We start from the raw sequence: 1153433 nt of genomic DNA, 5'->3' as shown, positions 1-1153433 counted from the left end.
GAGATGTCCACCCATGGCCTGAACCATAGGGTGTTGGGGTCTGTCTCCAGAGAACAGAAACCACAGTGAGCTAAGGGATCCTTCTTCCAGGAGCCTATGCTGGTCGATTTCTTTAGAGTGCTTGTTGGTATCTCCTACATGCCACCACCTGTTGGGGCTGAGCTGTGAGCAGCCTCAGATTTAGGGCCATCACAGTTGAACCTGGGAACAAAGCACAAGGCAGGAAGTGCCCCAGGGCTAAAGGAGAGACAGGTGGTGCTCTGGGATGAGAGCAGTTTTAGAATCAGTGAGAGAGAGCAGAATGTGTAAAAGCTGTGGGAACCTGGAACCTCCAGTGTATGGGGCAGGTAGCAGGAGATGAGGCTTATGAACGAGGCTACGGGGTTTCAGATTTGACCTGAAGGCAATTGGGGGACACGGAGGACAGGAAAGTGATGGAGTCAGTGACTCTGTCCTATGTGGCTTAGCAGTTTGTCTGGCATAGGGTTGCTGAGTGGCCTGTTTTAGGATCTCCCTTTCAGTGGTGTGTGGAAAGAAAGGGCTAAGATAGAAGTTGGAAGAGGGGGTGGGTTTTAGCCACGGGCTTATCCTAGGGTGGCCTCAGCACTCCATGCACAATTATGGAAAAGATATATTAGCATAATTGAGCTCCTTTGTTCCGTATGGCTGTTTCTCCACGTGGGAGCCAGGAGAGAGACATCACTACTCTAAGGAAAGAGAAAAGGGATTGCTTTGTGAAACTTAATTCATCAACCGAAGAAGCTGCTTTTGGTCAAATTCTAACATCTCACTTAGCTTTCCTTCCCTGGCCTTGGCTCTGCCATTAGCTAGTTGAGGTAGGCAATTAGGTTCTGTCCTTTAGGGCCTGGAGTAATCCGAAGTTCTGGCCAGCCACTGTGGTGAAGAGGAAGCTCTTGGCAGCTTGGCTGTTGACAGGAGAGCACCTGAGGCCCTGGAGATGGGGAGAACAGGGAAGGGTCAGACACATGGCCTCCCCTCATAGAGATTCTGGTCTTTGGGTTCCCTCCTGGGTCAGGATAAACAGAGAGTATCTTCCTGGAGCATCAGTTGTTATCAAAGATTTTGGAAGAGAAAAATCATGCATCTTTTTTTTTTTTTTTCGGTACGCGGGCCTCTCACTGTTGTGGCCTCTCCCGTTGCGGAGCACAGGCTCGGGACGCGCAGGCTCAGCGGCCATGGCTCATGGGCCCAGCCGCTCCGCGGCATGTGGGATCTTCCCGGACCGGGGCACGAACCCATGTCCCCTGCATTGGCAGGCGGACTCTCAACCACTGCGCCACCAGGGAAGCCCCATATGCATCATTTTTATATTAAAATCAGATGGATATATTATGGAATAGAATGCATGTTTTACACAGTTTTAAAAATTTTTGGTAAAAATTTTTAACATAAAATTGACCACCTTAACCACATTTAGGTATACAGTTCAATAGTGTTAAATACATTCACATTGTTGTGCAACCAATCTCCGGAACTCTTTTCATCTTGCAAAACTGAAACTTTGTACCCACTAAACAATAACTTCTCATCCTCCCCTCCCCCCAGTTCCTGGCAGCCACCATTCTACTTGCTGCCTCTATGAGTCTGACTATTCTAGGTACTCCGTATAAGTGGAATCATACAGTATTTGCCTTTTTGTGAATGGCTTATTTCACTTAGCATAATGTCCTCAAGTTTCCTCCATGTTATAGCAGTGACAGGATTTCCTTCCTTTTAAGGCTGAATAACACCCCATTGTATGTATATACCACATTTTGCTTATCCATTCGTCCATCTGTGGAATACTTGGGTTGCTTCTACCTTTTGGCTTTTGTGAATATGCTGCTGTGAACATGGGTATGCAAATATTTGAGACCCTACTTTCAATTCTTTTGGGTATATACCCAAAAGTGGAATTGCTGGATCATATAGTAGTTCTATATTTAACTTTTTGAGGAACTGCCATACTGCTTTCCACACCAGCTGTACCATTTTACATTCCCATCACTGTGCATAAGGTCCCAGTTTCTCCACATCCCAGTCAACACTCACTATTTTCTGTTTTCTTTTTCATAGTAGCCATCCTAATGGGTGTGAGGTAGTACCTCATTGTGGTTTTGTGCCTACATTTTTAAAAGGAAAAGAAATATCTTGCCTCTGATTGCTGCTTTGAACCTCACCCTCAAAGCCTGGGGTGTGTGCATTCAGGCTTCTCAGCCCTCGGGATCTTTCAGACCAGAGGCGGAGAGAGCATCCTGGACCTGGACTTGGCACACAGTGGGTTTACAGGAGTTGCTGCCCTTCCTCCTCCCCACTTGCCATCTGTCTTGCTCTCATAGCTTAGAGGGCAGGATAGACCACACATAACTGATGTGCAGCAGGATGAATGTGTTTTGACAAGAGTCAAAGCATTAGGCTCAGAGGACAGGGCAATCCCTCCCACCTGGGGACATCCGGGGACAGCTTAGTGGAGAGGTGATATCAAGCTGGGCAGTGAAGGTAGAGAGGACTTTGCAGGTGGAAGGGAAGTGACATTAGAGAGTTTCTCCTCCTAGTAGTTATGGGGGCAGGTCTGAAGGAGTCCAGCTGCTCTGCACTTATCCCGCCCTCCCCATCCCTGCGGGCCAGATTGCCCTTCCTTTAGGTCAGGGGAGCCAGTGCCTTCAGGCTCCTTCTCCAGACCTCTCCTCGGATGCAGCGTTTGGCCCTGCAGATCACTCTCTTTTTCTTGAAACTCTTTCCTTGGTTCCTTGACACCTGGCTCTTTTGATTTTTCTCCTCTTCTCAGACCACTCCTCCTTGTCTTCCCTGATTTTTCTTCAAGCTCCCGAAGTGTTTCTAAGGGAGAAGCCTTGGCAGCTTTCAGTGTGATGCGCTTGTGCAAACCTGCCATCAGGATCCCAGGGCAGGGGTTGTCAGCAGTTGAAGGGGTGACCAGGCCCACGCATTTAGCCTTGATTGCTGGTGCCCTCAGAGGAGTTCCACTGTGTCCTCTTGCCTCTCTTGCCCTAGATAAAGCAGCAACTGCTCCTTTCGGGTTGAGTTCAATTGATTGAAGCTCCCATAGGCACCTGGGCATCCGGTTAGAGAGATAGTATTAGAGGGCATCAGGCAAAGGCATCAGGGGTCCTTCTTCTGGTCTTGTCATGAAGACAGAGATGAGTCTGCCTGGCCCTGCACTCCAAGAGGAGAGCCAGATTTGGGAAAAGGTAGTGACAGTCACTGTGATAGGCAGTGAGTGTGAGGAGACGTTCCCCGTTGCAGTGGGAGCTGGAGGAGGAAGACGTCCATCCAGCCTCAGGCGAAGCTTCAAGTAGACTTGGCAACCTCCCTGGAGAGAAGAGCTGTGCAAACACACAGGCCAAAGGCAATATGTTCTCAGAGGCATTAGAGATACAAATGAGTACTTTGGGTTTTGGAATAAGAGGACATTTTTTCCTAATTGGGCATGAAGGAGTCACCAAAGACATCCTGGATGAGACAGAGTTTGAGCCACACCTTGGGAGAATGGAAGCGGAGAAGAGGTGAAATAGAAGGATGAGGGACCAGAGTCAGAGCAGCCCCAGGAGCAGGAACCTGTGCATTATGTCTAGGGAATGGCTTGGATCTCGGATGGCTGGAGCATTTTGGTGACGGAGATGCACAGAATATTCTTGAAGAGTGGAGTGATGGGGCGGGAGGTGTGTAGTGATTAGCAAGTCACTTCTAATGGCAGTGTTGAGACTGCCATTAGCTAAAAGTATTAGGTTTGAGAAGAGTGAAATCCAATATGTGTGGACTTAATTAGCAATGATTTCTGGGCCAATGAAGTGGGAGCAAGTCTAACCTTTTGGAAAGCGGTTGCTTGAGGCATCAGCGCACAGGTCCTGTTCAGCTGATCCTCAGTCTTTCTAAGGATGCCATTTTAACCTAGTTTCCTGGAGCTTGTACAACTGAATATTTGATGCTTTAACAATTGAATTGGAAAATCTCAAACAGAGTAGAAAGAGCTGTCATTTTAAGCTTCCTGTTGGCTCAGTTTTTGCCTGGGTGTCTAGCGGCTGGAGAGGCTGAGAAAAGAAACACAGATGGAGGAGCAGGTCTGCTGGGGGAGGGGAAGACATGTTTAGTTCTGGCCTGAGGTGCACGGTGGCTCCCAAGTGGAGATTTCCAGAAGACTGTTGTGTTTATGAATTTGAAGTCTCGGGTATAGATTTGGGAGTATATTAGCCAGGGTTTTTCTAGTTGTGAGAGACATAATCCCAACTTTAACTATGTGAAGCCAAAAGCAATTGTTTGGCTCATGTAAGTCCAAAGGATGATGATCCTGTTAGATGTGGCTGCATCTAGGGGTTCAGTGAAGTTGCTGGAGCTTTGTCTGTCTGTTCACATTCCAGTTCTGCTGTGGTCTCTGCTTGGCTTCATTCTTCATGTAGCCTCTCTCTATCAGATAGGCTTAGTATCTTCAGTGGAAAGAGGCTAATTTCTGCCAGCAGCGAAGTCCTGGGAGAACTTTGATTGGCCAGGACTGGATAAGGGTACCCAGCACTGGGGCAAAGGGAGGGCTGCCATTATGATTGGCAGTTGCACTATGACCATGTGGAATAGGGAGAGAGGAATTCTCTAAAGTAGAAGTGGGGTATTGTTGCTGGGGGTGCATGTGGGCCAATGAACACAACAGCATCCACGGGCTATGTCTGGGCAGCTTCACTGCACAACGGTGATTCTGAAGCTAGAGGAGTGGATGAGACGGTAGAGAGACGAGAGGAGAGGACTAAGGCTCAATGCTCAACCTGCCCAAGTTCAGGGCAAGAGTATGGGCAGAAGAGTGGCCATTAAGGGTCTTCCAGGAGCCATGACAAGCAGGAAGGGTCCAGGTCAACCCAAGCCCCAGGAGGAGACATTTCAAGGAGGAAATGATGATGTGATTCACTGCAGATAGCTCCAGTGAATCAGTAGTGGAAAGGTGTCCATGACTTAGCAATTAAGCCACTGATGAGCTTGCAAAAAGCCAGGGATGGGTGGGATGGAAGCCAGCTTGGAGGGGCTATGAAAGGAACAAGAGAGTGAGGGAACCAGAGAGGTCGGTGAGTTTTTGTTTTGTTTTTGTTGTCTTAATGAGGAGACACTTGATCATGTGTTAGTGTTAGTGCTTAAGGGAGAGGTTGAAGGGGAGAAAAGGCTGGAGGACATGGGCAGGGCTGGAATGAAGGACAGAGGCAGCAGGATTACCTTTGTCTCCAAAAGACCCCCTGCACACAGCCATGCTACATGCAGAGTGCACAATCCATCTTGTTTTTTATTGTTTTGGTGACTTAATATTACAGCATATGTATTTCCCACTTGCCTTAGAGTATTTATACTTATCTTTTAAAATTAGTTTTTTAATTACAAAAATAACATTTGTATACGATAAAACAGAATGCAAATAATTCAGAAAGGAATAAACATATAAAATAAAGGTCTTTTCCATTTCCCCCAGGCTGCCTTCATCAAGGTATAACTGTTTTTAAAAGTTTTCTTGGGAATTCTTCCCAAAACTTTTCATGAATATGTAAGTGTATATATACATATATTTTAAAATAGACAAGTGAGATCCTAGAGTGCATTCTGTTCTGCACCTTGCTTTTTTCACTCAATGATGTATCTTAGAGATACTTCCTTATTAGCATGTATTGAGATCACTCATTCTTTTCCAAAAGGGTGGTGTTCTATTGTGGACTGGAGCAGGGTCTGTTCAACCAGTTCTCCACTGCATGAACTTACTGTTGTCTCCAATCTATTGCCATTAGAAATAATACTTCAGTGTGCATTTTACTACAGGTATCTTTGTGTGCAGAAAGAACTATTTTTGTACAGTAAATTCCTAGGAATTGAATTATTGGAGTATGTAACAATATATACATTCAAAGAGAATATATATTATTGTTTTGTTTTGTTTTTTTTTTTGCGGTACGCGGGCCTCTCACTGTTGTGGCCTCTCCCGTTGCGGAGCACAGGCTCTGGATGCGCAGGCTCAGCGGCCATGGCTCACGGGCCCAGCTGCTCCGCGGCATGTGGGATCTTCCCGGACTAGGGCACGAACCTGTGTCCCCTGCATCGGCAGGCGGACTCTCAACCACTGCGCCACCAGGGAAGCCCGAGAATATATATTATTAAATGGACTTATTGGAGTATATAAGAGTATATACTTTTAAAAGAGTGATAGATAATGGCAAATTGCTTTTTGGAGAAGTGCTATAGATGATAACATTTCAAAATTTGAGTTGGAGATATGCAGGTGTTTATTATATTCCTGTCCATATTTTTCTGTATGCTTGGACAGTTTACCCCCCCACACACACAATATTTACACTCCCACGAACAGTAAATGAGCATGCTCCCATTTTCCCAAGAGGACATTAACAAAATTTTTAATCTTTACTAGTCTGAAAAGTGAAAAATGGGATATCTTTATTGCTATAATTGCATTTATTTAATCACAAGGGTGGCTGATCATTTTTCAGTCAATTGCTTTTCCATTTTAATGAGTCACACTCCTTTAAGGCCTACAGAATATTTCATTTTATGTATGTGTCCTAATTTATTCAGCTATATTCTTGTGGGTTATTTATGTTGTTTCCAAATGACTGTGAACATCTTTGTACATAAAGCTTTTTTCTCTTCTCTTTTAGACTTTTTTCTTTAGTGTACCATTTCAGAAGATGGATTGCTGGGTCAATAGCGTGGACATTTTTATGCCCCAATACATATTGTCAAATTGCTTTCTCAAGGGACAGTACAATACATAGTACCCCCAATTTCATTATACTCTTATCAGCTTGGGTTTGTTAATAAAAATTAATTTTTGCTAATTTTGTAGATAAAAATAGGGCCTTAATTTCATTTGGATTTTTTTTATTACCCATGAAGTTGAATTTTTATATATGTTTGTTAATTAACTGAATTTCATCTCTCTGAACTGCCTGTCCCTCTTCTCTGCTCATTTGATGGATAGCACATTCTTATACATATCAGGGAAACCCTTATTTCCTCAGGCTCTTTGACCTTCTGGGATGTTATTGACTGATACCAGATTATCAAGTCAATCTCTTGCATGAGAACGTGGGGGGAGGCCATGGTTGAAAAGACTGAGGGTAGTGTAGACTGAGAACTGAAAGGCTAGGACTCTAGGTCATGGTGGTGGCTACAAAGATGAGAGAGGTGGGAAGGAATTTGTGAGTCAGAATAAAAATTCATGGTCAGCATAGACAACATGCTGGGCTCAGTGTTCTTCATCTCTGAACTTTTTACTTATATTTCCTTCTACTACTTTACTGATTAAACTCCTAAACATTAAACTCTTTAATCTACCTATAATTTTTTTTTGTTTTAAGTTGTAAGGAAACTGTTTGTCCTCATATAATTAACCAACTGAACTATATATTGAATAATCACTCCTTTCTTTCCCCACTTACTTGATTTAACACATTTATCTTAAACCAATCTTTAACATATAATTGGATCTATTTCTATGCTACTGTGTTACTGCTGATTTTTCTACACATAGTATACTTTTAACTATTAGAGTTTTAGAGTTTATTTATCAAGTAAGCAAGTTTACTTTCATTTCCCTTTATTTCATCAAAAGTTTCTTAGCAATTCCAATTCATTTATTTGTCTAATCTAACTGTAGTAGGCTTGAATAATGGCCTCCCAAAGATGTCTGTGTCCTAATCCTTGCAACCTGTGAATGTTACCTTACATGGCAAAGGGGATTTTGCAGATGTGATTAATTTAAGGATCTTGGTATGGGAAGAGTGTCTTGGATTATCCAAATTGGCCCAGTGTAATCACAAGGCTTCTTATAAGAGGGAGGCAGGAGTAGCAGAGAGAGAAGATGATGGGACCACAAGCCAAGAAATGTAGGCAGCCTCCAGAAGCTGGAAAAGACAAGGAACAGATTATCTTCTGGAGCCTTTGGAAGGAACAAGCCCTGCCAACATCTTTATTTTAGCTCCTTAAGCTTCACCTCAGACTTCTGGCCCTACAGAACTGTAGGAGAGGAAATTTGTATTATTTTGAGACACTAAGTTTTTGGCAATTTGTTATAGCAGCAACAGGAAACTGATACACTAACTTAAAATTCCTTTTAAAAACTAAGTTCTAAATGTTCCACTGTGGTTTTGATTGAATTATATTAAGCAGAGAATTTAATTTGGGAAGGACTGACATTTTTATATTATTCAGTCTTGGTATACAGACTTCTCCAAAAGGTGCCCCCATCTCACCTCTCTGACCATTTCTGCCCATTGCCTGCTACCTTTGTTTGGTTTCCCCAGAGGTAGACCTGAGTGCAAGTAGTAGGAGACTGAGAAGGGAAGGCAGGGAAGGGAAGGCCGCCACTAGAGATGCATCATCAAGCATCTGGGTTCCCCAAATTTTCTTGCGAGAACAAATGTATCACCTTGGGAATGGAGGGGCATCAGGTTGGAGAAGGACCGTCATACCTGGTGATATTAGCAGGTGGGTCCTATCCTCATAGCCACTGGCTGTTAGGGCACTCACTTTCTTCCCTGGGGCCCAGTGTCCACACATTCCCTCTTCCCCCGAATGGAGGCAAGGTTACGAAAGGGGATCAAGTTGGCCTAACTCGGTACAGGATGTGGTAGCCAGAACAGCTTCCCAGGGGAGATAAGCTGCTTGCCAAGTGTCTAAGAAGCTGTAGGAGATGATTCCTTTGCCCTTCCCATTGTGATGAACACCTGATTTCCAGTGTTAGCATCTGCATCTCTTTTCCCAGGGGCTTATCCTGCTGGCCAGAGCCCATGGCAGGTCAGAAGTGCCAGAGAACTAAGTGTCCTCCCCAGCAGCCTCCAACCAATGACCGAGGGGGATGGAGAACTCTGACCCCCAGGCTCCCCAGTGGGTTGAGGCTGGACCACGCCGCCTTATTGGCTGCCTTCCCTTCCCTGCCTCCAGTAGGTGCTTCCTGAGCTCACCTCCCAAATATATATTAACGCCTGAATGCTTGTCTCATGTGTAACATCTGGGAAAACCCAAGTTAACACGGTGGGCGATGGACCTAAGTGGCCAGAGGGGTGAGATGGAGGCATTCCAGACACGGGAATCAAAGGCAAGCCCCTTGGAGCTGAGAGACAGAGATTTTGAGCCTAGGGTGTGAGCTGAGAGGGTGTTGACCTTCTTTACATTTGATGTTTTTACAGCTTCCCTGACCTGATGTTTTTATGGCTCCATCATTTTGGTGCTTGGCTGGCTGGTCACTATGGCTACTATTTGGGGTCTGGCCACTGGGAAAGCCCCTTTGAGCTCCTAAGAGGGGTAAGAGTGTTTGGAAAGTCAGTCAGTTTCACTGAGGCAGCAGGATCCATGGGCCACCTAGACTTCATTTTGGCAGGAGAGCTGAGAACAAAGGCTTCTGGTAGAAAGAACTCTCCATTCCAGAGGATCTAATGCATTCCTGGGAGGGGAGAGACATCAGTGGAGAGTGAGCCAGTGAACGTCCAAGAAAGATGTTCTGCTGGGCCCTCCCTGGTAACCATGGGGATGGAGGAGAGTAGGAGCCTGGCAGGATCCATATCCCATAAAAACGTTGGTGGCTGGATTGCAAGATGAAGAGCCTGCAGGTACCCTCTGACACCATGTAATTTATGGGGTAATCAGAAGTCCTCTTGAAGGGCTGCGAGGGAAGAGGAGCTGTGATTCAGAGCCTGGGGGCCTTGGATGTTTAATGAGGCACTGGGAGCCCACAAAGATTTAGATCAGAATGATTTGCACATTTAGGATGCTGATTTTATCTTAGCATCACCCCTGAAGGATGCCACTTCTTCTCTGAAATGCCTGGAAGTCTGGATATGGAAATCAACAGCCCAGAATTTGAGGGGTATCTTGTAAGGCTGCAGTCAAGGGGTCTGGAGGCTGAAACTCTTAATTTTGACACTGGAAGCTGCCTACCGCCAAAGAAACAGAGAAGCTAAGAATCTCCTGCTGGAAAAGCCCTTACAGAAGGGGACGCTAAAGTCCAGAAAGGTCAAGGGACTGGTTCAAAATCACACAGTATACCAGGGACTTTTAGCACCAGTGATAAGATCAGGTGGAAGAAAAAAGAACCTTCAGTCTATGCAGGGGAGAGAGTTGTCATGATTCCTTCTTAGAAGATAAAGAGCAGTCTACAGTGTGCAAAAGGCACAAATACTATCTTTTGGAGCTTTAAAGCTTGAACATTCAAATTGCTTTCCTAAATGCAAAATACGCACTACATCATTTTCAGAATCTCTAATTGTTGGTTGAGCAATTAAGAGACAGCCTATTAATATATGGTGACTGACTCATGAAATTGATTAAAAATGACATTTGTATGCCTTTAAGCTGAGACATTTCCAATGTCTGGAGACACAAGGGCCTGAAACAAGATGTTGAGTGAATATTCACTGGATCAAAGGATGAGTGAGACTTGACCCTCTTAGGGGGACCTGGCCCTGGTCAGGGAATCTTAATTTTTTTCCCTTTCTGATTCTAAAGCTTATTGTAGAAAATTTGGAAAATACAGAAAAATATGTAGGAGAAAAAAAAATCACCTATTAACCACCCCCTTCCAACCTCTCCAGAAATAACCATTCTTAACATTAGGATATATTTCCAACAGCCTTTTTTTTTTTTGGTATATATGTATTTTTAAAAATTGGTGTCAGCCTTAAGAGGTTTGAATCTTGCCTTGATTCTAACTTATCATTTAACAGTCTCCAAAGAGATGAATTTAGATAGCTGCATTATATTCCACTGAAAGGTTGTGGCATAATTTATTAAACTGTTTCTAGGTCGTTTCCAATTTTTCGATATTATAAATAACATGATGATAAACATCCTGGTGCATAAATCTTGGATGCCATCTCTGACTGCACTCAAGGTCCATTTCCAGCGATGGGAGTGATTGGAAAATCCTCACCCTCCCTGCACTCCTGGCACCAGGCACCCAGAGGCTTCATCTCCAGCAGTGCCCAGCCCAGTCCTGCTCTTGGGCCCATAGCTTCAGCATCCTGGAAGATGACCTAGCAGGGTGGAGGAGAAAGCCTGAGTCTGTGGGAACTCTGACCGAGCTGCTGAGCTGTGTGCCTTTGGGCAAGTCCTTCCGACTTTCTGTAAAAGGAGGAGCATGAACTACATCATTGGATTTCAATTTTATTTTTTTAAAAACCCTTTTTCATTCGAAGGAAAATCTACATTGAAGCCTATTATGTAAAACAGAAGAGAGAAGTTCGGACTTCCCTGGCGGTCCAGTAGTTAAGACTCTGCGCTTCCACTGCAGGGGGCACGGGTTCGATCCCTCGTCAGGGTACTAAGATCCCGCATGCAGTGCAGTGCGGCCAAAAAAAAGGCTCTCCTTTGACTGGAGTCAGAGCCATGCCTGAATTTTCTTTCATCCAACAAAAATTATTGAGGACCTACTAGGTGGCTGGCTCTGTGCTAGGTACTGGGAACAGGGAATGAGCAAAAACATTTGGCAATTCCCTACATCCCTAGACCCCTTGCATTGCATGGGGGGAAAGGCAGGGTGCCATGAGACACTGCTGACTGTACTATACTAAGGTTCACACCATCAAGCACCTACTTTTTATATTATTTACATACTTGATAAGGTAGCCTCTGTATTAGTTGAATTGCCCCAGGCTCTGCTCCCTGCTAGGCACAGCCCTTCCTGATTCCACCATGTCTAGTGGCCCCTGAGCTCTGCGGTAACTCCTCAGAGCCCCAAGGCCCTGTAGACCCAGTCCGAAACCTGTGGCCTTTATCCGTTCCGGGACACCACTCTTGATACCACTCATGGTGCTGTTACTACTCCCAGCAGCTCTTGTCCTCTGAGTTCTCCCTCCTCACCAGGCACCATGCTCAGTGCTTTACGTGCATTAACTCATCAGTCCTCACAGCCTTTTGGAGGTGGTACCTATCATCCCCATCTTACAGATGAGGAAACTGAGGTTCTTGGGTGCTATGCCCCTTACCTGAGGTTACATTCCATCTGCTTCCAGAGCCCATGTTCCTGCCAACCACACACACTACCTCTGGGAGCCCCTTTTGTTGCCTCAACATACTGACAAGACTCTCCCAGTATCGGCTTGCGCCCAGCCCTCTGCAACCCATTATAGCATCTACTTGTACTATAAAGGGGGTTGAGAATGGGGCCTGAGAATGAGGCCTGTTTAGGTGACGATACTGACTCCATCTGGGGACACCCATGGTCCTGAACGACTGGGTCTGACCAATAGTGTGAGTCAGGGCTGAGGGACCCAGACTATGTGTCTCTGTCTGGAATCCTTGACCTACCCTGAACCCTGCTTCATGCCCGTACTACCTCTCCTCCTTGGTGAAAAGCTATTAGCAGCTTTCTCCTTTCTTGCCATCTCAACCCAGGATCACAATGAACCCCAAAATAATTCCTGGCAAAAACTAACTTTGGGTCTAGGCTTCTCAGAGAACTCTGGCCAGGGAGACCTGGGTCAGCTTGACCACCTGTTGGCTCTTGGGCCCCAGCTTCCTCGTCTGTGAAACGGGAGGCTGACTTCCCCACTCCTCCTTCATAGGACCTTGGGGCTCAGAGAGACGCCTGATGAGAGCATGCTTTGTGAACCTGTAGTCCTGCACTGGTAGAAGGAAGCACAGCCGTGACTGAGGGAACAAAGCTACAGGAAATGGTGTTCACAAATGGACGGTGGGTCCTTCAGGTCTTTAGGGTGATGCCGAGTCCCCTTCTTGCTTGCAGAGCTTTGTGACTGGCCACCGGTGACCCCTGCAGCCCCTCTTTGAGCCTGAGTCTCCTTATCTGAAAGTCGGGGTCATCCTACCCACCTAGACGAGAGTCGTGAGGATGAATGGAGACAATACGTGGGAAGGTCTTAGCCCTATCCCAGCACCTAGTAGGTGCTCAGCAAGTGGGAGCTCCCACCTCCTCCTCCTCCCCTTCCCGGAGATTCCCGCACTGGACAGAAGTGCCTCAGCAGGTGACAAGGTCCTGGGGCTCTGGGAGCAGATGTGAAGGTCAGGGGCCAGGTCCCCAGGCAGGCCCTGGTCTAGGATGAGTGTGAGAGCAGTGGCTGCACCAGGGCTGTGGCTGCTGTTCATGTGGGCCTGGGGGGGTGGGTGTCGGGAATGGGAGCATGGAGTTCTTTTGTCTGTTGCTCCCCAGATCTCAGCAACTGCTGGGAGAGCAGTTGCTGAGATTTGGGGAAGATTTCTACCTTCCAAACTGGGGAAAGGAGTGGGGTGTGAAGAGGGAGAGAATGCTTGGGTTCCTGTCCTGCTTCTGCCACTGGTCTCTGTGTGACCGTGGGCAAGACCCCTCCCTACTTTGGCACACAATTTCTGTACCTGTAAAATCAAGGTTTGGTTAAATGTGTGTTTAGCAGTTGTGATCCATGAATCTGTCTCTCCAGCCTGGCATCTGGAGGTGCTTTGCCAGTGTCTGAGTCTTGTGTGTTAGTGGGACAGTTATGTGTCCGCAGCTCACCATGCCCACTGGCCTGTGAAATCCCTAAGGGCAGGGAATGTGTCTGATCCATCTTGTCTGTGCCCTCCAGGGCCTGCCCCGGCACTGCTTGATCATGTCTGGCTGAATGAGGGAAGGAAGGGCCTTCTGCGGCAGAGGAAGGGGGGCTGGCCTGCTGGTGTCGCCCTCTGCCTGCCCTCACCCATGGCCAGCCAGGCTCCAAGTCCGGGGCTGGGTGTGGTGGCTGTCAGGGGCATAGGCAGATTTCATTGATCCCGTTATTATATCCCCAGTGCAGTGGGGTTTGTCTGGGTGACACTAGACAGTAGCATACAGGGTTTCGTTATCAGCTTCCAGATCTGTCTACTTGGCCAGGCTGGGCTTCCGGAGGTCAGGGGCCTGTTGGATTCCTCTCTTCATCCACAGCACCAGTACAGGGGTTTGGTACAGAGGCAGTGCCCAGTGAGTGGGCAGAGAACCCACTTCATTGCTGGGCTCCCTCTGACTCCATTTAAAGCTTCATTCGATAGCCCCTCAGTAACAGTCAGCAAGAGCCAAGCCCGTGGCCAGGCAGTGCTGTGGAGGGACAGAGATAAACCTGACTCAGTCCTGATCCTCAAAGTGCTCCCAGTGTGACTGGGAAGGGCTAAGTGGACAGTGTGCTAGAGGGGTGAGATGGAGGACAACCTGGGGCTCTGTGAGCACAGAGGAGGGAGAGCACATAACCTGGCACATGAAACAGGCCTCTGAAACCACAGGCCCTGGAGCCAGACTATGTGTGTTCATATCCCAGGTCTGTCCTCTCTCAGCTCTGCAGCCTTGAACAAGCCATTTCATCTCTCTGTGCCTCAGTTTCCTCATATGCCAAACACATACTATAAGTAGGGCCTTAGAACAGTGCTTGGCAAATAGCGAGTAGTCAATAAATGTCAGCTAAAGGAAGACAACATATGGCCAGCCCTCCTCAGGGCACGATAGGGACTCCTACCCTCTCCCTACAGTTCCCAGGACTGTATGGCTGCTGGGTGCCTCTTCAGAATTCGAGAGCTCTGCCACCCAGTTTTAACACTGCTGACTAGGGAGAGACAGGCCCAGAGAGGGGCAAGGACTTGCCTGAAGCCACACAGCCAGTGGCAAAGCCAGGACTGAACTCATGAGCTCCTGCATCCCAGCCTGAAGGATCTTCCTCCTTCCCCAGCCGCTTCCCTTGTAAAAGCCCCACATCTGCGTGCCTGGGTTGATCACACGAGGCCCATGTGAAATGCAGCTGGATGCTCTTCAAAATTTGGGTCAAAAGTGAAGTGTGCAAGCTGGCTTTCCCTGATTGTTGGATCAGTCAGAATTGCGCTGGTCTTCTTGGAATTTAAAAGTTTCTCTTTTTAAGTGAATTATTTTGGTTGGCTTTTGCCATTTAAAAACATATCCAGAAAGGTGTGATCAAATGGCTTCCTTTTCCTGTATATGTCATCTAAATAAGACGGAACCTGCATTGTCCTTTTTGGAAATTACCTGCTGTCCTGCATACCTTCTCTTCACTTTCTCTGCCAGATTTAAGGCCTTTGCGGGCATTCCTCCACCTGACCTCTCTTCCAGGCTCCATTCATCCTCATCTCTTCCCTGTGTTATTGCAGTCACCTGTTTCCTGTACCCTGGCATATGGTTTTGTGCCTCTCATTTCCTTCTCTACTGAACTGAGGTGTATTTTAAAAAAAACTATTCATATCATTTCCCTATTGCAAACCTATGGCTTCCCACAATCTTCAGGGTAAGGACCATAGTCTTTAGCTTGTCATTTAAGGTCTTTCATGATCTGGCCTCAGTTTACCTATTCAGTTTCACTTCCCTTCTTCTTCCTAGATGCATATTCTTTATCCCCTATAGATAAGTCAAGGGAAACTAATTATCCAGCCCTCCGAGGCTAAGAAAGTTGCTGTCACTGAGGTCAGGTTTCTGGCAGTCAGGGCTTGTCTTAGTTTCCTGTGGCTGCTCTAACAAATTACCTCAAACTTAGTAGCTTAAGAAACAGAAATTTATACTCTTGGAGTTCTAGAGGTCAGAAGTCTAAATTGAATCTTATCAGGCTAACTCCCATTCCCTCAGGACGCTCCAGGGGATGCTCCATTTCCTTGCCTCTTCCAGCTTCTAGTGGCTGTGGGCGTTTCTTGGCTTGTGGCTGCATCACTCCAAACTCTCCCTCCGAGGTCACATTGCATTTTCCTGGTCTGTGTAAATCTCCCTCTGCTTCCCTCTTATAAGCTTCCTTGTGATCACATTTAGAGCCCACCTAGATAATCCAGGATAATCTCCCCAACTCAACACCCTTAATGTAATCATATCTGTGAAGCCCCTTTGCCATATCAGGTGACATTCCCAGGTTCCAGGATGAGGGCCTGGTTATCTCTGGGCTCATTCCTCAGCCAACCACAGAGCTCAGAGGGAACCAGGATGCATTTCAACAACTCTCTCACAGAGGAGACAGTCTTTTTCCTGCCACTCTGAAGATTATTACTTACCTGCTGTCTGCAGCTTTCTCTCCTTTTAGCTTGTATTTTATGGGATGGGGCAGATAAGAATTATTCTTTTAAAGTAGGCTAGATTGGATTTTGGCTAACACTGGCTATGCAACAGACAGAATTATTGAGAAATTAATTGGTGTCTTGTTTTGTTGACTATTGTAGGCTTTGCAGAAGGAACAAAAGCATTTTCTCCCCAGGCTTTACCATAGCCCTGATATCTCTACCCAGGGAGGAACCTGTCTGTTTTTCCAAAGGTCTGGGCCTTTTGTTTAACCATTCACTGGGGAAGGAAGCAGGTTTTCTGGTGTCTTCTGGCCAGAGTAGAGAATTGGCCTCGTGGAGGTTAACTGAGGCTCTCCTTGAATGGGGATGGTGACCCCAGGGGGCCTGAGGAGAGGGTGTGAGGCTTTGTGCTCTGGGGGTTGGAAAAAGGAGTGCGCAACCCTAGGATACACTGCCTGCCTGTTTTCCCTCCCCATTCTCTACCCTGGGGGGGTTGGGTTCCTAATTGCATGGGGAGGCCTGAACCTCACCACAGTGTGGCTCCTGGGGGAGTGGCCTGGGGTGGGGGTGACTGCATGGGAGCCCAGGAACCCCAGGAGCCTCAGCAGAGACTGTCTCCCAACCCTGATGGCATTTCTTGGGGCAGAAGGGAGTAGAATGACCAGCAGAGTGACCTGATTTTGGATGGCCCTACAGGTCTGAGCAAGAACATAGGCAGCTGTGACCATGAGGGGCAGCGGCCCCAAGACCTGGACTGTGTAAACCTGGGGGCTTCTTGTACCATCCAAGGGAGGTGGAGGGACTTCTTGTCGACCATGGACATGTGTGGGCAAATGGCTTTATTATAGAAAGTATGAAATAGTTCCTGTGCCCTGTGAGCTGTGGAGCAAACCTCAGGCCTCTTATCCACAAGGGCCGTGAATAGGACTAGCACCCTCCTTTTGAAGTGAAGCCATAATCCACGCCGGTGTAGCAGACTACAGTCAGACACTGTCAGATGCAGCCATGCTCTCCAGGGCCTCTCTGTCAGCTGGGGCAGACACAAACAGCTGCGATGCTGGGGTGCAGAGCTTGTAGTCCTGAGACAGGGACAAAAAGCTGGGGTGGGTGTGAGGGGTCGAGGGTGTGGGACAAGGGCATGGTTATATCCCTAGCTGCCGAAATCAGAGAAGGCTCCCTGGAAGAGGGCCCATTCCTACTGAACCTCAATGGAAGAGAATTTTGGCCCAGGAGAGACAGGGTTGGGAAAATGATGTCCCAGATAGGGGATGGGAGTGGTGCAGGAGCCAGAGGGAGCGTCCAAAGAATGAGCCACATTATAGGGTGACATGAGGGAGAAGTCAGGGCAGGAGGTTGGGGTTTGGCTTTGGAGGGGATTGGATGCCAGGCTAAGGAGGTAATAAAGAGAAGGCAAGAGTGATGTGATCAGTTTCAACTATGGCTAAAGCTAAAGCTGGAGATAGCCTGGCCGGGTGTCACTTCCTGGAGTGAGGCAATGTGGGAAGACACCCTCTAAGGCGTGGTGTGGTTACCTGGCTGCTTGGTCTTCCTCACCATGGCTGTCATCTATTAGGAACTCCCTCTTTCTAGATTATGTGCTAGATACTTTACAAGTTTCATTTCCTTCAATCCTCACAAAAACCCTATGAGACAGATACTAGTTCCATCCTCATGTAACACTTGAGGAAACTAAGCAGAGAGAAGTCAAGTAACTTGCTCAAAGTCCCCCAGGTCATGGCAGGACTGTCAAGTTCCCAGCAGATCTTGCCATCAAGAAACCAGGTCAGTCAATAACACTAAGAACAAAGGCTCTGAGCAAGCACCTGCTCTGACCACCCATTGAACAAATGGGGAAACTAAGGCTGGGCAGGAGGGCCGGACCAAAGTCACCCAGTAATTAGAGGCAGAGCTGGAAACCCAGGGGCCCAGACTTCTAGGCCAGGGCTTTCCCTGCTCCCCTCAGGAGTGGCCATGCCTGTGGATGCAGCAGACAGGTGGGATGCCTGGACGTGGTGCTGGCCAGGGTCCAGCCCACCGTCTTCCATCCACTCCTGGCCCTCAGCAGGGGGCAGAGCCCATGTTTGTGGGCAGAGCCCACAGGGACCACCTATGGATACTACTTGTTGGTCACAAGCTAGTTTGTGATTGAATTTTTTCAAGATGTTTATTATGTAATTATATGTATATGCATATATGTCTATACACACACAGATATTTGTGATGTATTTACTCATGGAAAAGCATAATGTTAAAATTAGCACCTGTGACCCACCACCCACCTTTGGAACTAGAATTTTCCTGGCATTCTTGCATGTGTCTGGGTGCATCTTCCCTATCTTATCTCCTTGCTTCCCCCAGGGGTGACCACGACCCAGATTTCGTTGTTTGTCATTTCCTTCCTATTTTGTAATAGTTTTAGCACACATGTATAGATCCCAAAGCCATACGTTACTTACTTTTGCCAGCATCTGAACTTCAAGTAGTATTATAATCTATATTATCTTCTGTGCATTCTTTTTTTTTTTTTTATACTTTTTTTTTTTTGGCAGTACGCGGGCCTCTCACTGCTGTGGCCTCTCCCGTTGCAGAGCACAGGCTCCGGACGCGCAGGCTCAGCGGCCATGGCCCATGGGCCCAGCCGCTCTGCGGCATGTGGGATCCTCCCAGAACCGGGGCACGAACCCATGTCCCCTGCATCGGCAGGCGGACTCTCAACCACTGCGCCACCAGGGAAGCCCTTGTGCATTCTTTTTTTGATTTTTTTTTTTTTTTTTTTTGCGGTACGCGGGCCTCTCACCGCTGTGGTCTCTCCCGTCGCGGAGCACAGGCTCCGGACGCGCAGGCTCAGCGGCCATGGCTCACGGGCCCAGCCGCTCCGCGGCACGTGGGATCCTCCCGGCCTGGGGCACGAACCCGTGTCCCCTGCATCGGCAGGCGGACTCCCAACCACTGCGCCACCAGGAAGCCCGTGTGCATTCTTTTTTAAACTCAATGTTTTTTTCTAAAATCCATCTGTGTTGATACATGTAGCTATAGTTAATTCATTTTCCCCACTGTATAATATTTCATTATGTGGAATGCCACATATTATTGATCTATTCTTTTGCTGCTGGACATTTAGTTTGCTTCTAGTATTTTGCTCTGATGAATAATGCTGCTATGACCATTCTTGGACATGTCTCCCAGTGTGAATGGAAGAGTTTCTCAAAGACATATCTTGGAGTGGGACTGCTGGATCATATAGTATGTGAACAGTCAACCCCATAAGTTAAAGCCAAATCAACAAATACTCCCACCTGCAGTGTGTGTTTCCGCCTCTCCTTTACCTTGTGGTCTCCCTCTAGTGCCCCCTATTGGCAGAGGCTAAGAAGGCGCCAACTGGTCAAACCCAACAACAACAGAGTCCCATGTCTGGCATCACAACGCAGAATTTAGGAGTAGGGTTAGAGATGAAAGGCATAGCAACTAATTTAGAAAGGTGTGATCACTATGTTGACTGAATAAAAAACAACTAGGCCAATGTGGCCCGAAGGTGGCTACTTTAAAACCTCTGCAGTGTAACCTGATTTCCTACTGATCTTCACTCTGTCCTTCTGCTCTTACCATGTTTAGGGAAAGATGAGGGAATGGCTCATCTTTCCCCAAACATGCGTGCCCTTCCACCTCCAGGCTTTTGTTTCTCTTTCTCTCCATTTCAGTTCCCTCTTTGTCTGGATACCTTGCTCCTTGTTCTCATTGCTGAAAGCCCATTTCAAATGTTGTGTCCTTCATGGCTTTTTCTCTGATCTTTCCAGTGGAGGTAATAAAAATATCCTTCCGTTGGGTTCCATGACCCTATATCTGCCCTCTGTCTGGGCAACAAGTATTATTTCACTTAGTATCACAGGTGTTTTGGTTTATGACTCATCTCCTCACTCAGAATTTTTTCTTAACTTTAAGAAAAGCAATGCAACAGTATGGGAATAGAGAAAATAATCACTTAATATCCCACTGCTGGCACAACTTTTATCATTTTATGTATTCCTTTCTAGTTTTTCTGTGCACATGTTTTTTTTTTTTTTAATAAATTTATTTATTTATTTATTTTTGGCTGCGTTGAGTCTTCGTTACTGCCACAGGCTTTCTCTAGTTGCGGCGAGCAAGGCCTACTCTTTGTTGAGGTGCGTGGGCTTCTCATTGCGGTGACTTCTCTTTTTGTGAAGCACGGGCTCTAGGTGCACAGGCTTTAGTAGTTGTGGCACACGGGCTCAGTAGTTGTGGCTCGCGGGCTTAGTTGCTCCGTGGCATGTGGGATCTTCCCAGACCAGGAATTGAACCCCTGTCCCCTGAACTGACAGGCAGATTCTTAACCACTGCGCCACCAGGGAAGTCCTGTCCACATGCTTTGAATATGTAGCATGCTTGTAATGTTGTAGCTGATTTCTTTTTTATCCTTATTAGGTCAAAAGGCTTTTCTCCCATTTGCTTCCATAGTCTTCATCACAGTTTTTAATGGTTGTACATTGTTCCATTGTGTGTTACTAATCTTTTGGTTCTAAGTGACAGAAACTCAACCTAAATAAGCTTCAACAGAAAGGGAATCTTTATGCAGATGATACTGGAGCATCTCACAGAAGCCAAGGGTAGGCTTCTGGCTGGGCCTTGGGGACCCCCAGAACAGGAATGCAAATGCCATAAGGTATTATCCTGTGTCTGTGTCAACTTCATTCCTTCCTTCTTTCCCAGCTGATCTTCCTCTGATTTTCCTGTCCACATGGCAGAGAACACCCACACACCATGCCCAAGCTTTACATGTGATAATTCAGCCACCCCTCAGAGACTGGTCCCTCTTTCTTAGGAGCAGACTCCTTTTGTGTAGTTAGGGTCAGGGTCACATTCTACTAATGTGGGTCATCCTTGAATAACCCGGTAGCTGGTGTAGAAAAGGGATCCTGGGAAGAGAATCCCATGGTGAGATTTTATATTGCCTCCAAATAACTGCTATAGCAGTCATTGCATGTATTAGCATATAAACTTTTCCTTATTTTGAATTATTTTCTTTGGTCCAATTTTTAAAAGTGGGATGACTGGATCACAAAGTTCGTAATTTTTATATATGATATTATTACCAAATTGATTTCAAAGAGTTATTCAATTCACTCTCATTGTGTGAGAGAGCCTTTTCATTGTACCATTGAGAACATTGGGCATTATGACTTGAAATAGAATTTTTACTATTTTAATAATCATAAAAATATATCTCTGTAATTTTTATTAGCATTTTTCTGGCTACTGGTAAGGCTGAAGATTTTCTCATATATTTGTTTTATTAGAGTATATTCCCTTTTGTGAACTGTGTTTTCCTGGTTTTGCCCATTTATCTAGTGGCATGTTAATTCTGTTCAGATTTAATTGCTTCCTTCTTTTGTGTGTGCATTTCACTTTCTCTACCTTTCTGCATGGTCTAGCTTGTATTATCGTTACTTGTCTGATTTTTCTTATTGGACTGTGAGCCTTTGGTGGACAGAGCCAACCCTGAGCATCAGCCTAGCATGGAATACTAGTAAAGCCCTTAGTGGTGGTTAATTGGATAATATAAGCCTATGGTTACAGTCTCCATTATGCAGGAGTAATTTTTCAGCCTGAGTAGTGTGCATATAGGCTACAAGGATGCAAGAAGCATAGACTTCATTCATTCAGACTAAAGATCTGCTACATGCTAGGGTCTAGGAGTGCCTTGGAGCCACAGGACAGTGGAGGGGAGAGAATTAAAGATGTATTGCACAGCTGTGAGAAATCCTACTTATCCCACAGAGTTCCAGAGAGTTCTATGAACTCTAATGGGGAAGGAGCACAGATCCAACATAATCTAATGCAGAAGTCAGCAACCTTTCTGTAAAGGGCTAGATAGTTTATTTAAGGTCTTTCAGACCATACACAGTCTCTGTCACATAGCCTTCCTTGTGATTTTCTTTCTTTTTTTTACAGCCCTTTAAAAATGTAAAAACAATTCTTAGCTCACAGGCCATGCAGAAACAGCTATGGGCTTGATTTGGTCTGCAGGCTATAGTTTGCCAACCAGGTCTAGACTCCAGATCACAGAACATAATAGCTGGAAGAGCCAGCTCCTTCATTATTATACAGATGGGGAAACTAAGTCGCAGAGGGCAGAGCTATGTGTTGGGTCCCTTTGCTGATGCCTGTGCTAAGCTGGACAGCTAAGGGATTTTGCTGGGACTTTGGCAAGGTCCCCTCCGCCTGTCTTCTGGGATAAACTGCTCCCTTCCCTACTTTTGTGCCATGGCTGGTGCTGCCCCAAGAAGTTAGGGAATATAGTCTGTTAGCAGAGCATAGGGCCCCTCCCCGAGGCGTATTTCCTGTCCCTCCCACCATGGGATCCTTTTTTTGTTTTTTACATCTTTATTGGGGTATAATTGCTTTACAATGGTGTGTTAGTTTCTGCTTTATAACAAAGTGAATCAGTCACACATAAACATATGTTCCCATATCTCTTCCCTCTTGCATCTCCCTCTCTCCCACCCTCCCTATCCCACCCCTCCAGGCGGTCACAAAGCACCGAGCTGATCTCCCTATGCTATGCGGCTGCTTCCCACTAGCTATCTACCTTACGTTTGGTAGTGTATATATGTCCATGCCTCTCTCTCGCTTTGTCACAGCTTACCCTTCCCCCTCCCCATATCCTCAAGTCTATTCTCTAGTAGGTCTGTGTCTTTATTCCTGTCTTACCCCTAGGTTCTTCATGACATTTTTTTCCTTAAATTCCATATATATGTGTTAGCATACGGTATTTGTCTTCCTCTTTCTGACTTACTTCACTCTGTATGACAGACTCTAGGTCTATCCACCTCATTACAAATAGCTCAATTTTGTTTCTTTTTATGGCTGAGTAATATTCCATTGTATATATGTGCCACATCTTCTTTATCCATTCATCCGATGATGGACACTTAGGTTGTTTCCATCTCCGGGCTATTGTAAACAGAGCTGCAATGAACATTTTGGTACATGACTCTTTTTGAATTATGGTTTTCTCAGGGTATATGCCCAGTAGTGGGATTGCTGGGTCATATGGTAGTTCTATTTGTAGTTTTTTAAGGAACCTCCATACTGTTCTCCATAGTGGCTGTACCAATTCACATTCCCACCAGCAGTGCAAGAGTGTTCCCTTTTCTCCACACCCTCACCAGCATTTATTGTTTCTAGATTTTTTGATGATGGGCATTCTGACTGGTGTGAGATGATATCTCATTGTAGTTTTGATTTACATTTCTCTAATGATTAATGATGTTGAGCATTCTTTCATGTTTTTTTTGGCAGTCTGTATATCTTCTTTGGAAAAATGTCTGTTTAGGTCTTCTGCCCATTTTTGGATTGGGTTGGTTTTTTTTTTTTGTTATTGAGCTGCATGAGCTGCTTATAAATTTTGGAGATTAATCCTTTGTCAATTGCTTCATTTGCAAATATTTTCTCCCATTCTGAGGGTTGTCTTTTCGTCTTGTTTATGGTTTCCTTTGCTGTGCAAAAGCTTTTAAGTTTCATTAGGTCCCATTTGTTTATTTTTGTTTTTATTTCCATTTCTCTAGGAGGTGGGTCAAAAAGGATCTTGCTGTGATTTATGTCATAGAGTGTTCTGCCTATGTTTTCCTCTAAGAGTTTGATAGTTTCTGGCCTTACATTTAGGTCTTTAATCCATTTTGAGCTTATTTTTGTGTATGGTGTTAGGGAGTGATCTAATCTCATACTTTTTACATGTACCTGTCCAGTTTTCCCAGCACCACTTATTGAAGAGGCTGTCCTTTCTCCACTGTACATTCCTGCCTCCTTTATCAAAGATAAGGTGACCATATGTGTGTGGGTTTATCTCTGGGCTTTCTATCCTGTTCCATTGATCTTTCTGTTTTTGTGCCAGTACCATACTATCTTGATTACTGTAGCTTTGTAGTATAGTCTGAAGTCAGGGAGCCTGATTCCTCCAGCTCCATTTTTCGTTCTCAAGATTGCTTTGGCTATTCGGAGTGTTTTGTGTTTCCATACAAATTGCAAAATTTTTTGTTCTAGTTCTGTGAAAAATGTCAGTGGTAGTTTGATAGGGATTGCATTGAATCTGTAGATTGCTTTGGGTAGTAGAGTCATTTTCACAATGTTGATTCTTCCAATCCAAGAGCATGGTATATCTCTCCATCTATTTGTATCATCTTTAGTTGCTTTCATCAGCGTCTTATAATTTTCTGCATACAGGTCTTTCATCTCCTTAGGTAGGTTTATTCCTAGCTATTTTATTCTTTTTGTTGTAATGGTAATTGGGAGTATTTTCTTGATTTCACTTTCAGATTTTTCATCATTAGTGTATAGGAATCCCAGAGATTCCTGTGCATTAATTTTGTATCCTGCTACTTTACCAAATTCATTGATTAACTCTGTTTTCTGGTAGCATCTTTAGGATTCTCTATGTATAGTATCATGTCATCTGCAAAGAGTGACAGCTTTACTTCTTCTTTTCTGATTTGGATTCCTTTTATTTCCTTTTCTTCTCCTATTGCTGTGGCTAAAACTTCCAAAACTATGTTGAATAATAGTGGTGAGAGTGGGCAACCTTGTCTTGTTCCTGATCTTAGTGGAAATGCTTTCAGTTTTTCACCATTGAGGACAGTGTTGGCTGTGGGTTTGTCATATATGGCCTTTATTATGTTGAGGAAATTTCCCTCTATGCCTACTTTCTGCAGGGTTTTTATCATAAATGGGTGTTGAATTTTGTCAAAAGCCTTCTCTGCATCTATTGAGATGATCATATGGTTTTTCTCCTTCAATTTGTTAATATGGTTTATCACATTGATTGATTTGCGTATATTGAAGAATCCTTGCATTCCTGGAATAAACCCCACTTGATCCTGGTGTATGATCCTTTTAATGTGTTCTTGGATTCTGTTTGCTAGTATTTTGTTGAGGATTTTTGCATCTATGTTCATCAGTGATATTGGCCTGTAGTTTTCTTTCTTTGTGACATCCTTGTCTGGTTTTGGTATCAAGGTGATGGTGGCCTCATAGAGTGAGTTTGGGAGTGTTCCTCCCTCTGCTATATTTTGGAAGAGTTTGAGAAGGATAGGTGTTAGCTCTTCTCTAAATGTTTGATAGAATTCGCCTGTGAAGCCATCTGGTCCTGGGCTTTTGTTTGTTGGAAGATTTTTAATCACAGTTTGAATTTCAGTGCTTGTGATTGGTCTGTTCATATTTTCTATTTCTTCCTGATTCAGTCTTGGCAGGTTGTGCACTTCTAAGAATTTGTCCATTTCTTCCATGTTGTCCATTTTATTGGCATAGAGTTGCTTGTAGTAATCTCTCATGATCTTTTGTATTTCTGCAGTGTCAGTTGTTACTTCTCCTTTTTCATTTCTAATTCTATTGATTTGAGTCTTCTCCCTTTTTTTCTTGATGAGTCTGGCTAATGGTTTATCAATTTGGTGTATCTTCTCAAAGAACTAGCTTTTAGTTTTATTGATCTTTGCTATCGTTTCCTTCATTTCTTTTTCATTTATTTCTGATCTGATTTTTATGATTTCTTTCCTTCTGCTAACTTTGGGGTTTTTTTGTTCTTCTTTCTCTAATTGCTTTAGGTGCAAGGTTAGGTTGTTTATTTGAGATGTTTCCTGTTTCTTAAGGTAGGATTGTAGTGCTATAAACTTCCCTCTTAGAACTGCTTTTGCTGCATCCCATAGGTTTTGGGTCGTCGTGTTTCCATTGTCATTTGTTTCTAGGTATTTTTTAATTTCCTCTTTGATTTCTTCAGTGATCACTTCGTTATTAAGTAGTGTATTGTTTATCCTCCATGTGTTTGTATTCTTTACAGATCTTTTCCTGTAATTGATATCTAGTCTCATGGCATTGTGGTCGGAAAAGATACTTGATACAATTTCAATTTTCTTAAATTTCCCAAGGCTTGATTTGTGACCCAAGATGTGATCTATCCTGGAGAATGTTCCATGAGCACTTGAGAAAAATGTGTATTCAGTTGTTTTTGGATGGAATGTCCTATAAATATCAATGAAGTCCATCTTGTTTAATGTATCATTTAAAGCTTGTGTTTCCTTATTTACTTTCATTTTGAATGATCTGTCCATTGGTGAAAGTGGGGTGTTAAAGTCCCCTACTATGAATGTGTTACTGTCGATTTCCCCTTTTATGGCTGTTAGTATTTGCCTTATGTATTGAGGTGCTCCTATGTTGGGTGCATAAATATGTACAATTGTTATATCTTCTTGGATCGATCTCTTGATCATTATGTAGTGTCCTTCCTTGTCTCTTCTAATAGTCATTATTTTAAAGTCTATTTTGTCTGATATGAGAATTGCTACTCCAGCTTTCTTCTGGTTTCCATTTGCATGGAATATCTTTTTCCATCCCCTTTCAGTCTGTATGTGTCTGTAGGTCTGAAGTGGGTCTCTTGTAGACAGCATATATATGGGTCTTGTTTTTGTATCCATTCAGCCAATCTGTGTCTTTTGGTGGGAGCATTTAGTCCATTTAAATTTAAGGTAATTGTTGATATATATGTTTCTATTCTCATTTTCTTAATTGTTTTGGGTTCGTTATTGTAGGTCTTTTCCTTCTCTTGTGTTTCTTGCCTGGAGAAGTTCCTTTAGCATTTGTTGTAAAGCTGGTTTGGTGGTGCTGAACTCTCTCAGCTTTTGCTTGTCTGTAGAGGTTTTAATTTCTCCATCAAATCTGAATGAGATCCTTGCTGGGTAGAGTAATCTTGGTTGTAGGTTTTTCTCCTTCATCACTTTCAATATGTCCTGCCAGTCCCTTCTGGCTTGCAGAGTTTCTGCTGAAAGATCAGCTGTTAACCTTATGGGGATTCCCTTGTGTGTTATTTGTTGTTTTTCCCTTGCTGCTTTTAATATGTTTTCTTTGTATTTAATTTTTGACAGTTTGATTAATATGTGTCTTGGCGTATTTCTCCTTGGATTCATCCTGTATGGGACTCTCTGTGCTTTCTGGACTTGAGTAACTATTTCCTTTCCCATATTAGGGAAGTTTTCAACTATAACTCCATGGGATTCTTTGACCCTGTGTCCTCCTGTTGAATTGGGGTTGGGGGCGAGTGACAGAAAAGATGGAATGGTGGCATTATTAATTAATGCTTGTGTATCCTGAGGCTGAGAATTTTGTTGAGTGTAGAAGTATTTCCCTTATTACAATCGATTTTTACAGCAAAGGTGACATTCTTTTTTCAACTGAATAATGTATGGGACAGAACTTCCTAAAGATAATTGCTTCTTCTCTCTTGAGATAACTCTCCTGACCAAATATACACAGCAACAGACAGGACATGAAGATGCTTCCTCTGTCTCCAGAGGCTTCCGCGGGCTCAGGGCCTCACCCAGCCTCAGAGCTGAACTTTCAAGCTGTGTACTGCCTGGAACATCGGCCTCATGAGAACCAACACCTGCTTTGCCATGGGTCTCTCTGGGGCTCCCATCTCTGCTCTCAGTGGGCTGTTTCCTGTAAGGAACAGCTACCACCATCCACAACCTTGTGCTCTTACCACTCTCACTAGGATTGTCTTGATACCCCAGCTTGGGATGGGCAGAACTTGCAAGCAGCGAGGAATGATTTGACCTGATAATCAAATCATTAGTTAGGAGGCTGAGGTTGTGGTGTTCACACTGCTTCTGCTAGCAATGTGACCTCGCGCAAGTGTCTATCTCTCTCTGGGCCTCAGTTTCCCCTTTGGTGGTAGGGGAGGACTGACCTTGTTCTTCTTTAGTACGCTGTTTCTGGCAGGCTTGTGATGAGGCTGACTTGGGATCAGGTTCAGCTCTGAGGACCACCAGAGTGCGCCTGGGACCCAGACTACCCTCCTGCAGCACTGCCCTCCTCCTGCCTCTGTGGTGTCTCTGTGTTTTTCTTCTGACTCCTCTCCTCCTTGCATTTCTGCCCCACTCATGCTAAATGATCCGTCAGAGTGCTCTCCCCTCCTGGCCTTTACACCTGCCTGTCCTCTTCCTGGAATGCCCCTCCCCCCACCCCTTCATGGGGCTAACCCCTGCCAGCCTTGCTGGGGTATCCCCTCCTCCGGAAAGCACCCCTCCACCGAGCTCTTTCTGCTCCTCCCATGCTGGGTTGCAGTGGTGGATTTTGCGGGGAGGTGGTAGCCCCAGCTCTGATTCCTCTTAGTACCCCTGTGTTTGTCATGGGTCTGGACACCAGGCAGGGAGAATGGGTGGACCTGGTGGGGGCAGAGCAGGCATGGGGAGCAAAAAAGGCGATTTATGGAATGACTGAGTTATGTTTTATTTTCTAGAAAAAGAAGGTGCTGGAGCTCTGGCCGCCTCCCTGCCTGCCTCTCTGCCCACTGCCTCCCCTGACTCTATCACCCTGAGCTCCAGGGACCGAAGAATAGTAAGTCATTTGAGGGGCCTGCATGGGGAAATGAGGGCAGTGTGTGGAGGCATCTCACAGGCTGGACAGCAGCACCCCTGGCCCCTCCTGACTGTGGTCAGTGTGTCACTGGGCACTCTTGGCCACTCGTAGCTGTTATCTTGTGCTCTTCCCCCCTAACTTTTCCAGGAAGGCCCACTAGTAGGATCAGGACTCCAGTAGAAGAGAGGGGCTTCTTTTGGGGGCCGTGAGGTAGAAGGAGCCCTGGCCCTAGAGTTAGGGTTCAAGTTCAGCTCTGCCTTTGACTTGCTGGGCGACCTTGGGCAAATCCTATCCCTTTCTGAGCCTCAGTCTCCCATCTGCACATTGAGGAGGTCAGAAGGGATGATCTCTAAGACACCTTTCAACTAAAAAAGGAGGTCCTGCAACTCACATCCTGTGAGGTAGGCTAGAGATGGCAGCTACCCAGTGGCAAGATGACAAACACTGTGGTGATTCATTTGTCCTGAGGCTGTTCTGGGAATGGGTTGCCACAGGTGGGAGGGAAGGCTCAGCATAATTCCAGGAATATGGACGGAAAGATCTGGAGATAGCCACATACTGGCCAGGATAGAAGCATGTGGCACTACTATACCTGGAAATTGACCTCTGAGTGCTACTGGCATGGCACTGTCACTGTCAGGAGAGGGGGACAGATGTGGGATCCAGGAGGTGGCCCCTGCTCAGGCCTGGAGGTGCATGTGAGTGCATGTGCATATGTATGTGTGGGTGAGTGAGCTTTTGTGCCTGTGACTTTGGCCCTGTGTGTGGACATAGGCTACTTCATGTGTGTGAGAACATGTGTGCATGAATGAATGAATGTGAACATGAGTATGTATGTGTGTATTGAGGACAAAGCCTTTCGTTTAGCTTGACTCTGTTGCAAGCACACCAAGACCTGGTGTTTCTTTGTTTATTTTCACATACCTTCATGCACACACATATACACACACACCACACACACACACACACACACACACACACACACACAGAGCTTCAAGGAGTAAGCTTCAAGCTGGTACAGACTTGCCTATCTCAGAGTGCTAAGTCACTTTTGAAATTAACCCATTTACAGTCTAGATTTTGAAATGCACAGAGAATAGATTCTCCTGAGATGACCAGCTTAATCTAACGATTGATGTGGAACAAACACATGTCAACGTGTGTTTGCCAACTTGACCACTTATTTAGAATAGTGGCCAATAAGCAGAGCTGATGATGGAATTTTCTAGCTCATCGTTTTCTTCCTTTCCTGCATTTTTTTGTTCTATTCTCTTCTTCCCTCCTTAGATATCTATCGAGCTCCATATCATAAAGGGCATTGAATGGGATGATTAAAAGTTTCTACTTAATTCTGTGGTTCACAAGAAGCCCCTGGCGTTTTCTGAATAAAATAGTGGAGGGTTCAGGGCTTTGGGCCCTTGCTGTTTAGTGGTTTGGACCTTGGCCTTGAGGAGATGGTTACTGGCCTCTGTGAGGCCTCGTTTAAGGTGGTGGCCATAGTGATAGTGAGAATTGCTGACGCTCACATGGCTCCTGTGAGCCAGGCATCGTTTCAGTTGCTTCAGGTCCATGGACTCCTTTACCCTCCATAGCCCTCTGTGCTAAGTGCTATTATTATCCCCACTTCACTGATGTGAAAACTGAGGCCCAGAGCAGTTAGGAGACTTGCCCTTGGCCACACACAGCTACTAAATCAAGCCAAGATTTGCACCAGGCAGTTGAGCTCCATAGTCCAGACCCTTTGCCGTAAGCTCTCCTGTCTCTCAGTGTGCAGGAGGAGCAGAGGGAGGAATTTGAGGTGACTGAGCAGGCCTTGTGACTGCTGGGGTGTGTGGGTGAGAGTGAGGGCAACTCTGACATGCTCCCAGGTTTCTGGTTTGGGCCACAGAGGACGGTGGGGTCCTTCGACTCAGCCTCTCAGGTTTCAGGGCCTGCCTTGGCCTTGGCCTAGAGCAGTGGACCTCAACTCCATTCAAGTATGGAGTGTCTGTACATCGCTGTACGCTTTGTAGTTCCCTGGGAAATCTCAACACATTTAAGTTCATCGTGCAAAAGAGAACCAGAAACAGTTTACCTGTAGGAAACAGGGCTCTGTTCTATGTGTGCAAAATATAGTAAAAACCATACGCTCATGGAAAAGTTGTTGAACTTGCAGTTTTATTCTGTTTCCCATTAATATTCATTTCTCCATTTGCCATTTGTTCACTTATTTTTGTTAAAAAAATCTTTGCTCAGAAGTAGACAAGTAGTTCCAAGCACTAGTTTTAAGAAAAATTTGTCAAATAAAAAATTTTAATTCAGCACATTCTCCCTATGAACTTAATGTTATTATCATTATGTGGAAACCATTGAGTAGATGACCCTATTCAACTCCCAAAGCACCAAAGTTGGACAACTGTGTCCAACTGTCTCATTCTCTCTGGAGAATGAACCTATGGAAACAGAGTCTCCTTAATTCCCTGGTCCTAAGTCACTGTGGGTGCAAAGAAAGTTAACAATAATAACTTAAATTCTGCTAGTTCTTCAGCCACTTCTTAAATTCTCTCCAGGTTGTTCCCTGAGCATGTCCCACATGTGTTCACACAATGGGATATAAATAGAGATGGTATATAAACCTTAAGGAAGTATCTTTAAAAGTAGGAAGAGATGCCCTTCTTTATTACTTCTTGCTTGCTGGAATGCAGCTGTAATGGCTAGAGGTCTGGCAGTCACATAGGACCATGAGTCAACTTTGGGAATGCGAGGTAGAGTAGCAAGATAGAAGGAACATGGGTTCTTTTTATTTATTTATTTATTTTATTTTATTTATTTACTTTTGGTTGCTTTGGTTCTTTGTTGCTGTGCGTGGCTTTCTCTGGTTGTGGAGAGTGGGGGCTACTCTTCGTTGCGGTGCGCAGGCTTCTCACTGCAGTGGCTTCTTTTGTTGCGGAGTCTGGCTCTAGGTGTGCGGGCTTCAGTAGTTGTGGCACATGGGCTTAGTTGCTCCGTGACATGTGGGATCTTCCTGGACCAGGGCTCGAACCTGTGTCCCCTGCATTGGCAGGCGGATTCTTAACCACTGCGCCACCAGGGAAGCCTGGAACATGGGTTCTTGATCCTGTGGTATGCCATACCAGCCCAGTAATTCTTATTGCTGGACTTCTCAAAAGTTAGAGAAGAATAAACTTTTATCTTGTTTAAGACAGTATTTTTAGGGTTTTTCTTTTCCTCAAAGCTGAAACTTACCTCAACAAATACTGATGCCAAAATGGAATTGTGTTCTTCTCAGTCCTCCTGACCAGAGCCTCTCTGTGTGCATGCTGGAGTGAGGCAATGAGCCACTCCCCAACTCTGCTACTTACTGTTTTACTTGGGCTCCACAACAGAAGGTCTTCAGCTTCCCAGAGTAGCCCTTCTCCTTACCTTATGTTTCTTCCCTAGCAATATGTTATTCCAGGCTTCTCATACTTTAATGTACATGAATCACCTGGGGAACTTGTTAAAATGCAGATTCTGATTCAGTAGGTCTGGAGGTGGGGCTGGAGAATCTGCATTTCTAACAAGTTTTCAGTTGGTGTTGCTGCTACTGGCCCAGACCAGGATTTGAGTACTAAAGCTGTTGGAATGCTCGGCTGTGAGCTGCTTGCAAGCATGGACCATGTGGAATCTCGCCTGTTTCCACAATGCTTGGTGCACAGTAGACACTCAATGTATGCAGAATGACTGACTGAATACTGTAATAGGCCATTAATATGCAAGATGCCAAGAAGTTCTGCAGAAAGGAAACTGACCCTTTGTTTACTATGCATATCTCAAATTTATTTTCACTGGGACCCTATTTTCAAAAATACCTATTGACATTCTGTGGAAAGAGTGCTCTGAGAAACCCACTTTGGCAGACCCTGATTTACATGGGGTCTTTGCAGACCCTGTAGCCAGAGTGAGCCAATTTCCATGTGGGAGCCTCGTATCCAGAATTCTATTTGGGTGTCTGCTTCAGCAATTAGGAGAAATTGTTTCAGCTCAGACTCCCTGTATCCCTGAGGGCCTGCAAACTCCTCGAGGGAACGTATTTGAATACATTAAAATATAGGCTCGGGTGCTATTGCCAAGGTGTTGGGCCCAAGCAGTGCCCAATAGGCCTATGACCCCCCTCAGGGCAATGGGAGCCCGAGTTGTTTGCTAATTAGCATGTTCCTGCGGATGTGTTCAAATGTCTTTGTTCCCAGGCTGAGGCAAGGAGGAAGTGCTGGGGAGAAAACTGAAGGAGTTTGAAGCTGGGGAAAACGCTGAGTTTCCCTCCAGGGTTGATGTTGACTAGGTGAAGCCCTAGAGCTTTTTCCTGTAAAAGAAGCCTCCTGGGCTCTGGAAGGTCTGCTTTGCCAGCTTCATGGGAAGGAGGGAAGCTGGCAGGAGGGTCTTTGTCACCCCTCTGTGGGAGCATTCTCAGAAATGCAGACCTGGGGCTTCCCTTGTGGTGCAGTGGTTAAGAATCCGCCTGCCAATGCAGGGGAAACGGGTTCGAGCCCTGGCCGGGGAATATCCCACATGCCGCGGAGCAACTAAGCCCGTGTGCCACAACTACTGAGCCTGCACTCTAGAGCCCGCGAGCCACAACTGCTGAGCCCACACACCCTGGAGTCCATGCACTGCAACTACTGAACCCATGTGCTGCAACTACTGAAGCCTGCGCATCTAGAGCCTGTGCTCAGCAACAAGAGAAGCCATGACAATGAGAAGCCCGCACACCACAACGAAGATTAGCCCCCGCTTGCCACAACTAGAGAAAGCCCGTGCACAGCAACGAAGACCCAACACGGCCAAAAATAAATAAATAAATAAATTAAAAAAAAAAAAAAAAAAGAAAGAAATGCAGGCCTGGCTGTCTGTTCAGGAGCCCCATGAATGCCCTGTAGCCCCCACCAAGACAAATTCACAGGATCAAGTCATGGGGTCTACATGGGCTGCATCCCCTGAACTTGGGCACCTAGCTCCTTATCCTCATTTTGGGTCTTAACAACAACTCTGGGTCAATAAGGAAAAACCTATTCAACATTCTGTTGCATATTGCAAAAGATATGGCCCCTATGAAATAAAGGCAGAAAGCCATAGGAATAGAGGGACAGACAAGTCACAGAATGAGATTTTTTAAAAAGTTAAATGAAAAAGGAATTAATGAGAAAAGGAAACACTGTGATAGAAACTAAAAATGTAATCACAGAATTAAAACTCCCCATTAATCCCTTGGTGAGATTAAAGAAAAGAGTGCTGTAAAATATTAAATCAGTGCTGTAGAGGTCAAGGTTGAAAACTCTCATCAAAAATGCAGGGGAAAAGACAAAGAAATTCAAATGACAAGATAGGTATGGAGACCAGAGACTAAAGCAGTGCCAAGCAGACACTCCATGCTTTTGCGGGTGAGATTGGAGAGTAACAATCATCCAATAAACCAGGGGTCCCCAACCCCTGGGCCGTGGACCAGTACCGGTCCGAGACCTGTTAGGAACCGGCCGCACAGCAGGAGGTGAGCGGAGGCAAGCAATTGAAGCTTCATCTGCTGCTCCCCATCGCTCACATTACCGCCTGAACCATCCCCCCCCACCAACCCCCGTCCTTGGAAAACTTGTTTTCCACGAAACCGGTCCCTGGTGCCAAAAAGGTTGGGGACCACTGCAATAGACAAGAGAACACCACACGAATCCTGAGTGTGCAGCTCAGAAGAGATCGTGTGTCACGCAAACATCACTGAAGATGGAACTATATCTAGACACCTCACAAAAATATTTAAGAAGCAGGATCTTAAAAATCCTACAAGTATATGCGCAGAATACAGAGGAACCTACAAAGGAAGAGAAATCAAACTGGCTTCAAACTCTTACTGCCCTCAGTTTTCAGAAGAATAAAGAAAAAAATTGCAATCCATTATTTGATGCCCCACCCAGGTACATTTAATATTTGAAATCTCAAGAAAGATACTCTCAAATATGCAAGAGTTTAAAGTTCGCATACTCTCAAGTATGCAAGAGTTTAAAGGACATACCACCTTGTACCCTTTTGAATAAGAAACTTGAAAAAGCATTAAATATTGTCAAGAGATGAAGCAAATTTAAGAACTGAAAGTGGGGAAGCCCTGGTGCAAGAGGGCAGGGAGCAAGTGCCTGTTAAACATAGAAAAATATAAGAAGTTGTAAAAGTGGTACAAAATAATGAAAGTTAAAAATATTCTCAAAAAGAGGCAAGAGGACTCAGGAAGTACTGATTTACTCTTGTCTGATATTTAGAAAAAAAAGTGGATTAAAGAATACTTAAAAAAATTTAAAACTATTGAATTATAGACAGAATATATATCTCATATATACATATACATAATATAAGATACATTAAAATGTATAATACATGAGATATAATGTAATACGTATGTGTGTCTCTGTCTCAGATAAAAACCAAAGAATACATGGTCCCACACCAAACAGCAAACACTCAAAAGAGCAAGAATTAAAATGATCTTTAGGTCTTTCAAGATGACTCTCTTAGTAACTTTCAAACATGCAATCCAATATTATTAACTATAGTCACCATGCTGTACATTACATCCTATGACTAATTTATTTTATAACTGGAAGATTGTACCTTTTTTTTTTTTTTTTTTTTTGCGGTACACGGGTCTCTCACTGTTGTGGCCTCTCCCGCTGCGGAGCACAGGCTCCGGACGCGCAGGCTCAGCGGCCATGGCCCACGGGCCCAGCCGCTCTGTGGCATGTGGGATCTTCCCAGACTGGGGCACGAACCCATGTCCCCTGCATCAGCAGGCGGACTCTCAACCACTGCGCCACCAGGGAAGCCCAGATTGTGCCTTTTGACAAGAATAGATCTTAAAAGTTCTTATCAGAAAAAAAGCTTTTAATTATCTTCAGGTGATAGATATAATACTAAATATATGTTACAACAATTAATGTAAATGGGTTGCATTTCTTTAAGACAAAAATTCTTAGACTATATGCTATCTATAAGAGGAACTTAGTGAAGCAGGAATTTAAAAGCAAATGGGATTCAGCAATTCCACTCTAGGTTTGTACCTAAAGAGTTGAAAGCATGAACTCAAACGGATACTTGTATACCAATGTTCATAGCTGCCTTTTTCACAGTAGCCAAAAGGTGGGAACAACCCAAGTGTCCATCAACAGATGAATGAATAAACAAAATGTGGCATATAGATACAAAGGAATATTATTCCTCCCTAAAAAGGAATGAAGTTCTGATACATGCTACAACATGGATGAAGCTTGAATACCTTATGCTAATTGAAAGAAGCCAGGCATAGAAGAACAAATACTGTATGATTCCATTTACACGTGGTACCTAGAATAAGCAAATTCATAGAGACAGAAAGTAGATTAGACGTTGGCCAGTAGATTTGGTGTTTGGTAGTGCCTTTAAGCTGGTTCCTGTGCCTCCATCGTCCTTTGAGTACTTCCTTACTTTCTAGCAGGACAAGATGTTCCAGGTTCATCTGTACTTTCCCTTTCTAAACCCTGGAGTCAGCCATTTCTCCAAGGAGTCTTTGTTCGTTTCAGTGTATACTGGTATTTAGAAGTCAAGATCTGGGCACTAGGTGTGCTCATTGCTATTGAGGTATTGCTGCTTCCAGCCTCCTTCAGTGGAATTAGGGAATTAGCCTGGCCTCTCAACAGTGGGGTCCGCAATGGCTCTCCCTTTGTTGAATGTGATAGAAAAGGGGGGACATGCACCAAAGGAGCTTTTTTCTCAACTCCTCTCTACTCTATGAATGGAACAATTTTGGCAAAACCCTCCATTTGAGTCACCCCCAAGGAGAAGAAACCTCTTAGATCACTGTTGGCTATTGAAAACATCACTCACCTATCCTACACCCCCTAAGCTCCATCAGGGGCCTTAACCTTGCTGAATTCTTTTCTCTTCTAGTTGACATTCATAGGGCTAAGGCACAGCAGGACCCAGGCCTCTGCCCAGTGGGAGTTGGGGATGAGGCAAGGGTTAGGGTCACCAGGGAGCTCATGTCCCTCAGCAAGTCTTCATTCCAACCAGAGGAAAAGCAAGGAGAGACATCCTAGCTCTGAAGTTTCTGCTGCTCACTCCCAGTGCAAGGAAGCTGCTGGTGCATGGGCATCTACAGCACAACCAGGACTGGGAAGAAGCTCTGATATTGGAAATCCAGAAGAAAGCATGACTTCAGAGTTCTTTTCTAAGAAATGGCCCTTTTGCTACCACAGGGAATTATCTGCAGACAAAAATTATTTTTTTTCATAGAAATAGTCCTTCTCTGTTTCCCTTCCTTGTCCCCAGACCAGCATCAACTAAGTGATTCCCAGGGAGGGGAGGGCAGGAAGAAGAGTCCCGTGACCTGGGGGGCAGGGGATGCCCTTAGGCCTGAGTACCCCAGTAGTCATGATCCCCTTCCTCCCGTACTTCTGAGGACTTAGACGTGCTTCCTGCCTCATAATCATTGATTCGCAACTGCGAACTTCCCAACTGCACCGCTGCGTGGGTCAGATGGCCACTATGAATTCAGACATCTCACACCTATAGACAGGGACCTATTGTGCCTTAACAAATTGCTTTTCCTGTACGCTGTAGCTGGGAGAGTCTCTCTCTCTCTCTCTCTCTCTCTCTCAATAACTTTATTGAAAGATAATTTGCATCCCATACAATTCACCTGTTAAAAGTGTGTATCATTCAGTGGTTTTTAGTAAATTCACAGATATGTGTAACCATCACCATAGTCAATATTAGAACATTTTCATCATCTCAAAATAAAGAAACCCTGTACCCTTCAGCTATCATCCCTCTATCTCCCCAACCCCCAGCCCTCAACCCTAAGAAACCGCTAATCTACTCTGATATTATAGATTTCCCTAGTTTGGAATTTCAGATGAATGGAATCATATAGTATGTAGTTTTTTGTGACTGGTTTCTTTCACTTAGTATTAGGTTTCCAAGGATTGTCCATGTTGTAACCTGCATCAGCACTTCATTTCTTCCACATTCCTCTTTAGGGTAGTGAGCAGGCCAAGTGTGGATCCATGGAGTAGGGGAGTATCTCCAGAGACCCCCACGTCCAGGCTCGTGGTGAACGTGGCTAATTTCAGGGTATGTCATTCGCTTCCTCCTTAGGTGGTTGTTGGATCAGAGACCTGTGACTTCTCCCAGAAACTCCTTGCCAGCCTGGTGCGGATTGTCTTTGTACTTTACAGATAGGCTTCTGCCCAAGGCCACTGTGGTCACCACTTTGATCTTGCCAAAGGATATCTGCTATTTCCAGGTGTTCTGAATGTCCTCAGCCTGCTATAACTCACACTGGCGATGAAGAGGATCAAATAGTATTTGTAGGTGCCGGCACACTTCTGAAGCTCTTCTGTGGGGTTCTGAGCCCTAAACTTTTCTCGGCAGCCTTAGATAAGGAAACATTCTTGACAGGCTTAAACTTGGACGTGAGGCTGCCTACACTGTAACAGAAGTTTTAAACCTGTAATAGGTTGGCCTGGATTTTTTAAAAACTAAAAGTGACCAGAAAGCCATGTGATCTGTTCAAATGCCAGTGTGGGGCAGGAGGGAGAGATTTGACAGAACTTGCCTGAAGGTAAGCGAATGGACAAAGAAATAAAACCATTTTATGTTTATGCCCTGCTGACTTCAAACTGTTTGATACACTGGTTACACATTTAAGAACATAGAGGCCGAAATCCCAAATGAAATAGTGATCAATCCAGTGATATGTTAGAAGAATAATACCTTATAGTCAAGTCAGTTTTATTTCAAGAATGTAAAGATGACTCAGATGAGGAAGTGCGTTGATGCAATTTATCACAGCAACAGGTCAAAAGAAAACTTTTGGCAGTAGTTCAGGAACCTGTTCACAAGGCATTTTTATTCCTCTAGTACTGGTGCCAAACAGAAGCCAATAGGACAAAGGTAATGTCTGTTTGCTGCTTTGATAGACTTAACCTCAAAGAAGCCATTTGATTTTGGGATGGTGACAGGTGTTTCATGTGACTAAAAAGCCACCTTGCATCATTCTGTGGCAGCAGAGGAACTTCAGCTGCGGGTGAACGATTTCTTGAATGTGGAAGAGAGTCCCAAAGTTTAAGGTGACAAGAATTGCATTTGAGAAACTCTTCAGGCTCCATCTATAGTTCTCAATGGAGCTTTTTAAGGTGCTTCCAAGATCAGGAAAGGGAAATTGCTGAACACTGAAACAGCAAAAAAATGTAGTCCAGTGAAGGTGAGGCCAAAGGTTATCAGGGCCAACACGGACATGGCTTCTAGACATCTCAAAGCCACAAGTGATCTTGCTGCTTGATTTATCGACAGTTCTATTGTGATGTATTTTACATACAGTATCACCAACTTTAAGTGTATAATTCAATGGGTTTTGACAAGTGTTTTCAGTTGTGTAACCACCACCACCACAATCAAGGTATAAAAATTTCTGTCACCCCCCGAAAAGTTGCCTGGCGTTTCTTTACAGCCAGTTCTCTTTGCACACCCTCCGTCATGGGCAGCCACTGATCTGCTTTCTAGTTGTGTCTGCTGTGGGTCTCCGGAGCTCCTGTGGAGCATCTCTGCCATCTTCGGCGTTCTATACTGCCGATTCTAGCTGCCTCTGCCTCCTTGAACTCTGATCTGTCCCCCAACTCAGTAGGTTTGCTGGTCTTGGTTTGGGTCCTGCTCCCTGTGCTGTGGCTTGGAAACTCCCTCCAGGCAGTCAGCTGGGACAGCTGTAGAGGCTCACCTGTGGTTTTTCCTGAGACCTGTATCCTGGGTCCAATATGTGTGTAAGACATTTTACTCATTTTGTTTGGTTTTTAGTTGTTTAGGCTAGGATGGCAATTTCTAGAGCTGTTAATCCTTCATGAGCAGAAGTGGAAGTGCTCTGACTCATAGTTTGCTATTTGCCTGATGATCTCATGTTACCTGGAGTCACCAGAAGATACATTCATGCTGGTGGCCACTCCCTTGCGGCAGGTGTATAGTTTCAGCTAAAATGGAACAATTGTGTTTCCAGTTTGGGACCCATTGCCTCATCAAGGCATGAAGAAATATATAATAATAATAATTCATTTTGAAATAATTTCAAATTTAGTGGAAATTTGCAGAACCAGTTGTACAGAGAACTCTCATTGTTGTCAGCTGTCCCGCAGAGTCTCTGTTCCCTCTCTGGTCCAGGACCAACTCAGGCTAACATGTTGCACTTAGTAATCAAGTCTGTTTGGTCTCCTTCAATCTGGAGCTGTCCCCCAGTCTTTTCTACTCATGCACACCCTGACAGTTTTAAATGGTACAGGCCTCTCATTCTGGATCAGGTTCCTCTGCCTGGGTCCATCCAATGTTTTCTCGTGTCCAGACTCAGGCCACGCTTTCTTGGCAGGAATCACATAAAAACTACACTGGTCTCTTTCAGTGCGCTGTGTCAGGGGGCATGCGATGTCAATCATTGCACCACTGCTGATTTAACTTTAATCACCTAGTTATATCGTTGTCTCCCACCTTACTCCATTGTGAAGGCACCATTTTCCCCTTGGTAACTGGTGGGGACATGGTATGAGTCTATGCCAATATTCACAGATGCCTTTTTGAGGGAGTAAAACATTTATGATTTAACTTTGCCCTAAAGGATAACAGTAGAGGCAGAGGAACCAAGATGACGGAGTAGAAGGACATATTCTCACTCCCTCTGTGAGAACACCAGAATCACAGCTAGCTGCTGGACAATCATCAACAGGAAGACACTGGAACTCACCAAAAAGATACCTCACATCCAAAGACAAAGGAGAAGCCAAAATGAGACGGTAGGAGGGGCGCAATCACAGTAAAATCAAATCCCATAACGGCTGGGTGGGTGACTCACAGACTGGAGAACACTTATACCACAAAAGTCCACCCACTGGAGTGAAGGTTCTGAGCCCCACGTCAGGCTTCCCAACCTGGGGGTCCGGCAACGCGAGGAGGAATTCCTAGAGAATCAGACTTTGAAGCCTAGTGGGATTTGATTGCAGAACTTCAACAGGACTGGGGGAAACAGAGACTCCACTCCTGGAGGGCACACACAAAGTAGTGTGCACATCGGGACCCAGGGGAAGGAGCAGTGACCCCATAGGAGACTGAACCAGACCTACCTGCTAATGTTGGAGGGTCTCCTGCAGAGGCGGGGCGTGGCTGTGGCTCACCGTGGGGACAAGGACACTGGCAGCAGAAGTTCTGGGAAGTACTCCTTGGCGTGAGCCCTCCCAGAGTCTGTCATTAGCCCCACCAAAGAGCCCAGGTAGGCTCCAGTGTTGGGTTGCCTCAGGAAAAACAACCAACAGGGAGTGAACCCAGCCCCACCCATCAGCAGACAAGTGGATTAAAGTTTTACTGAGCTCTTCCCACCAGAGCAACAGCCAGCTCTACCCACCACCAGTCCCTCCCATCAGGAAACTTACACAAGCCTCTCAGATAGCCTCATCCACCAGAGGGCACACAGCAGAAGAAAGAAGAACTACAGTCCTGCAGCCTGTGGATCAAAAACCACATTCACAGAAAGATAGACAAGATGAAAAGGCAGAGGGCTATGTACCAGATGAAGGAACAAGATAAAACCCCAGAAAAACAACTAAATGAAGTGGAGATAGGCAACCTTCCAGAAAAAGAATTCAGAATAATGATAGTGAAGGTGATCCAGGACCTCGGAAAAAGAATGGAGGCAAAGATCAAGAAGATGTAAGAAATGTTTAACAAAGACCTAGAAGAATTAAAGAACAAACAGAGATGAACAATACAATAACTGACATGAAAACTACAATAGAAGGAATCAATAGCAGAAAACTGAGGCAGAAGAACGAATAAGTGACCTGGAAGACAGAATGGTGCAATTCACTGCTGCAGAACAGAATAAAGAAAAAAGAATGAAAAGAAATGAAGACAGCCTAAAAGACGTCTGGGACAACATTAAACGCAACAACATTCACATTATAGGGGTCCCAGAAGGAGAAGAGAGAGAGAAAGACCTGAGAAAATATTTGAAGAGATTATAGTCGAAAAATTCCCTAACCTGGTAAAGGAAATAGCCACCCAAGTCCAGGAAGCACAGTGAGTCCCATACAGGATAAACCCAAGGAGAAACACGCCGAGACACATAGTAATCAAATTGGCAAAAATTCAAGAAAAATTATTGAAAGCAGCAAGGGAAAAACGACAAATAACATACAAGGGAACGCCCATAAGGTTAACAGCTGATTTCTCAGCAGAAACTCTACAAGCCAGAAGGGAGTGGCATGATATACTTAAAGTGATGAAAGGGAAGAACCTACAATGAAGATTACTCTACCCGGAAACGATCTCATTCAGATTCAATGGAGAAATCAAAAGCTTTACAGACAAGCAAAAGCTAAGAGAATTCAGCACCACCAAACCAGCTCTACAACAAATGCTAAAGGAACTTCTCTAAGTGGGAAACGTAAGAGAAGAAAAGGACCTACAAAAACAAACCCAAAACAATTAAGAAAATGGTCATAGGAACATACATAATGATAATCACCTTAAGCGTGAATGGATTAAACGCTCCAACAAAAAGACACAGGCTCACTGAATGGATACAAAAACAAGACCCATATATATGCTGTCTACAAGAGACCCACTTCAGACCTAGGGACACATACAGATTGTAAGTGAGGGGATGGAAAAAGATATTCCATGCAAGTAGAAATCAAAAGAAAGCTGGAGTAGCAATACTCATATCAGATAAAATAGGCTTTAAAAGAATGTTACAAGAGACAAGGAAGAACACTACATAATGAGCAAGGGATCAATCCAAGAAGAAGATATAACAATTTAAAATATATATGCACCCAACATAGGAGCACCTCAATACATAAGGCAACTGCAAACAGCTATAAAAGAGGAAATTGACAGTGACACAATAATAGTGGGGGACTTTAACACCTCACTTACACCAATGGACAGTTCATCCAAAATGAAAATAAATAAGGAAACAGAAACTTTAAATGACACAATAGACCAGATAGATTTAATTGATATTTATAGGACATTCCATCCAAAAACAGCAGATTACACTTTCTTCTCAAGTGCACACGGAACATTCTCCAGGATAGGTCACATCTTGGGTCACAAATCAAGACTCAGTAAATTTAAGAAAATTGAAATCATATCAAGCATCTTTTCTGACCACAATGCTATGAGATTAGAAATCAATTACGGGGAAAAAACGTAAAAAACACAAACACATGGAGGCTAAACAATAAGTTACTAAATAACCAAGAGATCACTGAACAAATCAAAGAGGCAATCAAAAATACCTAGAGACAAATGACAATGAAAACGACGATCCAAAACCTATGGAGTGCAGCAAACGCAGTTCTAAGAGGGAAGTTTATAGCTATACAAGCCTACCTCAAGAAACAAGAAATATCTCAAATAAACAATCTAACCTTACACCTAAAGGAGCTAGAGAAAGAAGAACAAACAAAACCCAACGTTAGCAGAAGGAAAGAAATCATAAGGATCAGAGCAGAAATAAATGAAATCGAAACAAAGAAAACAGTAGCAAAGATCAATAAAACTAAAAGCTGGTTCTTTGAGAAGATAAACAAAATTGATAAACCATTAGCCAGACTCATCAAGAAAAAGAGAGAGAGGACTCAATAAAATTAGAAATGAAAAAGGAGAAGTTACAACAGACACCGCAGAAATACAAAGCATCCTAAGAGACTACTACAAGCAACTCGATGCCAATAAAATACACAATCTGGAAGAAATGGACAAATTCTTAAAAAGGTATAACCTTCCAAGACTGAACCGGCAAGAAATAGAAAATATGAACAGACCAATCACAAGTAATGAAATTGAAAAATTGATTAAAAATCTTCCAACAAACAAAAGTCCAGGGCCAGATGGCTTCACAGGTGAATTCTATCAAACATTTAGAGACGAGCTAACACCCGTCCTTCTCAAACTCTTCCAGAAAATTGCAGAAGAAGGAACACTCCCAAACTCATTTTATGAGGCCACCATAACCGTGATACCAAAACAAGACAAAGATACTACAAAAAAGGAAAATTACAGACCAGTATCACTGATGAATATAGACGCAAAAATCCTCAACAAAATGTTAGCAAACAGAATCCAACAACACATAAAAAGGATCATACACTATGATCAAGTGGGATTTATCCCAGGGATGCAAGGATTCTTCAATATATGTAAATCAATCAATGTGATATACCATATTAACAAATTGAAGAAGAAACACCATATGATCATCTCAATAGATGTAGAAAAAGCTTTTGACAAAATTCAACACCCATTTATGATAAAAACTCTCCAGAAAGTGGGCATAGAGGGAACCTACCTCAACATAATAAAGACCATATACGACAAACCCACAGCAAACATCATTCTCAATGGTGAAAAACTGAAAGCATTTCCTCTAAGATCAAGGACAAGACAAGGATGTCCACTCTCACTACTATTATTCAACATAGTTTTGGAAGTCCTAGCCATGGCAATCAGAGAAGAAAAAGAAATAAAAGGAATACAAATTGGAAAAGAAGAAGTAAAACTGTCACTGTTTGCAGATGACATGATACTATACATGGAGAATCCTAAAAATGCCACCAGAAAACTGCTAGAGCTAATCAATGAATTTGGTAAAGTTGCAGGATACAAAGTTAATGCACAGAAATCTCTTGCATTCCTATACACTAATGATGAAAATTCTGAAAGAGAAATTAAGGAAACACTCCCATTTACCATTGCACTAAAAATAATAAAATACCTAGGAATAAACCTACCTAGGGAGACAAAAGACCTGTATGCAGAAAACTATGACACTGATGAAAGAAATTAAAGATGATACCAACAGATGGAGAGATATACTATGTTCTTAAATTGGAAGAATCAATATTGTGGAAATGACTCCATTACCCAAAGCAATCTACAGATTCAATGCAATCCCTATCAAATTACCAATGGCATTTTTTTACAGAACTAGAACAAAAAATCTTAAAATTTGTATGGAGACACAAAAGACCCCAAATAGCCAAAGCAGTCTTGAAGGAAAAAAGGGAGTAGGAGGAATCAGACTCCCTGACTTCAGACTATACTACAAAGCTACAGTAATCAAGACAATATGGTACTGGCACAAAAACAGAAACATAGAACAGTGGAACAAGATAGAAAGCCCAGAGATAAACCCACGCACCTATGGTCAACTAATCTATGACAAAGGAGGCAAGGATATACAATGGAGAAAAGACAGTCTCTTCAATAAGTGGTGCTGGGAAAACTTGACAGCTACATGTAAAAGAATGAAGTTAGAACACTCCCTAACACCATACACAAAAATAAACTCAAAATGGATTTGAGACCTAAATGTAAGACTGGACACTATAAAATTCTTAACGGAAAACATAGGAAGAACACTCTTTGACATAAATCACAGCAAGATCTTTTTGATCCACCTCCTAGAGTAATGGAAATAAAAACAAAAATAAACAAATGGGACCTAATGAAACTTAAAAACTTTTGTACAGCAAAGGAAACCATAAACAAGACGAAAAGACAACCCTCAGAATGGGAGAAAATATTTGCAAATGAATCAACGGACAAAGGATTAATCTCCAAAATATATAAACAGCTCATGCAGCTCAATATTAAAGAAATAAACAACCCAATCCAAAAATGGGCAGAAGACCTAAATAGACATTTCTCCAAAGAAGACATACAGACGGCCAAGAAGCACATGAAAAGCTGCTCAACATCACTAATTATTAGAGAAATGCAAATCAAAACTACAATGAGGTATCATCTCACACCAGTTAGAATGGGCATCATCAGAAAATCTACAAACAAATGCTGGAGAGGATGTGGAGAAAAGGGAACCCTCTTGCACTGTTGGTGGGAATGTAAATTGATACAGCCACTATGGAGAACAGTATGGAGGTTCCTTAAAAAACTAAAAATAGAATTACCCTGTGATCCAGCAATCCCACTACTGGGCATATACCCAGAGAAAACCATAATTCAAAAAGACACATGCACCCCAATGTTCAGTGCAGCACTGTTTACAATAGCCAGGTCATGGAAGCAACCTAAATGCCTATTGACAAGTGGATAAAGAAGATGTGGTACATATATACAATGGAATATTACTCAGCCATAAAAAGGAGCGAAATTGGGTCATTTGTAGAGACGTGGATAGATCTAGAGACTGTCATACAGAGTGAATTAAGTCAGAAAGAGAAAAACAAATATCGTATATTAACGCATGTATGTGGAACCTAGAAAAATGGTACAGATGAACCGGTTTGCAGGGCAGAAGTTGAGACACAAATGTAGAGAACAAACTTATGGACACGAAGGGGGGAAAGCCGCCGGCGGGGTGGGGATGGTGTTGTGATGAATTGGGCGATTGGAAGTGACATGTATACACTGATGTGTATAAAATTGATGAAAATAAGAACCTGCTGTATAAAAAAATAAATAAAATAAAATTCAAAAATTAAAAAGAAAAAAAGAGGAATAACAATAGAACCATAGCTGTCATCCAGTGAGCATTTTTTATGTGCCAGGCACCATGCTAAGCACTTTCCATATTTTAATTTAATCCTCAAGCACTGTGAATTAGGTACCACTATTATTCCCTTTCACAGATGAGGAAACTGAGTATGTGTGGTAATGATTTAGGAGCAGGACACACTAGAGGCCACCCATTCACTCTTCTTGAGAACTAAAAGTATTTTCCATTTAGTGCCCCCCAAAACTGTAAAAGACATTAAATTAGAAAGAGTTAAAATAACCAAACGGGACTTACCTGGTGGTGCAGTGGTTAAGAATCCGCCTGCCAATGCAGGAGACACGGGTTCGAGCCCTGGTCAGGGAAGATCCCATATGCCGCGGAGCAACTAAGCCCGTGCACCACAACTACTGAGCCTGCACTCTAGTGCCCGGGAGCCACAACTACTGAGCTCACGTGCCACAACTACTGAAGCCTGCATGCCCAGAGCCCGTGCTCTGCAACAAGAGAAGCCAGTGCAATGAGAAGCTTGCGCACCACAATGAAGAGCAGCTCCTGCTAGCTGCAACTGGAGAAAGCCTGCGTGTAGCAACAAAGACCCAATGCAGCCAAAAAAATAAATTAATTAAAAAATTTATTAAAAAATAAAAAGAAAGAACCAAACAGAAGTGGTTAGAATTTTTCCCTTGTATCTCAAATGAATCTGCTTTTGGCAACTAATGACCCAGAAGTTCCATCAGATGCTTTAGTAGATAATACCCCTTAAAATCTGCAGCCATTTAAAAATTGGGTCAAAGGCACTTGTTTAAAGCCACCAAAATTGTCAAAAATAAACCCCACTAAACCTCATTATTTCTACTAACGTTAGGTCATAAAAGGAAAATGAAGAGTAATGACTAAAATTGTCAATCCAGTCAAAGCCATCTGGAAATTTGCCAGTGCTGGGACCAACCCAAAAAAGACCTAGGATACTATCTCTATGTATAAAGGAAAACCCCATAACAGGCATTATTAAAATATGAGACTTGATAGAACAGTTTTGATGCGGGTAAAAAATTATGACTCTAAAATATTTTCAAATACCCTTGAGAAAGAGACTGTAATTTTCTCATGTATTAATTATAAATTAAGCACTGTCTATCCGTCTCTGATTCAATTTTTAATGAGTATTTTTATCTGAGTTCATTTTTATAAATCTCCCATGGGAGCAGAATGGTGGATTTACAGATATTTTACTAGGGTCCATTTATCATGGGCCATTTGCTGTGGTCATAAATTTTGTGGTTGAATAACAATGAGTGAGGAGGGAGTAGAGCAAGGAGTAGATTGAGGCTGAGAAATAGGGTGGGATTAAAGGTGGGTTTACACAGAAAACAAACAGCTTTTATGTTTTGATACAGCTCAAAATGACCTGGTAAAAGTACCACATTGAAATGCCCTTGGAATGAAAATAGCAACGTTAAAATGGACTGCTTCACTTATATGCGCATCACAACCCTCACTCAGCTCAAAGGATTCACAGGCATAACACACATAGTTTTGGCTTTTTCTGAAGACCCTAAAAGCCGTGAATTGGAATCCTGGGTTGTGAGGCCAACGTGCTGAACCAAGATACTGAGCTAGTGAGTGAACCTAGCTGACTGCCTGGCATCCAATTCTCTGAAGTTTTGGTGTTCTCAATTCATCACTTAGGGAATGACTCTACTTAAGTGATAAAAACTTCGGTTTATTTTTTGTTTGTTGTATATGTGCACATGTATGTAGTAAGTGGAGATAAACAAAACTTTAATGAAATCTTCAAAAGGCAGTTAACTAGTAGTGGTCATATGGGGCAAGTGAGAACAGTAAATACCAGTGTCTTGTGGGAATGTGATTCTAGAAATCACGAGCCTATATATCTGAGTTCATTATTTTGGTGGTTCAGAAGTGTTTTGGAAAGTGTGGCAGTAATGGCTGGTTTTCTTTCTTGTATATAATAGATAGCTGAGTTTTTTGCTGAGCACATGGCTGCCCAGAAAAAAGACTACATTTCCCAGACTTCCCTGCAGCTAGTTAATAAAGTTAATAAAGCTGTGTAATAAAGTTCTGCCCAATGGATGTAAGTGATGTGTGAAACTTGGAGGTTGTGCCCTTAAAGGGAAGAGGCATGTTCTCCTCTGCCCTTTCTAGCTGGCTGGAATATGGACACATGGTGAGTCATTTTGGACCAGGTGAATGAGGAAACCCCAATATGATAGAGCAACAAGAGAGAGGAGGCCTGGGCCCCTGACAACTTCACAGCCAGAGCTGCTATAACCGCCCAGACTTATGGTTTCTTACCTATTTCTTAACTAACACCATAGTAAATCAAGGATCCATTGTAATTGTTTCCATGCTTGTCTCCATCATTAGGCTGTGAGCTCCTTACGAAGATCTCTCCCCATATTTCTCTCCAGTTCCTCACGTAGTCCCAGAACTACTCTGGGCCATGGCACAGAATAAGCCCTTGTGAATATTTATTGAATGAATGAATGAATGAATGTACTGTGACACATACCAGCCTGTGATGGGAGCTGTGATAGATGCATCGGAAGAAATGTGGAGGGAGAGCCACCTCCCAGTTGGAATTTATGTCTAGGAAATTGTGTTTGGCTGCTTGTAACAGAAAACCCAAATAACAGTGACCTAACAACGTAGTGATTCATTTTCTTCACATGGTAAGGGTCTGGGGGTGGGTGGTTTCTAAATTAGGTTTAGTGCTGTCAGGCCTAAGTTTCTGCCAGTCACTTGGCTGCTTCCTCATGTTGGCAATATAGTAGCCAAACTCCAACCATCATGTCTATGTTCCAGGAAAACAGGAAAGTCAAAATGGTAAAAGGGAAAGCCAGCCAAGCCTGTCCCCTCCTAAAAGGCTCAGGCTACTCCAGATATTTGCAGGGACCAGGACAAGAGTATGAAGGGACACCCAGCTACCGTAGTTTATCAATTTAAAAGTTGTTAATTCAAGCCAGAGGACTGTTAAATAACATATCTTTGTCTTATTGCTTTGACAAAAATACCTTCAAAATGACAAAATCTAGAATATATGTCAGGCTATAATTTTTATATGACTGAAGATCAACAAAGCACCAAAGACAATTTAATTTAATTATGACTGAATATATCTGGGTATTCTGTTGATGAGCTTGCAAAGTCTGAATGAATAATAAAAGTAAGGTATACATAATTTATAAGTTATCATATATTTATTCCATAAATTTTATATTTTTGCTTTTATCTCAGCAAAATTCAATAATTATGTTATCATCAAGATTTTCACAGATTTGTATTCTGTTGGCAGTAATGATCTAAAGCAGAGGTTGGCAAACTATGACCTGCCGCTCTATTGCCTGTTTTTGTAAATGAAGTTTTACTGGCACTTAGCCAGGCTCATTTTTTTACATATTGTCCACGGCTGTTATCACGTTAGTGTCAGAGGTGAATAGTTGTGACAGAGATTGTATAGCCTAATAATCTTGAAATTTCTGGCCCTTTAAGAAAAAGTTTGCCAACCCGTGATCTAAAGGATAAAAACATAAAATGTAAGTGTAATGAAAGTATACAGAATTTGAATATATTTTTATCAAAAAGCATTAGTTAAAAATAAGTGAACGTAGGGAATCCCCTGGCAGTCCATGGTTAGGACTCTGCGCTTTTACTGCCGAGGGTCTGGGTTTGATCCCTGGTCTGGGAAATAAGATCCTGCAAGCTGTGTGGCATGGCTCAAAACAACAACAACAACAAAACAAAATAAGTGAACATAAAAACCAAAGAATTGGGCTTCCCTGGTGGCGCAGTGGTTGAGAGTCCGCCTGCCAATGCAGGGGACACAGGTTCGTGCCCCGGTCCGGGAGGATCCCACATGCCACGGAGTGGCTGGGCCCGTGAGCCATGGCCGCTGAGCCTGTGTGTCCAGAGCCTGTGCTCCACAACAGGGAGAGGCCACAACAGTGAGAGGCCCGCGTACCGCAAAAAAAAAAATCATTTTTCATATACATATTCTATAGAAGTTAATTTTTCTACAGAAGTCATAATTATTTAACAATTAAAAGGTAAAATATAAATTATAATTCATGTATTGAAATATTTAAATAAATTTATTTTTAAAATTTAGTTAAACAAATCTTAGTAAACATTTCTATAAAAATAAAACTTGACCTTCTGTCATTCAACATCCACGTGATTGCCAAGGTAAATGCTTCATATCATGCTTTGTGTACATTCTGTCTAGACCTACAAGTATACAAATTTGAGAGTAATATGAATTGTTAAGTATGGCAACATGTTCTTCAGCTGCCATGTACAACTGCTGTGAACACCCTGCTAATAGTGAGTACCTCCAGAAGGGGATTGGAACTGGGAAAGGAGCAAGAAAATAGATGCTTGGCACAAGAGGGAAATGATACTTTGGTCTGTAAGAACATAACATTCATGCTATGTGCTGGGAAGGAATTAACAATTTTTCCCATTACCTAAGCTCTTCTGCCATTCATTCCTTCCTGATTTCAGAAGGAGCATTCATCTCCACTGTCATCAGGCACAGACACAAAATTTCCAGACTCAGTATTGTTTCGAAACAGGGCAAGGGATGTGGAAGTGTATTCCCCTGGGGCCTGAATGGTGCTTGTAATAAGAATAGATGTTTAGGGCATGGATTGCTTGTGTCAGTGTTAAGCACATGATCCCAAATGATAGAGACCATCTTTGTGTTCATTAAGAAATGGGTGTGCTTGTGTGTGTGTGTGAGTGTGTGTGTGTGCCTGCATGATATACAAGGCCCACTAAATCACAGAACCCAGAGCGGGGTCTGAGGACAGACAGTACTAAAAATGCTTTCTCGGAAACCTGCCCAAATGACTTCTGCTTACATCTCATTGGCCATGACTATATGCTGTGGCCACTGACGGCTGCTGTGGAGCCCCGGCACACTGTCAACAAGAAAACCAGGAAGAAGGGGAATTAACTATGACATTGGCTATGAGTAGTCTCTGCCGCACTGCCCTCTCCTCTCCACTCTTTCTCTCTGGCCTTGACCTTCTAATCCAGCATCTCTTCCCTGCCCCCATATACAGGTCTTCCCTGCAGTTCCTCCACCTTGAGCCAAGAGCCTCCATCTCTATGTCACTCCCAGCCAGGGCTGAAATGCTCTGGACAAAGAAGCTGAGAGTGGGAAACCCCAGGTGACTCCTCAGTGCTCCCCCCAAGCTGTACCTCCAGGAGCATGCCATTGTCTGTGGGCCCAGTGGTTGTCACAGAGCTAACTGGCATGAGCAGTGCAGGGGCCAGGTGCCACCTGCCTCCCAGCTCCCCCTTCATCCAGGTGTGGAAGGACCTTATCACCACCTGGTTATGGACTATTGTCCTCTGAAGAGCTGCCAGAAGGGTTTGCTGCATTCCTATAGATCAGCGAGTTGTGTCTCTCTGGGAAGGTGAGGGCCTCACCCAGCCCAACCACAGGGATCCAGCTCCAGCTGGGGTATGGCGGTGAGGGCCTCGGTTAGTTCTCCTCCCTTCTGGGACCCTGCCCCTTTCAAAGTTAATGTAATAAAGACAATGAGATTTTGGGGAGCATGACTCAAGTCTGGGAAGGAAAGAGATATCGTTTTACATAATTAGTTACTGGAGATATGCCAACAAGAATCATTTTTTGTGGGCTCAAAAGTATGCCAAACTTTAGATGTTTCACCTGAGGCTAGATCACAGTGATCTCACCCTGCTCCCCTTTACCCTTGAGACTTGCAGCATCCGCTACCACTTGGAGCAGCAGAACTCAAGCAAAGTAAATGGTGACTGACAGCTGAAGCTGGAGGCTGGGATTTAGGATGAGGTGGGAACTCTGGCAGAAGAAGTGGAGCTCAAAGGAGCCTGGAACTGTGGGGCTGAGAGAGTGGGCTTGTGTGGGAGGTTGGCTGGGGACAACTATGTGTATTTGCCTGCTGAGGAAGGGGCCAGGCCACTCTTTCCCTTGTGACTTTCTCTTTTGGGGGACCTGCCATCCTCGAGATGTACATGTATTCGGGGGGAGGTGGATTTCCTGGGTGTCTTGATAGGCAGCCCTGTCAGAAATAGGTCTCTCTGTGTGTGTGTGTGTGTGTGTGTGTGTAAGTGTGTATAAACCTGTGTTGATGGACATGTCCGAGAGTGAGTGTACATGGACATGTGGGTGCCTGGGTGCAATCAGACCCTCTTGTCCTCCTTGTGAGTTGCCTCTATCAATTTCATCTTTGGCTCTGAATGCACAGGTGTAAGAGCTGGGGCTCCTAAAGTGTTGCCACTCAAAAAAATAAATGTACAGAGCAATAACTCAAGCTGAAGCCTCAGGGAAGCAGCTTTGCAAGCTGAACACCCTGCAGAAGAATAAGCCACAGGGTTCGTGCCAGCCAGCAGCTGGTCCGCACTCTCCACCAGGGGAAACCTGCCAAGGGTCACTGATGAACGTCAGCGACAAGCACAGAATGGCCACAGACCCCAAGGGGCTGGGGTGGAGGTGGAATGAGCTGGTTGGAGAAGTAAAGCAGGGGCAGACTTTTCCTGTGCCTTCCTGGCTGCATCTCACGCAGAGAAGCCAACAAAGGTCTTCCAATTTCAGTAGGAAAATTGCATGGTGTGTATATGTCTATGTACGTGTGTGTATCAGCATAAGTATGCATGTGTGCACAGAGGGCATGCGTGCAGGTATAGGCACATGTATGCATGTACACATGTGTGCATGAGTATATGTGTGTGCACGAGTATATGAGTATGCACATGTGCATGTGGGTGCACTCTAAAATACTTATGACAATTGTCATAAAGGGTGGGGGACCCATATTATCCTTTTAGTACAAGAGTTCATACTAGAGTCCATGCTTGGGTGCCCGTGAACCCCCTGAGATTAGATGCCAAAATGTTTTTGCATGTGTATTTTTCTTCAAACCTGGTTTTCCTTAGTTTCTCCAACTTCCCAGATAGTTTAGGACCGTGATAGGCAGAATAATGGCCTCCCACATCCTAATCCCAGAACCTGTGAATATGCTATATTATATGGCAAAGGAGAATTAAGGTTGCAGATGGAATTAAAGATGCTAATCTGCTGACCTTAAGATGGAGAGAGCATCCTGGACATCCAGGTGGGCCCAGAGTAATCACAAGAGTCCTTCTAAGTGAAAGAGGGAGGCAGGAGAGGTGTGCAGGAGTAATGGTGTATTAGAAAGACCCAACCAGCCGTCATTGGCTTTGAAGAAGGAAGGGGATCATGAGCTAGGGAATGTGAGTGGCCTCTAGAAGCTAAAAAGGCCAGAAAACAGATTCTCACCTAGATCCTCTAGAACGGAATGCAGCCCTGCCAACACCTTGATTTTAGTCACGTGAGACCCATTTCTGACTTCTGACCTCAAAAACTGCAAGAAATTTGTGTTGTTTTAAGCCACTTAGTTTGTGGTAATTTGTCACAGCAGCCAAAGGGAACTAATAAAGGGCCTGTTTTCTTAATCATAATTGCTTCACGCTTCCAGGCCCTGTGCTGGCTCCCCCAATTCTCCCCACAACTCTGTGGTAGGACTAGCTCCTCCCCTCTGAGCAGTAAGGAAGCTGAGGCTCAGATAGGTGAAATGGCTTGCTGAAACTCATTCAGATGTTAACTGAGGGAGGTCTCTTATATGCTCAATGTGGATGAAGGGTGGGTTTAGCAAAGAGGCAGTGTGGGGCAGTGGGCAGAGCTGCACTGGAAGTGGGGAGACCTGTGTCTTAGCTAAGGCTCCATCCTAACTTGTAGGACTTCAGGCAAGTCACCACCCCTCTCTGGATCTCAGTTTCCCCATTTTTAAAGTGAGAGAATTGTACAAGAGCACTTTCAGTCCTGTTGCTCAGTGACTCCAGGCAAGATATATATATATATAAAACAACTGGAAGGGGGCCCAATGGTGGTGGTAGCAATATTGCTGAGCGGAGAAGAGAGTGGAGTAATTAGCCAGGGTATGAAATTAGAGCATGAGAGAGAGCAGGGGAAGGGAAGACCTCTGGGGGGGAGCGCAGTGTCTCCCTACCTGTAAAGTCCCCGAGATGCCTCCTGGGATCATTCTAGTTCTGCAGTTTTGATCGTGAGGTTTGTTTTCACGGGCAGTCATATGTACACAGGAAATGACCTGATTTCCTTCTACTACCTGCTCCCAGGGTCTGGTGGACTCCTCACAGCACCAGGTAGACAAAGGGTCTGGACTTAAAGTCAGGAGGCCCAAATCTACCAACCTGCCTGGTCATTGCCTCTGTGGTCTGCAGGGAGGACCTGGGAGCTATGGAGGTGAGAATGAGTTGTCCTCATGGGAACCTATTTTTCCTGAGCTCTTTCCCTCATTCTGGAGAACCACACCTTCTAGTGTTTTTTCCTCATCAAGTGGCAAAGAAGACAGCATACAGCTAATGTAGCATCCGTCCACCCTTGGACCTGGGCCTGGTGCTCCAGTCCCTTGCTACTCTCAGTGTGGTCTGTGGCCAGCAGCATCTGCATCTCCTGGGAGTTTGTTATAAATGCAGGGTCTCCTGATCCATGTGCACACAAGTGTGAGAAGCTCTACTGCAGAGGCTATAGCTCTGCCCTCCTCCCCTGGTCTTCCACACAGGTAATGAGGACCACCCAGAGCCCAGGCCCTTTCTGGACCTCACTCCAGCACTCTCCATCCTGGGATTTCCTGCCCAAAGGGACCAAGCCTGCATCCAGGACTTGTACTTGTCTCTTCTGCAAGGCTGTTGTACCCGTAGCCCCAAGGGATGGTCAAAGGGTGACTGTGGGAGTAAGAAAGGGGTTATGGGGGTGTGGGGTGGATCTTGGGCATGAGGGCTTGAACAAGAACCTTACATGTGCACAAGATCCTTACAGCACAGGATGAAGTCAGGCAGAAGGGTGGAAAGAGGGGAGCAGGTGCTGTGGGCTGCAAGACTCCCTCTTTTACTTGTCCTGGGTTCTTAAGTCGTCAAGGGTGGGCCTGTGTGACTTTATAATTGTTCTAGCAATGGATTGGGTACATATCTGTCTATGGCTATCTATAAGTTGACTCTTAAGGTGGGGGTAGTTAAAAGGTTTCTTAGAGGAAGGGGCATTGGAGCTGGGCTTTGACAGATGAATAGGAGTTCAATTGGTTGAGATTGAAGAAGATAGAACTATGTAAGCAAAGATGTGGAGGTAGGGAAGTATGAGGCATTTGTAGGAAAAGATGAACTTTATGCTGGATTATTCTTACTGTGGGACCAAATCATGTAGGTGAGGAGTCTGGTGACAGGGAGCCCTTGAGGATTATGAGCAGGGAAACTACAAGGTGAAGGCAGCATTTTTGGAGGAGTTTTGGTTGGAAGCATGGAGAGTAAGTTGGAGCGGGGGCGGATACCAGCAGTGTGGAGACCAGGTTTTGACAGGAATTGAAGCAGAAACAGTGGGAACTGGGAGTAGAAGTGAACTCCGGGGACATCAGGTAGATGTCTGCCTGGACTTGGTGATCAGTTGGATGGAGGCAGAGTGTGAGTGAGAAAAGACATGTCCTGAGTCTTTAAGCTGCCATGACCAAGGTGCTCTCACAATGGTGGGAGAGATGTTGAGGCTGAGATGCCTGGAGCAGGGAGCACCCAGGTGGAGAGCTCCAGAAAAGCCTGTCTGGAGACAGACTTGGAAGCATCAGCAGACAGATGGTCAAAGGTGGGAATGAGAACACTAAAGGAGAGAGGACAAGACTGTCCTTCAGTCTGCACTGACGGGGAGGCCACTGAGAGGTGCTTGGAAAGGAGTGTCTGGGAGGTCATCGACAAAGCCCAACTATCCTTGTATTAGGGTGCCAAAGAGGCCGCTGGTGTGACCATGACTAGCCTCACCTCCATAGAAAGGATACTGAATTGGTCACAGGGACACCTGTGGTCTCCTGAGGAGGGGGTTTGGGAGAGGGTGACTTGGGACCGAATCATGTCGGTGAGGAGTATGGTGACACTTACCCAAGTGGACAGCATAGCATAAATCACAGTTTAGGGTGTGAAGATTTGCAGACCCCACACCTACTTTCTGATGATTTATTCACATCCAGGAAATATGCTGAGAGAATCAGGGGAATTGCTGGGTCATCAGCAGATCCTCAAAGCTTCTTGGACATTGCAGGTTGCTCTGTCTGTAGTGGAACATTAATGCAAGGGGAGAGGTCTCATTTGTAATTAATCAAGCAGTAGTGAGAGCAATTGCAGGGAGCTTGTATTGATTCCTGACACATCAAACAAAATGGCGCCCAGCAGCCAGCGATAGCAGCCTTGGAGAGGCTGGCCAAATTGGATTAGCAGACCAAATGTCTGTTCTAATGCCTGAGAGATGGACGAGGCACTTATTAAATGGTCCACAGGCAGGGATGTTTCGAGTACTTAATCAACGCTTCATTTCCCTCCTCCAGGGAATAGGGAAGCCTTAGTGCCACCCATGGTGAAAAATTACCAATCCCGGCAGGATCTCTCCCTGCCATTTTCACTGTACAATATACATGAATTATAGCAAGAGCCCAGGGAAGACAGTGTAGGGATATTTGGCAGTGGAAACTGAATAGGTCTGGGGTGGGAGACCTGGGTGCGAGTTCCGCCTCTCCCACCTCCTCACTGTGAGGCTGTGGGTCCATCATTCCCCTCTCTGGGCCTTAGTGCTCCCTTCAAGGCCTCCTCACTTTGATGAGCTTAAAACAGTTCTCTGAGGGGGCTTACAGGAGGCAGCAGGCAAAGTGGCCTGCGTAGCCAAGTGCTTTTTCTGGGGTGAAGACTTGCTTCGTGGGGGAGAGAGGCAGGGTGCCCTTGGATTTTCTCTTTGTGACTTTAATTGAACCTTGGCCTACAGGGTAGAAAGCCCCTTCTATCCTCTATCACCTCCCCTTCCTCTTTTCTCAATTAAGAGACATAAATTTCAGAGCCAGAGAGCACCAAAGAAGCCTTCAGGGGCCCCTCTCTAGTCTCTGGTAAGATCTCCCCCAGGGTGGCTTTTGAGGTGGGATTCCCCCCTCCCTTGCCCCTACTTCTTACCCAAGGATGACACCCTTGATTAAACCCCTTTTTCCCCTCGAAGGAGAAACAAAAGGTAGGGGGAGAGGGTCCCGTGTTAGACTTTGCATCAAGGCCCATTACTGCCAGCTACATGGTGACTTTGACCTCAGTCACCCCAGGCCCATCCTTGTGCAGTTTGGGAAACTGAGGCCCAGACAAGGGAAGGGCTTTGCCCAAGATCCAGGGTGAGTTTGCTGTGGAGCCAGGGCTGGTCCTCTCCAGTGCACTCCTCCCCCCTTGCCATAGCCCTGCCTACATAAGCCAGGGGTGGGGTTACCACTGGGCCTGGTCAGCAGGGGCCACAGTCACAGTGGAGCCCACCATGCTTACCTTGAATGTCCCTCTCCCTGTCCTGAGGTCTGAGATCCCTTCTTGGTCACATGGATGTTCCCTTTGCAGGCTTCTGTGTACACCGGGATAGTACCCTTTGTTCCTTTCCTCCCAGGAGCGTTTTAATTAGAGCACTCCCATCCCCCCCAGGGGGCTGTGTGGTGGGACCCACCAGGTTCTAGGTGGGTCTACTTTACTTCAAGGAAGCTTAGTAAGCCTTCCCATAATAATCCTTATTAAGAGCCAAATATAAACATTTAAAAAAAGCAAGATCCTGGGGAAAAACCCAACAAACACATCCCACAATCTTCTAGATAAAATTTGTGCTCCATCACTCTAATCCTTCTATTAACCACCAGTGCTGAACCTAATCCCACTGTCATCACCACACTTCAGTAGAATGCTTCTTTCAAGCTGGCCAGAACATTTTTTTCAGGGGCAAACATCTTTACCTTTGATATTCCTGCTAGCAGGGGGCCTTGTTCTTTCTCTCCACTGATGGGATGCCAGGTGCAGCTTCCACTATCAAGCCTCTCTGGCTCCAAAAGAATAACAGACAAAACAGTTGGAGAAGGGAGTGAGATAGCATCCCCTTGGTCTCCAGCCGCCCCTCCTTCTGCATTTAAAGGATCAAAGGGAGGGATGAATTATTGCCTCAGCAGGTTGGGGTGGCCCTGCTCCCTGTCCTTCCCGGTAGGAGCCGATTTCTTCACTGATTTATTTACCCCCTTGGCCCTTTCTTCATCTTTCTGATTAATAGTTTATTTGGGGGTTCTGGGAAATTTACATGCAATTGCTACCATAGCAGCCAGCTCTCTTGCACAGGATCCCATAGCAAATGCATTTTGGGCCTTCTGGAGGAGCTGGGTTTATAAGGATCTCAGCATATACTGGGGCAGAATGGGCACGATGACGTTCTACTGATATGAGTAAGAATTATGAGCAAGGATATGAAACGGTCTTGCCACACTGTAAAGGATGGTTTTAATGCCTTCCCTCTCCCCTTTTCTTGTCTCTCTTTCACTGGACAACCCTCCCCCTCAACGTTCTCTCTTAGGTTCCCAGAAAGTTAGTGCCCCGTGGGACAAAGGCAGGACCAGTGCGTGGAGGACTTGGGGAGGCTCATTTTCTTTTAGCAAAAGGAAGAATTTGTAGCAGGCTGAACCATCTGAAGGTCCAATTGGCAGCCTTGGGAGGTAGTGTTCTCCCCATCATTGAAGGTGTGTGGACAAGGGCCTGTTAAAGGGCTCTAGGGAGGATTGCACAGGGTGAGGGGTGGCATGTGTGGAATCTCTGGGTCCCTTCAGTGCTAGGATGGGGGAGTTGAACTGAGCACATTCCCCCAAGCTAAGCAGAATGTCAGATTTGAGGATTTTAGCTCCCTGGGCACCTGGGATGTCCTTTGTGTTCTCATAAACTCAATGCCCAGCACCCTGCCTGGCCCATAGGTGAATGAATGAATTCCTTAGGGTTTTATTAAGTGTGTGGGCAGAATCTACTAACTGTTTATATGTTCTTTGATTATGATAATACAAATCTACATTTTAAAGCATGACCAAATAACAACTTGAAGCAAAAGAAAAATGACGTTGCTTGTAAAACTCCATCGCATATGCTAGAGTCATTCCCTGAATTACAGTTGAGGCATGGAAGTGTTTGTCCTCTGCAACCGTATGGAAATGGGGAGGCCATGTGGTATAGGGGAAAGCTCTGCCCAAAGGGACAGGAAAGCCCACCTTGGACAAGTCCCTTACCCTCCTTGTGCCTCTATTTTCTCCTCTGTGAACTGGGAGCAATGGAAACCATCAGGAATGACCAGCTGGTTTTCATTTATGGCTGACTCTGACTGATGGGTAGAGGCTGCCCACAGTGCCGTGTACAGGAGGATTCAGTTGTTTCTGGGCTCAGCCAAAGAGTGTGTGGTAATAGATTAGCAGTGTCTGCCCTGGACGCCAGATGGCAGGAGGTTGGCCCGTGTGTCATATATTTTCCATCCCTGGACTAGGTGATCCCAGAGGGCCCTGATGGCTCCAGATGCCAAGACTTAATGCTGCTAGGTCACTTCAGTCATTCCTCTACCTTCAAGCCAACCTTCTTGGCCCTTCTCTACTCTTTTTTTTAATAAATTTATTTATTTATTTATTTTTGGCTGCGTTGGGTCTTCCTTGCTGCGCGTGGGCTTTCTCCAGTTGCGGCGAGTGGGGGCTACTCGTTGTTGCAGTGCTTGGGCTTCTCACTGCGGTGGCTTCTCTTGTTGCAGAGTACGGGCTCTAGGCGTGTGGGCTTCAGTAGTTGTGGCTCACGGGCTCAGTAGTTGTGGCTCGCAGGCTCTAGAGTGCAGGCTCAGTAGTTGTGACACACAGGCTTAGTTGCTCTGTGGCATGTGGGATCTTCCAGGACCAGGACTTGAACCCGTGTCCCCTGCATCGGCAGGCGGACTCTCAACCACTGCGCCACCAGGCAAGCCCCCTTCTCTACTCTTAAGTCTGTAAAATTATGAAAAAACTGTGAGGCTGCTGCTTCAAAACTTGGTTACATTTTTTGTTCTAAATAGAATAGTCTGTGTGAAAGACCTCAGAGCTGGTTTGTAAATTATGCAGATTAGTGGAGAAACGCAGGGTTTAGATTCCAGGGAACACTCGGCTTGCAGCAGTTTGCAGGAGAGCCACCTACAGAGGGGGGACAGTTGAAGTCTTTGGGAAGGAGGACAATGGATGGGCTACTGCAAAGAGCAGATGGAGTCAGGTCTGTAGGGATTTATTCTGGGTGCACAGCTGCATTCTAAGACTGAGATTCCTCCTTGGCAGCAAGAGGCCATACCCACAAGGGATTGAGACTTGGCTGCCTTCTTGGGTAAAATACCCTCCACTATTTTTCCCCAATATCCTCTCTGGCCTCAACTGCCTCCCCCCTCTCCCCACCCACCCTGGGCTCTAGTTACACTGGCATCTGCACCATTCCTACTTGTACATGTCTTTTCTTAATTCCATACCTTTTCCAGCACTGTTCCAGCCATGTGGCATGCTCTCCGCCACCCAGCAGGCTCCTATTCATGCTTCAAGATCCAGCCTCAAAGTTATCTCTAAGATGACTTCTCAACCCTCTGGACCATGCAGAGTCCTGCATCCCCATTCCCTTCTCTGTGTTTAGACTGGCAATGTTGTCTGGCTTCTTGGTAAATCCCTACTTTGCTTGGTTCTGGGTAAGCCTGGACATAATGGAGTGAAACATCTTAGAATGCAGTCATTTTGTGATAGAAAATAAAGAAGACTTAATTCTCTGATGAGAGCAGGAAATTCAGTTTCTGTACGAGCCCTCCCTGGAAGCTCATCCCTCAGCCAAGGGCTGTTTGAGGGTGTAGAATGGACTCCTTTGGCCATGCACAGGCCTCTCCTGAGGGCTGGGCTGGGCTGGGGTTGGCAGGGTGTGCCCTGTGGCTGGGCTTGACCTCATTGAAAGGCCTCATATTTCATCTTTTGTTGTTATTTCCAAGGGAGGTTACATGGGTTATAGGTCCCATCATAGAGGTACCCTGACCTGATAAAAGCAGAAAATGCTCAGCCCACAAAGTAACGTTTGCATCTCATTACCAAATCATACCATGTGCGGTTTACTATAAATTAATATGCTTTTAAAATAAATGCGTGATTATCTTGTGATTAGCAACTATAGTGCATTGCTTTTTTCTTTGATATTAAAAGTGATTACTTAATAAATGTAAAGATTTAAAATATGTCACCATTTGTGTAATTGTTTCTTCATATCTTCATTTACTAGTATACAAAGCATCTCAGAAATTGGAAGTGGCCCAGGCCTCTCTTAGCCTCTGAGAAGCCCCACTTGCCTCAGGTTGAGAAAACAGTAGCTGTGGACCTTGGTCAAGTTGCATAAACTGTCTTCCCAGCCTCAGTTTCTTCATCTGCCCCACTTGCAAAATGATGAAAATAACTCTGCCTTGCAGAGTTTCGATGATGTAACCCCGCATGGAATATGTAAAGTACCCAGCAAAGTTTCAGATGCACAAAGTTCCCAGTAGACAATAGGTGCCCGGTTATTTGTAGCGGTGATTATCGTGTTTTTACTGTTTATTTACTGTTTATATCGTGTTTTACAGCTTATATCTAGCTGTTTTGATGAAGAATATTCCTGTATCTGTTATCTGTTACTGTGTAACAAATCACTTTAAAATTTAGTGGCTTATTATAAAGCAGAAACTAACACACCATTGTAAAGCAATTATACTCCAATAAAGATGTTAAAAAAATTTTAGTGGCTTAAAATAACAACCATTGGGCTTCCCTGGTGGCGCAGTGGTTGAGAGTCCACCTGCCGATGCAGGGGACACGGGTTCGTGCCCCGGTCCAGGAAGATCCCACATGCCGCGGAGTGGCTAGTTCGTGAGCCATGGCGGCTGAGTCTGTGCGTCTGGAGCCTGTGCTCCGCAACGGGAGAGGCCACAACAGTGAGAGGCCCGCGTACCGCAAAAAAAAATAAAAATAAAAAAACAACCATTTATTAACCTCAAGGTTTTGTAGGTTGGCCGTTTAGGTTGGGCTCAGCCAGCAGGTTTTCTGGACTCAGCTGGCATTCCTCCGGCTTCTGTGGTCAGCTGTGGCTGGCTTTGCTGATTTTGGCTGAGCTCTTCACATGGTTGGGGGCCTCTGCTGGGACAGCTGAGTTGACATTAACTTGTCTCTAGCAGCCTCTCCTGGACTTGTTCACATGGCAGGGACAAAAATCCCAAGAGAGCGAGTGACAGGGTGCAAGGTGTCTTGAGGCTAAGGCTTGGAATTAGCACAGTGTCACCTCTGTCACAGTCTATTGGTCAAAACTAGACAGTCTCATGGGGTGGGGAAACAGACTCCATGTCCTGATGGGAAGAGTTACAAAGTCACATCCACGAAGCAGCATAGATACAGGAAGGGAAATAATGGGGGTCACTTTTGCAAACAATCTACCATAATTCCCTCTTTTTAAACAAAAACCAGAGCTTGAGTTTATTCCCCATGTGCCCCGGTGAGCAAGTGGTGATGAATTCTGTTCTTTTCCACTGTCTGATTCAAGCCTATTTTTAGATCTAGCCTAATAAAATGAATTTCACACCTGGGTTACTCACCCAGTTTGTTCTTATCAGTGCCTGGGACAAACACATAGGCAGCCTGGATTTGTAGTTCCATTACCTCCAAGCACAATAATTGTTAATTACTCGCTTTATTTGGTTCTGTTGCATTTGCCAATAGTCAATTACCTATGTTAGGTTTTCTTGTGATCAGTGGGCCTTATCCAATATTTCAGCTCAGCTCTGTTTTTGTCTCAGAGATGTCTTTTCCAAGAGAGTTACAGAAAATCCTTGTTTACTAGTTTATTGAATATTAGCCTTTATCTGCTTATTTCAAAGGCTCCTTATTTACTGCTGCAAGCACCAGAGTGCTCAGGCTGAGTTCTTAGAATCAAACAAAAGACTAAAGATAAGCCTCCCCTTTGCCTGATCTGGCTAAATCCCGGTACCCGGAATAGAGGAAAGAACGAATCGTGGGATCCTGGGGCATTCATTTAGTTCAGGCCTGAAGCTCTGAAACTGCCTTATCCCTTCTAATCCACCCTCCGCATCTCGGCCATGAGACCTAATGCAGAGATCTGATTGCATAGCTTGTGCTAGAGTGCATTGATGGACCCCATGCCTCAGTGCTTCCTATGCTCATGCCCTTCCTCATATGACTTTGCAGGTGCATGCCTTTGAATCCAGACTAGGCCACATGATGTCCTTTGGTCAACAGAATGAGGTAGAAGTGATAATGTGACAGTGCTGAGCCCAGGCCTCAAGATGCCTTGCATGTCTCCTTTTGCACTTTTATGCCTCTGCCATTGCCATGAGCAAGACATGCCAACGCAGGCCTGATGGCCCCAGGAGGAAGATAAGAGACTCATGAAGAACTGAACCCAGTTCATCAAAGCCCAGCCAGGACCAGACAGCCCCCAGCTGACCCCAGATGGGTAAGTCATGAACACTGTTGTTTTAAGCCGCTGCGATTTGGGGTGGTTTATTGTGTGGCAAAAGCCGATTTATCATTCTTGTGATTAACCCCCAACACTGGTCCCTTGTAGCATAAAGTCCAGGTGAAACCTTGTAACATCTGGGCCCAGCTACTTCTCCTGCCTCCAGACCTCCCTTTTCACTTTATACTTTAGCAATGACCCCCAAATGGCTTGCAGTTCTTCAGATTGATCATGTTGGTTTACATTTCTATGCCTTTGCACCTGGTTTGCCCTTTCCCTGGAATGCCATTCTCCTCTCCTTTGTCTGCAAGGAAAACTCCTATTCAGCTGAAAAAACCCAGCTCAGGAATTGTCTTTTCTAACAGATCTCACTGTACTCTCCTCTGTGGTAAATCACCTTCACTTCTGCGACAGGTTTGGACTCATAAATATTTCTGTTGTTACCATGTGACATTGCCATCTATTATAGACTGATTCACTTGAGGACGAGGGCAGCCTTAATTCATCAGTGTATCTCAGTACCTAAAGCAGTGTCTGTTTGATGGCTAAAGGAGGTGTTAGGATCCCTCCTAGCTGGGGGAATTGCCCACAATGGGAAGATGGTTATTTCTTGCTTCCTTCCCCCCCTCCCCCTCAAACTCACATGCTGGAATTTGCCTATGTGTGTCTCTTTGCACTGAGGTTCTGACTCCACTGTAGGGGGCGCTCAAGTACTTAATGAACAAATGAATCCTTGGTCCTGTGGGTCCCCCCACTGAGCTATGAGCTCCTCCAAGGCTGAATCTGGGTTTGCCCACCTCTGTGCCCATTGTGTTGGCACTGAGCCTATACACAGGCAGTTTCAGAAAATCCATTTATTCAAAATATTTATATTTCTGGAATATCCATCAAGTACCAGGCACTGTTCTGGGTGCCGCTGATAGGTGGTGACCAAGATAGACACAGGTTCCCGCCCTCCATGCATTCCAACTGGGAGACAAGAGAAAGAAGAGTAAACAACTTAGTTAAATAAAACGTCATTTCTGTCTGTTCCCATGACGAGAGGAATTTTCTTTGCATTTGGAGGTTATCTGTGAGTAGTGTCCAACTTAAAAATGAGCCATTTGTGAAGAGTGCTTGGGACGCCGAGGGGCATCTCAAAGAGAGAGCAGTTAGCTGTTCTCCAGAAAAATTAGGTCTTAGATACAGCTAGAGGTCAGCGACGGCTGATGCTACTACAACAGCCAGGGATGGTGTTGAGGGGAAAACAATGTCGTTTTGAATCTGAGCCCTATTCCGAATGGCTCTAGGGCACATTCCAAATCTCAAACTCTGATTTGCAATTGAGCTGTTTTTCACTTGGATAACTTTATATATTGTGCTCCAGGGTGAGCAGTAACGGCGATGTATTTACTTAATGATGTGAGGGAGGCCAACCAGTAAATAAAATAATTACAAAGTGTGACAAGCACTTTATAAAGGAGCCTGAGATGAAGTTATGGGGGAGGCGAGGGTCAGATTATGTGGGGCCTTGAGACTGTGGTGAGGGCTTTGGATGTTAATGCAAGTGCATCGGAGACCAGGGGAGAGAGGATCTGATTCATGTTTAAAGAAATCACTTCTGCTGCTATGTGGAGTAAATTTTTATTTGATTGAATCAAATATTTCTGGAGAGCATCCCAACAAATTGGCTTCTAGTTCTTGAAGCTATCACCTCCCCTTGCTGAATTTCACTAGCTCCTCATAGAACTTGGGAGCCTAATTTTCCAAGGAGACAAACATTCAATTTTGGGTTTAGATTTGCATTAGAAAGAGACCTTAATTGCTCTGATCTCTAACACCTTTGAGAAGCTGATTTGAGCTTTTCAGAGGCAAAGAGTGTTAATTGGCTGAGGGGCCCAGCTGAGCGGAAACCCTCTACTGCCAAGTGGGTAGGGGATGAGGCTGGGAGAGGGGGAGGGGGGTTAGAGAGAGGAGGGGACCGACCCCTCGGGGAATGAAGGGAACCAACACACAGCAGTTTTCTCCTTGTCCTTCAAGATCCAACTCACTCCCACTTACTCCAGGAAGCTCCCCCCGCCCCACTCCCCCCACCCCAGGACTCCCCCCACTTACCCTCAACTGCTTCCTGGGTAGCCAGTGCCTCCCTGGGATCCTAGTTTCTAACCACAGCACTTCCCCTTGTATTGGATGGTCTGTAACAGAGCGACCCTTCCACTTGAAGGACAAAGACCCATCTCATGCAGCTCTGCCTCCTTGCACAGCCCATAGTGGGTGCTCAGGAAATGTGAAATGAATGAACACTAGAACAAACAATAATAATTATGCTAATAATAATGTAAGAATAGAAGCCATCACTTATGTAGGGCTTCCTGTCTAAATACTGTTTAGTCTCAGACTTAGAAAACATTTAATCCTGTTCTCCAGTTTTTGCCAGAGCACATGTCCTGCATGAATCACTATTGATACTTACAGATTTGTGGGATCGTTTAATATTTACCACCTCATGAGGACAAGATGCCTGTCTGTTTTATTCACCACTTGATCCACAGTGCATAGCCCAGTGCTTGCCATGTAAAGGCTTAATAAATATTGTTGAATGAGTGAGTGCTTGCATACCTCAAGTGACGGGGAGCTCACTATCTTTTGATAGTCTTGCCCATCTTTGACACCTTTCCTGTTAGTTGTTCCTTTTACTGAAGCTACATCTGTTTTCCTGGAGCATCCATCTATCTAGTCCTGACTCATGGACTTTCCCAAAGACAGCTTCCCCCTCCTCCCCGAGGCTGAAAGGCTATGACCTATAAATGTCTCTCCTTAACTCCCTCTGTTCTTCCCTGGGTATAGCACAGCCAGTTCCTTCCTCAAAATGACCCAGCATCCAGTCACTGCCTTGTCCTGGTTACCCACTCTGGACACAGTCCAGATTGTCTTGCTCCCTCTCAGAGTAAAGACGATATATGTAAAGATGGGACCTTCACTTCCCAAATTCTGAGAATTACATTTCTATTAATGAAACCCTTTCAATGTGTTTACCTCTACCCTATTTAAATTAAGAGATAAGGCATCCAATATGGAAGGTGGGTTGACCAAATGAGGTCTTTTCTATTCTTTTATATAGGAATAGAAACTATTGATGGTAGGCACATAGGTACTCACTGAAAAACTTTTTCAACTTTTTGGTATGTTTGACATTTTTCATAATATGTTGGAAAGAGAAAAAAGTTCAATAGAGTAATTAAAATGGAATACTAAAAATATTTTGATTAACTCCAAAGAACACAAAAGGAGAAACAGAGAAAAAGAAAACAGGACAAATAGAAAGCAAATAATAAAGTGGCTATCCTAAAGGCAGCCATATCAAAAATAATATTACATGTAGAACTAAATATTTCAATTAAAGGCACACGTTTTTAGACTGGTTAAAAGAACAAGAGCTAGTTAACTGCTGTTTACAGGTGTCAGCTTTCTGTGGACACTGCTGTCTACAAGTGAAAGAAAGCTTGAAAGTAAAAGGATGGAAAGAGATGTACTATGCAAAAGCACTAATTATAAGAAAGCTGGAGTAACTATATTAATTTCAGATAATATAAACGTCAAGGCAAGAGGTATTATCAGAGATAAAGAAGTAGGGCTTCCCTGGTGGCGCAGTGGTTGAGAATCTGCCTGCTAATGCAGGGGACACGGGTTTGAGCCCTGGTCTGGGAGGATCCCACATGCTGCGGAGCAACTAGGCCCATGAGCCACAACTACTGAGCCTGCGCGCCTGGAGCCTGTGCTCCGCAACAAGAGAGGCCGCGATAGTGAGAGGCCCGCGCACGGCGATGAAGAGTGGCCCCCGCTTGCCACAACTAGAGAAAGCCCTCACACAGAAACGAAGACCCAACACAGCAAAAATAAATAAATAAATTACTAAAACTCCTACCCCCAACATCTTAAAAAAAAAAAAAGAAGTTGATTAGACAGAAGGAAAATGACACCAGATGGAATTTTGAATTCACAGAAAGTAATAAAAAGCATTCAAAATGGTAACTATATGATAAGTATATGCAGTATATTTGTATTATTTAAAATTCTTTTAATGATATTTTACTGTTAATATTAAAATAACTGCAATGTAATGTGGGATTTATAATATATGTAAATGTAAAATGCATAACAACAATAGCACAAATGTTGCCTGTAAGAAATACATTTTAACTATAAATACACAAATGGGTTAAAAATGGATTGATGGGAAAAATACTATGCTAACACTAGTCAAAAGAAAGCTGGAGAGGCTATATTAATATCGAAGTACATTTCGGAGCAAAAAATATTACCAGAGATAGAGAAGGTCATTTTATGATTATAAGAGGAAGTCGATCAAGATAACATAATCCTAAATGTTATGTGGCTAATCATAAAGCTTGAAAATTCATAAAGCAAAACTAATACAACTAAAAGGAGAAATAGAAAAGTCAACAGTTGTTGGGGATTTAAATAACCAAAAATTGATAGAATGAGTAGACAGAAAATCAGTGAGAATATAGACAACTTGAACAACACTATTAAGTAACTTAATCCAAATGACATTTATTGAATACTCCTAACAACAGCAAAATTTACATTCTTACCAAGAGCATATGGCACATTTACTGAGATAGACTCTATTCAGGACAAGTCTCAACAAATTTAAAACAAATCACTTCATATAAATTATTTTCTCAAGTCACACTGGGATTAAATTATAAATCAATGACAGATCTCAAATGTTCGGGAACTAAGTAACACACTTAACTCCTAAGTAACCCATGGATCAAAGAAAAAATGAATTTAGAAGATATTTAGAACAGAATGAAATAAAAATACAATACCAGAATTTGTGGGATGTTGCTAAAGCAGCACTTATGGGGAGATTTCTAGCACTAAATGGCTATATTAGAAAAAGAAAAGTTTGAAATCATTGACCTTGATTACCACCTTAAGAATAGAAAGAGGAGAGCAAATGAAACCCAAAACAACTGAAGAAAGGAATAATAAAGATCAAAGTGAAAATAAATGGAACAGTATAGAAAAACAGTAGAAAGAATCAATGAAACCAAAAGCTTGTTCTTTGGGAAGATCAGTAAGAATGATAAACCTCTAGTTAGACTGACCAGGGAAAATAGAGCAAAGATACATATTTCTAACATCAGGAATAGTAGTGGTATCACTATAGATTCTCCAGATAATAAGGGAACATTACAAACAACTTTATGCCAATACATCCAACTACTTAGATGAACTGGACAAATTCCCTGTAGGACACAAATTACCAAAGCTTACTCAAGGAGAAATAGTTAACCTGAAAAACTCTTTATCTATTAAAGAAATTGAATTTACAGGTTATAAAAACTTTCTCACGCTGATAAATTCCACAAAACATTTAAGAAAGACATAATACCAATTTAACACAAGTTCTTTCAAAAAGTTTTAAGAAGTGGGGGAAAGGGGGAGGAAATATTTCCCAATTCATTCTATGAGGCCAGCTTCACCCTGATACCAAAAGCAGACAAAGGCATTATAAAAAAAGAGAACTATAGTCTAATAATCCCTTACGAACACAAATTGAATCAAACAATAGACTAAAAGGATATTTGCGTCAGGACCAAGCAGGGTTTTCCCCAGAAATGCAAGGTTAGTTTAACATTAAAAAATCAATCAGTGTGATTCACCATATTAACAGACTAAAAAAGAAAAAAAAATCATGATCTCATAAATACAGAAAATGCATTTGACAAAATCCAACATCCATTCCTGATAAAAACCGTCAGCAAACTAGTGATGAAAGGGACTTGCTCACCATGATTAAGAACATCTATAAAATCTCAATAGCTAACATCATACTTAATCATTAAAGACTGAATACCTTTCCACTAAGATCAGGAATAAGACAGGGCTATCCTTTCTTGCCACTTCTATTAAACATTGTACTGGAGGTCTTAGCCAGTGCAATCAGGCAAGGAAAAGAAATGAGACATTCAGATTGGTAATGTAAAACTGCCTTTGTTCACACACAACATAATCATCTATGTAGGAAGTCTACTGGAATCTACAAAAAGCTACTAGTAGTAATAAATAAGTTTTGCAAAGCTGCAGGATACTAGATCAATTTACAGAATTTCAATGTATTTTACACACTAGCAACAAACAATTGGAAACAGAAATTTTAAAACTTACCACTTATCAGTAGTATCAAAAGATATAAAATACTTAGGGATAAATCTGAGGAAAGTTATAAAAGAACTGTACCCTGAAACTATAAAATATTGCTGAGAGAAATTAAAGAAAACCTAAAATAAGAAGTTGGAAGAATCAATATTGTTCAGATGTCAGTTCTCCCCAGATTGTGATCTATAATGCAGCACAATCTCAATCAAATTCCCAACAGGGCTTTTTGCAGAAATTCATATGTTGATTCTAATATTCATACTAAAATGCACAGAGTCCATAATAGCTAAAATAACTTTTGAAAAAGAAGGACAAAACTGGAAGGCTCACGCTAGCTGAATGCAATATTTATAAACATATAGTAATAAAAATCATGATATTGGCATAAAAGCAAATAGATAAATGAGACAGAATAAAGAGAATAAGGAGTCTGAATAAAGAGACCAGAAATATAACCGCAAGTATATTGACAAGTGATTTTTGACAAAGGTGCAAAGGAAATGCTGTGGAGAAAAGGACACTTTTTAGCAAAGACTAGAACAACTAGATATCCAAATTAAAAAAAAAAAGGCCCCAAAACCAAAACTGTGGATTTATATCTTATACTATATACAAAAATTAATTCAGTGCATCATAGACCTAAATGTAAAACCTAAAACTGTAATTCTTTTTTTACATGGAGGCATAAGACAAAATCTTCATAACCTTGGATTAGGCAAAAATTTCTTAAATATGTCACCAAAAGCACAATCTACAGAAGCAAATTTGATAAACTGGACTTGATCAAGTTAAAAACTTCTCTTCAAAAGATATTGTTATGAGAATAAAATGTAAGCAGCAGACTGAAAAAACATATTCGCAATTCATATATCTGAAAAAGGACCTATATCCAGAATATAGAATGAACTCTCAAGACTCAATAATATGAAAATAAGAAATCCAGTTTAAAAATGGACAAGAGAGTTGAACAGATGCTTCATCAAAGAAGATTCAGGGATGGCAAATAAGAACATAAAGATGCTCATCACTAGTAATTATCAAGGAAATGCAAATTAAAAACCACAATGAGATACCACTCATTGGTATTGGATATAATACCTTCTGGTTTGAATATAAAATATTACTACTATTTTGGAAAATAATTTGGCATTTCTTAAAAAGCTACCATCCAACCACCCTTCTCCTAGGTGTTTACCCAAGACAAATGAAAGCTTATGCCCATTCAAAGACTTCTACACAACTGTTCACAGCAGTATTATTTATCCATCAACAAGTAAATGGGTAAACAAAATATGGCACCTCCACACAATGGAGCATTATTCTGCAATAAAAAGGAATGAATTATTTCTACAAACAACATGTGCCTGTCTCAAAATGAATTTTAAAATAATTATGCTGAGTGAAAGAAGCCAGACAAAAGGGTATATATATTATATCTCATTTATAAAATTCTAGAAAATGCAAACTAATCTATAATGAGAGATAGCAGATCAGTGAGGATGGGGTTGGGAGGAAGGGATTTTGAAGATTATGAGGAAACCTTTGGGAATGATGAATATGCTCACTCTCCTGATTGTGGTGGTTTCACGTCTGTGTGTGCTGTGTGTGTGTGTGTGTGTGTATCTTAAACTATATCAAATTTATACTTTAAATATGTCCAGTTTATTGTATATCAGTTATATGTAATAAAGCTGTTTAAGTACATTTGAGCCTTAGTAAGATACACACACACACACACACAAAGTTCCTGAGCCCTGTCCTAGGTCTACTGATTGTGTGGGGAGGAGGCCTAGGGTCACAGTTTTGCAATTCTGATGCACACCCCAGTTTGAGAGCTGAGGCCGCATCATGTTGAGGCCCCATCATGTTGAAATTCCTTCCTGTGGCCTGTGAGGCTCCCCTCCTCCTCTTCCTACTTCCCTTGAAAGCCTCACCTCTCCCACTCCCCATCTCATTCTCTGCCCTCCAGCCAGGCCAGCTGTCTGAGGTTCCCTGATGGGTACATGCTCTTATGACCTTGAGCTGTTGCAGACACTGTTCCCTACTTGGAATACCCCTGTGCTCTTCAGTTGACTAATTCCTACTCGTGCTTCAAAACCCTACTCAGAAGGCACCTCCCCTGGGAAGCCTTCCTAGCCACCCACTCTCTGTCTGAGGCTCCCTCACATATGCTTTTTACCTGGGGACCTCTCTGAACTTCCTTTTCTTGATCTGTAAAATGAGCTTAAAAATAATACTTACCTTGGAGAATTCTTTTGAACTCAATGAGCTAACAGAAAAACTACTTAGTATACCTCTTGGTGTATATTAGAATTCAAGAAATGGTGGGCACTGTCGTTGTGGCTGTTACTGTTTTTTCTTGTCACTGTTGTCAGAGCCCTCGGACCATGTGATGTGTACCATTCAACACACTGGTGGCTGCGTTTGATCTTCCTCCCCTGGATGGTGACTTCCCTGAGTGTGTCACAGACATTCAGTTAGTTGAGACCACAAGCATTTTTTGAGCACCCTCTGTGTGTCAGACCCTATCTCAGGTGCTGGGGACAAAGATTAGGAGGAAGGGAATGGACAGCAGAGGTGAAGGCAGCAGAGAGGTACCAGAGGAGAGTGTGAGGGGCACAGACTTCTGAATCATTGCTCTATCACATGTAGCTGTGTGACCATGGACAAGATATTTAACCTCTCTGTTCCTGTTTCTTCAGCTGTAAAGTGGGGGTAAAAGATAAGTTATCTTACTAGGTTGACATATCATTTTATTTTACTTCAACACATACATAGTTTTGGTCAAATGAGTTGATATCTATAAAACACTCAAAAAAAGGCACTGGGATTGGCAATTAGCAGGGCATCAGAGATGTGGAGAGAGCTATTTTAGAGGGGGCAGAAACCCAAGTGTAGGGAGGGAGGAATGAGTGACCTGAAAGAGTGAGAAAGGGAAGTGGAGGCAACTCCTTAGAGTTGTTTGGATGGGAACGTGAGAAGAGGGAGTGGTGGTTCAGTGGGGAGGGTGTGAAAGGGTTGAGAGACCAAGTGTTATTAAGTTGAAGAGAAGCTTCCAGTAGGATGCGAGTGACTCAGATACAGGAGACAGCAAGGAGGACAGAAGGACAGAGCTGGGGGGTGGGGCGCAGGGAAGGGGAGACTGCATGCATGTACAGTGGGAGGTGAGAAGTGGTCGTTAGTGCTTGCTGCCCTCTCCTCCGTTCTCCGTTCTCTGCACAGCAAAGTCAGCTGTGCAGGGGCAGATGGGTGGTGTATGGAGGGTGTTGGGGAGGGCTGGAGAGGTGTGAAATAGCTCTTGAGGGTGTGGGGGAGGGTTACAAAAGACTGACAGGCAGTGCTAAGCAGAGACCAGAATTTGGAAGGCTGCCAGTCTGTGGGGAGTGGGGGAAGGGAGACTGATTGACCTGCAGCTGCAGCCACTAAGGCAGAGGACGGAGAAGGTGGAGGGTAGCATTGCTTTAGGTTTGGGCTGGATCACTGGTAGGAGGGCCAGCTTGTCTCTGTTTGCCTGGGACTGTCCTGGTTTTAAAACTGAAAGTCCCATGTTCCAGAAACTCCCTCAGGGTGGTTGGTCACCCAGCTGGGCAGAGTGGTGACAGCACGGGGATCCAAGGGCTATGAGGATGCTGGTTTCTGGAATCAGTGCCTGGATGGAGGCCTCTGCCTCTGGACGGGAGCGTGGCCTGCGCACTCAGGATATGGCAGTGCGGGGTTGGGAGGGAGGGTAAGGATCTAAAGGTGTTACTCACCTGTCTTCCCAGTGCCTGAATAGTGCCTGGCTCTCTACTGAGACTAAATACTTTTCCAGAGACTGCAAAAGCAGACATTCACATGCTACTTTTAATTTTTCCCAAGCCACACAGCTTCTGCATTAACTTAATATTCTTCAAAATCAGCTCCTTAGTAAAAATGTCTTAAAAGGAAACAATCTCTACCCTACATGGAGAAAAACAAAGAAACCTCTCTCAACACCACCAAACAAGTGTTGGATTCTTTTTTTTCCCTAAATATTTATTTATTTATTTTGGTTGCGTCAGGTCTTAGTTGCAGGCACACGGGATCTTCATTGAGGCATGGGGGATCTTTTTGTTGCAGTGCGTAGGCTCTTTGTTGGGGCACTCGGGCTTCTCTCTAGTTGTGGCATGTGGCTTCCAGGGCACGTGGGCTCAGTAGTTTGTGGCACGCAGGCTCTCTAGTTGAGGTGTGCAATCTCAGTAGCTGTGGCGTATGGGCTTAGTTGTCCCGTGGCATGTGGGATCTTAGTTCCCCGTCCAGGGATCGAACCCCCGTCCCCTGCATTGGAAGGCAGATTCTTTACCACTGGACCACCAGGGAAGTGCTCAAGTGTTGGATTCTAACTGGATCTGCTGCCTGACAAAGGATTTGAGTCTGAGAATGCTCCTTCTCTGATAACCTGGGAGGAGCACCAGCATCAGGGAGGCATTTAAGATGCGACGTGCCAGACAGATCTGCTCAGGGGGATGGAGACTCCACAGGGACTCAGCACTCCCAGGGGACTGAAATCTGTGACCCTTTACTACCTAAAATCATCTTGCCTTCCTCGTTTTGGAGAATGCTATGGTAAAGTATTGGGAATGTAGGTCCTCTTGGTATTCTCAACAACAGCTGCGCACTTAAATACTGAGATGTCACTTTGGTGGCATTTCCCTGAGAAGCCATGTATAGGCTCAGAGAATGTTACAGCTGAAAAGGTCCCAGAGGACTCAGCTGATCGGAACCCCCTATCCCACCCCTGCCTGCATTTTTTTTTAGGGTAGAAAGTGAAGCCCCAAGGAGACAAGGACTTAACCAAGGTCACCCAGATGGAGCTGGGACTCACTGTTCCCCTGCCCTCCCAGCTCGGCTATCACACCAAGTTGGCTGCGTTTCCCAATCCTTCCCCACTTTGCCTTCAGAGGCAGAAATGCCTTCTTCATTTCTGACTTCTTGTCAGCTGTGATTAATGAGGAAGTCTGACGCATACACGATTTTCAGCTGTACCCAGTTTATGACAAACAGGTTAGACCATTTAAGTCAGAATCATGCTATTTAGCAAAGCTGGATTTAGAGCTGGCAGAAATTAAGAAAATTAATTTAAAGGTTAAAATAAAGGGGGTGACAATCATAGATTAACACCTGAAAAATCTCACTGCCTATACACATGCCTAATTGAGAAGTATGTGGAAGATTCCATCCGTGAAATTCAATTATCATGCAAGCTAGAGGAAGCAGCTTCCCTGGGGAAGAAACTAGGCAGTCCAAATCAAAACGACTCCACCTGTCTGTTTTCCTGTCAAAAGAGTGAGAAAACCTGCCTTGGTGACGGTGAAATATGGACGGTATGCATTAATAGTAATGAAAATTTCCAGGGGTCCCTTTCCGGAATAGGATTACCTCCCCAGCTCCTCCATCAGAGGTCAGCCCGGAAAAACCTCCGAGGCTCCACAAAGCCTCTGGATACGATACCAAGGACAGACGGACTCCTGACATCCTTTCCCCACAGCTTCCAGGCAAGACTGGATGGGGCTTGCAGACAAAAGGCGCTCTCAAGATCCCACACCCCTTCCACTGATTAGGGGCCTCCTAACCCAAGCAATCAGCAGAGAAAACTCTAGACAACTGTAATGATTACAAATGAGCCGATGGTAATTGACCCGCCTTTTAACTGCAGGGAGAGGGGGTGGGGTGGCAGATTCGTCAGCGCTTGCTTTGTCTTTCTGATGGCTGAGCTTCGCCGTGGAGCACGCTGCAACCCCTGATCTGCAGAAGAGCCGGACAGAATTCCTTTTAGGTTAACTGTTTTGGTGGTCGGGCTACTGTGCTGGGAGGTTAACAGTGTGCAAAGTGCTTTTACATTCATCAACTCAGAAAATTCAACTCAGGAAACCCTGAGATAATGTCTCCCATTATATAGATGAAGAGACCAAGGTTAAGAGATTGGCCTCAGCTGCTTGAAAGATCGTGGTTGGATTCCAATCTCACGTATGTTTGGTGTTGCACTGGTTAATACAGAGGAAGGTGTAGTTTCAGTTTTTCAGGAGCTCCTGTTCTGGAGGGAAGGACTAGACACAAGACTGTGGAGATCATCGTTGAAGGTCAAATGTGATATGATCATCAGAGCTGGTGCTCAGGGAGAGGTCAAAGATGGAAGAGACTGCATGATGAAGAAAACACACCCAAGGACGGGGGTCAAGTCTGTCTTGATTACTGCTGCAGCTCCATAAATATGCTCGGCACAAAGCAGGTTTCGAAAATATTTTTTGAATAAATGAATGATTGATGGTGATGCCTCTTGAGACAGGCCTTGAAGGATGTAAAGAATTTGGGGAATTTGGAGGTGAGCAAGTGTGTTGGGAAATTATTGACCAGGAGAATGGAACATGTAAATCGTAGGATATCAAAATTGCAATAATATTGGGTTTGCTGAATCCATGCTGAGTACAGACAGGCTCTGGCTAATAACAATGGTTTTGCTAACCTATTGAAATCCAACAAACCTTTGCAGCATTATCTTATGGAGGGTGACAGACAGGTCTGGTTCACGTGCATTCCTCTTCTCTGAAAGTCATCAGGAGCATCGCTTCAAGGAGCACCTGTACCTCTTCCAGTGACTTAGAGCTTCCAAGTTAGTTTTTCTCACCAGGAGTGATTTTGAATTCTAGTCCCAGATTAGAGCAGGAATAAGGGGAGAAGAGAAAACTCAGTGGGAAGGGAAAAGTTCTTTGTTTAATTGGAGACTTGTGTAATTTTCAGTGCAATGAAAATCCATGAAGACGGCTCTTTATGCTGACTGTCTTTTGAGTCCTCAGGAACACTTATGAAGGGAATGTCTAGTGTCAGGGCAGACTCTCTGGTGCTACCCAGGAGGAGCTCGCTGAGCTGGAGGGGATGGAGAACGTGATCTCCAACCTGAACCGTGATCTTCACATTTGTCTGAGACGAGAGGGCCCAAGGGGCTCCGGGTCAACATGAGAATCAACAACTTCCTAGAAGTGTGAGGCAGTGAAGAAAAGCTGCCTGTCCCTGACTATAGGATTCTCATTTCAACCTCTAACTGATAAATAACAGTGGGTTTGTCAAGCCCTGATCAGGAGGGCTTTGTGGGAAAAGTCTGATGGTTCTTCTCCATTGCAGTTCCCTTCCATTCCAGTCTCTGACCCCCACGGAATGCACCATCTCCTTTGCCCTTGGGCATCTGGTTAGGTTCAGTCTAGGGAGGCAGCACAGGAAATGGGAGGGTGGAAGATAGGAGAGGTCAGGTATTTCTTCCCCGCTCGCGTCCTGCTCTGGCATCATGTCTGTGGCAGGGTGTGAGTCCCTCCGTGACTGCCGTGAGCAGGCGGCTGCTCCTCTGTAGCTTCAGCTCTCATGAGAGTCTGAGAACACCATTTCTTCCCTCTACCCCTCCAGGCCTCGGTGTGGAATGACTCCCTTTGTGACAAGTCTCTGGGTGCTTCACCATCCTGCTCACATCCCTGCACGTGGTCCCTTTGCCAAAGTCACTTCAGTGAATGGATTCATATTTCTTGCTAAGATCCTGACTGAGAGGAGATTTCAGGCTGGAGATAAGGGTTCCTGCCTTGTTCACCTCTGGACTCCTCTGGTTTGATTGCAGAGCTTGGCTTTAGCACTCTCAGTAAATAGATACAGAAGTCTTTATCCTCCAGGAACCTACACGGTTTGAGAGAATCCCTGTCCCCTGCCTTCTCCCTCATCTCAGCATGTGAGGATGGCCTTCCTGCTGGGCTTCTTCATCGCAGGGAGGCTGGGCACATCAGGATAGGAAATGCTCACACCTCTAGGGCCTGGTGGCTTAAGGTCTGGTCTGCTGGTCCAAGTGTGCAGTGCCTCTGTGTTTCACCCCCCAGAGCCCAGCCTTGGGGGTCCCTAGGAATGACAAGTATATCATGTGGCTCACACGGGGCAGGTGAGGAAAACCACGTGGTCAGTGAGGAGAAAGCCCTCGTCCTACCTTCAAGCTTATCATGTGCAAGTGGAACCTGGTTTCCAGGAGAAGAAATAGCTGACTTTTAGGATTGGATAGACCTGAGTTTGAATCCTAGATCCTCTTCTTACACACTGGGTGGCCATGGGCAAATCACTTCATTGCTGAGTCCCTTTCCTCATATGTAAAATGAGAGTGATAATAGCCTCCATGCTCCAAGGTGACCGCGAGGATTGCACGTATAGATGGGAAGGGCTGGGATATAGGGTGGTCCTGTGACCCACACCTGCTCATCCTCAGGTCCTCCCCACTCGAGTACAATGCTCCTGAAGAAAGGAATTTCCCCATTTCCGTCTTTCTATATCTCCTGCAAAATGACCTTCATAATACTGTGTCCCAAACGCAGCCTTTTACGTTAATATCGACTCAAACCCCCAACCCCCAATTCTGAGGAGGATCCAGTGCTCCCCGAGATTTCTCTAAATTCTGAAGGGAATTCGTTTCCCATGGTCACCTTTGGCTCTGAGTTAGTCCCATTTCTGGATCATCCTTTTATCTCTCCCATGTTGTTTCTTTCCTATACTGTTAATGAGATATTCAGCCCTTTCCACAATTTTGGCAAAACCAGACTTCCCCAAAAGAGAAAAAAGCTTGCACTTTGCCAATGCAGGCTCTGGGCTTCCTCTCCCCAGTCCATCTCCTTTCCTTTCCCCTTCCTCCTGATTGTCCTGGGAGCTCCAAATTCTCACTGTTGTGCTGAGCTCCACAATCTGGTGCAGCCCCTGCTCCCCAGTTCTGCTGCAGGCCAGCGTCTTGCCCGAATCTCTCGAGTGTACCCAGGAGAACAGAAGGGTCTTTCATCTTATGCTCCTCTCCCCTTTGAACAGCGTCCATGTACATAGGACTATTATCCATCCGTGACATAATCAGGGCAGGGCACTGCAAAATCTTAAAGCTCTGCCACCGGTAAGACCCCCCTGTCGTCTCTTTCTTCCACCTGAATGCTTTCTCAGGGGGTCTTTCCAGAGGTGGAAGGGGAGCTGCCCTTTCCAAGCTCCCAGTCCTGGATTGGAGCCCTAGCGCTGGAGATGTTGGGATATTCTAGGCATGAAACACTCCTCTGAAAGCCCGCCTGGAGAATCGTTAGCATAGGCAAGGCAGGGCTGAAGGTAGACTTCTGTAAGAACGTATGGTAGGGGGTGGCAAGGGCGGGACAGCCCTGGGAGCCAGTCCACAGGCATCGCCCATCACACGTACCAAAGTGTAGCTGGGACTGCGTGGAGTCAGGTGTCCTTCAAGCGCGTGACTGGGTGGGTGACCCTCTCTGCCTCACTCTCCTCACTGTCAGGTGACGGTGTGGGGCTGGGCAAACTGGAGCCCCAGCCCAGTGCCCTGAGCCTGGTGAGCTGGCCGGAACACAGACGTCCTGGCATGGGGGCCCGTGTACACACGCTGTCACGCAGAGCCTGCGTTTTCTCTTGATCACACTTTCTCTCACCTTGTCCTTGTGTCACTGGATAGGATCCCATCTGTCACACTGAGCCATCTGCTTCCTCTCCTGCCATCTCTGCTGCCCAACTCTAAGTAAATTAAAAAAACAAAGAGGTAGGAAGCCACTGACAGCCACATTTATCCTCATTTCTGTGCCTGGCAATGGGAACTGAAGGGCCAGCTTTGTGGGTCTGAATTAAAGATTAGTTCTGGCTGGTGAGGAGGGAACAGCTCCATGGCTGTAACATCCTGACCCGGGTTGACACCACAGGTGGCAATGAATGTGGGCTGGGGCTGAGGAGGAAGGTATTGAGGCCAGCATGAAGAGCAGTGGCAGGATACCAGCTTCAGAGTTGGGCAAAACTGGGGTCCAGTCTGGTTTGCTGCTCAGGACTGGGGGCTTGGAGAGGCACCTCCCATTCCAGCTCTGCCTTATAAATGACTGACCTCACAGAGTGCTCCGGAGACTAAGTGAGGATCCTATGGATTGATAGCAGGTGTGTGCTGGTGCTCCATAGAGAGCAAGTATTTCTGGTGACTCGGGGTAGGCAAGGAAGAGGATGGGGTAGACGGGGAGCCCTTTGGTTAGGGAAGGGCATTAGGGAGGAGTTGGTGACCTGGGGCTCCTCTGTGGGCCTCAGTCTCCACATCTCTAAAATGGGACTAGGATGGTGGGGCCAAACCCTATGGAAAGTTTAGAAGAAGCAAGAGAAATGGGACAAAGCTGGAGGACATGTAGGCCAGAGGAGCAGGAGACCTGGCTTAGGTGCCACTGTTGTGGCTTCTGATGGGATGGCTCTGTGGCAGGTTGTGTTACTGTTTCCCTTGTTTTCTGCCCTCCTTGTGAGATCACAATTGCCCCACCTCACTGACATCCGATTTGGACACGTGACTTGCTTTGGCCACTGAAAGTAAAGGGAAGGGCCATGTGCCAGTTCTGAGTAGCAGCTTTAAGAGCTGTCAGATGTTTCTGTTACTGCTCTTCCCCTTCTTCCACAGGACCAGAATAAGTTGTTCTCATCTGGTCTGGGTCTTGAAATGAAGATGGAGTGGAAAAGAGCTAGAGCTGACCCACAGTAGATATGGATGTGAGCCAGAAATAAATGTTTGTTGTGTGTTATTGACATTTCAGGGCTGTTGGCAAAAGCTGACTGATTCTAGCCCTTTCAAATCCAAGCTGGTCCCGACTCACATCTTGGAAAAGGGGTGCAGCCTGCTCCTACCTGGGTTCCTGCAATCTCTGGTTTTTGCCAAATGAGGTGCCATCTATCACTCTCTCTGGGTCTCAGTAATTTGCCTGCGAAGTGATTGGGTTGTGGACAATTGGCAGTCAACAGGGAGGGGGAGGGTGTAGGGCCACACAACTGTGTCATCCCATCCCCAGAGGACCCTCACGGTGTAGGCAGATATGCGGCAAAAATAATAGCGTTGGTCGTTGTGTCCTCCTTGTGCTCTCAGCTACATAGCTTTCCTAATCTCACAGAGCACACCACCGCAATTTCCAGAGCCCAGGATGCAGGCCACACTCTTCTCACGCCAGGTTCCCACAATTAGAGAGAGGCCTCCATGGTTCATTCCAAGGACGTAAGCTTAGACCTCCCTGCACATCAAGGTCTAAGTCCTTCCTGACCCGACCCAACAGAAGTCATGATTGGGGAATGGTCAGGTTCTGAGTCATGAAAGTGCGCTGGGCAGGCAGATAGTTTAACTCAGCTTCAGAATGGAAGCCTTGACATTTAGAAAGAGGGGATAGTTAATGGCATCATGAATCCTCTTTCTACTGTCCTGAGATATTTAATTCTGGCCCCAAATGTGACTCTTCTATTCTGTAAGACTAGAACCCTGTAGGTAGCCAAGTCTTTTTGGAGTGGACACCAAATGTTGGGAAGTGTCCTGGCTTCTGAACATCCTGCCTATGTTTGGGCCTGACTCACTATAGAAGCAGAAAAGCTGGACACTCACTTCCCAGGCCTGCCTTGTAGTAGGCCACGGGCACTCAGACCCACCTGCTCCAGTGACACAAAGAGGCAGTGGAGGCTCCACCCTGGTGCAGCAGCAGCACCCAGCCTCCAGGGGCCATGGCGGCAGTGGGGTGGGTGGTGGCATCCAGTGCCCAGTGAGCTGTGGCTAGCAGGACTTGGGGCCAGTAGTAGTGTCCTTGATATCCTGGCTCTGTAGTGGAATTTTGGCTGTGGTCCTGGCCTCTGTCCATTTTCTAATCCCGACTCTGCATCTGTCCCAGCCACACTGTGAGTTGCTCACTATGCTTTCACTACATTTCCTTTCTGCTTATTATCAGCTAGAGTCTGTTTCTTTTGCTTGCTAATAGGAGCCCTGACACTTACATCACTCTCCTGAGAAGGCAGGCCATCATCTTATCCCAGACCAAGCAGGTTATCTGTCAGGGGATACTTTCCAGGCATGCATGGTTCTATCTTAAGGAGCATTCTGGGAAATAAATCCAGTTATATTTCCAGGAATATTTTAGTGCCCTTATAAATTACCATCCAGACTGCTGATTCATCCCTTATTCTGGTTCCGAGCATGGCTGGCCCCATTCTCAGGTGGTAGGCATGTTGGGGTATAATATAAATGTGGTTTGTAGTGGTTCCGGTCACACATAAGAGCCAGCTCCCATCTGGGCATGGACAGAAGGGGGCATCTGTCATAGCTTCATAGGTATCAGTCCCAGAGGACCCCTTAAGATGGTCTAGTTAGGTAGTTTTCAAAGTGGTGCTGGCAAACCAACTGTATCAGGATCACTTGAGAAGCCTATTGAAGATACATGTTCTAGTGTCCCACTTACTGAACCAGTGAGGCCTGGACACCTGCATTCTGATGCTCTAATCCAACTCCCTGACCCCACTACAGGTGGGGAAGGAAGAAGCCAGGTCTCCTGACCGTCAGGTGCTCAGTAGCCCCTCTGAGGCCCTTGAAGTAGATCCAACCCCTCCTAGGCAGGAAAGCATGATCCAGGTTGGCTGTCGGCAAGACCAACCTGGTGGGGAGGGGATGCAGCTTCTGGAAGAAAACTGTGATGAGTATGGAATTTATAATCTGGCTATTTCAGCAAATATTTGTGTACTTTGCTGAAAGGTACACTTTCAGATCAGTTCTGCACTGCGTCTTTTTCAATTTATTATTCTAAGTTTGCAAAATTGAGTTTATCACTGACGTAAAAATAATAGGCTCAGAAATCATTCATTACTTTACTTTCCACCCTCAGGAATCAGCCCAATTTTTGAAAAAGTCAGGAAAGTCCAGAATGACCCCAGGTTTCTTAAGTAAGCGACTGGGGGATGAATTGGGAACTCAGTAGAGGGACAGATTTGGGGGATGCAGGACATGTTGATTTTGTGGTGCATGTGGAATCATCATAGTAATATTGGTGGGCAGAGGCCAAACAGATCTGGAGCTTAGGAGAGAGGTCTGGTTTGAAAGCAAAAAGTTAAAACTTTCAGCACAGGTGAGATGGTTCAGAGACATTGTTTTCTGTGATAAAAGAGACCAGGCCTCCTCAGCCCCTTTGTCTGTCAACAGAAGATGGGGGTGTCGTAGGGAAGGAAGGGTGAATGGTGAGAGGCTGGGACCAAGTGGTTTATAAATTTAATCTAGCACCAACATTCTGCTGCTCTGGGCCAAAAACATTTGTGAATTCAATTCAACTCAACTCAACTCAGTTCAACAGACCCAGTCACTGTGCTAAGCACAATGCAGTCCATCCACTGTTTATTGAACACCTAGTGTATTTTAGGTCCTGGGGCTCATCAGTGAACCTGAGACAGGCTTCACCCTGAGTGAACTTCCACTTGTCGTATTTGGCAGTGGGTCAGGGTGTGATGTTTAATTAACCATGTCAGGACTGAAGTCCAGAGGGAGGAGACAACATTCCCAGGGTCACAGAGCAAAGCGGTGAGAGAGGCCCAACAAAGGGTTCCTGATCTCCAGCCTAGTGTTGGGGAATTCTCTGAAGCATGGTACAGCCAGGAAAAGGAGGTAGGCTATGAATGGTCAGTGTGAAAATATGATTAGTATTTGATTATTTGCACAAATGATTAAATAACTAGGTTGGCTCTGGAGTCCCACTGGGGACAGCAACAGGGTTTTTGGGCTCACTGCAGTAAATAGGGTATCTTGAGCTGGATGAGCGGATGAGAGAATCTCAGGAGTCAGGGATCATCGCATTCAATCTGCTACTATTTAAAACAGTCCTGCACATCCCCAATAATGAGGAGCTGACTACTATCCAAGGTAGCTCATCTCTTATTTGGGTAGCTCTGACTATTGGAATTTGTTTTTCTACAGTGAAGCAAGAGCACTCCTGCTGGGGTTCAAATCCATTGATTTGTCTTAGCTTAGCTCCTGAGTACCCCAGATCATGTCTGCTCCCTTTGTTCTGTGACAGCCCCTCAGAGACTTGGAAGTGACCATGTCTCATTGAGCCTGTCTTCTCCAGGTTAAGTGTCCCAGATCCCTCAACACTGGGTCTTCTTCCCATCCTGTTCTCTAACCCCTCATGCATTATGATTCTCCATTGGCCCCCTCCCAGAGCTGAGCACAGCACTCCAGAAGTGTGGGATGGACATATCCTGTGATGAATGTGTTCTTTTAATGCTTATTGCAGGACTAGGAGCTGCCTGTGTATTAGCCTGAGACAAACGACCTTGTGACCCAGTGTCCATCACCAATGACTCCTTGCTTCCACTTGAGGACATAGGCACCTCCTGATTCTTCTGTGTATGTGGAGGAGGGGTGGGACAGGAAGGGCCCAATGAAAGTGGTTTCAACCCTGTGCAAGAGAAAACCGGAGAATACAGAAGGTGGTCTATAAATTCACAGCATTCATTAATGACTGGGCCAGCAAATAGGTTTCATTCCCTTGTTACTTAAAGTGTGGCCCATGGACCAGGAGTATCAGCATCACCTGGTAGCTTTCTGGGAAATGCAGAATAGCATGCCTCACCCTAAACCTACTGAATCAGAAGCTGTGTTTTAACAAGATCCCCAGGTGACCCATGTGCCCTTTATTTGCCTTTTATGAACCTTCAGAGTCATGTTGCTTGGCTTAGCCTCCAGGGCGTGTGGATCACACCAGGATGACCTTCCTAAAACTCCAATCTGGCCGTGTCACTCTACATTCTTTCAGAGGATCCCTGTTGCTTTCGGGATAAAGTCTAATCTCTCAGGCATCACGATCTGGTTGTACCAGTCTCTAAGGGGTATTTCTCTACTCAGATCTGAATGCCCAGTCATACCAAATGACCCCAGAAAAAGGCTAGACCATTTCACACCTCTATGTCTTTTTACATACTGTTCTCTCCCCGCTGGAATTCCACCCCTAGACTTTCTCCCCTGAGAAATTCCTCCTCAGCCTTCATTTTAGCTTCGATATCACTTCCTCCAGGTGCTGCCTGATTTGTGCCTGCATCAGATCTAGCCCTTCCATCTAATAAACACGTAACAGAGACAGACTGTGCTGTCATCACTGACTCACAAGTGTCTTCCTCATCAGGTTGTGTATTCCTTGGACCAGAGTCTGGTTTATCTGAGGGCCTAGCACACAGTAGGCACTCAATAAGTGCTAAATTGCTGAAGCAGTTAACAAAGGCCCTGGTGTCCACAGGAGAGCCCAACTGGAGGGAAGGCTTATTCAGGAAGGTTATTCCTCGTAGTACCTGTCTCCCTACTCCCAGGTGGGGGCCCTCTCTGCCCATGAAGAGTCCTCGGAGAATCAGCCCATCATCATCCCAACACTACTAAGTTACACAGCAGCCAGTGCCACTACCAAGAAATGCCGTTGTCCTCAGAGTTTCCTGGATCCTAGGCATTTTACAATTCATCCCATTTTCCCAAGCCCACTGTGGGTTGGGCTCAACTCCCAGAAAGCCAAGATGGAGCAGATCTATTCCTTGTCTTGGAGAGTTCACATTCTGGTCAGGAGTCAGGCCCAAATGACTTGTAAACAGTGCTCTGGAGATTTGGGGAAGAGAGGTCCCCACTGGGGAGGATGTCACTAGGTAGGATCAGGGCAGGGCCAAAATACCAAGACATAAAACAAAAGCAATATTGTAGCAAATTCAATAAAGACTTTAAAAATGGTCCACATCAAAAAAATCTTTAAAAAAAAAAAGAAAAGGGAGATGGGGGCTTGCCTCAACCCCAGTTTGACCGTATAAAAACCAATTGGTCAAATAAATATGGATTTTAAATTACTCAGGATTTATAGTGGGTCAAATCTAGTGATCATTTCTAGAGAAAACAAGATATGGGGGGAGTAAACATTAAAATAATCATAAACATTTTGTTTCCATGAAAGTGAGATGCATGTCTTAGCCTAGGTTCCCCTAAAAGGCAGAGACTGAGACGTGAAGGTGGTTCATTTAGGGAAACTGGCGCCAGGGAACTGGGAAAAGTGAAACAGGAAGGAAGCTCCCCGTTATGTAGCTGGCATCTGCTGTGAGCACCTGGGCTCCATCTGGCTGGGACCCTGAGGAGCCATGAGGAATGCACCCCACTGGGCAGAAGAAGGGAGCATTTCTCTACTGGTGTCCATCCCCCATTGGTCAAGGGTTGTTGCTCTCTGAGGAGTTAACCCTCTTGTACTTCAAAGTTTGCACATTTGTCAGAATGTCCTCTGTGACCACATCAGAAAAGTCCCAGAGCAGAAGACAGGAGATATGCGGGTAGCTGAGGTGACGTGCTCTCAGGTGACACTTACACACAGCTGGTTGCCTCAAAAGCATCTGGAGTAAAAAAATGACTGAGAGGATGTGAGGTGGGGCATGAGAGGTATCTGATACAATGTGTAATACTTAGGAACAAATAATTTTAGTCTAGCTCTAATTATTGTGAATAAAAGCTCAAATTTTCTATTTTACTTAGAACATTTAATTTTGGTTTAATGAACACATGGTACACAAATCTTAAGTGTACAGCTCAATGAATTCCAAGTATTCTTTTATATTCTGCAATTGATTTATTTTACAAAAAAATGACTTTGTTATAATTATTATTTTTAAGAAGTAAATAGCGTACCTATTTAAAACTGTACTTGGAAGATGGGTGGCTTGTTCTAATTTGCATCAAGGTGCCGTATGGACTAGCAGTGAGGCCTCCGAGCAACAGTGCTGTGTGTCCTAGCAGAGTAGGGAGGGACACTGCTTCACCTAGTGGGTAAGGTTTGGAAAATTGTAGCCAAACTGACTTTTTGTAATTGAATGTTTTTGAAGCGTCAACTAGGAGAATTCGCCATTTTAAAGGTCCTTACAATAATAAGGGAACCCCTTTAAATCAGGGGAGCCTGTGTGCTTAGCTTTTGGAATATTGAAATTCCTTCCCTCCCTCCTGGACCTCCTTGAAAGTGTTCCTACTAGAGAACACTTGGAATTGCAGGGCTGGGACTAAAACCAAAGCATGTACCAGAGTAGGGCTTCTCAACGGAGGGATGATTGATATTTGGGGCCAGAAATCCTTTGCTGGGGCAGCGGGGGGAGGTCTGTCCTGTGCGCTGCAGGAAGCTTAGTGGCATTCCTGGCCTCTACTCACTAGATGCCAGGAGCAGTCTGCTTGCCCCTCCACCCCGTGTGACAACCAAAAATGTCTCCAGACATTGCCAAATGTCCCTGGGGGGCAAGATAGCCCCCATTTGAAAACCACTGCTTTAGAGGGTGAAGAATCCATTTGCACAGCTAATTATTTCTCTCCAATACTTCTTTCCATAAGCTCCCATTTTCTACACTTTTCTTTAAAAAACAAACAAACAAACAAACCAGATGGTATACTATCTCCAGTCAAAGGATTTAGTGAAAATCATAACTCAGGGGCCTGCAAGATGATGTGGCCAGGCCAGTGTCTGAGGATGCCCAGTTTCTGGATGTTGGAGCTGGGCAGTGAAGATCTGGAAGGGGAGTCAGGAGATTCAGTACTAACCAGTTTATACTGAAGGAGTGGCAGGCGGGTGGGGAGGGTGTGTTGGGGGGGGATGGGGAGAAGGCCTGAGGAGCCCAGCATGTGTCTACGTAAGGGGGGCCATGACGTGAGAGCTCATGGAGCCCTCCAAGAAGCTGCCACATCTGACTGCGACCATGGCTACTGCTGTGATATCCTGAGAAAAATGGCTTCTGCTTTACTTCTGCCTTCCAAGAGTTCCTCTCTTTGACATATTTTAATCCTACAAACCCTACAGGAAAGGAGATTCTGGGAAATGTAGTTTCCAGTCTGATAACAGGAGCAGTGGTTGCTAGAAGATCCAGAAGAGCCCACTGTCAACTTGGCATCCATACACATTGCTTTCACTAAGACTGACTTCTGAATGAAAACAGTAACGACAGCACACTCCACCTGAAATGATGCATCTCTCCTCGGTACAGCTGAAGACAAGCTCACTGGCCCCTCCTCCTGCCAAAAGAGGAAACACAAAGTCTCATAGGAAACTTTATCCATCTCTGGATGATGTTTACTCATCTAGCTGGATCATCCTCCCCCCTTTTATGCCCTGTAACTTAATATGGAGATATAGGATTAAACACTATTAATGCACTTCATATTAGCTAGAAGAGAATGGGTGAGGGGAAAACAGAAAAAGAAGTGGTTAACAGATACAAATATACTCATATCAAAGCAAGGAAACAAGAAAGCAAGTAGTTCCCATTTTGGCAACTGGTCATGTGGTTGTAGCTGGAATTTGACTTCTTTCTTTTACTACCCATTCCTTACTCTTTTTTGCTCTTAGCAAGCATTTTGACTAGTTATGGTTCCTTGTCTGGTGGAATAACTCAAACCTTCATTCCTGAGGAGTCTACGTCATTAGACTATGCTGATGTTTTCCATGCACTTTTACCACAGAACATGAGAGTATTAGAAAACATCCAGAAAATTTCCTGGGTCCCAGCAAGACTTCTCTTTATCCCTGTCTTAGTCTGTTTGGGCTACTATAACAAATAACCAAGACTGTTATATATAAGCAAAAAACATCTATTTCTCACAGTTCTGGAGGCTGGGAAGTCAAAGATCATGGTGTCAGCAGGTTTAGTGTCTGGTAAGGACTTGCTTCCTCATTAGTGGCTGTCTTTTCATTGTAACCTTACATGGTGGAAGGGTCCAGGGAGATCTTTGAGGTCTCTTTTATAAGAGCACTAATTCCATTCATGAGGGCTTCACTCTCATGACCTAATTACCTTCCGAAGGTCCCACCTCCAGATACCAGCACCTTGGGTGATGAATTTCAACATATGAATTTTGGGGGGACACAAACATTTAATCTATAGTAGGCCCCATTGTGTAGTAGCAACTTAATTTCCCCTTGGTAATCAGGTCTAATCATTCCAGTAATACAGAATGGACCGTTGTTGCATCCCTTGAAGGAAGTAGTCTTCCTCTGGGAACCAAGACTTCTATGCCAAAGAGCCAAAGTCATGGGGATAGAAGCAGAAATGTTGCTGGTGTATCATTAAGGGTAACAGTGATGTGAGCCACTTGTATTTCCCCTTACTGATCCTCGGACCTCTGCATCCTGGCTGTGGGAGACACAGTATCATACATGGGTTACTGAGTAAGAGCATATGCCCCATTACCCCAGACTGCAACATCTCGTCACCCCGCTGGTGCCTAACAGACCTACTGTTTCAGAGTGATGGAAAACACGGTCAGATCAGCAAATTCTGGGAACTTGAACCCAAGGATTATTTCAGAGCAGTCACCAAAGCTTTATGTTTTCTTACTCAGACCTTGAGTTGGGAACTTAAAGCCTGAACTCATCACTTTCTTTTTTCAAATTCTTCAGCACAATTAGAAATAGCCAACTAATCCCACAGTCCTTATAATCTTTACTTCCACTGTAAATGTTCTATTGCAGAGCTAGTTGGTCACTTGACTTTCTTTCCACAGATACCTGACTTCAGATAGGTAATAATTTAAGAAAACGTTTTGTCACTTTATGCCATGGATTACCATGATGTAATAATGGTGTTGTTAATTCTAATATTAGTGAGAGCATTTCACGCTCTCATCCTTAAGGCTCTGTTTCTCGAACCACTAGTGATTTCAGTCAGGAAAATAGAGCCATTACAAGTATTATAAGAATAAGGGGTTTAACATAGGAGGCAGGGCTTATGCAAATCTGAGCGTAGCCATCCGAGTGAGGTTCTAGAAGGGGAAAGTTGAAGGGTTTGAGAAGCAGTTGCTAACCACTTCCACCTGAATTACAGGTGGCAAAGGTGGTACAGGTAGCACAGGTGGGAAAACCTGAGAAGCTGCATGCATCTGGCCCCCAAAGTGGGTCTGTGGGATGAGAGCTCACTGGGAGGTCTGCAAAGCCAGTGCGTCTGTTGAAACTGCCATGCCTGGTGACTCTGCCGTCATGTCTGACTGCCATGGCTTCCCAATAACAACGGCTTCCTGTTGGCATCTCACTTCCAAATTTTGTACAGGTTGCTCTCATTGGCAAGCTCCATCCTGGAACATTCAGGAAACAGCATACTGGGAAGTGAAGTTCCAGCCTGTAAAAGGAGTGATGGTGCCAAGTTGACAGCAAAGACAATCCAGCACAATATCCAACAATGGGGGATTGGTTAACTGAATTATAGTATAGTTATATGATAAAATCTACACAGCCTGTGTCGGCCAGCTTTCAACCAGAGAAACAGAGCCAGTAGGAGGTATATGTATTCAAAGATTTGTTGGCTTACATAACTGGGGGCTCTGGTTAGGTGAGTCTGTAGGGCAGCCCACCAGGAAGGGCACAAGCTGAAGCTGCTGTCCACAGACACAGTTTCTTCCTCAGTGCAGCCTCAGTTGTGCTCTTCAGGTTTTCAGCTGGCTGACTCAGGCCCTCCCACATTATCTAGGATAATCTCCCTTACAGTTAATTAGGGACTTCAATCACAGCTACAAAATACCTTCATGGCAATACCTAGATGAGTGTGTGACTGAATAACTGGGGACCATAGCCTAACCAAGTTGACCTATCAAGCTGACCATCCCACAAAATGAAGGAGATTGTATAACATGACAATTCATGATGCTCTAGAACATTTAATGATATAGAAAAGTGTTCATGAAATATTAAGTTAAAAAAGGCAGGTTATAAAACAATATATAGAGTATTCTATTTGTGTGAAACTGTCTATTTAAGCATAAAGAAAATATGCTAAAATAGCACATGAGATGGTTCAGAGTGGTAATTACCGGGCTCTGAGAGACTGGGTGATGAAAATTTTCTCCTTTTTGCTATATGTATTTCCTAAATTATTTACAATGAATAAATGATACTTTATAATAAGAAAAAAATTTGAACATTCTATTTTAGACACCTTAGGAAACCTTGCTAATTAAATACCAGTAGGTTTCTCCCAAGGAGTGGGGGTGGGGAGGGAGGGGATTTCTCTCCCCTCCCACTCTCTCAGTCTTTCCTTCCCTATCTACTTACAGACACCAAAGGTACTTGCAAAATAGGAAGCTCTCAAGTCTTAGCATGAAAATGCTTCCCTCTCATTCCTCTCTTTAACAAGTATGAGTGGATGTGGTGGGTGAGATGTCAAAAGTAAGCATTTAATTTAGTATACACGGTGGAGAGAACCTTTAATATAGTATTAATTCCTTGTGCAAGTTAGCAAGGCTTAATAACCATGTGAGCCATTGGGAATCCTGGTGTGACTCAAAATGACATCTGCATTAATGGTCTAATTAATAATGTATATGTTAATAAGAATCTCATTAAAGCCAGGGTACAATTATCAATGTAGGATGCAATTCCTTAGCATCTGTGGGCCAGTGTAGTGCTCTGGTGATTCCAGTTGCAGTTACCAATGATAAATGACCTTTTAAGTCTCATTAATTGATTAAGGAGGCAGCAATTAGTGTAAAAACTTAACTGCTTTAGAAGTACAAAAACCACTGGCAAGACAGTGATGATTACAAATCAGGAGGAACTGGGCCAGCTCATCATAGGCAGTGGGGGATGCAGAGTGAGCAGTAAAAGACAGCACACAGGTTCACCAAGCCTACTCATCCATGTCTCCCTTAACTGCACCCCCAGTCTGGGCATTTGTGCTGTTACTAGTATTTTAATAAGAATTATATCAACACTAATTAATATTATGGAAAAATTATTTTTCAAAGCCAGCACCTTAAAGTTAATGGACTTCTTTGGTCCATTTTCCTCTTTAATTTAGTTTATCTTTTCGCAAATCTTACTGAAATTATTTCAGTCAGGGACATTGTTTCACCATGAAGACTTGGTTTATCACTCAGTTTTCTTTCTTTTTCTTTTTTTAAAATTGACTCATGATAGCATCTGCCACTGTAGCTTTTCTTTTCTTGACCACTATTTTGATCAAGCCCAAGTTTCTTGGGTCATATTTAGCAAATCAACATCAAGATGATTTGGTGCTTTGGTCAATTTTTAGTCAATGAAATTTCTACCATGTGGAGTTTTAGCTTTTGTCAATTGTATTTTATGCTGATTATTGCCACCAGTCATCCTGGCTGTACGTTGGGTAAATGAGAGCTAATTTTTATTTCTAAGCTAACCCATGAAAAAAAATGTGAGCAGGTTTATGAACCAGAGGCAGACATTAGGGGAGAAGGAGGAGGAAGGAAAGTGGGGAAGGACCCAGAAGGGAGGATAGATCCAGAGGGGGAGAGACAAGAGAGGTGGAGACAGACAGCAAGAGGTGGTAGCAGCTCTAGCTTATTGGCCACTCTGCTTTTGACTTTTCATCAGAGTCAAAACATCTGAAAACAAAACAAAACAAAACAAAACAAAAACAAAAAAAAACCATCTGCTTCTCTGTTTACCTAATTCCATGGTTTCTGAGCCCCTGCTCTGAGGTGGATCCTGGGCCATGGGGAGTGGAGCTAAGTAGTGTAGGTGGTCTGCTCTCCAGGATCCCCAGTCAAGGGAGCCAGGCATGGAGGCTGAGAGCTAAGCTATAGAGGTGGTGATCCAGGGCAAAGGAGCCGCCCAGATGCATCCCTGCTCCCCCAGCAGCTGGCACAGGGCCTGGCCAGGGAACATGCCCATAAATGAAGGAAGCTGTTTGTCTATTAACATGTGTTGACATAGTACTATGTCCCAGGTACTATGTTAGCATCTGAGGGTACAGCTGCAGAGCAAGCAGTGCAATGGGAGAATGAGAAGGAAGGGGCTGAGAGGAAACAAACATGTTGAGCATATAAACTCAGGTTTTTTAAAAAGTAGGCAGGAATTTAGTAAGTAATTTTTAAGATTGAAGCCAGTGATGCTAAACTGAGGGCTTGTTTGGAAGGGGGCAACACCTGGCACAGGTGAGTAGCATGCCTGGTGGGGGTGATGTTTGTGATAGTTTCTTCTTTCTCAGCTCTTGGGTCTATGTGCCCAAAGCTGTTACCTCATCCTGCCTCCTGGTTTCCTCTCCTGGGAGGCCCAGGAAGGACTCAGGAAACTTGGATTCTGGTCCTGCCTCTGAATGCTATCCTCCGGGCTATGCAGTTTCCCCATTTGTAGCTCCACTCTGTCCAGTGCCCCTCATGGGGCCACCAGGCCTTGCCATCAGGAAGTGCCAGATGGACCCTGCTTAGAATCTGGGGCTCTACCCACTGGTCCTTGACCCCTGGAAACCAGGTCTTGCCTTCTCAGGAGTGGTTCCAGACAATTGAGACAGCCCCTGGGCCAGAACCCACTGGGGCTCAAAATCTTGGGCATTCAGTGAGGGATTTCAGGTCCTCCATCACCTGATCCAAATTTTCTTAAATTCTCCTTCCTGCACTCACCATCTTATACCTACCTGTCTTGCTGAGATGATTTTCCCTGAGGCTGTATCAGTGTGGGGCTGGGCTCCTTCTGCTGAAGATAAAACCAGGTTCCTGGAGTCTACAGAACTGTCTGGGCTCTGTTGAAAGGCTGACCTGTTCATATCAAATTGAGGCTCATTAGACAGAAACCTAACATTTATTAGCCACTTGCCATGTGCCAGACTCTGTGTTGGATTTTTAAGTGTCATAATCTCAACTACCCAATTGCATTTATCATTCACATCTTGCTGATGAAGATACTGAGACCCAAAGGGTCTTAGTGGCCTGTTCAAGGTCCTGCAGGTACTAACTATCTCAGCCCTGCTTTTTGCTGCCCCAGGAGTTGTCTCAGGGTCTGTCCAGTGGCCAGATCTCCACCGGCCGAGAAGCATTTGGGGGTTTGCAGGACCTTACCAAGTCATCACCTCCAGGGGAAGCAGGGGCAGGTAGGCTAATGGGCTTCAGGTGGTAGCTCCTGGCTTTGCCCTTTCCCTGATGGAGTCCCCAGAGAGAGAGAGACTGGCAGAAATCAGTCCCTGTGGCCCCCAGATCATGTTAGCCAGGGACACTGTAAATCCCCTTGACTGCCACACAGCATCTTATTATCTTAGAAAGGAAAGACCCTAGGTGATGATTTGGTTCTGTCCCTTACTGTTCAGAGGGGAAGGCACCTGCCCAAAGTCATATCAGGGCAGGGCTGGGGTCCCACCTACACCTCCCCACGGCACCAGCCAGCAGCCTTGTTCTGTCTCCTTTTCTCCGTGGCTCAAAGATCAACAGAGGCACAGCCCAGAGAGCTTACAAAGGCTTTTCTTCCTTTCTTTCACTTCCTTTAACTCTCCCTTTAAGAGTCACTTTCTGCTTTCCTCTTGATAAGAATTTCACAGCAATTCACACACCCTGAAGGGTGAATGCATAGCAGATTGCTAAAGCCAGGCTGTAATTACCCATCCTTCTGTTCCAAGTGAGGAATTCACTTGCACTGGGTGAATGCTGCTGGGTCTGTCAGCCATGCTCTTGTTTCCTGAGCGCTCGCTCTGGACTGGCTCTTTGGGGACCCTGCATTGGAGGGCACAGAAATGAATCAAAGAGTGCTGTCCCCAGGAGTTCCCAGTGCAGCAGGCGATGGGAGATGGCCACAGATAGCTAGGAACAGAGAGAGCATGGCAGGTATCCAAGGTACAGACCCATAAAACCCTGCAGACTCCGGTGGGATTTGGATGATGCAGGGGGCAGGGGTGGGGCTTGGTCCAGCTTCAGGTATGGAAGCTGCAGGAGCAGAGATGTGGAAGTGGGAGTTGAAGAATGGGGTCTGGCTGTGTAAGAAGGCACGTTGTGGGAGATGAGGTTGGAAACGTGATTCGGTCTGACCATAAGCCCTAAACACCTGCGACGTTGGCCTTGCCCAGAGGTTATAAAATGGCTGCCCTATAACAGATTGAGGCCTCTGATGAGTTTTTGTGGCCCCCACAGTGTTTTTGTTTTGTTTTTATTTTTAATATTTCGAGTTAGTGACCAACCTTTAAAAACCAGAAGATTTCATATGAGAAATGGATTTCCAGCTCTTTGGAAACACTCAAAGAACTGGCAACCCTGGGCCTGCATTTTTGCCTGGTGACACAACTAGTGTGTATTTGGGGAATGTGTGTTTTCTATGCCTCCGTCAGATCTTCTGGGGGGTCCGTGACACCTCCAAAAGTCAGAACCACAGTTTAAGAAGAATGGAAGAATATTGAATAACATGGAAGCTGTTTACAAAATAATAAGCAGAAAAAAGGTAAAAAGGAATGTTAACTATACAATGACATTTTGGAAAAATGTATATATATTCTTAGGAAATATTGGTTATCTCTAGGAAATGTGATTAAATGTGACTTTTATTTTCTTTGCTTATCTCCATTTTTTACAAGGAATATTTATAGCACGAAAATGATTTCAAAATTTTTTTTATTGGAGTATAATTGCTTTACAATGTTGTGTTAGTTTCTGCTGTACAGAGAAGTGAATCAGCTATGTGTATACATATATCCCCTCCCTCTTGGACCTCCCTCCCCCCGTCCCACCCAGCTAGATCTTCACAGAGCACCAAGCTGAGCTCCCTGTGCTATACAGCAGGTTTCCACTAGCTATCTATTTTACACATGGTAGTATAAGAAAATGATTTTTAAAATCAGTTTTTAAAGTAAATCTGAGCTGGTTGACAGTGTTTAAAGTCTTTCGAAATTCGTCAGCCACATGTAGAAAAAAACTGGAACTCTTTAGTCTGCTGACCTGGGCTCTATACTCAGCCTCAGGAAAGTCTTCTTTGCATCTTTGTCTGGACATTTGAGACCCTCTGCACAGTCTGGGCATTTGGTGTTACATGTCTCTTCCTCCTCCACCCTCTCTCTTTCCTGCTAAGCCCCTACTCATCCTTCCTGGGTGAGTTAAATGCCACCACTTCATTAAGCCTTTATCCATCCCACTCTGACAGGGCCACCTGCCTCTTCTTCCCCATAGGGTTGTTTGTGAAGTATGTGTCTGACTCTGCCACTGGACTCTGGGCTTCTAGAGGGCAGAGACCATGGCATCTTCATTTGTTGGCTTGTTCATTGGGACTTGTGTGCAGTATGCGATCAGAAAAATGCTTGTTGAAGTCAATTGACTGGAAATGAAGAGAGAAAAATGAGGAGTTCAGTTAAAAAACATGGATTCAAATCCCTGCCCTGCCTCATAATGCCTGTGTGATTGACCAAAGACAAGTCCTTAACCCATCTGTCTACTTGTTCATCTGTAAATTGGGCACACAGACCAGCTCTGATGACTAAATGGAAGGATGTGTGTGCAAGTGCTACGGAAAAGTACTAATGAATGATAAATTACTGCTATTGTGCATTGCCATTCCTTTAAGGCAGCTCTTCCTGAAAGTTCTGTATTGTATGGACTGACTTACTCAAAGTCACATGGAAAGTCAGTGGTGGAGCTAAGACTAAAATCCAAATCCTTCTCTTATTTATGGGCTGTTAACTGTCCTGTTACAGCAAGTATTAAAAGAAACTATAAAATGAAGTCAGAAGCTGTTGTTGTCTTCTCTGTGCAGGTGTTGTGGTTTCATTTGCTGCTGGAGGATAATAGGGGCATGGTTCTCACCCTGACCCAGCTGCTCCAGCCATTGCCATGTTGCAGCCACCATCTGTCCTGCCCAACTTAGAAGCAGACGTGAAATGCCTGGTTTAGACTCTCCTTGCTCTTCTCTTTGAGCCTTCAGTATCCCTGTCGGATGCTGAGGTGAGGGCTGGAGTGGAACGGGGAGGGAGGCCGTTTTGCTTGGTGCCTACAGTGGGATGGGCAGTTAGGACTCTGTCCAGAGATAGAGGAAAGTGAACTGTCACTGGACACACTAGGTCAGGCCTGCAGATTGGCCAACCCAAAGAGACCAATGGCAGAGAAGATGCTGGGCTGTGGGAAACATGCTCCTAAGGCTTGTGCAAGACATGGATGTTAGGTCCCATCACCCAAGCCCTTGAAAAGATGTGCTAAGTATGAGCAGAGGGTCATACAAAGTTGGCACATTTTGGAGTATAAATTCTCCACCAGGTTAGGCAGTGCATACCCAGGGCAGTGGAAAGAGGCCTTGCGCAGGAGGTCGGGACCCCTCAGTTCTGAAGCTCCAGCTTTGTGAACTTGGGTGAACCACCCAGCCCTCCTTTTCCTTTATCAGATAAGAGATTCCTTCATTGTGCAAATATTTATTGAGCACCTATGATGTGTGGAGGAAACCTCAGTAAACAAAACCGACAATATGCCTGATCTCAAGCAGTTCATATTCCAGTGTTATGGCCATATTCCTCGTGGTATAGTTTGAAGTCAGGGAGCCTGATTCCTCCAACTCCATTTTTCTTTCTCAAGGTTACTTTGGCTATTTGGGGTCTTTTGTGTCTCCATACAAATTTTAAGATTTTCTGTTCTAGTTCTGTAAAAAATGCCATTGGTACTTTGATAGGGGTTGCATTGAATCTGTAGATTGCTTTGGGTAGTATAGTCATGTTCACAATATTGATTCTTCCAATCCAAGAACATGGTATATCTCTCCATCTGTTTATGTCATCTTTGATTTCTTTCATCAATGTCTTATAGTTTTCTGGCTACAGGTCTTTTACCTCCTAAGGTAGGTTTGTTCCTAGGTATTTTATTCTTTTTGTTGCAATGGTGAATGGGATTGTTTCCTTAATTTCTCTTTCTGATCTTCTGTTGTTAGTGTATAGGAATGCAAGAGATTTCTGTGCATTAAGTTTGTATCCAATCCAAGAGAATTCTATCAGAATCTCTGGGGCTGGGATGCAGACTTCGGTATTAAAAACAAAACAAAACAAAAAAACTCTTCAGGTGATCGCAGTGTCCCTGTGCCTATGTCACTTGGGGAGCTTGTTAAAGTGCAGACTCTAGAGTATAACCTGGACTTCAGAATTTTTTTTAGTTGATTTACAATGCTGTGTTAATTTCTGCTGTACAGCAAAGTGATTCATTTATACATATATACATTCTTTTTCTCATGTTCTTTTTCGTTATGGTTTATCACAAGTTATTGAATATAGTTCCCTGTGCTATACAGTAGGACCTTCTTGTTTATCCATTCCCTCTATATAATAGTTTGCATCTGCTAACCCCAAACTCCCAGTCCATCCCTCTCTACCCCCCCCCCTTGGCAACCACAAGTCTGTTCTCTATGTCTGTGAGTCTGTTTCTGTTTCATAAACAGGTTCATTTGTTTCATATTTTGCATTCCACATGTGAGTGATATCATATGGTATCTGTCTTTCTCTTTCTGACTTACTTCACTTAGTATGATAATCTCTAAGTCCATCCATGTTGCTACAAATGGCATTATTTCATTTACTATGGCTGAGTAGTATTCTGTTGTGTATACGTACCACATCTCCTTTATCCATTCACCTGTCGATGGACATTTAGATTGTTTCCATGTCTTGGCTATTGGGAACTGAGCTGCTATGAACATAGGGGTGCACGTATCTTTTTCAATTATAGTTTTGTATGGATATATGCCCAGGAGTGGTATTGCTGGATCATATGGCAACTCTATTTTTAGTTTTTTGAGGAACCTCCTTACTGTTCTCCGTAGTGGCTACCAACTTACATTCCCACCAACAGTGTAGGAGGGTTCTCTTTTCTCTACACCCTCTCCAGCATTTGTTATTTATAGACTTTTAATGATGGCCATTCTGACCAGAGTGAGGTGGTACTTCACTGATGTTTTGATTTGTATTTCTCTAATAATTAGTGATGTTGAGAAACATTGGGCTTCATAATTCTTTTTTAATATTTAACTTAATTAGTTTAATTAATTTATTTTGGCTGTGTTGGGTCTTTGTTGCTGTGCGTGGGCATTTTCTAGTTGCGGTGAGTGGGGGCCACTCTTCGTTGCGGTGTGTGGGCTTCTCATTGCGGTGGCTTCTCTTGTGGAGTACGGGCTCTAGGCGCACGGGCTTCAGTAGTTGTGACACGTGGGCTCAGTAGTTGTGGCTCGCGGGTTCTAGAGCGCAGGCTCAGTAGTTGTGGCACCTGGGCTTAGTTGCTCCGCGGCATGTGGGATCTTGCCGGACCAGGGCTTGAACCTGTGTCCCCTGCATTGGCAGGCAGATTCTTAACCACTGTGCCACCAGGGAAGTCGCCTGGGCGTCAGAAATTTTTAATCATCATCTCCAGGTGATGCTGATGCTGCTGGTCCCGGAGGCACACTTTAATTAGCAAGAAGTTTACACAGTGCTGTATGTCCTTGCAGAACCCTTTCTCTGACACCTTTCCTGGTTTTGTCTCTCTTTCAGACGTACATAGGCACACAGACAGATAGAAATACACAAACACACACACACACATACACACACATATGCCGCTCCTTCCTGGCCTAGGATTTTAAATACCATCCTTCAAACCAAGAGGAATTTCCCATGGACACTGAGCCCCACAGAAGGTGACTGACTGCTCGTGAAAACACTAGCTGCACTGCTGACCTACCAGACTCGGGGTGCGGTGGTTATTGTCAGGCCCCCAGAGGCAGAGCTGGGGACTGGGGGAAGGAAGCCAGGCACTAGGGCACATTTAAAGAGACCCTCCTCTCTGGTTCCTGCAGGTGCCCACCCTGCACTTGCAAGAGCCTGAGAGGGACATCTCCTTAAGTTTCGCTGCCTAGGCACCCTGCCTCACACTAGTCTGAACTGCCTCCCCCACCCCTGCCTTCCCCCTGAGGCCGGCACATCCTTGAACCTTTGAGTTTTTTCAGCTGGGTCCTCTTCCTTCCTTCCAGATGGCAGTCGTTATCCCTGCCTCTTCAGCACCGTGTTCTTGGGCTTCGTTCCCGATTCCTAGGCATGAGGCAGTTTCCTAAAACAACAGTTTCAAAGTGTGGTCCTCAACCAGCAGCAACAGCATCATCTGGGAACTTGTTAAAATGCAAGCTCTCAGGCCTCACTCCAGACCTACGGAATCAGACTGGGGGTGGGGCCGTCAGTTGACTGAACGAGGCTTCCAGGTGATTCTGATGCCTGTTCAAGTGTGAGACGCAGTGTGTGGCTGCGGGGCAGTGGTCATGGGGTGGTCAGCAGCCCTAGATTCCAGGCCTGGCTCTGCCCTCTCCCAGACAAGGAGGAGATAGCTTGGCAGAGACATCGGCAAAGACTCCTCCAGCCCTGACTCTCAGGACTGCAGTTGTGCTTGTAAACTTTGCTCCACTCCAGGGCCACAGTGCCCCTGGCAAACTGCTCTACCCGGGGCTGACCCCTGGGGCAAGGCTGTGTATTGCAGCCTCCACTCTCTCCATGGACATTATTAGCTGAAGAGAGTCCTGGCTGAGAAGAGTTGCCTTCAGAAACAGAGTCTTAACAAAGAGAGGGAGTTCGGGGCTGGCAGAAGGAGAGGCACCGTGAGCTGTGAGAAAACTCAGCTCCACAGAGGCCAGGCTACATCTCACCCTGCCAGGGGTCAGGGCAAGCAGGAAGGGGTTTGAGCAGTGCACATGCACTTGGCTGCAGGCAGAGGTAGCTCCAGTGTGTCACAGACTCACCTTCTCTCAAGTCCTGTGTCCATGGAAGACAAGGCTTCCCATGACCTAAATGCATTCACTCGTTCAGCAGATGCTCCTGAGCACTTTGCAGCCTTGGATCCACTGTGAAGAGCCAGGAGATGGGGGTTACAGAGAGGAATTGGAAACAGGGACAAGGGCTCTACCCCCTAGACCATGAGGGAGACCTCATCACAATAGCTAATGTTTATGGAACATCTGTTATGCTCTAAGTATCTTGTTTTACCTGTGTTCACACATTTCGTTCTCACAGTGCATTATAATAATAATACCATATTATTAACAATATAGGTCCTCTCAGAATACTCACTTAAAGATGAAGAAACAGGGCTTCCCTGGTGGCGCAGTGGTTGAGAGTCCGCCTGCCGATGCAGGGGACACGGGTTCGTGCCCCGGTCCGGGAAGATCCCACATGCCGCGGAGCGGCTGGGCCCATGAGCCGTGGGCGCTGAGCCTGCGTGTCCGGAGCCGGTGCTCCGCAACGGGCGAGGCCACAACAGTGAGAGGCCTGCATACCGTGCAAAAAAAAAAAAGATGAAGAAACAAAGGCACAAAGAGGTTAGATATCTTGCCCTATTAGGTGCAGAGTCAGGATCAGAACCTAGGTGATCTGGGTCTTGAACCTGGGCTTTTAGCCACAGGGCTGTACACCTCCTGCTCCATAGGTGAGACTTCACCATGAATTAATATGTTAAACAGCTAGACAAGAACAGGTCAGAAACCCAGGCTCCCCACCTGGGGATGTGACAGGCTGATTTCCTGCTTTTGGCCTCAATTTCCACCTCTGTAAAGGGGGCTGGTAATTCCTGTGAAGCCACCCTCTCTTCCAAGGCCATGGTGAGGATTACGTGGGTGATGCTGAGAATGGGGAGTGAACTCAAGGTTGAGGGGGCCGTGCTAGGTGGTGGGAGGGGTTTCCATTTACTTGGGCTCACCTGGCTTGCCCAAGCTATAGGTCAGTGGTAATAGCACCACCACCTGCCATTTGTGTGAGTCTTTACAGACAAGGGACCTGAGGTTCAGAGGTAAGTATCTCACCTGGGGCATGAAGCTCAAGTTGTCTAGGGGAGAAGGAGTCCAGCAGATGCATGGAAGTGGCCAGAGCCAGCAGAGGCTCTTCTCTATTTTATGATATATTTGAAATTTCCTCATCATAGAAGCAATAAGAAATGCCTAGAGAAGGACAGAGTCAGGGCTGGAACCCAGGCATCTGTGTTCAGTGTCTGCACTCTTAACCTCTGTGCTATAAGAAGGCTGAGGGCACTGGTGACCCCTTGTAAACATCATGGGGAGATGGGAGGTGTTAAGCCTGGACAGGCCAGGGGGTTGGATCTGGGCCTGCAGCCTTGGACCAGGCCCCAAAGAGTCCAGCTCTCTGCCCCTGCCTCAAAACTCCTGCCCCAGCCACTCTGAATGGGCAAGAAAAGAACGCAGACTGGGGGCCATGGGCAGTCAGATCTACTCATGGAACATTTAGACTCACTCAGGGTCTGGAATCGGCTTAGAAGCCAGCGTTATTGCCTGGTTTCTATCCCGTCAATTGGTGTGGGGAGCCTGGAGGTTCCTGGGGGAGAGAGAGGACCATTTGCAAGGAAGCAGGGCCTCCTAGAACGAAAGCAGTGGAGACTCCCAGCCCTTCCCCATGACTGTTGCAGTTACCAAAGCATGCCTGGTGGCCTGGAGAGGCCCTGACTAAAGCCAGAAGACAAGACTGAATGGGGAGGAGGGCCCAGAGAGAGAATTCACCCTGAAGGGAGAGTGATGGCACTCGCAGGCTGGCATCTCACTGGGGCAGAGGATGGGAGGGTACATGGACCAGGTCCTGGTAGGGTCTGGGTGTGGGCACTACTGGGTCTTTCTTAGAAATCTAAACAATTACCTACTCTGTGGACCAGCAAATCCAGTCTTAGGGATTTGCCTAAGACAAACAAAAACATAAGATCTCAAAAAGAATTGTTTAAAAATAATTCATAGTAGCTTTATTCACTAATAGATAAAAACTGGAAACATCCCAAATGTCCATCAACAGGAGAATAGACAAGCAAATGGCGGTATATCCACATAAAAGAATATGACTCAGCAAAAAGAAGAAACAAACTACTGATATATGTAATAACTTAGGTAGATCTTCAAAACACTGGGCTGACTGAAAGAGGCCTTACACAGTATGATTCAATTTAGATGATGTTCTAGAACAGACTAAACTAAGTTCTGGTGGGAAAAATTCAGAACAGTGTTGGCAGGTGGAGGTAGAGGCAGGGAAAGGTAATGAGGGAAGTTTCTGGTACGAAAGGACTGTTCTATATTTTGATGGTGGTTTTTAGATTATACAGGTGGATGAATTTGACGAAGTCTATTAAAAAGACTTAAAATTTATATTTGATTATATGAAAATTTACCTTAAAAAAAACTGTAAACAAATATGGAACTCTAGTTAATGATATACATGTTGAAGTGTTTCTGGGTAAAGCATATTGCTGTCTGCACCTTATTTTGAAATGCATCCAAAAAATAAGATGGATAGATATATGATAAAGCAAGTAAGTCCAAGTGTGGGTAAATGGGTATTCACTTTGCAGTTTTTTCAATTTTCCTGTGTATTTGAAATTCTTCGTAACAGAATGTCATAGGGGAAAATAACTGGTGCAAATTTTATTTCTTGACTGGACCCTGACTGACACGATCTATGTATGTACAGTAATTTATTCACAGATTCTTCTATTCGTTGATACTTAGACTGACATTGTTCACTGTTGCTAGCAAGACTGCCATCCTTAATTGTGTCTTTGTGCACAAAACTACCTAGAAGTAGCTTTGCTGGGTGAAAGGATCTCCAACACTTTATAAGGGGCAAGGGGAAACCAGGCCCAGAGAGGGTGATAATTTACTCCAGCTCACACAGGAAGCCCATAGTGGAGCTGAACCTGGGCTCTTGCTCCCATGCTTTTGCTACAAAGGGTAGAGTCCTTTCCCTGCTTTCTTGGCCTTGAAGGAGACAGAAGTGGCAGATATAGGGCTCTGCCATCTAACAGTTCAGAGTTAGGTTGGGTGACAAGATCCTTGGAGGAAAGTGATCAGCAGGGGGAAGGTTGGGAGAAGGTGGCTGCTGTCACCCTCAACCTCGGCAGGGCCTCCAAATCAGATCAGAGGTGCAACAGGAGAAGCAGATGGGCAGAGAGAGGAGGCTGTACCCACGCCCTGGCCAGTGACCACCAACAGTAAGTCTCCATAACTGGGCTCATGGAGATGATACTGCTGTTCTAGGCAGGAAGCTGCAACTCTGATCTGGAAGGACCATCTGCTACCCAGGGGTATGGCACTCAGAGACTGTCTCTCCACAGACTTCTGGGGCTACTAGGGGAGCAGCAGATGTACAAAGGCAGCCAGAGCCAGGCAGGCGAGGGCTTCTCTCTCCTCTTAGTGTCTTTGCGATTGTCATGAAGGAAGAAAAGAAAGAGGAGAGGAGAGAAGACCAGAGGCAGGGAGACCCCCATAGATGGATGAGTAACCTGGGTGAGAGGGGGGCTAGCCTGAGGGGCAGGCAGGAGGGCAGGTCCCATGATGTGAAGGAGGCGTAAGTAACAGGGAGCTATTTAGATGTAGAGAGGTGAAAAGTGGGAGGCAACGTGCCCCCAGGACCCTCACCTGGACACCTGACCTGAGTGCATGGTATTGTTGTTCAGCTTCTGGAACCAACGTTTGGATTGGAGAACAATGATGATTCCTTTTTAGACTTAATGAATGTCAGAGGGGGTTCTTCATGACTGAGGATAATTTTTTTTGGATGCAGAAAAAAGTAACAAATTAAAAAAACCATTTTTCGCTGAGTCTTTAAGTTTAAATTCAAATTTTACTATGCTAATCGTAAATCCAAATTCCCTTAAAAGGTCTCATTTACAATTCATTTCATTAGGTTACTATAAGCATTTTGAAGTGCATTTAAAAATTTGATGCATCCTGTTTTCATCCAGAGAGCTTCGCATGCCTGACCTAACAAGAAAACCTTTCCAAGCACTTAAACTACTCTTGTAAATTTAATAAACCAAAGTCCTAAATATGGCGATTCTTAAGTTCTCATAAACATCCCAGTACTGTTTACAAAACTAATCAAATTCTCTTACAACCTTTAATTTAAAATCACGTCTAAAATCAATTGCTCAATTACATATTTACAATGAAATCTCAGATATGCCAAATTCTCTTACTTATCACAAACCCTGCAAATACCAAGTATGTACAGGCCATTCCTAAACTTAACACAAATGTATTAATATTATGGGTTTTGTTGACTTTGTTATTTTTGTATTCAATTTATACCTTCCAGGGGTAAAAAAAGACCCCTTTTCTTTTTTTTTTAAGACCCCTTTTCACTAGGGGAACAGCTTTCTCATCTCAAGAGAATTGAGGTCACCACTCCAGGAATACCACTCTCATTTCAAGTGAGCTGAGGTTCCTGGTCATTCATTCATAGCCATGCTCTAGTTATAATCTCAGAGGACAATCTCTGCTGGTTGCTCAGAGATGTGGCTGGCGCAGGAGACTTAGAACCATAATCATCCTGGGTGATACCTCTCAGGTACTTTTTCATGTGACATCGGGGGATTCCGAGTCCGTATTGTTCAAATGGAGCTGGATTCATAACCCAGGCCCCCTAGGTGCAAGTTACACCATTACCTTAATTATTTATCTGATTTGAGTCTGTGAACGTCACCCCACCCCACCCTGCCAACCATGTTGCATCTAATTTCATCCAACAAATCACTTTGTTCAATACTAATTGAATTCCCTATTCTTTTCCTATTTTTCCTTTCTGACAGGGAGGCTAGTCCCTAGGAGGAATGATCCCCAAACACCACAGTGAGTTTACACAGTGATGACTACTCCTTCAAGGTCTCTATGCCCATTTACTCAGGTGACTGTAAATTGGGGAGCACCACACATAGCCTGTGGCAAGTACGCCTGTCTGTCACTGTATTGCACAAGCAGCTGTAGGCAATACATAAACAAATGAGTGGCCAACAAACCAGCAAACCTTATTTATAGACACTGAAATTTGAATTTTATATCATTTTCACATGTCATAAAATACTCTTGATTTTTCCAACTATTTAAAAATATAAAAACCATATTTAGCTCACAGGCAGAACAAAAATAAGCAGTGGGCTGGATTTGACCCTGGGGCTGTAATTTGGTGACTCTTGTTCTAGTGTGTTAACATTTGTCAATTTCACATTGTTAATTTTTAGAAATTAGTATTACCATTAAAGAAGCTGTAACTTTTTGGAGAGTCACTAACTTATTGTGTCTCAGGTTTACCCTGCTTTAGGACAAAAGCCTTTTCTTGTGTCTTCTTTCCCATGTCTTAAGGTCCCCCCAAATCTTGCTTTTGAGATCTTAAAAAATCTGGAATCAGTTAACTTCATAAACTCTCTACCCAAGTATGACCTAATTTTACTGTATTATGTGTATTATGTATTAGGGTTTTGTTTCCATTCATCCATCACAACCTCCACCACCATCCCCCACTTTCCAAAACCAAGTCCTGGGCCTTGTATTTAGGTAACAAAGGTCCAATAACATGTTTTCCCAGACAAAGCAATCATCCACTAAGGTGAATTTAGCTTTCATCTCCGAAATGCAAAGATTCTGGCAAGCAGATTTTAGAATAATAAATTTAATCTCTACCGTGCATGACCAAACCGATCCTCACCACAATTTTCTGTGGATGGAAAAATAAGGAAATTTAGACTTTGTGAAATTGCGTAGAGACTCTAGCACCAAGCCAAATATTTCAATGGATGGAAAATGGTTTGGTTAAACTGGAAGCATAAAACAAATGTGGTTGTTATGTCTTCACTCTTATTATCTTGTCCATAGAAAATGATTCGACTGGCACGGGGGTCGCAAAGTCAAATGTCTGCAGAGGCCAGACTGATCCCCAAAAGGACCAGGTGTAGGAAAACAGGGAGTGATGGGGACTGAGCCAAACAGAAACATGTACTTCCCATTGAAATACATTCAAAATAAAAATATATCCCCATACAGCAGTATATTTGTTAAATAAAACACATTCATGAAACAGATGCAGCTCTCAGGCCATCAGCTTATAATCTCTGTGTCTGTCCTTTCCATTTGTCCAGCTCATTCATGCATGAGGCTATAAAGAGTAACATCCTGAAAAGTGCCTCCTTACACTCCTTGTGTCCAATCCCTTCATTGTAAAGACCAGCAAACTGAGGTCCGGGTCAGAGAAGGGACTTGTCCAAAGCAACGCAGTCAAGCTGCTGTAGCTAAACCGGGAGTCGAACCCAGTTCGCTTAAGTTCCAACCCAGTGCTCCTCACCCTCTTCATCCATCTAAAGGAGCTCAAAACAGGAGGATGCTAAGGCCGGCAGAGTGAAGCCTATAGCTGCTTATTCTGGCTGCATCACTTAATTAATTCACCCACCAGTTGGCTGAGAGGATGAAAAAATGAGTCAGCTGGCATTATGAGTAAGTGGCTCCCAGCTGCCTCCCGCCGGCCAGAGCTGCCCTATCTTTGAAGGTCAGACATCAGAGCCCCAGCTCTGCATGTGGAATTTAACCACTGGGGCCCACATGGCTGTAGGCAGCCAGACTAAGGAGAGGGCGAATGGATATTCACAGACTCCAGATTCCAAGTACTCAGAGCTGTGCAGCCACCTCCCCACCCCCCCGTGTGGGGCTCAGACGATTTAAATATCACAGCCACAGGAGTCAGACACACATTTCAATGTCACCCCAATTAGGGTGCCTGCAGGGTTGGATGGGACCTGAGGGAAGCAACAGGGATGCCTGCTAAATGAGAAAATGAGGGTCCCACAGCCTCAGAGACCCAGGACCCAAGTATTCTTCTAAGGAAAATGGAAAACTCTGGGGTCCAGCTGTGCTATGGGATCTTAAGGAAATCCCAGCCCTTCTGTTGGCCGCTGCTGTTAAATGGACTGATAGGATCCTTACTGTGCATATTGCACAGTGTTCTCATGAGGAACAAGAGGCAAAAGGAAGGTACAAATACTCTGTGAATAGTGCTGCAGTGAAGAATTTGGGCTGTTAGTAAGGGTCCATAAGGTGGCAGTTGAATGGGAAGGACTAACAGAAATCTTTTCTCAGGAGTAAGGTGCTATGATGGTTGTCATTACTATTGCTGCCGTCTAAAGGGCTCTGTTCCAGAAGAGGGGCTCTGTTCCAGAAGAGGGGCTCTGGAATAGCTGTGCTCTGTGGGTCCCCAGAGGCAGAGTGAGAAAGTTTAGTGGCAGACAGTTTGGGGAACAATAGGAGAAAGACTTTTGTAAGAGAGCTGTACAAAGTCTGGAGGGGCCTCCGCGAGAGGAGAGGCCATGAGCTGGCCATGGCTGGCTGAGTCCAAGGTAAGGCAGGGGGACCGAGTGCATCCAGGCATGTGATGGCAGAAGGAGGTTTGTACTGCATCAGCTGTAGGTTCCTTTCAGGCCTAATGCTTTGAATTTCAGATTTGGGGGAGGAGGGCAGAGGGGGAGGATAGTAAAGGAGAGGAAGTTAAATCAGGAGCCAGGAGCTCTGGTCTAGGCCAGGCTACACATCAACTTGCTGGGCCCTCCTCTGCCCTCCACCCTCCATGTCCCACTTGGCTCTGCAGCCTAACAGGAATGGCCTCCAGTGCATCTGGGACTCTTTTTCAGTAGCAGAAGCCTCTTCAGGTGGCCTCTATGTGGAAGGCCATGCTCTGGACACTGGACAGAGTTGCTTACCCCTTTTTCCCTGGGGACCTTGGTAGTCCCTTCTTGAAAAGTTGGGCTTGGAAGAGCACAGTTTGGAAGCCATGACCTGGGGACTAAAGGCCCCTCAGCTCTGATAGTCTTCAAGCTTTTCACAAGTATTAGGATTGGGTGCCCAGAGCATCTGGGAATACAGAGTCCCTGTTCACAGATTCACAATTATGTCACCTAGAGATAGCCCTCTCAGGACCATAGCCTCTGTTCTTCCCCCACCCCCTGCCCCTCTGCCCCCAAACCAAAGGTGGGAGCATGGGTTTGCAGAGGAAAAGACTTGATTAATGTCCCGGCTCTGTTAGAGACGTAGGATGAAAGGAGACTGTCAGAACTATGAAAACATGTCTGTGTCCCTAGGGAAATCAGTCCATTTGATATCCTGGGCTTGCAATTAGTCTGTGGGGAGCCAGAGCCCTGTGATTCCTGAGTTGTCTTAACCATCCTGCTGGCAAAAGGCAGACAGCAGCCCGATTTGGGGGTGGGGAGTGGGAGATGCAAATCAGGCTTGATAATGCAAGCTCCATGCCTCCCTCCCTCCCTCCCTCCCTCCGTCCCTCCCGTGCGTGCTTCAGTTCCTAGTTTATAACTCCTCATTTTGCAGGTGATCTTCAGAAAAGTGGAGACAATTAATTACCCCAGGTCACCTGTGAATATGAATTTCCCTTTTGGCAAATACATTCCCTCCTCCCCCACCCCCCCTCCGTGAGCTCCTTGAATATAGGGACGGTGCTAACAGTGAGGTGGATGGTGGAGGGCCTACACCCAATGCTCCCCAGAGGCTTTTTGCTGGTTCTGTGCTCCTCTCCTCCCCTGCCTCCTGTGTTCTGCTTTCAGTGGCCCACACCTGTGACTCTCCTTCAGCAGCCTGCCCCAGGCTACTGGAAACTTCCAACAATGGCAGACAGATTGAAGTGCCTGGGAATTAAGCTTCTCCTTAGCTAATGACTTGCAGGGATGGGAGTGTGGAGCCGAGCTCCCTGGTCTTGGGACAGGACAACCCTGAGACGTGGCTTATACTCCAGAGCAACCTGGGGAATCAGGCCGAAGCTACCCTCTGTGAGACTTGGCTAGAAATCACTCCCTTCCCAGTTTCCTCCCTTCCTTCTCCTGCTTCCCACTTCCTTACTGGTTTTCCTTAGAGCACCTTCTTAATAAATCACTTGTACATGAATCCTTGTCTCAGGGACTCCTTCTACATCCCCAATACCCAGGACAGGGCCTGCTGTGGGGAAGGGATTCAGTTACTGTGGGGTGTAGCAAACAAAGGAAGCTATGGAAATTACCCTAGAGGCAAAGCCCAACTCCTCATCCTGGAGATGAAGAGACTGAGGCCAGAGTGAAGGCACTTTGCCAAGGTCTCAAGGGAGGCAGAGGCTGAGCCTGAGTTAGAATCCAGTTCACTGACCCCCAGGTCAGGGGGTGTCCCCACTGCTGAGTGGCTTCTCTCCAGCAATCCAGTTAGAACTAAGGCAGAAAGTGTCCAGAGCCTTGGGAGGTGAAGACCAAGGGCAGTGAAGGTTTAAAGAAAGGAGAAATCTCTGCCAATGTGCAGAGGAGGGTATAGGGCTTCCTGGAGGAGGGAGCACTTGAGCTGGGACTGGTAGGATGAACGATAAGGGGTGGTCGGATGGGACGATGGCATTCCTGGCAGAGGGAACAGCATGAGTCAAGGCCAAGAAGCTGGAGAGTATAGACTATGTTTGAGCAGCAGAGAAGAGTGAATTGATCAGAGACTCTTAATAACTGAAGTCTGATGGGACATTCCAAATATCTATTATCATAGTTGCTAAACAGTGATGATGGGGACCAGAGACTGGGAAGGGTGGCATATGCAGGTGGGGGGCCTCCTCCTGCCTGTCCAGTGTCCCCACAGACAAGTGTTGGGTCTTATAGCCTCCACTCTGGGAGGCTTCCTGCTTCCAAGTTTCTCCCCAGGTTTGGCGCTGGTGCTGAATGAGAAGGCTCTGGACACTCACAGGGGGTTGGAATTTCTGAGCACCTAGAGACCTCTCAACTAGTCCTGAGTCTAGCAAGTGGGACTTGGGGGAAGACTGGCGGGGGCTCCCAGCAGAGAAAGGGAGTTTGGCTAAATGAATTCTTACTTATTTATTTATTTATGGCCGCGTTGGGTCTTTGTTGCTGCGCGCGGGCTTTCTGTAGTTGCGGTGAGCGGGGGCTACTCTTCGTTGTGGTGAGTGGGCTTCTCATTGCAGTGGCTTCTCTTGTTGCGGAGCACGGGCTCTAGGCACGTGGGTTTCAGTAGTTGTGGCTCACGGGCTCTAGGGCTCAGGCTTAGTAGTTGTGGCCCACGGGCTTAGCTGCTCCGCGGCATGTGGGATCTTCCTGGACCAGGGCTCGAACCCGTGTACCCTGCATTGGCAGGCGGATTCTTAACCACTGCGCCACCAAGGAAGTCCCTAAATTAATTCTTTATATCCCTGCCCTTCTCACATTACCCCAGGGCTGCCTCGGTATACCAATCCGTATAACTGGGGCATGAACCAAGAACACTTTGGGGACATTTCTCTGGCATTCAGTTCCAGTGCTCTGTTCTGTATTTGAGCTGTGATTCTGAAGAGCCCCCTTTTTAAAACAGTCCAGCACTGAGATAAATTAATCAATACCAGCGTTTCTGGTTATAAATACAGGGGCAAGGGGCTGTTATCAAGTTGTTAAAACTAGAGAAGAGGAGAGGCCCTTGTCCTTCTTAAGGAGCCTAGAAAATAGCAAAAGACAAAAGGACCTCAGCTCTGATGGATGGTTATAGATAAATGCCCCGTGGGCAAGGTGGATCTGATTTGGGTGGCTCAGAGTGGGACAGGGTCTTGCTCAGTTTCTCACATCAAATGGGGGGCAAGGCTGCAGAAGGACCCAGACTGCCTACCTCCCAGGCTAGGGCCGTTTCATTCTGCACTCAAATTGTTGTTGTAGCTGGCCTTCAACGCCTCTCAAGGAATGGACCACCCAGACCTATAGGGTTACATAGTTTGGAAGTTTCCATAGCTGAATGTGCACACATGTACCTGGGGACTTTCTGGACTGAAAGAAGACCTCTAACAGTTTCCCTAGTGAAGCTGATTGTCTCCAAAGAAGGCTGTCATCCATCTCTTCCCTCCCTGTATGTGTATGCCACTTCAACCGCTGGGAAGTAGCCTGTTTCCCTTCCCCTTGATTCTGGACAGGTCCTTGTGATTTACTTTCACCAAATGAATATGGTAAAAGTGATGTTTTGAGACTTCTGAACCCAGGCCTTAAGAGGACCAGAAGCTTCCACTCTCTCCCTCTTGGAATGCAGTTGCCACATAAGAAGTCCAATTACCTTGATGCCACCATGCAGTGAGGAAGCCCAATCTACACCTTAGAGAGAGCACCCAGAGGACTACCAAAGTACCAGACACCTGAGTGAGTCTTCCTGGAATTTGCAGCTCCACCTAGCCATCAGATGAGCACAGCCCAGTGGGTGACCTCAGCTGATGCCATGGGTGGTAGAAGAACTACCCAGCTGGGCTCAGCCAAACCACAGAATCATGAGAAATGTTTTTTATGCTAATACCTTTTGGGTTATTTTACAATAGATAACCAAAATACTTCATTTAAGTATTTTTACTTCATTTAAAATTTTTTTCTAATACCTTTTGGGTTATTTTACAATAGATAACCAAAATACTTCATTTAAGTATTTATACTTCATTTAAAATTTTTTTCTGACCCAGAGTTTTTAGTGGCTTAGTGACATAGGTGGTAGGGACAACTGTGGAGCCCAGCATGGAGGGACCTGCCAGGTTTGTGTCCTTTTCCCTGGCCCTGCCTGCTCTGTTTCAGACCAGGAAGATGCTACTTCCACAACTTCACTGCCTCCCAACTCTCCCCTGGCGGGGGCGGGGTAGTGGTTACTGCAGGGTAGACTTCGGAGCCTACTGGCTAGGAGGATAGGACAAGCTGATGAGTGGTGGCAAAGGGCAGGTTAGGAGACTGAAGGGTAGCTCCGTAGCGACCCTCTTAACTCATCCTTAGGATGAGGATCATCGATGCAACAGCTTCACTCACATTAGGCTTCGTGGAGGGGGCTGGGGAAGGGTATGAATCAGAACAGGTTCTCGGCTGCACCAAGTACCTTGGGGAGAAAGACCCAGAAACAGAACATTATGGGCAAAGGGCTGAAAGTGCCCAGAAAAGGGAGGGACTGGTTCTGCTTCAGATGGCCTGGGGGAGGGGGAGATGACATTCGGTCCAGGCTGTAAAATGGAAGACAACTTTGGTCCAGAATGGTGGAGGGAGAGAACCCAGGAGGGAAGGATGTTTGCAGAGGGAAATTTGGCTGTGCTCCCTGAAGAGCAGAGGCTATAGGGAGGCTGGGTGGTCACCCTTAAGAGAGAACTTTGACCATTCTAACTGAGAACAGTGAAAGGCAGAGGCAGAGAGGCATCTGGAAGAGGCCTAGATAGAAGCTGCTTGGCCAGGAAGCCTCTTCTCAGTGTTTCTGAAAAGGAAGAAATAACAGAGTGGACCAGACCTGGGGGCACCTGGAGCTTGGGCTCAGAGGCGGGGTCAGGTGTTCTCACCCGTGTGAGCTTGGGCACCTTCCTGCTCCTCAACGAGCCTCAAATCTCAGTCAACAAATGCTCAATGAGTCCTGGGTCTCAGGCCCTGGGAATCCCAAGAGGAACAAGGCGGGATCCCTACCTGGGAGGGACTCCTTGACCAAGAGGGAGACAGACCATAAGTGGTCCATTTCAATATAATGCAGTCAGGGCTGGGATCTGGGGTGAAAGGAGGGCTGGCTTGACCTGTTTTAAGTGGGGACTGTCGGTGATGGGGATGTGAGGTTGAGGGGACCATCACACTCTGGTTTCCAAATGACATCCTGAGGTCCACCTGAGCCACTCAGTAGGCTTTAGGGTGGAGGAGATAAAACATTAGATCAGTGGTTCTCAGAGGGTGACGCCCCAGTCCAGCAGTATCATCATCACCTGGGGCTTATTATAAATGAAAATTCTCAGGCCCCTCCTCAGACCTACTGGATCAGATATTCTGGAGTGGAGCCCAGATATCTGAGTTTACACAAGCCCTCCAGGTGATTCTGATGCTTGGTAGAGTTTGAAAACCATTGCATTAGGTGACAATTGTCTGTTGGCTTGAGGGTTTGGCAATCAGAATTTGGCATTTGCAGGTTGTAACAGGCAATCGGGTGTTATTGATTAGTTCAATGAATTCTGGAGTTTGTTTTATTTCACCATCTACTGCTTGATTTACTTGTCCAACTGTTAATGACTTCTGGTCCCACAGCACACCCCTCTGCCTTGCTCCAAATGTAAGGTGTTTTTGAGCACCTAATATATGGTCCAGGCAAAGCCTTTATCCTTTATTGGCCTCAGTTATTTCACCTGCGAGATGAGCCAGGGGAGTTGGAGTGCTTGAGCTCCAGTGTTCTGGGTGCTGGTGGATGTTCTCGGGGGACTTAAGGCTAGTCATGCCTTGTGGCTGGCAGGAGCAGAGCCCGAAGTAGAGGGCAGAGGGCAGGGAAGGAACACAAGTAGGAGCATGTGGAGCCCAAATGCCAGCTCCATCACACGATGAGGACAAGCCCTGTGCTGAGAGCACCCAGGAGAAGCAGAACTTCATTCTAACGGGGTGAGGAGATGCTTCAGCTCCCCATGATCTCCATCAGCCCCACAGAGCCAACCCAAATAAACACACAGTCTAAGTAAAGGCAGTGAATAAGTTGTGCAGAGCTTTTAGACAAATTTCCTAGAGGCCCCGCCACCCCACCCACCAAATACAGTGCTGCCCTGGAACTTTCCTATAGAGATTCTGGAGTCTCTGCTATGAGGGATAATGGATGGCTTCTGGGAAGAGGTGACATAAAGAGTAGGCCCTGAGAGGTGAGCAGGAGTCTTCAGACATAGGGAACAGCATGCGCAAATGCATGGAGGCCAGAGCAGGTAGGGCACTTTGGGGGCAGTGAGAAGACCAGTGTGGCTGGCACGTGGGGCATATGAAGAGGGGTGGAAAAGGCTGAAGACCTCAAATGCCAGGGTAAGATCTTTTAAATTTATATGTTCTAAGCCAGTTTTTTGCCCTGCATTCCTTAGCAGCGAAATCCTTCTGAAAAAAGGACATCTTACATCAATCTCTCCTTATAAAATGAATAATAATGGCTAAGATTTATCGACTACTTTCTATGTGCCTTACGTAGATTGATTCCCTAAATTCTCACAGCATCCCTCCTTGGCAGGCAGTATTTGCCATACCTAGTTTTGGTCTGGTAAGAGGGGGGAGGTAGGCTTTGAACCCAGACACCCCAGTGTCAGAGCCCTCTGTGCTCTGGACTCACCATCTTTGTTTGAGGTGGGGCTAGGTGCTGGTGCTCTGCTTGCTCAGTCTCCCCTTATCCCCACAGTGGGCCACCAGGTTCCCCCACATGACACAGTGGCTCCAGGGAGAAGAGGTTGAACCCATTGTTCTGATCTACCCCCCCGGGGTTTGGAAGGAGGGACTTAATCACAGTTTAGCACTGCGTGGAGAGAGAAGGATGGGAGAGGGAGGAGGTCTGGACCAGGTGGAGGCAAGAGACAGAGCTGGGGCAGAGTCCTGATGGCCTCTTTACAATTGGAGGTCAGGGGATCCTGCTTCTAAGCCAGCCACTGCTGACTCTGGTCCTGAATGAACAAGCCTCTGCACCTCTCTGGGTTGTGTTTCCCAGTTGTATCATGGCGGGCTTGGACTAGGTCAGTGGTTTCCTACTGTTGCAGCACTAATATTCAAACACATTGGTCGGTGGAAGTCCATTACATAAAGCTGACAGGAGTGACTATTATAAACGTATGTTTAAGTTCAAACGTACAAGCACTACTTATTATAAAATCAGCCAATGAGAATAATGAAGCTATTTCAATAACTTAAACAATTTGAAGTTGGGCATTATAAATAATAGTTGCAATTTGGTATCAGCATCAATATCCAATTTATTTCAGTATTTAGATTTGGTTTCACTGTATTATTAAAATCCTGATCCAGCCCAAAAAAACAGTTGCATATGCTAACAGATTTTCAAAATACTTTACTTTCCATTCTCAAAACATTCTCCAGTTAAGCTGGTCCAGGAACTTCAAGAGGATTAATAGGCAATTATTTTGTTTCAGGATTGAATTATTAATAATACCTAAGTGCAACTCTCATTGCTTAAGCTGTATTACATTTGGAGGGAGATGATGAGTAGGTTTGTTAGTTTAAATATTCATTGTTTGGCAGAAAAATACTTTTCAGATGTAGCTTGAAGGATGTTCAGTGTTGTCATTTAAGAAAATCTCATGCCTCAGTGCCCGTCTCTGACAGCTCTACACTCAAACTTTCTGAACAGTCAAATTTACTTTGTTTTGTATGTGAAGTCCAAACTTCAGGATGCAACTTTATGCTAAACACGTTATCCAGAATTGTAATCAGAGTAACCGTGGGACCCTACATTGCCAAACTGAGCCCATTGGAGTTAATGGAAGTCATACAAGAAGTGCCCAGACTTACTCTGAGCACTAAAAGTGTTTTCCCCATACGATAGTATCAAGACTTCTGGCACTTTTACCCATTCCCCAGTTAGCACCAAGTCCTTCTGTGGTGTCAGGAGCAGGCCACTAACTGAGCTGGTATTTAATCGAGTGCTTCACCTGAGTCACCTAGGAGTGGGCTCACAGGACTTGAGAGCTCATATCCAGGCCTGAATTACTGGGCGGGGGGCGGCAGTGCAGGTGAGTCAGGTGAGCAGCCTTTCCAAGCAACGGAGCTTCTCTTCAGAATCCACAGGGAGGCCCAGGCTACAGAATCTTTATCCCGAGGTCCCCAGGGAATCGCACTGTGCAGCATGTTGGCAGCCTTTGTGGGCTAAACTTTGGATGCCTACACAGCACTTTTGCTTTAAGATTTAAAATAATTAAAAATATATATTTAGACAATGCTTGGGGAAGTTACTATCGGTCTTCTTGGGATCCTACTCGGCTCCCCAAATTCCAGTTTGGAAACTATAAGTCTAGGCAGTGTCTCAGGGATCTCGTGGGTGGACATCTGAGGGTCATCCAGCCCTTGCTGGGCACCGGTGTTACCAATGATTGATTCTATTTTATCCTCCCATCACCCGACCCCAGATGTTTCCAGGAGTAGAAAACCAAGCCCTCCTGGTCTCCCCCAACCCCCAGCCTGTGGGATTCCCTTCTAGGAAAGTCATTACTGCCTCTCTTGGTCGTCTGCCAGCTCTAAAGTGTCTTTTTAATTGCATCTAATTTGGCCTCATCTCATTAAATCCTTAATTTAAACCGCAGCGATCCCTCCAGCTCTGGCTGCCTAATGACAAAGGGGCCCGCATGCCCTTCCCCCTTCAGCACAGCTCCCTGTCAGGGCTGCTCTCATTTCCAGGTGGTCTCTCTGGGAGGCTTCTGACAAGTGGCTGTCGTCCTCGCCATGCTGGGTGTGGAGCAGAGCCAAGAGGGCTTCCCGGGAGCAGTAATTACTGATAAAGAGCCTCAACCCTCCACCCCACTGGTGCCCTGCACACAAAGTCGTTGCAGCAACAGCATCCAATTCTCGTGGTGTAGGAATGGGAGCATGGTGAGGAGAAGCACCTAGATTAAACAATAATAACCGCATGGTAATTACAGTAGCCACCATCAAGTGCAGGACATCATCGGCACCAGGGAAGGTGTCTCTGGCCTTATGCTGAGGGTGAGGAAATTCAAGCTTGTAAATGGAAAGTGACAGACCTTGGGTTATAAATGCAGATTTGTCTGGCCTGGAAGGGAGGACACTTCTGTCTCCCCCAGTCCAACCTCATCTCCTGCCAAACTCACCCTTGTCACTCCTCCTTAGCCACCTAACCATCTCAATGTTCCTAGAACATGCTAGCACTCCTACCCCAGGGCCTTTGCACTTACTGTCCCCTCTTTCTGGAATGCTTTCTCCCCTACAGTTTAACTGACTCACTTCCTCTTTCCATTAGATGTCAGCTCAAACCTGCTCTCTTCTGAGAAACCTATCTTGACATCCACCATCATTGTCTGTGCCCTCACCCTGTTTGGTTTTGTGGTTTTTGTTTTGTTTGTTATTGCTGGTAGCACTTATTACTAGCTTTTACTAAATTATATATTTATCTTTGAAAAATGAAACACTGTAAGAGCAGAGAATGTTTCTATCCTCTTCACTGTTGTGTGCCTAGTATCTAGAACACTGTCTGGCACAGCTATGTCTTCAAGAAGGAGAGAACAGCTCTTAGCCCAGTCTGTGAGCCTCCTGGCCCACTTATGGTCACTGCCAGATGCCCTGTGGCCACTGAGCCTGGATGCTGATGAGGCACAGTTCCAGCCTTTTTGGTGGTACTCAGCCATTCCTCTCCAAAGCCTGTCACCTCCCCTGGCACTGCAGGGAACTGGGGGTCTGACCCTGGCTTCTCACTGGCCTTCTGGGGAATCTTCCTTCTCATAGGCCAGCTCCTCTCTCCTTTCTTCCCTTTCAGGAACCCCTCAAGCAGCTCAGGTTTTTGGAAAGCAAAGGCCAAGAAAGAACTGATGCCTGCCAGCAGCTTCTCCAGAGTCAACGAAGATCAGCTAGTTCCTTCTTGGAACAGGGAGGGAAAATACAGTTAGAAGAAATACAGATATACAAATATCTAAATGTATTATCTGCCAGAAGCACGCATATATAATTAAAAAAAATAAAATCACAAGCCTCTGCCTAATTCCAGTGACAATGCAGAGTGAGCCCCTTTCCTTCCCAAGGCTGGGTGAACACTCAGGAAATCCATCATCTTTTTTTGATCTTCCCCTGCTGTGGGGAAGCAGAGACTGGGCCCCCCTCCCCTGCAGGCTGATGAAGAGGCAGGTAATGAGTATCCGGGCAGCAAACTCGATTTCACACTTATTCCTGATAATTGGTCACCCCCTTCAAGAGCAGGTGGGTCCTGATGCAGTAGTTGGCAGGGGACAGGGCCAGTCCCGAGGGAATAGAAAGGTGTTAATTGCTCTTTCCCCTCCCCTAGGTAGATCCCTATTAAGAAGGGAGTTTTAGAGCTATGGGATGTCCAGGAGAGGCCTGGAGGATGCAAAGGGCAAAGTGTTAGCACTTCCTTATGTTACTGCAAAGAGGGTAAGGTTCATGGCCAGTCCTAAGAACCTGCTGAGCTCCGCTAGCTGGTGAGAGGCAGAGCTGGGACTTGGAGACCAGGGCTGTGAGAGCAGAGCAGGGATTTAGAAACCAGAGCTGCCAGAGCCCAAAGCTTGTGGCTCAAGCACTCTGGTGTCCTGTTTCTTGTTGAATGGAACCATTTGGAGGGAGGGATCTAGCTCAGGTGACTCTCAGACCCAGACCGTGGCCATCCTGAAGAAAGGACTTAGAGATAAGACACCTCTCTTAGTTAGGGGCACCGGCTCTGCCCTCCACCCAGTCACCCAAGCCGGAGTCCTAGGAGTCGTCTAAAACTTCTCCTTTCCTTCACATCCTCTGCCCCATGAGCCCTGTCCCTGCCAATATTGTATTCAGGCCTGCTCATCTCATCAGGATCTCCATAGCAGCTTTCTTGCTCATGTCTCTGATCTCGGTTTACCCCCTCCTCTTGGTCACTTACCTTGTAGCCAGAATAATCTTTATGAAATTCAAGTCTGATCTGTCTGCTCCCTAGTCTAAAACCCTTCTGTGGTTTTGTGTCATGGAAGCATGGCATATGAGGCCTTCCTTATTCCGGCCTCTGCCTCTCTCCTGTCTCAGCCGATTATTTCCAAACATGGTGTTCTCCAGACATACTACACCATCTCCCACCTCCAGGCCTTCGCTGCTATTGTTCTTATTACCTGGAGTATTCTTCGCCTTGCGCCAGAAGTCCAAATCCTACTCATGCTTCAAGGACCACGCCTTCTTCTTCTTCTTTTTTTTTTTTAAATTGAAGTATAGTTGATTTACAACATTGTGTAAGTTTCAGGTGTACAGCATAGTAATTCAGCTTGGGGTTTTTTTTTTTTTTTTTCAGATTATATTCCATTATAGGTTATTACACATCATTCTTATACACAAGATATTGTGTGTAATTCCCAGTGCTATACAGTAAATCCTTGTTACTTATCTGTTTTTTGTATGGTAGTTTGTATCTTTTATTTTTTTTTATTTATTTATTTTTTTGCGGTACACGGGCCTGTCACTGCTGTGGCCTCTCCCGTTGAGGAGCACAGGCTCCGGACGCGCAGGCTCAGCGGCCATGGCTCACAGGCCCAGCCGCTCCGTGGCATGTGGGATCCTCCCGGACCGGGGCACGAACCCGTGTCCCCTGCATCAGCAGGCAGACTCTCAACCACTGCGCCACCAGGGAAGCCCGGTAGTTTGTATCTTTTAATCCCATGCTCCTGATTTGTCCCTCCTCTCCTCTCTCTCCCCATAAATTTGTTTTCTATGTATTTTGAGTCTGTTTCTGTTTTGTATATACATATATTTGTATTATTCTTTAAATTCCATGTATAAGTGATATCATACAGTCTTTGTCTCACTCTGTCTCACTTATTTCACTAAGCATAATATTCTCTAGGTCCATCCATGTTGCTACAAATGGCAATATTTCATTTTTTTTTTGAATTTTATTTATTTTTTTATACAGCAGGTTCTTATTAGTTATCCATTGTATACATATTCATTCTTTTTTATGGCTGAGTAATAGTCCATTGTATATATACCACATCTTTTTTTTCCCATCATTTTTAATATTATGGGTTTTTTTGGTTTATTTATTTATTAACATCTTTATTGGAGTATAATTGCTTTACAGTGGTGTGTTAGTTTCTGCTGTATAACAGAGTGAATCAGCTATACATATATCCCCATATCTCCTCCCTCTTGCGTCTCGCTCCTACCCTCCCTATCCCACCCCTCTAGGTGGTCACAGAGCACTGAGCTGATCTCCCTGTGCTATGCGGCTGCTTCCCACTAGCTATCTGTTTTACATTTGGTAGTGTATATATGTCCAAGCCACACTCTCACTTCGTCCCAGCTTACCCTTCCCCCTCCCTGTGTCCTCAAGTGCATTCTCTGCATCTGCATCTTTATTCCTGTCCTGCCCCTAGGTTCTTCAGAACCAATTTTTTTTTTTTAGATTCCATATATATGTGTTAACATACGGTATTTGTTTTTCTCTTTCTGACTTACTTCACACTGCATGACAGACTCTAGGTCCATCCACCTCACTACAGATAACTCAATTTAGTTTCTTTTTATGGCTGAGTAATATTCCATTGTATATATGTGCCACATTTTCTTTATCCATTCATCTGTCAATAGACACTTAGGTTGCTTCCATGTCCTGGCTATTGTAAATAGAGCTGCAATAAACATTTTGGTACATGACTTTTTTTTTTTTTTTTAACATCTTTATTGGGGTATAATTGCTTTACAATGGTGTGTTAGTTTCTGCTTTATAACAAAGTGAATCAGTTATACATATACATATGTTCCCGTATGTCTTCCCTCTTGCGTCTCCCTCCCTCCCACCCTCCCTATCCCACCCCTCCAGGCTGTCACAAAGCACCGAGCCAATATCCCTGTGCCATGCGGCTGCTTCCCACTAGCTATCTACCTTACTATGTTTGTTAGTGTGTATATGTCCATGATTCTCTCTCGCCCTGCATGACTCTTTTTTGAATTATGGTTTTCTCAGGGTATATGCCGAGTAGTGGGATTGCTGGGTCATATGGTAGTTCTATTTGTAGTTTTTTAAGGAACCTCCATACTGTTCTCCACAGTGGCTGTATCAATTTACATTCCCACCAACAGTGCCAGAGGGTTCCCTTTTCTCCACACCCTCTCCAGCATTTATTGTTTGTAGATTTTTTGATGATGGCCATTCTGACTGGTGTGAGATGATATCTCATTGTAGTTTTGATTTGCATTTCTCTAATGATTAGTGATGTTGAGCATCCTTTCATGTGTTTGTTGGCAATCTGTATATCTTTTTTGGAGAAATGTCTATTTATGTCTTCTGCCCATTTTTGGATTGGGTTGTTTGTTTTTTGATATTGAGCTGCATGAGCTGCTTGTAAATTTTGCAGATTAATCCTTTGTCAGCTGCTTCGTTTGCAAATATTTTCTCCCATTCTGAGGGCTGTCTTTTCGTCTTGTTTATGGTTTCCTTTGCTGTGCAAAAGCTTTTAAGTTTCATTAGGTCCCATTTGTTTATTTTTGTTTTTATTTCCATTTCTCTAGGAGGTGGGTCAAAAAGGATCTTGCTGTGATTTATGTCATAAAGTGTTCTGCCTATGTTTTCCTCTAAGGGTTTTATAGTTTCTGGCCTTACATTTAGGTCTTTAATCCATTTTGAGTTTATTTTTGATACCACATCTTTTTAAGCCAATTGTCTGTTGACAGGCACTTGGGTTGTTTCCATGTCTTTCTTAGCTACTGTAAATAGTGCTGCTATGAACATTGGGGTGCATGTATCTTTTCAAATTAGAGTTTTCTTTTTTTTCTAGATATGTACCCAGGAGTGGAATTGCTGCATTGTATGGTAGTTCTATTTTTAGTCTTTAAAGGAAACTTCATACTGTTTGTCATAGTGGCTGCACTAATTTGTATTCCCACCAACAGTGTATGAGGGTTCCCAAGAACCACTTCTAATGGAACCCTTAAGTCTTCCTGGGAAAAGTGACTCCTAGTCTTCTTTTTATTCCAGCCTTGAGACTTTTATGTCTGTAGTGGGTAGAATAATGACCCCCCCCCCACCTCCATGCTTGCCACAAGATGTCCAGGTCCCAATCCCTGAAATTTGTGCATATATTACCTTACATGGCAAAAGGGACTTTGCAGATGTGATTTAGTTAAGGCTATTGAGGTGGGAAGAATATCCTGGATTATCTAGGTGGGTCCAATTACTCATTTTTTTTTTTAAGGACTTTTTAAAAAATATATATTTTATTTATTTTATTTTTGGCTGCGTTGGATCTTTGTTGCAGCCTGCGTTGCAGGCTTTCTCTAGTTGCGACGAGTGGGGGCTACTCTTTGTTGCGGTGTGCAGGCTTCTCACTGCAGTGGCTTCTCTTGTTGTGGAGCACGGGCTCTAGGTGTGTGGGCTTCCGTAGTTGTGGCTCGCGGGCTCTAGAGCAGAGGCTCAGTAGTTGTGGCGCATGGGCTTACTTGCTGTGCGGCATGTGGGATCTTCCTGGACCAGGGCTCGAACCTGTGTCCCCTGCATTGGCAGGCGGATTCTTAACCACTGCACCACCAGGGAAGCCCTGCTCATGGTTTTTATAAGAAGGAGGCAGAAGTGTGAAAGACAGAAAAGGAATGTGACAATGGATGCAGAGGTCAAGTGATGTGGGGCCATGGCCAAGGAATGCAGGCAGCCTCTAGAAGCTAGAAAAGGCAGATAATTGAATTCTCCCCTACAGCCTCCAGAAAGGACCACAGTCCTCCTGATATTTTGATTTTAGTCCATTGAGACCCATATTGGGTTTCTGACCTCTAGAACTATAAGATAGTGTATTCGTATTGCTTTCAGTCACTAAGTTTGTAGTGATTTGTGACAGCAGCCATTGGAAACTAATACAGCATTGTACTAGAGGTGATTGTTCATGTGTCTGTGAGTCCCTGGATGCAAAGGACAAAGGACAAAGCATGAGGCTGGTCCTTCCGTCTGTCTCTAACTCCCAGTACAAGGTCTGCCACAGCGATGATGCTTAGCAAACATGGGATGAATGAATGAGTGAGTGAGTGAGATACTTCCTTCCCCTGGTACCAGCAGACCCACTGTGGATATCAGGCGTTTGAGAGTTCTTGGGCTGAAATGAAATGGAATTGATTTCCTTTCATACCCAGAAAGCATGGTTCCCTATTCCCCACCCTGCCATGTCCATAAAGATAAGTTACGTTGCCTCAAAGACATCCTCCCTTGGGCTATGAGATCACTTAGGCTTCCTGGCCCGGGATAACTCTCATGTACATCAACAAGGTTGTTAGGCTCTGAGGCTCATGGAATATCAGGGCTATAGGAGCCTCTACAATTGACTCATCTCATCTCCTCATTTATAGATGGGGTGACTGAGGCTCAGAGAGGGAAGGAGCTGAAGTGGTCAAATTGTGGTCCTGTAGGGCCAGGAGGAGAATCCAGCCCATGCCTCTTTCACCCACCCTTCCTGAGGACCCAGATACTAGTATTGATACCCCCATTTTACAGATGAAGAAATGGAGGCACAGAGAAGTTAGGTTACTCGCCCATGATCAACTAGTTGGTGGTGCTGATTTAAATTGAGTCTAGTTCCAGAGTCTCTCCTCTTCTTCTCTGCAGTATACTGATGGATGGGGAAACTGACATGCAGGCAGTGGTGGCTCGAGAGAAAGCAAGTTACGGCTTAAGTTCAAATCAGAGCCCTCCAAACCCACAAGGTGGGAAGTGCCTGGGCTGAGAGGAGGCCTTGGGAGTTTGCCTTCTTCAATTAGGCTGTTTGCTTCTCTGAGTCCAGGGGATAATTTAACTAATGGTGCTGGTTTTCTGACACTATCGATCGGTCAAGATTAAATATGTTTGTCACAGTCAAGTAAACTAATCACTTTATTGCATTTCAAGTACTAATTTCATCAGATAGATGTAGGGGGGTGACCTGGGGGACGTGCAGAGAGATGAGCATGTGCACAGATCGGGGTGGGCAACAGCACAGTCTATGCAGCTGACCTGCCTGAAGGTATTTGGAATACTGGGTGTTCTGAATGCCTGCAGCCATGCTGCTCAGACAAGAGGAATCTGCATTTTCCTTGGCCTCCTCCCTCACTGTTCCAGGGCCCTCCTGAAATTTCTCAGGAGAGGCAATTTCTCAAGCATTATTGGAAAATGGTAGATTTTTCCAAATAGCTATCCTAAATCACCCCCTAGCCACTACTGCCAAAGCCACTCTAACATTGCTGGATGCAAATGCTGCCTCTCTGAGCCATTTAGCCATTCCAGGAACTACCAATTCACGGCAAAAGCTGAAAATGAACTAATCAATCTTTCGGGTTTGGAAAGGCTTTGCCATTTCCATGTACATAGGACAAGAAGATCCAGGGATTATTAAATCATCCCCTGGCCCTGATGCAATTGAGTAAACCTCCTTCCTCGTGAGACAGGGTGTATATATATATACACATATACACACACGTGCGTGCAAGTGCACACACGTGCATGGACACACAAATACACATACACATAAATGCACATGCATACACATACACACCCATATAGCATACACATATACCTGTAATGCACACCCCAGAGATGCATACTCATGCACACACAGGTACACACATTCACAAGGTTCAGAAGTTCTCAAGGGACAAGATGTTTTCTTAACACAAAAGACTTGTTTGTCCCCTGCATGTAGAAGCACGAGAGATGACTTGACTGGATGACTGAAGATGAGGCCAATTTCTGTAATTCTGGACACAAGCCCTCCACCACATCTCTTCTCTTTTTGCCATATTTAATCACATCAAACACAGGCCATCAATTGTAGTCCCTGCAGCCAAAGAAAGTCAGGTATCTCTCTTCTACACTTGGGTTTCTGAGGCTCAGTCCTGTGGTGATGAGATGAGGGGCGGCTGGTTCCCAGCTGACCCCCAGGCGCTGAGAAGTAACCCACCACAGTCTTCATGAGCACGCATTTAAACGGAACAGCCTCAATAAAAAGAGTCTTTCCAGAGGAAAACACGTGCTTCTGCTCAGAAGAGCCTTCTGTAGCTGCCCACAGAGCCCCTCAGGCTGTCTGGACGTGTTTAGCCAGAGCCCCCTCACCAGAGGATCGGTTCTTTCTCATATCTATACAGCTTTCAGCAGCATCTCTGGGAGCACGTAGGGCTTTGGAATTTACCATCCTTATTCTATAGATGTGAAAACTGAATCCCAAAGAGGGAAGGAGGCTCGCTAAGGGCATCCAGACAATCAGTAGTGAATTGGAACTGGAGTTTGGGTTTCTGACTCCAAGACTGGCACTTTGTAAATCTCTGGGCAAACTCTGCCCAAGCTTTCAGAGCCTTGTAAAGCTCCCCCTTTATCAGGTCCCTGTTCTGTGTCCATCGCTGGACTCCTGGCTGCTGTTATGCCCTTAAGCAGAAGTCCCCCAACACTCTTCAATATGGGCTGCTCTTTCCAGCGATCTTCAGGCCTGATAATCAAGACAAAGGCTGTCTGTGGGGCTGGGTTGAGTGGGCCAAGACCTGTGTTCTTGCCAGGCAAACTCTATTTTTAGAAGCATATTTTTGTGACTTAGAATCTGTGAGATCTGGGGGCTTTCCTGGGGAGCTTGTTCAAGCTCTTGGAGATACATCTTCCCCTAGGAATCTTACTGGGTTAAACAAGACAGAAAAAAATAAGTGGTGGCTCCCCAGTGGAAACATTGAAAGTCAGAGCAACAAGAAACAGATTTGTTGAACATTCTGAGTCTTTGAGCGTCATTAAAACCTGAGAGCTGTGTGTTGAGTGGGTAACCTTTAGTCTTTTTTCATGCTGTGTAACTCCAGATGTTTTACTCCCCCAAAAGAGCGTTTTTCTACATGATAGAGTACCCAATTTGCAAAAAGTAACCTGGTACCCAGCCCGAGCCAACAAAACATCGGCAGTATGCCAACCTCCAACACGTTTGTTAAAAGCCAGACCTAGGAAATGTTGCAGGCATGGGTTTTGAGGCCTGATGGATTTGGAATCAGGAGGCCTGGGCTCTAGCCTCTGCTTTACCTTCAGCTTGTCAAGAGAGTTGCCTGAGGCCCACAGAGCATGAGGCAGAGCGAGTGTTGAACACCCAGCCGTGTTCCCTTTGAACAAAGAATCAAATCCAACAAGATCAACATGCTCATCTGAATACAGGCTGGGAATAGGGAGAAAGCATGTGTGTAGTAGTCATGTCCAAAATAGCTCCTGGTCAAGGTGTCAGGTAAGGAAGTGTTCCCTTTCCATTGTCTTCTTCTCTATGTGGATTCCTGGGAGCTACAAGGCTATGAGATGGCCACAGTCCTACAGGGGGGTTCTGGGGGCACAGTGGAGTCCTCTGGCAGACTGGCATTGACGTTTCAGGAGGGGTTCATCAGTGCTGTCTCTTCAGCTCTCATCAGGATCGCCACCAAGTCCTCTTCTCTGGTGTTGGCCTCTGGCCCTCTGTCATGTGTACTATTGACCACTTCCTGAGTCCCTGTCCTTCCTTGGTCCCCAGGATCCCACAGTTTCCAGGTGTCCCCTCTCTGGCAGTTCCCTCTCTGCATCTGCAGTTACCTTTCTCCCAGCCTGTTCCTTGAAGGTTGGTGCTCTCCAGGACCATCTTCTTGTTGCCTATCTATCTATCTATCATCTGTCTACACCCTGAGTCATCGCACCCAATTCCACAGCTTCCATCACCCCCACGTATGTGCTCATGAATTTCCAGAGCTCCAGACTTATCCATCTGCCTGTCTACGTAACTTCTCCATTTGATGCCCCACAGGGATTTTTCTCAAAAAATGAGCCCAGAAACAGGCAGTGTTTGGTATTGACTCAGCCATTCAAGCATTTCAGAACTGAGGTTTTTGTGGTTCTCTTGACCTTTTCCTTATGGTTGCATGAAAACAGCTATAGCGCCAGCCATCCCAAGTGCATTCTACACAGGAAGAAAGACATGGAGAATGGCAAAGGGGCTTCCAAGAAAGTCCACCAGCAGCTTCCACTTACATCTCCTTGAATGCTCCAGGATATGTAGGGTGGCAGAGTGTCCTATCTGTATATAGTTTTAGTTGGCATGCTGCCATTCCCATTGTGGGAACAATAAGGAACAAGAAGAGACCTCTCCCCAGACCTCTACCCTGACGGAATCAGGCTTCTCCCCACAACCCCTAAGCTGCACTCTCATTTCTCTCTGTCCTTCTGATGGATCCTCATCCACAGTCAGAATGATCTTTCTAACATGATCCTCTGGTCAAATCACCTTCACCAGCACCTTCACCAGGGGTCTTCCCCATTCTGGATGTCCCTAGGTAAGACTCACTGGCCTGTAGTGTAAAATTCTTGGCCTGGCATTTAAGATCCTAGAGAATTGTGTTATCTTCAAAAACTGAAAGTTCTGTTTCTTTGCTGCAGTGTTCCTGGTGGATTTCAGACAGGTGCTGCCATCCTTGAGGGGGAAAGTGGCTGATAACAGAGGATTTACAAAAACAAACACATTAGCTGTGGCCTGCCCAGATAATGAATAGAGGAGAAGGTTATCTATCTCAATGATTTATATTGTTACGGTTTCTTCCATAGACCAAAGTGGGACTGTCTTTACATCTCCTGCCCTCCACATTTGATGCAGCAAGGAAATCACATTTTTCATGAACCATGGGAGTTACTGAACGGTAGTGGTTTTATTTGTTAATGATTGAACTTGGCCATTTCTTCTACCAGGGGCTGAGTCCTGCTGTTATGCACAACTTCTCATCCAGAGAGACACCATGGAGAATAAATCAGGAGCAGGACTCAGTGTGACAGCCACAGTCTGGCAGGCCCTGGGGTTTGGGGGCTAATGGGGTCTCAAGGCAGGGAGGAACTACTGCCAGCCAGGCTGGGGAAGAGAGGTATTGTTGAGACATTGAAAAATGAATGGAAAAATTTTGCCACTTCCTAAAACCGATGTCAGTGGGTGAATCATAGATCATGCAGGGGGGCTTCCCTGGTGGCGCAGTGGTTGAGAGTCCGCCTGCCGATGCAGGGGACACGGGTTCGTGCCCCGGTCCGGGAGGATCCCACGTGCCGCAGAGCGGCTGGGCCCGTGAGCCACGGCCGCTGAGCCTGCGCATCCGGAGCCTGTGCTCCGCAACGGGAGAGGCCACAGCAGTGAGAGGCCCGCGTACTGCAAAAACAAAAAACAGAAAACAAAATAAAGAACAATAGATCGTGCAGGGACTATGAGAGCTGGCAAGGCCTCCATGATTGGTGAGCTCTGGGCTGTGGCTAGGTTTTATGGGGGTCTATGAACCCATGAAATTGTATGTAATTTTTCAGTGCATATGTGCATTTCCCTGGGGTTTTATAGCTTTCATCATAGCTTTCATCAGTAGCTTTCATCAGTTCTCAAAGATTAAGAACCACTGGTCTGGTTCACCCCACTCAGCATACAGAGGAGAAAACTATGGAGTCCTTGTAGGAGAAGGGACCAGTTGAGTTCCCCTAGTGAGAAAGGGGCAGAACTGGAGTTAAGAATTAGGAGACCCAGATTCCTGGTCAGATCGTGGCTGTGTGACCTTGGGCTAGTCGCCTCACCTCTCTGAGTGTTTTTCTACACATGCAATTAAAGGGTGTAGAGAGGATTAAATAAAGCGATTAATGGACTTCACCACCTACCTACAAAGTTAGTATGTAATTGATTGTCAATAAATATTCTTTGCATCACTGAGTAACTTTGAAAATCATTCTTTTCAGCTATCTTTCATTCATTCAGCAAATATTTATTATCTCTTATATACCAGGATGCTGGATGAACAAAGCAGGCACAGTCTCTGCCCTCAGAGCTGGGAGTTAAGTAGGAGATACAGTTAAGAAAACAGACCACAGTTATTCCTGTAACAAAGAACTATTACATTCTTGATGTAATTTTCATAATACAGTGTGATGAATATCCTTCCAGGGTCAGCACAGAAATCTGGGGGAGCATGGGGTGGGGGGAATCAAGAAAGGCTTCCCAGAGGAGGCAGCAACTAAGCTGAGCCCTGAAGGAGAAGCAGGAGTTGGCCAGGCAAAGAGAAAGCTGGAACATTGTGCAGAGAACAGCATATGCAAAGGTCCAGAGGCAAAAGAAAGCTTGATGCATTTCTTTAGGGAAGTAAAAATAGATCAGCCTTGCTGTTTTTGGCTGCTGCAGGCAGCCAAGAGAAGCCACACTGAAATCAACCTGCATACTCAGCACATCTGCATCCTCTTCACCTTTCATCATCTATCTTTGCATTCACTTACTTAATGTTGGCACCTTTATACATAGTCACATCCTCCCTGTTGATCCAAATTGTGCAGTCTCCCTCTAGCTAGCCTTGGGAACTCTGTCAAAGCCCCCTCTTTAGAGGTGAGGAAGCTGGATGGGTAACTGACTTACATCAGGTGATGCTGGAATGAGAACCCAGGCAGGGCAGTCTGGTGAGCTCATGTTATCAGAGGCAGACAATCCTTGTGTGGTTCGTTGGGCTGTCCCAGGCTGGCCGAGCTCCCTGGGTCACTGTCCTTTCAGGGACAGCCTGAGTGATCACACCGGAGATGATTAATTCCTGCCTCTCTCAGCGGACCCTGGGTCTGCAGCCAAGTGCTGCTGTCATCTCTTTATTTTTCTGCTCCACTGTTATTGAAAATCAATAAGCCGTCCAAGCCAAATGAAGTTCAGTGACTGGGACTGAGTCCATAAATCAAATAAAAACTAAATTATATTTAAAAAGGGAAATAGGAATAAGAAGACTGCTTTGAGGTGGATGTGGGATCCCGAGAATCCGTTATCACAGTGGCAAAGAGATGACCAAGAAACTGGTACTACTGGGCCAGGGCATAGGGTGTTAGGGCTGAAAGTGCCTCAGGGAACACTTTATCCAGCCCCCTCTGTTCCAGATCAGAAGACCTAGGCCCAGAGAGGAGAATTTCCCCTCTGGTTGCACAGTGATAGGCAGAGCTGGCTCCAGACCCAGGGCCCACTGATGTTCGCCCTCTACCAAATGGCATGCAAATCAATGAGAAACAGCAGCTGAATTGAAATGAATTTAAGAGAAAAACAAAGAGAGAGGCTTTAAATTTTTCTGTTGTCAAATCTATCACTCTTTTCCTTTACAATTTCTGCTTTTAATGTTATGCTTTAAAGACCTAAGCAAAGATGTCTGTTTCCAAACAAGGAGTAGGCAGAATAGTTCCTGGAGCTCATGTGGGGCTAGGAATTCTTTATGTTCCCGCCAACCAGAGTGGAAAGACCTTCTTACACACGAGGCATTGAGTAGGGTCCTCAGAAAGGTATTACCTTAATAGTGAGGCCAAATTAACTCTAGACTAAAGGCTGGGCTGCAAGGCTTGAAAAGATCCAACTGATTTGGGCTCCAGAGCAAAATCCAATGGTATTTAAAGGAATACAACAGGGCTTCCTTGGTGGCGCAGTGGTTGAGAGTCTGCCTGCTGATGCAGGGGACGCGGGTTCGTGCCCCGGTCCGGGAAGATCCCACATGCCACGGAGCGGCTGGGCCCGTGAGCCATGGCCGCTGAGCCTGCGCGTCCGGAGCCTGTGCTCTGCAACGGGAGAGGCCACAACAGTGAGAGGCCCGCGTACAGCAAAAAAAAAAAAAAAAAAGGAATACAACAAAAGCCAGCAATCAACAGTGTAAAATTGACAACGTCCAGCATCCAATAAAAAATTTTTCAGGCAGGCAAGAAGCAGGAAAATATGGTCTATAACCAGATAGAAAACTAATTATTATAAACAAACCAAGAAATGATAGAGATGGTGGATTTAGCAAAGAACATTAAGATAGCTATTATGATTCATATATTTGAGAAAGTAGGGGAAAAGTGATGAAGATGAGGAGAGAAATGGAAGTTTTTAAAGTTTTAGATCCAAATAGAAATTCTAGAAATGAGAAATATAATATCTAAAATGGAAACACACAGGATGTTATTAATACCAGGTTAGACTTTGAAGAAGGAAAGATCAGTGAATTTGAAGCTATAGGTTTAGAAACTATCCAAAATGAAACATATGCTTACCATATGATCCAGCAGTCACACTCTTAAGCATCTACCCAAAAGAAATGAAAACATACTCACATGACGACTTGAATATTCATAGTTTTGTTCATAATAAAGAACTGGAAACAACCCAACTGTCTATAGACTGATGAAGTGATAAACATAATGTGATATATCTATTCATTGGAATGAAATATAATACTCGGCAATAAAAAGAATTAACTATTGCTACCTGCAATAACATGGATAAATTTCAAAAACATGATGCTGATTACATTTATATGATATACTAGAAAAGGTAAAACTACAGTAATAGAAAACAGATCAGTGGTTGCCTAGGGTGAGGAATGAAGGGAGGGAATTGACTACAAAGAGACATGAGAGAACTTTTTGGGGTGATGGAAATGTTTTCTATCATAATTGTGGAGATGATTACATGACTGAATATGTTTGCCAAAACTTATTATATTGTTTGTGCATGGGGTGGGGGAAGATAGGTATAGTTATCAAAAGGCAACTTGAAGTATCTTCGTGGTGATGGAACTGCTCAGTGTCTTGACTGTGGTGGTGGATACACCAATCTACACGTGGGATAATATCGTATAGAACTAAGAACACATATACAAATGAGTACAAGTAAAATGGGGGAAATCTGTATAAGAACCGTGGATGTTATCAATGTCAATATGACTTATGATATTAACTGTAGTACTACAAAATGTTACCATTGGAGGAAACTGGGGAGAGGCTACATGGGATCTTGCTGTAGTATTTCTTACGATTACACATGAATCTATAATTATGTCAATAAAATTTCAATTAAAAACTCATTGTACATGGATGGACCTGGAGGGAATTATGCTAAGTGAAATAAATCAGAGAAAGACAAATACTGTATGATATCACTTATACGTGGAATCTAAGAAATACAACAAACTAGTGAGTATAATAAAAAAAGAAGCAGACACACAGATATAGAGAGCAAACTAGTGATTATCAGTGGAGAGGGGGAGGGGCAGTATAGATGTGGGAAAGTGGGAGGTACTAGGCTCAGGCATATATTGTACAACATAGGGAATATAGCCAATATTTGGTAATAAGTGTAAATGGAAAGTAACCTTTAAAAATTGTATAAATTTTTTAAAGTTAAAAAAACTCATTGTACAAGTAAAATTGCTAAAGTTTATTATATGCAAATTATTCTTCAATGAAGCCAATTTTTAAAAAGTTCTATATGACCCTCTAAAACAAAGCTATATTTCTGTTTATAACCTGCTCTTTCATGAGAGCTTCAATGGGACTTTTGCTCCACTTGTATGAATAATTATAAATTAGGAGTTTTGTATGTTTTTTCTTAACATGTGGCAAGAATGATGATTTGTCCATCCCTAAAATAATAAAGATATTGTCTTAAATGAAAGTCCTAAACTACCCCAGGAAAATATAAATATCCACCCATATCTTCTTGTCACTTCATGTTTTCCATTTAGACCTTGTCTACAAATGAAATTTTTTTGGTCTATGCTATTAAAAAAAAAGGTTTTTTTTCCGAAATGGTTAGCTAATAGTACTGACACCACTTATAATGTAATCCATTTCCCCCAAGTCCCAACATACATGTTTAAAAAGTTACCTTTATCATATACTAAATTTGCATATAAATTTGTATCTATATATGGACTCTACTCTGTTCCATTGAGCTGAATGTACCAAATTTTTTTTTACAAGTATCTCCATGTTTTCTTTATTGCAACTTTATAATAAGTTTTCATACCTGGTAATATTAGTCTCCTCATTTACTATTTATTTTCAAAATGTTCTTGGCTATCCTTGCACATTTGTGAACTTCAAAATCATTTTGCCAAGTTCTCAAATATTCTGCTGGATTTCAACTGGTATTTTATTAAATTTACAAATTTGGGGAAAATGGGTACCTTCATATTACTAAATCTTTCTACCCAGGAATATGATATGTCCAAGACCATCACATTGCACAACTCCAGGGGGCTCCATTACATTAGAGTCATGAAGTGTTCAGCCTGCGTGGCAATAGACAAGGGCTGAAGATATATCTTTTCATTTATTCAGGTTGTCTTTATATCTCTCAGTAAAGCATTACATCTTTTGTTATATAAATCCTGTACATTGCTTGTTATAATAATTTCTGGGTCATTCATATTTTTGCTACTATTGTGAATGTGCTCTTTTTATCCTTTGGATTTTCTCCCTTGTTTATTGCTAGTGTATTGAGAATGACTTTTTTTTTTTTTTTTTTTTTTTGCGGGGGGTAACTGACCACTTTCCTGAATACTCTCATTCATTCTAGCATAGGTTTTTAGTTGATGCCTTTGGATTTTCAAGCTAGAAAATTATATCATCTGCAAATAACATCTTTGATTCCTTCTTTGTGCTATTCATACTCTTTGTTTAAGAATCAATCAGCTGTCCTCTGTTAAATGAGGGTGGTAATCGCAGGCATTCACGTCTTGTTCCTGCCCACAATGGGGCATTTCACTTTGGGTGTGATGTTGTCTCTGGGTAGGAGATAGATATTCATTTCAGTTAAGGAAATATCTTTCTATTACAAATTTACTACAAGTATTTAAAATTTGGAATGGAGTTTGAATTATGTTCTTTTGTTCATTTTCAAGATAATCATGTGATATTTCTCATTTGACCTGTTAGTGTAATGGATTATATCAACAGATTTATATCAAACCATTCTTGCCTTTTTGAAATAAACCTTCTTCAGCTTGGCATATTATCATTTTACTATACTTCTATGTTTTATTTGCTATTGCTTTATTTGGGATTTAAAAAAATCTTCAGGCAAGCATGCTCTGTTGTGACATTTCTGTTGAGCTGGGAATCAGTGATATGTTGGGTTTATAGAAGGAGCTGGGAAGATTTCCATATTTTTCTTTGGTCTGGAACTGTTTAAATAGCATGGGAATTATTTGTTTCTTGAAGGTTTAGAGAAATTTGCTCATAAAACAGTGTGAGCTCTTAGCCTTATTTGGTAATGGTTCTTCAATAATTGTGTTGTTTTCTTCCATAGTTCCTCATTTTCTTTCTTTAGCTAATTTTGCCAGTTTATATTTTCTCACAAGATTATCAATTTCCCCAAGTTTTAAAGACAACTAGCTTAGAGATATATTAAATACATAGCATCCTCTTGTAACTATAAAATCTCACCAGTATCTTTAGTTTTGTCACCCCTCTCATGTTGTGATGCCATATTTTCTGTTTTCCCCTTTTTATCTTTATTACTTTTTCCTTCAGTATGTATAATTTATTGGACTTTTTGAAGAAATTATTCTTGGTTTTACCGGTCTACTAGGTTTTTGTTTTTATTTTGTTGTTGTTGTTTTTTCTAACTTCTTGAGTTAAATACTTAGGTGACTAATTTTTATTGTTTCTTTAAAAAATGTACTATGAAATTTTCTCTGAGGACAACATCGACTCTAAGCTTTAATATATAATATTTTCATTTTTCTTATTTCCTTGTATGGAATATATTTTCATTTCCATATTATTTCCTATTTATTGCTAAAATAAATCCTTTGTAATAGGGGCTCCCTCTCAGTTTGGCTGAAGCCTAAAAGCCTGGGAATAAAACCCCCACATGCTGAAGTGAGAAGCTAGACCATCTCTACAGCTCTCACAAAGGAAGCATCTGGAAACCAAGTTTGGCCACCTTAGCCCAACATCCACCTCAACCGTATAAAAGGGTTGAGTGTGAAGAGTCTGGGAGAGGACATTTCTCTGAGAAAGTTCGTGGAAGTGTTTACCCTTTCCTCACCTGGGGGAGCCTAGGAACAGTTCCCCTCATCTCCATATATGTCCCCTAGAGCCTGGGGCAGTGGACTGGGAATGACTGGCTCCTGGAAGATGCAAAGCCCTGAGGCCGAGGCTGCCCATCTGAGGGAGCCGAAAGAAAAAGGACTGCACAGAGAACGAGTTCATTTCTGCCAACAGAAAGGGGCAAGGATGCACATGTTTTCTCATGGACCTGCTCTGGGTTACAAGGGGGAGACTTGACCTGGGGCCATCTTAATAGGGACTTTGCCCCAAAAGTCCCCTTAGAGGGTCGACGGACGCAACAAAGAAAGCGTGGGGGAAATGGACCACTGGATAGCCCAGGGCTCAGGGTTGAAGTCAGTTGGAGATGTAAGCTACCAGGCAGAGACAGGCTTTATCCTGTCCTGGAGATTGTAATGGCAGGGTCCCAGCTGGGGAGATCTCTGTGAAACCCAACAAGTGCCACCAGGCCCAGAGAACACCGACACTGACCCACACAACAGCAGCCACATCAGGCTGTGCAACCTCCCCTGGCACCTGCTGCCTCTGGGCCTCACCTGAGGGGTCAGGAGCCACAGGCCGGGAAGCTGAGGGGAGCAGAGTAAGGAGGGGAAGTGTGACAGAGGCACCCATGCCACCTCCCCCACTACAGGCTTCCCAGCTCCAACTGAGCAAGGGAGGGGAGGAGCTTTAACTGAAAAAAGGGGCACATTTTAATTACTGAAAAAGACAGAGCAATTTTTGTGACTAAAGGTGGAAGCTTTTGGTTTGTTTTATCCAAGGTTGACTGGAAATGTGGGACACACGTCCTGAGGTTTCATCCAAGGTTTGGAGAAAAAGTAAACAACATAGAACCAATCTGAAAAGATAGCAGGGAGAAAAAATAAACTTCTACTTATATATTATTGAATTTGGCTTGTTCAACCAAACAGCTATGGTTTATTAGATTATGATAAGAGAAGATAGCCCGTACAATTCCAACTTTCCAGAAATTTGGAGGCTTTCTTCATGGCCTAATGTACCCCAGTGTGGTAGACATATTTCTTTGGTTGCTCAGTGTCTGAATCCCCTTTCTGTGTTTGGCATTGAGTGTGCCTAACACCTGCTTTCCCAACCTCTCTCTGTTCAGCTAAGTTGTTCAGCTGCGTTGGACAGGGTTTGTTGAGGTGAAGAAGCAGGAGCCTTGAAAGTCCACTTCTGCACATGAATGGAGGCAGCACTGAGTTTCCAGGGCCAGCAGGGCCAGCAGCAGCAGCCAATGGCACAAATAGCACATCTGGGCTTCAATCGTGGTGACCATGGAGCCTCACCCAGGCTGGTATGTGGCTGAATTCCTGGCTGCTGCTTGGTCTTTCTTTTCCTTGTCAGTTTTTGAAAGATGATTGCAATTCTCCCTGACAATGTCAGTGGGGAGAGACAGACAATACACATGATAAATAAATAAATTACATAGTACAGTTGAAAGTGAGAAATGCTGTAAAGAGAAATAAGGCAGAGTAAGGAAAGTGGGGAGCTGAGGTCCGGTGGTCAGGGCCCCACTGAGATGGTGATGTTGAGCAAAGACTTGAAGGAAGTGAGGGAGTGTGCCATGTGGATATCTGGGGCCCTGCAGGGGTAAAGGTCCTGAGATGAGAGTGCCTGGAGGGTTCACAGTACAGCAGTAACACCTGTGTTAGAGTGGAGTGAGGGGGTGAAGTAGAGGTATAATTAAAGAGGTAACAGAGCCAGTTGCAGTGACCTCAAAAGTGATTATAAGGACCTTCACTTTTACTTTGAGTGAAATGACAAGCATGGATGGTCTTGAGCAAAAAAGTACCATGATCTGATTTATGCTTTAAGAGGATCATTGGGTGTCTATGGATAAAAGGCTGTAGGAAGACTAGGGTAGAAGGAGGGAGACTAGATCATAGGCTGTGGCGATGTTCTAAGCAAGAAAAGATGGTAGCTTGGACTAGGGTGGTAGTAATGAAGGTAATGAGAAGAAATTAGATCTGGGATCCATGTGGAAAGGAGAACCAACAGGATTTGCTACCAGGAGTCCGGGTTGAGTCCAAGGTCTCTGGCCTGAGTCATTGGAAGATGGAGTTGCCATTTACTGAGAGAGGGAGGGCTGTGTGTAGCACACTTTGGGGGATGACTGGGACATCAGTATTGGACAGTAGACATTTGAGACAACTCTTAGATATCCAAGTTCAGATGTTGAGTTGGCTTTTGGAAATCCAAGCCTGGGGGTTGGGAGAAACTTTGGTGTGGATTTAAATTTGGCAATTGTTAGCAACTAGATGCTATTAAATCTGTGAGACCGGGAAGATCATCTCAGTGTGGATAGTGAAGAGAAAATGTCCAAGGACCGGGCCCTGGGCCACATCAGTGGTAACAAATGGGGGAAGAAGAAGAACCAGAAAAGAAGACTGAGAGGCAAGCATCCAGCAGGGGGACACCTGGAGAGTGTGGTTTCCAGGAAACCAGATGAAGAAAGTCTTTCCAAGAAGAGGGACCAGTCAACTGTGTCAAGTTTTTTGTTTTGTTTTGTTTTGTTTTTTTATTGGAGTATAGTTGATTTACAATGTTATGTTAGATTCAGGTGTACAGCAAAGTGATTCAGTTATACATATACATATAACCATTCTTTTTCAGATTCTTTTCCCATGTAGGTTTTTATAGAATATTGAGTAGAGTTCCCTGTGCTATGCAGTAGGTCCTTGTTGGTTATCTGTTTTATATACAGTAGTGTGTATATGTCAATCCCAAACTCCTAATTTACCCCTCCCTTCCATCTTCCCCTTTGGTAACCATAAGTTTGCCAATAAGTTTACCAATCCATGACAGTCATTATTTTTTTGATACTCAAATTGTCCCATCTTAGGCTAGTGGAAGCCTCTTCAAGTTGGCTTCCTGAGTTCTTTTGCCCTGACCCTTGTAGTCTTTGTTTTTATTCTTTTTTTTCAATTTTTACTTTATATTGGAGTATAGTTGATTTACAATGTTGTGTTAGTTTTAGGTGTACAGCAAAGTGATTCAGTTGCACATGTACACGTTATCTATTCTTTTTAAAATTCTTTTCCTATTTAGGTTATTACAGAATATTGACAGAGTTCCCTGTGCTATACAGTAGGTCCTTGTTGGTTATCTGTGTTAAATATAGCACCGTGTACATGTCAATCCCAAACTCCTAATCTATCCCTCCCTTCGTGTCAAGTACTTTTGATAAGTCGTGGAAGATGACAGAGAATTTACCACTAGCCTTTGAGGTGTGAAGGTTATTGATGAGGTTATACCCTCCCAATACTTGATATTGTCAGGTTTTTCCCCATAATCTGGTGAGTGTGAATGGTATCTCATTGTTGCTTTAATATCCCCTGAGATTTACAAGGCTGTTTTCTTTGAGATTCTGGGCACAAATTAAGCAGGAAGATGGTGTTTGTTGGGTGGGCACTGAAGTTGTGGCCACCCCAAAAAGCAGTCCTCACTGTACTTGTGTGACTATAGGTTTTTCAAGGGTCAGATGGTGGCGGAGGTTTGAAGGGGCTTCCTGTCTATTTTAAGTAATTCTGCATTTCCTGAGATGAGCCTGAGAAGGTTTTCTCCATCTGCTATACATGTCTTATCATTAGTTGAGTGTTCTCTCAGATTTGGGAAGTAAGTTTTCTGTCCACCTTGTCATACCTGGTATTGTGAGGAATGCTCTGTTTTCATCATTGTATTAGTGACAATATAGGGGTGGGGTAGGGAGGGGGAGTACCACCCAAGTGCCATTTTTAACCAGAATTCTTACTTAGAAATATTTAAATTTTTAAAAAGTCCAAACCACTCCTCTCCAAATTACCTAGAGTTTTAAATATCCATCTCATAGACACACCCTGCTGGCTTAACTCGTGAAATATTTTCAACTTTCCTGAGTATAATCGTTAATTTTGTACATCAACTTGACTGGGCCATGGAGTGACCAGACATTTGGTCAAACATTATTCTGAGTGTTCCTGAGAGGGTGTGTTTCGATGAGGTTAACATTTGAATCACTAGACTGAATCAGGCAGGTTGCCCTTTCTAACATGGTGGACCTCATCCATTCAGTTGAAGGCCTGAATGATAAAAAGGCTGACCCTCCCCTGAGTAAGAGAGACTTGTGCCAGAGGGCCTTCGAACTGGTTCTATAGCAGTGTGCTGGCCTTGGGATTCAAACTGGGACATCCGGCTCTGCAGATTTGGGGCTTGGCTTGGAGAACCTGCTTCTTGGAGAACCCTGACTAATACGATGAGGAAACAGAAGAGGCCCAGGAACTTTGCCAATGCAGGCACTGCCAAGTGGCCTGGTACCACAGGCCTCCTTCACCCACCCTGCACAGGTGGGGTATATACCTTGGCCTCTCAGGGCCTCCATCTTGCTGTGTCATCTGTGAGAAGTTGGACTGGATGATCCCTGAGGCTTTTTCAGCTCTAATCTTCTGGGTGCCCTGAGATGCTGGGCTACTGAGAAGTGAACAGAGCCAAGCCTCCACACCATTTTCCACCTCCCTAATCAGTAATGGGCAATGTCTACTCTGTTTCCACCTCCAAAAAAGGGTAAGAGTGGATGTTGGCAAGGATAGGCAGGAGAAGGCATTCTGAGCAGAGGGCACAGCACAAGCAAAAGCACGAAGAGGGATGTTACTCCTTGTCTTCAGGGAAGGCAAGGTGGGTTGGCCGATAGGATCACTAGGTGTGTAGAGGGAGGGATCTTAAGGCATCTGCAGGCCTTTGTGGTTTCTGAATCCCCTTAACACCCTCAGAACCACGCTGTGACATCAACATTTCAATGCTTATTTTACAGGAAAGGAAACTGAGGTTCAGAGGGCAGTAGCTACTTCTCTAGGGTCAGACACCTGGAAATTAGCAAGGCTGAGATTTGATCCCAAATCTATCTGAGCTCATCCCAGTCACCACAGAGCTTTAGAGGCTGTATGACCCAGCATATCTAGTCAACTATTTTGCATTATCCTAATGACAAATGAGGGTGTAATTCATTGGACCAGCCATACAGCCGTTCTGATTCCACTGTCAAAGTGGGGGGAAAACAAGTCCATCATTTCTTGATCCGAGGTGTTTTTATTTTGATTCCTCCTCCCACCCACACCCTGCAGATCCTGAGGAGGAGACATATTTTGATTCTAACAGCCTGTGTACATCAGCATACAAGGTGAAGGAGAGATTATAACTTTATTCTCACTTGGGGGCAACTGGTTTTTCTGGAAACATCTGAACATCCCATAAAGCTCATTTCTTTTGTAAATGAGTCAGATAACACAGAACACTTCAAAGTGAGATTCCGTTGGGCTTTCCATCTGGCTGGCCTCTGGGGGAATGCATCTTGCTGCCTTTGTTAACCAGGTCCTGGGAGCTAGGATGCTGAAATACAAATAACTGTGCATTCGTGGGGAACAAAGCCAAGATATGATCTCAACTGCATTTCGTTTTCTCGCTCCAAGCAGTTGTGCTCCGTCGTGCCCTGCACCTAGGAAGGCCGGCGTGGCTGAGTCCCGGCTTATTCACCCTGTCTTGAATTTCCATGTGCTCTTGGATAGCAGTGTCTGTGTGGGCCTCACTTCCCTGTGTGTGCACTCCCAGAGCCTCCACATCCCCAGAGCCGTGCCCTGGAGAGTCCCACCGGGTGGCTCGCTCAACTTCCACCCAGCCCTTCTAGTTGGAGGGTCTGGGCACCTTACGACCACATTCCCCCAGACCCTCTTGTGGTGAGAGTTGTGGATGTGAAGTAGGTGCCATCCGTTAGGTGCACCCGTGTGAGTTTTGGAAGTCAGAGTGAGGAAGCTCCATTTCCCTGCCCCTGCTTGCTGCTCCTCCAGCTGGAGGCAGTGAGGTCAGGGAAACCCATGGTCTCCCTGCAGCTGCGCACCCTGTCTGTTCTCCAGTTCTTTAGTACACAGGGCCTCCCACGGCGGTGGTGGCAGCAGTGGCACCTTGACTTTTCTATTTAAGCAGAGCCAGGTAGTGTATAGTAACCCCGGGGATCAGGTCTGTGTCATCCTGACGATTCTTCCTGGAGGCCGGCCTGGAGCCCACTACTATAACCCTCCCAGTGACTGCATCAGGTCCCCCTGCTCTGATCCAACCCCTTCCCGCCTAGGATGCCTAGAGTGGTTTGTGTTCCCCTTGCTGAACGTGCCTCACGCACCTCTAGCCTGCCTTTGTAAGAAATTCCGTCTCCTGCTGAATATTTCTCAAGATTTTTGTCTGCAGGGTGGGGGATTCACATATCCTTGCCTTTACCTGCCACCTCTGGTTTCAAACTTCCATAATACCTTCCACTTGGTCCCCTCTGGTTATCTCTTAACTATATACATTAGTCAGGGTTCTCTGAAGAAACAGAACCAGTAGGATATGTACATATACGTGTGGTGATGGCCAGGGGGTGGGGGGCCTGTAGAGAGAGAGAGGTTTATCTTAAGGAATTGGCTCACACAGTTGTGCGTGCTAGCAAGTCCACAATCTGCAAAGGTAGGCCGGCAGGCTGAAGATCCAGAGATGAGTTCTAGTTTAAATCAGGAGGTAGTCTGATGGCAGAATTCCCTCTCCTCTCAGGGGAGGTGCATCTTTAGTCTTCAGCTGATTAGATGAGGCCCACCCATACCATGGAGGATAATCTCCTTCAAGTCTATTGATTTAAATATTAACCTCCTCTAAATAGTACCTACACAGCAACGTGTTTGATCTAATTACTGTGACTCACCCAAGTCGACATAAAGTTAACCATCACACCATGTATCCATCTCACTCTTTGGACAACTCCAGTCCCCAGTACCCCATCTTGCTCATTCCCCAAAGCACCAGTAGCACAAAAGCTGAGGAGACATCATAGAACAAGAAACAACTTAAAATTGCCTGCCAGATGTTACTGGTGCTGAAGTTCATTGATCATTCCTGCCACAGGGAGGCCCTTTCCAGCCATCTCTCTCCTTTGCATCTATCCATTGTCTTGTCGATGAGGTGCACATCTCCTTCCTGAGTCCTTCCCTCCTCTCCACACTCTCAGTACATTGGAAATTCCCACTGCTTTCTTATGTGGAGAAATTTTTTCCCTTAGTCTCAAATTTTTCATTCCAAATTATGCCCTTGCTTTACCTGTCACAAGTGGAAAGCTTAGTAACAAGTCCCCTGAACAAGCAGAAGCTACTTTGGAAGACACTTAGTAATAGTAACACTCTCACCCAGCTTTGGCACGGCCCTTCCGTGGCTGAACGCATCCCCACCACGGCTCACCGTGTCCAGAGGCACAAGTTCTGGTCGTGTGGGGTTTCTGTGATCTGCTCCACCAACCTGTGGGTTCCTGATGAGTCACACCTCTCCTTTGTGCTGCCACCACCCCAACTCCTGCCACAGAATAGATGGTATGGTCAGGCACCCACCAGGACCCTGGGGCTTTTCAGAAGAACCTTACCTGGGACCTTGTTGATCTCCAGGCTCCAGAACCTTGGATGTCAGAGATCAACCTCAAGATGAGGAATCATACCCACCTGAAGCCGCCTCCACGTGGCCACCTGGGTTCCCACGGCTGGTTCTGGTTCTAACACCCTCCTGTTTTCCTCCTCCCATCAGCATTGTGTGAGAGTCCGCAGCTCCTATGAGCAGGCTGAGCCTTTCTGGGGGATACAGCAGCCCCCATTCTGGGCAGCCCGCCCAGGAGTCTCTGCTCAACCCCCCTCAGGGCTGCCCCCTGGCAGCTCCCCTCTAGCTCCTGTTTGCCAAAGTTTCTTCCTCCTTTGTGGTGCTGGGCGGGGATCTGGGCAGCTTGCCACCTCTGGTGGGAGTGAGGGAGTAGCCATGTTGTCTGTGGGGTATGGCTCCAGGAGAGGTCCCACATGGGGCTGAGGATGAGTTGTTCCATCAGAGGGTGGAGCCCTGGGGGGAGCTGGGCAGAGGGATCCTCTGTCCACTTCTCTGGATGCCCAGAGTCTTGCACTCACTCTATTCCTTCTTGCAGCTTGGCATTCTAGTCTTAGCAGCTACCGTGGCAGCGCATTGACTTACAGTTGGGTTGACTCACTAACACTGTTGGCAGATATGCACAGGGCAATCTGACCTCACCCACTCCTGCTGTACCTTACTCAGCACCCTCAATACAGGCAGCCTGAGAGGAGGAAGAGCCCTGCTTCTGCCCCTGGCGCCCTGAGGGGTTTCTCTGGGCATCCTCTCTCTATTGCCCATGCCCCACCAGTCTTGGGGTCCTCAGGGACAGCTCCGATCTGGTGTCTGACCCTCTCAGCCTCTGGTCATAAGAGCCACAGATGTTGTTGAGTACTCTCAGAGACAGAGTGGACAGTAAGAAGAGGTCTGGCCTTCTGGTGCTTTCTCCTTGAGAGGCAGAGTGCTGGGGTTAAAGAGCACAGATCAAGAAGAGTCAGACAGACCTGGGTTCAAATTCTGGCTACACTTGGAATACATGTGGTTGCATCCTCTGGACCTCAGTTGCCTAATCTCAAAGTAGGTAGCCAGCTCCTCGCTGGCAGGGCGGCTTGTGGCTATGATGAGAGGGGCTTTAAGGAGCATTCCATTGTGCGTGTCCACACCCTGGGCCCACAGGAGGGCTGGCGATGGAGCACGGAGCACACGACACTGGGATATAATGAGACAAAATGTGTGAAAGCCCTCAGCATAGAGTAAGTAGTCATATTGAACGGGCAGAGGCTGAGGCAGAGAGAGACCCACACCAGGCAGCCAGGTCCCCCACCTCCCAGGCCAGAGCTTGCTACTCTGCCTGGCCCTGCACGGTTTGCCAACCAGTGGCCTACAGAGATCACATGAAATGTGCCTTTGATCCAAGACATGTGGCACCCCCACCCACCCACAGAGAATTGTCTGCTTGGTCTGTTTCTTAGCCCAAGGACTATCCTTATCATTTAGCTCCTCCTGAAGGGCCACAATTCTAGGCCTCTGTGGATAACAACACACTCCCCCTGCTTCATGGTCTCTGTGCTCCTGCCAGCCCTGGTCTGCTTGAGGCTTGAAGAGGGAGCCCCAGGAGGCCGCATGGTGGGACAGGGAGAGGAGTAGGCCAGGCTAGACTCTGGGCTGCCACCCTCGCCTTCCCTCCCACTTGCTGTGGGACCTGAGGCAAGTAGCTGCTCATGCCTCAGTTTCCCCTCTGCCACCCGAGAGGTTTCAGATCTCAAACACCAGACTCTGAAGTATTTGGTCCCCTCGCCTCCTGGGCACTAACAAAGAGAAAACCCACCTGAGTCCTCAGGAGTCCTGCTTATACTTACCTACCAAGCTGACCGAAATGGCAGTCTTGTGAGAGCTCCTCTTAGCGTGGCCTGCACTTCACTGTCATGGTCCCACTTAACATGCTTGGTCTAAACCATCTTACAAAAACCTAACCCACAGGACAGGGCAGATGTAGTTGAGCAGAAGCCCATGTGAAAAGCCTGAGGGATGTGACCCCCAGCCTGGTGTTGTCGATGCAGTGAGAGGGGGTGGCACCCACGACCATTCCCAAGGCTCTGGTCCGTAAATCCTGGCTCCTCAGCCATCAATGTGAACATTCACGTGCTCATGCAGAAGCATCCTGTCCTTTTCCAGCTGTGCTACAGCATGAATTCAGGACTTCTGGCTATCATTCCCACCCTTTGCTTCAGAGACACTGCTAAGCTATTTTGTAATTAGAATGATAAAAAAGACCTGCAGATATGCTTTAATATAACCCACAAAAGGAGCATGTGCATTTCTTGAGTCTCCAGCACTAAAACAAACAACTCTTCCCCAGCTGCTTAGATCCAACCACTTCACTTTCCAACAGCTGTCTTGACATATGAGGAAATGCTGAGAGGTCAAAGATGAGCTGAATGATTTCCAGGCGCAAAAGAACAAAAAGGATCCAAAATGTGGAGAGGATAATCGGAGGTCCCAGCAGCTGGCTGAGCTATCTGGCTCTGAAGCTTTAGGGGAACTGTGAGGAATGGGGATATGTGTCCTGTAAAGCCTGGGCCCTGAAACTTTCTCTGGCCCTGACATGATCTTTTGTTTTTTCACCATCAGCGTGCCAGAGGTGGGTCCACAGATTGTGGAAGTGGGAAGTGAGTTTAGACTCATGGGTCCAGTTCCTTCATTTTGGCAACTGAAGCTCAGAGAAGGAAGAGCCTTGGTTTTAAATGTTAGGACCCAAAGGCTTCCTGACTTTAGACCATTCTCATATCAAAAGCCCTCTAGGACATGCTCCTTGTCCTAGATTTCTCTCATTGCTAGTAAATTTGTGGTCCTCCTTAAAAGAGAAAGCTTCTCTCCATTGCTGGGCCCAGGGAAATTGAAAAATAGTACAATGACCCTCTGCCAACACCCAGCACTTCTCTCTCTATAGCAACTAGTTCTAGCTTTCGATGGAGGAGCTAAGACCCAGAGAGATGATATCATTTGCCCTAATGGTATACTGAGTATGATGACCCATTGAAGGGCTGTTTCTGACAACCTATTCCTTCCTCCCTCCCCTCCTTCCATCCTTCCTTTTTTCTCTTTCCTTCTTTCTTCCTCTCTGAGAAAAAAATTGTTTAACACATTTCAAGAATATTCATGATCAAGAATTGCCCAAGACATCTGGACCTTTAAGAAAGTTATTACAATTGCAATAAGTAGAATGTATTTTAAAATATTTAAAATGAGGTTTCATTTTGTTAAGATCAGTAACTCATTAATAGCTTTTCAGATCATTTCTATATTATACTTTTAACCAAGTTTAATTTCTAAGTTTAATAGTATTATTTCCACATGGTTCTCCATAATTACACACATTTGATGCTTTCTAAAGCCTTAGGAGAGGAATTCCCTGGCGTTCCAGTGGTTAGGACTCCGCGCTTCCTCTGCAGGGGGCACGGGGTCAATCCCTGGTCGAAGAAGTAAGATCCTGCATGCCGCACGGAGCAGACAAAAATAAATAAATATATAAAGCCTTAGTATAATAGATATCACTGAAAATATTTGTCCCTTTTTGTTTTCTGAGTGTAGCCCATACTCAGCAAACATTTTGCAAACACTGATTGCGCCCGACCTTGTACAGGTGTGCATGTGTGGAGGTGCATAAGGTTCAGCCACCACCTCTGGGAGGTTCACAAGGTTAAACGGTACATGCGCACGTGAATAATGGGAGGCAGCAGGTATCCCGGGTGCTGTAAAGAGGGTGAGGGTGACTCTTGCACTGTTGGTGGGAATGTAAATTGATACAGCCACTATGGAGAACAGTATGGAGGTTCCTTAAAAAAGTAAAAATAGAACTACCATACAACCCAGCAATCCCACTACTGGGCATATACCCTGAGAAAACCATAATTCAAAAAGAGTCATGTGTCACAATGTTCATTGAAGCTCTATTTACAATAGCCAGGACATGGAAGCAACCTAAGTGTCCATCGACAGATGAATGGATAAAGAAGATGTGGCACATATATACAATGGAATATTACTCATCCATAAAAAGAAAAGAAATTGAGTTATTTGTAGTGAGGTGGGTGGACTTAGAGTCTGTCATACAGAGTGAAGTAAGTCAGAAAGAGAAAAAGAAATACCGTATGCTAACACATATATATGGAATCTAAGAAAAAAAAAAAAGGTCATGAAGAACCTAGGGGCAAGACAGGAATAAAGACACAGACCTACTAGAGAATGGACTTGAGGATATGGGGAGGGGGAAGGGTAAGCTGTGACAAAGTGAGAGAGTAGCATGGACATATATACACTACCAGACGTAAAATAGATAGCTAGTGGGAAGTAGCCGCATAGCACAGGGAGATCAGCTTGGTGCTTTGTGACCATAGCTAGTGGGAAGCAGCCGCATAGCACAGGGAGATCAGCTCGGTGCTTTGTGACCGCCTGGAGGGGTGGGATAGGGAGGGTGGGAGGGAGGGAGACGCAAGCGGGAAGAGATATGGGAATATATGTATATATATAACTGATTCTTTTTGTTGTGAAGCTGAAACTAACATACCATTGTAAAGCAATTATACTCCAATAAAGATGTTAAAAAAATAAATAAATAAAATAAAGTGTAAAAAAAAAAAAAAAGAAAAGAAATTGAGTTATTTGTAGTGAGGTGGGTGGACTTAGAGTCTGTCATACAGAGTGAAGTAAGTCAGAAAGAGAAAAAGAAATACCGTATGCTAACACATATATATGGAATCTAAGAAAAAAAAAAAAGGTCATGAAGAACCTAGGGGCAAGACAGGAATAAAGACACAGACCTACTAGAGAATGGACTTGAGGATATGGGGAGGGGGAAGGGTAAGCTGTGACAAAGTGAGAGAGTAGCATGGACATATATACACTACCAGACGTAAAATAGATAGCTAGTGGGAAGTAGCCGCATAGCACAGGGAGATCAGCTTGGTGCTTTGTGACCATAGCTAGTGGGAAGCAGCCGCATAGCACAGGGAGATCAGCTTGGTGCTTTGTGACCACCTAGAGGGGTGGGATAGGGAGGGTGGGAGGGAGGGAGACGCAAGAGGGAAGAGATATGGGAACATATGTATATGTATAACTGATTCACTTTGTTATAAAGCAGAAACTAACACACCATTGTAAAGCAATTATACTCCAATAAAGATGTTAAAAAAAAACACACACAAAAAAGGGTGAGGGTGAGGGAGTGCACAGGCAGGTGAATTCCACTGTCAAGGAGCAGGAGTGAAGCAGGGAGGAGGGGCACTGAGAGCCACATGGAGCTTGGCCTGAATCTTGAAACAAGCAGGAGTTGGAAGGGGTAGCTCAGGCAGCAGGAACACAAGCGAAGACTCAGTGTTGCTGAAGTACATCGTTGTATGTCTGGCATGTGGCTCCCTCCTGGGACTGGAGCATGAGGCGCAGGGACAGGGAAGGGGATGAGGGTACCGAGACACTGATGTCACACAGCTGAGCTGATAGTTCCACAACTTGGACTCACCAGCCATTATACGTCTTTAGTAAATCCCCAAGTACTGATCAGCCTGCACCTCACTCCCCTGTGATCTGCACCCACAGGGCCCCCCAAAGAGCAGACCATTAGAGCGGGTCAGTACTAAACCCTCACTGGACCTGGCAGATCCAGTGCCAACCCCCATGCTCCCAGCCAATGAGCACAGCCCTCACAGAGCCTGACTCCTCTCTGGGCTTCAGTGACTGCGTCTAACAGCTCAGGCTGGGCTAGCCTCTCTCCAGAACTTCTCAGCAACGGGATTCAAAAGGCAAAGCAATTGTTGTAACGCAGAAAATAACACAGCATTGTAAAGCAATCGTACTCCAATAAGGATGTTAACAAAACAATACAAAGCTGAAGATCAAAAAGAGAAATTAGAGTAGTATCATCAGAAAAAAGAAAGAAAAATCCAATTTATAAAAAAAAAAGGCAAAGCAAAGCAAAAACTTTACGCTCTGTAGGCCGAGCAGGTGGCCAGTTTGCCAGCCACCTGCCGCCCGACCTGGCATCAGTGGTTTGTCCTGCACGGGCGCCTGGCACCGGTTAGGAGGAGGGTTTGGGAAGAGGTTCTGGCAGACTGGTGTGCCTGGCCTCCCACACGTGCCAGTGGGAAACCAACAGAGGCGGTGACCGGGGTGGGCAGCCTGGGAGCACAGCAGGGGGCCCTGGCACAGCAGGACTGGCGCTGTTCTGGGGGCTGTCAGGCTGCTGGAGCTAAATCAGGGAACCTAGGCAGGAGCATGCTCAGGAGTGCGGTGCTGGGTCAGGCAGTCTCCCCAGAGGCCTGGGACTGCGTCTGCAGACTGGACATGGGGCATCTGGGGCCATAGCCAACCTCCAGGTCAAGTGCAGGCCCTGCAGTGTGGAGGGGAGTCTGGCCCAACACAAACGAGGGCAGGGGATGAGGGACAGAAAGTTCACCCACCTGAGGATAAGGGGGTGGGGGTGGAGGAGACAAGCCCAGAATAAGGGAGGGGTCCAACCTCACACCTGTCACTGGCTCCCTGAGTGACCCTGGGCATGTTCCCCGTCCTCTCTGGGCCTCAGTTTCCTTAGCAACATGATGGGGTAACTGTTACCTGTTCCACCTTACCCATAGGAGTCTTGTGAGAAGATAGAGTCACAAGCCAGGTAACAGATATGAAAGGACTTATAAACAGTCAAGGCTGGGCTGAGCCCCTTCACCCTTGGCCTCACTGAATCCTAGCTAGTGACCACTCTGCCATCTCTGTGACAGGATTTAGTGGTGGGGAGGGAAGGCTGTGGCAGTGGTGGCCTATTTTGAAGCTGCATTTCTATACCACTTACAAGGAAAAACTGGGAAAGTGTTTTAAACTGGGCAGTGAAGACTGGATGTCCTTCTAGTAACTTCTAGATACTCTTTCTTTCAGGCTGTCTGCTCTTTCATTGTTTTTGAGCTATCTTACAACTTTATAAATTATAGAAAACTGATAGTAACACATGATTCCCATCCATAGAGATGCAAGTGAATTTTGTCCACTGGCATTGCAATGATGATTGCACTATGGGTAATGACTACTTTTGTATCTGTTTCAACATTCCTGATTGCCTACATGCACAGTTCTGTGAATCCTCCTTTGAACATGTTGTAACAGCTTACGGAGTCCCTCATTAATTAATGAGTTAAAGTATTTGACTCATGTTGTTTTTATATCTGTATGAGAATCGTTGTATTGGTTTTCTATTGCTGCATAACAAATCACCACAAATTTATCAGCTTAATGTAGCACACATTTATGGGCTCACAGTTCTGTAGGTCAGAGGAACCAGCACAGCATGGCTGGATTCTCTGCTCAGGGTCTGCTGGAATCCAAGTGTCAGCCAGGCTGCGTTCCTTTCTGGAGCCTCTGGGGGAAGAATCCACTTCTGAGCACATTCAGGTTTTTGGCCAAATTCGACTCTCTGAGGTTGTAAGACTGAGACCCCTGTTTTCTCTCTGGCTGTCATCTGGGGGCCGCTGTCAGCAACTGGAGATCACTTCTCTCCATTGGGAGATCACAGCATAGCAGTTTGCCTTCTTCCAGGCCAGCAGTAGCATGTCTCACTGTTTTTTTCCTCTGTGACCACCCGGAAAAAAAATGCTCTGCTTTTAAAGGGATCTCCTGATGAAGTCAAGACCACCCAGAATAATCTCTCTTTTGCCATATAACAAAACATAGTTCCAAGGGTGATATCTTATTTACAGATCTCACTCACACTCAGAGGGGAGGGGATTATACAAGGCTGAGCATCATTGAGGGTCGTTTTAGAATTCTGGCCATCACAGATGATTTTACCCAACAAAAAATACATGAACACAATTTACAAAAACTGAAAGTCCATTAAAGAATGGGAGGGGGCTAGTAGAGATTATGAGGGGGCTAAAACACCTCTCTAGGGCATCCCTTGGGATTACCACGGACCCAAACCCTGACCCACTTTATGGTCAGCTTGTCAGTGATGTTGAATTTGGCTGTCTGTCTCCCTGACCAGACAGGGAACTCCTCCCAAACTAGAATCTAGTCCTACCCAGATCTTACCTAATCTGCAGCCCATCAAGCAAGTCCTGGTGAGTGGTTTGGGATCAGGGTGTGAGAGATTTTCTTCCCTATCTTGATTCTCCCTTTTGTTGATTTAAAAATCAAATACCCTCTAACACACAAATATCTCTTGGGTCTGGGAGTAGGGTACAGTGGAGAAAGGATGTAGAGAGGCTCCAGCATTAACCATAGTATTGTCAAACGGGAGCAAGGGACTCACAAGGGCCATAGACCATGTCCCCAGAAGATGGAACAGGGGTGGTTCTGATTCCTATTTGCTGTGAAGTTTCAACTTCAGAGAAGGCAGAGAACAAGACAGAATCACTGAGAGTTCCATCTGGTACCTTCATGGCCTCCACCACATCCTCCTCTACTGGAGGAAACTTCAGAAACCCAGAGCATCACAAGCTTCTCCCCCGGTGCCAACTCCTGACAGCTCATTCCGTCGTTGCCTCTGTGCTTTAGCATATGCTGTTCCCTTTGCCTGGCATTTCCTCCTTCTCCCTAAACTCCGCAAAGGAACTTCCTTTCAATTTTTAACACTCAACTCAAACATCAGGTCTCCTGGGAAAACTTCCTTCAGAGGCATCGCAGCAGTGGAAAGAAAATGGGCTTTGAATTTAGTTAGAATTTTGCCTCTGTCCCTTCCAAGCTGTGTGGCCTTGGTAAAACTATATAGCTCTCTGAGCTTTTGCTTTATCTGTAGAATGAGCACAGTGTAATCTTTGACGATAAAGCCCATCTTAGTGACTGACCACAGAATAATAAGAACAGTGACCATGTATTCCATGCTTGCCACGTGCTGGACATTATGGCAGTTGCTTTAAATGCATTTTTCATTTGTTCTCCCGAACAAGCCAATAAAGGAAGTTCTGTTATTCCATTTTGCAGGTAAGGAAACTGAGGTTTAGAGAGGTTGAACCCAGTCCTATCTGTCTCAAAAGCACAGGCTCTTAATCATTATGATATAGTGCCTCCTAGAAGGTACTCAGGAAATTGTTTCCCTTTCTTCTCTCTCCTTCCCCCATGCTCACCTCTGGACTATCAAAATTGCTTACTCTTCCTCTGTGTCCTCATAGCCCTTATACATCCAGTGCCTCTGTGATGCTGTGGAAGAGACAGTATTAGTTTTTTTCATCTGTTTCCAGACCCCAGTGTTGGGTCTGGCACAGAGCCGGCACAGACTACCTATTATTCCAGTGAATTAATGAATCATATTGAGTCTTTTTAGGAAGTGACCAGGGTATCATTTATATAATAAAATGATTATGAACCATAAATAAATTACAGAGAGAAGACTGCCCCTTCCACTCCATTCCCTTCCCTCAGGTTTTCTCAGTTGAAGCCATAGGCCCCAAAGGAACACAGCAGCAGACAGATAAAAACATCAAGGCCTGTTCCAGCTTCACACCAGCCCCTGGAATTTAATTTAACTCATACAGACATCAGTGTTGACACTCTTGGGAGCTCCCAGAGAAGCCGCACAGAACAGCTGGTAACAGCTGTGATGGGTTTGCCTTCACACCTCCAATTGAATCATTGAATCGCAAGGGAATCCCAGGGAGGCAGGGCCCTGGAAACCATTTTATAGAAAGATACTGACTGACTCCCAGGACCTCCGTTTTAGAAGGAGCTGCCAAGAACACCCAGTGACTCCTTTATTTTTAAAATAGCCAAACCAAGGGCAAGGGATTTCCCCAAAGTCACACGGCTTTCCCAGGTTTTGATGAAACAGCATTAAGAATGTAAACAACGGGCTTCCTTGGTGGCGCAGTGGTTGAGAGTCCGCCTGCCGATGCAGGGGACACGGGTTCGTGCCCCGGTCCGGGAAGATCCCACATGCCGCGGAGCGGCTAGGACAGTGAGCCGTGGCCGCTGAGCCTGTGCGTCCGGAGCCTGTGCTCCGCAACGGGAGAGGCCACAACAGTGAGAGGCCCGCGTACTGCAAAAAAAATAAATAAATAAATAAATAAAGAATGTAAACAACTACAGCATCTTATAGCTTCAGGTGCATGGTTCCTATACTTAAGATTCTGCCTTTTGCTCTCTTCCCCATGCGTCCCGAGGTTACTGTGCACCAGGTAGTTAACACGGTTAAAGTGGTTCATCAGGCAGGTGGTTTACACAGGGTCCAGATTATCATCTGAACTCCCCATTTTAAAATTTTTATATTAAATTCTGACATTTTATATTAAACTATTTTTATATTAAACTATGACTGTTTCATATTAAACTCTGATTCTGAGAGCAGATAACTCAGTGACAAAACCAGCTTTTAAAATGAAACAAATACAGAACATATTTATTGTGATCCTTTTAATAATTTAATTTTCCAGCTTAATTTAACCCTGATCTTATTGCACATATTGATTGAAATTATACTTTCTAACTCACCATGTATTTTGGCTTGGAGGCTAACTTGCCTTGGAGGTTTTCCCTCAACCTCAGTCTTAGAATTAAATTTTCTATGCTTGCTTATTTTATAGCACACTGAACTCCGTCAATTCAATAACATTTAAAAATGTGTTTATTTATTGAGCACTCATCACAGTAAAGGCTGGGGGTGAGTGATTTCCGGAGTAGGGATCTACAGATATGAATAAGAGGTAGCCACTGCCGTCAAGGAACTTATGATTAACTAGAGAGTAAAATCATTAACAGATCATTAAAAACAAGGTAGTAAAATGAAAATAAGGCCAGAAATCATGACAGTTAAATCTGTAAGGCAAATGACATAACTACATAAATATTTTAAATTTCTGTAAGGCAAATGACGTCGTAAATAAAACTAAAGTACAAATGACAAATCAAGTAAAAACATTTTCAACACTTATTATATACTAAAGGTTAATAGTGTTAATGTATAAAGAACTTTTCACAACCTGATAAAAAAAGAAAAACAACCCAATAGTAAATGTGAAGAAGACTTGGACTAGAAATTCACTTAAAGAGAAATAGAGAAACACAGTGCTCAAAGATATACAAACAAAGAAATACAGATTAAAACAACAAAAATATTTTCTTACCTATCAGGTTGACAAAACACTTAAAAAAATTGATCATGCTTAGTGCTAGCAAAGTGGTAGAAAAAGACATACCCATTTGGGAAGGGGGTAAATTGAGAGAGTATTTTAAAATCAATTTGGCAGAATCCATCAAAGATTAAAATGTGAATATCTATTGACCCAGACATTCCACTTCTAAAAATTTATTCTGCAGATTTCCTCACTCAGATGCACAGAGATACACATCCAGAGTTGTTCACTGCAGCTGCTTGTACAACTGTGAAATTTCAAACGTCTTATATGTCCATCCAGAGATTTGTTAAATGAATTAAGGTATAGTCATAAAATGTAATACTATGCACATGTTAAAAAAAGAATTCATAGGAAAAGACATAATATAAATTGAGTGAAGAAAGCAAGAAACTGGACAGTATATATAATATATTCACAATTGTATAAAAATCTAAAACATAAATATATATATATATATATATATATATATATATATATACCTATATATTTTGTTTTTGTTTTTGCTGTACACGGGCCTCTCACTGTTGTGGCCTCTCCCGTTGCGGGGCACAGGCTCCGGACGCACAGGCTCAGTGGCCATGGCTCACGGGCCCAGCCGCTCCGCGGCATGTGGAATCTTCCCGGACCGGGGCACGAACCCGTGTGCCCTGCATTGGCAGGCGGATTCTTAACCACTGCACCACCAGGGAAGTCCCCACAGGGCTTTTTTTAAATTGAAGTGTAATTGATTTATAATGTTGTGTTAGTTTCATGCCTAGGGCTTTTTACAAGAATTTCAATCTGAGAATTTCTATTCTTTCATCAAAGACTTTAGTCTACTTACATATGTTGCTACTATCAATTTTCTTAGGTTTATTTCTTTTTTTAAAATTTTTAAAATTTATTTTTGCCTGTGTTGGGTCTTTGTTGCTGCGAGCAGGCTTTTCTCTAGTTACGGAGAGAGGGGGCTACTCTTCGTTGAGGTTCGCGGGCTTCTCACTGCGGTGACTTCTCTTGTTGTGGAGCATGGGCTCTAGGCACGTGGGCTTCAGTAGTTGCTGCACATGGGCTCAGTAGTTGTGGCTCGCGGGCTCTGGAGTGCAGGCTCAGTAGTTGTGGCACACAGGCTTAGTTGCTCCACGGCATGTGGGATCTTCCTAGACCAGGGATTGAACCAGTGTCTCCTGCATTGGCAGGCGGATTCTTAACCACTGTGCCACCAAGGAAGTCCCTAGATCTATTTCTGCCATCTTATTTAAAGCTTTATATTTATCATGCTTTTTTTTTTTTTTTTTTTTTTTTTGCGGTACATGGGCCTCTCACTGTTGTGGCCTCTCCCGTTGCGGAGCACAGGCTCCAGACATGCAGGCTCAGTGGCCATGGCTCACGGGCTCAGCCACTCCGCAGCATGTGGGATCCTCCCGGACCGGGGCACGAACCCGTGTCCCCTGCATCGGCAGGCGGACCCTCAACCACTGCGCCACCAGAGAAGCCCCATGCTTTTTTATTTTTTTGCCTTCTATCAGTGTAATTGAATCATCTTTTATTATATGATTTCCCTTCCACTCATTAAGAAATGATACATACTTTTTCTACTTTTATTGGCTACCCTTGATTTTTTAATATGCATATTGGATAGTATCAAGTTAATCACTATGTATTCCTTCTTCCCAGACAATATGAGGCCCTTAGCATAACTTGGATTTCATCATACCCCTCCTGTCTTATTATTGTTCAGTATTTTAGTCACACCTTATTTTTATATTTTCCAGATTATTATTAATGTTTTATACATTAAAATATTGTTAATTATTTAGATTTAACCAAATGTTCACCATCTTTTTCCTCCACATAGATTCTTACATTCTATTCCTCCTTTCTGAATCTGATTTTCTTTTCCCTAAAGTATATCCTTGCATAATTCTTTCAGAAAGGATCTATTGGTGATAAACTGCCTCAGTATTTATCTAAAAATCATTTTATTTTAACCTTTCTTAAAGCTTAATAACTTTAGTTGAACTTTTTTTTGAGTGGAGGAGGGAGTTATAGAATTCTAGGGTGCTAGTTATTTTCCATTGTCTTATGGATGTGGTTATTACTGTTGAGAAGTCTGCTGTCCTCTGTCATTTCTAATCAGTCTCTCTGTTTGCTTTAAAGATCTTCTCTTTGTCTTTGATCTTCTGTAGTTTCACTCTGATATATTTAGGATTTTAAAGAAATCTTGTTTGATACTTGTGGCAGTTACTGAATCTGAAAATTCTTGTTTTCATCAATTCTGGAATATTCTCAGCGATTATTTTGAGATTTCATCAAATATTCTCAGCCATCCTAATAGAGCCTCTCCACTTCCTCTCATATCTAACCTCATGAAGTACCTATAAATGTATGTTGGAGCTACTCATTCTATCCTTCATAGAATGAACTACTCATTCTATCTTCTCAATTTCTATTTCACATTTTCAGTCTCTTTAATGCACAGTATTGCATTCTAGGCCTCAAACTTACCTTCCATTTCACTAGTTCTCTTCAGTTGTGTCTAATAGTCCATTCACTGAGTTTTTATTTTCAACAATTATATTTTCATGTCTAAAAGTTCCATTTGATTCTTTAAAAAATATGCCTTGACAATATTGCCTTGTTTTCCTTGTCTTCAGTATCCATTAAAAATGTTTTTTATTATTATAAAATATTATTTTATATTAGATGTCAGATTTTCAGCTGTCTTAAGTACTTGCTGATCTAATTCTTACTTTTTGTTGTCTTGCGTGACTCTCACTGAGGATTTTTAATCTTTTTTTTTTTTTTGGTAATTTGCACTATAAGCTCATCTGCAGGCTTCATCTGTGGGAATTAAAGGCACAGGCCAAGACAAAGAGTGAGTGAATTTTTTCTTGTCCACTTTTTAAAAATTAATTAATTAGTTAATTAATTAATTATTTTGCTGCATCGGATCTCAGTTGCGGCACGCAGGATCTTTCGTTGTAGTGCATGGGCTTCTCTCTAGTTTCGGTGCGTGGGCTCCAGAGCATACGGGCTCAGTAATTGCGGTGCGCGGGCTTAGTAGTTGTGGCACATGGGCTACAGAGAGTGTGGTCTCTGTAGCTGTGGCACACGGGCTCTCTAGTTGTGGTATGCAGGCCTAGTTGCATGGTGGCATGTGGGAAATTAGTTCCCCGACCAGGGATTGAACCCGTGTCCCCTGCATTGGAAGGTGGATTCTTAACCACCGGACTACCAGGGAAGTCCCTTCTTGTCCACTTTTCATCATGGGTTTGTCCCTTTGTGTCCTAAGCTTACTGGGTGGGAAGTGGGAAGATACAACTCTAACTTTCTACCACATCTGGGATCAAACCGTTATTTCCTGTCTCCTAGTGGAACAATAGAGTTCAACCTGAGCCCATGGTTGAACCTCCCCATCCCCATCCTCCAAATTCCCATTAAATTGACCAAAGGAATACAAAATAGAGAACAACCTGTATGAGGGATGAATACCAACAAAGGCTGGCACTTGCCAGACATTTGAGACATTTACGTGAAATAAAGTGCAGCAAGGCAAGGCTAACTGGAGTGGAAGTCATGTGTGAAACCCCAAATCGCATCTGAGGAGTAAGGGCCCTGTGAGTGTTTCACTGACCCCCTCAAAGTTAGTGTGATAACTTCCCAAGAAGAGAAAAGGGAAGGGGAGGAGTTGATATCTCAGTCCCACTAGTACTTCTGGAAGGGCCAGGACTTTGGATGGTGGTCCATGGCATGCTCTCAGCCTACAGTTGGCCCAGCTGGCTCAACAAGCAAGGTGGGTGCACCCTGGTAAATAGCCTCTCATGAGGGCTGTTGTGCAAATCGTTGTGTATTTGCTTCAGGCTGCCACAGCAAATCAGAAAAAATGTGTTGCCATGGGGCTCCTTTTGACTGTTTCTCTCAAATCCCATGGAAATTATATCCTGGAATGGTAAAAACACAGCAAATCTAATCTTTTTCCTTTCTAATTCATCTGGAACTGAAAGATTTAACCAAATATTCGCACAATCTCTGATCAAACTTAGCTCCCGATTCTGAACAAAACTTAGCTTCCCTATCTGTTAGGATGAGCAAATAGAGAAAACTCATCAGATATAAAAAGAGGTTCAGTAGTTCAAAAGAAAGAGACTATATCTGAGGAATTAAGAGAAAATGGCTCCCTCAGATTAGACTTACTGCAAGAAATAGAAGGAAACTTAGATAAAAATCTAATTTGCATTTTCAGTTCCATTCAGGAAGACATTGCACTTATGAAAAGGATTGGTCTGAAATAATACAAACTTGTTTTCAAATGGAAAGCATAATTGCTAAATTAAAATGTTACAGATTCCATGAAAGTCAGATTGGACACTGTAGAAAATCAAATGAGCTATATATATATATATATATAAAATATGTGCTTGATACATTCTCCGAGAACCCAGAGAAAGCAAATAAAGACAGAGTAAAGCATAGTAAAAAGATGAGAATTGTGGAAGAAAGACCTAGGGTCTATTGTACATCTATAGATCATAGAAATTCTCAGAGGAGAGCGTGATAGATTATTAAAAATGGTCCCCAATGAGTCTTGCCTCCCTGTGTCCATACCCCTCTGCAATGCGACCTTGACACTCCTATCAAAAGATGGAGTCTGTTTCCCCACTCGTTGAATCCAGGCTGGCCTTGCCATTTGCTTTGACCACGTGAATGCAGCAGAAGTGCATTTGGTGACTTCTGAGCCCAAGCCTTGTAGCTTCCACTTTAACTCCCAAGACCATCATGTAGTAAAGAAACTCAGTCCACTGAAGCCTATGGAAGGGTGACAGACCACGTGGAAGACAACCAGCACCAACTGCCAAGCATGTGAGTGAGTTCATCTTGGACCCTCCAGCCTCACCTGAGCTGTCAGATGATTACAGCCACACAAACAAGTGATTAAAAACATTTTTGAAGAGATACATAGGTTTAGAGATGAAAAGAGCCACAGAAGAATCCTTCAGATTGCTAATCCACAGAATTGTAAGCAATAATAAATCATGAGTGCTTTAAGCCACTGAGTCTTGGGGGTGGTCTGTTATGCAATGGAAACAGAAGAAGAATAATTAAGAAAATTATCATGATAACTTTAAATGGAGTACAATCTATAAAAATATTGAATCACTATGTTGTATGCCTGAAACTAATATAATATAAATCAACTATACTTCAAGTTTAAAAAAATAAAAAGAAAGAATCATAAGAGTGTCCAGAGTCCTCTTTTCCCCCAGCTGAAGCTTCTCTAGCATTCACCAGTGCATCACCAGAATGAAGAGCTTACTTCTGGTCCCTAATTCACAAAATGCCCAGAGATGTTATTATGAGGCATCCCTGGCTGTGGCCAGTGGGGTGAGGGTAGCACTGACTTGGTGGCTTGGCTTTAGTGGGTCATCTCAGAAACACAGGGGACACCTGACTCACCTGTGATTCATACAGTAGCCAGAGGGGATTATCAAGCATCATCTTTGGAGTATAAAACCGGTCCTGTCTCTAAGCCATACAGTGACTATACAGCACTGAGGGCAGTGGGTTGAGCTATGATAAATGGGAATCAGCTACCTTGGTGAGTACCCTGAGATGTGAATGGGCTGAGTCCTCTGTTCTGGCTACTGCACGATGCAGGCCATGCATGCCTCTCCACTTTCCACGTTCATTTGCACCAACAACGGGGGGCTGCAACCCGGGTCAGGAGGGGCTCAAATCCTGATGACCTTCCTGCCTTCAGACACAAAGGCCTGGTGCCCACCCACCTGTATGATGCATATAATGGTCTCAGTGGTGGTAGGAGGGGGACTTTTGCACAAAGGAATTCCCTGCCTTAGAGAGAAGTCAACCTTCTGAGGGTGACAAAGGTGACTTCACGGCATTTCTCTCTTAGATTAGAGAGAAAAAAAGTAGTTTAATTTTGACAGTGATACCTACTATACTAGATGAAAACCTCCCTGAGCTAAAGAATTGCATCTTTTGATAAAAAGGTTCATTGGCCATCAGAGAAAAGCAATGAAAGGAGATGCACACCTAGACCTACTTTGGGGATTTTTTTTTTTTTTTTGCGGTACGCGGGCCTCTCACTGCTGTGGCCTCTCCCGTTGCCGAGCACAGGCTCCAGACGCACAGGCTCAGTGGCCATGGCTCACGGGCCCAGCCGCTCCGCGGCATGTGGGATCCTCCCGGACCGGGGCACGCATCCCCGCGTCCCCTGCATCAGCAGGCGGACTCTCAACCACTGCGCCACAAGGAAAGCCCTGGGGATTTTTTTTTAAATAAGGAAAAAAAATTATAAATATCCAAACAGAAAAATAAAAAAAGATATCTGTAAGGTGGCAGATGGAGTTATAGGCATCAAATTTCTCCTCTGAAACACTAAATGCTACTAGGCAATTGTGCTGGGAATCCCAACACTCTGCTGGGTTTGATGCACTAGGAGGACCACAGGACTCAGCATTTAGTTATAGTCATGGCTGTGATTCATTTCAGAGAAAGGAGACAAAGCAAATCAACAAAGGGAAAAGAAATGCATGGAATGAAGACCAGGGAAACCAGGAGCACACTTTCAGGAGCCTCTCCCAGCGGAGTCACACAGGACGCGTTTCTTCCCCAGCAATGAATTCTGACAACACGTGTGACATGCCATCTACCATGGAAGCTCACTAGACACTCAGTGCCTGATAGTTTTTTTCGGGGGCTGGTCCCCTAGGCACCCTCTGCCTACTACATACCAAGATTCCAGACTCCTAGAAAGAAAGCAGTTATGCAGCGTAAACCACGTTGTTTGTACAATTTAGACACAATGATTCACCCTTATGAGTTCTGGAAACTTTGGGAACCCTTCCCAAATCCAAGTTCCCAGACACCAGCCAAGGGTCAACCTTGCTAGCAGACCTTTCGAAGGATAACAGTCTCAGGTCTACTCCATTAACTGTTTTCTGCACAACAATGAGATAGCACATGCATATTTTTAGTTTAAAATATGACCCAATAGTTGTTTTTAATTGAAGTATAGTTGATTTACAATATTATATTAGTTTTAAGTGTACAGCATAATGTCAGTATTTTTGCAGATTATACTCCATTACAAGTTATTGCAAGAAAATGGCTGTAATTCCCTCTACTATACAATATATATTCTTTTTGCTTATCTATTTTATACATAGTAGTTTGTACCTGTTAATCCCATACCCCTAATTTGTCCCTCCCACCTTCCATCTCCCCTTTGAAAACCACAAGTTTGTTTCCTATATCTGTGAGACTATTTCTGTTTTGCATATACATTCATTTGTATTATTTTTTTTAGATTCCATATATAAATAATATCATACAATATTTGTCTTTCTCTGTCTGATTTATTTCACTAGCATAATATTCTCTAGGTCCATCCACATTGCTGCAAAGCAGAATTTCATTCCTTTTGTGGCTGAGTGATATTCCATTATGTATACCACATCTTCTTTATGCATTCATCAGTTGATGGGTACTTGGGTTGCTTTCATGTCTTGGCTGTTGTAAATAGTGCTGCTATGAACATTGGGATGCAGGTATCTTTTTGAATTAGTGTCTTCATTTTTTCTTGATATAGACCCAGGAGTAGACTTTCTGGGTCATATGGTAGTTCTGTTTTTAGTTTTTTGAGAAACTTCCATAATGTTTTCCATAGGGGCTGCACCAATTTACATTCCCACCAACAGTATACTATGGTTCCCTTTTCTCCACATCCTCTCCAACATTTATGATTTGCAGACTTTTTGATGATAGCCATTCTGACAGGTATGAGGTAATATCTCATTGTTGTTTCAGTTTGCATTTGTCTAATAATTAGTGATGTTGAGCATCTTTTCATGTGCCTGTTACCCAGCTGTATGTCATCTTTGGAAAAATGTCTATTCAGGTCTTCGGACCTTTTTTTTTTATCACATTGTTTGTATTTTTTGATATCGAGTTGTATGAGCTGTTTACATATCTTGGATATTAACCCCTTGTCGGTCACATTATTTGCAAATATTTTCTCCCATTCCATAGGTTGTCTTTTCATTTTGTTGATGGTTTCCTTTTCTATGCAAAAGCTTTTAAGTTTAATTAGTCCTCATTTGCTTATTTTTGCTTTTATTTCTTTTGTCTTAGGAGACAGGTCCAAAAAATATTGCTACAATTTATGTCAAAGAGTGTTCTGCCTATGTTCTTTTCTAGGAGTTTTATGGTTTCGTGTCTTACATTTAGGTCTTTAAACCATTTTTGAGGGTTTTTTTTTTTTGTATGTGGTGTGAGGGAATGTTCTAACTCATTGTTTTTTTACATGTAGCTGTCCAGTTTTCCTAACACCACTTATTGAAAAGACTATCTTTTCTCCATTGTATATTTTTGCCTCTATTATCATAGATTAATTGACCATAGGTGTGTGAGTTTATTTCTGGGCTCTCTATTCTGTTCCATTGATCTATGTGTCTGTTTTTGTGCCAGTACCATACTGTTGAGATTACTGTAGCTTTGTAGTATAGTCTGAAATCTGGGAGGGTTATACCTCCAGCTTTGTTCATTTTTTCTCAAGATTGCTTTGGCAATTTGGGGTCTTTTGTAGTTTCATATAAATTTTAGGATTATTTGTTCCAGTTCTGTGAAAAAATGTCATGGGCATTTTAATAGTGATTACATTAAATCTGTAGATTGCTTTGTGTATGACCCAATAGTTTTAAACTCAGCTGAATTGTTGTTTATGAGCCATGGCAATAGACAGACATTCTCAGATATGCAAAGTAACACTTCATACCCTTCCTAAAAAAATTACGAGTAAGAGTATTCGTTTTCTATTACAGCTGTAACAAATTACCACAAATTTCATAGTTTAAGACAACAGAAATGTATTATCTTACAGCTACAGATGTCAGAAGTCCAACGTGGGTCTCACTGGCAAAAATTAACGTGTCAGCAGAACTAGGTTCCATCTGGAGGCTCTAGGGGAGAATCCTTTTCCTTGCCTTTTCCAGCTTCTAATGGCCACCTGGATTTCTTGGCTCATGGTTTCTTCTGTATTCAAAGCCAAAAGCAGTGGGTCAGGTCCTTCTCATGCTGCCCTCTCTCTGACCTGCTTCTGTAGTTATGTCTGTCTCTGATCACAGCCAGTAGGTTCTCTGTTTCTAAAGATTTCTGTGCTTACATTGAACCTGGATTATCCAGGATATACTTCCTATGTTAATGACCTGACCTTAATCACCTCTGCAGAGTCCTTTTTGCCAAAATAAGGTAACATATTCCCAAATTCTGGGGATTAGAATGTGGACATTTTTTGGGGGGTGGGGGGATTATCCTGCTGACCTCAGTAAGTATTCCAGCCCACGAAGAAGTGAATCAAAGACCATAGGACTGGTGAAGGGGATAGTACAGGGGTTCTCCAGATGGAAGAGGAAGAAGGGAGACTAGAACCAATGTTTGAGAGAGTGTGTTTGAAGATTTTAAACAATTCAGTGGTGGGAGAGCAGATCATGGAAGTGGAGGTGGGGAATGATGGGGAAAGATCGTCTGTAGTCGAATCGCAAAGGTCTTGAGTACCATGATGAGATGTTTGTTCTCCATGTGAAGGCCATGAGCAGGATAGAGACATCTATATGCCTTAAAACTCAGTATGACAGCAGGGCAGGCAGGAGGATAGCCACAGTGGCCTTGTGACACTGGTAAACCCACTGAGTTTGGCTCTGAAGAGCTGGGAGGCTAGGGCAAAACTGGAAACATGTCAGTTTCTGTCCGTTTATTTTCTCTCTTCAGATCTTAAAAGCAATATCCCACAGGAGCCACCTGGATGGCTTTTTAAATTAAGGAAGCAGCAATCAGTAAGCAGAGTAGACCACTGTTCGGGGAGGTGCCCAGTATGCCCCTCCTCTGCAGAGGTGAAGGGAACGGAGCTCCCCAGCTTCCTGCCCGCAGGGCACTTGGCTAAGTAAGGACCCCACCTGGGGATCTGATTTGTAAGAGTGGGCGATGTAAAAATGAAGCAATTTAGAACTGGTTTGTGGAAGCAGTGTCCATTGGTGGGACAGTCATTCCTGACTAGACTGAAATATGATTCCTGCCCATTTTCCAAGCCTGATCCTCCAGCTTCCTATTGATTTTATAAACCTTACAATATCCTTCCAGTAGATTGTTTTTAAAATGTTTGCTAAAGACTCAGTTTATTTTGCTTGCAACTGGTAACCCTGATCAAGTTAGTAACTCTTGCTATACGCCTTTGCTCAACGCAAGCTGTCTCTTTCATGCTACATGAGGCAGAACCGCAAGTTCCTCAATGATCTAAATGTTTTTGTGAAGGACAGAGGCACCCCACTGAAGGCAGTTTTCCTTCTCTCTGGATGAGAATGTAAACTGACCTCTGAAATTCCCATAAATCCAGAGACATAATTCTCAGACCAGTGCCGGCAACGAGAGCTGTCCCTGTAACCAACTGTATGGAAGGCCTGGACTACAAGCCCTTGTGAGAACCTTGTTGCAAAGACTTCCAGGCATGAGTCATGAAGCAATTGCAGAACTGTACCTGCCTGAGGCTTCATGCAGGCCACGGGTATCTGAGACAGTCCAATGGTCAGGCCCATGCTCTAGTCCTCTACTCTGAGGTCTGCCCCTGTATTAAGTATGTGGGCCAGGTTTTCTTAGCTCATCCACCCTACAAAATGTGTTCCCCTCCAAGCTATGGCAGAGTTATGCTGTCTCCATCTTTACAGAGCTTGCCCATGAGTGCTGCTTGAATAGTTAGTGGTACCACTGTTGACCAATCATGTAAATGAACAGATAATCTCATGCAGTCTCAGTGTCCTCATCTTTAGAATGGAGATAATAAAACTAACATCTCACAGAACCTGTGAGACTCAGATGATCTAATGGATTTAAAAGAATTTTGTAAACTGTAAAGAGCTGCACAGACCTGCAAGAGTATAATTATGTACTTGATGTCTTTTAGTAGGAAATCAAGTAACAAAGTCCTGTGATTTAGTTCCCAGAAAAAAACTGTCTTTGCCTAAAGAGTGATCCACATGGTCCCTGCTCTCTGAAATGGGACATGATAACTTTAGTAGCCAACACTCTTTTGTGGCAAGTGATGGAAACCCAAGTTGAAATACTTTAAGTCAAAAGGGGGGTTTATTGGATCATGTTACTAGGAGAGGCAGGGGTGAGGCTGGATGTAGGGATGGCTGGAAATGGGGATCCATCCATCAATTGACACCTCTTTCAGTCTCCTCCCCACTCTCTCACCTTCGTGATCCTCTCTTATTGGCTTTGTCCTCTCTGTCTGCACTTGCTTTCTCCATGTACTGGGAACAAGGTCTTCAAACCTTCGGATTCCCATCAGCTCAGTAACCATAGGAAAAAATCTTCCCCGCTAGCTTCAAATTAAGAGGGCTAAACTCAGATTTACCAGATTTCTTAGTCATGGAAGTAATACTTAATGTGCAACAGAGCACATTCTCCTAATATCCATTCTCCTCTTCTTGCTGGAACTTCCATTTTTGAGCTGGGCATATTTCTGATCAGTTAATACATTCCCCAGCCTCCCTTGAAATTAGGCATGGCCATGTGTCCAAGTTCTGATCAATGAGAGGTAAGCAGAAGTATTCTGAGGTATTTCTGGAAAACTTAAAAGGAAGAGGTTGCTCTTTTCTCCTTTCTATAGTTTGGAATGTGGATGCAATGGCTAGAGCTCCAGCAGCCATCTTACACCACGAAGTGGCTTTGGGCATGGAAGCTATGTATGGCAGAGGAACAAGATAGATAGAGCCTGGGTCCCTGATACCATGTCTCTGTCCTGCCAGCCTTGAACTGCCTCCTCTTTTCCTTTTTATGTGTGAGAAAAAAATATACTTCTATCTTGTTTAAGCTGCTATTGTGGGGTCTTGGTTATTTCAGCTAAATCTAATCCTAAATGAAATACAACTCAGGTTGAGGGGAGAACATCAGTTGACAGAAGAAGGGGCTGGGGAAAAGACATCTCAGGAAACATAAAACAATAGCTGTTAGAGTAGCCCAGTGTCTCCCTTCCTGCCTTGGACTTTAGGAACTTTTCAGCAGCCTGGGGTTCTCCACTCTTCATGCTCCCTTTAGTCTCATTCTGTGAGGTCCTCCTTTTGCATGCTTTGGTTAATGCCAGCGTTTACAAAAGTAAGCAGAGTGTACCATGAAAACCACGTTTCCAACAGTGTGCTCCATGAAACACTCATCCCCTGAGGTACTTGGAGGAAAATGGATCCATGGTCATTGTCTGGGGAATGCTACCAACTACTCCCTCTCAGAGATTCACAAAGCACATTGGCATGGTAAAGGCTCTGAAAAGTTCTTCAGTTAAAGAAACCCAATTAATTTTCTTTAATTCAGCTCTTCCCCAACGTTATTTTATCACAGAAACCTCCTTTTCCCCCACATAACACCTACTAATATCCCATGGGGAAAGAAGCTTTGAGAAATGTTGATTAGATAAGTAATAGCAAAAATAGTAGCCGTGACCTTGGAAACTGCTTGGGTGAACAGGTGTTTTAGCAGCATCACTTGGGTTTATACATATAGTCACCCACCAGCCATGAGGACCTGTGCTGGTTGTACCTGGATCATGATGTCGTAGCTGTGGCCGTAGTGGGACTGTGACTTCTATCGTTCTAGACCCAACGTTCCAATGTCCATTTTCCTCTGTCTCTTTCACGAGAAGCCTGCAGACAGCTCTGAGTCTGGTTTTGGTGAGATCAGCAATCATTTAAACTCCAGAGAAGAGAAAGGCTGTTTGCTGGAGTCTCTGCAGGTGCAAACCTGCCTTCAACACACAGACCAGAGACAGGATGAGAATTAAAGCAAGAGACGTCCCGGTAAGCTGGGAAGGGAAGCCCTCTGTAGTCTTGGCCAGACTGAAGCCAGAGCCTCCTGTGGAGTATAACCTCCTCCAACTGTCTGAGAAATGTGAGCCCTGCTCTTGAATCGTGCGACCAAGCAGGCTGTTGCTGCTTTTGAGGGATCTGCACAAGCACATCCCCACGGGTCTGCTGAAGGCTGGGCTACCTGTCCTGCAGACTGTTTGGGAGGAAGTTTCCAGTTCTGTTTTCCCTGGTCTGGGAGCACAACTCTGGATTGCTGGCTGACATATCCCCTACAAACTGACAGACCAGAGGCTGCCAAGGAGAGGGACTGAGGACAAAGTGAGGGAAAGAAATCCCCAGGCCAGTCTCTGGGGAGAATCCCCCTCCCTTCTGTCACAAAGACAGGCAGCAGCAGGCACCTCCTGCTGTTCCTTCAAATTGAAACCTCTCTCCTGCCGCCCCCACCAGATATCCAGTTCTTTTGAGGTCCGTCCCAGACACAGAATAGAATGACCTTAAAACTAACAGATTTGAACTCCATGAGCTGCCCTTTATTGCCCATGTGGCCTTGGGAACGTCCCTTAGACTCCCTGGAGCACAGAGAACGTGGGTCACTGAGAAGATACGATGAGTGAGAGAACCACCTGGAAATGCCCAGTGGAGTACTGAGCACACTCTAGGTGATATATATATATATACACACATACACACAAAGTATATATTTATTTATGTATTTAAATATTTCCCCCCTGGGACTTCCCTGGTGCAACAGGGGACATGGGCTCGATCATGGTCTGAGAAGTTCCCACATGCTGCGGAGCAACTAAGCGCATGTGCCACAAGCGCTCTAGAGCCCGCGAGCTGCAACTACTGAGCCCGTGCACCACAACTACTGAAGCCCGCCTAGAGCCCGTGCTCTGCAACAAGAGGAGCCACAGCAATGAGAAGCCCGCGCACCGCAACAAAGAGTAGCCCCCACTCACCGCAACTAGAGAAATAGAGAAAGCCCACGTGCAGCAATGAAGACCCAGCGCAGCCAAAAATAAAATAAAGATAAATATCTCCCCCCTTCCTTGCTTCCAGCTTTTTCTTATTTTTCCAAAGTGAGCTTTCCTACCCCCAAGTCTTTCTTAAATAGGACCTGACTTAAAGTAGGATTTTCTCGCCTTTTCCACTTTGGGAACAAGCCCTGAAACTGAATGTGAAGGGAGTCACAGCGGACACTTTGAAGTCAATTTTAGAATAAATTTTGATTGGTTTGAGACGTTGATTCTTGGAGATTATCTCCATGAAATATGTTTTCAGGGGAGCTTGGTTTTATTTTGTTTTCTTTTATGTTTTTCCATGAATGTGCTTCCAGCCTAAATCTGTGAAAGATTATCCTGGACCAGGTGCAATTCATTCTCCCTTTGTTGTCGGGATTTCCAGAACAAAGAGATATCCAGTCCCAAACTGGAGTGACTTCATATATTGCAGAAGGAGGGAGGGAGGGAGAGGGGGAGAGAGAGAGAGAATGCCACAGACAATGAGTGGGGAGGGTTGAGAAGAGAGAGGGGGAGATTGGTTTTCAGATCTGTCCTGAACCTCTCAATTTTATTCATAGAAGTCACAGCCAGCCTTGGTTGGAAAGCAGCAGTTAATGTAACTGTAGGTTCTGTCGGAAGCTTCCTCATAATCATCAGCAGGGCAGCTGCTTATGCTGTAAGAGGGAGATCAAGCCCTGTGTGTATATATGGAATTGCTTTCTCCCCTTTTCTTGGTAATAAAAACCAAAACCACATGGGAGTAGGTTTCAGCATTCCAGGTGCAAGGACACTGAGTTCTCTGGTGTGAGTCTCTCCTCTCCAGCATAGCAGAGTCATATTCCTCAAATTCAAATGGGACCTGGACCCCCAGTCTTCAAGGCTCTCCTGCTGCCACAGAAATTGAAGTCTACTCCTTGAGTACTATCCCCTCAGCACTCCACTGCAGAACCCTAAGAGGAGTGGGTATCTCCTCAGCCCACCCCTCATCAGGAGGCTGCCCCGAGGCCTAAGTGCAGAAGGGGCCCTAACCCAGGCACACCTCCGGGCGGAGTCCCACGTCTGCTCACTCATCAGCCCCTAATACAGGTCAGGACATCCAGACCTATCAGGAACCCCAGACAGGCCCAGGCATTTGAAAGTCATTTAATGTGCAATGCACATTTGCATAGTAAAGGCTTTGAGAGGTCCTGCAGTGAAGTACTACATTTGACTTTAAGTAGGTGCATTCCTTGCTTAACTAACCTTGGACCACCTTTCTCATGGAAGGCTGGTTATCTCATTGAGAAGCACTCCATGGAATGTTGGAAGATGATGCCATGGAGCCATTCACAACCCTGGACACAGCCGTGTCCAGCCCCCTGAAGAGCAGAGATAATATCTGATCCAGTTTTGGGTCCACAAGATCTAGCACATGACCTAGAAAAGAGTGTTTGTGGAATGAATAAATGAGTGAATTAATGAAATCATGTGAATCTGGGAATTATAACTGTGTGCCAAACTCTTCTCCAGGGCAATTAATACTATGACCAATGCATAGCTTAGTTAAGACCAAATCTTTTTTTTTTCCTCAACATTTATACCAATTACAAACTGGCGGGCCTTGAACCAGATCTGTCTAATATACGTGTTTTGTTTGGCCAGCACAGGGGCTTATTTTTTTTTAATGCCTTTAGGTAAGGTCTGAACCCTGCAGCACAGCCAGGTTCTGCCTCTTCCTGTCTCACCCTGGCCTCTTCCCACATTCTCATCACCTTCTTAGCTCCTGAAAGCTTTGAGTTTGCCATCTCAGCTTAAATCTCCCTGGGAAGTTGCTTTTTCAGTCTGACCATGGACATCATGAATTTATTTTGAAATGGATTTTCCGGGGTGAGAAATCACGCAGATCTTTAAACTTTAGACCTTTACAATGAAATAGCTATAGAGCTCTACATGGCACAGGCCCTCATACACTTAAGGCAACTCCCTGAGCCAAACTGATGATGTGGTGAGGACAGCCTTGTCCATGTGCTTGTCTTCCCACAGTGGTGATCCTCAAGCTTGTCACTGGGAGAGCTTATGAATGTCCACTTTGCTGGGTCCACCTCCAGAGCTTCTGGGTTAGTGGGTCGTCCACAGGGCAGAGAATTTGCATTCCTAACAAGTTCCCAGGTGATGCTATGGCTGATGGCCCAGGGACCACACTTTGAGATCTGCTACTCTACTATTTACAAAGCTCTCTCACAGTCATTATCTTATTAGACCCCGACATCCAGCCTATGGTGTGACCAGGGAAGGAATCGCTACTCACAGACCACAAATGAGGAAAGGGGGACTCAGAGAGGTTAATCGATGGCCTAAGGTCACACAGCTTGATGTGAATTAGGGTCTTCCAATGTCAGGTCAATCAGCCTGTGGACAAGGATGTGGTCAAAAGAGACCATCCAACATCATTCTGTTTTAGGACAAAGGGATTGGATTGGTGAACAACTGAGCTAGCATTTCAGGAAGTTACTTTCCTGCAGGAGAGATCTCTGCTGCCCAAGTGGGAGCTGACAGCCTCTCTCCAGCCCTCTCAGCAATAGGACTCCACACTGTGGCTCTACATGGACAAGAAGTGAGAGGGCCCAAAGCAGGCCACCACCCAGTCCACCCTGTGTTTCTGGCCCGGTAGCATACCCAGCCAGGGCAGGAGAGGAGCAGAGATGCCCCACCCACTGGAAGCAAGATACCCCTCACTGAATTTTCTGTGTAGCAACCAAAGTGGAGTGAGAGACGGGCACAGACTGCAGCCTCTAGGAGGGAAGGCGGGAGGAGCACAGACCATATGGAGCAAGAGTGACAGAATTTGGCAGTGCAGCCTCTGCAGATGGGCCTGCTTATGTCCAGACGCAATCTGAGGCCAAAGACTGAATCATCTCTCTAGCAATTTCTTGTTTCCAAACACGTCTATTGAAGAAGGTGGGGATGCTCTGCACAGATAAGCAGACAACAGAAAAGAAAAGCTGCCTTTGCTGGTGGTGGTGGAGGTGGGGCTGGGGAGTGGCGGGGGAGAAGGGCTGCAGAATATCCCCTTGAGTGGGGTGGACGTCACTGGATGATGAGAAGGGAGCCTGGCAGATGGGTAGCGTTTAGTCCATATCAAGTTTTTTACGTGTGTTTTCTTCTGTGAGCCTCATGACACTATAAGAGGGTTAGCATTATCAGCCCCATTTTACAGGAGGGAAGACTGAGATTTTACAGGGTGATTTGTCAAGGGCTCCCAGCTGATGAGGGCAGAGTTGTGAGTGAGGAAGAACAAATGGGGCATCCACACACATCCGAGGGTCCCCTCCACCCCCTGTGTCCAACACTGAGATCCTTGTATCAGTCTCCTAGGTGATCCTGTGCCCCAGCCCCTGTGTGGCCTTCCAAGTTACTTAGTCCCCAGCAGGGCTCCCCAGGGTCTGTCTTCAGGATAAAGTCTGGGCTGCTCTGCCTGGCATGCATTCCAGGCCCTGCAAGGCCAGGCTCCAGCCTGCATCCCCAGCCTCGTGTCCATCCCTCCCCTGTGAGGCTCCAAGCTTGGGCCCAGCCAGTTAACTTGCAGTTCCCTGAACACACTCAGGGCTGTCTAGCCTCCAGTCTTGGCTTCGGTACCTTCCAGTCACATCTCCCTGTGGCATTTCTACTTTGTTATCTTTACTTGTGCCTGTGTCTTTTCTCTCCTCATTTAAATGTCTGGTCTTCTAGGACTATGACCTCCCTCTCCTTGCCACTCATCCCTGCACCATAATGAACATCCTTCACATATGTGTCCCACCTTACAGTTCGCAGAGTGCTCTCCCTCTGCAAGGTGACAAAAGGGGGTGGGTATCAGCCCCATTCCAGACTGAGGCCAGAGAAGGGAAGGGATACCTAGTTGGCAAAGCCACAGTGACTGAACCCAGGTTCCCAGAGTACAGGTCCAGTGCTCTTACGGCTGTGCTCCAGTTTACGGAAGGTGACTTTATTTATTTGAGGACAAGCTGCCCACCCACACAGAGGTGGTGCCCACATGCCTCAGGGTTGCCTTTGGGGAGAAAGAGGGCTGTGTTAGTTTCTTGTTGCTGCTATAACAAATTACCACACACTTAGTGGCTCAGATTATACAAATGTATGATTATCTTACAGTTCTTTAGGATGGAAGTCTAACTCAAGTCTCCCTGGGCTAAAGTCCGGGTGTTAGCAGGGCTGTGTTCCTTTTTGGAGGCTCTAGGGGAGAATCTGTTTCTTGCTTTTTTCTACCTTCTAGAGGCCACTTGTATTCCTTGGCTTGTGGCCCCTTCCTCCATCTTCAGCACCAGCAAAGAAGGCTGGTCAAGTCCTTCTCAGGTTGCATCTTTCTGACGTCCTCTTCTGTCTCCCCCTTCCACTCTTAAGGACCCTTGTGATTACATTGGACCCACCCAGAATCCAGGATACTCTCCCTCCCTCTTTTAAGGTCAGCTGATTTTCAACCTTCATTCCATCTGCAACCTTCATTCCCCTTTGTCATGTAATCTAACATACTCACAGGCTCCAGAGATTAGGGTATAGACATCTTTGGGGGCATTATTTTGCCTGTCGCAGGGACAAAGAGAAGATCCCTGCCCACAGAACCCATCAATGGGTTACTTGGCAGAGTAGGTGACTCAGGCTTGGACCAGATGTGCCAGAGCTTCAGCACCCTGTCCAGGGATACAGTTCTGTAGGACCTAGGAAAGTTCATGGATGGCTGAACTACGTTGATTTTGTTATCTTTATCTGTGCCCATGTCTTTTCTTACAGTCTAGTCCTTTAAAACCTGGAGCAAGCTCCCTAACACCAAGGTGCCCAGGGAAACTGAGGCTGCCCTGGTCATAGGCATTTAAACTTGCCCCAAATTTCCCACATTTTATTAATCTCTCATCCACCACCCATACTCACTGCTTGCCTAATCTCAGGACGTGGCACCATCTCCAACCAAACCCCTACTACCACTCCCTACCTCCCACACACCCAGAGGCCTGGCCTGTTTATAATGAGAATTGGGTCACTTAGAATAAAATCCAAACTTCTTACCAAGGCTTCCAAGAGTCCTGCACACTCTGGCCTCAATAAACTATCCCCGTGTTCACTGAACTCCAAGAAGACTGGCCTCCTTTCCATCACCTGAATACACCATGTGCCTTCCTGTCCCAGGGCCTTTGCACAAGCTATTCCCTCTTCCTGTGACTCTCTTTTTCTACCTTTCCCCTGGCTGATTCCTACTCATCCTTAGATCTAAGCCCTTTTCAGAGAAGTCTTCTCTGATACCTCTCACCTCTCCCAATTAGATCTCCCACATCCTTGTCTCTCTCTCCCAGAACCTAACTCTTTTACTTCATAGCATCTATGTCATTATCTCTGCCATGTTCAGGACAGAATACACTCAGGCTCTGTCACTGCAAGAAGGTCATTCTTTGGACCAAAATCTTTAGGATTAAAATGTGCTAAACTTTTCAACTTTATCCTCTCTTTTCAAGGAAAAGGAATGAGTCCAGCCTTAGAACCTCAGCTTCTACAGACTGATTTTTTTTCATGGGCTTTGAGGTCAGGCCGACCCCTTCCTGCTCCCTACTCCTCCACCAGCTGAGCAAGTAAGTCACTGTTTCTCTCTGGGCCAATGACTCTGCTCTGCCCAGCTGACTCTGGCCCAGGAGGGTGTAGAATGCCCCCTACCTGCAAGCCATGAGAAGGCCAGAGGCCACCCAGTCAGAATCTAACACCCAATAGAGATGAGAAAAGGTGAAGGTTAACCAAGATGCACATTGTCCCCAGGATGCCCTTTCTGACTCCCTCGTCTCCTTTATCTGCCATTAGCACTCTGCATCCTCTGGACAGGATACATGCTGCCAGAATCTGTTCTGCACCTTCATGATCCCTGCTAGGAAGGCCTGACTTTCCCTTCAAGGACTTCAAGGGTTTCCTCAGGTTACTCTGGGATTGGCTTCAGACACCCAGGCTAAACAGGGGCCCGTCCACTGCAGAGTGGGCCATGGGCCCAGGGTCCACTTCTGCATCCTGCATCTCAGATGCTTCTCTGCCAGCTGTCTCCTTAATAATGCAGCCTTAATAAACCCTTGCTGAGGGTGAATCTCAGGGCAGGATCACTCTGCCCTCTGCCCTTGGTTCCCCCAGAGAGACCCACTTGGCCTACAGATGAGATCAGGCTGGTTGTCCAGAGCTCTTGGGGATGACAGGTGCTGGCCTCTCTGAAGATGGCTGAGCCAGAGTTCACAGTGCCCATCCTATTCATCTCATTCAGAGTCACAATGATGATAATAATAACATGAGTCAGAAGGTCATGATTTTTTTTTTTTTTTTGAGTGCCTGCTATGTGCTAGGCACAGGCTGGGTGCTTTATCTGAATTTTCCTCTGTTCCTCCCAACAAGCACATTTACAGATAAGGAAACTAAGGACAGAGAGCTTAACTGATTTATACAAGGTCACCTGGCCTTTGACTTGAGAAGCTAAAATGAGAACCAAGTTCTGCCTAACCTCTCACTGAGGTAGTCATATTCACAAAAATGCAGTCCATGTATATAGCATTTTATAGTCTATGGAGCCCTTTCCCATCTGCCACTGTCTCTGATCTTTGCAGTAACCCCTTGGGCTGTGTATCATCAGCCCATTTATTCAGATGGGGACACTGAGACTTAGAGTAAGGAATCAACTGGCTTAAATCAGGGGGTGTATGATTTATCTGTTGCCAGGTGTGTAAGAAATAACCCCCAAACTTGGCAGCTTAAAACAGTACACATTTATTATCTCACAGTTTGTGTGGTCAGGGATCCAGGCATGACTTAGCTGAATCTTCTGCTTCATGGTCTCCCATGAGGCTGTAATCAAAGAAAGCATCAGCCCAGGGTCTGTGGTCTCATCTGAAGGCTCAACTTGACAAGAATCTGCTTCTAATCTCATTCACGTGATTGTTGGCAGGATTTAATTCTTTGTGTGTTGTTGGACTGAGGGCCTAACTTCCTTGCTGGCTGTGGACCAAGTACCACCCTCAGTTCCTTGTTGTGGGGGCCTTTCCAGTATGGTAGCTCATTTTATCAAAGTGTACAAGCCAAGAAGGTGATCGAGTCTGCAAGCAAGGAGGTCATGATCTCGTAACCGAATCATGGAAGTGACATCCCACACATTTGCTGCATTCTATCCATCAGAAACAAGTCACTACTTCCACTCCAGACTCCTACCCCAGGGGAGGGAATTACACAAGGCCATGATTATTAGCAGGTGAGATTATTGGAGGCTGTCTTAGAAATCTGCTTATCCCAGCAGGGGGCTGGGCTGGAGCCCGGGATGTGCAGCTCTGAGTCTGGCCCTTCTTCCTGGACATGGAGATGTGCTGGCACGGTGGCAGGTGGCAGTCTTCCCTTGTCTGTGCTCTCGGGAGGCTCTTAGGGCCATGCAGAGCCTGGGCCAGACGTCTCCATCCCAGGAAGAGAGCCGGCCCCATTTTAATTACATTGTCGCCCCCAGGGAAGCCTGTGCTCTTCTCCAGATAGTTTTGCTCCCCCTTTACTGCCATTCCTGTCTTTAAATCAAAGCCGCTCTCTGTTCAAGGGCTTCTGGCCCCGGGCAGGATGAGGATTTATGAGTGGGTGATCCAGAAATGTAATATAAAGGAGTCAGGACCCAGACAATAATGTAAACTGAGAGGTCCTGGAGAGGCAGGCGGCCAGGGCCCAGTGACCTTTCAGGCTCAGCAACCATCACAGCCTCCCCTTTTATGAAACTCTTCCATCATCCATCCTTCCCTTCTGCCTACCCCCACTGTCCCTTCTTACTGCCCGCGCTGCAGCCTCCCACCCACAGCCAGAGCCCAGGTCACCTGCATCTGCCTCAGCCTGCCTTTCCAGAGCTGCTTCTGCTGTCCTCCCCTGTCCTGTCTCCCTTCTCAAATCCTTCTGGGCTCCGGTCTACGTGAATAGGCTCCTGTCTCCATGCCTTTGCTCAGACTGTTTCCTCTCCCAGGATTATCCTTATCTCCAAGTCCTGGAGGTGAAACCTCGTTTAAGACTCCTTCACTGACCTGTCCCTGTCTCAAGGCACTGAGCACTGTGAGCCTTAATATTGGAGGCTGTTATGTCCATGTCACCCTCCCCACATTAGACTGAGACTTCCTTAAGGGTAAGGGCTGGGTCAGAACCCGCCATGGTTCTACCACTACCTGGCTCACGGGAGGTGATCAGTCAATGTTGGAATAATGGGAAAAGTCAAGGTCAGAAAACACTAATTCAAAAAGATACATGTACCCCATGTATTTTCACTGCAGCATTATTTACAATTGCCAAGATATGGAAGCAACATAGGTGCCCACTGACAGAGGAAAGGGTAAAGATGATGTGGTATATATACACAATGGAATATTACTCAGCCATAAAAAAGAATGAAATCTTGCCATTTGCAACAACATGGATAGACCTGGAGGGTATTATGCTAAGTGAAATAAGTCAGACAGAGAAAGACAAATACTGTATGTTTTCACTTATATGTGGAATCCAAAAAACAAAACAAACAACGAAGATAACAAAAGAGAAACAGACTCACAGCTACAGAGGAAAAACTAGTGGTTACTGGAGGGAGCAGGGGGAAGGGCGAAATAGGTGAAGGGGATTAAGAAGTACAGACTATCAGTTACAAAATAAACAGGTCACAGAGATGTAATGTACAGCACAGGGAATATAGTCAGTATTTTATAATAATGTTGTATGCTGTGTAATCTATAAAAAGAGTCACTATGTTGTACACCTGAAACTAATATAATATTGTAAGTCAACTACACTTCAATTTAAAAAAAAGAAATTGGGCTTCCCTGGTGGCGCAGTGGTTGAGAGTCCGCCTGCTGATGCAGGGGACACGGGTTCGTGCCCTGGTCCGGGAAGATCCCACATGCTGCCGAGCGGCTGGGCCCGTGAGCCATGGCCGCTGAGCCTGCGCGTCTGGAGCCTGTGCTCCGCCATGGGAGAGGCCACAGCAGTGAGAGGCCTGCGTACCGAATAAGAAAATAATAAATAAAAAATTAAAAAAAGAAATTATCTTTGAGCAAATAGTGCTCTCCCTTTACCCCTTCCATGTGTGGTCAGTGACTTCCCACCCTGCTCCTTCTCTCTTCCCTGGGGTACTCTCCTGTGCCAGGCCTGCTGGTTACAGCACCCCGACCCTGCCACATACCACATGCTCCAAGCACCTATTCTATGCCTCCCACACAAGTTTGGGAGACTATGGGTGGGAACAGATGAAGGCAAAATCTTCTTTGCCCAGAGCAAAACCACCTTCCCAGACATGTGTGGGGTCACAGATATCCAGAGGGACATAGACAGTTGTGCTCAGAAGATGCCACCCAACCCTCTCCTGCTTTCTACCTGACTTGGTTTCCCGGCCAAGGGCCGCTTGGGTCACCCAGGAGTCACCCCTGACTGCTGCTTCTTCCTCGACTTTTCTCCATTCTCCAATCAGTCCCGTGTTTTGTAAGTTCTGCCTTCTATTGAAAGCGCTCTTCCATGTGCACCCTTTTCTCCACCCCAACTGCCACTGCCCCGTCCAGGCCACCAAGGATCCCCTCCCTGCCCCCTCCCCCGCCATTGCTCTCCCTGCCTCCACCTCCCCTACGCATTTATCCTCCACTCAAGTGGCCGGAGCCAACATTTGTATCAAGTTCCTCACTTGTGCAAAAACTCTGTGGCTCCCCACTGCCTGGGAACAGCACTCATGCTGCCAGCAATCAAGCGCTCCGCAGTCTGGCTGCCCTGGGGCTTCTCTGGCCTCATCTCCCATCTCCCCATCATCTCTCCCCACACTCTCGAAGGCCCCGCAGACTGGACCACGCCCCGTTCCCCAGTGCTCCTGGTGCTTCGCATCTCCACTTCCTCCTCATCTCTGCCCAGGTAGCCCTACCATCCTTCCAGGACAGCACAAAGGCTGCCTCCTCCTTGAAGCCTTCTGTGACCACCTTCCAGAAGGCAGTGAACTCTCAGCCCTCTGAGGTCCCAAAGGTTTCGCATTAAGAGTATAAAAGGCATTCTTTTTTGCCATCTTTCACCCCCATTTGCGAGCTCCTGGGGTCAAAGACTAACCTCAGCTCCCTCTCTTCCAAACCCCGCCCTGCTGCTGCCTCCTGCGTGGAGACAAAGACAAAGGCCTCCCTTGGGGGAGGGGAGCTGCCTTGAAATCTCCTGGAGGCTCCTGTCAGCTCAGTCCGGGAGAAGAAAGTGGCCCAGAAGGCTGCGCTCCACGGGAGGGGTTCTCACCAGAAGGCCCAGTGCTGGGCCTGAGCCAAGGAGTGTGTGCGGGGAGCGCAGGGGTGTGCGGATGGGGGAGGGCGGCTTGGCAGCCACAGGGGCTGGTTGTGATCCGCTCTTGTTCTAGTTCCCTGATGTCTTTGTTCAGAATCCCCAGTGTGCTCCTCACTGGGCTAGGCGGTAGGGGTAGGCATGGCTCAGAGAGGGGGCAGGGCCAGCCCCCCTCCTTCAAGGGGAGAACTGAGAAAGGGGAACAGTCTGGAAGGAGCCTTTTTGTTAAAGGGTATAGCTGGGCATGGGTCCCTTCCGTTGCTTAGGGTCTGATTACTTCTCCTTCAAGCTATTCTTTCTGTCTGCTCTGAGCCTCCAGCCTCTCCCTCTGGGCTGGCTCCTTCTCTTCAAACAGCCCACCCTCACCCCATACTGGGCTCCCCTCCCCAAGCCTTGCCCACCCCCCTTTCCTAGGGGTGTCCTCACTAAGGGCTGTGGGTCAGGGTTCAAAGCCTACACCCTCCTCTTCCTGGGCACCCCAGCCCACCCGCTTGTCTGAGCCAATCCATTTTGTTTCATATTTATCTGCCCTGACTCTGAGGTAAAGTTTATCACACAATCCACACAGCTGGAGGGGCGGCCCAGGTTTCCATCTCATCTCCACCCCTTATCCCCAGGTGCCCTGGGCCTGTCCCTGCACCACTCGGAGCCTCAGAGTCCTCACCTAAAATGGAGGGAACAGTACCTGCCTCACAGGTGCCGCGGTGCTGACCAGGCACACGGAACTGCCACATACCATCAGGAGTGCCCGGTCCTCCTTACTCAGTGTCACAGCCCCGTGGTGTCTACTCCACGGGTCTTTCCTTGTGAAGCCCACCTTTCCAAGCAATCTTTCCTTCTCTATCCACCCCTCTCTTCTGCCCTCCTCCTCTCTTCCTGGGCAAGCCCAGCCACCCCTCGGCTTCTGCAGCCGTGAGGACACCACCGGCTCCCAAGCCTGCATCTCCAGCCTAATCTCTCTCTCCTGAGCTCTGGAGGCCCTTCTTGGCCCTCCCTCAGGCACCTCAAACTCAACAGTCCCAAACAACGTGTCTTCCCCATCATACCTTCTCTTCCTCCTGAGTTCCCCATCTCAGGGAGTGGTCCCACCATCCACTCAGTCCACAAATCCTGAAGTGATCCTTCCCTCCAGACAGCCCAAGTTCAGTGACAGCTCTGTCACTTTCAAGCTGTGTGACCTGGGACCTCAGTTTCCTCATCCATGAAATGGGATAACAGCCCAGAGGTTGTGAGAGGATTAAATGGCATCATTCACTCAGGGTGGCAGCACAGAACATGGTATGGCCTAAAATCTATTGTAAACTATTGTTATTATTATGATTACTAGAGGGGCCCTCTTCTTAATCTAACAGCCACTGTCCCTCTGGATTGGCTTGGGAGGAAGGCAGGATGATGCCCATGGAGCCATGGAAGGAGACAGGGGAGGATGGAGCCAGATGAGGAGGAGGAGGGTTCATGGAGCAGGGGATTCCCAGTAGAGGGCCACGAGGGGTAAGGCTCCTGGGGAAGAAGAGCTGGCATGGGACAGGGAGATGTCCAGGACATGCTAATCGGGCCCAGGTTAGTGCCCAGATGACTCCCTCTCAGGTCCTTTCCAGCTGTACATGCTCCCATTCTGGGGAGTTCTCTGTGTCTGACACCATCCCCTTCCTAGAACATTAAAGCCAGAGAGGCATCTCACTGAGCTCAAGACCAGAACTTCCAGCAGAGCTGTACCACTATGCACTAGGCTACCTCAGGAGGTAGCAAGCAGCTGGTCAAAGAAGGTATGCAAGCGGAGGCTGGTGGGCACTTGGCAGGCAGGCTCCGGAGGGGACTCTGGTGTCTGATAACACCAGAATGAAATGATCTTTACGTTTCCTTCCTGCATGCTGCCCCAAGAGCCTGTTGTCAGAATATTCCTAATTAAACCTTATAATAAAGATAAAATATACAGGCACTAAAAAGTGCTAGACTTAAATCCATACCATGGCATACTACTCAGTAATAAAAGGGAATGGACTTTTTAAATCGATATATGCAAGAACTTGGATGCATCTCCCAGGAATTATGCTGAGTGGAAGAGTGGTGGTGGGGGAACCAATCCCAAAAGGTTACATACTGTATGATTCCATGTATGTGACATTTTTGAAATGACAAAATTTTAGAAATGGAGGACACATTTTTGGTTGCTGCTGGCGGGAAGGGTGGTAGATGCTGGAACAGAGGCGGGTATAGTTATATACGCGTGTATTCATTTCCTGTGACTGCTGTAATAAATTACCAAATTTAGTGGCTTAAAACAACACAAATTTATTCACTCACAGTTCTGGAAACCAGAAGTCCAAAATCAGCGCCACTAGGCTAAAGTCAAGATGTTGACAGGGCTGTATTCCTACTGTCTGGGGGACAGTCTGTTTCCCGGCCTTTTCTAAAGCTTCGGGAGGCTTTGCTGCAATGCTTTGCTGCATGACCCCTTCCTTGCATCACACCAACCTCTCATATCCATCATTTTCTTCTTCTTTCTTTGACCTTCTTGCCTCTCCCTTACAGGAACTCTTGTGATCACATTAAGGGCCCACCTGGATAATCCAGGATAATCTCCCCCATCTCAGAATGCTTAATCATATCTGCAAAGCTCCTTTTACCATATAAGATAGCATTCACAGGTTCCAGGCTACCTTCGGGGAGAGGGGTGGTGGCATTCTTTAGCCTACCACAAAGGGCAACCCAGGGATCCTGTGGTGTTGGATACACAGACGTACACAGGGGACAAAATTGTATAGAACTTGACACTCAAGGAAACACCACTGAGTACAAGTAAAAACTAGTGAAGTCTGAATAAGATCGGTGGGTTGTACCAATGCCAGAATCCTGGACGTGATAATATGCTATAGTTTGGCATACTGGGCAAAGTGCACAAGAGCGCTCTCTGCATTATTTTTCACAATTGCATGTGAATCTACAATTATTTCAATAAAAATTTCAATTAATAAAAAAGTGCTAGACGGAAGTGTGGCAGAAGCCAGTTTGGTTATCTTCTGAGTGCCTCTTCCCTGGAAACGTCAGTCCCACCCACACGGTGGGCTCTTAGCAGCCATGTGTTGTGAGGTGAGCTTTCCCTCTAGGCTACAGGTGATTGGGCCAGGAATGGGCACTTGACCCAATTAGAGCCACTTCTCAGCTCTTTGGGACAATTTAGAATTGGGACACCAGACAGTTACCCTTTGGAAGGCTGGACTAAAAACGCATAAACATGTGCTTTGGGTATCGTGTTCCGCCACACAGAGGGAGGAGCAGGGGATGCACATTCGCAGGCAGAGATGATCAGAGCCTCTGCAGAGAGAAGCAGACCAGAGCTGGAGAAGAGGGCACCCTGGGTTCTGCTTAGCTTTCTACTTCCTGTTTCTAATCCCTCTGGGGTGCGGCCTGACCTAGCCCTTGGATTTCATAATACTCTCTCTGCCTTGGTACAAAACCCCCTCCGTCCCCATCCCCTAACCTCCAGCCAGCCGAAGAGGACTTCTCTTATTTACAATCAGGAAGCCCTAACTACTAAAAATGGAGTGTGTCAGGACTCTGAGCTCCACAGCCTGCTTGTCCCCACCCAGGTGCCATGGAGAGGTGCATGTGTCACCCCTCCTTGGTCCTTTTTGTATCTTGGGCTTTAGTTCCTGTTTCTTACCCTCTGGGCAGAACTTGTCTGTTTGCACAGTGAAGGAGAGGGCCTCGCCCGGGAGCCCTGTTAGCTCCCCACACCATCACACCGCAGGCACTTGACAAATGTGCATAAGATTGAGTAGAAGCCATCCTGAGAATCCTTAGTCTCAAGGCAGAGGACAGTCTGAGGTGTGGGCGAGCTGAAGCACTGTCACATCTTAGAGAAAAGGAGAATGAGAAGAGTCCAAGTCAGCTCCCCCAGGCAACCAGGAAACAATTTGCAAGATGGAATTCAACAAGCAATGCCAACAAGATCATAATGACCATATTTATGGGAGAATGTGGAGGCCCGAGCGTGGGTTTTCATTATCATGTGTACAAATGTGATCATCTCCGTGCAGCCAGCCTCCCGCTCCAGGCGGCAGCTGTTGGCTGGTGCATGGTAATTTGATGTAAATTGCCCCCAAATATGGTAATTTTCTCTCCTACCAGGGGAGTTTGAAGTCGCAAACCTGGAGATGTTGGCAGCAGATGTTTTCTTACTTCTTTGCAGGCTGCTGGTATTGTAGAAAAGGGCAAGCAGATCTGGAGACAATGTTTACCTTTGCTACCTTCAGCATGCATGTTGTGTGGACTGGAATGAGCCACTTTACCTCTCCGAGCCTCCAGTTTCCTCATCTGTAAAATAGGCACGATGTCTGCCCGGGCTGCTTTGAGGAGCAAAGATATAGTCAGAGCACCTAGTACAATGCTTTTATTAATATTATTGTTTCAGTTCTCAAAGTTGCCAGTTGTGGGGGGGTTGAGCAGTCAGTGCCCAGGGATTTCCCCTGGTCCCCAGAAGTGAGTTCCCCCGGGCAGAAAACAACAAGAACAAGGTGATTAAAATAAACATGAAAAGTGCTGTGGGAAAAGGTCAGACTGAGGACAGACTGAGGGTTCAATATCTGTACAAGGTAAGAGCTCATTGGAATTTGTAGGGAAAACATCAATACCCCAATGACGTAAATGAGCAGAGGGTACAGACAGACCGTTCCCACCAGAGAAGGGCAAATAGCAATCCAACACAAGGAGCAATGTAGCCTCCTTCTTTTTCTTTTCTTCTTTAAAAGGTAGTGAAAGACATCAAGTTGAAACAGCCTCAAGATGGCTTTATTCCCATAAAACAGGAAAATTATTCAAAAGAGGAACCTGATCCAGGTGACGTTGCTAGTAAGGGTGGAACACCCAGCTCTTGGGGTGGCAACCTCCGCGGGCATGGATGCTTTACTAGGTGACCTAACTGTGTGTACCAAAAGTCACAACAGAACGAATGATCTGGGGGCCTCGCTAATGTGTGTTTCTCCCGAGGAAATAATCTAATAGAAGTAAAAAGCTGAGTAAACAAAGATGCTGTGGAAAAATGTGGAAAAGCAGGGTGTGCATGCATTCGTGGTAGATGGTGAATCGAGCCACGATGCTTCCACATGAAATACTCTGACATGCTTAAAGGGGAATGTTTTGAAGAGTGGGCATACAATGCGGAATCATGTTTATGGTATATTTTAAATTTAAAAACAGAACAAAAGGCTATTAGCAGCATGATTGACAATATAAGCACATGTGCCCATGTGAGGGGAGGACGGCTGTTATGGAAAGGAGAAGCCCCCTTGAGAGAAATGGGGAGATGGCACAAAGGGAGACTACCTTCAGCATGAGAGTTCTGTCTCTAGGCCACAAAAGGTCGTCTCAGAGTAGCTGCAGCAGCAGCAGACTGGCTTTGATGGCCCTGAAAAGCTGACCTGGGGTGTGAGGGGAAACTCCTTCTGGGGGCTGCTGGCAGCTCAGCTCCAGGAAGAATCTTCTTGTAGTCAGAGCCGTCTCATGGTGATGTGGGCTGGGTCCTGAGGTAGTGAGCTCCCAGGGGCTGGAGGTACGCAAGCAAAAGCTGGGGCAGAGTCAAGTGCAGGTAGGCAGCTGGATGAGACGTCACCCATTTAGATGGTTAAGTGATGCTAATCTCCTGCCTACTCATAACAGCACATCTGGCCAGATATCCCCCAGACGGAAACAGGGTAAACTCATTTGTTCACGGAACACAGGGAAGGAAAGGAGAGAAAGAAGAAGGAGGAGGGCGGGAAGGAATGAGGGAGAGAGCGAGGGAGAAAAGGAGGGAAGAAGTGAGGGAGGGAGGGAGGAAGGGGAAAGGGGAATAGGAGAAGGAAGGAAGGGAGGAGAGGTGAGCCCCATCACATGCTAAACAGGGATCTAATCCCTTTGTAAACACTGTCAGAAACTTCTCCTCCTAATTGAAAAGCCCATGCAGCTGCTTAATCCAGTCCATGTTAATGAGACCAAAACACATTACAGCAGATATTGACTGCAGGCATCACAGCGCCAGGGCTGAGGACACCAGAGTGAATACACTGACAGAAGCGGCGCTGGGTCAGTCTTGGCCTTTATGGGCATCATCGTGTTGTTCCCTCACTTGAACCACCCTGCGGCGAGACTCTGTCAGACGCAAAGGGTCTGCAGGATTTTCATGGGGGAAAGTACCACTCCCACTACCTAGATTGTTGTCCCTCTGAAATGGAAAATAGTGGCCTCTAAAGGCCTAGATAAAAACATCTGCTCAAACAAGTATAGCAAAGTACAAATCTGTTCATAGGACCTTTTTTTTTTGCCTGTTTAATGACTTCAGAGAAATCGTTACCAAGATAAAATGGGCCATTTGGGAGGCTGTGGTTGAAGCTATGTTCAACCAATTCTCCCCTCCTGCTTGTGACATTTAACCCCTCCTACAAAAGGTTAATGCTGTTATCTTCAGCCTTGCTCTTAGCAAAAGGTCTCTCGTCGTATTTTCAATTAATTAGTGAGGCACCAAAGTGCTGTGGCCGTGGACCTAGACCTTGGAGTCGCACCAGCCTTGTTCCAGCCTTGCCATCCCTCACATGGGTCTCAGGACAACTGTGCATCAATTCCCTGCTCCAACCTCACCCTCCCCAGGCCATCCTCCACACAGGCTACCAGAATGTTCTTTCTACTTTACCATTCTGATTCTGCTTAAAGACCTTCCACGCTCCATATTGCCTACTGGATAAAGCCTAAAATCATTCATCTCCATTCATTATTGTTCTAGCATTAGCTCCTCTCACCACACCCCTAATCATCACCACCCCAACTCCCACTACAATCACACATCCTACTGCACCCCAGCCATTGACCTGCTAGGAGAAAGCTACCTCACTCACAGGGCTGGGCTGAAACCACAGTATCTAGGCCAGCGCACTTCACATTTCACAGAATATGTAGTCATCTGGTTTGAAGGGTTCTTAAAAATAGAATCCTAGCTTCGCACAACACTTCTCAGTTTACCAGCCTTGTCATGTAAATTATCTCATTTAACCCTGACCCCAGCCAACCTCATGAGTGGATATTATTATGCCTGTTGTAAAGGTGAGGAGCAGAGGCTGAGGGAGATGACTCAGAGCCTGGAGGCAGAGCTGGAACCCAAGGGTAGGAACCAACTCCCCTGAGCACATCGTGCAGTCTGGCCCAACAGTTTGTTTCCAAGATCCCAGGTATTATTTCTCCTGTCTTACCAAAGAGGAAGCTGGAGGGGCCAAGGAATGCTGGTATCACAGCGCTACTGAGTAGCAGGGCTAGAGAGACCCCAGTCCATCCAGCTCAATGCCCACATCCCAGCTGCCTTTCCGAGACAGCCATAAAGAGGCCAAGTTGAAGTTACCCTTTGACCTTGGCAGTCATTCATTGTTGGGTTCCGGGGACAGGGTCTTCTAGATCATTATTTAGAATGTGATGGTAAGTGGGCATTTAACCAGACAACAGCTGTCGTGTGAATTGAGTGACCCAATTGTCCTTGAGAAATGTGTGTCTTCTGGGAATGACTCCCAGCCCTTTCTGTGCCCTGATCTGAGATGACTAATGGGAAATCTACGTCCGACCCTGAACCCAGTGGCAAAGAGAAGAGGCTTAAACCCTGGTCTGGTGCATGGGGTGCTGCACACCCTCAAGTTGTGTTTCACAGATTGCTTTGAAATCCTAGTTATCTGCTCATTCATTCATTCATTCCACAAACATTTCTTGAGACCTATGCTGTGGCAGAAACCAGGCATTCCCACATATGTGAAATGTGGCTTCAGTCTAGTGGGGAGCTAGACAGGTAAACGTATAAGTAGGAGGTTTTCTTGGCCAGCTCCTGCCTTTACCACAGGAAGGAGCGGAGGCCTAGAGCAGGTAGAGTCTCTTCTCTGCATTCAGAGGACAGATTTGCACAAATGTGCGTGCGAGCCAGAGACTTCACAGTGGCATTTTTTCAGGAGGCTGAAGGGGTTGAAATTTCTGTTTTCCCCCAGGCAACCTGTAGGAGAGTTCCTTTGACAAGAGAGTAAAACATCTGTGTTTACAAGAGAGGCAGCTAAGGGCCTCTGAGGCTGCCTCATGAAGGTGTTGCCTCAAAAGACACAGTCTGAGGTGGAGGCATCCAGAGGCGGCGGCCAGAGCCTGGCTTAGAGCCTCGGGTGCCGGTTTCTTCCTTCTGGTCTCCCGTCTTGGTGGGAGCCGGCAGACCTGGCCCGGGACCAGGTCTAGACTTGCTTCCCACTGAGTGGTTGTTTGATGGATGGACTTCGTCTCATCTCTACCCTTTTCCATCCAACACTCAGCTCACAAAGACCTCAGAACACTTCTTCATCCTGCTGTTTCCCATCTCCTAGATCATATTGAGCTCCTTATCTTCACAGTCAAGGCCTTTACTACAGCTCGTCTCTCCTCCTCAAACACGCCTGCATCCCATGCTGAACCCGGATCAAAGTCCTTATTCCCAAACATGTGTCTTCTTTCCTGCGGGCCTGTGCCCTTGCTGTCTGTCCCGTCTGGCGGGCACACCTCTTCCCCAGGCCTTTGCTCCTGTCCATTAAGACCCCTCCTCTTCCTGGCCAAGAAGACTGGCCTCCTCTTTGAGCATGCTCCACTTCCCTGGGTGTTGAGGCAGCCCCAGAGGCAGAATGTTCTGAATTCTTCCTCTGCACATTCCCCTGGTCAGAGTAAAATGCACAAGGAGCTATTTGAGAACAGTATCAGGCAACACACTATCAGTTAAGGAACTAGTGAGAATGCGGGTAGGTGCTTTGCTTTTCCCAGGGAACAACAGCTGGATCAACCCCATGACGAGGGTGACTGCAAAAGTAAGTACAAACAAACTCTCTGTTGTTGACACAACGCTCCTTCGTCCCATGGAAGGCTTACTTCGACTCAAATTGTAAGTCTCTGGTTCAGTCACTAGGTCATGATGCTTGTACTCTCAGAGCCTTAGTTTCCCCATATATAAAATGGGATGGATGAACCCACCCATTTGCGGAGGTGGAAGTGCTTTGTAAACTGTGAAATGAAGTAAACCCAGCAGAAGATCCCAGGCACCCGGTGGCATCTGAGTTCTATCCCCGGGACCAAAGATATCACCTAAACAGCCTTCAAGCAACGAGAGGTCTCATCACACAAAGTCTCACTCAGAGTAGCCAGGAGTAATCCCACTGAAGAGATGCCAGCTGAACTCTTCCCGAGGCCTGGAGGTGCAGAGGGCTGGTGGAGCCAGGACTGACTGCACACAGGAGCCTTGGACGCCCCATAACGAAGAATAGGGAGGGTCTGCAGGCTCCTGGCGGGGCAGAGTCCGTGGGTCCAGGGCCAGGGGCTGTAGTATCAGGGAAGAGAAGCTGGAGAGAGGGACCCATTCCCAGTCCTCTGCGTGGTGATCTGTGACTGAGTGAGATACAAGGAGGGACAGAGGCCAGGGACAAGTCTCTTCCCCTCAGTTTCCTTACTTGTAAAATAAGAACAAGGTGCCCTCCAAGTCCCCCTTTAGCCCTGAAATTCTGTGGGTCAGTGAGAGGTCTCCCCCGGTGAGCAATCTGCTCCTGCACAAACACACAATATGAAGAAACCAAAGCAGATTGTTCTATATTCATTTGGAAACTAACTCCCTGAAACAGCCTCCTCTCCCCCAATGCTTGCTGTTGCTTTTCCAAATCTCGGCATCAGAGCCACAAGTTCCAGGTATCTCTGCATTTGATGCAGTCAGGCTAGAGAAATCTCTCCTTCCAGACCATAGCCAGGTGGAGCCATCTGCAACATGGAGCTGAGAATAAAGCAGCAGAAAGACTGCTGTGTTGTTGTGAGTGGAGAAGAGGTCAAAAATGACCCCTCGGCCTCAGGAGGCAGAGGTAACGATGGAATGCCAGGGCTTGACCACGGGTGGGTCAGACGGAGGGACAGTCTGTGTCCCATGAAACTGACCCTCCTAACCATAGCCTCAGGAGTTAGATGTCATTTCCCCCATTTTAGAGGTAAGGAAAACAAGGCTCAGAGAGGGGAAGTCACCTGCCTAAGGTCACACAGCCAGTGGCCAAATCAAGCTTCAAAAGGTAGTCTCACTGGGCTACAGGACCTCCCTGCTGCTGACACTCATCTGTTATAAGCATGTCCCCATTAGCGGAGTGTCCCTCCAACAATAAGTGCTGGGTAGACTCAGCTCTTATCCCAGGGCTCTCAGACGCAGAAAAGATGCTCAGTAAATGTGGGTGGAATTGAATTTAATTGAACTGAATTTCCATGGGAGCCCACCTGACATTGGAAATAAATGGACAGGTGATCCTCTGTCAGGGCTGTGGTGTGTATCATCTCTGCAGTGGCTCCCAGGAGCCAGGCGGACAGATAAAGTGTTTCCGTCCCAGCGGGGGGCACAAGATCAGACTCTTAGAAGGAATTAATAATATCCAAGGAATTCCTCTGGAACAGTAGGGTGGAATAAAGATTCTTCAAAGAAAGCCTAATAGCGAATTCTCTGGATTTTCCAGCTAATTTGAAGGTACCTACTTGGAACATTTTCTTGTCAGAAAAGATTTTAAAATACATTCATTCAGCGTGACATGATAATTGAGCCTGGCTGCCTGATGAATGCCTTTTATCTGTTCCTGAGCTATTGTTCCCTGGGATCGAGCTGATGGGCTGGAACGGGCACTTTGTTAAGTGCACAAACAGAGCTACTTTCAATGATATCTGGCCATGGGATGCAAGGGGGTCTCAGAAAGATGCTGTTGGGGGTTTGTAATGGTAAGGTATCAGAGAAAGAAGGAACTTCAGAGATCAGAAAAGGCAGCTTCCTCATTGTTCACCTGGGGACACCAAGGCCCAGGGAAGGACAAGGACCTGCCAGTACTACACGCCAGGAAGATGGCAGAGGTGGGACTTAGACCTGGATGTTCTGACCCAGAAGCCAAGCCTCGCCTTCCTGCCTACAGGACTCCTATGGAGAAAACACAGCAATGGACATTGTGTGTCCGTGTCACTCACACCCCCACTTGATCCTCTGCCTGTTGCCCGGGGAACACTCACCTGTTTCATGCCAGGGCTTGGCTGTCAGAGCGCAGTGCATTTCTGACAGCTACCTCTTCTCGGCTATACAATGCTGTTATCGAATCAGCTATTTTCACAGGCCCTTTTCCCTTTCTCCATCTTTTATCTTTTCCTTTATTTTAATGCCTTTGTCTCATGGAAGGCAAATTTCCAGGCCTGGCCATCTGATAATCATTTGCAAAGGCTCCATGCTTCTTTATCATCCTTTCTAAGATGAAAGGACTTGTTTGGACTTATTGTTTATCTTTACATAATGTTATGGCTTATATTGATTTTTCTATTGAAGTTTCTTCAGTATTTTTAAAAACCAGTTTCTGTGTTAGGGTGTCTGAGAGAACTCCATATGTTAATAAATTGTTTGCAAAATTGTGACTTAGGTTTTCTGCCTTGTCAGAGCAGGGTGGCTATTTCTGTCTTTAAAAACTCAGTGAACTGCCTTTCGTTAACATTTAACGAATAAAACAGTTCCATCGGGAGTACAAAGTTGACATTTTCATTGTTTTCCTTAGAAAACACCACAGTGTTAATCATCCCTCAAGGGACTTCGTTTTCCACAAAAGTAAGATAACAAAGGCCCAGGGTAGGTGTGCATGTGTGTGCACACTTGTTGGTATTTGGACATGTATGCATGTCTGTTTTTCCATGCTAATGTCTGTGTGTCTGAATGTGTATTTATGACACTATACACGTGACTATATTTGTCTGCCAATGTATAATTAGCCATGTGTATGTCTAGGTTTTTGTTGTTGCTGGTGGTGGTGTGTGTGTGTGTGTGTGTCTGTCTGTATAGATGAATCTGTGTGGATCTGAATGTATGTGAATATGTGCATTGTGTGTGTCTGTGCGTCTTACGGCCATGTGACTATATTCATGAGTAGATGTTTTCATGTACGTGTGCTGCTTTGTATGTATATACACATCTATCCAGGTGTGTGAGTGGGTGTTGTGTGTGTGATTTGTGGGTTTGTGTGCCCATGTGTCTGATTGTAGGCACTTGTGTGGGGATGTCTTTGTCTGTGTTTCACTACTCGAGTGTTTGCAGGAGGGGATGCCCAGATTAGTGTTCAGAGCCTCCTGTATACATGCACACAGTACCCTCTAGTGGACATCAAAAGAAAGCATCCCCCCAAACCCCCACAGAAAAGAAGGATCTGAATCACCTCTAGTGCTACACTAGTCCATGGCTACATACAGGGCAAAGTTTCCAGGATGGTCCTTGAGAGGCAGGGGAGGGTAAGGCTTCCACTTAACAGGGAACTCCCTGCAGGGTCCAGCCCCCTGGCAGCTGCTTCATAGTGTGGGATGAAAGGACTCATCCTCAGGTATGGAGGCTAGATCACTGAGCTTCTACTTAGTGGGGTCAGTGGGCCAGGAGGAAGGGAACCTGCATGCCATCAGATCAGGGTGCAGAGGAGCCTTACTCAGAGCTTCCACACTTGCTGGGGCCCTGCCTTTTCCACTGTCCCAGTCAGGCCCAATTATAAGAACACGTTCAGCTCCACGCCCTTCATGTACCAATGTACCAAGTTCCACGTCCCAGGAAATAGGATCCCTTCACCTGAGATGTTGTATGAGCTTCCTCTTGCTGCTGTAACAAATTACTACAAACTTAGTGGCTTAAAACAACCCAAATGTATTATTTTAGAGTTCTGGAGGTCAGAAGACTAAAACAGATGAGCAGGACTACGTTCCTTCTGGGGGCTCTAGGGGAGAATCTGCTTCCTTTCCTTTTTCAGCTTCTGGAGGCTGTCTGCAATCCTTGGCTCATGGCCCCGCATCATTCTGACATCTGCTTCTGTTGTCACATCTCTGTCTCTGACTCTCTTACCTCCCTCTTTCCTTGACCCTTGTGATTACATTGGGCCCACCTGGATAATCCATGAGACTTCCCATCTCGAGATTCTTAATCACATCTCCAAAGTCTCTTACTACATGGGATAACATTATCAGGTTCTGGATATCAGGATGTGGACATCTTTGGGGGACCCATTGCTCAGCCTACTGCTGATACCCATTCCAGAGTCCCTCATCACCCTGTACAGTTCTGTGTAGGTCAGGACAGACAGACTTGAGCACCTAGGTTCATTTGTGGAATGTTCACCCTGTGTCTGACATTGCACTGAACTCTTTATGGACCATCTCACTGGATCCTTTCAACATGTCTATGAGGTAAGCACTGTTGTTATGGTATAACTGAGACATAGCAAGGCTAAATAATTGGCCCAAAGTCACACAGCTGGAAGTCATGGGGACAGATTTTGAAAACAGAATTTTTCAGCTTCAAAACCATGTTCTTCACCATTAAAAGACATCACAAGGGTCAAACTTCCATTTTATAGAAGAGAAAGCTGAAACCCAGAGACAGAGCATTTGACATCAATCAATGCCTTAAGAGAAATGTAAACATCTGTCCTTTTAGAGACTACGGTACCAAGCAGTCATGGGTGATCCAGGGCATAAAGATTGTTTAAAAGACAGGTGTAGGGACTTCCCTGGTGGCTCAGTGGTTGACTCCATGCTCCCAGGGCAGGGAGCCCGGGTTCGATCCCTGGTCAGGGAACTAGATCCCACAAGCATGCTGCAACTAAGAGTTTGCATGCCACAACTAAAGAGCACATGAGCCGCAACTAAGGAGCTCGCCGGCCGCAACTAAGGAACCAGTGAGCTGCAACTAAGGAATCTGCAAGCCGCAACTAAGAACTGGTGCAACCAAATAAATAATAAAATAAATAAGATTTAAACATTTTTTTTAAAAAGACAGGTGTATTAAGGTATAATTAACATACAGTAAAATTTACCCGTTTTTGGTGTACAGTTCTATGAATTTTGACAAACATATAGCGTTTTATAACCACCACCACAATCCAGAAATAGCATATTTCTGTGACCTGCCCAAAATTTACCTCATGCCTCTTTATAGTCAAACCCCTCATTCCATCCCAGCCCCTCCAACCACTGACCTATTTTTATGTCCCTTCAGTTTTTGCCCTTTCCAGAATGTCATAAATGGAAACATAGATGACCTTTTAATTCTGTTTTTTATTGGGGTCTTATATACATGTTGTAAAATGTATGCTTTTTTGTATAGAGTTCTACAAGTTTCAACAAAAATGCCCACAGTCATGTAACCAATGCCACAGTCAAGACACAGAACTATTCTATCACCCCCCAAAATTCCCCTGTGCTGTGCTTCTGTAGTCATCTTTCTTCCCCACCCTGACAGTCAGTGATCTGTTTTCCGTTCCCATAAGTTTGTCTTTTCCAGAATGTCATATAAATAGAATCATACAGTATGTAGCCTTTGAGTATTTCTTCTTTCACTAGCCATAGTGCCTCTGAGGTTTATCCACGTTATATGTATCAGTAGTTCATTCCTTTTAATTGCTGAGCAGTATTCTATTGTAAGAATGAACCAGTTTGTTTATCCTTTGACCAGTTGAAAGACATTTAGGTTATTTCCCAATGTGGCGATTATGAATTATCCTTTGTAAGTTGTGCTGGATTTGCTTTGATAATATTTTACTGAAGCCGTTTGTATTTATATTCATGAAGAATATTGGACTATAGGTTTTTCTTTTTTCAGAATATCTTTGCTTTTGGTATCGGGGAAGTGATGGCCTTATAAAGTGATTGGGAAGTGTTTCCTCCTCTTCTACTTTCTGTAAGAGTTTGTGTAGAATTGGTATTATTTATTCCTTAAATAACTTGGTATTAGAATTCACCAGTGAAGCCATCTGAGTCTGGAGTTTCCTTTGTTGAAGGTTTTCAGTTATAAATTCAATTTGTTTAACAGATACAGGGCTATTCTTGTTATCTATTTCTTCCTGAGTGAAGCTTTGGTAGTTTGTGTCTTCCAAGGAATTTGTCCATTTCATCTGAGTTATTAAATTTATTATTGTAAAGCTGAGGAGAAAGTATTGAAATAACCAAACACAGGAGTGAATGAGTTACTTAAGGAGACCATAGCAAACAAAGAACAGAAATTCTGGGTTAGGAAATAATTTGAAATTCATGAAAAACTTTATGCTTTTTTGAAACGAGTCAGTGTATTAAAAAGTACAATTATGCAGAAAGATGTAGCGCAAAGTCTTATCAAAAAATTGGAAACCACATAAATGTCAAAGTTAATAGAGTGTATTCACTTGATAGAATATATGTCATTTAAACCATGTAAAAATATGCATAGCAAAGTCTAGAAAGAAAAACAACAAAATGTTAATAATTATTTGTTAAGGTTTTGAGTCTATGGGGTCCTTTTCTTCTTCTTTTCTATTTCCTCCAAATTTGCTATATAACATTTTTTAATGGGATAAAAAATCACATTTCCTCCCACCTCTAGTGGGGTATAACTAGAGTTCCTATCAAAAACAGGACCTGACACATAGTAGCTCCTCAATAAATGGAGTAAAGGACCAGCACCTGAGATGTGAAGGCCCCTCTCTCCTGGGGCCTTGGCTGCTGCCAAGTCTGCTACTTCTGTTGCCACTGTCACCATCACCGCCACCAATCTGGGCTTAGGTCCAGCCCTGCCTGCCTCCTTGGGTCCTACATTAACTCCACACTGCCCCAGGTATAGTGTGTGTGCACATCAAGTGGCCAGGCCAGCTGCTTGGTCTGCACACTGCCCTCTCCCCATGGGGCTGAGCCCACGCACGCATGTCCTGCCACCAGGCATGTCTCCCCTCTCACATGCGTGCTCCATTGTCTCATTAGACTTCATTTACAAAACACAAGTTCAAAGGTAAACGTATTAAGCATTTCAAGACAATGGCAAATGCCCTGTGCAACTGCACAGATTGCTTTTCCGGAAAACCAGCCTGGTAAAAGCATGGTGGCTTGGGCAACAGGCTTTATGTGGAATGACATCCCTTAGAAGTCAGAGTGGGTGCCAGGGCAGGCCCAGTAGTTGCTATTTTTGGAATACACATATACTCCATAACTACAATTGTGTAATTGTATATATTGTGGAAAGTAACAAGAAACCAAACATCATGAGGACAGAGAACATTTATTGGTTTTATTTACAGCTATATCCTCAGAGCCTAGCACTTAGTGGGTAATGAATATTTATTAAATATAATTCTAGAGATTCCTAGCCTTAATCTTTCTCATGAGCTTGATAACTCCTATACATCCTTCAAGATCCTATTGAAAATGCCCCTTCCTCTAGGAATCCTTCTGCAACCCTTCCACAGTTGGTGATTCTTCTTGTGCTTTTACTGCACCTTGTGCAGCCCTCTATATTAGCACAGAGCCAAAGCATGAGATTATACAGCAGCACATTATATAAATCCTCGTAGCTTGGTTTAGTTTCAAAAACTTTCCTTAGGAATTTTGTAACTATCAAAATTCTTAACCCCATCAACTAGGATAAAGCAAATTATTCTACAGCATTTTCTAAGAAGGAAGGTATCTTATCTATTAATCATCCTTCCCTCCTTTTTTGCCAAATGCTTTTATTTTAGTCCTAAAATGTGGCTGTTTACTTTTTTTAAATAAACTTTTTATTTTGGAATAAACTTAGATTCAAAGTTGTGTAGATAGGAGAGAGTTCTCCCTGTAGTTAGCACCTTACGTTACCATGGTACATGTGTCAAAACAAAGAAATTTGACATTGGTACATGACTATTAAGTAAATGCCAGACTTTATTTGGATTTCATCAGTTTTCCATTAATGTTCTCTTTCTGCTCCATGATCGAATGCCAGACACCATGTTGCAGTGAGTTATTGTGTCTCCTCACGGTCTCCTCTGGTCTATGACAGTTTCTCAGTCTCTCCTTGTTTTTCATGATCCTGACAATCTCGAGAGTCCTGGCTGGGTATCCTTTGGAATGTCCCCCAGTCTGGTTTATCTCTTGTTTTTCTCATGCTTAGACTGGGGTTGGAGGTTTATGGAAAGAATAGCACAGATGTGAAGTGCCTTTCTCATCACATCACTCCAGGTGACACTTGACATCACTGGTGAGGTTCTCCTTGCTGCTTGGTTGAGGTAGTGTTTGCTAGGTGTCTCTTCTGGAAAGTTACTATTTTTTTCCTTTCCATGCTTTATTCTTTGGAAGCAAAGATAGGATCTAGAATTCTATCTCATGTGTCCCAGAACCTATCACCATATTATAATTAAGTGGACACCCAATGATCTGAGAATTACTATAAACATGTGATGCTGTGTTACTCAAATTACAAAATAACCCTGATTTTGAGGAGGTAAGATGAGAGTGTTAGTGGCACTAATTAGTGTTGTTTGTCATAAGCCCTGTTCATATTTCCAATGCTGGCTGCATCTGGCCCCCTATGACAAATGACATAGTTGTTCCCACGCCCCTACTCTGTCCTAGATGTTGTCTTGGGCTCTGTGGCTTGGACCATAGAGTTGAGCTGCTTCAACCCCTCTCTTATACAGTAGGGGAAAGTGAAGACCAGAGAGGGAGAGGGCTTGCCTGAAGTCACACAACCCTTGAGTAGCAGAACCAGAGCTGGAACTTGAGTCTCTCACTTGCCCAGTGTTTACAGTAATACTAGCCATAAACTGGGACCCTCCTTCCCCAAATTCCTATTCAGACAGGAAGGGTTCTCTGCTTTTCTGCATGGCTTCCCATTCCAGTCTCAGTATCTGTGTCCCTATTGTACAATCAAGCCTGGGTCTAGCATGGAAGGTCCAGAGAAAAATAATCATACTTCCACACAGCCCTAAAGAAGTCTCTGGCAGGCAGGGTGACAGTTCCACTGAGGGCTTAGTACATGCTGGGCACAGAGTAGATGTAAATAATTGTTGGATGAATGGATTAGTAGAAACATTTAAATTCACCAGCCCCTTCCACCTGGTTAAGGCCCATGATGGTAGCATATTCCAGCTCTTGAGAACACTTAGCAACCTCAACCTTTACACCAGTGGTTTGACTAGAGACCTACTAAGGGCCCTTCCCCTATAAGCTATACTCTGAGGGCAGGGGCCATGTTGGTCATTCTCACCAGCTGGATGTCAGCATTTAGCACAGAGAGTAAGCACCTAGTAGATGTTTGATGGGAATGAATGAGTGAGTGAATGAATGAGTGAATGAATGAGGTCCCAGGCACAGAGAGGCCTGGGCTGTCACACACACACAGCAGCCAAGTCTTCTAGTGGCCCAGATGCAGCTTCCATTTCTCACCAGCTGCCAGGCCATCGCATCCGATGCAGGTTTTCAAATAGAAGCAAGAAGTTGAATGTTTGAAGCTAAACAAAGCAGTGGGCTGAGCCAACCTTCCTGGAGGCAAGCTGCTTCCCCCTCCACCCCGCCTGGCACCTCAGAGCCCACAGCCAGGCCTGCCCCACAGCCAACCCTCAACTTCCAAAATCTGCACCCAGTCAGGAAATGTGGGGCTAGGGGCTTCTTCGAGGGAGGTCCCCCACCATCTTCCCATCCTGGATGGCCAGGGCAGACCTGGTTTTCCTTTCCTTGTCCACCCCCCTCCCAGCCAACACACCCAGATCCTGGGGGCAGAGGGGGGAGGAGGTCTACATTCAGCAGTGGAAAGAAGGAAAGAAGGAAGGAGATCCCACACCTGGGCACCCGCTGGGAGCTCTGCTAGGAGCTGGCTGCCCCACTTGGACTGGTTGCTCACAGCTCATTACACATCAGAGGCAGGGGCTGTGACCACCTTTTACAGATGTGGAAAAGGAGGCTCAGAGAGGTTATGAACTTGCCAAGGCCACACAGCCCCATTGGTGGCAGGGCTGATTGGACCTCAGCTCTGTCTGATCCCAGAAACTGAAGTCTTGCTCCAGGCTGTGGAGAAGAGGTTTCTGGTCCCAAACTCTCTTGTCTTCATTGCCAGAGTATTTCCCTTTTCTCTTCAGTCCACATGAACCGCCACTAGAATGATTCACTCCTTTGTTTATTTATTTTGTTTTTGCTCTTAAGGCTAGTATAAGTAATGGGGGACAGGGGTGTAGTTATGGAGCTACCAGCCATTCACTCCCTGGTGTGAATTACTGCAATCCATTTGCTTTCCTTTTTTTTTTTTTTTTAAAATCTATTTTATTGAAGTATAGTTGATTTACAATGTTGTGTTCATTTGCTTTCCTTTTGACCCTGACCCCCAGCTGAGTCTCCCTTGTATGGAGCAGGTGGAAATGTTGTTAAGAAAAGAGAGTCAGGGTCACTTAACAGCCTTCACTGTAGTCAGTGGGCAAATTGGGAAACTGAGGTCAAGGGCAAAGAAGAGAAATGCCCAGAAGTGGGGTTAGGAAAGCAGGCAGAATGGGACCCCAGTTCAGGAATAGAAAAGGAGATTCCCAACACCAGAGTGAGCTCTTCCCACCAAAGTCCCCTGGTGAAGGTGAAGGAAAAGCAAAGGTGAAGGTGGTGGGGGAGAGGTGTGGAAGGAAAGACGGAGATTTTCAGAGAAAGGATCCTTCTGAAATGGGCCATATCTCCTGGGATACAATTGCCTGTCCCAGTAAAGGAAGCCCAGCCACCCCGCCCCCCAGCACCCACACACTTATCTGAAGACCCTAGTTTAAAAAGATGCAAGCAGAGACTTACCTGATGGCGCAGTGGTTAAGAATCCGCCTGCCAATGCAGGGGACACGGGTTCTATCCCTGGTCCGGGAAGATCCCACATGCCACGGAGCAACTAAGCCCGTGCGCCACAACTACTGAGCCTGTATTCTAGAGCCCGCAAGCCACAACTACAGAGCCCGCATGCTGCAACTACTGAAGCCCACACGCCTAGAGCCTGTGTTCTGCAACAAGAGAAGCCACCACAATGAGAAGCTCACGCACCGCAATGAAGAGTAGCCCCTGCTCGCCACAACTAGAGAAAGCCCCCGTGCAGCATCGAAGACCCAATGCAGCCAAAGATAAAATTAATTAATTACTTAAAAAAAAAAGATGCAAGCAATCTAACCCCATAGCTGGCAACAGCCTAGTATCTTAGAAAGTCTGTATTCTCTACCTGGGTTCCAGCCCCTACTCCACCACTTAACAAGGCTTGTGGATTTCTCTGAGCCTCAGTGTCCTCTTCTGTAAAATGATTGCTTCCTTTTGAGGGAAGAGTTCATGACTATAAAGCATGTAGTACACCTAGTATATGATTGGCTTTCATGAAAAAGAGAACAACTACCTTTTGTTAGGACTAGAAATGGACCTTTTACTCGCTCCTCACTCTGGTTCCTCCTAGGGCCTGACCTGAAATCTCTCACTGGTCTGCACAACCCAGCAGAAACCCCTCCCAGGCAGTGCACGGAGGCCAGGAACCCAGGAAACCTAGATTCAGTTCCCACCTCTTCCACAGACATGCTGTGTGACCATAGACTCGTGCCTTCACCTCTCTGGGCCTTAAATCTCCCATCTGGCATTGAGGTTAACAGTCTGTAAGTGCTTTATTTCATTTATTCCTTATGCCTATCTTAGATGATAAGTATTATTGATGCTCCTTTCTCACAGATGTGGAAATCGGGGCACAGAGAGGTAAAGTGACATGCCTAAGGTTATTCATCTAGTGAGGGGCAGGGTCAGGATTCAGTCAAGTCTCTAATTTCAGTCATCCTGGAGAACCTCAGGAGGTGGTGAGGCAGATGGTGAGCATGGTGAGCTCCAGACAGGCTTGCAAGTCTGTGACAGATTTGAGGAGAAGGCAAAGGACCAAAAGACTGGGAGGAGGTGGGGGAATGTCTGACTCACCAAGGCAGCTGCAAGGAGAGGAGCCGGTGAAGACTGAAGGCAGTGGGGGAATCGGGCCAGAGCCAAGTCTGTGGCCAGGGGCAGAGGGCGCTCCTTGGAGAGTTTGAGGGGCCTCATGGGCACAGTAAGGAGCCCTGGACTGAACTCTTGGATGGCAGAGGATTTGTGTTGGGGCAAAGGCTGATGTAAGGAGTCATGGCCTTGGGTGTAATGCTGATCTATCCCATGATTATTGTACGTTTACAGCCTTCTATCTCGTCACTGTGTGATCTGCAGGTGTTTATCAGTATGTCCTCATGGTGATCTGGGGAGGGAAGTGGGGAGGTGAGGCCTGTTTCACAAACTTTAGAGGTGGGTATTGAGTGGGAGCAGAGAATTTAGAGAGATTTGAGCCATTTGTTGGAGTCAGTCCTGGGCTCCCCAGCAAAAGAGATGTAGGAAATCCTCCTGTCTAACCCTCAGCTGCTCTGTTACTTGAATTCTCTCCACCAGAGAGGTTGAAAACAGGTGGTCATCAGTCAAATCCGTATTTTGTTTCGCTTGCAAAGGGTGTTAAAAATTTGTAGTTAATATTTTAAAACAGGGAGATGTGGGGCAACTGGAACTCTCATCCACAGCTACTGGGGTGTAAATGAGAACAACCTCTTTGGAAAGCTGTTTGACATTTATCTGCTAAAAGCTGAATACCTGCATGCCTGCATGCCCAGAGGCCCAGCAATTCCTCTTCCAATTGTATCTGGGCACCAAAAGACACATGCTGTTCAAAGTAGCACAATATGTAATTGACCCAGATTGGAAACAACCCAAAAGCCCATCAAGAGTAGAGTGAATGAATAAATTGTGGTATATTCACACAAAGGAATACTATACAGCAGTGAGGATGAAATAACAGCTACATGACTGAATCTCTCATGATGTTGAGGGACAAACACTAGATGCAATGTCCTATGATTCCCATTAATAGAGTCCCATTTTTGTAAAGTTTAAAAACAGGATAAACTGGTTTATGGTGTCAGAAGTCAGGACAATGGTTACCTTTAGGGAGGGTCACTGGAAGGGGCACTGGCTAGAGTGAGGGTGTCTGGGCACTCATAATATTTTGTTTCTTGATGTTGATGCTGCTCTCACAGGTACATTCATCTTGTGAAAATTCCTCAAGCTGTACACTTGTGATGTATGTATCCACTTTTCTGTCTGTGCATTATCCTTCAATAAAAAGTTGGGTTTTTTTTTTTTTTTTAAAGCAGTACAGCTTAAAAAAAAAAAAAAGAGGGAGGTTGTTTATAACTACCCAAGTTTTCCGCTTCTTTGGAAAGTAGGAAACTCTGGCCACTCTGGCTTGTGACCCAGCCTGGCTGTCCCAGTGAGAGTGTGTGGGATGCCTGCTGACCACAGTCCTCACCACTTTGTTCCCTGTCCTGAGACAGAGGACTAGTTACTGTATATCAACCCAGTTGCAGCATTATTTTTCGTAGAGTAGAGAAGTATTTGCATCTACCAAAAATAGAACAGAAAGAAAGACAGAAGGAAAGATGGAAAGAAAGAAAGAGAGAAAGAAGGAAAGCATGCATGCAAGCAGGCTAAGAGGGCCACATGATCTCAGAAAAAAATTGGGAGAGACGATTCTTGTTTGGCTCTCTACATGTATATATATATTTTTTTTTCTGCGGTACGTGGGCCTCTCGCTGTTGTGGCCTCTCCCGTTGCGGAGCACAGGCTCTGGACACGCAGGCTCAGCGACCATGGCTCATGGGACCAGCCGCTCTGCGGCATGTGGGATCTTCCCGGACCAGGGCACGAACCCATGTCCCCTGTATCGGCAGGCGGACTCTCAACCACTGCGCCACCAGGGAAGCCCCCTCTACATGTTTAATATACAAACCTACTTCACTCTTGGCAGGTCATTTGCCTGGCCCCTGGATGCATTTCAGTTTGCAGCCCTTGCTCTACAATCACCCCTGCCAATGTCTGGCCTCTGTTTGCATACCCTGATGACAGGGAACTCATTCCCTATCAAGGCAGTGCTTTCCATTATGGGCCAGTTCTGGTTGGAAAGTTCTTTCTCAAGCTGACCTGAAATCTGAGAGTCTCAGACTGCGACGCCTGGATGAGACTTGAGAGATTTCCCAGTCAGAAGTCCTCAGCCTTTTTTGTCCCCAGAGGCCCCTGTCATTACCCATTCCCTCAGGCGCTTTGCTGGGATCTATTGTGTCTACCTCTCAAGCTGAGTTTATTAAGTACTCACCTGAGAGGACGTATTTCCAAGCAATAGTGTCCTCTGGAATTTTTTAACTCTGAAAAGCCTTTAACTGGGAACCACTGGTCTAGTCTAGCCCCCGGGCTTTGCAGGTGAACAGCAGATGCCCAGAGAGGAGAAGAAAAGTCCAAGGACACATGGTGAGAATGCCTTAGCAGATATAGCTCTCTGACCACTCCAATCCCTAACTGGTCACTGGGGTTGTTTTCATCCAGCCTGACCCAGGCAGAGAGCAGAGGGAAATGGGAAAGGGACAAAGGAGGGGTAAACTTTGGTGAAGAGAAGAGGAAGAACATAAAGGTGAATCCAGGGTAGTTTGTGCCTCTGTCCAAGGCAGAGAGTGCCAGGAGGGAGGCCAAGTGCACTGGGCAAGGGGCAGTGGATCTGGGGGCATAGGCTGGATGGGAGATGAGCCGGCATATGAATAGAGGGCAGATTCCATCACAAGCTTACTTACCCAAGCTTCATGCTCCCTCACTCACTCTGAGCCACCCGTTCCCAAACCCTCCCTCCCCTCCATGCTCTTCCCACCTCCAGGGCTTTGGTCCCAATGGTCCTTGGGCTGTTCCCTCCTCTCTCCTCTGCTGCTCAAATGGATCACTGACCAACACAATGCTGGACTTGGTTGTGCCCTTTGGTGTGCTGGTCACCTCCACAGTCGTGGTTCTCTTAGTCCTTACCGTGGCCCTGCAGAATGAGCATAGTTATTTCTAACTTACAGACAAGAAAACTGAGGCTCAGAAAAAGTACATTTTTTAATTTTAGGGACCCCTAAAAAATGAGGTGGGGAAATGAGACTGGGACCCCAGGTCTTCAGGCTTCAAGGTCAATGTTCTTTCGACTACACTTCACCACCGTGCCTTTCATGTGAAAAATATTCCAAACCACGGGGTCTCATGTATATTCATAGAAAACAAAACTGGATAGAAACATCCAAAAATGGGAATAGTGGTTATCACTGGATGATTTTTATCCTTTTCACTCCAATATTTTCAGTTCAATCCATTTTTTTTTAACAATGAACATGAATTGTTTCTATAAACAGAAAAAAAAACCCAAAAAACATTAGAAGTTAAATCATTCTCATCTCCCCAAAGCCCAGCTTAGTTTAGAAGGAGAGCTCCCTGGAGATGAGCAGCTCTGTCCTCTAAACCTTAGTAGTTGTGTCCTGCAGTCCTTGCTATGGACTGAATTGTGTCCACCCAAAATGCATATGTTGAAGCCCTAACTCCCAGTAAGACTGTATTTGGAGATAGGGCCTATAAGGAGGTAATTAAGGTTAAATAAGATCATATGGGTTGGACCCTGATCCAATAGGATTAGTATCCTTATAAGAAGAGAGCTTTCTTTCTCTGCCCACCATGTGAGGACACAGCCAGGAAGTGGCTGTCTGGAGGCCAGGAAGAATGTTCTCACCAGAAACTAACTCTTGGCCTCTAGCCCCCAGAAACATGAGAAAATAAATTTCTGTTAATTTAGCCATTCAGTTTGTGGTATTTTGTTATGGCAGCCCAAGCAGAGTGAGACACCCCTTCAACAGCAGAGAGGAGTGGGCCTGGAGCAGGGGTTAGGGTACTCACGAGGCTCCCCAGGGGTGCTTGGGTGTTTGTGGAGGACACAGACTACCAGATCAACCCCCACCCCCAGGATTTCAAGTGGGCATGTCGGAGGATGAGCCCAAACAGATTCAGGTCCTAATCCCTGGAATCTGTATTATTTTAGATGGGAAAAGGGACTTTGTAGATGTGATTAAGTTAAAGATCTTAAAATAAGGAGATTATCTTGCATTATCCAGGTAGGCCCTAAATGCAATCAATCACAAGTATCCTTACAAAAGAGAAGCAGATAATATGCTGCTGACTTTGAAGATGGAGGAAGGGGCCGTGAGCCAAGGAATGCAAGAAAAGTCATTCTAGAAACTGAAAAAGGCAAGGAAGTGGATTCTCCCTTAGAGCCTGCCCTGTGCTCAGGAAGGAGTATGGCCCTGACACCTTGATTTTCTTTCTTTTTTTTTTTTTACACCTTGATTTTCGTCAATGAAACTGATTTCAGACTTCTGACTTCCAGAATCATAAGAGAGTAAATGTGCATTGTTTCAAACCACAAGTTTGTGGTAATTTGTTACAGCAGCAATAGCAAACCAATACACAGTGTCATATCCATTTGGTACAACCAGGAATGTTTAGAGCAGGAAATAAATATCACCTCTGGTTCCAGAGCTGTAAGTGCTGGAGGTTTCAGGCTCACATATGCCTTTGTTGTTAAGGGGAGAAGGAACTTCCTCAAAGCCCCAGTTCCTCTGAGAGAGCAATGACTGACACTGATTTCCGGAATGTTCAAGTGAGTCTGGGTGAGTTGGACATCCTGGGTTAGAATCCACCACTCATTAGCTGGGTGACCTTGAGCAAATTATGCAACCCGATCTTTTCTTCTGATTCTGACTACACATTAGAATCACCCTGAGCATTTCAAACCATACCCGTGGCCAGTCCCTATCCTTAGAGACTCTGATTTAAGTGGTCTGGGGTGAGGCTTGGGCATCAGTGTTTTGTTTCGCTTTTAATGGATTGTTTTTGGCCGTGCCACATGGCTCGTGAGATCTTAGTTCCCCAACCAGAGATTGAACCCATGCCCTCAGCAGTGAAAGCACAGAGTCCTAACCACTGGACCGCCAGGGAAGTCCCAGTGTCAGTGTTTCTGTAAGCCCCCTGGTGATTATAACATAGAGCCAGACTGAGCAACCCCTCTCTAAATCTCTTCCTCCTCCAAGATAGAAATCATAGTCAGGTACATGTCACATGGGTGTGAGGAGCCTGAAACGAGGTAATCCATGGTAAGTGTTCAGCACACAGTAAGCCCTCAGTAAATATTAATTATTATTATACTTCAATCTAGACAGGTGGATCATCCTTCATCATCATCATCTTTCAGTGTCCCCTACTCTATCCCTTTTCAAAATTTTCAGGATAAATAGAAAGGCCCAGTAGATCACTAACATGATGACATTTTCAGGTACACTTAAACCAAGCATTTCAAACTCCAGGGAGACACAGACGCGGTCTAATCAGAGGTCTCTCTGGCTTTGTGGGAATCCAGTGCCACACAGGGCAGTGTCACCTAGGTGAGTGTCTCACTCCCAGCATTGCCTTAAGGTTGCAAGAAATGACCCATTTATAAATATTCTGGATGGAAAGGACCTGTCTGGCAAGCAGACCAGTAGTTTTAAAAAATCCTTCAGGTTTTAAGACCAAGAGCTTGATTTACAATGGACTCAAGGGCTGCCTCGAAGGGGTGGCTTCCAGTTTTCAAAAATAATTGCTTTTCTTCTTCTGTGCTCCTCAGAGCTCTTCAGGCAGAGGGAGAAACAGTTTCCTAACTGGAGAGAGCTTTGGGAATGGAACCCAGCGGCTACAAGCCCTGGGAGCAGGAATCAGGGAACACGCAAGGGCAGACCCAGGTTTTGTGGGGCCTGAGGCCTATACGTTACGGGTGGGGTGAGGCGCTCTCTGCCACACCTGGGGCTCTGGGAAGCAGAACCGATGATGTTGATTATAAAGAGATAATGATTAAACAGGTTGGCAAACGTTGCTTGGTGAATAAACCACCTGCCCCAGTATAGCTGTTCCTTTGTCCCCGCTTGAGGTCTGAGATGGGCTGAGGTGGAAGGCAACCAGAGATTCCAGCTGGAAGATTGTTCTGCCCTCTAGTTACCCCTCTTTGTTTTGATTTTGCTTGAAAACAAGATTGAATTATCCTTTTTTCCCCTCTGGGTGTTACAAGTCAGGAAGCCTGTTAAATAAACATACCTATTAAAGGCACTGATCTGTCCCCAGCATGCAGTTAATTGCAGCTCCAAGGCCACAGATGTAGTGGCTTTCGGATGTGGAGGCTGCCTCTTGGTGCTACTCTACCCTGCCCTGGCCTGCTGCGGTCTCCTTGCCTGGCTCGGGGTAAGTCCCTGTCCCTCTCTGGGATCCAGTCTCCTGTCCCATATAATCAGGGTGACAATACTATGAATTCATAGTCAACCCATCACAGTGATGAACCCCTTTGGCGCAAGCCCTAAATGACAAGGCAGGACTCATTTTCAGCTGAAAAGCACTAGTATTGCCGTATGGGTACTTTAATATAAAACGATCACCTACTACTTTGTAAGCAGCCGATGTCTAAGCCCCCAAGAGCCCACCTCCACTCTGACCTCCCAGCCCCTGCCCTGGGACCCCGCCCCACCCCAAACCTCCCCATGATTCAGCATCTAGAGGAATAATGCCTGGCCGAGTGAGGGGGACCCAAGGACTGGCCATAGAAAAATTACAGCCAGGCTCACGTACATTGTCAGTGCTGGATGTTCTGTTAGTTAACATTTGGAAGAGCATGCCTGGGCCCCTCCACGGACTCAAGCACTTCCCAGTCTTGATATTGTCTCCCTGAGGAGCCTCTCCCACCCTTTGCATCCCAGAGTGGGGCCCAGCTTGTGGAAGAACCTGAGTGCAGCTGGGAATGAAGCCACCTCCCAGCCAGGGACCCGTGATCTGTCTACCCACCCTCCTTTCTGGCAGGTCATCTGGTCCAAAAAGTTGGCCTTGAGAGGACAGAGCAGGCCAGCTGTCCTCCAACCCCATGGAGGACTCTCACCAGCCCATGTAGAGGCCACGTTCCCTGGTTCCTGCTCCTGAGTCACTTTATACTGCCCCTTCCTCATGAATATTCCCAGACCCCTCTACCCAGGGGCATAGCTGGGAAGGACCACAGAGGTACAGAGACCCTGGAACTGCCTCAGGGGTCACCAGGGTGTGGGGGTCAGCAAGCTACTCCTCTTTACCTGGCTTGACATTGGCCTTTTGTATAAAATTTCCCCTCAGTGTGTGGACCGTTAGGCCCAGAGGGCACATAGTGAGGCAGGCCTCTGGCCCCCCCAGCCACATGAGATGCCACTGCATCTCATGTCCTCTCTCCTCTGTGGTTCCATTGTCCTCACTGTGCAGACACATCACTCTGTTCTGGGGAAGGAATATTCCATGAGCCATACATAATCCATATGAACAGATGTACAATGGGAAGCACCTTCCTTATTCCAATTTCACCAACCTGCAGCTAATGCCTTAACCAGCCTATCTGAAAAGGTTGTTTAAATACCACACCTGACACCAGGTGAACAGTAAATAAGACTGTGGCACTTGTGGGTTCTTATTATGGTTGCTGGTCCAATCCCCTCCTCCCCATGAATTGATTCCCTGAAGGACCTGGAGAAGCCCTTTTGCCTCTCTGGGCCTCAGTCTCCCCATCTGTACAACGGTGAGGTTGAAGCTCTAACAGCCCCCTTGTTCCCTGATCTGTCCCTGATTTTATAAGGCCAGGGGCAGGAGTAGCCATCATGGGAATCCTCTCTGCTAGGGGCTGCTCCTCCTGGATGACACACTGAGGCAGATACATGGCAGGATCTTTAGAATCAGATTTGGAGAGGAGAGACTCAACCTGGGTCAGTCACCTCCAGTAGCTTGTGGGGTGCTTAAGAGAGTGGCATTCAAATTCAAACTTTGCAATTCCAGATGTACTACTTACTAGTGAAGCATTTTCTCCTCTCAGCCTCAGTGTCCTTAGCTGTCAAAGAAATTGATAGCACTTGTCTTCACAGCAGAAGGGTCTGCAGACTCCTAGTTATCCCATGTCTTGTCTTTCCACAGTCACAGAAATGGAAGCCCTCAAAATGACCACCCAAAATAAAAACTACTTTCCCAGCCTCCTTTGCAGCTAGTTGTACCATGTGACTAAGTTCTCGTCAGTGGGATGAAAGTATAAGTGTTTGGGGGCAGCTTTGGGGGCCCGTCCTTTAAGCAGCTGGCATGCATTCTTTGCCTTTTTGTCTTCGTCCCTCCCTCCATCCTGCCGCCTGAAATCTCACTCCAACCCTCAAATAAACCCAGGTTTATTTGAACGATGAAGACAATGCTTACTGCTAAGATTGACCAAATCATGACTTGGAAGGGGCAAATATCCTTGAGGATCATTTATCACATTCCTAGACTACTTACCTCTGGGCTTACTTTACTTATTTAGAGAAATCAACTCCCATTTTGCCACTGTTATTAGAGTTTCTGTCACTCAGAGCGAAACCTAATCCTCACTCACTGCCGTGGGATCTGATGAAATTAGAAGGTTCTCTCTAACCAAGGCACCCTCCTGCCTTAAAGTCCTTCTGTGCCTTCTCAGGATAACATTGAAACTCCTTAGCATGACATTTAAGACCCTTTGTGATTTGTCCCCTCTAACCCCTCCAGCCTTGGCTCTCTCACTGCTCCCCACCCTGCGCATCATACTGCAGGCACCGGCCAGCAGGAGCTACTCACAGCTCCCTGACAGCAAGCCACCACTCACCTCTGGCCTTTAGCACATGCAACTCTGTCTTCCAGAAATGCCATCTCTCCCCTGGCCCTTTTCAGATTTCAAGATTCAGCCCAAGTATCACCTCCTCCAGGAAGCCTCCCCAGACCTTCCCAGGCTTTGCTTTGCTCCGTTTCTTGTTTCTCTTTCCTCCACCGCGTGAGAGACGCACACCAGTTTCTGTGTCTGTCTGCCTCCCCAGTCTATGGGTGGCCTGAGGATGGGGATGGTGTCTCGTTCATCTGTGCACTGCCAGGGCCTCTGTGACAGGGTTGTCAGTAACAGGAGCTGAGTGAGGGAGGGATAATGGGTGGCAGATGCTTGCCAATGTGGAAACTGCTGGGCCTGGTGAGGGCTGTGCTGAGGAAATAGTCTTTGAAGCAGAGAGAACTGACTCGAGACAGAGGTGAAAGTCAAGGGCATCCTGAGCAGCTGTTCATCCCTGCTGCCCTACTCTGGTCACCTAGGAGCTGGATACTGCTGGATCCAAGATACCCTGGTGCATTCGTTGGCAGATCTGCACTATGTATCGTTAACGGTGGGGCAGCATTTCAGGATCACTCAATCAGAAAGTGTGTGAAGATACACTTGGCCCCTGCCAACTCTTTGCACTTCAACCGTTGCCTCATTATGGCCCAGAACCAGCAAAGATAACAGGAAGGGAAAGTCAGTTGAATGGGTTTCATAAGTAACATGCATTTGGAGTCCAAAGTTTGTGGTCCAAGGACTCTGCTAACAATGAACATTATTTAGCAGCTTTACTAGAACTTTCTGGGGCCCTTATCACCTAATGGCCCTTTCATTCATCTCATATCCCCTCCTTTTATAGTTGAGAAGACCAAGGCCAAGAGAGAGGAAGTTGCCCAAGGTCACAGGGAGAGGCTGGTGAAGGGACCAGGAGCCAGGCTCTCACTCCAACCCTCATGCCCTTTGCACAACCCTTGCCCGTTCTGTGATTGCTGTCCAATAATTAACTGTGGATTTAGAAAGACATGGACTCCTTGGAGCCATTCATGAGGGTCATGAAGGGACAGATCCATTATACAGAGTCTTTGAACCAGGAAGATACATCCTATTGATGTGGTAACATAATCTTTTCTTATTTTTTTTTTCTTTTCTTATTTTTTTAAAACTTTTATTATGAACAAATTTAAATATACACAAAAATAGAGAGAGAGAGAGAGAGAGAGAGAGAGAAAGAAAGAGAGAGTATAATGAATCCTCTGTGCCCATCAGCAGCCAGCTTAATAATTATCAGCGCCTGCTGTTCTTGGTAATATAACTTGGTAACATAACTTTTCCCCAGGAAACTAGAGGAGATACGTGCTCCAACCAGTATGATCTTTTCAAATTGCACATGGGATCGGGATCGTGTTAACTGACCTCCTTCTTCCTCAAAAGTCTAATAGGATCCTCTGCTGTCGAAAAGAAGACAGAGCAGGGCTCCCACCCTGCCCTAGACAGCCTACCTCTTGACTTCTTTTAAGTGAGGGAAAGATACACTTCCCTTTTCTTTAAGCCACTTTTATTTTGGGTTTCCTCTTGCGTCAGTAGTTCACAAGTGTAGCTACATATTAGAATCAACAGAGGAACTTCAAAACAAAAAATGAAACAACAATAAAAACCAGACAACGCAGTACAACACTGAGGGAATTCCAATTCAGTTGGTCTGGAGTGTTTCTCAGGCATCAGTGTTTTAAAAAGCTTTCCAGGTGATGCTAACACACAGACACAGTTGAGAACCTCTGTTTAATCATATGTGTCTGAACTGATTCTGGTACATGGCTCAGCTGAAAGGTCATCTTCTCCCAAGAAATCCCAGGAGAAGGAAATCGGGACTCCCTCTTTGTGCTTCTACAGAGCTGGGTGCTAATCTCTATTAGAGGTATATGGCAGTTTATTTTTATTTTATTTTTATAAATTTGTTTATTTTATGTATTTATTTTTGGCTGTTGGGTCTTCGTTGCTGCGCACAGGCTTTCTTTAGTTGCGGTGAGCAGGGGCTCCTCTTTGTTGTGGTGCGCGGGCTTATTGCGGTGGCTTCTCTTGTTGCAGAGCACGGGCTCTAGAGCGCAGGCTCAGTAGTTGTGGTGCACGGGCTAAGTTGCTCCACAGCATGTGGGATCTTCCCAGACCAGGGCTCGAACCCATGTCCCCTGCACTGGCAGGCAGATTCTTAACCACTGCGCCACCAGGGAAGCCCTATATGGCAGTTCAGTGCATTCATTTTGTTTGGGTCAGTCTGTCTGCTGTCTCCAGGTGGTACCATGTGTGCCTGGGCCAGGGGTCAGAGTTCTTAACTGGGCCTCCAAAATTCTGCATGGCCCACGCCTCCAGCCTCTTCCAGAACCATTCACCCCTTTGCGCTTCCCACTTCTGCCCACTTGTCTTTTCCCAGTTCTTTGAATGCATCTTGACCCCTCCCACCTCCAGGCCTGGGCACACGCCTGTCCCTATTACCTGCAATGTAACCTGCCTCTTCATTCAGTTGGGCCCTCCTTGTCTTTCAGATCTCATCCTCTATCCTTGCTACTCAGAGCATGGGCTTGGCACTAGCAGCGCTGGCATCACTGGGCAACTTAGACACGCAGAACAGAAGGCATTTATAGTTAACAAGGTTTAACAAGGTCTCCCAAATATGTAGAATGCAGCTATGATGGGTAGTTCTGACTCAAAAATATGATTGGGGTGAAGGCAGGAGAAGGGGGTGCTGTTTTTAGAAGAAAGGAATGTTGGGCAGACAAAAGAAATGATGTCCACCATAATGATGGAGTGTCTACACAACAGAATACTGTCGACCACCTGGCCTGCTCCAGCTAGGCCAGAGGCCATAATCCCAAATGCCTACAAGGCCTATAGATTGAGTGTATCAATGTATTAGTTTCCATTTGTTAGCTGTAACAAATTATCACAAATTTAGTAGCTTAGAACAACACAAACGTTATCTTGCAGTTCTGGGGGCTCGGAAGTCTGAAATGAGCGTCACTGGGCAAAATTAAGGTGTTGGCAGAGACCCATGTTCCTTCTGGAGACTAGGGGAGAATTGTTCCCTTGCCTTTCCCAGCCACTTGCATTCTTTGGCTTGTGGCTGCATCACTTCAACCTCTGCTTCCATCATCGTATCTTCTCTGATGTTGACATTCCCGTCTCCCTTTGATGAGGACCCTTGTGATTACATTGGACCCACCCATATGATCCAGGATCATCTCCCTACTTCAGGATCCTTAACTGCAGACATCCATGTGCTGCCACAACGTCTGTTTCCATCCCAGTGTTATTTGTGTGTTTGTGTGAGAGTGTCGATTCTAGTCGGAACTCAGACACTCATTCTCCTGTGTGACATTGGGCAAGTCCCTCTCCCTTTCTGGATTTCAGTTTCCTCAACCATGAACTGAGGTGTAGAGGGAGGGAACAAACAAGGAAGCCAGGCAGGTGGGAGGGAAACAGTTTGTGGTAAAGACTCAGGGCTGCTTTGATTTGACAACATTCAGACTTAGCTCATGTTCACAGACTGTAAATTTAGCCGAGTGTAGAGGTTCACGTAGGAGAAAAAGAGGGGGGGAGGTATATTTTGGGTTGCTTTTACATGCATCTTTATTTATTTATTTATTTATTTTTTTGCATCTTTATTTTTAAACTTCCATTTCTTGCACCTCCCTTGGTGTCTTGACCCCGTCTTCCATCTTCTGTTCAAATGCAGAGAATGGAGGCACCTGCTATGTTCATTGTAGAATCAATGCCCAGGGAAGCTGGCATGTCTTTTTGTTTGGAATCTGTCTGATCCATTCATTATCTCAGAGCCTGGAGTCTTCTCCAGCAACTTCCTAGACATCCAAGGCTTCAAAACCCTGAAAGAGAGATATAGCTTCTCTTTCCCCACCAGGCCAGTGTAAACACATCCCTGGGTGACATTCTTTGCTGACAATGACCTGACTATGGCTTGTGTTATCTCATTATTCCCCTTCAATCCTTTCAGTCCAAATACTCACAGTGGCTCCAGGCCCAACTTGCATTCTAGAGGCCTGGATCATTTTTTGCCAATTAAAAAGATGAATCTAAAACATTCCTTCTGCAGAAATAATCTGTGCCTTTTACCCTGAGCCATTGCACATTCATCCGTCTCTCTAAACCATAAATGTCAAGCACTGTGGAAGGTTTTAAGTTTTAAAATTTTTGGATGCTTTTACAAATGCCTTGCAACAGGACTACCTTCTGGTGCCAGCCACAGCTTATGAAGTGTCACGGGTGGGTCTTCTGGATGGACTCTAGATACAGACAAAGCATTCACTTGATAAGTCCCTTTCTTAAAACCACCCATGATGGAGTCATAGAATCCCAAAGACCACTTAGGCTACTGCTTCCCAAATATAGTTGTGCATCAGAACTTAAAAAATTCCTGGATCACAACCAACATCTAATAATTTAGAATCTCTGAAGGTAAGCCCAGGGAGATTATAAAGTTTTGCTTTTTTTTTTTTTTTTTTTAATGCTCCCCAGGCAATCCTGATGCACAGCGACATTTGGGAACCACTGGTCTAGTTCAGTCCTTATCTGGTATTCTCCTCTATAGGATTTTGCCAAGTGGTTTTATATCCCTCCTTGTACTCCTCCAGTGATGGGGGACTGACTGCCTTTCAAGGCAGCCCCTCCCACCCATCCTTAGCCAGCTCTGCTTTGTCATGAAGTTCTTCCTCTGACCCCGTTAACTTCCTCTCATGGGTCTGGCTCTGTCTTCTAGGGCCCCACAGACTACGTCTGTTTTTACCCTTTGGAGATTTGGAGGGTGAAATCCTGTCCCTTGAGCTCTGAGGGATGGATACGCCCAGTTCCTTCAGCTGCTTCTCACAGGATGCAGCCTCTCCCAAGGGGGTCACTTCTTGTTTGCTGCTGGCCTCTCACACCTGCCACAGCTTTCCAAGTGGTCTGACCATATGAAGACTGACTGATACTTGTTTTGTCATAGACTCACTGCCTCTATCAATGAGGCCTGTTAATAGTTGACCAAATAATCCTTAAGTTAATCTACCAAGGAGTGCCATGCCAAGTGCCCAAGGGGTGCTAGGCTGGTCATGTGCTGTGTGGGAGGCAGAAGGGGTTTTGCAAGGGGCCACATGGTTGCTGGGAAAACATGAACATAGATGTGGCAAGACACAAGATGTAGTGCTTTTAGTGAAGAACTAAATTTTGCCTCAAGGACTGTGAACATCCTAAGGATGACATGGTAACAAAAGATTGCATAGAGATGTAGCTTAAGGAAAGAATCATGTGAATTAGTCAGGTTCAACAGGAAAATGTGAATACTCTAAATATGTGGAGAGGTAAAGAGTTAATACAGACATTGGGTGCTGACAGAATTGCTGGAAGGGCCAGAGGGAGGGAGAATCAGGGAGGACTCGACCTTCAGGACTGATGCCCAGAACGAGATGGATGTGGCCCACCAGCGTTGTTACTATCTGAGGCCACCTCTGGAGCTATTTAGCTCAAGACACACCCCTGCAGCCATGATTCAAAGAGCAAGAGAACAGGTAGCTGGAGTCAAGGAGCTGCAGTTGCAGTGGCCACCCCACACCCAGGAAGCTGGAGAAGGATGCAGAAAATCCTCATGTTTCTGCCATCATGCTAGTGATGACCCAAGGGGGCAGGACAATGCCCTCCACCTTCCACATGTGACAGGGGTACTGCTAATCAGCACCACTGAGTTCACATCCAGAACTCTAGCTGCAAACAAGGCTGCGAAACAGCTTGTAGCTTCCCAACGTCTCCAACCAGAAGGAGGGTGCAGTGTAAGCGAAGTGACTGAGAGATGCAGGTTCTGGATTTAGCTTCCTTTATGGCAACAACAAGATGGAGACAATCTAAATGTCCATCAACAATCCACCCTACCATGGAATTTTACACCACCCCGGAGAGGAGGATGTTGTCTTTTAATTAGTGACATGAGAAAATGTTCATAATAAATTGCTGTTCAAAAAAAAGGTAGCAAAATAGAGGTCACCATATGATTTCATTTTTATTAAAAGAATTTTTGAAAAATGCAGAGGAAAAACCAGCAAGATGAATGGCAACTTTGGGGTGAAAGGATTGAAAGTAATATGTTTTCTTCTTTTATCCTGTTCTGTGTTTTTCCAAGCTTTGTACATTGCACATATACTCTTTATGTCCTTTAAAAAAAATGCAGCTTTTAAAAACACAAATATAAAATCAACTGGGAAAAAGAGCAGAGAGAGTGGAAGACAAATTAGTGAAACAAGGAAAAAACAGAGAGGGGAGACCCAGAAGGGGTTAAGGAGAAGTTCAAATGATGGTAACCTAACAAGGCGCCTCGTGTTGCGAGAAAGGAAGAATACAATTGGGGTCTAGTCTCCGATTGCTGTGTGACCTGTGAACTCCTACCCATTCGGGCCTTAGGACTCCAGCTCTGAGTGGCGATGCGAGAGGAGAGCGCTGGCGTGTTGCGGGATACCCCGCGGGGTACGGGGCGCTGGGACGTGGGAAAGGTGGGGCGCTCCCCGCCCCCGGTCCCATCACCCCAGTCCCAGCAGCCCCAACACGCCTGCGCCCGGAGGGAGGAGCTGCCTTAGCAGCGGGGCTGGAAGTCGGCGGCACGCCAGGCGCAGGCGGAGCCTCATTGGTGGCTGAGCCCCGCCACTGCGCGGAGGCGGGGCCTGCGGCAATCGCCCCGCTAGAGACCAGGCTAGACCTGTGAGAATCTGAACCTGCACCGGAGCGCGAGCGCCAACCTGCTGCAGGTAACTGGTGCCCTTCCCACTCGGCCCCCCGGGCAGGCCGCAGCTCCCCTTCCTGCAGTGGAGACTTCCTCTCTGGGTCTCGGCTTCCCCACGTGGGGGCCGGCCTTTCTGCCCCGGAGGCGTGCACTGTAGGAACCTCTTCACGCTTCCCACCCCTCCTTGCGCACCCGGGTATCGGGGTGGCGCCTTATCGCCTCGTGGACTCACACCCTCGAAATCTTCCGGGTTAGCTCGGCCTCATCGCTCCCGCCCACCGGGCCTACTGGGCCCCTGACTGGTAGCCGAGAGGCCAGGACACGCACTCCCTCCCCGCAGAAAGGGTGAGGTGGGAGCCACCCGGTCCTCGATGACCCAGAAGGTCCGGTCCTTGGCACATTGGGCGCTAATAGTGGGAACTGTAAGAAATTGTCCGTAGTACGGAAGAAACACAAAGCTAGGGCTGTGGGAATCCAGCCTGAGGCTCCTATTCTTAATTGCTGTGTGTCCTCAGTGAGTCCCAGAACCTCTCTGATCCCCAGCTTTCTTCCATAATGAGGGTCATCAGGGCTGCTGGAAGCCTCGGTGAGTTAACTACTGAGAAGGTGGCCTAGAAACTGCAAAGCATGGTGTGCTTTGAGCAGTCCTCTTCCCGTATGCAGGTGGAGGCCCAATGCACACCCCACGTAGGCTCTAGAGTAGAAACAGCCTTGGCTGGGCATGAAAGCAGGCTTGCCAGCCTTGGTCTGTGACCACCCCTCCTGCCATTTGAACCCTTGCACCACCACCCCTTGGATTAGTGACCCCGCATCCCCCTTATCCTGACCTCCCCTGGGACCCCTCTTTCCTCAGACCCAGGCCTGTTGGACCCAAGGCTGCTTCTGTCCCAGCATGGGGCAGAGTCCTGAGCAGAGTGGACCTGTGTGCACCCCTGACAGTTCTGCTGGCTCAGCTTCTTCCCAAGGGATGGCTTCCTGGGCAGCACTGATTTGCGTGGGGCCAGGGACCTGGCTGGGGTCTTGTTTTCCTGGATGAGTTCTCTGCTCCTTTCCCTCCCCAGTGGCAGAGGGTGTGTGTGCTGGGGTAGGGCAGGTGCAATTCCTTTTGGGGGCTGGTGGGGTAAGGCTCAAGAGAGACAGCAGGAGTGGAGGGATTGATGTCCTAGCTGGAGAGTAACTGCTTTAATGAATCTAGGAAATGTATATACCATTTAAATTACATTGAATAAATTATATAGACTGTTTAAATGTTATAGTTGTTTTAATAAAGTCTACACTGTTTTCAGAGTTGTAGGCAAGAGTAAACAGAGCCTTCTTTCCAGCTGCCGGACTCACTGCACTCCTGGGAAAGCTGAAGCCAGTCCCCCGGGGGGACTGGGCTGGGCTGGTTTCTGAGGGTGCCGCCAGCTCCGATGACCTGGGTGGGCGTGCCAGGCTTTTCATATGCACGACCCCATTCAGCATTCAACAACTCTGGCTCTGAGTCCCTTGGGGTTTTACTCTACCCGTAGGTCAGTTAAACAGCCTTAGGAAACAGCCTTTGTGGATACTTTGATGTTTCCTCTGTCTGTCATTTAATAACTACCCACTGAGCAGCTACTCTGTAGCCAACGTAATTCTAGGTATCAGGGACATAGCAATGAATGAAACAGGAAAAAAAGTCCCTGCCCTCATGGAGCCCATTTTGTTGGGGAGAGGCAGACAATAAACACAGAAGCATGTACATGTACTATTTGGTATGTCAGATGGGGGAAGATAGAGCACAGTATGGGGGAGAGAGAGTCCTGGGGCTGAGGAAAGTTGCAGTTTTATAAAGGGTGCTCAGGGAAGGCCTTACTAAGAAGGTGACGTTTGAGCGAAGACCCAGAAGAGGTGAAGGAGTGAGCAAGAGGCTAGATCGGACATGACAGAATTGAACCAGAGAGTTCTTCAGGGCTTCTGTAGCCCTTATGATCCATGTTTTCAGAGGTGACACCCCTTTATGCTAGAATCTTGGAACATCTGAGCTGTTGGGCCTTTGGGGGACCCCTGCTTCCCTCTCCGTGTTCACCCTGGCTCCTGTCCCTCTCCAGAGTACTCAGCATGCTGCGCTTCCTGGTGCCCCGGCTCTTTTGCCTGCGCCGTCTGGCCACCCCGTACTCCTCAGCAGCAGCCCTCCCCAGCCCCATCCTGAACCCTGACATCCGCTACAACCAGCTGTTCATCAACAATGAGTGGCAAGATGCGGCCAGCAAGAAGACCTTCCCAACAGTCAACCCTGCCACGGGGGAGGTCATCGGCCACGTGGCTGAAGGGGACCGGGCTGACGTGGATCGGGCAGTGAAAGCAGCCCGGGAGGCCTTCCAGCTGGGGTCTCCATGGCGCCGGATGGATGCCTCAGAGCGGGGCCGGCTGCTGACCCGCCTGGCTGACCTAGTGGAGCGGGATCGTGTCTACTTGGCCTCACTGGAGACCCTGGACAATGGGAAGCCTTTCCAGGAGTCTTATTTCTTGGACCTGGATGAGGTCATCAAGGTATACCGGTACTTTGCTGGCTGGGCTGACAAGTGGCATGGCAAGACCATCCCCATGGATGGCGAGCATTTCTGCTTCACCCGGCACGAGCCTATTGGCGTCTGTGGCCAGATAATCCCGTGGAACTTCCCCTTGGTCATGCAGGGCTGGAAGCTGGCCCCGGCACTTGCCACGGGCAACACTGTGGTCATGAAGGTGGCAGAGCAGACCCCCCTTTCTGCCCTGTACTTGGCCTCCCTCGTCAAAGAGGCGGGCTTTCCCCCTGGGGTGGTAAACGTCGTCACAGGCTATGGCCCAACAGCAGGAGCGGCCATTGCCCATCACATGGATATCGACAAAGTTGCCTTCACTGGCTCCACCGAGGTGGGCCACCTGATCCAGAAGGCGGCCGGCGATTCCAACCTCAAGAGAGTCACCCTGGAGCTGGGTGGGAAGAGCCCGAGCATTGTGTTGGCCGATGCCGACATGGACCACGCCGTGGAGCAGTGCCACGAAGCCCTGTTCTTCAACATGGGTCAGTGCTGCTGTGCCGGTTCCCGGACCTTCGTTGAAGAATCCATCTATGATGAGTTTCTCGAGAGAACTGTGGAAAAAGCTAAGCAGAGGAAAGTTGGGAACCCCTTTGAGCTGGACACCCAGCAGGGGCCCCAGGTGGACAAGGAACAGTTTGAACGAATCCTGGGCTACATCCAGCTTGGCCAGAAGGAGGGGGCAAAACTTCTGTGCGGTGGGGAGCGTTTTGGAGAGCGAGGCTTCTTCATCAAGCCCACGGTCTTTGGTGGTGTGCAGGATGACATGAGGATTGCCAAGGAAGAGATCTTCGGGCCTGTGCAGCCTCTGTTCAAGTTCAGGAAGGTGGAGGAGGTGGTGGAGAGGGCCAACAGCACCAGGTACGGCTTGGCTGCTGCTGTGTTCACCCGGGACCTGGACAAAGCCATGTACTTCACACAGGCGCTCCAAGCTGGGACGGTGTGGGTAAACACCTACAACGTTGTGACCTGCCACACGCCATTTGGAGGCTTTAAGGAATCTGGCAATGGGAGGGAGCTGGGGGAGGATGGGCTTAAGGCCTACACAGAGGTGAAGACAGTCACCATCAAGGTTCCTCAGAAGAACTCGTAAGAACGGCTGCCAGGGAGCGCCAACTCTAGTCCCAGGATGCCAAAACCACCTACCAGTGGTTGCCAAACAGTTTTTTAGCCACGGACCCCCTTTATTTGTTCCAGATGAACACTTAGAGGAACCTCAACAAATAAAGCAATTAAAATGAGAGCTGCTCTAGTTAAAGCAGGGATGGGGGCTGGGCTCAGAGCCCTGTCCACCTGCACTCCAGCCCCCTTGGTGGCCCTGTGTTACTTCCATGAAACCTTAGGAGTCTCTGAAAGACAGATTAAGAAACACTGATCCAGACCATGGCTCTCAGTTCTTCTTACTGATCCAAGGACTTCCCGGTGGATTAACTGATGTCTTAGTGGGTAGACTCATCTCAGACATGGGATTGGAAGGCATTAGGAGTTTTAAGCTAGACCCCATAATCTTGGCCCCCTTCTTCAGTGACGTACCCTAAAAATCAAGACTGCTTTTCTTTTTCTAAGTACCAGTTGCTGACTGGTTTGCTTGCTTGCATTGCTTCATTTTGCTACTGATTGTCCTTAATTTGAGGGAAGGGGTAGACAGAAAATGCATTTATATAACCATTCACTTAAAATAAGCTCAAACAGGGGCTTCCTTGGTGCCGCTGTGGTTGAGAGTCTGCCTGCCGATGCAGGGGACACGGGTTCGAGCCCTCGTCTGGGAAGATCCCACATGCCGTGGAGCAACTAAGCCCGTGTGCCACAACTACTGAGCCTGCGCGTCTGGAGCCTGTGCTCCGCAACAAGAGAGGCCGCAATAGTGAGAGGCCTGTGCACTGCGATGAAGAGTGGCCCCAGCTTGCCGCAACTAGAGAAAGCCCTCGCACAGAAACAAAGACCCAACACAGCCATAAATAAATAAATTAATAAAAAATAAATAAAATAAGCTCAAACAGCTCTAATGTCCATCAACTAATGAGTGGATAAACAAAATGTTTCTATGGAATATTTCTTATACTGTTCAGCCTTAAAAAGGAAAGAAGTACTGACACATGCTACAACGTGGGTGAACCTTGCTAAGTGAAAGAAACCAGACGTACAAGGCCACATATTGTATGATTCCATTTATATGAAATATCCAGAATAAGCAAGTCCATAGAGACAAAGTATACTAGTGGTTGCCAGGGGCTGGGGGAGGAGGGAATGGGGAATAGCTGCTAATGGCTATAGGATTTCTTTTGGGGAGGTTTTGAAATGTTCTGGAGTTAGTGTTGATGGTTGTACAACTTTGTGAATATACCAAAACGCGCTGAATTACATACTTTAAAAGGGTGAATTTTATATGTGAATTAATTTCAGTTAAAAATTAAACTCACAGATTCTGTTTGCAAATCAATTTTGTATCAATATTCTTTTGCTGCTGAACATTTTACAGAGTCTTGGGGATGGAAGGGACCCCGATAGTCAGAAGTCCCCTCCATAATATTTCTAGTTTTGATTTTGTTTTCTCTCACCTGAGTGACAATGTGCAACTTTAAGACCCACAGAGAAAAGTGCTGGGTCCTGCCTAAAACCAGTTTATTTCAGCTCTCATTTCAAGGCTTCTGCTGGCATTGTCCCTCCAACCCTCACCAATACACACCAGCCCTCAAGCCAAGCTCAGCGTCAGGGCCATCCTGACACGCTAGGGTTTGGGGAATTTCAAACCTGAGAGTTCAGTTTGTTTGTTGTTAGTCTCACAACTCCATTCCGCAGCTGATGGGAGTGAGACCAGGTCAGCCAGACCCCGATTCAGAAGCAGAATGCTGATCCTCTCTCTCCTTGTCTTCCATCTTTCTAGACCATGCTGCTCATGACTCACCATACTTTTAGGTCCACTCAGCCTTGTGAATGCACCCGCCCACCCCGTCATCTCTTTAACACCCCATTATCTCACCTAGGCATTGAAACGATTTTGTTCAGTATCTTACCTTGGAGTTGGCCTGAAACTGCTTCCTGAGGACTCAGGGTCTGTTTGGTCCCTTCATCTCGCCTTCCTAGGATCTCCTTTCTACACCATTTGTCTAAGGCTGGGGTGACCCTGACTGCCCCGCAAAGTGCACATTTTACCTAGTTTTCTTGGAGGCTATTGGCACTTTCCAACATCTCAATGTTTTAACAAATTCATTCCTCATTTGCTTCTCAATACTTCTAAACCGGACTTCCCTGGTGGTGCGGCGGTTAAGAATCCGCCTGCCCGTGCAAGGGACATGGGTTCAAGCCCTGGTCCGGGAAGATCCCACATGCCGCGGAGCAACAAAGCCCGTGCGCCACAGCTACTGAGCCTACGCTCTAGAGCCCACGAGCCACAACTGCTGAGCCCGTGTGCCACAACTACTGAGCCTGTGCTCTAGGGCCTGCGTGCTGCATCTACTGAGCCCGCGAGCCACAACTACTGAGCCCTTGTGCCACAACTACTGAAGTCTGCATGCCTAGAGCCTGTGCTCCACAACAAGAGAAGCCACCGCAATGAGAAGCCTGTGCACCGCAATGAAGAGTAGCCCCTGCTCGCCACAACTAGAGAAAGCCCGCGCACAGCAACCAAGACCCAACACAGCCAAAAGTAAATAAGTAAAAAATAAGTAAATTAAAAAAAAAAATTTCTAAACCAAAGAGTTTTGTAGAGGGTGTCCCAGTATGGGGTGGGACTGGAAAAGGATAATCTTCTAGGTCCCTCATTTCAGTCCCTAAGATTCTGAGACTGAGGAGTCAAATAGGTCAGATTCCCAATCAGCTCAGCCCCCAAAATCCCTCTGTTCTCATCACCATTGCTCTGAATGTGGGGAAGTGTGAGCAGGGAGGCTGAACGGGGCATCATTACTGAGTGTGGACACTGCCTGCATGATGACTTCACTTGGTCATAGACGTTGCAATTCCGGGGCATCTACCCATTCGACAAACTTATACCAAGCACTTAGTTTGTCAGTCTCTATGCCTTACATGCCTTTGAAGTCTCACAATAATCCTATCAAGTAGGCAGTGGGGTTACCCTTTTATTCAGAGGAGGAAAGAGAAGCTGAGAGGTTTTGTATGCAGCTCATTTGGAGTAATTTTCCCATGTGCCTACACTATGGGCCAGGAGGAAGGTGTGATACTGTGATTTATAATGAGACATATATATTTGGTCTTCATGCATTTCTGGCACAGCTCCTAAAACCCTTGGAATTTCCTAAGTGATGAGAGTGATAAAGGTGTTTTTCGTTATGTTAATGAAGTGACTTTTGGGCCTTGTCCATCAGAAGCACAGGTGGACTTGTGGCTGGCATCTGAAGGGGGGGGTGGAGCGACGACGACGACGGACGGACGGACGACAACAGTCTAGTAAGACTGACCCCTAAATGGGATTTGGGTATCTATCTATCTGTCTCTGGGTAGTGTCAGAATTGAGTTGAGTTCTACTACCTGCTTGTGTCTGAGAATTGCTTGTTGGTATGGGGGACCCCCCCTTCTGAGCAACACGCACTTTGGAATTGGGTCCAGGAGACAGGGGAGGGGGAGGCAAACTAAGAGCACATATAATCAAACCCCGAAGCCTGGAGAGCCCACAGCAATGCCAAACAATCCCAAACACCCAACCCCTTTGCTGGAGCGGTCAGGCTGCTGCTCCATCACCCAGATGCCAGGCCACTTAAGAACCTCAGTTTGAGTTGGCTGTATTCTGGGTGTGAGGCTGCCCTCTGGTGGCCACTTTGTTAATTAATTTGAAGGCTAAGGTGCTGGCTCTAGGCAAGTTGTAGGGAAACAGAATTGAATGAGGCCGTCCCTGCCCTGCAGGGGCTCATGGTCTGGCAGGGGGATAATTACAGACCAAGGTGAAAAGTGATAAGTTTTAGTGAAAAGTGATAAGCTGTGATAAGTAGAAGTACAGAGACTGTAAGCTCACAGAAAGAAATAATATTAAGCACCCACAATGTTTGTAAAGCACCTACAATAATGTTTGTTATATCATTTAATGCTTCTGATTACCCTCAAGGCACTTATTATTATCATTCCATGCTTGGTAAATAAACATGGAAGCCCAGCCATGTTCAGCTAGTAAGTGGAGCCAGGACTCAAATTCAGGTCTTCTGACTGCCTTCTGCACCCAGCTCAGCCCAAGGGAAAGGCCCAATGGCAGGAGCATGGGACTCTGCAGCATGAAAAGGAGGTAATCTGGCACAGGGATGCAGGAAGGGTATTCCTGGGAGAGGAAAGGGCATGGAGTCTGTGAGAGAGCACGGAGGGTGCAAGGAATGGTGTGAGGAAGGGAGAGACCTGGGAGGAGGCAGGGACTGGATGGGGAAGGGCCCTTACCCCTGCGAGGAAGGCCGCGTGTTGTCCAGCCACGAGGGTTTCAAGGGAAAGTGATTGGGTCATATTTTGGTTCCTAAAGCTGGCTCTGCTTCAATGTGCAGGATAGGTTGAGGGGTCAGCTTGGTTTGGGAGCCCACTCAGGACACTGCTGCCTATGCCAGGGATGCTGACCTGAACCAGGTGTGAGGGTGGGTGGGAGATCCTGAGAGCCAAGAGGTGGGCTTTGGGGTGTGGTGACAGACTGCTTGCAAGAGGAGAGTGAAAGTTAGGGTGACCCTGAATTCCTTGCTGGGATAACAAAGTGGGTGATTGTGCCCCCACTGGGAAAGGGAACCTAGCTGGAGGAGCAGGTTTGGGGACAAGGTAGTGAGTTTATTTATCTATTTGTTTGTTTATTCAGCACACTTCATTGAGTGCTGGCTATGTGCTGGGCAGTATTGTTGGTGCTGACGATACAGCAGGGAACTAAAGTCCTGCACATCCTCCCCATGAGGGGGAGGCTGACCATAAGCAAAATAAATGAAATATTTAGTCTGTCAGATGGTTAAGGTTATTAGGGAGAAAGGTCCTGCTGGGAAGGGGAATAGGGAATATGGGTGGGGTGGGGTAGGAATTGTTATCTTCAATAAGTGATAGACCATCTGAAGAGGTCCATCACTTAACAAAGGTCTCACTGAAGAGATGACAAAGGACTGAAAGGTGTGGAAATGGCAGATGCAAAGGTCTGGGGGCTGAAGCACACCTGAGGTGTCCAGGGAGCTGGATGGAGCAAGCAGTGGGGAGAGACAAGGACAGAGAAAAGGCCGGGCTGGGGGAGGGGCAGATGGTGAGAGCTTTGAAGGCCACTGTGCCGACTGGGGCCTTTACTCTGAACCGTGAAGGAACCAGAAGGGGAACAGGGCTGTAATGTGATCTGACATATTTTAAAAGGATCACTGGGTCTGCTGTGTTTTCAGCAGATTGCAGGGAGGGCAAGGATAGCTTGATCTTGATGATGCTGACATCAAGGGGCGGGTGGAGGATGAGAATTCTGTGAAAGGCACTAAGGAAAAGCAGGAGAACCTGGGAGAGAGGAGTCAAGAAGCCAAGGAAGGTGGGAACGGGAGGGAGCCATGGGTGGAATCAAGTGTTTCCAAGAGATCAAGTAAGAGGAGGCTGAAGCCATGGGGCTCCCTGGAGACCTCGGTAAGGGCAGGTTGTGTGAATGGGTGGGGGCAGAAGCCAGACTGCTGTGTGTTGAGAGCACCACTTAATCCCCCCAAGCCCCAGTGATCTGTACATTAACCCTAGATTGGAAGACCTTGGAAGGAAAGCAGGAAGGCACATTGTGAGGGCCTTTGAGAGCCCCTAGCCTCCCCATTCACTTAACTAGAGTGGACCGAGTGACCGTCCAAGGCCAAGGAACTCAGTGGGGTCAGAGCGTGGCCTGGATTACAGGTCTCTTGCCCCCAACCAAATGCTTTTCCCACATGTATCAGGGTAACATTAGGTGCCACAACAAATAAACCCCCAAGTTTTCAGGGTTCAACACAACAGTGCCTTATTTCTTGCTTATTAGATAATAATCTAATGCAGGTGTGGTTAATCAGCACTTGTCCTCCATGTGGAGATTCAGAAACACAGGTTCCTTCCATCTTGGCTCCACTGTCTACAGTACTTCTTGACCATTTTTATGTTACGTATTCCTTTGAGACGCTAGTGAAAGCTAATTTTTTTCACCAGAAATAAATACACACATGCACATCCACACAAAATCTGGCACACTTTCAAGGGGCTCATAGACCCCATGCAGTCGTCTATAGAATTCCTATGAGTCCACAGGCCCAGGTGAAAACCTGCTGCATGGGGCCTTAGAGACCTCACGTCCCCTATTAGATGGGGAAGAAAGCACAGAAAAGGCACAGCTACTTAAGGCCCTGGCATTGTCGTGGAATGCACTGCTTCCATGCCCAGCCGTTGGCAAAAACCATCTGACCCAACTGAGGTGCAGAAGGAAGCGGAAACGTAGTTATGGGGACATTTCCATGTTGTCCTCAAGTTTTGGAGGACAGCTCGCTCTGGCACACAGAAGCACCTCTTTGCAGTTGTGCACAATGGTTAGAGTGTGTCTTACAAAGATGCTTTTAAAGCTTAATCCTCTTGTGGGCTGTTCACTCCTACCTTCCAGCCTTACTCAATGCTGTTTCTTTCTCCTTCCTTCTTTCCTCTCCAAATTCAGCCCATTGTCTTGGAGCCTTGTTGGGGACCTACCTCCTCCAGGACGCTTTCTCTGACCATCGCAATCAAGTCATCTCTGGCCCCTTTGAGCTCATAGCACCCACCCTTCCTTTAGTCTTGCCTTGTGGAAGCTCTTGTTCGTTATCACAGGTCTGATTTTCTGTCCCACTAGGCTGTGTTTCGCGCAGACCACCAGCATGTCTGATCTGACTCCCTGTGTCCTTGCCACTCAGCTCACAGCCCTCAGTATCCCCTAGAGAGTGGATGGTGCATGTCCGTTCATGCATGGGATCCTCAGGGCAGCAGGACAGGGCAGTGATGCTGACCTGCCTGGACTGATGAGGAAATGAAGGCTCCTAGAGTAGAGGCAAGTGCCTCAGACCCACAGACCATGGCAGGGTTTGACCTTGGTTCCGGGTCTTTCAACTCCAAATGTAATGCCTACTCTATCCCAGGGATGACTGCAGCACCTTCAGTAGCAGAGACAGGTCCAGCTCTCTGCACCAGGGCTGCTACTCCGGGGGCTGTGAGCAACAGTATATCCCTCAGCACCAAGCAGTGCCTGGCGCCCAGTAGGTGCTCTGTAGATGCGTATGGTGGGTGGATTTACCAATGGAGGTGAGAAAAGCTTCTGCTCCCTGCCTCCCATCCCCTAGCATTAATGATTTTTACTCTTCCCCTGACATCCAACCACTCCCTAATATCATGGGGGAGATTTAGGATAACAAAGAGACAGCCATAGTGAAAGGAGACACAGGTGCAGTCAATGCTGAACTCAGAGGCAGTCATGACTGTAAAAAAGTTCAGGCTCCAGGAGAGAGGTGTCAGCTTGAGCTGAGAGTGGGCAAGTGTAGCCACTTCTGCCCTGGATGATGGGCTCCCTACGCTCTGAATTCATTATTCAGCTGCAGACACCAGGGCACTTTAGTTTCCCTTAATTAATTAAAATATCACATAATAATCATTCTCTGATTTAATGTTCAAGAGGCTCTGGCGAAGGCTGGGGATGAGGAAATTTATTATGGGAGACTGTTCACTGTCAGCTGGTTTGCTCGTTCTTATTAATCTTTCCTGCATCATCCACCTCTGGAGGAACGGAGAGGGCAGTGTTTTTTAAAGACATGGGATTAATTTCACCCTAAAACTTGAAGAAAAAAATCCATTTTGACTAAAAACTACCCTTTCTTGTTTAAGGTGGAAAGTGGATACCTTTGGGACTGAACACTAGCTTTTGGATTATCTTCCTCAAGCCTAGTTATAACCCAGTTGACAACAGAAGACTGAGATTCAGGCCCACCTCTTATAGCATCAAGTCCAACCTCTTCTGGTGGCAGTTAGGGGTGTGGCCAAAAACTACCCCATTACCTGCCACTAGAGCTCTCAGCCACAACTGGTCACTACTCCCCATGCACAAACTACACTGCACTTCTCCACCCCTGCTCCTTTTACGTGCTACTTCCCTAGCCTGGAATCTCCCACATCACTTCAATCCCCAGCTCAGATGGCTCTCCTCTTCCAGGAAGTCTTCCTTGATCTCCCCCTACTCTGATCACAAAGCAGACACCTTGTGCTGTGTGGCAGGATGGCAACCTTGTCCCACTCATCCCCACTCAAGTCTCACCTGAGTGCAGGGCCCAGGTCCCACATACCTTCATATTGCCAGTGTCTGCACCCTCTGGCCTCTGGAGAATGCTGTTCCGTGTGCATGTGGGGTAACAGTAGAATGCTTATACAGTGGGAGACACCAGTTCAGAGGGAGTTAGAAGGATCAGGCTGGCAGTAGATGATTAGTTAGGGCTGGTTAAAAATTGCAAGCAGGGTGACCAGGTACGACAGTAACCACAGCTCAGGTGTGAGAGGTAAGGACAATTCGGATGACAGTAGTTGATGTGGGCAAGCGAAAGAAGGGAAAGATGCATAAGGGATGATGGAGAAGTATCAGTGGTACCTGGGCCCACCTACAGCAGCGTTCCAAGGACAGAGACCACAAAGACTGTCCCTAAAAACGTTTATTTTCAGAGTGCAGGGGTCCTGTGACATCATCACATCTATGAAAATAGGGTAGAAAACATAGGCTCTGAGGGCATCATGTTTCCAAATGATAAAAGCCACAGCACACATTCGCTTAGCCTCTGAGAGGTCTTGGGGCTCTCGCAGTTGAAAAGTCATTAGGTTGGAACAATCATGCTAACCTGCCTTTTTGGTTTTGGTGAAAACTTCAGACAGTGTAACATTTATTATTATTATTGTTTGTACATCATTACGAGGCTACACCCAGCCTCCTGCGGGCTTGATGCTCAGCCCTGTCACCCCAGGGCTCCATCTACCCTGCTCTTTGGGTCCACATCCAGCTCTCCAGATTTGACTGGGCAAATGTGAGGTGATTCTACTGATTTTGCTGAATGTGCTTATTAGCAGATGCATGATGTTGTTCTACTACCTTCTCTACAGTTCCCTATTCCTCTGACATGGTTTCACTAAGTCTCTTCCCAAGCCATCTCCCAACCACTCAAATCACAGAGGAGTTAACTGCAGACTTGGATACGGAAATCACTGCCGTGGGGTTTGGGGGAGCCTAGTAGGGAGGGGACGTGAGCAGATCCCCTGGAAGGCCCAACCTCCAACAGACAAGGACAGCTTCCCTTTTGATCAGGTTCAATTTTGACTTTCTTTGAAGAAGGGGTTCCAATGTTTTTAAAGTTTGAAAACCACCCATCTAGTTTCGTTCCCTGATTCAAATGAGGAATTGAGGTCCAGAAAGTGAAGGGGACTTTCTCAGGGTCACCCAGAAAGATAGGGGTGAATTCCCAAATGGACCTCATGTTTCTGGATTCCTGGGCCACCCTCCTGCTATGTACGTCAGGGTGATGCCACCCCAGCATTTCAGATGTGGAACAGCCAGGCTTAAAGGCAGAAAATGCAATTCCAGAAAGGACTCCAAAATGCAACGCCCAGTGTGAGTGGCTTGAGAGTGTTGCTTTAAAAGTTGAGATGGACCTTAAGGAGAATCCCTGAAACCTGTGGAAATGGCAGCATCTTCCTTTCCATAGTTACGAGATTTTTCTGAGAAGCAGCACCATGGAGTGGAAAGGGTGCCAAAGAGGACCAGATGCCCTCAGCTCCTGTCCTTCTCAGAGGCTTTCAGGCCTCAGGCAAGCGCTTTACTCTCGGAGCCTGGTTTTCTTCATCTGTAAAGGGGGAGGGACATTAATGCTTATCCTGCCTGCCGTCCCAGAGATGGGAAGTGACCACAGACAGGACAGTGTTTCTTGAAATTTAACAACTATCCATATGTGAGATCTCAATTCTGATTTTAAAAAATTTTAGTCCCCTAGGGGGTCTATTTTTTTAGGCCAGATATTAAATATTCTCCTTTTTTCTTTCTTGATTAAAAGAAAAGAAAGAAAGCTTTATTTCTGGTTAAGGTCAAAACATCTCTAAGTAAAATGTATTCTACTACACTCTAATTCCATAGCCCAGAGAGAGCAGTTAACCCCATTTTTACAATTTGATGTCCAAAAGCCAGGTCTCCACTGCCAGCTTGGTTAGAGAATGCTGGGCGTGTTAATAAGTGGACATCTTGGTCCCCAGATGCCCAGCCAAGGGGCCCCCGAGTCTGGCTAAGTTTCCGTCTAGGACTGAGTCTCTTTAAAATGGGAAAGCAGCAGGAATAGCAGCTATCCACACCTTCATATGAAGCAATGGCATTTGTTTTTGAGGGAATGTTATTGCTAAGACTACACTTCCCATATTTTTTCTGTAGGACCGTCTTACTCCAGGATGGCAGTGTTTGAAGGGACATGGGTAACATCCAGTCCAAATACCACATTCACAGCTGAAGAGAACAAGGCTCAGAGAGGGAGGGACCTACCCAGTTCACACAGCAAAGTTAGAGAGGTCAGGCAGAGGACAGCAGGACCCTCCCCCCTCTTCCTACAACACATACTAAGTCACTAATCAGCCCTAGACAAATGAGGTAAAGAGTCACAGCTGACACACACCTCGGTCCAGCCCTTTAGAATTACAAATATACCTAAGGTGACCCTCCCTTGGAGGGAGAAGTTAAAAAAAGAATTCTCACAGAGCTATTCATTTCAGAAGTATAAAAAGGCTACATGCAGTCTGTTTTCCCAATGTTTGCCCTGCTAAAAACTACATCTGCATACGAATCTAGTTTGCATCTAATTTTTAAAAACATACGAAAGCGGTTATCTACAAACACAGTTCTTCCAATTCTTCACAAAGCAAACAAGATCCATGACTTGACTTTTCCATCATCCTGTAATCAATGTTTCTAAGACCCTAGAAGAAAAGAGGGACAAGAATTAGAGAAAAAAAGCCTGCCCTGTCATAGTCAACTATGTGTTAGATGGAAGGTGGGGGAAATGCCCCTAACTTTAAATCTCTCCCCAACCAGGAGTGGTGCCGGTGGGAGCAGAGATGCCTGTGGGGGTCTAGGAAATACATGTAAGGCCAATGGATGGGCATTTCAGGGAGGCAGATTCCAGCTTAATGTGCGGAAAAACTTTCAACTATTGGAAAAATCCACAGATGGTTGTTTGGTGGTAGTGAGCTCTGTGTCCCTGGAGGTATGCAAGCAATAGCCGGCCAATTCTGCATGTTGTAGAGGGAACTCACGGACTGGGCTGTGGCAATGGTATTAAAATTCCATGGCTCTTTGTGACCCCTTTGAAAACTCATTTATAGTAGACTATATTCATACCCTGGTATCATTTCTGTTTTCAAAATATAAATATATGTACTTATAAATTATACATATATTTAAAACATGAAACATACATACACACACATATGTACATACAGAAGTATACATACAAGTGTACAGGATAAAAAGTCTCGATACTTGACTTTTTGATACATATATATAACTATACACATATATAAAAAACTAAAAGTTAAGTATCAGGAGGGCAACTTTAAGAGCCTCTCCTCACTGCATTCCTATTTGACAATTTTACACCTTACATTTTCCTCCCTGTTTCTAGAAGCTCTAACTACTTGCAGAGCTACAGACAAGGAAGAACCTGGGAATAGACCCATGAAGCTCAGACTGTCTTCTTTGCGGGCGTGTTTTCACCTGGGTGCTGTCATAGTGACCACATCTGCTCTCTTAGCACCCTCACTGGGCGGACTTGGAGAAATAGAAAAAAATAGGTGGTCTTTTTCACCTGACGGACACCCATAACAGTCACAGCTCTTGACTTTGCATCCTAGCGGGAAGCCCAGTGTGATACGTGTGTAGAACATACCACAGAGTCTACCTGCCAATTTTGTAATATGTTCCTACTCTTGGTTTGCATTTCTCTGGTTTCCTTGATTCATGTATTTTTCTTCTTATTTATTATGCATCTTATGACTCATCTCAATCTCCCGTGACACAGGTGTACAAATACTGCAGATGACTTGGAACATGCACATTACCCCCTCACATGTGGTCATCTGGACCTGGGAAGCGGGCGGCTTTGTACTGGCTCCGATCCACCACGGTGACTGTGCCGTGCGACTGGGCCTCCCCAACCGCGTTGGCTGAATGGCACTGGTACACCCCCTCGTCTTCCTTCCTCAGAGGGTTGATCTAGAAGTTAAACAGGCAAGTTTGTACAGTCATATATGGCATAGCAAAATTACTTATTTAGTTCTTAATGATTCTGAACACTTACTCCTTTTCAAAATAAGACAGAGCTCACCCTCTATTTCTCTTCTTGCCTCGGCTGCCGAGAAAGAGTTAAACTTCCTTCTCAGTACCCTCTCTATCCTGGCTCTCATTTTAATATTTCCTCTGCATTTCTGCCTTTTACTGTGAGCTACCTGGTCCTTTTATTGAAGGTGATAGGTATAGATTCCAAGGAAAATACTGCAAACTAAAAGAACAAAACTCTACTGACCACAGAATAGCCCTCAAATGCTCCCAACGGACGCAGCCTTTACAAAATAACACCAGAGACAACCTTCCCCCACCTCTCCTTGTAATAAAAGGAGGGGAATATGCTTGATGTGAAAAAGCCATGGACCCAACTGCATTCTGAGTCTCTGAGCTGGGTGGAGAAGTTGCCCACGCTGGCCGAGATGGGGGTGGAATGAGGAGGACACCCTCAAGGGCCCATCTCACGCCCCTGCAGAGGAGATCCACGGTAGCTCCCTCCTCTCTTGCGTTCTCTCGTCATAACAGCTTCTCTCCACTGTGAGTCACTACAGACTGGAGAGGGTATGTGCACCCTATCTCATTTTGATCCCATGGTGGCTGAAGGCGGAGCATCGTTATCCTCACGTTACAGGAGACTCACAGGTAAGTCACAGACTGTTAGGGTCACTGGACATGGTCCAGTCCAAGGCCCTCTTTTTATGGTTGTGGACGCTGAAGCTCTGAGAGGTAGGGTAACTAGCCCCACTCGGGCCCCCATCTCGTCACTCCATCGCCCTTTTAAACACAGGGCATTCCCTCTTCTCAGCCAAACTGCCGCACGTGGCATAGAAGAGCCCTGGAGGAGGGTGTGAATCTGCCATCTTCCGTCTTTATCAGCCATGTGGTCTCAGGCAAGTGTATTAGCTTCCTATGGCTGCTGTTGCAAATGACCACACGTTTAATGGCTTAAGACAACACAAATTTATTATCTACACTTCTTGAGGTCAGAAGTCCGAATGGGTCTCAGTGGGCTAAACCCAAGGTATCAGCAGGGTTGCCTTCTTTCTAGAAGCCCTAAGAGAAGCATTCTAGAGGCTGCCTGCAGTCCTTGGCCTGTGGCTCCCTCTTGCATCTTCAAAGCCAGCAACAGTAGTTCATGTCTTCTGACACTGCCATCTCTCTGGCTCTCTCTCCTGCCTCCCTCTTCCACATTTAAAGGACTCCTGTGATTATATCGGGTCCACCCAGATAACCCAGGATAACTTTATTAAAGTCAGCTGATTAACAACTTTAATTCCATCCTTATTCCCCTCTTGCCACACAACATACCATATCCACCAGTTCCAAGGATTAGCATAGACATCTTTCCGGGGCCATAATTCTGCCTACCTCTGAAGATCACTTCTGCTCTCAGGGGTTATACTACCTGCCTACTTTCCTCTCAGTTACTGTAGCGTCCAAGGAGAAATGGATCAGAGTATTTGAAAGGTGTAACATGTTATAGAAATACAAAAGGTGCTTTATAAGGGCCAGTCAATAATAGCCAATAATCCTAAACAAATGAGATACTCACCAAAACCCAGGCCGTGGCTGCGTGGTCAGAAGGGCCCCCTTGTACCTGGACAGCTATATTGATGTGGTCCCCAGGCAGGTCCTTCAGCACCTGGGTGCCCTCAGGAGACCGTGTGACCTACAGAGGACAGAAAAACCAGGAGTGATTTAGAAAAAGCATTTCTGGATAAGGACCACCCCACAGACACCCTCGTTGTCTTCACCCTCCTGCTGACTTGAAGGCTGACCCTAGTATCTCTCATTCCTATTAAATGCCAGTTTCTTCCTAAGCCTGAACGTATGTACAGACAGTGCCCCCTGCTGGACAGCGAAGATGTAGACACCACCACTATCAGAATCTCATTGTCTTTCACAGGGCTGTTGAGATAAGGAGACAACATATGCCAGTCTCTCAAAAACTGAACTGCAGAAAGATCTAGTTTTGGAATAGGATTGGGTCATTTGCCACCAGCCAAGTCTTTCTAAAACCCAGATCCAGTGAAGGAAGCTCTAACTTCATCCCAGCTGACCTAGGCTAGATAAACAGCAGAACTTCCTGGACAGCTAAGTGGCAGAGGGAGCAAATGGCAACACCCCTTCTCTGGGGAGACGTTTGGGGTAAAAGTTTTGAGGCATAAATCTGGAGGCAGAGGAGTGGAACATAAGTTTTTTTTTAATCCTCCAATTCACATATAAACACACACACACCCTTAAAAAACATTTATACACCCCACCCCCCCCAAACACACACACACAGAGAAGTTCTTGGATATAAATACCTTCCTCCATGTGACAACTGGGGCAGGCACAGCTCTCACCTCACAGGACAGGGATGCCTGTGCCCCGGTGACATTGTGAACACTCCGGGGTGGAGTGATGACCACAGGAGCTGGGAGAAGAAGACAAGGGAAGACAGCCTTGACCCTGATCAAGCCCCCCACATCTAAGATACCCTGCCTGCAGAGAGCATGTTGGGGCAGATGAGAGCTCCCCACAGAAAGGACACACTTATAGGCAAGGAATCATAGAAGAGAGTTTTCTTAGACCTGGAAGGATGCCTACTTGTTTCCTCCTACATTGCCTTTGTTCTGCCAACAGGAAAACAGGGATCCAGAGAGGAAAGGCGACTTCTCAAAGTCGCCCAGCATGTCTGTCTGTGGTCTCATCACACTCCCTCCCAGGATCCCTTCCAGGACCCCAGCTGCCATCTGCTTACAGCTCAACTACACTGACAGTGCGCCAGGCTCCGGGAGGGGCTGGTGTCACTTCACCCAAGGCAGAGTCTTCTACCAGATGGGCTTTTCTCCTTCCGCATGGAGGGCATTTCAAAGAATAACGCCATGCAGAACAGCTGCCCTCACCCCCTGCTGAGACCCCCTGCGGTTCAAGATGCTCATTTGCATATCACAGGCTCCACACACCTCCCCATCCCCGAGGATAAAACTGCAGGCATGGACACCGCCTCGCTGCGTGGAGAAAGGTAAATCAGGGAATCCGGCAGTGTGGTGCTAGGCTGCCAGCACACTACAGAAAGGACAGGGCGGGTGTGGGCTCGCTGGGCGGGACAGGAGAGCATGTGGCATTTGAGTTAGACATTCTTAGCTGATACTCCACACTCTGCCCTTCTCCCTGTGCCTGGCATCTGCTCTACTCACACTGGAACTAAAAGAATCAAGTCCAACTGCCTCAGCTTTCAGGCCCTCCGCCCGGCCCTCAGCGTACCTGCCTGCCCTGCCCTGCCTTTCTTCTACGTGGAGTGCGCCCCCAGCTCCCCATCCTGAGGGCCTGGGGGTGTGTCCTAGTCCAGGACCAGGGCGTCTGCCCGCTTTGACTTACTGAAACCCAGCCTGCCTTGCAGTGCAGGTGCTTCATCTCCACGGACCCACGCTCGCAGCTGTCCCCGTGGGGTCTTGGGCGAGGCGCAATGTGGAGGCTTGGTGAGGAGTATGCTCTCTGCTCAGGTCTGCTGTCTGTAAGATGGGGATAATACCCCCTGCTTCACAGGGCTGTTGAGCTGATCTTACCACGTGATGAGTGTGAAACTGAGGGTTTGAGTTAACACAATATGCAAGTGGGGGGCAGGGGAGGCCTGTTAAACAGATGACTCCGCGAAGAAAGGCATGACAAAAGAGCAAACACATTCACCCTTGGGCCATCAAAATGCAGAGTTCACGACTCTTGGGGCTTCATCTGGGGACTCAGACATCCCTGCAGCCCTCCACAGGCCAGCCTTGGAGAGAGAAAGGGCCCTCGCCCACCTAGGTGGGGCTGCAATGAAAAAGGAGAACAAAGGGAGAGAGACAGAAGGCTGGAGCAAGAGCATGGAGAGAAGGAGTGAAGGGGCGCAGAAATGAGACTGGCCTGACCCCTCCAGACAGACTGGGAGGCAGACCCTGTCAAACTGGTGCCAAAAAATCTCTGGGAAAGTGTCTTAGAGCTATGGAGTCTCAAACTGGAGGGGCCCAACTCCCCAAGAGCATGTGCCTATCTGTGACGGGCTCATCTAGTCTTCACTTGCATGCCCCCAGTGATGGAGAGCTCACTACCTATGAAGCCAGGTCCTTCCGTCCTTGGCTCTGCTGGTTAGAAACCTTGTTCTCACCTGGAGCTAAAACTCACCTCCTGTAACTCCCACCTATTAATCTCAGGGCTGCCCTCAGGAGCCCCACAGCACCTTGGGTGCCTCAAATGGCTTCCAGTGAGTTGAATACAGACCCTGCCCTCCTCACCCCCAGGCTGCTTTCTTCCCCCTCAGCCTGATCAGCTCACTCCTTCAGCTGTGACCAACTGAACGCCCTCCAAGCACCACACCGCTACCCACAGCCCCGATTGTAGCCAGTCCCCTGAATGGACTAAGGTTCTAGGCTTCTAACATTGCCCAATGTGACCCAGCCACCTGCTGACCGCTACAAAGAACCACAGCACTGCTGTTCTCTGGCGGAGCCCCATCTGCAATGGATGACAAAGAAAGTCTAATTTATTCCAACCCCCTGCCAGCATTACTTCCTTTGGAGCCCAAACCAGTCATCAAATGGCTCACTGTGGGAACAATCAGACCTGCATCTTATTCCAAAGCCCTCAGTAGATTCCAAAGGGACACTCAATCAACATGCTTTACTTTCTTTCATGTAGAGTCATAAATTTTAAATGAGATTTCATCAGTCCCTTTCAGGCCTAAATGAATAAGCCAGTAAATCACATTTCATCTTTCTCTCTCTTTGCATTTCCCCCTTTTTCCATAACTACAATTAAGAAAGACCATCTTGGAAATACTGCCTTTGCCACTAATTTCAAGGCAGAAAATAGCACTTCTTTTCCAAAAGAGCCCCCTGCTTTTGGTGATAAAGTGATGTTCAAATTTTGATTTCTTTTTAAATGTACATACAGTACATTCATTCCTTCTAGTATACAGTTCTAAGTTTTGGCAAATGCATACGCCGTGTAACCACCACCATACCCAAGATACAGCATTGTTCAGTTATCTTGAAAATTGTCCTCATGTTGCTTAATCTGTTTTTAATTTTAACATCTGATTTTAAATTTAAAATATTTTTATCCATAATAGCTCTTTACAATCAGTCATCATTATCATGATAGTATTAATGGTAATAATACCACCCTTCTGCCTACAGGCTTAAGCCATTCGATCCTTCCAGCAATCTCCCCAGCTGCCAGATGGGGGAGCTAGCCAGGGTTACCCAGCCTTAAACAGCTGGGTGAGGCTATGAGCCCAGCGGTCTAGCTCTGAGCTCTGTCCCACACCATCCTGCCTTCTCCTGAAATGACAGGGAGTTCCATGTCTGCTACTCCTTTCATCCTCACACCAGCTCTGTGAAGTAGGTGCTTTTAGCCCCACTTTACAGATGAGAAATCCAAGGCTCAGAAAGGTGAAGCACCTGGAGGAGTGAAGATGCAAACCCAGGCACGCTGATTCCATTAATCCCACATGGATTTTTAAAGTGAAACATTTGTTAGCCATATGGACTCCATTCCAGAATAAGAAAGAGTTCCTTAGGGATTGTGTTGGGGGCCCCCAAGATAAGTCCCAGGATCAATGATTTGCTACAAGGACTCACAGGACTCGGCACAGTTTACTCACAGCTGGGATTTATTACAACAAACAGAGACAAAGCAACTCAGCAGAGGGAAAAGAGGCTCATGGGGCAAAGACCCGGGAAGCCAGGAGCACACTTTGAGGAGCCTCTCCCAGTGGAGTCACACAGGACGTGCCTAATTCCCCAGCAACGACTTGTGACAACACGTGTGGCGTGCCCTCTACTAGAGAAGCTCACTAGACATTCAGTGCCCAGGGTTTTTATTGGGGTCCAGTCCCCCAGCCTCTGCCTCCTACGTACCAAAATTCCAGACTCCCAGAAGTAAAGCAGGTGTGCAGCATAAACCATGCTGTTTGTACAGTGAGCTACTCTTATCAGTTCTGGAAACGGTGGGAAGCCTCCCTACATCCAAATTCTCAGACACCAGCCAAGGGTCAGCCTCGCCAGCAGGGCTTTCTAAGGATAACAGCCTCAGGCCTGCTATGTTTACTCTTTTGTGCACAGAAATGAAACTCTCCATAATCACCCCAGAGAACAGCTCTTGTGAAGATACCATTAAATGGGCAATGTATCCTTAACCCTGGCAGGACATTCCCAGTCTTACTGTCCCCAAGGGCTCATTTGAGTGTGGCGCTGGGGTCCTCTACATATGACTACCACAGGCAGGTTCAATCCTGTCTCTGCCACACTCCAGTTTCTTCTTTAAAATGGGCACAGGAGTCCATTCTCTCCGCTGTGCCCTCTACACAGGCTGTTGTGAGGACAGTAAAAAGACCTCTTGCCAACTGTAAAAGGCTTCCACGGAGGGACCTGAGGACTCGGCAGGTTGTGCCACCCCAAAGGGTGGTCTCCTCGAAGATGCCCTGCCTGCTCAGGACCCTCTACTGACCTCTGGTGAGTGGGCCTACCGGTCGGGCCCCACCTGAAGGCTCCAGAGGCCGTGGCCCAGAGCCCTCACTCTGGCGAGCCCGGGGCGCAGCCTCTCACCTTGCTGCTGCCGGAGCTGCCACACTCCTGGAAGAGCCAGGGCTCTCCTTTCTACCTGCCTTTGGCAAGAGTCATGTGGCTTTCAGGAGGGAGGATGGTGTCTGGTCAGCCCGGTCTGTGAATGTGCCAGCTTTGTCTCCCTAGTTCTTCCTTGCTAAACACTTGTTTCCTTCTGCTTGTGTCAGCAACAGCCCTGGAAATGCTAGGCTGGCACAAACCCACCCATCAGGTAACAGAATAGTCACCCAGGTGGGCACTGGGGGTGGGCCAAATAGCACCAAGGGAAATTCAAATGCCCGGGGGCCTGGTCGCTAACCATTGGGCAAGCTGCTAACAATTTCCTCCTTATCTGCAAATGAGGATAATGACTGTGGCCCTACATCCTCCGGGGTGAAGGGAGAGAATGAATGTGACTGTGTTATTAACCGTGTGGATCTATACAAATGAAAGGGATCGATATTGCTAAGTGCGTGGGGATCTGTCCCCCCACCCCGTCAACTGAGTGTCTTTGATGGCTGGAATGAAAGATCTTCCTTAATGCCTCTGAGATTTCTTTAAAGTTAATGGCGCTCGGGAAGGAAAGAATATCAGAAGTCATCCGCCAGGAACCCATCTGCTCGTATGAAAAAAGCACACAACCAAAGACTTTAATAATCAACACACTGAACAGCCCTGATAATTTATGCTAATAGTCAACGTGAGGATGTGGAACCAGAAACAGCTTAATCCGGCTCCCTGCAGCCTATGCCTCAAGCCCCCTCCCTCGGCATGAAAGGCTTTTGAGCACGAGGCCCCCCCTTCTTTGTCCCTCTCACAAAGTGGTATTCGCTGCCTCTCCTGGTTACCTGGTAACACACGCCTTGCACAGACTGAGGTTTCTAAGTGCAGCTGGAATTTCAACCGAGGCGAATTTTCTAAGATTTTGGATCTCAAGAGCTCACTGAAGCTTCAGGGGCTCAGTGCCCCCACGGGCACTGGCACGGGACCCCGTTCCTATTTAATGCAGCATTCAAAACACGACCTCAACCTGCTTTCTGCAGGATCCCAACCTCCTCCCAATGCTAGCAAACAGGGTGCGTACATGGAACAAAGCAGCCTTTTATTTTATTTCATTTATTTTTGGCTGCGTGGCATGCAGGATCTTAGTTCCCCGAACAGGGATTGAACCCATGCCCCCTGCAGTGGAAGCTTGGAGTCCTAACCACTGGACCACCAGGGAATTCCCCCAAAGCAGCCTTTTAAAGTAATGATAACAATAACAATTACAGTATTGTCACTGATAATAACAGTAACAACAACGCCATGCCACCTTACTGTTGAGAAATGGAACTAATAACTCAGTACAGAATGAAGTGTCACCCTGCAGCATGGCACTCAAGGCCTGCAATAAGCCTGCCCAGACTACTCTGGGTATCATCTCCTCTGCCAACCATCCCACTGGGTACTGCCCACGGGTCCACTGTTCACACTCGGCCCAGGATCTCCTTCCTCCTTGTATTCGTTCATGCTGTGCCTCCCCATCCCCCCTTCTCAACCCAGGAATTTTCTACCCATCCTTCAAGGCTCCTCTCAGGTGCCTCCCCTTCTGTGAAGCTATACCTGTTCCTCTCAGGAGCCATCACCTGGTGCTAAACAGAGGAACCAGCAACAAGCCTTGGGGGAAAAAAGGAAGGTGGATTCAGACTGAGAAACCCTGAAGATTCAAGGGTAGCCAATTTGCAGCACCTTCCAGAGTGCTAGAGGTGCATGGCCCCATCTGAAAACAGCCAGGAAAACTCAGGCTGGAGCCCCACCTCAGCTGGGAACTAGTTATGTGGCTCCAGGGAATTCGCTTCTGCCTGCCTCAGTTTGCCCTTCTATTAAATGGGAGTGAGACCTGGCCAGGGTAGTTGTAAAAATCAAGGAAGAAGATGGAATGCAAAAGCGATTTCCAACAGCAAAGAATTATTCTTATGTGGGAACATAGTGGGTCTTCAATACATGTGTGTTGATCAAAGGATTACTCTCATTAATAGCATTTTGGGGCATTTCAGAGAGTAGGGGGAAAGGTCAGAATTTAAGCCTGAAAACTGTTTCCAAATGCCCCTCAGAGGCATGGGTAAGAACACTTCCCACACTGCGGGAGCCTAATATTTACAGAGGCCTCATTCCCTTAAAGTCAGGTGCTTGCTTATTTGAAGGCACAGGTGAGGACTGAGGAGGGGTGATTTTATTACCAATATTGAAGCAGAACAGCTGCTGCTCTGACAGTCTGTTTCCCTTCAAGCAAGGTCCCCAGGGGCATTGTTAAAAAGTGCTCCTGCCAAGTCATCTGGATAAAGGATGGCTTGAGGGCAGCACAGAATGAGGTGCTGCCTTCCCTGGCTGGAAAAGATCCCCCGTCCACACCTTCATGCTTCACCAGGACACAAGGGCAGGGGGGCCACACAAACATTTCAGGACAAAACGAGATGGGGAAACAGTGCCGGGGTCTGGATAGTGGCTGATGACACAATCGCTGGTAGGGAAGGAGAGCAAAATTCTGGGGAGGCCCGATGCCTGTCACTAATGGGATCATTAAGAGCAGCTTCTGAATTGCCTCTGTTCGGCCCCATGAACATCTTTACTCCCAGGGCCTGTGCCTGAGGTGGGCTCAGAGCCCACAGATCAGAGTGGAGGGGCTGTCACATTTACTTGTCATTTGGTAATTTTCAATGAATTAGGGGTATGGGGCTTCCATCTGCCATCTGGCCACACTCTGGTAACCATGGCAACCGCCACCTGCCTGACTTAACACTATCAAGTCCTGTCCTGAAACAGTACTGAATAGGGTGCCGGGGACCCAGAAGCTAGCCAGGCTTTACAGATCACCCTGGATGAGTCCCTTGCCCCATGGGTCTCAGTTTCCTCTGCATAACAGCAGATTTGGTCTAAATGCCTTCAAGGCAGCTGTCTCTTAGGAACAGAATACCAGCCCCGGGAGGAATCATCTGAGACCATCAGCACAGGTTAGAGTCTGGGGATCTGGTCAGCATTTCTCATGTCTCCTGCATGTGAAGTGAAAGTGTTACCTGTCTGGAAACAAAGAGACCTGCCTGTGAATTAACTGCTGAGGAAAGCAGATTGTAAAAGCAGGTGACAGGAACGAGAAGAAAGGAGACAGGACTGTTTAAATGCCACAGGGCAGAAACAAAGGTTTGAAGTGGAGGAACCTCTACAGTGGCTCCACAGGGGCTGACACAGCCCCTGGAAGGAACCAGCCCAAGGCTGCAGCCAGGGAAACACCAGCCAGCTCTCTCCTCCACTGGGAGCCCCAACCAGGAACAGCCAGCGGTGACTTTCCTGTGCTTCGGGGGCTGCCTCAGACCCCCCAGTGGGCAGCACATTATTTCCAAGTTTCCAGGGACAGGGGCCTTCTTGCCTCATCTCCAGTAGGAACACCCTGCTCCCCAAACTCCCAGTCTCCTGGAGGCAAACATGCCAGGCCTGGAAATAACTGTACCAGCAATTACTTAAGTACCAAAAGGGACAGCAGGCTCATCAAAATTACGACCAGCTCGGTGGCTGGTGTCTCCATGGGTTTGGTAAGGAAGGGTACAGGTTGTGGATTCCTGCCCCGGCCTCCTTAAGTAACTGGCCAGGTAAGGAAAAACTGACCCGAGGGAAAACTGAGGCCCGTGCAGTGCTGTCCATCGCGGCGCACGGGGTGATCCTTCACCCCATAGCCCAGGGGGTCGGGGTCCCTCTTTCTTTACCCGCCCCAGCAGTGCAGGGCAGAAGCCAGACTCACCAAATTCGCAGGGTCCGTCCCGTGCCTTGTGCAGGTGGCCGGGGTGCGCGCGCGGCACGTGCCGGGCGCGCAGGCGCAGCGCGCAAACGCTGGGGTACGAGCGGCCGTCGGAGCCGCAGACGGCGCCGCGCTGCGCGCACACGCAGAGCCCAGTGCCCTCGGGCCCGGCCCCCGCGGCGCGGCTCGCGCACACCAGCCCGGGGCCGCAACGCACGCCGGCCCACCCCCCGCAGCTCGCGCCCTCGGCGCCCAGGCAGCGCGCGCAGCAGCCGCACTCGTCGCGCGCAGCGATGCTGGGCGCGGGGCAGCGCGCGGGCTCGGGACAGCGCTCCGGCCGGCACGGATCGCACTCGGGGTTATGGCCGCCCGCGCCGCGGAGCCCGAGGCCGGGTGCCGGCTGCGACTGCAGCAGAAGGAGCAGCAGGAAGAGCACGGGTGAGCGTGGCATGGTCCGCTCTGGCACGGCAGTGGCGCCTCTGCCTGGAACTCCGCTCAGCTAGCGCGGCGCCTCCACCCCGCCCGCCTCGCAGTCGCTGATTGGCCGGGCCTGCACCGCGGGGCTCCCGCACTCGGCTGCTCGGCCCCGGACTAGCGCGGCCCGGTAGGCTCCTGGCCCGGCCCGGGTTCCGAGCTGGAGGGGTGTTCTGAGACCTGCTCTCCGACAGCCAATGGGCTCTTGGAGACCCAGTCGGGGCGGGAACTTGCCCGAGGTCGCTCTGGTAGAGCAATGATTGGATGTACGGTCTCCGGATCCGAGGTTAGCTCCAGGTACTATTCCACTTAATCTAGAAGGATGCGCTCTTTTATTTTATTTTGCATTTAGTAGTTTTCTAAGTTTTATTTTAAAAAGGGAATATATAGTTTAAAATTTCAAAGTTTACAAATGGATGTAACTATGAAATGAGGGCTTCCCTTCCACCCTATGACCCAGTATCCCACCCCCCAGCTTCAGGAGGCCACACCTTTTATCAGGTTCTTGGGTATCTTTCCAGGAATTTTGTATGTTTATAAAACCACGTATGATTGCATGGCCCCTCCCTTTAAACACACACACACACACACACACACACACACACACACACACAAGCATGCTCTACACATTACTCTGCACTTGGTTTTTCTACCCACGGTATTTCCCATAGTTTCCCTACCTCTTACCATCTGTGAAACTGACCGTCTGTAAATACAATCAATGGAGTGGAGTTTAACTGGCTTTTTTCCGCCATAATGCTACATAAAGTCATGGTGCATCTCAAAGTCAGCCGTGACTTTGGCTGTGATGAGATGGTGATACATTTTGGATTGTCCTTGGACATTTTAACTTTGCAAAGTGTTTAACTGCACAAAAACGTAGTTATTTAACCAGTTGTTTTCAGTACTTTCGCTACTGCAGATAATGCTCTGATGTCCTGGAGCACAAGCGGCAGCGTATCTCTGGCATAGTGGGGCGTGCGTGTTGGGAAGACACAGTGGAACAGGTTCTTTCAGTCAGATTTTTATTCCTATGGCCCCTGTGCTTGCGCAGAGTCAGACTCTGCACCCCGTCCATGGCCCAGTCCTGGCAGGGGTCCCAGACGAGAAACTCAAGGGAGTCTTGATTGCTGGAGTTTAATGTGTGGCCAAATGAAGACATTGGATGGAAAGAAGGACTTGTTGACCAGACTTTACGAGTGGCTTTTCATGCCTTCACCCCCAGCCCTCATTTACCCTGTGCTGTTTTCTTTATTTTCTGAATTTCTAGAGAAGAGATGGAGGAAGCCTCTTGGAGTCTGGGAAGACCAGCTACAGTACTCTTGTGTGATGTCCATTTTGCTTTTCAAGGTCCTTTCCAGTTTGCAGCTTTCAGGAGATGTCCTTATTCCCAAAAGGAGCCCCTGCAGAGGCCACTTTATGTAATGGTCAGAGCAGGGCCAGCTGCCTGGCCTGCTGCAGCTCTTCCCTTGCAAGTAGATGCATAGAACAGGTACAGGCAAAGTACCATGGGAGTGGTGGTAGATGGTGATAAGGACTAAATATAATAATGTCGGTATAGCACTCGACATGGCTCTCAGTACTTATTAGCAATTGATTTCAACCAGGAGGCTGCTGTCTTTACCTGGAATGGTCTTTAAAAGTGCTCACACCCCTTGACCTTCTACACCCTTCTATAAGCCTCTCCTAAGGAAATATCACTATGTGTGAAGATTTCATTCTGGAGTTGGTCACTACAGCAAAAATTTGGAAAAAACCTAAATGCCCACTGATAGGCAATGATTAAATAAATTATGGTATATCCAACAATAAAGGATTATCTGGGCATTGAAAATGAGGAAGGAGAGGTAGCTTAAGTGCAATGAAAAGATGTTTGTAATATATTGTTTAGTGAAATAGCAATGATAAATTGCATGTCTAGTATGAAGGCATATTTGTAAATATGTGGTTTTGTATACGTGCAGAAATTCAAGATAGTTTAATGATGTAAAGGAAACACTTATAATGTTAAACGGAACAAAGCAGGGCCTGAAAACAAAAGAGATAAGCTCCATGCTGGTTTTCAGAAACATCCTTCCTAATGGGTTCAAACTTTCAAATGGTCATGGCTGTCCAAAGTGAGAATGGACTGCTCCAGAGGTAGTGAGCTCCCTGTCAGTGGAGGAGTTCAAGGATGGCAAGGAGTGTGGAGGGGATCAAAGCATCAGGGATTGGGTGAGAGGATCTCTAAGTCCTTCAAACTGAGCCACGATTCCCATGGTACAGTGCCCTGAGACCTGGACTGGACAAAAGCTGGTCGTGATTGGCAAATAAATGTACACAGGAATGATTTGCCAGCTTTTAATGCAAACATTGAGAGTGCAGTAATTGAATGGTGTTATAATGATGAAGTTAATGTGTGCTTACTGCAGGTTGGGATACACAGTCACAGAGGCACATTTACAATGATCTACATGCCTTTTAAGTAGTAGGAAGAGCATTCTGTAAGCATGACTCAGAATTAAAGCAGAAGACTCATTTTCCAACACTGAGCCTGTGGTATCTGGTTGGAGAAAACATTCCAAAGCTTTGAAGGTGATAGGCATCCATTTCCTTTTAAAAGTTGCCGGCAAGCCCATAGCCCAGCGAACTCTGGTTCCCAGAGCACCAGTTAGCACTGTGGGCAACACCTGTGGGCCCATAGGATTATGGGAAAAATGGAGATGAGTGTCTACCTCCTCTGCTCCCAGCGAGCACACAGGGAAAGCTGGCTAATGCCCCACTCAGGGTGGATGCACACACACCCAGCAGCTGCTAACATGGGTGTGAACGTCCCAACCGATTCACTCCTCCTGTGAATGTAGATATGAACGGCTCCGTTCATATCTAACTTGCCCTCCGGGAGTGGAGAGGGGCTCACGTGAGCAGAGGACCCTCCATCCACAGGCCATACCCTTGAATCTCAAGCATGACAGTCAGGCCAGGCATAGAAGGTCCCCATCCAGGCTGAGGGAATATGAAAGCCCTGTCTCCAGGCCTCTGCTGGACCATTCTAGAGTAGAAGGAGAGGTGGGTTTCCAGAGAGAAGCCCATGAATGAGGGGTGGCAGTTCTAGGGGCACAGATGTCAATCCAGTGCTGTGTAAGAGGGGACATACAAGATGTAGAGCTCTGCAAAGATGGGGCCTCGGGTGCTGAGCAGCCAAGTAAATGGTAGAGGGCTTTGCCCTCCTGCCGTAAACAACTCTAAAACCTGGACAGATAACGAAAACAGCTGTGTGCAGGTGCTGCATAGTATTTTCCATCGTGGGGCTGTGATCCTTGAGAGGGGACACACATAACGTGAGCCCCACATCTACCCAGACCTTCCTCCTAGATAGGTTTCCCAGGCCACAGTATGGGGAGGTAGAGCCCAAGCAGATGGCAGAAGGTCTCCTGGACAGATGAGGCAGAGATCAGAGTTCAGGGCTCAGGTAGCTGGGTTTTGTGGGGAGGCAGCCACAAAAGAGGGAGGAACCACAGAGAGGGAACCCTGGAAGTCAGTGTAGAAATTCCCCTTCAACCTTTGGCTGATCCGGAACCACACAGGTGCAGGGTGAGATCCGGAGGCTCCGCAGAGAGCAGCCGCTGGGGGGCTGAGGGCTGGGTGGAGATGGTGGGGCTCACACAGGCCCATCCAGAATGGAGTGCCCCAGCCCACCAGGAACCCTTTCTCCAAGCTCAGAGACACCAGGCAAGCAGCTACCCACTGCAGAGGTGTGAGTTTCAGCTCTAAGAGCTCATGCCATATACTACTAAGTTTAAATAATTCCAACCTTTCCTGTTTTTTTAAAAAAATATTTATTTGGCAGCTCCAGGTCTTAGTTGTGGTACATGGGATCTTCGTTGCGGCACGTGGGATCTTTTAGTTACGGCACGTGAGATCTAGTTCCCTGATCAGGGGTCGAACCTGGGCCCCCTGCATTGGGAGTGCAGTCTTAGCCATTGGACCACCAGTGAAGTCCCTCCCTTTGTTTTTCTAGTCCTGATAGTGATAGCTGCTTCCTGCAGTTGCTACCTCCAGATTACCTAGTTAACAGTTCTTTATGTTAACTTCCTTTTTTTCCACCTGATTAGACCCTAAATGGAGTGGTCTCAAGAAACAACCCTTAAAGATGGGTCACAATCAGAGAACCAGAGAGCTTAACTAGAAATAAGCACCAATAATAATATAAGTTATTTACTAAAACAGTAAATTTATTTCTTATAAATAAATAAGGTGAATTAGGGTAAATATTGCTGAAAATGACATAAAATTTAATTGTGTGGTTTGCATAATTACAAAGTGAGTTGAATTTACAGCCTTGCCAATCTCTTGTGTGAAAGTTAGGCCATTGATTAGGAAGGAGTGGGAACTTGGATTTTGATTGGTTAGCCTTAATTATATGTGGCATAATCATTTCTGGTAACCAAATCTTAAAGTTCTATCAGGGTGCCCATGTCAGTGGTGCTCTGCTGGTCAAAATTTGAGACTTTGAAATAAAAATTTTGTCGTATTTGTGCCTCCAAAAAAAGAGAGTTAAAATGGGGATATCTGGTGGGCTCAGAGGAAGCTGAAAGTTTGGAGCCTCTGAGTTATTCTCAGCCTCTCCTGCCAGTGGAAGCAGCTTGCAAGTTATGTGTGGGAATACTCACTTTCCCTTGCTTAAGGACACTTTGATAAGGTCACCCAGGGCAGTTATCTTGCAAGGGATACCTTTTCTCCTCAAGACTTAACCCGCTCCCTCTTATGGCCAGTAGACTCACAACTGGCATCAGAGCTCCACATGTTCAAACAGGGCAAGTACAGAGTGTGATCTGGGAAGATACAGCTTCTCCACTGAAAGAATGGCAAGATTTTGCTAAACTACATTGCAGCATCCTGGGGAGTATGTGCAGGAATGGATTCTAAGGGTGTTAGACCAAGGAGGACAGTTGAATACATTCAATAAAAGTTGAATTTATTGATACAAGTGCCTTACCTGAGATTATGGGCTTAATGTGTTGGTTTGTACAGCTGGTTATGACTTAGCTGTTTGAGTGAAATTGAGACTCGATGAGCATCTTCCCTATTGTGTTATGAAGGAAGGAATCAAAAGGCTTATGGGAGATGTTGGAAGAGAGTTATTATTGACAACCTGCACGCCCACCCACCCACTACATTCCCCAAGGGGGGGCCCAGAGGACTTTCCTTTCCCTACAACATTGGGGAATTCATTAGTGGGGGGAGCAGTAGTATCCTTGAAAAGCCCTGTGGTGACTCTCCTCTGTCGGTCACATATGAGGGTGGGAGATTCCACTATTGAGATTGGCTCCTTGAATCCACTGGGGATGATGGGATCCCAGAAGAACAGAGGCCAACTGCCAAAGACTTAGCTGGGTGCAGGTATCATAATGGATGGCAGGGTGAATTGGATATCACAGTATTTGACCCACAGGGATCTTTGGCCTTGGCTAATTGTCACAGTGTCCCCAGGAATGAAAGAGATGGCCTCCTACTAAAAGGTTACTTGCTCTATTACAATAGGAAAAACTCTTGGTCTCATGTCCAAAAACCAATTTGAATCACTGTAGAAGAAAGCCATGGTCTCTCTTTTTTTTTTTTTAAATTTAATTTAATGTATTTTTCTATACAGCAGGTTCTTATTAGTCATCCATTTTATACACATCAGTTTATACATGTCAATCCCAATCTCCCAATTCATCGCACCCAAACCCCCGGCCGCTTTCCCTCCTTGGTGTCCATACGTTTTTTTCTCTACTTCTGTGTCTCAGTTTCTGCTCTGCAAACCGGTTCATCTGTACCATTTTCTAGGTTCCACATATATGCGTTAATATATGATATTCGTTTTTCTCTTTCTGACTTACTTCACTCTGTATGACAGTCTCTAGATGCATCCACGTCTCTACAAATGACCCAGTTTCGTTCCTTTTCACGGCTGAGTAATATTCCATTGTATATATGTACCACATCTTCTTTATCCATTCGTCTGTCAATGGGCATTTAGGTTGCTTCCATGACCTGGCTATTGTAAATAGTGCTGCAATGAATATTGGGGTGCATGTGTCTTTTTGAATTATGGTTTTCTCTGGGTATATGCCCAGTAGTGGGATTGCTGGGTCATATGGCGGTTCTATTTTTAGTTTTTTAAGGAACCTCCATACTGTTTTCCATAGTGGCTGTATCAATTTACATGCCCACCAACAGTGCAAGAGGGTTCCCTTTTCTCCACACCCTCTCCAGCATTTGTTGTTTGTAGATTTTCTGATGATGCCCATTCTAACTGGTGTGAGATGATACCTCATTGTAGTTTTGATTTGCATTTCTCTAATAATTAGTAACGTTGAGCAGCTTTTCATGTGCTTCTTGGCCGTCTGTATGTCTTCTTTGGAGAAATGTCTATTTAGATCTTATGCCCATTTTTGGATTGGGTTGTTTGTTTTTTTAATATTGAGCTGCATGAGCTGTTTATATATTTTGGAGATTAATCCTTTGTCCGATGATTTGTTTGCAAATATTTTCTCCCATTCTGAGGGTTGTCTTTTTGTCTTGTTTATGGTTTCCTTTGCTGTGCAAAAGCTTTTAAGTTTCATTAGGTCCCATTTGTTTATTTTTGTTTTTATTTCCATTACTGTAGGAGGTGGATCAAAAAATATCTTGCTGTGATTTATGTCAAACAGTGTTCTTCCTATATTTTCTGCTAAGAGGTTTTTTTTTTTTTTTTTTTTTTGCGGTACACAGGCCTCTCACTGTCGTGGCCTCTCCCGTTGCGGAGCACAGGCTCCGGATGCACAGGCTCAGTGGCCATGGCGCACGGGACTAGCCACTCCGCGGCATGTGGGATCTTCCCGGACTGGGTCATGAACCCATGTCCCCTGCATCGGCAGGCGGACTCTCAACCACTGCGCCACCAGGGAAGACCCCACTAAGAGTTTTATAGTGCCCGGTCTTACATTTAGGTCTCGAATCCATTTTGAGTTTATTTTTGTGTATGGTGTTAGGGAGTGTTCTAATTTCATTCTTTTACATGTAGCTGTCCAGTTTTCCCAGCACCACTTATTGAAGAGACTGTCTTTTCTCCATTGTATATCCTTGCCTCCTTTGTCATAGATTAGTTGACCATAGGTGCATGGGTTTATCTCTGGGCTTACTATCTCGTTCCATTGATCTATGTTTCTGTTTTTGTGCCAGTACCATATTGTCTTGATTACTGTAGCTTTGTAGTATAGTCTTAAGTCAAGGAGTCTGATTCCTCCAGCTCCGTTTTTTTCCCTCAAGACTGCTTTGGCTATTCGGGGTCTTTTGTGTCTCCATACAAATTTTAAGATTTTTTGTTCTAGTTCCGTAAAAAATGCCATTGGTAATTTGATAGGGGTTGCATTGAATCTGTAGATTGCTTTGAGTAATGGAGTCATTTTCACAATATTGATTCTTCCAATTTAAGAACATAGTATATCTCTCCATCTGTTGGTATCATCTTTAATTTCTTTCATCAGTGCCTTATAGTTTTCTGCATACAGGTCTTTTGTCTCCCTAGGTAGGTTTATTCCTAGGTATTTTATTACTTTTGTTGCAGTGGTAAATGGGAGTGTTTCCTTAATTTGTCTTTCAGATTTTTTCATCGTTAGTGTATAGGAATGCAAGAGATTTCTGTGCATTAATTTTGTATCCTGCAACTTTACCAGATTCATTGATTAGCTATAGTAGTTTCCTGGTGGTATCTTTAGGATTCTCCATGTATAGTATCATGTCATCTGCAAACAGTGACAGTTTTACTTCTTTTCCAATTTGTATTTCTTTTTCTTCTCTGATTGCCGTGGCTAGGACTTCCAAAACTATGTTGAATAATAGTGGTGAGAGTGGACATCCTTGTCTTGTTCCTGATCTTAGAGGAAATGCTTGTTCAGTGTTTCACCATTGAGAATGTTGTTTGCTGTGGGTTTGTCCTATATGGCCTTTATTATGTTGAGTTAGTTTCCCTCTATGCCCACTTTCTGGAGAGTTTCTATCATAAATGGGTGTTGAATTTTGTTGAAAGCTTTTTCTGCATCTATTGAGATGATCATATGGTTTTTCTTCTTCAGTTTGTTAATATGGTGTATCACATTCATTGATTTGCATATATTGAAGAATCCTTGCATCTCTGGGATAAATCCCACTTGATCATGGTGTATGATCCTTTTAATGTGTTGTTGGATTCTGTTTGCTAGTGTTTTGTTGAGGATTTTTGCATCTATATTCGTCAGTGATATTGGTCTGTAATATTCTTTTTTTGTAGTATCTTTGTCTGGTTTTGGTATCAGGGTGATGGTGGTCTCATAGAATGAGTTTGGGAGTGTTCCTTCCTCTGCAATTTTTTGGAAGAGTTTGAGAAGGATGGGTGTTAGCTCTTCTCTAAATGTTTGATAGAATTGACCTGTGAAGCCATCTGGTCCTGGACTTTTGTGTGTTGGAAGATTGTAAATCACAGTTTCAATTTCATTACTTGTGATTGGTCTGTTCATATTTTCTATTTCTTGCTGGTTCAGTCTTGGAAGGTTATACCTTTCTAAGAATTTTTCCATTTCTTCCAGATTGCCCATTTTCTTGCAATAGAGTTGCTTATAGTAATCTCTTACGATGCTTTGTATTTCTGTGGTGTCTGTTGTAAATTCTCCTTTTTCATTTCTAATTTTATTGATTTGAGTCCTCTCCCTCCTTTATCTTGATGAGTCTGGCTGATGGTTTTTCAATTTTGTTTATCTTCTCAAAGAACCAGCTTTTAGTTTTATTGATCTCTGCTATTGTTTTCTTTGTTTCTATTTTATTTATTTCTGCTCTGATCTTTATGATTTCTTTCCTTCTGCTGACTTTGGGTTTTGTTTGTTCTTCTTTCTCTAGTTCCTTTAGGTGTAAGATTAGATTGTTTATTTGAGAGTTTTCTTGTTTCTTTAGGTAGGCTTGTATAGCTATAAACTTCCCTCTTAGAACTGCCTGTGCTGCATCCCATAGGTTTTGGATCACCGTGTTTTCGTTGTCATTTGTCTCTAGGTATTTTTTGATTTCCTCTTTGATTTCTTCAGTGATCTCTTGGTTATTTAGTAACATATTATTTAGCCTCCATGTGTTTGTGTTTTTTACGTTTTTTTCCCTGTAATTCATTTCTAATCTCATAGCGTTGTAGTCAGAAAAGATGGCTTGATATGATTTCAATTTTCTTAAATTTACTGAGGCTTGATTTGTGCCCCAAGATGTGATCCATCCTGGAGAATGTTCCGTGCGCACTTGAGAAGAAAGTGTAATCTGCTGTTTTTGGATGGAATGTCCTATAAATATCAATTAAATCTCTCTGGTCTATTGTGTCATTTAAAGCTTGTATTTTCTTACTAATTTTCTGTTTGGATGATCTGTGCATTGGTGTAAGTGAGGTGTTAAAGTCCCCCACTATTATTGTGTTACTGTCAATTTCCTCTTTTATAGCTGTTAGCAGTTGCCTTATGTATTGAGGTGCTCCTATGTTGGGTGCATATATATTTACAATTGTTGTATCTTCTTCTTGGATTGATCCCTTGATCATTATGTAGTGTCCTTCCTTGTCTCTTATAACATTCTTTATTTTAAAGTCTACTTTATCTGATATGAGTATTGCTACTCATATGGTCTCTTTAGAGACCACCTCTGTGTCTTTTGGTTGGAGCATTTAATCCATTCACGTTTAAGGTAATTATCGATATGTATGTTCCTATGACCATTTTCTAAATTGTTTTGGGTTTTTTTTTTTTTTTTTTTTTTTTTGCAGTACGCGGGCCTCTCCCGTTGCGGAGCACAGGCTCTGGACGCACAGGCTCAGCGACCATGGCTCACAGGCCCAGCCGCTACGCGGCATGTGGGATCCTCCCGGACCGGGGCATGAACCCATGTCCCCTGCATCAGCAGGCGGACTCTCAACCGCTGCGCCACCAGGGAAGCCCTTGGGTTTGTTTTTGTAGGTTCTTTTCTTCTCTTGTGTTTCCCACTTAGAGAAGTTCCTTTAGCATTTATTGTAGAGCTGGTTTGGTGGTGCCGAATTCTCTTAGCTTTTGCTTGGTGTAAAGCTTTTGATTTCTCCATCGAATCTGAATGAGATCCTTGCTGGGTAGAGTAATCTTGGTTGTAGGTTCTTCCCTTTCATCACTTTAAGTATATCATGCTACTCCCTTCTGGCTTGTAGAGTTTCTGCTGAGAAATCAGCTGTTAACCTTATGGGAGTTCCCTTGTATGTTATTTGTCATTTTCCCCTTGCTGCTTTCAATAATTTTTCTTTGTCTTTAATTTTTGCCAGCTTTATTACTATGTGTCTCGACCTGTTTCTCCTTGGGTTTATCCTGTATGGGACTCTCTGTGCTTCCTGGACTTGGGTGGCTATTTCGTTTCCCATGTTAGGGAAGTTTTCGACTATAATCTCTTCAAATATTTTCTTGGGTCCTTTCTCTCTCTCCTCTCCTTCTGGGACCCCTATAACGCGAATGTTGTTGTGTTTAATGTTGTCCCAGAGGTCTCTTAGGCTGTCTTCATTTCTCTTCATTCTTTTTTCTTTATTCTGTTCCGCAGCAGTGAATTCCACCATTCTGTCTTCCAGTTCACTTATCCGTTCTTCTGCCTCAGTTATTCTACTATTGATTCCTTCTAGTGTAGTTTTCATTTCTGTTATTGTATTCATCTCTGTTTGTTTGTTCTTTAATTCTTCCAGATCTTTGTTAAACATTTCTTGCATCTTCTCGATCTTTGCCTCCATTCTTTTTCCGAGGTCCTGGATCATCTTCACTATCATTATACTGAATTCTTTTTCTGGAAGGTTGCCTATCTCCATTTCATTTAGATGTTTTTCTGGGGTTTTATCTTGTTCCTTCATCTGGTCAAAGTCCTCTGCCTTTTCATCTTGTCTATCTTTCTGTGAATGTGGTTTTTGTTCCACAGGCTGCAAGATTGTAGTTCTTCTTTCTTCTGCTGTCTTCCCTCTGGTGGATGAGGCTATCTAAGAGGCTTGTGTAAGTTTCCTGATGGGAGGGACTGGTGGTGGGTAGAGCTGGCTGTTGCTCTGGTGGGCAGAGCTCAGTAAAACTTTAATCCGCTTGTCTGCTGATGGGTGGGGCTGGGTTCCCTCCCTGTTGGTTGTTTGGCCTGAGGCGATCCAACACTGGAGCCTACCTGGGCTCTTTGGTGCAGCTAACGGCAGACTCTGGGAGGGTTCACGCCTAGGAGTACTTCCCAGAACTTCTGCTGCCAGTGTCCTTGTTCTCATGGTGAGCCACAGCCACCCCCTGCCTCTGCAGGAGACGCTCCTACACTAGCAGGTAGGTCTGGTTCAGTCTCCTATGGGGTCACTGCTCTTTCCCCTGGGTCCTGATGTGCACACTACTTTGTGTGTGCCCTCCAAGAGTGGAGTCTCTTTTTCCCTAGTTCTGTCCAAGTCCTGCAATCAAATCCCGCTCGCCTTCAAATTCTGATTCTCTAGGAATTCCTCCTCCCGTTGCTGGGCCCCCAGGTTCGGAAGCCTGACGTGGGGCTCAGAACCTTCACTCCAGTGGGTGGACTTCTGTGGTATAAGTGTTCTCCAGTTTGTGAGTCACCCACCCAGCAGTTATGGGATTTGATTTTATTGTGATTGCGCCCCTCCTACTGTCTCATTGCAGCTTCTCCTTTGTCTTTGCATGTGGGTTATCTTTTTTGGTGAGTTCCAGTGTCTTCCTGTCAATGATTGTTCAGCAGTTAGTTGTGATTCTGGTGTTCTCGAAAGAGGGAGTGAGAGCATGTCCTTCTACTCTGCCGTCTTGAACCAATCTCAAGCCATGGTCTCTTAACCAGGTTCAGACTTCATCTAGACACGGAGCCCCTTGTTGGAAGAGGAGGCCACGCCCCCTTGAAGAACTCTGTAGAGATTCTAGAAATCTTCATCTAAGCCCCCTCCAGAGGGACCTGTGATCATTTACTAGAGTGGTCCACTGTAGCCCACAGTCTACGTGGGGGCTTACAGCAGTCAGGGCCCATATTCCAATCACAGTGAACCCACCTGTGCTTACTTCTCCAGGTCCTGAATCGACTAGACACCCCTGGCAACTGGCAGAATCCCAACATCAGTTCTGTGACACATGGAGTAAGGTCTCCTGTTAGAGGGAGGAAGCCCCTGGAACTTACCTTTTCTGCCAGGAGAGTGAAACAGCTGCTATCAGTTTCTGTATAAATAATTGAAAGAGGAGTAACCTTGCCAAAGGGAACATTCATTCTTAGAAAGCAGCACAGCCTAGTCTCACGTGAGGAAAGCGCTGGCCTCTTTTAATGAACGTTTGGCCCGGCTCCTTTCAAGGTAATAATGTGCCTTTATTGTACGGAGCATTTGGTCCCTTCCTGAACCAGGGTCAACAGAAAAATAAAGTTTTTTTTCTTATTCTCAAATGACTCCCCTGTTGGGGAGGGGGAGTTTCTCCATTGATCTTACTACAGCTCATCCCTAATTCATAGATTCATTGCTTCCTTCTTCATTCAGCAAGCTCTCAGAGGGCCTAACCCCTGCCCGCCAGGCCTGTGCAGGGCACAGAGGGGGCGGGGATAGAAGAGCAAGACAGGCTCTTAAAAGAAGGCAAGGCAGTTAGGAAAAGCAACTTCAGTGCAATAAACGCTGCTACAGAACAGTGCTTGGGAGGTTTTCTGGAAAAGATGCTTCTTCAACTGGGTCTTTTTTTAAATGTTAATATTTAATATTAATAATATCTTACAGAAAAACCCATACGAATTTTTGGCCAACCCAATACAATTTTTAAAGGTTACACTCCATTTACAATTTTTACAAAATGTTTGCGATATTCCCTGTGCTGTACAATATATTATTTTTTCTTTTCTTTTTTTAGATAGACTTGTTTTTAAATTTTATTATTTATTTACTTTATTTTTTTGGCTGTGTCGGGTTTTAATTGTGGTACTAGGGGTCTTCACTGAGGCGTGTGGGATCTTTCATAGTGGCGTGGGCTTCTCTCTAGTTGTGGCGTGCAGGTTTTCTCTCTCTAGTTGTGGTGCACCGGCTCCAGGGCGCGTGGGTTCTGTGTTTGTGGTGCACGGGCTCTCTCTTTGAGGCGTGTGAGCTCAGTAGTTGTGGCATGCGGGCTTAGTTGCCCCACAGCATGTGGGATCTTAGTTCCCCGACCAGGGATCAAACCAACATCCCCTGCATTGGAAGGCGGATTCTTTACCACTGGACCACCAGGGAAGTCCCTGTAGAATATATTCTTGTAGCGTATTTTAAACCTAATAGTTTGTACCTCTTACTCCCCCACCTCTGTATTGTCCCTGCCCCCTCCCCTCTCCCCACTGGTAACCACTAGTTTGTTCTCTACATCTGTGTGTCTACCTCTTTTTTGTTATATTCACTAGTTTATTGTATTTTTTAAAGTGCATATAAGTGATATCATACAGTATTTGTCTTTCTCTGCCCGACTTATTTCCCTTAGCATAGTACCCTCCAAGTCCATCCATGTTGCTGCAAAGATTTCATTCTTTTTTTATGGCTGAGTAGTATTCCATTGTATGTATATATACCACATCTTCTTTATCCATTCATCTGTTGATGGACACTTAGGTTGCTTCCATATCTTGGCAATTGTAAATAATGCTGCTATGAACACTGGGTGGCACGTATCTTTTTGAATTAGTGTTTTTGTTTTTTTTAGATATATATACACAGGAGTGGAATTGCTGGGTCATACGGTACTTCTATGTTTAGTTTTTTGAGAAAACTCCATACTGTATTCCAAAGTGGCTGCCACCAATTTACATGCCCACTAACAGTGTATGAGGGTTCCCTGTTCTCCACATCCTTCCAACACTCAGCTGGGTCTTGAAGAGCCAGTAGGTGCTGCCTGGAAGGACAGTGGAGAGAGAGCACAGAATGTCCGAAGGCATGAAGACCAGAGAGAACAAGGCATAGTCAGGAGGGAGGAGAGAGCTTGTGGGGATGGGGGTGGGCGGTGCAGAGGCACAGGAGGCTGGAGAGGGCAGTGAGGGCCAGATCACCAGCCTTGCCCAGCCAGCTTGAGAAGCTTGGAAATGTGGAATATCCAGGCTTGGCCCCTGTGGCTCAGGGCCTGCATTGTTGTCTGAGACTGACACTTTAAAGGTGGAGGGGAGAGGGACAGCACATACCCTTCGAGGAGCCAGAGGATAAGTCTTTGAGGAGACTCCTTCCTACTTCTCCGTTCTTCCCTTCAGCATCTTTTCCCAGGGCTTCCACCAAAATGCAAGGTAGGTATAGCAGCCACCTGTGCAGACTGCCACCTTGCGGACAGTACAGGGATTACAGATCTAGATATGACTTCCTCATTCCTTAGTTCAATATACTGTAGTATTTCTTAATAATTCAGATGAGCCAAAGTGCTGGGATAAGGTGCCCTTTGTTTGAGGGGAGGACAAAAATGCATACAGACAATCACCGAATGCTCAGAGGTGTAAGTCTACCTGAAGCAGTGGGGTCGGTGAGGAGATGTGGGTAGGCTTCACAGAGGTGACATCTGAGCTGGGTCAGGTAGGGAGCAAGGGTCTTTAGAGACCACCTCTGACATCCTCACTTTACAGAGAGGGAGACTGCAGCCCAGCGTAGGAAGGGACTCGCTCAAAATCAGAGTCCTTCAGGTGGGTGTCCCAGGCCAGGGCCCCTTTTCCTGTGCATGGTTGACCTCCACTTAAAATGGGTCCCCCTCCCAGTGCCAGAAATGGCCTTTGCAGAATCTGATCTGCTGCGCCTCCCTGTCCCCTGGCAGCCGCATCCCAGCAGTTTGTCCAGCCTGCCTATTGCTGCAGTAATCTCTTCCCTCGTTCTCTGCACTCCGCCTGTGATGAACTGCAAAGCACTGAAACCCTCCCCAGGGAGGACACTGTACTTAAGCCAGGGTCTTGGCTGACATGGGAAGACGGCGGGTGTCTCCAGGGCATCTACCCTCAGGGACTACCATACTTCTCAGTACACAGGTACTTTGTAAATTTTGGGACCTGAATGAATGGGGGAGGTCAGGGAAGGGGAGGTGGGTGGCACCTGAGAGGTCAGTCAGATGTCTTGTGGACTTCTCCAGAGCTGAGTCTAGTCTGGGAAGATAAATTGGGGCCAGGTCACAAAGGCCACTGAACGTTCTCCCAGAGAAGGAGTTTGTCTTGCATTTGTCTTTCTTCTGCCAGCAGAGGGAGCCAGGCCTGTTTGTGACAGAGGAGGGACAGGATGGGAATATAGGATAGCTTCATTCTTTTTCAAAGTGAGAAATATTGTCGCTAGTCAAGGGTCATACCCATTGATATTACTTAATGAAGAAATTGCCCTGCCCTAGGTCTTCCAGATATTTTGGTTCTTTTTTTCTAAATTAAATAATTAAGCCATATGTCTGTAGAATAAATAGAGGCTGTCCTGTGATAAGCTCCCAACACTCGGGAAACAAGCATGGCCTTTGTGATGCACTGCTGAATTTCCTTGTGTCATGTCTCCAGAACCCTGGACCCTGATAAACACAGGGCTTAAATAGAGTAAGTCTTCCTAACCTGGGTTCTCGTGTAGTCATCTCTTTCCTCACGTTCTGCCAACTGCAGCACCATTACATGGCTCCCGGAAAGAGGTCTCTAGCGGAGTGCTTAGGGCTCTGTTCTATTAAATGTTTTTATCAATAACCTGGATGAACTCAGCGAAAGTGTTCAAATGCCCGAGTACTTCAAAAAGGAATTAATGTACATTGGATAGAAGAAGCGGTATTCAAAAAGGCTTGCAGAGGTTAGAAAGGCAGAGAGAAATCAAATGTTGAACTGTCCTGCAGACACATGTCAAGTTCTGCATTTAGACTCGACACTAAAATGGGAAAGCGTGAGGGGGAAATTGAAATGGATTACACAGGGTTGTCTCCATGTTCAAAGAGGCCATGTCTGGAGCATGGTAGCCACTTAGAAATGGTTCCTTATTACTGTGCCTGAAACTGTGCTGAACTGAAGCATTTTAGAACAAGAGTCTGGGCTTTTCTCCCACTTTAACATGGCCGTCTTCCTAACTCCCCTGGGCAGTCAGTGACGATTCAGTAGTGACTCTTCCTTAATGGTGTGAAGAGAGCAATTGTAGAATTGTGACGGAAGTAACCAGGAGAATCCAAGAATTTAAAATATGCATTTGAAGCCTGGGCAGTGGAGCCAGGAAGCACCTGGCAGATGAGCAGTCACAGAAGAGATGGCATCTCCATGTGCCTGAAGGAGGAGAGCTTTACACTTCTTTTCTCTGAATGACGTGGCATGGATGTACCGAGAACTGCTTCTTCTGGGAAGGAGAGGGTCTGCTTTCAGAGGAAACACATGGACAGTGTTTCTTTGTTTGCAGGTGTCCAGTGAGAGAGTTATGTTGTACCGATCCTCATATTTCTCTGTCTTTTTCGTTTTTCCTTCATCATTTTCAATTTTGAAAACAAGCATTTGTGGGGCCTCCCCTGTCTCCCAGGCGTCATGGCAAATCAGGCCTAGTCCTGGCTTCCAAGCTACCGTGATCTAATAGGGGGACTGGGACCTGGGCACAATTAACTGGGATGTGACCGTCTGCTCCACTTTCCAGTTGGCACTCGGTGGAGAGCATGCGCCCTCTAATTGCTCATGCTCGTTGAGGGCTTGCTGTGTGTCAGGCACCCTCCTGAGCATTTTATATTAGCTCATTTCAACCTCATCTGTCATGAAGTAGGTGTAGCTTGTCTCAGATAAAACCGAGGATCAGAGGGGTTAACAACATAACGTGGCCAAAATTACAGCTGGTAAGTGGTAGAGTTGGCCCCGAAGTCCACACTCTGTACCACTGCCCCAGGCTGCTTCTCCACAAATATGTGCTAAATGGACGAATAAAGAAGGCCTCAATATGTGCTATAAAAGAGATGTAGGCCAAGCCAAGAGAAGTAAGGTTACACCATGGCGATCAGAACACTACGCCAGATACTATACTTGAGGTGGGACTTAATGAACGAAAAACCATGGCGATAAGCAGGTGGGAGGCGCCGTTCTAGGCAGGAGTAAAGGGATCAAGGTAAGCGAACACAGATGGCCTGAATTGTCAGTTATGGTGCCTATTCACTGCCTCCAGGACCCCCTCCCACTCCGTCAGAGCTGATGAGACCAGGGGTGTTATGAACTGAATTGTGTCCCCTCCCAAATTCATATGTTGAAGCCCTAACCTCCAGTACCTTAGAATGTGACTTTATCGGGAGACGGGGCCTTTAAGAGGTAATTAAGTTACAACAAGGCCATTGGGGCAACCTGATGCAATCTGACTGGTGTCCTTATAAGAAGAGACTAGGACATAGAGATGCTAGGGTGCAGGTGCACAGAGGAAAGACCACGTGAGGACACAGCGAGAGGGCAGCCGTCTGTAAGCCAAGGAGAGGCCTCAGGAGAAACCACACTTGCAGACACCTTGATCTTGGACTTCCAGCTTCTGGAACTGTGAGAACATAAAGTTCTGGTTTAAACCACCCAGTACATGGTATTTTGTTATGGGGGTCCTAGCAAACTTATATAGGACTGAGCCAGAGACAGGAAGGCATAGACTGGCTGTGACCACCTGGGAAAAAGATGAACTGGGGCAGATCTTTTCTCTTAGCAGTTAGAACTGGGGAACTCTGGGAAGGAGCCAGTGGACTTTGGGGGTAGAGGTTGAAAGGATACTATGAACTAAAGTCAGGATGGTGGTGAGTTAAAACCCCAAGAGAGCAGAAACCCTAAGGAAGCAAAGGGGCTGAGTCAGAGAGAGGAAAGATTGAAGAAAAAGGCCAAAAAAGGAGAGAGACAAGAGAAAGACCACTTGGCCACAGAGGGGAAGAACCTTTCCCAAGAGTGGCTTCAGTCTCCAACACCTTCCCTGGTTGGGCCCCAGCCCTTGCAGGGGAGGAATTGGAAACCCCTTTAACTCCAGGCAACTCGAGTGGATCTCTGTTCCTTGTTCCCTAAAGAGCCAGAGTAACATGAAAGGCCATGTTTAGGGATGGATAAGCAACTTTGAAAAAAATATAGATGGAAACCAGTGGAGATGAGGCTGGAAAAGAGGGTTGAAGCAACTTCTTGGAGGGTTTGGAAAGCCAGGGTTGGGAGAGCAGACCATGGAGGACGTTTGGCAAGTCTGAGCTGTGCTTTAGGGAGATGCGTGTCTGCACTAAGCATGGAGACTGGGGGCTGCAGGCCTGTTAGAGAGCACTAGTGTTGGTCCAGGCAGGAGGTGGTGAGGGCTGCAACTGCAGCAGTAGCAATGTGAATGGAAAGGAAGTTGTATTGTTTAGGATAAGGACTAGCTGCTCTAACAAACAAACTCCAAAGCATATAATGGCTCTTACATAATAGAAGATTATTCCTTATTTGTGTAAACTCTCAAATGGCTATTCCTAGTCTCCTCAAGTGTTGATTCAGGGACCCAGGCTCTTTCCATGTTGTGGCTCCACCATTCTGAACACCACCTTCAGGCTGGCAGAAGGGAAAAGAGGAATGAGCCCTCTGACATCCAAGGGATGGATAAGAACCGCCAGGTGGCAGAACGAATGAGGCGAGAGAAGGGGAGGAGCCACAGACAACTCATGGGCGATAGGAGTGTGATGCTGCCACTACCTGGCCTGGCAGCTGATGGATGCGGTGAATCAACAGACAAGAGCACCTGGGGTCTAGTTCCCATTTGGCTCGGGATGATCGTTTGGGAGCAGGGTGGCCATGTAGAATCCATGGGCCATTCTGGTAACTGGGAAATCTTAACACACTTCTCAGCAGCAAGAGTCATGCTCTGCCCTGATCAGGACTTGACCATTCCTTAGCTTCCTGCATCTCTCTGGGTGTTATTTGGTTCTCGGTCCCACTGATGAGTGTTTAGTTCTTGTTCTGTGTCTCAAGGTCAGACTCCTGAAAGAGGTGACCTGTTGGACAGAATGTCCATCACAGATGGCAGATTGATATGGTTTATGACTGGCTGCCCTTGGGTCAGGCACTCAGCTTTGGCCCAGTGAGCAGCGCTCTGGGGCACAGAATTGCATGGCACCAGCATGGACGCTCACACCCTTGGCACAGCTCTGTGGACGTGGCAGGCTTTCTCAGGCTAGTCCTCTTAGTGTACTTCCCTTCCTTAAGCCTCCGTCTTCTCATCCTTAAAATCAAGAACTTGGACCACATGATGCTCACAAGTCCTCCACGTTCTGTGCTGTGTTAGCTATAGGGCAACACCAGCTGCTGTAACAAACAAGCTGGCACTCCACTGGCTTATTACAGCAGACCTTTATTTCTTGCTTATGGACAGTTGGTGTAGAGGACAGCTTCCTCTACATGGTGATTCAGGGACTCAGGCTCTTTCCCATCCCATTCCTTTAGGGCCTTTGAGTCCTAAACCAGCAGGTGCGGGAAGGAGAGGGTAGAAAAAACACACTTGCTTCTTAACTGTCTTAGCCCAGAAGTACCACACATCACTTCTGCTCACATCCCATTGGTAGCCTTGATCCCGTGTTTATTCCTAGACTCCTGGGTGGGCTGGGGAGTATGCCCCCTGCCTGGGCAGGTACTTGCCAGCAACAGCTTCACTTTATGGCAAGGGAGCAGGAATTCCTTGTGGACAGCTAGCCCCGGTTCTGCCACATGGGTGGGGTTCAGTTTTGAACTTGTCTCCAGCCACTTCTCCCAGCAAATTGTCCTGTTTCCAAGGAGAATCTTGAAGCCAGTGGTGCTAGTTTCCTAGTTTATTGCCTTGAGGCAGAGTCCTACTTTATTGCCTGTAATAATTCTTACAGCTAGCCGAAGAGGCCTCAACTCCTGGGCAAAGCTCCATTAGCTCAAGGAGCCAGTGCCCACAGCCAGTGAGAGGCAGCAAGAGTCTTGGAGAGAGGAACTAGGAGGGCAGTTCCTGCTTTTGCATGAGAAAGCATGGGAAGGGCGGTAGAGCAGAAGAGTAGCCAGTAGTGTTCCCAAACAAGGAAGGAGGCCACCCACTTGCTGTCATTTCTCTGGTAAATATTTGACTGGATGTTTGCCTTTCGCTGAGGTTTTATTTTTGGGTTCTGGGCAGAACGTCAGAACATCAGAAGCAGTCATCACCAAGAAGCAAGAGAAGCCCAAAGAACCGCCCAGAGAAGCAGATTGCTCACCAGAGCTGCAGGCAGTGCTTTTCCACCAAGATGCTTTCCTCAAACGCAAGGTGAGTTATCAGGGTCAGGCTTGAGACAAGTCATGCTGGACAACTGTATGTTCCTGGCAACTGTATTCTTCTTTTTTTTTTGGCCGTGCCCTGACCAGGGATTGAACCTGGGCCCCTGCCAGTGACAGCACCGAGTCCTAACCACTGTACCGCCAGGGAGTTCCCCCTTTTTTTTAAATAGAAAAATTTTAATTGATGTATAGTTGAGGTACAGTATTAGTTACAGGTGTACAATGATTCACAGTTTTTAAGTGAATACCCTCCAAATCCATCCATGTTGTTGCAAATGGCAAAATTTTGTTCTTTTTATGGCTGAATAGTATTCTGTTGTACATATGTTCCACATCTTCTTTATCCATTCATCTGTTGACGGACACTTAGGTTGCTTCCGTATCTTAGCTATTATGAATAGTGCTGCTATGAACATTAGGGTGCATGTATCTTTTCAAATAAGTGTTTTTGTTATTTTCTGATATATACCCAGGAGTGGAATTGCTGGGTCACATGGTAGTTCTATTTTTAGTTTTTTGCAAAACCTGGCAACTGTCTTCTTTGCTATGGTGATTCATGGAACCGGGAGGAGGGCATGGTTTACCTAATTTGTAGGCAGCTGGCACGATGGGTCGGTGAATAGATTTCTGTTCATCTTCAGTTTAGAGCCACAGAGTGGAGAGGGAAGAGCGCAGATACAGTGTTAGCAGACCTGGGCTTGAGTCCTGGCTCTGTAGTTTCTAGCAGATCTTAAAGCCTTGGTTTCCTCATCTATTAATCAGGTGTAATAACCCCTGTCCTACCTAACCCACAGCTTTGTGAAGATCATCTGAGAAAAGAGTGTGAAAGGACTTTGAGAGCTGTACAGTCCCATCTAGAAGCGTTCTCACTCAAACATATAAACTTAAACACTTCATTTTAAATGATCCCAGAACTAAAAAGGCTGCTCAAAAATAGAACAAAAATTAGATCCATCACTTTCTGGTGTCATAGTGTTCTTCTCTGTTTAGATTGTCAAAGGATGTTATTGTGGGGATGGAAAAATAATTTTCCCTTCTAGGGAAAGAACCCTTCTAGGTTCTTGACTGAGACACCCCTGTAATAAAAAGATTAACAAGAGAAAAACAAACAAATTTAATAATATGTATGCCTCCTGTATACATGGGAGATACCCAGGAAAATAGAGTAACTCCCCCAAATGGCTGAAGCTGTCACCCTAAATACCATCTTCAGCTAAAGGCAAAAGAAAATGTTGGGGTTGAGGAGTTAGTTATAGGAGGTTATCAGGAAAAGCACTGTAAACAAGGGTAAGGTCATTATGCAGATTTAAATAATTGTTTTCTACATTGATGAGAGTTTCTAGAGATAAGGTCATCTTACCTTGTCTACCTTATCTACCATTCCTGGTACAGTGAGGAAGACACCCTTACAAACAAGAGATTTCCCCCATACATGTACATGTCTCCTACAAAAGCTCCAGTTTTAGAGCTTCCCCTATGTCTGCAGTTTCTTTAAAATAATCCTTATGCTGAAGAGGCATATCTTGGGGTGACAAATTCTTCCCCCCTTCATCCCACCTTTGAAACTTCAAACAAGTTTCACAGTCCAGAAGCTGAGTTGACAAATTGCTCCATATCTCATTGAACCTGTCTCAGTAGTGAGAATAGGTCAGCTTAGTTAAACAGTTGTGTCTCATTTCAGGAGGTGGTCTTACAGGTGTGCTCCCAGAGTTAGGCCTAGATAGTGCCAGTGGTCAGGTATTTATTAAGAGGCATTTCTATGGAAACGGAAGAAAACCAAAGCTTAATGGTTGGAGAAGACTCTAAACCACTTTCTGAGCCCAGGAGGCAGCCAGTCAAGAAGATTTTCTCTGTGTTAGGGTTGAACCATCTTTTGCAGTTTGAGTGTCTCTGATGATGTCATCAGGTGTTCAGTTACACTTTCTGAGTGGCCCACAAAGCAACAGGCACAAGCGATGTCTAAATATGAGCTGTTATGGTGATTTCTCTGAAGTGTATATCAAGCCATTCACATTCAGTTTGCAGGGTTTCAGGGAAAAGGGCAGCTTTTGTTTTTAGTGATTCCAAGTCAAAAAGGTGGGAGAAAATTGGAAACATTAGTTTGGAGATTTGTAGCCGGATATTTGAGGAAACTAGAATTCAGGATCCAGTCCAGTTTACGGGTAGAGAACAAAACCCCAGAGACAATTAACAGAACTAGAATCTTATCTACAAGTGTGTATTATAGTTTCTACTGAAACATAATTTTTCAAAAATCACCCTTATTTCTATCAAAGATAGCCAAATGAAGACTAATTTGTTCACAAAATAGGTCTAGTTTCAATAAACTTGTCCCGATTATTTGTGCAAGCGCAGCAAGAATAGCAGGTGACCATGTAGGGTCTTTTAAATATTCTTTGCTGGCTTTTCATAAGGAATTTCAGATTGAACTTTTTGTTTGTTTGTTTGTTTGTTTTTGTGGTACACGGGCCTCTCACTGTTGTGGCCTCTCCCATTGCGGAGCACGGGCTCCGGATGCGCAGGCTCAGTGGCCATGGCTCACGGGCCCAGCCGCTCCGCGGCATGTGGGATCTTCCCTGACCGGGGCACGAGCCCGTGTCCCCTGCATCGACAGGCGGACTCTCAACCACTGTGCCACCAGGGAAGCCCCAGATTGAACTTTTAAAAGCATCTAGAGGAAAAAAAAAAAAAAAAAAAGCATCTAGAGGTCAGGAAGCCAAGCCAAAGACTTTCCATCAGACTTTGCCTTAATGCTTATAGATGTGAGTTGATTCCTCTCTTCTTGAGGTCCCCCAAGTATCCTGTACCTGCCAGGAAGGGACTTTCCTTACTAACCTGGTAAGACTGTCAGGAACCCTGAAAGCAAGGTACCAGGCTGTTTTTCCAAGGGGATTTATTGACTCTATAAACTCAGCCTTAATTATTTAAAACTGTCTTGTCATATCTGATTCTATGAATCTTCTCAAATCTGACATTCCAACCAAAACTTTGATAATATAACAAATGTTTCCAATTGTGTCCTGTTACAAGAAGAATAGATTCTTATTAACTTATGCAAATAAATATTTTGTCATAAAGAACATTCACTAAGCTTCCAAATTCTGAAGGGATCAGGTAGGGAGAAAAAGTAATTGTTTCATCCTTATTCACAAAGGTACACTTTATCAAATTGCTCTAAGTCATAGGTAGCTTAAGAGAAAAAGTTTCCTTAATATTAAAGAACTTAATCTGGAAAAACAAAACATTAAGGAACCAACAATGTTTCAGACAAAAAGTCATAAAATTATAATCATCATCATCAGTTCGTTCAGTCTGTTATTAATTCTTGTTCTGCTTAAATCCAGTTTTTTCATCAGTTCTGGAGATTCTTACTCAGTTCAGTTTTATGATCTTCAAGTTATCAGAAATCTGTGCTTGCCAGAGTCCTTTCCATGAATCTCCTTGAAGATGAAGCACACTTGCAAACACTTCTGCAAAAGCATCAGAGTAAAACAGTAACTTCTGTAAATGGCAAAGACTTAAAAGTGGCCATGGTTAAAGATCTGATTAGAGTTCATTACAATGCGATTGACAAAGAAATTTGGTTATCTCTGTAACAGACAACGTTCTAGTTATTATTAAGGTAATTACTAGAATTATGACTGATTAACATTATACCAGACATATCAGAATTTTAGGAATTTCATACAATTTCTGGAATGCTTATATACCTATACAAATACAACTTAAAGAAGGCTTAGTATTATGTCTTATTTGACAGTGCTTTCCATATAATTTAACATATCAATAAGCCTCTATCTCTCTGTCTTTAAGGAGAAGAAATCTTTTGAGATGTTCCAGGGGCCCTCTGGAAAATCCCCAAATTACTTCCATGTCAAAAAGACTTTAGTTAGAGTTTGATTTGGCAAAGTTTGTCAAAAATATCAAGAAGTTTGGACACTTGACTAAGAATCACACTATGAAACAATACATAGTTGTCTATTTAACCAAAGTGACAATAAAAGATTTTAAAGGCAAATAGAGATTGTTACACAGTTGTGAGCAAAACTTATCTCTTTTAATATTGAGATGATTCAGTTCTCTTAAATAATCAAAGACCTGATTAAGACAACGTGAAGCACAAGAAATTATTTTGATAAAACACCAAATCTTTGCTTTCTAGGCAGATTACTTAAGAGGTAAAGAAAAACCTTTCACAACTTCTTATCAGGAGAAGACCAATAGTCCAATAGAACTTTGTCCTTTTAACAGATGAAAGAAAATCAAGTTCCAGTTTTATATAAGTACACTATTAAGGCTTATTTTAAATACCCTTATAATAACAATTCAGATTCAGCCAGCTTGATTACACAACGTAAAATTCTCTTTCTCTCCCCCTTCAACTTTCTATATACATTTAGTTTATCCTTTATTTTCCACCTTCCCATTCTGAAATAACCAGCTTTACTTTAGGACAAAATCACTTTCATTTCCTTCAACAGAAATACATCTGCATACATCATATCTTTTCTTAGGTAAAAATATATCTTACTTTTCTTGCATACAGAGTTGTTTCCCATATTATTTCTGGTAGCTTTAATTACATATATTAATTAGAATTCTTAACCCTTAGCAACCTTAACTTCTGGTGAAAACTAAGAAGTGAGCAATTGTGAACTCTTATACCAGAATTCCGTAGACTGGCAAATTTATGAATACATTTCGTAATTTTGAAGCATACACTTTTTCATAGTACAATCTTTCAATGTGGCACAAAATACATTTACTAATAAACCCAAATATCTTTAGTTTCTCTGTAATAAGAAGAGTCAGTAAACCTGTGTTCAGTAATTAATGTTTCACTGTTTCATCTTATTTGGAAATGACCTAGATATTCAATGAGATTCCATTATTTAACTTAGCTTAGCAAAACTTTAAGGTTTCAAGTTACCAAAAAGATTTTGGTAGCTATTTTTAATTAGAATACCATACACATATTTATTGCTGAAAAGTTCACCTGAAAACTCTTATCCCATTTACCTCTATCTACATCACTTCTTCCCAACAATTATGTTTAGACTATTCACAAAAATCTAATGAGACATTAGACAAAGTCAGCCATCATCCCAAGCTATTTTCCTTGCTGACCAGTTTTGCAACAGAGATAACGTTATCTATGTATTTATGAGAGTTTTAGAATACCCAATCCTTACAAACACGTGTCCTTCAACCCACATAAATAGAGCTCTTTATACATTAATTTCGACAATACCATGTGGAGGTAGAGAGATATCACATCTCTACAACATACATGTATAAACATACATAAACATACAGACAGATGCAAACAAGACCTTATAACTGTTGTTCTAAAATTTTAGCCATGAGACACATACAATAATACAAAACTCACTAGCTTATAAAAGAACAGTTGGATTCAAACTTTGTTTTGGCAGTTGTCACCTGCTCAGATGGCTAAAGCTTTTTACTAAGATTTGTGGGAGGACATTTAAGATTTTTCATTAGTCTGATTTCCACATAGTTCCTTCTCTTCTGCTTCTGATGAGAAACTTCTCCCTAAAGTTTGCTTTTCAAAGAATGGTTCTTAGGTCCCAGAGAAGATGAATGTAGAAAATCTACATCAAGAAGGCACAGAGAAAGTACTCAAGTTTTCTCCAAGGAGCTTTGGGGTATATTTGCCTATTATTAGAGGTCTAGAGTAATTACTATTTAAAATTGTCCTTCTTTTTCTTAAGTGCAGTACAACTCTGTTTCTGAAATCCCAATATCTACAAGCATTTTAAGATGAAAAGGGGAGATTTGGGGATTGATAAGGCTAGGTGGACTTTGAATTGTTTCTAGAGCCACATTTCTGGTTTTGTAGCGATTTGCAAGACAAAGACAATTGTTTTCTATTTCAGAGAATTGGGTTGTAACCTGAATATCAAGAGACTGACCCACCCATCCAACTAAATTTGCTGCTTTGTATAAGGGTGATTTCCTATTGAGATGGAGATAAAAAGGTTTCTACGTTAGAGAGTTTCAGGGTTTAATAGACTGAAAAAGCCTAAGGTGTTTTAAACAAAGGCCTCATTTCTGAGTGCATATTCAACCTTGGACCAATTCACCTTAGGGGGGAAAGACTCTACGGTTGCTCTGTCAGCATCTGAGTATCAGCCTCTATCGAACCATTTCCAAGTCATTTGTAGGAGGGCCTGGGAGAGATTCTGGCTGTCTGATTCCTCTGTGAGGGGTTTTTTCCCCAGGGGCCCGCCTGGCTTGTCTGCTAACTTGTCTGCTAACTAATAATCATGCGTGGGAAGAATACCCCTTAACAGCCAATCTAGGTCTCTGTGAGTGGGGTTGTGAATGGTCACTGATCTTTCCAACTCCTCTCTTAGTTTGGTAGGATCTTCTGAAAGTAGAGGTAAAAGGGCTTTGTAATTGAAAAGATCTGCGTTTACTTCACCTCTCTAAAGCTTTATCCTTGAAGTTGGAATAATAGTCCGTGCTGCATAGGTTGTAAAAAGACTGAGATAATAACTGTAGAGACCATACATAGCCCAGTGTCCAGCATGTGATAAACGTTCAATGAACGTTATCATTCAATGAACGATAGCTATTATTATTTTACTAAGTGAAAATAAATGAAAATGAATGTTGGTTTACTGGACAGTTAAGAATGGTAGGGAGCAGAAAATGGGCTTTTGTCTTCTTCAATCACCAATTTTTTGCATGGTAACTCTGTCTGAAGTTGTCAGATAGGCGTGAAAACATTCTCATACACTCCCTCCGAAAGGAGTGTACCTACCAGGTGCAGATCATTCCGCTCAGTACAGCAAGCTCAAAATGAATGGGCAAGGTCAAAAGGAAAATAAACAGAGATCTGGACACACAGAAGAGAAAACAGAGAGACCCTGGGAGAAGATGGAATAAAGACAGGCCAGACACAAAAGGTCAATCAATATCTCTTCTTAAAATTAGCACCCGTGGGGACTTCCCTGGCAGTCCAGTGGTTAAGACTCCACCCTTCCAATGCAGGGGGCGCGGGTTGGATCCCTGGTCCGGGAACTGAGATCCCACATGCCGAGCGGTGCAAAAAAAAAAAAAAAAATTAGCACTTGTATTTGAGTCCCACTGTGGACAAGTGACAGGCTCCCTCTGACCCGTGCTCTCTGATGATCCAGTGAGACCTTGGGATGAGAGTGCTTTATAAACTGTAAAGCACTGTTATTTCCTGCAGTGCCCTGCTCAGAACAGGGGAAGATCTCGCAGCCCCTCTGCCCTGTTCCCAACTTGACTGAGCTGATTCTGTCTCTCTGAGTCAGTTAACCAGGTGGTGGTGGAGCCAAGGCACCCAGCCAGGGTGTCCAGCTCTTTGGTACTGTGGCTCCTGTGTCTCTCCGTAACACCAGTGTCCGCCCCCCCCTCCCCCGGGAGGCGCCCCAGGGTCTGCTGGGGGCCGGGCTGCTGCTTGGAATCCTCCACTCCCACCTCGTGGAATAGCGTCTGTGGGGGGGAGTTGTAGGGAAGGTGGAAGCAGGCCTGAGAACCAGCAAGCATGGTGCTTCCCAGTTAACAAATCACCATTCATACCCATTCTCTAATGATCTAGGGAAGTAGATCACATCCATTCTACAGATGAAGCAACCAAGGCTTCAGGAGGAGAAATGATTTATCCCAGGTCGCAAGGTCTCTGACTCCAAATCCCAGACTTTCCCTCTGGGCAGATCTGAGGACCCACATGGGCATGAAAACCCACCTATACACACTGTCTGGTGGAGGTTACCAACCAGAGCCGAGAATTCCTACCTGTAAAGCAAGGTCCAAATGGATGGGAGTAGTCAAGGCAAAGAAGCAGAAAACAGATTTGGACACACAGAGAAGACAGAGGCCCTGGGGGAAAAATGGAATCAAAAAAGGGTATCAATGTGTGTTTTATTATGGAACTTCCCCTGATTCTCAGAGTCACTGAAAGTGACAGACAGGGACAAACCAATAGGCAATAAGAGAGAGAAGCACAGAAAGACACATGGAACTTTCTGGGAAGGGTGTCAGAGGCAAGCCTGTGGGGGATGGAGGAGCTGGGAGGAAAACAGAAGGGACGGTCAGCAAGGCGGCAGCCTGTGTGGGTTTTGTGATAGTCGTGGACTTTATTTTATTTTAAAAATTTAAACTTTTTATTATGGATGTGTACATATTTATACAAGAGAAGAGAGAATAATATAAAGAACCCCCTATTCCCATCACCCAACTCCAACAATTGTCAACACATGGGCAGTTCCCTGGACACCCCTGCCCACTCCCCCTCCTCAGACAGCCTATCATTTCCTCATGGATTTCATCTTGAGAGGGAGTTTGCTTTCCCCCACACCATTCTTTTTTTTTTTTTTCCCCCCACACCATTCTTAAAGTTGTGCGTACACCAATGACCTGCACACACATCCACTCTCAAACCTTCACAAGCCCCCGCAATTCTCATGTGTTTGTGCCGAAAGAACTCACACTGCCCTGCCCATAGGAACAGAAAAATTCATTCAAGAGTCACGGAGGATGACAGCTATCAGTTACTTATGTGGTCATCCACGTTGCCAGGGTTCAAGTCCTGGCTCCACTGCTCACTGGCTGGGTGAGCTTGGACGAGTTTCCTCATTTTCTGGAGCCTCAGTTTTCTCATCTGTGAAATGGGGTGATGATAGTACCTCTCACAGGCCTGTTGTGAAGCTGAAATTAGTTAATAAAAGCATAACCCTTAAGGTATGGCTTGGTGCACAGTAGGCCCTTGAGAAACATTAGCTTTCCATCCATCCATTTAGGAAACGTTAGTGGGCACCTGCTGTTGCCACGTTGGGCCAGGAGCTGTGCACATGAGAAGAATGAGGAAGGTCCCTGCCCCCTAGTATCTCCCCATCCAGTGGGGGACACAGACGCAAGAAAAGACTTTTCCACACAGTGGGCTGGCTGCTGTGACTGTGGGCTGAGTCCCAAGCAGTCCAACCTTCTCAATTTACAAGTGACCAAACAGACCACGGGCCCCCCTGAGCCCAAGGAGCCACAGCACTTAGCAGCAGAGCTGGGTGGCCTCGGAATGGTTTCTCCTGGCCAGCCACCTTTATGTGAGAGCCTCAGGGGAAGCTGGTGGCTCTGGAGGACAGCGGGGCCAGTCTGGGCAAGGGTGCTCTGGGCCCCCCTGCCTGCAGTGTGGAGCAGGACACTGGTCACAGGGCCAGGTATGTGCAGCGCTCTGGCTACTGGTTAACCAGGTGAAGGACTTCAGTCCACTGTGTGGTCAGGGGCCCAGGGCAGGGGAGTCCCGGATACCCCCTCACCTAGCAGGAGGCCAGGGATGCCAGGCCAGCTGCCCATGACGTGCACTGGATTGGGGCTGGGGAGGCGCTCAGTCTGGAGACGGCTGACCCCAGATGCTCCAGGGACAGAGGAGCAGATGGGATCTGGCATCTGAGGAGGTAGAAACAGCCAGTGAGAGTCCCCTTTCAACCCAATGAAAGAAAATCCTTTTCTTTGGTCCAAAAGCAGGGAATGGATGGGAAAGTTCAATACTGACTGAGCACTGGCCTCTCATTGTATCTAATCCTCACGGCAGCCTGTAAGGGAGTATTAGATCCATTTTCAGGATGAGAAGAGTAAGGCCCAGAGAGGGGCAGGGCCCCTCTACGGGCACACAGCTGATTGCTGGAGTGGGGCTCACTCCCAGGTCCAGCACTTTTCCCTCTGGGCCCCCTTACTCGATGAGATGGAAGGGGCGACTTGGAGGATTCCCACCACTGGAGGTGCCCAGATGAGGCTTCGTGGCTGCCCATGTGTGGGGGGCTGGAGGCAGGTCCTGGGGGCATTCAAACCACCATGGCCTTGGGTTCCAGAGCCTTTGAGTGACCAGGCAGGAGTCTGTGAGTCCGTGGCCAAGGGTGGACTGGAGTGTCTCACATCACGGGTGTGGACAGGGTGCAGCTCAGCCATGTGCTTGCCCAGCACTCAGTGTACACAGACGTTTCCCTCTCTCCCGCCCACCTTCCTCCCCTTCCTTTTCCCCTCTTCACTCATTCATTCAGCACTTGCTTGGATTTGTTATGTACCTTGTCCCTAGTCAGAAGCTGGGGGTGGGGTGGGGTGGAGGATGGTAGGAGTTCAAAGTGGAATGAAGCATGTTTCTTGCTTATGAAAAGCCCAGTCTGAAAGTGAGAGATTAAGCATGAAAAATGCACCTGTAGCAGGAAGCAGAAGTGATGAGCACCAGAGAGCACCGCAGGCTAAGTCTGGGGGAGGGTGGAGTGTCCTTTCCAGGTGACTCCGGCCTCAGGGGGGTGAACAAAGAGGCTGGTGCAACAGTTCCAGACAAGTGATAGGGCCTGAGCTAAAGAGTTTGCAAATGACCTTACCTGCTGTCTATCCATCAGAACAAGGCCTGGTATTCGGGAACCCTGCAGTGCAAAGACCAATACTTGCTGAAGGTGTCAGGAGTCAGAGGCCTTCAGGGGTGCACAGCCCCTACCCTAGCAGTCACCTCATAGTCAAGTCTTTTTTTTCCAAACAGCTGGTTGACACCCATTCGCGGGTTGTAAAATTAATTTCGTGTTTACGGCCAGCATTTTACAAAATGGGATGGAAAAGAACAAAATGAATAGAATTGAATTGAATTAAAGTTACCAGAGATCATATTAATGGTATTGTTTTATGAAAATTTGTTTTGCACACATGTATCCGAACTGGGTCATGGCTATAATGTATATTTGACTTGTAGTCAAAAAACTTAAAAACACTGATCTGGTCCAACCCCCTCATTTTGCAGAGCTTTGGGAGAAGAGGGTAGGGTGGGGCACTGGTCCGCTCCTGTGTTCTCTCTACTAAACTTGTCTTTCTCCTAAAGCATAGTTTATATTGACATAGGTCTCCAAACTCAGCCATCCTCATTATTCCTGACCACTCCCAGAACCAGTGTCCCATCTGCCCAGTGGTGTGCCAGGAAATATGTAGTAACTGGCTCCCTGAAAAAAGTATGCATATACGTACATAAGGTCAATATAAATTGTACTGTTAGAATAGATTATCACACAAAATTTACAAATAATAAAATATACAATGATCTTTCTTGCAGATTGCACAGAGCCAATTAAATCTCAAAGAATGCTTTCATTGATTTTTGCCAAATTCTTGTGTCTGTAGCCAACCTGCCATTGACCCGTGAGGTTATTTTCCACATGAATGTTGGTTGATACTTTTATTGACATTAATGAGTAACACAGATGTGAAACAATGGAGACAAGGTATATATAAGTCAGAACTTCACTCATTTGTCAATGTCAGTTGCCAGAAACTATTTTTTCGATGAATGGGATAAGAGTTTTAAATTCTAGAAGAATATTTCCTCTTTTTCTTTTTTCTTTTGCTATTCACAATGTAATGGCTACAAACATATGTTTAAATTTAATCTGCCTTGTTAACATTTTCTCTGTCACTTTCTAGACAGTCTGCAGAACAGTAAATCAAAGCCTGATTTGTAGTGTTCACCCATTTCCCTGGTATAAATTCTCCCAGCATGGCTAATTTCAAGCTAACAACATGATGTTGCTGACATGGAGATGTGAAGAGAGGCACGGTAGTGGCACCGACCATAACATAGAGTTTTCATGGTGCAGGTATAACAGATGTAAATAACCTCTAGAGAATAAATCATAGCAAAACGTAGCAAAATAATTAGGAAGTGATGGGTTTTGAGGCTTTACTACCTTCCTTTTAAATAACTTATTTAATTATACATTTATATAATTTAATTTTTACCAATGGTGGTGTTTAACAACCGGCTTGCAAAATTCCTGATAATGTGACAGTTCCAAGCTGGTACAAGCCAGCCTGAGCACACTATTACATCTACCTCCGACCCCAAGGCAGGACTGTGGAGAGGCTGTGTGTTAGAGGATTGACGGGATTCACAAAGGCAGGCCAGGGCTGGCCCAGAGTCAGACACCCCAGCACACAGGCTACTGCATTGCTGGAGGCATCACATGGACGGGCACGTGTGCGCGCACACGCGCGCACACACACACACACACACACACACACACACACACACTGCACATACCTCTCCCTCCTTCCCAACCCTTCTCTGCACTCAGAAGTGGGAACCAGGTCAGGGTCCCGCTCACTGAGCCCCTTGAGCTGGACCTGGAGTAGTCCTGGGCTTCGTGATGTTTTCTGCCCACTGGCCCTCTCTGGGCCTCAGCTTCCTGAGGGAAGTTCCCTTGGAATTTAACAGACATGCCCTTATCCTGTCTGTGCCAGGTGCTGGGCTGGACTTGGGATCAGAGATGAGTCAGCCATAGCCCGGAAGGTCAGAGAATGCTAGGAGCTCCAAGGGGCCACATGAGCCAGCAGCGGGGGCTGGGAGGATGGTGACATGCAGGGGTGCCTGGCTCCCAGCCTCACCTCCTCCTGGGCAAGTTAGGTAACCTCTCCTGGCTTCAGTTCCTCATTATGAAAAGGAGGTAATACAATCTACCTCACAAGATTCTTGTAAAGATTAAATAAGGTAATATAAAATAGCAGGATTCCTAGGACATAGTGACACACAATAAAGTGACATTAATCAATAAAAGTTATTATCATATGTTTAACTTATGACTATAATTTATTTTATTTATTTATTTTTGGCTGAGTTGGGTCTTCATTGCTGTGCGCAGGCTTTCTCTGGTTGCGGTGAGCAGGGGCTACTCTTCATTGCAGTGGCTTCTTTTGTTGCGGAGCACGGGCTCTAGGAGCCTGGGTTTCAGGAGTTGTGGCACGCGGGCTCTGGAGCGCAGGCTTAGTTGCTCCGCAGCATGTGGGATCTTCCCAGACCAGGGCTCAAACACGTGTCCCCTGCATTGGCAGGTGAATTCTTAACCACTGCGCCACCAGGGAAGCCCTAACTTGTGACTATAGAGTGATAATGTTAGGACCAAAGGAATCAGGACTGCAGGAGCACAGAGACGCCCCACCAAGGCCATCAGGCAATCAGCGTGGGGTGTTGGGGAAAGGAGTTGGGAACGCAGACGACCCTTGCTCTAGATGCACCAGCTGTGTGTCCTTGCTCGTTTCACCCTCATAGCTTTTTATTTTCAATATTTTTTAAATAATGAAAGATTTGTAATTTATACCCTATCACAGAACAAATCTTGCATGTTTTCACTTTATGCTGATTCCTGGGCAACTTCCCTTCAGATGGTGTTTTATTGCTTTGGCATAAAGTCCAGTCTTTTCCCTGTTTACAAAAGCAAGCCATTCATTCATTCGACATGTGTTTATTACTGCCTATTTTGTGTCAAGCACTGTTCGAAGCAGCTATCAAGCAATGCATCTGTGTACTACCCTTGGGAAATTCAAGAAAATCTTTAAAAAAAAGTAGAATGAATGCAAATCTTACAACCCAGAGGTGACCACTCTTCACAACTTGGGATCATATTGTTTTATAATTTTTTTTTTTCACTTAACAGTGTATCATAAACACAGTTCCAAGCTATCATCAGTGGAAATCGGATTTCCTACATTTGGGGGTACTGTTTGGCTGCTGCCCTGCAAAAGCTGTTTACCCCTCAACAGATCTGCCCCTCAAGCCCTGGACCCACTAGGAAGCAGTATGAGTCTCAGAGACCAAGAAGGGGCTCTCAGTGGCCTTCTAACTTGGATTGACTCCAGTGCCTGCTTCATCTATTCACTGCTGGAGTGAAAGCATAGCTTTCATCTATTCACTGCTGGAGTGAAAGCATAGCTACACTCTCTACTGTCCCTGAGCTCACCTGTTTCTAGCTGCTACCAGACTAACTCTCAGCTCTGCCCTCCAAGCAAAAGACCGGCTCAGCAGTGAATTGGTGTAGGCAGAGTCACCCTGATGAACGAGTTCTGTGGGTCTGTATATCCTAATGTTAGAAATTGCCTTTCTTTATTAAAAGAATTCCATTTCCTTTATTGATTAAATGAAGAAATCAAGTTTAGTCCAATTCCATTTTTGCTTGAAACTACAGGTTATAAACACACATAATTATGGAAGGAGAAAGGGCTTTTAGTTACTACTTTACACGTTTGTAAGTATTTTGAATGTTTTACGATGAACATATATTACATTTAAAATGTTATACACACATATGAGGGAGGGAGGGGGGCAGGAAGAGTGAGAATCTTAGCTTTCTAGTACCTGAATTCAGGCACCTCTCTGATTATTTCCATAGTGTATATTTTTTAGAAGTAGAATTCCTAGAAGTGGAATTGCTGTATTTAAAGGTTCTTGGTGTATATTGCAAAGTTAATCCTCAGAATGGTTATACCTCCTTACACTTCTGATTACCAGCAAATGAATACCAACTTGTCTTAGCCTTCACTAATGCTGGCCATTTTTGGCACCAGGGACCGGTTTCATGGAAGACAGTTTTTCCACGGAAGCGGGGTGGTGGCGGGGTGGGGGGCGGGAGGGCGCGGTGGGGGCTGGGGGGCCAGGGGGAAGGCGGTGGGGGGGAGGGGGGAGGCGGGGGATGGTTCAGGCGGTAATGCGAGCGATGGGGAGCGATGTGGAGCTGCAGATGAAGCTTTGCCCGCTCACCCGCTGCTCACCTGCTGTGCGGCCCGGGTTTGTAACAGGCTGTGGACCAGCACCGGTCCATGCTTGGGGCTTGGGGACCCCTGCTGGGTGGTGGTGTTAATAATTCCCACTTTAATAGATAAGACAGCATTTCATCTTAATTTCTCCTTTTATTACTAGTTGAAATTCTAAAAATGTATTGAATATTTTTATTTCTTCTTTGTTGGTGGCTTAATATTCTTTGGACAGTTTTGTTCTTGTGGTGTTTCAATTGTAGTCTTTATTTCATTTTTTTCTCTTCCTGTGTTTGCTGGAGTGATTGAATTTTCATTCCTTCATACACACTTCTTAATACATTGATTTACTTTCTGTTTATATCCTTCTAGTAGCTAACTGTGGATTTTTAGCATACCTACTTAGAATTATATTTTACTTATAAAGCCCAGAAAGAGAAAGCAGGTTTCTACATCATCTTTCTAAACATGACAAGAACTTGGTCATCATTTCACTTCCCTTTGTATCTACACCTGTTCCTACCCACCTCTCCCTTCTTCCATGTGGGGTATCATCTGGTATTTCAACTCCAAATTGGCATTTCAAACATTTTATTTCACAATAATTACCTAGATATTTAACAATACATTTTCCTAATTTCTCTGTTTGTTATTCCTCTTAAATTCTTCCCCTTCCTCCTAGATTTACTTGAGAATTTCCTCCAATATTTCTTTCAATGAAGGTCTTTCTGAGTCTTTGTGTTTCTAAAAATGTATGTATATATGTGTATATATTTAAAGTCCTGTACTCAGGAGTAATGGGAAGTTTTGCTAATTATTTTCTGTGGCTTTTTGCACCCTTCTACTTCCTCCTAGGTTCATTCTTCTTGTAGAGAATTTCCTCTACTCCTTATCTCAGAGAGGTTCTGTATTAACTTCATTTCCTTAGGGCTCCTCTATCTGTTGAATTTTTGGCTCCCTTTGGTGGTGTAATCTTTCCTCATGTGTGATGTTTCTGGGTTGGGTGCTTGTCCTTGTGCTGGAGCTTCCACTGGGATATTTGTTTGGGGGTGGGTGGCAGCTGCTGCCACAGCTAGTACTAAGGCGTGCTTTCAGTGCAGCAGGATGGAGGTAGGATGTACCGCTCGATGGGGTACCTCAGCAGCTGATCTACATCCAAAGCACCCGGTCCTTCCCAGGTGCCACCTGTGATCTGGAGCACTGCCTTTCTCTCTGTGACCCATGTATACTACTCCCAGAGAGGTTAACCCCATTGCCTCTGGTCGGTCAGCAGGGTGGGAGGACTCTTGGGTCTCTGTGAGACCCCAACTCATCATTCTGTGGTCTGTCGGCAACCCCCGCCTGCATCAGCCTCTTGCATATGAGTGTAGAGCACTTTTCTGTGGTCACAGCCTGTAGCCGTGCTGGCTGATGTTTTTTCTCTTCGATCTAGTCCTAACTGCTCTCCATCATTCAGCATCTTCTAGTAGTTTCTGTGTCCCTGATAGATTCCCTTCTTGTTTTCAAATATGGCTATTTTTTTTCTTTCTTAAAAAAAATTCTTTCTGCTATTTTGAGGGTTTTTGTAGAACAAGGAGACTGACGTATGTGCTCAGTTTACTTTCCTAAAAACGGAATTCTAAATTTTATAGTTCTATCACATTTCCAACAGCATGAGTCACCCTCATCTCCCCCCACCACTTCTAAGTTGTCTTATTCCTATGTTTAGACATCACCGTGGAGTACTGGAACTTTAAAAACTTTCAGGGAAGTATGCCATGCTCACGGATTCCCAGAGGAATGCTCTTCCCTGAGACTTCTGGGAAAAGTGGGAGCTGACCGGGAAGGAAGCCCGAGGGATGGCCAGATGGATGCTGCAGGAGTGAGGCACAGAGTGAGCAAGGATCTGGAGGGTGAGCGTTTGCTGAGGTGGTGCAGTGCAAGTCAGAGCAGTGATAGTGAAGTGTGGCGGGAGCCCAGAAGGGAGCAGGTCCCTTTCAAAGAGAGACCAGGAAACTACTGTCATGTGTTTCACACACGAGACCCCAGCAGCCTTGTCCTGCAGACTCTGAGGTCTGGAGAGGACAGAGTCCACAGTCTGTCGTCCAGATGACCACTGTCCTGCCCCAATAGCCCAGCAGTGAATCAGAGTGAGCAGATGCTTCTTGACCTCTGGCTACGAAAAACCATGTCCGAAGACTGGTTTCCTGTGAAGTTACTGAAGCTTAAGTCTCAGGGGCCCTCACTTGCACAGGACCCTACCAAGGCTCTAGGAGGGTGGGAGGCACCTTGGTTAAGTGTTTACATGGTGATATGTTTTCCTTAAAATATGAAAAGATAAGATATTTTTGTAGTTTTATTTGAAAAGAACATCCAAATAATATAAGCTTTGGGTGCCAAGGAACCTGAATCTGTCCATGACTATGTCATCAAGAAAAGAAGGAGTTAAAAAAAAAAAGAAAAGAAAAGAAGGAGTTAGATCCAGTTAGTAGTGCAGTTGTATAGATAATTAAGCTGGAGAAAGAGATATGAAAGAAGATAATCCACTTAGTGAAGACACATCACAGGTGAGTGGCACTGACTCAGAAACGGAAGTTAAAAAAGATCAGATGGGGCTTCCCTGGTGGTGCAGTGGTTGAGAGTCCGCCTGCCGATGCAGGGGACACGGGTTCGTGCCCCGGTCTGAGAAGATCCCACATGCCGCGGAGTGGCTTAGGCCTGTGAGCCATGGCCGCTGAGCCTGCGCGTCCGGAGCCTGTGCTCCGCAACGGGAGAGGCCACAACAGTGAGAGGCCTGTGTACCGGAAAAAAAAAAAAAAGATCAGATGATCTCAGTGGGCTACAAGCCAAATTCCTGACAGTGATGCTCAAGGCTGAAGGGTCAATGCCTGCAGCAGTGACTGATGATGTGAATGTGTGTTTCGGTTGTTTTTCAGGACCAGGCAGCTAAATGGCACTTGTGCCAGCTCGGTGGACATGGAGCTCTTCCTCCATTACTCCCTCATCCCATCAGTAAGTGAAGGCAGGGGAGGGTGGATGAGGGAAGAGAAGGGGAGCTGGGGTGCTCCCATATACAGTCTCCCAAAGGGATCTGAATAGGTCGGCAGAGACTTGCTCTCTTACATTATGCACTAAAAACACAGGCAGAAGAAGGCTTTGAAGGTCCCAAGAGTCAGGGGCACTGACTTTTAGGGGAGTCAGAAAAGGCTTTTCTGAGGAAGCAGTGCTGGAGCTGAGGTCTGTTGGAAGACGTAATGAAGAACATTTCAGGCAGAGGGGAGAGCACGTGCAAAGGCTCCGTGGCGGGCGGGAGCATGGAGAGTGTGAGGAGCTGAGAAGGCTGGCGTGGCTGGAGTGGGGAATTGGAGGTGGAGGTGTCTGGGGAGGTGGGCAGGGCCAGGCCGTGTATGAAGGAGTTTTGTCTTTGTTCTAAATACAGTGGGAAGTAGTGGAGTGTTTCTGGCCCAAGGATGGTGTGATCAGATTTATGGGTTGAAATGATCTGTCTGTTTGCAAGTGGGGATCAGGTTGGAGGCAGGTAAGAGAGGAGGCAGGAAGGCCAGTTAGGAGATGGTTGCAGGGGTCCAGGTGAGGTGATTTTACATCATCCTAGATGATGGTGGTCACCTCCAGATGTTCAAGGGGTGAAAGCAGTAGAACCGGGTAATGGGTTGGATAGAGAGATGAGGGAGAGGGAGAGGTTGAGGATGACTCTTGGGTTTGTAATTTGCACAGCTGGAAGGATGGTGGTATCTGTCATTCACTTGTTAAGGAAAATTAGAGGGCATCCAAGTTTGTTGTGGATGAAGGAACAGGGCAGGGAGGAAAATCAAGAGTTCCATTTAAGACATACTGAATTTGAGAAGCCTTCAACACATCAAAAAGAAATGCCAACTATGTAGTTGAACATATGATTCTGGACCACAGCTGGGCTGGAGATTCAAGTTTGTGAGTCTTCTGTGTATTTGGTGGCCATTGAAAGTGTGGACATGGATGGGGTCACTGAGGAAGAGAGGATGGGGGAGTAAGATGAGTGGTCCTTGGACTGAACCATGAGGAGCTTCACATCTGGTGGTTGGGTAAAGAATGATCCAGCAAAGGAGACTGAGAATTAGAAGAAAACCAGAAAAGTGTGGCTGATAGAAGCATAGGGAAGAGAGTATTTCTGAGAGGAGGAAGAGGTCAACACTGAATGCTGCTGTGAGGCCAAGCAGATTTGGGCTTAATGTTTACATTTGGATTGAGCAACAAGGTGGTAATTAGTGACTTTGGCCAGAACTGCTTCCGTGGAGTATGGGAGTAGAAGCCATGTTAGGGGGTCGAAGAGCAAGTGAGAGGTGAGGAAATGGAGACAGCAAGTGTAGATAATTCTCAGGAATTTTCTAGTAAAAGAAGAAAAGGGGCATCAAGTATAGGAGAATATGACTGAATCCACAGGAATAAAAAGCAAAGGATTTGCAACCTGAAAGTTATTACCCATTTTTTACGGATGAGGCCACTGAGGTTCAGAGAAGTTAAGTCTCCCTCCCAGCCAGTGTGTGGGACAGACTGTATTTGAACCCATGTCTGTTCAGAGCAACACAAAGGAAAGCTCAGTACAAAACATTCTGGAAGCTCAACGGTGCGTGCAGCCAGCTCTCCAAGTGTGGAATTTGAGTCCTAGACGTTCTGAGTGCTTTGCTCACCCACACACTCTCCTCCAGTGAGGGCACCGAGGGGCTGAGGATGAATGTTCCCTCTGACAGACCCTTCTTCTCTTTCTATAGCTTTTCATCATTTTGGTCTTGTCCCTTCTCCAAAGACGAGAGCACCATAGACAGAGAGATGACGCTTCTTACCTCCTGGGAAACCGCTTCAGAATGATCATGTGAGTTGAGCCAAGGTCCATCACTACAGCTTGGGGTACTCTGTGTTTGGGACCAACACCATTTGTAAGACTAGGCTAACCACCAGTTACCTCCCTACCCACCTCTACCCCGCCGTGGACAGCTCTGCCCCTCCCTGCCCCAATCCACCCAAGGCCCAGAGAGTTCAGAATTGGCTTCCAAGCTACTGCGCCCTCAGCACCCAGGGCTGCCCAGAAGTGCTTAAAACAACTCGAAGAGGCTCAGCTCACTATGGGAAAGGCCTTCCCACACTCAGCACCATGGCTACCCCGAGAAGCAGGGGGGAGAGAGTTCCCTGTCACTGGTGGCAGCAAGCCTCCTTGTTGGGATGGAGGCATGAGACACGCCCCAGGAGAGCCCGCTGGACCAGGGAGCTTTCAGGGCCTTTCCCACTCTGCCATTCTGAATCTCTGCTCCCCTCCTCACATTTTTCCTTGAGTTCTAATTGTTCATCTCTCTGCCTCATCACCCTCTAATTACTACTAATGATGATGATGCAATTAGCATTTGTTGCATACTGACTCTGGCCCAGGTACTGAACCATCTGCTTTGCCTACGCTACTAGGATGGACCCCAGCATGGTGGAGGTTGTTATCCTCATGTAATGGATGAGCTAGCTCAGGCTCAGAGAAGTTGAGTCACTTGCCCAAGGCCACAGAGCTACCGAGTGACAAGAGCTTTAACCCAGCTCTGGTCGCTTTTGGCTCTGATTCTCCCAGTGTCATAACCTGAGAAGACTCAAGGATGTGGACACACTCAGGTCTCAGCCTTGGGCTCTGGAGAAGGGAGAGGAAGCCAGGATGTCAGGATGGAGTCTAAGGGTGATCTGACCTTTGCGGTGAGAGAAATCCAACAACAATGTCCATATACCGTATACCAGCCCAGAGTAGCAAACATTCTGGTTACCACCCATTAGAGCAGTCAGCCCCTCCCAAACTGCCAGGTCTAAGCCACATTGGCTGAGGCACAGAGAGAGATTGAGGCTGGTGGATAAAGATCTTCAGACTTTGCCCTGGGCATTTGGCATGTAGGGCCTGGTGTAGGACTTTTTAAGTAAGACCGCTATATGGATCATGTTAAACTGCTTTGAATTCAGTTAATAAAGGCACCGTTTTCTTGCTCTCTGGCCACTTTCTTATGAAAAGCCCTGCTTTCCTGAGTAGTTTTAGCTCACCATCTTCACCCATTAATAATCCTTCGCATGTGCATGACACTCCACAGTTTATAAAGCAGGTCTTCATTTGCCATCCACAGTGTCTCTGTGATATGAGCAGAGCAGGGGTATCATCTCTGTTTTAAAGATAGGGAGACTGAGTCCCACATAGCACTTACGTACTACAAGTGGGATTGATTAGAATTCAAGTCAGTTCAACCAAGTGCGTGTCCACAAACGTGCAGTGAGCAGCTACTCTTTTCAAAGCCCTGTGCTAGGTCCCACTCCAGAGGAGTTTATAGTTCACTAAACAAGTGATAAGAAAAGCATGGACATGAACTTAGCGCTGAGGGGACCCAAGCAAGGCAGCAAGTAGGTGTGCCTGATTGGGAGTGGGTTGTCAGGGAGGTTTCTGAGAGAGGTGCTCCCTGAGTTGTGCCTTGAAGATGAAGACGAGCCAGCCAAATGGAACAGGAAGGTGGGGTCCAGGTCCTGACTCCCAAGTCCCCACCTGCAGGTACCTGCAGTACCCTTCCCTTCCTGCCACCTTGAGTTTTCATTAAGCTGGCTTCAAATGGCACTCCAGTGGGGAAAGCCTTTTCTCTTTGTCTCAAATGCAATTGCTTTCCCTTATGTAGACAAAGCTCTTTTGGTTAGAGGAAACAGATACCCACTCAAGCTTGTTTGCATAAAAGGAAAAGAAAGGACTTTTTATAAAGTTACAGAGATCTCACAGAAACTGGCAAGGTTGGCCTCATGGGAACTAGAGCTCTTGAGATGGGCGTCTCTGGGAGACGGATTCTACTTTTGCCTCTTTGTGTCACTGGGGTCCCTTCAGCACTATTTTACCGTTTTCCTCTCTGCCATCTGACTTTACCATCGGACTTAACGATCTCTGCTTCCCCCAGACGTCGGCAAGACTCAGTTTGGCATGACTTTCCAGAACAGAATTTTAACAGCTGACTGGCTCCTGTCCTCAGAATCACAAATCCAAAGTACAAGGCCAGGCACGGTGATTGGCCCATCCAAAGTCAGGTGACCATCTGACCACCCATAGTCCAATCAGCTGTGGCCAGGAGGTGTGATCACATGCAGCTAGCATAGCCAGTGATACCCAAACCTTCCCAGGGATATTGGAAAGGAGGACTCTCGTAGACCATGGCCAGGTGCAGGGCAGTTCCCCCAACCTGTCTTTCACATACTTTGTTTTGGTTTCTTAAGTCATACTGCTTGTGTCTCTCATAGATGAAATTCATCCCATTTTGCTTGTTGTCATGACTGCTGGTGTCCTTGCTTATGTTCCCCAGACTTGGAGCTTCTCCAGGGCAAGGATTTTGTCTTCCTCACTTTGGTACCCTGAATCTATGCCTAACCCCCCAATTGGCACAGAGGGCCTCAGGATATGTCAGTTGAAATAAATAGTTTACTACTCAATAGTCCCTCCCCAGAGTGGGATTGATACTTTGGAAATGAACTGTGGGAAGGAGCCACTTCTGGCCTCACGAGCTCTTTCTCTTATTCACAGACCTCTGGACTTCGTGGGCACTTTTCGTAACCGATGGTCCTATGGAGTAGCCTTTGGGGCTACAGCCAATAAGGTCATGTTCTTATTCTCAGAAGGCTACCAGCCCCTGCAAGTCCCACAATGGGCCCAAGGTACGTGTGCTGCCTCACACCTGCTGGGAGTTTTGCTGTGGAAATTCTTGCTCTTGGAGACTGCATGGCAGGGGTTCTCTGGGATCAGGGGATAAACTTTGTTGAACTGTCAATGTTCTTCGTAGCTTGTTACTTGCCCAAGGTCAGTGCCAAGCCCACAAAGTCTCGAGCTTTTTTGTGGAGGTTTTCTCCCAGTTAGATTCAAAGGTTTTTTAGACGTAGTAGAACAAAGTCTCAGAAAATAGGTTCACTGTCACCAACCCTAGAAATCTCTCCTGAGTCATAGCCGTGACTGCCTTCTTGATATCAGTAAGCCCTCAGATGCTTCCTCAGGGAACAGTGTTTACTTCTCTGGCCATTGATCTGAGGCCTCTTTGTTCCCCGTGCCCTGTGCTCTCCCTGCAGGTTCAACCATCCCTAATCCAGTGACTCCCAAACATCTCCTGTCCAGCTTGGTTCTCTCTCCTGGGTTCCAAGCCTATATGAGCAAATGCCTACAACATCTCCTTAGTTTTTAGGAGTTTTTAACGCAAATTAAAACCAAAATGATACATCTCTTAGAAGTGTACAAGTTGAGCTTTGGCAAATGGTTACATCTATGAAATCATCACCACAATCATGATAATGAACCCCAGAAGTTAACTTTTTCCCCTTTGTACTCTCTCCTTCCCACCCCATCCAGTCACCACCCCCATCCTCAGGCAGTTATGCAAATGGAATCATACAGAATGCAATCGGGGTTTTTTTGGGGGGGAGGGGGTCTGTTTTCTTTCACACAGCATAGTTGTTTTAAGATTCATATATGTTTAGAATGTATCAGAAATCATTCCTTTTTCATTTCTGAATAGTGTTCTACCGTATGGAGAGACCACAGTTTGTTTATCCATTCACCTATTGATAGACATTTGATTTATTTTCAGTTTTTGGCTGTTACAAATAAAGCTGCTGTAAGCATTGTAAGTCTTTGTATGTTTCCATTTTTCTTGGGTAAACACCTTTGAATGGAATGTCTGGATTATTAAGATCATGTAGTAGATTATACTTTTAAAGAAACTGTCAGACTGTTTTCCAAAATGATGGTTCCGTTTGATTGTAGATTACCATCTTCAGTGTATGAGAGTTAAGTTTCTCTATGTCCTTGACAACACATGGTCAGTCTTTTTAATTTTAGCCATTCTAAGAGGCATGTTGTGGTATCTCACTGCGGTTTCAGTTTGCAGTTTTGTAATGACTGTTGTTGTTGAGCATATTTTCATGTGCTTATCTGCTATCACTGTACCTTCTTTGGTAAAGCGTTTGTTCAAATTATTTGCCTATTTTAAAATATTGGGGATTTTTCATTTTCTTCTTATTGAGTTTTGAGAGTTCTTTATATACTCTGTATATAAGTCCTTTATCAGATGTATAAATTGCAAATACTTTTCCCCAGTCTGTTGCTTGTATTTGTATTTTACCAACAGTTTCTTTTGAAGCGCTGGCATTTTAAATTTTTATGAAATCTAATTTTTTCATATTTTCTTTTATGGATCATGCATATGATGTCATATAAGAAATATCTGCCTAAGCTAAGGTCACTTAGATTTTCGTCTTTGTGTTTTCTAGAAGTTTTATAGTCTCACAGTGTTTCGCATTTAGGTCTATGGTACATTCTGAGTTAATTTTTTTGAATATATAGTGTGAGGTGTGGATTGAATTCCTCTTTTTTTTTTTGCCTTTGGCTATCCATTTGTTCCAGCACTGTTGTCATTACAGAAACCTGTCCTTTGCCCACTACATTGCCTTTGCACCTTTGTTGAAAATCAGTTGTCTACACATGTGTATGTATGGGTCTATTTCTGGACTGTCCATTGTGTTCCATTGACCTGCAATATGTGAACGTTCCAATTTCTCCACATCCTAGCCAACACTTGTTATTTTCATTTTTTTTTAAAAAAATTATAGCCATCTTAGTAGGTGTGAAGTAGTATCTGATTGTTGTCTTGATTTGCGTTTCCGTGAAGCCTAATTGATGTTGAGCATCTGGCTGGACCAGAATATTGTTTCTTGCTTCATGGCTCAAGGGTTCCTCTTCTGTTTTTTTTGTTTGTTTGTTTGTTTGTTTGTTTGTTTTTTTGCGGTTCATGGGCCTCTCACAGTTGTGGCCTCTCCCGTCGCGGAGCACAGGCTCCGGACAGGCAGGCTCAGCGGCCATGGCTCACGGGCCCAGCCGCTCCGCAGCACGTGGAATCCTCCCGGACCGGGTCACGAACCCGTGTCCCCTGCATCGGCAGGCGGACTCTCAACCACTGCGCCACCAGGGAAGCCCCTCCTCTTCTGTTTTTACAGAATGATTATATATATGTACCCTCATTACAACCTCATATTTTGAGTTGGCTTCTTCCACTTTTGTCTGGACCCACTACTACCCATTTCCTAATGTTCTTACCTTCTCATTTTGGATTCTCGCTGCCAGCAGTTTCTCTTTCATGTGGGGCTTGTGCTGGGAGGGGACTTGGATATTTAGTATAATGAGCTCATGGGCCCTGATGGCTCCAGCATCCTCAGACCTACTAACACCTTACTAAGGTCTGCTGATTCTCACCTATGAGTCAAGGCCTTCAGCCCTGTGCCCAGTTTCAGCTGTTATTTCAGCTTCAATTTCCTGTGAATATCTGCTGGCAATTTTGGGTTCTTCTGTTCTTGGGATTTCAAAGATCCTATTGTCTTTCCTCTGCTTCCCCTTAATCAGATGTTGATATCAAATGAGTCCTGTCACTTAGATTTATTGTAGATGTTTGTTTTTGGTTTTGCTATTTTCACTGCTCTGTCTGCTTTCATGGTTGGGGGAATTCAGATAAATTAAAAAATTATGCTGTTGCAGCTTCTAACCTCACAGCAATTATTCCTTTTATATGGTCCTTAGCTGCCAGTCCCCCACTATTCACATTTACACAAATACTGACCACCTCAACCAACCATCTCCCCTCCTTTGAGTGAGAAATGTCCTTCCTTCCCTCCTTCTCTCCGTCCTACAAACTCCCACTTATATTTCATGGCCTTGCTAAATGTCACCACCTCCAGGATGCCTTCTCTGATACCCAGACCCCAGGTGAGGTCCATGACTTCCTCTTCTTGTCCACACAGCAGGTTGAATATGCCTCTATTACTGTACATATCACATCGTTTACTTTCCTTCCTGTCTTCCCTATTGGACCGTAAGCACCTCAAAGCAAGAACTTTGTTCATTCCCCCTATGTCCTTGGTGCCTGACCCACAACCCAGCTCAAAGTAGACACTTAGGAAAGGTCATCTTGCCCAATTACATTTTACTGGATCCTGTTAGACCATCTCAGAGCTAGTCAGTGGCAGCATTAATATTATTACTGCCTTATGGATGAAGTGCACAAGAAGTTTTAGAACACAGTACATCGCTGCTGTCTGTGTTGCTATGGTACACTTTATGGTGCTTTACTCTCAGTGATTTTTGTTTGTTCATTTTTGTGGTATGTTTCTGCCCATCATACTGTGAGCTAATCAAGGGCAGGGACAAAGTCTTCTTCATCTCAATAGTTAGCCCAGTGCCTGGCATGGAAGAGGTACCAGGAAGGGCCTTTTGCATGATTGCATGAAAGACATCTCTGCATTCCTCCTTGTACTAACCTGGGGCTTGTCCACTCATCTCCTTAAGTCCTGAGGTCTGTGACTGCAAGTCACACGAAACCCCATAACTGCCCTGGGTCTCCCCTGAGCCCGTGAGAAGAGGAACTCATGTCATCTCTGGCCCTGTCTCTCCCAGCCTTTGTGCTTCTGATCGGAGGCATCGAAGTCGGCCTGTCCCACTTCCCCTTCTTTGCTTGCCTCTCGTCGGAGTTCCGGCTGGTCAGCTCCATCCTGGGGTTCAGCTACTCTCTGATCTGGTAAGATGGACTCTGCCTGCCTGGCCTCCTGCAGTTCCTTTGGCCATGGCTGGACTCTGGACAAGGAGCTGGAGGTGACCTGAGAGCTCTCTTTGGAGGGCACCTTGCCCAGAACCGACGCCCAGGGCGGGTGGGCGGAGTGACTGGTCCAAGGCCCACCGCAGCCCCTCCTTGGAAACTGCACTTGAGGCTTCAGAAGGTCAGGCCTGCGTTCTGTCTGCTCCACAGGAGGCCGCTCATGATCAGAATATTCCCAGAAGTCAGGGCTGTAGAAAACTCCGTTTCTGTCAAGTGCCGTCAGTCCCGTGGTTAGAAGCAGGAGTCCCATTGGGTTCTGCCGCTCCTCGCTGTCATGCTTCCCTAGGAGCCCAGGAGAAAGTGCAGGTGCCTCAGCTGGGCGTTCAGTGCTGTCGCAGTCTGGCCTCTCTCCATCTCTCCATGCCTGACAGTCTCTAGCACACACCTCCGGTCATGCAAGACTCCTATACTCCTTTCTCCGTCCACTTATTCGTTCAGCAGACATCCCGCTGTGAGCCAGGGAAAACACTGGAGGACAGGAGAGACCCTCCTGGAACATGTGTTCTGGCCTCTTTGTCTACATATTGCTATTCCCTGTGTGGATCGTCTTCCCCGACTTGGCCCAGTGATAGATACATGCTCATCCTTCGTGGATCAGAGCCCTCAGATGTGGGACCTTTCTGACCCTCCTCTTGAGCGCTGTGCCCTCAGCGCTGACACCGGACTGGCACAGAGCTGGCCCTGGGGAATATTTTCTGGCTGAAAAACCCCATGAACACTTCTACTCTCCAGCCCTGAAACTCATCTCATTGCCTGCATCCCCCTTACTGGGCCGGCTTCCCCACTACAGCATTTTCTGTGGGGCAGGGGTCCCAGGCCCAGTGTGTGTGAACCAGTGCAGGGGGCTCACAAGCAAATGATACCCCAATGGCTACAATTACAGAGTTTGTGACTTGCTTTTTAAAAATTAGAAGAAGAGAGGGTATTCAGGGTTAGACGTGGAATAATATCATCTTAACAGCCTCTGCCAGACTTTCTGAGCTGGAGAGGAGAGGGTGGTCAGAACCACTTAGCAGCTTGGGCACCTTGGGCACCTTGGGAGTATGACCAGGAATGTGTGTCCAGCCGGGAGAAAACGTTGAGGCTTATTCCTCAGGGCAGTGTTTACAGACAGGGCATGTCCCGTCAGAAAGAGCCTCGGTCCCGGAGTCAGAACACCTGGGTCTTGGTCCTAGCTCTGGGTGTGACTCTGGAGAAATCCCTTCCCCTCTCTGGGCTTCAGTCTCCCCACCTGAGTGATGAGGGGAGAAAGTAGGAGACCTCTCAGTGTCTTCCTGCTCTGCCGTCGTGGATCCCAGGATTATGTCCTCAGTGAGGATGTGTTAAATGAATTCAGTGTGCATGTACCTAGGCACAAGCTGTATGCCTGATCTGGGTGGGATGTACTGGGGACCAGTCCTCCCAAGAAGGATTCAGAGGGGAGGTAACTCCAGGCAGGTGGTATCTGAGCTGTTTTCACAGGGGCTGTGCTGGGAAGGACCCCAGGACCCCAACCCTGGTTTCTGTCTTGCAGGTTTGCTGTCACCACCCTTCACATCACACAGTGTCCCCATGGGCAGGTGAGTCCCTGCTGAGCTGTGTTTAGGGTATTCAGTCCTATCACCATGGCCAACTCACTGTGTGACCTGGGACAAGCCTTTGCCACTCTGGGCCTCAGCTTCCTCGTGTGGACAAAAGGGGAGTTGGAACCATTCATGATGCTTCCATTTGTAGAGCATCTTGTGTTCATCAGATGGCATTCACAGGAGATGTTCTCTCAGTTGATGCTCATAGTGGCCCCTCAAGGGAGGGAAGCTCTTAGCAAACCTGTTTACAGATGAGGAAACTGAGGCACAAGTATATTATGTAACTCTTGAGAAGCAGCAGATTTGGGAGTTGAGACGAGGTCTGGCTGACTCTCAAGCTCATTTCTTTCCATTCCTTCATGTAGCCTCAGTTTCTCTGTCTATAAAATGGGAGACTCGAACTAGATGAATCCCTTATCACTTTGCCATGCATCCTCTTTCTCAGAATTAGAGGAAGCTGGTTCATCTGTTTAGCCCTGTACCCCAGGAAAAGGAGCAAGATGAAAGAGGGGTGTCACACTGCATCTAGAAGGGTTACCAGGTGTGTGAGGGGAGTACGAAGAAGCCACCTGGGCCAGGAGCCCACAGGAGCCTTGCCAAAGCCTTTCCTGGGCATCAGTAACTATGGAGGATTAAAGGGTGTGATAAAGAGAGTCTGGGGGGAGCTGGGCTAGAAAATGAGGCTGGTAGTCTGGGCCTTCCCTCTGCATCTCTGCACTGGGATTGAGGGCATTCCGGCACAACTCTGCCCCAAAAGAAGCCCTCCTTCCCACTGCTCACAGTACCTGAGGTTCAGGATCACAGGTATTTTCTCTGGAGTCTTGGAGAGCTTTCAGTCTTCCAGAGGTTCTTTGGAAATTTGAAATATTCATGGTTAATCGGCAGGGTCTCACTTCTATGCTCAGAATCACTAACACCAAGAACTGCTACGTGCCAGGCGTTGTTCTAGGCTCAGTTCCAATCACTAACCGGAGAATCCTCAGGACACTTCGCAGACAGTGTGTTAGTGCCATTCCCAGTTCACTGGTAGGAAAGCAAGGTTCAGGGGCTAACATGACTTACTAATTAAAGATCATGGGACTGAAATCCAGACTAAGGAATTAATGAAAATTTGTCCTCATGTTTTCAAATGTATTTATGAAAACTTTATTTATAAAAATGAGACATTAGAAAGGGTCTCAAATGTCAAATATTAGGGGAAAGTTTAGATAAAGTTTGGTTCATATAAATAATGCACTGTTATGCAGCATTAAAAATAATGTTCACAAATAATTTGTAACCATGTGGAGAAGTGATTATGCTATATACAGACCTACATATTTGGTACTATCTCTACTTATAATATATATAGCTATATGGGTATAGATAAAGATGAAAGACACTGAAATACTGATGGTGGTTATGTCTCACATATAAGCATATGCCGGAGATGAGGATGAAGACACGGGCCCGCACGTCTCAGAATGTGTCCGTCCCCCAGTCTAACACCACTACATCAAAACTCTGATTTCTCCTTAGGGAGAAATACTCTGGAAACATAAAAAAAAAATGAAACTAACCGGTAAATTGTGAAAGATACATAACAATATGATTTGTCTTAAAACAGTGGAAAAAATTGTTTATCAAAATGAAGCTAAAAATAGAAAAACTATGAGCACCATCTTGAGAGACCTGTTACTCTTGGGAGCTTGTGTTGCTCCCAAAATGATGACACTTATGGGCTCTCCCTCCCTCCTTCCTCCTTCCCCCGCTCCCTCCCTCCTTCCCTCCCTCCCTCCTTCCTTCCTTCCTTCCTTCCTTCCTTTTCTTCTTCTCCTTCTCCCTCTCGCCCACCCCCTCCCCCTTCCTCTTCTCTCTCTCCCCTCTTCTCTCTCTCTTTCACCCTCCTCTCTCTTGTGAGTATTTTCCAAAAGTAATATTTAATACCTAATGAGAAAAAAGCCATGAAAGCCCTTTGTATAAAATTAAATAGGGGCGCTAAGACTCAAGTCCAGGGCTGCTGGACTCCAAGTACACTGCTTGTTCTGATGATGTGGGGCTGGGGGAGCGGGGATTGGCTGCTGACCTCCAAGCTCTGAGAGGGTGGGCCCTGGTGGGAGCAGGCTGGGGCAGGCAGGTTCCTGTGCACAGCCTCACCAGTGGCCTAGCCCTTCCCTACCTAGAGCCCACGCCCCATGGTCTGCTTCTGTTGCAGTTTGTGGGGAAGTATGAGACTGTTGTGTTCTACTGGCCCTCACTGCTCTGCCTGGCCTTCCTTCTGGGCCGCTTCCTGTACATGTTTGTCAAGTCTCTGAGGGTCCACCTGGGCTGGGAGCTCCAGACGGTGAGTACTAAGTAAAAACACCGTGTGTGTCCTGACAGGTTAAGTTTTCCCAACAGCCTTGTGAGGTAGGTACTATTATTACTTCTCCCACTCTGTATTAGGAAACTTGGACCCAGAGGTGTCAGTTGCATTGCCCAAGCTCACATAGCTAGTCTATAGCAGAGCCAGACCTGGAACCCAGAGAACTGGGTTGTTGAGGCTCTCTCTTACCCATTGTGCTTCTTTTTCTAGTTCCTCAAAGTAAAGAGTTAGGTTGTTTGCATGAGATCTTTCTTTTTTTCTTAATATAGGCATTTACCGCTACACACTGCCCTCTTAGAACTGAACTGCTTTTCCTGGATCCCATAAATTTCTGTATGTTGTATTTCTATTTTCATTTGCTTCAAGATATTTCTGATTTCCCTTTTGATTTTTTCTTTGACCCATTGGTTGTTCAGGAGTGTATCGTTTGTGAATTTTCCAATTTTCCTCCTATTATCAACGTCTAGCTTTTTGTGGTCAGAAATTATGTCTGATATGATTTCAATCTTCTTACGTTTAAGACTTGTTTTGTGGCCAAACATATGCTCTATCCTGGAAAATGTTCTTGAGAAGAATATGTATTCTGCTGCTGTTATATGGAATGTTCTATAAATGTCTTTTTGGTCCATTTGGTCTATAGTGTTGTTCTAGTCAGCTGTTTCCTTATTGATTTTCTGACCGGATTATCTATCCATTGTTGAAAGTGTGGTGTTGAAGTCCTCTACTATTATCATGTTGCTGTTTATTTCTTCCTTCAGTTCTGTTAATATTTATTTTATATATTTAGGTGCTCTGATATTAGGTATATATATGTGTTTACAATTTTTATATCATTTTGATGAACTGACCTCTTTATCATTATATAATGACCTTCTTTGTCTCTTGTGATAGTTTTTGACTTAAAGTCCACTTTGTCTCATGCAGAATCTTTAGTTGTGGCATGTGAACTGTTAGTTGCGGCATGTGGGATCTAGTTCCCTGACCAGGGATGGAACCCAGGCCCCTTGCATTGGGAGTGCAGAGCCTTAGCCACTGGACCACCAGGGAAGTCCCCATTATTTCTTTTTTAAAAAAATATTTATTTATTTTATTTATTTGTTTTCCTTATTTATTTTTTTTGGCTGCATCAGGTCTTAGTTGCAGCACATGGGATCTCTGTTGAGGCATGCAGGATCTTTTCATTATGGTGTGTGGTCTGCTTGGGTTTCTCTCTAGTTGCGGCATGCAGGCGTCTCTCTAGTTGTGACATGCAGGTTTTCTCTCTCTAGTTGTGGTGTGCAGGCTCCAGGACACATGGGCTCAGTAGTTGCGGCGCGTGGGCTCCAGAGCATGTGGGCTCTGTAGCTTGTGGCATGTGGGCTCTCTCATTGAGGCGTGCAAGCTCAATAGTTGTGACATGTGGGCTTAGTTGCGCCGCAACATGTGGGATCTTAGTTCCCCGACCAGGGATCGAACCCGCATTCCCTGCATTGGAAGGTGGATTCTTTACCACTGGACTACCAGGGAAGCCCCCCCATTATTTCTTTATACAGCTTTCTGCCCTTTTCTCTTTCTCTGTTCCTTCGAGGACTCCAGAAGGACTCCCCCACCCCATTGACCCCCTGCCCCATTTCCCTGCTCTTAGCTTTCCCCAGACTATTCCGCCATGCTGATCCCCTCAGTGTTCTGGGTGGTGTGAGACAGGAATGGATCTGTTGGGCAGTGTCCCCCAAGACTGGGGAAGGTGGGCTCTCACTTCACTTTTATTTTCCCTCATAGGAGAAATTACAAGCTAAGAGGGCCTTCTCTCTATGCCCTGAGCTGTACTACTTTGGAGGAGGAGTGATGTTGGTAAAATGAAACTGTTCTCCTTGTTCTCTTTCATGCATCTATTCTTGGAGTTTTTGCTTAACTAGCGTGCTGTAACCTCCAAGGTAGATACTTGGGCCCCCACAAAGGTACTCTCACCTGTGGGTGGTTGTCAAAGTTGGAGTATCTGAGGGCGTATGGGAACTGGAACCTCCTGTTCCTCCAGCTCGCTGATGTCACTTACGAGTCAGAATTGTAACCAGGTCTATTTTACTCTGCGCAACATCTGCAACATATAAGATTTCGTCTCACAGTGTGTAAAAGTTACATATTCAATATGTTGTAAAACAGATGACTACTGTGGAAAGCTCATTACACTTGGAGAAAACATTTCCAAACATACTATTAAAGTTCATTTCAAAATAAGAAATGAGCAAGAGAAATTCCTTTTCATAAAAAATAAAAACACTGGGATTTTGGGTGTTTCATTTCTGGAACAGTGTTTTGAACTATGATGAGAAATCACCAAATCTCAAAGGGAAAAATCGACTTCACAAAACAAAGGCTGGTGTAAAGCAGTAAGCAGAAGAGTCAAGGAAGGTCAGGCCTCTGGCATTTCATGAAAGAAGTGCTTGGGAAACAGGAGACGGGACCGTATAGTCTCTTCAATAAATGACGGGTGTCTGGGAATGGCAAGTTTTACCGAAAATCCTGGCCTCTAGGGAAATAGCCCCTCAAAGAGACCAAAGCCCTAACAAGACTTTGTGAGCCAAAACATCAACCTCTCTCTTTTCTCACAGGAAGAAAAGCCTTTCCTGGAAGTTCACCAGGCAGAGCACGTCAAACAGCTCCTGAGGAAGTGCCCCCTGCAGTAAGCACAGTTATATTTGTTCACGCCCTTCGGCATTTGCACCAATATTGATGAGCCCTGACTGTGTCAGAGACCTGGAGATGACTGGAAGAGCGCTGTTTTAGGACGCTTGTTTGCTAATAACAGAAACTCGACTCAAATGGGATTAAAGAGAAACAGGAAAGTTGTGGCCTTACATAATTAAAGAGCCTAGAGGTCGCCAGTTTTCAGACACAGATGGATCCAGGGGTTTGACTGATATAATCAGAACTAGGTCTCTTTCCCTCATCTCTCAGCTCTGCTTTTACCTATGTTAAACTCTTAGGTAGGCTTCCTCCCCGTGGTGGCCCCCAGAATCTCTAAGCTTATACCCTCCTGTCTTAAGCTCATAGAGAAGACAATGTTTTCTTTCAAATAATTCAAACAAAATTCCCATGAATGTGTTTCGCTGGATCAAGTTGGACCACATGGCATCCCAGAACCAATTACTGTGAGTAGGTGATTGGAGTAAACTGATTGTTAAACCAGGGTCACATGTTCACCATGGGAACTAGGAAGTGGTTCAGCTTCACTTAAACCACCAGGACTGATGGTGGGGAAGAGTAGATTCCCAGAGAAAAACTGAGATGTTGTTACCAATAAAAGAGGACATAGCTCTTGACCAGGCAAGAACACCTGGTCTTCAGTGACCATTCAAGTCACCCTACCCCTGCCACTGCCACTGTGCACAAGGGTATATTCCCAGAGAAGGGATATGTCTAATCCAAGGTCATAGTGGCAAAACTAGTTCTTTGGTTAGAGTTACATTTGGCTACATATAGCAGAAAATGCAAAATAATCATGGCACAAATAAAAGAGAGATTTCTTTCTTTCTCATGTAAAAGAATTCTGGAGGCAGGCAGTCCATACTAACCCTGGACTGCCCACCACGCAGTTTACCCATTGTCTGTCTTTCTGTTCCAGTAACGTAGTGGTTTCCATCATGAAGGCTGTCTGTGGCCCAAGATAGATGCTGGGGCTCCAGCCTGGGCCAGCCACCATGTCTGCCCTTCAGACGGCAGGCAGGAGAAAAGAGTGAAGTCAAAGGGAATCCTCCCAGCTGTGTCAGTTCCACCTGACCAGCCTCCCCAAAGTCCCACACCACATCTCTGGTCACGTCTAATTGGCTTGTTTAGTCTTGGTCACTCTTAGCTGTAAGAGAGGTCGGGAACTATAGCCTTTAATTTGGTAGATTGCTGTACTGAATAAAACTGAGTCTTTGTTCTTAAGAATAAGGGGAGAATGAAAACTGTGCAATCTACCAGTGCTCTTTGTCTTCACTATACTCTAAGGTGAAGAAGAGGAGATGATATTATTTTCGGAAGAATCAGGCATTTGTTTACCAGCCACAACCTGTCTTCTCTTGATGTTTATTCATTCACAGAGAGAGAGAAAAGTCTTGGTTCCAAACCAGGATATATGAGTGGGACCCTTACTTTCAGTTCCCAAGCAGGATGATTGGAACCACTGTGTTGGCTTTCATCTGCTTGTACCTTGTAAGTAGATCTAAGCAAATCCTTTATTATTTTATAAATGGGGTGGGTCTGGGATAGGGGTTGTTCTTTAAAAGCTGGGTCAAAATTGAGTATCTGTAAATCAAAAAAGTACAATTCTTTGACCCCACCATTTTGACTCCAAGGACACTTATACTCATGTGGTGAATATTACTAATAAATATAATCGAGTTATTTACGGAGACTTCCAGTTACCAATTCCACATGTAAAGAGCTTGCAATATGCCAATCCATCTTAACAACAAATACAAATCTGAACAAGTTGAAGAATCAACAACTCTTCTTAGATCCCTAAGAGCAGTGAGGTCATGGAGCAAACCTTTACCCCTAAAACTGAAGAGACACGATCATCACAGAATGGAGCAGAAACCCCATGGCAACCAGTGCCAAGGTAGGAAAATCTGAACTGTAATTGATGCCATCAATCAATTGGATATTTTGGAAATCCAAAGACTACTTCATCAACAACAGCAGAACATACATTCTTCTCAAGAGTAAATGGAAAATTCAACAAGATAGACTATATCCTGGACCATAAAACACGTCTTAATAAATATAAAAGAATAGAAATCGTACAATGTCTGCTCTCAGATCAAAGTGGAATTAAATTAAAAATCAGTAACAGAAAGATAATGGAGAATCTGCAAGTAGTAGGTATGAAAACAACACACTTTAAAGTAACATATGAGCCAAAGAAAAACATCAAGGGAAATTAAAAATGTTTTGAACAGATGAAAATGAAAACACAACTTATCAAAATTTGTGGGAGGCAGCAAAGGCAGTGCTTAGAGGGAAATTTATAGCATTGAATGTACGTATTAGACCTGAAGAAAGATCTTAAATCAATCGTCTAAACTTTCACCTTAGGAAACGAACAAACAAAAAAGAGCAAATTAAAATGCAAAGTAAGCAGAAGAATAGATGTAATAAAAATTAGAGCAGAAACCTATGAAATTGAAAACAGGAAGTCAATAAAGTACAGAATCAAAGCATTTCATGTGGTCATTGTTATCTGAGATAAAATGTCTGAGTCAAAAGCAGGGTCAAATGGCGGGATAAAAATGGCCAAATTGTCTTCTGCTCATTTTAAATGTACTAGGATGATACCTATATAAACTAATCCTGTGATTAAGTTTTAAGTGGATGTATTAGGTTATGATGAAGTACCACATAAACCCACAAATTTCAGTGACAACACTGAATATATTTTTGCCCACCTAACAGTGTTGAGTGAGTGTTGAGGTTTGGGAGGTAGCAGTCTTCCACGTGTTTGTTCCATAACTGGTTTCTCCATCGTGTGCCTTCATCATCCCTGAGCACCCTCACCATCTGCATCCAGTCAACAGAAGGAGAAAGCAGGTGGCGAAATGCCTGTGAGAGGTTTTCAAAGGCTATGTGGGCCCAGCACACATTCCTTCCACTCTTCTTCCATTGACAAGAACCTTGTTATTTACCCACATCTAACTCAAGGGAGGCTGGCAAATGTAGTCCAGCCTGTGCCCAAAAAAGAGGAGAAGAGATTTTAATGGACAACTAGCTAGAGTTCTCTGCAGCAGTGGGTAAATCACTAGGGGTTATTGTGTTTATTAAATCATTATTGGTTGTCTACTCTATGCCAAACACTATACTAAGACCTGGAAGAGAGAAGAGAGCTGATTCAGCAGAGTCTTGGCCTGGGAGTAGCCCATGGTCTAAGACAAGAAGATAAAATACAGTATGAAGTACTGCCGTCTAACTAGAGAAAAAGAAAAGGTAAAAGTGCTTTGGAAATTTAGTGAATTACTCTGGATTGAGAACCTGCCTGAAAATAGTAGCATTTGAGCTCCACATTCAGTTCGGTTGATGAAGTAAAATGGCGTCAGGGACTCTAGAAGCAATGGCATGATGATGGGGGCATGAGGGCAGGATGACAGGATGATAGGAGGGGAGCAAGCATGACATGCATACAGGAAACAGCACCTCCTCCAATTTGGTCATTGCCAAGATACAAGAAGGGGAACAGTGAGAAGTGTTTGGAATTGTCCCCAGGGTCACCCCTTATTCAAAGTCCACTCTGTTTTAATTATTTCACTCTGATTTAATTAATGTTTGAAGAGTTCTTTGAGCCCTTGTGGTGCCTACTCTTATATGCTGTTGTGTTAAGAACAGAGTTTGGGGTGACTCCTGTCTCCAAAGAAGTCACAATCCCATTCATCTCAGTAGAGCAAGTGTCCAGAGTCTATTGCAGATGAGTTTTGAGCTTCAGAGAGTTTTGACCTCAAAACCAAAGAGAGACCCATATGTTATTCATATACTGAGCTGGACTCAGGTGAGACCTTGAAACATTTGCTCTGTGTCCCCCAGTTCATTGTCATTGAGTTCTGCATGTTCGTGTATGTGAGAGATGAGCTGGATGTGTTTGAAGGGGAATTGGAGAGTTACGTCGCCTCCATGAACCGGACGGGTACCCTGACCCCAGTCCTCCTGCAGGTGAAAGAGCTGATTAACGTCACCAAAGGTAAAACCATCCTCCACCTTTGTTCCTGCTGCCTGTGTAGGAAACAGAGAGGGACTTGTGACCTGTGGCAGGTGCACACCTATAATGATTATTGCTGCTGGTCTTGATATTACCTGTGTTACAATTGCTCTATGCCTCCCTGGGTTGACTCAAAGGAAAAAGGGGTCAGGACACAGGCCATTTTGTTAGAACCTGTTTGGGGCTGAATTGAACATGCCCTGATAATTTTCTAATCTCAAATAGCCTATTTTGTTTGATGCCAGTGGAAACAACTAAAATCATCATATTTTTTTCACTTTGGAAAAGATAAAACAGTGGTCCATGACTTTATTATTATATGGAAAGTTTACTTATATCATTCAAATTTAATTTCTGCTTAGTTCAGGTTGCTATAACAAATTACCATAGACTGTGTGGTATAAAAACAGACATTTATTTCTCACAGTTCTGGAGACTGGGAAGTTGAAGGTGCTAGCAGACCTGGTGTCTGGGGAGGGTCAGTTTCCTGACTTGCTGAAGGCCACCCTCTCTTTGAGTCCTCACATACTGGATGGAGAACAGGGAGAGGAAGCGAACTCTCTCATGTATCTTCTTATAGGGCACTAATTCCATCATGAGGGCTCCACCCTCATGATCTAATCACCTCCCAAAGGCTCCATTTCCAAATACCATCACATTGGGGATTGGAGTTTCAACACATGAATTTTGTGGGGGGTGGGAGACACACACATTTTGTCCATAACAGTCACTTTACCTTAAAATAGTAGCTTTCTTTGAAAATGACATACTCTAATTATATGTCCATTGCCCATGAAGGAAGGAAAGTTCTTCACTATTCCTTGTTGAGAAAGGACCTGGACAAGATGTCAGGATAAACTCTGTAATTGGACAAGTCAGGTCCCTTCTCTTGGCCTCAGTTTCCTCATCTTTAAAATGGGACTGGGATGAGGGTACCAAATGGTTTCCAAAAGCCTTTGTAGCTCTGACATTTAATGGCTGTAAATTACCATATGTTCCTTAAGCCATGAAACAGGTGTTGCAAATAATATTTTCACTTAAGACTCACAAGCTAGTAGAATATCAAAACCAGAGGGGAATAGATCTACTGTGAATTATTTGAGGAAAATTCTCTTATACATACATGACATAGAAGGTTACACTAAGGTGGGTACTGCTTCTTCCATATTACCATACTTTTTTGTTGCCCTTGAACACTTCTATTCATCTTTAATGTTCTGCCTGAGTCCCTTCCTATACACTCAGCGAGCATATTCTAATGTTTGATTTAATAATACTTGTTTTAAGTCATACTTCAGAAAATTCACATTTCTACCCCTGTTTTGGGCAACTTTTTAATGCTAACCTCAGTTACTTGGTCTGGGTGAATTGTAGTGAGTATATTGCCATATTCACTCATGTTTTATCTCCTCTTTGATATATTTCTCACGTTTAGACACTTTAAGAATCAGTATATAACATTTTCACTCTGTCTCAATCTCTTCCAGCTTTAAACAGCTGCCCTCTTTCCAAGAGAGACTCTTAGGCTGAACATGCTTCACCTTTGGGATGATAAAGGCATTAAATTAAAGGTGTGTGGTCATGTTCTTGCTGCTGGCTGGAAAAAGTCTGCACTCACTCTTCTTGTGGCCAGACTCCTTCCATCCTCTCCTTCCAAGGATGTGTCCCCTGCATCCCCTGGGGTGAGGTTTATGGTGATTTACCCACATCCTTTGTGTTGGTGGAGGTTTGGGATAGAGCAATTGCCTAGTCCTGGTGATGCTGATAAAGACACATCTGAAACTTGAAAGGAATGGAAATCAGCTTTCTTTTTCCTTCTTTTTAAAAACAGCTTTATGAAGATATAACTCATATACCATACAATTCACTCATTTAAAGTGTACCATTCAGTGGCTTTTAGTATTTTGAACTTTATGCACCCATCACCACAGTCAAATTTAGAACATTTTCATCACCCTAAAAGAAATCATGACCACTTTCAGTCACTCCCCATTTCTCAACTCTCCCCGGCCACTATTTTCTGGCTCTATAGATTTGCCTATTCTGGACATCTTATATAAATAGAATCATACAATACGTGGTCTTTTTTGATTGACTTCTTTCACATAGCAAGATATTTATAAGGTTCATCTATATCATAGCATGTGTCTCAGCTTCATTCTTTTTTATTGCTGAATTTTATTCTGTTGTATGAATATACAATATTGTATTTATGTATTTGTCTGTTGATGCAAATTTGGATTGTTTCAACTTTTGGTTATTATGAATAATACTGCTGTGAACATTCATCTACAAGTTTTTCATATATTTTTATATATCTTGGGTATATACTTAGGAGTGGAATTCTGGATCATGTGGTAATTATGTTTAAGCTTTTGGGGGAATTGCCAGACCGTTTTCAAAAGCAGCTTCATCACTATGTATTGCCATCACCAATGTATGAGGGGTCCAGCTTCTATACCTTCATCAACATTTGTTAATATCTTTATTTTTTATTATAGCCATCTAGTAAGTATGAAGTGGTATCGCATTGTATTTTTTTTAAATTGAAGTATAATTGATTTATAATGTTTCAGGTATACAGCAAAGTGATTCAGATATATATATATATATATATATATATATATATATATACACACACACACACATATATATTATTTTCCAGATTCTTTTCCATTATAAGTTATTACAAGATATTGACTATGGTTCCCTGTGCTATACTGTAGGCCCTTGTTTTTTTTAATCTATCTTATATATAGTAGTGTGTATCTGTTAATCCCAAATTCATAATTTATCCCTCTTCCTCCCCCCCACCTTTGGTAATCGTAAGTTTGTTTTCTATGTCTATGATTCTGTTCCTGTTTTGTAAATAAGTTCATTTGTATCATTTTTTTAGATTCCACATATAAGTGATATCATGTTATATTTGTTTTTCTCTGACTTACTTCACTTAGTATGATAATCTCTAGGTCCATCCATGTTGCTGCAAATGGCATTATTTCATTATTTTTTATGGCTAAGTAATATTCCATTGTATGTATATACCACATCTTCTTTATCCATTCATCTGTTATTGGACACTTAGGTTGCTTCCATGTCTTGGCTATTGTAAATAGTGCTGCTATGAACATCGGGGGTGCGTTGCGGTTTTGATTTTCATTTCCCTGATGGCTGATGATGTTGAGCATCTTTTCATGTGCTTATTGACCATTTGTACATCTTCTTTGAGTAATGACTACTGAGATTCTTTGCCCACTTTAAAATTGGATTATTTGTCTATTATTGAGCTGTAAGAGTTCTTTGTATATTCTATATACACATCCCTTACAAGAGATATAATTTACAAATAATTTCTTCCATTCTGTGGGTTGCTTTTTCACTTTTTTGATGGTGTCCTTTGAAACACAAATGCTTTTAATTCTAATGCGGTCTAATATATCTTGTTTTCTTTTATCACTTGTGAATGTCTAAGAAACCATTGTCTAACCCAAGGTCACAAAGATTTACTCTCATATTTTATTCTGAGACTTTTATCATTTTAGCTGTTACATTGAGTGTATGATTCATTTTGATTTAATTTTTGTATACGGTATGAGGTAAGGTTCTAACTTCATTGTTTTACATGGGGAATATCAGTTTCCCCTGCACTATTTGTTAATAGGCATATTCCTTCCCCATTGAATTGTCTTGTCATCCTTGTTGAAAATACATTGACAATGGGGGTTTACTTCTGGATTCTCAATTTATTCCATTGGTCTATTTGTCTATCTTTATGGCAATATCACACTGTCTTATTACTGTAGCTCAAGAAATGTGAGTCCTGTAATTTTGTTCTTCTTTTTCAAGGTTGTATAGCCTATTCAGGGTCGCTTCATTTTTATATGAATTTTAGGATTAGCTTGTCAATTTATCCAAAAATGACATTGGAATTTTGACAGGGATTTGAATCTGTAGATCAATTTAGGGAGTATTGCCATGTTCACAAAGAACAACCAATACGTAAAAGTGATACGTTTTTCCATTAATTTAGGTCTTCTTTAATTTCTTAAAACAAGCTTTTGTAGTTTTTTTTTTTTTTTTTTTCGGTACACGGGCCTCTCACTGTTGTGGCCTCTCCCGTTGCGGAGCACAGGCTCCAGACGCGCAGGCTCAACGGCCATGGCTCACGGGCCCAGCCGCTCCGCGGCATCTGGGATCTTCCCAGACCGGGGCACGAACCCGCGTCCCCTGCATCAGCAGGCGGACTCTCAACCACTGCGCCACCAGGGAAGCCCTATTCTTAAGTATTTTATTCTTTATGATACTATTGCAAATGCAGTTGTTTCTTACTTCATTTTCATATTATTTGTTGGTAGTGTATAGCAATACAATTGACTTTTATATATTGGTCTTGTGTCTTACAACCTTGCTGAACTCATTTATTAATTCATTTTACTTTGTTTATTTATTCCTTAGGATTTTCTATATATAGGAACATGTTGTTGGTGAATAGAGATAGTTTTATTTCTTCGCTTGCAGTCTGGATGCATTTTCTTGCCTAACTGCCCTGGCTAGACCCTCCAGTACAATGTTGGATAGAATTGGCAAGAGCAGACATTGATTTTCTGATTCTTGAACTGATGGGGAAAGCAGTCTGTTTTTCACCAATTAAGTATGATGTTAGCTGTGGGTTTTTTGCAGATGCTTTTTATCCAATTGAGGAAATTCCCTTCTATTTCTAGTTTATGGAGTGATTTGAGTTATAAAGAGGTGTTGGATTCTTTCGAATGCCTTTTCTGTACCTATTGAGAGTCGGTTTATACAGAAGCTTTTACTTCCTTCCCTCTGTCTCCATCCCTCTCTCACAAGCACACAGAATCATTCTGAAAGCAAATTAGGTACGAAATAGTAAAAACATACTGAAAGATGGATGAATGAATAGTCAAGACCCTGATTCCAGTTACCGTTGCACAAGGTGACTGTTTATTGGGTAACCACCCCCCCCAAAAGCGGAGATTGGAAGTTCAAGAATTAATGATGTTTTACTAGGCTGGAGGCTACCTACCATGTGTACACTCCATAATTTTCTTTTTCTATTACTCACTGTAGATTGAAAATATTAATACCAAAGGCAAAGATTATAAATACGCAGGAAATAAAGGATATCGAGGGTGTATGGCTAAAACGAAACAGAAAATAAGCAAAACGTTATTTGCACAAGAGGTGTGTTAAAGGAAGTGCAGTATATTTTGCCCAAACCTTTCTGTTGTGAGTTTCTGCATTTTAGTTCTCCGACCAGGGATTGAACCCAGGCCCTCAGCAGTGAAAGTGCGGAGTCCTAACCACTGGACCACCAGGGAATTCCCTCTGCATTTTAAAAATAGTTTCTGGTTCATCTTCTGAGGCCTCTCGTATCACCTTTTCTGTTTCAGGAGTCTGGGTGGTGACCATCTTGCCTGCCTCCCTCACGTGTGTGAGCTACCTGTTTCACATCTTGGCTTGTTACAGGTAAGAGGGTTCTAGGAGTCATTTGTGTGTCTTCAGCCGGGAAAGCAGCTGACAGACTTTTCTCAGAATTCCCAGGCAGTGCCAGCAGTGCCCAAACTGGGAACAGCAGTCTATATAGGGTCTAGGGACAACCATACCTATTGGTAGTAAAAGACAAAAACAAACAAACAAAAAACTATTGATTTGAGCTCCCACTATAAGCTTGACATTGTGATTAGAGTCTTCTTTTGGTTTTCAGCAAAACCCCAAGCGGTACTTTCATCTCCATGTTCACTGCTGAGCAGGCGAGACTCAACACAATAACTTTAGCCACAGGCTGTTAGCAGCTGATCTCGTCTTCTGGCGCCTTCTGACCTTGTCATTTCTTGTACACTTCTGCATTGCTACTAGGTGTTAGACCCGCCCTGCTCTCCAGGACTAATCACACTGCGCTCCCAGCAGGTGAATCTGGCTCAAGGGGACCTCACAGGAGGTTGGGACAAGGGAACCAGGGGTATCCGTCTCTAGAACAGCAGCACAGGAGGAGGGGATGGCCTTCAGTATGTAGCTGGCATTTGCATGCAGATGGAAGTTGAATTTAGGTATCTATTGCTCCCTTTTCTCTCCATTTCTCTGCCTTTGTCTCTGCCTCTCTTTCTCATTCTCTCTCTCTCTCTCTCTCTCTCTCTCTCTCTCTGTCTCTCTCTGTCTCTCTCTGTCTCAGTCTCTAGTTCACAGTCTCCCACTCACTCACAGGAAGGCCAGGGCCAATTCCCACCCCTGCAGAGCATCCTGCTTTTGCATCCTCCCCATCTGGCTACTCAAAGGTTGGGTCTCTTGCAGATGACGTCTAAGTGAAGACTCTCCTGGCACAAAGAGCCCCAGTTCTCCATCCCAGCCCTGGCTTGCTCCCTGTCTCTGCTTTCTTCTCCCTGGGCTCTGTGGGTGGACTGGACACTGCTGCTTACCCTTTCCCTGCCTGTTGTAGGGATATGTCTGCTCCTTCCTTCATTAGCCTACAAGTGGCTGGGAGATATTCACTGAGGCATTTGACCGCAACCAGGAACAACCACAATGCAGAGCTGGCAGCATGGATGTGGGTGGAGGGTAGCTGAGGGCACAGGGACAAGAAGGCCCCTGTGGTGGGGAGGCTTCCTTCCCGTCCAGGCTGGCCCTTCCCTCCCACACCTGTCACCCAGGAGTGACAATCCCTGCCCTGCCTACTTTACAAGACCATGGGGCAGAGGAAATAATGGATGAGAAAGCACCCTTTGGACAGCACTAGCACTGTGCCAGTATTGTTATTTTTCTTATAATTATGCCAACCTATCTACAGGCTTGTGTTTTAAAAACAAAGTTACAAAAATATTTAGTGTAAAGTAAGTCTTCTTCCCATCAGGCCCCAGATTGTTGCCCAAGAGCTAAGCACTATTATTCATTTTCTGTGCATCCTTCCAGAAATTTTCTCTGCAAATATATCTGTGCATGTTTGTATTCCTGGTTGCACACCTCTGGTACTGCCAAACAGAAACACAATGAAAGCCACAGATACAATTTTACATTTTCTAATAGACACTATTTGAAAAAGGTAAAGGAGAGGTGAAAATAATTTAATAATATGTTATTTAACCCAGCATAACTCAAATATCATCATTTCATTATGTAATAAATATGCAAACTATTAATGAGATACTTACATTCTTTATTTCATACTAAGTTTTCCCAATTCAGTGGTGATGAAATTGCAAAATAACCTGGAAATTGCTGGAATGGGATGTTAAGAAAAAAGGAGGATATAGATGTGAATGTGGACTGTTAACAAAACTGTGCCAACCTAATCTTTAGGCAAAAGGCCAGGCTGAGACGGGCATATGGGAAAAGCACACAGTGATTTCTTTGGGTGCTGGGATTGTGAGGAATTGTGGCTTCTTTTTCATTTCATTTTGTGTTGTTACAAGTGGGGGGCTATTGTTAAAATTTTTTTACCTGTTTTGAAATAATATTATATAGGTAATGTATATTCATTGTAGAGAAAATAAGAAAATAGAGCAAGCTAAAGAAACTAAAAGCCACACACACAGTCTCAACTATCACATTCAGTCACCGTTGAGATTAGGTAGCTATATGCTATTTTTACAAAATATATTAAGTTTAAGGTTTTTAAATTATCAGGGAAATGCAAATCAAAACCACAATGAGATGTCATCTCACATCTTTGAGAATGGCTATTACCAAAAACACAAAGATCAGTGTTGACAAGGATGTGGAGAAAAGGGAACCCTCCTACACTATTGGTGGGAAGGTAAATTGGTGCAGCCACTATGAAAATAGTATGGGGGCTCCTCAAAAAATTAAAAATAGAGCTACCATATGATCCAGCAATCCCACTCCTGGGCATATATCCAAAAAAGTGGAAACAGTAACTTAAAAAGATACATGCACCCCAGTGTTCTTTGCAGCATTATTTACAATAGCCAAGACATGGAAGCAACCTTAGTGTCCATGCATGGGTGAATGGGTAAAGAAGATGTGGAATACACACACACACACACACACACACACACACACACACCAGAATACTACTCAGCCATAAAAAAGAATGAAATCTTGTCATTTGTGACAGCATTTATGACCTTGAGGACATTATGCTAAGTGAAATAAGTCAGATGGAGAAAGACAAATGATTTCACTCATATATGGACTCTAAACAAAACAAAACTAAAACTAAACTCATAGAACAGATTGGTGGTTACCAGAGGTGGGGTGGGGGGAGTGAAATGGGTGAATGGCATCAAAAAGCACAAACTTTCAGTTATAAAATAAATAAGTCATAGGGATGTAATGTACAGCATGGCGACTATAGTTAAAAAATAGTGAATATTTGAAAGTTTCTAAGAGACTAGATTAAAAGTTCTCATCACAAGAAAAAAAATTTTGTAACTGTGTGCAGTGACAGATAGTAACAAGACTTACAGTGATCATTTCACAATATATACAAATATCGAATTATTATATTGTACACCTGAAATAATATCATGTTATATGTCAATTATATCTCAATTTTCAAAAAAAGTATTAAAAAATGATTTTTAAGCCCCGGTCATGAGCATTACTAACTCCCACTTTTTCTTTAGGAAGCAAATGAAGAGGTTGTGGGCAGGAGATAAACACTTTCTCCCTTTGAAGTTCCATAATCCTTCCTCGTCAGAGAGTGTGGTAAGTCTACAGAGGCCTCTTTCTGCTCCGAGGCCAAAACCTGCTCTCCTGCACCTCAGACGGGGGGAGGGGGGGGAGGAAGAGCTCTGGGCTGGGGGTCCAGAGTCCTCAATTCTAGTATGTTCTGCTGCTGGGTGACTCGGGACAGCCACTGTCCCCATCCAGCCCTCAGTTTCCTCATCTGTAAAATGAGGACAATCATGACACCTGCCTTGGTGGGTTGGTGGGTGACCCTCACATGAGACAAGGATGCCGGACACGTGTTAGAGGTAATCAGCATGTCTCCTCTTTCAGACCCTTTTTTCTTTCTAAATCTCAGGTGGCCTTTTTTCTTTCTAAATCTCAGGTGGCCATTGCAAGGTACTCTGGCTGGCAGATAGCTTATATTCTGTGGGGTAAGTGCCCTCACATGACCCATTCAATTCAATACACATTCCCTGGGCACCTGCAGAGTCCTGGCTGTGGGTAGGGAGGAGACACGTAGGGCAGAAGTGGCCCCAGCTCTTCCTTGAGGGACCTTCCGGAAGGAGTGAGAAGCACACATTCGTGTAGGTCATCATCACCACCTGTCCTGTGCCCACGGGGTGTGTATGCTAAGGGCGGTGGTGACCCAGAGGAGGAAGTGACTGTCCACACCCAGGACAGGGCAAGAAGCCTTTCTAGTGGAGTTGATGTTTGAACTGCACCTGGCAGGGTGAGCAGGTCAGCAGTCATGCCAGGCAGAAGAAACCAGTGCAAGTAAGAGTGCCAGGACCTTCGTTTGGGAGGAGGCTAGAGGGAAGACTGCAGGGAGGGACCTGTGTGACTGGATCCTGAAGGGCCTTGAGCGACCACCGGCTCCCTTGGCCCACAGGCTACCTCATCATCCACGTGATGCAGAGCCTGTGTGGCCTAGTGATCATGTACAGCCTGGTGCTACCTGTCATCCACAATCAGACCCTGGAGATGCTCCGAGGACTGGGCATCGGGATGTAAGTGCTGGGCGGGCTTCCTGTCACTGCCCAGGGCCTGGGAGCTGGTGGGTCTTCACAGCTGCTGTTTGAAATACCCCTTCCCTGCTGGGCTCTCACCAATCCCTGGACCCATGCTCCCAGCTCTGACCCAAGGATGGGCTAAAATAGCAACTCATTGTGATGGGAACCTCACAGTTTACAAAATGTTTCCACGCTCACTGTTCAATGGTGTCCTCACAATTGTGTCTGTGGGAGATATATATGTGTCCATTTTATAGGTGGGAAGATTGAGGTTCAGGGAGGTGAAGTAAGAGAAAGGACAGTATAGTGGAAGGAGAGAGGAAATCTGAGCTTGGGTTTTAGATCAGATGTGTGGCTTGTAAGTGCCTCTCTGAGCCTCAGTTTACCCATTTGGAAAGTAAAAGTGAATGCTGACATTATTGAGAATTCACTACACATCTTTTCTCTTAAGAACTCTTTGAGGTTGGGACTTACATTAGCTCCCTTTTTTCAGATGAGGAAACAGAGGCACAGAGAGGCCGAGCAGTTTGTCCCAGGGGAGGAGGCAGGACTGGGAGCTGGGCAATCTGAAACCAAAGCCTCTTTAAACCACCACCCCACATTGCCACTCAGAGAATGCAAACACAGGGCGTGATGCCCTCTGGGGACCTCCCTGCTCTGAGGTCCTTTGTTCCAAACTCACCTAGAGCCTCCTGTGAGTCTGGGGCAGAACCTGCCCTGTCCACTCTCCCGTGGCCTTCATGAGCTCTTCTAAAGACCCCATCCTTTCTTTGATTCCTATGCTGTTAAACCACTCAGCCCAGCTGCCACCCCTCAACAAAAAGACATAATTAAATCCTGGAGTTCTGGTCTGGAGCCAGAAGACCTGATGATGCAGCTTTGAGAAAGTCATCTGCCCTTTGTGAGCCTCAGTTTTCTCATCTGCACAGTGGGCAGGAGAATGCTCTGTAGGCATAAAGGGCAGAGCTCAAGCTACTGTTGGTCTGGCGGGCAGTCAGCATCTCTCTTCTCTCTATCAAGGGGCATTCAAGATGGGCTTGGGAAGAACGGACAAGGCCACCTCAGGATGGTCTCACCTTGTGTTTCAGCCTCACCATATCCATCGTCCTGGGCCTCATGGTCCTGCAGGTATGGATCGCCGCCAGTTTCTTCCTGCAACCAAAGATGGGAACAGCTGACAAGCAGAAGCCCTTGGCTCTCAATAACAGGTGAGGGCAGAGAAGGGAGCGGGGCATTGTAGGGCTTTGGCCTCAGCAGTCTCGTTCCTTCCTCTTCACCCTTGGCAGGTTCCTGGGTGGACTCTACACTCTCTGAGAGGGTGAGGGGCAGTGGTTCAGAACCGGGGCCTAACTGCCTGTGGCCAAATCTTGGCTCTGCCCCTTATGAGCTTTGTGACCTTGTGTGACCTTACTAAACATCTATGAACCTCCACTTCCTCATTTTACAAATAATTGTGCATACATCAGAGAGGTGTTCTGAGGCTGAAATGTATTAAAATATGAACTTAGAACAATAGTGCCTGTCCCATGGGTAATCCTTTCTAGTTCATTCATTCAAAGCTGTTCACTCATGGAGGAAACAACACGGGCACTGAGGATAAAGAGATACCCCACACAATCTGCCTGTGATGTGCTCACGGTGCACTGGAGCCGACAGACACAGACATATAGGGACAGTAGAGTCCAGAGGGTGTGAAAGCATTGCAAGAGAAACATGAGTAACGAAGAAGGGGGTGGGGTGGAGGAGAGGCGGGGGGGTGGGGGAGAGGCGGGGGGGTGCAGGAGAGGCGGGGGTTCTCTTTCAGCTGCAGTCGGGACGTGTGAGCTGAGGTCGGTGGGATGGTAAGATTCCTACAGGCAGAGATGAGGAGATGGCGTGGCTGCAGCCCCCGCTGCACCAATGCAGGCAGGAAGCCATGAAAGGGCAGGATGTGTTGGGAGAAGAGTGAGAATCCAATATTGTGGCCATGTGGTGGCCTTAGATGGTGAGGGACAGGAAGGAGGTACAAAGTGGTAATGCCAGAAAAGCCCCTCTCAGCGAGGACCCCAGAATTCATAGGCAGTGTTTGGGCTTCATCCCATAGGCAACAGGAGACGGATCACATGATCAGGTGGTCATTTGAGAAATTTCACCTGGAGGACTTGGAGCAGTTCTAGCTGGGGGCAGGTCACTGTTGCAATGGACAGTGGGAAAGCCACACCCTCTGCCGTAACCACAAACCCAGCTGTAGCCACATGAGGTTTACAGACCCCACTCACATTCAGCCTGCCCTGGGCTCAGCACCCTCTACACTGTTTCTGAGCCAGTCCTCACATCAGCTGCGAAATGGGGACAGTCAGCTCCTGCTAACAGCACAAGGTCACACAGCTAGGAGATGGGAGACGTAGGCTTTGACCACAGGTCTGGGGGGCCCCTGAGCCCACCTGCGTAGCCACCTTCTCATACTGAAAGGTGCTGCCCCCCTCCACCTGCTTTTGTTTGCAGGAGAGCTTTCCACAACTTCAACTACTTTCTGTTCTTCTACAACGTGCTGCTGGGCCTGGGCGCCTGCCTCTCCAGGCTTCTTATCAGCTGCATCCTGGGCACGTGGCTGATCGCCCGCATCGACAGGACCATTCTGCAGAGTGGCTGTGAGAGAGCAGACATGGGTACGTGGCCATGCATCTGGGGAGCGCTGGTCTTGTACTTTTGCAGAAGCTGCCTGGAAGTCGGGTACCAGAGGCTTCACTTATGCTTAGAGTTTATCTTCCCATGGAGGCTATAAAGCTGAATAGAAAAACAAAACAAAACTATTCAGCCCAATGGTCAGAAGGGAATTCAGGCTATTAAATACTTGTATGTTTGACAGACCTTTGAGGTAGAATGAAGGGCAGTAAGAGGTAGCGAATTCTATCTGAACAGTTAGAAGGTAATTTATGAATGCATGGCTCTGAAAATTTTGAGAAAACACATCTCAGAATTAGTGGTGTTGTTAGTTGCAAGCTTAGTTAAGAAAATGGTTTGTTCAGTTTCAATGGGCCAAAATCAAAGCTTTTTCTGTGGAGAAAAAACAGTTTTTGTCCTATTTCTGGCCCATGTCTGTTCATTCACTCATTCATTCATTTAATGGCTGCTGCCTTCTTCATATAAGACACAGAGGCTCCTAGCTGCTATGAGCTTCAAATTCCCATAAAATGAACAGATTAGGGTGTGATCTCTAAGAACCTTTCCAGCTCCTTATACCTCATTTTCTAGATTCTCAGCAAAGACACAGGCACCATTTGGGAACAAAGTGATGCTGCAGTTACGTCATAACAAGCACAAGCTGGGCCATCCTGGGACGTACTGCATGGCCTGACTTGCCTTCTGGATTTCAGGGTTCAGTGCGTGGATTGGCATGCTCTATGTGGATCATTATCACACCAACCCTGTGCTTGTCAGCTTTTGTCACATCCTGATCACAGGCCACAGAGAGAGGAGGCTGCAGCAGGCCATCAAATACTGGTACCCAAATCAGTCAGCAGGTAAGTCTCCTGTTTGAACCTACACTGGGGTCGGACACCAGGAAACACGTACCTTCAGGCTTCCCTGGGATCCCTAAGATGTCCCAGGTTCCTCCTTCCCTGCCCCTCTTCCTCCACACTCCCTGCCCTGGGAGCCCTTCTACCCAGGGGACCAGGAGGCTTTGCCCCCAGTCAGCCTGGCTACAGGACCCCTAAGGCCTTGTGTCCTTGTCCTGCCACCTGGGCTCCTCCCTTGTTTCCAGAAATGAGCTCTAGTTCTGATAGCTGAGTCCTTCATTCAACCATTTGTTTGAGATGCTACCCATAGCCCAGGCTGCAAGCCAGGTGCCCTCCAAGATGGTGTGCAGTTTTGCTTAATTTCCCCATTCCTTACCACAAGCTCTCCCAGCCACTGACTCCTATCCCCTGAAGGTTCTATACTGTCTACTCCCACCCCTGCCACCCCTATTATTCTGCTCTGCCTTCCGCTGGGAAGCCCTCCAGTTAGCCATGTTCTGTCGTGGACACTCAACACTGACCTGGACCGTTTTCATTGCTATTCCCAATGCTGCAGATACCCAGATCTGTGGGACAAATTCACATCCCTCCAGCCGCCCTCATGTCCCCAGGAGTCCTGGTCCAGCTCCTCCTTCCACACCTCACACCTTCTGGGCAGCTTTCGCTACAGCCTCTGAGAAGGACAGAGACAAGCTGCCCCCTCCTCCTAGTCTACTGGTTCTGGTTCTGTCCTAGGTCCCCGCACCTCAGTGAGGTCCAGGACAAGGTGGCTCCTGCTGCAGACCCTGATCAACAACCCCAGACTGGTCACGCTCAGAAAATCAAGGCCAGGTCATGGCTCCCGGGACTTACCCAGATTCTGTTGATGTGCTCGGAGAGCTGACGTTTACCTCCCACATTGCGACAAGGCCATTCCAGGACATCTGCCCCTGAGGAGGCCCAGGCTACCCAGCAGCTGTCCCCTGCAGTGTGACGGGATGCACAGGCGCTGTCCACACAGATGGCATACAGGCCAGCAATTCATGGGGTGGCACTTGGGCTGAACGATGAAGTCTCAGGTCTAATTCATTCCCTTGGTAAAAAGATCAAGAACTAAAGAGAATTTCTGTTGAACAAACTTTGCCCAATAATGATTTCCACTATCCATGGTTAGGAGGCAGCCCTGGGGAGATCCATGTTGAGACACACTTAATGTAGCCACAGGGCAGAACTTTGTGTCACTGAAAGAGGTGGTAAATTTTTTTATATCAGGAGAGTTTAACCATTTGGCACAGTTTTTCTCTGGGAGAAAGTATGGCCTTAATCCAACAGGGTCCTCGTTGTTTCCTCCTTTCTAGGTCTTATGGTGGTGGGAGAGAAGGAATCCACGATCCCAGCCTCCAGTCTGGTGGGTGAGCAGACACACACTGAGTTCTCTCTCCCACAGCCACTGGGATGGGGAACGGATCAGAACTGACCTGGGCCTTGGTCACAAATCAGATGTACAGATTCTCTCTGACAAAGAGGGCATTCCCTGAGAAAGCCACTTGTCTGAGGAGGCAGAGATGGGATGGGCAGGCATGTAAGGTGGGGGACAACAGGAGCAAAAGTGTGGGCGCAGGTTTGAGGAGGGCGAGCCCTCTGGTGTATGCAGGGCATGGTGCTGGGGGCTGGTTAGACCATCCAAGGGGGTCCAGGTGCCCGGTTGAGAAGCCTGGACCTTTCTCTTTGTGCAGGGGGCCCAGTACTTACCCAGATTCTTCATTCCCCAGCATAAGATCTCTGATAAATGGGGGCCTGTCACTCACAAAACCTGTGCAAGTACCAGGAGGACTCACCCATAGGGTGAGGGAAGTCCCCATCCACCTCACAAATCCCAGAGCCATTGAAATCCAGTAATCATTGAGTACCTTCTGTAAGCCCAGTCCTTTGCTAGATGTGTCTGCCAGACGTATCTCTTTTAACTTTATCTCTGCAACCAAGCTTTGTCATTCTGCTTTTTGAAACTAAGGAAACTGGGACTCAGAGTATTGGGATCCCCCCACCACCACTTTCTAGCTGTGTGACATTGGCTAAGTTACCTCACCTTTCTGTGCTTTCTTTCCCCTACGTATTAATATAAAAAGGGAATGATACCGCAACGCCAAAAATTATTTTGAGGATAAAATGAGTTAATATACACCAACACTCCTAAGCTAGTGCCTGACATATCCTAAACTCTCAATAAATATCAGTCGTTGTTTGTAATGTTACCCTTTGTGGTGACTGATTCATGTCTGCCTACCTCGCATTATGCTCTCGGCTCCACAAAGAAAGAGGCCTTCTCAGATTTTCTTCACCATTACCAAGTATCTGCTGTAACATAGTAGGATCTTGGAATGAATAAAATAATAAGGCCATGATGACTGAATATCTCAGCCATGAATTCAATACTGAAATCAACCCTGGCATCATGGTTGAGTGGCCACTAAACAGAAGGTCAGGAGCACTGGGTTTGGGTTCCAGCTCTGCCACTAGAATGAGTCTCAGTTTCTCTAAATGAAATCTAGTGCAGACCTCACAGCCAGTGCCCCCCACTTGCACCCAGCCAGTGCTGACCAAGTACTTGCTACGTGCAGTCACCACTCCAGGGACACAGGACACCTGAGGAGATGAGGTTCTGCCTGCAGCATGTGGCAAGGCCTCTCTCTGCAGCTCTTGCTACAGTTGTCTCCCAGCCTCTTCCCTGGACTGGTTTGTGAGCTCCTCAAGGGCAGGGATCAGGTATCTCTCATCCTTGAGGACATTATATATTGATAAAAGGTATAATCCATCAAGAAGGTATAATAATTATAAACATATACATATCTAACAGCAGAGGTCCCAACACATATGAAGCAAAAACTGACAGAATTGAAGGGAGACATGGACAGTTCCACATTAATAGTGGAGATATCAGTACTCCCCTTTCAATAATGGATATTACAACCAGACGGAAATCAGTAAGGAAATAAAGAATTTGAACAACACCATAAACCAATTAGACCTAACCCTCCACCCAACAACGGCAGAATACATATTCTTCTCAAGTGCATAAAGAACATTCTCCAGGAGAGACCATATGTTAGGTCACCAAACAAGTCTTAGTAAATTTTTAAAAATTGAAATCATGAAAAGTGTCGTTTCTGACCACAATGGAATCAAACTAAATATCAATAACAGGAGGAAAACTGGGGGAAAATCACAAATATGTGAAAATTAAGAAATACAACATTAAACACCCAATGGGTGAAAGTTGAAAATGAGGGATACTAGAAAATATCTTGAATCAAATGAAAATGAATATACAACATACCAAAACTTATGACATGAAGAAAAAGCAGTGCTCACAGGAGAATTTATAGTTGTAAATGTCTACATTAAAAACAAGCAAGATCCCAAAACAATAACGTGACACCTTGAGGACTAGAAAAGGAAGAGTAAACTAAACCTGAAGCTAGCAAAAAGAGGGTAATAATAAATATGAGAGCATAGATAAAATAAAGAACAGGAAAACGGTACTGATGAACCTATTTGCAGAGCAGGAAAAGAGAAGCAGATGTAGAGGATGGACCTGTGGACACAGCGGGGGAAGGGGAGGGTGGGACAAATTGAGAGAGTGGCCTTGACATATATACACTGCCATATGTAAAATAGATAGCTAGTGGGAAACTACTGTATAGCACAGGGAGCTTAGCTTGGTGCTCTGTGATGACCTAGATGGGTTGGATGGGGGGAGGGGTGAGAGGGAGGCTCAAGAGGGAAGGGATATATGTATACATATAGCTGATTCACTTTGTTCTACAACAGAAACTAACACAACGTTGTAAAGCCATTATATTCCAAATAAATAAATAAATAAAATAATAAAGGAAAAGAACAGAGACAGTGAACCAAACCAAAAGTGGATTCTGTGAGAAGATCAACAAAACTGATGAAATTTGAAGCTAGAATCACTAAGAAAAAGAGAATAGACCAAGTTATTAAAAACAGAAATGAAAGTTGGGTAATACTACTGACTCTACAGGAATAAAAATGATTATGAAAGTATATTGTGAATATTTGTACTCTAACAAATTGGATAACCCAGATGAAATGGACAAATTCCTATAAGGACACAAACTAACAAAGTTGACTCAAGAAGAAATAGAAACTCCTAATAGACCTATAACAAGTAAAGAGATTGAATTCTTTTTTAAAAAAATTAATTAATTAATTAATTTGGCTGAGTTGGGTCTTTGTTGCAGTGCGCTGGCTTTCTCATTGCGGTGGCTTCTCTTGTTGCGGAGCATGGGCTCTAGGCGTGCGGGCCTCAGTAGTTGAGGCTCACGGCCTCTAGGGCGCAGGCTCAGTAGTTGTGGCGCACGGGCTTAGTTGCTCTGCGGCATGTGGGATCTTCCTCAACCAGGGCTCGAACCCATGTCCCCTGCATTGGCAGGTGGATTCTTAACCGCTGTGCCACCAGGGAAGCCCGAGATTGAATATTTAAAAAACAAAAACAAACAAAACTACAACAAAGACATGCCCAAGACTGGATGGCTTCACAAGTGAATTCTACAAAACATTTTAAAAGATTAAAATACAAACTCAAACTCTTCCTAAAAAATGGAAGAAGAGGAAACATTTCCTATCGCATTCTATGAGGCCAGCATAACGCTGATAAGCGAGCAGACTAAAACTTCCCAAGCAAAGAGAACTACAGACAAATATCCCTTATGAAAATAGATGCAAGAACTTCAAGATTATAGTAACCAAAGTAAAAATATTTCTACTTGCTGACATCATGATTTTATAAATTCTTAAGGAATAAAAATAGAAGCAAAAAGAAACTGTTAGAGCTAATAAATGAGTTCAACAATGTTACAGGATACAGATTAACACTCATCTATCAACTGCCATTCAATACAACTGTAGAAATGAAAGTTTATTATAATTCTGTAGAAAGGAGCAACCTGAGGAAAATTATTTGCAAGAGCATTAAAAAGAATAAAGTACTTAAAAAATATTTAACCAGGAGGTACTAGACTTGTACTCTGAAAACCACTAAACATTTCTGAAAAAATAAAAGCTAAAGAAGTCATAAATAAATGAAAATCTACACCATGTTAATGGATTGGAAAACTTATGATAAGATGGCAGTACTCTCTAAAGTAATCTGTATGTCCAATGCAATCCCTATAAAATTGCAACAAATCTTTCTTGCAGAAATGGAAAAGCTGGCCCTAAAATTCATATGGAATTGCAAGGAATAGCCAAAACAACGTTGGAAAAGGTGAACAAAGTTAGAAAACACACTGCCTGATTTTTAGTCTTACTATAAAGCAGTAGTAATCCAACAGTGCATCATTGGCATAAAGATAGACATAGACCAGTGGGATAGACTGAGAGTCCAGAAATAAACTATATCTATGGTCATATGATTTTCAACAAATGGTTGAAATTCAGCAAATGGTAAAGACCATGGAATGTGGAAAACAGTGTTTTCAACAAATGGTGCTAGGAAAACTGAACATCCACATGCAGAAGAATGAATTTGGATCCTTACCTTATACCATATGCAAAACTCAAAATGGAGCAAACCTAAATTTAAGAGCTAGAACTATAAAGTTCTTAAAGGGGTAAATATCATGATATTGGATTTGGTAAAGGATTCTTAGATATAACATCCAAAGCACAAGCAAGAAAAGAAATAATAGATAAGTTCATAAGAATCTATTAAGACTTCATAAATATGATAAACTTTTGTGCATCAAAGGACACTATTAGAAGAGTGAAAAACAACCCATGGAATGGAAGAAAATATTAGACCTGATAAGCATCTAATATTCAGTATACATAAAGGATTAATAGAACTGTGATGGTCCTCCATGTCAATTTGGCAAGGTTATAGTTCCCGGTTACTTAATCAAACACATCTACAATCAGTTGACTAAAGAGGATACTACCTTTGAAAATGTGAGTGGGTCTCAGTCATTCAGTTGAAACCTTTGAGAGGCACCCACAGGAACCCTCTGTTCCCTCCAGTTCCATCCAGGTCCTACCTGTTTTCAGAGATGGGTGTAAATAGCCCTTCCTCTGGGAAGTTGTCCTTGATGCCAGCCCACTTCCCCCATCTACCAATTCAATGGGTCTCCCACTTCTGTATTATCAAATTCTCCCAGTAAATGTAAGACTTGGGACGGAGCAGGGAGTGTCCTGCACAGAGGGTCTCTGATTTCCACTCCTCTACCACTCTCCCACAGCGAGTACCACAGCTGTCCACCTTATTCCTTTTCTAGAGGAATATTCCTTTTCTGGAGGTTGATCTGATTCCCCTAGGAGGCAGACGGCTAAAGTCCATCAGAAAGAGCCCCCTAGCCCATCACTAGTACTCCATCCTCGCCCCTTTCATGTTGCACTACCACCAAGGCCCTTGAGGGGGCAGTGCACACCCAGAAAACAGGACTTGGACCTGGCCACGCTGTGGACTCCAAAGCTGGGGGGACACGGGAGCTGAGACTCAGGGACCTTCTAACCCAGTCTTCTCTGATGACAGACAGAGAGACCAAGGCCTCAGTCAGGAAGAGACTTGGAGGAACCCACATCTCTTTCTCCTCCATGGCACCATTTGAGGGGAAGGCTGACTCCAGCTCCAGACCAAAATCTCCTGCATCTCTGCTGCTTCGCCAGCTAGGAAACCGGGATGGGTGTCTTATGTCCCTGATCCAGCCATTTGGACCCAAGGCTAGGCAGCCCGTTCGTCCACTTGGTCCGTGGGAGTCCCCTGCAGTGCCCATCCTTGGTGAAGGCAGGGTGCCCTCTCCTGGGAGATGGAGGGAAGACCAGAGGAGCAGCAGGGGCCCAGCTTCCTGAGGACAGGCTAGGCTGGTTTAGTGAAGAAAGGAACTCCCACCCGCCCCACCAGCCTGGAAGAAGCTAAATGCCAGCGGGATGGACCAGCATGGAAGCCAGACACCTGCTGATTCTGCCGGTGCAGCATCGCCTCCTGGAACAGCCAGCTGTTGCCACTTTATCCCATTACCAGGGCCTCCTGCCCCCAAACTGTCCCCCACCTGCCCACGGACCAAACAGACCCCTCTTCCTGTTAATCTAGACAAGACAAAACTGGAATTTTTCAAAGATACCTTAAGTGAGAAATGAAACGGCACCACGTCTCGTGCCCCTCTCCCTCTCTCTTTCTAGACTTCCAGACTCCACTCTGCCTCGATGAGCAGCTCCCAGCTCTGTGAGTCGTCTTTGCCACCAGCTGTTGAAAATTTGGGGAACTCTTCCTCAGGGGAGGGAAAAGGAAAGAAGGAAGGAGAAATTTGTGAATAATGGAGGGGGTGTGAGTGTAAATCCCTTTTATTTGAGAACCCAGATGATCCAAACTGTCTAGATGAGGGTTTCCACCTGGTTCCTCTGAGCTCTAAGGGCTCCGTGGGCCTGGGGGGAGCCCTTGTGTTGGCCGCCTGGGGCCTCCACTCCCATTTCTTCTGAGCAGTTCTATTTTGAGTAAATTTTGTTTCAAACGGACATAGTTTGTTGCTATAAAGGAAACACTTGAAAATCTCTGATTTGTCTCAACCCAGTCTCTGATATTTAAGGAAACGGATTTTTGAAGCAGCCCTAGGGAGGCTTAGAGACCGCATCCACCAGCCCAGTCCCTGTCCCCAGGGTTCGCTGCCTCCCAGGAGGTCTGGGCAGTTGAAAGAGGGGGCAATGCCAGCCTTATGGGAGATTCCTCATCCACCTGGTGCTCCTATGGAGAGAGGCCTACACACCTGGAAACTTCTCCCCATGTCTTCTTCAGATGGTGAGTGGAGGTGCTCTGCAGAGCAGAGAGGATGGCGTGCAGTGAGGAGGAGTTCCTGAGGTTTGGCATTCCTGAGGAAGGTAAGAGAATGAGCTATGAGGTGGGGAGCTGGAGCCCGGCTTGCTCCAGCTGAGCCTTGCAGAACATACTGCTCACTGGACCAGTGGCTCTGCCCAGGATGTGAGTTCTTTGCCATCCCCCCACCAACATGCCACCTCTGAGTACCCCAAGTTCTCCGGAGCTATGCAGGCACCCCCAGTGCAATCAGGCAGGTCTACAGACTGCTGGACCTGATGGGCCTGGAGAGTCTTGAGAGGAAGCTTCACTTTTCTATTTCTCCCCCAGCTTTAGGATGTATTGTCAAATTTTAAACTTTCATAATTTTGTCATATTATGACTGAGCCTGAGACATTTACCCAGGAATGGAATTTTGGGGTCATTGAGTATGTGTAAGTCCATTTTTAGGAGATACTATCAAAGAGTTTTTGAAAGTGGTTGTAGGAGTTTACACACATAGCAGTGTATGAGAGTTCCAGTTGCTTCACATCCTCACCAACACTTGGTATTGTCAGCATTTTTCAGCCATTCTGGTACACGTGTAGTGGTGTTTCATTGTGGTTTTAATCTGCATTTTCCCGATGAGTAATGATGTTGGGCAGCTTTTTATGTACCTGTGGGCCATTTGGTTATCTTTCTGTGAAATGCCTAGTCAAATCTTTTGCCCATTTCTTTTTTCAGGTAGATTGTCTCTTTCCTCTTATTAATTCACAGAAATTAGTTACGTATCCTTTGTGAGGCTTTTTCCAGATAAATATATGACACGTATTTATTCTCCTTCTGCTCTTTCTTACTCTCTTGAAGGCGTCTTTTGATGAAGTGAAGTTCTTAGTTTTAATAAGGTCCAGTTTATTAATTTTTGTCTTTATGCCCCAAGGTCAAGAAAATATTCTCCTATGTTATCTAATACAAATGCTATTATTTTAAATTTCCACATTTAGATTTTAAATCCACCTAGAATTGATTTTTTGTTCATGGTGTAAGGTAGGAGTCAAGATTAATTTCTTTCCCATATGGATAACTAGCGACCCTGGGCTGTTTACTATGACTATCCTCTCCCCATTGCTCTGCCGGGCCTCTTTAGTATATACAACATAAATGTTCGTATGTGTGGGTCTGAGTTGGACTCTCTGTTTCTCTTTGTGTTTATTCTTGCGCTACTACAGCACATTGCCCTGATGATTGTAACTTTATTCTAAGGCTTAATATCTGGTCGTGTAAGCTGTTCAAGTTTATTCTTCTTTGAATTGTCTTGACTATTCTTGGCCATTTGTACTTCTATGGAAATTTTGAAATCAAATAGTCAGTGTCCACCAGACATCTGCTGAGATACTTTATTGTGATTGTATAAATCTATGGATCAATTTGGGGAGAAGTAACATCTTAACAATACATAGCAAAACAAACAAACAAATAAAAACACCAAAGAAAACCCAATCCAAACCGTCATAATAAAAAGGAAGAAATGATAAACTGTGAATATTTGTAATTCATATTACAAAGGGGCTCACATGCCCAATATACAAAGAGTTCCTAGAAATTGATAAGAAAAAGAACAGACACACAGTAGAAAAATTGGCAAAAAACATGAACCCACAGTTCACGGAAAAAGAAATGTGAATAGCCTTAAGTATAGGAAAATATGAATAGACTAGAAATAGAAATGCCTACATATGTTCACCATGCAAAAGAATGTTCAGAGCAGCATTATTTGGTAATTCTCTAAACTGGAAACCGCCCAAATGTGCGTCAATAATAGAAAGGATAAATACGATGGGTTATATTTTTGGTAATGGGATATCAGAAATAAAAATGAAGTACAGCCACATTCAAAAATATTTTTGAAACTTACAAACATAATGAAAGAAGTCCAACATAAAAGGGTACATTCTGTATTATTCCATTTAAGTTCAAAAACAAGCAAAACTAATTCATGAGTTAGAATATTTGTTACCCTTGGGGAGGAGAGGGCAGTGACTTGGGATGGGTACATAAAGGGGGCTCCTGGAGAGCTGGTAATGTTCTATTTCTTGTGGGTACTGGTTACCAGGTGTATTCCCACTGGATGATATATTAAGCTATACACTTATGATTTCCGTACTTTTCGGTATGTGTGCTATAGTTCAACACACAAATCCTATCAGTTGGATCCAGAACTTTTTTTCTGGTTAGTCCCAAGGTCAGATGACGTAGTGTTTGGTTCAAAACTCTGGAATTACATGGTCAAGATTCACATCCTGGATTTAATCACTTCCTATCTTGGAGATCTTGGCCAAGTTACCAACTCTCTGAGCCTCAGTTTCTTCATCTAATTACAGTACCCCTCTCATAGCTATTGAGAGTATTAAACCCTCTCAATAAATATTAGCTCTTGAGGTGGTCCTTGTTGGTTTTCTTTCTATGGACTATGGAGAAGATGGACGATGGACTGTGGAAGAGGAAGGAAAAGCATGAAGTTCAAGTCAAGAGACATTTTCAAAGTGAAGACTGAGGGGGAAGATACAACGTTGAGGTGCAGGAAAAAGAGTCCAAAGGCTTGGCTTCACTCCTTCCATTCCCTGTCTCTCACCTCCTTGCCCATCTCTAACACGGGAGGTGGACTCACCAGATAACCTCTAGCTGGTTATTCTTTCCAGTTAGAACATTGTAGAGTTAGGAGGGTAATACAAATGCCATCCAAAAGCCAAACACAAATTTCCATGTTTGATCCAAACTCAAATACAAAAGCGCAGAAACTTGGGAATTAAGGAAGGTAAATTCTCAGTGGTGATATTATGGGTTATTTTTAATTTCTCCATTCAATTTTTTTTTCTATTTTAAACAATGTGTGTTGCTTACTTGGAACCCAGAAAGCATCTATCTGAGCAGGGAAAACACAGTTTCTGATGTAGAAGGGCCAAGCCAACAGGGCCTCTTAGACAAGACAGAGATCTCGCTAACTGCAAATAATTCCTGGACACTTCCTATTTTTTATTGTGTTTTTCACCCTTAACCTCACTTAAATATACTTTCTCTTTTTCCAGCTAAAATTAGTCCAATCACTTGTTACAATATTTCACCTTGTTAATAAAACCTGGGACTACAGAAGGGGAATAAAAGGGTTTCTACTCACTGTTTCTTAATTTCTGAAACTAGTATGGACAGAATGATCACTTATTCAAGGAAGCTGTCATAGGGAGCATTTATGAGCAATTGGGACAGGGATCCCTGCTGAGGGGAGGGATTCTCTGAGGAGTCAGGAACCCCACACCTATAGGAAACCCTCACCAAGTTCAGTGTCAGCCACAAGTATCTTCAGCCCTGGCTGTGCAGGACTCTGGGTGCGTGTGTGGGAAAGAGCCAACTCTGGGAGAGTCAGACCAGGACACTCCGGGCATTCGTGCATTTACCAGGGAGCACTCAGTGTGTCTGAATAATGTGCAGGACACTGCTGAGGGCAGTGGAAGCTGGACGAAAGTTAGGAGGGCACACCTGCCCCTCAGAAAACCCCTTCCAGTAGGATGCCCTGAACTCCTGCATTTGACAGCGACCAACGTACAAGCCCGTTCAGGGAAAGGAGAGGTGACGGGGTGAGGAAGGGGAGATGAGGGTCAGAGTGAGTGGGGGGGATCTTGTCACTGGCAGTGGCTGGAAGTATGGGTGGGTTTGGGGTGTGTGGAAACAGAAGGATCCCAGCAGAGGAGCAGGGTGAGGAAGGGCAGGGGGCAGTGGCAGATGTAGGAAGAGTGAGGAGTTTGCTGAAGCAGGGAGAGTCAGGGCGGGAACCAGATGCGGGGGGGCCTCTGAGGTCATCTAGGGACTGTGGGCTGGGTTTGGTAGGGGCTGCAGAGCTGGTGAGCAGGAGAGTGGGTACCTCAGAGCTGTATTTTAGGAGGGTTATGCAGCAGTGGTGAGTTGGGTGAATGGAACTCAAAGAGTCACATAAATTAGCCTTTTAATTGTAATTCCATTCAAGCCTGAGGCCTGGATTCTGAGCCCTTCAACCTCTTTTAGTCTGAGAAAGAGATGGTCTCTTTTAGAGATGCTTTCCACTTCTTATTTATAGCCATGCACTATCTATGCTACTTCCCAGCAGAGATTGGTTTTAACCAAGACAAAGAAGATAGGATGGTTTTTCTTGACCACAATGGCTCAGAGATGCATCTCCTGTCTCCTGCTAATTTTCGGAATATTCAATGTGCTTCTCTGGAAGCTCCTGCCAGCCCTGAGGTACCCTGAGGTATTCTGCACAGAGAAACTGGCAGGAGTTTCACTACTCCACGAGGGGGGTTCCCCGTCGCTAAGGGCAACCCGCCTCCTCCTGGGAAAGCGCGTGAGGGCGGGGCCAACGGAGCTCCCGCCCCTCTGCGTTGCCTTGGAGACCAAGTGTGTCTAGTTGCAGTTGAGGTTGGACTTGAGTGGTGCTTTCTGCTGGTGCAGGTGCGGGCGCGGCCGGGTCGCTGGGCGCAGGGCCTGCCTCCACTTGGCGGGGCTTAGAGGGCCTACCCTGAGACTGCCCCTTCTCCTTGATGGGCTTGTGGGGCAGGCGTGAGAGGAGCCTGCTGGGCTTCTCAGCATACAGTAGGTGCCTAATGAGCGTGGCCAGAATCAGGCCGCTCCCTCCCTCCACGTTCTCCTACCCAGGTGTCCTTTGTTAGGGGGGGAGAGGTGCGGGGGAAGCCCTCGAACCGTGTTCTGCGCCAGTTGGGGGTTCAAGGCCGGGTTGAAATCCCAGCTGATACCTTGGGCACGTAGACTTTTCCCGGAAGAGCTTGAGAGAGTGAAGCGCAAGCAATAGCTATTATTCTTTGTCCCCAAAGTCAGCCTCGGATTTGCGCCTGGCGTGGCTGGGAGAGCCGACCTTCTCAGTGAGTTCCAGTTAGGTTCTTGCCTGAGGTTTGTTTCCCTTTTGCTTCTTCGCACCCCTCCCCCTCTTCTTCTTTTAAAGTAAGAACCCTGAGGCCTGAGAGGGGCCCTGATGCTTTCTCCCAGGGTAGAGGAGTCTCAGCCCCCGTGGACCCGGCCAGCCTGTCTGCCTGGGGAGCCTTGTCCTCGGGGGAGGACTTGTCCTCGGAGGGGTAGGGGGAGGTTTGTCAGTATCCGTCCGGGTCTAATAGAGACCAAACCCCAGGCAACAGCTTCCCTGCAGGGGTGTCCAGCCAGAGGCCAAGATGTCCTCAGTGGGGAAGGTGACCCAAATTCCCAGCGGGAATGTCTACCAGCAGATCTTCGAGGCTGAGGTAAGCCTGTCCTTCTGTTCCCCCTTTTCCTGCCCCCTGCTTCCCTCCGGCCCCCTGGAAACTTCCCTCCCTCTGGAGACTTCTTTGCCTGGAATCTAATGAAATAAGGGCTTTGAAATTGCTTAGATTAAAAATAATTCTTATTGGCTCCTGAAATGTAAGGATACAAAATTAGAATGTCTGTTTCTGAAAATTAGAAAATTAAATTAAATTTAATTTAAATTACTCAGAAATAGCCAGAATTAGCCATTGGGTGTCCTGGAGCTTTTACCTAGCATGAAAGCATTTCTTATTTTTCTGTTTAAAAACTGGGTTTGATTCTATAGCAGTGTCTTAAAACCTACTTTTTCCCTGGTTAAATTATCCCAGAGACCTTTCCTTGTCACTGCACATTCACGAACTTCACGATGTTTAGTGGCTGCTTAGTTTTTGACCTAGGACTTCCCATAATTTATTAAGGTAATAATGCCCTCTTGACAGCCATATAGGTTGTTGGCATTGCCTTGTCATCTATAAAAAACTGCACAGATGAAACAATATCTTAAAAGAAACACACAGACTCAAACCCTTCTTTTGAAGTTGTGTACTGCTTATTTAAAAGGGATTTTTATTCCTACTTTGAGCCCTAAATAATGCTCTCTGTGGAAGGCTTGGAAATTATAATAGCATAAAGAAACAAAAGGAACAAATTACTCACATGATCCTGCGCCCTAGAAGCAACGATTCTTAACGTTTGGGTTATTTTCTCCTTGTCATTTCTCCATGCATTTAAAGTTTTGAGATTATAATGTATAATTTTGGTTATAATTTTAATTATACTTTTTTTTTGCCCTTCCACACTCCTTGTGGGATCTCAGTTCCCTGACCAGGGATTGAACCTGGGCCACGGCAGTGAAAGCCTGGAATCCTAACCACTGGGCCACCAGGGAACTCCCTTAATTTATGCTCTTAATTGATATACGTTATGGTATATCATATCCTGAGCATTTCCTCATGTCATAAAAAATCCTTTGTAAGTCTCATTTTTAATAAATTCCTAACATTCACCTGAAGGGTCATACTGGGTTTACTCAACCAATCTCCTATTGTTGGACAGTTCCATTTTTCCAATTCCTTGTGATTATAAAAATGTGGGGATGAGCATCTTGGTCCTCATTAAAATTTCTTAAAAGATGCCCTCCTAGAAATGGCTGAATGACTGATATGGGGAGGGGAGAGCCCACCTGCATGGAGTGTGCCCTGGGGTTGCAGGCCTCCCTCAAAGTGCCTTCCTGCTGGCCGGCTCCCACTTGACCAAGACAGTGCAGTCAGCCTGGGTGCTGGGAAGTCTGCAGTTCTGATCCCCCTAACCTGGACCTTCCTGGATTTAGGTACAGCTGGTCCACTCCCTGGCATCCACCAGGAAGCGAACTATGGAGCGTTCCATGGCCCCAAAGGATGGCAGGAAGCTCTTGATGACGAAGATGGATATTCGTGAAGGGGAGATGATGTCTCCTCGGCAGCGGAAGTGGGCGCACAGCCTACCCAATGACTGGGTCACAGAAAACCCTGTTCTCTACAGGTAGGTCCTGCTGTCCAGGCCACATCCCACATACTAGGCGTGGTTAGAATTTTCAAAAACTCAAAAAGAGCTCACACAAGATGAGTACCAGATAGGAATGAAGTCCCAGGTACCTCCCCTGAGAGAGAGCGGTAATAACACCTACTTTGCAGGATTGTTTGCTTCTCCCTCTCTTCCGCCCTCTCCCTCGCCGGGGCACTGGGTATGCGGATCCCAACCTCCTGGAACTTGAGGCTTCAACAGTACATAAATAAGCAGGTCTCCCCAAAGCGGGGAAGGCTCTGACACCGAGGACAGGGTGGTGGGACAGGAGTCAGGAAAGCTGTCTGAGGAGGGGCCTCAGCTGAGATGAGAGGATGAGGAAAGGAAACACGGAGCAGGGCTCTGAGACAGTACCGGCTTATCTGTTCAGAAGGCTGAAGAAGTCAGCGGGCCTGCGGAGAGGGCTGGGAGATGAGGCCAGGAGAGATTTGCAGGCCACAGTCCGTATTTTGGACTGTACTGAAGTGAACAGCTGATTTGCATTTTTAAGGCCTTCAGGTTGTGCGGTGTGTAGAACATGGGGGGCTGTAAGGAAAGGCAGGGAGGCCAGGGAGGAGGCCACCACAGTCCACGCAAGCTCTGTGGGGCTGTGAGAGGGACACAGGGCATTTCAGGTTTATCTTGGAGGCAGAACCCGTGGGACTAGGTGACAGATTGGGTGGGAGGAGAGGGCTCTTGAGAGTCCTAGGTCTTTGGCCTGAGTGCTTGGGTGGACAGCAGAGGTGCCATTCCCTGAGATGGGAGCAAGTGGGGTTGGGACAGGGAGATCAGGAGTTCCTTCTGAACCTCCGAGTTCAGAAGTTGAACTTGAATTCCTGAGCATATGCCGTTTCAGCTCCCTGAGCTTAGACTCCTCAAGCAGGGAGAAAGGAACAGAAAGGAAAAGGAAAAGTGCTTCCTCACGGGGCACTTTGGAGAATGTAGCAGGAACTGGGCTTCCCTTAGGCTCGTTAAGCTCTGCACCAGCCATAAACCTTCTCGAGTCTGGGACTCTGGGACAGGAAGTCAGTCCTGCTGTATCTGCCTTTGTGTTCCTTTTAACCCCCATTGGAGCAGGGATTGACCGGGTAAAAGTCTCTGCCCTGCCCTTTGAATTTTCCCAGGAAAAGGTCACCTGAGGCTTCTGACACTCAGCACCCTGAACAGCTGGGCAAACCCACTGACCACCCAGGCACAGACTGGAGGTCAGCATTCTCCAGCCCTGTCCCTGATGCCCCATGCAGGGATCCAGAGGCACACACAGCTGGAACCTGACCACGCTCCCTCCCACCTCCTGGGAGGGTAGTCTTGTGCAGCCTGGCTGTGACTCTGCCTCCTACAGGGGTCCCAGGCCCCTCTCAGCTGACCTGTTTTCTACCAGACTCAGGGACTCCTGACATCTCCCTGTGCTTCCCGAGGGTCTCCTCCTCCCCAGAGTTTACCCTAGAACCACCTATCCTCCGCATAACTGGGTATAACATCAGTCAGACACTCTTGGCACCCACAGGACACTGTTTGGGGAAAGGCACTTCTCATGGAGGGCGCTGGCGTTGTGCTGGCTTCCTGGCACAGACAGACAAGGACACAAGAAGAGAGATGTGCTTATAACCCACCAGGCCCTGCCACCCTCAAAGCGACTGGGATCACTGACTCAGCATCGGCACCTCTCTGGGGTGCCTTGTCCCCTCCTTGAAAATTTGGCCAGCCAAACCGGTCAACTTGTGCATTCATTCACACAGGACAGGACCTCTGGTGGATGGAAGAGAAACTTGGGGTACGGGTTGATCACCACTAGTGTAAACCAAGCCCCCAAGTTCCTGGGACAAGTGGCCAAGAAGCCAGAGCTGTTAGCAGCTCCCATAGTCGGGGCACCCAGGCCCTAGTGGGGCCACCTTAGTCCAGGGGCATTTGGTTGACAAAGCTGAGAGACCCCCCTCTGGAGGGCCAGCCTGGGCCCCATCAGCTGCCACCCAGGCCCTGCGGTCTTCCTTGGTGGTAGGTGTGCCATGAGGACTACATAAGAGAAAGTCTGGAAAGTGCTGCACATGTCAGGGCCCCGAGGAATGGCAGGCGTCACTGAGAACTGCTGCATTTCTGTGGCGCTTGCCCTGTGGGCAGCACATTAAGGGATTTTTATTCCAAAGCTGAGGTCGTGCTCACCCACCTGGTCCTCCCTGCTGAGAGAGTTTGTCCTGGGATCCCAGCTCTCTCCTCCCACACCCAGACCCCATGAACCATGGACCTTGGCATCACGTGCAGGGATCTGGGAATCCCAGCGCCACTTTGTCCAGTGACTTCCCTCCCTCATCCCCCATCCTGGACAACAGGGTCACCCTGGCTGCCTCATAGGATGGGTTGTTGAAGAAGCAGATGAGGAGCGTGCTGAATGCTTAGCCCCGGTCTGGCTTTCCCAGGTTGGCCAGGCCCCCTGTGGCCCTCAGTTTCCACATGTGGAAAATGGCTCCTGCCCACCACTCACACTTGTTGTGCGGCCAGAATGGAGCAAGATCCCTGAGGGCAGACCCCAGCTTCTCACCTGAGAACTGTGGTGTCTGCTGGCAGCAGATGCCCAGGCAGTGTTTGTTGGGGGCACATCCTCAGGGCATTTTGGCATCAGTGGGCCCGGACTATTACCAATTCCCAGGGTGTCTCTGGAGACCCAGAGCTACCCTGGAGGGGAGCAGTGCGGGGTGGGGAGGGGGGTGTGTGGTAGGGGGTGTTGGTTATTGTTTTCCTCTGCTTGTGCCTCAGGGAAAAGGAAATAGCCAAGAAGGAGAAAGCTCAAGAGAGTGAGAACAGCACTGCTGCCAGAGAAGTGCGGGGCCTCCCAGACGCCCCCGGTGAGCCGATGTTCAGGTGTGAGGGCAGGCATGGCCTGGGCCAGAGAGCGCTCTGTGGGGAGCTCCTGGAAGCGCTAACATAGAAGCATCTGAAGGTCCCGCTGTTCCTCTGTTCAGCATCATAGAGGGCCTTCCCTGGAGCCCACCTCTCCACCCCGCCCCTCTCCCCTGGGCCTTTGCCTCTGAAGCATTTCCCCTGAACCTTCTCCCCAGCGCAGGGAGCTGGGGGGGGTGGGGGTGGGGGGAGGTGCTGCCTGCACAGTCAGCATTTCCTGATGAAACCATTTGGTAAAGGATGTAGCTCGCTCTTCTGTGATTTCACAGGAGGGTTTTTCAATCTGTATCACATTACCCTGGTTTGACTTTATCCGGATACGGAGGCTCTTTTTCTTTGTAATTAAAAAAGTAATATATGCTCACTATAGAAAAAGGAAGGAGATAAAGCAGAAGGTGAAAACTCCACCTCCACAATAGCCCCTTTCTCCGCCCAAGAGTGCCCACCGCCCATGAAACCACATAGTGCCCCGGGTCCCACCTGTATTCAGAGGACAGCAGAGCGCAGGGTGGGCTCACAGACCCTAGAGCAGAGGGCCCACATGCCAACCCCTGCTGAGCCTCTGACTGCCTTTGGTCTTGGACCCCCATGCCTGAGTGTCCTATTAAGTGGTCGGTAATAGAACCTGCCTCTTGGCTTCATCCTGAGGAGTAACTGATTTAGAACAATACCTCGTGAATGGTAAGTGCTGATAAGTGTTGGTAATTCTTATCTGTGTATGTGTTTTCTTCTATAAAACTTTTTAAAAAAACCCTAAATGTTCCTATTCTATACATACCATTTGGAACTTTTTTTGAGCATTTAACTGTATATGTAAGACTTAATTCCCTACAGCACTTAGGGATCACCTTCTTTTTCCTTAAGTCTCTGACACTGCCGGCCTGCTTTGGGGGGCCATCTCCTGAACCCAGGCACTTGCTGCCTTGCTGTCGTTTCCTGGGTACTCTGACCTCACCTTGGAGCTCTGAGGGCAACCTCATCACCTCCGTTGTTCTCCCCCAGTTCCTGAGAGGTTCAGCACCATCACCCTTCAAGGGCGAGAGGATTACAAGAGGAGGAGCTATGAGAGTGCTCTGGCCAGCTTTAAGGAGGAGATCGATCAGATTGGGATGGTGAGAATTCTCCCTCTCGCTTGCCTTCTGTTCCTGGGCCATTCCAAGGGGAGGGTGGACTCTGCACAGCGCCCGCCGCCCCACCTCCCAGGTCCTCAGTGGCTCACCAGGTGTAAACAGAATCGTAGTAGCCATGTTTGGATGGCTTGCTACAAGTTCTGATTATGAGCAGAACTCTATATGTCAGGTACTGTTATAACCTCCAGTTTACAGGGGAGGCCCAGAAAGTCCTGCCTGATATGGCACGTAAGGGCCAAGTGGGAACTGGACTCTGGATCTGATGCTAAAGCCCAGTCTTTGATCTCCCTGCTCAGTCCTACTAACAAGGGGCCAAACGGCCTGACCCTTAGGCACTACCCTCAACTGGCTCACTGTTCCTCTCCAGAGACCTCTAACCAGACTAATCCCTGGAATTTTGCCCTTTCGGGTCCTCTCTGGGCCCCGGATCACACTCACCACTTTCTCCCAGAGTTCCCTGGATTCCGGGAGCTGGTCACAGACCCAGAGCACCAAGAAGGTGCTCTCCCTGCCAGCTTATCACTTTCCTGATATATCCCAACTGGACTTGAGCTCTGCTGTCACCGTGAGCTCAGCAGCTTTGGTCACACAACCGAACTGAGCCTCAGTTTCCTCATCTGAAGTACTCTTGGAATTATTTCACTGGCCACTTCTTTAATGAATATTTGTTGAGCTCCAACCATGGGCCAGGCATAAGGTCAGCACGTACTTTGCAGGCTATGATGAGGACCAAGTGAGTCTGAGGACAAGGCCTCACACATGGCGTGTGTCCCGAATAGTGTTGCCCTTGTGCTCTGGCTGTGAACAGTTAGTAAATCTGAACTCTTCAGGTCTAGGTAAGAGTTACTGTTTTTGAGAGAGGACCGCAGCTGGCACTTCCCTACTATAGGGTTGGGGGCGTCCTTCCCGTCCCAGGGGTGTTGATACCATAGCCCTCGTCCTCCTGGCCTGTTTTAGGAAATGGAACTTCTCATCGTGGAGCCAGGATCCCGTCTTTTAAAAAAGCTGGCTGAGTCTGACGAAGACATCAACAATCTCTTCGAAAAGGTGGAAAATGACAGCAACCTTGAAGACTACACCATCCAAGTAGGGGTCCCCTCGTGGCGGGACCCGCCCTACCTGTGTCCTGCTCCTTTCTTCCCTGCCACCTGTTCTCCCAGCCTGACCCAAACTTCTTGGCACAGACCCTGTTGGAGCTGCGGGATCAGGTGGCCGAGAAGTTCCTGCTCCAGAAACAGGAGATCAAGGAGCTGGATAAGACGCTGCACTCTCTTGAGTTCTCCCGGGCAGATAAAGTGAGTTGGCCTCCAGATGTGCTCTTGGTGATTTTCACTTGTGGGATTTGTGAGTCATCACCTGTTTTTAGTTCTCCAGGAGAAGGGAGTCACTCACTGTGGTGCCTTGTCATTTCTAGCTAAAAAGTGTGTTGAAGAAATATGTGGAAATCATAGAGAAAACTTCCTACCTCATGCAGCCCGACGTGTACAGGCTGATCAATAAAGAAGCCACGGTGAGTGATTTTCACGTGCAGGGGATGAGCCCGCGGGAGCAGGACCCCAGGATGCCCTAGAGCCTGGGTCTCAGGAATGATGGGCTTCTCATATACAACATTTCCAAGTAACTCAGGTTGGCTATTTGAGTTCAGAACTAGAGTCTCTGTTAAGTATTTTCAATAGAAATCTCTCTAGTACATTTTATGCTTCCCTGCCATGTTCCCTGCCAGTTAACCTAATACTGTGTCATCAGTGTGACCAATGCTAATTTTATGAGCACCTACGGGGCCGTGTCTCAGCTACCATGTGCAATGCTATGTGTGCTACAAGACAGAGGCATGATCTCACAACTGTTGCGGTCTCAGGGTGGTGTGTGCACTCATAAGTGACCTCAGCATGCCCTGTATGTCTAGTTTTTCTAGTGGTTCTTGTCTTTCCTCCTGCTGTCTGTCTATTGCTGAACCATGCCTGCTCCTCTGGCTCTGTCCCCACTGCTTCTCTGTCCACACCCTCAGCCTCCTCCAAGTGCTTCCTTTGGGATAAAACAAAATACAAGAAAATCAGGGTTGTTCATGAAAGGACACTTCTTTTGGCTACTCAGAGGTACATTCTCTTGCATAGGTTTCTAGGTCCTGTACAGAAAGCTGGGCTTGCCGGTTAATGGGCCTCCTGGCAGCACGCAGGGTAGAAGGAGTACAGTGTTCAGAATCACAGATGGGCTCCAGCCCAGGTCTGTGCCTTGGGGTCCTGGACAAAGCACAGACAGAGAGTGAGCACAGGCCCCCCTCTCCACTGCCCAGACATGAAAGTTCCTGAAATTACTCAGCCCCAGCACCTGGAATTCCGTGTCCATAAAATGAGGATAGTGTTGCTTAAACACAAGTACTTGGGGGGAGGATGACATAAGAGGATGCAGCAGTGGCCGCTCTCATTTTGAGACAAGCAGGAGTTCCTAACTTTGAGCCATTTGATCGATTAGGGGAGTCAGAGTTAACAGTGTCCCACTTAGTTTCGACATTTGACTTTCCTGTGTTTATTGTATGCATAACAACTGGCACTTTCTACTTGCTCTGTGTGCATCTATCTCATTTAACTTCACCAATTCCTTGTGCTGTAAATGGCATTATCTTTACATTATGGCTACGGAATTGGAGGTTCAGGAGATACTTGCCAATGCCCCCGAGCTGGGAACAGCCGGCATCAAACCTCGGCTTTCAGTGAAAATTGTTACTGAAATTTCTGCCTGCTGAGCTTGGCGGTTCTCACCCTTGCCCCAGGGCAGTGCATAGAGGGCTTGGGGACATGTGTGGGGCATTTTTGGCTGTCCCAGTCCTTGGGGGACTTGGGAGAGGCTGCTCTCATTTAAGGGGGTGGAGAGGCTAAATGGCAGAACAGTGTCACACAGTGAAGAATCGTCCCGACTGCCATGCCAAAGGTGCCCTGGTGAGTTCCGCTGGGAGGACTGCCAAAGAATGTCCTAGCTGTGATCTCATTTGGTAATTGGGTACTGGTTCTCATCACAACCATATGTGGCTGGTCCCTGGTAGCATGAGCACTCTGCTTTTGGAACAGATTTATAAAAAAAACAGTTAAACACTGAAAGCCTGCTGAAGTGCTTAACTCCAGTGAACTTAGAATCACCTTTTTAAACAAACAATCTGAGGTGGCCTTGGAGCTGGGTTGAAACTCACGTGGTCAGGGTTCATGGTTAAGCCTTCAGGAAAGACCCTTGTCATGTCCGTAGCTGCTGAGCCCCAGGTAGCTTCCTTGAGTGCCCAACGACCCCACAGTAATCCTCAGACGCCGCCACGGCCCTGCTCGGCCCTCGGCCCGCAGCTCACCAGCCCCCTGTCCAACTGAGCCTTGTTCTGACCTTGGAGAGCCCCCGCTCTATCTAGAGCCTGCCCACCTGTGACTGCAGATCATAAACCACGCCCTGCTGGGCAACCGGAGGGCCCTCGCCCAGCTGTTTGTCAACCTGATGGAGGCCGCGCTGCAGCAGGAGCTCGATGGCCACCGCCGCTGGCAGGGCCTGGTGGATGCCTGGAAGGCTCTCAAGAAGGAGGACCTGGTGCAGGGTTTCAGGTCGGTGGCTGCCCACACCACCCGAGGCTCTCCCCCTGCCCCCCTGCGCGGCAGCATAGGCGGGCGAGGGGGGCACATTCTCCCTCCCTTTGTGGTTACTTTAAAAGGCTCTTGCTTTTTCTGGTGGTAAAAGTAATAGGTGCTCTTTTTTAAAAGTCAAAATAGATAAAAGTATAAGGAAGAAATTAAAAATCACCATTAATTCCTCACCACAGTGAGAAGCACGGCTGATATTTTGGTATATTTTCTCCCAGGCTTCTTTAGACCCATACTGCGTATGTAGATTTGTATCTTATTTTCTTCGTACACATTTTCTCATAAGCATTTTCTGAGCACTGTACAAACTGTTTGAAAATGTTAGTCTGATTATCTGCCCACTGTCCACTCTTTACTATTACTGGGCTAAGGAGAATGGCCATCCCTCAGGCTTAGGACACTTCCCACCCTGTGGTAGCAGGTTTTACCCATGGGAGGCAGGGTGAAGAGAGGGCCCATCTCCAAGCCCCCTCCACCAGATGGCACTTTTGTTAATGCTGACACAAGGGTCCTGGAGCTTTTGGCCAGTAAGGAAGGCTTTCTTTTGCTAAGAAAGGGACTCTTGGGACCAAGATGTCTGAGGACACCAAAGAGTGTCTGTCTGTGCTGTAGCCGTGGGGGTGGGAGGCCCATCTGTACGCCCGCATTTCTAGATGGAGAGCACCAGAGTCTGACTCTGGGGAGGAAGGAAAAGTGTATTGAGGTCTGGCTGCACCTGTACTTTCCCTGTGACCTTGGTCAAGGGCTTGAACATACAGAGCCTTCTTCTGCAGGTGCCGTGATGAACTGGTGATAGGGTTTCAGTGATGGTCAACAAGTTGCTGTATGGAAAGTGAGCCTGGGCGTGGGCTTGGGAGGTTGTTAAGATGTCAGTAATCATCATCGGCAGTGATGGCAGGTGCTGACATTTCCTGGGCATTTCCCAGGAGCCAGGCACGGTGCTAAGGGCTTTGCTCACATTATCTTGCTGGGTCCTCACAAGTACTCCTTGAGGAAGGTACTGTCATTAGCTCCATTACAGAAGAGGAAACTGAGATTCAGCGGGGGCAACTTGCCCAAGGTCACAGAGCTGGAGGCGGCAGTCAGGACCCACACCCGATCTGTGCCTGCTGGTCCCTCCATTCTTCTCTCCCCCGCTCTCCTTCCCTCTCTTTCTTCCCTCCTTTCCTCAGATGCCCGGATGGAGGGGAAGGGGCTGGGAGTGGTGTCCGGGTGCTAGGGTTCTGAACGTTCTTACCGTGGGTCTCATCCCTTCTCTCCCATCCACCTTGCCCCTCCCCTCCTCTGCATGGTGCCGACGTGTCTGGACGCCCAGTGAGTTCATGGCCAGTGAAAGGATCCAGACTCCTCCAGCTGTGCAGATGGAGCTGGAGACCATGTTTAAGAACCAGAGCGCCCTGCAGCAAAAGCGGCTGGACCATCTCTGCACCATCTGGTACAGAAGGAGGGGCCGCTGGGGAGGGGCACCTTTCGGGGGTCCATGGGGGAGGCAGGCACAGTCCTCAGCGTTGACCTTTCTTCTGAGGTGTCCTCCAGACCCGGCCATCTCCCAGTTCTCTGATCCTGGGCTGGTTGCCTGGGTCCATGTTCTGGGGTGTCCCAGCCCCAGTGGTAACAGGGCACGTGACACATTTGCTGCAGAAAGAAGTTTAGTGTGGTTCTGCCAAAGAGCTTGGAAGCGGGTAATGGCAGGGGTGAGGTCGGAGGGGAGCGGGGGAAGGAGGGGCCAGGTCAGGGGCTAGACTTTTCCTGAGGGCAGTGGGGAGCAGAGTGACTCCATCAGCTCTGCAGTTCGGAGGGTGGGTAGAGGGGTATGAGTGAAGCTGAAGGCTTGGAGGCTGATGAGGAGGCTGCTGCCAGCAGACAGGGACCTGTCAGAGGCTGTGGGTGCTTCCCTCACACCTGGGTCCAGCTGATCCCATGATAAGCTCTTTGGCGGGGGCATACTGACTGTTCTAGACCCTGGAAGCCCACCGTCTGGGGAGCCTGTAGCATCCACCCTTAGCAGCAGGATGGAGCCTGTGTGGTCCTGCAAGGCAAAGACATTTCATGTGTTGGGACCCGTGCACCTCCTTGGTCCCTTGGACGCTGGGATGGTCCCTCGTTGGACGCTGAGATGCAGGTTCTTCCCGTCTCCCCACCACAGAGCTCAAGTTCTCCTGGGACGTAAATGACTATTAGGACCCCCACAACGTGAGCCAGAAGGACTCCCTCAGGATTGGCATCTCCTGCCCCATGTGCAGCCACATTTTCATGCAGTGTGAAATTAACGTGGATAAAAATCTCAACACAAGGAAAAGTGCTTTTGTTGTTTTCTCTGACTCCACTTAGTCCCTGTTCATAAAGCTGGGCAAAACTTAGTCTTTCTTGGGGATCCTGTCCACTGAGGGAAAGTTACGGAATCCCACCCAAAGCCAGGCCCGGTGGTGGGAGTCTGGTCCTCAGAGTTTGGTCCACACACATGCAGCTGGGCAACTGCTGCTGCTTCCAGACTGTTGGACGCAGGAGTCTTGAGGAGGCTGCTCTGAGCCCCCGAGTCCTCACACGCCAGGCAACCGTTGCTGTCCAGAGATGTGGGTCTTGCTGCTGCTCCCATGGTGCCACCAGGAAGTAGGCTGGTGGTACTGCCAGGCTGGCACTGCCGGGCACCCGCCATCCTGCTGTGTCTGCACCTCCCCCCAGCCCCTTTCTATTGGGTGAGGAGACAGTCCTGGTCCCCAGCGCCCTCCTCCTCCTCAGGGCTCTCAGCCCACTCCCACAAATGCCTTCTCCTCAACAGTGTTCTCGACTCTTCTAAGAACTTAGACTTTTGCAGACAAAATGCAGAAAGATTTTTAGGCCGATGTCTTTTATGCCCCACCACATCCCTCATACAGGCTGTGAATGTGGGGCTGACTGCTGCCTGAGTGGAGGGGAGAGACAGGGCCAAAGACCTGGAGAAAAATGCATTCATTGATGCTTCTGGCCAAAGCTGGGACACACTGTATAATGGTAGTGTCTGCAGGCAGAGCATGGAGCTGGGTGTGTGCTGTGACCTGGCCTGGAGGAAGGTGGGGGCAATTATAAGAAATCAGAGGCAAGAGCACATTTATAGGACATAGGACCCAGCAGTGGGAATATATAAAAAGGTGAAGTCAGGACATAATCCCACTGTCTGGAAGCATTGCAAACACAATGCTTAAACACACAACTTAAAGTTGCAAAGCCTTGATCACAGAATTGCAGTGAGTGTCGAGCGGAGGTTTGGGTTTGTGGTGTTTGTGCAAAGAGGTCTGGGCAGCTCCCACAAAGCACACTGTGTAGATACCACCTATGTTTCCTTGACCTGTCAGCGGCTGCTAGGGAGCCTTCTAATCACGCCCGAGGAGCTGTTCCATGGAACTGCCTCATATGGGATCACACGTAGCGCCCACATCCCATCCCGGCCCAGAGCTCCAGGCCTTCCTCTGTAGACCCAGAGCCCAGAGGCCTGGCGAGGATCCTTGTTTCGGCGCATGCCAGGCCCTCTGCAGGCTTGTGGGCAGTGATGGCAGAGGGGTGGGGAGTCTTATTAAGATTCCCAGGGCCCCAAGAGGGAGGTATCTCCCAAAATCCCAGGAGAATTCCCATGGATTTTCCTGGACCCAGTAAGTATATGTGCATGTAATTTTAAAATAGTTTTTAAAAATAAAATTTGCATTTTGGAGTAATGTTAGATTTACAGAAAAGTTACAAACGTAGCACACAGAATTCCTGTATACTCCTAATCCAGTTTCCCTAATGTTGTCATCTTACACTGCCTGTGGACACTTGTCAACACTAAGAAATTAACTTTGATGAGTTCCCATTAAGTAAGCACCAGACTTTTTCGGATTTCACCAGTTTTTCCACTAATGTCCTTTTTCTGTTCCAGGACCCAATCTAGGATGCCACATTGCGTTTAGTACAATGTTTAGACTTGAGATTATGCCCTGCACACTCTTGTACCTACCTTTTGCTCTTTACTGTCCCACTATGAGGGGGCTGCCCAAGACCATCCTGGGTTACACGTCTTGTCCTGACATAATTGTTAATCTCATCCCCCTTTCACTGGCAAAATGTCCTGGTTTGGACAATAAATAGCATGTCATATGCATTTTTCCACATCAGTAAACACCACCTGTAACTTCCTTAGTGGCTTAACACAACAATCATTTTTTGCTTCTCATGATCCTGTGAGCTGGCCGAGCAGTTCCCTGTGGCTGGGCTGGATGGCCTTACTCCCGTGTCTGGAGCCTCAGCTGGGGCCTCTCTCCACTTGCTCCCTCAGCCTCCAGGAGGCTAATCCAGGCTTGTAGGCATGGTGGTGGTGCTGGCAGAAGAGCTCCCTACAGCAAGAGAGGGCAAGCGGAATGCATAAGCCCTTTCCCCAAGCCTTTTCTGTGTCATGTTTGCTAGTGTCCCATTGGCCAAAGCAAATCTCATGGCCAAGCCCAGATCCAGGGGTGGAAAAATAGACTCCACCTGCTGGTGGGAGGACCTAACAATACTGACCATTTTTCAACCTGCTACAGTCTTTTTAGTGACTACAGAAGAGCATTCATGTATTTTATTTAGACAAGTCCCTATTGTTGGAATGAAGGTTGTTTTTGATCTTTTGAGTGTTTATAAACAGTACTGTTAAAGAACTGTCTTAATGCATAAACTCTGTATGCATTTTATATTGTTATCTCTCATTAGGTTCCTCGAAGTGGCTTCCTGGGTCGTGTGATAACCATTTGGTTTTTTTCCATTAGGAAAATTCAGTTTTATTTTCTAAGTAACATGCTCAATAATGTTCTTAGACCTTTTCACGAGGTATGCTTTTGGCACCAGGAAATCCCCAACAGGTCACTCATTTCATCGGTATTTACGTAGATACTTCCCTAGACCCGTGTTCCTTGACGATGCTACCAATTTTGGTAAGTGAATGTTTTATTCAAGTATGGCTCACGTGTCACATCTTCCTTCCCCAGTGACCTCCTGCCCCCCAATTACAGCAAAGCTCAGCTGACTGAATGGCGTTCTACTCTCAACTCCCTGAATAAGCACCTCGGTGAGTGACGTTTGTGGGATCCCACTTGAGTGTCACCAGAACTCTGCTCAAGTAGTAGCTTCGTAGCAGCTTCAGTCTGTCAGCCAGTCATTTATGTGAGAGTCTGTTATAAACTCAGGAGTAGGTGGCAAGTCCCTCTTGGGGAAGAAGGGTTGGGGTGTGGAGAGAAGAGTAAGCTCTGAGGGTTTATCTCGGACCCCCAGACCTTGCCTGGCAGAGCCCCTCCTCCTCCCACCACCTCCCAAGTCACTTCCCAGCTGGTCCCACACTCTGACCCCTGACCACAGCGTGGAGCCAGAGGGATGGCTCCAAGGACCACCTGTGAGGACGGCTCAGGGGCCAGACCCTGGATGTATGAGGTGCACTGTCCCCACTCTGGGACCTAGGGGAAGTCATGGCCTCTCTTGGCCTCCAATTCCTCCTCCATAAAATAGGAATCTCAAGAGGAGTAATAAAGGTACCTACCTTGTGGGGTTGATGTAAGAATCACGTGCAATCCTGCAGTCCAGTCATAGTTCAGTGGCTGGCTTACTCAGTGCTCAAGAATAAATAGTAATGTTTAGAAATTCTCTATTACCAGGGTCCTCAAACTCCAGCCCACAGGCCACTGCCCGTTAGTGAATAAGGGTCATTGGGACACAGCTCCACTCATTTGTTTGCGTACTGTCTCTGGCTGCTTCTGCTCTATAACAGCAGAAATGAGTGGTTGCAGCAGAGACTGTATGGCTCTCAAAGCTGGAAATATTACTATCTAGCAGAGTTTGCCAAGTCTTGCTCTAGAAGATATATTCAATACAGTATTTCAGTCTCCTTTGAGGCAACCCAGTGAGGTCAGTGGTGTCATTGGCCCTCTGTGATAGAGAAGGATTCAGAGGCACAGAGAGGTGAAGTGTCCTGCCCAAGGTCACACAGCCAAGGAAGTGTCACAGCCAGACTTGACCTGGGTGCTTTGGTTAGTAGTACCCACCACTGCTCCCAGGGCTCTCGGGTTTATAATTCCAAAGGTATTATAATTATATTATAATACCAAGCATAAGAGTCCTGATACCCTAAATAATAGCAATGGCTGCCATTCACTGGACGCCTCCTAGGAACAAGTGTGGTGCTGGGCCCTGGTAACCAGCAGGGTGGATCTCTCTTGAGTGCTTCCAGTCCAGAGCGGAAGTCAGACCACGCAGGATGTTACAGCAGGGAGTGGACAGGTGGCCAGCTACATGAATGTGTATTTGGGGGCACAGCCTGGTTAAAGGTTATAAGACACCTTGCCAAGGAAGTGATCATCCAGTTGAGACCTGCAAGGCAAGTACCAGGTAGCCAGGCCCAGGGGTCAGGGGAGCTCTCTAAGCCGGAAGACCAGTACGTGGGGAGGCTGAGAGGTCAGACAGAGCTGGGGCCTTCAGGGAAAGGAGAAGGTGGCAGGCGAGGCTGGAAGATGCCAGAGGGCCAGACTGTGCTTGCCATGTGGCCATGTGCGGAAGGCTGAACTTTATCCTGAAGGCAGTGGGAACCCAGTGGAAGGTTCTGAGCTGGGAGTGATAAGGTTAGAGGGGGGAACGGATCAGAGGGGTACAGGAACAGAAGCACAGAGACCCGGGGCGGGGCTTCATCATAGTGACTTCATAGGAAGGGTGGAGGTGTGCTAGCCTAGGCAGCGGCCCTGGGGATGGGAGAAACCAGCTTTATGGCCTCTCCTCACCAGTTTCACTACACATCTACCCTCCCCAGTGATCTTTTTTTTTTTTTTTTCCGGTACGCGGGTCTCTCACTGTCGTGGCCTCTCCTGTTGCGGAGCACAGGCTCTGGACGTGCAGGCTCAGCGGCCATGGCTCACGGGCCCAGCCGCTCTGCGGCATGTGGGATCCTCCCGGACCGGGGCACAAACCCGTGTCCCCTGCATCGGCATGTGGACTCTCAACCACTGCACCACCAGGGAAGCCCTACCTTCGCCAGTGTTCTAACTGCCATCCAGCCTGCCCTCCTCCCAGCCCTTGTCAAGGAACAACCACCACACAATCTTTGTGTTATCTTTCAGTTTCTAGAACTGCCAGGAACATTAAACTTCAGTTCCTTATGTTAGACACCAAGAGATACACCGAGGTGACTATAAACCAGAAACAGTAGGGCGGAGGAAGAAGAGAAGATCAATCAATCAATTAATCAATCCATCAGCTTTGGAATGTTCCGCTGGTCCATTCGCTTCCTACGGTATTCACCACAGACATGATCTGTAAACGCTCCTTAATTTGCACCTGGTTACTGTTCTGTGACGTGGTGCAACTCCCCCAAAAGAATTTCACCAGCCTCGAAACTGAGTCAAGAATTAGGGTCAGAACAGAAAAAGGTGGCTCCTCATTTGAGGTCCTTATCTTGGGGTGTCAGGAACTTTGAGGCGAGGGAGATAGCAGCCCCTGATCTAAATTATCCCCGCTATTGAGGCACTTGGCTGGGGAGAAGCCTCTGCCCTGAGCGACGGGGAAACTCCTCTTGCCAACCTCCCCTCTTCTTCTGGAAGAGTTGCTGACGTCTTTTTTCCACCTATGGAGACGCCTACCACGTGGATTGCATGATGCGGATCCGCTTGCAGTATGAGAAGACCTGGCAGGAGTGCCTGGCCCAAGTGCAGAAGTGCAAGGTGGGTGCCCCTCCTGGCCCGTCTGAGGAGAGGAGCACAGGGCATGCCCCTGCCCCTCTCCAGCCCGCACCCCCTGCTTTCCCTCCACGCTGGCCTCTGGGCATTCTGAAGCTGTTCCCTCAGCCTGGACCCTCTTCTCCCCAGCTGTTCCCACCCACCCCTCAGTGGCCCCCAACATGACCTCCTCCAGGAAGCCTTCCCTGACCCCACGGACAAAGTTTCCCCCTCTGATCACCTCAGCCTTCACCCTTGACCCTCTGTATCGCTTCACTTTATTTATTCAATGGAGGTCATGTCATGGGAGTTATTTCCAATGCTTCCCTTTTGTAGATAGTGTTGCCACTGGCATCACACACAACTTCACTCCACTTCCCCACCTCTGTTAGAGGGTGAGACAGCGAGTCCTCTCACAACCCCCTTCAATTACAATGCCTGGTTTTCTGAGGTGCAAGGACATACTGGGTCAGAATGCCCCCTCCCTGCCTCCTTGGGAAAAGTGTTTAGATGAAAAACCCCCCAAAACCTAATCATTTTGAAGATGGTGTAACCTGCCGGCTCGGGCGGTAGGAGTCCCCAAGCCATGAGGGTCTCACCTGTGGGCCCCAAGAAGCGCCTGTTCCTCCATCCACCCCTCGCGTATGTGTCTGTCGAGCTTTGGCTCTGCCACCAAGACTCTGAGGTGAGCAGCGTTCAGGGGAGCAGAGCGCTCTCCAGTGTGATGCACGGTGCGGGCGCTGTGGTCTCTGGGGGCTGTGCCACACTCTTGCACCCACTCTCGTCAAATCCTACAAGGCCCTGCAGAGTGGGTGTCGCTGGCCCCATCTGGAGGTGAGAAGACCAGTTTGCAAAAGGCCCAGGGGCTGTCCGAGCCCACAGGGCTCTGCCCACTTGCTCTGTGGCCTTAGGGGCAGTCACGTGCCTCTCAGTCAGCCCCTCAGGGGCGTCAGACTTTAGGAGTAAAGCCTGGAGGGAAACCTTGTGCCCTTGGAGAGCCTCCCCAAGGCCACACCCCCAGCGCTCACCACCTCGTCACTCACGCCCTCCCCAGAGCCCCATGGCCCTGTGGCCCTGAGTGCTGATGCCTTGTACCCATGCTCATGGCCCCTGGTTGGGTGCATGCAGGGGGTGAATGCTGACGTCCTCACGTACCCCAAGAGCACTCTGAGCCTGACAGGGGGCGCCTGGTGTTCCTGGGCAGCGGCATTGGAAGTATATCACTAGAGACACGTTTTTAATTTGGGGGAGGTTGATTTATTCTAGATTTTGTACATAAATCAAGTCTTTATTGATATAGAGAGCTGGCTTTCCAGTTGGCGTAATTGCAGACAGGAAATGGGAGCCGTGTCTGGCTTGCAGCAACGCTGAGGCCGTGTAGGATGGCGGCTGATGCCTGTAGGGTGTGCAGTAGGACAGTTCTGAGTTCAGATCCCAGTTCCACCACTTGGCAGGTGTGTGACCTCCAGCAAGTTCCTTCACTTCTGTGAGCTTTGGTTTCCTATCTGCCAAACGGGGCTAATGAGAACACCTCTGGGGGATTCAGTGAACAGGGGCAGCACATAGCACCTGGACACAGTGGGCAGATAAAGCTGGACCGTCTCCACTGCTGTGGGAGTTTCCGCCGAGTTCTCGGGCGTGGCTGGGAGGCGATCTCAGGGGCAGCACCAGCCCTGAGGTGAAGCCCCCATCAGCCCTAAGCCAGGCTCTGCCTTGTACCTCTCCAGAAGCAGCTGCTGGACTGGAAGGCCTTCACTGAGGAGGAAGCAGAGAGCCTGGTGAGCCCGTCCTTCTTCCAGATGGTGGGAAATCTCCAGAGCAAGGCGGAGGAGGAGCTGGAGGCCTTGGATGTGCGTAACTGGGGACCTGTGCAGCTGGGGAGCAGGGTGGGGGGCACCCGGCGTGCTGGGCTGTGAGAGGAGTGGGAGCCCGGGGACTTACAACTTTGCCGTCACTGGTGCGTGCAGCCCCTCGGAGCAGTGCCCCTGTGCCGGGTGCTCCAGGCTCACCCCTTGATGCCTCAGTCACCCGCGGACTCCGATTGGACAGTCTCAGGCAGTGAGTGCTCCCCGAACCCTTGCCGAGTCTGGGTGCTGAAGGTCACGAGGAGCAGTAAGCCTGCATCCCATGATGCTTAGAGTCTAGAGCAGGGGTCAGCACACGTTTTCTGTGAAGGGCCAGATAGTAAATATTTTAGGCTCTGTGGGCTGTCAGGTTTCTGGCACAAATTCTCGCTCTGCTGCTGTCACACAGAAGCAGCCCTATGCAATGCAGAAATGAATGGGTATGGCTGTGTTTCAATAAAACTTTATTTATGGACACTGAAATTTGAATTTCGTCTAATTTTTACATCATTAAATATCTTCTTTAGGTTTTATTCAGCCATTAAAAAATGTAAAATCTGTGCTTAGCTCCCAAGTTTAAACAGAAATAGGCAGGGGACTATATTTAGCTCACGGGCCACAGTTTGCCAACCCCAGACCCTAGGAGAGTATAAGAGACACACGTGAAAGAGGGAGAGGTGAGGATTTAACAGTAGACTGTGGTGTTTGGCTCAGGTGCTGAGTCAGGGAATCCAAAGAAGGAGGGATGCCCCAGTCCAAGGTGGATATGGCCCACCTGATGCCAGGCTGGTGTCTAGGGTGGCATCTTCTTCTTTGTAGGCCCCAAACTCCATCTTCTTTCTGTCAGGGACTTCAGTGGACACGGGGCAGGTCTAGAGATGGGACTTCAGGTCAACCAGTCCGAGGGCATGGCCTTGGACAGACCAGAAATGCTGTCCCAGCAGAGAGGGGACCGTGAGCCACGATGTGGCACAGAAGAAAACCTTGAGGGATGGTGCCCAGGCAGTGACAGCCAGTGACATGGGCCTCCACTGGCCGGCGAGGGAGCCCCGTGAGTGGGGCTCTTCTCCTCAGCCTGGGCCGATTGGCGCTTAAGGCCCCTTCTCTGGGTTCTGCCACCGCAGAAATCCTTCGAGGCCGTGGCGAAGCAGGCAGAGCGGCAGAACTCAGATCTCTTCAGCTATTTCCAGGAGGCTGTGCAGCTGTGGGAGGTACATCGGAGCATGCTGTTGATGCAGGAGCTGGAGCTCGAGAAGAGGATGGAGCAGCAGCGGCAGAAGCACAGCCGCGAGAGCCAGGTGTGGGCCCGGCATCCAGGTAGCCCCCACGAGGCATGAGCGCAAGGCCACACCCGGACTGTCAGCTGCCCAGTGGCTCTGCTTGGTGGCCCGTGAACTCAGCCAGCGTTCAGATACAAAGCAAAGAAAAGTTCAATCCATACTTCACACCATATTTTATGTATTTTATTTTTATGGAAAAATTAACCCCAAATGTATCTTAGACTCAAATGTAAAGCCTCAAGCTATAAAACTTGAGCAGATAGGAAACTGAGGCTCACCTTGGTCACGGGGCTGCATGGGAGCAGAAGAATCCTGCCAGAGTCAGGTCTGGGTTGTGCGATGGGTGCCGGATCCAGACATGTCTGTGAGGGGGTCTGCATGAGAGACAGACAGACTGCGGGGCACGGAGAATCTACCTCTGGCAGTCATCCTGTCCCCACAGGACATGAGCTGGCCCCCACCCACCTACCTTCACACAGTCTAGGGGTGGAGGGGTGCACTCAGCATCTGACGTCGAGCACAACAGGTGAGAAGGAGAGCAGGGAGTAGGTGCCTCCGGAAGGTGTAGCGGGGGCCTGCCCAGGCGGGCTGGGGGTGAGGGACATGTCCCTGAGGAGTCCCATCTAGGAAGGGTCTCCAGGGCTATAACGTAGACAGAGAAGAACATTCCAGGCAGGGAAAAGAGCCCAAAGGCCCAGAGCAGTGAGAGTAAGGATGGTGGTACATTTGGTGCCCCTTTTGTAGAAAAGAGCCTGCCTGGGGCACCTGGACCTCAGCTCCAGGGGCAGGGTCTCTGCGTGTCACGTACACTCGTCGAGCTCTGGTAACTCACATCTGCTTCCTTCTGTTTGGGGTGTGGCTACCAGGCCCAGGAGGCTCACCTCGATAAGCTCTTGGACCAACTGAGGCAGCAAAGCTGTGAGAATACCCTGAAGTTACACCTGGTAAAGGCCAAAGATTTTCTGAAGAATATGAAATGCAGGTAGGCAGACCAGACGCCAGAAGGGGATGGCCTGGAATTCATATTCAGGATCAGAAGGTGCCTGCCTAGGGGCCCAGCCCAATGATGCCTCCAACATCAGAGATCACTGTGGTTCTTTGCAGCTCTACCCTCAGCCAGCAGAAAAGGTTTCAGGGAGAACTTGGATCAGAAAAGTTTATGGAGGGAGGTTTCTATGCCATGGAGTTTAAAGGTCAAGAGCATGGACCCTCCCCCCACCTCCTTAACTTTTAAAACATACATGCTTTGTTAAAGAAAAAAAAAAGTTAACAAATGCAAACATGTAGGAAATTCTCCTAACTTCTGCCCAAGTCGTCCTTTTTGTGAACACAGACGTTTATAACTGTGGATATGTATATACACATACAGTGTTTTTAAGATAAGAATTGTTGTATAACTGCAGATTTTTTTCATTTTTAAATGACCATCCGTTCATTAATACGGATGCTTCGTAATGAATTAACCATCCTCCAGTTGATTAGCTTTTTAAGACGGGTGCCAGTCTCTCAATATTAAAAGCAGTTCCCTGTGAACTATCTCGTAGCTTGGGGCCTTTGTAAGGACTAGTCACAGAAATGGAACTGCACTACCAACTGACTGCAGTACTTAGAGTCAGAAGTACGTTTTAAAGCAAATAAGTAACCCCCTGAACCTTGGTCTTAACTAGGGAACAGATAGAAGTCTGGGCCTTGGGGTTTTGGAGTGCTTGATGGGATAATATAGGTAAAGTTCAAGGACAGGGTTAGTACAGTAGACAGGAAGTGGGAACCCATGTTACAACATGCAGAGAACTCTCTCACATGTGTTTCCTAAATGTTCTACAAAGAGTATGTATTCTTTGTATGATCAGAAAAATAGCAAAGCAAAGCAAAGACTTATTGTAAAAGGAAACCTACGCAGTAGCTCTGCGCAGAGCTAAATGCCAGATACAAGCCCACCTCCATGTGGTCCCAGGCATGGCTCTTGGCTGGGGGTCTCTCACACCCAGCTGACCCCCCTTAGACAGGGGTCTCACCTCCCTGCCTCCCAGGTATGAGAGTTCTCATGGCCTCCTGACAAAGGAAGTGATGGAGTACCCAGCGATCATACTGAAGGAACTCAACTCCTACAGCTCTACCCTCAGCCGACACTTCTGTGTTCGTGAAATCTTTGAACAGGTATGGAAAGGGATACAAAAAAATCCCAGCTGCTCACGAAGGAGCAATGGGGAGAGGATGACGTCTAGGTCTTATTTGCCTCAATTTTGAATGCCTCTCTGGACTGTGGGGAGTTAGAATCTATGTCAGGACATCAAGGAGTGAGAAGCTAAAAGCGTCTCCTAAAGAGACCATCTCTTCTCAGATTAAAAGAGGTTGAAGGGCTCAGAATCCAGGCCTCAGGCTTGAATGGAATTATAATTAAAAGGCTAATTTATGTGACTCTTTGAGTTCCATTCACCCAACTCACCACTGCTGCATAACCGTCCTAAAATACAGCTCTGAGGTACCCACTCTCCTGCTCACCAGCTCTGCAGCCCCTACCAAACCCAGCCCACAGTCCCTAGATGACCTCAGAGGCCCCCCGCATCTGGTTCCCGCCCTGACTCTCCCTGCTTCAGCAAACTCCTCACTCTTCCTACATCTGCCACTGCCCCCTGCCCTTCCTCACCCTGCTCCTCTGCTGGGATCCTTCTGTTTCCACACACCCCAAACCTACCCATACTTCCAGCCACTGCCAGTGACAGGATCCCCCCCACTCACTCTGACCCTCATCTCCCTTTCCTCACCCCATCACCTCTCCTTTCCCTGAACGGGCTTGTACGTTGGTCACTGTCAAATGCAGGAGTTCAGGGCATCCTACTGGAAGGGGTTTTCTGAGGGGCAGGTGTGCCCTCCTAACTTTCGTCCAGGTTCCACTGCCCTCAGCAGTGTCCTGCACATAATACAGACACACTGAGTGCTCCCTGGTAAATGCACGAATGCCCGGAGTGTCCTGGTCTAACTCTCCCAGAGTTGGCTCTTTCCCACACACGCACCCAGAGTCCTGCACAGCCAGGGCTGAAGATACTTGTGGCTGACACTGAACTTGGTGAGGGTTTCCTATAGGTGTGGGGTTCCTGACTCCTCAGAGAATCCCTCCCCCAAGCAGGGATCCGTGTCCCAATTGCTCGTGAATGCTTCGTGGGGCACCTGGCTTGAGGTGGAACTCAGGCTGTCGGTGGGGAAGCTCACTATCTTTGAGATCAGTCTGGTTGCCTGGGTTAAAGTGTAGGTGCTCCTGTGGTCTCCGTGTCACAGGGAAGACACTGAGCCCATAGGGTTTAAGGGACTTGCCCAAGGTCATCCAGCTTGTGAGGAGCTGGAATTCGGATCCACTCTTATCCATGGCACACTATATCCAGAACTTCACCCACAGCCTGTGAGAGAGGGAATCTGTAGTGTTGACGAGGGGGCTCCCAGATCTTGTAAATCATGTTCATTCTGTATGTTTGCATCCAGCACTGGGTGTAGCAGATTCCTGCCCCTTTGTTTGCATCCCTCCATTTATACTTTCTTGCTTTTTGCTCCAGATCACTACTAAAAATGTGTCAGAATGAGATTTTATTCTGTGATTGCCATTGTGTGATGAAAGCTTTGCTAGCCTGCTTGGGATTAAGGAAAACTGATTGGGAACACCCTGATTACCCCTGTGAAATAAGTGGTCAAGGCCTGCATCAGATGTAGAAGGGGAGGGGCGGGGCCTTTTCCTTAAAAGAAAAGATACGCCCTCAGAAGTGGCGCTCTGCTCATTCCGTGTCCGTGTTTTTGCCTTGTAGAACCTGGAGGGTGAAGTCATCTTCCGACTGAGGGCACCAGGTAACACTTTTACAATTCAAGTCTGAGTCTCCCCGACTCCATGCTTGTATATCTGGGGTCTGGGGAGGCCCAAGCAGGCTGTATTGGTAACCTGTCTCTTCCTGGGCTTTGGGCTTGGTCATCAACAGAACCACATGAAAAGCAATTCCAGGAGAGAAGGAGAAAACTGAGGGGAAAACAAAGGCCTAAAGCAGAAGCGAGCAAAGGTGAGGAAAGCTTAAGTAGGGGAACGAGTTCCCTCAGGCCAGTGGAAGAGATAGAAGAAGTAGAAGATCAAGAAATCGAGTCCGCCACCACTCAAGAGGTGGTAGTAAGCCCACAGGAAAAGTCTGTACTGAGTGAAGAGATGGATGAGTCCAGAGGGGACTCTATTCCGGGATTAGAAGAAACGCATGTTGAAAGAGACAGCTCCTTAAAATCACCCCCGAACCAGGCAAACATGATGGTTCATGAAGAAGAAGAGGAGGAGAAAAAGGAAAAGGTGGAGGAGGAAAGGGAGGAAGAGGAGGAAGAAGAGGAAGAGCGTGAGAGTTCATCTGTGGATGAGGTAGGCCAGCAGCAGATTCACTCTTGGGTATGGAAGGTGTGCTGTGTTCACTCCGTGTGTCCCTAAGACAAGCTGGGGTCCCCAGTGGCGCAGTCTCCACTGGGGTACATATAGAGAATAACAAATGTCTGCACACCTTTTATTTTTGTCAGCAGGGATCCAATTCTTATCTCACAGCAATGCTTTTTTTTTTTTTTTTTTTTTTTGCGGTACGTGGGCCTCTCAATGTTGTGGCCTCTCCCGTTGTGGAGCACAGGCTCCAGACGCGCAGGCTCAGTGGCCATGGCTCACGGGCCCAGCCGCTCCACGGCATGTGGGATCTTCCCGGACCGGGGCACGAACCCGTGTCGCCTGCATCGGCAGGCGGACTCTCAACCACTGCGCCACCAGGGAAGCCCCCAGCAATGCTTTTTAAAATTCACCTTCCTCTCCTCACATCCCATCTTGCAACCTACTCTGAAGTCACCCCTCGACTTCCCTCATCCCTCCTCGGTCCTCCCTCTTTCCCAGCTCCTCTTTATTGTGTAGACCAACTTAGCCCCTCCATTCCTTCTCTCTTCCCATTCTCTGCTTATGTAAGAAAAAAGATCCATATCCAAGTTGTCAGATAGCTCCCCTTAGAGTGCAGGGAAGTAACTCTCATATTAATAAATCTTGTTGGGCTTCCCTGGTGGCACAGCGGTTGAGAGTCCGCCTGCCGATGCAGGGGACACGGGTTCGTGCCCCCATCTGGGAAGATCCCACATGCTGAGGAGCGGCTGGGCCCGTGAGCCATGGCCGCTGAGCCTGCGCGTCCGGAGCCTGTGCTCCGCAACGGGAGAGGCCACAACAGTGAGAGGCCCACATACCACACACACAAAAAATAAATAAATAAATAAATAAATCTTGTCCTCAAAACACATTCAAACTCACAGAACAGTAATTTGAATTCCATAATCATGAAATTGCAAACGACTCTTTTCCTATATTGCTGTGGAAGAATTGGCGTATGAGGCCTCTTTTTGAACAGGGACCCCAAACTCAAATGCCCACAGACATGCAATAGAAAAGAGGGCTGGACACCAAGTGTAAAATAGTGACACATGAGAGAGGCTACTGTCTTAGTCCTCTCAGGCTGCGCTAGCAGAACACCACAGACTGGGTGGCTTGTAAACAACAGACATTCATTTCTCACGGTTCTGGAGGCTGGGAATTCAAGATCCAGGCGCTGGCAGCTTCAGTGTCTGGTGAGGGCCTACTCCTTGGTTCACAAACGGCTGCCTTCTTTCTGTGTCCTTACATGGTGGAAGGGGCAAGAGCTCTCTGAGATCTCTTTTATAAGGGCACTAACCCCATTCATGAGGGACGGTTCTGCCTACATGACCTAATAACCTCCCAATGCCCACCTGCAATTACCAACACACTGGGGATATGAATTTTGGAGGGACATCAACGTTCAGTCGATGGCAACCATGCAGCCATTATTCAGTTCCAGCCAACAATGCCCTGTGGGAATGTAGGCTCAGAATTTCCAGATTTTCCGATTTTAAAAAGAAATCAGAAATCCAGATTTTTAGGTGGAATTTCCCAATTTTAAAAGGCACTGTATGGGCAAAAAGCAATCACAGGCAAGATTTGTCCCACAGGTTTACAACCTCTGATGTCACGGAACCTGTGGTAGGGATCACCAAGTCTGTTTGATGATGGCAAGTCTAAAGTCTTGTTTTCTGCTTAGGTCAGAACCCAGGAAGAGAGTCTGGGAGCGGTCTCCCATGAGGAAATGGAGTCCTTCACAACATCCAGTGGGACCACTTACTTTGTCTTCCTGCCCCTGGAACAAGAAGAGAGTAGCAAGAGGCCCCATTCCAACCTTTCTGCCATTCTCTTCAATGACACTTCCAGTGCCAAGGTCCTAGAACAAGTGATCATTCCATCCAGACTAGTTTTAGAAATTAAGAAACAGTGAGTAAAAAACCCTTTTATTCTCATTCTCCTTGAGTTTTATTAACAAGGTGAAATAGTATAATGGAAGATTGGACTCGTTTTGGAAAAGAAAACACGTCGGTAACTGAGGGTAGACATGAGAAGCACAACACAAAGTAGCAGATGTCCAGGGATTTTTCGCAGTCACAGATATCCTCTGTGAGAGTGAGCCCTCTGCCTGTCCCAGGATGACTTGCTGGCCTGGGCCTTGTATCAATACAGAAGAAACAGGGTTTTCCCTAGAAGGTGTTTCTGGGTTCTAGATCCTGGCATGTCTGTTAATATTAGAGTTCCTTTTCTTTTCTTTTTTAGGAAAATTATATAGATATAGACCATAGTTATGAGTATATCAGTATGGTATTTTGCTCTGGTTATGTGACACATTTAATGTAGAAAATTGAAAAAAGTACAATGAAGAATATAGAATAATTTTACCACTGAATATCTACTGCCCCAACTCCCAAATTTCTTTCTGGTCCTTTATGTTTGAATTTGGAACAAATGTGAAAATTTGCATTTGGCTCTTGGATAGCATTTGCATTGCCCTCCTGATACTACAGTGTCATAGCTAGGACTAACCAGCTAGAGATCACCTGGTTAGTCTACTTCCCATGTTTATACATGGACAGGAGACCAGAGGCAGGGAGTAGAAGGAGTAAAGTCAGGCCTTTGGACTCTATTCTTCTTCACCTCAGCATCATCTCACCTTGAAAATGTCTTCTGACTTGAACCTCATCCTCCTCCTTCCTCTGTCACAGGCCATTGTCTGCCCTCTCCATAGACCAGGGAATGAAGAAAAGCAAGGACCACCATCGGAGCTAATATTTATTGAGAAAGTTTAATACTCTCAATAACTAAGAGAGGGGTACTGTAATTAGCTTATTTTACAGGTGATTCTAGAAACTGAAGCTCAGAATTTATAACTTGGATAAGATCTCTGAGATAGGAAGTAGTTAAATCCAGGATATGAACCTAGACCCTGTAATTCCAGAGTCTTGAACCAAACACTATGCCATCTGGCCTTGAGACCAACCAAAAAAATAGTTCTCTGTTCAACGGATTGGATTTGAATGTTGAAGCATAGGATACATACCGAAAAGTATGGAAATTATGAGCATAACTCAATTAATTACCCAAAGGGAACACACCCAGTAATCAGTACCCACAGGAAAGACAGCACTACCAACCTCCTTCATGTACCCATCTCACGTCACTGCCTTCCCTTACCCAAGGATAACAAATATTCTAACTTCTGAATTAGTTTTACTTGTTTTTGAACTTACTTAAATGGAACCCCATGGAATGTACTCTTTTATATCCGGCTTCTTTTGGTGAACATGTGTATACATTTCTGTTAGCTATATAACTAAGAGTGGAATTGTTGGGAAATTGACTTATATGTGTGTCCATCTGTCTCAGAGGAGATACAACCAAAAGATACTGCCAAAGAGGTTTCAAAAGTGGTTTTGTTTTAACAGTTTACAGCAGTGTATGAGAGTTCCAGTTGCTCCACATCCTCACTTGGTTTTGTCAGTAGTTTTTATTTTAACCATTCTGGTGTATGTGTAGTGGTGTTTCTTTGTGGTTTTAATTAGCATTTTCCTGATGAGTAACAATGCTGTGTACCTTGTCATATACTTATTGGCCATTTAGTCATCTTTCTGTGAAATGCCTAGCCAAATTTTTTGCCCATTTTTTTTCTGGTGGATTGCCTATCTTATTTCTTATTAATTTATGTGAGTTATTGATCTCAGATATGAGTTTTTTATTAAATACATGGCAAATATTCATCCTGCTCACTGTGCTTGCCTTTTTTGCTCTCTTAAAGGTATCTTTTGATGAACAGAAATCCTTTTAATAAGGTCCTAGTCATCAGTTTTTTTCACTAGGGTTAGGGTAATTTCTGTCTTATCTAAGATATCTTTGCTTGCCTCAAGGTCATGAAAATATTCTCCTGTGTTATCTACCATAAATGTTATAGTTTTAAACTTTCATAGTTAGATGTACAATTCAACTGGAATTGATTTTTGTTTATGTATGAGGTAGAAGTCAGATTCATTTCTTTCCCACATGGATAACCAGTTGACCCCAGGCCATTTGAGAAGACTCTCCTCTCTCCACAGCTCTGCCAGGCCTCGCATCACCACCTCCCCCTGATTGATTACTGTAGCTTTATATTAAGTCTTATTATCTGGTGGTGTAAGTCCTCCAACCTTGACGTCCTCCAAGATTGTTTTGACTCTCCTTGGCCCTTTGTATTTCCATATAAGTTTGAAATCAGCTCATCGGTTTCCGAAAGAAGACATTTGCCGAGCTTTTAATTGTTATTGTATTGGATGTGTAGATACATTTGGAGAGAACCAACATCTTAACAATATATAGCCAAGAAAATCACTCTACATTTTAACAGGATGAAATAATAAACTGGGAAGAATATTTGCAACTCACATCTCAGTCAAAGGACCTCATGTTCCCAATACATAAAGAGATTCTAGAAATTAATAAGAAAAAAGGCAACTACACACTAGAATGATGGACAAAAGATATTAATGGATAGTACACAGAAAAAGAAATTTAATAGTCTTAAACACATGAAAATATGCTCAATCTCAGTCATAATATGAGAAAATTGTCAAATTCAAGAGTTTGACAGTACATTCTGAAGCTATGGATAAATAGGAACTTTTATTCATTGTTGATGGGAGTTCAAGTTGCCTTGCAACAGAAGCAGTTTGGCTGTATCTACCAGATCCACAAATGTATTTCAGGCTTTGATTCAGTAGTTCCCTTTCAGGGAATTTAATCCTATAGAAATTGTTCTACACTTGACACATGTACGAGGTTATTCATTGCAGTCTTCTTTGTAAGAACAAATGGTTGGAAACCACCCAATGTCCTTCAACAGGGGGTCTGGCTAAATGAATGATGGCCCACCCAAACAAAGAGATACAGTGTAGTGGGAAATAAAATAAGGAAGAAGTAGTAGAAGGGGGAAGCACTTTAAGCATCAGTGTGGAAAGATATCTCCCTGGTCACAATTGCTGACCCTCGCTGGTCTCTCCCTTAGGCTTCGAGCTGGCTTTTTTGAGCACTTAGAGAAGTGGTTTGACCAATGTGCCCTCAATGCCCGGGTCATCGTGGCCACCAAGATTGATGAGCTGGATTCAGAACTGGAGCTGCGTCTGCACCTGCACCAGCCAAGAGCCCAGCTCATTGAAAAGGACATCCACAACGTCAGGGCAGGTACTGCAGACCCCCGGTGTCTGTGCCACTGCAGCCCTACATTCATTAGCAGCTTGTACCACGCAACGCTTAGCATGTTGTCATCACACGTTGGAAGATGTGCGTGAGGGTTCGTACCTCCCAGGTTGGCAGAGAAGGTTGTACTCAGAATCCTTGTTTAAGGTTTTTTTTTAAAGAAGGTGTGAGATGCTGAAATGAAGAGTATTGTCCTATTTTAGCTTTGTGGATCCCAGATATGCTCACACACCTGTCAGACACACACCTGCATGGCAGATACCCTAGAGGCAAGCCTCTAGTTCAGGAATCAGAGCTAACAGTTTCAACCTGTCTAGCTGTGGGATTCTGGGCAGGTTACCTGACCTCTCCGATCCCTTCCTAACCTGCAGAAGGCATGCTGTTGGTGGTTAACTCTTCTTGAAATGGTACAGCGAGGAATCATGAGCATCTAGCATAAGCTAGAACCTCCAAAAGTGGTAGCCATTATTTTCAGCTTATAATTTTTAACACTTAAAAAGACGTGCCCTTTCTCTCTAAGGCAGAGGGCTCCATTAATTGGAGGGAGGGCATTTTTATTTGGATCCTTCAACGGCTCCTGTCAGGTTTTTACTCGAGTCACACTTCAATCTCCATTATTGACCCTGAAAGCTTCCAGAGAGCCTCCACGTGACCCTACCCAACCTCCTATTGCCTGGAGCAGCGAAAGAGTGTGGACTCCAGAGGCCCAATGCTTGTGGCCTTGGGAGACCAGCTTCACTTTTGGAACCTCGTTGTCCTCATATGGGAAATGTGTGCGTTAATTATAAGTATAAACAAAGATGCTCCCTGAAGGCTGGTTTCCTTCCCCTTCCCTGCCTCCTGGCCCAGTGCATAATGTGAAAAACGAGGCTGGAGAAGCAAAGCCCCAGAATCCCACCATTTGTTTTTGGCAGAGCTGAGACCATAGCACTTCCTCCACTCCAGGCAGTAGGAGGTGAGATGAGGTGAGCTGGGACTCTCTGCTAACTCTAAAGGCCTATGATGGAGCTCTTGAAGTCCATTGTAACTGAGGCTCATTGGAAATGAGAAGCCACTGATATAAAGGGACACATGCCAACTGCCCAGCTTTGTGCTGGCTCTTTTCTCCCAGGCCTTCGCATCGAGATCCCTGCCCTCCCCAACACCCACCCCACCTGCTCCTGGGGTGGGAGGTGCTGTCCGTCTCCCAGGCTTTGTTCCCTTCTGCTGCAGGCAGGGTATCTCCACCGCAGGAACCTCGCTGATCACAGCCGGCCAGATCCTCCTCTCCAGTTAAAGACCCAGGGCTGTCTCATATTGGCCTCCCTGAGATCTGTGTCCATTCCCAGGCCAGGCCCCGGGGAGGGCAGTGGGGACAGGATAAGGGACCTTGGCCTGAAAGGTCCCTGCTCTGTAGCTGGCCCGGGAGAGGCACATCACTGTCCAGGAAAGTGCTGTCCTGAGCTGGCTTGAGATCCTGGAGGGCCTCATCTCCCCTTGTCCTTTTCCAGCCGAACTCTTGCTTCACCAAGAGCGGCTGGACAGCCACTGTGCGGGGGTGATGGAGATGCTGAGGAAGGAGAGGAGGATGTTCTGCCAGTTCCAAGAGGAGCAGAACATGAGGAGCAAAGACTTCCAGCGCAAGATTTGCGACATGGAGCACATCTTCTTGAACGCCACCAAGAGCCAGAAGTAAGGGCACTGGGGGTCTCAGCTGCAGCCTCGTGGCCCTAGAATCCCCGCCAGGTGGCTGTTCTCAGAGGAGTGGTTACCCCACCCCCTGTGGGTAATAGAAGGGTCAGGGTTTCCAGAAGGGTTTTCACCTTTTCGCAAGGGTGCAGCTGTGTGAAGCGTCTGGCTGGGGGCTGGGCGCTGGGGGTGGGGAAGCAGCCAAAGAGAGAAAAGGGTGCCCGTGGTCAGAGTGCCGTGGTGCAGATGATGTGCCCTGAAACGTCCATGGTGGGAAGGACCGCTCCTATCAGGGGAAGTCAGGAAGAGCTTCCTGCAGGAGGCCCTCCGGCCTGGGATGGAGAAAGGTGGGGAGGGGGCAGGGTTCCCCCGTCGGAGAGGAGCACTGGCCCGGCTCGAGGTGGAGATGCCCTGATCTCAGGGCAGAGTGAGGGGTCCCAGGAGGCCCCTCAGGGGTTTGAGGTGAGGTGCCTGTGAGTTATAGCGGGTGGAGGGAGGAGGAGGCGGAGCCAGTAGGACCTGGGGATTCTCTTAGCAATCTGGTGGCAGGGGCCGGACAGAGGAGAGGGCTGCCCTCTGGTCCAGCTCACTGAGAGCCCCACATGCACTGGCATCGTGAATTTCCTTCTAAGGCCTCTTTTTCTACCCAGAGAAGACAGGCAGTGGTTCTGGTGACCCCACAGCTGGGCATGGCATGTGGAGCTCAAGCCACCTCCCAGGCTGACCGCCCGTGCCCAGGTCACCACCCTGCCCTCCCGTGTCCCCCAGGCTGGTCACTCTCAGCAGCACTCTGCACCAGGAACTGCTCAGCTACGTCGACGTCGTCCAGGTGTCCCTGCGCAGCTTCCGCCAGTACCTGGAGGAGAGCCTCGGCAAGCTTCGCTACACCAACGTTGAGTTTGTCAGGCACTGCAGGTGAGAGCCAGCATCTGGGGCCTCTGTGGGCCACTGGGCTTCCTCTATTGAGAGGTGGTCTTGTTTGCCTCTCCATTTTTTAATAGGGACAAAATATCCGTAACATAAAATGATCCATTTTAACCATTTTAGGCGTCCAGTCCACTGGCATTAAGTACATCCACACTGTTGTGCTACCATCACCACCATCCATCTCCAGCACATTTTCACCCTCACAAATTGAATCTCTAAACACTAACTTAAACACTAAGTGTCCATTTCGCCCTCCCCCAGCCCCTGGGAACCACCATTCTATTTTCGGTCTCTATGAATTTGACTACTCTAGGGACCTCGTAGAAGTGAAATCACACCAGATTTGTTCTTTTGTGTGTCTGTTCTTTTCACTCAGCATGCTGTCTTCAATGCTCATCCATGTCACAGCATCTGTCAGAATTTCATTCCTTCTTAAGGCTCAGTAATATTCCATGGTGTGGATGTACCACATTTTGTTTATCCATTCATCTCTTGATGGACATTTGGGTTGTTTCCCTGCTTCTGTCCTTGAGCTACCTGCATTTGTTTTTCCATGGTCTTGTACTTTTAATCTAAAGCCTTGTCAACCACAGTATTTGGACTGGGTGGAAAGGTTCCGGTCTGATCAGTGGATTTATTTCTCCCAAATTATTTTCAGATTGTTCTCAGAGGGAGGCAACTTTTCTTCTGAAGAAATTGACTCACTGTGTCATCGACTGGAGAAGGAAGCTGCCCAGATAGAGTTTGTTGAAAATTTAATCATGATCAGGATGGAGAAGATGGAGAGCGAGTACCTGGACCAGGTGAGCAGGCCCCATCATGACCTCTAGCCAGGCTCCCGTCATACCCGCTTACAAGGTGGTTGCCTTGCTCACTGCCTGATAGGCTGGTCAAGCCCCCTTTCCAACCATTAGCTGAGCCTGTCCCCCTCTGCTTCTAAAGTCCAAAAGTTCCAAATTAAGCCCCACTCCTTTACTTTTTCTCTTTCTTTAAGGCTAATGATATCATCAACAAGTTTGAAAGTAAATTCCATAACCTGTCTGTGGACCTTATTTTCATAGAGAAAATCCAGCGGTTGCTGACAAATCTGCAAGTGAAAATCAAGTGCGAGGTAGGACAGATTCATTCTTCCTCTGCCCCATGGGACTTGATGTTTATCACACACACCTGCATGCCAGGCACTGTCCCAGGTGCTGGGGATACTGGTGTGGTCTCTGCCCCATGGGACTTGCACTCCAGCCCGGAAGTCAGAGATTAAATCGTAATAGTTTCTAACATCCACTGAGTTATTATGCACCATGCAGCCTGCCAGTGGGCTTATTTTGATTAACTGTGTGAGTTCTCACAAGAGCTGTGTGAGGCAAGTACCGTTCTTATCCCCATTTTAGAGATAAGGAAACTGAGGCAGAGAGTCATTAAGTGACTTAGGGCAAGAACACAGAGTTCTTAAATGGTGGAGCCAAAATGTGAACCCAGGTCTGACTGACACCAGAAATTCAGGCCTTAGACATGCCAGGCCATCTGGGCTACAGAGGCCATGAGGGCTGTGTGAGGTGCGTGGGGATGTAGAGGAGAGGATTTCACCTGGACTAGGAAAGTGGTGTTTCCCAAGGCTTGATGGCGAAGGAAGAGCCAGCCAGGCAGGAGGGTGGGGAGCAGTGTCTTGGAGAGATCGTGAAAAAAATCCTGGGAAGCTGGAGCCAAGGTGAGAGAGAGAGCTCGAGCAGGAAAAAGTGGGGAGCAATGAGGCTGGAGCGGGGGCCGGGTCAGCAGGGCCATGTGAGCTGGGCTCCTGGTGCTGGAGTGAGGGTCAGGGCAGTGGGGACAAGGGAAGGGTGCTATTTATTACAATTTTTTAAGCTGTATAATCTTGAAAAGTTTCTTCAAAAACATCACTTGATGGTTTCTGTCTCCCTAATGTGTTGCCATTTTTACTTAACCATTCCTTTTTGGAGGAACATCTGGTGGGTTTCACTTATAATATACACAATGGTGTGTTAGACATGCTTGCACTGGAAACTCTGATGGTGTCTATAGGGTGCCTCCCAGAGCTGGAACTACTGGGTTAGAGCATGAATGTTTTAAGGCTCTTTGTACTTTCCAGGTGGCTTGTACAGACATCCCCTCACCAATAGGGCATGAGTGTGTCCCTCCTAACGCCCTCAACCAGTACTGCAGGTCACCAGTTTTATTTTTAAAACTTACTATTTGACAGTAAAAAAATGTCCTTTAAATTTGCATTGATCGAGTTTCTGATATGACTGTGCATTGTTCCCCCTGAGTTCATTTTTTCGGTACTTAATCCACCTCTCAGATAATGATTTGCGGAACATTTTCTTGATCAAAATAAGTATTCTAGAAACAAATCTCAGAACCTCTGGTTTTTCTAGGTTGCAAAATCCAATTTGCAAACAGATGGATTAAATTCTTCTCTGGAGCAGCTTCAAAGCAAGGTGCAAATGTGCCGAAGCTCAAGGGGAGATGAAAAAGTAAGTGCTCAGTGGATACTAAGTTATGAATAGTAAAGATGCATCAGGCCAGAATCGTAAACTGGAAATAAACTTACGTCTGTGGTCAAGATTTCTCCACCACCAGCGGGGCCTCTGAGCCTTCCTACTTAACCCCTGTTTTATTCAATGGAATTAAGGACGAGAAGAGAAACCAGCCATTGCCCCCGGCCCCTAGCACCTCCCAGGCAGGCATCTTGAGGCCAGTGAGCACAGGGGCTTGAGTCTGGCCTCCCTCCCCCTCTGATGTCACCAGGCCGCCCTCCCTGTAATTGGAACGCAGCCCTGGATGAATAACAGAGGCAGGACTCTGCCCTCTGAACAACCACCTTTTGTTCGATTTTCCTTTTGTTTTGACCATTGCACATAAATTGGTTACTTCCATTTTCTGTGTATAAGCTGTGAAAAGTCCAAATTGGAGCAAAGTCTGGGAGAAGCGAGGTTCCAGGTGCCTGCCAGGCCCTGACCAGCGTAGCGGGTCTCTGCGTGTTTACATTGTTGACTTGCTTGTTTTTCTGCCTCTAGTGCATGTCTCTGTCCCTTGTGCCACCTGCACCCTGGTCACTCCAAGTAATCTTTTCTCCACAGTTCAGCCAGGCACTCGAGAACCAGATGTCCTGGCCAGGGGTTCTGTCTTCCATTTCAGTGACTAAGTTGAGGTTTTATTGTTATTAGCACTGAGAGGACATTTATTTTTCTATCTTTACTGCTTTTTCTTGCATAGTTACATGTGCTTGGTGAAAAAAGTTCGAACATCCACAAAGCACAGAGTGGAGGTCCCGTGTACCTCTTGTGTTCTCGTGCAGATGTTTCTGCACATACATGGGGGGAGCAGGGGAAAACCAGCTTAATCTGCTGTGACCGCTTCAGCAGGCCCTTTAGGGACAGCTCTCTCTCTTCAGAGCAGAAGCATTTGCTCTCCCACATTTCCTCACTTCCTATCTGATGTGTCAGGGCAGTGGGCAGGGTAGCAGGGGGCTTGCACAGACCCTGGCATGGGGTGGGGAGCATTTGCTTGAGCGGGCGGGTGGTCCTGTGTTGGCGGAGGACACTGGTTGGACTCTCCTGCCGGGTGGTCATCAGGAGGCGGAAGCAATGCATCAGATGCTCGGTGAAGGCAGTGGGGACCAGGGAAGGGTGTGCCCAGGGCCATGTGCTCAGTGCCACGTTAAAGAAGACCTTCTGGCTGCTGGGTGCAGAAAGGCAGGGAGGCAGGTAGGAATGAGGCAGAGTGCCAAGACCGAATAGTGTCACCACTCGAGACTCCAGCAGGGACATGTTCCAATCCCGGGGTTGAGCGGCGGGGGAATGGGCGGGATTCAGGGTGCATTGGAAATGAAGGGAGTGGGAAGAGGCCAAGGCTCCACCTGGCCTGGGTCATCCATTAGGTCAGTGAGCCATTCAGGGAGCAATGTGTGGGGACCACTGAGCGCTGTGCGTGCTGCTTGGGGAAGGTGAACATCCTCACGGGTGCTTCCCTGCCCCCTGCAAGGTATGGTCTATGGGATTGTTGCTCTAAGGGGTCATGTATTTGACGTATTCGATCTGATAGCCAGATCACCCTCCAGAAAGGCTGTGGCCATTTCCCGCCTACACGCCCTCGCCATCTTGGGCCGAATATTTCCTTCTACACGTAGAGCATTAGAACTAGAAGAGATCCGAAGGAACATACTGTGTCCCCATCACACTGACGGGGAGACTAAGTAGAACAAGCTTAAATCATTTGCCCAGAGCAAACCCCTAGAACCAGGAATAGAACTCCCGATGCCCCATCAGGGAAGGATCCACTGCTGCAGTGGAGCCACCTGAGAGAGCCAGCCCAGGGCTCCCCACTCCCACAGGGCCCTCCCTGCAAGTGAGCGGCCTCCATGGAGCCAAGAGGTGTCCTTGCCAGCCAGCCGGTTCCTGCAGTTCACATGGAGTCAGCCTGCCTGCCCGCAGCCTGCTTCCTGTGGCTTTTTTCCTCCATGTTCGCACTAGATAGTGACCACAGAAGACCTCCTTGGCCTCGTTCGAACTTGGAAAGAAAAACTGAGCTCGAGGATTCAGTATCTCAACTGCAAGCTGAACATGGTATCTGTGACTCAAGTGGTCCTTACCGTAAGGAACGGGATGGGGTGGCCATGGGGAAGAGCGGCTGAACTGTTGGGTCCGGGCGTCCAGGAAACCCGCAGGGCTCAGCACAGCCCAAGGCAAGAAGATCTCCCAGGCCACTGCTGGAAGTCAGGCCTGCTGGGATGCCTTGGAAAGGCCACAGGCTGTGGAGTCAGATCTGGGTTCCAATCCCAGATGGGTCACTTCCCTGCACTGGTCTCTTAGGAGACCGCTCGCCTCCTGGCAGCACCTCCTCCCGCCATCAGGGCCCACCAGCTCTCAGGGCAGCCTCACCTCTCAGCCTCTTCCTTCCCACCCGCTGCCGTGAGCAGCTACCGGCTTCTCTCCACCCCACCCCCATGGCCTTGTCCAACCCCCCATCTCTTGCCCACGTGGCTGCCCTTATCCTCTCACTTCCCCCATGATCCATTCCCAGAGCTGCAGCCAGACCTCATGTTGGACAAGGCCAGTCTTCCCGTGTCACTCTCCTGCCCTTGGGACAAAATCCAGACCTTTTACCTAGACCTGCGCAGCAGCCTCCTCTAAGGTCTGCCCTCCACGGGCACTTCATTTCTCTGGCCCCGTAAGAGGCCTCTTCCCCCAGGCCTTCTCTCACCCCCTGGTTTTGGTGGCATGTCCCACTTCCCCATGAGCCCACAGACCATGCAGTGAGGTCTCCCTTTTAGGAGCCGTCTCCCCTAGACGGTGTGCCCCAAGAGGGCAGAACCTGTCGCCCTCACCCCACCCTCTCTCACCAAGCTTTAAACACCAGAGGCGCTCAACCAGCTGCCAGAAGGGCTGTGACAGAGCCAATGGGAGCATAAGCGGACACCCCTCAAGTTCTGCTCTGGCCACCCTCAGGCCCTGCCTCACACTGCCACGCTCTGAACCAGCCCTTCCTTCTTTGGGGAGGCTCTTCCCGCTGTGCCACTAGCGCTAAGCTTCCATCACGCCATCAGTACTGCACCCCACAAGGTGAAACTTAGGAGTCCAGCTGGAGTCCTTCCCTTACAGTCTAGCACTGAGCCAAGATGCAGGATAAAATAGGGAAGAGTTCACCTAAGCACTCGTGGTGGGCCACCACTCCCACCCTTTCTCTAAGGTCCAACTCGAGGTGGAGGTGGCCACTCACTCATCCACGTACTCATTCACTCACTTGTCCATTGGTCAGAAACACCGCCTGGGCACATCTACGGGTGGCCTTACAGGTCCATGACCCTCAGCCTCAGGGAAGACGCTGGAACTTCCCCTTCATAACACTGGCCCCATTTTTTTTTTTTTTTTTTTTTTTTTGCGGTATGTGGGCCTCTCACTGTTGTGGCCTCTCCCGTTGCGGAGCACAGGCTCCGGACACGCAGGCTCAACGGCCATGGCTCACGGGCCCGGCCGCTCCGCAGCATGTGGGATCTTCCCGGACTGGGGCACAAACCCGTGTCCCCTGCATCGGCAAGCGGACTCTCAACCACTGCGCCACCAGGGAAGCCCTGGCCCCATTTTTGACCATTTATTTGTGGTCAAATAAATGTCTTGTCTCTCTGACCAGACTGTAAGCTCCATGAGGGTAAGGGTCACATGTGGCCTCTTCATCCTGTGTCCTATACCCAGGTAGAGGCTTGCAGAAAGCAGGCACTCAAGAAACATTTTTGAAGCATGCACGTGTGAATGAATGAATGAATGAATGAATGAATAGTCCTCTAAGGTAGATATGATCACTGCTACTTCACGGAAGGGAAAAGGGAGGCTCAAGGAGGTCAGGCAGCTGGCCTCCAGCCACAGCACCTGGGCAAGGTGGTGCTGGGACGGGAACCCAGCCTGCCTGCCTGCCTGCCACCCACACAATTGGGCCCTGATCTTTGGCCTTCAGGACAACATCTTGACCAACCTGGTGGTAGAGAGTGACATCCTGGTGTCTTCAGAAGCCCATGAAGAAGAGGCCAAGGTAGACATTGTCACCCCCGAGTCCTTCACCCAGCCAAGCCGCATGGGGAAGTCCCTGATTGAAGACCCAGCTGTGGAGGTGGTCAGGAGGATCCTGCAGTGAGTGGCCTGGGTGTGCACAGTGGGGCCCTGAGCCTTCGGGAGCCAGCCCCCATGTGAGCCCACCCTTGACAGCTGTGACCTTATGCGGGGGCTTCTCCTCTCAAAGCCTCAGCTTCCTCTTCTGAAGTGGGGCTCACGATTGGGCAGACTCACGTGGCATCGTGGGCTAACTGGGATGGTGCCCAGTGCCTGGCCTGAGCCGTGCTTGTGGTCACTGGGGAAAAGCTCACATCCTTTCCTTTGGTTTCAGATTTCCTGACTCCAAATGTCCAACCCAGCAGTGTGACAAAGAGCGGTCCCAAACAGGTAGAGGCAAACAGGTCTCAGGGCACCGGTGATGGGGCAGCTGGTGGTGCCACCCGGCCCCACCTCACCTTGGATTCTCTGTTCTTGTCCTGGGTGCTCGTCACCCAAAGGCTTGAAGCGACTGCAGAGCCGGGTAGACAACTCCGTGAAGAAGGGCTTGTCCACTGCCAGTGCCACCTTGGCAGCGAGGTAGAAAGGCTAGGCTGCCTGCGATCTCCCCGCCTCAGACCCCACCCCGCCACCCTTTACCAGACCATGTCCTCAGAGTGCACCTCCTGTGCTCACAGCCCTGACACTCCAAGGGACCCCACAAGGGGCCGGCTTTGACACCGGCTTTAGACTGGTCTGTGCTCACCCCTGCCCAGTGGCTTGGCTCACATGGCCTCCCACCCTGAGAACCTGTCCGGGAGTTGGGTGGTTTTCCACGGTATTGTTTGGCTTCCTGGATTGCCGCTAGAAATAGCGATCTGTCCTCCTGCGAGTCTGACTTCCACAAGCCGGCTTCCTGAGTTATTTATTGTAGCTAAGGGGTTGGTGTCCTAGGCAGGTTGTTGCAGCTTATGGGCCAGAGTTCTCTACTTATATATGGTCCAGCTGTTGTCCATTTGCATATTCAGTCTCTCAGTGGTTACCAATGAAGTACATGTTGCTAGGGCTACCGGATAAAAATTCAGGATGCCCAGTTAAATTTGAATTTCAGATGAACAACACGTAATATTTTTAATATTATATATGTGTGTCCCAAATATCGCATGGGATGTTCACTAAAAATTTCTCATTGCTTATATGAAATTTGAGCTCTTTTTAAAAATTTATTGTTGTATAGTTGATTTACAGTGTTGTATTAAGAAATTCAAGTTTAACTTGTATTTTTATTTGAAAATTTGGCAACCCTACATGTGGCTCAACCTAGTTTTCTTTGGGTCCTCACCACAGAAAAGGATACAGATTTCTGGGCCCGAGCACCTCTGTCCCTTGACCACTCTCGGCAGCCTTGTGTGGGTTTTAGTGGTCAGGGCTCCAGCCCCGCGATAAGGCTGTCTCCAGAGCTGCCGAGCGGGAGGGAGCATCTCGAAGCGCGGGGCCGCACAGGCAGGCCCGGGGTGGGGGGGGCTCACGCGGGCTCAGGTCTGCCTGTGTTCATCTCCAGCCTCCAGAGCACTGACACACCTTTGCCCCACAGCATCACACGGTACACCAAGCCCAACAGACTAGATAGAAAGTACCAGGTGCTCGGAGACAAGCCACCTCCTCCGGCGGAGTAAGTGTCAATGCCATGTCCTTTAACTCCATTTTAACCTGTCATCTTTGTCAGGGGGCAGCTAAATCTAACTCAGCTAAGGGAAATGGGAAGTAGGGGGCAGAGCAGGAGAGGTCGGCATGGGGATGGGTAAGAGTCAAGATTGGTTTGTCTCAGCCTAACTCACCTAAATTTATTGAGAGATAGTTCCACCAAATTTAGACGTTCACCAAGAAGCCATTCTTCTTTCCTTTGAACGATAAGTTCATTTCTATTCAGTCACCTTTTGTTCCTTAAGGGCCAGCTGAACCGTCTACTGAGACTTGGTAGTAGGGCAACCAGTCAAGGGGCTTTCTAGACGTTGGGCCTGAAGCACCCAGAGGGGCCCACTCGGGAGTAGCTCCTGGCATTCCAGTTGCCCATCACCCCACTCCAGCTGGCAGGGCTTCTTTGGATCCTGGAGGAAAAGCCAGCTACAGAACAACCTCGAGTCCCAACAGGGACCTAGATAGTCAGGTTTCAGCTCGCAGTGGGGAGTTGTAGGCAGATATTGGAGGAGACTAGAAGAATTGAGATTTGGTAAGAACTGACAAAACGTACATGACAGCGAGATCCGTGCCAGTTTCCAGGGAGGTCACAAAACCTCAAAGCCAATGAATAGGGGTAGAATCTACTAATCACGAGAGAGTGCTATAGTTTCCCACTGAAACATAAAATTTATGTCGCCCTTCTTTTTGATTCTTGTTTACAAAACAAGTCTGGTCTCACTAGCTTTGCCTGATTATTTACATAAGTGCAGCAGGCGTGGTGACTGACCGCCTAAACTTTTTACGTTTGCGTCGCTGGAACTTTTCAAAAAGAATCTCAGATTAGACTCTTAAAAGCCTCTTGAAGCCAAAAAGGCGAGTCAGATTTCACCTGCAGTACCTATAGATTTGGGTGAAAGCCTCTCTTCTTGAGGTCCCCACAGTACCTTCAGGTTTTCCTTACTCACCTGTGAGGCTGGGAACCTCATTAGCCAGGTGCCAGGTGGGTTTTCCCAAGAGGGCTCTGAAGCACTGTCTCCATCAAGTCAACCTTAGTTTCTTGAAACTGTTTGGTCACGTCTGATCCTATGCATCGTTGTCCATATGACATTTCAGTCAAAGCCTTGGTTATACATCAATGTTTCCAGTTACGTCCTGTTACAAGGAGGACAGCTTTTTGTGGAATTCACACAAATAATTATATTGCCATAAAATAAGTAAACTTAACAAGAGTTTCCGAATTCTAGAGTGCATATGAGCGGGTGAAACATCCAACCTCTTTCAAATTAGCCCTTTTTCCTCTTTAGCCTCAGGCAGTTGCTTTCAGGAGTTCCTCTGTCCCTTGAGAGCCCTGATGGGGACAGGACGCCTGAATTTAGGTCAAGCGACCGTAGGGAGTTGAGGGCTGGAGTGGGAAAGGAGAGGTCTGGCAGGGTGGACAGAGAGACAGGCGAGGTAGGGCTATGAAGGGGTCATATCAAAGGAAGCCAGGGAACTGAAGGGAAGGTGGAAGGTGGCAAAAGGAGGAAGAAGGAGCATAGGCATGGTGGGGGAGAGAGGTCTTGGGGGGGTCTCCCCTCCAGTTTGGGGAGATCTTGTTTCCCCAAGAAGCCAATGAGGTTCCAAATTATCCTTAGTAAAATCACGCCAGGGTCATGAATCCCACAGTGGAAAAGTATTTGGGAAAATATAGTGAAAGCATGCAGAGGAGCCTAATGTTTGCTCGAGGGGAGAGTCTTTGTCAAGGTCAACAGACAGCAAATTACTTTTCCAGAAAGCAGTCGGGAAAGGTATAGTGAAGGCCATAAGTTTATGCCTTTTGTGCAGGTCCGTGGGTCCCTCTACCAAGGAAACCATGTATGAAGAAGAAAACGCTTGCATGATAAACCATATGCAATACTTTTTATCCCAGTTAAAAATGGGAAAAAAACCCTAAAGGTCCAAAAATGGGGGATTGTAAACCACGGTGCATACATACTCGATGGTGTCACACAGCCATTTAAAATGATATCATAATGTAGGGGGAACACTTTTAAGTGTGCAGAATGTAAAATGCCCATGAACCTAGCTCCAGACCAATTTAAAAATAAGCAGAAGGAAATACAGTAAAATGTTAGCATTAATTTTTTTCCTCTTGCTTTTCAGTTTATTTCTAATATTCTTTAATTATGATGAATGAATTTTTAAATGAAAGATCACATGAGTAATATACATGTATTTTAGAAAATGCCAAAACTGATGTGTGTGTAAAGCAGTCACTGCATCACTTTATAGAAACTGTGCAAAAATAGCTGTCCTACAGGTACATGCAGTTCTAACACATCTGTCCCTTCTTTCAGTCTTAACTGTTTAGACAGTTGACCTAACCGACAGGAATATTCACTGGATCTGTGCAGGTTTGTTCAGTAAAGACCTCGTGTGCGCACAGTCAACCCAAAGGCCAGAGGTACCAGAAAGAGGATGTTTGGTCCTACAGGCAGTCTTGCTCGTTCGACTAATATTTATAAGAAATCATTCTTTCTTCCCTCAACCAAGACTGAGGCACTGATAGGTGCAGGCACTGCGATGGGACAGGGGATTCCATGGTGAACAAAAACAGACACACAGTGTGTGTCCTGGTGGACTTCACCAGGTGCTGGGAGAGATGGGGCTAATGTCCAGTCACACAGATCAGTCCCCAGTCCCCCTGTGGGGAGTGCTGTAAAGCTGAGGGCCACGAGGGCATTGGAACAAGGCAGTCAGGAATCACCGCTGAGCCAGGATCTATGGAAGAGCAGGAACAAACGTGACCAAGAGGAAAATTGGTGTTCCCTGGAGAGGAATCAGTGTGAGCAATGGCCCTGGGGCAGGAATGAGTAATTACAAGAAGTGATGAAGACAAAAGAGAACAGAGACACTTGGAAGCTGCCAAGCTCAGCTTGTCACATGCAAGAGGCATTCAACTAGATGAACAGAAATATTAGGTGGGGACATGCTTGGGCATCCCGAGCTGTCCAACTCCAGTTCTGGCCGGGCTGCTGACTACTCAGAATGTTCAGTCCCTTTGGCTTTGTCCACACCGTTTAGTGTGATTAGACAAGGCCTCTCAGGGATCTGTCTCCTGTGTGTTGCAGGGATTTTAAAGGCATCATCCTGAGCCTCCTCTGGGAGAGCAACGAGCACCTGCTGACCATGGTGGAGGTGAGGCTCTACCTGCCCCTTTGCCATCCGCTGGTCACACGTCCCCAGTGGGCTCTGCCTCCTGCCTTCTGCTGATAATGGCCTTTGGGTGAAACTGAACAAAGGGGACTGCAGCCCTCATGACTACAGTACCCAGCTTCTGTCACCTCATGTGCTGTCTTTCATCCTAGAAATTCAAGCTCATCCATTCATTTACCCATTTGTTCAGCCACCAACCGTTTCTTGGCTACTGTGTGTCAGATACTGGGTGTGCCAAGAGGAACAAGCCCCGTCTCTGTCCCTGAGAGGCCGGCACCCAGCAGAGGATGACAGACACGGTGGCACTACAGAGGGATGGGTGGGGCCGTGGGAGCAGGGGGCCTCTAGTAGAAGCGACCCAGGGCTCCGGTCCAGTGCACCCCACACAGGGGTGTCTGTGTGCTTCCTGTCTGCCTCCCCCTGGGCTGTGAGTCTTCAGAGAAGAGCTCTGGGTCATCCGTATTAGTGGCCCAGCTTGGCGCTTCAGAGAAAGCTCTCGGCCTGGTGGGTGGAAGACCCATTTTAGTCTTGAAAGATACCTAGAATTATACCATTGGCTCGCTCATGCCTCGCACAGCCCTGGGATACTGACAGTGGTGACAAGGACAGACAGGGAGGAGGAGCAACCCTGGCGGAGAGGACAGCAGTAGAGAAGGCCAGGGGGTGAGGAGAGCACAGTGGAGGATGCCAAGATGCTGAGCCAGAGCCCCCTGGGGAGGGGCCTGGCACCCACACTTTCAACCCTTTCCTGCAGGAGTTTTACCACAAAGACAAGCACTCAATCACCAGGCCCGACTGCATGTACGGAACCTTTGACCAGTGCGCAGAGAACATCTGCAGGAAGATCCTGGTGTACCACAGCCAGGCTGACGAGTACCACAACTCCTGCCTCATAGGTGGGTGTGGCCAGCAGATGGGCTGCAGGCCAGTGGGGTTGGGGGCACAGAGCCTCTCACGGCCTGAATGCTACCTTCCTGACCTGGAGGTCACTGGGGAGGCAAAGGAGCCTCCCTGTGAAAAGCTGACATCTTATAATTAGGTAAAAACCTTGATCAGATTTAACTGGGGAGAAACAACAATGCCAAAAAAAATTCACTTTTCTCGAGAAATATGGTGATTTGTATCACTAAAAATGTTTCACTCATTCAATAGATATTTTTTACAGCTTTATTGAAACATTCACTTAATGAATTTAATACATTTAATTTTATTTAATTTTAATGTATTAAAATACATTGAATTGTACACTTTACACCCATTCAGTGGCTTTTAATATAGTCATAGAGTTGTGCAACCATCACCACTGTGAATTTTAGAACCCACTGTCCCTCCATCACATCCCCAGCCGTAAACAACCGCTACTTTCTGTCTCTCTAGATGTTCCTACCTGGGCTTTCACATGAATGGAGTCATGCAGTATTATTTGTTCATTCGGTGATGGACATTTGGTTGTTTCCACCTTTTAGCAATTATGGTTGCTGCTGCTGCAAACGTTCACGTGCATGTTGTGTGTGGATGTGTGATTTCATTTCTCTTGGGTTTATAACTAGGAGGAGAATTGCTGGGTCATACGGTGCCTCTGTGTTTAATCATTTGAAAAATCCTTCCACAGTGCCTACTGTATGCCTGGCCTGTGCTGGGTTTGGGCTATGATGAACTTGATAGACATAGCCTCCTAGAGAATAGGGACATGAAAAGAGGCAGGCAGGATACATCTTGCCATTTATGTTTATTATAACAACCTAAAGGGAGCTGTGAAAACACACCCATAGGTCCCGCCCCCGTTCCTGTTTCTCCATGTCCACAGCTATGTGTGTTTTGTGCAGTCATAAGTCCTGATTATTTCTGCTTGTAAGGCAGGGAACCTGAGGGCCCATCACAGACCTTCTGTGTTGGTTGAGGGGCAGCACAGGTAGAAGAGGGAGAGGATTAGGGGACGGCCAGACCTGGGGTCAAGACCCAGCACCGCCATCTCCCAGCCATATGACCTTGACCGAGTCACCTTCTCTTGCCTGTAAATGGAGACAAGGATAATGCCCACCATGCAAGGCTTTTTTGAGGATTAAGCCCCTCACAGCCCTGCCATATGCAGGGGAAATCATCAGCAGTGGCTCTCATTACTGTAGCTGTAGAATGACGAACGGAAACTACGGGCAGCATCTTGTTTCTCTAGCTCAGTGTTTCCCCATGTGAACTCTGTGGGATCCCATCCTATGTGATCTTCCTCAAAAGAGAGGTTCCCTGGTCAAATGGGTTTGAGAAATGCTGCAGATTATGTCCCTCTCGGGCAGATTGACAGTTCACATTAAATGAAGACTTCCATTTCCTTCAGGGAGTCCAGTATCCTGACCAACTCTCCCACTGAAAACATGTAAAAATCCTGGATATAAAACTTTTGCGGTAAACTTTTAAATGCATGGATGAGCTAGCTATAAAGTAAGAAACATACAGGGCTCCAAGATTAAGTGAGAATAGGAAATCAGAGATAAATTGAGCAGTGACTCTGGCTAGTGCCACGAGGGCTTTGCTGACTCCCAGGTCCACTTGAGCCTCTGTTTTCATGGCCTCCAGGACACTGGGAACAGAGACCAAGCACCAGACGACCCAAGGTGGGCAGTCTGAAAGGGCACAAGCCACAGAAAACTGGGTCTCCACAGGGCTCCCTCTGCATAGTAAGGAGAATGAGACAGAAACCATATCCCCTCCTCCCCCAGTGACTAGAAGGAAACTGTCTTGTTATAAGCCGTGGCACTGGATAAAGAAGAAGAAAAACTCCAATGAAAATCCGTAACTATAAGCCAGCTCTTATGTGGTGTTTAAACCTGAAGTCACACTTAGATAAACCTAAATTCAACTTTGTGTTTGTGGATCATCCATAAGACCTGTAGCTGATACCTTAGCTTAAAATGATTTTGAGTCAGTCATGCCCAGATGCTTGTTTAGTAGAGATACTACAAATCCTCTCCAGAAAAGCCCACCTTCCGTTCAGGCCTCCAGGGATTCCCACAAATAAAATGCCCAGAATAAGAGTTCACCTCAGGGCTTCCCTGGTGGCGCAGTGGTTGAGAGTCCGCCTGCCGATACAGGGGACGCGGGTTCGTGCCCTGGTCCGGGAAGATCCCACATGCTGCGGAGTGGCTGGGCCCGTGAGCCATGGTCGCTGAGCCTGTGCGTCCGGAGCCTGTGCTCCGCAACGGGAGAGGCCACAACAGTGAGAGGCCCGCGTACCGCAAAAGAAAAAAGAGTTCACCGTAAAACACACACACACTCACACACACACACACACAGAAAAAGGCACCTTGAGCACGAGGCAGCAGAATGAGACCAGTAAAGACTTCAGATATTGAATGTATCAGACACAGAATATAAAATAATGTATTTATTTAGAGTTAAATAAAAGAGGAAATTGGAAACATGAGTGAGGAGCAAAAGACTATTAAAATGGCCAAGTAAATATGAAAGAGAACCAAATCAAACTTCTATATTGGAAAAATAAATCATTGAAATTTTAAACTTATGAATGGCTTTAATACCAAAGAAAATAACCAAAATGCAGCACAGAAAAACAAAGAAATGGAAATACGGGAGAGAGGCGGAGAGAGATGGAAGAAAGGGTAGGTCTGGCATGCAGCTATTTAGACGTCTAGAGGGAGAGGAGGAGACTTAGGGTCAAGGCAATATTTGAAGAGAGAATGGATGAGACAGAACTGCTGAAAGATGCAGTGCATTTTAAAAGCACTGGAAAGTCCTGCAGAGAGTAGAAAAGAAGTCCTTTGAACTTGTTTAGTCCAGTACTTTTAATGCTGGTTTGACCACAGGACCCCTTTTGATGGAATAACTATTACCACATTGTAGACCAAGCCTTTGTCTTTGGGAAGCCGCTTTGAGCCTTTGTTGGAGAGATTGCTGCAGCAACTTGCCTCTGCTCTGTGCTCACCCCTGGTCCCCCACCCCCAATTCCTACAGAATTACGGGCCCAGATGAGGAGATTTGAGGAGCTATTGCCCCAGGTGTGTTGGCTGGTGATGGAAAATTTCAAGGAGCACCACTGGAAAAAATATTGCACCTCCACCAAAGAGATCCGGGGACAGTTCTCGAATTATCAGGAACAGCTGGAGAGAAGGAAGGTGGGTCCCCCCGGACCAGCCCCTCCTCTCCAGGACCAGAGGCCCTGGGAGTTCAGAAACGGAGGTGGGACGTCAGCAGAACTGAGTCCCAGGGAAGGACATGGGCCAGGCTTGGGATTGTTGGATGGGGGTGAGGGACACTAGGCACTGGAGAGACGAGAGCTGAGCCAACAGCTCCTTCATAGAAGGCCTTCAGCACGCTCCTCGTTGGATGTGACCTTTAGGTCAGCTGGTTCTATGGGGCTGTGGCCATTGAGATCAACAGTAATTGTCCACATGGTCCTTCAAGCCATGGGACGTGGATGCTATTGATTTTATTGGACTGAAGCCCTGACTGTTCTGGGGCAGATGCTCAGCTCTCCCACTTCTTAACCCTTGGAGTCAGCTCCAGCCATGCCCCTGTCTTCCCTCCTCAGCCGCTCCTCTGCCACTCCTCAGCCCTTCACACACCCAGGTCAGTGCACACATCAGTCTGGCCGTGGCCATAATTGGCAGAGGACATAGGCCAGTGACTTTTTGGTCCTGACCTCAAGACCAGGTCAAAAAACCTACTGATTTCTGGATTTTCTGAAGGATGAAAATGCCCAGAAGCTCCACCCAAATCTTGGACACCCCTCACGTCTCCAAGAAATGGAGTCTCTGTGTCAAGTGGAAGAGAAAAGGCAGGAAGATTTGGACACCTTGATTGCGGTCACCAGGGAGCAGCTGGAGGTCAGTAGTGCCATCCACTCCATGTCTAGATGCTGAGGGCTACACTGCCCTCCGGAGGTCACCCCCACTGACAGCCCAGCAACAGCACTGAGCACGGCCCTTTGCTGACACCCTGGCCAAAGCAGGTTATGAAAGCAGGCAGGTGTCATAGGTGGAGATGGTCTTTATTGGCCGTTGTAACTTGCATTTTTTAATTTCTAACTTAATTAATTACTAATGAGAACTTCTTTTCCAAGATCCATGTCAAGTTTTATTTCCTCTTTAGTAAATTGTCTATGTCTGTCCCTTGGCCATTTCAGAATCATTGCCTATCTTCAAACCAAGTCCCCTCTAGGGAGAGGCCTCCTGGGGAAGACCAGATGCCTGTTAACTTGGACACAGTTGACACGTGGCCCTGGTCTTGTCTCACATGCTGCTCCCCAAATCCTCCCTCAGCCTGTCTTAGGAGACAAGTTCCTCTCCCTGCAGCACCGTGTTCCCCATGTTTCCTCCAGGAGTTCATCCGGAAGTACAGCCGGTTTTTCATAGCCAGCTTGGCCACCTTCACTGAGAAGTTCCTGCTGCAGTTGGATGAGGTGGTCACCATTGACGATGTCCAGGTTGCAAGTATGTGCGCCACCGGCCTTGTGCCCTGGCCCCAGGGGGTGTGACACAGGGTGATGGGCCTGGGGTGGGGTGGGGGGGCCGTCCGCTTTCCCCCAACTCCCCCAGAATGAAAATACATTCTCTATGGAGGGGACTGATGAATTTTTGTTTGTTTTAATTAAAACTCTCTTGAGTTTTTAAACTCCTTGAAAGCAAATCCCAAATGAATCAAAGATTATATATAAAAAATGAAATCCTAATGCTAAATATTTTCATAATCTTGGGGTAGGGACAGCTTTCCTAACTGTGAGAGCCAGAAGCCATAAAGGAATGGCTGGTACTTCTCTGTGGCCAAAACAAAAACAAGGAAAAATGTCAAAATATGGAAAGACGAACCAGAAACTGCAAAAATATTCCTAATAACTGATAGGCCAGAGAATGGCCTAATATCCCTGTGGTATAAAGAACTCTAACAGGCCAAATTTGTAAAAAGAGATAGAGAACAAACATGCAATTCAAAAGGCCAATAAATTTAAAAGATGCTTGACTTCACCAAGGATGAAAAATGTGAATATAAACATTATTAAGATATCATTTCTCGCCAATAACCTGGCAAGGCTTTTAAGTTCAGTGACAGCCAGCACTGGTGAGGCTGTCAGGAAGCCTGAGCACCACAGAGCCTCTCAGAGAAGTGTACGTCCACCCCACTCTCTTGGAGAACACTCTGTTGTCGGTGCCTTCAAAGTCCTGAGTGTGTGTGCATTTGACCTAGCCGTTCTAACCCTGGGAATTTATCCAACAGAAATACGTGCATACTTTTTCAAAGATATATTTTCAAGCAGATTCTTCACAACACTGCTTGAAATTGCAAAGAACTGGAAACAATGTTAATATCTACATATAGAGGATTGGGTAAATAAATTATGGTCCAGATGTAGGAGGGAGTACTGTGCAGCTAGCTGTTCAAGTGGGTGTGGTAGGTCTCTATGTGCCAACCAGAAAGTCCTGAAGGAACACTGTCACAGGAAAAAGCAAGGTGACCATTATACCTACCTATGATACTATTAAAAAAACACATATGTGATATAAACATGCACCCCGCATATATGTAAATGAGTCTGTGTGAGATACAGACAGAGACAGAGAATGAGAGCAACAGAGCCTGAGAGACAGGTACCAGACTGTTGATGACCATCTCTGGTAAGTGGGGCTGTGAGAGATTTCTAAAATCTTTTCTTTTTCCCCGTTAGGTGATGTTTAAATTTTTTATAATGTGCACCAATTACTTTTATAACTATACAAAGATTCAAATCAGATATTAAATATTATCCATTTATCACTAATCTATTAAGTAAATAAATATATTATTTTTATATTTTTAAGTTTTCATTAGACAGACAATGAATATTTCTTACAGTAAAATGAGAAATTCAATATGAGTTACAAAGAAAGAGAAGAACATAGTCATTCTACCCAGAAATAAGTGTCCTTAACACTGGCTGTCCTCCTCGTTATTTCCCTTCGGGCACAGGCCTGTGTGGATATCAGCGGGGGGATGGGAGGATGGATCACAAGTGTGTGCTCTTTTGTAAGCTAATTTCCCCTTGGGCGGACGCTGGGCAAGCCAGTCACCACCTCCTTGAGCACTTTCAGTTGCTGTGCATCGTATGTTACTGATTAGTTCCCTGCTGGTGCACATCGGGCCACGTCCAGCTTTTCGCTCCTGTAATCGTGCTGAAGGGAACGTCTGCATCCATATTTCTCTGTTTCGGGGCAACAGATTCCTAGAAGTGGACTTTCTAGGTCAAAATGTATATGAATTTCGAGGCGTTGGTCACTTTCCAGTGTTGGGGCTCTCTTTGGCAAATGTGAGCCTGGTTTGGGAGAGCAGAGCCTGCAGAGACCCTGGGGTTCACACTTGAGGGAGAACAGGCGAGAGGAGCCGGCAGGGAGGCAGCCTCGGTAACTTGGAGGGAACCGCCAGGCCAGGGAGACCCCCTGCACCAGGTCTACAGGAGCCTCTCCTGCTCTGAGCCAAGCAGCCTGGCCCTGCCATCCATGCAGACCAGGGTGCAGAGGGCTGCTCACCGCGTGGACGGAGCCCCTTTCTCTTCACGTCAAAGGGCAGGTCAGTGAGCCGGACGTGAGAGGGACAACATTGAATGTATGCATTCCAGGAGAAATTCTTAGTTCAGGACCCATCTGAGCTAGTATAAGCCAAAGAAGGCTCTACAAAGCATATTCGGGGGCTCACAGGAGCTGCAAGAAAGTCAGAGCATCATTCTGAGGGCTTTGGAGCTGGGAACCATGCCCAAACCATACCTCTCATCCTCCAGCTTTGACCCCCTTGCCATCTCCTCGGCCCCCACCTATGAACCTGGTGCATTTGGCTTCTGTTTGGGAGGGGCCTCTGCCTCCTGCCTGAGACTCCAAGTGGGGAAGAGGGGAGCGAGCCCTCATTTCTCTAAATGTAAGGTCGGGGGTCTCCTTGATCTCAGGCTGTGGGTGAGGCCGCTGTCAGTAACCTGTCTCTTGCCTGCCAGAGATGGAGCCCCCGAAACAGAAAACATCAATCCTAATACGGAGGAAACTCAACGGGCTCTCCCTGGAGGAAGAGAGTGAGAAGCCCCTGATTGAACGAGGGAGCAGGTGAGAGCCGAGAGCAGGGAGTAATACCACAAATGGCTGTATTTGCTGGGGGTGGTGCAGTGGAATGGTTAGGGCCACGAGCTCTGACGTCAAACAAACCTGGTAATCTTGGGAAGGCATTGTGTCCTAAGCCTGTTTCCTCATCTGTGAAATGGGCATGGCAGCCTACCTTACATGATATTATGAAGAGAAAGTTCAATGAGATTGTACTTGGAGTGCCCCGGCACATACTAAGAGCTCAGCAGGTATTAGTTCATGTGATAAGGACCCACAAAGGGGCCCCCCCAAAAAATAGAGGCCTGTCCCAGTGTGGGGCACATTCTCAGATTGCTGGTGACACTGTGATCCACTACGGCTGTCCATCCTGTATGACAAGAGCTACCAAAATGCTTGTCCCCTGTGACCCAAGAATGTTACTCTGGAAGAAGTAAGGCAGCGATTTGCCCAGCTAAGTTGTCAGCACTGGTTTTATAGCAGAATAGGAAAAGCAGGCCAGGAACTGATGACTGCCACCTCGCTGGCCAATTGATGAGGAAACTGAGACCCAGAAAAGGGAAACATCTAGAGGTGTGGGATTCCCCTTCCCCATGCAGAACCCAACTGTGTATACACATGGATTTAAACTGTATGAAAATGCAAAAAAGAACTTGACGAAGCTTAATGTTAAGTGCTCAGTAAGGTTTTTCTTTTTCTTTTTTTAACATCTTTATTGGAGTATAATTGCTTTACAATGGTGTGTTAGTTTCTGCTTTATAACAAAGTGAATCAGTTATACATATACATATATTCCCAATCTCCTCCCTCTTGCGTCTCCCTCCCACCCTCCCTATCCCACCCCTCTAGGTGGTCACAAAGCACTGAGCTGATCTCCCTGTGCTATGCGGCTGCTTCCCACTAGCTATCTACCTTACGTTTGGTAGTGTATATATGTCCACGCCACTCTCTCACTTCCATTCTCTACGTCTGTGTCTTTATTCCTGTCTTGCCCCTAGGTTCTTTAGAACCTTTTTTTTTTTTTTTTTTTAGATTCCATATATATGTGTTAACATACAGTATTTGTTTTTCTCTTTCTGACTTACTTCACTCTGTATGACAGACTCTAGGTCCATCCACCTCACTATAAATAACTCAATTTCGTTTCTTTTTATGGCTGAGTAATATTCCATTATATATATGTGCCGCATCTTCTTTATCCATTCATCTGTCATGGACACTTAGGTTGCTTCCATGTCCTGGCTATTGTAAATAGAGCTGCAATGAACATTGTGGTACATGACTCTTTTTGAATTATGGTTTTCTCAGGGTGTATGCCCAGTAGTGGGATTGCTGGGCCATATGGTAGTTCTATTTTTAGTTTTTTAAGGAACCTCCATACTGTTTTCCATAGTGGCTGTATCAATTTACATTCCCACCAACAGTGCAAGAGGATTCCCTTTTCTCCACACCCTCTCCAGCATTTATTGTTTCTAGATTTTTTGATGATGGCCATTCTGACCGGTGTGAGATGATACCTCATTGTAGTTTTGATTTGCATTTCTCTAATGATTAGTGATGTTGAGCATCCTTTCATGTGTTTGTTGACAATCTGTATATCTTCTTTGTAGAAATGTCTATTTAGGTCTTCTGTCCATTTTTGGATTGGATTGTTTGTTTTTTGATATTGAGCTGCATGAGTTGCTTGTAAATTTTGAAGATTAGTCCTTTGTCAGTTGCTTCGTTTGCAAATATCTTCTCCCATTCTGAGGGTTGGCTTTTCCTCTTGTTTATGGTTTCCTTTGCTGTGCAAAAGCTTTTAAGTTTCATTAGGTCCCATTTGTTTATTATCAGGGTTTTTCTTTTAATTAGACGTTTAAAGCATGATAATTTTTTTTTTTTAAATGCTAACCTTTTTCACCAGGGATGAAGGGTGCACTGTGAATGATGAAGATAAGCCTGTAGGACTTTTCATGCATGTTTGTTTGTAGGAAGTGGCCAGGAATCAAACCCACCGAAGTCACCATCCAACACAAGATTCTCCTCCAGAAAACACCATCAATCACCACCACCAAAACGACCCTGGGCCACCTGGCATCTGTGGAAGCTCGAGATGCTATCTATTTGGTGAGTGGAGAGACAGGGTGGGGTGGGTGCACCCCAGGGAACGCAGGGCAGCTCGGTGTGGCTGCCTTGGGAAGGAGGGAGCTTGCTATCACCAGGTGCCCTGTCATTTGGTCCATGGAGCAGATGACACACCTCAGGGTGCCCCAGGGCACAGTGTCAGCACTGGGAACAGCCAATGTTCTTAAGCACCAGCGCGTGAGCCACAGGTCGTGTCCAGTCCCAATGATAGCTCGGGTCTGATGGTGTGAGCCCCAGTGCTGTAGGAGCCCAGCCGAGAGACACCACACCCAGACTTGGGTGGGGGTGTGTGTGTGAAGGAAGGCTTTCCGAGGAACAGTTGAGACAGAGTGAGGGGACAAAGTAGTCAGAGGCATGGAGGCCATGGGAGCAGCGGGTGACAATGGGTGGAATAAGGGACAGTTCCTGAGCACCTGCTGCAGTTTCTGTTCTCGACGTGAGCCTTCTCATTGGATCCTTGTAACAAGCCCATGAAGAAGGTAGAATTGTCCCCATGTTGCTGCTGAGGACACTGAGACTTAAAGAAGTGTGTCCCCTCTATGGCACTGCAGAGTGGCAGAGCGAGGATTTGAACCCAGTGCCTGTTAGACCCCATGGGGCCTGCCTGAAGAGGAGGCTGCACCCAGAGGCCTCCTGCGGGACCTCTCGGCTCTGAAGATGTGTGGACCTTTGTTCCTGGTGCCCCAGAGAGAAACCTCGTCCTGAGATATGCTGACCCCAGTATTTGGAGAGCCCTCAGTTCCCAGGCCACCGTGCTAAGACCCAGGCAGAGGGGGCAACTCTGCTGCCAAGTTCAGTGAGGGCTCAGGCCTAGTGGGCTCAGCCTCTCGAGGAAGCCAGGACCCCTGAGCTCCAAGGAGGCTACAGTGTGGGATGGTGATTAAGAAGGAGGGCAGAGTGCAGAATCAGATAGAGCAGGGTCCTAGTCCCTGCTCAGCCTCTTTCTAGCTAAATAACCCCAGGCAAGGTTGTGAGCCTCAGTTTCCCAATCTGTAAAATGGGGGAAATAACCGGGCCTGCCTGACGGGTTATTGGGCAAAGTAATGAGAAATGACCTGTGGAACTCTTGCCGGTGCCTGGAGTGGGTTCAAAGCTAACTGGCAGCAGGTCACAGTGTTCGTCTAGGGCACAGAGCCCAGAAGCCCTTCCTCACGTGGCTTCCTCCCGCTGCTTGCTCCCAGAAATATTTAGCGTCATTGGAAGAGGAGTTGAAGAAGATCCAGGATGACAGCACACTGCAGGTGAAGGAGGCTCAGCGCTGGAAGGACAGCTGGAAGCGCTCTGTGCACACCATCCAGGACCTGTACTTGTGACACCCTCAACCCACTCCCAATAAAGGCTTATTTTGTGTGGACTCCTCATCCATCCACCCACCCTTCTTCCTTCCATCCATCCATCCTTCCATCCATCCATCCATCCATCCATCCATCTCTGCTCTATGCCCAGCGCTGTACCTTCACAGTGACCAGGACACGTTGTGGTCCCTGCCCACATGGAGATCACTTCCAATGAGGAACACAGAGGTGAAAGGGGGAATTCCACACGGTCAGCTAGGATGGCGGATAACAGGAATGGTTAACTTAAAATAGAGATCGATACTTCAGAGGAAATAACTTCCAAAAGGCATGCTGGGCACTTCATCTTGGAAAATTAAAACTTATGGGAAAGAGTATATTGCGCATTTAACAAAACGTGAGTTTTAACGGCAGCTATGCGCTGATTCCCGGACCCAATAAAGACTCCATCCAGTGTTGGCTGGGTGTCTGGCAATTGTCTGGCCAATTATAAGATTTTGGCAGAAATCTTCTAGGCCTCTTTAACTTTACTAAGGGTCTCTTTAGTCCTGTGAGACTCAGATCACTGTCTTTGGAAACCTGCATCCTGCCGTCTTCCTTGTCCTCTTTCTCTTCTTCTTTGATTGCAACACGGCCTCACTGTGCCAGCAGCTCTCTGTGCCCTATGGACACAGGCGGCTCAGGCTCCTTCCTCCACTTCCTGAGCTTCTGCTGCTCCTACACAGTTTGAATGTTAGCGTTGCCTCAGTCTGAGTTTCCACGTGCTTTATCTCTTAACGACTCGATGAGGTAGGTATTGCCCGCATTTTACAGTTGTAGAAGCTCAAGTCCAGGAGGTCAAGGCAACCCACTCAAAGTGACACAGGCAATGCAGAACCTCAGCAGAGTTCGGGTTCCCCAGAAGTGGACAAGGACTTGGAGGCAAGTCGTTTGTTTTGGAGATGATTCCAAGAAGCATGAGTGAGGACATAGGGAAAGGGAGCCTGGAAGGAGAAAAGCCACTGAGGGGGCTTTGAGGAGTGGCCCCTGCTATGGGTGAGCAGGCTCCACCTCGCTGGAAAACAGCCTCCCACCTGACCTGACTGTCAGCGCAGGTAGAGAATTGCCCGGCATTAGTGCTGCCACACTGCCCCTTGTGCCAGTTTTTGGGACAGGAACCTCCCATGGTGCCAGACACGCCCTCAGGCAGGGGGTCTCAAGGGATGCTGGCTGGAGACCAGCTCCCCAGCTGCAGGTGAATCAGGTGGGCCAAGGGGATATGAGCGCAGCAGCAGCAGCGTCACTGCCGCAGGTTTCCCAAACCTAAAGCCAGGCCCCTTTGCACCACTCTGCCACAGCACCCTCTCTCCCCAAAGCAGCACGTCACGTCGGCACAGCCCCTTCCAGCTTGCGGCATGCTCTGCAGGTACATGATCTAATTCAGCCCTGCCAGGGACAGGTGGCAGTCACCACGTAACCCCTATTTTGTAAATAAAAAACTGAAACTCAGAGAAATGAAGATACCTCCGAAGTCACTCCGCGGGAGAGTGCTGCAGCCGGGGTTCCAGCCCAGCTCTGACTGCCCCTGAAACTCAGCCTGCAGTGAATGCACCCGGGTGCTTTGTACGTAGGAAAGCTACCTCTCTCCTCTGCCAGCCTCAGAGTCTCTGCGCCTGCCACCCGCTCCTCCTGGACACTGGGCCGCGTGCACGGAGAACAGGACGCAGACCTGGGCACAGGACAGCCTGTGGTCACTGACTGTCCTTCATCTGGGTGACGTCCCAGTGGGCAGGGAAGGCTGGAGGAAGCATGCCTGCTGTGGCAGGACAGCTGGGAGAGGGATGTAAGGACTGGGGCAGGTATTGGGGGCCCACCGCAGCCCAGACAGAGCCTACAAACAGTGGCAGTGCCAGGGAGCTGAAGGAGTGCAGAACCGGGAGGCCTGGGCCGATCCTTCAGTGCTGTGTGGCCCTCTGAGTCCAATTCTGTCACCTGTCCAGTGGGGACACAGACTCCACTCTCCTGACCCGCTGCACCCAGTGAGGCCCAGCTTGCTCAGCTGGGCCAGCCTTTGTGCACTGAGGCCACAAGGTTGAAGGGTCAAGGCAAAAGCAAGTTCCCATTCTTTTCTTATTTCCCCCTCAGTATGCTGCCTTTCATTGTTTTCCGTATTATTCCAAAAGGAATATTCATTGTAGACAAAAAAAAAAAAAAGGACCAAATAAGCAAAACAAAGACTATAAAAATCCTGGCATCACGGCTTCCCTGGTGGCGCAGTGGTTGAGAGTCCGCCTGCTGATGCAGGGGACACGGGTTCGTGCCCCGGTCCGGGAAGATCCCACATGCCACGGAGCGGCTGGGCCCGTGAGCCGTGGCCGCTGAGCCTGCGCGTCCGGAGCCTGTGCTCCGCAACGGGAGAGGCCGCAACAGTGAGAGGCCTGCGAACCGCAAAAAAAAAAAAAAATCCTGGCATCCAGAGACAGCCGTTCCCTACACCATTTTCCATGTGTGTGCATTATATTTGCAAAACGGAATCATAATATGCATTCTGTTTTTAAATTTCAGCTGGGTATACCCTCTCCATATCCTTAAATATCCACTTAACACCATCAGTCTTCATACTTTGCTGCCACTGCCCACGGTGTGGAATGGACTTCACGTGCTGGCAGTGCCCTCACACATCCACAACTGAGACCAAGTCACGAAACAACACTCACCCTTACGGGGAAGGCTGCTCTCTAATATTTTCCTTTTTTGGTTTGTTTGTGTTTTGTTTTGGTTTTGACCCTAACATAATCCACTAGCTCAGTTCATGGCCCACTAAGGGGTCTTGTCTGCAGTGTCCCACTGCCAGAGGAGCCGGATGCCCTCTGTCGGACAAGGGGTGTGTCCTGGGCAGGGCTCTTAGAAACAAGGTATCCCCCAACATGGACTCTGTGCACATCTCTAGTCGTCGCCTCTGGTTTCTAGAAGTAGATTCCCTGAGTCAAAGGAGAGGGCATCTGGGGACACGGCACAAGTCACCCTCCAGGAGAAGAGTCAATGAGGATTCAGTGCCCATTTCCCTCATCCACACCAAGTGTTCTAGTTTCAGGAGCTTTGGGGGAAATTTTTTTGCTGGTTCAGCAGATGAGGAATGACATCTAATCCGTTTTCTTATTTTTACTCTTCTAATGATGAGAGGGAGGCTACACTTTTCATCATTGAGTCATTTCCAAAATGTGGCCACTTTTCCCAGTCCTGGGGTGAGCCTGCTGAACACGCCTCCCGGGGCATCCCCAGGGGCACAACCCGTGTTCCACATCCAGCCAGGAAGCTCCACTCTCTGTGCAACTACTAAGTGGTTAGTGACTGGCTTGTGACCCACAGGATACAGCAAGAGTGACGGGAGGTCACTTCCAAGATGTAATGACAGACAGTCTGTCCCTCCCCTCTTACCTGCTGTCGCCTGTGTTCCCTCCCCCTCCCTTCCCTCCCTCCTGCTCACTGCCTCTTCCCAGCCCCACACCTCTCTACTGCTCTCTCTCTCTCTCTCTCTCTCTCTCTCTCTCTCTCTCTCTTTCTCTTTCTCTCTCTGTTATATCTCTGGATCTGGGAAAGCAAGCACCCATGTTATGAGCTGCGCTGAGTAGTCGTCCACCCAAGAGCGAACTGAGGGAGTGCCCAGGCCAACAGACAGAAAGGAACTCAGACTCTCGGTCTGAACAGAATCCTGCAGCCTGTGAATGAACTTGGGAGCAAGTCCTCCCCAAGTTGAGCCCAGATGAAGCCACAGCACCTGCCTGTGAGACACCTTGAAGCAGAGCAACCCAGCTAAGCCGTGAACAGATTCCCAGTCCACACAAATGGTGAGATATTAAATATTTGTAGTTTTAAGGGGCTAAATTTTGGAGCAATGTTGTCAGAGAGGAATACACAGCTAACATAGGCTGCGGGCCCCATGACCCAGTCCCTCCCTCCTCCCCTTGCCCTGCTCCCCGCTCCAGCCCCGCAGCCGCCTCCCTACACCCTCTGGCCAAACTCACTTCTGCCTGCCAGTCTCTGCCCCAGTGGTGCCTTCTCCCTCTTGTCATCCGGTCCCAGAAAATGTCACCCCAGGGAGGCCTTTCAGGGTCTCCTACCCAGTGACTCCCTCGTCCTCCCTCATGGCACCCTGCTTCATTTCAGGCAGCGCACTTGCTCTCTCCTTTCACATGTCCCTGGTGTCATGCTTTTGTCCATCTCCCCTCCAGACTATGAGTTCCTTGCGGGCAGAGACCACTCAATCATCTTCTGCACTGCACCTGGCCTCCCAGGGTACCTGGAACAGGCTGAGTGCTTGGCTGCTCAGTGATTAAAGGGGAGAATTTGGGAGCACCTCCCTTCTTGATTTTTACCAGCTCAGTCTGTGGAGATGAACACTAGTAACAGGAGGTCGAGTTGCCTCTGAGGCCGGGGGACAGCCAGAATGACCTCTGTGTAACTCTTTCTGCTCCAGTTGCTCCCCCGAAGCTTGGTGGACACCATAGACCCAGGAGGCTGCCTGCCCCCTGGCGTCCAGCACTAGAACTGCAGCCCCAGGCCGGGATACGGCAAAACCAAACAGGCACCTTTATTTGTGTGACCTTTCAAGGCAGTTGCTCTCCAGAGTCCCAGATGAGCAAAGAAGCAGGACCTGCAGGCTTCAAGGGCAGTGCCAAGGACCTCGGAAGCCTCCCTTGCCCCTTCTCTCTGTCCACCCCAGGTGTCCTCTTCATGCGTGAGGCATCCTCATCTCGGCCAAGACAGTGATTCTACCCCCTGCTTCCAAATGAGAACCCTGAGGGTCCAACAAGAGCTAGTCCTGTCCCTGGACATTGGACTTGGTTTGTGGTGCCTCTGCCACTATGACAAGGAGATACATGCCAGAGGAGAGACCTGTCTTGTCCAAGGTCACATAGTGATTCAATGGCAAAGCTCATACTTTGGTTAGGATTAGATTCGCTGCATATATCAAGAAATCCCAAATAGTGGTGGTATAAACAGGGGAGAGAGATTTATATCTTTCTCATATTAAAGAACCCTAGAGGCAGGCAGTCCATACTAATCCTGGGCTGTCCATCATGGAAGATGATAGATCATCTGTCCTGCTCCAGCATCTTAGTATATAATTTCCATCATCAAAATGGTCCAAAACGCCTGCTGGGGCTCCAGCCTGGACCAGCCATCATGGCTGCCTTTCAGATGGCAGGAAGGAGAAAAGAATGAGGGCACAGGGGACCCCCTCGGCTCTGTCAGTTCCATCTGACCATCTGACCTCCTCAAAATCTCACACCATACCTCTGGTCACATGGTATTGGCCTGAACCTCGTCTGGTCACTCTTATAGCTGCAGGAGAGATTAGGAACTCTAGTCTTTTAGTTTGGTGAATTGCTGCCTGTATTCAAACTGTCTCTGTTTCTAAGCAAAGGGAGAATGAAAACTGCGAAAACTACCAGTGCTCTCTCCCTACATAGAACTCCAAGATGAAGAGAAGGAGATGGTGTTATTTTCAGAGGCATAGGGCATTTGTTCACCTACCACAGCCTCTCTTTTCTTGGTGTTTATTCATTCACAGACAGAACAAAAAGTCTTGGCTCCAAACCAGGATATATGAGTGGGACCCTTGCTTTTTGTTCTCAACAAAATTATCAAAATCACTCTGTTGGCTTTTGTCTGCTTGTCCCTTGTAAGTAGATCTGGGAAAATCCTTTCCTATTTCATAAATGGAGTGGGGTGGGGTGGAGTGGGGATTGCGGGGACTTTTAAGCAAGCAGCGTGTTCCTTAAAAAGATGTATCAAAATTATTTCTCTATAAGTCAAAGAATAGAATGCGTTGACCCCACCATTTTTGACCCTTATGGTGAATATAGCAGGAAAAATAATCCACAAAAAATAAAACTGATAGTGGTTAAAACTGCTCATGGTAAACTTTATCATTAACTAAAAATTAGTGGAAGAAAAATATATTTGAAAACATTTTGATACGTATAATTTGACCCTGGAAAACTGACTTGGTAGAAAGAATGATCCCTAAAATTTACAATAACAGAATCTTTAGTCAGTAAATTATGATGTGGACCCCAAATAAAGTAATTTACATTTAAAAATTGATCCTGATAAAAATAATTTCAGTGAATTGAGAATAAAAGTGGATAACCTAGAATTGATGTTCTGTTATATGTTTTATCTAATATTATCTCATTTACTTTTCTAAATTTATTTTTTATTGAAGCATAGTTGAATTACAGTGTTGTGTTAATTGCTGCCGCACAGCAAAGTGACTCAGTTATACATATATATACATTCTTTTTCAGATTCTTTTCCATTATGGTTTATCATAGGATGTTGAGTATAGTTCCATGTGCTATACCGTAGGACCTTGCTGTTTATCCATTCTCTATATACCAGTTTGCATCTGCTAACCCCAAACTCACACTCCATCCCTCTCCCACCTCCTCCCCCTTGGCAACCACCAGTCTATTCTCTATGTCCCTGATTCTATTCCTGTTTCATAGATAGGTTCATTTGTGTCATATTTTAGATTCCACATTCATTTACTTTTTTAATACTTAATAAACTTCATATTTTAGAGCAGTTTTAAGTATATAGAAAAAGTGAGGAAATAGCACAGAGTTCCCATATATTCCTTCTCATTGTCCCTCCCCCGCAATTTACTCCATTTTTTAACCTTGCAATAATGTGGTTCATTTGTTAACATTTATGGACCAATATTGGTACATTAACAACTAAAGTCCATAGTTTGCATTAGGGTTCACCGTTTTTGTTATACAGTTCTGTGAGTTTTGACAACTTCGTAATGTCATGTATCCACCACTACAGTATGGCCCAGAATAGTTTTACCACCTTAAAATCCCCTGTGCTCCACCTATTCTTTCCTCTCTCCCTCCCCTCAAACCACTGACTACTGATCTTTTCACTCCCTCTATAGTTTTGCTCTTTCCAGAATGTCAGATAGGTGGAATCATACATTATGTGGTCTTTTCAGATTGGCTCCTTTCACTAAGCAATATGTATTTCAAGTTCCTCCACGTTTTTTGGTGGCTGGATAACTCATTCCTTTTTACTTCTGAATAATATTCCGTTGTATGGATGTACACAGCACTGTTTGTTTATTCAGCCACCCACTGAAGGGCACCTTGATAGCCTCCAGTTTAGGGCAATTATGAATAAAGCTGTTAAATATTTGTGTGCAGGTTTTTATGTAGACATAAGTTTTCAACTCTTGTTGGGTAGATACCTAGGAACATGGTTGCTGTATCATATTGCTGGTGAGACTATGTTAAGCTTTGTAAGAGACTGCCAAGCTGTCTCCCAAGGTGACTGTACCATTTTTGCCTTCCCACCAGCGATGTTGTTCCACACCATCACCAGCATGTGATGCTGTCGGTTTTCGCATTCAGCCCTTCTGATGGGTGTTTGGTGGTATTTCGTTGTTGTTTTAATTTGCAGTTCCCTAATGATATATGATGCTGAGCACCTTTTTATATGCTTTCTGCCATGTGCTTATCTTCTTTGACGAGATACCTGTTCGGATCTATTGCCCATTTTTAAATTGTTTGAGTTTTGTTTCTTGAGTTTGTGAGAGTTTGTTTTCTCTGTGAGACCTTGTTTGTCAAGATGCTGTTGAATTTTAGGAGTTCTTTGTGCATTTTGGATATGCTTGCTTGCCGTCTTTATATCTTCTTTGCTGAGGTGTCTATTCAGATCTTATAACCATTTTTAAATTGGATAGCTGTTTTCTTATTGTTGAGTTTGAAGAGTTCTTTGTATATTTTGGACAATAATCCGTTATTAGATAGGTGTTTTACAAATATTTTCTCTCAGTCTGTAGTTTGTCTTTTCATTTTCTTAACAGTGCTTTTTGCAGAGCAGAAGTTTTTAATACCAATGAAGTTCAACTTACCAACTTTTTCTTTTGTGGATCAAGTTTTTGGTGTTTTATCTAAAGAGATTTTGACAAACCTAAGGTCACCTAGATGTTTTCCTATGTTATCTTCTAGGAGTTTATAATTTTCCATTTTCCATTTAGGTCTGTGCACCATCTTGAGTTAATTTTTGTGAAAGGTCTACGTCAAGGTTCATTTTCCTTTGTTTGCATGTGGATGTCCAGTTGTTCCAAAATCCTTTGTTAAGTACTGTCATTTCTCCATTAAATTACCTTTGCTACTTTGTTAAGAATCAGTTGACCACACACATATGGTCACCTTATTTTTGATAAAGGAGGCAAGAATATACAATGGAGAAAAGACAGCCTCTTCAATAAGTGGTGCTGGGAAAACTGGACAGCTACATGTAAAAGAATGAAATTAGAACACTCCCTAACACCATACACAAAAATAAACTCAAAATGGATTAAAGACCTAAATGTAAGGCCAGACACTATCAAACTCTTAGAGGAAAACATAGGCAGAACAGTCTATGACATAGATCACAGCAAGATGCTTTTTGACCCAACTCCTAGAGAAATGGAAATAAAAACAAAAATAAACAAATGGGACCTAATGAAACTTAAAAGCTTTTGTACAGCAAAGGAAAACATAAACAAGACAAAAAGACAACCCTCAGAATGGGAGAGAATATTTGCAAATGAAGCAACTGACAAAGGATTAATCTCCAAAATTTACAAGCAGCTCATGCAGCTCAATATCAAAAAGCAAACAACCCAATCCAAAAATGGACAGAAGACCTAAATAGACATTTCTCCAAAGAATATGTACAGATTGCCAACAAACACATGAAAGGATGCTCAACATCACTAATCATTAGAGAAATGCAAATCAAAACAGCAATGAGGTATCACATCACACCGGGCAGAATGACCATCATCAAAAAATCTAGAAACAATAAATGCTGGAGAGGGTGTGGAGAAAAGGGAACCCTCTTGCACTGCCGGTGGGAATGTGAATTGGTACAGCCACTATGGAGAACAGTATGGAGGTTCCTTAACAAACTAAAAATAGAACTACCATACGACCCAGAAATCCCACTACTGGGCATATACCCTGAGAAAACCATAATTCAGAAAGAGACATGTACCACAATGTTCATTGCAGCTCTATTTACAATAGCCAGGACATAGAAGCAACCTAATTGTCCATGACAGATGAATGGATAAAGCTCATGGGGTTTAAAACAATGGCTGCCAACCTCCGTCAGCCTTTCAGCAATCAAAAGCAGCAATGAGGCAGTTAGCACTCAGAATACACAACCCAATATTTGGAAGACAAGGTCCTTATCTCTCATCCTGGCTCCAGCAAGTGCATCAGGAACATGGCTCTAAGGCTGCTTGTCACAAGAATGGAGGTTGGGGGATTGTAGCTATACCATGCAAAATTTGCTGAAGTTCACCCAGATTTACCAGCCTCTTCATGAAGCTCTCCTCTGAATGCTGTAAGTATAGTTGGACTAGACTCCAGAGTTCCAAAATAATTTTTCAGACAGTGGTGGCCAGTTCAGCAGTTGTTTAGGTAGAGTGATGGACTCCTGGAGCTTCCTATTCCACTATCTTACATGATGTTACTCTCAATACCTTTTGTGGCTGATAATATTCCACTGTATGCATGTACCATATTTTGTTTATCCATTCATCATAGGGAGGATTCTACTGTTTCTCTTCAGCCAATAGGTGGAACTAGGGCCCATGGGTAGACATTCTAGAGAGGGAGCTTTGAGATCAAAATGGCATTTGACCTTCACAGCTGCCTGCCCCAAAAAAGAACAGGGCTCACACACAAAGGGAAGTTCCCCACTGATGCGGAGGTGGTCCACGCAGAGGTGTGACATATTGGAACTAGCCAAGAAGGGCTCCCTGTCTAGTTGATTGGCCTGTTGATGCCAACAGTAATCTGGAGAAAAATTAAATCACACTCCTCCATTGTTCTCCACTGTACCATCCAGGACCCACCAGCCCTGGAGGTGAACAGAGAGCCTGTCCAACTTCCCCAGGAAGGAAAGGGTACAGAGAAGGAAATAGGAGGAACTGATTGGAAACTTTTGGAGCTCTATCTGAAAAGAGAAATTCTAGGGATATAGAGTGACAAAGTAAAGCTCAAGGCTCTTTCTGAACAATTGTCGGCCCAGAAATTGGTTTCTGGACTTGGGGCAAGCTATTTGCTTGTTATGTTATGTTATGTAGGGTCTGTGGCTCCTCACAGAGGTTTTGATAGGGGAAATGTTTTTTACTCGCTTTTCTTTTTTAGTGTAAGATTATAACACATTTCTCTTTATAGTAAAAGCAAACAGAAAATCAGTTAGGATACAGTGGAATAACAGGAAGAGTAAACTTGACCTAATTAACATACATAAAATAATACACACAAAAACTGAATAATACACACTCTTTTTAAGTACACCTGGAACATTTCAAAAATTTACCATATTATGGACCACAAAGTAAGGTTCTACAAATTTCAAGCAACTAAAATCATACAAAGTATATTCTGGGTCACAGTGCAATTAATTTAGAAACCAGTATCAAATATTCTACTGGAATATCCCTGTTGATTTAGAAATTAAGAAAATATATGCTTAAGTAAATCAGGGCTCAATGAAGAGACTATATTGAAGATTATAAAATAGTTTTAACTGAAGGATAATAAAATTATCAAGTATCAAAATATGTACGTTATAGTTAGAGTCATGCTTAGAGAAAATTTAGAGCTTTAAAAAGTACATATTCAAAAAGAAGAAAAGCTAAAACTCAATGACTTATGCATCTATCTCAAAAAGTTTAAAAACAACAAAAGAAAATCCAAAGAAAGTAGAGGGAAGGAAGAAATAAAGTTAGCATAAATTATATAGAAAATAAATAATAGAGAAGATCAATAAAATTCAGATATTGTTTCTTTTAGGACATTAGTAAAATTTTTAAAACCTCATATTGATACTAATGAGAAAAAAAGAAAAAGGCATGAAAAAATCATTATCAGAAAGAAAAAGGGGACATGGACATAGATTACATAGACCTGGAAAAGTTTACAATAGGGTAATATGGACAACTTTTTGCCAGTTTGAAAATGTTGAAGTAATGGAAATTTCTAACAGTATACTTTTTAAAAAAAATCTTCATTGGAGTATAATTGCTTTACAATGGTGTGTTAGTTTCTGCTTTATAACAAAGTGAATCAGTTATACATATACATATATCCCCATATCTCTTCCCTCTTGTGTCTCCCTCCCTCCCACCCTCCCTATCCCACCCCTCTAGGTGGTCACAAAGCACTGAGCTGATCTCCCTGTGCTATGTGGCTGCTTCCCACTAGCTATCTATTTTACATTTGGTAGTGTATATATGTCCATGCCTCTTTCTCGCTTTGTCACAGCTTACCCTTCCCCCTCCCCATATCCTCAATTCCATTCTCTAGTAGGTCTGCGTCTTTATTCCCATCTTGCCCCTAGGTTCTTTATGACCATTTTTTTTTTTTGGATTCCATATATATGTGTTAGCATATGGTGTTTGTTTTTCTCTTTCTGACTTACTTCACTCTGTATGACAGACTCTAGGTCCGTCCACCTCACTACAAATAACTCAATTTCGTTCCTTTTTATGGCTGAATAATATTCCATTGTATGTATGTGCCACATCTTCTTTATCCATTCGTCTGTCGATGGGCATTTAGGTTGCTTCCATGAACTGCCTATTGTAAATAGTGCTGCAATGAACATTGCAGTGCATGTGTCTTTTTGAATTATGGTTTTCTCTGGGTATATGCCCAGTAGTGGGATTGCTGGGTCATATGGTAATTCTATTTTTAGTTCTTTAAGGAACCTCCATACTGTTCTCCATAGTGGCTGTATCAATTTACATTCCCACCAACAGTGCAAGAGGGTTCCCTTTTCTCCACACCCTCTCCAGCGTTTGTTGTTTGTAGATTTTCTTATGATGGCCATTCTAACTGGTGTGAGGTGACACCTCATTGTAGTTTTGATTTGCATTTCTCTAATAATTAGTGATGTTGAGCAGTTTTTCATGTGGCCTTTATTCTTTTTATACATTTTCCTTCATTTGTTTCTTAAGTCCCTTATTTCATTCATCAGGTATACAAAGAGGTGGCATGGCATTGCAGGAAGAGGATGGACTTGACATCTCTTAAATAAATATTTATTGTTAGCCTGCCTATGTGTGCCAAGCACTGGAACCTTGCAGTCACCATGATTAGAGCTATATATAAATATATATGCTTTGTAAATAAAGTTCCCATAATTACAGTGATATTAACAAGTGGTTTATAGTTCAACCTTCAAACACATTTTCAGCCACATGTACTGCACAGAGGGAGGGAAATTCTGTGTTAGTGCTGACATACTGTACTGCTCTCAGATTAAGAACCACTTTGCTAGAGAAAATCTCCTCTAGTGGCTTACCCTGGCCAGCAGCTAGCTAGCTCCTTTCTTAGACACTAGCTAGTCCCCAGGTGTTATAAATTTCTAATTGCAAATATAAAACATCCTGTTTTAAGGAAGTTGCTGCTGAGAACCAGGGATCCAGTTTTAAATGAAAAAGACTAAGTGTGAGGGCATGAGAAGACAATTGGGAGGAAGACCAGCTCCTTTACATGTCGTGGGGAGATGTGACTTAGTGTGAAGTGAACTCCAGGAAGAACCCCCAAAAGAGTGGTTTTATCTTCCTCAACTGGTGGTGAGTGCTGGGGAATATCAGGTAATGTGGTAGTGGTGGGATGCAGAACTCTAAGAAGCACATGTATCCAACCCTATGTCTGCTGGAGTAAATAAGAATGTCTTGTTCAGCTTCTCTTTGGGTGGGATTGGCTGCCGGGGGGTTTCTAGAAGCAGCACCCAACTCTATATGACTCTTTTATAACAAATATTTTGTAATCCCCTCTTCTACTCCCCTGAAATGAAATTCACAGATAAAGTAGCCTAGAAAATTGACTGTATAGTAAAACTGTGAAAAAGTTATTTGTGTTTATATGTAAAGCAGAGTTTTTTCCTCTACGTGAGTGACTGGCAAGACAGTCACATGTGAATTAGGACAAAGACAAGGTTAGAGAAACTTCTCCAAAATGGGGGACTGTTCTGTACACAGCAGGACAGTAAGCGTCCAGCTGGCCCACTAAATGCCAGGAGGTGCCCCTGATCATTGTGACAACCAAAAATAACCTTGTGAAAGTCCAAAGTGCCCCTGGGGGCTTCCCTGGTGGCGCAGTGTTTGAGAGTCCACCTGCCGATGCTGGGGACACGGGTTCGTGCCCCGGTCCGGCTGTGCCCGTGAGCCATGGCCGTTGAGCCTGCGCGTCCGGAGCCTGTTGCTCCGCAACGGGAGAGGCCACAACAGTGAGAGGCCCGCGTACCGCAAAAAAACAAAAACAAAGTGCCCCTGGGGGGAGATGTTGATCCCACAGAGAACCACTGATGAATGGAAATTGACCAAACAGCCCCAAGAGAATGCTCTTTTGCTATTTATTGGGTTAACTTTGCCACTTAAGGGAATCTGAGGCTAGAACAAGACCAAAGGGCTCCCAATTTAACAAAAGGCCAAGCCCCAAATGATTTACCCAAAGTCAAACAGCACAGGGGCAAAGGTCCTCCCTGAATAGTACACTTTTAATCTGAACCCGCACTTTGTGAGCACTGTCTGCTTCTCTGATTTCAGGGTCAGCTAACCTGTACGGAGCACCTGCTGTATGCTATGTTGTTTCTTCTCCCTGCCTCCTTCCTTCCTCACCCCTAACATCTAGTAGAGTATAATTTTTGTACCAACTGGTTTATTGACTGTTACAGAATCATTAATACTGTAGTTGGTTGCCTTGCTTACAGTATTTGTTACGCCACCTCCGTGCCCTACCCCACAACTGGGACTTTAACCAGATGATAACTCAATGTCTGCATCCTTGGAATCATCCTTATATCTGGTCCTTGTCCAAGGCTGAGCCGTGTGAATGACCCACAGCTCGAGAAGGGACCGAGATGTTCTCTTAGAGAGCCAAGACCCTCCCCTGTCGCTCTAGGACCTTTCTCTACACAGTATGGCTTTAAGCTTTCACTATCCCCTGTTTTCCAGTGCTCGGTGCCTGTGTGGCCTCAACAGCTTTAGCAATCAGTCCCTTCTGGGGATTAGCCTCTTTTAGCTGACTCATCTTGGAGGCCTTTGTGCGCAGATTAGGGAGTTTTGCTTGATCAGCACATCCTTAGCTTTACCAGGGCCTGGATTTTAGCAGGATTCCCAGAATCTCTGTCGTTTGTTTTTTGTTTTGTTTTATTTTGTTTTTCCTTACTCAGTTAAAACGAATGCAATTGTCTAGAAATTTCTCTCCATTTTGTTCATGAGGCAATAGCTGATGGGAGAGGGAGTGATCATGGTGTCAATGATTCACCAAATGTAGATCTGTCCAAAGATTCCTTTTGTCATGGATCTATTTTTCCTGACCTTTTATGTAAGCAGAAATCCCCAGGAGGCTGGACTTCATCCACATACATACCTTTGAACATGTTGTCTAGCTTCAAGAAGGAGTTAAAATTGTTATTACTAAAATTATTTGCATTTAAATAACTCAGGGTAAAAAGACAAATAAAATCTTTTCAAGCTGTTCATAGGGAGATAAGACATAGAATCACTTCCTACATCCTCCTCCACTGCAAACAAGTTTGAGGGATAAATAAGGGGCTCCAGGAGCTTAGCCACAGACCCACTTTCAGGTGGGGACTTCAAGGAAGATTTCCCGGGAAAGGAATTACCTAAGACACTGAATAATACCACAGCCAAGTCCTGGGGGCTCATTTTGTTGTACATAAAGTGATAGAAATGAGAGTTTTGGGTTTGGTCTTCTTTTTGGAGGCATTATAGAGAAGATACAGGCAAAATCAGATGGGAAGTGAGATGAGGGCAACCAGAGGTGTCTAAAATTGCCTCTCTAAATTTTGGAGGGTGGGAGAGCTACCTATGGCAGCTGTGAAGTCAGAGAGGCTCTGAGAGGGAGGATGAGGTGTGTCTCTTTCTTGGGCTCTATTGCAAACACCAAAACACCCATCAGGTGAGATAAAAACAAAGTGAGCCACAGGTATATTCTTGGAACGTTGTTGCTATTTCCCCTTAATTCTAAATGGTGTTTGCTGAACTGAGAGAAGGAGGGGAGGGCGGGACAGAGATTCAACTCAACCAACGGCTCTGGCTCTGTCTGCTTTTTACAGGTGTTTTGGTGTTTGTGTCCAATGTGGTGGCTCTCTCCAAATGAACGGTCTCCCCAAGTGTGGATAAAAATACTTGAAGGGCTTTAGATGAAGGTTTCACACTTGAAATATTTCCTCCTTTCTCAGCCCAGGATAAACTGGCAACAAATCCATCTTCCTTCCTCATCCTTGGGCCTCACAGCTGGGCATGCCCTTTCTATGATAACCTCTCTTGGGAAGTATCTTGATGGGCACAGAATGCTTGCCAGGCTGCTGCCTACTGGCCAGCTGTTCTTGATCCCCCTACTATCCGCCTTGCCTACCCCTGAAAGCCACCTGAGCAGATCATTAAGGACCTCTTGACAGCCCTTGGGGATGGGAAGGGTGCCTGCCTTTCCTGAAAGAGTGACCCAGATGCTCCTGGCCCCCACTCCTGTCTTCCAGGGATGAGCTTGAGCTTTTGCTGAGAGAGAATGCCTTCCACCTGAGTCTTGTCCATTCTGAAAATTCTGCTTTACAGCCTCATGACATATGCCTTCATCTAAGGAAGTTTTTAACAGGGGTTCATAGTAGGACTTCAGTCTACTGAAACCTTCTCTGAAATCATGTGCCAAATTTTGTATCTATCTGTTGCTTTCACATATTCTGACTCCTTTCCCCACAAAATGGTAAGAACCATTGTGTTCAAAGAGTAGCCAATTTGTGTCATCTCTGATGTCCCTTAATTCCCCTGAAATCCAATTATATCCAGGGCATGGGAATTAATTTTTGAGCTCCCTGGGTCTTGGACCATTCCCAAGGAAAATAAAAACAACTTCGTAGCCTGTCCTTGCTATGTCAGCTACCCAAGGACTTCTGAGAACCTCCTGATATGTGTCAGCCAAAAATCTACCTGCCAGAATGGACACTTCACCCAAGCACATATCTGAAGGGGCAATAAACACATGAAAAGATGCTCAATATCATTAGTTATGGGGAAATGCAAATTAAAATCTCAATGTGATATCTTTACAGATCCTCTGGCATGGCTAAAATTAAAAAGTCTGACAATTCCAAGTATTGGAGAGGATTTGGAACAACTGGAATTCTCATACATTGCAGGAAGGTAGAAGAAGGGGAACCCAAAATGATGTAGTCACTTTAGAAAATAATTTGACAGTTTCTTGTAAAGTCAGACATACACTTTATCCTACAGCTAGCAATTCTATTCCTAAGTCTTTATGCAAGAAAAGCACATGACCACACAAAGACCTGCATGTGATTGGTATAGCAGTGTTATTCATAACAGCCCCAAACTGGAAACAACACAAAGGTATATCAAATGTGAATGGATAAACACATTGTGACATATCTATACAGCAATAAAAAGGAACAGACTACTGATATATGTTTACAACCTGGTGATTCTCAAAAGCATTATGCCAAGGGAAAGAAGCCAGACACAGAAAGACTACAAACTGTATGATTCCATTTATATGACATTCTAGAAAAGGCAAAGCTATAGTGACATAGATCAGTGGCTGCCAGGGGCTGGAGGTAGGAGGAGGAAATTAACTGTAAAGGGGCACGAGGAATTTTTTTTGAAATGGTGAACTTGTTCAATATCTTGATTGTGGTGATGGTCACATGTCTGAATACACTTGTCAAAATTCATCAAACTGTACATTTAAAATATGTATTATATGTAAATTATTCACCAATATAGCTGACTTGTTTTTAAAAACTAGCTGCAGAGCATCATTTTTCTTTATATATAGGACAGTCCAAACATGGAACTCTTTTTTGCAAGGATAAAGGATCTCAGACTTGGGGTCAACACATATCATTTTATGATATATTTTACATATTGGACTCTGGAGTTTATCCTAATTTCCTACTCCAACTGGCACTCTTTCAATTGGGAGCTGCTTTTTACATCTTTCCCATCTTAAATGTGGAGCCAGGGGATGTTATGAGCACTGCAGAGTCCAAATTGTGTCTGGTTGTATTTTAGGTCTATTAAATCCACTGCAGTGTTTGGAGCAGACTGGAGGGGAGAGAAGGAAGAGATCTGAAATAGACTGAAATACAGCACTGGGGATGGAAAGAAGTGCCAGGGAGAGATATTTCAGCAGACTTTGTCAGGGACTAGATAAGGGGTATAAAAGAGAGCAAACAGTGTTCAGAGAAGACTTTGAACAGTTTCCCATTGCTTTTGAGAAAAAGCCCGAACTCCTGAGCATGGGCTATCAGGCCTTCCATAATCTACTTCCAGTCTCCCTCTTCATTGCCCACTGCCTCTTTTCACTGAATCAGAAGCTCTGCAAGCACAGAATTCTGTTACTTAACAGCAGCTGTTCAGTACATACTGGTTGTATATACATATATACAAATGTCCATTCACCTACTGATGGACACTTGTGTTGTTTTCATATTTTGGCTGTTACAAACAAAGCTGCTACGAATATTCTTGTCCAGGTCATTGTGTGGACATATGCTTTCATTTCCCTTAGGTAAACCGTGGCAATAGAATTGCTGGGTCATATGGTAGGTGTAGTACATCCATACAATGGAATACTACTCAGCAATAAAAAGACAAACTATTGGTGCACACAACAACATGGATGAATCTCAACGTGCTTCTGCTGAGTGAAAGAAGTTGCATACCCTCCCACCCCAGCAAAAAGACAGCCAGGATGTATGATTCCATTCATATAAAATTCTAGAAACAGCAAACTAATCTATAGCAACAGAAAGCAAACCAGCAGTTGGGAGGGCAAGGGACAGTGAGGCACATAGGGTGAGGATTATAAAGGTGCATGGGGAGGCTTTTTTGGGGTGATGGATATGTTCGTTATTTTTATGGAAGTGATAGTTTCACAACTGTATACATATATCAAAACATCATACTGTACATTTTAAATATGTGCAGTTTATAGTATGTCAATTATACCTTAATAAAGCTGTGAAAAATACTGTTTGAATAAATAGCAGGCCCTCCGTAAATGCATATAGAATGAATGTAGAGAAATGTTCATTGTTGGTTTAAGGGATACAAACCAATATGCCCAATAAATATTGGTAGAATTAATGTACAGAAGAAATATGTGACTAAATAGTAGGTGTTCAATAATTTTATAAGGAATGAGTGAATGAATGAATGTATTTGACAAATGTTTATGTCAGCCTATCATGTGCCTGGGACTATCCTAGGCTCTGGGAATAGATTGGGGAACAAAACAAAGATCCCTGAGTTCACAGCTTTAATTAGAGGAGGACAGTAAACAATGAAAAGATAAGTAAAACACATATAGTGTGCTAGACAGGTGCCAAGGAGAGAGAAAGCTGAGAAGGGGGACAGGGAATGTCAGGGAAGGAGACTGACATTTTTGAGATTGTGGCCACCCTCCTCCCAAGGGTGACGCTTGAGAACAGACCTAAAGGAAATGAGCGGACCAGGTGGGTATCTAGGAGAATAAAAAATGACGGCCCCAGAATTGAAGAAAAGAATAAGCAAGAACTGAATGAAACTTCTGACGAGTGAAACGTAATAGCAAGAGCGCGTAAGTGCTAATAAAGACGGCGGCGGCCCGGACCCTCCCGGCCCGCCGATCCTTGCGTTGTCCACGAGGAGGCGCTCCTGCTCCCGCCCCGCAGTCGCCTTCCGCCAATGCGTGGGCACGCGCAGAAACCGCTAGGCGGCGTCGGTTTCCCTTCCCACGCGCGGACGCCAGCGTGGGCCGACGCAGCCGGGGTGCCCGCGCGTGCGCAGAGCCGAGGCCAGTCTGCCCTTGGGGCGGGGCGGAGCGGGGCGGAGCCAAGCAGGGCGGGGCGGGGGTTTGAGGTGATTCCTGAGGCGCGGCGGCTGTTTCAGCCGTGCGGGGAAACCGAAAGTGGGCGGCGGCCGCGGCTGTAGCGCTGGCGGAGACGGCGGTGGGAGCCGGGCCCAGAGGCGCGGGGACGGGCCGCGGGCCCGCAGAACAAGGTGAGAGCAGGTCCTGCTGGCTGCGGGAACGACAGGTGCCAGGCGAGGGCGGACGAGGTTTCGGGCGGGCGCGGCGCACCTGGGTGACTAAGAGGGACAGTGGCCCAAGCGGGACTCGAACGGACCCGGGGCCTCTTCCCAGCAGCCGCAGAGGATGCCCTGGTCCCCACCCCGGAAAGCGGGCTGGGCGCCAGGGGAGTTGGCGTTCCAGAGCGTTGTGTTTTAAATCTCTGATGGGACCGTCTGGGGTTCACCTGGGAGTCGGACGGACCCCTGCCGCCTGGGAAACTCAGTGCGGTGGGGGCAGTGCAGCAGGGGGAGGGCGGGTGTGTGGACCTGGGGTGGGAGGTGCTGACCAGGAAGTGGATCCCGGTACCGGCGGGCGGACGCCAGCTGCCCGCCCGGAGCAAGGGACATGCGAGCCCCCTGGCTGTTTGAACTCCCACACCGTGAGCTTTTAAGTTCCTCTCTTTACAGACCCGCCCCTGCGGGCCGCTGGAGCAGTGCAGGACACAAATACTATCCGTTTCTCTCAAACCGTGAGCACCTGAGCCCCGGGTGGGTACAGCGCTCCAAGTTAGGAGGGAAATATGAATCCATGAGTGAGTTATCTTAACTTTCACCGTGTTCCCCAATAGTGTCAGGTTCTCAGCCTCAATTTAATGGGAGGGGACTTGGAGCCGGCACAACTGTTCTGCTCCGATCCCCTTGAGTGAGTAGGTACAATACATTTCCATACATAACCAAGGGCACCACTCACTCCCAAACAATTACAAAGAACCGGAAAGGGAAATAGCTATATTAGAAAAAGTCTTGGCCCAAAAGGATTATGAAAGCCACTCTACAAAACAAAAACATCACTGACCTGTGTCATGCCTCCATCCCTATCCTCCACCCCCCCATCCCTATCCTCCACCCCCCCATCCCTATCCTCCACCCCCCCATCCCTATCCTCCACCCCCCCATCCCTATCCTCCACCTCCCCATCCCTATCCTCCACCCCACCCCACCCCGCCCCTTTCGTGCAGGTGGAAAAACTGCAGAAAAGTGCCCTGCCTAGTGATATACAACTTAAAGCCAGAGGTGGAACTTAGACCCAAGTCCCGGCCGCTTTGATGTATAGGTGTTGCATACTGCAAATAGCGTGGGCTTTGCAGATTTGGGTTGGAATCTGGGCTTCTCCACTTGCTAATTGTGTGATCTTGAACAAATTACATACTTTCGTTGAGCCTGGTTTTCTCTTTATCAATTGGAAATATTTAACTTACTCTGCAAGGCTTTTGTGAGATAACTACTGTAATTCTTTTGGCTCATAATAATAGTCAAGAAGTGTTAACTCTCTTCCTTCCACCAAACTTGCCGTATTTTACATAATTGGGTTTCAGTTTCTTGGATGCAGGGACACATCTTTAAGTGCTCTATGTAATATAAATTGGCACGTGGTGGAGATTTTTGCAGTTCCATTCAACTGATATTCATGGAGCATCAGTTACATGCACAGGACCGTGCCGGGGGTAGGGAATTGCTCTGGGGCCAGCTGGTTTAGAACCCACGTCTCCTGTGCCCCAGTCCAGGGCCCTTTGCCAGCCCACAGCCCCCCTCTTTGCTAGTTAAACACAGTGAACTCTGAAGCAGCAGTTGGTGGTTCCTTCGGATTTCAGTCCCTGTAGATTGGAAATGAAATGTAATCTCTGCTAATGCCCTTTTAAGTGAACTGACTGAACATGGCTGAATGAACTATTGTATTTTGTACCAAGAGATTTAAAGTCCTTGAAGAACCTCTCAGAAGTTCTCTGTGCAATATAATCTAGTTGGAGACCTAATATGAACGTAAAGGAAAAATACTTTATAATCCAACTCTAAGTGCCTACTCTGTGTTTGATCAAGTGCTATTTCTAAGAACTGAGATTTGACGTAGAGTGAGTACTTTGCCTCTGGGCACTTTCGGAGTCAACACATAAATACAGAAAGGACAGAAGTTCCTTGGTGCCTGGAGTGAAATCTAATTTCATATTTATGTGAATTGGTTTTTCTTTATGCAAAACTGACTTTCTCCTCCCTCTGTTCCCACCCATATGCTTTTGAAAGCTTCATTCTTTTCAATATTTCCTCATTGGGCCAATTTTTTTAAAATGTTGTCTTTCAAACAAGCTAAAAGTATTGATAATTTGTCATTTTGAGCTGAAAATGTGTGTGAGGATATATGGCAGTTAGAGCTTCTGATCGGCACAATATACTCAGTGTGACCCCAAAGCAAACTCGATATTTTAGCTATGCAGCTTTGTCAGGAGGAAGCAAACCCATGATTTCCGTTAGGTCTTTGGACCCCCGTTTCAGCACTTGAAGGACTCCAGGGAAAGTTGAGAACCATGGATCTTGCCCATCCTCCTTATCTTCCATATGAAAAAAGCGACCTGAAGTGACTTGCTCAAAGGATCATAGCTAATGAGAAGAAGACTGGGATTAAGACCCAAACTCCTAACTAAGCCATTTAGGATCTCAGAGCTTTCTCCAGTATGTAGATTTATGGAAAGCCTATATTATTCATACTACATAATTAGTAATGCATGTATAATTTGGAGGTTGAAATTGCAATAATTAAAAAAGGAAAACTGCTCTCTAAAGATACCCTGAGGGAGTATATCACCACCTGAGGGCATTAATTACTATCTTTCTTTTTTTTTTTTAAACAGGATTTTAAAAAATTAATAAATTTTATTTTTGGCTGTGCGTGGGCTTTCTCTAGTTGTGGTGAGCGGGAGCTACTCTTCGTTGTGTTACACGGGCTTCTCATTGCAGTGACTTCCCTTGTTGTGGAGCACGGGCTCTAGGCATGCAGGCTTCAGTAGTTGTGGCACTTGGGCTCAGTAGTGGCTCACAGGCTCTAGACCACAGGCTCAGCAGTTGTGGCGCACGGGCTTAGTTACTCCGCAGCCTGTGAGATCTTCCCGGACCAGGGATCAAACCCGTGTCCCCTGCATTGGCAGGTGGATTCTTAACCACTGCGCTACCAGGGAAGTGCCAACTGTCTTTTTAAAAAGAGTTGGTAAAGGAGTAATTAAGGTGGTAATAGATAGACTATAATTGGAAATAAAAGATAGCATGTTAAACTGTTGCAAGATGAGAAATCACCTTGGAAGAGTCTTAGACAAAAACCTTCCCTCTCTTAGGCTCAGTTTATTGATTTGTAATAAGGGGTTTGGGATAGACTAGATGATGCCTAAAATCTTTTCAGCACAGACATTCTGAATTTTAAGAGCCTGGCTTGTTGCAAAAATAGTGTCTTCATGGAAGAAGGCAGCCATTTACCAGAAGTATGTGCCCTAAGGAAATACTAAAAATTGAGTAGCTGACTAAAGAAGATAAGAGATTGCTTGGTGATTTCACTTTACCCTAATGATTCTTCAGATTTATTTGTGGGTTTAGTGCCACTCTTCAAGTCAAATTTATGACACACAAAAAAATGCAATGAGGAAAATGAGTCAAATGGTACAGTTGGAAATAGTTGAGAAAAGAGGAACTGAGAGGAGAGAGCATATACGGGAGTGAGACCAGCTTGGCTAAAGGTCTTTGGGCAGCAGGATTGAGGAAACTGCAGCTACAGGAAGCAGATCACATGCAAACGATGGTAATGGTAAAGGCAGGTATCCAGAGGACACCAAAACCTGCTTCTTCAGAATAAGACTCTCCCGGGACCATTTTTAGGTGTATTAGAGAGAAAAGTTGTGAATTTACAAATACAGTTTTGAAAGTGAGAATTATTTTAGGCTATTTACATTGTTTAAACCTTGCTTTCCTAAAGGTTGTCGTTACTTTCCCCTACTCCTTGCCCCACTTCTTGCACATTGTTAGCATTTCGGGATACTCAAGATTAATTGTATAGCAAAATAGAAAAGGAACAGTATAAAAGGATTGAATTTTTGCAGCAGTTGGCAAGTATTTTGGATTTGGGTGCCACACCCTTAAATCAGAATGTGGCAATCCCCATTTCATGCCACTTTAAGGGGTAATCACTAAATATGCCCCAGGGTTGTTCTCCGTATTCCCCAAGTCAGATTTACTTTCAGAAGCCAACTCCGTGCATTTGGAGCAGCTGTCTGAAAGGATGCCCCATTTTGGGGAGCCAGAAGACCTGGGTTCTTGTTGTGGGTCTGGCCATAAAAATATGTGAGGCCTGGAATAATTACCCTGGACCTCAGTTTCCTCATTTAAAAAAAATTTTTTTTTACTTTTATTTATTTATTTAATTTTGCGGTACATGGGCCTCTTACTGTTGTGGCCTCTCCCGTTGCGGAGCACAGGCTCCAGACGCACAGGCTCAGCGGCCATGGCTCACGGGCCCAGCCGCTCCGTGGCATGTGGGATCTTCCCGGACCGGGGCATGAACCCGTGTCCCCTGCAGCGGCAGGTGGACTCTCAACCACTGCACCACCAGGGAAGCCCTTTCCTCATTTTTAGACTAAACAGTTTGGAGGAGATGGTGTGAAGGTGCCTACTAGCATTCCGCGCTTCTCTCTCGGCTCCCTACTCTGAGGTCGGGCCCACTGTCCTGTCCTGTGCTGTTTTACAATGTCCAGGAACATTGTGGGACATGGCAGTTAAGAGGCTTTTGCCTACTAGTTAAGTGCGAAATCTTGGAGGAGATCTGGTAGCTTTCTTACTAAGCTTGCCAGGTCAAGTATGTTAATGAGGCAAGTAAGAAAACCTGGGAAAACGCTAATATTTCAAATTTGATGCTGTACTAAAAATTTCTCCAGTACACCAATGTCTGTATTATTGCACTCTTAGCTGTGTAATGCAGGTATTCATAGGTAGTTTGCCATCCATACCATGTTTCCAGGAAAATGTAACTACCGAATGTCAAGTATTGTGGTAAGCACATATAACTCTATTTTTGACACTTGTCATTCAGAAAGAGAGGCAAGGAAAGGAGGAGAAAAAGAGTGAGAGGAAGGACATGAAAGTCAAGTGCAATGTGTTGTGATCCTTGTGGCCAGTTTCTTCCTCCTTGACTGGGGTCTTTGCTTGCTGACCTTGGTCAGTTTTTGAGATTAAAATACTCTGATTAAATAATTCCCCAGACTCACCTCCACTTTACTCTGCTCAAGCAGAGGATTCTTATTCAGCTCAAGCTTCCTCTTTATTATCTAGGGAAACCCTTAAGAATTTTAACCTGAATTTAAAGAGATGACCAACTTTATTTCTCCGAACCTCACGTAACTTATGGTCACCAGGGCTTACATAACATTCTCAAAATAAAAGTACGAATTTGAATTCTCTTAAACTCTAAATTGTATTTATCACAACGCTTTTAGAGAGTAGAAATAAGTAGGAAAGTTGAAAGATCAAAATGGCAACTTAAGAAATTTGGGAGCCACACATCATCAAAAGATCTACAAACAATAAATGTTGGAGAGAATGTGGAGAAAAGGGAACACTCTTGCACTGTTGGTGGGAATGTAAATTGATACAGCCACTATGGAGAGCAGTATGGAGTTTCCTTAAAAAACTAAAAATAGAATTACCATATGACCCAGCAATCCCACTACTGGGCATATACCCTGAGAAAACTGTAATTCAAAAAGAGTCATGTACCACAAGGTTCACTGCAGCACTATTTACAATAGCCAGGACATGGAAGCAACCTAAGTGTCCATCGACAGACGAATGGATAAAGAAGATGTGGCACATATATACAATGGAATATTACTCAGCCATAAAAAGAATCGAAACTGAGCTATTTGTAATGAGGTGGATAGACCTAGAGTCTGGCATACAGAGTGAAGTAAGTCAGAAAGAGAGAGACAAATACCGTATGCTAACACATATATATGGAATTTAAGAAAAAAAAAATGTCATGAAGAGCCTAGGGGTAAGACAGGAATAAAGACACAGAACTACTAGAGAATGGACTTGAGGATATGGGGAGGGGGAAGGGTAAGCTGGGACGAAGTGAGAGAGAGGCATGGACATATATACACTACCAAACGTAAGATAGATAGCTAGTGGGAAGCAGCCGCATAGCACAGGGAGATCAGCTCAGTGCTTTGTGATTGCCTGGAGGGGTGGGATAAAGAGCGTGGGAGGGAGAGGATATAGGGATATACATATGCATATAGCTGATTCACTTTGTTACACAGCTGAAACTAACACAACACTGTAAAGCAATTATACTCCATTAATAAAGATGTTAAAAAAAAAAAAAGAATTTTGGAAGCCACTTTGGAGGAGTTGCCATTGAGGCACTTCACTAATAGTTGAAATTCTCATGATAAGCTTCCTTTTGTGCTTCTAGTGGATGACATCCAAGATAATAAACTTGATTTTTATAGTTAGAAGAAAGTATTCTTATATGCATACTGTTTCCAAAAGTTCTTGAGTATAATTGCCATCTTCAGAAAACCTCAAAAAATGCCATGATAACCAAGGAATTAACAAAATTTAGAGCATTCTATAGCAATATAGTAGATTAGAAAATAATAAGTTTTTTAAGCTTTAGTTGTAACATTCTTTTTGTTCAGTGCCTGAAGTGATATTGCTAATGTTGGAATTGCAAACTGGGCTGGAAGAAATTGACAAACATGAGAACAAGACATACATCTAAACAAGATGTACAACCACATTTACCCTTCCAGGTTTTACTGCACTTACCTGTTTCTCACCATCTTTGAGATCCTCAGTCCTATAGTCCGGGGACTGCCCTTCCCTCCAAAAAGTTGTATACAAATAGAGAATTATAGTATTCCTTGAAAATAGCATACTTAAAAAAGGGGAGGGAGAGGGATGCCTAATTCAGATTGTAGCCATGTGGTCAAGCATTGCTTCCCAGTCTCCTCAAGTATCAGGTTCTTTTTTCTAATTTTTAAAAAAACTTTGTGAAACTTCACACATGAGTAGTTGTACTTCTAATATCCGTTGGTTGATAAAATATATAACTACCAAAAGCTGTTGTAAATTCAATATCGTGTTTGTGACTTTCAACAGTATCTGCACACTGTTTGAAAAACAGGAATACATGTAAGTATGAGACACTTACCAGTGTTCAAGCAGTGCTTGCTTACACATCGGGATGTGTGGACTTTTTGCAGTAATGCTATGGCCCAGACCTGAGCCTGCTCATTGAGAACTCTGGCTCAGAGTGGAAAGGCCCAGAAATAAACTGTGTGATGAATCTCAGTCACAGCTTGGTGACATAATTGGCTGTCTCAGTCAGTTTACAACAGTCATTAAAATTTGCAAATAATTTTTAATAACTTAAATTTAAGATTATTCCTTTAACTGCTCACATGCACTACACTATTATTTTAGTGAGTAGGAGAGAAAAGGAGTGGTGTTAGTTATATGGAGAATTTCTCATTCATTCACTCAATATGTATTGAGCTCTTGTTGTGGGCTGGGCACTAGGGATTCAGCAGTGAACAAAACCCACCGAAATCCCTGCTTTCATGGAGCTTACATGCAAGTCAGGGAGACAGACAGTAAAATAAAGAATATTGGATGGCATAAGTGCTACGGAGTAAAATAAGACAGGGGAAGGGTAAAGGGAGTACTGGGCAGCCGGCATAACAGTTCTGGTTTTGAATAGGGTGACCAGGGAAGGCTGTACTGAGAAGGTGACATTTGAGCAAATACCTGAAGGAGGTGAGGCAATGAGCTGTGTCTACCCTGGGACAGAGGGACTGGCAAGTGCAGAAAGAAAAGCAGTGTGGAGTGGAGTGAGTGAGAGAAAAGGGGAGGAGGAGTTGAGGTCAGAGAAGTGGGCTAGGTGCAGATTGTGTAGGGCCCTTTTGGCCCCTCGGAAGACTTTGGCCTTTAGTCTGAGTAAGACAGGAAGCCCTTGGAGGGTTTTGAGCAGAGGAATGACGTGATGGGATTTATGATTTAAAAGGATCACTCTGGCTGTGATGTGAAGAATAGATTATCTGTGAAGTGGAAGCAGAGAGACCTGCACAGAGGCAGTTGCCTCAATCCAGGCAACAAATGTTGTTGGCGTGGACTAGGGTGATCACCATGCAGGTGGTGAGGAGTGGGGGAACCATGAACTGAGCCTGTCCATCTTCATGTGTCACTTAGTGGTGGGGGGATTCCGCGGTGGAGAACCACTAAGACCAAATCCCTTCATCTTACAGATAAGAAGAAGGCTGGGGAGAAGGGATTTGTCCCAGGAAAAGAAGTGCTCTTTGCGTAGTGGTATTGAACTTGGGGAACACAAGCAGGAAGAGGAGGTGTGTGCACAGCCTTCCGCAATCCCCCATCTCTCCCCCAAATAAAGTCAGAATCAAGGTATCATCTACTAGTTGTCAGTAGCTTTACTCTTGAAAGAAACATTAAACTTCCTTGGTCGTAACTGTGGATTTTAACTATGATAATATGTGCATTTAAGAGAGTGAAACTAGGAGGTTATGTGTGTGGCAGGAGCCTCTCTCAGGTCAGGTTGGGAAGTCTAACTTAGAAAAATTAGTCTAACAGTTGCCAAGAAATGAAGATAGGCAAACATGAGGTTAGGGAGGGTGAGAAAAGTGAAAAATAAGGATGAGCACTTGTGTGCCACACAGATTAGCACTGTTTTTTTAATTTATTTAACATTATCATCAGTTGCTCACTGTAAATACATACCTTTTATCTGCATGAAGCCTACCTGATAGTCTTGGGGTAGGAGGATAGGATAATCAGGATAGAGGCCATAAGACTACTGTATCTTGGCAGAGTCTAGGTCCCCAAAGAAGAAGACACATTCAAAGAGGATGGGATTAAGGAAGCAAGCACTGGGCAAAGCCTTAACAGCTTTTACTGTATTCTGTGGCAATTAGACAAGCTGTATATATGGGTGTATGACCTTGTCCCTCCCCAAAATGTGTTAAGTGCTGTGTTTGGGAGATCCCTGATGACAGCTCTTTCAGAACAGAAATAAGGAAGATAGAGGGGAACATTTCAGAGAAAGTGGCCTGAAATTGCTCTCCTTAGGATGGAGGGACCAGGAGTCTTTCATACAGGGCGACCTGTAAAACAAGCCTCTGGTTAGCTTCTAAGATGGGGTTAGAACTGTCTTTTCAAGCCAGTATCATATCGGAGTTCTGTTATATTTTAATCATAGGATTTCCATTATTGAATAGAATGCATTTATTAGAGATTTTTTCTCCCATAAATTAGTGGTTGCTGTCTACCCCCTAAGTAGCTGGGGAAAAGTAGACCACAGTGGGAAGGTAACAATGGAACAGATGCTCTTTCCAAAAAGAAGGGAAGGAGGAGGCAGTAGAGAAGGTGATGGGTATGTCCTTCATACTGAAACTGTGGCAGGGGAATTTAAAGTTGTTCTGACTAGGGAGGAGCCAGATATGCTAAATAGTCTAGTTTGATCCTGGTACACTGCTCACACCCAAGAAGGTATATTCCCACATGGGCACTGACCACCTGACTTTATACCTACAAATAATGTGTATATAATTCATAGTCAGGGCCCACTTAGATATGCAGATGTACAAAGAGGTAAAGGCCAGTTTTACTCAGAGGAGCTCTAGATGAGTAGGTGGGAGGGATTGGGTTTGAAGGAAAGAAGAGAGTAGATAGATAGGTAGGAAAGGTGGAGGTCAGAGAGAGAAAGTTGAGAAGGCTTGGCACTAGGAAGTTAGCAAGTGATCCTTTAGTTTCTCCTCTTGCAAATTAAAACTTGGCCAGCCTGCTCGCTTTGTGGTTTTTCTTACTTGAGGAAATAACTGTATACTAAAAGTTCAATGATCTTTGAATCATGAACCATTGTAAATCAAAGCATTTCTCTTGTAATCAGGAGTTTACTATTTAAGAGCCAAAGTTCATACTTCAGTTTTAACATCTGGCAACCTTGAAATATAGGTCCCGAAGCCAGCCTCTCTTTCCTTCTCACCAGCATACTCAAAATGTAGATGGACATCAGGAGTAATGCAGGTGCTCAGACTCTATAGCTGTTGTCTTTCTCTGCCATGAATTTTTAGTCTTTAGAGTGCCTGTCTCCAGTTGTCTCGTTGACTTGGGATTTATACCATACCTTTGAGTAGGCTGAGTCTACTGTTCATTTCACAGGACTGTTTTTTTTCTTCTCTTCAGTTTGCTTTACTGTCTTTCTTGATTGTCTTGTCTCCTGTTGTTAATTCTTCAGGGTTTTGTCTTTTATTTTTTTCAGTACCAGTCAGGGTAATATGATAGAAAGAATGTGGGCTTTGGCATCAAACAGACCAGGACTAAAATCCTGGCTTCCATACATCCTGTGATATGTTGGTTATTTAACATCTCTGAGCTTTGGTTTTCTTATTTACAGAATGAGAATAATACTTTCCTTCCATAGTTATGGAAGTTAATCTTCAGATAGTCCCATTCTCAGAATTTACACGAGAAAGAAAAATATATATCTTTGCAGAGCAGCTTCATTTATTTTTTATTGAAGTATAGTTGATTTAGAATGTTGTACTAATTTCTACTGGACAGCAGAGTGACTCAGTTATACACATATATACATTCTTTTTTTTATATTCTTTTCCATTGTGGTTTATCCCAGGAGACTGGATATGGTTCCCTGTGCTATACAGTAGGACCTTGTTGTTTATCCATTCTAAATGTAATAGTTTGCATCTACTAACCACAAACTCCCAGTCCATCCCTCTCTCTCCTTTCCTCCCCCTTGTCAACCACAAGTCTGTTCTCTATGTCTGTGAGTTTTTTTCTGTTTGATAGATAGGTTCATTTGAGCCGTATTTTAGATTCCACATGTAAGTGATATCGTATGGTATTTGTGTTTCTCTTTCTGACTGACTTCACCTAGTATGATCATCTCTAGTTGCATCCATGTTGCTGCAAATGGCATTATTTCATTCTTTTTTATGGCTGAGTAGTAGTCCATTTTATGTATGTACCACATCTTCTTTATCCATTCATCTGTCAGTGGACATTAGGTTGTTTCCATGTCTTGACTATTGTGAATAGTGCTGGTATGAACATAGGGGTGCATGTATCTTTTTGAATTATAGTTTTGTCTTGTTATATGCCCAGGAGTGGGATTTCTGGATCATATGGCAGCTCTATTTTTAGTTTTCTGAGGAACCTCAATACTGTTTTCCATAGTGGAAAGCAGCTTTATTTTTAATACCCCAAAGCTGGAAGCACCCCACATGTCTATCAACATTTGAATGGATAAACAAATTGTGGTATATCCATACAGTGGAATACTACTTATCAATAAAAGGGGATGAACTACTAGTGAGTATTGTTTATATATTCTAGTTACCAGTCCTTTACCAGGAATGCTATGAAAATATTTTCTCTTAGTCTGTGGCTTGTCTTTTCATTTTCTTAACAGCCTTTAGAAGAGCAGAAGTTTTAAATTTTGATGAGATCCAATTTGTCGGGTTTGTTCATCATGGCTCTAAAAGTTCTTTGCCTATCCCAAGGTCACAAAGATTTATTCCTGTTTTCTCTAGAAGTTTTACAGTATTAACTTTGTCATTTAGGACCTAAATGATTCATTTCAATTTAATTTTTGTGTCTGGTATGAGATTCATTTTTTGTGTATGGATGAATAGTGTTCCAGCACTGTTTGTTGAACTTTCTCCGTTGAATTTTCTTGCTATCTTTGTCAAAAATCAGTTGACCATTTATGTGTGGGTCTATTTCTGGACTATATATTCTGTTCCATTGATGTGATTGTCCTTTTGTCAATGCCACACTATTCTGACTAATATACTGTAATGGTAAGTTTTGAAATCAGTCTGATTGCACCAGCTAGGACCTCTAGTGTGGTAATGAATAGGAGTGAAGAGAATGGACATTCTTGCCCTGTTCCCATTCTTAAGCAGAAAGCATCCATTCTTTCACTATTACATGTGATGTTAGCTGAGGGTTTTTCACAGATACTCTTTATCAGGTTAAGGAGGTTCACGTCTATTCTTATTTTCTGAGAGTTATTAAAATAAATGATTTTTAACTTTGTCAAATGTCTTTTCTTCACCTATTGATATCATGTGGTTTTTCAACTTTAGTCTGTTGATATAGTCAGTTACATTGATTGACTTATGAGTGTTGAACCAACCTTGCATTCCTAGAGTAAACCATAGTTAATCATAGTGTGTTATTTCTCTTACATATTGTTGGATTTGATTTACTAATATTTTGTTAGAATTTTTTGCACTTACGTTCATGAGGGATATTGGTCTGTACTTTTCTTATAATGTCTTTGGTTTTGGTATCAGCATAATGTTGGCCTCATAAAGTGAGTTCAGAAGTGTTCCCTTCCTCTCTACTTTCTGGAAGAGTTTGTGTAGAAGTGGTATTAATTCCTTCTGAAGTGTTTGGTAGAATTTGCCGATAAAGTCATCTGGGTTTGAATTTTCCTTGTGTGAAGGTTTCTAACTACAAATTTAATTTCTCTAATATTCTTAAGGATATTAAGTTTATCTGTTTCTTCTTGAGTGAGCTTTAGAAATTGTCTTTCAGTGAATTCATCCATTTCATCCAAGTTACCAGATTTATTGGCATGAATTGTTCATAATATTCTCTTTTTAATGTCTATAAGATCTGTATTTATGGCCCCTTTTTCAATTGCATTATTAGTAATTTGTGTCTTCTCTTTTTTTCCCCTTGATTAATCTACCTGGAAGTTATTAATTTTATTGATGTTTTTAAGAGCTAGTTTTGGTTTCATGATTTTTTTCCTTTACTTTTTTTCTATTTAATTACTTATCTGTTTCACCATTCCAGTACTGATTTTGCTCTCATCTTTATTAATTCCTTTCTTCTACTTCCTTTTGGTATAATTTGCTCGCTTTTTTCTTAAGGTAGCAGATTAGATCATTGATTTGGAATGTTTCTTTTTTTCTAATATAAGCATATGATGCTGTAAATTTCCCTCCAAATATTGCTTTAACTGCATCCAGCAATTTTTTATATACTGCGTTTTCATTTATTTAAGTGTTTTCTGGTTATTTGGAGGAGCTTTCCTCTTTGACCCTTGGTTATTTAGAAGTATGTTATTACATTTGCAAATACACAGGGATTGTTCACATATTTTTCTGTTACTCATACCCAATTTAGTTTAGTTCTGGTCATAGAATACACTTTGTATAATTTCAATTATTCTAAATTGGTTGAGGATTGGTTTCAGCCTCAGAATATATTCTATCTTGGTCAATGTCCCATGAGCTCTTGAAAAGAATGTATATTTTGCTACTGTTGGGATGGAGTGTTCTGTAAATATCAATTAGACCAGTTTGGTTGATGGTGTTGTTCAGCTCCTCTATATCCTTACTGATTTTTTTGTTTACTGGATCTACCAATTACTGAGAAAAGAGTTTTGAAGTCTCCAGTCATAACTCTATTGTTTTCTCATTCATGTATTTTAAAACTCTAATGTTAGATGCAGTCACATTTAGGATTGTTATATCTTCCTGATTAATTAATTCCTTAAGTATTATGTAATGTCCCTCTTTTTAAAAAATTTATTTATATTTTATTTATTTTTGGCTGCTTTGGGTCTTCATTGCTGTGTGCGGGCTTTCTCTAGTTGCTGCGAGTGGGGCTACTATTTGTTGCAGTGCACATGCTTCTCATTGTGGTGGCTTCTTTTGTTGCAGAGCGCGGGCTCTAGGCATGTGGGCTTCAGTAGTTGTGGCACATGGGCTCAGTAGTTGTGCCTCACGAATGGGCTCTAGAGCATAGGCTCAGTAGTCGTGGTGCATGGGCTTAGTTGCTCCGTGGCATGTGGGATCTTCCCAGATCAGGGATCAAACCCATGTCCCCTGCAATGGCAGGCGGATTCTTAACCACTGCGCCACCAGGGAAGTCCCTGTAATGTCCCTCTTTATCCTTGGTAATATTACTTGTTCTGATATTAATATAGTCATGTATTTACATGCATATCTTTTTCTATATTTTTACTTTTAACCTATGTGTTTGTATTTGAAATAGGTTTCTTGTAGATAGTTTATAGGAAAATCTTGCTTTTATATCCACTCTACCAATCTCTAACTTTTTAATCAGGATATATCAATCATTTACACTTAATGTAATTATTCGTATGGTTGACTTTATTTTATTTTATTATTTTTTAAAATTTATTTATTTGGCTGTGCAGCAGGATTGTGGGATCTTAGTTCCCTGTCCAGGGAAAGAACCTGGGCCCCCTGAACTGGAAGCACAGAGTCCGAACCACTGGACCTCAGGGAATTCCCCAGTATGTAGTCCTTTTTTTTTTTTTTAATTTTTTAATTTAATTTAATTTTTTTATACAGCAAGTTCTTATTAGTCATCAGTTTTATACACATCAGTGTATACATGTTAATCCCAATTGCCCAATTCATCACACCACCACTCCCACCCCACTGCGGCTTTCCCCCCTTGGTATCCATATGTTTGTTCTCTACATCTGTGTCTCAACTTCTGCCCGCAAACCAATTCATCTGTACCATTTTTCTAGGTTCTACATACATGCGTTAATGTACGATATTTGTTTTTCTCTTTCTGACAAACTTCACTCTGTATGACAGTCTCTAGATCCATCCACGTCTCAACAAATGACCCAATTTCGTTCCTTTTTATGGCTGAGTAATATTCCATTGTATATATGTACCACATCTTCTTTATCCATTCGTCTGTCAATGGGCATTTAGGTTGCTTCCATGACCTGGCTATTGTAAATAGTGTGGCAATGAACATTGGGGTCCATATGTCTTTTTGAATAATGGTTTTCTCTGGATATATGCCCAGTAGTGGGATGCTGGATCATATGGTAATTCTATTTTTAATTTTTTAAGGAACTTCCATACTGTTTTCCATAGTGGCTGTATGAATTTACATTCCCACCAACAGTGCAAGAGGGTTCCCTTTTCTCCACACCCTCTCCAGCATTTGTTGTTTGTAGATTTTCTGATGATGCCCATTCTAACTGGTGTGAAGTGATACCTCATTGTAGTTCTGATTTGCATTTCTCTAATAATTAGTGATGTTGAGCAGCTTTTCATGTGCTTCTTGGCCATCTGTATGTCTTCTTTGGAGAAATGTCTATTTAGGTCTTCTGCCCATTTTTGGATTGGGTTGTTTGTTTTTTTAATATTGAGCTGCATGAGCTGTTTATATATTTTGGAGATTAATCCTTTGTCCGTTGATTCATTTGCAAATACTTTCTCCCATTCTGAGGGTTGTCATCTTGTTTATGGTTTCCTTTGCTGTGCAAAAGCTTTGAGGTTTCATTAGGTCCCATTTGTTTATTTTTGTTTTTATTTCCATTACTCTAGGAGGTGGATCAAAAAAGATCTTGCTGTGGTTTATGTCAAAGAGCATTCTTCCTGTGTTTTCCTCTAAGAGTTTTATAATGTCCTGTCTTGCATTTAGGTCTCAAATCCATTTTGAGTTTATTTTTGTGTGTGGTGTTAGGGAGTGTTCTAATTTCATTCTTTTACATGTATCTATCCAGTTTTCCCAGCACCACTTATTGAAGAGATTGTCTTTTCTTCATTGTATATCCTTGCCTCCTTTGTCATAGATTAGTTGACCATAGGTGCGTGGGTTTATCTCTGGGCTTTCTGTCTTGTTCCATTGATCTATGTTTCTGTTTTTGTGCCAGTACCATATTGTCTTGCTTACTGTAGCTTTGTAGTATAGTCTGAAGTCAGGGAGTCTGATTCCTCCAGCTCCGTTTTTTTCCCTCAAAACTGCTTTGGTTATTTGGGGTCTTTTGTGTCTCCATACAAATTTTAAGATTTTTTGTTCAGTTCTGTAAAAAATGCCATTGGTAATTTGATAGGGATTGCATTGAATCTGTAGATTGCTTTGGGTAGTATAGTCATTTTCACAATACTGATTCTTCCAATCCAAGAACATGGTATATATATCTCTCCATCTGTTGGTATCATCTTTAATTTCTTTCATCAGTGTCTTATAGTTTTCTGCATATAGGTCTTTTGTCTCCCTAGGTAGGTTTATTCCTAGGTATTTTATTATTTTTGTTGTAGTGGTAAATGGGAGTGTTTCCTTAATTTCTCTTTCAGATTTTTCATCATTAGTGTATAGGAATGCAAGGGATTTCTGTGCATTAATTTTGTATCCTGCAACTTTACCAAATTCATTGATTAGCTCTAGTAGTTTTCTGGTGGCATCTTTGGGATTCTCTATGTATAGTATCATGTCATCTGCAAACAGTGACAGTTTTACTTCTTCTCTTCCAATTTGTATTCTTTTATTTCTTTTTCTTCTCTGATTGCCATTGCTAGGACTTCCAAAACTATGTTGAATAATAGTGGTGAGAGTAGACATCCTTGTCTTCTTCCTAATCTTAGAGGAAATGCTTTCAGTGTTTCACCATTGAGAAGGATGTTTGCTGTGGGTTTGTTGTATATGGCCTTTATTATGTTGAGGTAGGTTCCCTCTATGCCCACTTTCTGGAGAGTTTTTATCATAAATGGGTATTGAATTTTGTCAAAAGCTTTTTCTGCATCTATTGAGATGATCATATGGTTTTTCTTCTTCAATTTGTTAATATAGTGTATCACATTGATTGATTTGTGTATATTGAAGAATCCTTGCATCCCTGGGATAAATCCCACTTGATCATGGTGTATGATCCTTTTAATGTGTTGTTGGATTCTATTTGCTAGTATTTTGTTGAGGATTTTTGCATCTATATTCATCAGTGATATTGGTCTGTAATTTTTTTTTTTTGTAGTATCTTTGTCTGGTTTCGGTATCAGGGTGATGGTGGCTTCATAGAATGAGTTTGGGTGTGTTCCTTCATCTGCAGTGTTTTGGAAGAGTTTGAGAAGGATGGGTGTTAGCTCTTCTCTAAATGTTTGATAGAATTCACCTGTGAAGCCATCTGGTCCTGGACTTTTGTTTGTTGGAAGATTTTTAATCACAGTTTCAATTTCATTACTTGTGATTGGTCTGTTCATATTTTCTATTTCTTCCTGGTTCGGTCTTGGAAGGTTATACCTTTCTAAGAATTTGTCCATTTCTTCCAGGTTGTCCATTTTATTGGCATAGAGTTGTTTGTAGTAGTCTCTTAGGATGCTTTGTATTTCTGCAGTGTCTGTTGTAACTTCTCCTTTTTCATTTCTAATTTTATTGATTTGAGTCCTCTCCCTCTTTTTCTTGATGAGTCTGGCTAATGGTTTATCAATTTTGTTTATCTTCTCAAAGAACCAGCTTTTAGTTTTATTGATCTTTGCTATAGTTTTCTTTGTTTCTATTTCATTTATTTCTGCTCTGATCTTTATGATTTCTTTCCTTCTGCTAACTTTGGGTTTTGTTTGTTCTTCTTTCTCTAGTTCCTTTAGGTGTAAGTTTAGATTGTTTATTTGAGGTGTTTCTTGTTTCTTGAGGTAGGCTTGTATAGCTATAAACTTCCCTTTTAGAACTGCTTTGGCTGCATCCCATAGGTTTTGGATCATCGTGTTTTCATTGTCATTTGTCTCTAGGTATTTTTTGATTTCCTCTTTGATTTCTTCAGTGATCTCTTGGTTATTTAGTAACATATTATTTAGCCTCCATGTGTTTGTGTTTTTTACATTTTTTTCTCTGTAATTCATTTCTAATCTCATAGCGTTGTGATCAGAAAAGATGCTTGGTGTGATTTCAGTTTTCTTAAATTTACTGAGATTTGATTTGTGCCCCAAGATGTGATCTATCCTGGAGAATGTTCCGTGCGCACTTGAGAAGAAAGTGTAATCTGCTGTTTTTGGATGGAATGTCCTATAATTATCAATTAAATCTATCTGGTCTATTGTGTCATTTAAAGATTCTGTTTCTTTATTTATTTTCATTTTGGAAGATCTGTGCATTGGTGTAAGTGAGGTGTTAAAGTCCCCCACTATTATTGTGTTACTGTCGATTTCCTCTTTTGGAGCTGTTAGCAGTTGCCTTATGTATTGAGGTGCTCCTATGTTGGGTGCCTATATATTTATAGTTGTTATATCTTTTTCTTGGATTGATCCCTTGATCATTATGTAGTGTCCTTCCTTGTCTCTTGTAACATTCTTTATTTTAAAGTCTATTTTATGTGATATGAGTATTGCTACTCCAGCTTTCTTTTGATTTCCATTTGCATGCAATATCTTTTTCCATCCCCTCACTTTCAGTCTGTATGTGTCCCTAGGTCTGAAGTGGGTCTCTTGTAGACAGCATATATATGGGTCTTGTTTTTGTATCCATTCAGCAAGCCTGTGTCTTTTGGTTGGAGCATTTAATCCATTCACGTTTCAGGTAATTATCGGTATGTATGTTCCTATGACCATTTTCTTAATTGTTTTGGGTTTGTTTATGTAGGTCATTTTCTCCTCTTGTGTTTCCCACTTAGAGAAGTTCCTTTAGCATTTGTTGCAGAGCTGGTTTGGTGGTGCTGAATTCTCTTAGCTTTTGCTTGTCTGTAAAGCTTTTGATTTCTCCATTGAATCTGAATGAGATCCTTGACAGGTAGAGTAATCTTGGTTGTAGTTTCTTCCCTTTCATCACTTTAAGTATATCATGCCACTCCCTTCTGGCTTGTAGAGTTTCTGCTGAGAAATCAGCTGTTAACCTTATGGGAGTTCCCTTGTATGTTATTTGTCATTTTTCCCTTGCTGCTTTCAATAATTTTTCTTTGTCTTTAATTTTTACCAATTTGATTACTATGTGTCTTGGGTTTATTCTGTATGGGACTCGCTGTGCTTGGGTTTATTCTGTATGGGACTCGCTGTGCTTCCTGGGTTTATTCTGTATGGGACTCGCTGTGCTTCCTGGGCTTGGGTAGCTATTTCCTTTCCCATGTTAGGGAAATTTTCAACTATAATCTCTTGAAATATTTTCTTGGGTCCTTTCTCTCTCTCTTCTCTTTCTGGGACCCCTATAATGCGAATGTTGTTGCGTTTAATGTTGTCCCAGAGGTCTCTTAGGCTGTCTTCATTTCTTTTCATTCTTTTCTCTTTATTCTGTTCTGCAGCAGTGAATTCCACCATTCTGTCTTCCAGGTCACTTATCCGTTCTTCTGCCTCAGTTATTCTGCTATTGATTCCTTCTAGTGTATTTTTCATTTCAGTTATTGTATTGTTCATCTCTGTTTGTTTGTTCTTTAATTCTTCTAGATCTTTGTTAAACATTTCTTGCATCTTCTCGATCTTTGCCTCCATTCTTTTTCTGAGGTCCTGGATCATCTTCACTATCATCATTCTGAGTTCTTTTTCTGGAAGGTTTCCTATCTCCACTTCATTTAGTTGTTTTTCTGGGATTTTATCTTGTTCCTTCATCTGGTACATAGCCCTCTGCCTTTTCATCTTGTCTATCTTTCTGTGAATGTGGTTTTTGTTCCACAGGGTGCAGGATTGTAGTTCTTCTTGCTTCTGCTGGTATGGTTGACTTTAAATCTATCATTTTGCTAGATGTTTTCTGTTTGCCTTTTCTGTTCTTTTTGTTTCTGTTTTCTCTTTTTTCCTACTTTTTTTTTTTTTTTACTTCTACCTAGTTTTTTATTGAATTTCTGTTTTGTTTTACCTGTACTACTACTGGCTTATTAGTTATGCCTCTTAAAAAATTTTAGTGGCTGTCATAAGTTTTACAACATATCTCTTTATTGCATTCCTCTTTGAAATAATATTATATTACTGTATGTATAGTATAAGAACCTTCCAATAATATACTTCCAGTTCCTTTCACTCATTCTTTGTGCTGTTGTGGTTGTACATTTTACTTTTACATATATTGTACACCCCACATTTTTGGTGATGTCTAGATCTTGATTGTGGTGATGATTACATAGTATATATGTGCTTTCAGAACTCAATAAACACTACACATAAGTATTTTATTTTATGTAAATTATACCTAAATGAAGATTTTAATATAAATATAAACATATATTTTAATATAAATATATGTGTATATATACATATATATTTGTGTATGTCTTTCTGTCTATAGAGAGAGTGAGAATATAGACCTACTATAGGACCTTCCTAGACTATTTACTATGTAATTAATTTACTGTTTAATTAATAGTATTAATTAAATGCCATTGGTGCTAGTGGTGACAATTTGAAGAGTTAATGTTTAGTAGAGCCAAGTACATAATGCATACTTAGGTTATTTACCATTTAAACTTTGCCATCTTTTGAGTATTATATTTATAATCAAGAGCACCTGCAAATGAGCTATTTTGTCTCCTTTTTTAAATGGACAAATGAGGAAATTGCTAAAACTGTATGCTGTTCTTCCTGTATGTTTCTAAACCAGAGAAAGAGCAAGATTGTCTAGAATTCTGTGAAGTCCGATATAGTATCCACTTGCCCTATTTAACTTAAATTAAAATTTCAGTTCCTTAGTCATGCCACATTTCAAGTGCTCAGTAGCTACATGTGGCTAGTGGCTACCATGTTGGACTGCACAGATATAAAATATTTCTATAATCACAGAAAGTTCTTTTTTAAAATATTTATTTATTTATTTATTTGGATGCACTGGGTTTTAGTTGCTGCATGCAGGATCTTCATTGCCACGTGCAGGATCTTCGTTGCATCATGCAGGATCTTTAGTTGCAGCGTGAGAACTCTTAGTTGAGGCATGTGGAATCTAGTTCCCTGACCAGGGATTGAACCCAGCCTCCTTGCATTGGGAGTGCGGAGTTTTAGCCACTGGATCACCAGGGAAGAAAGTTCTATCGGATAGCACTGTTGAAGGAAAAATTAGCAAGTTGTCCATGGCTTGCCTTTCTCCTTCCTGTAATGAAAGGCTAAATCTACTTTTCGTAGCTGCTTGGATGTCCTTCTCTGAATTTATCTTCATTCTCTTTACCATTAGTCCAAAGAAAATATGAGTGATTAATCTAGAAAAATGCCTGTTACTGATCAATGAAAATCCTTAGCCAAGGTCCCCATGGATTTCTTTGGTACCTAAATTTATTAGTCACTTTTCTTTTTTCTCTCACTTGACCTGTCTTTTATTGCATATGACATTTTTGAATATGCCATTCTTTCTGGCTTTTTCCTCTTTTTGTTTGTATGACACTGTGACTTTGCCTTTTCTACTTCTATCTCTCTGGTCCCTTTTTCTTAGCCTTTTATAGGTTCTTGTTCCTCTGCGCATCTTTTAAATGACAGCCTTCCATAGCAGTCCATCCTTAACCTTATTTTTAACTCCCTGGACACCAGATACCACATATATGCTGAAGGCCAACAAATCTATAAGCAGTTCAGATTTCTAACCTAAGTTCCTAATGAATATAACTACGTGGCTGCCCTAAGAGCATCCCAACCTCCATATGTCCAGAACGATTTCACTCCCTTCCTCTCTTGCGAACCTGCCTCTACCCCACCTAAGTGTGGGCCATTACTATCCACCACGCTTCTAGCTAGAAATCTGGGGCCTCTCTCATAATTCAAACCAGTTAATCAGTTCCTGTTGATTCCACTTCCTAATTACCTCTGATACTGATTTTTTGTTTTTTCCCAAGGCCCTGTTTTCAGATCTTCCATATCTTCAGTTCTTACAACTCATTTATCTTTCTCCTTCTAGTTTATTTTCCCTGCTACTGAGGAGTGATCTTCTTAAAATGCAGAGCTGATCATTTTATTCTGCTATTTAAAATCCCTCCAAGGTCTCACATTACTTTTGGCAAAAATGCAAACATCTTAGCATAAGTAGTCTCTTCTGGGTCTGCCTCTTCTCACCTCTCCCATCCCCATCTTTCAGTCCTCAGCTTAGAGCCTTTGTTCATTCATGTCCAGCCACTTAACTGCCTGGGGTTCTCAGAACCAGCCATGTGCTTCTCTCTCACTTCTGTGCCTTTTGAATTTTCCGTTCCCTCTACTTGGGGCTGATACCTCTCCCCATCCCCCACCCCCACCCACACACACCCTTTGCTTCCTTGCCTGGCCGATTTCATCTTGTCCTTCAGGACTCCATCAGGCCTCCTCCCGTTTGGGAAACATTCCCTGATATTGTCCCTCCCCGGGCTAGTCTTTGTGCCTTCCTGACTTCCCTAACGTTCTCATAGTATTCCATGCTTTTCTCTACCACAGCAGTTATTTCCCTGTATTGTAGTAGTACAGAAAGTATTCAATAGCAATTTATGAAATACTCAAACAAGTGTAAACTCTGAAAATATATTTGAATTCACAGACTAATGCATCATTATAGTAACCTTCCACTGTGTTCTTATAGGTGAAGATGCTGGAAGCAGATCTGGTTTCAAAAATGCTACGAGCTGTTCTACAGTCTCATAAGAGCGGAATAGCATTACCCCGGCTCCAAGGAGAGTACAGATCCTTAACTGGAGACTGGATCCCCTTCAAGCAATTTGGTTATCCTACGCTAGAAGCCTATCTGAGAAGTGTGCCAGCAGTTGTCAGGATAGAGACTAGTAGATCTGGAGAGGTAAGAAGGTGATTGTGTGTTTCAGAAGAGTCAAACCAATTCTTAATTGCCTGTCTTGCACTTCCAATCTCATAATTAGGGTAGAAGTCAAAGTGAAAAGCACTAGCCAAGATTGGTAGTGATAGAGAGAACAGCATCCACAGCACAGCCAAGATTCTCGTGTCTTTTGTTTTACCCTCAAATTCTTTCCGTTGTAAAAATAAGGTTTTAACCATATTAAATTAAAAATTTTCAAGTTAAACTTTACCCAGTCTCACTGTCCAAACTAAATGTACTGGAGACCTTAACTGCCTAAATGTCATACCCACTCATTATAGACCTGCTACGGCCGTTTTTGCCTAGGTCACTAATGACTTCCTGATTACGGAATCTAGTAGACACTTTAAAATTCTCATAATTTGACCTGACTCCTATCTATTCCTACTGTCTGGATCCTAGTTCAGCCTCTAATTGATTGATCATCACTTCTGGTTATTACAGAGTCCTCCCTACTGTTATCCCTGTCTTTAGTCCCTAGCCTGTTCCTCACCTTCACACTTTAGTAACAGTGATCATGTTATTCTACAATTTTAAATCCTTTAGTTTCTCTTGAAGAATATTTTATATATAACATGGGCGATTAGGTGGTAGCAAGTGAATTTTTTACTGCATATACTCTGTGACCCAAAAGTTTCACTTCTTGGTTTCTGCCTAACGTACAGTATGAAAGATATGGACAAACCACCATCCAAGACAGAAAGGCACCCATCCCCACAATCAGTACCTTTTTCAGGGTACATTTCTATATATGTAAATATGTAGAACAGGTCTGGAGTATTTCTCACCAAAAATTATAATAGTTGTCCTCTTGGGAGGGGGGTGGGTAGGGAGGCAGTGGATAGAGGAGAAAAGGAGCCCAGGATTGGGAGAGTGGTCAGAGGTTCACGTAATCTGTAATAAATTTTATATAATGAGAAGGTATAAACTAATTAAATATTATATTAATAATAAAACTTTCTTCAGTGACCCTGGTTCTCCCAGACAGATTTAAGCCCTCCTTTCTGTCTGCTTGGCCCCTTGTAATACATCCAGTTTTACACATGACATAATGTTTTCTGTTTAGTCTCTTTGCCTCTCTTTCCTTCATAAGTTTCTTGAGGATAAGGGATTTTTTTTTTTTTACCCCTAACAGTAGGTGTTTAATAAATATGTGTTGAATGTATAAATGATCAGATATCTGAATGAATTAATTAATAATTTAGTAATGCTTCATATACTTACTATGCTATAATTCACTCAACTCTTTATTCTCCTATTTTGGACATTTTTAATGTTTCCAGGTTTTGACTATTAAAATAACCCCTAATACACATATTTGGGTATGTAACTTTTTCTTCTTTTGAAGTATATTCTTACATTTTCAGGAATGGAAATACTGGGCCAAAGAATAGGAACATGTTTTGGCTTGTGGTGTAAAGCCTCACTGCTTTCCTGTTCTAGATTTCAACTTAGAATCAAAGACGTTAACACTAGATGGTTCTCTAGAGATAGTCTAATCTCAACAGTCTACATTCTTTTTTCAAATCCTTTTTCAAATATCCTATATATCCCACCATTTTTTTTTTTAAAGATAAAAAACTGAGCTACTGTATTTTAAGTAGGTGCCAGAGGGTCCAGGCCTCTGCTTACCCTGTCTTGCCCTCACAGCCCTGAGGCACCTCCATGGAATTCTGTGGCTCTATTGAACAGTTTGAAAACCCCAGATCTAAGCTCTTCCCTGTTTTACAGCTGATAATACTAAGATTTTAGAAGTAAACTGGATTGCCCCAAGTCACCCAGCTAATCCATTGCAGTGCAAGACTAGGATTTAGTGGTCTTTGGGAGACCACTAAATACAAATAGCAGTTACAAGTGTGTACTTTGAATTCAGAGAGATAGCCTAGCTGTGTGGCTTGAGAAGTTTGCTTAACTTTCCTGAGCCTCTGTTTTCCCATGTGTAAAATGGGAATAAAATATATCTCACAAATTATATGAGATAATATATGCAAATCACAGGTTTCGTTTGGTTCATTTGTTAATCCTACAGTACCTAGCACATTTTAGATGCTTAATAAATACCTGTTTAAGGAATAAGTGAAAGTTTCAATTTGAGGAGAGATTATTCAGTGTGCCGGACTATGCTTGATTTCTCTTGCAGAAAATATAATTTAGCTCTAACATTATCAAAGAGAGAGAGACATGAATATTTGCATACAGCTTGATTTGGGACATATAAACACACAAAGATGCACTTTGAAAAATCAGCCTTTAGGTACCAGTGAATCTGAGAAATGTTTCTCCTCTTGCCTTGCCTCTCATAATTAGATTACCTGCTATGCCGTGGCCTGCACAGAAACTGCAAGAATTGCTCAGCTTGTGGCTCGTCAGAGGAGTTCTAAAAGGAAAACTGGTCGGCAAGTTAATTGTCAGATGAGAGTAAAGAAAACCATGCCATTTTTTCTAGAAGGTAAGATCTTTTCACATGCTAAAATTTTAAAGCCTGTCTATGAATATACTGTCAGATGGAAATATTGTTTGTATTCATGATAAACACCTTTATTTGTTAATATTCATATGTCAAGGGAGAAGTCCTGAAGCTAGTATTTCCATTTGAAATTAAGTGAACATGATAAGCATGACTTATTAAGTAAAGTAATTATACAGTGTGAAATAACTCAGCATAGATTTTAATTAACCTTATTATGGCAAAGTGTGGTTTTACTCTTTATTTTGGGGGAAAGGCTCATCTAGAATGTTGGATGAACCAAGAACCTCTAAGTTAATGTCTTATTTAGGAAAACATGTCTTTTACTATAAATCCTCTATTTTCAGAAAAATGTGAATTATATAGTACATAAAGGTATTATAGGCAACTCAGCCTGTGTTTACTGATCATTTATCTCAAGGAGCTTATAATCATTTCTAAAACTAAATTCTCAAGAAATAGTTCAATGATGGTAGAAAAGAGTTGATGCCTAAATGCCACAAGGAGCATTTTAGACAAAGGAGCAATCATTGTGAGAATGGCAGTGGAGGGCTTCATGGCAAAGGGGAGACTTGAACCCAGACCTCTAACAGTTGGAAGAATTTAAATTGATGGAGAAGAGATGGGAGGACTGAGATCATGGCTGAGTGTGCTGCATTTGTAAGAATGTGAGGTGACTGCCACCACGTTACTTGGTGAGTAGAGGGAAAGTAATGGGCTAGCCTAGCAGATGAAGCCACGTTTTGAAGAACCTCATCTGCTAAATACACACCAATCTACTCATCCCCTGCTGACCGACCCTCTAGTGACCATCTCCTCATATTCTTTATTTTTAAAAAAAATTTATTTATTTTTTTAACATGTTTATTGGAGTATAATTGCTTTACAATGGTGTGTTAGTTTCTGCTGTATAACAAAGTGAATCAGCTATACATATACATATATCCCCTTATCTCCTCCCTCTTGCATCTCCCTCCCATCCTCCCTACCCCACCCCTCTAGGTGGTCACAAAGCACCGAGCTAATCTCCCTGTGCTATGCGGCTACTTCCCCTAGCTATCTGTTTTACATTTGATAGTGTATATATGTCCATGCCACTCTCTCACTTCGTCCCAGCTTACCCTTCCCCCTCCCCGTGTCCTCAAATCCATTCTCTATGTCTGTGTCTTTATTCCCGTCCTGCCCCTAGGTTCTTCATGACCATTTTTTTTTAGATTCCATATATATGTGTTAGCATACTGTATTTGTTTTTCTCTTTCTGACTTACTTCACTCTGTATGATAGACTCTAGGTCCATCCACCTCACTGCAAATAACTCAATTTTGTTTCTTTTTATGAATGAGTAATATTCCATTGTATATATGTGCCACATCTTCTTTATCCATTCATCTGTTAATGGACACTTAGGTTGCTTCCATGTCCTGGCTACTGTAAATAGAGCTGCAATGAACATTGTAGTACATGACTCTTTTTGAATTATGGTTTTCTCAGGGTATATTCCCAGTGGTCGGATTTCTGGGTCGTATGGTAGTTCTATTTTTAGTTTTTTAAGGAACCTCCATACTGTTCTCCATAGTGGCTGTATCAATTTACATTCCCACCAACAGTGCAAGAGGGTTCCCTTTTCTCCACATTCTCTCCAGCATTTATTGTTTGTAGATTTTTGATGATGGTCATTCTGACTGGTGTGACACCTCCTCATATTCTTACAAACTGTTCTGAGAATAGAGACCGACAGAAAACATCTGGACAGGGGAGTGACATAATGAAACCATGGTTTTGGGAAGCTAATTGATTCCGTTATGTATGCCTGACTTTGTAGGAAAACCAAAAGCAACCCTCAGACAACCAGGATTTTCTTCAGATTTTTCTATCAGCAAAAAACCTAATCCAACACTGTTAAGAGACAAAGGAAACTCTCTTGGAGTTAAATCTGTTGCTGAAATGCCACCTTACACATTACATACAACTATTGGAAATGAAGTATTCAAAGATGTTCCAGTGCAGAGGCATGTGACCATGTCTACCAACAACAGGTATTTGTGCTTTGTCTGACTAAAAGGAGAAGTTTGGTGAACCTAGGATAATAAATATTAAACATGTGTGTTCAGGGTAAGAAGGAAGTACTTTCTGTTTTGTGTAATACAAGTTCACATGTTAGTAAAGAAATGCATCATTACTAGTTAGTCCACTTTCCTGGCTGCCTAAATGTCATTCTCTGAATATCTCCATTTTGTATTTGTTGTGCGTTATTGGTAATCTCTCTTTGTAAAAATTATTTTAAAAGCTCTCACAAATTGATCTAAAATGCTATTTCAGCATAACTTACTTTTTCTGAAAACCTTTCTTACAATTAATTTTGTAAGTTTTAAATAAAATCTGATTGATTTGTACACTCTGCTGTGTTCCAATAATTATACCCTTAATTATACAGTAGCATTATACATCCATGCATCAGAATACTGGACTGGAAGTAATAACACAACTTTAAAGTTTTAGTTTGAATGCTGCCATTCACTAGCCAGGTGAAATAAGTGAAATAATTTCATCTTTTGGGGCTGTGGTATCTTCATTTGACTAATGAAAATGTTAACTGGGTGATCTCAAAGTTCCTTTCTGGCTGTAAATTTTATGGTTTTATGAGGTAACTCAGGTGAGCAAACTACAACTTATGGACCATTGCCTGTTTTTGTAAATAAAGTTTTATTGGAACACAGCCACATTCCTTTATTTATATATTGTCTGTGGTTGCTTTTACACAACTACAGAGTTGTGCAGAGACAGTATGGCCAGCAAAGCCTAAAATATGTACTGTTAGACCCTTCACAGAAAAAGCTTGCCATCTCCTGATGAATCAGTATCACATTCTTCCATCCTGTTTGTACCTCTGCAAAACAAATTTTGTTGTATCATGTTCATTTAAATCAGTGTTCAAAACTTCCATTTTGTATAAAAGATAGTCCCCTTCTCCCCAAGCACTCCCCCTACACTAGACTATTTAGAAATAATTAATTTTGTTAAGTTAGGTAAAAGGGTACTAGTTTTTTATATTTTGGTATTTTTTATAAAGTAACCCTTAAATATTTTTCATAATGGTATATATTTAATGGTGTTTATGGTTAGTTATTATAATTTTTGATATGGTCTAGAAAATACATAATTAAAATTTGGATCTTGACCCAAAGCACTAGTTATGTCCAGTATGTGACTGAGGTACCATTGTCTTCTCTGGTTGTGGGCCTAAATTTCAAGATTTTGAATTGAATCTATAAAATGACAGCAAAACCAGGCATCCTGGATTGTGGTCCCAGAGGAGCATTCTCCACCCCATAGCCTGGTGTCTCCTCCTCACCTAGTGCCACTGCATGGCCCAGGTAAGTGCCTTCCATCCCTGCAGGTAGCACTAGCAGTGATTGAGTGGGGGCCTTGCCAGCACCAAGCAGCCCACAGAGTAGGCCCAAGGTGGTGCTCTCTGACCTGCTGCCTAGTGTGCTCCCAGCCCTCCTCCCCAGCAGCAGGGGCCCAGGGAAGTGTATTCTGCTGTACCAGATCAGAATAGCCCATGAGGGCCCTGAAAACTAAATTATTATTGGAACCACAGCCTACAGAAGTGGGCCAGGAGGTATATGATAAACCTAAACGGAGTAACTGCCTGCTAAAATAGGACATTCGTAACTGATTCACTTTGTTGTAGGGCAGAAACTGACACACCACTGTGAAGCAATTATACTCCAATAAAGATGTAAAATAAAATAAAATAAAATAAAATAGGACATTCGTCTTAACATATGTCCAAATGTCCAGGTTACAATTAAAAAAGTCAATCTTTATACTAAGAGGCAGGAAAATGACAACTTGATTGAGAAAAGATAACCAACAGACACGAACATTATGATGAATCAGATGTTGGAATTATCTGACAACAATTTTAAAGCAGCTGTTGTAAAAACGCTTCATTTTGCAATTGCAAATACTTTTGGAAAAAATGAAAAAATAGAAAATTCACCAAAGAAAGAGAACATACAAAAAAGAACCAAATGAAACAACCAAAATAAAAAAGCAGTGTATGAGCTCAATAACAGAATGAATATGATAGAGCACAGAATTAGTGAACCTGAAGATAGAACAATAGAAATTCCCCAATCTGGACAACAGAGTAAATAGACTTAAACAAAACAAAATAACTAGCTGAACCTGAGGGGCCTACGGGGGGAAAAAACATCTAGCAGAGCCTTAGGGACCTGTGGAGAAAATAAGAAAAGATCTAATATTTGTATTATCAGAGCCTCAAAACAAAGAATGGGACTGAAGGAGTATTTGAAGGCATAATGGCTGAAAACTTCTCAAATTTGCCTAAGGACATAAACCTACAGGTTCAAGAAGCTTAGGAAATCCCAGACAGGATGAATCCAAAGAATCCCACACCAAGGCACATCATAATGAAACTTCTGAAAACTAAAGACAAAGAAAAAATCTTGTAAACAGCCAGAGAGAAATGACACATCACCCATAGGGGAATACCAGTTTTAATGACAGTGGATTTCTCATTCACAGTCATGGAGGAATCATGAAGGAAGGAAATGGCACATTTTTAGTGCTGAAAGGAAAAAACCTATCAACCACAAATCCTGTATCCAGCAAAAGTATAATTCAGGACTGAAAGGGAAATAAAAACATTCTCAGATGAAAGAAAACTAAGAGAATTTGTCATTAGCTGACTTACTCTTAAAGAGTGACTAAAGGAAGTTCTCTCAACAGAAAAGATGTAATATAAAATGGCTTGGAACTTCAGAAAGGAAAGAGCAAAATGGGTAAAAACAAGTGTAAATAAATGGATTATCCTTCTTCTCATGAGTTTCTTGAATCATATTAGTTTGAAGTAAAAATTATAACACCATCTGATGAGGTGCTAGCATATGTAGAGAAAAACTTAAAGCAATTGTATTTGTAAAGTAGGGAGGGCAAGGAGACCTAGATGAAAGTAAGGTTTTTACACTTGAAGTGGCAAAACATTGAGATGAGTAGAATGTGATGTTATATGTGTATTGAAATGCATAAGCAACCAATAAGAAAACTATACAAAGTGATATACTAAAAAAACATTATAAGTAAATCAGAATGGAATTTTCAAAAATGTTTAACCCACAAGAGTGCAAGAAAAGATAAATAGAAGAATGAGAAACAGGGAACAAATAGAAAACAAATAATAAAGTGCAGACATAAGCCCTAACAAAACAATAATTACTTTAAATGTAAAAACACATGAAAATATGTTCAACTTCATTAGCTATTAGGGAAATGTAAATTAAAACTACATTGACAGAAAAAAAAAAAAAAAAAACCCTACATTGACAGGGACTTCCCTGGTGGTCCATTGGCTACGACTCCGTGCTCCCAGTGCAGGGGGCCCGGGTTCAATCCCTGGTCAGGGAACTAGATCCCACATGCTGCAACGAAGTTCCCACAGACAGCAACAAAGATCCTGTGTGCCACAGCTAAGACCCGGTACAGCCAAATAAATAAATAAATTTTTTTTTTTTAATTTTTTTTTTTAAGGGAATTCCTTTATTTTTATTTTTTACTTATTTATTTGTGGCTGTGTTGGGTCTTCGTTTCTGTGCAAGGGCTTTCTCTAGTTGCGGCATGCGGGGGCCACTCTTCATCGCGGTGCGCGGGCCTCTCACTATCGCGGCCTCTCCCGTTGCGGAGCAACAGGCTCCGGACGCGCAGGCTCAGTGGCCATGGCTCATGGGCCCAGCCGCTCCGCGGCATGTGGGATCTTCCCGGACCAGGGCTCGAACACCGTGTCCCCTTCATCGGCAGGCGGACTCCCAACCACTGCGCCACCAGGGAAGCCCAATAAATATTTTTTTAAAAAACTGCATTGACGTATCACCACAACACACCTATCAGAATGGCTAAAATAAAAAATAATGATACAATAATAGTAGGGGACCTTAACACCCACTGGCATCAATGGACAGATCATCCAGACAGAAAATCAATAGGTAACAGTGGTCTTAAACAACACAACAGACCAATTGGACTTAATAGCTATCTATAGGACATTAAATCCAAAAACAGCAGAATACACATTCTTTTCAAGTGCACATGGAACATTCTCCAGGACAGATCACATACTAGGCCACAAAACAAGCCTCAACAAATTTAAGAGGAAGAAATTATATCAAGCATTTTTTTTCTGACCACAATGGTATGAAACTAGAAATCAACTATGGAAAGAAAAATGGGAAAAGAAGAAACATGTGGAGACTAAAGAACATGCTGCTAAAAAACCTTGGTCAATGATGAAATCAAAGAGGAAATCAGAGGGCTTCCCTGGTGGCACAGTGGTTAAGAATCTGCCTGCCAATTCAGGGGGCATGGGTTCGAGCCCTGGTCTGGTAAGATCCCACATGCTGTGGAGCAGTTAAGCCTGTGCGTCACAACTACTGAGCCTGTGCTCTAGAGCCCACAACCCACAACTGCTGAGCCCACGTGCCACAACAGCTGAAGCCCACACACCTATAGCCTGTGCTCCACAACAAGAGAAGACACCTCAATGAGAAACCCGCATCCCACAATGAAGAGTAGCCCCTGCTCGCCGCAGCCAGAGAAAGCCTGCACACAGCAATGAAGACCCAATGCAGCCAAAAATAAACAAATAAAATAAATAAATTTAAAAAGTTTAAAAAAAAGAGGAAATCAGAGAATACCTCAAAAGACAAATGAAAATGGAAATAGAACTTTCCAAAGTTGGGATGCATCAAATGCAGCTCTGAGAGGGAAGTTTATAGCAACACAGTCCTTCTTCAAGAAACAAGAAAAAATCTCAAACCTAACCTACCACCTAAAAGAATTAGAAAAAGAACAAAGCCCAAAGTCAGCAGAAAAAATGAAATGATAAAGATCAAAGAAGAAATAAGTAAGAGATCATAAAAACAATAGAAATGATCAGTGAGACCAAGAGCTGTTTTTTTAAAAAAGATTAAAAAATTGATAAACCTTTAGCCAGGCTTACCAAGAAGAAAAGAGAGGGCTTCCCTGGTGGCACAGTGGTTGAGAGTCTGCCTGCTGATGCAGGGGACGCGGGTTTGTGCCCCGGTCCAGGAGGATCCCACATGCCGCGGAGTGGCTAGGCCTGTGAGCCATGGCCGCTGGGCCTGAGTGTCCAGAGCCTGTGCTCCGCAGCGGGAGAGGCCATGGCAGTGAGAGGCCTGCATACCGCAAAAAAAAAAAAAAAAAAAAAAAGAAAAGAAAAAAAGAGGACTCAAATAAGTGAAAGAGGAGAAGTAACAACTGATACCACAGAGATATTAAAAATAAATTATAAGAGAATACTATGAACAGTTATATGCCAATGAAATGGACAAATTTCTAAAAACATACAGCCTGCCAAGACTGAAATAAGAACATACAGACAATTTAAACAGACTGGCCACTAGAAGTGAAATTGAATTTGTAATAGAAAAACTCTAAGCAAACAAAGTTCAGGGCTGGATGGCTTCACAGGGGGATTCTACCAAACATATAAGAAGAACTAATACCTATCCTTCTCAGACTGTTCCAAAAAACTGAAGAGGGAACACTCCCACATTCATTCCATGGGGCTACCATTATCTTGATACCAAAACCAGACAGAGATACTATAGAGATAGAAAATTACAGGCCAATATCTTTGATGAATATAGATGCAAAAATCCTCAACAAAATATTATCAAACCAAATCTGACAATATATAAAATGGGTCATACACCATGATCAAGTTTGGATTTATTCCAGGGTCACAGGGATGGTTCAACATTTGTAAATCAATCAGTGTGATATACCACATTAACAAAAGGAAGGATCAGAATCACATGATCATCTCAAGAGACACAGAAAAAGCATTTGACAAAATTCCATATCCATTCATGATAAAAATTCTCATCAAAGTGGGTATAGAGGGAATATATCTCAACATAATAAAGGCCATTTATGACAAACCCACAGCCAAAATCATACTCAGTGGTGAAAACCTTCCCACTAAATTCAAGAACAAGACAAGGATGCCCACTCATGCCACTTCTATTTAACATAATATTGGAAGTCCTAGCCACCAGCAGTCAGAGAAGAAAAAGAAATAAAAGGTATCCAAATTGGAAGGAAAGAGGTAAAACTGTCATTACTTGCCGATAACATGATACTTTAAATAGAAATCCCTAAAATCTCCACCCCAAAACTATTAGAGCTAATAAATGAATTTAGTAAGGTTGCAGGATATGAAATTAATATACAGAAATCTGTTGTGTTTCTATATACTAATAATGAAATATCAAAGAGAGAGTAAGAAAGCAGTCACATTTAAAATGATATAAAAAAGAATAAAATACCTAGGAATAAACTTTGCTAAGGAGGTGAAAAACCTATACTCTGAAAACTATAAAACATTGATGAAGGAAATTGAAGATGGTACAAAGAAGGAAAGATATCCCATGCTCTTGGATTGGAAGAATTAATACTGTTAAACTGGCCATACTACCCAGAGCAATCTACAGATTTCATACAGTCCCTATCAAAATAGCCAGGACATTTTTCACAGAACTAGAATAATCCTAAAATTCATATAGAACAACAAAAGACCCCGAATTGCTGAAACAACCTTGAGAAAAAAGAACAAACCTGGAGTATAACCCTCCCAGACTTCAGACAATACTACAAAGCTACAGTAATAGAAACAGCATGGTACAGGCACAAAAACAGACACATAGATCAATGGAACAGAATAGAGAGCCCAGAAATAAACCCATGCACCTGTGGTCAATCTATGACAAAGGAGACAAGAATATACAATGGAGAAAAGATGGTCTCTCTAACAAGTTAGTGCTGGGAAAACTGGACAGCTACATGTAAAATAAGATACTAAAACATTCTCTCACACTATATACAAAAGTAAACTAAAAATGGTTTAAAGAACTAAATGTAAGAACTAAAACCTTAAAAGTCCTAGAAGAACATAGGCAGAATACTCTTTGACATAAATTGTAGCAATATTTGTTTGGATTTGTCTCCTAAGGCAAAAGAAATAAAAGCAAAAATTTTAAAATGGGACCTAATTAAACTTAAAAGCTTTTGCACAGCAACGAAATGAAAAGACAACCTACACAATGGGAGAAAATATTTGCAAATGATGTGACCAACAAGCAGTTAATATCCAAAGTATATAAACAGCTCATACAGTTCAATATCAAAAAAACAAACACCCCAATCAAAAAAGTGAACAGAAGACCTGAATAGACTTTTTTCCAAAGAGGATATGCAGTTGACCCCAGGCACATGAAAAGCTCAACATCACTAAGCATGAGGGAAATGCAAATCAAAGCTACAATGATGTACCATCTCACACCTGTCAAAGTGGCTATGGTCAAAAAGTCAGCACATAACCAGTGTTGGAGAGGACGTGGAGAAAAGGGAACCCTTGTACACTGTTGATGGGAATGTAAATTGGTGTAGCCATTATAGAAAACAGTATGGAGATTCCTTAAAAAACTAAAAATAGAATTACCATATGACCCAGCAACTCCTCTCCTGGGCATATGTCCAGAAAAAAAACAAAAACACTAATTTGAAAAGATACATGCACCCCAGTGTTCATAGCAGCACTATTTACAATAGCCAAGACACAGAAGCAACCCAAGTGCCCATCAACAGATGAATGGATAAAGATGATATGGTATATATATACAATGAAGTATTACTCAGCCATAAAAAGAATGAAATTCTGCTATTTACAGCAATGTGGATGGACCTAGAGAATATTATGCTTAGTGAAATAAGTCAAAGACAGGTACTATATAATATCACATTTATATGTGGGATCTAAAACATACTACACGTGAATATATCAGCAAAAGAGAAACAGGCTCAAAGTCAAAGATATAGAAAACAAACTTGTGGTTACCCAAGGGGAGAGAGGAGGGGGAGGGACAAATTAGGGGCATGGGATTAACAAACTATTATGTGTAAAATAGATAAGCAACAAGGATTTACTGTATAGCACAGGAAATTATCTTATTAGCCATTATCTTATAATAACTTATAATGGAGTATAATCTGCAAAAATACCGAATCACCATGCTGTACACCTGAAACTAATATAATATTGTAAGTTAAATATACTTCAATTTAAAAAAATAGTGATAATACTGAATCTGGCAAGGATACAGAGAAAATGGATCACTCATACATTGCTGTTGGGAATATAAAATTGTACAACCACAATAGAAAATAGTTGGGGAGTTTCCTTTTAAAAAAATAAAACATGATACCACTATATGACCCAGGAATTCCACATTTATCCCAGAGAAATGAAAACTTAGATTCACACAAAAACCTGTACACAAGTGTCCATAGTAACTTTATTCATAATAGGCCAAAACTGGCAAAAACGCAGATATCCTTCAGTAGTTGAAAGGTTCAGCAAACTGAATACATCCACACTACAGAATACCTCTCAGCAGTAAAAAGGAATGAACTATTGACACATGCAACAACGTCAGTGGATCTCAAGGGAATTATGCTGAGTGAAAGAAGCTAATCTCAAAAAGTTACATACTATGTGATTCTATTTATATAACATTCTTGAAATGACAAAATTATAGAGACAGAGAACAGAGAAGTAGTTGCCAAGTGTCGGGTTGGGGAAGGGTGAAGGGTGTGGCAATAAAGCGGTAGAAAGAGGGACCCTTGTAGTGATGGGATAGTTCTGGATATTGATTGTAGTGGTGGTTACATGGACCTATATGTGTAGTAAAATTGCACAGAACTATACACACACATGTGTATGTTTAAAACTGGTGGAATTTGAATAAGTTCTGGATTATACCAATGTCAGTTGCCTGGTTTTGATATTGTACTATGCAAGATGTTACCCTTGGGGGAAACTGGGTGAAGGGTACATGGGACTTCTATGTACATTTTTTGCAAATTCCCATGAATTTATAACTATTTCACAATAAAAGGTTAAAAATTGATAGCAAAATCTTTTTATATGGTTTTTGTTTTGAGAATTAATATAGTATATGCTTTTGTCTTTTGCCTTTCTCCATAAGAATTTTGAATTCCATATAGTTGAATGTCTTGTACATTATTGTACAATGATTTCTAGAACTACATACCTATTTGTCTTCATCTGTCTGACTTTGTATGGATTATATTTCAGACTATTTTAATTATACACTATTAAAGATGTTGTAAAACATCTTCATCAAATCTTTTTTTAAAGAGCATAATACAAATTGAAAGATACATTTAAAGAGAAATCTAAATACCATCTGGTGGCAGAGGTTATGGGCTGCCTTTCTAATTATAAAACCAAAGAAGTTGCTCTTACCAAAATAGAGCAATAGCAAAAGATTTTATTTCTAAACTTATGAAATATTAAGCAGTAATATTAAGTAGTATAAGTTATTATGAGCTTAAACTTTTTAGAGTCACCAAATCTTTAGAGTCACTAATGAAAGCTATAAATTATCTTCCCAGAAAAATTAATTTGTGCACATATACATGCATCTTTGTATACTAATGCAGGGAATACATGGGCCCCAGAAGCCCATTCTCAAAAACTCTGGTTAAGAACTCATGCCTGCTGGTTAACAAACTGGAAGGTTCTAGAAAAATAATAACTGATATTCTCTAATATTTTAGGTATCAATCTAAGTTTACCATGTGTCTACAGTAAAATAGAAAGAGGGGCCAAAAGTGAGGATGTACGATTGATTTATGGTTTCTCTGGGAAATGTTTATTTCTAAAAAAATACAATTCATGACCGTTGTATTTTGTTAAAATGATGAGATTATTAAAATTTGGTTTTTTAATGTATTTATGCATAAAACATAAATGAGTATGGCACTGAAGACCAGGGTTCCATTAGGCCTAGAATGAGAGAAGAAATTGCTGTATATATATTGTAGTGAGTAAGATCATGGACTTTGGGTATGAATAAAGGACTGTCTGGCATTAGCCAATGGGAACCATGATTGAAAAGGCATCTTTCAAGTATTAAGTTAAAGTAAATGAATGTAGGTTTCTGAGATCTTGTAGGTTTAAAAGTCATGTACTAAATATTTACAGGAAGCATTTTCTAAAATACATTTATTGCTTTCTTCTGATTACAAAAGTACTAATGTGTATGGTATAGACAATTTGCAAAGTAGAAGAAAGTAAAAGGAAGAAAAAAGTCACCTCTAATCCAGACATAAATGTAACCATTAAAAATTAACTTTCTACATTATTTATTTATATAAGTTTTAAAAAATACGTATTGGGTCATGATGTATATTACTATTTTATAACCTGTTTTGAAAGGCAATATATTGTGAACATTTTCCATATCATTAAGTACACATCTCTGTTATCATTTTTAGTGTCAGGCTAGTCCATTGTCCAGTCACTCATTGTTGAATATAAATGATTTTCACTATTGTAAGCAATACTACAATGAACATATTTGTAGAATGATCCTTGCATATATTCACAACTAGTTCCTTAGAATAAATTGGTAGAAATAGACTCTCTGGGTAAGAGGGTATACACACTAAGGCTTTACTAATTTGTGCTCTAAACAGATTATACCAGTTAGATTCTTCTAGAAGCATATGGGAGTGATAGTTTGCTTGTGCACTTGCCAACATTGGGCATCAGTGTTTTATTTGCTGCTCTAAAAGGTGAAAAAATGTACATATGTTTTAATTTCTATTTCTTTGATTTTGATTCTTAAGGAAGTTACATTTTTTCATATGTTTATTAGCCCATTTATAGATCTTTTGTAAATTACAGGTTTTTGTCTTTTGTTGCTTTTTCTTTCTAATTGGTAAAAATGATTTATAAATTAAGGATGTTGAGCCTTTTGTCCTGTAATATGTTGGCAATTTTACCAATGTTGGCAAGTTTGTTTAATTATGGTATTTTTGGTATACAAAAACTTTAAAATTTTCTATTTACATCTATTAATCTCTACCTTTATGGCTTCTGCCTACGGGTGTTATGCTTAGAAAAGCATTTCTACCCCCATATTATGTAGTATGTCTTCTGTTTTCTTTTAGAATTTTTATGGTTTCAGGTTTTGCATTTAAACCTTTAATTCATCCAGAATTAATTTTGTTGTTTAGCATGAGAGTAGGAATCCTGTTAGCCAGATGTCCTAATATCAATTATGACATAATCCTTTCTTTCCCTGCTGGTTTGAAACACTATCTCTATCAATACTAAATTGTTATAAATATATGACTCAGTTTCTGGGCTTTCCATTTGGAATCACTGATTACCTGTCTATTCTTTAGCAGTGCCAAACTACTCAGATTATTATAACTTTATAATAAGTGTTAATAACCTTTACTTTTTACTTGCTCCTCTCTCTGCCTCCTAATTTAGTTGGTTGCTTTTGTCATGTGCTTTTGTTAACACCTACTGCCCCTATTATAGCACTTAGTAGACTTTGTTCTTACATACAGATTCTGTCAGTTCATTAATTATCTGTTGTGTAACAGGTTATCACGAATTTAGCAGTTTACAGCACATACTTATTATCCTGTAGCTTCTGTGAGTTAGGAATCTCAGAACCACTCAGCTAGATCCTCTGCTTCAAAGTTTCTCATGAGGTTGCAATCAAGGTATCGGCCATGGCTGGGTCAGCTGAGCAGGAATCCCCTTCCAGGCTCACTCGTGTGGTTGTTAGTACAATCAATCCCTTTTGAGTTGTCCCTTAGTTCCGTCTGGCTATTGGCCAAAGACCACCTTCAATTTCTTGCCATATGGCCCTTCCTAACATGGCTATTTGCCTCATCGAAACCAGCAAGAGACAGATTATGCTAGCAAAGTGGAAATTAGAATCTTCTGTAATCTAATTATGTATAATCCCCTCAACCTTGAAGTATCCTATTGATTAGAAGCAAGTTACTCAAAGGGAGGGGATTACACAAGGTTGTGGATACCAGAGGGGAGAATCACTGGGGGCCATCTGCTAGCTGCTTGCTACAGTCACTTTTCTCAACTATACGTGTAGTCCATGAGAATAATGGTACCTTCCTCTTGTTTAATCATTGATCATTACCCTCTGACACAATGCCTGGCATGTAATAGTAGGTCCTTAAATAAATATTTGTGGGATAATAATGTGTCTCTAATAAGTGGCATATGTTTGAGTTGGGAGTTTTTTTTGTGGGGGGACAGTCTAAGTATTTCTTTTAAGAAACAAAATAATAAGTCTTTTATACTTACTGTTATAAAACTGGTTGGACCTCTATTATCTTATTAAGTTTGTTTTCACATGTCCCTGCGGTTTTCCTTTGAACATCTTTCTTTTGCTGTGTTGACAGTTTTCTTTCCTGTGCATTAGGCCTACCAATGTTTGCATGATAGCAGTCTCTGCTGTATCCTTGCTGTACTTTCACTCTTCGCGTATATCCCTCTGCTTTCTGCTAGAGCCCTCACAGCTGACTCAAAGCAGCGGAAGATTCCAGTTTACATTTTTAGGGCTCTGGTGCAAGGGAAAGGATTGCTGTCTCCCTGCCAGTTCTGCAGAAGTAGGAGCTGGATATGTTTTTGGCATCTTCTGTCATTACCCAGATGCATTAATACACAAGTGTGATGCTCTTATAATTGCAGAGCATCGTATACTAAGTAAGCTTTTGCTGGTAGCCTACAATCTGATAATTTCTTTTAGAATTAAAATATTTTGAGGAGATGTGCTTCATTTCAAAGAATTGATCTAATTTTTAGAGTATTCCATACTATTGAAAAATTGCGAAATAGGTGTACTGTCACTATCACCACTAGTCCTGTACCCACCGCTGGGCAAGATGTACTCTTTGATTCATTCAATCATCCTATTCATTCTTACAGCATTCACTCTCCCTTGCATGTACCAAGCACTGCCCTAGGCACAAGAAACACAAGTAATTAAGACACTTGGGGTCTAGTGAGGGAGACAGACATGAATACAAATTATTTCACTTTGTGGGTGGGGGGGGTATTTCTTTGTCCGCATATTTAGAAAATTTTTCTACATATATCCAGCACAATTCACATAAAAATTTTTTTGGTGAGGGTATGAGGTGGGAAATCTACATTTCTTTCCTAAGTAGTTAATTGAATTTTAATTTACCTTTTTTTTATACCTTAGGTTTAGCCCAAAGGCATCCCTTTCGCCACCTTTTCAGATGCATCTCTCAAGAACCTGTATTAAGGAAATGAGTGGTATGTTTTCTAAACATTATTTTCGTAATACATTATGGTTTCTGGAGCCTCAGAACCCCCCCAGAAATATCTAATGGTGGCTTTTGACATTTGTTCTCACCTTCTCCCACTTGGAATAAATCTCTCCTCCCCTCTTTTTTGATTTCTTTAAGTTATGAATTGAAGTGATCTAAAGAGAAAGTAATACCTCCAAGGATATCATTATTATTCTGACTTGAGGCCTTCCTCACACCAGACCTATTCTGTTTCACTTCCACGTGTTACCTACAGAGATATTTGTGTCCCTTATCACTCTCTTACACATTAGAGAGTAAGATTTAAAGCACATAAATAGGGGACTTCAACTCATAAAATAGTTCCAGATACTCTACCAGGTAAAATCTGGGCCCCTAAACTATGTGCATTGGCCACTAAGCATCTAAATAGGAATATAAATATATAAAATCCAAAAGGACTGTTAAGAAATCAATAGAAGACATAATAAAGTTGAAGAATCTGAAGATTAGAAGTGCACACACTCATCTTGTCTCCTCCAACCAAAGTGTAAATTCCCTGCTGTTAGACCAACCCAAGGGATACAGTATTTTCAGAAATTTTGCTGCATGAAATTTAAATGTGGTTTTAAATGATTTGCTGCTTTAAGTGTGATTCTTACTGAGTTGAAATCATTTTTTTTCCAAAGGAATGTATCTCCAGTATTTCTCATGGAAATTAATTGAACAATTTGATTTTTGTTTATATCAGTTACTTTTACATATGCATTTTCTGAAAAATGACTACTCAGTAAAGTCATATACCCTTTAGAGGCTGTAAATCCTTTACATTAGAATAAGCTTTTTCTGCAGAACCAGGAGGACTTGTTTCAGGAGGATTATGATTCACCCAGCAGCTGATTTACACACACTTATACATAACCTCTCCTACCTGCTGGCAGCCTAAATTACTTCCTTGATTTGTTTAACAAAAGGTGCAGAAGCTTAGCTGACTTCAGTGGCCCCACAGAGCAGGTGCATTTGCAAAGCCTCCAACTATATGTCAGCTGCTGACACTCTCTCTTTAAGGGAGGGACTGGCCAGTTCCAAGAAACTTATCTTTTCTTTCTTCCTGGTTCTTTTATATATCATTATTTGGGAAGAACTTTATAAATTAACTGTGCCTTTAATAGGAAATGTATGTGGACATCCTGGACCCTTCTGTTGGCTGAGCCAAACTAAGTCTCAGCAAGGGCAGGTCTCGTGCCCTATGGTGGGTAAAGGAGAGTCAGCATCCAGCCATACTCAAGGAACAGCTCTCCCTTTGGCTTCCTGGCATCCTCAAAGGCCAGCATCCCCAAACCAGCCTATGTGTCTCCACCAGCCAGTTTAAAAAATAAAATAAAATAAAAATTGTTGAATCCCAGCAGAAATGCTGTATGATTAAAATATGAACATATTTTGCTTATAGATGGTAATTTTTAAAATATTCTGATCTGTATCCCAGTGAAATTTAGAAAAGGTTTGGAATGAATTTCATAGTTCTTAAAATACCAGAAATATCAGCTATTGGGGACACTTAAATTTCTTTATTGCCTTAGGATGTTAACTCAGGCATTCTAAGTTTTAAATAAAAATAAATGTAAGAGAGCTAGCCAAAACTTTATAAATATTCGCTTATGAAAAATGAATGATTTGGATTGGAGAAATAAAAACAAATCATTAATAGTTATTTATGAGCACCAAACCTTTTATTTATGTTTATAAACTGAGCCTAGGATGATTATTACAGGTGGATCAATTTTTGAACTTTCATTTATTGCTAAATTATTTTTTCTCACTAATAAAGGGAAAAATTGGGCTTCCCTGGTGGCACAGTGGTTGAGAGTCTGCCTGCTGATGCAGGGGACACGGGTTCGTGCCCCTGTCCGGGAAGATCCCACATGCCGCGGAGTGGCTAGGCCTGTGAGCCATGGCCGCTGAGCCTGCGTGTCTGGAGCCTGTGCTCTGCAACGGGAGAGGCCACAACAGTGAGAGGCCCGCATACCACAAAAAAAAAAAAAAAAAAAAACCTGGACAATTATTTATTTTTTATAAAATGTTCTTTGATCTTACTATTAAGGCATTATCCTTAGGCTTTGTAAAATATAGCTTTAAATTTATCATTACATATATACCATTATTGTCTAAAATTTAACCTTTCTTAGTTGCAATTAGAAAATGATTGGTTAAATAATAAATTTCATTATTCTTTATGAGTTTAAATTAAACTATGACGAATCCTTGGAAAATAAAGGGGCTAGGTTCCCTCTCTGAGTGGCTGTTGACCTTCCTGGTTATTTCAGGGTTAAAACTTAGAATGAAATTGTCATGGTCCTGCTCTCCTAATCCTGCTCTCTTTGAAAGTCCCTTAACCCCCACAAGCCTGAAGTATAACAAAGCCTGAAGACACAAATACTAGGTAATGGGGATAATCTAAAATGTTAAGCATTCTGGTTAATTCTATCATATTTTTTAATTTAAAGATAATTTAAATCAGGCTGTTGAAAAACCAAATGTCACGCCTCCTGCCTCTTACACTTATAAAATGGATGAGGTTCAAAACCGCATAAAGGAAATACTAAACAAGCATAACAATGGCATTTGGATATCTAAGCTTCCACATTTTTACAAAGAATTATATAAAGAAGAGCTTAATCAAGGAATTTTACAACAGTTTGAACACTGGCCTCATATTTGCACGGTACGTTTCTTCTTATTCCTCCCTCCTGATGCCTCCTCCCTGCCCCACTTTCAGATTTTGAGTTGTTAGTAATATCACCTTTTATTTGGGGAGCACGAAGCTCTTTACATAATATTGCTTCATTAATCTTTATGACTAAGATTAACACATACTGGTTCTTATTTATAGGAGAAATATGTCACGGCTGAGGTCTGTGTGTGTTGTAATTGCTGTTTTTATAGATTTTAAGTTAGTTTTAAATGCATTTAATATGTGATAATATATATACCATTTTGTATTGAGCTGTTACCAATAGATATTGATGGCTTTGTAATTTTAATAACTTGAACTTAACTGGTAATAGAACGTTTTTTGTTAGCCTCAAATTTTATATTCTTGTTCCTGAGCATTTTTAAAGACATTCAGCTGAACAAATTTTAGTTATTTTGGCTAATTATTTATAGAATACATCTTAAAAAATTAATACAGGGTTCAGATTTAAACTATTCACAAATTTCTTTGGAGAAAAATATTGAAAAGTGAGCTGACATCTATTTCCATGCCTCTTCCTATTTGAAAATCTATTATAATAAAACGATGGCTCAGAGTAGTTTATTAGAAATCTTTTAGTTCATCCAGAGATAGAGACAACTAGATTCTTAAAACAAAATAACTAATTTTTAGATGTTTCTTAATGTTTTTATTTACATAGAATATATTCAACAAAATAACTTTTAAATTAGCGGTTACTTGGTGCTTCTAAGCTTATAGAATTGAATATGCATGACAATTATTGCTTGGTAGAGGGCTTTCATTTCTTTAACTTAATATATATTTTGGCCCCCAACCCTGTTGGGCAGAGTGTGGGCCACTCTCTCTTATAAGCACCTGGCCTAAAGACAGCATGTATTTTTATAACCACTTCTTCCTCCAGGGCACTGACACCCACTCCAGTCCCATGGGCTTTCCAGTCAAGAGTCATCCATCCATCCATCTGTCTTATTTGTTCTTACATCATTTACTCTGCACCTGCAGGTACCATGCACTGCTTTAGGGGCTGAGACCACCTTAGGGCAATGTGATGTGCTGATGAATATACATACAGTGTGAAGTGGGAAAACAAGAAGAAATGTCAAACTCTGGAATTATGGCTGTTTCCCTACCTATAAAGTCAAGAATGATCATAAGAATGTTATCCCTGATTTATGTTGAATATGGGGTTTATTCTTGTAGTGGGAATTCCTAAGGTTGCTGTTCAATTCATTCCATTTTTACTCCTTTCTGAAAAGCATATTCTCACTGGATGCAGGTTTAGCAGCATTTGAGGACCCCCTCAGGTTTCCATAATCTTGAAGGGGACTTTTGAGGTTTCACCAGGCTGCTTGATTTGAAGGTTCAGGGCCTGGAGCTCCTTTTTGGAATGCATATGGTTCTTTTATTTTTTAAATCCATAGACATTCATGAACTTATGTCTTCAATGAACTTTAAGCCCTTTTATTGTGAATATACACATAAAACTCACTATTAAGCTTCGATAGAGAAATTATCTTTAGAGTAAAAGAATTTTAAATTAACTTCACAGATTCTTCTTAATGTATTATGTTTCTGGTCACTTTGTTTTACACTGCATGATAATTACTAGTATTTGTGTAGCTTAATTTATGACTTTTGGGGGGAAATTTTCATCCTCGCTTCTCTGCATATCTGCAAAGCCTCAAAATTTCTCTTGCTAAGACTGCAGGAGAGAGAGTACCTATCTCTTTGATGTTAAAACTTTATCTAAAATGGGTGGTTTCCTACTAAATTTCAGGTGCTAAAATGACTGATTTTTAATTTTTTGGTTGCTCATATGCATCTATGTTGCATGATTATTTTCTGTCCAGGCAGTGAGGGTGGAATGTGAAGCAGAAATGTAATATATCTTTCTTATCTCCATGCTGTTTCTCTCAATTTTGAGTAGGACTGTTTAGGTGCAATCACTATCAGTTGTCAGGTACGAGAATTTACTTAGTGAAGCATTGTGCCTAGGATGACAAAAACTGCCAGTTTTAATGACATCTGTTGATATTTTTCAAAACTTTTTTTAATAGCTCTGATTTTTTTTTTTAACAGCCTACTGGTAAACAGTTTCAAACTGTTACACCATGTTTATTTTTAGGCAGTTTTAAACAGTTACACCATGGTTAATTTCCCTTTCTTCTGACTTCTTGCTTTTCATCTTGCTGAAAAGCAGGAACACTGATAGCATGCCCAGGGCTGATTCTACTGCAAACAGGGTCAGACAGGTTAGAACACAGTGCAGAAATTTTAGGGTAAGAAAGACTTAGTAATGTGTATCTCCATGTTGTTGTGTAACTGAAGAAGAAATCTGAGTGCAGTGTACTTCTTTATTTAAAAAAAAAAAAAAAAAGTGCTTTTTCTCCCTCAGTCATGTAAAATGTCCCATATAAAAATATTGAAAACTAAAATTATAAATGAAATAAAAATCACCCATCATCCTACCTCCCAGAGATAATCACTTGCAGGATTTCCATTTTAATATAGGATGGGTAGCATCAGCTCAAGGGACCAAGTAAAAGCTCTGAAATTTTACCTTCATGAAGGTTTAATCAGGTATATGCTATAAGCCACTTTACAAGGTTGTTAGATGGTATTTTGATGCAGGCAGAAGGATGCTTTGAATCTGTTGTTCTTAACCTTTTGGATCTCTCTGACAACAAAATGTGGACTGAGAGTTTTGAAAGCTAAAGAGAATATAAAATCATATTAACAATGGTGACCCAGTTCCATAGTGTTCCTAGGCAACTTTCGAAGGAAATGGAACTTGTGCAGAAGCTGTCTTCAAAAGGCAAAGAGCCCAAGATGGCAGGCTTGACCAGTATCCTTGATGAAGGATACTGGCATCTAAGAATTGCCATTGAGTCCTAGGAGAAGGATAGCAACGTCTCTTGGCTGTTCTAAAGTGGTGGCCTTATTAATAATGTTCTCCTTAATTGTTGTATTTGGCTAGTATTTATAAAATGCTTCTGTGAGCCACCCACTGACCTGGGTGCTAAGAATAACAGTAAACAAGACAGACCTGGACCTTGCCCTTACGGAACTTACTGTCCAACAGGGAAAATAAACATTGAACAGATAAGGGCAAGCCTGCAATAGTTATGAAGGAGAAATGCAGGGTGCTAAGGAAACATGTAAACAGGAGGATGAGACGTAGTCTGATGAGTCAAGAAAAGCTTCCCAGAGGAGGTGTCTGTTACACTAAAACCTGAGAGGTGAGTTGAAGTAAGTTAGACAAAGGTGGGAATGCTGGGGAAAAGGCACCTCAGACAAAAGAAACAGCTTGTGCCAAAGCCTGAGACAGAAAAACATGGCTTTTTCAGAAAATTGTAAGAAATTCAATAAGAAGACAGTGGCTCAAGAAGAAACTCAAGAGGCAAATGGGCCAATTCACTTTATTAAAGAGTCATAATTTGTTGGAAACTTAGCGGGTTCCTGCCATGAGGTCACACAGAATCCAGAGCCTCTGGCCGACTTCAGTTTCTAGTAAAATTTCAAATCTTGTGACAATTACTGTTGAACATGAGAGATTTTGTTGAAATCCTCCACTCTGAAACATGGGTGGAGAAACGTCTCCATTCCTACCTGAGACAGAATATCTGTCTTTAGTGCCTTACCTGAAGCTGTGTGGAGAGCTGGGTGGCTCGTTTAGAGCCAGACAGGAATAGATGCACTCAGCTGAGAAGGCTCTCTGACAGTAGCCTCAAAGACCTGTAGCGTAGGAGCATTGGGAGGCAACTTCAGGATAGTGGGAAACATTCTGAGTTCACCTGGAAGCACCTCAGGCCTTAATTACAAAACATAACATTTAGTGAATGAGAACATAAAATGTTGTAAATGAGAAAAAATACCTAATGACACTAATTATTCATGTTTTTATAAAAAGGTTTTACCGTTAGGCTGTATTTTATATGTCATTTTTCTGTCCATTAGAAATCACTGAGCTTTAAGTCATTTAGTCCTCTAATACCTCAGACTTTTAAGAATTCCTAAAGTTCTGGATTGCGTCAATATAGCAATTTCTGTAATATCAAAAGAGGCAACAGCAGTTCTGCCACTTACATATTTTTGTATGTTCAGGAATTTGTCTTAACTTTAATTGTGGTAATTAATTATATAAGATAAAGTACCTGTCAGCCCATGTAAAATGAATTGCCTCTTTTTTTAAAGCCTAGATATTTCTGGGTTAAAAACAAATTGAATTTCTAAGTAAGCGAACATAAGTGAAACAGCAGTGATACATCCTCAGGCTTCGTGGTGTTGATACAGTCTATGCAGCCATTCCAGCAGAAGCAGCAGTGAGAAGTAAAGCTAGGACTTGAAAGTACAGCCATAATATCTAATTGGAATCCAATTTCCTTTCTAACTTTTCATCAACAAAAAGAAATATGCAATGAACACGTTGGAACAGTTTTTAAATTCAATTTCAGTGACCATCTGAATAGAAGAAAGATAAAAGAGCACTGTGGCGAAATCAGAATAGGGCAGTAGGGGAGTAATGTGACATTGCTGTTCTGGAACTTGAAACAGAAAATTACCCATAAAGCCCAATAGTACAGTAGAAAGAGTTTGGACTTTGCAGTTAGGCTTTTGCCCTGGCCATTTCTTAGTGGTGTTACTTTCAGCATATAAATCTGGGCTTCAGTATGCTCTAAAATGTGACTGTTTCTTCCCATCTCTTAGGGTTGTTAGAATTAAGTTACACAAACTATAAACAGCTGCCAGTACAGTATAGAAACATAGCAGGTACATAGGGGACTTCCCTGGTGGTCCGGTGGTTAAGACTCCATGCTTTCAATGCCAGGGGCGTGGGTTTGATTCCTGGTTGGGGAACTAAGATCCCACATGCCGCACAGTGTGGCCAAAAAAAGAAAAAGAAAAGAAAAAAAGAAACATAGCAGGTATATAGGAAAAGACAGCTGTTATTTTTCCAGGAACAGTCTAGCTTAAATGCAAGCAAGTTAAAACCCACTGGTAATTTCCCCCCAAAAGTCATAAATCAAGCTACACAAATACTAGTAATTATCATGCAGTGTAAAACCAGAGGCATACCCAGCAAGCTCTACAGAGGAGCCTATCTCAATGAAAACAGAGGAAATGCTAAATAGGGCAGAACAAAAGTTTAAATTGAAAAATAAGAGCAGTGGATAAAGGAACTAAAACTCTTAGATGAAGTGAATTTCTGCCATCCTAGAGGAGCAGATCCTGCTCCCCGCAAAGGTAATGAGAAGCATATCTAGTACCTGCTTAGCTTAGAATGCACAGTGAAAGCCGCAGCTGCCAGCCAAGATCATGCCCAAAAGGTCTGCACACAGTTAACCAGGATAATGTCTTCCTGAAGGGGACCTGTGAACAAGGGCCTAACCTTGGGCCACACTGAAGGAAAATGGCTTGAAGTTTATCCAAACATAAATGGTTGTAGTCAGCATCAGTGTGAAGTCCTTACTAGGAAAGGGATGGGAGTGAAAGAGTATTAGCCTTGAAATACATAATGTCTATAAAACTACTTACCCAAGATGGTGGAGAAAGAGTTTCTCTGGATAGGTGGTTTGTGAACAGACAGGGTACCATCTACAAGGAACTTTTTTTTTTCTTTTTTTTTTTTAGTGTACGCGGGCCTTTTACTGTTGTGGCCTCTCCCGTTGCGGAGCACAGGCTCCGGACGTGCAGGCTCCGGACGCGCAGGCTCAGCGGCCATGGCTCACGGGCCCAGCCACTCCGTGGCATGTGGGATCTTCCCGGACCGGGGCACGAACCCGTGTCCCCTGCATCGTCAGGCGGACTCTCAACCACTGCGCCACCAGGGAAGCCCTACAAGGAACTTTTTACCTTTACCTTTGATTAAACCTCTGTGGAATATGCCACAAACACCTGTACTTTCTTAAACAGAAGCGACTAAAAATTATAACCCTTTCTGAATAATCTTGGGCGTAGCATGAACTGCTGCAGAGAGGGTGGCAGTTGTAGGTGGTCTGGAACACTGAATTGGGTGTTAGCTCATCTCAGTGTATTATCCTGCATGCAGTATAAGCCTCACCCACTACCCTTAGAGGCTTCAGATCTGAACCTATCAGTTTGTCTTCACTGTGGCCCAGTCAGGCCATTGGGGACCATTTCCTCATCTCTTTCTCAGTTGTCTAACTTTCCCAGCACTTCTCAGCATTAACACAAAAAGACTGAGCTCTGTAGAAGGTCATCAACCAGTCTTTCTTTCTGTGAACTTGCTAATCATAGGGTGCAAGCTTCTGACTCTTTGATGTTGTAGTTGTTGCTAGGTACCCAGAGGTCTTTACTGCCTGCTGAAATTGAGTTTTTTAATTGGTTTGTTTTTGAGTTCCAAGCCACTGCTAATAGTTGGAGTGCTGGAAGGCAGGTCTCCAGGTAAACGTGATTTTACCATACTGTCTGAGGTTGGTATTGGGTGGTGAACATATAAAATGAAATTTAGAATGTAATTTAAAGCTTCAACACAAAAAACTACTACCCAATGGAAACAAAACTGTGTCTGAATGACACCCATACAACTGCTTTGAAACTTTTTGATTTAATTGGACAATACCAATTCTGTTACAGAATCCCAAAGAAAATTCTAATTCCATAAGAAACAGTAAGTTTACCTCAGCAGCCTATGCTGCAGAGTTAGCAGGTGAGCCTTCATAGACTCAAATGAGTTTGGCTTCAAGAACTTTACAGAACAGGTAAATTAGGAAGAAGTAAAGACCTCTTAGAATTAAGAAGACAATTTCTAGGCATATAGCATGAAGACTTCTATTTGTGTGAACTTACAGGGCTCCTGAAGAAGTTGATATTTTAAGTCCTTGAGTCTCACATCTACCAAACCTAATCTGTCAACTCCAAACTTACAAAAACTCAGAGGGATGTGAGAGAAGTATCTCATTCAAGTTGTGATTCCAAATGAGGCAGAAATCAAGCTAAATATAATGAACTTGTGGGAATAGAAGGTTTAAGGCATGTTAGATACTAGAATCTTCTGATGATCACCAGAGGAGATGGCTTGAACTCCATGGTGTAAGGAGTTAATCCTTTAGGTTACTACCTGTCTCTGCTGTTGGGAGGTGGAGGTAAGGACCCATACATAGTAAATCTATGGAGTTCCAGGTCATGCCAGTTTCCAGTCATTGGACTGGCGATTTTTTGGGTGAATATCTAAAACCAAACACAAAACTGAAGAGCCACAAAACAATGAAGCCGTGGAAGAAAATGGCAGGATTATGATCCTGAGTCTTCTCCTATAGAGCAGGAGGCCTTTTGACCCCCTTCTCAGGTATGTACCTGAATCAATTAGACTACAGGAACTATTGGGTTGGCCAAAAAGTGCCTTCGGTTTTTAAGTAAAAATAAAAGACACACTTTTCATTTTCACCAAGAACTTTATTGAACAACGTACTCACCCTTTTGTTCCACTACTTTCTGCCATTTTTCAGGCAACTTCATAATTCCATCTTCCCAAGATTTTTTATCTTTTTGAGCAAAGAACAGTTCCAGGTGCCTTTTACAGTCTTCCAGGGAATTGAAATTTTTTCCATTAAGAAAATTTTGTAAAGACCTAAACGGAAATCCGAAGGTGCAATAATATCTGGTGAATACGGTGGATGAATCAGAACTTCCCAGCCAAGCTGTAACAGTTTTTGCCTGGTCGTCAAAGAAACATGCGGTCTCACTTTATCCTGATGGAAGATTATGCATTTTCTGTTGACTCATTCTGGACGCTTTTTGTCAAGTGCTGGTTTCAGTTGGTCTAATTGGGAGCAGTACTTGTTGGAATTAATCGTTTGGTTTTCCTGAAGGAGCTTATAACAGAGGACTCCCTTCCAATCCTACCATATACACAACATCACCTTCTTTGGATGAAGACCAGCCTTTGGTTGGTGGTGGCTCATTTTGCTTGCCCCATGATCTCTTCCGTTCCACGTTATTGTACAATATCCACTTTCCATCGCCCGTCACAATTTGTTTTAAAAAACAGAACATTTTCATTACGTTTAAGTAGAGAATCAAATGTGGAAATATGGTCAAGGTTTTTTTCGCTTAACTTATGTGGAACCCAAACATCAAAGCGATTCACATAACCAAGAAGGTGCAAATGATTTTCAATGCTTTATTTGGATATTTGAGTATGTTGGCTATCTCCTGCGTGGTATAACGTTGATTATTCTCAATGAATGTCTCGATTTGATCACTATCAACTTCAACTGGTCTACCCGACCATGGAGCATCGTCCAGCGAGAAGTCTCTAGCACAAAACTTCGCAAACCACTTTTTAAAATTTATTTATTTATTTTTGACTGTGTTGGGTCTTCATTGCTGCGCACGAGCTTTCTCTAGTTGCGGCGAGTAGGGGCTACTCTTCATTGCAGTGCGTGGGCTTCTCACTGTGGTGGCTTCTCCTGTTGCGCAGGATGGGCTCTAGGCACGTGGGCTTCAGTAGTTGTGGCTCACGGGCTCTAGAGCACAGGCTTAGTAGTTGTGGCTCACAGGCATAGTTGCTCTGCAGCATGTGGGATCTTCCCGGACTAGGGCTCGAACCCATGTCCCCTGCATTGGCAGGCAGATTCTTAACCACTGAGCCACCAGGGAAGCCCCGCAAACCACTTTTGATATGTTCGATCAGTCACAGCACCTTCTCCATACCCTGCACAAACCTTATTTTTGCGTTTCAGTTGCATTTTTACCTTTCTTTAAATAATAAAGCATGATATGTGGAAAATGTTGCTTTTTTCTTTCATCTTCAGTATTAAAATGGCTACACAAAAATTCACCAGTTTTGATAAGTCTTTTTTTAAATGCACACTGATATGACGACTGTCACAATACAATCTAACAAAATCGTTTCAGTTGAAGTTAAAAACAACTAAGTGCTACTAGAACCATCTTTCGGAAAAAAACGAACGAACCTTTTGGCCAACCCAATAGAAGTTGTAAAAGCACCCTCCTGAAAGATCCAACTGGAATGATTAGCAGCTGATTATCACACTAAGGAAATAATAAAAGCCATGTTTCAAGTAGCCATTGACTTACCTTGGTCATTTATGAAGGCCAGAAGACAGCTGTTCTGTTTTGGGGGATGAGACAAGAGAACAGCATGTAAATCTGGTTAGATGTACCAGAGCACAGTGAAGAGTGGACACCATACTGTAACCCACATTCCAGCAATTTCTTGCCTTTGGGAAGATTCTCATAGGCTGGGAATAGATATAGTAATAGGTGTTGTTTCTAAGCCCATTGACCAGAAAATTAAAAAGAAGACACATGTTCTGGAGGACAGATGGTGATCACATTGGAATGCCTGAGAAAAGCAAATTTTCACTTTCATGAAAAATTTAAAACAAAGAGTTTAAGTTGAAAAAAATTACATTTGTCTTAAATTACATATATTTTAAATTCTATACAATATGAGTTTCATGATCTTTTCCTTTGAATTGAGTAACCCTTCAGCTATTCTCCAAAGATTGGCTAATGACGTACGTGGACCAGGCATATTTTCCATGTCACTAAATTATCCATGAATAGTTGTCTAACATGTTGAAGAACATCTGCATCAACTCCAGTTAGTGTCAGGTTCTGTTCCTAAAGTCAGGCTTATGTTTAATCTTAGTAGATGCTAATTTGAATTTAAAGAGGCCAAATTACTAGAGAACAAAGTGGAATTAGGCACATAACTGGCCTATGAGATCAAGAAGAAGCCAGTAAAAATTGGAAAGTGGCTACAATTCAAGGAACTAGTCATTTGGGGATTGCTGGGGGCTGGGGTAGGGTATCTACTTTAAACAATGAAAATAAACTGCTGAGGAAACAAACCTGCCTTCTAGTTCAGATGATTATTTGGCCATTGTTTGTACTTTGAATAAACTCAGGCTTATTGGTCAAAAATCTACTTTATAGGCTGACTGGCAAAGCTTGATATAAATGCTACTGGCAAAGCTTGATATAAATGCTCCAGGCAAAGCCCTGGAAGCTTACTACTTCCAGGTGATCTTTAAGCATTATTCTGGAATAAAGGCCAGAAAAATGGGAATTCTTCTCTTGTCCTGACCAAATTCACATCAAGTGGACCTAATATTCATAACTTCTGTTAAGATAGTAATCCCCGGGCTTCCCTGGTGGCGCAGTGGTTGAGAGTCCGCCTGCCGATGCAGGGGACACGGGTTCGTGCCCCGGTCCGGGAGGATCCCACATGCCACGGAGCGGCTGGGCCCATGAGCCATGGCTGCTGAGCCTGCGCATCTGGAGCCTGTGCTCCGCAGTGGGAGAGGCCACAACAGTGAGAGGCCCGCATACAGCAAAAAAAAAAAAGAAAAAAGTAATCCCTAGTTAGAAGAACTCAGTGTGCTGGTCATGTTCAGAGGTCATGTTTAGAGGTTTGACAATTACATTGTTAGGTAATTGGTCCTGATTGCATCTAAAGCACGGGTAGGAATGGAAGCTTTGGGGCCAAGAGTGGGGGAGATTAGTAAACAAACATTGAAGTATCTCCTATTCCCAGTTAATTTATTGGAAAGAAAAGGATCATTAAACTGAAGAACTGTTGTCCTCTTTTGGGTTAGAAGAAGCCATGTGGACAGGTAGGACATGTGGCTTGTGAGAGTTATTTTAGATGAATAAGATGGACTATATTCCATTGAAATTAGCCTCTGCCATCCACTTCAGAGAAGGTGTTGCAAAGAGTTGAGAAGATGTTGCTAGGTGAAGACTGAAGAAGGGTTTTAAGATGGGCCCAGCAGGCTCAGCTGGCTTTGGATATGGAGGACTGCCATGTCTAAATCTAAAATTGTACTAACCGGGATTCTTTTTTTGTTTTTTTAACGTCTTTATTGGAATATAATTGCTTTACAATTGTGTTAGTTTCTGCTTTATAACAAAGTGAATCAGCTATACATATACATATATCCTCATATCTCCTCCCTCTTGCGTCTCCCTCGCACCTTCCCTATCCCACCCCTCTAGGTGGTCACAAAGCACCGAGCTGATCTCCCTGTGCTGTATGGCTGCTTCCCACTAGCTATCTATTTTACATTCGGTAGTGTATTTATCTCCATACCACTCTCTCACTTCCTCCCAGCTTACCCTTGCCCCTCCCCGTGTACTCAAGTCCATTCTCTACGTCTGCGTCTTTATTCCCGTCCTGCCCCTAGGTTCTTCAGAACGATTTTTTTAGATTCATTATGTATTTGTTAGCATACGATATTTGTTTTTCTCTTTCTGACTTACTTCACTCTGTATGACAGTCTCTACGTCCATCCACCTCACTACAAATAACTCAATTTTGTTTCTTTTTATGGCAGAGTAATATTCCATTGTATATACATGCCACATCTTTTTTATTCATTCATCTGTCAATGGACACTTAGGTTGCTTCCATGTCCTGGCTATTGTAAATAGAGCTGCAATGAACATTGTGGTACATGACCCTTTTTGAATTATGGTTTTCTCAGGGTATATGCCCAGTAGTGGGATTTCTGGGTCGAATGGCAGTTCTATTTTTACTTTTTTAAGGACCCTCCATAGTGGCTGTATCAATTTACATTCCCACCAACAGTGCAAGAGGGTTCCCTTTTCTCCACACCCTCTCCAGCATTTATTGTTTGTAGATTTTTTGATGATGGCCATTCTGACTGGTGTGAGGTGATACCTCATTGTACTTTTGATTTGTATTTCTCTAATGATTAGTGATTTTGAGCATCCTTTCATGTGTTTGTTAGCCGTCTGTATATCTTCTTTGAAGAAATGTCTATTTAGGTCTTCTGCCCATTTTTGGATTGGGTTGCTTGTTTCTTTGATATTGAGCTGCATGAGCTGCTTATAAATTTTGGAGATTAATCCTTTGTCAGTTGCTTCATTTGCAAATATTTTCTCCCAGTCTGAGGGTTGTCTTTTCATCTTGTTTATGTTTTCCTTTGCTGTGCAAAAGCTTTTAGGTTTCATTAGGTCCCATTTGTTTATTTTTGTTTTTATTTCCATTTCTCTAGGAGGTGGGTCAAAAAGGATATTGCTGTGATTTATGTCATAGAGTGTTCTGCCTATGTTTTCCTCTAAGAGTTTTTTATAGTGTCTGGCCTTATATTTAGGTCTTTAATCCATTTTGAGTTTATTTTTGTGTATGGTGTTAGGGAGTGTTCTAATTTCATTCTTTTACATGTAGCTGTCCAGCTTTCCCAGCACCACTTATTGAAGAGGCTACTAACTGGGATTCTGTATGACAAGTGAAAAACTTACATAGAAATAGAATTCTGTTTTATTTTTCCATTTTCTCAAAAAGTATATTTCTCAAATCTTTTCTGGATACCCAGTCTGTGTCCTTGTATCTTAAGTGTCTTAAAGCACAGTGAAGATAGGCATTTTAAGATTCCAGATTTTAAAATGTGAGTCTTTGGAGAGGTAGGCTAACCATTGAGAGCAAAATGAGGAGTGTCCCAAATGTTTGTGTTTCCAGCCTTAACATTAAGGACACAAATTGTGAATATCATATAAATACCATCCAGAGTGTCACACGGTGTCAGCAGGGTCAACTGTATTTATGTTCTCTCTTCCTAAGCATTATATAGAAAATTAGTAAATGAAGTCAATGTTCTTTACTGACAAGCTACCCACCCAGCAACTTTAATATTCTATTCTTCTTGGGGAAGGGGGTACTTCTTGTAAGCTTGTATTATCACCTTAGTGGTCTGGATAGCCTCCTAAGGTCTTAAATTTCAGCTAAAGAATAGGTGAATAGGATCTGACAGAATAGAAGATTTCAGAGGGCTATGAGTACTAACTTCAGTCTAATCGGAAATTGAGAAATTCTTTTTGTAAAGGACCAAGTAATAAATATTTTAGGTTTTGCAGGCCAAGAGCTATGTGACTGTCACCCATAGTCTGGCACAACTACCCGACTCTGCCATTGTAGTGCAAAAGCAGCCATACGCACTACATAGAGAATGGCTGGGGGCCAATAAAACTTTGTTGATGCACACTGAATTTCATATCATTTTCATGTCACAAAGTAATTCTTTTGATTTTTTTTCAGCCATTTAAAAATAGAAAAACCATTCTTAGCTCATGGGCTATGGAAAAACAGGTGGCACACTGCATTGGGCTGCAGCCAGTGGTGTGCTGACCCCTGGTCTAGAAGTGGAAAGGCTTAGAACTTGGAAAAATGGTGCCATACATCAGTTTCTCTTTTCCTCCTTCTCTCATATTGAAGCCGTGCCTCTCTGGAATGTTATGAGAAGAAAAGTAGAAATTGGATGGTATACAACTGCTGGGCATTCTTAAGTCTTGTTCATTAGAGGGACAACACTTTTAGCTAACTTTCTACTGTAGTTGTTGGAAAATGTGTGCCTTACCTCTGGACTGACCTTCCTACATAATGGAAAGCTGAGGGTTTTCTCAGGACACTGCAGGAAGAAGAGAGACAGCACCTCAGTTTTGCCTGAATATTTCCTAGCTTTCTTCCCAGTGGTTTATTCCTGACAGTTCTGATACCTTTTCATGGTTTCATTCCTCCTTGTATTCTGTCAATTTTGTAAGCTGTTGCTTTGTATTTGTTAGAGAAACTAGGTGAGACAAAACTACTTGTCAGAGAAACTAGGTGGTGTACAGAGCAGAAGCTCTCATGATTTCCTAGGGTTATTGGAGGTCAGGTGCTTCACATGGGAAATTCATACTATTTCATTTCCCTGCTTGTTACTGAAATGTGGTGCATGATCATGTTTGCAAGTGAAGGCAGTGTATTAAAGTCTTAGTGACTGAAAAGAGTAAAATGTACAATTTTGTGTTCTCTTCATAAATTTGAAAAGTGTTTCTCTCAAATTTAAAATGCATTAATGTGCTCTCAGGTTGTTTTTAGCCATTAAAATATCTGTCATTTGCTGTATTTAAAAATTTCAGGTGGAAAAACCTTGCAATGGTGGTCAAGATTTACTTGTTTATCCAGCTAAGAGAAAGCAGCTTTTGAGAAGTGAACTGAATGCTGAAAAAGTGCCACCATCCCCACTACCTGCTCCAAAACAAATACCACCACTCAAAGGGTGTCCAACAGTTATGCCAGGAGACTTTAAAGAGAAAGTTGAGGAGCTGCTGGTGAAATACTCAAGTGGTCTTTGGGCCAGCGCACTCCCCAAAGCATTTGAGGACATGTACAAAGTGAAATTACCTGAGGATGCCTTAAAAAATCTTGCCTCGCTTTCCGATGTATGCACCATAGACTACATTTCTGGAAACCCTCAGAAGGCCATTCTCTATGCTAAACTTCCACCACCCACTGACAAAATCCTAAAGGATTTAAAGGATGCAGAGCAAGCACATGGAGATTATGATGTCAAGTCTGTGATTGAACAAGAATATTTGCAGATAGAAAAAAACATTACCAAAAGTACCGATACCTTTATGGAGACTGTAACAATTCCTCCGTTAATCATTCCAACTGAGGCTTCCCCATCTGTACTGGTGGTTGAACTGAGCAACACAAATGAAGTGGTTATCAGGCAAGTTTTATTTTCTAATTCTTTAGAATCCTAGTGTACTGTTGCTACTTGGCTATTCTTCATATAGATGCTGGTTGAGGAAGAATAATATATTTTTAGTTCTATAGAGTTATATTGAAGTATAATGTTTAAAATAACTATTTTTGTGAGAAAAGATTTCTTACAGTTTTAAAATTTGAAATGATGATATGGTCTGAACATGAAAATAATCTATGTCAAAAGCATAATGGTAACTGTATAAGTCAAGAGCAATACCTAGTCCATAGAAAGAGCAATCACCCACTAGGTAGGTAATACTGTTTAATCTGGGATTACGTAGTGTTTCCTAAAAGTCAGAATAGCTAAGCACCGCCTTCTAGTGTAATGCATCAGATTAGCCCTCTGGTTTCTCGAGCCTTTTGATATCATTGCCTGGGAGAAGGAATTATTGCCTAAGTGGCTAATAATAACTGGAATTCCAAAAAACAGTTCGGTTCAGGCACTTGATGTGGACTTTTGGAGGAAATGTAGAATACACAGAAAATGTTGAAAGACTATAATTTGCTGTTTCTGACTTGGGATGAAGAATGGTAACCACTGTAGCTGGATCTCTGGAGGCAGCAGCCCAAGGTGTGGCTGTGGCTGGAGCAGAACAGAATCCAGGCTCCTTCACCCAAAATGTCCCTGTGCGTTGGACTCTTACTCTTCCCAAGGATCATAGCTGAGCTGGGAAGATCCAATGAAAGGCCACAAAAAATAATCAAAGTCCTATACAGCAAACCTACTGAAGCTTTTCTGTTTGAACAAACTAAGTCTGATGATGAAGTGAGAATCAAGTATCTTAGGATGTTCAAACTAGAACATGTAGGAGCTTTGTTGAGGTCCTTTTTATAGAGGGGTGGTAAATGTATAGAGCTTTTATTCTAAGATGTGGTATGGCCTGAAGATAGGAATAGCTTGCTGAGGGTTAGGGTTCCTACTGTGGGTCACTAATGAACTGAGGTAAAGGAAGGATGTTGAGGAGCACATTGCTAACTTTTACCATTTGACATTATAAAGAAAATCTAAATCTGCTTCCTTGGCAGGATCCTTTGGTATCTGTTACCAGTAGTCATTGGTGCCACTTTCAGAGAGCCAAGCACCCAGCACTGGACTGGATGAATCATGTGATTTCTTACGTTCTTCCCAAGATCTGGCAAGAATCTGGATCAGTTCCAGGGCTTCAATAGGATGGGGGTTCAGTCTACTCCAGGATGATTAGGTCCAGGGTCCTCAGGTTATCTAGATCCCTTTTTCAGTATAAGTTAGAATCCCAGAGCCGGCATTCTACATGTTCATTAGGGTGGCTGGCAACCAGCAAGCATGATGGGTAATGTCTGCCCTTAGGTTGACCCTAGGTCATTAGTGTCTCCCCACCACCCTGACCCCAGCAGGCTGAGCCCTATTCTACATCCACACCTTTACCCAGGCAGTAGACTCTGGAAACTAGTAGGCTTGTGACTCATAAAAGTTACAGGGAGGTGCCGTGGCAGGACCCTTAGGTCAAGTATGGGAATCTGTTGTCTCCAGTCTAAAAATTAACTTTGTAAAACTTTGTATTTATGGCATATCTAAATTGGCCTGCATATCATTCTTTGTTCACTTGCTCAGGTAATTTGGGGATAATGTATGACCTTATTCTTGCCACTACCCACTCTTATACCAACTGTCATATTACCTCCTTACCCCGCCCAGGCATCGTTCTCTGTTGGTGGCTACAGAGAGCAGAAGCTGCCTGCAGATCTCATGCTGCTTCTCACCACCTCCCTCCTCCCTGGCAGGAGCCCACGCTATGCAGACTACCAGACCACAGGCTACAGCCTAGGCCTCTGCCAGTTGAGCTCCCAGGACTGTAGCAGCGCTACCAGGAGGCCCCATGAGACTCCAGGTCCCAAGGAAATGGACACTTGAGCAGAGCTGCAGATCTACTAGGAGACTCCAGAGCCAAGAGTGCAGCTGTATTCCAGGCAGTACCCTAACATTTGTAAAGCTCAGTAACCTTAAATGATAGAGTATGACAAAGCTTTTACAGCTGTTTCTGGAGTGAATAATATGCATGTCATATTTTGTTTTAAAATAGCCATTGCCTCCAAAAGAGGCATTATTTCCACATTGTGTAGGGCTTTTAAAAGCTTTTTTTCCTCTAGTAACAAATAGGTTGACTCTGGTTTCTTCTGTCCTGCTGATAGTTACCAAAAATACAGGAAGATACTCCTAAAAGGAATAGTTTCTGAAAGCTGTATAGGACCACTTGAGCCCTGAGTAGAAGCTAGAACAGTTCAAAGAGCAATGTTCTTGTGGCATATCCCCCATCTCGCTGGCCAGGTGATTCTGGTGCTGGTACAGCATAGCCTTCAAACTCAAAAGGCTTCATCCCATGGCTGAGATAGCTCCTGTTAAAGGAGCCAGGTTTGATTTGCCAGGTTTTCCATCCTGGAAGGAGGCCTTTGTTGGAATCGTCTCTGAAGACTAAAGGACAAGGAAGCAGCAGCCTATTTATGGCAGAAAGCAAAAGAGTATGTTTTGATAACATAAACTAGGACAAGGTGATTGCAGTTGTCAACAGCCGAAAATTGTAGAAGGGGGATAGAAGAGTATCCTGGAAAAAAACATTTCTTAAAAAGCATGCAACTTAAAGAGGCATTTATCTAGAACATGTCATCTCTTTAAGGGTATCAGAACTCAACATTTTGTTGTAATTTGTTCAAATTTGTTCAGTAAGTTGGAGGGATGGGTTGTCACATGGTTCTATCTATTGTTTTCAAGGGTTTGTTTTTCTCTAGGAGGAGTCAGATTTCGTTGGTTTTCAGAGATTGAGACTTGTTCAGACCCAGCCTTAGTTAAGGCAGAACTATCAACTACATTCTCTTCTCAGAAATCTACACACATCTCCAGCAGCCTGAGTCAAAATCTCAGGTTGACTCTTGTTCATCTGGCTTCCACTGGTGTCTTCCTTTCCACTTCCTCCCGTTCCTTCCCTTGAGTCTTCTCTCAACCTGGTCCTCCCTGACTGCTTACTGTTATATCCTCTAGTTCTCTGGATTGTTGTTGAGCATTTGCTCTGTTGTGTGGTGTGTTGGACCTTGGTCTTTTTTTGTGAGCTCCACAGTATTGTATTCTCCTTTTTCAAGGTACAGTTGTTGGGCTTCCCTGGTGGAGCAGTGGTTGAGAGTCCACTTGCCGATGCAGGGGACGCAGGTTCATGCCCCGGTCCGGGAAGATCCCACATGCTGCAGAGCAGCTGGGCCCGTGAGCCATGGCCACTGGGCCTGCGCGTCCGGAGCCTGTGCTCCGTGACGGGAGAGGCCACGGCAGTGAGAGGCCCGCGTACTGCAAAAAGAAAAAAAAAATATATATATATATATAATTGTTTACTAACTCCATGTTCTCCTCCCTGTCAGTGTAAGCAAGTCTGAGCCTGGAACCAAAGATGACTGTAGAAAAACAGAGTAATATTAATGAATTCCTGTAGCTTTCCTTCTTCCAGGTTGCTTCATTTGTGTTCTCTTCCTTTAATTTAGGTATGTGGGCAGAGACTATTCTGCTGCTCAGGAATTAATGGAAGATGAGATGAAGGAGTATTACAGTAAGAACTCGAAGGTCACACCAGTCCAGACTGTGCAGATTGGCCAGTTGCTGGCTGTTAATGCTGAGGAGGATGCCTGGTTACGGGCACAGGTCACCTCAACAGAAGGGAACAAAATAAAGGCAAGCATTATGAAGGCAAACATTATTTTTCAGATGAAAATGTTGCGTCTAATATTCTGTCCTCTCTAACTATATTTAGTTTTCCCCAGAAGTTGAAAAAATAGTATCTGTAAAAGATTATCTCTGTCAACTGTTAAGTCAGTGGTAGTTATATTATCTTAGAGTTTTAGTTTAAAAAAAAGAAAAAAAATTCTTCTCCATTGTTGTACCATAACCCATGATGTAAGCAGGAAAAAAATCTCTATTCCTATCCCCCAAGGTTATACAATGAATACTGATCAGAGCTCTGTGGGCTTCTTATCAAGGTCAATACTTTGGAGTGAGGGAAACCATACTGATTAGAGGAGATGGCATTCTTCTCTCCCTTCTTGCACAGCCAGCTGAGGAGAACCCCAGATAAGACTTGGGCCATGCCCCAAGTCTTGCCCTCTTGGTCATCTTGGACATCTTGGAAAGGTCAGAGGGCTCGTTCACCAGTCTCTTTCCTCAGAGGCTCTAATACTTCCAGACTTGACCACATTCGTGGTGATCATCCTCTGCCCCATTGCCTCTTTTTTCCCTCAGCTCAGAGACCCAGAATCAGAACTCACGAAGGCACAGTTTTGTCTAAATTTTGTAAGCAGGGTTAGCACATCTCAGAACCCTTAGCACTGCAGGGGGCGGGAAGTCCAGGTGAACAGGACCCCAGTCAGTGTGGCCCCATCACTGCTTTGTGCTCAGTGAGAAACCTGAGTGGCCTCTAGTCGATAGGAGATAACTGCCCCAGACATTCCTAGCTAAACTTCAGTCTACTTGCTGACCGTTTCCCTGCCCTTAGGAAGTCCAATACAACTTAAGCTATTTGAAGGCACAGGGATTGCTTATGAAGAGAAGAACCATACAAACCCCGGTGACATGTTAACAGTGCATCGGTGTTTATAATAAATGCTGCACATACTCCACAAGGATATCTCCTAGTCTGAGATCTATAAGACAAAAATAGCTTGGGCCTTCCCCTTCCTTCCTTACCTCTACTTTGGGAGTTTAAGCTCTGGAGTCAGTTAGACCTGAGTTTAAGTCCCAACTCTGCCACTTCTAGCTGTGTGGCCTTGGGAAAGTTATTTAACTTCTCTGATTCCTTACCTATAAAATCAGACACTATCATTATGCTAGTATCTGCCTGTTAAACTTTTCATTCATTTTTTTCCACTGTCCTAGGGCAGGAGACAAGACTGACAAGTGCTTGTTCTCAAGAAGCTTATATGCTAGTAAAAGAAGACAGATAATGAACAAGTATACAATAAATAAACAGGACAATTTAACAGCAGTGAAAGAAGTAACCAGGGTGCTGTGATAGAAAATAACTTTGAAGCAAGGGATAAGCAGGGAGATGTAATCTGGTTTATTTGCTTCAAAGATTGTTCCAGTGCCCGTGTGGGGCATGGATTGTAGTAGTGTAGAGAACATGGATTGTAGTAGTGTAGAGAAGGAAAGTAAGACCGGCTAGTTGGCTATTGCAGTAGCCAGCAACTTGTAACCTGAATTAGGGTAGAAACAGTGGAGACACAGGTAATGGGACGTATTCAGGATGGATTTGGAGGTAGAACTGACAGGACACTAATTCATCGGATGTGGAAGAGAAGAAAGGAGAAGATTCAGGATGGCTGCTGGGTTTGGGACTTGAGCAACCTGGTGGATATTGGTGCCATTTATTGAAACTGGGAAATCAGGGAAAAGAACCAATATATAGGAGAATCAAGAATTTTGTAGGACCTGTTAGGTTTGAGAAAAGCTATCAGATTTCACCTGGACAAGCCTGGAGCTCAGGGAGAAGTCAGGACTGGAGATGAAGCAGCAGGGTGGGAGGCATCAGCGTGTAGGTGCTACTTGAAGCCATGGGCCTGGGTCAGATCTCCTTGAGGAAGAATCACCCATAGAGCAGAGAAGGGGACCCAGAACTAGGCTCTGAAACACTTCAGCATTTAGATGGTGGGTGTGAGAGGAGCAAAGAAGACTGTCAGAATGGCCAGAGAAGGAGGAAAACCAAGAAGGCAGTGTCACGGAAGCCAGAACAGGAAAGTACCTCGTAAAGGAGGAAGCAACCGGCTGTGTCATTGCTTCTGAGAGCTGTGAGCTGGTGTGAGGAATAAATAGAGCAGCTTGGTGTGTTTTACGGTGGCAAGCTCTTAAGGCAGCAGTAGTTGTGGCAGTCCTGGCCTCATCTTGTTCCCCATATCCCATGAACCAGACAGAGATGAATTTTACCCTTTATTAGGAGAAACCCCAGCTACTTGGAAAGTCTTGTTTCTCTTGAATTTTACTGTGCCTGACAGCAAGAACAGGTTCCCTCCTTGCTTTCCACAGAGCTTTCTGAGTATGAGAAACAGGAACATGCGGTCACCCCCTCAGGTTGGTGCCAGTTTGGCCTGGCGCAAACCCACAGCCCAGGGGTGTTTTCTGGTTATTACTCAGGTGGTGCTGTGAGACCTTCGGCCACTTGAGGGAGCCAGAGATCCAGGAATGAACTGGGGCCCAGTGCCACAATTATGAGCCTGCTTGTGCTGATCTCAGGGCCAAAGGACACAGGACAGAGGGTGGTGAGAGTCCAGCTGGACAGTCCATGGGCAGATGTTTTATGAGCCGAAGATGACATACAAATACATGGTATCGTGATTCAAAAGAAGAAAGAAAAGAAAACAAGCTCCAGACATTACAGAAACCCTTTGAAGATTTTAGAGCAGTATTCTTTAGTCTCTTAGTGCTAGGAGTACATTCGAAATTGCCCAGGAATCATGATTTCACATACTATGTCCTATTCACAGACACGTTGTCTCCATTTTAGACCTAGGAAGAGCAGAATCCAAATTGTGGGTGTTGATAGCTATTAAAGGACACAAAAAGCTGCGTGAATCCTGAGGCCTTTGGGAAGGAAAAGCAGGTGCTAATTAGGGGTTGGAGAAGTGGCTGGCTGTAGTGTGGGGACCCTGCCAGGGATCAAGGCCTCGGCGGGCACTGAGTCAAGATATGGACTCTAAGAGATGATCCTTTCCAACGTGGGATATACAGGCCCCACAGACACGGCTATCAGGTGGTCAGGGAAAGGCGTTAGTCATCTCTCTATTCTTTTCTTCCTTAGTTTCTCTGATGGGGAGAATTTTTGTTTTGTATACTTACTGTCAGAATCTTGGTGCTCAGAAGCTGTGGACTTTATTTTACTGCAGAAAGTAAAACTCTGTATTACTTGGTATTTCTTTGCCATGCCTTTGCCCTGCATTTTTGTGATTTGTTCTGTATTTGTAATAACCATCTGCTTTAATTAGAGAAGCGTACTAAGTTTTCAACACTTTCCCTCTGATTCCTAGTTATCATTCTAAACCACAGCTTAATGTCTCTAGATTTATTTTTCTCCAAAAAGAAAAAGCCGTTGGTTATATAGTCCTTCTCAACTGAAGGTTTTATTAATACACTAAAAATAATATCCAGGCTCTCCATGATCTGTGATGGTGGTGAGGAAGTGCCATGCAAGTCTCTGTAAGCACAGAGCTCTGTCCAGCAGACTGGGACCTTCTCCTGAATTGGATGAAGGCCTAACCCAGCTGCACAGCCCCCCAAAAACCCAGAATTACCTACCTTTACAGTGTAGAATTCCATGTTATCCAGCCATGGCATCATTGTTGTCATTGACAGAAAGCATCTCGGTCCCTGGAAGCATAACAGCTGAGAGCAAGCTGTCAAAAGTGCTGCTCTGGGGATTTAGAATCTGATAAATACCACCAGTGTGATGCCTCATCTAGAAATAAATAAGGATCTGCCTAAGGAAGCAGATCCTTAGTGGAGCTGTGTAAATCAAGAAAGAATAAGGTGATGTAGGCATTATGCCAGCAAGGAAAGGGTGGGGACAGTCAGGGCTGGCAGACCAGGTACGTGTACTGCTGAGAAGCTGACAACAGAAGGCATCGGAGTTCAGCACTCTTCCCTCTTCTCCCCTTTGGCAAAGGCGCGGCAGAGGAGTGCGGCCTGGAAGTCAGGAGCCCTGGCACCCCTGGTCCCATTCCCAGCATTCCTCTTCCGGGCTAAGTCAGGGGCACCTGCCCTGGCATTTTCCAGGCAGTGGTGCCACTTCACATGCCGATTATGGGGTAAAATGAAGCCAGTTCAATGCATCAAGTGATTTTTTTTTTTTTTAAGAAACGAGGGTAAAGAATTTTATTTGAACCTAAACATTGTTGTTTCTATTATCATTAGGTATGCTATGTTGACTATGGTTTTAGTGAAAATGTTGAAATGAGCAAAGCATACAAATTGAACCCGAAGTTCTGTTCACTGTCATTCCAAGCTACAAAGTGTAAGCTCGCAGGTAAAAGGAACTTTTTTTAAAGTGCTCTCCACTTTGACAAACGTATGGACCCCAGGCGGGGAAAGTTGGGGCCCGTGTGTGTGGGGGATGAACTGGGAGATTGGGATTGACATATATACACTAATATGTATAAAATAGATAACTAATAAGAACCTGCTGTATTTCTCTTTGTAAGATTTGATCATTATAAAAATGTTATGATGTTTTAATATATTTTTGTTACATTATATATAACATATACCACATTTAAATTTATTATTAAAAAGCCTGTTGGACATCTGAGAGGGTTTGGTTGCTGTTGCCGTAACTGCCCTAGTAACAGCTGTTCGAGGCCCTGTATCGTGGGATACAGGATCAGTGTAAATCATGTTGTTCGACCTGTTGTAAAGTGACTCCCAGCTTCGTTCCCACTGAGATGGACTCCGTGGGTGCTGCTTGTTAGCAAGGAACACTCCCTCGTGCACCCAAGCACGAGTCCAGCTGTGGGTCATGTGCGGTCTCTGGCACTGTCACGTATCACTGTTCTTTTCTTTCCTCCTCAAGGAAGCGTAGAGAAATGCACATGTGTGAGAGTGACGTGTAGGGATGACCTGAAAGTATGGGGGGCACATGTTAATGATGAGGAAAGACATTGGACTATGTATGCCTCATGCAGGAGAGCCAGAGCTATATTCAGAAAACGATCAGAATTGTTTTCATGAAAATTAGACCTGTGAAGAAATGCCTCCTTCCCAGCAGGGATGTCTTTATGTCAGAGGAACTGGGTTTGGCTCTCTCTGTGAGATAAATCTAGAGTAATTTAAAAATACTGTTACAAACCTGTGGGAGTTAGTTTTGAAAAGAACATATCAAGAGCATAGGAAAAGATTTAGGATGCTGAAATGAAAGCTTTGATAAAAGCTATAGAGGTGTGTGTCTGGAGAACAGAATATGAAAAAGAGAAAGGTAGGTCAGAAGGAGTCTGTAAACTTTTGCTTACGGATTTAAAGGGGAAAAATATAGAAATAGACATTGTAGTACCATTGGGGAAATGATGCCCTAGTTTAATTAGTTTAATGGATTAACTTAGAGTTGTCATATTATGTTATATGAAATTACAATTTTCCAAGAATTTAAAGAATAATTAGACTGCAATAAAATTCACCTAATACCCACATTACATTAAACAGTATTTTACCTTTCTTTCATAAATCTGAAAGTTCTTTGGTATCCTCAGGGCCATGATGGTTTACTTAAAAAGAAAGAATGAAAGAGAGGGGGAAAGGTTGTCTAAATTTTCAATAAGTGCATGTTCATGCAAGAAATAATTGTGCATATTTAATTAGAAAATGAAAAAAACAAGGGTATATTTTTAGGAAGAGTGTTACAAATACATGAGTGGCAGACATAATTGGCTGACAACTTCTTTATGTGTTAGTCTTTTTGTTTTAAATATGTGTTTGTAAGTAAAGTGAAGGCTGTTTCTCCTAAGGTAGAAATTCAGATTGATCGTCAACTTTTCTTCTTGTTTTAAGATTGCCCGCCTTCGTGTAATCATTCAAAAGGGCATTCATGTTATAATAAATATTTTTAAACCTGAGGGTGGATGGTATAAAGAAGATTGTATAACAAAGCTTCCCTATAAAATTTAAGAATTTTGTAGTAGGTTCATAATTGTAATAAGTAGCCAAAACAAACACAATCTCTGCATCTTAAAATGATTCTTCTAATTAAGTAGAAATTTAAATATTCAATATTTTTCAGGGTTGGAAGTTCTAAGTGATGATCCTGATTTAGTGAAGGTGGTTGAATCTTTAACTTGTGGAAAGATCTTTGCAGTGGAAATACTTGACAAAACTGATATTCCACTGGTTGTTCTGTACGATACCTCAGGAGAAGATGACATCAACATCAATGCCACCTGCTTAAAGGCCAAATGTGACAAGTCACTAGAGGTTCACCTTCAGGTACCACTGTGACCACTGTTGTCTATTCACAAGTATCACAGGAAAGAAATTCACCAGAAAAGAACGTTGTACATTTTAGGCTAACACTAGATAGAGACAGATTACGTATGTATTGGAAAAAAAAAGGAAGGAAGGGAGCTAAAAGGAGGGGAAATGCCAAAATATTAGTAATAAAAATAGTAATTATTAAGAATTGGATTTTTGTTTTATTTTTTTTTATTTTTGTTTTATTTTCCAGTTTCCACAATGAGCATATATTAATTTTATATGAAATTATTTTGCAAAGATAATAAAGGAGGATAATTCAAATGAAGGGAAAATTAGATCAGTGACGATGCTTATTAAATTGCTAGCTTTAACATTTTTTAAATGTGAAGAACATAGATGTCTGTACGAAAGGACACTTTTAAATAAATTATAGAGCAGCCACTCGAAAGAATAGGATGAGATGTTAAAAATGATCATTTTTAAGGCTTCATAGCAACATTGGGAAAATATTTGTTTTAATAAGTAGAACAATAGTAAATTGCCTTTATATTATGATTTGACTAAAAATGGCTAAAATTAAACCTTTACTGTGATTATAATTTTTAAAAGTTACTAAAAATTCCTGTGGCCCATGGACGTGAATTAGAAAGTAAACTGATAATGGGATTGATTTTGTGAGAGTTTTTAATTTTTATTTCTGTTAATGCTGCAAAAATATGTTTTATATAATAATTCTTTTTCTAAATTAATGGGGAGAAGATAAACCAGAGTTAAAGCAGAGCTAAAAATACTCTTAGCCTTTCAGACAGTAGAAAGTGGTAATAATATAATGTGTGTAAAATGTCTACTCTGTGCCTGACACAAATGATACCAGATATTCCTTTTGGAAAGAGTGGTATGCAAACTAGTTTTTCACATTTACGTTATGAATTTCATTCTATCTGTCCTCCAGCTTGCTTAGAAGATTGAAAAGCGCAGAAATTTTCAATGAGCTATTTAGATAGATACCCTTAGGTAGGTGAGAGCTGCACTCTGTTCTCACATCCTTGGTGTGTCCTTTGTTTCAGGTCGATGCCATGTACACAAATGTCAGAGTGACTAATATTTGCTCCGATGGCACACTCTACTGCCAGGTGCCTTGTAAGGGTTTGAACAAGCTCAACGACCTTCTGCATAAGATCGAGGAATACTTTCATTGTAAGGTATGGCCAAGCAGCATCCACCTCTAAGATGAGTCCTAACATTGCAAACAAGAGGAGTCACTAAATTGTACATGTGTAGTAAGTTTTGTATATTTTAAGGTAGACTCTCTAAAATAGAGGATAAGAGCCCCAGACTTAAGAATTTAAAACAAAAATAAAAATCCCCACTAGTTTCTTTATGGTAAAATGAGGATAATAATAGTGAGTACCCACAGGATTGTTATGAGGACTAGTCACAAGGCTGCTTATTATTAGCACAGGGCCTGGCACATAGAAAGTGTGCAACAACCGGTAGATTTGTCATTCACAAGGTGCAGTTGATGAGCCTACAGTGCAGCTGCCTGTGACTGTCTGCTCGAGCAGCTGGCTCCTCTGCCTGGGCAAAGACAGAACCATGGAATTTAGAAGGAGAATAGAACTTCCGAGGCATCACTGTCCAACCTCTTTATGGTCCCTGAGAGAACCTGCGCCTTGGAAAATGTGGTTCTGCAGTTTACATTTATTAGTAATCTCTTTTCCCTTTAATTCTAGTATTATTTTCTGAATCAGGATCTGTAGGGGTTTTGTTTTAAGGTCCTAAAGGGATTTCCTTACCTCCATTTGGACATTATAGTTGTAATCCACAATATGCTGTGGTTTCCAAGTGACTAAACTCTGATGCCGCTTCATCTCGGACCCCCTCACCTGGAAGTGAACCCTTGCCTCTGACCTACAGAGCACCCCGAGTGCCTCATGACACTTGTATGCAGCATTGTTTTAGCTGTTTGGGTATTTGTTTGCTTTACTAGAGTATAGGCTTCCTGAGGGCAGAGACTGAGCCTCACCAGCTTCTGGTAAGTACCTAATTCATTTAGGTACTGTAGTAACTTATCTAGTGTCTTACATAAAATAGGTATTCCAAAATATTTGCTGAAGTGGATTAAACTTGTATTTAGACTACAGCCTAGAATCGAGACGTTATTAGATCTATAGCTTTACCTCTTTCTGTTACAGATGTCTTAGCTTGTATCTCAAGGTCATTACTGAAGTTTGATTTGCTGATCTATCCTAGAGAAATCTGAGACATCCAGAGGGTGACTGTAGTTACTCATTTGCATGCATGTGCTTATAATCTATAATGGTGAAAAGCACTCTTGACAGTTCTTAGTGCCCTGGAAGCTCAAGTGGAAGGAGACATTGCCTGTGGGGAGAGTAGAAACATTCACCCTGAAGGAAAGAGGCAATGGCAGGTCCCCCATTTCAAGCTACAGCAGAGGAGGAGGATGAAAACATTGAACAACATTGAACTGGCACTGATATCCATATTTGGGTTGATAACGTTTCTTTTGTTTTGGATTAAAATCTTATCTTTGAATCTTGAATGTTAAAAGATGAAAAGAGGAGGCCTTATGAACTGCTAGCCTAACTGCTTCCCTTTCATACAGGCTGTTCATTTTATCGGATTCATCTCCCCTCTTTGTGTTTAACTGATGGTGCCTGAGCCTGGATGAATTATACTGACCTCCATGCTAACATTTTTAGACATTTTAACAAGGCTGATTTATGAGCCATGTGCAAGGAAGAAGGGTAGATGGCTACCACCAACATATGAGAAACAAGGCAGAAGCCCTACAACCCCTGTACATGTGCTGCGTCCACTGTAGCACACACGTCGCCGAAAGTCTGATCACATACGGGTGAAGCAGCTTGCCTGTGCCACAGCGGTGTTTTTCTCATGGTGTAGCAACGTGCTCTTTGCTGAGAATAATAAGTGTCATGCGTTTCTGTTTTGCAGCACATGACCTCTGAGTACTTCGTTTCATTACCCTTCTGTGGGAAAATCTGCCTCTTCCATTGCAAAGGAAAATGGTTACGAGTAGAGGTAAAATCAGTCACTTGACTTTTTTTAAACTTAAGATGAAATATTTCAGACATATAAATGAGGTTTTTAAAAAATGGAGTAAGCATCCATATACTCATCACCAGTTTAAGAAATAAAACATGATACATAAAACCAATATACAGTTGATGCTCCCTGTCTGCAGCCCTTTCTTTTACTCCCACCCCTGGGGGAGCTACCAGCTGAATTTGGTGTTTCTCCTTCCTATTCACTGCTCTAGAGTTTTACTATATTTGTGTCTATACACACATACTTTTACTATCTGTATATTTCAATATAGAGATATTTAAAATGTAGAAGTGAATAGTATATATAATATTTATAGTAAAAACATGAATAAAGTATAACTAAATGAATGAATGTCTTAAAAATTTACACAAATTGTAAGATGTATTGATTCTTCTATAACATGCTTTTTCATTCATTATGTTTGTGATGTAATCTGTTTTCCCTGCTGTATGCTGTAACAGTGTACGAATATGCCAACATTATCACTCCATTCTTCTGACAATGGATATTTAGATTGTGTCGAATTTTTTGCTATAAACAGCACTACCATGACCCTTCCTGTGCATATCTCCCAGGGTACATATGTAGGAGTGGAATTTCTGGGCATAGGGAATGCCTAATTGCTCTCCAGAGTCACCCCTCCCTCAAGGGGTAGCCCTTTGAGTGTTCTGGCTTCTTGGGGGCATCTCATGTCCTCCCTCACCCCTGCCCAGGATGGCTTGGGTTTCAGTGTTCACATATTCCTCTATTTCCAGGGCCTAATAATTGTTTTATTTTCTTACAAGCTCAGTTATGAATTTGCAAGGAGGTTTGTTATATTTTGTCATAGATTTCTGTATGTTTTTCAAAGGTAGGTTTTGGATTTTTGTGGTTTCTTTCTTTTCTTCGTCTTCTTCTTCTTCTTTTTTTTTTTTTTTGATATCTATTTTGCCCAGTTAGTAAAATTGCAAATCTGGGCTTGATTTTTTTTTTTTCCACAGTGGTGCTTAACCTAGGTGCAAAGACCTCTGCTTACAGGGAGCGCCTGGACCCCTCCCCAACAATTGTATGCAAATTATGTGTGTGTGTGTGTGTATTATGTATTTTGGAGGGAAAGTATTCATAATTTTCTTAAGATTCTCAAAGAAACCAACCCTAAGTAAGAATCATTGCTTTATTGAGTTTTATTACTGCATAGCAGCATTGTGATAACTTAATTGTACTGATTTTCCCTTTATTTAAGTAAATCTTGGTCATGGCCACTTTAATGAAAGCATCAGTTTTGAAATAATTATTGTCAATGTGAATGTGTGTCAGAAAGTTGAGATCTGGAGTTATATGACTAAGATTTGGGTGCTTAGCTATAAACTTCAAAACATGATTTGTTAAAAAGAACACGACATATCTGAATTTTAAAGCTCTGTGCTGTTTAGTGTATAATATATAAATGCACAAATACTTAATTTTTTAACCTTTTATTTTGAAGTAATTTCAGACTTTTAGAAAGTTGCAAAAATATTTTAAGGAGTTCCCATATGCCCTTTATCCACCATCTCCAATTGTTAACGTCTTACATAACGATTATCAAAATCAGGAAATTAACATTGGTACAATATTATTAACTAATCTGCAGAACATGCTGACATTTCCCAGATTGTCCTCCATATGTCCTTTTTCTGGTCCAGGATCCCAAGATGTATTTAGTTGTCATGTCTTCTTAGTTTCCTCCAACCTGGCAGTTGCTCAGTCTTTGTTGTTTGTGGCCTCTTGAAGAGTAGCAGTGTTTTGTAGAGTGTTTCTCTTTTTGAGAGAAACTCAACTTGAGTTTCTCCGTGTGTGGAATCAGGCTATGCCTTTTTGGCAAAAATACCTTCTCAGTGTATGCTCAAATACTTTAGATTAATACCTAGTATTATTTGTATTACTATCAAGTTGTGTATTATCTACTTTTGAGGTAGCAAAAGTGTTCATTCTCTTAGTGATGCATAGAAAGTTAAGGAAAGAAAGATGATTAATGAAAAGCAGATCCTGTGTTTAAGTGATGTATTTGCTCTTGACATTGTAACTTGTCTAAACTTGTCTGAACTATAGTGCCTATACATTCTGAACTTATTCTGTAAGTCCAACCAACTTTATTCAGTGCAGTGGCCACTACTCTCCCTGTTTCCCTGTAGAAGTGGTCTGCATTCACTCTGCACCATCTTCCAGTCAGTCCTCAGTCACTGCCACATGACTTCTGCCCACACTCCATCACAGAGCCTGTTCTTGTGAACAGCGTCTTAATTTTGCAGTTGTATTAGTATCTTCCAGGTCTTGCGTACCAGACCTCTTTGCTGCATCGAAAAGTGTTGAAACTTGAAATTCTCTTCTCACTGGGCTACCATGTTATCAAATCCTAATTTTCCTCATGATAGTCTAATAATTCCTTCTCTTATTTTTCACCCAAACCTCCTTCCACCCCCACTTCTGAAATGTCAGTGTCCCTAAGTCCTGTCCAGGCTCATCACTCTTCTTGGCCTCTGCATCCTTCTAGGTAATCCTATCTCATAGTTTCAGATACCATTTTGGCCCTAATGACTCCCAAATTTGTTTTCCAGTCCTTGATGGGCTGCAGATTTGAGCAAAAAGCCAGCCTAATTGTCCATCTCACAAACTCTTTTAAGTTCTACATGTCTGAAACCAAAATTATCTTTCCCCATCCTTACCTTTCTCCCTTATCTCTATTTTAGTGGTACCTCCATTCATGCAGCCATGCAGGCTGTTTCTTAAGAGTTATCTTTGACTCCTGCATCTTCCTCAGCCCCAAGTGCAACTAATCACTGAACACTGCTGATTTTACAACTTTGTTAATTCTTGCCTGGAACACCGCAGTACCACACCAACTGGTTCCTCTGCCTTCACTCCTGTCTTCCTCTAGTCGAGCTCCGTATCACTAAGAGTAGCAACCCAAAATGCAAATAATTATACATCCAACTTATGACGAGACTTACTGTTTCCATGACACTAAATGCTTTTTTAAACATGACTGATCTCATTTCATGTTCACAAAACCCTGTTATCCCTGTTCTTACTGATGAGGAAAGTCATCCAGCTAAAAAGTGGGAGAGCTGAGATTTAAAACCAAATCTATCTGATCCTAAAGCCCTCACCAGCAATTTTAGAAAGCTGACCATCTCATTCTTCTACTTAAGGCTTGACATTGCCTTCTCATCTACAGGGTAAAGTCTTAGTTCTTGAAGGCATGATATCTGCTTCTCTTAGACCTTGCCTTTGCCTGTCTCCCAGCCTCACCTCTTGCCTTGCCCGGCCTCTCATTTTATGCTCTAACGTAACCAAAATGCTTGTAGGCCCCACACGTAAGAAGTATGTGTGTGCCTTTGCCCATCCTCTCCCCTCTATTTGAAATGTCCAGATTTGCCCGTAACTGGACTCCTACCAACTTGGTTTACTCCCATTCATCATTTAAGGTGCAGCTCTGAAAGGACATAAATTTGTGAAATTTATGAAATTTCAGTTTGTGAAAAAGGAAATACAAATGCCCAGTAAATATGATTATTTCTTAAAGTAACAAATTTGTGTAAACAAATTTACACAACTTAAATTATCCAGCCAAAGTGATTTGATAGATAAGTCACAATGTATGTATATGATAGACTTAAATAACATTAAAATGACATAGAAGACAAATTACATGAAATATTTTTATGAGACACTGAGTGGAAAGCAGTCAACTATGAAATAGTATCTACAAATATTTTGTAATTCTTGTAAGTCTAATCTTTTGTGAATCATGGGTAAAAGACTAGAAGGATAATTGTAACCTATAGTAGATTACAAGTGATTTTTATATATTTAAGTATATAAATTTTCTACAGTGGAGGCATTTTACTAAAATAAGAAGAAAAAAAAGTAAATTTTTAAAGAAAAGTACCAATTCTAGGCATTCCCTCCTCCTGAAAGCTTGCCCTAACACCTGCTTCCTGCTGGGTCAGGTACCCACCCTCTGTGTTCTCACAGTACCCCAAGCGCAACTTCATTATTGCCTTTACTGCATTATAGTATGGTTATGTATTTGTGTCGTCTCTCATGGCACTAGGAGCTCTTTGAGAAGGGGAAGTATATCTTTGCAGCCTAGTTATGCCTGGATATAACAAGCATTCAACAGATACCATCCATACCAATATATATGTTCAGTATGTATGTTTGAATAAACAAATACATTTTAAAATATTCCTCCATGGGACTGTTTGTGTTTATCATGTCTTAGATTTAAAAATTTATGCTATTATATTAATCAAGCATTCTCTCGGGTAGTAGAAAAAGGCTTCACTTCTGGCGAATCTGACTTCCAAGACGAAAGTGGCCCAGTTCTCAACAGTCATCATACCGAAGGCACCACCACGCTTAGGTAGCAGTTAGTGCAGTTGTAGGCGTGAGATCTCAGCCCAGATAACCACCTCCATGGGGCTATATTTGGCCACTGTAAATATTTAACAATGGCAAGTGTCACAATGGCATTTTAGGGGCATATTAGGGGAGACTGTGGCATTTAAAGGTGCATCCAGAATCTTACATTGTGTTCTTGCCATTTGGCCACAGGTAGGTAATTGTTGCTTTGATTCAGTGTGTAACTTACCCATTTTTTTTTTAAACATCTTTATTGGAGTATAATTGCTTTACAATGGTGTGTTAGTTTCTGCTTTATAACAAAGTGAATCAGTTATACATATACATATATCCCCATATCTCTTCCCTATTGCATCTCCCTCCCTCCCACCCTCCCTATCCCACCCCCCTAGGTGGTCACAAGGCACTGAGCTGATCTCCCTGTGCTATGCGGCTGCTTCCCACTAGCTATCTATTTTACGTTTGATAGTGTATATATGTCCATGCCACTCTCTCACTTTGTCCCAGCTTACCCTTCCCCCTCCCCGTATCCTCAAGTCCATTCTCTAGTAGGTCTGCATCTTTATTCCCGTCTTGCCCCTAGGTTTTTCTGACCATTTTTTTTCTTTCTTTTTTTTTAGATTCCATATATATGTGTTAGCATACAGTATTTGTTTTTCTCTCTCTGACTTACTTCACTCCGTATGACAGTCTCTAGGTCCATCCACCTCACTACAAATAACTCAGTTTTGTTCCTTTTTATGGCTGAGTAATATTCCATTGTATATATGTGCCACATCTTCTTTATCCATTCATCTGTTGATGGACACTTAGGTTGCTTCCATGTCCTGCCTATTGTAAATAGTGCTGCAATGAACATTGGGGTGCATGTGTCTTTTTGAATTATGGTTTTCTCTGGGTATATGCCCAGTAGTGGGATTGCTGGGTCATATGGTAATTCTACTTTTAGTTCTTTAAGCAACCTCCGTACTGTTCTCCATAGTGGCTGTATCAATTTACATTCCCACCAACAGTGCAAGAGGGTTCCCTTTTCTCCACACCCTCTCCAGCATTTATTGTTTGTAGATTTCTTGATGATGGCCATTCTGACTGGTGTGAGATGATATCTCATTGTAGTTTTGATTTGCATTTCTCTAATGATTAATGATGTTCCCATTTTTGACAAATGGCACAAAGTATCATTGGGCTTTCTGACTAAGCTATAAAATACCAAAATGTGTCATGTTTTAAAAATACATAGTATTGGGACCTCCCTGGTGGCGCAGTGGTTAAGAATTCGCCTGCCAATGCAGGGGACATGAGTTCAAGCCCTGGTCCAGGAAGATCCCACATGCCGCAGAGCGTCTAAGCCTGTGCACCACAACTACTGAGCCTGGGCTGTAGAACCCATGAGCCGCAACTACTGAGCCCGCACTCTAGAGCCCGCAAGCCACAACTACTTAGCCCGCACACCTAGAGCCCGTGCTCCGCAACAAGAGAAGCCACCGCAATGAGATGCCCGCGCACCGCAACAAAGAGTAGCCCCCACTCGCCGCAACTAGAGGAAGCCCGCGTGCAGCAACGAAGACCCAATGTAGCCAAAAATAAATTAATTAATTTTAAAAAAAGACCAAGTTTAACTGTAAAAAACAAAAACACATAATATTTACCTACTACAAGTAAAATTCTGTCTCTGAATTCTCTCTATTATTTCCTCATTGCTAAGACACAGTAGTTTTTTTTTTTTCCTCACATCCTAATATTTTGGAGAACAGACTGTATCTTACGATCAGCAGTATATAATAATGTATCAAATTGTTTTACAATCAATAGTATCCTAGAATTGAAAACATAGTAATTATTACTATATTTATGAATTAACAGCAAGATGTTGAAATCAATTCTACTATAAAAATATCTATTTGGTAAATAAGTACATTTTAAAATAAGAGAAAATTCAATCAGCACTGATAGTTTTTGTTGCTTTTTATGTGCATTTTAGAGCTGTACAAAATGTAATTGCACAGAAGCATTGTGGCCTTTTGGATATGCTAATAAATCAGCCAACACTTGTCTCATTGCAGATTACGAATGTTCACAGCAGCCGGGCTCTTGATGTTCAATTCCTGGACTCTGGCACTGTGACGTCTGTGAAAGTGTCCGAGCTCAGGGAAATTCCCCCTCGGTTTCTCCAAGAAATGATTGCAGTACCACCTCAGGTACTATATGTTACAAGCCTAGGAGATTGGCTGAAAGGGATTTGGATGTGTTCATAATCACATTGTGAGATGCTCTCTCAGTTTTTGATGATGATTGAGTTTAACAAAATTGGAAATGATCCAAATGGTGGCTCACTTAGACAAGAAGACCAGTGAGACTTACAGAATATTGTTTGATAAATGTTTGTTTTCAAGCATGTTGAGTCATCAGGCTATATTGTCCAGTTAGAGGTTCCACTTTAATAATTAGATGCCAGTGCTGGCTTCTACACAGTTTCAGGATATTATATGTAAATATTTACTTCCAGAGTTCTTAATTTAATTAGGTAACCATTCTCTTCGAATATATGTTTATATTTAACCTTCTCCTCATAGATTTTAGTGAAAAGATTAACTTCAGTCTATCCTTCCTCTCTTGATAAAAATTCAAGATGATAAGAAGTTTGAATTATTTTGAATTAATTAAAATTATTAATAGCTATTTCCTACTTAGGAGAAGTAGAGTTTGTACAGAAATCCATCATGCTTTGAAAGTAAAATTGTTCAACATTCTATAATTTCAAGGGACCCCTTGACCTATATTGACCAGAAGATTTCTTATGTATCAAAACTCAGTGAATAAAAAGTACTTGACCATAATTAGCATGGCTTTTGTAATTTCTCTCACTGCAGTCACTGTTGCCTTTCCTAAAATGACTATTACAGAGAAGCTGTTTAACTTGAGTTCGAACCAATTTTCAGAATCACATTTTTTCTTATTGCTGCTCAGCATAATATTGAAAATTGTTAGACCTTTAAGTGCTTTCACTTGATAACACCTCTGGCCTCTGTACCCCTTGTTAGAACATCCATCTAGGGCCAGCCTTACCTAGAAAAGGTTTCCAGGGCTGGAGGAGATGGGTGATCTGTCCCACTGCTTCTGACTGTCTGAAAATTACACAGGTGTACTTTCTTGGTAAAAGCCACTCTAATTTTTTCTATTAATCTTATCTGGATTTTTTATTTGATAGATGCGAAGTTGGGGGAACCTTTAAAACAAGCTAGGGCAAGCCTCTGGCTAACAACATCTCCCCAAGAGGTTCAGAGTAGCAAACTGATGGCCTGTTGGCCAAGGCTGACGCATGAATATTGGGTCTGGGCCCTTGGCTCGTATAGTGTTTTAAAATGTGAATTAGTTGTCTGCTTCTAGCTTCTCTTGACCAACTAGAAAACATGACTCTATTGAGCAGTCCCCTTTATGGCACGGTGCTCTGTGGGAGCTTGGGAAGTGACGTTCTCCTCTGCAGGGCTTGTGCTCTCCAGTGCGCAGGCCCCAGCTGGCCCGCCTCACTCCCTCTTTGCCCACCTGGCACCTGCACTAGTAGAGTCTGCTCTCTTTGCTCTAAGTGACCTCCTCCCCACCCAGAAAGGTACCTCATGCAGGGGGCACAGTGGGAGACTTGGAGCCCCCAAGGATGAAGGGAGGGTGTACAACAGGGAGGTTGGGGCTCAGAGAGGAAAGAAGAAATCTAGGAATCCTGGAAGTAAGTTGCATCTCCTGCATAAAATTGCCTCCATCAATTCAAAGTCTCCCATGAGACTGGAGGGAGTCCCTGGGGTTACCTTTTCCTCCCTGATGTAGCCATTCTGCAGAAGCTTGTGCAGTGATGGTGGGAGGTAAAAAGCATCAGGGAAAATGAGGCTTTTAGGTGTCACTGGGTTTTAGTTTTTCTTTCCCTGCTTAATTCTCATTACAACCTCCTTCAAAAGGTAAGTACAAATGCCTGGGGTACTCAGGAAATGCTTCATTCAGCCGGAAGCCTCCACAGAGATTTTTACAACAGGAGTCAGATTTCATCCAAATGACACTTCATTTTTTTTTTAGTTGGGCATAAAGGGAAGACCTAGATATAAGTCCCAATCTTGTCTTCACGACTTTGTGATCTTACACAGGTTAGTATCTCTGAGTCTGTTTCACCGTCTGTAAAATGAGATCACAACACTGGCCTGCCATGCAGAAGTATTGTAGGGTGAGAAGTATGTGAAGTGCCTGGTATAACCCTGGTTCATGATAGGAGTAAAGACAATGGTAGTAATATAAATAGATCAGGAACATAGCAGATGCTCCAGCCCGAGAACTGTGATTGTCATTATTAGCTATTGCTGTTGCTTGCTCTCTATCTTGGCAACATTTGACTTGTAGGAAAATAATATTGACACTACTCATAAGTACCTATTTTAAGATGGCATGTCCTCTTTTCCGTTGTGTTTTCTTTTCAGGCTATAAAGTGCTGTTTAGCAGATCTTCCACAGTCTATTGGCATGTGGACACCAGATGCTGTGCTTTGGCTAAGAGATTCTGTTTTGAATTGCTCAGACTGTAGCATTAAGGTTAGTTATCTTATTGGTCTTGATAAAAGGGGGCTGTCAGCCAGAAGGACTCACTTTTTTTTTTCCCCACTTGTTTTTGTGAAAGAATTTTATCTTACTGTAAACTGATGCTTTTACCTCCGACACACTTTTATAGTCAGGAGGTTGGTTACATGTGTAGCTATAAGATAGCTGATGGTTTAATTTTTATTTAAGAATTTATCCTATATCTCCAGTGTTACTTTTAAACCCTTTATATAATTTTTTGATTATTAATAAGGTAGCAGGTAGTTCCGTGCTCCTATTTTGCTCCATGATAAGGAGTTAAGTCTGCAACAGAGGACCATGTATCTCTTGATAAATGTTTCTAAAGACCATCTAAATAAGTCCGGTATTTCTTTCTTTTATCCCTAAAGTAAAATGGATTATAAACAAATATTTGCTTGTAATCTTGGTTTTTGTCTCTTCCTAAAACTTATTTAAACTGCTTTATTTCTTTCACTAGCGTGTTTCTTTTTCACACTCTTGCATCTTCATATCAAAAACACTGCTCATATTTCCAAGAATAGAAATGTAAGATAATATTTCTCTATTTTAACTGATGTAAATAGTGTTATCATTTTATATAAGCATTTAACAATGTTAGCACTGAAATGTCCTTGAGAAATATCTTCGTGAAGACCTCTCACTTATTCGAGCCCACACTGATTTTCCTATCTTCATTCTCCTCTAGGATTTATCATGTGCAATCACACAGTTATATACCATTTTATATTCTTCAATTGCCACATGAATATTGTTTTCTCAGCTACATTTTCAGCTCCTAAAGCCAGGGTATTGGGTAGTCAATAAAAATCTTTTTAATGGTTGATTTTTGAAACGGTGTTTCTGTACCATAAATATCAAAATGAATTAGCAGTCAGTACTTCATTAGCCCTCCAAAGAATGAATTTAAATAGACTCCTCTTGCTAGGAGAAAAGCTTTTAAAGTAAATTACTTTAGAAGGATTGCCTTGCTGGTGTCTCCTTGTCTTCATGCCTGTGTTCCTGCCTTTCATTTCTAGCCCAATTTGGTAAAAGATAGATGTGGCTAGAAGTGTCTCATTTTTGTTATTCCTGAGATAAACCAGAGGAGCTGATGAGAAGAATTAACAGGCACCCAGCCCTTTGGGACACACAATCCAGTTATCAACGTGTGGTGCTCCCATACAGACATTCACCCCTCTGACAGAAAAAGGTAGCCAGGTAATCAGAGGTCTCCTGGGCGAAAGGTGCAAAATGGTGACTATAATTTTGGCCTATTCAGTGGAGCTTTCTTCCTCTTTTTCTCCCAACGTCTCTCTCCTCTCATGTAACTGGGGGAAAGGGAGAGGAGTGAGAGCAGATATTAGGACCAAACAAGGACTTTGGACCAAAGATCCCAAAGGGTATGGTGAAGGTCAAAGCTTTTTCTTTCCCTTCCCTGTCTGAGGGTACACCAGCATTAAGCAGAATTCTTACAGGACATTTTGCCGTTTTTATTATTTTTTATTGTTGAAGTTGGATGATGAGCACATGGGGATTCATTGGGTTACTCTTTCTTCTTTGAGTGTTTTAACATGTCATTAATATAAAAAATTAATCATGATATATAGAATCACTTCCTCTAAGTGATAATGACCTCTAGCTAGTCATAGATATTCTCAGTTTTTAGAGGTTAGTAAATTTTTCATTTCCACAAGCTTGCCACTGGTTTCTAGACTACTTGGACCTACGAGCTTATTCATTGCTACAGCTGTGCTAGATAATTCATCTGACCTCAAATAAAATGATTTTAGCAAGTTGGGTTCTTTGCAAAATGCTGTTTTATAATATTTAAAGTTAATATTGTAACCACCTCAGAATTCAGCGTGAACTTGGATTTAAGTTGGTTTTGTGTGTTTTCCAAAGGTGACAAAAGTGGATGAAACCAGAGGGATGGCACATATTTATTTATTTACCCCCAAGAACTTCCCCGACCCTCACCGCAGTATCAATCGCCAGATCACAAACGCAGACTTGTGGAAGCATCAGAAGGATGTGTTTCTGAGTGCCATATCCAGCGGAGCTAGCTCCCCCAACAGCAAGAGTGCGAACACCTCCATTGTGGGCAACACTGGAGAGAATTTCAGAAAGAGCCTCTCGGATATCCTCAAAAAGTCGTTGGTAGACCATACCAGCTCTTTCTCCATGGAGGAGCTGCCACCTCCTGTCCACTTGTCCAAGCCAGGGGAACACATGGATGTGTACGTGCCAGTGGCCTGTCACCCGGGCTACTTTGTCGTCCAGCCGTGGCAAGAGATACATAAGCTGGAAGTTCTGATGGAAGAGATGATTCTTTATTACAGTGTGTCTGAGGAGCGCCATGTGGCAGTGGAGAAAGACCAAGTGTATGCTGCAAAAGTGGAAAATAAGTAGGTCCTTGGACAGACAGAGCCTTTTATTCTCCTCCTAAGAAAAACGTGTAGAATGATACCAAGAGTCCTTAATCCCTGCAGGGGGACTTGGAACTGCACAAATGGGAATTTTGAATGTGAAATGAGACCAATGAATTGTGCAATTTTCTAATATTTAAAATGATGCCATTTATCTAAAAATCTAATGACCCTAGTGCTGTTAAAAACCTCATTATATCTAAAGTGAATGTTTAAATATTTTTTCTACTTTCCTATGAGAAAAATATTTTTTTATTTAAGAAATAATGTCTTTTATTTAATGACTTTCTAAATTTTAAAAATAAAATGTTTAGGGGCTTCCCTGGTGGCGCGGTGGTTGGGGGTCCGCCTGCCGATGCAGGGGACGCGGGTTCGTGCCCCGGTCCGGGAGGATCCCACATGCCGCGGAGCGGCTGGGCCCGTGAGCCATGGCCGCTGAGCCTGCGCGTCTAGAGCCTGTGCTCCGCAACGGGAGAGGCCACAGCAGTGAGAGGCCCGCGTACCGCAAAAATAAATAAATAAATAAAATAAAATGTTTAGGGCTTCCCTGGTGGCGCAGTAGTTTAGAGTCTGCCTGCCGATGCTGGGGATGTGGATTCGTGCCCCGGTCCGGGAAGATCCCACGTGCCGCGGAGCTGCTAGGCCTGTGAGCCTTGGCCACTGAGCCTGTGCGTCCGGAGCCTGTGCTCCGTGACGGGAGAGGCCACAACAGTGAGAGGCCCGCGTACTGCAAAAAAAAAAAAAAAAAAAAAAAAAGTATAAGAAAACAAAGTCAGTCAACCAACATAACCCTTGTTAAACTACTTATGTATTTCTTCTAGTTTTTTTCCTATACATATTTATACAATTGGTATATTACTATATATAATTTCATACCTACTTTTCCACTTAACATAATTCTGTGAACACTTTTCCATGTGATGAGATTTCTTCATAAACATTTTAATGGCTAAATATTCCATCATATAGAGAAATCATAATTTACTTATCACTTTCTTTGTAGGTTTTTTTCTCCCAGATTTTTCACTGTTACAAATAATGTTTAACTTAAATCTTTGTTTGGCTCTCTGATGATGTATTTATGAGATAGATTCCTAGAAGAGAAGTCACTTGTTTAAAGATTACAGGATTTTTGATATATGCAGTCAGTTTCTTTCTAGAGAGCTTGTGGCACCCTTTATAAGGTGCAACAGTGCCTATTTCACTGCTCTTTGGCCTTTGGACAGTGAGAATCATAATTCCTTACATTTGTTTTAGCACTTTCAGTCTGTTTTCTCACGTTTGCACATTTGGATCCACACTCTCCTCTCCTGAAGCCCCCAGGATGTGCTGGTTCCAACCCAAGGAAGCCCAAGTTCCTCAAGCTATACGCTCACTCCGGGAAGCCCTGGACAATGGCACAAGCTCCCCGCTCCCCTTTCCCTTTGCCGGCTTTCTTAGGGGAAATGTGCCAGCTTATTTGACAATGCTGAACAAAAAGAACAATCTCTTCCCCTACCCTCCCTGTCCCAACACACAGACATACATACACACCCCCCAAAACTCAACTTGAAAGGTCAAGTGTTTATTTTTTTTCTATAAAATGCTTTCATTCATTCTTTTGTTTGTTTGTTTGTTTTGCGGTACGCGGGCCTCTCACTGCTGTGGCCTGTCCCGTTGCAGAGCACAGGCTCCGGACACGCAGGCTCAGCGGCCAAGGCTCACGGGCCCAGCCGCTCCGCGGCATGTGGGATCTTCCCAGACTGGGGCACGAACCCGTGTCCCCTGCATTGGCAGGCGGACTCTCAACCACTGCGCCACCAGGGAAGCCCCTCATTCATTCTTAAGATAGCAAGTACAGGCATTTATAAAATTTTGTTATTTTTATGGGAGGAAAAAAACTAATTTTCAACACTTAAAAGTATAATAGCTCTCATTCTAAAAAGCATTCAACTTATATGTCATAAGCTTTTCATCTTTAAAAAATATTTTTACTATGTCATGTTATTTACAATCATAAGCATAAATGGGTTCCAGTTTGCCTCATCAGAACTCTTTGTTATTGGATAGTTTAATCTCAGTTAAAGCCAAGCTAATGCTAACTCTTATCTGAGGAGCAGATTAATGATGATTAGTGGTGGGGAGGTGCCACTTGGAGGGAAGGATCATGTGAAGATCTCTGAACACCGGAGATCTGTAGTGTGGGACTTCAGACTCCACCCCTACTCCCCCATGGATTGAACAGTTCTGCCTCAGGACTCTGGGGCTTTAATCAGTTAATTTGTCCCAGATAATCAAGGGATGTCTTATATATGGGAACAGATTATCTGATATTTTTTGAAACTTTATGAACTGAATCAATGTAAAGTGTTCAGAGCTTCTGTCTTGCTTACAACCCAGGACTATTTACTAAACCTTGTTCCCAGCTCTGGTAAGTTAAGATTTAGGAATTTCAGGTACAGTTTTGATTCACAGTGATTTCCAAATCTATCCCAATTTAAGAATAACCTGGGCAGCCTATTAAAAATGCAGATTCCCCTTCCTCACCCCAGGCCTCCTGAGTCAGAATCTCTGGTAGTAGAACCCCAGAATCTGTGTTTTAAGTAAACTCTCCAGGTGATCCACATGTAGCCTTGCACTGAAATTGGTAATGTCGTCAAAACTGAAGCCTTTATTTAAGCTCTTAGTTTTGAAAGTTGAAAGCTAAATAGAAATGCAACACATAGGTTTCCTGATGGTTCTCTCCTCACAGCTCTGTACCTCTTATTTATAGACTAAAAGCACAGACCATCAGTCATTTGCCTTGTACAGTTTAAAGACAGTGATATTGGTGGAAACCAAATGTTTTTATCTCCTTTTACACTTATATGAATTAGCAACCTGCACCATACTGGCATTTCCACATATGGAAATTTCTCTTCAAATTAATCTAAAGTTCTTATTTGCACAGCTTATCTTCATTTTAAGAATACTTATAATAATGGCTGCCATTTGCCAACTGCCTGTTATATGCCAAATTAATGTGTTAGGCACTTCATATGTATTATTTCTGCAAGTAAATTAAAACTAAACACTACACATGAGATAATTGAGGCACAGAGAGGTTAAATAAAGAGCCCAGAGTTAACATGACTGAAAAATGGCTCAGTGGGACTCCAGCTCAGGTCTCTTTGGCCCCCAAAGGTCAGGTCTGTTTGGCCCTCAGGTTATATACAGTGTTTGAAGTTGGCCTCTTTGTAGCTTTTTTTTTAAAAATAAGTTTATTTTATTTATTTTTGGCTGCACTGGGTGTTTGTTGCTGCACATGGGCTTTCTATAATTGCGGCGAGCGGGGGCTACTCTTCGTTGCAGTGAGCAGGCTTCTCACTGCGGTGGCTTCTCATGTTGCAGAGCACGGGCTCTAGGCACGTGGGCCTCAGTAGCTGTGGCACGAGGGCTCAATAGTTGTGGCTCGCGGGCTCTGGAGCGCAGGCTCAGTAGTTGTGGCGCACGGGCTTAGTTGCTCTGCGGCACGTGGGATCTTCCTGGACCTGGGATCAAACCCGTGTCCCCTGCATTGGCAGGTGGATTCTGAACCACTACACCACCAGGGAAGTCCCGAAACGATTCTTATTAAAGATATAGAGCTCATTACCGAGTCCAGTGGCTTCTGTTAACTCAATCCTAGTTGACCTCCCTGTAACATGGGATGCTTTACACTACTTGGTTTCTGCAGCACCACTCTTTTCAGGACCTCCTGCTGCCACCTACCTTCTATTCCTCAGTCTCCTTTTACTGGGTAACCTTCCTTTGCCCTTTAAATTTTTGTGTTTCCCAGGATTCTGTCCTCACTTCACTTTTTTCCAAACATTCTCTGCTGAAGCATTCTCATCCTCTCTTATAGCTTCATAAACTACCTTTATTTTGATGACCTTCCCCCCTACCAACTGTAATCTGTATCTCCTGCTTCAGCCATTCTCCTGAGCTCCAGACCTTTGGTCCAGATGCTACCTGGATAGCCCTAAAGTATCTTGCCTGGAAGTCCCTGAATTAATGCATTCTCCATACCTGGTCCCGCTTGCTTCTCTCTTTCCATCTTCCACACATGGACCTTGTCCCCAAAGTATGGCCATTTCCTGTCTCCCCGTCAAAGTGAAGGGATCTGCCAGCCTTGTCCTGATTGTGCTCTGTAGCACTGTTTCCTCCTGCTTAGTGGTGGTTTTCCTTTATTAGCTCCGTGAGGCCTGTAAAAGGGTATTGAGTGAACAAATTCCATCAAATGAGCCAGTGACAAAGCAGAGAATAGTAACCTTTGGAAAAGAAGAAGCAGTCTCTTTAAAAACTTCTACAACAGCATAGTTTTATGTTTTAGTAAATAACATTTGTATTAATTTTCCTTTTTATCAAAAAATGTTGCCCTTAAAGCAGGTGTTGACTTTGTGCGTTTTTTTCTTCCTTTTTACTCCAATGCACATCTAGGTGGTACAGGGTGCTTTTAAAAGGAATCCTGACCAATGGACTGGTGTCTGTGTATGAGCTGGACTATGGCAAGCACGAATTAGTCAACATAAGAAAAGTGCAGCCCCTGGTGGACATGTTCCGAAAGCTGCCGTTTCAAGCAGTCACAGCTCAACTAGCAGGTAACTTCTGGGGAATTTGGACTCATGACACAACAGTAGTATATATTGTCGTTTTGTCCTGGGTACAGAATCATTGGCCTATTGATAATTTTTAATGATCTCTCAAGGTCATGCCCTTCCACTATATCTGTTTCTGTTTTTTCATATTCCTTTCTGTCTCTGGTTTCATGTGTGAGTATTTTTCTAAAACTGTAATCTTCGTACAGGTACAGTATTGCATTCTGCTTTCACACTATTGCTTTTTGGGTGGTTGTTTGATGGTCCTGATAACAATTCTTAATAGCTGCAAAATATTCTGTTTAATCATTGTTTCCCTATTGTTGAACATTTAGGTTGTTTACACTTTTATTGTAGTATTGAGGAAAAAACCCACAGCTACATATATTAGCCAAAACAAGCAAATGGAAACAATGAGACAAATAACCAACAGGAGAACATTGCGCGATTAAGATTTCATAATTTATTGCAGGAATTATAATGCATCTACGTAATGGACTTTCACAATTATAAAACATTCCTGGCTCGTAGAATATGACCATTTTCATGGCCAAATCAGTTTCCACTTGCATCGCAACTAACAACACACAAGTGTGTGATTTCACCACACTCACACCAGCCTGTTGACTGTCATAAAATCTGAGGAGCTGAGTTAATAGGTGTAGAGTGGTACTTCTTTATGATACTGTCTGATGAGATTTGTTTTATCTTCTGTGAAGGCAGTGCAGATATCTGTCTGCCCTCTACCAGTAGGTAGCATGGGTGCCTAGCTGAAACTCCACCCAGAGAGCTGTCGCCGTGAGCAGAGGGTGCGGAGGCCAAGAGGGCTGAGGGGTGCCGACACCTCCAGTTGTCTGGAGGTCCTGCTGTGCTGGGATAGGGCAAGTTTATGACCACATGTGCAACCCTCATTCCTCACCCCCCGCTCACCCCATACACTTAGCAGTGGCAGAACTGACTTGATCTCAGAAATGAGAGAAATTATGTATATAAATTCTTCTTATTGACAGTGTTTATTGAAGATATATATATATGTAGATAGATAGATAGGTAGAAAGAGAGAGAGAGATTGCCTTATTTGAAGTATTTTCCAGTTTCTTTGTGTCTCCTACTAGAACTCAAAGGAAACTCCCATGGTAGACAGATATGAACCAAAAATGGCATCTTACACATGGCATGACTACCACTGATCTGCTTTGAACTCAAACTTCTAAATGGTTTCTTCAGAATTAATGGCTACATTTTTCATTTTCACTTTTTAACATTCAGGTTTTTCTAACAACACATTTTGTTAAACATGACAATCAAACGGCCCAGTGAAGGGGTCTCCGTGAGGGAGGATCGCATGGCCCCATCATCCCCACCCTGGCTTCGTGGCCACAGTCACTGGTGTTCCCTGTGCAGGGGACTGTACAGCTGCTTCATTTCACTGAATTCGTGCCAGTGCTGGGAGGCTCAGGCTCTGTTACAGTCACTGAAGCAGCAGCTTATAGACAGTTCTAGGCTTCTCTCATGGGAAATTCTTAGTAATCAAAGAATTTAGCCCACTCACTACACCGAAAAGTCTTTTAAATTATATGTGAAACTCCCAGACCTTCATCACTATGGGGCATAATTTATATATCTAATCTAACATATGTGAACTTAATTTATGTTAGTTAATAATACTTCTTGAAAAATACATATTCTTGTCTCAGTTTTGTTTTAAAACCTAATTCAGAATTCTCTAACTTGAGCTCTCAAGTTTAAAAGTCATGGGGATTTAGAAATGCATGGGACTTAAAATTCATCTGGTCCAACCACTTTATTTTACAAGAAGTAAACTGAGGCCTGAGAAATCAACTGGTTTCCTCACGATCATACCATTTGATAGAGGAAGAGCTGGGAATAGTAACTGAGTCTCCAGACTTTCATTCCAGTGCTTTTACCATGGTGATGTATGTAATTTAAAATACTGTTGGGCTTCCCTGGTGGCGCAGTGGTTGAGAGTCCGCCTGCCGATGCAGGGGACACGGGTTCGTGCCCCGGTCCGGGAAGATCCCACATGCCGCGGAGCGGCTGGGCCCGTGAGCCATGGCCGCTGAGCCTGCGCATCCAGAGCCTGTGCTCCGCAACGGGAGAGGCCACAACAGTGAGAGGCCCCCGTACCACAAATAAAATAAAATAAAATAAAATACTGTTAAGTGTATTAATTCTTCTTCTTCTTTTCTTTTTTTTTACTATATCTGGTTCATCAGGGAAAAAAATCTGTAAATAAGAGAAATGTCATTGATATTGATATTTCATTTTCCATCAGTCTATATCTACATATACTTTACGGAAATGGGCAGTCATTATTATAACTTCATTTTATATCACAGCATTAAATCTCAAATGAAATTTGTGTCTGTAAGTGAAGGTTTACAGAAATAACCCCATTCAGAATAGAAAAACTGTAAGCAAGACTGTTGTAAGATTCTTCAGCATCTGTTTTTCAGTTAGGCAAGTCTAAGCTGGTGTGTTTGACTACTTTGGGACTATTTAAATAGTTTTCCATTGTAACGGGTCAAAGAAAGGCTCATTTGACCCCTCATTGATCTGCGAACTCCCTTCCTCTTAGGAGTGAAGTGCAGCCAGTGGTCTGAGGAGGCTTCGATGGTGTTTCGAAATCACGTGGAGAAGAAACCTCTGGTGGCATTGGTGCAGACAGTTATAGAAAACACTAACCCTTGGGACCGGAAAGTAGTGGTCTATTTAGTGGACACGTCACTGCCAGACACAGATATCTGGATTCATGATTTTATGTCAGAGTATCTGGTAGAGCTTTCAAAAATCAATTAATCACTGCTTCTGAGACCCTGACAACTAATTCCGATTTTTTTTAGCAATAACAAAATGTAGTAGGCTTTAAAAAAAAAAAATCTTACCTCTGCTACATGGCTCTGACTGCTGTGCGGGATTGAAAAGAATATGTTTGTGTTTGATGAAAGATATTTAACAAGTTTTGTTTTAACAGAGTTGACTTTTCAAAGAGAATTGCACTTGAATTATTACTATAATATTAGAATAAAATGTTTATCAATACAAAAACTGACTATCTTATCATTTCTAGGCTTTATGATCTTAAGGTGAAGAGTTTCCCTTTCTATTCATGTTGTCTTCCTTGTGGTGCTCGGTTCTTCTCCAGTTAGACTGAGAATTCCGTGACTTAACCCTACCCTGGGGTAGTGATGGGTCCCAAAGCAGGTGCTCACCACACCATGTGAAGTCTCTGCCGAGTCTTTAGCCCATCAGCATTGCTAGTGGTGCTGCTGGAGGAACAACCCAGGCAAACCCAGATCACCCCAAATCTTGGGTGGCTTATTGCCCAGAGAGTCTGGACTGAAAACGCAGGCCTTTACAGTCTCCCTGCCCAACCTCCCTGTTTACTACTCCTTGCGCCAGCCACACTGGACCTTCCCAAACCCCATGCATGTTCATCTAGGACTACTGATACTCTAAAGGAAGCCTCACTTCCCTCCAGACCACTCTTATTCTTTTCCCTCAGACTGCAGCTCATTTTCTCCCCACCATTTTTGTTTGTCAGTATCCTCCCTGACCTCCCAGTCTGTCCATGAAGCCTTCCCTGGTGCCCCTCCTACTGCACTGTACTTTGACTGTGCCCCTCGTGCTGCCCAGATCTCACTGAGCTTCATAGCATATAACTAGTTGTCTGTGCCAGTCACCCCAACTAGATTGTGAGCTCCTTGAGGGAGGGAGGGGTCTTAGTCATCTCTCTATCCAGTCATATCCCGGTAAATGTTTGACAGCTGGTTCTGGTGGGTGTGTGGCGATCATGCGGGGAGTGAGCCTTGATTTGTAGTGTCTGATGATTCCCATGTTGTAAATATTCCTACTGCTGTTGCGTTCCAGCTAACAATGTGACCTCACTGAATGTGGTGTTGGGAAAAGATGCACCCAAACAGCTCTTGTGAGCGCTAGGATGGTGACCCCTTACTCAGTTTGACTGGGAAGCCTAAATTTTTGATTTTGAACATATACTGAATTTAAGCTAGTAGACCTCTGTGTGAAGATATGCATAAACTATTGGAAATATGGAGAGAAGGGGAGAAGACGAGGCCAGAGATAAAAGTTTTTAGTCATTTGCTTATTTTTATTTGAGAACATCTAGGAAAAGTAAGAACGGAAAGAAAATAAAGACCAGATGTTTCAAGTTTTTCATGTAAAATGTGTTGAAATTGTCTTTCCAGCTTTTTAAAATTTATATTTAGTATTTATAATTAAAGTGATTCAAAATTCAGGAATGTTCATGCCAGTGATTTAAGTAATCATTTATGATAAAGTAAAAATATCCTGACACACAAATGTTTAAGTGAAATAAAGTAGTGTAAATGTTTTTTTATAATGGTTTCTTTCCCTAATAACAACAACAACAAAAATCTTCAAATTGTCCACAGATAAGAAAGAAGTGGTTTGTACTTCACTAACTTTAGGAATGTTTCTATTACTTTTTAAAATAAAGCAATTAGTTGTGGATGTAACTGAAAAGTTAATCTGGTGCTGGGACAGTTTGACAGACAGAGAGACTTGCCCCCCACCTCATACCATATTCAAAAGTCAAGTCCAGGTGGACTGAAAGCCTAAACATGAATGGCCACTGTAGGAAGATAACCCAGGAAAATACCTTTATAATCCAGGAGCAGGAAAGATGTCTTAAACTGGATGCACAAAGTGCTAACAATAAAGGAAAAGATTGATATACAGTTGACCCTTGAACATGGTGGGGGGAGGACATTTAGGGGCACCAACCCTCCCTGCTGTGGAAAATCCCCATGTAACTTCACAGTCAGCCCTCCTATATGCAGTTCCTCCGTGTCTGTGGTTCCACATCTTCAGATTCAACCATCCAGAGACGGTGCAGTACTGTAGTATTTTCTATTGAAGAAAATCCATCTATAAGTGGACTTGCACTGTTCAAACCTGTGTTGTTTCAGGGTCAACTGTACTAGACAAGATTAAAATGAAGAACACCTGTTCATCAAAGACGTTATTATGAAGGTGAAAAGGCAAAGCACGGATTGGGGGATATATATATACACGCATACATATATATATATATATACACAGAGAGAAAATAATAGATTACATATATTCAATAAACAAAAGAGTATCCAGAAGCAAAATGGGCAATACGTTCGGACAAACACTTTACAGAAGAGGAAATCCAACTGGCCAGTCAACATGAAAAGGTGCTCAACCCATTAGGACACAGGGAAATGCAAATTCAAAACTCAATTAGATACTGCTCATATGCCAGAATGGTGAAAATGTTTCCATTTTTGTTAATTCCAAGTGTGTTGAAGATGTGTGCGCTTGTGCAGGAGGATACTGGTAAAGAATGTTCACAGCAGCACTATTTGTAATAGCTAAAACCCAGAAACAACCCACATGTCCATTAATAGTAAAATGTATGTTTCTAAAAACTGTGATATATTCATGCAATGGAAACCTCTACAGCAATGAGAGTAAACAAACTACAGTCACGTGAGCCAACACGGATTAATCTCACAACATAGAGTTTCGCAAATGAAAATAAACTATGGAGGAAAGAGGCAAGCAAGGAAGTGATTACCGAAAGAGTCATGAAAGTGGTCAACTTCAGGAGGGAGTTGTGACGACCCGGAAGGGCACAGGTCGGCTTCTGGGCTGCTGGCAGTGTTGTTTCTTAACTTGGTGGTTGCAGCAGGTGTTCTCATGATAAAAATTATTAAACCTGCACAGTTATGTTGTATGCCCTTTTCTTAAATGTTTGATTCCACAACAAAAGAGTTTAAAATTTTAAATCTGAAATATTAAATCATTGCATTATTTTAAAATATATTGCACATGCCCCTTGAGAGGAATATTCTCATATACCCATGAGGGTTTTGTAATGTAGGAGTACATTTGCACGGAAACAAGATTTTAAAAAGGTGTTTCTCATTAGTAATCTGTACACCAATATTAAAAAGTTTATATTAATAGGGTCTATCCCACCAGAAACTATCCTATAATAATCCAAAGACACCTTATTTTCTGTCCACACAAATTCCTTTTTATGAGCCATTTTTAAAATTAAAACACTTAAAAGTTTCTGTTTGGGTTTAAGTGGTTTGTTCTGGAAAACATATTAGCCTTTTAAGAAAGTGGGGCTTTTGGAAACAAAAGCAAAAATAAACAAATGGTACTACATCAAACTAAAAAGATTTGCACAGTGAAGGAAACTTATCAACAAAACAAAAAGGCCACCTACAGAATGGGAGAAGATATTTGCAAATGATATATCCAGTTAGGCATTAATATCCAAAATATACAAAGAACTCATACAACTCAACATTTTAAAAAAATGATTAAAAAAAGGGCAGAAGATCTGAATAGATATATTTCCCCATCTGTATAAGGAAGACATACAGATGGCCAATAGGCATATGAAAAGATGCTCAACATCACTAATCAGGGAAATGCAAATCAAAACCGCAATGAGATATCACCTTACCCTTGTCAGAATGGCCATCATCAAAAAGACAAGAAATAAGTGTTGGTGAGGAAGTGGAGAAAAGGGAACCCTAGTACAGCGTTAGTAACAATGTAAGTTGGTGCAGCCACTATGGAAAACACTATGGAGATTCCTCAAAAAAATTAAAAATAGAACTAACATACTATCCAGCAATTCCACTCCTGGGTATTTAGCCAAAGAAAACAAAAACACTAATTTGAAAAGATATATGCACCCTTATGTTCATTGCAGCATTATTTACAATAGCCAAGATATGGAAGCAACCTAAGTGCCCATCAACAGACAATGGATAAAGAAGAATGTACATAAACACAATGGAATATTACTCGGCCACAAAGAAGAATGAAATCTTGCCATTTGCGACAACATGGATGGATTTAGAGGGTATTATGCTAAGCGAAATAAGTCAGATAGAGAAAGACAAATACTGTATGATTTCACTTATATGTGGAATCTAAAAAAGCAAAACAAATGAACAAACATAAAACAGGAATGGAGTTATAGACATAGAACAAACAGGTGGTTGCCAGAGAGGAAGGGGTTGGAGCGAGGAAAGAAATAGATGAGGGAGATTAAGAAGTACAAACTTCCAGTTGCAAACTAAGTCAAGGGTATGAAATGTACAGTGTGGAGAATTTAGTCAATAACTATGTAATATTTTTGTATGGTAACATATTGTAACTAGACTTATGGTGATCAGTTTGCAATGTATAGAAATATCTAACCACTATGTTGTGCAAAAGGAATTAACATGTTGTAGGTCAATTATACTTCAAAAACAAACAAGCTCATAGAAAAGAAGATCACATTTTTGTTTGGGGGGAGGATTGGATGAAGGCAGTCAAAAAGTACAAACTTCCAGTTGTGAGATAAATAAGTGCTAGGGATAAAACGTACATGATAAAGATAATTAACACTGCTGTACGTTATATATGAAAGTCTTTTAAGAGAGTAAATGCTGAGTTCTCATCACAAGAAAAATTTTTTTTCTTTAATTTTGTATCTATGTGAGATGATGGATGTTCATTAAACTTACTGTGATAATCACTTCATGATGTATGTAAATCAAATCATTATGCTGTACACCTTAAACTTATACAGTGCTGTATGCCAATCATATCTCAATAAAACTGGAAGAAAAAAAAGGTGGGGCTTTTGGGGTTGTTTTGGTTATTTTAAGTCGTATTTTGGATACTCTATTCTTCCAGTATAGAGGGAATGCATTTGCCTCTGTTGGAACTGCATGTTCACAAAATGATCGTGACTAAAGCTTCGGCTCAAACCGGACCTAGTTGGGCTGCTGATAAGACCGGATGGGTCGTTGCCTCAATCAAAGGAGGTAAAGGTGCAGCAACCGCTTGGCCGGCTTTGCTCCACAAGGACCTACCGATTCTTGCATCTTAGACCACACAGGAATAAAACTCCTCCCACCTTTTTCCAGATAACTCTACCTGGTACAAGTGGGGAAACCTAGACGCGGACAGGAGGCGACGCGCACCCACTTGGCCGCGGATCCAAGCTTGGGGCGGCCAGGGTCCCTGCCCCGCGCTTCCCCTTGTGGGCGTCTCTCCCCGGCAGGAGACTGCGCGCTGCGCCCCGGCGCCCCCGAGTGGAGGGAGAGGTAAGGAAGGCGAGCTGGGCGGGCGGGGCGAGGCGCGGTGACAGCGCAGAGCCGGGCCCGCCCCTGGCTCCCACCCCCGGAGCCCACAGCGCCCGCCCGCTCGCGGCTGCCCGGGAGCTCTTCCAGCCCCGCGCTCCCCTCACCCGCCTGCCGCCCGCGCTCTCCCGCCGGCCGCCCGCGCTCGTCCCGCCGCCGCCTGCGCCCGCGCCAGCCCCCGCGGCTCCACTGACCGGTAAGTGTCCCACCGGCCAGGGGTCCCCCTCGCGCTCGCGGGGCTCCCTGCCCCCTCACCGGGGCCCCAGCCATATCTGGGCAAAATATTCAGCTGTCGCCGCCGCCGCCAAGAGGGACTGAGCGTGGCTCCCTCTATAAATAGCCGCCGCCTCGGGTTGCCTCCGGGGCTGGGGAGCCTGGGTCTCGGGGTCCGGAACCGGGCGCTCGCATCCGCGCCACTCGGCGCGCGTGGCCCCGGCCAGGGCGCCCTTCCCTCTGGACCCCGACGCCGCGTCTGTAAAAGGGAGAAGGACCTGGGGGCTCTCGAGGAGCAGCGCTGAGAGCGGGGGTCATGGCGGGGCCGGCGTTCCCGCTGCGCGCTTGACTCCAGCGTGCAGTGGCTAGGCGCCCCGGGCGCTCTGTTGGGTACAGGTGCAGCCGAGCGAGGCACTCAGGCGCGGCCTCCACGCCGGCTGCAGAGAGAGTGGAGGTGGGAGTGGGGACGCATTGGCACAAGTGAACGTGATACCCGGGTTCGCGCTTCGCCTGTTTGCGGCAAGAAAACTTTCCCAAACTGCGTGGGATGACAAGGTTTAAAGCACCACCGTTACGCGCCTTTCGCGCGGAGGTGGAAAGAAGAGGGGAAGAGCCTGGAGGCAGGAGTTCTCTGGCTCTCGCCAACTCACTGGGTGAACTTGACAAGCCTCCTCCCTTCCCTGGGTCTCGGTTTCCCCATTTGTAGGAGCGGGGTTTGGTTCCCGCGATAGAGCTCGTGGCCAGGGCCGTGAGAGCAGTAGGGCGCGCTCTTGACCGCCGGCGCTCCCCCCACCTGTTCACCGGCTCTGGGCCTGAGACGCTGGAGGCACAGCCGCGCATATCCGGAAGGGCTGCGGAGACCAGAGACTTTGGCGGTCCCTCTGACTCGGATCTTATACTAAGACCCAGTAGGACCCTCGGAAAGCCTGGGCAGTACACACCCAGGAAGCGCGCTCCTCGGTGATTATGGGCATCTGTGCTGGGCGGCAGCCATCACCTTCGCAAAGAAGCTTGTGAGTCAAACAGCTTTAGACCCAATGAACTGAGCAGGGCTAGAGGCTCCAGTCCAGTCGCTCCCTGGCTTCTGTTTCCCCGTCTATTTGGTGTCTGTGATGCTGCCTCGGAGCTCTGCAGGCACACCCCCTCCCCATCTTTTCTAGCCTTGGCCTTGGCCCTCTCAAACTCTTGCATATTACCTGGCCTAAACTTTTCCCTGTAGAATCACAAAACCAGATCCTAATCCAGGTCTGGGCCCTCAGTGGGGGAACCCAAAAAATTCCCATTTTAACCCAGTGGTGACAAACATTTTGTTCCTGGCGAGGGTCTGCAGAGCCCCCTGCTCAAGGTCACACGCTGCTGGACATGCCAGGCAGTCTCCACCAGCCTTTCTCATGTCTTTCCTGACACTTCCTGCTGCTCAGGCAGGTCTTGGGGATCTGTTCAACACCCCCTGTTCTTTGGTCTGCTGCTGTCCAGGACTTCCCCTTGCTCAGACAATAGCGCCCTCATCTTGAAGTTTCATTTTTGTTTCTACCTTACTTTCTATCATATATTTTTTCCAAAGCCATCTTAAAGCCTCACTGAATTAAGAGGAAATGGAGACAAATAGTAAGGTTCTCATCAATTCGAGCCACACAACAAACGGGCAGAGGGTGAAAGCAAGGAGTGCTGTCACTTAGATGTGTTAATTCTATTTAATGAGCCAGTCTTGCAAACCCACGTTTTAGAAGATCCTGGCGCTTAAGTTCCTCCCAGCCTAAGTAGAAAGCCAGTGTCCTCTAAAAATAGCCTCCGCCCCACCTTATCAGGGTCTCACAGTTTCTCCCTCCTCCAGGGTTGGGCTGCTTCCTGCTGCTCAGCAAAAAAACCACAAAAACTAAGAGTAGGTAGTGGCAGCTCTGAGTAATGGGCTGACCTGGAGATTAGGACACCTGGCTCCAGCCCCAGCTCTGCCACCCACTTAGAGTGACCATGAGCAATGAGGGGGTGGGCAAGATGCTTTCCAGTGGACCTGGAATTAAGAGGACTCAGAGCTTCCCTTGGAAGACTTTCTATCATGAGAAAAGTGAAGCACCAGGGATGAAATCCAGGGGAGCCCACCCTATGAAGAGGAAGGAAAGAACGGGAGAAACTGGTTCCCAAGAGCCAAGGGAGGAGAGAGATTGGCAGTGCCAGCTGGTGCAGAGAGACAGAGGGGAAGAGGACTGGGAAAGGGCCACCATGATTGGGTGACTTTGGCCAGGGCATTGCAGAGGGTTCAAAAATGGGATCTGCCACTGCTTTACTGAAGCCAGTGACCCAGCCTGTCTGAGCCCGTTTCCTCCTCTGTACAAGGGGATAATAATAGCATCCATTTCAGATGGGTTGCTGTTGGGATTAAGGGGGATGATGCAGGGAAAGGCCTTGGTCCTGTGCTTGGTACCTGCAATGATGTTAATGCTAGCGAGAGGAAGAAGCAGCTAATGGGAGCCGAAGATTTGGAGACAGAGCCCACAGCTCTTCTAAAAGCTTGGAGGAGAAAGGAAGGAAGAGAGAAGGTAGTAGGAGCTGGAGACAGGGCCGAAAGGGGAGGTGGGTGTTTCTGGGCTGAGGAGTGTGAAAAGAGACAGAGACAGACCTGGGAGAGGGGAAGAGGTGAAAAGAGCATCTAAGGGACATGCACATGGGAGGACTGAGGGCCTTCCTTAATGACCTGCTGAATGCCACAGGCTCTAAAATCACATTCCTCTAGATTCAGGCTGAGCAAAGAAAGGGTAAAATGAAGCCAGTCCTGGCTCAGACCCTGGTGTCCTCTTGGGAGACTTCAGTATCTGTGAAGGAGGGTGGTGATGGGCCGCAAAGGGTAGTTTGACTCTGTCCAGGGGGCTCACGACCTTGGCTCGCTTGTTTCTGAAATGACGTCATGTATCGATGACTCCTGCTGAGCCCAGTCATAATGACCTTTTCCAGTCAGTGTTTTGATTTTTCTGTCTTACTAATGGACCAGCCAGGCTGCCAACATTTCTAAAGAGGCCAGTTCACTCTTCACTTAAAGCCAAAACACCAAGTAGATCAATTATTTGGCTGCTAGGAGCCATTATCAGTTTAAAGCGACAGGCTTGTTTGTATGGAAAAACATGAAGCAGATGGCATAATTTGGGGACCATTTCCTGTCTCTTGTTTTGGTTTGTAAAATCCTCCTTTGGTTAATCATGATAAAACCAGACTTTCTTTGCTCTTAACGATAACGAAAGAATGAGCTCACTGGAGTCAACCTAGGACAGTCTAGGAGGTTTTCTTCGATGTTAGGAGGTGCTGGATCTGTTTTTGATCTGAAAAACGAAACAAACTCAAGCATTTCTTTTGTTTCTCCTTTTCTTACATCCTTTCTCTTGGAGAAAAAGAGATTTGTGAAAGTGCTGTCTCTGTTTCAGTTCTTCCTTCTCAGATCCCCAGCCCCAGCCACCGCTCACTCCGGGGCTTCTAGGGAGGTGTCTCCAGGACTGTTCCTGGGAGATGATGCTGGTGGGTGATAAGGCAGAAATCCTCTTGGCCTCACTCAACCTCCTTCATGGACTCATCTCTTCCCAGCCCTTAAATATTAGTGCCACTCTCAACCATATTCCTTTTCACCCCGCACCCTCCTATAGTCCCATCCACTCCCAGGGCTCCCACCAGTCCCTATACACTCAGAACTCCCAAACTCCTGTGTCCAGCCTGGACCACACTCCTCAGCTCTAGGCATCCGTGACTCCAGCCTAGGGGACAAAGCCAAGAGGGTGTCCCTAAGGTACTTCACACCCAACAGGCCCAACTCAGGCTCACCACCCAGTCTCCCTCCAGGGTCCCCCCTTCTTGGTTAACAGTAACACCATCCACCCAGGCTCTGAGCCAAAAACCTCCATACCTTTCACCACCCCATTCATTTGGTCAAAAGTCCTATCAATTCTACCTTCCTTAACATCTCTTCTATTCATGTCTGTCCCCAGTCGAGTACTTTGTCATCTCTCCCCCTGAGCTATTAGCAGAGCCTCCTAAGAGTCTTTCTGCGCCCGTCTTTTCTCTCTCTCTCTTTTTTTAACCCCAGTCTTTTCTTCTCATGCTGCTGTTAACAGAGTTTTGTGAAACGTAGCTCGGATAGTGTTATTCCTCTTCATTCAGGGATTCCCCATTTCCTACCAGATTCCTTGGCATCCGACACGAGGACCATCTAAGATGTGGCCCCAAGCTACTTCTCCAAACCATCTCCGGACATGCCCCCCAGTTCTCTACACCTGGTCATGGTGCAAGCATATGTGACTGCATGCCTTGCCGCCTTTGCCCCTGCTGTTCCTTCTGCCTGGAATGCTGTCCTCTTCCTTCTCAACCTGGCAAACTTGTAATCCTCCTTTAAATCAAAGCGCCTCATTGCCCCACCTGTGCTCCCACAGCCCCCTGAATGGGCCTCAGAGAACCAGCCATAGTGTGTTCTAAGTGTAATCAGCTGCTTACATCCTTATCTCTGACTAGACTGATAGATCCTTGAGGGCAGAGTTCATGGCTCATTTACTGATATTTCTGCTTCCCCAGTGTCGAGCTCAGAGCTCAGCGCTTGGCAGAGTGCAAGGATTTTATGTTTTAATTAGTGACTGATCACTGAATGAAAGAATATGTAAAAGACTAAGCAAATGAAAGCCCTGAGGTAACCGTGACAATCACACAACATTATCTACATGTCTTCCCATCCCACCACCCCGTCAGCTCCGTGAGGGCAGAAACCATACCTGTTCTGCTCCCCACCAACCCTGCTGCCCCTCAGCCCCCTCACAATAAATAGAGTGGACCCATGATCTCATCTGAAACTCACAGTAATCCTGTAAGGGAGGAAGGGCCGGTATAATGACCCCTTTTTATAAATAGCATAGTGAACCCCAATAGGAATTATTCCAGGTCATCCAATTGGGATGTGTATTCCAGAAAAACCCAAGTGCTCTCCAGGGTTTGGTAAACTTGAGAAATCAGAGTCCTTGTGTTCTACACTAGTGCTTCTCTAGCATTGGAGATACTCAGGATCTTGTTAATGCAGATGCCGGCTCAGTAGGCCTAGGAGGGGACCTGAGACTCTGAATTTCTAACAAGCTCCTTGTTTCTAATAAGCTTATTAAATAATAGGCTTAATAATTCCTAATAAGCGCTGATACACATCATAAAGTGAGGCTTCTCCTGCATACACTGACCACCAGACTTTGACCATCAAGGTGAGTGCTGATTATCTCAAAGTTTTCCCTTGGCCTTTGCATTAAGATAGTATTTCTAGGGCTTCCCTGGTGGCGCAGTGGTTGAGAGTCCGCCTGCCGATGCAGGGGACACGGGTTCGTGCCCCGGTCCGGGAAGATCCCACATGCCGCGTAGCGGCTGGGCCCGTGAGCCATGGTCGCTGAGCCTGCGTGTCCGAGCCTGTGCTCCGCAACGGGAGAGGCCACAGCAGTAAGAGGCCCGCATACCGCAAAAAAAAAAAAAAAAAAAAGATAGTATTTCTATTAAAATCTACAAATGAATTCATTTAAGCCTTGACTCAAAGTCAAAAATCAAGGGCTCTTTCTGGGATTTTGTTGTTGTTGTTTGGTTGTTTCGTTTTTGTCTTTATGAGCAATGTACGGGGCATGAGGAGCATGACGGGGCACCTGCAGGGGCTAGAAGAACGCGGTGAAGCATGTGGGGCATGGGGGCGGGACGCGTGGTGCGTGGTGGGCACGTGGGAAGGCCCAGGTGATGGGATGCATAGGGGGCGGGGTTTGGTGAGGGGGCAGGTGATTGGGGGTGGGGCTTGGGGGGCACGTGGCTGCAGCATGTTGGCAAGGAGGAAGTTCCAGGGATGGCAGGCAGCCGGAAGGGTCAGGCTTGCAGCTGCGGGTTCTTTCCACCTACTTCTGCCTTCCTGGCTTCTCCCTTGCTTTCTGGAGAAATTTAGGCCCAGACAAGGCTTTAAGGTCACACTGCCCAGTTCCTGGTCAGCCTGGAAACCCCCCTGAGCGCCAGAGCTCCAGGCTTCTGTGTCCGATTGGCTTTTTCAGCGCACACTGCTTACAAGTTTGCTATCTATGAGCGCAGGGTGAGCACCTGGCCCGTGCTGGGGTAGGAACCGGATCCCGCCTCAGAAGCACTCAAAAGACAACAGAGAGGAGAGTCAGGAAGGCGGACTTCCTCCACGCAAACCCAGGAAGATTTTAAAAGTCAGACTGAATGGAAACATTGCACGCATTTGTTTATGGGTTTTATACTACATTCCACTTACGCCATTAAAAGGGTATGAGATTGCTTAATAAACCGGCGTAGGCAACATAACTGGTGAGAACAGAAAAAAGAAAGAAAGAAAGGAAGGAGGGAGGGAGGGCAAAAAACTTGAAAATTAGGATCGTGAAGCTCTGAGAATCTGATGGGAGCCATGGACTCTTGCTCCAGAAAAATGAATATATCCATGCACACAACAGTTTGCATGTCATTTGCGTGGGTGCATGGGTCTCTCTGAAGGCCTTTCAAAATGCCCAACACAGATTAAGGAGAGAAAATATGCCAGTGTCCTAGCTGAATGACGGCAACTCTATTTGGACACTCAAATCAGCTGATGAATCATGACAACTGAAGGGGAAAGGGAGAAGCAATGAATTGGAGACCACATCATGTCTGATTAAAAATGACCAGTCCTTCAGGAGAAAGAAATGTTTTCTTAGCCCTAATTCTCAGAGTGTTGGGAGGCAGTTTTGCATAGTGGTTAAGAACATACCTCCCTGGGTTCAAATCTAAGGTCTGTCAGTTATGGGCTGCATAGACTCAGGTAACTTTTAACTCCCAGTGCCTCAGTTTCCCCATCTGTAATATGGGGTTATTGTGGGGAATCTCTATTTGCACATGTATGAAGTGGGCTTGTTGTGGGGAGTAAATTAGTTATTATATGTAAAATGCTTAAGTCAGTGCCTGGGACATTGTTAGTGTTATAAAAGTGTGAGCTGTTATGGGAAGGCAGCATGGAGCAGTGGTAATGAGTACACATTGCCCCCCTGGATTCAAATCCCGGCTCTACTACTTACTAGCTTTGTTACCTTGGTCACTGTAGTAGGTTAAATAGTATCCTCTGAAAAGTCATGTCCACCCGGAACCTCAGAAAGTGACCTTCTTTGGAAATAGAGCCTTTGCAGAAGTAATTAGTTAAGCTGAGGTCATACTGGGCTAGGGTGGGCCCTAAACCCAATGACTGGTGTCCTTATGAGAAGTGGAGTGGACATACACAGGAAAGAAGACCACGTGACAATAGAGGCAGAGATTGGAGTGATGTAGGTACAAGCCAGGGAATGCCAAGGATTGCCAGCAGTCACCAGAAGCCAGAGAAGCAAGGTACGGAGTCTCCCTCAGAGCCTGCAAAGGGAACCAACCCTGCCCACATCTTAATTTCCAATTTCTGGCCTTCCGACTGCAACAGGATACATTTCTGCTGTTTTAAGCCATCCACTTTGTGGTAATTTGTTATGGCAGCCCTAGAAAACTGATACAGTCAGAATACTGCATTTCAGTTTCTTCAGCTAAAATGGGAAGTAAGAAGTATCTACTTCACAGAGTTATTAGGATTGCATGAAATTATCCACGTAAAGAGTTAAGCACTGTGGCTAGTATGCGGTACGTACAGAATAATGCATGCTGTTAGAAGGTACATTGACATAACAGGCAATGGTAGCCTCAAGGATGGTGTTAATAGCATTCTATTGTATGTCTACATTATAATTCATTTACCCAGTGCCCTATTGATGAACTTTTATGTGGTTTCCAGTTTTTTGCTAAGATAGATAATAACCAGATGATTTGTACATATATCTTTGTACAATTCAGTGAGTAAACTGGCAGGATAAATTCCTAGAAGTGGAGTTGCTATGTCAAAGCGTGTGTGCGTTTGGATAGATATGACTTAACTTGCCTCAAGAGAGGGTGTACCAGTGTGTCCTTCTATTCTGTGTGAGAATGTTGGTCTCCTCCACATCTTGTCAACACCAGAGATTCTCAGACTTTTTCATCTTTGTTAATCTGATAGAGGAGAACTGATGTCTCCTTTCTCAATTTACTTTTATTATGGGTGGGTTTCATTCTCTGTTCATAGGCTTATTAGCCGTTGATGTTTCTTTTTATGTGAATTGCCTGTTCTTTTCCTCTTCCCACATTTTCACTGGACTCTTCTTTTTTTTTTTTTTTTAATTTAGGAACTCTGTTAAAAAAAAAATTAGCCCTTTGTTCAACGTGCGACAAATATTTTCCCCCCAACTTGCCTTTTGCCTTTTGGTATTGCCCATGATACTTTTCATATTGACTTTTTAGAAGATACAAAAACGTGCTTCATAAACCTGTGCCTATGTTAACCCCTGCTGTGAGGCAAGGTGACAAAGTTCATGTGTATGAAATGGAGAGTGAGAATAGGAGTTAGTTCACAAGCTTTTCTACAAGCCAGCTTTTATTCCACCGAGGCTTTTGTCTTAAGGCTGTCAAAGTCAGTAGTAATGCCAAGCATTCATTCATTCACTTATTCAACAAAACTGACTTCAGCACCTGAGAGAAGCAGGGACGATGGGAGACAAGGATGCTTGCCTTCAAGTAGCTTTCAGTCTTGGGGGGTGGGGGTGGAGTGCAATAAGATGATGCTTCAATGACAGAACTCTGACGGCCCCTCCCCTTGGTATTAGTATTTGGCTTGCTAGTACCCTTTTCAGCTGGTGTGGAAAAAGAGGCCATGGAAGAGGCAGAGGCTGGTGAGAGCGCGTGGTGGCCTGAGCCAGGGCAGTTGCAGAGAGGTGGGGAGAAGGAACCACAGAGTGGAGTACGGCAGGGTTTGCAGGGCCGGTGGGCAGGCCAGCTGGGACAGGGCGATGGGTTCAGCGTCTTTTCCTGGAGCCCTCTTGCTTACAATGATTCGTTCAGTGACTCAGACACTGTGATGACCTCAAGAGGTGCAAAATGAAAACACACAATGGTGCAAGCACACACACGTGCTTTTCTAATTTAAACCCTTTGACAGCTTTGACGTGTGGACCTTTGAGGCTCCGTGTGAACTGGGATGGGGCTCAGATTCACTGCAGAGAGTGACGGAGTCAAATGCTGTGTCTCGTTTCCCTGCTTTTTTCAGAAGGTACTTTCCCGTATGACTAAGAGAATGAGATCAGCCAGGGAGAATAATGCAAACAGGCCAGGAAACAAGTCTTTTTTAAAGAGAGCTGATCATCTCTGAGTCCCCATGCTCTCCACTCAGTGGCTCCAATCATGTCTTACATAACAGAACCAGGCCTTCATAGGCCTGAAATCTCATCTTGTCAACTCCTGAAACCCACCATCAGTCGAGACGTCAGCCGTCTCTGGAAAACCTCATCTAGGGCTCTAGCATCTCTGCTCACATGCCTGGCATAACAAGTGCTCACCACCTCCTGAATCAGCCCAGTGCCTCCTTGGACATTGTTTATTTTTAGACAATTCATTGCGCTGATCGGAAATCCATGTCCTGGTCACCTCAGTAAATCTATGTCTTCTGAGCGCTGGCATCCACAGACCATTTTTGTTCCTTCTTCCCCAGGTCAGCCCATTAGAAGTTTGCAGAGTGTGACCATGTTCCCCTGGCCCTTCAACTGTTCTTCATCTGACACCCTGCCCCCCTTCTCTGAACTCGGCCAGCACCACTCAAGAGAAAAGGCCCAATTCACAGGAGAGGTCGCCCATATGGCCAGTAGCCATATGAAATGTGCTCAGCATCCTTAGTCATCAGGGAAATGCACAATGAGATACCACTACCCACCTGCCATAATGGCTAAAAAGGAAAGTACCGACAATACCAAGAGTTAGCAAAGATGTGGAACAACTGGAACTCTCAAACCCTGCTGGAGGGGATGTAAAATTGTACAATTACTTTGGGAAACTTTTTGACAGTACCTACTGAAACTAAGTGTATGCCAACTCTGTGATCCAGAAATTCTGCTCCAGGTACATACCCAAGAGAAATAAGTGATTATTCCCACCAAAAGCCATCATAGGGCTACTTATAATTACCAAATACTGGAAATAACTTAAATGTCCATTAACAGTAGAGTAAACAAACAAATTATGGTATAGTTCATGCAATGGAATACTACACATCAACAAAAAAGAATCACCTGCCACTCTAACGCACAACGTGGATGAATCTCACAGATATAAATTTGCATCTGAAAGGAGCCAGATGCAAGAACATACCCTCTATATGTGTCCATTTATATGATGTTCAAAAACAGTCAAAGCTAATTTATTAGAAGGCTTTAAAAGTCCGAATAGTTGTTACCTTTGAGGGAGATGGACTGGGAGGGGGATGAGAAAGCCTTCTGGTGGGCTGGAAATGGCCTATGTCTTCATCTGAGTGGTGTTTACATAGGTGTATGCATATGGGAAGATTCAGTGAGCCGTGCTCTTAAGACTTGCCCACTTGACTATATATAACCAATGCCTTATTATTATTTTTTTTTTTTTTGCGGTACGCGGGCCTCTCACTGTTGTGGCCTCTCCCATTGCGGAGCACAGGCCCCAGACGCGCAGGTTCAGCAGCCATGGCTCACGGGCCCAGCCGCTCCGCGATGTGGAATCTTCCTGGACCAGGGCACGAACCCGCGTCCCCTGCATCGGCAGGCGGACTCTCAACCACTGTGCCACCAGGGAAGCCCAACCAATGCCTTATTAAAAAAAGAAAAAATAATCACACACCCCCAGTGCAAGAGTGGGGGCCCAGAGCTGAGCTCCAGCCTGAAGCCTAGCAAGGCCATCATCGCCCTTACTTTGTCCACTGTACCTTTGTTAATGCAGCTGAGATCACACCGTGGCTTTGAGGGCCAGCGCCTCACACTGTTGATTTATGTTGGGTAGACAGTCACTTGAGAGCCCCCACACCTTTCTCGTGGCTACCCAGCCATGTCCACCCATCTGATGCTTGTAGGGTTGGCTTACTGGGCTGGAGCTTCATGAAACTGAGGAAGAGGGAAGGAAACCAGCCATCTGAACTGCCCCATCCTTTGTGTCACTGCTTCTTCACAGCACCCCTTCAGAGGTACAGGTTGTGCCCTCACCTTACAAATGAATCCATGAAGCTCAGAGGCACTAAGTGACATGCCCAAGATTGCCCCACCAGTTAGAGCCAGGGCAGGGATTTTAGCCCAAGCCTGCGTGACCCCTAGTCCATGCTTTCACCTGCCACCAGGCTGACCCAAGAGGAGACATCATCTGTAAAGTGGGGCTAATGGCCCAGCTCAACCTCCCTCTGAGGGTGGTGGGTGAAGAGAGGATGTGTATGACACCATCCCAGGGATTTCTGTGTGAGTCTTATCCTCCCGACTTAATTGCAAGCTTCCTGAGGGCCGGAACTCTCCTATTAATTTCTGTCTCTCCCACAAAGGCCCACTATGCCCTGAACAACGTGGGTGCTCAGTAAACACTCACTCAACGAATTAGGTTGTGGAAACTGAGATCCAGAGAGGTACAGCAACTTGCTCGAGGCCACACAGCAAATCCTCAACCAAAGTCAGAACTTGTAATCGAATCCCCTGACTCCTATCCCAGTGTCCCTCTGCCACTGCACAAGGGCTCCAGCTTCCTATAGACCCCAGGGAGTGGAGATCCCAGTGGGTTGGAGGATACTAGAGAAGAAAAGGACCATCCCAGGTGAGCCAAGGCTGAGTCTAGCCCTGGAGCCTTCAGGGTATGTGTCCTGGGAAGAGGGCTGGGAACAGGTTGTAGGTTGAACAGAGCCCTGCTCTCAGAAGCACTCTGTGCTTGGTTGAATGCTCGGCAGTCGATTTCTTGAAATTCTTAATTTTATCTTTGGATTTATATTTTAAAGTGAAGCCCCATGGACAGTGAAGTGTGCACCAGGGCTTTGAGGTCCCGCACGAAGTCCCATCTCCTGCTGCCTCTCTGCTTCCTGAGGATGGGTTCTCAGACTCCAGCTGCTTCGCCTCCTGGCGCCCCAGGTCCTACCAGCCTCCCCCTCCCCACCACTGCCCAGCTACTACTGGGGCTCTCGCCCTGGCTGCATTCGGCTGGCAACCTTGCAGGGCAAGCCTCTTGTCGTCTCGTGATCCAGGCATCTATTGTCCTGGTGCAGAGGTTGGGATACCCTTGGGATCACCCATCTCCGTGTGTTAGGGCAGTGGCCCCATTGGAAGGGGAGAAGCCTGGCTCAACTGCCCGCTCCCTACCCGGGCAGAGCATGTCCGTCCTGTATCTGGCAGGGGAGGGAAGCTGGCAGCCAGAGGACTTGGTGTGCCCTCTCTGAGTCACAGCACTCGGGCACCTGTGTAGATCATGATATTCAGTCATACATTTTAAAGACACCACGACAGATCAAGACAGAGACCATGAGAGAAAGGAAAAACTTTATGTCTTGGTACCTTTAGTGGCACTTTTTTCCCGTTTTTGAACTCAGGACCCCACAGTCTTATTTTGCACTGGACCCGGGAAATTCTGTAGCCAGTCCTGCCTGGGAGAGTCTTTCATCAGGGCTAAGTGAGCACTCAGGCCATCACACAGGGGCTGCCTGGGGACACGAGATGGTGCCTGGGAGAGCTGGGCCCTCTTGGTCCAGCTGTCTCCCTCCCCCTGTCTGTCTGGATCCAATCATAGATGACAACATGCCAAGGCACTCTCACTTCTTGCCCTGCAGGGGACATGAAACTGCGGGCATGAAAGTGTTTGTTTGTTTGTTTGTTTTAAGTTGCAAAGGTCTCTGCACTTTGGACTGGTTTTGGGTGTAATTATTGTGTCACATTTTATGACCCTCTTCCAAAGCTTAAACACTGAGGAAGGTAAGCCCCCCAAACTTTCAATCCCTACTTGTCTACCTCTTCCACACCCTGCCCTGCCCCATCCAGTCGAGGGACAGTTGACTTTCTTCCCTTTGGGGTCACTAGCCTGGGATAGAATTCTGGTGTCCACCCAGCTCCGGGGGGTCTGCATTCCTGACTGACCTGCAGTAACGGAGCCTTTAGCCTGAGTTGTGCGTGTGATGCTGGTCAGATGTGATGCTGTCCCCAACCCAGTTCAGCCTGGGGGCTGGGAGGTGGGAGCCGCGGTCACCTCCACTGGGCAGGGAAGCACAGCAGGGAGGCCTCACCTCCAGTGAGGAGGTGGGGAGAGGGTGCTCCAGGCTGAGAGGACTGCATGTGCTTGGCCCAGAATGTCAGGGGTGCTCAGGTGCTGGGGGCGAGTGGAGGGTCCAGCTGGAAGGGGAAAGCCTGTGTGGGGATTAGAAGCTGGGGTGGCACAGAGGCCACCAGGTCTCCGATGGCCTCAAACCCCAGGCTGGGGAGTTTGCGCTCCATCTGTCACAATGGGGGCTGTTGAAGGTGGCTTCAGCTCAGCAGCAGCATCAGAAGTGACTTTCGGGCTTCCCTGGTGGCGCATTGGTTGAGAATCCGCCTGCCGATGCAGGGGACGTGGGTTCGTGCCCCGGTCTGGGAAGATCCCACATGCCGCGGAGCGGCTGGGCCCGTGAGCCATGGCCGTGAGCCTGCGCATCCGGAGCCTGTGCTCCGCAACGGGAGAGGCCACAGCAGTGAGAGGCCCACGTACTGCTAAAAAAAAAAAGAAGTGACTTTCACAAAGATCACTTGAAGGCTGAGTTGCGTGTGGACAGGAAGGTAGCAGAACTGAGGCAGGGAACTGGGTTGGGAGGCTGTTGTGACAACACAGATCCAAAAAAGGCAGTCGCCGTGACAAGGGAGAGGAGGGACAGATACAAGGGATGGTAAAGAGATGGGAGTCTAGTCACAAAAGGACAACAGTGTATGATTCCACTCAGATGACGCACTTCGAGTAGTCCGATTCATAGAGACAGAAAGCAGAATGGTGGCTGCAGAGTCTGGGGGGAGCGGGACGGGGAGTTAGCGCTTAAAGGGGGACAGGGTCTCCGCTGGGAAAGATGAAAAAGTTCTGGACATGGATGCTGGTGATGGCTGTACAACAACGTGAATGTACTTTATCCGATAGAACTATACACTTAAAATGGTTCATTTTGTGCTGTGTATTTTACCACAATCTAACAACAACAACAACAACAAAAACCCCTATAGCATTCCAAAGAATAAATGAGAGAGAGAGAGAGAGAGAGGGTTGACAGGCGTGGGGACCCACCAGAACTGGGGAGGTCGAGGGGAGGGTTCGGACTGACCCCCAGGTGTCTGGCCTGGGTGGCTGACGGCAGCAGGGTGAGGGGCTGGTGGTGGCGGAGAGGTGACTGCCCTCCGGGTTGGGCACGTGAAGCCTGAGGGACTCCAGGAGATGCGCTCAACAGAGCACGAGACCCTGCGAGGGTCATCAGCTTATCACTGAGAGCTGACCCCGCTTGGAGACAGCCCCCAGGGGGAGTGTGAGATGTAAGAGGGCAGCGCCCAGGGGCACAGGTGGGCCAAGAAGAATCCGTCATCAGGGAGAATGAGAAGGGGTGGGGAGAAAGGAAGGAGGCAAACCGGGACAGCCTCGTACTTGTCTGGCCGCAAGGGGCAGGGATGCATTCGAGGTAACTGAGTGCAGCGAGGGTGTGCGAGGAGAGGGTGGGTCTTGTAAGGACTGTGGTGGGGCGGGAGTCTCATGGGACTCCAGCAGGAGCCGTAGCAGCCCAAGCCTGAGGGAGCAGGGACTGGGCTCTTCTGGGATGCCGTGTTCCCCATCCCTCAGCCCCATGAGTTCACCCCCCAGATCTCCCCACAAGAAGGACCAGCCCTGCCACACCTAGATTTTGGACTTCTAGCCTCCAGAACTGAGAGGCAATGAATTTCTGCTGTTTAGGCCCCTCCGTTTGTGGTACTTTGTTAGGGCAGTCTCAGGAACCAATACAAATGCCAAGGAATGAAGGGGCTCATTCAACCAGCTCACTCTTTTTTTTAAATCCAAGCCACATAGATCACTGACTAGCCACTCAATTGGCTGCCTTTGAGCCAGGCACCCACTCTGCCCAGTCAGCTGAGGTAGGGATCACATGCTATACAGCATGGCTGCCCCCAGAGGTGCCCCTTGGAGGAGGGCAGTGGGGAGACAGCTCTCTCGGGAGGAACAGAGGACATCTCAGGCACTCACTTTTGTGTCCCTGGAGCCAATGGAAGAGAGAGGCTCAGGCTTCAGTGATGAGGGATCATGGCCTAAAATCCCTTCAGCCAAAGTGTCTTCCCAAAGAGAAGAGAAGACAAAGACGGAGGAGAAGGGTTACGAAGCATCAACTTTGTTTGTAAATCCACCTCCCTTCACTGTGGCTGAAATAACAAGATGGTATAACTGGAAAATATTCATTTGAACTTGTGACTCAGCTCTTCCTGACCTCAGGGAAATGCAGTCCATAAATCAAGATACCTCTCCAGAGCCTCCTGCCGCAGTGTCCCCCGGGGCAGATGCTGGAAGAGCCATTAACACAAGTGACTGCACCCACCTCCCGTGAAAGATCTAAAAGTGCATTCGGTGCTCCAGGAGCTGCCCTGTCTCAGAGCTCTCATTCCTGAAGCTTCCTGATGGATGGCCTCAGCCCTTGACCCACTCATTTTTACCATCCAACCTGCCTGGTTCTACTTCCTGGCACAGCTTGTAAATTCTATTATTTTCATATTTAGCAGAAGCTTAAGGTTTCTGCCACTGAGAAGCAGGGAGGCCAGATGTGCCAATAGTGTAAAATGCACAGGATTTGGAAGACTTCAGTTTTCAAACGCGTCTTTAATTTATTGAGCTGTCCTTTTCTTTTCCTCACCAACTCTTACTCAGGACCCAATTTGTAAAGCAGGCAGCAGCGGCGCGGTTCTGCCTTGGGCAGCCTCATCACCCCTTCCTGCCCATCCCTCCCCTCTTGGGTTCCCAGCCCTCCCAGTTTTTTCCACGTTAAAGAAGGGGAAACAGAGGACCTGAGAAGAGAAGGGACTTGCCCCAAGTTCCAAGGACACTAGAGCAAAGCCCAAATGTGCTCATGACCTCCTAACACCTTTACCAAGCACAGGACTAGGCACTGGGGCCATGAGGACAAGACACATGTCCTTACCTGGCAAACATTACAGACAGATGATAGTGTATGGGGGCGCAGGGGAGGGCGGCGGAGAGGCAGCGGCCCCAGCAGTAGCAGTGGCTGCCGCAGCCTCATAATAATGTGGCTAATATTTGTGGAGCCGGCGTTGACCACGCCCCAGCCCCAGGCTGGACGTGATTTTCAACTTTTTATTTTAGCAGCTGAATCCTTTCTTCAAGAGAAACCTTATGTGGAACCCTCCATAAATCAGACAGTACGAGGGGTGAGCCCTCTTGCTTAGCCTCTCCTATTTAACCCCCTGCAGGGGCTCTGGAAGGGCTTTCTCAGAGCCTGAGCTCTCCACTGAGCACAGTTTAGAGACCACCCTGGGGGGTAGGTTACAAGCAGAATTTCCGGGTCCATTTATGCTTATTTTACAGATGAGCAAACAGAGGCCCAGAGGAGGGGAGGGATTCAGTGAGGGTCACCCAGGGAGTTACCACCACAACTGGCACACCAGCCAAAGTCCTCTGAATCTCAGGTCTGTGTCCATCTGTGACACCTCTTTTACTAGGAAACAGGGGCCTTTTACTAACAGCTATAAAATACCATCTCTTCCAAGCCATCTTTTTTTTTTTTTTTTTTCTCTCTTCTTTTGGCCACGCCGTGCAGCTTCTGGGATCTTAGTTCTCCGACCAGGGATTGAACCCAGGCCCTTGGCAGAGAGAGCGTGGAGTCCTAACCACTGGACGGCCAGGGAGTTCCCCCAAGCCATCTTTTAAAGCCGAGCTTGCAGTGGGCTCTATTAACATGGTGTTTTCACCTCCCTCCTGCCCTGTCTGTCCCCCACCTCCAGTTCTTCCACATCACTGACCATAGGAGAAGAATCTCACCTTAGAGAAACTGTCCCTGGGAGCCAAGTAGATGAGTGTGGCTTGAAGCTGACAGCTTCATAGTTTACCTTAGGAGTTCTCCGTTCCTCTCAGCTTATTTAATGTGATGCCTCATCACTCTGTAATATTCACAGGACACTTGACATTAGAAAGGGCCTTTTAAATCCTTTGAAATAGGAGTTTTAAATTCATCGGCACCGTGGAGTGTGTAAGCGGAACATTAACTTTCCTGTGTGCGCAAAGATGGAGACTTCTTCAGGAAATGTAATGATCGCATCCCTCAGGGTGGCATCTCTGGAGGTAGCCTGCTACCCAGCTCCATCCCCCCTCCAGCAGGCCCCATAGTTGCCACCTACCCCTCTCTTCTTGCTCATTCCCAGCTCGTTTTTTCCCCCGGGTGGCTTTGACATGGATTCCTCTCTCCCCTGTTCCCTTGTACTGGCTCGTCCCTTCTCCAGGGTCTGTCCATGACTCTTTCTAAGGGTTTTAGTGCAAACCATCTAGGAAAAATGAGTCAACCAGCCAAGGTAACAAGCATGGGAAGCTCCTAGGGTTCCAAACCTGTCCCAGCTGGTTCTGTCCCCCAGCCCCTTCTTGTGTGAGTCTGAATGGCTCTCCATATGACCCAGAGGTGAATCTAAGGCTGTGTTTTCCAAACGTTCCATGAGATTCCACTTCCAGGAGCAGTTTCTCAGAGACATGGGTTCATGGTCCAAAGGACAGGGAAGTTCTGCTTGTACCCTCCCTGTCTTGGCGACTGACATCCGTTGTGGGAAAGCAGACCAAGGGTTTTGAGAAGTCAGGCAGAGTAGAGAGCGCTGTGCAACTTGGTACAACCCAAGACCTGTTTGAGCACCAGAAGCGTGTTTTGCAGCCCATCTGAGAGATGCTAATTCGGAGGTGTGTCTGTGAGTTGATTCTGGAAGCCTCCGAGCCCTTACTAGGGTCCTCTTGGCCCTGGGATGGAGACCACAGGGCCTCTCCCGGCTCCACTCAGGAAAATCCAAATTAGGTTATTCTCTGAGAGCCATCAGAGGTTTTTTTTTCCATCTATACCAGAGCATCGTCAGCTGCTTGTGCTTTCTTTGGAAGTAAATAGAAATGAATCAAGCTGGGGTGGGGGGGCCATTTATGGTCTGAACATTGCATTCTTGGGGTCTGGTCAAAGGAAGACGTCAGACCAAGCTGAGCCATTCTTAGAGAAAAGGATGGCACTGGCCTTTTCTGTATTTGGGAAGCAAGTCCTTTCTTATCAAGCCAGCTGTCACACACTCGGGTTTCTCCTACACAGAGGCCCACACATGCACACACTTATATTAATAACGTGTATCTCTGCTCTCTTTCTGAAATGGAGGCTTTTTCTTGTACCCTAGTCCACTTTGGTTCTTGTTTATTTTTAATTACTTTGTTTCAAATTAACAATTAATCCCAGCTTTTTGATTGATAAGTTGGTTATCTTTTCCTAGGTTTTGTTTTTCTCTACTCTGGAAAACTCCATCAGTCATTTCACAGATGAGCCACGGGTTTTGTTTGTGTTTGTTTCCATTGGGGTCTAAAACCACAAAACGCTGTGAGGAAGCTGATACTGATTGTATTAGTTTGGTACAGCTGCCGTGACAAAGTACCACACACTGAGTGGCTTAAACAGCAGAGATTTTTTTTTTTTTTTTTTTTGCGGTACGCGGGCCTCTCACTGCTGTGGCCTCTCCTGTTGCGGAGCACAGGCTCCGGACGCGCAGGCTCAGCGGCCATGGCTCACGGGCCCAGCCGCTCCGCGGCATGTGGGATCTTCCCGGACCAGGGCACGAACCCGTGTCCCCTGCATCAGCAGGCGGACTCTCAACCACTGCGCCACCAGGGAAGCCCCAAACAGCAGAGATTTTTGTCTCAAAGTTCTGGAGGCTAGATGTCCAAGATCCAGGTATCGGTAGGGTTGGTTCCTTCCAAGGGCTGTGAGGGTCTGTTCCAGGCCTCTACTCCAGCTCCCGGTGGTTTGCTGGTAATCTTTGGTATTCCTTGGCTTGCAGAAGCATCACCCCCATCTCTACCTTCATCTTCACATGGTGCTCTTCCTGTGTGCCTGTGTAAATTTCCCTTCTTTATAAGGACATCAGTCCTATTGGATTAGGGACCCCCTCCTCTGGCATGACCACATCTAAACTTAACTAATTACATCTGCAACAACCCTCTTTCCAATTAACTGTCACATTCTTACTTGGAATGTGGTTCTAGGTTACTGAGGTACAGGGGGTTAGAACTTATATGAATTTGGAGGGGACACAGTTCCACCCATAACATCAACTCTATACATAATAACACATTTCATTCTGCAGCATTTGCAAATGCTCTGAGCTGCTGCCTCACCCTTTAGCCTGTCAGCCTCAGAAACAAAAGCTGAGCGCTCGGCTCACATAGGCTGCAGGACAGGTGGGAACTGGCTTAGACACAGAGATTCTAGCAGCTCTGCAGCAAGCTGACACTGTCCATTTTCCAAGAGAAGAGCCCAGAATGTCCTCAAGGTGGTCTGATTGGACCACCAATGGCAGGTGAGAACTGGAATTGGGTTCATTTCAGTGAAAGACTTCCTGCTGTGTGCACAGCTCTGAGTCGGGCCCTCGGGAGAGTGGGGTGGAGCAAACCCAGGCCCTGCCCATGAGGAAGCCGCAGGAGGCAGACGTGCGAGCTGCGTGCAGAGGTGTGGGTGCAGTGCTGTGGCCGTGATGAACTTTGCTCAGAGAGGGGACGCTGAGGCTTCACAGAGGAGGTGATGTGTGAGCTGGGCTTGTCATGTTATCAGACAGTTCCAGCCAAGCTGGGGGACAGAAGGGCTTAGGGCCCCATTGTGTCTCCCGGGTTAGGTGACAGGCAGTGTGGTGTAGTGGGGAGCACTGGGGTCCGGTGACAGGGGTTCTGAGTCAAGCCCTAGGTCATCCCTCAGTTTCTTTGTTGATAAAAAGGTGTTAAAAAATTCAATTTACAGGGTGTGGCATCAGGATTGAATGAGTTCTCAGGTGTGAAATTGTCATGGTTATGGAAGTAGCAGAGACAGGATACAAACACAGGTGTTAGGTGTCATCTGTGCCACAGAGAATATGCAGTAGCCTCCTCTCGCAAGGAGAGCAGCTGGGAAGTGGCAGACCTGGACTCCCACCCCCTCGATCAATCACTTCCTCCCTCTGGGCCAGCTCCCTGGGGGGTGAAGTGAGAGGTCTGGACCAGGCGATCTCCTTCTGGCCATGAAGTTAGGTGACTCTATGAAAAGGTGCCTGATACAATGGCTAGAGCCACGTGGGCTTGGAAAGCCAGCAGACTGGGGTTCAAATGGTGGTCCTGTCCCCTCTTGGTCGTGTGATTCGTGTGAGTCCCTCAGCCTCTCTAAGCTCAGCGTCCTCATCTGCAAGACGGGGATAAATGCCTACCTCAGAGGTTAAATTAGAATGTCCTTGGGAATTACTTAACGCACAGCTTGGCCTATGGTAGTTAAAGTTAGCTGTTACCGTCAGCTGCTTCTTGTGAGGATTGAATGAGATGTTGTAGGGGAAGGGCCTGCATGCAGCAGGTGCTTAATTAACCACTGACACTTCCCCTGCTTTTAAGATCAGCCTTGGCAGAATTTCCAGCGTTCATGTTTTCCATCAGGGTGTGGGGTGAAGGGTGGAGGGTTGTACAGAAAATTTTAGAACTATTTGAAGAATAAAATAGTTTTCAGGCACTCGTAAGCCATTTATAATCACCTATTACTTGTAACTAATGGCCATGCCAATTACAACAATTACAAGTCGTTAAATTGCAAGCCCTCAGGACTTTTACCTTGCAAGGTTTATGAGATAATTAGTCCAACTTAATACAGGATTCCAGTATAGTAATTATTATCCTGACAATTCATAAAACATGCCCAGGGCTCCATGTGAGTGATAAGCATCTATTTGCTCTGAGAGCAAATCCAAGAAGGGTCTTTCTAAGATTTTTCTCTTTCTGGTAGGTCATAGATGGGAACAGAAAGTTCTTCTACGATGTCGTACAGACGAGAACTAGAGAAATACCGTGACCTGGATGAAGATGAAATCCTTGGAGCCCTTACAGAAGAAGAGCTGAGGACCCTGGAAAATGAGCTGGATGAGCTGGACCCTGATGTGAGTAGGCACTAAAGGGGACACGTTGTCACAGTTGCAAGGACAGCAGCCATTACCACCTAGGGGAGGGGTAGGCCGACTTCCTAAAGTACCACTTCCCCTTTCCCACTATGACAATAACATTGGAGTAACATTGCCTTTGCAGGTGCGTGTGTGAGTGTGTGTTATATTAGTCAGGGTTCTCTAGAGAAACAGAACCATTAGGAGGTAGGAGATTTTATATATATATACATATATATATATATATATGTATAAAGAAATTTATTATAAGTAATTGGCTCACATGATTATTGAGGTTGACAAGTTCCAAGATCTGCAGTTGGCAAGCTGGAGACCCAGGACAGCTGGGAGTGTAGTTCTAGCCTGAGTTCAAAGGCCTGGGAACCAGGAAAGCTGATGGTATAGTTTCAGTCGAATAACTGGCAGGCTCAAGACCCAGGAAGAGCCAGTGCTTTCAGTTCAAGTCCAAAGGCAAGAAAAAAAACAAAACACAAAAGCACTTACCCAGCTCAAAGTAATCAGGCAGAAGGAAATTCCCCCTTTGCTGGTAGGAGGATCAGCTTTTTTGTTCTACATGTATTCAGACCTTCAACTGATTGGGTGGGGCCCACCCACATTAGGGAGGACAATCTGCTTTACTCAGTCTACCAATTCAAATGTTAATCTCATCTAGAAACCCCCTTACAGACATACCCAGAATAATTGTCTAAACATCTGGGCACCCCATGGCCCTGTCAAGTTGAGACATAAAATTAACCATCACAAGTCCACTCCTAGTCAACTTGGCACCCATACACATCTCCTTAAACCATACTTATCTCCAAATAAAGACAATAACAAGGTCATAATTCTGCCTAACATGACACAACTATCCTGTGTATAACCTGCCAGAAGAAGAGGTAAAGTCCTTGAGTAATGTTTACCTTTCTCCTTGATCTCCCATAGTTTAATACTATGATGTAAAATTAACAATACTTAGATACCACCATATAAAACCAATACATCTTGTGTTTCATGTTAAGAGAATAAGAGAGGGAAGAAAACAAAGATATTTACTTAATACACATACATAGACTCACACATACACAAACATGTTCATAAAAAAATACAGAGGAAGTACTCCTGACCACACTGTCCTCGTTTCTCTAACTGGTCACGTGGTCATAGCTGGTGTCCATTCTGTACTTCCCTCACCTTCAGCAACCATAGCCTCAGCTGGGTGTGGTTCTTTGCCTGGCGGAGTGAACCTAGTTCTGAAGGGCCTGGACCATTAGTAGTCCTGCCTGGATTGAGTTGTTATAGTTTTCCATTGACTCTAATCGCAGGTCCTGGCAATACTAAGAAAGCCCTAAGGAATCTCCTGTATTACAGACATACTCTTCGTTACCTTCCTTGTGGAGCAGCAGTCTGATTTACCCTTGGTAACCAGGACCAATCACCCCAGCCGGTATAGAAACTCCCTCTCTGCCTGTTCATTCAGAGGCATAAGGAGCCCAAAGTGGCAGTCTTAACCTCCAATCCAATGGAATCACTGCTGTGTCTCCTAGCGGAAGCATTCCTCCCTTTGGAACTAAGACCTTGAGGCCAGCAGAGCATCAGGTCACACGAACAGGATGCACAGCTTTTGCCAGTGGGTCACTAGGGGTACCACTGGTAATAGTGAGGGGTGCTACTCCCGTTTTCTGGGCCCGTGAATCCTGGCCGTGGGAGGAGAAGCTCCATATATTGGACTCTGATTCAGAGCGTGTACAGCCTCCTAGAGACCCTTGCCCCAGTCCTGCAGGGTATTACCACCTATCTGTACTGCAACTGAGTCTGCAAAAGCCAAGTCCACCGTTCTGTCAAGCCAGCTGCCACAGGATGGTGGGGAATACGTGTCAGGTAGCACATATAAGTGTGTTTAATGCTCAGAATTTGCCTCTGCAGTGAGGTTATGGCATCACAAGGCAGGAGGCTCCCTGGTCATGTCTGTGGTTTGGCCGGTCACCATGGAGCTGTCAGCAGAGCCGAGGGAGGTGGCTATTTCAGGTACCCCGGCTAATGCCCAGCTCAGAGAAGGGAGAGAATGAATGTTACTGAATTAAGTGAATTTCCCATTTGATATATTTTTAAATTAAAAATGGGATATTTCATGCCTTTTTAAAAAAAACCTGTCACTGCTCAACCCTAGTTTAACAGTAATCCATACAAGAAAACGCTACCATTTCACTAACCCTTAAGTAGTTGCAGCTAGTGTAGAGGGAGTGTAGGTTAGCAGGGAATACGCAGGACTAGAGGTTACGTGTCCCAGGTGCAACCCTGGCCCTGTCTCTTACATTCATGTGACCTTGCGCCAGTTGCTGTCCATCCCTAAGCTTCAGTGTCCCCATCCATGAAATAATGGAGTTGCTTGGTCCCATTCAAAGCTAAACTTCCATGAGCTTATAACCTGGTCTTATCTCCGGGTTTGATTAAATGTCTTCTTTCTAGATAACCCAGAATCCTTGTTTAGGGGTGCTGGGCCCTAGGCCACACAGAGTGACAAGCCCCTCCAGCAATGTGCTCTCATCTTGCTATTCACGACCCCTGCTGTCCCCCACCCCCGACCCCGCCAGGAGGAGACGGTCCCTGAGGTGAGGCTGCTGGGGTTGATTAGAAGACAGCGTTGGTGGGAGAGCCTTGGGTTCTTCCTTCCCCTGCACCATCGCTTTCCATTAGCCTGGGTTTCCATAAAAACGAGTGACGTAGGGAAGAAACAATCAAGCTTCTAGCTTTAGTGCTATAAAGTTATTCTGTTCTAATTCTATCCTAGATCACCGTTGTCTAGAATTGCAAGAGCAGATAGTTTTAAAAAGTGAGAACTGAAGGAGGATGTAGCTACTTCTAGTCAATTCAGTAAACATGACTCAGTTACCTGCCATGCGCCGACCCCTGTGCGGCCACCAGCAGGGGAGCCTAGCGGGGATTCTGCCCTTCAGGCCCTCCATCCGGTGGGGAGCGGGCATAATAAACCGTGTCCTAAGTGGGAGCACTCAGGGAGAGGGTTAATTCTTTTTGGTGGGAGGCTTCACAGAATAGGTGATACTGGGACTGGGTCCTGGATTTTTCAAAGTCAAGAATAAAAACAAAGAATTCTGTGCTGAGTGAAGGTCACGAGCAAAGGCTCATGTACAGCAAGTAATTGGGGATGGGGAGTTTAGGCGTGGTTTCTGTGGAGGGCTCGCTGAGCCTGGAAGGGGGTTTGGGCTAGATATGGGGGCAGAGGGGTGCAAGGAAGACTAAAGAGTTTGGACTTTTCTCAGCAGGCCCAGGGAGTCCCGAAGGCAGAGAGTCAGTGGACTTGCTGACTAAGGACAGATGGACTGGAGGAGAGGCTGGGGAGATGGGTGAGAGGTGGAGGGGCTCCCATGGTAGTGACAGAGATCTTTCCTGAAGATAAGGAAGGGCCCCTGCCCCTCTCCACAACCCTTCTGCCATCTTGCAGAATCTTTGCTGTTTTCAGGGTGAAGCACAGACTCCCAGGAGCCCCCAGAGCCTGCTGCCTCTGGCCTTGGGGCTGTTGGAGTTGCCCTGAGCCCCTGGATGGGGGTGAGTTTAGATTAGGCTGTGGCTACAAATTGGGTAGGTGATGACAAGGGTCAGAGCCAGGCAACAGACCTGGGAGTGGGAAGGGGGCAGGTGGAGGAGCCCTCTCAGAGCCGGGAGTGGAGCCCCTAAGGACTGCTGGAGCCCCTAAGGACTGCTTGAGCCCCAGCTAGGAGCTCCATTTCACTTCTAAACTGGCAAATGGCCTCACCCCTAATATCAGGGTGTCTGGCTCTAGCAGCAGATTCCCAGGGCCTCTGTACCGTCACACAGCCAGCTGCCCTGAGCCCTTCTCACCGGTGATTAACAGGAAGGTATGCGTGTGAACACTGGAGGGCTGGAGAAGCCGGTGAGGTGCAGAGAGCTGACTGACTTGCTCAGCGTCACAGGACCAGGGCATGGAGACTCAGATTTCACACAGGCTCCAAAGTGTGGCACCTCCCCCTCTGGCAGGAGGAAGGTACAAGTGCACTTGAATTTCAGAGTAGGGTTGGGCAATCCGAGACCTGTGATCCTCGTAGCATTGTGGCTTCAAATGGACATTTTCAAAGCCCCCTTTCTCTCTAAGTTCAAGAAAAAGAGAAGAGAAATCGGAGCAAGGATAGGAGATAACGGAGACCAGCGGGGTTTTTGTCCCCATCTAACAATTAGCCCTTCACTGAGATGTCTCTGTTACCTGATTTGCAAGTCAGGATGGGAGTTTTGAAAAGATCTAGTGGGGCTCCATTCTTTCTGAGAGCACAAACATTCCAGCTCGAGTTTCACCTACCCTCAGCCCATGTTCTGAAATCACAGCACAGGGAGAGGTCAAAGGTATGCAGACCAGGAGGGGCCTCCGAGACTCTGGCCCGGAGGGGGTGCAGAGACCGGCAGGTGTCCAGCCATCCAACTTACAGAGCAGAAACTGAGCCCAGAGAGGGGAAGGAACTTGCTGTGGTCACAGGCCCGAGCAGAGCCAGCCCGGGCCCGCTGCCCTCTCTCTTATACCCTGTACTCCTCCTGTTTTCATTCTGGTTTAACAAGTACTTATACGGCACTTTTTATGTGCAGACGCTGTTCTAGGCACTTTGAAAATATTAATTCATTCAACCGTCATCCTAATCCTATGGTGCAGGCACTGTTATCCTGCCCATTTTACGGATGAGAAAACTGAGAGGTGAAGTAACTTGTCCAGGAAACTGAAATGAGGCAGTGGCAGAGCCATGACACGGCTCTAAAAGTTCACGTCTTAGTCACACCGCTATAAGGCTTCACTGGAGTCTTCAGGAAGATAGTTTGAGCCACGGATGTGCTCTGGTTTTGTAGTTGGGGAAGGTGGTGTATGAAAAATTATCCCCTTTGCTTCCTAGAAACAGTCTGAGATGCAGAGGTCCTTATTCAATCTTGGCTCTGCCCCCAACGTTGGCAAGTGCTTTTCCCTCTTTGGATCTCAGTTTCCCTATCTGCAAAATGGACACAGTGGGCCTAGATGCCCTCTGACACCCCCTCCAGCTCTAACTGTCTCTGATTTTATGAGCAGTTCCTGGCAACCTTATGACCTGAATTCAGCTAACAGGTAATGTTTCAGGAGGCTATGTTTTCAGTGATGCAGTTGTTAAGCCCCAGTGTCATGTGACACAGTAGAGTACACAGAGTTGGAAAGCTGCTTTGTTTGCAGCAGAGGATTCCAAACTTGGGCACAGTAAAAAAAAAAAAAAAAAAAAAAAAAAAAAGTCCCCAAAACTTTCTCTCTCTTAGTCTGCGTCCTGGAAAAACTCAAGCTTATCATGAGATTGTTGCACTTGGACTCCCACGGGAGAGGAATGCTCCATGTGCTAAAAGTATCTGCTGTTGACTGATTCCCCAAGGGGATCTGCCCTTTCTCGTCTCTCTGGAGTTAAGTGCATGCTGCTCTGAAGCTGAGCCAGCTCCTCGGTTCAGATTGCCTTTGTACCAGGCAACAGGGAAAACGGTCAACGTACAGCGATGTTTGAGAATGACAAGTCACACTGTGACTTGGGCAGGGTACAGTGTGTGAGCTCTTATAGCATCAATAGATAGTTGACATTTACTGGGACAAAGCCCTGCATGGATTATCTTCTTTAGTCCTCTGAGAGGTTTGGTTATCAGCTCCATTTTAAAGATGGGGAAACTGAGGCTTAGAGGGATGAAGTAGCCTGCCCAGGAGCTGGGATTCCAGCCCAGAGAGTCAGACCCAGTAGCCTGTGCTGTTAACTACCACCTCCTGTGAGTGTGTGTGGGAGGACCTGGAAGGCAACTTGGAGAACAAAGCTGGGGAATTACCAGCAAATTACTTTTTTCTAATTCAGTTTCTCTTGGAGTTGTTATGTTATTTTCACCATAAATATAAATCTTAAAAAAAGAAAGAAACCACCAGCACAAAGAATTTCACTATAAATGTTACTTGTTAATGAGGCTTTGAGGAAAAGGAGTAATATTTTTTAGTGTCTCAGTAAAAGGGTCAAAATATTTACACAAGAGAAGATGGTAGAGATAACCCCAAACTTAGACAAAGAAATTGGGTTTTACAAGTTGATTTTGAAGTCTGCTGTTGGGAGTCTGTGACACATTACAACTATAGAAACAACAATGGAAAACAACAGGCCCCTGCAAGGCCTGAAATAATAATAATAATAATTTTAAAACTACAGTTATTTCTCTGTTGAGGTCGTCTGACATGCCAGGTGCTAGGCTGTTTTATGGGCATCATCTCAAAACACCTCCACGAGGATCCTATGAAACTGATCCTCATAGGTTGGGGTTGAAATCATTTTAAGAAAAGGAAATGGACGCCCAGAATCACATAGCTGGTAGGTGATAGGCTGCATTCAGGTAGACCTGTCTCCCTCAGCCCAAAATGTGTCAAAATTTCTGAGACCAAGGGACCATGAACTGCAGGGAGAAATGATGGAGGAGAAAACCTAGGACTGTAGAATCTCAGAGTTAGAGGAACACTTAGACATGATCTGAGCCCCACCCCTATCCCTGGATATACAAACACGGCACAGATAAAGAATCCCTGATTTACAGAGTCCCTCCTACACGCATGTCATTCACCCAGTGCTTTATGTATTTCATCAAATCCTCATACCAACCCTTTGAGGTAAGCAGTACTATCCCCACTTTAGTGATGAAAAATCAGTACAACAACAACAACAAAAACCCCTGAAACCCAGAGAAGGGAAGGGACTTGTTCAAGGTCACACAGCAAGTAAGCCACAGCACCAGGACAAAATCCTGGGTCTTCCTGTCACACTGCATGGCTTCCCACCTGACTCTACAAAATCATAAAATCCTCCATATTCATGGCCCAAATGTTATCCTATAAACCAGAGGATGCTCTTGGCTGTGCAGGAAGCAGCCACGTTTGGTCCACAGGGCTGTGGTTCTCCCTTGTAGCACAAACCAGCAGATTCACAAGCCCAGGACAGAAGTAAACAGTTGAAATGGAAAGAAATAAACCTCTGCTCTAAAAATAGGCACACATCCTTAGAAACACTGCCGGCCGTGCACAGAGCCAAGGATGGGCCTGGTGGAGTGAGGGCGAGTGAGGCCAGGTGTCAGTGAGTCCCCATCCCACCATCTGTCTTCTGGCCCCGTGACCACCTCTACACCCCACTGCCTTCCCCAAGACCGGCCTCCAGCCTCCCCAGAATGCCCTCCTCCCTGCCCTGCCATCGTCTCCTCCCTGCCTCTGCTGCTGGGGGACCTCTTGGATCTGGAGCCCTTCATTCTCAAGTCAGAATCCTCCCATTTCTCAAGGCCCAACCTCCCCACCCCTCCCTTGGGAAGCCTTCCTGACCCTCCCCCTCCAAGCCCCCAGCACAGCAGCTTTTTGACTTTGACATTTTTAATAGGAAATACGTTAAACATATAATAGAGTACAGAATACACCTATGTTTCCACTATCCAAACTTAACAAATGTAAAAATGTTGCCTTACTTGATTCAGATCACCCTTAAAAAGAAAAAAGAAATTACCATAGATAAAGTTTTAACCCTCTCTTCCCACCCGCCCCCCAGTTTCTTCCCCATCTCTCCCACTGCCACACCTTCTACCTGAGAGGCAGCAAACCAGCACCCACAACATCAGGTAGGTAATATAACGAAGGGAGGAAGATGGACCAATTTTCGTGAGGCACGTGGCCATCTTGGGTCATCTTTTACTTTTCCACTCTTGAAAGAGATGTGGACATAAGAAAGAAATTTTTCACTTACCACTTTACCTTCCAAGAAGAAAAGCAACAACAGAGCCAGTGATAAATGTTAACTGTTTCTTGGCCTCTGTGTCAGAGACAGGAGGGAGTGGTGGGGACTGAGGCAAATGGGAGAGTTTGTGTTTGACTAAAGGGCACTTGCTGTTCCACTCCACCAATTGTTGCCCAATATTGCCACGTCATCTAATTTTTCAAGAGAGGCTGGAGGGCTTCCCTGGTGGCACAGTGGTTGAGAATCCACCTGCCAACTCAGGGGTCTTGGGTTTGAACCCTGGCCCAGGAAGATCCCACGTGCCACAGAGCAACTAAGCCCGTGTGCCACAACTATTGAGCCTGCGCTCTAGAGCCCGCGAGCCACAACTACTGAGCCTCGTACCACAACTACTGAAGCCCGTGTGCCTAGAGCCTGTATTCTGCAACAAGAGAAGCCACCGCAATGAGAAGCCCGCACACTGCAGCAAAGAGTAGCCCCCGCTCACCGCAACTAGAGGAAGCCCATGCACAGCAACGAAGACCCAATGCAGCCAAAAATAAATAAATAAAATAATTTATTTTAAAAAATTTTAAAAAAGAGAAAGCCTGGAAATCTGAATTTTTATGTACAAGTTTCCTATTTGAAAATGTTGGCAGCTCATTCAAATATACAGACAAAACCAAGTTTTGGCATTTGATTGGACTATAGGTCTCCCAGTTTCCAACTCTTACTCTGTTCACATGACAGATTTTTAGATAGATAGACAGATAGATAGATGAAAAGTACCTAGCCCAGTGCCTGGCACATAATAGGTTTTTAATAAATGTTTGTTGAACCTGAATATATGATTTGCCCACTAGAATCTAGGGTTCTTGCAATTTAGAGCCACATTGTAGCACCACAGGTATAGGGCAGCCAGGTACAGTTGTGCAAGTTTTGCACTGCACAACTCCAGCAACCACTGTTCACATAAACCAGAGAACATATAATGCCCTTGGAGTTGTGCCAGTGCACAACTTGCACAACCAGATGCAGCTGCCCTGACAGAGTCTCCCCATAATTCAGTGTCTGTTCAGTTGAATGAAAGTGAACAATTATGCCCTATGGTGATAAAACTGATTGTCATAATCTGTTTCTAATATAGAGTTCAAGGCTTTATTCTGAGGTTTCAAGCTAAAGGAGATCTTGACCATTTTACAGAAAGGGAATTCAAAGTCAGAGAGCGCCAGTGCCCTGTTTGTGGCCTCAAAGCCCTGGGATGAGAACCCAGGCTGTCAGTTAGAATGCAGTTTAGCTGTAAGTAATAGAGATTCAAAATAACATGATGTAAGCAGTGGTTTATTCATCTCATAAAAGTCCAGAGGTGGGCAGTCTAGGGCAGGTAGGGAGCTTAGCTCCCCAAACATCCCAGAGTCCCAGGTTCCATTCAGCTCATGTCCTTGCCATCACTAAGGTGTAGCCCTCATCCTCACGATCCAAGGTGGTGGCCAGGATAGCTGCATTCCAGGCATTAGAATAGAAGAAAAGGGGTGGGGGTGGAGAAAAGGAGAAAAGCCATTTTTCAAGTACCTTTTAAGGAAAGTAACTGGAAGTTGCCACTGGACAGTTCTCATACCATGACCCAACCTAGCTGCAAGGGAGCCTGGGAAAAGTAGTCCTTAATCTAAGTGGCCATGTGCTCAGCTAAGGGTGGAGTGCTTTTATCACTGGAGAAGGGGAGATATGATATTGGTGACAATTTGAAGTCTGTAACTATGGGTTTGCCAGTCTGATGGCCTGATGTTCTGCTCTGCCAAAAGTTCTGAGGAGGAGTGAGAGGAGTTGCTAGGAGTTTAAATCCAGATCCCCAAAGGAAACATTACAAAGGCCTTACTCTCTAGCTTGGCATTTTCCAAAATCTCCATCAGTAAACTCTGGTCCCATGGTGGGCACCCACACTCTAGCACCCTTCATAATGCATCCCCTTCCCCAGACCTGCTTGGGGCAGCAGCTGGGTGCCCAGCAGACAGCTCAGGGCAGCAGGTGTGATGCTGACTTGAAGGGTGTCCAAGAAATACCATCTTTTCCCCGCTGGAGCATCAGTGCTGTGTGATTCTGGACAATTCAGAACACATTAGCGCTCACTGCCTGGGGCTGGGGATTCAGAGATGACTAGGATACGTCCCAGCTGGCCTTTGAGGGGCATTCAGTCTCCCTGGGGAGAGGGATACCGCATAAATGTGCTCCAAGACAAATTAGAAGGAACATTATATAAGAATTGGCAAGATGCCTCAGGGTGTTTGGAAAGAGAATCACCAGATCAGTGCCGGGAGCACAGCAAAGGCTGGACAGGGTGCCCAAGGGAAGGGCTTTGAAGGGTGTATGGAGGGAGGGGAGGAGGGATGGAATTCCAGGCAGAGAGCACAGCCTGAGCAATGCCCTGGCAGGGTGAGGGTGTGGGGCACGGCTGCGGAATGCGGAGCAGCCTGGAGTGGCTGGAACATGGAATACTTAAAGATGAGAAGATCGGGAGGCTGGAGTAGGTTGAGGTCAAATCACGAAAAGCTCTCCATGTCTGGCTGATGAATTTAGTCATGATTCTGTGGGTTAGTAGAGGTGCTGAGCGTTTGTGAGTGTGTTGGGGAGTGACCCTGTCAGATGCGCCAGTTGGTGCGGTCTGTCTGGCTGATAGAAGGGGAAGGGAGTGCAGATGGAGAGGCCAGTGGCAGGGAGGCCAGCCTGAGGCTACTCTGATGGTCCCAGCAAGAGACAGCACAGCTTGAACTAGGCCGGTTCCCCTCGGATGGAGACGTTTCCAAACCCTGCAGCCTCAGACTCCTTCCCCTGGCGAGCCACGCCCCCTCATCCTGCCAAGCCTCTGTCTCCGCGGTGCTATCCCCCGGTAACATCCCTCTCCTCTCTTCTCTTACCCGGCTGTCCTGCCTAGTGCCCTGGGACTCACTCAGCTCAGGAGCCACCGCCTCCAGGAAGCCCGGGTAGAGTAAGCTGCTCACACTTGGGCATGTCTCCCTCTCTTGGGCCCCTGTGGAGCGCAATCACTCATTCATTGTCTCAGGGTGCCCCGCACAGCAGGGAACGTGGAACATTTTCCTTGTACATGAGGCAGAAAAGGAGGATTAGGAGAACGCCCGGAAGGGAAGGTTTGGCCTCACCTTGTGCCATGAACAGCAGAGCGATAGGTTCCACCATGAACAACTACTGGGCTTGGGCTACGAGGGAGCCTTTGGATGTCAGCACGAATGCCCTGTAAAGCTGTCTGGGGGGTGTGCTGGCTCCTGGGCTTCACCAGTCCTGCAGCGGGGTCATGGTGGCTGAGGCAAAGGCCTGGCTCTTCCTGGAGAGAACAGGAAGAGAAGAGGAGGAGGTCCAGAGTGCTTTGGGCAGGTGGATGGGTGGGGAATGTACGGAGAAAGGGGGCTTATTAGAGGTCTGGACCCGCTTGTCCCGTCTGTGACCGAAGCACGAGTGCTGTGCTCTCAGGCTAGGTTCTGCCACATGTGACAAGAAAGCTCTGCTGAAGCCCCACTGAGTGACCTCTAGTGGGATCTGGAAGCTGCTGGTGAACGGGGCAGAGGCCGGGCGCTCTGTCTCCTGACGAGCCCCGAGGCACTGGAGGGCCACGCTTTACACAAGGGGAATCAGACCTGAAAGATAATTGGAAAATAAAAGTCCTCAAGGCCACTTGAAAAAAAAGCATTTGGGTCACATACCTTGTAAAAGGTAACTGGATGGCTGACTGGCCTGTTCAATGTTCGGACTGCTGCTGTGGTGGACGGGGGAAAGGGCGGGTGTCTGGGGCATGCTGAGGTCGTTTGAAGCAGGAGCGAGAGAGAAATTTCTCAGTGGGAATTCTGAGAAATCTACCTCCTGGGCTTCACTCTTACCCAGGACAGTAACTCCATGCCTCCGTGCCTCAGTTTCTCCACCTGTAAATGGAGACCAGTGTGATAAAGAGGTGCACTCCGGAGAGGGAGCCTGGTTCTCACACGGGGCCACATCTGGTTTCCAGGATCCGTTCTTAGAGGAAGGCAGCCGGGTGGGATGGAAAGCTTTCTGGGGCTTGGAACTCAGGAGCCTGGGCTCTCGGTCCACGTGTGACCTCAGGCAAGGCCCTTGCCTCCCCGGCCCTCGCTGCCAATACCCGATAAAGAGCGCGGTCCACCCTCTTCCAGGGGGCTGTGTATGGTTCAGTCACAGAACAGAAACCCAGGACCCCTGGAGCCCAGCCCAAGGAGGGGGACACATTGTACATTCCCTTGTTCTTAAACGTAGTTGATTTATGGGGGAAAAGTGATAAAATTCCTTGTTTTTTGTCACTGTGAAGAACCAGGTTAAAGGACGTTGTATATATGCTAAGCCACTAGTCTGAAGACAGTCATACTGATCCTTGAGAAGCTAATTATGTGCAGTGTCACCTATATATCAGCTCAGGCTTCCTGGCTGTGTGGCTAACAAGCTGTGTGACTTTGGGCAGTGACTTCAGTTTCCCTTGCCTCAGTTTCCCCAACTGAAAATGAAAGAATTGGCCCAGAGGCTGTCTCAGGGCTTTGCAGCTCTGAGCTGCCAGGAGTCTATGATCCTTTTAATACATTGTATGTGTATGTGTATGTGTGTGTATGTGTTGCTTGTGTGTGTACTTCTAACCCAGCCCGCAGTAGTTCTAGCCAGGATGGAGTCTCTCATAGCGCCAGCTATCTATAATTAGATAATTATAGTGATAATTGTGCAGATGCTTAATATTTGGCCTTTACTTCACCTGTTTGCAGGGTGTTAGAGCTCCTAACAACGCAGTTGAGGATTTGTCAGTTTTCATTGTCCTGTGGGCAGCTGGACTCCAGAGCTTGGGTGAGAAAATTAGACTAAGATGTTAACCTGTCAGGCTGCACATCCAAGTTTTAATTTTACAACATTAAAAGGAAGTCACCATTTAAAAAACCACAAGTAGGGAACTACAGGAAGAGATTGCCTAGTTTTTCCCTCTGTGATTATTTCCAAGAACATATTAAACTTTTGATTCGTTTTTAATTTTTTTTTAAACCTCTAAATTAAAAACCCATGTATACAACCTCTTTCTTCCTCTGGCCCAGAGCCTGAAAGGAGCAAGACATTCAGTGATCATGTGTGGAATAAATGAATGAGTATCTTGACTTTCTCTACCTGGAATTTTAGTCTGATAGGAACCTCCAATCAGAGATGGCAAAATGGCAGCCCATGGGCTGAAACTGGCCTGCATCTGTGTTTTATTTGGTCTGAACATTGTTCTTAAAATATTTGGATCATGTGTCAATGTTTAAAAATCAAGAGCTTTCACATAAAGTTGAGCAGATCTAAGAACACCACCCACATTCTTACACGGCAGTAATTAGCTCCAATGTGCCACAGTCCTCCCCACTCCCAAGCGCATAACAGCTATAATTTTATATTTAGGCTAAGATCAGAGAGTGTCTAGAAATTCTTCCTCCTTAAAACTAACACTAACTTTCCTGTCAGGCTATAATAAGGAGATCGCCCAGGCATTAGTCACTGCCCTCCTCACACAAGTAAATTTCCAATTGTAAGTAAGGACCAAGTCATATATATTGTACCAAAGCTGTCTCCTAAAGCAAATCTCACCCGTAACCCACCGGTCTTTGGAGTGAAGATGTCCATGTGATGTGTGTGTGTAAATACAGATTCCCCTCATGCAGAAGCGATATCTGCCTTGGAGGAGCAGACTGATGCTTTGAACTAAATATAAAGAAAGCACGTGCCCAGCAAATTTACCCTGTGCAGACATTAAGATTAGGAGAATGAGACTTAAGTGCCTTAAAGTTTAGATCGTTCCAATTACCAGCGGGCATCATGGACGTATACGACCTTTACAGGAATGTAGAGGCTAGTTATCGACTATTCTTTGCTATTCAGTAAAGTGGACCCCACTTTAGGATCTTGATTAACCTTAAAAACTAAAACAATACATTGTTTTCCACACGTGCTATAATTGAGACTTTTCTCTCATTTTACTCTGCTTCCCCCATTTACCTTCTATCTCCTCAGTTATTCCAAATTAGAGAGCCCTTGGTGGGGTCCTGGTCTTAGCACACTGCCTGGACACATAATAGTCACTCCATGGATGTTTGTTGCACGAATAAGAAATGAAGGAATGAAAGATACATTTCTACACATACATGTTCAACAAATACTGTCCTGGTCGAAGGTGACACCAAAATGGTTGTGGGAACTCTTTCCTCACCAACTGGGTAGGCTGGGTCTGAGAGTCAGTTTCAGGTTCTAATAGTCATCCAAGGCAGCATTTTCTTATACATTTAACTGCTCCATGATGAATTTACATAATATGGCACCTTGCTCTGTAAAACAAGACACCATATTAAATCTGGCCAGCTCTAGCCTGCCCAATCTCAGCATCATTTTTGGCCACTGACACACGAAGAGCCTGTGTTCTCAGCATTCCATGGGCATTTAATTTATTGCATTGGCCATTTTTGTAATTTTCCCCTCACTAACATAGTCCATTTTTAAAAAATTTATTTATTTTTAATTTATTTATTTTTGGCTGCGTTGGGTCTTCATTGCTGCTCGCGGACATTCTCTAGTTGCGGTGAGCAGGGGCCGCTCTTCATTGTGGTGCGCGGGCTTCTCATTGCGGTGGCCTCTCTTGTTGAAGAGCACGGGCTCTAGGCGCACGGGCCTCAGCAGTTGCAGCATGTGGGCTCAGTAGTTGTGGCTCACAGGCTCAGTAGTTGTAGCACATGGGCTCAGTTGCTCCGCGGCATGTGGGATCCTCCTGGACCAGGGCTTGAACCCGTGTCCCCTGCATTGGCAGGCAGACTCCCAACCACTGCGCCACCAGGGAAGCCCCATAGTCCATTTTTAATAACGCCTTTTTTGAGATGTAAAATTCATAAAATTCACCCATTTAAAGTATATAATTCAGTGTTTCTTAGTATATTCACAGAGTTATGTGACAATCACCATAGTCAATTTTAGAACATTTTCATCACCTCAAAAAGAAACCTGTTCCCATTAGCTGTCACTCCGCATTTCTCACCTTCCTCCTCAGCTCTAGGCAACCATTAATCTACTTTCTGTCTCTACAGATGTGACTGTTCTCTGGACATATCATATAAATGGAATCAGACACTATGTAGTCCTTTGTGACTGGCTTCTTTCACTTAGCATGATGTTTTCAAGGTTTCATCTGTGACGTAGCACGCACCAGTACTTCATTTCTTTTTGTTGCCAAATAGTATTCTGTTGTATGGATATACCACACTTTATTTATCCATTTGTCACTTGATAGACATTTGAGTTGTTTCCACGTTTGGGCTATTATGACTATGAAGTTCATGTATAAGTTTTTGTGTCAACATATTCTTTTATTTCTCTTGGGTATATACCTAGGAGTGGAATTGCTGTCTCATATGATAACTCTTTTAATCTTTTGAGAAACTGCCAGACTGTTTTCCAAAGGGGCTGTACCATTTTACATTCCCATCAGCAGCATATGAGTGTTTCAATGTCTCCACATTCTCACCAACACTTGCTTTTACTCGTCTTTTTTATTATAGCCATCCTAATGGGTGTGAAGTAGTATCTCACCCTGGGTTTAATTTGTGTTTCCTTGATGGTTAATGATGTTGAGCAGCTTTTCATGTGCTTACTGGCCATTTTTATATCTTCTTTGGAGAAATGTCTATTCAGATCCATTGCCCATTTTTATATTCTGTTGTTTGTCTTATATATTTTGAGTTTAGGAGATCTTTAAGTATTCTGCATACTCGATCCTTCTCAAATATATGATTTGCAAAAACTTTCTCCCAAACTGTGGGTTGTCTTTTTACTTCACAGTTTCCTTTGAAGCACAAACATTTTCAAGTTTGATGAAGTCCAATTTATTTATTTTTTTCTTTTGTTGCTTATTGTTTTAGTATCATATCTAAGAAACCATTGCTTAATCCAGGTCACAGAGATTTATGCCTATGTTTTCTTCCAAAAGTTTTATAGTTTTAGCTCTTACATTTAGGTCTTTGATTTATTTTGAGTTAATTCTTGTATATCATGTGAGTTCATATGCTGTTTTTGAAAACAAGTTAAAATGATAAATAATCATGAGTTTAAAAAATATACAACTGTCTGGTTTTAATTGAAAATCACGTTCTAGTTCACTAGACGCACCATTTGATAGAATGAAAATAAACTCCTAATGAGGCTGGTACTCTCAGTATTTACTTTAAAAATCCAATAAGCTAAGAATTGTTAGAAAAGGCCTTACACGTTTTTGTTTTTTAAAAGTCAACTGCTTTCAATAAAGATAAATGAAACTATATTTTAACATGACATCTAAGTAATATTTTTAAAATACATTAAAAACATCTTCACTCCCCTATTAGAATGATATGGGCTTCAGTTTTAACACTGAAATGGTTCTCAATCGGGCGATTTTGCACCCCTACCAGGGATCTCTGGCGATATTTGGAGACATTTTGGCTGTCACAGCTTAGGAGGGGGGTGGTGCTACCAGCATCCATTAGACAGAGGACAGAGATGCTGCTAGCCAGCCACGAATGCACAGAACAAGCCACATGACAAGGGATCATCCAGCCCCAAATACCTCTCGTGCTGACATTGAAAACCCTACTTTCCCCGCCCCCAGTTTTATTGAGATATAATTGGCATACAGCATGGTAGACGTTTAAGGTGTACAGCATAAAGACTTGACTTACATACATCATGAAATGATTACCAGTTTAGTGACCATCCGTTATCTCATGTATATACAAAAAAAGAAAAAAATGTGAAAAACCCTACTTTGAATCAGTGGCCTCTATCAGATCTATTCAAAACGAGATGTGAGTTTGCAAACCCTTTTCCCCTCAGTTACAGCATCATGGGTTTCTCCCATCACAATACAGAGCCTTTCGGAAGGCAGAATGTGCCCCAGCACCTCACTGCCATCAAAATCCTTTATGGTGACAAAAATCTCTCAGGTCTTCCCTGTGGGGATCATTGGGAAAGCACTTGCTTTCCATGCTTAATTCATTTTATATTTGTATGTGTTCCTTTTTTGAATTTTAAGATATATTGGGATAACACATCCCCTGTCCAACATACATATTTGGGTAACCAACCTCCTGGTATAAGGTATTTTATCTGATTTTAGAACAGCAGCAATAGTCAATAATAATTTATGTGCTCACTGTATCAGACACTGTGCTAAGCACCCTTCTGCACTATCTAATTTACTTTTCTCAACAATTCTGAGAGAGTGACTGTTATTATTCACATTTTATAGCCAGAGAAACGGAGAAATGGTGAGACTTGCCCAAGATCATGTTGCTGGAGACATCATTACTCCAAGTCAGGGCTTAAGCCTGGTGTGGGGTAACTGTGACATGCTGGCGTGTCACAAAGAATTTGATTACTTATGGTGGGTAATCACAGATGGACATTTGCCGACATTTAGGCTGTGCCCTCACTCAACTGGGCTACGGTAGATGTACTTTCACTGAATGGACACACACTAGTAGCCACAGGAAATGCTGTCTCACCTGGGACATACCTGTGGAAATGTGGCTCATCTGTGGACCATCAGCCATCCTTCATATCACGGTGGACAGTGTCTGAGGACTGCTGCTTAAGGAAAACTAGGGTATCTGTGGCACCACGTATGTCCTTGACACTCATCCACAAATCCGTCACGGCTTGATTTTCTACCTATTGGCCGTCCTCTCATAATGTGCTCCAACTCCCAAATGTCCCTCCTGACTTGTGGCCTAAATGCATTTGCACATACACCAGACCCCCTCTGCGAGCCCCTGTGTGTATCGATCAGTGTGCGAGGCCCTGGGCTCACACTCCAGTCTCCTGATCTTGCACCCACCACTCTTAGTGGAACAGCACAGTGGTAAACTATCTTGTAAAAAGAACAAAAAACAAAAAAAAAATCATACTGCAGTCAAACAGTAGCATTTCCCTCCCAAGCTTTGTCCTTCTATGTCCCAGGCACAGAGCTCTCTTCATATAGCTAATAGTATTCCCCTCTCAGAGGGGGCTTTTAGGAAAGGATTTGAAGTGTGAGTGAGTGAGTGAAGATATGCATTTTGCTGGTACAAAGATTGGAGACGGAACGACTCTCCAATTTAGCCATTTTGGGGGTGCAGCAAGAAGTGAGGTGAGATTCTGCTCACATCAGCCTTCCCCATATCCTCCTGACCTCCCCGAATGAAAGGGAGTGGGGAGAGAGCAATGATCTAACTAGAAGATTGCCCTCTTCCCCCAAATCTGAAGAAGGACCCTGGTTTTGGTTCTAGATTGGGGCAAGTCTTTCTTTGCTCTTGGCCTCAGTTTCCTCTTGAAGGGAGCATGTGTACACTGGATGATCTCTAAGCATCCTGGCAACCGTAAACTTCTTTGAGTCTCTACAATACTGAGTTAAAGTGAAGTCCATGTGCTTCAAATCCACCCTGATTAGGAATCTGCTTTAGTAGTGAGCCCACACCTAGAAGCCTGTCCATGTTTGAAGAAGAGAACACAGTGATTGGTTGATGCTATCTTTCTTGAGAGACCCATCTCCACGGGCAACGTTCAAAATATTTAACAGCCAGCATGCATGAGCACGACAGTCAGGAGGGTAGAAAGCAGCTGGTAGGGCCAACCAGGGCTGCAGCCTGAGAGCATGCCTGGCCCTTCCTGCAGTCCTGCCCAGCTTTCTCTGCTTGTTTTTTGGGTCTGCCTCTTCCTGCCTGATTCTGCATCCAGGGCCCTAACTCAAACCCCCTGGGCTGCTTCTCTCCCCAACCACTTTCTGCACAACGGCTGTAAATATCCTCACGCAGCCAAACGCCAACTTAATCCTATTTCTCCCTCAGTAGATGCTCTTGGAGCCCTCCGCTGTGCTCAGCCCCTGGTCAGCTGACCCCTCACCCCCTTGCCTTTAAAACAATGTTAGAGGCTGGGAAACAGGTATGGTTAAGAGACCCGAGTCCTAGCCTAGCTCTGCCCCTGTCTGCCAGTGACCTTGGGCAAGCCTCTGCCCCTCCCATGTTGTTAGTTTCCTTACATGTAAATGAGCGACTTAGATTGAGCTCCCCGTTTTTCAGTGATGAGTTTCTGGAGGAATGCAAGTCTTCAGCAGCTGACTGCTCTCTCTCTTTCTCTCTCTCTGTGCACCTGCCCCGCAACTGCCACTGTAGAATGCACTGCTGCCTGCGGGCCTGAGGCAGAAGGATCAGACCACCAAGGCGCCCACGGGCCCCTTTAAAAGGGAGGAGCTCTTGGATCACTTGGAAAAGCAAGCAAAGGAGTTTAAGGACCGAGAAGATCTGGTCCCCTACACAGGGGAGAAGCGAGGTACTGAACAATGTTGCACTTTTGAGTACGTCATTCCCCATGATCATTGAGTGGCAGCTGTATGCCAGGCCCTGTGTTGGGCCAGATGTGACTGGACCTCCTTGCCCTCATCCCTGCCTGGCCCAAAGTCACAAACCCAACTCCAAAAGCATCAGCGCATGGAGTAGATTTAGTGAAGTTTTGGGGTAAACCAGACCCGTAACACTCCCGTAAGTCCCCTTTAACTAGGGTGTCCTGATTATTTTTCATACAAACCTGATACTGTCAAAAGGGAAAGAAGGAACTATTAAAATGGTATCAGGACATGAAGCCCAAACAAGGCCTGTCCCCTCCAAACCAGGAACAAGAGATATCCTGTCTCTACCCTAATTATCCCTTCTTTTTCCCCAAAGTTCCTCTCTCTGGCAGCTGCAGCTTCCTTTCCTTCATCTGCCCCTCTAAGACTCCCTGCCCCAGACTAAGGCAAGCCATCTAGAAGGCTCCGGTGAGCAGAGAGGCACTCCGACTATCCAACTCTTCCAGAACTTCCCCTTCACTCCAAATCATCCTTCTGTCCTCTGGTACCGTGCTCACCCTTGCTCACTGCCCTGCTGCCCCACAGGCCTCTTTCTCTTCCCCAAACACTCCAAGCTCTTTCCTACCTCAGGACCTTTGCACGTATGCCCTCTGCATGGAATGCTGGTCCTCTGTCTGCCTCCAAGCTGGCTTCAGGGCTGGCTTCTCTCCTCTGTAAGAGGCGTAATGGTTAGAAGCATAGCCTGGAGTTGGGTCTACTTTGGCTACAGTCTTGGCATTACCCCTTACTAGGCTGTGTGAACTCAAGTACATTTGTTTGTTTGGCCATGCCACATGGCTTACAGGATCTTAGTCCCCGACCAGGGATCTAACCTGTGCCCCCTGCAGTGGAAGTGCAGAGTCTTAACCACTGGACTGCAAGGGAATTCCCTCGAGTACATTTTTAAACCTGCTGTGCCTCCACTTCCTCGTCTGTAAAATGGGGTTGATGAATATTACCAGCCTTCTGAGGGAGTTACGAAGATTGAGTTAAGATCTATATAAAGCACTTAAAACAGCACCCGGTGCATCCTGAATGCTATGTCAATATTAGCTATTATTACCCTTTCGGTCTCAACTGTACTGTCTCCTCTTTCAGGAAAGCCTTTCCGGTCTACACTGTTTAGGACATTCCATCCCTTCAACTCCCCCTTGGTTATTCTCCATCTCGGGAGCCTGTGTGTGTTCTTCAGAGCAATTCTTATTTTATCATTATGTGTTTATTTACACTGGCCTGTAAGCTCCATGAGGCAGGGACTCAGCTGCTTTTGCTTACACAGTTCCCCCAGCACCCAGCACAGGGCCTAGTGTACAGTAGGGCTCAGGAGAGAGGTGTTGAATGAATGAATGAGTTCAAATTAAATATATGCATAATGGATCTTATAGGCTTTTTCCTTCAAATATAAACTCCATGGGTACAAGTACCACATCTATCTAGTTCATCGTTATATCCCTATACCTCAAAAACCCTAGCATGCAGTAGGCACCTAGTAAAGTATTTGTTGACTGAAAGCATTAATTCTAATTAATTAATGGGGTAATTAATTGTCTGTGCTCCACCTCTTCCATTCTCCTCACCCCCGAGAATGTCGACATGATGAGCCAAGGTCTGCGGCATTGATTGCTGTGTCCCTGTTGTAGTAGCACAATGCTGCACAGAGCAGCTGCCTGACAAATAACAAAATGGAAGAGCAAGCAGGTGTGGGCCTTTCAGGGAGGGCTTCTAGCCATCCCAGCGCCTGCAATTGAAGCTCAGTCCAGATTTTACTGAAAACTTGGAAGGTCAGGGAAGCCCAGGAGACATCTGGATTACAGAGCTTTGGAAGAATTGTGTGGTCTGAGGCACCCTGGCGCTGGCGGCAGGGGAAGGGGCCCTTGACCCTAAGGGCTGGGGGTGCCTGGCTGAGAGCGTAGGCACAAGATGGTTTTAAGCAAGGTACTTGTACCATGAGGAGTGATTTCTGTGCAGCAGGTGAAGATAATAAAATCTCTGGATTTCATGGGGCCTTAAAACTCCCACTATCCCCACTACACATGTGAAAAATGGGGAAACCAAGGCTGTGAGAGAGTCAGCAGCAGACCTGAGTGGACAGTTGGTGAGTCATTACTGACATCTGCTCCCTTGTGTGCCCATCCCCCTCCCAGGGGAGGAGCTGGAGATGAGATGGGGGATGGGGAAGGGAATCTGGGTGATATATAAACCAGTCCTGCTTCCCCTTCGCAGAGCGCTGACCTGGCCCCAAGCCGGGAACAGCTCTCCAGACTCCCAAAGCCTGAGTGCCCTCATGAAAAACCAGGCTGACCCAAGGAGGGTAGCTAGAATTTATTCTATTTTCATATTATGACAAGCCTAAAAGGTTTATCATCATCATCACCACCACCAGCATCATCATCATAAAATATTTACATGATGATTGTTGGAGTCCATGTATATTGAATAAGTACAGTCTCAACAGAGAGTTGGGGAAGGAGACCTTCCAGCTCTAACAGGCAGACGCAGGGCCGTTCAGTCCAGCTCTACTGAGCACTTGCCCCACGCAGGGCCTAGAGCAAGCCTAGGCTGAGGGGAAATAGCATTTCAGGCACTACAAAACCCAGCAGGTTGTGGTAAGACCCATAAACTGGTACAAAGTCCTGAGGAATTTGGATTTTCCCTCACTCTCACTCAAGTGGGGGAATCAGAATAAAGTTCCATGCAGGGTATTTTCATTATACAGATTTGGCTGCATGTGCTGAAGAAACAAAATAAGAGAGACTTAAAATGGAAGTTTAGTTTTCTTTCACTTAGTAGAGCTGCAGGGTTAGGCATTCCAGGGCTTGTAAGACATCTTCCTTGGCATTAGGAATCAAGACCCTTTCCAGTTTTTCATTCTGCCATCCTTGTAATATATTCTTGTCCTCATGGTCCATCTAGCTGCTGAGGCTCCAGTCATCACACCCACATCCCAACTAGTAAGATGAAGGAAGGGAAAACGTCTGAGTCCCTCTTACAGTGTCTTAGAGTCACCACCCTCATGGAGGCACCTGCTGCAGGGGCATAATAAACCATAGGTCTTAAATATTTACTGAATGTTCATCCTAGTCACTGCATCAGTCATTTTCAGAGTTCATTTTCCTTTTAGCCATTTTGATTTGCTGTTTTCCAGATGCACCTCTGGTGAAGGTTATGATACATTTTCTCCCAGATCATTTTGCTGACTGTTCTGCTTGTATAGTAATTGATCTTTGCTGTAAACTATTTATTTATTTATTTTATAAATTTATTTGTTTATTTTTTTGGCTGCGTTGGGTCTTCATTGCTTCACGCGGGCTTTCTCTAGTTGTGGCGAGCAGGGGCTGCTCTTCGTTGTGGTGCACGGGCTTCTCCTTGCGGTGGCTTCTCTTGTTGTGGAGCACGGGCTCTAGGCATGCAGCCTTCAGTAGTTGTGGCACACAGGCTCAGTCGTGTGGCTTGCAGGCTCTAGAGCACAGGCTCAGTAGTTGTGGTGCACAGGCTTAGTTGCTCTGTGGCATGTGGGATCTTCCTGGACCGGGGCCTGAACCCGTGTCCCCTGCACTGGCAGGCGGATTCTTAACCACTGCACCACCAGGGAAGCCCCTGTAAACAATCTAAATAACTAAACAAAGTAATACTCTCTGCAGAGAGGTAGACACTGATCCCATTTTAGTGAATATCCTTCTGAACATTGCTCTTCCCACCCCTCCCCACCTCTGGTCCAAGTCACTGTCATCTCTCATGTGGACTTTTGAAGGAGCCTCCTAACCATCTCCTGGCTTCCATCCTGGCCCCAATGCAGGCTATTCTCAATCAGTAGCCAAAATGAGCAGGTTTTTAAAAATTGAAGTAAAATTCACATAACATAACATTAAGTATTGTCAAGTGAACAATTCAGTGGCATTTAGTACACACACAGTGTTGTGCAACTACCATCTCTATCTAGATCCAAAACATTTTCATCACTGCAAAATAAAACCCTGTACCCAATAAGCAGTTACTCCCCACGCCCCTCGCTCCCAACCCCTGGCAACCACCAGTCTGTTTCTATGGATTTACCTATTCCGGATATGTCCTATAAATTAAATCATATAATATGTGACTTTGCGTGTCTGGCTTCTTTCACTTAGAATATTATTTTCGAGACTCATTCATTCCCTTTCATTACTGAATAATATTCCACAATTTGTCTATTGACAAACATTTTGGTTGTTTCCACTTTTTGGCTGTTGTGGTTAGTGGTGCTGTGAATATTCCTATACAAGTATTTGTCTGGGTAACTTTTACGTATATACCTAGGAGTGGAATTGCTGGATCATATGGTAATTCTGTGTTTAATTTTTTGAAGAACTGCCGAACAGTTTTCCCAAGCAACTGCACCCTTTTACGTTCCCATCAGCAATATATGAGGGTTCCAATTTCTCCACATCCTTGCCAACATTTGTTATTTTCCATTTTGGTTTTTGGTTTATGTTATAGCCATTATCATGGTCGTGAAGTGGTATCTCATTGTGGTTTTGATTTGCATTTGTCTAATGACCAATGACGTTGAGCATCTTGTCATCTGTATGCTTGGCCATCTGTATGGTTGACTCTCCATATCTGCAGGTTCCATATCCGCGGATTCACTCAACTGGGGATCAAAAATATTCAGAAAAATTCCACACAGTTTAAAAAGGCAAAACTTGAATTTGCCGCGCACTGGCAACTATTTACATAGAATTCACATCATATTAGGTATTATACGTAACCGAGAGATGATCTAAAGTATACAGGAGGATGTGTGTAGGTTATATGCAAATACTATACCATTTTATATAAGGGACTTGAGCATCCAGTCCCCCTCAGATACCTAGAGGCAATTGTATATCCTCTTTGGAGAAATGTCTTTAAGTCCTTTGCCCATTTTTAAATTGGGTTGTTTTTCTTTTTGTTGTTGAGTTGTAAAAGTTCTTTATATATTCTGAATACTAGACCCTATCAGGTATATGATTTGTAGATATTTTCTCCTCTTCTGTATGTTATCTTTCCACTTTCTTGATAATGTCCTTTGATACACAAAAGTTTTATTTTGGTTAAGTTCAATTGATCTGTTTTTCTTTAGTTGCTTATTCTTTTGTTGTCATATCTAGGAGTACTTTGCCAAATCTAAGGTCATAAAGATTTACACTTATGTTTTCTTCTAAGAATTTTATAATTTTAGGTATTATATTTAAATCATTGGTCCATTTCCCGTTGGTTTTTGTGTATGGTATGAGATAGGGGTCCAGCTTTATCTTTCTGCATGTGGATATCCAGTTGTCCCACACCACTTCTTGAAGAAACTATTCTTTCCCCATTCAATGGATTTGGCACCCTTGTCAAAAATCAATTTGCCATAGATGTATAGGTTTATTTCTGGACTCTCAATTCTATTGCATTTTTTTATATGTCTATCCTTATGTCAGTGTCACACTGTTTAACTTTGTAGTAAGTTTTGAAATCAGGAAGTCTGAGTCCTCCAACTTTGTTCTTTATCAAGATTGTTTTGGTTATTTGGAGCCCCTTACAATTCCATATGAATTTGAGGACTGGCTTTTCCATTTCCAAAAAAAAGGAGGAGGACCACTGGAATTTTGATAAGGATGGCGTTGAATCTGTAGATTGCTTTGGGCAATATTGCCATTTTAATATTGTCTTCCAATCCATGAACTTGGGATATCTTTCTGTTTATTTAGGTCTTCTTTCATTTCTTTCAACAATGTTTTGTAGTGTTCCATGCACAAGTCTTTCACCTCCTTGGTTAAATTTATTCCTACATATTTTATTCTTTTGGATTGTATTGTAGATGAAATTATTTTCCTAATTTCCCTCTCAGATTGTTACTCGCTGGTGTACCCCACTTATCTGTATATGTTAACCTTGTGCCCTGTATTTGTGTGTGTGTGGAACATTTTCTGCATATGACATCATGCCATCTGCGAACAGAGATCATTTTACTTCTTCCTTTCCAGTCTGGATGCCATGCATTTCTTTTTCTTGTCCATTTGCTCTGACTAGAACTTTCAATACACAATTGGGTAGGAGCAATGAAAGCAGGCATCCTTGTCTTGTCGCTGGTCTGAGGAGCTCATTTCCTCACTCTGTCAGGGCCCAGCTCACAGGTCATCTTCCCTGACCACGCTACCCAAGAGAGCAGAGCCCACCTCACCCACACCCCAGCCTGGAACTTCCTAGTCTTTTGCTTGGCTTTATTTTCCTTTGTGATTCTTAGTACTCTCTGGTATCTTTACATGTTTGTTTATTATCTGTCTTCTTTCACTAAACTGTACACTGTTCACTGCTGTCCCCCTAGCGCCAAGAAAGGTGCTGGGCACATAGGAAGTATTCAGTAAATATGTGTTGCATGGATAAATATATATTGATATATGTGCAATTTTCATAAATGGAATTAAATAATTCATGCTATTTTGTAAACTTGCTTTTTCACACAAGATTTTGTCTTGGGCATTTTCCTTTCATAGTAAGTAGAGATCTCCACCATCCTTTATAATAATAACTGCTAGAACACCATCGTGTGGATGCCCCATAATTTCTTTAACAATCCCTCTTGGTGCACACTGCAGCGACCGACCGACCTCTTTGCTCTCTCGTTCAATTATGAGTCTGACACTGTAAAAATATAGTGTCCCAAGAGACATTATATTTTCTCCCTATGCCTCTTTTAATAATCTGAGTGTATTTTATTTAGTTGGTTTAGAAATGTTTCTGAATTTTCCTCTCACACCAGAACGCTTGTTTAGAGTATTCCAGACCCTGGCATTTTATTATATTTTTCTTTTGTATCTTTTCCTACTTACAGATTGTTAAAATTAATAACCAATGTTTTCAGTAGTGAGCAGTCTCCCTTGACCAAGTTATAAAGTTCTTTTCAAACATGCAGGGTGCTTTGTTGGAGATCTCTGACTCCCTTTCTTTGGAAAAGTTTGGCACCGGGTCCCCAGAGGGAGAAGTTTTAATGGAATCTCGGCATCGAGGGATCCACAGGGCTTTGGGACGGTCCACCCAGGGCCCCAGTGCAGCTGCACTCCCTGTAATGGGCGCCCCGTGTGTTTTCAGGAAAAGTCTGGGTCCCCAAGCAGAAGCCGATGGACCCCGTGCTGGAAAGTGTGACACTGGAGCCAGAGCTGGAGGAGGCCCTGGCAAATGCCTCGGATGCGGAACTCTGTGACATCGCAGGTAAGAGGCGTTCCTGATGCTTCCCCATGTCCTCCAAAAGCGTTTGACCCACGTCTGCAGGCGAGCCTTGGACGGTTTATTTCAACTTAAACACCCTCTCTGTTTCTAACAAGGACTAGAGCAGATAGAACTCTATTATTAAAAACCGAAATGAGTAAAATGGAGATAAAACCAAAACCCTTCCCACCACGGAGCCAGCTGTTGCTGCCATGAGACCCCATCCCAGAGGGTTGTGCAAGGCAGCCGGGGCCCTTCACCAGCCACGGCATCAAATCCTGCTCAGGCCGCCTGGGAAGAGAGGATAGAGGGGGGAAGACAGAGGGCTGCCGGCATCTCAGGTCCAGGAGGCTCACAGAGGGCTGGAGCAAGTCATCTGATTTTCCCATTTTGCACAGCTCGGAGAGCCGGGCTTGGAGGCGATCACCCCATATCTCATATTTGTACGACACCCTCCATCTTCATGTGTGTTTCCATGTGATCTTCACAAACAGCCCCTAAAACTCCAGAAGGTGGCCTGATATCCAGAGCTTTCTGCCACCTGCTCTTTTCCCCTTTTTACTGTCTGGTCCCCATCCCACTCACCCATGTCCCTTCCCCACGGGGGGTCAGGCTCTGGCCACAGTGTGCCCACCACCATGCTGTGCTCCCTGGCCCAGTGAGGTAGCTGGTCTTTTTCTTTTGCAGCCTTGGGGGCTACTAACCCTCACCCAGATGATGACAGGAGTGTGGATGGGGTAGGGAGAGACTCAAGGCAAGTGGGAAGGGGAGAGGAAAGACAGGGTCAACTGTGAGGTCAAGGGAGGAGCCCAGACCTGGCTCCAGAGACTAAGTGGACGTTGGTGCCATTAATGACGGTGCGTTAGTCTGCTCAGGCTGCCCTAACGAAATACCACAGGCTGGTGCCTTAAATAACAGAAATGTATTTTCTCAATAGTTCTGGAGGTTGGATGTCCAAGATCAAGGTGTCCATAGTCTTGGTTTCCTCTGAGCCCTCTCTCCTTGATTCCAGATGACCGTATCTCATGGTGTCCCTCTGTGCATGTGTCCCCTTGTGTCCCTTTGTGTGTCCTAATCTCCTTCTTGTAAGTACACCAGACAGATTGGATTAGGACCCACCCTAACAGGCTCACTGACACTTAATCACTTCTTTAAAGACCTTATCTCCAAATATAGTTACAGATTCTAAGGTACTAGAAATTACTTTATTCAACATATTGGAGGGACAAATCAGGACAAAATCAACAATTTTGGAGGGACACAGTTCAACCATAACAGTGGGGAGGAGAAGGTGTAGGGGAAATACGGAGTTCAGTTTGGGACCTTTAGAGTTCAGGGTGCCTGTGGGCCACCCAATCAAGGGCAGTTGTACATGAAAGGCTTTATTTTTAAAATTATTCATTTATTTATTTATTTTTCGCTGCATTGAGTCTTCGTTGCTGTGCGCGGGCTTTCTCTAGTTGCAGCAAGCGGGGGCTACTCTTCGTTGCGGTGCGTGGGCTTCTCACTGCGGTGGCTTCACTTGTTGCAGAGCACGGGCTCTAGGCACGCGGGCTTCAGTGGTTGTGGCTCGCGGGCTCTAGAGCGCAGGCTCAGTAGTTGTGGCGCACGGGCTTAGTTACTCCACAGCATGTGGGATCTTCCCGAACCAGGGATTGAACTCATGTCCCCTGCATTGGCAGGTGGATTCTTAACCACTGCGCCACCAGGGAAGTCCCTACACGAAAGTCTTGAGTTCTGCAAGGGGTCCATGCTGGAGATAGAGAGGTGGGTGTCATTAGCATTATCAAGTTCCAGGCAGAGGTCCTGGCCTGGCAGTAGTGGGGACCCGGGGCTCCGGAGGCAAGGGCCCTGGCCGAGGTAGAAGCCTTTGGGAGAGGAGTGGAAATGGGGTGAACGTAGCCACAGTGGAGGCCAGGTAGCCACACATGGGCTGGGAACCAACGGCCAAATCAAGATGGGCAGAGCCTAACGCAAGAGCTAGGGAGACAGAATGAGGGTTCAGGGCTGGCCGGGAGACTCAGGGGTGAAGCCAGAGGCCAGGTGAGCCCGCCAGTGCCAGGAAACTCAGCCGGCCGCAGTGTCTTCTGCTTCTCACGTCCTCCTGCTTCTCGTGGGTGTTGTGCACCAGTCCTGATGACATGCTTAGGAAAGAGGAAGAAGGGGCACCAAAGCCAGGTTGCGGGGCCTAAGGAGTGAAAAAGGAGAGCCAGTGTGTAGACCTTCGGTCCAGACAACCCTTTCCTAAGGAGGCAGAACATTTGGGAAAGGACAAAGGGCAGTGGCTTAAAGGGTGTCAGGGCTGAGAGAGAAAGGTGTTCATTTTCACTATGAAGTACACAGCAGTGAGGAGGTCACCTGGGTGGACATGGAGCACTTAGCTCAGGATGCTCAGCTGGTTTGCTCGTCAGGAACCACACAACGTGCATTAGGTCCACATTAGGCTCGGGTGTTTTGACGGAACTGTCTCCCTGATGCGGGGTCCCCTTGAGTTCCGGTTAATCTGTGCAGCTGGGCGGTGGGTGAGTGACATGGTTGTCCAGCATCTCCACACTGACTCACCCCAAGGGCTGTTTTTATCCTGGTCCTTCTCGATCACCCTCCATGACGTCACTCCCCTTGTTAGGCAGCCCAGAGGGATTATCAAATGACTCTGCTGTCAGTGCCAAAACAGGGCTGCAATGTTGTGCTGAATTTCTGGGTTGATATCTTGAAACTGTTCCTCTTTATTTGTATTGGCGTGACTAATTATTAGTATCTGTGCATGATACCATACGCTTCCGCTGTCCGGAAAGGGGAGGGGTGCTGCGAGGCGACACCAGTGTTCACTGGCTAACCTTGGACACGTGTCACTGTATGTCAGCCGTTTGCAAGGTGGCAGTGGAAGGAGGCACGGAACATTTGTTGACCACCTATGTCCCAGCTGCTGTGGGAGCTGTTTTCCATACCTTGCTGCATTTCTTGACCACAGCAATCCTATGAAGTGAGTTTTATTGATGTCCCCATTTTATAGAGAGGGGAAGTCGGCACAGTGAGGTTATCCTTGCCCACGGGGTTTGAACCCAGGCAGCTTGGTCCCACTCACAGCATCAGCACCCAGCACAACCTGGATAAAGCCCTCCAGGGTAGGGGAATGGAAACAGAGTGGTGAGAGGGGGTGCATGGCAGAGTCTCACAGAGTCGGCCTGGGGAGGATGGGGCCGAATTAGGAAAGTCTCTGGATGTCGTGCAAAAACATTGACACCCGTGCCTGGGGGAGTGTTGGAAGAGGCCGGATGAAAGCAGGGGCTTGGGCAGAGAGGCGGCGGTGTTCGGAGGACGAGGGGATGTAGGAGGCAGGCCCCAGGTAAGGCCAAGGGCTGAGGTGGACTGCGTCTGGAACGTGGCTCCGAGAGACCAGCTGTTCCTAGAGCTGGGTCAGAGGCCAAGAGGCTGAGATGACTAGACGACGGCAGGCTTTCTGGCCTGAGGCATCAGAAAACAGAGCTGGGTGCCTGCAAGGATGCAAGGAATCAGTCAGTTTGAGAGACGGAGGCGCTGGAGGCAGGACATCTTGTCGGAGTGCTGGGTGTGTTGGGGGGAGTAGCTGGAGCCCCGAGTGGATGACTCATTAGGGAAAGAAGAGGAGGGTGCGCTGGGCACAGGGTCTTCAGGTCATCTCTGCTCCCCACAACTCAACTCCCAGGCAGAGCATTTCCATTAACTAAGCCTCCGATTGCTCTGGACCAATCGTAAGAAAGCGGCCCGGTTCCTGCCCTCGAGGAGCTGAGGTTAAACAAACACTGAGGCCAACGTGGAAGGACAAGTGGGAGTGAGTGTCGGAGGGAGAAAGGGCCGAGTGAGGTGGTGGGGCTGCAAGATGAGAGTGGGGACTGAAGCTGAGACGAAAGGAGGAAGAGTAGAGGTGAACTAGGCGGGGAGATGCATCCCAGTGGAAGAGGGTTCAAGCCCTGGTCCGGGAAGATCCCATGTGCCGCGGAGCAACTAAGCCCGTGCGCCACAACTACTGAGCCCATGTGCCACAACTACTGAAGCCCGCGTGCCTAGAGCCCGTGCTCCACAAGAGAAGCCACTGCAATGAGAAACCCACGCACCACAACGAAGAGTAGCCCCCGCTCGCCACAACTAGAGAAAGCCCACGCACAGCAACGAAGACCCAATGCAGCCAAAAATAAATAAATAAAAATAAATAAATTTATTTTTTTAAAAAAGAATGAAGCAGCAAGCAATGTTGATGTGCTCTTTTTCTCTATCACTCACTCCTGGTGACATGGAGTGTGCAAAACCAAGCAAGGATAAAGTCATGATTTGGTGCTTAGGGCGGGAGAGGAAATACTGGCTTCAGAGCCACCAAGCATTCTGCTCAGCAGTGGAGATTTAGCTTGGCCTCTCCCCTTCCTCCTTCCCTCCCCTTTTCCCTCCCTCCTTCCCTCCTTCCTTCTTAGAACTCTAATCTCCTCTGAACTGCAAAGTCGTCTTATTTCTTCTTAGGGCCCCTATTGATATACATTACCTTCTAGAATATATTGTTATCTGTCCTTAGAATTCTGAAGTTGAGGACAAGTTTTAGAACTTTAGACCTGTTGGTGACCTAGTGTGTAGAGGTGTGGGTGGGGACACTAACTTAGAAGCCAGGAGGGTCCTCACCGAACGGTCTTTGACCAACCATTTCCCTCCTGAGCCTGCTGGAAAAGTGGGGACCGACAGTAACTACCCTGGATGCTTGCTGTAAAAATCAAACAGCGTAAGAAGATGAGAAATTGCCATGTGGCTATTAAGTCCCATGTGAAGGTAAGAGATCATCCTTCAAATATAGTCCATTTTACAGGTGAGAACACCGAGGACCCAAAGTAGGAGTGACCTGGACAGGGTTACCCAGCAAATTAGTACCAAGGCCCAGACTGGAGCCCAGGTCTCCTTCCTCTGTCCCCCAGCACTTCCTTGTAACCTTCCTGCCTCTGCCCTCTCTTTCTGGACCATTACAAGAAGCTATTGTCCAAGCACAAAATGCATTTTCCATTTTCCACCTCTCTATACACTCTAAGCAAAACCAGCCAGCCATATGAGGTTACATCTTTCCTACGATTCCAGCAACCTTTCCAAACTGTTTTTGCAAACCTCGAATCCCAGCAGCATCCCAGAACCACCACCAAAGCCGCTCTCTGTATGGGAGCTGGAAGAGAAGGTGACTCCAGGTGATCTGATTCACCTGCTGCTGACGCAGGCTTCAGCTCCCTCCGCCCACAGAAACGCAGCCTAAATTAAAGCCCAGAGAGCTCAAAACAGTGCAGATGCCTCTCTCCTTACCAGTTCTCTTTAGCGATGAGCAGGCAAGTCTAATTTTAGCAGAGAAGACTCTTAGAATGTGAGAAACAGAAGGTACTTTGAGATCATCTTGTCTTGTGGTTTGTAGCTCCCACTAAGCATCAAAAATCATCCAAGGAGATTAAAAATACATCTCCAGAGATTCGAATCAGTTTGTTCAGGAGGAGCACTGGTATTGTCGTAAAGCTCGCGGGTAATTTGTATATGCAGCCGTGATTGAGAACCAATGGTCTGGTCTCACCCCTCATTGTACAGAGGAGGCTGAAGCCCAGAGAAGGGAGGGGACTTACCCAAGGTCACACAGCATCAGGGGCAGAGTCAGGGCTGGAACTTGGTTCTCTTGAGTCTTCACTAAAGGCTCGCTGTTGTCTCTCTAACTAGAAATCGTGTCTAATGAAATGGCCAGGGGAATTTTTTTTAATGAGCAAATGTTTACCAAATACCATCTTCTGGAAGAGGTAGAAGAGAGATAATATTCTTCCCTGACCTCCGGAAGCCCACAGTCCAGTAGGGGAAGCATGCATGTACCCAGAGAGCTCTAACACTGTGTTGACTAAGTACTGTGATAAGGACACCAGGTGCTGTGAGAGAGCTACAGAGAGAGAAGGTGGAATCCAGGAGGTCTCCCTGGGGGAGGAAGCATTATTCCAAACTGAAAGGATGGGGAGGTAGAGTTGTTAGATCAAATATAGTATGCTCAGTTGGATCTGAATTTCAGATAAATGATGAATAAGTTTCTAATATAAGAAGGTCTCAAATACTGAATGGGATGTACTTACACTAGAACATTTTTCATTGTTTATCTGAAATTACAGTTTAACTGGGTATCCTGTATTTTTATTTGCTAAATCTCAAAACTCTCCCGGGGGGCATTTCAGCAGTGGGCAGTGCAGATGGACAGAGGATTGCCAGCAGACAGGCAGCATTGGCAGAAGCAGGAGCATCTACTGAGCAGTGACCATTTGTGTCGCCGGAGCAGAAAGGGCGTGGGCAAAGGCCAAGGCTATTGAAGCAGGGCCAGCCCCGGGGAGGGCCAGTGAAGCCAGACTCTGGAGTCACAAGGCACCGTCCTCATGGTCCTGCACGCCCATCCTTCCCCTCTAGTCAGTGCTCCACATTCAGCCTGATAACAGTCACAGAACTTGAGTCAGACCATCTCACTCCCTGCTCAGGCCATGCCTAGAAAAAGACATCTGAGCTCCTTACCTGGACCTAGAAGACCCTGTAGGATGTGGCCTTGCCTATTTGAATAAAATCTACTCCCAAGGGTTGTTGTGAAGATTAAGGGGGATGGCATTAGGCAGTGTTCTCAACCTCGGCTGCCCGGTGAAACCACCTGGGGAGCTTTAAAAAAGGCAGATGCCTGGCCCCAGCCCAGGGATTGTGGTTTAATTGGTCTGGGGGAGTCCTCGGCATCAGGAGTTTCAAAAGAGTCCCAGTGATTCCGATGCACAACCAGACTGAGTGTCACTGATGTACAGTGTACTCTCTAGCCCGACATAAGCATTTGGTGAGGACGTGTTGCCCTCTGCCACATGTCCAACTTCATCTCTATCCATCTTCAGCTTCCCCCTCCCTCCCTGGCCTTCCACTCCCCAAGCCTAGGGCTTCCCACCCACCATCCCTCTGCCCAGAATGTTCTACCTCCTTTCTCTTAACTTGGCCAACATCTATATTCATCTCTCTCATCCCAAGTTTCTCTGTTCTCTTCTCCCAGAACACACTGAACTTTTTCTTTACAACACTTAGCATACTCTGCACTTACGTTTTTAATTGTGTGGGTACCTGCTTAGTTTCTCATTCCCAGCAGACTGTAACCTACATGGCAGAGCCCCTGTCTTTCTTGTTCCTCACCGTCCCCACCCCCCTGGAGCTGGACACATGATGCTGGCACTCGGTAAATGTCGAACAAATGAATGGATCAAAGAATGACTGATCACGGGGGGATGTGGTTAGGTTTGCCTTTCCAGAGAGATCTTTCTGGCTGCTCTGTGCTGAATGCTGGTGGGGGAAGATAGGAAGAGACTGAGGCCAGAGTACCAGTGATTCCACAGCTGTGATAATACAGACGAGAACTGATAGGGCCTTAACCAGGACAGAGGTGATGGAGTGCGAGGTGGGACAGATGAGAGGCTCTGTATAGGAGGGTGAGGATTTAGGGGAAGGGCTGCCATGTGACTGAGGGTCTACCCCGAGGGACAGGCAGCATGACCAGATGGAACATGAGCCAAAGGAAGAGGCTGTTGTCGGGAAAGAGGAGTTCCGTTTTGGCCGAGTTGGGTTGGACGTGCCAGTGGGACATCAGAGGGACATCTAGGAATCTGAGGCCAGGGACACAGAAACCTAGGCTGGGGATGGAGATTCGAGAGTCATGTCAATAGAGGCAAGAGTAAAAACCAAATAAAATTTAAAAGTTTACCTGCAAGTGTTTCTTGCCATTTCTGTGAGCAAAACTTCCTGGGGCATGGAATGTCCGTGCCCAGAAGCCTCTCTGTCTGAGAGGCGCGTCATGGGCCCTTCGTGTCCCCGCAGCTATCCTGGGCATGCACACGCTCATGAGCAACCAGCAGTACTACCAGGCCTTGGGCAGCAGCTCCATCGTGAACAAGGAGGGACTCAACAGTGAGTACGGGCACCCCTCCCTGCCCCCAGCGAGGGCACCTTGGAAGTGAGGGGTCCTCCCACGTCTTGCTGCCTCTGCCCGCTCTCTGGCTCACTGCAGAAGATTTCGAATTCTATAAAGCCAAATCTATCCACTTTTTCCTTTTACTCTCCTGGGATTTTGTGACGTATTTACGAAGACCCTACCCATCCCAGTATTAACAAAACGTCCTCCTGTATTTTCTTCTGTAAGTCTTAGAGGTTTACTTCTTATATTCAACTTCTTAATCCTCCTAGAGTTCCTGTTTGTGTGTGGTGTGAGATGAGATTGAACTTTCATTTTTTTAAATCAATATCCTGCTGTCCCAACACCACTCTGTGTAAAGTTCATCCTTTCACCTCTGGTTTGGAACTCCACCTTGATCATAAATGTCCATGTGTCCACTTGGGTCTGTCTCCGGATGCCTCTCCTGCCCCACGAGTCTCCTTGTCCTTTCCTGTGCCAATATTGCATTGTCTGAATTGCTCCGCTGCATTGTTCCAAGCTGGCATTTTGGCCCCAAAGAGAAACGAGGGCACCCAACGCGCAATTATCCCTCCCTCTGGAAGGCCTACACATCTCCTTCCCATCCAGGCTTCATTTTACCCTCACAAGAGCCCACTGGGTAGAACGACTCGTTCACATTCTACAGATGAGGACACCAAGGTTCAGACGGTTTAGCGAATTCACCCAGTTGTTGCAGGACGGCAGAGGCAGAGTCCAAGTAGGGCCCAGACTCCTGGCCCCGCCCATTGCCCGCCCCCATCCCCCATAGCCCCTGAGATGCCCAGCCTTCCGTGTCCCTGAGCTCTGCTGCCGCTTCCTTCCGGTGTCCTTATGTCGAGGGAGAGTGACGCCCCGTCTCTGTGAGCCACCCGCCTGTTGTCGGTCACTCTAGGTGTGATCAAACCTACACAGTACAAGCCTGTGCCTGATGAAGAACCAAATGCAACAGACTTGGATGAAACGCTGGAGCGGATAAAGAGCAACGACCCCAAACTTGAAGAGGTCAACCTCAACAACATCCGGGTGAGGTTAACCCCTTTCACTCCACTTGCCCTGCTGGGGGGAGGCAGGGAAGCCATGTCTAGTGACACCCAGACCCAGATGGCCCGGTCCTGGCTGTGCGGAGACAGCAGGGTCCTGCTTGGACTCTGGGTGCTTCTGGATCAGGAATAGAGGGAGGATAGTGTAAACTAGCACAGCCCATGGTCCTGGTTTCTTCTGGGGACTGACATCAGACCCAGATGTTCACCACAGGCCAACCCAGCTTCGGCTCTGGAAACCCGCCACCCTATTCAAAACACTGAGAGCTTCTCTGAGATAAAATCGTGAGTCAGACACATACGGCCGCACGGGATCCCGAGGCTGGAAAAGCCCAGGGCCCACCAGGTTCATGGGGTAACCAAGCCCGGGGAGGGACCTAGCCCTGAACCAGTGTAGCTGCACATATTCAGCCTCATTCTGCAACCTTAGAAGGGAACTGTCAGCCCAAATGTCCAAAGACATATTCCAAGCCGTTGGCCCACACCTCTCCAGACCTTTCCTGTGTGACCACTAAGGGCAGAGTGGGGACGGATGGACAGGCAGTCCTACCCTGGACAGGCTGCAGGAGGAATTCAGAAGCAGGCCCAGCTGCCTGCCCACCTGCTCAGCCCAGGGACCAGAGGGATTAGTTCTCGGGGGGTGTGGATGTAAGATAAGAAGTGGGCCCCTCACTCCCCGGCTCCCCTTTCCTTTCTTCTCCACTTTCTTTAAGTGGCTGCCAGCCCCACGGCACGATCAGATCGGAAACCTGCCCCCGCAGTGTTCTCCTGCACCTGGCCTTCCCCTGCTCTGCTCCCACGGGGGCTAAAGTGACACTCTGAAATAAGAGATCCGTTCAAACACAGCCAGGCTCTCTCTCTCGGGCGCCTCCGCTGTCTGCCGTGTGCACAGTGGGAGACGCTGGCACAATTCAGAGCCGTGCACCCTGGCAGTGCGTACCAGGAGGCATGGGGGTGTGGAACCTGGCCACGGCCCTGTGTCTTCACCGTGAGGCCTCAGGCAAGGGCTCGGCCCTCTCCAGGCCTCAGTTTCCCCTCTGCACGTGAGGCAGTTGGACTAGGTCAGTGGTTTTCCCTTGAGGAGATTAAAAAATAAATACATGCCAATGCCCGGTCCCTCTCCCCCCAGAGAGTCTGATCTTATTGGTCCGGGGCAGGCCTGTGCATCAGCACTTTGTGAAAGTTCCCCAGGCACCTCTGATGTGTGGCAGGGCTGAGATCCCCTGGGACAAATGTCTCTTAAAGATCATCTAGGGCCATGCCACACCTTAGTTTTCCAGAAACAAACCCAGAGAGGAGCAGAGACTTCCCCAGCGTCACACAGTGAGTCAGAAACATTGCCAGTGCTGGGGCGGAGGCCTCTCCCACACCCCCAGACCTGAGCTCTCACCACAGCACTCTTCTGCATCCTTTGCTTGATGTATTCCTCCTCCTCCGGTCTCCACATGTACAAAGAGAAAATTACAGATCCTATTTGAAATTTTCAGGGAGGATTTTCTCAATCTGTTCACCCAAAAGTTCTCCTCCAATCTCAGCCATTTGGGGCAAAGCAGGAACCCTTTGCCCATTCAGCTTTTTGGTCAGAGACTTGCAGGGAATCAGGTTGCACGTGTGAGAGAGCTGCTGCCCCCATCTCTCTGCCCTACCCGCCCCTGACAGGGGCTGCTGGTCACTGCTTGCCCTTCTCTCTGCAGAATATCCCCATACCCACTCTCAAGGCGTATGCAGAAGCCCTGAAAGAGAACTCGTATGTGAAGAAGTTCAGCATCGTGGGGACACGGAGCAATGACCCCGTGGCATTTGTATGTACCTTTCTGATCTGCTGCATTGAGAGTGGGAGGCATAGAAACAGGAAGGTTGATGTCTGTAGCCTCAGGACTGGCCATGTGCCACTGATGAAGAACCCTGTGTGGTGTGGTGTGGTGTGATGTGGTGAAAGGCACTGGGCTAGGAGCCAGGAGAGGACATGGACAGAACAGCCATTACACAGGCACCATCTGTACATTATCCTCTATGGTGCTTAATCTCCATAACCACCCCTGATCCCAGAGGTGCAGGGCTCCCCACTTTACAGATGAAGAACCTGAGGTAAAGGGAGCTCAGGCAACTTGCTTTGTCCAAAGTTGCACAGCAAGTGAGAGGTGGAGCTGAGATTTAAAAACGAGTCAAATGTTCCCTAAAGCCAACTCTCTCACCACTCAGCATGTCATGAGTAGACAAGGGTCCACCCCTCCCTGGTCCTCAGTTTCTCCATATCTAAAAATTATTGTCTTCATCAATGGTTCCCAACGACCAATTTTATTTGTTTTTTACCTATGTCTTAAAGATATTGCTGATTAGATTAAATTGTACTTATTATAAAGTAGCCATCAATTCGTTTTTAGAAAAAAGAAAAACATTCAACACATATTTATGGAGTCTGTCTGTGCCCAGCAGTGAATTAGGCTCTGAGAATACAACTGTGACCAAGACAGGCATAGCTCCCACTTTCATGAACATAATGGCCCATCCAGCCATGCAGACAGCTAAAGGATAACAGTACAGCGTGACTACTACAATACTAATAGCAGGTAAAAAGGTACAGGGATTAGCTTACCAGGCATGGTAATTAACCATTTAGTAGCAATCACTTTGTTGATATCCACGAAATAACTTGCTGGGATTTCGATTGAGATTGCATTGAATCTATATCAAAATGGGAAGAACTGATATCTTGACAATACTGAGTTTTCTTGTACATGAACATGGAATATACCTCCATTTATTTAGTTCTTTTTTAATTTCATACATCAGAGTTTTTTAGTTGTGCTCATATAGATCTTGTACATATTTTGTTAGCTTTATACCTAAGTATTTCATTGTTTGGGGTGCTAATATAAATGGTATTATGTTTTGTTTTTTTAATTATTATTTATGGTCGGCTGCATTGGGTCTTCGTTGCTGCGTGAGGGCTTTCTCTAGTTGCAGTGAGCGGGGGCTGCTTTTCGTATGGTGCATGGGCTTCTCATTGCGGTGGCTTCTCTTGTTGCCGAGCACGGGCTCTAGGCGCACGGGCTTCAGTAGCTGTGGCACGTGGGCTCAGTAGGTGTGGCGCACGGGCTTAGTTGCTCCATGGCATGTGGGATCTTCCAAGACCAGGGCTCAAACCTGTGTCCCCTGCAGTGGCAGGTGGATTCTTAACCACGGTGCCACCAGGGAAGTCCCTAACTGTAGATTTTTTTGTAGATATTCTTTATCAACTTACGGAAATTGCCCTCTATTCCTAGTTTACTGAGAGTTTTTATCATGCATGGATGTTGGATGTTGTCAAATGCTTTTTTTATCATCTATCGAAATGACTATTTTACTTTTTTAGCTTGTTGATGTGATGAATTATATGAATTGATTTTCCAGTGTTGAACCAGCCTTGTATACCTGGGATAAATCCCACTTGGTCATAGTTCAACATACTTCTGAATTTATCTTGAGATTTCTTCTTTGACCCATGTGTTGTTTAGAAGTGTGTTGTTTCATCTCCATGTATTTGGGAATTTTCTAGTTACCTTTCTGTTATTCACTTCTAGTTTGATTCCACTGTGGTCTGAGAGCAGACATTGTATGATTTCTATTCTTTTAAATTTGTTAGGATGTGTTTTACGGCCCAGAATGTGGTCTGCCTTGGTGAATGTTCCATGTGCACACAAGAAGAATGTGTTTTCTGCTCTTGTTGGATGGTAGTCTATAGATATCAATTATATCTAGTCGATTGACAGTGTCGTTGAGTTCAGTTATGTCTTTCCTGATCTTTGGCCTGCTGGATCTGTCCATATCCATAGAGGGGTATTGAAGTCTCCTACTATGATAGTGGATTCATCTATCTCTCTTTGCAATTCTATTAGTTTTTGCCTCATATAGTTTGATGCTCTGTCATAAGGCAGGCACTCATTAAGGTTGTTATGTCTTCTTGGATAATTGACCCCTTTATCATTATATACTACCCTTCTTTTTTTTTTAACATCTTTATTGGAGTATAATTGCTTTACAATGGTGTGTTAGTTTCTGCTTTATAACAAAGTGAATCAGTTATACATATACATATGTTCCCATATCTCTTCCCTCTTGCGTCTCCCTCCCTCCCACCCTCCCTATCCCACCCCTCCAGGCGGTTACAAAGCACAGAGCTGATCTCCCTGTGCTATGCGGCTGCTTCCCACTAGCTATCTACCTTACGTTTGGTAGTGTATATATGTCCATGCCTCTTTCTCACTTTGTCACAGCTTACCCTTCCCCCTCCCCATATCCTCAAGTCCATTCTCTAGTAGGTCTGTGTCTTTATTCCTGTCTTACCCCTAGGTTCTTCATGACATTTTTTTTTCTTAAATTCCATATATATGTGTTAGCATACGGTATTTGTCTTTCTCTTTCTGACTTACTTCACTCTGTATGACAGACTCTAGGTCTATCCACCTCATTACAAATAGCTCAATTTCATTTCTTTTTATGGCTGAGTAATATTCCATTGTATATATGTGCCACATCTTCTTTATCCATTCATCCGATGATGGACACTTAGGTTGTTTCCATCTCCAGGCTATTGTAAATAGAGCTGCAGTGAACATTTTGGTACATGACTCTTTTTGAATTATGGTTTTCTCAGGTTACTACCCTTCTTTATCCCTAATAACTTTCCTTGCTTTGAAGTCCATTCATAGCCATCAATTATTTTCTGATCTTTAAAATACATAGGACATTTCCTTTGATGTCTTTGAAGTGATGGAAGTGGCTCATAGTCTCTCACTGCTGCCAGTGGAGAACCTCTAGATAGATGTCCTCTGACCTCAGGACATCTTGGTAGATCCTGAGTTTGCCCACAGAGAAACAGCTGGCAAAGCCACATGCCCTGTCCACTGCTATGTCATGGATCAGAAACTACACCTGTGCATGCTGGCACTCAGCTCAGCTCCACGAATGTTTGTGGGGAATTGACCCCGTGCCAGGCGAACAGCTGATGTCAGCCCCTTCACACCAGGATACCCATTGCTGAATATGAAAATACTTCCGGAACAATTGGTAAATAGGCTTCCAGAGCTCTGCTAGTGCCCCCGCTGCCTGCCCCAGCTCTTCTCCTGCCCGTTCCTCCACTCTGCTCCAGCAAACAAAGAGTTGACACCTGGCATGACAGTGCCTCCAGGACCAGCTCAGCCACTAGTATGTCTACTTGGATTGGCCTGGTGCACTGACATACTGGTTGTTAAATTTTTTGATTATCAGGCCACGCCTTTCCTGGGGAGTAAGAAGGGTGCTGTGGAGCGGGCACAGACTCAGTCCCTCCCCTCAGGAGGGTCCAACCTACTCAGGGTCACAGAGGAAGCTGACATGTCATCCTGGGGTACACGGAAGCAGGGGGAGCTGAGAATTTTGTCTCAGAAGGCATCCTGGGAGCTGAGCCTCGCAAAGGTTTCAGCAAGCAGGGCCAGTGGGAAGGGCATTCCTGGATCAGATCATCATTTCAGACAACCAGGGCCCACTGATCATACATCCTGGCCATCAGCTGCTGGTGTCTCCTTTCCTCCATGACACGTCGTTTCTACCACCTGCTAATTACCTCATTTCCTTTAGAGGCTCTGATTATCATCTGCACCCCTGGCTGAAGTCCTCCAAAACGTGCTGGGGCCACCCGAGCTCCTCTCTTCCGGTTTGCCCTGGTCACTTGCCCAGCAGGATGGCTTCCCAGGCTCCCCTCTCTGCTGCTCAAAGAGAATGACGACTCCATGGAATTACAACAGGGACATAGAAGAGACAAGTGGAGAGCATATAGGGAGGTTGGGACTCCACTAGTCACTCAGTGAACAGTGACCGAGAACCTAATATGTGCTGGGCACTGTGTGGGTTGGAGGGCACCATGGGATGAATAAGGTGACCATCAGCCCACCAAGAGTACATAGGCTAATGGCGGAGCCAACGCCAGAATAAAAACAACTCTAAACGCAGGAATACAAGTTCCTTGAGGGAGGTTATGGATAAAGTCTGTGAGGTTCAAGAGGGCAGGCACAGCTAGCTGGGGGGCATCAGCAAAGGCTCTTGGAGAAACGGGCACTGAGAATGGCCTTAAAGGAGGGACAGGGTTTGAACGAGTGAAGCAGAAAGGAAAGAGCATTCCAGGTGGCAGGGACAGGATGAGCAAAGGCAGAGCAGAGGGAAAACACTGTGTGCCCAGGGAACTGAGAGTAGCCCCACCAAGACTGGCAGCCAGAGTTGAGACTGATCAGAGTGGGGGAACCAGGTAATAGAGGCTTTGGATGCAGGCTAAGGGGCTGTAAATCTCCAGCTAGGGGTTCGGGGCCATGGCAAGTTGGAGGGGAGGAGAGACACAGAGTAGTGCTTGGTGAAGGAAGTTGTGGAGATCGTCTTGCCTGGCCCCTGACGGTGTGCAAGGGACTCTCACTCCCAGCAAGGCTCCCTCAGTATTTTAGGTTCTACCCACAGGGGCTCCAGCCTTGATCAGGCTGACTCATGGGTACCCTGCATTTTCTCCTTTGGTTCAAGGCCCTTGCTGAGATGCTCAAGGTGAACAAGGTGTTGAAGACACTGAACGTGGAGTCCAACTTCATTTCCGGAGCTGGGATCCTGCGCCTGGTGGAAGCTCTTCCATACAACACTTCTCTGGTGGAACTGAAGATCGATAACCAGGTAAGATGGGCGAAGGTCTCCTTGTGTCCTTCACTTGATGCTCGCCATTCTGTACTTTCCCGCTTGCTGCCATATGGACTAGATGCTGCTGGACAGAGCAGATGCTGCTGCTTATAAAAGCACCAGAGCCCAGCTTTAAGGGACCTCCAAGGTTGTCCAGTCCACACCCTCCACCATGCTCACCTTCCTTCTTCATCATTCCCGCCAAGTGCTCCTCCACCTTCTGCTTGGAAACCCCTAGCGATGGGGAGCTCACTCCTTACCGAGATCACCCCTTTCATTCTCAGTGAGAATATCCTTCCTTATATCCAATAGAAATCAGCTCCCTATAAGTGCTGTTTGTTGAGTTTAACTCTGTTCTCTGCTGCACACAGGACACATCTGGTGCACAGGTTTTATAAACCATTGGAATCTTCCTCACTAGGCTAAACGTCCCCATTTTCATGAGTCACCCCCCCCTGCCCCGCAACACACACACACTCAATGGGCTTTTGGGTCTTCTTACCATGAAGGTTACTCACTGGGAAAATTCTAGTTTGCCTTTATCCTTACAGGGTTATCATTCCTCTGTACCTTCTGTGGTTCAGTCATTTATTGTCAGGGCGACTCCTTCAGTTCCAACTTTCTAAGACAATGCTAATAAGAGTATCTTGTATTTTGCATGTGTTGAGGGTGTCCTGGGGGGCAGGCTCTGTGCTGTGCACCTTATACACATCATCTCTGATCTTCCCGACAACTCTGCAGGATATGGGTGTTATCAGTCTCAGTTTGCAGAAGAGAAAACAGCTCAGAGAATCTGAAGGCAAGCAGCTTCCTCAGGGCCGCCAAGTGAGCACTTTCGGAAGCAGGATTTGAATGCAGGTCTCTGACTTTAAAGCCCACACTCCCTCCAGTACACCGTGTTGCTTCCAGTGCTAAAATGCTTTCTTCTTTATGGTTTATGGATAGGGAACTTGAGCGTTTTTTCCCCTACATGAAAACGTTTGCTGAATGGTCATATACATATGTATATAGGAAAAAGATTGGGTGGAAGTATAACAAAATTGTAGACACTGGTTGTCCCTGAATGAGATTATCTCTACTTTCTTATCCTTATTGAAAAATACTACAAACAGAGAGAAAAGTGCATAGAAGTTAAATGCACAGCTTAATGAGTCATAATAGGCAGGTAACCTCAGCCAAGAACTAAAGCATCACCAGCCTCCAGAAGACTTTGATGGTCCCTCCCAATCATAAACCTTCAAAACTCTTCACAGTTTGCTCCCTACTTACTTTCACGCCTCCATGTCTTAGCTCTTGCTTTTCTCTCCCCCTGGAATGTCATCCCCTGCCCCTACCCCTTCTCTGCCTAGAGAAATCCTCCTCTTCCTTCTGGATTCAGTTGAAGCCTCTCTTTCTCCTAGTGGTTCTAGAGCCAGCTTGAACCAGCACGCTGGAGCTGACTGTACACATCCCTTCTCAATTCCACTTGAGTGATGGCACGCTGGTACCTTGAAGTCACTCCTAGTGAGAGTATTTACACTATGGAAATTGGCAAACACTACAAATCCAACCTTTTTGTTTGTTTGTTTGTCTGTCTGTTTTTTCCCAAGAGCCAGCATATCACCGCCTTCTCCCTTCAGCCTGCCACAGGGCCTCTAAGCCTCCCCACAAGACAGTTAGGTGCTCCTTCCCTGTGTTCTCCTAGCACCTCAGCTTCCCTGTGAGGTTCTCAGAAGACACTGCAGTGTCTGAGTCATGTCCATATCCTATTACCCGGCTCAGAGCTTGGCCCTGCAGTGGCACTTTATAAGCAGGGCTGCCCTGGATATTTGTATATGTTGTTCACTGCCCAATGAGGAGGCAGGGGGCAAAATCCAACCCATACTCTACTCTCCAAAACTCGGTCTGGGGCTTTATTCACCCAGAGAAGGCACTTTTCTCTAATTCATGTGAAGAGGCCACATCAGGCCTGCAGCAGCCCTGTCATGAGAGTTTGCTGCATCCAACACCTTCCATTTCGCATATGCCAGTGGCCTGCGGTTGCATCACCCATTCCCAGCCCCCATCACTTCCACCCTTTCTTCCATTGCTGACCCTGCTTTATCGCAGGCAGATCAGATGGAACAAAGGCATGTAGCAGGCTTGGCAGCAGCCCTGAGCCAGGCCCTGGGATTGGCCACTCATGTGACTCCAGGCCTACCCAGGCAGGGAGTCACTATCTACCCAGTGTCAGCTGAAACCTGAGCCCTGGGGCAGAACGTTGGCCAAAGGTGACCCAGCGCACTGGCCTCAGGTCATTGCAGCGGCAGCTTACAGGGAGTGAGCTGCCCACTACTACTCTCAGTGCTGTCTCCCCAGAGCCAGTGCTGACCATCACCCTCACCCTGGCTAAACACCCTGTGCGAGGACGTTCACTTCCCTGAGCCTGTTTCCTCGTTTGTAAAATGGGGATAGTAAGAATCTCCACTTCTAAGGAGATAAGAGATGCAAACTATGAAGTTGTTCACTTTTATAATTACTCGGAAGGTGACTTAGGGAGTTTACACGTTATTCTATGAGTTAAGGTACTGAGCTGGTACCATATATCCATTATCTCATGTAATGCTTGCAAAGACTCTTTGTGAGTAGGTGTCACAACCCACCCCCGTATTGTAGATGAGGAAACTGAGGCCCAGGCAGGCTCTGTACCCTGCCCGAGGTCACACAGTAAGTAACAGAGGCAAGATTCGAACCCACGTCTTTGTGACTCTAAAGTCCATGAACTGTGCCTGTGTGGGCTCTTGAATCCTACTGTAGTTGTGTGTGGGTCTTGGATTTTCTCAGCTATCCCTTTCCCTTGGTGCCAGGCCAGAGCACTGGTCACCACCTGCCCCCACCCCATCCCAGGAGCATCTTTCTTCAGTTCATCTCAGTGTTTGATAAGTGCCTGCTGTACCCCAGGGCTATGCTGGGCTCTGTGTGTGAATGAGGCTCTGGCTCTGCCCTCTAGGGATTCCACACTGGATAAGAAGATGGACAAGTGTACAGCTGACCATCCAACCGGGTGCCCCAGTAAGCCACAGACAGTGGGCCACTGGGGGGAGAAATCTCAGTCAGGAGCAGGTATCAGGGAGGGCTTCTTGGAAGAGGTGGAATTTGAGATAAACCCATAGGGTGGACAGTATCTCAGAGGGTGGCCACGGCCTCAGGTGCAGGGAACCACACAAACAAAGAGAAGGAGAGGGGGAAGCCCTGGAGCCCATCCAAACTAAACTAGATTAATGGGAAAGCGAGAGGAAAGCGAAAAAAGGACTTAGGAGCCCAAAGGGCTCTGAATGGGTGGTTCGAGGGGAAGTGGTCTGTGGGCTGTTATCAGCACCAGTCAGAGTCATGCTCTGCGAAGATGGTTCTTGGCTGGATAGGAGAGGATTGGGGGCGGGGCGAGGCCATCCGGTCCCAGGAGACCAGAGGGGACTCTGACTGCCCAGATGCAGGGGGCCTGTGGGGAGGTGCTCCTGGGAGCCTGGAGTCTAGAGACTGGACTGGGGCCTGGTGGGGGAGGGGTGGGCTGAGGGAAGTCTGGGGAGGGGGCTCTGCTGGCCCGGGCTAGGGGACGCCACCTGCATCTCTCACAGTGTGCCGGGAGGCCTGGGCTCTGGGCGGCGTGGCAAAGAGGAGGTGGTGAGTAGCGTTGGATTTATTCCTCGTTCTTGGTTAGTCACCAGGGTCTCCGGAGGCCGCAGCTTTCTCCTCAGCCCCTGCACCTGCAACCTGTGTCAGAGTCTCTGTCCTCCTTTCTCCTTATATGGCCAAAGGAAGGGACTTGGGGCATTCTGCCCGGCGTGACATGGAGCCTCGTAGGCTGCCTCGAGACACAAATGCAGGAATAGGATTCTGGGGCAGTTTATTTACTCAGCCAGGCTCTCTTTACCTCCAGGCCATGTTCTCTTGCCGCCTGGAGTTGCCCTGGGATGGCAGTGAGGCTGGGGTGGGAGGTGGCGGCTGACCACAGCCCAGGGTGCTGAGACACACCTAGTCCAGCCCTCCTTTTACCCCCTCGGTGGGGAAACCGAGGGTCAGAGAAGGGACAGGCTGGGCCAAGGTCATGGATCAAGTTAGTGTCAGAGCTGGGCTGGAACTGAGGAGCCCAGCTTCCAGACAGGCTGCATTTATGGATGGACAGGAGAGGCCCTCCCGGCGCCCAGGAAGCAGGCAGCACACATGGGGTGCCTGCAGGCCCCGTACATCCCTGGCCAGCCCTATGGCTACGGTGGGGCGGCTCTCCGCTCGTCATGATTCACCCTCCTCCCCCCCCACCCCCCAGCTCCCTCCAGCAGGCCCTTCCCAGGATCCGCAGGGCGTAGGGCACTCTCCCTGCCCCTCAGCACAGATGAGGCCTGAAAACAGGACCCCAGCCCCAGTGAAGACACGGACAACGTGTGGGGGCCGTTCGCTGGATTTCTCACTTTTCATTCCAATATTTGACAGTGAGAATGTGCTTCATATTTTGAAAAGGCGCTAAAGGAAGTGGATTGGGGTCTCAGACAGTCTCTATATCATCTGCCAGGCCAAGCCGGCCAGAGCCCAGGGCTGTGCTGGCTCCTTCAAGGACAGGCCCGAGCTCTTCCCAGCCCTTTCAGGAGCCTTGCCAGATAGGCTGGTGGAATCTTGCCATCCTCCCTCTGCCTGCCCTAGTCAGCGGTCCAAGCCCCATCTGAACCCACACAAGCTCCAGTGAACTCGTAATACCTGGGAGGAGTTCTCTGTCAAGAGTCTCAGCTGCGGTTCCATGCTTGTCCATTTGGGTGTTGGGCTGATGTGTCTTCTCAGCCTTCCCAGGTTGCTGTGCATTGATCCTGTTCCTATTTTTTCCAATCAATTCAATTCCTTGCCCTTGCCCTAGAGATACAGGGTACCGTGTGCTCTCCAAGGGCTCACAGTCTAGGGTACCATCATCCAACAGAACTTCCTGTGTTGATAGAAATGTTCTGTATCTGCACTGACCAATATGGTAGCCACTAGCCAGTGGCTCTTGCACACTTGAAATGTGCCTAATGAAACTGAGGACCTGAATTTTAAATTTTATTTAATTTTTAAATGAAGTATAGTTGCTTTGCAACATTATATTAGTTTCAGGTGTACAACATAGTGATTCAGTATTTTTTTTCTAGATTGGATTTTATTTCTATATATTCTATAATAATACAGTTGAAAATCTTGCCCACTTTCACACTCAATAACTTTAACAATCAGTTCTTCTTAAAATTTTGGCCTAGGAGAACATCTGTATATCCAAACAGATGGGTTTGTGCGCGCGCGCGCGCGCGTGTGTGTGTGTGTGTGTGTGTGTGTGTTTATAACAAAGATAAATATGTATAACCTATTGTTCCCTGTTTGCCTTGAAAGAGAGTAGCCCAAGGGCAAACTCCGTTTTTGTCTCTTGCAAACATCCTACGTGTGGTACCTTAAAGTACACTGCCTGTGCACTGCTATATTTAAAATAGATAAGGAACAAGGACCTACTGTATAGCACAGGGAACTCCACTCAACACTCTGTAATAACCTAAATGGGAAAAGAATTTGAAAAAGAATAGATACACTCACATGTATAAGTGAACCACCCCGATGCACACCTGAAACCAACACAACATTTTTAATCAACTACACTCCAGTATAATATGATTCAGTATTTTTATAGATTATACTCCATTATAAGTTATTACAAGAGAATGGCTATAATCCCTGTGCTATACAATATATCCTTGTTGCTTATCTGTTTTATACATAGTAGTTTTTACCTCTTAATCGCCTATTCCTATCTTGCCCCTCCCCACTTCCCTCTCCCCTCTGATAACCACTAGTTTGTTTTCTATATCTGTGCATCTGTTTCTGTTTTGCTATATATATTCATTTGTATTATTTTTTAGATTCCACATAAATTTTATTTAATTTTAATTACTTAAAGTTTAAAAAAACCCAAACAATCTGATTAAAAAATGGGCAGAGGATCTGAATAAGAAGACATACAGATGACCAACAGGTACATAAAAAGTTGCTCAACATCACTAATCATCAGGGAAATGCAAATCAAACCACAATGAGCTACCACCTCACACAGTTAGAATGGCTATTATCAAAAGGTAAGAATTAACAAGTGTTGGCAAGGATGTGGAGAAAAGAAAGCCTTGTGCACCATTGGTGGGAATGTAAATTGGTGCAGTCACTATGGAAAACAGTATGGCTATTCCTGAAAAAATTAAAAATAGAACTACCATATGATCCAGCAATTTCATTTCTGGGTATTTATTGGAAGGAAATGAAAACACTAATTCAAAAAGATATATGTATCCCCATTTCATTGCAGCATTATTGATAATAGCCAAGACATAGAAACAACCTAAGTGTCCATTGATGGATGAATGGATAAAGCAAATGTGGTATATACAATGGAATATTATTTAGCCATAAAAAATGAAATCTTGCCATTTGTGACAACATGGATGGACCTAGAGGGTATTATGTGATGTAAAATAAGTCAGACAGAGAAAAACAGATACCATATGATCTCAGTTATATGTGGAATCTAAGAAAAAACAAAAGGCAAAACCAACCAAGCTCACAGATACAGAGAACAGATTGGTGGTTGCCAGAGGTGGGGGGTAAGGAGTGGGTGAAATGGGTGAGGGAGGTCAAAAGGTACAAACTTCCAGTAATACCTAAGGCATGGGGGTGTAAGGTACAGCATGCTGACTATAGTTAATAGTGCTGTATTGCATATTTGAAAGCTACCAAGACAGTAAATCTTAAAAGTCCTCATTGTAAGAAAAAACCCACTTTTTTGTATTGATAACTGTGTATGGGGATAGATGTTAACTAGACTTACTGTGGTGATCATTTCACGATGTATACAAATATCGAATCATTATATTGTATACCTGAAACTAATATAATGTTATGTCAGTTAAAAAAGATTTAAAGAGCCACATTCCCCTGGTGACTGCTGTACTGAACAACACAGGTCTAGCTGGAGAGACAGTGTGGAGGCAGGTGACCCAGTAATGCAGATGGACTGGGCCGGGAGTAGAGAGGGACATACACTGGGCCACTTGAGTATCCAGTGGAGAAGGATGGTTTCCAGGGGTAAGGATCAGGAAAGGTCTCGTGGGGAAGGGGGCATTTGTGATGGGTATTAAAGCACTAAGGATACACCAACAGGTGGGTACGGGAGGGTAGGGGCATTCCACATGGAGGCAGGAGGGCACATGAACATTTAGAAATAGACCTCTGCCTGCACGAGGTACCAGGTACCAGACTCCCCATCCCTGGGGTAACCAGGCTGAGTAAAGACTGAGAGAGGAAATAAAGGCAAGGACTAAACTGTAGCACTTGGAGTGCCAGGCTGAGGAGGAGGCGGGGCTTATCCTGTTGGGTTATTGAATGAATTGAGACCCTGCAAGTTGTGCACAAGGCATTGGGAACATAGTAAGCTCTCAATAAATGGCAGCAGTTATTGGCAGTGGGAAGTGATTGGAGGTGGTTATGTGTTTCTGTTTGCTGCTTCTTTAGATCAATTTGGCAGTCTTGCCATCTTAGCAATATTAAGTCTTCTGATCCGTGAATATGGGATGTTTTTATGTTTATTCAGGTCTTCCTTAATGTACAATGCTGTGGTATAGTTTTCAGCGTGCAAGTCTTTACTTTATTAAATTTATTCCTAAATATTTTTATGTTATTGTAAATGGAATTCTTGTCTTAATTTTATTTTTGGATTGTTCATGGCTAGTGTATAGAAACAGCTGGGTTTTGTATATCGATCTTACACCCTACAAGCTTGCTGAACTCGTTTATTAGCGCTAATAGTTTTTTGTGGATTCCTTAGGATTTTCTAGATACAGTATTGTGTCATCTGCAAATAGGAATAGTTTTGCTTCTTCCTTTCCAATATGGTGACTTTTCTTTCTTTTTCTTACATAATTGACATCCAAGACGATTTCCTTGTCTCGTTTCTGCTCTGAGGGGGAATATCTTTAATTATTAAATATGATGTTAGCTTGCCTTCTCTGTCTTTTCAAACCTCTTTAAGATTATATTTACTTTTTAATATCTTATTGTACATAAAACTCAAACAATACAGTAAGATACAACAGAACACAAAACAGGAAGATACAAAAAAGGAAACAAAAACTTCCCCAAATTCCACCACCACCAATATGCTCCCAGGCTTTTCAGTGTATGTATATGGGAAATAGAGATAACTTTACATAAATATGACCCGTTTTGTCACTAGGCTTTGTCTACTCAATATTGTGTCATGGCATATTTTCCAGCCTGGAACTGACAATTCGCACCATCATTGTACAGCTGCCCATGTTCTATTATAAAGCTGAACCGTCATTTATTTGAGCAACCCCCTCTTGATGAATGTTTGTTTCCCTTTTATCCCCACTTTTATAAATGAGACTGATGAATATCCTCATCATATCCTTCCCAACACTGTGTATTATCGTGTTTTCCTTTCCTGTCCTTTTCATCTTTGTCAGATGATCACTATAGATTTGGGGGTAGGGAACTAGCATGATCAGAGTGAGGCTTTAGGAGGCTAACTCTGGCAGTCCCAACTTACTATGGGACCTTAGGCAAATCCTCTTCCCTCTCTGGGCCTGTTTCTTTATTTGTAAATGGCTAAAGGACTGGCTAGCAAACCTGGCTGTGTATTGAAATCACCTGGGGAGTTTTAAAAACCACAGACACCTGAGTATCATTGCAGCCAGTGATTCTGATTTAATTAGTATGCGGGATAGCCTGGGCTGTAGGATTTTTAAATCTCCCTGAGACTAGATGATGTGAAGGTCCTTCCTGCTGAAATATTCTAGGAAGGCTGCTGTGAAGCAGTAGAAAAATCTGTTCTTGGTGTCCAGCAGCCCTGGGTTTGAATCTCAGCTCATTCGCTCCTGGCTAGCTCCTGTCTTTTCAAACCTCTTTAAGATTATATTTACTTTTTAGTATGGCTGTGTGACTTTTCAACTTCTCCAAACTTCCATTGCCCGCCCCCACCCCCACCCCCGCTCTTGGAGTGGGCGGGGACAGGGAGGTATTAAAATCCCCGCCCACCACTCAGGGTTTCTGCAGGTAGAGAAGGTTTAGGTCCTGCACAAACGAATGAGAGGTGACTGTGTTCTTTTCTTGATCAAAGAGCCAGCCCCTGGGCAACAAAGTGGAAATGGAGATTGTGAGCATGTTGGAAAAAAATGCAACACTTCTCAAATTCGGCTACCACTTCACTCAGCAGGGGCCCCGGCTGCGGGCGTCCAACGCGATGATGAACAACAACGACCTTGGTGAGTGGACATATGCACCCTACCCGCCGCCTATCATTCTTTCCACCTGTCATGGGGGGTATGGCAGGGAAAACTCCACTGCCGCCTTCCCCAAGGGAGTCCTCTTTTTGGGCCTGACTCCCAGTTTTCATGCTGATCCCGTTCCCTTGTTTTAGGTGTTTGCGCCTTGCCTCCCCCCAGACCCTTGCCTAGACACAAGCGCCCTGCCTGCAGGCGCCGAGGCCAGGCCCTCCTCCCTGCAGGTAGCTCAGCTGAGCACAGGGCTGGACCCAGAGTGCACCCTCAGCGTGTTAGCCGGGTGAAATGAAACGTGGGAGGCACAAAGCCAACACGGAGTCTCCTCCTCTTCTGAATACCCTTTTTGGAGCCCAGAGTCCTCTCCAGGTCATACAGTGTGGCCCAAGCCCCAGATCCCAAGGCCACCAAACAGCCCTGCTACCCAGGGCTGCAAACCCCTGCAAACCCAGGGGACTTCACGTTGCTTTTAACGTAAAGGTTGAAAATGCTGACTTTATAGTAAAGTAAAACAGGTTACATTTAATCTCAGTTAAAGACATAGTTTGCATTTTTTTTCTTAAAAAAAAAAAAGAAAATGTCACAGTCTTTCTTAGGAGCAAACACCAAAAAGAAACACTAGTCAGCTGAACAAAAGGGAGACCAATCACCGACTTACTTCCAGATGCTAAGTGTTCTCAAGCTCTATGCCTAGTTATTTCTCATGTGTATTCCTGCTGGCTGCTTAAAGAACTTGATAGCGTGTCCAAAGAGGAGTATGTCTGATAAGCCTATAGGAAAATGAGAGAAAAAAAACAAGGAGTAGGTCTGTTAACTTAATTGATCATTATATTCAGCTGTGAGTTTCCTAGAATCAAGGCAGGAGGAAGACAAACCAAGTTACATGATTCTTGTCAGAAGAGAAGGAAGCGTAATGAGTTTTTTAAAAAGAAGAAGCTTCATTCTGGGATTGAATTGTGAAATAACTGTATTTCTAAAGGACGATGCCTTCAGTGAGTTTTTCATCAAATTCAAACCTGCTCTAAATATGTTGCTTTTTTTTTGTTTCTAACACTCAGTAAAATGCAAGGAGCTTAATACTAAAGCACATCTCAGAGTTCAGGTATGTCCCTTCCTGTGATGAATCTGAAGCTAGGTTAATACATGGAAGGCCTAGAAGAATGGGGATGAGTATGTAAGTGTGTATGCACGAGGCAGGTACTCACAGAACCTGTGCATAGATAACCACAGAGCTACTCAATTCAACAAACATTTCTCGAAGTCCTATAGGGCACTGGCTGTTGAAGGTATAGGTTCCTGTTCTTAAGAGGCTATGTATTCATTGCTTTCTCCAGCTGCTACTTTTTCTAGAGCTGCAGATCTAGAAAAGTCCATCAAACAAACAAAAACAACAGAAAAACCCACACCAGGTCAGGTGTCCTGGTTTATCTGAAGTGTCCTTATTTGAAATAAAAGAGAGCAAACACAAACAACTAAGAATTAGAATTATCATGGTGTGACAGAGGTGATAGCTACATTGAATTGTTGAGGAAGGTCTGCGACCTGGACTCTGTTGGCCCAGCCGTGATCTGGCTGCAGAACCAGCACTTAAAAGCCTTGAGTTCTATTCTGATATTCAGTAATCTCACTTTTTTTTTTTTTCTCTCTCAGCTTAGATTAAGCTTCTTATGTGTCCCTCGGTGCCTATCTCAAGGCTAATCCAGCTTTGGTCTTCCAGTGGCAAGATGGCTTGGAGGACTTCTTTCTAGGGACAGAAGTTTCCGGATGACTAGAGTCAGGGGTGCTGTAGGGGGGACCCCAGGGTCAGCTGGAGGCTAGAAGAAATGGCCCTTGAGGACTCTCTGTCCTGAGAGTCTATGATTCCAAAATCCAGGCCCAATTCCTATCACCAGGGACTTGCTGAGGTTATGGCAGGAGCCCGGCATGCCAGAGCTGGACGGGACCTCAGGCTCCTCCCTCCAGTTCTCCTCTGGAGAAACTGAGGCCCGGGAGGGACTGCCCTTCCAGACAGTGGCTCAGTCAAGTCACGCCCGTTGTTAGTTACAGCGAGCACTTTGGGAGCATCTTTTGTGTGCCCAGGACTGTGCGAGGTGACATAAGGGGTAGCAGAAAGCTAGTGCCCCGTAAAGAAGCTTTACAGCCTTTTATGGGAGAAAGTCATGCCCCCAATTCAAGAAGGCCTACAAACTGTATCCGAACAAAGTGAGCAAATGATTTGTGAGGACAGAGGCTGGTTAATCCAAGCATCCTGGTGGGTGTGGGCATGAGTCAGCCTTTCAAGGAAGAGACAGGTTGTGTGGGAGGTCAGGAGGCCTTCCTGGCAGGGGTGCTGGTGTAGGCAGAGGCAAGGTGGTAGGACTCAGTATGCAGGATAGGAGAGACAGAAAGTTCCGAAAGGACTGAGGAACTATTACTGGGAGTTACACCTGGACGGAAAAACAGGAGCTCCCAGAGGAGGGAGGGAAGGACATTCCAAGCAGAGGGAACAACATGGGCCAAGGCAGGACGATGAACAGGTATATGAGGTATTCACGGGAAGGGGGCTGGGTAGGTGTGGGAGGCTGTGAGCCAAAGGCCTTTCACGCCAAGCTCAGGAGTTTGGTGAGGAAAGCAGGTGGGAAGTGGGACCGTGGCAGTTTTCTGGGCAGGAATGATAGGTGATTAAAATGGGCCTCTGAGTTACCCCATGGAACTGTGCAGCTATTCCCTTGAGGTTCCCCACAGAAGGAATTAGAGCAGAATCATCTAGGTGACTGCACGCAACAGAGTACTAGTCGGTGAAGTAGGACATCTAGCTTTAAAAGCAAATTTGCACCCATCCGCTAGTTTTTGTGAAAGAAACGCTTCTGATTCTGATGGTGCACCGGTGTCCTCCTGCAAAAGAGAAATCCTGACTTTCTTTCCAACACAGTATTTTCATCCTGCTCTTGATGCTCTAATGAAGCAGACAGGCTTCCATGTTTCTCAGCTGAATATGTTTGTCATAAAAGCCGGCCCCGGTCCAGCCACCGTGGTTGTTACTGTGTCTGCTGCTGCAGCTTGGCAGCAGCAGGCAAGCTCCGTGCGGACGAGAGCAGGCCTCTCCGATTTCCTTCTCACTCCAGCCAACCTCTGTGCTGGCTCCTGGCCCATTGCCGGGTCTGCGGGACCTGGGCTTTGCTTACCTGCAAGGCAGGTGGGCTCTTCCTTGGGAGACATTTAATCCCTAAGGCCATGGGTCAGCCCTGCCCAGGACCCATCCTGAATGGCATGTCTTTGGTCCTTCCCAGCCATTGCCCTGGGCTCTTAACAGAGTGCTCTATGGGAGAGAGTGGGGTGCCAGGGTGAGGGGGTGTCAGGAAGGAGCCGAGGACCCCCATCTCTCTTTTCCCATGGTGACACCTCAGACGACTCCTATCTCCACACTATTTATAGCTGAGAGCCAGGCTGGCACTCAGGTCCTGTAAATCTGCCACTGAAGCTCTCTTCACTTAATGAAATCTGAATTGCAGCCTCCAGGTTAAGACAGTTGTGTGGTAGAGTAACATGTTTAAAAGCAGAAAACATCCCTTCCTGGGAAAGTCACTTTTTTACTATACTCTCAAGGAAGACCTTTCTAACAGGCACCCCAGACACAGCACATACACCCCAAATCAATTTCATCATCTTCCCCCAAAACCATCTTGGGAAAGGGCACTACTTTCCTTGCAGCCATTCAAGCCAGAAATCTCTACCTCTCTCTATGCACTACCCCCAGCCCAGCCAGCCACCTCCTCACCAGCCACCTTGCCCTGCCCTTTGTCAAGCCCTCATCACATTTACCGGGCATCCTGAAACGTCCTCGGGCCCTGCAGCTCCTCTAGCTCCTCCAGGGCGGGCATCTCACGCAGCGCTCATCCCAAAGCTTGTCCCACCACTCTGCTTAGAACGCTTTCTGTGTTCCCACTGCTCTCAGGTTAAACTCCTTGACGTGGCTTCTAAGTCCCTTAGTAACCGTAGCTGATACTTACATGGCGCTCACTGCGTGCCAGGCCTGCTCTGAACACTTCAATCTTACTAACTCCTGTAACGTTCCCAACAACCAGTTGAGGCAGGTGCTGTCGTCATCCCCATCCTACAGTAAGGAGACAGAGGCCTAGAGAAGTAGGTAAGGTTACCCACTGTCCATGGGCGGAAGTGGGACTTGTCCCGGCAGTCTGGCCCCAGAACCTGTGCTCTCCACCTCTTCTCTGGGTGAGGCCCTGCCAGACTCATCTCTTGACACCCCAACAAGCCATCTTCTTGCCCTACTGGTACCAACCGGTCCAGGTAGCTGGAGTGCCTCCCAGTGACCCAGGCAAAAGCCTCCCTTTAGAGGACTGTTACTCCTAATGCTTCCCGTACTTTCCCACCGTCTATCCCTTTATCGTTTAAGATTCAGTGTACAACTTAACCGCCGTCCTTGGAAAATCTGACCACTTCGTTCATTGTGCCTCTCATACTTGATAGAGATCTACCAGGGTACTTGTGATGTTTTATCAGATTTCTTGTAGGTATATCTTGGTCCCCTGTTAATCTTTATTTCTGGTACCTGTGCTTGGCACATCATAGCACTCAGTCAATGCTGTTGAATATAAAATGCTCCCCAAAGACATGATGGAGGTGTAAAGCTTGGTGGGAGCTCAAGCCTCGAATGGGGGTTGGTCCAGATGACTTGAGATTCCTTCCGGCTCTGACAATAAACGAGTCTCTGGCAGTTGCAATGATAAGCAACGTGGAGGCGTTCGCTTTAATGAATGTAAAAAGCAGGTTGATTTGAAGAAGGATATTGGGAGACCTGGCTTCTGCTCCCAGTTGCATCTCTTATTCACTGTGACTAGAGGCAAGTTACTTCCCTCTTGGCCTCAATTTCCTTCATTATTTAAATGGAAAGAAAAAAAGAAAACCTGAATAAGTGGGTGCCTTTCCCTTCTCCCCATCCAGTCCCTGCAGAAGCCAGTGGCAGGGGAACCCTGCACAGGTGCAGCCCAGTGTGCATACTGAGGGCAGGTAGGGGGAGACAGCGCGGGATCCTTTTCTGTACCTTGAGCCACGAGCTGGGGACTCCGGTTCCTGGCTCTGCCGCTTGCTCTCAGGGACCCTGGCTCCCTTCTCTTCTCCAGGGGAAGGGAGCTAGTCCTACTTGTGAGAACCAGATGAGATGTGGGTACGTAAAGCCTACATGGACAGGGCCGGATTGTACTGAGGGAGGCGCTGGACCGAGGCTCCAGATGAGTCACAAGCCTTGGTTCCGTCTGGTACCAGCTTTATTATTTTGTTCCCTGCCATACTTTCCTCATCCATAACATGGCAATGGTGACAACACTGACACTCCAGAATTGTTGGAGGGGCTCCAGTGAGGGGTTGAGTGCAAAAGGGGTATAATGCTTGTTCAGCTAACGTGTCAAGCCTGGCTCATGTAAACCCTCTGGTCACTCTGGGCAAACTTCTGCTCTTTGGGCTTTGGTTTTTGTCCCCCCCCCATCTTCCCCCAAGCTGTTGGACATTCTGATGGTCTCCAGAAATCTGGCCAGACACACTGTCTTCTCTCCAGGAGACTGCCCACTGATTTGCATTCATTGTTCTTTCAAGGCGGGTGGAGGGGAGGGGAGGAGCTCAGGCAAAGGCTAAACTCTAGGCCCCAGACTGGGCAGCCTGTGTGCCCCTGCGCCCCTCCACACCAGCGCCTAGCCTCAGTTCGGTTCTTGTTGCAGCCCGTAAGCGTCTATCTGAGGTCCGCCTGCTCAGCTCAGGAACTGGAAGACACCTAAGTATAGACAGACTTTTTTCCTCTCGCAATAGCTTCCTGTCTCTGCCACACCGGCAGCCCCCTTGACTGCCACCTACCGGCTCCACAGTCGTTGACCAACCTTTCTCTTGTGGCCGATCTAGCTTGCTGCTTGGTTTTCATCTGCAGACACTATAATTTGTTTCGAACCCTCTCCCTTTGCTATAACAAAGGGAGCCCTACCTGCCCCTCCAACCATCCCCGCCATCCTGTCAGCTAATGACCCCAGCCTGCAACCCCCTGGCTCCTGCTTTACATTTAACTTTGCCTTGCCCCCGGGAAAATGTCAAGGTTGACCGTAAGGGGACACAGATAATACAGGGTAATCTTCAGGGCAGACACTGTTGTTTACACAGGCAGGCCAAGAGCTTTGAGGAAGAGTTGGGGGAAATGTTTCCAGAAGGTTAAGATCTCATTAAGATCGACTGAACTTAAATCTTATCTGACCGGAGTGAGGATCTTCAGCCTCGGGGCCTCTGTACACAAAGGACAACAGCGGAGTTGGATAAAGTGGGTTTTATACCTGTATGGCCAGCGATTTAGAAGTACTTTATGAACGAATCTACGCCACTACAGACCCTCCTCTCAGTGAAGGCTCACAAGCTGTCCTTTATAAACACCAGACATCAGAGTTTGCTGAGCAAAGTTGTCAAGAAGCTTCCTGGCGCTCTCAGAGCCACGGTGGTGGTTCGGGTGCACAGGGACAGCTGGCTCACGTCTCATCTCCATTCCTTTCCAGTGAGGAAGAGGAGGCTGGCAGACTTGACCGGGCCCATCATTCCCAAGTGCCGGAGTGGCGTCTAGTGTGTGCGGGTGCCGACCACGCCTTTGAACTGGACGTGTTCTACTGATAGGCTGTGCTCTGCAGTGGAAACCGGAAGGCAAATGCCAGCACAAACCCTGTTGTGGTTCAGTTCTTTACGCACTAAGGTGTTAGGTTCGCTAGTGGTTGTAGTTGAAAATTTTATAAACTATGGTGAATGTGAAGTTTTTCTTTAGTCACAGAAGTTCAGTCCGGTTATTATTTAAAAACTAAAAAGCCCCCGAACTGGCAGACCTTACTGAAGACAATGTTAGAGCAGCAGTGACTTAACCGCAGGAGCCCAGTTTCGGTGACCTTGCTGTGTGGTGTTTCAGGTATATGTAAAATGTGTAACATGAACAAACAGCACCCTCTTCCATGTGGTTTAAAAGCATTATAAAATATTTTATTACAAACTTGATCTTAGCTCTTTAGCAAACAGAACATATCATCATTCTTTATTAATTCTCCTTTAAATTTTAAGAACCTCAAGATTAAAGTTGCTAAATTGATTTCTGGATCAAGAACACAATTTTTTTCCCCTCAAGAAAGACAGAAAGACTGAAGCCACAGAGCTCTGCCAGGAATCAAAGAACATGAGATTCCTTAAGCTGGTTATGAGGAAATGATAGAAAAAGCCAATGGTGAAGTCTCAAATTTTAAAAACCATCCTTTTTTTTTTTTAAACCAATTCCAGGCGACAAACATTTCCCTGGGTGTTCTTTATGAACATCTGGGATTTATTTACAATTTAATACTGGAGTCAGAAAGAAATTTTTCCTTATCGAATGCCAACCTTACGATGGATGTGAAAACCTATGGCCAAATACTTGAAAACACCTTTCTCTGTTGCACAGTGGGCCAATGCCTTATGTGAGGCACATCACTAGAGACACAAATTTCTAGTCCATCATGGCTTATGCTTACAGACTTCAACTACCTATCGCATCACTTCTTAGACAAGTCACCGCTGATCTCATGCCTGTAAATTAAGCCTCCAAAGGTCAGTGGTGAAGAAAATCTAGATATTTAAGAACTAGGAAACCTGGCCAAACCACCCAAGATGATTATTCTGAAAATGTAATTTTGGCATTTCTGCCGGATCCCTTAACATCACGTGCATCTCTTAGGATCCAGCAAAAATGTTAAGCCACACTGCCCTTGTGCCTTTTAATATACCACGGTGCCAGTTAAACTAGTATTTCTGTTGCTTGGGGAGTTATTTTCGTGAGTGATTCAGCAAATCTTATGATAAAGGACAAGCCAAAGAGCTGACGAGCACAGACTAAGCTGCAGAGCACTGAGCAGAGAGGCTTTTGGCGAAAAAGGAAAAGTCTTGCACACGGAACTGTAATGATGGGACAGTACAGGGTAACCAGAGGTGGAGTCAGGGCCTCACCACTATGGAGGAGTGTCTACTGAGGCTGCAGATGGACCCAGGAGTGGCTCCATGCTGCAGGAACGGCCAGCCCCACTCGGCTTCTCCTTGAAACACAATTGCAGCTGTATTCTGCATCAATGGAAACTGCAATATAATATTAAATCTGTTGGTCTAAGAATGGCTGTGCATGTGTTTCTTGGGACTTGTGGGCCAGGGACATGCGCCTGACATGGTGGCTAGAGGCTGGGAAACCACCACAGCAGTGCTGAATAACCTCATACAGAATGTCTTGTATTCTGAGGTGTTCACCTAAAAACTGCCCAAGTGTTAATGTCATCGAGCTAATGTGAATCTCTCAAAGAGGATACTTCAGAGCTAAGAGTGTGGGTGTTGGGGAAAGCAGATGAAATCTCTCACAGAAACCAAACCAATGAAACATGAAGGTAGACCACATCTTTAAGACCATCTCCTCCATCAGAGGAGCTGTTGGTCTAGACTAGGGGTGGCAAGTTTTTTTCTGTAAAGGGCCAGATAGTACAGGCACACCTTTTTTTGTTGTGCTTCGCAGATATTTCAGTTTTTACAAAATGAAGGTTTGTGGCAACCCTGCATTGTCAGATGATAGTTAGCATTTTTTAGCAATAAATTTTTTAAATTAGGTTATGCACATTGTTTTTTTAGACATAATGCTATTGCACACTTAATAGACTACAGTATAATGTAAGCATAGGTTTTATATGCACTAAGAAACCAAAAAATTCACGTGACTTACTTCATTGCGGTGGTTTGGAATTGAATCCACAACATCTCCAAGGTACGCCTGGAAATACTGCAGCTTTTGCAGGCCATAATGTCTCTCTTGTAAATACTTAATTCTGCCATAGGTCATATGTAAATGAATGGGTGTGGCTATTCCAATAAAATTTTATTTACAGAAGGAGGTGGGCCAAATGCCATAGTTTTCAGATCCTGGTCTAGTGCTCTGAGGCTAGCAGAGAAGACAGCAGGGTAGGGGTGGATGGCAGATTGACCTAAGGGGCCTGGTTCCGGGGAGTCCACTTCCAGGGCCACAGCTTTCACATTCTGCCATCAGGACAGACAGGTTTGCTGATAAGAAAAATGACTACTCCCAGCCCTGCTGCATGGCACAGAAAGGGCATGACCTGGTCACCAGGCTCAAGGCTCTCTCCCTCAGCAGCTTTGGGATCCTACACAGCTCACCTTTTTCTGTGCTCTAGCATCTTCTGAGTCAGAATGTCTCCAGTAAGAGGTCAGCACCCAACTCCCTCTTCCCTCCTCTTGTGAAGGACAGGTGGCCAACATGGTGACCAGCTGGCCATGGTGGCTCTGGCAGCACTAGAGTTCCCTGTTTCTCTGCTGGAACAGCCCTAATATTCTCCAATACATGGTCGCCCCAAACCTAGCTCTGTGAAGGATTGGGGAAAGGCAGATGGGGCTGCTCATGTAAGCATGGCCCATCCTCATCATCACCTGGCCTGGGCCCCGGGCTCGCAGGGAGTCGCCCCTGCTGTAAGAGCTCCCTGGGTGCGCGTAGCCGTCGGGCTGTACACTCGCATTCCTCTTTAAAACTGCTCTGGGCTGGGCTTGCAGCCTGCCTGCTCCCTTTGTCTTGACACGTGACACAACAGGCTGTGAATCCTTGTCCTTGGCAGGCAGGGCAGGTCAAGACGAGCTGGCGGCACTGGGGAGTGGAGCACAGTTTATACTGGTCCCATGGGGCCCCACAGTATGAACATTCTGGGGAAGAAAGAAAAGCCTTGTTATAAAGACACATGAGCACACACGTGTACACACAACAGACGTGTACACACACATACGTACCACATGCACACGCAGACGCAATTCTCCAGTTCCTAAATATAACCCTTGGCTCATCAGCATCTAATGTACCTTTTGGGTGTGAGGAAGGTTTCTAAATAGTGTAAGTCTCCTGTCTTCTAACAGACGAGGTTCCCCCACCCCCACCTTTTTGGGGGGAGGTTGCTTCTGGGAATTGTCTTCTGATTCCAGCATTCACTGACCCATTTTTCTTTTTCTCATTTAGAAAACAGGTAGTAACGTTTCTCTCTTTCATTCACTAGTCCAAAGCTGGCCAAGCACCCTTTGTTGAATGGTCTTTTTCCTTTAGATCATTCCCTTTTGCACTGGGAGACAAGACGCCTGAATACAGATAATCCCACATTGACATTTGGCTTCTGCAGTCCACACTCCTCTTCCCCAGGCCTGAGGTTCTCCTGCTTTTGCCAGAGGACACTTGGCCACACAACTCCTAAAACTTATCTACTTTCTCGGCCCCTTTTCCCTGCTGACCTCCTATCACCATTGATAACATCATTCTTCAAGTCTCTTTACCTAGCTTATCTAAGCTACCTTTGGGCCCTCTCTCTCCCCTTTCTGCTCCATCTAGCTCTGTAAGAGATCTGAAGTTGCTTCCAATAAGACACAAATATAAGACCATTAAAATGAATAAAAAGATCAAGAAGAAAGGGGAGAGGAAATCAGACTCCCACCTTATTCATTATCTGAGTGTTAATTCAATCTCAGCCCCTGATCACAGGAGTTCTAGAAAATTCTGACAGCCACTAGGGTTGTCTGCCTGTGATCTTTCCCGTTCAAAATGGTGGCATCCAGGGGGAGGATCCATTTTTCTTAAGGATTATTTCCATCCTTCTTTTACTGACTGCCCTCATCTGGTACCATATGTTAGTGTGGACTCCAAACTACAGTCACAGCACAGGCTTCCTGTAGCCAGCCCTGCCTCCTGCCTTGGCCCTAGGCTCAGCTCCCCCTTGGAATGCCCCACCCACCACTCGAAAGTGCACACCACACGTGTCCACAGACCGTCTAATTAGGGGTTCTTTTACTTGTGCCGTGAATTTACTTGACAGTCTGGTGAAGACTATTCTGTCTTAGAAAAATGTTTTTACAATGCATAAAATAAAATACATAGGATCACAAAGGAAACCAATTATATAGAAATACAAAATAACGAAATATTCTTTAAAGTCTGGGATACAGTAAAATACTTGTTAACACATTCTATAACAAGACTTAGTGATGCGCCTAATAACTATTTCCATTTTGAAGCAATGATGAACATAAATGCTATTTTGAAATATTCACAGCAGCTGTAATATATGAAAATACTGTGATTTCTAGTGATAACAAAGTCACAGGTACATCTAATACTACTGATTTGCTGCTTACATTCATAATTGAAGGAAGTACTATATTTAGTGAGGGGTTATGAAACTAAAGATAAAATTATTTTCCATTCCAAATCCTGTCTGCTCCACTGCTGCATCTCCAACTCTGTTAGGAAATGGTGGTCCTACGTACTCCTTTTCCCTTGCTTTATTCTTCAAGTAATCAGTACTGGTCTGTCTTCCAGAAGGTTAATACAGAGGGTGTGCCTGATCATGAATGTAGGTTCTGAGTCTGTGCTGACCTACCTGACACTATGTCACTGTTGAAGGATAAGGCATAACGCTCATCAAAAACGAACAACTTCCCTTTGTAAAAACCATCAGGAAACGCCTCCAGGTACTTGTGGATGCCACCCTTGAGCTGGAACACTTCCTTGCACACTCCCTATGTGTGGAAACACAAGAGGAAATTTGAGGAGACTAGCAGAGACCAGTAGGAAGCTCCACAGAGGAGCAGCATGCGGTAGGAATGCCGAAATGGGGCTCCTGGCTCCCGCTGCGGGACAGTGAAGAACTGCTGACCAAGGGGGCAAGGAACCAACTGGCAGATCTTGCCTACTAGGGTGATGGGAGAGGACAGCAGTCAGGGCCTTCACTCTCTAGATCCTGGGAAGCCCAACTATTTTTGCTGCTCCCTAAATATAGGAAGACACCTGTTAGGACATGTAATGTTACTGAATTTGCTCTTCTCAGGATCAAGTAAAAGGATTAGGAAAAGGGAGATATCAACTAATCTTTCCCTTTTGTACTTGATGAGTCTCTAAGACTGTTGAGTGCTTTTCACATCTTGAGATTTAAGAACTTCAGATTTTATACTTAGAAACTCTATGCTGGGGAGAATAAACCCCTGGCTGGCTGGGTGTGGGAGAGGGAGTGAAGGTGGGGATTGGAAAGTTCCACACACGCTGTGGGTGGAGCCTTCTTCACTTCCATGCCTGCAGTGCCCTAAGGGTGGTGACTCACCTTGGCTTTGAGGTAGGCTGAACCCCGCTCACAACGGATGCCCCCAGTGCAATACATCAGCACCCTCTTCTCTTTGAAAAGTTCTAGATTTTCATCAACATAGCTAGGGAAGTAACTGAATTTCCTGATGTCTGGGGCTAAGCAGCCCTGGAACCGTCCCTACAATATAGGAGCAGCAGAAAGAAAATGATCAGAAAAACATACCTGGTAAGAACAAAGCTTCTTTCTGTGTCAAACACCACTCCCCACCCCTGCCTTGGCAAGGAAGCACTTGCTCCCTGCTGTTTTCATCCCACACGCTAGCCTTTCAAACTTCAAAATCTGGAACTTAGAAACAAGGCTGGTGGGCTGTGGGTCACCCAACCAGAGACCTCAGGGGAACTGGAGAGGCTGCCCAAAGCAAACTTGACAAGATCCTTGACACATGTCAGGGGTAGGCATATGGGAGCCAGAAAGTCCATTATGTGCCAAGATGTCTTTAATCCATATTTTCGTAGACTTTCTCACCAGATTCTGAGTTTGAAGTCTTGGGTTTTCTCTGATGCTGCTAGTAGTGGGAGGAGAGCCACTGACTCAGCTACAGGTGGGCGCACAGCATCCCCTTCAGAAACATGCTATGCTGTGGGAACTCAGTTCTGGTTCTTACTTACTATTTTGCTTTCATAGAAGTTTCTGCAGTCCAGTAGGATAGTATCACTTTCTTCTTGATTTGCCTGAGACAGAAACTTTTCTACTTCTTTATGAAATTCACCTGGGGATAAATGGATTCCTTAAACCAAACAAAAAAATCAGTTAAAACAAAACAAAAACAAAACCCAGTTACAACTGGCCCAGCCCGATGACTTCCATTTGCTTTGTTTCTCCCCACCTAAACCTTTCCTCTCATAATTACAATTACGTCTGAAAATGACACTATCTGATGATCATAATGGAAGAATTTAGTAATTCCATGTATCCTCACTCTCCCTCCTCCTAAGATGAGCACTGTGGAGACCTGGCAGTTTAGAAACAGAGAATTTTGCATCCTCATACTTGGCCTAACCCAATAATAAAAGCCAGACAGAAGGGATATAAACTGCCATGTGGGTTTTCCGGTCCATGTTATGGCCAGTGTTCTACTGTCACTGTATGTGGAGGAGCCTGAGCATGTACATGCTTGACTACAGGCTTTATAAACTGTTCTATACCAACATCAAGTCCGAGGCTAAGAACCCTGGCACAGGCAGGTGTGAGCATATGGTTATGGAACAAAGTTGGAATAAGTTTTTTAAAAATACAAAAGAGTAAGAAGAATGTGTCTAAGTTTGTGTGCATGAGTAAAAAAGAAAATGGTGGGAGGGGCTGACAGCAGGAATGAAATATGAGAAAGAAGGCAAGAGAGAGAAAAGGATGAAACGCTAGAAGAAGGAGGAGAGAAAGGAGATAAAGAAGATAAGTAACATACAAGGAGACTAAAAGGGAAGAACCTGTCCAGTGAGGCCCTCTGCCTCCTCTACTCTCTAGGATAGAAATACTCCTGTATCTTTAGGGTCCAGACATCTCAGTAGTTTGTGAGGAACTTCTGGTGAATTTGGCCACCATACATCATGTGGTGGTGGTGGGGGCACTCTGGTCCTTGAGTCATGGTACCACTCATGATACAGCCTGACAGCTCCGCTCAGGGGTGAATCCCAACAACCCCCTGAAACTGCTGGGTACCCAGATCGGGCTGGAGACCCAGAGCACGGCCAAGGAATCTGGACTCCTACCTGCTTAACCTAGGACTGCAGGGAGAATGTAACAAGGCCAGATTTTATATAAGTTACTGTCACATAATTTACACAGTCAACAAAACAGTGGGGTGGAAAGGGAGGTTCAAAACTGTGATGAGAAGCATGGAAATCTGCTAAGACTTCTCCTTACAGGGAGCTGCAGGGAACCCAGCCTGTTCCTGCTGCTGCTATTACTGTGGCTATTCTCCTGGCCCTGTGGAGGCCTGACCAGAGAGTGACTCACATGAAGTGCTTAAAAGAAGTGCCTCCAAACAACTTGGCTCAAATGAAAGCAGCAAAGCACTGCCTGGAGCCCACTCTCCCCTAAGCTCCGGAGCAAGGTCCTGTAGCGCCAACGAAGAGCTGTTTGTGGTCATCCTGCCTCCTGCCAAGGTAGGGACACTAAGCAGACACGGCCCTTTTTGGCCCTTTTCTCCTCATACATGAGTCTCTTTTCCCAGATGCTTGTATCTTACTCTCATTTCCCTCTGGTTTAACTCTTAGCCTTTTTAAATATTTACAAGTTAAAAAAATGAACATAGAGCCAGCCAGACCTTTCTGTTTCCTGATGAAAGGGGACAATACTACCTATGAAGTAGACTTGGGGAAAAAAAAGGAAAGAAAGAAAAAAGGAAATCAAACCTGAACCTGATCAAGTCTCTAGACATGAGCTATCTAATATGGCAGCCACTAGCCACATGTGGCTAACAGGCACTTGAAATGTGGCTTGAAGTGTGCTGTAATAAGGGTGACAGAGATGCAGGATTTCAAGGACTTAGTATACAAAAAAAAGAGTAAAATATCTCATTAATAATTTTTTACACTGGATACAAGTTGAAATAATATTTTGGCTATATTCCATTAAATAAAGCATATTATTGAAATTAATTTCACTTGTTTCCTTTTATTTTTTAAAATGTGGCTACTAGAAAATGTAAAATTCCATTGTAGCTCACATTATATTCCTATTAGACAGCACTATTATAAATCTAACTACAGTTCATAGGAAATACAGAGGACAGAGGAACATCGCATGGAGATGCAATCAGCATTATACTGATTGTGGGAAATGCTATAAGCAAAATGATCTAATTCCTTCAAAAAATAAACTGCAGGGGAAAATAAAAGATGGAAGTGAATCTCTAGCTTAAAAGGGACTTTAGGAGACATAGTGATCAATCACAATGAGTGGACCTTACTTGAATCCTGATAGAAACAAACTTAAAAAAGTGTGAGATAACTGGGAATTTTAACCACTGGCTGGATATTTGATAACATTAAGAAATTGCTGTTAAAATGTTTTAGATGTGATGATGGTTTTACAATTATTTATTTTTTTAAAAACCTTTATCTTTTAGAGATATCTACTAAAATAGTTATGAAAGAAATGACATGACATCAGGATTCTCTTCTAAATGATCCAGGGTGGGAGAAGGGGGTGCGGATAGATCAAAGCTGGCCATGAGTTTATAACTGTTGAAGCTGCGGGACAGGTACAAGGGAGTTCACTGTACTGTTTTCTCTATTTTTTTTAATGTTTGAAATTTTTCATAGTAAAAAGTAAAACAAAACCAAAAAACCCAGCCAAACAAATGTCTTTCAACCATCTACGGTACCCATGAGGGAGGGGCAAAGAGAACATTCTAGAGCACTTGCAAACAAACTGCTTTGGTGTTGAAAGCCACTTGCTTCCTGTAGCAAAAAGCCTGTGTTTTATTCAGTTGATGAACTATTTACAAGTAATAATTACACTCTTTCCAAATTGTTATCTTTGGAAAGAAAACAACTTCTTGCCAAACCATCACCAAAAAGAATAACTAAGCCACGTCATTCTAAGTAGTGAGTCTCCAATCACCGGAGCACCAAAGAGAAGAACCAGTTTAAGCACTGAATGACCCAAGTGTTAGCCACCCCACAGATACTCTGAAGCGAGAACTCATCACAACTCTTGCTGATCAGAATGTCTAGCTTTCACATTTGTCTCTATATTAAGATTTGTCCCTATGAAGAAAAGGAAAATGCTTCTTCTTAAAGCAAGCATACCAGGCTTCTTATAGGAGATCCTACTGGGACTGATCCCCATGGGCACAATCTCTGCAAACACACCAACACGTAATTCTGGAAAACAGCAAGCTCCTCCTTTGCTGGTCTAGCCAATGAGAAACAAAACAGAATACAGTCTTTCTCTCCCATCTCCAGGTATAAGATATTTATTCAGTTAAATTATCTGGAACATTCTATGCTCTAACTCCCTTTTCCCACTGAAACAGTTGTTCCTAATTTGAGGTTTCTTAATACTTCAGCTACCCTATTATTACACAACAGATATAATTCTTATATTTGGCACTTATTTATTGTGTATCTACCATGTGCAAAAATGTCAAATTGAAAAGGTGTTTCTATAGCAATAAGCATTTAACTATAAAACTGAAATACCACTGAGCAATTTCAACATGTAAGATTACATCCCAGCTTTTAAAGCTACAACCTTTTCTTTCCTTATCATCATCACCAGCACTAACACTAGCAAGGTATTCCCCACCACCTCTATCACCCATGATGCTAAAGCATGAAGTCACTCCAACAAAGCAGCTCTCTTGGGAGAGCAATAGCTTTATTCCCTGTGTGGTGTGAAGTGCAGATCTGATCCCACCAGGTTCACTAAACACGTAGTGATCCTGATACAGCCAGGTGGTCTCTCAAATGAACAAACACGGCTAAGTTTGAGAGTTTATAGAATATATAAGCTGTAACGTCCTTATTCTATAAAAAAGGAGACCAAGGCCCATGATCACGTGGTGACGTGGTGGACGAACTGGAACAAGCATGCTCCTTCTCCTGCACTGCCTCGGGACCTAGCAAGGAAAGGGTGTTCTGTCCAGCACTGCTTACTTCTTTATAGTGATCCTCTTCATAGCCTGGAGTGGGAAGAGGCACTGAAGCAGAAGCAAATGGCTCTCGATCCATTTTATGTTCAATTTCTCTTACCTTAAAATCGTCCTTACACAGATAATCCTTAAACAATGGGCAGGAAAGCATGACTTCTACATAGAGTCTGGTGGCCAATTTGCTTCCACCCACTGTCCCATTGATTCCTTCTGTAGCAATTCGAACCTGAGACACAAGACAGTGAGAGAAAGGGAATGCAGGCTGTTCTTAGCTCGGTTCAAATCTCTGCAGGGCAGAACAGGTTCGTGTGTGTCAATGAGTTTAACAGGAAAAGCAGAAACATTGCTGTGGACACAAAAATGTTACCACACACAGGATGCTTGTAGTTTTCTAAAATGGCACACTGCCCATAGTTCAGACGAGGTACTCAGTTAACGTGTGCCAAACAAGAGAATGAAATGGATAGAACAACTGGAAAGTCCCATTTGCTATGGAGCTCCAGCTGTCCAGTGGCCAAAACTTAAATTCAGGTCAACAGATGTAGGATCAGGATTCAGCTTTGCCATTTACTTGCTAAGTGACCCTGAGAAAATTAATTCTCTCTGAGCCTCAATTTCTTCATCTTGATAAAACATGAAAAAGAATCAACAATGAAAAACTGCTGTCCTCAAGTCCTAAAGCACAGAACACATCTGAGGGCTGGGAATGCACATGAGCACATCTCTGCACAGTGTTGGAGGTAAAGCCCACCACTGCAAACCCACCCGTTGGAATACAAATTCCACAAGGAGGAGCTTGTGTCTCTTTTGTTCTTTGTTGCATAATCGGTGCCTAGAGTAGTACTTGCCACACAGTAGAATTTTAATATGTATTTGCTGAGCAAATGAATGTGTATCCAAATCTGAGGCTTTTTGGCTTCTCAAGCCCTCTATTCTCTTTGAAATGCTTCACTGGTTAGGGGACATTAAAGCCTGGGTTAAGGCCCCTGCCTTAAGAGGCAATCCTCTGGAGGGCCTGCAAAGTTACTTGTTCTGGTACCACAAAATCCTCTGGATAAGTTTAAAGATGGATCATCTCTAGACAGAGCTAGCTTTCTAGGGAAAAGTAAGAAAGTGCAACACTGTATATCATGGTATTCTCTGGAAAGAGATGTAATTTAAGTCAGGGTCTTATATTGTTACCACTTCGTTATATATTGTTATTTATATAGCAATGATACCTACCAATGCATTAGAATTTGAAAAATTTTAAAAGCTCCCCTTTTATTAGGGCCTAGAGAAGATACTTCGTTTGTTGCCTCACTTGATTCAATTCTTTAGGGCATGGATATAAATGGGATTCATTTCACAAGCCAGGGCCAACTCACTAGTAGTGGCTCTCCAGAGTTCCATGATGAGCATTCTGAGTCACATCCAGGCTCCTTGAGAAAGAGGAGTGCAGTCTATTGAAGCCTGTTCTGGGCTGGGAGAGGAAAGTAGGAAGCATATGCCATCTCTGCTGTACAGACTACTGCACCTATTACCGACTCGTATTTTTTTAAGGGACAACATAGAAAAATAGAGCTGAACCAGCATAAGGGTCAGGAAATCTACTCTAGAACTGTCTCTGACGGGGGCAAATATGATGAAGAGGTACATACGTCTGTGTACCTGTCTTCTAAGTAGGTCAGAAGACCCTTTCCTATGCTATTTTAATCTCAGAACCCAAATAAAAGACAAGCACAGGCACTCCCTAAATACCTGAGGCAGAGCAACCTCTAAACTCATGCACTAGACTTTCAACTTCTGTTGAAGGATTCTTCAACTGAAACCTTCAAAGTAGCTGCTAGGTGAGGAAGGCCTTATACCTCAGAGATGAAGAGCAATAGTTAGCATTTATTGAGTACCTAGTATGAGACAGGAACTTTACATTATACTCCTGGAAAGTAGATATCAAAATTCCCATTTGACAGAAAAGGAAACAGAAGCTTAAAGAAATCAAGTAACTTGCCCAAGGGCACAGAGTTGGTAGGTGGTAGATCTGGGATTCAAAACCATATCTTACTGGGTCCAAATCTTGCAATTTTTCCTTTCTAAAGCCTCTAATGCATCCCCTCAAATTTCTTGAGGCAGTAAGAAATGTATAGCAAAGGGATCAAAAGCTTCTTTCCATAATTCTAGAATTTTCAAGTTCTCCTCTTTCCCTACAAATGCCAACATTCTGCCAAATCTCCTACCAACACAAAACTTGAAAACTTGGCTGAAGCCTTAAAATTTAGAACTAAGATCCAGGCAGGTGCTGCCACCTTGTGGGCAGAGGCCCTCACTGCTAGGTCACCTTGGGCTGGGCCAAGAATAAAAATCGGCCCCAGACCAAGGAAACAAATTGATTTCCTATTTTGTAGGCTCAGGTTTACTGTGAGAGAATATCCATCCTTCAAGGTGTTCTCTAAATAGAGATGGTGATAAACGTATATACGCCACAAGTGTTTACTGAATTTTTTTTTTTTTTACAATGCGCCAGCAATTGTGCTAGGAATTGGGTCATAGTGGTTAAAAAATAAATAGTTTTTGCCCTTTGGGAGCTTACAGACTTAAGGAAGATCACAGATATTCAGACAAAAGTCACACACTGACAAGTGCTATGAAAAATCACTGCAAGAGGCAATGAAAAAGTGTATTTGGAAAACTGAATTTAGATTAAAGGTCAGGAAGGATGTCTTTCAGGAAGTGTCATTAAAATTGAGAACTGAAGATTGATTAAAAATTATGATAGGAGAACCCGAGTGGGTGTGGGAGAGTTCCTTGAAGAGAATATTCTTACAAAAAGGCCCAAAGGCACCAAAAAAACTGAGGGCTCCAAGAAACTAAAAGGCTATTTTGCTGGAGTGTAATGAGTAAAGAATGGTATCAGATTAAGTGTAAAAGGCGTAAGGGGCCAAATAATCCAGGAAACTAAGGGCACGTTAAGGATTTGGGTTTTACTCTAAATGCACTGGATAGCTACTGAAAGATTGTGAGGAGGGAGGGAGGGAGATGATTTCATTTACCTTTTAAGATCATTCTGGCTGCTGTGTGGAAAATGATTAAGTGCAGGCAAGGATGGAAGAATGGAGAGTAGTCTGGAAGCTGCTGAAATGAACTAGGTAAGAGAGGGTGGGGCTTGGTTTAAGGTGGTGGAAGCAGAAGACAGAGTGAACGGAATCAAAGGATATTTTAGAGGCAGAAATGGCAGGACTTGGTGATGAACTGAATGAGGTAAAAGAAGCTTTCAGCCACTATCTATAAAACAACATGGGTATGAAAAATATCACTGACTGATCAAATAATTGCCTTAGGGAATTAAAACCTAGGACATGTGTGGGAAACATTAGGCCTAAGACAGTACAGCGTCATAACCAGAGGTGATCTCAGAGGGAATCTAGTTCACCTCCTTTTGATTTAAAATACATATATACACATATGTGTGTGTGTGTGTGTGTGTGTGTGTATGTATATATATATACACACATATATATATGTAATCATCGAGGATTTGAAAAAAAAATCCATAGTCCTATCACGTAGAGATAATCACAACTAACATTTTGATATTTACCACTCTCCATCTTTTTACACACACACTTGTGGTTTTGTTACAAACATACATTCATCCTTTTACTCAACATTCTCCAAATATTTACTGTCTGCTATGTGCTAAGCCCCGTTCTAGCACTGACAATATATCAATTGATTAACAAAGTTCTGTACTCATGAAGCTTATATTCTACAAGGGAGATAGATTATAACAAATTAAACAAAGATTATACTCTCCAATAGTAGTACATTTTTTGAAATTCTTTGAGCAGAAGGGAATAGAAAGTGATGAGGTTTGGAGAGAGGAATGATGAGGTTTGGAGATTATACTCTCCAATAGTAGTAAACTTTTTGAAATTCTTTCAGCAGAAGGGAATAGAAAAGTTTGGAGAGAGACAGATGAGAATTCTCAGGAGAGAACATTTGAGGGGAGATCTGAAGTGAGGAACAAGCCATGTGAAGATCTGGGGGAAAAAACATTCAAGAGGGAAAGGAAACAGCAAATGTCAAAACCACAAAATGGCAAAAGACTGACATGTTCTAAGAAAATTAGGAAGCAATTTGATATCACACCTATATGTACAGTTCTATAAAATGTTTTTCCAGTTAATATATCAAGAACATTTCCCCATGCAAGGGGTCAGCAAATTATGCCTGCTTTTACATAGGTTTTACTGGAATATGGCCATATCTGTTCCTTTACATATTGTCTATGGTTGTTTTCATATTACGACACCAAGTTTGAGCAGCTTTTGTGCAAATCCTAAAATATTTACCATATGGCTGTTTAAGAAAAAGTTTGCTGATCCCTGGTCTATGCCTTTATGTAGTCTTATAAAACACCATTTTTTTTTAATTGAAGTATAGTTGATTTACAATGTTGTGTTAATTTCTGCTATACAGCAAAGTGATTTAGTTATACATACATATACATTCATTTTTTAAATATTTTTTTCCATTATGGTTTATCATAGGATACTGATTATAGTTCTCTGTGTTATACAGAACGTTATTGTTTATCCATTCCATATATAATAGCTTACATCTGCTAACCCCAAACTCCCACTCCATGCCTCCCCCAATCCCCTCCCCGTTGGCAACCACGTCTGTTCTCTATGTCTGTGAGTCTGTTTCTGTTTTGTAGATAGGTTCAGCTGTGTCATATTTAGATTCCACATATAAATGAAATACGGTATTTGTCTTTCTGACTTACTTCACTTAGTATGATAATCTCTGGTTGCATCCACATTGCTGCAAGTGGCATTATTTTGTTCTTTTTTATGACTGAGTAGTATTCCTTTGTATATATGTACCACATTTTCTTTATCCATTCATCTGTTGACGGACATTTAGGTTGTTTCCATGTCTTGGCTATTGTGAACAGTGCTGCTATGAACATCGGGGTGTATCTTTTTGGATTCGGGTTTTGTCTGGATATATGCCCAGGAGTAGGACTGCAGGATCCTATGGTAGGTCTATTTTTAATTTTCTGAGGAACCTCCATACTGTTTTCCATAGTGGCTGTACCAACTTACACTCCCACCAACAGAAAACATCATGTTAATAGCTATTTAGTATTCCACTTAAATGCCTAGCAGGAATTTGCTAATTTCTAAGAACCCAACTGGTGAGGCCTTCAAGCACAGCCTCTGCAAACTAAGTTGGAGGCAAGATGAGTCCAGTGAAGGATAGGGTGTGGGAGAAGGTGTTACCTTGCCCGTGAGGTGCAGGTGCTGACACAGAGCTGTCTGCCAGGCACAGATCCAATCAGGATCCTCCAGGTCACAGTAGCAGTAATAAAGTAGCACCTCCCCTTCACCATTGCTGTGGCCACTATAAAAAGAAAACCACAGGGGAAAAAGCATTTGAGTCACTGGCATAAGGAAAACACAATTCATAAGTATACCCAGGCAGACTCAGAAGAAAGGCCTAATGGAGCAACTCATGCCTGCCTTTGCTCCTAACTATCATTCTCCCCCTGAAATGAGAAGCAATTCCTGTCTGTATTTGCTCTAAAGAAGACAATACCTGCACTGAACTCCTTCCTTTATAAACAAGTGAGCTTACTTTGATTTCCTTGTTTAATCATCATATCCATGAGATAGGTATTAATAACCCCTTTTCATAAGACAGCTGGAAATTTTAATCCATTCTGGCTTATATTCTAACACAAGGCAGTATCTGTTTTGAATCTCTCTCTGTACAAAAAGGTTTCATTTCCATTTTTTCAAGTAATCCTGTTACCCATGAGACAGGTTATTATCATCCCCATTTTATAGCTGAATAAACTGAGCCCAACTCATCCCAGGTGAGACAGCTACAAAGTGACAGTCAGGACTGGAACACCAGTCTTCTGACACTAGAACCCACACTCTTTCTACTGCACTGTGCTGACTTAAACTAACTAGTTATGGGACCTGGGCAGGTGTCTTATCATCCCTGAGCCTTGATTTCCTCAACTGTAAAACTGGAGGACTGAAATAAACTGCATTTCTCAAAGTGTGCTCTGAAGCTGTTCTATGAAATCACATGTCTGAGAAATCCTGCAGATAATATCTTCCCTTTGAGAGTCACAGTGAAAGCCCCTCATTTATTGAAGGCTCTGGGCAGTCCTGCAAAAAAGAACATTTTAACCTAATGCTTCCCAAACTTAATTGTCTTTAGCATCTCTTTTCAACACCTGATAGCATCCTCCAGAGCTAGTGTTGTACAGACATATTTTAGAGAATGATATAACAGATGATAATTAAGGTCCCATCCAGCTCTGGAATCTGTGACTGTCTCCTCAGTGCCCTCTTCATATTTCAGGGCCGAGTCTCCGAAACCTGCTTATCTATTTCAGAGCCTATCTATTTCCTGTTCTCTAAATTCCTGTAATGAATTACTGTCTGAGCCATACAACTGTAAGTGATAATTATATAGCCTGTCTCGTACCATCTGCTAAATGTTTCATGTATCCTTTTCTTTGTCTTTCTAACTAAAAAGCAGGGCCATGCAGAAATGAAGAGACCACATTTGTATAGCACTTTATAGTTCACAAGTGCTCTTACCATCATCATTTTATACAATTCATATAGCAATTCTGTGAGGTAGGCAGAGCAGGCATTATTATTCCAGTTTAGAGGCGAGAACGTAAAGGTACAAAGAATTTTAGTGACTAGCTCAAGTCTGACTCCAAGTTCAATTCTCTTTCTAACTTTCTCTTCCTCTTTCTGATAAACAAAGGGAACTGGCATAACACGGGTGACAAAAATGTATCAAATTTGGGCATTTTCTATTCACCAAATAGTTTAGGAATTGCTTAAAATCAGAAATCTGTCCTCTAGAATTATGTAATATTATGATTTGGTGAGGTTTTCAAAGGCAGATTTAAACTTCTAATCCTATGCCTCAGTTCTAAAACTTAACATAGGGACTTCCCTGGTGGCACAGTGGTTCAGAATCCACCTGCCAATGCAGGGGACACGGGCTCAAGCCCTGGTCCAGGAAGATCCCACATGCCGCGGAACAACTAATCCCATGCACCACAACTACTAAGCCTGTGCCCTAGAGCCTGCGCACCGCAACTACTGAGCCCGCATGCTGCAACTACTGAAGCCCATATACCTAGAGCCCATGCTCCGCAACAAGAGAAGCCAGCGCAGTGAGAAGCCCATGCACCGCAATGAAGAGTAGCCCCCGCTCGCCGCAACTAGAGAGAAAGCCCGTGCACAGCAACAAAGACCCAACACAGCCAAAGATAAATTTTTTTAAAAAAATAATAAAATAAAATAAAACTTAACATACTTTATAAAACATATTCAGCTCAGAAAACCACATTTGGCAACAAAACCCCCTTTTTAAGTTCTGACATTATTCAGGGTACAGGAATCATCAACATTTCTGGGCCTTCTGATTTCTCTTTGAAAAAAAATACAATTTTCTGTTCCTTACCTCTGCCTAGAGAAGATAAGATGTAGGATGGCTTCTGAGAAACCCGGAGAACACTGTAAGCTGTGCGGGTATATGCTACCGCATAGGCTATGGTCTTCTATTATACATAGAACATGTTTATCGGCCTAGTTTAGGCGGTAGAGAAATTCTGTGCCTTAAGGATTTGCCATTTTAGTGGATGGGTGGTATCTCACTGTGACTGGAAAAACATTTTTTAAATTAAACGAAAGGTATAGAATGAAATTCTTACCTTAACAGCTCATCAGGGCTAAAGCAGCTTATATCAGGGAGCCAAGCAGACACTTCATGGTTATGCGTAAGGTCTTCTTTGAAAGGGTTTCTTTTGTCTGCAGACTTAAGAGTCTTTGAGGTGCTTGATGTCACAGTCAGCTGCTTTAAAACAGAAGCAGTCTCACGGTAAATCTCATCAGCATGTTGTGTTGCCACATGTCTGTGGATGCTGGTCTGGTCTGTGAATAGTTGCTGACAGCATTTCCACCATTTTTCTTTATACTCAGAAGGAGGTGCTGGAAGTTCTTTAGTTTTGACAAAAAGGGCAAATGCCTACAATTAAATTTCAAATATGTCACTGTTAAATAACCTTAGGTTTCAGGCTAGAATGAAAGTCTCAGTGAAATCCCTTATCTTTCCTCAGGGATTTCTAGTTTTACGTCCTACTGTTCTATAGAAGAACTTCCCGAGAGACTGAACTTCCTCCAAAAAGGAAATGGTCAAGGAAATTATGGAGTATACTTACTATGGAATATTAAGCAGCCAGTTTTAAATTACATGGGAAAATATAATATTAAATGAAAAAAACTGGATAAAATTTGCTTATACAATGTAATCTCAACTACATTAAAAAGTACATTTTAAAAGACTGGAAAGACTACCAAAATGTTTTGATTTGTATAAAGAGGATTTAGGCTAATTGTTAAAAAAAATTTAAACAGAAGAGAAAATTATGGATGCACCGTAACTCCTTTAACCAATTCTAAATGAGCGAGCTTTTTTTGTTTCCAATATTTGCAGTTATAAACAATGGTGAACGAACATGCCATGCACATATCTTTCCATACGTCTTTAACCATCTACTTAGAATAACTATTTAGAAGAAAGTTTTGGAGGTGAAGAAGCATAAAATTTTAAACTGTGAGAAATAGTGACTACCTGGAAAATCATACCAATTTATACACTCACCAGCAATGCATGAGGGTTCCATTTTATCCACAGCATTTTTATCAGTATTTAATTTTTGTCAGTATTTTTAATATTGACCCAAATAAAAGGCAAAAGAAATATCCTGTTTTTATTTGTGTATCTTTGATTTAAGGTTGAATATTTTTTCATATTGATTTGATGTTCTTTTCTAGCTTACCTGTTAATACCTGTTGCCTATTTTTCTACTGTGGTATTTATCTTATCTTCTTACTGATTTGTAAGTGGTTTTAGTGACCTTTTGTTCATCATAGTTATCCAAATTTGTTTCCCAGCTTGTCATTCATTTTCAACTTTGTTTATGGTGTTTTTTGATGTATAAATGGAAGTTAAATGGTATCTATGATTATCAGCCTTTTTTCAAGGCTGAAAAAAATGGAAAGGTATTTTTACATATATATATGTATCCATATATATTTTAAACAATTTTCTTAATGCATCTGAAGACTGTAGTACAGCACCCAAAATTGGGCACTCTGAAGAATAACAATTATAAATATGGAGCATCACTTTTGGACCTTCCTCAGTCTGTACACAACCTTATCTGGACTGTCCCAGACTGAATCAGGATGGGGTCGTCTGAAATTACACTGGAGGGCATTTTTTAGCCTCTCCTGCAGTTAATCCTTCTGTATAGGCAAAAAAGGGAGAGAGAGAGAGATGGTGTGTATGTCAACTTAAGTGTTTCTTTGTATTATACTTAGAACTAAGGTGTATGCATCCAAGGCCTCATTATCATCGAGGCCTCAAAAAGTCATGGTCCTTAAAGAAATACTATATAAAATCTGAATTTTTTCCTTCTTTCCTCCTTCCTTTGTCAAAAAGCCATCAGGCAGGCCTGAGCAAGATGGGAGGCCCAGTGTAAACGTGGCCTGCTGCTGGTCTTTTAGGGCCTCAGGAACAAAGCACCTGGGATCCAGCAGCAGCTAGGGCCCGTCTGAGGTCTGTTCAAGAGAGATGCAGGCCAGGGCTTCCCTGGTGGCGCAGCGGTTAAGAATCCGCCTGCCAATGCAGGGAACACGGGTTCAAGCCCTGGTCCGGGAAGACCCCACATGCCACAGAGCAACTAAGCCCGTGTGCCACAAATACTGAGCCTGCGCTCTAGAGCCCACAAGCCACAACTACTGAAGCCCACGTGCCTAGAGCCCGTGCTCCGCAACAAGAGAAGCCACCGCAATGAGAAGCCCACGCACCGCAACGAAGAGTAGCCCTTGCTCGCTGAAACTAGAGAAAGCGTGTGCACGGCAGCGAAGACCCAACGCAGCCAAAAATAAAATAAATAAATTTTTTAAAACAGAGAGAGAGACAAATTACTTCTCTAAAAAAAAAAGAAAGAGAGAGATGCAGGCCAGAGCTAGGAAGGCAGCTCAGAGGTGGGTGAGGCCTGTGTGGGGAAGGCAGGCCCTGGTGGAGGAGGCAGCTTGGCAGAGTGGGAAGACTGCATACAGGGAATAAGCAAGTAAGTCAATATATTGGGACTAAATGGAGCTAGGTTCTCCACCCATATGAAAAGGAGAGAGAGCGAGTTCCCTGGCGGTCCAGTGGTTAGGACTCCACGCTTTCACTGCCGCAGACATGGGTTCAGTTCCTGGTTAGGGAACTAAGATCCCGCAAGCTGCACAGTGCAGCCAAAAAAAAAACTGGAGAGAGAATAAACCTTGTGATGTTGGAACGGAACTGAAAGTATGGTATGAACTCATTTGATTTACAGTGATATAAAAGTAAATATAAAAGTATGTGTATGATACATATGGATGTATGTATATTCATCTCTCTATATTCCTAGCTCCGTCCACCAGAGGTCCTGGGAGAAGCAGTGAGCTCACCTAGCCCCCAGGTTTTGGTTTTTGACAATTCTCCACTAGAAAGAACCAGGGCTCCTTGAAGAAATGTCTGACTCCAGGGATAAGACAGGGAAAATACAAATGACCCTGAAACATCTTGTTGAATTAGAAAGTAAGGAAATGCTCAAAGAATGATGAGGGCAAGTCAAAAAGACATAGATACTAGCTTGAAGGGGCTCCCAGCCAAATCTGAGATAATCTGAGCATCAAAATAAATAATTATAGTAATGGATTATAGCCCACTGAATAAAACAGAATTCTTGAATACACACTGATACAAATAAATTGGGAGGAAAGAAAGCTCTTCCTTACAGAAGAATGCCAAGTAAGAAATCTAGAAGGAATGAAGCAATTAGAAAATCACCATTTAGAAACCATCACAGTAATAATTCAGCAAAGAAACATCAATGGATCTAAAACTAGTAGATGAAAGTTGGTTGAGGAACAGGCTATTTACATAGTCTCAAAGTATTTCCCCCCAAATACTGAATAATTAAAAGGGAAAAAATAATTTTATAGCAAAGAAATCCGACAGGCACTTCCTTAATCAAGTACCCAAAATTAACATTGCCAGTAATGGGACAAATTGGCACTGTGACTGCATGACAGAACGCAGCCAGATGAACACAGTGTCTTTTGTGGGGCAGTCTTATTAACAAAGCCATAACTTGAATCTAATCACAAGGAAACATGAGTGAAAATCATGAGACGTTCTACACCATAACTCATCTGTAATCTTCAAAAATGTCACAGTCATGATTTCAGGGGAAAAAATGAGAAAGTGGTCCAGATTGAACACTTATGAGACATAACAACTAAAGGTAACATGTGACCTTAGAGTGGATATGTAAAAGCCATTTGAGGCAACTGATTAAACATGAATGGAGCTGCTGGGCAGAGGGGAGTTGGGGGTCCTCTGTACAATTCTGGCAACCTTTCTATAAGTTTGAAATTATTGCAAAGTAACTTAAAAAAAAAACCTTTCTGTACCCTTTGGGTTTCATTTTCAAGGAAATCTGTGTGAGATGAGGGTAGAAGGATGCTAGATAGGAAGTTATAAGCAGAGACATCTATTCTTCATTGACATGGAGCCAATATAAGATGATTTTGCAAAAGAGGGACAACAGATTGGAGGTAAGAAAACTAAGTCTCAATTGCACTTCCTCAGTCAAGTCATTTTCCTTTGAGCTTCAGCAGGTTTAGTCAATGATCCCTAAAAAAAGAATAAATGGCATAGAAGAATAGCATCCATACCACCCCTGTAACCCAATCCTCAGTAAGCCTGCAGCATTCTGGGCTGCTCTGTTCCTTCTCCCAACCAACGGAGCCCTGCCAGCTGGACTGGATCAGGAGTCTTAGACAGCAGTTGCCCTAATGCCTGTCTGTTCTCCTTATGACTAGGTTTCCTGGGTTCCTGGGATTCTTCCCATACCCTAGGTAGGAAAAGGAATCCAGCCCGTCTGTCTAGGATCTGTCCTCAAGTACTCCACCATAAATAAGTGTTCCAGAGCCACACCTTGCCTATGATTCTCCTTTGCTTGACACTGAACTAAGATTACTGGCTAATGGCTCTGACTAGACCTTACCTTGAACATGGCATCAGTCTAGTGTCTCACTAGCCCTCCACTCCCTGGAGGAAAACCTTGATGAGCTACTTCTAGGTATATCTACATTAACTATACCTACATGATCCTGAAACATCAACAGCAATTTTACCTTTTTCTTTGCAAATGAGTATTTCTTCTTTGTACTGACATCTAACTCTGCTTTGATACTGCTACTGGGATTGATAAGACTTGTGTCTTTCAAATCCAGGTCTGAAAACCTTAAAACACAGGCCTCCAGGTCATCTCCTTGGTCTGGTGAAGTGGAAGAAGGCATCTGGTTTGGTTCCAGCAGTGAGGCAGACTCCTTTCAGTTAACTATCTCCTAGGAAGTAAGCAAGGGAAAAACAACAACGTCCAAGTCTTTGATTACTACTTGAAGTAAACTTGAAGCTAATCAATCATGCAAATGAGCATGGGTCCAAGTAGCTCAAGCTATCCATCCATTCATTTACTCGTTCATCCAAGAAATATTTATTTAGCACCAATTCTATGCCCAGCACTGTTCGAGGCCCTGGAGATATAGCAGTGAATGAAGCAGAAAAAGTCTCTGCCTTCTTAGACCTCACTTTCCAGTGGGGAGAGAGAGAAGGTAAACAAATGAATAAATTGTTTTTAAAAAATAGTCAGATGGTAAAAAGGGCTATGATGACAACTAAGCAAAGTAAGGAGACAGAGTCACCAACGGGTTCTTTAAAACTCAGAGGGTAGGTAAAGTCTTTCTGAGGCAGTAGCATTTCAGCAGAAACCTGAATTAGAGGGCAAGCCATGCAAACATTTAGGGGAAAAGATACCAAAAAAGCACCAGGTGCAACCAAAATCAACCAAGCTTCCTGTTAGTACCTTCAATTATAAATGTTTTGTTCTTTTTTGTCCCCTAATTTTTGAGCTGGGCAAATTCCCTTACTTAGAAGAAATAACTACCAAAAGAGCCTCATTTTAATGAGCCAGAAGAAATATACAAACTGCTACTGTGGCCAAATCTTGTCAAAATGGACACAGTACAACCAACATGGTGTTTTTTGGTAAAGCAAATGTTACAAGTGACAAATGTGAAGAACATGAAGACTGGGGAAAGCATGGGCTTTGGATTGTGGTGCAGCTGGGTGCAAGTGTGTGAACCTGGGCAGGATATTTAACTTTTCTGAGTTCTAATTCCCAAATGTGTGAAACAGAGATGACAGTATCTACCTTGCAGGACTACAGTGAGGACTGGAAAGGACTATGTAGCCTTTGACACATATGTAGTTCCCCTACCACTCTAGGCTCATCTAAGACAACACTCTCCCTCATGTATCCTATTCTGGCCATGCTGGACTTCGCCTAGTTCTGCAAACGAGCCCTGCTCTCTCTTGCCTCAGGGTCTCCACACATGCCTTTCACACCACCCCAAAATGACCTCCCCTCACTCTAAACCCTCTTTCAGTTCTCACTTTAACTTATTTATATATTCTTAATTATTATTTGTGGGGACTTTGCTATGTGCCTGACAGATAAAATAGTGATGCAGATGCAGGTCTTAATGAAACTGTTAAGGTCCTTGTTAACTTGGAGCTTATGTTATAGTAAGAGAAGAGACACTACGTAAACAAAAAAACATGAAAATATCAGTGATAAGAGCTACTGCTTCTCAGTTTTCTTTGTTGCAGATCCTCCTTATCATCTCAACCTCTAAATGTTCACTCACTCTAATTACACTCACCTTTGAGGTGATCTTCATCTAGTCCCAGGGACTTATAAACTATATTTACTTCAGAATAATTGGGCAAGGGGAGATAATATAGGTAAAAGTAGATGGGACATTAGTTGGTAATTGCTGAAGCTGGTTGATAAAGTCCATGGGGGTTCATTATATAAATTCCTCTACTTCTGTAAATGTTTGAAGCTTCCATGAAAAAATTAAAAATGGAAACAATCGTAAAGGAAATTTTATGTTTAAAACACTATACGCTAGATGACTCCAAATTTATATCTCCAGGCCAGGCCTCTCCCCTGAACTCCAAATTCATATAACCAATGTCTACTGGATGGCTTCAGCTGGAAGGCTAGGAGGCTGTTCAAATGCAACTGTTAAAACCAAACTCTTAACTTTCTCTTCCTCAGTCTTCCTTACCTCAGTAAACAATTCCATTCTTCCTGTTATTGAGGCAAAAAAACTTTGGGATTCTCATCTCCTTACTCCTTCAGACTATTGAAAAGCCTATCAATTCTGCTTTTGAAATACAATGACATCAGACCACACTGCACCACCTTCACTACCAACCTCATTCAAGCCATCATTTCTTGACTGACTTACTGCAGTTGCCTAACTGCCCTGCTCCTGTAGAAGCCACAGAGGTAACTATTAAAAAATAAGTCAGATAGCCCTCCAAAGGCTTCTAAATTGTACTCAGATAAAAGTCCAAAGTCCTTACAAAGCCCCTCCACCACCTCCCTAATATTATCTTCTCCCACTTTTGCTCACTACCTCTGATTGCACTGTTTGCTGGTTCCTGAATGGGTCATCAGCACTGAGAAAGCAGGGGTTTTCCTTTGTTCACCTCTGCATCCTCAGCGTCTAGAACACTGCCTGGCACACAATAAATATAACATATTTGTCAAATTAAATAAAGAGTGATTGGGTGGCCAGGGAAGCCTTCACCAAGGGCCTGATGTTTGAGCTGAGACCGAAATGACAAGGAGCCATCCATGCAGACTTAGGAGCAGAGATATTAAGACAAAGGAAATAATAAGTATAAATTCCTCAAGTGACTTACTGGAGGTACAGAAAGAAAGTCAGAGGGGTTGGAATACAGTGATGAGAGAGTAGAACCCTGTAGGAGAGGTTATGGAGTTTTTTTGCCACGGAAAGCTGTAAACAAAGGAATAACGTGATCTGCTTCTGGATCAGTTCGGAAAGTAGAGTCGGCAGGGTCTACCGATAGATTGTTCCGTAGGAACAATCCTACCTACATTTTTGGATTAAGCAATAGAATGGATGGTGCCATTTACTGAAATGGGTAAGACGGAAGGAGGAATAAGTTAGGCCAGGAGAGTGAGACATAAGTTCCATTTCAGACGTGTGAAATTTCAGATGGCCATGGACAAGGCAGTTGGATAAGCAGCTGTGGTGCTCATCAGAGATGTCAGGGCGGGAGATATTCACGTACACGTATGGAGATATCCAATAACTACTGAAGATATTACTAAAGCAATCACCCGTTCCTTCCTAAACAACTCGGAGACGCGAGAGGTCAGATGACGGCCAGAGGGTAGCCCCGGAGTAGCAAGCTCACACTAGGGAGGGTCTTTCTGTCCCCGGGGCGGCTAGAGCGGCGCTGCCTCCCACCCGGGCCCCACCCCGCGCGCCGGGCCAGGCCCAATCTCTCCGCCCAGCTTTCCCAAGCCTGCAAAGGCCCGGAAGTGGGAGAAGGATGAGCACGTACCCGCCTGTCCTGATCCTTTCTTAAATCTTTCTTCACGGAAAGGTCTCCGCCTAGCAACTGTCACCGCTCACTGCCCTCGCATCTCCAGCCCCAGCCTGTGTTTAAGTAGGAAGGAACGCCGGGGACCTCACCTAACTCCGGAAGTCTAGGCCGTTAGCGAAAGGGCCGCCGGGAAAACCTCCGAGAGGCCCAGGCGTGGGAGGGTCTGAAGTGGAGGCGGGGACTAGAGCGTCCTTCCTAGACCATTGGCCGCCTGGCGTGGCTCGCGGCCGACGGGCTCGGGCTCGCTGAAAAGGCGGTGCTCTCCGCGTGGCCCCGGAAGGACTTCGAGGGAAGGCGGGCGAAGGAAGCAGGCGAGAGGCGGAGGTAGCCCGAGAGGGCGGTTGCGTGCGGAGCAGACGCCCGCGGCCTGGTGAGCTTCCAGACGCCGGCCCTCCCGGATCCAAGCCCGCAGAGCCACCAGGCCACCTCTCCCTCTTGTGCTTCCGGGAGCCGTCGCGAGCGAGTGCGCCTGCGCGACGGCCACTCCGCGCGCCTCACCGCTGTCCTCGCGCCGGCCGGCTGCCCGAAGGTTCCTGCCGAGCTTCCCGCCCGGCGTTTCGGCTCGGCGGCGCACCGGCGTGCGGCATGTCACGGCGACGGCACAGCGACGAGAACGATGGTGAGTGCCCTGGGCTCGGCCGCCGAGGCCGCGCCCAGGAGGGGTCGAGCTTTGGCTTCTTTGGTCTTCGGGTCTCGAGCGAAGGGATGGAAAGCCCTTCCCTCCGGGAGCGTTCGGGGAGCCGCGGAGAGAAGAGGGTGGTACAGCGAGAGTGTGGCCGGGCGACTTCTGAAAAGCCCCTGCTTCTCCCCACCCCGCCTCCTTCAGTCGTCGGCCGAGGAGCGGCCTGGTGGACCCCTGGTCTCTAAGGACTCTTCAAGATTTGGCCCTTAGCACCGCCGAGCAGGGAAGTACACCTGTGTCTTTGCCGCCGCCTCTTAGGGATAGTGACAGGGACCCACTCATCCCCGTGTCTCGTTTTGACCCTCAAACTGCACCTAAAAAGGGCTCTCAGAAGACGAGAGACCTGATGAATCGCAATCTGAGCTCTCTCCTGTACCGGTCATCCGTCGTTTTGCCTTTTTTCAAGCGGCAAGGAAAGAAATCGGTTTCTTATCCACACCCAAGAGGTCTCTAAAAAAAAAGATGTACGTAGGTTGTTGTGTTAGATTTTGAACTGGCCGTAAGCATATTTCTCTCGTGAAAGAAAAAGTGCCGGAAGACTGGAGAGCTCGTAGAGATTTAGATCTAAATTCTCATCTCCATTTGCATGGTTGCGCTCATGGGGATCATGGAGTTGCCATCATAAAAACCAAGAATAATTTTGCTAGTTAAAAATAGAAAAGGTGCTTACATTACAAAAATCAGTCAAGCACACACATCCAAAAAAAGAAAAACTAACAGTAATTCTGTTATTAATATTGTAGGGTATTGTTCTTTGAAAAGAGTGTAGTGTAGTGGTTAAGAGGCCAGACTTTGGAATCAGAGGGCTTAAGTTCAAAGCTGGACCCTGCCATTTACTTTGTGATCTTGCCCAGGTTATATCACCTCTTTAAACCTTAGTCTGTAATATAGAAGTAATGATACATACCTCTCGGTTTTGTGAGGATTAAATGAGGTAACACATGTGACTAATTGCTCATGATGGTGTGTATTTTATCACCTGTTAATGCTTAAGAGGTGATAAACATTAGCAGATGTCGACAATGTAAGAAAAAGTACAGAAGAGAACATTTGAATTAATTTTCTCCACTAACATTTTTCTCTCCTTGAATGTTGGGGCACTTTGGGGCAGGAGCAGAATCCCACTAATTTAATTTTAACAGTGAAATATCAGATTTCTGCTAGGGCATGGCTTGAGAGGATATTCTAGTTCAGCCTTCTCATCTGACACTTAAGGGTCTAAAATTTTAGTGTAATTAACATGGAGACACGATTAGCAGTGCCCAGGCACCAGTGAAAGCAAGTCCAAGGTTCTTGTCACTACACAGGTATTACTACGCTGCATGCTTTGATTTTTTTTTTTTTTTAAAACACAGGAGGCTTCTTTGTATAATGTACATCAGGGCACAGAAAATAGTTTTCAGGTGCTTTGCCTTTGATTAATTAAAAACTTAATCACCTAGAAGTCATCACTTGGGGTTTGAAGAAGTTGAGACTTTTAAAGTTCTTCCCATTTTCTTTGCTCTTCTCATGCTCTCTCTACTCTTCTTCTTCTCTCTTCTAGGGCATCCCTAAAGGGAGAGAAAATGTTTCCAAGGGGCAGCCTGGAGAATTGGATGTGAATATGTAGAAAAACAACTTTGGCTTTGGTTATTGGGATGCTGGCATAACTTTCTTAGGAGTTAGCTTCTGGCAGCTAAATCACTGTCCATTCGGATCTTGCTGCAGGAACCTCAGAATAAATATGTAAAGACAAAACAAAATAAGGAGTTAATTAACCAGAGTTTACTATGAATAATATAGTAGTCGAGGGGCAGTTTATAGTCCCTCTTAGATACTACACCAAGTCTGGAACTTTTGTAAATTGCAGAAGTTTGGGTAATGAACAGCTAGGGTTTATCCTAAACGGTGATCTGAATCAAATATTTTAGATACTTTTCTTTTGGTTAAGCATCTAATTTTTTTAAAAATCAGAAATATTGGAAGCTTAAATACTGCAGAAAGCTATTTTAAAATAGGCTGAATTATTATTGTTGTATTAAATAGATGCATCTGAGCATTTCTGGATTATTGTCAGCTCTTATCAGTCACTGACTGCCATGGCTTGTCATATGGCTTGACTAGATATAATAATTTATTCAACAAATATTTAACAGTGCCAGGCACAGTTCTAACTACTGACAGTACAGCAGTGGACAATATAAAGATTCCCTTTTACAGGCAGACAACAATCAAGTAAATATAGTGTATCATATGGTGTTAAGTGCTATGGAGAAAAAGAAAACTGGATAAAAAAAGTAGAGGCTGCTGTCGGGGAGGAGTTGCCATTTTGTATTGGTTGGTCAGGGAAGGCCTCACTGAGAATCGCATCTGATCAAAGACCTGCAGGAGGTGAGGGGGCAAACCAGATGGCAGTGTGGGGGAAATGCAGTAGTCTAAGCAAATGGAGCCTGAAGTGCAAAGGCTTTAAGGCTAGAGTATTCCTATCATCCTGAAACAACAAGGAGGCCAGTGTTGCTGTAGCAGAGTGAGTGAGGGGGAGAGTTGTAGGAGATAAGATCGGAAGGGTAGCAGAGGATCAGCTCACAGAGGGCAATTTTAAAATTGTATCTCTGTGCTGAGACTAGAGTGTCCTTGATCCAAGGAGATAAGTTCCGGAAGCTATACCAATGAAGTTCACCTAGAGATGGATTTATAGACAAGGAAAGGAAAGTCCTAAATGGAAATTAATGTGTATGGATACTGGTCCAGTGCTAAATCTAATTCATTTCTTAGACTCTTTTTAAGAATGTCTCTGAAGCTTTTCAGTTATTTTGGATATGCATACAATAGATGTTCAATATATTGCTTTGTTCTTTTAAGAAAGTTTTTAGATTGTCCATAATCTTGGCCAAAACCCCATATTAGTCCCTTTTAAGCTACTTAGAATTAGGTCCTTACCTTTTAGGTGGTGACTGTTCTTTTACCTAACTATAGAAAATAAAACAAATAGAAGGGGCTTCCCTGGTGGCGCAGTGGTTGGGAATCCGCCTACCAATGCAGGGGACACAGGTTCATGCCTCCATACGGGAAGATCCCACATGCCGCGGAGCGGCTGGGCCTGTGAGCCATGGCCGCTGAGCCTGCGCGTGCGTGCGGAGCCTGTGCTCCGCAACGGGAGAGGCCACAACAGTGGGAGGCCCGCGTACCACAAAAAAACAAACAAACAAAACAAAACAAAAAACGAATAGAAGTGAAGGGATTTGTAATTCTGACAAAAAGTATAGTTTGTTTCAGAAGTGATGGTTACTTCTTTAAATCTGCAGGATCGAGGTGCTTTACTTTTCCCCTTTCCCTTGTTGTTTTTGTTACTTTCTCTTTAACAGAGTTTTTTTTTTTTTTAAATCACTTTAGTCTTTATTATTTATTTATTTATTTTCTTTTGCGGTACGCGGGCCTCTCACTCTTGTGGCCTCTCCCGTTGCGGAGCACAGGCCTATGGCTTACAGGCCCAGCCACTCCGCAGCATGTGGGATCTTCCCGGACGGGGCACGAACCCGTGTCCCCTGCATCGGCAGGCAGACTCTCAACCACTGCGCCACCAGGGAAGCCCCAGAGTTGGTTTTTGTTTCCACTTTGTGGGTCTAAAATTTTTTATAGTACATATAATTCTAAATAAGGATATAAGATGTGTAGTACAGTGTATCCATATAGAATAAGGATCACCTTACAGGCGAAAAATTATTTGGTGTATTAAGATTCTTTCTGATGGCTTTTTTGTTGCGTTTTTGTTTGGCTGCATTGGATCTTAGTTGCTGAGCATGGGCTTTTTCTAGCTGCGGTGCGCGGGCTTCTCTCGTTGCAAAGCACAGGCTCTAGGCGCACAGGCTTCAGTAGTTGTGGCACAAGGGCTCAGTAGTTGTGGCTCGCAGGGTCTAGAGTGCAGGCTCAGTAATTGTGGCACACGGGCTTAGTTGCAATCTTCCCAGATCAGGGATCGAACCCGTGTCCCCTACATTGGCAGGTGGATTCTTAACCACTGTGCCACCAGGGAAGTCCCTTTCTGATGGGTTTTAATAGAGACTTGCTTCTCTCTTCTAGCCAAGGGTGTCAGAACGAAGTGCTAATGTGTAGCTTTAATTTACATTGTAAAACTTCTACTTAGTTAACATGTTAATATAAAATCTGTTGTTGTTTTGGGAGCTACCTTAGATATGCTTTCTTGAGGGTAGGTGAAAACCTTCAGCTCATTCCCAAAATTTTATTCTTCTTTAAAGTGCTTTATTCTACTTCCCCATGCTCTTGCCCACATTCTCTTGAGTTCAGTATCCTGTTACTGTGCATGAGTTCACATTGTGTCTGTACCTCCCCCTCCCATCCCTCTTTATATTCTCTCCAATATCAGGTGAGTGTGGGGCATCTCTTACTTCTTAATACTTTCTGCCTCTTCTCATTCTCCAAGCATAGTAGAAATGAGAAGAAGAAGAGAAAAGAGTTACACTTCAGAGATAGGACTGTATACTGTATTTTCTAGTTTTTCTTCAGAAATCCTACCTTCTCTCCCCACAGCAGTATTTTCTTCTTTTCAGTCTTACAAGAGGGCCTAGGAGGGTTGCTTTAAAGACTGGGGTATAATTCTAAACTGACTTGAGAACAAGCCAGCTGGATGGTTAATTTAGAGAGGGTGTGGAGGTGGGATGTGGGATAAAGGGTTTTGGCATAGTAGATGGGCCAGAAAGAAAGGAACAATGGTTAAAGTTTTAAAAAAAAAAAACCTGCTCTCATTCAGCTAGTTTTTTAGCATCTGCATTCTCCCAGCCTTACCAGAATCTGGTTCTGAAGAACATTTAGTATATTCTGCTTTCTAGAACAGAGTTTCTCAACATCAGCACTGTTGCCATTTTGGGCTGGATTATTCTTTGTTGTTGGGAGTTGTCCTGTGCAATGTGGTATGTTTAGTAGAATCTCTGGCCCCTGCCCACTGGATGACAGAGTTGTGACAACTAAAAATGTCTCCAGAGATTGCCAAGTGGCTCCTGGGGGACAGAAATCCAACCCAGTTGAGAACCACTGCTTTTGGAGAAGGCTATTTTAATGTCCTGGCTGATAGCTTATATAAACATCGCATCAAATATGTCATTTTTTTCAATGAGTGAATCCTGGAAATAGAAGTCCTTTGTGTCGAACTTGGCTCTTGGGGTGGTGGAACCTTTATAGAGATCCTGTGACTTCAGTTTAATGTATATTTGAGAATCAAGGTCACTGATCCCACAATACCACACATGTCCACAACTTTACACGGATACATATCTCCAGGAATACATCACAGCTGTCATGCTGCATGTGTATTATATTTTTTATGGCATTATCCCTTCAAAACTATCCCTTCAAAATTCAGTGGTTATTTAAACCAGTTCCTAATGATAACTAAGGGGCTGGGGGGGGGGGGTCAAAGCACACAGTGCTTTGCCCTGTGGCCTTTTATAATACTTTATTTGGCCCTATCTAGAAAGTAATAGATCGGTTTTATTCACCTTGAGTTCAGGTGGTAAGTACCTGAAGATCATTTCAGACATTGGAAAAATTTTTAACACCTCAAGCTTAGAATAGCCAAGTGCTGTGTTTTATGAAAATCATTGTATTTTTCAAGCCAAATGTTCCAGTGGCAAGTAAGTAATTATGAACTCTGTAAAAATGGTTCAGTTCCTTTGGCTGTACAAGTCTGGAGAAGATTAAAAATATAACTTGCTACTGAGTAATCCTATATCTGCAGATTTTCATTATTAATACAGATCTCCAACACAGTTACAAATTATTGCTTCCTTGTTCACATGCCATCCTAATAATCTAATTGGTGGAAGTTAAAAATTGAATTATACTGGGAGACTAGCCAACATTGTGTGCAGCAACAGCATCATGTTCAATATTTAACACCTTATTTGAAATTTTTTCAGCTTTATGTTAGTCCACAAAAGGATATAAGGTGGGTATGTTGAGGTTTTAAACAAAATATTGGTAGTAAGAGATCACTAACAGCAAGACTGAAAATACACAGTCCAGTGCTTAAGGATGATTTGTAGCACAGCTTCATTCAAATTGAATTCTTTAGCGACCAAAATGACAGAGAGAAGACTGCTAATGATTTCAGAATGGTAGTTTTTATTTGTTTGCACAACTCTGAATGACACCGTTTTTGAACATAATAGGATCACTAAAGTACGGAACCAAGAGCTGGTTAAAGCAGGAAACCATAAAACATACACCTTTTCCCCACTGATTGTTTGATATAGTACTCAGGACTTTTCTTTGAGTATGTCTGCTGATTGTAATTCTCATTGTTTGGGATGAACTAGACCCTAGTGCTGCAAGGTCTGTAGAAGCGAAACCGTTAGTTGAAGAGTTAAGAGCTCAGACATTTGTAAAAACTAGTGAGGAATGCTAATGTTTTATGCTCCCTTTCCCATCTTTTGAAGTTTTCCTCTTCATACCTTTCTTTTTTAAAAACTTTTTCCCCCCCTAATCAAGTCTTTCCACAGCACTCAACTTGGTTTTTACACCCATATTTCATCAGTTTACATAATTTTCATTATTAAAATAATGAGTACTACTGGCACTGACAGGTTTCAGGAACAAGTGACTAAGGATGAATAAACAACTCAAGTTCAAAGAATGGGAGTAGCCATACATGAGTGTTACAGGGAGTCTTCTAACTGCTAGTGGTTAGCATGTTATGGGCACCTTTGCTGCCTATCCATAGAAATGGACAGGGCTGCTGCATTGCGTTGCTCCATGGGGGCACTATAATCACAAAATTTAACATAAATAATGCTTCCTGGAGTTATTATGGTGCCACTGGGTATGGAGACAGTTGGTTGATCTAGCCTTGTCTGAGAAGTGGAGGGTCGGTTAAGCACTTCTGTGTGTAAATAGTAGGGCTTCTGGTACAAAAGTGATTATAGCATTAAAAAAGTTAACGTTTTTGATAACAGATTCATCGTGTAATGTTCACTTTTTTACATTGTTGAAACAGGGGGACAGCCTCACAAAAGAAGAAAGACCTCTGATGCAAATGAAACTGAAGATCATTTGGAATCTTTAATATGCAAAGTAGGAGAAAAGGTATGATCAAAATAGGCAGAGACTGTGATGGGCTTAGGGTTGTAGTTAACTGTGCTTGATTAGTTTCTGCATCTGCAAGCTCGATGATCTAAGTTGTGGGCAAAGTTTGTATTGCCATATATCTATATCCCAAAGTAAATGCATATTAAAAGCCTTGGAATGCAGAGAGTTAAATGTTATTAGTAATTTTCATAGAATATGAGTCTTAGAAGGGACCTTAGGGAATAGTCCACTCAATTTAAAAATGAAGACCAGGGGCTTCCCTGGTGGCACAGTGGTTGGGAATCTGCCTGCCAATGCAGGGGACATGGGTTCGAGCCCTGGTCTGGGAAGATCCCACATGCCGTGGAGCAGCTGGGCCCGTGTGCCACAGCTACTTAGCCTGCCCTCTGGAGCCCGTGAGCCACAACTACTGAAGCCCGCGCACCTAGAGCCCATGCTCCGCAACAGGAGAGGCCACCATAATGAGAAGCCCGCACACCACGGCGAGGAGTAGTCCCCGCTGGCCATAACTAGAGGAAGCCTGTGCGCAGCAATGAAGACCCAATGCAGCCAAAAATAAATAAAATAAATAAATTAATTAAAAAAAAATTTTTTTAATGTATTAAAAAAAAATGGAGACCGAGGAAGTTCTGGATAGGTGAGGTAATTTGCCCAGTCATACAGTTAAGTGAATTAGTTAGAGAAGTAGAATAGAGCCCAGAATGTCCTTCCATTTCTAATACTTGTTTTGCTGTCTTAGATTGCTTTTTTAATTTTATTTGTTCTCTTTTCATGGTTTTCTAAGGAATAGTAACAACCTGAATTTATTTATACTAAACTGTCAGTGCCTTATATGTAACTTTTTTATCGTCACCTAGAAAATTTTAATGCGCTAATTGCTGAGTACTTGACAAATATTTAATATGCTGTCCTCTACAGAGTGCCTGCTCTTTGGAGAGCAACCTAGAAGGCTTGGCTGGCGTTTTGGAAGCTGATCTTCCTAACTATAAGAGCAAGATCTTAAGGCTTCTTTGTACAGTGTATGTATACAAAAGATTTATGAATCCAGGTGATAATGTATTATCTACTCTTAAATGCTTGTGAATGTTCAGAAGATGTGTTTATGTTTCATATGTCATCTGCTTTCATTCTGTGGGGAATTTGTCAAATGAAATGACCTTTTGCCCTTTGGCGAACTCTTAGCGATAAATAGAATGAAAATTGAGCATTTTCTTTGTTTCGTTTCTTGTATCCTTAGAATCATTTGAGTTGACTACTTTTAAGTGAGAAAGTAGACAACTTCACATTCAGCGATTTTCTTTTAAGCACGTACAATTAAATATATATAATAGGGTTTAATTTATACTTTTAATCAGTAGTATCAAACATATTTGAGAACCAGTCATTCGAGTAACAATAGCCCTTCTTAGAAGGCTGAAGATACTTTTGAAGCTATGACATATAATAGGCATAATCTTTCTCTGAATTAGGTTAGCTAGAACGAGTATCAGCATTTAATTTGTAAGGACATTAGAATGGGAAAAGTCTTACATGAAATCATGAAACAGTCTCTCCCAACAGTGGAATTAGCAATCCAGACTTCCTCATCACTCAGGTGGACATTGGTCACTCTAAACTGTATGCTTTGCAAAGGAGTATCTATGACTTCTGGATAAAGGAGTCTTCATTATAAAGGTGCCTTAAAATGTTATTTCAGTTATTTTAAAATAATGGGTTTTTCAAATTGCTTACAGCTCAGTTTTGAAATTTAAAAATGTACACACAAATTGAAACTATCAGTGGATTTTACTTTAACATCTCATAAAGTACAAATAATTTCAGATACAATTTTTTTAAGGAATCTAGTTAATATTCAGGAAGACATGTCCTTAGACTAAGAAACTTAATACTAAGAAAAGTTATTTGGCTATAGTTATCCGTAGATTCCTTCTGTTCTGAAAGCATTTATTAGAATAGAGTAGATTTATGCTTAAACTCTGATGGAAGCCATGACTTTGAAGCAGGGGAGGGTTGAGGAGGAATGGTTACTATCAATGCAGTTATTTTTTTTAAACCTAAATTGTCCCTAACACTCTTTGCTAGGAACCTTGGGAAAATGCAAAAAGTATAAGAGAATCTGAACAGTCAGGAGTTCCCATTTGCTTTTCTTTTTTGAGCTGATTTCTAAAGGCTGCCTAAATTAGGGATCAACATTTGCTTTTTTCAAAGATTTATTACTATAATCCTCTTCTCTGCTTTTCAAATAACTTTAATGAAAATTAACACACTTGAGTAAGCAAACTGGATGTAAAGATATCTTACTCTATCAGAGTACCATGTTAAAAATTCAACAATTTAACTGATAGGAGCTGGTTTTAGTTCTGAATTTTTTCAAAGCAACTAGAATAGTGTTTCTCAAAGTGAAATTCTGATCCCGTGACATTTGGTTGGCTAAGTTTAGAAATGTTGATTGCTCCATCTCCCCCTTAATGATTCTGCATTAAAGAACCTTGTTTCACTCAGCAATTGCCAGATATTTTACCATGGAAACCATTTTCTGTAGACCTGCTATTCAATTCCACTAAGCACATTGGAAGAAAAACTGGTCTAGTGTCAGTTATATCTATTTTAGTTTGATTTCACAATTAGAGTGTTTTACTTTCTTAACTCTTGGATTAACTAATTAGAATTAAAATGAAAAAATTGAGGGAGCCATGTCTGCAACTCTTCTCAATATTTTTGCCTTTTCTGACATTGTTTTAAAAACATAGCTAAATGTCATGCTTTTCTAAAGTTAGTAAAACAATTTAAAATTTTTTATAGTATAAAATTCAGCAACTTAATGCTGTTGTTTTGGGATCTTCTTATTGTGCTGGGTTCTCAAATCAGTGCACGTCTGTTACCTGAGAAGTTGACAATTTATACAACATTAGTTGGACTACTAAATGCCAGGAATTACAACTTCGGTGGAGAATTTGTAGAAGCCATGATTCGTCAACTTAAAGAATCGTTGAAAGCAAACAATTATAATGAAGCTGTATATTTGGTAAGTTTTTTGTTTTTTTGGCTTTTGGGGAGCTTTTTGGTATGTTATGACTTAGTGTTGGGATGAAGGGGAGAGGTGAGCTACAACCAAATAATTTATCTTTTCTCTTGAAATACAGTTCCCCACTCACCACAACAGCTGCTCTTTTGAAACCATTCTTTTTTTTTTTTATCTTTATTGGAGTATAATTGCTTCACAATACCGTGTTAGTTTCTGTTGCACAACAAAGCGAATCAGCCATATGCATACACATGTCCCCATATCCCCTCCCTCTTGAGCCTCCCTCCCATCCTCCGTATCCCACCCCTCTAGGTCATCGCAAAGCGCCGAACCCATCTCCCTATGCTATGTTGCTGCTTCCCACCAGCCAACTGTTTTACATTTGGTAGTGTATATATGTCGATGCTACTCTCATTTCGCCCACCCACCCCATGTCACCAAGTCCATTCTCTGTGTCTACCTCTTTATTCCTGCCCTGCAACTAGGTTCATCACTACCTTTTTTTTTTTTTTTTTAGATTCCATATATATGCGTTAGCATACGGTATTTGTTTTTCTCTTTCTGACTTACTTCACTCTGTATGACAGACTGGGTCCATCCACCTCACTACAAATAACTCAATTTCGTTTCCTTTTATGGCTGAGTAATATTCCACTGTATATATGTGCCACATCTTCTTTATCCATTAATCTGTCAATGGACACTTAGGTTGGTTCCATGTCCTGGCTATTGTAAATAGTGCTGCAGTAAACATTGTGGTGCATGTCTCTTTCTGAATTATGGTTTTCTCAGGGTATATGCTGAGCAATGGGATTGCTGGGTCATATGGTAGATCTATTTTTAGTTTTTTAAGGAACCTCCATACTGTTTTCCATAGTGGTTGTATCAATTTACATTCCCACCAACAGTGTAGAAGGGTTCCCTTTTCACCATACCTTTTCCAGCATTTATTGTTTCTAGCTTTTTTGATAATGGCCATTCTGACTGGCGTGAGGTGATACCTCATTGTAGTTTTGATTTGCATTTCTCTAATAATTAGTGATGTTAAGCATCTTTTCATTTGCCTCTTGGCTATCTGTATGTCTTCCTTGGTGAAATGTCTATTTAGGTCTTCTGCCCAATTTTTAACCGGATTGTTTGTTTTTTTGATTGAGCTCCATGAGCTGTTTGTATATTTTGGAGATTAATCCTTTGTTTCATTTGCAAATATTTTCTCCCATTCTGAGGGTTGTCTTTTTGTCTTGTTTATGGTTTCCTTTGCTGTGCAAAAACTTTTAAGTTGATTAAATTCCATTTGTTTATTTTTGTTTTTATTTCTGTTACTCTAGGAGGTGGGTCAAAAAAGATCTTGCTGTGGTTTATGTCCGAGTGTTTTTCCTATGTTTTCCTCTAAAAGTTTTATAGTGTCTGGTCTTAACATTTAACTCTTTAATCCATTTGGAGTTTATTTTTGTGTATGGTGTTAGGTAGTGTTCTAATTTCATTCTTTTACATGTAGCTGTCCAGTTTTCCCAGCACCACTTACTGAAAAGGCTGTCTTTTCTCCATTGTATGTTCTTGCCTCCTTTGTCGTAAATTAGGTGCCCATATGTGCGTGGGTTTATCTCTGGGCATTCTGTCCTGTACCATTGATGTATATTTATGTTTCTGAGCCAGTACCATACTGTCTTGATTACTGTACCTTTGTGGTATGGTTTGAAGTCGGGGAGCCTGATTCCTGCAACTCCATTTTTCTTTCTCAAGATTGCTTTGGCTATTTGGGTCTTTTGTGTTTCCATACGAATTGTAAGATTTTTTGTTCTAATTCTGTGAAGAATACTGTTGGTAGTTTGATAGGGATTGCATTGAATCTGTAGATTGCTTTGGGTAGTATAGTCATTTTCACAATATTGATTCTTCCAAACCAAGAACATGGTATATTTCTCCATCTGTTTCTGTCATCTTTTATTTCTTTCGTCAGTGTTTTATAGTTTTGTGAGTACAAGTATTTTGCCTCCTTAGGCAGTTTTATTCCTAGGTATTTTGTTCTTTTTGTTGCAGTGGTAAACGGGAGTGTTTCCCTAATTTATCTTTTGATTTTTCATTGTTGGTGTATAGGAATGCCAAAGATTTCTGTGCATTGATTTTGTATCCTGCAACCTTACCAAATTCATTGATTAGTTTTCTGGTGGCATCTTTAGGATTTTCTATGTATAGTATCATGTCATCAGCAAACGGTGGCAGTTTTACTTCTTTTTTCAAATTTGTATTCCTTTTATTTCTTTTTCTTCTCTGATTGTTGTGGCTAGGACTTCCAAAACTATGTTGAATAAGAGTGGCAAGAGTGGACATCCTTGTCTTGTTCCTGATCTTAGTGGAAATGCTTTCAGTTTTTCACCATTGAGTATGATGCTTGCTGTGGGTTTGTCATATATGGCCTTTTTTATGTTGAGGTAGGTTCCCTCTGTGCCCATTTTCTGGAGAGTTTTTATCATAAATGGGTGTAGAATTTTGTCAAAAGCTTTTTCTGCATCTACTGAGATGATCATATGGTTTTTATTCCTTAATTTGTTAATGTGGGTATATCACATTGATTGATTTGCATATATTGAAGAATCCTTGCATCCCTGGGATAAATCCCACTTGATCATGGTGATCCTTTTAATGTGCTGTTGGATTCTGTTTGCTAGTATTTTGTTCAGGATTTTTGTATCTATGTTCATCAGTGATAATTGGTCTATAATTTTCTTTTTTTGTGATCTCTTTTTCTGGTTTTGGTATCGGTGATGGTGGCTTCGTAGAATGAATTTGGGAGTGATTCTCCCTCTGCAATGTTTTGGAAGAGTTTGAGAAGGATTGGTGTTAGCTCTTCTCTAAATGTTTGATAGAATTCGCCTGTGAAGCCATCTGGTTCTGGATTTTTGTTTGTTGGAAGATTTTTAATTATGGTTTCAATTTCATTACTTGTGATAGATCTATTTATATTTTCTACTTCTTCCTGGTTCAGTCTTGGAAAATTGTACCTTTCCAAGAGTTTGTCCATTTCTTCGTGGTTGTCCATTTTATTGACATATAGTTTTTTGTAGTAGTCTCTTATAATCCTTTGTATGTCTGCAGTGTCAGTTGTGATTTCTCCTTTTTCATTTCTAATTTTATTGATTTGCGTCCTCTCCCTTTTTTTCTTGATTAGTCTGGCTAAGGGTTTATCAACTTTGTTTATCTTCTCAAAGAACCAGCTTTTAGTTACATTGATTTTGGTATTGTTTTCTTCATTTCTATTTCATTTATTTCTGCTCTGATCTTTATGATTTCTTTCCTTCTGCTGACTTTGGGTTTTCTTTGTTCTTTCTCTAGTTGTTTTAAGTGTAGAGTTAGATGTTTATTTGATATTTTTCTTGTTTCTTGAGGTGAGATTGAATTGCTATAAACTTCCCTCTTAGAACTGCTTTTGCTGCATCCCATAGGTTTTGGGTTGTCATGTTTTCGTTGTCATTTGTTTCTATGTATTTTTTTATTTCTTCTTTGATTTCTTCAGTGATCTCTTGGTTATTTAGTAGACCACTGTTTAGCCTCCATGTATTTGTGTTTTTTACAGTTTTTTTTCCTGTAATTGATTTCCAGTCTCATAGTGCTGTGGTCAGAAAAGATGCTTGGTAGGATTTCAGTTTTCTTAAGTTTTCCGAGGCTTGATTTGTGAACCAAGATGTGATCTTTCCTGGAGAATGTTCCATGTGCATTTGAGAAGAAAGTGTATTCTGCCACTTTCGGTGGAATGTTCTGTAAATATCAATTAGATTTATCTGGTCTATTGTGTCATTTAAAGCTTGTGTTTCCTTATTTTCTATTTGGATGATCTGTCCATTGGTCTAAGTGGGGTGTTTAAGTCCCCTACTATTATTGTGTTACTGTCGATTTCTCCTTTCATGGTGGTTAGCATTTGCCTTATGTATTGAGGTGCTCCTCTGTTGTGTACATAAACATTTATAATTGTTATATCATCTTCTTGGATTGATCCTTTGACCATTATGTAGTGGCCCTCCTTATCTGTTGTAGCAGTCTTTATTTTAAAGTCTATCTTATCTGATATGTGTATTGCTATTCCAGCTTTCTTTTGATTTCCATTTGCATGGAATATCTTTTTCGATCCCTTCACTTTCAGTCTGTATATGTCCCTAGGTCTGAAGTGGGTCTCTTGTAGACAGCATATATATGGGTCTTGTTTTTGTATCCATTCAGCCAGTCTGTGTCTTTTGGTTGGGGTGTTTAATCCATTTGCATTCAAGTTTACTGTCGATATGTATGTTCCTACTACCATTTTCTTAATGGTTTGGGGTTTGTTTTTGTGGGTCTTTTTCTTCTCTTGTGTTTCCCGCTTAGAGAAGTTTCTTTAGCATTTGTTGTAAGGCTGGTTTGGTGGTGCTGAATTCTCTTAGCTTTTGTTTGTCTGAAAAGCTTTTGACTTCTCCATCAAATGTGAATGAGATCCTTGCTGGGTAGAGTAATCTTGGTTGTAGGTTTTTCTCTTTCATCAGTGTATCCTGCTACTCCCTTTTGGCCTGCAGAGTTTCCACTGAAAAATCAGCTGATAACCTTATGGGGATTCCTTTGTATGTTATTTTTTGTTTTTCCTCTGCTGCTCTTAATACTTTTTCTTTGAATTTAAATTTTGTTAGTGATTAATATGTGTCTTGGTGTGTTTTTCCTAGGGTTTATCCTGTATGGGACTCTCTGTGCTTCCTGGACTTGGATGACTATTTCCTTTCCCATGTTAGGGAAGTCTTCCCCTGTAATCTCTTCAGATATTTTCTCAGACCCTTTCTTTTTCTCTTCTTCTGAGACCCCTATAATTTGAATGTTGGTGCATTTAGTGTTGTCCCAGAGGTCTCTGAGATTGTCTTCAATTCTTTTCATTCTTCTTTCTTTCTTCTGCTCCTCAGCAGTTATTTCCACTGTTTTATCTTCCAGCTTACTTATTCATTCTTCTGCCTCCGTTATTCTGTTATTGATTCCTTATAGTGTATTTTTCATTTCAGTTATTGTATTGTTCATCTCTGTTTGTTTGTTCTTTAGTTCTTCTAGATCTTTGTTAAACATTTTTTGTATTTGTTTTTTGGTATGTTATGACTTAGTGTTGGGATGAAGGGGAGAGGTGAGCTACAACCAAATAATTTATCTTTTCTCTTGAAATACAGTTCCCCACTCACCACAACAGCTGCTCTTTTGAAACCATTCTTTTTTTTAAAAAATAAATTTATTTATTTTATTTATTTATTTTTGGCTGCGTTGGGTCTTCGTTGCTGCACGTGGGCTCTCTCTAGTTGCAGTGAGCAGGGGCTACTCTTTGTTGTAGTGCATGGACTTATTGCGGTGGCTTCTCTTGTTGCGGACCACGGGATCTAGGTGCACAGGCTTCAGTAGTGTGGCTCACAGGCTCTAGAGCGCAGGCTCAGTAGTTGCGGTGCACGGGCTTAGTTGCTCACGGCTTGTGGGATCTTCCTGGACCTGGGATCAAACTCGTGTCTCCTGCATTGGCAGGTGGATTTTTAACCACTGCGCCAGCAGGGAAGTACCGAAACCATTCTTATTAAAGATACAGAGCTCATTACCGAGTCCAGTGGCTTCTGTTAACTCAATCCTAGTTGACCTCCCTGTAACATGGGATGCTTTACACTACTTGGTTTCTGCAGCACCACTCTTTTCAGGACCTCCTGCTGCCACCTACCTTCTATTCCTCAGTCTCCTTTTACTGGGTAACCTTCCTTTGCCCTTTAAATTTTTGTGTTTCCCAGGATTCTGTCCTCACTTCACTTTTTTCCAAACATTCTCTGCTGAAGCATTCTCATTCTCTTATAGCTTCATAAACTACCTTTATTTTGATGACCTTCCCCCCTACCAACTCTAATCTGTATCTCCTGCTTCAGCCATTCTCCTGAGCTCCAGACCTTTGGTGCAAATACTACCTGGATAGCCCTAAGGTATCTTGCCTGGAAGTCCCTGAATTAATGCATTCTTTATACCTCCTTTTCTGTACCCTCAGCCCAACCCACACAAGTGGTTGCTATTTACTGGATAGCCCGTCCAGAAACCTGAGCATTAATTTTTGTCTTGCCTTTGCCCTCTCATACCAGTCTCCAAGCCCTGTCTGTCCTACCTCCTAAATTTCTCTCCAGTCTGTCCCTTCTCCTTGTCTCCAGGGCCTCTAGTGTAGTTCATGCCTTCCTCGTAATGTCTTAACAGCTCTTAACAGCTCTTTTTGCATCCAGATTCTCTGCCTTTCACTTTATCTTCTGTAGTGGCACCAGAATGGTCTTCTGTAACTAGGCTCTGTTCATGTTGGTTACAGGTTAAAAACCTCAGTTCCTTCCCATTTTCTACAGTGGATAGTCTTCAAAGCCTGGTGCACAAGATGATGCAGGAAGTAAATATCAGAACTCTTACTTATCTTAAATGGAAATGGAATTAAGCCTTATTAATACATAACACATAGATTGACAGTGGGCCAACTTATATTTATATATAAGTAGATATTTATGTGTTGAGGTATGTGATCAAATTCTTTTCTACTGAGTACATAATCAAAAGAGTTTGGACACTCATCACGCTATTAAGTTCAGATTCCATTAAGTCTGATCCTTCATGGTTGCCCCAGTCTGTTTCTCTTTGCCTCCCATATACCCTCCAGCTCTATCTGAATTACTTGCTGGTCCCTGAACACACCTTGTTTTTGAACCTTTCTGCCTAGAACCCTCTCCTTGCTCTCCACGTGAGGACTACTTTTTTCATCCTTTATGATCTAGCCCAGTTGTTACCTCCTATATGATGTTTCCCCCTACTCCCTTTGTCCCTATTTCTAGAACACTTTATTTATCTTTTAGTATAGGATTTATCCATCTGGGTTGAGATTGTGCTTTTCCCACTAGTCTGTGAGCTCCCATGTGACAGAGACTTTAATAGTGCTCAGCAGTGGCACACAAAGGGCACCCAATAAATATCTGTTCATAAATTTCCATTTCTGTGGTCCAGCGAAAATTTTTTCACAGCCAAACAGAAAAGAAGATTATTGGTTGTAATAGCTAGAATATTACAGTTTAGGTTCTTAGTTTAGTATAAATGTAAAGCTATAAATGCAGATTCTTGTCCTTCCTACAGTGTCTGTCACAACTACTCAGCTCTGCTGTTATAGCAGAAAAGCAGCCACAGACAATATGTAAACAAATAAGCATGGCTGTGTAAAAGTCGATTTGTGGACAATGAAATGTAATTTCATATAATTTGTATGAATCAAAATATTCTTTTGGGTTTTTTTCAAGCATTTAAATATTTAAAAACCATTCTTAGTTTGCAGGCTGCTTAAAAAACAGGCAGTGGGGGCTTCCCTGGTGGCGCAGTGGTTGAGAGTCCGCCTGCCGATGCAGGGGTCACGGGTTTGTGCCCCAGTCCGGATAGATCCCACATGCCGCGGAGCGGCTGGTCCCGTGAGCCATGGCCGCTGAGCCTGCACGTCTGGAGCCTGTGCTCCGCAACGGGAGAGGCCACAACAGTGAGAGGCCTGCATACCACAAAAAAAACAAACAAACAAAAAACAAAACAGGCAGTGGGCTAGATTTGGTCCTTGGGCTGTAGTTTTTCAGAACTGTGGTTTCAAACATTACAGAATTGCTTGTTTTATAATTATTATAAAGGACATTTAGATTTCATAGAAATTGTTCTCCCCACCAGGTCCGTTTTTTATCTGATCTTGTGAATTGTCACGTCATTGCTGCCCCATCAATGGTTGCTATGTTTGAAAATTTTGTAAGTGTAACTCAGGAAGAAGATGTGCCTCAGGTAAGAAAACCCCTTGTGCTGAATCTCGTCCATATAGTACCAGGAATTTTTCACTGGTAACCCTTTAGTAGTAAAAACAGAAGATTAACAGTAGATTTATCACATTGTAAATTCTTAATGTCTAAAAGTTAAGTCAACTGGTATAATGGTGGGTTCTTTGTGACATCTGTACATTAGTTAAATGATTCTGTCTAGTAACATTAAAGCTAATATATCTAAAAATGCTCTAAATGAGCCAGATGTCTTTGTTAAGTCCTACTGAATTGCGTCCATAGGATTTCATTCAGGAATAAATATAATATGAATGAAAATTCACTAGCACCTATTTTAAATGTACCTTTTTAAAAAAATTCTTTAGGTGCGCCGGGATTGGTACGTGTATGCATTTCTATCATCTTTGCCCTGGGTTGGAAAGGAGTTGTACGAAAAGAAAGATGCAGAGATGGACCGAATCTTTGCCAACACTGAAAGCTATCTTAAGTAAGGGCACAGCAGCTTGGTAATGATTTTGTGTCCCCTTAAGTTTTTTCAGAAGAATTTTGTTATAAGTTTCATTTTCTATTAATAGGTAATTCTTTGGATATTGTTAATATCTACTTAGTTACAATAAAGCTAAAGGAAGTCTAAAGATAAAAATCTGCTTTCTCATTACACTAAGGTACCTTTAAATGATTTTTTAAATGTTTTATATTTTTCAAAAGTTGTACTGTTTTTTTAATACTATATAGATGTTTGCAAAAGAATGAAAATAAGAGTATGAATATGCTAACATTTGAATGTCATTTCCCCTTTTTATACAAATGATAGTCCAGTATACACATTGTTCTTCTATACACACTTGCTTTTTTTTCCCTCTTAATATAGTTTGGATTCGTTGCATAAGATATTTAGCTCTACCTCATTCCTTTTAACAGCTGTATGGTATTCCAGTCTTTTAATGTACTGTAATTCCTTTAACTAGTCTCCTGTTGGTAGACATTGAGGCTATTGCAAATCTTTGGCTATTTTAAACAGTGTTTCAGTGAATATCCTTGTACATAAGTCTTTATGTGCATGTACAAATATGTTTTGGGATGATGTGAATTCTTAGAAATGGCATTGCTGGGTTGAAGTGTCTTTAACAATTTTAATTTTGAGATTTAGTCAGATTGCCTTCCAAAGAGATTATACTCTTCCATATGTCGTCTAAAGAGATTATATCAGTTAGCCCTCTGCCAGTGATGTTTTTGAAACCGTGTATTTGCCTACATTTTGGCAATGCAATACATTGTCAAAGATTCTAATATCTGCCAATCTGGTAGGTTAAAATGTTTCACTCCCTTAATTTGCATTTTATTAATTATGAAAGCAACTGAATATCTTTTCATGTTTTAGAACCTAAATGTAGATTTTCATTCTTACCTTTAGAAGACGCCAGAAGACTCATGTGCCCATGTTACAAGTATGGACTGCAGAGAAACCGCATCCACAAGAAGAGGTAAATTGATTTCAGTCTCTTGTGATACAAGCACAGAGTAGATTCTTATCTCTGTGACATATTCAAATCATCCCATTTGTATACCTCAGCTGGGTTTTCACATTTCATATCAGGGGTTCAGCTCCTCATAGCCCTAGGCATATAGTGGACTTTTAATAAATGTTAGAATGTCATCAAAACATTCCCTATTCTAGAGTTGATGTATTTTTTATTTAAGTGCCCAATTTGAAAAAATAAGAGGTATCAGCCCCAGACAGACTTTATAAAATAAGTAAAACAAAAACAGAAACTTCGCAGTATTCCTTAGTACTGTATTTAATTGTAAGTTAGCTTGCTTTTGTATCCTGTATTTTAGAAGGCAGTAGATTTTTGGTTTTGTCTAGTCAAAATGTTATTTCATCTAGCCTCCAAATATCTATTAATTGTTAAAAATTAATCTGTCTTTAGTATTTAGATTGCCTCTGGGCCCAGATTCAGAAATTGAAAAAGGATCGCTGGCAGGAGCGGCACATCCTAAGACCTTATCTTGCCTTTGACAGCATCCTGTGTGAAGCACTGCAGCACAACCTGCCTCCTTTCACACCACCTCCTCACACTGAAGATTCGGTGTACCCGATGCCAAGGGTCATCTTCAGAATGTTTGATTACACGGATGATCCTGAGGTACATGCATGACCAACAAAAGTGCCTTTCAAAGCGCCTGTGTTGTGTTGTAATTGTGGTTTAATCTTGTTTGAATTATGCCTATGGGACATTTTAATTTTGAGTTGTTTATTATCTAAGAGGGTCATTGGCAGCGAAGTTAACAGTTTAATTCAGTGAATGGTATCACCTCATTATTCAAGAAATCATATTTAGGCAGTGTAAATTGACAGCACGGTGTACAATTGAAGAGTGTAGGTTTGAGAGGCCAAGTAGGTTTGGATTTTAATCCTGGCTTAGTCATAGCCCAGCTGTGTGCTCTTGAGTGAGTTATTTACCTCCCTACCTTAGTTTCCTAATGGAATAATAACAGTATATATCTCATAAAGTTGTAATGAGGATTAAATTATTAACACGCATAAAGTGCATAGAACAGTATGTGACACGTGATGAGTGCTCAATAAAGTGTTTTTAATTTAAAAATCCCAATGATTAGTATAAGCTGACTTTATAGTTCTTAAATATATGTATTTTTTATTATGAGGTCAGGTTGTTGATAGCTGTTATACTTTAGCAATTAAGAAAATGTATAATTTTGATATTAACATTTGATATAAAAATTTACATTTTAACTGTGCTTTAGTTACTTTATACCTTTGCATTTGAGTGATTGTTTTTTTTGGGTTTTTTAAAAATTTATTTTTGGCAACGTTGGGTCTTCGTTGCTGCGCACAGGCTTTCTCTAGTTGCAGTGAGCGGGGTCTACTCTTCCTTGCAGTGTGCGGGCTTCTCATTGCAGTGGCTTCTCTTGTTGTGGAGCACAGGCTCTGGGCACACGGGCTTCAGTGGTTGTGGCACATGGGCTCAGTAGTTGTGGTTCACGGGCTTAGTTGCTCTACGGCATGTGGGATCTTCCTGGACCAGGGCTTGAACCCGTGTCCTCTGCATTGGCAGGCGGATTCTTAACCACTGTACCACCAGGGAAGCCCATGACTGTCTTAACTTTAATACCCAGGCAGCAAGCACAGTGATCACTGGGCTGGTTCTGAAAAGAAACTCGCCTGGCTAAAGTACTATCGATACCTGTTGCTTAGTACATTCCAGTCAGCATAGAGCAGAGTTTCTCAGCCTCAGCACAATTGATGCTTTGGGCTGGATAATCCTTTGTTGTGGGGCTGTCCTGTGAATTGTAGGATGCTTAGGAGCATCCCTGGCCTCTACCTTCTAGGTGCCAGTAGCATGTCATTTGTGACAACCAAAAATGTCTCCAGAGATTGGCAGATGTCCCCTTAGGGGCAAAATTTCCCCCAGTTGAGAACCACTGGCATAAGAACCAACGTTACCACCTTAGGTCAAACTTGAGTTTTCTTTCCCTGTCTTCTCTCTTCTATGGAAAGTTGCTTATGACCAGGGAAATTTTAGTGTATGTATACTCTATCTCAGGGTAACAAGTTGTTGGATAATTGGTTATATATACAAAATTATCAACTTGCTACCCACTTGCAATATTGCATATATAATGCTTTTAGTTAACTTTATGTAATGGTCTAATTAGAGTATATATAATTGGAAGTCTGATTTACAGTAAGACTGTTAGAATCTTTGTGATTAGGTATTTAGGGGAACATTAGAATGGCACCTCAAAATTTGCTTTTCCTGTACTATTTGTACTTAATTGGTGTTGCCTCTGTAATGTGCCCATCATCCTTTGCCAGAAGAGCATAAATATGCAAAATATCTGTTTGAAGAGGATTTGGTTTTTTTGTTCTGGCCTTTCAAAAAATGTTTTGTTTTGTTTTTAATTAGAAATGATAAAGTAGATTAAAGTAAAAGTCACCATTAAGTAGTAAGTAATAAGTAAATAAACTCATTGAACCTGTTTGCTATGCATATTTTTTTAATTAAACAATATCATGTAGATAATGTTCTTCAACCTTTTTTAAAACAGCGTAGTGTGGATATCTTTCAGTGCATACATGATTTTTTTATGTCTACATAGTGTTCGAGACAAAATTTTCCCTCTCTCCATGTTTTTTATGGAAGTAATCCAGTCCCATGGTTTCAAAAAATAAACTGTAATGGCCACGGCGGGCGAGAGCGAGCCGCGGCTGCCGCCCGGGCCCCAGGGTGATCTCGGGGGCCTGGGGCCCCGTGCAGCCGGCTCGGTAGCTTTTCCCTCCTGCCCCCCCGCACGTGGAGTCCTTCCTCCCCTGACGGGGTCTCCAGCTTAACCCAGACCAGAGGAGGCTTTTCTTTGGGTGGGGGACACGAAAGTGCATTGAGAATTTCTCAACTCGGGAAGCAGAAGTGCTGCTCCTAGGTTTTACAGGGAGTAAGGGGGGAGCAGTGAGTTCATGGATATTGAGTGATGATAATAGCTAACCTTTTTCCAAGCCCTCGCTGTGTGCCAGGCACTGTGCAGAGCAACTTGTGTGTCTCTTCTTTACTCCTGAAATGCCCCAATGAGGTTAAATTGACCAAAGCAATGGTTATGGAGAAGCCTAGTCCCCTGCTGGTCGGGCAGGAATTTGTGAGACAGTATTACACACTGTTGAACCAGGCCTCAGACATGCTACACAGATTTTGTGGAAAGAACTCTTCTTATGTCCGTGGGGGTTGGATTCAAATGGAAAGCCAGCAGATGCGGTCTATGGACAGAAAGAAATCCATAGGAAAGTGATGTCACAAAATTTCACCAATTGCCACACTAAGATCCGTCATGTCGATGCTCATGCCACCCTGAATGATGGTGTGGTGGTCCAGGTGATGGGCTTGTTCTCTAATAACCACCAGGCTTTGAGGAGATTCATGCAGACCTTTGTCCTTGCTCCTGAGGGCTCTGTTGCAAATAAGTTCTATGTTCATAATGATATCTTCAGATAACCAAGATGAGGTCTTTGGTGGCTTTGTCACTGAGCCTCAGGAAGAATCTGAAGAAGAAGTAGAGGAACCTGAAGAAAGACAGCAGACACCTGAGGTGGTACCTGATGATTCTGGAACTTTCTATGATCAAACTGTTAGCAATGACTTAGAAGAACTTGTTGCTGAACCAGAGCCTGATCCTGAACCAGAGCCAGAGCAAGAACCTGTGTCTGAAGTCCAAGAGGAAAAGTCTGAGCCAGTATTGGAAGAAACTGTTCCTGAGGATGCTCAGAAGAGTTCTCCAGCACCTGCAGACATAGCCAGACAGTGCAGGAGGACTTGAGAACCTTTTCTTGGGCATCTGTGACCAGTAAGAACCTTCCACCCAGTGGAGCTGTTCCAGTTACTGGGATACCACCTCATGTTGTTAAAGTACCAGCTTCACAGCCTCGTCCAGAGTCTAAGCCTGAATCTCACATTCCACCGCAGAGGCCTCAGAGGGATCAAAGGGTGCGAGAACAGCGAATAAATGTTCCTCCCCAGAGGGGACCTAGACCAGTCTGTGAGGCTGGTGAGCAAGGTGACGTTGAACCCCGAAGAATCGTGAGACACCCTGACAGTCACCAACTCTTTATCGGCAACCTGCCTCATAAGGTGGACAAACCAGAGCTTAAAGATTTTTTTCAAAATTATGGGAATGTGGTGGAGCTGCGTATTAACAGTGGTGGGAAATTACCTAATTTTGGGTTCATTGTGTTTGATGATTCTGAACCTGTTCAGAAGGTGCTTAACAACAGGCCCATCATGTTCAGAGGTGAGGTCCGTCTGAATGTGGAAGAAAAGAAGACTCAAGCTGCCCGGGAAGGGGATCGCCGAGATTACCGCTTTCGGGGACCTGGAGGCCCTCGAGGTGGGCTGGGTGGTGGGGTGAGAGGCCCACCCCGTGGAGGCATGGTGCAGAAACCAGGATTTGGAGTGGGAACGGGCATTGCTCCAAGGCAGTGAATTGCTCTTCACCGATCTTCAGGCAGCAGTACAAACCCTAGCTCCCACAGAATGGTGATTTCTTCAGCCAACCTTTGGTATCTTGGAATCTGATCCTAGTCTATGATAAACTGCTTAAGTTTGTACAGTTCTACTTTTTGTGTTACTGGTGTGTGCTCCTTCCCCTCTCACACCCCCCCCCCACCTTTTAGTCCTTCACTTCCAGTTTTGTGGAATGATATTTTAGGAAAAATGGATTTTTAAAGAAGAAAAAAAAAAAGACTGCATTTCCTTGCTTTATTTGCATATACAGACTGGATTTTTTTTTTAACAGTTTCCCCAAAGGATTGTCTTGCTTATTACTGACATTTGGTATGTTTCATTCATTGGAATATTTTTTACTTATTTTCTACATTTTTCAAAAGCCTGTGAGAATTACAGGATTTGATAAACATTTTGAAGGCAGGAAGAACCCAAACTGTCTCTTCTTTGAGAGTCATGACTACCTTCTGCTGTGGAAAAATTGCCGTTGGAAAAATTGACAATTTAGATTCTCTCTGGTATGGTTAAAAACTGAATAAAAGGTGTTAGTAGAGTTTTTCTTTGGATACGTGGTTGCAAAACAGTTCCAAAACCTGTTTTTACCATTGAAATTTAAACTGTAAGATAGGTTTTAAATGTCTAGAATGCAACTGATAAGCTTTTCTTGAACTGTTAGATTTTTTTTTTGAAGTAGAGTTTTTTCATGTTTAATTTGTATTTGTAAAAAAAAAAACCAAAAAGACCCCAAAAATTTTCAAAAATCTGAATAACACAAAACCGGAGCAAAACTGTTGTGCCTTCTATTTATCTTTGATTCCAGTCTTGGCAATTGTTTAAAGAAAAATAATAATAAAAAAAATAAACTTAGATTTGTTCTATTTAAAAAAATAAATAAAAATAAACTGTATAGGACTAATAATATACAAAAATTACTTAGTTTGCTTCATTTAAGACTTGAAGTGGGCAAGGATAGTACAGTGTCAGATGCAGTAGAAAAAACACTATAGCTGACATTCTAATTCTCTTGTAGACATAAGTGAACAAATTTGCTGAAATACAGAGCTTTCACACTTGTGAACTTTTATCCCCAGCATCCAATACAGTGTCTGGAACATAATAAGCTCTGATATATTTGTTGAATAAATGAAAAATAATATTTTGTCTAGGTCTGGAGTATATGTATTTGGTTTTCTTTCCAGGGTCCTGTAATGCCAGGGAGTCATTCAGTGGAAAGATTTGTGATAGAAGAGAATCTTCACTGCATCGTTAAGTCCCACTGGAAGGAAAGGAAGACTTGGTAAGATGCTTTTCATGGTACTTTTAGTAGAGTGGAGAAAAAGTAGCAATCTTGATGATTTAGTAAGAGCAAATGTACGTTAAGAGTAAGAAAATCTTCCTCTCTTCCTGATGCCCTGTCTTGCTAAGACCGATGTCTAGCTTTCTGGAGGCACTTCACCCTCAAATAGTACTTTCCTGGATGCTGTATAGTACTGTAGTGCTTTATAGTAATATACATATGATGCCTGCTCTTTTGTATGGATATTTGCCATGTGCTCTGGACAACTTAACTTGAATGGCAAGCTGTTTTTGGTATGAATGTTGTGGGAATAAATGAATACTAATGGTTTTGCTGTTTCCTAGCAGTTAGACATCAAGCTTTGGAAAAGTTTATTTTTAATATTTTCTGAAACCTTGGAAAGTTTTGGTTTAGATCTTAAAATGGAAAGGATTATAGTATTTTGGGAATGGTCTACCTTATAAAACATTTTACGTTAGTAGATCTGAATATACTTCCTTACTATTATTACTTATATGCCTTTTTTTTTTTTTTTTTTGCGGTACGAGGGCCTCTCACTGTTGTGGCCTCTCCAGTTGCGGAGCACAGGCTCCAGACGCGCAGGCTCAGCGGCCATGGCTCTCGGGCCCAGCCGCTCCTCAGCATGTGGGATCTTCCCAGATGGGGGCACGAACCCGTGTCCCCTGCATCGGCAGGCGGACTCTCAACCACTGCGCCACCAGGGAAGCCCACTTACACTCCTTTTGATCTTCTAAGGAGTTTTGCATGCATTAAAGAGTTTCCTTATGGTAGACAAAATAATCTGTGCTGTAGTTAAGTAACTGAAATCTAGAACATTTCAGAAAAAGATTTCCTTTATATCTACATACACTGTTTTTGAAACTGCTTAGTTTTTCATATATCTGTGTATACTCATTAAACTTAAATTACACTTTTTATATAGTGCTGCACAGCTAGTGAGTTATCCTGGGAAGAACAAGATCCCCTTGAACTACCACATAGTTGAGGTATGCATTCCAAGTGGAGCTTGTTTTTAAGTTTCAGAATCTTTCTGTTGACTGTAAAGTGTAATCTACCCTTGGCCTTTTTGTTGTTCTTGCTACTTGGCAGGTGCTGAAAATTAATAGAGAAGAGAGGAAATTGCTTTCAATTTTGGAGCTCTGTTAGCCATGTTAGTAAAGAGAAAAGAGGAGGTTAAGCCCAGTGTACAAATGGAATTTTGAGTTGCCTATAATTTATTTATATATTGATAGTATATCTTCATTCATGAATAGTTATCATGGATAATGTAAGTTACCTCTAACTCTATCAATACATTGTCCACTTAACAGATGTATAAGAGGCTTAAATATTTTAAAATACTGTATTCTTTAGGCAGATAACCCATCTTTAACTGTGTTTATCTGGCCTCTTATTACTAGCATACCCCTGACTAGTGTATTATTTCCTGTATCACAGGGTAGGGATAAGTAGGAATCCTTATTTATTCTTAGAAATCAAAAGAGCCAGTTGTTTTGGAAGTGGAAAAAAATAGATAATGCTTTTGATTCCATATGAAGTCATACAGAAGGATGATACTAGTAGCGTAGTTGAACACCTTGTAGAGATTTATTTCCCAAAAAACTGTTTTCACTTGACCCAAACTGTCAATTGCATTATTCATTTATGTTAAAATACTCAAAGTGAGCATAATTATGTATCATTTGATTCACTTTTTATTCATACTATACCTATGTACTTCCTTAGAAATGCTGCATCTGTTCTCTTTATAGAACTTGAGAGTGTGGTTAGGCTATGAACTTGACTCAGTGACATGTCAGTTGAAATGCAAAACATAAGTCATATTTTTAAATGTGCAAAATGTGTAGAAATTCATACAAAAGTATGGGAGATGGGAGTGAGAAGAAGGAATGCAGACCAGGCTCTAGAAGTCGAGATAGATGGTCCACACATTATATAAGGAGGAAGGAAACAAGTTTGTGAACGAGAGCATGGCAAAAAAGTCTTGGAATACCAAGAATATAGTAACAGTGTAGAATGAGTTAATAACTATCTTCTGTTCCCATCCTCCGAGTCTACAAAGGACTTTTACTTCTTATAGGAATGAAACTCTGGTGGATCTGTGAGTCCCCAGTAAACTGTACCTCCCTGAATTAACTCTGATACTTCCAGAGTTGAAATTGGACAGTTCTCTGGAAGTATCAACTAAGCATTAATTTTTGCATATTCTTATTTGATTGAGTCATAGAGATAAGAAATCTTCATTACAGTATTCAATTGTAGATCTTTGTGTTTTAAAGAGCATAATTTTAAAGGTTAAAAAGTAATTTTTTTTTATTATGAATACCATAGAGTTAGACTTTAGAACATTGAGGTGTTTCTAATAGTAGAAGTGTGTAGATAGCTGTTGAATTGAGTTCTGACTTGTAATTCCTTTGTAGGTGATCTTTGCAGAGCTGTTTCAACTTCCAGCACCCCCTCACATTGATGTGATGTACACAACACTTCTCATTGAACTGTGTAAACTTCAGCCTGGCTCTCTACCCCAAGTTGTATCCTTTCCTTTGTTTTTAATGTACTCTCTTTGGCCTGACTTTAAGAGATTATTAAATATTTCTGCTTGTGGGTTTAAATCACTTCATGAAAACAGTTTGACATTTCTTTAAAAGTTAAACATTACGTGTACTATACAATCCAGCCATTTTGCTCTGGAGTATTTACCCAAGAGAATAAATGTTCATAACTTTATTTGTAATAACCCAAAACTGGAAACAATCCAAATATCCATCAACAGAATGGATAAGCAAATTTTGTTACAGCTATACAGTGGAATACTACTCAGTAATAAAAAAAAAAAAGGACAAATTTTCAATGCAGGCAGCAACATGAATGAATTGCAAAATAATTATATTGAATAAAAGGTGCCAAACAAATATGAATTCACACTATATGATACCATTTACACAAAATCCTAGAAAATGCAAAGTAATATAGTGACAGCAGACCAATATTTGCTTGGGGGCATAAATGAGGGGCAAAAGGGAGAATGGATTACAAAAGAGCATGGGGAACTTTTGGAGATGATGTAAATGCTCATTATCTCGATTTCATGGGTGTAAACAGATCAAATGTAGATCACTGATACCTCAAAGATCAATTACTTGAAACAAAGCTCAGCATTATTAGTCATTATATAGACTTCTAAGAAATGTTATTTATTTTTTCTACCACAGCTTATTTTCAAGGAGAGTATAGTTTTCCTTATCCTGAAATTCACAGCTTGCACAGGCAACTGAAATGTTATACATGCGTTTGGACACGATGAATACTACATGCGTAGACAGGTATAGTAATTGCCTTATTTCTGTACTGAGTGTTAGCAGCTTCTTCTCCCTGTACTTTATAAAAGAATTTGATAAGGAAAACAATCACCTTTTTAAGAATTTCCAAGTTGGTTTTTCTTTCTTGCCTCCCACAAATAATCCTTTATATAATAAAACTTGTAATTGTTATAACATTACACTTTCTAGTTTAATTTTCAACATGAAATGATGCCCATACTGAGGTTTTCTTTAATTGCATTGTTTAGTTCTTTGGTATGGTTACACTTTTCCCTCTGTAATTGGGTAGGTAAGCTTTTAAAATAGGTTTTATGCTAACCCATATGTAGAAGCAGAGTCTAATACTGTATATTTATGTTTATATAATATGTAATTTTGTTTATGAATAGTATCTGCTTCTAAAATAATTAGCTACTATGTAACTACAGCTCCAAGACTCAGTTTATACAAAAGGCCATATTGGATTTTTATAGCTGTGGTAATTTCATGCCTGTTGTCATCTTCTGGGTGAGGTCTATTATGTACTACCTTTATTAGCTGGTGTTCTCTCTTCTGTCAGTTTTCCAAAGTAGATCAGGACAGATATTGAACATTTTCATAATCTGTCATGTCTGCTGTTCAAATGCGATATTTGAAAATTATCAGTAAAGGCTATCCTGTGTTGTTGACCTATTATCTTGAGTAATTGTAATGACTGAAATTATAGATACATGAGGGATGTGCTTTAAGAAGGTGTCTGCTGAGGTTTTTTTCCCAGTCTAATTAATAAACCATCAGTTGTGCTGGGCATCCCTATTATGCCATTCATTCAGCAAGTGTTCATTGGGCTCTTAAAAATTTCACAGTGTTATACAGTCTACTAAGGTGATCCCTATCTAGTCAGAGAGATCAGATGTGTTTTTAAGAGAAAAGGGGGCTTTGATGGTATATTTTGTTTGTGGTGAAAGGGTGTGGTATGATGATGAGAGACTACTTTGGCTCGTCCGTTTATAAAACGTTTTTAATCTTTTTTATTTTTGCACCTCACACCTCTGTTTCGTTGTCAGTTAAATGGGGAAAATAATACATTCCTCAGAAGTTATTGTGAGAATTAAATTATATAAACATATATAAGGTACTTGATATAAAACAGGCACTTGAATCATATCAATTATTCACTTAAAAAGGATAGCACTGTTAGGAGTGAGATGGGGGACTGTTACTTTTTGAAGTAGAAGGTGAGTTACAGGATTTGCACAGAAAAGGGTAACTGGTAGGAGAAAATACAGCTGTAGGTAGGGGGAAATCGGGTTTTGTCTGAAGGATTATGTAAGTTCCTGTTATAAATTGCAACCATTCATCCTTTTCTGTCCCCCCACCCCACTTCTCTGTATAGGTTTATTAATTGGTTTTCCCATCATCTAAGTAACTTCCAGTTCCGTTGGAGCTGGGAAGATTGGTAAGCAGTGTTATGTATATTATATCTTTCTTCTCTCTACAGTCTGCCATTTTTTTAAAAAAGTTAATATTTAAAACTATAATATAAAAGCAATCTTCTTCACAGTCTGAAAGATTTAGGGTTTTTTTTGTATGTATATAAATGTAATAATTTAGGTAGAAGGGAACTATTTGTAGCTAAGTACAAGTTAGGTATAGCTGCAGATCATGTGTAAGAACTTACAAAACTATATTTCCTCATTAGGTCAGATTGTCTTACTCAAGATCCAGAAAGTCCCAAACCAAAGTTTGTAAGAGAAGTTCTAGAAAAATGTATGAGGTAAGTTCTTTGTGTTTTCTCCTTGGCTTAGGTCTTCTAATTTCTGTGGGGGTATTTTTCCCTTCTCTGCATTTGTGATGTATGTCTAGAATATTATTTTTAAAATCCAAGTACCTACCTCTCTTCCCTTTCAGTTTGTAATCAAGATTTAGGCTGAAAAACTTGGGCAACCATGCCATCTGGATTCTATGTGAATTAAGCCAATAAGGTTTTTTTGTCAAATAGACTTTGAAATAATTTCAGATTTCAGGAAAATTGCCAAAATAGAGCTCTGTATAGTGTTCATCTAGATTCCCTAGTTAACATTTTACTACATTTGTTCTAATGTCCTAGTCCTTTTTCCCTCTCTGTGTATGTAATCTACCCTTTATATTGGTCTTTTTCTGAACCCTTTGAAAACAAGTTGCAGATATGATGTCCAAGCATCCTTTAATGGTCGGTTGTATATTTCCTCAAAACAAAAACACTCCCCTACATGACCAGCATACAGCTCTCCAAATCAGGAAATGAGCTCTGATACAGTAATACCACTATACGATCCACAGATGCTGCTGAAATTTTGCTAACCATCCCAACAATGTCTTTTCCCTTTCTGGTCCAGAATTCTTGGATAGAACGTGTGTAGCATTTAGTTGTCATTTTCTTCAGTCAATCTTTTTTTTTTTTTTTGGCAGTACGCGGGCCTCTCACTGTTGTGGCCTCTCCCATTGCGGAGCACAGGCTCCAGACACGCAGGCTCAGTGGCCATGGCTCACGGGCCCAGCCGCTCCGCGGCATATGGGATCTTCCCAGACCAGGGCACGAACCCATGTCCCCTGCATCGGCAGGCGGACTCTCAACCACTGCGCCACCAGGGAAGCCCTCTTCAGTCAATCTTGAACAGCTGTTATTCTTTATCTTTCATGTCCTTGTCAGTTTTAAAGAATGTAGGCCTTACTTTGTTGTGTTGCCTTGATGGCGCCCTCATGACTCAAGTCTTGCATTGTCCCACCACTAGAGATGTTAACCTTGATTACATGGCCATGTCAGGCTTCTCTAACTTAAATTCACCATTTTTTCCCTTTGTAGTTGATTAATATTTTGTGGGAAATACTCTGAGGTTACATCCTGTTCTTTATCAGACCTCCACTGACAACTTGTACTTTTATCTGTCACCACTGTGGTAATTGCCAAGTGATGATTCTCTTTGTCTATTATTTTTTCTACATTTATTAGTTGGCATTCTCCTGTAAGAAAGAGCTTTCCTTTTTCACCCATTTATTAATTCCTGTGTTTATATATCAGTAGGGACTATTTCATTCAGTGGGTTCTAATTCATTACTGTCTTTATTAATTATGATGCTCAGATTGTCCCTGATTTGTCCATTGGGAGTCCCTTGTGGCTCCTGTGTCCATTTTTTTTTCTTCTTTAATGTCCCCCTCCATTCATTGAGCATTTCCTTATTTCTGGCACAAGATATTCCAGGCTTATCTTGTGTTTCCTTGCCCCTTTCCTGGAATCATCTATTTATTCAAGGAGTCCGAGTTTCTTTTAGTGGAGCATGGCACTTAGGAAGCAAGGTCTGGACACTTGATGTGCTTGTTACTATTGGGGTGTCATTGGTTCTAGGCCCTCTGGATGGACAAGGGTAGTGAATATATTTCTACACACACACACACATCTGTAACTATTTTTATATCCACTTAGATGTGTGTATCCCTCCAATTCCAACCAAACATCTCATTTTTTTCCTAGCCTTCCCCTTTGCCATGATTTGTAAATACCTTTGCAGGCATTAAGAAACCTGGTTCCCATTAGCCTCAATAAGTATTTATTTGCTGCAATATAACCCAACCAAGTCTCCCAACCATACAAACGGTTTCCTCTACCTCATCCCACCCCACCATCACCACCCCACATACCTGGCCTCCAGGCTTGTGGACCCAGTGGCCCACACCTAGTGCAAACCAGTAAGTTTTGAAGAAGGCCTGAGTTCTCGTGCTGGCCTAGACAACAGTTTAAAAGACTTGTTGTCCTCTTATTTCTTGGTTGTCAGCTGAGTCCGGGGTGTTGGAGATTGTGACCTTCTGGGTAAGTTGGATGTTACTGAAGAATGGAACTGATGAATGATATTTTCTGAGGCTCTTATTTGTATTGTAGGTTGTCTTACCATCAGCGTATATTAGATATTGTCCCTCCTACCTTCTCAGCTCTATGTCCTGCAAACCCAACCTGCATTTACAAGTATGGAGATGAAAGTAGCAGTAAGTAATAAAACAAATCCTGTTTTTAAAAGGTACTAATGCAAGTATTCTCTTAAGTCGGTTATCTAAGGTGGAGAAAGTGAACTTTTTCTCTTCTTGGGTTTATATTTTCTGTTTGAAAGGTGATTTCTCACTAACCTCTATTGTTTTATTTGCTATCATTTTGAAGGTTTATTATGATTTACTTAGTTATTACTGGCTTGTTACTTTTTTCTTTTAATATTGTTTATAATGTTATATCCATGACATTATTTTAAATGTTGCTAAGTATAGCAAGATGAATTTATAGCCAGAACTTAATAGAATGAAAATACGTTTGTCATGGCAATGGAGATTACTCGAACTGATTAATATTTGGTAACAGTTCAGGTGCACATAGACTGTATTTTGACCAGCAGTATGCCGCTAGAAGTAAATTCTTGAACATGCTTTTCTTACTTTTTGGTCACATCATTTCTGAGGTTGCACTATAAATCGAGGGGGGGCTATATAATTTGATATGCCATTTTGTGCTTTACACTTAATGAAGGTAAGGTTGTACATTGGTGAGCACTGGTAGAGTTAGGTGTGGAGTTTCCAAGTTAGTCTTTTCACATGGCACTGAACACAGCTCCTCCATGAGCCTTCCAGTTCGTGTTGTGTAGCAGTTCTTTGCATCTTGAAACTCACTCCTCTCCCTTGCCTTCTCATATTGTACCCCTGGTTCTCCACCTGCACCTCAGACTACACCTGTTTTCCTTGAAATAAACTCAGTTGGTTCCAATGCTAAGTACATTTCCTATGTTACAATGTCACGTATTCCTTAAAACAACTCTGAGAAATAGGTATGTTTATTTTACAAATTTTACAATGAGGAAATGGCTTCAAAGAGCCAGAGTGAGATTGCTTTGAGTGGTAAAGCCCAGAGTCAGATACTGAGCAGCCCTGCTCTTGACCACTGTCTTTTCCTGAAAAAGCAAAGCTTGATGTGGTACTTGTAAGTGCCAAGTTTTGATTTCTGCTTTGTACTGGCTCAGAGAACCATAAGGTACAGTCTTTGATATCAAAGAGTTCAGACTTTTGTTGAACACTGAGCTTTCTTTTTTTCCATAGAAATAGCCTAACACTTAAGGCCCTCTTGTCATTCCTACTTTATGATTTGTCAGTTCTTCTCAAACTAACCTCCACTCCAGCCAGGCCCACTTCCTTTTTTATTTCTTCTATGCTTTCTTGCGTTTGCCTTTGTGCCATTATCCCATTCTAGAAAGCCCTTTCTCTTCTGATTCCTGTTCTCTTTCCAGGGTCTAGCCCAAGCTCCAGTCTTTTAAATATTTTTTAACGCAAGCCAGTTTTGTGTTGCTCTCTGGCTACTTCTTATGTGAATATCTTGGTTTTCCACCTAGAATGTAGACGTCACAGTGGCAGAGGATTCTGTTTTTCTTCACGTATTTTCTCTCCCACTTTCAAGAAAAGCACACAGCACATGTGACCTGTTGTAATTGACTTTATTCATTCCAAGTGCTTAGTAACTCATATTCTACGTCAGAATTTTTTGTTACCTCTTTGTCTACCTTACATTAAAAGTAGTTGTTCTGGTGACGCCATACAGTATATCAGTATATACTAGTACAATATAATACAGTAAGGACTCAACAGGTATTAACCACCAGTAAACATGTGGAGTCAAAGCACATGAGCATCTGGCTTACACATATTCAAGTGTGTGGACTCAGCAGAAGAGAAAAGCAAAAAATCTGTCTTAAGTTGGCAGCCTTCACGTTGTTCAAACCCAAATTTAGTTTCCACTGTCTTAGGGAAAGGGAGGAGGAAGGGTACATTGACCAAAATCAAAGAGAATACATTGATTCTCAGCTTACGGAGGCCTAGGGATTTGAGGACTGTCAAAGGACAGCTGCAGCTGTGTCCCCTCACCCTCATCCCTGAGGAAGATCAGTACCCCTCATACTCTGAATTTCAGTTAGCTCCGTGTTAAGGAAGTATCGGGGCAAGAATTACCTCTTATGCTTTATTTTAGGTGAAAAAACCATTGCCCTATTAAATGAAACTTTCACATGTGGTTATCTTTATACAGAATATTGATCTTAGGAGAAAGAGTACTCTATTTTAAAAGAAAATAATTTTTTTTTAAGGTTTCTCAGTTATTTAACTAATTGCAACAATAGTCTTAAAACCTGGTCTACTCTCCTCCCCATTCTGTGCTTAGACTCTCTTCCTGGACATTCGGTTGCCCTCTGTTTAGCTGTTGCCTTTAAAAGTAAAGCAACCAATGATGAAATCTTCAGCATTCTGAAAGATGTACCAAATCCTAACCAGGATGACGATGATGGTAAGGGAATTAAATATTTCTTGAATGGAACTCTGTATGGGCCATGTTAAAAGTATAAACATAATTTTCTTAAATCTCATGGGATACTCATAAAGCAATATATTTGTTTGGCCTGTCCAGCCTGACCATTGTTCCCAGAACCCAGCTATCTTCTCCCTTAAACATTCCCTCTTTTCACTTTAGAGAGTTTCCTGCCCAGAAAGACTTGGTATATTATAAAGTTGGATTTTCTCTCCAAATTAAACTATAAGTTTATCATCAACAGATAAGACAAAAAGAATGAGAGGGACTTGCTTTATGTCGTATTAAAACATCTTGAAAATTACAATAACTAAAACAAAAAAATCAGTAAAAGAGATGAAAAGTCTACTGGGATAACTAGGTTAACCATTTGTTGGGGGGCAGATTTTGTTGTTAGATGTGTTACATAATGACGTGCACAGAAAAATGACACAGTCAAAACATTAATGGTGTTTGGGTTATTTATTATTGGGATTTTGTTCGTTTAGATTTTTTTAAGAAACTTGTATTATGATGTTAGAGAAAATGTATTTAGAAAGTATAATTCAAAATGTTAAATTTAGACATTCTCAAACAGGACATAGACCTAACTGTTAAGGGCTTACTGTATTTTTTTCTTTTACTATATTTATTATCTTGCCACCATGTAGAGAGATAAGAACAAGGAAATCTATGTGGTATTTGTAAAAAGAAATGGATCATATAGAAGAATTAGGGAAACAATCCCAAAAAATTAAGAATTAAGATTATGCTTAGTTTTATATTTTGAGTATTTGAAATCAGTGATAGTCTTTTATCATCTATTAGTACTCAAAGACATTTGCTTGAATGTCTCACTTGGTATTTGGATGTGAGTGTGCCATCTGTTTAGCGATTCAGGCAAGGGACCAAAAAATTGCTATACTTAAAACATTTTCCTAACTCTCTTACTGTGGGCTGTTTTTCAGATGAAGGATTCAGCTTTAACCCACTGAAAATAGAGGTCTTTGTACAGACTCTGCTACACTTAGCAGCCAAGTCATTCAGCCACTCCTTCAGTGCTCTTGCAAAGTAAGTACAACAAGAACACACATGCTGTCTTGAGGGTTCAGGACTTTGTTTGGTGAACACCAATGGCATCCTGATTTTTACCTAAAATTATTGACTGTGAAGATCTTAATAACAGTATTATCATATAATTTGATACAATGGGTTTTGGTTTGTGGTAGCTAAAATCCCCATCCTATGGCTCCTGTCAGTCTGTTAGCACAGTTTGCATGTATATATATTCAATAGAATGTACATTTTTTCATATAAACCTTTAGAGAAACAAGTGAAAAACCTGAGTCCATAGGACAGTCATATATACAGTCAATAAGTTGCCACCTTGGGACTTCCCTGATGGCACAGTGGTTAAGAATCCACCTACCAATGCAGGAGATGCAGGTTCGATCCCTGGTCTGGGAAGATCCCACATGCCACAGAGCAACTAAGCCCATGTGCCACAACTACTGAGCCTGCAAGCCACAGCTACTGAGCCCACATGCCTAGAGCCCATGTTCCACAACAAGAGAAGCCACCACAATGAGAAGCCCACTCGCTACAACTAGAGAAAGCACACACACAGCAACACAGCCATCCATCCATCCATACATCAATAAATAAATAAATAAATTTATTTATTTTAAAAAAAAAGTTGCCACCTTGTCTAAGCATCTTCCTAAAAAAAGGTTAGCAGAATTGAGAGCCAGCTACATTTTTAGGAGCCACCCAAAGGTTGGCATCTAAAGACAGAACTTTCTAACTCGTCCTACAGTTCCAAATGAAGAAAGAACATACAGATATTCCTTCAGTTGAGCAGAGAAACTAGACTCCTCACCCCATCTCAACTTCCAAGTCTGTATATGACTTGCAGGATTCTCACAGAAGGCACAGTCAGAATACTGCACCTGTGTTAGTTCCTTAGCCCTCATCTATTCTTAGATACACAGTAAACTATAGTCCTAGGCTAATGATAGTATAATTTTCCTAAGATTTTATGACAAATTCCATACAAACTGAAATCCTAATCATACCTTTTATATCCTTAATGGTTAACGTTTGGTTATTTTGCATTTATATATTGCGCTGTAAACTGAGTAGCACTGTAAAGGCTTTGAAAATATTAAAATGTTTAATAAGTTTGTATGTGGTGTTTTTCCCCCCACTGTCAAAAGGTTTCATGAAGTCTTCAAAACCCTAGCTGAAAGTGATGAAGGAAAATTACATGTTCTAAGAGTCATGTTTGAGGTCTGGCGGAACCATCCACAGGTAAAAACTATTTAAGACATATTGAGGTGCTGATTGTACAGGTATAAAAATAAGGCAGTTAATACCATCGTTTTAGTTTGCAGAACATGAAATTTAACTCTTGCCTATAGAACAGTTTTTAAATCTGTAATTTTAGTGCTATGAAAAAGTAATGATGTTGAGTTATTCTTTAAAGAGCAATTGTTATGATTTGGTTTGGTATTGTAATATCTCAGCTCATTTTAAGTACTTAATAAGAATGCTTATTTCTTGGAAGTTTCTCCAGTTGGGTAGGAAAGAATAATCTAGTCTAGCCAGTTTCTAAAAAACAAGCTCCAGATTTGTCAAATCTCGATACACTATTATCATACCATGTATTATAAAGAGGCATTAAAATAAATTTCAGAGTTATATTAAGACTTTTGTGATAAAACTACCTTGTATTTCTAAATTTTAAGATTCGATGGAAATTATATATTTTGTATATATCATTTAAAATTTAAAGAAACATTGTTAAGTGTTAATATTCAGAGTTTTTCTTTTTGCTCAATCTTTGTGTTCTTGTATTCTTACAATAAGTACCAGAGCCAAGCAGAAGGCAAAATAAATCTTAAGACATAATGGTTAAATTGTTCAGTTCCATAGCCACTGAAAATGAACTTCAGTTTTGCAGCAGGGGGATTATCGTGGCCTACATATAAGTGTGATTTACCCTAATAATTTATTTTCTCTGATTGTAGATGATTGCTGTACTAGTAGATAAGATGATTCGTACACAGATTGTTGACTGTGCTGCAGTAGCAAATTGGATCTTCTCTTCAGAACTATCTCGTGACTTTACTAGGTAATACGGATTATTTTACAAAGTTCCTGTTCTCTAAGAATTAGTTTATGTGTGGTCCCTTATACATGAGCTCCAAATTCTGGTCCAAACCAGGTTGATATTAATATAATGGCCCAATCTGGTAGGATTGGACTTGGCAAAGATTCTTGCACAATGGAAATCCACACAGCCAGTCCGGCTGCAGTGTCTCTTAGGGATATACGTAAGTTGAATTAGGACTCAGCCAATCAGGAGAAATGCTTATAAATGATCCAGACTATTGGGAGGGAAGATCAGGCTGTATGGCAGGGTCTCAACTAGACAATGGGACATGGGCAGGAGTTCCAGCTCCACTGGGGACCTGAAATGCACCCCCGGAACTGGTAGAAATCACAGTCCGTCATAGATTACACATCATGGAGGGACTGAGGAAAGCCTGGTGGGCACCTGAATGCCTCTGGGGAAGGGAGGTCTCACCTGTCATAAAAGTCCTTGATTTAATACACAGAAGATTCATTCTAGACTCAGTCCTCCTAAAGGAAAGAGGCTTTTCATTAAGTTTGGTTCTTATACATGATGTTGAGTCCATAGGCTTTGTAACTGATCAGGACTGGGACAGCAAGAGCTGACACAAAACAGGAAACAAAGGAAAATTACTTGCAAAGACATAAATATCCATCACAACCTTTATCCTGTTCATTGTATGTTATTGGCAGAGGACACTAGTCTGAGATAAACTGAATCCTTAGGGTGAAAGAATGTGGTCTGAGGTTATCATACCAGCCAAGTAGGTACTCACAAATGAAGGCAACGTCAGACCATTCTCAGATTTGCAAAATCTCAGAAAACTGACAACTCAAGTAGGTGTTAGCCATTATCCTGAATGATTTACATCTGCAACTCTAACTCTGCAAAGCCTTCCCTGACCACCCCTTCCAGAGTTAAAGTACTGTGCTCTTTTATCCTATCTGCTAACATTCTAGACCTTGAGTTTTATGAAATGATTGGTTTATTATCTTCCACTTCAACTGTCATTGTCCAGATCAAAATCTGTAGAAAGAAGTACTCTTCTGTGCTGTATATCCTGGGGTTAGGAGACCAAATGTATAGACATACAAGCAGTTAAGAAGCTACTTAAAAAGCACATGCATATTTATGCAACAAACATTTAAAGCACTTATAGGTGATCCTGGTATTTGAGCAAGTAGTTGACATAAATATCTCATTCTTAAAAGCCTAGCAGTCGATAGCTATTATCAACTAATGAGATTCTTAAATGTGTCAAGAGAATTGGCTGAGTTTGTGCTAGTTAAATATCAACAGTATAAACCATGCAAATGAGCCTCAGATTGTTTACATTTCAAGCTGCAATACTTAGTGTTTACATTTAGAAGAGAGAAAATGTATTTTTGTTCCTAACCTGTTTTTTCTGGTTTGCCATTTCATTGAATATATACACATACCTTCTATGTGTGTCTAGTAGGGGATGGAAATAAGAAAAATGACAAGGACCCAATATTGCCTTCAGGAAGCTCACCTGAGTAATGGGTGGAGCTAGATGTTTGCACAGTTGACAATACAAGAAAAATCATAATGTTGCTGGAGAGATATGCCTTATTCTGTCTGCCTAAAGAACAGAAGGCTAGGGCTTCCCTGGTGGCGCAGTGGTTGAGAGGCCGCCTGCCGATGCAGGGGACACGGGTTCGTGCCCCGGTCCGGGAAGATCCCACATGCCGTGGAGCGGCTGGGCCCATGAGCCATGGCCGCTGAGCCTGTGCTCCGCAACAGGGAGAGGCCACAACAGTAAGAGGCCCGCGTACCGCAAAAAAAAAAAAAACAGAAGGCTATATAAAACCTCAAGAATGAGTAGGTTATAAAAGTTGAGAGGTCTTATTTTCTATGAGTAGAGTTTAACATATAGTAATCAAATGCCTTATTACTTTAAGATTGTTTGTTTGGGAAATCTTGCACTCCACAATTCGTAAGATGAACAAACACGTTCTTAAGATCCAAAAGGAGCTAGAAGAGGCTAAAGAAAAACTCGCAAGGCAACATAAACGGGTAAGTCTTGTGTTGATTGTAAATGGTCAAAGAAAATATACCAGAAACTTTTGCGAATATTCATTACCTTGATGGGAACTTATTTTTTCGAGACCAAATCATGCAGAGCTGTTTGTAGAAGTGGAGGAAGGGACGGACCTGGGGTCTGCTGTTCTCTCGTTCTGCACGGTGAACCTGTTTAGGAAGCCACAAACCTCACTTCTCCATAGTTCACCATCTCTGGATCAGTTTCATGTTTGCCTTCCCAAAAAGGGAGGCGAAGGAAGGAGGACACTTGTGTTTCTATAAGAGTTTCTGATGCAAGAGGGGAAGAGGGAGAAGATTGTCTGTGTTCACCACTCCCCCGGTAAGGTTGGGGGTAGTGGGGGGGGGGTTACTCCCAGGCCTATAAGATACTTCTCATACTTCTCATATTAATAAGAAGTTAAGTATTTTAGCTATTTGGCAGAAACAGTGAGTTGGCTGTATCCTGTGATTTAGCAAACAGTGCTGGTATTGTTCATGACAGAATTTTCCAGTTATGCACATTTATCAGAGTAGAGGGTAGAAGCAAGTTTAATGATTTATATGAACTAGAGCAGGTTCGAGTGCTAGTCTCCATCTAGACATTCATATATACCTGAGTGTATGTAAACACACAGATCTAAAATACTGTAAGGTAAATGGTATCATCCCCATTTTATACATGTACAAACTCCAGAGACTTGACTTCACACCACTCTGGTCTCTAGATATGTGGTGTCCAATATGGTGACCACCAGCCACATGTAACTAGTTATAAGCTAATTAAATCTGAATACAATTTAAAAGTCAGTTCTTCAGTCACACCACGTTTCAAGTGCTCAGGTGTCATGCGTGGCTGGTGGCTATTGTGAGGGCAGCGCAGATCTACGGTGATGAAAGTGTTGTGATGAGAGGCTCCCAAGACCCTAACCCTGTATTTCCCCTAGGAGCAGCAGTTCAGTGTTCACAAACTCAGGATTCCCAGCAATTTCATAAAACAGACTATGGGGAATAACAAAAATCAGCTGTATATTTTCCTTGGAGCTCAAAGCTGTTTTCATTTTGAATGGAGGAAAAATGTGACACGTATTTCCTCCTTGAGTGGGCTGTCTTATAAAAGGCATAACTTACTTCTGCTTTATAGCAAATCTACCACGATTGCCCAAGTGCCACTGAATTTCCCTGGCCTAGATAAGAGGTACTCATAGGACTTGGGACATTTTGCCTGTATGTTTGGGACACTGGAGTACTTTTACTATAGAATACAAGTCTTCAAATAGCATTTGACCAGACATAATAAAAATCCTTAGATTTGCTTGATGTGATTTAATACACTGCAATCCTAAATGGTGTTTTCCCTTTGTTCCTTTGCATTCGGTAGCGAAGTGATGATGATGACAGAAGCAGTGACAGGAAAGATGGGGCTCTTGAGGAACAAATAGAAAGACTGCAGGAGAAAGTGGAATCTGCTCAGAGTGAACAAAAGAATCTCTTCCTTGTCATATTTCAGGTATCTTGGCTTGGGACACTGATATGTTCAAAGAAACAGTACATTTCTTTAGTTTTAAAAAATGTTTTTATCACAGAAGTAATACATATTCATTTATAAGATCTTAAATATATAAAAGTTTCTAAGGGAAAAATAAAAGTAATTCTGTTATTTACTTAATGAGCATTCTTGCATGAGCATTTCTCCTTGCTTTAAAAAAAATGGATACTACTGTTAAATACCTCTTTCATATTTAATTATTCCCAATTGTTGATCTATTTATTGATTGTTTTCCTTCCTGAAGATTTTTGTGTATACACTCCTGTTAACATTTCTGATTATGTCCTTAGAACAGGTTCTAAGAAAAATTACTAGCATAAGTTAATCTAGACATTAAAGGTCTTCGGGTATTGCCGAAAACGATGTACTAACTCATTATCACTGCTTTTCTACACTGACAGTATTTATTGAATTATGAAAGTTATGAATACACACCACAAAGGGTGAAACAAGCAATACCCTTGAGGTCTCTTGGTCAAAAATTTGATTGTTTCCGAAGTATAAGAATTTTTTCTGACACCTCTGGAACTTTGTACCCCATTTCCAGCGTTTTATCATGATCTTGACTGAGCACTTGGTACGATGTGAAACTGACGGGACCAGTGTATTAACACCGTGGTATAAGAACTGTATAGAGAGGCTCCAGCAGATCTTCCTACAGGTTTGTGGAAAACTGATTATATAATAAACATCATTATTCCCAGCCACAGGGATTTTCCATTTCAAAAAGTCATCAAATCTGTCAGGAGGTTATGTAGTACCTGTAAGCCCCTTAGTGTCCATTTGTTCCTACTGCTGCTCATCACAATATTTAGGCTTAAATTGGCTCTGTATCATTCAGACTCCTAATTGCCATTCTCTTTGGAGAGCCTAGCTGTAATACAACATATAGAGAAAAAAATGCTAAGGGAAGAGTAATCAGATTTTAAGAATCTCTGTAAATTCAATGTGCAGATGATAACCTTGTTTCTGGAGGCGCTATTTAAGTTCTCTGAGGTCCTTATAGAAAGCAAAATGCAACACCTACTCTCTGCTAGATTTAAAGATCTGTAAGGAAAAAAAAAGAAAAGAAAAAAGATCTATAAGAGAGTGAAACTAATCCTTTGTATCTTCAGATACTAACACCCCAAATCCTCATTTGTTTGTTCTAGAAAAGTGATTAAAGCAGAAGGCATAAAGGGGGGGGGGGAGTGCTTTAAGGCTCCAAACAAAAATTTATTCTAGATTTTTTAGTTACTGTCAAATTAAAAAGCTTTAACAGGCCCTAGTTAGTCCTATAGGAATCTGAGTATATTAAAGTTTATATTTCTACACATAGAAGAAACTATTTTCTGACATTTTTTTCCCCAGTTAGGCTCAACAAGTCACTGATTTTCAGTAAGACAGATGACCTCTTTATTTTTAAAAGATTTATTAAAAAAAATGAGGTTTTCCTATTTTGTGGAATACTTCACAGATCACTGGCTAATATCACTGGCTAATTCTCTTAATATTTTTTTCTTTTGCAAAGAGATACGTTAAAGCCCTAACCAAAAAAAGGAAATGATTCCAAATTTTTATGTTTCAGGGACCATGGTTAAAACCATGGTTACTTAGTAACAGTGCTATTCTTATTTGTAATGTATACCACCTCCCCCTCAACACCCCCTTTTTTTTTTTTAAATCTTCCTAGATCAGTCCCTGTCCTGACAGCTTTTAAAAAGTCATACTGTATTTTGTCCTGATTAGGGAAGAGACGCATCTGAACCTCATCTAGAATAGTAGCAAGTGCTGCTGCCACTGCCTTGAAGTAAATTGCATTTACACAGAAGCAGGCCAGAACTGGATTTTTTAAATTATTGAACATCGTTTTGTTTTGTTTTGGAACTCGTTTACTCCTACATTTTCTTAATGTTGAGGCTTTTCAGGGGCCTATTATTCCTACCAGCAAAACCACTTTTTTTTTTTCCTGTTCTTTCCCATCATTCCAGTGTGGATGGGCCTCTGAGGAAAATGTTCTGCAAGATTGCTTATGTGCGTTTTCTCCTGACCTAAACACTTATCCCCTTTTCTGTGTCCACAGCATCACCAAATAATCCAGCAGTACATGGTGACCCTGGAGAACCTGCTCTTCACTGCTGAATTAGACCCTCATATCCTGGCTGTGTTCCAGCAGTTCTGTGCCCTGCAGGCCTAAGGGTCATTTTTTTTCCCCCTCCTGTCAAGATTTTTTTAAGATCTCAAAATAATGTCTTATTTTTGATGGTTTGAATGCTTGCTTTCTTGTAGCATCCTTTCTTGAAGCAGAGGGGGAAGACAGGACAGTGAAGAATATGGTATTGATTACCTTTAACTGCCCCCTAAAAAGCAGATATTCCCTAATGACAATAATGTGACAATGGCCATAGGATGGATGTATTATATATGTGACAGATACAACTTTTCTCTGATATTTTTTCTCCTTAAGGCACAAAAGATAACTGATGTGAGGTATGTGCAACACTAGAGGTCAAGCTTACAAAGTAGTATACAGAACTGATGGGTTTATCATCGAGTAGCATAGCTTTTCACAGCTCATGTAACCTAACATGGCTGAAATAAAACTGAAAATATGGTTTTTAAACCTTGGTATTTCATGATTTATCATCTCAGTCTACTTTAAAATTAGTGGTTTCTTACTAAAAGTGAGGTTTCTTACCTCCATCTGAAATTTTCTCTTCAAAGTATTTTTCATTACTGTAGCATTTTAAGACACTACTGTTATTAAAAGATGTTACTAGAGTAGAAGTTCCCAAATTCATCTGAACATAAATCACCTGGGGCTCTTCTAAAGTTTTTTTTTTTTTTTAATTAAACCACACTCTCTGGGGGTGGAACACAGACATTGGTAGTTCTTAAAGCTCCCGGGTAATTCCAATGTGCAGATAAGTTTTGAACTATCATCATCTTAGAACATCTGGTCATTTCCTCAAATCTGAGACATCTGTCAGGTCATACAGTGAATTACATGCCAAAGTGGGATTTAGAAGTAGCTAGATTGGCTAAAACTATACTTGGCACTAGATGTAGGTTTGGATTTTATTTCTATGGAGTCTGGGTGGGCCAAGTAATTACTAATTCCAGAGCCTGTTTCCTATATGGTGTTGAGGCTTAATTAAGATGGTAAAAGTACACTGTTAATTAAATAACACACAAGGGATTATCTGACATTCCAAATCCTAGCATTTTTAGACTTTTTTCATTAAATCTTCAGAAAAATTTACCAGTAATCTCACAACTGTAAGTATCTTTGTGCATTTGTACAATCTTTTTTTTAGCTTAGTACATCATAAGTTTATGATGCATTAGGTATTTTCCATATTAATATATGGGGTCTCTGGTTTATCATAACATTTAGTGGCTACAGAATATAGTCTACTCAATAGATGGAAATTACTAGGATTTTTAAATACCGTACCATTTAACAAATAGTCACAGGATTAAGGTTGCATGGCAAGTTACTGGCAGAAAGGGAACTAAAACCCAGGTTCTTTGCTAAATGTTCTTTTGTTTACACTGTTCCTCCTTCCCACAAACTACATAATTAGAAAAAGCTCCTATCCTCAAGAAGCTAAAGGATAACCATTTAAGGCTTTGGTTAACTTTGATCCTAAACTGCTTTGTAATCGTTTCATAATGTATTGCAAAGTTTGGCTAGTTATACTTACTTGATCCAAATCCTAGAGGAATTTCTAGGTTTTCACCTCCTTTCTCTTGGACCGTCTCTTCATGTGTAATGGTTGCTTTTAACAGTTGCTCACTGATGTAACCCTGCTCTGACCCAGTCTGGCAGCTAGGTATATGAAAAAACTGAAACAGGGACTGAGTTTTGAAGAAATAAAGGTACAAGAGCAAACATTCCACAGTTGCTCTCCCCACTAATGAAGCTCACACAGACAAAAGAATGGCATGTCACTGTAACTGTACGTCGTACCTTGCAATAAATCAATATTCTATTAAACTGTGCTGATGCCATTTAACATGCTTTTGTCAAAGTGAACATATACTTTTCCTTAACTCTCAATCTCCCAGGAATTATTCAGAAAGCAGTTCATATGAAGTTTGTTTGCTTTTTCTGGAAAGTATTTAGCAGTGATTTGTATTAACTTACTAATCTACAATTATACCTGAAAATGAAAGATGAGGACAGAACTTGGCAACCAAAAGCAGATCTGGCTGTCAATGTTAACTGGATACCAGGATTGTCCTAAATTGATGAAGGTGAAGAGTGACTAGAAGCCCACCTCAACTGGACAAGTCTATTAACTACACTGATGGTCCTGATGATATGATGTGCTCATTAACAACTGGCTGTTACGTGCCAGATGCTATAGATTCACCGTATTTAATCGTCATGAGAGTCCTTACATTATTATACCCATCTGATAGATAAAAACAGGCCCACGGAGTAACTTACCCAAGGTCCACAGGTAGTAAGTGGAATCTGAAACTATGTCCATGTGGTGGTTTTAGGGCTTCTTGTCTCCCAGTAGTAATGCTGTTGTCAGCAGCCTGAACCCCTAGTTACTTGCTGGGAAGGTTTTTTTTTTTTTCCCCAAGAAGTTCTTGCCGCCCATTTGGAATCGCTTTTTAGTGAGCTGTAATATTCAGCATAACACATTAAAAAAAATCAACACTCGATAAATATATTAAACATTTCTGTATTGAATACTTATATAGAGAACAATTAGTAATTATAGTCTCAAGTCTTTGGATTTGACTTGTTTTGACTTTTGCCCTTCTTCAAGCATAATCTCCAAGAGCTGATCTAGAGAGAGAAATGAAAATGTACAAAAACTTCCTATTTATTTGTAGCAGTAGGATAAAAAGTCCTGTCAAAGAACTTGAAAATATCTAGTTTATCATAACTTGTATTTGTTTTTATCAGGAAAAGAATGCATAGACCCTGTAATCAAGCACTCGGGATCAAATGCTCTTACTAGATATAACTACCTTGTAATCCTTTTGACAACATAGAGGAATATTTGACTACCTAAACTTGATCAAGATGTCTGGGGTGATGTCAGGTTGTAGGTTACCCCTCCTTTAGAAGTGTTAAAACAAGCACAGCAAGCTGTCTTCCCTCCCAGGATTAAATGAGAATACCTGTAAGGCACTTAGCATAGTGTCTGCACGGCAGGTGGTAAATGCTCAGTAAATGTTAACAAGTTATGATAAACTTATCACTACCTTTGATCAACAAAAAATATAGCTGTTTTTCCATTTTAATCCAGATTTGAAAAGGGCTATCTGGAAACTAATATTAAGATCTATAGTAGTAAACCCTAAGGGTACAGAAAACTTGTCCCAGCAATAGCTCCCTGCTCCCTGACTTGCAGACAGTAGTAGTCTAGAAGACCTGGCCCAGCCTCTGGGGTGCAGTGGTCTACCACCATCCCTGCTGTTTCTTGGGATAAGAATCCAGTTCAGCCAGTTTTTGCCTTTACTACTAAAAGCTCTTCCTCCTACCCCAATCTAGGGTTTGTCCTGGTTGCTTCTCAATTTTAGCTCTAACCTAACATTTTTGAACCTATCACTCAGCTCCCATCCCTATTGTAGAAAAAATGGTCACAGACCCAATATTTTGCCCACAACCAGACCTGCTGGACCTTAACTGAAACTTGTTCTTAAGCCATAACATACATAATTATTTAAGCATTATTTATACAAGTGTTTCATTCATCTATGAAGACTTTACGTTTTGATGAATTTTGAACAAGACCAATCTAAATTTCCACACTATAAAACATATCACTTAACTAAAAATCACATTTTCTCGTATGTCAGTTCATGGCCACACACAGTACAAGTCTTCCGGTACATGTCATCCTCTAGGTTTTCTTCTGGTCCATACTCATGTTGATGAGCAACTGTCTCCTTTTTCCATAGACTGCTTCTTACTGCTCGCCGTAATTCTAAGAGAAAAAAGCCAGTTTTTCAGTGGTGCTATTTCAGCTGTGTGTGTTTAAACCAAATATGGTTTACACCTTAATTTTATAACAAATCAAAACTGCTGATACAGATTTGGCAAGCTTACTTATCTCACTCACTGGTTTGGCCTGTGAAATCATTCATGTGATTGTTGGAGTTAGTGTGAAACAGGAGATTCAGAATTGAGGTATATGGACTAGAGGGACCGCAAAAAACTAGATTCAGAAGACAAGCGAAAGAACAGGGTTTGTTCGAGCAGCTGGCTACAGAAAACAAGATGCCACAGCAGGAAAGGGCAATCAGCTGGGATGACTGAGGATAAAGAGCATTTTAAATTCCTTGTAAGTCAGGAGCTACTTCTCTAAGAGGCAAGTCAAACTTTGCTTGCAAGAAAACTAGAAAGCCAAGAACTCCGCCACTAGTTCATGGCTGATGTTAGAAAAGCTGCTCATGCAACTGACCTTATGTCTATTATTATTTATCCTATAAAATGAGAGCAATAGTTTAGGACATAAATTGCTAGTAATCATGCAAAGTACAACATAAATAAAAGAATCACTGACTATTAAGACCCGGAAAGAACCATGGAGTTATTTTACTTCATTTTACTTTGCAGGTAAGGAAATTGAGCAAAGATAGCATGGGAACCCAGGTCATTTATTCCAATGTTTAGAACTTTTCTCGCTAAACACGTTAAGATGTCATTTTCACAAAGAAAAGTTACGTTGGATGCTCTGAAAAGCGACTAGGACATTATAAAGTTCACACTGCATGTTACCTGAAGAAACCAAATGCTTTGTGTTAATCAGAAATTAACAAGCTAATAACATCTCAGTTTCTAGTTTAATGAATAAAAAGCAACATGAGTTGTTTTCATTTTTCTATTGTGACCAATGGTCCATCAAGCCCTGCACTTTTGATAGCAGCACTACCTAAGGGAGGGTATGATCATTATCTTCTATAATCTCAACCTTAAAAATCAAAGTACACCAAGTAATCACACAACATTTTGTTTAATCCATTTTACTATGATAAGTACTATCAAAATAATACTTGAATCTTTGTATTTTCAGCCTTTATTTGTACCATGAGGATAAGCAAGCAAATAGGGCTATGTATCAGGCACTGTTCTAAGCACTTTATTTATAAACATTTAATCCTCACAACACTTTGCAATAAGTACAACTATCAACCCAGTTTTACAGATGAGAAAACTAAGGCTCAGAGAAGTTACATAAGTTGTGCCTAAGATCAGGCAGAGGCACAGTCTAGCTCAGGCCATGTTCTTAACCAATAAGCTGTGATGCCTTTTCATACACCTCCAACATGAAAAGCACTTTATCTGAGACATTTTCAAGCTTCAATGTATATACCTCTAGACAGTTTCCAAACTAGGGAGAAAATCATGTTCATCCAAACTCTAACCTTTATTCCTATATCCTCTCATATTCTGAAGAACCCTAGTTTTTCTAAACATATCTGGAATGCCCTTTATCCTTTTATTTTTCTACCTTGGGATATTTTTAAAATAAAAAATAAATGATATGCTGACCAGAACTGCACAGATGCCTCATGGTTTCAGATAATGACAGGAAGATGTCTCCTGTCCAAGTTCCAATACCTACTTTTCAACTTTGCTCTGATGTAAGGTATCCTGGCCACTTTCCCTTTACTACCCCACGAGGAAAATCTCTCAAAATCTGACTGCATCCCAGTCGCTAAGCTAACTGCCCAGTTTGTGCATTATGTGAACTTAGGAAGAGAGATAAGAAAATTTTCTTAACACTAAAAGAATACTTAACAAAAATCCAGCTTACTAGCCATAACTGTCACAACTGAACATAAGGTTTTATACTGACTTTATGGCCTTTCTTCCCATCCTTCAGCTAATCTATCAAGATCTATAATGACAATAAAGCCACATCTTTAGTATTTACTAGACATTCCTGGAAGAACTTGTGCTAGGAGGCACTAGAACAAAACAAAACAAAACAAAAGTGGTATATCTGTCATTTTCTTGCCCTTCTTTCCCCACACGACCGATCTAGTCTTAAAAGCCATGAGGTGGAGCAAGTGGGCATGGGGGTGGGGGGGAGCCCAAGATAAATAAGGAGGGTCTCCTAGAGAGGAGGCAGCAACAGTGAAGGGAAATTAGGTACATTCAGGGGCACTAATCAAATAACTATATATTATAACGGATAATGGAAATCAGGTTTCTCACTGTCAAAGGAAATTACAAATAAGGAAAGGAAGAAAACCAGAATAAACCCTAAAATTTTGGATTAGAACTTGGTATAGTGTAAACTCAAGGATTTAATTATGTATTAGATATACACGTGTTTTAAGCTAGAAAGAAGTGGTCAAAGATTGATGAAGACATGTCAAAAGGACACAAGACCTAGCCTGAAGATACTCCTATGGGCCCAAATCTGAAACAATTTGAGCACCAAAATAATTGAGGACAGAAATGAACCAAAAGCCACTGAGAAGAATAGGAATTAATGAATCCATACCAGTAATAAACAAATGGGGGAATGATGCTATAGAATGTCGATTTCCAACTGGTTAAATGTGGAGTGAGTGCTGAAGGTAGAAAACAATTTTTGCAACCATCATCCTAAATACTGATTCAGGCAAGAACCATCCACGGATGAATGTTAAAATTTAGGGTGAAGTGTTGAGGAGAAGCAGGACATTTACGTGGTCTTACAGGGGTTTTTTTGCTTATCAAAAATAAATATTAACATCACCATTGAGGGCCGATGGATATCACATGCCTCCAGATGTGATGCCCTAGAAAAGTCACTTCATTTATGTTCTATCCAACCTGAAATGAATAACCCGAATCTAACCACCAGGAAACATCAGAAAAACCTCAAATGAAAAACATATTACTGCAAAAAAGGTAGGCAGGGGAAGAGAAAAGACTTCTTCAAAAATGTCAGTGTCGTAAACGATAAAGGCTGTGGAAATATTCCAGAATAAAGTAGTTTAGGAAGACTTGGTACCTAAAGCCAATACCTGATCCTAGACTGGATTCTGTACTAGAATAAAAAAACTACACAGGACATGACTGGGTCAACTAACGGAATATGGATGACAGATTAGATAAAAATATCAGTAGTATACTTCTGTAAGAGAATATTCCTATTCTTAGGAAATATACACTGTAGTATTTAGGGGTAAAAAAAAGGGTGGCAATGTACACAACCTACTCTTAAATGGCTCAGAAATAAACGTATGTGTAGAGAGAATGCAAATGACATAAAGTTGTTAATAGGTAAATCTGGGTGAAGAATCTGGGTGTCCCTTGTACCATTCTTATCCTTGCAATTTTATGTAAGTTTGAAATTATTTCCAAATAAAAACATTTTTAAAAGACAGTAGCTAGATTGAAGGGCCTTCCAATGGCCAAATTTGGGCATCAAAATGAATAATCAGGAATGGACAGACTGTAACAGTTACTTGAGAATAAGAATCCATGAATCCAACTAGTACTAAAAAAAAGCTCTTCTTTCCAAAAGAAGCCAAATAGTAATTGTAGAAATAACAGAAAAAGAAAGTCACCATTTATATCCACCCTAATAATAACTGACTCAGGCAAGATTCAACCTGGGTGCTAAAACCACTGAGTGAAACTTAAGGAATGAGATGTTCACATAGTGTCAGTCACCCCATAGATTTCTTAGTAACTACAAAGGGGAAAGGGTACCTTTACAATGGAGAAATCTGGCAGACACTACCTTACCTAAGCGATACCATGTGTCTCCTGAGGTAACCGATCAGAATCTAATTGTGAGAAAACTGCTAATAAACCAAAGCGACTATGGATATGCATCATCCTTGACTGGCCCCCGGATCCAACAACTAAAAAGCTATAAAGGGACATTGGAACAACTGGGGAAAGACAAATAATATAGATTATATACTAGGTAAAAGCATTATATTAATGTTGTTTATTGAGTGTGACTATTTTTTGGTTAGCAGAAACATGTCCTTATTTATAGTAGATAAATGCTTAAGTATTAATAAGAATCACAATGTCTGCAAGTAACTCTTAAATGGTTCAGCAAAATATGTGTGTGTGAATGAGGGAGAAAAAAGCAAATGTGGCAAAATGTCAACATCTGGTGAAATAAAAAATTTGTTTAAATAAGGATTAGAAAGTTTTTCACATTACTTCATTTAAGCAACTTAAAACTTTGGAAAGTAGAGGTCAACTACCTACTGCTGAGAATGAGAAGAAAAGGTGGAAAGATCAGAGACTTTAGAAGAGTGAGAAAAGGTCTGCTAGGCCTTGGGAAAACTAAGGAAACCTTGGGAGTGGAGCGGGGACATACCAAGCAGCCCTGAAAGCCTAACCGAGGCTGGAGAACAGGACAGCAGTTACCGCGTTCCAACCTCCTGGCCCCACTGGCCTAGGATTTCACAACACAAAAAGCTGTAGACTACTTCTCTGGGAAGGTTATAGAACTGTTCGTGATAACCATCAGTCTTGCTACTGATTATCTTCAGGGACTGTTTCTATTTTTTACCCAAAGAAGTTTTCCCCTAAATCTTTGTTTCAATGAAAAATGTATTTTATACCACTCTAAAACTTGTATTTTATCCAGCTTAATATCTTAATTTTACAAAAGAGGCAGCCTGTATTCAAAGAAGCCCAATGCTGTTTACCAGGTAAACTTATAAAAGAACTAGTGGAGAGAGACCAGATACTTGTAAATACCTGATGGGAGGGCAGGAAGTTTTGACATAGGGTGCCCACTGGTAACGAGAGGGAAAAAAAAATCACAAGGAAATAACATATGAAGCTTTGATCTTACTTTGTCCTCCAAAACTAAGGATAGGAAACTGTGTCCTTCAAACTTCCCTGAGAGAAGCCCAAAAATAGTCATAACCACAGGCCCAGAATGTAAAATGTTCACAAACTTAGAAGGAGCCTCCAAATGGGATTTTCTCACCCACCTCTTTTGGGGAAAAAAGTGCATACTAACAAACAATTAAGATTAATTGTTCTTTGTTTTTAGAAGGCTAACCTCTACCAGTATTAAGAGAAAGCTGAGTATAACTTTAAAGAAAAGCCTTACAGCCACCTTATCTGTGGAAAGGAGCCACACAAACCCAAAATGTTCTGTGTATTTGCATCAATTCAAAGTTCCCATCCAATATCCAGGCCAACACACACTGCCTTTTTTAAAATCTAGTTAAACTAAGCACAGTGATGCCATCCTTTCTACTTCTGCCTTCTTGGATCTAAGAGATCTGTAACAATTTGAACTTGCCGACAAGGAAATGCTTTGTCTTTCACCTTGTCTAAATTTATATATACACCTTACACTATCTATAATTTCCTTCTCTAGTAAGATCAATTCTTTCTCAAACTGATGAAGTAGAAGATCATATTCTAAAAACAGGTAAATGTAATCTCTTACCTTTCCATAAAGAAGTAAACTTTGTGTCAGCTTCTTTGTGGATCAAAATCAGAAGACCAAGAGAAACGAGGTTCCAATTTCTTTTGAACTAAAAAAACTTTTAGACTTGCTTTTATTCCTCTCTGTTCTGAGCCTTCTGAGCAAAGTGCATAGTAAGCTCCTTGTTTCTAATTGCTACAGTGTCTACTCCACTCTCAGCCCTTTGTGGCCTAGTCAGGAGGACAGGAACATATCCACCAACCTCTAAAGTAAATCAACAAGAAGAAGCCATAATTAAAGAAGGCATGGCACTGACCTCTGCACATTAAAGACCAGAAGACAATGGAGTAACGTTTATACAACTGAGAGAGAACTCAGGTTTTCGTATGCAAGAGAAACAGAAAAACATTCTTAGATTCGTAACAGGGTCTTAGAAAATAAACCATTCTTGTAACCACTTGGAAAATTTCCTCAAAAAACATGCTTCACCCAAACAAGAAATAAACTGAATTAAAGAAACCAGTCTTAAGAGGTCCAAGAAAAAATTTAGGGCAAATTCAAACTCTTCAAGGATGAGGAAAATCCACAGTAGTTTATCTGGTGGATAATAGCAGCAATTTAACATAGCGAGAAAAACAGCCAATTATGTTTGAGTTTATACTTCTTTAAAAAAAAACCCATGTGAACTGTGTAAATCTTAAAAGAAATGTTCTATTCATGCTAATATTTAAATAGATATGACTATCTTAATAGAATTGTTACAGAAAAAAGCATGAAAAAATTAAACAGATGCCATCATCTGTTATTGTTAGTCAAATTATAGAATTTAGTCCCCTTTAGATGACATCTTGACCAAACTACAGAAATATTATAGTATCTAATAAAACTACAGATAGACCCTCTTTTTAAAATATTTCATCACTTTGAAGGTATAAGTTTCTAATTCCTTTATCCATATATTATTATCTACAGCAAAATACCATCAGGAAAGTGGTTTGAGGAGGCAGCAGAAAGGGAAGAGCTGAGGTGATTCAGGGAGCTGGGGCTGACAAAAACTCTAGGCTGGTATGTGATTAGTCTATCAATGTGCCCTCCTCTTTCACACCCCTTAAGGTGCCTTCTGTTACCTGATCCCTCAAGGCTTTCCTTGAAGTTGGAAGAGAAGAAGGGTCGGGGTAAAACATGGAAGAGATTAAAGAAAGGACCAAATTCAAAAGAAGTCTTTCCAAATCCTCTCAACTGGCCCTTGCAGGTATTCTGGAAGACTGTGGTACAGAAGTGGCTAATCTGGGGATGAATCTTCAATGAAAGGCTCTTACATGGCATAGTTTGCTATAGGAAACCTCTCTACAAAGGCATATATATATATATATGTGTGCTTATTACCCTCTGATTCAGGAAATGATATGTTAAGTAACTATAATTTATATAAAGATGTATATAAGGATGTTTATCATGGGGTTGTCTGTCTTTGATAAATTTTTTTATTAAACTTTGATTTTTATTCCTTACTGTTAAGTTGATCAATTTTATATATCAAAATTTTCATTTGTAATCAAAATTAAGAAAGCTGAAAATCTGAAATATGCCCAACTATTATTCCCTTCCTGTAATTAAAGAATAAAGCAATCATTGACAAATATTTGAACATTTACACCCAAGTCCAAGGATATATAAGTGGATCTTTTACCTGCCTTCATTATATAATATCTACAGGGGAAAAAAAGAAAACTTTTCTCTAAAGAGTATCCTTGTACAGCAACACATGCAGAACTGCCATATTCTTATAATAGGTACATAATATGCCATAGTAATACTACGATCTATGGGATGTCACTCTGCCCTAGTTCTCATCTAAGCAACTTACGTGTAATGTCTCACTGATTCCTTACTAAACTTTTATAAGGTGGGTGGTATTATCATCATTTTTATAGTTGAAGAAACTGAAATACAGAGAAGTTTTTTTTCTTTTTTTTTTTTTTTTACAGAGAAGTTTTGATAAACTTCATAAATGTCCAACTGTGCTTCCATTTTTATAAAAATGTTTTAAGGGCCTATGCATAGAAAAGAACTGGAAAAATAGACATTAAACTGTTACTGATGATTGTCTCTGGGTAGTATAATTATGGGATAGAAGTTCTTTATAGTTTTCTAACTTCTCTGCACTGCACATGAATTACTCTTGTACTGAAAAGGGGGAAAGAATTCCCTCACAATAAGAAGGAAAAAGGTAGGCTTACATTCAATTTTTTATTTTTGCTCTTTTGTTTTTAAGACATCTGAACTATCTTCATTCACCCTCCAAAACCTCTTCTAAATCCTAAACACATAAGCAAAATTACTTATTATGGCTACGATACCCATTTTAAATGGATCAATTTATTATATGTATAACCCTGTATAAACAGAGAATACATGTTATCTATATACACTTGACACCACACTGGCACTCTACTGTATGAAGAATATTTATGCCTACTTTTTAAGATTCTCTGTAGGGAATCTGTGATACAGCCAACAAGTGCCCTTTGTGCTCCTATAACACCCTATGCTCATCACTGTCACAGTACTTATCACACTCGATTATGACTAAGTTTATCAGTCTTTCTCTTCTGACAAAAGTTGACGCCAGCATTTGTGTTAGCACAGAGCCTGGAACACAGCTGACACTTAGCAATTGTTGGATACACTGATTACAGATGGACGGACAGACAGACTTCTGCACATATGCATACATGGATGGATGCATGGACAAATGAATACAGAGATAGATGGACAAAAGAATGGATAGTCACATGGATAGACAGATGTATGGACAGAGGAATGAATGTACCAATGCAGACTTTTGGTCATGAAATCCTGGCTCCAGTCCCAACTCTCTAGCACCTATGTAACAAGTCACTCTACCTTTCCAGGTGTTTTATTCATATATAAAAGTGATTAGACTATCTGACATTAGAAGGTTCCTTCTAGCTGCTAAATTAGATCACTGAGACTTAGGCATTATTTTTTCATTTTAAGCAATTAGAGAGGTTTGCTGGTGGAAAACTTCACTTTTGATAACCGTGTGGGTCACATTTAAGATTGCATTGAGGCCAAACCCTTAACCAGGGGTACATTCCTGACCCTACCGCCGTTCCTATACAAAAACATGACTCACTTGAAGACGAGGGCTTACATGCTTTTTTAGAATTGCAGTGAGGTTTGGACTGAGAGTCTCAAACACCAACTTACTGAGGGCAAACTTTAAGTCTTTTGTTCTTCAATTTATGGAAAAAAAAAAATTTCCAATCCAACAGTGACATTGTATCTTTAAAGTGGAAGAACTTAGCTAAAGGCTCTTTGCAAAGCAGTAGAGCACAGTCCTTCATGATATAAATGTAGCCACTTACCTTTTACTTTTTTATCAAACTTCTTCTGTTTCATTTTTTCTCGGTTTTTCTGTTGAACTTCCTTCGCTTCTTCTAATGCTTCCTGACTACCCCAAACTTCAAGAGACCTCTTCACAATCTGAAATACAGAATCCATAAATTAGTTGTGATTCATTGTTGTAAAATAGTTATAATTATTAAATCCAAAGGTGCCAAAGAGTGATCTAACTTAAGTGCAATTTTATAAGTATTTATTTGAAATTTAAGTTTTTAAATATTGATAAGAAACAACTCTACGGCTTTCCTGGTGGCACAGTGGTTGAGAGTCCGCCTGCCAATGCAGGGGACACGGGTTCGTGCCCCGCGCTGAGCCTGCGCGTCCGGAGCCTGTGCTCTGCAACGGTGAGAGGCCACAACAGTGAGAGGCCCGTGTACCGCAAAAAAAAAAAAAAAAAAAAAGAAACAACTCTAATAATATCTCTATCTATAAACCTATGAAACCCTCAGTGAATGTATGATGAATAAGATTACGTATTTGCAAAGCACAATAAAACTAGGTGTACCTGTGTAAATAGAAAAGCTGTCCTCTGACTGCAATCACTTCTCTGCTTTGTTTTCACGTGAATCAAGAGAACTACATATACTCAGTGGGTTTGATCGAGTTTTGGCAGGATCACCAAAAAAAATCTGCTGACCAATTAGCCATAGCAGATCTAAATATGAGGTCATCTCCAGAAATCTCCCATCACAGGAAATCAATCACTACGACTCTTCTCCTGAATCAATAACAATTTCCATCCACTTGACTAATTTCTGATCTTAAAAATATGAATTTTCTTTAAAACCTTTGGTAGCTGAATGACCTAACAAGTCTTTATTCTAGTTTAAAAACCTTGGAATATATATATATATATATATATGTACTCTTCATAATATTTATTTACATGTAGGGAAATAATATACACACTGAGAGTTATGCTCAGGATATCTCTCACAATATGTTACAGGGACCAAAATATCAATCAATAAAGCCAAACTGAAATTTCTTAACATAAAGTAATATACTGTTATTTCATAAATTCTAAAACATCACACTTTCCACAATTTAACATCCCTGAAAATGCTGCATCACTAATGTAACTTAATGGTACTTTAACAACTCTGAGTCAAGAAGTGGTTCAGAAGAATTGGACTCTGAATGTTAGGAAGTTTAGGAATACCTTAATAAATCTGTGGTACTTGCATTTTCCTTGTTATGTACACACAAGCATGATTTATAGCAAAAAAAAAACTATAGTAAGTCTAATGGCACTATTTCAATAAAATAAAAGCACCAAGTGATAAGGCAGCACTGGGTCAGTTTAATTAGCATTTTTTCATTTTTAATAGTACATAAAATTATGGTGAATCTTTTAATCAACAGTGTATTATGTTTAGTGAAAATTCAATATATGTCTGCTTTTACAATGTGGTTTCTTTATTAGAAGATACTAGGATCTTCTAGTATATTCCAATCAAACTGTGCTCTAAAGCAATGCCTCCCAATATTTTTTATGTAATGGCACAAAAAAAGAATATTATGGTATTTGTACCATTCTTGGGTAGATACAGGAAGCTGGAGTTAGATTCTGGGCATCTGTGAAATTCTGAAATTTTTTTTTATGATTTTATTTGGGGGGTAGGTGGGCAAGGGCTGACTCCCATTTCAAGCATTTTCGTTTCCAAATTGTACTCCTAACATCACCCAGTAGTAATATATTTGCTTCAAAGTGCCACATCAAAAAGCAAAATAAGTAAACATGTTATTAAATGTCATTATGTACGACTATGGCTCATGTAAAACAATAAAATGAAAAGGATCTTTTTAACTTTCTGTAAGTAAAAACTAATTATAACTAGTCCACTGTTAAAACTTCACCCGACCCAGGGTTTAAAATGACTGAATATAACTTATTAGAGACCTGTAATTTTAAGTAGAGTTTCATATCACCCCATTGTGCATGATGAGGATTCTTCTTCACAATAAATTTAAGAGCTGGTTCTCTTTTTTCTAAATCACAATCTTTCAGAAGGTATTCTTGTTTTGCTTCTGTTTTAGTTATAAGCTTGTGTTTATCATCAGCATCTCTGAAAACAGATTAAGTCCATTATATAAAGTAGTTGTTTTAAATAAATTAAGATTTTTCAAACAGTCCCCAAACCTAGGGGCATACATGCCAAAAGAAACATATAAAATACTTTTTCCTGAAACTCTCATGGTCAAATTAGCAGCATAAGAATTCCAACAGAAAAATACTTTCTTTTACTAATTCTGAGAAGCTATTTATATTAGCAGCAGATCCATGTTATTTAGCATGTTAAGAATTTCTTTTTACTAAGTCCCTCTTTTCCACAAAGTATTTGAAATAACTTACATGAACACAGCAAATATAAATGAGAACTAAGACTCAATCAGTAAGAAAATATAAGGCTTAAAGTCAGGAGAGGCAGGATATAAGGAATATAAACATGCAAGGTCCAAAGGCACCAAGCACAGCTGAGTTTCCAGTTGGCTCTGAGCTTTTTCAAAGCCCAGGTAAAAATGGAGACATAGTCAATTACATAGCTCTTCTCATTCATTTGTTCTCCATCTACATGCTAGGTATTGTTCAAGGTACTAGGAATACAGCAAAGAATAAAACAAAGCCTTGTTTTCAGGAAGCTTACATTCTAGTTAGGAGAAGACAGTCAATAAGCAAACATGATGATTGATAAAAGTGCTATAAAGGAATACAAAGCATGGTAAAGGAACAGAAATTTTCAGAGAGATTGGGAAATCGAGAGAATGCCACTGATGAGGAAACATTTGAGCAGGGCCCTTTAGAAGTCAGAAAACATTCTGAATAGCTAGAGAAAGAACATTCATAGCAGAAAGAAGAGAAAGTGCGAAGACTCTAGGACAGGAGTGTGCTTTGCAAATGGAGTTCACAACAAGCGAGCCAGTGTGACCAGAATGCTTAAAGTAAGTGACGGTGAGGAGTGATGGAAAATAAAGTCAGAGACAGGCAAGGGTCTTGTAAGAAATGGTGAAGACAATTTTATTCTAAATGGATTAGAAACCATTAAAGAGTTTTGAGTAAAATGCTATATGGAGAAGAGACTAACCGTGCAAAAGTGGGGGAAGAGGCCAGTTACAAGAGTACTACTGCAGTGGTCCAGGCAAGAGCTGATAGGGGCCCAGTCTAAGGCAGTAATAGTACAGAGGATGAGAAATGGATGGATTCAGGACATGGTTTAAATATAGACCCAAATGGATTTGGAATTAAACATGGGATAGAGAAACAGCCAGTGAATGAAGTTGGCCTTTACTGAAGTGGTGAACACTTAGGAGGAGGTATAGAACAGGTGGTGGGGGGAGGGGGAGAGGAGTTATAATTGGGAATAACTTTAAGAAGACTAAATAATTTGGAAGTATATACCAAAGGAGGGGACAGGTAAAGTACATTGTACTAATCTATAATCATCAAAGATGTTGGAAAAAACAAATAGAATGGAGGGCTGTATTCCTAATTATGTTTACATAACTTTCTTTAAATTGATAATTAGGTTACTTCCATTTTCTCATGGAAGTAAGGTTATATGTGGTAATTTAGTTCCTGAACACTATCTGTACTTTAAGGAGAGTGATAACACTGTGGGCCTTAACCACTGTGTGCATTAATGATACTGTTACATCACTGGGAATAGAGTTAATAATTCCAGTGGGTACCAGAACATTTCCCATCACAGATCTGATCATGAGACCAGAAACATCTCCCGTTCTATCTTCTAGGGATCTACTTAGCAACAAGTCAGTGGTGATAGCTCTAGATGTCTGCAGCAGGGACTCTGAAAAGGCAGGTCCACCAGGCGTGTGAGCACTTGATCTGGGACTGTACGTACAAGAAGTGGGGACAGGGAACAGATAAGAGGGCTAAGTAAGAATCCAAGGTGGGATCTTTAGGTGTGAAAGACACCAACACAGGACTTGGCTGAGATAACCAGTAGGGACAGGAGAACCAAGTGGAGTGAGTAATATTCCGTGGTGATACAAAAAGAGATAAAGGCTAGGAGAAGAAAAAGAATGACAGAAGAATGTGATTTTTCCTCATTTAATCTCTTCCCTGCCAATTCAGGAGAGTAGAAAATGAATGGAAAGAGGTGTTCTGAGTACCAGAAGGGTAGCTGGAGGCGTTATACTTCCCTCCTCTCATTGAAGGTGCCAGTCCTCTGACCAAGGTATCAACACACACTAGTCAAAGAAAGAAAGAAACAAAGGGATCCTTAGGGTCTGGGGGGGAGAGAAGGGTTAGGAACCTGCTACTGAGAGATAGTTAACGCCCCCCCCAACCCCCCAGCAGAAAGGAAAAGGACATATCTATGGCAGAACCAGGGACATCCTTCCTATTTATGTGGCATAACATTGATAAGCATAGTCTTCCTGTAATTCTTTAGCAAAATGGAAAATACAGAAATTTTAGGAAACTCCCAAAACAAAAAACATATTTATGAAGAAAATATTAAATCCAAATGGATCTAATTATTGTTTTGCCCTAAACCTACAAGCAAACATTAAATTTTAGTAATTTAGAACATGCTCTGAAATAAAAATAAGTACCTGCAGTTATCACAAGTTGCCAAATCAAAGTGGTTCATTAGATAAGAATCCATAAATTCTTTACCACATTCTTCACATATAACATAATCAAATTCCATTACAGGTCCTAAAGAAAGGAAGATTAATTCTCTAAGTTGCCTTTTTTTGTGATTAGAATAGAGCCTCCTCTATTTTATTAGCTTACCAGCATGTATTTTATGCCTGATACAAACATATTTACGTAAAAGACAACATAAAACCTTGATTAAGTAATCTTACATTTATCTAAAAAAAAATTTTTTAAGGAAAAAAGAAAAAAAAAAGGAAATAACATAAAGGAAAAAATTATGGACTCACCCAGTATTTTTGAACTCAAACAACATGGAAGGTACTTGTATTACTTTTGTATTGCTGGTATAACAAATTACCACAAATTTAGTGGCTAAAAGAACACAAATTTATTTTCTCACAGATCTGTAGTTTATATGTCTGACACAGGTCGCAGTGGGCTAAAGTCAAGGTGACGGCAGGGTTGCACTGCTTTCTGGAGGTTTTGAGGGACAACCTATTACCAGCCATTTCCAGCTTCTAGAGGCCACCTGCATTCCTGGACTCATGACTCCCTTTCTCCAGGGATGTAAGCTGGAGCCAGCAACTGCAGCTTCTTACATCACTATGGCTTCTTCCATAATCCCACCTACCCCTGACTCTCTCCTGCCTCTCTTCTACTCTGAAGGATCCTTGTGATTACACTGGGCCCAGCTGGATAACCCAGAATAATCTCCCCATCTCAAAGTCTTTAACCTTAATCATATCTGCAAAGTCCCTTTGGCTCTGCAAGGTAATAAATGCATAGGTTCCGGGATGGTTAGGATGTGGACATCTTTGGGGGCCATTACTTGGCCTACCACAGTACTGTTGAGAGTACAAAGATTAGTCTCAAGGCCGGAGGGAGGTGGGGGAGCTGCTTACAGATAAGGGAGATGGGCACCAACATGTAACACAGAAAACAGAGGCAACACAGAATTCACTTTCAAATGGGAAACTTTTTCTCTCCCTCACCCCCAACAACAGAGTAAACAGCTTCCTCTTCATCTGTCTCAACCACTAGACTGGAAATCTCTTGAAGGCAGAGATTGTATTTAGTTTAGCTATATATCCTCAATACCCAGCACAGAAACTACTCTAGGCAGAGTAAGGCCGGATTCTTTTTTTTTTTTTTTTAAAGATTTCAAATACCTAGCTAAGAATCTTTATCCTACAGAATTTTTTTTCCAGCAAGTCTGAAGGTTTTACTCCTAAGTCTTTAGGATGATTGCTACTGCCAAGCCCCAACTCTGAGAACTGCCACAAGTCCCAGTAGGAAGAAAAATGGAGTTGCCATTTGTTCATGATTTGTTCAACGTATTCCTATCACTGCCTTCCCTTACCTACTTCCAACACAAGAAGGTCAGTCAGTATTCTAGCACTCCTCAATATTACTAATCTCCAAACTCTAACAAAAAAATCACTCTTCTTTCTAAAATATTACAGGGGCATAGCTATGGACAAAAGGAAAAACTGAAAATATAGTCAGAGTGGTATCTTCAAAAAACTGGTTACTGGAATGTGTTTGGATAGAGAGAAACTACAGTCAGAAATACCCATTAGGAGGCTACTGCACAGTATTATTAATCAAAAGCCATAAAATGTGCATACATTTTCCTAATTTTAGAAATGCCTTATAATGGAAATTTTTAAATATACATAAGGATGATTTTTCAACTCCATCACTCCCTTTACATTTACCATTTGGAAATTGCCAGTCTACTGTAATCAAGAGCCTTCCCCTCCCCCATTCAGTCCTTCATTCACTAACACATTTATTATCCATATAGACTCATGGATTCCTATTATTTCAATGGTGTCCTTCATTATTTTAGCATTCAAATTGTCTGAAATTTGGCCAGTGGAAGCCCCTTCAAGCTGACACTTATGCCTCTGTAACATGCTTCTATCACTTTCTGAACACTTACATATTTTCTGGCATTACAAAATGTCCCAAGCTCATCTTGTAGCCATCCTGCCCCAACCCTGGAATCAGCTATTTCTCTGAAGGGCCCTGGTTCCTTTTAGTGGAGAACAGTATCAGCATCCAGGATCTGGACACCAGCTGTGCTCATTGCTACTGGGCTACCTCTGCTTCACGGCCATTTCTGTGAACAGGGCTGAGAAATATACATATATATAGACACAAATACTCATACATGTACTGTACACTTTTTTTGTTGAGATATAACTGACATAACATTATATTAGTTTCAGGTGTACGACATAATGAGTCAACAATTGTATACATTACATAATGATCACCACAGTAAGTCTAGTTAACATTCGTCACCATACGGTTACATTTCTTATCGTAAGAATTTTTAAGATCTAGTCTCTTAGCAACTTTCAAATATGTAATACAGTATTACTGTTACCATGCTGTACATTACTTTCCCATGACTAACTGGAAGTTTGTACCTTTTGACCCACTTCAAACATTTCACCTACCTCCCTCCTCCTCCCCGCTCTGGCAATCATCAATCTGTTCTCTGTATCTATGAGTTCGGGGTGGGGGTTGTTTTTAGATTCCACATATAAGTGAGATCATATGGTATTTAACTTTCTCTGACTTACTTCACTTAGCATAATGCCCTCAAGGCCCATCCATGTTGTCATAAATGGCAAGATTTCATTCTTTCTTATGGCTGAATAATATTCCACTGTATGTATATACACACACACACACACACACACACACATCACACTTTCTTTATCCATTCATCCATCGATGGACACTTAGATTGTTTCCACATCTAGTTATTGTAAATAATGCTGCGATGAACATGGGGGTGCATGTATATTTTCGAGTTACTGTTTACATTTTCTTTGGATAAATACCCAGAAGTGGGATTGCTGGATTATATGGTAGTTCTAATTTTTTGAGGCACTTGCATACTGTTTTCCATAGTAGTTGCACTGATTTACATTTACAAGGGTTCCTTTTATCCACATGCTCACCAACACTTATTTTTTGTCTCTTTGATAACCACCATTCTAACAGGTGTGAGGTGATAGCTCACCGTTGTTTGATTTGCATTTCCCTGATGATTAGTGATGTTGAGCATCCTTCCATGTACGTACTGGCCGTCTGTACGTCTTCTTTGGAAAAATGTCTATTCAGATCTGCCCATTTTTTAATCGGATTGTTTGGTATTTTGCTATTGAGTTGTAGGAGTCCTTTATGTATTTTGGATACTAACCCCTCATCAGATGTATGATTTGCAAATATTTTCCCCCTTTCAGTTGGTGGGCTTTTCAAAGGTTTGCTTTGCTGTGCAGAACCTTTTTAGTTTGATGTAGTCCCACTTGTTTAACAGTTTTGCTTTTGTTGCCTCTGCTTTTGGTATCATATCCAAAAATATCATTGCCAAGACCAATGTCAAGGAGCTTTTCATCTATTTTCTTTTTTGTTTGTTTTTTATTTATTTGGTCGCATTGGGTCTTAGTTGCAGCTCACAGGCTCCTTAGTTACGGCTCCAAGCTCCTTAGTTGCAGCATGCAAACTCTTAGTTGTGGCATGCATGTGGGATCTAGTTCCCAGACCAGGGTTCAAACCTGGGCCCCATGCATTGGGAGCACAGAGTCTTAACCACTGCGCCACCAGGGAAGTCCCCATCTGTTTTCTTCTAAGAGTATTACAGTTTGTCTTACACTTAAATCTTTAATCCATTTTGAATTATTCTGTGTGTATGAGGTAAGACAGTGGCCCAGTTTCAATCTTTTGCAGGTGACTGTCCAGTTCTCCCAACACCTTTTATTGAAAAAACTGTCCTTTCCCCTTGTATATTCTTGGCTCCTCTGTCATAAATTAATTGACCATATGTGTAGGTATATTTCTGGGCTCTCTCTTCTGTTCCATTGATCTATGTGTCTGTTTTTATGCCAATACCATACTGTTTTCATTACAATGGCTTTGAAATATAATTTGAAATCAGGGAGCATGAGGTCTCCAGCTCTGTTCTTTTTTCTCAAGATTGCTCTGGCCATTCAGGGTTTTTCATGGTTCCATGTGAATTTTAGGATTGTTTGTTCTATTTCTGTGGGAAATTGCCATTGGAATTTTGATAGGGACTGCACTGATTCTATAGATTGCTTTAGGTACTATGGACATTTTAAGAATATTAGTTCTTCCAACCCAGGAGCACAGAATGTTTTTCTATTTATTTGTGTCTTCTATTTCTTTCATTCATGTCTTATAGTTTTCAGTGTACAAGTATTTTACCTCCTTGGTTAAATTTATTCCTAGGTATTTTATTCTTTCTGATAAATGGGCAACTGTAAACAGGACTGTTTTCTTAATTTCTCTTTCTGATAGTTCACTAGTGGTGTACAAAAATGCAACAGATTTCTATATATTGATTTTGTTTCCTGCAACTTTGCTGAATTCATTTTTTAGTTTACATATACACTTCTACATGCATACACATATACATGTTTTAGAAATCATGAGTTCACACTGATACTGGCAATTCTAATCCATCCCCACAAGGTTCTTTCTTGCCTTCTCCCATTCCATATTTGTATGTCCTTTCTTCTACAATGAGAACCTTGGCTCCCAACAACATCAAGAAATACATTCATCTGCATGAGCCAATAATACATCTAAACTAGTTGCAAAATTTCTTCACTCATACCATTCTATAAAATGAGTTCAGGAACTTTGTGGTTTTCCCCTTACACCACCCACCTCAAATTAAGGATATACTGTCAAATACTGTCCTCATAAATCATTTGGACTAGTTCTTTCTGTCCTCCCCCTCTTCAACATGATCATGTTATTTCATTTGGAAAAATATGTCCATTTGTTTATTTGCTTTTAGGTTGTTTACTCCTTCTAGCAATGTTAATTTAACTTTTTTTAAGTATGTAAACTTTACCAGAAATATACATACTTTTGGGTCAGTTACCCTACTGCTATGAATCAGAGCGCTGGACAAAAGTTTACCTCCAAATATATTCACTGCAGTAATAATTATTAGAATAGAGAAAAGAAATAAACAAAAGAGCTGCATTTAAATGAACCATGGTGCAGCCATCAAAAGGAGTATTATGTAGCCATTAAAAAGAAAGTTCTGAAAGAATATTTAAGAAATGGGGAGGGCTTCCCTGGTGGCGCAGTGGTTGAAAGTCTGCCTGCCAATGCAGGGGACACAGGTTCAAGCCCTGGTCTGGGAGGATCCCACATGCCGTGGAGCAACTGGGCACATGAGCCACAACTACTGAGCCTGAGCGTCTGGAGCCTGTGCTCCGCGACGAGAAGCCGTGAGAGTGAGAGGCCCGCGCACCGCGATGAAGAGTGGCCCCCGCTCGCCACAACTGGAGAAAGCCCTCGCACAGAAACGAAGACCCAACACAGCCAAAAATTAAGTAATTAATTAATTTTAAAAAAAGAAATGGGGAAATGCTCCTAACGACATTTTTATAAAAGAAAAATATTACATTCTCATTCACATATCAAAAACAGTCTCAAAGATAATACATCAAAATGTTTGTACAGGAAGTTGCTGTTTAATGGGACCGTTTCAATTTTGGGATGATGAAAAAACTCTGGAGATGGATGGTGGTGACTGTTACAAAACAACATAAAGGTATAGTACTTAATGCCACTAAACATACTAAACATATGCTTTAAAAGGTTACAACTGTAGGGCTTCCCTGGTGGCGCAGTGGTTGAGAGTCCGCCTGCCGATGCAGGAGACACAGGTTCGTGCCCCAGTCCGGGAAGATCTCACATGCCGCGGAGCAGCTAGGCCAGTGAGCCATGGCCGCTGAGGCTGCGTGTCTGGAGCCTGTGCTCCACAACGAGAGAGGCCACAACAGTGAGAGGCCCGCGTACCCCCAAAAAAGAAAAGGTTACAATTGTAAATTTTATGTTATGTATATTTTATCACAATTTTTAAAAATAATTTTTTAAAAAGACAGTATGAACAGTGACTGACCTCATTGTTACACACTATTCTCTCCACATGGTTGCATTCCCCTGCAGTCTTAGAGTACACAGTGGGTTTAATTCTAGACTAGAGGTTGTCAAAGTGTGGCCCCTGGGCCAGCAGGATCAGCATCACCCAGGAACTTGTTAGAAACAAATTCACAGTCCCTACCTAAGACCTACTAAATCAGAAGAAGCCCTAGGGATGGGGCCCCATAACCTGTGTTTTAATAAAGCCTTGCTGGTGATACTGAAGAACCCTGTTCTAGATTCTAAAAGCATCTGATAGGCTCTGTTTTATAGGCAGCAAAGCTTAATGACCCAAATAAATTATTTTGATTTTTCTCAGCTATGCTACAAAAATAGACTGTCTTTAAAATTAACAAAGAAATCCTTGGTGGGCGTGTGCTGCAAAGGGTTCAAGGGACACCGCCCTCAGCAAAGATAGAGTACCCAGTCATAAGAATCCTGGGAAGCAGAGGGACTTCCCTGGTGGTCTGGTAAAGAATCCGCCTTCCAATGCAGGGGACACGGGTTTGATTCCTGGTCAAGGAACCAAGATCCCACATGCCGTGGGGGCAACTAAGCCTGCGTGCCACAACTATTGAGCTTGACCTTGCAAGCCTCAACAAGAGAGCCGGCGTGCTGCAAACTACAGAGCCCATGCACCCTGGAGCCTGCACACCACAACTAGAGAGAGAAAACCCCCAAGCCCCAACCAGAGAGAAGCCTGAGTGCTGCAACGAAGAGCCTGTGAACCGCAACAAAAGATCCCGCATGCCGCAACTAAATCCCAACACAGAGAAAGAAGGGGAGGGGAGGGGAGGGGAGGGGGGGGAGGAAGGAAGGAAGGAAGGAAGGAAGGAAGAAAACAGAGGAGGAACCAAGATGGCGAAGTAGAAGGACGTGCTCTCACTCCCTCTGGCGAAAACACCAGAATCACAACTAACTGCTGGACAATCATCGACAGGAAGACACTGGAACTCACCAAAAAAGATACCCCACATCCAAAGACGAAGAAGCCACAATGAGACAGTAGAAGGGGCGCAATCACAGTAAAATCAAATTCCATAACTGCTAGGTGGGTGACTCACAGACTGGAGAACACTTATACCACCGAAGTCTACCCACTGGAGTGAAGGTTCTGAGCCCCAAGTCAGGCTTCCCAACCTGGGGGTCCAGCAACAGGAGGAGGAACTCCTAGAGAATCAGACTTTGAAGCCTAGTGCGAATTGACTGCATGACTTCAACAGGACTGGGAGAAACAGAGACTCCACTCTTGGAGGGCACACACAAAGTAGTGTGCACATCAGGACCCAGGGGAAGGAGCAGTGACCCCATAGGAGATTGAACCAGACCTACCTGCTAGTGTTGGAGGGTCTCGTGCAGAGGCGGGGGTGGCTGTGGCTCACCGTGGGGACAAAGACACGGGCAGCAGAAGTTCTGGGAAGTACTCCTTGGTGTGACCCCTCCCAGAGTCTGTCATTAGCCCCACCAAAGAGCCTGGGTAGGCTCCACTGTTGGGTTGCCTCAGGACAAACAACCAACAGGGAGGGAACCCAGCCCCACCCATCAACAGTCAAGTGGATTAAAGTTTTACTGAGCTCTGCCCACCAGAGCAACAGTCAGCTCTACCCACCACCAGTCCCTCCCATCAGGAAGCTTGCACAAGCCTCTTAGATAGCCTCATCCACCAGAGGGCAGACAGCAGAAGCAAGAACTACAATCCTGCAGCCTGTGGATCAAAAACCACATTCACAGAAAGATAGACAAGATGAAAAGGCAGAGGGCTATGTACCAGATGAAGGAACAAGATAAAACCCCAGAAAAACAACTAAATGAGTGGAGATAGGCAACCTTCCAGAAAAAGAATTCAGAATTAATGATAGTGAAGATGATCCAGGATCTCGGAAAAAGAATGGAGGCAAAGATAGAGAAGATGCAAGAAGTTTAACAAAGACCTAGAAGAATTAAAGAACAAACAAACAGAGATGAACAATACAATAACTGAAATGAAAACTACACTAGAAGGAATCAATAGCAGAATAACTGAGGCAGAAGAACGGATAAGTGACATGGAAGACAGAATGGTGGAATTCACTGCTGCAGAACAGAATAAAGAGAAAAGAATGAAAAGAAATGAAGACAGCCTAAGAGACCTCTGGGACAACATTAAACACAACAACATTCATATTATAGGGGTCTCAGAAAGAGAAGAGAAAGGACCAGAGAAAATATTTGAAGAGATTATAGTCGAAAAATTCCCTAACATGGGAAAGGAAATAGCCACCCAAATCCAGGAAGCGCAGCAAGTCCCATACAGGATAAACCCAAGGAGAAACACGCCGAGACAAATAGTAATCAAATTGGCAAAAATTAAAGACAAAGAAAAATTACTGAAGGCAGCAAGGGAAAAACGACAAATAACATACAAGGGAACTCCCATAAGGTTAACAGCTGATTTCTCAGCAGAAACTCTACAAGCCAGAAGGGAGTGGCATGATATACTTAAAATGATGAAAGGGAAGAACATACAACCAAGATTACTCTACCTGGCAAGGATCTCATTCAGACTCGATGGAGAAATCAAAAGCTTTACAGACAAGCAAAAGCTAAAAGAATTCAGCACCACCAAACCAGCTCTGCAACAAATGCTAAAGGAACTTCTCTAAGTGGGAAACACAGGAGAAGAAAAGGACCTACAAAAACAAACCCAAAACAATTAAGAAAATGGTCATAGGAACATACATATCGATAATTACCTTAAACATGAATGGATTAAATGCTCCAGCCAAAAGACACAGGCTTGCTGAATGGATACAAAAACAAGACCCATATATACGCTATCTACAAGAGACCCACTTCAGACCTAGGCACACATACAGACTAAAGGAGGGGGATGGAAAAAGATATTCCATGCAAAGGGAAATCAAAAGAAAGCTGGAGGGCTTCCCTGGTGGCGCAGTGGTTGGGAGTCCGCCTGCCAATGCAGGGGACACAGGTTCATGCCCCGGTCTGGGAGGATCCCATATGCCGCGGAGCGGCTGGGCGCGTGGGCCATGGCCGCTGGGCCTGCGCGTCCGGAACCTGTGCTCCGCAGGGGGAGAGGCCACAGCAGTGAGAGGCCCGCGTACCGCCAAAAAAAAAAAAGAAAGCTGGAGTAGCAATACTCATCTCAGATAAAATACTTTAAAATAAAGAATGTTACAAGAGACAAGAAAGGACACTACATAATGATCAAGGGATCAATCCAAGAAGAAGATATAACAATTATAAATATATATGCACCCAACATAGGAGCACCTCAATACATAAGACAACTGCTAACAGCTATAAAAGAGGACATCAACATTAACACAATAATAGTGGGGGACTTGAACACCTCACTTACACCAATGGACAGATAATCCAAACAGAAAATAAATAAGGAAACAGAAGCTTTAAATGACACAACAGACCAGATAGATTTAATTGATATTTATAAGACATTCCATCCAAAAACAGATTACACTTTCTTCTCGAGTGCGCACGGAACATTCTCCAGGATAGGTCACATCTTGGGTCACAAATCAAGCCTCAGTAAATTTAAGAAAACTGAAATCACATCAAGCATCTTTTCTGACCACAACGCTGAGATTAGAAATGAATTACAGGGAAAAAAACATAAAAAACACAAACACATGGAGGTTAAACAATACGTTACTAAATAACCAAGAGATCACTGAAGAAATCAAAGAGGAAATCAAAAAATACCTAGAGACAAATGACAATGAAAACACGATGATCCAAAACCTATGGGATGCAGCACAGGCAGTTCTAAGAGGGAAGTTTATAGCTATACAGGCCTACCTCAAGAAACAAGAAATATGTCAAATAAACAATCTAACCTTACACCTAAAGGAGCTAGAGAAAGAAGAACAAACAAAACCCAAAGTTAGCAGAAGGAAAGAAATCATAAAGATCAGAGCAGAAATAAATGAAATAGAAACAAAGAAAACAATAGCAAAGATCAACAAAACTAAAAGTTGGTTCTTTGAGAAGATAAACAAAATTGATAAACCATTAGCCAGACTCATCAAGAGGGAGAGGACTCAAATCAATAAAATTAAAAACAAAAAAGGAGAAGTTACAACAGACACTGCATAAATACAAAGCATCCTAAGAGACTACTACAAACAACTCTATGCCAATAAAATGGACAACCTGGAAGAAACGGACAAATTCTTAGAAAGGTATAACCTTCCAAGACTGAACCAGGAAGAAACATAAAATATGAACAGAACAATCACAAGTAATGAAATTGAAACTGTGATTAAAAAACTTCCAACAAACAAAAATCCAGGACTAGATGGCTTCATAGATGAATTCTATCAAACATTTAGAGAAGAGCTAACCTAACACCCATCCTTCTCAAACTCTTCCAAAAAATTGCAGAGGAAGGAACACTCCCAAATTCATTCTATGAGGCCACCATCACCCTGATACCAAAACCAGACAAAGATACTACAAAAAAAAAAAATTACAGACCAATACCACTGCTAAATATACATGCAAAAATCCTCAACAAAATACTAGCAAACAGAATCCAACAACACATTAAAAGGATCATACACCACGATCAAGTGGGATTTATCCCAGGGATGCAAGGATTCTTCAAAATACGCAATCAATCAATGTGATACACCATATTAACAAATTGAAGAAAAAAACCATATGATCATCTCAATAGATGCAGAAAAAGCTTTTGACAAAATTCAACACCCATTTATGATAAAAACTCTCCAGAAACTGGGCACAGAGGGAAACTAACTCAACATAATAAAGGCCATATACGACAAACCCACAGCAAACATCATTCTGAATGGTGAAAAACTGAAAGCATTTCCTCTAAGATCAGGAACGAGACAAGGATGTCCACTCTCACCACTATTACTCAACACAGTTTTGGAAGTCCTAGCCACGGAAATCAGAGAAGAAAAAGAAATACAAATTGGAAAAGAAGTAAAACTGTCACTGTTTGCAGATGACATGATACTATACATAGAGAATCCTAAAAATGCCACCAGAAAACTACTAGAGCTAATCAATGAATTTGGTAAAGTTGCAGGATACAAAATTAGGTAAAGATGCAGGATACAAAATTAATGCACAGAAATCTTTGCATTCCTATACACTAATGATGAAAAATCTGAAAGAGAAATTAAGGAAACACTCCCATTTACCATTGCAACAAAAAGAATAAAATACCTAGGAATAAACCTACCTAGGGAGACAAAAGACATGTATGCAGAAAATTATAAGACACTGATGAAAGAAGTTAAAGATGATAACAACAGATGGAGAGATATACCATGTTCTTGGATTGGAAGAATCAATGTTGTGAAAATGACTATACTACCCAAAGCAATCTACAGATACAATGCAATCCCTATCAAATTACCAATGGCGGGCTTCCCTGGTGGCGTAGTGGTTGAGAGTCCGCCTGCTGATGCAGGGGACAGGGGTTCATGCCCCAGTCTCGGAGGATCCCACGTGCCGCGGAGCGGCTGGGCCCATGAGCCATGGCCACTGAGCCTGCGCATCTGGAGCCTGTGCTCTGCAATGGGAGAGGCCACAACAGTGAGAGGCCCGCGTACCACAAAAAAAAAAAAAAAAAAAAAAATTACCAATGGCATTTTTTACGGAATTGGAACAAATCATCTTAAACTTGTATGGAGACACAAAAAACCCTGAATAGCCAAAGCAGACTTGAGGGAAAAAAACGGAGCTGAAGGAATCAGACTCCCTAACTTCAGACTATACTACAAAGCTACAGTAATCAAGACAATATGGTACTGGCACAAAAACAGAAACACAGATCAATGGAACAAGATAGAAAGCCCAGAGATAAACCCACACACCTATGGTCAACTAATCTATAACAAAGGAGGCAAAGATATATAATGGAGAAAAGAGAGTCTCTTCAATAAGTGGTGCTGGGAAAACTGGACAGCTACATGTAAAAGAATGAAATTAGAACATTCCCTAACACCATACACAAAAATAAACTCAAAATGGATTCCAGACCTATATGTAAGACCGGGCACTATAAAACTCTTAGAGGAAAACATAGGAAGAACACTCTTTGAGATAAATCACAGCAAGATCTTTTTTGATCCACCTCCTAGAGTAATGGAAATAAAAACAAAAATAAACAAATGGGGCCTAATGAAACTTCAAAGCTTTTGCACAGCAAAGGAAACCATAAACAAGACCAAAAGACAACCCTCAGAAAATATTTGCAAACGAATCAACGGACAAAGGATTAATCTCCAAAATATATAAACAGCTCATGCAGCTCAATATTAAATAAACAAACCCAATCCATAAATGGGCAGAAGACCTAAATAGACATTTCTCCAAAGAAGACATACAGATGGCCAAGACGCACATGAAAAGCTGCTCAACATCACTAATTATTAGAGAAATGCAAATCAAAACTACAATGAGGTATCATCTCACACCAGTTAGAATGGGCATCATCAGAAAATCTACAAACAACAAATGTTGGAGAGGGCATGGAGAAAAGGGAACCCTCTTGCACTGTTGGTGGGAATGTAAATTGATAGAGCCACTATGGAGAACAGCATGGAGGTTCCTTAAAAAACTAAAAATAGAACTACCATACAACCCAGCAATCCCACTACTGGGCATATACTCTGAGAAAACCATAATTCAAAGAGACACATGCATCCCAATGTTCACTGCAGCACTATTTACAATAGCCAGGTCATGGAAGCAACCTAAATGCTCATCGACAGACGAATGGATAAAGAAGTTGTGGTACATATATACAATGGAATATTACTCAGCCATAAAAAGGAACAAAATTGAGTCATTTGTTGAGACGTGGATGGATCTAGAGACTGTCATACAGAGTGAAGTAAGTCAGAAAGAGAAAAACAAATATCGTATATTAACGCATGTATGTGAAACCTAGAAAAATGGTACAGACGAACCGGTCTGCAGGGCAGAAGTTGAGATACAGATGTAGAGAACAAACGTATGGACACCAAGGGGGGAAAATCACGGTGGGGTGGGGATAATGGTGTGATGAACTGGGCGATTGGGACTGACATGTATACACGGATGTGTATAAAATTGATGACTAATAAGAACCTGCAGTATAAAAAAACAAACAAACAAAAAAAACAACTAATACTAAACTTTCTTTGGGTTATTTGTATGGAAGTATGTTAATATAAATGTTTCAGACATTACATGAAATTTCTAAAAATCTTACATGTTCTGGTATAATGTTATAAGTCATAATTCTAGTTATTACTTTAAAATGTATATCTCAGAAATAACTAAAAAAAAAAGAAAGAAAAGAAAGAGCTCTTAAGCTGCACCAATTGTAAGTAACTTAAGACATTAAAAAAAAAAAAAGTCCTAGGAAGCAGAAAAGCACAGAGAAGCAACCAGCCTCTTCTCCATAGGCATCTAGCTTTTTACCAAAGGAGAGGTTCCATTGCTCCCTCAGTCAAGAGTTGCAGAAGCTCCACCCCAACCCCCCTTTCTGAGATCTCCCTTTGCAGTGTCCTAATCCACGGGGCCCCTCTCCAGTATGTATGGAGACATCCAAACTTTTATAAACCTAGTGAAGCCCATTTCCTTTCCTTTTCAAGCCCTTTCATCATTGTGACTGTCTGAAATTCTGCCAAGTACAGAAATTAGTGTCTGACTCTAAAAAAAAAAAGGGATAGAAAATATTAATTACTCTCCCTGTTTTCTTCTACCCATAGAGGTCAACCACATAAAGTCTTAAAAGTAGGCTCCTTGTGCAAAGGCACCTGCCCAAGGGGGCAAACAGGTGTCAAAATGCAGCCCATGACCACTTTTTAAGCCATGAGCCCTGGCCCAGGCTAAGTCAGCCCAGAGAAAGAGGGTCTTTTTCTACTTTCTCTCCCAAAGATGACACTGTGGAAGAGGTAATCAAGGATGTGACCACCGGTTAACCTGTGAGCTGGACCTGGGCAATCAGAGGCTCCTCACTCTCTCTTCTTCTCTCCTTGGGATGTACATTCTGCCCCATGTTCCCACAGTGGGAGCTGTTTCAAGGACACAGCCTTGAGAGCATATGGTGTTGTTGAGAGCGTATGGTGTTGTTGAGACCATGTGGACTGAATATGGAACTGAACCCAGTGAAAGCTTCTACATATACTTTAAGATTCGGCGAGCGGGTGCGGAGATCTACTCAACTCACAGCCACCCAAGACAAGCCTTGTAAGAAAGTTCCCTTGCTTATTAAAACTGCCACCTACCAATCTGGAGTGCTCTGACTCTTTCTTGAGCCTCTCCCTGCCTTCCCTGTATGGGGCCAGCTTGCGAATAAGAGACACCTTTACTAACCTGCACAAATTCGTTACCAGAGTGCTAACTGCAAGCAGCAGCCCTACCGTCAATAACAGTATATGACACATGCCACATACATACCTCAGTCAAGCACAAAGGCACTACAGTAGGTTCTCAATTAATGTTTGTTGCATGACCTGTTGAATGAACAGGGCTTTATAAGCCCGTGGTGGATTCAGGAATCTACAGAAAAACAGTTACAGTGAATCTTCATATCCATAGAATCATAAGGACTTTACAGGTCACTGAATTCAAGGCATTCCCTCCTGATACAGGGTTTTTCTACAATATCCTGCTCAAGTGGTCTCTCAATCTCTGAACCCCTCCAATGCTTTGCTATTTAGAGGCAGCACTCCACGTGGTTTGGCTCACATGATGTATGTGCCAACACCCTATTTAGTGCAAAGTACAAGTTCATTATACTGGGTTGGAATCTCCCTCGCCGTTAACTGTTATCCACTGTTCCAATTCTCCCCTCCAGAGCAAATCGCAGTAAGTATAATCTGTCGTCCACAGAGGAATACTTCTTGCATTTGCAGGCAGCTGCAGTGTTTCTAAGTTAAATGTATCCAGTTTTGACAACTGTTCCTCACATGCCAATTTCAATATTTCCATTTTGACCACCCTGTTTTGGACATATACACTTGTCAATAGCCCTCATAAAATATGGCACCCAATATATACAGTGGAATATTACTCAGTCATAAAAAGAAACGAAACTGAGTTATTTGTAGTGAGGTATATGGATCTAGAGTCTGTGATACAGAGTGAAGTAAGTCAGAAGGAGAAAAACAAATACCATATGCTAACACGTATATATGGAATCTAAAAAAAAAAAAAAAGGTTCTGAAGAACCTAAGGACTGGACAGGAATAGAGACGCAGACGTAGAGAATGGACTTGAGAACACGGGGAGGGAGATGGGTAAGCTGGGACGAAGTGAGAGAGTGGCATGGACATGTATACACTACCAAATGTAAAATAGATAGCTAGTGGGAAGCAGCCCATAGCACAGGGAGATCAGCTCAGTGCTTTGTGACCACCTAGAGGGGTGGGATAGGGAGGGTGGGAGGGAGATGCAAGAGGGAGGAGATATGGGGATATATGCATATATATAGCTGATTCACTTTGTTATAAAGCAGAAACTAACACACCATTGTAAAACAATTATACTCCAATAAAGATATTAAAAAAAAAAAAGGCACCCAAACTGAAAATAAGTATTTTAATCCTTCAGGTGTCAGCTTCTGAAAACAACAGTTTAGACACACACAGAAGAGAACAGGATTATTACCTACCTTGATGAATACACAACACTTCTAATGCTACAACCAAAACTGGAATAGCTTTTTTAAGCTGTTATATTCCACTACTGGCTTCAAACTTATGATCAAGTAAAACTATCTTTTTCAAAGAGTGTGAAAGTACCCTCACCCAGAGGATGGATGGATATAGATATATGTGATTTACCAAAACTTTAACCTTACATAATATTTTATTATTCTTTTTATGCCAGACCTATCTTGTACTTTACAGACCACTTTTTTTCCTCTAAACATAAAGAAAAGACCTAAAGTTTATCTCTTGCATTCAAGTCCCTCATTTCAGCCTATCAAGATACTTCTAAGTATTTATTCTATCAGCCTGCCTATTATAAAACAGAGAGCATCAACCCTAAGTACACAAACGACATGTTAAATGAATCACTGCCAAATCTGTTTCATTTTTAATCTACTAGCAAAACTGCCAAATTTTATCACTCTTATAAAGCCAACCTGCTCAGTGACTAGACTAAATGTGGCATTTTCTAGCATCACTTTGCAAAGAATTATGCATGTTACTCAAAATGACCAACCTAGGTATCTATTTTCTGAAAACACACTTTACCTGGTTGATGAACAACTTTTCCAGTTGTATGTTCTTCTTCCTCCTCCTCTTCCAGAATGAAGCCTCCTCTTGTGTCAATTATCTTCGGGGCTGCTTTTACATTAGCCATGCCTACAAAAAGTAAGAGTGGTCAACAAATGAACTAGGTAAGCCCTTATGTTCCCTTGTGCATAAACAGGAACTTTTAAAAATTTAATATATATCAAACAAGACAAGGATGTCCACTATACCACTTCTATTCAACATTATAATGAAGGTCCCAGCCACTGTACTACGGCAAGAAAACAAGACAGGCATAAAGGCTGGAAAGAAAACAGTATTCACAGATGATGTGATTATGTATACAGAATATCCAAAAGAATCTACAATTAGAATTAAGAAATAATACCTAGGAACAGGTGTGTAAAACCTCTACACTGAAAACACCACTAAGAGAAATCTAAGTCAATTCTCCCCAGATTTACCTAAAGATTCAATGTGATTCCATTCAAAACCCCAGCAGTGGCGGGGGGGCGGGGGGAGGGACGCACGTACGTGCGTGTGTGTGTGTGTGTGTGTGTGTGTGTGTGTGCGCGCGCGCGCTCGCGCGCACAGGCACACTCACGAGGGGGAGGAGCAATGGGCGCTGACAAGCTGATCTAACATTTATATGTAAATACAAAGAACACACAATAGCCAAGATAATCCTGAACAAAACTGGAGGATTTACACTACCAGGTTTAAAGATTTACTACAAAGCTTCAGTAATTATGACAGTATAGTACTAAATCAAAGGGGCCAATTTATTGATAGTAAAAGAGAGAGTCCTGAAATAGACCTATACATATTTGGTCACTTAACTTACAGCAAAGGCTCCAAGACAATTCAGTGAGAAAAAGATAATATTTTCAATAAATGATGCTAGGATTTATGACAAAGGTACTACAAAACAGTGAGGAAAAGATGGTTATTTCAATAAATGAACTTTGACTCTACCTCATACAATATACACAAAACAATTTTTAAATGGATCATAGTCTTGAATGTAAAGGGTAAAAGGTAAAACAATAAAGCTTCTAGAAGAGAACATTGGAGAATAACTCAATGAACTTGAGGTATCCAGAAACTTCTTCAACATGACACAAACGTATTAACCGTAAGAGAAAAACTGCAAATTGAACTTGATTAAAACTAAGAACCTGGGCTTCCCTGGTGGCGCAGTGGTTGAGAGTCCGCCTGCCGATGCAGGGGACAAGGGTTCGTGCCCCGGTCCGGGAAGATCCCACATGCCGCGGGGCGGCTGGGCCCGTGAGCCATGGCCGCTGAGCCTGCGCGTCCGGAGCCTGTGCTCCGCAACGGGAGAGGCCACAACAGTGAGAGGCCCGCGTACCGCAAAAAAAAAAAAAAAACTAAGAACCTCTATTCATCAAAAGACACCATTATGAGAGTAAAAAGACAAGATACAAATCGGGAGAAGCTATTTGCAATATGTATATCTGACAAAAGACTTATCCAGAATACGTAATGAAATCCTATAAACCAGTGAAAGACAAATAGCCCAACTTAAAAAAGGGAAAAGACCTGAAGAGAAGCTTCACAAGTGAAGATATGCAAACAGCTAGTAACCACATGAAAAAGGTCTCATCATCATAAGTAATTAGGAAAATACAAATTAAAACCATACTGAAATATCACCATTCCCACCAGAATACTCAAAATGAAGAAGACTGATAATACCAGGTGATGAGGGTGTGGAGCACCTGGGACTATCACTCGCGGCTGGTAAGATTTTAAATTCATATAATCATTGTTCGGCAATGCCTGCTACAGTTGAAATACACATCTCCCCTATAACCCAGAATTCCATCTCTAGGCATGTACACAATAGAAATGAGTGCGTATGTCTACCGTAAGACGTATCAAAAATGCTCACAAATGTTTTCCTCGTAACAGCCCCAAACTGGAAACAACCCAAATTTCCATCGAAAGGAAAATGGAAAAACTACGGTATAACAACCTAAAAGAGTACTACAGAACATATAAATGAACAAACTACCAACACATGCAACAACACGGATGAATCTCTCAGGTATTATGTTGAGCAAAAGAAGCCAGTTACCGTATGATTCCATTTATATGATGTTCAAAAACAGACAGTACTCATCAAATGGTCGGAATGATAGTTACTTCTGAGGGTGAATGGTTGACTAAGAACTGCCATTAGGGAAACTTCTAAGGTTCTGGAAGTGTCTGTACAGTATATTGATTGCCGCGGTATTGACATGAGTATTCACATAGGTCAAATTCAGATAAGTGCATTTTACATTAATGTATGAATGTTATAACTAATTTTTAAAGACAAATTTAGTAGGTATTATCTTGCTTAAGTCTAAACTCCCCTTCTCTGGCCTCAATTTATTAAATAAAGGAATTAGAGTATAAGCCTGTTTATACAGTTAACAGCAATTCTCATATTCTACTACATTGTCTGTCCATCTCTCTACATCCCTTCATTAGACTGAGTGCTTTTATCTCCGTAATTCTGAAAAATAGTTAAGCATTCCACGAATATTTACTGACTGGATAGAAATCAATGAATGTATCAGAATATGATTTTGATTTCATGAATAGTGTAGCAAATGATTAGAATGATCATTCATGAGTGCAGTAAGAATTAAGAAGGGAAGCTGGAGTAATCAAGACCATAATCTGAGCAGGATCCTGAACAATGGTAAATCATGCCAAAAACAAAGCCCAATTTCTCTCTACTGCTATGCCTTGTTTGTTCCCCAGGCCCTTAGCACTACTCTTAGCAACACATTCCACGCAAGTTCTTCTCAGTTTTTTCATGGCATGTCATAGCACACACAGAAAATGAAAACTGTACAGTACACTGAAATAAAAGTACTACAAAGATTAAAAATCTCAGCACCTACCCAACTCTTGAAGCACTGCAGGTTGTATACAATGCTGTAACACAGTTCAGTTCTTTGGCAAATACCTAAGAAATCTAACAAAATATTCATGCTACCTTGCTTTCCATTATCAGACATTTAGTTTAATACCACTTTATGCTCTATTTCGCACCCGTGTTCCACGGTCTTTTAGTACAGATCTAGAAACCTTTATGGAATAATGAATATGAATTAATCAATGCAGATGGACAACTTTTTGTCCTGACCCTAGAATGCTTCAAGTTGGGAAAGGAATAAAAGAAAACCACTATAAAGCAGAAAGGATGAGACCGGAACCATTAAAACTGGTTGCAATTTGCAGATTCAGTGTCAGTATGAATATCAAGACACGCATCTTGATATTCAAGATGAATATCACTCTTTTCACTCATCCTTTTCACTCATCCTTACTTCTGGCTGATGAAAAAGGGTAGTGGATGACACAGCTCTGACCGTGCTCAACTGCTCACACAGTATGAATATAGGCTTAGGAACACCTGTGCTTCACATTATAGAGGTGGTCCTGAAGAACCACGTGTCAACCAAACTGTATTTCCCTGAGGAAAATTATTAGTTGACCCCACTGGAGAATTACATGATACACACATACATGATAGGCAAAGAGACAAATAAGCCGCCAAGGGCTGCCCTAAGAAAAGGGAAAGATGAAATCCAAACAAGAATAACAGCCTTTCTTCCTATGGGTGAGAGAGATGCCTAGTATAGCAGAGGCAGCTGGAGAGCAAGGAAAGGCCCCGAACCCAGGGTCAGATGACCCGAGTTCTAGTCCTGATTAGCCTTTGCACTTACTGGGATGCACCTGAGCAAACCCCCTTTCCTTTTCTGATCCGTTACCACCTCAGTAAAACAAGGATACCAAACCCTGTCCTAATTATTTTCTCACAGGTTAGCTGTGAGAATCAAATCAGCCAATTTGAAAAACGTGAAGCACAACAGGTGCCATTCTGTTAGCCCCACGAAGGCAGCAGCTAACGTCTGTTTGCTCCCAGCACGGAGCAAGCACTGTGCCGGTTACGGAATATGCACTCAATCACCCTGTGTTAAACGGATGACTGAGGGAAGCTGGTGCAGGACCACTAGTTAAATGTGTTACAAGGTCTAAAAGCTTTACACAAAAACCACCCCTGGGACCGGTGGAAGCTGCAGGAAGAGAGCAGAAAGGGAGAGCTGAGGCACTGGCTGGCATTTCCTGACGGCGAGGGCGGCTGCATTCCCAAGCTAAGGACCGCCCAGGAGCAGGGAGGAAAGGCCAGGGCTGGGAGTCAGGAGTCGCCCTGTGGTCTCGGACAGCCCACTGTGACAAGGCCCGCTGAGCGGATCCCACCCCCACCCCCCGCACCTGGGACTGCGGGAGGGTCTGCGCGGAAACGCTAAGGGAGTGCACGCCACACCCAAGACGCTGCCCCCGGTCCGCAAAGAAAGAGAAGGGGCAAACGCCGCCCGGGCCCAAACCTCCGGTAGCCGCAGCCGCTGTCGCCGGGTAAGGCCGGGCCGCCAGCCGGGCCTGGCGCAGCATCAGCGCCCGCTGCCGCTTCCGCTCGATGCTCGCCCGCACCGCGGCAGACAGCTCCGCCGGCTGTTCTGAAACCGCCGGCTCAGACGAAGCTCCCCCGGCGGCCGCCATCTCCGTGCTCCCCCAAGGACTGTAGCTCTAGCCCCGCGCATGCGCATTGGCTACCCGAAGCGTGCCCAAGCCCCGCCGGCGCCGGCACCGCCTCCGCGCCTGCTCCACGGCTCAGCCTCCGACAAGGAGAGCGCCTGCGCAATTTGAGAAGCACGTGGGAAAGGGAGGGGCGGCGGGCGGAGTCTGCGCACGCGTCGCCGCGGGGAATATTGGCCAGCTTGTAACCCAGGGGGGGGGCCTTGGCAGAGATCGGTGATGGTCCTCTTTAAAATAATAGTTTCGCTTGGTGGTTCAGAATATGGACTTTGGAGTCAGACTTGGGTTAAATCCTATCTCTAACACTTGCCATCTGCGTGACTTCAGCAAGTTATTTAACCTGAGTTCAGTTTCTTCAGTAGTAAAATGAGGATAATTACGGAACCACTTCCATGGTTGTTGGGAAGATTGGATGTAGCCTTTCAGCACAATGCCTGGCACATAAAAAGCTTTCAAAAATTATGGCAGGACTTCCCTTGCAGTCCAGAGGTTAAGACTCGGTGCTTCCAATGCAGGGGGCGCGAGTTCCAAACCTGGTTGGGGAACTAAGATCCCGCATGCCAGCAGCACAGCCAAAAAATGTAAAATGAAATAATAAAATAAAATGGCAGCTAGTAGTAATAGTAGTGCCAATCAAGAGAGATCCATAGATGATCTCTGGCCTAGATCATCCATAGATGATCACCTGGCCTAGATTCGAAATGAGAGCGCCTGGGTTTAAACTCTCACTTGCTGTGACATCAGGCAAATGCAGCACCAGGTTCCAAAGGCTGGTATGCTTGAGCTCGGCTGTCTTCTTTTCCTTGGAATATTTCTTCAGTGTGGATGAGCTGCCACCAGGTAGACAGTGGGTTAGGATTTGGGCCAAATCCTGACTTCCTAAACATGTGGCAAATGAAGCAAAAGAAACACTGCATAATTTTCTAAAAATGTATGTTTTTTCTTTTTTTTTTCAACTCTTCTGTTTTTTTCTTTATTACAAATAAAACCTAACTGAAGCCAGAAAACATTAAGTTCTAATTACTACATATACCATTTGGGACTAGTTTTTAGAGCAAGCTGGCACACTGAGGTTTCCCACTAATATTCAATGATAAAAGTTTGAGAAGCACAAACTAGTGGTTCTAATCTATCAAATATATGTATATTTAAACTGGAGGACCTTATATAAAGCAGAGAAATGCTGAGCTCTTCTGGTTGAACTGGAGACAGAGACCTCAAGCCATCCCTACTCCCTTTCTCCTCAGATTCTTCTTGCTCCCCATCCATTGATCTCGTCCAGGTGATAAAATCTCAAATTCTATATGACACCTAAAGCACGAGCAAGAAAAGAAAAAATTAGAGAAATTTAACTTCATCAAAATTGAAAACTTTTGTTCATCAAAGGACACTATCAAGAAAATGAAAAGACAACTCACAGAATGGGAGAAAATATTTGGAAATCATAAACAGGTTTCCATGTTCCCTATCCAAAAGTAGAGCATTCCTAAGAAACCTTTTCTAAGCCAAAATGGCATAAAGCAAAGAAGCAATTACCTTAGGACACATCTTGCTAACGAATGCACATGCACAAAATAAATCGAGATAAAGCACAGATGCTCACAGACACAGTTCAAAGCTATGGCAGCTGGATGCTAAGATGCTGAAGGTAGTTCCCCGGGAAGGAGCTTGGTGGTGTCATTCTCTCAAAGCGCGCTGCCTCTATACTGCCTCATGCAAAACAAACTCGAACACTATTTTTGCTTTTCCCCTTTTTTCCTGAAAGCGGAAATCTTCTTCACATTTCTTTCTGTTAGCGAAAACAGGTACCAATGAAGGTCTTTCATAAAAGCAAATTGAGATAAAGCAAACTTGAAAAGCGAGGGATACCTGTATCTGAAAAGGGAACTCTTACAACTAAATAACAAAAAGGCAAATAACAGTTTTTAAATGAGCTAAAGACTTAAATAGATATTTTTCTAAAGGAGATATACAAGTGGCCAAACAAGTACATGAAAAGAATTCATCATTAGTGAAATGCAAATGAAAAGCATCAGATCAAAAGTGAAGTGCGATACCATTTCACACCCATTACTATGACTAGAATTAAAAGGGAAAAAAAACAGAAAATAACAAGTGTTGGCAAGGACGTGGAGAAATTGGAATCCTCATACATTGCTAGTGGGAATGTAAAACAATGCTGCCCATGGCAAACAGTTTGGCTATTCTCCAAAAAGTTAAACATATAGAATTACCATATAAGTCAGCAATTTCACTCCTAGGTAGAACTCAAGTCCTCAAAGGTTGAAAACAGGTGTTCAAACAAAAACTTGCATACAAATGTTCATAGCAGCACTATTCACAATAACCAAAAGACTGGAACTACCCAAATGTCCATCAAATGATGAATGGATAAACAAAATGTGGCGTATCCAAACAAGGAATATAATTCAGCCATAAAAAGGAAGTACTGACACATGCTCCAACATGGATGAACCTTGAAAACATTATAGGGACTTCCCTGGTGGCACAGTGCTTAAGAATCCACCTGCAAATGCAGGGGATACGGGTTTGATCCCTGGTCCTGGAAGATCCCACATGCCGCAGAGCAACTAAGCCCGTGCGCCACAACTACTGAGCCTGCGCATTAGAGCCCGTGTGTCACAACTACAGAAGCCCCCGCACCTACAGCCTGTGCTCCTCAACAAAAGAAGCCACCACAATGAGAAGCCCGCGCACCGCAACGAAGAGTAGCCCCTGCTCGCCACAATTAGGGAAAGCCCACACACAGCAACAAGGACCCAACACAGCCCAAAATAAATAAATAAATATATTTGTTTTTTATAAATTTCTTTTATATGAAACATTTGAAATAAGCAAACCCATAGTAACAAAAAAGCAAATTAGTGGTTGCCAGAGACTGAGGGGAGAGGGAAATGAGAAGCGACTGCTTAATAAGTATGGGACTTCCTTTTGGGGTAAAGAAAATGTTCTGTTGTAACGGCTTCACAACATTGTGAATGTACTATGTGTTACTTTTTTAATTTTATTTTATAATAAGGTTTTTAAAAATTCCAATTCTAACTGGGCCCAGGCAGGTAATGGAAGTTAATGAATCCATCCATGTGTGGGGCTCTGGCAAACTGGAGTGTGAGGGCCCCACTAAGGGAAAAGCTACTGCACAGCTCCAGTGGGTAGACAGAATTTGGGCCCATTGTTGCCAACTGCCCAATGTTTGAAGAAAAGTAACTACTTCTCAAATTGTAATGCACATACAAGTCACATGGTGATCTTGTTAAAATGAGCATTCTCATTCAGTAGGTCCATGGTGGGACTTGAGAATATGCATCTCTAATGAGCTCCCTGATGGGGCTGCAGCTCCACGAACCACAGATCCAATAGTAAGGGTCTGGCCCACAGGTTCTCAAACTTGGCTGCACGTTGAAAGCACCTGGGGAGCTTAAAAACCACAGAGTTTGATATCATTGGTCAGAGGTGGGATCTGGGCATTAGGATTTTATAAAGCAACCTCTCCCCCACCCCCATGATTCTAATGGGCAGCAAACTTTGAGAGGCAGCACCCTTAAATGACCCCTCTAGACTCTACACAGCTCTAGGAGCATCTAAGGCTGTGCAATATTTCCGTAGGACAAGGTAACAGTTCTCCCCCAACGTAAATTTTGACAATTAGCCACTAGAAACTCCTCCCCAGAAAAGCATTCCAAGCTTGAATATTGAAGGACATAGACCATAGCTCAGATGCTGCACCAGCCCTGGTATTTTGTTAACTCTTGACAAACTGTTGAATTTCCTTTTACCGGTAACTCCCTCTCCTTGGGCTTCCTGACCTTTGTTAGCAAGTTTCGTGTAATTGGGTCTGAATTGTTAGCTGAGGCCTCAACCGAGGTAAACCGAGACTCCTCCTTTAGAGAAAAGAGGAGTACATGCCCTGATCTGTGCGTCCCACACAGTGACAGAGGCTGCAGGGCTTGCCTGGAGCACAGGGGCATGAGTCATCTTGGTGGGGGCACAAAAGGAAAACAGGCAAGGAGAATAGACCAGTGGATGTGTCCTTGCTTCTTCCCATTCACAATGTCGGGAGAAACCTGCAACTGCATCTATCTTCCTGCTTTGTACCTCTCACATCCCAGATCAACTGTGATCCTGGCTGAAAGAGGGGTAAGTAACAAAGCACAGGAAGAACTGAAAGCCCTTAATGGAGGCTGAAAAAGAGCAGGCAGGTAAGAATGGAAGCCAGGAAGGGGAATGAGAAACTTGGCAGTGTTTCCTGACAGGGCCTCCTCTCTGAGAGCATTTCTGGGGTTATTCATGCCTGAGATGACAGGATGTGAACATATTTGTCTTTATTATCTAGTAAATAGTACATGTGTGTGTCTTTCTTTTTTACTTTCATTTTTCCCCTGATTCCTGGGGCTTTACCCCCTTAATGTGGTTACTTTGAACATCGTTGGCATAAATTCACAATAGGAGAACGAACATCTGTGGTAAGGAGCATGCCAAGGGGGGAAACTGTCTGGGACGAGGATGCAGCAACACAGAAATTAGCCCGATCCTGTAGACCTAAGCTGTATTGATTTAGTAACCAGGAAATGCAGTCTCTTTTGGCTGTGATTGACGCTCCTTCTGGAAAAACTTAGATTTCAACCTCCCTGAACTAAAAGATAAAGGGATTGAGGCAAAAACATCATATTGGAACCTTGATCAATAAAATGTGTGTGCAAAGGGATTTAGAAAACATCTTAAAGACTCACAAAAATTTTCTTTCCAGAAGCAATAAGAAGTAGGAGGGTCCAAACATTCAACTAAGGACAGGACCTAGGAAAAATGATTATCAGCACTGGAAGACAAAATCCAGTCACCCACTGACCAGCAAGGGCAGATCTTCCCGACTCTGCATTCCCCAGGCCCTGAATGTGGCCCAAGGGACCTTGCTTCTTACTACTTCTTCCGGGAAACTTGCCTGTCTCCTTCCTCAGGCTCCTATGAACCTCGTGTGTGCTGGTGTTGTGGCTCTTCCACACCAGAGGTGATACCTACCTGCCGTCCTTAACTAGATTATCAGGTCCTCGAGAGCTGGGACCGTCTGGTTCATCCCAGTATCGCCAGCACAATGTGTGGCACAGAGTAGCTGCTCATTAAATGTTTGTGGAATTAAATAAACAGAATGAATAATACTGAATAAACCTAGTCGGATGTCTCACCAGCACCGAAAACTCAGTGTCCAAAGCTGAACCTGACAACCACCTCAGCTCTGCTTATATACCTGTGGTGACAGGGAACACTCTACTTCAGAACAGCCTGCTCCATTGTTGTCTAGCTTTGGTCAGTGTTTTTTGCAATAATAATAATAATAGTAAACACTTACATGGTGCTTAGTATATGATATAGTAGGTGTTTTTAAGCATTTAAAATTTATTAATTAATCTAATTTTCATAACTACTCAATGAGTATATTCACTAGTGCCAGTTTATAGATGAGATAACTAAGGCACAGAGATGTTAAATAACTTGTTCAAGGTCAAGGTGACAGAGCTGAGTTCAACCAGGCACAGCCCAGCCCCAGTATCAATATTCTCAACCACTAAACTCTTAAGTCTCGAAATTAGAATGTCTTCCTCTTACCTCTCCACTAGTATTTGTTCTGCCTGAGTTAATGCAGAGCTGGGATCAGAAACCAGGTCCTTTTAATACCCTACATGCTAACCAAGTGGCTTGAAACAGACTGGACTGTCTTTGTCTTAAACCTGATCTGAGAGTTATTATTGCCAGTCTTAGATAGGGCCAAGGGAGGATGAATGTGGTCCAGGGCTCATTCATTACATGGAACTCCAATCTACATAATGGGGTCATAATTTTGTGGTTCCCTGTTTTCTTACTATCCCCAATTGGGGTTTTTGTTTTCCTTTCAATTACCTTTATAAAAAGTGTGGTTGAAACTTTTATTCCAACTTTTTTTTTGGCAAGTACTTCCTCTAATAGTTGGAGTTCTGTTGAATAGGTGAACTGTTTGTCACCAGATGTACTTGCTTTTACAGTTTTTATAATGCTTGGAAATTGGCTGAATGTCTCTGGCTTCCATCCCTTCTCTGGTCCCACTACTACTGGCCTAGTTTAGCCCCCATCATCTTTTGCCTGACCAGCCTCTAAGCTGGTCTCCCAGCCTCCAGGCTGACCCCTTCTGACCCATCTTCCACTTGGCCTTACAGCATCTTTCTAAAGTACAACTTTAAGGAATTCCCTGGCAGTCCAGTGGTTAGGACTGGACTGTGCGCTTTCACTGTGCGCTTTCATTGCCGAAGGCCCGGGTTCAATCCCTGATCAGGGAACTAAGATCCCACAAGCTGTGTAGCATGGCAAAAAAAAAAGTACAGGTTTAACCATTTGCTCAAAAGTCATTTGACCCAAGTCTATAGCTAATCCCCATCATCTGGTTTCAGCTGCCTTTTGCGGGGACTTACCTTCTGTGAATCCTCACTGAACTTTATGCTTTAGCCAAACTGGTCTATCTTCTAAGCCAGTCCTGCATTCCTCTTGCTTCTGAACTATTTCTCTCCCTGCAATTCTTTTGTTCATACACTCACTCACTCATTCTTTCATTTGTATATTCACTCAGTCAGCAACTTTATGACACCATGACACCGTGTTCCAAGCCAGGTCCTGTGCTGAGGACCAGGAATACAGCAATGAATTAATGGTCCTCCTCTCAAGGAGCTTCAAGTCTAATCTGGATTCTTCCTGATCACATCCATCACCATCTGTCACAATCTTATCTGAAAGGATACTATTCCCCTCTCCTTGAAGCCTTTTCCCAATGTTTCAGCTACAAGTAACCTCTTCCCTTCTCTGAGGCTACTCCATTACCCTCCACCTCCATCTCCCAAGCACCCCCATCTTCCAACCTTGCATCCTGTATTATAATCATGCAGCTGCCTTATCTCCCCTGGATGATACAAGATGCACTTCAGCTTCTTAAGGCAGAATCCCTCTGCATCCAGGGACCATCAGAGGAGCTAGTCCAAGGTGGACACCTATCCAGCCAGGGCTGCTGAGAGACACTGTATCCACCATGAGTCAGGCAGAACACATCTCAGAGAGGTTCCACAAAGCACTCACAAAAGGCAGTGTCGTACAGCTTTATTAGGTTTAAGTCACATACCATACAATTTACCCATTTAAAGTGTGCAATCAAATCATTTTCAGTATATTCACAGTTATGCAACTATCACCACCATCTATTTTAGAACATTCTCATCACCCCAGAAACAAGCACCATACCCATTAGCAGTCACTCCCCATGTCCTCTCAAACCCTCTCAGTCCTAAGCAACGACTAATTTGTTTTCTGTCTCCATAAATTTGACTGTTCTGGACATTTCACATGAACGGAATCATACAACATGTGACCTTTTGTGTCTGGCTTCTTTCACCTAGCATAACGTCTTCAAGGTTCATCTATGTTGCAGCATGTACCAACATTTCACTTTTTAATTGCCAAATAACATTCCATTTTATGGATATACCACATTTTATTTAATCCATTCATCAGCTGATAGACATTGAGTTGTTTCCACTTTTTGGCTATTATGAATAATGATACTCTGAATGTCTGTTTACAAGTTTTTGTGTGGTTATGTGTTACCACTTCTCTTGAGCGGACACCTAGGAGTGGAACTGCTCAGTCCTACGGTAATTCTACGTTTACTAGTCTGAGGAATTGCCAGACTGCTTTTCCAACGTGACTGCATTATTTCATATTCCTACCAGCAATGTATAAGGGTTTCAATTTCTCCACATCTTTGCCAATATTTATTATCTTCTTTTTTACTATAACATCCTAGTGGATATGAAGTGGTTTCTCATCATGGTTTTGATTTGCATTTCCTTAAAGATTAATTATGTTGAGTATCTTTTCATGTGCATATGGGCCATTTGTATTATCTTCTTTGGAGAAATGTCTATTCAAGCCCTTCGCCTGTTTTAAAATTGGATTATTTGCCTTTTTATTGTTGAATTGTAAGTGTTCTTTATATACTGTAGATATCCCAGAGTCTTTAATTGTTTTCCTTATGCTTTTTGTATTTTCTAAGTCTTCTACAATGGTAATGAGTTACTCTGGTAAGCAGAATATCTAATATGTGATACTAACCTACCCGAAAATATAGAAATTGTACTAATCAAACTTATGAAGGAGATTAAGCTAGAAAGGGTGATTAATGTGTTTGGGGTTGTTTGTTTGTTTGTTTTGCAAAATCAAGATCCATTCCTGGAGGAGTGGAGCTGTGGGTAAAACAGTACTAAGTGTGTTAGTGTGAACTTCGTCATTTCAGTTCAACAATTTTGTCAGAGTGTCTGATGAAGTGGTCTCTTTCTGCCTATGTGGGAGGTGACATTAGATGATCTCCAGGACCATGTTCAACATTCACTGTCTATGATTTTCAGTTAAGGCAGGGGTAGAACTCTCTTCTCTTGAGAAGGGTTCCTGAAAAAATAATCTGAAGGTCTCGGTGTCTCACAAACTCAGTGGCGACCAACATGTGATGTGACTGATGAAAAGAGATGATGTGATCTGAGGTGACAAGAATAAGAGCAGGATGTCTGAACTGGGGGAGACGTTTGTCCTGCTGATTTGAGCTGTTCAGACCACATCTGAAGCTGGTGCCCACTTCTGGACAATACTCCAGGAATCAGAGCACTGTCCATGTGGCCAGGATGGAGAGGGAAGGGCTGGGAAGGAAGTGTTGGGAGGGAGGCCAATTCAGAAAAGTTGTGATCAAGGCACTACATCTCCAAAGGGCTTCCCTGGGCAGAGGCATCGATGTGGTCTGCCAGGCCTTTATCATCTCACTTAACTGGAAATTCATAGCAGCCTCACTGGGCAGGATTTCTTCCTATCTCAGACCCCAAGACCCAGTAGTACACTCATGGCCAGTTCCAGTGGCCCCTCATCTCGGGAGCTGAAGACCCAAGTGGCAAGACGGTGAAAGTCTGACCTGAGGTCCACACAGCAGGGATGAGAAGACATGAAAGACCCTATAGGGCAGCAAATTCAAGTTGTCATGAGGTCCAAGCTAGCAATGAAAACCAATGGAGCCAGTTGAGCACTTGCCTTTTAAATGTATAGAAATTTCTTCACTTCCACAGATAAATATGTCGTACACTATTTTTCTTAAAACAAATGACTTGGTTTTTAATTTTTCCTCTTTTCAGAAAGAACTAAAAGATGTTTTCATTTTGGGTTTTGCAATAAGAAAAACAACAGCACATGTGCAATAAGAAACGGCATCCCAGTCATCCTTGTTGCTGGGGCAACAATAGGGAACCGAGAGGACAGCTGTGACAGGACTGCAGCAGGCCCAGTGAAGCCAGGCCTTCTACTTTGTTAAAGAAGAGCTAAAAATTGGGATTTTTATGTGAAATCTTCCAATTTCTAAATCTTGATGCTGTTGTTTAGAATATATCATACAGGCTTGAAATCCCTCTACAACATCTCTTCTGTGGTCTTCTTAACTCTGCTTGCATATCCAGGGATTGGAGCCCAAGCCTACGAATTCAGCCACCTCTGTCTGTGGACTGCTGTGATGGATAGGAATGGACTCTTCAACTTAAACTGAAATCAACCCCTTTACAGTACACTGCGCCAACCACCCCACAACCTGCACAGCCTCTGCCATTAGTCCTAACCTTCACCTCTCAGCCACTCCATCCATTCATTCACTCATTTACACACATACACCAGGGGCCCAGCTTCACAGCATCTGTTGAATCCAGTGGATGGGAGTCCCCCACAAGTTGAATACGTGTTTTCTTTATCTCTGAGTCCCTTGGGGCCTAGAATAGAGGGAGGTCCCCTGGGTGGGAACATGGTCTCCCAATCCCTCTCCTGAATGAAGGCTGCCGCCCCAGGAAGAAGTTCCCTTGTGGACCTTGTGTGTGGCTCTCCTGGGCAGTAGCCTGGCATTGAGCAGGAGCTCAGGGTTTACTGGATCTGGACCCTGGGCAAGTCACTGATGTCCCAGCCCAGGCCTCCCCCTTGTGTAAACAGGGGCATTAACACCCAATTCCTGGCAGATTTTGAGGTAGGTAGAAGTCATTTTAAGGGGAAAGTCCTACACACAGCATCAGGATTGTGACAAGTGGTATTGACATGGAAGCGTGGAAGGAACTTGGGGTCCCACAAGGCTGGGTTTGAATCCAGGCTCAGCCATTGTGGGCAGAACATCTAAGGTCTAAGAGCTCCTACTTCCTCATCTATAAAATACGGATAAAACTGCCTAGTCTACAGGCCTGTTCTTTGGATTCAAAATTAGCAGTAATGGCACACGTTGAACGTCCTGCACAGTAGGCACAGTAAGGGATAGCTGTTGTTGTTGCCATAACTGGTAACCAGTAGAGGGCACCAAACTACTCCATAAATGAACCCGGCCTGGTGTACTCACCACAGGTGCCAGAAAGCCTTTACCTATGTGAAGGCTACGGGAGATAGATACACATACACACACACACACACACACACACACACCTTGTACATTGGAAAGTTAGAAATTACATTTTACATTGTACTATTGGGCAGGGGGTTCATTTAATAACAGAAGCAGCTTGGAGTAATGGAAAGAGCACCCCAGAGAGGAAGGCTTACAGGACGTGGGTTCTTGTCCTTGTGCTGTGTGACCTTGGGAAAGTCTGGACCCCTTTTTGAAGCCCGAGAGGGTCAAACCGTAATCTCTAAGGGACCTTCTAGATGTCTATGACTAAGATTCTGGGACAAATATATTTCATGAAGCATGCAGGTGGTCAGGGTCGCGATGGGGGAAATGGACTAAACGACCCCTGGATGCCCTCCTGCGGCTGGGATTTGATGGTTTGTACACAGTCACGGGGAGCCTCGTACGGGCTAATCCTGGCCTTACAAAGGAGTGCGGTTAGAGTCGTTGGGTGGTGGCGAGGTTTTTCTGCAAGCACACACGATGCTTATCATCTTTTGTGCAGGTTGATGCCGAAGCCCCAGAGACCACCCAGCCTGACAAAGAAAGGAATTCTTGTCTGCAGTTGACAGCCTTCAGGTTGAAGGCTTTCCATTTGCCCCGGAGGCTGTCACTCGCAGAACAATGGCGACGAGCAGGGTGGCTCTCACCTGAGACTGGCGCTGCTGCGGGGGAGGGGGAGTGACTGCTGCCTCTCCTCCCAGGACGTGGAGGCGGTAAGATCTCTCAGCCAGCAGCAGGCACTCAGCGGCAGACGTGCCTGGAGAGGCTGTGGAGGATTATTTTCTGCGTGGATGGGGTCTCACTCTACAGATCAGAAAGCAGTAAGTGCTTAGGACATCGCTCTTCATTTTAAAAAATTATAATGAATTATTGATACACACAAAACATAAATCAATCTCAAATCATTATGTTGGGTGAAAGAAGTCAGACACAAGAGATTACATACTGTATAATCCCATTTCTATGACCTTCTGTAGAAGACAAAACTAAGCTATGGTGCTAGAAATTAGATCAATGGCTGCTTCCTTAGGAGAGGGAAAGGTTGACTGCAAAGGGACAGGGAGGAACTTCCTAGGGGGTAGAAACTCTGTCTTGACTGAGTGATGATGAGATGGGTGCACCTTTGTGAAACTCTGAACTGTACACATAAAATCACTGCATTTTATTGTATGCAATTATGTTTCAATAACACTGATAAAAACTAAACTGTAAAAACAAGTTTAGGGAATTCCCTGGTGGCCCAGTGGTTAAGACTCAGTGCTTTCACTGCCGTGGGCCTGGGTTCAACCCCTGGTCGGGGAACTAAGATCCCACAAACCGCATGGCACGGCCGAAAAAACAAACAAACCAAAAAACAAGTTTAATGACTTTCTCATTCTCAAAAGAAATACTTGTTGGGAGTTCTCTGGTAGCCTAGTGGTTAGGATTCCGGGCTTTCACTGTAAGGGAACTGAGATCCTGCAAGCCACGTGGCACAGCCAAAAAAAAAAAAAAAAGTTCACATTAGAAGACTGAGAAGATACAGATATGGTGAAAAATAAAGAAAAATCTTCCATTATCCCATCACCCAGAGGTAAACATGGTTATCTCATTTTGACATGGGTAGTGCCAGACCTTTATTTTCACAAAAATGAAATCATAATCTGCATTATCATTAATCTATTTATGCATTAAATTGGCAATATAGGTACATAAGTAAAACTTCAAAAGGTACGAAAGGTCATAAAGTGAAAAATAAATCTCTCTCCCAGTCCCCCCTCCCTAGAAGCAATTACTCGTATCATTTACTTGTATATTCTCCTGGAGATATGTTATGCGTTTACAAGCATATATGCGTGATGATCCTTAAGGGAAAAAATGGTAGCATACTCTATACACAATTTGTACCTGTATTAACCTATATATTTTAATATAACATGACAGGAATATCTTTCCATGTTATTGAAATTTTTCTACAGTGTCATTTTTAAGCAGCCTTTGATTCAAGTAGAACATAAAAACCAAAATATGCAAAAATTATAAGTGTAAAGTTCAAAGTGTTTTCATAAATTGAATCTACTTTTATATCCAGTACAAATATAAAACAATAGATCATTACCAGCATTCCAGAAAACCTTTTGGACCTTCTCCTAGTCACTGTCTCCTCTCCTGCAAAAGAAGCCACTATCCTGACTTCTAATTTCTAATGAGTTTTGCCTGCTTTTTGAACTTTATACAGTATTTATGTACTGATAATAGAATTATACAGTATTTATTCTTATGTCTGTATGCTTTCACTCAACAGTATATGAATGAGATTAATTCATGTCATTGCATATAGCAACATTTCATTCACATTTAACTGCCATATAGTATCCCTTTGTATAAATATATCACAATTTATTTATCCATTCTGCTGTTGAGGGACATGGGGGTTGTTTTCAGGTTTTAGCTGTTATAGATGCTATGAGCATTCAGTAGATGTCTTTTGGTGAACATATGTATACATTTCTGTTGCATATATGCTTAGGAGTGCAACTGCTAGGTCATAGATATGCATATATTCAGCATTAGCAGAAAAAAAAAAGTCTCCAAAATGGTTGCACCAATTTATACTCTCTCCTGCAGTGTATGAGAGTTGCTCTACATCCCACCTACAAAATCAACTTTAATGGCTATGTAGCATTTCATTATACAGACATGCCACACTTTATTTTACCTGTTTCCTGTAATTCAGGGATTCCTAACTCTTTTTGAGCCATAGACACACCGGCGTTCTGATAAAGCTTGAGGACCCCTTCTCAGAATATGACATAGTAAAATGTGAGTTTTATTATGAACATACTAAAGGATAACATCTAGCAGCAGGTCTAAAATCACAGTAACATCGAAATTTCAAAATGAGCATAAATATTGAAATGCTTACTCCCCTTTTGTGCTGCTTTTCCTGTGAAATGCGTATCTTAGCTTTTGCCAATTTTTAATGGCCTATTTATCTTCTAATTTTTATATAAGCACCCCTTGTGTATTATAGATATTACCCATCTATGTGAAATGTTGCAATTTTTTTCATTTGTCATTAGCTTTGCCATTACGTTTGGTTTTTTTTTGTTTTTTTTAATTTCTTTTTGTGTGTGTGTGGTACGCGAGCCTCTCACTGTTGTGGCCTCTCCCGTTGCAGAGCACAGGCTCCGGACACGCAGGCTCAGCGCCCATGGCTCACGGGCCTAGCCGCTCTGCGGCATGTGGGATCTTCCCGGACCAGGGCACGAACCCGTGTCCCCTGCATTGGCAGGCGGACTCTCAACCACTGCGCCCCCAGGGAAGCCCAACATTTGTTTTTTAAATAACAGCTTTACTGATAAAAAAAACTCACATACCATAAAACTCACTCTTTTCAAGTATACAATTTGGTGGCTTTTAGTATACATCAGCATGTTTTCAGGGCTTATCCATGTTGTAGTAGGTGTCAGTACTTCATTCCTTTTTATGGCGGAATAATACTCCATTGTATGGTATGGTAGACCAAGTTTTTATTTATCAGTTGATAGCCAGGTGGGTTGTTTCTACTTTATAGCTATTATAAAGTACAAGTTTGTATGTAACAAGTTTTTGTGCAGACATATATTTTCATTTATCTTGGGTATATACCTAGGAATGGAATTTCTGGGTCATATAACTCTATGTTTAACATTTTGAGGAACTGCCAGACTATTTTCCAAAGTCACTGCATCATTTAAAAATCCCACTAGCCATGTATGAGATGTTTATGGTTTTTTAATACGTAAAAATTTTTAACTTTACATAGAAAAATAAATCAAATCAATGTTTTTCTTCATGGTTTCTGTCTTTGAGTCATTCTTAGAAAGGCTTTCACCATTCCAAAATTATAGAAATAGCCATATATATATATTTATACACACACACACACACACACACACACTATGTACTTCTATGTTTTTCATTTTTGTAATTAAAAACTTTAAACAACCACTTGGAATCTACATTATGCAATGCCAGGTCTTCCTACTCTCTCTGCCATTTTGATGGACTTCTGAATCCATTTTTGTCTGCCTTATAATTAATGGCAATTTTCCCCAGATTCAGAGGTGTGGTGAATTGCTATTGAACTCTTTTCTTGTTTCTTCAGTTTTTATGGCTGTTTCAGATACTTCTAACCATATGCCTTTTTTCTTTTTGGCATATGATTTTTAAATAAAATGCTCAGCTGAATGTATTTTTCAGTGGTATAAACATTTTATCAGAATTGGGGGAAAAAAAAAAGGCTATGGGACTTCCCTGGTGGCGCAGTGGTTAAGAATCCGCCTGTCAATGCAGGGGACATGGGTTCGAGCTCTGGTCCGGGAAGATCCCACTTGCCGCAGAACAACTAAGCCCATGCGCCACAACTTCTGAGCCTGCGCTCTAGAGCCCATGAGCCACAACTACTGAGCCCAGGCGCCACAACTACTGAGCCTGTGCTCTAGAGCCCGAGAGTCACAACTACCGAAGCCCACGCGCCTACAGCCCATGCTCCGCAACAAGAGAAGCCACCGCAATGAGAAGCCTGCGTACCACAACAAAGAGTAGCCCCCGCTCACCGCAATTAGAGAAAGCCCGTGTGCAGCAACGAAGACCCAATGCAGCCAAAAACAAATTAAAAAAAAAAAAAGGCTATGGATGGTGTTCTAGACACACTTTATTTCATGTGTCCTGTCTTTCCCTGCTTTCATTGTCTTTAGAGTGAATGGAAGCCCTGTGTTTGGTAAGAAGACAAAGATTGGCTGAATAAGTAGTGAAGGGACTAGCGGGGCTGAGAGAAGTTTGGGAGTCTTTGGGGAACATTCACTAGGTTTTCCAGCCTGTCCTGTTTTTTCTTACTACCCACCACCTCACAAACAGAAAGTTGACTGTTTCCACTTGTAATAGTGTAACAAAGCCTCACATTTCCAACTTTTCATATCATTTTTATTCTGTTTTTTTTGGTGGTTGCTGTTGTTTTTGCGGTACATGGGCCTCTCACTGTTGTGGCCTCTCCCGCTGCAGAGCACAGGCTCCGGACACGCAGGCTCAGTGCCCATGGCTCACGGGCCTAGCCGCTCAGCAGTATATGGGATCTTCCCGGACTGGGGCACAAACCCACATCCCCTGCATCGGCAGGCAGACTCTCAACCACTTCGCCACCAGGTGTTTTATCCTTACTGCAATCCTAGGAGGTTAGACGGGACCAGGGCTCATTAGCCCCAGTTTACAGATGAAGAAACAGAGCCCCCAAGAAGGGAAACGCTGAAACCATAAGGCTGGGGTCTGGTAAAGTGGCATCTTAACAGTCTAGGACTCCTGACTTAAAGCCTCAAAAACCCCTGTTCAGCAGGGAAAGAGGGTCAAAGGTCCAGGGTGTGTACACATACAGCCCTCAAAAGGAATGTGGGGTTTTGTGGTGTGAGTGTTTCTTCCCCTTTCTAAGCACGCTTCGCATGCCAGCAAAGGGTGTGCATATGTGTGTTGGGGGATGGGAGGGGTAAGTCTCAGAATTGCATGTCATTCCTAAGCCATTTTATAAAGGACATCAAAGCATGGAACGTGTCATGAAGTTCACAAGTCCCTTCTGGCCTTCTGGTGTCTCATCAGAGCCCAGCTTCTGCAAGAGAATGACGGAATGAGTGGAAACTAGGCTTCGGTTCCATGTGACATGACTCATTACATGGTTTACTGTGATCTGTACCTGTGCTTCAAATTCATAAAACACCCCTTTTGTGACAATACAGAGAGACAAACTCTGCTTCGTGGGTTCAAAAATAAAAGTTGAAAAGATAAAGTCTTTGCATGCCTGTGACACTGCATATACCAATGTGAAGCGTCCTTTGGGGGAGGGGGGAGATTTTCTGGTCAAATGCTTTGAGCAAATGCCACATATTGCACACCCCTCTTGGAGATTCACAGTGAAAATCAATATATTTGAGGCTCCAAGAAGTCAAGCAATGATGAGGCGTATTGAATTCCGTACCCTGGGGTTTACCGAGCATCTCTAACCACTGAGCTCTTTCCTCAGGTGACATCCAAGACTTCTTGCCCAATAACGGTTCCACAGAACCTAAGTTTGCATAGTGCTGCTACAGAACATACGTTTCTACTACATCTGTGTAAATATTAATACATTCCTCCATTAATTCCAATCTATGACTCTGAACAAGCTGACAGTGTTTTTTGAGGCTAAATGTAGGTTAAATTCTATTACAACAAACCCCAAGAGGCTGCCCCAATTCTTTTACATTTGTGCTGTGCTTCTAAATGTATCAAATATTCCTTCTTATAAGTATACGATTTTCAGAAACTGAATGCATTTTTGATCATGCAGATATTTTTATTGTATAAGAAATTTATTATAATACACTTTCATCTGTATTGTACTTATTGAGTGCTCGAACTTGATATCTCTATCTAGTATTCATAAAATATCTTATTTTCAAAATTGTCCATATTATATCATCATCAATTTTTATTGAAGCTGTATATGTAATTTTCATGAGAATATTTAAGTGGATTTTCCCTTTGGGGTATTAAAGTATATCTGAATAGAATCTTTGTTATTACAGGAATAATTGATGAGCCCTTTTAAGTTTTTACAAAAGACAGAAAAGCAGAAAAAAGACCGTTATCTATTCTCTCAAATACAACCACTATTAGCATTTTCACCTATGCATATATAGTTTTTACATAGTGGAGATCCCACTTTGCAATGTTGTCTCTTACTTATTGACTTAACATTATACCAAGAGCATTAGCATTTATTTCTATATTTGACGAATGTATAAACAAAGAAAACAATTTAAGATGAGATTCTGCCTTCCAAGAGACATTGGTGGTTTCAATTATGTGGAGCCCAGGAGTAATGAAGAGGTTCCTCACAGGATGCAGAGAAGTGCAGGGCTGCTTAGATGACCCTGAGTGTCAGTGAGGTAGCATCTTGGCCCCCAGCAGTGCCCCCTCCCTATAGCTAAGTCCTCTTGGGTCCCCCTGCAAGTTCCTCCAACCCCAGGTCCTAGGACCATCCCCTCACTCACTCAGACTTAAGTCAAAGAACCACGGTCAGGAGAGACAGGTGAATTCACACTTTACGTTATAGAGAAAATCGAGATAAACAACCTTCCCTCAACCACCAAGTTTTGCTTTTCCCTTTCTCCCACATTGGCTGTAATATGAACAATTGCACAATACCTTATAGTTTAAAATCCTGATAATTGTAAATATTCTAATATTACATATTCTAATGTAGTCCTGGTGAGAGCCTTTTACAGATGAGGTAGTTGAGACTCGGGGGCTTAAGTGATTTGGCCAAGACCCCTTTCAGCAGGTAAGTAATAGCTCCAGAATCCCAGCCCCGGTCTCTGGAGTCCCAGTCTCTGGCAGAGACTATGCAGACCTGCACCCCTGCTTTCAGGCAGGCATAAAATGCCATATAAAATGTCAAACCAAAGTACAGCTGTCCTTGGCTGTGGGGAATTGGAAGGTATTTCAATCCGACAGAATGAATGGGCTTATTACAAAATCCTTCTAATTCCTCAGTCAGCTTGTCTGAGCCACAGTTCTGGGCCCTCCGTTGCTGGGTATTCATCTATGGCTGACAGACACTGCACATTCCGAATAAAAAGCACGCAGGGCTAGGAGGTGGCTTTGGTTCTCATAATGGCCACAGGTGTGGTCAGATGACAAAGATGATGGCAAAGACTGACCTGCCTCTCTGAGGTTTTACACAGCTAGGAGGATTTGTTGTGTGGGGCAGCTTTCGTTTGCCTGCCTGTGTTTTCCCTGGGAAAGGAGGACACTCAAAAACATCTCCAAAACTTTGAATCTGGAGGGCAGTTCAGGCTCAAAACTGAGTAAGAAAGGGTTAGAAAAAAATTAGAGTGACGTTTAAAGAGCATTCTAACCAGGCCATGTGCGAGACTAGGGTTGGAATTTGCTGGTGACAGCCAGAGAATAGTAAGAAAGGAACAAAACTGTATTTGTTTCTTTAAAACAGATAAACTTCACCATGAAATGTATGCTCCTTGCCATTTGACACCATTACAAATAAATACAGTTTCCCAAATATAGGGCCCCAAGTGGAACCTTTCAATTTTTTATTCTAATCCTTCAAGTTTTCCTGAAAGACTGGGCCGGAAAATGTAATTTCCCAGTCTGGGTCTTACTTCCCCTGTCTGTAAAATGAAGGATTTTGAACACACAACCATTTAGGGTCCCTCTAGTATAGTTTCTATTATTTTTATATAAATTCAACTTAACAAACACCATTGAACACTTATCCTATGGCATTTCTTGTTCCTGGCTCTGACAGTGCATAAGATGCTCGTTTCCTGCCCACAAAGAGCCACTATTCGCTAGGGGGGGATGAGACTAGTGGAGGGGCTTGTGATACAAAGCCAAGCCTGGTGTGTGTACATATGCGTGTGTGCGTGTGTGTGTGTGTGTGTGTGTGTGTGTGTGTGTATGGTACACGAGATGCAGTGGGCCAAAAGAGTGATAGAAGTAGAGAATCTGGCCTTGAATGCTAAGGCAAGGCGTGGGCAGTTCATTTGGTGGGTACTGGGGAGCCACTGAAGGCCTGAAGGAAGAGATGTAATGTCATCAGAATTGTACTTTAGAAATATTAATCTGGCAAAATGGGCCTACTGGTTTTCTTAAAGGTGGCAAATGGAGGAGGTGAAATTAGAACCCACCCAGGCTAACTCCCAAGCTTGGGCATATAACTCTCCAAGAAGGCCACAGAAACACTCTAGATGAGCTTCAAATTGACAACCGCTTAGACTGTTTAGACACCAGCGTCCTATCCGGAGGGATACACTGGGGGAAAATAACATCTGACAGGAAGGGGTGAAGATTTACTTGCTAATTCCTACGTATTGAAAGCTGACCCCTAAAAGACATGTCCACATCCTAATCCCTGGACCTGTGAATATTACCTTGCATATAGCAAAAGACTGAATATTACCTTGTAGAGCAAGAGATGTGAATAAATTAAGGATCTTGAGAGGAGGAACTTATTCTGGATTATTCAGACAGCCTTACGTGCCATCACATGCATCCTTATAAGAGAGACACACAGAGAAGAGGAAGAAGCAATGTGACCACAGAGACTGGAGTGATGTGGCCACAAGTTAAGGAAAGCCTGAGGCCACCAGAAGCTGGAAGAGGCAAGGCATGGATTCTCCTGAGAACCTCGGAGAAGAGAGTGGCCTTGCGACACCTTGATTACAGACTTCTGGTCTCCAGAACTGTGAGAGAAGAGATGTCTGCTGTTTTAAGTCACCAAGTTTGTGGTACTGTGTTACAGCAGCCACAGGAAACTAACATACGAAGCCACTTCTTGTTAAATTTAATTAATTCATTTCAACTGGTAATGCATGCATATGGGTCAACATTTTGAAAGGGTAGAGAATATATACTGAAAAGGAAATCTTCCTCCTTTCCACACCCACCAGCCACCATTTCCTCCCATTAAATCTTGTGTGTGTGTGTGTGTGTCTGTGTCTGTGTGCATGTGCGCAACTACAGATTTGCACATTTTCCCAAAATAATCTGGAAGGTAGCAAGTGGTCATGCGGTAGCAAAAACAGACCTATCTGGGCTTCCCTGGTGGCGCAGTGGTTAAGAATCCGCCTGCCAATGCAGGGGACATGGGTTCGAGCCCTGGTCCGGGAAGATCCCATATGCCGTGGAGCAACTAAGCCCATGCCCCACAACTACTGAGCCTGCGTGCTGCAACTACTGAAGCCTGCGCTCCTAGAGCCTGTGCTCTGCAACAAGAGAAGCCACCACAAGAGAAGCCCGGGCACCACAACGAAGAGGAGTCCCCGCTCTCTGTGACTAGAGAAAGCCTGAGCGTAACAACGAAGACCCAACGCATATATGGAGACTCTCTGGACAAGCTCCCTAACCTCAGAGGGCCTTGGTGTTCCCCTCTGTAAAGGGGGGATGATGATGTTTCCCACCTCTAGGACTATGGTGAGGATTAAATGAGATGACGTGGGTGAAGCTCTCAGCAGAGACTGGTATGTGGCTACATAGAAAGTTCCCATCTTGTGAACTACTGTTGCTGCTGCTTACGTGGCCTGTTGGGGGCACTTCTCAGCTCAACACTTCTCCACTTGCAATCAGCCAGCACATCTTTTGCTGACAAGCCTAAAAGAGAAGGCCGCATTCTTGTCATTCCAGGGTTATTTCTGTCTGTCTGTGGGCTCTTCTTTCAGTGTTGATGGAAAACAAAGGTTACATAACATCAATAAGCCAATTCTTAAAACCCATCCAGGGAAAGTAAGGAGCATGAGAGGAAAGCAGATGTGCCTGGGTTACAAAGACAGGATTCTGGGCCTTCACCCACACTGTTCCTTCACCTGCAATGCCTTTTGGAGTACAAAAATTCTAATGGAAACCCTGCATTGGGGTCTTCAATGTAATAGAAAGAACACAGGAGTTAGGGAATTCAAACCCACTTACACTCCAACTTTGGCCAACACGCTTCCACTCGGTGAGCCTCAGTCATTTTAATCTACCTATCTCAGAGTTGTCATGTGGGTTACAAAGGAGGAGACAGGGATCCGCTTAGACGTTAGCTACTCCGTCGCTTATTTTACAAATGAGGAAATCGGGATCCAGAAAAGACAAGTTGCCTGCCCAAGATTACCCAAGGAGTCAGTAGCTGAGCTGGGGCTGGAACTCAGCCTTCAAGAAACACCCCTTTTCTCTTTAGCAGGCTGATGAGACATACGTGATGAACCATCATATACTACATAAATGTCATTTGAGGTCGCTGGTCTTAATGATGGCTACACCTTGGTCTACCTGTTTCTTTTTCTAAAGTTCTATCCAAAATGGACGCAAGTCCCAAGCCTCTGCTTTTCAGCCTTTGAAGGAAGGGTATGGGGTATCTGAATTGCCCCTACAACTATGGGCCTCTGCTCCTGACCCCACCCCTGTGTGCCCCTTGATCAGGAATGCAGGGAATGAGCCTGTGCATAAGGCCACTTGACCTTCTGCAGGGGGACATGGTGATGGGGACAGGGCACGGGGAACCTTTTAGTGGCAAATGATTCTTACCTGGACTGGGTAAACATTCTTTAAACGCACACATAACTCTCAAATATTTGTCTCCCTGACTTGTACTTCGTTCTTTCCAAATTGTATGAAACTGGAAAACAAGTTGGGAGGTTTCTAATAAACGTTTACCACCATCCAACATGAAATGTCTTCTTTCTTTTTACTTATCATTAAAAATAAAACAACAGACTATACTATCTGGAGAGACAAGGCTGTTTACATTGTGTGTGTGGGAAACTGCTATTTGCATTAGCAGGTATGGGCAGAAAGGTGATTGGTCACCTTACCCTACAACAATTAGAGACATCCAACACTATGTTTCCCTTCTCTCATATCTAGAGACACCAGAAATAAACAAACAAACTCAGTAGAATTTAAAAGAATCAATCAGTTTTCACTTATAACAAATTAGATGGTCTAGAATGAACACAGAGTGGTCTCCTGGGAACTACCAGTGTATCTTAAACTTTCATTTGTTTTTCATGTTACTAAGTAGCATCCTTTCATTTCAGCTTGAAGAGCTCTGTCAGCATGATGATTCTATTACAACCAAGCTTTACCATGATGGTTGCAAAATGATAATCTTCCAACCCTAGCACTCCCTTCACATTTATTGGTTGGCATTTTACTGTAAGCAAGAGCCCTTGCCTCTTCCCTATGTAGTCACCCATTTATTATCAGTACAGATTCATAGATTCCTACTTTTTCAATGGTTTATTACTCCTTATTTTATTAATTATTTTGATGTTCAAATTATCCCAGATTTGGCTGGTGGGCTCCTCTTCAAGATGATTCTTGTGTCATTTTGACTTGCCCCCACCATTTTTTTTTTTTTTTTTTTGAGCACTACCTTACTTTCCAGCACAAGACAGACCAAGCTCATCTTGTGAAAGAAAAGCATGGAGATTAGAAAAAAAGAAAGCGGCACTTACATATCAATAAAGATGACTGCGCATTATCAAAGTATGGGTATTAACCAAGAATAATTATTCTAAGTATTTAACACACGAAGAAATAATTATGCATAGAAAAAAGAAAGGACTAGAAGAAAATGCTAGAAAACTAGAAGAAACTCTGTTGGAATTATGAGAATTTTTTCATATTGCTCTTTTTTTCTGTATATCCCAGATTTTATGTGGTGAGAATAAATTATACTTATAACGGGAAATTTTATGTAAAAGTTTTTTTTCTTAAGAATAATGGAGTAGGGGACTTCCCTGGCAGTCCAGTGATTAAGACTCTGCACTTCCAATGTAGCGGGGGCAGGTCTGATCCCTGGCTGGGGAACTAAGTTCTCACATGCCCTGCGGCCCAGCACACCCCCCACACACAAAAAAAGAAGAATGGAGTGGGCCAGCTCTGAGGACATTACATAAGGATTTATAAGTATGTTAACAAACACTATTAAAAATCACTGAAAACACTTCATCAACTACACTATCAAAACAAAGCCCTGTGGCACACACTGGTACTGAACTAGGACATAGAAAACTTGGGCTGCTACACCTGGTTCTGCCATGTATAATATGGCTGGGTAACTTTAGGCAAAATCATTTCATCCATTTGGGCCTCAATTTCCTCATCTGAAAAAGGGAGATACCAATTTCTTCCTATATCAGCAATGTAATGAGGCTCAGATGAAACCATGAGTATGAAAACTCCTTTAAAGTGCTACAAAGGTAAATGGTTTATTTTTTTTAAGAGCTTAAAAAAAAGTCTGCTTAATGCTTTATTGAAAGGTTAAATTTTTAGTGGTTTCCCTTTTTTTTGGTATTTTTTTCTTCCAGTTTTATTGAGATATAATTGACCTACAGCACTACATAAGTTTAAGGTATACAGCATAATGATTTGACTTACATATGTAATGAAATGATTACCACAATAAGTTTAGTGAATATGCAGCATTCATGTAGATACAAAATAAAAGAAAAAGAAAAAAATTTTTTTCCTTGTAATGAGAACTCTTAGGATTTACTCTCTTAACAATTTAAATATATAATATACAGCAGTGCTAATTATATTCATCATGTTGTACATTATAACCCTAGTACTTATTTATCCTATAACTGAAAGTTTGTACCTTCAGACTGCCTTTATCCAGTTCCTCCTCCCTCACAATCCCCTAGCAGATTCCTTTTCTAAGTGAGTGGCAGAAAAGCCCTCTAGGAGTTCTGTGAGCTTGCTTGAGTTCCATCTTACAGCCAAGGCAGCAGCATCTCTACGGCTGCCTCTTAAATCAGGCTCCCCAGAAGCAACCTTGGTAGGAGGAGTCATGTGCAAGTGATTTACTAGCAAGTGCTCCCAAGAAAACTAGTAAGGAAGTAGGGAAGTAGGATCAGAAAGGAAAGGGGGCCCAGCAAAGGTACATTATCAAACAAGTCATTCGGAAGATACCTTTGGCTCACCCCTCAAGGAAATTCTGGTGAAAGTCACACCTCAGAGCCATCCTGTTTAGGGGCAAGGGAGCTGGAGTATTTACATCTCTGTACCCATGGTTACAGAAAAAGGGGGAGGAGTGGGCAATCTCCCACCACTTCCAGGTCTCCTGGGTGCAGGCAAAGCAGAGAAGTTGAGTGACTTATCCAGGGTCACACAGGTGGCAGGCAAGATTCCAGCCTTGAGCTGTCTGGGAGAAGTCCCTGTGGTTTGTCCACAGCCCGGGCACCTTCTTCCATGCTGTGTTCTCACTACACTGGGACTAATATCTTTTCTATGGAGGGCTACCCATAGGGAATCCTTCATGTTCCACAGAATCTCACAGACTACCCTGCCTTCAGAAATCCCAGAGTCCCCATGGGTGTCACCATGATGGCATTAGTGGCTCTTTCCCCATAGTCACCCCTCTCTTCTTGAATTTGTCTAACACAAGGCACCAGGATGGATTTAATCATGACTTTATGAATTCCAAAAAGAGACGCCCATGTCTCAAATACAGGTGGCCCGTCTCCTGGCTGCAAAGACATTATTAGTGATTCGGGGAAGAGTCAGATAAACAGGTACCATCCCAAACAAAAGACCTTGTGAGCACACCCACTTGGTTCTCCCTTGTTGTACTTAAGGGCAATTTCCCCACATCCTGCGTTCTGAACATGAGTGAACATGTGAAGGAGCAGACATACAGGAGCTCAAGTCACGGAGACCTTGCATGTAGCTGGGGAGCAATGGTCCGGATCCCCAGGTCCACGACCAGCCCCACCACACACTAACTGAGGGATCTTGGGTAAGACGTAGAATCTTGTCAGGTCTGAGCATCCTTGTTCATAAAGTGGTTAAAGCCACATCTACCCCATAAGGGTATCATGAGGCTCTATGACAGATCTAGAGGACTTCATAAAGTGTCAAGCTCAATGCACATGTATAGATATTGCTACTCACATTTGTCCTACCAGCATGATTTTTACAAAACCAAATGCAGTCACTCCCCTTTCTGGGGATCGCTGATCCAACATCCTCAGACATCAAGAAGTCAGCCAAGAGTTAGGATATAAGCCTGTAAGGCCTCTGGGTGGCTGTACCATGTGACAGCCACCTTCTTCACAATGAAGCAACTGGGCTCCAATGCCCAGTGTGTTCTCTTCCAGGCAGTTCTAACAAGCTTCATTATTGTGTCTGGTTTTTTAGAGTAGAAGCAAACAAAGACTCAAGAAGTTGGCCTACTGACCCTAGCAAAAAGCAATAATTAACAGCCTGACAGGAGAAATGTCCAAAAGAGTATAAATGACAGCTGTATTCACTCAGAATCATAGTCTGGATTGAAAGTCTACACATTCCAGAGCTCCTGGTGCTGGTAATGACTCAAAACACTAAGAATCAAGTTGCTTTGTGATCTGTGCTCTCTATTTAAGAGTGCAGGATTTTGTAATAACCATAAATGGACTGTAATCTTTAAAAATTGTATAAAAAATAAAAATGAAAAAGACACAAAAAAAAGAGTGCAGGGACAACTAGTAGAAAAGTTGACAGAAAAATGTCCAATAGCACTGGGAATTAAAACAAAAGCACATTAAACATAATAAAGTCTATGATGTTTACATTAGCATATATTTTCTGAAATGAAAACACTCAATGCTGGTGATGATGAGGTAAAACTGGTTCCAGAAAACCAAAAACTATATAAATGTCTGAAAGGAAAGTTCGAATGAATTTTAATTAAACAAAATATGACATTATACATTCACTAATAGTGAAAAATTTGAAAACTATACAGGAATATAGAAAATTGCTTATGATATTACATGAGAAACCACAAGACACTAAATAGCATGTCCAAGCTGAATAGAACAGCCCACAACTACAGGCCTAAGAAAAAAAAGACTGGAAGGAATATCACTGTGCTTTCCTTCTTTCCATCCCCTCCTTCCTTATCACTTTACAGATAGGGAGACTGAGGTCGAGTGGCTGCCCTGTTGTTGAGAACCTGTTCCTACAGCTTCCATGGGGCCCGCAGGGATACCTGAAAGGGCAGAGTGGAGGAGAGGTGACCGTGCACCAGGAGGGTCAGGTCATGGAAGGCATCTGGGGCTGGGGTGGAGAGGCTGTTTCAACGCGTGGCTTTGGCACACGCTTCCTCAGTGACACGGCCGTCAGGGACAGAGGCAGATCAGACCTGGTGTCCGCCCTCATAAAGCACCTGGGAGAGAGAGAGGCCTCTGCCTGGATTAATCAGGGAGAACACATGGCATGCTGGAGCCAGTGTGTGCCAGCTCATGAGAGCTGACTGCTAAATTTTCAGGAATCTCGCATGTCAGTGCTTAGACATAGCCATTAATAAAAATAAATTATATGGGACTTCCCTGGTGGTCCAGTGGTTAAGACTCCACACTCCCAATGCAGGGGGCCTGGGGTCAATCCCTGGTCAGGGAACTAGATCGCGCATGTCACAACTAAAGAGCCCGCATCCTGTAACTAATAAGATCCTGCATGTCTCAACTAAAATCAGGTGCGGCCAAATAAATAAATAAATATTTAAAGAAAAAAAAAGGAAAGGGGAGGATAGGAGAAGTCCACAGTTTTAATAAATAAATAAATTATATGAACTTACAATTTCATAAATAATATTTGAAACAAAGGTAACACTCCAAACTCATCACTTCCTAATTATTTTACTATGATCTATGAGGTTGAGGTTTTTCACATCTACTGTACCTGTATGGTGGGAATAATATGTAATGGTCTGCTCCCATGCATCTCTCCCCAACTCCATGCTGATAGTGACATCATGTCAATAGCTTGAAACTGGCAGTGGTGCGAGTATTTACACCATGGAAATGGGCAAATGCTACAAATCAGGACTTGGTTTAATGCTTTGTTGCTTGTCTAGAGGTTGGATTCTGGACTTTAAAAAGTGATGGAGAAAATGTTAATAATGCAGATTAAATTTAAAAGTCTGTCATGTCTACAGTTTTTTTTAATATTATGAATAGCACCAAAATATGAGGAAATACTTCTAATACTTGAAAACTATTATCTGATTCAGCAAAAAAGTTATCTTTGTCATTAATGACTGAGTGAAGTTCCATTATATGTCTTCATTATTTCACTTTTGTCTTAACGCATTAGTGTAAATGAATATATCATCCAACATTTATGAAAGAACTTCACTCAGTGACATGAGTGACTTCTTGGCTGAACCCTATGATAACCAAGCATTTGTTCATAGTTTGATTTTGTAATGCTATTGTTGTTGATAGAATTATAAAAACCAATAGTGGATTTCACAAGGAATAGCAGAACTGAAGTTAAAGGTGTATGGAATTTACAATAAAGAGTATTTCATATTATTATTTGTAAATTGTGTGCCACACATTCTTTGTATCAGGAAAATGTATAGCAAACTTACGTACAGATATATATGCATACATATTTTTTTAAGAGAGCCTTTGTTAAACATTTACCAACACACCACTGGTAGGACTCAGGAAAAGACAGGGCGGGTGTAGGTAGAGAAGGGTATACAGTAGGGATTGTAAAATGGGTTCTGTAGCAGAGTGACACTGTAGGAGATGATGTGCCTGCTATCTCTCAACAGGGGACCAGCGTTCTCACTGCTCTAGATTCCCCTGGCCCGGGTCCCTGACCCAGACAGCTTTCAGGAGGGAGGAGGAGTTCTGCGTGGGGTGGCTCCCGACTTCCCAGTGAGTAAGCCTGGCTGGAGGTATGCTGAGCCCGACCACCCCAGGAGGAAATGCCTTGGGGTGGTTGGAGAGAGGGGCCCTGCACAAAGCATCCTAGAGGTGAAGCAGCCAGAAGTGGGAGGGCCCAGAGATCTCCTCACATAGTGCCAGTCCTCTTGAGGTCAAACAGGAAACAAGTGCAAGTAGGGGAAGTTGGGGCAGAGATGGGAGGTCTAGACTGGCTGAGCTGTCTCCAGGGGACTCTGCATACCCAATCTGGGACCTGTGCTTCTGCCCTTCAAGGACACACACTGCAACCCTTGACGGCATTGGTTTTGGCCTGATTCTGCCATTGCTTTGTTCTGTTTTTGTTTTTGTATTGGGGGTAGATAAACGAAACTTCATCTAATGCAAACCAAAGCTTGTGTTTTGTTTTTTATAACTGAAGTATAGTTGACATACAAAATTATATTAGTTTCAGACATACAACATAGTGGCTGGAAATTTATATACAAAACAAATTGATTGCCACAATAAGTCTAGTAATCATCTGGCACCATACAAAGTAATTACAATGTTATTGACTAAATTCCCTATGTTGTACATTACATTCCCATGACTCATTTATTTTATAAATGGAAATTTTCCTCTTAATCCCCTTCACCTATTTCACCCAACCTCCCACCCCACTTCTGCCATTACTCTGAATCTTAGTAAGACAGGCAACTCCAGGAAGCTCTCTGCCCTTCATTGTGTATGCCTGTCCTTACTTTCCTCACTATTTACTTCTCTTCTATAGTTTTAAATCTCTGTGTCTGTAGTCAGATTCCTCTTTTAACCCCTGCCCTTATTTTTGTTCTTGATGTTGCTTGTGTCTCTTTTTTCCCTTAATTATTCCTAAGACCAGGCTATTTTATCAGCTTTTCAAAGAACTGGCTTTTCGTTTTGTTGATCATTTGTATTGGGTTTTTTGCTTGATTCGGTTGTTTCTATTTCAATAATTTCTCATTTTAACTATACCTGTTTCTTCCGTACACTTCTCTGGGTTTATTTTATTGTTTTCTAGCCTTTTGGATTGAAAGTTTAGTGATCCCACTCCTTATTATTAAAGTTTTCTCTTTTGATAGTGAGGACAGTTAAAGTTATACCTTTCCCTCTGAGTATTGCTTTGGCAACATCTCACAGATCTGATATCCAATCATTCAACAACTATTTGTTAAGTACCTACTATCTACTAAGAACTAAGAAATGGTGCTCCCATCATACAGTTCTAAATAGTGTAATTTCCGTTTGGATTTCTCTTTAACCCAAGAGTTATTTACAAGGGTTTTTTTATTTCCAGGTGTATGGAATTGCAAGGGGGAGCTATCTTTCAATAACTTAATTCTAGCTTTGCATCCTGGTCAGGGAATATAGTTCCTTGATGGCAGCAGTTTGGAGTTCATTGAGATTTCCACTACCTACTATTTTTTCTTAACATTAAAAAAATTGCTGTAGGGACTTCCCCGGTGGCACAGTGGTTAAGAATCCACCTGCCAATGCAGGGGACACGGGTTTGATCCCTGTTCCAGGAAGATCCCACATGCCACGGAGCAACTAAGCCCGTGCACCACAACTACTGAGCCTGCGATCTAGAGCCTGCGAGCCACAACTACTGAGCCCACGTGCCATAACTACTGAAGCCTGCGTGCCTAGAGCCTGTGATCCGCAAGAAGAGAAGCCACTGCAATGAGAAGCCCGAGCACTGCAACGAAGAGTAGCCCCCACTCACTGCAACTAGAGAAAGCCCGCGTGCAGCAACGAAGATCCAACGCAGCCAGAAGTAAATAAATAAATAAGTTTAACGAAAAAATTTTGACGTAAAATAGACACTCAGTAAAGTGCATAGATGAATTTTCACAAACATATATAATGTCTATGTCATGTGGATTAACATAAAGAAAATTACCTAGACCACAGAAGACTTCTTCTTGCCCCCTCCGAGTCAATACCCCTCAGAGTTCCTCAAAAAACTAAAAACAGAACTACCATATGATCCAGCAATTCTACTCCTGGGTATATATCCAAAGAAAGTGAAAACACTAATTTGAAAAGATACATGCACCCCATTGTTCACAGCAGCAGCAGCAGCAGCAGCATGATTTACAATAGCCACGACATGGAAGCAACCTAAGTGCCCATCAACAGATGAATGGATAAGGAAGATGTAATATATATATAAATATATACGATTCTTTTTGCTTCTTGATATTTTCTCTTTTGTATTTAGATATCTAGGATTGAGGTGTTTTCTTTCATTTGGCTTTATCCTCTCTTAAAGAGCTATTCTAAAATTCCTGATTTACCTGGCTGCTTAAGGATCAGCTCACAGAATCTTGTTTTTAGGTTAGATACAAACAAAATTAATCATACTTGGTGTAAATATATATATATGTATGTATATACACACACACACACATATATATCAATCTCCTATTGAAATACCTATATATATATATATATATATATAATGGATTACTACTCAGCCATAAAAAAAAATGAAATTTTGCCATTTGCAACAACATTGATGGGCCTGGAGAGTATTATGTTTAGTGAAATAAGTCAGACAAAGAAAGAAAAATAATGTATGTTATCAATTATATGTAGGATCTAAAAAATAAAACAAATGAATGAATGTAACAAAACAGAAACAGACTCACAGACATAGAGAACTAGCGTTTACCAATGGGGAGAGGGCAGGGGGAGGGGTAAAATAGGGGGAGGGGATTAAGAGATACAAACTACTATGTATAAAATAAATAAGCTACAAGGATACATTGTATAGCACAGGGAATATAGCCAATATTTTATAATTATTTTAAAAGGAGTATAGTCTATAAAAAGTTTGAATCACTATGTTGTACACCTGAAACTAATATTGTAAATCAACTATACCTCAGTTTTAAAAAAGCCAGATACACACACGCACACACACACACACACACACACACAATACCCCTGAGAGATATTATCCTGATTAGTTTTTTCGTTTCTAAGTTTTAAAAATCCTTATAGGGCTTCCCTGGTGGCGCAGTGGTTGACAGTCCGCCTGCCGATGCAGGGGACGCGGGCTCGTGCCCCGGTCCGGGAAGATCCCACATGCCGCGGAGCGGCTGGGCCCGTGAGCCATGGCCACTGAGCCTGCGCGTCCGGAGCCTGTGCTCCGAAACTGGAGAGGCCACAACAGTGAGAGGCCCGCGTAACGCAAAAAAAAAAAAAAAAAAAAAAAAAATCCTTATAAGTTGAATCATACAATATGTATTCTTTTGTGTCTAGTTTCTTTCACTCTATATTACATCTGTAAGAGTCATCATGTTTTTGAGTGTAGCAATGGTTTATTTCATTTTCACTGAAGCATAGTAGTCCATTGTACAAATACATTACAATTTATCCACTCTCCTATTGAAAGACACTTAGGTTGGCCAATGTCTGGCTATTAAAAATAGTGCTGCTATGAATATCATCTGGAGTGCTTGTCAGAAATGCACAACCCTGTATCCCATGCTCTTGGATTGGAAGAATTAATATTGTTAAAATGGCCATACTACCCAAGGCAATCTACAGATTTAATGCAATTCCTATCAAATTACCCATGACATTTTCACAAAACTAGAACAAATAATCCTAAAAGTTATATGGAACCATAAAAGACCCAGAATTGTCTAAGCAATCCTGTGGAAAATGAACAAAGCAGGAGGCATAACCCTCCCAGACTTCAGACAATACCACAAAGCTATAGTAATCAAAACAAGAAGGTATTGGCACAAAACAAACATATGGACCAATGGAACAGAATAAAGAACCCCAAAATAATGGACAATTAATCTTCGACAAAGGAGGCAATATACAATGGGGAAAAGACAGTCTCTTCAGCAAGTAGTGTTGGATAAGTTGGACAGCCACATGTAAATCAATGAAGTTATTAGAACATACCCTCACACCATACACAAAAATAAACTCAAAATGGCTTAAAGACTTAAATATAAGACGTGACACCATAAAACTCCTAGAAGAGAACATAGGCAAAACATTCTGACATAAATCATACCAATGTTTTCTTTTTTTTTATATATGAATGTTTTCTTAGGTCAGTCTCCAAGGCAATAGAAAGAAAAGCAAAAATAAACAAATGGGACCTAATCAAACTTACAAGCTTCTGAAGAGCAAAAGAAACCATAAACAAAACAAAAAGACAACCTACGAACTGGGAGAAAGTATTTGCAAATGACGCAACAGACAAGGGCTTAACTTCCAAAATATACAAACAGCTCTTACAACTCAATAACAAAAAAACAAACAACCCAATTGAAAGATGGGCAGAAGACCTAAATAGACATTTTTCCAAAGAAGACATACAGATGGCCAATAGGTACATGAAAAGATGCTCAACATTGCTAATTATTAGATGAATGCAAATCAAAATTATAATGAGGTACCACCTCACACCAGTCAGAATGGCCATCATTAAAAAGTCTACAAATAATAAATATTGGAGAGGGTGTGGCGAAAAGGGAACCTTCCTCCACTGTTGGTGGGAATGTAAATTGGTGCAGCCATTAGCGAAAACAGCATGGAAGTTTCTCAAAAAACTAAAAATAGAGTTGCCATATGATCCAGCAATTTCAATCCTGGCCATATATCTGGACAAAACTGTAATTGGAAAAGATACATGCATCCCTATGTTCATAGCAGCACTATTTACAATAGCCAAGACACGGAAACAACCTAAATATCCATCGACAGAGGAATGGATAAAGATGTGATATATATATATATACAATGGAATATTACTCAGCCATAAAAAGAATGAAATAATGCCATTTGCAGCTATATGGATGCACTTAGAGATGATCATACTAAGCAAAGTGAGTCAGAAAGAGAAAGACAAATGCCATATAATATCACTCATATGTGGAATCTAAAATACGACACAAAGGAACATATCTATGAAACAGAAACAGACTCACAGACATAGAGAACAGACTTGTGATTGCCAAGGGGGCAGGGGGTGGGGGAGGGAAGGATTGGGAGTTTGAGATCAGCAGATGCAAACTAGTATATATAGGATGGATAAACAAGGTCTTACTGTGTAGCACAGGGAGCTATATTCAATATTCTGTGATAAACCAAAATGGAAAGGAATATGTAAAAGAATATATATATATGTATAACTGAGTCACTTTGCTGTACAGCAAAAATTAATGCCACATTGTAAATAACTATACTTCAATAAAATTTTTAAAAAAAGAAACAGAAATGATCAGAAAAAAAAATGCACAATCCTATCCCTGCCCCAAACCTATCACCCTGGTCCTCCAGGAGCTGGACCCAGGAATCTGCATATTAGCAAATATCCCCAGGTGATTCTACTCCTCATCAGATGTGAAAACCTTCCTGGATTCCATGTTTCCATGGGCTATGGACCAGTGAGATGAATTATCACCATCCCAGGCAGCCTGGGTCCTTCCCTGTCCCCTTCTGAGAACAGCAGTTACAACTGGGTCCTCCCCTTGCCCCACTGTCCCCTCATCTTTGCTCCTAAAAGCCCAAACAAAGAATGTGGATGATCTGTCAGAACTACCAATAAGTTTGGGTGATCTGGTCCCTTTCCTCACTGTACCCGTAGGAAAACTAAGGTCAGAGGATGAAGGAGGCAGGGTCCAGGAAGAGCCTGTCCTCCCTACCTCTACAATAAGAAGAAAGCCCTGCAGAAGGAAATCCCTTAGTCCCAAGTCTCCTGGGAGTATCAGAGTTCAGGAAGGGGCCTATGTTGTCATAAAATAAGCATGGCCTTGGGAATCAGACAGACCTGAGGTCAGATTCTAACTCCTCTCCTTGAAGCAAATAAATGGAGGTTTCTGAGCTTTGGGTCCCAATCTTGAAAATGGGATTAGAGCTGACTAGGATTAGAAGTAACATATATGAAGTGCCTGGCACATAGTATGTGCAGAATAAACAGATGTGATGATTAGCAGGAGACTCTGTATCAACCAGGAAGTCCTGTCACACTGGCTGGAATGTTACACAGTTTGGGTAGCAGGAGTCGAGGGAGAAAGGAATGCTGGCTTTCCCAATGCTTCACCTACTGTCTTTAGGTTCTTCCTTCCTCTTGTGACCTGCATGCCTGAACTCCAAGTTCACCTGGGAGCTGTCCCATTTCCTGAGCAGCGACTGTGGGCTGGGTCCTGTGAGGGGCACTGGAGTTTCAGTTCCTGCCCGGAGGAGCACCCAAGCTGACAGACAGGCAGGCGTGTATATGGAGAGCTGCAGTAAGAGGGCAAAGTGAGAGTCCAGGGGAGGAAGCGGAGTTTGGGGCGGGTCCCAGGGCCCAGGGCAGGCAGGGGCCAAGATGAATGCAAGCCTGGCAGTCTACAGATGGGTAAGCGCAGGGTCAGGGACTTGGGCAAACACTCCTGGTGGCCCTAAAACCAGGCTGCCTTGCCTCTCCTTCTATCTTGGAGCTTATCTTTTAGGGAAAGCTGAATTGATACACTGTCAATAAAGAGCCCAGCAGATATGTAAGAGCTTAGTATGAACTTGTAGGCAGAAAGCTAATCAAATATGTCAAGCAAACAGATTCACAAAGTCTTTTGTATGCCTATCTGAGCTAATATTTCAGAAGGAAAGAGGGCACCCCTTCCCCCCCTACCTTGGCACAGTACACGTGAATTTGTGTTAATAAATACTGTTTACAAAGCACTTTGGTCTCAAAATCACCTCCACGTAGATGTTCAGATGCAAGAGCAAGAACTCGCCTTGAACAGCACTTTGCTCTTTTCAGGGCCACTCTTGGTGTGTGAGTCCTGGGAGTCCAGAGGCCTGTGTTCTAGCCAATCTGTGCTTGACTTGCTCTGTGTCCCTCTCTGGGCCTCAGCAGCTCTGTCTGTGAAATGTGAGCATTAGGCTAATTGCCTCCCAGGGCTCCTGCAGATCCAGCGTTCTGGGACCCTGCCATCTTTTTCTGGATACTTGTAACAACCCTGGGAGGCAGACATCATCATGCCCATTATACAGATGGAGAGTCAAGGCTCTGAGGTCACCAGAGAGTCAGAGGCTGAGCCAGACCAGAACCCAGAGCCCCAGACCTTTCCTGAGTATTCCTTCTAGAAATCCATGTGTGTACACATCCATGGATATCAGGGTGCGTGTTTCCACATGTGCCCCAGAGCTGCCCTGCAGTTGTTCCTGGATGCTGCGTGTGCAGACCCATAGGCTGGGCCAGGCCTGTTCCAGGCAGTTCCACCCCATGGGAGGTGGGGGAGAAGGAAGGAGTGGAGAGGGAGCTACACCTACATTTTTGTGCTGCCCACTGATTTCAGCTGCTGCAGCTCAGGCTCCTGACTGCCGTGTACTTAGCTAAGTCTGAGTGACTCCATACACGGGCAGTGAGCTGGAACGCTCCCCTCCAAGCATCACAACTGTGAGTTCCTCTCACAGCTGGGATCCAGGTCTGCGGGAGCATCCACGGATCTGCGCGCAGAAACAAACGCATACACGCACATACACGTGCACACACAAACATGCACGCATGCACACACAGGTGGCAAATTTTTTTCCCCACTCTGGTCCCAGTTTTCTCAGCAGTAAAATGGGAGACAATTCTCTTTGCCTTGCCAGAGGATCCTTTGAGCTCAGAGACATTGCAGTTAACTTCGCAAACTGTAAAGAACTGGGAAAGACCCTGCTGAGATAACGCTCGTCCACGTGAATGGCAGAGAATGGGACTTTTTTCCTTTTTCTCAAATAATAAAAGAAGCCATGTGAGCTGCCTTTAAAGAAGACTAGATAAATTTACTCTAGTTTTATCTTAATACAAAACTGGTGATTTCAACCTCAGAATCACACTATCCAGTGTGCCCTTCTCCTGCCAAATCTGGAATGGTTTGATTGCAGAGAATACCCTGACTCACAATTCAAAAGGAAGCTGATACAGTGAAGTGGTTAACAGAATGGACTCTGGAATCAGACTGCCTGGCTTCTAATCCCAGTTCTGCCACTTGCTAATTGTGTCACGTTGCCTCAGACGTGTTATTAACTGCCTTGTGCCTCAGATTCCCCATCTGTCAGGTGGGATTTCACTGGATAGCTATGAGTATCTAGCTATCATTCAAAACTGTTCCATAAGAGTGGCTATTTTTGATGGACATATTCAAGGTCACTCAGAGATTCATTGCCAGTGCCAAGGCTAACCCAGAGCTCTCCTGTGTTCCCTCCATTCTACACTGGCTTTGAGAGAACCCTCTGTTTTTGGAGGGAAGACAGGTACTCTGCCCCAACTCCCTGCCCACAGCTTTGTCTAAGGTCCCATGGGAGGTTTTAATGAGGGAAACTCAAACTCTCACTGGTTAAAGGCAAAAAGGTGGGGCTTTCTACTCCACCCTCTACCAGTGATAGCATCAATATCACCGTCATCTGTGCCTGGACACCAATGTCTTGTGGCAGAGGGTTTGAAACCCTGAGGGCTGTAAGGACTCAAAAATTTATTGGAAAAGGAATAAACTAAATGAAGAGTTGGGCTCCAATTTCTGCTCTGCCCTGACAAGCTGGATGACCTAGGCAAGTCACTTCATCTCTCTAAGCCTTTGGAGAGAACATTGGTTGCAGTTCTTAAGGCTAGGATTTGATAGGATCAGAAATGTCACACTCCCAGGGATGTTGATAAAAAGCATTTGCTCAGCTTGGTGAAAGTGTGAGGAGAAATCAAACATGGAGACTGACTCTAACCTGCTATGCTGCCAAGAGCCATCCTAAGACCTCATTATTGAAAAATGACTTATGACGGTAATTTTATTTGCAATTCAATCACAACACAAGAAGCCAAGACACAAAAGATCAAGTCATGGAAGCTGTCTGTTCTGAAGGCGGCTGCCCAGAGGGTGAAAACTGGTGAGGCTTCAGGCTGTGAGTGAGCACTGTGGTAAAAGGGCTAAGCACGTGGCTTTTGGTGTTAGCCAAACCTGGGTTTGAATCCCTGCTTGGTCACTTACTAACAGCTGATTGACTTTACATAAGTCCCTCATCCCTCTGCATCTCAGCTTCCTCATCTGTAAAATGGGCATGATAATCATGGCCCACATGGCTGTGTGCAGGATTCCATAAGGTGAGGCAGTGGAAAGCTCCCAGCACATAGTAAGCTCAATAAATGGAAGATGTTGGTCTCATTTCAGATTCTCTTGCCTTGGTGTGAGAGAAATAAAACTCAAGTCGTTTTATTTCTTAACAAAGAAAGCTTAAGCAAAGAAGGCATTTTATTGTTTTAAGTAACCAAGAAGGGCAAGGGTGGAGCTGGCCTCAGGGAGGTCTGGTACCAGGGACTCGGACACCAAGACACTTTCTTCTCAGCTTCTCATCTCTAACTGTTGGCTTCATTTCATTCTGCCACAGACAGCCTTCTCCATGGGTGTGGATTTGTCTTCCACAAGCTCTCCATCACATCAGGAGAGGATTCTTTCCCACCAGCTAAAAGAAACCCCAAGAAAGGACTCCAATTGGCCTGGTTTGGGTCACATGATCATCCTTGGACCAATCACAGTAGCCAGGAGGTTGGAGCCCTCTGATTGGCTCAGCTTGGGTCATGTGCCTAAGGCCTCAAGGGGTGTTTCTTCCTGGAATAAACAGAGGAAGGGGGTGCTGTGCAATTTTCTCCTTAGAGACACCAACGTGTGGGTGGAGTTGGTGAACCGTTCTCTGCACCAGCTGCTGGGGATGGCATGAAGCCACTTCTTACAAGTGCTACATCCTCTTAGCGTGTTTCTGGTGCCACGTTTATCCTAAAATGTACTCTTTGTAAAAACAGCTCAACTTAATACAGCTTAATGCTACCCAAATCCACCATCTTCAGCTGCTGTTTGCAGAGCTTATGCAGTGCTCACAGCAGATGGAGCCCAGGCATGATGGCAGTCTCCCTGGAGGGCAGAGTGAATCTTTCCCTGCCTCTACTCACTCATCTCCAGACAGTGGGACCCTTGCCTCTGGTTCTGCCACTGATCCCGGGCTGCAGATCTCAAGGAGACTGGGAGTTCTGTACTTAAAGTAAAAAATGATAGCACTAGAAGGGACCCCATTTCACAGGTGGGGAGACTGGCCCATTTCACAGGTGCGGAGACTGAAGGCACAAGAGGACAAGCAGCCTGCCTATCCAAGGACACAGAGCTCCTTGGGGAACTGTGTCATCATCAAGCACCCTCAGCCTGTGGATATGGTAGGTCCTCAATAAAGGAATATTCCTGGCCTCCTGATTCCCAAGCCCATATCATTCCACTTCCTCTTGAGCTTAAAAAATCTTAATTTCTAGATCTAAAGTCCTTTCCCATTCTAAGGGGGATGGGTCCTTGGCCAGGAAGGGTAGGAATGACCAAAATGTTCACAATCCTAGCTGAAGTGACTGAGAAGTGGTGTGTGGTATTAGGGACAGGCAGATGGTGAGGAACAGATGGGAGCAAGGTGAATATACTCATCATCTTTTTACAATTTATGATTTGGTCCTGTGTGTGATAGGCAGGGCAGGGGTTCCATTCCCATCTGCTGGATCAGAAGACTGAAGCTCCAAGAGGGCAGGTGACTTACTCAGCCTTCCTTCCCTTCCAGCAAATTGTGGAGGCACTTAGACCCCTTCTCAGGTTTTGGAGTTTCAGCTTCTGGCTCACCAGCCCTCTGTAGCATACACTTTGGTAGCTCACCCACATGCGCTCAGCCCCTGCCGCTCTGCCTGGGGGCTCTACCTGCTGGTCATTCCCAGCACAGGCCAGACATGCTAGGGAATTGAGAGTCCCCTCCCTGGCCGCAGTTTTCCACTGGTGACTGACACGAGTTGGGGGATACATACCCCAGCTGCCTGGCCCCTCAGGTGGGTCAATGCCAAGGCTGTACACACTGGTTCCCAGAGCCCCCAGCATAATCAAGCTCCAGTTACTAACAGGGGCCACTTGCTTGATAATGTGCCATTCACCGTGCTCTTCCCCTTCCCTGCTTTACTTCCAGGCTCCCTGGCAGCATTTCCTGGGAACCCCTCCCAAATAAACCACTTGCACTTGAATCTTTGTCTTAGAGCCTCCTTTTAAGTCACCCAAACTAAGAAAATCATCTTCTTTGAAAAAAAGAGGGTGGACCGATTGTCTAAATAATGACAGATACAGACTATAAAAAGTAAATTCAAGTCAGGTCTAGAATGCCACAATGCCTGCCTGCCCCTTTCCCGGCTCCACCCTCACCAGTCCTGCAAGTTTCTCCACCACCCATTAAGGAGGTCATTATGTGTGAGGGCATCACAGGTCATGCTACCAGTACCATGCAGGGCTGACTCCATCCCTGAGCCCTGGGTGACAGTTTCCCATGGCTCTGACAAGGTGTCAGGAGTGAGTCGGCACACGCTCTGCCTTCTCAGGCAGGTGGCTGGTCTGTCCTGATGCCACACATGAACCCAGCCTCATGTCACCCTGTTCCAGGACTGACCCTCTCCCTAGGATGACCTATGCCTGGGCCTGAGAACTAGAGTCGTGGAGTGGGTCATGGAATGCCGGAGCAGGAGACAGTCACAGGGACTGGGCTCCGCGTCTAACCCACCCATGGCAGGGGGAGGAGCTGAGACCTGGGGGCACAAGGTCTGTCCAAGGTCACACAATGCATCAGGAGTGGAACAGCATATGAACCCAGGCTTTCTTCCTTTTATTTCCAGTTTGATGCATTTGCTTCTCATCATCAGACTGTAGGGAAAGAGGAGAGGGGAGCAGGACAGAAGGAGCATTGGATTGAAGGCAGGTGGACCTCGGCTTAAAACCTGCTTTAGCCGACTGTTGGCTGTGTGACCTTAAGCGAGTTACTCAGTTTCATGTGCCTCAGTTTCCACGATTGTAAAGTCAAGGTTCCATTACCTTTCCAACAGTGCTATTGGGAGGCTCAGCAGAGATAACCGAGGTGGAAGGCACCTGGTAATAAGAGATGCTCAATAAACACCGGGTGACTCTGAGTCTAAAAGGAGATTCCTCCCATGGTACAGGCTCTCACGTGGGTTAAACTCCACAGAGAGTTTATATAGAAGTGTCCTCACCATCTTTATCATCACTTCTAGAAAGTCTATAGCACAGTCTAGTGCAGAATTTCCGGATGGTGTCCTTTAGAGTTAAGTGCTACTGCTGTGTGAGAAAAGGTGCCACATGAAAAAAGAACTGCACTGCCAAGTACATTTGGAAAGGGTGGCATTAACGTCGACCAAGTTCACAGGCTGCAGGACCTGTCATGGCCTCTGCTCCTAGATGTGCTTTGTTCACATGCAGCATCTCCCAGCGCATCTGACCGTATAACTCTTTGTCAGGAGCATTAAATGTCTCCCAGTAGTTGGGAATGCTCCAGGAAGCAGTTTGGGAAACAGCTGCTGTCCAATGGAAAGGCCACCTGACTGAAGTCAGTTACTGTCACTTATTCATGTGACCTTAAACATGTTCCTGACCTGTATGGGCCTCAGTTTCCCCAACTGCAAAAAGAGAGGGGGAAGTGGAATCCCTAAGGCTGCTTCCAGTTCTGATGTGCTGGGATCTTGAAGCTCTTCTCCTCTACCATTAGCTCCCTGCTTGTAATACTAGTTCACCCAACTCTGGCCAAGGACGGTGCTGGGAGAAGGGCAGAGGGTTCCAAGAGGGCACCGGCAAGCAACCCCATGGCTGGTCTCAAATCTGCCCTTCAAACGTAAGTGGAACAGTGCTGGGTAGGGTGCAACCAGCCTCCTGCCTGGAGAGAAGACAGGAGAGCTGCTGTCTTCCCCTCCTTCCTCCTCTGCCCTGCTGCCGGGACAGTCAGCCGCTGGGGGATTAAGAGTGGGCCCAGCGCCCATTCAAGCCATTCAACAAGACAGGAAGCCAAGCGCGCTCTTGCCCGCCCGTCTCTGCTGGGCAGGTCGGCAGGATTACACACATTGTGCTGAGGAATCACACAAAGGGAGGCCCTGCCCATCAGGAAAGGCCGTGTCCAGGCGGGTATGCACCGCCCGATGGCTGGGGCGGGCTGCTGGGCTGCAGCGCTAATCCTCTCCTCCATCAAGCCACAGGCTGCACCCTCACGGTGCCCAGAGCTGCCCTTTACCTGCACAGTGAGTGGTTCTGGGCTCCCAGGGGTACGATGGGTGCCATCCATTACAGTGCCTCCCAAGACAAAGTCCCTGCATCCACACGCGAAGTTTCAGCCTGTGCGCAGGAGTCTTTTCTGAGCACAATGCAGAGACCTGCACAGAGGGCAGGCAGACAGGCAGGCGGGTGAGGACAAGTTCACCTCTCTGAGCCAGAGGCTCCTGAAGGCCTCTGGGGAACAGGCATGTTCATTTTCTCTACCTTCTTACAGCCACCATCTAATCCTTAACCTGGATCTGGCTTTGAAGGTGACTCGAACACAGACATGTCCCTGTCAGCTCCCAAGGGCCAATGGGCCAGATGTGACTGGACAGCCAGGCTCTGTGCAGGTGGGTCCCACCTGGCCACTTGAAAACATGGGCATTCACCATCTGGGATCCTGTGATTTGCGCTCCAGGTGATGCTGGGTGCCCTGAACTTCACTCATGCCTAATTTCAGCCATATCCGTGTACACCCGCGCTATTACTGATAATGTTTTTCTTTTTATCAACTTGCTTTTTAAATTGAAGTAACTTCTTTAGCCTTTTGCTAAGCTATAATATCTATGAAATCATGGGTCTTACATGCTAGTAGTTCCTAATACAATAAAAATAATTTCCCAAACATAAAAAAAAAATGGTATGTCCTTAGACTACCTAAAATCAGCTTGGGAATTATCAGTGGTAAGTGACATAGAGAGAATGAGACTGGATAGTCTCTAAGCCCCCTTCAACTTTGGGGAGCTGGGATTATAGGATACTGAGAATCCTCAATGCCACTGATTCCAAAATTCTCCACAGTCACCTAAGCCAGACCCTCAAGAGTCCTTCCAGACTCCCCCGATGCAGTCACTAGGCAGTCCTGCCTCCTGAATACCTTGCCCATCCCCAGGGCCACTGCCTTGGTTCAGGCTTTCACCCACTCTCACTCGAATGCCTGGTAGCTCCTGGCTGGTCCGCCTGTACCTCCTGACTGCCTCTAATCCCTCTCCACCCTGCAGCCAGAGCACTCTTTTGGCCATGCATATTAAAGTACCTGGAACACGGGAAACGCTCCACTAATGATAGCTATGATATTTTTTAAGAATACAAATCTAATCATGTCTCTTTACTGCTTAAAAGCTTTCCATGGTTTCCCCATAGACCTCAGGATAAATGGAAACTCTGTAACCCAGTATGGAAGGCTCTTTCTGATCTAGCCCCTACCTAGTCCTTTGGCTGTGTTTTCCGTCACTTCCCAACTCTATCCCTGTGTTTCAGTGAAACCAGAACACTGAGGTGTCCACGTGTGCCATGCTGTTTCATGACTCTGTGCTTTTGCTGATTCTGTCTCTTCTGCCAGGAATGTTCCCCCTTCCCTGACTGCCACCTCTTCCTCAGAGGTCTAGCCAATTTAGGATCTTACTAAATTGCATCATCCTCTCTGTATCAGTTAGCTTCTGCTGCATAACAAACCAAAACATAGTGGTTTAAAACAAAAAACACTGATTATTTCTCATAAGTCTGTGGATTGGGTGGATGGTTCTTCTAGTCTAGGCTGACTCAGCTAGGGACAGATGGTCTGGAGTGGCCTCACTCACATGTCAGCGGCCTCAGCTGGTATATCTGGGATAGCAAGGATGGCTAGAGCCTCTCTGGACATGATCTCACCCTCCAGGAGGCTAGCTTGGACTTATTTACATTGTGGACTCAGGTTCCCAGCAACAAGAGAAAGGGCAAGCCCCAGTGTGCAAGTGCTTATGAAACCTCTGTTTACATCACATTTGCAGATGTTCACTGGCCAAAGCAAGTCACCAGATTCAAGGGGTAGAGAGTGGAAGAGCAGCAAAGTCATATTGTAAAAGGAGTGCATATTAGCATTGGAGGCAATTATGCTCTTTTATAAAATCCCACATTTTCTGAAATTTTCTACAGTGAAAAACTCTTGTCTTCCTGGTACATGTTTTCCCCTTATTCTGGTAACATCACCCTCCTTTCTCTTGAAGAACTAGTCCCTCCTCACTTCAATCAAAATCCCTCCCCCAGCCACAGTACCTCATCTCCTGGGCTATGGTGATTGGCCCAAAGGTCAGGCACATGACCCAACAAAAGCCATTCAGTATTCTTCCCTAGGATTTTTAAATTGGAGCTGGAAGTAAAGAACCCTCTCCTCTCCGTTGAGGAAGCTGGGAAGACACGCCCAGAACAACCAGCAATCATGAAGCTGCCAAACCTACATGAAACCATATCCTAACCATCCCAGGGTTTGCTCACAGGAACCAATTAATGCCCCCTATTTGCCTAAGTTGATTAGAATATCTATCACATGCACCCAGAGTCCTGACCACCTCACCTTTCCTGTCCCAGGCAGGAGTGACCATACCTCCTCCTTTGTTCCACTATTATACCTATTATACCTGGGGTTCACCTCAATTATCAAGTGTTGGCTACATGACATCAGTCAAGAAACGGTAAAGCAGCTGACCTTCGGCAGCCAGGAAGGTCACCAGCACTGCACAAAAGATATCACCTTCCCAATGTTTCTGTTCAAAGGAGAATTCTTTTTCAGCTTGGATTCCAACCAGGAAATTATTCTTCCAACCAAAGGAAGCAGATTATAACTCTCAGAATTGTCACATCCCTGCAGAAAACAGGGAGATTTGGAGCAGGCGGCTCATATTAGGAGAAGGGAAGCCATCCCCAGATGGAGGCAGAGGCAGGGTGCTGGAATCTTGAAGAGTGAACAGAGGAAATAGAAGTCTTCTCTAGGAATAAACTAACAAAGGCTTGCACTTGTCACAAGCTCTGAGTAATGTCATAAGACAAGCCTAAAGATGTTCTTTAAATATTAATAAAGGCCATGAGACAAGAAAATATCACCCTCTTGCAGGTGGCACAGGAATCCAGAGGAAGATGTGTGAACTTGGAACAAGACAGACCCATAACGGACCTGAAAGGAGGACCTTCCTTAGTTAAGTTGATCTTTGGAGACCAGGACACACTCTCAAATACTAGGGTTTCTAGAGGCATGCCTGAGGGATTATACTGTACCTCCAGGTATACAGCATTTCCTTGCTGGTTCTCGGCATCATGACATTGTTTGATAGAACCGTATGCCCTTACTTACCCACAAAGGAGATCTCTTGTGTGTAATCCTATTTCTCGCACCCAGTGAGTTGTACTCCAGCTACCCTCAATCCCATAATCCCTCCAGCTCAATCTTCCAACCACATCCGGAATTACTGTAGCTGAAATTGAGCTTATACCTTTGTGGTACTCCAGTGTACACTGGTTAGGAATTGCTGCCTTAGCTGTACAGCTAAGCCAATGAGATCTTCTGACAAGGAGCTGGATGTTTATGTCAGAGCTCATGGATTTGCAGTATACTGTACACACTCTCATGCATAAATAAGTATATTAAAATATATGTAATTCGTGCTTAATAATATGCTTCAATCTTTTTTAGTAGTCCACTTATCTTAAAGAAAATTTTAAATTAAGGTATTAACTGCGGGCTTCCCTGGTGGTGCAGTGGTTAAGAATCCGCCTGCCATGCAGGGGACACGGGTTCGAGCCCTGGTCTGGGAAGATCCCGCATGCGGTGGAGCAACTAAGCCCATGCACCACAACTACTGAGCCTGTGATCTAGAGCCCGCGAGCCACAACTACTGAAGCCAGTGAGCCACATCTACTGAAGCCTGCACACCTAGAGCCCATGCTCTGCAATAAGAGAAGCCACCGCAATGAGAAGCCCACGCACCGCAAAGAAGAGTAGCCCCCGCTCGCTGCAACTACAGAAAGCCCACGTGCAGCAACGAAGACCCATCACAGCCAAAAATAAATAAATAAAATTTATAAAAAAAAAAGGTATTAACTGCATACAGTAAAGTACTGGAAATGTCCTATATCCTGATCTTGGTATACGTTTATATATTCCTATATATGCTCATAGATTCCTGGCTTCTTTTGTTCAGCATAATGTTTCTGAGATTCATTCACGTTGTTGCATGTATCAGTGGTTTGTTCTTTGTCGTTGCTGAGAAGTATTCCGTTGTGTGAATATATTGTAATTTGTTTATAGACACTAGGACACCTCCAGTTTAGGGATATTATGAATAACACTGCTATGAATCATCTTGTCTTTTGGTGAACTACATTTCTCTTTGGTTTATATTCAAGAGTGGAAATTCTGGATCATAGGATAGGTGTATATTTAGATCTAGTATGGGATTTTAATAAATTACTGAGGTTTTTTTCCCTTCATAAAGTCCCTCCAGGTACTGTTATATGCAGGCTCCCAGACTGAGATGGACTCTACCTGAACTTCAGCCTATATTCTGGTGTTCTAGACTGGCCCAACCAGATCAGCAGCTCCCTTTGCAGAATGTTGTCTTAATAAAGCATTTTTGTACCTTGTCTGTGCTACAGACCACACAGGCACTGTCTCACAGTCCACTGTAAACATTGTTTTATATTCCACAACCCCCTCCAATCCCCACAAGACTGAATGCTCTCTGAAGGCAGATACTCTGCCATCCCTATAATCTCCCTTGCTTGGTATGCAATAGATAATTAATGTCTAAAGATTAAATAATAATAGCTAGTTTATTAGCTAGCTGTTGCTGTATGCCAAATTACCCTAAAGCTTAGTGGCTTAAAACCACATTTGTTCTCTCAGAGTTTCTATAGGTCAGAGAGCCAAGAGTAACTGAGCTGAGTGGTCTGACTCAGAGTCTCTCATGAGATTGCAATCAAGGCACTGACCAGAGCTGCAGTCATCTGAAGGCTTGACGGGGACTGGAGGAGCCTCTTCCAAATTCACTTACTGCTGCTGGCTGATGTCTGGACACCTCAGTTCCTTGCCACAGAGTCCTTATGACATGAAAGCTGGCTTCCCCAAAGCAAGTGACTAAAGAGAGAGAGCAAGGGCCAAGCTGCCTTGTCTTTTATGACCTAGTCCTTGAAGTCGCACGTGGTTACTTCTGCTTTATTCTATTCATTAGAAGTGAGGCACTAGATCCAGTCAATATTCAAGAGGAGGAGAATTAAGCCTCACCTCTTGAAGGAAAGAATATTAAAGAAGTTGTAGACATATCCTAAAACCATCATCTCTAATAGTAGCTAACATTTACTGAGTGGTTACTATGTGCCAGGTGCTACACTGTGTGTTTTTACAGAGCATTTTGTTTAATCCTTATTACAATCCTACAAAGGAGATACTATCCTCAGTTTTTCAGGCAAGAAAACTGAGGTGCTGAGAGACTAAGGAATTTGCCCAAGGTCCCACAGCCAATGACAGAGCTAGGATGGGAATCCAGGAGTTAGACTCCAGAGCTTTTGCTTCTATAACCACTAAGTTATATAATGAACGAGAGATGGTGGATGATTTTATGAGTCTAGGTTCTCAGATGGAGTGGTGGGCCAAACGGTGGCACCAAAGATACGTCCATTTCCTAATTTCCGGAACCCATGAATATTACCTTTCATGGCAAAAGATGTGATTAAGTTAAGGATCTTGACAGGAGGAGCTTAATCCCGGATTATCTACGTAGACCCTACGTGCAATCATATGTATCTTCATGAGAGCCGGAAGGAGTTTTGACACAGACAGAAGAGGAGAAAACACACAGGAAAGGTGAGGTGAAGACAGAGGCAGGGATTGGAGTGATGCAGCCCCAAGCAAAGGAATGCCAGCAGCAACCAGAAGCTGGAAGAGGCAAGGAATGAATTCTCCACTAGGGCCTCCAGAGGAAGCACAGCCACGCTGACACTTTGATTTGAAACTTCTGGCCTCCAGAACTGTGAGAGAATACATTTCTACAGTTTTAAGCCACCAAGTTTGTGGTACTGTGTTACAGCGGCCACAGGAAGCTAACATAGATGGCAAAATGTGTTCTACCTCCCTGTTCGCCAGTGTTCCTCCTGAGGACTGGAACGGGGTGTCACAGGCTTGTTAGCGTGGTTCTCATCTTTGGATCAACTTGGCATCAACTCATCCTGAAACAGCAGAAGAAAAATTAAACCCGGGTAAAAAAGAGGAAGAAAATTGTATAAAAACTACCTATATTATTATTGAACTTAAATTTTACCCTGATCTTCCTGGTAGCTGAGGCTAAAAGAAAATCGGAATGGATTATATAATTTTCATTTTCTGATAAAAAGGAATCACATCTGTTCTTCAAGAAACACACGTCTTTCCCTCATATTATATTCTAAGAATAACTGAGCAAGTATATCTTCATACACTGGACAAAACAAGAGATAAAATGTCAACAGTAACTTAAGAAGACCGAGGGACCGTCCTCATGTGGCAGTTTCTCGTGTAATCCTTGGATAAAAACTACAGCCCAAAAGAGAAACACAGTTCAACATCCTGGCCACACAGGCTGGAATCCAGGAATGAGAGCTCACATGGATACAGGGTGCCAGAGTTCACAAAGTACTTTTATACCCATCATCCTATATGTGCTCAAACAGTTCCTGAGAGCCAGGCAGGGCAGACAGTATAATCTGCATTTTCAAATGTATAAACCAAGGCCCAGAGAAGTGAAGAGACTGTCCCAAGGTCACAAAGCTGGTGACTGGCGGGGCTGGGTTTCAGTGAGACTCCAAGAACACATCTCCAGGCATGCTGGCTCTACTTAGTCCACAAGCCTCCTACTGTTCTCCAAGGATTGCATGCCCGTCTGTTGTATCTCTCCAAGCACACTGAGCCTTTGGAGGAAGGGTCCTCCTCTCATACTTCTTGGGAAGCCCCTGCTACCTGCCCAGGGCTAGTCCTGAAAGATATCACACCATGTGTCAGGCCCTGCCCCAGGAGAAACCATGCCCCACCCCACCTTGGCCTGCTCTTTTAGTCAGTTCCCAAGCCAGCTGAGAACAGCTGCCTAAAGGAGAGGAATTGAGGATGGGATTGTGGGGTTCAAACCCAGTACCTCACAGAGGGATCTAGGAGTGAGCACAATGCCCAGCCCGGCCAGGGCGCTGTCCACCCCGCAGTGCTGACCTGCCCCTGGTTGCTGGGAAAAGATGGGACCCCCCAGGGAGATGGGTTTGGCCTTCCCATCTCCCAACCCTCCACGACCAGCGGCTGAGGGGGTTGGAGACATTTTGTCCCCTCATGGACCAGGAAGAGAAAGAGAAGGAAGGGCTGACCACTTCTGCTCTTCTCGCTCACTTTCTCCCCACCCATGCCCTTTGGTGCCTCTTTTTCCCTGATTCATCCTCTTCCTCTGCTTTCACCCCATTCCAGCCTCCTTGTCTTTCCTCTGGAGTCACTTTCTTTCCACTTCCCTCATCCCTATCCTCTCTCTCTGTTCCTTCCCTCCTCCCTCTTTATTTTTTTTTATTGAAGTATCGTTGATTTACAATATTATATTAGTTTTGGGTGTACAACATAGTGATTCAAATTTTTTATAGACTATACTCCTTTTAAAGTTATTACAAAATAATGGCTATATTTCCCTGTGCTGTATAATATATCCTTGTTGCTTATTTATTTTATACATAGTAGTTTGTCTCTTAAACCCATACCCCTATCTCACCCCTCCCCACTTCCCTCTCCTCACTGGTAACCACTTGTATGTTCTCTATATCTGTGAGTCTGTCTCTGTTTTATTTTACACATTCACTTGTTTTATTTTTTTAGATTCCACATATAAGTGATAACATAGAGTATTCATATTTCTCTGTTTTACTTATTTCACTAAGTATAATACTCTCTTGGTCCAGCCACATTGTTGCAAGTTGCAGAATTTCATTCTTTTTAATGGCTGAGTAATATTCCATTATGTATATATACCACATATTCTTTAACCATTCATCTGTTGATGGGTACTTAGGTTGTTTCCGTATCTTGCTATTGTAAATAGTCCTGCTATGAACATTGGGGTGCATATATCTTTTCGAATTAGTGTTTTCATTTTCTTTGGATATATAGCCAGTAGCAGAACTGCTGGCTGATATGGTAGTTCTATTTTTTATTTTTTTTAAGAACCTCATACTGTTTTACACAGTGGCTGCCCCAATTTACAATCCCACCAACAGTGTACTACGGTTCCCTTTTCTCTGCATCCTTGCCAATATTTGTTATTTGTAGACTTTTAAAAAAAGAAATTTACTTATTTATTTATTTTTGGCTGCATTGGGTCTTCGTTGCTGTGTGCGAGCTTTCTCTAGTTGCGGTGAGCGGGGGTTACTCTTCATTGCAGTGCTAGGGTTTCTCATTGAGATGGCTTCTCTTGTTGCGGAGCACAGGCCCTAGGCGCACGCAGGCTCAGTAGTTGTGGTGCACGGGCTTAGTTGCTCCACAGCATGTGGGATCTTCCCAGACCAGGACTCAAACCCGTGTCCCTGCATTGGCAGGTGGATTCTTAACCACTGTGCCACCAGGGAAGTCCTATTTGTAGACTTTTTGATGACATCCACTTTGAGAGGTGTAAGGTGATATCTCATTGTGATTTTGATTTGCACTTCTCTGATGATTAGCAGTGTTGAGCAGTTTTTCATGTGCCTGTTGGCCATCTGTATATCCTCTTGGGGAAAATGGCTATTCAGGACCTCTGCTCATTTTTAATTGGGTCATTATATATTGAGTTGTCTGAGCTGTTTATAGATTTTGGATATTAACCCCTTACCAGTCATAACATTTGCAAATATTTTCTCCCATTCAGTAGGTTGTCTTTTCATTTTGTCGGTGGTTTCCTTTGCTGCGCTAAAGCTTTTAAGTTTAATTAGGTCCTCTACAATGAGGTACTACCTCACACCAGTCAGAATGGCCATCATTAAAAAGTCTACAAATAATAAATGTTGGAGAGGGTGTGGAGAAAAGGGAACCCTCATACACTGTTGTGGGAATGCAAATTGGTGCAGCCACTATGGAAAACAGTATGGAGGTTCCTTAAAAAACGAAAAATTTTGTTGCCATATGATCCAGCAATTCCACTCCTGGCCATATATCTGGACAAAACTGTAATTTGAAAAGATACATGCACCCCTATGTTCATAGCAGCACTATTTACAATAGGCAAGACATGGAAACAACCTAAATGTCCATTGACAAATGAATGGATAAAGATGTAGTATATATATACAATGGAATATTACTCAGCCATAAAAAGAATGAAATAATGCCATTTGCAGCTATATGGATGCACTTAGAGATTATCATACTAAGCTAAGTAAGTCAGAAAGAGAAAGACAAATACCATACAATATCACTCATATGTGGGATCTAAAATATGACACAAATGAACTTATCTACAAAACAGAAATAGACTTACAGACATAAAGAACAGATGTGTGGCCCCACCAGGGTAGGGGGCAGGGGAGGAATGAATTGGGAGTTTGGGACTAGCATATGCAAACTATTATATATAGAATGGATAAACAACAAGGCCCTATTTTTTGTTTGTTTGTTTCTTGTGGTACGCGGGCCTCTCACTGTTGTGGCCTACTCCCGTTGCAGAGCACAGGCTCCGGACGCGCAGGCTCAGTGGCCATGGCTCACGGGCCCAGCTGCTCCGCGGCATGTGGGATCTTCCTGGACTGGGGCATGAACCCATGTCCCCTGCATCGGCAGGTGGACTCTCAACCACTGCACCACCAGGGAAGCCCAACAAGGCCTTATTGTATAGCAAAGGGAACTATATTCAATATCCTGTAATAAGCCATAATGGAAAAGAAAAAAAATTTTAATAAAATTGAAAAAAAAATTTAATTAGGTCCCATCTGTTTATTTTTGTTTTTATTTCTTTTGCCTTAGGAGACAGATAAAAAATATATAAATATTGCTACCATTTACATCAAAGAGTATTCTGCCTATGTTCCCTTCTAGGAGTTTTGTGGTTTCAGGTCTTTCATTTAGATCTTTAAACCATTTTGAGTTTATTTTTGTATACGGTGTGAAGAAATGTTCTAATCTCATTCTTTGACATGTAGCTGTCCAGTTTTCCCAGCACCACTTGTTTTAAGAGACTATCTTTTCCCCACTGTGTATGCTTGCCTGCTTTGTCATAGATTGACCATAGGTACACAGGTTTATTTCCAGGCTCTCTAACCTATTCCATAATCTGTGTATGTTTTTGTACCAGTACCATGCTGTTTTGATTACTGTAGCTTTGTGGTACAGTCTAAAGTTAGGTACCATGATTCCTCCAGCTTTGTCTTTTTTGTCTCAAGATTGCTTTGGCAATTCAGGGTCTTCCCTTTCCTTACTTTGAAGCATATCTCAGATATTATATATTTTTGTCCATAAATATTTAAGTGTGGGCCTTTAAGGGATATAGTTAATTTTAAAAACATAACTAAAATATACTTACTATTCCTTAAAACTCTGCATTAATTTAAGATTATCAAATAGTAAGGGGGCATTCACATTTCCAATTATTGTCATGCTTTTCTGCTCTCCCCTTCTGCCTCTTTTAATAAAGATAATGATACCTCTTCCACTGCAAAGCCCTCCCAAACACGTTAACTTATTTAATGCTCATATTTGCCCTTGGAGGATGTTCCTCCTTCTGGAAATGAGGAAAGTGAGGCTCAAAGAGGTAAAGAGACTTGTCCAAGGTCACACAATGGGCTAGGGGCAGAGCCAGACCCTGGCCCAGGCCCTGTGTCTCCTAGCCCTTGCTTCTCTCCACCCCAGGGGCCTCGCGATGGGAGATTTCAACCGTCAAGCTCAGAGGCTCCAGGGGAACCTGGAGGAACAGGCTGAGAGACTCTACCCCAGTGGCAGCAGGCTGGATAGTATGCATCCCCAGCTAGGGAGGTACATCCAAGCTCTTTCCTCCAGGTAACAACAGGACCAATTCCTTGACTCAGGCCTATTTGCGTGCAGTAGCTCCCCAAAGCCCGGACAGTGACTGGGGCTTATCACCCCAACTCCTGAGCAGCGTGCCTTAAGCCCCCTGCACTACGGCAGATTGGACGCTGACACCCAAAGGGCAGGCACAATAGCCAGATCACTCAGCCAACCTTATCTTAATTCTATTTTTTGCCTAAGTGCAGGAGGAGGGCAAAGGTCTCTGTGTTTTTCTTCTGGGAACCTCCTTGCTTAGCCAGCCATGCACATGCAGAGAATGCCATGGATTCCATTCTAAATCCCCTGGCTTTTGTGGCTAATTCTTCCATTAGTCTGCAGACTACAGAGCAAACCCCTCAGCCTGGCATTCAAGAGCTGCAGTCTGCCCAACACACTGATATAACCTATCATAAAGACCAATGGGACATGTTACAATTTCAAGGCAGGCAAAAAAGCTTTATACTAGCTAATTCCTGAAATTATCCTATTAGAGCTTCACTTCTTTATCTTTAGACTATGCATCTCTGTTTAAATGCAAGCATTGTTCCTGTCAGCAGTGTCCATTAAATCTCCTTCCATACTTCAAATTTAATGTCCTAATATTACCACTTGCTACTTGTTTACCCATATAAACTGTGGTATTTCATATCTCCATACCTTTGCTCATGTAGTTTCCTCTGCCTGAAACTTCATTTCTTCCTTCTTCATCCACTAGCTACTAGAGGTGCTACCTCCTCTGAGGAATCTTTCTGAATGCCTCCTCCTCTCACAGCCTTCCCACCCCCACAGTGGGCAAAGGGCCCTTTCTTGGGTTTAACTTGACCATAGCTGTATCTCACTGCATGGTACCCAGCACATTGTGAGTCCCCCCAAGGGCAGGGATCAGTGCTGTGCATCTAATCTTCCCTAGGCCTGAACACAGGGCCTGGCACATAGTATCGTCTCCACTTAATGGGATGGTTGAAATACTTTATCTCACTGAACCCTCGCTGCAGCCCTGTGGGTTAGGCTGCTGAGGAACGATGGTTCCTCCCATTTCAGAGAAGTGGAGGTTGAGACACACAGAGGCAAAGTGACGTGTCCCAGGCACCCAGTGCTGAGTGGGGGCCACTGCTCTTACGCATGTCTCCTGACCCCTGGTGCAGCGTGCTACTCCTGCTGCTGCCCTCCCAGACAGACCCCGGATGCCCAGGGCCGAGGAGCCGTGACAACGTGGAGCAGAAGCCAGAACTCCAGGCACACTGGAGCTAGCAGCTGTGCTCAAACACCTCAGCACAATCCCCCCCACCCCCCCACCCCCCCCCACCCCCCCACCTCCCCGCTGCCAAGGGCAAAGTCCAAATTCCTCACCACAGGCCTCAGGGCTTCCCACAACCTTCCCCAGGCCCACCTCTGCAGCTTCATCCTATACAGCTCCCTTTCACACGCCCCTGCTCCCACCACACCTGCCTACTCACCCTTCTCCGGGCTCAGCTGACTTTTCAGAACCCTGCATAGGGTGCCCAAACTCTGCCCCTGTCACTGATCATGTCCCCATGATCAGGGCAACTGGATGGAGAGGTAGGGCAGATGTTGACAGGAGTCTTCCAATGTCAGGGTGACAAAGCAGCGTAGCACAAAACAAGCGGATCAGTCAGCATTTGCCACACTGTGCTCATGGAACACTAGCATCCTGAGAGATGCTTATAACTATGTCTCCACAAAAGAGCCCCCTGGGCAATGTAACAGTAATGCCTGGCATGTATTGAGTACTCATATTTCAGGCCCTGTGCAGAGCATTTTGCATGCAATGCTGCATTTCATCCTCACAAGAATACTGAAAGGCAGGCTTCATTTTTTTCTCTGAACTACAAACGAGGAAACTGCAGCTCAGAGAGGCTAGTAAACTTTCCCATGGTCACACAGCTGGAAAGTAGGAGAACCAGGATTCAAAATCCAGCCTGTGCTCTTAGTTATTTTGTGAGACTACCTCCCTCTTTCTCTTGCACTGTTCCTTGAGGAAATTACAGATGTAATTACCATCCTGAGGATTCATATCTAAATTTAACTAAATATTTCCCACACTTATTTGAGGCTGCAACAAGCCCCTCCTCGCCACCTTTTGTTTTACTGAATCCTATACACATCCCACAGAATATAATGTTTCACTGAACTCAGTTTGTGAAATACTGCGCTAGAAGGTATCAGCTCTTATTGTCCTAACAATCTGAGAGCACAGGGTGGAGGAAGGAACCCTGGAGACCTCTGGGCAGAGCTTCCTTATTGTACACATGTGTTTTGAGGCCCAGACAGTGGCCAGTGCTCTCCCTTGTTGCGGCCAACGAGGGGAAGGAGCAGGTCTATGACTCCTTCTCAGGACCAAAAGAGGCCTTTACTCAAGGCAGGCAGGTGAGGCTGGCAGTTTGGAAAGCTCTCACTGGGTGGAATTCACATACCTTCCTGCAGAGGCCGCACAGGCTTCAGGAGATGGAAACTGCTGGAAGAAGCACCATCTTATTGAATAAAAATCATAAGTTCTGAAGACCACAAAGCAGGACGCCTCCACAGATCACACTAAATTTAACTTCTCCAACACAAAGGCCCAGAGAGGGAAAGGCACTTGTCCAAGGCCACACAGCAAGTTCAAAGCACAGCTGGAACTAGAATTTAAGCTTCCTGCCTCCTACTCCAAGGATCTGTCTGGCATTTCCTGCAAATGCTGATATGTGTGTATGTCTCCTCAACCTGGCCAGAGGCCCCTCGAGAGTCAAAACAGTGTCCAATTCATGCCTGACTTCCTGGCTCCTGACACTTAGGGTTAAAGAAATACTGATTAAGTGAATGAATAAATAAAACCCTTGATTTTTACCCAAAACTCTATTTCTCAGCTTGATCATTCACATGGCTGAGATTAACTTTTGGCTGCTTCTGAAAATGAGTATACCCTCAAAGGATAAACATATGCTACCAAAGAATAACAGCAATACTTCTATTACGCCTGATATATATGTGTGTGTATACACACACATCTACATGCTCACACATACACAGAACACCACTCTAAGCATTTTACCTATATTATATTTAAATATCACAGTGACTATAAAAGGTAGGTATTATTATAATTACCATTCCCATCTTGTAGATGAGAAAAAATGTGGCAAAAAGTTGTTAAGTAACTTGTACAAAGTCACACACCTAATGAATAACAGAATCAGGATTTGAACCCAGGCACTCCAACACAAAAAGCTATGTTCCTAACCACTGCCTCTCGAAGGTCCTGTCTATCAAACATGTAAAATGTGCCAGATGCTTTGTTAAGGCATCACTTAACATTACCTGTAACCCTCAGAGGAAAGCCCAGAAATAAATGTTATTTTCTATTTTGCAGCTGGAACAATGGAGGCTCAGAGGTATAAAAGGACTTACTTGTCTAAAGTCACACAGTTAGGAAGTGACAGAATTGGGATTTGAAGCTATCAGTTCTAGTGATATGCCCATAGTCATTAGCTTAAGTAAAAGCTAATGCATTATCATCTTCCATAATATCATGTGAAACATCTTCCTTTTGTTGGTTAGTTTTGTTTTTAGTTATTCATTTGTTCATGCAAATATTTATTGGATTATACACACATACAGACACGTGCACGTGATCTGAGGGATATGGTAATAAACATGACAGATATTGTCCCTACTAACCCTGCCTTCACAAACCTTACATTCTGGTAAGACAGAGCATCATTAAACAATTCATTTCACAATTAATTAGCCAATTAAATGGTGGTAATTGCTACAAAGGAGAGGTAGAGAGAGCTACGGTGTGATTAGCTGTAGAAAGTTCTGGTTAATCTGCTGAACGTTTTGAAAGCTATCATTAAAATTACCTTTCCATAGCTCCATATGGCAGTTGTTTTTAAAAAGAGCAGGATTTCCCTCTTATTTAAATTAATTTAAATTTCCCTCTTATTTATCTGAGGGAAATAAAATCATTGATTAACGCATATTCCTAGACAACAAGACTATTTAAGAGGAAATTAGAGACAGTCGAGACATACTCAACGAGAATGTCTCCTGAGCACCTACTACACAAGGAAACCCTCTGGCGGGCTTTCCCAACGATACCGTTAAATAGGAGCTTTTATCCCAATTTAAAGAGGAGAAACTGAAGACACAGAGGTTAGCCAATTCTTTGAAGGTCAGTCACACAGCTACCAAGTAGGACCAGGATTCAAACCTAGGGTGGTGTGACAGCAACACCCAGAATCTTTCCCTGAACCACACTGTATTTTCTAATCTTAAAAGCCGATCAGCCAAGAGTTGAACCTTTGGACTCTGACACCATAGGTATGCAAAGTCTTCTTGCCAATCCCGTCTCTCCTCCATGCGGCCCTGGAGAAGAAACACTGCATTTTCCGGAAACCAAAAGGATCAAAATGAGGAGATCATGTATGATGCAAACCACACTTCTTGGGGGAATTGTTAATTACTGGAATGATTGCATTCCTTTCCCCTGAGATATAGCCTTCTTGAACAAAAAGCTTTAATATTTTGTTTATGCCAATGGAGTAACCATTCTCCAACTCTCAAATAAGATGCCCACGTGGGGTCTTTTCTCTGACATTCTACAACTCAAGCAAACAAACACTGTTCTTCTCTAAGACAACACCACCTCTTGGTGCAGCCAAACGTTGCCCAGAGTTCCTGGCCCCAATATCAGGAGCAACACCATTTCCTACTAATCCAGTTTTCTCAGAGTTCAAAAGAGACAATGAGGCTTCACTTTGCATTTGAAGAAAAAAAGCTCATCTTCTCTGGACTCATCCTCTGGCCTGGGGATGATCTTCATCTGATCACCCAGTGGGTCTGACTTCACAAATGCCCTTTTCCATCAATGACCAACACTTTGGAGCGTTTTCCAACATTGAGAAAGAATCCAACTTTGGAATAGAAAAGTGTAGATTGTGCCTTGGCCAATGTGCATTCCTGGAGACCTGCTCTTGGAAGCCTACTGCTCCCACCACCCCCAGGCAGTCCCACCACAGGGGTTTGGGAACCCGGATGTCCACTGAGCTGCTCCTGAAGCAGACATCTTGTCTTCTTGAGAGTGAACAGGAAAGAGGACACCTGGACAGACGTGTTCGAACAGCCCTCCCTCCTAAGGAGCTTGCCTTGCAGGTTTCCTAAGAGCTGATGTGCCTGTGGATTCTATAATGAGGAGGGATTTGTTTGTTGAAGGATCTTTTCAGCTTTATTGCTTAACTCAAAGGTGAGAAGGAGGTGGGGGCACGATGAGAATTACTCTCCTTTGCCTTCCCAAATAGTCCAAATTTAAGCTTAGTCTGCCCTGAAACAGCAGCAAAGATAGTTTTAAAAACGTGGAGCCAGAAGTTCTACTCCTGGATTGGCCCCCTAACCTGCTATGTGGCCAGGGCAAATCCTTCCCTCTCCCTGGGCTAGAGTCCCCTCATCTGTTCAATGAGAAGGTGGGAATTATTTTCTGTGTCTCAGTTTCCTCATCAGTGCAATGGGCATTGCAGTAAATATCTGACTTCACTCTCCTGGCTGTTAGAAAGATCAACATGGAATGATATAAACTAGATCTGAGAACGGAAGGCTTAATTTTGACAACGGATGAGTTAGGCCTATAAAGCAGTGTCACGTTCTCATTGGCTTTGAGATTTCCTTGGTGGTGGCTGTTAACTTCTTCGTGCAACCAACGTAATTTATTTTAGTTTATAACTTTTTATTTTGGAAAACTTTTCGATTCACATAACAGTTCCAAAAAACAGAATAGAGAGCTCCCATTCATCATTCGCCCCAACTTTCCCCGATATTAACATCTTACATAACTACTGTAAAAGTATCAAAACTAAGAAATTATCATTGGTACAAAACTGTTAACTACAGACTTCATTGAGACTTCACCAATTTTTCCACTCATGTCCCTTTTTTGTTCCAAAATCCAATACAGGGTAACATATCACATTTAGTCGTCATGTCTCCTTACTCTCCTCAATCTGTGACAGTTTCTTTTTTTTTTTTCCATGACCTTGACATTTTTTGAAGAGTACTGCTCATTTACTTTATAGAATGTCATCAACTCAGGTGTGTCTGATGTTTTCTCAGGAAACAACAGAGCTAATGAGTTTTTAGGAAGACTATCACGGAGATGAAGTTCTCTTCTCACCACATCATATCAGGGGTATGATATACATAAAGTTATTACTGGTGATGTTAAACTTGAGCGCTTGGTAAAGGTGGTGTCTTCCAGGTTTCTCCACTATAATGGTACAATTTTCCCCTTTCCATATCCTACTCAGAGATGAGAAAGACTGAGTTCAGCCTATGCTACACACCAAGTTCTCCCACCCGCTGGGAGAGGAATATCAAAAAATCTGTGGACATACGTTAAAACCACCACACTTGGTGGGAGGTCCCTTGAGGCAATACAAACATCCTGTTTCTCCTTAGAGTTTTGCCTACCAGTTTTACCATACTCAGTGGATCTCGCAATTATTACTGTGGTGTTCTAATGGTGATTTTCTATTTCCCTTATTCCTTCTATTAATACATTCATTATTTGGAATTCTTCTATAATGAAGATTTGGCACTTCTTCCTTATTTGTTTATTTATCTATCTATTCATATCAATATGGATTCATGGATCCTTTTTTAATATATTTGGGTTATAACCCAATATTATATTTATTTACCCACTGCAATTTCTTTTAGGTTGACTCTTATGTCCTTTTTTCATGCTCCATCTTTTTTTTTTTTTTTAAATACATCCTTTCTGGCACTACTTTAGGCATTAGAATCATCTTGTGTTTACCCTGACTTAGTCCTATAACTGGCCATTTCTCCAAAGAGCCCTGGCTCCTTTCACTGGAGAATGACATTTAGGAACCAAGGTCTGGACTCTGAGAGTGCCCATTGCTACTGGGGTGTCACTGCTCCTAGGCCCTCTCAGCAGACAGAGCAAGGAAATGTAGAAGTATGCTGACCCATGTATACACACATATCTATATTTGTTTCTGTATCTATCTGTATATATATATTAAAATAGACATGAATTCATACTGACACTTCTAACCCTACTGTATCCCCACAGAGTTCATTCTCGTTTTTCCCCCATGCTCACGTGTGACTTCCTTCTCTGACAGGAGAAACCTGGCCCCCATTATCTACAATTTATTTACTTATTTGTTTAACCCTCATATACATGTAGTTTCAGAATGCTAACCTCTATTCCTATAAAGAATACATTTAACAACTAGAGTACAGTGTTTATAAACAGTTCTTTTTGTCTTTAGCCAAATACAATTTTTAATATTTAAAAGAATGTCTGGATTTAAACCCCATCTCTGCCACTCGTTGGCTGTGTCAGTGTGAGGAACACACTTAGCATCTCTTTCATCTCAGTTTACTCATCTACAAAACCAGAATAATAGGCTACCTTCTTCATAGCGCTGATGGAGCGGGAAGAATTAGAGGAGAAAAAATATACAAAGGGGCTCAGGAAAATCACCTAGCACTCCTCAAATGTTTGATGTAATCATAACATCACAGTCCCTGAGCTCCAGGGTTGGGCCCTGCAGATGGCAGCTCCTGTCCTCTGAGTCTTGTCCTGCTCTAAGGCACATACAAGGGTTACAAGTGTCCACTCCTTTCTGCATCCAACTCAGTGAGTCTGATCCAGGCCAAGCTGGGAGGGAGCCTGGTCTCTGGCTAAATAAACACAGACACTAGAAGTGTCTAGGCTCTTGGAGGCTCCCACTAGCTGCTGGAGCATTTCAGCCCAACCGCCCTGACCAGAGCCAAAGCTCTTCACTGGCCTTTGTCCTCAGCTGCCTTTTCTTCTGCAAGCAGCAGACCTTTCTGGGGGGCCTCTCCCTCTTTGTTGGGAAAAACTCCAGCATCCTGAGATGGGAAACTTTGCTCTTACTTTATCTGCAGACTGGCAGGGCCCCTTCCCTCCTCTGGTCTTCAGTTTTCCCATCTGTAAAATGAGGGTGTTGGATTAGGTCAGCAGTCCAAACTGGTAGCTGGATCCAGCAGGCATGTGTTGTATTTGGCCCACAGGGCACTTTCATTATTTGTTTTTAATTAATAGCCCTTATTTTTAGAGCAGTTTTAGGTTTACAGAAAATTAGTGGAAAGTTGAGAGCTCCCATATGCCCCTCTTCCTACCTCCACCTCCCTGCCAACAGTTTCCTTTATTGTTAACATCTTGCATCAATATGGTACATTTGTTGCAACTGATAAACCAACATAATACATTATTATTAATTAAAGCTCATCATTTATATTAGGGTTCACTCCTGTGTTGTACAGTTCTATGGACTATGACAGATATAATGTCGTACCTTCACCATTACAGCAGCATAAGAATAGTTTCACTGCCCTAAAAATCCCGTTTCACCTATTCATACTTTTCCCTTCCCCCTAAACTCCTGGCAACCACTGATCTTTTCACTGTCTCTATAATTTTGTCTTTTCTAGAATGTCATGTGCTTGGAATCATACAGTATGTAGTCTTTTCAGACTGGCTTCTTCCACCTAGCAATATGCATTTAAGGTTCCCCCATGTCTTTTCATGGCTTGATCAATCACGTCTTTTTATTGCTGAATAATATTCCATTGTATGGATGTACCACAGTTTCTTTATCCATTCTCCAGTATAATTTTAAGCTGGAATTCTTTGCCAATAGTTAAGAATGGAAGGCATTATACTGAAATCCATATTTTCAGCTTCTCTTAAAAATGGGAAGATCTGTAACACTGGGTCTATCTTTCCAGATGGCAAAAATTGGCTAAAATTGTATAGTATCAGGCCTCTTTGGATAAGGCATGGGTGACCTGCCCACTACAGTCACCTCCTGCCTTCCTTATGTGACCTGCCAGTTCCTGGTAAGCATTTAGACTGAATTTTACATGTTATTAGCAGAGTGACTTCAGGCAAATGTGCTGATTGTTTTCCATCTGCACCATTTCCTATCCCTTAATCCTATTTCTGCCCTTTTTTGTCCTGTTCTGTGTCCTAAGACACTGACCCTGCACAGACTGCATCTGTGGGTTTGGCTGTAGGAGGCATTGGTGTGAGATCAGAGGTTGAAAGGAGAGAGGGTCCACTACCCACTCCCATCGTGCTCCCCTCACTGCTTGGGTTCCAACTGCCCAGCAGTAGCTGCAGCTCTCCAAGCCATTGTTCCTGCTGAGCAACCCTCCCCTACCGTCCCAACCCTTTCTGGGCACAGTTAACTCCATGTCCTCCCTTTGTCCCTTCCCACTGTGGCTAGCCTCTAGGTCTCTCAACACTCTTGTTTATTCCCTTAACCCTGTTAGCTCCCTGTAAATAGCCCTTTCGTTGAAGTCTCTCTATTTGAACCATCCAGTTTATTCCATTTCCTGTTGAGACTGATACAGCAAGTTGCTTATGTTCTCTGTGCCTCAGCTTCCTCACCTGAAAATGGGAATCATGTTAATGCCCACTTCAAAATGAGAAAATGCATATACGATACCTAGCATAGTCCCTGGCATAGATAAGTGCTCAGTTAATGTTCATTAATATTATTATCATCATCATCGTTAGAATTTATCGCTCTGGGGCTACATCATTTCTATAGGTCTTTACAGCATGGATAGAAATGAATGGGTGATTCACCACACAAAAGTTGCTGCCAATAAATCTCCAAAGATCACCTTAATCTTTTGATCCCAAAGTAGAGTTGAGGCTTGGGTGGTATAAACTCTAATTATCTCTTGCCATTCATAAGCAAGGGGACTGGGCCCTTTATAGGCAGCTTCAGTATCAAATCTTTTCTCACGTGACAGTGGCCATGTGGAACTCTTATCCCACTTACAGATAACAGCTAACATTTACGGAGTCCTTTCTCTATGCAAATAATCCAAGTCTTCATATGTGGAATTAAGTAACCACTGCACATCAGTGCCTCTACAGATGAGACAAATGAGGTTCTGAGAGACAAAGTGACTCGCCCAAGGTCACAGTCAACAAGTTTTTGAACTGAGACTACACTCAGGTGTCCAGGCTCCAAGTCTAGTGCACTTCCCATTACACACTCTTCCCCTCCATGGAAGGGGCTTCTGCCACACAAACACCCAGAGTTTTCCTCACCACAAAATTCTTCCCACTTCTAAACAGAAGCCTCACTCGGCCTTACAAGACCCTTGATTATGTTAGTTAGGATCTTGAGAAATGTAAAGTGATATGATTGAGGGTGGGGTCAAAGTCTGCCCTCGACCACCCTCTTTCCTCGTTGGGCTCCAGCAAACAGCCCCACTCTCTCACTTCCTGATGCTGACCAGGCTCACGGAGCTTGCACGCAGGGTGATCTCCTCTGATGCGTCTCCTTGTGAGAAGGGAACAAACCTGTCAGCTTGAGAGGCCCAGTGAGGAGAAGGCAAAAATGAGGCTCAGACAAGAAAAATATGATCCCTCCACCCAGATGTCAGCACAAGTATTTGTGGAATAAAGGAAAGGAAGGATGAAAGAGTAAATTTATCCACCAAAGTATCAGGGTCTGGATCATCATGCTTCCTTCTCTGAGCCTCGGTTTCCTCATCTGTAGACTGAGCTACTGCCACCTGTCTTTTTTTTTTTGCAGTACGCGGGCCTCTCACTGTTGTGGCCTCTCCCGTTGTGGAGCACAGGCTCCGGATGCGCAGACTCAGCTGCCATGGCTCGCGGGCCGAGCCGCTCCGCGGCATGTGGGATCTTCCCGGACCGGGGCACGAACCTGCGTCCCCTGCAACGGCAGGCGGACTCTCAACCACTGCGCCACCAGGGAAGCCCTGCCACCTGTCTTTTGGGAGCTATCTTGAGGTTTGAAGTACCCAGCACACAGTGGCCCTCAGTGATGGCTAATTCTAGCCCTCTGCCTTGTTTCACATCCTCTCAACAGGTTCTTTGATTTCTCTCAGCCTTCTGGAAACTTATTCTGGATGATTATAGCAATAACACCTAAAAATCAATATATTTTAGATTTTTAGAAAGCAAAATGCCCAGAAACATGAAGTTCTAAATCCTTGGACATATATCTGTATGTCTCAGCATTCAATGCAGTGCTTTGAATGTGGTAAGTGCTTGAGAATTGATTTCATGTAGATGGATGCGTTAAATGTAGATGGCTGAGGCTTGGATCATCATCGCCTCCCTCCTACTCTTAGTGAGCACAAATTGACATTTATGAAATCTCTAGAGTCCCCAACAACCTATGAGGTGATCCAGAAAGTATGTGTTATCCCCACTTCATGGATGGGAAAACCAAGTCTCAGTGAGGTTAGGCAAGTCTCCTGATTCAGAATCCAGTGGTCATTATATTCTCATGGGCTGTCTTTTTATCTGTTATTGGAAAGGAAGGGTATCCTTGAGGTTGCCTCCAGGTAATGCTTCTCTCAACCTCAGAAGCTAAGTTCCAGTGAGGGGAAGCACCTTGCCCAGGGCACACCACAGTGGAAACCAAATTGGGACAAAATTCGGGTTCTCCAACTCTCTCCTTTGAGTTCTTCTCATTCTTCTATGTGCCTTAGATTCAACAGGAAATAGATATTAGGCAGGGAGCAACAAAATGAAACGAATACTTCAGCTCCTCAGGCCCCCAATGAATCAAGTTTCCCCTGAGAATGATCGGAGACTAGTCTCCCGGCCCAGTGTTCTACCAGCCCAAAGGACCCAAGGCTGTCTCCCAGGAGGCTGGCCTGACTGCCCAGCTGCTGCCCAAGAGGCTCAGAGATGGCATTCAACCTCAGAGCTCCTGGGTAGAGCCAAGCATGGGGACCCCAGGGCACTTGGCTGCACTCAACGCCCTCTCCAGCACTGCTCCTGACCCAGTTGTCATAGGTGAGTGGATATTCAAGCAGCTGCTGGGAAAGAGGTGGCCAGGGCTCCTGGGACACTTGACTTGTCTCTCGGTGAAGCCAGGGACATGCTCCAGTGACACCCATAGATACTTCCTCTGAGGGCACACTGCCTTTGTCCCTGCCAAAGAAGCTAGCGGGAGGTAATGAGAGGGTCCTGCTCTGAACTAAGCAGCCAGAAGAATCTGGGTGAGCAGAGAGTCGTGGATAAACTCATGTATTTACTTATTCAACAAGCATTCACCAACTACCTGCTCTCTGTCAGACTCTGCACAGAAACTAGGGATTCTGCAGTGAACTGGGCATGATGTTTGTTCTTTATATCTTGGATTTGTACCCAAGTAGCCAAAATACAAAGCAGAGACTGGCAGGGTCCTAGAAGAGGGACTCCAGAGTCATGCTGCCTGGTCCAATCTCCACCTAGCCCTATGATGCTGGGTGACCTTGAACAAGTTGCTTAACCCCTTAATCTTGGTTTCCTTCTTGCAAGAGCTATTTTAAAGTGAAATGAAACAATTGGCTTGGAAGTACTTTTCAGACAGAAGCTGAAGATGATTACTAGCATTTCATAGTTCCATCATTAATGTAAATGCCACTTATTCAGCACCTTCTAAGTACCAAACATCTGTTCAGCATCACATGTAATTATTCCTACAACCCTAGTGACACTGTCATTATTATCTATATTTTAGAGATGGGAAATGGAGGCTCAGAGAGGGGTGGTGAGTTACTCATGGTCACACAGACTGTAAGTGGCAGGGCTGGGATTGGAACCCAGGTCATTTGGATTCCAGAGCCTATGTTCTTTCTGGACTGCCCCCTGTGGCTTCCTTCTTCCTCTTCAGTCTTTCATTCAGCAATGGCTTACTGAACCCTTTCTATGTGCCAGGCATTGTGCTAAGCTCCGAAGGTACGGGTGGAGCAAAACAGACCTGGAGCCTTCCCTAACAACCTCACAGTCTAGTGGGGAGGAAAGCAGTGAAGACTAATTACAAGCATAGTAACTGTTGCCAAAGAGGGGGGATCAGAGCCCCATGAGAGTGTAAACCTTATCTGGGAATCAAGCAAGGCCTTCAGGAGAAAGTGATCTTTGAGATAAAATCCGAAGGCTGACTGAGAGTTGGGCAGACAAGAAGTCACAGGGAGTGGGAACAGCATGGAATCCTGAGCCACAGATGGTCAAGAAACATAACAGAACACATAGTTCAAGGAACACAAAGAGACCAGGAGCACAGGCAGCAGGAGAAGGCAGTACAAGATGGGCTGAAGAGGGAGGCAGGAGCCTCGGAGCACATGCCAAGGAGTTTGCACTTGATCCTGAGGGCCCTTGGGAGCTGAGTTCATAGGGCCAAAAACCCCTCATTTTATGCCTTGGTGTTTTCCTCTTCTGCCATCTGACTGGCTGGACCAGCGGCTGAGGAGTGAGTAGAGATGGGGCCAGAGGAGCTGAGAGTGACCAAACAAGCTAAGGTCAGCACGGAACTGCAGGAAGGGCAGGGAGAGGCCAGGCCAGGGCAGCACCAGGGACAGCTCTCAGTGGCTCTCGAGGCTCAAAGGCCATCAGAAATCATTCACTCTTTCATGCGTTCATTCATTCTACAAATATTTATTGAGTGCCCCTACCCTGAGGGCACTGTTCTGGGCACCGGAGGACACATCAGAAAACTAAACAGACAAAAACTCTCTGTCCTCCTTAAGATTACTTTCTAGTAGAAGGAGACAGAAAATAAACACAACAAATAAGACAATCATGCACTGTACTAGAAGGTGACTTGTACAGGAAGAATAAAGCAAGGAAGGGGAATCAGGAGAGAAATCAAGAAGGGGAGTGGCTATAACTTTAAATAGGCTGATCAGAGAAGGCTTTGCCCCGAAAGTGACATCTGGGCAAACACATGAAGGAGGTGAAGGAAGGGTTGCGGGCATCCATAGGGAGGAGTGCTTCAGGCAGAAGGAACAGCAGATGCAAAGCTCCTGAGGCAGGAAAATGCCAGGCCTGTTGGAGCCTCTGTGAGGATTCTGGGGTGGGAGAGCAGGAATGGTTGGTTCAGAGATGGGAGTCAGAGCGTAGAGGGCCATTGCAAGGACTTGGCTTTTACTTTGGGTGAATGAGGAGCCACTGGGGAATTCTGAGCCGAGAGGTGACATTATTTGACTTATATTTTCATGGGATCCCTTTGGCTGCTGGGTGGATATTAGATTGTGGGGGTAATTATCTTCCCTTTTCAGACAAGGAAAATGAAGTTCAGGGAGAGAAAGCTACTCGTCTGTAGTCACATGGTTAATAGTGGTGGAGCTGAGATTTGAACATAGGTCTCTCTGATGACTTCAGTCCCTGCACTGGCAGGGCTTTTAGTACAGGCGGCACTTCCCCTGGGCTTTAAAACCTAGGTAGACTTTGGACGTGCAAAGGGAAGACTGGGATGGAGAAGGGAGTGAAAGGTATTTAAAGAAAAAAAGGTATTTTAGGCAGAATGAAAAGAATGCAAAGCAGGGAGGGTAATTATGGGTCTCTGGATTTATTGAAAAAAATAGAGACATCTTTGCTTTAAAAGAAAAAGAAAAAAAAGAGAGAGTACGTGCTGGGGAGAAGCTGGAGCTAAGTCTGAGAAGGCCAGTTCATGAAAAAGAGCCTTGAATGCCAGGCTAAGGAGGATCAAGGAGCAGCCCCCTCCTCTTGCACCCAGAAAGCTTCCAAACTGGTGGCCTCAGTGGAGAGAGTTAGAGAGGAACCCAAAACAACATGAAAGAAAACGGTTTCTTGTATCATATCTAACCAAGCAATTTTAACAGCTTTTGGAGGAAAAAAAAAAAAAAAACCTGCCAGATTTTGCTTGATGGTGTCTACAAGGGAATTTTGGAAACAGACAGGCTTGTGGATCAAAATATAATGCTCATCACTTAACCAGCTTTGTTTCTCAACAGCTACACTAAGTCCCTAAGCCTCTCAGCAAAAGGGAGGAAGTAACAGGCATCACTTCTCCTTGTGGAGGACAGATATCCCAGTTTGTGGGTACCTTGGGTCCCAGCTCAGACCCCAAGGGGAAAGTGGGGCCCCACTTCCTTGGCTTTGGAAGGACCCAAGAGGACAGAGGAGCTACAGGTGGGGAGGTGTGTCTTCTTATATCTTGTGTCTACCCTCAAGCCCCACCTTAACCCTGACACTGAGGCCTAAAGGGGAAATATTTGGAGATCTATTAGGGGCGACGAATGGATCTCAAAGGGTCTCAATTGCCCACCACTCTCAGCTCCTTGTTTTGGGCTTCCATTTGCTTTGCTCTGGTCACCTGCCATATGACGTAACTACCACTGCAGGGCTTCACCATATGGGAACTGCTAAAAAGCCACCCAGCCACCCCCAGCCCATCCTCAATACCCCACAACCCACCCACAAGGCTATATGTCTACCAGCCTCTACTGAAGGTCAGGAAGAACAATGGAATTGTATCCGTAAAACTGACTCCAAATAGAACTCTTCCAAGAGTCCAAAATAAAGAAATATCAACCCTCCACAGGAGGTCTCTTGTTTCTTGCCTTGAAGACCACTTCCTTTTCCCTTCTCTGAGAAAGGAAACCCTTTGTCAGTCCTTCACCAGGGGAACCTCTGCCAATTAGGAAAAGCTCAACCCTGATCACAGGGATGGCACTAACCTAAAGCCAAGGAGAGTCACAGCACACAGTAACCGTCTGGCAGCATCTCTCCCAAAGTCTGAATCTAGAATAACCATGCAGGGCCCCAGCAGAAGACAGGGTGGGCTCGGGCCCTCAAAGGATGGTCCTCATCCATGTGTTTCCACGAGTATGAGATAAAAATTCCTACTCATTTTTCCCAGTCTTCCAAATGGTAATGCTTGGAGAACACACACACACACACACACACACCCCATTTCCCAACGCTAAACCATAATTCTCAAAACCAATATAGGCTCTAGACTACTAGAAGAAAACCGTTTTTCTAAATCACATAATCTACGTGGATTTCTCTGCCCACATGGACATGCATCTTATATTATTATACAAAGCAGTATCATGTCCCCCTCTTTTGCTCAAACCAGTTGCAACTGAGTTCCTATCACTCAACACTGAAAGAGTCCTGACCAATGTACCTCACCTCTCTGTATTGTTAAGAAGCTTTTAGCTGCAAATAACAGAAATGTTATCTCATAAAACAAAAAGTGTAGAGATAGGATAGCCTTCAGGGAGGGTTCATTCAAGGGTTCAACGATGTCTCCAGGTTCTTTCAAACTTCCCATTCTGCTGAGAAATGAGATGACCATATCTGATTTCAGATATCACATCCACATGACATCAACACAAGGAAGTAGCGGGACCAGCTTTTACTACATCTCTGTCTCAGGGGTGAGACAAGGAAACTTTCTCCAGCAGGTATCTCCTGTGTTTCACTGGCTAAACCTGGATCTCATGCCTTTCCTCAACCAACAAGTTGGGACAGGGACAACAGCAAGTGAAACAGAATTTTCCTGAGACCAAATGGGTTCATCTCTGAAGTTAGGGGTAGGTCAGAGTCCCCCAGAGGCAGATGGCTGTTGCTGTGTGTGTAAGATGGGGTTTCTGTTAAGAGGGAGCGAGAGAGGGGCTTCCCTGGTGGTGCAGTGGTTGAGAGTCCGCCTGCCGATGCAGGGGACATGGGTTCGTGCCCCGGTCTGGGAGGATCCCACATGCCGCGGAGCGGCTGGGCCCATGAGCCATGGCCGCTGAGCATGCACGTCCGGAGCCTGTGCTCCGCAACGGGAGAGGCCACAACAGTGAGAGGCCCGCGTACCGCAAAAAAAAAAATAAAAAAAAAAAGAGGGAGCTAGAGGAAAAATAGATAACTAATAAGGACCTACTGTATAGCACAGGGACGTCTACTCACTACTCTGTAACGACCTATATGGGAAAAGAATCTAAAAAATAGTGGATATACGTATATGTATAACTGATTCACTTTACTGTACAGCAGAAACTAACACAACATTGTAAACCAACTATCCTCCAAAAAAAATCCAAAAAAAAAAAAAAAAAGAGGGAACAAGAGGAGGCAGGGCACCAGGCAGGCAGCCACTAATGTGCGTTGCGCTACATCCAATGGCTACCCTCACTGAAGCTTTCCTTGAACCTGGGCCACAGCAAATCCTTAGGCAGGACATTTTCTCCTACTAGTTTCTGCAAGAAGTTGGACTGGAGTGAGGTGGGGCTGGAGGCAAGAGTGCCAGTTAGGAAGTCAGTCAGGCTATCAGACCAGGACCTGTGAGATGAGGAAACAGGCCAGCCCAGTAATGCCAAAGTCTGAGTCATGGGCAAGTTTTTGGTGGGAAGACTGAGGGCAAGAAGGGTGTGCTCTCAGAGACGGACCCTCGGGGATTCTGCCAAAGGTGGATGGCAGGACCCTGAGCTCTTCCATGAAGGTCAGGCATGGAGACAAGACTCCGTGAGTAAGGGGCAGAGGGAGGAGACCCCCTCCAAAGCCACCACCTTAACTTGTCCTGAATGGAGCCAGGCAGTTTGGACAGACAGGCCCCTCACCAGGCCTGCCCCTGATGGCCTCTACCCAGCAGCTCAATGGGCATTCCTTGGGGGACTGGAACAGGGAATCTGGGATTTGATTCCTGCCACTGGTCCTCCTCCATCCACACACCAGCCTTCACTCTCCAAACCTTCTGTGCTCTTTCTTGCCTTCGAGCCTTTGCCTATGCCGTTCCCTCAACAGGAAGGCTTTTTCCTGCCCAGGATGCCCCACTTTATCCTTCACGTACAGTCTGTAAAGCCCCACCTGAGTGAGGGGCTCCCTCCTTTTACTCCCACACAGCTGTAGTCTGTATGCCTCACCTTGGATTGTAATTTCTATCTACATGCCAATCCGTCTATCTCCCAGAATAAACTGTGAGCTCTTCTGGGGCAGGCCCCTGCCTTGTTCATCTTGGTGACCTCTGCAGTGCCCAGGCAGTGTGGGGTCACAACACCTATGCAGGATGCAAGAATAGGGATGATGGGAAGGAAGGAGGTTCCTGTTGCCTTCTTTAGAGCTGAGTTGTCCAATATGGTAGCCAAGTAAAATTTAAAATTTAGTTCCTCAGTTATACTAGCTGCTTTTCAAGGGCTCAATAGCCACCTGTAGCTACTGGCTATTGATTGGACAGTGCAAATATAGAACATTTCCATAAATACAGAAAGTTCTAGTGGACAGCACTGTTCTAAGAGATTCAAACTATTGCTGCAGCTCTAAAAGGAGCAGATCATCTGCTACAGACTCCTTTCTCCTCCAATCCAGCACTCAGCACAAAGCCAGATACCTCCTCCTTTCTCTTCTCTCTCTCCTTCCTCTCCACCTATCTTCCTCCACCCCATTTTCCTGTCTCCCCACAGGGCCAGAAGAATAATTCACAGTGGTTTCAGAGTCCTCAGAGCCTTCTTATAGTCTGTGTATCTCTGACCCTTCACTACAGTCCTGGAAGGTAAGCAGGACAGAGATTATAATTTTCATTTTACAAGCAAGGAAGCCAAAGCTCTGAGATGTGAAGACTCTTGTCCAAGGTCACCCAGCTGGCGAATGCTGGTGTCTGGATCAGACCTCAGAGTAGACTCCGGCCCCTTCTTTTCCACCAGTGTCGTATCATCTCTCACTAAGGAGTCGTCTAATCCAGCCTGCTGTCTGACACACTTATCCATTCAACAACATTCCTCTCAAGTGTTTATCCAGCTTCTGCTTAAGTGCTCCCTAAGATGCGAACCTCACTATCGTTTCCTGAAGCTGTGTTTAGATAGCTCTGCTAGAAAACTCCTGCTTATGCTGAGTCAAAATCAACCTTGTGGGCTTCCCTGGTGGCGCAGTCGTTGAGAGTCCGCCTGCCGATGCAGGGGACACGGGTTCGTGCCCCGGTCCGGGAGGATCCCACATGTCGCAGAGCAGCTGGGCCCGTGAGCCATGGCCTCTGAGCCTGCACGTCCGGAGCCTGTGCTCCTCAACGGGAGAGGCCACAACAGTGAGAGGCCCGCATACCGAAAAAAAAAAAAAAAAAAAAATCAACCTTGTAACTCTTCTGTCCCGAGACCTCAGAAATCATGTGATACAGCCACTAAAATGCCTTCTGCAACACCACTGCCAGTTAGCTTGCAGCCTCTGCTCACACACCTCCAGTTTGGGAGAGCTCAACACCACTCAAGGAAGCCCTTTCCTTCTTTGGCCATTTAAAAACCAGCCTCAATCCTGCAACTCCTCCCCACTGGCTTTGCCCTCTGGGTCTCCCAAGACTATATCTTCTCTCTCTCTCTGCCCAGGGCAGCCCCTCAGAGACAATGACCATGCCCCCTACTTTGCTTTTGTCCTGACTGCAGACTAAACAAGTCATCAGAGAAAGGATGCTTTGTTCTATTAGCACATGACCTCTTCTGGCTTCCCTTCCCCATTAGCACATGATCCCCCTTATTCCATGGACCCCATGGGAAGCCAAGGTCGTGTCAATAATAGTAACTACTGCCATTTATTATGTGTTCACCATGCCAGGCAACTTAAAAAGTGCTCTGCCTGTATTTCATCTCCAAAACCCTGCAAGCTGGTCATTATTATTCCCATTTCACAGATGAAGTGACTGCCTGTATACATGTCTGTCACCCCAGATGAGAGGACAATTGCAGGAACCTAAAGGATGGATGGGACCTGGGATGACCCAGGTTTGGGTCTGGGTCAGTCCCAGGGCCCCAGGCCCCAAGGAGGGTGGAGGAGTACAGAGATTATGTGCACAGGCTGTAGGGGCAAAAGATCTGGGTTTAAATCATAGCTGCTTACCAGCCATGTGACCTTGAGCAAGGTCACTTCACCTCTCTGAACCTCCATTTCTTCATGTGTAAAAGGGAGCTAGTAGCACAGGGCACGGAGTCCAAGGATTGCAAAGAAGAAACAACGAATGCTTAGCACTGTGCATGGCACCTAGCAAGTTCTCAGCAGTGGGAGATAATACCAATATTATCATCGATATTATTACAGAGAGACCGTACCCAGGGCCAAGGCAAATGTATTTACAGTATTACCGTCCCAAACTGAGCCTGGTCAGACCCAGTGGATTTTTGTACCCCCTCGTGGCTCCCAGAAGATGGCTGGTATCCGAGATGAGTTCAAATGTGCTAATGGGGCTGTGGTGTGAGGAGGTGTGAGGGGCCTGAGCTGCTCTTGTGGTGAGCCAAGCAGTGCCCATACTTCTCTACAGAAAAGACAGAGGGGAATGCACAGGAAATAAAGGCTAAGGGAACTAAGAGATGGCAAGAAAAGAGACTAAAATTGAGGTCACCTCACTTGTAAAGCAAACACAACTTTGAACAAGTTATCTTCCTCTCTGAGCCTCCATGTACAACTCTATCAAATGGGATAATAACATCACCCTTGCTGCCTTGGGGTCAGGATGAAGGAGGTGCTGTTCGTGGAAGCCCCTAGGCAGGGCGTAGCCCACAGGAGCACTTGGTGAGGGTCTGCTCCTGAAGCATCGCTGAGCAGCTCTCATGGTGAGCTTTGGCCATCATCGCAGTTGACAAAAACAACGTAATAATAATAATACCTATCTCCCAAACTCCCACTCTGGGCCAATACTCACAGCAACCTTTGAGGAAGGTGTCATTATCCCCATTGACTGATGAAACTGACAGTTCAGCAGTGAACAGGGGTGACACGCCCCAGGTCACTCAGTTAGTAAGCCAAGATGCCGGAACTGGCACCCAGAACTGGCTGAAGCCAAATTTTGTTCCTTGACACCAGGCTGTGGAACCCCTGTGAACCAGGCCCAAGGTGTGGAGGCCTTTTGGTTGGTCTTTCAGCCCAGTAGAGGGACCACCACCACAGACCTGGACCACAACCACTGTGTATGATGGAGGAGCACTGGGCAGACATCCAGAGCCCTGAGTGGTGGTCCCCTCTACGCCGTAAAAACAAATGCATGGCCTTACTCCTTGCCCTCTGCCTCAGTTACTCCATCTGGGTGTCAGAAGTCAGACTCTCGGGGTTTTGCAACTAACTCTCTGGGATTATGCAGACAGTGGCAGGAAGGAGGAAAGCTGCCCTAAATGGAAACAGTGTACTGTGTTCCCCCATCCCTTAATAACCACTAATTAGTTAATCCCCACAGCAGCAGGGTGAGTTATCAGGTGTTTTTTTTTTAACATCTTTATTGGAGTATAATTGCTTTACAAGGGTGTGTTAGTTTCTGCTTTATAACAAAGTGAATCAGCTATACATATACATATATCCCCATATCTCTTCCCTCTTGTGTCTCCCTCCCTCCCACCCTCCCTATCCCACCCCTCTAGGTGGTCACAAAGCACCGAGCTGATTTCCCTGTGCTATGCGGCTGCTTCCCACTAGCTATTAATTTTACATTTGGTAGTGTATATATGTCCATGCCACTCTCTCGCTTTGTCCCTTCCCCCTCCCCGTGTCCTCAAGTCCATTCTCTACGTCCGCATCTTTATTCCTCCTGTCCTGCCCCTAGGTTCTTCAGAAGCTTTTTTTTTTAGATTCCATATATATGTGTTAGCATGCAGTATTTTTCTCTTTCTGACTTACTTCATTCTGTATGACAGACTCTAGGTCTATCCACCTCACTACAAATAACTCAATTTCGTTTCTTTTTATGGCTGAGTAATATTCCATTGTATATACGTGCCACATCTTCTTTATCCATTCATCCGATGATGGACATTTAGGTTGTTTCCATCTCTGGGCTATTGTAAATAGAGCTACAATGAACATTTTGGTACATGACTCTTTTTGAATTATGGTTTTCTCAGGGTATATGCCCAGTAGTGGGATTGCTGGGTCGTATGGTAGTTCTGTTTTTAGTTTTTTAAGGAACCTCCATACTGTTCTCCATAGTGGCTCTATCAGTTTACATTCCCACCAACAGTGCAAGAGGGTTCCCTTTCCTCCACACCCTCGCCAGCATTTATTGTTTGTAGATTTTGTAATCCGGTATTATTATCCCCAGTTTACAAGCAGGAGGTTGAATGAGAGAGGGATTGGCACCAGGCTCGGGGCAGGGATGGGATCAGTGAAAATGCTACAGATTGCTGCAGAAATGGGGGAGAGCTCAGCAGAGGGATGAGGGAGGCCTCAAGGGGGAGAAACCACATAGGAATGTATTTCTGAACCTCAGGGAGTTGAAGTCCCTTTGACGGCATCTAAGCCAGTTCTCTCTGTGCACAGATGGGCAGATGGAGGCCCAGGGAGGGAGACAGACTGGTCCAAGGTCACACAGCCAGAATCACAGACCAGGAGCACACAATGCCACAGGTTCTCAGCTGAGGCTGCTCTGATGGGGGCTGGGGAGTAGGGGGTGGCTCTTAAGAGCTGGGCTCCCTCTGTGGCCTTCCTTGAATTCCTAGAGAAAGCAGTAAGCCCCCGGGGATTATGTCCGTACTAATGGCCTGTGACAAAGACAGTAGGATAAGCAGCTTGCTCTGCAGACTAAACAAGGTGCAAGAAGCCAAGTCAAACAAAAGCTGAGGTTTTGTGTTGGCCTGGCTGATGGGCTAGAAGCAGCCTAGACTCTCAGCGGGCCAGGCCTTGTGCCACTGCCCAGAATCTCCTCTGGTGGTCTTTTCCCCCTTTGCCACTGAGGGCTGGACAGAAGTATGTCCACAACACATGACTGCTCCTGTTTGTAGCATAGAATGTGCTTTTATGACATTGACCCCAAGATGAGGAAACTGAGGGTCAGAGAGAGGAAGGAAGATAGTATCCAGAGGCACACAGCAAGTCAGGCAGAAAGTTGGGACCCAAGACCTCCTGACTCCCCACGCCATCATGGCCTCCCAAATTCTTCCTTTAATTAGTGCTGAGTGACAAATGAACACTGGAACAGAGGGAAATGCAATTTTCTAATTTCTCTCCAAAGTGTTGCCCTACGTGATATCTCATAAGAGTCCACAGCACAGGCTTCAAGGGCAGAGAAGCCTGGATTCAAGTCCTGCTTCCACATTTTTCTAGCCCCATGGCTTCGGCAAATTACTTCACCACTCTGAGCCTCAGTTTGCTCTGGAAAACAGGAGAAACTACACTACCTCCCTCACAGACTTGTTGGGATGATTAAATGAGTTCATGGATGTAAAGCATTTTACTCTGTGCTTAGCATACAGTAAGCACCTAATTACTGCTATTGCTATTAGCAACTCTTGCGCCCACCTGATGGATGGCCCGAGGCAGGGCCCTCACTCTCAGCCTCCATACTCCTCTCTCTCAAATGAGCTGTCACAAAGATTTCTTCTCACTCCAGGGCTCTGTGGTCTCTACCACCAGCCTTTTCAACCCAAATGAAACTGTAGACTCCAGAAGCAGTGAAGTGGGCTGGGAGCCTCTGTCACCTTCTAGGCCAGGCTGCTTGCCCTGCCCCCAGCTCCACACACCTGCTCCAGGATGTTCTGGGTGTGAGTCCCCTCAGCAAGCAGTCTGTCCCTCCCCAGAGCTGGTGTTGAGTCAATTCTGTGCTGTTCCAAAGGTTTGCATGTGATGGCCAATCAGGAGACCATAGGCTTTGAAAAGCTGGGGAGAACTTGGAGATTAGAGCTGGAAGAGGGTCAGGAAGATTTCAGGGCTAGCTGGGAGAGCAACATGTCCCTCTGTCCTGGCAGTGCTGCCCTAAGGGTCTAGGGAGTCAAATCCTCCCTGCCTTGTTTCTGGTAAAAAATAGCTAAAGACGCTCCTACCTCCAGGGACTCAGAAGTCCGTCTCAATCGACTCCCTCAGCAAGGGTCAAAGGGACCCTCTCCACAGTCCTAATTGTGCAGGGATTGTTCTAGTTGTTTCTGAATGCAGCTTCCTTTCTACATTCTAGAACTCACTTCTGCAAAATGAGAATGGTTTGACTCCAGGCCTGGGGCCATTTCTCACTCCTTCCCTCCTGGTTCCCAACAGGAACAAGAAGAGATCTGCCTCATGCGGATTAACGTGATATGTTCTATAGCAGGTAAGGAGGTGGCGTGAGGAGATTACCTACCTCTCCCAACTTACCTGTCTGTGTGTCAAGTTTAAGCCCCTGGAGGGTTTGTGTAACACTGTTAGGAATCTTAAAAAGTAGAGACCCTGTTTGTCGGATTACAGGGTGTGGAGACATTCTCACCTTCTACACTGAGGCTTCAGACGGCTACCAACCCCACTCAGTCCTGCCAGTTGCTGAGCCCTGCTTTGCATAGAAGCCATTTATTCCAGTCTGTTAACAATGAGTCACATCCCAGGAACCCCTTATCTTTGGGACACATTCTGCCATTGACCAGTTTGGAGTCAAAGCAATGTTTCCAGACACAAATGTAGTTGGGAAAGTGCTGGGCTGCGTTAAAGGCTCTGCTCCTCTAGGTGCTTCTGTGTGACCTTAGTCAGGTCATTTTCCCTCTGAGCTTCCATTTCTTAACCTGTTTCCAAAACATAACAACCTCCAGCCACATCTGTTGTTCATGATTAGGTGAAAGAGCTTTCTGAAATGTATATTGTGGCATAAATTTGACATTTATCATTGTCAAATCTCATAATAGTTATTTGACTATGTATATGTATAACTTTGATAAAAATAAAAACTTTTAAAAATGACGTGTTGATAGCTGTTTTACAGTTTAGTTGAAATATTTGGGAATCATTAGAGAAAAGTACATAGAAAACTAATCAAAGCAATTATTAACTCCAGTATTTTACTTGGCTTAGCATTAAACGACATTTACATAGTTATATCAATACTTGGGAAAACACTGAATACTGACTGAACCAAACACTGTGACAGTATAGTAAGAGCATAAAGACAGGGAAATTTAGAGAAGGTTAGTTAAGAGGGCTACGCTCTCTTCCTTAAAATAGGAAATCAATAGGTAATGTTTAAAATTGATAAATCAAGAAATAACAGTATAAGCATATCAATTGCAAATGCAGATATAAGTAGCAGAAGAAACAGCTCATGGAGTGTATAGTGGTTGGAGGGGGCAGCCCTGGGGAATGAGAAAGGATGAGGAAGAGAGTTATTTTTCATTATAATAAGACTTTAGTATTATTTTACTTTTCAAGTTATATGCATATATTCTTAGATTAAAATTAAAATTAATAAAAAAAATTAAAATAGAGGAAAGTGACAGGTACAAGGAGGCTAATTTTGGTTCCAGATAAGGAAGAACTTCCTAATATCTAGAGCTATCGAACACTGGAGCCTCTGCAGATAGTGAATTCCCTAAGTCATCATAAGTTTTTAAACAGAAACTATATGTCCATCTGTCAGAAACAAGGTAGAGAATTCTAGCTTTGTCTGGGCTTTGCTAAGTAAGCTTAGGGATCACTTTCAATTCTAAGATCTCTTCTAATTCTATGCATCTGTGGAAGCTGGGATGTTCTTGTCATTTATCTCATAACTAATTCATTTATCTGTGCATTTAATAAGCATTTGCTTAGTACCTATTTTGTTTCTGGTGCTGCACCAGGTCCTGGGTTGAGGATAGGGGAACCAAGATAGATATGACATAGTGCCTGCCAACAAGAATCACTGAAAATCAGTCCTGGAAATTCCTCAGATCCAACCCCTCATTATACAGAGAAAGAAACTGAGGCCCAGAGAGAGGGAGACACTTGCACAATGTCACACAGCATTAGTGGCAGAGTCAGGCTCACATCTAGACCTCTTGATTCCTGTGCTAGTGATCTTTTCCTCACAATCCTGCTTCTGAAGAGCACTTCTTCAAAAATAGTTCTAACAAAAATGAAGTTGATTCTTCATGGTATTTTACTAATCTCATTCATGTAAACACATCATCATTGTGCAATGAATCTTATTATTATTTTAATTATAGCAAGGTTTGACTTCCTGGATATCTACTTCAGAAAGGCATGCAGTGAGCTTTCTGGAGACACCCAGTGAAAGTTCACTGAACCCAAACCTCCAAGTCATTCACCAGAGAGATCTAAAACAACAGAAATAAAACTAACTGACATTGCTTTGTCTCACCATCTTGTGACATGCGTGAGAATTCTTAGGTAGAGAGTTACCGCCTGTGTCATGGGTAAAATCCCAAATCATTTCGTGGAGTTTGTTATTATTCCAACAGCTATGAGAGCCAACATTTGCATGTACCAACATCTCCTTACAGTATCACTTCCTGGATCCTTTTTGCTCGATTTAGTAGTCCTGTCTTTGCCACTTTGAAAAAAGTCCCACATCTCACTGAATTTCAGTTTTCCCTATCTGTTTTGTTTGTTTGTTTGTTTGGGTTGTTTGTTTGTTTGTTTTTAGTAATAGTCACCATGGGTATTAGACAAAACTTGTGTTTCTCAACCAGGGACAATTTTGTCCCAACCCCTAGTGGACATCTGGTAATGTCTGGAGACATTTTTGGTTGCCACAAGTGGGGTGGAGTGATACTGGCATCTAGTGAGGTAGAATCCAGGGCTGCTGCTAAACATCCTATACCTGCACAGAGCAGCCCCTCCCAACACAATGATCTGGTCCAAAGTGTCAGTACTGCTACTGTTGAGAAACCCTGTAGACTCTTTGGCTGCAAGGGACAGGAACCCAAGTCCAACTTGCTTTAGTAAAAGAAGAAAAAGGAAAAAAACAAAAACAGGGTGGTTATTGGAAGAATATTATCATTGTTTTTAAAAAATGAAAAGAGCTAAAAAAAACTTCAGGATGGATACACCTTGGAGATTAGTGTAATTCAGCTCCCATCTGGACTACCTCTCCTGTCTGTCTTCCTTCTGTTCTCTTTCTTTCCATGTGACACAGGCCTAGCCACCCTAGTTTTGAGCTCATATCCTCACAGCCTCACAACCAGCAAGGAAAAGGTCCTTTTCTTTCCTAGATCCACTGTCACAAATCCCAGGGAAGGATTCTGATTGGCCAAGCTTGGGTCACATCCTCATCACTTGAACCAATGACTAAGGCCAGAAAGGGTGAAGTACTATATACAATGATTGACCTAGCCTGGGCCAGTGCCTACCCCTGTGGCCAGAGGGATGAAATCTGTTTCCTGAAGTGAAGGAAGTAGGTTCTAGATAGAGAAAAACAATAGACACTACAGCATGGAATAATAAAGAGGGTGCTGGACTAAGAGTGAAACATCTGGATGCTATTCTTGGCTTGCCTCTAACTTGCTGTGTGATCTTGGACAAGTCCCTTTCCCTCTCTGGGCCCCAGTTTCTTACCTGTACAATGAAAAAATAGACCAGAAGTCAAAGATATCTCCCACCTCTAACATTTGATAACTTTTGATTGGTTAAGTATTATTCATGTTCCCAACAATGTTGACATTTGAAAATACTTGCTAAACCCATCTAGCTTTTAGATTGCTGGTTCCAGGATATAATATAGTCTAGAAATATCTAATTTTTTTCAAATTTAGTTTAGTTATCTGGTCTTTTCCAACTTCTTAATGCTTATGAAAACAGCATCAACTAAAATGCTTTAGCACCTATTCATATTTTCAAAATGGTCCGTGTACTTCTCAATTCTTTCATAATATTCAACCCTTATAGGAAAAATTTGTAGACCCACAAGAACCACTTACACATTGCTTTTTCTTTTAAAAGAATTACTAGTGATTAAGAAAGATTAAATATATGAATAAAATCTACTTTCAACTTGGGATATGAATTCTATGTTAATCCTTATTTTGAAATGCATGTAGTCAAAAGAAATAGATCGTGTTGGGAAATCTCCAACAATATGGAAGATAAGGCAAAGATTTCAATATCACCAACCACTCATTCACTCAACAAATAGTTTCTGAGTACCTACTATGTTCTGGACACTATTCAATGATCTGCCCCTGTGTAACTTACATTCTAATGGATGCAGTTACATTTTAGTAATTGAAGAAGGATTTTTTGAATTCCAGCCCATCATCAACAAGATGAAGTCCATACCTCTCAGTCCCTTGGCAACCCCTCCAGCTCCAAGAGAACTCCCACTCACATCCTACACCTCACCAAACAGAACTTCCAGATTGCTACCTTCGAAATTGACCAGTTTCAGGATCTCCCTGGTGGCGCAGTAGTTAAGAATCCACCTGCCAATGCAGGGGACATGGGTTCAATCCCTGGTCCAGGAAGATCCCATATACCGCGGAACAACTAAGCCCATGCGCCACAACTACTGAGCCTATGCTCTAGAGCCTGCGAGCCACAACTACTGAAGCCTGCGTGCCTAGAGCCCATGCTCCGCAACAAGAGAAGCCACCGCGATGAGACACTCGTGCACCGCAACAAAGAGTAGCCCCCACTTGCCACAACTAGAGAAAGCCCATGCACAGCAACAAAGACCCAATGCAGCCAAAAATAAAAATTAATTAATTAATTTTAAAAAAATTTTATAAAAGAGTAGCCCCCACTTGCCATAACAAGAGAAAGCCCGTGCTCAGCAACGAAGACCCAGCAAAGCCAAAATAAAACCTCACTAGTTCCCGTACACCTCTTCTACTTGGAACCCTCTTGCCTTCTCCACGTGAGTATCACTGCCTTTGGGAAACCTCCTTGTATGGTTCTTTCTTCCTACCCCACAGATTTAGTCCTGCCCTACTCTGTGTCCCCCAACCTCATACACATGTCTATCACTTAACACCTCTCATTTTATGTCAGAATTATTTTTTATGTCTTTGCTTCTCTCACTGGAATACAGAGTTCTCTACGGAGAGGAAAGGTTCTTATTTACCTGAGGACTTTCGGGGCTTGACAATACACACACTCACACACACACGCACACACACACGTGCACATGCATGTGCCTCAGACCTGCTCTTCCTCCTCTATTCCCCTTCTCAGTGAGTGACACCCCCACCCTCCTAGTTGTTCAGGCTAGAAACCTGGGCATCATCCTCAATGAATCCCTTTCTCTAACCTCCCACATCCAACCAAGGTTCATCATGTTTACCTACCTCCTTACATACCCTCACCTCTGGATAAATCAGTTACTTCCCTTGGCCTAGATCAAACTTGCCCTATCCCTCATAGCCTGGGTAGCTTGTTATGCAGGGTTTGCTTTAATCTTGACCTCCTCTAGGAAGCCTACCTTAATTCTTGTCCCTCCAAGCTGGGCTGAGTGTCTGTTCTCTGGGTAGTTTAGGTCTCCCGTGCTTCCTAGTTTATATGGCAATTCTTCTCTCCTAGTAGACTATACACTCCAAGAGGGTGGGTTCTTGTTTATGACTGCATCCCCAGCTTCTAGCCTATTTCCTGAGATGTGATAAGTTACCACTAATTACTTTTTAAGTAAATGCAGGAACAAACTCATTTGGAGTCAGAAAGCCTGGATTCCACTCAGATCTGCCATTAACTAGTTGGGTTACTATGCACAAAAATTCACTGAGCCTCAATGTTCTCATCTGTGAAATGGCCATAATAATTCCCCCCAGTCTACCTCCAGGGTTGAATGCAAAAAGCATATAAGATAATAAATGTGAAAGCTGTTTATAACCTCTGGGTTGTTTTACACATGTAAGGAGTTACTTCTAAATGTTTTGGGTTGGGTTTGGTTTTGGTTTTTCTATTTTCTCTGATTATTTTAAATATAATGATGTATTGCTCCTACTTGTGAATTTCCTGTAGGTGCAGAATCCAAGAACTATGTTGCTGCTACTCATCTCTGAGAAGATTAGAAGCGTTTTGATTTTTTTTAATGTTTAAGAGAATATTTTTGATACAAATTGTACTGGAGGCACTATTGCAAATAATCTAAATTTCACTTAAGCAACTAATACCAAATTGATACAAATTAAACAAATTAACTTTATATAAGTATTGATATAAAGGGAAAGAACTGACAACTTAGAACAGAATAGGAAAAGAAAATATACAAAGCAAACTTAACTTCAGTTTTACACTTATTAAATTAGCAAAAAACTTTTTTTTAAATAGCCTTTGCTCTTCTCATTTGGTTGATCTTAATTAATTTATTTATTTTTAATAAATTTATTTGTTTATTATTTTTGGCTGTGTTGGGTCTTCGTTGCTGTGCGCGGGCTTTCTCTAGTTGTGGCGAGAGGGGGCTACTCTTCGCTGTGGTGCACGGGCTTCTCATTGCTTCTCTTGTTGCGGAGCATGGGCTCTAGGCATGTGGGCTTCAGTAGTTGTGGCTCGTGGGCTCTAGAGTGCAGGCTCAGTAGTTGTGGTGCAAGGGCTTAGTTGCTCCGCGGCATGTGGGATCTTCCCAGACCAGGGCTCAAGCCCATGTCCCCTGCATTGGCAGGCAGATTCTTAACCACTGTGCCACCAGGGAAGTCCCAGAAAAAACATTTTTAAATGGTAACTCTCAATGCACATACACTGCTGTTGGAATGTAAATTGTTCACTTCTCTGAAAAGCAAATTGATAAAATATATCGAGAGCCAAAAAATAATTCTAGTCTTGGAAAGCTATCTTTTTTTTTTTTTTTTTTTTTTTTTTTTTGCGTTATGCAGGCCTCTCACTGTTTGTGGCCTGTCCCGTTGCAGAGCACAGGCTCCGGACACGCAGGCTCAGCGGCCATGGCTCACGGGCCTAGCCGCTCCACGGCATGTGGGATCTTCCCGGACGGGGCATGAACCCAAGTCCCCTGCATCGGCAGGCGGACTCTCAACCACTGCGCCACCAGGGAAGCCCTGGAAAGCTATCTTAAGGAAAGAATTTAACAGAATAAAAAAGTTTTGTGTACTAAAACATATAGATTACTCACAAATAATCAAAAAGTGCCAGCAACTACGACAATGGAGAAATGGTTTGGTAAAGCATGCTGCCTCCATGGGATGAAGTATTCTATACAATTTAAAGCAATCATTATGGATGCATGGCCAGGGTGCTCTTGGTCCTGCCCACAAAACTCCTGTGAGTCCTGTTGGATGGTTTCTTCACGATCAGGGGAGGGCCAAACTCTCAGAACAGATCCTTGCTCAAGTCTTCAAGCACTCAAGGCCAAGTTCTCCAAGGTGTTCCCAATGAAAGTGTTCAGCTTAAGCCATAGCCTACAATATACTGGCACTGGATTTGCAGGAGGTAGCAATGGGCATACTAACATTTCAGTAGCTTGGTAACTTACTGTTGACTCTGCTCACAATGAGGCTGTTCACATTCTGCTGGCCTTGAAGGAGACTATGGACACCTGGAGCAAGGTTGTGTCTCCTGCAGCCAGCTCCTAACCAAAATTAAGAGGATGGCCAGGGACTTCCCTGGTGGTGCAGTGGTTAAGAATCCACCTGCCAATGCAGGGGACATGGGTTCGATCCCTGGTCCGGGAAGATCCCACATGCCACGGAGCAACTAAGCCCACGCACCACAACTACTGAGCCTGCACTCTAGAGCCCGTGAGCCACAACTACTGAGGCTCGTGCACTGCAACTACTGAGCCCACACGCCACGACTACTGAAGCCTGTGTGCTCTAGTGCGCATGTGCCGCAACTACTGAGCCCACGTGCTGCAACTACTGAAGTCCACATGCCTAGAGCCCGTGCTCCGCAACAAGACAAACCACCGCAATAAGAAGCCCACACACCGCAATGAAGAGTAGCCCCCGCTCGCTGCAACTAGAGAAAGCCTGCGCACAGCAACGTAGACCCAATGCAGCCCCCAAAAAAAAAAAACAAAAGAGGATGGCCAGACTCCCTGGGGAGGAGTCAAGTGCATACAAAAAGGCAGGGGGCGCTCTGACTCTGGGCTCCCTGTAATTGTAAGAGGGTCCCATGAACTGTGCCTCATGGTATTCATGTGCTTGTGTAGTACCCTCTTCTTGAACCTGGACTGGTCCTGGTACTCAACTGTAACTAGAGAACACAGCAGAAGTGAAGCTGCCTGCCTTCTGAAGCTAGGTCAGGAAAAGCTTTCAAGCTTTTGTCTGGAACACCCTCTGAAAGCCATGGGCCTCGTGACTGCCATCCTAGAGAAGCCACATTTAGGCACTCTGGTTGACAATACCAGCAAAGCTCAGCCTTTCAGCCATTCGTAGTAAGGCACCACATGTCCTCCAGACCAGCCCATCCATGAGCTGAATCCCCCCCAGGTGACTTCAGTCGGTATTGTATGGAGCAGACGAATCAATCAGCTAATCTTGGACCAAATTCCTGACCCGTGAAATTATGGGACATAATTAAATGGTTGTTGTTTAAGCCACTAAGTTCTAGGGTAATTAATACACTATAGTACATAAGCAGCACATCACCTTTGGAGGACGCTTGAGAATAAACTCATAATTCCAGAAATAGGTAACAATAAAGAATCAAGTATTTATCTTGCCTTCCCTTTATGAACTGTACTTCAGAGTAACCAAAGAGTTGATGAGATCAAGCTCTTCTTTATAAATAATTATAACTAATAAATGATGAGGGAATATCAGAATTAGAATATCACCATTTGAAATCCCCGATGAAATAATAACGATCATCAATGACTGCAAAAATCATTAGGCAAAACCCCAGCAAGGAACGGTATAAGAGATTAGGCTGAAAACACCTCACCCCAACGATCAATATCTTCTTACTAAGCCATGAAGAGAGAAAACGAGACTTTACGTGCCTCCTGATACGAGGCAACAAGAAGTATATGGCGCCAACTCTGAAGGTTTCTTGTCCCCAAATCAAATCTGAGCCTGATAACACTTCTAGATTTCATCCCAAGGGCCAGAGGAACATGTTACATGGTCCCCTGAGGGTGTAATCCACAAAGTCAAAAACATGGAAAACTCTACGGGACAAACAACCAAGTTTCTTCAAAATATAATTTTTTTTAAATAGAGGAAGAAGGGGACCCTATTGATTAAAAGAAACTTAGGAGATACATCAACCAAATCCAAATGTGTGGACTATCTCTGGATTCTGATATATATATACACATATATATATGTATTTGAACATTTAATACATTGGAAATATATATATTACTGTATATATAACTGACTGGATATTAGATGATATTAAGAAATCATTTTTAATTTTTAGGTGTGATAGGTTACTACAGATAATTTTTTTAAAAGCCTTTATCTTTTAGAGATAAAAGATACATCTATACCAATGCATATGGGATTTTTCTTCAAAAGAATCCAGTGGTAAGGGGGTAGGAGTGAATAGGGTATAAATGAAGCAAGACTCGCCATATATTGATATTTTAAAGTTAGGTGATGGGGAAATGGAGGTTATATTTATATAAAACTAAATATGTTTAGTTTTATATATAATTTAAATTTTCATTTAAAAAAACTTTAAAACAAATAGCTCTAGCCAAAAAAAGTGTTTCCAGTGATGCATCTCTGAGTGGTCTGAGAGCAAGAGAGACAAGTCTTTACCTCCTCCCTCTCGCCAAATCCCCCTGCACTTACAGGACTAGAAACCTAACGAGGCATCTGAAGTCACATTTTGAGGAAGCATAATGGAAGGGAGTTTGGAGAGGGAATGAAGTCATTAAGGAGGATTATACTGTCACCACTCACACAATGGGGATGGCTGCTTTTAATGCTTTAAACAAGTCTTACTTCATACCAGAGCTTCGACTCAAGAAGGCGTCACCATGGGAAGTGGATCCTGCCCAGAAGATCAAATCTTTCTTCCTGGCTGAGTCTTTGAGTGCATGCTCCTGCTCTGCATAGCAAGAGAACAGAGGAGATTCTTAGAATGCACTTGAAATTCTCTTTTCCTCTTCATGGTGTCCTTGCAGCCAGGGGTCTTGGAAAGCTCAGGAATGAAGGTGCCTCATAAAGTGGCCTTCCTGCCTCTGAGGGGCTGGGGCACCAGGTCAAGTTTCTGCCTTTCTGGGGGTCTCTACTTCTTGCACATTCAATGAGATGCAGTACAGCATAGAGTCAGCCAGCCTCTGGACACAGATGGTTCTGCAAGTCACCAGCTGTGCAACATTCACCTCATGGCATCCCTGAAAGTAAGATACGTCACCAGTAGCTCTACTGGAGCCATCCACAAAAATTCAGCCAGAGTTCTAACTCTTACTGCATCTGCTCAGACTGGCACCATCTGATCAGGAAATACAACCTAAATATGTGCCACCAGTGTTTCCGTCAGTCCATGAAGCATACAGGCTTCATCAAGTTGGACTAAGTGATCTTCCCTGAATGGATTATATAAGACATCTACCGGACAAAACAAAGAAAAAAAGTACAAAGAAAACAAGTCTTAATCTTAAAAAACAAAAAAAAGTAGGGATGATAACTTCCAGCTCACATTGTTGTTGAAAGGATAAATCAGGTAATGTATGTGAAGTGCTCAGCATGGATCCTAGCACTGAGTTAGCTCTCAATAAAAGGATATTACTATTATTTACCTCTCCATAAAATGTGGATTGGATCAAAAGATCCTTAAGCTTCCGCCTAATTCCAGTGTTTGAGGATTCATTCATTTATGCAACAAGCATTTATTGCCAAGCCCTACACCAGGTGCTGGTGCTATAAGATGGAGACACCTGACATGGGAGTTGGAGGCTAAAGTCAGCATATAAGGCAAAAACTCTGCATACTCAAAATTGTTATTGAAAACTCTTCCACCATCAACTGACCTCCCAAGCATTTGCTCCCCCATTCAGAGGTGCTGTCAGAGGTGCTGCCCGTGGGAGGAGCAGCATGGAGTGATGGTGGCTGAGGGATCTTTCAGGACATGGCATCTTGTCTCCTCCCAGGCCCCAGAACATGAAAGCCTTAAACTTTCCTCCATTCAGAGCAAAGCTGTGTTCCCTCCTTTGCTTTTGAGCCTTCAGCCCCAGTGCTGGATGAGAAAATGGAGGGCAGCCTCAGGGGTCACCTTCCATCAAGCTCAGGGTCGCCATGAGATGGTCATCGCCCAATTGACCAGGAGCATGCTGTCCCACTGAAACGTATCAAGCACCTTCCATGAGCAAGGTGTGCTGAGCACTGGCAGGAGTGGAGTAAGCCAAAGGTGGCTCCCCCAGGACTGTACAGATGCAGACCCCAGCCACAGTAAAGCAGGGTCAATAGGGCCACAGGAAGGCCCAGAGATGGGCTATGGGGACCTAGGGGACAGAAAGAGTAACCTCACCCTCCTGGGTGGTGATACTGAACCTGACCCTTGGAGAACAGAGAAGACCTGGGGGCAAAACACTGGGGAGAGGGTGCCCTGGGATGAGGAGACAGCAAGAGGCAAAGCTGGAGGCAGGGTTGATGGGCTGTGTCTGAGTAACAGCATGTAGACCATATGTTTGGTTGAAGAGGAAGGTGAGGCTGGAGAGTCAACAGGGCCAGGTGGCAAAGGCCGTAAGGTCAGGCCAAGCGGAGTGGGCTTGGTTGTGTAGGCAGTAAAGAGCCAAAGGCCTGGAGCTGGGCTTTGGAGCGAGAGGACCCGCCTGGGGTGAAACTCTCCTCCCAGTACCTGCCCACACCCTCTCATAGGACAGTGCACAGCATCCTCCCAGGTTCGGAAAGCCCCAACTACAAACCCTTCTGCCCCAAGATCAAGCCTTTCCATAGTGGCTTCAGCAGCAACTTTAGGGTCAAGAGAGGCAACCCCTTAGGTTTCTCTATACAACTGCCCTTCATTATGGAGAAACCACACCAAGATGGGGTGGGAGTGGTGGAGGAGATGAAGGCTAAACCTAAGAAGGGCTACTGACAAAGTGGCAGACTAAATAACCTGAAAGCTCCCTGCTACAAAACACCTAGAAATGCTGAGTAATATTTGTTTTAGTCATTTGAAATATACCGGAAATGTCACGGGAAAGTAAGGGTATTTCCAAGATCAAAACAAAGGGAGAGGGACTTCCCTGGTGGTGCAGTGGTTGGAAGTCTGCCTGCCAGTGCAGAGGACACAGGTTCGAACCCTGGTCTGGGAAGATCCCACATGCCATGGAGCAACTAAGCCCGTACACCACTAATATTGAGCCTGCGCTCTAGAGCCCGTGCTCTGCAACAAGAGAAGGCACCGCAATGAGAAGCCTGCACTCTGCAACGAAGACCCAATGCAGCCAAAAATAAAAATTAATTAATTAGGGCTTCCCTGGTGGCGCAGTGGTTGAGAGCCCGCCTGCCGATGCAGGGGACACGGGTTTGTGCCCCGGTCCGGGGGGATCCCACATGCCGCGGAGCGGCTGGGCCCGTGAGCCATGGCCGCTGAGCCTGCGTGTCCGGAGCCTGTGCTCTGCAACGGGAGGGGCCACAACAGTGAGAAGCCCGCATACCGCAAAAAAAAAAAAAAATTAATTAATTAATTTTTTAAAAAAACAAAGAGAGAGCTGAAAACCAGAGCAGGAAGAGGGCTTCAGTCTTACAGAGGAGCTGTCAGGGAAGCAGTGGAACTAGGGGCTTGCCTTCCAAGCATGTGGGAAGATTGGTAAGAATTGCACTAGAAGGGTCCTTGGGAGTCTCACTCTGTGTGTGCTTCTAAGTCCCTGGCTGCTCTCTGCTTACAATGCTTGGAAAAGCCTGAAATGTTCTCTCTAGAGAGACAACTGGTATGGTGGAAAGAACCCATGATGTGGCTCTGCCTCTATCCTCCGACATTCCTTCTTCCCTTCTCTAAGCCTCAATTGTATCATCTTTTAAATGGAAATGATGCTGCCACAACTGGCCTCACAGGGTTACTGGGAAAATGCACTCATTCATTCAACAAACCTGTATTGAACAGGGAGTGTGACAAGTGCTGGGATATGGAGCGAACAGGATAAAATCCCTGCCTTCAAGCAATTCACATTTAACAACTGAACAAAGAGGACAGAAAACAATATGGAAACAAATTTGTAGAGATAGGCAAGGTAGAGAGGACAGAGCTCCACCCAGGCTTGGCCAGGAAGGTTGGCAGGCTCTGGGGGAGGTGTTGTCCGAGCTGAATCATGAAGGATGAGTAGGAGTTGCTCACAAGAAGGTACAAAGGGCATTCCAGGCATGAAGACAGCCCAGGGTCTGAAGCAGTGTGGCATGAAGAGGGAACCACACATGGCACAGTGTTGCTGAGTGATAAAGTACAGCCACGGGGGTTGAGAGAAAAGGGCTAATAGAGACACAGCTCACATGGCTGGAAGACAAGGCCTTGAACAGGCACAAATAATAACACTTACGTGAATTCCAGAGAAACTTCTTCCTCCTTGAAATAATTCAATCCTCTTCCCACACCCATGACACCTGAGGCAATCGTCAGAGCAAGAGTCAGCCTACTCCTCTGAGTTAGCCTGGGTTCCTAGAAAGCAGAGCATGAGTCAGGGGCTTACGAGCTATTCTTTTATTAGAGATCAGGAGTGAGGGATAAGGGGAGTGAAGCAGGAAGGAAGGAGGGCCAATACAAGCATGTGCTATGGAGAAGGCTACCGCTAGATGCACCTCATTATTCAATTTCATGGAAATGTCCCCACGCAATCTGCACCTCAGGTAGAGTGACCAACTGTCCTGGTTTTCACAGGTCTGAGGGATTTCCCAGGACATGGGACTTTCAGTGCTAAAACTGCAACAGTTCCAGGCAAACCAGGATGAGTTGGTCACCCTACTCTCAGGACTGTCTTCAGTGGCTGAGTTTTCTCCTATGGAGTGTTAATTTCCCCCGTATTTCTGGGTTGTGCACGTATGGGCATCAAATTGACAGGAAGGTCAATGGGGAAACCTCAGGGAGGGAGGAGAGAGACATGTAACATGGGCCTGAGTGAGATACTACCAGGATGAGCCTGTATGAAATAAGCATCCACAGAAAGTTGGTGACTGTAGCAGCCACTGGAATAAGAGATAGTGAGGCCAAGAGGATCTGAAGTGGGGCATCCTTCACCCCTAATTCAGAGACATTAGTCCTGGGCAATCTCCTATCTTCAATGTGTGAGCTCTCAGCACGTGACAATCAGCTTGGTGCCTTGGTGTCCTATCCCACGTCCATCGTGAATAGAACAGATAAGTACTTTTAAATTACAAAAATCCTTTTTTTTTTTTTTGGCCGTGCCACACAGCTTGCGGGATCTTAGTTCCCCAACCAGGGCCCCCCTGCAGTGCAAGCGCAGAATCCTAACCACTGGACCTCCAGGGAATTCTCCAAAAATCCTACGTATCAACTAAGAATGAAGAGGAAATGTATCTCAAGACTGTAAGGGATTACAGGTCTTCACTAGGTGGACATCTTTAATAGATATGAAAACACACGTGACGAAAAGCCGCAAGAGTATCTAATCCAGAAAGCAATGGGGATGAAACATTAACCAGAGTTGCTTTCAATCCGGATCTCTCGCCAATTAAGCACAGAGTTCAGAACTGCTCTCCCAATTCCATTTGAAGCCACTGAGTGTTCTTGCCATAGTACTCCAGTGCCTCCTCAGCATATTGACAGTAGCTAAAGCCACAGGAGTGGATGGGATTGCCCAAAGCAAGTCTGTAGATTGACAAGACCTGTAAGACAAGAACGGATCCTGAAGAACATAACATTTAAGGAAAGGACAGAAGAAGAGGTGCTCACAAAGGAGACAAGTAAGAGCAGAAACAGGAAAGTTCATTGTTGTGTGTACCAAAGCAGTAGTACCAAAAGGAAAGACCCCTCAGCTGTCCAATGCAGCAAAGAGGTTGAGTCAAATAAGGACTGAAAAGTTTCTAATGGCTATTAGGGCTTCTTGGTATCCTTAGGGAAATCTAGGGTGGGGGCAGGAGGCAGAGTACAGTGGGTCAAGGAGTGAATAGGCAGTGATGAAGTAGAAATGGTGATTTTAGACCACTCTTTGAAGAAATTTGGTAAAACTGGTCAACAAGTTGAAAGGCAAATACAGGAAAGAAAGGAGATAATTGTTGTAACAAGGCCCTGAAGACAGCTGGAGGGAACAGATGAGGTCCAGAGCATAGGTGGACATATTGGCCTTGAAAAGAATGAAGGACACTCTGAGGATGAGATAGAGGGAGTGATGCTGGATTTGAGAGTAGGTAAGTGGGAAGACAGGGATGGTCACACCTGATGGTCTTAATTTCTCCATGAAGTAGGGCACACACAGAGGGTGTGGGAAACTAAAAACGGGGTGTGAATAAAGGTTGAAGAAAGTGGAAGAATGGGTAAAAAGATTAACAAGTGGCACTAAGAGCCTGGCTGAGACTGAAGACCTTGAACTTGCTGCTATATGTGTTCATTAATTCATTCATTCATTCACCCATTTTGGAGCACATCAATGACTGTTGGTTCCCACTACAGCCAGTACTCAATGACTTAGTTTTGGTCATACAGATACATGTCAGAGTCTCACAAAGCTCAGGGCTCCAAGCTGTGATCAAGGATCATGACTCCATCACGGCAACACCTACTGAGTGATCTCATCTTCCATCACAGTTTCTACTACTAGGTGGACACTGATGACCTTCAAATCTCTGACCCCAGACCAAACCTTTCCCTGGGCTTTAGACCAACATATACCCAACAGATATCTCAATCTCAACATATCCAAATCCATACCATCTTCACCCCCAAACCTGCTCCAACAGGAGAGTGGATCTCCGCCGTCTGTGCACATGAGGATGTCAGGTTACCTTTTCAATGTCTACTTCCTTGCTTGGTTCTAAAAATACCATCTCCAAATGCTTCCCTTTGATGTCAGGAGTCATGACTTTCTGGGGCTATGCCTGGCCCTGCCCACTTGAAGGCTCAAAAGAAATGTTTATAAGGTTACTTCTAGGCTCCCCCACCAGCCTGCACAGTCACACCATGACTTGCTACAGGGCACTCCAAATGACCAACACTCAGCACTGAAGATTCCTCCTGATATAGCCCAGCCACCAGCTCAGGGATCCTACCAAAGAACTAATGTCAATACTTGAGATCAGGGAACAGAACAAACAGATCTAAACTCGTATCATCACCTTATCTTCGCCAACAGGGTCCAACCTCCCAAAGCCAAGCTTCAGACACTCTACTACTGTAAAGCAAATTAGACCACAGATCAACTGGAACAACAGATGGATTTCATCCTCTCTGCCAGCTCAGGTGGATTAATGATGGCCACCTGAAGTTACAAAGGACTGTAGAACCTCCAGCAGGCTCATCAGGAAAAAGCTGATGATGGACTGGTCATGTCTGCCACTGGGACAGGCATGAGATGGGGAAGTAACACCAGTTATAGGAGAACTTCACATGTGAAAAGGCCTCATTAGACTATGAGCCTCATACTAGACCACAATAAAAGTCTTCCAAGTCTTAATACTGGTTATGGAGCACATGATTGTTTTACGTTAGCATGTTTATTCATTTATTCTTTTGTTCATTTAGAGATATTTATCGAATGTCTATTTTGTACCAGATATTGACCTAAGCACTAGGAATACAGCTGTGAATAAGACAAACAAGATTCCTGCTCTCACAGGGCTCTCATCCTAGCAGGATGTGTAACAAATAAGAAACTGTCAGGCAGATGCAACAGCTATGCAGATAATTAAGGCAGGATGATGTGACTCAGATTATCTGGATGACTCCTTTTGACTGGGCATCAGGGAAAGCTGTAGAACGATATGGAGTTAAGAGAGTTCTAGGCAGAGGGAACAGCTAGTGCAAAAGCCCTAAGTCAGGAAATTATTTGTGTTCAAAGGATGGAAAGAAGGCAGTGTAACTAATGAGGAAGAGCCTGGTTCAAAAAGACACTGGAGAAGTAAACAGGAGCTAAGATCACATGGAGTTTTGTAGGCCAGGATAAGGAGTTTAGACTTTATTCTTGGTGTTTTGAAAAACCATTTAAGGATTTTAAGCAGAAGAGTTGGCATAATCTGATTTATATTTTTAAAGAAACACTCTGGCTGCTGAGTGGAAAATAGAAAGCAGGTGTACAGGACAGAGGCAGGGACACCAGTTAAGAGGCCACTGCAGTAATGCATGTGATAGTTGATGTTGGCTGGGATGAAGGTGGTAATAGTGATGATGAGGAAAAGTTTCAAATTCTTGATTAGTTCTAGAGGGACACGCAACAGGACTTGTGTATAAGGGGTGAGAAAATCAAAAAATCAAAAATATATCTAAGGGGGCTTCCCTGGTGGCACAGCGGTTGAGAGTCCGCCTGCCGATGCAGGGGACACGGGTTCGTGCCCCAGTCCAGGAAGATCCCACATGCCGCGGAGCGGCTGGGCCCATGAGCCATGGCCGCTGAGCCTGCGTGACCAGAGCCTGTGCTCCGCAACATGAGAGGCCACAACAGTGAGAGGCCCGCGTACCGCAAAAAAAAAAAAAAAAAATATATATATATATATATATATATATATGGGACTTCCCTGGTGGTCCAGTGGTTAAGAATCTGCCTTCCAATGCAAGGGACATGGGTTTGATCCCTGGTCAGGGAACTAAGATGCCACATGGCTCGGGGCAACTAAGACCGTGCATCACAACTACTGAGCTCACGTGCTCTGGAGCCCGCTCACTGCAACTAGGGAGCCTGCGCACCGCAACAAAAGATTCTGCATGCCGCAACTAAGACCCGACACAGCCAAATTAATTAATTAATTTAAAAAATATATATATATATATATGTATATATATATATATAAGGTTTCAGGCCTGATAACCTGTATGAACTAATATTATTTACTGGAATAGGAAATGCTAAGAAAAGAACAGGCTTGAAGTTGGGAGGAACCAAAATTTTGATTTGGGACAAGTCTGACACACCTATTAGACATCCAAGTGAAGGTACTCAATATAAGGCTGGATGTTTCTAAGTCAAGTTCCAAGAGGCAGACAGAGCTGGAGACTGAGTCTGGGGAGACATGGCTATACAGAGAGTATTCAAAGTTTTGGACCAGAGGAGATCACCAATGGAGAAGAAGTAGCTAGAGAAGAGAACTATGGCCAAAACTTTGAGCACTCTGACATGTGGAAGTCAAGCAGTAAATGAGGCCATCAGCTAGACAGACCATAAAGGAGCAGCCAAAAGCATGTGATATTCCAGTAACCAAGTGAAGAAAGCAGTTCAAGAAGGGAGTGTCTACTGAGTGAAGTGCTGCTGAGAGATCAAGTAAGGACAGAGAAGTGACCACTGGAGGTTATAGGTGACCTCATCAAAAACAGTCTCAGTGGACTGGAGAGAAAAGAAGCCCAATCACAGAGGGCTGAGCAGAAATAGGAGGTGAGGAAGAAGAGACAGGAGACAAGTCCATGAGAAAGGCTGCTTTGAAGGACAGCAGGGAGACAGGCCATCAGCTGAAGGAAGACATGGGGTAAAGGAAAGGCTCTGCAGACAGTGGAGACGATGGAATAGGTATGCATTTTGTTGGGAATGACCTGAGCTAAGAGAAAGAAACTGGGGATGCAGCAGAGATGGGAGAACTGTAGCAGAGACAGGAGAATTGGAAAAACAAGAGACCAGAGGATTCAGCTCCCAAGTAAAAGGAGTATCTTTTGGTAAAAGTAGGGACACTTCATTCATAGCAATACGAAGGCAGGCAGGAAAGAGAAACACAAATTCAGACGGATTAAGAGGTTTGGTGGTGGGGCTTCCCTGGTGGCGCAGTGGTTGAGAATCCGCCTGCCAATGCAGGGGACACGGGTTCGAGCCGTGGTCTGGGAGGATCCCACATGCCGTGGAGCGGCTGGACCTGTGAGCCACAACTACTGAGCCTGCGCGTCTGGAGCCCGTGCTCTGCAACAAGAGAGGCCACGATAGTGAGAGGCCCGTGCACCGCGAGGAAGAGTGGCCCCCGCTCGCCACAACTAGAGAAAGCCCTCGCACAGAAACGAAGACCCAACACAGCAAAAATTAATTAATTAATTAATTAATTAATTAAAAAAAGAGGTGTGATGGGAAGATAAGGGTGTTCCTTTGTAACTGCTTCCTATTTTATCAATGAAATAGGAGATGAGGTCATCAGATGAAGACGGGGTGTGTGTGTGTGTGTGTGTGTGTGTGTGTGTGTGTGTGGAATGGATGGCCCCTCCTGAGAGGCCCTCCCAATGGGTGGGGGAAGGAAGGAGGTAAAGATGTGAAATAACTGTCTTTGGGAATAGGAAGTAAACACCTAGAGAAGAGTGGTAGGATTGCTGAACAGGATTGGGTGCTTATTGGGGATTTGTTGTCATGAATTTAAAGTGAGACCAGTTGGTCTGGGTATGTTTTCTCCTATGCTTGAGTTCAGGTATGTGGTAGGAAGATATGTAGGCTTTAAGCAGAGGGCAAATATGAAGGAAGAAGAGTGGAATAAGGGAATTAGGAGTGTTTGAAAAGACTAGTTACGACAATGAACCACAGAAATAAGTGCTGGTTAAGGAAGAAAGTGAGCACAGGAGGGAAATGACAGATGATAAAAAAGTGGGAGGAGCAGTGTATTAGAAGTCTTGATGAGACAGCACAGAAACATTACCCTCTGGGAGCTGGAATGAGAGGAGGTGGTGGTCAGAGAGTGGGATGCCTGGGTTTTGGGTGATGATATGGTCATGGGTGTGACAAAGGAAAGGGTGGCTGGGGTGGGACAGATCAAGGGAGGAGATGACCAAAGAAAGGCATGGAACTGAGAGGCCAACATGTTAGATGTCTCATCCATATGGATGCTGAAGTCACCAGGAACGGTGTCAGGAAAAAGGACAGACAGGAAGACAGTGTGTCAGTGCTAAAGACACTAGTGAATGAGGGTAAAGAATGGGTTCATGTGAACTTCAAGGGAGTAGAGTTTTGAAGGAAAAGAGAGAACTGCATTTAGAATTAACAACAGAAAGCAAGGAGACTCTACCTAATCCACCACACTTACCTCACCTATCCCACCTACTTCACCTCCAGGCCCTCAGGTACCCAGTGGTTAAAAGGAAAAACGTCCTCCACTTGAAAGGGTTGCAGAAGAAAGAGTGTCATCGGCAGACACCCAGCTTTCATTTGGTACAGAAACGGAAGTGAACACTCAAAGAAGAGCTTGAGGATATTGGGGAGAGTGTAACTGACGGCCAGGAGTTCCCAAACCCCAGAGGAAGAGTGTGGGAGTGCCAGAAGAGGTAGGAAATCGAGTCAGATTAGAGACTGTTCAGAGTACCATGGGGATTAGGGTCCCATTGCCCTGAAGAGCTTGAGTTTCTGGAGATGACTGAGGTTAAACGGTGTTCGAGGCATCTTGGGGCTAATCTTGAGGGTCTCCTACGGAAAGGCAGATTTGATATAGAAAGAACATGGCTGGTGGGCAACAATTCTCTTCTGCGCCAGCACGTGGGGCAGAAACCACAAAGTGAGCCCCTGGGGGATTTTTCTCTTAAGTGGCTGGTGCTGGAGTTCTCTGTGAAGGCTTCTGGGGAGGGGCCATCTGCCCTGAAGCTGGATCCTTAGAGCCAACTTTTCTCTCTGGTGGTGCAGTGCTATGGAGATCTGGAGCACAAGGTCCACAGTCTGTCACTTTGCTCCTGGGTAGTGCAGCACTGTGGTGGACAGTTTCATCTAGAGGTAGGGTTACCAGATAAAATCCAGGACTCACAGTTACATTTGAATGTCAGATAAATGATGAATACTTTTTTAGTATAAATATATCCCAGATATTGCACGGGACATACTTAATACTAAAAAATTATACTCTATCCCTGACGACTGCCACATTATGTCAGTGCTTGTATTAGGCAGGGTTTTCCAGAGATCTACAGGGTGAGTCAGCAAGCTGGAGACGAAGGAGAGCCAAATGGTTTAGTTCCAGTCCAAGTCCCAAGGCCTAAGAACCAAGAGTGTTGATGGTATACTTCTGGTTCAAAGGCTGACAGGCTAGAGATCCAGAAAAAAAGCCAATGTTCCAGTTCAAAGACAGTCAGACAGGAAGAATTCTCTCTTGCTCAGGAAAGGGTCAGCCTTTTTACTCTAGGCAAGCCTTTAAGTGACTGGATGAGGTCCACCCACGTTAGGAATGGCGATCTCCTCTACTCAATCAATTTAAGTGTTAATCTCAATAAAAAACACCCTCATAGAAACACCAGAATAATGTTTAACCAAATATCTGGGCACCCCCTGGTCCAGTCAGGTTGACACATAAATTTAACCATCACAGTGCCCATGTTCACACTTTTATGATGGAATTGGAATCAGGCAGTAATATTTTAATTATAATAGTTAATGAGAAAAGCAAGGCAGACCTAATCTCAAGGTGTTAACTGAAGATGAACTATCACAGGCCTGTAAGAAGCAAGCTTACAGAGGTTCAAATGGAGAAAGGTTGTGGGAGAATTAAGTCATCTCACACACACAGTAGTATAAGCATGATGGATTCAAAAGAACCTTCCCCTTAAAAGGTCAGCCCCAGAGTAGCGTTGCTAATAACTGTTTAGTGTCAGCAAGAAAAAAAAAAAAATCCAACACATTAAATGCCATTAGTCTGGATTTGATGGGTTTTGTAGTATTATATTTAATTTGTAGATTTGTTTTGGTTTTATTATTTATAGGGAGGTTATACCTAGTTTTATATCCGTACATATTAAAATTACATTAAACTAAAATTCATTTAAGTCAATACTGGGGAATCCATGAGATTTTTGTCCTTTTAAATGGGTCCATTAGATTATTAACCTTAATTTAAGAAATATTTATATATAATTTAAATGTATTTCAGGCCCTTTTTCAGGGGATTTATGTTCTGGAGCATTTCATTTGTAAAATTCATTAAACTAGATATTACTAGAGGGTTTTTTTAATAACAAATGTTAAAAGTGTGTACTATATGCTACACTGGATTTGGAAAATGTACATCGTATCTCCTCTCTGACATACACAAAGCATTTTAGTAAATAAAAGGCTCTGAGAAATCCAACAGAAAAAGATATCAAATGTTGTTTCACTCTGTTTCCCAAGCTTATCTGTGCAAAGAATACCTCTACCACAGCAACTATTAATATCCTGAGGAACAGCTTTCTTTGAAAAACGCTCCTCTATAGTACTATCTAGAATAAGAATACTTATTCAACATTTTTGGGCCAAGGACCTCTCTAGCAGTCTAGCAGAACCTATGGACATCTTAGAATGATGTATTTCAGTGTATAAAATATAAAGGATTACAACAGAAACTAATTATACTGAAATACAATTTTCAAAATAATTTTAAAACAAATGGGAGTACCTGAAGGAGAGAAAAAGAGGAAGGGACAGAAAAAAATATATTTAAAGAAATAACGGCCAAGGACCACATACTGAATGATTCCATTTATATGAAATGTCTAAAATAAGCAAATCCATAGAGATAAAAAATAGATTAGTAGTGGGGGTGGGGTGGGGGGAGGTTGGAAGGTGAAAGCTAAAAGGAACAGAGTTTCTTTTTGGGATAATGAAAATGCTCTGAAACGGATTGTGGTGATGAATGTGCATCAACCACATAGATAATAATATACATTTAATCGTATGCTGTAAATAGCTTAATTATATGTTATACAAACTATATCTCAATAAATCTGTTTGAAAAAGAATGGCCCAAAATTTTCCAATTATATTGAAAACTCTAAATATACAGATCCATGAGGCCAAGTGAATTCCAAACAGAAGGAACATGAAGAAAACTGCACCAAGGCATATCATAATCAACTTGCTCAAGACAAATGACATAGAGAAAATCTTGAAAGTACTCTGAGAAAGAGACACATTATATACAGTGGAAGACAAAGATGATGGCAGATTTGTTGTTGGAAGCAATGCAAGCTAGGAAAGAGTACAGCAAAATCTTTAACATCTGAAAGAAAGCACTAGCAAACCAGAATTCTACATGCAGTGAAATTATCTTTCAAAAACAAAGGACACACAATAAGATGCCACTTCACACCCATTAGGATGGCTATTATCCAAAAAAAATGGAAAATAAATGTTTGCAAGGAAATTAGAACCCTGATGCCTCACTGGTGGGAATGTAAAATGATACAGCCACTGTGGAAAACTGTTTGGTGGTTCCTCAAAAAATTTAACGTAAAATTACCATGTGATCTAGTAGTTCCGCTCCCACATATATACCTAAAACAACTGAAAATACATGCTCAAACAAACACCTATACACAGTACCTAGGGTCAACAAAAATGTATTATACACTTAAAAATTTGTTAAAAAGGTAAATCTCAAGTGTTCTTACCACAATAAAATTTAAAATTTTTTAAATGTTCATAGCAGCACTATTCATAATACCCCAAAAGTAGAAAAAAACTCAAATGTCCATGAACTGACAAATGGGTAAATAAAATGTGGTATACACATACAATGGAATATTATCCAGACACAAAAGAGAATGAAGTACTGATACGTGCTACAAACATGAACCGCAAAAACAAGCTAAGTGGAAGAAGCTAGTCATAAAGGAATGTATGTTGCAACATTCCATTTATTTCATATTCCATTATGACATATCCAGAATAGGCAAATCTATAAAGACAATAAACAGATGAGTAGTTGCCTGGGACTGGGGGAGTGGGGAATAGGGAGTGACTCCTTAATGGATATGGAGTTTCCTTTGGGGGTGATGAAAATATTCTGCAACCACAGTGGTGATGGTTCACAGTATTGTGAATATACTAAATGCCACTGGACTGCACACTTTAAAATGCTTTAAATGGCGAATTTTATGTTTTTCTGTATTTTATCACAATTTTAAAAACCACAGTGAGATACACTGCACACCTATTAAAATGATTAAGGTTAAAAAGACCAAAGGACTAATCTTTCTTAGAAAATTCAGCATACATCAACTACCATATGATCCAGCCATTCCTTTCCTAGGTATCCCAAGAGAAATGGAAGCATATGTCCACACAAAGACTTATACAAAAATGTTCATAACAATTTTACTCTAATAGCCCCAAACTGGAAATAACCAAAGTCCATCAATAGAGGATGGATAAACAAATTGTGGTCTATCCTTACAATGGAATCGTATTCAGCAATATAAAAAGAATGAGTTATTGACATATTCAGCAATCCGGAAGAATCTCAAAAGAATTATACTAAGGTATAAGAAGACAGGCAAAAATGAGCACTACTGAATGATACCCTTTATATAAAATTCTAGGAAATGCAAATTAAGCTATAGTGACAAAAGCAGATCTGTGGTTGCCTGGTGACTAGAGATAGGACAGAGGGGTTTCAAAAGGACACAAGAAACCTTTTGCGGGTAAGGGACATATTCACTATAATGATTGGAGTAATGGTTTCACAGGTACACACATATGTCAATACTTATCAAATTATATACTTTAAATATGTGGAGTTTATCATATTTCAATTATATCTCAATGATGCTCTTAAAAACATTTTCTAAAGTATATGTGATAAGGAATGTTTAAGGAAGAAAATCTAAATCATGCTTTTATTTTCTACTAGATTGTGCAGTTATAAATTTGTCTTTAAAAAATTTAAATCTTGTTCCAGGGACCTCCCTGGTGGCGCATTGGTTAAGAATCGCTTGCCAGTGCAGGGTACACAGGTTTGATCCCTGGTCCGGGAAGATTCCACATGCCGCGGAGCAACTAGGGCCACGCACAACAACTACTGAGCCTGTGCTCTGGAACCCGCAAGCCACAACTGCTGGGCCCATGCACCACAACTACTGGGGCCCGTGCGCCCTAGAGCCCATGCTCCACAACAAGAGAAGCCACCGCAATGAGAAGTCCACACACCGCATCGAAGAGTGGCCCCCTCTTGTCACAGCTGGAGAAAGCCCGTGAGCAGCGATGAAGACCCAACACAGCCAAAAATAAAGTAAATAAATTTTAAAACTTGACTAAGCACTCAATGTATTATACTGATTGCTCTATCGATGACTGTATTGGACAGAATAGGCTAGAATAAACTACAGTAACAAACAGCCCAAATCTGAGCAGCTTAATACCACCGAGGTTTATTTCTCACTTACCCTGCACATCCATAACAGTTGATGGGGGTCATGTTCATGGTAGTCTCCCTGAGACCCAGGCCAATAAAGCTCCAACATCCTGGAATGTGGCCTCCTTAGTCAATGCAGCCGGAGAAGAGAGAACTAAAGAGTCAAGCACCTGCGACTCAAAGTTCCAGTCCACAGGTGACAAACACCACTTGTAATCATATTTATTGGCCAAAAATAGTCATGTGACCATGCTTTACTTCAAGGGGACTGGAGATTGCATGATGTAGGGAAGAAGTGGATATTGGTGAACATTAATAATCTACCACAATTACCCATGCATAAAACTATTTCCGCACCAACAAATGACAAAAGGATTGAAACAGAACGTACTCAAAGAATGTGAACTGTCCGGGAGCCAGAGGTTCTACCCAGAAAAGGTGGGAAAACTGCAACTCCATTCACACTTAGAAGTCCTCTATTCTCTCAATATGTTCCCTAAATGGAGAGCCACTATTCCAGATAACCCAGGGACAGCTGGGTGGCAACTCTACTTGACTTTTAAAAGTCTCTTAAGTGGCCTATATATCAACTTTTTTACACTTGTTATGCATACCATCAAATACCTCCACCACTCACTCGTTCAGTATCTGCCATTAGGCCCAGGTGTTGAAGAAACCCATCTGGTGGGGCCTACACTCAAGAGGTCTAAACAAGGTGCTATGGGAACATAGAAGAGGGAGCAATGATTTTTAAAAGATGTTTTAAACACTGACCCAGCCCCTTCTTTTCCTGCTTTTGTGATACAAATCTGGGACCCCACCTTGCCAATACTGCTCCACGGCCATACACAAAACCCTTCACCTTTCTGAGGCTCAGTTTCCTCACCCGTAAAAAGGGAATAGTAAGGCTTACCTCCCAGGATTGTTGTGAGAACAAGAATGAGATCATGTCTATGGAATTGCTTTGTAAACTATAAAGTTTTGTGTCAGTCCAACTTATCACCACCATCACCATCATCACGCTGTCTTGCACTGTCCGGAAGGGGAGCCCCAGGATTGGGGAAGGCCCAGAGGACACAGAGGCTCCCAGCCTGACCGTGGAGTTAGGGCCTCTCTCTAATTAACTCTTCCTGGCAAAAGTTCCTTGCTGGACATGTTTGCCTACCATCCAATCGCCAGGTGAGGCTGCCAGGGGCCGCCCACTGGCCCTAACACACGGAAGAGGAATGATGATTCACCAGCCCTCTAACAGCCTCGCTTACAGGCCTCTTGGTCCAGCCCCTGGCAGAGGCTGTAGAGGGCTGGCAAGAATGCAGCGGGGCCAACAGGTTTTTAAGAAAAGAAAGAGAGAAAGATGGAAAGAGGGAGGGGAAGAAAAAAGAGAGGTAAAGGAAAAGAAAGAAGGTCACAAAAAAACAAAGGGAAGAAATGAAGAAAAAGAAAGTAGAATGTGATTACCACGGGCTGGGGGGAGGGGGAAATGGGGCATTGTTTTTCAATGGGTGGGTATATAGTTTCAGTTTTGCAAGATGAAATAGTTCTGGAGACTGGTTGCACCACAATGTGAATGTACTTAACACAACTGACTGTAAATTTTATATTATGTGCTTTTTACCATAGTTAGAAATTAAAAATTATTTTCAAAGGTGAAGAAATGAAAAAGGGAGGAAGGAGAGGCAGGGAGAAAGAAAGGAGGGAGGAGAGGAAGGAAAGGAGAGAGGGAGGAAGGAAGGAGAAGGGAGTAGGGAAGGAGTTAGGGAGGAAGAGATAGAGGAAGGAAGAGAAGGAAAGAGAGAAAGGATGGAGGGAGGAAGGACAGAAGGGGAAAAGGAAGGAAGAAGGAAAGAGGAAGGGAGGAGTAAGTAATGGGAGGAAGAGGGAGGAATCACAGGGATGAAGAGGAAAAGAAGAGAGGAAGAAGGAAATAAAGGGAAGAAATGGAGATGAAAAGAAGTAAAAGAATGCTTTTCAGACTACCTGGCAGCGCACACACGGCCAAGCCCGGCTTTCTCCCGAAGGTCCGCGACCGGGGGTGGCCCGCCAGGCAGAAGCCTTGGGTTCTGGGCCGCTGCCCGTGACGTCATCGCCCGCGCCGCCTCCCCGCCTTCCGCTCCCCGCGGCCTGGCGTTGTGCAGTCGCGCATAGAGCTGGTGGCTGGTCCCACCGGTGGGTACCGCTCTTCTTGGGTGGCTGGGAGTCCCTTGGCCTTTGGCCTTCTGCCGGCCGTCCCCTGCGGCGGCGGCGGCGGCGGCGGCGGCGGCGGCGGCGGCGGGAGGGCGATAATTGCCCAGAGACGCAGCACTTATCCGGGCCGGTTGTGCAAGGAGCGCGGGAGGGATGGCTCCGGGCGGCTGCTCTCACGCCTCAGCGGCCAGGCATGCGCGCGGGGGCGAGGGGCGGGCGGGGGTCTCAGGGGGCGCCTCCGGGCGTTCCCGCTGGAAACAACGCGCCGCTCCTAGGGAAAGGGCCGCCGCGATCGTTGCTGGGAATGGGGAAGGCCTGGGTTCCCAACCCGGTCCTGCCACCTGCCATGGTGTGTGATCTCGGATGTCACTTCGCTTCCGGTCCCCAGGCTCCTCTGTGCACAAGGAGTAAAATCACAGCCTCTCCTTGTGGTTTTGAGGCTCAGAAATAGTGCAGGTGAGGCCTGGAGCAGTGCCAAGCACACACTGGGTACACGGTGAGTGGTGGCCATTAATTATTTCTATTATCACCTACTCCAGGAGCTCACGCTAAAATTCTATATGCTACCCTCTCCCACCTGGCCCACACACAGCCTGTCAAGACCTGGGTTCAAGTTTTGTCTGCCACTGACTTGCTGAATGACCTTGGAAATTTTGCCTACCCTCTCTGGTCTTCAGTTTCCTCTTTCGAAATGGCGTGATGAAGGTATCCACTTCGACAATCTGTTGGGAGGATTAAATGAGGTGGCCCTTGAAAAGGTGTGAGGGTCATACCTATATCAGATCCTGCCAGCCACTGTCCTTGAAAAATTCTTTTCCCTTGGCTTCCATGACAACAGGCACTCCAGGTTTTCTTCCCACTTCTCTGGCTACTCCTTCCCAGTCTCGTTGCAGATTCCTCCTCCCTCACTCATCCCTTAGGAGTTGGTGTGCCTTGGGGTTCTCTCTTAGGCATCCCTCTGTTCCTTGGTGAGGGATGACTTGGTGACTGAATCCTCTCCAAGACTTCAGGTCCCAGCAGCTACATGCAGTCCAGACCTCTCTTCTCTGGATCCAGATATTTACAGGACACCTCCACTCGGATGGGTGCCACAGGAACCTCACATTCAATATGTTCCAAGCTGAACACATCATCTTCCTAACCCAAACTCGGAGGGCGTTGTCTAGGCTCTCCATTCTTCCCAGGTCAGGGAGAAACCTGAGAGCCATCCTTAAGTCTTCCCTCTCTCTCATCCTCCTACTGTCCAGGCAATCACTATGTCCTGTCCTTCCCACCTCTTTAATGTCCCTTCAGTCTATTTTCCATTCCCACTGTCACTACCCCAGTCTTGGCCACTGCTACATTGCTCACTTGGAGGACTGCAACAGCCTCCTAACTTGTCACTCCATCTCCAGTCTTGCCCCCAATCAGTCCTGTACACTGAAGCCAAAGTGCCCTTACTAAATACAAATCTTATCATGTCATGCCACATGTTACTTGCCTGCTCTCCAGACTCTAAGCACATGGAATTTATTTCTGTTCTCAGAGTGCCATGCCCCTGGGCCTTGTCACATGCTGTTCCCTCTGTCGAGAACACTTATCAATACGTTCCCTCTTTGTTTGGCTCAGTCCTACTTGTTCTACGGATCTCCCCCTGGACAATTCTTTTGCATAGCTTCCCCTGACCCCCAATCCCTAACTACCTTAGGGACCCCTCCTATTTGCTCTCAAAGTAGGAATACATGAACTCTTATCTCATGGTGAATTCGTTTTGATACAAACTTTCTAGAAAGCAAAAGGAAATATGTATCAAAAGCCTTTAAAATGTCCATATTGTTCAACCCAGCAATTCCTTTTTTGAGAAATTTAAGAAAACCTGAAAGATGTACCCAAATATTTAAAGACACATATTCATCAGAGTGAAAGATGGAAACAACCAAAAGGTCCAGTAAGGGATTGGTTAGATAAATATTACCTCCATACAATGCAATACTTTTGAGCCATTAAAAATATAGGAGTATATGTAATATAGGGGAAAATCGTTCACAATATAATGTTAGGTGGGGAAAAGCAGGTTGCAAAATGCTAGGTATGCACTGTAAGGATCTAATTTTTAAAATAAATTTTACACAGAAAAAAGCATCAGGAAATATATATATGCCAAAATGTTACTAATGATCATGTCATGGGATGATGGGAGATTCTAATTTAGTTCATTTTGCTTATCTGTGTTTTCTCCCATAATCCTGTACTTACTCTCTAATTATGTGATTTTTGGCCACGCCTCGAGGCTTGCAGGATCTTAGTTCCCCCACCAGGGATCAAACCCAAGCCCTCAGCAGTGAAAGCGCAGACTCCTAACCACTGGACCACCAGGGAATTCTCATGATTTTTTTTTTTTTTAAATAAAGTAAATGCTGGTTGACTGATTGGATATTTTTATCCAGAGGCCTGAGTCAACCTGGCTGGGAGAGTTGGGTCTCTTGGAACTCTTCACCAACTTGAGAGAGGAGGGGTCTAAATGCCAGAACAAAACGCCTCTCACCTGTATCGGATTCAAATACACAGCAATGCCAGCGGGAAGAAAAACCTGTTGCTCTTTCAGTAGAAATGGATACTAGAGGAATTTTCATTCATCGAGGAATCTGGCTTGGGAATTTCTAAACTGGTAGTATTCACTGAGATTTTGGAGCTCTTCAGATTCAACCCCCTAAACTTGGAACTGGGGAACTGGAAACCCAAAGATGATTGGTGACTTGCCAAACCTGTTCCATCACACAGGAAGGTAGTGGCAGAGCTGGAATTTGAATATGTCTCCTCACTCCCTGGTCTCTGCTCGCTCCAACATATGTTCCCACCCCATCCCCAGCAACTGACCCCAAGTCTCCCTATGTAGACACACATACACTCACCACACAAAGGCAACCTCCTAGATTTCCATCCAAAGTCCATACATCCAGAAAGCAGACCACCCTCGGATTCACTTAATTTTTTATGATCTCTCATACTAATCTTTGAGAAGTTGACCCACCTGAATCCCCCACCAAGCTCTGTTCTAAAGCACCTCCAGGGACTTCCCTGGTGGGGCAGTGGTTAAGAATCCGCATGCCAATGCAGGGGACACGGGTTCAAGCCCTGGTCCAGGAAGATCCCACATGCCACGGAGCAACTAAGCCTGTATGCCACAACTGCTGAGCCTGCGCTCTACAGCCCCTGAGCCACAACTACTGAGCCCGCGTGCCACAACTACTGAAGCCTGTGCGCCTACAGCCCATGCTCTGCAACAAGAGAGACCACTGCAATGAGAGGCCCGCGCACTGCAACCAAGAGTAGCCCCCCCTTGCTGCAACTAGAAAGGACCCATGCGCAGCAACGAAGATCCAACACAGCCATAAATAAATTTTTAAAAAATTAAAAAAAATAAAGCATCTCCAACTCTGTAACAATTACATTCCAAACTCCACAGTTTTCTGTAGAGAGCTTCCTCTGTGTTAAGCACTTTCCATAAGATATTCTCTTTTGGGTTTTTTGTATTTTTATTTTATTCTTCCAACAGTGCTACAATGTAGCTATTACTGTCCTTTGCCCTGTGAGGAAACTGAAGTTCAAGGAGGTTAAATAACTTTCTCAAGGTCACAGCCATAAGTGCCACAGTCAGCTTTCAAACTCCTACTCTCAGCAGACCCCACTGTTTACCAGTGTGGACCTGTTTCCCTGGTCTACACGGCCATGCCAGAGCAGATGTCCCTTTCTGCAGTCTGCTGAGAGGCATTTTTGAGACTCACAGGAAATCAGAGCTAAAGAGACCTTGGAGGGCCTCATTTCACAACTTGTTCCTTTCTTCAAACAGACCATGTTGTACAAGTGGTTTATACCATGAACTGTGGACAGAGGAACTGAACATAAACCCTGCCTCTGCCACTTACTGTGTGACTTTGGACGAGTTACTTAACCTCTCTGTGCCTCAGATTTCTCATCTGCAGAGATAATAACACTGTTTAATTAACAGACTTGTTACAAGGATTAAATGAGTTACAACACAAAAGCACATAAAACAGTGCTTGGCACACGGTTAGCTCTCCATAAATGGAGAAATTTTACCATCATCAGTACTATACTATTATTACTACTACTAAGAGTTTATGATATACCAAGTATGATACACAAGACAGTGAGTGGGAAAACAAAGATGACATAGCCACTGTCCTCCCCTCAGGGAATTCGTGGTATGGAAAGAGACTGCAGAAACCATATATAATTACAATGTAATAATGTGGTAAATGCAATAACATAGATTAGTGTGGACACTGAGAGTGGATGTGACTTGTCCAAGGGAGCAGCAAAATTAGGACTTGAGCCCAGCTATCCTGAGCCTCTTTCTAGCCTACCTCATCGACTGGCAATTTGCCCACAGCACATAAAGGTGTGACCCAAAGGTCCTTCCACATGGCACCAAAAAGAGACTCCTACGGCCGCGACTGTCTCAGCTGAAGATATTACTAATGTGTAGAGATAGTCAGTAAACATTTGCTGAATAAGTCAGTGAGTCAAAGGCATTAGTGAGAAGACAGCCAACTTCCCCCTTGGCTCTCACCTCCTCAACCTGCAGGTGTGAGGCAGTGGCACAGGGCAAAGCAGCAGTGAGCCCTGGGAGACAGCTGGTCACCGTCTCTTCACCCTCAAAAAGGTGGTTAATTGGGGTACAACTATTTACTGGCTTCTCCTTCACCACAGCTGTTTCTGAAAATTTTAGTGCACTCAATTTAATCACTTCCACAATTCTTTGTTATTTGTATGTGCCCAACTCTATAGAGAGGAAGGTGAATCCACCCCAGTTGCTGCCCTCAGGGAGCTTGAATTCCAATAAATTAATCATGACAAACTGCTATCCTGAAAGATAGAAAATCCAGCAACTTCCCTAGAACAATGAAAAGAACATGGGCTTTGAAGCCACAATTTTTTCCTTCCTCCCTTCCTTCCTTCCTTCCTTCCCTCCTTCATTTTGGCTGCGCCAGGTCTTAGTTGCGGCACACGGGATCTTCCTTGCAGCATGCGGGATCTTTAGTTGCAGCATGTGGACTCAGTTGCAGCATGCATGTGGGATCTAGTTCCCCGACCAGGGATTGAACCCGAGCCCCCTGCATTGGGAGCGTGGAGTCTTGCCCACTGGACCACCAGGGGAGTCCCAAAACATGGGCTTTGGAATCAGACAGGCCAGGGCTTGAATCTAGTTCCTCCACTTGCTGGCAGTGTGACCTCAGTAAACTAACTCAGGCTCTCCGGGGTGATTTCCTCATTGTTTTTTAATGCGAATCATTATTCCTACTTCATAGGGTGGATATGAGGATTACAACTTCCTTTCACCATGCCTGACCTTGTCATCTTCCTTCCTATTGTTATCTGTGAGTCTTGAACCAATTTGCATATTGGGAGGCAATCCAACCCACATTCCCAGAAGGCCTGGCCAGACTCTGGGGAGGCAGAGGCCAGTTGGGCCAGCTTCCTGCCCTCCAGGAGCTCCCAGCTTCATGGGGCAACTGACACAAGTTCAGAGAACCACAGTCCACAGCCTAAGTGCCATGGGAGACAGATACAGCAGAGGCATTGAGGTGGCTCCAACGAGAGCTATGGCACCAGGGCTGGGTCTCGCTAGAGCCATGAGTAAGATTTCGAGAGGCAGATGTGGGTAGGGAATGCATACTAGGTTGCCTCACCTCTCTAAGCCTCAGTTTCCTCTTTTGTAAAATACAAATAATACCACTTACCTTTTGCCTGCTACTTTGAGGATTAAGTGGGATAAAGCCAGGGAAGCACCTACCGCAGCGTCTGGTTCATACTAGGCATTGGATAAATGGAGGCAATTACTTTACTATTATGTTGGATAATAAAGCCCCAGTGGGTGGCCCCCTTCCATAATGGAATTATCTTCTTCCCTGTGACTCACCTCCAAGGGCTGGCCCAGAGGTTGGGATGTTCCAGGCTCCTAGGCAGGTTGGAACTACCAAGCTCCCTAGAGTACGGCCTTTATTCAGAAGAGATCAGTGCTCAGGAGAGCTCACCTCATCTCACGTCCCCATTGTGCAAACACAGACCCTTGATCCCCAAGAGAAAGAACATGATTTCTTTCCCCCAGTGTCAGAGCTTGACCTCAAGCCCAGATTTCCACCATCTCAGAAGAGAAACACCATGCCTCTGAGTCAGCCCAGGTCCTCCCAGCCTTGTCCTAAAGAGCCTGCTATGCAGGAGCCCAGAGAGACCTGTTGGGAAGAAGCAGGAGCATGGGGTGCTGGAGACCTGGGTTTAAATCCACCCAGTTGCTGTCTGAACCAGGGTCACAGCCCTTTCCCCTTCTAGGCCTCCATGTTCTGAGACTGGCTGGGGTGGGCTGAAATTCCCACCAGTGGCTGACTATCAAAAAACACCAGGGGGCTTCCCTGGCTGCGCAGTGGTTGGGGGTCCGCCTGCCGATGCAGGGGGCGCGGGTTCGTGCCCCGGTCCGGGAGGATCCCACATGCCGCAGAGTGGCTGGGCCCGTGAGCCATGGCCGCTGGGCCTGCGCGTCCGGAGCCTGTGCTCCTCAACAGGAGAGGCCACAACAGTGAGAGGCCCGCGTACCGCAAAAAAAACAAAAACAACACCAGGATAGCACAGACCAATCACTGCAGACACTGGCAGGGTCCTGGTGGTCCTCTCCTGGGCTAGGCATGAATCTTTTGCTTTTGGGGGAGGAATAAAATGTACAGCGTGTGCAGCACGTGTTTCCCAAAGTGAAAATGGGTCAAGCACACATCTCCCTGCCCTTCCCCCTCCTCCTCGCAAGTGCCTAGCACTGTGTCCCATACATGCTGGCTCCACCCCAATGTGTCCAGCGTGTGTCCTGCAAGTTCCTCTTCCTGAGGAAGGTCCACATTCCAGAAGAAGAGACAGGGACCTCATGATTTATTTTAAACTTAATTGAAGTATAATTTATACACCATTAAATTCACTATTTTAAGTGTACAATTCGATGATTTATAACATAAATTTACAGAGCTGCACAACCTCCACCATAGTCCAGTTTGAGAACATTTCCATCATCCCCCTAATTTCCCTCGTGCCCATCACTCCCCATTCCCATCCCCAGCCCCAGGCAACCACTAATCTGCCTTCTGTTTCTATGGATTTGCTTTTCCTGGACCTTTCATGTAAATGGAATCAGATGATATGTGGTCTTTTGTGTCTGGCTTCTTTCACTTAGCATAATGTTTTTTGAAATTCATCCATGCTGTGGCACGTGTCAGTACTTCATTCCTTATCTGATTCATTTCATATCCCTGGTACCCTACCAGTGCCCGGCACATAGTAGGTATTCAGAAAGGGGCTGAGGAATCTCACACGGGGACCAGAGGCCCTTCCAAAATGAGAGCAGCTATCAGCCAAAGAAATTCCAGTCAGTCCCCAAGCTGCTACGGATGAGGTGCTATTCCCTGTGGCCGCTACCAGTGATGTGAATATAGCAATTTCTTTTCAAACTCGTGATTGTACACCAGTTGAACTGTCATGCTCTCAACTTCAGAGGTGTGCTTCAACATCCATCCACTTATTCTGAATTTGCCTTTATTCCCCACTCATCCTGTCTCTGAAAGCCATGGTGACTCATTGCTCTGCAATTAACTCTCTTTCTTCAAACTTGAATTGCCTGAACTAGTTGGAGAAGAATGATATTCCAAATACAACTAGTCTCCAACTATACTGTAGAATTGTCTCTTTCTCCCCTCAAGTCTATCCATTTTTGCTTCATATATTTTGGGACTCTATTTTCAGGTGTATATATGTTTATAGTTGTTACCTAATTTAACACTTATTGACGGATTAAATTTTTATCAACATATATTGTCCTTCTTTGTCTCTTGTAAACTTTTTGCTTAAAATCTATTTTATCTCCAAAAGCACAGGCAACAAAAACAAAAATAACAAATGAGACTACATCAGACTAATAAGTTTCTGCACAGCAAAGGAAACAATCAACAAAATGAAAAGGCAGCCTATGGAATGGGAGAAAATATTTGCAAACCATATATCTGATAAAGAGTTAATACCCCAAATATATAAAGAATTCGGGGATACCGGGCTAGGGTTCCCTGGCGGGATGGTGCCACAGTGCCAGGTGGAAGTGTTGTATTTTGCAAAAAGTGCTGAAATAACAGGAATTCGTTCGGAGACCATTTCTGTGCCACAAGAAATAAAAGCATTGCAGCTGTGGAATGAGATAGAAACGCAACATTCTGGATCGACTGATGTCAGAAATCAGGTGATATTTGCTGTTCCTCAAGAATATGTCAAGCTTGGAGATCAGCTCCTCCTGCTTCAATCAGGAGACGAAATTGCCATTATCCCCCCCACCCCCCCACCCCCGGTTAGTGGAGGATAGTGCTTTGGAGCCACCTGAGAAAGATATAAATGAAGTTGAAGCAAAATCTAAAGGTATAATAAAATTCACATCTGAGAAACTTTCAGTAGATGAAGTCTCACAGCGGGTGATTTCTCCACTCTGTGGTGCAATATCCCTATTTGTAGGAACTACAAGGAATAACTTCGAAGGGAAAAAAGTCATTAGCTTAGAATATGAAGCATATCTACCAATGGCAGAAAATGAAGTCAGAAAAATTTGTAGTGACATTAGGCAGAAATGGCCAAACACATAGCAGTGTTCCATCGACTTGGCTTAGTTCCAGTGTCAGAAGCAATCATTATGCTGTGTCCTCAGCCCATAGGGCTGCATCCCTCGAAGCTGTGAGCTATGCCATTGATACTTTAAAAGCCAAGGTACCCATGTGGAAAAAGGAAATGTATGAAGAATCATCATCATCTTGGAAAAGAAACAAAGAATGCTTTTGGGCAACTGATGATTAAACCACTTAGGTTTTTAGAGTCCTAAAATTTAAACTTGGTAAATTCTTATCTTTGATCATGTTTTGATTTTTCTTCTCCAGAAGATAGTTTACTGAACATAATCTTTTCTGTTACACCAGTGGAACAAAAGACAGAAAAAAAAGCAAAATAAATGAGTGCTTAGGATGAGGGCTTATAGAGGAAAGAAAGGCTTTAGGGAAAAAAGGGAAGAATAATTTAAATGTAAGGAAAGATGCCTGTGTTAGACATATTATTCTATGACTAAGTTCTAACTGTAACTTGACTTACACTGAGGTGTGGCCCCTCCTCAGTGACTGTCTCAGAGGCTGCCCCCAACCCCCTACCGCTATGCTCAGTGCTATCATTATTGTCAGGGATGTGTTTTGAGAATGTAGGCAGAACTGGAAGGTATAAAAAGTCCTTATTGGATACTCTTGGTATGATATATTTTTAGAATTTATATATTTTTAAAATAAGCTAAATAAACATGATTTTAAAAGTTAAAAAAAAAAGAATTCATACAACTCAACAGCAAAAGAGCAAATAACCTGATTTTTAAAATGAGCAAAGGACCTCAATAGACATTTCTCCAAAAAAGACATACCGATGGCCAATAGTACATGGAAAGATGCTCAACATCACTAACCATCAGGGAAATGCAAATCAAAACCACACCTGTAGGATGGCTATTATCTAAAAGTCAAGAGATAACAAGTGTTGGAGAGGATGTGGAGGAAACCGAACTCTTGTGCCCTGTTGGTGGGAATGCAAATTGGCGCAGCCACTATGGAGAACAGTGTGAAGGTTCCTCAAAAAATTTAAAAAATAAATAAATAAAAATAGAACTATCATATGACCCAGCAATCCCACTTCTGGATACATATCTGAAGCGAATAGAATCACTACCTCATAGAGATATCTGCACTCTGGTGTTCATTGAAGCATTATTCACAATAGCCAAGGTATGGAAACAACCTGAGTCCATCAACAGATAAATTGGTAAAGAAATGTGGTACATACATACTATGGCATATTATTCAGCCTTGAAAAAAAAGAAAGAAAATCCTGCCACTTGCAATAACATGGATAAACCTGAAGAACATTATGCTGAGTAAAATAAGCCAGACACAGAAAGACAAACATCACATGATCTTATTTACATGTGGAATCTGAAAAACAACCAAACAAAAACAAGTAGAACTCATAGCAACAGAGAGTAGAATGGTGGAGAGACATCCATCAAAGGGTGCAAACTTTCAGTTATAAGATGAATAAGTTCTGGAAACCTAATGTACAGTATGGTGTCTGTAGTTAATAATAACATATTATATACTTGAATTTTGCTAAGAAAGTAAATGCCAAGTGTTCTCACCACCCACACAAAATGGTAACTATGGGAGGTGATGGATATGTTAGTTTGACTGGGATAATTATTTCACATGTATAATTGTAATTTAATCTATTTTGCCCAATAGTAATGTAGTCACCCCTGTTCTCTTTTGCTCATTATTTGCATAGAATATCTATGTTAAAAACAGCAGATGCCCGCTTCTGCAGGACAACCGATAGACCCGTATCCAGAATGATGCTCCAGGTCTCCATGGAGCCTAGTAATACAGATAAGAACAAAAAAAAACAACTATAAGGTAAGGCAATGTATCCCATAAAGATGTACATCACACATCTAAGATGCTGTGGAAGACCTTCAACTCAATGATTCATTCGTACCTTCATTTTACAGCCCCTGAGCACTTATTCTATGCCACGGCCTGAGCTGAACACAGCACTGAGGCATTCATGGCCCCTGTGCTCTAGAACTTAGAGGATGATGCAGGCAAGCAGGGCCATTTTAAGACATTCATAGGCTATACTTAAGTTTCCATATCTTTGAAATGGTGATAATAGCACAACTTCATAAAAATGCTGTAAGGGGTAAATTAGTTTAAAATGTGTAAAGTATTTAGAATAGTGTCTAGTACCTGTAAGCACTCAATAAATGTTACCTATCATCAATCATCATCATCATCACCAACTTTAATTACTTTTTCTTTGGAAGCTGTATCCCACCAGTTAAATTTTAAAATTTTGTACTGTAAAAACAATTTTTAGTGTAAACATTTTACATTTTAGTGTAAAAATGTTTTACTGTAAAGTAAGTAATTTTTCTTTAGAACTTATAATTTCAGATTTGCAGTTTTCTTTTCATGTTTGGGAGCTAATAAATTTTGCAAAAGTGCTTGAAAAGCTCATAAGACCATCCCTCTAGACTCCCGTGGATAACATAAACCTACCCAGAGTGACCATGTAAGGCTGCACAGGTGGATTTTACTGTACAACTCTAAGGAAAACCAATCTCATAGACTATGAAGTGAATGCCCCCATCCCCAGAGATGTGTACTGCTGCAGCCCTGGCCCTGCAGGTGAGGAAATCAAGGATAGACACACAATGCAATAAAGATCACCTCCAATTGGGAGAAAAGAGATGACTTTATGGAGGGATGACATCTGAGCCAAGTCATGAAGAGCAGAAAGACTTCAGTCCACAAAGATGCTGTGAGAAGGACAATCCAGGCAGAAGGGATAATAAGAGCAAAGGCAGGGAATTCCCTGGTGGTCCAGTGGTTAGGACTCCATGCTTCCACTGCAGGGGGCATGGGTTCGATCCCTGGTTGGAGAACTGAGATCCCACAAGCCGCACAGCACGGCCAAAAAAAAAAAAAAAAGAGGAAAGACAAGGTGTACATCTGTGGAAGAGCGAAGTGTGAGTAGTTCTGTTTGGTTGGAGCAAAAGATGTGTGAAGGGTGGAAGAAGGAAATGAGCTTGGAGAGAGATAAAGGAGCCAGATCAGGGATGGCTTGAATGCCAGGCTTACAGTTTAAATTTTGTCATGTGGGCAGTAAGTTGTCATTGCATGTTTTTGAGGTGGGACGTATCATAATCAGAGCTGTGCTTTAGGAAAGTTCCTCTGGCTGCTGGTGTCGGGGAGGGCTGGAGGGGGCAGAAGCTGGAGATAGGAGGCCTGTAAGAAGATGGTTACAATTCTGGAAGTTAGAAGTCCAAAATCAAGGTGTTGGCAAGGTCATTCTCCCTCCAGAGGCTTTAGAGAAATCTGAATCCATTTGTTGCCTCTTCTGCTGGCTGTTGGTGTTCCTTGGCTTGTGGCTACTCACTCCAGTCTCCGCCTCCTTCTTCACATGGGCTTCTCCTCTTCTCTTTGTGTCTCTCCTCTGTGTGTCTTTCATAAGGGCATTTGTCATTGGATTTAGGGTAGATCTCAAAATCTTGGAGTTAATTAAATCTGCAAAGACTCTTTTTCCAAATAAGGTCACATTCACAAGTTCCAGGGATTAGGACATGGACATATCTTTGGGGGGCTCCCTTTCAATCCACTACACACCTGTTGGCAAGAATGTGGAAAAATTAGAACCCTCCTATACTGCTGATGTGAATGTAAGATGGTACAGCCACTTTGGAAATAGTCTGGCACTTTCTCAAAAACGGTAACCTAGAGTTACCATGTGATCCAATGATTTCACTCCTAGGTATATACCCCAGAGAAATGAAGCCGTGTCCACACAAAAGCCTGTACATGAACGTTCATAGCAGCATTATTCATATGAGCCAAAAAGTAGAAAGAATCCAAATGTCCATCAACTGATGAATGGATCAATAAAACGTGGTATATCCGTACAATAGGATATTGTTCAGCAATAAAAAGAAATTAAGTGCTGACTCATGCTACAGCATGGATGCATCTTGAAAACATTCCAGTATGCTGAGTGAAAGAAGCCATCCACAAAGGGCCATATATTGTATGATTCCATTTATATGAAATGTCCAGAATAGAAAAATCTATTAGTTAGACTAGTGGTTGCCTAAGCTTAGGCGTGGGGATGTGGAAGAAGAGGATGGAGTTGAGGAGGAATGGGGAGAGACTACTAATAGGCATGGGGGTTTAAGGAAAGTGATAAAAATGCTCTAATGTTGACTGCAATGATGCTTGCACACCTCTGCGAATATACGAAAAAACACTGAAGTGTGCCTTAAGTGGGTGAATGGTATGGTGTGTGAATTATATCTCAATAAAGCTGTTATTTAAAAAGTAAACGTGTAGCACTGCACCCAGCTCATAGAAGTTCCTCAATACTCTGGAGTTACCCTCCCCGCAGTTCCACCGTCCTGTGAATACTCTGACAGGGGTCCATTACAACGGCCCCACCTAGACACAAAGGTGTGTAAATTAGGGACGCATTCAGATTAGCTGGCCACAGTCGCTCAGGCACATTCAAATATTTCCTGGGTACCAGCTACACGGAGGAAGCTGCAAGATTATTGAAGATTCAGAGATGAATTGCCCTTGCACCCAAGATGCTCAAGATGCTCTTTCACAGAATGAAAAAGGGTGTGGTCTTTGTCTTCCTGCTCCTCTAAAATTGCCTTAATTAATTCCTCTTCTCTTCTCCCCCGCTCCACACTCCGGAAGATTTTCTCAAAGAAAACTGCAATAATTATGTATTTACCATTGCCAAAACCACGCTTGTTTCTTTTAAAGGGAAACATATTTAACCTTAGCAGATTTCCCAGATTCAATTGCCCATGGGACACCTTACAAATGATCTTGCCCAACCGTCTCATTTTACTGATGAGGAAAATGACACCCTACGGGGACGGGGAAGAACTCACTCATAGTCACAGAACATCAAGAGCAGAAACCAGATGTACACCCCAGGCTTCTGATTCCAACCTAAGGCTCTTTTCCCTTTAACATTGGAAATTGATGACATAGGCATCTTGTTTGTTTAGATGCACCGATCTCTGATCACCTCTGTGCTCCTCGTGACAGTGAGAGAGGAAACGTGGAGGAGTAGTTAAGAGCATGGATCCCAGAGTCAGGCTGCCTGGGTTTAAGTCCTGGCTCCACCACCAGCTGGGAGTCCTTGAGACAGTTAACTGAATCTCACTGTCCTCCGACATCCTCATCTTCAATACAGTGAAGGTGAGACTAGTACCTCCCTCACAAGGTCGTTGTGAGGATTACATGATTTAACATGCATAAAGTAATGTGCATAACTTGCCTCAAAGTTGCCTGGTAAAAAAGGAAGGAAATTCTGACACAGGCTACACCACGGATGAACCTCGAGGACATTATGCTAACCAAAATAAACCAGTCACAAAAAGACAAATATTGTGTGATTCCACTTATATGAGATGCCTAGAGAAGTCAACTTCATAGAAACAGAAAGCAGAATGGTGGTTGCCAGGGTCTGGGACGAGAGGGGAATGATGAGTTGTTGTTTAATGGGTTCAGAGTTTCAGTGCTGCAAGATGAATAAGAGTTCTGCACGATAATGTGAATACCTTGTACTTAACACTACTGAACTGTACACTTAAGTTAAGGTGGTAAATTTATGTTATGTGGGGTTTTTTATGTATTCCTGGCACTCGGGGAGAGCTGCAGTCACTTACTATCCAGTTTTGTCATGGTTTGATGAGCGAAAGTGACCGCAGACACTCACCCTTAGTAGCTGCTTTAGGTTCCCTGGAGGCAAAATGTCCTCATATAGAAGTTCCTCCTTCTCTACCAGGACTTGAACTCTAACATAACAATTGCTACCCAGCAGTGAAGCAAGTTGTCATCACTCCCAGCATGCTCCATTCCAGAGGGCTCCCATCTGAGGCTTCTGCTAGCTGTAACTCCTCCCAAGACTCCATCTTCCTTCCTTCAGAGCTTAGGCCAAAGCCCCGACCTCAGAAGCCTTCCTCCACCTCCTGGCAGGCTGCCTCCAGTTCTCCTGCTTCTGAGAATAGCTGACAATCTCTCTGGGGCCTTTCTACCTAGGATTAGTGTCCTGGTTCTACAGTCCAACAGTGTGTGAGGGCAGGATGCAAACCCGCAAGCAGAGGTGCTTAGCCTGTTGGATGCACATCTGAATGGATGAGTTGAACTTTCATGGAGCTTCCAGGTCCACAAATACTTCCTGCACAGTAATGGATCCCTTTCACTTCACGCATTTGCATTCTATTCCTCTCTCTGAAAGCACTCAGCACTCCCTGCCTTATATAACTGACAGGAGGTATGCCCAAGGCTTCTCTCCACTCAAGATCATGAGCTCCCTAAAGGAAGGGACCAGGGCTGAGCCATCTTTGTATCCAGGGTATTTCTCACAAAATTTTACTCAGGGTTGAGATGAAAATATGTTGAACTAAATTCATTTTACTATTTTTAAAAAAGCTTTTATGTTCCAAAATATTAACCACAGCATTATTTATACTAGGAAAAAACTGATAATAACCTAAATATCCAGCAATAAGAAAATGACTGGGCTTCCCTGGTGGCGCAGTGGTTGAGAGTCTGCCTGCTAATGCAGGGGACACGGGTTCGAGCCCTGGTCTGGGAGGATCCCACATGCCGCAGAGGAACTAGGCCCGTGAGCCACAACTACTGAGCCTGCACGTCTGGAGCCTGTGCTCTGCAACAAGAGAGGCCGCGAGAGTGAGAGGCCCGCGCACCGCGATGAAGAGCGGCCCCCGCTTGCCACAACTAGAGAAAGCCCTTGCACAGAAACAAAGACCCAACCAGAAAAAATAAATTAATTAATAAAAAAAAAAAGAAAATGACTAAGTTAATTATAATGAAGCTTGATGAGACATTCTGTAGCCATTCAAAATAATAAGTATGAACAATGAGTAACAAGATAGAAAAGGTTTATGAAATGAAGTAAAGCAGAGAAAGTAGGTCATGGAGATGTGTACACAATCTGACTACCGCTATAATTATCAACATACATTAAATGCTAAGCACTTTATAAACATTTTCCCACTTACTTCTTGCGACTCTTTGGATTAGGTATTATAATCCCCCTTTTCCAGATAAGGAAATGGAGGTTTGTAGAGGTTAAGTACCACGCTTCAGGTCTCACAGTTGATGAGACATACAGGCATGACCCAGACCCAGATGGTCCATGCCAGCCCCAAAGTCCAAGCCCTTAACCACTTTGTTACACTGTCTTCCAGCAAAACCAACTCTATAAGTATAGTGGTATTCTCAGAGAAATGAAAGCTGAAACTTCAGGCAATAGGTGATGAGTATCATATTAATAATATTATTCAACATCATTTGAATAGTAATTTTAAAATATTTTAGGGATAAGAAACAGGATGCCAATGATAGAATCTCATGAGGGCAGCAAGGTGGAAGGATATCTAGAGACAGGGTATGCCCCTGAAAAAGCATCTGAGAGCTGGCTAGATTGATGGGGGAGCTCCTTTACTGGGAAGGGAAGCATGATTTGTTCAGTTCAGTGAGGCCAGCACAGGGCACCAAAACCTTGGGAAATGCTTGGTGAATGACTGAAGGAAGGAAGGAATGAGTGAATGAATGGGTGAGTGACCCTGAGAGCTGCTTAGAAGGCTACTGGTGCTAACTGTTGGGAGAAGTAATGGGCTGGTTCCTGGGACAGAGTGTATGAGTCCCAGGAATGTGTGTACGTGTGTATGTGGGGCTGTGTACACGCGCGCACGTGTGTAGGTGGGACTGGAAAAGCAGGAGGAAGAGGCAGGAGCCTTTGAGAGGCTGGGATCCAAGCAGCTTGGATTTAGTCATTCTCTCAGCTCTAACTTCTCTCGGCTAACGGTATGGATCTCAGCCTGAGATCACCAAGAAGCCTGTGGAGGTTCAGCCATCCATCCTGGCTGCCCTACTCCCACCCACTCTGGCTCCACCTCAGTTCCACCCATTCCAGCCTCAGCTTCAGTCTGCTCTCCCTTTGCCTGAAAGGTTTGGGCTTCCTGCAGACAAATTGTGTGTGCTCTCTGCTTTATCTCATTCCATTCCTCCGGCAACCCTGCAGGTAGGTTCCATGATTATTCCCTGAAGTATAATCATAAATATATATTTGGTCTTTGCCTCTAGTCCCTGGCACAGAGCTCCTCAAACCTTTGGAATTTCCTGAGTGATAGAGGTGACAGGAGTGTCTTTTGTTACTCCTTATAACTTTCAACCATACCCAGTGTATGCTAATGAGGTCACACATGAGACCCCCCAATAGCTTCAGGATGAGGGCTGGTTACCCAAAAGATCAAGACTTGAGTAGAGGGTTGAAACTTTCAGCCCTACCTTCCCACCCCTGACCTGGGAGGGAATGGGGGAGGACGGGGGTGGGGAGATAGGATGGAGATTGAGTTCAGTCACCACTGGCCAATGATTTGTATGATTGTATACAATCAATCATATGTAATGAAGCCTCCATTATATTAAAAAAAAAAAAACCCTAAAAGATGAGTTCAGAGAGCTTCTGGGTTGAGGAACACATCAAGGTGCTTGGGTCGTGGTGCACTCCCACTCCATGGGAACAGAATCTCCTCTACTCGGGACTCTGGGATCTCATGCTATGTACCTCCTCATCTGGCTGTTCATTTATATCCTTCATAATAAACTGCAGTAGTAAGTATAGCATTCTCTGAAGTTCTGTGAATTGTTCTCGCAAATTATTGAACCGGAGGAGAGGGGTTGGGGGAAATCCTGACTGTGTAGCCAAGCCTGGCACATAACCTGGGGACCCACTACTTGTAAAGTGAGGGCAGTCTTGTGGGACTGAGCCTTTAATCTGTGAAGTCTGACAGTAGCTCCAGGTATCGATGTTAGAATTGAACTGAATTGCAAGACACCTAGTTGGTGTCAGAGAGCTGGGCAAGGGGTGTTGGAAAACACACCACATATCTGGTGTCAGGGGAAGGAAAAAACCCTCATTCCCATTTTACAGATGAGGACCCTGTGACTTGGAGAGGGAAAACATATTGTCCACAGTCACACCCCTGGCAAAAGCTGAGCACAGGGTCTGCTGGACTAGGTTGAAGTCCTAAGTATGTCATTAACTCCCTCACCTTCCACAGGGGATAGGGAACCCTGTTTCCTTCATTCATGAGCGGCTTCAAGGAGCCATTGAGATGATGAACGTGGAACCACTTTGTAAATTGGGGAGACAAGAATTGGAGAACAAAAAGGTCTGCCGTGGGTTCAAATCCCAGCTTCATTGCTCATTTCTTGGGTGACCACGAATAGTTATCCTCTCTGGACTTACTTCCTCACCTGCAAAATGAGGGAAATAGCACTGACCAGTGAGGATTTAATTAGATATCAGATGTCAGGCACTCCACACACTCCCTGACACAGAAAGCTCTAGTAAATAGTAGCTCTTAATAATAGCAGCATGTTAAATCCAGGAGCGCACTAACCATAGTATTTATTTTTTTAACCAAAAGACAGGAAGACATAGTGTCAAAGCCATATGATATCAGGGAATGTGATTTACATGGAAATAAGAAAATTCTGAATAAACAAAATAAGCCAAGGCTGGTGTGAAAATAAGACCCTGAGGCTCTGGTATCCTTAGAAGCCATTTTGCCCGTCATTCTTGTTTCATTTCCCTAGCTGTCTGTGGGGATGGGTTTTTAAATAATTTGACTGTTGATTTGCAAACAAATCCTCATTCAAGGTGATCAGCAAGTGCCCTCCATTCCTCTTCATTCATCGAACTATCTGTGTATTTAGTACACATTTACCCAGGAGCTGCTTTTGGCCAGGCCCTGCAGTAAGTGCTGGTGAACACAGTGGCAAACCCAGACCCATTCCTGGCACCAAGAAACTTCTAGTCTAGTCCAGAAAACAAACAAATCAATCACCTGGTACAGGAAAGGGACAGCTTCCCTGAAGAGGTGGCACATGAGGAGCCACCTAGTCAATGGCTGGGAGAGAGAGGTGAGGGCAGGTCAGGACAAGGTAAGAGAAAAGCCAGAGAGTTGTTTGGAAAAAAAGGGCAAGTAAGGAGATGTGGTGGAGGAGGAGCCCGGTGAGATGGGAAGAGCCCTGATCTTAAAGGATGGCGCTGGGACTTTGTACCAGATTAAACATCTACTTGAGCTAGAAAAAGTGGGAAAGGACAGGGACTGGGGAAGATTCATCATGGCCACCCAGGAGGGTTTTTGTTTGATTTGTTTTTAGTCCTAGGGTTTCAAAGGGACTAGACTCTGAACCCAGCTGTATATTAACCTCTTGTTCGATTCTGGCAAACCACCGTTGTCTCTCTAAGCCTCATTTTTTAAATTGAAGTATAGTTCATTTACAATGTCATGTTAGTTTCAGGTATACAACACAGTGATTTAAATATATATATATATATATATACACATACATATACATATATATTTTTTTCAGATTCTTTTCCATTATAGGTTATTGCAAGATATTAAATATAGTCCCCTGTGCTATACAGTAGGTCATTGCTGTTTATCCATTAGTAGTAGTAGTAGTGTATAACTGTTAATCCCAAACTCCTAATTTATTCCTCCCCACATCCCGCCTTGGTAACCATAAGATTGTTTTCTATGTCTGTGAGTCCATTTCTGTTTTGTAAATAAGTTCACTTGTATCATTTTTTTTTAGGTTGCACATATAAGTGATACCATATTTGTCTTTCTCTGTCTAACCTACTTCACTTAGTATGATAATCTCTAGGTCCATCCATGTTGCTGCAAATGGCATTATTTCATTCTTTTTTATGTCTAAGCTTCATTTTTATCAACTCTGAGGCTAAGAGAGGAGAGGAGGTGAATTCAAGATTACAAAACTTGAACCCAAAATCCAGGCTCAAACTGGTCTGTTCATATCTGATTCTGGGGGTAAGAGTGCTTATAAAATTGAATATCAATGAAAGGATCTTGGATGAATTACATAAATAAAATAAATAGTGTGCACATGAGTAGGGTTGTGGCTAGTGTCTGTGGCAGCGATAGTGTCTGTGGCAGGATGGCATAGAACCTAAGTGTTTATAAATTCAAAATAAGGATAAGATTGAAAAGATTGGTATGTGAGGCTACCTGAACAAAATCAAACACAGACAGCATTCACTCTTCTCACTCCAAAAAAGGACTACCTTGCCCACATCCTTTAAGATTATAAGGATATGGACAAGCAGGAAAAATGAAGCAGTTATCAATCCCTGGTCTCAGAGGATTCAGCTATGAACTGGTTTCTATCCATTTCCTATCTAAAACCTACCTGAAATTTGGCAATATCTATTACATATTTGAAATATTTGTACCCTAAAAGAAAAAGATAAAATAATATATCTATGCCCTATGACCTAGTAATTCTACTTCTGGGAATCTATTCTAGAAAAAATAGTGAAAGATGCAGACAAAGACTCATGTACAAATATATTCATCAACACATTGTTTATAATGACAAAATTTGGAAACAACTTAAATGTCTGTTTTAGACTGGGTTTCCCCAGAAGCAGACCCTGAGGCAAGGTTGTGAATGCATGTAGTTTATTTTAGAAGTGATTCCAGGAAGCACCAGTAGAGGAGTAAGGAAATGGGTCAGGGAAGGAAAGAAAGCCTCTAAAGTGTGAGTTATTAAGCAGGTTTCCACCATGGATGAGTGGAGCTCAATCCCATTGGGAAACACTGGGAAACAATGTAGATCACACCTCAGAGCTATCCCACCTGGTGAATGAGGAAGCTTGGGCATTTACCCACCAACTCCCCATCTGTCATTGTTTGATGTGGCTTCTGGGAGCATTAACTTCCTAAAATGTCCATTTTGCAGCACATATGGACTAAGAGGAGAATCGTAGGTATTTATAGTAAGCAGCCTCCAATGTGCAGAGGTAAGTGCCAAGGTGATACAGGGAGGACACTGACAATTTCCAACAACAGGTGAATGATGGATTATCAGAGGCCAATAAAAAATTGCTTTTTAATGCTGAAGAAAATTGAAACTTCTTTCTCAGAATGCAATAGAAAAGAAAAAAAAGACCAAATAGTGAAAGACAAAATGATAGACATAGAGGAAAAACAAGCATAAGCCAATAAACATGTAATTGGTGTTCCTTAAGAGATTAGAATAAATGAAACAAGCTATAAAAAGAGCTAATAAAAGCTATAAAAGAGAATTTTCTAGACATGAAAAATGACCTAGTGAGAATTGAAAGGCTTTAGCACTTCCTGTGCAAAATCAATGAAAAAGACTCCATTTAAATGTATTCTGGAAAGCAGAATCATAAGCAATAAAAAGGGAAAAATCTCCACCGACAGAAAAAAGTTAACACAGAAGAACAAAACTCAAACTGGCCTCAAACTTCATCTGCAAAAGTAGTGTGAAAGGTAATAAAGTAACATATACAGAGTTTTGAAAGTTAAAAATGTTGTGAACTAATAACTTTACATAAGACCCAGTTGACTTTCACATAGGAAGTGAATGAAGAAACTTGGGAGAGTAGTTCCACCTGTTAAAAGAAAGAGGGAAATGATATAGCACCCAAGGAATTTCCAAAGATAAAGTTCTTATAAAAACTAATAGCTAGACCCAGCAATCCCACTACTGGGTATATACCCTGAGAAAACCATAATTCAAAAAGAGTCATGTACCAAAATGTTCATTGCAGCTCTATTTACAATAGCCTGGAGATGGAAACAACCTAAGACCCCATCATCGGATGAATGGATAAAGAAGATGTGGCACATATATACAATGGAATATTACTCAGCCATAAAAAGAAACGAAATTGAGCTATTTGTAATGAGGTGGATAGACCTAGAGTCTGTCATACAGAGTGAAGTAAGTCAGAAAGAGAAAGACAAATACCGTATGCTAACACATATATATGGAATTTAAGAAAAAAAAGGTCATGAAGAACCTAGGGGTAAGACAGGAATAGAGACACAGACCTACTGGAGAACGGACTTAAGGATATGGGGAGGGGGAAGGGTGAGCTGTGACAAAGCAAGAGAGAGGCATGGACATATATACACTAACAAACCTAAGGTAGATAGCTAGTGGGAAGCAGCCGCATAGCACAGGGATATCAGCTTGGTGCTTTGTGACCGCCTGGAGGGGTGGGATAGGGAGGGTGGGAGGGAGGGAGACGCAAGAGGGAAGAGATATGGGAACATATGTATATGTATAACTGATTCACTTTGTTATAAAGCAGAAACTAACACACCATTGTAAAGCAATTATACCCCAATAAAGATGTTAAAAAAGAAAAACTAATAGCTCACAGTCAGAAATGTAACACACACACAAGATGACATATCAGAACCGCAAAAACTGCAGACTTAAGCTATCAGAATTATCAGAATAATTATGTATCAAGAAATAAAAGAGTCTTGAAAATATGAGCACAGGATATAAAAATAACTAAGTTTTTATAAAATATTTTACCGAACAATAGCAGAATACATATTCTTCTCAAGCTCATATGGAACAATTACTAAGATAAACCACATTCTGGGCCATAAAATACATCTTAACAGATTTTTAAAAATAGAAATTATACAATGCATGCTCTCAAACCACAACAGAATTAAACTAGAAATCAATAACAGGAAGTCCCAGTTAATGCAATATGACAAGAAAAGTAAATAAAGGTATACAGATTGGGAAGGAGGAAACAAAACTATCTTAGTTCACAGATGACAGGACTGCCTATGTAGAAAATCTCAAAGAATCAACAACCACAAAAAACTCCTGGAACCAATATCAATTATATATAACAAGGTTGCAGGATACAAGGTTAATATACAAAAATCAATTCATTTCTTACACACCAGCAATGAACAATTGGAATTTGAAATTAAAATACAGTACTATTTATTTTAGCACCAGAAAGAAAGGAAGAAGGGAGGGAGGGAGGAAGGAAGGGGAAAAAATACTTAGGTATAAATCTAGCAAAATATGTACAAGATCTAAATAAGAAAAATTATGAAACTCTGACCAAAAAAATCAAAGAAGAACTAAACAAATGGAGCAATTGTCTATGTTCATGGTTAAGAAGACTTAAGATTGTTAAGATATCAGTTCTTGCCAACTTGATCTATAGATTCAACACAATCTCCATCAAAATCCAAGCGATTTCTTTTGTGGATATTGAAAAACTGATTCTAAAGTTTATATGGAGAGACAAAAGACCCAGAATTGCCAACACAATATTGAAAGAGAACAAAGTCAGAGAACTGACACTATTCAACTTCAAGACTGACTATAAAGCTACAGTAATCAAGACAATGTGGTACTGGCAAACAAAACAAAGCAAAAACAAAAACAATAAAAAATAGATCAATGGAATAGAATACAAAGCCCAGAAACAGACCCATACAAAGAGTCAAATGATCTTTAACAAAGGAGCAAATGCAATTCAACGGAGAAAGAATACTTTTTTTCAACAAATGATGCTGAAACAACTGGACATCCACACGCAAAAGAGAGAGAGAGAGAGAAAAAACAATCTAGACACAGACCTTACACCCTTCACAAAACTTGTCTCAAAATGGATCATAGACCAAAATATGAAATGCCAAACTATAAAACTCCTAGAAAATAACACAGGAGAAAATCTAGATGACCGTGGGTTTAACAATGACTTTTTAGATAAAACATCAAAGGCAGGGGCTTCCCTGGTGGTGCAGTGGCTGAGAGTCTGCCTGCCAATGCAGGGGACACGGGTTCGTGCCCCGATCTGGGAAGATCCCACATGTCGCGGAGCGGCTGGGCCCGTGAGCCATGGCCGCTGAGCCTGCGCGTCTGGAGCCTGTGTTCCGAAACGGGAGAGGCCACAACAGTGAGAGGCCCGCGTACCGCAAAAAAAAAAAAAAAAAAAAAAAAAAAAAAAAACTCAACAATAAGAAAACAACCCAATTTTTTTAATGGGCAAAGATCTGAACAGACACCTCACCAAGAAAAGGGCAAGTGACATCATATATCATTAGGGAATTGCAAATTAAAACATGAGATACCACTACACACCTATTAGAACACTGAAAATCCAAAACACTGACAATACCAAATACTTGCAAGGCTGTAGAACAACAGGAACTCCCAGTGCTAGTGGGAATGTGAAATGGTAGAGCCACTTTGGAAGATAGTTTCGTAGTTTCTTAGAAAACTAAACTTATTCCTAACACACAATCCAGCAATCATGGTCCTTCGTATTTACCTAAATGAGTTGAAAACTTATGTCCACATTAAGACCTGTATACAAATATATACAGCAACATTATTCATAGTTGCCAAAACTTGGAAGCAACCAAGATGTCCTTTACTAGATGAATGGATAAATAACTGTGGTACCTCTGCACAATGAAATATTATTCAGTGCTAAAAAGAAATGAGCCATAAGGCCATGAAAAGACATGGAGGAACTTTAACTTTATATTACTAAGTGAAGGAAACTAATCTGAAAAGACTCCATACTGTTTGATTCCAACTATATGACATTTCTGGAAAAGGCAAAACCATGGAGTCAGTAAAAAGATAGTGCTAGTAAAAAGATAGTTGCCAGGGGTTTGTGGGAAGGAGGTATGAACAGGTGGAGCACAGGGGATTTTTAGGGTAGTGAAACTATTCTGTACTATAAGGATGAATACTTGTCCTTATACATTTGTCAAAACCCATAGAATGTAAACACAAATTGTGATCCCTCATGTATACTATGGACTTGGTTGATATGTCAATACTGGTTCATCAGTTGTACCAAATACACCTCTGGCTAGGGATGTAGATGGTGGGGGAGGTTGGGGGGCGTTGCAGGGAATAGGTAGGAACTCTCTGTATTTTCCATTCCATTTGCTGTGAAACTAAAATGGCTCCAAGAAATAAAATCTATTGATTTTTTAAAAACTGACTTAAGAAGAAACATAAAACCAAGTAGTCCTATGATCAAATATACTGAATTAAGTATTGAAAATATTTTTATAAAGAAAACAAATCCAGAAGATTTGAATAGTAAATTCTATCAAACATTTAAGAAAAAAATTATTCTATAGAAAATAAGGACCTATTCCCCAATTTTTTAGTAAGTATATCATAATGGATATGAAAACTTGAAAATAACATTAAAAGAAAGGATAACTCAGACCAACCTTATATATAAGCTAGATGTAAAACTTTCAATCAAAATATTAGCAAATCAAATTCAGAAATATATAAAAATGATAATACATTATGTTCCAGTTAAGCCTTATCCCTCAAATGCAAGGTTGTTTAACATTTTTAAAAATCAGATTTTTTTGTTCACTTCTGTTTTATTGAACATCTTATTTTCACTTTTTAAAAACTATTTTAAGAAACATTGCTATGTTTGCATTTAAGTCCCCATTTACACCTTTGTGCTAAATTTCTTTCTGTAGCGATTATAATGATTTATATTCTGTGACAGTGTTTGAGAACACCTGTTTTACATACTGTGAGCAACACTGAATGTTAACCTTCATAAATAATGCAATTTTGTAGGCAACAAATAGCATTTCCTTATTTTAACTTGCATTTATTTGATTACTCAGGAATAATCAGATTTTCATGTTTATTAGACATCTGTATTTCTTCTAGAAATGGGCTTTTTATTCATTCTTCCATTTTGGTTTTATGTTTTTCTTATTAAGATGGCCAATTTTATATTAAGAATATTAATCAGTTGTCTACATTATTATTGCAAATATTTTTCCAATTTCTTGCTTGATTAAAAATCAGATTAACATTAACAGATTAAAGAATGTAGTTATCTCAACAGATGGAGAAAAGACATATGAAAAATCAACATCTGGGACTTCCCTGGTGGTGTAGTGGTTAAGAATCCGTCTGCCAATGCAGGGGACATGGGTTCAATCCCTGGTCCAGGAAGATCCCACAAGCCGTGGAGCAACTAAGCCCGTGCGCCACAACTACCGAGCCTGTGAGCCACAACCACTAAAGCCTGCGCGCCTAGAGCCCATGCTCCGCTACAACAGAAGCCACCACAATGAGAAGTCCACGCACCACAACAAAGAGTAGCCCTTGCTCGCCCCAACTACAGAAAGCCCGCGCGCAGCAACGAAGACCCAACGCAGCCAAAAATTAAATAAATAAAATAAAAAATAGGCGTTTCCCTGGCGCAGTGGTTGAGAGTCCGCCTGCCGATGCAGGGGACACGGGTTCGTGACCCCATCCGGGAGGATCCCACATGCCGCGGAGCGGCTGGGCCCGTGAGCCATAGCCGCTGAGCCTGCGCGTCTGGAGCCTGTGCTCCGCAACCGGAGAGGCCACAACAGTGAGAGGCCCGTGTACCGCAGAAAAGCAAACAAACAAACAAAACCAAGGATGTCATGTATCATCACTTCCATTCATCATTGTATTGAAAGTGATAAGGCAAAAAAAAAAGGAAAAAGTTACTTGTGTGTGTGTGTATATATATATATATATATATATCTGAAAAGTGTCATTACTCACAGATTATGATTATCTACAATTGAAAACCCAAAGAAGTTTAGAATAAATTATTAGATTTTTAAGAGAATCGACAGTTACTGGATACAAAAACAATCTTAAAAAAAATCAGTTGTAATTATATCTGACGAACAAGTAGATAAATGCAGTTTAAGAACAGCTAATATTTCTCTTTTTTTTCATTAATTTATTTTATTTATTTTTGGCTGTGTTGGGTCTCTGTTGCTACGTGCGGGCTTTCTCTAGTTGCCGCAAGCAAGGGCTACTCTTCCTTGTGGTGCGCGGGCTTCTCATTGCTGTGGCTTCTCTTGCTGCAGAGCACGGGCTCTACGTATGCGGGCTCAGTAGTTGTGGAGCACAGGCTTAGTTCTCTGCGGCATCTTCCCGGACCAGGGATCGAACCCGCGTACCCTGCACTGGCAGGCAGATTCTTAACCACCGCGCCACAAGGGAAGTCCCTAATATTTATTAAGTCAGACAGAAAAAAAAAGTACTGTATGATCTCACTTATATGTGGAATCTAGAAAAGCTAAATTCAGAAACACAGAGTAGACTGGTGGTTGCCAGGGGCTGGGGAGAGGGGGAAATGAGAAGATGTTGGTCAAAGGGTACAAACTTCCAGCTATAAGAAGAGTAAGTTCTGGGGATCTAATTATAGCATGGTGACTATAGTTAACAGTACTGTGTTGTATTCTTAACAGATGCTAAAAGAGTAGATCTTAAATGTTCTCACCACCACAACAACAAAAAATGGTAATTATGTGAGGTGAAGGATGTGTTTACTAACTTTCTTCTGATAAATATTTTGCAATAGACATCTGTATCAAATCACCACATTGTACACCTTAAACTTATACAATGTTATATGTCAATTATATCTCAATAAAGCTGGGGGTGAGGGGAAGAACAGCTAAGATATCCAATTTTATCCAAAAAAAGAGGGAATTCCCTGGTGGTCCAGTGGTTAGGACTTCATGCTTGCACTGCCCAGGGCGTGGGTTCAATCCTTGGTCTGGGAACTAAGATCCCACAAGCCTCATGGCATAGCCAAAAAAAGTGACATGTACAAAAAAAGACCAAGTATTAGAAATAATTTTAATAAATATGCAAGACCTTTATGAAGAAAAATAGAGAACATTATTGATGGACATTAAGGAAAACAAATTAAAATGATAAGTAAAACATGTTCATAAATTGGAAGGCTTAATATCATATAAACTTTTAGCCCTAGTCACCAGTGTATGGGATACACAAAAGATAGAGAAACATGTTGAATTACACCATAAAAATACAATCCAAAACATGGAAAACTCTATAAAACCAACAATCCAGTTTCTTCAACAAATAAAGTCCAAGGAAAAAAATTAAAGATGGAGTTGAATTTATATATTAAATGAGACTTAAGAACAGTCAAAACCAATCCCAAGCGTTCTTACCACAGTAAAAAAAAATGTTTAAATCCCAAACAAGATGTAAAAGTAAATAATTACATTTATGGGACAATTGGAAATCTGAAACTTCACTTTTAAGAAGTCATCAAGTTGCCCTTGATGATATTAAGGAATTATTGTGGTTTTTCTCTTTTGGGTGTTTTTGTTTGTTTGTTTGTTTTGACAATGATATTGGGGTTTTATTTTTTAGAGATATATACTGAATTACTTACAGATGTCTGGGATTTGTTTCAAAATAATATGATAGTAGGGGAAGATGGGGATATAGATGGGACAGAAGTGAACAGGACTGATGGCTGTTGGAGTATCAGTGTCTATGATGATGAGTACCTGAGAGTACATCATATTATTTGTTTTTGCATACGGTCAAAATTTTTAATTTTTAAATTAGATTAAATATATATCAAAAATTTCTCCAATTCCTTTATAGATTCAGTACAATCCTAACCAAAATTCCAGGAGACTGATTAAATAAATGTAACATATATATGTTTATAAAACACTCGGCAGCCTTTAAAATGATGCTCTTGAAAAAAATTTAAGTACATTGAAAGTTGTTTATACATGTTGTCAAAAGGCTGATTATACAGCACTATGTGTAGTAAATGGCATTTATGTAAAAAAATAGACTAGCTGAGGACTAGAACTGAGATAAGTAGTTTCTGCTGAAAGCTGAGTATCAAGAGAGGTTAATTTACGTAAGTAATTCTTAATCTTCACTATGCATTAGAATCACATACAAGAACTTAAAAAATGTGCAGATGCCAAGGTCCTACACCAAAACTTTCCATTTCAACTGGTCCAAGATGGGACCAGGCATTGGTAGATTTTAAAACCTTACCAGGTGATTCTAATATGCACAGCTGAGAACCAATGATCCAGATTTGCAAAGAGAAGCACGGATGGATGGAGAGTAGGAAGATAGATGAAAGATAGATAGATAGATAATTTCATAGACAGATTTTTTATCAAGAGATAGATGATTGGTAGATAGATAATAGGTAGATTAGATAGTAGATCTGAAAGTCTGAAGGAAGGGAAGATGGAGGAGGGAAAGGGGACGGAGAAGAAAGGAGGGAATTTGGAATGACACAGCCAGATCAGAAATGAGCCACAACTCAATACCTAATTGAGGGCTTCCCTGGTGGCGCAGTGGTTGAGAGTCCGCCTGCCGATGCAGAGGACGCGGGTTTGTGCCCCGGTCCGGAAGGATCCCACATGCCGCGGAGCGGATGGGCCCGTGAGCCATGGCCGCTGACCCTGCGCGTCTGGAGCCTGTGCTCCTCAACAGGAGAGGCCACAGCAGTAAGAGGCCCGCGTACAGAAAACAAAACAAAACAAAACCTAATTGAACAAAGAAGAGAATGAAACAAAAATGAACATGGAAAATTATAATAAAATAAAAAGTGAATGTGTCTAGCTAATACAATGAAATTTGAGTTGTCTATCCTTTTATTTATTATATTTATTTAGAATCCATACATACCCTCTACTCACTTTACAAGGATACCTGTGATATCTCAAAAGTTAAAGAATGGGGAATAGCTTAATGAGTAAGCAGTTTCCTCTCGGGGTGATGAAAATGTTCTGTAACTGGATAGTGGCAATGGTTGTACAGCATAATGAATGTACTAAATGGCACTAATGGTAAATTTTCTGTTGTGTGTATTTTATCACAATAAAAAATACCTTAAAGAAAGATTGATTAAAGACTAAGATGGGGGACTTCCCTGGTGGTGCAGTGGTTAAGAATCCGCCTGCCAATGCAGGGGACACGGGTTCAAGCCCTGGTCCGGGAAGATCCCACATGCCGTGGAGCAACTAAGCCCATGCGCCACAGCTACTGAGCCCGTGTACCACAACTACTGAAGCCTGCATGTCTAGAGCCCAAGCTCTGCAACAAGAGAAGCCACCGCAGTGAGAAGCACGCGTACCTCAACGAAGAGTAGCCCCCGCTCTCCGCAACTAGAGAAAGCCCACGCACAGCAACAAAGACTCAACGCAGCCAAAAATAAATAAGTAAAATAAATAAATTTATTAAAAGACTAAGACGAGAACCAATTATAAGGAGCAGAGGATGTTACCAGGCAATTGGGATGAGTTAACTATTGCCTCCAGTACTAAATTTGTTCCAAGTCTCCTAGCAGTTAAGGCAAAAGAAGAAATGTGGCAGGTTATCGGGTTCTCTGTATATATTGAAGGGCTCCCTCTTGCTTCATTTTGTCCACTCACTGTATCACACACCCAGCGAGTGCAGGAGTGAAAGTGGGAGTCATTTGGAAGGTTTGACTCAGCTGAGAAAGGAGGATTTGCCTTGGCCGGGAGAGGCAAGTCAGAGCTCAGCTCCTTCCCCACTGAAGTGCCCGGCATCTGTTCAGAGCCTGTCATCGAACTGCTCTCAAGAATAGCAGCTCCTGCCACTGCATGGCCTCGGCCTCGGCTGGTGGGGCTGAATGGCTGTTTGTTCAGCCTGAGCCGGGCAGAATCAGTCCTGACAGTGATGGCCCAGTCGGTATTATGTAAGGAGACTCAGCTTACCTGCTCGTAGACAGACAAAGCGGATGATTTGACAGGCAAAACAGAGCCAGCCTCTTCACTCCCAGGCAGCCAAGGCGCTATTCAAAGCAAGGACCTGGAAGATTTTCATGAGGTGCTGACATACGAAGCCGGAATGCAGCAGGAACAAGGCAGAACTGACACCCCGTGAAGTCAGGCATGGCAGGTGTCTCCGGCATCCAAACTGGGCCTTCAGGAGCTCTGACTAGGTCCCACCCATGAGGGAGGGAGGGAGAGAGAGAGAGAGAGCTTTGAGACAGAAGCCCCAACTTTCAGGCCTGAGTCTTCAGCAAACCTCACCTTTACCACTGCCTTCATTATTGTTCAACTGAGGAAAACCTTCCAGGCCTTTGTCGTGGAACACAGGACCTGGGTGCACAGAGCCAAGAGTACTTGGTGCCCCGGTTACTGGCCAAGGCACCCACACCAGGAGCTAGTGGAGGAATCAAAGGAACAGGTATTGAGTGCCCACCACATGCCAGGCACCATCTAGGGGCTCCACCCTCAGGCACTGATTTCACCCTCACAGGAGTCCTACAAGGTCAGTACCCTGTTATCTCTATTTTGCACACGAGAAGACAATCTCCGAAAGAGGAACTTGCCCGAAGTCACACAGCTGGGAAATGGTACACCTGGGATTTGAACCCAGATCCCCTCAGCACCCAAACCCATGCTCTTTCTACCTAAAGTGAGCCGGTTCCTAAGACCCACAGACCCTAGAATCACACCCTGTTTTCAATCAAAGTGGCTTTGGCACTTTCTAGCCCTGTGACCCCGGTCGTATCCCTTCCCTTCTCAGGGCTGTCAACGTCCCCATCTGTAGTATGAGGTGCTTGTGAACACTGAACGAGGCAGGCAGATGAGGATGCTTGGTTGTTCACTGGTGTTGGGTCAGCATTGTTGAGCTTCATCACTCTTTGTGACTGTTCTCAAAAACCACCCCCACTCCCAAGGGGGACTGCCAGACCTATATAAATAACACTTTCTCTGGTCCCCTCAGGATTCTGGAAGAACATTCTCCGCCCAGTGTCATGAGCAACTTGAGAGCAGAATGGTACCCAACTTGTCTACCCACAAAATCATCTGCACAGAGCCCAGCATTTACTAGTGACTCGATAAATGCTGTTGAATGATCGAAAACATGCATGAATGGTTTGCCATGAGACATGTCACGTTTTGTGATGAAAAGAGCTGGGCAACAGAACACCTGATTCTGGCTTTGCCACTAACTCACTATGTGGCTTTGGGCCATTCACTGACCCTCTCTGGACCTCAGTGACCCCATTTATAAAATGAATTAGGTACTCTCTAGCAGCCCATGTCAACTCTGATTTTCTAGGGTTAAAGGGAAAGAAAGATCACACTTTCTGCAGTGATCTTCCCCTGTCCACTCAAAGGTAAAGTTATATCATAGTCACATTTGAGGATAGTCAGGAAACATTCTAAATAAGTGGCAGATCTGTAACCCCTGATTCAATCAGAAGCAGACAAGCAACATTCTTAACAAGCAGATCCTATGGAACAGAGACTCGCTCATGTGTGCACAGTACTTTACAGTTTGCAAAGCACTTCCCCTCCTTTCTCTCATTCAAACCTCAGCACAGACTTATGAGGGGAACAGGACATATGTCACCACCCCATTTATTGACTTGCTCCCAGGGGCATATGGAGGAAAACTAGTAGAGCTGGGATGTGAAAGGAGAACCAATTCCTGACCTCAAATTCTGCTTCTTTCCCTTTACACAGCTCACTTGTACACAGATAGTGAGATCCAGGAGATGAACTCATTCAACCAAAACCAGATTTGGAGGGTCACAAGTTTACCATCTGGGTGGAAAACTGTCCAGCACAATGGAGCATTTTAAAGTCAAATTTGGGGCAGAAGGGTGCAGTGCACTGATACCAGGTGGGCTTGTGGCCATGGAGAGTCAGCTGTGCAGGAAGGAAGAGTCCAAGCCCATATCCAGGCATTGTATGCCATCTCCACGCAGCTGCTGGAGGATGACCTGCACGCAATCTCTAAACACTGAGATACTGAACTACTGTGATGCCCCACAGATAAACAGCCACCGCCAAGCCCCCATTCCCACCCCTACCCATGCCCCCAGCTGTCCTGGCTGTCTCAGTGCCTCCCCTGGGATTCCCTGGAATGCCCCAAGATTCTGCAACTAAAGGGTTAAAGCCTGAAACAGCCAGAAGTGGGGGTTGGCGGGGCCCACTGTCCTAGCAGGCCTCCATTCTGATTGGTCCTGGTTCAGCACATACACTCTGATTGGTCAGCACCCCTCAACTTACTGGTTTGGTTTTTTAACAGCTTTATTGAGGTATAATAGATATAAAAAAACTGTACATATTGAATGCATTATTTTGATGAGTTTGGACATATGCATATACCTGTGATACTATCACCACAATCAAGGTGACAGACATACCTATTACCTCAGAAAAATTCATTATGTCCCTTCATTTGTATGTGTGTGTGTGATAAGAACATTCAGCATGAGATCTACCCTCAACAAAATTTTAAGCACACAACACCTTATTGTTAACTATAGGCACTATGTCCTACAGGAGATCTCTACAACTGATTCATCTTGTATAACTGTAACTCTATACTCATTGAACAACATACTCTTTGTTAAATATGTTTACTATTACTCCAGTCGGCTAGAGAGACTGTGGGGAGTCTCTTAGTGCTTTTCAATTGCTTTGAGTGTGAGAATAGTTTTTTAACAGCTATAAATTCCACAGTTCTCACAACATGCACACATATATGTAAGGTAGACATACTTTTTAGTAAACATTGATTGATAAGTTTCAGGTCCAAAAATGACCAAAACTTCGGTAACATCTTGAAATGGATTTGCATTTTATTTATGACGCAACTTTACACACACTTGAAAAGTAATCATACATATATACAAGATCTATGAATGACTTAATCGATAGACAATGTCTAGTGCTCTTGTGGACTGGAGCATACTTTGCAGTCTTCTCTTCCATGGGGTAAGGACAACTACTAACCTAGCCAAGCAAATCTTCCCCCTCCATTCAATGGCTGAAGAAACAACCTGGAGAGGAGATTGGACCTTCTGAAACCCACTGTTGGGCTGCAGCCTGCAGACCTGCAAGCCCTATAGTTGCTCAGCCTCAAGACTGAAGAAAGAGCCCGAAGACAGTGACAGAGACACACAATGGTTTATGGGACAAAGGATCTCACAAAAGGGTCCTGGAGTGACACCCCACTGTTGACGTGGATGGCAGGCAGCCACCTTCACTACCACGGAGAGAGGGAGGTTACCAGTTATAGAGGGAACTGACATCAGGTTGGCTCATTGGTTACCAGGGAAACCATCAGAGGTGCGTGCCCCTCACTACCCTTTGATAAACTGTCCTAGTGGAGACGTTCTGATCTAAAGATTAGAACAATCACTAGCTGGGGCCAAAGGAACATACCTAGGCATCTACTGATTAGGCTCTATGATCACGAGGGAGGGTCAGTCAGGTGAGTAGGGTATAGGTGAGGCAGGGACTGGTAGAGCAGAGGAGGTACAGAGAGCAAGAGAACAGCCATCTTGCGTGGCCTGATCATACACGCACTCATTACTTGGAGCTAAAATTTGAAGCAGCTTCACATCTAAGATTTATTGTGTCTAGGGGTGTTGGATTAGGGGGTGCTGACTGGGCAGAAGACATCTTCTCAAGTCGGGCCACCAGTGACTCTTCCCTTATAAGGCAGATATTCATGGAGGTAGCCAGAGCAAAGACCTACTGTCTTTTCGCTGACTGAGGTGGACCTTACAGAGGCCACTCAAGCCTGTAGGGTAGGGGATGCGGGGAGGTTTTGCAACATGACTCAGTCTCTAAGGAGAGCCCAGGCTATCAGCTGAAAACTGAGTGATCAGAGGATCTGCACTTCTTACTGTCCACTAGAACTTACTCAAAGAGGTCTTATGGGCTCTAGAGGCAATGACACTGTGAGGCAGAGTGGGCTTTGACAGGAAACAGAGGGGGGTTCAAATCCATCTCAAGTATATGGCCTTGGCCAAGTTTTACTTAATTTTCAGATTTCAATTTCTAAATCTTTAAAATGGGACTGTTCCGAGGATCGATTAAATGAACTAACATCAAAGCCTGATACACGTACATTGTTCAACAAATGTTCCATTTCCTAGAATCATCTGGAAATTCAAACTCCTCCATCTAGCAGGGAAACTACAGCCTGGCGATTTTTTTTTTTTTCAGCCTGACAATTCTGTCTACTTTTCCAACCCTTTGCTCTTTCTTCTTCTCTCCAATTTTCCCATATCCAGCACTACTCCAAAGCAGCTTTAAGCTCAGATGGGTCAGTTCTGCCAACCACACCCAGCTAAGCCACACCCAGATTCCTGATCCATAGAAACTGAGAGACAATAAATGTTGGTTGTTTTATGCCACTAATGTGGGGGTAATTTGTTATACAGCGATGGATAATAAACATATTATTAGTCATGAGGGAAATGCAAATTAAAGCTACACCGAGATACCACTATATACTAAAACGGGTAAAATTTAAAAGACTGTACTAATCAAGTTTTGGTAAGGAGATGGAGCAATTAAAACTCTCATCTACTGCTAGAAGAAATAAAAGAAATACAGCCACTTTGTGAAAAGTTTGGCAATTTCTTAAAGATGTAAACATACACCTACCATCTGACCCAGATATTCCTCTCCTAGGTATTTACCGAAGAGAAATGAGAACATAGCCACACAAAGACCTGTACACAACTATTCATAGCAGCTTGTTTATAAGAGTCAAAAATGGAAACAACCCAAATGTCCATCAACAAGTGAATGGATTAACAAACCATGGTATGGTCCATGTAATGGAATACTACTTAGCAAAAAAAAAAGTAATTGACTATTGATATCACAACATAGATGAGTATCAAAATAGTTATGCTGCATGAAAACAGACAAAATAAATACACTGTGTTATTCCATTTATATAAAGTTCAATAAAATGCAAACTATTCTATAGTGACATAAGTAGATCAGTGATTGCCTACAGATATGGGGGGGTGGGAATGAATCAATCACCAATCACAAGGGGCATGAGGAAGCTTTTAGGGGTGATGGATATGTTAATTATCTTGATTGTGGTGAGTTGCAAAATGTCCTTAGAGACAACTTGGTAGCACTATACGAAGAAACACAAAAATGTTCCTCATTCCATAAATCTCGGTCTTAGGAATTTGTCTTAAGGATAATTCAAAAGAAATACTAAGCTCTTTATACAAACACATAGCAGCATCACCTATATCAAAGATACCGGAAATTATCTAATTGCCTAGCTACCATAAAGGGGTTAAATCAACACTAGACCATTTCATCTCCAACTACAAATGAAAAATGGGAAGTAAGGGGCAACATGTAGATATGTTTACAAAATAATGCAAATGCATTGTATATAAAGACCACAGAATTGTACATACACTATGGTTACACCTATATAAACATATATATGTGCATAAGAACACAAAGGAGAAAAAAAAACAGAACATAGAAAAGCCTAGTAGATGAATGATAGGTAATTGGCACGTGGGTGACGTTTTTCTTCTGGCTTTGTCTCCTGTAATGTTATGATGCTTCCGTAACAGTTTTTTAAATGTTTTCTTGTTAGTTTTGGCTCAGTCTCCCAGAGTCCTAGAGTGACACCCCACCGTTTATTATTCCGAGTCTTGCATCTGTCAGCTACCATCATCAGCACCTCAGTGTGGTCAGCCACAGGCCCAGTCAGCTTGCTTTCTATGCCTTCTTGTATATCATTGATAAAATGCTGAACAGAGCTATGGTGTGGTGTGGAGGACGCACTCTTTTCTTCCATCACTGTTAGTCTGCTTAGGTTATTTCCGTTCCATAAATGACAGAAAGCCAGTTCCCAAGGGAGGAGTACTAGAAGGTGGTAAGCAAAGTGAACCTGGAGAAGAAGGTGGAGCTGCTTACCTGAGCTTGGACTGTATGACTCACTCACTGGGTAAAACCAATGTCAATCATCTCTGGCCAACAAATGCCCCCACAATCAGAGACAGCTCCACAAATTACACATAGGAAATAGTAGGCTGTCTATGAGAAAGTTAGAACTTAGAAAAAAAAAGTAATAGAAACCTATAGATAGAAGCTATTGTATTATTCCACTGACCCAGAGCTAAGCTCCAGTAGTCCATTTGGTCCCAAGACCTGGGGCCAGTTTGGCTTGGCCAGCGCTCAAAGAAAAAGAGCCATATACAACACCCACCAAGGGTGAGGCCCCCTAAAGGGACTCTCACCTCTTTCCTTCTCCTGGAGTATGTCCAAATCCATATCAGGAGAGTAAGCCCAGATCCCCTCATCATCCCCATGGCCCCTGGACATCTACCCTACTGGGTGACAAGTAAGTGGATGGCTTCAGGACTAAAGAATATGTCTCTGAATATGCCCAGCTCAATGTTGAAGTTTTCCCCAACCCCCCTGCCAAAAGGTTGGGCCAGATCTGCCTAGATAGAAACCAGGGCTGCATACAGATCCAAGGCCCTAAGTTTCCAGGACACCAGGGAGAGAGGCTGCCCTGCGAGACACTCAGACTTCAGCCCAGTAGGGCCAAGCTGGCCCAACTGTGCCTCTCAGATGGCCCCAGGATCATCCCAGAGGCCTCCATACCTGAACCTAGGGAAGAAGATGCTGTTCTGAGTCTGAACCTTCCCTTAAGCCCTATCATCTGCGAGATCCCTGCTTCTGGGCTCTTTTGCAGCTGCCCACCTGCCTAGATGGCATATCAAGTCATTATGCCTTCCAGATCCAGCACTCTGCCTGTTCTCCTGGATGTACCCCCAACACCCAGTTAGTGACAGGCCTGAGACTTGCCCCCAGGTCTCCTGATATGTTAGTGCATTTAATGTTCATAAAGTGCTTAAAACAGTGTCTGCACATAGAAGAGTTTTGCATGTGTTTGCAGTTAACAAAAGCAACCATCACAACTCTTTTATGACATTAATATTATCCCCATTTTATAGATCGAAAAACTGAGGTTCGAAGTGAATAAGTGGCCAAAGGTAACACAGCTGGGAAGAGGTAGAGACAGGAACTGACCCAGGACTGACTCTAAGTAACTGGCTCTCATAGCAGAGCCACATTGTTCCTTGAGTGCTGGGGACCTGTGTGTCCAGTTGCAGGAAGCCATACTTCCTGTCACCAAGGAACTCCCAGAGAAGAACAGAGACAGTCACATAACCAAATTACTACACCACAAAAATGTGTGACAAGTGCCAAAATCCAAACATGCTGGGGCAGGCCCAAAGAGGGTGTGTTTGACTTACTCAGGCAGATCAAGGAGGACTTCCCAGAAGAGGAGACATTTGAGCTGAGGTGGGCCAGCTTTTCCAGCTTTTCCAGGCTGAGGGCAAGAACTTATGTGAGAGAAGGAGAAGACTTTGTGAGGGAGGGGGGGCAGTCCTCTGAAGCTGGGGGCAGGGAAGACCAAGGAAGAGAGTAGGGGTGGGAGGGGGCTGCACTGTGTCCGAAGGGCCCTGAACTGCCAGGCTAGGCAAAGTGTACTTGATCTTGCCCTGGAGGACGCAGAGGCACTGAGAGCCTTTGAACAGCCAAGTGGCCTGGTTTGTGCAGAGACAGACAGCGGGAGTGCCCTGCTGGAGAGGACTATCTGGAGCCTTAGACTTGTCCAGGAGGCTGGCGTGTGTAACCTTGTGCTCCCCTCCTCCCCAGCCAGGCTCAGCAGAGCTGAGGGAGCTGAGCGCTTCAGAGGTGCTTGGGCAGAAAGGCTGAGGATCAGGACCCCCACGCTCCAGGGTCCTCCTGGGTGAAGCTGCATCTGTCCCAGCCCTGCCACTGTCTGCACTATCCTCCAGGACAGAAGAGGCTGATATGGGCAGCCCAACCCTGGTTGAAGTGTGCAGGCTCTCTTTTCGAGTGACTCTGGGGATACATGCCCAGAAAGGGAGGATACATGCAGGCCAAGGAGGCAAAAGGGCAGACGGTGAGATTAAGAAAGATACACGCTCTCAGGCTAAAACAGAGAAAGAAAGCCAAAAAAGCCCGAAGGAAGGAGACCAGAGGAGAGCTGGGCCGCCCACGCACGTGTGTGTCCAAGGACAAGTGTCTTCGGGCTCCCATGCTATTGCCCACCTGGCACTGTGGGCACTGAGCAATCAGCCAGCTGGGCTGGGTACCTGCCTGAGGCACTGTACCAAGCTCTAACCACCCCTGTCCGCACCCCCGCCCCAACCCCGGGAGCCTGGACTGAGCTTGGGGCGAGGTGCCCTGATGGTCACAGTGCCGGGCAGGAGGAGGGGTCAAGGACTGGAATCAGAGGCCTGGGGCTCCGGGCGGAGCCTGGCCTGGGGAGGGGAGACGAGTCACTGTCTCTTCCTGTACCTCACGCGGTACTAGAATCCAGTCTAGTGTGTTTCCCTTTGAGAGGGAAAAGGGAGTAATCAGAGGCCCTTTTGAGATTGTCTTGCAGACCATGAACTCTGCAGCCCGAAATGAACATTCACAATCTTCCCTGCTTCTCAGAGTCCTAAGGCTGGGCATAGAGTTCGGAATACCCAAGAAACCAGGAGGCCCAATGATTCTAGAGGACCGCTCCTGCCCCCCAGGTCCTAGAATCTAACCGACTTGCTGGCCTCGCTGAGAATTCCCGGGGTCCTGCTCTCACCAACTCCGCTAGGGACCGCGGCTTTCCCAGGAGAGGCCACTGCCAACAGTCCGCTCTCTCCCGCTCGGTGTGAGCGGACTAGGATCTTACCTTGTGTTCCTCAGTCCTTGGCTCAGGAACGCTCACTGAGCGCCTGAGAAAGCGCCGAGAAGCTAACCTGGGGTCGGGGGTAAGGCCCGGGCTCAAGGCCCGCTCGGACCCGGGCTCGCTGTGCAAGGTGGGACAAGTCCGCAGCCTCTCCGAGTCGGCTTGCCCTTTTCGCCGCAGCCGCGGAGCTCCTGGATGTCCCAGCAGTTTCCTGAGCTACCCATTCCGGGGCGAGATAACAGTGTTGGGACAGGGCTCTGAGGCAGGGATTGGGAGTTTCCCTGAGGTGAGCCGGGAGTCTGGTGGCAGGGTGCAAGCTAAGCGGGGTGATGGGAAGCAGAAGGATCCCCTCTCTGGGCCTCAGTTTCTCTGCCTGGTCCTGGGGTGATAATTCTCTGTTCACAGTATTTAAGTGAACCAATGGCAAGAAAGCGCTAGAAGCTGTGTTGCCCTGACCAAGCTCCGGGGTCCCTGCGCGTCGGTGGGAGCAGAAAAAAAGCCACATCCACGCAGACTCGAAGACTGGAATACCCTCCCCACACACATTCTCCCTTCTAGGCGGGCAGAAAGCATTTTACTTTAATCAACCACTACTTCTTTGAGGGGGGGCATCTCATTTCCGCACATGAGTGGGAAGGACTTGAATTTTCCCCAGCAGCTTATCTTTTTTCACAACCAAGTTTCACCCTGTAAACAATTTAAAAGACAAGAAGATAATGACGGGTTGGTGATGCACCCCACTCCATCTTCTTGACTCCCTGGAAGCGGGGGGCGACAGGTAGGGAGTCCCCCACTTCACAGATGGGGAAACTGAGCCAGTAAATGAGCTAGCTGTAATCTGAGCTCTCACTCCGTACCACCGCTGTGACTAGCGGCTGGGCTGTGTGTGACACAGGACCGACCTCCTTTTTGGCACTCTGAGGCCATACAGCCCACTGACCCTGACTGACTGCCCCAGAGTAATCCAAACAGAGGTCACTGTGTTCTGGCTGTGCCGAGATTCTTAGATCTGATTCGCAAGCATCTGGGCCTGGAGTTTCCATTGTCTCACTGTAAGGAGGACTTTAAGCACAAGTGAGGCTCTGAGAGAACTCAGGAAAAGACAGAGAGGCGATTAATCCTTTGTCAGTTGCTTCATTTGCAAATATTTTCTCCCATTCTGAGGGTTGCCTTTTCGTCTTGTTTATGGTTTCCTTGGCTGTGCAAAAGCTTTTAAGTTTCATTAGGTCCCATTTGTTTATTTTTGTTTTTATTTCCATTTATCTAGGAGGTGGGTTAACAAGGATCTTGCTGTGATTTATGTCAGAGTGTTCTGCCTATGTTCTCCTCTAAGAGTTTTATAGTGTCTGGCCTTACATTTAGGTCTTTAATCCATTTTGTATTTATTTTTGTGTATGGGGTTAGGGAGTGTTTTAATTTCATTCTTTTACATGTAACTGTCCATTTTTCCAGCACCACTTATTGAAGAGGCTGTCTTTTCTCCACTGTATATTCTTGTCTCCTTTATCAAAGATAAGGATTAATCTCCAAAATTTACAAGCAGCTCATGCAGCTCAATAACAAAAAAAACAAACAACCCAATCCAAAAATGGGCAGAAGACCTAAATAGACATTTCTCCAAAGAAGATATACAGATTGCCAACAAACACATGAAAGAATGCTCAACATCGTTAATCATTAGAGAAATGCAAATCAAAACTACAATGAGATATCATCTCACACCGGTCAGGATGGCCATCATCAAAAAATCTACAAACAATAAATGCTGGAGAGGGTGTGGAGAAAAGGGAACCCTCTTACACTGTTGGTGGGAATGTAAATTGATACAGCCACTATGGAGAACAGTATGGAGGTTCCTTAAAAAACTAAAAATAGAACTACCATACGACCCAGCAATCCCACTACTGGGCATATACCCTGAGAAAACCGTAATTCAAAAAGAGTCATGTAGGGCTTCCCTGGTGGCGCAGTGGTTGAGAGTCCGCCTGCCGATGCAGGGGACGTGGGTTCGTGCCCCGGTCCGGGAAGATCCCAGATTAAAAAAAAAAAAAAAAAAAGAGTCATGTACCAAAATGTTCATTGCAGCTCTGTTTACAATAGCCAGGACATGGAAGCAACCTAAGTGTCCATCAACAGATGAATGGATAAAGAAGATGTGGCACATATATACAATGGAATATTACTCAGCCATAAAAAGAAACGAAATTGAGTTATTTGTAGTGAGGTGGATGGACCTAGAGTCTGTCATACAGAGTGAAGTAAGTCAGAAGGAGAAAAACAAATACGGTATGCTAACACATATATATGGAATCTAAAAAAAAAAATGTCATGAAGAGCCTAGGGGTAGGACAGGAATAAAGACACAGACCTACTAGAGCATGGACTTGAGGATATGGGGAGGGGGAAGGATAAGCTGTGATAAAGTGAAAGAGTGCCATGGACATATATACACTACCAAGCGTAGGGTGGATAGCTAGTAGGAAGCAGCCACATGGCACAGGGAGATCAGCTCGGTGGTTTGTGCCCACCTAGAGGGGTGGGATACGGAGGGTGGGAGGGAGGGAGACGCAAGAGGGAAGAGATATAGGAACATATGTATATGTATAAGTGATTCACTTTGTTGTAAAGCAGAAACTAACACACCATTGTAAAGCAATTATACTCCAATAAATATGTTAAAAAAAAAAAAAAGACAGAGAGGCTTCAGGGCCAGGAGGTAAGAAGCCTGAATTTCCTGAGTTTCCCTTTCAGTGTAGAACCTCCTCTGCAAGACTTTAAGCAAGCCCCTTCGGCAATCTGGGCCTAGTTTCCTTCCAGCTTGAATTTCCAAGATTTCCTTAAGGAGAAGAGCAGGTTACCTCTGCATCTGCATGAAGGGGCATCTGGGTCAAGAGATATGGAGGAATTTTCCATGACTCCTTGGATCCCCTCCTTCATATTTACGAAACCCTCTGAGGGCACTTCAAAACTCAGTAAAGCAGTTAGGGAAAGAGCTACCAGTATCTTCTACAGATCACCAGCACTCCTCCCCTGCCCCCCAAATTTAACATAAAATAGCCTGTGAGGGGACAGGTTTTTCCAAAAGGTGCTGGGGATACATGCAGGGCTGAAGGCGGCTACAAAGAGGATGGAAATCACCCAGCACCCGCCTACATCAACACCAACCCACCCCTGCTGGACTAGAAGACTGATTTCCAAGGGACTGGGACCCACGCCACAGCTTTCAAATGGTTCTCAGTGGGGTCTGTTACCCCTAAACACGTTAAGGAGCACTGCACCAGAGAAGAGGGGAAGACTGGGTGAGAGGAAATGGAGGAAATGGCCTGGCACCGAGGGGATCTTTATGTATAGTTTTGATCCAAACGGGTGAATTGTCCCAGTTCACTCAAATCGTTTAATTCAAATTTTACATCATGGATTCATAGAATCTTCAAAGTACAGAATTTTGAAATGTGTTATTAGAATAAAACATTTATGGAATAAAAGTTTTAGGATCCTTTGTTCATGAAAATCTCAGAATCATAATCTTTATAAATCTAATCTCAGGATGCTAAGGCTTGGTCTGTTGCACAGGTGTAGCTCAGTAGCCGCAAAGTTTGAGAAAAAGGAATCAGTTTTCTAGAATGGGTCCACAGTCACAGAACAATGAGGATCAAAATAGCATGAGACATGGAGGTTTCTAACCATAGTAATTTGAGCTTAAGAGTCTCTATCATAAAGTCATTACAGCATATGGTCACAAATATTATAAGAATTATTAGATTATTTGAGTTATAAAATAGTGGATCTAGAACTAATATTTTAGAATTAAATAAGAAGAGAGATGTGGATTTATAGGACCCAAATCTTCCAATCAGACATTCCTAGACAGGAACTCAAATTAAGTTATATGTTAGAGCTGCAATAATATCTAAAACCTAGAGAAGCTACAACTCCCAGTAGTGACATCATATTTTCAGGCACAAAATCTTACTCCCAGCATCTTAAGATATGGGGAATACTCTTTTACACTCTGACCAGAAGCTTAAAGTCATAGGAATATAATCACAGTCAAATAATTTAGACTTCTGGTCATGGAATCTTAGAACTACAGAATCACATTATTTGATTTATGGATTCACGTTAGGATGGTGGTCCAAAATTTAACATTTGGAAATCTGAATCTTGGAAATACAGAGAACCACAAACTCCAGTATTAAAAGATTGCTATAATGTATCTGGTTAAAATGTTAAACATTTTTTTTTCCCTTTGAAAAAACGTAACAGGATGCAACCTGGATTTTCGTAGCTTCGTTACTTTGGAAGAAGGAAGCTGGGAGGTTTCTGAGCGAGTGAAAAGCCTCTCGCGCCTTTCGAGCATGAATCCGCCGAGGAAGGTCTTCATGCAAACCGTTCAATTTGCTTCCACACCCGGGTCGCCGGAGCGAGGATCTGAACTCTTTGCCTCTTTCTTCCGAAGGCAGTTGCCCAATGCTTGGTGGGGCTGAACCTGCCCGGAGCTCATCTCCACGAAGAACGCGACTAAAGCCCCTGAAGGCCGCCGCCCGCACTCTCGCGGCTCTCTCCGCCCAGCCCTCCACCCGCAGCCCCGCGGAAAGCTGCGTCTCGGCCGGAGCCTGAAACCCCTGAGATCCGCACATGCTTTCCCGCCCCCAGTTCTCAGAGGAGAAAATTTAGGGCTTGTGACCAGGAAGGGACAGGCCCAGGGTGTCCCTGCGAACCCAGACCTGCGGGGCCGCCGCCGCAGGCGGTCTTGAGCGAGGCCGAATCAGGGCTTAGGGAGCTGGCGGGAAACGAACTCCGAAACTGGACACCCGCGAAGCGGACGGGTCCCGTCTGCCCGCCCCTTCCCCGGGAGACTCGCCTACCCAGAGCACCGCCAACCCCGGCCCCCACCTCTCGAAGCCCTCCGTCCCGCTGCGGGAAGGGGCTGCTCGGCTGCCCCCGGAGGTCTTGGGAGCCACTTGGAGCCTTCCTGGCTGGGCGAACTGGAGGAGAAGGTTGCTGCGAGAGGCAGAAGCCTAGCCTCCATCCTCTTTAAGCTGTGAGTCACTCCACATCATATAGAGAGGGGTCCCGAGCCACCCAAAGATAAAAGATTGGAGGGCGGGGGGGGAGACGTGTTGCGGCCTTTCCCTAAATATCAGCAATTGAGATACAAAACCTCGGTACAGTGGAGGAACCCGGAACCCACCGAGGGAAAGTGGCTACCTCTGGTACATGTCGAGGAAACGCACTCCCACCAGAGACGCAGGCAGGTGTGAGGTTCGGCTAAACTGCGAAGTCGCGGTGGAACCGTGGCAAGTCACCTCCTCTATCGGACCTAGGAATCCTGCCTGAAGGATGAGGGACTGGATGGGCAGGACAGCCTTGAGTTGGGGTTTGAAAATAAATCATCCTTGAAAGACCTTGGAAGCCAGTCACCTGGAGCATCTTCTCCCTTCCTCGTCCCCCACCCTCAAGAACCAAGCGCCCCTCAGCCAATTCTCACCCTCTCCAGCCAAAAAAGGTGAGGCGAGCCCTTCCTTTCACCTGCGGGTCCCAGCCTTCTATAGAGGCTGGTAAAGTCCCGAAGCGCTGAGTTCGGGCGCCGAGGTCTCCAGAGACAGTTCCTGGCCTCTCCCGACCTCAGTCTCCCCGTCGGCGCGCAGAGAGGACCGGCCCAGGAGACCTCCAAGGGACTTCCATGCTCAGACCGTGTGGTGTACCCGCCGCGCCGCCACAGCATCTCCTACCTGGGGAGGTGCGCCGAGGCCCAGGGGGCGGGCAGTCGGGGGGCGGGCAGGGAACGGGCACCGCCCCAAGCTTCCTGGCGCCTTTAAGGAGGAGAAACCCGCGGAGGGAGGAGCCGGTCCGGGTGTGTGCAAGGAAGCGCCTTGCCAGCGGTCTTGGCGGCTTGAGGCCAACCCTGCGGAGAGGAACAGTCGCCGGCCACCCCGCCTGGCCCGCGCTGCAACCTCGCCGCCGTCGCCTTGCCTCGCCTCCTTGCCCTCCGCGCCTTCGGCGGCCCCGGCCACAGGGGCGCCGCCTAGGCGGCCCCCACCAGAGTGTCCCCACGCCTGCACTAACTGCTCTCGTTTCAGACCTTGGTGCCCGCAGCCTCCTCTGCGCTCAGGACCTCGACGGTTATCCTCAGATCAGCAGGAAGCCCAGAACTGATGCAGGCGCCCCAGCCCAGGACCAATTCCAGACCCCGTGACCTCCTGGCACCAGCGCGCAAAGGACCCTTCAGCCCGCGACAGGAGCCTCGTCCGGGTCCCAACGTCGCTGCTGGCGCCTGGCTTCGAGCTCCAGAACACGAGCAGAGCCGTCGGTGGGCGGGACACTCTTGAGCCTCTGTCCGCACTGAGCCAGCCCGGAAACTACGGGCGCCAAAGCTCCTGCGCGCCCCTGCCACGAAAGCTGTGCTCCCGGTGCCAGCTGCGAGGACACCCTGAGCTTTCTAAAGAGGGCCCCAGCGTCGGTTCCCGTTACCCTGCGTCCCGGGCCCCGCAGCTCCCAGCCCCTCGACAGCAGCAGGCAGCGGGGACGCCCCAGGGACGCGGGACGGCTGCGCCATGACGGCGGAGAGCGGGCCGCCACCGCCGCCGCCGCCGCCGCAGCCGGAGGCGCTGGCGGCCGTGAAGGAGGAGCGCGGTGAGGCGGGGGCCGGGGTCCCGGCAGAGGCCGCGGGTCGCGGCGCTGGCGGGCGGCGGCGGAAGCGCCCCCTGCAGCGTGGGAAGCCGCCCTACAGCTATATTGCGCTCATTGCCATGGCCATCGCGCACGCACCGGAGCGCCGCCTCACGCTGGGCGGCATCTACAAGTTCATCACCGAGCGTTTCCCCTTCTACCGCGACAACCCCAAAAAGTGGCAGAACAGCATCCGCCACAACCTCACACTCAACGACTGCTTCCTCAAGATCCCGCGCGAGGCCGGCCGCCCGGGCAAAGGCAACTACTGGGCACTCGACCCCAACGCCGAGGACATGTTCGAGAGCGGCAGCTTCCTGCGCCGCCGCAAGCGCTTCAAGCGCTCTGACCTCTCCACTTACCCGGCTTACATGCACGACGCGGCCGCCGCTGCTGCTGCTGCCGCCGCCGCCGCCGCTGCCGCCATCTTCCCGGGCGGGGTGTCCAATGCGCGCCCGCCTTACCCGGGCGCTGTCTATGCAGGCTATGCCCCGCCGTCGTTCGCCGCGCCGCCCCCGGTCTACTACCCGGCTGCGTCCCCAGGCCCATGCCGCGTCTTCGGCCTGGTGCCTGAGCGGCCGCTCAGCCCAGAACTGGGCCCCGCGCCGTCAGGGCCCTCCGGTTCCTGCGCCTTTGCCTCGGCCGGCGCCTCTGCCACTACCACCGCTTACCAGCCCTCCGGCTGCGCCGTCGCCCGACCTGCCAACACTTCCGCCTATGCGGCCGCCTATGCGGGCGCAGACGGCGCGTACTCGCAAGGGGCCGGTAGCGCCCTCTTCGCAGCGGCTGGCCGGTTGGCCGGGCCCGCTTCGCCCCCCGCGGGTGGCAGCAGTGGCGGCGTCGAGACTGCAGTGGACTTCTATGGGCGCACATCGCCCGGCCAGTTCGGAGCACTGGGGCCCTGCTACAATCCTGGTGGGCAGCTCGGAGGGGGCAGTGGAGGCGCCTACCACGCTCGCCATGCGGCTGCCTATCCAGGCGGAGCGGATCGGTTTGTGTCCGCCATGTGAGCCGAGCATACAGGCGAAAATTCATAGATACCTCGACTGTCTTTACGAACTAAGTATTCACGAAACCTGAGGACAGGACTGGAGAGAGGATCGAGTTGAAAGCCACATGGGAGGGACCGAGCCGGAGGTTCAGGCGCGTACTCCCTGTGCACCGTGTACACACCGGTTCGCTTTGAAAGTGGGAGGAAGTGGGGAGAGGCATCCTCGGCCCACGGACTGAGACAATGGACCCTCACTGAGGCGAGGCTCCAAAGGTCGTGCCTTTCTGACATTCTGCCGGGGAGGGTCCTTGGCTCTAAAGGAGGCACAACGTAGTGTCTACACCAGAGTCTAAGGGAATTGTGGAGAATCACATGACTTCACTCTTCCCCGTACTTACCAAAACCCGGGTCTTTTTACACAGTTCCATCTCTTGTGCCTTTGACTACGTTATTACAAATAAAAGGCTCCGATAGTGTCTTCCTAGTTAAGGTGAGGACAAATTTGCAAAAGAGGTAACCATTTTTTTTAATGGGAAAGATCTCTGCTTCGCTTGACCAGGGGCTGCTTTTCCCTGCTTCTGAGAACTGCAGACCTGGCTCTGAGTCTGGACGGTGCCCCAGCGCCACAGTGTAACCCAGTTCCATCACTCACACCCCCCGTTTTCCCATCTATAATACAAGAGGTCTGCAGAATTCAACCGTCCCCCATATGATCTTTGAGGGCCCATCATGGTTGTTGCATATCTGGCAGCATGGGTGGGCCACCCAGGGCCTAACCCTATTCCAAGGAATGGAAACAGAGCTCATGGCAAGCATCTCTGGATTAGCTCCAGGCACCGGTTATATCATAATTTCTTGAATCTTTCGAGCATGATGTGCTGATCACTTGGCAGCTCTTACTGCTGGGTCCTAAGTGCGGTTTTCCATCGAGGCAGGTAGAAATACATTTGTCCATTGCCCACGCTTTCTTTTCATCAAGCAGCCTGGGACCCAATGGGTGAACTAAAATTCAAAGAGGTGACAGGACTCGAGGGAGCCTGTTGATGACAGTTTTCATTTTGTTGGGCTGGCTCTTCCATCCCTGGTACCCTCTGCCGAAACTTGGCAGCCTCCTCATGCAAAAAGTAAAGAGAAAAATTAATTGGGGCCATCAGTTAAGTAAGCTTTAGAAAGAAACTGGTGTTTAACTTTGCTTTGTATCCTTTATTTGTTTCAAGCAACAAGCTGACCAAAATCAGAAAGAAAAAAAAAAAATCCAACCATTTCCCCACCTTTCTCTTGAGAAATCTTGTAAGTTTCGATTCTGTAGCAAAAGTTTCTAGCATTAAATATTTCAGAGGCTCGGTGTGCAGCTTTCAGATAAACCTGAGTGTTCAGGTGAACTGTTTTAATAAAGATCTTTGAGCAAGTGAGTTCTGACAAGAGAAATGCAGCCTCTTTCTGCAGAGTTAATTTGCTAGGGAAGAGTGGGGGGGGGTGAGAAAGAAGACTGAAAACCACTGGTAATTTTTATTTTTAATTCTGGGGATTGCACTATCCTGTTCACAAAGACATGTGAATGTGATTCAGTCCAGACGGGTATTTGTCTAAATAAGTGCTGCCCAATAGAAATATAATGTAAGCTGCCTGTGTAATTAAAATTTTTCTGGTAGCTGCATTAATTTTAAAAAAACAGGTGAGATTAACTAATAATATGTTGTATTTAACCCAATTTAATGTCCAAACTATCATTTCAACATATAATCGATATAAAAATTGTTGAGATATTTTACTTTTTTCATACCAAGTCTTTAAAATCTAGAGTGTATTTTACACTTACAGGTCATCTGTTTGGACTAGCCACAGCCAAGTGCACAGTAGTAGTGTGTGGCTGATGGCTACTGTGTTAGACGGTACAGGTCTAGATGTTGGTCCTTCCTGACTTTGATGGTGGTAAATGACCACCTGGAGGAGGGGGCAGCTGCAGCACTGACCCTATTGCCAGTGGGTCCAGATTTCAGACCCAGCCCTGTGACCCTGGGAAAATCTAGGTGTTAGGCCTCCCTTATCTCTGTATGGATCCTTGCAGGTTGAAATTCAAAGGTTCTCCGTGTGCAGCTAGACAGTATGGCTCTCCCAGGCAGAAATCAAGATGCCTTGCCTCGTTGGCACTGGCCAGAAATTGAAAGCCCTCCACCCAGGGGTTTTGTCCTTGTCTTCCTAAAGCCTGGCAGGGGGATTGGGGCTGGAAAAGGGCAGTCTATGCGCCCAGTTAATGCAGCGGTTGAGCCTTTCTCCGTGTTTTAATTACCAAGTCCAATGCTTTGACAGCGCCATTAACGTTAATCCAGTCCTTTCCCTAGTGTCCTCATTTGTGAATGGGAATTTGTGACCCCTCCCTCAGAGTCCACCTAAAGTTAAACGAGTTAAGAGGGATAGAAACGCTTTGTAAACTGTAAAGCGCTGGGCACAGGAGGGAAGAAGGTTTTAACATTTAAGCGCCGCCTTATCCGGAAGTCTCCTGGAGCGTCGCGGTAAAGCCGGGGGAACAAGAAAGACAGGGAGGGAAAGCGCACGCGTCTTCGCCCCCAACTCTCCTTGTCAACTGGGACGACAGGTGAGATCGACCAGGGTCTGTGCCCTGAGAGAGAGGACGCTGCGAGGAGGGAACTGGGTATACAGCAGGAGCCAGGAGAGACAGCGAGACCCTCGAGGTGTTGAAGAGAGGCCCTTCTCGGTCTCCTGCCGGCCGGCGACACCCAAAGCTAGTGCGCCACCCGGCCGAGCCAGAAAGGACGCTGCGCAGGCGAGGGAGCGCCGCCCTTCATCCACAGCCGGGCCGGGCGGGCCCTCCAGTCCGCGTGGCTCTAGGACATTGAGAACATTCACTGCTGCGTCTTGGGACAATCCAACTCTCCGAATCCCCAACTGTGAAATAGAACCTCCCCGGCTCCCCGTCTAGGGGTTCAGAGACCGGAGGTGCGTTTCTCTTTTTTTTCTTCCTATCTTGAATCCAGAGAAATCTTTTGCCCCTCTCTGAGCCCTGCACGCCCCCCCAGGTCTGTGAGTAATTAGATGCGTTCCTCCCTAATTGCCCAAGGCGCGTTAGAATTCGCCCCAGAGCTGTAACATTTTCTTTCAAATTAACTTTGCTCGCAATTAAGCTTAGGAAACCAGCAACAAAAGCAGACTTGGCCCGAGGTCGTTTACTACGAAAACGGATTAGGGAAATTTCTTCCCCAGTTTAAGGGGAAAGATTCCTGCGGCCAGAGCTTTGGGGGAAGAGTTCCCACAGCTGAGGCCAAGTGGGAGTAGGAATCGGCTTGCGGCGGTTGGTGACGGCATTGGCCTTCCTCTTCATCGCGGTGATTCGTGCGCCAGAGTGAGGGTAACCTCGCTGAAAGGAATTCAGGAGGGTTTGGGCTGAATTACACACCCTTGACTTGAAGCTGCTGTACGTAGTTAGAGTTCATCCAGCACGTTCATAAACATAATCTCATTTACTAAGAACTCTGTGAGAATTTTTTCAAAATTAATTTTTTTCTTATTAAAAAATTGGTACACGTTCATTGTAAAAACAAACAAAAAATACAACTTAGAAAGAAGAATCAAAGGAACCCATAGTTCGCCCAGAGAAAGCACAGCAAACACCTCAGTGAGTATCTTTTCTAGTTTTCGTTTTTGTTTTTCCTTTGCAAGAGGCCTGAGTCTCAACTCTGTCACTAAAATGCTGTGAGGTCTTGAACAAGCTTCTTCCTGCACTGCGTAGGCCTCAGTTTCACCATCTACAAAGCTGGGTGGCAGGTCCCCTTTCACCCTCACAAACTCCCATTTTTTGGTCATTTAAATCCAGGATGCACTTCTCCAAGCGCCAGTAGAGAAGCTGAGAGCAGGAGGCTTGCCCTCCCTGCTGTTTTGCACAAGACATTAAGGCCCTGAGGCCTTGAAGCTCTAAGTGTGGGCCACAGACTAGCTGCATGGGTATCCCCTGAGAGCTTGCTAGAAATGCAGACTCTCAGGCTCTACCCAGATCTACTGAACCAGAACCTGCAATTCAACAAGACCTCAAGCGATTCATATACCCTGGGCAGAGAGGCAGAGCTTTAGAGAAGCGGGGTGGGGGTGGGGGATGTGTTATGTTGTTGAAATCAGAGACCCCAGAATAACTTCCAGAAGGCTCCTGTTTCTCAGCAAGAACCCCAACCAGAGATGGCTGCAGAGAGAAGAGATGGCTAGGGTGCAGCCCTTCACCTCCTTCCTTGGGTGTGCTTTACAGTCTTGGAATCCTAACCCTTGGAATGCATCTCACCTCATGTTCCCTGTCTGATAGGTGACCACGACAATGACATTCACTGAGAGTGTATCTGAAACCATCTTGAAAGCTGGACTGTCAGAGCCAGAGCAGGAACCCAAACTCCTGACTCCCTGCTGAGCCACTGTGGGGACCTTGGGTTCTGGTCTCTGTGCCCTCCGTAAGCAGCAGTCATTTGCCCAAGTACGGATGAAACTTGGCAACTTCAACCCCAAGTCTGGGCTTGTTGGAGTTCAGGAGAAAAATAAAGCTCTCTTCTCAGCAGGAAGAGGCCCCCACCTCTGAGTCCATCTGGGCTGAAGGATCCTCCAGTAGAGCATTTAAGTACCCCTCGTATGATCCTGGGCATCCTAATGCATCCTCCCCCACCCCAAACGTCCACACCTTCCTGGAGAATGTGGTCTCTGTGCTCACCCTGCTCCTGAGAAGTGCGGACTCCTGGGTGGGGGTTGGCATGACAGGACAACCGGGGGAAAAAAGGCCCTGATGATAAGGAGCATGTACCAGACTGGGCTCTCTTCCCAGGATCACACAGCCACTCAGTGGAAGAACCAGGACTCTCATCTCAGTGCTCACATGAGTTTTCAATAATAGGAATAAATAGGAATACCATGCGTGCGTATAGAGCTTCTATAGAGCTAAAGGGGCACAGGACTTACCCAACATCGCATAGTGTCCAAGCCTGGCTAGAACTTACGCCTCCCTCAAGGGAGACTGCATTTGATTATCACCCTCATAAAAGGCAGTGTGGAAATGGAAGTAATCAGACGGGGGGCGGGTGGTGAAGGTGGGGGTTGAGGGAGGGGGAAGGAGTGCAGCTGTGGGAGGGCCCTCCATTGTATGGATGGGTAAACTGAGCCTGGGATCAGTTAAATAAATAGCTTAGAACCACCCAAAGGGAAAGCAGTGTGACTAGTGCTTTTCAGCCCAAACTGAGCAGTGAACTAAAGGAAAAGCAGGGCCAACACCTTGGGTGCAGTAAGGATAGGAGGTCTTTAACAAGTTTGGTGCCTGTCCCTACCCTCCTTCCAGCGTCTTCTTTCCAGGCCGAGGCCAAAGCCAGCCTTTGCAGAGCTCCTGGGGTGGAAAGGATGACTGCTCCCTATGGAGCTCCCCATGCCCCTCTGCCAGCCTCACAACCCCTCTTCTGACAGCTGAGGCTCAAATTTCCAGCTCAGCCCAGAAGGGTTAACCTGGTGCAGAAGCATGTAGTCAGAGAGGCCCTGGGGATCAACTGTCAGCCCCTCCCAGGGTGAGGAAGGGATTGAGAGGCGGAATCAGGGTGGATCTCAGCCCTGGTGCAGAGCACCAGCTTATCTCACTATCTGAGAACCTGGAGCAGCTTCTCCCAGGAGTGTGGGCAGAGCAGAGCCCCAGCTATGATTTTTTCAGGCATGGAGGCACTCAACAACCAGAGATAACGTGTGAGAAGCACAGCCTCATAGAGCCTAACTCTTGCCTCTGCTCTCAACCCCAAGCGGCTGGCCGAGCCCTCCCCATGGATGCTCCTGCCTCCTCCCTCCATTCTGCCCCCACTGCCAGCCTCACTTCCTGAAGCTGAGCTCCAGTCCTATGGGAGCAGGCTCCCTGCTGTCTGCAACAGAAAGCCCAAACTCCTCACCTGGCACTTGGGACCCTCCATTATCCTCATGCCAACCCTCTTCCCAGCCTCATCTCCCATAGTTGCCCTTCCTACACATCTAGGCTCCAGCCAACACCCCACTTGCTGTTCCCAGACACCCCTGTGTGTTCCTGTCACCATGAATTTGCTCTGACCATTACCTCTCTAGGAACCCCCTAACCCCATCTTGCACGTCTAAGGCCACCAACCCAGTAGGAGGCCCCATCATCTCTCTCCTGGATCACAGCATCAGCCTCCTAACGGGGCTCCCTGCTCCCTCCACTGCTCTCCTCAGTCATTCCCCACAGCAGCCAATGTGTGATTCAGCTCAAACATCAACAGATCATGTCACTCTCTCGCAGAGGTCCAGACCTCATGACAGGGGAGTGAGATTAGGAGCATGGCATGTTCGTGAGCAGCCCCGTGAAGGGTTTCTTACACTATGAGAAAATTATACTTAATATGAGCACTTTCAAAATGTCCCCCTCCCGTGTAACACTTCCCTTTTATCCTAAATTTCATCAAAGATTCATAATTAACCTTGTGTGAAGTGGGCTGTGCCCACATTTTTCCTGCACCCGTGCTCAAAAGAAAGAACAATGTCTTATCATGGGGACTGGGCACAGGGGTCTTGATGGTAGAGCTCAGATGGAGCATCTTGAGGACAGCCATATAGTGGACAACTCTGGACAGAAGTAAAGCAATACCCTCTCTGGCATATTCAAGAAGAAGTTGTGCCAGACTGCTAGTTGTCTACCCAGCCATTTTCCCCCCCTTCTTCTCTGCTCACAAGACCCTGATTTTGTTCAGGTTGCAGTTGGTCATGTGTTTTAGGGGAAGTCTTACCCCTTGGAGTATCCACCGGCTCAATCTGGACTTGTCTAAGGTAAACGTGGTGATGATTCCATCACTCTTGCCAGTGATTATTGAGAAACAGGCACAGGATACTTTCCAGGCCAATGAGATGTCCAGAAAAGTCTGCTCAGGGCTTCTGGGAAATAGTTCTTTGTTCTTAAAGAGACAGTGGGAGAGAAATAGCCATTTTCTTCCTCTTAATGTTGTTAGAGTGTGACTCCTGGAAGTGTGACAGACATGTTGGGCTCGGAGGGTACCAGCCTAAGAGAACAAGCCAACCTGCTGAGGATGGCAGAGCCAAAAGGTGGGAATAACCTGGGGGCCTGATGATATCAATGAGCTGCTGAAAAAACCAACCCTGGAACCATTCTTTATACCTGTGGGCGATAACAAATGTCCTCTAAGTTTAAGCCCCTTTTCTTTGGGCTCTGGTTACTTGCAGCCAAATGCATCCTAACTAATAAAGGTGACCCTTATGGGGCAGGAAAAAATTGATTCTTGGTTTTCCCTTTGAGATTTCCTTTGCCATTCTTATTAAAAAAAAAAATACAGCTGAAAGGTTATCTAGTCCCACCCTTGTTTTATAGAAGGAAAAACCAAGGACCAGAGAAGGTAACGGTTGTACAGTGAGCTAACATCTTAGGCCCTTGTCCAGGGCTCTCACCACACCATTGCTCTTCCCCAGCTTCAAGTGGCTCAGCCGTGGCACAGCTGACTAAGGTAACCCTGACGTTACCCGAGAGGCTGTGTTCAGGGTGTACCAAGCGCTTCCACATATGCTGTCCTTTGGATCTTCACAACTGCCCTGGGAAGTAGCAGGTTTCAGGTGTATTTTTTTTTTCAGATGAGAAAACTGAGGTCCAAGAAAAGAGGACAAGCTCAAGGTCACAGACCTTTGCCTGAGAGGGATTCAACCCAGGTGTAACAAAGTTCACAGCAAAATGAATCAAACGTGAGGATTTTTCCTTCCTGGATATGGGGATCAGGAGACTTGCGTGTTGGTTTTGACTGCTGCTCTGGGGAAATCCTGTCTCTTTGGGCCTCTAAGTAGGGTGGATCCTCCACACGCCCCTGACTTACCTCCACAGGGCGTGTGAGGCTTAAAGATAATGTCTGCAAAGTGTGTGGATCTGCTTGCGTCAGATCCTACCAAGTAGGATGGTTAGTGCCAAAGCTGAAGGGGACTGGCTGTTGCTTAAAACGAGCTCTACCATTGTGGGCCTCTTTTCACCCTCCTATCACCCCACCCTGACCCTCCCAGCTTCAGCCAGCATTGGTCCCACCAAGGCGAAAGCTGCAGGAGCAAGCCCGTAGTTTGCAGAACACCTGGGAGAGGCTGTGGGTAGCTGGGTAATTTCCAAATTAGTTGTAGGAGAAACCTAACAAAACAATCTGCAGGCTAAGCATCCCCAGAGCTCTCCATGAGACTGACAGCCTGGAATCCAGCAAGTACAATGCACCGACCACAGGCGGGAGGGCCCTTCCTCCTTGGTGGGAGGAGGGCTGACTTCCTTCCAGCAGGGGCCCGTCCGGGCCTGCAGCGGCCTGATAGGAGAGCGAAACCCCAGAACTGAAACAGGCTTTCCACCCAAATCCCAAACTATAATGAACATAAACGACTTTCCCGAAACGCTACTGCAAGGTTGGCTGGCCGGAGAGTTATGCGCCCTGGTAGACACCTCACTTCTCAGCAAGGGGCTTTCAGGTCTCATTTTGAAGATTCCCTCCTGAATCCATCCTCAGGAAACCTGGGCTGTGCCCCCACTACTCCCTGTAGGCTACACACAAATGCACAAAATGAACCTGGAGTCTGATATACTGTCAGTAATGGTCAAATCTGAACATTGTTTGGTACTTTCCTATTTTCTGAGAGGCTGCCTGCCTTCGTGAGAAAAGCACTGGTTCAAGCCCTGGCTCTGGTACCAGGGCAAGTCTCAGCCTAAACTTCCCCAGCAATAACATGGGTGCAACAGTGCCTTCCCTCTGTGATACCAGGCACAATGGCTAACATTCAGTGAGCTGGCAGGGCAGGCACTACCTAGTGCTTTTCAGTCTCCACAAAATCCCCTGGGAGATAGTGACCATCAAGTATAAGAAATGGTAGGAGCAGTTTGAAACCAGGCAGTTGGGCACCAGAGCTTCTAGGTGATAACACTTTGCATCATGCGGCTCCTGGTTCACAGAAGCACTAGGCTAGAAGTCAAAAGACTCAGGGCTGCTCTCTGATTGCACGGCCGGCCTTCAAGATGGTGCCGGAGAAAGATAAGAGGCCTAAGAAGTCAGCCTGGAAGTTTAGTTTGGATCTTACTCATCCAGGAGAAGATGGAATTTTTGATTCTGGAAATTCTGAACAGTTTCTACGTTGAGAAAGTTAAAGTTTTTCCAGGAAAAACTGGAAATCTTGGGAATGTTGTTCACATTAAAGCCTTCAAGAATAAAATCATGGTTGTTTCTGAGGAACGATTCTCTAAAAGGTATTTGAAATATCTTACCAAGAAATACCTTAAAAAGAATAATCTTGGTGATCAGCTCGGGGTTGCATCTGATGAGGAGACTTACGAACTTCGTTACTTCCAGATTAGTCAAGATGAAGGTGGATCTGAGTCTGAGGGGCAGTGAAGCCATCCCTTATAGGCCTTTGCTTGCTGATAAAACAAATGAAGCACACAAGACAAAGAAACATCTAGAAATTGACCCTTAGATTATCAGTGAATGAAAAACACTGTACTCATGTTAAGCGTTCATCTCTTTAGGTGTATGCTGTTTACATGGTTCTAATACTTTCTATAAGCAATATTTAAATAACTTATAGCTGGTAGAATTTTTTCCAGGATTTCTGAAATGTATTGCTTTTTAAAATGTCCTCGAGTTAAAGTGTATAGTGTAGTATAGGAAAAAATGAAGCACAATTTTGGGTATAACTTTAGATAATAAAATATTTAAAATTAAAAAAAAGAAGAAGATTCGGGGCCTCACCCCTCCACAGCCACCAACTTTGTGTGTGACCTTGAATGAGTCCCTTGCCTTTGGCAGTCCCATCTATACACTGGGTACATGTGTGTGCCTGGGGGTTTTCAGATGGACTCTGGTGTCCCTTTAGCATAACCTTTGGTGAATCTGAGTCCCCCTCCCCTGAACACAAACATGAGAATGGAATAGCATAATATGAAAGTTTCTGTAAACTGTAGTGTGATAGTTTATTTCCAAGCCCTTCCGTGTCTTTATCTCATGAAGTTCTCAAAACAACCTCAAAGTGATTGGGGGTGAAGTGAAATGGGGGAAGTTTTACTGCAATAGTGTTTATAGCATGGGGAGCTATAGCATGGAGGTGGCCCAAAGAGGGGTCACCAGCAATTTCGATGGAGCCCACACTAGACTTGGGACACCAGGCTCTGACCCAGTGCTCTTGAGGTTACACTGTGTGAATTATTACAAATGAATGGATACCCACAGCACTTTAATGCTGTGCCTGGCATGGTGCCTTGCCTGCAGTAGTGGGTGCTCACAGCATGCAGACCTAGGAAAGTGGCTTGGTAGTACGAAGTATGAGAGCCAACCCCCACCTTGGTTACTCAGCCTGGGTCCAGGGGGGTTAGGATTAGTACACACCCAGTTCTGGGCCCAATCTTACAGGCTGCTCAGACCCAGAGTTCTCAGACATAGCCTGGGTCCCCAAGTCCCTGCCCTCCGTCCACAACCTATTAGGTTCACCTTCTAGACAGCTGACGGTTATCCCAGGCCTGATGTGCCTCACACCCCACCTGTCCCTCCCACCTGCCCCACAGGGTCTCACACTACGGCTTCCAGCGATCATCCCTCCTGGTATTCACAGCCTGTGTAAGCCCCTCCCACTGAGTCTAGTGACTTGCTGCTAATAAACAGGATATGGGAAAAGTTATAAGATGTCCCTTCCATGATTAGGTTACAAGACACTGTGACTTCCGTCTTGCTGGCACTCACTCTCTTATGTGCTCTAATGAAGCAGGCTGCCATGTTGTAAGATGCAGTACGGAGAGACCAAGATGGTGAGGAACCAAGGGACTCATGAGGAACTGAGATCTTAGTCCAACAGCCTATAAGAACTAAACCTGCCAGAAACTACGTGAATGAGCTAGGAAGCGAATCCTTCCCAATCACATTTTGAGATGACTGCAGGCTTGTGAGATACCCTGAAGCAGAGGACCAGAGAAACTGAGATCAGAAATGTTATGATTTTAAGCCCCTAAGCTTTGGGATAATTTGTTATGCAGTAGATAACTGGTACATGGGAAGCACTCTCACTTCCACTATAGTCTCCAGCCAGGCTGCCCCACCTCAACTGGAAGACACACATACGCACACATATACGAAGGCCTCTTCCGCTTGGGGTGGAAGATTTGAATACTTCTGCTAGGTCAGCCTAGACTTGTTGAGGGGACTCTGAAGCCTGGGGATCCCCCCAGCCTTGTGCACTCCTTTTTTTTTGGCTTCAACATGCGGCATGTGGGATTTTAGTTCCCCAACTCATGCCCCCTTGCATTGGGAGCACGGAGTCTTAACCACTGGACTGCCAGGGAAGTCCGTTTTTTTTTCTTGTGCACTCCTGACATTCAGAGGAAGCAAAGAGACTGGGGAGCCCCCTTGAGATGACAAAGGGAAGGAGGGCCAGGAGAGCTGCCCCCAAGGAGCCTAGGCCAATCCTTAGGACCCCTGCTTGCCCAGCCAAGTTTCACAATATCCGAGTCCACCCTGCAGCCTTTGGAACAATGAATATGTACAGTGTCAATAAATGCAGATTCAACCTACTTTCTTTTGGCCTTTAAGTCTGACATTAAGATTAGAATTAATTGCTCCCAAAAGGAAATGAGTAACACATGTTACAACCTTAAGCGAGAGGCTTACCTTTGGAGACCTCAGCCAACCCCAGTCTGGGCTGGGCTTTTCTCAGAATTACATCCATGACTTCTGTTCCACGCTGGGTCTGGGTGCTGTTTGAGAGAAAGGCAGTGTTTCCTAACACTCCCTTCTTCTGGATTATTTAGATTCCAAGGGGAATCCAGAAACTACATGACGCCATGGCAAGATATTTCGGACTGTGCCATGGAAAACTTAGGCAAGATTGGCCATGTTTTTAAGCAGGGCTGTGAGTTAAAAACAAACCAACAGCACATGGGTCAGCCAGGAAATCCAGGATGGGTAGCAGCATGTGTGAAGACAGCTTAGCCAATACCATGCTCACTATGAGTCAGGAGTGTCATGAAGCTGCCAAAATAATGAACTTGGAGACTGTATTAAAAGAAGTAGAGCGCTCAGAGCAAGGAGGTGATGGCCCCGCCTGACTTTGCCCTGTTCGGGGTGTCTGGATTGGCCCTGAGCTTCACATTTTTTGAGGGACATTGATCAACTGGAATGTATCATGAGAAGACAATCAGGATGGGGAAGGGGCTGCAGCCTGTGTCCTGGGAGGACCACTTGGAAGAATTAGGCTTGTGTAGCCTGAAGAAAGTCAGACTGCAGCACAATGTCCTTTCTTCAAGTCCCTGAGTAGTCTCCAGGACAGAGATGCTGCAAGGGGGCACACTGATAGCATCAATGCCGTGTAGCAACAGACTTCAGTCAATAAAAGGAAGAAGCTTCAAAGAGTCAGAGGTAGACAAGGGTGATACTGGCTGGCTCAGGCAATAAAAAACTCCCCATTCTGGAGGGATGTCCAAACACAGTTGAAAAAACAGATGGAGAGGTTCACAGAACAGAAGGGAAAGCTGAGGAATCAGGTCTTAAAAAGGACAGAATTGGGGCTTCCCTGGTGGCGCCGTGGTTGAGAATCTGCCTGCCGATGCAGGGGACACGGGTTCAAGCCCTGGTCTGGGAGGATCCCACATGCCGCGGAGCAACTGGGCCCGTGCGCCACAACTACTGAGCCTGCGTGTCTGGAGCCTGTGCTCCACAACAAGAGAGGCCGCGACAGTGAGAGGCCCGTGCACGGCGATGAAGAGTGGCCCCCGCTTGCCGCAACTAGAGAAAACCCTCGCACAGAAACGAAGACCCAACACAGCCCAAAATAAATAAATAAATAAATAAATTTATATATATATTAAAAAAAAGGACAGAATTCAGGGCAGCAGCTAATAGATGAGCTTTTCTGAGTGTCACTGTCAGGATGAATCAGGTTGTCAGTAATTTGAACTCACACTCAAACTCCAGGGAGACTGCCTGACTGATCCCTCTGGTATCACACACCCCTCTTGGCTAGCAGGGGACAGGGTACATTGACCAACAGATAGTCCAATCATGACCATACCCATTGAAGGAGAGTGGGGATTTCCACAAAGCAAAATCAGGAAGATGTTATCAAAAGAAAGGGATGTTGTGCTAGCATAATAAAGGGATTTGTGCCTTGCTTTTGCCAGGATAAGTCGATAGGACTTGTCAAGGGGACTCTAAAATCTGTTCCTCCAATTATATGTTAATTATATCTCAATGAAGCTGGGGGGAAAATGAAATAAAATAAAAATCCGTTCCTCCGATCTTTTCCATGATAGTGAGAGTAATGATTTCCCTGACCCTATAAAAGGCCCACAAACTGTATCAAGATCAAGGTCCTGGGTAACACTGACACTTTGAGATGTGGGTACAGACATTTTGGTGGAAAAAACACTGGAACGTCTGTTTCCATCAGCAACGAGAACCAAGCACCCTTAAAGAACTTTCCAATGGAAACAACTAAAATATCTGGATGAAATATCTTTTAAAATGCATTGCTGGGGCTTCCCTGGTAGTGCAGTGGTTAAGAATCTGCCTGTCAATGCAGGGGACTCCGGTTTGAGCCCTGGTCCAGGAAGATCCCACATGCTGCAGAGGAACTAAGCCCGTGCACCACAACTACTGAGCCCACGAGCCACAACTACTGAGCCTGCGCGCCTAGAGCCCATGCTCTGCAGCAAGAGAAGGCACCGCAATGAGAAGCCCGCACACCGCAACGAAAAGTAGCCCTGCTTGCTGCAACTAGAGAAAGCCCATGCACAGCAACGAAGACCCAACACAGCCAAAGAAAAAAAAAATCTAGGGCCTATTTTAGGTTGAGAATGTACAAGGAGACTATACAAAAGTTGGAATTTCCAAAGGTATACATACTCAGGATAAGGGTGAATAAAATGCATTTTCTATTTCTTTTTTGTTTGTTTTTCGTTTCTTTTTTTTTAACGCATTTTCTTTTTGCCTTATATCCCAGACTTGAAGCTGAAGAAACTGGCAACCTGAAAACACCAAAGGGCACAGACAAAAATGCCTCCCAAAAGCCTGCTCTCCTCAGCCAAACAAGCAGGAAAAGGGCAGCCCAGCAAGACAGAAAACTACTCCAGTCAAACACCACAGAAAAACTGTGACCCACCCACACCCACACCAACAATGGCCAAGTGGGGAGCACGGACCCAATTACATGCTGTTGTGGTAAAATGAATGACAGTCCACAAAGACACCCAGGTCCTAATCCCTGGAACCTGCAAATATTACCTTATGCCAAAAGGGTCTTTAATGTGATTAAGTTAAGGATCTTGAAATGGGGAGATTATCCTGGATTGTCCAGGTAGGTCCTAAATGTAATCACCAATGTCCTTATAAGAGAGGGGGAGAGGGAGATTTAACACAGAAATAGGAGATGTGACAACGAGAGCATGAGATCGGAATGACATGGCCATGAGCCAAGGAATACTAGCAACCTCTAGAAGTTGGAAGAGACAAAGAAAAGATTCTCTCCTGGAGCCTCAAGAAGGTGCTAGCCTTGCCAACACCTTGATTTTAGCCCAGTGAAACTGATTTTGGACTTCTGACCTCCAGAACTGTGAGAGAATAAATATGTGGTGTTTTAGGTCACCAAGTTTGTGGTAATTTGTTTTAGCAGCTATAGGAAGTTAACATAGCTATCTATCAGAAACTTACTTCTAATATAGGCAAGTTGAAAGTAAAAGGATCAAAAATATATATCATAAAAACATTAATCAAACAAAACAGGAGGGCTATATTAATATCAGGTAAAGTAGGCTTCAGAACAAAGAAAATTCCTAGGAACAGAGAAGGACTTTACCTAATGACAAAAGGGTAAACCCACCAACAACACTTAGCAATCCTAAATGTGTATGCACCAAACAACCGAGCTACAAAATATGTGAAGCAAAACTGATAGAAATGAAATGAGACAGAAACAAATTCACGATTATAACTGGAGACTTCAACAACCCTCTCGCAATAATTGATAGAACAAGTAGACAGAAAATTGGCAAAGATATAGAACAACTCAGTGATACCATCATACAAGAGGATGTAGTCAACATCTGTAGAACACTCCACCCAATAACAGCAGAATACACCTGCTATTCAAATGCCTATGGAAGATGTGCCAGAATAGACCATCTCCTGGGCCATAAAAACAAACCTCAATAAATTTAAGAGAATTGATATCATACAGACTTAGCTCTCCAAAGTTCTCTGAGAGAGATAACAAGAAGATCTCCAAATACTTGGAAACTGCACAGCACATTTCTAAATAGTCCATGGGTAAAAGAGAAAGTCTCAGGGAAAAAAAAAATTACCAATGGAAGTGAATGAAAATGAAAATACAACATGTCAAAACTTGTGGGAAATAGCAAAAGAACTGCTAAAAGGGAAATTTATATCACTAAAGGCATACATTAGAAAAAAGGAAAAATCTCAAATCAATGACCTAAGCTTCCACCTCAAGAAAACAGAAAAAAGATAATAGCGTCAATAATATTATAACTCTGTACGGTGACAGATGGTAACTAGTCTTATCATGGTCATCATTTTGTAATATATAGAAATATCGGGGCTTCCTTGGTGGTGCAGTGGTTGAGAGTCCATCTGCCGATGCAGGGGACACAGGTTCGTGCCCCGGTCCAAGAAGATTCCACATGCCGCAGAGCAGCTGGGTCCGTAAGCCATGGCCGCTGAGCCTGCGCATCCGGAGCCTGTGCTCCGCAACGGGAGAAGCCACAACAGTGAGAGGCCCGCGTACTGCAAAAAAAAAAAAAAAAAGCAATCCAACAGAGGAAAGATACCCTTTTCAACAAATGGTGCTGGAGCAACTGGACATCCACAGTCAAAAAACAAAAAAAAAACCCTCAACCTAAATCTCATACTTTATGCAAAAATTAACTTTAAATAGATAATGGACTTAAACATAAAATGTAAAACTACAGAACTTTTAGAGAAAATCTTTGGGATGTAGGACTAGGCAAGCAAAAAGTTCTTAGACTTGACATCAAAGCACAATGCATAAGAGAGAAAAAAATTCCTAAATAGGACTTTGTTAAAGTTAAAAACATTTGTCTAGGAAAGATCCTGTTAAAAGGAAGAAAAGACAAGCCACAAACCAGAAGAAAATATTTTCAAATCACATATTTGACAAAAGATTCATATGTAGCACATATACAACTCTCAAACTCAACAGTAAGAAAACAATCCAACTAGAAAATGGACAAAAGAGATATTGCACCAAAGAGGATAGATACATAGGTGACAAATAAACACATGAAAAGATGTTCAACATCATTAGCCATTAGGGAAATGCAAATTAAAACCACAATGAAATATCACTGCATACCTATCACAACGGCTATAATAAAAAAAAAAAACAGCGACAACACCAAATGTTGGCAAGGAGTCAAAGAAACTGGATCATTCATAAAATGCTGACAGGAATGTAAAATAGTACTGCCACTCTAGAAAACAGTTGGCGGTTTCTTATAAAGCTAAACATAAAACAACAATGTGACTCAGCAATTGCACTCCTGGGCATTTATCCCAGAGAAATAAAGATTATGTTCACACTAAAACCTGTGTATGAATATTTATAGCAGCTTATTCGTAATAGCGAAACTTCTGAAAAAAAAACAGATGTCTTTCAATGGGTAAATAGTTAAACTTTGGTACACCTGTATCATGGAATAATACTTAGCAATAAAAAGGAATAAACTACCAATACACACAACAACTTGGAATAACCTCCAGAGAATTATGCTGAGTGAAAAAAGCCAATTCCAATAGGTAACATGCTGTACGATTGCATTTATATAACATTATTGAAATGAAAAAAATACAGTAATGGAGAACAACAGCTCAGAGATTGCCAAGGGTTAAGGAGAGGGTGCAGTTGGAAGTGAAGTGGGTGTGAATATGAAAGGAAACAGGAGGGCTTCCCTGGTGGCACAGTGGTTGAGAGTCTGCCTGCCGATGCAGGGGACACGGGTTTGTGCCCCGGTCTGGGAGGATCCCACATGCCGCGGAGCGGCTGGGCCCGTGAGCCATGGCCACTGGGCCTGCGTGTCCGGAGCCTGTGCTCTGCAATGGGAGAGGCCACAGCAGTGGGAGGCCCGCGTACCGCAAAAATAAATAAATAAATAAGGAAACAGGAGAGATCCTTGTGGTGATTGGCATGTTGTGTATCTTGAGTATATGAACATTGCTATCCTAGTTGTGTTATTATACTATTGTTTTATAAGATGTTACTATTGGGGGAAATTGAGTAAAGGGTACATAGGATCTCTCTTATTTCTTTGTCTTTTTTTTTTTTTTTTTTGGCTGTGCCTCATGCCCTGTGGGATCTTAGTTCTCCAACCAGGGAATTCTCTATTTCTTAAAAGTGAATCTACACTTATTTTAAAGTATTAAGTTTTGACATAAAAATAAATCAGGTTAGGGAGTTCCCTGGTGGTCCAGTGGTTAGGACTCCACGCTTTCACTGCTGTGGCCCCAGGTTCAATCCCTGGTTGGGGAACTAAGATCCCATAAGCCACAGTGAGAGACAAAAAAAAAAAAAAAATCAGGTTAATAAAATAAACCCTCTGTAGCTGTGATAATATCAGACAAAATCTTTTATGGCCCAAAACAAACAAACTAAACCTCACTAGAGATAATGTGGGTCACTTTATAATAATAACACTTTCAGTTCACCAAGAACATAATAACATTCTAAACTTGTCTGCACCTAACAACTTAGCTTTAAAATATACAGAGCAAGGAATCCAAATTGGAAAAGAGGAAGTAAAACTGTCACTGTTTGCAGATGACATGATACTATACATAGTAAATCCTAAAGATGTCACCAGAAAACTACTAGAGCTAATCAATGAATTTAGTAAAGTTGCAGTATACAAAATTAATACACAGAAATCTTTTGCATTCCTATATACTAGCAATGAAAGATCAGAAAGGGAAATTAAGGAAACAACCCCATTTACCATTTCAACAAAAAGAGTAAAATACCTAGGAATAAACCCACCTACGGAGGCAAAAGAAAGTTTTCTGTATCCAGAAAACTGTAAGATACTGACAAAAGAAATCAAAGATGACAGAAATCAAAGATGACACACAGAATTGGAGAGATACACCATGTTCTTGGATTGGAGGAATCAATACTGTGAAAATGACTATACTACCCAAAGCAATCCACAGATTCAATGCAATCCCTATCAAATTATCAATGGCATTTTTCAAAGAATAAGAATAAAAAATTTTACAATTTGTATGGAAACACAAAAGACACCGAATAGGGGCTTCCCTGGTGGCACAGTGGTTGAGAGTCCGCCTGCCGATGCAGGAGACAAGGGTTCGTGCCCCGGTCTGGGAAGATCCCACATGCCGCAGCGCGGCTTGGCCCGTGCGCCATGGCCGCCAGGCCTGCGCATCCGGAGCCTGTGCTCCACAACGGGAGAGGCCACAACAGTGAGAAGCCCGCGCACCGTAAATAGCCAAAGCAATCTTGAGAAAGAAAAACGGAGCTGGAGCAATCAGGCTCCCTGACTTCAGACTATACTACAAAGCTACAGTAATCAAGACAGTATGGTACTGGCACAAAAACAGAAATATAGATCAATGGAACAGCATAGAAGGCCCAGAGATAAACCCACGCACCTATGGTCAACTAATCTATGACAAGGGAGGCAAGGATATACAATGGAGAAAAGACAGCCTCTTCAATAAATAGTGACGGGAAAACTGGACAGCTACATGTAAAAGAATGAAATTAGAACACTCCCTAACACCATACACAAAAATAAACTCAAAATGGATTAAAGACCTAAATATAAGGCCAGATACTATAAAACTCTTAGAGGAAAACATAGGCAGAACACTCTTTGACATAAATCGCAGCAAGATCTTTTTTGACCCACCTCCTAGAGTAATGAAAATAAAAACAAAAATAAACAAATGGGACCTAATGAAACTTAAAAGTTTTTGCACAGCAAAGGAAACCATAAACAAGATGAAAAGACAACCCTCAGAATGGGAGAAAATATTTGCAAATGAAGCAACTGACAAGGGATTAATCTCCAAAATACACAAACAGCTCATGCAGCTCAATGTCAAAAAAAAAAAACAACCCAATCCAAAAATGGGCAGAAGACATAAATAGACACTTCTCCAAAGAAGACATACAGATGGCCAAGAGGCACATGAAAAGATGCTCAACATCACTAATTATTAGAGAAATGCAAATCAAAACTACAATGAGGTATCACCTCACACCAGTCAGAATGGCCATCATCAAAAAATCTACAGACAATAAATGCTGGAGAGGGTGTGGAGAAAAGGGAACCCTCTTGCACTGTTGGTGGGAATGTAAATTGATACAGCCACTATGGAGAACAATAAGGAGGTTCCTTAGAAAACTAGAAATAGTACTAACATATGACCCAGCAATTCCACTACTGGGCATTTACCCAGAGAAAACCATAATTTAAAAAGATATATGCACCCCAATGTTCATTGTAGCTCTATTTACAATAGCCAGGACATGGAAGCAACCTAAATGCCCATCAACAGAGGAATGGATAAAGAAGATGTGGTACATATACACAATGGAATATTACTCAGCCATAAAAAGGAACGAATTTTTGTCATTTGCAGAGATGTAGATGGACCTAGAGACTGTCATACAGAATGAAGTCAGAAAGAGAAAAACAAATATCATATATTAACGCATATATGTGGAATCTAGAAAAATGGTATAGATTATCTTATTTGCAAAGCAGAAATAGAGACACAGACATAGAGAACAAACATATGGATACCAAGGGGGAAAGGGCAGGGGTGGGATGAATTGGGAGATTGTGATTGACATATATACACTAGTATGTATAAAATAGATAACTAATGACAACGTACTGTATAGCACAGGGAACTCTACTCGGTGCTCTGTGGTGACCTAAATGGGAAGGAAATCCAAAAAAGAGGGGATATATGTATACATATGGCTGATTCACTTTGCTGTATAGCAGAAACTGACACAGCAGTGCAAAGCAACTATACTCCAATAAAAAAATATATATAGAGAACAAAAGTTGGCAGAATTAAAATACACCATCAGAACCCTCCTACACTGTTGGTGGGAATGTCAGTTGGTGCAGTCACTGTGGAAAACAGTACGGCGGTTCCTCAGAAAACTAAAAATAGAATTACCCTATGATCCAGCAATCCCACTCCTGGGTATATATCCAGACAAAACTATAATTTGAAAAGATACATGTACTCCAATGTTCATAGCAGCACTATTCACAATAGCCAAGACATGAAAACAACCTAAATGTCCATCGACAGATGAATGGATGAAGAAGACGTAATATATATATATATATATATATATACACACACACACACACACACACACACAAGGGAACATTTCTCAGCCATAAAAAACAATGAAATGATGCTCTTTGAAGCAACACGGATGCAACTAGAGGTTATCATACTAAGCGAAGTAAGTCAGGAAGAGAAAGACAAATACCATATGATAATCATGTATATGTGGAATCTAAAATATGACACAAATGAAACTATCTATGAAACAAACAGAATCAGGGACATAGAGAATAGACTGGTGATTGCCAAGGGGGAGGGGGTGGGAGAGGGTTGGATAGGGAGTTTGGAATTAGCAGATGCAAACTTGTTTATATAGAATGGAAAAACAACACTGTCCTATTGTATAGCACAGGGAACTATACTCAATATCCTGTGATAACCCATAATGGAAAAGAATATTAAAACAAATGTATATATATATATATATGTATAACTGAGTCGCTTTGCTGTACAGCAGTAATTAACACAGCATTGTAATTCAACTATACTTCAATAATAAATAAATAAATAATAAAATAAAATACACCATCACAGTAAACACATCTCTCTCAATAATAATAGATCAAACAAAGAAAAATATCCATAAGCATAGGGAATATTTGAACAGCTCAATTAACAAGCCTAACGTCATTCAAGGAATAGGGAACCCAGCAATAGAAGAAAACATTTTTGTTAGCACACATGGAACATCTATAAGTATTGACCAGGTGCTAACCCATAAAACAAGCCTCAAAAGATTCGTGTCAGACCGTAAACTCTGACCGTGCACTTAAGTTAACAATAACAACAACAACAAAAATAACTAAAGATAAAAAAAAAGAAAACTAAAGCACCCTACATGTTTGGAAAATTTAAAACAATTCTAAACAACTCAAAGAAGAAGTCTTAATAGAAATAGTAAGATATTTAAGATCAAACCATAAATAAAATACGGCATATCAAACCTGAGGGAGAGAGCTAAAGTGCTATTTAGAGGGAAAATTATAGCCTTAATATTTACCTTAAAAAGAACATTTTCAAAATTAATTAGCTAAGCAATCTAACATAAGAAATTAGAAATCATAAAATAATAAATCCAAAGAAAGGAGAAGATAATAAAGATAAGAGAAAGAATTAATAAAATATAAAAATACAATATAGAGATATCAACAAAGTAAAATCTGTATTTTTGAAAAGCTTAATAAAATAGACAAACTTCTGATGAGATTAATCAAAAGGGAAAGAGATTGAGAGAGAAGGCTCAAATAAATACAATTAATTATGGAAAAAGAGGACATAAACATAGATGCAGCACATCTTGCCATTGTGCACCAGAAGATATGTACAAGAATTTTCACAACAGTGTGTTCATCAATTGTAAATAACTGAAAAAAACCCCACAAATGTCTATCAACATCAGAGTGCATAAATAAATTGTGGTCTATTCATACAATGCAATACTACTTGTGAAATTTCACTACAAGTGAAAATGAATTAACTACAGTTACAAACATCAACATGGGTGAATCTCAAAAACAAAATATTTAACATAAAAAAAGAAAAGTCACAGAGGAATATATGCCTTATTATTTCAGTCATAGAAAGTGCTAAATGGATGAAACTAAACAATACCTTTCTTGTTTAGGGATCTATACATATAGGAGTGATATTAGAAATATTTGCTGACTATTCAGCCAGGCACCAACCGATCAGAGTGGGTGCCCAGCCAACCAAAACAGACACCAGCTGTAAACAATGGGAAATACTGTACCAGAGCAAAGGGCTGAATGTCAGTCCTCTATACCATCACGTTGTAACTAAAGAAACACATGGGGATGATTAGCACAAAATTATGTTAGTGATTATCCTGGGCGGGGAGGAATTAGGAAGCAAAAGGGGAGAGGAACCTAAGGGGTCTATGGCAATATTCTGATCTCTTAGGCTGGGTGGTGGCTTCAAGGATGCTCATTTGATGATGATGATGATGTGTAGTGCATCAATTCCTTCTTTTATACGGATGATATATTTCACCAAAAACAGTTTTTAAAGATGACTGGACTTGGATTCAGAAGTCTTAGATCCACATCTATATAAATTTCTTACTAACTGAAGCTCAGAGAGATTGTGATCTAACCACATTCGGTAACAGCCTCAAAACTAGCCTCCTGACTTATAGTCAAGTGCTCATTCCTCTACACCCAGTTCCATGGCAGAGCTTCCTTCAAGTTCCATTCTCTTGAGCATTAACAGTTTGTTAAATGTTACACGTAAAAGTTGTTGAACCCAGGGCTGTCAGGATATGCAACTCCAGGGTCACCATGCACACAGTAAGATACTGTCAGCACACATCTTAGATGTCTGCTTTCACCCCCAGAACATCCCCTTCGCAGCACCCTGACATCCAGACCAACTAACCATGCCTCTGACATAGCCAAGAAGGAGCAGAGTAGGGAGACTCTCGTCTACAATGGGTTCTCGAGTCCGCATGTCCACCCCATTCCTTCCACCCTTTGCCATTAGACAAACGGCAGAACCAAGAAAGGAGAAAGGACCTACTGAAGATTACCCAACAGGTCAGGGGCAGTACAGGACTCTGAGCTGCCTGCACTAGGCTGGTGGCCGTGGGGCCCATCCACCCACCTTCCATGGAAGCAACCCAGGTAATTAGTACTGATGCTAATGCCCCACTCTGGAGTTCCTGACACCTCGTCTTGGGCCCTTTCAAAAGGAGCATTTCAAATAGGAGCCAGCAACACTTACAGAGGGTGGGTCTTAATCCATAGAGGATCATTAGCTTCACCCAAGTGATGGGACATCCATCAGCACCTCCCATTCTTCCACCAATTATCTATCTACTAATTATCTGGGATTAAGAATTGACACGGAGCGACATGGTCATTAACCACATATTTGCATGGCTCATTCATGTTAGTGGGGCTGCTCAGTCTCACCGAGTCTAATTGGACACGCCCACAACGCTGCACAACACATTTACATCTGCTCGGCTGTCAGCAGCCAATAAAGGACGGCAGGATGTGCTTACTTGCAAAGGGACTTGGCTCTTGGCAAAATATTTTTTGCAGGCAAGCTGGATGTCTTGGCTTTCTGGCAGCGAGGCTTAACTCAGAGCACGCAGACTGAGGCTCTGAGGCTTAACTCAGAGCACGCATTCAATATTCGACAGCTCAAGCACTGTAGCAAGCACAGCACTGACTCCAGGAAATTTTACAAAGGTGAAGGAGACACTGTTCCTACTACCTCGGAGGTTTACCACCAGTCAAGGAAACACATGTAAGCAGAGAGAGCTAAGGGCCCTGAGAGAGGGAAAAGCAGCATGCCATGGGAATGCAAGCCCATGAGAGATGTTTGGCCTGAGAAATCAAGGGAGGCCTCGCAGAGATGGCACTTGCAGCACAGGGACAGATAGAGAGAGGAATTCCAGGCTGAAGGAACTACAAAAGCAAGGGCACAGAGATGTGCAAGGAAAACGGGGCGTGGCCTAGTGTAGATGGCACACATGCCATAGACGGGAAGGAGATGCCCTGGGTCATACCACAGAGAACACTGAATGTACTGCCAGGGTTTGGAAATGTTTCTGCTGGTTATGAGGAACATGGAAGGAATTTTGTTTCGGCGTGTAGGTGGGTGGGAGGGTGTTAGTAAACTTTTTATTGAAGGATAGCATACATATAGAAAAGTGCAAACATTTTCACTAACTGACCACACCTATGTAAATAGCACCCAGCTAAAGAAAGAAATCATTACTAAAAACTCCAGAAATCCCTTTTGGCCCCCTTTCAGGAACTACCCAATCACAAGAGAAAGAACTATCCTGATTTTAACACCATAAATTATTTTCCCCTATTTTCTTGCATTTGGCTTCTTTCACTCAAAGCAATGTTTTCAAGACTCATCCATGTTGCTATACATAAAAGTAGTTTGTTAGTTATCTTTATGTTAATATCCCATTGTATGAAGGTATCACAATTATTAATGGGCAATATTTAGTTTCCAGTTTGGGGCTATAAACCTTCTTGCACATGACTCTGGTGCTTTTATGGGTGCTTTTATCCATCTGTTGTGTACCTATCTAGGAGTGGAATTGTTGGGTCACAGGGTATGCATATATCTACTTGAATAGACAGTGCTAGTTTTCTAAAGTTGTTTTGTCCATTTACAGACCCACCTAACATAGAGTGTGGTGCTTAGAAAAGAGGGAGCTGGGACAAGGGGACCAGCCACGAGGCCACGCAATAAAGCCCAGGAAAGAGATAACGAAATCAGTGGCAACAGAACTGGAATAAAAAAGGCTGATAAAAAGAGGCACTGTAGGGTGGAACACATAGGCTGTGGACACAAGGGAGAAGTGGACTTGAGAGGGAGGTGGAGGAAGGTTCCTGTATGGGGTGGCTGGCTCGGTGAGGGTTGTCAGGTTTGAAGGCAGGAGAAAACATCTTAGTTTGGGACACATCGAGTTTGAGATGTAGGACAGACAATATGAAGATGTCCAATAAATTGCTGGTTACGTGGGTCTGTTCGCTAAGGGATGAGGTCAAGGCTGGAGACACAGCATTAGGATTTATCATCACAGAGGCAGGGGTTGAAGCCAGGTGTGGCTGAGGTTTCCCAGGGGCGTTGTGTGGAATCAAGGAGAGGAGGGCTGAAGACCAGCCGCCCACCTTGACGGGATGAGCGGAGGAAGAGGAACGAGAGACAACATTGCTTCAGTCTGAAACGCTCACAGGGGCTGTGAGGTGTGAGTCAGGCCCTTGGAGCCCAAGCAGCAGCCTGGGGTCCATCTCACCAGCCACGTTTTCTACTCAATGAACTTGCATCACTAACCTCAAAGCTGCATTGCAAAATCTGCATCAGACTGCGTACCTCTGGCAGAACCCTAGGGACAATGGGCACCAGAGACTCATAGCATCTTAGGGGCTGGGAGTCCTCTTCCCCATCTCCACACATCTCTGCCAGGATGGTATCCAGCACCCCAGGCAGGGAATTCAAACTCCCCATGGCGGTCCATTCCACTGTTGAGTGAGTGAGGCTACAAGAAAACCTTTCCTTACAAATGCAGTCTCACGATGTTAGAAGTCAAAGGAAGAGAAAAAATCGACCCTCCAATGGTGATGACCCTGGATAGAGTAAGATGCTAGGCCTCTGCATTCTGGAAACTCTGATTCTACTAACGTAGCCACGAGCATCTTCCTGTTGGGGTCATGGCACTTGACCCCTCACAGGAAGCGGCAGTGATTTCACTACCGTTCGCACCCTGGCTGGGGACGTGCTCATCTGCTGCAGGCATTCCTCTGGCTTCATCAAGCAGTGAGTCCTGCCCTGGAATGTGGCCAGGCTCTCAGGACTGAGGCAGTGCATGCCACAGCACAGATCCACCAGGCTGGACACGCGGAAAGAACGAGCAGCGGCTGGCTGAGAGCGAGCCCACTGCTAGTAAGGCGGGCACGATGCCATGAGATTCAACGTCTTTTTCTAAATATTTACCTGCACCCGCCCTTTGTGGATCTCTGGAGAAGAAGAAGGAAGACAGATATAATTAAGAAATGGCTCGCCCCCACTTGCCGCCTTGGGGAGATTTGTGAAAGAAACAGGCATACAAGAAGGAAAGGTAGTAGCTGAAACTTCTTTTTTTTTTGGCTTTGTTTTTAGCAATTTCCAAAACACCCACCTACGTAGCCTCTGCATGATCTGAAATATGGAGGTTTGATATCTGGGAAAGGCATCACAGAGGAAAACTGCCCTTGAGCCTCAATAGAAAGGGTCTCATCAGCCACTATTAACAACTGACACAGCATGAAACTCCAAAGTGTTAACCCTTGGATACGTGTTTGCCAACTGAAAAGACATACATCACGTTCTCTGGACTACAAGCCATCCATTCCATTAGACCTCAGACTGAGGATTCTTAGGAATTTTCCAAAATTTGCAGACTTCGGAAGTAGTTAGCGTCTATCCAAGATGACAGAACAAGATTAGCTTTCTGGTTCTACAGAATCCTTTTTCTTTCCCTTTGCTTTACCACTCATCTTGCCTATTATTGTACACTGACACCCTCTATTTTCTCAAGACGATTCCCATTATCTTCATCCTATTACTTTTGACCCCCTATGGTCATGACACTTGCCCAATCCATAGGCATGGAATCCCACCAAGCACAGCATATGACCAGTAAACAAGGTATGGGAATAGCCCATGGTCGTGGGATGCACAGCTTGATATCACATAATGCACCTGGAGGCGGCCAGCCTCACAGAATGCTGAAATGCCCTTCTAAAGGCACAACCAATGTACTAGGCACTCTGTAAGAATAGAGTGCCATTCTTCAGGATGCAGTGCATTTGTTAAATCAGAGACCCCCTATAGGTGCATGTGCCCCAGCAGGAAGGATAGATGGCCTGGGAACCGAGGGGTGGAAGCAGCAGTGGGCCCACTAACCGTCAGTCCCAATGTCCACTGTGTAACTTTGTGCTTCCATCTCTGCACCTCTGGCCTCTGCAGGGTCACACCTGCTCAATCTCATATGAATCCACCAGTATGGGAATATATACTATGGCTTATCAGTTGGACTTCTTGACTGGAACTTACTTGTTTTATAGAAAATTGGTTGATCTTCTCAACTTCTTGATTGTTGTGGTGGTTTCACTGGTATATTTATATGTTAAAACTCATCAAATTGTACATTTTAAACAACTGTACCTCAGTAAAGCTGTAAAAAAATAGAAAATTTGAGAAGTTACGTGAAATGCCTGATCTCAAATAAAAAAAAAATACTGAGATTTCAATAGAGAGTTTGGTAGAAATATAAAAAGTAGATAGAAAAATCAAGAAATCCTTCACAGAAGAAGTAACCATAGGCATGATTCAAAATTAATAAAGTATATTTTCATATACAACTCCAACTGCTCTCTTTAAAAGCTGGAGCAGCTTAAAGAGAAGGGCTCTCCTACTCTTCAAACCAGGATGGGTTTGAATGTGCAGGTTGGGGCAGGGCTTTAGGAGAGGGGAATTGCTCTGTGTAATAAAGGAGAAGCATTATAATGCTGGGGAAAGGGGAGGCGCCTGGGAGAGAGGAGAGAGGAACCAGGACCAGCAGGGTGGGACACTGCAGGGGTGAATTAGGGTGAGTTGAGAGCCCTCAGTGGCAGAGCAACACAAAAGGGACTTCGAGAGAAAAGGAATTAATCAGAGAGGATTTTTAAGTTGTTTACCATGGTGTATGCCATGGGCCTCTCTCCCTCGGGTCACTCCCACACTATCTTTTAAAAAAGGCTGCATTGCTCACTAATTCTTTTATATGAAAATGGATTTTTCGGGAAATGTTGAAGGGGACAGGGATGAGTTGTATGTCTGTGTTGATGCAAGGCAAAAACAGATTATGCGGAGAAGCTGGAGCTAAAGACTTCAGCGTAAATCCCTGGAAATGAACAAAAAATTATAGGAGAACTTCAGAGTTTCAAAAGCTGTGGAACTGGTGAGATTCAAGTTGAGATCTCCCAGGGGTAAAGAAGGACCCAGATAATATCTAGGTTTTAGGCGGAAGAAACAGGAAATAGCATAAGATATATATGTGATATGATGAAAAGATGGAGTAGAAAATAAAAAAGGCCCAGAGAAGGGTAGAGGGATTTAGAAAGCATTGAGGGACCTGCTAGGCTGAGAGGCTATAGTTCACCTACACTCTTTGTCCCCCCAGCCCCCCAGCCACCACCCTAGAGAAACTGAAGATGAGCCCCCAGCAGTAACTGAGTTTTATTTTTTTCCTGCCCCTCTTCCCAGTTTTCTAAATTAAGTTATGTTGGCCCAGAGAGACAACTGAGATGGGAACTCTGAGGAAAGAAGAGAATATCATCTTTGTGGGCAGGGGGGGGCTAGAGTATAGCGTCTAGGAACTTTATCCAATACCCACAGACCATCTGTTTGGTGTTGTAGCGAGGTCTGGGAAAAAAGAAACCCAATCACGCAATTCAGGAGCCATGGATTGGATTATTAAGAGAGTTCAGAAAAACTGACGAAGAACGGAGTCCTCAACACTGGTTCATCAGTCATTCCCCAGCCCCACCCCCCATCCAGGTGCCTTGGCCAAGCCTTTCCTCTGTGTTAGGGCTGATCTGAATAGCAATGCTGAGCTTCTGAAAGCTTCTAATCAGATGCTGGAGCCCCAGTGCTGTCCTCAGGGAGCAGAACCTCACCTTCTGGAGCAAATCCTATCTGAGATTTTGTCCCCTTCCTCAGGAGAGGTCAGTCTACTAACTGAAGAAATTCAACTGTGGATCCCACACAGAAGACCTTTCTGCAAGGTTTTCAAGAAAATAATATTTTTATCCACTTTATAAATGAATAAAAGAGAAGTAAATTAGAGCTCTGTTAATGCAAAGTAGAAAGATTTAGTCGTGAATTATGATCTGCCTAAAGAGAGGAGAATAAGAATTGAGGCCAAGCCCCTCATTCCTTTTTTGTTTTGCAGCATCAGTGCAGAGAAGAAGAGGAGCAAAGAGGGAGCATTTTGTGGGTAAGGTTCTGCCTATTCAGTCCAGAGCTCTCAAGGGTTAACCTTAATCTCTCCTTTCCGTAAGACCCAGGTCCACATCCACAGTCTCTAAGGATGTCAGCTGCTAGAGCTCATCACTCTTAGAAAACAAAGCTCTCAGCAGGGAGAGTCATAGGAAGGAGTCAGAACCAAGAACACTTCTCCAGTTCCCTGCTAGGTCCATCCCTGGGAATGGAAGAATGGTGGAGCGGGCCTGTGGGTCTTGACCACTAGGTGGCAGTGTGAGACACGGTGGAATGGATATCCGGAGGCAGACCTTTTGGGTCCTGTTTTGGGACAAATTGTTTAATTTTCCTAAGGTTCAGATTCCTCCTTGAGATACATTTGACCTTCATCCCTCACACCGTGGTTATGAGGATCAGATGGGATAAAGTATAAAATGCTATTCCATCCCTGAGCCTGTCTATTGTTGTCACTGACTGTTTGACCTTGTACAATAATGCTTGGGGCTCTTGAAGTCTAGTCTCCCAAAAGCCTCCCCCAGAGGACAGTTTTGCTCAGCCTCCTATAAGATCCTTTGCTCCTACCTTCACTGCATGTGACCAAGTCTCCTTCTTTCCCAGCTTGGAGAGTTTGCCAGAAAGGAGCACATGTGACATGGGACCTGTTGACTCGCTGGAAAAACGGGTATTGATGAAGCTCTTCTCCTTCTTTCCTTCCCCCTCTTACTAGCATATGGCTTCTGTGACTGCAGGGCCCCTGTGCAACCGAGGTTGACATGAGAGGGTAATCCTATAGGGAAGGGAAGTTGAAAGAAGCACCCTCCTTGAAGAAAAAAAGAAGCATCTTGAAGTCAGTGATGTAGGGAACGTGACTCCTGCCAGGCCTACTGGGCCCTCCTATCCTCATTCTGCTCCCAACTGCAGCACACGTCCTGTCTTTTGCAGCGATCTGGACAAGCTTCTTGATGATAACAGTTTGCGGCAAGATCCCTGCTGGGAGGATCATGATAGAGTGACTGTAGAAGCTGATCTTCTGATGTCTGGGGAGGTTGGGAAGCTGCTGCTTCCTCTGTGTCCTTTTGCCTTCCACAGCTCCTCCGCCTGAGCGCTCCCCTCCCTCAGAGTCCTGTCTCTGGGGGACTTGGCAAGCAGGTGCGCTGAGGAGGTAGCTTCTCTTCCTCAGCCCTGATCTGCAGGAGCTCCAGGAGATACAAGTCACAAAAAGAGTGCATTTCCAAATTATGGAGCAGAGAGAAAAGGAGGAGGGACACTTCCTAAGCAACTGAGGCAGACTACCAATGAAATCTTCTAGAACTTTTTTTTTACTTTATTAAAATACTGAGTTTATTTCACATGTATATTTTTATCTCCCCACCATTTTCATTTGTCTGACCACCACTACTACTATGTCCTATCATAACATTCTAGACATACTTAAAACCAAGCAAAGGGTGGAGTTCCATCTTTAAAAACTAAACATGCATTTTGGACAACACATTCTTGGCAATGGAACCTGGACAATATTTATCAGACATGGTAGGGAAAGTTCTCACTCTTCATTATAAAAAGGACAGCCAGATATCAACTATTTTCTTTCTATCTATCTATCTATCTATCTATCTATCTATTATCATCTATTTTTGGCTGCGTTGGGTCTTTGTTGCTGTGTGCGGGCTTTCTCTAGTTGTCGTGAGCGTGGGCTACTCTTCATTGCGGAGCATGGGTTTCTCATTGTGGTGGCTTCTCTTGTTGCAGAGCATGGGCTCTAGGTGCGTGGGCTTCAGTAGTCGAGGCACGCAGGCTCAGTAGTTGTGGCTCGTGGGCTCTAGAGCACGAGCTCAATAGTTGTGGCACATGGGCTTAGTTGGTCCGCGGCATGTAGGAGCTTCACGGACCAGGGCTTGAACCCGTGTCCCCTGCATTGGCAGGCGGATTCTTAACCACTGTACCACTAGGGAAGTCCCTAAACTATTTTCTTAAAGAGACTTCCTCAACTGCCAGAGATCTTGAATAGCCTTCCGGAAACAATTCTTCACTTAACTGATGAACTTGGCTTCCACTCTGGGAAGGGAACCACCTTTTTCTATACTTGCTTGCATTTTTACTTTAATGTCTTCTACAGAGCTAGGTCCTTTCTGTGTTTTAGCAGTCTTTTCCTGTTTTTTGAAGGATTCTTGACCTTTTGATCTTGGTGTTGATGGTTTTGAGTCTTTTCCATTCTGGTTTCATTTTTGTGCACTTTTGGCTGGAGTATCTTGTACAGATTACTGGGGCTTTTTCTTCAGCTTCCTCATCATCAAAGTCATCATCATCGTCATCTGCATCATCATCGTCATCTTCATCAGCAGCAAGTTTTACTTTTTTCCATGGAAACTTGCTACCACTTCCAGGGGCAGAACACTTTCCAGATATACTTAGGAGTGTCACATCCTCCTCCTCTTCATCTTCTCACTCTGCATCTTCCTCCACAGCTACTAAATGCTGTCCACTAATAATGCACAGGCCCTGAACCACACTTCAACCATCAGACCACAGTTGGTGTCATTTCAAAGCCCCCAAGGGAAACCATTGGCTGTACAGACATCTTTGAAGTTGCCAGTGTTACCTGAATTGGACTGCCTTCATAATTCATCGCCTCTGCTCCAACAATGTGCAATTCATCCTTTGCACCAGCCCCTAAACTGAGGGTTCTTAAAGATAACTGGTGCTCATTTTCATCATTATCCACCTTAAAGTGATAATCTTTGTCGGCCTTTAGTTCACAACCGAAAAGATAGTTCTGGGACCTCAGGGGACTCATGTCCATGTCCATCGAATCTTCCATGGGTTGGTGGCATGCACTCAGGTGGGAGAGAAAGCGGACGGAGGTAAACGACTACTGTTCCGGAGAATAGCCGCGAAGGATGGAATCATACCAGGGCTGGGGCTACTTTAGTCTCTTGCAGACACACAGGACACCGCAGGCTCCCAAGCCTTGTGGAGCATCATAGACAAACCAAAGTAGCTGCAGTCCTCGGCAGTTCCCAAACCCCAAAACTTGAAGGGACTCTTTGCAGAAGTGGAGCCAGCTCTTCCAGGGTGTTCCCTCTCTGCATAGTGAGTCCCTGGGGCTACTGTCCTGGTCTTGGGTGGCTGACCCCCACTAGTGTCTCCCTTTGCCTTATTCAGTGGATTCCCTAATGGGCCCAGTCCATATTCAGGCTAAAATATCCCCATTGCAGCCCCAGCCCCAGCCCCCTCTGATCTTGAACCCTGCCCCAATCCCAGCCCCTAACTCAGGCCCACCTTCAACCTCTCTCCCATTCTGTCACCCCAGATAGGGCCTGTGGAGTGTCCTTCTCTGAACCCCAGGAAGAAGTGCAGTCTCTCATCCCAAAAGAAATTCAACCCCGAGACTGGCACTTATTCTAGAAGCAGCTGCAACTCTTTCCGGTCCAAAGAGCTCAGGAAACCTTTCATCCTCTAGCTCCCAACATTCCGCAGTGCAACATGGCCTCTCTGTCCTAAGTACCAGGCTCCATCCTTGCTAGAGAATTTCCTATTATCAATGAGATCTGGCGGCAGCTGGAGCACCACCTTTGAAAGAGCTTCATCCAACACTGGGCCCACCTGGCACAGATAGAGCCTCAGGGCAAACTAGCAGGGAATTCTTGGCCACAGGGCAAACATGAACCTTCACAGCCCTCTGTGGTAGGGGCCAAAGCAGCAAGGAAGAATCTAGGCCACATGACGTTGAGGCAATCAGGAAATTTCCATGTGAAGGGACAGGCAAGGTGACCCACAAAGAGTCTGGTGCATAGCCTGAGGAAGAGCCCCCAAATAACCCAGGTATTTAGAAAGCTATCCTGGGAGGAGTCTAGGGTCTGACTCTGAGGAGACAAAAAGTGACCTGGTATGTCACTCAGGGAGCTCAACAGAAAACCTAGACCAGAGGCAACTGGAAAACACCCTAAAGATTCATTTGGACAAGAACTTGGGTAGATGTCTCCAGCAGGAGCCCTGTATGTGTGTGTAGTTCATGGCTTGTTGCCACCTATACACTGCCCCCTCCTGGGGAGTCTTATGGCCACTTGGAAACTGGAAATTCAGCACCTTCAATGAATCAGGAACACTGCCTGAATACCTCTTGGAAGCTTTCCTTCCTTGATCTAGGCATTAGACAAGCACTAGAAGCCCAGATTATATGGTTTGGGGTACAGCAAAGGTAGAGCTTACCTCTCAAGTTCCCTGAATCCATAAAACCGTTTAGCTGATAGAGACTCAATCATGGCCCCTTCCTCAGTCCACCTTCCTCTCTCAGCCACCCATGTTTCAGGGATGGCTAAGCCGAGGTTGCTTAGCTCTTTGAAAGAAACCCTTAGGCAGGTCAGGAGAGAAGCTGACGACAAAAGTTCAGTCTCCATCTTGGATAGTCCTCTCCCGGTTCCTCAGCTGTAAACAAGGAAGGCCAGACAGCCCTGAGATGTTGGTTATTGTTCACACAAGACCTTCAGTCGGAGGAGAAGAACAAACTTTTTAGCTCCTCCCACCCATCATCATGGACAAACTGTGGCCGAGTGGGAATGTATGGGGGACAAAAGAGGCAGTCCAGAGTCACTCCAAGTCAAACAATGGCAGGACATGACCCAAGGGATGAGAGTGGAGTCATGTCCCAACAGACTCTAGTCACAGAGGAGCAGTACCCCAGAGGCAGAGAACAGGGAGGAGAGGGTCTGGAGGTAAGCATCTTCTTTCCACTTTAGGAAAAGAATGTTGGAGATTAATTTAGGGATTCCTTCAAAGGCCAAAAAGTCCAGGGAAGAAGTTCAAGATGACTGCAGCTCCTGAGCCACAACTGGAAGATGTTCTGAGAGCCTGTGAGCTGGAAGATGCACAGAAACTAAATGGCTGTCTGAGCGGTCAAGGGGTCCAGTGACCAAGGAATCTCCCTCCCCCCTTGAGGAGTGTTGGTTGCCCAAGATCTGCAAAGGCCAAGCCTTAAAGAGCAGCTTGCTCATGGACTGAGGCTCATACTGGAGGTAGAGATGCAGAGCCAGCCTCAGGATTTTCCCACTGAAGTGCTCCTTGCCTCAGAGAGTCTGCCTACTCCATTTCCTTAAATCTATAAATCAATTTGAGGAGAGTTGACATCTTAATAACACCATGCCCTTCAATTCACAACATTGTAGATCTCTCCATGTACTTAGACCTTCTTCAATTTCCCTTGGCAATGTTCTTTAATCTTCCTTGTACAGCTATATCTTGATAAATTTATCTTGATTTATCTTGATAAATTTATCTTGATAAACATATCTTGATAAATTTTATCCCTATTTCATATTTTTACATGAATGCTATTTTTAAGTTTCCAATTGTTCATTGCTAATATATAGAGATAAAATTAATTTTTGTTTTTTGACCTTATATTCCATAACTTTGTTAAACTTATTAGTTCGAGTGGCTTTTTCTGTTGACTCTTTAGGATTTTCCACATAGACATGTCATCTGTAAACAAGGAAAATTATACGTCTCCCTTTCCAATCCACGTGTTTCTTCTTTCTTTTTCTTGCCTTACTGCATTAGCTAGGACCTCCAGTACAATATTGAATAGAAATGGTACATGTAGACATCCTTGTCTTGTTCTTGATCTTAGGTTGCAAAGTATTCAGTCTTTCACCACTAAATATGATGCTGGCTGGTTTTTTTGTAGATGGCCTTTATCAGATTGAGGAAGTTCCCTTCTATTCCTGGTTTTGAGTTTGTTTGGTTTTTTTTTTTACAGGAATGGATATTATATTTGGTCAAATGCTTTCTCAGCATCTATTGAAATGAACATAGCGTTTTTCTTTTTCAGTTTGTAAATATGATGAATTATGTTGATTTATTTAATGTGAAACCAACTCCACATTCCTGGGATAAATCATACTTGGTCATGATATATTATCCTTTAATATGTTGTTGGATTAAACTTCCTATAATTTTCTTTAGAATTTTTGCAAATAAGAGATATTGGTTTGTAGTTTTCTTTCTTGTAATATTTTTGTCTGGTTTTGGTATCATGGTAATGTTGCGATCATAAAATGAGCTGGAAAGTATTCCCTCCTTTTCAATATTTTAAGAGTTTATTTAGAATTATTTTTTCTTCCTTGTTTGATAGAATTCACCAGGGAAGGCATCTGCACCTGAAGTTTTCTGTGAGAGAAGGTTTTTAACTACAATTCCAATTTCTTTAATAAAGGCTCTTCAAGTTATTTACTTCTTCTTTAGTGACTTCTGATAATTTGTATATTCATATTTTTTATTCATTTCATCTAAGTTTTTAAAATTTATTGACACAAAGTTGTTCATAATATTCCTTTTAAATATTAGTATAATTAATAGAGGTGTCACCTCTCTTCCCTGATACTATTAATTGGTTTTTTTCTTTTTTTCTACTCAGTCTGAGCCAGAAGTTTATCAAGTTAATCTGAAACAACCAGCTTTTGGTTTTATTGATTTATTCAAAATTTTCTGTTTCATTGATTCCTGTTTTGGGTTTAATTTGCTCTTTTTGCTGCAATTTATTGGGATTTTAGCAAGCAACAGAAACAAATGCATGGGTTCACTCCATGTTTATCCAGAAATCAGAGATGTGATTTGAGGGGAACTCAGTTCCCCCTCAATTCCCTGGTCAACTCAGTTTTAATTCCACTTCATGGCTCTTCCATTTGAATTTATGGAATAGCCATTTGTAGATTCTCCTAGGCTGGAAACCCTAGAGTTATTAGTGTTTAAGAATGTTGGTTCTGGGGGCTTCCCTGGTGGTGCAGTGGTTGAGAGTCCGCCTGCCGATGCAGGGGACACAGGTTCGTGCCCCGCTCTGGGAAGATCCCACATGCCGCGGAGAGGCTGGGCCCGTGAGCCACGGCCACTGAGCCTGCGCGTCCGGAGCCTGTGCTCCACAACGGGAGAGGCCACAACAGTGAGAGGGCCACGTACCGCAAAAAAAAAAAAAAGAATGTTGGTTCTGGGACTTCCCTGGTGGCGCAGTGGATAAGACTCCGTGCTCCCAATGCAGGGGGCCCGGGTTCAATCTCCGTCAGGGAACTAGATCCCACATGCATGACGCAACTAACAGTTCGCATGCCACAACTAAGGAGCCTGAGAGCTGCAACTAAGGAGCCCGCGAGCTGCAACTAAGGAGCCCACCTGCAGCAACGAAGACCCAATGCAACCAATAATTTTTTTTTAAGTTTCAAAATCAATATAAAAAAAATGTTGGTTCTGCAGTTTGACAGACTCAGGATTTACATCCTAAGTCTTCCCCCTTTCTAACCATGAGACCTTGTAGAGTAATTTAATGTCCTTGATCCTCAGCTTCTCAACTGTATAATGGAAATAACAGTATCTTTCCTCATAATGAGATAATCCATGTTAATTAAAACTCTTAGCTCTGTACCTAACCTGAAGTGCTTAATAAATGTTAGCTATTATTTATTACTATTTTTTCATGACTTTCATCACAAAAATCCATCCTGCCCTAAAAACCCCTTTATCATTTAAGGATTTTGTCATGTTAACCCCTCCTGTTAAATAAACTCACTTTCCACTGCTCAAGAGTGTGGTAGCTAAATGTTACAAGCTAGCTTTTGTTTTATAGCAAATCATCCCAAAATTAGTGGCTTAAAATAAACATTTTTTTCCCCTCATGATTCTTTGTGCTGGCTGGCCATCTAGGCCAACTCAGATATAGCTGGATGATACAGGATGGCTTCACTTATATGTCTGGTGACTGGTTCAGTATCAGCTGAGACTCAGCCATGATCTCAAGCAGGCTAACTCAGGCTTGTTTGTGTGGTAGTAGGAGTCCCAAGAGGAAGAGAGGGCAAGCTCTGATGACCAAGCTCCTCCCACCTGAGGACCCAGCGGATATTCTGTGCATGGCTTCACTAATCAATCCATTTTATGTCACTTGATTTCTCCTTGCCTTGTTTGCAAGCTCTTCTTACTCATGTTGTCCTCCTAGATTGACGGTATCTTTGAATGTGACCTTTTATCTTGGCAAAGACAGGATACTGGGCAAAGAACTAAGGAAGAGAAATCTCCAGCTCCGATATGAGGGGGTCCCTGACTTGAAGTCCCTGAGGTCCCTGGATAACCAGCCTAACCCCTCTGGGACTCGGTCCTGCCTTGGCTCTGCCAGTTCTCTGACCTTGACTCCTCCCCAACCCAGGCAGAGCCTGAGCCTCCAATCTGTTGACAGCCCTACTCCACCGCCGACGCAAGCTCAGCTCTGCCACCTGTGACCGTGCCAGCCTGCCCTTCTTCCTAGTCTGCCCCACCTCCATCTCAGCACAGTCCCCTGACCCAGTGGGAATAGTCGATCCCCAGCTCTGAGCCTCTCCTTTCCTGCTGACTGAGCTCAGAGCTCCCATTGTGACAGTGGGTAAGGGCCAGCCCTGGGGATCCAGGGAGAGCAATCCCCAGCAGTCAAATGGCCTGTGAGCTCACTAAATGCAAGCAGACAGAGACCCAGTGGGAGGAGCTGACGAGTGAAATGATCCTGCAAGCAGAGACCCATCCCTTTGTCTAGCCTGGACGAACTGCACAGGTTTGGCAAGTACGGAGCTAAGGTGCTCTCAGCAGCTCAGCCCTCTACCAGCAACACCATCCCGCACAGGCGCCTGTCTTCTGCCTGGAGGCCCAATGCCTTATCCAAAACCCTGTCTGGGAAGAAGAGAAAAAGTCAGTGCATCCTTGGGGACAAGCTGCCCAGGCCCAGCCAGTTTACCTGCTCCAAACTGGCTCAGCTCCACAGCTGATGTGTGACCTGGGTGATTTCTGTTTTTGTGATCCACAGGTGATGCTCCAGGAAAACATATCTCTAACTATATTTACCAGATTGGGGGGGGGGGGTGGGGGCGCGAGGACAAAGTTACATATTTATATAAATCGAACTTACTCAAGTTAGGACATTTAACTCTCCTTATGTTCCACCTACAAAAATAACATGTGCTCATGATTAGAAAAAAAATCCACAGCATACTGAAGAGAATAAAGTGAAAAGTTCCCTTCCCCAATAAGCCCCCAGAGAACATGCCCCCACCCCCAAGCAACCATTGTTAGCATACTTGTATTTATCCTTCTAGAAGTCTTCTACATATGTATAAACATGGATTTGTATAACTTCATTTGACATGTATGAATAGAACATTATAACACATACTTTACTATTTATGTTGTATTGGTGAGCTTTCTCACATGGCTACATGACTAAATCCTTTCAAAAGGATTTAGAGAGTCCATGACTTAAAAGCATGCAATAACCCAAAAACCTATTTTATAAATAAGCTTTCTGGAACTCACAACACCTTTTCAGAGAAATAATGTTCTAAATCAGGGTCCATAAACGTCTTCTGTAAAGGGCCAGATGGTAAAATCTTCAGCTTTGCATGCCATATTCTGTCACTGGTTCAGCTTTGGGGGCTGTTTGCTTTTGTTTACAATCTTTTAAAAATATAAAGACCAATCTTAGCTCCTAGGTGACACAAAAACAGGCTGTGGGCCAAACTTGGCCTTCAGACTATAGTCTGCTGAGCCCTGTTCTAAATAGCGGTTAGGTTCCCAGCTTAGTGCCCAGAAGCAAAATCCACCCAAAATGTTGCTAAGATACCACATGAGTCAACATATTTTAAATGGCTTTGTAAACTATAACGTCTATACCACTGTGAAGAATTATTCGACTTCTTCAGTGTTTAGCATGTGGTGATTTTTAAAAATAAAATTAGTTAACACTGAATAAAAAAGTTTTACACATCTTGAACTGCATGAAGCATTAGTGAAGAATCTGAATAGACTTCTCAAGTTATCTACAAAGTAGAAAAAGTAGGAAACCCTGCATTACATCCAACCCTACCGTTTTTGTCAGCACAACATAAACATACATTGACTCAAAGTTGATTGGTCTGTGTGGCTTGAGTTCGTAGGCCAAGTAGCACCCTCCATCAGAAAAGAGAGAGGGTACCGCTGAGTTTTTGCCCCCCACCCCCTGCTGTCACTGTGGGTACTGGAAAGGCTTTTCTTGTGCTTGTCACTCACAGTCACATGCACTGACCTAAACCTTGAGCCCTCTGTGAGTCCCACTTCCTGGAACCCACAGAGGCAGAGAGGGGGCAGAGAGCAGATCAGAGAGGATGCTGGAGAGTCGTTTCGTGGCTACCCAGATGAGGAAACTTATTTTTAGCAATGACCAAAAATCCCTATTATATTTCATTGAGCTTTTTTAATCCTTACAACTTGTCTCTTCTCCGTCACAGAGGTAGAACTTACCTTAATAATTTCACATCATGATTAATTCTATTTTCTTATAAAAGAAATGTAAAAAAAAAAAAGCTAAATAAATAAAAGAAATGCAGACTTACCCTGAAATATCTGGGCTGGAATCAGGAAAGAAGGTGAGAGAGAAAGGGTCCTAAAGAGGATCGTGCGTGAGAAAGGGACTGAGCTGGGAGCTGTGTGCATGGGCAGTGAAGGCGGTTCCTGGTACATGTGCAACCTCAGGAGGGAAAGCCGGGGGGCGGGGGCAGGTGGCAAAATGTCAACTGGGTCCTTAAGGTGGGGCACTTTGTGACAGCTCCCTTAGTAAAACGTCCTATAACTTGCTAAAAGAAGTTCTTTTTTAAAAAAAAATTCTGTAATGATAATAAAACAAGACCTTCCATACACTGGATTTTAGGGACCCCTTGATTCTCCTGAGTCTGCTTGTCCAGCCAGGTAAGCCAGAGCAGAGTGACAGAGAAAGGGTGTTGATGACGACAGGCACAATAAAAAAATGACCTAAGTTACAGACCATGGAAGAGTTTAGAAAATACTTTCCCAGGCATTATCCTTGTAACAACAACTCTGTAAGGTCACGGAGATGGAGATGGGCTCAGTGACTCGCCCACGGGCACACAGCAAGCACAGGGCAGAGCAGAAAGAGTGCTTGAACTTTCTGAGGCCAGCCTCAGTGCTCTCTACATCTCCCATGCTGCTTCCCAGGAGGTTCCAAGCAGATCTAGTGGGAATGGACATCTCTGCCCTTATTCCTCTCCCTGTTCTTCGTTTAGTGATTAGATTTCCATCAGCATCACTCTAAGTGAAGCATCCTGTGCTTATGAAGCATATGGAGTTGCTTCAAATAAAGCAGCATGGTTGGCTGAGCGTCTGCACCTGCACTGGGGGAGGCAGGAGCGCCAAGCTAAGAAGGGAGCCAACTCTGGGACCAGGCGGGTGGGCTGAAATCCTCGATGCTTGGCTGACCAGCTCTGTGAGCCTGAACACGTTGCTTAACCTCTGGTCAATGTAGGGAGAGCATGTAGCCCAGTGCCCAGGATGTGCTAAAAGTTCAGTAACTGATGCACATTTCATTATTACTGAGTCCTCATCTGCCTCCTTTGGGACTGTATCATAAAAAGAAAACTACCAACAAGAGCTCATGGGTTTAGCTAATGAGTCTACCCGGTTGTGCACAGCCTCCGCATGCTGGAATAATCCATCCCCCTCCTTAAGCCAGGATACAATTTTAAAATGTAATAAATGGCACTCATCCTTCTAATCTCTTCCTATATGTGACTGACAAGTATCAGCGTTTCTTGTGGAAGTGACTGTTCTGGAAAGCTGGGGCAGGTGGGCCGAAAGCCAGAATTACCTAAACAGCTTGAACTCCTGGAGTTTATCTCCAAGCTAGTGAAAATAATCAGCTATCAGGGCTCCCCAAACAGGCACCAAAAAGCAAAGGCTAAACTCTAAGGTGGATGTCATTTGTGTCCCTTTCTTTTGAAAAAGTTTCCAAGATGAAAAGGAATAGTAGATTTACTTCAAATGATTAATCTTGCTGAGGGATGGAAGTTCGTAACCCAGAGATACAAGTTTCCTCACAATATGACACTTGCCTAGAGACAAAAGCTCACATGGGGGACTCAAGGATTGAGGGTGGGGTGAGACTCAAGAACACGTTATATGAGAAACAGCTGAAGAAAACATGGAAGCCTGATCAGCTTTACCCTATGTGGCCTGGCCAGAGGGTGGAGTTATCAGAGAACAGATCTGATCTCATACAAAGGAAGAACACTTTAATAATGAGCTACACAGGGCAGGCATGAAGGGTCATCACCAAGGGGTTTAAGCAGGGGGAGAGGGCCAAACACTGGGTATAATGAAAAGACTGGTGAGCTGGCAGAGAACTAAGCTGGATTATATTCAGGATTTTAGTTTTAAAATCCTGAGAATGTATATTAAAACCCCAAACAACAGAACAGTCCTCTTGCTAGAAAGCCAGTTGGTATGATCCTAAGAGTTATTTTTTCCATATTAAATATCAACATTTTGTGCTTCAAGACCTGACTCAGTCTCAAAGTAATTTTAAGAGAAAAGAATTCAAAATCCAAAAGGGTGGATTGTACCAATGTCAACTTCCTTACCATAGTTATGTAAGATGTTACCATGGGAAGAAGCTAGGTAAAGGGTACACGGGACCTTTGCCCTATTTTTTGCAACTTCCTATGAATCTGTAATTATCTAGAAATAAAAAGCTTTTAAAAGTCAAATTAAATATACCTCCCCAAGAGGTTCTAAGTAAACTCAAATAAAACCCAGTTTGTTTCAGGAGTGCAGTGTCATCAGCCACAAATGACTCTGTGCAAGTATCCACAGGCAGCAGGGCTCATTTCAAAACCATGATCAAGCAGCTATTAAGATCTACAGTTGCGATTAGGAAAGCCTACGTCATGTTGACAGGTGCCTAATTTGGTTACACTGATCATAAACCTTCAGTTATCTGGGATCACATCTTTAAAGTCACCTATAGGCAATACATTCTTACAACTGCTTCCCGTGTGGTGCTTACACAGGAATCATGTATGGACTTAATTACTCTATCTAACTGTAATACAACAATGTGTTTGTGTCTTCTTCCTCCACAACTATGACCTGCAACAAGAATTGCATCCTGTTCATTTCATTCTATCACCAAAACCTAACTCACAATAGTTCTCAGTAAACAGTCATAGAATAAACAAGAAATAAACCAGTAATTAAGTTATTTTCTTGGACTTCTCAGAGTGACTTTCTTTTCTGATACAAAGGCATCCAAAGAAACCTTAGCGTCTCTAATTTTGGAATCAGGATTAAATATTACACATACGTGTGTGTGCGTGTGTGCATGCGTGAGTGTATGGCAAAGTCTCTGAAACACAGGGGTTTAATCTCTAAAGATCTTTATAACTACTTGGTTTTGATTTGTTAAGTTTCTTAAGATACCATAACTCAGTTTGATTTAGAATAAAACAGAGAGGTCAGGCTTTTTCAGACAAAAAAACCAACATGAATTGTTCAACACATCCACCCAGCTTCTGCCCAGTTAGTTTTATCAAGTGCCAAGAAGAATTGACTTCTTTCAGAAAACAGTGATAAAGCATCACCTTTGGATTCTTCAATATTAACTGATGAAAAACGATCATGATATGGCGATTTCTCCAAATTCTTTATCTCTTAGTTTATTAAAATACATGTTTTTCAAATATTCTGAACAACCCAAATCAATCAAAGCAGTGAGATCACAAAGCGTTGCTTCTTTCTGCAAAGAAGGCACATCATTAGCTTGTACAGAAAATCCAACAGCCACACCGAAGTCAATTAGGCTGCCTTAAAGACTCGACGGAGGCTACTCACGATCCCAGAGGCACCAAGGACTCCGCAGGGTCACCCATCTGAACAGGCTCAGAAGCTGGCTTGATCCTTAAGACCTCTGCAAAGCCATCACCAAACCAGCACGTGACATGTGCTGTGTCTACTGTAAAGTAGAAAAGACGATCCTGGCAGAGTTTCCGTCGATACACAGACCGAGGGTCGGCTGACAGCACAGCCTCGATGGCACACCTTGCTTCCTCCGCTGACTGAAAATAGTTAAATGAAGCCTGACCAATACCTGCAATAAGAAGAACACAACTTGGGGATTCCCCTGGCGGTCCAGTGGCGACGACTCCATGCTTTCACTGCTGAGGGCGAGGGTTCAGTCCCTGGGCGGTGAACTAAGATCCCACAAGCGGTATGGGACGCACCCCACTCCCCACAAAAAAAAAAACTGACCTTCCTCTTCCCATGAACTGTACACTGTGATGAAACAACTTTCATAAACAAAACTTTGAAAATAAAGAGATTGATTTAAAAATCAAATGTTCTGTTTAAACATAAAGCCTTAGGAAAGAATGAGTAGAACAACCATCCAGGGGCAGGTGAAATCTGACATCTCCTTGGCAACTAACTGGCTACTTCTTACAGGAATTACCGCACCCACTTTTTAATGGGCCTCCTTCACTCTGGACAGCTGCTTGGAATCTGCTTGTGGGCTGGAAAAACCAGATAACAATGTTTTTTAACAACCATGTATTAGAGTAAACAGGCTCCAAGTTAAAAGCCCTGTGGCCTCTCTCTTCTGCAGTGAAGTGCATGCCTCTAGTGCTGGGACTTTATGGGGACAATTTCTGTGCTAAGACACTCTTTCCTTCTTACTCCTGGGCTCTGTGACAGAGGTCGAGCTATCCATCACCCAACAGGTGAAACAAGATGAGACATTTCTCTACTCAGATAGTGAAACAGATGAAAAAGCTCGATCTACACAGGTACAGAGCAAGCACAATTTAGCTTCCGAACGCTGTTTGAGAACTCCAAGAGCTACTGCCACACGCAAACAAGAGGCCCAATTCCTGGGCAGCAGCCGTTTTCAGTGAACACTTGACTGAGTGCCTGGCACTCACTGTGCTGAACAAACAGTTGTTGATTGAAAGCCATCAGATGATGACGTTGCCCAAGTATGATTTTATACGTCTACGTTTCTTTACAAGTCATAATCACAAATACTCTATATAAAACTGCCCTCAGGGTTTCCCTGGTGGCACAGTGGCTGGGGGTCCGCCTGCCGATGCAGGGGACGCGGGTTCGTGCCCCGGTCCAGGAAGATCCCACATGCCGCGGAGCGGCTAGGCCCGTGAGCCATGGCTGCTGAGTCTGCGCGTCCGGAGCCTATGCTCCGCAACGGGAGAGGCCTCAACAGTGAGAGACCTGCGTACCGAAAAAAAAAAAAAAAAAAAAAAAACTGCCCTCAGAAATAGCAAGTTTGCCTAAACCTCCAAGTAAAAGCTCATCTCTCATTCAGAAACAAGAAATGGAAAGTACCTGGTTCACCTGAGCTGAGGTGCTCAAGGTCCATCTCCGCATGAGGAGTAAACCGGACTCCCAAGGTGGCCACGGGAGCCTCTCTCACCCAGGTGGGGACCGCACTGCGGTGGGCTGCACCAGCCGCCCTGGAAGGGCAGAGAAGAGCCTCGGGCGGCATCTCCGTGCTGTGTCCTTGTGCGACCACCGCTGCTTCCCCTCTCCTCAGCCTGCTGTCTGCTTGTTCCTCTGAAACGCTCTTCTCCAGGCAACATGGGCCACTTTGCTCTTCTGCTACCCTAGGACTCGGACCACTTCCTGATTCTTCACCCAAATCTGCTGCTCTCTCCCTGGGCTCAGGTGAGCTTTGCTGGATTTTTGCTGAGTTGTCGTGTTTTGCGTTGTTTTCTCCTGAAGTTCTATCTTCAGGACATTTAGGTTTCTCCTTAGTACAACTGTAGAGCTGTGGTTCCTCGTACCCTGAGAGCTGTTGGTCACAGTTATCAGTCTTGCCGTCACACTGGGACACGGTTTTTGGTTTACATTGGTTATTCTGTAAATTAACGTCCCCTAAAGGCTCAATCAAATTTTGTGGCGAGTCATAATCAGCTATGTAGGGCTTTATGTCTAGTACAGGTGTGCCATGAATCATGTCAATTCCAGAAAGGTATATGGCTCCACCTGTAATGTGAAAAACATCCTCTTAGAAATATTAACAGTGAAGAACAGTGCAAACAACTGGAGAATCAACAACATCTGCTTAAAGCCCACCAAGCTTACTCACAATTCTCTTATGCACCAGGCCCTCTTATACCTGGTGCCAACATACAGTTTTCTTTCTACCTAGAAACCCATTCTCTTCTTTATCTGTCAAACTCCTACTTGCTCTTCAAGGCTCTCACGAAACACCTCCTTTACAGAGCCTTTCTGGCTCTTCCAGACATAAGCATTCTTTCCTCTGGGTTCCACAGAGGTACCTGTGCCCGAACCTCTCCTGAAGCCCTCGTCACATGGTCTAGCAATGACCTGCTTAGAGTCTCTCCCCCTAGACAGTAAGTAGGTCCTCGAGCACTAGGTGGGGCCATCTCACCTTTGCATCACTGGGGGCTTCTAACTCTGTTCCAGACACATCAGAGTCCTCAATATATCTCTGTGGGACTGATGATGGTTTCCAACGTGTCAAACAGAGTCTAAGGTGGCCCCATGATGTCACCTCCTGGTGTATAATCCCCTCTTCTTGAGTATGACTTGATATCACTTCATTGACTACGCTATGTTATCTAAGACTCCTGTGTTTGCTGGCAGGTTCACTTGAGAGACTCCCCCTGTGGGCTTGAAGAAGCAAGCTGCCTTGCTGGGAAAGCCTGTGTGGCAAGGCACTGCGAGAGGTCTCTAGGCACTGGGGGCCACCTCTAGGAGCTGGGAGCAGCCATCAGCCAACAACCAGCAAGAGGCCAGGACCCTCAGAACCACAACTGCAAGGAAGTGAATTCTGCCTATGACCAGAGAGGGCTTGGAAATGGATTCTTCTACAGTCAAACCTCCAGAAAAGAACTCATTCCACTTCACTGCAGCTTGGTGAGACTCTTAAGTGAGGACCCAGCTAAGCTGTGCCCATACTCCTAACCTATAGAAACATTGTAATGTTTTAAACACATAATAAATGTGTGCTGTTTAAACTGATAGTGCATGGTAATTTGTTACACAGCAATAGGAATCTAATACTCCACTGAATAATTAAACAGGGCACTTCCCTGTGGCGCAGTGGTTAAGAACCCGCCTGCCAATGCAGGGGACATGGGTTTGATCCCTGGTCCGGGAAGATCCCACATGCTGCTGAGCAACCAAGTCTGTGTGCCACAACTACTGAGCCTACACTCTAGAACCCACAAGCCATAACTACTGAGCCCATGCGCCACAACTACTGAAGCCCACGTGCCCTAGAGCCCATATGCCACAACTACTGAGCCCACACGCCACAACTACTGAAGCCCACACGCTCTAGAGCCCACGTGCCGCAACTACTGAGCCCATGTGCTGCAACTACTGAAGCCAGCGTGCCTAGAGCCCGTGCTCCACAACACGAGAGGCAATGAGAAACCCCACTCATCGCAACTACAGAAAGCCCGCGCACAGCAACAAAGACCCAATGCAGCCAAAAAAAAATTAAACAGAACATAAGTCACCATTACCAAGTATTAAGGAAAGGTCCCCTGTTGTCCTACTTAGACAGCTGCTGTTCAGTTCCTTCTACTGGGGCAAAGTCTACTAACTTGATCCTTGGAAAACTGGCCCAGTGAGAATCAAAAACTGCATGTGATCACATTTGATCCTATCTCCATTTGAGAAAAACATGACTAACAAAGGAATCTGATTTCTAAAACATGCTTATTGTGAATGAACCTGGAACTTTGGAAAGAAGATTTTGGACTTTCTAAGTGATGGATTATGCCTAATAATGTCTGCAAAAGAAAGAAAAGCACTGGGGCACAGGTGAGAGTTCATGGGATTTGAAGTCAGACAACCCCCTGGCTGGATGCTATTCGGTAAATTATCAAACATCAAGGAGCCTCAGTGCCCTCATCCATAACATGGAGACTGCTACCTTATCAAGCCCATGAGCCACTGTGAGATACCATACATGAACACTCTTTATAAACTGCAAACCACCACACAAGCACTAGTCATCCTCATAACGCTTATTTATAAGAGTGTCTACAGCGCTACTGTGTTTGCCTTTCACCTTTCTGATTTGATCTTCCCCATTAGAATGCTAAGATCCTCTGCAGGGCTGGGATTTTTATCTAATCTGCTTGCCACTATATCCCCAGCACCTAGAACAATGGTTGGCACATATTCAGTGCTCAGAAAATACGTGTGGGTTGCACGAACGACCATAAAACGTTCCAGTACTGTTACCCAAGTTGTGTGTTACCCAGCACACCCAAATGTGCTGATCAGGTCCAAGGGATTCAAGAATGGGAGGCTTTCAGAAATGAACGGCTCAGTAACACGTTTATATATGAACACGTAGTTAAATCTGGTATTCTACACAGGTTCTCCCACAATCTGACAAATGTTCAACCTATGGTGTATTCATCCCAGACCCTCTGCCTCACATCACAGTGGACAGCGGCACTGCAGCCACGATGCACGTTCATTTCCTCAGGGCTGCAAGGAAGAAATGATCCACCACACTGTGGTCAAATGTGCTGACCATATATGCACGTGCAACCAGTTACTGTGCGTTAAATTTTGAGAGTGTCCAGTAATTTTTAGATCATTTTATATTTACTGCATTCCAAGTCAGAAAAAATTTGGTTACTAATTTAATGATTATAAAATCTTAAGAGTTACTTTTAAATAATTTAATAACTTCTGATAAATATAATGATATAAACTAACTCTGAGCATCCTATGAGAGCTTATTCCAAAGTGTTTCAATGCTGACATTCTTTTAATCGTTTCATTTTCCTCAATGTCTGGTGGTTCACAGGGGCTAACACCATTGGTACTTGTCTCAATAACAGCCAGTGCTGAATACTATGTTGATTTTATAAGACTTCTTTTGGTTAAGGAAAAAGTGGTAAAAGTACAAATTACCTTCGACCTTTTCCAGTTTGGCTAGGGTCAGTCCTATCGCATTGGGACGATGTGGGCTCCTTGTAGAGAAAACGCCAGTCTTCACACCATTCAGCCTAGGAGGCTGCACTTTTGCCTTACAGCTCAAATGACCATTTTTGTGAAAAACAAACAAAATCCTATTGAAAATAAACCAAACCACTGAGTAAGAAAAGAACACAGTCAATCTATCATAATGATTTGAGCGAGAAAAAAAACTTTAATTCCCCACAAATTAAAACAGAAAGAATGCTTCTAGTGGTACTAAAATATAATCAGTGGGGGAAAAAAGAGTAATATCATTCCCGTTTTTTGAAAGAAGACAGTCTTATCTCTATATCCACTGCCCGTAACACAATGACTGGCACGTGCTAGGACCTTAACAGGCTTTTGTCAAGTACCTGAATAAACAATATTTCATGGGTCTAGAGCAGGGTCCACAAACCTTTTCTGTAAAGGACCAGGCGGTAAATATTTTAGGGTTTGCAGGTCAACGAGTCTCTGCTATAAATAATTCAACTCTGCTGTTGTAACACAAAAGCAGCCACGGCCAACACATAAATGAATGCACGTGGTTATGTTCCCATAAACTTACTTACAAAAACAGAAGATGCGATGGGTTTGGTCCACAGGCCATAGCTTGCTGACCCGTGGTCTAGAGGACAGAATAATGACCCACGGACAGAATCGAGAAGGTCTACAGATTTCAGCTCAACAGAAGTCATTCAACAAAACTGGAACCAGCTGCAGATGGAATGTGCCCCTCAGTGGATCCCAAGCTTCCCCGAGGGTGTCCAAGTTATGCAGACAATCACATGCATGAATATAGTACAAAAATCCCATGCAATAGACAAGGGTGGTCTGGATGGCAGTCTCCAGGGTTGCCTCCAACTGGAGTACTTTACTCAAGGGCAAGTTATGGTCCAAAGTACCATTTCTAACTATAAAACAACTTACCAAACATGAGAAAACTGTTCTAAGCCCATCAAGGAATGTTCAGGATTATTAAAGATGCTTTTTCTAATCCTCAAACAAGCCCGTGAATGGCTACAAATGGATGGCTGCCTTGGAGTACCATTCTTGGCCGAGAAACAGGATTCCAAGTAACCAATTGGCTCAGTTAAAAGATTCCCTACAGAAGAAAATTAGATAAGAAATCATTAATGAAAAGGTCAAGCAAAGATGTAGGAAGACATGTTTTCTTTAATGCATCGATTTCATAGTTTTAAAATCTATTAGATGTTATACAACTATAAAATAAGATTCTTATAGCATTCAAAAATACATATAAATATCCTTATCATTACATATATCATTGTTATCAATACATCCCTTTAGATAATAAACTGGAAAGAGTATTGGTCTAAGAAAGAAAGAATGAAAGGAAAAATTCATTTTTAGAAGAACTACTATGACTATAATTCAAATTCTATGCAACCATTACTATGTTATGTGACCTTGGTTAGGGCTAAGAGGGTATTTCAAACAGAGGGAATAAGCTGCACAAAGTTAAATGAGAAATTTTATAGCATAAGCAGGGAACAAGCCATTTTGATTGGCTGGAGTATGAAACTACAAGGCAAAGAATAATGAAAGATAAGGAGACAGAGACTGTATATAGGTTAAAATGCTTTCAATTGAAAACAACAGAACACACGAAAAAAACTAGTTTAATTAAGCAATAAAGGGAGTGTATGGGATCACAGTACTAAAATATCTAGAGGCAGTATAGATTTCAGGTTAGGCTTGCTCCAGCAGCTCTCTGCCCCACTAGAATGTAAACTCCATGTGGGCAGGAGTTTTTCTGTCTTACTGATTGCTACGTTCTCATTGTCTAGTACTTGCCTACAAGAGGATAGGTACTTTAAAAATTCATGCTACATGGAGAAAAGGATTATGTAAGTCTAAACTGATTAAAATGGAAAGTGAAAAAGTGAAAGAAGAATGTGTGTAACATAATCCTATTTATGAAAATTTTATGTATTTACCTAACTAAACATGTACATATGTATGTCTAGAAAGCTATCTAGAAGGATAGTCACCAAAATTTTAACATTGGTTAAAACTGGTGGAGACTTTAAACTGTGTCCTTTTCTGTTTAGGCTGGTTGTAATCCCTCTGATATTGGTATCACTGCACCATACAGGCAACAGTAAAAAGTCATCAATAATTTATTGGCACATTCTTCTATTGGGATGGTCGAAGTTAATACAGTAGACAAATACCAAGGAAGAGACAAAAGTATCATCCTAGTATCTTTTGTTAGAAGTAATAAAGATGGAACTGTGAGTTAAAAAAAAAAACTGGTGGAGGGATTGTTGGATTATTTTTCTATTCAACTCTGTAATTTCTATAATATTTGAAAATTTTACAATAATCACAAATCATTTTTAAAATGTTTTAAACCAGTAACTCAAAAGAAGAAAAAACTGGCCAGGCAACATCAATATAGGTTTAAAGTAGGTATCTGCAACTAGCATTTTGAATTTATAGATAACTTTTTTTTTCACATTTCATGAAGGCTGTATTAGCTTCTTTTAAGAGATGATATAAAGACATTCTAGAACCTCATTTTATTTCCAGTTTCCATTAAATCTATCCTATCAGCACAGGTGGGCAGTGAGACTATAGGCCTGTCCTTCACAGCACCTTTCGTGACTTTTCACTTATAAAAACTAAATTACGTGATACATATAAAATATTACATGCAACATATATATAATAAAGCATAATGTTAAAATGAAATCCTGTGTACCACCACCCAGCCCAAAAACTAGTGCTTTACCAACAACTTGCATCTTTTTATGTTGCCTCTCTCCCTACCTTTCCCCTGAATGTGCCTGAACAAGAGCCTGAATGTGGTCTTTATCATTCATTTCTTTTCTTAAATATGATTTTATCACATGCATATGCATGCTTAAACAACGTTTCATTTATTTTGTCTTTGAGTTCTATAAAAACTGGTATCTTCTCAGACTTGCTTTCTCTCTCTCAATATTATGATTCTAAGATCCATCGACACTGAGTACATTTTTGATGACTTTACATTTTTTTCCAACTACATTTACAGGCACTCTTTTTTTTAAACCTTCACCTATGCTCTGTGGAATTGATATAGTAAACATCTTAAAGATGAAGGAACTGAAGTCAAACAATTCTCTGGTGTTCATAAAAATATCATGAAGAAAAATGGCCAAAAAGGGCTCCTACCCTAGTCAGTTATGTTCTGTTTTATTTAACAAACACTTTCCAAGTGTCTACAATTGCCAGACATTGTGCTAAGTTTGGGGGAAAAAATACAAAACAAGAACTCTTTTCACAGTGGAGTTAACAGTTGATTGAGAGAACTCACAATATGCTTCAATATCATGGGAAATGTCTTATCTGTAGTAATGATCAAAGACTTTTGCCTTTGACTATCTGATTGGGGGTCTACAAGTTTATAACTAACTTGAGCTATCACTTCATTGAATCAGTCTATACCTGTTTTTCACAGGCTATACATATGCTATGATAAATATAAGTTGTAACCAATTAGATTTATTCCAACCCTGTTTGTTCACCTCTATAAGAACATAAGCAAGATAATACTGGGTAAGCAATGAACTGAACGAGCTACATTGGAAGGAGTCCCTCAGCTATGTCACTCTCAAATGTTTGGGACCACTCTCAACATATCAACTATCCATCTAATAAACGTCGGAACTTAACCATATTCTAATACGTCTGGAACTTATTTATTCTCTGTGCCCCGGTTCTTGGGATATTAAATGCTATGAAATATAAATGCTCAATAATTTCCAAATATAAATTCTGCTTGAATGCTCTCCTTGAAGTGGAGGCCTGAGAACGTCCACCCAAGGGAATTCTGATCTTCTTCCTCTTGCCTCATATCTCAAAAAACAAACAAAAAGAAAACATTAAGCACCTACCATTTGGTAAGCACTGTGCTGAGTGCCTGGGAACAGGCATAAACAAGAACCAGTTCTCACCATCAATGTGTGCAGTACATTGACAGAGTGGACAAGTAAATCAACAATTAAATCAAACTGCCTTACATACATGCAGAATAGGGAGAGCACAGGTATGCCAGAGTAGTACTGGCATGAGAACCACATGGAAAGAGGGAGAAGTTTCCCTGGGGCCTATGGCTGGTATGAAAAGAGAAAAAGGACAAAAACAACACAGGGCCGTAACACTAGCTGTGTGACCTTGGGCAAAACTGCCTACCTCTCTAAATCCAGTTTTCTCAGCTATAAAACAAGGATAATCATCCTATCTTGGAAAGATGACTAAAATATGTAAAGTACCTAGTACAACAGAAGGTGCTCAGCAAGGAGAGATTTTTAAAGCCCTTACACAGGCTTTTCCCTCAATTTAACAATATTACAACTGTACTAACCATATAATTTTTAAAAACCCACAAGTTATTAACACAGAGGCTTTCTGTACACAAGTCTTATCAACAAGTCTTGTGTAGACAGAAATGTCCAGGTCCTTTTCACCTCTTGCCCAGACTATTAAATTACCCTTGTTATAATTTGTCTTCCCTCTGCCAGTCCCTCCCCTCCTGAAAACACACTACACCAGTCCTCCGGATTCTGAGTTCCTTATGTCTCGCTACTCTCTAAACTTTTTGTTTCCCACTATTAACAGATGTCATATTTCTTTTTTTTAATTTTTATTATTTATTTATTTAAATTTATTTATTTATTTATTTTTGGCTGGGTTGGGTCTTCGTTGCTGCGCACAGGCTTTTCTCTAGCTGCGGCGAGTGGGGGCTACTCTTCCTTGTGTTTGTTTATTTATTTATTTATTATTTGGCTGTGCCGTGTCTTAGTTGTGGCATGTGGGAGCTTTGTTGCCACATGCAGGATCTTTGTTGCCAGGTGCAGGATTTTAGTCGCGGCATGCATGCGGGATCTAGTCCCTGGCCAGGGATCGAACCCTGGCCCCCTGCACTGGGACCACAGAGTCTTAACCAATGGGCCACCAGGGAAGTCCCCCATCCAACACTTCTGACTTACAGCTCCCGGACCCCATGCTCTATAGACCTCTGAGCCCTGCTCTTTCCTGCCTGTCAAAATATCAGACCTGGGGCTTCCGTGGTGGCTCAGTGATTAAGAATCTGCCTGCCAATGCAGGGGCACGGGCTCCAGTCCTGGTCCAGGAAGATCCCACATGCCACAGAGCAACTAAGCCCATGTGCCACACCTACTGAGCCTGCATGACACAACTACTGAAGTCCACGTGCCTAGAGCCTGTGCTCTGCAACAAGAGAAGCCATCGCAATGAGAAGTCCACACACCGCAACAAAGAGTAGCCCACTCGCCACAACTAGAGAAAGCCCACGTGCAACAACAAAGACCCAAAGCAGCCCAAAATATAAATAATTAATTAATTTTAAAAAAACTATCAGACCTATAATCTGGCAGTATGCAACAATTTTTTTTTTAACAGGCACAACCGTTGACCACATAACAATACCTTTTAGAAATTCAAGTTAAACATTTAGAACATACACAAAGATTTTAGTTTCAAAACTTTCATTTAGAACAATGAAAACCAGCAATAACCTAAATGCCCAACAATAGAGAACTGGTTAAATAAGAGCACATCCATAAAACAAAATAGTGTGCAACTTCTCAAAATTAACATTATTAATTGCCATGGAAAGATTTTCATGAACCTTAAGTTTTGTTTTGTTTTTAATAAATGTAGAGCTGGGATTCAAATCAAAGTTTTGTTTTATTCTTTTAAATTTATTTATTTAATTTTGGCTGCATTGGGTCTTCGCTGCTGTGAGCGGGGGCAACTCTTCATTGCGGTGCACAGGCTTCTCATTGCGGTGGCTTCTCTTGCTGCGGAGCATGGGCTCTAGGCGCGAGGGCTTCAGTAGTCGTGGCTCGCAGGCTCTAGAGCGCAGGCTCAGTAGTTGCGGTGCACGGGCTTAGCTACTCTGCAACATGTAGGAATCTTCCAGGACCAGGGCTCGAACCCGTGTCCCCTGCACTGGCAGGTGGATTCTTAACCACTGCGCCACCAGGGAAGTCCTCAAGTTTTTTTCTGAAGTTATAAAACAATGGTGTCACATATCACCTCATGTTTCTAATATGTAGGCACTGAAACTATTATGGAAAGTAGACACCAAGATGTTAACAGTGGTTTTCTCTGGGTAATGGCCAACTACTTTCATCTTTTTTTCCATTTGCTTCCTCGGATTTCTAAAGTTAATATATTCTGCCCTAAAAATAGGGGTGAAAATAAAGAGAAACAAACGCATGCCATCTTTCAATGCTCAGTTTAAAACTATTTCCTACACTTCCTGCAGCACAGGTTGCTTCTCTCTTGTGGCATTAATCCCGAATCGGCAGAACACCTGATGTATATATCCTATCTCTCATTTATGGGTGAGAACTCCCCAAGACAAAGGCTGCTACACTGCACGTGGCTGTTCTGCCAAGACCAGGCCACCTTAGCTACCAAGAACAGAACAGGAGAGATGATGTCATACCGCTCGCCTAAGACACATCACGTGGTCTCCTAAGCACATGACCCGTGCCTTCCAATAACCAGGAAAAACGACCCACGTCCATTCTAGGTCTCGCATTTGCCGTCCCTCCCTGCAGTGAAGTCGGCTCCCTGCACTTAGGGCTCTTCGGAGTGCGGAACCTTCAGCCTCTTATAAGTTACCTGTCTCCAGAGCCGGCTTCACGCACCCGCACGAGGTCGCTGTGGGTCGAGGGCCGGTCTCCTCCAAGTCGCGCATGGCTAGTGGTCTCACAGGTGCCCACCCAACGCGTTCAAGCCTTCCGCTTCCGGTCTCCATGCATGGCGCCTGCGCAGTGCAGGAGAAGTGCGGTGCGCGGCGGGCGGAGCCGGAGGCCACCGCTAGGTGGCGATTAGGGCCTGGATCCCTCGTTCTGCTTCTGAACGTGTGTCTTCTGTATCGCGCGGACCCCTTGCAGTTGCCCGCCTTTCCAGGGCAGTCAGAAGCTCCAAGTTACCACCCTTTCCAAGGGAGGGCACGTCGATGAAGATTTATGCATAAAGATGTCTCTCTCGAAATAATAAGCAACCTATATATCCAGTGCATGACGCTAATTTTTAAATAAAAACAATATGTATATACAATTAGCACATAGCAAGACGATCGGATGTTATTAAACGTTAATTCTTCTTGAATGGTGGGAATACACAGATGGTCATTTATACTTCTCTGTATGCTCCCATTTTTCCACAAGAAAAACGATGTTTTGTCAGAAAGGAACCCCAAGTAAACCTTATTTCAAATCTAATGGATGGGTAGCCCCACACCAAATTAACGGGTAAGAAGTGGGGACTGTTCCTTGTGCTGCATATCTCACGAGAAATGAAGCGAGAATGAAACTGAGTCAACATGCCATACACATTTAGGGAATTGTAGTCGTTGTTTCTGGGCAGCTCTAAAAAGTTGAGGGCCAACAAGAGTCAGTTTTCATCCCATGCGATGACCAATTATCCCTGCACAGCTAGCCTGGCCTTTTACCCACTTACTTGTAACGTCATCTCTCACCTGTGTATTTATCAAGTTCCTCTGTATATATAATTCTACTTCTGAGCATTTTATCCTGTTGCTTCATGGGGAGAGGGGGGACATACTGCCTGAAAAATAAATTATTCAAAACCGTAAAACTCCACAGATTGAAAAGATTCAACAACCATGAAAAGCTGTTCCTAAACCTGTTCATTTGTCATGAACTAACAGACCACTAGCAGAAAGTAACCATCATAAGGAGCCAAAGATTTAAAGAGAAGATTATGGGTTTTTGTTTTGACATTTTGCAAAATTCAGCAAACATTTTAATTTATACATGAGAAATTTAATTTAATTTATACAAGTGTTCAAAAGTGTATGCATTTCAATTTATTGCAGGTTATTTGTGAGAGAATTTCTGCAGGTAAAACATGTTTAAATTTAACCAACAGTAGCGTGTCAGTGTATTTAAAATCATGAGAAAAATAGAGAAGATTGTAGGTTTTAAAACAAAAACCTCAAAAATTGATAAAATTCATACACCTACATGTTCTCTAATAGTTTCTTTCCACGTGAAAATTTGGAAAAGAATACCATTATTCTTTTTCGAGGAGGGAACAATTCTGGGCAGCTGATGAAACAAGAACAAGTTTGAGAAACACTGAGCTACTATACACGTTGTAAAACTGAGGCCGTAATAGCTGCAAATTGCCACTAGATGGGGGTGTTGCTAAAAGTGATAGTCTTGCTTAATTTGTGGACAGACTCCTGTAGAAAATGAGGTATTTTCCCTCCTGGCTTAAGATAACATATATAATGATAATCACACCAAAAATATATTACCAAGTGTGACAAGTTCTGAAATGCAAAGCAGAATTGGAGACACTGATGAAGTAGATTGCTACTTCATTTAAAGGAAAAATTTCTCTTTATGGAAAACAGGAACTTAAACATGTAGCCCTTTCATTATATGATTTGAAATTTCTATTATCCTGTCTAGAGTATATATGATTGTATAAATAACCATTATATATGATTATTTTTAGTTTATGAGACAACCCTTTCTCTGGAGCTAGGACCTAGGAATCTGCCTTAAAAAAAACCCGAATGATTCAAGGCAGGTGGTCATCTGTCTACACTTTGAGAAACACTTCTCAGTGTAATGATTCTTAATCTTTCATCTGAGTGAAGGATCCCTTTGAATATCAATTAAAGCTTTGGATCTTCTCACACATCATATTAGATTTAATATCATAAGATTCATGGATTTTAAAGAACAACTATTCTACCCAAGAGTGGAGGGTAGCACAAAGTAGGGCTAGATGGATTCTTGCAAAACTTTAATTCTATGACATCAAGGCTCTAAGCCAAGAAGAAAACTGGAACATTTTTAGATACACACTCGTGTTTGAATGAGAATAGTTAGAAAGCAGAGTTTGTATGTCTATATAGGGAGTGGGATAAGAAGGCAAGCAGAAAGGGTCCTAAAAGGTAGAAAGAGAAGACCCCTCTTCCTCTAATGTACTATATTTCTTCATATCATCTACTTCCTTATCTCTTTCACCTTTGTGCCCCTGTACATTGTACATATGCAAATCTCGTAAGATTCATCTTAATGAAACACTTTTAGAACTTGAGGTTTCAGTTTACTCTTTTTTTCTCTAATCTTGACCCACCCTGGCAGGTAAAATTGAGACAAGATTTCCAAAGATTGAAAACCATCACAAAGAACACTGAGGAAGTTAGGTGAGACTTTGGGTGAGTACCCATCCTCTCTGCAGTTATTCCCTCATCTGTAAAATGGGAATGATAATCACTGCCCAGCCTATTTCAAAGATTCTTGTGCAGATCAAATTTTAAAAAGTGTATATGAAAGTACAAGTTCTGAAGTGCCATCCAGATGTAAGGGACTATCATATGGTGTGCTGTCCTCAATATCTACTGTTACTTGAGTAATACAATGGGATATGAGTAATCATTGTTCTATTAATATATGCTGAGGGGGGAAATTTTATTGTGGGAGAGGGTGTGGCAAACAGGAGGGAAATAGCATTGTAACCTCCCACCATACCAGTGGTCCTCGACCCTAGCTGCACATTAGAATCATCTGGAGAGCCATTAAAATACTCTAAATCAGGGGTCCCCAACCCACAGGCCATGGATCGGTACTGGTCCTCAGCCTGTTGGGAACCAGGCCGCACAGCAGGAGGTGAGCAGTGGGCAGGCGAGCCAGTGAAGCTTCATCTGCAGCTCCCCATCACTCACCATTGCTCCCATTACCTCCTGAACCATTGCTCCCATTACCTTTCCACCCTCCGTGGAAAAATTGTCTTCCATGAAACCCATCCCTGGTGCCAAAAAGGTTGGGGACCACTGCTCCAAATGCAATGTTGTAGCCTAGATTGGATCCAGAAGCAGAAAAAAGACATTAGCAGAAAAACTAATGAAATCCCAATAATATCTGTAGTTTAGTTAATGGTAATATAACAATTTTAGTTTAAGTTTTGATAAATGGACCATGGTTATATGAGATCTTAACATTAGGGTAAACTGGGTGAGAGCTATATAGGAACTTCTGTACTACCTTTACAACTTTTATATAATTCTAAAATTATTCCTCAAAAATTATTTAGAGCAAAAAACAATGTAAAATATAAATATGTCTTGATGTCACCCTAGATAGGTGAATCAGAATCCCTGGGGAGGTGCCTGGGCAACTGTGATTTTGAAATTTTCCCCAGTGGTTCTAATATATGGTGAGGGTTAAGAACCACTGTTCTACACCATGAATGCTTGAGAGACTGGGATCCTGTCGTGTTCTTCACTCTAGCCTAGTACCTAGCACAGTGCCTATATGGAGAGCTTGCATACTTGTGCCCTTGCTGAACCATTTGCAGAAATCTCCTTTATTTTGAGTCCTCTGTAATAACAGAAGGAAAACTGAAAACAAACCTCTTCCCCTCAAAAAATATTGGGCTGGCCAAAAAGTTCGTTCGGGCTTTTCCGTGACATCTTACCAGGGAAGATTTTCAGACATGTTCCTGCCCAGAATAGTTTCTACTCCTGTCCCCAGTCTCTCGTCATTTTCAGTTAATCCTGACCATTATCACCAGATAAATATTCCTGAAATACTAAAACTGCCATCTCTTTGTTCAAAAGTCTTATTTAGCTCCCCATTACCTAAGTAAATAATATACGTCTTAGTTAGGCAAGCAAAATTCCATACAACTCCAATAATACAATAATTTTCAGCCTGCTAGCCTGCTATTCCACATGGACCCTGCATTAACTGTAGATTGCATGCAGTTCTCTTGAACATGTCTTTAATTCACCCTTCTCTCTGTCACATACAACAATGCTGCTATCCTCACCTATATTACAAATCCTCTCCATCTTTCAAGGCTCCACTCATGTGTAATTTTTTCGGGTCACTCCAGCAAAAAAGTGAGCATTCCCTCTGTTGTATCTTCTAATTCAAGTGGCACTAGCATTACTATTTTCTTTTGTAATTATTTGTTTTCTGTTTTATTCCCCCACGAGACTAGATTAAACTCCTAGTGGACAAGGACTATGTGTTATAGGTCTTCTAACCCTCACAGTGCTTACCATGATGCTGTCCACACAAACACGTGATAATGATTTAATATACATTTTGCACAATTACAGTGTATAAAAAGTAAAAATAGAAAATCAAAATTCAAATACACAACTACATTCATCACTCCAAAATATCTTTGAAGGAGTCCAAGAATAAGAATTGTTAAAATTGTTAAATTGTTAAAAGCCATCTGAAGCCTGAATAAGATTTTGATGCTGGGCTTCCCTGGTGGTGCAGTGGTTGAGAGTCTGCCTGCCGATGCAGGGGACACGGGTTCGTGCCCCGGTGCGGGAGGATCCCACATGCCGCGGAGCAGCTGAACCCGTGAGCCATGGCTGTTGGGCCTGCGCGTCCGGAGCCTGTGCTCCGCAACAGGAGAGGCCACAGCAGTGAGAGCCCCGTGTACCACACACAAAAAAAGATTTTGATGCTATTGTTACATTAGTAATTGAACAAAGTTTATAAGAAAACTATATACTTCCTCAAATTTTAATTGTTCAGACTTAAAAATGGGAAAAGGGAGGGCTCAGTAATTTTCCCCTGAAAACAAACATTTATTTGACTAATTCTTAAGGGCAGGAAAATTGTTAAGTCTGTTCCCACCACTATCCTCTCCCTAATATACCTACATATACACACGCATGCGCACGCGTGGGCGTGCACACAGACACACACACACTAGCAGGATGTTGTCTATGTGGTAGAGCCTGAAAAATCACATTAGTTCTCTCTTTCAGATATGGTCTATATATGGGGGAAAAACCACTGTTAAAATATTAATGAATATTGTAGAGATTTCTACCATATTTTGAGAAAAATCACACATATAATGTACTAAGATGTGAATTTTGTTGGATAACTATGATGGTTGCACATTGTTAAAACAAAACAACTATAAATTTTATTTTCTGGTTGAATCTCTTGAGGAACGTTTGGAATTGCTGGTATCTCTGGTTCCTCTGCTTTGGGTTTTTCCTTCATTTCTGTAAAATAAAATAAAATACGAAAATACATTTAATAAATGGTATTGGGATGATTGGCTATCCACTTGGAGAAAAAAAACTCTACCTAACACTTTGCACAAAAACAAATCTCAGATGAATTAAAGATTTAAATATTAAGATACAGTAAATGTTGTAGAAACAATAGAATATTCCTGTAATCTTAAGATTATAAAGGCCTTTCTAAGCAGACCACAGACCAGAAGCCATAAGGGAAAAGACTGACAGGTTTGAATCATTAAGACTTAAAATCGTGACAGGTTTGAATAACTAAAAACTAACATTAAAATTTTGTCATATAGAATGCCAAACTACTATAAACAAAGTTAAACCACAAACAACAACTAGAAAAATATTTACAACTTATATGTAGGTAAAGATTTAATAACTATTATTTAAAGAGATTTTTTAAATCAATCAAAAAGGTAGATATTCCAAATATAAAATGGAACAAGGATTCAAACAGGCAATTCTCAAAAGAAAAAAACTGAATTCATAATAATCATAAAAATATGCCTAGCAGCATTAGTCATAAAAAAGTGGGAATTAAAACAATTAGGTTTTTTTTTTAACCTAGCATAATAGGCGTAGATTATTAAAACAATCATGTGCAGTGTTGTCAAGGGCATGGGCAACAGGCACTTACATAAATTCTTGGTTTCTGTGTATTGCTACAACATTTTTGGAGGCTACTCTGACAGAATGTATCCAGACTTTAAATGCTGGTACCCTTTGGCCCAGCAATTCAACTTCTAGGGATTTGTCCAAAGGAAGTAATCAGACCAACTTAAGCTTCCAGTGCCTTAGTTTCCTTATCTATAAAATAAGGATAATATTATTCATCCACTAGGGTTTTTAACACTGAATAAAGTGATTCACATGAAATGTTTAATACAGTGTCTGGCAGATAGAAAGTACCAAATAAATGTTATTTAAATAAATGTTACTTCCAATGATTTCATTGAACGTTGCTGTAATAGTAAAACTTGGCAGTAATCTAAGTGTTCATCATTATAGGGATTGGTTGAATAAATTATTGTATGTATAATACTGTACAATTGTTACAAAAGATGTCATTAAGATGACCACAATATATATTGTATGTGAAAAAAAGCAGGTTATAAAATGGAATGTATTGTATTGATACCATCTCATTTGTTAAAGCAAAACAAAAACTTGACCTTGGGGATCAGAGATAGGAGATGGTATTATAGGGGACTTTTACTCTACAGTCACTTATATATTGCTTTAATTTATTATAATAAACATTATAATTTATTATTATGACAATTTTATAATCAGCAAAAAGTAGATATTTCCACTTGTTTGGTAAGACAAAGCCCAAAACAAAATAAGCATTAATTAATTGCCCATCTTAACCTTGCTGGGTTTAAAATGAAACTCTTAGAATCGGGCACTGTGTTGATTAGAGCTGCTTCTCCATCAGGGGACTCCTGTCAGTACAAGTAGTGCTTCATATGTCTGCTTTTACTGTAATTTTTTAAAAGGTATTTCCTCAAAACCTGTATTACTTGGAATACAATAACCCCAGGTTTTTGTTGCACTCATACTTTAGGAGAAAGAGAAAATAAGCTACCAAAAGGATTTCTTTAGAACACAATTCCCTGGGGATAGCTATGGTCCGCTAGACAGCCCATTTCTTATACTGTGTACAATAGTGCACAAAGAGAATCAAGGCTCTCAGTTATGTCCCCGAGACAAGTCAAACTGAAGAAAGGTCACATTATTTCTTAAATGCTATGCAGAGGAGAAAGCTTTTCAGGAGCAAATATTTAAATAGAAAGGGTTTGGGGTAAGCCTGGTAAGTCCTACAAGAACGAGTTCCCTATTACCAGGATCATATTTTATGTCTTTGTATCTCCCTCAGTAGCTTGTACCATGAATTTACTTACCTTTAGTTTTCCAGGAAATTTTAATTTTCTAGAAAAAAACTTTATTCACCAAGTTTTCTTGTTAATCTAAATGTAATTGTCCTTTAAAATATTTTGCACATAATTCACTCTATATGGGGTTCATTTTTCTTCACTGGCTAAAGCTTCCCTAAATGGATAGTATGTACAAGTACCCACTATACACACTTATAGTTTCAATGATTTTCTTTTAATTATATGGTAATATACCAACAGATATTGGTTGAATGAAAAACATTTTTCACTTGAAACTAGCCAAAGACATTGATGATACCCACTGAGATAACTGGGATAACCCAGGATTGTCAAAGAAGGCAATAAATCACCGCTCCAAGGGAGATAAACCTATCTGGTACTCTGATTATGAACAGGGAACACAAATAAGGGGCATGTCACTAGCTTGACCCCAATAAAAAAAAACAAACCTACCTCAAGGAGAAATATAAACATCCTTAGCATCTTCCTGGTGTGCTTTAGGATCCTGGTCTTGGGGCCCACCTCTTTCTTGGTACAGCTCTGGAAAGCATTCTTCAGGCACATCCTTATCTTTATATGTCTTAGTAGAGAGGTCTTCAGGCCCAGGTATTTCTTGGTATATTTCAGGTGCATAGTCTTCAGGCCCAGCTGTTTCTTGGTATATTTCAGGTGAATATTCTTCAGACCCAGGTGTTTCTTGGTATATTTCAGGTGAATATTTTTCAGGAGCAGGTGTTTCTTGGATTGTTTTATGAGAGGGGGCTTTAGACACAGCAATTTCTTTATATGTTTTATGAGAAAAGTGTTCAGGTTCAACTGTTTCTTGGTATGTTTTTATAGAAAGCTCTTTAGGCACAGCTATTTCTTGTGCTTTAGGAACAAAATTTTCAGTCTCAGCTATTCCTTGACCTAGTTCAGAATTGTGTTGCTCAGGTTCAGCTCTTTTTTGGTATGTTTCAAGAGCGTAGCCTTTAGGCACATCTGGTTTGGGGTATGCTTCAAGAGGGCATCCTTCCAGGTCAGCTACATCTTCAGATGTTTTAGAAGAAAGGGCTTTGGCTGCAGCGGCTTCTTGGCACATTTTAAGAGAGAGGTCTTCAGGTTGAGCCATATCATGGCGCATTTGGGAAGGATGGTCTTGAAATACAGCTATTTCTTGGTACATTTTAGGAGAGAGGTCTCCAGATTCAGCCATATCTTGGAGTACTTCAGAAGGGTGGTTTTGTACTGCTGTTTCTTGGTATTCAGAAGAATTTTCCTGATGGATAATGCTTTCTTGACCTATTTCAGAAAAATGTTTCTTGGGCACAACTCTTTGCGTGGAGGCTACCGGAAGGAGAGCTTCGGTCACACTCCTGGGTGGTTCAGTTTCTTTCTCTGTAGGTGCTGGTGCTTTCTCCATCATTTCCTTTTCTAATTGTGACAGAGGCTCCACCTTCGTTTCTGTATTTTGTTGTCTCTTTCTGCCTCTTTCACTTCTTTTTCCTGTTCTCTGCCGCTTATGTTTTTTCTCTCTATAGAGAAATGAGAATTAGTGTCAGCAACAGGGCTCCAGAATTCAAATAAACATTTGGCAATAACAGTCCCAGGACTCCCACTGCCTTGTTGCACGACCTTGAACAAAGCACTTAATCTCTCTCTGGGCCTCAGTCTCCTTGTTTGTAAAATGAAGAAGCAGTTCTAGATGCTCTCAATTGTTGGGAGAGGAAATGACCCTCAGGACTTTTTGTCTCTGATGCCTTGCTCTACAGGAATCTTCTTGGTGAGTGTAGCGTGTGTGTGTGTATGTGTGTGTGTGTGTGTGTGTGTGTGTGTGTGTGTGTGTGTGTGTGGTGTGTGCACACGTTTGAGAGCATATACTTAAAGTTTGGTTATGGAAAATGTATTGTTGATGTTATACATTAATAGACTGGCATTCTTGTTTATATGCTAGTCTCTCTGGGTTTAGTCTATGTGAGTTCATTTCTCTATACCCTGGGTAAACTGATATGATTGTGTTCCTAGATCTGCAGTGCAGGTCTGCTCCTCATCTGCGCAGCCTGCAGGTGAATGATGTATGTGGCTTGCTTATCTAATACAGTGTCTTGTGTAAAGCAGGCTGAGTGGCCAAAGCTGGGTCCACAGCTCCAAAGCTGCAAAAACACTTCCTTGAGGTAAAGCAGCTTGGTGGAAAGGCATGAGTGGTCATATTATACCTACTCTGAACCAATCGCTAAAGATCTAGAAGATGAAAGGATATGCATGGATATTGCAACCAATGACAAATTGTTAGGTACTGCAAATATAACCAAACACAGATGGCTAATATAGATGGACTTGGGGGAAGAAAAAGATACTATAAAAAAGCATTTCATCATTTTTCTAAACCTATTGAAATTCTGTTTCATGCTACCTGCCCCGTGGAGCCTTCTCCAACAGACCACAGGGCTGAAATGCTCTCCCTGCTTACCACTCCTATAGGATTTATTATGAGGATTATGCTTAAGGTAAAGAACATAGGCTGCCTCATCCTGTAGTTATTTCTGGAGAAACCCTATTTCTTTTAGTAAACAAGACAGTCTTTGGAGATAAAACCAGTGTTTTTTACACCTATGCAATGCTTGCAGTTCCTTGTACACTTAAAAAATGTATACCCTATTCTACTTTTGCATGTTTAAAAATTTCCATAATTAAATTTTTTTAAAGGTTGTCTCATCAAAACCAGTTTGAAGTCAATATTAAAAAGGTACATATTGTAATAGTACAGTTTAAAATAAATATTAAAAATAATATAGAAGGTAAAAATGATATGGTACCTCAGCATTTGGAAGTTTAATTCCAAGTAACCAAGGTAACAAGATAAATTATAAAGTCCTTATTGTCAGATTTTAAAAAGATGATGTATGTGAATTCTTCAGGCAACATTATTATCCTAGAAATTAAATCCTAAATAATTTGTTATGTAGATCTCTATATGACGGAAATGTGAGTAATGTTCCATGTTCTTCCTGGTGGTTTCTCAAAAGATACAAATATATCTGTGTGGCCTAAAATTTAATCTGTACTCTGTCACTTATAAGCTATGTGATCATGGGCAAGTCACTTAAACTCTCTATGCCTTGATTTCTTCACAGGTAAAATGGAGTAAATAGTATCTGCCCAACCTCATGTGGTTGTCCTAAGAATTGCATGTAATAACTTATATGAATGAATCATCCAGATAGAAACTAGTACTCTTATATAAATATCAGAAATATATATATATATATATATATATATATATATACACACACATGGTGCTTCCTATGTGCCAGGCACTGTTTTAAGTAATTTACTTATTCTGTTATCTCATATAGTCTTCACATCAACTTATGTGGTAGATACTATTATTATCTCCATTTTGCAGATGAAAAAACTAAAGCACAGAGAGGTTGAATAACTTGTCCAAGGTGAAATGGCTAAGAAGTAAGGGAGCCACTCTTCAAATCTAGTCATTTAGCCATCTGGCTTTAGCAGCCAGGCTCTTAACTATTACACTCTACCGCTTCTCTCTGGAACTAAGGTTTCACTGTTTAGAATGTTGTAGTGAGGACAGCCCTCAGTAGTATAGATATGTGTCACAACAGCAAGGCCGGCCAGCTGCCAAGAGGCTCACTAAGGTTCCACCTACTCCAGTGACTTCTTCAGCCTTGCCCCCCCCCAAAACAATGAGCACAGAAGCCCAATTCTATGAGCATACTGAAACCAGCTCCATTTCTAGGGTCAGAGCTCATCAACCAGCTCAAAGAGATTGATATGTAAACCTAAAGACCAATTTTTAAATGAACAGTGAGAAATGCAAAGACTTGGGAAGGCAAGGAATGATCAGAAGGTTGCTTGGTGAGTAAGGAATTAGGGGAACTAATTGTGTGTTCTTCAACAGAGTCACCTGTCAGAGGACTTGAGTACAGAAGTTTCTGCTATAACATATATGCATTCCTGAAAAACCTCACTTTCTGCAAAATCATGCACTAAAAGTGACAGTGCTTATGGGGAAAAAATAAAGTTGGGGCAAATGATTCAAATCCTATGCAACTTTTTAACACTAGCATAAACAGTAATTGGGACAAGGGTGAGATAACTTGGATAGTCCAGACAGGCAGCTTACTATGGCTGGAGGCTGCCTCGGGGATGGTAAAAATGCACAAAAGCAAGAGTGTAAATGCAGGCTTTCAGTGCTGAGATCATGCAAATAAGGGTGCTCTGAGACAGCAGGGCTGCCGCTAAGTTGAGCACAGGAGGAAGTGCAACCTGCTATATGTGGAGATCTTTGCAAGGCTACCAATGTCCTTCTCTGGGGAAGAAGCCCCGGATGAAGGCTGAAAAGGACCCTGTCTATACATCAGCCAAGCTGAAGGCTTTTTCCTTTCCTGTGAAGGTTTTAACTCTATTCCCACTATTCTGGCTTCTTTTGAGTAGGAAAAATTATGAACTAACACAACTTCCACATTATACTGACATCATTCTCATATTTACCAATCATATGTGAGCTAACTGGTGTTGTAGAAACATGTGTTGTTGCAGAACAGACGACACTCAGTCCACAGTGGGAATAGGTACTTAAAACATCTGCACTGTATGTTTTTTAAAAAAATGATGCCTAGACAAATGTTTACCTATGTTTTTTTGGGTTTTTTTCACAAAGCAGAGCCCAGCCCTGTGAAAAATGTATACCTATGTTATTTTTGCCATTGAAGGAAACATTTTTACAGTAAAGAAGAAATGCACATCTAAATCTTAATCAAAAAAATTTTAAAGAAGAAGAGTGCTTAGATCAGTGGTTCTCAACTGGGAGCATTTTACCTCCTCTCCCCTGACCCCAGGAGACATTTAACAAGGTCTGGAGACATTTTTGGTTGTCACGATGGGGAGGGGAGAGTCCTGTGGGTTTCCAGAGGCCAGTGGTGCTGCGAAACATCTTCAATACACAGGACAGCCTCCCACACAAAGAAGTCGCCTATCCACAGCACTAATAACACCAGCGTTGAGAAACCCTGGCTCAGATGGATGCTGTACTTTGGCTCCTTGGGCTCCCCTTTTCTATTTCCAAGCAGGCAATACCTCTGTTTTCACAGTTATATTCTAAATGGTGCAGTTAGATGCTGCCTAATTTATAGTCATGTTCATGTACTCCCTTCCTGAGATTACATACAGCTGACTTTGGACACTTAGGAACTCTCAAACTCTTCCATCACTCATTTACAGACAGTGCTTTGGTTTACTCCATGGAGAGTTAACTACACCCATTCAAGAAGAATTTCACTAATAGAAAGCTTGGAGAACAAGCTTGGGGGTCTTCTCAATGGTGTCTCCCGCTCCCAACAGATACTTCTATGGTTATATTACTAGGGTTGTTGAACACCAGTCCTCTCTACAATATACATAATTTGATCAACTGGTACTGTAATTAAAAGAGACCATAAATAAGATTCTGTTCCCATCACTTTACTAGATGGGTGACTTTAGGCAAGAGATTTAACCTTCAGAGACTTGGTTTCTTTTTTGTAAAATGAGGATAACAGCTCCCAATTCATGGGATTTTTGGAAAGATGAAATATAGTACGTAAGAGTGCTCAGCACCACTTGACAAGTAGCATACGCTAGATAAACATCAGTTCCTTTCCCCTTGCAGCAATACCATACCCAAATAGCCATTGTGAAGTGTGCTTTTCTTGTGCTTCAGCTTTTCTTTTTCTGAGTTGCTCTCTGTTTCTTAAACTCCAAGTTCCAATGACTTCTGTAGGATCAAAATGAAAGTTATGGGAGATAGTGATGAGTTGTGGCATTAACAGGAAAAGAGTCCTATAGAAAAAATGGTAGAATCCCTTTACTGGGTGTGTAAGTTTTTCCCTTAGCTTTTTGAGGACAAGAACTATATCTTATTTATTCTTGTACCTCTGAAGAATGCCTGGGTGCAAACATTCAGTCGACATTTTTTAAGTGAAAAGGTCAGTATTTGTACATAAGTGTGCTACCAACCTATTAATTTTTTCAAAATAGTGTACATATTGTACAAACATAAAAGAAAAAAATCAGCCATGTTCTGCCATCCTATAACCTGTTTTCATTTTATTCCTCGTATTCATCTAGTCCCTATATTAAACAAAGTTGTAATGATGGCATACCACAGTTTTATCATTTATTAACCTGATACATCAAAAATATATTCTGGGCTTCCCTGGTGGCACAGTGGTTGAGAATCTGCCTGCCAATGCAGGGGACACGGGTTCGAGCCCTGGTCTGGGAAGATCCCACATGCCGTGGAGCAACTAGCCCCGTGAGCCACAATTACTGAGCCTGCGCGTCTGGAGCCCGTGCTCCACAACAACAGAGGCCGTGATAATGAGAGGCCCGTGCACCGCGATGAAGAGTGGTCCCCACTTGCCGCAACTAGAGAAAGCCCTCGCACAGAAACGAAGACCCGACACAGCCATAAATAAATAAAATAAAAATTAAAAAAAATATATATTCCATCATCTCGTCCTCATAATTATAACTTTAGCAGCTACATGATACTTAATCGAGTTGATGTATTCTCATTTATCCACTCATTCCACTCGTATTGAACATTTAGGTTGTTGCCAGTTATTTTTTTTTTGCCATTGTAGATCAAATTATAATAAATATTTCATGTACACAACAGCTTTTTTTCTTTTGTACATTTTTCCTTTGGATGACGTTTCTCCAAGTTCTTTGGAATATTAAAGTTATTATCAAGAAAGGTTCTATTGCCATCCAAGTTTGTGAAAAGTTAACGTTGGGTCTTTGATGTAGAACTTCTTAGAGACTATAGAATGATTTCAAATTTGCACGGGGACCCCCAAAAGAGAAAATGTCCCTTGGACCATGGCACCTTTTGTTTTTAGGACAGAAGTCCTTAATGGTGAACATGGATGGAGGAAAATTATACTTTTATTTTTACCAATCTTTAATTTAAATGACCATTTCCTTCAATTATGAATGTAGGTAGCAAACCACAGTAGTTTTAGCAGTGTGTGATTTTGTCACAAAAAGAAATTACAGATTTTCTTCATATAACATGACAGTTATTGCAGATACCTTAAAATATCATTTATTTGAGATGATATATTTGATTTGATACAGTGGTAATTAGATCCACCACTGGACCTTGTTATTTAATGCATCTGTAAATAAGCACATATATTATTATATCATAGTTTTTTATTTTGATAACTTATCTTAATATAATTGCTTCCTTTATAATCCTATGTATTTAATTTTATGTATTCAGACTTCTTAGTCTAAGAAGGGGTCTAGAGGTTCATCAGAATGCCAAAGGGATCCATGGCATTAAAAAGTTTTAAATCACTGCCTCAAGGCCTAGGGTTCTGCAAAAGCGGCAGAAATGCTGCTTTAGGATAGATCCAAAGACTAAGATTAGTGAGTCAAAAGAATAAACACTATTATAGTTCTTATTATAGTTCTTATTATCTGGCTACTTATTGCCAGATCCCTTTCCAAAAGTTTCACTATATTTACATTACCAAAGAAGTATATGGTTGTATTTGTTTTACCACAACTATCTGGTATTGGGTATTTTCGTTATCTTTCATTTATATATATTATTAATAATTTATTCATTATTTCCTTGTGTTTCTCTGGCTTATTAGAATCTTAGTGCTAGAAGGCACCTCAGAAAGTTATATAGCCCCAATTCTTCCATTCTAATATATGAACGTATCCAATTATGCCCCTTTTTTGCCAGAGCCATAAAAAGAGGAAAATAATCATAGTCCAATCCTTCCCAACAGTCACTACCTCTTAAGGACTCTTTCATTACCTGGAACATGGTTCTCTTCTTGATGAGGATCAGGTATCTGATGGAGCGTCAAGTGAGACTGGTCCTTTCCCAAATCCATCTTGCTGCAATACCTTCCTGCTGTTTGGTCTGACTTCCACAAGAACCCTTTTTTAAAATGTCAAAAGTAACTAACAGTTAAAAACACACACAAACCCGAGTTCACTTGTCACTTGACTTCCTGCCTAGAAGTTTTATCTAGTTGGACCACAGCTGCTGGCTACTTCTACTTTCTTTATCATACTGCACAGGTGTGAGCAGGGGGCACAGCTGGTGCTATGTCCTCCTCCACCATAGTGGCTAGTTATACAGGCAGCCCTGCAGCCACAGGCTGGTATGTCACAGCCTCCAGTATGGCAGTCATTTGGGTCTGCTAAGAAGTACCTGAGTCCGATGTTACTTTTTACATACAGAGGTGGCATAGTATAGGAAGAACACCAAGTCTAGCACCTAACCAGCTCGATGTCCTTGAACAAATCACTTCCCCTTTTCGTGACTATCCTTCCTCATTTGCAAAGTGGGTGAATAATTCCTGACTTGCCCACCTCACACAGTTCTTGTGAAAGTGAATATTATGAATGTGAAAATTATGAAGATATGAAATTAATCTTATATTGTTTTCCTGCATGTGGCATTTTTTCATCTTAACCTGATGCAAAGTAATGGAAAGTCTTTCTGTTAGATAATAGACATAAAGAACTAAATTAGGAATTCAAAGCAAATTTGAACCCTCTTCTGCTCACCTGATCATTCACAATTGACTCAAGATAGCTAGTGAAATCCACTGTGACTCATCCAGGGAAGGTCAAAAAGCATTTCTTTTTTTTTTTTTTTGTGGTACGCGGGCCCCTCACCGCTGCGGCCTCTGCCGCCGCAGAGCACAGGCTCCAGAAGCGCAGGCCCAGCGGCCATGGCTCACGGGCCCAGCCGCCCCGCGGCATGTGGGATCTTCCCGGACCGGGGCACAAACCCGTGTCCCTGCATCAGCAGGCGGACTCTCAACCACTGCGCCACCAGGGAAGCCCCCAAAATCATTTCTCAATGAAAATATCAGCACATTATGTCACAGAAATTAAGTTGAAACCAAAGGAATCACCCATCTTCAATCGGTCACCCGATTTGTGAAGGCAAAGAGGTACAGAGAATCAGGATTGTTCACCAAGGAAAGGAACACTGACCACCTCCTATTACAGGCAAACAGTCTGTGAGATGCAGGGTTAACACTGTATCTGGAGTCAGATACTGAGGTGAAGAGAGTTTGAATTCCAGAGTTGCCACATTCCCTAATTCAGTCACCTTAGGCCACTTAGTCTTGGAGCCAGTTTACCTACCTACAATATGGGACAATATTGGTATGTACCTCATGAGGTTATTGGGATGACTCAATCAAATAATGCATTTCATATGTGCCTGTCATATTGACTACATGGTGCCTAGCATATTCAACATGCTTAGTAAGTGTTAGTTGCTTTATTAGTAATAAAAGTATAGTGACAAGATTTTGGTAAGTCAAGTCACAGTTTAAATGCACTAAGGAACTCAGAGAAAACCTGAAGGGAATCCTTTATAAAGAGAAAACCTTTATAATGTGAATAGATGCCCTCTACTTCCATAGACTCTTAAGGCATTAGCATCTCCTCCTAAACCATCTAGTCCCTCCCCCTATTTTATACACAGAGAAATTGAGAACCAAGGAGGGGAAAGATTTACCTGCCCCAAATTTTCTTACTTACTGGTGGCACCACATCTTACTAATGACAAGATGGGTCATCTTGTTATGCTTGATCTTACCTGGGTATGAAAATGTATGTGTGACGTGAACATATGAGAGAAGCAGCTTTTTCAAACACACTGAAAAATATTGAGAATTATATAACAAGCACGCAAGCGCTTACCACCAAAACTCAATGCGGTATTTAATTACTAGATCCTAAGCTCTAGCTTTAAGTTTCTCGGTTCCCCAGTCTTTCTTGTAAGTTAATCTCTACCTAAAAATTCAGATAACTCCAGGGAGTCCTTATTCCAAGAAGTCCTATAGGGAATGGAAAGTGTAACTTGCAATTTATCTCATGATAATTTTTGGATTTTCAGATACAGGGTTTTAAAAACTCCAATACAAACTAAAGTAGCTTTGAAAATTATAAAACAGGAGTGTTTTATAATTTAAACTGGCATTTTAAATTAGTCGCTTTATTTGATATGTTTTAATTCTTACTGATTAGGTTATTTCTTATGATAATGAAATAAGATAACCTTTTAGAATACTTCCAGGATGCCTTACAGAAGATGCAGAATTACTTCTTAAATACAATTATCCTTCAAGCTTATAAGACCCAGTTCAACGATTCAGCAAACCTTACTGAATGCCTCCTCTGTGCCATGTACTGAGCAAGGCTGTCAGACTACAAAGGTGGACGAAGGTGGACAGATGTTAGTCCCTGAGTTCTGTGTACTGTAGGCCCATTGAGATATGTACATCTTTATTGGAGGGAAATAATATTTAGACCCTTTACACCCTGCTGCAGCCTGCCTAAGTTGATTCCACCCCATGTTCTGATATCTAGGAGCAGAATGTGGAGGGACTATATGAGGGTGGGGTCTCAAGTTAACAGTAATTAGGGAGCAATATTGGGTGGAGGGGGCAGGTGGAGGGAGTTTGGAGCAAACTAGATTGGAAGTCAGGCAAGGTGTCTCTGTTGTGATAAGCAGGCCACAGCAGGAACTTGTCTGGGACAAAAATAGCCAGTCAGTAAATTCACAAGCCATAGTTCATTGTCCTTTCCCTCTGTAGTGAAGTCTAGAGTCCATAGCAGTATGTGAGATGCTAGGCATTAAAGGCCAGATATTTTTAACAAAAGCTGCCTTGTTCTAGAGTTATTTGCATATATACATAATACCTCTCTCTAGGCCACAAACCCTTTGAGGGTGGTTACCACTCCTGATTCACCTTTCTATCCCCACAGTATAATCTAGTAGGAGGCTTAGCCCAGAGCAGTCCCCATAAACGCCCTCACTCTTGTATGCAGGGCCAGCCTCATCGGTGTGCAGCCTGTGAAAGTACTTTATACACTCAGAGGGGCTGATGCTGCTGTCACTTAGTAATACCATCATCTGTTCCAGAGCTCTTTCTACTGTCATTCACTGGCACTGACCTCTGTGCTGAAGATATAGCAGTTAGAATTTCCCTGGTGGCACAGTAGTTAAGAATCCTCCTGCCAATGCAGGGAACACGGGTTTGAGCCCTGGTCCGGGAAGATCCCACATGCTGAGGAGCAACTAAGCCCGTGCACCACAACTACTGAGCCTGTGCTCTAGAGCCCGTGAGCCACAACTACTGAGCCCACGTGCCACAACTACTGAAGCCCTCGTGCCTACAGCCCATGCTCTGCAACGAGAAGCCACCGCAATGAGAAGCCCACACACCACAACAAAGAGCAGCCCCCACTCACCGCAACCAGAGAAAGACTGCGCAGCAATGAAGACCCAATGCAGCCAAAAATTAATTAATTAATTAATTTTTTGAAAAGAAGAAAGAAAAGTGAGCATGGAATGATAGGATAAGGAACAAGGGGGGAGAGTTGATGGTGGATGCTATTTTAAACAGGGTGACAGTTGTTCGGGACTGAAGGAGGTGAGGGGCCAACCAGGCTGCCATCTGGGAGGGCACTGTAGGCTGAGAGGCACTGGCAAATGGCCTGAGGTGAGAGAGTGGTAGGAGGTGGGTTCAGAGAGGTAGCTTATTGCCCCTTGTAGGCATGTCTACTCTGATTGAGATGGATAGTCATGGGATGGTTTTGAACAGAGGATTGATGCCATCTGACTTTTTTTTTTTTTAATTTTTGGCAACGCTGCTTGGCATGCGGGATCTTAGTTCCCCAAGCAGGGATCAAACCTGCGCCCGCTGCAGTGGAAGCATGAAGTCTTAACCACTGGACCTCCAAGGAAGTCCCTGGCATATTTTTCAAGGATTATTCTATATAAAGAACAGACCATGGGGACAGGGGAGGAGGTGGAAGCAAGGAGACCAGTTAGAAGGATCCTGCAGAATACAGATGATTAAGGCTTGGACTGTGATGGGAGTGATGAAGAAGTGGTCAGACTCTGGAGTAGCTTACAAACTGGATATGCAGTGAGTGATAAAGAATCAAAGAGTATGACAAGGGTTCTGGTCTGAGCAACTGGAAAGATGGAGATACCATTAATAGACAAAGAAGACTGGGGGGAGCAGGCTTGCAGGAGATGATCAGGAGTTTAGTTTTGGACATGCTAATAGATTAGGGATAAAACAGCAAAGGAGCAGCCAGTGAGGCAGAGGAAAGTGTAGTGTTTTGGACGTCAAGTGGAAAAAATGTTTCAAGGAGGAGGGAGTGATCAACCTGTCAAATTTTGCTAATAGGTAGATAGAAGGAGGATTGAGAATTTTCCTAACAATTTCTTTCCTAAGAATTTAATTAATTATGGACTGGAGCCCAGAAAGGTTAAGTGACTTGGCCAAGAACATACAGGCAGGACCAGCAATATAATTTGCAGGGCCCAGTCCAAAATGAAAATACAGAGCTCCTCCTTCAAAAACTATTAAGAATTTCAAGATAGCTACAGCAGAATATCAGAATGTCAAACCCATCACAGGGTCACTTTCACAAGTGCTTCCCTGAATCTTTGTGGCAAACTTATAAAATAGCTATTAGTATCCTCACTTTTCAGATCAAGGCACTGGTGCTCAGGGTGTAAAGTGATTTTACTAGGGTCACAGAGCTAGACTGGTAGTTTGAGCATGAAACCTGAGCCTGCAGCCTCCAAGTCTGGCCTTCTTCCTACTAGACCAAACTAGATATTGAGGGAGAGAATTGCTTTCCTGCCTCCTGACCCATCTGGAGCACATTTAAGTTAGTATTGAGGCCTTGTTCATGCATTTCAGAGGCCTGGTTGAACTGGGCAGATGTGGGAAGGAGGGAAAAACATTCCTAAGAACTTCTGCCCTGGGGCTCTTTATGATGGGGGTGAAAAGGGAGCACTGGATACTATTCAGTGAGAAACTTGACCTAATAAAAGTGCCCCCAAACTGACGTAGTTTTAGGCCATATTGATAGAATTATAGAAAAGAGGGCGCTCACTTTGCTACACTTTGGTTTGTCATCCCATACATGGAGTGTTATGCTGTGAAGACCGTGTGAATGGAATTTGAAAACGTGTAGAAAAAAAGAGCAAGGGATTTGGGACTCTACCATTTCCTGGCTGTGTAATTTGGGGGAAAATCTCTCAATTCTTTCTGATTCTCATTTTCTTCCCTTATAAAACAGAGAAAAAGTAATACCTCCCAGGGATTCTGGGAGGATAAAAGAGATCATGAGAGCTTTCTATAAAATAAAAAGCACTGTGCAGATAGACATGCCATAAACTCGGGCAGTGTTAACAGTATTATTAGAAGTGTTCTAATTATGCACCTGGGCATTGTCCTGGAGTGCATTTGGGTGGAAAAGTCAAGAAAGGGAAGCTATCATACACTTTTTTTTCTTAGTGTTCTTTCCTTGCTAAAATACTTTTTCAAACCTTTTAAATTATTTTCAAAGAGTTGATCATGCTTTGTTTTCCTTAGTGGAGAAGGAGAGTTTCTGGTTTCCCTCTCTCTCACAGCCTGTTGATGCATGATAAATAAGTTCTGTCTCTGCTGAAACAGATGCTACTGTACACATACAGATAACACGGTCTATGACTTTAGAATGGCTGTAACCTGACTTTCAATTTAGTTTGTTCCAAAGTCCCTCCTCCGGCCTCCTCCACCAATATTGCTTTCTATTTCTTAATGAATAGACAATAAGCATCTCTGAATAAACATTGATGTGTGGTCATTTAGCTGGGGAAGAACAAGTCTGCTCCCACCTTGAGCCCCCATCACATCTCTGTCCTCACTTTCCTGAACTTCCGGAACTAACAGTGTACTCTCAAGTCGACTGCTTCCTTTCCCCACATAACTTCTTCTTTCCTTTGCATCCACAATCTAGTTTTCTCTTCCACATATTGTTCTCTCATAAGTCAGCAATGATTCCTAATGGCCAAGTCCAGTGGTCCCTTCTCACTTCTCTCTCTCTGTGACTTCACTGTAGCTCATGGCTCCTCTGAGCACTTCTGTCGCTCTGTTCTTGGCTTCTCTAGTAATGTGTTCTTCATCCCTCCTTCCTCTCCCCCCCGCTCCTCCACACACTTCTCTTTTACTCCTCTAGCTATGAGAAGTACTTCCCAAGGATGACTCCTCTGAGTCTTTTCTCTCTCACTCTTAGACAGTCAATCCAACTGTATACCTTTAGCTATTACCTTTATGCAGATATCTTCTAAATAATTACCAGTCTGAGTTGAAAAATCACATTTTCAAGTGTCTCTTGAATATCATTCTTTACCTGAATATCCCACTGCACCTTAAATTTAGCATAGCAAAAAGCAAATATAGGGTTTCCCTGGTGGCACAGTGGTTGAGAGTCCGCCTGGCGATGCAGGGGACACGGGTTCGTGCCCCGGTCCGGGAGGATCCCACATGCCGCGGAGCGGAAAAAAAAAAAAAAAAAAAGCAAATATATCTTCCCCCTAAAACCAGTCTCTCCTACGCTTTATTTCTGCCACTCTTAACTATTGTACTATAGAAGAGTGGCACCTTGTTCCTGGACATCCAGTTCTAATTGGCAATCCAGTTCAGAATTGTCTTTGCCTCTGCCTCCTCACTTTGCTTCTCACATCCAGTTGGACACAGTTCTGAGTTTATTCTTCCCAATGTCCCACATGCTTATTCCCTCTTTTCCTTTCCCATACCACCATCCCAGAGGGGGACCTCAACTTCTCATTGGAAGTATTGGAGAAGCTTCCTAAGTGGTTTATTTTCTTCTATCTCCCCTCACCTTCCCCAGATTGTCCTGCACAAACAGCCAGAACATTCCCCATAAAACTGGCTCAGAACTGGTCTCTACCCCACTTAGAATCCCATAAAGTCTCAGTATTATGTGTAGAATGAAGACTAAACTTGTCAGTCTGGCATTTAAAGCCAACTTCCCAATCTTGTCTCCCATTACTTTCCTGAAAATACCCAATATTCCAATTAAATAGTGCCACTTGCCCTCCCTGTTTGGCTTTGATTCTTTCTAACACCCACAGTACCTTTATTCACACCTTCTTGCTCTTCAGTGCTCTTCACTTGTGTCTGCCCATCCAGATGGTGAGTGCCCCCATCACAAAGCCTTTGGTGATAATGATGATGATATATTAGCTACTCTACAAACACATAATAGGTACCTGACATGTTACAAACATTATCTCATTGAGTTCTTCTAACTAATATTATCCCCATTTCACTGATAAGGAAATTAAGGTTTAAAGAAGTTAGGTTACATCCCAAGGTCACATAAGCTCACAGGTGCCGTAGTTAGAGCTCAAAACCAAAGCAGTCTGACTCTAAAGTTCACAGATTTAACCATTCTTTTTACTACCTTTTCCTACCTAGAGGTGATCTCTCCTTTTTGAGCTATAGTGTCACTTGACCTGAGCCTCTTGTATGATAAATATCACATAATATTTATTTTATTGTTGACATGTACACTTCTTTTCTATAATGTTCATTCAGCAAACATTATTGAACATTTATTTCTTGCCAACCCCTTTACTAAGAATTGGAGACATAGAGAAGAATCAAACAGGAGTCCTTTCCTCCAAGGAACTCAGTCTAATTGAGGGTGATAGACAATAAGTAAATCTGAATTTAGAATACAGTATGATAATTTTAACATCAATATTTCCAAATGTTCTAAGAGTAGAGGTGGAGTGCTTAATTCTGCTGTCACAGAAGCAGAAAGATAAATATATTATATTGTGTATCCTTTAGCTATAATCCTCTTTATTCATAACTGCCTTGAAATCACTCTGCATTGGTCAACACGTAGAATTGGAAAAATGATGAGGCTCTATGTGTGTAATAGTATTATGTGGTTTTTTCACTTTACACTAGTGTTAAGCTTTTCCCCTTTTATTAATTTCACAGAAATAATAATGATAGCCAATATTTATTGAGCACCTGCTTATCATATTCCAGGCGGTCTTCTAAGTACTTTATATATGATAGTTCATTTAGTCTTTACAACAGCTTTTAAGGTAGGTATTACTAATATCCCTATTTTGTAGATGAAGAAACTGAAGCACAGGTATTGAACCTGCGCCCTAAGTCAAACACCTAGTAAGTGGCAAAGCTGGGTGGTTTGGATCTAGGAGGCCATATGCTTAACCACCTTGCTCTCCTGCCTCTCAATTCTACTTCTTTCATATTTAATAAAATAAGGCAGCAATATATATTCTTTTTTGATCCTCTCTCCCTCCTTTCTTTCCCATTTCCCTCTCCCTCATCTTCTCCCTCTTTCTGCAATTTGTTGACTATATAATCTGTGTCCCAAAAGTGTGTAGGGTGCTGGGAATATAAAGGCAAATAGGAAAAACAGCATACATAGAAAATTAAGGGAACACAGAGGAGGGACATCTAACCCAGATGAAGAGATAAGGTCAAAGCAGTCTTACTGGAATAGGTGATCTCGAGCTTAGTTTTGAGAGTGAATAGGAATTAACTACTATGATGCAACCAGGCTCAGAGGAACAAACACAGGCTCCAGAGTCAGACCTAAGTTCATTCAAATCAGGTTCTGTGTGGCCAGGATCTTCCACCCTCAATTCCCTCATATATGGAATGGGTATTATAACACCTACCTTTCATGACTATTATGAGGATTAAGAATGATGACTATTGGAAAGAATCTGGCACATAGCAGATCTTACTGCTCTGGCTGTCATTATGATTGTTCATAATCTCAATAACAGTAAGTGAAATAGAACTGCCAAATAATAAAGCTAAGCAAGGCATGAGAGTTATTTTATAGATGAGGAGATCCAGAGGGGGCCAATGTCACACAGGCCTAGTGGCAGCTGGAACCGGAATCCAGATCCTCTGAGAGTTTTATCATTTTCCCTTTACCTGCCTGCTATTCCGAACTCTTCTGTCTACAAGTCAATCTACCTTATCCCCTGGTTTGATGAAGTATTTCCCAAACTTTCCAATTGTTACATTCTCTCTTCATGATTTTTGCCATATTCTTGTAATAACATCTTCTGTATTATTATTTACTTAATGTTTTCCTTCAAATAAACATTTTTCCTAAAAGTATTTAAAATGGAAATTTTATATCACCAATGTAAATGGAAAACCAACAATATCACCTGTGAAATCACAGGTTTGTGGTATAACAAATTATAATTCTTCTAAGGTACATTAAAATAAATACTGAACTATTAAAGTAAAAGATGTTTCATCTGAAATTATCTGCACTGCCCCAAGTGGAATGAATGCATATCACCTCTTGGAAAATGCTGGCCTATGTAATTAATCAGTGAATTCTTTTCATTTCACAGAATTTCTAGATCATGTCCAAATTATCCTAAAACCAAACTGCCCTTTGCAGGAACTGTTTTATAATTCAAAAGGGACAGAGCAAAAGACTCCATTCATTCCCTGGCCTGCCACTGACCCACTGTTATTCATATCAGCTACTCTCCAAGGGGTCTCTATTCGAACGCTAGCCTCTCCTATTTTTGCTCTTTATTCACTCCTTGGAGTTTTAGCTACTCGGGCATAGAATATGTACTAGAACCTAACATGATGCTTTAGTCTTATTAATTTGGAAACTTCAACTCCTTGCTTCCAGCAGATTCTATCCCCTGGGCTTGAAGTTTAGAGTTAGCATAACCTAGATGAGTCCCTGCCCAAAAGTGAACACTGCTGAAGAATTGCAGCCTTCCAAATGGTTCAGCGCCAGTGCTGAATGTTATATTATACGTCCAAGTAAATGGTCGTCACCTGAACCAGTTGAGGTAGAGATGACTCTGGCTAGAACTCTGCCACTAGGTGGACGTAAAAGGCAATTACACCATTCTCACCTGTCAACTAGGTCTTGAGCTTTGGTTCCAAGCACTTTCCCTTGGAGGCAGCCTGCCTTGCTCCCTAATTCTCTGACACTCTCCATTCCCCCTCCCTGCAAGTCCTCCTCTGGGTGAGTTCGCATCGGGGATGTTTGCATACCAAACACTTAGCTAATTGATATTCTAACACAATCTGTTCAACAAATGTTAGGCTTTCTTGTATTTTGGGTTTGTGTGGTGTGTGTGTGTGTGTGTGTGTGTGTGTGTGTGTGTGTTTTAGTGACACTTTGGTTGTATTTTTAGCCAGAGAGAAGAGAAGGACTTACTTTAGCAGGCAGAAAATGTATTGTCAGGTCTTTCTTCCCTGGCATTCTCCTAAGTGGCTGTGAGCACCTTTAACAGATGGAGCTCAGGATGTGATCAGATCTGATTTCATCAGCATATATCCTGGGCAAGTTCAACATGAGGATGAAGACTTCCTTTGTGCTTCTTTATGTTCTGTATTGTCACCCTTTATTGTTAGCACTCTCATTTTAGGGAAGCCAGAGTTGCTCAGCTGTGATAGACACCTGTGTGGGAGTCATGTAGCAAAGTCTGATGTTCCACTGGAAGAAAAGAGGGTGCAGGTCTGCCCCAGCACTTTGTAATGAGCCCTCCCCTCCCCGTCAGCAACAAGCACATCTATTCTTAAGTATCAAAATGTTCTTGGTAATCAAGAGAGAAATTAAACCCAGACAGAATTGTCATCTTCAGAGACTGCCAGCAATACCCAGAATTACCCATAATCCTTCTATCTGATGGGTTTGGTCTTCTTGATGAAAATAAAATAGGATGTTTCATGTTATTACTGCCATAGCCTTCATTATTAAAATTGGATACTATGCTTCACTTCTCAGGAAACACTAACTAATAGGAGCAATTATCACCCTGAAGAGTGTGTGGTGCAGCAGATAGAGCCTGGACTCTTGGATCAGAAGATAAGTAGGGTATCTATTTCCACAGAGCTGCTATTAACTTCTGTTTTTACCCAGTTCAGATGGGTGTACAATACTTTGTGCTCATGCAAAGAGACTGGACAGAATTATCAGGCAGAATTTAAATAACTTGGTCCATCCAACCAAGACAGATTTTCCTTTCTAGAAAATCCTACCCCTACCCTGATCTATGGAAAACTCCATTCCCATATCCCACTACCAAATATGGCACCCACATGGATTCAGTCGTCTCTCTGAGGAGGAATGAGTAGAATGAAACTTCACTAATCTAGTCAATTCAATTCCCCTTTAATGGGAATTAAATTAAGATCTCAATAAGACACAACAGTTCTGCTTTCTAGTCTTATATAGAAATTATGCCTTTAGCTCTAAATCCTAGTTATCTCTGACAGAGGAAGTGAACAATTGATCAAGTAATGGAGTTGCTACAGTGTAGGAAGTAGGAGTGGAAAGAAGAGATTGATGAGTAGGTGATACAATATGTAAGTAATGGGCTTGAGACTTTCTAGTAAGTCAGACAGAGATGCTTGACTGGGCAGGAGAGCTCTTTGTTTTGTAAATTACTTGCAAACTGGTAATTGTACTTTATGGAGTTACGTGAACCTGGGACACAGTAAACACTAAATTTCATAGAATTTCACCGCTGGAATAAATCTTCAATGTCATCTAGTCAAATTTCCCAAGAGATGTCTGAAAGCCCTGTGTGGACTCAATTTACCAGAAAATGTTTCTGATTTCAAAAATTTTATTAAAGAAAACCCCACAGAGGGACTTCCCTGGTGGCGCAGTGGTTAAGAATCCGCCTGCCGATGCAGGGGAACATGGGTTCTTCCTGGTCCGGGAAGATCCCACATGCCATGGAGTAACTAAGCCCACGAGCCACAACTACTGAGCCTGCATGACACAACTACTGAAGCCCATGCTCCTAGAGCCCGTGACCTGCAGCAAGAGAAGCCACCGCAATGAGAAGCCCGCGCACCACAACGAAGAGTAGCCCCCGCTTGCCTCAACTAGAGAAAGCCCACGTGCAGCAACGAAGACCCAACGCAGCCAAAAATAAATAAATAAATAGTTTAAAACCCGCAGAAATTTTTACAAGTAGCCCCATATGTTATAGTTCTGAATATTACTTCACAACCCTGGGAAAGTCACTTCATTTTTGTGGGCCTTTGCTCAAAACATGACCTTGGGCAAGTCACTTCACCTCTCTGGATATTAGTTTCCTTATCTACAAATAACCCCAGCTCTGTCTTGCCTGCCCCTCAGGGTGGATAACAGGCTCAAGAAGATGATAAAAGTGGAAGGTTTTGGTAATCACAGGGTAGTTTCTAAAACATAAGAAGTGTTGCTACCAGCTCCTACATTCCCCCTCGAGCGACATCTCAATGCTAAGCAAGAGTAGCAATGTTTCACCCCTCTCCATTCTATTAAGATGTTTCTCCCCCTTGCCCATAATTCTCCCCCATAGAATCACCCACAGATGGGTCCCTACAGGAACATTCTCCAAGGGGTCCTGTGTTTTTTTCATGAAAGACAAGGAATGGGCTTGTGCGAGTAGCAAAGTCTGAGAGGGAACGAGCTGCACGCATACAGGGAGGCTTTCAGTGGGAGCAGCTGCAGGCCTTTTGCTTTTCTGCACATCCTCAGCTACCAGTGCCACTTGGCCCTAGGCCTCTATCAGCAAGGGTGAACCCTAAGGAGCCCAGCAGCTCCACACAGAGGACCCTCATAGCAGAACCTCATAATGGCACAGATTATTGTTCATTCTAACAGGCATTTAGTAAGCGTTTGTTGTGAGTCAGGTCCTGTGCTTGCCACAGTGAGTAAGAGATGAGTCAGATGTGCTGCCTGCCCTTGAGACCTCACAGTTTAGTAGGAGAAACAGACTCATGAGTGTCATATACAGACTGGGTTATGACCAAAGCCCACACAGCGTTTGGGCACAGTTGATGGATCACTTAAGTCTGTCTGAGGGCTCAGGCTGGGCTTCTCAGAAGAGATAAGATTTAAATGTTACCTTAACAAGGGGGTAGAAATTCTCCAGGGGGATTAAAGGTGGTGGGGGGCTCATTTCAGACAGAGGGAGGTGTGAGTATACAAAGGCACAGAGATGTGAAAAGGCATCTTGGTTCTGGGCACAGTAACAGAGAAGCTGGAATGTGTGTTACACACCAGGGAATGGAAAGATCTGAAACCAGAGAGGTAGCTGGGGGCCCAAGGAGAGGCTTTTATGATGTCATGGGGAGCCACTGAGGGGTTTTAGGGTGGAGAATGCCATAATCAGGTAATGTTCTTAGAGCATTTAGGTGACAATAAGGGGGCTGGGTGGGAAAGGAGAGAGAAGATAAATTCACTGAGGGTATTAAAGGAAAGCACAGATTCTAGAGAGATTTAGAAGGTAGAAATGACAGATCTTATTATGAGAAATTCTAAGAGCTCCAGCACAGAAAACTGAAAGAGAAAGACAGCAGACTAAAAATTTAGTGAGGGTCCACAGGTAAGATGACAAGATATCTTGTATCAAGCAAATCACACCCTGACTTCCATTTCTTGATGGCCTGGCCGAGATGGCCTATGTAATGTTTATGGACAGGAGGTCAAAAGCTTTTATTACAAGTTATTTTTATAGCTACAGAAGTGGATTCAGCAGATCTGGCTGGCTAGGCCAGTGTTTCCCTCCTTCCCCTCCTGCCCCAAAGCTAATTGCTTTGTCAAGGAGGATGCCTTCCCCAGATAGAGAAAGGCCACATTTTGGTTAACGATTGACAAATAGCTATGCCAGGATCTCCATACTAAGTTCTAGCTAGATCCACGCATTACCACAAAGAACTGCATAGCTCAGAATGCTTGGCTGCCTATAGCATACAGTCACAGACCACACATGTGGCAAATTCCCAGAAGAATTGATATATGAGCTGGGTTTTGAAGAAAGCAAAGGAAAAATAAGCACATTAAAATGATATCCTACCTGGTTTGGCCCTTTTTTAGAAGTACACCTAGAATGTTCTAGAGCAGAGCTGTCCAATAGAACTTTCCACAATGATGGGAATCTTCTTCTGTATGATCCAATATGGTAGCCACTAGTCACATGTGACTATGGAACACTGTAAATGTGGCTAATGTGACGGAGGAACTGATTTTTTTTAATGTTATTTTAAAATTATTTATTTATTTATTTATTTATTTATTCATTCATTCATTCATTTATTTATTTTTGGCTGTGTTGGGTCTTTGTTGCCCTGTGCGGGCTTTCTCTAGTTTCAGCGAGTGGTGGCTACTCTTCGTTGCGGTGCGCAGGCTTCTCATTGCAGTGGCTTCTCTTGGTGAAGTCATTGTTGAGAAGGTCTCATTCTAGCTCACATTCTTGTTAAATAACCTGGGCTCCTTGTATGTGGAAAACCGATTTCGAGCACAGAACCTCTAGCACCAAGCAGAATGGCAACATAATTTTAGCTCCGGAGCAAATGGGTCTCACAATAGCATGAGTTCAATGTATGCATTAACATTTGAATATGCTGTATAATAAGCGTGCTGATTACTCTGAGAAGAATACTTGAAGAATAAAATAAGCTGTGATCATTAGAGGAAAAAGCGGCTAGCAATTTATGGCATGGCTGCTGCTTGATATTCAAAAGTACATGACAGCTCTCATCACAGGTAAAAGGTAACTACTGTGATGATAAAATGTAATGACAGTGGCAGGAAGTGATCAGAATTTTACCGGAAACCAGTTTGTGGTATAGTTTCTTACCACAGTCAGATTTATAACTTATAAAAACGTGTCCCCATTTGGTTGTTTGGTTCCTCTGGGCAGTTTGAATGTGAATCCATTGTAATCTCAACTTTGCAGGAAGTGGCGGACCGAGTTTTCACGGGAAATGAGAAGCTGAGGTGTAGAGGCCTCAGGTTGGACGTGGGGACATGACAATCACCTTGTGCTGGGAGAGAAGCTGTAATGGGGAGCTGGCTGGTGCCCCACAACTTGGATGACCTAGACCAGCAGTTCTCAAAGTCTGCTCTGCAGACCTCTGGGGGATCCTGAGACTCTTCCAGGAGGTCCATAAGATCAAAATTATTTTCCTAATAATATTAAGATGTTACTTGGCTTTTTCACAGTATTGAAAGACTTCAAATTATATGACTCAACTTATATGAAATGTCCAAAATAGGCAAATCTATAGAGACAGAAAGCAGATAAGGAGCTGCCCAGGGTGAGGGGAGGCCAGAAGGTGGAGCGACTGCTTAATGGGTACAGGGTTTCCCTCGGGGTGATGAAAATGTTCTGGAACTAAGTAGTGGTGGTGGTTTCATAACTAAATGCTACTGGACTGTATAATTTTAAATGGTTAAAATGGTGAACTTTATGTTATATAAATTTTACCACAGTAAAAAACAGTCCAAAAATAAATAAATAAAGCATTAAAACGAAAAACAGTAATCTTTTGGAGTTCTGACTACCTGCTCTTTGCTGCAAATACTCCTCTATATCCCGGCTCCTCCCTTACCTCCTCAGAGCAGTCTCTCAGAGCTATCTGAGAGGTTTTGTCCTGGGCTTTCATCCTCAGTTTTGTTAGCCAAATAAAGCATAATTCTCACCTTTTAGGTTGTGCATTTCTTCAGTCAACATGACAAAAGAAAAAAATGGCTAATGATATTAAGTAAATGAAAGAGATCCATTCTTATGACTTGTTAAATGTTTCCATATAATTTTTCAGACCTCATAGCATGTTAGGGCTAGGAGAGACCTTGGTTACCTCCTCATGCAAGTTGGAAATAGGGCAGGGGAATTCCAAGGTGATCCTGTGGAAGAAATAGGGATCAGGAGCTAAAGAGGAGAGATCAGGAGTAGGGAACAAAGTCTCCCAGGAGCGGATAGAATGCATAAGATAATAAAGAGAGAAAGGGTAGCTTAAGATGATTATCAACCAGCATTTAGGAAACCCCCTACCCAGAAGAAAGGCCAGAGGAAGGCAAGAGAACTAGGAGATGGGAGAGTCCCAGAGCAGGGCAAGATGCCCCAGGGCATGCATTAGCAACCCACAGAGTTTCAAATTAAAGCGCACTTCAAAGCTTCCCACAAAAACCAGTTGCAGTGCCTTGTCCCATCCCACCCTGACAGAGCTCCCCAGAGGCAACTACTGCCAACACTTTTAGCTATTTCTTCTGATGTTACCTCATATTTATAGACACATGCTCTGTTCTATGTCTTGGTTTTTCCACTTTAGACATTATCTATTGACTTCATATTATTAGAAGACTAGGATTTAGCTCTCGGCTACCACCTCTGAAAGCCAAGTGGGCACTAGTAAACTGGAAACCAAGTGACCCATCTTAAAGGGAGGCAGCTGCTATTTGGTGGGTTATTGCCAGGGAATGTAGCTCTGCGATGCAGAATGTGTCAAAGTATGTTCATTTGTAAGTAATTAAAACAACCAGAAAACTGACTTAACGATGAAGCTCACACTAAAAGTCCAGGTAATTTAAGCTTCAGGGTTGGTTTGATTCAGCAGAGCACCAGTGTTATCAAAGCTGACCTTGATGTGAGATGGCTAAGGACAAGTCCCAGAGCTCCTTGTCCATATCCAGAGAGATACAGGTCACTTCTGGAAGTCTCTTTCTCAGGAGTCCTAGCAAATCTCTATTAATCTGGATTGAGTCTTATGCCGGTAGGAGATACTATGGGGCTCAGCCCAGGTCCCCTCTTCTGGGGCAACACATCCATCCCTCAGCTGCTGGGAATAGTCTTGCTCTGAGCCTTAGGAAACCACTTCCCCCAAGGTTTTACACCCCCTTCCAGGGTGCAGCCTGAGGCCTGTGACTGGCTGATGTGGGAATACAAATGTCTGGCCCCCTTACTTCAGTTTGGGACAACTCTGAAGGGCCATCCCCATTCCTGAGTTCCTGGGATCAGCTGAGGCTTTGGTTGTAACTACATTGCACCTACTTTGCTGGTCGGCTTCTCTCCACCCCCAACCTTGTCTTCTTCAGGTCCCCATAGGTGTGTGTCCTAAGGACACTCCTCAGTAAGCCTTCTGCATGCAGCTCTCCATCTTGGATTCTGTTTCCAAGGAACCCAGTCTTTAAGCAGTGCTTGTTTCTGAATCAACAAAGGTGACAAAAGGTAGGGCTATGCTGATGAATTAGGACTAGTTTGCATGCCCTGCTCTAGAACCAGGGGTGGGATCAGCCTCTCCCAACAGCACATAGGCTGAGCCAGAGAGGATAGGGACTGGAACAAAGCCTTGAATTGTTTACTAAAAAGGGAAGAATCATATTGGGGAGGCAGCTGCACAGACCTTTTGATATTTCCAGAAAAGTCAGAAACAGTTTATGTAAACAAACAAACAAAAAACTCATGATGTTTTAATGTCAAAAACTAATTGAGATATTTTTAAACACTATTAAGAGCCAACAAGTCATGGTCTAATACTGCCTGCATTTCAGCAGTTTGCAACCTTGGCCAGAGAGAACATAGGTGTAGTTTGTAGCCCCAGAGAGCTAAGCTGGCACTAATAGTGATCGTGAAGTCAAGATTTCAGCTCAACCTAAGGAACAGTTCCCTAATGATTTGAGCAAGATGAAAACGGAATGAAGCACCTCAGGAGATGAGTTCCTTGGCAACAAAGGCCATTGTTTTTTGTTTTTTGTTTTTAATTTATTTATTATTTTTGGCTGTGTTGGGTCTTCGTTTCTGTGCGAGGGCTTTCTCTAGTTGCGGCGAGCGGGGGTCACTCTTCATCGCGGTGCACAGGCCTCTCACTGTCACGGCCTCTCTTGTTGCGGAGCACAAGCTCCAGATGCACAGGCTCAGTAGTTGTGGCTCACGGGCCTAGTTGCTCCACGGCATGTGGGATCTTCCCAGGCCAGGGCTCGAACCCGTGTCCCCTGCATTGGCAGGCGGATTCTCAACCACTGAGCCACCAGGGAAGCCCCAAAGGCCATTGTTTGAGTCTTGTTAGAATTTGAACTATATGATCTTTGAGTTCCTATTCATTGAATAGGAACTTTATCCATAAAAAGTAGATATCCATATAAAGTGGATCCACTTTATCCATATAGAGTGGATATAACTTTATCCATATAAAGTGCCGTGTATACATAAAATACCACTGATACACCCTTTGGCTAATGTCAGTAGCAAACAGCAATGGGATTGCACCAGTGGTTCTACTGAAACACAGCTCAATTTTCTTTTCTGGAAAACACACTCCATTTGACTCATTGCTTCTGGGTACTTCAGTATCAAAGGAAATAAAAGGTGAAAAGAGAAGCATGTGATTCTTTGCCCTGCTCCTGTCTTAGATACAAAAATGTCGCCAGCAAATCCTTTACAGATATCACATTATGAGACCCTCTGTTGCTTAGAAGTTAGCATTATATTCTAGCATGTCAGAGCTGGAAGCATCTCAAAGATCATGCAGTCTAACTCTTTCATTCAATAGAAGACACAGAGAAGAGAAGGAACACACCTGAATGACACAGAAAAGCCAGGACCAGGATCCAGATCTCTTTACTCTCGGAGCAGAGTCCTCTCACTGCAACCCAAAACCCATTTTTTGTCATTAAAGTGAAATAATTTGCTATTGTCAGCTATCCTGGAGTGATAGGACTTCTGGGCTAATGGACCTCAAGATTCTCACAGACAGGAGGTAGCCAGGCTCTGTCCTTTTCAGCAGTCTAGAATGCCTAATCATTTGTAGAGATAGCTTATTTGATTCTGTTTAGGATTTTCTTTTTAAAAGGTAATATGCTCACATGGTTAAAAAAAAAAAGGTGTTCACTAAAAGTTTAACTCCCACTTCTTCCCCCATCCCTCATACCCCCTCCTACAGGTGATTTCTCTTATTAGTTTCTTGTGAACCATTATAAGAAATTTGAAGTCACTTCCCTTGATTCTCAAAACGATCTGGTAGGGTGGGGATATTTACTCACCTTCATTTCACCTATGAGGAAACTGAGACTTAGGGAGCCTAAGCAAGTGAAAGAATGATAGACTAACCAAGTCCAAACTCAGTGTTCTTTCCGCAATTTCACTATGCCTTTCAATAGCTGCGAGGTGTATATAAAAGGTACAAGTGGGCATGGAAGGCAGGCTGAGCCACTGAATCAGAGCTCCTTAAAATTCCCAACAGGACAGAGCTTGCAGAAGGAGTGACTGGCCCAAGGTGAAAGAGAAGAGGGACCCACCAGGCAGATGTCCACCCGGAAATAGCATTTGTTTCATCCTGCCCCTTCAACCCATACACCTAATCTGTCACAAAGCCCTGTCAAGTTTTCCTGTGAAATATTTATCCCATCTGTTCCTCCTTTTCTCTTTTCACAGCAAAAACTCTGGTGCAAACTTCAGTTACCTCACATTGGGTTATTGTCACAGGCTTTTAATTGGTCTCCTGGTGCACAAATAGCTTCAACCTAAATGAGCATGTATTACATCCAATTTCCATTTATAACATGTGGGTAAATGATGCTGGTCCTTCATAAAGCCTAAATTTTAATCTTTCAACTCCACTCAGTGGAAACAACCTCATTAGTGTGTTAGTAAAAAGGGTCATGTAAAGAAGTCTTGCTCCAGCTCAGAAACAAGGCCGGTCTTGAGAAATAAGAGACTTGTTAAGAAAATGAATAAATAGCCATGTTATTCATACACTGGAATCGTACTCATCAATAAAAAGAAATGAGTTACTGATGCATTCAACAACCCAGATGAATCTCAAAAATATGTTGAGGGAAAGAAGTCGGACACACGAGAGTACAGGTGTATGATTTCATTCATACGAAGTCCAAGAACGCGCAAAATCGTCTCTTGGGGATATAATTTAGAACAAGTGTTGCCTCTGATGGGGCACTGGAAGGGATACAGGGGGATGCGATAGCAGTGCTTTCTATCTTGAATGGGGTGTTGGTGAACACCTTTGTTAAAACTCACCAACTATATGCTTAACATCTGTGCATTTTACTATAATTATTCCTCAATTTAAAAGAGAGAGAAAGAGAGAGGAGAAAAAGAGAGTGAGAGGGAGGCCGACCTGCTCAGGCTGTTGTAGAAAGAAGAACCCAGATGTCCAAACACAGTGGCTTCTGAGTGGCCCCCTGCACTCTCTCAACTTCTCTCTAAAACACATCAGAGGGGTGGGAGGGAGGGAGGCGCAAGAGGGAAGAGATATGGGGATATATGTATAGCTGATTCACTTTGTTATAAAGCAGAAACTAACACACCATTGTAAAGCAATTATACTCCAATAAAGATGTTAAAAAAATAAAACACATTTGAAGACATCGGGAAATTAGGAATCCCCCAACACTGTACAAAATCTGACAGAAATGTAATGTCAGAGTCTTGGCAACATCTCTACCCTTATAAAGTGCACGTTGCAGCTGTATGAAGAAAATCCAACCCAATTTTGAGCCCCTATCACACCCACATCCATCCCAGGAGCAGAGTGCCCCAGAAAAGGCGTGAAGGCCCTTGGCCCCTCCCACACCGTCTGTCCTCTGGGCTCTGGGGACTTCCAGCCCTTTCGGAATAGATCTCAGGCAGGCAGAACACCTTTTCCCAGCATCCACATCCACTGTCAGGGGCCACCTCTAACAGCTCGCAAGCTTTTTGATTTAAATTTCATTTGTTTCCGAGTAATACAAGTAGAGCGTTTTAAACGCAGAAATAGACTACTACGGAGCTTGTTACCAAAACAGCATGCTCCTGCCTGGCCCCTCCCACTTTCCTCCCTCTTCTCCAGAGACAGCAACTTCAATTCTTTTAGCTGTCGTCTCTGGTGTCTGCCTTCTTTTATATAAATAATGTGGTTATATTACATCCAATGTTTTTTGAACATTAAATATTGACTTCCTACTATGAAAAATAAGGATTTAGCTCTCAGGTCCTCACTCCCACACAGCTTTGACTTCCCACCTCCTTTCAGTGTTGGTTATTTATGTTATGTGACTACATAATGTTTACAGATGAGCCATATAACATATTGTAATTATATTTCTTGTACAACTTTTTATTTTTCCTGGAGTTAAGAATGACCTCTTTTTATTGTTTTCATTTCTCTGTCAAAGCTGCAAAGTCACCTCTCAATGCGGCTGCACAGGAGGTAATCTTCATGTTTATTTTCCAGCATACCTCCTGGAGCCCTTGTCCTCTGTTTCCATCTGTATTGGGTTGTCCTTGAGGCCCACTACAGCTACCCTTAAGGGAGGGTATCCTCCAGTAGCTTCCTGAGAAAGGGTGCGTGGAGGGTTAATATTTTGAGATCTTGAATGTCTGAAAATATTTTTATTCTTCTCTCACTCTTGAATGACAGTTTGGCTGTGTGTTAGGTTCTAAGAGGAGGATCCTTTTCCTCAGAAGCCATCACCTCCACTGTCTTCTAGTTCCCCGTGGTCTATTAAGTCTCACATCATTTTGATTTTTGATTCTTTCATTATGACTTTTTTTTTTTTTTTTTTTTTTTTGCGGTACGCGGGCCTCTCACTGTCGTGGCCTCTCCCGTTGCGGAGCACAGGCTCCGGACGCACAGGCTCAGCGGCCACGGCTCACGGGCACAGCCGCTCCGCGGCATGTGGGATCTTCCCGGACCGGGGCACAAACCCGTGTCCCCTGCATCGGCAGGCGGACTCTCAACCACTGCGCCACCAGGGAAGCCCTCATTATGACTTTTTTCTCTCTTAGGACACTTTCAGGATCTCTGGTTTTCTGATTTTCATTATAATATGCCTTGATGGGCCATTTCAACCTGGAAATCCAAAGGAATTGTGTTGTATTATTGCTTGATAATTTCATCCTTTACAGCCGTAGGTACTGAAAATACTGGCATTTGGAGGTCTCTCAATGGAAATGCCTGCTTGCTTCCTGATCACCATGGAGTGATACCCACAAGTTTCTAAGACCTATCAGTACATCAGCGCTTCCAGTCATCTGTTTTGCCCCTCTCTCGTAAATATGAACGGACATTCAAGGATGGTCAGATACTCAGGAAAGACTTGTGAAAATTAACAAAAGGAAACCTCACTAAAATGGAGCTGGGAGGCCAGAGGGGGAGCTCTCATGTACATACCACGCAACATCCATAGAGATCCTGACAGGTAGAGACCTACCTTGCATCTCTAGCAAGAAGTGACACTACTATACCACCTTGGGAGGAAGAAAGATTTCTCCTTGCCTGGCAACAGCTCAGCCAGTGAAAGGCCACTATACTTCAAAGTCCCAGTTTCCTCCAATGGACTTTTTGTTTTTAACAGCCACTCCCAATTTCCCCTTCTCTATAAAAGCGTCTCCTTTCTTTTTCTTAACTAGACTTGCATGTGGTTCACCGTAGTTGTGTGTCCTGAGGTGCAATTCTTTGCTGCTCCCAAATAAACTCGTTTTGCTGTTTTATTGTTTTGGGTTAACAGACTCTAACACTAGAGCCAGAAATCTGAGTTAGTAAAAAGGAACTTGGAGAAAATGGAGACAATTCAGATATCAGAATAAAACGTTATCTTCTCAAAGAGAAGAGATGTTACATCAATGAAATAAAAACAGGATGCTGTGAAAAATGAATAATTATAGAGACAAAAAAGTGCCCTTGGAAATTATAGCTAAAATAAAAGAAATTTGGTTATCTTAGATGTTCACTCTTAAACCAGTCACTTTGGACTTCCCTCGTGGCACAGTGGTTAAGAATCTGCCTGCCAATGCAGGGGACATGGGTTCAATCCCTGGGCCGGGAATATCCCACATGCCGCGGAGCAACTAAGCTCATGCACCACAATTACTAAGCCTGCGCTCTAGAGCCTGCGAGCCACAACTACTGAAGCCTGCGTGCCTAGAGCCCGTGCTCTGCAACAAGAGAAGCCACCGCAATGAGAAGCCCGTGCACATCAACGAAAAGTAGCCCCTGCTCACCGCAACTAGAGAAAGCCCACGCACAGCAACGAAGACCCAACGCAGCCAAAAATAAATATTTTTAAAAAATAAAAAATAAACCAGTCACTTTCCTCAGAAAAGAATCCTCCGATCTCCTGCCTTTGGAGATTAGCTATTAGCATTCTGGAACTAAGTGGGGAAAGGGGAGTTGGAGGGGTATCTCGCCATTTGGGATGTAGACTTCCACTTAATTCCCTCCATTTTATTTTTTCTCTCTTTCTTGAACTCTGATTAGTCGGATATTGGACCTCCAGGACTGATCCTTTGATTTTATTTGTCATTTAGTATATTTCATTACCTTTTTGTTCTACTTTCTGGGAAAATTTCCTCAACTTTATCTTTAAATCCTTTTAAGGATTTGGGAGGATGTGGAGATAAGCATATGAGTTAAATCCATCATGACTAACCAGAAATCCTTCTGATATCATTTTACATCTTGACTGATGGTACAGCTGACTCTTGAACAACACAAGGGTTAGGGTTGCCAATCCTCCCTGAAGTTGAAAATCCATGTATAACTTTACAGTTGGCCCTCCACATCCAATCTGCATCCACAGATTCAATGAACCTTATATTGTATAGGACTGTAATTTGTATTTATTGAAAAAAATTCACGTATAAGTGGTCCCCCACAGTACGAACCTGCATTGTTCAAGGGTCAAGCATGGGGATTTCCCTGGCTGTCCAGTGGTTAAGACTCCACACTTCCACTGCAGGGGGCACAGTTTCAACCCCTGGTCAGGGAACTAAGATCCCACACGCCGCATAGTGAGGCCAAAAAAACAAGGGTCAACTGTGTATTCTTCCGGGGAAGAATGATAATAAATAGGGAGGGAGATAATATGGAGGGTAGCATAGGACTAGTGGTGGCACTGTGCATTCTGAAAGGTATGTTCTCTACTTACCTACATGGTTAATGGAGATGCACTCTCACCTGGGCCTGGTGTCCCCAAGTCCAGTGCCGCTCTGAGCCCATGTCTCCAGAGAATAAACTTCTGGTCTTCTGTCATTTGTCCACTGGCTTTCCATTTGCTAAACTCTCCCAGAGGGGTACTGGTGAGATAGAAAAATAAGTGAACAGAGAAGGAGGTCCAGAAATAGACTTAAGAATATGTAAGACCTTAGTATGTGTTAAGGGTCACATTTCATGTTCATTGGGGGAAAGATGATTACTTAACACATGGTGTTGGGACAAGTAGCTAACCATTAAAAATAAAGAAAATTAAACCTTTACTTCAAGGCATACATTAAAATATTAATCTATATAGATTATCGATTTCACATAAAAATGAAACCAGAAGTATCAGATGAAAATATAGGTGAATATTGATATAGTCTTGGGGTGGGGAAGGCTCTCATGACATGAGAGCAATAAACATAAAGATCAATTTTATCCTAAATAAAAATTTGAAATTTTTCTTCATCACCCTCCCCTGTATGTGTGTTTGTGTATGTATATATACATACATAAATAAAATTTTAAAGGCAAACAACAAGTGGGGAAAATAGTTTGAACATGAATGTCAGACTAAGGGTTAATATTCTTAATATATACAGAGCACTTATTAATAAATAATTTTAAAATACCAACAGGACATAAACAGGTAACTTATAAAGGAAAACAAATTCCTTATAAATACCTGAAAAAATATTCAGCCCCATTAGTTATATAAACAAGTACAAATTAGAGATATCATTGTCATCTTACCTAATTGATAAACATTTTTTACAGTTTTATTGAGATGTAACTCAGTTACCATAAAGTTCACTTCTAAAGTGTACAATTCAGTAGTTTTTAGTATGTTCAGAGAGTTGTGCAACCATCACTACTATCAAATTCCAGAGCATTCCTGTTATCCCAAAAAGAAACCCCATACTCATTAGAAGTCACTCCCTATTACTCCCAGCCCTTGGCGACCACTAATCTATTTTGTCTCTATGGATTTGCTTTTTTTAGACATTCCATATAAATGGAGTCATACACTATGTGGTCATCTTGCCTGACTTCTTTCAGCTAACATAATATTTTTAAGGTTCATCCATGTTGAAGCACGTATCAGTACTTTATTCCTTCTCATGTCTGAAAAAAATTCCATTGTATGTATATACTACATTTTGTTTATCTATTCTGTTATGGATAAACAACCAAAATGTCCAGTTTATGGACATTTCGGTTGTTTCCAATTTATGACAATTATGAATAATGCTGCTATAAACATTCATGTACAAATTTCATATGGACATACATTTTTATTCTCTTGGGTATATAACTAACAGTGAAACTGCTGGCTCTATGTTTAACTTTTTGAGGAACTGCCAAGCTGTTTTCCACAGCAGCTGCACCATTTTACATTCTCACAAGCAATGCACAAGGGTTCCAATTTTTCCACATCCTCACCAACACTTGTTGTCCATCATTTTAATTATAGACATCCTAGTAAGTGCAAAGTGGTATCTCATTGTGGTTTTGATTATCATTTCCCAAATGCCTAATAACATTAAGCTTCTTTTTGTGCTTATTGGCCATTTGTATATCTTCTTTGGAGAAATGTCTATTCAAATTCTCTGCCCATTTTTAATTGGGTTATTTGTCTTTTTGTTGTTGAGCTCTAATAGTTCTTTATCTATTCTGGATACAAGTCCCTTATTAGATATATGATTCACAAATATTTTCTCTCATTCCATGCATTGTCTTTTCACTTTCTTGATGGTATCATTTGAAGCACAAAAGTTTTAAATTTTGATTAAGTCCAATTTATCTCTTTCTTCTTTGGCTTCTTGTGCTTTTGGTGTCATATCTAAGAAAGCTTTGCCTAATACAAGGTCATGAAGATTTACTCCTAGGTTTCCTGAGTCTTATAGTTCCAGCTCTTGTATTTAAGTCTATGGTCCATTTTGAGTTAATTTTTATATATGGTGTGAGGCAGAGGTTCAATGTCTTTCTTTTGCATATGGCTATATGAGTCCAAGCACATTTTGTTTAAAAGACTATTCTTTCACATTGAATTGTCTTGGAACCCTTAGGTTTTCAACCTTGACATTAGTTGAAAAATGATTGACAAAGATTTTTAAAAGATAATACCCAGTTTAGGCAAGACTGAGGGGAAGTCTTACACACTGCTAATGGGAGCATAAAAGAGGAACAGCATCTGAAGGGCAATTTGCCATGTATATCCGATTTGAAAAATATGTACTCTGATTCAGGAGTTGTACTTCTAGGCATTTATTTCAAGGAAGATGTTACGTATAATGGTGAACAACTGGAAGTAACCTAAATGTCTATCAGTAGAAGACTAGGTGAATAAATTGTGCTATCATTTCATCTGTACACTGAAATATGATGCAGACTTTAAAAATGATGAAATGATTTATTGACTTGGAGCAATTCCTGTGACCTACTGCTAAGTGAAAAATAAAAGCATGTTACAAAGTGCTCTTTATAGTAGTATTCCACTTTATAATATATTTTACTTATGCATCTACATTCATAGAAATAGCTCACTGTTAACAAAAATGTTAACAGTGGTTGCTGCTAGGTAATGGGATTTTGGCTGGCTTGTATTTTCTTCTTTATACTTTTGGTGCATTTTATGTATTTGCTACATGAATATATATTGTCTTTATAGTCAGAAAAAGAAAAGCTATTTTCATTTTGTAGAAGAATGTCCTCAAGGAATATATATTGTAAAAGACTATTCAATGGTATGGAAATATTTTCATAATATGTTAACTGAAAAAAGCAGGTTATAGTATCCCACTTAAAAATTTTTTAATGTAATAGACACCATATTTCCTAGGTACTGTGATACTTTTTTTCCACCACTTACTATTTCTGAAATAAAAATGTCTCTTACAATCAATATGAATATTTAATGTAGTGGTTCCCCCCTCCCGGCCTGCCTGAAAAGCTGTTATTAATGAGATGAGGCTTCTGGCAATCTGAGACTTGAGAAAGTGCCATATGTGTGTAGAGAAAAGACTGGAAGAATAGACACCAAAACGTGAGCAGTGTTTAGCTCTGAACTGAGATTTTTCTTTTCTTTTTCTTTCTTCTTCTTCTTCTTTTTTTTTTTTTTCTGGTTAAGTATAGTTTCCAAGTTTTCTGTAGTACGTGCATAAATAAACATAAAGAAATCAGGAAACCGGCTGCCCTGCTTTTCAAGGAAGAAGCAGAGTGTGAGGGTATTTGGGACTTTGGGCCTTTACCAAAATAAGAGACTAGCAAATTAGGGTGCACACAAACCACCTTGCATGCCCACTGAGGGGTCCCTGGCTGGGCAGGAGCTGGCAAAGCAAGCTTGAGAACAGATGGTAGAGTTCGGTCAGCGGGAGCAGGGCTCTTGGATCAATCTTAGTTCTGTGTGGACAAGGAAATCCCTGTGAGGTATGAGTGAGTCCAGATGGCGGGGATGCTGGCTAATTATGGAGGAGAGGGATGTCCAACACCGCGGGGCCACACAGATATTTTCCAGGAGTATGTTCTCAGTTACTCAAGAGAGACCAAGTCCTGCATGAAACAGAAAATGAGTCCACCCTTTTTGAAAGTCAAAACTTACATTGATTAGAGAATTCCCTGGCGGTCCAGTGGTTAGGACTCAGCACTTTCACTGTGGTGGCCTGGGTTCAATCCCTGGTCGGGGAACTAAGATCCCGCCAGCAACTCTGTGCAACCAATAAATAAATAAATAAATAAATAAAACAACTTACATTGGTTTGAGGTGAGCCCATACCTCAGCCAAAAGGGCAAGGTAACTACAGGAGATGAAGGGCATGGAGCAGAAGTGGAAGACTAATGGCCACAGCAGAACTTCGATAACCCCTGAGGAGGCTAGCAAGCTCTGGGCCTCTGCTTAGAAGGGAGGGACTCTGCCTTGCAGCAACTGTGACTGGGGCACAGAGACAGTGCCAGGCACAGCGCCAGGTAGGAGCTTCACATACAGGATCATGTCTAATCCTCATAACAGTCCCCCAAAATAAGCAGCCTGAGGCTCCTAGAGGTTATGTGGTTTGTCCCAAAGCACACAGCCTGTAAGTGATGGAGTGGATTCCCACATTACTAGAGTCCATCTCTAAAAAGGGAAAAATATTGAGCAAAGTTAACACTCATATTTGTCATGAGTATTAACTCATTACTTACCATAGTGTTAGCTGGAAAAACAAGTTTCAAGCAAAAATCTTCAATCTGATCCCAATATTGTTTTTTTTTAATCATGAAACATAATTTTCTTTTTAAATTTTGTGGCTGCGTCACGTGGCATGCGGGTCTTAGTTCGCCAACCAGGGATGGAACCCGCGCCCCCTGCAGTGGAAGCGCAGAGTCTTAACCCCTGGACTGCCAGCGAAGTCCCCCCAATATTGTTTTCTTAAAAACTATGTATAATATAGAAAAAAAAAAGCTGCAAGGATATACACCTTAATGGTGGATATGTTTCAATAGTAGGAATCTAATTTTAAAATTTAATATTTTCTTTAGTTTTTTCTTTTTATTAACTTCCTCTGCACCCCCTCCTTGAGCATGTAAATCTTCTTAAAGCAGAGAAAACAAAAAGGCTTTTCAGAAGCAGTTGTGAGGACTAGTGGATCAAAGTTTTCAGAAGCAGTTGTGAAGACTAGTGGATCAAAGTAATGAGAATGAATTACAGTGAGATTTTAATGACAGAGAAATCCAGGTTCTTACTAGCTATGTGAGTTCTACTTGGCTTTGCTAAGCCTGTTTCCTAAACAATAAAAGGGAATTATAGTCTTGTCCCCGTGAGCTGGTGCCAGGATTAACTGAGATGCAATGTACACAAAAGTCCCAAGCACAGTACTTTGCATAAGGATAGTGTTTAATAAATGTTAAACCCGACTCTTGGTGGTCATAGCTCTTCCTTGCTGCCCCAGGAAGGCCACGCACCTACAGCTGTTTCAGAGAGCAGAACGGAATCTGGCTGTCTTGGCAGGGGCCCCTTACTGGACCTGCAGCTGCCTGCACACCTGACACTTTCCCCTCCTCATTTTTTTTTTACCATCTGGTGACTAACAGGATCTTATTCCTTAACCCATTTTCACCCAACTACTTGCCTTCCTCTCTCCGTTTGTCTCAGTGTCTCAGCTGTTTCTAGGTAATATTTTTGAGTACACGTGACATTATTTCAACATAACACATTTGCAGGGCACCTATGTTCTAAAGATGGCCCCAGGCTCCTGCTCTCCATTCATATCATCCAGAAATATTTGTATGAGCTCAGTCTCGCTGAGAATTTAGATCCTTCAACAACTCCCACGTGTTGCCTAGCTGCTATAACAGGCACACAGACCATATTGTGGAGACTCAGCGGACGGATTTACCAGTGTATGCAAATGTGTATGGGAGAGGAGGGAAAGAATGGAAGTGTTTAATATTTAGAGTAATGATTTCTTCACCCCATCTTATGCATCACCTTCATAGACTGTCTTTCTTAAAGAGAAAAGGTGCCGATTCTGGAAAACTGGTTTCAAGACCAGTTAAGCCAATGCCTGAGTGGGCCTGTTTCATCTTCAGATTTGCTGAAGTCTGTTCACAGACACAAAGTTTGTGGAAGGCTCTGATCATCTGATGACGTTGCTGAGGCAGTGGGGTGGAGAGCAGATCCAAGGAGTTACAAACTAGCTCCGAGTGTTCTCAGACATTTTGGAGCTTACTGGAATACACACATTCTGATTAACAAGCAGTTTTAAGGGTCAAAGGAGTGCCAAAACCAGGCATTGTTTGATATCTGTATTACTTATTAGGTAAACATTAACATCAATGGAAGTAAAAGAGATTTACCCATAGTTCAGACTCCCTCACAAACTAAGATGTTTTCGCTTTTCCTTATTCCCTTCCAGTCCTTCAAATCCATAAATCCAAAATCATGATAATGATTGCAGCTTAGATACAGTTCAATATTCTACTTCTTTCTCACACCCAGATGCATACACAGAATGATGTTAAGTACAGCAATATTCACAACCAGGACAGTTGTGACAACAGCCCCTTCAGGCCTGTGGACTGACAGTCCAGTGGAAGATGTTGGCAGGGCAGTGAGACACACCCTGTTCTGCCTGTGTTATTTATGCCTTTGGCAGTGAAGCCCCTGACAAAGAAGCATGTCACTGGAACACATGCTCTTTGTTCACAGAGGTGCATGCCAGCACCGGCTGTGTCAGAAGGGACAGTGCCGGGTCTGTAGTCTCTCTTCTGGCTCTTTTGCTTTCTTTTTATTTGCTGCACATTGTGGCTATGTTTATTAATTACTTTGTAGCTTAATCTTATAAAACACACATCTTGTGAGTTCTCATACCGTTGAGTTGGTCATAAAGAGAGGACAGGATCCCAAGATTCTGCCCTCTTTCTCCCTAAGGATTGATATCACCTCCCCCACAAGCCACCAGGTTCCCACTTTCTCTAGCACAGAGCTACCACGGCCCAGTCTCCTTCAGCATCTCCCCTTTACCTACAAGATGGCGCCTGCAGCCTCTCTTTGGTATTAAAGCCTCTCTACAATTGTTCCCAACCTACTGTTTCAAAGCAGACCCCCATGCTACGATTTCATTCCACACAGACCGATAGTGTAGCAGAAGAGACACAGGCCTTGGAGTCAGACCCATCTGGGTTTAAACCCTAGCTCCACCTCTTGTTGGCCACACAGCTTCAGTTCCTCATCTGTAAAACGACTAAAATACAATCTACTTCACAGGGTCGTCTGAGCATTAAATTAGAAAGAACGTATTAAGCCCTAAAAGTGGATGCTCAATCATTGCTTGTTAGCTCATGGAACTAATTTGCTAGTTTTTTTGTAAAAGCCTTCATCTCATGGCCCTGCGGTTCTCATAACCTTACAGTTACAGACCTAGTGTAACATCCCGAAGAGCACTTCCCTCATCATTTTCCCGTCACAGAGATGACTGCTGAGACTAACCTTTTAAATACAAGACTCAGGAAACAACATACTAGAAAGGTTCTTTTTTGCCTTTTTCCATAATCCTTCTAAAACTTTTTTGTTTTGACATTTTAATGCATCTGATATTTTAAAAATTGATATAGGTAGTTTTGTTTGCCACTAAATGAACTTAGGTGAAATGGAAGAGTGCAGTCTTTCTTAACTTGAAGAAAACCTTAGGTTAATGCATAGAATTGTAAGTTTTTCTCTCTTCATAAATTATTCTCAATCTTGGAGCCTCTTGTCCATACTAGAATTAAGATGGTATCTGATTTGACACGTGACGTATTTACTTATTTTAAGCTGAATGTAACATTATTTCCCTGAGGTCTGCAAAGCCGACTTAGTGCTCTAACCCTGTCTCTCAGGGAGCTCTGAGCCAGCCCATTACAAAGGCTACCTGCCAATCCCCGAAATGGAGACCATCTAGAATCCACACACCTCACAGGGGTGCCCTTAAAAATAAACGAGATAAAAGTCTTCGAAGAAACTGTAAACTCCGAGGCCCCATTAGAGATGCTAATTGCTGCCTTCGCTAGCCTATATTTAAATGTTAGAAAACCCAGGGAGATTCTCCCGGACTTGGGGATGCTCGGCTCCCCTGTGGCTTGGGCAAGCGGCCGCGTCTGCCGTGTCCCCGCCGGCCACGAAGGCCGACTCCGCCCGGTGCCACGCGGTAGAACGCGGGCCCGCCGCGATTCTGCCCCCGACGAGGATCCTCGCAGCACTTCCAGCCCCACACGGTCAAGGGGACGCGGGGCTCGGGCTGTTGGCCCCACACGGTGCGGAGGAGCGGGAGGTGAACCCGAAAGCCCTCGTCCCGCGCTCTCTACAAGTCTCCCGCCTTCGCGGGTGTCGGGAGGGCCAGGCCGAGCCTCCGCGGAAGGACTTGGCCTTAGGTACCCCCTCAGCCAGGCTGTAAAGTCCCCCCTCAGCCCTCCCGGCAAACGTCCAAGCGCGGTCTGGAGACCCGTCTCCGGGCGCGTCGAGGAGGGACCCCGGGGTCTCAGCTTAGCTGCGGGCGGGGAAGCTCCCGAGGCGGGTCTTACATCAGCCACCCCCACGTGCGATCTGAGGGCGGGAGTAAGTCACTCCCGTCCACCCGGCTGCGCTTTTTCCCCCCCAGCCTCCGCCTCTCCCGCCGCGCCTCTCCCCGCCCCGTCCTTGGTGCACCGCGGCCGCCGAGCCGAGCGGCGCCGCGCGGGGCCGAGTCGAGCCGAGCAGCCACCCGCGACGCGTCGCCGGTTTAAGCGCAGTGCGGGGCCGCGGCCGGGGGCGGCGGTAGTGAGAACAGCGCTGCGCTCCAGCCCCCTTTTCCCTCCATGGTTTCTCTCCGCTCCCGTGAGTAACTTGGCTCCGGGGGCTCCGCTCGCCTGCCCGCACGCCGCCCACCGCCCGGGACCGCGCCGCCGGCCTCTGCTACTAGCAGACCCCTTCTGACGGCCCTCGCTGCGCAGGCTGGGACGCCTCTCCCCCCTCCGCCACCGCCGCGGAAAGTTAAGTTTGGAGAGGGGGGAAGAGAGAAACATGGACATGAAGAGGAGGATCCACCTGGAGCTGAGGAACCGGACCCCGGCAGCTGTAAGCAGAGCCCCCTTCGGGCGCCCTCTCCCCCGATGACTTGCATGTAATGGTGGCCACCTGCGGGGCCCCGACCGCGGGTTCGCCGGCCCGGCGCGGGGAAGAGCGCAGCTCGCGGGCTCGGACTGGGAAGGCGGGCGAGCGCGGAGGGGGGAGCGAGCGCGCGGGGATTAACTCTTTGGCGCCCACGGGCCCCCGCGGCCGTCCGGGGAAGGCGGTGGGGTGGGGAAAGCAAACTTTGAGCTCCTCACCCGCCGGGGTCCTTTCCCGGAGGAGCGCGTGTGCGTGTGGCCGGCGGCAAGGGAGGGAGGAGGGGGTTGTGTAACGCTGGGAGCCATGTTTGCAGCCTCCCGGGACGCGCGGCCGGGCGGAGGCCCGGCCTGCCGAGGAGCCGCGCGGCCAGCCGGGGCTGGGCCCATTGCGGGCCAGGCCGTGCTCCGCGCGCCCCGGGCCGGCCGGGGAAGGGGCTTGGGCGGGGTGGGGGGGCTCCTCCGGCCAGGCCTCGCGGTTGGCGCCGGCCCGGCTAGGGCAGGGGCCGAGGGGCGAATAGGGGGCTCTTGGCCTCTGAGGGGGACGGGAGGTCCCCTCGGGCGCTGGGGGGCTTGAGCGGGCATGGCTTGGCGCGCGCGGAGCGGGGGAGGGGCGAGCTCGGGCGGCGTCGGTGGCGCAACCGCCGCCCCTCCCCAGGCCAAGTTTGAAAAAAGGATGCGGTTCCCGCCATTTTTCAAGCCTAAAAATAAAACTTTCTCCGGCATTTCTCTCGCTCCCTTTTTGCCCCCCGGGCCTTCCCCAGTCCCGGCCTCCCAGGGCGGGCCTTGCTCAGCCCGGGGCCGCCGGTGTGGCGTAGGCGGCTTCTCCCTTCCCCCGTGCCGCCGCAGCGTAGCCCTGGGGCCCCTGCCTGAGAGGCTGGCCCCTCGGTGTGGGCGGGCGGCGGCGGCTCCTCGCGTCAGCCGGGGCGCGCCACAGGCCGACACAGCGCCATGTTGGCGAGCTCTCGTCTCCCTCCGCCGCGTGAGCCGACCTGCTGGCTCGGCCAGCCGGGCCCTGCCCGTCCGCACCGGCGGTGGCTGTGGGCCGCCGCTCCCCGGGCCGAGCCTGCGGCTTGTATGGTGCCCGCCTCGCCAGGGCTTGGCTCGCTCTGGCTGGAGCCGCGCGCTGCGGCCGCCGCCGACTCATCTCTTGGGCGCGCTGCCGTCTCCCTCCCCCCTTCTTAAAAGGGCAACGCCAGGCGACCGCCTCCGCCCTGGTCGAGCGTCGGGGGCACGGGCGGGCCTCGGCTGGGCTCGCGGGCCGGGCGGCCTCTGTCCTCGCACGTGCTCCAGGGCCGCCGACCCAGGCCGGCACTCGCCCGCCGCGGCTGCGTGAGCGGCGGGTGGACGTTTAAGAATCGGCTTTCTTTTCTCCCCTGGCCCTCCCCGCGAACTAGAGCGCCTTCCCGTGGCCGGGCGCGGGGCCATGTTTCCTGGCCGCCGCGCGGGGAGGCCGTGCCTCTGCCAGACCCCTTCTTCGGGTGAGTGGCGTCTTTTGGCCCTGGGGCAGCCGATGCTGGCGATGGGCGCGTTTCGTGCAGTCAGGGAGCTATGGGTAACAAGTTGCCAACTTGTGGGAATTCGTCAACCGGCTTTCCCTTGTGTGCATGAGGTTTTGACTTCCTGAGGTCTTCACAAATGAGGTGCCGGGTCGCTGCACCTCGTAGCCTCCCCGTTTGTCCCTGAGGACCTCGGGGGGTGGGCGTCTCGACTCGGTGCTCTGGGTTTTTAAGGTTGAGGTTTGACCTCAGTGGTCCCTTCGGTCCATCAGTCAGACATTTTGTGTCGGCCACGTGCTAGTATATTGAACCGTTAAGCTTCTTCATACTGTAAACCTTGTAGAGTTGTGATCTCATTTTGAGGAGTTGTTAATTTAAGACGTCTGAATTATTACTGCGTAGTTCCAAATGAGGAGAATGTGGAGGAATTAGATTTAGCCAAATTTTCCAAAAGAAAGGTACACATGGGTCTTCAAAGTGCCTTAAAATCTGGAATTTGAGTTCTTTGAGGGTGCATAAAGTACTCTTAAAATACTCAGCTAAGAGCACTGTTGCTCCTTCTGGGAAGTACAGCTGGGCTAGTTGTATGTGGAATTTGTTCTTATATGAAATAACTAATATATTGCTTTTTAAGAACATATATATGTGCAACCGTTAATTTTTCAAGAAATCAGCTTAAGCCTTGCCCTTTTGCCCAAAACAGGCTAGAGTCGTGAGGCTATTTAACTTATACTGAAAAGTCAGTTTGTCAGTTGCAGTATTCACATATCAGGAACTCAAAAGCCACAGGTGACTAGTGGCTACTGTATTGGGCTGCACTCTCCTACTGTAATCCACTGGTTTTTGTTTTTTAATATATGACCTTTTTAAAAAAAATATCTTGACTTTTTTAAAAATTTATTTATTTATTTTTGGCTGTGTTGGGTCTTCGTTTCTGTGCGAGGGCTTTCTCTAGTTGCGGCAAGCGGGGGCCACTCTTCATCACGGTGCGCGGGCGTCTCACTATCGCGGCCTCTCTTGTTGTGGAGCACAGGCTCCAGACACGCAGGCTCAGTAGTTGTGGCTCATGGGCCTAGTTGCTCCGTGGCATGTGGGATTTTCCCAGACCAGGGCTCGAAACCATGTCCCCTGCTTTGGCTGGCAGATTCTCAACCACTGCGCCACCAGGGAAGCCCTTGACTTTTTTAAAAATTAATTTATTTTTGGCTGTGTTGGGTCTTCCTTGCTGCACGCGGGTTTTCTCTACTTGCGGGGGTGGGGGGGTCTACTCTTTGTTGCGGTGTGCAGGCCTCTAGCTGTGGTGGCCTTTCCTGTTGTGGATCACAGGCTCTAGGCATGCAGGCTTCAGCAGTTTGGCTCGCTGGCTCAGTAGTTGTGGCGCATGGGCTTAGTTGCTCCGCGGCATGTGGGATCTTCCCAGACTTGGGCTCGCACCTGTGTCCCCTGCATTGGCAGGCGAATTTCTAACCACACTGCCACCAGAGAAGTCCGTAATCCACTGGTTTTATTAAATAAATATTTGAGTACCAACAGTATGGCAGGGCCTGGAAAAGCAGTGTGAACAACGCAGAGAGCAGCCCCTTCCGTCCTGAAGCCTCAGAACCTAGTGGTGCCGTTGCACTGTGCAAGTAAGGGGCCCTTGGGAGAGTGTCGTGGGAGCCAGCCAGGATTGTGGGGTAAAGAATGGCTCACCTTGGGCTTCCCTGGTGGCGCAGTGGTTGAGGGTCCACCTGCCGATGCCGGGGACGTGGGTTCGTGCCCCGGTCCAGGAGGATCCGACATGCCGCAGAGTGGCTGGGCTCGTGAGCCATGGCCGCTGAGCCTGCGTGTCCGGAGCCTGTGCTCCTCAACGGGAGAGGCCACAACAGTGAGAGGCCTGCGTACCGCAAAAAAAAAAAAAAAAGAATGGCTCCCCTAGGAACTCTTACAGGGAGACTGAGTAGGAGTTAGGTTCTTAAGAGGGGAAAGCTTTGACCTTAAACTGAAGGCTTTGGGGGGTGAGGGGAAGCTGTAGGAAATTTTAAAATAAGAGTTTAAAAATGTTTTGCACAAAAGCATCATCTTTAAGGTAAGTGAGAAGTTCCAAGATGATTCTAAGTCAGATAGTCACATGGCTCCATATGTTGTGGAGCCAACTGTTAAAGAGTAGCCTTGACCTCTGGAATCCTGCAGACTCTTGTTATTTGGGGGAAGAAGAAGAACCCTGTCTTTATTGAATGTATTGGTATAATGACAGGAGGCTCTTAAATGCACAGCACAGTGTGTTCCTTGGTTGACCTTGATGTCATCAAGCGAGCTTTAAGACTGTTTGAGGAGGGTAAGTGGAGGCTTGATCATCAGTGTTTTTGTTTAAAGACCAGATGGGCTTTTTTTTCTTCAATGGAATTTTTTTTAATAAATTTATTTATTTTTGGCTGTGTTGGGTTTTCGTTGCTGCACGCGGGCTTTCTCTAGTTGCAGCGAGCGAGGGCTACTCTTCGTTGCGGTGCGCGGGCTTCTCATTGCGGTGGCTTCTCTTGTTGTGGAGCACGGGCTCTAGGCACACGGCCTTCAGTAGTTGTGGCACACAGGCTCAGTAGTTGTGGTGCACGGGCTTAGTTGCTCCGCGCCATGTGGGATCTTCCTGGACCAGGGCTCGAACCCGTGTCCTCTACATTGGCAGGTGGATTCTTAACCACTGAACCACCAGGGAAATCCCCAGATGGACTTTTATTGTGAGTGTGGCTTTTTTGTTTTTATTTTATTTGGGGGTTTGAAGAAGACCCTGGTAACACTTTACTTCTTGTGTTCTTTAGCCAAAGAACATGAGACAGACCAAGATAATAGGTTCCATTTCACCTGTTATAAACCGGTATGCTCATTTCCCTAAGGGGGTGACTTATAAAGAACTATAATAATTAAGTTTTTTCTTAGTCTAAAGCACCTCTTTATATCAGAGGTTTGTTCTCATAGTGGAAAAAATGGCTTAAGATGGCATTTTAAAATAATCTTCAAAAAGAACAGTGATCACTGTTTTTAAATATAGGCAAGGATAGGAAATACTTTATACAAAACATTATTGGTGTTGTCAGTTATTTCACTGAGAGGAAATTGTATAGTACTAGAACATACCATGTATACCACAGAAATTGGTGGTGTTGTCAGATGTGAGAAGAGACATGCAGTAGCGAGATATAGATATTATCTATATCTAAATTTGTAATTTAGATATATTCCAGAATTTGAGAAAATATGTGTTCTTTATGTGAGGCCCTGATCTTTCTATTATGCCAAACATGCCACTGATACGAGCACCTCATTAACTATGAATCTAGGGGTATCTAGCCTTGATGTTAGCTCTGTTCCAGTCTTGTGTTCAAAGTTAGAAAGTCATGCAGTTCCTGTGGTTTACAATCAATGCCCCTGTGGAACACTGGTGGGCTGTATGCTAGACTGAGACATTTCATATCCCACAAATAAGAGTAGTTTTTCCTTAGTCCCAATTTACTAAAAAAAATTACTTTTAAAAATAAATAACGTGAGGGGACTTCCCTGGCGTTCCAGTGGTTAACGCTTCACTGCCCCAATGCATGGGGCACGGGTTTGATCCCTGACTGGGGAACTAAGATCCCACATGCCGCATGGTACAGCCTTAAAAAAAAAAAAAAAAGGAAAAAAAAGACAACGTGAGAAGAACCTTTCCCCCAGCTTTTGGCATTTATTGTTTTGTCTGTTGTGATGTGATTTTGAGCTCCGTGGAATATTCTAATTGGTTGCATAGCAGCTAATTGGGTTCTTTTCCTTGTATAAGGAATACAGTCTTCATTGAAGAAAAATTTGATACAGATAAGCTAAAAAAAATAGTAGATATAGATAAGGAAAAATTTAAAAACTCAGAAATCTCATACACACCCATCCTACCATCTAGACATTCTGGTGTATAGTCCACGAGAATGTTTTTTTCTAAACTCAGATCATGCTATTAATGCATATAATATCTTGTTAAAATATAGTAAACATCTTTATCTTTCTCTGGCACAGTTTATTATTTTACAGCCTCATTGTTAACGTCTGCATAGGTCATAATTTTTTTTTTTTTTTTTTTGCGGTACTCGGGCCTCTCACTGTTGTGGCCTCTCCCATTGCAGAGCACAGGCGCCGGACGCGCAGGCTCAGCGGCCATGGCTCACGGGCCCAGCCGCTCCACGGCATGTGAGATCTTCCCGGACCGAGGCACAAACCCGTGTCCCCTGCATTAGCAGGCGGACTCTCAACCACTGTGCCACCAGGGAAGCCCTGCCTAGGCCATAATTTAACCATCCCCATTAGGTGGTTAGAAGGTTTTTTACTGTTTTAAGTAGTATTGAAATGAACATTTTGTAATGTGAATCTCTGTCAAATTGCTTTCTAGAATGGTTCTGCCCACCAGTAAGGTATGAGTGTTTCCTTCCTTCATACCAACAGTTCTGCCATCCAAACACATTTGAGAACTGCTAATGTTCTATTCTACTGTCATTTTGCAAACATTATTTTAAAATAATAGTAGGGTGGAAGGTTTGAAGACTGGTTAACTCAGAAAGAGTTACTTTCTACATTTTTGGACATATTTCCACATATTTCGCTTACTATAATAATCATGTATTTTCTAACAAAAAAATTGATAACTCAATGATTTTTAATCCTCTGTATCTTCTTTTCCCTTCTTATAACAATTATAATTGATGATTGGGGAAGGTCACTCAACCAGTTATGGAAAATTTATTTTCTTTTTTTTTAAAGAGTAGCTAGGGGGGCTTCCCTGGTGGCGCAGTGGTTAAGAATTGCCTGCCAATGCAGGAGACACGGGTTCGAGCCCTGGTCCAGGAAGACCCCACATGCCACAGAGCAGCTAAGCCCATGTGCCACAACTATTGAGCCTAAGCTCTAGAGCCCACGTGCCACAACTGCTGAAGCCCATGTGCCTAGAGCCCTGCTCCGCAACAAGAGAAGCCACTTCAATGAGAAGCCCGCGCACCGCAACAGAGTAGCCTCTGCTCACCACAACTAGAGAAAGCCCGCGTGCAGCAATGAAGACCCAGAGCAGCCAAAAATAAATAAATTTAAAAAGAGTAGCTAGGGAAGTAGGAAATGAGAGCAAGTTGGAGAGGATGAAAGGAAAATTCCTTGATCTCCTATGGGGCTCCTAGCCCCAATCCCTGTAACTTGGTTGCAATATATTTCAAAATTTGCTTTGAAAAACTAGAGTATCAGCTTTGCTGATAACTATCAAAAACAAAAGTTGAATAGGAAACAGTTTGGATTTTTGTCTTTAGCTCTTAAGTGTTTACCTTAAATTAACGTTTGAGAAAAAACTAGTTTAGTTGGAAGATGAGGAATGAAGAAGAGTGAATTTGGCCCCCAAAGTTAAGTCATCTTTCTTCAATCAGAAAGCCTGGTAACTCTGCCTTGGATCAAATAGCTCCCTGAGTTGTGCCCACAAATGTACAAGTGCCTGCCCAACCTTCCCTCCTGGGAGGATTTGGGACATAAGGAGGAAAAACTAGGGCTGCTTTTTCTTGATTAGAGCCTCCCATTTATTCTGGGTCTAGATTGGGATGCCATGGCATTGTATGTCCCCCACCCCATGTACCTTCCTTTGTAAGGCAGTCTGGATCCCTTCACCCTCAAGAAGGAATTGGGGGAGAGGGGAGGCTTAGTTATCTCAAGTGCTGCTGACACAATGCCTGAGAGCAGACACCTTTTCACCAGGGTCCTGTTTAGAACTTTAGACTGGCTAGAATGCTGCTTATGGCAGGCTTTCCAGACCTGTCATCCTTGGGCACAGCCCTAAGTGGACCCTCCTTTGGTCTCTGCTTTCTGCAGTAATTTCTCACTCTGCTCTGTGCTTGTTTGTGGCTCATCTTCTTACTGTGCCTCTGGAACTTTGTTCTGGGGTTAGCCCATTTCTTTACTACGTGCTTAGTCTTCCTGGAAAAGTCTAGGGACATGATTTCACTGCTGAGCCATACAGCCCAGCCCTTCCCTGTACTCACCCCAATACATTCTGTTGCCTCCTACTCAAGGAGAAAATTAAAGGTCTCAGGTGTGCGTTCCCTGACTTCTCACTCTCCCACTTACAAACTTACCTGCACCTGTACCCATCCTAGCCATCTCTTCTCCATGAAAGAGCTGCCCCATCCTCAATAAGAGTAGAATAACATCTCATTTTTAAATATGTATCTTTTATAATTTGTTGTTGTTGAATGATTTTTTTGTTTACTGATGATTTATATTTTTATGGCTTGTCTGCTTTTTTGTCATTTCTTTTGAGGTGTTTGGTTTTTTCCTCACTTAGGGTAAAAACAGTATCCTCAAGAAAAAGATAACTATATGCAAATACCTAGAATTTCCATATGTCAAGAAAGGTCACCAAAAAAGTGTTAAGAGGGATTGGTTGCCATTTTAAATAAAGAACTCAAAACTCAGAGACTCTAACGTTTATATTTTTTTTCACCTAGCAATAGATTGTGAGGAAACAATCCTTATTACAAAAGAAATTTCACATAAAAAGATAGCATGGCATTATATATAATAAACTTGGAAACATGTTCAATAGGGAGGATTGTAATTTATGGTGCATCCATACACTTTAATTTCTTTAGCCATTAAAAAATATTTATAATTGTTAAAATATGCTAAGTAATATTGTTTCATCTTGCTGTGTTTAAAATATACAAAGACTGAAAAAAAAAACCCAAAGTATTAAGTGACAAACAGCAATATGCTTTAAGCAGCATTAATGTGATTATGCTTAAGATCAGAAAGTAGGTTCTCTTCATACCCAGGTTTCCTCTGTTTCATCATCTGCTCATTCCCCTACAATCCGGACACAAACCCCAATGCCACTTTTTCTGCATTTGACAGTTGTGAAGGCTCCTTCTCATACTGAGGTATGGTGGTAACTAAAATAGACATGACCCTGCCATCATGAAGCTTGATGAAATTTCAAGGCTAGCGGTGACCTTTTTAAAAAATTATTTTATTTTTAATATTTATTTCTTTATTTGACCCCGCTAGGTCTTAGTTGTGTCATGGGGGATCTAGTTCCCTGACCAGGGATGGAACCTGGGCTCCCTGCATTGGGAGCGTGGAGCCTTAGTCACTGGACCACCAGCGAAGTCCCTAGGAGTGACCTTTTTTTTAACCTTTATTTTTTTTAATAGATTAATCTCATCATAGAAATGTTAAATAAGGTTATGGAAAAGTCCCCCAGCCAGTCACTTTCTCTCCCTGAGAAGAATATAAGAAAGTGAATGTGTGATATGTGACATAAATGAAAACATTTTATACATTTTGTGCCTTTTTCATCATACACTGTATCCTGGAAGTGAGTCCTTTGTTGATGGACAGTTGTATTGTTATCTAATTTTTTTCAATCCTTCCCCCCCCCCCCCCTCAGTAACTTCTTATGCCTTATTTCATAAACCTTTCTGGGTGTTTGAAACTAATACTTCACCTTTGGGTACTACTGGTTCTTCTCAAGTCACCTTTGCAGGATCCCCCAGGTTCCATCCTTGGTTCTCTTCCTAGGAATTCCATCTTTTCACTGCTGTCTCTACCCTGATGACTTCCAAATCAGAACTTAAAACTAGAACTCCCATGAACTCCAGACCCTCATGTCCAGCTGCCTGGGGATGCTTTCACCTGGACTTCTCATGAGAACTTTAAACTTGGTATTATTTGTGGTATTCATTATATACCTGCTCCCCCCCTACCCCGACCCCATCCCCAAAGCAGTTCCTTCCTATTTCCATCCAGCTACGTAGTTCCCATTTCTTTAAACCAGAACCTCAATTCCTCTCCATCATCTTTCATACTCAGCAGTTAGATTTGCAGATTTGGACCACTTTAACATCTTTTTTTCCCTCCCAATTTCTCCTTGATTCCTATTCGGCTATTTGGTTCAGCAGACTTGTTCTAACTCTTTGATGACTCTAGTTAAAGCAGAATTTTACCAGTTGAGAGAAATGTCCAAGAGGTACACCCGTGGGCTGGGAGGCAAAATGGCTATCTAAATTCCTCCTTACTTGGCTTTTGGCATATTGGTGTCATCCTGTATAACGTTTTTGGATTCTCTGTCAGATATAGTCATAGAAAACCCCCCAAATCAAATAGAAACATTTATTTGTAGTGCAGTATACTACTTAGGTTGGTGGGGGATTACAGTTGACCTTTTTTTAAAAAAAAATGATTTGCTGGTTTTACTCTTTTTAATAAATGTATTTATTTTTTATTTATTTATTTTTGGCTGTGTTGGGTCTTTGTTGCAGCGCCTGGGCTTTCTCTAGTTGCGGCAATGGGGGCTACTCTTTGTTGCAGTGTGCGGGCTTACCATTGTGGTGGCTTCTTTGGTTGCGGGGCACGGGCTCTAGGCGCATGGGCTTCCGTAGTTGTGGCACGCAGGCTCAGTAGTTGTGGCTCACAGGCTTTAGAGCACAGGCTCAGTAGTTGTGGTGCATGGGCTTAATTGCTCCGTGGCATGTGGGATCTTCCCGGACCAGGGATCGAACCCGTGTCCCCTGCGTCGGCAGGTGGATTCCCAACCACTGTGCAACCAAGGGAAGTCCTACTTTTTTTTTTTTAATACAAAAGAAATACATGCTTGTAGAAAACTTAGTACAGATAGGAATAAAGTAAATAGCAAAGGTCTTTGTCATTCTCCTGCAGCCTTTCCCAGTATTCACTATGCCCCAAGCACTACTTTCTATAACAGTTCTACTTCACAGATGAGGAAACTGAGGCACAGATAGGTTAAGTGACTTGCCTAAGGTCACACAGGTTGTGAGTGGCAAAGCCAGAATTCAACTCTAAGCATCTGTCTTTGGAGCCCAGCTCTCCTCAGTCTACCTTAAGTTTTCAGATATGCTAATTTTCATCAGAAGAGGAAAGAATGTCCGAGGTAGCTAGAGAAAAGTGGAGGGAAGGGAAGAAAGAAACAAAAGATATAATGGGCCTGTATGCATCCTGAAAGCAAGGCTTCTGAAGAGGAGGTAGAGTAGTGAGAAGTAGTGAAGAAGCGAGCAAGAAGTTGTGGTGTTGTGGGTGTCACAGACTCTAAATCAGTTTCCTTCTCTGTAACTGAGGGAAGGGTATGGTGGTACAAAGAAAAATGAGTAAATTCTCCATAAATGTTAGCAATTGCTAGAGTAGTATCCTTGGATTTTGTATGAGAGAATAAAGATACTACTAGCCCCTATTTTCATTTTAGAACTATCAGCATCTCTTCATACATGCTTGATTAATGCTATTAAACGTGTTAGATTCACTGCAAGAATGCCTTTGGCAGTTAAAACTAATTTGCATCAGTGTAAATTTATCAAAATGTGTTTAAAACTTGCAAGTTTCAGAGTCAACCACAGAGCAAGAATGGCAGTAGGAATTATCACGGTAGATATTCACACAGTAGACTTTATTAAATAATCAGTATTCACAGTCTTCAGATGTGATACCTTTGGATGGATTTGAATTCTGAATTTCAGGACCTCCAAATAAGGAGATTTTGTTGCCTGAAAAAGGAACCTAATATCTAACAGTTCTCTCCCCTAGAAATACTTTCTTACATGTAACACAAAATGATCTTTGTTTTGAATTAAGGCCTCTTGCATCTTGATCTTTTCCTAGTGTTAGAATAATCTTAGTAAAGATTAATAAGACCAAAAGTAGAAATGTATAGTCCAGAAACCTGTAGACACAATCTCTTAGTGACCTTGATGGGAAAAGTGAAGCTTTCCTCTTTTCCTTGTGTCAGTCTCCTGGGCCTTGAGGAAGACTCGGCCTAAAGGGGTTGTAGGGGTTGTGGACTCAGCCTAAAGAGGTTGCAGGGGTTGTGGTGGGGTATCTTCACTCCACATTTGTAGTTAAAGCTGCCCCTTGCGGAAGAGACTTGGGAAAAGGAATAAGGGGGGTATCATTTCTTCACTTACCTTGTAAGAACTGTAGTTTCTGTCTCTGGAAAATAAAGGGTTTAAATCTTTATTTGTATCATGGTGTGACATTCCACCCTTGATATCTATTAGAATATTGTTACTAAAGGCTTAATCATTTTTCATTTATTTATAACTGTGACCTAGGTCTAAGTTGAGCCTGCCACTATATGTGGGTGGTTTGGTGGGTATTTATGATTGGAGTTTTTGCATTGTTTTCTGCATGTTTTTTAAAGCTTTTCTTCCCCACTTTGTCACCCACAGGTTCGAGAACTTGTCCTGGACAATTGCAAATCAAATGATGGGAAAATTGAGGGCCTAACAGCTGAATTTGTGAACTTAGAGTTCCTCAGTTTAATAAATGTAGGCTTGATTTCAGTTTCAAATCTCCCCAAACTACCTAAATTGAAAAAGGTAAGTGCTTTTTCTTTAACAGTAGAAGAGAGAACCATCCTGCGGAAGGGAAAAATATATGATTCTATCTGTAAGGAAGCGTTTAGTGTAGCAGAAAGCATATGGCCTTTGGAACTGGGCAGATCTGGGATTGAATTCCAGCTCTAACGTTTCCCTGATGGGTAAATCTTCCTCAGGTTACTTAATTTCTCTAAGACTCAGTTTCCTCATCTGTAAACTTGTAATACCACCTGACCTTGCAGAATTGCTGTGATGTTTGGAAATAATACATGTTGGGTGCTGAATAAATAGTAGTTATGAAGAATAATTACTTTGTGAATAATTTATTACTTGTTATGAATCTGTTGCTATGATGTTAACTCATTGTTCTTAGTATGCTCTGGTTTAAGAACCACAGGTGCCTCCCATTCTCCGTGTTTTATGTTAAGGGAGAATTGAAGTATAGACCTTTCAAATTTGTAGTCTATGTTTTTTCAAACCCATTATGTAATTCTTAATGACTAGGAAGTTTAAAATGTGTTGTGATTGACTGCAAGAGTTCATTTTAACAAAACTGCTGTACTTCCCTATCCTAGTTGACGGCCCATTGTTAGGGCTTTATTGGTCTAATTATAAACCAATCGCTATCCCCCCTAACAACCCCCCCCAAAAAAAACAACAAACAAAAAAACCTCAAGAAAAATGTTTTTTTCATGTCCTTACACGTTGCCCTGTCACAAAGCCCCAGAATGTCAGAACTGGAAGAAACTTAGATCTTCTAGCCTTGTTTTACAGGCACAGCAGTAGACCCAGAAAATACAGAAAGGTACAGTAATTTGCCTAAAGCCACCCACAGAAGTGGTTAGTACTGGAACCAAAGCTAGAACCCATATCTTCCTGTTTGCTAATCCAGTATCTTTTCCATTACATACGAAAATGTTTGTGGTCATGGCAGTGTTGCAGAATTCTCCACTGTTTACCTAATCTCTTTATTAGGGAGTTTAAGTTGAACCTTCATCTAGAAAAGATACACATAGAAAACAAATCAAATTGAGGCAAAGGACAAGTAGGCTGTTCCTGTAACTTGCTTGCTTGAATTCTGAGAGGGACTTGTTTTTTGGTTAAGTACGTGAATTAAAATCCAGAAGTGCTTTTTATTTATTTGCCTTTTTTAGGTAATAAATGCTCAGGAAGTCCTCATAAGTTTCAGGGCAACCCTCCTGTCAGAAAGAATTCTGTTATGTTTAAATTTGTAAATTTTTTTTCTTTTTTCTGACAGTCATTTCCTTTAGAGGTTCAAGTGTAATCCTTTTATGTTTGCATAGTTTGTTGTGATATTGGAAGCTCTGATAAGCCTATAAAAAACTGATGGCTTTTTAGCCTGTATCTACATAAACTTGATGCTAGCAGGTCCCTACTGGGTGTTTTGTGTTCTGTTCTGCTTTTCTAGCATCCTGGATTACCATGGTCTGTGTACTATCACACTTATTCAGAAAGTCAGTGTATCAGTGTATCAAATCCTTCTGAAGTCCTATTAATCACTTACCTTGTAGGGTCAGAGAGGGAGGAATAGAGATATCTGTAAACCAAACTTAAAGGCACATTGCGTGTTCTCACAGCTGATTTTCTTCCTACCCTAGAGCACAGATTGTTTTTTTTTTTTTTGACAAGAAACAGGTTCTGAAAGAAATTTTGGTGTATAAATGTCGCAGGTTTCCTAAATTTACACATTGATTTCATTTCAAAATAAATATGCCACTAAATGCTTTGGCAGATTGCCTTGTTATCTCTACTCCCTAAGATACTCATGTTGAAAGGATGTGAATACTACATGTGTCGATATTCTAACCAACCAAGAGAAATTTTAGATATTTTACTGGACTGTCCCATCAGAAGGAAAAAAATGTATTGAAATGTTGCATTTTTCTCTTCCGAAATGCTTAATAACACCAAAGCAGCAGACTTACTGTTTTTTAAACTCATTCTTTCAACGAATATTTAAATTTTTAAAAGTTCCTCTATTCTGCATCATGTCCTTCATTTCATTGCGTGCCAGACTAAATTGCATAAGTTGTCATGCTGTTCTAGGTACATAGCATAGCGGGGAGCACATTGAAGCTAGCCTGCCTGGCTTCAAATCATAGGTTCACCGATGTAACAGCTGTGTGATCTATGGGCACTTATGTCGTCTCTTCATAGTTCATTTTTGTCATCTGTAAATGGGGGTAATAATTCTACCTACCCCATAGGGTGATTGTGAGATCAAATGAGTTCATGGATTTCTAGTGCTTTGAACAGTGCCTGAAGTACTGTGTAAGGGTTAGATACAGTTACCATTGTTGTTGGCAGTTAAAAGAGAATTGAAACTAGCTGTCTGGCTTTAGTTTTCTTCATCTGCAAAATGAAGAGTTTGAATTAGATGCTCTCAACCATCTTATTTTTCCAGGCTCCAATTTCTTTCACTCTAAGAGTCCAATATTCCTTGGTGAAGGCTCGTTCCTTCATTGGCATACCACTTGCTGTGCTACTTGACCTGCAGCTAAGAAATTAGAGTGGGTTCTTACAAAGGCTAGTGCCAGGTTTGTGTAAGAAGTGTCCTCTGGGGAGTTGGTTTCGTCAGCCCTTTCGAAGCCGTTGCCCCAGTCCCTTTTTCCAAAGTCATGGAGCTTCTTTAAGGGCTTGTACCATTCCTGTAGCCTTCAGAGCAACATCCCCTGGTGGCTTCCAGATGTAGAACTCCATGGTGAGCCAACACTGAACAGAACCAGATTAGGTTTCAAGTGGGCATTGTGAGCTTTGCTTGGCACACAGAATAGCTGCTTAGAATGCACAGACCATTTACCCTTCCTGGCAGGTATAGAGTATTACAACTTCTCAAAGAATTCTCATTTGCTTTGACCCACTTTTTAGGTTAGAAAATGTATTTGCTGATGTTAGGGGCCAGCAAACCGTTATAATTAGCAGCTGGTTAAGAAAATACAACTCTTCTAATCCTTACATGTCTCTCCTTCCCAGAAGTGTTCCTGGGATCTGCAAACTACTTATTTGGGTTTAATCAAACAAAATGAACACACCTGCCCTAATAAAAAATAGAGATCATTTGATCTTGGTGTTTGAGAACTGTATTCATTATTTATAACACTTCAATGATATGTGTTTCTCTGTGTGTATTTGTGTGCTGTGTGCATTTTCTCTTAACAGCTTGAGCTCAGTGACAATAGAATCTTTGGAGGTCTGGATATGTTAGCAGAAAAACTTCCAAATCTTACACATCTAAACTTAAGTGGAAATAAACTGAAAGATATCAGCACCCTGGAACCTTTGGTAAGTAATCAAGAATTTGAAAACCAGGACTTATTGGTCATTTTCATTTTCATATTTCTTTATTGTGAGGGAAATAATTGGAAATAATAATTGACTGAGAAAATGGTGTTTTTTTATAGTACTTCTTATAGAAAGAGTCCAGTTTTAAAGAATCAGGGCCTCTTTAGTTACACGTGTTCCTGTGACTTTGCTCTCCCTCCCTTATTATTGTGGTAGCTTCCTTCAAAGGGGAATTCTTTTCTTTTTTGTCCTTTTTAAATGTCATATGTTAACTATAGCCTTAAACATTTATCTTAAAATTGTTTCCCCAGACTGGCCAGACTGTTCTATATTATACTTTTACAGAAAAGGCTGTTTATATTGGGTGACATATCTGATCTGTAGATGGAACAGGCCAAGGGCAGCTCCACTGAGTTTTAGGTCTTCTAATTCATGATCTTGTGTTGTAGCTGGATCACTGTTGCCTAAAGTTTTGCATGGGAACCCCCAGATTCTCCTCAGTCTTACATACTGGGATAAGCTATGGAAAGTTAAATGCCAGTTGGGTTATAGACTTGCTGTGTGACCTTGGGCAAATTGCTTCTTCTCTCTGGGCCTCAGTTTCCTCATTTATGAAGCAGGAAGGATAATAATCCCTGCCTAACTTACCTCACTTAGGAGTTCTGAGAATAAAATAAGGTAATGCACTTACTTTGCTTTGTAAGTTGGGAAGCTGTGTTAATGGGGGTCCAGTCTAGTGGAACTTGTAGTGACCAGAAAAGAGCTTCTGGAGGCAGGGATTAATGCAGGGTAGGGGTAGCCCCACAGCCTGTTCTCTTTGGCTGCCACCTGGAAATTCCTATTCCATTCAACAATTCAAGATTGTTAAACGACTTTTTTCCCCTAAATATGACATTCTATTCATAGAAGTAGAATTCTATTTTAATAAGGCTAATGAACTCAAACTTGTTTCATATCACCCAAAGAAGTTTGTGGCAGCTTTCTGGGTTTTTTGTTTTTTTTTTTCTGTTGTACATAAAGTCAGTATTTCCATATGACTTAACTTGCAAACATTAATTGGGAGAGGGGCTATACAGCAGATAGGAGCTGTCTTTCAGGATCCAGCACAGCAGAACCCAAGAGGATAAGGCATCCTTCTGCTATCTCTATCTTTTCTGATATCACAATATATTAAAATATTTGCACTTCATATCATTTGTACAGAATGTGCTGTTGATATTTCAAGAGAAGATAGAGTTAAATTATGACTCTTAATAAAGAGGATTTCCTGCTAAAACTATAGGGTCTTTTCCCTCCTAATAGTAATTGAGGGTCTGTTCCAATATAGATTTAGTCACTGTTTACCGAGTCCCTTTGTTTTTATGTTTCATTAAGTAGACCACATTTAGCTCATTTCTCATAAATGTTGCGAGCCTGTTGTTCACCTTTGCTCCATGAATTTTGTCCCCTTTTTTCTGTTACCAGTTCACTCAGATACTTGGGTTCCCTACTTTTTCACTAGTTCTGTTTTCCTCCAAATCAATCCCCATTTCCAATGTTCAAGCAAACATTTATTGCAGTTTGCTTTATTCAAGGATGTTAACATTTGCCCATGTATCCTCATGTAATGCAAAGAAGAGGGAATGTCCTCCTTTTAGAAATGAGGAAACCAAGTTTAATTACTCAGCAGCTGCAGAATAAATGGCGAGTAGGGATTCAAATCCAAGTCCATCCTTCTTTCCACTGCCCTTGGGACCTGTTCTTCTCTTTTTAACCTATAAATTTATCCCATACCCAAATTGACCTAAGCTGGGAGTTCCAAAAGGAGCACTAAATTAAGTGCTGATGGTCTCCCAGTCCCATGGGGCACTCTAAGCCTTTATTGTTTGTGTTAATGACAGGCTATCAATTTAGGGTCATTGTAAGCACAGGAACCCCTTCTCTCTAGAACAGAGCACCAGGCAGTACCTTTCCATGCTAAATCACTGGCCATTGCCTAATTCTCCTAGCAGCCTTAGTCTTCTTTGATGTTTCATCAGAAGCTTTTGTCAGTGTCCTAGCATTCAGAGGCAGAGCAGAAGCAGACATTGTGTGGGAGTTGTTCCTGACCTGGTCAGTGATTTATTAGGGCCCTTTGGTGGCTATGAAAGTCTCAATCCCCTGGGGCAATGAAGTATGAGAAAAATAATCATTATAATATTTACCATTTTTGGAGGATCTGCTATGTACCATACACTGTAGTGGTTGCTTTATGTATGTTATCCCATTAGTAATCCTCAACATTTCTATAAAATGGATAGAAATAGCATGGCCCTCATTTTACACATGAGGAAGCTGAGGCTTAGGAGAGGCTGAATCCCTTGTCCAGAGTCACACACTTGGCTAGGGAGTTGACAGAGCCACAGTGCCACACACCCAGGGCTGTCTGGGAAAGGCTGAGCTGCCATTCTCCTGAACTTTCTATTCAGATTCCTGGGGGCGCTAGGTGGGTCTCCTGACGTTATAACTTCAGGATAAATAAAACTGTAGGAGAAGGTGAAGGGGGGAAATGTTGGGTCCATTTTGACTTCTGAAAGTATTCTTCAGTGGGGAAAACACCATCCTCATCCTCATCAACCACATACATTTTGAACTCCGTCTACGTTGAGCCCAGTTCTTACAGTCAATGCAATGATTGTGAATGCCTCTGCTTACTACAGGGACATTAATCGAGAGACAAAGAAGGCATCAATTCAAACTTCCTTGGACACCTTTTTTAAGAGACCTGGGCCATCCAAACCATCCCCCAAAGCCCTTCTAAATTCTAAGAAGGCAAGCAAAATTATTGTTAATAAAATGTTTAATGTTTATTATGGCTAGCCTATTAGTTTTAGGCCAAATTTCTGAAATGGTAGAGTTGTAGGGGTTTTTTTTTGTTTTTTGTTTTTTAAGCAGTATTTACACATTACATTGGGATCCTGAATAATCTGTGTGTAGTGTATTTTGGGCCTTAAAGCACAATTTTACTGCTTTAAACAATTCTAGAGTCCTACAGTTATTGGGGATTTTGTTATTTGCTTTCACTTTGTTTTCTAGCATACTGTTTGACATGTCCGAATTATTCATAATGGGTCCTTTCTGAAGAAGTAGGAAAAAATGTCACAGATTCAGAGTTGCAGAAACAGGAAAGCCTTGGAGGCCCTGTGTACTAGGCTAGTTGATAGAATTAGAAAACGGGCTTGGGGCACTTTTGAGCATTAAAGATCTGGAGTTGTATGTATTTTTGCACATCCATTCCTAGGAAATAATGTTGAACAGTAAATGGCTCATTCCTTTGAGTGAAGAATTTATACTGAGCCTCTGGGAAAGCTGCCTAAATATATTCATGGTTCTATCTTAGCTGGTATAGAGTCAACCTTTCTGTGAAGAGAAAAGAGTTCTACAGTTGTCTGGGGTGGTATTTCAGCATTTTTTTTCCTCTTTGTCAAGAAGTCATACCTGGGCTTCTGGGGGTCAGGGGCTGTCCAGTAGGGAACCTAATCTGAAAGCTACATGACAGAAAAGCAGTTCTCCCTATGATCAGAAGGGCTGGGGACAGCTTTCTTAAGACCTCAGTGTACTGACTTACATAAGCACATTATTGGATCCACAAAACTCTTGGATCTCTGTACCTTGGTGTTTTGAGGAGTACATTTGTCTGTTGCTGTAACACTGTTCTGTGTTCCATGCTTGGCTCCATGTTCCCAAGGGCTGTTCAGTGAGAATAAAACCAGTGTGGGAACCTCTTTGATCAGGAAGACGAAGATTTGTGAGTGCAGGGGTCATCAACCCCTTCCTCTAAAGGACCAGATAATAGATCTTCTAGGCTTTGTAGGCCATGCAGTCTCTGTCACAACTACTCCACTTTGCCATTGTAGCATAAAAGAAGCCATACATAATACATAAACAAGTGAGTGTGGCTGTGTTCCAGTAAAACTTGGTTTACAACTACGGGAGGCAGGCCGGAGTGGGCCAGCCAGCTGTCATTTGCCAAGGCCTGCTTTAGAGCACAGATTTTCAAATGATTTTGTAACTCCCAAGAACTACACAGATACCTCAAGTCCTGCAGACAAGGTTTTGTTCCATCTTTGTTTCTTCCCAGGTCCTTGTGAATGTTGAAATAGATTTCCCAATAAAGCATCGAAGTCTTTAAACATCAACGTTTATTTTTTTACAACTTGCTTCATACAGAGATCCTCTCAGTAATTTTTTAGAGAATGGCAAACTTTTCTCTTGACTCAGAACCATTAAAAGTTAAATTTATGAAGCCGTATATCCATATGCCCCCCAAGCCCCTATTTTAAAAGGCACCAGGCCTCACAGTACTTCACATTTTGTGTTTACTGTTTATCGGTTTTCCCCCTCTTCTGCTCCCCATGAGGGTCTATTGTCACTTTCTGTTGCTGTCTCCTTACTTGCCTGTAATACTAACTCTGCCCTCCCAATCTCTTAATTCACCCTTAATCAAAACTTAATAGACCTGGTATTGAAATACTAGTACACTGATGTAATAACAAATGAAGATCTGAGTAGAATACGTGGACATTTTCCTATTCGCTTTGGCTGCTCAGAAAACTTCTTGGGCCAAGTTTTTAGATCTTAACTGTTTTAGATAGATGAAACAGAGGTTTCAAACAAAGATATTACAACAAAACTTCAAGGTATGGTAAAATCAGAAGAATTTTACTTCAGAAAGTTCTGGTAATAGTGGCAATCTTTTCCCCCAAAATTAAAAAAGAAGAAAAGAGTGTAAAGTTTCTCTACTTGTGAAGTTTCAACTCTGAGTCCCCCTTCTTTTCCCCCAGCTTGCACTGACTCCTGTCTTCCCAGAAAATATCTGCATCACCACACTTTGTGCTTTACTAGGTTCTGTTCTGGAGTGTTTCCCATCTGTGTCCCCAAGTAGAAACGTCAAGGATCTTGATGTTGATTGATTTCATTGAAAATTTTTTTTCCCTTCCTATTCTACCACCCCAGAGCACTGAAGACTGACTGCTTGATAACCCAGCAAGTTCTTATTGGTCATTTGATTACTCAAACATTAAAACCTAGTTTTGAACCAAATTTGTTGAAGTCTCTGTTTTGTCTCATATTGTAAAAAGGTCCAGTTTTAATAAATATTTCAAATTCATATTTCTTAAGACTGTTCATACTGCCAAAAGAAAACAGTTCTCTGAGAGGATAGAGGTAGAAGGGAAGGACTAATTAAAAATCTAGTGACCTAATATAAAGGTTGCAAAGGACTTGAAATGTTTTCCTATGTACAAGGCTGAGTAGGTAGCAGCTAACTGAATTCAGAGCCTAGAATTTTACCTCTTTAGGAGATGGGTTTTGTTGCTTATGTTCCTTTGGTTTAGTAGGTATGTTTCTTGATCCTTTTCCTCAGAAAAAGTTGGAATGTCTGAAAAGCCTGGATCTGTTTAACTGTGAGGTTACGAACCTGAATGACTACCGAGAGAGTGTCTTCAAGCTCCTTCCCCAGCTGACCTACCTGGATGGCTATGACCGAGAGGATCGTGAAGCCCCTGACTCAGATGCCGAGGTGGATGGTGTGGATGAAGAAGAGGACGATGAAGGTGAGTGGGCACAAAGCAACGTGCAGTGAACTTAATTTCTGCTTTCCAAAGGTCCTGATTAGGCCACTGAATGCTCTTGCTATTGAGAAAAATAATTTATATCCATGCATGTAGGCGTTCTGTTAAATTTGAAACTCTTAGGGCATTGAAGTCTTCGAATGATCAAAATAGAAAATGGTTTGTTAGCTAATTAGTCTTGAATTTGGAGCCTAGAGATCATAGACTGCTTCAGTCCATTTTTTGAAGTACTTGTGGTTTATGGTTTACTAAAAGGACCATTGCCTCAGGTCTCCTGCCTTTCTCCTAGCTGTTTCCCTTTCTTGGCTAATGCCAGCTTATCCTTACCAACTCAGCTTTGTCAGCACTTCCAGGAAGCATTTTATGATGCTGGAGACCTAGGTCCTTGTATGTGCCAGAGCATCCCCTCGCTTACCTCTTTCGTAGCACTTGTCACTCTGCTATTCTCGTCCCTTCCAACTATGCTATGATTACCTTCTTTTTTTTTTTTAATTAATTTATTTAGCCGCATCAGGTCTTAGTTGCGGCACGCAGGATCTTTCATTGTGGCATGCCAGCTCTCTAGCTGTGGCTTAGTTGTCCCGCGTCGCGTGGGATCTTAGTTCCCCGATCAGGGATCGAACCCTCGTCCCCCACATTGGAAGGCGGGTTCTTAACCACTGGACCACCAGGGCAGTCCCTATGATTATCTTCTTATCTCTTTATTCACAGGGCCTAGCACTTGGTACATGTTTTTTACATTCAAATATAAATATCTTTCCTGCTTTGATATATGACTATAGAGTTTTAAACGGTAATGATTTGAAAGCACTATGTGTTGGATTCCATTTTTCATTAATAAAGGAAATAATTTCTAGCTATAACATGGAATTAGAATATACTTTTTATTTTTGACTTTTTTTAATATATAAATTTATTTATTTTTGGCTGCATTGGGTCTTCGTTGCTGCGCGTGGGCTCTCTCTAGTTGAGGCGAGTGGGGGCCACTCTTCGCCGTGGAGCGCGGGCCTCGCATTGCGGTGGCCTCCCTCGTTGCGGAGCACGGGCTCTAGGCACGCAGGCTCAGCTGCTCCGCGGCATGTGGGATCTTCCCGGACCAGGCCTTGAACCCTTGTGCCCTGTGTTGGCAGGCAGATTCTTAACCACTGTGCCACCAGGGAAGCCCCTATTTTTGACATTTGATCAAGTCTTTTTTACATCCTGTTATCTTTTTTTTTTTTTTTTTTTTTTGCGGTACGCGGGCCTCTCACTCTTGTGGCCTCTCCCGTTGCGGAGCACAGGCCCTGGACGCGCAGGCTCAGCGGCCATGGCTCACGGGCCCAGGCGCTTCGCAGCATGTGGATCCTCCCAGACCCGGGCATGAACCCGTATCCCCTGCATCAGCAGGCAGACTCCCAACCACTGCGCCACCAGGGAAGCCCCATCCTGTTATCTTTAAGAATCTTTGTATATTTTCTACCCAAACTATCCCTCCTGATTAGCTTGTGCTTTCCTTGCACAGTGACTTGTTTACTCTGAGTCACTCTTAGGATAAAAGGTTTCTCACCTGAGTGGCTTAGAGGAAGCAGAGCTATGAGTGATCACATCAATCAGCATGAAGAAAACTTATTCTCCGAGAATTCCTGATGTTGCTAGAATTTGCAGCATTACTGTATTTAAAGTATTATTTTAAATATCTTTAAAGATGAAAGTTTATAAGACAGAAATGGTTAAGAAAAGTGGAGAACATCATCAGGCACCTTGGTTGCAGTTAGTGGGGTAGTACTCTGGAAGCATTTTACAGTTTTGTTTTGCAGCAGGTTTGAGACAAGGCAAAAAGAGATGGGATGTTAGATGGTAAAGTGGACGCTGAATAGGATGTTTCATCTTGTTCCAAATGTTTACATCACTTAGTCCCTTCATTGCTTGTTCTCAGTTTTTCTTAAAAACCAGTCTGGTTGTCCATATTTAAGTCCACCTTAAATGGGTTGAGCAGCCACCCATGTGCAGGAGCCTGTAAAGAAAATTCCTTGGAGAGTGGAAGGCAGTTCTTGAGAGCAACATCAGTCAGGCAACAAGTATTTGAGAATTTCCTATGTGCCAGGCTTTTAAAACTATCTAAAAACTAGACTAAAAATAGTTTTAAGAAAAAACAAACACGGTTCCTGTCCCTTGGAGCTTACTGTCTACTAAGAAGAGAAATGTTACGTAATCATAACTAAATAACTAATCACAAGTGAGCAAAGTGTGTGGTAATGGAGAAGCACCAGGTGTGTGAGAGCATAGGAGCTGAGACTGGGGGTCTGGCAAGTTGGCCTGAGGAAGTGATGTTTAACTGAGACTCAAAGGTTGAGCCAGTGTTAGCCACACAGAAAAGAAAGGGAAGAGCATGTGGGGTCCGGAGGCAGGAGAGAGCACAGCGAGCTCCAGGACCTGGAGAGGTAAGAACTAGTTGATGAGAGGCCTGCACCAAATGGAGTAGAAACACAGGACACAGGTGCCTTTCAGCCTGCCTGGCTACCACCACTGCCCCCACCCCCATCCCCATTATGGGGTTATTATGGGTGTTTCCCAGGTTCCTGATTTGCACAGCTGGTTTGTGCTGGTACCCTTACCCCAGAGGAGGTTGGTGGGTCTTTTTTGTTTTGTGTGTGTGTGTGTGTGTGTGTGACTTTTTACTATGGAGAATTTCAGACATAGACAAAGGTAGAAATAACAGTAAAACTAACTTTAACTTTCATGTTCCCATTACTGAGTTTCAGCTGTGGTCTGTTCACGCCTGATATTATTTTATAGACACACACACTCCCACCCACTTCTCCCCTTCCTTATTTTGAAGCAAATCCTAGGCATTGTATCATTTCATCGGTAAGTGTTGTAGTGTACACTTGGTCCGCCAGGACTCCTGGCCTCTGGATTTTATGGGGCTCAGGTCAAAGGGACTGAGCCTCAGCAACTTGCAAGAAAGGAGGTGACTGTGGTTCGTGGTTTTCCCTGACATTGGTGTGGCCCAGCATTTGTCCTGTGGACCAACCCAAAGCTCCCCACCACCTGAGTAGGTGTACCTTGTGAGACACACAGGGTATTTGATGTATTCCTTTTGGACGGTTTTCAGAAGGAGAAGATGAGGACAAGGAGGAGGATGAGGATGGTGAGGAAGAAGAGTTTGATGATGAAGAGGATGAAGATGAAGACGAAGATGTAGAAGGGGAGGAGGATGAAGATGAAGTCAGTGGGGAGGTCAGTGCACCTCTTGCTGCCCTGCTTCCCATTTGTAATTGAAATAAAAGTGGATTGTTTAAAAAAGAAAAGTCTTCTGAAGAAATTAGTATGCTTGTAAATAGACTAATGGCAATCTGATTAATTTAGCTCTTGTCCCCCTTTTAGTAAATACTAAATAGAATACTTACTGAATGCTAACTAGGCAGTGCTTGGCTCTGCAGAGTAAGTTTTGACCCTTTAACTTTGGGAGGCAGCAGCAAGTTGAGTATTCATTCAGTACGGTGAGGAAACTGGAAACATTGAGAACTGATGGGATGTCCTCCCCTTTGTTGTACTGAAGTGAAGGGTATGTTTACCAAGTCTGAACTTCTTGTATATCCAGCTTAATGCAGTAAATGCATTATGTACCTGCTGTGTTAAAGAGTTGAGGATGAAAAGTTGAAGAAAAATGTGGTCCTGCTCTGAAAGAGGCAGGTAGTCTAATTTATGGGACAGGCAGTAATAACAGTTATCTCTGAGGAGCTGAATACCATAGAAGGATAGGAGAAAGGAGTGACTTTGACCCTAAAGGGGACTTGTGAATACAGGCCAAGAAAATTAGACATCATCAAAAAAAAAAAAAATGTTCTTTTGTAGTACAAACGTAAGGCTGAGCATTTGTATAATCTCAGAGGTGTCTAATGAAATTAAGTTTCTGAAAGAAGCTTTTTATAGGAAAGGGAATATGGAAGTCTTTGTCCAAACATGCTTTGAAGTTTTTAAAATTATTTCTGGAGTTACCCATCGTAAGTTGTATACTAATTAAAGATGTCTTTAATTAATGCTTACTTCTGAAAAGCAATTTTTAAAGAAAATTTTCAATTAAGCTCATTAATTTAAGAAAATCCAGCAGTTCTCACTATATTAAAGTAGATAAAAGTAACATTACAGTTTTCTCTTTGAATGAACTGTTAAATTTAATTGACAGTTTTTGTTTCTCTTCGTACTTCTTAACTTGGCAGAATTAATCTAATAATGATATGCTATTTACCATTCTTTAGGAAGAAGAATTTGGACATGATGGAGAAGTTGATGAAGATGAAGACGATGAGGATGAAGATGAGGATGAGGATGAAGGTGGGTTACTGCATGCACTTTGGTCCCTCTCAGTTAAAGATCAAGGGAAATGTCTGTTAATTTAGAATTTGAAATCACTGAGAAGAAAATAAAATGCCTTTGGCCCTGGTGGTCTTCAGAAGCACTTGTAAAGCCCCATTAGTGTGTGTGTACTGGTTCACCCACCTGCTCTACAGCAGTTAGTAGTGCCTGTATGAGGATGGGCGGCCCCGGCCTCAGTCCCCACATGTGTTTTTAGACCCCATCGTTTGTGTTACTGTTAGGCATGAGATTTCTGTGTTTGGAATTTTTTCATTAAAAAAAAATCTTAATTGGATTGTAATCTTTGCAGGGTAGATAAATAGCACCTTTCTAGTTTTTATTGGTGTTATTCCTTTCCCCACCACAACCAAAACCAGTGAAACATCTGTTTATTTATTAGAAAGTAGATTCTAACGCTTGTGTAAGTTTCAGAGTACTGGATTGGTTGCTGTGCTTTCTGTTGGTTCATACTTTCTCAGCAGCATCTTCTCTCTGTGCAAGTCACAGGACTAAAATTACTTTGGATACAGCAATGATTAGGACCTGGTCTCTGCCTTCAGGGAGCTTTTTGGAACACAATTTAGTGCAGATTTAGCTAATTTCATTAAAGTAGCAGTGAGTTTTTACTAGTTGAAAAGACAGAACGACGTGTAGGTCTCTGTGTCTCAAATACTTAAGGAGTCTGAGAAATCTCTTTTTAGTTAATGTAAACTTGCAACAGTTTGAGTCTTGCCATGTTCTAGGCTAAATACTTGTGCTATTTCATTTAATCCTCAGAATAACCCTATGGAGTCAGTGCCATTGTCCCCATTTTACAAATGAGGAAATAGGCTTAAGGAGCTCCAGAGTCCTTGCTATTTATCTTAATAACTGCTAATGTCTGATTTTGGTGACCAACAAGTGTAAGAAAAATAAACATTTGGTTAGACAGCAACTTAACTTGAGAAAACTGAGTTAACTTTGCTGTGATTTGAGGTGCTGCTGTGCATTTTACCCTTCTTGGTTCCGTGGCTACTGTTTATGCTTCTTAGAATTAAAACTTCTTAATTAACAACCTGTTGATTTGATCAAGCTTACATCATTTTTTATCTCCCAACCCTTAAAAAATACATTGTTGTTACCTCTGTTAGCAATAATTAGGCAAAGTAAATGCCTTTCCAGTTGTCTCAAAATGAATTTTTATTATTGTACAGAAGAGGAAGAAAGCGGGAAAGGTGAAAAGAGGAAGAGAGAAACAGATGATGAAGGAGAAGATGATTAAGACCCCAAATAACCTGCAAAAAAAGAACTGTTCAGTATTGGTTGGACTGCTCACATGGATTTGGTAGCTGTTTAAAAAAAAAAAAAAAAGTAGCTGTGATACAAACCCCAGGACACCCACCCACCCAAAGAGCCAAAGAATAGTTCCTGTGACATTCCGCCTTCCTCCATTTAGTCCCTCTTGGAAATCCACCACCAAGCTTGGGGACTTCACCCCAACAAAATTGTAAGCATTGTTAGGTTTTCGTGTAAGACTCTTGCTGTAGTGTGGATAGCTATGATTGGTGAGTCAACGGTCCGTGGCTGCCAGTTACACTGAGATTGTAACAGCATTTTTACTTTCTGTACAACAAAGAAGCTTTGTAAATAAAATCTTAACATTTTGGGTCTGTTTTTTCATGCTTTTCTTTTCTTTTTAATGAAAATTTTTTTACATTAGGACATTTTATGTGACAACTGCCAAAAAAGTATTTTTAAGAATTTAAGTGAAATAAACACATTCCTCTTTGGTAAAGCCTAGTTGTATGCTTACATTTGTAATTTAAGACTTTGATTGTAAGCCTGTGTTGAAACACACTAAAGAACTGGTTTCTTCGGTGTTTTTATATTAGTGGTTGTTGAGGGGAAATACACAAGTATGTAGGATCTTTGAGCATTTAACTCTAATCCTCATTCTTGATGACTGAGAGTAATGAGGTAGACTTTTGAAAAATAATGTGTGAAATTCAATGCTCTGGAGCCCCTGAAAGCCAGTAAAAATAATGCTAGATTCAAATAATAGATGAATTAAGTAAAGGAGGTAGTATAAAGGAGAAGGCCTTACTCTGAGTCCCAGGAGATCTGAATTCTAGTTCTGGCTCTGCCACTGATTTCCTGTGTGACCTTGTGTTGCCCTCTGGACTACCTCCCAGTCTGTAAAGTTGAGGGGGTGTGACCAAATGGCTTCTGACAGGAAGGTCTGAAGAAAAAAATGGGCTTTGCACGAAGGCTGAAACATGTAGGGTTCGACTGACCAGGTGAACAGGGTATAGTTTGTTATCAAGACAGGCGAGCTAAGGAGGAATGACATGTGAAAAGCTTGGCTGGGGTGGGGGAGGGGCGTGGGTACACACTGCCTCAGCTCAGCTTTTTTTGCGGAAGATGGAAATTTGTTCTTACGGATCTTAAAAGGACTTGGGGGAGGGGTAAGATTCTGCGGTCTTTATGCAGTGTCTCAACAGTTTAATACATGTGCGACTACATTGTCAATTTTTGTAGTGGAAGACTTGAGGATTGTTTTGGTAACTCTTAGCTATAAGCTACTGGAGTGAGTGTGTTTTTACACATGTAAAAGCAATGTTAAAGATTGGAAACTAATCTGAATTTGTCATTTTAGTGTCAGTGGAGCCCCCAATCATGTACTTTACATTAAAGTCCCCTCTAGGCTTTAAAGCGGAGTTTGCTTTTTGCAAACAGCAAAAAAGACAAACCAGCCCTTGGGTGCTCATAGGAACTAGTAGGGAAGAGAAGACACATGGGAATGATGTTTACCAAGACCTAGTACCAGTGGTCCAGTAAGTGTTAAGAGTAATTTAGAGGTAGGAAAGGTAGCTTTTAACTGGGAGGATTAGGGAAGTTTCCTAGAAAGGAAAGTATTTGAGGCGCACATGCGGATGTGAGTAGAGTTTAGAAATAGAAATGGAGAAAGTAGGGAGGAACATGATAGACAGAGGTCAGAGGTAGGGAGTTGTGTACGCTTGGCTTCAAATAGGCAAGTTTGACTAGAGAATGAAGAGGAAGAAGAGGAATGGCAGGTGAGACTGGAGCAGTGATTTGGGACCTTATCCCAAGGGGGCTTGAACGGCAGACCTTTCTTTTGCATTCACTTTGCAAAAATGTCAGTTTGATCTACTACCTGTGGCCAGTGAGGATTCTAGGGAACTATCAAACCAGCTTTTCATTTCTATCATGCTTTTTCTTTTTCTTTTTTTTTTTTTTTGGCGGTACGCGGGCCTCTCACTGTTGTGGCCTCTCCCGTTGCGGAGCGCAGGCTCAGCAGCCACGGCTCATGGGCCCAGCCACTCCGCAGCACGCGGGATCTTCCTGGACCGGGGCACGAACCCATGTCCCCTGCATCGGCAGGCGGACTCTCAACCACTGCGCCACCAAGGAAGCCCTTTTTCTTGTTTTAAAATTAGGTTTTCTAGAAGCCTGTGACATTCAGACCTCTGGGAGGGCCTTGAGGCTTAGCTGCTCTTAATATTTATTTATTTACTTAGTTATTTATGGCCGTGTTGGGTCTTCGTTGCTGCGCGTGCGCTTTCTCTAGTTATGGCGAGCAGGGGCTACTCTTTGTTGCGGTGCGTGGGCTTCTCATTGCAGTGGCTTCTCGTTGCGGAGCATGAGCTTTAGGCGCGTTGGCTTCAGTAGTTGCACCACGCGGGCTCAGTAGTTGTGGCTTATGGGCTCTAGGGTGCAGGCTTGGTAGTTGCGGCACACATGGCTTAGTTGCTCCGTGGCATGTGGGATCTTCCCGGACCAGGACTTAAACCCATGTCCCCTGCATTGGCAGGCGGATTCTTAACCACTGTGCCACTAGGGAATTCCCTGGCTTAGCTGCTCTTGACTAAAGACTATTTTAAACTTCTTGAGGAACAGGATTTTTGGTGATGAGGTCACAGAGCAGACCATATTTCTGGAGTTAATTCCCATCTGAAGGAGATGTTCATTGAGTGGGTTTGCTCCCAGCTTTTGCAGTGAATGTTTAAGTTATAAATGTCTGAGCTGGATGGGAGCTGTGATGGGCTGGATAACTGGTTCCTACTTGCTCCTTCCTGCAGGGTGGGGAGAGGGGTCTCTTCCACACACGCCTGCCCTACATCCAGAGCAATGGCCCTGTTCCTGTGTGATATGTTGGCATGCATTTGAAGCATTCGTCTCTTAAAAATAAAAGGGCTTAGAACTATTGCTCATTGTAGTTATGGGGAAACTGAGGCACAGGAAAGCGTCAAGGACTGGCCCAAGGTTTCCTGGTGAAGTAGTGAAAGAACCTGGCCCTGCTTTCAACTTTGCTCTTACCTTTAGTTTATTCCTGCTTTAGGCATCCAGGCCCTGAAGAGTGACTGACACTTCTGATGGAAATGCAGAGCGCCTTGTGTAAGACGCTAGCCCCCACTCATCACCACTACCAGGACTCCTAACTAGGACACATGTGAGCAGAGTTACAGCAGAGTCAATGGTTTCCATTTCTGGCATTCCTGTTTGGGCTACACCACCCTCCCATCAGAGAAGGGTGAGACAGAACCACAGAGGTGGTTCTATCCCTAGGCTATGACCTTCCCTTTTCTCCAGCCCTGTCAAGTTGTGCTGACATCAATTTTAATGAGACTGGTGATACCACTGTGTTGACAGTTTGAAAGGGAGTCAAGTTACCAGCTGACTTAAGCTTCAGCTGCCAAACAGTTGCTCTGCAGGAAAGCCACCAAGATTGAAGCAAGTGTTGAAGTTCTTCCTAGAGCCAATTAGGTCAGCTTCGTAATCTCTGACCAAGTATTTTATAACTTGTCCCAGAGGTGTCAGAAGGGCATATAGAGAAAAGAAAATGACCCTAGAGTTACTCTGATTAAGGGGTCTTGACCCAGGTCAGCATGTGTGTTCGTTACAACGTCACCCCACCCCAGCCCTGGGGAAGAGGAGTGGAGGTGTGGTGAGGGAGGCCTCAGAGAGAACCCAGAGACCTGTTCTAGCCCCAGCCTGGCCACTAGCTGGTATTTGACCCTCCTGAGTCACCTCCCTTCTGTGAACCTTCAGTTCCTTGGCTGAAAATATGGGGCCCAAGCTTAAGCAAGCTTGCAGCTCTGATCCAGCTATACAAATCGGAATGGGGGTATATATTCCAAGTGCTAACCAGCAGTAGACATGCTAGTAGTTAATTACATGCCGTTACTTCCACTTACCCCACCCTCCTGAGGAGTTAGGTAAGGGTTTGGGCTAGTGGGAAATGTCAGAGCTGTGCCTTAGGCTGGTGGAGTAGAAAGGGGTAGACCTGTAGCAAGAGATCATTGAGGAGGCTGTTACAGTTACCTGGACAAGGCTGGATGAGGGCTGCACCCCCAAGACTGACGGTGAATGAGGTGTCATCCAAAAACTGCAACAGGAATACTAGTAAATCTGTTTTACTAGTCAGACTAATCAGACTGGAAGACAGAATTACAGACTTGCCTTAGCATGAGCAGGATGTATATCTGCCCCTAGCGGGGCACTAATGCTCTGAATCAGAGGGAGGGAGCTAAACCGTAATCCTCATTTCACGGGTATGAAAACTGAAGGATTTAGAGGTGAAGTGCTTCTAAAGTCACGTAGCCGGTGAATAGCCAGCCTATTCCAACCCAGCTCTGCCCGAATTCAGTTTCTGCTGTTTGCCAAATGCTCCTCCGTAGGGCTGTCTGGCTCCTGGCTCTGTTCTAATGAGAAAGTTAGTGGACCTATTTCTTTCTTCTCCGGAGCAAAGTAGATGTTGGCTCACAAGACCCTGAGGCTCAGGACAGAGTGAAGACAGAGTGCGAACAGAGCTAGTTTTTAGAATTAGAACCATGAAATGCTTTAGGGGTGCAGGCAAACAGTGGGCACTCTATAAATACAACTACCACTCTTAATCATAATAATTTCACATTGTGAGAGGCAGCCCTGCCATATACCATCTTAGTGAACTGGCAAAAGACCATTTGCTTCTTGGGACTCAGTTTTCCACTTAAAAATTGGGGGTGCCCTGAGCACGCTGTGGTAAGCTAATGAATGTGAGAGTGCTGGACACTGTGAGGGGTGATGTGGAGAACTGCTGGGAACAGCCTACACCATGGGCTTCTCTTAGTGGCCAACTAGGCTAGCACGCATGCAGCGGGGGTTCTGCACAGCTGTGCACCTGGTAGCTGCAGCAGCAGCAGCAGCAGGTGGGTGAGAGGTGGGCATCTGAGCAGAGTGGGTGACCTGGCACTGGGGGAGTCTGGGAGTGGGTGACATGGACTCTAGGGAAGTGAGTAGTGTGCAGGATCCCAGCCAGCCCCTGGTGATAGGAATTCCTGTCAGGCCCTTGGCTTTGTCCATACCAGTGCTGGGTCAGGGCCCTACCTTGTCCCTGATCTGCCATTAGGTTTCACTCCTGCTGGCACATCAGCCCATTGCTTTCCTGTTTCTGTAGCCACCTGGTGCTTCCCACAGCTACCTGTCCAAATCCTACCTACATCCACTCTGCCAAGCTCAGGCCTGACCGGCTCCAGTCTGACCCGTCCTGAGCCCCACTTCTGACAAAAGAATGATGGCCCCCAATGCGTCCATACCATGCTACAGTTCGCATAGCTCACATCCATTATCTTGTTCAAGGGAGGCAGTGTGAGGATTCTGACCCCATCTTTCAAATGAGGGAATTGGGGCTCAGGATGACTGTTGCAAGGCCCCAGAGTGCAGAGCAAGGTCGACTTCTCTCCCTGCCTTGTGCTAATCCCAGGGTAAAGGCCAGGGATGAGCTAGTAACAGTAGACTATTCCACTGGACTTGGGAGAAGCTCATCTCAGAGGATCCCTCTGTGGATGGGAACTTCTGATACCCAGAGCACTCCACAGTGTGGGTGCTTCGGCAGGAGGAAGAGGGAAATGGAAGAAATGAGGCTGAGGAAATCCAAGTTCCCACATCATAGGCCACTTGAGGCCCCTCAGTGTTTCACCCAGGACCTGTCCTCCCTATGTTGCTCAAGGGATCTCCCCACAGCCTGGTTCTCCTGATGCAGCTCAGGAACTTTCAGTGACTTCCCAGTGCCACACACCCCCCAAGTGCACACACACACAACATCCCAAATCACCCTATCAGCCTTACTTCCTGCACCTAATCTCCATATGCCCTACCTGGCCATCCGAACATTCCTGTGTGTTTCACCTTGCTCATGCTGCCTCCTCTGTCTGCACTCTTCCTCCACCTGCATAAGCCAACCATCCCAGTCTTCAAGAACCAGTGCAAAGGCATTAGCCTCCCCAGCAGGCCAGCAGACAGGAAACTTCCCTCCCTGGGTTTCTCATTCAGTGACTTTGATAACTTGTTCTCATGGCCCTGGCACTGGCTACTCTGCTCCCTGTCTTGTCTCCCCTGCTAGAGAGTGAGTGCTCAGGGCCATGGGCCTGAGTCCCTTTGCTGTACCTCACCCACCAGCCCTCAGTGCATATTTCCTCAATGACATTTCCTCACGTGTATTAACTTCCTGGGGCTGCCATAACAAAGTACCATAGACTGGGTAACATAAACAACAGAAGTTTATCGTTTTACAGTTCTGGAGGCTAGAAGTCCAAGGTCAAGGTGTTGGCAGGGTTGGTTCCTCCTGAGGGCTGCAAGGGAAGGTTGTGTTCCAGGCCTCTCTCCCTGGCTTATAGATGGCCATCTTCTCCCTGTGTCTTTCATGTGGGGTTCTTGTGTATGCGTCTGTGCACAAATTTCCCTTTTCTATAAGGACACCTAATCATCTTGGGTTAGGGCCCACCCTAATGAACTCAACTAATTCATCTGCAACAACACTGTTTCCAAGTAAGGTCACATTCTGAGGGACTGGGCATTAGGACTTCAACATATGCATTCTGTGGGGACACAATTCAACTCAGAACGCCAAACACGTGAATTGTGAAAACCTCTGGGCAGAGAATGGCAGTCAGGAGCTTAAAAGGCCCCACAGTTGGGTGTTTGGACATAAATGTGATTAAAAGTCGAACCCAGGAATACAGATTCGGAGAGGAGAGTCAAATCCTGATTTGCCTCTTCCTACCAGTTTTGTGATCTTGTGTAAGTCAGTTATCCCAAACTTTACTGCTGTTTCAAACTACACTAATTCACATTAATTATCCCCACCCCCTTTGAACTTGGAACTGGGAAAAATTATTTTATTTTGAGGAGCAGAAGGCTAAAATGGCAGTGGATGATACAAGTTTACAGAAGGGAGTCTAGAGTCCCAAAAATCAGAACCCACCAATCTGGAGCTAACAAAGTTGTATCTCCAGACACCCATGGAAACTTCTAAAATGCAATGAAATCCAGGATCCCCAGGCAGGAAGAAACCAGATCTCATCTAGTCAAATTCCTCTACTGATGTTGGAAATCCCTCAGCAACATGCCTACCTGACTTTGGTTGGATACCTTGGTGATGGGGACCTCACACTTTATAAGGCAATGTATTTACCATCTTAGAAAGACAGAAAGTTCTTTATCTCCGCAATAGTAAGGCAGCTTTATTTTTTATTATCATGGGTGTTGTTAACTCGATAAGCAGTCTACTTAAAAAGCTCTTACTTATCTAATTTCCTATAACACTCTTGGCTCTAATTTTGCCCCATGGAGCTGCAGAAGGGAAAAATCCAATTTAGCTTTTTAAATGGAGTCTTGCAAATATTTGACAATGTCCATCATGGCTCCCCTAACCCCCAGACTCTCTTCTTCACAATTTATCTCAGATGAATACTCTTGAAAGTTTCACCTATTGAATACTCATGTGACAAGGTTCCAGTATTGGGTTCTTCCATGTTGTAGCATGCATCAGTGCTTCATTCCTTTTTGTTGCCAAGTAATAGTCCACTGAGTGGCTATATTATACTTTATCTGTTGATTAGTTGATGGACATTTGGGTTGTTTCTACTTTTTGGCTTTTATGAATAATATTGCTGTGAACATCTGTGTACAAGTTTTTGTGTGGACACGTGTTTTTATTTCTCTTGGGGATATATCTAGGAGTGGAATTGCTGAGTCATATGGTAATGCCGTGTTTAACCTTTTGAAGAGCTGCCAGATTGTTTCCCAAAGCGGCTGCACCATTTTATATCCCATCAGCAGTGTATGAGGTTTCCAGTCTCTCCACATCCTTTTTATTATCTGTCTTTCTAATTGTAGATATCCTATTGAGTGTGAGGTGGAATCTCATTGTAGCTTTGATTTGCATTTTCCTGATGGTTAATGATGTTGAGCATTTTTCATGTGCTTATCGGTTGGAATATTATCTTTTAATACACGTCTGCATCAATCTGGTTGGCCTCGGGTTGGCAGTATCACATGTTTGAGACCAGGTTGCTATGGGGCGTTCTGGTGTACTGGGGCTGTTTCTAGAGATGGTTGTGAGCTGAGCAGGCAACCAGGAGAGCAGTCAGACTGGGGTTGGTGATGAATATCTGGGAGTCACCCATGAAAACATACATCTCGAAGCTCTGTGAACGGACGATATTCCCAAGGACAGCGTAAGGGAGAAGAGTGAAAGTTGTTAAAGCTTTGGAGACTCTTGGAAGTTAAGAGTGATAGGAGGAAAAAAAATAAAAAATAAAAAAATAAAAATAAATTTAAAAAAAGAGTGATATGAGGAGGTGAGACAACGTAGACTCACTGTCTTTATTTTGGCCACACCGCACAGCTTGAGGGATCTTAGTTCCCCGACCAGGGATTGAACCCGGGCCACCACAGTGAGAGCACCGAGTCCTAACCACTGGACCGCCAGGGAATTCCCTAGACCCACTGTCTTAACTGGGGAGAGGGGATGGGCAGGACCTGCCAGACAGGGGGTTGTAGTGGGGGATGAAGAGGAGATGAGGCTGGTGACAGGCAGAGACTGTCAAGATGAGGTATGAGGATAGGGAAGGTCCTCCAAGCCACAGGCAGTGGAAGCAGGCCAGGGAGCCAGAGCTCAGGATGAGACTTCTTTCTCCCTAAGTATCTGGGGTAAGAACCTTGGGCCGCAGGTCCAGGCTGTTAGAGGTCTCACACCTCTCATCTCCTATGGTCCTCACTACGGCCTCTGGTGGTGGTTGTTTCCATTGGCTGGAAGTTGAGAAGTTCCTTAGCAGGAAGGAACACAGCTGGGAGTGGAACCCAGGCCTGACTTATTCCAAACCCTGTGATTTTTTCAGGACACTATACTGTTTCAACCTCCTGTGGGGGCCCAGTGTGGGAATAGATTATTATCATTTGGAAGGAATTTGGGATAGGGTTCTCAGCTTCAGTGTCGACTCTTCAGAAAGACACTTCCTGACCACCCGTGTAAAGAAGGTCCCCTTGTTAGTCACACACAGCACTCAATTTGTTTCCTTCGTTGCCCTCGTTATCATAGTCCATGATTTTACAGCAGTGCGTGAACATAGTTTACTTTTGTCGTAAACTACATTTACTGTAAAATACAGTTTACAGAAAGAGGGCCACACTCTTTATTCCCCTTTCTATTCCTCGTGCTTGGCGGGGTGCCTAGCATGCAGGAATTATTTGCTGGATGGGTGAGTGAGGTAGCATTTGGAAAATGGAGGCAGGTAAGTTGTGTATCCCAGGTCAAAAATCCTTCCACAGAGACAGTATGAGGTGACTTTCACCTCCCAGACTGCCCCAGGTGTGATGGTGGGCTTGTTCGCTCAGGGACAGTATAAAAATGATGCTTATATTCCAGGAATGAGGACCAAGTTTGAGGAAGCAGGACGTGGGTGTAGGTCAGGGTGTGACCATCAAGCGTGCCTATAAATGGAACAACTGAGAACCTGGGGCACTTGACACCAGGACAGGTCCTCGGCGGCTGGGGTCGGGGAACTTGGGTGCATTAATACTTCACTTCTTCCTCAGAGGAACTTTCCAGAAAGCTGACTTCAGGGAACAGTCATGTTCACCTAAGAGGCTGAATGTGGCCTGAGGAGTAAACGTATGAAGTCAGTTATGCCTCAGTCCTTGCTGTCATCTTTCCTTTTCTGCACTTGGCCGTTCAGAAAATGTTTATTGGCACCTACGAAGTGTTAAGTTCTGTGCTTGGTGCTACGGATATAGTAGGAAAGAGTTCAGGCCCTGCTCTCAAGGAGGTCTTTGTCCTGGAGGACACAGTTATAATATAAGGCTCTAAGCCACATAAGGGCAGAGGCCTGGACTTCTTGTTTGTTCACCATGGTGTCCCTAGGGCTTTGCCCTGGGTTTAGTGCTGAGTAGGTGCTCCAGATGGTTCCAACCCAGAGGAGCTCACAGTCTAGAGAGAATAACAGACAAGAAAAGAGGGAGTCACCATGAAGGGTAGTAAGTGGGCCAAAAGAGGGTCCTATGGGAGCCCAGAGAAGGTCGGTGGGGAGATCAGAGAAGGTCCTGAGAGGAGGTGACTTCTACCCTGAAGGACTTGCAGAAGGACCTGTAGAAGGCAAGGCTCAGCGTGGTGGGTGTAGGGGAGGAGGGAGTGTGCAGGCTTAGGAAACTGCCTGTGCCAAGGCCTGGAGGAGAGAGAACATGATCCTTTAGGGGAACTCAAAAATAGTTCAGTGTAACTAGAGCACAGAGTGGCAAAAAAATTAGGCAGGAGTCCTAGGCTGGAGGAGGCTTTGCGGGAATCAGCTGCAGGAGGGGCTGATGAGCACAGTCAAACTAGCCACTGGGGTCCCAGGCCCCAGGGTCTGAGCTCTAGGAACTGGGTCCAATCCTTGACCTTGACCCTCATGACCCAGCACTCTGGGTACCCTAGTTTCTCCAAAATTAAGTTCTTCCTTGCCCTCTCCTGCCAAAAAAGAAAAGAAAAGACCCCTCATTGGTTTTAATTTGTTTTTAAAGACCTTCCCATATGTTCTCGTCCATTTTGACAGATTGAACACTGATTCATTATCCAAGCAGAAAAAGCAACAGAAAGCACTGGAAACTGGCTTTAAAAACAAGAACGAGGGCTTCCCTGGTGGCGCAGTGGTTGAGAGTCTGCCTGCCAATGCAGGGGACACAGGTTCGTGCCCCAGTCCGGGAAGATCCCACATGCCGCGGAGCGGCTGGGCCCGTGAGCCATGGCCGCTGAGCCTGCGTGTCCAGAGCCTGTGCTCCGCAACGGGAGAGAACACAGCAGTGAGAGGCCCACGTACCGCAAAAAAAAACCCCTAAAAAACAAGAACAAGAGTAGAAGAAAAATTGTATACTTTCCTCCTTATTCGTGGTAGGTACTAAATAAGTACCTACTTTAATTTATTGAAAGTCCTTATTTAACCACAGATAACAACAGCCTAATTTGCTTTTGTGGGATGATCATATTTTTAAATGTGATTTCTTTTTTTTTCCTTTAAACTTAATTTCCACTTATTTATGAACTATGCAAAACCATGATGGTTTTCTTTAGCCCCAAGTGACTGAGTTACTTTAGTGCTGGGTTTAATTTTCTCTGTAATCAGGTCCTGTTGCTCAGCCTTACCCAGGTGTGAAAGACCATTTAAACTTGAGAGACATAAAGCACATGGCATCTAGTCTAGACATATCGCAGACGAATGAACACTGCTGCAATCTCCTTGTCCTTTGGTTGCTTCCTCCTGGCCTCCAAACTTGCACTTCTTCAGAACCGCTCAACTTTGGGACCCCCCTCTAGCCCATGGTCCATTTTCCGTCTAACAACTGAACTTTTCCAAGGAAAAGTCTATTTTTGCCTCCGATGTTTTTTCATCTTCCTTTGGCCACCAAATCCATTTTACCACCAAATCTGCTGTCTCCAGTGGTCCCCCTGCCCCCATGTTCCCACCAAGTTCTGGCTCCTCATTCTCCTGCACTGCTCTGGGCCTTTGAATCTGTGGGTCTCTCCTCCTCAGGACACACACCCTAGTTCTCTGTCCTTCCAGGACGGCTGCACAAGGCTCACCTCTCCACTGCTCATCCCTCTGCACACTCTCTCCTTCAGGAGTCAAACCCATCCTCAGGTTTTCCTCAAAATGGCTCCCACATCTCTCTCTCCAGCCCAGACCTCCACTCAGAGCTTCAGACCTGCCTCTCCTCCTGCCTGGTGGGCAGTTTTACCTGCATATTTACACCAACGTGTTCCAAACCTACCCTTCTCCCTTCCACCCAGAAGTGCCTCCTCCTCTCCTTTCTGTTGTTACTTTGCTCATTAGTTCTGAAAGTCAAGCAGGGAATCAAGTGTTATTTCTTCCTTCAAACTGGTTATTTCTCAGCTTTGTCTGTAACCCAGTATAGTGTATTGCAAGAGCCCTAGGCTAGGAGGCAGTCCAGGGTCCTAATCCCAGCTCCACCACAGCTTTCTGGACGGCTTTGGACAAGTCAGTGAACTTTTTTTTTTTTTGCGGTACGCGGGCCTCTCTCTGGACACGCAGGCTCAGCGTCCATGGCTCACGGGCCTAGCCGTTCCAGGGAAGCCCTCAGTGACCTTTTTGAACTTGTTGCCTCTCGTGTAATAGGACTGGCAACCACTTTTTTTTTTTTTTTTTTGCAGTATGTGGGCCTCTCACTGCTGCGGCCTCTTCCGCTGCGGAGCACGGGCTCCAAACGTGCGGACCCAACGGCCATGGCTCACGGGCCCAGCCGCTCCGCGGCACGTGGGATCCTCCGGGACCGGGGCACGAACTCGCGTCCCCTGCACCGGCAGGCGAACCCCAACCACTGGGCCACCAGGGAAGCCTGGCAACCACTTATTGAAAGCTTACTACAGGCCAAGTACTGTGATTAGGGTGTTCTATACATCATCTCACGAACCTTAAGAGGTGGGGTCTTTATAATTTTCCCATTTCAGAGAAAAAGGAAAATAAAACTCAGAAAGACTAAGGTATTCAGGATCAAGAGCTGGTTAGTGGCATGGGCTGGGCTCGAACCAGCTCTGTAATTCTAACTCCAGAATCTGTATTTCCATTACACTGTAGGGCGCGCACTCTCTCCACGCCGAAGGCACCCAGCCGTCAGCCTCCTTCGGGGAATGTCTGCTCACGGGTAAACGCAGGGACCCCACGACCACCAGACCCCGTGAGCCACAAGCTCAGCTCCGGAGAAGTGCGCGCAGCTTCCTCTTCCCGCCGCACCTCTCCCCTAGAGGGTGGCTCCGCCCCCTGACCTGATTGGCTGTCTGGAGCGAGGCGGCGCTCGAGGATTGGCTGCGCGGTGGTCGCGGGCTGACGTGGCGGGGCCGGTGTGTGGGCTCTGCTGGGCTGCTGACCGAAACGACCAAGGCGGCGGCGGCGGCGGCACCGTGACGGGTGGTGTGGCGCGGAAGCGCGAGCCGCTGCCATGCCGCTGGAGCTGGAGCTGTGTCCCGGGCGCTGGGTGGGCGGGCAGCACCCATGCTTCATCATTGCCGAGATCGGCCAGAACCACCAGGGCGACCTGGACGTGGCCAAGCGCATGATCCGCATGGCCAAGGTGAGGGGACTGTCTAGAGTACTCGGGCGCCGAGCGGGGGGCGGGGCCTGGGGAAGACCGGCCTGGGCAAGGGTGGGGCAGGGCTGCGCAGAGCTGGGGCCATCCTTCCTCTGCCTCTCGGTGCCCTACGTCCGGCCTGCCGTCCAGCTCGCCGGATCCATTTCCAAACGTTTCGAATCCTCTTCAGCCCTCCGCCACCATCCTGATTTGTTTGCATTACTGCATCTGCGCCCCCCCCGCCTTACTCCCAGCTCTCTCGCTCCCTTCTGGTGGCAGAATGATCTTTCTGAAACACAGATTTGATCAGCCGCCTGGCACCTTCAGTGGCTTCCCACTGCCAGCGGGTAGAGTCGAAACCCTTTAATAAAGCCTTCAAGACCTTAATGACCTGGCCCCTTCTTGCCTTTTTTTTTTTTTTTTAATCTCTGACATCTTCCAGCGACAGTGAATTACTTCCAGGAAGTTCCTGAAATTTGCTGTTGTCTCTCTCACCTGCCATTCCTTGTACTTACCTACCTCATAGAGTTGTGAGGATCAAATGAGATAACTCGCGTAAAGCTCTTAGTAGAGTACTTGGCAAATAGGACTCAATACATGTTGGTTATTAGTGATATGATGTTAATGAACATTTATGATCCCTCTTTGGATACTTTCTCCAATCCCTGCCTGCAAAGCTGGGCTCCTGTAATTGTTCCCATCGAATTGTATTGTCACTGTCTGTTTAAACTTCTCTCTTTGTTAGACTGTGAGCCCTCTGAAGGGGAGGCCTGTCACGTTCTTCATCGTGACCCCGGGCCCCACAATAAGTCTGCGCTGTGATTCCTTGGTTTAGCGATAGCTCACTCCATCTTTTTTCCTTTCACTTCCCTTCAGTCAGTGCTGTTCACTCAGTCATTCATGATTAGGTTTTCTGTTACTCCTTCAGGACTAACTCTTATTACTCCTTCAGGACTAGCTTTTATGGAAGCCTACTGAATCATAAAAATACTTTTATTTTTAAATTTTATTTACTTTTTCATTGAAGTATAATTGATTTGCAATAACATTGGTTTCAGGTGTACAACATAATGATTCAATGTTTTTATAGATTATACTCCATTTAAAGTTATTGCAAAATAATGGCTATATTTCCCTGTGCTGTACAATACATCCTTGTTGCTTATTTATTTTATACATAGTAGATGGTGCTTCTTAATCCCCCACTCCTATCTTACCTCTCCCCCTTACTTCTCCCCACTGGTAACCATTAGTTTGTTCTCTAGATCTGTGAGTCTATTTGCAACCTAAGTGTCCGTCAACAGACGAATGGATAAAGAAGATGTGGTTGATATACACAATGGAATATTATTCAAGCATAAAAAAGAATGAAATTCTGCCATTTACAACAATGTGGGTGGACCTGGAGGATATTATGCTTAGTGAAATAAGTCAGAGAAAAACAAATACTCTATGTTATCACTTATGAAATCTAAAAATTAAAATACCTTTAAAGAGTAACAATTGCTAAATTTTTGAATGCTTTCTGGGCCAAGTGCTTTAAATGCACCATCTCATTTAATTCCTACAACAACACAGTGGAATAGATGCTGTTGGTTTCATTTTAAAGGCTCAGAGAAGATCAGTGGCTTATCTGAGGGCCCACAGCTAGTAATTCATGTATTTCAGAGCTTTGCTCTTAGACACAGGGCTCCAGCCTTTGTACTGTAACATTGTTTTCTAGGGGGAGACTTCGGCTCTTAATTTAGGAAACAACCTTATTTTGGAGGTGTCAACTCTGAATGCTGAAGTTGTAAAAATACCTAGAAATAGTGAAGCCATAGAAACAAAGTTATAGTGGTTTTTTTTCTTCTTCCTGTTTTAATTGTGAAGGATAGTTTTCCCCGGGGGAGGAGAATGAAGAGTTTGAGGTTGTGTTATAGTGGAAAGAGCGCTGGACTGGAGTCATGATACCATTTACTAGCTGAATAATCTTGGGCAGCTGGATAATCTTGGACTTTTCCTCTCTAAGCTTCAGTTTCACTTGTTTTATAATATGTATGTATCTTTATTTTTAAACTTAAAGCAATGGAATCTTTTGAAATCCTTACATTTTAGGATTTTTTTTCTTGCCAGATGGAGTCACATTTCCAAGTTTAGTTATCCAGAGTATATTATGTACAAGCTGGCTTGTTCATGTACCAAATCTGTTTACAATATTAAAAGTTGAGTTCTGTCAACTTGGAAAAAATCACATAGTATAAGAGCTGTGAGTTGAGTTTATTCAGTGTCATACTGAGTTTATTCAGTGTCATAACCAGGCAGACAGCCTCTGAGAAACTGTTCTGAAGCAGTGAGGAGGGAGGTAAGTATATATGTGATTTTGATGAAGGGAACCTGTAATCAACCACACATCTCTGTGGAAGGTTGCTGCTAGTCACGAGGAACAGATATCTTAGTTAATGGTTTTAGTGCTTTTCTAAGTATGGGAAGATTCAAGAATCCAGGTTCATAAAAAATTTCTCCTACAAATACTTAACTGTCTAAAGGCCTGTTCTGCCAGTTTTCCTGGAGCACAGAGAGCCTCATTCCTGATCTCTACCCTAAATTACTTTCAGGATATGTTGAAGGTCAGCAGCTGCAGTGGGTAGTGAGTTAATTCTTGTAGAACCAGGTGGCAAGTGACCTTCTTTAATTGGCAGTTCATTCAATTGTTGACCAAAATAAAAATGCGCAACAGAAGAGTTGTGAGCTAAGTTTTATAATGAGGACTATAGCCCAGGATACAGTCTCTCAGTAGATCTGAGAAACTGCTCCAAAGAGGTAGGGGAGAAGCCAGTATATATATGGATTTTTTGGCTAGGAAATACATGTAATCAAGCATGAATCTTGGTAAAAAAAAGTACTGCTAATCACAAAGAACAAATATCTCAAGTTAATGATTTTAGTGCTTTTCTATATATGGGCAAATGCAAGAATCTGGGCTCATTAAAATTTTTCCTGAGACATGCATGTTAGCTATCTGGGGGCTTTTTTTTTTTTTAACATCTTTATTGGGGTATAATTGCTTTACAGTCGTGTGTTAGTTTCTGCTGTATAACAAAGTGAATCAGCTATACACAAACATATATCCCCATATCTCCTCCCTCTTGCGTCTCCCTCCCACCTTCCCTATCCCACCCCTCTAGGTGGACACAAAACACTGAGCTGATCTCCCTGTGCTATGTGGCTGCTTCCCACTAGCTATCTATTTACATTTGGTAGTGTATATAGGTCCACAGCACGCTCTCACTTCATCCCAGCTTACCCTTCCCCCTCCCCATGTCCTCAAGTCCATTCTCTACATCTGTGTCTTTATTCCCGTCCTGCCCTTAGGTTCTTTAGAACCAATTTTTTTTTTATATTCCGTATATATGTGTTAGCATATGGTATTTGTTTTTCTCTTTCTGATTTACTTCACTCTGTTTGACAGTCTCTAGGTCCATCCACCTTACTACAAATAACTCAATTTCGTTTCTTTTTATGGCTGAGTAATATTCCATTGTATATATGTGCCACATCTTCTTTATGCATTCATCTGTTGATGGACACATAGGTTGCTTCCATGTCCTGGCTATTGTAAATAGAGCTGCAATGAACACTGTGGTACATGACGCTTTTTGAATTATGGTTTTCTCAGGGTATATGCCCAGTAGTGGGATCGCTGGGTCATATGGTAGTTCTATTTTTAGTTTTCTAAGGAACCTCCATACTGTTCTCCATAGTCGCTGTATCAATTTACATTCCCACCAACAGTGCAAGAGGGTTCCCTTTTGTCCACACCCTCTCCAGCATTTGTTGTTTGTAGATATTTTGATGATGCCCATTCTGACTGGTGTGAGGTGATGCCTCATTGTAGTTTCGATTTGCATTTCTCTAATGATTAGTGATGTTGAGCATCCTTTCATGTGTTTGTTGGCAATCTGTATATCTTCTTTGGAGAAATGTCTATTTAGGTCTTCTGCCCATTTTTGGACTGGGTTGTTTGTTTTTTTGATACTGAGCTGCATGAGCTGCTTGTAAATTTTAGAGATTAATCCTTTGTCAGTTGCTTTGTTTGCAGCTATTTTCTCCCATTCTGAGGGTTGTCTTTTCATCTTGTTTATGGTTTCCTTTGCTGTGCAAAAGCTTTTAAGTTTCATTAGGTCCCATTTGTTTATTTTTGTTTTTATTTTCATTTCTCTAGGAGGTGGGTCAAAAAGGATCTTGCTGTGATGTATGTAATAGAGTGTTCTGCCTATGTTTTCCTCTAAGAGTTTTATAGTGTCTGGCCTTACATTTAGGTCTTTAATCCATTTTGAATTTATTTTTGTGTATGGAATTAGGGAGTGTTCTAATTTCATTCTTTTACATGTAGCTGTCCAGTTTTCCCAGCACCACTTATTGAAGAGGCTGTCTTTTCTTCATTGTATATTCTTGCCTGCTTTATCAAAGATAAGGTGACCATATGTGTGTGGGTTTATCTCTGGGCTTTCTATCCTGTTCCATTGATCTATATTTCTGTTTTTGTGCCAGTACCATATTGTCTTGATTACTGTAGCTTTGTAGTATAGTCTGAAGTCAGGGAGCCTGATTCCTCCAGCTCTGTTTTTCTTTCTCAAGATTGCTTTGGCTATTCGGGGTCTTTTGTGTTTCCATACAAATTGTGAAATTTTTTGTTCTAGTTCTGTGAAAAATGCCATTGGTAATTTGATAGGGATTGCATTGAATCTGTAGATTGCTTTGGGTAGTATAGTCATTTTCACAATGTTGACTCTTCCAATCCAAGAACATGGTATATCTCTCCATCTGTTTGTATCATCTTTAATTTCTTTCATCAGTGTCTTATACTTTACCGCATACAGGTCTTTTGTCTCCTTAGGTAGGTTTATACCTAGGTATTTAATTCTTTTTGTTGCAATGGTAAATTGAAGTGTTTCCTTAATTTCTCTTTCAGATTTTTCGTCATTAGTGTATAGGAATGCAAGAGATTTCTGTGCATTAATTTTGTATCCTGCTACCTTACCAAATTCATTGATTAGCTCTAGTAGTTTTCTGGTAGCATCTTTGGGATCCTCTATGTATAGTATCATGTCATCTGCAAACAGTGACAGTTTTACTTCTTCTTTTCCAATTTGGATTCCTTTTATTTCTTTTTCTTCTCTGAGTTCTGTGGCTGAAACTTCCAAAACTATGTTGAATAATAGTGGTGAGAGTGGGCAACCTTGTCTTGTACCTGATCTTAGTGGAAATGGTTTCAATGTTTCACCATTGAGAATGATGTTGGCTGTGGGGTTGTCATATACGGCCTTTATTATGTTGAGGTAAGTTCCCTCTATGCCTACTTTCGGGAGAGTTTTTATCATAAATGGGTGTTGAATTTTGTCAAAAGCTTTTTCTGCATCTATTGAGAAGATCATACGGTTTTTCTCCTTCAATTTGTTAATATGGTTTATCACATTGATTGATTTGTATATATTGAAGAATCCTTGCATCCCTGGGGTAAACCCCACTTAATCATGGTGTATGATCCTTTTGATGTGCTGTTGGATTCTGTTTGCTAGTACTTTGTTGAGGATTTTTGCATCTATGTTCATCAGTAATATTGACCTGTTATTTTCTTTCTTTGTGACATCTTTGTCTGGTTTGGTATCAGGGTGATGGTGGCCTCGTAGAATGAGTTTGGGAGTGTTCCTCCCTCTGCTATATTTTGGAAGAGTTTGAGAGGATAGGTGTTAGCTCTTCTCTAAATGTTTGATAGAATTTGCCTGTGAAGCCATCTGGTCCTGGCCTTTTTTTTGGAAGATTTTTTTTTTTTTTCGGTACGTGGGCCTCTCACTGTTGTGGCCTCTCCCGTTCCGGAGCACAGGCTCCAGACGCGCAGGCTCAGCGGCCATGGCTCACGGGCCCAGCCGCTCCGCAGTATGTGGGGTCTTCCCGAACCGGGGCACGAACCCGTGTCCCCTGCATCGGCAGGTGGACTCTCAACCACTGCGCCACCAGGGAAGCCCTGGAAGATTTTTAATCACAGTCTCAATTTCTGTGCTTGTGACTGGTCTGTTTATATTTTCTATTTCTTCCTGGTTCAGTCTCAGGAGGTTGTGCTTTTCTAAGAATGTGTTCATTTCTTCCAGTTTGTCCATTTTATTGGCATAGAGTTGCTTGTAGTAATCTCTCCTGATCCTTTGTATTTCTGTAGTGCCAGTTGTTACTTCTCCTTTTTCATTTCTAATTCTGTTGATTTGAGTCTTCTCCCTTTTTTTCTTGATGAGTCTGGCTAGTGGTTTATCAATTTTGTTTATCTTCTCAAAGAACCAGCTTTTAGTTTTATTGATCTTAGCTATTATTTCCTTCATTTCTTTTTCATATATTTCTGATCTGATCTTTATGATTTCTTTCCTTCTGCTAACTTCGGGGGTTTTTTTGTTCTTCTTTCTCTAATTGCTTTAGGTATAAGGTTAGGTTGTTTATTTGAGATGTTTCTTGTTTCTTGAGGTAGGATTGTATTGCTATAAACGTCCCTCTTAGAATTGCTTTTGCTGCATCCCATAGCTTTTAGGTCATCGTGTTTTAATTGTCATTTGTTTCTAGGTATTTTTTGATTTCCTCTTTGATTTCTTCAGTGATCACTTCGTTATTAAGTAGTGTATTGTTTAGCCTCCATGTGTTTGTATTTTTTACAGATTTTTTTCCTGTAATTGATATCTAGCCTCATAGTGTTGTGGTTGGAAAAGATACTTGATATGATTTCAATTTTCTTAAATTTACCAAGGCTTGATTTGTGACCCAAGATATGATCTATCCTGGAGAATGTTCCATGAGCACTTGAGAAGAAAGTGTATTCTGTTGTGTTCGGATGGAATGTCCTATAAATATCAATTAAGTCCATCTTGTTTAATGTATCATTTAAGGCTTGTGTTTCCTTATTTATTTTCATTTTGGATGATCTGTCCATTGGTGAAAGTGGGGTGTTAAAGTCCCCTAGTATGATTGTGTTACTGTCGATTTCCCCTTTTATGGCTGTTAGCATTTGCCTTATGTATTGAGGTGCTCCTATGTTGGGTGCATAAATATTTACAATTGTTATATCTTCTTCTTGGATTGATCCCTTGATGATTATGTAGTGTCCTTCTTTGTCTCTTGTAATAGTCTTTATTTTAAAGTCCATTTTGTCTGATATGAGAATTGCTACTCCAGCTTTCTTTTGATTTCCATTTGCATGGAATATCTTTTGCCATCCCCTCACTTTCAGTCTGTATGTGTCCCTAGGTCTGAAGTGGGTCCCTTGTAGACAGCAAATATACAGGTGTTTTTGTATCCATTCAGCCAGTCTATGTCTTTTGGTTAGAGCATTTAATCCATTTACATTCAAGGTAGTTATGGATATGTGTGTTCCTATTACCATTTTCTTAACTGTTTTGGGTTTATTATTGTAGGTCCTTTTCTTCTCTTGTGTTTCCTGCCTAGAAAACTTCCTTTAGGATTTGTTGTAAAGCTGGTTTGGTGGTGCTGAATTCTCTTAGCTTTTGCTTGTCTGTAAAGGTTTTAATTTCTCTGTTGAATCTGAATGAGATTCTTGCTGGGTTGAGTAATCTTGGTTGTATGTTTTTCTCTTTCGTCACTTTAAATATGTCCTGCCACTCCCTGCTGGTTTGCAGAGTTTCTGCTGAAAGATCAGCTGTTAACCTTATGGAGATTCCCTTGTATGTTATTTGTTGCTTTTCCCTTGCTGCTTTTAATATTTTTCCTTTGTATTTAATTTTTTTTTTTTTTTTTTTTTTTGGTGGTACGCGGGCCTCTCACCGTTGTGGCCTCTCCTGTTGCGGAGCACAGGCTCCGGACGCGCAGGCTCAGCGGCCATGGCTCACGGGCCCAGCCGCTCCGCGGCACGTGGGATCCTCCTGGACCGGGGCACGAACCCTGTCCCCTGCATCGGCAGGCGGACTCTCAACCACTGCGCCACCAGGGAAGCCCTGTATTTAATTTTTGATAGTTTGATTAATATGTGCCTTGGTGTGTTTCTCCTTGGATTTATCCTGTATGGGACTCTCTGTGCTTCCTGGACTTGATTGACTATTTCCTTTCCCATATTAGGGAAGTTTTCAACTATAATCTCTTCAAATATTTTCTCAGTCCCTTTTTTTATTCTCTTCTTCTTCTGGGACCCCTATAATTCGAATGTTGGTGTGTTTAATGTTCTCCCAGAGGTCTCTGAAACTGTCCTCAATTCTTTTCATTCTTTTTTCTTTATTCAGCTCTGTGGTAGTTATTTCCACTATTTTATCTTCCAGGTCACTTATCTGTTCTTCTGCCTCAGTTATTCTGCTATTGATTCCTTCTGGAGAATTTTTAATTTCATTTATTGTGTTGTTCATCATTGTTTGCTCTTTAGTTCTTCTAGGTCCTTGTTAAACATTTCTTGTATTTTCTCCATTCTATTTCCAAGATTTTTGATCTTTACTCTCATTATTCTGAATTCTTTTTCAGGTAGACTGCCTATTTCCTCTTCATTTGTTTGGTCTAGTGGGTTTTTACCTTGCTCCTTCATCTGCTGTGTAATTCTCTGTCTTCTCATTTTGCTTAACTTACTGTGTTTGAGGTCTCCTTTTCACAGGCTGCAGGTTCATAGTTCCTGTTGTTTTTGATGTTTGCCGCCAGTGGGTAAGGTTGGTTCAGTAGGTTGTGTAGGCTTCCTGGTGGAGGGGACTGGTGCCTGTGTTCTGGTGGATGAGGCTGGATCTTGTATTTCTGGTGGGCAGGACTGCATCTGGTGGTGTGTTTTGGGGTATCTGTGAACTTAGTATGACTTTAGGCAGCCTCTCTGCTAATGGATGGGGTTGTGTTCCTGTCTTGCTAGTTGTTTGGCATGGGGTGTCCAACACTGTAGCTTGCTGGTTGTTGAGTGGAGCTGGGTCTTAGCGTTGAGATGGAGATCTCTGAGAGAGCTTTCACCATTTGATATTACATGGGGCCAGGAGGTCTCTGGTGGACAATGTCCTGAACTCAGCTCTCCCACCTCAGAGGCTCAGGCCTGACACCCGGCTGGAGCACCAAGACCCTGTCAGCCACACGGTAGATCTGCAGTGGATCATAAAATGATATAACTCAGGGACAGCCAGATGAAAGGGATGCATAGGGCAAGGCACGGGGAATGGGAGCAGACTTCCCATGACTTCTCCAGGCGCACCACTCTCCCATCACCTCCACGTGTTCGCCAACCCAGAAGCTCCTCTGGGGGCTTTTTATCCAAAGCACAGAATCCCTCATCCTGTTTTTTCTATCCTGAGTTCCTCTTAGGACTCACTCTCTGGGTGACTACAGTGGGTTGCAACTTAAGCTTTTGTATAATTGGATGATGAGTGACACCCTTTGTTCTTTTCTTTGTTCACCCAATTATTTTTATTTTATTACAATAAAATTTTATTATAATTATATAATATGTATAAAAATATAACTGTGTTACAATTAGAAATTTGCTGATTGAATATACTTTTAACTCTCAAATTTTGATGCAAAGGGCACATCACACCTTGGCTCATTCTGTAGCTTGCTTTTTGCCAGTAGAGAAGCAATAAAAGCTTGAGCAAAGAAACCATCAGCATTATGGTAAAATAGTGACAGTGGTTGTGTTTTCTGAACCAAGAGTTGACCATAGCATTAAACAGATAGAGAAATTTGTCATATTTAGGAAAGAAGCTGAGAAAAGAAGAGGAGGAACCTGCTGTCCTCCCCATACAACTGCTGTCAGGTGGAATGTGGTAGAACTTTATCTTATCTCTTATCATTAGTACTTTCTGCTGTTTTACTTCACTTTACTACTTGCCTAGGTGGAGACAAGCTTTTTAACTTCTTGCGGGTAAGTCTACTTCTTCACACGGAGGTGAGAAGCAAAGGGAAGGAAGCAGTGCTCTGTGAAGATCATGTTCTGCAGCGTTCAGGAAAGCCCTCTGGCCAGCTCTGCCAGAGACTCACTGTGCAGCTTTGGTCAGGTCACTCTAGGCCTTGGGATCTTCATCTAGACAATGAGGACTCTGTTGCCCAAGGTCACTTTCAGGTCTAATGTTCTCTGAACTTCTATCCAGCATCAAGTCCTGACTGTGCCATCTTTTGATTTTTCCAGGAGTAGAAGCAGCACTCTCAGCACAGGCATTTCTGGAGCTGAGGTTTCCAGCAGCATGAAGACCTCTGTGTCTACAGAAATGTCAGCGAGCTGAGACTTTAGAGAGCTTTGCTTAATCTATCTGTTGAGTGGTTTTAAAAAACAATTTTGAAAGATTGGAGGCGGACTGGCAATAAAATTACAGCTTTTATAGTTAGACAATCCAGCTTTTATATTATAGCTTCTGTTAAGTAAAGCTGGGGCATTTCTAAGTTTGCTTGCTTTTGCCCCAGAACCTCTTGTTCAAACGAGATGCCATGCAGAAAAGCAGATGTGCAGAACAGCTAAAAACACAGTTGTTCCTTTGTTTCCCACTCCCATCAGGGGCTCCTCAGCAAGTTACAGGTCCTAGAGCTAGTCCAAATGGCCATTTGTATAGATGGAGAAACTGAGTCCAGAGATAGGAAGTGACTTATCCAAGAGAGTCAGAGTTAAGTCAGATTCTGACTTTTTCCCCTAAATTCTGGCCCAGTTTTCATAGCCTCTGCCGAGTTACACAACTTAAAATCTTCTTTGACTGTTTGATTAATTATTTTTAATATTATAATACAAAACAAAGCAGCCCCCACTTTTTTTTTTTACATTTTAAGAGGGAAAAATACAGCAGAACCCCCATCCCCACCCTTTTATTCCTGTGAGACTTCCTTGCTTTTCCTGTTTCTCTTCTTTGGGAGTTCTTAATGCATCTGTCAATTCATGTTATTTTTTTTTATTTTTATTTTTTTTTGCGGTACGCGGGCCTCTCACTGTTGAGGCCTCTGCCGTTGCGGAGCACAGGCTCCGGACGCGCAGGCTCAGCGGCCATGGCTTATGGGCCCAGCTGCTCCGCGGCATGTGGGATCCTCTCGGACTGGGGCACGAACTCGTGTCCTCTGCATCGGCGGGCAGACTCTCAACCACTGCACCACCAGGGAAGCCCCCCGATGTTATTTTTAAAGATAATAATTTCATAGCAGTTGCCCCAACACTTCTCTTGTCTCTCAGAATCTGTGCAGGGTCATTAAAGGAGACCTAATGTGTGTTGCAGGAGTGTGGCGCTGACTGTGCCAAGTTCCAGAAGAGTGAGCTGGAGTATAAGTTTAATCGGAAAGCCTTGGAGAGGCCGTATACTTCGAAGCATTCCTGGGGGAAGACGTACGGGGAGCACAAACGCCACCTGGAATTCAGCCACGCCCAGTACAAGGAGCTGCAGAAATATGCCGAGGAGGTTGGCATCTTCTTCACTGCCTCCGGCATGGATGAGGTGAGCCCTCTGCCACGCTGCTATTTGTCATTTTAGCAGACCTAGGGGACATCAGGTAGCCCTGTGGCTTTGGCTTAGAGCCAGCTCCAGCCCTTGCTCACTTTAGACTTTTTTGTGCTTTCTGGACCTAGAGTTCCCCATAGCATTAACAAGATAAATGCCCAACTAAACAGGAGGCCAGGGGGATCAGAGGGCCAGTGATGCAGGGAACCATAGTTTTCAAAGCAGGCTGTCTCTGGGAGTAGGGGCCAGCCACCCTGGAACCCCAGAGTCCCTCAAGCCTGTGGAAGATGCCACACTGGGCCAGTTTTCTCCCAGTGGAAAGTGGCCTGGACTCAGGAAACCTCAGTTCTGACAGGAGTCCTCCCCTTGCTGAGTGGCCGTGGCTTATCTGGGTGAGGTGGCATTGCATGATTCAGAAGGCAGTAGCACACAGGATGGCCATGCTGACATACTGGACGAGTCCAGCTGGTGCCAGGTCTTGGGTCCCATCTGCTCTGTAACCTGCCTCAAGACTCCTTTCCGTGCTCTTTTTTCAAATATAAAAAATTTTTATAATTATAAAAATTATACAATGTTATACAATGTCACAGAAAGTTTAGAAAACAGGAAAAAGGGAGAAAAACTGACCCATAATCTCTATATGGCAGCTCTTTTTTTTTTTTTTAATCAGTTAATTAATTAATTTATTTTTGGCTGCGTTGGGTCTTTGTTGCTGCAGGCGGGCTTTCTCTAGTTGCGGCAAGCGGGGGCTACTCTTGTTGCGGCGCGCAGGCTTCACATTGCGGTGGCTTCTCTTGTTGCGGAGCACTGGCTCTAGGCACGCAGTCTTCAGTAGTTGTGGCACACAGGCTCAGTAGTTGTGGCTCGCGGGCTCTAGAGCGCAGGCTCAGTAGTTGTGGCGCATGGGCTTATTTGCTCCGTGGCATGTGGGATCTTCCCGGACCAGGGCTGGAACCCGTGTCCCCTGCATTGGCAGGCAGTTTCTTAACCACTGTGCCACCAGGGAAGTCCCTGGCAGCTCTCTTTATATATTTCCTCCTGAAGTTGTTTTATGTGCATATTTTATTTCCTAGTTGTTATATTTGTGAATGTTGAGTTCCGTGCATGCTTTTCCCAGTTAACATTATCTACAGCTTTTACCCATATCTTGTTTTTTTTTCTCAGCTTTATTGAGATATAATTGACATGTAGCTCTCCATATCTTGTGCTGAAAGTTATTAATGATGGTGTAGTATTTCTTTTGAGGATTTATAATGTATGTAACCATTTCTTTATGTTTGAACATGAGGTTATGTTTTTACTTTCAGTTTTTTGTGCTTATAAATAATGCTGAGATGACCATCTTCTTTTCTGTGGTTTGAATTGTTTCCTTAGGATAGCTTTGCAGTAATGGATCATTAGATGAAACAACATTTTAAAGGCTCTTGAAACACTTAGGATTCTTTTAGTCAACTAGAATATTTGAAGGGAGCCCAGTTCCTTCGCTAGGCCTCTGACCTTTTGTGTCACTATTCCAACCCTAAGATATGTCTGTAAATTGAGTCGAAAGAAACATAACTCTAGCCTAAACCATTGGTAGTTTAAAAAAGGGGGGGAAGCAGAGAACCTAGGTGTCTGTGAAACTTGACAAGTCCAGGCTTCAGTTCCATAGCCCGCTTACAGTAATATATCTTATCCCTACTATGCCCCATTTTGCAGATGAAGAAATGGAGACTCAGAGGGGCCAGGAAGTTTGTACAGTGTCACACAGCTGGGAAATGGGTCTTGAGGGCAGATCTGACGCCTAGTGCAGTGTGCTTTCTGCAGTCCCTCAGCTGCCACCTGGCCGTCCGTCTGGGTGTGTGTGGCTTCCCAAAGCTCAGGAGAGCCTTTGGGCTTCCCCCCTGCTCTTCACCACTCTCGATGTTGGTGGCTGGAGAGTCTTTGGGCCCAAGAGATGCCCTGGGGAAAAGGGGACATATTTTTAGGAAAACCTATCTAAAGTGGTTACTGGGCATTTTTCTGATCCCATCTTAAATAGTACCTCCTCAGGAAATTCTTCCTGTGCCCCTGCTTGTTTCAGGCCCGTCCTTCTGTTGTGTTCTCTTGGTTTTCTTTTTTTAAAATTAATTAATTAATTTATTTATTTATTTTTGGCTGCATTGGGTCTTCGTTGCTGCGTGCAGGCTTTCTCTAGTTGCGGTGAGCAGGGGCTACTCTTCGTTCTCATTGTGGTGGCTTCTCTTGTTGCAGAGCACGGGCTCTAGGCACACGGGCTTCAGTAGTTGTGGCTCGCAGACTCCAGAGTACAGGCTCAGTAGTTGGGGCGCACGGGCTTAGTTGCTCCGCGGCATGTGGGATCTTCCCGGACCAGGGCTCGAACCTATGTCCCCTGCATTGGCTGGCAGACTCCGAACCACTGCACCACCAGGGAAGTCCTGTCTCCCGATTTTCTTTACTTCTGTAATTACCACTAACTATTGCTCCTTTCCACTAGGCTGTTAACACCACAGCATCCCCAGTGCCTGGAACGTAGTAGGTGCTCAGGAGATGTTTGTTGAGTGAATAAGTAAATAAGTGAGCCAAACAAAAGAGAGCGTTGATGGTTTTTATCAGATCCTTAAAGGATCTGTAAATCAAAAATGTTAGACAAAAAAGATTGTGGGCTTTGGGATCTGAAAGACTTGGGTGTTTTTTCTGGTCTTGCTATTAACTAGCTGAGTGATTAAAAGTAAGAATCTTCAACGTTTCTTGAGTGTTTATGATCTGCCAGGTTCTATGCTAGGTATTTTAAATGTATCAGCTCATTTACTCCTCTTAACAACCCCTTGAGATAGGACAGTTATTATTCCCACTTTACAGATGAGGACGCTAGAGCACGGAGCGGGTTAGCTGTCAGTAGCTGTTGATCAGCAGAGGCTGATTCCAACCTAGGCGACTCCAGAGCCTGCCCTCCTGACCATACTCTTCTTGCATCTCTCGGGCCTGTTTCCTCATAGGTAAAGGGCAAGGGGGTGGATTAAAAATCCCCAGAAGTCGACTTTCCTGGTGGCGCAGCGGTTAAGAATCCGCCTGCCCATGCAGGGGACACGGGTTTGAGCCTTGGTCCGGGAAGATCCCACATGCTGCGGAGCAACTAAGCCCATGCGCCACAACTACTGAGCCTGCGCTCTAGAGCTCGCGAGCCACAACTACCGAGCCTGCATGCCACAACTACTGAAGCCCACGTGCCTAGAGCCCGTGCTCTGCAACAAGAGAAGCCACCACACTGAGAAGCCCACGCACCGCAACGAAGCGTAGCCCCAGTTCACTACAACTAGAGAAAGCCCGCGTGCACCAACGAAGACCCAATGCAGCCAAAAATAAATAAATAAATTTATTTTTAAAATAAATAAATAAAAGTAAAAATACCCAGGAGGTAGGCTTGACCTGAGGAGCATGGACACCCTCATGAACCCAGGTCCTGGCATAGTGTTGACCCATAGTCCATGCTTAGGAAATAGCTTGATAGGAAGGTCATGCCCAAGAAATGACAGTTTTCATTCCGTGCTTGTTTCATGTACTGTGGGTTCAGAACCTTTGGGGATTGCTCTTTGGTAACTGCCTGTAGGGCTCATTCACTCAGGGACAGCTAAATCTTAGTCCTTGGAGAGGGCTGGTTTGGGTTCAAGAAACTGATTGTTCTTGGGTCAAATGTGAATAGACTTAAAATTCCTGGGTGAAACTTTTGATCTGACCAACTTGGTAACAAGTCAGTAATGAGGCAGATTCGTTTTTTTGTTTTTAATTTTTGGCCACACCTCTCGGCATGCGGGATCTTAGTTCCCCAACCAGGGATCAAACCCGTGCCCCCTGAAGTGGAAGCACAGAGTCTTAACCACTGGACTACCAGGGAAGTCCCTGGAGGTTCATTTTGAGGCAGATTAGTTTTTGCAGGGCCCATAAACAGGCTCTGGAGAGAATTTCCAAGGAAGTGTACAGATGTATTTTGGATCCCTAGTACTGTCTTTGGAATAAGCATTCAGGCATATCTCGAAGATACTGTGGGTTCAATTCCAGACCACCGCAATAAAGTGAATATATCAATAGAGCAAGTCAAATGAATTTTTTGGTTTCCCAGTGTTTAATTAACAGCTTTATTGACATACTATACAGTTCAATCAATTAAATTGCACAGTTCAGTGGTTTTTAGTATATTCACAGAGTTGTGCGACCATCACCACAATCAATTTAGAACATTTTTATCACCCCAAGAGGAAGAACTATACCCATTAGCAGTCATTGCTCAATTCCCTCAATTCTCCCAACCCTAGGCAACCTCTAATCTCCTGTCTATCTCTATAGTTTTGCCTCTTTTGGACATTGCATGTAAATAGAATCAGATAATATGTGGTCCTTTGTGTCTGGCTTCTTTCACATGGCAACATTTTTTCAAGGTTCATCTATGTGATAGCATGTGTCAGTATTTCATTCCTTTTTGTTGCTGAATACCATTCAATTTTATGGCTAGACTACATTTTATTTATCCACATCTCAGTTGATGGACATTTGGATTGTTTCCACTTTTTGGCTAGTATGAATAGTATGAGCAATGCTGTCACAAACATCCATGTACATGTTTTATATGAACATATTTTCATTTCTCTTGGGTGTATATACGGTAGCTCATGTTTAATTTTTTTCGAGAAACTGTCAGACTGTTTTTCAAAGTGGCTGCACCATTTTACATTCCCACCAGCAATGTATGAGGGTTCCAATTTCTCTACATCCTCACCAACATTTGTTATTACATGTCTTTCTGATTCTAGACATCCTAGTGAGTGTGAAGTGATATCTTATTGTGGTTTTGACTTGCATTTATCTGATGGCTAATGATGTTGAGCATCTTTTCGTATGCATATTGGCCATTTGTGTGTCTTCTTTGGAGGAATATCTATTCAGATCCTTTGCCAGTTTTAAAATTGGGTTATTTATCTTTACATATTCCTGATACAAGTCCCTAATCAGAAACATGATTTGCAAAAAATTTTCCCATTCTGTGGGGTATCTTTTCACTTCTTGATGGTGTCCTTTGAAGCACGAACATCTTTAATTTTGATGATGTCCAATTTTTTAGTTTTTTCTTTTATGCTTGTCTATTCTTGTAATTTAAACATTTCTCAGTTTTAAACCACAATGTGATATCACTGCACAACTATCAGTATGGCTAAAGGCTAAAATAAAAAGTGATGGGACTTCCCTGGTGGCGCAAGAGACAGGAGTCTGCCTGCTAATGCAGGGGACACGGGTTCGATCTCTGGTCCGGGAAGATCCCACATGCCGTGGAACAACTAAGCCCGCACGCCACAACTACTGAAGCCCACGTGCGCCTAGAGCCAGTGCTCTACAGCAAGAGAAGCCACAGCAAGGAAAAGCCAGAGCACCACAACCAAGAGTAGCCCCCGCTCGCCACAACTAGAGAAAGCCCGCGCGCAGCAACGAAGACCCAACGTAGCCAAAAATAAATAAAATTAAATCTTAAAAAAAAAAGTGATGATAACACCAAATTGTGGCAAGGATGCAGAGAAAATGGACCTCTCGTGCATTGCTGGTGGGAATGTAGAACGGTACATTCTAGAAAATTCTTTCCTTTTTTAAAAACAACTTTATCAAGATATAATTCATATAGTGTACGATTCACCCACTTGACGTATACTGGTAGTTTCTTATAAAACTAGACATGTGCTCATCATGTGACCCACCAGTTGTCATTTGGTAATTTATCCCCAAAGAAATGAAAACCTATGTTCACCCAAAAATCTGTATATGAGTGTCCATAGCAACTTTTTTTGTGGTAGCCCCAAACTAGAACCCAAACTTTCTTTAGGGGATGAATCATTAAATAAACTGTAGCGTATCCACACCACAGAATACTACTCAGCAATAAAAAGGAGTGAAAACTGATGGCTGCCACAGCTTGGATGGATCTCAGGGATATTGTGCTGAGTGAAAAAGCTTCTCTCAGAAGGTTGCATACCGTACGGCTCTGCTTATTTAACATTCTCGGAATAACAGAATTATAGAGCTGGAGAGCAGATTAGTGGTCGTCAGGAGTTAGGGAGGGGAGGGCTTGGAGGTTGATGTGGCTATAGAGGGGTAACATGACGGGAGCCTTGTAGTGGTGGCATAACTCCGTATCGGGCTGTGGTGGTGGTCCGCGTGAGTCTGGGCACGTGGTAAAATTGCAGAGAATTAGATACGAGCACACTCAGATGGGTACATTTGAAAATGGTGAAATCTGAATGAGATCGGTGGCCTCTATCAACCTTACCCTCCCAGTTGTGATATTACACTGTAGTTTTGCAAGATGTTACCACTGGGGGGAACTGTAAAGTGTACATAGGTTCTTTCTGTATTATTTCTTACAGCTACATGTGAAGCTATTAATTATCTCAAAATAAAAAGTTTAAAATCTAAAAAAAAAATCCTTGGTTTAAAAAATTTTTTTTGTTGTTGTTGTTGCATTGGGTCTTTGTTGCTGCACGTGGGCTTCTCATTGCATGGCTTCTCTTGTTGCAGAGCACGGGCTTTAGGTGCACAGGCTTCAGTAGTTGTGGCTCGCGGGTCTAGAGCGCAGGCTCAGTAGTTGTGGCGCACGGGCTCAGTTGCTTCGCAGCATGTGGGATCTTCCCGGACCAGGGCTCGAACCTGTGTCCCCTACATTGGCAGGCGGGTTCTTAACCACTGTGCCACCAGGAAAGTCCCTTAACATATTTTAATTCAGTAAATATGAATAGGTAGAACCTGCATAAACAGAAACTCAGTAGAGTCCTCAGTACTAAGAGTGCTCTCTAGCGCAGACTCTGGCTGGATGGGCCCGTGGTTAAGTGTACAGACTCTGGGGTCACATTTTGAGTTTGAATATGGTTTTGCCCGTCATGCCTGCTGAGTCCAGGTGGAGGTTATTTACCTTCTTTGTGCTTCTGTTTCTTCAGCTGAACCCATCTCGTAGGGTTGTTATGAGGATTAAATGTGATCACCCATGTAAAGCGCAGCACACAGCCAGCGCTTAGCGATGTTAGTTACGGTTCAGGAAACAGCCTGGGCTGAGGATCGGGACATCCGGGTCCTTGCCCTGCTCTGCTCTGAGTGTGAGCTTGGAAGAGTCCCTTCCCTGCTGTGGGCCTCCATTTCCTTTTGTGTGTGAACAAGCTGCTATCCAAAGGCTCTCCCTGCTCTGTTGTCCTGAGCCAGCATAGAATCAGAGATAGTGTCACTAAGGTGACTTGGATTTGGGATGAGAACTTTCCTGTCCAGTACACGTTTCCAGGCACCGGAGCTCCCGGTTGTGGACTCTGAAGGGGGTGCATCTCCTTGCATCTGCTCAGGAAGTCACTTCTTTAGGTCTTTCACTCCCCGGTGGCTTCGAGGTGGGAATCAGGAGCAGGTGGGAGAAGGAGAGGAACCTGGCTGGGTGTTGGTAGCTGGGGCTGACTCTCCGCAGGTACCCTCTTGGTTTCCCAGGAAGCACTTCTCTTTGGTGTATAAACGCGTGCTCTGCGGACACCCTCTGAGTTCAGGTCCTGGTACTAAGCACTTGATCGGTGGGCTTGGGCTGGTCATGTAGCCTCTTTGAGCCACACGTGTCCAATCTGTAAAAACGGGGTAATCAAGATGCCCACCCCAGAGGCTGCAGTGAGGACCCAGTGAGGTGAGTCTAGGAGGTGCAAGATCTGCACCCACTGAATGACAGCTGTTCTGTTGCTCAGAACCCTTTTCTCTGCTTCACACTAACAGAGCAGGGAGGCTCCTCTCTCCTAAGAATGCTGTTTGTTCCCCACTAGTCTCCTGACTGACCTGGGCATAGGCAGTAAGGAGAAATGCATTCTTAAGAGCCTTTGCAAGAGTTAATTTTCTTTGCCGGCCAGGTCCCTTTGCCAAACCAGCAAGTCCTGTCTACCCGGCTGTTGGAGGTGGGTTGGTTCCTTGTTCTGTGTTTACCTGGCAAGTATCTCTGAGTATTTACCCACCCAAACTTCCTCATGGATAGTAGGCATTTATTGAGTCCCGATTTTCTCCACTCTGTGTGCTGTCCTAGGGCAGTCTTTGTGTGCTGAGGAAAGGTTAAGGCATGGTGGAACGAACTTTGTGAAGACCAAGAAAACTGCCAGGGCACACGGTCAAAACTGCACGGAGGCATGTGGAACTTGACTGAAATGAGCAGTGTCTGGTCAAAATGGAGGGTTCTGTTGAGAAAGCAAATGGGAGCCGTGACATAGAGGTGGCCCCTGGAGACCCATTCCGGCAGAGCTGCCCTTCCCTCCCAGCGCCTGCCTCCACGGTGCCCTCTTTCCTCCACCACCTCTGCCACAGGGCACCCCCTGCCTACGTCGTGGTGCACTCTGACAGGGCCACCGGGCTGAGGGCAGGCCCAGCCTTTATGGCTCCGTGCTTCCCCCCTCATCATTTCCTCACCCTGGGCAGCTCTCCAGCACCCCCTGTTCTCCCCAGCTCATCACCATGGATCCAGAAACCAAGGGGAGTGGAAGCAGCTCTAGAAAAATCCCAGCTCCACTCCTGTCATTTCTGTTACCCCTTAGATCAGCGGGCCCCCAAATTTCTCATGGGACATGATGTGGAAAGGGGGTTCTGTGGGCACACGTTGTGGGAAGGGGGTTCCTCATTAATTCATTAATTTAGAATCAAAGCCCCTTCCCCAAATAAATAAGGGTTCTGAGTAGAATAAGTGTGGGAAACACTGTAAAATAGCTAGACAATTGTATTTACTGGGACCCTCTAAGGGAGAGTCTAACAATGCAGCATTTTACCCAAACCAGTTTGCTAGTGGGACTGTTTTCTGTGTGTTTAACCCAGTTGGATGCCCAGGGAGGGTCATACTCAGTCGAGTTCCTTTCAGACAGACTCAGAAAGCCTTTATGATGTGTGGGGTGGGAGGGAGGAGAAGTTGTGAGACTGCCTGGCTGCATTGTACCCCTAGATGGAAGGAGGACAGACAGCAGCGTGGGCAGGGCTAGAGGAAGCCAGGGAGTCCACAGAGAGAAGGCAGCCACTGGCGCTGACCTAGACTGAGGGGCCCTGGGCACAGTAATATTGCCTCAGGATGGAAGGCTAGTATCTTCCAGATTACTACGGAAGTTGGCACCGTTTGCAGGGATTAATCCAAAATGGCAGTTTTCTTTTTCTTTTTTTAATGTTTAAAGAATGCTTTCTCTACTTATTTATTTTTAAAATTTTATTAATTTTTGGCTGCATTGGGTCTTTGTTGCTGTGCGCGAGCTTTCTCTAGTTGCAGCGAGCAGGCGCTACTCTTTGCTGAGGTGTGCGGGCTTCTCATTGTGGTGGTTTCTCTTGTTGCGGAGCACGGGCTCTAGGTGCGTGGGCTTCAGTAGTTGTGGCATGCGAGCTCAGTAGTTGTGGCTCGCGAGCTCTAGAGCGCAGGCTCAGTAGTTGTGGCTCCTGGGCTTAGTTGCTCCGTGGCATGTGGGATCTTCCTGGACCAAGGATTGAGAAAATGGCAGTTTTCTAAATGGCCACTAGATGGGGCTGGCTCCCCAGGAGGGCTGCAAAACGAGATGCACCTTTCTCCTCCGGCAGGAATTTCCCCTTTTCCTCACTTGAAAATTGTAGAGCTCCATGCAGATTTTACAATCAGTGTAGGTAAGCTTTTAAAAAATTTTTTATTGGAGTGTAGTTGCTTTATAATATTGCGTTAGTTTCTACTGTACAGCAAAGTGAATCAGCTGGACATATACATATATCCCCTCTTTTTTGGATTTCCTTCTCATTTAGGTCACCACAGAGCATTGAGTAGAGTTCCCTGGGCTATACAGTAGTGTAGGTAAGCTTTTGCAAAGTGTGTTTTCTGCATTTGGCCCCTCCTTGCCCCTGCGCGCTCTGCACCTCTCCTGAGTGGGCTCATCCATCTCTTTATGCCCTTGGGGACTTTTTCATCATGAGCCATGCTCTCACAAATAGAGCATTTTACAGACGAAAACTTAGCATAGGGTTTTCCCTCTTAAAATAGAAAACACTCTTCATCTGCCAGATGGAGTGAGAAGGGTGGGAACATTAGACTTTGTTCAAGAAATATATTAAAAACAAATGGTTTTCAGTTCCACCTTAGGGCTGGTTAACAGTACGAGAGATACGTACACAGGAGAGAGTGACATAGAAAACTGTGGAAGGGAAGAGAGAGACGAGGAAGACATAAAGCAGAGTGGGGGAAGGCAGTGGTGGCTTAGCACCTTGGAGGGGAGTGGCGCCTGGGCCATCCTGAGAGGTGTCTCTTAGACCGAGGGGGTTGCCTTCTGCCTTTGAACTGTTCACTGGCTGGTTGGTCACTCTGTATGAATCACCAGCAGCTCTAACCCCTACATTATTAGAGGATTAACATATGAGGAAGGTGATTCTCTGAGTGAGACCAATGATTGGAGTACCTCGTCACCTGCTGGGAAGATGGAAGGGAGCTCAGGCAGTAGTGGGTTGATTTAAAGAACCTGCTGCAGAATTGCCTTCTCATATTGTTCCTTACCACCCCTGAGCCCTTTGGATTTTCATGCTGGTAACCTTGCTACTTGCTACTCAGAGTATGATTCACGGAGCAGTAACAGCAGTGTTACCCAGGAACTTACAAGAAATGCAGACTCTCAGGCCCACTCTAGACCAACAGAATCAGAATTTGCATTTCATTTGGGCAAAATCCATGGCAGGTTCGTGTGCCCGTAATAAAGCGTGAGAAGCACTGACCTAGCTAATCAAGTCTTCCAAAGTTACTTCTGAGACTCAGCCAGCATTTTAATAGATGGAACTTAGATATTGGGAAACGTTCCAAGACATTGATTCGCCCTACTTCTGATTTTCAACTTCAGTTTAAAAAAAATAGTAATGAAAACAGTAATAGTAATGTAAAATTGTAATTTTACAGCAAATTGAGATTTTATTCTTAAAACTTGTGGTCCACTGATTCCTTCAGCAAGCATTTGCTGACATTTGCCAATTTCCTGAGTGTTATTGATGAATCCCAGGTAAGGATGGTGAAGGGCCCTAGAGAGGTAACCTCAAACAGTGACGTTGTGTCCAAAAAAGTGACTGAGGTTCGTTTTTTCTGTGGGCAGCATAGTTTGAGGTCTGAAAGGGCTTGGGTTTGATGGGCCCTGCCAGCTGTGGATCAGTGTGTCAGGGCTAGGCCATCAAACGCTCCATTTTTGGCAAGGATTGAAATGGCCTCTCTTCCGGCTGTTTGGTCCTGAGGAAAGGATGAGGCCTTTGAGGGACTTTCACTTGCTCACTGCCTGCTTTGCTGGGTCAGGATTAGGTCATGACCCTTTTTCGTTTGTTTACTGGGGCTCCAGGCCCCTGGGGAAGGAAGGTCTGGCCAGGGTTCCGATTCTTTTCCAGTTGCTCATAGCCAGTGTGTGCCAGCACGCAATGTTTGTTGGACAAATGGATGGGTGGATATGAATGACGGAATGTTTGAATTTGAATGACATGACATAACAAATCTGTGTCTGCTTTCAAGTTGTTGAGAGAGTCCCTCTTGCTGGGCAAGAGGGGTTTTTCTCTTCGTATGTGGCTCCTCGCCTGTCTTCAGGACAGTGCTTCTGAACAGTCGTGAAAAGGAGCTCCCTCTCGGATTTTTGTAGATGGCAGTTGAGTTTCTGCATGAACTGAATGTTCCATTTTTCAAAGTTGGATCTGGGGACACTAACAACTTCCCTTATCTGGAAAAGACAGCCAGAAAAGGTGAGTGTTTAATTTTTGTCATACATCTGAGTCCAGACCTTCATGTTTTCACCCCGCTAGTAATTTCACCCCGGAGTCTCCTGAAGACAGATTTTCCAGTCAGCCTATACTCCCACTTTTTCATGTGCTGACTTGCAAGGAAAGAAATGAAAAATAAGACAGTTTTTTAAAAGAATTTTTAAATTATTTTTAATTTCTAAGAAAATATTTATATAAAATTAAGGATATGACAGTATGTGTCAAACTTCTTAGAGGAAGCTCTGACTTTGAGAAGTATTCTGTAGGTATAATATCCAACCTCCACACATCACAGTTTGTGAAGTGGTTTTACAACATGAGTGATCTCATTTGATCCTCATGACAATCCTGGGACTGACGCAGGTCATATGATGCTGCTGCTTTCTACTTACTTCACTGACGAGGCATCTGAGAACACACAGCTAGGACGTTGGCCGCCCCGGGCCTCACACTCTTGAGCCTGGGGCAGTGCTCACCCTACCACACCATGCAACCTCAATCCAATGAGATGCTCATCTCTCTCTAAAGAGTATGAAATTCCTCTTAATTGGGTTCACTTTGCTGAACAATAGTGTTATGGGGGTGAGGGGAGTCTACGTTTCCCGTGGTTGAGAACAGGAACCCACCAGGCTCACCTCTGTTCCCCCACTGTGGCTGGCACAGTGCTTAAGAGATGTTTGCGGGGTTCAGTAGAATGATGAAACCCCTGCGTGTGCTTAAGGGAGAGTCAGAACCCCTAAAAAGAAAGTGATGATGGTGTTGGTGTTGGGTCCCTCAGGCCGCCCAATGGTCATCTCCAGTGGGATGCAGTCCATGGACACCATGAAGCAAGTCTATCAGATTGTGAAGCCCCTCAACCCCAACTTCTGTTTCCTCCAGTGCACCAGTGCGTACCCGCTCCAGCCCGAGGACGTCAACCTGTGCGTCATCTCGGTGAGCCTGAGGGAGGGCCCTTGTCTGATTGGGCCGTTTGCTGTGGGGAAGATGCAGCCCAAATTCTAACCAGTCTTGACATGCTTCGTAATTCGAACATCCTTTGACGATCTTGCTGTTGCAGAATCAAATTAGAATCAACTATGCAGTTAAGGAGTCAGATACATTCTAAAGATTACAAATTACGTTTTCTTAAAACCAACCTTAATTTCTCTCATAAAATTTAAGGGGGAGTCTTCATAATTGTCCATATACATTTTCTTTACCTGTGTGTAATGGCCATCAGCGGTCCGTCTTCTGTGAATCGCTGGCTTTCTTAGTGAGTTGTGGGTTTGTGTTTGTAAAATATACATATGATTTACCATCTTAACCATTTTTTGGCGTCCAGTTCAGTGGCATTAAGTGCTTTCACACTGTTGTGCTACCATCGCCACCATCCATCTCCAGGACTTTTTCATCATCTCAGAGTCAAACTCTATACTCATTAAACACTAACTGCCCATTTCCCCTCCCCGAGCCCCTGGCAACATTCTATTTTGTCTCTATGAATTTGACTACTCTAGGTATCTCAAATAAATGGAACCGTACAGTACTTGTCCTTCTGTGTGTCTGCTTTCACTTAGCATAATGTCTTTAGGGTTCATCCATGTTGTAGCATGTGTTAGCATTTCATTCCTTTTTAAGGCTGAAAAATATTCCATTGTATATATGTACCACATTTTGTTTATCCAGTCATCCGTTGATGGACATTTGGCATGGTTCCACATTTTGGCTATTGTGAATAATGCTGATATGAACATTGGTGTACAAATACACCATTTTTCTCCATATTGACAAACAAAATACCCATTTTGTCTGTCAGTGGGGGAGGGGGAAATGGGCAGTTAGTGTTAATGAGTATAGAGTTTGACTCTGAGATGATGAAAAAGTCCTGGAGATGGATGGTGGCGATGGTAGCACAACAAAACCATTTTGGGATGGTTCCACCTTTTGGCTATTGTGAATAATGCAGATATGAAGACTGGTGTATAGAAATCCATTTTTCTTCATATTGAGTTGTAGGAGACCTTCTTGAAACTTCTGGCTTTTCCTACTTCCAACTCTGTTATTTACCAGCTCTCTGATTCTGAGTATCCTTGAGGGTCAGAGTTGTTACAGTGACAACCTTGAGAGAGCTCTCTCTCTCCCAGCATTTTGTCTGTTCCACTTCAGTCGGTTTACAGGTGACGAGGTCCAGTCCTTACCTGGCCTGAGATCTCACAGCATCCTGGTGGCAAAGCTGGAGTAGAATTCTTTGTCCCTTATTGTTTCGGGCCATCTCTATCAATTCCTCCTGGTAGCTCCCGAAACATAATTAATTGGAAATATATAGGTGTGTAATTATCGTACAAAAAACATTATAGTAAGAGTAGTGGAATTCTAAATATACACACACACAATCCTGATACTGCAATTAACCAGTTTTCCTTTTATATTTTTCTTTCATTACCGTATATGACATTCTGCGGGTTTTTTTCCCCCCATGATTATATAAGCTCTTATACATTTTTTTAGTCTTCATGTTTAACTTAAAAAAAAAAATTAACCTTTTTTGAAATGACACTACTCTCTTTTTAACTAAAGTTTCTCTCTCTCCCAGTTCTGTAGTCTTTTCTCCATTTCTAGCTCATCTCTAAATCATGTTATTTTTTAAATTTAAACATGGTTTAAAAAAAAATTCAGCCCTGAAATATATAACATACAAAATGAACATCCTCTGTAATCCCATCCCACAGAGATTACCGTAATTAACAATTTAGTGTGTCTGATGCCAAATATTTTCCTCAGTTTTCTTCCTTTGTGAAGTGTGGTCCCCATATCCCTTCCATCCCCACCTGAGGTATGCTCACATCCTCTCTCTTTAGAGCAGGGCACCATCAGAGTTAAATTGCCAGCCTGCCCCCCAGGCCCAGCCCACCCCTGTCACAGCAGGGTGAGTCCTCTGACCTAGCAACCTGCACTTCTTTGTCCATCACACACCCTTAAGCCTGGTTTTCAAGGCCTTTGCCACTCAGCCATCCTTATCTTCTATTAATTCCCATCTGGGTCTTTCTGCTGTACTTAAGCTTTCTGGTCACCCTCACTGACAAGGCTCACTCCACTTAGAATGTCTTTCGTCACATCCAGTGAATTATAGATAACCAATTAATTATTTAGCATTCCCACCAAAGGATTGTTTCGAGATTGGGCTGTATGTATTATTGATGGTGATATTTGTGCATATAGCATACTTGCTTTCAGCAGCTCAGGCTAATTAAATGTGACAGATGCTTTTTGAATGGGTTTAGGCATTTGGTTATAGTTCTGTTATTATTCTTCGTGGTTTGCGCAGTGTGTAACATTCTTCAGATGTGTTCCTGGTAACAGCAGCCATTATTTTTGAGCATTTACAGTGTACTGAGTGCCCTCCACAGGTTCATAGCAGCTCCCACCAGGTACTGCTATCCCTGGGAAGGAGAGACTCAGAGAGCCTCGGAGGCTTCCTGGGCCTCAAACTCAGATCTGCCTGACTCTAGAATGTATGCGGAAAGTACCACACTATTTAACTTTTTTTTCCCTCCCTTTTTCTATTTTAAAGGAATATCAGAAGCTCTTTCCTGACATTCCCATAGGGTATTCTGGGCATGAAACAGGTATAGTGATATCTGTGGCCGCAGTGGCTCTGGGGGCCAAGGTCTTGGAGCGTCACATAACTTTGGACAAGACCTGGAAGGGGAGTGACCACTCGGCCTCGCTGGAGCCTGCGGAGCTGGCCGAGCTAGTGAGGTCCGTGCGCCTCGTGGAGAGGGCCCTGGGCTCCCCGACCAAGCAGCTGCTGCCCTGTGAGATGGCCTGCAACGAGAAGGTGCGTTCTTCTGTCCTGCCGGGTGCCACTGTTGAGAGGGGGCTGCGTGCACTTACCTGAGAGGTAGTTGGTACCAGCCCTACCTGAGCCCAGGCCAGTGGAATGATGCAGGGATGTCGCTCGGAGCCTATGAGTTTTTTGGAGTTCATATTAGCAGTGGGAGGAACTGGTTATTTAAGGAACTTCAGCTGTTTCTCTGGTTCCCTGGCATATTACAGTTCTCCATTAAGTCTCTGAAGCCTCTGGCCCCAGCGCTCTAGACCCCGGGTAAAGGGGGGTGGTGTCCGGGGCCCCTCGTGAGGCATGCGGGTAGGTCAAGTCTGGGGTCCCGTGGAGTAGGTAATCCTTGAGGGACATCCAGGCAGAGGGGCCCCATGAGGCAGTGGGAGGAGGGCCTGTGCTATGTCAAGGCATCCCTAAGCCTGGGAGGCAATGGATGGATGGGGGTGGGGCTTGTCACGGGGTTGGTGGGGGATGACGCAAACGTTCCCTCAGGAGCAGTTTGAGCTGTGCAGCGTTAACCTTCAGACAGAGGGGATGGGGAGGCCCGCGAGCGCTGCCTGGCACACTATCTGGGCTTCCCGGAAGCCATGGCCTATACCTGGCTCGGCCTCTGAGTCTAGAGCCAGGCGTCCCGGGGCTGCCAGGGAAGCAGACACTCCTCAAACGCTGCGGGCTGTCTGGGCCAGAACAAAGATCTAACACCAGGCCTGCTAGAGGAGTGCTCTTTTATCCCAGTGGGGCCTACTTGCTGCCCTCAAATTAAAGATGCATATACACCAGGAAATTAAAATAACAGTAAAAAGAAACAAACTACCTTATACAAGAAAAGGGGAGAGAATTGGCCCAGAAACTGGAATGAGAGTTATAGCAGTTGAGCACTTAATTTGGTTCTGAGCCTCCTGGCTCCCTGGGCAAACAGTGAGGTACCAGAGGATGCAGAATCTGATAATCATCCGCCGAAAGACCTTTTGTCCTGGCATAAATTCCAGAACTGATTCCTTGGCCCTTACCTGGAAGATGCAGAGTATTGGACTAGATATTTTGTTGAAAAGCATCTATGGGCAAGACCTAGAAACACTGGTCATGAGCTTCAGGTCTCCTTTGTTCCCCTCACCTGCCCAGCCTATCTGCCTCTTCCTAAGAGGCTCCCTTCCATACTCAGTGTCTGTGCGCCCTCTGTACTGCTACTGTACTGAGCAAGGAGGACACAAGGTTTGTGTCCCTCGAGCAGTGGGCCAGGAGTCAGGAACCCCAGGTTCTCATCTTGGCTCCTCGCAACCTTGGCCAGCTTACCCGCCCTCCGTGGACCTCCGTTTCCCCATGTTTAAAATGTGATGCTGAACTGGACGATGACAAAAGCAATCATAATTTTAATTTACTGAGAGCAGTCTATGTTCCAGGTAGGTTACCTACATTATTATCACGAATCCTTGTAGTCATCTGACAGGGCAGAGACACTGTTATTTCCCATTTTACAGAGAAACTCAGCCACAGCTTGTACCCAGCTGCCTGGGATTCGGATCTGGCTCTCTTTGGCTACATAACCTGAGTCCTTTATTATAAAGGCCCCTCCTCTGAGTCCACCCCACACTGGCCGAGTCCCTGCTGTGTGTGAGATACTGTTCTAGGCACCAAAGGGGGAAAACAGAGTCCCTGCTATCCAGGTAACCTTGTGCGAGAAAACTGATCAGGGACCTTGGGGATAAAGCAACGTGTGCTAACTATTTCTGTGAGGCTGGCACTGAGTCTTAATTTTGTCCACAGCTGGGCAAGTCTGTGGTGGCCAAAGTGAAAATTCCGGAAGGCACCATTCTAACACTGGACATGCTCACTGTGAAGGTGGGTGAGCCCAAAGGCTACCCTCCTGAAGATATCTTCAGTCTGGTGGGCAAGAAGGTCCTGGTCACTGTGGAAGAAGACGACACCATCATGGAGGAATCGGTAGAAAATCATGGCAAAAAAATCAAGTCTTAAAATAAAGTGCCATTCTCTGAATGCTGGTGCCGTCAGGTGCATTTGGGTGACGTGGGGCAGGAGTGGTGGTCTCCGGGGATCTGGCTTTCATCCACTCCCCACCCAGACAGCAGACATTTAGGGGCCAGGCCCTGGGTCAAGCCCGTTGGAGGGATACAGAGAGCAAATATGGGCGGCCTCTGCCTCAGGCTGGCTGGCCCAGAAGGGGCGGTGGGCTCAGAAGCATCTCATCACTGCCCAGTGGCAGTGAGGGTGCAGAGGAGTGAGTGCTGGCTGTATGGGCCCTCTCCTTTCAGCCTTCCTTCTTCCTGCCTGCAAAACCAACCCTAATGACCCCAAATATCTCTTCCTTCCAGCTCTCTCTCCTTATCCCCTGCCCGCCCTGGGGTTGAGTCTAGTTAGCTGTATAGCCATCACTAGGCATTAGAGAAGGGGTTGGCCAAAGTGTTTTGCAGGCAGAGGATGCCAAAGCACTCACAGCTCTGAGCAAAGAGAGGGAAATGGCATTTATTCCTTCTTTAAACAAATATGGAGGGCCTACTATGTGCCAGGCCCTGCTTTGGGGCCTGAGGATACTGCAGTGAATCCCCTCCTTATGGGACTTCTGTTCAGATGGGGACAGATGCTCCATAAACCAGGAGCACAGTAAAGTAAACCACAGAAGGTGACACGTGCAGTGGGGCACGTGAGGGAGCTGGGGAGTGTGGGGCTTGGCGTATTTGCAGCTTGTGGTGACTTGTAAGTATGCTGGCGATGCTGAAATCAGCCCTTCCATGATCCGTCGTGAAATTACAAACCCAGCTAACAAAAGATCCTCACTGTTGGACTTCCTTGAACTGAAGCATGAACCCTTCACAGAGATTCCCTATCATAGTCCTCTTTGTTCTTTTGAACCAATACTGAGATTAATGATTATTTTCAAATGTACTTTCAAATTCTTAATCTTTGTTCATATCTATTTGACCTGGTTACTTTAATTCCTCTTGACTCAAAGTGTGTCTTGGGGGACTTCCCGAGTGGCGCAGTGGTTGAGAGTCCACCTGCCGACACAGGGGACACGGGTTCGTGCCCCGGTCTGGGAAGATCCCACATGCCGCGGAGCAGCTGGGCCCGTGAGCCATGGCCGCTGAGCCTGCGCATCCGGAGCCTGTGCTCCACGACGGGAGAGGCCACAACAGTGAGAGGCCCGCGTACCGCAAAAAAAAAAAAAAAAAAAAAAAAGTGTATCTTGGAGTCTCTTTTCAAATGTGTAAATTGCTCTTTGAAGTTTCTTTACTTGTGAGGATAGGGCCTCCCTCTCCTGGGGATCCCAAAACAGTTTCTGGAAGGAGACTCGCGTTTGTATGTGTGGGTGGGGTGGGGTGGGAATCCGGGGTTGTACTCACGAGAATCCATAAGATTGACGTGCTAGGAGCTGGAGTGTGACGGCATCCATTTCTGGCTGCTGTTTACTCCCTTTCACTTCTCCCTACAGTCATGAGCAGACAATCAAAATTTCTGATTCCATAGCCTTTTTTTTTTTTTTCTACAAGAGCAGAGATGACATTAAATATCTGAGACCTCCTAACAAGAAGAGACTTAGTATGGTAGTAGACGGATGTGTTCCAGGGCCTGGGAAGAGGAGGTGGGTCTGAAAGGAAAGGAGGGAAGAGCCTAGCTGGGGCTCTGGCTGAGAATGTACAGCAGTCGGTTTCTAGCAGGGAACCTGTCAGTTGCTTCCAGGTCCTGTCAGACTGGAATGTGAGAAGGGCCCAGGCTGCTCTGTAGACCTCAGCTGGATTCCCCCAGAGGGCAGAAGCCAGTGAGGCTCACACCTGGAAGAGCCAGTGAGGGCACAGGGCCTAACTCTGCCCTTTGGGTAGAGGACTGGGTAATGTGTTGGAGAGAACTGTGAAGAAGGGCCATCGTCTAGAACCCGCTTCCCATTAGGGCACATAGAGAAAATCATAGCCTGTGAATGCCGTGTGTAGGTAAAGTATGGGGCTGCCTGCAGCCAGGAGCAGCTGGCCACCTCATGCTGTGCCAGGCCCTGAGGGCAGGAGGATGGATCTCTGGGCACAGCTCTGGCCTATTCGTACGTCCCTGAGCTCCTGCCAGGAAGGAGATCCAGTGCTGGGACCACAGTGAGGCAGCAGACGGTCCCTGTTGGAGAATTCACAGCCTATTGGGTGCAGTTACGTCCACAGATAGTGCCCTGCATGTGTGAATTGCGGAAATGTTTTCCAAGAGTCATGAGAGCTATGGGAGTGGGGATGGGAGAGGAGGCGTTGGCCAGGGAAGCTCTCCTGGAGGAGGTGGCACTTTAGTTCAACTGTGCATGTTGAGAAGTGACTGAGGGAGGAATTGTGGAATCTGGGGCATGGGAAGTACCCTGTATGTCCAGGTGAAAGTTGGGCAGGGAATGGCCACATGGAGAGGAAGGAAGGGATTTGGAAGGTTGTCAGGAAGGAAGCAAGGGCTTAAAAGCCTGCTGACTTTGGACTGTGTTCAAAAGGCAATGGGAAGCCATGGAAGGCTTCAGAGCAGGACATGGCGGACTCAACCTTGGGCCCCACCCCTCTTATGCTTACCGTCCCACCTCGTATGCAGCTTGGCTTCTTGGGCAGCCTGTCCCCTCCTCGTGGTATGGACTCCTGCTCACCATGCCCTGGCTGCGCTGGGCCACCTCTGTGTGCCCTCTGCTAGGCTGCGTCTCCTCCACCAGGCTATCATCACCCTTCTCCCTGGCAAAAAGGAACTGCAGAAACAGAAGATATCATTCAGTAGACAAGAAAGGGTCCCTGAAATCTCTAAAAATTAGTAAGTGACCACAAATGGCTTCAATGTTGATCAAAAGTTGCCCAAAGTTGCATAATATTATCTTGGATAGGAACTGCTGGGAGGCAGAATTTGTTGCCACATAAGCAAGAAGTTCTAACGTGAATTACCTTCAGAAATAGTGAACTCCCCCCATTACTAGAGATATTCCATCAAGGACCAGCTGACTAGAGCAAGAAAGTTGTGGAGGGGGTGGGAAATGAGCAAGGCCCCGTCCAGGCCTGGGTGCCGTGTCCTTGAAGCAACACAAACTCCCAATGAAGAACACGGTTAAAAGGGACGGTACGGGCTTCCCCGGTGGCGCAGTGGTAGAGAGTCCGCCTGCCGATGCAGGGGGCACGGGTTCGTGCCCCGGTCCGGGAAGATCCCACACGCCACGGAGCGGCTGGGCCTGTGAGCCATGGCCGCTGAGCCCGCGCGTCCGGAGCCTGTGCTCCGCAACGGGAGAGGCCACAACGGTGAGAGGCCCGTGTACCAAAAAAAAAAAAAAAAAAAGGGACGGTACTCATTTTATTAAAACCACATCTGCAAGCAATTTGCTCTTATCAATAAGGAAATTTCTATAAATTCAAGTCTGAAAGAGAATAAGTGATCAGTACCGTTACAGACATGGACCCCAAGGAAGCTCAGTCCTGTGCTGAGTATTCACGGAGGCTCCTGCTACTGCCAGATGGCAGCTAGGAGTATCGGCTGTCTCAGCACCGTGTCAGGCACAACAGGAACTCCACTGCGGATGCAGATAGGTCCTGGCATGGTACAGTACTGTACAGTTTTTAAGGCAAGTTCATATCCTGTGGGCTCATCTGAGCCTCACAGCACTTGCAGGTGGGGTCATTAACCTCATTTTACAGATGATGCCCCAAAGAGTACAGTGACTAGCTTGAGGTCACAATTGATTGTGGACCAAAACTGCAGTTTTCATCCTTTATAGTCCAGCTCTGACTCTGCTACATGAATCCCAAACTCTCAAACCTCCCTCTGGGTGTAAGACCTCATCTCAGAGCCCATGGAAGGTAATCCAAAGGGAGACTTAAGTCCCACAGAGAAACCGAGCAAAAGCAAAGCATCACAGGCCTAATAAGAGAGGGGCCATCTCCAAAGAAGATATACAGATTGCCAACAAACACATGAAAGGATGCTCAACATCACTAATCATTAGAGAAATGCAAATCAAAACTACAATGAGATACCATCTCACACCTGTCAGAATGGCCCTCATCAAAAAATCTACAAACAATAAATGCTGGAGGAGGGTGTGGAGAAAAGGGAACACTCTTGCACTGTTGGTGGGAATGCAAATTGATACAGCCACTATGGAGAACAGTATGGAGGTTCCTTAAAAAACTAAAAATAGAATTACCATATGACCCAGCAATCCCATTAGTGGGCATATACACTGAGAAAACTATAACTCAAAAAGAGTCATGTACCAAAATGTTCATTGCAGCTCTATTTACAATAGCCAGGACATGGAAGCAACCTAAGTGTCCACCAACAGATGAATGGATAAAGAAGATGTGGCACATATATACAATGGAATATTACTCAGCCATAAAAAGAAATGAAATTGAGTTATTTGTAGTGAGGTGGATGAACCTAGAGTCTGTCATACAGAGTGAAGTAAGTCAGAAAGAGAAAAACAAATAGCGTATGCTAACACATATATATGGAATCTAAGGAAAAAAAAAAAGGTCATGAAGAACCTAGGGGTAAGACGGGAATAAAGACACAGACCTACTAGAGAATGGACTTGAGGATACGGGGAAGGGGAAGGGAAGTGACAAAGTGAGAGAGTGGCATGGACATATATACACTACCAAATGTAAAATAGATAGCTAGTGGGAAGCAGCCGCATAGCACAGGGAGATCAGCTCGGTGGTTTGTGACCACCTAGAGGGGTGGGATAGGAAGGGTGGGAGGGAGACGCAAGAGGGAGGAGACTGGGAATATATGTATATGTATAACTGATTCACTTTGTTATAAAGCAGAAACTAACACACCATTGTAAAGCAATTATACTCCAATAAAGATGTTAAAAAAGAAAAAAAAAGAAAAAAGAGGGGCCAGAGCGAGTAGGCACTGGCTAGAGACCGACTGCATTCACCTGAACATGGTGGATGAGTACAGACCCCAGTTCCACCATCAGCTGTGTGACCTTGGGCAAGTTACTCATTCTGTGTCTCAATTTTGCCATGTGTACAATTGGGATAACTTTCTACCTCCTAGGGGTGATGTAAGGATCAAATGAGTTAATAGCTGTAAAAAATTAGAACAGTGCCTGACAAAATAGCAAGTACTTTTACTTGGACCCTGCGGCCGTGGGTCTGGGAATAAATATTGGTTTGCAGGGATGAACAGAGATATGGGGTCAAGTGCATGCATCTTCCTCTGTCAGGAATGCCCTCTGCCTGTCGGAATTCTGCTCTGGGCCATCCCCAGTAGAATTAATTTCCCTCTTCTCAGCATTCCTGGAGCATAGTGCTGAAGACATCTATCCAAGCTAGAGTTTTAAATGATTTGGTTAGGACTAAAGCCACTTTTGAGGTTCCTTCTGCCTTGTATTCTACTTACATTACATTGCCCCATATGAAAGTACCGTTTTTAGGTTAAAAAAAAACTATTGGAAATTGCCAGTTTTATATGGTTCAAACCAATTAACGCACTGAGTCTGTTTAAACCCTGAGGGAGATTGCTTTGCGTTTTCCTCACCCTACCACTGCCCTCCTGCCAAGCACCTAAGAAGATACTTTTACATAGTACCACTTCAAAACCATATAAGGAATTTGACCGACAGGATGCTGAACCTTCAGAACTGAGGTACAGACCCTGGAAAGAGGCCTTTCCCTTCCTACTAGAGGGGATGATCTCCCTGGGAAGCCCTGCTGATTTGGCCTTCTCTATTTCCATCATTACCTTCTGGAAAGCAGGGGCTCTCTGGGTTTCCTTGGCAACATTTTGGATCTGAGGAGCATAGGGATGCCTGAGCTGCCCAAACCCCACTCATAGTTAGTTCCTCTCCTTTTGATTCCAAGACGGTTGGGAAAACTGCCTGTGGTTGCTTAGCAACAGTCACCTGCTGATTTCTTCCCAACATTCCCTAAGAAATGAATAAGCAGTAAAATCTTCCAGGTTGAAAGCTGGGCCTGAAGGGCTGGGCCAGGGGGCAAGTGAGAGACATGCCTGAGGGCTGGGAGGTGGCCGAGCCCTTAATCACCATGGGTGACTTTAGGCAACTTTCTTTCAGGACCTTATTCTCCCCAAATGTACAGTGGGGTCAGGCTGAGTGATCTGTGAGACCCTCCCAGCTCAGCTGTTCTGATTCAATAGCAGCCAGCTAGTGGTCATTCACTCGCTGCCTTGGAGAGAAGGGACTTTCTGAACTTTTCAGGGTGGGTAAGGTGTAGGACATGGCTGCCCTTAGGAATCTTCCAATCTAATTGGAAAGACAGGTCCCAGACTGTGGATCTGATACAGAGAGATTCTTGTAGCTTGGGGAGACTTCCTGGGGGCAGTTAAGCCTGGGGAAAACAGACAGGCAAAAAGAAGGGGCTTTCCTGTATAAATGTGTTTATATGGGAAATGGCAAGGGCAAGGGTATAGAGGTGGAACTATGCGACACACAGTTCTGATTGGACAGTCTCTGAAAAGAGCAGTAGGAGCTAGATGAGGATGTGTAGTTTGGGGCAGACTAGAAAAGCCTTGACTGCTAAGGTAAAGTGCTCCCCTCCCCCCCCCCATAGTCTCCTTGGGAACCTTCTGATAGTTCTAAGAGGTTAAGTGGTTTCACGCAGATCACTCTAGCTGTAGGGTGGAGGATGAGCATGGGAAAGGGTTCAGGCCAGGTGTTAAGAAGCTCTTGCAGCTGCTCTTAAGGAAGTGACATGGACAAGCTGAAGGAGAGTGGAGAGGAGGAAGCAGATCCAAGGGACATTAAGGGACAGAAGAGTCTTAGCGACTCTTATTCACATATTTACTGTGCGCCTACTGTGTGCCAGGCGGTTCTGAGTGCTGTACGAGGGAGAATGTTCTGAGGCTGAGGATCATGTATTCTGACATGGTGAGGATGCTTAGGGCTCACCCATGGGTGTGTCCTTTCAGGAACCTGGACTAAAAGCAGTGTAGAAGAAGGGCCCTGGTGGCGGTGGGGAATTCGGATGAGAGAGCAGCAGCAGAGGACCTGTGTTTAGGGCCCTAAACGCTAGTTTGAAAGTAGCGTACCTAGGAGAGGAACTGTTCAAAGCACAGGGCATGACCGGTAGGGGAGAGGATGGGAATGCTTACAGAGGCGGCAGTAGACCAGCCATGTCTGGATCGGATGAGACCAGAGCCGCGGAGAGCCTAGGGCGGCCACTCAGGTGTCGGCCCCTAGGGCAGTCGGGAGATGCTGATGGCCCCTTCCCAGAGCCGCAGGGCCGGGTAGAGCAGCTCCTGGAAGGCGGCACGGAAGGTGTGCAGGTGGGTCATGCCGTCACGTCGTAAAAGGTGAAGACGACGACCTCGTAGTCCAGGAAGACGCCGAGCCGGTCGGGGTCGTCGCGGCGCCGCAGACGGCTGCGCTGGCCGTCGTGGAAGGCCCAGTACTCGAGGTCATATAGTTCGAGGCACCAGGACTGGCGGTTGCAGCCCAAGCGGGCTGCGGCAGAGGCGCCGCAGGGAGCCGTAGGCCGCGCCCACCCACCAGCCGACGCCCGCCTCCAGCACGTCCACTTCCCAGTAGTGGCGGCCGGCGTCGAAGCAGTCGCGGCCCAGCACCTGCCACAGCGCGTCGAAACGCAGCGCAGGATTGAGCCCCAGGTTGCCGTGGTGGCCACAACGCATCTTCAAGCAGTCTGCCGAGAGACGCACGCGCGAGTGCAGCGTGTCTGCCTCCAGCGTGAGCGTACGCGCGTCTGCGGAGGGCGGGGACACCGGGCCAGGCCCGATGGGCGGGGCCAGTGCCCCTGCCCCGCCCCCTGGAAACCGACCCTGCTGGTACCCGTTGTCCCGCAAGTGTTCAGGGTAGAATACAGGGAAACACGGAAATCACGAGTGGGGCGGTGGCTGGGGAGCACGGGCAGGAGAAAACATTTTAGTGCACACCCGTTGTACGGCTTGAATTTTGTACCATGGAATTTGTTGCCAATTTCTAAAAAGTTAATAAAAAAATAATCCTATCGGGGCTTCCCTGGTGGCGCAGTGGTTGAGAGTCTGCCTGCCAATGCAGGGGACACGGGTTCGAGCCCTAGTCTGGGAAGATCCCACATGCCGCGGAGCAGCTAGGCCCGTGAGCCACAACTACTGAGCCTGTGCGTCTGGAGCCTGTGCTCCGCAACAAGAGAGGCCGCGATAGTGAGAGGCCCGCGCACCGCAGTGAAGAGGGGCCCCTGCTCGCTGCAACTAGAGAAAGCCCTTGCACAGAAACAAAGACCCAACACCATCAAAAATAAAAAAATAAATAAATTTAAATTATATAAAAATAAAAAAATAATAATCCTATCACTGTTAACACTTGGGTGTACATGCTTCCAATTTTTTCTTTACTTGCCCCTTTATAGTTTTTTTCTTAACGTTGGTGTCATACTATACAGGCTCTTGGGTAATCTGCTTTTGAAATTTATTGAAGTATTTATGAACATTTTACCACATCAATTTCATCTGTGGATTCAACAAACCTCTGATCAAATTTTGATGGGCTGTTGGATCTGTGCATGCAGAATCCATGGATACAGGGAGCTGAGTGTATTTGCACATAATTGTTAAGAGATTAATGTCCAGAGTATATAAGGAACTGGTACCACTCAGTATCAAAAAAAACAAAAACAAAAAAAAGAATAACCCAACTAAAAAATGAGCAAAGGGGCTTCCCTGGTGGCGCAGTGGTTGAGAGTCTGCCTGCCGATGCAGGGGACACGGGTTCGTGCCCCGGTCCAGGAAGATCTCACATGCCGCGGAGCGGCTAGGCGCGTGAGCCATGGCCGAGGAGCCTGTGCTCCGCAACGGGAGAGGCCACAACAGTGAGAGGCCCGTGTACCGCAAAAAAAAAAAAAAAAAAAAAAGCATTTTAATGGCAACCTTAAGATTTTGATGTATAGATGAATTATAATTTAACATATTCCCTCCCCCCGCCTTAAAAAATACGCTTTTTAAAAAGGTTTTGAAAATACTAATATGAATACATCTTTATGTATCTGATTAGTTATTTAGAATATATTCCTAGAAGAAGAAGAATTGCTCGGTCGACGGGGATGATTGTGATTTTAAGGCCTTTGGTAAATATTGCCAAACTGTCCTCCAGAAGGGTGGTGGTGATTTAAACTCCCAATAACAGTTCTTGCTGCATTATACACCTCTGTAGACATGAAGTTAGAGAAAAGTCTAGATCTTAGGGCATGTGGATGTTTAGCTTTAGTAGATACTGCTGGATAGTTTTCTCGGTAATATTTTGGAGTTTTCTGTAGAGAGGTTTTGTATGTCTTTTGTTAGATTTATTCCTAGCTTTTTAAAAGTGTTACTGAAAATAATGTTTTTAAAATTTCATTTTCTAATTGTTTATTGCCAATACATAGAAATACAATTGATTTTTGTATGCTGACATTACATCCAGCAGCTGTTCTAAATTCATTTGGTAACTAATTTATTTATAGATTATTTTAGATTTTCTGTAAATAATAATGTCACCTTTGAATAATGATCTTTTTTTCCCTTTTCCCATCCTTATACGTTACTTTTTTTTTTTTTTGGCCTCAAGACACTCTCTAGGACATCTAGAACAATGTTGCATAGAAGTGTTTATACTGGGCATCCTTTTCTCCCACTCCTGGGTAAATACCCAACAGAAGTGCATACATAGGTGCATCAAAAGACATGCACAGGGATATTCAAAGCAACATTATTCACTATAGGCAAAAGCTAAACAATCCAAAATGTCCATCAATATATTAAGTGTGCTACATTCATACAATGGAATACTACACCACAGTGAAAATCAACAAACTACTGCTACACATAATCATACGGGTAAATCTCACAAATGTCATGTTGTTCTGTCGAAGCAAGACGCAAAAGAGTAGTCTGAGTGATCTCATTATATAAAGGTCAAAGACAGGCAAAAGTAATCTTTACTGTGAGAAGTCAGGAGAGTAGTTACCCTTCGGGATAGTGAACTGGCATGAGGAAGGATTCTGGGGAGCTAGAAGTTTCCATTTCATGGTCTGAAGGAAGTTACTGAATGTGTTCACTTTTAAAAAATCATTGAGCTACAGCCCTTTGACTTGTGCACTTTATGTATTTTATATTTGTTAAAGTTTAGTTTAAAAAAATGCATGCCTAGTAATTCCATTTTGAGAAATTACTCCTAAAAAAATACAAAAATGAGCTAAGGTGTATTCAGTCACTAATTAATTCAACAAAGAGGTACAAGAATGGATGTTTACTGCAGCACTGTTTATAGAAATGAAAATGTAAAGCAGCCTAAATGTCCAATAGTATGATATGAGATTGATTTAAACATGGCATATTCAATGGAATACCATGTATCCTTTAAAAATAACTATAATATCTGTGTTTATTAAAATAGAAAATTGTTCCATCTATACTATTAAATTTATTTATATATTTATTTATTTATTTTGCGGTACGCGGGCCTCTCACTGCTGTGGCCTCTCCTGTTGCGGAGCACAGGCTCTGGACACACAGGCTCAGCGGCCACGGCTCACGGGCCCAGCCGCTCCACGGCATGTGGGATCCTCCCGGACCGGGGCACGAACCCGTGTCCCCTGCATCGGCAGGCGGACTCTCAACCACTGCGCCACCAGGGAAGCCCTAAATTTTTAAAATTACAAAAGAAGGCAATTCCCTGGTGGTCCAGTGGTTAGGACTCCGTACTTCCACTGCTGGGGCCCAGAGTTCGACCCCTGATTGGGGAATTAAGATCCTGCAAGCCTCGTGGTGGAGCCACAAATAAATAAATAAATAACATTACAAAAGAATATCTATAATATCCCATTTTTAAAAATCTGTAGACATATATATTTTTAAAATGTCTGAAAGAATATATGACAAACATTAACATCATTTAACTCCGGGGCAGCCAATTGTTTTCTTTTAGTATATGTAATTTCGAATTCTCTACAAGAAGCACACATTACCTGTATAATTTTTTAAGGGAACAAAGATGTTCATAATATATCAGTAGATGAAAACACAGATTACAAAACAGGATGTAGAGTATGACACCATGTTTGTACAAAATATATATATTAAATATTTATCACAGTATGTATATAGATAAGCCAAAGAAAGTGAAAAGGGCAAATAATAGTAGTTATCTACTACTACGTGTCTGCTTGGGTATGTGAGCAGAAACATTTCCGAAGCTCTTCAGTGATTTATGAGTGATTTTCTTTTAAAAAACTTTTCTTTGTTTTCTAATTTTTCTACAGTGAACGTGTATTATTTCTGTGGTTTTTAAAAAACTGATAATAAGGGTTAAGAAAACTGAAGTTGGGTTTCTTAGGGAAAAAGGGGGGCCTCTACTTCAGTGACCCTCCCTCCCACCAGTACACCCCACGCCCTCTTCACCCTCTCCCCGCTCCTGGGGTCTTACATTTTAAGAAGAGTGATCGCTCTGGTGAGGGGCTTGTTTTCAGCAGGGAACCCGGCTGGGCGCCGGAGGAGCCCGAGAGCTGGCAGTTCACGTCTGTAATGAATTGTGAGAAATGAGTGCCTGGTGTTCATGCAAGCAGCACAAATTACAAAACATACTAAAAATATTACAGAACTGGGGATTCGCATAATCTCTCCCCAAGAATTGCATGCAAATTTAAGTAGGAAATGCAAATTCACAGTAACAAGAAAACTTCAGGACAAGGCTCAGATCTATACAGAAACGCACTTTCCAGGATCCGAAGCAAACTGAGCAATGACAGGCCAGTGTGAGTGAGGCCTGGACATGGGGAGGAGACAGCAGGCTCCAGGACCATCCTGAGAGTCAACCATGTATTCAGCAGTCAAGGAAGGGGGCAATTTCATGGCAGACATGCAAATTCTAGGATAAAGATCGAAAACAAGAAATCAAAGCTGAACCCTTAGGAAGGTCGCGTTCCGGTCTCATCCAGGTAAGAGGGAGTTCAGGGGAAACCCAAGTCATGGTCCCTGTCTCCAACAGCTCAGTCAGGTAAATGAGGTGAGAAATGGGCTTGCTCGAGCCATACCGCTCAAGGCAGAGAGTGCTCTAGATCGAAGAGGAGACGTGAAAGGGCTCCAGGGCCTGGAGGGGTCAGTGAAGGCTTCATGGAGGAGGAAGCACCTCAGCTGGCCCTTAAAGGATGGGGAAGATTTGGACACCCAGAAAAAGGATGGGAGCCTTTCCCCAGGATACAGCAGGAGCAAAGATATTAAGGACAGGTGCTAGGAGCGTCGTGTAAAAACTGAGGAGCCATGGAAGGTGTTTGAAGGAGCGTAGATATGAGCAGAAGAATCTCCAGAGCTCTCTCTGGTGGGGAGTGGATGGGGCAGGGTGAGTGTGGAGGCAGAGGCCCTGTTGGTAGGCTCAGGCCTGACCTGGGGCAGCAGGGATGGAAAAGGGGCTGGGTTCAGGATATACTGCAGTGGTACAAGTACCAAGGCTTAACTCTAATGGGAGTGGAGAATGAAGAGTAGATTGGAGTCAAGAAGCAGAGGATTGGGGGTTGAGGCATGGAAGATGCCGGATTCCATTTCAGCCTTTTGAGCCTGCAATGCCTGTTGGACTCACAGGTAGGGAGGTGAGGCGGGACACTGGAAGGGCAGTGGTGCTGCAAGACCCCCATCTCCCTGTGGCCTTCCTGGGAGTCAGTACCTCTCAGTATTACCTGTGATAGTAAGAATGATGGCCTTATTTGGTGGTGGATGAGGGGTGATGGCCTGAGAGGAAGCAGACTCCAGGGGATCAGAAAACAAACCTTGGGACCAGAGTCTGTTTGAATTCTGCCTCTACCCCTACCAGCTGTGTGACCTAGGGCAAGTCAGTTAACCTCTCTGACCCTCAGCTTCCTCATCCGTAAAATGGGGGATAATGAAGATGTCTACCACACAGTGTAATGCTGATTGTTGCATTTTTTAGCAAAATCAACACAGAACACATGAAGCAAATAACCATTAGTAATCTTGACATCAACATGAGCTTCAATCATGGTCTGCCATTTTTTGACCATGGAGCACATTTTGTCATGGATAAGATCCATGCCACGAAAGTTAGGCAGTTCTTGCCCTGAACATCTTCAAGAATTAGCTTTAATTCTCTAAATGCAGCTTCATCATTCTGCAGGTCAGCAAGGCTCACTTCCAAAAGTTAACCCTTGAGACCATCAAAAGCAATTTTGGTTCCTAGAGTTCTCATGACTAGGGTTTTTCCAATATTTCTTATATGGAACGTAGTTGGTGCTTTCACATCGTACCAACCTTCCTTAGAAAACAGATCAACCATTTTCTTCTTGGCTCCCTTTTAACTGCCTTTCGTCAGGCATTTGCTCTTGCAAACCACCATGGTGCTGCTCAGAGAGCCAAAAGGGCCATTCTCTTCAAGTCTAAATGCTCTTTTCCATCTCAGAATATGACAACTTCCTTCTAGTTGTTCCAGTAAAAATTTGTGGAGTCTCCTTGGTATCTCTTTCTCTCTTCTTCCCTTCCTGCGCCCACATCTACTCCTGTTGACTCCCCCCACCTGCCCTTTGCTGTTCCTTCAACATGCCAAACTTACTCTTCCCTTGTGTCTCGGGACCTTTGCACTTGCTTTTCCCTCTGCCTAGAAGACATTTCCCCCAGATATATCATCAGCAGCAACGATAACAGCTAACACTCACATGGTGCTTATTATGCCTGAGCGCCATTCTGAGCGCTTTACATGTAAGAACTAATTTAATCCTTACAACAACTCTATGAGACAGGAATATATTATCATCTCCATTTTATGGATATGGAAACAGAGGCATAGAAAAGTTAGGTGCCCTGCTCAAGATGGCAGGGTTAGGAAGTGGTGGGCCTGGGATAGGAACCCGGGCAGTCTGGCTCCAGAGTCCATGCATGTGACCACAATGATCTCCAGCCCATCCTTCAGGTCAGCTCACACATCCCCTTCTCAAAGAGGCCTTTCCCACTTCCCATAGAAAATAGCTCTTCCTCCTGGTCACCCTCCATTCTCCTTACTCAGCTTTATTATTTTTTTTCAAAGCACTTCTTTTTTTAAAAAAAATAAATAAATAAATTTATTTATTTGGCTGCGTTGGGTCTTCGTTGCTGCATGCGGGCTTTTCTCTAGTTGCGGCGAGTGTCGTTGCGGTGCACGGGTATCTCAGTGCGGTGGCTTCTCTTGTTGTGGAGCACGGGCTGTAGGCACGCGGGCTTCAGTAGTTATGGTTCGCGGGCTCTTGAGCGCAGGCTCAGTAGTTGTGGCGCATGGGCTTAGTTGCTCCACGGCATGTGGGATCTTCCCGGACCAGGGCTCAAACCCTTGTCCCCTGCATTGGCAGGCGGATTCTTAACCACTGTGCCACGAGGGAAGTCCCCCAAAGCACTTCTTATCGCTGACATATATTCATTTGTTGTCCATCTTCAAAAGACTGAGCACCACAAAGGCAGGAGCTTTGTTTTGTACCCCACTGTGCCCAGCACATAACAGGGGCTCAGTAAATGGTCTGAATGAATCCTAACAGCAGAGATGAATAAATGGATATTTCTGAGCACCTGCTTTGTGTCAGGCCCTGCAGTGACCTCAGAGCTGGACCCAAAGTGGTTCTTGCCTTCCAGGCATTTAAGAGAGGAAGGGAGGGGTCCATGTAATCAGCTGACAAACACCCCCAGGCAGAAGATGGAGCAGGCCCAGGGCAGAGGGGGGAGACGGCCGGGAGAGCGAGCGAGCCCAGGGTTTCTTGGAAAGGCTTCCCAGGTGAGCATAGCTGTGGGTCCTGACCAGGCAGAGGAAGAGGAGGGGGAGTTGGCCCTTCCAGCTGGGAGCCCAGCGCAGGCAAAGCTGAGGTGTGGCAGAACCTCGGGAGCAACTGAGGGGCAGGAGCAGAGTAGGGCAGCTGCGAGAAGCAGGACCTGGTCTCCGAATGGGTAGGAGGTGAGGTTGGAAGGGAGGGTTGGGCCCAGGCCCAGGAGACCTTGACCACCCAGCCTAGGGCCTCTGTGCAGGAGACACATGATTTAGGTGGCGATCTTCACAGTTGTCTCTAATCACAGGGCTCAGGGGAGTAAAGGACCCAAGTTTGGTCACACGGTGACTTACTCGCCTTAAGGCGGACGTCCAGTGGCGTCTGCAGCGGACTCTGCGTGGCTTCCACAAGGCCCTTAAAGAAGCTCTTGACGGGCTCAAAGGAGTGGGGCACGGGGTGGCATGACTCCCCCAGGCTCATCTGCTGCTGCATCTGCTGCTCAGCGGCCGTGTACGCGCGAGGGCACGTGGGGCTCTGGGTGGCTTGGAGCCGCGTCCCAGCCTCCACCACTGTGCCCAGGAACAAACCCAGCCAGCAAGCACTGGCCCCACCTGGCCGTGGCACCTGCTGCCACCCCAGGCCCTGCCCCTGGGAGCAGAGCCCCGAGGACCACAGCTTTGGCAGTCCCCCCCCCCCCCCGCCTCGAGGAAGAAGGCAAGCTGACTGCCCCTGCCCTGAAGTTGCTCACCACCTCGAAAGGGACCCCGAAGCTTTACAGACACTGTGACAGAGGTCGGCCTGAGGTACAGGGGATGAAAAGAGCGAGGGGCCAGTTTTCCTGGGGAAGGCGCTCCTGGGGCATGTCCAAACGGGGGAACAGGAAACCATATCCCAAAGGGGAAGCCAAAGACTCTGGAAGCTCAGCTGGAATGCTGACCAAGGGGGTGTGCCCACCACAGTGGGGGCCTGTCCTGTTTTCTGCCTGGACAGCACCTTTTAAATACCCTTCCTGTGTTAAGTGTGGCTTTGCTAAGTACAAGCAAGAAAACTGTCCCAGCCCCCAGTGTAGGCATGTGACGAGGAGTCTCCACTCCAAGACTTGGATGTGGAAGTGAGGGTGGGCTGGTGACAGTGGCGTGTAGCTGTCAGGGACAGCAGTGGTGGAGGTTGCAGGGGATGTGCTCTGGGTCAGGGGTGTGAGCTGTGACATCTGCCCAGCGGAGGAGGGTGGGTCTACACTGCAGCAAGTCTGTGCCATGGCCCTGACTTCACTCCTGCGGCCTGGTCTTCATCACGACTTTCTGGCCTTCCTGGAGATCAGATGTGCTGCCTAATACTCTTTCATAAACTCCTTTCTTGCTTAAAACAGTTACAGTGGATTCTCTTGTTTGCACCTAAGATCCCTGTCTGCACTTTCTGGAGGGTTGTCCTGGGCAGGGATTTAGAAGACAACAGATTTCCTTAGGAGAGCAGGCCCTGGCTGGTGGGCGGTGCTGCCCAAGATGGGAGGGGCGGGTGGATGCCTCAGGAGGGAGGGAAGGTGGCCCAGCGCTTGGCAGGAAGGATGCTGGGCCTTGGAAGGGCTGAGGGACGGTCTCCAAGCCCTGTCTACCTAGGAAGCTGCAGGTCTAGAGCCCATCCTCATTTGGGTGGGAAGAAGGTAATTTGTGGAGAAAGAGGGCTAAGGTCACACTCAGAGGGCTGGCCAGGGAGTCAGATCATTAGCAGGGAGGGCAGGGAGCGGCTCCGGGGTGGCCCAGAGGGCAGATGGGTGGGGTGGGACTGGGGAAGGGGATGAGGAACAAATGCAACCACCTGGTAACCCCAAACTCCAGCATCTAGCACAGGGCCTGACACATAGGAGGTTCTCGATAAATGTTCACAATGCAATAAATGAATGAATGAAACTGAGCACATCTACTTCTTGCCTTTGCAGACTCAGGGAACAGCCACATAACCACCCATCTCTCAAGCCAGAAACCAGCTGTCATCTTGGATTCCCCCAGTCACCAATCCTGTCACATCTATCAAACTCACCTGCTTCTCCCCATCCCCACTGACCCTTCACTGGTCCAGCCCACCATCATCTCTCTCCTGGATACTGTGGTCTCCTCCCAACTTTCCTTCCAGGCTCCATTCCTGCCTGTCCAGTCCATCTTCCAGCCTGTCACTAAAGTGACCTTTCTAAAGCATTAATCTGACCATGTCATTCCTCGCTGCAAAACACTCCCCTGGCCCCGGTTCTCTTTACAGGACAAAGTCTAAACTTCATAACCAGGCATATAAGACCCTTCATCAAGTAACCCTGGCATCCCTACATCTCCCAACATGCCCCCCTCCCTTGTACCCTTGCCCCACCTCCAGTCAGGCTGAACCCTGGCAGTTCTCCAGCCTGCCAAGCTCTCACACGCACATACTTCCTTTCTGCCTGGGATGTCCTCTCTGCTTTTTTCCTCTGTATATACCCAGTGAGCTCCTCCTTATTCTCCCATACCAGCTCCACTGTCACTTCCTCCTGGAAGCCTTCCCTGATTCCCCATACAGAGTTGGACTTCTCTTGGACACACTTTTGCTAGCTCACTTAGCTGTGCTGTGTTGTGAGTAACTTTCTGAGCATGTCTCCCCACCCATGAGCTTCTAATGTGAAGCAGGGGCCTGTTGCAATCAGGTTGCTCAGTGAATATTTGATGAAAATATGAGTGAACAAATGGAAGGAACGATGAATGATGAAAATCAGTAGCTTGGGCACCAGAGAATTAAAAAAAAAAAAGAGAGAGAGAGATGAGAAAGCCCTGAAACTGTATCTATGATGGAAGAATAGCATTCTTCTCCATGGAAGCCTCCCTTTGAATCAGATATTCCTAAAATGTACCATTATTTTAAAAGAAAAAAAACGTGCCCCTCTGTGCATCTTGCCTCTCTTAAAGTACAACGTCTAAAGTGCCTAGGAGAGCACCTCACCCAGAATATTTTGTTAGGGTTTTTTTGTTGTAGTTGTTATTTAACAATGAGACACAGGCTGAATTGACCAAGGCCACATAAAGGCACAGGAGGGGAAATAGCCTCCAGGGACTGGCTTGACTAGTCTTGTACTGACTTATTTATTTGTCTGTCTTATTTTGCAGCCAGAGCCCAGGCTAATCTGTGGTTCAACTCAGTGCCATCTTTACTTAGTTGTACCTTGCTTCATCCCACAAACCTTTAAAGCATCTTACAAAAGTTATCTAATGCTGCAAGATTTTCCTTTACAGTGAGAAAAATGAAGCCAAGAGAAAACCAGGATAAGACTGGAAGCTGGAAGCCAGAGTGAGATGAGGCATAAACTGTATGCCACAAAGTCTCATCCCAGCTATTTGAAACATATTTGGCTCTGAGCTTCCCAGAAGCTATGGCAAAGAAAGAAAGAGGAAGAGTTAGATGAGTAGAAAAGCAATCCAAGTGCACAGGTGACTGCACAGGAGTACTGACACAAGAGAGGAGTTTCTCCCATGGTTCCCTGAAGACGGGAACATGACCCTCAACAACATGCTTTCACTAACTGTAGTAGTGAATATTATAGGGGCTAGTTTTTAGATTCTCCTTCAGGATAATAGCCTTCAACAGAGCCCACTGGCCAAGGAGTCCCGTCCTTCTCTCCCCTTTGAGCAAACTGTGACTCCACTCTTGAAGTCTGCTTAGTAGCTTTTGCAAAGGTGCCTGCCTTTCCAGGAGTGATGTTTCCATTAAGACTGTACCGTCAGAGGACTGGGCAGTGATGCCTTGTGGCTTTAGAGTCAGACAGACCTGATCCCAGATCTGCCACCTACCAGCTGTATAACCTTGGATGAGTCCCTTCATCTCCTTGAGGCTCCATTTCTCATTAGTAAAATGGGGTGAGAATATCCAATTTGCAGAGTTCTAGTAAATATTAGAGCTAAGATACCTGCGGTGCTTGGAACACAGAGGCCCTCAAAAATGGTGGCTGTTCATGTCATTTAATTAGTCCAAGATGTATATTATCTTCCTAACAATGTAATCAGTCTACCTGCTGACAAGGCAGTTCTCTGTGTATTTACTCAGTGTGTGAATACTGTGTTCAGTGCCACATTAACCAAGATGAAATGTGGCGGCTGGTGGCCACTCTGAGGGCAGAAACCCAGCATTACCTGCAGCAGCTGTACAGGACTGGGTTCCCGGCTGGTATTCCAGACCCTGTTGGAGAGATTGTTCATGACATCGATTTGCTCCCCACAAGACTCGATTTGCTCCCTGTACGCCTGCAGGGCAAGCTGCGTGTTTTTCTCAATGAATTTCTTGGTCAGAGTTTCCTCTTCATCAAGTAGTAATCCGAGTTCAGTAAATTTCCTTGTCAGCCAGGTTTTACTTGACTCTGCATGAGCCTAAAGAAAACCCCGAACAGTACAAAACCAGATGCAGATGATATGATTGCCAACCAGGAAATCCAAAAGCATCAACACGAAAAAAATTATTATAACTTCTAAAAAGTGAGTTCAGCACTTATAAAAAGCTTTCCTAAGTACCAGCTATAACCAATTGGAAAATGAATGGAGAAATAAAGATCATTCTTAAAACAGTAGGAAAAAATAGCAAAATATTTAAAACTAGACCTAACAAAAACTGTAAGGGCCTAGATAAAGAAAAGCATAAAATTGTACTGAAAGACATAAAATAATCTGAATGCATGGAAGAAAAACCATACCCCTGGCTAGGAAGATTGAATACTATAAAGATGCCATTTGTCTCCAAATTAGTCTATAAATTGGATGTAATCCCAATCAAAGTCTTAACATACAGATTAACCAAATGTTAAATTACCATGGGGGAGAATAAGCACAGGAAAAGCCAAAAATTTCTTTTAAAGGATCAGTGAAGGGGAATTCCCTGGCGGTCCAGTGGTTAGGACGCCAGGCTTTCACTGCTGAGGGCACTGGTTCAATTCCTGGTCGGAGAACTAAGATCCTGCAAGCTGTGTGGCATGGCCGAAAAAAAAAAATCAGTGAAGGATGAGCTGCCTTATTAGATATCAAAACAAACTGTAAAGGTACAGGGTTTAAAACTATGTGGCTTAGGCATAGACAAAAAGATCAAGAGCAAAGAATAGCTTAGAAAAGTATGTATATACATATATATAATTAATATAATTATATATATAATTCAACAAATGGTATTGGTACAGCATGCAATTAATCATGTATTTAAAAAAAAACTAAGTTAGATTCTTATCTTATTCTGTATACAAAAACAAATTCAGACAGAACCCCACCTATGAAGTACTCTTGTGAAAAATGTGAATCTGAATCTGATTAAGCCTCTAGATCTAACTTAAAGATACAATTTAGAAGACACATAGAGGACAGAGGAGCATGTTAACCATCAACTTAAAAAATACATCAACCAATAGCATTTTGAAAACTTTCACTCCTAATTCAAATAAACAAATAAAATGTGACACTTATAAGACAATTGGGAATGTGACTACTGGTTGGATATTTGATAATATTAAGGAACCATTGTTAATTTTCATAGGTGTGATGATGATACCATGGTTATATATTTTTAAAAATGAGTACTTATCTTATAGAGGTAATATGCTCAGAGTTTTACAGATGAAATTGAATGTCTGCGATTTGCTTCAAAACACGTATGTATGCTTGAGGTTTTCCACGATAAAAGCTAAACAAACAAACAATTGTAAATAGATCAAAGCACTATACATTAAAAGAATAATAAACCTACTAGAATAAAATACAAAACCATTTTATTTTTAAAAACTTGAGAAGGGAAGACCTCTGTAAGAGGAACCCAAAACTCAGATAGCAAAACGGGAGTCATGACAGGTTGGACTACATAAAAAAAGAAACTCTTCCCAAGAGGTAAGGCACTGTAAACAAAGCCACATGACAAGTAACAAACTACACAGGCTTACTATCCATAACATATAGTGAAAAAAGAAATCATTCAATTTAAAAATGGACCAGAGATATACAAATGCCAAGAGACATATGAACAGGTGTCTCTGCGTCCCAAACAATCAAGGAAGTGAGCAGCATAATCAGAAAAAAAAAAAAAAAAAAAAAATATATATATATATATATAGGCCATCAGACTGGAAGAATGCTAACTGATGGATAATACCAAGAGTCCATAAGGGTGTGTGGAATAGGCACTTACATACACTGCAGGTGGTAGTGTCCATCAGTATTGCATTTTTAGAGGGTGATATGATAATATCAAAATTTTAAACGCTTAAATCCTTTGATGCAGCAGCTCCTCTTGCAGGAATTGATCCTAGAAAATGTTTTCACATGTGCACAAAGATTGGTGTACCAAGAAGCTCACTATAGTATTGTTGGAGATAGAGAAAAGTTGGACAAAATTTTCAACATGGGAAGTATATATGTATGTTCATTGTACAAATTATGCTGCATTCATACAATGAAATAATAATATTCAGTGATTAAAACGAATGCAGTGTTCTGACACATGCTATAATACGGATGAACCTTGAAGACATGATGCTAAATTAAATAAGCCAGACAGAGAAGGACAAATATTGTATGATTCCACTTATATGAAATATCTAGAGTAGGCAAATTCATAGAGACAGGAAGTAGATTAGAGGTTACCAGGAGCTGGTGGGAGGGGAATGGGAAGTAATTGCTTAATGATTACAGAGTTTATATTTAGGGTAATGAAAAACTTTTGGAAAGAGTGCTGATGATTGTACAACACTGTGAACATAATTAATGCCACTGAATTATATGCTTAAAAATGGTTAAAATGGTAACTTTTATGTTACGTGTATTTTGCCACACACACCCACACACACACACACACACACACAAAGAATGCAGTGGACCTATATGTCCTGTCGTGGAAAGCTCTTCAAGACACCGTGTGAAAAAGGGCAAGTTGCAGAATAATATATATAGGATGATCCCATTTATGTAAAAGATAACAAAATTAAAAGTGTACATGTATATACGCATCTGCATGTTTGCAAGTGCATTTAAAATGTCTGGGGACTTCCCTGGTGGCGCAGTGGATAAGAATCCGCCTCTCAGTTCAGGGGACATGGGTTCGAGCCCTGGTCCGGGAAGATCCCACATGCCGCGGAGCAACTAAGCCCATGTGCCACAACTACTGAGCCTGCACTCTAGAGCCCATGAGTCACAACTACTGAAGCCCACGCGCCTAGAGCCCGTGCTCCGCAACAAGAGAAGCCACCGCAATGAGAAGCCCGCGCACCGCAACGAAGAGCAGCCCCTGCTCACCGCAACTAGAGAAAGCCTGCACGGAGCAAGAAGACCCAACGCAGCCAAAATAAATAAATTAATCAAAAATTAAAAAAAATAAAATGTCTGTTAGTTTGGTCATGTTTGGGAAGAGGTGTGGGATTGGGGAGATGGTCAAGAGGGACTCTCACTCTGTACTTTCCATAGCTGTACACTGTATTCTAATAAACTATTTAAATTTTAAAAACTGAGATGTGTTCATGTATTACCAGTACAATTAAAATATAAAATCATAACAACAAAAAAATCAGGCCAGCTTCTTTCCTCAGCCCAAATGTCTGTACAGCCCACACAGCAGAAAGATCCTTGGTACCCAGGCAGGCATGGGGGTGGGCAGGCTCCCCTGTGTGCCATGTTCTCTCCTTAGAGGGGCAGGAATGTGTGGTTTGGCAGGATCTACGGGATGGGCTCCCAAAGTCTGTGTTTCCCATGCAATGTTCTAGGCAGTGGTGAGGCTCTGAGTTTAGAGCCTCATATTGACTAAATTGGCTTTGAGCTAGCTTGGGAATTAGTCCACACTTACAACATGGTTTCTATGAGTCAGTGAACCTGGACAGAAATATATCTTTGTTGAATGACTAAACGAAGGAAAGAAAATGTGTTCTAAACGCTTGATATATCCACACATTTTGGAGGCAACATATGCACACGGAGGACCTTTCTACAGAAACTGAGAGCAAATATCTTCTCCCAACCAACTGGGCTCCAAGCAGTTTCTACAGATCCACTTTTTAAAGAAGAATATACAAAATAAGCTTAATGACACTACACTTTGTTATGAATCTCAGCGTAGAAAACTTAAGTATAGGCAAGATGAGGCTGATTATGCAATATGGTAAAAAAAAAAAGACTGAGAGAGAGAGTTCTGGAAATGAAACAAGGAAGTACACTGGGCCACATTGGTTCAAAATGAGCTAATATATATCTATATATATATCATGTATTTATATACTCTTCTGTTGTTGTTCACAAAAGTAACAAAAGCTCACTGTGGAAAATTTGGAAGATTTGAAAGAAAACTATAACTACTCTGCTGTATATTGTCAACTCATCCCAGTTTGAGTAAAAAGTTAGGGCAGCAGGCAAGTGTTGATTTTCCCTACACCTGGCATGTATGAGCGCTGAAAAGCCATGATGGGGAAGCAAACAGCCTATTAACAAGGATGTCAGAGAAAAATCATTTAATGGGTATTGGCTGGGGATTCATGACCAAGTCCTTCTTGATTGCTCTCTGGAAAGGCGTGGATGGGTAGGCCTGGTTGTTGGCTTCTGAACAGTAGACGTTGGTCAATTATGAACTTTACTGGTTTTAATTTGTTTACCAAGCTGTTTTATGGATTAATTTTCAGGCAAATGGCCTTTTCCCTAGTACTGCCTCTGAGTAAGCAAGGACGGAGAGGCATGGTTGCCCCAGACCTCTGTGCCACAACTACGCCTGCCACAGTTCAGCGGAACGCACCAGACTCCCTACAAACGTCTGTGCCTATTGAGCCGGGCGACTCACTTCTAGGAACGTGTCCCAAAGAAAATAAATCAAGGTGCCAAATATCACTGCAGCGTTGTTTTACTTGAGTGAAAGCCTGGATGTGATCTAAATGTTCAACATTAGGAAAACGGCTTCATGAATCATGGTCGATCCCTATAATGGAATATACAGCCTCTAATACTGACACTGACAAAGAACTTTTAATGACACAGGGAAGGGTTAGGGTCTTAAACGAACAACCACAAAACCCCCCATATGTAAGATGACATATAGTTTTGGTCAAAAAGGGAGAAGGAGCTGACATGGAAATCCCCCTTCCTACTTCAAACGCACGGAAATGCTGATAAGATGAGTAAATTTTAAAATTACGCGATCAAGCTGAAAAAAAACCCCACAAGACCCCCAAAACCAACCCACAATCAAACAAACAACAACAACAAAAGGGAAATCCTCAGTGCCAAAAACAAAGAGGGAACTTGGCGTCAGAACCATGGGCAGGAGCTGAGTGAGGGACCCCGGTGGGGTGGGGGTGGAGGGGTGTATGAGAGCCACACCATGCTGGGGCCGGGTCATCTAGGAGGGCGCCCTGGGCACCTGGCGTCCTGGGAGCGGGAAGGGGGCCACGTGACCCGCATCAAACCAGATTCACAGAGAGCCGCTCCATCCATGAACTAGGCACCAGTAAAAGCCCACCCACGGGCCTGGGGGAAGGGCAAGGAATCTTGTCATCCATCCAGGGTCATGCACTACTTTTGCAACTTCCTATAAATCTGTAATTACTTCAAAATAAAGTTTAAAAGTTGGGGAAAAGCTTCAAAAAAGAAAACCATTCCTTAGTTGAAGCTGAAACCTGCCCCCTTAGACTTTCCACACGGATCCTAACTCTTTCCTCGGGGACCCCCAAACCATATCTGCTTAGAGATTTACAGACAGTGAGACTGTGCCCTGACTCTGTTCTTCTGGCTGAACAGCCCAAAGCACCTCTGCCATCCCTTCAGGTGTGCCAGCTTTCAGTTCCCAAATCCTTTTGAGCTGATGTAGTTGCCTATACCCAGAGTCTTGCTCTTGAAGACATGACATGATTAATAATTAACCCAGGGCCACAGATGTAAACCACAACTGTCCCCAGTAAACTGGGGCATGCCGTCGCCTGAAAGATAATGGATGTTGGGCAAACAGGGGGCCAACTCTGTGGCCTGGTCTGGGTGCCAGCTACTCCTGCGGTCGTCAGAGCCAATCTCCCTGCCTGACTTGGGGTGGTCAGTCTGAGGTTCACAGGGCCCTCAGTGAGACAGACCCTGGGAGGGCAACCCACTCCAGCCCTCACTTTGAGGCGGTGGCAGCTGAGGGTGAGAAGGGAAGGGATTGGCCAAGTTCACCTAAAACGCTCCTTTAAGAGCAACACCATTCTCACAGTCAAAACAGCAGCTGGGATAATGTCAGCCCCAACTTCCCACTTAAAACCCACAAAAGAATCCACTTAAATAAACAGTGTTATACAAGGAGAAGCCTGAAGAAAGTACATACTTATGGAATACATTTATACCTATTTACTTTTTTTCAACAGTGAAACCTAAAGAGCGATTTGTGTGTTCCTTACCTTGTGTTCTGCTTTGCTTAAGGCAGTCTGGGGTGCTGGGTTTGGAGGACTAGTCTGTCCAAGAGAATGGCTTTGGCCATGGCGGGAGGAAAGGCCGTTCCTGCAATTTGTCAGGCATTATGGGACAAGGCTAGGGCTCTGGGCAGAGGCAGATTCACCACAAAGCTAATGAAACAGGAGCCCCAGGTCCCTCCCTGGCATGGCCCCTTCATGATCTTGCAACTAATTTTGTGTTCTTTTTCTCCAAAAGGGCCCCCTAAATTACAGAAGCCCCAGGTCTCACCAAACCTGACCTGCCCCTTTGAGGCTGTTTGTCATTGTCCCTTGGCTCCATATTGGGGAGAACTGTGTGTCCAAGGGCAAAGGTGGACATCTCATCTGGAATAAGGAAGAATCCCCCACTTGCCTTGAGCTTCTCAGCAGCATCTTGTCTGGGTTATGTTGCCAACTTGCTGCTGCTTCTTGGTTGTCAAATTCTTTAAACATTCTTGGGTGAGTTTCTGTATGTGAAAGTATTAGGAGAGAAGTCTTAATGTTGTCACTTTTGAGATAACAAGTCACCCCAGGGGTCATGTCCTCTCACTCCTGTATTTTTTTTCAGCTGAGCTGAGACTCAAAAGGTGAGCTGACTTGCCCAAAGTCATGAGGCAAGTTGGAAGATGAGCTGGAAGTAGGGCCACTCTGATCCTCAGAGGCCCACATGAGGTATTCTCCAAACCTCGAGGTGCCCCCTTTTTTTCTAGGACAGTCCTGCTTGTGACCTGCTTTTCCAGGCCCTCAAATAGGACTTTAGGGAAGCAGCTTGGGGTCAGGGGAAGAGCCTTCACTTCTAGAGTGAATTCTGAGTACCTATAATGTGCTGGCGCCTGTTCTCGGAGCTGCTCTCATGGAACTTGCATCCAGGATTGGTCTGTGGTCCTCTGGCCTTGTCTGGAGTTCAGAGGACCTGCATGGGTAAGAGGTCCCCTCTCCCACCTAAGATGGCTCCCTTCCTTATCTCTGCTTTTCACAACTGCCACTTCTCCAAAGGCCTTACCTCCATCTTCTTATGGCTCATCTCCTTCTTATGGCTCACCATACACTCAGCTGCTGGACCAACTGGGAGCTTCCTGAGGGCAGGTCTGCTCCATTCTTGGTTCCTGATCCCCCATAGGGACCAGGGGGTAACCCAGAAGTGTTTGCTGAATTGAACAGAATTACCAGGGGCTGCCAAATTCAAGTGGAGAGCTGGAGCAAGTTATGAGCCTAAGCCCCAGACTCAGATGGGACCTCCTAGGTCTGAGTCCCAGCTCTCCTTCCACATGACCTGGGCAAGTGATCTCACCTTTCTGAACCTCGGTTTCCTCAGCTACAAAAAAAGGGGACACCCCTACAGAGTTGCTGGAAAGAATAAGAAGTACACAGAGTGCTTGGTATAGTGCTTGGCACACAGTAAGTGCTCAATAGACATAGCTTGTATTGTTATTTTAATATCCAACAAGCATTTGCTATGGTGTGCAGGTTTATTCTTAGCTGGGGGTCTGGGAGTGAGTGGTGGGGCTGGGAACACAATAGAAACCCAAGTATAAGCCATAGCCTCAACTTCCAGGAGCACATTCATACCCCACTGTGATTTCTAAGCCTTCAAGTCCAGCTCCTGGCTATCAGCCAAGGATAACCTAGCTTCCTGGTGCTTGAAACCTCCAGTCACAGGGTGCTTCTCCCGTCTAGTACCTGGTGAAACCCCACTTATTCTTCACGGCCAGTTCCCATGGCTCCTCCTCCAGGAAGTCTTGCTGGGCTTCCTGTCCCTAGTTCACATTGTCCTCTCTTTGGCTCCCACTGACCACTGCCTCAGACTCCCCAATTACAATACTTATCATACTGTGTTGTCACTGTTTGTTCTTCCCCCACTAGCCAAGGAACTCCTCCAGGTCAGGGAAGAATTGGTCTATTCCCTGACTCATGGCACCAGGTATGAGTTGAATGGATGTCTAATGAATGAATGAATGGGCAGATGGATGATGCATGAACAGACAGGTGAGTGGGTGGGTGTGTGGATGCAAAAGGGGTAGGTGGGTGGACCTGCCTATTAGAAGCTGTATCTCTGAAAGCAGCCTTGTTAACTCTGAAAAGAGCATTTTGAGGAACTAAATTATTATTATAACCATTTTATAGATAAGAAGAAGATCTTGGAGGCAGAGGCAAGCCTTGAATCCTGGACTCTACCTGCTAGATTGGCCCCCACGTGGCCCGTTCTCACAGTGGAGCTCCAAGGTTGTCACCATGATGGTGTTAAGTCATGCTGTGCAGGGAATAGGTCATTGTGGGGCTGGAGTAACCACAGACGACTTCTTGAAGGTGAAGTGGTAGAATCAACATCTGTCTGTGACAGGAGGGCCTGCCTAGCCCAGAGAGGTTGGAGGGGTCTGACTAGAGTCACTGGACAAGTTGGCCACAAGGTTGGAACAAGAGTCCAGAGCCCCCTTCCACTATTAAGAATAAGCATGGGTGAGAGCTCCAAGGTGAGAATGGGCCCGTGGGAGGCAGTCCTGGGTTCAAGGCCCGCCTCGGCCTCCAGAACCCTCCTCTTCTTGGCCACGAACCGTCTGGCCTAGCTCTCACCAGGCTGTTATGAGGGTTGTCCGCTCCCAGGGCGATCAGGCGGTCCTCAGCCCCTCTCTGAATTCCAGGAGGGAAAACCAGAGGAGGTGTTTGTGTGGCTTTCCGGAAACACAGATGTTTTCGAAGCGGGAGGGGTTTTTTCATCTTTGTTAAAAGGCAGAATTTCTCCCGGCCCAAAGGCAGTGTGGTGGACCCGCCTTGGTGGGTGAGGTCCGGGATATCCGGTGCCGGCCGGGGCGCCCAAGTTCTCACTCCCAAACCCACCTCTTCTTATGCTTAAATGATGGCCTTGCCTTTCCTTGGGCTTGTTTCTTTTTCTGAACAACAGGTCGGCCTCCTAGATGCTCTCTGGGCCGCCTTGGGGGTCCTGGTCCCAACCGGGAACTGTCAGTGGAACCCAGTACGCCCCTCCCCGCCCGCTGCTCCCGGGCTCACGCCCCCGCGTCCCCACCTGCACGCGCACCGCCTCCTCCAGCGCCAGACCAACCGGGTGGCCGCGGTGCGAGCCCAGCACCAGGCAAAGCGCGCACACGCAGCGGCGGCAGCGGCGACAGAAGAGCTCAGCCACGCGGTCGCCGTGCTCCGGGCAGCGCCAGCCGCGCGCGTCTTCGGGCTCCGCTGGGCCCAGCCCCCCAGGAGTCTCACTTTGGCGCCGCCGCGCCCGCCATTCACCCGCAAGTTTTGCGACCGCCGCGCAGAGAGGGGCCGGCGGGGAAATAGAAACCTGCGCGGTGGGGCGGGGCGCTCCGGGCCGTCCCACTTCCGGCAGGGAAAGACAGATATATGGCAGGGCGCCGCCGGCAGGCCAGGGCACAGCCGCAGCATCATCACCCTGCGGACAGCACGGTGCTCTCCCGCCCATCCGCCGGGGCGGTGAATGCTCAGGCCTGGTCTCCCGGCTCTGTGTCTAGCCCAGAGGCGGCCGCAGCACAAATGGGGGCTCACTTCGAATGGGCTAACTAACTGCAAGGAGGTGGGCTTCCCCGCTGAGTGACGCTCGTCCAGTCATGATCAGAAAACTGCAGCCCTGTGGATGGGACCAAAGTTGGCTGTGGCCTTCCGGGATGCTATGCATTACCTAGACTTTTCATTTTCCCTTAATTCTCTCTTGCCCTATCCCCAAGAGAAATAACGATTCCCGCAATTGTGAGAAACATTCTGGAAACTCCACCTGCCCCCACGCTAAAGTCTCAGCATCCACGGTGGTACAGGCATTATGGAGGTTCCTCAAAAAATTAAAAATAGAGCTACCATATGATCCAGCAATCTTACTTCTGGGTGTATATCCAAAGAATATGAAGTCAGTATATCAGAGCTATCTGCACTCCCATGTTCATTGCAGCATTATTTACAATAGCCAAAATATGGAAACAACCCAAGTGTCCATCAGTGGATGAATGGATAAAGGAGATTTGGTATATGCACGTATATATAGTGAAATGTTATTCAGACTTAAAAGAGGAAATCCTGCCATTTTCTAAATGAATGAGCCAGGAAGACATTATGCTAAGTGAAATAAGCCAGACGGAGAAGGACAAATACTGTATGATACCTAAATATGTGGAATCTAAAAAAAAAAAAAAAAGTCAAACTGATAGAGTAGAAAGGTGGTTGCCAGGGGCTCACAGAAAAGGGTAGGGTGGGGGAAAAGGGTACAAACTTTAAGTTACAGAACCCATAAGTTCTGGGGATCTAATGTACAGCATGGTGACTATAGTTAATAATACTGTATTGTACACTTGAGATTTGTTGAGATTGGATCTCAAATGTTCTCAACCATACACAAAAAATGGTAAGGACGTGAGGTAATGGATGTGTTAATCAACTTGATTGTGGTGATCATTTCACAATGTATTCATATCGTAATCATTACCACATACACCTCAAGAAATCACAAACAACATAAATATATACAATTTTTGTCAATCATACCTCAATAAAGCTAGGGAAAAAAGCTTCAGCTCCCACCTCAAAGCCGTTGGCTCTTTCCTTTCTTTTTTTTTGGCCCACCGCTCGCATGTGGAACTTCCCCTAGCAGGGATTGAACCCACGCTCCCTGCAGTAGAAGCATGGAGTTTTAACCCCTGGACAACTAGGGAAGTCTGCCCTTGGCCCTTAATACTCATGATCTCTGCCCTGTCTATGCTCCACCCTTTGCTTGTTTCCAGACTATGGAACAGCTGGTTTTCTCTGCTTGGAACACTCTTTTCCCCAGATGCCCTTTGCCTTGTTTACTCCTATGTATCCTTCAGGTTTCTGCCTAAGTATCATTTCCTCCAAGAAGCCTTCCTTGCTTCTCCTCCAAGAGCAGCCTGAATGTCCCCTTCCTTCCAACCACGACTAAAAACTCTTTGGAGGGTAGGAACCAAGTCTTTCTTGCCTGTTTCCCAGCTTGGATTCTGGCCCAAACAAGTGGGTATTTCCAAAAGTTCACTTTCTGCCACCTTGCTTTCACAAAAGACATACATTAGTACTTGCTTTCACTAATGGAAAGAAATCTGAAGAGGATTTTCGCTTTTATGAGAAAAGACAAAAAGTGAAAATAGGTTCAGCGTTTGTTTTACAGCAAGCTATTATAGAGGCATTGGTGCACCCCCTAGCACCCCAAGCAGTGGGAGTGGCACCACCAAGCTCCTTCCCCAGGAACTACACTCAGCATCTCAACATTAAGCAGTCTTAGCTTTGAACTGTGCCTGTGAGCATTTGTGCTTTATCTGGACTTATTTTGTGTGTCCGTTAGCAAGTTGTGTTAAGGTAACTGATTCTTCACTTTAGCCATTTTGGCTTGCAAAAGGTTTCATAAGAACCCTCTACTTTCATATATCGAGGGGAACCTGTCATTGGTATTTGTGAAACAAATCAAGGTAAGCTCCATGCATTAAAATGTCTAGGAAGATGTTGTTTATTATTTTGTTCCATTCTTTCCATTGCACTATTCCACATCTATTTATTTTCACTTTTTTTTTTTTACAAAGGTACAAGGAATTTCAGAAACAATATTAAAACAATCAAACTGTTTCAGGCACGGTTTCATATTAAAAGCATAGATTGATTTCTGACTTCCTGCTTCCCTCTATGATACAATCTCAATGACTGTAGAGCTAAGGTGGATACACCCCAAAGCTCATCTCCCAGTGCTGTCTTCATTCTCAGAAAGTTCCTGAGTCAACAGTCAGGGGGTTCCTAGGGTATGGAGTAAGGAGATGAGTACACATTCCGCTTGCCCTGAGCTTGAGGGCCCTGCAAATGCTGGGCGAGTTCCACTTCATCAGTCAAGAACAAAAATGTAATTTTAAAAAATGTCTTAAAAAAATATCTGATAAAAATTACCTATCCCTCTCCCTTGCTGTGAAATAATTTAAATAATTTATTGTAGATGTAAAAAAAAAAAAAAGAAGGAAAAAGAAGTTTGTTCATGGATGCCTTCGTATTGTTTTTAAGCACGAGGTCTGGGTCCCTCAGGGGTGGGGAAAGCTTGAGAAGGAAGGGATGTCTCTGTGTCGAGGAGGCATGTGGGAAGCTCTCCAGACTGGCCCCACCTCCATGCCTTGCAGCCAGTGCCTTTTGGGCTTGATGATTCTTCATTCTCTGAGGTTAGGTCTTCTCTTCTGAACTTGGGGATAATAACACCTAGCTGACCCGTATTAGAGTAGAATGTGTCAGTGATTGAGGGTGGGAGTGCTTTGTAAACTGTGACATGCTGGCCGCAAATGAGGTGGGAAAGGTAACCCCATCCAGTGGAGCTCTGCTCCCCTGACAATGCCTGGGATTTGGCCTTTGGCAAGCTTGGCAGGCCCCAGTGACTGAGTAAACCCGACAAGGAACATGGGCACCTGGTGTGTGTGGGCAAACAAGGGGACGCAGCCATGGCTCGGGGAGGGGGCAGTCGGGAGCACAGAGCCCTCACTGTGCTGCAGTCTGGGTCCCAGAGACACCCAGGACAATGCTTCTTGACTTTTTTTAGGAGTTTCTAGCATGGACTTAGAAGACAGGGTTGAAGTCCCAGATCCTGTCTGCACTCACTGTCCTCATCTTTACTGCAAATAGGTACAGAGGGACTAGCCCAGCGGGTCTCTGTCCTCTCTGTATTGCAGAATTACCTGGGAACTTATAAAAACACACACAAGGTCAGGCCCTACTCTGGAGATTCGGCTCCAGTTGGTCTGAGGTTGGGCCTGGGTATCTGTATTTCCTGAAGGCTCCCAAGGGGATTCTAAGGGGATTCTAAGGGGATTCTAGCCTGGGTTGAAACCTACCAGGCTAGGTGGCCTCCTGCAGTTCCCATCTTAGCTCCAGGATCGCCCTGTGCAATGGACAAACTCATCGTCTGCATAGCCTTGGTAAAGAGGGGCACATTTAACTTCCAACATTCCCCGTCTCTAGCTGGGTTGTTGTACTGACCACTGAGAAGGAGAGAACCTTAAAGGGCTCAGAATACAGATTCACAAAGGAGGGACACAGAAAAACTCTCAGGCTGCAAGGGAAGTCAGGGCCATCTGGTCCCGCTTCCTTGCCTAGTACAGTCATCCTTCTCCAGAAACCCTCATGGCTGGGCAGCCATGGGGCTCTGCCGGCACACTTCCAGGCTGGGTCTCCCTACCTCCTGGGGACCTCTTCTATTACTTTGGGCTGAAATCTGCCTACATCATCCTGGAGGAGGCAGGCTCTGCGACCTCAGGGCTTTGGTGGTGGCAGTCAGTAGCCATGGGCACCACTCTGCTGTCTGCATCCCCACATAAGGGATAGTGTCTGCCCATATTCAGCTGATTCTGGTTGAAGAGAGAGAGGATGGCCTCCCGTCTGTGTTCTACAATTAGGCTGAACCCTGACTTACTTCCCTGAAGTTAAACTTCCTCTGCCTCTTTGTCAACATCTTTGGAGTTCCTGCAGCAAACCCAGATCATCACCCTACAAGTAGTTTTCCTTAGGTCAAGGCCAAGGTTTCTTATCTCAGGTGGCAGATCCTATAGAGGGCAGTGCATTCCAGGGTCCCCCTTGTTCAGATGGAGAAAGTGAGACCAGAGAGGTAATGATTTGCAAGAGGTCACTGAGCAACTCAGGGGCACAGCTGAGGCCAGAACCAACAGATTCCTGCCTTGTGGGCTGAGAACTGCACATCTGCTGCATCATAAGCCGCAGAAAGGCAGACCCAGGAGACCAGGAGCTCAGCCCAGCCCGGCCATGAACTCTCTGGGGACCTTGATTACTTGCCTCTCTCTGGGCCTCAGTTTCTTCACCTGTAAAATAAGGAAGTTGGGCCACGTCACTGGTTTTCAAACTTCTAATATTTTTTTAGTAGCAGAATTATGTATTCCATAGAAGCTAATATATAAAACAGAAAGAAGGGGAGCTGACTGGTAGGAATGGAGGCGGGGGCGGGCACAGCCCTCCTGACTTAGCCTTCCGCCCTTGCTATGGACCACAGTTTGAAAACCACAGGAAGGTTCACCTCCTAGGACCTTCCAGCTCTAACTTTCTACAGTGTTCTTCCCCTTGAGAAGTTACCGTGGACCCTTCAAAACAATTAAACAGAAGGCAAGGTATCATCTAAAAAGAGTCAATTCAGACACTGTTGTTTCAAGAAGGCAAATAGAAAATCGGCACCAGGTCCCACTGGAATCTTTCCGCGACCAAGAGTTTCATCTCTGGTAAAAAATACAGAAATAGTGGCTGTTCTCGGGGGACCTGTGGTTTGGTTCCGGACCTCCCCGTGAGCCGAGTGGTGTCCCTGAGGGCGAGGAGGGCAGAGGACCCTGCTCAGAGCCTCTCTGAGCCCATCCGCAAGTTTTTGATCTCCAGTTCCAATTGTTTGGCCTGGACCTCACGCTGGGTCACCAGCTCCCGGAGCCTTCGGATCTCATCTTGTTGCCGATAGAACATCTGCAGCAGCTGGGAAAGCACAGAGCAGAGGGGAAGGTCACCTGGGTGTCCTGGGGTCAGGACACCAGCAGAAAGCATTAAACATTGCCCCTTTTTGACTCAGAAAGGTGGGTGATTACATTTACGTGGCTGAGGCCTGAGGGGACAGCCATGGCATAGATCTTTTACAAAAACCTAGTTTTCTTCACCCAATTAATGAAAATCAAAAAGTCTTGACGTTTCAGACATTTTTTGCCTCCTTAGATTCCCCCATGGGTAGAGCAAAGGATACTTAGCCCTGAAGTCTTGGAGATTGGAGTTTTCACCACCGCTAAACTATGTGACCTCAGGCAGTTTACTTACCCTCTCTGAACTTCAATTTCCTCCTCTGGAAACTGGGGATCAGAAAACTAACCTCAGCATTATTATAACTGTTGCCACTGTATAGAACGGTACTAGATGTTGGGTGTCCCCCCTAAGGATTTCGTTATTCCACTGGGTGCTAACAACACCCCTCCGAGGGTGGTAGTATTAGTACCCCCACTCCACCACTGTGGAAACTGAAGCTGAGAGATTCAGCCATGCAGCGGAACTACTAAGCCCATGCGCCACAACTACTGAGCCTGCACTCTAGAGCCCGCGAGCCACAACTACTGAGCCCATGCACCACAACTACTGAAGCCCCCGCACCTAGAGCCCGTGCTCCACAAGAGAAGCCACAGCAATGAGAAGCCTGCACACCGCAACTCGCCCCCGCTCGCCACAACTAGAGAAAGCCCGCGCACAGCAACGAAGACCCAACGCAGCCAAAAATAGATAAATAAATAAACAAATTTATTTTAAAAAAGAGAGAGAGATTCAGCCCCCACGTCCAAGGTCCTAGAAGTAGCGCTCAGTAGAGCCAGGATCAGAATCCCTCTGTGAGACCCCAACCCCTGTGTTCTTAGCTGCTACACGCGCCCAGGGCTGTTGAGAAAATACAGTCAGATGATATATTGAAGTGTCTACCTACCCAGGGCGTGGCACACAGTAGGCACTTAACAAATGTTGACTCTGAGCGCACAGAAAATCCTAGAGCATCAGAAGTGGAAAGGACTTTACTACCTACCAAGTCAAACCCTCGGCATTTTACAGATGGTTCCCTACCACCTGTAAGTAAACCCACCATCTTGACACGCAGATGGTGCTCATGACGTGTTTGTGAGTGAATCAGCAAAGTGGGTTAAGGGGCTAGGCCAGGCCACACAGCTGGTTATTTTCCTCGCCCCTCACTTTCTGCTGCCCCCCAGCTGCTCACAGCTGCTCCCCTCCCTTGGCAGGCCTACCCCACCCTCGTTCGCACCTCGTTCTCTGTCTTTGGTGGGGGACATTCGAAGATGTCAAAGCCATTTGTGAACCAAGTTTTCTTCTCCTCCAGTCTGTGTTCTGCCACCCACCGTGGCGCCCTCTCCTCCAGCAGGGAGAGGGGCCTCCTTCCATCTTCTGCAGCCAGCTTTTCTGTCTGGTTGAAGAGGCGAGGCGAGGTGTGGGGCCTGGGCTTGGAGGGGGGTCTCTCTGGGGGCAGAGGCTGGGGGCTCAGCAGCTCGGAGCCAGGCCTAAGGGACATCAGGACTGGCCCTGGGAGGGAAGCAAAGGGCTGGGTGAGGACTGAGTGCCCCTGAGCAGGTGGGCATGGGGGGCACTGACACACGCAGACACACACAAGCCACACGGAGACACAGAGATACACATGACACGTGTGGGCGATATGGCTACACGCAGACAGGCACAAACCCACAGACCAGGGCAAGCAGAGTGCAAATACACACTCGTGTGATTATCTAAGCGAGGCTTGGTTTGTAGGGACTGCCCCAGAATACCGCGGGCCCCTCGCGCCTGCACTGCACTCTGCCATCTACCAGTTCATGAATTCTCCCAACACCCCAAGAAGCAGGGGAGGCAGGCAACATGGCTACAATGAGGAAACCTAGCCCAGAAAGGAGCGAGACTGTCTAAGGGTTACACATAAAAGGGAGGGGGTGGCATGCAGCTCCGGGGGCTGCAGCAGGGGTGGGAGCACACACTGCCTCCCCCTGCGCAGGCCCTTATGTTGACAGGCCAGGGAGGGAGAGTCAGGGCAGGCAGAGTGGGCAGAAGGGCCCGGGCGGGGGCTGCTGCCTAGAGGGTTTCTGGGGTCAAAGAGTAATTGCAGAGGTGGCGGGAGGATGGGCATGGGGCATCCAGCTGAGACTCTCCCGTCACTCTGCACAGCCCAGAATTTAAAGATGTTTTCCCTGGAGCAAAATCCCTTGATTCGGAGGGAGTTTCCTGAGCCACTTGGGACAAGCCCCTCCCTTCCTGGACCCATATGCGACCATCCTAACCACTGGGAACCGACTGTCAAGGACCAGTCCTCTGGGGTTACGGGAGGACACAAATACCAGCCAAACCCCTCTCAGCTACTTGGGGCCACTGGACGCTCCGTTGTCCCCCACATTCAGCCGAGGCCTTTTCTCTGCCTTCCTCACCTTTATTCATCCCACTGAGCCACTCCTGGGCCGTCAGAGACGGCTGGGCACCTGCCGTGGGCGGGTAGATGTCCTCTTGGTAGGATTCCGACTGCAGGAGAAGTCAGGACAGTGAGAGCTGGGATGGTGGGGGAGGGCCCTTAGAGATCCAGGGGTGCAGACTCCCCCCAATCCCTGTGAGTTGAGGAAACTGAAGCCCAGAGAGCAAAGGGATGTGTCCAACGTCACAGAGCAACTCAAGAGCAGAGGTGGGAGGGACAGTGTGCTGACCACGAGAAAGGCTTCCCCTTGAGGAGGGGCCATCAGCCTCCCTGTTGCTCCCCCAGGGGCGTGGGCTCCAGGCTCCAGGTCCCGGGGTCCTTCTTCTCCAGGAGGGGTTCCCTACCTCCCTCGGAGACGGCTCACACCACCCTTACCCGCCGGGGTACAATCATGGATATGGGCTCAATGAGGCTTTTGGTTGTAATCAGCTTGTAGAAGCGGAAGATCTCACAGGAGGACACGTCGAGACCTCTCTTTGGCATAACACCTGTGGGGAGATGACCAAGGAGGGCCAAGAGATTCCTCAGGGTGGGCTGGGGCCCCGGGGACCCAGGGTGAGTGGCAAAGCCAGGCTGAACACCTGGAAGTGAACAGAGACCAGCCTCTTTCCACTATCCTTCCCTTAACAAACAGTCCTACATTGGACCAGGTCCCGAGCTGGGGAAATGAGGTTGAAATCCTCAGACTTTCTCCCCTACCTTCAAGGATTTTAGCTAAACTTTTACAGAAAGTGTGCTCTGCTCAAGGCCCTCCATCACCCTCCCCATAGCTCCCAACCCAGATGCTCTTATTAGAGCAATGCCAGCTTTCCTTTGATTATCAGTGTTAGCATACTATCTTTCTCCATCTTCACTTTTTTTTTTTGGTCGTGCAGCGTGGCCTGCGGGATCTTAGTTTCCCGACCAGGGATTGAACCCATGGCCCCTGCAGTGGAAGCACGGAGTCTTAACCACTGGACCGCCAGGGAAGTACCTCCATCTTTACTTTTAATCTAGCTGTGTCTTTATATATAAGTGGGTTTCCTGTAGAGGGCATATAGTTGCATCCTGTTTTGTTTTGTTTTGTCTTGAATCCCTAAACACACTTAAAAAGTAGGACCTCTCTTAGGTCAGTGTTCCCCAACTCCTTGCTACTGCTGTAACTGCTTAACTTTCAGCTAGAACACCTTCATCCTCTCCCCATGCTGTGCTCTGCTTCCCTTTTGGCTCTTCAAGTCTTGCCTCCTCCAGTAAGCCCTCCCGGACTTCTTCCTGTGTGCTCCCAGAGAACCTCCCACATACCTCAACTAGAGCTCCCATGACTCAGAGCGTTGACCCGCTGTCTCCCTCCCCAGTGAGGGGCCCTCTAGGGCGAGGCCTGACTCATCCCCGTCTCCCCAGGCCCCAAGTGGCCTCAGTGTCCCGCACTCACCGATCCCCTTCTGTGGATTATAGGAGCGGTACTCGGTCAGGTAGTTCAGGTGAGGTTTGTCGGTGCTGACCTCATAGTAGCGGATGTTCCCGTCTCCCTGTGGAGGGGAGGGCACCGCTCAGAGCCGGGCCCCATCAGCCCCCCACCTGGTCCCCACTGCCACACAGCAGAAACCTGGAGAGGACTGTGAGTGAAGAGCTGGCAGAGCCGCCTCTCACAAGGGCAGAGCAGAGGACTGCCACCAAGGCAGCAGGGCACCAAGGCACCTCATTTTAACACTTAGTCCCCACAACCATGACCCAAAGCCCACACAGATGCCTCCAAGGCAGAGGTTCTGGGAGCACAGGCCTGAACCCCACTCCCATCTGAGAGCCACACACCAAGGTCAGAAGTGGGGTTCCTGAGACCCTGGGGCATTTCTGGTTGTCACTGTCATAATGACTGGGGGGGGGGAGGTGGGTGCTGCTCCTGGCATTGGTGGGTAGGGGCCAGGGATGCCAAGTACAAGATAGTCTTACCCAGTGAAGACCTGTTCTGCCTCAAATTTGAAGGTGCCCCTGACAGAAAACACCGACTGGTCCCTCCTTATCTGGACCCAGAACTTGGGAGGGACTAGCTCAGGGTGTCAGGCAAAGCCCTGGTCCCAGGTGTTCTTGTGGAGCCAGGAAGGTGAGAGAGGGGCGAGGCTCACCACAGGGGGAGAGTATCTAGCCACTCCTGCCTGTCCCTGCCCCTGTCCCGTACCCCAACGGCACCAGGCCGCCACCTCCCTCCCGTGTCAGACTGACCTTCCCCACCACGTAGAGCATGTTGGTGTCCGAGTCATAGAACGGAAACAGCACGCCTGAGGAGCCGTCGAGGTCCTCCTCTGCGAGAGGCACAGAGAGGTCATCCTGCAAGGGAAGGGAGACCAGGAGGGCCTATGGGTCACTCATGGAGTGCCCCTTGGTCGTGCTAAGAATTCCTGTCACAGGGCTGTGTGTGTGTGTGTGTGTGTGTGTGTGTGTGAGAGAGAGAGAGAGAGAGAGAGAGAGAGAGAGACCACCTCCTTTTCCCTTGCTAGCATTTTACCTTTAACGAATCATTTCTCATACACATGATGTCATTCCAGCCCCCCTCCTCCTGTTTTATATCTACTATAATGCAAGGAGATTCCGACAGAGAGGAAGCGATCTGTCGAACTCCGGCCAAGTGCTCCTTGAAATCAATACTACTTGGCCTGGTCTTCTTCCCCATCCCCACCCCCACCCACCTTGAACAGGCAGCTCCTCTTGCCCACACACCTCCCTATTTCACTCTAAGGGCTTGCTCCAGCTGTTCCCTCCGCCTAGAAGGCCCTTTCCTTCTCCTGCCCTCCCCCCCACCTCCAAGTCCCGATCCCAAACTCAGCCACCTCCCCTCCCCCACGTCGAGGCTTCTCCTGGGTCCTGACCCCTCCCCTTCCTTGAACAACAAGATGCACAAGGTGTGGCGCTGGTGAGGGGCGCTGGTGGGGCTGCTTGGGAGACTCACCTGGTCCCACAGGGCCATCTGCCGGTTGTTCCATCGGGATGTGCCCGTGGACAGCAGCTTCTTCAGGTTCCCCAGAAATAGCACTTTGTTGGCCCGGTGCCCCTTATAGCTGGCTTCCTGGAGGGACATGTGTGGTCAGGGACACCCTGTCTTTGCTTATGCTGCTGCTCCGCCTGGAATGCCTTCTTTTCTCAGCCCAGCTCTGCCTGGAGAATCCTTCCAGAGGCACCACCTCCAGGAAGCCTTCCTGGGTCTCTCCCATCCACATAAAGTCTCTCCCACTATTTTTGTTGAGAGTTCCTTCTCTGAGCTAGGACAGAGGTAAACTTCGGCCCAGCTCCATGTTTTTGCTAAAAGATTATTATTGAGCATCCACTATATGCAAGGCATAGAGCTGGGTGGCCACTGTCACCTGGGATATCTCATTTAACCCTCCCAGAGGAAGGATTAATGGCCCATTGTTGCAGATGAGAAAATAGATGCTCAGAGATCAGAAAGTGCTTGTCTAAGGTCACACAGTGGATAACAGTGGTGCCCTGAGGTTTCTTGACCCCATGTCATGCCTCCTGACAGAGGTGAGGCACAATGACAAGCTTTGGAGTTAGACCAGGTTCCAGTCCCAGCTTTCAATGTGAGCAAGTCCCTTAGCCTCTCTTCAGCCTCAGTTTTCTCATCTGAAAAATGGGTATGACATATTCTACACCCCCCCAACAGATGGGGATAAACACGCATGAAGGCTTGGCCAGAACATTAACATCATTACTGCCCTGTTCTCAGACCTCCCCCACCCTGCCATGCCCACTCCACTCCTTGCTCCTCTGACCCCAAGCCAGACCCCAGCCCAGCACTGACCTGGAGGACGGCCCCTGCTCGGGGGTCGAGAACCCGAATCTTGCGGTCTTTACAGGTAGTGGCCAGCAGGCTGCCGTTGGTGTTGAAGGACATGGAGAGGATCACGTCTTGGTGACAGTTAATTGTCTTCACGGGGCTCATGATTACAGCCTCCTTTGTATCCAGGTTCCAGACCATCACCTGCATGGCAGAGAGCCGGCTCTGAGCACAGTGCATCCCCCCGAGCCCCGCCCTGGCCTCCACAGTCACGCACCAGCCAGGCTGCAGTGAAACACGGTATCCCCGGGAGGGAAGCCACAGATGGCAGTTTGGCCAAGAGGCCTCGGGTGGGAGGATGGGTCTGCTGGCTGAAGCTGCCACGTGGCAGGAGGGGGAAGTGGGGAGTCAGGCTATCTGGCAGTGAAAAGAAAACGCCATCTGCTTGGAGCAATGAAACATCCATGCTGGGAGGACCCCAGGGGACCAGATAGTCCAGGGGGTTTCAAACAGTCATTAGCAACAGTTTCTACCACACAGATAACAAGGGCTGCCATGTTTAGCTACACAGGCTGTGCACTGCACAGCTCCAGGGCAACCCATTCCCGTAGTCTATAATGCGAATAGCGCCCCCTGGAGTTGTGTACAGATAAACTGTACAACCATAAGCAGTAGCACACCCTACATAAATAGATAATAGAGCACTTCTGATCAGAACGGGGTAAAGGACCTCTCAACCACTCCCATCCCACATCAACCCCATTTGTGTGCAGACTGAGAAACTGAGGCCCAGAGAAGACAAGGGACTTTCCCAGGTCATACTGCAAGTCAGGGACGGAGTGGGAATAGAATCTAGGTCTCCTCTACTGTGAATTTTCCCAATCCACAGGGCCCACAGCTTGCTAGCTTTGAAATCAATGGAGCAGGGGGAGGCATCTCTGGGCAGGGTCCAGCCCATCCCCTCCAGAAAGACTAATGGATTGAATAGTGTCTCCACCACCCCCCCGCCCCCACCAAACTCATATCTACCTGGGACCTCAGAATGGGACCTTATTTGGAAACAGGGTCTTTGCGGGTGTAATGCGTTACAGTGAGGTCATGCTGGATTTGGGTGGGCCCTACATGCAATGGCTGGTGTCATTGCACGAAGAGGAGGGGATGTATAGATACACAAGAGAAGAGGGCAGGAGACAGAGGTGGCCTGGAGTGATGCAGCTACAAACCAAGGAACGCTTGGAGCCACGAGAACCCAGAAGAGGCGCAGAGGGACTTTTCCCTAGAGACTTCGGAGAAAGCATGGCTCTCTCCTAACACCTTGATGTTGGATTTCTGGCCTCCGGAACTATGTGAGAATACATTTCTGTTGTCTTAACCCACCAAGTTTGGTCACATGTCAGGGTAGCCCTAGGAAACTAATACACAGACCCACCTTGTAGTCATAGCCGGAGCTGAAGAGGATACTGGCGGCTGTGGGGTGCCACTCCACCAGGCCCACTCTGCGGGCGTGGCCCACCAGCTCCTTCTTGCAGACCGTGAGGTTCTTTGCCAGCAGCTGCTTGGGGATGTCCCAGATTTTAATCTGTCAGGGAAGACACGGTCCAAGGGAAGGGTTAGCTGGGGTCACCCTGGCCGTCCACGACCCTGAGCCGCAGAACTGGCAGTGCTCAGCAGACAGTCCGGGGGAGCTCTCTCTGTGTCTACCTCTCACTCAATGGAGAGGCAGCTGGGGCCCCTCAGAGAGACAGGCGCTTTGCCAAGGTCCTCCAGCCCAAGCAGGGGCTGGAGATGAGCCTAGGCTTCTGGTAATCTTTGCCATTCTTAGCGATCTGAGGCAGTGGGTGAGTGGATGGGCCACAGGCCTGATTCCCAGGCTGAATGTCAGAGCACACCTGCCTCTCAGCCTAGAATGCCCCTCAAAGTACAGTGCTCTACCCCCTCCTGGTCCCCAAGGCTCAGGGTAGAGCTTCAAATGCCAGGAGAAAGGGTCTATGCTATCTCCTCAGGGAGCCAGGGAGCCAGGGAGCCAGCGCAGCCTCTGGAGCAGGACAGGGCAGGGATAACCCCCAACCACTTCCGTTACAGGGGCCCCCTTGGATGGCCCGGAAGAGGAAGACTAAAGGCCAGAAGGCAGGGTTGGATGGGGTCACAGGCCTGTATTCCACAGTGAGGGCCTGGGAGGAGGGGCTGGGGCTTCCTTCTAGAGCAGTGTTGTTGAGGATGGAAGGGGCTTACATGGTAGAAAGTCATTTCCCCATCACAGAGGCATACAAACGGAGGAACAGAGGATGCTACAAAGGGTGACAGAGCCCAGGCCGGTGTTGACTTAACGTCCCTTATTGTCCTGCAGGGCTCTCAGGCCCCTATGTGGTTGTACGTCCTCTTTCTCTTAGGATCTATGGGCTTTCAGGTAGACTTCTCTTTTAATTCAGCATTTATTTCCTGGTCATCCTGGATTTAAAACGGAAAGCCAACCTCACAATAGTGCCAGGCTCCAGATAGATGGAGTCTGGTCAGGGCTGTTACCAAACAGAACTGGACCTGGCTGGAGGACAGACTCTGGGCAGGCCTGTTTGGTAGAAACAGACACCGTCCCTCAGAGCTAGAGGGTCATCCCTGCCACTCCCAATAGTTGTGTCCACTCTTCCTGCCCCCAGGGCAACGGGGAAGGGACGGGTGATGAGGCTAGCTAGGAATTTAATAAAGACCTTGAAGGAAGCCTTCAAAGCAGGCCTGAAAGGGCAGGTATTCCAGGAGTGAACACAGAGTCAGATACTCGATATCCTGTCAGAAGCCCTACACTCATTGGAGACAAGGTCAGTTCTCACAGGGCCCAGCTGTCCCTTTGGTGAAGCCACATCGGCAGACACTGTCCATTATGTTCCTCAGCAACCCTCATATGGAAAATGATACAAGTCCTCTTAGAACTTTCTACCTGCTTCTCTCTATGAACGGGTCTGTTTCCTTTGATCAGACAGTGAGGCTATTTCCTTTTTTTGCCTTGGCTGCCAGGCAGCTCCAAGCTAAGCCTGGAATTCAACAGCTGCAACCCTCCATAGTTAAATTCCTCCATCTGTGGCTGCTGCTCTTTAGGGAAGTGGAACAGCTCAGTGGAAAAAGATTGGGCTCTGGAATCAGGCCTTAGTCGGAACCCTGGCTCTGCCTCCACAAACTGTGTGACCTTGGGCAAATTGCCACATTTCTCAGATCCTCAGCTTCTGCATCAGAAAAACATCCTACCTTGTGGGGTTGCTGGGAAGACTGAGTGAAGTGATACGTGTAATGAGAGTCAGGAACACAATGGGCTCACAATAAAGGGTAACTATGACTTTCATCCTTATTTCAATCATGTGATCATATCTGTGTCTTTTGTTTTAAGCCATACCCGCTGAGTTTTAGAAGTAGGCAGAGAATATATTATAAATAACACCAAACGTTGTGGAGTCAGGGACTGTGATCCTGGTACAGAACAGGGGCTCAAAAAGTTGGTGGGACTGAAGCTTTTGGGATGGTTTTGGTGTTCACATTCATTTAAGGCTCCCACTCTTATCCTTTTAAATCTTCCCTCCCCACTGTCTATGAGATTATGTGGCACAATATTTTCAGGCCACAGTAAAAATGCCCTTCACAGCATTTTACAGTTCCCCCAAAAGATGGGCTTTCGCACTGGGAAATGAATCTCACTGGATTTTCATTAGACGGTTGGGAGCTATTATGCTCATTTTATAGATGGGGGAACTGAGACCCATAGAGAGGAGGGGTGGTACCCCGAGTCCCACGGAGCCCAGAGCTTCTCCTCCTCAATCTAACTTACCCCCTCCGCACACAGTGACCTCACCTCGTGAAGGATGAAGGAATCAGGAACGTCAGAGCTGAGTCTAGACACCATGCCATCTCCCTCTGCCCCAGTCCCACTCCTCTCGGGAAAGGGAAACGCCTCACGCACTGACACTCACCGTGGCATCTTCAGAACAGGAGGCGATCTCAAAATCATTGAAAGGGTTCCATTTGACGTCTAAGACGTTCCCTCTGTGCCCGCAGACCTTTGGGTAGTGGGGGTCCAACTTTCCCGTCTGTAAAACAGTACCCAGGAAGGTTGGGGAGGGAGGGGGCTAATTCCACTTTAGCACCTGGAGGGTCCCTCGGGCAGCAATCACCGAGTAGACAAGAAAACGTACGGGGCAGAACTGGGAGTGAATCTAGGACTTACCACTAACCCCTGTGTGATCCTGGGGGAGTCACGGCGCTTCTCTGAGCCTCAGTATCCTCCTCAGTAAAATAGAGGCGATGATAGGTATTTCAGAGCGTTCATGTGAGGATCATAAGAGACGAGGTGTGGGAAGGGTCTAGCACAGTGCCTAGCACAGGGTAGGTGTTCAGTAAAAGGACGTTTCCCTTCATATACTGCTGGTGGGAATGCAAAAATGGTGCAGCCACTGTGGAAAACAGTCTGGCAGCTCCTCAAAAGGTTACACAGAGTTAGTACATGACCCCGTAATTCTACTCCTAGGTATAGCCTCAAGAGAAGTAAAAACATAGGTCTACAAAAAGACTTGTACACCAATGTTCACAGCAGCATTATTCATAATAGCCAAAAGGTGGAAACAATCCACATGTCCATCAATGGATAAATGGATATCTGAAATGCAGTATATTCGCACAATGAAATATTATTCAGTCAAAGAAGGGAATGAAGTACTGACACATGCTTTGACGTGGGTGAACCTTGAAAACATCATGCTAAGTGGAAGAAGCCAGACATAAAAGGCCACATACCGCATGATTCCACTAGATGATGTACCGGATGTAGTTTCACTGCTTGAGCAAATGAACACACCCCCTGGTACCTGGAATTCAGAACCCTGAATAATGATATGAAAAATCCAGAATAGGGGGAATTCCCTGGCAGTCCAGTGGTTAGGACTCAGCGCTTTCACTGCCGAGAGCCTGGGTTCGATCCCTGGCTAGGCAACTAGGATCCCACAGGCCATGCAGTGGGGGGACAGGGGTGGGCGGTGGGATCCAGAATAGGTAAATCCATAAAGACTGAAAGCAGAGCAGTGGTTGCCTAGGGCTGGGGGGAGGGGGCAATGGGGAGTGACTGCTAATGGGTGTGGGGTTTCTGGGGGTGATAAAATCATTTTCAAATTAGGGGTGATGGTTACACAACCACGTGAACATCTAAAACTCATGGAATTGTACACTTAAGTGGTGAATTTTGTGGTATGTGAGTTATACTTCAATTAAAAAGAAAGAGCATTTTCTTCCCTTCCCCTCTTTCCTTCTGAGAATTCCTGTCCAGGTGATAGGAGGACACACAGTTTTCACAGCTCAGGCTACACAGCCCTGAAGCTGAGATTTCCTGGGCCATGGGACAACTACACCAGTTCAGCCACAGAAACCAGCAGCTGGCAGGGACCAACACACACATCTTACACACCACACTGCACTGCCCTGGCAGGACAGGGACCAGGACCAGGCCCTCTGCCTGCCAACGCAGGCACCGCCACATCCACTAGCCAGCCTCAGGTTCTGCAGCCCACCCACCGGAAGGCTCCACTTTTATATCTAAGTGAGGGAGAAAGTGGAGAAGAAAACTGGCCAACACCCACCCATTCACCACATCTTTACGAGGAACCTAGGGGATGGGCCCTATGTGAGGTGCTGGGTGAACATAAGACGTAGTACTTGACTTCACAGAACTAACTGTCTCATGATATTTAAAAATTAATTTTGAAGAACAGAGTGAGCTCAGGGAATACCCACGGTCTCTCCTTCCCTCACCTCCCAAACTCTGCACTCTTGTGGGACGTCCTGAGACCGTGCCCAAGGGAGATGAAGCAAAGACCAGTGATGGTCCCTGGCCTTGCTTACTAGGGCAGCAAAGCAGGGAGCTGCTGTGAGAACAGACACAGGACACCCCTGTTCACCCCTGGTAAACTAGAGGACAGTCAACCGAGACTCTGGTTCACGGCGGTTTTATGCATGCATCTTAGTAGCTCTGCAAACAGGCTGTGGTCCCGGGCTCCCCTTCAGAAGTACTCTGCCCAATTCCGATCTTGCCCCTCGGGAAAGGGTCTCAGAAACCTCACCCTAGACTGGATCCCTTCCTGGAGGGGGAACGCTATAAAGCACATTATTTGACAAACTGGAATGTGAATGGTAGATTAAAGTATTGTTGCAACGTTAAACTGAGTGAATTTGACAATGTCCTGCGGTTACCTAAGAGAATATTCCTATTTTTAGGAAACACACAAGTATTTAGGGATAAAGAGCAAAGATGTATGTAACTTACCCTCAAAGGGTTCAGAAAAAAGAATACTTTCACATACACATTCAGAGAGAGAGAGAGAGAAAATAAAGGAAAGGCTTTGGACTTGTGTCATTTGATAATGATGTGTGAGGAGGTGAGCAAAAGTTCCATTTCTTTTGGATGGGTCTGGCTCCTCCATGGATAGAGAAAATGAGCCCCTGGGCAGGGAAGAGAGCCTCTGTACATTGTCTGCCTCAGACCTGGAGGTGCCTGAGAGCCCTGCCTGGCTCTGATGGGCGCTCCTCCCAGGCCTCTAAGAGCAGAGGCCCCAGCCCCACACAGCTTCTCTTCCTTCTCAGCAAGCAAGGGATGGCTGCTCCTCCCCAGAGGCTGGCAGGCTCTGTGTCTTAAAGGGTTTGTGTGGAGGACTGACATTAACAGACATTAGCCAGTCTGATGGGCTATTGACCGGGCTGCTAAAAGCCCTGTCAGGGCAGGGACATTTATAATTAGGAGGCCACTGCTGCCTTTCAGCCCATTAGGCCAGCAGTCAGCCAGGGACAGGCCTCTGATTTACGGGGGTGCAGGCTCTAACTCAGAGGAGATACACCCGCCCTCCTTGTAGACCCCAGGCAGCTGCTCAGCCTGGAGAGACGCCACCTCTGAGTCTCTGAGGGGCCGCCCTGGGGCAGACGGAGTGAATGGGACTGTAGGACCCATAAGGCAGAGCCAGGTGGGTGGAGGACCTCAGTTGCCAGGATGGGAGAGGCTGTAGGGCTATTGTTGTGACCGCTAGGGCTCACAGGGAGCCGGCTATCCCCAGAACAGCATCAGAGTCATGGCCTCGGGAGACCCTCCCCACAGCCCAGGTGGACATGGGAGGCAGAAGTAGGCTGCACAGTGTAGAAGAGGTTAGGCAGGCAGGCTGATCTGGCTTCCTGGGTTTGAATCCCTGCTACAGCACTTAGTGCTGTGTGATCTGGGGCAAGTGACCTCAGCTCTCTGTGCCTCAGTTTCTTCCTCTACAAAATGGCAACAGTAGTAGAATCTCATAGGGTGGGTATGAGGATTAAATGAGTTCATACACATAAAGTGCTTAAGACTCTGCCTCGGGAATCCCTGGTGGTCCAGTGGTTAGGATTCAGCGCTTTCACTGCTGGGGCCTGGGTTCGATCCCTGGTCGGGGAACTAAGATCCACGCAGCACGGCCAAATGAAAAAAAGAAAAAAAGAAAAAAAAAGAAAAAGACTCTGCCTGGTACATGGTAAGCTGTCAGGAAATTCACCAGTTTAAGTTCATCAGAACTCACACATTTATTAATTGTGATAATAATTAATCACAATTACCCAGTTTTATTGTTGCTCAGTATGTTTCAGAGGGGCCCAGGGGTGTACTTAGTGTGAGGCCAAGCTTCCATGGGAGGCTCCTATCACTTCCTACACAACTGATGGGCAATGGCTCCAGGGGGGCCCTCAGTGGATAAATTGATGTCTTGATGGTCCCACTGACGGACTCAAGAACATTATCACATCTATAAGGAACAGGTTTGCAAGTATTTTCTTCAGGAATCATAATTTAGGGAGTCATTTATGTGCCAGGCCCTGTGTTAGGGGCTCTGCTAATATTATTTGATTTACCTCCAACCACCCCAGGAAGTAGTGCAAAAATCCCCATTGATAATGCAGAAGCTGGGGGTCGGAAGGGTTGACAATCAGAGTCACTCCATCCACGGCAGAACCATGAGAACTGGGAAAGCTTCCTCTCATTCTTGGTCTGCCTCTTGCTATCCTCACACCATAGTTATCATCAGCATCATGGAGGCCTTTCACTGAGGACCTACTATGTGCCAGGTCCTATGCCGTGTGCAAGTGGTGGCAAAAGGTGAATTACTCATGGTCCATGCCCTGCAGGAGCCTCCAATCTGTGGAGGTGACAGGATGTAGTGTACTCAGGGCTCACAGAGAGAAACAGAGGCAGAAGAAAGGCCCTGGGGGGATTAATCGAAGAAGGCTTCCTGGAGGAGGAGGCCTTTCAATTGGGCCTTAAAGAAAGGGAGACTTTGACCAGGCTATGGTGAAGGGGAGGCATTTCAAGCCAGAAAGGCTGGGCCTTAGGTAGGTTTTAAGCAGAGAGGATGCTAAAGCAGACAGCAGGGAAGGTACATTGATGGGTAGGACAGTAGAGGAGGTCAGAGAAGAGGGGAGAGGCTGTGGGCATGGAGACAGTCACCCTGCACAGAGAGAGATGCCCATGGAGAGATGGACAAGTGGACAGATGAGTCATGTCCTAACTAGAGGGGGTGAGACTTAGCCAGAGGGCTCCCCAGAAGAGACAGCTGAGCAGGGGAAAGATGACAGGAGTGTTCCCTAATCCTGCGAACACACGTGCTGCTGAAATGCAAATCATGTTCCCAGGAAGCTTTAGGGCAGAGCGTCATTCATCAGCCCTCCCCTCACATACACAGATGAGCATGGGGAATGTTCACCATAGAACCCCACACCCAGGGCTGAAAGTGGTGAACTGCAGAGGCTATCTGGTAACCCTGCTTGGTTACCTCCAGAGATGGGAAGCTCACTTCCTCCCTAGCTGGTTTATTCCACTTTTAGACCTTGCTGAACTGTGAGAAAGCGCTTCTTACTCGGAGCCTGGTGTAGCGTCCCTGTGGCCCTCCCTGCTCCCCTCACTCTCCATTTCTGGTTCTAGCTCTGTCTTTCGGGACCCCATAGATACCCCCACTCCCATCCCACTCCCCCGGCCCCAAGGCCAGCTCCTTGATATTTGAAGGCAGAGGACCCATTCCTTGAACATGTTCTTTTCCAGGCTTAATAGACTCCTAGAACTGGAAGAGACTTTCCCCCCAAATGAAAAAGTAAAATCGACTAGCCTATATCCTGCATTTCTAGAAGGGGAACCTGAGTGTGGAGGGGACAGGTGTATGCTGTGGAAGGCTCTAAGGTTCAAAACGTCAGCTGGGATGGGGATGAAGGATTTTGATGAGCAAGTCAGGACTTTGTGTGCAGGCAATGGGGGGTCCTGGGAGGTGTTTAGGCAAGGGAGTGACATGGTCTGACATAGGCTTTAAGAAGGGTCCAGCTGGCCTCTAAGAGCACAGCAGTGAAGTGCTCCCCTAACCCCTGCTCCCAGGCACCTGTTCGCCATGTGTCAGGCCCATGGCCGACTCTGGCCTGGTCCACTCCCAGTGATGCTGCAGGGCACACCCCCAGGGCTCTGCCTGCTCTTGCTGGCATTCCTCCCGACCTCCACACCTCACAGCAAAGTCCACCTCCCACTCTGATGCAGTGGGTCTGCTGTAGGCCGGGCGCCAGGGTCCAGAGCCCAACCTGGCATGTCCCCAGGCTCAGGGCGGGCCTGTCCCCAGACCTTCCCACCGTGCCTTTGTTCCCAGAGCACAGCCCTTGGTTGCCTAGGCTGCAAGAGCCACCCTGCAAGGGGCTCACCCTGGGCCTCAGCGTGCAAGAGGAAAGGACTGCGGAGTCACTCCCCTCGGGACACCTGACAGCACCTGGGACAGCCTGGCCCTTCTGAGAATAACTTCTGGGACATGGTGGTGAGGCCAGGCACCTTCCAATCCTCTTTCCAATAAAGAACTAGCTAGCTTGTCTCTTCCTTCCTTCCTTTACTAACACTCTCTGTGCCCGGATGGGACTTAATCCCTGGTAACTGACAAGGAGCCAATGTAAACCAGAGGTAAACCTCAGGAGTGCAGGTCAGCTGAATGAGAGTGGGGCCCAAGACCATGCCCAGGTCTGGGTCCTCACCCTTCCTGCTCAGGGTCCTTCAGGCAGTCAGCTCCCTGAGCCTCAGCATTCTCATCTGTACGATGGAGCAATACTTCCTAGAAAATGAGCTAATAAAGGCAGAGCATAAGCCCTGTCCCCGCTGACTACATGAAAAAGGGCCCGCAGGCCTATCTGCCCAGGTAAGCACTGCATGATGGGACCAGCATGTGTGTCCTTTCCCTCTCTCAGCCTCTGCCCCCTGTTCCGTCACACTGGATGTGGTTACTTAAGAAAATGCCAACCAAATGCAATGCGTGGACCTTTCTTGATCCTAATTCAAACAAACCAGGTGCAAAGAGGCACTTATGAGGCGGTCAAAGGCATTTTTACGTAACAGGCAATCGGTTGGCACAGGAGATATTGTTGATGCTGTGATCCTAGCATTGTGGATATGTCAGAAAATGTTACTATTTTTTAGAATTGCAAACTGAACTTTGTGGGGGTAAAATGACAAACTGTCCAGGATTTGCTTTAAAAAAAAACTTCAGAGGGGACTTCCCTGACGGTCCAGTGATTAAGACTTCGCCTTTCAATGCAGGGGGTGCAGGTCTGATCCCTGGTCGGGGAGCTGAGATCCCACATGCCTCACGGCCAAAAAAACCAAAACATAAAACAGAAGCACTATTGTAACAAACTCAATAAGGACTTTAAAAATGGTCCACATCAAAAAAAAAAATCTTAAAAAACAAACAAACAAACCTTCAGGGGAAAAAGGGGGATGGATGAAGCAAGAGTGGCAAAGTCTTCAAGATTCTAGAATCTGAGTATGAAGAGTTCATTATATGTTTTTAACCTACCTTGGGTTTGAAAGTTTTTCCTAATGATAAAAGAGAACTAGAATAAAAAAAAAAAAAAAAAAGAACTAGAATAGAGCCTAGCTGCTGAAAATGTAGTTTGTAAACCAGCAGCACTGGCATCACCTGGGAATAGAGATGCCAGATTTAGCAAATAAAAATAGAGGATACCTAGTAAAATTTGAATTTCAGATAAACAGCAAAGAACTTTTTAGAAGTATGTTCCATGTAATATTTTGCTTATGCTATAAAAATATTTGTGAAAATATCCTGGCAGTTTCTTATAAAACTGAACATATAACTACTTTATGATCCAGGGAGATTGCACTCCTAGGCATTTATCCCAGAAAAATGAACTTACTTATGTTCACACAGAAACCTGTACACACAAATGAAACTTCAGTTCCACAAGAGACCATTCCTGTATATTGAAGTATGTTTTCTAATTAATATTTTTATATTGCTATGTTTATTCTACTTCTTGAATTGATTCCTTTTAGGTATAAATTCTCTTCCTTCTCCCCTCTGATGTTTTGTTAGTGATATTCATGATACAATAAATTCAAATAATATTTAAAAAAGAAATAAAAAGAAACCTGTACACAAATGTTTATAGCAGCTTCATTCCTAACAGCTCCAAACTGGAAACAGTCCAGATGGCCTTCAACAGAGAATGGTTCGACAAACTGTGTGCAACCACACCACAGAATACTACTCAGCAATAAAAAAGAATGAGCAGTTGATACACACAACAACCTCGATGAATCTCCAGAGAATTGTACTGAGTAAAAGAAGTCAAGTGCAAAAGGCTACATACTGTATGGTTCTATTTGTATGACATTCTTAAAATGGCAAAAGTATAGAAATGGAGAACAGATTTGTTCAATTGATGAAAATTTATAAGCGCCAACTGTGTGTGCCCAAAAGGTGATATATGGGTAAGCAAAGTACTAGTTCTTCCCCCCTTACCCCCCATTGCAAGTACATTAGGAGGTGCTACCAGAAAAACCAAATGACTCTAATTCAAAGTACTCAGGGCATGATATCCTAAGAAAGGAATGTGCTGTAGAATATGTCATAAAAAGGAGAATGCTGTGGACATTTGGGGGAGGGATAAAAAGTGGCTATTCATGAACATGGTACATATCTCCATTTACTTAGGGCATCTTCAATATTAGTCTTTCAATGATCCTATGTAATTTTCTTCTAGTAAGTCTTTTTTTAAAAAATTAATTTATTTTATTTATTTATTTTTGGCTGCATTGGGTCTATGTTGCTGCACGCAGGCTTTCTCTAGTTAGGGCGAGTGGGGGCTACTCTTCGTTGCAGTGCGTGGGCTTCTCACTGTGGTGGCTTCTCTTGGTGCAGAGCACAGGCTCTAGGCACGCGGGCTTCAGTAGTTGTGGCACGTGGGCTCAGCAGTTGTGGCTCACGGGCTCTAGAGCACAGGCTCAGTAGTTGTGGCACATGGGCTTAGTTGCTCCACAGCATGTGGGATCTTCCTGGACCAGGGCTCGAACTTGTGTCCCCTGCATTGGCAGGCGGATTCTTAACCACTGTACCACCAGGGAAGCCCTTTCCTAGTAAGTCTTGCTCATTTATTCCTAGGTATTCACACTTCTCTTATTCTACTGAAAATATTTACATTTTCTAAGCACTCTTGGTATGTAAAAATGCAATTCATTTTTGTATTCTCATTTTTTATCCAGCCACCTTCCAAACACTCATTTTCCTTTTTTTTTTTGCATACAGTTTATTTTGACAATCAAGATATGGCACAGTTCCCTCACCCCCCAAAATACTTCCTGCTGCCCCTCTGTAGCCAACCCTTCCTCAACTCCAGCCACTGGCAACTAGTGGTCTGTTTTCCATCCCCATAGTTTTGCCTTTTCCAGAATGTCACATAAATAGATGCACACATATTTGCCCTTTTAAGTCTAGCTTCTTTTACTTAGCATGATGCATCTGAGATTCATCCTTGTTGTTGTGTCACTAGTTGTTCATTTTTTTTGGAATTTTTAAATTTAATTTTTTTTATACATCAGGTTCTTATTAGTTATCTATTTTATACATATTAGTGTATATATGTCAATCCTAATCTCCCAATTCATCCCACCACCACCTCGCCTGCCACTTTCCCCCCTTGGTGTCCATACGTTTGTTCTCTACATCTGTGTCTCTATTTCTGCCCTGCAAACTGGTTCATCTGTACCATTTTTCTAGGTTCCACATATATGCATTAATATATGATATTTTTCTCTTTCTGACTTACTTCACTCTGTATGACAGTCTCTAGATCCATCCACGTCTCAACAAATGACTCAATTTCGTTCCTTTTTTTTTTTTTTTTTTTTTTTTGCGGTACACGGGCCTCTCACTGTTGTGGCCTCTCCCGTTGCGGAGCACAGGCTCCGGACGTGCAGGCTCAGTGGCCATGGCTCACGGGGCCAGCCGCTCCGTGGCATGTGGGATCTTCCCGGACCGGGGCATGAACCCGCATCCCCTGCATCGGCAGGCGGACTCTCAACCACTGCGCCACCAGGGAAGCCCAATTTCATTCCTTTTTATGGCTGAGTAATATTCCATTGTACATATGTACCACAACTTCTTTATCCGTTTGTCTGTTGATGGGCATTTAGGTTGCTTCCAGGACCTGGCTATTGTAAATAGTGCTGCAATGAACATTGGGGTGCATGTGTCTTTTTGAATTATGGTTTTCTCTGGGTATATGCTCAGTAGTGGGATTGCTGGGTCATATGGTAATTCTACTTTTAGTTTTTTAAGGAACCTCCATACTGTTCTCCATAGTGGCTGTATCAATTTACATTCCCACCAACAGTGCAAGAGGGTTCCCTTTTCTCCACACCCTCTCCAGCATTTGTTGTTTGTAGATTTTCTGATGAGGCCCATTCTAACTGGTGTGAGGTGATACCTCATTGTAGTTTTGATTTGCATTTCTCTAATAATTAGTGATGTTGAGCAGCTTTTCATGTGCTTCTTGACCATCTGTTTGTCTTCTTTGGAGAAATGTCTATTTAGGTCTTCTGCCCATTTTTGGATTGGGTTGTTTGTTTTTTTAATATTGAGCTGCATGAGCTGTTTATATATTTTGGAGATTAATCCTTTGTCCGTTGATTCATTTGCAAATATTTTCTCCCATTCTGAGGGTTGTCTTTTTGTCTTGTTTGTAGTTTCCTTTGCAAAAGGTTTTAAGTTTCATTAGGTCCCGTTTGTTTATTTTTGGTTTTATTTCCATTACTCTAGAAGGTGGATCAAAAAAGATCTTGCTGTGATTTATGTCAAAGAGTGTTCTTCCTATGTTTTCCTCTAAGAGTTTTTTTGTGGTACGCGGGCCTCTCACCGCTGTGGCCTCTCCCATTGCGGAGTACACGCTCCAGACGCGCAGGCCCAGTGGCCATGGCTCACGGGGCCCAGCCGCTCCGCGGCACGTGGGATCCTCCCGGATCGGGGCACGAACCCGCGTCCCCGGCATCGGTAGGCGGACTCCCAACCCCTGCACCACCAGGGAAGCCCCTCTAAGAGTTTTATAGTGTCTGGTCTCACATTTAGGTCTCTAATCCATTTTTTTTTTCTTTTTGCAGTATGCGGGCCTCTCACTGTTGCGGCCTCTCCCGTTGCGGAGCACAGGCTCCAGACACGCAGGCTCAGCGGCCATGGCTCATGGGCCCAGCCTCTCCATGGCATGTGGGATCTTCCCGGACCAGGGCACGAACCCGTGTCCCCTGCAACGGCAGGCAGACTCTCAACCTCTGCGCCACCAGGGAAGCCCTCTAATCCATTTTGAGTTTATTTTTGTGTATGGTGTTAGGGAGTGTTCTAATTTCATTCTTTTACATGTAACTGTCCAGTTTTCCCAGCACCACGTATTGAAGAGACTGTCTTTTCTCCATTGTATATCCTTGCCTCCTTTGTCATAGATTAGTTGACCATAGGTGCGAGGGTCTATCTCTGGGCTTTCTATCCTATTCCATTGATCTATATTTCTGTTTTTGTGCCAGTACCATATTGTCTTGATTACTGTAGCTTTGTAGTATAGTCTGAAGTCAGGGAGTCTGATTCCTCCAGCTCCATTTTTTTCCCTCAAGACTGCTTTGGCTATTTGGGGTCTTTTGTGTCTCCATACAAATTTTAAGATTTTTTGTTCTAGCTCTGTAAAAAAAATGCCACTGGTAATTTGATAGGGATTGCATTGAATCTGTAGATTGCTTTAGGTAGTATAGTCATTTTCACAATATTGATTCTTCCAATCCAAGAACATGGTATATCTCTCTATCTGTTGGTATCATCTTTAATTTCTTTCATCAGTGTCTTATAGTTTTCTGAGTACAGGTCTTTTACCTCCTTAGGTAGGTTTATTCCTAGGTATTTTATTCTTTTTGTTGCAGTGGTGAATGGGATTGTTTCCTTTATTTCTCTTTCTGATCTTTCGTTGTTAGCGTATAGGAATGCAAGAGATTTCTGTGCATTAACTTTGTATCCTGCAACTTTATACCAAATTCATTGATTAGCTCTAATAGTTTTCTGGTGGCATCTTTAGGATTCTCTATGTATAGTATCATGTTATCTGCAGACAGTGAATTTTACTTCTACTTTTCCAATTTGTATTCATTTCATTTCTTTTTCTTCTCTGATGGCCGTGGCTAGGACTTCCAAAACTATGTTGAATAATAGTGGCGAGAGTGGACATCCTTGTCTTGTTCCTCATCTTAGAGGAAACGCTTTCAGTTTTTCACCATTGAGAATGATGTTTGCTGTGGGTTTGTCATATATGGCCTTTATTATGTTGAGGTAGGTTGCTTCTATGACCACTTTCTGGAGAGTTTTTATCATAAATGGGTGTTGAATTTTGTCAAAAGCTTTTTCTGCATCTATTGAGATGATCATATGGTTTTTATTCTTCAATTTGTTAATATGGTGTATCACACTGACTGATTTGCATATATTGAAGAATCCTTGCATTTCTGGGGTAAATCCCACTTGATCATGATGTATGATCCTTTTAATGTATTGATGGATTCTGTTTGCTAGTATTTTGTTGAGGATTTTTGCATCTATATTCATCAGTGATATTGGTCTGTAATTTTCTTTTTTTGTAGTATCTTTGTCTGGTTTTGGTATCAGGGTGATGGTGGCCTCATAGAATGAGTCTGGGAGTGCCAAACACTCATTTTTCTAATTATTTGACTCTACTTTCTTTTGGTTTTCTATGTAGACAATCACATCAGTAAACAATGTGGTTTTACCTCTTCCTTTTCAATCCTTATACCTTTAAGTTATTTTTCTAATCTTACTGTGCAGGCCAGCACCTTCTTGCCAAGTTTTGTTTTTTTTGGCCACGCCCTGGGATCTTAGCTCCCTGATCAGGGATTGGACCCAGGCCACGGCAATGAAGTGCAGAGTCCTAACCACTGGACCACGAGGGAATTCCCTAAAGGGATGTTTCTCACATTCCTTCTTTATGATGATGTCTGCACCATATTAATAAAGATAACAAATATCACCAATATCACCAATAATGGGACAAACTGATATCATGTGTTACATGATTTAATAATGAACTGAGGATATATCACTTGTTTAATGCTCTTGCCAAAAATGTATAACGTGAATCTAATCACAAGGAAACAATGGGACAAATCCAATTTTAGAAATGTCCTACAGTACGGACACCAAGGGGGGAAAGCAGGGGGTGGGGTGGGCTGTGGCGGTGGTGGTGGTGGTGGTGGGATGAACTGGGAGATTGGGATTGACATATATATACCAATATGTATAAAACAGATAACTAATGAGAACCTGCTGTATAAAAATAAATAAATAAAAAAATTTTTAAATCGAAAAACAAAAGACAAAGAACAAAACAATCACAAAAGAAATGTCCTACAAAACAGTGGGCCTTCACTGCTTTAAAATGTCAATATAATGAAATAAAGTAGACTAAGAGATATGACAACTCAACATAATTCATGATCCTGAGTTAGATTCTATATACACATATATGGAGAGAAAGATATAAAAAAAGATAAAAAGTAAATTTGGCAGAATGTTAACTATTGGTGAATCTAAGTCAAGGATAATCATTTATTCAAGTATTTTTGCAACTTTTCTGTAGGGTTGAGATTCTTTCAAAACAGAAAGTTCAAACAATTCTGTTTCCTATATGTTAGTGAAATTCCCTTTTCCTAGTTTGCAAAGAATTTTTATCATGAATGGGTATTGCACTCTATCAAATGCAAATAATCTATATTTATAGGTTAACTAATATCAAACCACCCTTAGTTTCTGGAATAAATCCAACTTGCTCAGAATGTATCTTTTTTTAATTCAATGCTAGATTTGATTAACTAACAATTTTGCATTCATCTTCTTGAGTGATATTTTTCTTTCTTGATCTGTTCCTGTCTGGTCTTGGAATCAAGGTTACACTGGCCTCAGAACAAAAGGGGAGCAGTCCCTCTTTTCCTATTTTCTGAAAATGTTTATAAAAGATTGGAATAATCAGTTCCTTGAAAGTTACATAGAAATTGCCTGTAAAACCACATGGACCTAGTGTCACCCTTATGTGTGTGTTTGTGTAAAATATAATATAAAAAAGTACATAAAATGTAAATGTTCAGCTTAATGAATTGTTGGAAAATAAATTTAAACATATAACTGCCATGAACTATTACTAGCACAAAGGAGACTCCCTGCTATGGAATACTTTCCAATCATAACTCCCTCCCTCCCCCAGTAGGTAACTATTATCCTGGCTATCCTCCCCTGCTTGCTGTTCTTTAAGATTTTTGTACCTACTTATGCATCCCTTAAAGTATAGTTTAATTTAGTCTGTTTTTAACTTTAGGTAGTGACGTTGTAATTTATTTGGTTTCTTCCCTTGACACTGTCTTTATGATTCATCCATGTGGTGGTATGTGTTTATATTTTGATCCTTTTCATAATTGTGTATATTCCACACTATGGATATACCGTAATTTATATATTCAATTCTTGGACATTTGGGTTTTTGTAGTTTATTGATAACACGAACAATGCTCCCATGCATATTCTTGCATTTGTGTTCTGGTGACATAAGCACACAGTTCTGCATGGTAAACACCTTGGAGTGGAATCTCCAAGTCTGTGCATTTTCCTCTTTAATAGAAACTGTCACACTTTGTTCCAACACACGTGTGCCGGTTTACCCTGCCCCCAGAAGTGCCTGAGAGTTCAGAGGGCTCCGTGGCCTCTTCATCACTCACTATTATTAGATTTTATATTTTTGCCAATCTGGTGGGTCACAGTGGTATCTCATTGTGGTTTATTAACGAGGTTGAGCACGTTTTCAAATGTTTAGTAACCGTTTGGATTTTCTCTGCTATGAGATACCTGTTCATTTTTTTTCCCCCTAGTCCATTTTATACACTCAGGAAATGAGCTCTTTGTCATGATTACTGTGCCGATATCTTTTCTCACTCTATGGCTGCCTCTTCTTTCTTTTGTTTTCTTTAAGAGAGATTTTTATTATGCAATTTTTAAAATAGTTAAAGGACCATTCAGGCTTTCTATTTCTACTTGAATCGGTCCTGACAAGTCATATTTTTTTGTAGGAATTTGTCCATATTGCCAACGTTTTCAAATATATTGTCATAAAACTGCTCAGATTAGTGTCTTATATTTTGAAGCTCTACTGATATTGCATTTTGTTTGTTTGTTTGTTCTTGGAGTTATTTGCACCTTCTCTCTTTTATTCTTGACCATCTCTCCAGAGGTTTGTCTATCAGTCTGTTGTAGGAACCAACTATTTACTACTAACTTTGGCTCTTTTTTTTTTTTTTTTTTTTTTTGCGGTACGCGGGCCTCTCACTGTTGTGGCCTCTCCCGTTGCGGAGCACAGGCTCCGGACGCGCAGGCTCAGCGGCCATGGCTCACGGGCCAAGCCGCTCAGCGGCATGTGGGATCCTCCCGGACCGGGGCACGAACCCGTGTCCCCTGCATCGGCAGGTGGACTCTCAACCACTGTGCCACCAGGGAAGCCCTTGGCTCTTCTGATCCTCTTTAATCGATCTTTGATGCTCTTTTCACTGATTTCTGATCTTTAATACCCCCTTCCTCAAACTTTCTTTGGGTTTACTCTGTTGTCCTTTTTCTAACTTCTCAGGTTGAATGTTTAGTTGTTAATTTTACACCTAATATAAGCATTAGTGCTATAAATTTCCCTTGAAGCACCACTTTCCCTGCATCCCATAAGTTTTGTGATGTATTTCATTCTCATTCATTTCCAAGTATTTTTACATTTCTAAATGAATGGGCATTTAAAATTTATCTTTTGTTATTGACTTCTAACTCAATTGCATTGGGATCAGAAAACCTGATCTATGAGATTCCAATTTATATTTGTGATTTTAACTAAAAGGGGTTCTAAGTCTGTTGTTTGTTCTTTCAGTGGATGCTTACTCATGGGGGCTTACATGCTTGGTGTTCTCAGTTTATGAATTTCCCTGATCTTAATCTGTGGGAATCCTGTTCACATTGGAAATGCTTTCCTCTGGAGAAACCTTCTATCTGCTTCTGCTGCAAACCAGAGGCACTACCAAGCCCGGATCCCTCTAGCCCCTTCAGAGATTCTACCTCAAGGCAGAAACTCAGGATTCTGAAAAGATCTGCTATTAAGTTAGTCTATATGAAACCACCATTCTGGGGGTCAAAAACTGTTAAATAATCAGCAATTGCATATGGCCCAACTTACACCGTCAACCTTTGCCGCAGGACAAGCCTGTTCTTCCTGTTCACCTGCTGCTTACCTCTCCTACTTAAATTTCGGCTCAAGGTTTTTTTCCTTTCTTGGAGAGAGGAGGAGGCTTTGGAGATTTCCCCAATGTCTTGTGAGCCCAGCAATGCATTAAGAATTAAATGTTATTCATGAATGAATTACGTTGCAATGGGGTGGAGGGGAGGTCCTAGGAGTCCTAAACAACTGCTAGAAGCTGAAATCCCAGGAGAGGTATACTTTTTCAATGAGAAAACCAAGACTCAAAGGGGTGAAATGACTTATTCATGGTCACATGGCTGGTAACAGGCAGGGCTAGGACTTGAACTCACATATGGAACCAAAACTGAGGCTCTTTCTACTCTCCCTCTGTCCCGTGCTGCCTCCAGAGAGGTATTTGGGCCTGAGCTTAGCAGGCATCCTTACCTGGTGCAAGGGGATGACGAGGAAGGCCCCCCCACCAGCACACTCAGTCACGACTGCAATGAAGTGGGGGTTCACAGCACAGAAATGATTGTCGTGGACGCTGCGGGTGATGGGCACGGAGTCGTAGCAGTTCTCCTTGCTGGCTGGTTTGCCAAAGACATGGCGGAACTTGGAGCTCCGGTACTGGGGGTGCCATGACATCTGCAGGAGACAAATGGGACAGAAGGGCTGTGAGGCTCGCAACCTGACAGCAGGACACACGGAGTCTCACCTGGAGAGGACATAAGAGGGCAGGACCAGGACAGCAGTCAGTTCTATGAGGACAGTGACGTGCTATGAAGGGCACCCAGGTGAACAGGCTATAATTGTGGCTACTTCCAGGGACCTGGTGAGATGGCGTACAACTACTGCTCACCTGTTTGCTTTTCATCCCTTCGTGTGCGAAAACAAAAAGGCAGAAAAACCGTAGAGAGAACTCACTCCGTTCCCTCCCCTATCCAGCACTTCACCAGACAGGCCAGCCTCCCCACCCAGCTAGGTGGGAAATATAGTGTCCTCTGGAGCCAGCCTGCCCAGGCTCCAATTCCAGCTCTGTGCTTGCCAGCTGGGTGGGCAAATGACTTACATTCTGAAGTCTCAGTTTCCTCATCTGTAAAATGAGGATAAAGAAAGTATCTGTCTCATAGACTTGTCATGAGGATGAAATGAGATGATACACTAAGATCCCTTGCTCAACAGTAATAATTACTACCACTATTATCATCCAGCCATCTTAACCTTCCCTCTCTCCTCATCCGGCCTTGTATTTGTTCACTCAATATTTACTGAGTACCACCTGTGCCAGGCACTGGGGGTTTGGAGAGAGCAAGCCTGAGCCCAGCCTTACAGGAGTGAGGAGTCCTATGAGTGAGGACATTAGCGGAGTCTGGGCCACTGGGACCCAGTGTACTATAGGTAATAATGGACGTTTGTACATGGCAGTCAGGGAGGGCTTCCCAGAGGAAGTGACACGTGAACTGTGATTTGAAGGATGAGAAGGAGTTGGCCATGTAGGCTGGAAAAGGGTGAGCTGGGGGAGAAGGTGTCCCAGGCAGATGGAACAGCCTGAGCAAGGGCCCTGAGATAGAAGCGAACGTGGAATGTTTGGGAAACTACATATGGTTTGGTAAGATTAGTAAGGAGATGCTAAAAAGAAAATATATATTCACACACACACACACACACATATACATGTAAACTGGATGATGTGAACGAGGAGAACACGAGCTGGAGGGGTGAGCAGGGCTAGATCATGAATGGCTTGTAAGAGGGTCTAGGGCTCATTAGTGGCCAAATATATATCATGTGGCCTCCTCTTGGCCCTGCTGCTGCTCAGTTCAAACCCCCTCCCCTCAGTCTCATTGACCCACTGGGCCTTCCCATCTACGCTCCTCATGCAGCCAGAGGGATTGTTCTGGACACCAAACCTGGCTATATTCCTCCCTCCCCGGCCCCCACCTTAGGTCACCCTTTGATGCTCCCCATTCACTGCTGTCCTACAGGATCAAGGCCAAACTCAGCTTGGGTCCCACCCTATATCCCAAGATTTCGCTTTTTCTTGCTCATCTTCTAAACGGCTCCTTCCAGACAAAGCACACCACGCAGCTTCCCTGGTACCTGCTCCTGCATTTCCAGTCCTCTGGGCCTTCACCCTTGCCTTTCCCTCTGCTTGGCTTGCTCTTCCCAGCCCACTGTTGTCTGTACCCATCACTATGAGTCCAAACCCTTCCTTCCCCCAGCTCCCAGGTGCCCTCCCTTTACACAGCACCAGGTACCATCAGCCTCGTGGCGGCAGGTCTGTCCTGTGAAGCTCAGACATTTCAACCTTCCTTTAGGGAGCTTTGCCCCAAACTCTGGCTGCATTTGCCAGAGCTACAGGAAGTAGCACGGAACGCAGGGACTGCCTAACAATGCCCATCCAATCCCAGAAACGATGTAAGAAGCCTTACAGAAATAGAGAAAACACAGATAGAAGGAAATAAAAAAAGCCATGGTGAGGAAATGGGGACAGAGGGAAAATGCAGGAACAAAAAGAGATCACCTGAAATGTAGGGGGAGTCAAACTACGATTGTGTGCTGCCAGGACCAGCACACAGGGGAGGTTTTGCGTCGGAGCTTCCTAGTGGTCAATTCGACAAGGGAAACAGAATCAGAAAGGGATTTACTCACTGTCTGTAAGATAAATGCCTGCACTTGCTAAGGAGCAGTACAGCTTTTCTCTGCACTGAGCCCTGAGAGAAACAGGTCCTAAGGATCATCTAAGGAAAGAAGAGCAAGGATAACGATCTCCCTGGGGTCTTGGCAATTAGTGGCAGCTGAGGAGTAGCCTGGGGCCTGGGCTGTGGGTAGGAAAGTAGGGGGCAAGTCAGCAGGCTCAGCTCCTGGGCCCCCACCCCTGCCTCGCCTTGAGCAGCAGTTGGGGGTGGGGGTGGGGGGCGTCTCTCTGTGGCCCACGGTGATGCTCACCAGACACTCCATTGCTCCCCTCACATCCCAGCCTCCTTGCAGTTAGGCAGCCACTATCAGTCCTAGCTAGTGGATCGTGGGTGGGAGTGATGTGTGCCACTTCCAGGCTGAAGCGTGTAAGACCTGCCGGTGACCCTCCAGAACTCTCGTCCTTGGCTGGAGGGATGAGGAGGCCACATGTTCCAGATGGTGCAGCTTCCATCTTCCTGGGTCCCCAAGGGACAGTGTGAATAGGGCACCTTGCCCCAAACTGACTCATATAGCATGACAGAGAATTAAACTTGTAGAGTGAACTGCAGAGAAATAGTGGGGATACTTGTCACAGAGCATAGCCTACCCGTCCTGACTAACACATTGCCCCAGGCAGGCCCAACCAATGGTAGACAGGCAATGGCTGCCTGTGCTTGGTGTGGCCAGGGCACAGGAGCCTGCAGGGAAGAGGTGGGCAAGCAGGCAGGACCCAGATCCCCTCAGGAGCCATGTGAAAGGACTTGGACTCTGAGGGCAATGGGAGCTGCTGCAGGGGTTATAGCAGGGGAGGATGAGGACCAGTTTTCACTTTTAGGTGGATTCCTCTGATTGCTGAGGTAATCATGACAGTCGCCTGGGCTGAAGCAGGGCAGAGGGGATGGAGAGGGTGAGACGTGTTAGTGAAAAACATGGGAGGGGGATAAAGCAGCCTTGGTGCCCATGGTGGGCTGTGTGGTGAGGGGGCCAGTCATGCCTGCTGAAATCAACATGACCTGGCCAGCATCAACAGTCCTGGCCCCTCTGGCCACTCTCAGCACTCTCCCTTCACACCTGGGGGACGGCTCTGGTTCCAGGTTCAGAGTCAGGGGCCATAAGAGGCCTGGGCAATGCTCTCCTGGAGCTCACAGTCACCTCCATGGCAATAGCAACTCTTAGTTTCGGGTGCCTGCTATGTGCCAGGCTCCGTTCCAAGCGCTTCCCCTGTATGAACTTAGGTGCTACCTTGCTCCCTGTTACAGAAGTAGGAGTTGAGGCAGAAAAGTGAAGCAACCTTCCTGGCGTCACACAGCTAGGAGGAGGTGCAGCTCTGTCTCTGGAGCCCTCAGCTCCAGATAATGATGATGAAAGCTCTTTCACACTCATTACACCCTGGATTCCACCTCAGTCCCAAGGGGAAGTGTCATGACCATTATCGTCCCTACTTCACAGCAAAGGAAAACGAGGCTCAGTAAACCAAGCGGACGTCCTCTGGCGAAGGGGCTATTGGCCTCCACTGATGAGGCCGGCCAGCCTCTGAGCAGTGTGAACCTCATGCCCCCCGACCCCTGTGCCGAACTCCTCTCCCCCATCCCACCCCACCTGGCTCCAACACCTTGCCTCCACTGCCAAGCTTCTTCCAGACTTGTAGCCATGAGGGAAACTTACAGAAGTGGGTGGGTGGCACCACGCCAGGTGGGCCGTCTCTCCCTTTGCCCCAGGTATAGGACTGCATGCATATATGTGGGTGAAGTTTGTGCGAATGTGTGTGCACTGTGTGTGCAAGTCTGTGTGTGAACACTGCACTGATCAGGGTGTTCCTACGTGCTCGTGTACCCCTGTGGGTGGGTGTGCACCTGTGCCTCTGTTTGGGTGTTTGTGTCTGTGCACGTACTGCACATGTGTGCCTGTGTTTATCAGTGCATGAATGAGTTTAAGGACTCAGCAATTCAGAGAGCAGGAGTTTTACTTTCCCCACAAGCAGGCACTTGCCTGAAAATGAGGACCATAGCGGGCCTTCAGCACTGTGAGGCCCTTGCCCACGGGCTGGGCCAGAACATTGATCTGGGACAGGTTTACCCCACGCCACTTGTCCTATCCTGCCTGGTCCCATCCAGCTGGGCCCACATCAAAGCCATAGCAGGTCTTCCTAGGCGTAGCGGGCCAGCCCATTAGGGCACAAAGCAGGCGGTGGCACCCATTCTGCTGCTGCTATCCCAAGGGTGCTTAGCTGGCCTGATGCCATGGGATTAGGCTCTTTGTGCTGTGAATTCCCTGCCCTGCAAAAAGATTTAGTCATCGCTGGGTTTAACACCCCACTGAGTTTATTTTTTATCTATTTATTTTTATTTTTTGGTCGTGCTGTGCAGCACATGGGGAATCTTAGTTCCAGACTAGGGATTGGACCCATGCCCCCTTCTGTGGAAGCGAGAAGTTTTAACCACTGGACCACCAGGGAAGTCCCCACTGAGTTTATATCTCAGTGCCTGACAGGGGAATGGCTTGCTGCCTGTCCTATCCCTTACAACTCTCCTGAGGCCTGTTGTCCCCATTTGGTGCAGAGGAAGTGACTTGACCAAGATCAAATTAGTAGGAGTGGAGATGGCAAGCAGAAGCCAAGACGTGGTCCAGATGCTCCTCTTCCCACCTCGTGCTCCTCTCTGATGTGTGTGAGAGAGATGGAGACAGAGACACAGATTTTCCTGCCTGGCTCCAGAGGCCTATCTTCCCAGCCTAGCCCTGAATCATTGCAGGACAAGGGTTAGCTGCAGGGTGACTGAAACCGAACCCAAACTGGGTGTGGTACAAAGCAGCATAATAGATTATTCATTAATTGCGCTGTTCCTGGCCTCAGGGAGAATGAAATTACCTGATTTGGTCTTTGAACCTCAGCGGTGGGGAGGAGTCTGGCATTCCTGGCTACCATTGTCCCCTTAGTAAGTTTCTGTTTCCACATTTCATATTTGGAATTGTATTTTATTTTTTCCCTTAAAACCTGACCTTGTGGTCATCGAGCTGCCCCCAAACACGCCTCCTGGGAGGGTCTGAACCACCACACTTACCTCAGCCACAGTTAAAAGAGGGAGATTACAATCACAAGTTTCCTAGCTTTACAAAGTGAAAAAAGATTACCATAAGGGTAAAGGACTCTGTATTTGAAGGTGATCTACAAAGACCAAGAATCAACACAATACATGCCTAATTATGGGTGGGTCCCATGTCTCGACTCTAATCCTGGGTTGACAATTATCCATAATAGAGTTTATCTAGATCCTGGCCTTGACCCCAAACTTGACAGGAAAGCACCTTTTTAATTCACCTTAAGTCCTTATCAGGGCCTCTGATCCACCCACAGGACGGGGTGAGATATCTGGCTCAGGATGCCAAGGCCCAGCTGAGGTCAAGGCCCCGCTGCTGTCAATGCAGGTCTCTGCCTAACCATGGAAGCAAGAAGAGACCTTGTCGCTCTCCACAGAAGGAGGTGACCAACTGTTCTGGTTTGTCCAGGATGTGTGTGGGGTGGGTATTCCCGGGATGCAGGGCTTTCAGTGCTAAAATCAGGAAAGTCTCAGCAAAAAGGGAAAAGTTGGTTACCCTGCTGAAACCGTGCAACTCAAATTGGGACTTGAACCTGGACAAACCCAGATTGGGACTTGAACCCATGGCCTTTTTTTAAAAAAAAAAATTTATTTATTTATGGCTGCATTGGGTCTTCGTTGCTGCGCGCAGGCTTTCTCTAGTTGCGGCGAGCTGAGGCTACCTTTCTTTGCGGTGCGCGGGCTTGTCATTGCGGTGGCTTCTCTTGTTGTGGAGCATGGGATCTAGGCACGCGGGTTTCAGTAGTTGTGGCTCGTGGGCTCTAGAGCGCAGGCTCAGGAGTTGTGGCGCACGAGCTTATAGTTGCTCCGCGGCATGTGGGATCTTCCTGGACCAGGGCTGGAACCTGTGTTCCCCTGCATTAGCAGGCAGATTCTTAACCACTGTGCCACCAGGGAAGTCCTTGAACCCATGGTCTTTTTTTTTTTTTTTTTTTGCGGTACGCGGGCCTCTCACTGTTGTGGCCTCTCCCGTCGTGGAGCACAGGCTCCGGACGCGCAGGCTCAGCGGCCATGGCTCACGGGCCTAGCCGCTCGGCGGCATGTGGGATCTTCCCGGACCGGGGCACGAACCCGTGTCCCCTGCATCAGCAGGCAGACTCTCAACCACTGCGCCATCAGGGAAGCCCGAACCCATGGTCTTTTAATTGAGATCACACACCTGGTCTCAGGACTTAATGAAGCTCAGGTTCTTGATGTCTTGTCACAGGATGAATTCAGTGAGAGACAAAGTGATAGGTAAGAAGTAGGTTTATTTAGAGAGAAACATACTCCACAGATGGAGTGTGGGCCATCTCAGGAGAGAGGCCCTGAAATATGGGGTGGTTAGTTTTTATGGGCTGTGTAATTTCATAGACTAATGAACAGGAGGATTATTCCAACTATTTTGGGGAAGCGGTGGAGATTTCCAGGAATTGGGCCACCATCTGCTTTTTGAACTTTGATTGTTGGCCTCAGAACTGTCATGGCGTTGGTGGGTGTGTCACTTAGCTAATGAATTATAATGAGCATATGAGGCTCAAGGTCTATGGGAAGTCAAATCTTCTGCCATCTTGGACCTAGTTGGTTCTAACCAGTTTTTGTCATGTTCTATTATGCCATTCTTTTAAAGGTTGTGCCCTGTCCCCTTCCCTCCTGTTCCACTGCCACCTACCATAGAGGTCTCCAGAGAACTTTTACCCTATTTACATGCAACGATTCTACAGTAAGTCACTAGTAGCCTTGACTCTGAAAACTTGCCTGTGAGACAGAAGGCTCTAGAACGAACTTCTGAAAGAGCCCAACATCCTGAACCAAAGAACAGAACACCTCAAAGCAGAAAAATCCAAGGTCTGTAAAGTGCTTATTCTGTGCAGGGTAAAGGGGCAATTCAGTCACTGTTCTCCACACGTGTACACTTCTCAGGGAAATGGCTGAGAGCGGGAAAGGATGAGATGCCACGATCTTAACTGGCCGCTAAAGCACAGGGCAGTGGTTTGTAACTTTGAATGCACATTAGAATCACTTGAATCAGGTCACTGGGTATGGGACCCAGGCAGCAGCTCTGTCCAACACGGAGTCTCTAGTCACACATGGCTTCTAAATTAAAATCAATTAAAATGAATTGAAATGTAAAATTTGGCTCCTCAGTTGCACTACCATTTCAAGTGCTCAAGAGACGCACGTGGCTACTGGGTACCCAACTAAACAGTGTAATTATAGGACATGTCCACTGTGCCCATGTGACCTTGGGCCAGTTACTTAATGTGTCTATTTCCTCACCAGTAAAATCAGGCATAATAACAAATAATAGCTAACACATTGCTTATTATATGTGAAGTATGTTCCAGGTACTAACTTGACCCTGACAGCAATCTGGTTAAGTACAGGTGTTAGAGAACCATTGACTGAAACCGCCCGCCCTGGCCAGGCACGATAATGACCGCTTGCAAGAGTTATCTCACAACAGGAGGTGTCCCAATAAGGAACATGGAACTAATAAGCTACTGTCAGACAGAAGAATTCAGGAGGGGCCAAAAGGAGGGAGCAGACGCCGGCCTATAATATATCCTACCAACCTCCCAGAAACTTTCGTGCTGGAATCAATCTTGGCTGAGAGATGCACGCCCCCAGGAAGGATCCTGAGTCAGACCAAATGTGGACACAAGCAAGATGACTGGCCAGAGACAGCCTGGAAACTAACCTCATTATCATAAAACCTGAGACCGCGATCCATGTGGCAGAGCCATTCTCCTGGGTTCCCTTACCCCACCGCTCTCCACCCGGGTGCCTCTTTCCAATAAAGTCTTTTGCTTTTGCTTTGTCAGCCCATGTATCTTCTCGGACAATTCATTCCTGAGTGTTAGACAAGAGCCCACTCTTGGGCCCTGGAAGGGGTCCCCCTCTTCCTGCAACATTATTATCACCCCAGTTTTACAAATGTGAAAACTGGGGCACAGATAGGTTAAGTAACGTGCCCAAAATCACACAGCAAGTAGACGGCTGAGCTGGAATCCAGAACCGAACTGTTTAGTCCTGGGTCCACACTCTCCCACAGGGCTGCCCTGAAAATTAGATGAGATAATCCGCCCAGTACATGGAGCAATGCCGGTGCATACTTAGTCCTCAACAGATGTTTGCTGTGAAGACCGTTGTGGTCCCAATGTTTACAGGACATTAAGATTTGATTTAGTACATGACAGGTACGTGCTGAGGGCCCAACATTTTGGGGATCTGAGTAAAAATCCCAAACCAGAAAGTGCAAAGCAGCCCGCTAGGTGCAGAGTTCCGACCCTCGGTGCTCACCACATTGATGAGGCATGTGAGAAGCCAACTAACAATCCCTGTGCATTCAGAAGAACCCGGAGAGGAAAGGCATTTATTTGAGCACGTCTCTCCAGGGTACAAAAGCCCGCAGCCTCCTAGACCTTCCTTCCCTTAGTTCCAAAGGGTAGATTGACACAGTTACTAACCAGGGAGATGAGAGAATGCAGAAACAAAGGAAAAGCAGTCAGACAAAAGTGAAGAGATAAAGCAGAGCTCTGCTTCATCCTCAAGGGATGTACGGGATACACGTAACAATGTATCTTTGAGTTCTTCTACGGGAACTAAGGCCCTCATCTAGAAGAAGGATGGTCACTTCAGGTTGAGCAGGAGATTCCTGGAACACCACCCTGTTACCTCACCACCAACCAATCAGAAGAAAGTCACACACCCTGCAGCCCTCACCCCGGATTTTGCCTGTAAAAACTCTTCCCTGAACACCACGGGGGAGTTTGGGTCTTTTGAGCGCGAGCCCCCTCCCCAATTCTCCTTGCTCAGCCCTGCAACGAACCTTCCTCTGCTCCAAACTCCGACATTTCGGTTTGTTTGGCCTCACTGTGCACGGGGCACACGGACTTGGGTTTGGCAGCAGAGGCCAGCAGCCTCGCTCAGCCCTGTGCTGTGGGGCCTGAGGGTCTTGGTGGGAGTGTGGGGCGAAGGGCGGAAGGGCAGAGGAAGCCCTTTGGTTCTCTCCATGGGCACGGCTTTCCCAGGCAGGAAAGCAGAACCACGCTGCCTGGGGACGCCCCCACCCCCGCCAGGCCTCAACCGCCCGCGGCCCATCAGCAGTGGAGGCTGAGGCACCCTGCAGCCAGCATGGAATAACAGTTCTCTTTCCAGGTTCTCTCTGCCTCGAGCACCCTCCCACCTCTGCCTTTATCACCCCTCCTCCAGCTCTGTGGTCCTTCTGGTCCAGCACAGATGCCTCCCCGCAAGCCCACAGGAAATACAGGCTGAGTCAGAGAGAGCGCCAAGAAAATGCCTCTTTCCTCCTGATGAGATTAGGCCCGAGGGAGCACCTCCCCTCCTGACATCTGACACTGCCCAGAGCCAGATGCCTGGGCCCCCAGGAGGAGCAGGGCATCTCCTGAGATGACCTGGCCTCCCCTGCCCCCCGGCACCCTTGCTCTTGACCCTTTCCTCAAGCTGTGTGAGGCCTGGCCAGCCTTTTCTCTCCGTGACTCCGTTTCTCCTCCACCCCAGCCCAGGCCTCCTATCCTCCCCCACCCTGACTCTGTCATTTCCCTTAAGACTCCCCCCAGCCCCAGGTCCCCTCTGTCCTCAGGATAAAGCCTTCGGCTGGACTTGGGTTTTGAGGCCCCTGCACATTCCCTGACGGCCTTCCCCTCATCTCCACACACCTGCCCTTTGAGCCACACTGGTTTATCTGCTCTCCCCTCAAAGCGTTGGCTTTCCCAGACACCCCATCTTTGCTCACACCCCTTCTCTCTGCCTAGAGCCAAGTCAGCCCAGACCAGTCTGAGCTGGTAAGTCAGCCCAGGTTAAGTCCAAGGTTGGCACTTAGCTGGGTTCCTAGGATGCCCCCTCCTCTCACTCCACCTTCCTGGGCCCGGCTCAAATAGAACCGCCTCCAGGGGGCTTCCCAAGTTTCAAGGCCTGAGAGATCTCTCTAGCCTATGAGGTCCCCCATCCTGATACACAGGGAGGGGAAAGAGGAGGCAACTGGTTCAAATGCCGGGACCCTCATTTGTCTCTGGGCCCCAGCATCCTCATCTGTAAAAGAGGACCCTCGGATCTACCTCACGGGGCCTTGTCCAAGATTAAATGAGGTAACAGATGTAAAAGGCTTTGCACGTGTCTGGTACTGTTACTGAACACAAGTTCGTGTGCCTGACACACAGCGAGGCCAAAGCAACCAAAACGTCGGAGTTTGGAGCAGAGAAAGGTTTACTGCAGGGCCAGGCAAGGTGGCTTGTGCTCAAAACCCCCAAACTCCCCGATGGTTTTGGGGCAGTTTTCATAGGCCAAATTTGGGGCGAGGGCTGCAGGGTGTGTGACTTTCTTCTGATTGGCTGGTGGTGAGGTAACAGAGCAGTGTTCCTGAAATCTTGTGCTCAGCCGGAAGTTGCCACCCTCCACCTGGGTGGGGCTCTTAGTTCCTGCAGAAGAGCCCAAAGATATTGCTAGGTATATCCCTTGAGGAGGAACCAGGATCCTGCTTTAATCACTGCAGTATAGTTTCTTGACTGTTCCCCCTTTGTTTCAGCATTCCCTATTTCCCTGGTTAGTGGCTTTTTGAATCTGCCCTTTGGAACTCTGGGAAGGTCTAGGAGGCTGAAGCTTTTACCCTGCAAGTAAGAAACGGGGGACCCGGAAAGGCTTTTGTGCCCAGGAGCCCCACAGGGTCCCGCTCGGTTTCAGTACTAAGTAGAAGGTCAGCTGATGGATACTCCCTTCCCTTCCTCCTGTCCTGCTCCCCGTGTTTCTCCCATCTTTCCTCCATCTATCCATCCAACCATCCATTGGACTGTCAATGCCAAATGGTCCTCTCCCTTCAGCTTTGCCCACCCACAGGCCAAACCACACAGGCAGGCACCCAGGGGGAGACTGACTTGGCTCCTGGATTGAGCTTTCACTCACTCCACCGGCCTTTCCTGAACACCCCTTCTCGGTACTAGGAGCCAGGGACTGGGCCTGTCTCTTCCACAGCAGGCTTGCTGGTCAGGTTGGAGAGTCCTAATTCTGATGCCAATTTGCTGCATGACCTTGGGCAAACCTTGTCCCCTTCTCGGGTTTTGTTTGTCCACCCATAAGATGGTAACGCCTCGGCCCTAACCCACCTGTTGGGACAATTCGCTGAGGGCTCTGCAGCCCGCACGTGCCAGACCCGGGGGGCCCATGAGGGCAGTGGGACCGCCTGCCTGGCAGCTGCCCCAGTCCTCAGAGCTGTTCCTGCCTTGACCCTCTGGAGACACAGAGCAGGCCTTCTTCCTGTTTATTCCCCCTGATCAGGTCCTGACCAAAACTCCACGAAGATTTATTGCCCCACAATTTCCTTATCTGTGAGTTTCGAGAGACAAGGGTCACGGAGACTTTTTAAAGATGCCTCCCAGACGTTGAAAATCTGGCAGCTCCACTTCCTGCTTACTGTCCATTCTCTGGCAGAACTTCTGGATCTGTCTTTAGACAGAGAGAGACGCTGAGAAACAAAGGGGGAAGGTGCCTTGTTTAGAGCCCCACAGCGATCCTGGAGTAGGGCTGAAGCCCTGAAGCTCTGTTCTGGGATGGGCACCTGGCCAGGGAGCCTGAATTCTGTCGTCAGTGGACCTACAAATCAGCTCTCACCCTGCCCTGCTGCAGGGACCTGGGGCCCAGAGTGAGTTCAGGCAGCATCACTGGGACTTTCTGTGAGTCCAGCCTGTGCTGGGTACCGTGGGGCAGAGGCAGGAACGATCCTTACCCCCCAGGAGCCCAGACTGATGGGAAAGGCTGGCAAACTCAATTTGGGGTAGCAGGGAGATTGAAACCTGGCGAGTGGGTAAGGGCTGCCAGGAGGCTGTGTTTGAGCTAAGCCTTCAAGGCTGAGCAGAGCGAGCCCAGGACAGAGTAGGGACGGCACTGCAGGTGGAAGGCTCTGCACTGAGCCACGCGATGAGGGGTGGGCAGGCAAAGGCATACCCAGGGAACCCAAGGGTCCAATTCAGCTGGGGCCTGAGCAAATGCAGAGGAGCAATGAGGGCCGTGACTGGAAAGCTGCCGGGGCAAGGCTCTGCACGCTAGCTGAGCTGCCACCTGAGACCACAGAGGGAGGTGTCAAAGTCTATAACCAGGGTGTGACTGTCAGGGCTGAGGTGGATAGAGTCCCTGCCATTAGGGAGGGCAAGTATTTTCTTTCGTCAACTGTGGGCTGTGTCTAAGGAAGAAATAAGTGGGTTCATTTCATGCCCAGCTCCAATCTGCTGGAGGGGCTGTGGAATATGGTGAGAGGAGGATGATTCTGAGGCCGTCCTTGTCTGGACTCAGGAGGAGAGAAGCCTGACTGATCGGGGAAGAACTGGCGGATGGCTGACCAGGAGTCAAGGCCTGATGTCCCTCCACAGATCTCAGCTCTTTGAGAGAAACATGGAGCTGGGAAGCCCGGCCTCGAGGCACACTCCTGGGCCACTTCTCAGCAGCTGGGGTTTTAGATCAGAAAACAGCTTCCTTTCATCATTCAACCCATTTCCCTGTGGGAAGAGTCCCCAGGTATGACTGAAGGCTGCCTGCTCCTGCCCGAGCCTGGGCAGCCCAACCCTCCATTTCCTGGACCAGCTACACAGGAGGGTGATGGGAAATTCCCAACTGCTTCTCCCCAACCTGTGTATCAACCTGGAGATAAATGCCACTGTGCAGCCTTACTCAATTCCCCAGGCAGTGTCTGCAACAGACGCCAGGAGAGGATGGTGAGGACTTCTCCCCATTTCCAGCCTCTCTGGGCTCTGCCCACATCTGTTCAGGCTGGGCCTGCAGGCCAGGGAGGGCAGGAGGGTGGGAGGTTCACTGGAGGATGAAGGTTATAAGAAAGATGCCAGCACCCCGGGCTGAAGAGGCACTTCTGCCCCGAGACTGACTCTGCCAGGACTGGTGACAGTATCTCATTTACACTTTGCAAGAATCTCTCCCAACAGTGGGTCTCAAACTTGAGAGCACATCAGGGGCCCCTGGAAGGCTGATTAATATGTAGACTGCTGGGCCCATCCTAGAGTTTCTGATTCAGCAAGTCTGGGGTGGATCCTGAGAATTCTGCATTTCTAGCAAGTTGCCAGGTGGCACTGATGCAGCTGGTCCAGGGACCACTCTGAGAGCCACTGCTTTACAGCCCTGCTGCATGATTTGCAAAGTCCTTCCCGTTCACTATTCCATTCACTCCTCACAGCCGCCTTGGGGTGGGGAGAACTATCCCCACTTCCTGGATGCAGCAAGCTGCACTCAGCTCAGAGCGACGGAGGCACTTTCCTGAGGTTACACAACTAGTGGGAACCTGACCTCCACAGGCTCTGTGAGCACACAGCCAGTTCCTAACTCGGGGCCACTTGGGGCTGTGATCCTGGGATTTCTCTCTCCAAGATTCTTTTAAATACACAAACGCGGGTTTGGGCCAGCACTCAAGAATCGCGCAGGTGTTCCCACGACAGCTTCACCACCTGAACAGCAGGCATGCAGGGCAGGTAGTCAAGACACAGGCTTCAGAGTTAGAGACCCGGCTACCAACCCAACTCAGCTTCTCTAAGTCTCGGCACCACACGGCACCTACCTCTGGCCGGGCTGCTGTGAGATGAGGCAAGTAGTAGAACAGAGCCTCTAGCCTTGGCACACAGTGAGGCCTCAACAAACCAGTGGGCCCAGACAAGAGCCGGGGTGCGGGGAGTGGGAAAGATACCAAACCCCTCTGTGCCTCGGTCTCCTTATCTGTAGACTAGGATCAATAACAGAACCTACCTTATAGGGGAATCATAACGATTCCATACGGTTATCCATTTACATTGCCTTAGAGCAGTGCCTGGCATGGGGCAAGTCGTGTGTTAGTGTCCTACGAACAGTTCCTTTGCTAAACATGATATTTTAGCACTGAACGCACATTTTTCATCCATACCTGTAAGCAAACCATTAAAGAATAGAGTAGGCTACAGTGAAGTCAGAATTAAAAAATCATGGCGGGATGACTGCACAACAGTGTGAATGTGCTTCATGCCACAGAATGATATACTTAAAAATGGTTAAGGGCTTCCCTGGTGGCGCAGTGGTTGAGAGTCCGCCTGCCGATGCAGGGGATGCGGGTTCGTGCCCTGGTCCGGGAAGATCCCACATGTCGCGGAGCGGCTGGGCCCGTGAGCCATGGCCGCTGAGCCTGCGCGTCCGGAGCCTGTGCTCTGCAACGGGAGAGGCCACAACAGTGAGAGGCCCGTGTACCACAAAAAAAAAAAAAAAAAAGGTTAAAATGATAAATTTTATGTTTTGTATATTTTACCACAATAAAAGAAAAAAAGAAACAGCAGCACTGAGGACTTCCCTGGTGGCGCAGTGGTTAAGGATCCACCTGCCAACTCAGGGGACATGGGTTTGAGCCCTGGTCTGGGAAGATCCCACATGCCGCAACTAAGCCCGTGTGCCACAACTACTGAGCCTGTGAGCCACAACTACTGAGCCCGCGAGCCACAACTATTGAAACCCGCGTGCCTAGAGCCTGTGCTCTGCAACAAGCCACTGCAATGAGAAGCCCGCGCACCACAACGAAGAGTAGCCCGTGCTCTCTGCAACAAGAGAAAGCCTGCGTGCAGCAATGAAGATCCAATGCAGCCAAAAATAAATAAAATAAAAAATTAATTAATTAAAAAAAAAGAAAAGAAAGAAACAGCAGCACCAAGCTAGATCAGCACCCAGCTCTCCTGCACTCCTTCACTGGCTCCACTTCCATGATTGTTTCCCCAGGGAGCACCTGCTTCTTTTAACCCTCCCTGACCCCTGGCCTTAGAGTCAGTCCCTGACGCGACCTCAGGGCGTGGGGGGGGGCAGGTTGGTTGCCCCTTCACCCTTTTACTCGTGGCTAGTCAGGGCCTTCTCTGCCTAGGCCTCCTGCAGAAGGGGCCCTGCAGGGTGACAATCCTCGCCCCTCCTTCAGGCACCTTCAGGACCGCCTCGACCTTCTCCCTGGCAGAGGGTGGCTTTTCCCATCATCTTCCCTTTGGCTTGCTTGCCCTCTCTATAGAGCTGGCTCTGCTCCTTGTGAGGAAGGAAGGGGCCCCTTAAGGGAGCAGTGCCCTCAATAACCAGCACCTACTCCCACCGGGCTTCAGCTGGGAGCCCTGCTCTGTAGAGCGATGGTACACAGATATTCTGAGATCAGGGGCCCGGCTCCATTCTGCTCTGCCCTCGTCGTCTGTGTGACCCTGCTCAAGTCATTGTCCCTCTCTGTGCCCCTGGGCCCCATCCATAAAATGGGAATGTGCATCCCTGCCTGAAACCCTCCTGAGGCTTTGGGAGGCTCTGAAGGGAGAATGGAGGCAAAGGCGCTTTCTTTCTCTATTACACAGAGGACACTCGAGATCAATATGACGACGTCGAGAGGTGGCATAGCAGTGGTTACAAACATAGTCAGGAGCCCACCTGCTGGGCTCAAACATCAGCCCCACCTCATACCAGCCGAAAGACCCTGGACAGGTGAGTCAGCCTCTCTAGACCTCAGGTTTTCCATCTATAAAATGGGGTGGGAATAGTAAATGAGTTCATACCTGACAAGCATTTACAACACTGCCTGGCACATGGTAAACGCAAGGTAAATTCAAAGTAAGTAATCACAGCAACAACATGGGATAGACCTAGAGAGTATTATGCTTAGTGAAATAAGTCAGACTGAGAAAGGCAAATACTCTATGTTATCACTTATATGTGGAAGGTAATAAAATAAAACAAACGAATGTATACAACAAAACAGAAATGACCTTACAGACATAGAGAACAAACTAGTGGTTACCAGTGGGGAGAGGGAAGGGGGAAGGGGGTGATATGAGATTAAGAGGTACTAACTACTATGTATAAAATAAATAAGCATCAAGGATACATTGTATAGCACAGGGAAATATAGACATTATTTTGTAATAACTTTAAATGGAGTATAATCTATCTATAAAAATACTGAATCACTATGTTGTACACCTGAAACTAATAAAATATTGTAAACCAACTATACTTCAATAAAAAATTTTTTTTAAATAAGTAATAATGGTAACTTCTATTGACTGCTCACTATAAGAAGGCATGGTTTTAAACTATTTACCTGTATAAATGGATTGAAATGAATATTGGGCTTCCCTGGTGGCTCAGTGGTTAAGAATCCGCCTGCCAATGCAGGGGACACGGGTTCGAGCCCTGGTCCAGGAAGATCCCACAGGCCGTGGAGCAGCTAAGCCTGTGCACCACAACTACTGAGCCCGCGTGCCTAGAGTCCATGCTCTGCAACAAGAGAAGCCACCGCAATGAGAAGCCAGTGCACCGCAGCGAAGAGTAGGCCCCGCTCGCCACAACTAGATAAAGCCCGTGTGCAGCAAGGAAGACGCAACACAGCCAAAAATAAATAAAATAAAATGAAATGAATATTTAGGACTTTGAACAGGGCTTACAGATTAAACCAGAAGCACAAAGTGCCCATGTTCCTTTTCTCTTCAGAGAGGCGACACCTAAAGATCTAAAGATTCAGGAGTGATTCAGGGGTCATCAGTGCTGGGAGGCATGAAAATCCCCTTAACTGGATGAAAACAGAGGAAGCCTTATGCCCCTCCCCCAGCCCTCAGCGCTGATTTAGAGCCTGAAGCTCTAATTCTCGTCTAATCTAATTCTCAGCCAGACCCACTAACCCCCTCTCTCAAATGATCTTATTACAACTGGGGGCAAGAAACAGACACAATAACCCAGGACTGCCCAGGGTCAGGGACCCAGGGAAGCACGCAACCCAGCTCTCTGCTCTCCTTTCCACACCATTCCATCTGAAAAGTCTGCATGTCTCGGCTTGTACCATTCTGCTGAAGGGAAGCTCACCCCTTCCGGGGGGCAGGAGAGCTCAACCGTTAGACTTCCTCCTTCTGCTGAGCGGAAATCTACAATTTCCCCCACTGCCCTGTCTCCATCCCTGGAGCCCCACCAACCACATCCGTTTCTCTGCCCCACAACAGCCCTTCCAGAGATCTGAGGCCCCTGCCACCTAACCCTGGGATGGCTCTGCTCCAGGTTGGGGAGTTTCTTGTGCGACTCAGTTCCCCATCTTCCACCCATTCTGGTTGCCTCACAGTAATACTCCAAGCTGTCCCCATCTTTCACCCAGTTTGGAGACCAGAGCATACCCAAACCCTCCAGAGAGGGGCAAAGAACCACTCAGCAGAGCAGGTCTCCAAAAAGATCCCAGACTTCACATCTCAGAAGAGCAGCACTGGCCAGACCCCCAGAGATCACGAGGTATGAAAGGGGAAACTGAGTCAGCATGCCCAGGGCCACACACACAGGGCAGAACCAGGAATGGGATCCAGGTCTCCAGCACTCCCAGCCCAGGAGAGTCCTCTAAGACACGGAACAAAGTCTCCTTTGATCCTGTGCTTGGATACGGTGTCAAATATTTTGCTTCTTATCTGTGCTGCTGTTCTCAGAGGAACAAATTCCAAGGATGGCTGGGGAAGAAAGTCTTCTAATTGTGAGGCCGAGGGTCATTCACCCTAGCTGGGCCCTCCTGAGGCTCAGACCTTTGAAAGGTGGGCTGCGTTTCTCCAGAGTGTGGTTCAGGCTGGGAAAGATGGGGCTCCCTGGGGTCAGGAGAGGAGACAGACCCCAAGTCTTTGCTGCTAGAAAGGCCAGTAGAGCATGAAGGGTAAACTGAAGCACATCAACTCAACCCATATTTTCCAAGTCCCCATTTGGAGACAGACCCCCATGCTGGGCTCTGTGGGCCCAGAGGTAGCCATGGAGTCTTTGCCCTGGGAACGGGTAGAAAACTGGAGAAATCGCATCTCACTCGAGCAAAGTATGATCACAAAGGTGGTGGTGAGTCAGAAGTGGCAGCAGCATAGCAAAGACCAGGAAGTTACAGAAGTGGGCCCCAAACTGTTTTGATCATTTACTCCTTCCAAAGGGAAAAACATCGAGCTCACCGACCCCAATATATTATATTATATACAAGTAACCATCACCTGTAGACGTAAGGTACAATGTACACAAGAGGCGAGATTCATCATTAACTAGAGTGACTGTAAATCTCTATTTCAAATAGTGTCCTCCCCCACACAAAAAACCTTGTGCTGACTTCTTGTCTCATGTTTTTTTTTTTCCTTGCCTTGTGGCTGACTGAAGTGATAGTGCTGGAAAGCCAAGTGTTAATTCTCACATTGTCTTGTCCCCATGCTCTAGCATTATCAGAATTACTAACAATCCAGTGTCCTCATAGAAATCTTTCAAAACCACTTGTCCATTTTGTGAGGGTTAGTTTGTTAAAACTGGTTAATATAATCCACAAATCCAACCTGGATTAATTAGTCTAGATTAACCTGGATTAATTGACCAGTTTAATTAGTTGGGATAACCTGCCTAAAACAAACCAAAGAGTAGGATGTCCTTGTCACCCCTTTCTCAGAGACTTCCGGAGACCTGAGACTTGAAGCTGCCTGCCCCCTGACTGGAGAGTGTGTCAGTGTGTCTACACCTGGCAAATGTGAGCAAACGTGAATGATTTTCTTGTTTAGATGATATTTTTTCCTGCACCCCAATGAGCATCTTGCGTACCTCACCTTGGAGGCCACCAGGATAGAAGACAGGGAGACTCTCAGAGAAGATTTTCAGGCTGCAAGGGATGGTAGGGATCACCTAGTTTAACCCCTCACTTTGCAGGTGAGGAAACAAGGACCGAAGAAGGGATGTAACTGGTCCAAGGTCACCTAGTTGGTCAGTGGTAGATCCCAGAGAGAACGCAAATCTCTAGTTCTTGATGCTAAACACCTCTGAGTCCTGGCCACAGTGGGTCCCTTCCTGGCTCTCTCACTGGGCCGTAGGCAGCTGCCTGACCTCTCACCCTCTGGGCTGCCTCCCTTGTGATATAAGATCACCCACTGGCTCTGAGGGTGGCCGTGGGTGGCAGGGAGATATCAGCAAAGGTTACAAGTGCCATCAGGATGGGGGACATGGGGTCATCAGCTGGCCACGGTTCTGAGTCACTCTGAAGCCTCATTGGTGAAACAGGACTATTCGGGTCCAGCTGTTGTCTGAGTGCCCATGAGGGCGACATCTGTGGGCTGGGAAGTAACCCCTGAAGGGTATTACTACTGTCCTTATTACTCTGGAAGGCTGTTTAGGAGGGTGAGATCTGGGGTTCCCCTAGAGCCCAAGAATTCTGCCTCTGACCACCAACTGCAGCCCTGGACACCACAGGACTTGGAGCCCTGCAGCCCAGTGGTCCCCAAGGTATGCCAGCCCAGGCCTGGTAAGGTGTGGGCAGCTGTGGACATGGGTCCTGGGCCTTCTGAGGCACAGGCTGAAATCTTACTCCTATCTCTATGGCTCTCTTCCCCCCTGCTGGGAAGGGGAAGTGGGGGGACAAAGGCAGCAGGGAGGTGAGCAGTCAGCCTGGGTGCAGACAATAACGGGGTGTATTTGCTATAGAGAACTTAAAAACAATAATAAGAACGACAAAAAGCCTGACTTTATTATCATTATGTGCCTATAATTCTAAACAATGTCAGTGATAAAACACTCCTCCCTGCCAGGGTGGGTTGTTTCCACCTCCCTGCCCTTGGTATCTGGTCAGTATCTGATGCTATTCCCTTTAGATTGAGCCAGACCAGACTCAGACTGTATGTTCAAGGCATCCCAAAAAGGCTCAGTGTGCTTCCCATCGCCAGTCCTTGGCTTCTGTTGTTCCTTTGCCAATATCTCCCTCCCCATCACTCTGTCCAAGGCTCAGCTTAGATGCTCCCTCTTCCAGGAAGTCTTCCTGCATGCAGTCCCGGCCATCCCCTAGCTGGCTACAACTCCCCTCCCAGGCTGCAGACTCAGCAGTGTCATGTTCTCAGGTTCAGAGCAAGATACAAGAAAGGAACTACCCTCTGAAATCTGGAATCCACAGCACAGAAAAATCAAACCAGGGAGCCACTTCCTAGCTGTGTGACCTCAGATGAGCCCCATGACTGAAACAGTTCCACTTGCTTCCAAAGTCACTAGTTCAAGCACCCCCTTGCTGATCACACCCTCCCTGCCTCCAGCTTCCTGGCACGTCCAGATATGACCAGCCCTTTGTCAGCACCCCTGATGGGTCAATAAAAATGGGTTCAGGCCCAAGGAGAGAGCCTTGGACCAGAGACCCCTCTCTAGGACAACATAATCTGTCAAGCTTGGCTCCAGTTTTTCTGAAAGGCCAGCTTGTAGGCTCTGGCCCACTCTCCCTTTCCACACTCACCTTGCCCAGGGATCCGAGCTACAGACACTCAGTGCCTTTAATTCCTCAAAAGTCCATTTCCTCCAGCCTCAGGGCCTTTGCACAGGCTGGTCTAGCATGTTCCCCTCCCCACCCTCACCTGGTTACTTCCTACTCATCTTTCAGATCTCAGCTCAAAAGTCCTTCCCTTAGAACAGCCTTCTGCAGTGATCCTGGACCAGGCACATTTCTCTACTCTGCACACTCCTTATGCCCCACTTCTCCGGGTTTTGTGGGACTCTCTAGTTAACTGCCCAGCTCTTCTCTGGTCTGTGAGCTCACCAGGGCAGCCCCTTTATCTGTTTTGCTCTGCTCTGGATCCCTAGCTCTGAGCTCTGTTTCACATGCAGAAAGTGACCAATACACGAACAAAGGTCTCCTTCAAAAAATCAAATTGAAAAATTACTATTTAGGGAATGAATGAGTGGATAAGTCTGAGTGAGGTTCTGGGATATCCGTGTGGGATAGGCCTCCGCAGTCTCTCTCCAGGGCAGGCCATAGGCCAACCTACTCTTGGAAATGGTCATAACAAGGATGAGACTAATGACCCAGCCAGCGAGCTCCCAAAGCTCCTTCCTGTCCATAAGCTCCCCAGCCCTCCTCTAGGCCCCGCATTACTCAGAGCACCCAGCGTTTAACGGCCTGTCCCCCAGGCATTTCTGCACTGACATACATTTACTTTGCTGAACATTCTCTTCTTCCCAAGGGCCAGAGCTCAGGAGCCTTGTCTTTGTGGAGTTGGATTAGGAAAATGTGGTGGAATCCAGTTAGAACAGGGTGCAAATCCTAGCTTTACCTCTCGATGACTGTGCGACTTTGCAAGTAACTTAACTTCTCTGGGCCCCTGTTTCCTCATATGTAAAAAGAGGACAAGAATATCTAGCCACAAGGTTGCTGTATGGATTAAATGAGTGAATATACATTAAGAATCTAGGGTGGGGGGCTTCCATGGTGGTGCAGTGGTTAAGAATCCACCTGCCAATGCAGGGGACACGGGTTCAAGCCCTGGTCCGGGAAGATCCCACATGCCGCACAGCAACTAAGCCCATGCGCCACAACTACTGAGCCTGCGCTCTAGAGCCTGCGAGCCACAACTACTGAGCCCATGTGCCACAACTACTGAAGCCCGCACGCACCTAGAGTCCGTGCTCCGCAACAAGAGAAACCACCGCTTGAGGCAACTAGAGAAAGCCCACGCAGCAACGAAGACCCAATGCAGCCAAAAATAAATAAATAAATATATTAAAAAATAAAAAATAAAGTTAGTTTAAAAAAAAAGAACCTAGGGTGGGGCCTGTCACACGTCATATTTAATTGATTCTAAGACACAAGAGTTTTTAACATCTCTGAAACTGGGATGTAACTTATAGTTTAATTGGCTGCCCTTTTTCTTTCTTAATGGATTATAAAATAATGGTATATTATCTCAAAACTGGCTGTGCCCTGCATTCCATGAAATAGGACAGTAGTCTGGTTTCTTTACTCTTTGCAAAGAGATGAGAAGGTCTGTGAGAGTCCCAGGGACCAAAGACTGAGAACACACATCACGGAGGGCAAAAGGTCTTCCGGGGTCTGGCACGCTGAGGTGGAAGCCAGAAGCATGACGGAATCTGAAGGCACAGGCTCTTCCCCAGCCTGGCGGCCTCTGGATCTGTCCCAGCTGCCCCAGTCCCACTCAGGGGGCAGCCCAAACTCCAGCAAGACCTTCATTTTTCTGGATCTGACTCTATGCTTCTGCTGATGTGGCCTGGGGTTCCTGGCTTCAGGCAGTCGGTCATAATGCTGACTGTGCTTGCAGCCATCTAAACCCCTAGTCTTTGTCCCAAGAAGAGAGTCTTGGGAACAACTCCAGAGACCCCCAGAGCCCTCTCCTCCCATGTGACTCCTACATCAAGCCATCCCTGGACCCTGTATCAACTGTTCTGGAAGACCAGCACTGAGGATACGTCCTCCAGGCCTCACCCAAGTCCTCATGCTGCAGGTGCCTCTTTAAACCCTCCAGCCTGGTGACAGCAGGCTGGCCAGATTATCATACTATCTACATTCCACTGTAACATATATTACATACAGCCACATCTTTATAGAAATAAAATGTCTATCACATATAAAATTTCAAAATACAGAAAAAAGAAAACAAAATTTTGCCATCTAGTGATAACCAACCAGCTTGATGTGTGTCTTTCTGAATATTTTTCTGTATTTACATTTGTGTAGATCTATTCCTTCCTCATTTTCAAACCAAAATGGGCTCATAGCACACACTGCTCTTTTCCCTATTTGCACACCTCCCTCTACATAGACTGGTTTCTTCCCAGTGACCTCACGGTGCTCCCCTATCCTCCATCCCTTCACCTGGCAGCTCTCTACAGTGCCTCTTGGTCAGGTCCCTGAGGCCTGATCAGGGTGCCCAGCCTCTACCAGGATGCAGTGCTTTTGGCCTGATGGGTTCCTATGGACACTTGTCCCCCCTTCCTTGGGACAGAGCTGTGACTGGATCGTAATTGCTCTCAGGGCCTCCTCAAAGCAAAGCCATTCCCCAGCACAGAAATACTCTTGAACCCTTAAATCAAGGGGTGTGAGGTGAATGGAGGCTGTCTGTCTCTGCTGGATTTGACTGTAGATCTTTCAAAACAGGCCGGACGTTCTCCTGGACCCAGATGCTGCCCTGGTGTTTCCCTAACCCCTGGGGACTCCAGATATCACAGTAAACAACAATGAACAGGTGCCTGGCATTTTATAGTTCATGAAGTGCTTCCATGCTTTCTACCCAATTTTAAGACTCACAACCGCTGCAAACATTAGGCAATTATCTCAATTTTATATGACTGAGGCTCAGAGAAGTGGGGCAATTTACCCAATGGCCTTTCTTGCTTTCTTCCCCTTCAGAGTCTGGCCAACTCCAAATCCCACTAACAACCTGGCCCAGCCATCACCTCCTCCAGGGAGCCTCCTTAACTCCCACCCCACCCCAGGCTGCATTAGGTGCCCCTCCTTGAGAGCCCACAGCTCCACGGCTTCCCTATCAGAACTGAGCCCCTGACCAGGCTGTGCGCCCTTGAAGGCAGCGATGAGTCTGGCTTATCTCCATCCTTACTCCCCAGGCATAGTAAAACCTCAATAGATGGCTGCTGGGTTGAAGATTGTTACGATTATTAAGGCAGGAAATGCTCTGCCCACTTTATGGAAGAGGACAGGGGGCATAAAGAAGGGACAGGACTTGCCTACAGAGCATGTCAATGGCCAGGTCAGGTCTCCCTCCTCAGAGGTGTGGGCTCTTTTGTTCCACTGTGTCCCTTGTTTGTAATCTTGGACTCCAAGCCACTGCCTGAGGATCATTTCCATCTCCTCTTGCACTGGCTGGGCCTCCCTGGTCGAGCCAGGTTATGAAGGGGAGCGTCGTAGAGGGGGCTCTGGCTGGGAAGGCTCAATCCCCCAGGCTGGGCCAACACCCTGGGGTGGCCCCAGGAGCAGCAACAGTAGTTGGCTCTCCACTACTGTGCCACGCCCTGTGCCAGAACTTTCCATCTACATCTCCCCTTCCTCCTGAAGCTGGCACCATTATGATGCCACTTTGCAGGGGGGGAGGGAAAGACCCCGGCTGAGGCTCACCCAGTGGCCGTGCTGGGATCCAAAGCCAGGGCTGCATCCCTGGCAGCAGGCGGCCCCAGGGCTTTGCTGGCACCGGAGCCAGAAACAGTCAGAGTACAAGAGACAAGTCCCAGGGGGCCTGCAGGCTTGGCAAGGTCCCGAACTCTCCCTCCCCACCCCTGGCTGCCTCCCACCCAGGGCCTGCTGGAGGGCTGAGACTCTTGGGCCCAGAGAACACAGGCCTGCCCTGGAAGTGCCCAGCACTCTGTATGGGCAGGGTCATGGCACTTGCCAGCCCCCTGCTAGCTCTGGGCTCAAGGCCAGGCTGGAAGCAGCTGTCACATCAACCCTACAAATTCTCAGCTCCCTGTTTCTTCTTAGAATAAGACCTCACATATCTGCTCCCAACTGGTTGAGAGATGCTGAGCAAGGTGCCACCTTTCACTGGGCCTTACTTTCCCTATCTGTGAAAGGATGCTGGGGGTGGGGTGAGTGCAGGGTGGGGGGGGGTGTCTCAATGGAACCCACCAACTGACATTCCAGGTTTGGCTACAGGCAACACAGCGCGGTGATTAAGACCCTGAACACTGGACCCAGATGACATGGGTCCAAATATATGACCCTGGGCGAGCTGCCCAACTTCTCTGGGCCACAGTGTCCTCATCTGAAAAATGGGGATAATAGTAGAAAAAGAAACCCAAGTAAATATAGTAAAATATTTATATTGATTATCTAAGATAAAGAGAGATGTGATTTATTTTCTGTTTTCCTCTCTTTTTTCTACATTCTCTATTATCATCAAGTACTTAGAAAAAACAAATATACTTTCTTTGTAAATTAACTTCATTGAGATATAATTTACATACAATACACCCATTAAAAATAGTAAGTAATATTATCTAGTCTATAGATTCCTTTGAGGATTCGATGGGCCAGTGTATGTAAAATCTTAGATGGCGCCTGGAGCATAAGAAGTGCTATTAAGTATTTGTTAAATAAATAAGCCCAAGACCAGCCTGGCTTCCTCCTCTTCCTACTCACCTGGCCTGGACCCCTACCTCACCCCCCGCACCAAGCTTGACAGATCCTCTGCCCCGTCGTTCAATGGTTTACGCTGCCTGGGTCCAGCCTTATCATCCCAGGCCTGGACTATTTCCACAGCCCTCTCTCTGTACCCCAGAGGAATCGCACAAACACTCAAATGTGGGGACTTCCCTGGTGGCGCAGCGGTTAAGAATCCGCCTGCCAATGCAGGGGACACGGGTTCGAGTTCTGGTCCGGGAGGATCCCACATGCCGCAGAGCAACTAAGCCCGTGCGCCACAACTACCGAGCCTGCGCTCTAGAGTCCGCAAGCCACAACTACGAAGCCCGAGTGCCACAAGTACTGAAGCCCACGCGCCTAGAGCCCGTGCTCCGCAACAAAGAGAAGCCATCACAATGAGAAGCCCGCGCACCACAACGAGGAGCAGCCCCCACTCACCGCAACTAGAGAAAGCCCGCGTGCAGCAACAAAGACCCAATGCAGCCAAAAATAAAAATAAATTAAAAAAAAAACACTCAAATGTGGCCATGCCCATAACTTGTTCAAAAGCCTTCCATGGCTCCCACTGCCCTTGACTAAAAGCCCTAGCTCCTCTATGAGACCCTGTTTCAGCAAGTTACTTAAACTCTCTGTACCTTTGTCACTTAAACTCTCTGTACCTTTGTCCCTTTAACTGAAGAAGAGATATACAAGTAGTACCTCCCTCAAACTTACAGGAGTCCATCATGTTGTATGAGACAGGGTACACAATCGGACCGGCGGCCTCTCTCACCTGTCTCCTCTTCCCTCGTGGCAATCTTCTCATCTGCTCTTCCTTCAACGTGTCAGGTATGGTCCTACCTCAGGGCTTTTTTCTTGGCACTGGTTGTTCCCTCTCCCTGGACGGCTCTTCCCCAGGAATCAGCCAGCTCACTCCCTCACCTCCTTCAAGCCTTTGCCCAGAAGTGATTCTCAGTGATTCCCCTCACATACACCCTACTTGAAACCACAAGCCCTCCTTCCATTCCCCCTCACACACTCAAAATATCCTATGTTTTATTCGCTCCATCTCATTTATCACCACCTATTGTACTTAGTGTTTATTGTCTGTCTTTTTTTCCTATTAGATTGTAAGCTCTTTTAAGACAGATTTTTTATCTTTTTGGTCTATTTTGTTTACTGTCAAGAACGCCCTTCCCCCCAATACCTAGAAGATACCTAGCGCAATGCAGGTGTTTAATAAATGAAAGGCTGAATGATTACATGAATGACTGTGAAGCACTTAGGACAATCAGGCAGGTGGTAAGTACTCAATAAATGTTAGCTTATTATTATTGTTGTTGTTGTTGTTATTGATTCTTCGAGGTGAGGCTCCCATGTCCTTCTTACTTGACTTCTCCAAGCTTATACAGTAATCACACTGTACTAGTCCCCACCGCACCCTGCCAATCTCTCAATTATGGTAAGGAGCACAGTGCTTTTTAATTATATCTTTTTCCATTTAGGCTGAACCAAATGGCCATTTCTTGTAAGTCAGAAACAGCCAGATATTGGCCATTTCACATATGACCTAATACGTTTCGCATGGCAGCCTGCAGGCCCTTGGGAGGTACCTCAAGGCCTAATACACAGTCAGTGCTCAGTAAATGTTTGTTCACCAACTCCCGGCCCTTCATAATAGGTGTGATTGCTAAACACCTCCAATCTGTTCTGAAGAAGGCAAGGCACACCCTATAGACGTAACATAATAAATGGAGGATCTTGCTGAATTATTTTCCAATCCTCCTGAAAAATCTCTGTCCCCTGATATTTGGTAAAGAGGATAAAAACAAAAATACAGTAGGATCTAAAATAATCCAGGTTCTGGAACTTCCCTGGCAGTCCAGTGGTTGAGACTCCATGCTTCCAGTGCAGGGGACATGGGTTTGATCCTTGGTCCAGGAACTAAGATCCTCCATGCCAAGGGGCACGGCCAAAAAAAAAAAATCCAGGTTCTGGCCATTTGGAGATAACAAAGGTCTAAGGCTGAGGGAAGCCCCTTCCCCTAGCTAGCTGCTTGCCTCTAAGGGGATTCATTTAATGATGGGGGAGGGAGACTGCAACAATCTTTGGTTATCCCTGTGTTCACTGCTCCTTCTAATAAAGGCTTCCTCTACAGAGGTTTGCTAAGTCTAGAATGTGGGTTGTCAGAGTTCAAAGAAATTCAGCAATCACTGAATCTACCCCATTTCACATATAGGGTAAGTGAGGTACAGAAAGGGGCAGGGATTGACCTAAGGTCATTCGGTGGGGTAGAGGAAGAGCTCATCCTGGAATCTAGGCTGGCAGGAGTCTCATTGCTTTTCCTCTGGACCACACTGCTCCTGCGCTGGCCAGACTCTGGACATGGAAGCTTTAGTATCACTATTATTAAAGGTGTACTTTTTAAATGAAATGTTTATTAAGCCTCAGATAAAACACCAAGAGCTTCTTCACCATAAGATAACTTCTTGCAAATAACAGCACTACACTCGTCTCTCTCTATAATTACTTCCTTAGGGTAAAGTCCTTAAATTAGAATTCTAGGGTCAAAGGGAAGTTAGGATCATTTTCATGGACTTTTGTAACAAACTGCCAGGTTGCTCTGCAAAATTAAATGCTACCGGAGAATCCCTATAGCTTTGCCAGCATAGACGTTTATCCTTTTATATTTATTTCTGCTAATTTTATAGGAATAAATACAGATTGCTTTCATTTACTATGTGGTATGTGTTTCCAAACACACACACACACACACACACACACACTCTGGTTCTGGAATCAAGATCGCTGGGCTTGGTTGCTCGTCTGCTGTGTGACCTTTGACAAGTCACATCCCCTCCAGGGATAGGGGATACCTATCTGTCAAATGAGGGGGTTGAATGAGATGATTTCTTAAGATCCCTTGCAGTTTAGATATTCCATAATTCCATGGTGCATTTTAAAATTACTGGCATAGGATGACTTGTTAATAACCAGAATTTGCTATACCTCTAAATCAAGGCCTAAATAGCTTGGACTAGTAGAGCAGGAAAACAGAGCCCAGATTATACACAGGTAGAGATGACAGGAGACATAGGTAGCACTTAAGCCTGTGGGTCGGAGCTATGCTCAAGTGACAGCACATATACTTAGTCTGCTTTTACGACGGGATAATAACACTCGTTTGTGGTCTAGCTTCAAGTTCTGTGCAGCTCCACCATGGCCAGAAGGTAAGGTCATGCTCACTCTACTTCGGCCCTAGAGTCCCAGACTTGCAGTTAAAGGCAGCTCACCCCCAGCAAGTGCTCATCCAGCCTCTGCTCACAACCTCTGAGGACACAGTGCTCACTACCTGCCCTGGCAATGCCTCCCTTCTTTTGGCTGTAAGAAAGCTCCCGGGTGAGGGGCAGGTCACGAGGGGGGACAAGAGAGACCAGAAGGCCCAGTCCTGATTCTCAGAAACTACTCCCTCAATCAGGGCAGGCAACAGAAGACAGGGAAGAACACGCGTGGGTTGGAAGGCCTGGAGAGGGGCTCCTCTGGCTCCTTCTCTCACTCCAGACCTCTAAGGTAGCTGCTAACCCAAGGGTACAGGGGACACATTCCAGTGCTGATGACAGTGGGTTCTGAATAATCCCCAGGCTGACTACTGCCTGCTCTGGGGCAGACACCTCAGCTCCCTCGTCTTGCCTTTGCTCCCTAAGGCTCTGACAGGAGAAACAATGCTGGATCTGGGGCTGTTTAGCCCTGAGGTAAACTGATTTAAGGGACCAGATGATTGCCTCGGGGTGGGGGATGGAGGGGTCAGATGTTGTCTGTGTGCTCAGAGCAGGACTAGTAGATTCTAGCTCTGTTTACAGCTAGTGAGATTCCCATAACAAGGGGTGTGCAATGGGACAGCAGGACCTTCCAAAGGAGATCTGACCAAGGGGCTGGGTCAGATGCCAGAGGTCTTCTTCACCCAGAGAGCCTGGAGCCACAGTCCCTCAGACATCTGCTCTGTCCCAGACCGAATCCCACTCAGACATGGCTCTCTTGGCACTGTAGCCCCTCTGGGGTCCGTGTGTGGACAAGCCATCCCTATCACACCAGGCTGGGACGCAGAGCTGGGCGTCAGCACTGGTGGGGAAGGGATGGGGAAGGGCATGTTCCACACCATTCCCTAAATACAGGTGCCTGCATGGGTCTGGTCTAGGCAAGTCTGTGGCCGAGGGCCCCACCACCTCCAACCCAGGGCTCCCCCAGCCCCAGACCGGGAGGCAGACTTGGCAGGCAGACTCTGACCGCCCCACCCTGCATGCCCAGACCGGCTTGATAGGGACTTGGGGGTGTCCCCCCGCTTCCTGTTTCCTGTACAGGGAAGCTGAGGCCCAGCAGGTTGCTCAACCAGGAGAGGGAAGAGGTCCTGACACAGGTCCCGCGAGGCACCCAGGCCACTAATGGGGGGACTGTCGGGACCGACTCGCCACAGCCAGCATAAGAGGCCCTCACTGCGGGTGGGCTGTGCGGACAGTACCCATCCAGGCCCCTCGCCGTCGGGAGGCTGGAGCTTGAGGCGGCCCCTCCCAAGAGCCCAGCGAGGAAGGGGCCACCACTGGGCCCGCTGTCCCGATGGGGAAACTGAGGCCTGGAGAGGAGCAGTGCTTTGTGCAAGGTCACGCAGAGGGGCTGGAAGCCAGGTCCCCCGAGCCCCGCCGGGTCCCCTGCGGTGCGCCGAGCCCCAGCATCCCTCCCCGGGCGCTGCAGCCCAGAGGCGCAGCGAGCACACATTGCACAGACAGGGAAGGTATGGCCGGTGGCTCGGGGCCGCCCTACCTTGATGACTGCCGCGCAGGTGGCTGCGGCGGCGGCGTCCGGCTCCGGCTCCGCGCTCCTCGCCGCCCGCCGAGTCCCGGCTCCCAGCGCCGCCTCCTCCCTCCCTAAGCACGGCAGGCGGGGCCGGTGGGCGGGGCAAGGGCCGGCACAAGCCCCGCCCTCGCGCTCCGCGAGCCCGCGGGGCAACCACTGCTTCCTCACGCTCCTCGCCGCGCTCCGGACCCCCGGGGCTGGTCTCGGGGCGCGCACACGCGCACAGAACGGGCGCGTACACCGGCGCGCACTCGCCGCAGTGACTGGGGCGGGCTGACCCGCGCGACCAAACAGAAGCTGGGGGCAGTCACACTCTCCTGCCTTCACGTCCCGCCGCTGCCTCGCTGAGTGGCTTGGAACAAGGGACTCGACCTCCCGGAGCCTCAAGTTTCTCCCTTGGTGAAATGGAAACAGTAACCGTGTCTGCCTCAGAGAGCTGTTTGAAAATTAGATGAGACGATCTAATTTACCCCGCACGGCAAAGTGCGCGCGCAGAGCCCGCCACGGGAGTAGCGCTTGGTGAACCTGGGCTGGTAGAGTAATTCCTGAGGCTTCCCAATCCGCCGGGAGGAAGAGGGCAAGAGGGCCGCTGAGTATCGGGAGGAGGCCCTTCTTTCTCTCAGTAGCCAGGAGGGGGCGCTGCTGCCCAGTCTCGCCGGCTTTGGGGTCCAGACTGCTAGGCAATGGGACGGAGATGGGGAGATCCAGCCGTTCAGTAATACCACCACCTAACACTTAATGAACCCGGCACAGTTCTAGGCACCTTAATTGAATCAGCGTACTTTACCGTCACACAAGCCTATGAGGTTATCTATTACCTATCTTACACATAAGGAAGCTGAGGCGCAGAGGGGTTATCTCACTTAAGATCACACAGGTAGTAATTCACCCCTAGGCAGCGTGGCTCCCAAACCCAAGCTTATAAACACTCTACCACACCACCTCTCTTGTGAAGAGCTCTTTGTTCAGTGGTGTATCACTAGGGCCTAGAACAGTGTGTGGCTCAGTGTTAGTTCACCTGAATGTCTTAATTCACCTAGTGCTTGGGCAAGTAACTCTGGTGCAGTTCCTACGCCCTTGCACTCTCACACATCTATGCCTTTGTTCACACCGTCCTTTCTGCCAGGAATTCTTTTACCTCCTCATTTCCTGTCTTTTTTTTTTTTTGATTTATTTATTATTTATTTTTGGCTGCATCGTGTATTAGTTGCGGTATGTGGGATCTTCGTTGAGGCATGATGGATCTCTCATTGCGGGCGGGCTCTTCGTTGTGGTGCGCAGTCTCCAGGGCACATGCGCTCTGGGGCTCTGTAGTTGTGGTGCGCGGGTTCCAGAGCACGTGGGCTCTGTAGTTTGCAGCACGAGGGCTCTAGTTAAGGCACGCGAGCTCAGTAGTTGCAGTGTGCGTGCTTAGTTGCCCCATGGCATGTGGGATCTTAGTTCCCTGAGCAGGGATCGAACCCACATCCCCTGAATTGTAAGGCAGGTCCTTTACCACTGGACCACCAGGGAAGTCCCTCCTACTTTTTTTTGCGGTACGCGGGCCTCTCGCCTCTCCCATTGCAGAGCACAGGCTCCGGACGCGCAGGCGCAGCGGCCATGGCCCACGGGCCCAGCCGCCCCGCGGCATGCGGGATCCTCCTGGACCGGGGCACGAACCCGTGTCCCCTGCATCGACAGGCGGACTCTCAACCACTGCGCCACCAGGGAAGCCCCCTCCTACTGTCTTTTAAACAGACTCATCCTTCTTTCCAGGGTCGGTACCAATGTACCTCCCCAGCACGTCGTCCTAGATCCCTGTGGATGTGCCCTCCCAGGGTTGTATCTGCATCTTACCACTCTGTGCCATGACGGTAGGTGGCTGGGGCTGTGTTTGGGGGAAGGCTGGTTTGACAGGGACCTTTCTGGGGGCCATGGACATATGGACTAGTGGGCTAGAGGGGAGGCCATTAGAGGCCTCTGCAATAGACACAACCTGGGACTCTTCCTAGAGATGCTGTGTGTATATGTGTGTTCTTTATTCTCCTGTCCCTTCCATCCCCCTAACCCTGGTCCATTTGATGAAGGCTACCCACTGACCATCTGAATTGCACATATGGGTAAACTGAGGCCAGAGCGGGGATGACCTATCCAGGGGTCCCTAGCTAGGAAACACACATAGGTCTGGTTCCAAAGTTGGGCCCATCTGCTAGCACCTTCTATTGGGCCTTATTGCTGATTGAGATGAGCCAGAAAACCAACACCTTCCTGTGTCAGCATGGCCTTTGTTTAATCTGCCGTGTGTGGGTAAATTTCTTGTGGGTGACCAGAACATGTCTGTGTGTCTGTGTGTGCGTGAGAGAGAGGGTGGCAAGTTCTCCTCTACCTGCCCAACATGGAGTTTTCTGTACAATATGGTCCTGTGCCCATGGCAGATTGAACTGAGAAATAATGAGGGGACAGCAGCACCTGGGAGGTGAGGTTCTGAACATGGGGGAGAGGACCCTGAACACAGGTATTCTGTAAAAGTGAATGTGCATCTCCCACTTTAGGGTGGGGGTCTTCCATAGTGCCCTCCCTCCTGTTTTGAGGAGCCCCTTTATTCTTGGGAATATTGCCCCAGGAAGTTTCCCTGGGAAATTCCTTTCCCCTAGAGAATGGAGCATGGGCCTGAGCTCGCTGGGGGCCTAGTTGGGAGAGGGATGCTTTGAGCTAGAGGGCCCACCACCTGGGGTAGGGAGGTGGAGCTGGGAGGGATCAGATCCTCCAGCCTGGGAAAGCAGCAGCCCCTGGGGATGGGGGCGACAGCTGTGGTGCAGGGCCAGGAACCTGACACCAGGGGTGGGCCCCAAACGCCTTTCAGGAAGAGCTGAGGGAGGGTGGGCAGGCTCCCTGGGAGCAGCTGCACCCCAGACATTCTTGGGGTTCGGCCACCCCCACCAGTTCCTGCTACAGCCTCCCTGTCAGGTAGATGTTTCTTCCTTTCATTTTCCTTTGCCTGGAGCTATCCCCATAGGACCTACACCACTCAGGAGGCCATAGGCTAGACTTGTCCTTCCCCCTGGGGGAGGTGTTCTAGGATCCAGAGAAGGTGCCTTGAGTTTGGAGGAGCCCTCCCTGGTTTTGCAGTTAGCAGCCTCTAAGGCTTGAACATGGCTTAACCACTCAGTGGCTGTGTGACTCTAGGCAAGTTAGTTAACCTCTCTGAGCCTTGTCTCCTCATCTGTAAACTGAGCTTGGCCTGGAGTGAGCACGTGTTGTAAGACAGGCAGTTCACATTCTTGCTCTGGCTCCAGCTCCCGGCTCCAGGGCTGGAGGCCCCCTAGTCAGTCCTGATTGCCTGTGGTCCCCAACCCTGTTGGTGTAGCACAGTACCCACGCCCTACAACAGGCTGAGTGTGGGACCCAGCGCTCAGGTGATTCTGTGGTGCAGCCAAGTAGGAACCAGAGGTGACCCAGTGCTGGTCAGCTGCAGACTACCACCCCTCTCAGTGGGGGAGGAGGAGGGGGGTAGATACCCAGCTTTGGGCAGAGTTTCTCCTCTGCCTGGGTGTGTGAGTGGGAAAGATGGAGGGGGGGAAGACAAGTGGAGGAGGGGAGAGATGAGAGAAGGTGGAGAGGGGAGAGGTTGGGGGTGGGCAGAGGAAGGGGAGAGAAGGGGGGTGGCAGGCGGGAGGGGAGAGGAGGGTGCCCTCTATCCAGCAGCCCCGGTCTGAGCTGGGATTGCTTGCTGTATTTTTGCTGAGGAAGGAATTTGATTTTTAAGGCTAGAGTCAGAGGGACCAGCTGGACCTAGTCTCTCCTGGAGCCTTGGGCCTTTTCTAGACCTCAAGGCCCTCGTGGTGACATTTTCTTCATGGAAAGGGTACTCACTGCCCAAGGCTGGATTGACTCTGTGCCAGGCACCAGGCTCAGCACCAGCGTCATCTCCTTTCATCCTCCTGGAGTTCCAGGAGGCCAGAGCCCTTGTCTCTTTGGTGATGGCCCTGAGGCTTACAGCCTGTTGGGGTGTAGCCAGGACGCCCCCCAGGCTGCCCTCAGACCACCATCATGCTTCACAGTTACTGTTTGGTGGTGAAAGGACCTCAGCAGATGAAAAAAGTTTAGCAAAAATGAGAAAGGCCATCAAACCCTGGTGAAGGGTGTTCACAGGAAACTAGGCTGCCCAGCAGCCCTCGTAAATGTGGGAGGAAAGGAACCCTGAGGGTCCCCACCCCAGGGCTGGGGGGGAGTGCTGGGAGGGAACCAGGTGTCTGGTGTGCCAACCCCTCCCTCAAGTTCACACCAGTGGGCGACAGAAGGGCCTGTCACTGGTCCCCAGCAATGGGTGTGGCCGCCCAAGCCCTGACAAGAGCCTCAGATCAGAGCAGGAGGTCTCCCTGTGGGAATCCCCACCCCAGCCCTTCATAGCACAGATGGCTGAGCTCAAGGCTATCCCGGCACAGGCACAGGCTTTGCTGAGAAATGAGCTGCCGAAATCACTTGTGCAGCCTCAACCCCCTGCCTTGAGGGGAATGGGGGAAGCCTGTCTGCTGAGGAAGGGCCTGGAAGAGCCCAGAAGAACTGGAGCTGAGTTCTGCACAAGCCAGTCCTGACTGGGCAACGGGCTGCAGGCTCTGTCCGTCTCACCACCTGCTCCTCTCCCTCCCAACTGCCCAGTTTTCAAAGAGGCGAGTTTTCTTGCCCCAGACTCTGAATTTGGTTGTGGGAGATCAGAAGTTGGGTAGCTAACCCCGGGCTTTCAGCCCCTACACCAAGTTCCTCTTGGTAGTGGACAGGGGTTTCCCTGGGAACACCCTCCCCACCCGCTGTCCCCCTGATGGGCTGTGAGGAGAAAGGCGAGGGCAAGTGCAAGGCTCAGGATACAGGCCTTGGAAGGTGGGAGTTCAGAACTGGAACAAAGGCCCAACCAGGACTGGAGAGGCGCTGTTGCCCAGAAAGACGGAAGCCCTAACTGCACAGCTTCTCCAGGAACCAGGACCGGCCCTGCAGAGATGCCAAGAGAAACAGCAGCCAGGGACGTCCCGGGCTGGGAAGGCCCTAGTGGTGGGACACTCTGGAGCCCTGGGCCCGCCCAGGAACGACTGGTTACTGAGAATCGTTTAGGTTCCAAAGCTTGTGAACTATTTCCAATATTTACACTGTCATACACAGATAGAGAGTGTTCAAGGTTACCCTATAAAGACAGCACTCTTGCTTGTCTGGGTGCTAAAATGCTCTGCAGAGGAAGTGAGGAGGGGTGTATCCTGGGTGTGTGCTCATGAGGAGATAACCCAACCAATGGTTTCAGGAGCCAATATTCCAATGGGGAGACTGAGTCCCAGAGAGGGGAAGGGACTCGCCCAGGGTCACATGGTGATGGGGCTCAGCGGGGCCTAGACCACTGCTCCATGGCTGTCCCCCTGTGGGTCTGCCAGCCAAGGGCGAGAAAGGCTTTGGGGAGGGCAGGTAGCCAAGTCAGGGCTCCGCCTCTCCCTCATCCTCGCTGGTGCAACCCTCGGGCACTGCAGGGCCCTGGGCTGCCCGGGTCTCCAAGTACTTGGCCTTGAGCTGCTCCAGCTCGTGCAGCTCAGCCTCCAGCCGCTCCCGGTGGGCCATCCGCAGCTGGCGTAGCTGTTTCATAGGAAAGGGGTTCATGTCGTTGAAGGCAATGTTCATCAGCTTCCTGGGGGGAGAGCACAGTCACAGTCACCGGGTGTCCCAGGCACCCCTGCATTCATTCTGCTCATGCAGCTGAGGCCCCTTCCAGGGAGGAAACAGTAAATAGGAAGACAATTTCCACCCAAAGTGACAGGTACTGAGGCAAGAGGAAGCTTAGCACTGTGGGAGCTCTAACCCAGAAAGGAAAAGTTGGTCAGGGAAGGCTTCGTGGAGGAGGGGACAGTGAGCTGAGTTTTGAAGAATGAGTACAGGTAGGCCAGGCAAAGATGGTGGTGGTGGAAGTGGCAAGGAGGCATTCTAAGTAGAAGAACCTGCAAGGCCAGAAGCCCAGAGATGGAGGTTGTCCTAGGAACTCAAATAATTCTGTTTGGCAGGATCATAGGGCATGGGTGTTGGGGGCAGGAGAAGGTGGGCAAGAAATGAAACAGCACGGAGGCGCTGCATGCTGTGTTAAGGGGGCAGACAGACGCCAAGGCAGTGGAACGTCCCTGAAGATTTCTAAGCTGCAACGGAGGATCAGAATCGCTAATGAACCTACCTTTGGAAACACCAGCCCCCTCTCTGCTCTGTGTCCCGGAGGGATGCATGCGGGGTGGGTACGGTGGAGGGGCAGGGTGGCCCAGGAGTGCGTTCTCACCGACTGTTGCAAATGGTCTTGGTGAAGAAGCGCAGGTACTGGTAGATCTCCAGGCCATCCTGCAGCCTCAGGATCTCCTCCTCGTTGTACTTGAAGATGGCCAAGGCATAGCGGAACACCACCTGGGGGGTAAAGTGGGGGCTCAGGAGGGGGGCCCAGGGAGCCAGGGCAGGGAGTCCCCAGCAGGAGCAGAACCCACACCCCCAGGCACTGTGGAAGGCCCTGGACAGGCTGCAGAGGTTGAAGGCCTGGAGGAAACGTGCGGGGCAACACCAAGGGGGGGTGGACTGGAAATCCCACAGGGGAGCACAGCTTGGAATCTGGGGATGGGGACTGTCCTGGGACCCTGGGCCAGGCATTGCCCCTGTTGGACCCAATGGCGGGTAACACTGTCTTTACATGGGGCTCCAGTAGGAATCGAATGGAGACACAGATCCGAGGGCACTTGGTGAACTGTGAGGTCAGCCACCATGGGGAAACTGGGCGGAGGTCAGGGGAGGGCCTGCCCCGGGTCTCCTTGCGAGGTAAGGGGCAGAGCTGGGACCAGATCCAAGTGCCAGCCTCCAAATCTGGGGCTCAGTCCAAACAGGAGGAAGAGACGGCAGGTGATTGAGGGGCAATGGACAGAATAGCGATGCGCCTCCTGGTCATGCTTGTGCCTCCTCTCCAGGGAAAGGGAATCCCCCCAACTTTAGGACGCATCTTCAGAAGCAGAAGCACCACTTCCTCTCAGGGGTGCAAAGTACTTGAGTTTACAAAGCCATGCTCCCAGGAGAGGTCCTCCATGGCCCTGACAGGTGGGCTCTGTCCTCCCACTGTCCAGGGGCAGAATCGAGACCCAGAGGATGCAGGGACTTGCCCAGGACACTCCTGCTCACCCCCCCCCCCCCCCCCCCCCCCGCGCAGTGCCCTACCTTGGTGCCCTCGTAGAGGAAGGCGTCCCAGACCTGGAGGAGGATGTTGCTGATGAGACTGTCTGCGAAGACTACGAGGAGCCAGTTGAAGGTGACGAAAGACAGGTCCACACGGTGCTGCCCCAGGTGGGCCATCAGTTTGGGCAGCTTCTCCAAGAGGAGGTCCTGCAGCACTCGCTGGTCCACCTGCAAGCCGAGAGAGGGCCTGTCAGCTGCTGCCCTGTGGAGGGGGCTGCCTCCGTCCGGTCCACCCCTGCACACCCGGCTGGTCCACACACGGCCCCAGGCTGCTCCCAGTGGGTCCTGCCCCACCTGGGGGCACAGAGCGCCCGGAGAAGCTAGAGCCCAGCCTGGCCGGGAGACAGGTCGCTCCACTGGCGAGCAGCCTTCCAGGTTGGAGCTTTGATGCAGAGGTCTCTGTGGACTGTAAGTTCTTGGCCAGTGGAGTTTTGGCTCCTTTGTCCCCCAGGCTTGTATTGGCTGATACCATGGCCGCTTCCCTACACCTGTTTTGGGACTGATGCACAAGATGCTCAGGGCAAGGTCCTGGGGCCGGTGTTGGGGGAGCCACACCTGACATCAGGGGACGATGCTGCTGGGTGATAGCTGCTAATGACCTCTTAGTGCGGTCACATCATACCTCTGTCCTTGTTTCACTGGACCCGGTTGGTCACTGCCCGCACTGGCTCCTTCCCTGCCCCAGGACACGGTTGTTCTGTGGCTGCCCCCACTTCTGTGACAAGCCCGTTTTAGGCTCCTCTTGCTCTCTTTCTTGGAACTGCGGGTTTCTCAGCCCTCTCCCTCCATTTAAGTTTTCTTCCAGACTTAGCTCTTGCTGTAGCAAACACCCTCTCCCTTCCTTCCCTGCCCTGAACTCCAGGTCTGCTGTGCAGGCCAAGAGTCCAGCTCAAAACCTAGGGTAACTCACTGAATCTAAGATGCCACTGAACCTACTGAAGGATGTACAGATGAACTGATATGATGTCTGAGATTTACTTCAAGGTCATCAGAGTAGGAGGAGTGGGTGTGAGTATAGGTGAAAACAGTACTGGCCACCCTGTGTTGATAATTATTGAAACTAGGTAATGGATGCATGGAGGTTCATTACACTTTCTCTGTTTTTTTGTACATTTGAAATTTTCTGTACTCAAAACAAAAACACCATAGTATATTGGTTATACAACACACCTCAATTCCAGAGATGTTAAAAAGTGAAAATAAAATATTTGTAAAGTGAAATATTTGTGTATTTCCCAGCCTGCCTTGCAACTAGAGGTGCCATGTGACACAATTCTGGCCAGTAAGATGTAAGCAGAAGTTGCTGGGTCCGGAAAGCTGTCTGAAAGGGAGCCAGTGCCTGTCTTTCACCCTCTGCTTCTTTCAGCCTAGACCATGGCCACAGTGCCAGAGAGGGTGCAGCCATCTCACGACCACGAGGTGACCAGCAGGAGGATGAAAGTCACATGGCAGGAGCCTTCAGCTTTCTCATTATCTGAGAAAAATAACCCCCCATTTAAGCCACTATTAGGTTGGGCCTCCCTGCCACACAGCAAAACACAATCCTTACCTGATTCACCACCTATTTCCTGATGACTCCTAAGTCTTGATCTTCATCTCTGATCTCTCTCCTTACCCCTCCACCCAGGTGGGCATCCCAGAAGGAGGAAACAGTGTTGGGTGCTCACAGTAGAAAAGGAGGACAGGATGGGTGGGCAGGTAATGGCTTGGTAGGTTTTGAGGGGGAGTGAGACAGTTCTCCCTGGGTAGCATCTCTCCATAAAGCAGACGCACTGATACAGCAAGAATGGGACAAGGGGTAAGGAGGGAGAGGCTGGAGGGTGGAGGTGGGAGGTCTGAAATGGTTTCGCATTTACACCTCTCAACAAGCCCAGGAAGTAGTGTTACTTCCATTCAAAAGCAGGCAAGCCTGAGGTTCAGAGAAGTGATGCCACTTGCCAAGGCCAGATGGCTGGTTTCTGAAGGGCTGGCTCTGAACCCAGCTCCACCTGACTCCAGGGCTGGTCTGTGCTCAGAGGGCAGTGGAGGGGGTCATGAGATGATGGAGGCAGCTGTACTTCTCAGTAGGTGATGATACGTGTGTGTGAAGCGTCACTGTCACCTCCCATCCTCCCAGTCCCAACTTCCACCCTACCTGACCTCTGTTTTGAAATTCTTGACTGGCAAACACCAGTCAAAATCTAGTGACACTAGATTTTCTCCTCCTCCCCTCCATAGGATATCCACTGTTTCTAGTGATGTAATGTCCCCACTGGAATAACAACAGTCTATCGTGTGGGCAGGGCCCCAGCAATTCTCAAGGCCATCAGCTGACTGGAACATTGCAGCAGTCCCAGAGAAGGGTTATTGGCCCACTGTACAGAGGGAGAAATGGAGGCCTGAGAGATTCCTGACCTTTCCAAGATTCACTGACTTGTAGGAACAATTCAGGGGCACCAACCTGCATGGCCCCCAAGTCCCCTCCCTGCCCTGCTCACCTGGGATGCCAAGAGCGTCTTGCTGTAGTAATCAGCTGGCATGATGGTCTCCACAATGGCCACCAGACACCAGAAGGCACTCTCCTCCTCATCCAGGACCAGCAGAGCGATGGCCGCCAGTCTGGAGTGGGAGGGAAGGAGGCCTGGAGTGACCCACAGAAGTCACAATCAGGCAGCCCACGGCAGGGGTGACTCCCTGGGGGATGTCCTGCCCAACCCCACTCTCTAACCAGGCTGGTGTTCCTGGAAACTGGGGCGAGATGAACATGCATTTGAAGAGGACTACCTAGGGGATTTCCAGAGCAACTGGGATCATCTTAGAGCAGGGCCTCTGGAGTCTTGTTGCTTCCTTGCTGGGTGACCGTGGGCAAGTTACTTAACTTCTCTGAGCTTCAGCCTCATAATAATCACAGGACTGTTGTAAGGATGAACAGAGTAAATACATGTTAACTGCCCAGCACAGTGCCTAACACGTAGTGAGAGTGCTTTATAAAGGTTAGCTATCCTCATCTTAATATTCATGGGCTTTGAGACCTTGGCAAGTGTGCTAACCTCTCTGCGCCTCACTTTTATTACCTGTCAAGTGGGGTTAACAGTATCCACCTCCCAGGACTGTGAGGCATTGAGAAGACAGACATACAGCATCTTGCTCACTGTCTGGCATGTACCAGGTGCTCAATACTCGGAATTCTTTTTCTCCTTTGCTTCCCCTCTCCCCTAGAGTTATCATGAGGCTCTAATGAGATCATGGATAAGAAAGAAGACAACCCACAGTGCTGAGCAGGGATGTCTGCCTGGAAGAAGCACTGTTTTCTCTCCTTCCCCCACCTTCCCTGGCAGGTCTTGTCCAGGGTGAATCCAAGAATACATTTCCCAAAATGTACTGGTCTCTCAAGATGCTAGGTGAGCACATGGTCCCATATTCAAAGATGTTGGGGAACACTGCATACTCTAGCCCCCTTTTAGAGGCTTATGATATACATATCTTAACAAAGCCTCTTAGAAATCTCAGGTTAACAAAGCCCCACATGACTAATACAGGGCTGCCTAGTGGGGCTGTGCACAGTGCACCCGCTGAACACCCTCAGGGAGCTGCCGCTTTCAGCACGGGGCAGCCTCACACTCTCAATGGACTTAAAGAGCACATTTCATTGTCAGATATTGATGCTTCTCTGGGCTCTTACTCGGCTGGATTCGTGACCTCCGACATCTTCTGAGGTTTACACTTTTTTTTAATAAACAGGGTTTCTGAAAAGAAAAAAAGAAATCCTTTTTCTCTCCCTAGTGGATTGGGAAGGTATTTCTCTCCACTCTGGCTAAAGTATTGTTACAGACCGTCCTTAGTTTAGCTGAGTGGATGGAGAGAATAGTTACAGGTCTCCTGGAAATAGTAGGCTTTGGCCTCTCAGAGATGGGAAAGTGGGAAGGCCTACAGAGATTATTTAGCTCAGAGAGAGCAAATGGGATACACCAGCCAACACTCTCTTTGTCTATGCCCAGGGCAGACATAACTAATTGATCATGGTACTCTTTCCCACTGAGTCTGGAGGCTGCCTCAGAAACTCACAAGATAAGGCTCCAGGCAGCTACTTTCTGCTGGTCATCCCTGGCCATTGCAGAGACAGGAAAATAGAGGCCCACAGAGCAACAGTGACTTGTTCAAGGTCACACAATCAGTTGGTGGCAGAGGACTGCCGAAGTCCAGCCTGTTCTCTCTATCTTACCTCATTCCACTGTTCTCAGTCCAGGAGTGGGTGTCAGAATTAGCTTCGATTTCTGCTCACATTAAAAGGTCAGTGATTTGAAGTGTGAGCCCGTTGATAACGTTCAGTGATTTATACTATTTTTAATTTTTGCACACAATCCTGAACCAGTAGGATAAAGCTTTTGTGTCAGAAAAGGAGGTTTAATCCTGCTAAGATTCCACCCATGGAAGGCCCTAAGCAAGGCCCAGGGCCTTTGGGAATGGATACCACTGTTTCTGAGAGTCCCAATAATGCCACTGGGGGCAAGGGTATGACACGAGCTCTGAATCCAGGAATGCTCTCAATATGCTTGGTGGGATACTCAGGACCCCTCTGGTGGAGGAGGCCAAAGGACCTTGTTTTTACTTCCATGAGCCTTGTTTCCAAATCATATTGCCCTTAACCTCTCAAAGACTGGTCTCCCTGAGGATGCCCAGGCCATAGGTTCTCATTTACAGTCACAAGGAGGTTCCTTGGCCTGTGCCTCAGTCTTTGGGCTTAACTCCTGAAGGACAGATCTGGCAAGCTGCCTCACCCTCAGCCAGCCTCTGCTTTCCGCCCTTGACATGTACCGGCCACCCCTTTCCTGACTCCTTCGCAGGTCCCCCTTCCTCTCTATGGGCCTTACCTGTTGGTGTTTGGAAATTTGTTAGGGCTACTGAAAATTTTAGATGTGTATTCCTCATGACTTTTTCACTTTTTGGGTGTGTTTTAATGCTACAGAAATAATAGCACAAACACAAGAATATCTGTGGCGGCATTCTTATAACCAAAAAAAAAAAAAAAGAAGAAGAAGATTTACATACTTTATGGTGCATATGGTGCATTTAGACAGTGGAAATTGAATCTCTGTTAAAAAGGATGCACCCGGGCTTCCCTGGCGGCGCAGTGATTGAGAGTCCGCCTGCTGATGCAGGGGACACGGGTTTGTGCCCTGGTCCGGGAAGATGTCACATGCTGCGGAGTGGCTGGGCCCGTGAGCCATGGCCGCTGAGCCTGCACGTCCGGAGCCTGTGCTCAGCAACGGAAGAGGCCACAACAGTGAGGCCCGCGTACCACAAAAAAACAAACAAAAAAAAAGGATGCACCCAAGAGAAAGGAAAATATACATCCACACAAAGACTTGCCCAGGAATGTTCATGGCATTATTCATAATAGCCAAAAGGTAGAAACAATCCAAATGTCCATCAACTGGTTACTGGATAATCCAAGTATGGCACATCCATGCAATGGAATGCTGCTTGGTTAGAAAAAGAACAAAACACATGCTACAACCTGTATGAACCTCAAGAACATGCTAAGTGGAAGAAACTTGATGCAGATGACCACATATTTTATGATTGGTATATGAAATGTCCACAACAAGCACGCTCATAGAGACAGAAAGTAGATATGTGGTTGTTCAGGGCTGGGGGTGGGAATTGAGAGTGACTGCAAATTGGCACAAGGTGTCTTTTAGGGGTGATGGAAATGTTCTAAAATTGGATTGTGGTGATGGCTGTGCAACTCTGTGAATTTACTCCAGATCATTGAGGTGTACAATTAAAACCCGTGGGAAAAAAAAAAGGTCAGTGATGAGAGGCTGCTGGCACTCACTAGGGTCCTAGTAACTGCTCAGGGCTACAGCCAGACTCCAGCTGAAGACATTCAGGCCCAAGTAGGTCTGCAAAGGAGGGTGATGTAGGAAAGGAAAAACTACTTTAAATCCACTTATATTTTAGAGCGAAATGGATTTTAAAATTTTGCTCTGAATTAGCATTAAATCATTACTATGATATCTGTCTCCCTCTAAACAGGCTGGGTTTTTTGCATAAAAGCAGGTTCTGTCCTCGAGAAACCACACATGCAGTTCTAATAGCCGCCACTAGATGGCAGCACGCAGACAAGTGAAAGCGGCTGCACAAGGGCCTTTGAAAGAATAAAATGCACTCGCCACATTTAAACAGGCTCTATTACAAATAATCTTCTATTTAAAGCAATAGTATGCATACCTGCCTAAATGCCAATAACTATAGCATTCAAAGAAAGAAGTAAAGAAATACCTCTGGTTTTGGTCTCAGCTGTTCCTATATACCCCTCAGCAACTTTTGGTGCTGCCTCTTTCCACATAGGGAGCGGCTTCTTTCCTTTCTACATGGCTTACCTTAAGATCCCCTCCTGGTTTGGGATCTTCCCCCTGCTCCTTCAGTATAGATTAGACTCCAAAGCCCATATGTGGCTAACTCCATTCCTGCTCTCAAAAAAGGTTATACTTGATCAGGAAAAAAGGTTTCCGAGTGCCCTCAGCACACTCTCTGCTACAGCTCCCATTCTGAGTGAGCGCAGATGGTAGGAAGAACCAGGTCTGGGGTCCGGAGACCAGGGTTAGCAGCCCATGCATGGTGAGGCCCAGGCAGGTTCCTTAGCTTCTCAGACCCTCTCTTATCTCACCCGGCAATGGCGGGCACGAATGCTCACCTCGCAGGGTTTTCCTGATGATTAGATGACATCAGGTATGTAAGTACCTGGCATGCAGGAGGCCCTCATTACGTCTTAGCTCCTACCTGACCTTTGCACGAAATGTACAAATTATTCACACAGTCTCAGAGCTTCTAGCTCCCTTCAAATCTAATCTTAAAAAGAGGATTCAAAAGTTTTGTGCCTTCTGGATTTTAACATGTTCAAACAGATGAGAAGCGTGCAGGCTTCTGCTCAGCTGTTAAATGAATGAATTTCTATGGACATCTCCTGTAGCGGACGTTTAGAGCAGCATGAAATCTGAACATGTTTTCCAAGGAGGCTTAGACTGAGAGGCATTACTGTTCGGGCTTAACTCTGAATTCCCAGTAATGGTACATGTATATGCTCAATTTCACCCAACTTAAGCTGGAAAAAAAGTATCAAAAATATCTATCCTTGGGAACCATTCAAATTTGAGTAGGGACACTGAATATTTATTCTGTGTTAAGTAAATGTCACACACTGCCTGAAAAAAAGAGCAGAATGACTTATGTAAAATTTGCTTGAGTATATATGTGTTTAAATTAAGCTGAGGCGTGGGATAGGGAGCATGGGAAGGAGATGCAAGAGGGAGGGGATATGGGGATCTATGTATACGTATAGCTGATTCACTTTGTTGTACAGCAGAAACTAACACACCATTGTAAAGCAATTATACTCCAATAAAGATGTTAAAAAAATAAAAAAATAAAATAAAGTATTAAAAAATAAATAAATAAAATAAAGTTGAACTGAAACTTGCTTTGGGAAATATTTGAGATTATGCCACCTCTATCGAGATAACTGGGGGCAGCCACGAGAATTCTCCAAAGTACTGGCGGGGGCAGCCCTACCAAGTCACCCCACCCCACCCCCAGCTCCTATCCCTTGTCTCCTGCTGTTGAACCAGAAGTAGAAATTAATCCAGGCTGGGACAGATTCCTTCCTTTGGGAATTTAGGCCTGAGACATGAGGGTATCAACAAGTGGATTGCTGAAAGGCTTGACTTAGGGGCTGAGGACGCTGTTCTGACAGCCCTGATGGGCCCTAAATGTCCAAGGAATGACAGACAGTGAGGCTGGTCTGCTGAGAGAGAAGGAAGCAGCCATGTATTATGAGAGAGGCCAGAGACCACGCAGCCCACAGAGGGCTGCACAATCTCAGGGGACAGAGTCCCCCTGGAATATGGCATGAATGGTGCCCCTTGGCGTTGTGCTGTGCTATGGCCCTGCTAGACAGAGCGGTTGCCTCGGCTTCCGGAGACCATCTATCTGGTCCCTAGCTCTATTTCCTTTTCCTGGCTTTTGGGAGCTTCCTCTGTAACATTTACAAATTCTCTTTTCCTTGGGCTCCTCTGAGTGGATTTTGTTTAAAGCAATGATCCCTGACCCAGGCAGTCATGCAATACGTGAGCTGGCTGTGGGCTATACAACCCCAGCGGGCCCGCTCACGTGCTCTCTATGGAAGTGGCACCACCCTGAGGACAAATCACAGGAGAGGGCACGGGACGAGGAGCCTGGGGCTCTGGCCCAAATCTGTCTTGAACACGTCCTTTCACCTGCTTGTCCTCACCCATATGGTGGGGACCAAGCCCCCTGGGTTGACCTCTCTGAGAGGCTCCAGAGAGACAGAGAGGTGCCCTGGAAGGCAGAGGCTGTGCCCTCACGGGGGCTGTGTGGCTTACCTGTTTAGGCCCTGGCAGTAGCCGATGGTGGGGTTCTGCCAGGAGAAAGCCAGCAGTACCCGGCGGAGCCTGTCAGGGAAGCTGGAGGCGGGACAGGTGAAATGCTTGTTGCTGGGGAAGGTCCGGTTCAGGTCCAGCTCGATCTGGCGTGCGGCGGGGTGCTTGCAGGCCTGGCTCCGGCTCAGTAGCTCCTGGTAGCGGCCGGGGCCCTGCAGGTGCCGGACACGGAGGCGGACCAGCCATTTCCAGACGCGCGGGCGGTGCTCGCGGGGCACGCCCGCCCGCAGCAGCTGCTTGATCTCCGCCGAGGGGGCCAGCTCACCCAGGGCAGCCCAGCGCTCCCGCAGCGGCTGCTCCACGGCCTCGTGGGCCAGCAGGTGGTGGGAGTGCACTTCTAGCACCTGGATCTTGGCCAGCAGCCTCAGATCTTCCACCTCATAGTTGGGTACTGTCAGGAAGCCGTACTCGTCATACTCGCTGCCAGCAAAAGCCTGTGTCAGCGACATCTTGCAAGGCCCTTCCCCAGATAAGGGGCAGCGGGGAGAGGGTGGACCCTGGGCAGGAAGCCTGCCTGCGCTTCACTGCAGGTTGGCCATGTAACTCTGGGCAGGTCACTTCAGTGCTCTGAACCTCAGTTTGCTTTGTACAATGGGTATAGGAACTCCTTGCTCTGCCTCATGAAGACCCAATGAGATCCTCTGATGTAAATTGCTAGGGGGCTAGACAGTGCCTGGTACATGGCAAGTGCTGAAAAGATATTTGCTCATTCATTCTGTGTAAATATAAAGGACCCTCTTATTACTCCATGAAGCCTTAGGCCCAAGAAGTCCTCTACTGCCATTACAGAACCCCACTTCCACAGCCAGTAAGCCCAAGGACAGATGGGCAACAGGAAGCACCACCAACAAGCAGAAACAGGAGAGCTGGGGACCCATTCAGATGGCCTTTCATAGAGTCAGCATTTATTGGCCCCTATTATGTGCTCTGCCTGTGCTACCTCATTTAATCCTCATGATCCTGCAAAGCTGGGATCTTAGCCCACATCTTATGGAGGCTGAATATGAGGCTCAGAAAGATAAAGTGACTTGTCCAAGGTCACACAGTGAGAAAGCCAAGTCTGGCTCCAAAGCCTGGGCTCTGGCCACTGGACCGACCATCCAGCCTCTAGGGACCTTTGACCCCAGCCACAGCCCCTTCTGTATATTTATCTGCCCAAGTCCACTGTGCTCAGCAAAGGCTTGGCTCAAAGGAGGCAGCTGGCTTGTCTCCCCTCCTCCCATCTCTGACAAACACCCCTGGGAGGCAGCCTGGGGAAGTGGAAGAAACAGAACTCTGGAGGCAGGCCCACGTCAGATGCACTAATATGTTGTGTGGCCTTGGGCAAAGGGCTGCCTCCTCTGAGCCTGCGGTGCCTCTCAGCTGTAAAATGGGGCTCATTTCAACCACATGATCACTAATCTGGAGGTACAAGGAGGTAAGCATGTGCAGGGCTCACACACGGTCAGCAGCAACTGGTAGCAGGGTGGCTGGCGGCCCCCAGGTCATGAAGACCCAGCCCTGCTCTGGGCTCACCTGATGGGGCTCAGCACAACGCTGTCAGCTGAGGCCTCGCTGGCTTCCCACTGCAGCGCCTCCTGGATGAGCTGCCTCAGTAGCTCCGAGCACTCGTCTGCCTCGACCCCCACGGCCTCCTGCAGCCTCCGCAGCCCCGCCAGGTACTTGCTTTCCACCTGGCAGTTCTTGGCTTGGAGGTAGGCACACTGTGGGAGGGAGGAGTGGGGCTGGTCAGGCCACCTGGTTGGGCCTGGGCCAGAGGCCTGAGGCCTGAACAGCTTTAGGCAGTCCAGCCCTTCTTCCAGCGCTCATCTCCCATCCCCCCACCCCAGCCATTCATACAAAGGAAAGGAGAGGAGTCCCGAATCCAAGAGTTTACAGCAAGGCAGACAGGGCTCCAGGCAAGAGAACCAGGCCCAGGGCTGGGGCTAGACTCAGAAAAATGAGGGGAGAGGTGGGCATTGCCTGCAGTCCTATCCTAGATCAGTTACTGCAGGCTGGGTGCTCTATGGCAAGTTACTTAACCTCTCTGTGCTTTAATTCTTCATCTGAACAACGGGGATGATACAGAGTCTGCCTCAGAATTCTTATGTGTGACTCTAGATGAGCCAATGTATACAAAGCCCTTCCAGGGCACTTGGCGCAGAGCAAGCTCTCTGCAGGAGGTATACCTGAGCAGTGCCCAGGGGATGGATGGACATGGAGCTCTGGACACTGCCCTTGTGCCTTCTGCCACCACGTGGGCTTTTTCCATTTCTCCAACACACCACCTCTCTCCCACCTCGTGGAACACACACTGCACATTCCCTGCCTGCCTACCCCCGTATCTTCCTGTTTCTTTGTATGCTTTGTGATATTTTGTTGAAAACTGGACATCTGAACCTAATAAGGTAGAGTGGAATTAATTAAAGAAAGCTCAGCTAAAAAAGTCCGGCCAGGCCTGTATGGAGACCTCTCAGGCCCTGCCACAGGCATCATTAATTTCTCCAAACAGGAAGAGGTGTTCACCTACATCTCTGACAAGAAGCTGCCTCTACTATCCAGCAGGAACAGGAAAACTTCTCTCCACGCCAAGACAGCTCAGCCAATCAGGGACTGTAGCAATCCAGCCAATGAGAAGCCTCCATACTTGGGACTCCTAGTTTCCTCCAGTGGATTTTTTGGTTATCACAGCCCTTCCCAACCTCTTCCTTTTCCCTATAAAAAGCAAGTTCCCCTTCCTTGTTCCCTGAATCTGCCTGTGGTTCACCATAGTTCAAGTATTCCAAATTGTAATTCCTCTGGTTAGTCCCGAATAAACCTGCTTTTGCTGGTAAAATAACTAGCTATTATATTATTAAAAATGCCAATGTTAACTCTGGAAATCAGATACTCCTTCTTACCTAGGGTTTGCTGTTTTGGTTTTTGGTTTTGACTGTTGTAGGCTGCCTCTGTGCCCAGGATCAGCCTGAGGTATAAACTTAAGCTCCTCTTAGGTCTTTTCTGAGGCTTTCCCTGGGCATGCGTGGTCACTTTCTAATTTCCCCCATATTTGTGGCGGTTTTGGAATGTAGAGTTAATACCTGGCTCGCAAAAGGGAAAAAAGGGGGGGCTTCCGTGGTGGCGCAGTGGTTGAGACTCTGCCTGCCAATGCAGGGGACACGGGTTCGAGCCCTGGTCTGGGAAGATCCCACATGCCGCGGAGCGACTAGGCCCGTGAGCCACAATTACTGAGCCTGCGCGTCTGGAGCCTGTGCTCCGCAACAAGAGAGGCCACGATAGTGAGAGGCCCGTGCACCGCGATGAAGAGTGGCCCCCGCTTGCTGCAACTAGAGAAAGCCCTCGCACAGAAACAAAGACCCAACCCAGCCATAAATAAATAAATAAATAAAATTTTTTTAAAAAAAAGAGAGAGAGAAAGCCTGGCTTTATTAAAAAAAAAAAAAAAAAAGACAAAAGGGGAAAAAGGGAAATACAAAGAGCGGGAAGGCCCTTTAAATCCCCTGGCAGTTACTTTAGGGGGTGGGGGCTTGCAGTGGCTGCCTGCCTCTTCCCCTCACCTCTGTGATCAGAAGCGGCAGTCAGCAGAGCACAGATCCCTGATATGTGGAAGACAGCTCATGAAGGGCACAGTCCAGAGGGAGAGCAGTCAGGTCATGAGGAGAGAGTTGAGCCAGTGGTGAGGTGGTGAGAGGACTGGAAGGGTGGCTGGGGACAGAGAGGGCCAGAACAGGGCTCCCGTGTCTCACCTTCATCAGGAGGGCCTTCTCCTTCTCAGCCACCTTTCTCCAGATCCTTGTGACCTGGTGGATCTCGGAGTTGAGAAAGTGGTTCTGGGTCCGGTATGCTTCCATGTCATCCTGGAGAAGAGAGCAAAACATTTAATGAGCTGAACCAGAAACATCTCCCTGGTCCTCACTCTCAGATGAGCTGCCAACACCTTCTTCCTTCAGAAATTTCCAATAATGGCAACAGAAAAGGAAGTCTGAAAGAAAAAAAATAATAGTGATAGCCCCCTTCTCTAATCTTGATGCCAGCATGACATGGTGGAGAGAGCATTAAGCCTGGACTTCAAGTCCTGGCTTTGACTTCCTGGCTGGGAGGCCTCACTGGATCAATCTGACCCTCTCCTTCCTCATCTGTAAAAGGAGCAAATACCAACTACCCCACTTGGCAGCCGACTAAGTGAGGTAACGTGCACACTAAATACAAGGACCAAAACAGAGAAAACATTCAAGTAGTGTTTGTTTTTTAAATAAAAATATTTTGTCATATATTGGTGATCATACTGAACAATTTTGGGTGAAAATTTTTTACTTAGTGTCACTTTGTAAATACTTTTCTATGTTGCTACAGAAGCTTCCCAATGATAATTTTTAATGTCTGATGACTATTCTATTAGGTGAGTTTACCATAACTTAGACATAATCCTTCTCCTGTTGCTTTTTTAGTTTGAGCCCTGAGTGTTTTTGTTTGGTTCTTTTTTGGGGGGCTGTGCCATGTGACATTCGGGCTCTTAGTTCCCTGATTGAACCCATGCTCCCTGCAGTGGAAGCGTGGAGTCTTAACCACTGGACCACCATGGAAGTCCCTGGTTTGTTTCTATTATGAATAAAGCTGTAATGTTTATATCTGAGCCTAGAGTTTTCCTTTTGCAAGCTGTCCAGGGGAGGCAGTATGATCTTCCTGCTGGGGTATGCAAGGAGAAGCTGGCCATGCACTGGGGAGGGTCAAGCAGGAGCCTGAAAGGAGTAGCCGCAGCTGCAGCTATGGCTCTCAATCTTTATTCTGATTGGATGGACACTGTGGGAACAATGGACAACACATGCTCACAGTGATACCTAGCAATTCCAGGGCATTTACGAATGGAAACTCAATCCCTTTCTCTCTCACTCAAGAAAATGTACTGGCCTGTAGATAAGCATGAGAGACTATTGCGGGTACGACTTCGGATAGGCCCTGATTTATCAGGAAATTAAGAACAGCACGCCTCACCCATGGCACTTCAATATCAGGGATGGGTCACTTGTGTACAGCTCATAGGCCGTGCTGACCCTCTTCATTCTGGCCAAGATCCCTCCCAGCTCAGAAGCTCCAATTCATGTCCAGGGGCTCTCCAAGGCTTTGGATGTGTCGCACAGGGCACCCTGCTTGCAGCCCGGACAAGGAGGGCAGGTACAAGCGCCCCTCAGAGCAGCCGTGGGCCTGGGTGGGGTGGCATCTGGGCAGTGCCTTCCCGTTCACTCATTGCCCTACCTTGAGTGTTCTTGGCTCAGAACTGTAGGGAGGAAAAAGAGAGAGCTCCGAGATGAGAAAAGCCACGTGACTGTCACCAGTGAGGCAAAGGAGGAAAACATAACTGGAGAAAGGGGACAGGGAAGAAGAGAGTTTGCCCTCCTGCTTTCACAGGGACCAGGGACCTGGGAATCATCTTTGGGAAATGCCGTGTGGACGAGCCCTTGTGCTAGTGGGGAAGGCAGTGGATTGGACGTGGGGACACCTGGGGTCAGGCTGTAACCCTGCTGCGTGTACTGTGCGACCTTGGACCAGTCCTTTCCCCTCTCCAGGACTTGGCCGACCGTGCCAGAAAATGAGGGGGCAGACTAGATCTCTGAGTCCTTCCAGCTCTGATATTCAAGAAGTCAGTGATTCTGTGCTCACACTGACAGTTTCAAAAAGGGGGCATTTCCTTAAAGCTGAGTGTACTTAACCACAAGGGCAAGTAGGAAATGTGAACATGTTCTGTCCCAAAACTTAAAAACAGTGGAGTTTTGATGGGTCTTCTATTTTTTTCTAGATCAGAGACCTAAAGGCTAAAAAATAAGGGAGTCTAGCACATGCAACTCCTATCAGAAAACACCTCCAAGGTGTCAGCTGCAGGACTGATAGCTTTCTAACAACCTCTGAGGAGCAGCCGTAAACATAAGCATGGTTGATGTGAATCGTACCCAGAATCACTTCGTATCTGGGCTCACTGATAAATTAAATTCCTGAACATGCAAACTCAGGGGCACGCTCAGTCATTTAGGTGAGTCCATACTTCCGGGCAACTCTCTGAGACGGTCTGGAGGCACCCAGCGAGGCACTTTGACCCCCATGCTGCTCTACTGGGACTTCAACAGTGGATTCCAGCAGGATGGGCACAGAAAGAAGACACTTAGCAGGATAGAGCAGGGTAGGAAAGCAATCTCATGGAAGCAATTTTCACTGCTTTGTGAGGGACTCACAGCTTTCTGACAACCTAGCTTCATCTGCATTTGAAAGGTTTTGTTTTCATTTTGCACTCAAAAGAATCTCTGATTTTAGACGAAATAAGGGAGAAGGTTCAGAGACTGGTTATACGCTTTTTCATGCTGAAAGAAAGGGAAGGGAATCTGGATTTCATGTCATCTTCCTTTCCCCTTCTAACAACTCTGTTTGTAGGACTGGTTAGGCCATGTTATATAAAGGTGAGATAACTTGCCCAAGTCATACAGCTAGCAAGAGGCAGTCTGCCTGACTTCAGAGCTTGGGGAGTGGCCACTATACCACACTGCCCACTGGTCTCTCAAAAGCTCCCGGATTTCTCTCTTTCTTCCTTTCCCCCTCTTACCCCGTCTGACAGCAGTTCTTTGATACAGCGGCACAGGATTTCCGTGGTAATCCGATGTATACTCTTGTGGCTGTGGGTGCGAGGGCTGGGGAAGGACTGACTGGGGCTATGTGGCTGCCTGTAGGGACGGTGGGTTCTAGGCGCACCTATCCCCAGCTCCTGTCACCACCCTCCAGAGAGGAGGCCGCAGCCCGCGGCAGGCATCACACTTAAAATAAAGTTTCTGCCCCCTGTGTTGCAACTGGTCCCTGTGGGATGGGGTGGCCTTTCCCGGGTGAAAGCCACACCCTGGGCAAGGGTGAGGCCGGGATGATGGTGGTGGCTGGAAGGGCCACAGAGGCTGGAAGGCAGCAGAGCAGACAAGACTAGTCAGAGAGGTGAGCTGCAACCCAGTTCCAGTCCCCCCACTTCCTCTGCACACGGTCCTGGGCAAGTTGCTTCACCTTTCTCAGCCCTGGCATTCTCATCTGTAAAGTGGGGAGCACATAAGCAGCTACCTCACCAGGCTGGTGTGAGGACTAAGTGAAGTGATGAAAGTAAAGCACTTAGGACAGTGCCTACCACACGGTAAACAATCTGTAAGTAAGAGTAGCGATTACTGTCATTATCACGAGCAAGTTACAGCCAGCCACAGGTCACTACTCATGTGCAGGACCACTGGGGAGGGCTGCTGGGCACCTCGGGGGCTCCTGAGAGCATCAGCGCGGTGCTAAAGGAGGCTGAGCAGGCCAGGCTCCAGAGCGCTTAGGAGTTCTGACTCCATCTTGGGCTCTTTCATCTCTACTTTGATGATTTAGAGATACCTTCACTTTTCAGCCTAGGATGTCATGAAAAGGTCAAATTGCATTGGGCCTACTGGTTAAGAAAGTGAGGAAGCGTGTAGCAACATTTCTATCAATGTCTGTTTCAGATGTGAATACTCCAGTATTAAGGGTCATCCCAGCTCTGTCCAGAAAAGCCTTGGGGTCAAGAGCAGTGCCTTCCCCCAAGGCCCCAGGGCCTGGAGGGAGGGGTCCCTACCTTCAGGTGCTCCATCTTTTCCTGTTGGCTCAGGAGGTCCCTGTCAGCTGCATCTGGGGGTGTAGGGGGCTGGTTGGGGGGATGCATGAAGTCCTGGGTGACCTTCTCAGAGAGTTTCTGGATGACCTCCTGCTTAGCCTGGTTCTTGTCCAGGAGCAGCTGCACGTGCTGCCGCAGCTCCTGCACCTCCTGCTCCCGCAGGCTCGCCGTCTGCACCAGGCTCTCCCGTTCCTGTTCCAGGGCCTCCACCCGCCTGCCCAGCTCCGCGATCTGCCGCACTTTGTGCCGCACCAGCTCCAGCCGGTCCTTGTCCTCGGCTGCTGCCAGGTACGCACTGGACACCCTCTTCTCCTGCTGGGCAGCCTCCAGCGCCTTGTGCAGGATCTTTACCAGCTCCTGCACGGGGAAAGGGAAGAGCCCGGTGAGCTCGGGGAAGGCCTATTACGTGCCAGACATGAGGCAGAGGCTGTCATCAGTTCTCCTAAGAGCCCTGAGAGGTGGCGGGCAACATCCCCTAGGGCATCACTGACCAGCACCCACATTCTCTTTTTCTACTCAGAAGAGTTTTAGTTGGACACATGGTTCCCCAGCAAAGGACTACATTTCCCAGCCAAGCTCATAGCTCGGTGTGGCCAAGTGACTACTGTGCCCAAATGGGATATGAGAAATGCTGTGGGCAGCTTCTGGGTCATGCCTTCCAAACCACTGCGCACGTGCTCCCCCGGCCCAGTTCCCTTTCCTCCTGGCTGGGAAACGGCAGGAACCGGAGCAGCCAGGCTGGGCTCACAAGCAGAAGTTGCAAGTTGAGGATGGCACAGTCGCCCCACCAACTCGGAGCTGCACACTTCACTCTGGATTCTTCAATGTCAGAGAGAAATAAACTTCCAATTTGTTTTAGGCCACAGTACTTTGAGGCTTCTGCCCATTCCCCAACTAATATGTCTGTTTCAGAAATGAACAAACTGAGGCCCAGCAGAGTGGAATTTAACTCCAAATCATCCAGACACTGAGCATCCTGTGCTCGGTCAGTAATGAAAGCAGGGGTGGCAGCGGCATGGCACGTGGGCATGGCTCTTCCTTCTCACCCCTGAGGCAGACATCACTCATCAACCTCAGTACTCTTTCCCAGTGAAGCCTAGCTGAGGCCTCAGAATCCTTCTGAACATGGCATTCAAGCAGTCACTACCAATCGAGCTGAGGTGGCATTAGAGAAAACAAACTGGCAATCCTCACGCCTCGCCACACACCCAGGGCCCACGCCTCAGCCCATCCAACAATGCCTGCAAGGCAGGTGCCAAGAAGCGCCTGGGAGTTGTTCAGAAGCAATGGCTTCGATTTATTCCTTGGCAGGGGCAGCCGATTCATGTGGAAATTCAAGGTGTGGCTCCCTGTGCCTTCAAGCTTCCAACCTCCCCAGCATTCAGGGACCTGTCCTGCTCCAAAGCAGGGATGTGAATTCATTCAGGACCAGGATCAGCATATCAGAAGCCAGACAGCCCAGCAGCCAGTCCCACGTGAACCTGAACCGCAGACCCGGCAGTTAGGGCCTTTAGCTCACACTGCTGTGCTCCAGGCCAGTCTCGTGGAAAAGCATGGTTTCCTGGGGACACGTTAACTGTATGCATGCCAAAGTGTTTAAATAAATGATTGGCTGGATAGGCTGAGAACAATTCCATTTTGGAGAACTGCCCCAAATCATGACTTCATTTCAGAAGCTAACGATAAGACCAAATTAGCATACACCTTCCGAAACCTTGGTACTAGTGACTGTCCCTTCTCTGGTTCTCTCTCTTCTATCCATCCATCTAACCTTTATCAAGCACTCACTCAGTGCCAGCCCCTGGGACCCAGAGAGGCACCAGTCACAGTTCCCACACTCAAGGACCACGAAGGCTGGTGGGAGCAAAGGTGAACCACTGTCACGGAATGATTTACCGTGAGAGGGGGAAGCAAGGGTGTTTGTGGGGACTCAGGGCAGCAGGCGATGACTTCTGCCTGGGGCGGAGGCCGGGGAAGACCAGTACATTCCACAGAAAGGCGGAGCAGTTTAAACTGATCCTGAAGAATGAGGAGGGCCAGTGAGGTCAAGCAGCAGGTGGGAGACAAGGGCAGAAAGTGGGAGCTGAGGGTTGGGAGGGCTTTCCAGACGAGGCTGAGCCAACAGCTTGAGCAAAGCCTCAATGGGATGAAGGAACAGGTACGGAGCTGTGGGTCCTGGTTGTGGCAGGAAGGTGGGGAGGGGCGGGTGGCTGCAAACTGAACTGGCACATCAGGGATTTAGAAGTCAGCTTCCCAGGGCGGTACTGACCCAGATCAACATTCCTGTGGCTGCAGGATAACTGAGAAGCCTAGACCATTTTCTGAGTCAGCTGAGATTTGGAGATTACCTGCGGTAACTGCCTGGTGAAATAACCAGTACATGCCACTGCTCAGACTTGCCCTAGCCTCAGAATCAGGGGGTATCTGTCTGCCAACTTTGGGAGAGTCAACTCTGAAGCCCATTTCACTACATCAGCTGTCTCTCCCTTCCCACATCTGGCTCTTCAAATCCAAGACCAGCCCGGGAGGCTGTCCTCCCACCCCAGGACCCCTGCACCAGAATAAGACAGGAAGAAAGGAACCCGGGAGAGGGATGGAGCCAGAGCAGGAAGTGTAAAGTGAGGAGTGGGAATGGATCATGGATTCGGAAAAGCTGGAGGCTGGATGGCCCTGGGAGACCACCTGGTTCAGTCACCCCGCTCTCACGCAGGGAGACTGAAGCTCAAGAAAGGACAAGAGAGGACTAAAGGGACCTGGTGGATCCCCATGACTGGGAAAACTGCAGCTAGAACAGAAGGCTCCCAACTCCAATCCTAAGACCCTTCACTTCTTCATGATGTGCAGTTAACGGATTCTGCATCGAAATGCTTCTTTCAATTTCTTTAAAAATGGGAATAACCCATGTTCATAGCAGCATTATTCACAAGACCCAAGAGGTGGAAACAACCCAAGTGTCTGTCGATGGTGAACGGATAAACAAAATGTGGCATACAATGGAATATTACTCAGTCTTAAAAAGGAAGGAAATCCATCATATGTTAAAACATGGATGAACATTGAGGACCTTATGCTAGGTGAATTAAGCCAGTCACAAAAATGCACATATACATCAAATAGAAATAATGAAAACGAAAAGAAAACTTGAATATCCCATTTTGAGGCTGCTTTCGTCCTTACAATGTGATGACGCCTCTCCAGGTCAGTCATTATCAAGCAACACTATCATTTGCAACAGTTCAAGAGTATTCCTTGTATGGAGCACAAAGTTCCCTTCATCCCACCTCCTAGGATGGACATCTGGGTTGTTTCCAATTCCCAGTCATAAGCAATGCCTTAGGACCAAGTCTTGAAGTAGAAGAGCTGATCAAGTGACACTTTTAATACTTCTTAATTGAATCATTGTTTGGTCGATCTTAGATTTTGACAACTGTTAATAAGTTGTCATTTTAGTAAACATTTTAAAAGCCAATAAATCATTTATCTTATTAAAGTGTGGATACCTTCATTGCTCACTAGAATCAAGGTGGGTGAGTCCAACAGTGCTTGTGGAAAGAGCACTGGACTGGGAGTGCCCTGAACATGACGGCCTCTGACCCCTAAGGGGCTCGGTGCCAGCTGGGAAGAGGTGAAAGAGCACTGGCTTGGGAGTTACAGAGGCCTCGGTTCCCATTCCAGATCCACCAATGCGGATGTTTCAGAAAACTGAACCTCAGCTTTCTCGTATGTAAAATGGAGATGATGGTCCTACTCCACCAAGAGTCACTGAAAGGGTGAGAGAGAAATTGTGACAAGTGTGCCTCCCCAAGCACGGGGGCCCTCTCACCCCCTCTCCCTCTAAGGCCCGTACCCCTCCCCAGGGCCTGTACCCTGAAGTCTCCGGCTGGGGTCCTAGGGAAGGGAGAGGCGGCACCTTGCTCTGATCAAGTTTCCTCAGTGAATTATACACCTTCACCAAGTAATCCTGAGTGAGCTAACCTGGCCCCTGGCAGGGCCCGGGGGAGGGGTTCACCATTCCTGGCAGCCAACATCCCCACAAACAACAGCCCTCCATCTGTCGGAGCAGACAGCCTTCAGGTTGGGTGCAACGCTGCCGACTCTGAAAGCCTGAGTCACCAGGCCAAGCTGCCATCTGGTGCCGTCTCCCAGAGCCCAAATCTCTTGGGGGGCCAGCGCTGCAGGGGACTGGGATGGATAATGGCTTAATGGGTATTGGAATCACAGGGAGTGCATTCATTTTTTCTGAGGAGCAGTCACGGTGCTTGTGTCCGATACTGGGCTACACTGCGAGAGCACGGAGGAGACGGCTGGGCTGTGAGGGGTCCTGGACCTGGGGAAGGAGACCAGTGCCTACGTCCTGGCTCTTCCAGCTGCGTGACCTTGGACTAGTCAGCCACCTTCTCTGAGCCCCTTGAACGCAGTGCAGTGAAGAGGGCAGAAGCTCTGGAGGCAGGCAGACCAGAGCCTGAACCCTGACTCAGCGCCCAGGAGGTCATGGGCACGCAGAACCTCTCAGAACTCCAGTCTGTCAGGAAAAGGAGAGGATAACTGACGTAAAGAGGAGAGACAGTGTGTGGAAGGCACCAGCCAGCACAGTACTGGGGCCACACTTCATACCAGCGGTTACTTGTGTTCAATCCAGTGGGTGAGGTCCCCAAGGGCAGGGGTTTGGCCCAGTGTACCTCAGTGCCCTCCATAGCATCCAACAGAGTTTGAGATACAAATTCTTAAAAACCACTAAAGCTATTGGCAGTGTCTGCCTGGCTGGCTGAGCCAGGATGAGACCCCCAGTTCCCATGTCCTCTTGCAGCCTGAGGCACCTTCCCACTGAAGAGACAGGAGGGCATCGTGTAGACATGGGCCCAGGAAGTCCAGGGGACTGTTTCCCCAGCTGAGGTATTACACTTAAAAGGTCTCAGATGGACAGCTGCTCTCTGACCAGCATTTTTGAGTGCCTGGGGTACCAATGGGCACCCCAAGATTGTGCCAGACTCCTCTGTGTTACCTCTAGGTCAAGAGTCAGTCTCTTTCTCTCCTCCTCACTGGTTTTGGTATTTGGGTTGAACATGAAACCCCACAGTTGGTCTGGCTGGGGTCCCCCTTCTAAATGTGGAATAAAGGTAAGGATGGCCTCCTCCCATCACTGCTATACCCACAAGCACATCTCCCAGAGCCCCTCGGGGAGGGAGGGGGGTGCTTTTACCCCTCGTAAGGTGGGAAGGAATCAACAAGGAGAGCACGGAATGCCACATTCACAGCCAAAATAATCAAAGCCTGCATGTTTGGGGCAGCTGCTGGGTGCCAGGCACCCAGCTTTATGAATCTGGACACAGGCCTCTTCAGAAAACATGATTATAAGTCCATATAAAGAGGAGGAGGGAATTCCCGGGAGGTCCAGTGGTTAGAACGCTGCGCTTCTACTGCAGGGGGCGTGGGTTGGATCCCTGGTCAGGGAACTAAGATCCTGTGTGCCGGGGCGGTGCGGCCATCTGGGAGATGGGTCAGAGAGCACACTATCCACTCATTTCGTGAGTCAAAAGCTAAACCCCAAGACTTGATCTCCTCCCCACTATCTGCCCCAGGACAGGGTTGAGGTCTGCTGGAAAGTGAATTAGTAAAAAAGTCCAGATTCTTTAATGTTGGAACAACTTCCTCCTGACATTTTCACTCTGACTGTAGGGGAGTTGTCAACATCCTGGGCAGCCCGTACTAATCTCCAAGAGCGGAATGAAATCTAGGTCTCCCGGGGCCTCTCCACATCATTTGACAATTCCTAACGCCTTAGAAGGAAAGGCCGAGTCACGGGAGGCTGCCCACATTTCCTAGAAAGTAGGGGAAGAAGCACGGAAACGACAAGTGGTGTTTACATTCTACATGGCTCTTCCTTTCCAGGTCGGGTTTGGGACTGAAGCTGTACTGATACAGCGATCAGGAAACTGCTACAGCTCAGCTTAATGCCCTCAGCTCTCAGGAGCGGCCAGCAGCCTCATGACAGGAACGCAAAGGTGACGGAGGAAAAGAGTGATGGCTGGGCTGCTAAGTGGCATCAGAGGAGACTTCACATGCTGTAAGGATACATTTGGGTGCTATAAGCCTGCAAGGGCAGGGCTGTGTCTTTTCTCACTGTTTGTTCCCCAGCACCTAGAACACTGCATGCCTGTAACAGGCCCTCAATAAAAGCTTTGTGAATAAACAAATGAATTGAGAACACATGAATGATTGAGCTTCCTCCTTTGAGGACTCTAATCACCAGCTGCTTCATTAAATGTAACCCCTGAGCTGCCAGCAATGAAGCCTCTGCTGGTTCCTGTAATAACTGTTTAGGGGCAAGAAAGGCAGAGAAGGGGCAAAACTAGGTAGGGAGAGCATTTTTCTGGACTGTGTCCTCTAAAAACAGAGCAGAAAGGAAAAGAAATGTACAAAGGGGAGAATATTTAGAAGTATACCCCTTACTTCCCCAGGAGCAAGACCAGAAATAAAGCAGACAGAGATGTAGAGTAGCCAAAGCTCAAGCAAGAGAGCTGAGGCCTTCCTCTCAGAGGAAAAGGAGCCTGGGCCCTCAGTGGGTACCATCACTAGAGTACCACAGGCACCACGCTCAGGATTTTTGGTAACAACTGTGCTGGCTTAGTCACTTTTATCGTGCTAAAGAGAGCCTACTGGGCTTCCCTGGTGGCGCAGTGGTTGAGAGTCCGCCTGCCGATGCAGGGGACATGGGTTCGTGCCCCGGTCCGGGAAGATCCCACATGCTGCGGAGCTGCTGGGCCCATGAGCCATGGCCGCTGAGCCTGCGCGTCCGGAGCCTGTGCTCCACAATGGGAGAGGCCACAACAGTGAGAGGCCCGCGTACCGCAAAACAAACAAACAAATAAAAAAAAAAAAGAGAGCCTACTGCCCATGCTGCATCCCCCATTGCCTCCCCGCCATGTGACCCTTACTACTTCATGAGGTTACCCCTGGATGTGAACTTGATTTACTCTCTGAGTTGTGGGATTTTTGAGTGATTTTAATGTCTGTGTATATATGTGATCTGTTACCTACAATGACCATGTAGCTCTTTCTTTCTTAACTGCTATAATTAACTTCTCTCTCTATGAAGCCTAAATCTTCCTCCCTGTCACTGTCCTCTGTTGGGCCTGGCTCAGCCTGGTTTCTCTGTCCTGTACCCAGTTACCAGCTGCCAGATCAAAGATCCCCCAGTTCCTTCGGTGGCCCCTCCGAGGACCCTGCATGCAGATTACCCTCCTCCAAACACTGTGTCTTCGGGTGTGGGGTCAGATCATGCACAGTCTCCCAGGAGAGATCCGAGAGACCTGCCCTTGGTGGCCTTCTGTCACCTAGCTCAAGTGACAGTATGTCCCTGACTGATCAAGAGCACAGCATTTCCAGCCACCTGCAGTTTGGCAGTTAAGGACTACAGGCTGGCTAACGCATCACATCTAGCTTGTCCAGGGGCTCCAGGCCCAGAGGGGTCCACTGGAGCCTGGGGCTTCTCTGGGGCCAGAGCTCACCTTCTGAGCCTTTAGCTCCTTGGTGAGCATCAGAACCTGCTGCTCCAAGGCCAGCACTTTCTCCTGGGTGGTTCGGTTCCGTGTGAGTCCTTCAGTGAAGAGCGGGAAGGTGTTGCTCTGGCGCTTGGCTTTCTGAATGAGATTGGCAGTCAGAGAGGACTTGGGTGTAGGCTTTGGAGAATCCGCTGGATCTTTTCCTGCTCAAGAGGAGGAACACAGAGGTTGTGATCAGTGGCTTCAGCAGTTCTCAAACTTGGGCTTGCTGCAGAAGCACCTGGAAGGCTTGGTAAAATGCAGATTGGGGGGACTTCCCTGGTGGCGCAGTGGTTAAGAATCTGCCTGCTAATGCAGGGGACACGGGTTCGAGCCCTGCTCCAGGAAGATCCCACATGCCACGGAGCAACTAAGCCCGTGCGCCACAACTACTGAGCCTGCGTGCCACAACTACCAAAGCCCACACACCTAGAGCCCATGCTCCGCAACAAGAGAAGCCACCGCAATGAGAAGCCCTCACACCGCAATGAAGAGTAGCCCCTGTTCGCCGCAATTAGAGAAAGTCCGCGTGCAGCAATGAAGACCCAATGCAGCCAAAAATAAAATAAATATATAAATACATAAATTTATTTTAAAAAATATTTTTAAAAAGTGCAGTTTGGGGACCCTACTCCCAGAGCTTTCCATTCCATAGGCCTGGGGCGCAGCTTGAGAATTTGTATTTTTAAATGTTCCTAGGTGATGCTGATACAGCTTGTGCAGGGATCATACTCTGAGAACCACTGGACTATATAAACACTGTTTACACTGTGCCGGGTCATCCAGCCCATCCTCTACCCTCTGTTCCCTACCCTCCAATCTCAACCTGCATGGGTTACCTCCTACTGCCCCGCTAGTGTTTGCCAGGTGGCCATCTCCTCAGGCACTGGCCCAGGCAGGATGTATTTTTTCTTATTTCAGGATCTGACCTCCAGGCTCTGGGCGATTTTCAAGGCACACAGATCTGTCCATTGATAGGAGCACAAAATATCTGTACTCTGCATACTTGCCCCAGTGAGTAACGTAAACTCTCATTTGATTCTAATTACAAGCTAAATTAGGAGACATATCTCCCACAGCTGAATGTCTCAAGGCTGTATCCTTTTATTTCCAGTAGAGCCTGGGTCAGCAACCAATAGCCCACAGACCAAATCGGGTGGCCTGCTTTTGTAAATAAAGTTTTATTGGAATACAGCCATGCCCATTTATTTGTGCATTGTCTGTACTGCTTTCACTCCACAAAGGCAGAGTTGAGTACTTGCAACAGAGACTGTATGGCCCACAATGCCTCAAATATTTACTATCTGGCCCTTTACAGAAAATGTTTGTTGACTGGTGCTAAATTTTCTTTCTTTCTTTTTTTTTTAAAATAAATTTATTTATTTATTTATTTTTGGCTGCGTTGGGTCTTCGTTGCTGTGCACGGGCTTCCTCTAGTTGAGGCGAGCGGTGGCTACTCTTCGTTGTGGTGCACGGACTTCTCATTGCGGTGGCTTCTCTTATTGCGGAGCACAGGCTCTAGGCGCGCAGGCTTCAGTAGTTGTGGCATGCAGGCTCAGCAGTTGTGGCTCGCGGGCTCTAGAGCACAGGCTCAGTAGTTGTGGCGCATGGGCTTAGTTGCTCCACGGCATGTGGGATCTTCCCGGACCAGGGCTCGAACCCATGTCCCCTGTATTGGTAGGTAGATTCTTAACCACTGCGCCACCAGGGAAGTCCCTAAATTTTATTCTTAAATCCAATGTTAGAGAATCACTCACCCAGACCGCCTGTCCTGCCCTACCCTCAGCCTGTGCTTTAGGGCTCTGCCATCAGCCTGCATCAAGGGACATGTAATGGCCTGATTATATGGTCAAGAGACTGAGAATTCTGATCACAGGGCACATACACATTATGTCCGTTATGAGGCCCCAACATAAATTCTTCTTAGCTCTCAGGGCCAGCTTTGCTTCTTTTAAGATATGTATTTATAGTCTTATGGACACCGGAAGTAACCTAACCACTTGCATTTCCCTCTTTGCCTTGGCTGCTGAGAAGCTCAGAGCCACATTTGCTGCCCACCTTTGGTACACCGCAGGATTTTTTCTTGAGCCTATCTAAATTTTCTAACTCAAATTACTCATTTATCTTCCCCCTGATATACACTGTAGTAAGTCATACCCAGTTCTTTTGGTACTATGATATTAAAAATAAGGATGTGGTATGAGATCCCAGGGGAGGGGACAGGCAGGGCTTGCAGGACAAGCTGAATGACTTAGCAACTTTCTTCTGGGGACCAGGCCAAGAGCCAACCAAATAGTACTGAGCAGACAAAAAACTACTCTAGTAGGTGACAGGAACCAGAAACTCCTTGGCCTTGTTGAGTACAAGAACAGAACGGTCTTGTTCCAGGCTTAAAAGAAATCTGGTCGAGCCAGGTACAAAGCAGCCTGCAGAGCTCAGAGGAATGCAATGCTTCTTTTTCTTTCCTGCCACAGGATCTAAGAGAGCAGGGAGGCTCCCTGGAGCCCTGCAGGCTACTGTACACCAACCCTGAGGGCAGGCAGGGTAGGATCACTGTGCCCATCTTATAGTTGGGAAAAACGGAGGCCTAAGACAGTGGTTTTCAATCAGCACCCTAGGATTTCATGGGATCGCCTCAAGGGCTGGCTGGGAAGGGAAGAGGGTGGGGTGGGAGGGGCTGAGGGGGAGCCTGGACTCCCAACCCTGCCTCAACTCTGCTTTTATTTGCTTTGTGTATCAGATTTTGTTTATGGGGACAAGGTTTCATGGCAATAAAGAGGTTGTTTGCAAAGTCACTGACTCAGAAAAGAGGCTTCAGGCAGGAATATGGGGCCAGACTGTTTGGTCTGAATCCTATTCTGTTACTCACTGTGCAGCTGTGAGCGAGTCACTCCTCACATCCGTTCCCAGTTCCCTCAGTTATTAAATGAGGAGAACAGTATTTACCGCTCAGGTTGTCGTAAAGACTAAACAGGTTAATGCACGTAAAGCGCTTCGTGCATGTGGATGAAACTTGAAAAGATTCTGCTGAGTAAAAGACACCAATCACAGAAGACTACATATTGTAGATTCCATTTATATGCAATGTCCAGAGCAGGCAAATCTATAGAGGCAGAAAGTAGATTAGTGGTTGCCCAGAGGTGGAGACTGGGACTGATGGCTGAGGGGTATGGGGTTTCTTCTGGGGGTAATACAAATGTTTTAAATTTGATTATGGTGATGGTTGCACAACTCTGTGAAGATACTGAAAGCCACTGAATTATATGTTTCAAAGGAGTGAATTGTATGGTATGTGAATTATATCAGAATGAAACTGTTACCAAAAAAAAAAAAAAAAAAAGGCTTAGAGTAGCCCTGGCACAAAGTACCTGCTACATGTAAGTGCTAGTTCTATTATTATTATTGATTAGATACAGTACTGATCTTCTCTTGGGCTATTCATCGTGATCTGTGGGGCCTCATCAGGCACTGCTCCAAAGCGGTGCTTTTTCTACAGTAATTTCTACACAGCCCAGGGGTCCTCTCTACCATAAGACCCCTCAGTGCTGCCTTAGCCAGTTTTCTCCCAACTGTTTCTACATAGTTAAAACATGTTTTAAGGGCATTTATGCTAATTTCAAAGATGTCAAACACCCCTGATGGGTCCTAATATTTTGTAAAAGAAATAAAGTGCCATGTCACAGAGGGGATGAATACCTTGAGGTCATTTGTTCCGCTTCTTCAGGTAGATCTGATTTTAATCATCCCAGAAAAGCATTTTTATATCCTTTCCTTATAAATTTTTTTTAAAAAAGGAAGAAAGAAAAAGCAACAGGTATTTTCCCTTATTACTTCAAGAATCATTGCTTGGTGTTTCAGTTTGGGAAGATGAAAAGCGTTCTGGAAATGGATGGTAGTGATGGTTACACAAGAACGTGAATGTACCTAATGTCACTGAATTATACACTTAAAATTGGTTAAAGTGGTAAATTTTGTTATGTATTTTTACCACAAGTTAAAAAAAAAAAAGGAAACAAAGAAAGAAAGGAGGGAGGGAGGAAGGAAAGAAAGAAAGAGAGAAAGAGAGAAAGAAAGAAAGAATGAATCATTACTACCAGACCCATGGAAGCCCAGGAGGAGTGACCTGGAGAGTTGAATCTTTGACACACAAAAGCACGGATGTTTGTTTACGGGGAGGAGAGAGGGCACCCACTTAGTCTCTGAAGGCAGCTCAGACCCAGGCAGAGGCTCACCTGGGGCGCTGAGGTCAGGAGGCGAGGGCTGCTCCTCCCTCTGAGGCTCCTCGCTCAGTGAAGAATCTTCTCCTGAGGGTCTGTGGCCTGTTCCTTGGGTCTGCTTGTTGCCCCGGATGTTGTACATTGTGTTTCTGAAAGGAAAATAGAGGATCATGGGGCTGACAGCCCTGCTATCTTGCCCACTACCCTTCCTGCTGCCACTGCTGGCGCTCAGGCTGCATCTCCACCCCAGTCATGACTTGATCAGTCTGCCTGACTGCAGGCACCCTGCAGGAGGCAACCCATCTGAGCCTCTCCCATCACCCTTACCCTTCTCCTTTCCATTTTTCATCATGCAGATCACCTTTGATACGCAGTATTCCTTGTAAACAATACAAGCTTGACTCCTCTGCCTCCAACCCCACTGCTAGAATGTAAGCTCCATGAGGGCAGGGGCATTTGTCTGCTTTATTCACTGAAATGGATTTGCCAAACTAACTTTCCCAAAACCTTCACCTGGTCTTATAACCACCTGGCTTAAAAATCACCAGTGGCTCCCTACTTCTGCTGAGAAAAGTTCCAAACACCTCCTGGCCTCTTGCTCCCCTTGCTTTCTTTCCCTGCTCAGACCTGTTCTCTCTGTAGCCTTCACTGATCACCTCACAGCCTCCAAGGAGCTTACTGCACTTCATGCATGGGTCACTCTTTGACCAAGTACTTGTCTAGACTGAGTAGTGGTGTCTTTTCTTCAAGAACTGAGCACTAACCTACCTGCATGCCTACTGGCACCTGGCACTGGGTCACATGTGCCCAGCGTACAGACTCAATAGATGTTTGTTTTGCAGGAAGGAACTAGGTAGCACCAAAGGCTGGCCTGGCACCACAGGCCACAGAGAAGTTCATGAGTTGGATGAAAAGGCAGTTCAATTGAGTTTGTTTTCTCTTTGCAAAGGTATAAAAGTCGACATATTCCAAAACTAATAACAAGGAAGAAAAAATGACTAAAGAGTTCACTAGGTCAGTGTTTTTCAAACTGCAGGATGTGAGCCATTGGTAGACTGTAAAATCAGTTTAGTATCACGACCAGCACTTAAAAAAAATGGAATAGAAAATATCAGAATGCGCCCCACTTAGAAAGGATTAAAATTTTGTGAATTACATATATGTGTATTGAGCCATATAGTAAGATGTATTTCTTACTGGTCAACAGTTTGAAAAACACTGCAGGAGGAGGTCAATTATCTAAAGGGCAGCAATAGCGTGGCCAGAAAACAAAAGGCTGAAAAAGTCTGTAGACTTGCGATGGAGTCCTGGCTTTGCGCTATCATCCCTCCATGTGATGTATACGTCTAGCAATATGGTGGACAAAATATCTGAAAAACCCTTGTTCCACAAACATCTACCTAGATGCTAGATAAATGCAAAACATATTTCAAAAGTATTTAGCTGAATTCTCAGAAAAGGAAGGGAAAATCCCTAGGGACAAAACACAAAAAAGGAGTTGAAACTCAAGTGGGAAGTAAAGAGGAAGACGCATATATAGATTAAATTACTTTTCAACAAATATTTACCCCTTCCCCTCCACCTCCGCAGGAGCAGAGTACATCCCCCTCCTTCTTTTGATTTTGGGCACAGCCATGTGATTTGCTTTGGCCAAAGGGATGTTGGCAGATATAATGTAAATATAGGCTTAAAATGTGCTTGCATGTAGGGCTTGCCCTCTTGAGGAACATGCCTCATAGCTGCTGGTTCATGGAACGTGAGAAATATGTGGAGGAAACCTAGATTTTCCCAACGGCTTGGAGCCAAGACCAGGTGAACCTACCCTGTATCACGTGAACCCAGATGTGCAGGAAATGAATGTTTATTATTATATGACACTGAATTTTGAAGTGTTTGTTTGCAGCATTATTATTGTGAAAGTTGGCAAGGACATGAGTTTGTCCAGGGATCAACTGCTTTATTTAAATTGAGATATAACTGACATGTAACATTATATTAGTTTCAAGTGTACAACATATTGATTTAATACATATACTTATTGCAAAAGGATCACCACAGTAAGTCTAGCTAACACCTATCACCACCCATAGTTACATTTATTTTTTCTTGTGATCAGAAATAAACTGTTGATACCAGAAACCTAGGACCTTGGTTGCAAAGGAGGAAGGAAAACAAGGTTTTGGACCCATGCAAAGTATGAAGTTAAAACTGAAATTCTTACATAAAGCTGAGATTCATGAAGGTCCATGCCCTCTGTGAAGTTAGAAAAAGAAGCCTGCTGGCAAAATTAATATAAGGAGAGTCTAGGTGAAGGCTCTGGGTGTTCAAAACATTACCTTTGTGTGGTTTTGGTTATCAGGATAATATTGGTCTTATAGAATGAACTGGGAAATGCTCTTTCCTCTTTTTTTGTGTGTGGGGGGGGTAGTACAGTTTGTGAAGAATTGGTATTTATTCTTTAATGTTTGGTAGACTTCACCAGTGAAGTTATCTGGTCCTAGGTTTTTGTGTGTGTGCATGTGTGTGTGTTGGTGGGGTGGGGTGTAATTTTTTGATAACTAATTCAATCTCTTTACTTGCTACAGGTCTATTTAGATTTTCTATTTCTTCTTGAGTCAGTTTCAGTAATTTGTCTTTCTAGGAATTTGTCCATTTCATCTAAGTTATCTAATTTATTAGCGTAGAATTATTCATGGTATTCCCTTATAAACCTTTTTATTTCTGTAAGGTTGGTAGTAACGTCCCCTCTCTTGTTCCTGATTTTAGTCACTTGAGTTTGCTTTCTTTTCCTGGTCTTTCTAGATAAATGTTTGTCAACTTTGTTAATCTTTTCAAAGAACTATCATTTGATCTTAAGCTTGTTTTTAAAACAAAATGCAGTTTTTTGGTATAGTTGGGTCTCGAATAGGAAAAGAGTGAGATTGTACTTCAATGGAGAGTACAGATGACTGATGAAAGGTAAAATTAATCAATTAAATTTAGAACAGAGAAGAAATTAGAACTCAGCACTCCTAACACCTGACCTTAAATAAGGAGCCCTGACTCCTTGGGCTAGTCATTTCCTCTTCTTAGTTCTTACTTTACCCATCTAAAAATAAAAGGGTGGTGGTCATATTAATATGAATGATGACCATGAGAGGCACTATTTACTGAGTATCACTCTGTGCTGCGTCTTTCTGAGCCCCATTACATGGATCTCACACACCATAGGCCACATGATTTGGCAAGGACCCTGGGGCACATCCCTATGGCCAGGGGCACTGGCTGGGTGGGGTGACCATCACTGTTGCCCATACTTCCCCTTGTCCAGGGGCTGCAGCCTCCCCAATATGTCTAGGGCCTCACAAGCAGTCACCCCTGGGGTGTGGGAAGGCACAGAAACCCCAATTTCAGGGCAACAAAGATCATTCTAAGCCCTAGCACACGTCTCCTCTGAGGATGGGCAGCTCACTAACTACTGTCACAGCCCAGGTGGCCATTACCCAGCCAAACTACTGTGCTTGGAAGAGGCATCTCCATTTCATAAACGTATTGACTTTGCTTGGAGCAGTTCATGGATCATCTTCTGTGTAGGTTTAGCTCTAGGTCTGAAAGGCCTGGTCAGCATGGGAGTAGTGGTCATAAGGACTTGTTCTGGAAGGATAGATAACCTTGGGCAGGACATTTATCCTCTCTGAGCCTGGATTTTCCCATCTGCAATGGGATGAGGAACATATCCACAACAAACAATGACTGGGGCCTTGCATGGGCCAGGTCTAAGATAAACCCTAGGAGTTCAACTCATCTAATCTTCACCCACATGCATTTAACTCTTTTACTCCTCACAACAGCCCAATGAAGTAAGCACTATTATAACCTCCACTGCACAGTGAGAACTTTGATTTGGAAAGGATAGGTAACCAAAGCCACAGAACGAGTAAATGGTGGGGCTGAGCAATAGACTTGGATGTCTAATCCATGGTCTGAGAACTTAACCATTAGATACCACTTCACAGGTTTGTCCAGACATCTTGTTGAGAGTGTAAAGCACCTAGCACAGTGTCCTTCCTCGAGTATGACCTGGGCTCATGGCAGACCCAAGAGCAAGCACCAAGACCCGCCAGGGAAAGGGGGTGCAGGAGACAAGGGCAACCCTGGTCTTTCCGGGGCTGTCAGCAGCCAGGGCACTTGGAAAACCGTCTCACATTTTCTGTGGTTTATGACACATAACTGACTGATCCTCGGAAACTTCCTTCCTTTCTTGGTCTCTGCAGGTTCTTGGTTCTGCTTCTGTTGTTGGGTGGCCATCATTAGGCACGAACCTGGCTTAATCTTGGTGAGAACACCCTGGACACACACTGGCTGGGTGGCTGGCCTTCTCAGATCCCCTGTCCCCACAGCAGGCTCCCCATGTAACCAGTGCCCTCCAGCTCCTCCCATGGGAAGATCCCCTGCAGGGCGCCGTCCTTGTCCTCTCACCCTGGGGGGCTCAACCAGGTCCCATACCCGCCAAGTCTCTCTCTCTGGCTCAGATCTCTCTCCTGAGTTCTAGGCCTTTCCATCCAAATGTCTGTGGGGTAGTTCCATCTCTAGCCAGCAGACCCTAAAGGACACTCATCATATTTTCCCTAAAACCTGCCTCTCTCCTGAGAACGGCATCACTCCCCTGCTAGTTACCCAAGCAAATTCAAACCCTGAGGCTGACAGAGAGAAATGATTCCCTTGAGTCACACGAGGCGGGGGCTCTAATATAAGTTCAGGGAGCAATCTATTCTGCTTTCTAAGAGGTCCCAGTTTGTCTGAAGTCCACACAGAAAATAACCACCCAAACAGGATCAGCGTTAGGTACAGTCTGAATTCCCAAAAGCTTCCATCCCTTCAATTAGAACAACAATAGTAGCAGCAGAATAATATTTAAGTGCTTACTGATCCCCAAGCACAGTTCTAAAGCAGTTTACATGTATTAACCCATTTATAACCCCCCTGCCCCACCCCAAACACACACACATTAATCTTGTAAGGCAAATACTGTTGTATTTACATGTACGAATAATTTAAGTGAAGCAGAGAGAAATCAAACAACTTGCCAAGGGCAGAAGAGCCCATGACTGGTGGAGCCAGGATACAAATGCAAGCAGTTTGGCCCCAAAGCTCAGGCCATAGTGCTATCTTCTTATGAACTATTTAAAACAAAGCCTGCCGGTGGGAAATATAAATTGTATATATCACACATTATGAGATGAAAAAGAAGCTAAGATGTAATCGACATATAGTAAATTACACATGTGAAAAGTGAATAATTTGATGCATTTGACATATGTAGACATTTGTGAAGCCACCACTCCATTACATTGAATATGATCTCAATTATGCATATATGTATATAGAAAATGTGAGGAAAGTGATGCTAAGAACGCTTGTCTGGGTGAAAGGACTATGGGTAATTTTAAATTTATACCTTTCTAGATGTTTCTAACTTCCTACAAAGAATGTGTACTACTTTAAAAATCAGAACAAATGTAGTATTTTAAAGTGATGATGTAATGAATTGAAAATAAAGCCCCTAACCCCCAACCCAAGTCCACCTCCCTGCAGAGGAGTCACACCGGATCACTGTAAGCTCCAAAGAAGGTGCTGCCTGCAGCCTGGCAGGCCTCTCAGCTCCATCGCACTTACTGTATTTCAGTTCCCAGGTGCTTGAGGGAGATATTCTGAAGGGCCAAGGGCATAGCAGGGACCGGCTGCAAGGCAGCTGCCATGCCCACAAGGCCAGTGGGCGTTTTCACGGGACACAGGAACTCCTCTAGCTCCGCCTCCTCTTGCTCTGGGGAACAAAGAAAAGGAAAATCATTCACGCTGGGGCTGGGGTCCGGTCACTGCACTTAGAAAGACTAGACAAGGTGGAGACTGGAGAGGTGGGGCAGCCGTCTCCAGACAGCTAATCCAGGGCCTGCCAGCTTGCTCAGGGCTCCAGGAATGTCTTTCTGGGGAAGGTTTCACAGGGGCCCTGGGTCCAGGAGGGTGAAGGCTTGCTGCGAGAAGGGCTTCAGAAGAGAAGCCTACACCACAGCTTCCTGTGTCTCCCTGCAGCGTCCTCAGGAGACTGGCGCCTGGTCATTGTGGCGCAACCATGCCCACAGCAGGGGCTGGCCCAGAAGAGGCCCGCTGAGTGTGCTGAACCAAAGCCATTCTTCTGATAACCTGGTTCTTCTGATTTCCGGACACTCAGGAATTCTGTCTTTGGGAGGGTTTCTTGTTGCTTCTAGACTGAGGCGGATCCGGCAACCGTGTCAGCTCAGGCTGCAGTTTCCCGCACAGCCAGGGCTGTTGGCTCTCCCGCAGATGGGAGCGGAGGGTGAGTAGAAGTGCAGAAGCAAAAGCAAACAAACCCTTCCCCAAAGAAAGTCCTTACAGGCATAAAACACCCAGAGGGTTCTCTGGGAAAATTACAGATGAGTATCATAAACCATAAAAAGGAGCATTTACTATGACAGTAACAGTGTGCAGGTACACATATAATAATCATATTATTAGGACAGTTCTCACACACTGAACACTCACTATGTACCCGGCATTTTGCTCAGGGCTTTACATTCCTTTCCTCATTAATGATAAAATTCAATGTATTCGCTCACACATTCACTCAACAAATATCCAATGTGCATGGCAGGGTACCAGATACTTGGGACACAGGTGACAAAGACATGGCCTCCACCCTTGAGGGGTAGGGGGCAGAGACTGACAAGGACGCTGTGATTAGAACACAATGTAACCATCTGCAAAAAGTGTTGAGGGCTCACAGACAGTTTAGCAGGCAAAGTCCCGGAAGGCTTCCAAGAGGAGACTGGCAAAAGGAGGAGGTGGCAGTGGAGCTTGGCCATAGAGAGTAAGCAGGAATTCACCAGGCAGAGAAGAGGGGGCAGGGATGCCTCTGGTGCTGCTGAAGTGCACAGCAAGAGGCGGGCACTGGGGGAGCAGGCAGAGGTGAGATGAGGAAGGATGAGGCCTGAGTCTGGTGCTAAAAAGCTGGGACTGGGCCTGGGACATGGAGGGCGGCCACGGAAGCGGGGTGGGGCTCAGGCGCTCATTTGAGAAAGCTGGCTCGGGTTACAGTGAAGAGGTTGGGTCTGAGGTGGCAGGCTGGGACATGGGGACACTGGAGAGGAGACTGCTGTGGTTTTCTAGCTAAGAGTTGAGGCCTGACCCAAGGCAATAGCAGCGAGGGCCTAGATCTGACATGTAGGCCAGAGGGTAGACATGGCCAGCCCAGGTGACTGGACTGGCTATCTGAGATCCAGGAAGGGGCAACTAGGTAAATGAAGCCCATTTACTCAGGGAAGGAAAAGTGGGGAGAAGGGTAAGGGCAGATGAGCTCAGTCTGTAAAGCGTCCGGGTACCAGGGTCTAGGAGGTGTCCGGCCACAGGTCCTGCCCTCGCCCATTGGGCTTCCCTGTCAACTGAGGGTGAGGCATGTTAGACACACTGCAGCTCGGTGGGTGGTCTGTCTCAACTGTGAAACCTGCTGGTCACAGTGCTGGCTGCAGCATGGGGGTAGGGGGGTATGAGCTCCCGGTCTCCTCCATGCTGGGATGTTTTAGTATTTGGGATCACGTGGGCCACCTGGCGGGGGTGAAGCTTCTGCCCACGGCAACACTGGGGATAAGATCACGGATCTACTCAACTCACAGCACAAAAGCATTTATGTAAGAAGCAACAACAACAACTGCATTCTCTCATTAACCTTCCTCACAGCAACTCTGTGGAAGTTTCATTTCTTGAGATCTTTCCGTAATTGTCATCATCATAATAGTAACTGACATCTACTGAGCTCTGACAATGTGCAGGCATTGTTCCAACCCTTTAAGGTGTAAGGATTCATTTAATCCTCATAATAACCCTAAGGAGTAGGTATTCTTTATTAACCTCATTTTACAGGGAAGGAAACTGAAGCTCAGAAAGGTTAAGCAACTTGCCTAAGACTGCACAGGATTAGGATCTGAGCCCAGCCAGCCTGGCCTCAGAGCCCATATTCTTGCCCTTGATGCTATACTGTTGCCCTAGCTCATCCTGAGTCACATCCCTGGCTCTCCGCTTCTTTAGCAGAGGGGTCCTCCCACTCACTCCCAAAAGGAGGGTAAAGGCTTGGTCACCAAGAGCCCTGGGTGTGTGGGCAGGAGGCAAGCCCATTGGGTACCTAGCTCGAGGCGCAGGGCGGGCCCATTCCCAGCCAGGGCAGCGTCAGGGACGGCGGGAGGTGCAGGCGGGCTGTTGTGGAACTCCCAGCGCTTCATCTGCAGCTGCTGCAGCCAGTATAGCATCGCTTGCTTGGTGGCGGCCTGAGAAGCACAAGCGTTAGTTGGCAAGGCCCTGTGCCCGCATGGTGGCACTGGGTGTGGGATGCAGGAAGGTCATGGAAGGCTTGGCAACTCTCTCCTTCCCAGAAAAAAAAAAATTGTCACTGCAGGTGACACCTCTGAAACACCACATGCTTCTTGGCAACAGAAGATAATCGGGCTCTGATCTCCCACTCAGAGGTTCCTTAACCTTTCTGGGCCTCAGTTTTCTCATCTGTCCTATGGTGATGATAACACTCATTTCATAGGGTGGTTATGAGGGTGAAATGCAGTAAGGAAAGTAAAGTATACAGCATAGTTCCTGACATGCAGTAGGTGCTCAAAATGTGCTCACTGGATAAAATATTTTGGAGGTGTTAAGAGAGAGGGAGAGAGCTTTGAAATTTTGACCTGGCTGGGGCCCTAGTAGCATCATTATCTCCCTGTGTGACATCTCAGTGTCCTAGCTGACTTTGTGGAATAGGGAGAATCTCTCCTGTTTTGGGGATGATGTGATTGGGGACTGGAAAGCCATATGCACACAACATTGTGGCACCCTCCAGGCAGCCCACATGAGGTATGGTTGATGCTGGTCGTTAGTCTCCCAGCACTGGATGGTCCACATACCTACTCTCACATCCATTATGTTGCCGGATCCTCCACTGGGGAGGCAGGGCGGGAATGATCGGCCCCCTCCATAGATGGAGAAACTAAGGCTTTGAGGCCGTCCAGGCAGGTGGTGGCAGAGCTGGTCCCAGAACCCGGGTCTCCCACTTCTAGACCAGAGATTTGTTGTAATTTACGGCCGGGAGATTGTGACTTACATGGAGAAAGCCTAGGATCGGTTGGGCTGCAGAAGCTGGATAGGCGCTGGGAGTGGATGGTGAGCCTCACAGAGCTGCCCACAATCAAGGCCATGCGAGAACGTCAGCAGGCAACCAGGGCAAGCCCCCTTCTCAAGAGGACCACGGTGAGGTGTGCACAAGGCTGGGGGCTCCCTGAAAGAGGCCCTCGGCCTGTCATGGAGATATCATATCAGATAAAATGATGCCCACCATTCTTCTTTCTATATACTTTCCCCGAGAGACCTCAGCCCCTCTCAGGGCTTCACCATGACCTTGTGCTGACAAGCTCCAGCCCATACCCGAACAACCCATTTTATTAATTCATTGGACAGGTGTATATTGAGCATGTACTATACGTGTCAGGGACTGTGGAAGGCACTGGTGAGCCCACACACACGGCCCTCCCCTCTTGGAGTCTACTGAGGGGGACATATAACTGTATATCCTGCGGTTTCCTCATCCTGGGTTCCTTGCTGTCAGTGACTGCCCCAACCAGGTAGTCAGCCAGTTACACAAGCCACCCCTGACCCCTCCCTCACATCCTTAGCCGCCCCCATTTGTCTCCCGCCCCACTGCTACAGCTCTAGCTCGGCCGTCATTCTCTCCTGACCACTTCCTGACAGACTCCCGAACCACAGCCTTGCCTTCTCCTAACTTGTTCTCTACCCAAAAGCCAGATTGACCTTTCTCAATTTTTTCAACTCACAGTGCTTCCTTGCTTAAGGCTCTGACAATTTCCCCACAGCCCATAAGACAAAGTCCAAGCTCCCTGGCCTGCCAAATGCCCTGCCCTCGGGCCTCTGCTCTTCCACTCCATCTTGTGGGCCCCTCTATACCCCAGGCTCCTGGGATTTGCCTGGACATTCCAGGCTGTACCATGTTTTCCTATGTTTACTCATGGGCTCTCTTGGCCTGGAATATCCTTCTCCCTCTTGTCTGCTTGTAGAAAACCGATTTTCTCTTTCAAGCGTCAAGGTGTGGTCGCCCCCTTCCCACCCCACCCCCACTCTGGCCCATGAGGCCCTCTCTGGATAGCCCCACCTACTTAGTGGAACAGACCCTTCCTGTCACAGCACCTTTCTGGTATAGACTTATCATACTGTCCCTACAGAACATTTTACTGCGCATGCCAGTCTCCCTGTCCGTCTCTCACAAGACCTTAAGTGGTTTGAGCCCCAGGGGGCAGGTCTGATTTTGTGCCACACCCCAGCGCCTAGCACAGTGCCAGGCACACACACGGGTCAATGGAATAGTAAAAGGCACGTGTTAGCGACCCTGTAGACAGCATTCAGTGTGTGGGAGCAGACACATGACCCATAAGCCAAGTAACCCTAAAATGCCTGCCCTCCTGGCCTGGAATTCCTAATTTGCATTATTTTTGCTGATCCCCCCCCCCCACCCCCCAGCCTGGTCACTAGCCTGGCCCAGACAGTAAAGTGGAACTAAAGCTGTGGGCTATATCCAGGGGGCTCAAGAGATGCCCAGTGGGCTGCAAGTAGGGGTGGAGGTGTGGGAAGACAGGGTGGGGGTCAGGGAGGTGGCAGTCTTCTGGCACACTCTCCTCTGCTGAGTGTGAATTCCAGAACTCTTAGCCCACATCTGTCTTTCCAGTTAAGTTCTAGGGCACTTCCTCTTGACATGACATGAATTTTCTGACCTTGGTTCTATCACTATGTGTGTTCATTCAACAAATAATTATTGAGGACCCACTAGATGCCAGGCTGTATTCTAGGCACTGAGATTAATTCAGCAACTTGTAGGTGCCTGTGATGTGCCAGGTGGTTACACACCCTGTTATAAATCTCACAAACTATCTAGGTACTAAGAGGTTAACTTGCCCAGAGTCACACAGCTAGTAAGTAGTTAATGTAGAATTTGAATCCAAGCCTGTATGATTTCAAAGCACATGGCCTTTGCACTGCTTCAGGCTTTCTCAGTTAAATATGATAATAAAACAAAACCTACTGATGAGAAAACAGGTTTAGACGTGCATCAATGAACAATCTAGGTTGATCAGTGAAACCTAAGTATTTATCTCCCAATCTCTGCCAAAGTTTTCTCAGCATTCACTCCCCTTGGCCACAACATCAAGAAAAGTAATTCAGGATCCGGGCCTTCGAGAGGATGGCAAAGCTCATCTTGACTATACTTCAGCCCCAAGTAAGAAAGTTAAGGGAACAGCATTGTTAGCCACACCTAAAAGTAAAAGTTTTGACACAGTACTGAGAGGTAGAAAAGCTATGGGATTCCAAGTGTGGGCTACACCACTTTTTAGTTGTGTGACCTCGGACCAGTCACTTCATCTCTTTGTGACTCAGTTTCTTGATCCGTAATATGGGTCCATCATCCCGGCTTTTGTTGTGGGAACCCAGTGAGGAAGTGGGTGTGAATGTGCTTTGGAAAGTACAAAACCCTGGACATCCAGGGTTCACTGGGCTGATCAGGGTCGGTGATTATCGTAAGTTTACTGTGACCACCCACCTGCGCCCTGCTGTGCCCTGGGATCTCATCCCGGCTGAAAAGGAAAAAAACTGCTCCATTTACCTTCAAGGTAATAATCCGGCTGGGAGTCTTGATTTCGAAAGTCCCCTCCTCGGCGTCCGCCTTGCAGTCAAAGACTGCACTGGAGAGGTCGATACTGTCCAAGGGATTTGCATCCTGCGCGGTCCGCGAATAATACAGGTGGCATTTCCTCTCGTCGTAGAAGAACCAGCGGGATTTCCAGCCCCGGATGGGCCCTTTGCCGCCAAACTTACTTAAATATCCACAGATTTTCTTGGGGGCCGTCTCCAGGGGCCGGGCGCAGCCTTCCGACTCCTTGGGAGGCAACACTTCGGGGTCCCTGGCTAAGCCGGCAGGCTCTTCGGACCCCGGGACGGGGGAACTAGACTCCGCGGGTTTCTCCTCGGTGCTCTCCATCGTCGGGACTGGAGGTCTGCGGCCCCACGCCGGTCAAATCTCGGAAACTCAGGTGATACCTTCCAAGAGGGAGCTTTCCGGACAGGGGCGGAGCCAGTGGTGACCCGCCCCCAGGAGACGACGGAGGGACGCGGCTGGCTGCGGTGTGTGCGCCTCCTTGATGGAAAGCCCAGTAGGGGCTGCTGGCCACGCCCATCCGAACCTCTCTGCAGACAGGACACGCCCCCTGCCGGCTCCTCCCACCCCGCCTTCTTCCGGCTTTTCCTCCGTGCCCGTCCGCCATCTTTACGGGGGTCAGCTTCGGGCGTGAGGCGGTCCTTGGGTTGAAGGCGTGGTGACCCTGAGCTAGGTTAACCGGCGAAAGAGAAGCTGGAAGAGACGCCGGTCCCCGACTACGCTGCTCTGGTAACTCGCGTAATGACGTGGATGGGTGGTCTCTTCTCGCGCCTTATGGGCCTCCCGCCTTTTTTCCCCAGGTGCTGCTCGGGTTACCGTCGGACGGCGGACCGCGCGGCCATTAGTTGAAAGGGACGCCCGGCTCGGTGACGCCACTTCCGGCGCCGCTCAAAGCGCGCGTGGATTGCGGGCGCTGCTAGGGGCTTATTATCCGCGGGGCTAATTTAGCACCCACGTGACTCAGCTTTGACCGCGGCGGCTTCACCTGCCTCGGTCCCAGCTCCCACTCGCCTCCTTCCCTGACTGCTCGCGTTACATGGGGTGCCCGGGCCCGGCTGCTGCTCTTCTGGAATCCAGTACCTGGACGGAGTTGGGCTCAGTAAATTGGGTAAATAAACAAGTATGTATCTAGGCCCTGACAAGCTCGGTCAACTTCATGTCTCATTCTACCTCTTGTCCTTAAGTTTCTCCCCTTCCCTCTTGTCTTAGGCGCATCCCTCCACTTGGGCTGTGGAGCCCATTTCCTTCCACCTCTTTAGGGGCATCACGGTTCTCCTCTAGCCCTTTCTTATCTCCTCTCCCTTTAGCTTCTCCCCCTCTGCAGTCCTTAAAATTCTCATTGTTGGGGGCAAATTATGCTCAGAGACTGAGATTGTCTTTGCCAGTAATTTATTTAACACCGGTTAACTGCAGGAATTATCATTTACAATAGTATTTCACAAGTCAATAGCATACAGGGTAATAATGTCTTTTAATAAGCTAATAAATAACATCAAACTGTAACAGGGCCACAAGGCTAAAACTTATGATTTCTAAGCGAAATGTTTCCTGTCTTCTCCCTCTGTTCCTGGAAACTAAAACTTACATTCTTGTTACTGTGCATTCATTGTTCCTGATTAACGTGGGCGGGCCTTCTTGCCGTTTTTGCTTGCTCCTCTTAACCCTAGCCCCAAGACTTTCCTTTAAATACACCTGCTTTCTCCCCAGAAGGCAGGATGGTAGTTTTCAGGACATCTGCTACCCTTCTTATCTGCTGGCAATCAATAAATTTGTCTTTCCTTTATCCTCAAAACCTTGTCCTTAAAAAAAAAAAAACCTTGTCCTTGTTATTCTCATTTGGCATCAGGACTAGGACCGAATTTTTGGTAACAAAATTGGCTGAACCAGCCAGGAGGCACGTCGGTGCCCCTGTGGTGTGCATCTTGCTCTCGACCTCCCACCTAACACTGTCGGAGCAGGGAGGGGTGCCCTTGCCTGTGGGAGTGCTGCCTCCTGGGGAGAGAGTGAGGGGCTGTCCCAGCGGCTGGAGCCCCATCTTACTCTCGTCTCTCTCCTTGAAAAGGACGTGGTCTCCTGTAGCTTGAACCTTCTTTGAGGAAGAGTTGCCACACCCTGTCCACTTGGGGAAGTGCCCCCCCCCCCGCCCCTTGATTTCACACTTTTGGGGAAGGTTGTGAACCTTCCAGCCTGTTAGGAGGCATTTGTGGCGCCGTTGGTGTGGAAGTCATGGTTGAGTGGGACCAGGGAACCCAGCGAAGTCGTTCTCTTTTGTTCTCATTTGAGTTTTGAAAGGTTCCTGTTTGTTTAGTTGGCCTTCGTTTTGATACATTTTGGGTTGGTTCCTTTGTTGTTGTTCTTTAGTCATTTGTCTGCTTTTAAACATGGGAGGTGCCTTTAATGCCATCTGAAAGTCCCTTGGGAAGAAGTCTGACGGAATGGCCAACTTATAGCTATAAGCCTTTGTCTAAAAGGAAAATGGGAAATGACAGCTCTATTCCATCTTGTAGTTGTTCCCTAGGGTGTATTTTACACAACCAGGGGATTTTTAGTATGCTCCTAGAAAGAGAAAGTTAAATGATGAGAATTCATTGAAGGTCTAGATCATTTTTTAATAAGATAAAACACTGGACACAGACTGCTAGACAAGTCTGAGTTTGCCTACTTTTGTCTTCTTATGAGAGAAAAACTGAAGATGTTTGGGTTTATTAGATACACATCTTTTACCACATCGAAGAAAAATTATGCTGTGAAAAAAATGTATATTTTTAGAGGTTATGGAATATGTTCTTAAGTTTGCCAGTCAGGAAATACTGGTATGACAAACAGTTCATAATTGCTTGCTTCTTGGTTTTCATTTTAAGGATTAAAAATTGTAATATATGTGCAATTAAAAACTACTAGAAATAAAAAGGGAAACATTTCAGTATGTAAATAAAGTAGGATACATGTTGTCGGTAAGAGAAGGTGAGAAGAATGGAGATATTTTCGTTAAGGGAAAAGAGTAATTTTGTCCTGAAGCTAGTTATTTCTAAATGAGGGGGAAAGAGAGGAGGACAAACTTATACGGATATAGGAAGTGACGGAACGGTTGTGGGAAAGGAACCTTGAGAAGAGTTTTATGCATGTTCAAAACTGGCTAAGATTAGATTGCATTTAAATAAGTAGATGAATTTGTTATTAAAAGTGAGCTGGTACAAGGCTGGATTTTGGTTTACTCTCTCTCTGTCAAGAGAATAGTTTTTCCTGGAATATTGAGCTGCTTTTGATAACAAACTGTAAGTTTCTTCACTTTTTTTTTTTTTTTTTTTGCGGCATGCGGGCCTCTCACTGTTGCGGCCTCTCCCGTTGCGGAGTACAGGCTCCGGACGCGCAGGCTCAGCAACCATGGCTCACGGTCTGCGGCATGTGGGATCTTCCCGGACCGGGGCACGAACCCATGTCCCCTGCATCGGCAGGCGGACTCTCAACCACTGTGCCACCAGGGAAGCCCAGTTTCTTCACTTTTTTTTTCTTCACTTTTTAAGTGATCTTTAGTGATCTATTGTAACTTTCTGTATTTGACTCAAATCTTTTATTGTTACTTTTGTTAAAATAATAAGTATTGTTTCATAGTGACTTATGATCCTATTTGACCGGGTGTTTTAAAACTTTTTGGTATTTTTGACAAACTTCCCAAGGATCAAATTCTAAATGAAGTTCTTTTAGCCTCTAACTAACTTTGGGATGTTTCAATGGGCCCCTGAGGTATCTCAGAGAGAAATTTTAAATTAATTTGAATTATTTCATATGTTAAATTACATTGGAAACATTGTCAGGTGAGTGGTAATAAACCTTTTTACGTTATATTGTATGGATAAATCTTATTAAAATAAATGTTCTAGAAATTAGATGAAGTTCCTAAAATTTGGATGTGTCCTGGTATTGTTATCAGTCATAGTTCTAGTTATTATCTTAAAATGTCGTACGTCATAGCACTCAGTTAAGCTTCTTTGTCAACTGCATTGTAATCAGATCTTTAACTGTCACCTTTATGTCTTTTGTCATTCATAGACAGTTATTATTTCACTGTGATGCTTTGCAAAACTGACTCATCTTTTTTTTTTTTTTTTTTTTCTTGTTTGCGGTACTCGGGCCTCTCACTGTTGCAGCCTCTCCTGTTGCGGAGCACAGGCTCCAGACGCGCAGGCTCAGTGGCCATGGCTCACGGGCCCAGCCACTCCGCGGCATGTGGGATCTTCCCAGACCAGGGCACGAAACCGTGTCCCCTGCATCGGCAGGCGGACTCTCAACCACTGCGCCACTAGGGAAGCCCTGCTTCATCTTTAAGACGAATCATAGAAAGGACTTTTTGACAAGTACAGCTTTTTGATAACTTTCAGATTATACTGCTGAATTGGGTAGAAATTAAACAATTCTAATGGAAACCCTGATGGTTTCATAAACTGTTAGCAAAAGGATTACATAGGCTGAGTGAACTGATGAATATGGTTGTAATTTTTTGGTTTTTATCTGAAATATTACTGGCTTTTAATCTGTGTTTTTCAGATGTAAGGAAACCTTTCCCCTTAAGTTAATTATGATTTATAACAACTTGGTAAATTATATCCTTGTAAGTAGAATTGAAGCATTTATCTTTTCTTTCTGTCTGATCCCTCCAGAGCTTGGAAACTCTTGGGTTCCCAGGAGTCTTGTCAGATAAATGAGGAAGGTCACCTCCTGTCAGGTGCAGGAATCTCAAGATATTCTAGAGACCTGGAGAAGAGAGGAATTTACCCAAATCTATAGATATCACAGGCAGAATCTGAAGGCAAGCGATTAGCATGGCATTGCTAGCCTTGAGGGGCCTTTTAAAAGTTTGATCTGGGATTCCCAATGAAAAGTTCCAGTGCAGCCAGTTTAAGAGAGCCTATATGAGCAATTACACTTATGCAAATAATCAGGCCAAGTTTATGGAAACCAGACTTACTTGGAACAAATTAGTCTTAACACATTATTATTTTTTTATAAGGTACTTAAAAATTTATTTATTTATTTATTTATCTATTTATTTATTTGGCTCTGTGCTGGGTCTTAGTTGCGGCACGCAGGATCTTCGTTGCTGCATGCATGTGCGATCTTTAGTTGAGGCACGTGGGATCTTTTAGTTGCAGCATGCGAGATCTTATTAGTTGCAGCATGTGGACTCTTAGTTGCAGCATGTGGGATCTCGTTCCCTGACCAGGGATTGAACCTGGGCCCCCTGCATTGGGAGCGTGGAGTCTTAACCACTGGATTACCAGAGAATTCCCTTTAACACATTATTGACTGGAGATTTATTAATACATCTTTTTTTTTTTTTTTTTCTTTTGCGGTACGCGGGCCTCTCACTGTTGTGGCCTCTCTCGTTATGGAGCACAGGCTCTGGACGCGCAGGCTCAGCAGCCATGGCTCATGGACCCAGCTGCTCCGCGGCATGTGGGACCTTCCCGGACCAGGGCATGAACCCGTGTCCCCTGCATCGGCAGGTGGACTCTCAACCACTGCGCCACCAGGGAAGCCCAATACATCTTTTGTTACCCGAACGTTATTGACCGGAGACTTACCAATATGTTTTTAGGGAGTGATACAGTTAACATCACTGTATGAAGTTGTTAAAGCTTAAAATTGATCAAGGGTTGGGACTTCCCTGGTTGCGCAGTGGCTAAGAATCTGCCAGCCAACGCAGGGGACACAGGTTTGAGCCCTGGTCCAGGAAGATCCCACATGCTGCGGAACAACTAAGCCTGTGCGCCACAACTACTGAGCCTACGCTCTAGAGCCTGCGAGCCACGATTACTGAGCCCACTGTGCCACAGCTCCTGAGCCTGCTCACCACAAATACTGAAGCCCGTGCGCCTAGAGCCTGTGCTCCACAACAAGAGAAGCTACCGCAGTGAGACGCCTGTGCACTGCAACAAAGAGTAGCTCCCACTTGCTGCAATTAGAGAAAGCCCGTGCGCAGCAACGAAGACCCAACACAGCCAAATAAATAAATTAAATTAATTAATTAATTAATTTTAAAAAATTGATCAAGGGTTCATTATACAACTTAAGATTGTTGTTATCGTTCACATTTTGCTCCATTAGGTTTTTGTTCCAACCTTGTGTATATTATAAACGCAAGCTTATTACTGTAAAATTTTCAAAACTTTTCATCACGAGATTTTGGGTGAAGAAGAATTTTTTGATGAGTTTTATGCAGATATTTTCTCTGATTGTCTGAGCGACATATATACTAGTGTCCCGGAAAGTGATAGTTCTTCAGAATATAGTTCTGATTCAGACGATGTGAATGTTAGACCAACAAAAAGACAAGAAAACCTTACTGATTGATTCTGGTACAGAAAGTGAAAATGAAACAGTGGTGGAGAATGCTCCTTTGCTTCTACAGAAGAGTGGATTGAAGGCAGCATTTGGCAGAAATTAGATGACTTTACAGGTGTGTCAGGTGTAACTATTGAATGCAATAACCCACAAAGTGTTAGTGAAATAACAGCATTAATTTTTGGTAACGACTTTTGTGAGTTGATCACTTCTCAAACAAACATGTATCATCAACAGAACAAAAAATCATATAAAAATTATGATAAGGCTTTAAAATGGAGTGATGTAATCAGTAGTAACATGAAGTTTCTTGGATTAATAATTTTGATGGCACAAATAAGAAAGTCACACTGGGTGCCCCTGTGGGCGGGCCGGACTTGGTGCTCACACCCCCTTGGCTGCAGCCCGGCACCCGCTCCGCCTTCCACTTCTGATGCGTGGTCGGTCGAGCTGGTGTATGTGCCACAATAACGTGTCGGCCCCGCTGCCCGCCATTGTGCCCGCCGTCCGGAAGGCCACTGCCGCGGTGATTTTCCTTCATGGATTGAGAGACACAGGGCATGGGTGGGCAGAAGACTTGGCAGGTATCAGAAGCGCCCACATCAAATACATCTGCCCGCACGCGCTGTTTATGCCTGTGACATTAAATATGAACGTGGCCATGCCTTCTTGGTTTGACATTATTGGTCTTTCACCAGATTCACACGAAGATGAAATTGGAATTAAACAGGCAGCAGAAAGTGTAAAAGCTTTGATAGGGCAAGAGGTGAAGAATGGCATTCCTTCTAACAGAATTATTTTGGGAGGATTTTCTCAGGGAGGAGCTTTATCTCTGTACACGGCACTGACCACACAGCAGACGCTGGCCAGCGTCACCGCCCTCAGCTGCTGGCTGCCCCTGCGGGCTTCCTTTCCACGGGGTCCTATCAGTGGCGTGAATAGAGACATTTCTATTCTTCAGTGCCATGGAGATTTGGATCCTTTAGTTTCCCTAATGTTTGGTTCTCTTACTGCTGAAAGGCTAAAAACATTGGTAAATCCAGCCAGTGTAACCTTCAAAACCTATGGAGGCATGATACACAGTTCATGTCAACAGGAAATGATGGATATCAAGCAGTTCATTGATGAACTCCTAACTCCTATTGATTGATGTCACTAAGAGGCTTTGTGGAGAAGTACATACCAGCATCATCATTGTAGAGTATAAACTTTTTCCTTTGTCCGGTCTTGAAACCTCTAATATTTGCAGTGTTAAAATGTTTTGCAAATACACACCAATGACACAGACTAAAATCTCCTCATGGAAAATTTATGATCTTTTAAGTTTCTATGTATGTATTTGTGTAACATGATCCAGAATATATTAGTATTAAAATAGGTGAAGCAGCTAGCTTCTTTCTCCCAAATGTAATTCAGCAAAGTAATAAAATACTGCAACCAGATTTTTTATTATGTCCCTTGAAAATTATTAGTATGCTTAATGAAAACTTGTTCAGGTATAAATGAGCAGTTAAGACATAAACAGTTTATGCATGCTGTGACTTAGACTCTGGACTTATTCCCAGATTACTTAGTCACCATGCAGTATCTGTATATATATATTTTAAATTAATTTATTTAATTTTGGCTGCATTGGGTCTTCGTTGCTGCACGCGGGCTTTCTCTAGTTGCGGTGAGCGGGGGCTACTCTTTGTTGTGGCGCGCGGGCTTCTCGTTGAGGTGGCTTCTCTTGTTGTGGAGCTTGGGCTCTAGGCGTGTGAATTTCAGTAGCTGTGATGTGAGGGCTCAGTAGTTGTGACTCGCGGGCTCTAGAATGCAGGCTTAGTAGTTGTGATGCACGGGCTTAGTTGCTCCATGGCATGTGGGATCTTCCCGGACCAGGGCTTGAACCCGTGTCCCCTGCATTGGCAGGCAGATTCTTAACCACTGCGCCACCAGGGAAGTCCGTATATTTTTATATATGTGTTCACACGTACTTAATGATTATAATACATAATAAGAATAAGGTGTTATTACATTATTCCTAATAATAGGGATAATGCTTATAAGTGTCAATAAAGAGTAATATTGCTGTCTTCAATTAATGGCCCTTTTATTTTGGGGACCACGTTTTTCTTTCCTGAATATAATTTCTATTTAATATTCTTTTTTCCTCTCTAGAAAAGAAATGTGTTCTTTCTTCTTTTTTATCCTTCATAATGGACCAAATATTGCCTACTTGCCATAGACATCTGCTGTCAGTACGTGCTGTAATTTGACATTCTGAATCACAGACGTGACGGCATTGAAAACGTACTTATACTTGTAAAAAGAAACCAGACATCCCTTCAAAGTTTCTACACTACTTCTTAAACTGGACCTTTGTCTGCTGTTTAGGCCGGCAGAGTTACTTGAATCTTCAGTCCAGGTAACGAGAATAATTCTGTGGTTGTATTTTTCTGTAATTAACTGAAAGAATAATTAAGTCATATTCTAGTATGTTCTGAAATATTTACTGATCTTACAAATTGTAATTTCTAAGATGATTTGCTCTAAGATGATTCTCCTCGTAGCATAGTTTTAGTTTACTTATTTTGCACATATGTTTGAAACCGACTGCTGTAGGAAATGAACAGTCCATTCAAAAAATTTCCTTTACTTTTTTCTGCCAATGGACTTATTTGAAATTTTCACTATAGTCAGAGTTTCTGTGCAAACATAAAAGTAGCAATTATTTGATTTTAAATAGATTTTTCAGATTATTGGTTAACATTATTTGAAAGCAAGTTTATGGGTAATAAAAGTTAGTCAGAACTCAATACATATGGTGTAGTTACCACCCAGTTTAATATGTAGCAAAAATGTACACTTGCTATTTCTGAACTGTTAATTTTTCTGCCGTATTCCAACTGACTAGAACACCGTTAGGAATGCATCTTTATAAATGGGTACTACCTGATGATGGAAATGATTTCATATGGACGGTATAGGATGTTAATAATGAAGCCGTATGTTTATGTCTGAATTTACAGTGTTCTTCTTTGTTTGTTTGTTTTTGCGGTACGCGGGCCTCTCACTGTTGTGGCCTCTCCCGTTGCGGAGCACAGGCTCCGGACGCACAGGCTCAGCGGCCAAGGCTCACGGGCCCAGCCGCTCTGCGGCATGTGGGATCCTCCTGGACTGGGGCAAGAACCCGTGTCCCCTGCATCAGCAGGCGGACTCTCAACCACTGTGCCACCAGGGAAGCCCTGGATTTACAGTTTTAAACAATCATTTACTAAGTCATTTTGCTTTTATTTTGAAGAATATAAACTGTTGTTTCACTTACACAAATCAGCAAGATCTAATTTATGGCAAGAAATATTCCATTGACATGTTGTGCTGTAACGTGGGAAAATGTAAATCTTTTTCACGGTTTCTATCAAAGTGAAATAAAATTTAATTCTGAAAAAAAAAAGAAAGAAAGTCAGTCACACTGGGAAGAACATTGGTCGACCGATCTCTTACTTGAAACACCTATCTTTCCAAAGATTATGACGAGAAGAAGGTTTGAACAAATAATGACATTTCTTCACTTTAACGATAACTCAGAAACTCCACTTCCTGCAGACAGAATTTCAAAGTTAAACCTCTTTTGGATTATTTTCTGCCAAAATTTCAATTGTTCTATGTGCCCAAACAAGAGCTATCACTTGATGAGGCAATGATAAGGTGGAGAGGACAACTCAGATTCAAAACCTGTAATCCTGGAAAACTTACAAAATATAGAATTTTGGTCAGGATGGTTAGCGAAAGTGAAATTGGATATATATGCAGCCTTGAGATTTACATGGGTGAAGGAAAGAAACTGCAAGAAACAATATTGTTGGTCCTACAACCTTATCTTGGTTCATGGCACCATATTTACCAAGACAGTTATTACAACAGTGTGCTCACATCTGAAATAAGAGAGAATCGTGGTCTACTAAACCAGTTAAAGGAGAAATCTAAAAATCTACAGCGGGGAGAAATGACATTCTTCCGGAAGGGAAAGTGATTCTTCTTATATGGAAAGACAAGAGGCTAGTCCTCATGGTGACAACTATTGAAGACACCTCCATAGCATCTACAGGAAAGGAATGCAGGAGGACTGGCCATCAGATAACTAAGCCCACTTGTATATAAGAGTATAATAAATATATGAAAGTTGATCGATCCAATCACTATCTGGCAAACTTCAGTATCCTCTGGAAAACTCGAAAATGGTTTAAGAAAGTGGGTTTCTATTTGAGTAATTGCGGTTTATTCAATGCGTTTAAAATTTATTGTAGCTTTATTGCACAGAGTAAAATGACTTACAAGCAGTTTTTGTTAGCAGTAGTTAGAGAATGGGTAACTGACCATTCTGGTGAATGTAGTGGTAGTCCTACACCTGGTCCTTCAAGCCCCCCACACAGATCCACCTTGTCGACTATCAGGTGAAATAAAAGAACATATTCTAGAGGAAATAATACCCACAGGACTAAAAAAAAAGGCTGCCGGGAATTGTAGAGTCTGCTCTTCCAGGGGAAAGCGCAATGAAACACGGTATATTTGTAATAGATGTTCTGTTCCCTTGCAGAGAGGTGCCTGCTATACTGCCTATCACACTCTAACGAAATATTAGAATGCTTTAGTAAGACGTATACAAAGTTTCAAATAAATACATTAAGTGCAAAAAAAGTTGCTGATATTTACTCAGACGCGGGTGTTTCAATATTCACTTATGTAACAAATTGCGAGCCATGGGCATTAGTTTCAGCAAAAATCCCCTGGTCAGTAATATGTTAATTTGGCTAGATTTAGTAGAAATGAGGATAAGTTAGAGAGAAAAATTATGTTTCAGTAATATACCTTTGGATATTGAAGTTTTGTATTTACTGAGGTTTTGTATTTATTCTCTACGTCCAAGATGGCTCCTTGTTACTATGTTACATTATTGTAAAGTTTAATTGAATTATTAAAATAATATTCTAAGCTTGTTTCTAAAGCAAGTTACAGTAATCTGTCTTTGGATGAAGATCAGGTGCCCTGTGACTTGCAACTAGGAGATTATGCACCTGGAAAAGACATCATTTAAAGGACTATCTCCAAATTAGACAAAAGGACCCTTATCAGGTACTCTTTAACTAGCGTATGTGCAGCAAAATTGAAAGAAATTGACTCTTTTATTTATTTATTTGGCTGCACTGGGTCTTGGTTGTGGCATGTGGGATCTTTGTTGCAGCATGCAGGATCTTTAGTGGCGGCATGTGGGATCTTTTAGTTGCGGCATGTGGGATCTTTAATTGCGACATGTGGGATCTTTTAGTTGCGGCTTGCGGAATCTTTAGTTGTGGCATGTGGGATCTTTTAGTTGCGGCATGCAGGATCTTTAGTTGCGGCACGTGACCTCTTAGTTGCAGCATGTGGAATCTAATTCCCTGACCAGGGATCAAACCCGGGCCCCCTGCATTGGTAGCATGGAGTCTTAGCCACTGGACCACCAGGGAAGTCCCTGAAGGAAATTGACTCTTCATGTTTTCCACTTAAGAAGGGCCTCTGCATTGGACTGTCTATAGAAAAGACTGCTGACCACAAATGACACCCATACCAGGATGAGAAGAAGATAACAGTAGTGGTAGGCAGCTGACCCAAAAATCTGGACCAGGCCTGTAAGAACCATCCAACTAATTTATTTATTATTATTTTAAAAATATTTGTTTATTTATTTATTTTTGGCTGCTTTGGGTCTTAGTGTGGCATGCGGGATCTTTTTGTTGTGGTGCGTGGGCTCTTCGTTGCGGCACGCGGGCTTCTCTCGGGTTGTGGCGTGCAGGTTTCTCTCTAGTGGCGTGCGGGTTCAGTAGTTGCAGCGTGTGGGCTTAGTTGCCCCACAGCAGGTGGGATATTAGTTCCCCGACCAGGGATCGAACCCTCATCCCCTGCATTGGAAGGCAGATTCTTAACCACTGGACCACCATGGAAGTCCCCATCCAACTAATTTAATTGAACTGTTTACCAAATGTTCGTCTTCCTATCAAAATGCAAAGTTATTGTTTTACTTCTAACCATACTTTTAACTCCAATGTTCAGGATGGAAAGAAAATTCTTTAGTGAAGTTATCGTCAAGAGTATAACTATTCATGACGTGTCACTGCTTGCTTTGAGTATACTGCTAAAAACACATGTACAATGTTCGAATGACAATTTGGTATAACTGATAAAGTGTAGAGCCTATAAAATGTTTCTTTGTTAGCATACATCTGAGCTTGTTCACTATGTTTGATTAGTTTTCCTCCAATGTGGATAATTAGGCATACACACACACACACACACACACACACACACACACACGCGCACACAAAAAGAGTACGCCTAGCACTGAGGGGCATGGTGGACCTAGGGCTGGCAGCAACCACCCTGGCATCAAGTGACAAATATTTTGATCATCAGTGCTTTCTATCGAAAGATTTGCAAACAAAAAGGGGAAATTATAGAATAAATGTTCACATATTGAGGTATGGCGAAGTTATTCTGGCTTTTACATGATTTAACTTAGACTAGAACAGCCTGTTTGTGACCTGTCAGAGATATGCATTGTACATCTGCTTTAACCAGTAAGAAAAAATACATTTAAAAATCAAAGTAGAGTAACTGGTTCAGGCGTCCAAAGTAGAGCTGGATGGCCATTCTGAATGTGGTTTCAGACACATTTCTGTACTACTGAGAACCTGATTGCCAACTGCAACCTTAGGGCCTCAAGGTGCTATTACAAGAAGAGGTGATGTCAAGCCAGAAAGAAAAAAAGAAAAAGCCTCTCTGCATATCTTGCAGGATTCTAGAGCATCTTTTGGGACAAGAGAATTCTTTAAAGTGAAAGTCCAGAACCTTCTCTCCTCTAATCCTCCTCAATTTTAACATTGCCCCTGTTCAGCAGGAAGTAGCCAGATGACTTCGTTGCCCTCACTCCCGTAGATATGGAAGGTTATAACTGACAGGGCCACAAGGCTAAAACTGTTTGATGCATGATTTCATTTTTTTTAAAATTTATTTTTATTTTATTTTTGGTTGCATTGGGTCTTTGTTGCTGCACGCAGGCTTTCTCTAGTTGCGACAAGCAGGGGCTCTAGGCGTGTGGGCTTCAGTAGTTGTGGCACACAGCCTCAATAGTTGTGGCTCGTAGGCTCTAGAGCACAGGCTCAGTAGTTGTGGCGCATGGGCCTAGTTGCTCCGTGGCATGTGGGATCCTCCCGGACCCGGGCTCGAGCCTGTGTCCGCTGCATTGGCAGGCAGATTCCCAGCCACTGCAGCACCAGAGAAGTCCCTGATGCATGATTTCTAAGTGAAACTGTTTTTCCTGTCTTCTCCCTCCGTTACTGGGAACTAAAACTTACATTCTTTGTTACTGATTAATGTGGGCAGGCATTCTTGTTGTTTTTGTTTGTTCCTCTTAACCCCAGCCCCAAGATTTTCCTTTAAATATGCCTGCTTTCTCCCCAGAAGGCAGGACAGCAGTTTTCAAGATGTTAGTCTGCTACCCTCCTCATTTGCTGGTATATCAATAAATTTCTCTTTTCTTTATCCTCAAAACCTTGCCCTTGTTATTTTTATTCAACGTTGGGGACAAGGACTGAATTTTCGATAACAAAATCAATGATATATTAATTTATACTGTTGTTCCAGACAAAGGGGCAATGAAAGCAATAAAGTCCAAATTTAGTTCACGTATACCCTTCTATGAGTTGGTTCCCGGTAGATTCATTCCTTCCAACTAAAAGTCGGATATCAGCTGCTGGCTTAGGTCCCAGTACCAGTGTTGGCAAAGGTTGCTTCAGAGGTTATTACTCCAGGGACCCTCACATGGCTTGCGCCACTGCCTGTGAGGACTAGTATTGCCAGGGCAGGAACGGATATCTCTTCTCTTCCTGAGACTGCAGCACAGTTTAGCACCACTGCTGACCAAGAGTTAGCCTGGCTAGGGTTAGGAGCAAGTGTCTCAAGCTTCGTGGGACTATTTGGATCAGCAAAGAGTAGCCTTGCCCAGATGGAACACCCTAGACTTGCTGATCAAACCTCTTGGTTTTTATCATTTAAAAGTCCGTCATGTGATGGATACCACTGCCATTACCTTGGTATCAATGATGTAATGCTCCTGTCCACTCCAGGTGCAAAAGCTCTGTCAGAAAGTCCTAATATCCAACTTCAAAACAATTTCATCAAAAAGAAGTTATTCACAGCAAGTTCAAACCACAGCCAACTTGTATAAAACAAGCTTTCCAAACATGGATTTGAAATCATAACAAGTTGATACATGACACTGGTCCACTCTCAGTGATAGCAATGAGAGGCAGTGGATAAAGGCGAGGGCTGTGCAGTCCATTTCCAGCACTGCAATCTTGAGTGATTTACACAACCAAGGTCTCAGTCTTCTCATCTATAAACATGGAACTAAGGAGAACATCTGTCTCTGCAGGCAGATTTAGGTGAAGTTAATGAAGCTTAAGCTCACCTGCAGGGGCTGCTCAATTTGTTATATTTATTTTCTTATTCTGAATAAGCATCCATCTTCATGTCTAACTTTGTGTTCATAATTGTGTTTTTTTCTAAGGAAGCCTTCAATACTATATAAATTCCAATCTCCATAGAACCTGAATACACTTCTATCAATATCCCCAGAGTTATTTTGGTAATTAAATAAAGTAATTTGTGTGAAGCTGTAAGCACAGAGTGTGGGGCACAGTAAATGCTCAGTAAACATTAACTATAATTAAAACAATAAAGTAGATCTCGAGGCAAAAGGCAGTAAACCACAAAGAGGATAGAAGATTATATAGTAGAATTCACACCATTGAAAACTTGGAAATACTGTAATTGCAATTGGAGATTTTAACACACCACTTTTAGCCTTTGTGAGATTTGCTAGAAAACAGCCACAGAAAACAAAGATACAGAGATCAGAATGCTATGATAAGGTAGGGTCAATTAAATAGGGATTACTTAGTCTTTTTACATTATGTTCCATGTCAAAAAGACATTTTTGGTTTCCAAAAAGATTTTGTGCCAGGAAGTACCTTGTCATTAATATTTGAAAATAATAAAAAAGTTAACAACCAAACAATCTAACCCTTAGAAATACAAACAATAAATTTTCTAAATAACTATTGGGTAAAAGGGGAAATAAAAGCTGCCATTATAAACTATTTGGTGCAGGAGGCTGGAAGACAATAAAAGCTGTACATATCAAAATTCAGCCTGAGTGCTTAGTCACTGGTGTCATATGGACTCCAGTATTAGAATTCTAGCACCAATGATTAACTGTGTGACCTTGGGACACAGACTAGAACACAGTCATTCTTGTGGGTAAGGAGTTGGAAGGGGTATTGCAGGTTTTTCAACATTTTCACCCTGTTACAGGTTGAATTGTATCTCCCCTAAATTCATATGTTGAAGTCCCAACCCCCAGTATCTCAGAACGTGACTGTATTTGGAGATAGGGCCTTTAAAGAGGTAATTAAGGTGAAATGAGTGCTCGCTTCAGCAGCACATATACTAAAATTGGAATGATACAGAGAAGATTAGCACGGCCCCTGCGCAAGGATGACATGCAAATTCGTGAAGCGTTCCATATTTTTTTATAATCCAATAAAGATGTTAAAAGAAAAAGGTGAAATGAGGTCATAAAGTGGGCCCTACTCCAATTTGACTTGTGTCTTTATAAGAAGAGGAGATTAGGACACACACACACACAGGGAAGACCATCTGAAGACACAGGGAAGACAGCCATCTACAAACCAAGGAGAGTGGCCTCAAAAGAAACCAGCCCTGTTGACACCTTGATCTTGGATTTCTAACCTCCAGAATTGTGAGAAAATTGATTTCTGTTGTTAAGGCGCTGTGTTTTGTTAGGGCAACCCTAGCAAACTAATACACTCCCCTAACAGAGTGAGCTTCCTTGGAAACCCATCCCAGGCACAGCCCATAATGGCTTAGAGCACCCATGAAAACTCTTTGAAGCTTTATTTTATAAACATAAATAGCTACAAATTCATATCAGTTTAATACAAAATATTTAATGTTGATTTCCAAAAAGCAAAATAGTCAAACCCTACTTCCAGCCACCTCCAGGCTGAGGGATGGGGGAGAGGCAGGGTGTACAGGTCCCAGCTGGGCTGGTGGGTATCAGGAAACCTGGCCAATGGAATTTTCATTGGCCCATTACAACCTTTCTGGGCTTTGGTTTTCTCATCTGTAAAATAGGGACCATGATTCCTTCCCAGGGCATCCCACTGAATGTGAAGACTAAAATGTAATGATGAAAAATTTGGGGGTTGGTCTCCCTAATCTGCAGTAATATTAACATGCTCAGAGTGGGAATTCCATGGTGGTCTAGTGGTTGGGACTCTGCGCTTCCACTGAAGGGGGCACGAATTTCATCCCTGGTCAGGAAACTAGGATCCCACAATCTGCAAAAAAACAAAAAAAAACCCCTCAGAATTGCTCCGGGGAAAAGAAGATGAAGAGGGGAGAAAAGATCTAAGTTTTAGGTTTAGGGACATTACAGGGAAACTTTTGTTAATCTAGATGCGTTAATTGTATATTTTAATGGACATACTTCTGGTTATTACATCAAAGTATAGTCAACATCCCTCAACCTTCCCCTCCTTCCCCTTGGAGGATAGTGTCAGCTGCAAAGCTAGAGGTTGTCAGAAAGCGACACCTTGTGGCCTTTGTGGTGTACTGTCCTTGCGTATATTGGGCATCCCCCAGGCTCTTTTGCTAAAGGGCTTAAAAGAGGTACCAAGTAATACCCCCTTCCCCCAACAATATATCCCAAACAGGCAGGTTAGTAATTTGACATCTTTAAAACCAATATATTTTACATTATCCTTTAACCCATTTTTTTAGTGAAGGCAAGAGAAACGGATTTTCTATCAACAAAATCATGTATTTCTTTTGTTCAATATAAAGGTCTGTTACATGCAGTAATGAACATTATGCCTTAAGTTATTTGGAGTTACCTTCATTGTTGAGTTTTTTACTTCTCTTACTATGGAACAATTTCAGTTTTCTCTTATTAAGGAAGGAGTACAGTCTTATTTAAAGTATGTTTTAAAAATTTTAGGTTTTCTGGTCAGGAAAACATCATATAATTTCTAACATTTATTTTTGAGTAATATCATTTTCAATTGATAGTAAGCCCAAAGAATTAATGCTTATTTGACACATTTTATTTTCAAATACATTATTTTATTTTATTATTTTGTTCTCCCAGCTTTATTGAGATATAATCGACATACAGCACTGCATAAGTTTAAGGTGTACAGCATAATGATTTGAATTAGATATATCATGAAATGATTATCACAGTAAGTTTAATGAACATCCATTATCTCATGTAGATACAAAATTAAATAGAAAATTTAATGGAAAAATATTTTTTCCTTGTGATGAGGACTCAGGATTTACTCTCTCAATTTTCATATATAACATACAGCAGTGTTAATTATCTTTATCATGTACATTTTATCCCCAGTACTATTTATCTTATAACTGGAAGTTTGTACCTTTTGCCTTTATCTAATCCCCCCCCTACACCCCACCTCTGGCAACCACAAATCTAATCTCTTTTTTTTATGAGTTTGTTTGTGTGATGGTTTATTTTTGAAGTATAATTGACCTATAACACTGTTAGTTCCTGGTGCACAGCATAGTGATTAGATATTTTTATACATTGCAAAATGGTCACTGCAATAAATCTATTTACACTTTGTTACCATACAAAGATATTAAATAATTATTGACTATATCTGTCACACTGTACATTTCATACCTGTGACTCATTTATTTTGCAGCTGGAAGTTTGTACCTCTTAATCTCCCTCACCTGTTTCTCTCCTCCCCCCAACCCCCTCCTCTCTGGCAACCACCTGTTTGTTCTCTGTATCTCTGACCCCGTTTCTGTTTTGTTATGTTTGCTCATTTGTTTATTTTTTATTTTTTTGGCTGCACTGCATGCCATGTGGGATCTTAGTTCCCTGACAGGGATCGAACCCATGCCTCCTGCAATGGAAGCATGGAGTCTTAACCACTGGACTGCCAGGGAAGTCCCTATTTTGTTTTTTTAGATTCCACATATAAGTGAAATTATACAGTATTTGCCTTTCTCTGTCTAATTTTTTTTCGCTTAGCATAATGCCCTCTAGGTCCATCCATGTTGTCATATATGGCAAGATTTCATTCTTTTTTATGGCCGAGTAATATTCCATTGTGTATATATGCCACATCTTCTTTTTCCA

The 1153433-nt window shown here is 44.7% G+C and overlaps 18 protein-coding genes, 2 long non-coding RNA genes, 1 other non-coding gene and 5 pseudogenes across 49 annotated transcripts; 16 read left to right on the top strand and 10 right to left on the bottom strand.

The window, feature by feature from the left end:
- The first annotated feature begins 9183 nt into the window (after positions 1-9183).
- Positions 9184-237283, top strand: LOC137227669 (uncharacterized). The gene is made up of 5 exons (XR_010944949.1): positions 9184-9300; positions 28280-28377; positions 63031-63298; positions 228289-229193; positions 231180-237283. It is a non-coding gene; the product is annotated as an uncharacterized lncRNA (long non-coding RNA).
- ALDH1B1 (aldehyde dehydrogenase 1 family member B1) lies at positions 212683-217733 on the top strand. The gene is made up of 2 exons (XM_067743889.1): positions 212683-212775; positions 214823-217733. The coding sequence occupies exon 2, from the start codon at positions 214833-214835 to the stop codon at positions 216384-216386; it is 1554 nt and encodes a 517-aa protein (XP_067599990.1). The 5' UTR covers positions 212683-212775; positions 214823-214832; the 3' UTR covers positions 216387-217733.
- IGFBPL1 (insulin like growth factor binding protein like 1) lies at positions 224878-239549 on the bottom strand. The gene is made up of 5 exons (XM_067743890.1): positions 238893-239549; positions 230861-230970; positions 230104-230220; positions 228329-228482; positions 224878-227188 (listed from the first exon to the last, which is right to left on the bottom strand). Exons 1-4 carry the CDS (start codon positions 239338-239340, stop codon positions 228333-228335), a joined length of 825 nt encoding a protein of 274 aa, XP_067599991.1. The 5' UTR covers positions 239341-239549; the 3' UTR covers positions 224878-227188; positions 228329-228332.
- Positions 239173-311861, top strand: LOC137227666 (stimulated by retinoic acid gene 6 protein-like). Of its 2 annotated transcripts, XM_067743887.1 has the most exons (19): positions 239173-239660; positions 259399-259527; positions 277013-277088; positions 278843-278943; positions 281641-281771; positions 285547-285667; positions 287259-287304; positions 289505-289633; positions 292243-292313; positions 293716-293827; positions 296189-296342; positions 301772-301847; positions 304961-305042; positions 305389-305437; positions 305896-306013; positions 307105-307224; positions 308501-308664; positions 309373-309519; positions 310252-311861. In XM_067743887.1, exons 1-19 carry the CDS (start codon positions 239620-239622, stop codon positions 310380-310382), a joined length of 1998 nt encoding a protein of 665 aa, XP_067599988.1. In that variant the 5' UTR covers positions 239173-239619; the 3' UTR covers positions 310383-311861. The 2 variants fall into 2 exon arrangements, 1 of the variants encoding a protein (XP_067599988.1); XR_010944948.1 differs by lacking the exon at positions 310252-311861 and having other exon boundaries at positions 307037-307224; positions 309373-309507.
- Positions 311862-322031: 10170 nt separating this feature from the next.
- On the top strand, positions 322032-377768 carry CCDC180 (coiled-coil domain containing 180). Of its 2 annotated transcripts, XM_067743886.1 has the most exons (37): positions 322032-322584; positions 323955-324145; positions 326918-327006; positions 328064-328173; positions 329149-329277; positions 329376-329486; positions 329606-329701; positions 331606-331769; positions 333121-333240; positions 336779-336858; positions 339402-339490; positions 341212-341334; positions 342453-342626; positions 343475-343590; positions 344639-344765; positions 346403-346442; positions 346571-346989; positions 348704-348930; positions 352019-352194; positions 353700-353880; positions 354646-354792; positions 355463-355607; positions 355799-355915; positions 357195-357293; positions 359292-359384; positions 361270-361442; positions 361696-361751; positions 361862-361940; positions 362935-363012; positions 366131-366197; positions 366970-367111; positions 370182-370342; positions 370916-371053; positions 371548-371659; positions 374182-374287; positions 376252-376387; positions 377587-377768. In XM_067743886.1, the coding sequence occupies exons 1-37, from the start codon at positions 322516-322518 to the stop codon at positions 377716-377718; spliced, it is 4812 nt and encodes a 1603-aa protein (XP_067599987.1). In that variant the 5' UTR covers positions 322032-322515; the 3' UTR covers positions 377719-377768. The 2 variants fall into 2 exon arrangements, 1 of the variants encoding a protein (XP_067599987.1); XR_010944947.1 differs by lacking the exons at positions 359292-359384; positions 361270-361442; positions 361696-361751; ... (6 more) ...; positions 376252-376387; positions 377587-377768 and having other exon boundaries at positions 366970-367040.
- An 18864-nt stretch (positions 377769-396632) lies between these two features.
- On the top strand, positions 396633-486257 carry TDRD7 (tudor domain containing 7). Of its 3 annotated transcripts, none has more exons than XM_067743884.1 (17): positions 396633-396790; positions 418934-419146; positions 421490-421631; positions 423472-423685; positions 436811-436884; positions 439382-439599; positions 453526-454121; positions 457661-457847; positions 462072-462183; positions 463927-464129; positions 465185-465319; positions 467094-467180; positions 473657-473791; positions 476051-476161; positions 478070-478572; positions 483031-483191; positions 485788-486257. In XM_067743884.1, the coding sequence occupies exons 2-17, from the start codon at positions 418940-418942 to the stop codon at positions 486006-486008; spliced, it is 3306 nt and encodes a 1101-aa protein (XP_067599985.1). In that variant the 5' UTR covers positions 396633-396790; positions 418934-418939; the 3' UTR covers positions 486009-486257. The 3 variants fall into 3 exon arrangements, with proteins under 3 accessions (XP_067599985.1, XP_067599986.1, XP_067599984.1); XM_067743885.1 differs by lacking the exon at positions 396633-396790 and adding an exon at positions 404997-405015; XM_067743883.1 differs by lacking the exon at positions 396633-396790 and adding an exon at positions 410966-410984.
- A 5162-nt stretch (positions 486258-491419) lies between these two features.
- TMOD1 (tropomodulin 1) lies at positions 491420-578763 on the top strand. Of its 4 annotated transcripts, none has more exons than XM_067743874.1 (10): positions 491420-491576; positions 512454-512604; positions 531551-531707; positions 538855-538974; positions 546829-546918; positions 547836-547966; positions 549678-549785; positions 554509-554652; positions 563807-563951; positions 578029-578763. In XM_067743874.1, the coding sequence occupies exons 2-10, from the start codon at positions 512461-512463 to the stop codon at positions 578112-578114; spliced, it is 1125 nt and encodes a 374-aa protein (XP_067599975.1). In that variant the 5' UTR covers positions 491420-491576; positions 512454-512460; the 3' UTR covers positions 578115-578763. The 4 variants fall into 4 exon arrangements, with proteins under 4 accessions (XP_067599975.1, XP_067599973.1, XP_067599977.1 ...); XM_067743872.1 differs by lacking the exon at positions 578029-578763 and adding an exon at positions 564107-564503; XM_067743875.1 differs by lacking the exon at positions 578029-578763 and adding an exon at positions 570491-572112 and having other exon boundaries at positions 491421-491576.
- On the bottom strand, positions 570933-596611 carry TSTD2 (thiosulfate sulfurtransferase like domain containing 2). Of its 3 annotated transcripts, none has more exons than XM_067743859.1 (10): positions 596474-596611; positions 593030-593242; positions 588502-588815; positions 586031-586151; positions 580864-580989; positions 579919-580024; positions 576775-576893; positions 576125-576283; positions 575408-575546; positions 570933-573692 (listed from the first exon to the last, which is right to left on the bottom strand). In XM_067743859.1, exons 2-10 carry the CDS (start codon positions 593192-593194, stop codon positions 573355-573357), a joined length of 1587 nt encoding a protein of 528 aa, XP_067599960.1. In that variant the 5' UTR covers positions 593195-593242; positions 596474-596611; the 3' UTR covers positions 570933-573354. The 3 variants fall into 3 exon arrangements, with proteins under 3 accessions (XP_067599960.1, XP_067599962.1, XP_067599959.1); XM_067743861.1 differs by having other exon boundaries at positions 576775-576875; positions 596343-596538; XM_067743858.1 differs by having other exon boundaries at positions 596343-596536.
- A 136-nt stretch (positions 596612-596747) lies between these two features.
- Positions 596748-641275, top strand: NCBP1 (nuclear cap binding protein subunit 1). 5 transcript variants are annotated; one of them, XM_067743853.1, is made up of 24 exons: positions 596748-597003; positions 604055-604143; positions 605065-605165; positions 607015-607171; positions 614870-614977; positions 615336-615457; positions 616385-616454; positions 616902-617117; positions 622184-622281; positions 622830-623003; positions 623225-623288; positions 624723-624833; positions 625561-625625; positions 626998-627060; positions 627304-627378; positions 629519-629622; positions 631826-631948; positions 632917-633019; positions 634165-634258; positions 634978-635081; positions 637007-637121; positions 638506-638634; positions 639221-639334; positions 640736-641275. In XM_067743853.1, exons 1-24 carry the CDS (start codon positions 596970-596972, stop codon positions 640847-640849), a joined length of 2547 nt encoding a protein of 848 aa, XP_067599954.1. In that variant the 5' UTR covers positions 596748-596969; the 3' UTR covers positions 640850-641275. The 5 variants fall into 5 exon arrangements, with proteins under 5 accessions (XP_067599954.1, XP_067599955.1, XP_067599956.1 ...); XM_067743854.1 differs by lacking the exon at positions 622830-623003; XM_067743855.1 differs by lacking the exons at positions 596748-597003; positions 604055-604143 and having other exon boundaries at positions 605070-605194.
- LOC137227653 (ras GTPase-activating protein-binding protein 1 pseudogene) lies at positions 619291-622094 on the top strand (annotated as a pseudogene).
- A 2057-nt stretch (positions 641276-643332) lies between the features above and the next one.
- Positions 643333-678953, bottom strand: XPA (XPA, DNA damage recognition and repair factor). Of its 2 annotated transcripts, XR_010944945.1 has the most exons (7): positions 678725-678953; positions 674319-674429; positions 658041-658146; positions 655366-655531; positions 653426-653543; positions 650055-650297; positions 644463-644606 (listed from the first exon to the last, which is right to left on the bottom strand). XR_010944945.1 is itself a non-coding variant. In XM_067743878.1 (6 exons), the coding sequence occupies exons 1-6, from the start codon at positions 678894-678896 to the stop codon at positions 644458-644460; spliced, it is 822 nt and encodes a 273-aa protein (XP_067599979.1). In that variant the 5' UTR covers positions 678897-678940; the 3' UTR covers positions 643333-644457. The 2 variants fall into 2 exon arrangements, 1 of the variants encoding a protein (XP_067599979.1); XM_067743878.1 differs by lacking the exon at positions 650055-650297 and having other exon boundaries at positions 643333-644606; positions 678725-678940.
- Positions 678954-688419: 9466 nt separating this feature from the next.
- Positions 688420-882313, bottom strand: TRMO (tRNA methyltransferase O). 2 transcript variants are annotated; one of them, XM_067743870.1, is made up of 11 exons: positions 882149-882313; positions 876413-876587; positions 875438-875595; positions 871856-872515; positions 854780-870608; positions 827167-837207; positions 811336-811558; positions 767357-767475; positions 763818-763923; positions 725619-725716; positions 688420-690219 (listed from the first exon to the last, which is right to left on the bottom strand). In XM_067743870.1, the coding sequence occupies exons 1-5, from the start codon at positions 882282-882284 to the stop codon at positions 870349-870351; spliced, it is 1389 nt and encodes a 462-aa protein (XP_067599971.1). In that variant the 5' UTR covers positions 882285-882313; the 3' UTR covers positions 688420-690219; positions 725619-725716; positions 763818-763923; positions 767357-767475; positions 811336-811558; positions 827167-837207; positions 854780-870348. The 2 variants fall into 2 exon arrangements, with proteins under 2 accessions (XP_067599971.1, XP_067599972.1); XM_067743871.1 differs by lacking the exons at positions 688420-690219; positions 725619-725716; positions 763818-763923; ... (3 more) ...; positions 875438-875595; positions 882149-882313 and having other exon boundaries at positions 870148-870608; positions 876413-876548.
- LOC137227663 (molybdopterin synthase sulfur carrier subunit-like) lies at positions 789296-789673 on the top strand. Its single transcript, XM_067743882.1, has one exon. The coding sequence runs from the start codon at positions 789322-789324 to the stop codon at positions 789601-789603; it is 282 nt and encodes a 93-aa protein (XP_067599983.1). The 5' UTR covers positions 789296-789321; the 3' UTR covers positions 789604-789673.
- Positions 826029-828279, top strand: FOXE1 (forkhead box E1). Its single transcript, XM_067743877.1, has one exon. The coding sequence runs from the start codon at positions 826690-826692 to the stop codon at positions 827812-827814; it is 1125 nt and encodes a 374-aa protein (XP_067599978.1). The 5' UTR covers positions 826029-826689; the 3' UTR covers positions 827815-828279.
- On the top strand, positions 836788-837181 carry LOC137228332 (ribosomal protein eL22-like 1 pseudogene; annotated as a pseudogene).
- On the bottom strand, positions 858721-859508 carry LOC137227662 (nucleophosmin pseudogene; annotated as a pseudogene).
- A 4269-nt stretch (positions 882314-886582) lies between the features above and the next one.
- On the bottom strand, positions 886583-929244 carry HEMGN (hemogen). 8 transcript variants are annotated; one of them, XM_067743868.1, is made up of 9 exons: positions 925297-929244; positions 924716-924821; positions 921094-921212; positions 917275-917359; positions 915718-915783; positions 897297-897422; positions 895139-895232; positions 889931-890991; positions 886583-887552 (listed from the first exon to the last, which is right to left on the bottom strand). In XM_067743868.1, the coding sequence occupies exons 6-8, from the start codon at positions 897373-897375 to the stop codon at positions 889932-889934; spliced, it is 1233 nt and encodes a 410-aa protein (XP_067599969.1). In that variant the 5' UTR covers positions 897376-897422; positions 915718-915783; positions 917275-917359; positions 921094-921212; positions 924716-924821; positions 925297-929244; the 3' UTR covers positions 886583-887552; position 889931. The 8 variants fall into 8 exon arrangements, with proteins under 8 accessions (XP_067599969.1, XP_067599967.1, XP_067599970.1 ...); XM_067743866.1 differs by having other exon boundaries at positions 921065-921212; positions 924716-929244; XM_067743869.1 differs by lacking the exon at positions 915718-915783.
- A 130-nt stretch (positions 929245-929374) lies between these two features.
- On the top strand, positions 929375-956572 carry ANP32B (acidic nuclear phosphoprotein 32 family member B). 3 transcript variants are annotated; one of them, XM_067743880.1, is made up of 7 exons: positions 929375-929683; positions 941417-941566; positions 944747-944869; positions 950253-950442; positions 953555-953679; positions 954702-954777; positions 955992-956572. In XM_067743880.1, the coding sequence occupies exons 1-7, from the start codon at positions 929630-929632 to the stop codon at positions 956057-956059; spliced, it is 786 nt and encodes a 261-aa protein (XP_067599981.1). In that variant the 5' UTR covers positions 929375-929629; the 3' UTR covers positions 956060-956572. The 3 variants fall into 3 exon arrangements, 2 of the variants coding, with proteins under 2 accessions (XP_067599981.1, XP_067599980.1); XM_067743879.1 differs by lacking the exon at positions 929375-929683 and adding an exon at positions 938831-938902; XR_010944946.1 differs by lacking the exons at positions 929375-929683; positions 944747-944869; positions 950253-950442; ... (1 more) ...; positions 954702-954777; positions 955992-956572 and adding an exon at positions 930050-931193 and having other exon boundaries at positions 941417-941557.
- A 12383-nt stretch (positions 956573-968955) lies between these two features.
- Positions 968956-998130, top strand: NANS (N-acetylneuraminate synthase). Its single transcript, XM_067743852.1, has 6 exons — positions 968956-969177; positions 980358-980573; positions 992198-992297; positions 993094-993248; positions 995866-996132; positions 997900-998130. Exons 1-6 carry the CDS (start codon positions 969046-969048, stop codon positions 998107-998109), a joined length of 1080 nt encoding a protein of 359 aa, XP_067599953.1. The 5' UTR covers positions 968956-969045; the 3' UTR covers positions 998110-998130.
- A 1196-nt stretch (positions 998131-999326) lies between these two features.
- On the bottom strand, positions 999327-1026664 carry TRIM14 (tripartite motif containing 14). Its single transcript, XM_067745470.1, is given in 11 exon segments — positions 999327-999577; positions 1000680-1000846; positions 1005208-1005395; positions 1005398-1005576; positions 1005578-1005815; positions 1009511-1009603; positions 1013171-1013351; positions 1016963-1017196; positions 1023605-1023629; positions 1023631-1023698; positions 1026254-1026664. Coding segments are annotated over 9 exon segments (1533 nt in total). The 3' UTR covers positions 999327-999577; positions 1000680-1000846; positions 1005208-1005291.
- Positions 1010736-1011430, bottom strand: LOC137227013 (small ribosomal subunit protein eS1-like; annotated as a pseudogene).
- A 2027-nt stretch (positions 1026665-1028691) lies between the features above and the next one.
- On the bottom strand, positions 1028692-1088187 carry CORO2A (coronin 2A). Of its 3 annotated transcripts, none has more exons than XM_067743848.1 (12): positions 1087998-1088184; positions 1057998-1058198; positions 1041914-1042030; positions 1039390-1039539; positions 1037985-1038164; positions 1037133-1037249; positions 1036409-1036513; positions 1035621-1035717; positions 1034585-1034697; positions 1034169-1034259; positions 1033004-1033278; positions 1028692-1031691 (listed from the first exon to the last, which is right to left on the bottom strand). In XM_067743848.1, the coding sequence occupies exons 2-12, from the start codon at positions 1058196-1058198 to the stop codon at positions 1031560-1031562; spliced, it is 1578 nt and encodes a 525-aa protein (XP_067599949.1). In that variant the 5' UTR covers positions 1087998-1088184; the 3' UTR covers positions 1028692-1031559. The 3 variants fall into 3 exon arrangements, with proteins under 3 accessions (XP_067599949.1, XP_067599951.1, XP_067599950.1); XM_067743849.1 differs by lacking the exon at positions 1028692-1031691 and adding an exon at positions 1031698-1032627 and having other exon boundaries at positions 1087998-1088187; XM_067743850.1 differs by lacking the exon at positions 1036409-1036513 and having other exon boundaries at positions 1087998-1088186.
- Positions 1088188-1093110: 4923 nt separating this feature from the next.
- On the bottom strand, positions 1093111-1135275 carry TBC1D2 (TBC1 domain family member 2). Of its 3 annotated transcripts, XM_067743845.1 has the most exons (13): positions 1134767-1135275; positions 1131239-1131380; positions 1128721-1128868; positions 1123081-1123214; positions 1118816-1119012; positions 1111269-1111664; positions 1107406-1107516; positions 1105196-1105383; positions 1103624-1104100; positions 1097717-1097837; positions 1095222-1095407; positions 1094308-1094429; positions 1093111-1093674 (listed from the first exon to the last, which is right to left on the bottom strand). In XM_067743845.1, the coding sequence occupies exons 1-13, from the start codon at positions 1135139-1135141 to the stop codon at positions 1093467-1093469; spliced, it is 2805 nt and encodes a 934-aa protein (XP_067599946.1). In that variant the 5' UTR covers positions 1135142-1135275; the 3' UTR covers positions 1093111-1093466. The 3 variants fall into 3 exon arrangements, with proteins under 3 accessions (XP_067599946.1, XP_067599947.1, XP_067599948.1); XM_067743846.1 differs by lacking the exon at positions 1103624-1104100 and having other exon boundaries at positions 1134767-1135272; XM_067743847.1 differs by lacking the exon at positions 1131239-1131380 and having other exon boundaries at positions 1134767-1134906.
- Positions 1135276-1135382: 107 nt separating this feature from the next.
- LOC137227648 (uncharacterized) lies at positions 1135383-1145337 on the top strand. The gene is made up of 2 exons (XR_010944944.1): positions 1135383-1135546; positions 1143320-1145337. It is a non-coding gene; the product is annotated as an uncharacterized lncRNA (long non-coding RNA).
- Positions 1139635-1143312, top strand: LOC137227647 (acyl-protein thioesterase 1 pseudogene; annotated as a pseudogene).
- Positions 1145338-1150663: 5326 nt separating the features above from the next.
- LOC137228470 (U6 spliceosomal RNA) lies at positions 1150664-1150770 on the top strand. The gene has a single exon (XR_010945261.1). It is a non-coding gene; the product is annotated as a U6 spliceosomal RNA (small nuclear RNA).
- Positions 1150771-1153433: the final 2663 nt, after the last annotated feature.

The sequence above is a fragment of the Pseudorca crassidens genome, chromosome 7 (assembly GCF_039906515.1).
Source record: "Pseudorca crassidens isolate mPseCra1 chromosome 7, mPseCra1.hap1, whole genome shotgun sequence".
Classification (NCBI taxonomy): Eukaryota; Metazoa; Chordata; class Mammalia; order Artiodactyla; family Delphinidae; genus Pseudorca; species Pseudorca crassidens.
Note: the sequence above shows the minus strand (reverse complement) of the source record. Positions and strands in the feature narration are given on the sequence as shown.

Coding starts and splice junctions, on each gene's coding strand:
- ALDH1B1 (XM_067743889.1), top strand. CDS start 214,833: ATGCTGCGCTTCCTGGTGCCCCGGCTCTTTTGCCTGCGCCGTCTGGCC.
- IGFBPL1 (XM_067743890.1), bottom strand. CDS start 239,340: ATGCCACGCTCACCCGTGCTCTTCCTGCTGCTCCTTCTGCTGCAGTCG. Junction 230,971..238,892: donor GGACGGACCCTGCGAATTTG/GTGAGTCTGGCT, acceptor TTCTTCTCCCAG/CTCCTGTGGTCATCACTCCA. Junction 228,483..230,103: donor CAGCCACGGCCTGGGTTTTG/GTGAGTATCTCA, acceptor TTTAACTTCTAG/ATCAACCCTCTGAGGAAGGA.
- LOC137227666 (XM_067743887.1), top strand. CDS start 239,620: ATGATTGGATGTACGGTCTCCGGATCCGAGGTTAGCTCCAG. Junction 239,661..259,398: donor GGATCCGAGGTTAGCTCCAG/GTACTATTCCAC, acceptor GGTTCTGGGCAG/AACGTCAGAACATCAGAAGC. Junction 277,089..278,842: donor ATTACTCCCTCATCCCATCA/GTAAGTGAAGGC, acceptor CTCTTTCTATAG/CTTTTCATCATTTTGGTCTT.
- CCDC180 (XM_067743886.1), top strand. CDS start 322,516: ATGTCCTCAGTGGGGAAGGTGACCCAAATTCCCAGCGGGAATGTCTAC. Junction 348,931..352,018: donor GTTTTAGAAATTAAGAAACA/GTGAGTAAAAAA, acceptor TCTCTCCCTTAG/GCTTCGAGCTGGCTTTTTTG. Junction 359,385..361,269: donor TCAACTGCAAGCTGAACATG/GTATCTGTGACT, acceptor TTTGGCCTTCAG/GACAACATCTTGACCAACCT.
- TDRD7 (XM_067743884.1), top strand. CDS start 418,940: ATGCTGGAAGCAGATCTGGTTTCAAAAATGCTACGAGCTGTTCTACAG. Junction 464,130..465,184: donor CACTAGAGGTTCACCTTCAG/GTACCACTGTGA, acceptor CCTTTGTTTCAG/GTCGATGCCATGTACACAAA. Junction 467,181..473,656: donor GAAAATGGTTACGAGTAGAG/GTAAAATCAGTC, acceptor GTCTCATTGCAG/ATTACGAATGTTCACAGCAG.
- TMOD1 (XM_067743872.1), top strand. CDS start 512,461: ATGGGAACAGAAAGTTCTTCTACGATGTCGTACAGACGAGAACTAGAG. Junction 538,975..546,828: donor GGAACTCTGTGACATCGCAG/GTAAGAGGCGTT, acceptor GTGTCCCCGCAG/CTATCCTGGGCATGCACACG. Junction 554,653..563,806: donor AACTGAAGATCGATAACCAG/GTAAGATGGGCG, acceptor TCTTGATCAAAG/AGCCAGCCCCTGGGCAACAA.
- TSTD2 (XM_067743859.1), bottom strand. CDS start 593,194: ATGCCTTCTTCCACTTCACCAGACCAAGGAGATGACCTGGAGGCCTGT. Junction 576,894..579,918: donor GATCTCCTATAAGAAGCCTG/GTATGCTTGCTT, acceptor GTTTGGTTTAAG/GAATCCATTTATCCCCAGGT. Junction 576,284..576,774: donor ACTTCTATGAAAGCAAAATA/GTAAGTAAGAAC, acceptor CCTATATTGTAG/GGACGGTTCCAGGGCTGCTT.
- NCBP1 (XM_067743853.1), top strand. CDS start 596,970: ATGTCACGGCGACGGCACAGCGACGAGAACGATG. Junction 597,004..604,054: donor GCACAGCGACGAGAACGATG/GTGAGTGCCCTG, acceptor TTGTTGAAACAG/GGGGACAGCCTCACAAAAGA. Junction 639,335..640,735: donor TCCAGCAGATCTTCCTACAG/GTTTGTGGAAAA, acceptor CTGTGTCCACAG/CATCACCAAATAATCCAGCA.
- XPA (XM_067743878.1), bottom strand. CDS start 678,896: ATGGCGGCCGCCGGGGGAGCTTCGTCTGAGCCGGCGGTTTCAGAACAG. Junction 658,147..674,318: donor AAAAGTTGTTCATCAACCAG/GTAAAGTGTGTT, acceptor TCCTTTCTTTAG/GACCTGTAATGGAATTTGAT. Junction 655,532..658,040: donor GCAACTTGTGATAACTGCAG/GTACTTATTTTT, acceptor ATCTGTTTTCAG/AGATGCTGATGATAAACACA.
- LOC137227663 (XM_067743882.1), top strand. CDS start 789,322: ATGGTGCCACAGTGCCAGGTGGAAGTGTTGTATTTTGCAAAAAGTGCT.
- FOXE1 (XM_067743877.1), top strand. CDS start 826,690: ATGACGGCGGAGAGCGGGCCGCCACCGCCGCCGCCGCCGCCGCAGCCG.
- TRMO (XM_067743870.1), bottom strand. CDS start 882,284: ATGGAGACCGGAAGCGGAAGGCTTGAACGCGTTGGGTGGGCACCTGTG. Junction 876,588..882,148: donor GAAGCCGGCTCTGGAGACAG/GTAACTTATAAG, acceptor TTTCTTCTGTAG/GGAATCTTTTAACTGAGCCA. Junction 875,596..876,412: donor GAACAGTTTTCTCATGTTTG/GTAAGTTGTTTT, acceptor TATTTTCAATAG/GATTTTGTTTGTTTTTCACA.
- HEMGN (XM_067743862.1), bottom strand. CDS start 921,188: ATGGAAAGCCAGTGGACAAATGACAGAAGACCAGAAGTTTATTCTCTG. Junction 897,423..904,457: donor GCAAGAAGGTGTGAATAAAG/GTACTGTGGGTG, acceptor ATTTTAAAAAAG/GGTTCTTGTGGAAGTCAGAC. Junction 895,233..897,296: donor AGAAGAGAACCATGTTCCAG/GTAATGAAAGAG, acceptor TTGATCCTACAG/AAGTCATTGGAACTTGGAGT.
- ANP32B (XM_067743879.1), top strand. CDS start 938,846: ATGTCCAGCTGCCTGGGGATGCTTTCACCTGGACTTCTCATGAGAACT. Junction 953,680..954,701: donor AAGATGAAGTCAGTGGGGAG/GTCAGTGCACCT, acceptor ACCATTCTTTAG/GAAGAAGAATTTGGACATGA. Junction 954,778..955,991: donor AGATGAGGATGAGGATGAAG/GTGGGTTACTGC, acceptor ATTATTGTACAG/AAGAGGAAGAAAGCGGGAAA.
- NANS (XM_067743852.1), top strand. CDS start 969,046: ATGCCGCTGGAGCTGGAGCTGTGTCCCGGGCGCTGGGTGGGCGGGCAG. Junction 969,178..980,357: donor GCATGATCCGCATGGCCAAG/GTGAGGGGACTG, acceptor TGTGTGTTGCAG/GAGTGTGGCGCTGACTGTGC. Junction 993,249..995,865: donor TCAACCTGTGCGTCATCTCG/GTGAGCCTGAGG, acceptor TCTATTTTAAAG/GAATATCAGAAGCTCTTTCC.
- CORO2A (XM_067743848.1), bottom strand. CDS start 1,058,198: ATGTCATGGCACCCCCAGTACCGGAGCTCCAAGTTCCGCCATGTCTTT. Junction 1,037,250..1,037,984: donor GAGCAGGGGCCGTCCTCCAG/GTCAGTGCTGGG, acceptor ATGTCCCTCCAG/GAAGCCAGCTATAAGGGGCA. Junction 1,034,698..1,035,620: donor TAATCCACAGAAGGGGATCG/GTGAGTGCGGGA, acceptor ATCTCCCCACAG/GTGTTATGCCAAAGAGAGGT.
- TBC1D2 (XM_067743845.1), bottom strand. CDS start 1,135,141: ATGGAGAGCACCGAGGAGAAACCCGCGGAGTCTAGTTCCCCCGTCCCG. Junction 1,128,869..1,131,238: donor CGCCCTGCGCCTCGAGCTAG/GTACCCAATGGG, acceptor TTTGTTCCCCAG/AGCAAGAGGAGGCGGAGCTA. Junction 1,095,408..1,097,716: donor AGACGCTCTTGGCATCCCAG/GTGAGCAGGGCA, acceptor CTCGGCTTGCAG/GTGGACCAGCGAGTGCTGCA.